This window comes from Schistocerca nitens, chromosome 8, assembly GCF_023898315.1.
Source record: "Schistocerca nitens isolate TAMUIC-IGC-003100 chromosome 8, iqSchNite1.1, whole genome shotgun sequence".
NCBI classification, from domain to species: Eukaryota; Metazoa; Arthropoda; class Insecta; order Orthoptera; family Acrididae; genus Schistocerca; species Schistocerca nitens.
The window spans coordinates 634,828,346-635,981,778 of NC_064621.1; the positions used below are offsets into that span (position 1 = coordinate 634,828,346).

The window sequence follows — 1,153,433 nt, forward strand, 5'->3', positions numbered from 1 at the left end:
AGCGTTTCTGAAGAAGAGAAATTTGTTAACATCGAGTATAGAGTTAAGTGTCAGGAAGTCTATTCTGAAAGTGTTTGTATGGAGTGTAGCCATGTATGTAAGTGAAACATGGACGCCGGCCGAAGTGACCGTGCGGTTCTAGACGCTACAGTCTGGAACCGCGAGACAGCTACAGTCGCAGGTTCGAATGCTGCCTCGGGCATGGATGTGTGTGATGTCCTTAGGTTAGTTAGGTTTAACCAGTTCTAAGTTCTAGGGCACTAATGACCTCAGAAGTTGAGTCCCATAGTGCTCAGAGCCATTCGACAAAAATCCGTTAATTCTTTCCACTTTTAAATTTTCTATCCATTTCAAGTGTACAAATCATCAACCCACTTCGCACTTTTTTTCTGAACCGCACGTATGGGAGGTGCGTAATAAAAGCATCGTGTAAAGAAAACTTTTAAAAAATCTCTGCTTATACAATTTCCTGCTCCTTACGAGTTCACTGCCAATCAGAAGGATATCTTATTCTCTCTACATTGAAAAACATTACGAAAGTATAGACAACGTAAGTTTATCGTGCTGACGTAGTCGGAACAGCTGATTTATAGACAGACTACCACTCACATAAAACAACTAAACCTCGGGAAACTGATATTTCATCCGACAGTGATAATCGAGTCACGTTTAACGTGTAAACACCCGAGGGAAAATCGGTTTCCGAAAATAGCTTTTCAGGTTACACGTGTACGCGTGGCGACGTAAAGTGGGGCGTGAAACAGGTACAGACCTTGACTTTGTTGTGAAGGGCACTTGGCCGGCGGCAGATGTTGGCAGCCCTGGCTGGCGGCGGCTGGCGTGCCTCGCCGCGACTCGCCAGCAACCGACGCGGCAGTAGTGCGGCGGGCGTTCACGTGGAAGGAAGGAAGCAGGGAGCACAGCAGCTGACGATGACGTCGCACGGGGGCTTCGACGTGGACTCGATGACGCTGACGCGGTTCGTGCTGGCGCAGCAGCGGCTGGTGCCCGGCGCCACGGGGGACCTGACGCAGCTGCTCACCTGCATACAGACGGCCGTCAAGGCCTGCAGCTCGGCCGTCCGGAAGGCGGGCATCGCCAAGATGTGAGTGACCTGTCTCGTCACCTGCTCGCTCGCTGTAGTACTGTACAGGGAGAGGTCATACAATGGACCCCAGTTTTTTATTTTGTCCTTACTGCCGCAGTTACTTTACTATCTACTTCATACTGGATGAGCACATACTACCACACGTCTTTAGCTCCGACACGGCTTCAACTTATTTGTCATACAATTTTTGAGTTATGTATGCGGTGGTGGTTAAGGTCCTATGGGACCAAACTGCTGAGGTCATCGGTCCCTAGGCTTATACTACCGTAATTAATCTAACTTAAACTAACTTACGCTAAAGACAACATACGCACCCATGCCCGAGGGAGGACTCGAAACTCCGATGGGGGCAGCTGCGGGAACCGTGACAAGGTACCCAAGACCACGCGTCTACCCCGCGTAGCTATTATGTATGCCCAAAAAAAAGTAATTTGTTTCATGGAACTCTACACAAAGTGCGAAAGAAAAATTGTGCTTCTAGTACGCGCCCCTATGGGATAAATTCAAAAAATTACAAGAAATGCACTTTCATTAAGTCAAATAGCCGGCCGGTGTGCCCGAGCGGTTCTAGGCACTTCAGTCTGGAACCGCGCGACCGCTCCGGCGCAGGTTCGAATCCTGCCTCGGGCATGGATGTGTGTGATGTCCTTAGGTTAGTTAGGTTTAAGTAGTTCTATGTTCTAGGGGACTGATGACCTCAGAAGTTGAGTCCCATAGTGCTCAGAGCCATTTGAACCATTAAGTCAAATACTTTTATTGTACAATGTAGAAATCTTCTTGAAGGCCGACTCCAAATTTTTCTGCATTTTTAAGGCGCATTATTTGCTTGATAGTGACTTTAAACCCATCATCATGTGTCGTTTATCTCAAGTCTTTCATTTTTTTGTTTTCTCCTAGTCGCTGACTCTTTAGGAGGCTTCTGCATCACAAAATTGCACATACGTTCTGTAGTGATTACAATTTGTGCTCTATTGTATAGGTTGTCCCAAGAGGAATGGTCAATATGCAGGGACAGGAAGAGCCATTTGGAGCAAAAAAGTCTAGTAAACGTGCATACCTTGAGAACTACGAGCATTTCTTCATCTTCGATATCATGAAACAAATCTCTTCTACTGTAGGCACTTTCGTTTCCAAATTTTAGTAGGAGGCAGTATGAATCAAAACACGAAAAAGTTGTCTAGGAAACTACGACTTTAAAATGCATACCTTAAGTGCTATGAGCACATCTTCAGCTTCGATACTGTGAAACAGAGCTCTTCTAATGCAATCGCTTTGCTTTCCAAACTTTGTGAGGAGGTAGCATGGATCAAAACAAGAAACAATTGTCTAGTACACTAGGGCTCTAAAATGCATACCTAAAGGGTTATGAGCGCTTATTCATCTTTGATACTGTGAAACAAATCTCTGCTACTTCGATCTCTTTTGTTTCCAAAGTTTGGGAGGAAGTAGTATGGATCAAAACAAGACAAAGTTGTCTGTAAACAATGGCTCTAAAATGCATATCTTAAGAGATATTAACACTTATTCAGTAAAAGATATGTTTCACAGCAGCGAAGATGAACAGATGCTCACAGCTCTTAAAGTGTGCATTTTAGAGCCCATGTTTACGAGACTTCTTTGCTTCGAATGAGCATGCCTGTCATATCCCTGAATACTGACCATAATTCCTGGGACACCCTGTATTGGGGGCTCATTTTGTCAGCGCCAAAGGGGCTCATAATACCAACACCTCCACCTTTGTAAACAAAAATTTATCATCGTCTAGCCTTAAATACAAAGTACAATATTAATAGAGCAACACAACGCTTGATAGGTATGTAATGCAAGGAAAATATCATAATTAGTATTTAGACAATGGTTCAAATGGCTCTGAGCACTATGGGACTCAACTGCTGTGGTCATCAGTCCCCTAGAACTTAGAACTACTTAAACCTAACTAACCTAAGGACAGCACACAACACCCAGCCATCACGAGGCAGAGAAAATCCCTGACCCCGCCGGGAATCGAACCCGGGAACCCGGGCGGGGGAAGCGAGAACGCTACCGCACGACCACGTTTAGACAGGTATAGCCGCAGTATATTGGCACAAACCGCTTCCTCTAAAAGTTTTTGTCGGCGATGAAAACGAGAAAACCTCGCTGTTCACTAGTAAAACCAGCTACTACGCCGAGAGTCTCCATAGTAATTGATACATTTATCACCAGAACGCACGACTTTATTTCTTAGACATTGAGTGGACCCAGATTACTAGCAGGAGCCCACGATGCCGCCTTTAGCCCTGTAAGCCCCTATCACACGAGCCGCTTTCCTTGTCTGCTGCAGCACGCCCCTCACGTACTATTCGTGTACCTAGAATCCCCTCGCCACGAGAGGTCGTTTCTGTTTACACGTCTGCGCCAGAATCGTGAATCTTCTGAGAGCTATATGATGTGCACTTTGGCGCTTGGATGGCGAAACTGAAGATATGAGGCACTGTCCTTCCAATGAAAAGTCGGAATATAGTAACCGTGTTAAAGAACTACCAACGATAACACGCATTATTAATGACCAAAGCAAAACTTGTAATGGATGTTCTTGACAAAGGTCGTATGGTAAATCCGGCTAAAGTGAACTTACGTCGTACCTGGCTCTTCCGTCGCTTGTTGCTGTTGGCAATTTGTTATCGTTGATCGTAGCCATTTGGGTGGTAATATACGGTACCCAATGACAATCACTATGTTACGCGTATAATCTTGATAGTTAGGGTGGGAATTACAAGCTAAGCTTAAACATAATACTAGATACCCCATTTACGAAGCAAAGGAAATCACGAGCGCGCAATTACAGTGGCTGCTCACATCCGGCTCGTGATTCGTCGTGTTCACTTCCCATCATTCATCGCGCAAACAGTTACCAACTGCAGCATGCAACGAAAAAAACGGGCAACCCATTAAGTACACTTTTACCGTAAATTCTCCACGTCGCTGAGAACTGAATGAGTAGGGAAAGGGACGTCAAAACATCAACATTTATTTGCTCGAGAATAGAAACACATTCAGGCACGCAAAACAATATTTAGAAAACAGTGTATAGCATCTCTTTAGTTTATTCTTTGCATCTTGTTTTTCTTCTAAATACCAAAACATTTCTTTCTACTTCAGTAGACCAATGTTTTTCACTGTTGAAACAAGATTCGTAAGAAACGGTTTTCGTCTATTTATACTCTTATTTATACACTATTGAGGCTTGCTTCTTTGTTCAGACATTGTAAAAACTAAATAATGTTTTTCTTTCAGAGACCACTCTAGGAAAAGCAATTAACCATTAACTACCAAATTTTTTTCTTCGATCTACATTTATTTCTGTGCTGCCTGATCGACATAGGGATGAGGAAAAGTAATATAAAATAAAAAAATGCAATAACCTTGAAACAAATTATTTGTTTTAATCGATCCCTAAATGAGGATCATGGCACATGCCACTCTCTTTTTACATTTTCTTTTATTTTTTGTGCCAGACAACAAAACAATCAATGTGGAGTCCCACATTGCACACAGAACACTGTTTCCTCATATTTTTCTTGCAAATTGCACGTTTTCTTTGTTTCCACAGTGCTGTCGATTCAATCACATGTCCGTTTCCAGAAGTCCTTAGTTCAATTGGAACACGTGAAAGCTATTTTGGGTATGATGGACGTCCTGCCCTTTTCGGATCAGAAGCAACAAATGATTGAACAAGACAGGCCCTTGCCATCATCCTCCGGAATTGAAGCAGTGGAGTATTTTCATTCGAGAAGCAGTAGATGACATGCGCTCTGAGCAACGCTGCATCCAAAGCACTGGTGAACAATGGGAAGTAGCATTTCTTACCTCGAATTCTCACACGATATTTGTACACAGTCCAGTCCAGTTTGTCCACACCTCCCATATGATTGTTATATTCTGAAACCATTCTTGGCTGTGGGACTTGCACTTCTTTGTTCTCAGCTCTGCTCCATCTCTTTACTTGGCTTACTGGATCCACTGTCTCATGGTTTGACAAGAGCTTTACACAATTGTTATCCTTCGATATTACTGCCATTATCTCTGTTTCTTGTCAAATCTACAGTCATACGCTCCTGTTCGTTTCTTCTTCAGGCTGTTCTCAGATTCTATTGGACAGTTATTCATTTGGTTCATACAGGCAGTTCCAGTTGCCCTTACTGTCATTTCTGAGAGCTCTTTCTTCAAACGGAAGCTCGTGAAAAAGTTATCAAAACATATTTTGTGCAATTTAGTAGTCTGTAGAAAAGAAATCATATTCAACACAACTGATCTGCCAAGTCCCGGAATTGAACATCACTCGTATCCTCCGATTTTCCTTCATAGTCTAACATACGGTAACAGAAACCGCTTTGAAAACAGCATATGGCTCACTATTTGAATCCAAATCTCACTGGTTTCCCGCAAATGAACTGTTTTGGGCAATGGTGTCCATAATATCGTACCATTTGCTCATCAATGCTCAGGCTGTCGGAAAAACTTGAAATTTCGTGAAATTATTATTCAGTAAATCCATCAACGGACGAATTTTAAAAAGTTTATCCCTTTCGTCAGGTGAGATTCTGTTCAGACGTGTGTTATCATTGAAATGAAGGTGGCGCTTTATTTCCAGATATCTGTTGCGATTCATGCACTGTCGTACATACCTTATATCAGAGTCTCCATCTTCATTCCAGTATAGCTTTTCCTTTGGAAGAGCATGGTATCCAGTGAAGGTTAGTATACCTATGAACTTTTTTATGCATCCATTAGATAACTCATAGCTGTGATTATTATTCTGTGTAGCATATCGGCACTTTTATTGACAATCAAGTTCAATAACTGTTTACCAAAAAATTCTTCAAAGCACTCAACAGCAGATTTTCCATTTAGTGCCGCTACCAAAATGGATTTTCGCTGTTCAATTTCTGCTGTATCAAGATAGGTTTTAGAGTAAATCGCATCTTCTGTTGTCCAATTATAAGTGGTAATAGCTTTCACTTTCTTCTTTCGTTGGTCTGCAAGGTTTTAGAGTAAATCGCATCTTCTGTTGTCCAATTAGAAGTGATAATAGCTTTCACTTTCTACTTTCGTTGGTCTGCATGTTCCTCATTTTCCTTTTCTCCACTGGCATGAATTTCCAAGAAACCTGGCACATCAGATGGGGCAGTATTTTCAAACATGTTTTCGTCGATATCTTCACAGTCAGACATCTCATGTACACGGTCTGGAGGGAGCTCGACAATGTTAGTGGGCTCATTCACATCACCATCATCACCAAAAGAAGCCATGAACTTCGGGTCATTTACAATTTCTTCAATTTTCCTCATAGAAAGTGCTTCATAGTGATTCACTGTGCCTGAGGAGCAAATAAAAGCAAAATAAAGTTTTACGTGGAAACTGCTATGAGTCCCAAATGGGGATAGAAGGTCAGAAAGGTGTCATACAGAAATGAAATAGGTCTTTGAAATAAATTATCGATAAACATCTACTAAAACCATTATAGAACATGCCTGTGCACAGAAGTCGGAAGTTATTTACATAATAATATAATTCACGCTGTTTGCAAAATGTGCAACGCTGAAAAACGTAGCTTCTTCACAGAAATAAAAGTGTACAACTTAATCGTTTAACAACAACTGACGAAATTTCAATGCTAGCGTTCGACAACGGTCTGGACAACAATGGGAAATGGTAGCATTCGCTGCCAGCATTACTAGAATTGCAAAATTTCCGTTACAAAGCCAAATCCCCAAATGGGGATCATAGCACTTAATGGGTTAAGTCCTCACATAAAGTTTGCAACATGCCACAATTACCAAGCCAACAACGAAATAAAGATGAAGAAGACACAGAATCCATTACTGTGACAAGAGCCAGCGCGGCGAGAACTGGAGGTAACTTCCGATGTTAGCGAACGCCACCGCAGTCTCCTGCTTCTCCGCAAAGAGTTTTTTTTGAATTGGCTTCCGGGACGTGGCCATAGAGCCATCTCAATAGTGGATTGTCAATTATGACGGCACTACTGTGAATAAACCACGGCATCTAGTCCCCGAGTGGAGAAAAATCTCCGACCGGACCGGGAATCGAACCCGGGTCCCTTCTGTTAGCTATCCGCCGCCCTGACCGCGCATCTACCGAGGCGGATCTCCACATACGGAGGTATTATGCAATATACGATTACCCTGAATTGTAGAATCCTCCATTACGCACAATCAATAGACCATTGACGGCACCGAGCCACTTGTGACGTGTTTGGCGGGTGATTGATACACTGGCACGTGATGCGCGCCCACGACGAGTAGCCGGTTTTGACCAGAAGTGTCACTCCTTCGGAACTAAGGTCGCGTGATAAATTTTCGACATTGCTGGTAACTGAAAGAATAGCAAAAGTATACGCGATTTCAGTCTTTCTCGGCGTGTTCCACTGACGATTTCCTCTCGGGTTATAAGCCGAGTGGTGGCGTCGTCTTGTCGCAACGTTTCAATGAGTTTCGTACCCGTCATCTTCGGCACACGAATTCATCAATAGCAAAAGTGTCGTCCGGACATTTCGAAATATCAACATCCGGACACTGCAGACTACTGTGTAGTGCATGACAGAGAGTACTTTTCGTTACACCACATACTTGTATACTCTAAGACAAAAAAAGGCGCACCACTAAAGAATTATGGTAGACGTGAAGCACATGTACAGACGAGCAAATGATTATAGATTCAGAAAACTTGGATGATTTATTCAAGAGAAAGAGCTTCTCAGACTGACTAAGTCAGTAACGTTTTGGTTCTGCTCTGGCCTTACGCAAGCAGTTATTCAGCTAGGCATTGATTGAAAGAGTTGTAGATGGGGTCCTGCTATGAAACGGAATGTCACTCCAGACCATCACATCTGTCTGCCGGCCGCATGGTGGCTGACAGGTTGGTACCCCACCGCTGCCCGTGGCGTCTCCATCCACGTCTTCCCTAGTCATTGAGACTCGGTTCGAAGCGGGAATCATCAATGAAGACAGTTCTAGCCCAGTCATTGAAACTCCACTCTCCGCTGCGTGGTTAGTTCGTCCGGTCTACCAGGTAAACGCGACACGCTTAAACGAAGGACTCACAAGACACCTGTTGATTACTGCGGTTTATAGAGACCGGATCTTAAAAAGTAGTTCGCGGTCATAGCTAATAGAATCGTAATGCATTGCGTAAATATCGTGGCGATTAGATCAGAGAAAGTGAGTTGTGGCAGTACATAAGACCTCGTTCCTTGTTCTCATTTTGAGTGGAACAGAAAGAAAAGTCTGCTATATCGAGACAAAGCATCTAGCCTCAATACAAATAGCGATTTACAGAGCGGCACTCTAGAACTAACTAGCAACAATAGTAATTGTTATTAGTCGTATTAGATAGTGGACGTCTTTTCGTCGTAGTTATCAATCTGGCCAAGAATGGAAGCAATCATCTTCCACATCACATTTTGATTATTTTATACAGTGTAAATCAGAACTCCACCAACAAACTTTCATGGGTATTCCTGATACCCTCTGAGTACTTGAGTGTAAGGGTGCCACAGTCTCCGGCAGCTCACTACAGAGTAACGATGTATTTATGATTTATTTGGTTTGTTAACGCAGTCACCCATCTTTCTATGAAAATACGTTCACAACAGTGAAAGAGCCTGTCGTATGCAGTGACCAAAAGGTACGACATGCAACACAAAGTAATGCAACAACCCTGAGACGAAACACATACCCTTTTATCTCAGTGTGTTCAGTCTGTTTTTTTCAGTGTGCGGTACAGCGCGTAAAAAACGCAGAATTATGTATTCTCCAGAATTTCGGCCTGCGCGGCCACTGCAGAGCGCACGGTTTCGCACCATCAACTATCTTACACGCTCAACAATTCCAGGAGTTCCGGTCGTTACTTCTGCGGCTGCGGTAATGCTAGCAATCAGTCTCATAAACTAGCCTCTTCACGTGCCCCAGATGAAAGTGTCCGTTGGTGTCATGACTGTCGATTCATCTGGTCATGGAACAGAACCATCGCAGCCAATTCACTGGCGTCCTAACGAAATGCTGTAACTCTGTAACGAGCCGCCGTCGACCGTAGAGTCCCTTGTACCAAAATACTACTTTTTTTAACAACGCGACCCCTTCGTTCGTCCAAAGAACAAAGTAGTCTACGGATACTAGTTAATTAATGCTTGTAGCTATTGCGACTACACATGAGGTTGGATTTTTCCCATACGTTGATCAGGGGGCTTGACGTCGGCGTAGTGAACGGCGAAAGTAAAATAAAATTTGAAATATAGACGGCTGAAGGAGTTTTCGATTTGACTTTTATACTGAACAGCCGAAAACCCTCAACCATAAAGATGGACTTACATAGAAATGCGTTGTCTACAAATGTCCAGATACTTGAGAATGGAATAAGACATAAACTGTACAGTAGTACAACAAATAAAGTAAAATTGATACTTTCCGGCGGAATACATTAATTTGAACAGTTTCTAAACGCGTTTTAGTCCAGTCAAATAGCAGATATACCTTGCAAAAGGTGGGGTAGAAGAGTTTATTTTTTCAACTCGTTCATATGGTTGGAAAGATTAGAAAACCGAGTTTTGCCAACAAAATTTCGCTTGGGAAAACTTTCTGCAGTCAAAAAACTTGGAAAATTTCGGCCTTTTTTCAGTTTTTTTCAAAATATCTCAGATTTTTTGCTCCTATCGCTTTGACGTCTATTTTCTTTTTTAAAGAGCACAAAATTCCCTACAAATTTTATTCTTGCCATTTTTTCTACTGCCAATATCTAAGGCGCTACAGCGTCTCAAAAAATACCAATTTTTCCAATTTTGAGCATAGTGGCAAGATACCTTATTTTTGAACACTATTATTTCAGTTTCTGTTTGTGTAGTATAAATACATTATACACCATGTTATATGTTGGAATTTACCACCTCACTTTCAGGTACTCAATTTCTCTGTATGCAACATGAGGATTGCTGGGCACCCAACTATTGTGATTCTTACATCACTGCCTCAAGTTCACTATGGGCCACCTCAGCCCTGGTATTTGTAAAACTATAAATATAAAAATACATCATTAAGAGACATAAACACACACACACACACACACACACACGCACACACACGCACGCACGCGCGCGCGCGCGCGCGCGCGCAGGAAACTGAACTATTATTAGCTGCAATAGGCAACCTAATTAGGTAGGTAATTATTCTTGTGTATAAAAGCCACACAGTTGACTGACGTAGCTTTATTACACTTGAAATGCACTGTCAGTTACTAAAAAATGTTGACAGTTCTGGGTGTGCAATACTTGTAATATCGCACTTTAGCGCACTTGAGACAGATATGAGCATCACTTCCAACGTTTTGATGGGCCAGGTTCCTCAGTGTCACCAGAAATACCTTGAGTTACGGATTCAGGGTCTGTACCTAGAGTTGATCCCAGATTGACCTCTTCTTTACACAACGAGTCAGCCTCAGCAAGTTCGTTGATTTCGTCAGCGGTTCCCTCAACATCCTCCATAACATCTTCTTCACTGTCTTCACATAAAAATTTTGGCACGTTTTCACAGTTGACCCCAACACATTTCTTGCAAATTGAACAACATTTCAAACCCGCTTTTCTGCAGGAGGACGCTCCGCCACAGTTCAGCTTGCATGAGCATGAAACAATGTGAAGAAGTGCTTCAGGTGCTGGATCTTGGCTCATTATAACGGGTACTGGACCGTGGTCACTGTGATTCCAGCCCCATTTCTCAGGAGGTTCCCAGTTTCCCATTCAACTTTGGACTTGTTGGTAAGTCCGCAACGAATGATGTTGTGCAGCATCTTGTGTAGGTGGCAACCGTGCAAGATTCAGTTGCTTTTTGTGGCAGACTTGGCGAATAGCTGGTACCGCAAATCGTCTAGTGAGTGGGAACTGCTGACACCTCCACTATACAATGCGGTAGTAACCTGTTCTCCTGCTGTTATTATTTCTTCACGGATAGAATGTGGTTTATTGAACGTGCAAAGCGCTGAGGTTAGGGTTCGTTTTTCGCAACAATATTGCAGCACTTAATTTTTCCTTGACCAAAAAAAGCGAATGTTGTATCACATCCGCTAAAGGCGTGAGTGACCAGAATATATTCACTGTCAAACTTGTGAGATGCAGTGGAAAACCACTTGTCTTCTGCATTTCCTCTTCCTGACTTTAAGAAAAGTAAGTTTTCAATGCCTTGCCCCAAACCGGTCATGAGCACAAGCAGGTCAACATCTTCTCCTACAATGACAACACTTCCAAAATCTTTGGTTCTTGAAATGGCAGATGTTACAATCATAACGTCAGCATATTCTTGTGCCTGGTGCACTTCAGTGCTACACCCCAGAAATTCCTTTTTAAGAAGTGTGATCAAACGCATCTTGTTTCGTTCGTTGTACAAGAACTTGTCCTGAGGGACTTGGTTCACCATCTCTGATTCAACCACAACGTCAACTGAAGAATGTTGTTTGGACCTACGAATCCTCTCGGCACTCTTTGTGCTACATTCGTCTCCCTCACATGGATACCCATCAAATACAATAGCAAATTGAGATCCAAAATGACGTTGCAAGTAAGAAACATAGCTTTGGGCTATTGACTTGAAGCAAACATTTCGAGTCCAAGTCACTTTGTGGATAAGGTACCCTCCATCAATGACAAAAAATTTACTCGGACCACCTGACTTCACATCTTCCACTGGAACGAAGGCATTGTAGAATGAAGATTTTGTTCCTTTTCGCATGCCTTTTTCTGAGAATAGGGACATTGGGTAAGGAGCAAGTTCATATTTCAGAAAGGCTTTTAACTCTTCTTCACTTTCTTTCATTAAACAAATCCTTTGGAAAAAAGTTAAAGGATCAACAGGAGTAATTTTAGTGCTCCCAGCTTTTACAGAATTGAACGCAGAAAGGAGAGTCACAACTTCATCTTTTCTACGGAACTTTACATCGTGGAAATTGTCACCAACTATTCTTTTCATGCCTTTTTCCCCCTCTTCGTGACATATATGACAATTAACATCCTCCGTTCCGACAACACCACTGCTGATAGACATTATAAGTCACTTTCAGGGAAGGGAGGGAGCACTGGAAACCAACCACGCAGCTTACGCAAGTCTATGCCATCTCGTTCGATGCGACTTCTTGCATCTACATGCTGTTCTGATGTTACTGCGCTCACTTCGCAATACGACTCAATTTCTTCACAAATGTTCTGCATGTGAATCATACCCAATGTCCATCTGATTAATACACTATCCGTAATTCCTCGGCCAGAAGTAAGTCCCCCAGAACTCTTTATGGTTCTATGTTTGTTCTATAGTCATGTCAGAAGGAACCCCTGACCAATACTTTTCTGATCGCCGGTTGCAAAATATTCTTTCGTTGTGAACTTCTCATATTCTGATAAATCCATTTTTTCCTCGAGTCTCAACATATCCTGTAAGTAGAGGTGGCCACTTTTAGCGTACATAAAATGTCCAGCTGAATGGAAGTAGGGAAGCATTTTTCGCACGCTTTCAAGATGAAGTTTCCAGTTGCCTGATCGATCCGCTTCAATAAATTGAGATGGTAAATTCCAATGAATAACATGATGAGTAATATGTTTATACTACACAAATAGAAACTGAAATAACAGTGTTCAAAAATTAGGTAATTTGCCACTTTGCTCGACATTTGAAAAACTGGTATTTTTTTGACGCGCTGTAGCGCCTTAGATACTGGGAGAAGAAAAAAATGGTAAAAATCAAATTTATAGAGAATTTTGTGCTCTTTAAAAAAGAAAATAGACGTTAAAGCGATAGGAGCAAATAAAACTGCGATATTTTGAAAAAACTGAAAAAAGTCCGAAATTTTCGAAGTTTTTTGACTGCAGTAAGTTTTCCCAAGAGAAATTTTGTTCGCAAAACTTGGTTTTCTAACCTTTCCAGCTATATGAACGAGTTAAAAAAATAAAATCTTCTACCCCACCTTTTGCAAAGTACAGGCTTTTTTTCTGACAGTTTCACTGGACTATTTAACTCCCACAAAGATTTAACATATAGTCAGATGACGTTTTCAGAACTTCCCTAATCACAACTTATCCAAGCTTGTGCACTGCAACTGAATCGTTTGTCAAACAATACTGTACGAAAGGATGTTCATACATTGTTTATGAAATGTGGAGCTTGCAGAGTATTATTTGTAGTTGTCGGCGACGCTGTTCCCGATTATTCTGCTCCAGCTTTTCACGCACACGTTTCAGTTAGACCTACCAACGGTGTTTCGAAAGTACAATAATCCCCATATTTTTAGTATGGAAACTCGAGCTTAGTGGAGATAAGCCTTAAAAGTGGCTGAAAAAACGCCAGAAAGCCTTCAATATACTGACATAATATGTATTTCAGCACTGTAAGATTCCCTTCTGTGCCAAGAGCAACGAGAGAATATGTGGTCCTATAGCCCCCAACAGATGCAATGTGCTGGCGGTGGTACGACTGAATTCCATGGAAATGTCGGTAGTGGCCGTGGTTGAATTACAGCCTGGCAGTGGCCAACACGAATCGCCTATTGTTTCCTCTGCCGCTAGAGTAACGTTTCATATCCCGCTTGTCAGAATACAATTGAAGACATGCGCGGAAAAACGGGCTAACCTTCAAATGTAATAGCTTAGAGATAAGTGTTGCCATCTGTTGCTGGGTACGGGAACTATCAAAATTGACATTGGTCTCGCCCCTAAATATCACATTAGGATATGCTTTCGGTGTATGTGAGTCAATTTATCTGTGTCTGGTGTCCCTGTGTCCCACTCCGTGTTCTATCCGCTTCTGGCCATGTGTCTGACTACAACAATAGTTCCCCATCAGAAATTCCTCTCTCTTGTATACCATTCTTTGCCACTTGGTGGTCCTCGTATTCCACAGTTCCGACAAACGTCTTCGTCAATTTCAGAGACACTTTTGTAGCACTTCTTCGTCGTTTTGATACAGTAACAGCCATTCGGTATGGCAAATAGCAGCTACCCTTCAGCCTTACCAGCGTATGACAGATTTATAACGTGGAGGGCGAGTCAGTTATTATCAGAATATGCCCAGCTTAGATCGTCGTACTATGTATATCTTAGGGCTCATTCAGTAGCTAAAAGTTCCGCTGTAACTCCACTTTCGATAGACGAAATAGTTCGCTCTTTTCTTTTTTGGTATCATTAGCACATCCAAACCGAGAGGGAGAGCGCAGTCGTTAGCACAATGGACCCTCATTCGGGGGAGGAGGGGGGGCAGGGGGGGGGGGAAGATTCAAACCCGCGTCCAGCCATCCTGATCTAGGTCTTCCGTGATTTCCCTAAACTGCTTAAGGCAAACGCCAGGATGATTCCTTCGAAAGGGCACTACCGATTTCCTTCCCCATTCTCCCCTAATCCGAGCTTGTGCTCCATCTCTAATGACCTCGTTGTCGACTGGGCGTTAAACGCTAGTCTCCATAAGTACATCCAAACGGAGTTGTCATATTTTGACGCATGTTGTTGTTGTTGTGGTCTTCAGTCCTGAGACTGGTTTGATGCAGCTCTCCATGCCACTCTATCCTGTGCAAGCTTCTTCATCTCCCAGTACTTACTGCAACCTACATCCTTCTGAATCTGCTTAGTGTATTCATCTCTTGGTCTCCCTCTACGATTTTTACCCTCCACATTGCCCTCCAATGCTAAATTTGTGATTCCTTGATACCTCAAAACATGTCCTACCAACCGATCCCTTCTTCTAGTCAAGTTGTGCCACAAACTTCTCTTCTCCCCAATCCTATTCAATACCTCATCATTAGTTACGTGATCTACCCACCTTATCTTCAGCATTCTTCTGTAGCACCACATTTCGAAAGCTTCTATTCTCTTCTTGTCCAAACTAGTTATCGTCCATGTTTCACTTCCATACATGGCTACACTCCATACAAATACTTTCAGAAACGACTTCCTGACACTTAAATCTATACTCGATGTTAACAAATTTTTCTTCGTCAGAAACGATTTCCTTGCCATTGCCAGTCTACATTTTATATCCTCTCTACTTCGACCATCATCAGTTATTTTACTCCCTAAATAGCAATACTCCTTTACTACTTTAAGTGTCTCATTTCCTAATGTAATTCCCTCAGCATCACCCGATTTAATTTGACTACATTCCATTATCCTCGTTTTGCTTTTTTGACGCATAGGTACACGAATACACATCTTACGGCCGTTTTCGGAGAGGTCTTGGTAAACTGCTGTCATTAATTACTGGGTTGTCAGACTTTCTCTCTCTCTCTCTCTCTCTCTCTTTCTCTCTCTCTCTCTCTAGTCGTTTAATCGATTCCGACTCCCCGTGACCCCAAGCACCCCATCTTCTTCTGTCCTGTATTATTTCCCCAGTACCTTCTAGGTTGGAGACCATTACTTCCGCTATGCCATCGATTCGTCTCATCCTTTGCAACCGCCCGCATCTCGTGGTCGTGCGGTAGCGTTCTCGCTTCCCACGCCCGGGTTCCCGGGTTCGATTCCCGGCGGGATCAGGGATTTTCTCTGCCTCGTGATGGCTGGGTGTTGTGTGCTGTCCTTAGGTTAGTTAGGTTTAAGTAGTTCTAAGTTCTAGGGGACTGATGACCATAGATGTTAAGTCCCATAGTGCTCAGAGCCATTTGAACCATTTCCTTTGCAACCCTCTTCGCCCTGAGTCTTCAATGTTCCCCAGTATTAAGGGGTTTTCGGGCGTATCGTGTCTTCTCGTCGTGCCCGAAGTAGATGCTTTTTTGTTTCAGTATCTTACATTCCAAGGAGCGATCTGGTTTTACTTGCTGTAACACGTACCTATTCGTTCTCTTTGCATCGCACGGAACTCTTAAAGAGTTTCCTGCAACACTATAATTCAAAGAAGTCTGTGCTACAACGTTCTGCCGAATTTCACATCCGTACATGACAAGTGGAAATACCACAGTCCTTACTGTTCGAACCTTTGTTATTAAACCTACGTCTCTCTTCCTTAGTGTCCGCATCTCGTGGTCGTGCGGTAGCGTTCTCGCTTCCCACGCCCGGGTTCCCGGGTTCGATTCCCGGCGGGGTCAGGGATTTTCTCTGCCTCATGATGACTGGGTGTTGTGTGCTGTCCTTAGGTTAGTTAGGTTTAAGTAGTTCTAAGTTCTAGGGGACTGATGACCATAGATGTTAAGTCCCATAGTGCTCAGAGCCATTTGAACCAATCTTCCTTAGAACATTATCTAGCTGGGACAGTGTCCTTCAGCCATGTAACAAACGTCTCTTGATTTCGTGGCTCAGTCACCATAAGCTAAAATCTGGGAGATGACATGGTTGAAAATAGAAACTTGCTCCATTGTTTTTCCTCCTACATGCGATGCAGTAGCCATAATTTTCGCTTGGTTGAAATTCAACATTAATCCAACCGTGGACTTCCTTATTTCACTTTCACTGAGGAGATACTCTCAATTAATACGAACGACAAATACCTGGGTGATATTTTCGCGCTGCTGCTTAAAATAGGCCAGCAGTCGCGTTTTTTAAGGAGATTCTGAAATTAGCTTATCGTTCAAAATCTCACCACCTGTGGTGGTTGTGATTCATCCATCCAATACGGGTGCGTGTAGTAGTATCTTACGGTAAGATCGGAAATTTTAGGTCCGAGCTCATCCCCTAAAGCTTTGTTGCTTTTTCACAAAAAACTTTTCTTATGAGGTACTTTCTGCGTATTGGTGAAGGTGCTGATGGTACCCAAAGAACGCACGTCACTGAAAAAACGCACGCAGGTCGGGGCAGCGATTTTCGAGCGTCGCGGTGAGCGCTTTCGAGGCTACTCTACGGAACCGGTCTCCTCAGTCGCTGTCGAGAAGTCAGAGAGGGATGGCAATGTTGCCTCCGCCAGCTCTGATAACACGGGCCAAGTCCGGAAGTCGGGGTCCACTGGACGCTTCGTCAGCGTGTCTACGCCAGCAGTTATTCGAAAACATTTAGCAGCATTTCCAGGTGGGCAGGGAAATCGGACGAAAGAACGGTTATTGTTCAACGCGCCTTCGAGGTCACCCAACGGGAGGGGACGGTCGACCAGACAAGACTTTGTTGAAGACATCCCAGCGGTCACACGAACTGATGTGGGGGAAATCATAAGAAAACGTAAAAGCATTTGTAATTTATTAATTAAGGTTCCCGTCAGAGCTGCGACTGATATTTTTATTAGTGACTAGCTCCGAACGTTTTCCTTCATTCTCAAACCATTGCTTGTACTAGAAGGTACACTGTTATTAAAACACAGGACCTCCTTCAGCCATTATTTGCGAAGCACAAAACATACAGCAGGTCGTTCTGAGAGTACTGTGAAAATTTTGCACTTGGCACCTTAATGAATGAAGTTACGCATACTTGAAGAATGGGAAATAACAAATAAACAGAATATGAACGAGACGGACAAATTGATTAACGAACAGTTCGACTTAAAATACAAATTTTTTTGCTGTTTTCAAAAATAATTCATGATTCAGTAAAGCAGTTACCTTTTGAGATATCAGTAATTTATAAAATAGTGCGATAATGTCTGTGACCTTTATGAGTACAGCATCTGTGTGTTTAGTGGTAACATTATGATCTCTGAGAGACAGAGCATATTTACGCATAACAAACAACTGAAGGCGCCTATCGACTTTTGTGTATAAACAGGTAAAGACTCCTTTCGAATTTTGAATGTATCAAGAAAACCGTAATACAGGCAAGTAACATTTGTTACATTGATCTGGTGTAAAAAGAGGAATATTATGTACCGTGAAACATAAAAAATTCTGAATGTGGTACTTCATTTTTTGTTAATAACATTGTCGCTTCTAATATAGGAAACGTTTTGAGAAGAACGAAAATGTTTGAAATTAGTGACCAATAAAAATATTATTTGCAACTCTCACGGGAACCTTAATTAATAAATTACAAATATGTATGAGAATGCAGGGTTTCTCGGCGAATTCGAATGATGAAGTCTTCTCGGGTGATCAGCCGAGTCAAGGCGTCATTCTACAGCAAAGCTTCGACAAGTTTCGAAGTCGTTATCTTCAGCCGAAGGAACGGGTTCATGTCCAGATGCGAGCTGGACATGAACCCGACACTTCACCTGAAGATGACAGGTAGGAAACTTTTCGAAACGTTTTTGTATGTCCAGCCTATTGACTGGAGATCTTGGGGACCACGGTCGTTCACTATTGTAAGAAAACGAAAAGCCTACAACCGTCCTTATGATGTTATTTATTGTGTAACCACTAGTTTCGGCGTTTCAATGCGCTATCTTCAGGCCGTAGTTGGTGGTGATGGGGTTATCACGATCCATATATACACTCCATCAGTGGTCAACGTAACTGGTTCACGCTGACTATCTGTACCTGTGGTGCAGCACTCCAAGCATCAACTGCCAACTGAGTCAGTTGGCAGTTGATGGTTTGGAGTGTCGACACCACAGTTACCATGCACAAAGTATAAAAAATCGTTTAACATTGTCACAAATTCCCATTTTCCATGGGGAATGTGAGACTTGCGACTTTTGTATCGCGACGGTCGTGAAACTCCAGAAAAATGTCGCGGAACAGCCGTGAAACTTGTCCCGGGGATCGTGTGTTCGGCGGCTTTTGTCGCTAGGTGTGTACGAGGCTTTAATCATGTATCGTATGGTAGTACACACTTGAGGAGTATTCCAGGATGGGTCGCACGAGTGTCTTACAAGCAATCACCTTTGCAGACTGCCTGCATTTTCGCAGTATCCCGTGAAAGAAACCACATTAGCTGCGACTCGGCTTTTGGAAACATTCCATTTCACATCTCAACGAATAATTACACCCACAAATTTGTATGAGGTGGCTGATCCCAATCGTGGCTCATTGATATTGCAGTCATTGGGTAATACGTTTTTTTTTTTCGCTTTGTGAACTGAATGTTGAGAGGTATATCTTCGAGGATTTAAAGCAATTTGTCAATCATTGCACCAGTTTGAAATCTCGTCAAAGTCTGACTAAATATTTGTGCAGATTTTTCAGACAGTAATGCGTTACAGATAAATGCATCACCTACGAGAAGTCTGAGGTTACCGCTGTCAGGGAAATTAATACGCAACATGAACAGTAATGGTCCCAGCTCCCAACACATCTCACCAGGGCACTTTTTAAGTTACACCATTCGTCAAGAGCTCTCAATAGAATATACTGTATCATGCTGTGTCCTCTGTACCAAGAAACCCCGATCAAAAATTTCGTTTAACATCCCCATATGCTCGTACTGTCCCACTGTTCTGATGAAGTCCAATGGAAGCTGTCACATGGATTACACACAAACACACACACACACGTACATACATACGCGCGCGCACACGCAGTTTAGCCACGCTTATATTTCTCAGTTTAGAGCTATACAGAAGCCAAATTTTGAAAACAAATGTAACTGCCGCGGTGTCACTACACGGCCACGCCCGCCAAGCTACGAGTGTTTTCGTGGACGAAGCAGCGACGCATCCGGCTTATCGTATCGACAGGTCAGCGGTCGCAGCTGGAGATAGCTCGGCGCTCACGACATATTACATAACACCTGTCCCAACGAGCAGTCAACATGTTTACGTCAGCCAACTGTGGAACGCAGTGAGGCTCCTAGTCGTTCACTGCTAAGGCCGTCCGTTGTGTGTGTTCGCCGTGCCACAAATGGACGTTAAAAATGGGGAATCTGTGTTCCGGATGTAATACCGCTGTAGCTTTGAAACTTGTAGCCTGTAGCTTAGCATGCGCTATACAGTAAGCCTTAACCCTCTAGTATTTCTCGTTGCTACGCGTCTTTTCTGGCTGTTGGGGCACTGTCGCGTCGCACCGACAATGTTTGCAGTAGCGAGCACGCGAAGTCAGCAGTTGTTTTGGGAGAAGTTCAGATCGTCTGAATTAACATCTGGGGTAGAATCGCTGGAAGTGGACACGCGAAAGTTAAGTTGGGACGTGTTTTAAGACCTACAAAAGTAAAAGAAAAGTGCGCCATGAACGAAGTATCCGAATGGGACGGAAATCGGTAGATGTGATTTAGATGCACAGGCAAACAAAGATTGCAATTTTAAAAAATTGGATGAATTGTTCAGAGAACGAGCTTCACAAATTGAGCATGTCAATAACGCGTTGGCCCACCTCTGGCCCTTATGCAAGGAGTTGTTCGGTTTGCCATTGATTGATAGAGTTGTTGGAGACGTCCTCCTGAGGGACGTGTCAGATTCTGAATAAAATGTTCTCGGGTTTCCAACCGCGTCAATCTCTTAAAACTACACGAGCTTTCGGCCAAGCACTCCTTGGCCATTGTCAAGTGATATGACTGCCAGTGGGCTGTTGGTGCACCCTTATATACACTAGCTACCGGCTGTGACGTCACTGGTGCCCGTGACATTGCCATATACAGGCATTTCTTGAGTCGGATTTCGATGTGCCCTCTTCAGCCGCGCGATAGCTGGATCCCACGCAGCGCTGAGCTGCAAGTCACCGTCTCTGTTCAGGGTGTTTGCGGTAATTTTTATTTCAAGAGCTTCCTTTATTGAACTGTCCCAGAAGCCGTTAGTGCGAGCCACGACAGAGGTATCGTCAAATTTTATGTGGTAACTCAGATTTCTCTGGATAGCGTAGGCGATAATACCTCTCATGTTCTTTCCTGCATTGTTCCACAGTGTGCACTGTTTGTCCGATGTACTTCTGGCTACACTCACAAGGTATTTCGTAGAAGTACATCGGACGAACAGTGCACACTGTGGAACAACGCAAGAAAGGACATGGAAGGTATTATCGCCTACGCTATCCAGAGAGCATGCGCTAGAAAACGGTCACCACATAAAATTTGACGATACCTCTGTCGTGGCTCGCACTAACGGCTTCTGGGACAGTTTAATAAAGGAAGCTATTGAAATAAAAGTTACCGCAAACACCCTGAATAGAGACGGTGGCTTGCAGCTCAGCGCTGCGTGGGATCCAGCTATCGTGCGGCTGAAGAGGGCACATCGAGCGCCCGTATATGGTAATGTCACGGGCACCAGTGACGTCACAGCCGGCAGCTAGCGTATATAAGGGCGCACCAACAGCCCACTGGCAGTCATATCACTTGACAATGGCCAAGGAGTGCTTTGCCGAAAGCTCGTGTAGTTTTAAGCGATTGACGCGGTTGGAAACCCGAGAAAATTTTATTCAATGTTATGGCCGCGAGACTCTGCATTCATACATGTGAGGTTCTGTCCAATTGCCACGATAGAGCGTGAAAATCAGGAGCTTGTTGAAGAAATTCGGTTACATTTCTGCCCAATGTAAAGTTTGAGAAGCACGGAGACAAGCCGTAGAAACTCGGATTGTGCGGGCGGGCATTATCTAGCTAAAATGTAAACCCAGGATGGCTGGTCATGAAGGTTAACCAAACGGGGTGTAGAATGTCGTCGACATAGCGCTGGGCTCAAAGGTACCGCGGGTGACAACCAAATGGGTCCTGCTACGAAATGGCAGCCCAAACCATCACTCCAGGTTGTCAAACCATATGGTGTGCGACACTCAGGTTGATATCCACCACTATCCAGGGCGTCTGCAGGCACGTCTTCGCTGGTCATTGAGGCCTGGAATCTCATTGCCTGGAGTAGAATCATCTTCTTTGATGAGCCCCGCTTCGAACTGAACCCCAATATCAGCGAAGGCGTGTCTGGAGACGCCCAAGACAGCTGTGGGATACCAACCTGACGGTCCTCTGCCATAACCCGACATCGAGGAGTAATGGTCTGGGGCGCCATTTTACTTCATAGCAGGATCCCTTCGGTTGTCATCTGCGGCGCCCTTACAGCACAGCGATATTCTGTGCCTCTTTGTTTTCCTTCATTTCAGCTAAGTAATGTCCGCCCTCAGACGGTGAGAGTTTCTACCGATTTTCTTCGTGCTTGCCAAGCCCTACGTTGGTCTGTAAGGTCGCCGGATCTCTCCCCAATTGAGAACGACGATCTAAGGCGCCAGTTGGACAGAAATTGGCACGATACCCTTTAGGAGGACATCCAACAACTCTAACAGTCAGTGGCAAGCCAAATAATCGCTTGCATAATGGCTAGAGGACCAACGCGTTATTGACTTTCTCAATTTGTGAAGCTCGTTCTCTTTCTGAAATTGTAATCATTTGTTTGTTTGTACATGTACATAACGTTACCGATTTCCTTCCCATTCAGATAATTGCTTGTGGGGCACGTTTCTTCTTTTTTGTCTTAGAGTGTATTTTGTCTACGTTTGTGAAAATTTAACGGGAATTTTTTAAACCTCTACCGCCTATTGCCCACTGTGAAAGCAGGAACGCCCAGTAGTGTGCGCTAGGGACCACGATGACTACCACTACTTTAGATGGTTGGATTAGCAGGAAGAATCGCTCACGCCTTGCAAGAACTTTTCAATACTTGTATCATCGTATCTAGCGTCGATCACTATCTTCTGGTCTGAAGCCGCGTGGAGACTGTGAAATTCGCCTCCGAGACCCGTGCAGAATCATCTGAGCCTCTGGTTCCAAACGAAACCCACTCGCTTCCAAACGAAAAGCTTCGTGATCATCTGTGAGTACGATGCTTCAAATAGACAGCTGTTCTTCTACCCTGTGGGTGACGCTAGCTGTCTTCACTAATTCATCCAACAGGTAAAGGCACCGACAATGGCCTCAGGACCTTGGCGAAATGCGTCATACGTGCCGACGCGAGCCATTATTCGCCACTGGCTGCACTTAGGGCCTCCTCCATATCTCGGACGAGACTTCCAGGCAAAGATATCGAGTGCATGCTGGCTTTCGTTCCCTACCTCCCTGCTATTTTGCTGAGGTGCTCTATTACTCGCCTAACGATGGAGCTCCCAATGACAAACAAACCCGCTCTCTGTCATTCTCTCGACTCAGCAGGAAAATCGGTCACTCACCAAACAGAAGAGGCATCCCCTGCTGGCACAGATGTGTCATCAGCACTGGGCAGCACCTCGCACTTGGCGTTGACGGGTAAAGAGGCAGCCGTCCGACCAATTCCCACTTTCGTCTCCCACCCAGAAGTACACAAACCGACCACCGTCTGCCACTGACCCTGCAGTTACGGTAACCCAATCGAGTGTTGCGCATCAGAAAACGGAGTGACATCGAGGTTTCCAGGAGGTTCCAATGGCACCAGAGGTGACACAGCCTTTGCCTGTGGTGCTGAGCAGCAGTCTGAAGCCTGTCGGCCGTGATCTATACAGATTCTAGATGTTTCCGGACAGCTGCCAAGTCACATAGCGCTCGCGCACAACAATCACAGCCCCTATACGTTTGTGAGTGGTAAAGAAGAAAACTAAAAAAAAAAATAGCTCTGGCGTCTTTTAGGCAGCGCTGCAGGCGCTGCAACTAAACAATGTCACAAATGAAAAGCGCAAGCTGCTATATGGACAGTACGTCACTGAACATAGTTGCACCGCACACAGATAATGAAATGCCGCGCGCGGTAGCCATGCGGCCATGGGCGCCTTGCCACGTTTCGCACGGCTCCCCCCCCCCCCCCCCCACCCGTCTAAGTTAAAGTAGTGTGTAAGCCTACGGACCGATGACCTCAGCAGTTTGGTCCCATAGGAACTTACCATAAAGTTTCAAATTTGCACTATGAAATATGTTGTGTTTATAGAACAATTATGGAACATACTTAATGCTCACAGATTTTTCGTTGCTGTAATTCAAATGCTCGCTGAACATAAACACACGGGACACAGCCAAACAATGAAATGTATCGTGTTTATTGTACAATTATGGAACATGTTATATGCTCACGTATTATGCGTTTTTGTAATTCAAACATCACCTCTCATAAATTAGTTTGGATTCGCCAAACACATATCAAGTGATGGTTCAAATGGCTCTGAGCACTATGGGACTTAACTTTTGAGGTCATCAGTCCACTAGAACTTAGAACTACTTAAACCTAACTAACCTAAGGACATCACACACATCCATGCCCGAGGCAGGATTCGAACCTGCGACCGTAGCAGTCGCGCGGTTCCGGACTGAGCGCCTAGAACCGCTAGACCACCGCGGCCGGCATATCAAGTGAAACTCAGCTCACATGTAAAGGTAATTTAGGAGTGGCCCAAGTAACTATGATGAGGCCTTGGCCGCAGCTCGTGGTCGTGCGGTAGCGTTCTCGCTTCCCGCGCCCGGGTTCCCGGGTTCGATTCCCGGCGGGGTCAGGGATTTTCTCTGCCTCGTGATGCCTGGGCGTTGTGTGATGTCCTTAGGTTAGTTAGGTTTAAGTAGTTGTAAGTTCTATGGGACTGATAACCATAGATGTTAAGTCCCATAGTGCTCAGAGCCATTTTTTTATGATAAGGCCACTCTGTTTACCATATACGTCGCCTGATGAAAGAAAAATGGAACACCCAAAAGACATAGTCAGCTGCCAGTGTAACTTAGTAGTACCATACACACCGTCGACGGGCATGTAAATGATTAGAGCGACAGGCATAAATTGGAAATTTGTGGTAAGTTCCTATGGGACCAAACTGTTGAGGTCATCGGTCCCTAGGCTTACACACTACTTAATGTAGCTTAAACTAACTTACGCTAAGGACAACACACACACCCATGCCCGAGGGAGGACTCGAACCTTCGACGCGTGGACCTGCGCGAACCGTGGCAAGGCGCCCCTGACTGTGACAGGTAAAACAGCCACCAGAGTACATTAGTGTTGTTTCCAGACCTGGTACGATAAATAATGGACGTGGACAGCGTCAGTTGTTGAGTAATCGCTGTGAAGGACACGGGGATGCTGCGTACTGCGATTGGCGTGGTGTCGTGAAGCGTGGTCTGCTGAGGAATGGCGTCGCACTTTGTTTAGAAGTGAACAGCTGTTCTTCACTGCCCCAGATGACCATCATGAGCAAGTACTGTGGTGAGCTATGGAGAGGCCAATTCTGCCATGATCTTGAGATGCACAGCACGGCGATGTTACTTCTGGTACCACGGCGTGGGGAGCCATCGGGTATGACATCACGTCATGGCTGGTAGTGGTTGAGGATATTCTGACGGCACAACAGCACGTCTCGCTCGTCCTGCGTTCTAATGAGTTTCCTACCATGTGAGAGTATCGTAGTGCTATTTTTCAACACAACAATGCTCGTACACAGCCCTTGTGTCTACGGACTGCATGTGCGGTGCTGAGGTACTTCCGTGGCCAGAGAGGTCCACAGATCTTACCACGAGAGAACCTGTGTGGACCACCCCTGGCATCAACTCCGTCCCACTGCGAGTATTCAAGATATCAAGAACTGGAGATAACAGTTGTGGGCCGGCTTGCCTCGGACGAAAATACAACGGCTTTATGACACCCTTTCCAACAGAATCAGTGCCTGCATTCAGGCCAGAGAGCATGCAAAGTCATACTGACAACTGAGCTCGTACTCCCAACTTCTTTCTAAATTTGACTCGATTTTGTATGTCTGCAACATCACACCTATGAAACTCAATTTCATGTAAGTTTGCAGGCTTTCGTGGCCGTTGCCACTGAAGTTAAAATCTTCTCGGTTATTAGGCCGAGTCATATTTTTACTAAAATGATCGACGTTTCGACCCCTCTGCTGGGATCTTCCTCAGGATCTTCTGGTGTCCGGTGTGCTAGAAAACTGTCGGAGACGAGTGTCGCGTCCTCTTATAACGGGGAGTTTTCTCGCGTTCGTGCTGGAGAAGTGATAGTATTGTTTAAAATTCATGGTATCCACAGGAGATTAGCCAATAACGCCCCTTCTTCTGCATCAGAGCGGGAATATTAGCCTATGACTATGGCCCAATGGTAGCCATATGAATATTAACCAATTCCAGAGTACTGTCCATCAGTCTGGAACTGTCATCGGAATGAATTAATAGAAAACATTGATGCGGTCCAAAGAAGAACTGTGTCTTTCGTCACAGCATCTTTTAGCTGGCACGGGAGCGTTGGGGAGATGCTTGGCAATCTCATGCAGAGGTTTACCAACCATCATTCTGCCAAGCACCATTCGCAATTGGAAAGGGGCAATACTTAGTGGACCAGAAGTCCCCTCCGCCACACGCCATAACATGGCCTGTCTACAAGAAGGGTGGGAGAAGTGACACGCATAATTGCTGTTCAGTGTTGATTCACCTGCTCAACTGTTGCACGTCTATTGGCCCACACACATTTGCAGCCGCCACGCAGTCCTCTCATCTGCGCCCCGTGGTGCTCCACAGTTCCCTGAACGCCAGTTTTGGGTGAAGCCACTTTGTCATGCCCAGTATACTTTTAACCATGGCAGCATGTGAACAGTTTGCAAACCTTGCCACTTCATAAGTGCTTCCACGTTTTGCCTTTTGCCTTTTGGACGTCAGCTACACCACTCTGTTTCCGCATTACAACAGCTGCCCTCTTTTTTGCGCACATATACCCTCCACAGCTAGTGCTGCCACTCGCCGACTGTGAGTGGCTACTGCACCTTTACATAGAACGTAGGCGTTGATGACATTAATATGACTGGACTATGTGTAATGAAGTACAATCTGAAAAAAAAAATTGCACTAGTGTTCAGTCAGATCCTGGTAAGATTTCGAATTAGTGCAAAAACTGGCAACTTGCGTTAAATATTCATAGATGTGAAACTGTCCACTTCGTAAAATGGAAAAACGTAGTGTGCAGTGATTATAATATCAATAAGTCGCCGGCCGGTGTGGCCGAGCGGTTCTAGGCGCTTTAGTCTGGAACCGCGCGACTGCTACTGTCGCAGGTTCGACTCCTGCCCTGGGCATGGATGTGTGTGATGTCCTTAGGTTAGTTAGGTTTAACTAGTTCTAAGTTCTAGGGGACTAATGACCTCAGCAGTTGAGTCCCATAGTGCTCAGAGCCATTTTGTCCTTAGGTTACTTAGGTTTAAGTAGTTCTAACTTCTCCGATGTTAAGTCCCATAGTGCTCAGAGCCATCTGAACCATTTTTTCAATAAGTCAGAATAAGAATCAACCTATAAAACCCCCTACCAGCTGAGTGACAGTATACCGCTTCTCTGGTGTCTGCCTGCGCGCGTCCGAAATCTGAAGGGGTGTCGAAGGAGTTGCCTATCTCACAGACACCTAAGAATCAGTGCATGGTTGTCCCGGTACTGTTACAAAAAATGGCTCTGAGCACTATGGGACTCAACTGCTTGGGTCATAAGTCCCCTAGAACTTAGGGTACTGTTACATTTTTAAAGTGCGAAAAAAGGTGCACGGGTAGCACCAAGGATGCTAACGGATTGGAAGGGTATTAGAGGGACTGCTAGCCGTTTTATTTATACCTGTGTTAACGTGCCAATTTCGCATCCCCCCCTTCCCCCCCCCCCGTCAATTTCGCATCCCCCCTTCCCCCCCCCCATGTTCACGGCACAGGACAGTGCGAAATAGTAGGTTAAAAAAATCATGAACACCCTTTTATTTTTATTTATTTATTTGTTGCCAAATTATAGACCTGTTACCTGATGTTTAAAACAGGTCGTACACCTTACAATTTTCGTTTTTCATCTTGTTACAGTTTTCTTTTCTTTTGTTTTATCTACTACATATACAAAAAATGATACTTTTCAAAATAACAATAATTTAAGGTTGAAACATAAATAAAATTTTGTTGTTTTTTAAGAAGAATATAAAAAGATGATAGGATAGAGGAGAGATTTGTTAGTTCATCACCGAACAGTCTTTGCTGCTGCGGATCATGTTCAAATGTAGCCGAATGGTCTTGAATGGTCAATAGTGGTTCCACCCTGTACACCAGAGCAAAAATTGTCGCCGTGTTACGCTTCATTGGATTGAGGTCACGTTGAATGGGGGTGCAGCCCCGTGATGTCCTTAGAGGAGGGTTGAATAGTCTGGAGGTGTCAGCAGTGTCGAAGACTGTCAAGAATGTCCTCCTGTTGCACTCCGCACTACAAACTGGCGTTTCCGATTGTGAAATGTGTGGAAACGAATGCCACGAAGGATGGTGCGCTTTCATTGACGGCCTTTATGCCACCTCCTGAGGCCTTTTCGTGTCGATTGAGAGCAGCAATGTGTCAAATTTTCTTCGGCCACCCGTAAGACAACCGTGTGATTTCAAAGCTAGGCGTCGCAGTTATGATCTCCAAACAGAGGCGCCGAGAAAGGTGATGAAATGAGAGGAGGAGGCGGAGTGACACGTTGGCGATGGTGTTTGGCGGAATTGTGGTGAAATTTAGTGCCATTTTGACGTCATTAACCCACCTTAAACCTCACATGGACTTCTGAGCTATGGCTTTTTTTTCCGCATGAGTGAACACGATGGTGTTTGAAGCGTCACCGAGATCGAGGGGGGCTGTAGGCACCTTTGAGCGAGATTTTAAACTTCTGCATCGCAATGGAAGAAAATGGCGGCGTTTCAAAACAGTGACCCTTTAATTCCGTTGCGCAGTATATGTTGGCATAACAGTTTGTTGGGATGTGAAGCGTACTGATCACATGGACCCAGCCTTAGACGAGGCAGGTGGCAGACTCCACGCAGTCAATCTACAAAGGACGCTGCTTACTATGTTAGAGCGTTGTTCAAGTTTGAGAACCCATCCCGGACTCCCTGGAGGGACTGATGATGATGATGTTTGGTTTGTGGGGCGCCCAACTGCGCGGTCATCAGCGTCCATACAAAGTCCCAATTCTTTCACAGTCCAGTTTTTTACGCAGTCCAATCGAGCCACTGACGAATGACGATGATGGTGAAATGATGAGGACTACACAAACACCCAGTCCCGGGGAAGAGAAAATCCCCAACCCGGCCAGGCCAACGAAAAGCAGCATGCATTATCAAAGGAAGGTGTGTTTGACCCATGGGGAAGAGTCATAGAGGGTCATGGGGATGCTGAAGAATGGGACAGCTAGACTCCAACTATCCGTCTAAACCAAATTTACAATCAAGAACAGCATTAAGCCAGGAATTTAGGAATGTACCACAATCGCCTAGGTTTCTCTCCCATATGGACTGTGAGACAAAATCATACGTACAGGGTGAAGAAAAATTCGCTCACTCGGACTTCGCAGCGCGATTCCTCACATACTGGCAATACAAAAATGTCTGTCTCAAAATTTCGTCTTTCGCATATTTCTGGCAGTAAATGGACATTAAAGAATGGCAGTCTGTGACACTATAATAACAATAAGACAACTACCTCTAGTCAGCAGATAGAACAGTGCTGTGCATTTCGTGCAGTGGACAGTGTTTTGGGTTGGCATGCAGGAGGTCAATGTTTCAACACTAGGTTGAGGCATATTTGTTCCTTATTTGCTAAAAGTAGTCTGCTTGGTACGGTATCTGGCGTCTTAATCGTCAGTGGTCAGCTTTTAAAGAAGGGTTTTGCACGTCGTGGACGCGAGTTGTTTCATACCACTGCATCTACTAGATTCAAACCTGTTTTCTGTGTGCTCTCCCCCAATGGTCCCATCGAAATTATTTGCAAAGCACTTTGTTAGCCGTCCTGGTGACGTAAGGCCTTAACAGATTGTAATGGCCGGCCGCGGTGGCCGAGCGGTTCTAGGCGCTTCAGACCGGAACCGCGCGACTACTATGGTCGCAGGTTCGAATCATGCCTCGGGCATGGATGTGTGTGATGTCCTTAGGTTAGTTAGGTTTAAGTAGTTCTAAGTTCTAGGGGACTGATGACCTCTGATGTTAAGTCCCATAGTGCTCAGAGCCAGCCATAGATTGTAATGGGCCTGAACGTGACGAGAATAATAGTGGCTACTAATCGATGGGACCATTGGAATCTAGTAGATGCAGTGGTGCGAAACAATTCGCGTCCACGACATGTAAAAGGTTTCTTTAAAAGCTGACCAATGAAAACGATTGTATTTCCATTTCTGTGCTCGTAATATGTAGCTGCAAATGTTTTGTAGAAGACCTATTGTAACCGTTGTATGACGATCAAGAAGCCAGATACTGTACCATGCAGACTACTTTTAACAAATAAAAACAAACAATACACGACCAAGAATCGAACCCTGCTATATACTGACGGAGGTAGCTGTCAGATTGCTAATCTTAAATGCCCATTTGCTGCCCAAAATATGCGCAGGACGAAATTTTGTGACAGACGTTTTTGTGTTGTCAGTATGTGAGGAATTGCGCTGCGAAGCCCGAGTGCGCGAATTTTTCTTCACCTTGTATATAATTTCTCAAATCAACATCGATTTTACTCAACACATCTAATCGTAGTCATGAGCAAGGTATTGTTAGAAAGGTTTTTTAATCGGCTTCTGACATTGAATACCAATTTTGCGCTAACACTTACTATATGTGGCAAACTTTAACATAAAACGTACTTTTAACTACCCTAGGCGAATGAGCACCATGGATACTCAGCTTCATAACTGTATTTCATGAAGCTGACTTATTAATCGCGCGGTCGAAGGCGCTGCAGTCATGGACTGTGCGGCTGGTCCCGTAGTGTGTAAGCTTAGGGACTGATGATCTTAGCAGTTAAGTCCCATAAGATTTCACACACTTTTGAACATTCATTAATCGCAAATAATAGGTTCCGTTTTCATATTATCTTATTACAAATACCATTTTATTTGTTTTAAAGTATACATTAACTGGATAATTTGTATACAGGATTGCCAAAGATAATAATGGTGACCACTGCAATAATCCAGTAACTTTGCCTGTTGTACAAGTTGATTTTTTTTTTTTAAGAAATATACTTTCCGTAACGACAAACATTTCTGTCATTGTCGCCTGGAATTGTGATTTACCTATTGTTACTACAGCCTAACGTACTTACCATATCTGAAAATGTTTCGATATAAAGTTATGGTTATGTGGCTCAACTGACAGTCCATCGTACAAGCCAGGACAAAAATTCCGAACGCAAAACACATTACTGAACAAATTTTTGACACGAATATATATCCGTAATTGTTGCTTCTCTAATGAACTTACGTATTGCAACTACAACATAAAGAATGAAGTGCAATTAAGATCTCAAAATATAGTGAGAGGTTATTGTGGCGTTAGTGATATACCAGGTAAGAGGCGAACATTACATCCTAATCTACACATTCCGCAGAAACTAACGCTTCCAAAAACCGTCCTTCCTCACGGATAATTTTATGTACCCTATTCATAATAACTAAATCAAAAAGTGTACGAAGATTACACCGAGATAATGTAATGCTCTGTAAAGAATTTTGTTCAAGATGGTTCAAATGGCTCTAAGCACTAAGTCCCCTAGACTTAGAAGTACTTAAACCTAACTAATCTAAGGACATCACACGCATCCATGCCCGAGGCAGGATTCGAACCTGTGACCGTAGCAGCAGTGCGGTTCCGGACTGAAGCGCCTAGAACAGCTCTTCTACAGCGGCCGGCTCAAAATTATGTGGTTGGATATGTTTATAGATGGTTGTATCATAAATTCATGATAATTACTTTCACGTCGTTCGGTACATTTTTAAAGATATTCTCTCTTCATTCCGATAACCATCCTTATCCCAACCACTATATTTATTCCAAATACTGTCATAACTTAAAACTATAGAAGTGCGAAAATTTCTCGCGGGTCCCCTGTTTAGATAAATGCAGCGCACTTTAAGAAGCATGTAAACAGTCGTCCTTCTCGCGGCCCATGCGCGAATGGATAGGTCTGTTGCCCTTAACGTGCAGCACAGTGAGAAGTACAGGAAGGTTATAATTAAACTTTAGCTACTTTAGAGGGACCCCATGAAAAATAAGTGACCGTAGGACAATTAAACTTCATGGAAACATTTGCAAGGACATGCGGTAGAGAAATAACGAATAAACCATTGAATGAAACACACTTTACTATCCACATTGAGAGGGTAACATTTGTAAAACTGCTTACCATGTTTACGATCTAGATTACAAACGTCGCTCAGTGTTACGACTACTTACGTCCACGACAGCCTGGAAAAGCACTAGAGATTGCTTTATGTTGCCCGAAACATCTCAGGTGGGACGGACCGAGGAATGTCCAGTTGTCGTGACACAGCAACAGTAATTTCTGCAACAATGTATGGCACAATGAGCCCTCAGGCCCTCCCGGAAGCAATTCCCAAATCGCCAGTTATTTCCAACTTCCGAATCGTGATCTTCGACCCCGATGCGGTGAGAGGACCTCTCCGAATTCCTCTAACGCGTCGATACCCGGTAAGAGCAGCGGCACTATTGTCGTTGTTTTGATAAACACAGCTTTACCTGCCCATCTTGTCTAGACCAATGTTGACTGACTGCAACTGTAACGCATTCTGATTGCTGGTGTTCGAACGCTGTGTCACCGTACCAGTATCGGCGCATAATGGCAAGTCACGGCACGAACACCACTAACAACGCAAACCCTGCAGCGAGAAGCCTGAACATCATTCCTATAAAGGTGGGTGTCCATACGGTAAATACAGGCACTTTAACGATAGTTTAATTATAACCCCCCTGCGTTTCTGAAATGAAAGTAGCAAACCCTAGCGAAAGTTGTTACGCAGTGTCAAACAGAAGAGAATCAAGATTTTAAAATCTACAGACATGCCGCTTTTTCAGACACCTGGCTACTAGACGGAGCAACGGAGTAAATAATGTCAGTGTAGTCGTAAGAAAATCTCCTGTGCCAAAAGGAGACAATAGACCACAGCTCAAAATCCAGTTTACGTTCATATCAGCAGAGATGTAGTAGTTGGAAAACGACAGAGGAAGAAATCGTCACAGGCCTAGCTGAAATTATGCTGAAAAAATGTTTGATTTCGGCGTTTCAGACAACCAACACTTTTTTTGCGGCGGAATACTCATTTATTTTAGTAATTAATGTGGTCCCCTCTTCCACTAGTCATTCTTGCTTTCTGGAAGTTCTTCTAGAAAAGTGTGCATTGCTGTCACGGAATATCCTTTGATGCTTAGACCAAACCAAAATCTTCTGAAAGAAACGTCTGTGTGCCCTGGAAGTCTTCGTAAAAGGCAGTTAGCTTTCGGATCAAATGAAATCACTAACTGCTTATGAGTGCTGAGGGTTAATCCACCAGAGCCTTGGAGCATACTAGATCCATCTTGCATGGAGGAGCTAGTGAACGCCTAATAGTCTCCATGACAAGAAATTAAGCTCATGCCTTGGCAATCTCGTGCACGAACCTTAGTGTACGCAACGGGACGTGCCATCCTCCCTTCCCTCACTCTCAAAAAAAAAAAAGAAACTCCGGAATGATACATTCCGTACTACGAACTCATTCACGCAAGGCTCACAAATGATTTCTTATAAGCGGCTCTCAAAAATTTCGAAAGATACTCATCTCGTTCTGAAAACAGCTCTGTTACCATATTTAAAAACATGACTCTCTTAAGATAATGCTCCTGCTGAGTCATAAAACAGCAAGTGTTTTTTAAGATAAAATTTCTCCCGTCGCACTGTGAAAAATACTGTCTCGAGAGCAGAATGACTATTGCTTGTCTCCGCGGTAAAGGAAGTACTGAAATACATAGTGTTGGACTGACAGAAAAGGTTAGTGCGAAGTGGTACGTGGAACAATCTTGGCTTCTCGTCGTGGAGACGTTGAGAACTATCTCTCCAAGACAGAGACTCTTTACTGTGCGGCTGGTCCCGCCGGAGGTTCGAGTCCTCCCTCAGGCATGCATGTGTGTGTTGTCCTTAGGGTAATTTAGGTTAAGTAGTGTGTAAGCTTAGGGACTGATAACCTTAGCAGTTAAGTCCAATAAGATTTCACACACATTTGAACACAGACCCAACCGTTGACCGTTGGTTCTAAGTCCTTCATTACTCTCTCTAGATGACGGATTGTCCCCACATCCCTCCCAAGTGACTCAGCATTGTTTCCAAGTTCAAATACTCGGCTGAATCGACGGAGGTCTCCTACAAATGAAGGTCTCCAGCAGGTGTGACGACATCGTAATGAGTGGTGAAGCCATCATGTGCGTGAGTGATTTTCACCAGAAAAATACTAGGGAAGTGTAGTACATCCACGAACGAACTCTGATAAAACCTTGCCGTCCCGGGTGGCCGAGCGGTTCTAGGCGCTTCAGTCTGGAACCGCGCGACCGCAACGGTCGCAGGTTCGAATCCTGCCTCGGGCATGGATGTGTGTGATGGCCTTAGGTTTGTTAGGTTTAAGTAGTTCTAAGTTCTAGGGGACTGATGACCTCAGATGTTAAGTCCCATAGTGCTCAGAGCCATTTGAGCCATTTGATAAAACCTTCATAACACCAATTCTTCATTACTGTTAAAGTAGGTCTCGCCATTAGCCAAATTATCTAAACAAAGGAGACAGACAAGGTCCAACGAAGAGTTGCGCGCACTATATCGGCTTTTTAGTCTGTACGGGAGCGTAACAGAAATGTTGAATAGATTCCTCTAGGAGACGCTTTTTTCATCGCACAGAGCTTTATTTTCAAGGGGGGAAGGCACTGACGAAGGGAAGGGGGGACGAATCATGTACGCTATGGACCCTCCTAAACACTTCGTGCGAGATGTATACACTGTGTGATCAAAAGTATCCGGACACACCCTAAAACACGTTTTTCATATTAGGTGCATTGTGCTGCCACCTACTGCCAGGTAATCCATATCAGCGACCTCAGTAGTCATTAGACATCGCGAGAGAGCAGGATGGGGCGCTCCGCAGAACTCACGAACTTCGATCGTGGTCATGTGATTGGGCGTTACTTGTGTCATCTGTATGTACGCGAGATTTCCACGCCCTTCAACATCCCTAGGTCTATTGTTTCCGATGTGATAGTGAAGTGGAAACGTGAAGGGACATGTACAGCACAAAAGCGTACAGGCCGACCTCGTCTGTTGACTTACAGAGGCCGCCGAGAGTTGAAGAATGTGGTCTAGCGGTTCTAGGTGCTGCAGTCCGGAACCGCGGGACTGCTACGGTCGCAGGTTCGAATCCTGCCTCGGGCATGGGTGTGTGTGATGTCCTTAGGTTAGTTAGGTTTAAGTAGTTCTAAGTTCTAGGGGACTTATGACCTAAGATGTTGAGTCCCATAGTGCTCAGAGCCATTTGAACCATTTTTTTAGTTGAAGAATGTCGTAATGTGTAATGGGCAGACATCTATCCGGGCCATCACACAGGAATTCCAAACTGCATCAGGATCCACTGCAAGCACTATGATAATTAGGCAGGAGGTGAGAAAAGTTGGATTTCATGGTCGAGCGGCTGTTCATAAGCCACACATCACGCCAGTAAATGTCAAATGATGCCTCGCTTGGTGTAAGGATCATAAACATTGGACGATTGAACAGTGGAAAAAAGTTGTGTGGAATGAGGAATCTCGGTACACAATGTGGCGATCCGATGGCAGGGTGTGGGTATGGCGAATCCTGGTGAACGTCATCTGCCAGCATGTGTAGTGCCGACAGTAAAATTCGGAGGTGGTGGTGTTATGGTGTGGTCGTGTTTTTCATGGAGGGGGCTTGCACCCGTTGTTGTTTTGCGTAACACTATCACACCACAGCCTACACTGATTTTTAAGCATCTTCTTGCTTCCCACTGTTGAAGAGCAATTCGGAGATGGCGATTGCATCTTTCAACACGATCGAGCACCTGTTCATAATGCACGGTCTGTGGCGGAGTGGTTACACGACAGTAACATCCCGGTAATGGACTGGCCTGCACAGAGTCCTAACCTGAATCCTACAGAACACCTTTGGGATGTTTTGAAACGCCGACTTCGTGCCAGGCCTCACCGACCGACATCGATAACTCTCCTCAGTGCAGCCCTCCATGAAGTACGGGCTGCCATTCCCCAAGAAACCTTCCAGAACTTGACTGAACGTACGCCTGCGAGAGCAGAAGCTGTCATCAAGGCTAAGGGTGGGCAAGCACCATATCGAATTCCAACATTACCGATGGGGGCCACCACTAACTTGTAAGTCATTTTCAGCCAGGTGTCCGGATACTTTTGATCACATAGTGTAAGAGGTCTGCTCAAGAAATTCAGGAACTTTGTCCACAAAATTTTTCTTCGCTTACCTTTTACCTGTTGTTGTGCATGGTCTCCTTCGAAATACTCTCCTCCACAGTTGATACACCGATCCCAACGACGTTTCGACTTCCGGCTGCTGTCTTCAACGACGGGTGTTCATCAGAGACAGGGATATCGTCAGTAGTGTACCACGGACCGCTTTGATTCTTTATATACATAAATGACCTGACGGACAGGCTGAGCGGCAGTTTATAGCTGTTTGCTGATGACGCTGTGAAGTACAGCCGAAGTTAATTTAGTGTAGGACATAAACTGACTTAGACAAAGTTTTTAGTTGATGTGATGAATGGCAGCTTGTACTAAATGTAGAGAAATGTAAGTTAGTGCGTATGAATGGGAAAAACAATCCTGTAACGTTGGAATACAACACTGATAAGTTGCACTCAAACAATGGGAAATCCAGGATGGAATGTAACAATATTATGAGAAGGAAAGTTGCTACTCACCTTATAGCGAAGATGCTACGTCGCAGACAGGCACAACAGACTGCTGCCCGCAGTATTGTTTCAGTTGCCTGAAACTGCAGTCGTGTGTGTGAGTTGCGTTTGCATGAGTGTGTGTGTGTGTGTGTGTGTCTATTGGTGGAAAGGCTAATGGCCGAAAGCTTTATTTGTGAGAATCTTTTTGTTGTGCCTATCTGCGACTCAGAATCTCCACTATATGGTGAGTAGGAACTTTCCTTCTCATAATACTGGTAATCTGAAGCTTGACACAGACAATTCTATTAAACATCTAGGCGTAACGTTGTGCACGAAATGGAGTGAGCACTTCAGGTTGGCAGTAGGGACGGCGAATGTTCGACTTCATTTTATTTGGAGATTTTTAGAAAAGTGTAGCTCTTCCATAAAGCAGACGGCGTATAGAACGCTAGTGCGACCCATTTTTGAGTATTGTTTGAATGTTTGGGGTCCCCGCAACTTCTGGTTAAAGAAATATATCGAAACAATTCTGAGGCGTGCTGCCTAGATTTGTTACCAGTAGGTTCGATCAAGTATTACGGAGATGCTTTGTGAACTCAAACTGGAATCTCTGGAGGGAAGACGATGCTCTTTCCGCAGGACACTATTGCACAAATTTCAGAACTGGTTTTTGAAGCCGACTGCTGAACGATTCTACTGCCGCCAACGTACATTTCGCGTAAGAAACACTAAGATAAGATGCGAGGCATTAGGGCCCCTACAGAGGGTCTAAGGTTATCGTTTTTCCCTCACTCTGTTTCCGAGTGGATCAGGAGAGGAAATGACTAGTACAAGATACCCTCCGCCATGCACCGGACGGCGGTTTGCGGAGAATGTGGATGTAGATATTCCTACGCTCGTATTTTGTTCATTAGGCACCAGTGCGGAACTATGTCGAAGCCGCTGATCTCTCTGGTGACTGTAGTTGTAAGGGCATTAGACCGTGGGGTAACTCTTATTTCTGGTTCTAACGCTTCTTCTCCTAATGTAGGAGACACCATCGGAGGCTATAACCCAGATAGCACAGTAAGCTGGTTTCAAACTTGTTTCCAGATGTAAAGTTCAAGTATGTAAGCTTGATCAAAGCTGGAATATTCAGGCCTGTTAGTTGGATTCAAGCTTGAAACAAACATCAAAGTTGGCAGAGTTCAAACTATATTTCAAGCTTGACTTATCAAGTTTCGCTCCAGCTGTATCTACACACGTGGAATACAGCCTGGTATTTACAGCTTGTTTTAAGCTACATAATTATTAATCTGAATTTATTGAACCTAATTAATTAAATAAATACCAGTATAGAAATGGTGTGAAAAAATTATCAAGACATGTATGTTTAAATTTTTTTATTTTTAAAGTGCTTAAAATTGTTTTATTTTAAAATTTAATTATTCTGAAGCCCCTCCGGCCCCAGCACACAGACCAGAGTAGGATCAATTATCGCTGACTTCTGCCGGTATAATGATCCTGTAAAAGGTAAAAGAAAATGTTAGCCATACCTAAACATAAAAAATGTAAAAAGTTTAAACTGATCAACCTAAATATAGTTTATGCCCCAGATTAGCAAAATAACTTCAAACTCACTGATGCAGTAAAAATCATTAACTAGTATAAACGTCACTGAGTAAGCAGCTGCTTCTGGTGACTTCATTCCAAAGAGTTTTTAAAGTAATTTGAAATAACTTTTTGTTTGAAATTTTTAAAGTAAAGATGATATTTGGGTAATTTTGCGATGACTTCATGAAGAAGCCACACGTCACTATTTCTAACAGTTTCAGGGCCATTTAAACTGAATTATAAAGAAACAATTACTTGAAATCATATACACCTCATACTGTAAGCTTATAAGGAAACTACGGTTTAGAAAAATGTAGACATTTTATTCTATCCACAATTATTTTTTGGTAAGTAAAACTGAATCAAAATGAAATAAAAGATGAAATCGAAATGAATTTAAGAAATTACCAGTTCGGTGGAACTGAAATGTAAAAGAACAAAAAATGTTCCCCTTGTCATATTTTAATATTGCCTTTTTTTAGATTTCAGCCACATTACAAATAACAATAAAATTAAAAAGTACCTGTAGGCCTTGCAGTATTATTTCACCTAGGGAACAACAAAATTAAGAGCAGATGAAGAGCAGTCAAAGCTATGTAAATAAAAAAGACTGACACCTATGTAGTGACTGGTTCTTGAGCACTTTTTCCCATTCACCATGTCATTACTATTTGTATTTGCAAAGACACTTTTCACACTTCACGATTATTCATTCATGGTGTGACACACGTGAGTACTTACAAGTAAACAAACGTAATAGGGCGATATATATAAAAAGGCGAGATTTTAAAAAGGTAAAATAACATTAAGTTTTAATTTATCGGTGCTGAACAACTTGTAATGTGTATTCTTAGCTGGTAATCCATTTCACTTTCATCCAGGCTCAATTTTTCTACGTAAAAGAATATGATATTTATTTACGTTACGTAATAATATTTAACATTTGTAATATTAACGTACCACTAGAGAAAAATGCACCAACGTTCCTGTAATACACTATATATCTTCTTCAGACCCAGTGTAGCAGTAAGGCAGGGGACGCCACACACTTTCCGAACTATTTTCCAGTATAAAACAAACTTCACAACAGTCAACAATCATTAATGCGCGTCACAAAAGTAAAATGGCCGTAAACCTAGCAGAGTCAGTGCAAGGCTTATAAACGCTTGTGGCGCTTCCCGTGGACATCTATGGAAGCTATGCTGCGCGCGCATCTGCTGTACAGCCTTCCAGGGAAATTACAGTTTATTTCAAGCTTGGGAAAATTATTTTAATTCAAGCTAAATTTTTACAGCTTGATGTAAACTGAGTAACAGGTTGATTTTTCAATCTTGAATTTTCAACTGAACCTAAACTCAATATCCACCTTGAAATAAGCTGTGTAACAGGTTGATTTTTCAATCTTGAATTTTCAACTGAACCTAAACTCAATATCCACCTTGAAATAAGCTTGAGTGCTAGCTGGGAAACACTCAGGCAGTAGTTTGAAGCTCAGCAAGCCAAACTGTTAATACAAGTCTACGCAAGGCTCTTTAACAGCCTACTGCAGGAAAATTACTTTGCTCAACGATAGGCCTACAAATACCGGCCGTGAAACCTGCATTGTATGACCAATCCGCTGGAGACCTAAATCGGCATGGCTGGATACAAGTTTCGAAAACCGTTACTCCGGACAGCGAGTAACCATCATAGCACGTCACGCGCTGACGTTAACCGATCTACACTGGGGAACTGGGAGATAATTCACCAGTGTGATCCTCCCTCAGGCAAAGTTCAGTGTTATCTGCAAGTTGGAAGAGCGCCAGCTTCTTGTCGTCTGTTCTCTTGTCTGGGGATTTTCTACCACTGTTACACGTCACTCAATTTAAAATTGTTGCAAGAAAATTCCATAGAGTCGCATCAATATCCCAGAATTAACTAGTTCATGTATATGTTAACAGTTGCTTGAGTAACTGTTTACGAAACCTGTCAAGAGAATGCAGCCGACAGCAATCAGAAATTTCGGTGCGCAGGGAGAATCGCTTTAACTATATATATATATATATATATATATATATATATATATATATCGATACGTACCTTAACGTGATTTGTAGATGTAGGTAGGTATGTGGGCCAACATTATCTAAAGTCTTTCGTTTTACACATTCGTAGTTAGTGCCTAGGGACTTCCACTAAGTGTACCTTTCTCGTTGCAAGCCGAGTCCACGCAGAATAGAAAAGTTATTTATGAATCGGACCTCTGGTCAACTTATTTTCGTTGCCACCGCGGTACAGCTTGTCCTATTCACAGGTGTTTTGCCACCGATGAAGCACTTGCATTTGCATCAGCAACTCTAGCGCAATGCTAGATGATGCGTCCTACGAAAGACAGTTTAAGCAATCACACTGCAGTTTACAGGTTCATAAAAGCACTTAGATAATAAGTAGCTCGTGTTTATTGACAATTATCTTAGGTTTATCAACGTTCACATATCGTAAAACATTTGCACGTCGCGAAATACTTCCTTGCATTCATGAAAACACGCATTACTTTACTGGGAACACGGCTGGCAAAGATGAAATTCTCGCAAATTGCCAGAATTATTTTTCCTTGGAACCAGCTGTAGATAAAATAACAAATCTTTGGACTCGTATCCACAGAGTCACGTGCATTTTGTACTCTAGAAATGAGGGACAGAAGCTGAATAATATTTACGATAATTTTATGACGACAGTTTTGTGAGAACATGAAACCTTGTTCTTCGAGTGCCATAATCTCCCAGAATTCTGCCAACCTTAGTGGAAAAACCTGTTATCAGCAGTCGCGTGTCAGTACTTTTGAAGGTGAATTACTGTCCAAGATTCAGCAATCACAAGACTTCCTTCTGCCGCATCTAGATCTCTTCCCATTTTTTCTTTGATGAGGAACTGCACGAAACTGTACGTCTCGCTTCGAAAAAGTTGCTACTTTTCTCCGTCTACTAGCGATAAAGGCTTTCACTTTTTTGTACCAGGATGTTGACGTACTTCGTCACGCAATCTGCTCGCCTGAGTTTACATATTCGGTGGCACATCCACGTTATAAACACAGTCAGCCGACTCATAGATGAAGTATCTCTCTCTCTCTCTACACACACACACACACACACACACACACACCATAAAAAATTCGCTGAAATTGTTCTGGAAAGCGTAACAACTTGAAAAAGAAATGATGTATTGTCCATGGAGATTAAGTAATTGAATCACTAAATTTGTATTTTTTTTAGCGTATTACTGAAACGATAAAAATTATAAGAACACAAGCTAAGAGTGCCAACCTCAAGTGTCAAGGTGCTTAAAAAGTATCTGTTCAGCATAGAAAGATTATTATCGCTCTTGCACCCAGATCACATTCTGTAGGGACTCTTGAGCGGCAGATTCCTTCAGCTCTTCAGCACCTGCCTTAGAGCGCCTGCCCTTCTACATGTGGCTTTCATTTGCTTTCGCAAATGATCACTCTACCTAAAAGAACAACCATTTCATTTCTATGAGCAGCTAGATATGCAAATGTGTTGCGGATAGAGAGGCGGCACGATCGATCTGCCCAGAGCTAGCAGATGTCCCACGGAAAACAACGGTGTTTTGAACGGTTCCAGGGACTTGAGAGGTAAACTGAGAGTAGCGGAAATTAAATTCTTTTAAGCCTGTGACCGCTTCATGTAACAGTTAGTACACTACTGGCCATTAAAACTGCTACACAAGAAGAAATGCAGATGATAAACGGGTATTCATTGGACAAATATATTATACTAGAACTGACATGTGATTACATTTTCACGCAATTTGGGTGCATAGATCCTGAGACATCAGTACCCAGAACAACCACCTCTGGCCGTAATAACGGCCTTGATACGCCTGGGCATTGAGTCAAACAGAGCTTGGATGGCGTGTACAGGTACAGTTGCCCATGCAGCTTCAACACGATACCACAGTTCATCAAGAGTAGTGACTGGCGTATTGTGATGAGCCAGTTGCTCGGCCACCAGTGACCAGACGTTTTCAGTTGGTGAGAGATCTGGAAATGTGCTGGCCAGGGCAGCGGTCGAGCATTTTCTGTATCCAGAAAGGCCCATACAGGACCTGCAACATGCGGTCGTGCATTATCCTACTGAAATGTACGGTTTCGCAGGGATCGAATGAAGGGTAGAGCCACGGGTCGTAACACATCTGAAATGTAACGTCCACTGTTCAAAGCGCCGTCAGTGCGAACAAGAGGTGACCGAGACGTGTAACCAATGGCACCCCATACCATCACACCGGGTGATACGCCAGTATGGCAATGACGAATACACGCTTCCAATGTGCGTTCACTGCGATGTCGCCAAACACGGATGCGACCATCATGATGCTGTAAACAGAACCTGGATTCATCCGAAAAAATGACATTTTGCCATTCGTGCACCCAGGTTCGTCGTTGAGTACACCATCGCAGGCGCTCCTGTCTGTGATGCAGCGTCAAGGGTAACCGCAGCCACGGTCTCCGAGCTGATAGTCCATGCTGCTGCAAACGTCATTGAACTGTTCGTGCAGATGTTTGTTGTCTTGCAAACGTCCCCATCTGTTGACTCAGAGATCGAGACGTGGCTGCACGATCCGTTACAGCCATGCGGATAAGATGCCTGTTTTGTCATCTCGACTGCTAGTGATACGAGGCCGTTGGGATCCAGCTCGGCGTTTCTGAACCCACCAATTCCATATTCTGCTAACAGTCATTGCATCTCGACCAACACGAGCAGCAATGTCGCGATACGATAAACCGCAGTCGCGATAGGCTACAATCCGACCTTTATCAAAGTCGGAAATGTCATGGTAAGCATTTCTCCTCCTTACACGAGGCATACCGACAACGTTTCACCAGGCAACGCCAGTCAACTGCTGTTTGTGTATGAGAAATCGGTTCGAAACTTTCCTCATGTCAGCACGTTGTAGGTGTCGCCACCGGCGCCAACCTTGTGTGAATGCTCTGAAAAGCTAATCATTTGCATATCACAGCATCTTCTTCCTGTCGGTTAAATTTCGCGTCTGTAGCACATCATCTTCGTGGTGTAGCAATTTTAACGGCCAGTAGTGCACATATGAAACTTTGGTAGTGTTATTTACCTCTTGACGTGGCCGGCCGGAGTGGCCGTGCAGTTCTAGGCGCTACAGTCTGGAGCCGAGTGACCGCTACAGTCGCAGGTTCGAATCCTGCCTTGGGCATGGATGTGTGTGATGTCCTTAGGATAGTTAGGTTTAATTAGTTATAAGTTCTAGGCGACTGATGTCCTCAGAAGTTAAGTCGCATAGTGCTCAGAGCCATTTGAACCAACCTCTTGAAGTGGTCATAGATCAAGAAGGATTTTACTGAAGTTGACTCCGATCACACAAGCCCATACTGAACTAATCCAAAGAAGTAAAATAAATGGAGCAACAATTCTTATGATGAGCCCAATCTCCCCACGCCCCCCCCCCCCCTCCGCCCGTGCACACACACACACACACACAAAGATAAAAGAAAAACATGCACCATGAAGGAATTATCAGAATGGAACGGAAATTGGTAGATGTGATGTACGTGTACAGACAAAACAATTATTACAATTTCAGAAAAAATGGACAATTTATTCAAAAGAAAGAGCTTCATAAATTGAGCAAGTCAGTAAAGCGTTGGTCTGCCTCTGGCCTCATTCAAGCTGTTTTGCTGTTTTTCGGCTTGGCATTGATTGATAGAGTTGTTGGATGTCCCTCTGAGGGATACTGTGCCAGATTTTGTCCAGTTGGCACGTGGGATCATCATTCTCAATTGGGGAGATATCCGGCAAGTCTGGAGACAAGCGACAGATAGTCCTGCTGTGTATGGCGGGCATTATCTGGCTGAAATGTAAGGCCACAATGGGTTGCCATGAAGGGCAACAAAATGGGATGTAGAATATCGTAAACGTACCAATTTGCTGTAAAGGTGCCAAGGATGACAACCAAAGGGGTCCTGCTATGTAATGAAATGGCGACCCAGACCATCACTCCTGGTTGATGGGCCATGTAACGGGTGACAATTAGACTGGTATCCCACCACAGTCCGGGGCATCTCCATACGCATGTTTGCTGGTCACCAGTGCCTGGAACCTCAGTAACTGGAGCAGAATTGTCTTCGGTGGTAAGCAGGCTTTGAACTGAGCTCCAATGGCCAGAGAAGATGTGTCTGGAGGTGTGCTGTGCAGCAGTGAGGTGCCAACCTGACTGTCATCCATCACATCATTTTATAGCAGGACCCTTGGGTTGTAATTCACAGCACCCTTACAGCACAGCAGTACGTGGACGATATTGTACGCACCATTTTGTTGCCTTTCGTGGCAAGCCATCCTGGGCTTGCATTTCAGCAAGATAACTCTCACCTGCACTCGGTGACAGTTTCTGCCGCTTGTCTTCGCGCTGCCAAACACTTCCTAGGTCAGCAAGGTCACCGGGTCTCACCCCAGTTGAGAATGCTAGGAGCATTGTGGGTAGGGTCCTCCAACCAGCTCAGGATTTCGACAATGTAACACACCGAGTAGACAGAATTTGGCATGATGTCTCTCAGGAGAACATCCAGCAACGCTGTCAGTCAATGCCGAGCCAAATAATTGCTTGCGTAAGGCTCAGAGGTGAACCGATGCATTATTGACTTGCTCGATTTGTGAAGCTATTTTTCTTGGATAAATCATTGAATTCTTTCTGAATCTCTAATCAATTTTTTGTCTGTGCATATATGTCATATGTACATCTGTCCCATTTGGATAATACCTTCATGACACATCCTTTTCTTTTCCCTCTCTCTTTTTTTCTTTTTCCTGCACCTTCCCTCGAGAGGATAATGGAGAGAAATGCTTGAACGACACTGGAAACAGGGTGTGGCACAACTTCGTGTTTTCAGATGAGTCCCAGTTCTGCTTACAATGTCATGAAGGATATATCTGTGTGTGGAGGCTCTGAGTAAAACTTGTAATGTTGGAAAAATTCATTTGTGATTGTCATACAGATCTAGTACCTGGAGTTGTGTGGGTACAATGTGCCACTAGGTACATAACATGATAACCACTAGTTCACATAGCCAGTAATCTGGAGAGCAGGTGTTACACTTATGGTGTGCTGAGACCACAAGCTGTACCCTATCTTCAATGTCTGCTTGACATTATCTTTCAACTAGACTACCTGTTTCTCGTGCTGCTCTGACCTACTACCTCTGTACAGAGGGTGTTGGAATGTTGCCCTGGCCAGCAGATTCTCCAGATCTCTACAGGACATCATTGCAGAACTGCAGTACAGATAATTGCGTGCATGGTGAGTTCCTCGAATGCTCACACTTGACATGAAACTAAGGAGTTTGGACATCTGTTAACAATTCCTTTTGTGTTTTGAGCATGAGATTCATGGGTTCCTGAGCAACATGATGGTAGGTAATGAAAGCTGAGTTCACCATTCTGACCCCTAAAATAAGAGAGCTTCAAGGGAGTTTCACCACAATGGATCAGCAATGCCAAAATAGCTCAAGACTATGCCAAAAGCAGGCAAAGTCATGCTATCAGTGCTCTGGAATGTTCAAGATGTGGTGCATTTGGAATTCATGTTTAAAAGCACCACCATAAACTCTGTGGGGTACTGTGAGACACTCAGAAAACTGAAAGTACGAATTCAAAGCATTCGCCCCACATGGAGCACCATCTCCTTGAGCATGACAATGACAGACCACACACGAGCACTGTGACATCTGTCAATAATTTGACACCTTAGGTAGAGTGTTATTGGTCATTTTCCATATAGTACGAGCTGGCCCCCATCTGATTTTCATCTGTTTCCAAAACTTAAAGAACACCTTCAAGGACTTTACTTTGATAGTGACAAATTGGTGCAAGCAGAGGTGAGGTTGTGGCTCCGTGAACAAAGTCAGACATTCTACAGTGACGGTGTCAACAAACTGGTTTCTCCTTGGGAGAAATGTGTTCATCATCAGGGTGACTATGCTAAGAAATAAATATGGAGGCACAAAGAATAAAAATGTAGAATGTTAATAACCTATGTTTTATTTAAAAGCCTTTAAGACTTTTTACATAAAAATTTCAGACACTTTACTTTCCAGCATACCCTCATAATTATATGAGAATGTAATTTAGAATTATTGACTCAAGAAAGACATCATTGATAATCATGTTAATAACATGAAAATATCTACTTGGCATATGTTAATGAAATATACAACTACTGAGTGGAGAGCTACCACTCCTTTGCCATACAATTAATGTTCCATGTCACTCACAAAACCTAATACTTGGGTTAGCAAATTCATATATCACTTGCTGGGGACACTGTAACTATAGTGCTCAGTATGCAGATGAAACAGCCACAGGCCAAGCAAAATTTGATTCATTATTACTGGTTTCACTCATCGTCTGATAATTGGTGAATGGGCATCCACAGAAATCTTTCCAAACAGGGCAAAATTCAAAACTTGCCAATTTTGATGTAACTTAATCAGTGAGAGTGAAAACATATCACACCCAAGGAACTAAAAGTAACAATACATGCACAAAACTTAACTACATGGTTAACTACATAGTATTTTAAGATTTGTATTTTGGTAACACAACAATAAGGATATTTCAATAGTATAAGTAAGGTATATATTTGTACATTATTAATAGTAATATGGACGTCATTTTCTTAGTACAGTAATCACTTATCAAATCCTCATGTGATTAAATACAGGGTATCCAATGACTTATGAAATAAATCTAGCAACAATTTCCAAAAATGGTTATTCATAGTCCCGTAATGTTAGGTTAAAATGGGCAACTAAAAGTATGAAATAGAAAATAAAAGTCAGAGTGATAGAGAAGACCCCACTGGACACCAACAAAAATGCCACACTTATATCTCTGAAGGATTATTCAGCTTTGATAACATCTATGAGGTCTGTCTAAAAAGTATCCAACCTTTGATTTCCCATGCAAAATAGAGACAATAGCGCAGTTTCACTGTACACAATAATGGAAGAGACCTTTATGAGCATATGTGAGTTTTGTCCCCGCCTTGCAGCATGTCAGTTGCTGCCTGTTGGTCACTGAGTGAGGTGCTACACAACGTGTTCATCGGATTACTGATTCTTCCAAGATGACTGAATGTGTTGAGCAAAGATACAGCATCAAATTTTGTCAAAAGCTTGGTGATTCTCAAAGCAAAACAATTTGTAAGATTCAGCAGGTGTTTGGAGAAGATGCAATGGGTGTAACACAAATTAAGGAGTGGTTCAACCAATTCAAAAATGGCCACACATCAGCGGAGAGTGACCAGCATTCTGGCAGTCCCCAAACTGCTTGAAGTGCAGCTGCTGTTGAGAGGGTACAAAATTTGGTGATGGCGGATCATCGTTTGACTGTGCAGGAGGTTGCCCTAGAGGTTGGACTGAGTAAAGATTCTGTATATGCAATTTTGCGTGACGATTTGAACGTGCACCGAATCGCTGTGAAATTCGTGCCCAAGTTGTCGCCGGAACGAAAGGACCTCCGTTTTGATGTTGCACAGGACCTTCTGGACACCACCAACACTAATCCTGGGTTTCTGAACACCGTGATAACTGGATATGAGTCATGAGTGTACAGGTACGACCCAGACACAAATAGACAATTGTCGCAATGGAAACATCCCGAGTCTGCAAGGCCGAAGAAAGTGCAGCAGGTGTGAAGCAAAATCAAGGTGATTCTGACAGTGTTCTTTGATGTCTGTGGAATTGTGCATCACAAACATGCACCGGAAGGACAACAGTGACAAAGGAGTGCTATTAAGATGTTCTCCAGTGACTCCGTGATGCAGTTCAGCACAAAAGACGAGACATGTGGATGGAGAAAAACTGGCAACTGAATCATGACAATGCCCCCGCACATTCGTCCCACTTGATCCAAAATTTCTTGACCAAACGTGGAATTACAGCCATTTGCCAAACTCCCTGCTCTCCAGACATGGCTCCTTGCAGTTTCTGGTTGTTTCCAAAATTGAAGACGCCATTGAAAGGATCCCATTTTGAGAGAAGAGAAGAACACGATGATGGAGCTGAACACCATTCCTAAAGAAGACTTCTGGATGTGTTTCCAGCAGTGGAAGGATTTGTGGGCTAAGTGTGTGCAAGAACAAGGGGCCTACTTTGAATGGGATTAGGGTCGCAACCCCATCTAGTACTCGAAATATTTTTTTTTTTTTTTTCTGGCCTAAGGTCAGATACTTTTTAGACAGCCCTCATATAACACTTCATTTGCGTATAAAACTTCACATCTATTCACTTCAGTTGTGTTGTTGCCTTACTTCTGATGAGTTCTATTTTTTAGTGTCAACTGGCATAACTGAAGTTAAACAGAACTGCTAGTAGAATTAATTTTTATCAGCCTGGGACTGCACCTAGTTAATGCTCATCTCTCTCCACTTCCATGTTATTGTGCAACATGTCAACTGGAATGCAGAATTCGTACCTCTGTGAATTCATGTGGCGCAGTGTTGTACTCATGGATTTTGAGAAGATCCAAATCCTGGAGAGCAGTTTTTTGTTTTTGCTTCAAATTTCTCATTTTCCCCTTCTCTTCTTGTGTAGAAAGTGATATTTTCCATTTTTGTCTGGTGTGTTTGGAATTAAGTACAGGTACAGACACTGACAATATAGCACAGCTGTGTTCTCCAAGTGTACTAAAGTAGTACTGTTGTGTGTGTGTGTGGGGGGGGGGGGGCACATGACTTTCACATATGTTTATGTGTTGGGGAATCAATGATGGAATCCATGTGCCAGGGTGTTGCACCAGCTCCTTTCTACAGACCCGAATGAGGAATTGGCCAAAAAAGACCGAAATTTTTTTTTGGCACAATTCTTTAAAAGTGAATTTGCAGTTCAGTGGCGAAACTGAAACTGCAATCGTGGCAAGGAATTGGCATAATTTCTCATGAATACAGTGGCAGTTAAGAAAACCAAAGTTACATGGCAGTTGATAAACCTGAAGAATTTCTTGTCACAATCCACAATGTTAAATCTACAGTTTAAGGCAGTTGCAGACAATGATTGCTACAAATTTGAAAGAATTCTATAGTGAAGGAAAACGCTGTACCCAGATTCTAGAAAAATGTAAATGCCCTCTCATGCTCTCTCACACACATGTGTGTGTTCTGCTAGAAAAATGTTTGGGGCTTAATAGTACCATCAGAATCACAGTCAAATCAGGAATGTTAGTGTGAATCAGAAATGAATGTGTGCAGCCCTACATGACTGTTAACATCTTGCTAGACAGCATACCTCTCATAACGCTGTAGAAGAAAGGGAGATATTTAGTCATGCAGTGTGTGGAAAAAAAAAACTTGGATCATGTTCATGGTAACCCAAACGAGCGGGCTTAAGTGATGCTATGAACAACAGTGCCAAAACCACCACCTGTCTGAAATCTTACACTATATACACTGTAAGTTAAACACATCATTGAGCCATGGGTGCACTCAAATGTTTGTGGTTCAGATTAACATGTCCATTGCATATAGTCCCCTTCACACTGTTCACCTGGAAACTGGTTTAAATGTATCTGCTTCACTGACAGCAGCATTTGCAGGTCTGAAACCAATTGTCATTGACAAAGGTGTTACACTCACATCTGGTCCCTGTTGGTTAGGATCTTTTTTATGATTGCTGTTGTCATGCCAAATTACATGGCTGAGAGTGGTACACTATTCCTTGTAGAGAGGTTGGACAATCTGTGTTGATACACCAAAAAATCAGGCACTGTCATGCACATTTAGTGATAGACATGTCCCAATGCAATAGTTACTTTCTGCCATTCAGTCACGGCAACCCATCTTACTGCACTGATTCCGTACATCTGACTGGTACATACACACCACTTCATTGCCGTGACTTACATCAGTGGTGGAGAGGGTCACGTGACTGCCTGGAACCAATTCTGCACTGCCTGCAGTATTCCAAAATGACCAGTGTTTAAGTCTTGTTTGAAGATGGATGACCAGCTTCTTTTGAGGCAAGCTCATCTTTGTGATGTTTTAAAATTATCTTCTTGATAGTAGCAATTTGGACCTCAAGTGGATTCTTATCAACACCTTCTTTGTTGCAGAACATAAACACATTTCTTAGAGCAAGTTCTGAAAGTTGTAAAAGTACTGTGCTGAGGTACTTCTCCCACTTTTCTGAGCTGCTGCATTGTTTTACTAACTGCTGGTCTGCTTTATCGCCTCCATCCACTGTGTTATCATATGGTATTAACTTTGACAACTCTCCACCCTGTGCTTACATTATTCTATACATAGAATGGCTGTTATGAAACTTCTTAGCTGATTACAACTTTGCAGTATGAGGATTCGAACACAGAACCTTAGTTTTTGCTGCTGCTGAAGTTTGAAAAATAGGAGAGATGTAAGGTGGAAGTAAGGTTGTGAGAGTTGTTCTCAGCTAGCTCAATTGGCAAGAATGTTTGTGTGTCTAGATCTGCATACATAATCTGCCAGCCATAGTGCGGTGCATGGTAGAATGTAACCTGTACCACTACTAGTCATTTACTTTCCTGTTCCACTTGCAAAAAGTGCAAGGGGGAAACATCCATCTGTATGCCTCTGTATGAGCCCCAATTTCCCTTATCTTATCTTCATCACCCTTATGTGAAATGTACAATAGCGGCAAGAGACTCATTGTGCAGTAGCTTCAATGCTGATTCTCTAAATTTTCTCAGTACTGTTCCTTGAAAAGAATGCAGCACCTTCCCTCCAGGGATTCTCATTTGAGTTCCCAAAGCATCTCTGTAATACTTGCAGGTTGTTCAAACCTACTGATAACAAATCTAGCAGCCTTCCTCTGAATTGTTTCAATCACACCTTATGCAGATGCTAAACACTCAACCAATACTCAAGAATGGGTCATACAAGTGTCCTAAGTGTGGTCTCATTTACAGATGAACCACACTTTCCTAAAATTTTTCCAATAAACTGAAGTCAACTATTTGCCTTCCCTACTACAATCCTTATATTCTCATGCAATTTCATATTGCTTTGCAATATCATGCCTAGATATTTAATCAATGTAACCCTGTCAAGCAGTACACTACTAAAGCCAAATTCAAAGATTATAGGTTTGTTTTTCTTACTTATCTACATTACCTTACACTTTGGTATGTTGATAGACACACAAACAAACACAAACACACACACAAAATTCAAGCTTTCGCAACCCATGATTGCTTCATCATGAAAGAGGGAAGGAGAGGGAAAGACGAAAGGATGTGGGTTTTAAGGGAGAGGGTAAGGAGTCATTCCAAGCCCAGGAGCGGAAAGACTTACCTTAGGGGCGAAAAAAGGACAGGTATACACTCGCACACACACATGGGATATTACGCTTGCATACACTCCCTATATGGCATCATATTCTGGGGAAATTCTCCTCATAGCATAACCACATTCCGGAAACAAAGAAAGATTGTGAGGATAATGAAAAGTGCTAACAGACAAAAATCGTGCAAACCATTATTTAAAGAACTGGGGATTCTACCCCTACACCTACCATGTTCCTAAAAAAGCATGCTAAAAATGGAAATGTATTTATTCAAAATAAATCTGTACATGAACACCATACAAGGGCAAATAGTGACATACACAGACATCATTGTTATACCACACTGTGCAAGAAAGGTGTATATCACTCAGGTTCACATTTGTTTAATAAGCTGCCAAGTAACCTAAAGGCCATAAATAAAATCCATACCTTTAAAAAATCTGTAACTTCATATCTCTTGGAAAACTGTTTTTACTCAGTAACACAGTATCTTGAAAAATAAGTTAATTTCGGTTGTAACAATATAAAAATGTAATGTAACAATATAGCAATATAACAATGTAACAATTTATAATTGTAATGTATACAATCAATGTAACACCCTGTGCTTACAAATGTCTGCTTGTGTCTGTGTATGTGCAGATGGATATGTGTGTGTGTGTGTGTGTGTGTGTGTGTGTGTGTGCGCGCGCGAGTGTATACCTGTCCTTTTTTCCCCCTAAGGTAAGTCTTTCCGCTCCCGGGATTGGAATGACTCCTTACCCTCTCCCTTAAAACCCACATCCTTTCGTCTTTCCCTCTCCGTTCCTCTTTCCTGATGAGGCAACAGTTTGTTGCGAAAGCTTGAATTTCGTGTGTATGTTTGTGTTTGTTTGTGTGTCTATCGACCTGCCAGCACTTTCGTTCGCTAAGTCACATCATCTGTGTTTTTAGATATATTTTTCCCACGTGGAATGTTTCCCTCTATTATATTCAATCATCTTTGTTTTTAGATATATATATTGTTTTCTATACAATACTCAATGATGGCTTACTTCTCCAAATCCCTTTGCTTTATGTGACACATATGCTCAGCAAAAGGCTCATTCACAGGTGCTCAAAGACCTATGATATCTTTTAACAGAGTGTAATAAACCCCATATTTCTGGAGCATGCATCTTATTTTCTGGTCATCACCACAATACAGTATGGAAGAAATGTTGCATCACTTGGAAGATTCTTTCAGGTGTCATTGATGAAGGATGCTTTATAATGCTGGATGATGACCAGTATAGTAAGATGCATGCTACTGTAACTGAATAAGTACTTACTTTAGAATTATCTAGCTAGGATATCACAGAAAAGGGCCATAGAAATAAAATTAGAAAAACAAAGTCAGGACTTTTTGCTCAGTTCTGGTATTTTATTCATTATAATAGGAAATCAATCAGAAAATAGTGAAGAGGTACATGTGTCATCGAATAAAACAGAAGTGATTTCTGGCACTCCCCAAGGTAGTGTTATAGGCCCTTTGCTGTTCCTTATCTATATAAACGATTTGGGAGACAATCTGACCAGCCATCTTCGGTTGTTTGCAGATGACGCTGTTGTTTATTGACTAATAATGTTTTCATCAGAAGATCAAAACAAACTGCAAAATGATTTAGAAAAGATATCTGAATGGTGCAGAAAGTGACAGTTGACCCTAAATAACAAAAAGTGTGAGGTCATCCACATGAGTGCTAAAAGGAACTCGTTAAACTTTGGTTACATGATAAATCAGTCTAATCTAAAAGCCATAAATTCAACTAAATGCCTAGGTATTACAATTATGAACAACTTAAATTGGAAGGAACACATAGAAAATGTTGTGGGGAAGGCTAACCAAAGACTGTGTTTTATTGGCAGGACACTTAGGAAATGTAACAGACCTACTAAGGAGTTGCATACACTACACTTGTCCATCCTCTTTTAGAATACTGCTGTGCGGTGTGGGATCCTTACCAGGTAGGACTGGTGGAGTACATCGAAAAAGTTCAAAGAAAGGCAGCATGTTTTTTATTATCACAAAATATGGGAGAGAGTGTCACAGAAATGATACAGGATTTAGGCTGGACATCATTAAAAGAAAGGCGTGTTTAGTTGCGACGGAATCTTCTCACGAAATTCCAATCACCAACTTTCTCCTCCGAATGCGAAAATATTTTGTTGACACTGACCTACATAGGAAGGAATGATCACCACGATAAAATAAGGGAAATCAGAGCTCGTAGGGAAAGATATAGGTGTTCATGCTTTCCGCGTGCTATATGAGATTGGAATAATAGAGAATTGTGAAGGTAGTTCAATGAACCCTCTGCCAGGCACTTAAATGTGATTTGCAGAGTATCCATGTAGATGAAGATGTAGATAGAAGCCTCAGGAGAGGACAGAAGGTACAAAACAAAATCCTGAAGTAGACTTCTCTTGCTTCTAAGCAGTCACATAATGCCTCACACACACACACACACACACACACACACACACACACACACACACACACACACACACGCAAACGCACCTCATACACACGACTGCAGTCTCAGGCAATGAAAATCACACTTTTCAGTTTCAGTTGCCTGAGACTGCAGTTGTGTGTGTGTGAGAGTTGATTTGGGTGTGCACGTGTGTGTGTGTGTGTGTGTGTGTGTGTGTGTGTGTGTGTGGGCGCGCGCGCGCGTGTGTGTGTGTCTGTCATGTATTGTTGATGGAGGCCTTAATGGCCAAAAAGTTTAATTGTGAGAGTCTTTTTGTTGTGCCTATCTGTGACTCAGCATCTGCACTGTATTGTAAAGGTCAGTATTATTCCTTCAAACAACACAGAGAAAGCTATGTCTCACCTTTTTTTAATGAAGGCTCTTTTTGTGCCCACAGTTCTAAATGGAAAATGAAATATGAAGGCTCTCGCTAGTGAAATGTGAAAACTGATGTAGCTAATTCACTGGATGGAGTCATACCAAAGTCAGTGACAATAAATTTATGACCTTGGAGCTGAATGATAAACATTATCCCTCCCACTCTTAGAGGATTAAGAAAGATACAATGACAGCTGTGCTCTAAATGTTTACCAAAAGTTTTCTTATTAGTGCTTCCAGACACACGGATCAGTGCTTAGGGCCACATTCACCATTTTCTGGGAAGCAATTTTCTTTATTACATTTGTGGTTGGAGGTATCCACTATCTGTTCCTTCACTATATATTCAGAATCTGAGCTTGTAATGAATGGATCATCTCAGCTAAACTGATACTCTGCTCGTGCTCAATATCAAATGTTAAATTCTGTCTCCTTTCTTATAGCTTTTGATTCCTTATTTCTGTTTGTAGGTATGGTATAGCTGGAACAACAAATGTCCAGGGTGAAGATGTGAAGAAACTTGATGTGTTATCCAATGAGCTGTTTATTAATATGTTAAGATCCTCATTCACAACATGTCTGCTTGTAAGTGAGGAAAATGAAAATGTAATTGAGGTAAGTATTTCTAACATGTCAGTTTTATAAAGCTGAATAGTAATCCTGTGTGAACTTGTAACTAAAATAAGAATTGATCTGCCCCTTCCATTGTCTGCTTCCTGATCTATAACTTGCTAGTAGATACATGGAGCACAATATAATTGGTGGATTCCACATTTTGTGATAGAAATACTGATGTGAGCATAAACAAAATGAATATACACCATCTAGAGATGTTATTTGAAGTAGAAAGAAGTTGTGCAAACTGGAAAACAACAATCTGGTGGTTTTAAAAATTGTAAAAAGCTAAGCTAACAACACAATTAAATCAAAGCTACTTCCACAAACAGAGGATGAAATGACACAGTTGTCAGAAATTTTTATCTCTCAGACTTTTTGTGATCTAACATTAAGAAAGTGTACTATGTAGAACTGTGGTAAAGACATCATGGTATGATTCCAGTCAGGAGGTTTGTAAATTCCCATTCCAGCTAATTTGCTTTTCCTAATTCATTTCAGTTGAATGCCAGGACACCTCATATAATGAAGGTCATGGACAGTTATCTCCTCCATCCTTCTTAAACTGAGCTAGTGATCCAGCTCAGTGCCAACAGGACCTTGAATTCTACCTTCGTTGCTAATATCAGGCTAAGTGGGGAACACTGAAACTATAATATGATTTCTGTTAGTTAACAGCCAATGTTGCCAGGTGACATGGAGAATTATAATGTGTCCGGCACCATCTGCAAACTTTTTCCTTAGGGCTTGACTCCCCAGTTCTGAATTGATAAACTGAAGCACTTAAAGTCCCTGAATGCTTCATTTTCAGCAAATGTTAGCAAACAAATAATGTTGGTCAAGCACTGCAGCAGCCATCAGAAAATGTTAAATTGTGCTATCACTTTCTTCATTGAGAAATTAAGCAGTTCATAGTTCCCCATTGGCATTATCTAAAACACCTCAGAAAAGTGACTTCTAGTTTTGAAAATGCATGGTATTAATTAAGTCCATTCCCTCCATGTAATTAATGTTTTTGTGAGTGTGTCTGTGTTTGACAAGGAATCTAATACTAGCAGAAACAGACTACTCAAGAAGATCACACAATAAATTATTCACGAATTTTCGAGAATTATTAGGTAATGATGGGTCAAGCAAGGCAAAGCACAGACAGACTTGTTTTATGTGAAGAAATAACTTATATACAACAGTATTTTGTAGAAATTATATAATTATTTTTGCACAAGATGTACCAACTAAATTTTTCATCAACAAGAGGACTGGAGGGATGTAGAAGATTTGTTGTTTTGTTCAATATGTTCCCAACTGTTGTTATTGATTTGATTATATAGTTGTGTGTGTGTGTATTTGTGTTTGATTTCCTGACAGTAGTTCCCTGTAGTACATACAAAGCACATAGACAAGAGTCACAAGAGTTCTTAACACATTCAAAGTTTGTCAACGGTTAAAACTTTTAGCAGTATAAGAGTTCTTTCCTAAGTTTATATATGCTACTTCAATCATTAACAATATTATGAGAACAATTGTAGCTACTCTCCATTTAGCGAAGATGCTGAGTGGAAAATAGGCACAACAAAAACTTTGCCCATCAAGTAAGCTTTTGACAGAAAGGTCCTTCATCAGAATTCCAGTTAAAGCTTACTTGGTTGATAGTCTTTTTGTTGTGCCTGTCTGTGACTCAGCATGTTCACAACATGGTAACACCTACCCTTTTCACAATATTGTCATTATTCCATTCTAGATTTTCCATTGTTTGATATTTTGTTTATTATTATTTATATACTTAGGTAATAAGTAATTTTGTTGATGAATTATTTGTATGAATGTGGTGAATTTGTAGGTGGAAACTGACAAACAAGGAAAGTATGTGGTGTGCTTTGACCCTCTTGACGGTTCCTCCAATATTGACTGCCTTGTTTCAATTGGTTCAATCTTTGCTATCTACAGGTATGTACAGAAATGTTTACTACAAGATCTAGTAACTAAATTCATCTCTGACAGGAAGATCAGTACTTGTAATTATTTGTAAAATGATATTGTCAATCTTAGTCTTAAAACATCAGATTATATAATTTATAGATGTGCGAGATTTGTAATAAAGAAAACTGGGTGGAGAGGGGGGGGGGGGAATAAGACATTCTCACATAAATTTGCAAAGAAAAAAAATTAATTGTGGAATTTGGGTACAGTCTGCTTAAAGAAGGGAGATGATTCTCTAGTGTAAAAAAATGACACTGGGGGAGGGCATAGCACAAGACACAGGGCAGCAACAGTAAACTTATTTATACAAATAGCAATGACACATCAATTAAATGTGGCAAGGAAAGTTCTGGTAGAATGCAAATAATTTAAGGGGCTCCGGAACGCCCTATACGTGCAATGTTAAAATAAATCTTATAAATTACATCTTTCCTCACAAAGTATTTGAGGTAGGAAGTTGAACTTTTTACAGATTATTTATTGGAATACGGGCTACAACTTAACACAGGGATTTTACAAAATTTTAGTTCAGTTATTAAAGATGATTTTTTTTTCAATTGTAATGAAAATTCACAACATTTTTTTGCAATTTTTTATTTATATATTCAAAAATATACAGTTTTTTGGAAAAAGGCTGTGTTAAATTATGCAGAAGGTACTGTGTAACATTTACTGAAAGTTTGAAACAAATATGTTTGGAAGATCCTTAGAAAACATGTAATTAGTATGAGAAAATAAAAGTTTTGGGAATCGAGCGACAAAGATTGGATTAACTTTTTAGTGCATTCCAAGTCCATAGGATGGATTATCTTCATCCTCTGCAAACTCCTCCTCCAGCTTCCTCTTGTTCCTCCTCCTGTTTACTCTTGCTTGTATTTCTAGACTCTTTACAGCCCTGTCTGCAGCCCGAAGGCGTTCCTTGTCTAAAGCAAGCATCGCTCGTACCATGTTAGAACCTATCTTCATTCCCATATTTCTAAATACCTTGCACCTTACAATGGTGCCATCATTGAAAGTCGCAACAGCATCATACACACCAAAGTGAAGTGTTTCTATTCCAACAAATACAGTCTTGGGGATTCTCGACCATATAACACTATTTACACTTTCATTGGGGTTTTGAGTTTTTCCGTGAATACACTTTTTCAACAGTTCAGGTGCTGCTAAGTCTCTGAAAATAGGTTTTATCACCTCCATTATTGCATGAGGCAGACTATGCTTATGAGTGTACACTTCACCAATTAGCAATCCTTTGTTATATTTACACCAACTGTCTTCTTCTTTGGGACACAAGCTATGTTGGGGATTTTCATCTGTTGAAGAAGTATGAAAAAAAAAAGAGCCCAAACAGCCTTCTTCATTTCGTCGACACTTTGTGTATTTTGCCTAATAGCCATTCCATAATAGTTCTGTATTTTGTCAATTACACTGTCAGTTAACCTTCCCTTCCCATCCAACCCTTTACCATCACTGAGTTTTTGTTTTTTGTACGAAGTTTTCAGTCGCCGAAGTCTTGTTCCCATTCGCTTCTGTACGTGTCCAATACACTCAAATTTCTGCACTACAACATCATCACCACAGGGCTTCAGTCCTTGAACATGTTTGAAACTTTTAGAATCACCATCACCAAGGTAATTAACATATCGCACTTTATCACACGCCTCAGAACGCTGGAATATACTGGCAACACCAGCCACTTCCATTCCTCCACTACTGCCACTATAGTTAGCTTTGCAATTATTTTCATGTGTACCTTTATATTTTTGTGGACATCTTCAATACTTTGATATTACTGCTACATCTAAAACTTTCCCTGTATACATACTGGTGGCAGATACTACACAATGAAGAGATGTGTGTCCCCGTTTATGCCAGGTACCATCGAACGCTGCAGTCAAATCTCTGTTACCATTATTTTCCATTACTGCCTCTTCCACAGCGTTCTTCATAGATTCTATACAGACATCTTCTACTTTAGATCCTATTAATTTATTATAGGTCGTAAACTTGGTTGGGGGATTTGGAAGATTCATGATGCTACAGAAAATTGCACCTGCAGTAGCACCCTTACCAACTGAACGCAAGGAATAAACAAATCTAATGTTGTGCTCGTAGATTTTGCTACCATTTTCTTCAGTTGCAGTTGCTGCAACACTGTTCCAAAAGGTGGTCATGTATGAACACTTATCACATTTCAGTTGTATTTCACTAGCAAGTCCTACGTGCTTTATTATGGAGAGTTCCAGACCAACTTCACTACAATGAATACATCTTACACAGTTTGAAAAAATTCCTTTGAGAACCGACATATCAAATATTTCATTCACATCCGATTCGCCCATAAAACATTCATAGTTTTCACTCATTGAACCAAGCTTCTTCTGTGAAGTATTTTCTTTCCCACTTTGACTGCTATGGGCAGGTGTACTTGAGAGGTTAGGTTCACTCACTTGGTTATCGTCTTTATTGTTTACAGTAATAACACATACCTTTGGCTTTCCAACATTTCTCCTTTTCTTAAAAGCCTTCAGAGGATTTCTAATAACTTTACTTTTACTCATTATTATACTTCAACAAAACAGAGATTCAAGAAACAGAATTAATTACGAATATTTTTGAGATAACGACAGAGTAAATAAACATGAAACAATTGACAATCACACCAGCGATATATATTGAACCATCACAGGTTAGCCACAACACATACTTTATCTCACATCACTAAAATGTACCTGATGAACACGGACGTCAATAATAACACCATTTGACAGCAGTTTAACAGCGCCACAGTGGGTCACGCCCATGTAGAACACATTTCAAAAAAAATTTAAAAAATAGTTGTAGTCTTCGGAATTGAATAAATTATATATCTATTAAAAGGTAATAGTCTGCAGATTCAGAAAACACAAAAAAGTAAAAATTGAACTTTTCGTGATTTTGAGCCTCTCCGGAGCCCCTTAAGAGTAATGGAGACAATTCGCTTAATGGTAGAAACATTGAATCATCAACAGGCACACATAAAAGAATGAAAACTTTGCCAGCTTTCAGACAAATCCTTCAATCGGCTTTAGTGCACACTATCACATTAAAAGATTTGTCTAAGAGCTAGCAAAGTTTTTATTCTTTTTTGTTTGCCTGTTGATGATTCAACACTTTTACTATTAAGTGACTGTCTCCTTCCTCTCCTTCCACTTTACTTAGGTAGTCATAGTCAGTTTAGAGAATGCATTGTATAGAGTGGGCCATTTCAATGGAACTATAACTAAACATGTAAGCAAACACAGTTGTAAACCTATATTATTAGCTTTTATGATCCTACTGCAGATTAAAAATTAATGTTAACTACATTTGAGAAGTAGAATAATGTCTACAAATAATCATTTAAACATGAACTGTTACGGTGGTGTACAGATGAAAGAGAGAGGGAGTATTTTTAAGCAATTCCTTGAGTGGTGCAAAGGTCTATAAGTGCTCAAAAACATATAGCAAAAAATTAGGATTTGCCACAGATTCAAAAGAAACGTAAAAACATACTGGTAGCATATTAGCAAGTCCTACAAGTTAAACAATTAAGTAGATTCGAGGGGATAACTCCTTTTAGTTTCATGACAAGTAGCAATGTTCATGGTAAATAGGGAATGACCACAATGTTATATACAGATATAACATTGAAACATATACAGATATAACATTGTGGTCATTCAAATATTGATCTTGCAGTTGTGTACAAACAGAACTGTTTGTTTTCTAGGGCATTCATGGTAACCATTTATAATGTTCCCTGGGGCACCGTCACATGTGTAGAAATGGCACAATATTTCTGTAAGGCAGCTGCTCATAATCTTACGAACTTTTCAGAGTTTATTAAACTCATGGATATTGTTGGCTATGTACTCTCTGTAAAGGAGGAAGATGATGAACAAACAACATCCAACATTAGGCCCCAGAACCTTATAAACAGTATGTAGTGTGTGTGACTTGGGAAGCACATGTTAAATTCAACTTGTTTAAGAACTAACATTTCATTGTTTATATATTATATATGTTTGGTTCATAATTGCTGCTTATCTTTTGTTTAATGTATACCTTGGCTTGTTCTGTGTGCCTCAAGGTTCTCCTTCATTATGGTATGTTAATAACACGATACATAAATAAATGAATGAGAGTTGTTCTTTCATTTAGTATCTTGTTTTATGGAAAGAGAGGTGAAACTGGTGCTGTTTCCATTCATTTCAAACTTAATTTTGAAACATAGTCCTTTGTTTCTTACACAACATTTATGTTAAACTTTATAATTTTTCACTTTCAGGAAAGTAACTAGTGGCCCACCTACTGTGGCAGATGCCCTTCAGCCAGGCAAGCAGCTTGTCACAGCAGGATATGCTCTGTATGGAAGTGCCACCATGGTTGTGTTAGCTCTTGCCGGTAGTGTTAATGGCTTCATGCTCGATCCTGTAAGCATGATCTACTACATAAATTTTCGTGATTTTTGTTGCTAATGCTAGAGTTTCAGGAAAGGCCTTCTAGCAAGGATGCAATATGCACTATAGAACATATATTTGTTATATTATAAGGGTCAGCCAAAAAGTAATGCTAGTTATTTTCAAGTGAAAATTTTGAATTTTGCACCATCCTGCAAAGCTTCTTCTCTTGTCCATTGTAGCAGTAACTTTTTGCGTCAGTGGATGCCATTTCTGCAGTCACTTGCAATATGGCAGACATCTATGTTCATATAAGACATCATTCTGTGATAGAAATCTCGAATGCAGAAGGTGAAATGCTCACTCACATTGATCAAAGACTGAAAAATGTGTGTGGTGATGCAACTCTGTTAGACAATGTGTTGATCACTGTAATGAAGCTGAAGGGCAAACACCACTGGCTGACAAAACATGGAGCAGCAGGCCAGACACTGCAGTGAGCCACACAATATTCAGCGAGTTGATGACATCATTTGTGGTAACTGCCATGTGACTGCAGATGATTTATGTTGCATTACCTCCCTCAGTAAAGGCAGTGTGATGATGATTATTCAACAACTGGGATATCGAAGGTTTGTGCAACTTCAGTACCAATACTGTTAACTGACCAGAATAAAGAGACAAGAAAAACAGTTGCCTATCAACTCTTACAGGGAGAGGAGCTTCTGGAAGAAAACAGTGACCAGTGACAAAACATGAATTCATTTTTTTGAATCAGAATCAAAGAGGCAGTCAGTGGAATGACATCGCAGCAGCTCACTGAAGGAGAAAAAGTTCAGAACTGTGTGACTGGCAGGGAAAGTTATGGCTAAAGTATTCTGGGATGCCGATGATGTGGTTATGGTTGATTTTTGGACTAGGGATGCACAATAAATTCTGTCCAGTGCATTAGAACCATCAAACAGCTTCAAGCCATATCCAATGGGTTTGCCCCACAAAATCAATGGCAGATGTTTTTCTTTTGCATGACACCAGTCACCACACCACTGAAGGTATTGTGAAAATTGGATGAGAAGCCTTGTGTCAACTGCCATGCAGCCTTCACCTGGCATCAACAGACTTCAGACTGAATACATCCCCATGTTAAAAGATGGGCCAAAATAGTGGATATGGACAGGGATTATACCGAAAAGTGATAAATTAACTTCAATATTGTAGTTGCACTGAAATTCTTCAAAAATAAAAATAGGAGGCACTACTTTATGACTGAAGAAAGGTTGATGTGTCAGATCATATTTTCAGGTGAATTATATCTCCCTTCATGGACAAAACCTTAAGGGCATTCAGCTGTGTTTCATTAATATACTGTTATTGGATTATCCAGTCATGTGGTTTATTTGTGTATTTAATTCACATTATTAATTTCAAAATTATATAAGTTCGTCTTCATATGTGCTTGTAGTACTCCAGCTCAACCAAAATATTGAAGTAAGAGGGATGAAAAGTAATGCCTTCAAATTTTTTATGTGAAAACTCTTAAAGCTTTTTAAATAAAACAAACATTATTAACATTCTATATCTTTATTCTTCATGTCTACATATTTGCAGCCCTCTGCTTTTACAGAGCTCTTCATTGTACATGTAATATAGTGGCATGTGATTTTACTGTGTTGGTGCATAAGGAACAGCATGCTGTAATGCGGTTTCCGATTTTAAGATTTCATCCACACATGGAGTACCTTCCCCTTCATTGCGACAATGCCAGACCACACAAGAGTACTACGACAAGTGCAAAAGTCCGACGGGTTCACTGCCACCATTTGCCCTCCATACAGTTCTAACTTGGCCGCATCAGATTTTCATGTGTTCCCAAAATTTAAAGTACACCTTCCAGGACTTCACTTCATTAGTGATGAAGTGGTGCAAGAGGAGGTGAGGTTGTGGCTCTGTTGAAGAAGTCAAATATTCTACAGCAATGGTATCAACAAGCTGGTCTCAAATGGGGAGAAATGTGTCAGTCACTAGATGACTACAGTGAGAAATAAATATGTAGATATGAAGAATAAAGACACAGAATGTTAATAAACTTGTTGTATTTAAAAAAAATATGAGTTTTCACATAAAATACTCAGAAGCATTACTTTTCTGCATGCCTTTGTACATAACTTGTTCCAAAACTTAACCAAATCAAAAGTCATAGAACAAAGAAAAGTAAACTACTCACCTATAGATGACTGACATGTAGAGTACAGGAATAGAAAACAGTGTGTGACTGTGTACATTTGGGTGTCAGTATGGTTGTGTGTGAGTTTGTGTACTCTTACTACAAAAAGAGCAGTATTTTGAAAACCAGTGTTAACTGTTTCCTATTACATGTTTCTATGCACTATGTGCCAGTCCTCTATAGATAAGTGGTTGCCTTTCCCTTACTTTATGTAATTTTCAATCCAGGAAGTTCCATATCATTGTTATAGGACTCAAGAGTCAGTAGTGCTACTGTAAGCATAAAATAAGTCAGTTCTTGCGTGCAGCCAACATGAAAGCAGATCATTCAGTAACTGAATTTTAATGCCAGATTTTAACCATAAGGCACAGGGAGGGAGGTACTGGCGGAGGCATAAAGCACTTAATAGATGAAGAGTTCAATAAATGACTAGATGGAATTCTTAAAACAATTGAAAAGGATGGAATAACGTCACTATTGTAAAAGGGATAGATTGCTACTCACTATATGGAAGAGATGTTGGACTGCAGACAAGCACAAGAAAAGTACTGAAGTTCCATCGTAAATGTACAGATGATGATGATGATGATGATGATGAAATGGATTATTGTATATTTTAGGCATTACAGAAACAGGATATGCCAATACCCAAGCTGCTCTCCCTTACCAGGCAAACAGAACAACTCCAAATACTTATAAAAAAATTTGGGACTATATTTACTTTCAGTAAGATAAAGCAGTATGAACAAGTGCTTTAGCTTATAACAACCATGACTGAAAAAAACATTTTTAAGCCAATTGGAAGGTAACATTCATTTGCAGCCATAATATTATAGTTGGACATTAGTTTGTAGATTACAAGCCACTATTACATCAGGAAAGACTCAAAGAGCACAGACTTTAAACAGTTTTCCAAAAATGGTCACACAAATCTCTTCATTCCTCTCGGGCTCATAAAAGATTTCACCTGAAAAAAGGTGCAAAATGTTGTTGTTGTTGTTGTGGTCTTCAGTCCCAAGACTGGTTTGATGCAGCGCTCCACACTACTCTATCTTATGCAGCCCTCTTCATCTCTGAATAACTACCAAAATCCACATTCATTTGAACCTGTTTACTGTAATTGTGTCTTGGTCTTCCTCTGCAATTTTTATCCCCCCACCCACACATGCACTTCCCTCCAGTACTAAAGTGATGATTCCCTGATGTCTCAGAATGTGTTCCTTCAAACAATCTCTTCTGTTGGTCAAGTTATGCCACATTTTTTCTCCTCAATTCTATTCAGTACCTCCTCATTAGTCACACAATTTACCTATCAAATCTTGAGCATTCTTTTGTAGCACCACATTTCAAAGCCATCTACTCTTTTCTTGTCTGAACTGCTTATTGTCCATGTTTCAGTTCTTTACAAAGCTACACTCCATACAAATACCTTTAGAAAGGACATCCTAACACTTAAATCTATATTTGATGTTAACACATTTCTCTTCTTTGGAAATGCTTTCCTTTCCGCTACCAGTCTACATTTTATATCCTCTATACTATGATGTTCAGCAGTCATTTTGCTGCTCAAATAGTGAAAGTCGCCTACTACTTTGTGTCTCATTTACCTCAGCATCACCTGATGTAATTTAACAAAATTCCATCAACCTTGTTTTGCTTTTGTCAATGTTCATTTTATATCCTCCTTTCAAGACACTGTCCATTCCATTGTACTGCACTTACAAATCCTTTGCTGTTTCTGACAGAATTACAATGTCATCTGCAAATTTCAAAGTTTTTATTTCTTCTCCCTGAATTTTAATTCCCTTTTCAAATTCCTCTTTGCTTTCCTTCACAGCTTAAACAGTGTACAAACTGAATATCAATGTGCATAGCCTACCCCTGATACCTCCATAAATTTAAAGAATTTATTCCAGCCAACATTGTCAAAAGCTTTCTCCAAATCTATGAATGTAATAAATGTAGGTTTGCATTTCCTTAACTTACCTGCTAAGATAAGTCTTAAGGTCAGGATTGCATTGCATATTCCAACATTTCCCGGAACCCAAACTGATCTTGCCTGACATTGGTTTCTGTCAATTTTTCCATTCTCCTGCAAATAATTTGTGTCAGTATAATGCAATCATGACTTATTAAACTGATAGTTTGGCAATACTCCCACCTGTCAGATACTGAGGTGAATGTTTCAGTTTTAAAAGAAAAACTTAGCATATGTCAGGGGACTATATGAAAGGAGGTTGGCTGCTCATCTACACTTCCATCTACATCTCAACTCCATAATTGATTATATAGTGTGTGGTGAAGGGTACTTTATTTACCAACGTCATTTCCCACTTGCAGTAGGTTGAAAACGCAGATCTCTTTAATCTTGCCTTCTTGGCCTTTTTGTGAATGTATTCAAGAGGAAGCAATATATTTGTTGATTCTTCTAGCAGCATAAGCTTTTGGAATTTTAACAGTAAACCATATAGTGCTATATAATTCCTCTCTTATAATGTCTGTCAGTACAGTAGCTGAGCATCTCTATGATGCTTTCACAGTTACAAAATGAAGCTGTGATGAAATAGTTACTTTTACTTGGATATTCTCTATCTCGTCTATTAGTCTTATCTGGTAAGGGTCCCATATTAATGACTACTACTCACACAATATCAAGTGTTTCTGCCTATTCATCCACTATACATCACAACTGGTTTATGTTGAGGGTCAACTGCCAATCCCTGCACCAAGGGTTGATCCTTTAGAAGTCTTGCTCAATTTTATTACAACAATTTTCTACAGTTGCAGCTTCTCTATATACTACAGCATCATCTGCAAATAGTCTCATGGAGCTTCAGACGTCATCTACTAGGTCATTTATACATATTGTGAACAGTAATGGTCCTAGAAAATTTCTGTGGTGTACAGCTGAAGTTACTTTTACATTTCTCTTCAATAAGAGTGTCTTGCTGTGTTCTGTTTGCAAGTAACTCTACAATCCTGTCACAAAGTTGGTCTGATATTCCATACTCATGTATTTTATTCATTATGCAACAGTAGAAAACAGCACTGGACACCTTCCAGAAGACAAGGAGCATGGCATCAACCTATGCATCAGTATCACTTGCCTTCTGGGACTTGTGAAGAAACAGAGCAGTCTAAATTTTACATGATCATTGTTTTTAGCATCCATGCTGATCCCCTTAGAGGAGATTTCCTGTCTCCAATAAGATCATATAATACAAAAGTGAAAACACATTCCAAAATTTTACAGTGTACTGACATCAGCAATATAGGCCTATAGTTTTGTATATCTGGTTGGCAACCTCTCTTGAAAACAGAAATGGCCTTCCCTTTTTTTTTCAAATGCTTCACTTCTCCAATGAGCTTGAGGGAATATGGTATAGTTGTAGGTAAACAACTAGAATTCTCTCATGTACAGATTTATTCACACTTAGCGTCTACACAGATACAAGTCTGGAGCCTAACTGCCGTTAGCGTCCAACATGCTCTCCAAAGCCCTCTCCCCAAAGATAGCACACTTACGCACAGAACAAATATCGATTTTTATGGCGCTCTACGCCACATAGCGGATCCGCCGCAGGATTTTTTATGGCAGGAACCAACGGCTTGAGATCAGTGAGCACATAGAAATCTCATCCCTCAACATCAGTTCTGAAGTGTCTTATGGCCTCGTAAACTGCAAGTAATTCTCTGTCGAATGCTGAGTATTTCTTCTGCGCGTTGTTTAGCTTTTTTGAGAAAAACTGCAGGGGGGTCGTAACATCGTTGTATGTCTGACTCAGTACTGCGCCGATAGCATTGTCACTAGCGTCAGTAGTGATAAACATTGTGGCGTCCGCCTGTGGGTGAGCAATAGTGACAGCGGAGGCCAACAGCTGTTTGAGTTCATTAAATGCCTTGTCCATGTCTGGTGTCCATGGTACCTGGCGGGTGCCAGAAGTTTATGGGCCAGCGAGAGCATCTGTGAGAGGAGCCTGTACCGCAGAAGCGGCTGGCAAATGTTTCCGGTAATATTTAACTGTTCCGATGAACCTGTGTAATTCCCTATAGGTCTGAGGGCGTAGCATCTCGAGAACAGGCTTGATCTTGTCCTGTGGTGGTGTCAGACCGTCCGATGACACAACATAACTTAGGAATGTGACGGATGACTGGTGCAATTGAGTCTTTTTATTGTTCAGTTCAATACCAGCGCCTGCTAAAATATCCGTCACGACTTGAACACGCTCCTCACTCTGTTCTAAAGTAGAAGCAAAAACCAATATGTCGTCCATGTATATGAAACAAATGTCTAGATGGGATAAAGTTTGATTGATGAAACGCTGCCACGTTTGGGGGGCATTTTTCAACCCAAACGGCATAAATTTGTATTGGAACAGCCCGAAGGGAGTGGTTATGGCAGTCTTTTCAATGTCCTCCGGAGCCATAGGAATCTGATGAAATGCATGCTTACAGTCCAAAACAGAGAAGTACTTTGCACCTGCGAGCGCATGATTGAAGTCTGCGATGTGTGGGACCGGATATTTATCAATGATGGTGCGGGCATTTAAATGCCTATAGTCTCCGACCATACGCCAAGTACCGTCTTTCTTTTGGTCAAACAGGATAGGACTAGCCCAGCAACCGGAAGAAGGTTCAATTATTCCCTTTTGAAACAGATCATCCAATTGTTCTTTTGCAATTTTCATAAATTCCGGCTTGAGGTGGCGTGGACGTTGCGATATGGGCGGCCCATCGGTTAGACGTAACCGATGAACTGTGCCGTTAGTGACTACTGCAATACGTGGCGCGGCACGATAGTCAGATGTCCGTGAAGCGGAGCAGGCAGTGGCGGACGGGCCAAGCTGTGGCGCTGAGGGCACGGAAGTACAGGTGTGCCACCCGCTCGTAGGCTGCGTAAAGGCCGCACACGTGTTAACATGGGCGAGGTTGGTACACTGGTTCTTGGTAGCGGGCCGTGCTGCTACGAGCGCTGTAGGCACGAGTGGGCGTGGCCGGACAGCAGATGGCCGTAGTTCATTGCCACGAGCTTGGCAAGTTAATTGTCCATTCGGAACGCAAGGAGCATGAGCACTCGGGCATACCCTATCATTACAAAAGGGGGTGCTGACACAGTTTACAGAGTTCACAACATTGTCATTAACATGCGCGGGCACGGGAACACCAGATTGGCACGGACTGACCTTGTCTGTAGCCAACGAGTCGTCTGCTTGTAGTGCCGCGAGGCGTTGTTGTGTGGAGGCCAACTCGTGGTGTATGTCGCGGAGATGCAGCAGCATTTCCATACGTTCCATCCGCAACTTAGAAGACTTGGCGCACTCCACTAGCCACTTGTTTGTCCAAGATTGCAGCTCGAAGGATAGGTTTACACACTTCTTAGCACAGCACACATGTTTTGTGTTATCCGAACTGTCACTCGGCGAAGCGAAAGGAATATGCTTGTTAAGGGGGGGGGGGGTAAAACACAGTATTTTGCACAAAATCTAGTGACAACTGATAGTGCTTGAGGAAATCAATTCCGAGAATAGGTTCTTCAATTGTTGACACTAGAAACGTCCACTCCAGCTTGCACTCAGGCGAAAGTTTCACTGTATACAAAGTGGAGCCCGAACACTGTAGGGTAGACAAGTTCACTGCACGAAGTACTGTTTTGTGTGGTTGCACTTTACTGGTTGCTAAGCGAACCGGCAGCAAAGAGATGTCTGCGCCAGTGTCTACCAGAAAACATACACCTGATCGTAAATCGCGAACATAGACTCGACCACACTTACTGTTATTGTCCGAAACGGAGTGCAACGTGGGATGGTGCCCATCGTTTACATCGCCGGAGGTGTGGCACCGTAGCCTACCTACGGTTGGAGTTTGGGTAAGAACACGGTGACTGGCATTTGCGAGCTTGCTCTCCAAATCTCGCGTGAAAGAAACAGTAAGGTTGGGCGGGCCTGTGCTCCTGTGGGTAGTAGCTAGGTGACGGAGTATGTGCCCCAGAGTCTTCCACAGAGGCCGATGCACTGCCGTTGCGGGGAGTTGAAGGTGCAGGCAGGGCTGCTAGTTTACCAAACTTGTTATTAGCCGCACCAGACAAGGGCGTGGTGTCAGAAAGCGTCTTAGTGCGGTCACATCCAGAATGCAGTGCACGGAGCTCACGTTGCCTGGCGGAGTATGCTCTGTCGGCGGCACGTAAACGTTCATTTACTGGCCTATCTTCATACGCAGAGATTGCAGTCTGGACAGGCAAAGGCAGCTTTTCAGTCTAGATTTCTGCGAGCGTGTCATCAGGCATAACTTGCTCATCGACGAGAAGACGGATGCACCACCACAGCTGGGACAGAGACCTGTCGCCGAGACGCTCTTCGTAGATGAGCTGTCGTACATTTTCTCTCCAGGTTTTCTGGTTTTAGAGACGCGCTCCAGTATCGTTTGTTTCGCCACAGCATACTTCCCTGCTGGGTGCTGGGGGGGGGGGGGGGGGGGGGTGCTTTGACCAGATCATAAATTAAATCCAAAGCACAGACATTGAATGTTTGCTCAACCAGGTTAAACCAGAACTCCGGGTGAGCGGGTTTGAAGTCTGGTAATTTCGGCAGATTCGGCACTGCAGTCACTGCGGAGGTGCGCCTATTACTTCGGACGGAAGTAGAGCATGCAGAAGATTGCGAGTCCAGATTATTGGCGTCCCGTAACGCGGGAATCGCGAAATTCACTTGACGCCGGGGGGGCGGCTGAGAAGCAACGGACGCTCGAACGGTGTGAGGATCGTAGTCAAAATGTGCATTCTCATTGGCGTGGTAGCTCGGAGAGAAGCCACAAGTGCTTAAGTACGCCGGTGAATGTCCGTTATGCACACAGTATTCACTCGACCGTCAGTGGTGGAGCTGGTTGTAGATGTCGGAGTAATTACTGTCCAGCACAGAATTGTTGACCTGATTAGAAGCAACACAAGGATCCCACACACGTCCACTAGGATGCACACTCGGTGTGATATTTGCTGTTTGGTGAGCATGGAACACCTGTTGACTAGCCGGCGCGGAAGGATACACACGTGGCGGGAACTGATTCGAGTTTGAATTTACTACTGGATTTTCCAAAGTGGCAAAACCTCGCTCGATGCCACGGACTGTATTGAATTGTGTGTTCGACACAGGAGTAGAAATGTTCCGACCAACACTCTGTGGAGAACACGTGGGAAGGTCCAGGCTAACAAAGCCAGAGTCCATGACCGTTGGAGGTTGGAAGAAACTGGCGGCACTCGATGAATTCCACTGCATGTTCTGGCTGAAGGATTCCGAAGATTCTTGTGGCATGTCCACTATGACGGCAGGAGTGCTGGAGAGATGTTGCTGGAATCCGGGTGGCGGTGAATGCTGAAACACCATTGTCTGGAGCTGAACAAAGGCCCTCGCGATCGTGGAGAAACCCGACGTGGTAGGCGCGTAAATAACCTTCAGGCGGTAACTCGGACGCATTATACACAAAAACGGGGTCACCAGTGAGGGAATATGGTATAGTTGTAGGTAAACAACTAGAATTCTCTCATATACAGATTTATTCACACTTAGCGTCTACACAGATACAAGTCTGGAGGCTAACTGCCGTTAGCGTCCAACATTCTCTCCAAAGCCCTCTCCTCAAAGATAGCACACTTACGCACAGAACAAATATCGATTTTTATGGCGCTCTATGCCACAAGCTTTCATATACCCTTTATAGAACCAGACAGGTATCCCAGCTCAGTTGTGTTTCCTCTCTGTAATATTAACAGACCAAGACACTAAATGGAACTATTCAAAAACTTGCTTTCCCATAAACATACACAAACTTTCTTCTGTAGTAGTCTGGTCACAGGCATTTCCTACCTGATGTCAGGAAGGCCCACATCACACAACAGCCTATTTGCAAATACTGCAAAGTTTTCTACATGGAGATAATTTCTAACTGTATGCATATTTACATGAATGGACTGTAAAAAAACTGTATCTAGCTGCTAATTTGACTATATAATAATTGATAAACATTTTGCAAACAATGCTGATGACTTCAATGGTGACTTCACTGTATCTGCCACTTGTCACCATTTTAAACCGTTTTTGCCACTACTGATGACTATTGTCTCTACAATTGCACCTTTTTTAGTCTTCCCTTTCCTGTCCCACATTCACTCATTCTCTGTAATTTCTTTTCTTATACCTTTTCTCTTCTGCACATTTTTCTCATAGCAATGCTGGTTATTTCCATTGTTGTACAATTTGAAAGCAGTAGTGTCATTACCACACAAGAAATTGCTGTAATGCTGACTTTAGACATGTTATTGTCCACAAACTATTGTCTCTCAATTGGCACCTAGCATTGTCTGACTGTTATAATCATTATTTCTGAACTGTACCTCTGCTCTACACAGTACACAATTCTGTAAATTTTTTTAATATTCTTCTGCATTTAGTATTGCCTTAAACACTAGAAGGGAGCCACACACAATTCATGAAGGACACTCCTATACTGTAACACCACCTCCTTCATTCTTCACCACTGTTAGCAATACACATGATGTCATGTAACATTCTCCATGCATTCACAAAAACCAAACTCTTCCATCAGATTTCCTCCAACTCACTTGTTTCCAGTCTTCCAGTGTCCAGTGGCATTGTTCTGCTCTTTATGCCACTTCAAGTGGTGCTTAACATAGTCCACAGAAATGTGTGGTTTATGAGGAGCCACTTGGCCATTGTACCCCATTCTTTTTTCCTCTCTCTGTACAATAATTGTCCTAGATGGATGGCTGCTAGCAGTTTCATGCAGTTGTGTACAAACACCTCCCACAATGTCTGACAGCCTCTTGTCTTGGTTTTGCTGTGATTATGATGGACATGTTACTCGGGTGACATTCAGTGACTCTGACAAACTGTGCCACAAAGTTCAGTACCACACATTAGTTAGAAGTGACATGGCAGTGGGCCATGAATTTCATTTTGTATATTTCCCAGCAAATCTTCACAGTTGGCAGCTTCATCAGTGAGACCTCCATCATGACTACCACTCCTGCTCACACAGAGATTCAGCGTAATCCTAGAAAGGTTACATACATAGCAGAGAAACTACAGTGGACTATAACAGGGTCACTTTCTGTGATTTCGTAAGATAAACAATTATGTTTCTGTAATTTCTGAGGCTTTCCATATATTGTGCTAGGATTAAAGAGAATCTACATTAGTATTTCTGAACAGTGCAACACAAAAATGACTATATAAGACTGAAGTGAACATTGTTTTAAACATCTGGTGCTTGACAATACATAAATGATTAAGATTACAGAATTGTACATGATTACTAACTCTGATTTCTTGCTAAGGTGCAAAAATACCCACATTATGGAGTCAGAGGCTCTCAATGTTACATACTTTCACATTGAATTGGAGGAGGCCTTAGTATGTTAGTGAATAAAGTCCACATGATTTGTATGTGACTCCACAAAGAGTGAGCTATGGTTGCTGAAGGGCTATGACAAGTAAATTAGTGTTCTGTTGCATTGAAGATATTTCAACTAGTGAAATGTCATGTAGACAAGCAGGCCAGGGGTGTCCACTGTTCTTTTGTTATGGCTGGCACTATTTTGATATATGTCTCTAAATACTGGCATGCTGATATACAGCATGTACCGTTGCATGGAAAGATAACAGAACTTTGAGTTCTAATTCTTCTAGAAAAGCTTAAGTATTGTGGTATGAGCAGGACAGTGCACAAATGGTTTGCTGCCACAAAAATCTTTGGTCATTTGCCAAATACCATTAAAAGTCTGATAGATAGCCAACCAACATTTAAAAGAAAATTAAAAGAATTTCTGACTGACAAATCCTCACATTCCACGTCATTACGAAATGTTATATTCATAATCTATGGAACAAGTATTAATGTATATGACAAATCCTCACATTCCACATCATTACAAAATGTTGTATCCATAACCTATGGAACAAGTATTAATGTATGTATGTACACCTTCTGTATGAAGTGGTTGCTTTTTAAATTGCCTATTTATATATACTTCAAAGGTAAGGAAGGTAAGATCGCACACTCCACCTACTTTCACCCATTACCATTACATTAGTGTTTCACAGTTGTGTCCAACATACATTGATTCGTCATCCTAGGACAAAGTTGGAAGTGTAGCTCATCTAAAAACACTACATTTTGTGTGTCAACTGTAGTCTGAGAGGTGTTTGTGGTTTGTGGACAGTGATGAGAACAAGGTGGCTCAGTGGCTGTCACACTGGCCTCCAGGTGTAGTGATACTGATAGCACCAAACAGACATTTTGATTTAGGTTTTCCATGTTCTCCCTGATTTGAACCAGGTGAATATTAAGATGCTTATACTAGAAAAATATGGTCACCAGCCTTCAGGATCCCTGCCTTATCTGTTTTGGCTTTGTGTCTTCTGGCTTTGTGAGCGCACTATACCCTACTCTTCCTTCTTTGTTGAAAATGGAAGCCACCAAAATGACATACATGCACCAACACAGGGAAATCTGCAACTGTTCATCCACCATTGAGTCTACACTGTGGATGAATCTTACAGTCTGTTACAGCCATGCACACAGGAGGTGGTCATTTCTTGTAGTGACTTTCTACAAGCCTCTTCAATCCACTTGTTTTACATCATAGCAGGGTGCAGTGAACAACAAAACTGTCATTCTATGAAAAACCAGTTTCCAAGCCTGCTGAACTTGGTAACATGATATCAATGAGGCTTCTTTGCAGTTGCTTTGATGTTTTGATTCTGTGTGATTGTTCATCAGTATCAGATTTGTGTGACACTAGAAAGATAAGTCTTAAAAGAGAGTGGGCTCCTGGGAATCACTAAGTACATGCAGATCAGCTCTGCAACATCAGTCACTTAATTTGTACTCAGTTCAAGACCATTGGGATAATTCTTTATAGGTATTGCAATTTGTATGAACATTGTGTAGTATGATACAATTCTGTGCAAGTTTCATTCAATGAATCAGGAAATTAGCTGTATTTCCTTCTCCTATGTGCATTTACAAATTGTATAACTAATTTCTCTATGAGTCTGAAGCATAATATTCATCATTGCTACTAATAGTTCAGATAGGTTGCATGTTGAATAAACAGCTACCGTATTTCTCAAAAGTTTTCGTGATAAAAGCTATAAATGAATCCACATTTCATAAATAACATTACCATTTTAAAATGTATTTGGGCATTGAAATATAATTTTTATTTACTTTTCAGGCTATAGGAGAGTTCATTTTGACTGATCGTAATATGACAATTCCTAAAAGAGGTAAAATCTACAGTATAAATGAAGGCTATGCTCATAGCTGGGATCCTGCCATTCTTGAATATGTCAATAAGAAAAAGGATCCAAAGGTAAGTGTCCCAAATAGTAATGCCCATTCTTATTCTTTATATGATATGCGGAAGTTTTGCTGTTGTCATTATTAATTCTTTTTAAGATTCAACAGCTCACTTTGTACTTGTTTATCTCACAATTCAGTCTGTTCATATTGCTCTCAACTTTAACCATTTGAGTCAAATTTCCACAATCATTAAGACTCTGATGGCACCTTTTATGGTAGTGAGGCATCACCAAAGGTAAAAGCTTGGTGCATGGAACTCACTATCTTTTAACAGACAAGACTAGTGCAGAAAGCATATGATAAAGACTGGAAGTACGCAGTGTTCAAGTAGTTTGAGTGCCATATTGAAATTCCATCCTACCTTTCCGTCTAAACAAAACATGCTGCTGAATAGTGTTTTTAATTAAGGAAAACATATTTTACATATCATATTAAGACAAGAAGACTATGAGAAAAAGATCTTAATCTGACATTGTTGGTATATTATGATGCCACATGAGGAAAGGGATAATTATATAAACTATGTAATGAAACATTGTCTGTTTTGTCACATGAGCATATATTTTCAGTACTGATTGTGAGTGACATGCACTACTTGACAAGAAAGTCACAGACAAAGGGTAACTTGAGCTGGCCAGGCAATGGCCCTTAAACAAACAGTTTTTACATATATTATTGTAATTACTACATTTCCAGATTTATAATGAAGACTAAATATTCACAAAGCTCCTGCATAAATGACAGAAACATCTGAAATAATACTTTTTGTTGGACATTTATTTGCTCCATGAAAAAAATTAGAGTAAGGGCTTGGAGACACATGAAAGCTTTTTCCCCTCAGACAGTTTGGTACTCTCAGATGATACTCACAGAATTGTTTACACTAGGGGCAAAGTTTTGCAGATAGTTACTGTCTGATAGTTCCTAGCTAGTACTTTCTGCAAATATCTGAGAGTCTCATGAAGGCAGATGTAGAAAGAGTTTACACACAGTGTACTGTGTATTGTGTTTTATTCATCTCATGACATTCATTTGCAATCCATTTGGTTTGTATACAGGAGACATGTCAAAAATTTATAATACAGTTACAAAGATTTTTACATTAATAAATAATAGCACTACAATAAATAATAACACTATAAGGATATTTCTTGGAATGTGTAACACTTTATATCCAGCTCTAATTTCCAGTTTGTCCTTATTAGATATTGACTCTAATTAGTCCTCTGTGAGATTATAAAGTTGACCTTTTAATCAAATACACAATACACAATATTGCTAGGAACACACATTTTTAGAGACTATTTATTCAGCAATGTTACATAATGAAGATCAAAGAGAAAACATAAACTACCATACATATAACACATCAAAGAGCAAAATATGATTGTTCCCAACACCCCCACAAGTTCTCGAGATGTCAATTTGTGAACTCTGAAAGTCCCACAGCTTGACAGCACCACTGATGTTTACCTTTAGGCAGTGCCTTTGTCAAGAAAATCAGCTTGCTGCTTGTCGGTACTTACAGGTTTCACACTGAATTTTCCTGTTTTAATTAAATCACGAATATAGTGGTGCCTCACGTCAATGTGTTTTGTTCGAGCATGATGCACACCATTGTGACTCAGTACAATGGTACCTCTATTATCACAGCATACACTTACTGGTTTTTACTATGCGTAACACACAATTCACGAAGCAATCCTTGAAGGTATACCGCTTCTTGCGCTGCTGCTGATAGAGCCATATACTCAGCTTCTGTAGTTGATGGAGCGACAGTTTGTTGTCGTTTTGAAGTCCAGGAAACTGCTGTTCCAGCTAACTTGAAGATATTGCCGGTCGTTGATAGCTGCTGATGGAGGTCTGATGCATAATCCATGTCACAGAAACCTTCAATTTCAGTTGTTCCACTTTTTCGGTAAATTAGTCCTACATTGACTGTGCCTTTAATGTATCGCATAATTTGTTTGACCACTTCCCAGTGGATTTTCCGATAATTAGAATTGAATCTGCTTAGAACCCCCACAGCATATGCAATGTCCGGTCTTGTACTTTGAGCTAAATACAATAGTGATCCTATGGCTTGCTGATAAGGAATGTGATGGAACACAAGGTTTTCCTCATCTGTAAATTTATTTTCACATTTTTGCAGCTTTGAACAAGGTTCAAATGGATATGCAACCGGATTACAATGTTCCATACCAAATTTCTTGAGTATGTTTGCTGCATATTTGCTTTGATCAAAACTAACCGTCCCTTGTTTCCTGTTTCGTTTTATTCTCATGCCAAGACACCAACTAAGTTCACCAAGATCTCTCATATTAAACTGATTCATTAATCCTTTCTTCAATTCTTTCTTCCACTTATTATTTCTACTAGAGAAAATGATCAAGTCGTCTACATAAACAGCTATAATGAGTGTATTTTGTTTCTCAATTCTTAAGTAAATGCAAGAATCAAATTCTGACTTCTTTAGGTTCATTTTATGTAATGTCACATCTAATTTCATATTCCAAATGCGTGACACCTGTTTCAGACCATAAATTGCCTTCTTCAGCTTGCAAACCTCCATTTCCTCCCCCTTCTTCACGTAGCCTTCAGGTTGACGAATGTAAACTTCTTAATCGAGATCACCATATAGGAAGGCAGTTTGAACATCCATATGTTCAACGTCAAGGTCAAATTCAGCTGATAAAGCTAACTGGTTGTCTCTTATAAAATCCTATCAGTTTTGCCCATTAAACAGGCTATCCACATAACTGAAGAACTAAGCAGGGTCTAGCAATGTGGTTTCTGCAGAAATAGGTCAAAATTAGATCATTTAATTAGTCTAAGACAGATAACTGGGAAGGTGTGGGAATTCAATGTAGATGTTTACATGTTATTCCTAAATTTTAAGAAGGTGTAGGCCAGCATACACTGACACAATCTTAAATACAATAAGGAAATTTGAAATACCCACAAAGTTAATCACATTACTTAAAACGTGTGTGAACAAAACTTTATCACCTATAAGGGTGCCTGTAGGAGAACTGAAAATGTTAATGTGAACAATGGACTGGGACAAGGGATGCCATTTCATCTATTTCATTTAACCTCATCTCAGAGATCAATAGAGAATTTACTGAAACTAATTCACAATGGATCCAACTGCAGGGGGTGAATGTTGCTAGACTTACCTATGCAGACAATGCAGCATTAATCAGACTGATGCAAAATTATTACAAAATCACCTAGAAAACAGCATTGCAAGTTTATGAAGAAAAGAAGGCACATCAAGTGTTGCCTGTCTGCAACTTGATGCGTTTTCTTTAAAGTAAGTAGCAATCTGTCTTTTCCCACATTGTTGATATTTAAAATAAAATTTTTTGGACCTGTATGTGATGAAAATAACATGGACTACAGGATAAAAAAAAAGTTAAGAATTATGAGAAAAATATCGTAACATTACCAAAGTGCGAATGAAGAGAAGCCTGAATTGTGCAGACCGTATAACAAGACTGACAGAGAGACTACGTATAATAACACTCTGGAGAACAATATGTGGAACAAGGGGAAGAGAGAGAGACTCAGAATTAGGTGGCAAGAGAACATTCAGGAGGACACAGCCAGGATGAACATCAATACCAAATGGACAAACAGTACACTCAACAGAAAGAAATGGAAGTGGCTCACAGACCAGGCAAGCATATGGTTGATAAGGTCGTTGGCATATATAAAGTAAATGAGGTGCAGGAGGAAAGTAACGAGACTGACAACACTGAGAGCAATCTGGGCAACACTGCGTCATACTACTTGTGCAGACCAGTGTGTTCATCCTTTCCATATGTTTAGTCTGTGTCTCAGCTCTGCACAGCAATCACGATTCCTGAGAGTGCCACCAATGAAGTTGTGTTTTCATTGTGCATTATGGAAATGGAACAGCGGAATTTAGAGCATGTTACCCATCAAGTTTTGTGTTAAACTTGGGGAATCTGCGACTGTGACCTTTGAGAAGTTGAAAGAGGCCTATGGGGAACATTCCTTATCAATAGAACATATTTTTTGCTGGCACAAAACCTTTTTGGAAGGCCAAGAACACACTGAACGTGAACCTTGCTCAGGGAGACCAACTATAAAAACTGACAAAAACATCAAATGAGTGCACGCTTTTGTGAGACTGTTCCTCCAGGACAAACTGTTTTACAAAGATGCCCGTGAAAGGCTCAGCCAAAGGGTGAATTGAATGAGACTGGACATTACAGACAAGCGGATGCTGCATCATGACAACACCCCGTGTCACACGGCCACTTCCACCTCAAAAGGCATTCCTCTTGTTTCACAGCCACCCTACTCATCTGATCTGAGTCCTTGTAACCTTTTTCTCTTCCCAAAATTGAAAAATGTCTTACAAGGATGTCATTTTGGGACTCTGAGAAACATTCAAAAGAATGTGACCATGATGTTGAAGGCCTTACCAGTTGAAGCATTTCAGTGCCGCTAACAAGACTGGGAACAGTGCCTCTGCAAGTGTGTAGCTGCTGAAGGGAACTAGTGTGAAGGGGGCAATATTGTTAATTGAAAAAATAAATAAATAAATAAAAACTTTGGTAGGTAAAAAATCAGTCTCATTACTTCTCTCATGCATCTCGTATTACAATATACAAAAGTATACTGGTGTGCAAAACTTAAGGACAAAAATAAGTTTTTCCTGATGTGTCACTGCCAAGCAACATAACTTGATGAAACTTGGGCCACACAAAGAAAGATCTGCTATAGCATAGTACAGGAAGTAACTGAAATAAATGTATAGTAAGATGAACAGAAATGATTCTTTTGTTCAAAGAGAGTAATTACACTGAAGTCATTGTGATTCAGGATGGCCCTCTGAACATTAAAGAATTGTGAATTGTGATTTATTAGTCTCATAACATACATAATCTAAATCATTTGATTCAGGTACAGGAGACACGTCATAATTTCGGTAAAGTTTTACCATATACATACAACACCTGATTTTAACAAATGGTACCATAACAATAATACAGTATGAAAATACACATACAATAAAAACTAACAATTAATAACAACAACTGATTTCAACAAATGGTATCATAATAATAATACAATTTTGTTACACATACAATAAAAGACTAAGAATTAATTACCCCTTGCTCAAATTATCATGTCATCCTCTATGAATTCTTCTACTGAATAGTAGCATTTCTCCCACAGAATCTACTGTAGCCTTATGTTTAGACTCTCTGGCTTCATATTAAATATATTTTTGCCCATTAGCTTGTTATATATTGTCATCCCCATGTACTGTGGAGTTCGTGCATATAATTTCAAATGGTGTGTGGGTAACATAAAATTATTTTTATTTCTTGTGTTGTATGTGTGGTTAAAATGATTTTCCTCAAATAATTTTTGTCTGCTGTGTACAAAGATTATAATTTCATAAATGTATATGGAGGGAACTGTTAGGATTTGCAGGTTCCGAAATAGTGGGCGACAAGATTCTGTTTGTTGTGCACTACACATGTACCTTATAATTTTCTTTTGCAGTTTCAGTATTCGAGATACACTACTTGAATTTCCCCAGAAAATTATATCATACCTAATGACAGATTCAGAATAAATATGATATGCTATTTTTTGTGTACTCATGTCAGTAGAGTTTGCTAGTATTTGCATTGCAAATGCAAAGCTGCTTAGTTTATTTGATAGGAACTCAATATGTGTACTCCAGTTTAAGTTGTTGTCCTCATTTAGTCCTAGGAATTTGACTGTGTTAACTTCTTCCATAAGATGATTGTGATGATGTATTTTAAGATCCACACATTTCAAATGTTTGGTTTTGAAATGTACTATATTGGTTTTTGCAGTGTTCAGTTTCAAGCCATTTAACAAGAAAGTGAGACATGGTTATTAATGGGGTGTGTGATCACCATGGACATCAATGCATGATCTGTACCATGCTTCCATACTCACCATAAGATTGATAAGGAGTTGCTGTGCCATGGTGTTCTGTCCCTCCACCAGTGCAGTTAACAACTGCTGGTTGGCCATTGGTGCATGTGAACAGGCTTCAGTACACCTCCAGAATGTATCCTACATGTGCTCAATGGGATGTAAGTCAGAGGAATGGCAGGCCAGTCCATTCACCAAATATTCTTTCATTTCTAGAGCTCTTCCACCTGTGCTGTTCAATGTGATCACACATTGTCATCCATGTCAAGGCTGAATGCACCCCTGAAAAATTGCACAGGGAGAATGAGTGCAGAATGACAACAATGTTGTCCAGTGAGCCATGCTCAAACATCTGGAGGTCAGAATGTTCATGCAACATTATGCCTCCGCACACCGTAACACCTGGAGCACCAAAATGATCCTGTTCAACAATGTTCCTGGGTGCATTACATGTTACCACCTCTTGCCATATGAGAGTATGTCCACTATTGTCAAACATGATCATTTTGGTGGTTACAGCATGGGGAAACACAATGTTGCACGTGTATACTGATCTACAAATCTTTGAAAGGATATACTCACTGGTCAACTTAACTGTGACACTGTACTCCTTCCCTATGTGCATTTTTTTAGGGATGTATTTGGCCCCAACTTGATATGGTGAGAGCTGGGAACAGATAATGCTTGTAGGGACATTGTTAAACAGGATCATTTTGATGCTCCAGGTGTCATGGTGTGGGAAGGCATAATGTTGCATATGGCCACATCAAACAGCACAGGTTGAGGAACCCTTGGAATAAGAGGACATTCAGTGAATGGACTGGTCTCCCTGCTCCAAATTTATATCCCTTTGAGCATGTGTGATATGCATCGTGGAGACGTATGCACCAATGACCACCCAGCAAATGTCAACCATGCTGGTGGAGCAATGGAACATCCTACCTCAAGAACTTCTTACCAAGATGTGGCGGCAATGGGAGTACTTTGCAGATCATGTATTGCCATTTTTGGCTATCAAACACCCTAATGAGAACCATGTCCTCTCTCTTCCATGGTGACTTCAATGTATTTATTATCTTTGAATAAAAGTGTCATTTCTGTTTGTCTCATTGCATATATCTTTCAGTTACCTTCTGTACTCTACTGTAGCAGTTCTTTCCATGTATGGTCCAAGTTCCACTGAGCTATCTATGTTATTTGGCAGTGACACATCACCTGAAAGTTACTTTCTTGCTTAAGTACTGCATACGAGCATTCAATGAGTCAGCTATTAATATTAGAGCATTATATTTATTAAGTTTCATTGAAGTTATATAGTGTGCAAGCAGCTAACAACTTGTATATGAGATGCTTAAGACACTTATAAGAATATCCTGTTTAAGTTAAAAATGAAAATAATCAGTTATTGATAATATAATGTCAATGGAGAGATAATAAAAAGAAAGAAATCTTCTCACCAAGCAGCAGCAGCAGGGGAACACTCACACAAAAGGATTTAACTTTCACAGGCTTTTGGAGCCAGTGTCTTCTTCTTCTGGCAGAAGAGTTGAAGGAGAAGGAAGAGGGATGAAGCAAAAGGATTGGAAAGGTTTTGGAAAAGGGGTACAGTTTATAAAAGTCATCCAGAACCCACGGTCAGGGGAGACTTACCTGATGGGATGAGAAGGACAGACTGATTGTTGGGGACTGCACCAGATGAGATTTGAAAACATGAGAGCTTAAAGGTGGGAGACAGGGTAATATGCAAGACAGAGATTACTACAAAAACATCGTGCACAGGTTAATAATAGTGGAAAGCTAAGTGGATTGCATGTAACAGAGATGGTAGGGGGATGGCAAAAAATAGACAAGTCAGAAAGTCTTCTACATCTTTCATTTTCTGACTTGTCTATTTTTCACCATTCCCCCTCCCACCTCTGTTACATACAATCCACTTAGCTTTTCACTCTTAATAACTCATGCACAATGTTTTAGTAGTAATCTCTGTCTTGCATATTACCCTGTCTTCTACCTTTAAGCCCTCATGTTTTCAAATCTCATCCTGTGCAGTCCCCACCAATCAGTCTTTCCTTCTCATCCTGTCTGGTAAGTCTCCCCTGACCGTGGGGTTCTGGGTGGCTTTTCTGGACTGTAACCCTTTCCCTAAACTTCTCCAGTCCTTTTCCTTCACCCCTCTTCCTTCCCCTTCAACTCTTCTGCCAGAAGAAGGAGCCATTGTTTCCGAAAGCTTGTGAAAGTTAAATCTTTGTGTGTGTGTGTGTGTTTATTTTTTTTTATTCCCCCCCCCCCCCCCCTCTGCCACCGCTTGGTGAGTAGATTTTTTTTTCGTCTGTCCATGTGGATTATATTGTTTAAGTCAAGAAAGCTTCTTAAATAGTTTATGCCATACAACAACCCTTGCTTCAAACATCATGGATTTCTATAAAGAAAAGTATTTCATACCACTCACTGTGTTGGACCTTGCTAAACAATTGTACTCACTAGTGAATATTGTATTGCTGAGTTCATTTAATCTTAGGCTTAACTTTATTGTTTGTAAAACACCATATTATTAGAGAAGCAGAGTTAATGAACACATAATTATCTTTACCATGGAACTAGAAAAACAACAATCAATTAATTTTTTTTAGATTTGATGATAAAGAATGACAATGGTGCCCACAAATTCAGAAAACTTTGGGAACCAGTCTGCATTGACAGCATAATCTACGACACTTCTGCCACACAGAAATTCAGAGGAAAGCAGTTTTTCACTGCATGACCAACAGAATGAAATTACTGAAGAGTTATGTGTACCAAAACATACAGCAACAAATAAGGGCTACAATGCTGATATGATAAACGAAGTGTATACTACAAAATTAAACAGGAATAGGAGTGATGTAGATAAAGTAATAACACTAACAAGAGAAGCAGAACCAGAAACAATGAAATACGTTGCTTTTCCTTGCTATGGTGCCATATCAGACAGAATAGCCAATAATTTTTGTAAAACTAATGTATGTGTCAGATTCTGCACAAACAATAAAGTAGGGACAACAGTCAGACACAACACCCAAAAAACAAAACTGTTTACACAATCAAGGATTTACAAAATCAAATGTGGTGACTGTGAAAATTTCTGTGTTGGGAAAACAGGTAGATGCCACTTCATCCAATTTAGAGAGCACACACATGTAAGCAAGAACTGTAAATCTATGAAACTACAATCATAACACCAGCAGCATTGAGGAATCTTTAAAGGTACTACGTAGGGCAGAGAAAGGCAGATTAATGGACACTCTACAGGAAAATGAAATTTATAGCACCTTCCAAGAAAAAGCACAATACATACTCAATGATAAACGGACCTCAGAAATAAAAATTTTCTTGATTTCTTTAGACATTTACCCCATCATACTGTAAGTGCACACTCTTAGTGTCAACTTCTCATGATATATACAAATCATTGCAGTACATAAAATGGAATATTGACTAATGTCACTGACTAATTGCTCTTTCATATATATCTTACATTGTTATCTCTGCCTAACATAAACCTGTATGTCAAAATCTTGTAAGTATATGAATGTCAACAAACTGCTAAATTGCTTGTACTTTACATTGTTGTCATTACATTGTATTATGTTTTGTAGGTGCTTGAAAATAGCTTAATGCCAAAATTACAATTGTAAAATAAAACACTAAGAGCTGAAAGCAAGATGACATCATTTAAAAACTAATTATCTTGTTTTTCAGCATGGAAAACCATATGGTGCACGTTATGTAGGATCTATGGTAGCAGATATTCACCGAACACTGAAGTATGGTGGTATTTTTATGTACCCAGCGACAAAGGATGCACCAAGTGGAAAGGTAACTATTAGATTTAACACTATTCATTAAATAATCTCATAAATTTAGTATTTTATTCATCTTCAGCAACTGTACTTGTATTCATTGAAAGAATCAGCAACCAGCTGCACAAAAGAAATTGTATTTCTGTAACCAGTTTCAGGTACTTAGTGCCCTTCTTCAGAAGGTTATAACTATCCTATTATTTGTGACTATTAAAAATAAGATGCATGCAGCATACTGCTGTGGTCCTTAAAAAACACAAGGACAATATGTAATAGAATAATGAATTCATTAATACAAAAAGGGCTCATATGTGGTTCGTAGAGCTTATACAAAAATGGTATAAGGAAGTCAAACAAGTGCAGACATCATGCTATAACTGGAGCTAACAAGTTGAAGGGGAGTAGTTAATCGAAGCTAAGTCCATGAGGCTGGTGGGCTGTGCAGATATGCTGGAGAGCAATTTCTCATCTCCAAAGTTCAGGGAAATTAGTACTGGGTGAGAGGACCCAAGTGGTTTGTGTGATGTAGCCAAACAATATGGTCCCTTGAATTATTGTGTAGAGCATGCTGAAAACCTGGGTACTGAAAACCATTCCAGACAGACAGTTCTTTTGGGTCTGCTCACAGAGTCAGTGAGTTTAATGGTGATCATTCATTTATAAGTAATTATGCAGTGAACACATGGTCACAATTTAGGCTTGGGCACTTATTTAATTGTACTTCAGTTCATGTTTTGCACTTTTGATCATTGTACCTAAGGAAGACGAATTGTTTTTGCATGCTTAGGAGTGTCTTGCTTTAATTGTAAGATGCTTCAGATGTCAATGTCTTCTGTTTTAAAAAGAAGGGTTTTAGAATCAAGCTTGTCTAATACTTTTGATAAATACTAAAATATCACTTTTGTTAACTGTTTACTTTTCTCTAGATTTAATTTATGGTTGAGGCATTCCATAATGACTGGGTTGTGTATGTAGATGGTAGTATAATTAATGGAAAAAAAATTAGTACTGTGCTACAAGAATCTCTGTTGTAACCGCTCTTGCTGAGTGTGAAAATCTCCATATTCATTGTTGGTCACTATTACTATTTCATGATTGGGGAATTTACATGAAACTCTTTCTGTAGCAGGTAGTCACTTTGATACTTTATGCAAGTGGCCAATGGAAATAACTGATTACAATCTTTGGCCGACATTTCACTTTATCTTCATGCAAAGTATTTCACATAATGAATCAGTTTTCATCTTGCTACTAATAGCTACAATGTATGAGCAATTAATAAATCCTCAGCTTTTCACACCAAAGATTTGTGGGTATTATTATCATCATTAAGAGGCAGTGCTTTTGGGACCTTACCACAATATCCTTGTATTGCCATGATACCAGGTTTACATTGTCCTTCAGTGGTGTAGAACAACATTCTCTTCCGTAATTAATACAAGCAAACAGCTGTCTGCATGTGGACTACTAACTATGGAAGCAGTTATATAATAATTTTCTGAGAGCTCTACATTGCCTTTTGGATGGACATTACCATTAACCAACTGTCTGTTCTGGTGAATGGCTGTGCAGAAACAGAAACAAAGGGCCACTGTAATTACCCCACTGGAGAGTAATTTGTTCAGCACATCACAGCAAAGGAGTTCAGTGATTATTTCACAAAAAATGCTGTCTGGACCTCTCCCTTCTCTATCATCCCTAGCCCTTTTTGATGGCTACTTCTACCTGGTTACCTGTGCATTCTCACAATATTTTACACTCCCGCCAATTCCCCCTCCATTTTTATTCTGCAGATGCCCTTATTCAGGACGTATTTATCCCTGCCTGCATGATGTGCCATGTCAGTTAGCACTACAAATGACTGAAATTAACCTTTCTTAAAACTAGTCGCAGATACATTTAGCTGGCAAATACTTAGTGTTACACTTTGTGTTTATGAGACAAGCTGCTTTTGTTTCACTCATAAAAAAAAGTAAAATAGTCCTGCTGTGATTTCCTTTCACTGTGTGAAATAAATGATATTGTTAGCTTTTAATAACGGCATTGCAATTTTTTTTTTTTTTTTTTTGGGGGGGGGGGGGGGGGACTGGGGTACTCATTCATTAGTATTTTCAGTTGTAGTCATACATCTTACATCAGAAATCCATACTCAGTTGTTTAAAATATCAATTTTAAATGTGAAGGTTGCTTCATAAACAAAATATGTCTTGACACCACATTTTATGTGCAGTAAGCTTACAAAGACAGTAATTTTGTACAGAACCAATGTTAATGCCAGTTGTTCTTGCATTGTAGTTGCGGCTTTTGTACGAGTGCAACCCCATGGCTCATGTGATGATCACTGCTGGTGGCCTTGCATCCAATGGCGAGAAATCAATTCTGGACATCATCCCTACAAAGATTCACGAACGTAGCCCCATTTTCATGGGGTCTCGTGAAGATGTTGAGGAACTGCTTGAAATAATTAAAAAGCACAAGTCATAGAAGTCTCTGAAGCTTTATTTACAGTGCCTGAATCTCATGGGTACAAAATTAAATTTGTGTAAAATCATATTTGACAATCAAAGAACATATATTATTTTGTAATATGTCATGAAAAATGATAATAAATAATAAATCAGAACATGTAACTATATTTGGTAATCCACCATTCATAATGAAGTAATCTTGATTGTGTCTCTACGTTCATAATGGGTTAACTGGAAAAACACTCACAGATTATATGGATTCAGATGTGAAATCGGTGTCTCTAGCATTGAATACTATTTTAGAAATTTCTTGTTATGCAGTCAAAAGACAAAAACTATGTTGTAATAATGAATATGTGGCATAAGACAATGTGACTACATCAAAATACAATAAATATTTTTAATTTTCAGTGTATTATTGAGTCATTCATTGTGTTCCATGAATAGATTCACCAAAACAAAGGTTAAAATAAAACCTGGGGAAAAGTGGCTGACTGCTCACTTAAAAAATGGGATGAACCTGGCACCCTTACCACGCATTAAAATCTCCCTCTCCCCAACAATTTATGGAGCGGATCCAAATTTTCACAAAATCTTAAAATGTGTGCATTAACCCCTTCTCATATACTAAAATAAAGTGCAAATCAGCTGGTAAAAGAGACTATCTTTTTATCTTATTAATACACACTACAATCATTTAGAAATTGCTGCACTGGTACTGTACCGAAATACGTTGATTTCAGGGACTGCACTTTCATGGATCATACCAATGAAGCAGGAAATCTGTATCATTGGACTGTGCGCTACTTTTATAGATAGGTGAGAAGGACTTTATCTCAGCTGAGTGGGACATAACAGCTGACCCGATAATTTCAGCAGATGCAACTTATTGTCTCTCATCTCCCATTACTCTTCTTCCTACTAATGCATGACTGTGCTAAAGCAGAAATGTGATATCATGCACAACAGTGTCATATAGAGCCATACTATTCACCAATCTTGGTTACTTAATTCCTATGTGCCCTAGCACCCAGTGTCCCCATTCCCAGCCTCTGTAAACAGAGAAGGGAGTTCACATTATTATTTGTATCTACACTACTGGCCATTAAAATTGGTACACCACAAAGATGATGTGCTACAGATGTGAAATTTGACCAACAGGAAGAAGACACTGTGATATGCAAAGGATTAGCTTTTCAGAACATTCACACAAGGTTGACGCCAGAGGCAACACCTACAACGTGCTGACATGAGGAAAGTTTCCAACCGATTTCTCATACACAAACAGCAGTTGACCAGTGTTGCCTGGTGAAACGTTGTTGTGATGCCTCGTGTAAAGAGGAGAAATGCGTACCATTATGTTTCTGACTTAGATAAAGGTCAGATTGTAGCCTATCATGATTGTAGTTTATCGTATCGCAACATTGCTGCTCGAATTGGTCGAGATCCAATGACTGTTAGCAGAATATGGAATCAGTGGGTTCAGGAGGGAAATACGGAACGCCTTGCTGGATCCCAATGGCCTCGTATCACTAGCAGTCAAGATAACAGGCATCTTATCTGCATGGCTGTAACAGATCGTGCAGCCACATCTCGATCCCTGAGTCAACAGATGGGGACGTTTGCAAGACAACAACCATCTGCACAAACAGATCGACAATGTTTGCAGCAGCATGGACTATCAGCTCGGAAACCATGGCTGCGGTTACCCTTGATGCTGCATCACAGACAGGAGCGCCTGCAATGGTGTACTCAATGACGAACCTGGGTGTACGAATGGCAAAACATCATTTTTTCGGATGAATCCAGGTTCTGTTTACAGCATCATGATGGTCGCATCCATGTTTGGTGACATCGCGGTGAACGCACATTGGAAGTGTGTATTTGCCATAGCCATAATCACCCGGTGTGATGGTATGGGGTGCCATTGGTTACACGTCTCAGTCACCTCTTGTTCACATTGATGGCACTTTGAACAGTAGATGTTACATTTCAGATGTGTTACGACCCGTGGCTCTACCCTTCATTTGATCCCTGTGAAACCCTACATTTCAGCAGGATAATGCATGACCACATGTTGCGGGGTCCTGTACGGGCCTTTCTGGATACAGAAAATGTTTGACTGCTGCCCTGGCTATCACATTCTCCAGATCTCTCACCAATTGAAAACGTCTGGTCAATTCTGGCCAAGCAACTGGCTCGTCACAATATGCCAGTTACTACTCTTGATGAACTGTGGTATCGTGTTGAAGCTGCATGGGCAGCTGTACCTGTGCACACCATGCAAGCTCTGTTTGACTCAATGCCCAGGTGTATCAAGGCCGTTATTATGGCCAGAGGTGGTTGTTCTGGGTACTGATTTCTCAGGATCTATGCACTCAAATTGCACGAAAATGTAATCACATGTCAGTTCTAGTATAATATATTTATCCAATGAATACCCGTTTATCATCTGCATTTCTTCTTTGTGTAGCAATTTTAATGGCCAGTAGTGTAATTAGGACATGCATTGTAGAACCTGAAGGGGATCTAGATCTACATCCATTCCCTGCAAACCACTGTGCATTGCATGGCAGAGGCCATTTTCCATCGTAACAAATATTAGCGTTTCTTCAAGTCCATTTGCATGTGGAGCACAGGAAGACATACTTTTTAAATCCTCCGTGCATGCTGTTATTAGTCTTATCTTTTTTTCACAGTTCTTAAGAGAATGACATGTAATTCTTGAAACTTCATAAGTAGTCTTTTGTGGGATAGTTGGTGTCTGTCTCCAAGAGCCTGTCACTTTAAGTTTTTCAGCATTTTTGTGACACTTTCCAGTGAGTTTAACAAGCCTGTGACCATATTTCATCTGCATCTGCTGCAAACCACTGTGAAGTGCACGGCAGAGAGTAAGTTCCATTGTACCAGTTATTAGAACTTTTTCCCGTTCCATTGCCGTATGGAGTCTGGCAAGAATGATTCCTTAAATGCTTCTGTGCACACTGTAATTATTCTAATCTTGTCTTCATAATCTATATGACAGTGATACACAACATGTTGTAATATATACCTAGATTTATGACAAAGTGGGTTCTAGAAACTTTCCAATTAGTTTTTCACAGGACAGTTTGTGTCTGTCTTCAGGAGTCTGCCACTTCAGTTCTTTCAGCAATTTTGTGACACTCACCCATGGTTTGAACAAACTTGTGACCATTTGTTCTGTCCTTCTTAGTGACTGTTCAATATCCTCTGTTAGGCCTGTTTGGTACAGGTACCACACTCTTGAGCAATATTCCAGGATGGATCACATGAGTGTTTTGTATGCAGTTTCCTTTGCATTTCACTAGCATTCAATCAATGAACTGCATTCTGCCACTGCTTTACCTATGACCAAGACAGTAAGTTATTAATGAACCAATGTGTGCCCATGTGATCACTCTAACTGCTACATTTGGGTATTCGTATGAGTTGACTGAACCCATTTGTGACTCATTGATGTTGCAGTCAGAGGGTACCAAGGTTTTTTTTTTTTAATTAAGTGCAAAATTTCACAGTTTTGAACATTTAAAGCAAGATCTTATCAAGATATGATATGTATTGCTCACATAGAGATTGTGAGGACAAGATTACAATAATTACAGCACACATGGATGCATTCAAACAGCCATTCTTCCCATGCTCCATACATGAATGGAAAAGGAGGAAACCTTAATAACTCGCACAGATTAGATTAGATTAATACTTGTTCCATAGATCATGAATACGACACTTCGTAATGATGTGGAACGTGTCAGGTTAATAAAAGATGTCTGTACAAGATATTACATTACACAAAATATTGCAAGACACTAATGTTTAAGTTTTTTTCCCTTAATTTATATCTGAAAATTCAGCCAGTGAGTAGAAGGAGTTGTCATCTAGAAATTCTTTTAATTTATTTTTAAATGTTGGTTGGCTATCTGTCAGGCTTTTGATGCTGTTTGGTAGGTGACCAAAGACTTTTGTGGCACCATAATTTACCCCTTTCTGTGCCAAAGTCAGATTTAACCCTGCATAGTGAAGATCATCCTTTCTCCTGGTGTTATAGCTATGCACACTGCTATTACTTTTGAACTGGGTTTGATTATTAACAACAAATTTCATAAGTGAATATATATACTGTGAGGTTACTGTGAGGATCCCTAGATCCTTAAATAGATGTCTGCAGGATGACCGTGGGTGGGCTCCAGCAATTATTCTGATTACACATTTTTGAGCAATGAATACTTTTCTACTCAATGATGAATTACTCCAGAATATGATACCATACGAAAGCAGTGAATGAAAGTAGGCATAGTAAGCTAATTTACTGAGATTCTTATCACCAAAATTTGCAATAACCCTAATAGCATACATAGCTGAACTCAGACGTTTCAGCAGACCATCAATGTGTTGCTTCCAGTTTAACCTCTCATCAATGGACAAACCTAAAAATTTTGAAAATTCTACCTTAGCTACAGACTTCTGTTGTTACTGGAGTTGTGCCATTTACTGTACAGAACTGTATATACTGTGTTTTATCAAAATTTAAAGAGAGTCCGTTTGCTGAGAACCACTTAATAATTTTGTGAAAAACATCATTTACAATTACATCACTTAGTTCTTGGTTTTTGGATGTTATTACTATACTTGTATCATCAGCAAAAAGAACTAACTTTGCATCTTCATCAATGTGGAATGGTAAGTCATTAATGTATATCAAGAACAGTAAAGGACCTAAGACCGAACCCTGTGGGACCCCGTACTTGATAGCCCCCCCAGTTTGAGGAATCAGCTGTTGTTATAACATTACATGAACCACTTATTTCAACTTTCTGCATTCTTCCAGTTAAGTATGAATTAAACCATTTGTGCACTGCCCCCCTCAAACCGTAATGATTTAGCTTATCTAAAAGAATTCCATGATTTACACAATCAAAGGCCTTTGAGAGATCACAAAAAATACCAATGGGTGATGCCCGGTTATTCAGAGCACTTAATATTTGATCAGTGAAAGCGTATATAGCATTTTCTGTTGAAAAGCCTTTCTGAAAACCAAACTGACATTTTGTTAGTACTTTATTTTTACAAATATGGGAGGCTACTCTTGAATACATTACTTTCTCAAAAATTTTTGATAGAGCTGTCAGAAGAGAGATTGGGCGGTAGTTTTTGACATCTGACGTATCCCCCTTTTTATGCAATGGTTTTACAATGGCATATTTCAGTCTATCGGGGAAAACACCCTGCTCCAAAGAGCTATTACATACCTGGCTGAGAATCCTACTTATCTGTGGGGAACAAGCTTTAAGAACCTTGCTGGAAATGCCATCAATTCCGTAAGAGCTTTTACTTTTCAGTGAGTTTATTATTTTACTGATTTCAGAGGGAGAGGTTGGTGGAACTACAGTTGTTTCAAACTGCACAGGTATGGCCTCTTCTATTAGTAGCCTTGCCTCTCCTAGTGAAGATCTAGATCCTATTTTCTCCACATTTAAAAAATGATTATTGAAAATATTTTCAGTTTCTGATTGTTTGTTAGTACACTTGTCATTCAGTTTTATGGCATTAAAGTCTTCCTGTGCTCTTGGTTGCCCTGTTTCCCTTTCAATAATATTCCAAATTGCTTTAATTTTATTATCAGAGTTACTGATCGCACAATGGGACATACCCAGTTCTATTCATTTCATGGTGGTTTGAAGAGTGTAGAGGGAGATGTGGATGTAGACGGCTGTGCATTTGTGCAGTATTTTTCAGTTAGTACTTCGAATATAATAGAGGGAAACATTCCACGTGGGAAAAATATATCTAAAAACAAAGATGATGTGACTTACCGAACGAAAGTGCTGGCAGGTCGACAGACACACAAACAAACACAAATATACACACGAAATTCAAGCTTTCACAACAAACTGTTGCTTCATCGGGAAAGAGGAAAGGAGAGGGAAATAAGAAAGGATGTGGGTTTTAAGGGAGGGGGTAAGGAGTCATTCCAATCCGGGGAGCGGAAAGACTTACCTTGGGGAAAAAAAGGACAGGTATATACTCGCACACACACACATATCCATCCGCACATACACAGACACAAGCAGACATTTGTAAAGGCAAAGAGTGTCTGTGTATGTGCGGATGGATATGTGTGTGTGTGCGAGTGTATATCTGTCTTTTTTTCCCCCAAGGTAAGTCTTTCCGCTCCCCGGATTGGAATGACTCCTTACCACCTCCCTTAAAACCCACATCCTTTCGTATTTCCCTCTCCTTTCCTCTTTCCCGATGAAGCAACAGTTTGTTGCGAAAGCTTGAATTTCGTGTGTATGTTTGTGTTTGTTTGTGTGTCTGTCGACCTGCCAGCACTTTCATTCGGTAAGTCACATCATCTTTGTTTTCAGTTAGTACTTCATTACAGATAACCAACTCATCTACTAACAATTTGAAATTATTATTCATATTGTGTGCCAGGTCATTGACATAAAACAGAAACAATAAACATTCCAGTACATTTCTGGGGCACACACAAAACTACTTCTACTTCTGTTGGTAACTCTCCATCCGAGATAATGTATTGTGTCCTCCGTAGCATCATTCCAGTTACAGATTTCGTTTGATTCTACAACAAGTGAGTGTCAAGGATACTGGACATTAGTTTTGTGAATAATTTCTGCTGGCATTCTTGTAGACTGCTGTGATCTGTGCTTTCTATACGAACACTGGACTTTTTCCCCTTCTTCTTCTACATAAGAATATATCAAACAATGGAACATCCAGGATGGAATGTAACAATACCAGAGAAGGAAAGTTGCTACTCACCATATAGCTTGCCCGCGCGCGCGACACACACACACACACACACACACACTTCTGCAGTCTCAGAGAGCTGAGACCACACTAGTGTGGTGTGTGCGTGTGTGTATGTGTGTCTACTGCTGACAAAGACCTTAATGGCCGAAAGCTTTAATTGTTTGAATCTTTTTGTTGTGCCTATCATGACTCAGCATCTCCGCTATATGTCATAAGAATATATATGGTACATTACAATTACGAGGAGCGAACTCAGCAGCAAATTTGGTATAGAATTTTACAGGGATTCCATCAGGCTGTGGAGCTATGTCTAATTTTAGTGATTTCAGCTGTTTCTCAATGCCATTCAGTGGCTCTAATATCTATTTCATTCATCTCTGCACCAGGGGTGCCGGCTTATAAAAAATATTGGCGTGGTCGGGGGGGGGGGGGGTGCATACTGGGGGTCTTGCTCCAGGAAATTTTTTAAATTTTAGATAAAAAAAAGTGAGTTTTAAAGTTTTTTAAGCATTTTAGAGTCATATGATCAACATTAGAACCTCGAGAACTGGACTCTCAATAACTCAACATCTGGGAAACTCGACAAGCCTGACACATTTTTTGGCTTTGAAAAAAGAAACAAAACATAAACATGCATGGCATTTTCATAAAAAGATAATTTAATTTAAAGTAATAATCATGCTTGTAGACTATTACAGAGCAGTGAATATATAGCTCTGAATAGATGGAAATTATATTTAAATAAATCCTAAACTATCATTAAAAGAATAAAACATAAAATATTTTTGTCACACAGTAATGGCACTTTGATTAATAAGTGAAATAACTAATTTAAGCTTACCTCAAGTAAGGCTCAGGGTTCATTAAATAAAAACAATATCTCAAAGTTAATGCTTTAATACAGTTAATAAAGTTAATGCAGTACACTTAATACTTTCAGTCGAAAAGTATGTATATAGTGGGTTTTAATTGGATCTTACACCCTAAAAATATTTAAGTATTTGAAAATAACTAATACAGTGCTATAGTAATATAGTAATACAGCACTAAACTAGTACTAACATTTCGAAACTGAATATTTAACATTACGTATGTATTTAATTCTCTATTTTATAAAGATTTTTAATATTGCTCTAAATGCCATTATTAGGGCTAGAGTGTCTTTAGGAAGGTGCAAATGTCAACTGTCTGACTGGATTACAGATTATGAAGACATTGATGACTGCTGGGATACCCAATTCATCCAAAACATCTCGGTGGGCATGAAGAACAATCAAGTTGTTCAATCGTTTCAGTCCCATTGTTGATCGGAGATATGACTTCAGACATGTCTATTTTAAAAAGATTTTTAATATTGCTCTAAATGCCATTATCAGGGCTAGAGGGTCTTTAGAAAGGTGCAAATGTCAACTGTCTGACTGGACTACTGATTATGAAGTCATTGATGACTGCTGGGATACCCAATTCATCCAAAACTTCTTGGTGGGCATAAGGAGCAACCAAGTTGTTCAATCGCTTCAGTCCCATTGTTGAACGGAGATATGACTTCAGACATCTAAGGGTGGTAAATGACCATTCTGCTGTTGGTGTCATGATTGGAACTACTCAGAGAAGCTTAATGCACTTCATTACTTCACATAACATTTCTGAAACTGTAGGCTCTTGTGAAATGTACTTTCTTACATCACACATGTTTTTTAAGACCAGTTGCTTTTTATTAGCAATATCGCTAACATATTCAAGTGTAAGCACAACCTCTCAATGTCTAGGTCATTTTTGAAAAACTCAGTTGATTTGTCCAAATTTGTTTCACCTCTGTTTAATAAAAGCAAGCACTCTTGTTCAACTGAAGTGACCTGAGTGGGTGCAGTTGAAGCAAACTGCTCAGTAATGCAAGACTGCACTGTTTCACAAACTTCAGTGTAAATAGCTTTGTAGTATTCTTTTGGGGTTTTGAAAGTGTGCGGTGAGCTGGCTTCATTGTTTTCATACTTCTTTGGTATACTTTGATTCCAAGGAAGCAAAGGATCATCAACTGGTGAAGGTTTTTCTTTTAAACACAATTCCCAAAAGTGTTCAAAACTATCACACCTTCCATTCAATGTACAAATCAAGCCCTCATATATTTTTTCCAGAGCAGAAAAACTTAGATGAGGGGATTGAATTTTTCATTGACATCCTCTACTGGGTTCAGTGCATAGCAATAAAAAGAAATAAGTCTTGATTTGTAATATTGACTCAAGGTAGCCTGCACATTTGTAACCTGCCTCTGTTTTGTCCTCTGTAGAAAAATTTCCAAAAGACTCTAGAGGTTCTTCAAAGTTTTTCACTATTCTCAATATACTAGAAGCTCGCATAGTCCATCGAGTCGGACAAAGGGGTCGTAGACCAGCTTGGTCGTTGGCGCTCTCACAGTGTATGCTTCTGAAAAGTCCCATCCTTTTGTTGAATTCCCTTGCGGTGTTTATTAAATCCTTGGCTAAAGCCATAATATCCCTCATAGACATAAAATGGCAGAGACTGTTCACAACTGCGAAGTCTAAACTGTGAGCAGTGCAGTACACATCACGTACTTTTGGTTGTATATCCAAAATTAACTTTTTTAGTCCTTTGAACTTACCTTTCATATTCAAGGCACCATCATAGCACTGTCCTCTCAAGTTACCCATTGACAAATCAAGACGAGCAAAAACATTTTTTAAAATACTAAACAGAGTTTATGATTCAGTGTTGGAGGTCTAGTATAAGCCAATAAAGTCTTCATTGATGATTAAGGAATCAACAACAGTACAAATACAAAATGACACTTGTTTGTGAATTGAAGAATCACTTGTTTCGTCAACCATAATAGAAAAATGTTCAGTCTTCTTGATTGAAGCCAATATCTTTCTCAACACAGACTTTCCTAGTAGATCAATGATCTTGTTTTGAACATCATGGGATGTCCACTTATACTCTGGATGCCATAACCAATCTTTAAACTCAGGTATGTCATTCTTTCAGAGTTACAACAATTGAAAAAAAATTGAGTTTACATCTTCGTGCCCTCTAATTGTAGTCCTTGTCAGCATAGAAATTGCATGGTAGTAAAAATTGTCTCAAGAGCTAAACAGCCTTCCTTCATATCACTTTCTAACTGTTCATTCAGTTGGGAGACCACACTTCAGTTAGTGATAGAACTTAGTTTCAGAACATCTTCTTTATGCGTAAACGTATTTTCATGAAGACAGAATTTTTCCAAAGCCTTTTTCCAGTTAGAAAACCCTAAGGAAGTAAATGCATCTTCTTTTTTTGAAGGAAATTGTAATACATTTTTAGCATCTGCCTCTTTGCAGGTTTTGCAAAAAACTTTTTCAGTAGAAGCTTCATATTCTAGCCTTGAATATTTGATCAATCAAGACTTCTGAATTGACCTTCCCTTACCGAATTGTCCAGCTTTCAGCTGTGAACAGTTCTCACCTGAAGACAACAAAGCAACTGATGACACAATAATTGTTAGAGGTTGACTTGCAGTATTATCAACTTCCAATTGCGCCTTTTTGGTAAAAAATTGATCAATTGCAAACTTAATTCACAGTACACTAAGAGACTAAAATAAACGAATAAAATATAGACATATAAAATAGTCCACTAGACACTAAAGTTGGAACACTAAATACTTCTGCAGCATGCACTGGACAAAACTATCCACACTGAATGACTGCCACAGCAGGGTGGGCTTTATATAGCCACAGCATCGCAATGCCTCAAAGCATCAAGGTGACGTGAGGCGGAGGGTTCCAGGCACTTCTGCTCCAGTCCTTTTGATGTTGCTGTGGCCGCAGCACTGGCCCACCGGCACCAGACTTTACTTGAAGGTTCACACACCGGTACAAATTCTAAGTGTGCCCGCAGCACCGTAACACTATCATGATTTACACAACTCGTTTTCAGTTAACCTGCTTACTATCATAATAAGTATTTGTTTTAACTCATTGCTGAATGTATTTTAAAAGGTAATTATCATTAAACAAGGATTTTACAAAGCATAATATAACAAATTTTTGAGGGGCTCGGGCCCCCTCAGGCTCCATGGAGTCAGCGCCTGTGCTCTGCACTGATCTGAGAATTAAACTGGGGCAGTACTCCTGGATTTCTCTTTGTAAAGGAAAATTGATAACTGAGTTGGGCATATCTGGTTTGGTTTGCTCTCCTCAGTTTCAATTCCCATTGTATTTGTGCGTGTTTGGCCATTTAATTTGCTGCCATTAACAGCCTTGATGTATCACCAGTATTTCTTTGGGTTTAGTGGGATATTTTTCAATAACACTCTAATAAGGCAACTGTTGAAGGATTCATGCATTGCCTTCTTGGTGGTAGGATGTGTTTCATTCAGCATCTCTCTATAAAGAGCCCTATGCTCTCTTTTAGATCTATTATGTAGTGTCCATTTCTTTACAGTAACATTATTAACATTGGGAGGGGGGGGGGATGCTGATTGAATACTTGGAATGCAATACCGATGCAAATCCGCATGGCACAGATTCGACAAGACCTTGGTAGTAGATTTCCTAATGGATGTGGCAGCAAATGTCTTCATGCAGATCATACAATTCCAGTAAACTATGCACCAGGAGGTTGTGGGTATGGAGCTGATGCCCGATTTCATCCAAGATGTGTCCTACAGGTTCAGATCAGGCAAGTTTGGTAGCCAAGTCATCAATGTGACTTCACTATCATGCTTTCAAAACCATTGAAACCACGAGTCTGGCTTTGTGACCATTATCCTGCTGGAAGATTCCATTGCTATAAGGGAAAGCATTAAGCATGAAATGATTGAAGTGACCTGTAATAATGTTCACGACTGTTGTGGTGTCTTTGATTACTTCCCTCTGCTGCCCCTATCTATATAAAAGAAAAGGATAGACTGCAATTCACCATACAGTGGATGTGTTGAATCACAGACAGGCACAATGATCTTTCTATTACACCTGTCTGGGATTCAACATCTCCACTACATTCTGAGTAGCAATCTATCCTTTTCATAATACTGTCATTGTTACATCCTGGTTTTTCCAGTTATTTATTTTATTTTTTTTTTTTATGTTGGTGTTCCGGTTGCTATGGGTTCATTTAACAACTGTCACTTTTTATTTTTAGTTCACTGCTACAGTTTGAGTTTACATATTGTCGTTTGGAGATAGTGATGGGAGCTGTGAACGCTAGAAAATGGAATACCAAACAGAGAAATCAGAACATTTCAGACATTTTCTTCTGTTTGAGTTCAAGAGAGGGGTGACAGCAATGGATGCAGCCAGAAACATTTGCACCATGTATGGGGATAATTCCATTGGACAGTGAATGGCAAGAAAATAGTTTTCTCATTGTAAGGAGGATCCTTTTGACATTATTGATTCTGCACGTTTAGGAAGACCTTCGGGGTTTGATGAAGATCATTCAAAAGTGTTAATATACAATGCTCCAAGGCAGTGTACTCAAGAACTGGAAAATGTGATGAACTGTGGTCATTCTACCATCGTGGGACATTTGCATGCAATGGGGGAGGTTCAACAATCGGGTGTATGGGTACTGCATGCTCTAAGCCAAAATCACAAAAATCAGCAGGTGGCCATATGTGCATCTCTGATTGCTCATCATCAATTGGCCCATGAAAGACACTGACCATTCCTATCGCGTATCATTACTGGTGATGAGAAATGGTGTCTTTATGCTAAGATAAGAAAAAGAAGGGAATGGTTGAGCCCAAACAAAGCAGCAACTCCCCGTATAAAGACCTGCATGTATCCACCAAAGATAATGCAGCTTGTGGATTAAAGACGATATGGTGTACTACAAATTGCTTCCCTGAGGCTTACCCATCACTACTGACATTTATTGTCAGCAACTGAGATGTCTTGCTGATGCAATCCAATAACTATGACCAGAAAGACTGCATGAAGTGATACTATTCTGTGATAATGCCCACCTACATTCTGGTAGGCTGACAAAAAACACTATTAGAGTTGGGTTGGGAAGTCATTCTGCACTCTTCTTATTCACATGATCTTGCATCCTCAGATTTTCACCTTTTCCATTCCCCATTGAACAACCTTCACGGAGCTTCGCTTCTGGATGAAAATGCACTCTGAACAAAAACAATTTCTTTTCTTCAAAACCATGTGGTTTCTACAGTTGCGGGATTGGAAACTTACCCTGGTGTTGGCAGACTGTTGTAAATGATGAAGGAGAATATATTAATGATGACTAAAGCCTGTGTTATGTATGTCTGTTGTGTTTATTAAACTTAGGGGAAAATGCTACAAACTTATTCACCAACCCAATAGATAAGATATCTGTATGTAGCAGAAAGCAACAATTGCCCTAAACAATTAAAAGTGTGAGGTTGTTGATGCATACTAAAAATAGAAACTGTCAATACGTACTAAAAATATCCATCAAATTTTGGTTACATGATCAACCATACAGATTTAAAGATTGGTAATGCAACTAAATACCTAGGGATTACAATAATGAATAACTTAAATTGGAATGATCAGGTAGATAATGGAGCAGGAATGACAAGCCAAAGACTTCATTTTATTGGCACAACACTTACAACATTCAACAGATCTACTAAAGAGAATGTCGGCATTATGCTTGTCTGTCCTCTTCCGAAATATTTCTGTGTGGTATGGGATCCTTACCAGATAGGATTGACAGAGGACATCGAAAAAGTTCAAAGAAGGGCAGCTTGTTTTGTGTTATTGAGAAATTAGGGAGAGAGAGTCACGGGTATGACATGGAAGCTGGAGTGGCAATCATCAGAACAAACACGTTTTCCACTGTGGTGAGATCTTTTCTTGAAATTTCAATCACCAACTTTCTCCTCTGAATGCAAAAATATTTTGTCGGCTCCCACTTACAGAAGGAGAGATGAACACCATTATAAAATAATAATTACTGGAGCTTGCACAGAAAGATTTACAAGTCAATTTTTCAAATGTGCTATTCGAGACTCAAGAAATAGTCTGAAAGTAGTTCTATGAACCCTTTGCCCAACATTTGTGTGAGTTGCTAAGTAGTCATGTAGATGCAGGTAAAGATGTGAATAGCAATAACAGAGTTATCCAGACAGCATTGTCTTGTTGGTTTAATGGTACCACCCTCATGACATCATGTGGAGACTGTGCTAACTCCCAGTTCAGAACTTGATTGAGGACTTCTACACTTCCCATTTTCTTTAACCTAATTGCAAATGGGCAAAAAGAAACTCAGTGATGTAATTGTAACAAAATTTCCATGTTTGTGCTGCTGCTGTTTAGACTGAATTATCAGCTTTTGATTATTTTAAATTTTCTACTGTATCTGCATCTACATCTACACTCTGCAAACCACCATGAAGTCTATCACTTGATTTAGCTGTGATTGACCCTATGTGATCATTCAATTCCATATCACTAACAAAGTGTTACACCAGGTATTTGTATGAGTTGACTGATTCCAACTATGACTCACTGATATTATATCATGTCATACTATGTTTTTTTCATTTTGTGAAGTGCAGAATTTTACACTTCAGAACATTTAAAGCAAGTTGCCAATCTTTGCACCACTTTGAAATCTTATCAAGATCTGTATGAATATTTATGCAGTTTCTTTCATACAGTTCTTCATTACAGATAACTGTATCATCTGCAAAAAATTTGAGGTTACTGTTAATAAACAACATGAACAGCCTTTACAAATAGCTTCAGGTACATCAATATGTTACTTACTTCACCGAAAGAAATAACTTCCATAGTAAAATCTTTAAAAACAAAGCGTTCTAGTGGTTTTAAGGAATGTTCTTGTGAGTTTCGTACAATTCTAAGTTACTTGTGTAACCAGTCAATTATAACTGGGACATTTCCTGACTGGCTAAAATATGCAGATGTTAAGCCTGTATTCAAGAAAGGGGATAAAGAGATACCATGAAACTACAGACCGATTTCACTTTTGCCAGCATTCTCAAAAATTTTAGAAAAAGTAATGTACAGGCAGCTTCTCAACCATCTGACCACAAATAACATATTATCAAGAACACAGTTTGGATTTCTGAAGGGTTCTGATATCGAGAAGGCTATTTACACCTACAGCGAAAATGTACTTAATTCATTAAATAACAAGTTACAAGCAGCAGGTATTTTCTGTGAGTTGTCAAAGGCATTTGATTGTGTGAACCACAACATCCTTTTAAATGAATTAGAATTCTATGGTGTCAAGGGCAGTGCTGCAAAATGGTTCAAGTCATACCTTGCTAACAGGAAACAAAGTGTGTCAGAGCAAGGGACTAGTGAATTAAGTCATCAGTCATCATCAGAATGGGAAGAAATTACATTTGGTGTCCCACAAGGATCCATCTTAGGGCCATTGATTTTTCTTGTGTACATTAATGATCTCTCATCAATTACACTGCCAGAAGCAGAGTTCGTTTTGTTTGCAGATGACACAAGTATTGCAATAAATAGTATGTCAAGTGTAGTTCTAGAAAGATCTGCTAATGATATTTTCATGGATATTGATAAATGGTTTAAAGCCAACTCGCTGACATTAAACTTCGAAAAGACTCACTATATGCAATTCAGAACCTGTAAGAGGTTTCCACCCAGCATATGCATAAAGTATGAAGAAGAGCAGATAGAAGAGGTTGACAATCTTAAATTCCTGGGATTACAACTTGATAATAAACTCAGTTGGGAGGAGCACACCACAGAACTGCAGAAACACCTTAACAAATCTATATTTGAAATTCGAGTGTTAGCAGTCATAGGTGACATAAAAATGAAAAAGCTTGCATACTTTTCCTACTTTCGTTCCATAATGTCATATGGTATAATATTTTGGGGTAACTCTTCAAGTCAAACAAAAGTTTTCAGAGTCCAAAAGTGTGTAATACGTATTATTTGTGGAGTAAATTCACGGACGTCCTGTAGAAGCCTCTTCAAAGAACTGGGTATACTAACTACTGCCTCTCAGTATATTAACTCCTTGATGAAATTTGTCCTAAATAATATATATCTTTTTCCAACAAACAGCTCAGTTCATACATACAATACCAGGAACAAAAATGATCTGCACAAGGACTTAAAAGCACTTACTTTAATTAAAAAAGGGGTCCACTACTCAGGAACACTCAACTTCAATAATTTGCCAGCAAACATAAAAAATTTAGTTACAAATAAAGACCAGTTTAAAAGGAGCCTGGAAGACTTACTAGTGGCCAACTCCTTCTACTCCATTGACGAATTTTTAATAGAAACAAATGATGTATATAATCATACTATTTGTATTGTTATTTCAGCTTTTTTTTAAAAAAAAAAAAAAAAAAAGGACACGTTCCACATCCACGAGGATCTCCTCAGCACGGATCTATGGAACAAAAAACTAATTTAATCTCAGCAAGGGTCCCAGCACATTTCCCTGGGGCACACCCGAAGTTAAAAGTTAAATCTGATAATTACTCCCCATCCAAGATAACATGCTGCATCCTCCCTATCACACAGTCCTCATTCCAGTCACAAATTTTACTTGATACTCCATATGATCAAACTTTTGTTACTGAGTCAAATGCTTTTTGGAAATCAAGAAATACTGCATCTACCTGATAGCTTTGATCCAAAGCTTTCAGTATGTCGTGCGAGGAAAGTGCGAGTTCAGTTTCACGTGATCAATGTTATCGGAATCTTTACTGGTTGGCATGGATTAGGTCATGCTGTTCAAGTTACCTTATCATGTTTGAGCTCAGAATATGTTGTAAGATTCTACAACAGATCAATGTCAGAGATATTGGATGGTACTGTGACTGACATAATTTTTTATTATTTTGCGCAAGTCAGTGGCACTGTATATGAGAGTTTCTTCTACCCTTGTTCCCAATGTAAACAGAAAATCTTACTTGTTGCATTTACTTTGTGTCACTGCTGTAGAGAACTTTGCTCAGAAATCATTTACAGATCACTGATCAGTGTTTATAGGCTTGTTGCATCTCCTGGTCTACTCCAATAGGACAGCATGTCTATGTTATTCAGAAGTTGGGAGAGGACTCAATTGTGCGTAGAGTCCACCTGTACTCAGTCAGCATAAGCAATAGTATTCAGAGACAACTAATAATGCCCAGCCTATCATTGATTTCAAATTCTTATATTCATAAGGAAATTTTCAGAAGTGCATGTTTGTGCTTTATAATCTACTTACAACTTAGGAATTTTCTTTTTACAAACAACTGAAGACTTAGCAACAACAACAAATAAAAACAATCTGGAGCCTTGCTAACCAAAAAACAAATAAAAATGGTGACATGCTATTCCCAGACAACAGCTGTGGAAGACAAGATGACACATTGAAACTACTGACCAGCATATTCAGTTTCAAAATACTGACACAAGTTATTTACAGAATAATTAAAAAACTGGCAGAAGCCTACCTCAGTGAAAATCTGCATAGGTTCTAGAAAAATGTAGGAACTCATGACACCAAATCGACTCCAAGGCTTACTTTAGAAGATACACTGAAGAGAGGCAAACCTACATTGCATAAGTAGATTTAGAGAAAGGTCTTGAGAATGTTCAATGGAATACACTTTTTGAAATTCTGAAGGTAACGTGGGTAAAATACAAGGAGCAGAAAATTATGTACAGTTTGTACACAAAACATACTGCAGTTAAAGATTGGATGGGCAAACTCTCCTTGATGTTGTTCAATCTGTACATTGAGCAAGCTGTGAAGTAAACAAAGGAGAAATTTAGAAAGGGAGAAGAAAAAGCGACTTTGTGATTTGCTGATGACACTATAATTCTGTCAGACACAGCAAACGACTTCCGAGTGCAGTTTATTTTTTTATTTACTTTACATGTTCAGGCCATGAAATTATTACAATACTGGTGTATCACTAATAGCATATACCCAGAGATTAATTACATACAAAAAAATCAGTTACACATGAAATTCAATAAAGTAATAACAATAAAAATACAGGGATTAATATGTACAACAAGAATTTATAAAATAAAGAAGAAAGATAAAAAATGAACAAACAGCAAGATAATTTTAAGAACTTTAAAATGTAACCTTTCAAAGCTGGAACTGTCACAATTAATAAAATATTCTTGGCTATTATGCCTTAGTCGAAGAGATTTCACTTTAAAACCCGACATTTCGTCCCATTTACGGAGGACATTTTCAAGGGGGATCGTAGCTTTGATGAATGTCTGATTATGATTAGTGAGCTATGGTGTGAATTGGACATTCAACAAGCTACGATCCCCCTTGAAAATGTCCTCTGCAGATGGAGACGAAAAATCAGGTTTTAAAGTGAAATCTCTTCGACCATGGCATAATAGCCCAGAATATTCTATTAATGTAAGAACTGTGTTATGCAATACACAGCTGTAATGATATATTTTATTAGACAAGATCAGTTTCAGTCTAGGATCACAATATTGTCAGGTGTGCCATGTACATTGTTCTATCATTGATATTAGCTGTATATATGTAACATTATGTCCATATAACATCACAGACGTTTTGTGGGAAAAAAAAACTTTTTGCACAAAAATGTCTATGAGGTTAAATGGACATAATGTTATGTATAGCAATTAACATCAATGTACATCTGATAACTGTTATTCCAATTAGGCAAATGCATGACTGAAATGGTTTATGAACCCAATGATGGTCTGTTCCTAGACCAAAATTTATCACCTCAAGTAATATATACCATTACAGCTGTGTACTGCATTTGTGATGAAGCAACCAGGGATATTTTTACTTCCCCTCTTGTTTTGCCATCTGTCTCCTTAAATTTGTTTTTTCACTTTTAACTAACCATTAACATACATCAGTATAATCTGCATCTTCATAAAAGAGAAAGGTCGGCCCCCAGTTTTAAAGGATATAACTCCAGATCTAATTTTGTGCTTAGTTTTATGTATGTAATTGATTTTCCAATTTATTTTGACTATCCCTAGTTAATACTTTCATTATAGGGTGAAATCAGTTATTGCTTTGTAACTTAAATTCTATTGTTGACATATAAACAAATATAAATTCTGTATAATTGTAAACATTTGAAGGAACAACTAATAGTATTCTTAAAGGATCTATTTGGCTCTATTTGAAAACATGTTAGCAAAGCCAGCCCTTAATTAATTCCAAAGTAATTAACAGTATTGTCAAAAGTATTGTTTGCATAACTATACATGTTAATTTCATCATTTAAATAAATAATTCAGCCTAACTGTTGTAGCAGAAGAAACTCTTAAAAAGATGCAATTTTTCAATGTATTCAGTTAATTTAATGAGTTACGTTTTTTTTTTTTTTGTAATTTCTGTAAATTAAACATTGAAGAAAGTATGGTTTCAGTGCCTATTATTGTCATAATATATAAGGGCCCAATTTTTGGCCCCGACACAGTCAGTCCACAGCTGAATTTCAGATGAGAAACATGTAATGGTTAGATCAACAACAGTGCATCAACTTAACTGTGAAATAAGTGTAACACAATTAGGCCGTGTGTTAAAACAATGACAGTGTCTGTCCAATTCATTTGAAAGACTGTGAAATGTGTGGTTAGGCTTTTACTGCTCATAGATGTTCAACAGTAAACTATTGTAGCAATATGTGGATGTTTGCCTGCAAACTATTGATGAGGCTTATCAAGAGTTAAACAATAGGGCACTGGCCATATAACCGTGTATTATCAGGGGGTGTGAACAGTGAAAGTAAAGAACTGTGAAACGCAAATGTGCACCTGTCGGCTACATCATTTAAAGTTGTCAGTGTTTGACTTCCACCCCGCCCCCTCCCTCCCCCCATTTTTCAGCAACTATATCAATGCAGTACATTGACACCGAGGAGCATCAACAAGGAAATAAAGCAGGCGAACTTCACACATTGATTAAAGCTGTAAACCACCACCCCCCAAAAAAGCAAGATAATTCTCTTTGTATCTTTGGAGAGCCCAGTATTTAGCAATTCTGAGTGCTGTTTTGTTATCTACAGCAAGATCACTCATAGTACATGCGTCTGGCAGGTTCTTGAAAACTAGCAGATGTTGTTGGTCGTCCAAGTCACCACAATGGCAAATTTCATCAGCCACAGTCACCTGTCCACTTTATAGCCACATTTGTACCGGTATTTTACCCTTGAATTTATTTAAGTACTTTGCTGTGTTTATTCTCACTTTTATTGATGGTCTTTTACGATGCTCACCATAACAGGGTCATCTTGTCAATTCTTATGTCTTGTTTATGGATACAACTTCCAATTTTTTAAATAGATTGTGGTGATAATAGGAGGTGCAAACAATGTTTACAGAAATGAAGCCATGGCCTTTGTTAAGAAGCTGAACACAGTGCTGCGGTTCCTGCATTTTACAAACGTAATTGTAACAACACTCCCACAAAGGTATGATCTTCCGGACTGGTCGTGTGTTAACAAAGAAATTCGACGAACGAATTATAAGTGAAAATGTTTTTGTGCCAAATTTGTAAATGTAAAGCTCATAGATATTGATACTTACAAAAGAAACTGTTTTACACGCCATGGAATGCATCACAACAAACATGGTAGGGAAAGATTAGCTGCGAATATTAACGATGTACTTGAACTGATATCTCATGATGACGAAAACAGACCTGTTATTGCAATGGAAGCTCCTTCACAGGGAAACCAATACGGCGGACCAATTCCTATGGAATTAGGTCCGAAAGAACTAACAAAGCGAGGGACCGTAAATTTGCAGTAAAAACTCACATCGGTGTAAACTTTGCCGACAGTTTAATAGATACTGTAAATTCTTTAGTCAGTAAAAATAGTTTCATAATGCACTTAAACATAGGTGGTGTGTTGGGAGAAATGATGAACAAACTATATGACTTAGAAATACTCTTAGGGCAAATTAATTCTGTAAAAGTCATATGTTTGAATGAACATTGGCTTAAATGGGACAATGTCAAGCTACTAAATTCACTCTCAGGATACAAGTTAGCATCGAGTTTTTGCAGAAAAAAGGGATATGGGGGATCATGTATATTAGTTGAACAGACACAAAACTTAGAAGCCAAAACGACATTTGATTGTTTAAATGAGGAACAGGTATTCAAAAGCTGTTGCATTGAGCTGTCTGGATACGGTTTACTAATCATAAGCATATATCATGTCCCAGAATATTGGGCTACTAGGGAATTTCTAGAGAAATTTGAAACTCTGCTAAGTAGGTTGCAGGTAGGGAAACTATATAAAAAGATTGTAATTTGTTCTGATTTTTTTAATATAGATATAAGAGACGAAAACAGATTTGTTACCACCCTGAAGGATTTGTTGGCTACAAACGGCTTAACACAAAATTTTACTGAGTACACCAGGGTAACAGCCACTTCTGCCACAAGCATTGATAATATAGTGAGCAGCAAAAATTATGGGAATACACAAAAACATGTATTAGACTTAGGAGTATTTGATCACTCAGCATTTTTTATGTCACTGCCATACGTAGACAAAACATATAGGCCCACAGTGAAATTGGTCAGAAATTTCAGCCAGCCAAATTTAAACACATTTATATTGAAAGTAAAGGAAACCCTTTGGACCTTCAGCAACCAGTGTTCAGTAAACAATAATTACAACACTTTCATATCTGAATTCAAGAACATTTTCAATGAATGCTTTTCCCTCGTATCAACAAATGATAAATACAATAAAAGTAACACATGGATTATGGAAGGTATCAGGATCTCTAGTATTGGAAAGAGGGAAATGCATAAGGAAGCGAAAACCAACCGTGATGCTGAATTTATTAGGTACAAAATCAAATACAAAAAAATATTTGATCGGGTAGTTAAACAAGCAAAACAATTGGCAAACAGTAAATATATAGCTAATGCCTCAAATAAATCAAAAGCAGTATGGCAGGTTGTCAAGAAAGAAACACGTACTGAAGAAACAAAACATTTTAATTACAAACTAGAAATTGGTGGGAATACTGTTACTAACACTCGGCACATCTGTGAAGAATTTAACAAGTACTTCATAACCACAAACAAAATTCATAACTTCTTACTTCCACAAACAAGACCTGATGCAGTACTGCAGGAATCAAGAGGGTTTAAATTTACTGCAGTATCATGTCATCAAGTAGCTTACATGATACAATCCCTAAAAAATCTTAAATCTGTGGGCTGGGATGAAATTCCAACAAATATCATAAAGGCAGGAAGTGACAGCATTGCACCTCAACTCTGTAAAATAATAAACCAATCATTTGATGAGGGCTGCTTCCCAGACAGACTGAAATATGCTGAAGTCTGTCCAATCTACAAAAAGGGAAAACAAGATGATTTAGTAAATTTCTGCCCAGTGTTTATACTCCTAGTTTTCTCTAAAATAGTTGAATGAATAGTATGTAATCAATTAGAAAAGTACAATAAGGAAGGTAATATTATTCTCAATAACCAATATGGGTTTAGGAAGGGACAAAACACTTTACAAGCTGTAAATGAACTAATCTCCAAAGTAAGTAAATGCCTTGACAACCAAAAAAGTGTATCTGGTATTTTTTGTGACCTCTCAAAGGCATTTGACACAGTAAACCATAAGCTACTGCTCCAAAAATTGGGTACCTATGGCTTCCATGGAAAATCTATAAGATGGTTTTTATCTTATCTCAAAAACAGATACCAAAGGGTGGTGATACAACAAAAGGGAGAGAAAACTTGATCTAGCTGGAAAGAAATTCAAGCAGGCGTGCCCCAGGGCTCAATATTAGGACCACTTCTGTTCTTATATTACATAAATGACATGCCTAGCAAAGTAAATACAGATACAATACTTTATGCAGATGACTCAACTGCTGTAGTCTGCTGCAAAAACACTGACAAATTAGTACGGACCACGAAACAAACTCTACAAGAACTTAAACAATGGATAAAAGATAATGCTATGAAATTAAATCTTGAAAAAACCCAAATCATACACTTCAAGACCAAAAAAACTACTGAATGTATATTACAGATAGAATATTCAGGTAAAGAACTGACCACAGTTGATTCTGTAAAATTTCTTGGGATAACTTTAAATAAAAACTTCCAATGGGCCGACCATGTGGACAGTTTACTGAAGAGATTAAATAGTTTAGTTTATGCAATGAGGGTATTACACAAAGTAATGGATTTAACAGTGAAGAAAACTGTATACCACACATATTTCATAACACTTATAAGATATGGAATAATATTTTCAGGTGCTGAAAAGGCAAACCTCCTTCGAATCTTCAAAAAAAAAAAAAAAACAGAGCAATGACAGGAACCTATAGTAGACATTCATGCAAACCACTATTCAAAAGCCTGGACTTCATGACAATCCCTTCCATCTTCATATATGAAATACTTATCTTTGAACAGAAAAACTCACATCTGTTTGAAGGAAATACATTCACACATACCTATGAAACTAGACATAAATTGAAATACATGCTACCTTGTCACCATATTACATGGCTCTGAAGATCAGAAATAAGATATGGTCAATATTTGGGGAATCCACATTGGAGACCATTGGCACATACCTATAAAGCAAATGTTATTATAGTCTAGAAGAATTTCTAAATGAATAAAAAGCAATGTTATAGTTTAGAAGAATTTATAAATAGGAATAAGGAGTAAATATGCAAGTACAAATGGTATACTTTCGAAGCCATATAGATACAAAGTATACACATTCACTGTATATTCATTCTGCTTGTGTCTGTATATGTGTGGATGGATATGTGTGTGTGTGTGCGAGTGTATACCTGTCCTTTTTTCCCCCTAAGGTAAGTCTTTCCACTCCCGGGATTGGAATGACTCCTTACGCTCTCCCTTAAAACCCACATCCTTTCGTCTTTCCCTCTCCTTCCCCTCTTTCCTGATGAGGCAACAGTTTGTGTTAGTTTGTGTGTCTATAGACCTGCCAGCACTTCGTTTGGTAAGTCACATCATCTTTGTTTTTAGATATATTTTTCCCATGTGGAATGTTTCCCTCTATTATATTCATGTTTATATATAGAATTATATGGCGGTTTGTATCCCGTTCAGTACATCCATACTTCTTATAGGTGTGTGAAGGCTATAGTAATGATTCAATGAGTTACGAAAAGATTTAAAATATAATGTTGTATTTTTATTATAATAAGCAATGTACGTATGACGTATTTTCTGTAGTATATAAAATACTGTAACAACTTAGGTTAAAGACTGACGAGTCACCAATGTTCTCAATCGAATGATTGTCCATTCAGCATCTTCCATGTTGCATAAGGCAGATGTGAACATGTGGCTAGTTCCTCTTTGACATTTGTTCAGTGTGCTTCAGACAAAGAATCTTGTCAACGTTCCACTAGGCAAGTTCTGGTAGATGAAGGAATTGCTGTGGCTGTCTGCATGAAGCTCTTTCTTGATCTGTCAACGGAATGGTCCAATCCGACATGTCAAAACCCATCCTGAAATTTTTCACATGGGAAGAATACACCAAAATGTACTGCCAAAGCTTAAGCTGCTAAGGAAAACAGCAAATATGTTTTAAAAAATGTTACTCATTTTTGCCACACGAAGTACTGCTTATAACAGTGGTTTGTACAGTCCTTCCTGCCAAGCATGTTAGTTGGCGAATAACCAGGTGCAGCTGTGACAAGAGGATGTAGCGCTGCATACTGTCAAGCCCAAACTGTGAATTTTAAGCACTTGAACCATACCAAAAATGTCTCAAATCATTATTTTTTTAATAACTTGCAGTTCATATCAACAGTTAAACTGTTACAGGTGTAATTCTTACAGAAGTGACTAGCAGTGGAAAGAAAATCACGGCAGTGCTTGATATTATGTTAAAGACCACTTCCATCCATCGAGACTTTAGTTTGCTGGCATTAGATATTGTACAACAATTCCCATTGCACAGTTATTATTACGATTTTTGAATAATGTATATTTGGCTAACAATGAAATACTCCTTGTTTACTCCCTGTAGTTGCCACAAAAATGCAAAGTGTCTATTGCGTGATGAAAACAAACATTTCACTTATGCTTGGCAGACCTGACAAAAGAAAAATTGATGCATTCAGGCACTTCATAGTAATTACTAGTTTTTATAAACGGAATCTCACCAAGGCCATCACAGACATGCAGTATCCCCCAAACCTAGTCCATAAACAAATCTCCCATGCCATTTCCCCTCACACACCCAATCATCACACCACCCTTGAGAATGAGCCACAAAGGAGTGACTCCTTTGTCATATAATATCACCCTGAACTGGGACAACTGAACCATTTCCTTTGCCAGGGCTTTGATTACTTAACATCATGCCCTGAAATGACGGACAAGATCCTTCCCACCCCTCCTAAAATGGTATTCTGACCCCTCTAACCTCCTCAACATCCTAGTCCATCCCTATGCCACTTCCAATCCCAACCTCTTGCCACAACGATCATATCCCTGTGGAAGACTCAGGTACGAGACCTGCCAAATCCAACCACCCAGCACCTCCTATTCTACATCTACATTACACCTAAACTCTGCAAACCACCATGAGATGCATGGCATAGGGTAGGTCCCATTGTTCCAGTTATTAGGCTTTCTTCCTGTTCGATTCACTTATGGAGTGAGGGAAGGATGACTGTTTGAACGCCTCTGTGCATGAAGTAACTATACTATTCTTATCCTCACGATCCCTATGTGAATGATACGTAGGGTGTTGTTGTATATCCTTAAAGTAATTATTTACAGCCGGTTATTGAAACTTTGTTACTAGACTCCCTTGAGATAGTTTATGTCTATCTTCAAGGGTCTTCCAATTCATTTCCTTTAGAATCTCTGTGACACTCTCCCATGGATTAAACAAACCTGGGAATACCAGTGCTGCCCTTCTCTGTAAACGTTCAGTATCCCCTCCTAGTTCTATCTGGTACGGGTCCCACACACTTGAGCAATATTCTAGGATGGGTAAGACAAGTGATTTGCAAGCAATCTCTTTTGCAGACTGATTGATTTATTGGTAGAATACTGTGGAAGGGCAAAGTCTACCACCAGCTTTACCCACAACTGAAACTATGTGATCATTCCATTTCATATCCCTACAAAGTGTTACACCCATGTATTTGTACGAGCCGGCCGATTCCAGCAGTGACTTACTATATTATAGTCATAGGATTCTATATTTTTCCATTCTGTGAAGTGCAAAATGTTACATTTCCGAGCATTTCGAGCAAGTTACCAATCTCAGCACCACGTTGAAGTTTTATCACTATCTGACTAAATATTTATGCAGCTTCTCTCTTATAGTAGTTCATTACAGATAGCTGCATCATCAGTAAAAAGCCTGATTTTATTATTAATATTGTCTGCAAGGTATGCAACATGAACAGCAAGCGTCTCAAAACACTTCCCTGAGGCACATGTGAAGTTACTTCTACATCTGGCAATGACTCTCCATCCAAGATAATGTGCTGTGTCCTTCCTATCAAAAAGTCCTCATTCCAGTCAGAAATTTCACTTGATAGCCCATATGATCATACTTTTTGCAATAAGTGCAGGTGTGGTACTAAGTCAAATGCTTTTGGAAACCAAGAAACACTGCATCTATCCGGTTGCCTTGTTCCAAAGCTTTCAATATGTCATGTGAGAAAATTGGGAGTTGGGTTTCATATGATTGATGTTTTCGAAATCCATGCTAGTTGGCACTGAGGTAGTCATTCTGTTCAAGATGCCTCATTATCTTTGAGCTCAGAATATGTTCAAATATTCTACAACGAATCAATGTCAAGGATACTGGAAGGTAGTTTTGTGTATCACGTCTATTACCCTTCTTGTAGATGGATGCGACCTGTGCCTTTTTCCAGGAACTGGGCAAGGTTTTTTGCTTGAGGGATCCATGATAGATTATAGTTAGAAGAGGGGCTAACTCAGCCACAAATTCAGCATAGAATCTGACAGAGATTCCATCACGACCTGCAGCTTTGTCCAATTTTAATGATTTCAGCTGTTTATCAACATGACTGACACTGATACTTATTTCGTTCATTTTTTCAGTGGTAGTAGGATCAAACTGGGCCAGTTCTACTGGATTTTCCTTTGCAAAGAAACATTTTAAATGGAGTTGAGGATTTCAGCTTTTGCTTTGCTACCCTCAATTTCAGTTCCTGTCTCATTTGCTAGGGACTGGACACTGACTTTTGTGCCACTAACAGCTTTTACGTACAACCAGAATTTCTTTGGATTCTGCAAAAGATCACTTGACAATATTCTGCTACAGCAGTCACCGAAGGCGTCAAGCATTGCTATCTTGAGAGACAAATGGTTTTTATTCAGCATCTCTCTATCTATAGCCCTACGCTTGGTTTTACACCTATTATGAAGCACTCTCTGTTTCTCTAGATGTTTCTTTATAGTGATTGTACACCACGGAGGTTCCCTCCCATTACAGACTGTTCTTCTGGGCACTTATCTATCCCGTGTGTGATCAAGTATTCTTCTAAACCTGAGCCAGTGTTCCTCTATGTTCTCCTGCCCTGTACTGAAACTTTTAAAGTTCCTCATTGAGACACGACACTACTGATTTTTTATCACTTTTCCTGAACTGCTTGCTTTAGTTGTCTTTTGTACTTTGGTAATCAGTGTTGCTACAACTACATCATGGTCACTGATACCAGTTCCAATGTTGACATCCTCAAAGAGGATTCCATCGCGAGTGCGGTTCCTAACTATCTGTTCTAGGTAGTTTTCAGAGAAGGCATGTAGTACAGTTTTACAGGATGTCTTATCATGCCCACCACTAACAAAACTGTAATTTTCCCAATTAATTGTTGGATGATTAAAGTCCCCATTACAATATGACAGTGAACTGAGGGTTTCTCTAAAGTTTTCGGCTATATCAGGAGATGATACTGAGTCTTGCCCAAACAATCTCACATGTAGCTTCAATTTCTATCTCAGTGGATTTGAGTTTCCTGTCTGCTGCAACAGATACATCGTCTCCAGCTCTGCCACAGGCAAATTCTACCCCATCAGAGGCTGGCTCACCTGTGAAAGCAGCCTTGTCATACACTAGCTCTACTACATCATTGCACAGCTTCTTATACTGATACAACTAAAAACCAACAGTTCCTGGATGAACGGCCACCGCCAAATTCTGGCCTGACCACCCTGTGGCACAGCATGCAGCTCGTGTATAAGCACTTTCTGCCTGCTTTGTTCAACTGAAAATTTATAGCCTTTTCTTTCTCACTGAAAGCTGGTACTGTACATTTTTTTTCTATGGGCTTGGAAGATACTCTATTTTTGTTCTGGACTATAAGGGAAGGCAGAAAGGTGGAAGGAGTATATAGAGGGTTTATACAAGGGCGATGTACTTGAGGACAATATTATGGAAATGGAAGAGGATGTAGATGAAGATGAAATGGGAGATAAGATACTGCGTGAAGAGTTTGACAGAGCACTGAAAGACCTGAGTCGAAACAAGGCCCCGGGAGTAGACAACATTCCATTAGAACTACTGATGGCCTTGGGAGAGCCAGTCATGACAAAACTCTACCATCTGGTGAGCAAGATGTATGAGACAGGCGAAATACCCACAGACTTCAAGAAGAATATAATAATTCCAATCCCAAAGAAAGCAGGTGTTGACAGATGTGAAAATTACCGAACTATCAGTTTAATAAGTCACAGCTGCAAAATACTAATGCGAATTCTTTACAGACGAATGGAAAAACTTGCAGAAGCGGACCTCGGGAAAGATTAGTTTGGATTCCGTAGAAATGTTGGAACACGTGAGGCAATACTAACCTTACGACTTATCTTAGAAGAAAGATTAAGAAAAGTCAAACCTACGTTTCTAGTATTTGTAGACTTAGAGAAAGCTTTTGACAACGTTAACTGGAATACTCTCTTTCAAATTCTGAAGGTGGCAGGGGTAAAATACAAGGAGCGAAAGGCTATTTACAATTTGTACAGAAACCAGATGGCAGTTATAAGAGTCGAGGGGCATGAAAGGGAAGCAGTGGTTGGGAAAGGAGTGAGACAGGGTTGTAGCCTCTCCCCAATGTAATTCAATCAGTATATTGAGCAAGCAGTAAAGGAAACAAAAGAAAAATTCGGAGTAGGTATTAAAATTCATGGAGAAGTAGTAAAAACTTTGAGGTTCGCCGATGACATTGTAATGCTGTCAAAGACAGCAAAGGACTTGGAAGAGCAGTTGAACGGAATGGACAGTGTCTTGAAAGGAGGATATAAGATGAACATCAACAAAAGCAAAATGAGGATAATGGAATGTAGTCAAATTAAATCGGGTTATGCTGAGGGGATTAGATTAGGAAATGAGACACTTAAAGTAGTAAAGGAGTTTTGCTATTTAGGGAGTAAAATAACTGATGATGGTCGAAGTAGAGAGGATATAAAATGTAGACTGGCAATGGCAAGGAAATCGTTTCTGAAGAAGAGAAATTTGTTAACATCGAGTATAGATTTAAGTGTCAGGAAGTCGTTTCTGAAAGTATTTGTATGGAGTGTAGCCATGTATGGAAGTGAAACATGGACGATAACCAGTTTGGACAAGAAGAGAATAGAAGCTTTCGAAATGTGGTGCTACAGAAGAATGCTGAAGATAAGGTGGGTAGATCACGTAACTAATGAGGAGGTATTGAATAGGATTGGGGAGAAGAGAAGTTTGTGGCACAACTTGATTAGAAGAAGGGATCGGTTGGTAGGACATGTTTTGAGGCATCAAGGGATCACAAATTTAGCATTGGAGGGCAGCGTGGAGGGTAAAAATCGTAGAGGGAGACCAAGAGATCAATACACTAAGCGGATTCAGAAGGATGTAGGTTGCAGTAGGTACTGGGAGATGAAGAACCTTGCACAGAATAGAGTAGCATGGAGAGCTGCATCAAACCAGTCTCAGGACTGAAGACCACAACAACAACAACACTATAATTAGCACAACAATCATTGTTCAAACCACAATTCATGGAATCGACTGATTTATTTCCTATTTCCCCTAATATTTGCCACACAATTTCTGACAAAATGTTGACATCGTTTGAATGAATGTCCAAGAAATTAAGTAATAAATACAACATATGTAGGTCTTCAGGAGAAGTAGATGGTTTTGATTGCACACCTTGTTCTTCATATTTCATCTTTGCAAGGTTGAAAACATTAACTGAATTCCACATTAGCAGTGAAACTTTGGAACCTGTACACGACAGATGCTGTTCAAAAGCATATACAAAGAAATCACAAAGAAAATTATTCAATTTTATCTCTATTGTTAACACTTGGTGATACTGCAAAGGCAGCTGCAAATTATTGTGGATATCAAACGAGTAGCAAATTCAAGCAACTAGTGACTGCGAACAATTGTTTCAGAGAAATGTTCAATGGAAACTGAAATCTGCTTTTTTACAAATTATGGCTGCTTCGCACCCTCTTATGTGTTCAATGAAGTGCTGTCAACCAAAAACACACACCCGCCGTGTTGCACATGTGCTGTCTGCTAAAGCTACGGGAGAGGTACACATTTCTCCAGCTCCTTGGCGAGCTGCAAATTTGCCAACTATCACCCCCTTTTTTTTTATACTTGCAGTGTCTCTTAGCAGCTAAAATTATTTTTTTTAATACTTGCAATATCTCTTAGCAACTAAAATTCTGACATTGTGTTTCTTTCAATGTATTCTTCCTGTATAAAAAATTTCAGGTCAGATTTCAACATGTCGAAATGGTTGTTGAGGCTTGAATTCAAACAAGGGATTTCTGAGGTCTGTTTCCTGTCTCTATTTCTCCACTTCTGAAGCTGCTTTCCTGCAAATACCTGGTGGTTCTGTACCCATAATTTGCTACAGTTTACTGACAAGAGTTGATTGTAGTCAGGCTTTCACAATGTGTCCTGTCTCTCAAAGCTGTATCAACCTGTTTATAGCCTGTGTAGTGGAATAGAATGGAGAGCATCTTGAAAATAGGCTATCAGATGAACATCAACAAAAGTAAAACAAGGGCTATGGAATGTAGCTGAATTATATCAGATACGAAACACTAAAAACAGTTAAAGAGTTTTTACATTAGGTAGCAAAATAAATGATGATGGCTGAAGTAGAGAGGATGTAAAATGCGGACAGGCAATAGCAACAAAAGTGTTTCTGAACTAAAGAACTCTGCTAACATCATACGTAAATTTAAATGGTAGGGAGTCTTTACTAAAAGTATTTATGTGAAGTGCAGCCTTGCATAGAGGTTGTGGCGCCGATGAGATCGACACCAGTATCGATCTGAGCGTCATCTTTGAACCTAGCAAAACATTATCTTTGTCTAGTTCCGCCATCCAGTTCTCTGTAAGCCTTACTCGTGTGAAGAGGTAAATAAATGAACTCCTGATTATAAGGTGTTGTTTGGTGTATCTCACTCGAGCATCCACCGCACTGGTGACCCCGAGTTCTAACGTATTCCGTTTTCGCCATTTTACTGTGTCCACGGCCTCCACATCGGTTGTTTTCGCGTATATTACGTCGACACAACATTCGAACAATGGCTTCGGCCCAACGCCTAACGCCGGATTTTGTGATCGACATGCATCATTTTTTGGGCGATGTACACCCACCAGGACTGCAACACGATGCCTCTCACTCATCGATTATGCCAATTTCGCCAGACGTTTTCTTGCCTGCAACAATAAGTGAGGTTAGGAGTGTGCATGACTCTGGCTATCAGACGCCTTTGTTCCCACCACATGTGCCCTCCCTCATCGATGGTGCAGTTAACTCTTGTGAATCTCCGTGCAGTGCAAGATCAATGCCAATATCAGCAAATGCTCCGTCGGATAACCTACCACCGCAAGGACAACAGTTTGCCACGCCGCAATCCGTGCAGTACCACGCGGATTTCTGCCACGTGGCCGGAACTGCTTTGTTCTCAGGTCAACCACCTCAGCATCTGACCACACCCACGCCTGCATCGGTTCAGCATCAGCACATGCCTTCCTGCTTCAATACCTCAGCCTGCAACAGGAACAATGGCTTGTTATCTGTGCCTGACCTCCACCTCCGTCCTACTGCTACGCCTCAGTGTTTTGTGCCACGACAATCACCTTTTCCGCACACCGTTTTGAGTGAAGTGACTATGAACAGTGAACGTTCACACATTTCGCCCAACGTTTGACATCATTTTCCTCACTGTGCTTTTGGACAGCCTGCACCTCTGCAGCCTCCCTGCAACACATGTGGCTCTGACTCTGATCGCACATCGAGTTTTCCGCGGACTGGCACGCGTTTTCAAACTTTGAATTTTATCTCACCTGTCACCCCTGCACCGGCTCCAGTCAAACTTCCACAACTGCAATTGACACATTATGGTGCCTCACCCACATCGGCCTTCCGCATCATGACGGATCGTGCTCAACCACGACATGTCACCTTCACACTGCCACTCGACCAGCCGTCGTCGCCACATACCCTGGATACACACTCTCCTGGAATACTGCAGCAACAACAGCTCGTTTCAGGCAGTGCCCTGACGAATTCAACTCACCCTGATCTACCGAATGTACTACAATGCTTACCGATGCTGCTGCCATTCAATACCGACAGGGAAACAACCTGGTTCAAAATTGTGGACGAAGTGTTCAACCATTTCAAACTCGATGAATCAACCAGATTTCTGTGCCTTATCACCCACCTGCAAGACCAGGAGGACTTGATTGCTGACCTGGTCGACGCCCTGGACTCAGCTACCTGGTACACTCTAGCCAAAAAGACAGTTCTACGTCGGCTTGCGCGCTCAACTGTGACAGCAATTTGGCAAATGTTCCACGTCGAGCAAGTAGGCAACGACAACCCTTCACAACTTTGGAGACGGCTACGGGCCCTGGTCAGCGACTATCTACTCTCTGACACAGCTCTCCTAGCCATCTGGACAGGTAAACTATCTCCTCACATCCGCTTTGCTCTGTCTCAGAGGTCTCCTGAACCTGTCGAGCAATGAATGACAATTGCTGACAAACTAAATGAGGCATCACTGCTCTATTTCGCCAGCCACTGCCTACCTGGCAAGTCCCAGGTTCAGGCTCCTCGTCCCGCGGCCGGACATGGCCGGGGCCGCACTGCGCCGACGGTTCCGCTCGCACTGGGACGCAGCATACAAACAGCTGGGATGTCACCAGCTCCGCCCACGGTCACGCCCCCTCCTAAAACCGAACCTGCTGCAGCCACCGAACCTCGGCCACCGCCACTGGCAACGAACTTTGTGCAGGAAATGCAATGGCACTACCCGTAATGTTACTTTCACACACAGTTTGGTGAGGCAGCACGGAACTGCAGACCACCCTGCTACTTCCCAAAAGCCAATCGCAGGTAGGTCTGGGTGCCACCTCCTGCGCACAACATGGCAGGCACCTCCCAGTGCTCCATTCTGTCCGGGAACAATCAGATAATTACGGACGACTTTATATTAAAGACATTTCGTCGGGATACCTTTTCCCAGTGGACACAGGCGCTGTTGTTTCGCTGCTGCCTACGTCCTTAGTGTCATTGAACATCTGCCCTCATCATACTTCACTGCAAGCTGTGAATTCTACTAAACTACAATGCTCGGGTTCAACCTCCCACGTCGTCTCACTCTCCGCAAACTGCAAACTCGAGTGGACTTTTTTAGCATGCGATATTGAGGAACCTATACTAGGCATTGACTTCTTTCTTGTGACACCACGAACTATCACCACACCTAGTGTGAAACACCGTGTTTCATCACCCGTCCAAAACTCACTTCCCCTGTGCTCCGTCGAGCAAATCCCCCTGTGACATGTCGGTCTGGGCTCATCTCATCTGTACATGCTCAGCTCTGCGACGTTACAAGAAACAACGACCAAGTGCCTTGTCGAGCTTGAAAACGTCGCTCGCCTTTGCAAGGAAAACTTTGAGCTCTCCCTCTGGTCCCACGAAACTCAGCTCCAGCTATCCAACACTGCAAAATACACAAGCACACTTCACCCCCCCTCGGCGCCTTTTTGATCCTTCCTGGGCGTTTCCAGCATATTCACATCGACATTGTCGGCCCTCTCCTCCCCTCTAACGACTTACGTTATGTTCTATTGCCTATCGACTGAACAACTCGCTGGGTCGAGGCTGTCCCCCTCCCTAATATCACGGCAGAAACTGTTGCCGAGCTTTTGTCGAGTCATGGGTATCACGTTTCGGATATCCAGCTATCATCACGACTGACCAGGGCAGACAATTTGAGTAGGCCCCGTTCAATGAGACTTGTAACATTTGCGGCATCCGGCGCATCCATACCACAGCATATCACCTGCAAAGTAACGGGCTAGTTGAGCGCTGGCACCGCAGGTTCAAGGTGGCTCTTCGATGCCACGACTCTCTTTGGATGGAGGCCCTTCCCCTTGTGCTACTGGCATTTGTGTGATCTATAAGGAAGACCTCAAAGGCACAATAGCCAAGTTCGTATACGGCCAGAACATTGTTCTCCCTGGCGAACTTGTGAGCCCTTCCGCTTCTGTCTCTCAGTCTGAATTACCTTCCTTCGTGGACCATGTCAGATGCCACTTTACCAACCTCCACTTCCCTCCACCTGCCAGCCATTCCCGTCCTAAGGTTGACATCCCGAAATCTCTGGACAATAGCGAGTATGTCATGCTCTGAGATGACACTGTCCGTGCTCCCCTCCAACCCCCATATACCGGCCCGTACCGAGTTCTCCGGCGCTCATCCAACACCTATGACATCCAGCTAAAAGATTCAGCTGTTACAGTCTCTCTCAACAGACTTAAGCCTGCTCATGTCGAGCCCGCTTCTACCCCCCTTCAGGTCAAGACCACGCCACTCACTGTCGTGGCTCACGACACTCCGACCACTTCCTCCACGTCGGACTTACTCACTCAGTCGAGTGACTTCCAGCTCCAATCGTCGAGCTCTTCTCCGACCTCACCCTCTACTCCGGTCTCACGCACTCTGTCGAGTGATCACGTGCTCCCCATGTCGAGATTACCTACGGTCACACCCTCACCGCCGGGCCCTTCTCCGGTCCCTTCGACCTCTCCCCCGTCGCCTGCCTCGCCCTGTCGAGGTTTCTCACGCCCCCCCCATCTTGAATGTGCCCTCGCTCAAGGTGTTTGTGCCTGTCCCCCCAGACATACTCCACGACATCTCTATAATACTATGCGATGACACGCTGTTCATCGTATGTTTCCCTTCATCCGGTGCTCAACTTCTGATTCAACGGAACATGGGTCACGGGAAGAATCACCCTGCCACCTGGTGAAATGTGTTCCCCTCTCACCCGACGTGAACCTGGACATGCATCGTGTGTTCGCCACGCCCACCGGAGACATCGTTGTCGTTGCTCCGTTCCTCCCACAAATCGCCGGCCTACCTGTCGCCACACGACCAGCACACCCAGTACGACGCCCGGCGCACTTCAATGATTTCCAGGTTCGGTGGCTGGACCTTTCTTCACGTCATCTACTAAACAGCTCTCCAACGACGCTGTCGAGCTGATCGTGGTTAGGCTCCCGCGGACCAGCCCTGCTGACGCCGTAATCACCCCCCCCCCTCTCAGGAGTATTCAGTACTGCGGGGCAGGGAGGGGGAGGGGGGGGGTCTATGTGGCGTGGATGAGATCGACACCAGTATCGATCTGAGCATCATCTTTGAACCTAACAAAACATTATCTTTTGTGTAGTTCCGCCATCCAGTTCTCTGTAAGCCTTACTTGTGTGAAGAAGTAAATAAATGAACTCCTGATTATAAGGTGTTTGGTGTATCTCACCCGAGCATTCACCTCAAGGTGAAACATGGACAATAAACAGTTCAGACCTGAAGAGGTGGAAGTTTTTGAAATATGATGCAACAGAAGAATGCTGAAGATTAGATGGGTATATCTAATAACTAGTGAGATGGTAGTAAATCAAACTGGGGAAGAAAGAAACTTGACTAAATGAATGAATACAACACATCCTGAGGCTCCAAGGAATCATTCAGTCATTAATATGATAATGGACCAGTCTTCAGACTGAAGACAATAACAACATTAAAAAGATTACTTCTTTAACAGAAACAGGGAATGTGGTAGATTTACTTCAGCAGGCACTGTATAAACTATGACAACCATTTGCTTAAAATATACAGCCCCTCCTAAATTAGTTTCAAATACATACCCCAGGACTATAATCTTTGCGTCGCTAAAACTGTTAAATCTTTTGCCTATGACAGTGGTTTCTAGTAGAGTAGTGACATCTTGAACTGTCTTGATATAGTGACGAATGTCTGTAGTAAGTCAATAACTCAAGGTATATTTCATGATGGATTTCAGTATGCCACAATGACACCCAATATAAAAATGGTGACCATAAAATAACCCCTAATTATTTATTTATTTATTTCATGTTCCATAGATCCAGTTAGTGAGTCAATCACAAGGATATGGAACGTGTCAAATTGTACAGGTTTCAATTTAAACTTACAATAAGTACAAGGGCAATTCAATAACAAATTGTACATAGTTTACGTGAGACATACTATAAATACAGTAATAGATACAATTAAAGATCTATTTCTCCCCTGCCACTGCCTCTTTCTCTATATGTAGGAAATGGCCTGTGATATAATACAGACCCATATTTCTGAGCAGGATTTGTCAGTCATATCTCAATTTGTCTTTTGTAAAGGACTTTCCTCAGAGAAAGCCTTAATGTATCTAATAAATGAAGTCTGGGCAGAGATGCGTATGAAAAATTATCCTAGTAATGGAAAGTACTGGTGGTATGTGAACAATATGAATAGTGTAGGTACAGAGTTGTCAAAAGGCACATAAACAAGACTAAAAACTTAGCTCTGCAGCTCAAATTGGGTGAGGGGTTGTGTCAACTGAAGTGGGTGAAGTGAGAAAGGTTGGGGGGAATGAGAGGGGATGATTGGGGAAGGGTAGGTAATGGCTGAGGTGTGGACAGATAATATACAAGTGTCATTCAATAAAAAAGAATCTATTATGAGAATGGATTGCAATACCACTTCCAGCATGTGTGTAACCAGTTATGCACTGCTGCCTGGACTTACTCATTATCATCCCTGCATACATCCATGCTCCTTTCATTCATTTCTGATTTAATGCTTTGGAAGCTATCTCACACACAGTTTCTGGAACATCAGTACATCATGAAGAATACGGTGCACTGATTCGATGCTAATGTTCATCCCTGCTTCAATGTCACTCACCTTAACACAACTGTCTCCCCAAATCAACGTACAATTCTCGCAAGTTTGTTCTCTGCGACTGCACAGACAGAGCGACCTGGGTGTGACGAATCTGCAACACTTGTTACACACCTTTTGAACTTACCTGTACACTTGTGTCTGACTCAGACAGCTTACACTATGAAACTTCCTGGCAGATTAAAACTGTGTGCCGGACTGAGACTCGAACTCGGGACCTTTGCCTTTCGCGGGCAAGGGCTCTACCAACTGAGCTACCCAAGCATGACTCACGCCCCGTCCTCACAGCTTTACTTCCTCCAGTAGAGCACTTGCCTGTGAAAGGCAAAGGTCCCGAGTTCGAGTCTCGGTCCGGGACACAGTTTTAATCTGCCAGGAAGTTTCATATCAGCGCACACTCCGCTGCAGAGTGAAAATCTCATTCTGGAAACATCCCCCAAGCTGTGGCTAAGCCATGTCTCCGCAATATCCTTTCTTTCAGGAGTGCTAGTTCTGCTTCGTTCGCAGGAGAGCTTCTGTAAAGTTTGGAAGGTAGGAGACGAGGTACCGGTGGAAGTAAAGCTGTGAGGACGGGGCGTGAGTCGTGCTTGGGTAGCTCAGTTGGTAGAGCACTTGCTTGCAAAAGGCAAAGGTCCCGAGTTCGAGTCTCGATCCGGCACACAGTTTTAATCTGCCAGGAATTTTCATCTCAGCGCACACTCCACTGCAGTGTGAAAATCTCATTCTAGCTTTCACTATATTGCACTGCCACCCAACAGTGAATTTAACTGGTCTCGAACCTTCAGCTAACAGAAATATAATGACATTCCACTGATCCATGTTGGTGCAAATGTGCAAGGGTACCAACATCTTGATTCCCAGCATGCTGCTTGCAAGGCAGGTCTGCCAGTCCCATTTGATACTAGTTCTAGGACACCACCAAAAAATAACAAAGAAGCACAAACTTTAAAGTTTTGCATCTTTTATACAATTTTTCCAGTTATTTATTGAATGGATCTTGTAACACACCTCTGCTGGCTGTGGAATAACTCTTTCTGTTTAGCTTTGTGGTTTTAGATTTTTTTTCCTCTCTCTCTCCTCTTCCTTCTGTAAAGTATTTCTTTATCTTTGATTGTCACTCACTCAAGTAATTTTCATCTCTTCTGCCAGCTCATTTTCATGTGTCACAAAATTAATAACAATTGGAGGAGGCAACTGTATCTTATCTTCTCCTGGTGGCTGTGGAACAGAGTGGATGCAAATAAACGTGGCCTCATGACTCTGTAGCATTCTTGTGAATAAATTGGTGAGTTTTAAAATACAGTGTTGTGGACTAAATTACTTCAAAATATCACTAAATTATTTTATATTTTGCTAGGGAGGAGTGAAGGCAAAGCAGTCACAAGATTTAATGTGCTACTCTCAACAGTAGTAGTACCATTTGGGGGGGGGGGGGGGTGGGGGGGAGCAAGAGAAAGAAAGAGAGAGAGAGAGAGAGAGAGAGAGAGAGAGAGAGAGAGAGAGAGCATTCAATATCTCTGATACAGAAAATTTCTGTATCTTGTTTGTATGGCTTCTGATGACTCAGCAAGTTGTTACATTCACCCCTTAGATTATAAAAATTATCCTGGCATACATTGATTATCTCAGTTAAGCTTCCAATTGTGCAGACCATTAGATTCTACATGTTACACTAAAATTAACATTTCTGTTGAATGGGTATAGTTTTACTTTCATATCAGATGCCAAATAGTCGCATTGAGAAAGTGGACAGGAGGAATAAAGATAAATTCAAGAATGGGGAGATGAGATATAGGGTTCTATGAGGGCTTTGTAATGAGCCCACTCTTGAATTTCTCCAATGTCTTTAAAGAGCTATTCAGAAACTGTTATGTTTGTTAATGTCACGAGCATGCTATCCAGGGGCTTTAATCGATCAAACTAGTCACTGCACTGAAAGTAATTGGATAGACACACCATTTGTTCTCAGGAAGTAGTTTAAGTAACACACAATTTCAAATAATTAAAACTAACTTACTAATACTGGGATCCTGCACGATAACAAGCTAAAATAGGTTCACATACTTTGTACACTTTCCTTCTTGAGGAACTACCTTCTGGAGAAATGTAGGTAAAATAATGAAGAATTTCTTCAGCAGAAGTGACCAGTAAGAATATTACATTCGGTAGATAATAGCAGATCTTGCAGAGGGCATTCAAAGGCCTACTAGTTCTTACATTCGAATTCCAATCAACTTAATGGTAATTGTTGTTGTTCTGGTCGTCTTCAGTCCAGAGACTGGTTTGATGCAGCTCTCCATGCTACTCTATCCTGTGCAAGCCGCTTTATCTTGCAGTACCTACTGCAACATACATCCTTCCGAAACAGCTTAGTGTGTACATCTTTTGGTCTCCCTCTACATTTTTACCCTCCGTGCTGCACTCTAGTACTAAATTTGTGACCCCTTGATGCCTCAGAACATGTCCTACCAACCGATACCATCTTCTAGGCAAGTTGTGCCACAAATTTCTCTTCTCCCCAATTCTATTCAGTACCTCCTCATTAGTTATTTGATCTACCCATCTGATCTTCAACATTCTTCTATAGCACCACATTTCGGAAGCTTCTATTCTCTTCTTGTTTAAACTATTTAACGTTCATGTTTCACTTCCATACATGGCTACACTCCATAAAAATACTTTCAGAAACAACTTCCTGACACTTAAATCTATACTCGATGTTAACAAATTTCTCTTCTTCGGAAATGCTTTCCTTGACATTGCCAGTCTACATTTTATATCCTCTGTATTTCAACCATCATCAGTTATTTTGCTCCCCAAATAGCAAAACTCATTTACTACTTTAGGAGTCTCATTTCCTAATCCAATTCCCACAGCATCACCCGATTTAATTCGACTTCCGCATTTTCCTTTTATTGATGAATCATCTTATAGGCATTTTTCAAAGTACTGTCCACTCTGTTCATCTGAAGTTTTAATTTTTCTCTCCTTGGACTTTAATTCATATTCCAAACTTTTCTTTGATTTCCTTTAGTGCTTGCTCAATATACAGACATCGGGGATAGGCTACAACCCTGTCTCACTCCCTTCTCAACCACTGCTTCCCTTTCGTGCTCCTCGACTATTATAACTGCCATCTGGTTTCTGTACAAATTGTAAAAAGCCTTTCACTCCCTATATTGTACCCCTGCCACCTTCAGAATTAGAAAGCGAGTATTCCAGTCAACATTGTCAAAAGCTTTCTCTAAGTATACAAATGCTAGAAACATAGGTTTGCCTTTTCTTAATCTATCTTCTAATATTAGTCATAGGGTCAGTATTGCCTCACGCATTCCAATATTTCTACGGAATCCAAACTGATCTTCCCCGAGGTCAGCTTCTGCTTTTCCATTCGTCTGTAAAGAATTTGTGTTAGTATTTTGCCACCGTGACTTAATAAACTGTAAGTTTGGTAATTTTCACATCTGTCAACACCTGATTTCTTTGGGATTGGAGTTATTACATTCTTCTTGAAGTCTGAGGGTATTTTGCCTGTCTCATGCATCTTGCTCAGCAGATGGTAGAGTTTTGTCAGGGCTGGCTCCTCCAGGCTATCAGCAGTTCTAATGGAATGTTGTCTACTCCCTGGGCCTTGTTTTGACTTAGATCTTTCAGTGCTCTGTCAAACTCTTCACGCAGTATCATATCTCCCATTTCATCTTCATCTATGTCTTCTTCCATTTCCATAATATTGTCCTCAAGTACATCGCCATTGTATAGACCCTCTATATATTCGTTCCACTTTTATGCTTTCCATTCTTAGCCTAACCAAACTGGGTTTCCATCTGAGCTCTTGATATTCACACAAGTGGTTCTCTTTTCTCCAAAGGTCTCTTTAATTTTCCTGTAGGTAGTATCTGTCTTACCCCTAGTGATACATGCCTCAGCATCCTTACATTTGTGCTCTAGCCATCCCTGCTTAGCCATTTTGCACGTCCTGTCAACCTCATTTTCGAGATGTTTGTATTCCTTTTTGCCTGCTTCATTTACTGCATTTTTATATTTTCTCCTTTCATCAATTAAATTCAATATATCATCTGTTACCCAAGGATTTCTACTAGCCCTCATCTTTTTACCTACTTGATCCTCTGCCGCCGTCACCATTTGACCTCTCAAAGCTACCAATTCTTCTTCTACTGTATTTCTTTCCCCCGTTCTTGTCAATCATTCCCTAATGCTCTCCCTGAAACACTCTACAACCTCTGGTTCTTTCAGTTTATCCAGGTCCCATCTCCTTAAATTACCACCTTTTAGCAGTTTCTTCAGTTTTAATCTACAGTTCAAAACCAATAGATTGAGGTCAGAATCCACATCTGCCCCTGGAAATGTCTTACAATTTAAAACCTGGTTCCTAAAACTCTGTCTTACCATTACATAATCTATTTGAAACCTTCTAGTGTCTCCATGTCTCTTCCATGTATACAACCTCCTTTCATGATTCTTGAACCAAGTGTTAGCTATGATTAAGTTACGCTCTGTGCAAAATTCTACCAGGTGGCTTCCTCTTTCATTCCTTACCCCCTTTCCATATTCACCTCCTACGTTTCCCTCTCTTCCTTTTCCTACTATCAGATTCCGGTCATCCACGACTATTAAATTTCATCTCCCTTCACTATCTGAATAATTCCTGTATCTCATGATACATTTCATCAATCTCTTCATCATTTGTGGAGTTAGTTGGCATATAAACTTGTACTACTATGGTAGGCGTGGGCTTTGAGTCTATATTGGCTGCAATCATGCGTTCACTATGCTGTTCATAGTAGCTAACCCGCACTCCTATTGTTTATTCATTATTAAACCTACTCCTGCATTACCCCTATTAGATTTTGTATTTATAGCCCTGTATTCACCTGACCAGAAGTCTTGTTCCTCCTGTCACTGAACTTCACTAATTCCCACTATATCTAACTTTACTCCACCATTTCCCTTTCTAAATTTTCTAACCTACCTTCCTGATTAAGGGATCTGACATTCCATGCTCCAATACGTAGAGTGCCAGTTTTCTTTCTTCTGAAAACGATGTCCTCTTGAGTAGTTCCGACACGGAGATCTGAATGGGGGACTGTTTTACCTCTGTAATATTTTACTCAAGAGGACGCCATTATCATTTAACCATACAGTAAAGCTGCATGCCCCCAGGAAAAATTATGGCTGTTCTTTCCCATTGCTTTCAGCCGTTCACGGTACCAGCACAGCACGGCCATTATGGTTAATGTTACAAGGCCAATCAGTCAATCATCCTGACTGTTTCCCCTGCAACTACTGAAAAAGACTGCTGCCCGTCTTCAGGAACCACACATTTGTCTGGCCTCTCAACAGATACCCCTCCATTGCACCTACAGTACATTTATCTGTATCGCTGAGGCACGCAAGCCTCCACACCAACGGCGAGGTCCATAGTTCATGTTTGTTAATTATGATAATTCAGTTTCGTCTCGAAACACACACACAAATACATTCACCTGTCAAAAATGTATAGTTATACTGTGCTTAGTGAGGCAAGCAGGTTTCGTTTCAGTGGCACGTGTAAGGAATGTGGTCTTATTTTTACAGTAGATATAAAAAAATTCTCTCTTTAGTAACAGTTACATTCTTTGCTTTAAATGCTTCTCCTTCCAATTACTTACCAACAGAGGCTTCCTCATATCTTTAAGAAAGTCAGAGCACTTACATCAAGGGAAGATGTTGCACTGGCAGTGCGGTTGTAGCTTCTTTGAGGTACATTAACATCTGTGCACCTTGTGTGTAGTTGCTGCGTGCCTATGCTGGCCACACTTGCAAGTAGAGGTACGCATGTAAGTGCATGCCTCTTCCTGAACGTATGCATATGACTAATTTCATTCACACCTAGAGGAAAGCAAGCACACTTCTCCTGTGATCGAGCTGATACTGCAGCTGCATGTGTGCCTGGCCAGTAGGCAGTGGGTCTGTTTATAAGAGCCAGTCAAGTGTGCTGGCAATGTGCACCAGCTAAGCTACAGCGTAAAAGCTCTCTCTTGCAGGATGATGACCACCTAGCATTACTTATAAGGCTTACTGTGAGTAGGGATTTCTAATTAATAAAATTCCAGAATCAGTCTCAATTTTTTAAATTTCTGTGTAATACATTTTGGAGCTACAACTCCATTTTCAAGGACTGTATGGAGCATTACATCTGTTTCAGTTTTGCACCTTAACAAGATATAACTATACCTCAGGTGGGATTAATGAGATAAAGCTACAAAAATGAGAGAAATAAAGTCTAGTAACATATTACTTATGTTTCACCTCAGACTCTTCTCTCTTGCATAGGTGAAAAACTTCCACATCTGCACTGACATTCAGAACTATTTAACATGTTTATCATAGTACTACTTGACTCAAGCGGTGCATATTGACTTACCGTATTTACTCGAATCTAAGCCGCACCTGAAAAATGAGACTCGAAATCACTGCTATGCATCAGGCGCTCCGTTGGTATTGATATGGGTACCCTTCCTTTTTCACGTGCTTCGTCTGGTTTGAATTGATTGCTTATTTTTCTTTGATCTGATGAGTGCCATTTTCTTTGTTATAGATGTTAACGTCACTCTAAGCTGAAAATGCATTACTGTACTGTGTGATGCATTGTTTGTCGCATTCTGATAGTGCGTGTTCACGGCCTGTCGCCGCTCGTGGTTTGCTTTTCTGCGCGCTACCGCAGCTTACAATTTTTTTTTTTTGAAAAAAGAAGAGAGGAATCGTCTCATTAGCGAAACAACGGCAAGAGACTGCTATTTGTTGTTACTTACACTGCTGCTTTCTTTGATAATGATCAACAAGAACCAAATAATAGACTGCGTATGATAGAAGATGTTCTGAACGAGAGTTTAGTGAAAATTTTTCCCCGTTTGAAAATCTTTGCAGACGCCGCTTTAGTACATTACATTACATTCTGCACAGAAATTAGTCATCTTAGATTTAAAAATCTAGTCAATTGCCGTGCTTCATTTCTGACTGTATCACTATTAGCCATAAGAATAATACGAATATAAACATGACATGATATGTATATTCTTCCGCGTTTGCTGTTGTCTCACTCTAGTTTCGTAGTTTATTAGGCAGATAGGATTTAAATGAGATAGCAGCAAACAAGAAAGAATACATCGCAAAATGTTTATATTCGTATTATTCTTATGGTGAAGAGAATACTGCATGTGATTCACAATTCATAAAAGTTCCTATTAGCAACCATCTCTTCTCACAGGTAGGAAAAAATTCAGAACATAGAGTTAGCCATATTGACAAAAACCCCAAACAGTCTTGCCAGTCGCATTTTTTTAGTACATTGAAATGCTGCTACATTCGAAGATGAACAATACGGAATTTGTATTTACTTTGTTGTTTCGTTGGAGAATGTATGAAAATGCAGTGGTCGAAACACAGGGCGGAGAAAAAAGCTCGTCTTCCACCTTTTAACGGCGCAGTGGTTTTGGCACCAGTATTTATCTTTGTGCCTGCAAAGCAAGCCTGTGTAGTGCTACATATTTTTGACGGCAGAAGTTAGTTGTGGCGGCACCTACCAACATTTTTCAGAACTTCCGCTTACTTTGCACTCGATTCTAAGCCGCAGGCGGTTTTTTGGATTACAAAAACCGGAAAAAAAGTGCAACTTACATTCGAGTAAATACGGTATGTTACAGTGATGTGATGGAATGTTAGATTTACTATTATTTCTTAACATAATTGACAAAATAAAATAATGAATTACAAAATTACTTGGGGGACTGACAGTTAACAATTTTAGTTTTACATGCTTACGCATTCAACATAAAATCTGATGTACTTATTTACATACAGAGTGACTTAATAATCATTGCAGTGTACTAGTTCTATACCTAAGTATGTAAATTTCACATTTCTTGTGATTGTTACTTCGTGTATTTTAATTATGCATACATGAAACTGCTTACAAAGTGTCAGTGACTATGTCTTGGGGGTTGTGTGGGAGGGTGGTGGTAAGGGTGGGGAGGGGGGGGGGGTAGCTGGAATGAGATGATAGAGTGCATTTATTTTTGAGCTATGGAAAAGGAAACTGTTGGGTTGTTGTGGGGGAAGAGACCAAACTGCGAGGTCATCGGATTAGTGAAGGATGGGGAAGGAAGTCGGCCGTGCCCTTTCAAAGGAACCATCCCGGCATTTGCCTGGAGCGATTTAGGGAAATCACGGAAAACCTAAATCAGGATGGCCGGACGCGGGGTTGAACTGTCGTCCACCCGAATACGAGTCCAGCGTGCTAACCACTGCGCCACCTCACTCGATGAAGAGGAAACTGTGTTAACTGCTTTGTGAGAGATTGTTGTGTTAAGACTTAGCCATTACTGAATACAGACAGTAATTTATTGTTTTCACTATCTGTCTGTTCTTTTATCATGTCAGCGGGTTGTAAAATCTATTTGTGTATTTCAAATGACGTTAGTATACTGAGTTTTATGCTTGGAGGTTGTCTATGACAGATTGTGAGATCTTTACTGATGTCTGGAATTCTGTCATAAAAGTGAGCTGCTGCTGCAGATTTATAATGTTTATTTACAAAGAGAGGTGACGGGTTCATTATATCATATGGCAAATGATTTGCCTGTCCTACCTATTTTAGTCAAGTCATGGACAGCCTTTAATGTGTATTAATAATATTACTCTTAGTAACAAAACACTTTCTAGTTTCTTAACATTTACTGTGAAGATATGTAGAATATGAAAGTATGTGTATTTTATTTATCTCACAAACAAGTAAGCTCCATATTAAAGAAAAAAAGAAGTAATAATCATCAAATCAACATATGTGGCAATTCTTTCCATTTGTGTTACGAATGCATATGTTTTCTTCACTTTGAGAGCTCATAGACTGAAGCATTAAAAATAGTTTGAAATTTCTGGACATTTTATTGTTGCTTCGATGAATTCAATTCACTGTCTAAGCTGGATGCATTAGGAGTTGAAATTTGTGATGTATAGAGGGGAGCAGTTTCTGCAGTAGGTGGATCTGCAAGATATAATGACTGCCTGATGGCTAATGAAGATTACCAAACATTAGATGCTGGATTTCCAATTTATATGCAAATTGATAAATACTTTATCACTGCACATTTTTGCTAGATGTATTAGTATTATTTTATTTGCTGTCATTGACACAAACAATTTATGAATCAAAGCAGCTTGTAAAGGAACCAGGACAACTTTGGCACACCTTGGGCCCCAGAACCACTGCTATTCTTCAATATGTTCATCAGAAGCAAGAATGTAAGCTTTTTATTTTATTGAGGTTAGCCTTTTGTCATTTCCAGCTTTTTCTTTGTGAGAAATTGCAGTCACTTATTTAGTTTCACTCTACGTTTATAATCCATAGAATTAACCAGCCAGATAAAGGGAAATGCACGATAATGATGTACAAATTCCAAGTGTTTCTCATTAGATCACTCAAAGCACTAATGCAAAGACAAATTTGAATGCATGTGGAAAACTTAATCTTCTAACAGTGAAACATAGTAAATCAAAGCCCCAGACAGAGTGAATCAAAATGAATCACATGACTGTTGCATGTGTCTTTCTGTATGAAACAGAGACACTCCTGGATCTGCACACAGTGATCCATGTGTCCAAGTCAGAGGCAAGCATGACTTTGCACTGGTGCATACACCTCCTTGCCTCTTTTTGCAACAGCTGCATCGGCCTAGTGCACACTGGAAGTTGCACAGATGTAAACTCACCTTTAGAAGTGCATTCCAGTCATTAAGATACCAACTGTATAGTCCTGGAATGAAGTTCTGGATTTCCTTTCAACAAAACTTAATCAACTTACCTGCATGGATCATCACAATAATGTGTGGAACAAATTGAAGGTCATTAAAAAGAACAGTTCATACAAGTCTATAAAATTTTATTTACAGTGCCTGAATCTCAAGGTTACAAACGTTAAATCTGTGGGAAAGTCCACTTCCTTACAATTGCAGCAAATAACATTATTTTGTAATACAATATACAAAATGATAATGTATAACAATGGGAAAATCACGTCTCGAATGAAAAATCACGACCGTAATGACGTGAACTGGTGAAACACTTCCAGAATGTGGGGATCCAGATCTTGTGTGAAAAGCAATGTTTCTAAAGTAGAGCTGTACTTCTGAACTTGTTCATTATGCTGTGAATAAACAAGAAAAGGGATAATAGTAATGAGTATGAATAACAACAACAACACTGAAAAACATGACTACACAAATCAGAGAACAAAATTATTTTACTCGTGGCAGAATATAAGCTGTGTTAATTGTTTATGACGCATTAAAACTGTTTCTATACAGTCTGTACTAGTAGGAATAAAAGGGTTGTGGTGAGGAATTTCTATGGTACTGATCTTATTTAAAATCTACTTCAAAGAAGCCCTTAAGAGTATGAGAAAAAGGTGCTGTGGAATGGGAATAGCCACAGAAGATCTTTGTGCACTCTTCTCTTTGTTGGCGATCTGGTTATTGCAGCTGCAGGTAAGGACCATGCAAGCTACATGCTGCAAAAGCTGAAGAAAGAATATGAAGACAATAAACATGCAGAAAACTGAATATTTAATAGAGGAAAAAAATCAAACAGTAGAAAACTGAATATTTAATAGAAGAAAAAAAAAATCAAACAGTGGAAACTCCAGAAAGGAATGTAAAAGGTCTAGACACTGGAGTTACAAAAATCAAAGGCTGTGCCCCTTTCAGATACTTGAAAGTATAAATGTCATTCAACAGCAGAAGCACAGTTCACATACATAACGAAATGGACCAAGGAATAAAAGCAATAAGATAACTTGACTCTGTTCTTTGGAACAGCAATATACAGTATTTGCCAGCATATAAGATGCACTTTTTTTCCTTCAAAAGTAGGTCCCCAAACTGGATGCATCTTAAACACCAGTAGCAAGTTAAGATAGGTACTTAATGCTCCATTTCTTCAAAATTTCTATGTTTTGCTTGCAGCAATTCATTGTTAGCTTCCTTGCGAATTATGAGTATTCCAGCTGTACTGAGGTCAATGGATGAACAATGGCCATTGTTAACGGTTTTTATATTGTTTGCCCGAGCTTCAGTTATTATTGTGTTTAGTGTGGAGATCCACTTGTGCTGTACCTATATTGAAGTTTATTTGCAAACTACGGCTCAAAAACAGCACGGCTATACAACTGCACTTAAGCTGCAAGTGATGGCATATGATAAAGAGTATGAAAACAGGGCTGTAGAATGGCATTTTGGGCCACCTCCAACACTCAATACTTGGAATTTAGAGAGCAGACAAGCAGGAATTTCAGTTTCTACAAAGACGATCATTTATCAAGCGAAAGCAATATTCACTCACAAAGGGATCACCAACTTTACTTGATCAACATTCAGGGGTTCAAGATTTATAAATGGGTATTGGCTTTGTATGCGGACAACTACAAAAATATGACAAAAAATGCCCGTCGAGAGTGAAGAACAAAGTCTCCGATTTCATTGATTTGTCATTAATCCAATGAAAAGGAAAAAATTTGACCCTTCAAAAATGGGAAATATGGATGAAAGTCAGCTAACCTTTGATGTGCCTTCTAACAGAATTGTGGATTCCGAGGGCACAAAAGTGTTATTTTTAAAACTTCAGGGCATGTAAAGATTCATTACATAGTCATGTTATCCTGCTGTGCTGATGGGGCAAAATTGCTGTCACTTCTAATTTTTAAAAGAAAGGCACTTCCTAAGGAGTAACTGCCGAATGGAGTATTTGTCTATGTACACAATAAAGGAAGGATGGATAGAGAAGGAATGTGGTTGTGGATACATAAAATTGGGCCAAGGCGACGTGGAGGCATACTGAAGACACCAGCCCTGTTAGAGTTGGATCATTTTTGTTCTCACAGAATGGAAGACATTAAAAATAAACTGAATGAACTGAAGACTCAGTTAGGAGGGTTAACAAAGTTTACTTCAACCATTAAATGTATGTATCAATGGGCCATTTAAGGGACTTATGAAGGAGGAGTGGAACAAATGGATGCACACTACAGATTTTGAAAGTACACTGTCAGGCAGGTTGTGAGTGGATCAAGTCTTCAAGGGATTCTATAAAAACTGAAACAATTGATTACATTCTTTAAGAAGTGTGGAATGCACTGTATGGTATGGAGGATAATTCATAGTCTGAGGACTCAGATTCTGACATGTCAGGTTCAAGTATTTCTTCTTTCAGCTCTGAGAATCAATTATGTGGATTTGCAGATGAAAATTTAAAAAGTTAGCACTTTTTCCTAATTATATTGCCTAGATATTTGATTTGTGTGTACATATTGTTCATATTGCAGTATATGTGTTAAGTGAGAAATTTTTCCCCCTTAAAAAAATCTTAAAAAGTGGAGTGAGTCTTTCCCATCGGTGCATCTTATATGCCAGCAAAGACAATAACAAAAAGAATGAAGGAAATCCAGTGTTGAGAGTATTGACATATATGGTGTACAGAAATGGGAGCAGAATAAGACAGAGTGAGAAGCTATTGACACATGAAATGAGCTTTGAAGAAGAAGTTGTGGCATTTCAAGGATGGACCATATGAAGAATAATACAATAAGAGAAATTGTGGAAGCCAGCAAGGTGGTAACTGGTGTAACAGAAACGAAACAACTACTGTGACTTGGTCATGTGGAAAGAATGGATGAATTGGCCAAAATGAATTTGGAAACTGCTTCCACAAGGAAGAAGGAAGAGAGGATGCCCATCTAGAAGGCGGAAGGTATCGATGAGGCAACAGTGACCACAAGTCTCCAAGAAGACAGCCTGAATAGAAAGAGGTGGAAAATGGGTAGTGAGAAGTGGTGGCAGCTGCAAATAACAGTTGTGACATGCTTCTGGTGATTTAAATTGTGTGCCAGGCTAGTACTCAGACCATTCAGAGCATTTAAGGCAGACATTTGTCACTGGCTCCTCTCCAACAAATCATAACACTGAATCATAACAATAAAGCCAGAAACACAGTCAACAAATTCTTGTTGTAGAGCACTGAAGTTAGACATAATTTAATGGGCTACAGTTAACAATCAAAATGCTGATAAGTATAATAAAGAATTAACAAAATTTAAATAGGGTTGTAATTTTCACATACTGCCACTATAGTGAGGAATGTGGAACACGTGTAACACGGAACAGACTGATAGCAGACAGCGAAAACCCACTTGGAAAATGACTATAGGCAAAATTTTCTGACTTAAGGGCAGAAAGATTATCAAGTCACACATTTCTATTTGTAGATGCACACTGTCAAAGAACTGCAATAGGTTCACTTCTAACATATTTATGGAAGAGAGAGGATAAAATTTGAATTATAATGGTGTCATCCACAACTGTGCTGAGGACAAGTCTTTATATGGCAGCAGCTCCCTTAAAGCTCGTATGGCGGTTGAATCTCATTTGTGTTTAAACATTTAGGGTATTAACAACATTTTCTTTTGTAACATCACTGTTCTCCCCACCCCCCTTTTTTAAATGAATTTTTCAATTACTCCAATTCAGCAGTCAAGATATTATAATATCTACCGCAGAGAGGTATAGGAGCGTAACTACAATTTCGTATTTGTTATATCAAAACACTGCTTTTCATTTGCTAAAGAAGGAATGCTCCACATCATTGCCAATTTGGATAGCATTAAAAGGATGCCTATCCATTTCTCACTTAGGGGTAATTGGGCAGAAATGAAACTACCATCTTTTCACAACTGGCTAATCTTTATTTAGCTTTTTCCAAAAGATGTATGTGGGACTTGTGCAGTTTCCTGTCAAGGTACAGGGTGACACTGATCTCCAGACTTCCTGCATGTTCTCAATATAACAATCAGGTAATATTTCACCTACACAGGTTACAGCACTAGTCTTTTTTCATCAGTAGCAATGAAAAAGTGAGGATCTTCCAAAATACTGTAGGGATGGGCAGTTCAAGAATGGAGTTACTGGTGCAACCTGCTACACCATAGGCAGAACAGAGCTTGTTTGTCAATAATTATATTTTAAAATCCATTAAATATCTTAATTCATTGGCATGTTTGATGTGGAATAAACTCCATGATTATATTGCAAAGAGAGAGAGAGAGAGAGAGAGAGAGAGAGAGAGAGAGAGACCAACACTTCAGGTGGAGTTGAACGAAACACTGAAAAATCCTGAGATTCACTTTCAAACTAGCCTTAAAGCTCTTATTGTCATAGACCAATGTTAGCCTGAGTTACTAGCCTTAGGTTAGTGTTTCATCCCTAGGACGGTAATTATGAACATGATTATCATCTGGTTTTGATGGAGTTTTCCACAAACATTAAAGATTTTCTCCCATGTAACAAGCCTGATCTGAAATATACAAGGCATCACTAACTCCAGATATTTTTTTCCGAGAGACTGTAATATGCCGTTGTCAAATCCCTCTTTAAGAAAAAGACATAAAAGAGACATTAATAATTACTGATCTGTTTCACTACTCACATCATTTACCAAAATTTTTGAGAAGGTGATATATACCAGAATAGTACCTCAACTTAGGAACAATAATATCCCCAACAAATCACAATTTGGATTTCGGAAATGTTGTTCTACTGAGAATGCCATTTGCATGTTCACTCACTAGATTTTACAGCATTAATTAATAAAATAGGACAGTTGGTATTTTCTGTGTTCTATTGAAGATATCTGACTGTGTGAGTAACACTATTCTCCTAGATAAATTGAAGTTTCGTGGGACTAATGGTACAGTCTACCAATGGATAATGCTGTATCTAACCAAAACAAGGTAGAAAATTGTATATAGTGGTCCAACCAATACAGCCCACAGACATAATTCTGACTGGGGAGAAATAATGTATGGGGTCCCCCAAGGTTCAATGTTAGCTCCACTATTGTTCCTGATACATGTAAGTGATCATCTATCATCTGTCTAACATATACAAGCATAATTAGTTCTTTTTGCATATGACCCTAGAATTGTAATCAATCCAAGAATACATACAGAAACAGAAGAAATAGTAAATAATGTTCTTAAAAGTATGGTCTCATCCTGTTTTAAAAAGACACAACATATTCAGTTCTGCACACTAAGGGGTAAAACACCAATGATGAGGGTGAGCAAATAATAAATATGGGAGAAACTTTAAAATTCTTAGGTGCCCATATTGATGAGAATTACACTGGAAAAAGCACATTTTGGAACTCCCAAACTACTTCATTCAGCTACATTTTCACTTAGAGTCATTGCAAATATTGGTGAGAGAGACATAAGTAAGTTGACATAATTTGCACATTTTCATTCAAGAATCTCATATGGAATAACATTCTGCGGTAACTCATATTAGAGAAAGAAAATCTTCATTGCTCAGAAATGTGTTGTAAGTATAATATGTTGTGCTCACTCACAATCATCTTGTAGGCATATGTTTAAGGAGTTGGGCATTCTGACTACTGCTTCACAGTATATATTTTCTCACGAAGTTTGTAGTAAATAATCCACAGCAGTTCAAAAGGAACAATGCTCTACTAATTGGAATGCCACAAGGAAAAATGATGTTCGTTACTCCAGATTAAAGTTGTCTTTACTCCAAAAAGGGGTGCACAATGTTGCAACTAAATTTTTGATAATTTACCCAGTGGCATAAAATGTCTGACAGACAGCAAAGTAAAATTTGAAAACAAATTCACACTAAATTTTTTTAAAAAAGGAGAGAGAGGGGGGGGGGCAGGGAGGGGGGGAGGGGGGCAGAGAGAGAAAACTATAAATGTTGAACATGTAGCCATATTTACAAGTTCATTTGTGATGTGAGAGTAAAATGACTCATTCCACATCATTACAATCTATCATGCAAAATGATTTATGAAACATGAACTAACTAATTAATACTGACACGGCAAATAGTGTATTGCGTATGCCTGGAATGACAGTCTTAGCAGAAAAGCAACTTTTCATGCTAGCAGAATATATGATTATCAAATATCTTCTGCTGTGCTGAAGTCAGTTTGTTTCCCATGCACAAACAGAAGACTTCCAACTGTTTTCGCACTTTATTGACATGTTGACAGATCAACAGTATTTGCCTCAGAAGAGAACTTTTCAATATAACATTAAAAACCAATGACATAAGGCAAAAATAAAGAACATGCAGAGATGGAAAAATAAGCCCTCAGAAAATAACACCAAAATTGGCAAAAACTACTATCAAAATTGGCCCATAAAATAAAATGTTTTTCTCATCCTTACACATAATTCTATACGAAGTGTAATTGGATAGACAAAAAAATCTATCCACCAAGCAACAGCAGGAGAACACACACATAAAGTTATTGAAACCTTGAAGCTTTCAGAGCCAGTGGCTCCCTTCTTGTGCCAGAAGGGTTGAAGGGAAAAGAAGAGGGGTAAAGGAAAGGAACTCGTGAGGTTTACGAAATTGGGAGAGTTTGGATAGGTCATCCAGAACATCAGGTCAGGGAAGACTTATTGGATGGTATGAGAAGTCTTTCCTCCTCATCCTGTCTGGTAAGTCTCCCCTGACATTGATTTTGGGTAACTTTTCTGAACTCTCCCCATTTCCTAAACCTCACCAGCCTTTTTCCTGCACCCCCCCTTCCTTCTTCTTCGACCCTTCTGCCAGAAGAAGGAGCCACTGGCTTCAATAGCTTGCAGATTTCAATGCCTTTATATCTGTGTTCTCCTGCCACCACTTGGTGAGTAAATTTTTTACTTATCTGATTACACGATATTTTCAAAAACTGACTATTTTCATTTTGTATATGACGTGTACTTGTTTTCATTGTTAATCACTAACAGGAAAGAGCAACATTATCAGATAAATGTGAGTTACCTTTAAGTGTTATAAATATACAAAAAAGGAATATCACTTTTACTGTTTCCAGCAATACATGGGCTGCTTGTTATCTGGAATCTAATTTTTGTATAGGAAAAGTAGCACTTTTTATTTAGAGACTACATCAGTACCATACGACAACCAGCTCTTGTTTTCCACAAACATTCTTCATGACACTTTTACAAAAACTATCCAACAAGATTACACCAAACAACCTCATGCCACTTTTGCAGCACAGCACACCACCTCAAAAACTGAGGCAACATTGTGGTGGTTGCCTCCCGCAGTGGGTGGTTTCAGTAAAATTTTATCATTACAATTCTGCTAACAATGGGGATCAAACATGCAAAACACAAAAACCTTGGATAGAGTGAAAGGGCAAACATTAGCTTGATACCATATATAGCTTGTGGCAATCAAGCTTTCATATCAACTTTCTATTATGATCCTTCAAGTTTTCATCTGTCAATAAGTTTCAAAATGGCACACACTCCACTGCCAACTGAGATATTCATTGTGAAAACTACCCCTAGATTGTGGTTAATTTATTTGTCTGGAATGTCCTTTGGTCCAGGAGTTCTAGTACAGCAAGGTTCGCACCACAGCTTCTGTGAAGTTTGGAAAGGAATGACAAACTTGAGCAGTGAGGACATTATTATGTCTGGATATTTTAGTCATCTTCATCTAAATCTACGTCTACATATATACTCTGTACACTACGTTTTGATAGTGGCGGGTACTTCTTGTTCTATTGAAACGTCCCCCTCTCCTGTTGTAGTTATGAATGATCCGTAGGAAGAATGACTGTTGATAAGCTTTTGTGTGACCTCGAATCTCTCTCAATTTACCTCCATGGTCTTTCTTGTGAGATATATGTGGGAGGAAGCAACATATTTCTTGACTCTTCTAGGAATGTAGGCTTATGGAATTTTAACAATAAACCACACTGTGATGCACGATGCCTACTTTGCAGCATCTGTCACAGAAATTGGATAAGTGTCTCCTTGATGATTTCCCACTTACTAAATGAATCTGTAACAAAAGGTGCAGCTCTTCATTGGATCTTCTCGCTTTCCTCTACCAATCCTATGTGGTACAGATTGCAGACTGACAAGCAATGTTCAAGTACTGGTTGGACAATGGTCAATCGAAACACTGCTTGCAAAAGACAAGACTTCAATTTTGATTTCTGATCCAGCAGGCAATTTTAATCTTTTAGGAAACAATGTAGACTCCATTTTAGAGTCAAGGATTCATTCTGGGAATTTAGTTGATTGTTGAAATATTGTGCATGCTTAACATGACTCAAAGAGTGTTTACCACAGATATTTTCAACCACCAAGAACAAAAATACAAATAATATATGAGACAAGAAAAATGCTGACTTATCACCATTTTAACATGAACAGCTGCAGCAGCACTGACAATTAGATACATTTAAAAACACTGCTGAATCTCTAGCTAACATGATTCCTCCATCAGAAGTATCAGTAGCCAGTTGTACTGGGCACCACACCATGAAAGTAATTTGTCATGGGATGAAACAAAGGAAAAAAAGGAAGATTAGGGTTTAATCTCTAGTGAGAACAATAATTGGCCATGTCTTCTTAAAGGAAGTATCCTGCAATTTGCAATTTAGGGAAAACATGAAACTCTCCATCAGCATGGGTGAACAGTGATCTGAACCACCTTCTTCCCAGACACGATTCCAGTGTCTTACCACTATGACACCTAGCTTGGTTTGAAAGACATAAATTTATTTCATGTTTTAAATTTGTGTATCTGTCAGCAATGTTTCACTCATTCCTTTTTAAAGGCTGAAATCTTACTTAGAGTCTGTGGACTTCAGAGTTGCATATTCTCACGTAGCCTGACCTGAGAGACAGATATTTCATCATGTTTTAAATTTGTATATCTGTGAGCCGTATTTCATTTACTCCTTTTTAAAGGCTGACAGATTAAATGGAGTTCACAGCCTCATATTTCTCTACTTTATTGGGACAAAATCTTGTAATGATCATACTGGGTATTTGTTTTCTTCTATCATATTTGCTGTTGATAACATTATCTGTAAAATATCTGTTGTGCAAGCTAAATACTTTGGTCTATTGAGGAATTCTGTATCAACTTATCTCTTGCATTACAACTAAATATATTACTACACGCCATTTCAAGGAGACAGATGATGGATAGGACACAAGAAGAAGAGGATGAAGAAAAATTACTCAAAGGAAATAAATAAATTCAATTTATGTATTTAACATGTTAGCTTACCAACAAGAACACTTGCTGCAATCGTCCAATTGTCCATTTGTACCAGAATGTATTGAAGTCTTTACCATCAGTATCACAACGCACCAAATGTTCTGACAAAATCATTATAAACCTCTGAAATAAAGAAGGAAAAGACAAATATTAATTTCAAAGAAGTGCACTAATGCAGAAAGGAAAAAGATTCACAGCAATTACAGAACATTAAAACTAAGTTAGACTAAATAGGTTCACACACCCAAGTATCTCTGTGCCTGGAGACAACTGTGGCCGTGTGTGAAGTGCACTAATGCAGAAAGGAAAAAGATTCACAGCAATTACAGAACATTAAAACTAAGTTAGACTAAATAGGTTCACACACCCAAGTATCTCTGTGCCTGGAGGCAACTGTGGCCGTGTGTGTGTGTGTGTGTGTGTGTGTGTGTGTGTGTGTGTGTGTGTGTGTATGTGTGTGCGTGTGTTTTCATCTAACAAAGGACTTCGCCTGAAAACAGAAATATCATCCACATCTTGTTTGAAATGAATCTGTCAGCTGCTCAATGCTTCCTCTATGTGGTGAATATCAATTTATTATAATTCAAATTGCTATAATGTATGTATTAGAGATTGAAGAATATTCAATTATGAGAAGCAGAAAAAAAAACACTCACAGAAGAAACATCTAAAGAAATTAAGCATTGACAAGAAATAAATAACTATGACTGCATAGTATTACATGTCAGTATAGTATGCAGAGTGCAGAAAACATGGTATTATGTATGATGGTGTGAGAAAACAAAATGATGGATCACTGTGGAAAAACTGTGACAAAAGAAATACCAATGGTAAAATAATAGTGAGGAATTATTCAATCTCTCACTTTTATGTGGAACCAAAGTAATTAAATAATTGGTATTCTATTATAACTTTCCTACAAATACATTTTCAGAATTCGTTGTTGCCTAATGTTTTGACCATCAACAAAAGCAAAACGAGGATAATGGAATGTAGTCAAATGAAGTCGGGTGATGCTGAGGGAATTAGATTAGGAAAAGAGACACTTAAAGTAGTAAAGGAGTTTTGCTATTTGGGGAGCAAAATAACTGATGATGGTCGAAGTAGAGAGGATATAAAATGTAGACTGGCAATGGCAAGGAAAACGTTTCTGAAGAAGAGAAATTTGTTAACATCGAGTGTAGATTTAAGTGTCGGGAAGTCGTTTCTGAAAGTATTTGTATGGAGTGTAGCCATGTACGGAAGTGAAACATGGACGATAAATAGTTTGGACAAGAAGAGAATAGAAGCTTTCGAAGTGTGGTGCTACAGAAGAATGCTGAAGATTATATGGGTAGATCACATAACCAATGAGGAGGTATTGAATAGGATTGGGGAGAAGAGAAGTTTGTGGCACAACTTGACTAGAAGAAGGGATCGATTGGTAGGACATGTTCTGAGGCATCAAGGGATCACAAATTTAGCATTGGAGGGCAGCGTGGAGGGTAAAAATCATAGACGGAGACCAAGAGATGAATACACTAAGCAGATTCAAAGGATGTAGGTTGCAGTAGTTACTGGGAGATGAAGAAGCTTGCACAGGATAGAGTAGAGCTGCATGAACCAAGTCTCAGTACTGAAGACCAACACAACAACGTTTTGACAGTAACACTGCTTTGAAACATGCTTTGTTCCACTGCCCTAACCTTTCAGATGAATTCCAAGGGATGGAGATTGCAGGGAAAGGCGTAAGGGCAAGAACTGTTTGGCACAGGTCACAATCACCTTTGCTGCGCCTCCTTGGACCTGTCAGCATGTGAAAGCTTTTCAACCCTTAACTTTTCCATAAAATGTCTAGCAATTAAAAATCTGATGACACCAAACATGGGCTGTACAGTGGATGTTTCAATACCTCAAATTTAAATTCATGTAATGTATTCTTAGAATGTTGAGCCATATAATTGTGTGAATTGACATGGAAAAGCAACTGGAGACGACATGTTTCTTGCCAAGATGTCACTATAACACATACAAGTCACAGTCCTTCTCCTGCAAGAGTATCACTTAAGGCTATTGACATCCCAACTCATCATCAGCATGGCTATCCCACTCATTCTTTTCTTCTCTAGAGCAAAGGATGCATCCACTCCATTAATTGTCTTTTAGTGTCTGAGTTGCTAGTGCACCTGTGATTCATCATCAGTTGCAAAATGATAATGGGAAAAAAGTCATCTTCACACACATTATATTCCAAGTACTACTGAGAAATTTTTGAATAACTGTGATACTTGAACAGCCACCTTAGTACCTATTCTTTACAAATATTCCTACGTTATGGATCATACTGTATATAACAACAAAAACAATCAATTTTTGACAAAATAATTTAATTTGATAGATAAAAAAATCAACTCGTCATGCGGTGGCAGAACATACACATAAAAGGAGGTTATAATTAGACAAGCTTTTGGAGCCAGTGGCTCCTTCTTCTGGCAGAAGGATAAGGAAGACGGGTGAAGGAAAAGGACTGGTGAGGTCTAGGAAAAGGGGTAGATTTCGGGAAAGTCACCCAGAACTGTGGGTCAGGGGAGACTTACCGCACCGTCTGACCTGCAGTTCTGAGCGACTTCCCTGAAATCTACCCCTTTTTCCAGACCTTCCCAGTTCTTTTCCTTCACCCCGCTTCCTTCCTCTTCAACCCTTCGGGCAGAAGGAGGCACTGGCTCTGAAAGCTTGCCTAATTATAATTTTCATTTATGTGTGTGTTCTGCCGCCACTTGGTGGGTAAATTTCTTACCTATCCAATTAGATTATCATAGTACATGTGAATCAGTGGCAGTTTCATCAACAAGCAAAGAGATGTTTTCTGACTGATCTTGCATTAAATATTTTATGTTAAGACTGAGTGTGTGCAATGGTACCACACTTTGATTGTGTAAATCAACTACAGTGGAAATTGACTGGGACAATTATCATGATAATTAGTTATATTTTATACTTGATGCTGCAATATTTGGCAAAAATGTATTTTTGACCAATTGATGTACATTATCATCTCCTGTGAAGATGTACCCAAATGGGCAGAGAATAAATAAAACTATACAGCAGCTAGCACAAAAAAGGTTTTTTTTGCAATATTTATTGCCTGTATATAACCACTTTAAAAAACCCTAAAGGAATGGATTCACTGATCTTAAAGTTTATGCACATACTGATTTACCACTGAATCTGCTCACAATGTGTCTTCAGTTTTAGATTAGATTTAGATTAGATTTACTTTCACTCCAATTGATCCGTAGTGAGGCGGTCCTCCAGGATGTGGAACATGTCAGAAAAACAACAATACATGACAAATATTTACAACTAAAACAAATAAGCTAATGTACCATTCCACAGGTCCCAAGTGGAATGATCGTCATGTTTTAATGAACACTATATGAAAGTCATTTTACAAATACTAATGCACTGAATTTAAAATAAAAAAAGTTTATAATTATTTATAAGGTAATAAATATGTAATACAACTACTATAATACTTATTTACAATTAACACATTACTGCACTGAAATGGTGCAGAAGTTAGATTGTACTTTTACACACACACACACACACACACACACACACACTTACAATGAACACATTACTGCACTGAAATTGCGCAGAAGTTATATTGTACTTTTATATATATACCAAACGAAAGTGCTGGCAGGTCGATAGACACACAAACATACACACAAAATTCAAGCTTTCGCAACAAACGGTTGCTTCATCAGGAAAGAGGGAAGGAGAGGGAAAGACGGAAGGATGTGGGTTTTAAGGGAGAGGGTAAGGAGTCATTCCAATCCCGGGAGCGGAAAGACTTAACCTTAGGGGGAAAAAAGGACAGGTATACACTCGCACACACGCGCGCGCGCGCGCACACACACACACACACACACACACACACACACACATATCCATCCACAAGCAGACATATTCAAAGGCAAAGAGTTTGGGCAGAGATGTCAGTCGAGGCGGAAGTGCAGAGGCAAAGATGATGTTGAATGACAGGTGAGGTATGAGTGGCGGCAACTTGAAATTAGCGGAGATTGAGGCCTGGTGGACAACGGAAAGAGAGGATATATTGAAGGCCAAGTTCCCATCTCCGGAGTTCGGATAGGTTGGTGTTAGTGGAAAGTATCCAGATAACCTGGATGGTGTAACACTGTGCCAAGATGTGCTGGCCGTGCACCAAGGCATGTTTAGCCACAGGGTGATCCTCATTACAAACACTGTCTGCCTGTGTCCGTTCATGCAAATGGACAGTTTGTTGCTGGTCATTCCCACATAGAAAGCTTCACAGTGTAGGCAGGTCGGTATATCACGTGGGTGCTTTCACATGTGGCTCTGCCTTTGATCGTGTACACCTTCTGGGTTACAGGACTGAAGTAGGTGGTGGTGGGAGGGTGCATGGGACGGGTTTTACACTGGGGGCGGTTACAAGGGTAGGAGCCAGAGGGTAGGGAAGGTGGTTTGGGGATTTCATAGGGATGAACCAAGAGGTTACGAAGGTTAGGTGGATGGCGGAAAGACACTCTTGGTGGAGTGGGGAGGATTTCATGAAGGATGGATCTCATTTCAGGGCAGGATTTGAGGAAGTCGCATTCCTGCTGGAGAGCCACATTCAGAGTCTGATCCACAAGTGGGGCACTTTTAGGGTTCTTCTGTGGGAGGTTCTGGGTTTGAGGGGATGAGGAAGTGGCTCTGATTATTTGCTTCTGTACCAGGTCGGGAGGGTAGTTGCGGGATGCGAAAGCTGTTTTCAGGTTGTTGGTGTAATTGTTCAGGGATTCAGGACTGGAGCAGATTCGTTTGTCACGAAGACCTAGGCTGTAGGGAAGGGACGGTTTGATATGGAATGGGTGGCAGCTGTCATAATGGAGGTACTGTTGCTTGTTGGTGGGTTTGATGTGGACGGATGTGTGAAGCTGGCCACTGGACAGATGGAGGTCAACGTCAAGGAAAGTGGCTGGGATTTGGAGTAGGACCAGGTGAATCTGATAGAACCAAAGGAGTTGAGGTTGGAGAGGAAATTCTGGAGTTCTTCTTCACTGTGAGTCCAGGTCATGAATATGTTATCAATAAATCTGTACCAAACTTTGGGTTGGCAGGCCTGGGTAACCAAGAAGGCTTCCAAGCGACCCATAAATAGGTTGGCATACGAGGGGGCCATCCTGGTACCCATGGCTGTTCCCTTTAATTGTTGGTACATCTGGCCTTCGAAAGTGAAGAAGTAGTGAGTCAGGATGAAGCTGGCTAAGGTAATGAGGAAAGAGGTTTTAGGTAGGGTGGCAGGTGATCGGCGTGAAAGGAAGTGCTCCATCGCAGCGAGGCCCTGGACGTGCGGAATATTTGTGTACAAGGAAGTGGCATCAATGTTTACAAGGATGGTTTCCAGGGATAACAGATTGGGTAAGGATTCCAGGCGTTCAAGAAAGTGGTTGGTGTCTTTGATGAAGGATGGGAGACTGCATGTAATGTGTTGAAGGTGTTTATCTACGTAGGCAGAGATACGTTCTGTGGGGGCTTGGTAACCAGCTACAATGGGGCGGCCGGGATGATTGGGTGGTGGTGGTTAGTGTTTAACGTCCCGTCGACAATGAGGTCATTAGAGACGGAGCGCAAGCTCGGGTTAGGGAAGGATTGGGAAGGAAATCGGCCATGCCCTTTCAAAGGAACCATCCCGGCATTTGCCTGAAACAATTTAGGGAAATCACAGAAAACCTAAATCAGGATGGCTGGAGACGGGATTGAACCGTCGTCCTCCCGAATGCGAGTCCAGTGTGCTAACCACTGCGCCACCTCGCTCGGTGGGATGATTGGGTTTGTGAATTTTAGGAAGTAGGTAGAAGGTAGGGGTGCAGTGTGTCAGTGGAGTCAGGAGGTTGATGGAGTCAGGTGAAAGGTTTTGTAGGGGACTTAAGGTTCTGAGGATTCCTTGAAGCTCTGCCTGGACATCAGGAATGGGATTACCTTGGCAGACTTTGTATGTAGTGTTGTCTGAAAGCTGACACAGTCCCTCAGCCACATACTCCCGACGATCAAGTACCACAGTCGTGGAACCCTTGTCCGCTGGAAGAATGACGATTGATCGGTCAGCCTTCAGATCACGGATAGCCTCGGCTTCAGCTGTGGTGATGTTGGGAGTAGGATTAAGGTTTTTCAAGGAGGACTGAGAGGCAAGGCTGGAAGTGAGAAATTCCTGGAAGGTTTGGAGATGGTGATTTTGAGGAAGAAGAGGTGGGTCCCACTGTGACGGAGGACGGAACTGTTCCAGGCAGGGTTCAATTTGGGTAGTGTCTTGGGCAGTTGGATCATTAGGAGTAGGATTAGGATTATTTTTCTTCATGGCAAAGTGATATTTCCAGCAGAGAGTACGAGTGTAGGACAGTAAATCTTTGACGAGTGCTGTTTGGTTGAATCTGGGAGTAGGGCTGAAGGTGAGGCCTTTGGATAGGACAGATGTTTCGGATTGGGAGAGAGGTTTGGAAGAAAGGTTAACTACTGAATTAGGGTGTTGTGGTTCCAGATTGTGTTGATTAGAATTTTGAGGTTTTGGGGGGAGTGGAGCTGGATGTGGGAGATTGATTAGATGGGAGAGACTGGGTCTGTGTGCAATGAGAGGAGGTTGAGATTTGTTGGAAAAGTTGTGGAGGGTGAGTGAGTTGCCTTTCTGGAGGTGGGAAACCAGGATATTGGATAGTTTTTTGAGGTGGAGGGTGGCATGCTGTTCTAATCCGTGGTTGGCCTGTAGGAGGATGCTCTGAACAGCCGGTGTGGATGTGGGAGAGGAAAGATTGAGGACTTTTATTAAGGATAGGAGTTGACGGGTGTGTTCATTGGCTGAGTTGATGTGTAGGTGAAGGATTAGGCGGGTGAGGGCTATGGATTGTTCAATTTGGAACTGGTATAGGGACTGATGGAAAGAAGGATTACAGCCAGAGATGGGAACTTTAAGTGTGAGGCCTTTGGGGGTAATGCCAAATGTCAGACAAGCCTGAGTAAATAAAATATGGAAGCGTAATCTGGCTAGGGCGAAGGCATGTTTGCGGGGGGAATGTAAATAAAACTTAATGGGGTTGTTGTGGGGATGTTGTGAGGATCTGTCCAATGGCCAGCTTCACACATTCGTCCACATCAAACCCACCAACAAGCAACAGTACCTCCATTATGACAGCTGCCACCCATTCCATATCAAACCGTCCCTTCCCTACAGCCTAGGTCTTCGTGACAAACGAATCTGCTCCATTCCTGAATCCCTGAACAATTACACCAACAACCTGAAAACAGCTTCCGCATCCTGCAACTACCCTCCCGACCTGGTACAGAAGCAAATAACCAGAGCCACTCCCTCATCCCCTCAAACCCAGAACCTCCTTCAGAAGAACCCTAAAAGTGCCCCACTTGTGACAGAATACTTTCCGGGACTGGATCAGACTCTGAATGTGGCTCTCCAGCAGGAATGCGACTTCCTCAAATCCTGCCCTGAAATGAGATCCATCCTTCATGAAATCCTCCCCACTCCACCAAGAGTGTCTTTCCGCCATCCACCTAACCTTCGTAACCTCTTGGTTCATCCCTATGAAATCCCCAAACCACCTTCCCTACCCTCTGGCTCCTACACTTGTAACCGCCCCCAGTGTAAAACCTGTCCCATGCACCCTCCCACCACCACCACCTACTCCAGTCCTGTAACCCGGAAGGTGTACACGATCAAAGGCAGAGCCACATGTGAAAGCACCCACGTGATATACCGACCTGCCTACACTGTGAAGCTTTCTATGTGGGAATGACCAGCAACAAACTGTCCATTTGTATGAACGGACACAGGCAGACAGTGTTTGTAATGAGGATCACCCAGTGGCTAAACATGCCTCGGTGCACGGCCAGCACATCTTGGCACAGTGTTACACCGTCCAGGTTACCTGGATACTTTCCACTAACACCAACCTATCCGAACTCCGGAGATGGGACCTTGCCCTTCAATATATCCTCTCTTCCCGTTGTCCACCAGGCCTCAACCTCCGCTAATTTCAAGTTGCCGCCGCTCATACCTCACATGTCTGCTTGTGGCTGTATGTGCGGATGGATATGTGTGTGTGTGCGCGAGTGTATACCTGTCCCTTTTCCCCTCCTAAGAAAAGTCTTTCCGCTCCCGGGATTGGAATGACTCCTTACCCTCTCCCTTAAAACCCACATCCTTTCGTCTTTACCCCTCCTTCCCTCTTTCCTGATGAAGCAACCGTTTGTTGCGAAAGCTTGAATTTTGTGTGTGTGTGTGTGTGTGTGTGTGTGTGTGTGTGTGTCTATCAACATACCAATGCTTTCGTTTGGTAAGTTACATCATCTTTGTTTTTAGATATATTTTTCCCACGTGGAATGTTTCCCTCTATTATATTCATATCATTGTTTAGGAGATAAATTTGTCTAGAGATGTTCAATTGATAAAATAACACTATTCCAAACGGCCTTAGAACATTTTTCATTGATTTATTTTTTATTTCTACAGATGTACCTTACATCAGGAAAACCAGAATTAGTGTGTAATCTTAATATACCATGCTTCATATTTTTTCTGAGGAGCAATTGTACAATTTCTAAACATTCATCAACTACAATTAATAAAACTTATAACTACACAGAAACTGTTAAGCTGTTTAAAAAAGGAAGAAATGCTACAATGGGGACTGTAGCAGTGGCTCTGTATGCCTCAGTCACATGTTATCCTATACATTCAAAATTAGGGCAGAATTTATGCATTTCTTGAAATTGCTAAGGGTGCATACCTGGAAAATAATAAGGAAGAGGGTCTTTTGCACTCCCTGTGCAGTTTCCAGCTTCTCTTCCATACTATCAACAAGTGCTGTGGAAGCATCTTCATCTCGTTTCCGAGAGCTGCTGTTACCGCCTCCTTCTCCACCATCCCCATCATCTGACTCGTCAGTATCACTCTCCGAGCGCGGAAAGTTTTCCCGTGCTTCTTCTAAATCACGTGCTAAACGAGTCACGTGCTTGTTCATCTTGCGAATTGTCAAGTGGAGAATTTCCCATAAATACATCCTGGATAGTGGAAAGCATAAAGATGTAAAATGGGGGAAAAAAGGAACTTAAAGATAATCAACAATCTTTCCATAGTGATTATTACAGAGCTAGTTGAGCCATGGTACTAATTTAGTGCAGTATTTAATTTAATTTTATGGATTTTATGGACTTCTGTTTTTATATCAATATGGCAAATGAGTAACTCAGCATTCATTTCTATATCGCCGATTCCATCAATAAAGTTGTTTGTTGCAAGGGTTATTGTCACTGCATTCTGCTAGGGTATTGATAGTGTTAAAACATTTTAAGTAGGGTACGAGTCAACCACATTTTATTTTTAACCTGTGATGTAATAGGCTTTTGCCTACGTTAATTTATTAGGACAAATATCACAATAGTAGAATATCTGGTATCTAATACACAATGTCCATGATATAATATCATTTTATGGTATTACATCACTGACAAGTCATATCAGTCACTGAATGTGCTGATTTTTGTGGTATTCATTACCAATCCTGTCCTGATATCTACATTTCTAGTTTTCCAGGAGGCTTTCAATGCTGTTCTTCACAACTAGCTTCTAACCGAATTCCTTGCCTTTCGATTATCATCTCAGTCGTACAACTGGATTCACATTTTGCTGTCTCAAAGGATACAGTTCATAGCAGCTAAAGAGAAGTTATGGAGTAAAACAGAAGTGGTAGCTTGTATTCTCCAAGGAAGTGTTATAGGCCACCTGTTGTTTCTAATCATACAAATGATTTAGGAGACAATCTGAAAAGACATCGTAGAGTGTTCACAAATGATAGGATCACTTACTCTCATTTACATGGCAACTCTCACTTATTTAAAGACTGTTGAGTCAAATAAACACCAAGGACTGCAATTACGAACAACTTAAATTGGAACAATCACATAGAATACGTTGTGTTGAAGACAAACCAAAGGCTGCATTGTGTCGGCAGAACACTTAAAAAAAAAAAAAAATGCAACAAATCTACTCAAGAGACTGCCTACACTATGCTCGTCTGTCCTCTGCTATAATACTGCATTGTATGGGATCTTTACTAGATGGGATTGACAATGACACTGAAAATTTTCATAGAAGGGCAGCTTGTATAGTATTATTGAGAAATTGATGATAATGAGTCAAGGATACAATACACAAGTTGGGGGTGGAGATCTTTTCTTGAAACTTCAATCACCAGCTTTCTCCTCTGAATGAGAAAATATTTTGTTAATCACACACACATAGTGAGAACTACCATCATAATAAAACAAGAGAAATCTGAGCTTATATGGAAAGATTTTGGTGTTCATTTTCCCCACATGTTGTTCAAGAGTAGAATGGCTGAGAAATAGAGTGACAGTGGTTCTGTGAAACTCTGCAAAGCACTTGGATGTCACTTGTAGAGTAGCGATGTTTACATAGAGTTTAGTATTCTGGTCTGAGCTGCTGGAGTTTGTAGCTGTGTGTATAAGGTGTGCTTGCTTGTGTGAATGAATGGTGTATGCTTCTCTTTTTTTGTCTGATGAAAGTCTGTCTCTGAAGGCTTATGTGTACGTGCATTTTAATTGTGCCTGTCTGCAACTTAATGTGTCATCTTTATGGTAAGTAGCAATCTATTTTTTTCTACATTGTAGACATAGAGCTTTCATTTTACAGAGTGCGATTCAATATCTAAATCTAAATGATTCCTGATAATGACCACCGAGTTGAAGTCAACTATTCGATAAAGTGATTAGGAAATGCATCCTACACAGGAAAAATGTTTTCAAAGTTAATTTTGATTGTGAACCTAAGTATGTCAAAGGTAATCGATACAAATGTACCACCAAATATAACGCCATTTGGCACACACTAGTCTAAAGCTTCATACTTTCTACTTAAGCTATATTTGTGGATAGACTATACAAGACTTTATTTGATGTACAGCCCTGGTAATAAAGCATATTCCTGCAAACTGAGAAGTTATGGGACTGACCGCAGCCAGACCTCACAAATTTTCAGTCTGTCTTTAATCTACATTCACCTCTCCATGGTGTGATGAATAGTCAGGAACAACGCATGGTTCGGAGCCCATGTTGAGCTGTAAGCAGTTGCATAAGAGGGGTGGATTAGGGACATGCAAGTTCACAATGTGGTGTCCAATTGAAAGTCCTACACTTGGCCATTGGGCCAAGTGCTTTATTATTATTACAAATGTTATAAGTCTTTGGCCACGCTTATTATATATCCAGTTCCCATTGCCTCTTTGAACAGCTGCTGCAGAAACATTTTCACTGTCTCATGACCAAGTGATTATCATTGATGAATTTCAGGCTACTAAATTACTCAGTTACACAATATTTATTAAACTGTGGCAATTTTCAGAGAAGGCTTCAACAGCTGGTTCTATTCATAACACTGGTATCAAATTTTGTCAGTTAATAAGTGAATAATTTAAATATCCCCTCCCCCCTGCGATCCATGGACCTGACAAGGTGGAGTGGCTTGGGTGCTTCAATAATACATATAAATGTACCATGTGCACTCCACAATGGATGGGTATCTGTGGAGAAACCGACTAATCCACGGTTCCCGAAGAGGAATGGCAGCACTTTCAGTAGTTGCTGTGGAAACAGTGTGGCTGATTAACTTATCTGGCCTTGTAATGTAAGCCAATGTGGCCTTGCTGTGCTGAAACTGCAAAGGACTGAAAACAAGTGGGAACTACAGCCATAATTTTTTCCCCCTGATGGCATGCAGCTCTACTGTATTGCTTAGCAATGATAACATTCCCTTGGGTAAAATAATATGGTGGTAAAAATAGTCCCCCCTTTGGATCTCCAGACAGGAACTACTCAGAAGGATGACATCATCAGGAAAAAAAGAGAGTAGCATTGTACAGGTCCGAGTGTGGAATCTTAGACCTCTTAATCAGGTTGAATTTAGATATAGTGAGAATTAATGAAGTGCAGTGGCAGGAAGAAAAGGATTTTTGGTCAGGCCAGTACAGGGCTATCAACACAAGATCAGACATAGGACTATGCAGGAGAAGGCTTGATAATGAATAAGAAAGTAGGAAGCTGGGTAAGCTGCTACAAAGTGAATAGTGAATGCATTATCATAGCCAAGACAGACATGAAGCTGACCACATCTCAACAATTGGACAAGTTTGTATGTCAACTAGCTCTGCAGATGATACAGAGGTTGAAAGAATGTACGATGAGATAAAGAAAATTATTCAGATAGTTAAAGGAGATGTAAATTTAAGTGTCATGGATAATGAATTCAGTAGTAGGAGAAGGAATTGAAGATAACATAGTAGACTGTCAACTGGGGGAATGGAATCAAAGAGGAGGCTGCTTAGTAGAATTTTACACAGAGCATAATTTAACTTTTGGTAGCACTTATAGTGAAGGAAGGCTTGTATACATGGAACAGACCTATGAACAGTGAGAGGTTTCAGATGGATTACATAGTGGTAAGACAAAGATTTCAAAACTATATTTTTAACCATAAGACAATTCCTCAGACAGCTGTGGGCCCTGAGCATAATTTATTGGTTATGGGCAACAAACTAAAACTGAAGAAACTGCAGAAAGGTAAGATATAAAGAAGATGGGACATGGATAAAATGAAAGAACCAGAGGCTGATGAGAATTTCAGAGGGAACATTATGAAAAGTTGGACTGCAACAGAGGAAAGAAACACAATGGAATATGAATGAGTAGCTCCGAGAGATGAAACAGAGAAGGCAGCAAATGATCATATAGGTAACACGACAGTGTCTTTTAAAAAGAAAACACCCTCATAATAAATAATATATAATTATTTATGTAATCAAAGTGTAACACTTTATTTTATATGTTTAGAAGAGTACGTTTAGGCATTGCTTTGTGAGCAAACAACGAAGTGCCAATAGTTTACAGAACTGCCATAACAGCTTTTTCCCATGAAACCTGAAAAGCGCATTACTGGTTGTAACGCAAAAATGTTTTCCTGCTTTTGTAGCACTTTATTTTTGTAACCTGTACTGTTTCCCTTTAAATCATTCACTTTTGTAGAATCTTTCTGTAATTACTAAATCATACTTCTGGAATAAACATGCCATTAAACCCTGAAGATGCTGCTGCAAGCGCTGTTGCTTTGGTGGAAGAGGATTGCAGCATGAATTACACTGTGAAAGTGTTGACAGCTATACCTTTCACGATTTGCAAAACTGTTCAAAGGTACAGGGAAACTAGAGGTTATGCAAGGAACCAGGGTTGGGCTAGAGAAGAGCAACATCGCCAAGTGATTACCACTTCTTACTACAGCTAGTTCTCCATAACCATCATACCATCACCACTGAAGCACAAAATTGACTCAACCAACTTTGAGAGGTCAATGTTTGTGAGAAAACCATCCAAAGAAGACTGAAAGGAACTAATCTTCAGAAAAATGTCCTGCTATAGACCCAAAATTCACCAGAGGGCACTGCACAGCTTGACTAGATTTCACAAGCGAATACGAGGGCTATGCCGAAAGTTTTTAGCAGCCCGTAAACCGTAAGGCGGAGGACAATGGGGTTGTTTTCATTCGAAAGAGCGATGTTTTTCGACCTTGGGACGTGCGCGTGCAGCACCTGGCTAGCTGTGATCCCCCCACAGCGCGGTAAGAAAGCACAGGCAGTGCTGAGTCAGAGACGGTGCAGGATGGAGCCGTCGCGCCGCGACTTTCGCGTCATGATTTTTTACGATTATAAAAAGGGTTTAAGTGCTAAAGAATACCATTCTTCTTTGCTGCTTGTTTTTGGTGAAGCTTCCCCTTCTAGGGCCACAGTTGGAAATTGGTTTTGCGAGTTTTCGAGGGGTCTGCAATCAATTGAAGATGAACCTCATGCCGATCGGCCAGCAACAGCTGTGACTCCTGAAAACATTGATGCTGTGAGGAAAATAAGCAAAGAAGATCCACATCTTACATTTTGTGACATTGGAGGGACCCTAAATATTGGATCAACAGCAGCACAGACCATCGTTCATAGTCACTTAGGCCTTACTAAGAGATGCGTCTGTTGGGTGCCACATTCTCTGACAGAAAGCCAAAAGGAGGCGAGAGTGGACTGGTGTCGTTCCATGCTCGAAAAATTCAATGGAGGGAAGTCCCAAGACACCTACAATATCGTCACACGTGATGAAATGTGGGTCTACCATAAAGACCCTGAAACGAAGAGACAGTCTTCTGTGTGGTGCTTTCCAGGGGAGGAACCACCGACAAAAGTTCGACGAAGTCGGGAGCTCTGGAAAAAAGATGGTGGCAGCTTTTTTCACAAAGATCGGGCATCTCACCTCTGTGACCTCGGACACACTTCATACAGTCAATGCTGAATGGTACACGAACAATTGTCTTCCGAAAGTCATCACCACATGGAAGCCACAGCATCCAAAGTCCAAGAATGGGCACCTTCTGCTGCATCACGACAATGCATGTGCGCACAGGGCTGCCAGAACGATGGACTTTCTGGAGAAGGAAAAAATGGGAGTGTTACCCCATCTCCACTATTCACCTGACCTGGCCCCCTGTGACTTCTTTCTGTTCCCTAAGACTAAGGAAAAAATCCGAGGGCAGCGGTTTTCATCAGATGAAGAGGCCATTGCAGCGTACCAGAGTGCACTGAGTGACATCCCAAAAGAAGCTGGGACTGACACATTTTCTAAGTGGTTTCAGAGAATGGAAAAAATGTATACATGCTAATGGAGAGTATTTTGAAAGTTTTTTTGCAAAAAATTTTTTTTCACACACGGTGCTAAAAACTTTCGGCATAGCCCTCGTATTGTGGCTGGAGAGTACAACAATACGAGCAATGATGAATCATGATTTTGCCTGGGATCTCATGAGGGTAGAAATAGGATCTGGAGAACACCCAGGGAAAGATATTCCCATTGTATACTGTCATCCAGAACACCATTTCAGGATGTGTGCAGGAATCAGTGAGACTGTAAGGATGGATTTGGCCTTCAGGGAGCATGGAAACCTTATAGTACATCAGTATGTGGAGGAAATCCTTTTGGATCGTGTTGTGCCTTTTTCTCCGTTTACTGGTGATGGTTTTACACTAATGCATGACAACGCACACCTGCTTGTTGCTAGAGTCGTGCAAAAGTTCTTGGATGAACTGAAGATTCTTGCTAGGACTTGGCCTGCTCGCAGCCCTGACTTGAATTCTGCTGAACACGTGTGGGATCAGGTGAGAAGAAGGACTATCAGCAGTATTCAGTACCCTGTAAATATATGGAGGTCCTTTTGAGAGAACGGGAGATGATTCCTCAAGAGAACATAGCAGCATTTACCAGGAGCATGCCCGAACGGTGGGCTGTCGTGATTGGTGTAAGAGGAAGTAACGCAAGTTTTTGATGATGCAAAGAGAGGTATGAAGTATATCGTGAAGCGTAGAAAACCAGAACAGAGATTTATTTATTTATTGCTATATGTATTCCGTAGATCCAGTTCTGCGTGTTAATGCGTGGATGTGGAAAGAGTTAAAATCATTTATTCATTATTACATTAGTTTCCATAAGGACAATAAACAAAGATTAATAATACAAGTTGGAAACACAATCAGTAGAATAAAATTACACTCACAAGCAGAGTTACAGATACAACATTCTGATTTTTTCCAAACAATTTTTTACAGATCACCAATTAATCTGATTAACACAGCAAGATATACTGAGGCAGGAATATACAACAGTATTTGGGAAATAAAATTAGCTATTTCTGCTATAGAATTCTTCTAGAGAATAGAAACTTTTTTCAAGCATGAACTCCTTTATATTATTTGTAAACAGTACTTTTTATCTCTTCGACACTTTATATAACTTGGAAGTGAATTGAACATTTTTGTGCTTTTGTATTTCAAACCTTTTTGCACCAGGGACAGATTTTTCAGGTCACAGTGTATGTCACATTTCCTCCTTGTGTTATGGTGATGGTACATTTCACTTGTTTCATGCTGAGAAGGAATGTGAGTCATGAATGAAAAGATATATTGTGAAGCAGCAGTTAAGATCCCTATTTGTTTAAAAAGATCGCGACATGCGATTCTTGGAGGCACTCCACACAAAATTTGGACAACCTTTTTCTGACTTGTAAACACCTTTTTTGATAGTGGTGAATTGCCCCTGAAGATTATTCGATAACACATAAGTGAATGAAAGTAGCCAAAGTAAGCAGATTTTGAGACATTTGTGTCTCGGATTTTTGTGATTATCTGAATGGTAAATGTTGCTGAGCTGAGCCTTTTCAGGGTTTGGTTGATGTGCTGTTCCCAGTTAAGCCTGCTACCTATATATATGCCCATGAATTTCAAACAATTTGCTCTCTGTATCTGCTGGCTCTCATGTATAATGTTTATTTCCTGTGCACTTTTGAGACCAGAATGGAAATTAATATAATTAGTTTTCCTGAGGTTTATTGATGGAGAATTTACTGTGAACCAGTTCAGAACATCCTCAAATAAATGGTTGGCATTTAATTCTAGATCAGAGGGTATCTTAGTGTCTATTACTATACTTGTGTCATCGGCAAACACTGTAAAATTGCTTGCTCTGTTTGAAGACAATGGTAGGTCATTGATATATATGAGGAATAGCAGGCGACCAAGGACAGAACCTTGTGGAACTCCACATTTTACGCTTCCCCAGTCAGACTTTGCCCCTCCTATGTAACTATTGTTACCATCTAGCACTGTTTTCTGTTGTCTGCCCTGTAGGTAGGATTTGAGCCAGTTGCCAATTTGTCCTCGGAGTCCATAGTGGCATACTTTCTCCATAAGTATTCTATGACTAACACAGTCAAAAGCTTTAGACAGATCGCAAAATATGCCCACAGACAATGGTTTTTGGTTGGGGCATTCCAAAACGTTATTTGTAAACGAAAATATTGCTTCAGTTGTGGAGATACCTTCTCTGAATCAAAACTGGTTTTTACTAATTATTGCATGTTTTTCTAGGTGACTAACTATTCTGGCATATATTAGCTTTTGGAGAACTTTAGAAAATGTAGTCAAAAGAGAGAGAGGTCGATAGTTTGTAACAAATGAGTCATTGCCTCTTTTGTAGAGGGGTTTTACAATAGCATATTTCATCCTTTCTGGGAAGATCCTTGTTTGAGAGAGGCATTGAATATATGAGCTAGGACTTCACTGAACTCATTGCAGCAGGCTTTTAGCAATTTGCTAGAGATGTCGTCAACACCAGTTGAATTTTTTGCTTTTAAACAAATAATGGTTTTTCTTACTTCCTGTACTGTTATAGGGGCTATACCTATCTGCTGTATGGAGTTTGGGGAATGACCTTTCAGTATTTTTAATGCTTCTTCTAAGGAGTCATTGTGTTCTGCTTTCTCAGCAACACTTAGAAAACGCTCACTGAAAATTTTTGCAACAATATTTTGATTTTGTACCTGTTTCACTCTTTATCACTTCCCATATGGTTTTTATTTTGTTCTAGATTTATTAATTTTTGAGCACAGTTACAAACTTTTTGACTTCTGAATAATTTTGCTTAGTACTTTGCAGTATTTTTGTATTTTCCTTTTGCATGAAATCTTAATACCAGTGGTGACTCAGGGCTTTTTGGTATGTTTTGTGGTTTGGATCTTGTATATACTTTCTGGGAAGATGCTTTCAAATCTAAGTGCCACTTCATTACTGAAAAAAATGTTGTTGGAATGTAACAATACCAGAGAAGGAAAGTTGCTACTCACCATATAGCGGAGACGCTGAGTCGCGACAGGCACAACAAAAAGATTCACACAATTATAGCTTTCGGCCATTAAGGCCTACGTCAGCAGTAGACACACATACACACACGCGCACACACACACTCATGCAAATGCAACTTGCACACACGTCTGCAGTCTCGGAGAACTGAAACCACACTAAAGGCCTTAATGGCCGAAAGCTACAATTGTGTGAATCTTTTTGTCGTGCCTATCGCGACTCAGCATCTACGCTATATGGTGAGTAGCAACTTTCCTTCTCTGGTATTGTTACATTCCATCCTGGATTTTTCATTGTTTGTAGTTGTAATTCATATTTTCTAAATTATACATCGGTGCCCAGTCTGTGGCTTGGAGATATGATTTAAAAATCTGGATGGTTTCTTCATTAACTGTCCTAACTGTTTTCCAACAGGGGCCACTATAATTCACATAAATACTTGTGCTGTTTATAGTGAGTCTTTGTCCATCAGATAAACCATTTATGACTTGCCTGGTAGTCGTATCACCTATTTTGGTCTGGTCTATAAATATATTATCAATCAGTGTGCTTATACAAGAAGTTATTCTAGTAGGGAAACTATCCACAGAAACCAGATTATATGTGGACATCAGATTTTTTAGGTCCGATCTGTCTTTAGAATTTGTTAGAAAGTTAACATTGAAATCCCCAAGCACTATCACATCTGTTTTGTGTTCGAATATGTATACTAGGAGAGCATCTAGCTTATTCAAAAAGAGACTCAAGTTCTCTGAAGGTGCTCTGTATATTTTGACTATTGATATATGGGAATTATTCAAGGACAATTCTGTGGCACACACTTCCAAATGTTGTTCTAAACAATAATTCTGCACATTAATTACTCTACACGTGATATAGTTTTTAATATAAATGGCAACACCTCCTTTTTCTTTACATTATCTACAAAATGATGTTGACAAATAATAATTGTTTATTATAAGTTTTTCTATACCAGAATTAATATGGTGCTCACTAAAACACAAAACATGGGAATAATCTATACCTTGTGGCTCTTGTATATTGATTATAAGCACACTGATCTTACTACTTAGTCCTCTAATGTTCTGGTGATAAATTGCAAGTTTTTGTTAAGCAGAAGCAGTTACACTCCTTTCTCTAAAAAAGAAGTTTCGATTGAAGGGCTGGGCAATATATTTTTTACTACCCATCTCTCCAAATTAGTCTGTTTCCACACACTTGGAGATTGGGAAGACACACTTTTTTCTTGTTTTTTCACCATCCAGTTGTCCAATGTAGTCTGCCTATATCCATTCCTGCAATTATTTTGTGTCCTGGTACATTCTTCAATCAAGTCTGATTCTTTTGTGTTCACATTGTTCCTTGCCTTTGCAACTACGTCACAAATTATAGTAGCTAAATGATTTTTTCCATGGCAGTTAAGGTGAAGACCATGAGTGGTGTAAAGGTCTCTGCCAAATTTGTGAGTTTCAATCCTATGAGTATTTGTAAAACTGCTGCAGATATCTGCATAACATCTATTTGTTGCAATAACTGCCTTGTTTATACACGAGGATAGTAATAAGTCATGGCTGTGTGGAATATCAACTACAATTACGTTGGAATGCTTCAGGTGGTTTAGAGTTGATTTTAAGACATTAGCAGCATGCAAATCTTTGTTATGAGCAACATCATTTGAACCACCACAGATCACGATGGATTACCTTAAGGAGGTTCCTCAAAATTTGCAGGAAGAGTGAATCCAATTGTGTTACTTCCTCATCTCTGGCTTAATTTATTTATAATTTTTGTGATACTGAGGTGGGACTGTACCACATTATTTTATCACAAAAATAGTAGCTTAGTGTCACAAAAGTGACAAAAAATTACAAAAAGAAATGGAATTGTTGCGCTTTTTGTGTAGTGTATAAAAATGTAGCAAATGAAGCAGGCACAAGGGACTACAAAAGAGAGAGAGAGAGAGAGAGAGAGAGAGAGAGAGAGAGGGAGAGGGAGGGAGGGAGAGAGAGAGAGAGAGAGAGAGAGAGAGAGAGAGAGAGAGAGATACTGTTTATAAAACAACTAGAGAGACCATTGAAGGAATTGGAAGAACTCGTATGAATATCAAGAGCTCAGGTGGCAAGACAGGACCAAAAAAAGAAGGGAAAACTGAAAGGTGGAAGGAGTATATACAGAGGATATATAATGGAAAAAAAACTTAAATACAATATTATTGAAACAGAAGAGGAAGACACTGAAGATGAGATGGTAAGATACAATAAAGTGTGCCTCTGATTGATGTCAGACAGAACACACACGACCCATATGTGAAGAGGATAATGGTTCCTCAACTTCTGTTTCAGTGCAAATGCACAAATATTGTCTGAACACCTACGTGAATTAGAATTCGCGAGCACAGAGTTTTATGGACGAGCATAGCTGCATTGCAGCATATGATAAGTGTCCAGGTGGCCGAAGCAGTTAAGGCAACTGCTCATGAGAAGCAGTAAATCTGGGTTTGAGTCTGAATCTGGTACAAATTCTCAATTTTCACCATTGCATTAATACAATGCCAGTGTGGCTAGCCATCATAGTTTCCCACCCATACTTTTCCTTTCCTTCCAACTTTTCACGTTTACAGATATGGTACTGCATGAAGAATTTGCCAGAGCACTGTAAGACTTAAGAGGAAACAAGGATTGTATAATAATTTATTATGTTAATGACTGCTTAGATATATAAAAACAAATGCACGTTACTGGTTTTGGCAAATAGCTGCCATCTTCAGCTGTGTGTAATCCACAAAAAGGCTTTGTACAGACAAACAAGTATAATTAGACACTTTGAACATTATAAAGTCATTTAACATTTTAATGAATGTACATCATATCATCTCATGATCAAAGACGTGGCCACTGGAGTACATGACATTTCTTCACAATTATTAAAATCCTTGGGAGAGCCAGCCATGAAAAAATTATTGCACTCTGACATCAGGAAGAATGTAATAATTCCATATCCAAAGAAGGCAGGTGCTGACAGGACTGAATACTACCGAACCATCATTTTAGTAAGTCATGGTTGCAAAATACTGACACATATTATTTACAGACAACTGGAGAAAATGATATAGGCCAACACTAGAGAAGATCAGCTTGGGTTCCAAAGAAATGTAGAAACACACCATGCAATATTGACCCTTCAACTTATCCTAGAAGATAGCCTGAAGAAAGGAAAAGTTACATTTATAGATTTAGAGAAAGCTTTCGACAACATGGACTGGATCTACAACTCTTTGAAATTTCGAAGATGGCATCAATAAAATATAGGGAATGAAAAACTATTCACAACTTGTATACCAATCATACTGCAGCCATAAAAGTTGAAAGGGCGTGAAAGGAAGCCAAAGTGTGAGAAAGGGGTGTGACAGAGTTGTAGTCTGTTGCTGATGTTATTCAGTCTGTGCATTGAGCAAGCTGTGAAGGAAACCAAGGAGAAATTTGAAAAGGGAATTTATGCCTGGAGAGAAAAAATAAAAACTTTGCGATTTACCAATGACAATGTAATTCTACCATAGATGATTAAGGACTTGAAAGGACAGTTGAACAGAATGGATGGTTTCCTGAAACGAGATAATAAGATGAACATCAATAAAAACAAAACAAGCATAAAGGAATGTAGTGGTGGTGATGATGGATTTATATGTGAAAACGATGTCATTGCCACCTAGAGGTACAGGTGTCACAACTATAGAGCAATGAAGGCTGACGAAAACCAGTGCTGGAACTGGTGGTCTACCAGTAAAGTGCATGTATGGAAACCGGCAGGTAGCGGGATCAAATCCCAACTGGACTATGGACTTTTCAGTCTGTCTTTCTGCCTTTTAACCTACCATTCACCTCTCTATGACATGGACATTTGTCAGAAACGTTGTTCGGATTCCATGTTAACCTGTAGGTCCCCTTTCCCATTAGATAGCTGTTAGGGACAAGCGAATGTCCAAAGTAACAACCAATTGAAACATTTACCCAAGGACACTGAGCCACATGAAATTATTATTACCAGAATCAATACATATAATAAATGAAAGTCCCTCGCTAGTTTTTCAGCTTGTACATAAAGACTAATCTTGGGAAGTACCATATTTACCTGATTATATGACAAGGTTTCTTTCCCAGATTCGGCATTTGAAAAATAAGGGGTCATCTTATATTTGCAGATTACGCAAGTTATGCTGAGGTAAACATTTTTAAATTGTTTAGTAGATTAATATTACGTCGTGTCTTGCATTTACAAATGAAGGTTTGGCTACTGAGTTTTCATACAATTTTTTTTTAACAATCCCAAAGGAGAGGGCGTACCAAACAATGCTTGCATTCAAACAGGCTTGGGATTTCCCGATACGCCGAAGCACACGATACAGTATCGACCTCATTTGACCAGTCACGTGACATCTGACTCGTGTTGCTAGTGTAAGGAATACGTGACAACAACAATCTAATGCTCTGCTTAAAAATTGACAATTTTGTGAAACACTGGAGGAAATAATAAGTTCTATCACCCTAGAAACTTTTGTTGTATTTGAACAGTTCTATCAACTTACAAACTTGTTTTGTACGAGGGTCACTCCAAAAGAAATGCACACTATTTTCTTAAAAATCCATATTTTATTCTACATGTTTGAAAGTTTTACAGTGTGTAGATAATCCTTTAGGAACAATATTTTCATTTCTCCACACAATTTCCATTCCTCTCAACTGCCTTACACCATCTTGGAACCAGCGCCTGTAAACCCACACAGTAAAATTCTAGACCAACCTGTTGGAGCCAGTGTCCACAAGAGAATCATCATCTTCAAAGCTTGTTCCATAAAGAGAGTCTATCAGTTTCCCAAAGAGATGATAGTCACATGGAGCCAGGTCAGGACTGTAAGGCGAGTGTTTCAGTGTTGTCCATCAGAGTTTTGTGATCGCTTCCATGGTTTTTTGACTGACATGTGGCCGTGCATTGTTGGGCAACAGCAAAACAGCCTGCTTTTGTCGATGCGGCTGAAAACGACTCAGATGAGCTTTAAGTTTCTTCAGTGTCGTCACATATGCATCAGAATTTATGGTGGTTCCACTTGGCATGATGTCCACAAGCAAGAGTCCTTCGGAATCGAAAAAACCGTAGCCATAACTTTTCCAGCAGAAGGTGTGGTTTTGAATTTTTTTTTCTTGGGTGAATTTTCATGATGCCACTCCACTGATTGCCTCTTTGTCTCTGGTGAAAAATGATGGAGCCCTGTTTCATCACCCATCACAATTCTTCCAAGAAATTCATCTCCACCATTCTCATACTGTTCCAAAAGTTCGCTGCATACCGTTTTTCTTGTTTCTTTGTGAGCCACTGTCAACATGCTGGGAACCCACCTGGCACAAACTTTTTTTAACGCCAACACTTTCAGTATTCTGCACACACTTCCTTCCCCTATCCCAACGTAGCATAACAATTCGTTCACTGTGATGCGTCTGTCAGCAGTCACCAATTCGTTAACTCCCTGCACATTGCCTGGAGTGTGTGCAGCACAAGGCCTGCCGCTGCGAGGACAATCCTCAATATTGCCGTGCTTGCTTTCATCACGTAACCTGCTTGCCCACCGACTAACTGTACTGCAATCGACAGCAGCATCTCTATACACCTTTTTCAACCTCTTGTGGATGTTTCCCACTGTCTCGTTTTCACAGCACAGGAATTCTATGACAGCACATTGCTTCTGACAAATGTCAAGTGTAGCAGCCAACTTGAAGACATGCTGTGACGGCGCCACTGGTGGGAACAGGTTGCACTAAGTTAGAAAACAAGCGGGAAGGATGTATCTACACACTGTAAAACTGTCACACATGCAGATTGAAAACTGTATTTTTACAAAAATAGTGTGTATTTCTTTTGGAGTGACCCTCGTATTTGAACAGGATTGTAATAAAAGTTTTCATACATCTGGATACCGTATACATACATTAATGCTGCTTTTTAGGTAAAGATAACATTCATTGGGGAAAATCTTCTGCTTCAAAAACCATTACTTCATTCTGTACTCAAGTCAATATTTTATTTGTTTATGAGACACTCTAATGATTTGACACTTGGGTTGCAAATGAGAAATTCCTTCGCTGTTCATGTATTAGAATACTGCAGAAAAAAATTACCAGCTTTTAATCAGCTTTGGAGTAAGCTGATGACATTCAGATGAAATGAGAAAGAAAATTAATATAGAATTAAATGTCTAAAAAACAAAATAAATCACATTAAACTGACTTCAGTTGTTATCTTAACAATAAATTACAACAGAAAGACCTGTTTGGATATAGTACCAACAGACATTACTACACTGCAGATTCAAGAATTGGACTGAATCATAAGTATGATCTTTTATTTACATATTAGTTGCTGTTGTTACATATGATGTGCACCCTGAAGATATTGCTGCCCACATTTCTCTGTTGCCAAAGAACACCACTACGCAACATTGGGTGAGGCACAGCGAAACAAGATTGGCAGTGAGTGAGCAGAAATTATGTTGTGTTGCCAACCATGGGAATGTATACTGCTCACATTCGGAACTGAACTGACTTTAACATTGGACAAATACTCAACTATAGCATACATTTCTGCAGGATATGCTAAAAGTCTAAATTGGGGCCAGTGGTATACTTATGTGTTTCATGCAGCAATGTTGTCGACACTTACCGTGAGGTATGACAGGAACAATAGGGGGTGTGTCAGCTGCTGGTTCTACGCAGCCAATGAGAGAGCAATAGGCAGACGGTATGCTTGGAAGCAACAGACATTGTAACATTCTCATGTCAGTATAGAAGTGAAATTCACTATGTTTTCGGGGAGGGGTGTGGGTGAGGGGTGGGGGTGAGGGTGAACAGCTGCTTTCCAAGTCCCATGTGAATCACAACCTCAGAAATTGCAAATTATTCAGGAGAAACAGCCAAATATTTGTGACAATGAAGATATAAGTTTCACTGTTGTCCCATTAGGAGGAGGAGGAGGAGGAGGAGGAGGAGGATGAAAAATAGTGATACCAGAGATGACAGTCTAAGTAAACAAAAAACATAATGAAGATAAAAATTAATGTAAACTGTTTCTTTTTGTTTATTTTATTTCTCCTAGCATTATCAAAATGTAAACAATCAATCAGTGTTATAAGTTTAGAATAGATGTATGTTAACCATTTCAGCATTTGTAACTTGCATTAGTCAGAATATGTTAAAAAATAATTTTTTCTCAAGGAGCGTCTTAAAGAAAGGGATGTCGTCTCATATTCAGGGTCATCTTATAATCAGGTAAATTGGTACTTTAGGGATTTTGATAATCATGCCGGAATGGCACTGGATTTGGTGAGCTTTCAGGAGGCACAAATGTTATCTTTTCCACATTTACTGGCATTTGGAATGGCATCTTGTGGCAATGATGAAAGCTGAGAGCTACCATGCTAGCTGGAGCAGGAGGGTCCAATGGTGACTGCTGGTTGATGGGCAGCTCTTACAGACAGTATGGGGAAAAAAGGGGTTCAGCAGTTGTCCCACTGAAAAATGAGTGGCCACAGTCGCGTGAAACCTTTAACAACTGACACATTATTCGGCGGATTGTGGTAAGTTATATGAAAGTTGTGATATTCAGTTACCTGACGTTATCTGAATTCTAATCATAACTATACACACTGGTTCGTACACAAAGTTACTGTTAAGCCAGACAAGTCCTCTGGCCATAGATTCATAGTGCTACCTGTGTGGACTTGGGGTGGGTCATTAGTGTAATACAAATGTAAGTCAAGATTTTAAACATGGCTGCAACAGCAACTGTTGAAATTCTTCACGATAAAGGATGACGGCCAAAACAGTTGCAGGATAAAAATTTATTAAAATTCTTGACCAAGGTTTCGATACATATAAATATACCTTCATCAGAAGTAAAAAATCCTGAACAGGAAGACACTTTCATTAGAAAAGCCTTAGCATCGGAAGTGAGAAACACAAAAGCTTAAGTAACAGTGAAATTACCAGAGTAATACAGGCACAAAATCTTTTAGTTACTTACTACAATTACATCATGCGTGAGTGTCTGGCACATACCACAAGCGCCCTCTCTCGGGGAAACCATCTGCCCTGGTGCTTTCACACTCTTGTCTCAATAGTTCATAGGCGAAGTACTGGTGCTAAACTGTTCCCATTGACCCTGTGCCCACAGTCATGTTGTACAAATGGAGATGATGTCTTAATTATTGACGACGCCTTTGGCACAATTGATTTATTAATCTCCATTGCATGATGTAATTTTAGTAAGTAACTAAAGATTTTGTGCCTGTATTACTCTGGTAATTTCACTGTTACTTAAGCTTTTGTGTTTATCACTTCCGATGCTAAGGCTTTTCTAATGAAAGTGTCTTCCTGTTCAGGATTCTTTACTTCTGATGAATGTATATTTATATGTACCGAAACCTTGGTCAAGAATTTTAATAAATTTTTATCCTGCAACTGTTTTGGCTGTCATCCTTTATTGTGACAAATGTAAGTGTAAGGAAGTCTTTTCTGAAGGTATTTGTATGGTGAGTAGCCTCGTATGGAAGTGAAATATGGACAACACGCAATCCAGACAATAAGAAAATGATAAAGAAGAATGTTGAATATTAGAGTAGTAGATCAAATAGCAAATCAGGTGGCACAGAAATAACATGAAGGAAAAGAAATTTATATTGCAACTTGACTAAAGGATGGGAGGCAGCAATGTTGTAATGGAAATAAGTGTGGGGGTAAAAACTGTAGAGAGAAATGAAGACTTGAATATGGCAAGCACATTCAAACAGATACAGGTTGTGGTAGTTATGCAGAGATGAAGGGGCTTGCACAGAAAGGACTAACAAGGAGAGATGCATCAAACCAGTCTTTGGGCTGAAGACAACATCAACAATTTAAATATGTGGTTATTTTTACCATATTAATGGTTAAAGAAGAGATACACTTGATTCAATCTAAGATTGACAAAAGATCTAATGCACAGTGAGTGCTGTTCTTACAGAAAGACCACAGTGCAATTCGAGGTTCCCGAAAGTAAACCAGAGTGCCAACGGCGAGATTTTTGTCTTGATTTTATTCATAGCAAATGCAGCACTCTCAGGATACTGAAAACTAATGGGTGGAATGTTGGCAACAACCAAGCTATTACATGATCTATGCATGTGTGTTCAATAATCGACATGGCATTCTGCTTGTCAAACTAATAGAACTAACCTCAATGAAAATTACATGACACAGCAGTCAAATTAAAAGAGAAGAAAGGGAATCACTGACAAACTTAACACTCCATTTATGAAAACCTATAATTGTTCCAAATTTACAGTGATGGTTCAAGCAAGTACATCAGGGGAAAAAAATGAAAGAACAATTTATGTTTCCTGCACAAATGACACATTGCAGCTGATCAGTATGAACTATTGATACATTTTTGTTATTTTTGTCTTTTTGCCTTTATTTTTTGGGTACCTCCTTTTTCCTCGATCTTCTACTTCTGTGTGGTTTGACTGATGACCATGTTCTCTCTCCATGGAAGTTCACATAAGTTCTCTTTCACTTGTACCACTACACAGCTTTCTGCCCTTTCCCCTATCCTGCTGTTCCAGTACTTCCAGTTTAGACCAGCACTATCACTAATCCTGTTTGTGGCACAAACATACCAATGCAGGATTGTGCTGAAAAAGTATGCAAAGTTGACAGCTCAGTAAACATCTCCATGCCTTTTCTACAACTGTCCTCTACTTAACCTATTAGGCCAAGGTAAGAGGTAGTCCATTCTCATATTTTGTAGCTATGTACTTTGTCACTGCAGCAACTAGATGGTTTTGAGACTTTTGATTACATCTATATTGATAGAATCCTCAGGTCATCCTGTTTCACTAATCTGCCTAAGTCCTATATCTTCTGGTTGTCTACAGCTCCTCCATGGCAGCTGAGAGCCACATGTCTCTCTCACAATAGTTCTTTAACTCCTTCTTACCCCATTTATCTTCCCATCTGTCCCTACTGCCAGTTTTCTTGACTCTCCTGCCATCTACCCATCAACATTACGGTTGCCGAAGACACGAGTATATTGTGTGTGTGTGTGTGTGTGTGTGTGTGTGTGTGTTACTCACACTGGTTTCCGAGTCAAAAGAATCCAGTATCGTGTGATTTGATTCTGAAAAGTTGCAACCACTGCTCAAGGCTCCATTATGATGCCAGTCAGCCATGTGAGTGCAGACAGCCAAATTTTCTTAACTATGGAATAACAGGATTACTGTGAACTGTCTGATAATTTTAGGATACAATTTTGGTAAGATTAGTGCATGACTTCAGTACATCCACAGACGGTTAAAAGATCTGATAACAGTGAAAAGGTCATAGCAGCAACTTTACAGAGTTAATATTGCCTGACGATACAGTCAATGATTCTGACATCAGTTGGTCATCAAAAATTCACTCATTACAGGCCTACTTACTTTATTTATTTTTGTCACTAAGTACAGCTATATTTATTTTACGTGTTTCGAACATACAAAACTGTATGAATATTAAAAGTTCAGATGGCAAGGCAATACTGCAAAAAAAAAAGGGGAAGTTTGAAGATATACATAGAAGGTCTATACGAGGGAAACAAACACTGAGATAATATTACAGAAATGGATGAAGAATTAAGTAAAGATGAGAGGGGAGATATGATACTGCAAGGAGAGTTTGACAGAGCACTGAATAAGCTAAGTGGACACAAGGCCCTTGGAGCAGACGACATTCCCGTGTAATTACGGAGATCCTCAGGGAAGCCAGCCATAACAAATGATTGCACATCAAAATCAAATAATGGAAACTCCATGTAGGAATTTCAACAATGTAGGAAAAGACAATTGCTAATTGCTGTAAAGAAGACAAGTTTAGTTGCAAACAGCCACAATTAAAAGACCCTTACACGAAGTTTTCAGCCACAACCTTCATCAAACACACAAACAAGCACAACTCATGCACACATGACAGTCAACTCTGGCAGCTCAGGACAGAATGCAACTATCACGTGGGACAGCAACAGTAATCTGGAGGGGGGGAGGAAGGGGAAGAGGAAGAGGAAGGGATAGTAGTCTATGGATGGGGAGTGTGCAGGGAATAGAATGCCAACAGGTGTAGCATCAGAAGGTTGTGGGGCAGGGAAGTGGAGAAAAGAGGAGTGAAAAAGAGATGAGCAGTGAAAGGTGGGTGGTTGCATTGTCTGAGGGCGGCAAACAAAGAAGCTGGGAGACAAAAATGGGAAGGACAAGACAGGACACACGGAGTGTAAACTGTTGGGTGGAGGGTGTGGGGACAGTATGTTACTGTAGGTTGAGTTATTCCAACGTCATCCTAAGGTAACGTACTGTCCCCACATCCTCCACCCAACAATTTATACCCTCACTATCCTATCATCTCTTCCTCATTTTTGTCTCCCATCCTCTGCCAGTCCACCCTCTGTCCCTCCCATCTGTACACTACCATCCGTTCCACTTCCCTGCCCCCCTCCAGGCTACTGCTGCCATCCCATGTGACAGTTGTATTCTGGTCTGATCTGCTAGGGTTGGCAAGCATGTGTGCATGAGGTGTGCTTGCTTGTGTGCATGAATGGTGTGTGTTTCTCCGCTTCTTTTTTTGCTGATGAAGGCTGTGGCCGAAAGCTTTTAATTGTACCTCTCTGCATCTTGTTTTCTTTACGGTAAGGAGCAAATCTATCTTTTCCTACACTGTAAATAATTGCACTTGGTATGCGAGACATATGAGTCAGGTGAAATACTCTCAGACTTCAAGAAGAATATAATAATTAAGAGCTTGGAAAAAAGGCAGGTGCTGACTATTACCAAATCACCAGTTTAATAAGAACTGGTTGTGAAATACTGAGACGAATTATTTACAGAAAAATGGAAAAACTGGTAGGAGCTGATCTTGCGGAAAATCTGCTTCAGTTTCAGAGAAATGCAGGAATATGAGAGCCAATACTGATCATATGACATACCTTAAAAGATAGGCTGATGAAAGGTAAAGTTCTGTTTATAGCTTTTGTTGATTTAGGAAAACGTTTTGACAATGCTGACAAAAGTGCACTATTTTGTGAAAAAAATCGTCTAGAGTGAACATCATTTTGGCAACTGCCACTATCAAATCAAAATTCAGAACTTTTAAAACAAGTACAATATTGCAGTGCCTGTGTTCTTTAGAATTACGATACACGCATGTCCGAAGGAACAGGCACTGCAGCAGCTACAGCCATTGTGAAATACACAAAATATACTCGCAGCTGCAAACACGGACAAACATCAACTGTATAATGGAATGACCACAATGAAAATTTGTGCCGCACCAGGACTTGAACCTGGATTTCCCACTTATCCCAAGGGGTTACAACCTGCACTCGAACACCCAGTCACTTGCTCAGTATTGGAGGTAAATACGATATTGCAGTGCCTGCGTTGTCTGGAAGTAGTCAAGTGCTTGATGACACACAGCTGACATCATACGGAAGTTTGAGTCTGCCCGTGAAACATGCTCGGATAGCTACTAATTATAAAGTGACCACTCATGGTAAGTGAGAATTCTGGGTTCGAATCCCAGTCTGGCACAAATTTTCACTGTCGTCATTCCATTATACAGCTAATGATTGTCCACATTCACAACTTCAACTTCAAATACAGTTCACATATTTCACAATGGCTGTACCCACAACACTGCTTGTTCCTTTCAGACCCAAGGCAAGTAGTGACTTTCCATTAAAATGTCTGCCAAGTACAGGAATATACATAATGGGTGTATGAGTGCAGGTTGTAGATACACGGTTCACGATTGGCCATGAAACGTGCTCCATTCGCCTAATGGTAAAGCAACTGCTCGCGATAAGTGGGAAATCTGGGTTCAAGTTGCAATCTACACCTCATGTAGATTGTGAAAGAATGGTCAATGATATTATTAACCAATTCTTGTCATATAAGTTCTGAGTTTCGATCTGATGTTGGTAATAGCTGAAACGATGTTATAAATAATGAAACTTCCTGGCAGATTAAAACTGTGTGCCCGACCGAGACTCGAACTCGGGACCTTTGCCTTTCGCGGGCAAGTGCTCTACCAACTGAGCTACCGAAGCACAACTCACGCCCGGTACTCACAGCTTTACTTCTGCCAGTACCTCGTCTCCTACCTTCCAAACTTTACAGAAGCTCTCCTGCGAACTTGCAGAACTAGCACTCCTGAAAGAAAGGATATGGCGGAGACATGGCTTAGCCACAGCCTGGGGGATGTTTCCAGAATGAGATTTTCACTCTGCAGCGGAGTTTGCGCTGATATGAAACTTCCTGGCAGATTAAAACTTTGTGCCCGACCGAGACTCGAACTCGGGACCTTTGCCTTTCGCGGGCAAGTGCTCTACCAACTGAGCTACCGAAGCACGACTCACGCCCAGTACTCACAGCTTTACTTCTGCCAGTACCTCGTCTCCTACCTTCCAAACTTTACAGAAGCTCTCCTGCGAAACTTGCAGAACTAGCACTCCTGATAGAAAAGATATGGCGGAGACATGGCTTAGCCACAGCCTGAGGGATGTTTCCAGAATGAGAGCACTTGCCCGCGAAAGGCAAAGGTCCCGAGTTCGAGTCTCGGTCGGGCACACAGTTTTAATCTGCCAGGAAGTTTCATATCAGCGCACACTCCGCTGTAGAGTGAAAATCTCATTCTGGATGTTATAAATAATGCTTACATTAAGCAATCTTGACAGTTTTATTCAGAAAATATTCACGATTGCAGACTCAGAAAAAATTTATTTCATTTATTAATAACGAAATACATTATTCAAAATTCTGAAGGGGGCAAGCATACAGGGCAACTAAAGAGTGATAATGAAACAATGGCAGAAGTGGGTGAAATGAAAGATGAAAACTACATTTTCAATGAAACTATGTTATAGACTGTGGTACCGTAGCCAGTCGATAACACACAGGGGGCAATTGCTCAGGGTTCAGAGGTTGGCACTAGAGGTTCTGCTGTTGTCCGACAGCGTCAGGTGCCACCTGACCGCCGGCTGCACGAGTGCCGCACCCCCTGAGCTGAGGCACCATTGACACCACATGGATAAAGGACTGCCTGACTGCAGCTTTATCCAGTTCTTACCCTATTGTCAAGTAGCCCCAATTAGCAGCAGTCAAGGATCATCAAAGTGCAGTCACAACTTTCTCTACAAGAGCAGTACATCAGAACTGGCCTCAAGACTTGTATTGTGAATTGTTAAACATTCAACTTATCCTGGCATTGTCAAGGACATAAATAAGGATTTCATCAAAGATTTTTTGAGTATATTACAATACTTCTCTCGGAGCTTGTGTTCTCTCATTCTTTTGATTTTTGCCTCGCAACCCAGACGAGAGAACTTTTGGCAAGCAGATTTTACTTCACAGACCTTTCGCACCCGATACAGAAAAACCATGTAAAAAAAAAAAACAACATCATGGCGATGAGACAAGTTGATTGAAATTGTAAGTATGATTTTAGGATAAATATTACGAAAGTTGAAACTGTTTTAACTACAACAGATTATAAATCCTCTACAGTTACAAGTAATACAAAACACAGTATTAGTTTCCCATACCCTTACCTCCTACTCCTAGTGTATGAGTACCCACAATTTAGTATTTCATTGACCTCGGCAGCCAGAGACTGTCGTCATGTGCATACGAGTTGCTTTTGTGTGTGTGTGTGTGTGTGTGTGTGTGTGTGTGTGTGTTCTAATTCCAATGAAGACCTCTTTGGCCAAAATCTTACCAAAATCTTACTTTTTTGAGTCTTTCTGTTGTGCCTATCTGTGACTCACTATCTCTACTATATGGCGAGTAGCAACTATCCTTTACATAATCTTGTCATTAAAATGTATATAAATTTTGCGTAAGCTTTGCCACACTGAAAAATCAGATGTAGGTATGCTCAGTGAACTTTGGTAACTTGTATAAAACTGTGAGATTACTTTTGTAAGAAGCCGCGAAATGACTATGGTAATTTTAACCTTCACCTAGTAACTTCTACATGTGTGCAATTAGCTTTAAACTGGAATTATAATCATTATTTAAGAGTCTAATATGGATTCAGTAGTCTGTATTGTCACAGAAAATATTTAATGTCAAATGTTAGAGTGTGTGTGGTGTTTTGTCAGTGTCTTTGATCTCTGATCAGTGTTGGTGAGAGTGCTTTTGTTGAGTGGCTGTGCAGCCACATGAATTAAATAAATACTTTAACTTTTCACTATGCTTAGATTATTTGACTGCATTTTGTTGTTTGATTTTGTGCAGCTACACACACTTTACTTAATAAATATTTATTTGATTTAAAATTAAACACACAGGATTTGTCAACATCATTAATCCTACAGGACTTAGCCAGTCCTTTTTTAAAATTATTTGTATGTTTTATGTGCTAATTTGTCTACCTGCCGTGCATGTTAGTTCTACGTTTCTGAGGTTTTGGGTAGGTGCGCCAGCTCCTGATTGAATCCATGTAGTGGATTAATGATGAGAACCTGTATGCCATCTAGAAGTGACTTTTACACAGTTTCCCACATCTGACTAGGTGAATATTGGGCTGGCACCCAAGTCCTACCTAAGATATATGATTCACAAACATTTAGAAAATGTTCACACACTTCCCCATGGATAAAACACTACACACAGACTGTTGGGGTACACATATTATCTCCCCAGGAAGGGATGGGCATCTGGCTGCACTTTAAATTAACTGTAACACTTCCGAGCATATAGTCATTCCGAATCTGGGCAGATGTGAGGCAAAGGCAAAGGCCAAAGCAAAAGCAGCAAAATAAGATTACGTCATGACTTGGCTATTTAGTTAACAGCATGAAGGATTAATTCTGTATTAAATATACAGGCTTTAAAGCATTTATACACAACCAATCACCCAATCACTTTGATAACAACAAGGCAAGCCAATATATTAGATTGTGCATTGCCCACATCGATTGCTGCCTACAAAACCACCGTTGCACTCATAGGTTGTTGACACTTGCTAGGACATCAAACAATTGTCAATGTGATAATGGAGGGGAGGGAAGTGTGTGTGTGTGTGTGTGTGTGTGTGTGTGTGTGGATCGGGGATTTTAGAGGGAGACCAATGATTCATTAGAGTAAGCAGGTTCAAACGTATGTACACTGCAGTAGTTACTCAGAGACCAAAAGTCTTGCACAGGACAAATTGACACGGAGGGAGAGCTGTGTCGAACTAGTCTTTAAAATGAAGCCAACAACAACAGTACACATAATAACCACTCCAAAAAGTGTTATCGTCTTACTTTGTGAATTCTCCTGTCATTTCTTTTGAAAATATCCAGTTAGCAACAGCTGAACACTCAATTATTTGTGTCTTCAACATCTTGTCTATTAAAACCACCATCATCTGTTGGTGATTCTGCCACAAATCAAACATATTTCGCAGAATACATATCTGAGCTGCTTCAGAGTCTGCCAAAACCTGAAACAAAAATGATATGTTGTGTAAAATGATACAAGTGATTTAAACAACTTAACTATGAGAAACAACAAGCAAAAACAAGGAAAGGCACAAACTTGGGTAATCTACTAGCCTTTTCTAATTTGACATGTTCACACTCATATAACCAGCACACATCCCTGCACAGAGGATGTCCATATATTTTGTGTGTTTGTGTGTGTGTGTGTGTGTGTGTGTGTGTGTGTGTGTGTGAGAGAGAGAGAGAGAGAGAGAGAGAGAGAGAGAGAGAGAGAGAGAGAGATAGAGAGATTGAACTGGAAACAAATTTGTGTTATTACATGTTTATGCACTATGTATCAATCAGCTACAGGGGAATGGCTGCCTTTGATCATACTGTTTACCTTTTCCATTCTGGAAAATCCATTTCTGTAATGAATTGAGAGAAATATGTACACAGTGTACTTGGGAGTGCACAAACATGATGTGACATACAACAATCCGTTGTTTTATAGTTATGAAACATTCCACTAGGCACTGTCAGATCAGTATTTTCTTCGCCAGTTGCCATGTGTTATCTGTATCAAATAACTACTGTTGCCTGAGATTCTTCCATATGTACAACATAACATGTGGGTGTATGGGAAAAGACAGTTAAGAAAACAGTTATCACCAAATACAACCTCAGAAACCGACAGTCTATTACATTGATAACATGATCCTTATGCACATTTCAGACAGCAAACATCTATTACTTGTCCTCACAATAACTATTCCTTTAGTTTTTCATTATTGTATTGGTGGTGGAGCAACACCATAAAAAAAAACCGTGTAATCAATTTATATGATGGCCCCATTTCTGCCACACAGTTGTGAACATAGCTGGTAATATCTGACTAGCCTTAATACCATGTAGGTATGGAAGCCAGCTGCTGTTCCTATGAGATGCATTAGGTATATTCTGGTGGTGAGATTTGATTTTCTGATGATTAGAGAAGAACTATTCATGTCCTAAGATAAAGAATTTTTATCTTCTATTTTTCTGTCAGCCATGGCCCTGGAGTCGAGGTTTTGTACTAGGTAAACAATCATTAATGTTATGGTTCTTCATACTCCTGAGACCTAAAAATGATATTTCAAGAAACAAATAAGAAACTAATCAAAGTTCATTAATGTCCTTTTTATACACTCTGCACCATTACAATCATATCATCTTATAAACAGTCTAAATGCTGTACAGACATTAGTTGTTTCTCAAGATCCACAAGATTACCAATCATACTACTAAAAAATTGAGCAGCACCAAACAATATACCACATTTACCTGACTATGAGATGAAGTTTTCTCCTAAATTAATTATCTGGAAAATATACAGTCATCTTATATTCCAAGATTAAAGTATTGGTACTGAGTTTCATATTTTTATGTTGTATAATAGATTAATATTTTGAGGAATTCATAAGGGTTGGAACACAATCAGTGACAGCAGCTTGTCTGAGAAGTACAAGGGCGGATCAAATATAAATGGGATTTTATTTTTTATTTAAATTCATTTACTGAAAAACTCAAGGCAATAATAATTTATTTTTCCAAATAGTCTCCTGCTTTGGAAAAGCATTTGTCCTAGCGTATGGGCAGCTTTTTGATGCTCTCATCATAAAAAGAACTGGGTCACGTCACCAGCCGGTTGCGCACAAAGTCTTTCACACTCTCGTCATCTTCAAATCGTTGCCCTCCTTGAGGTTCTTTAAGCGGTCTGAATAAATGGAAATCGCAGGATGATAAGTCCAGGCTGTAAGAAGGATGATCAAACGTAGTCCAGGAGGAAGATGACCTGTCGAATCGACTGATCTCATCTTTTGTGGCGATATGCAACTCTTTTGTTGTTCAACAGTTCACAGTAGTAAGCAGTATTGATTGTGTGTCACTCGTGCAAAAAAATCAATCAGCAAAATGCCTCGCTGATCGGAAAAAAAAAAAAAAAATGGTTGAAAGAACCTTACCAGTTGACAGTCGAATCCTGGCTTTCATTGGTGCTGCCTCCCCTTACTGGCTTGTTTGGATTCTGGAATGTAGTGGTGAACCCATGTTTCATTGCAGGTGACGATCCGACTCAAAAATGCATCACCTTCAACCACAAACCTTGCTGTAAGCCTCTGCCAGACCTCCAAACGTCTCAACTTCAGATTTTCGGTCAAAAGTTTAGGGACCCATCTGGAACACACTTTACGGAACTGTAGGTTGTATGTGATGATTGCTTGACAGCTCCCATAACTGATTCCGACTTTTTGTGCAATTTCTGATATTCTCGCCCATCGATCGTCATCAATAATGTCTTTAACTGCATGAATGATTTTGTCTGCAATGCTGGTCTGAGAACAGCGAGCGTGTTGCTGATTTTTCCCATGTTCTAGTCCTTCCTTGAAAATTTTATGCCAGGCAAACACATACGTCCTCAATAATGTTTCATCACCGAACTGTGCAGTCAATCTTTGGCAAATTTCCACCACTGTAACTCCTTCACGAGCATGCACCTGTTGCTCAGACATTGTGAGTGTTACTGGTGAAACAGCGGCGAGTATCTAACAGCATGCTCTCCTCACTTCTAATGGTCCCACCTAAGGATAGCAGAAGTGCGGGGCCAGTCCTGCCAACTGTTGATGTTCAGGAACAAAAAAACTGTTTATATTTGATCCCCCCTTGTAGGATGCATGTGTGGAGGGGAGTGGTGAGGGGTCAGCAAATTTTGCTGTGCTGCCAACCATGGGAATGTACACCATATACCCTGCCTTTTTATGAACTTCTACCACATTTAAATTGCAGTCTGCCTGAAGCCATTTGTGATATGAATTGAAGTTACTTTAAAACTGGACAAACACTGAACAATAATAACCATTTCTGACAGAGATGGTAAATATCTATATATGAGAAAGTGGCACATGCATGATAGAAACAAAAGAGAGTATGTCAGGTGCTGGATCTATGGAGTCAATCAGAGAACAGCAGCTGGGTAACATGTCTGGAAGCAGGATGGTGATGGTGGTGGTCGTGATGATGATGATTAAAAATAGTGATACCACAGATGACTGACTTCAATAGTAAGCAGAAACCAAGTGAAGATAAAAATCAGCATAAACCTTTCTTGTTTACTTTATTCCTCCTTGCTTTATGAAAATGCAGAAATCAATAAACAGCAAAAGTTTAGAATAGGTATAATGTTAACTTTTTTTAGGTAGATACTTTATATCAATAAAACAGTCTCCAATTTTGATTAGCCAGAATACGTTAAAATAACAATTTCCTCAAGGAGCCTCCTAAAAAGGGATCTTCATACATTCAGGGTCGTCATATACTCATGGTACATTTGTATGAAACAATGAGCTAGCACTGGAAAAACATAGAATGGACGTAAATTAAATGAAACACTGTTATGATGATAAACAACAGAAAAGTTTGTATGACTGTATGTTACTCTTTACATTGTTGTTGTTGTTTTGGTCATCAACCCTAAGCTTGGTTTGATGCAGTTTTCCATTCTATTCACTTGCCAACTATTCTCTTCATTTCAGGATAGCTGCTGAATCCTATATCATCAATGATTTGCCTATGTACTCATACCTAGGTCTGACCCAGTCATTTTTTCCTCCCACCATTTCAACAACAGTATTCAGCAACGAACGACTCATCTCGCAATTTGTGCCCAACCACTCTCTCTCTTTGATTTATTTATTATTTACTATACTTATGTTTTTAAATTGTCATTTGGTGTTTGTGTGATTTAGCCAGCATTACATTATGTAAGTGATGAATCTGATAGCTAAAACAAAATTGAAGAGATATACATAGTACAGGGTACAGGCCTTCATGATAATACATCCAATGACATATGCAGGTTACAATCTTCTAAAAAATTCATGAAGACTTTGTAAATTGTTGCACTTTCTGATGTGAACAGTGGTGATTCTAAGGGAACTGGCTTTTTGATGAGCATATTCAATCCATTGATCAATTACATAGTGCCAATATCACTTTAAACATTAGCATAAATGGCCAGTTTCCTATGCTCAACATTCTTCTAAGTGGCCAATCTCCAAAGTGTTAAATTGGCCTTGATCAATTTAATTCATCTTACTCTGTCTCTCCCTCTTGCCCTTGGACGTGGTTTCTATTGTTTTTTCCATTCTCTTCACATGTCTAAACCATTTTAACCTGATCTCAATTCAATCATTCAACTTTTTTACTCTGACTGACTTCCAAACACTTCATTCTTTTTTTAACAGGCTCCTGTAACACCACATTTCAAATGTACCTAGTCATTTCATTACTGCCCTCCCCATGTTTCACACATATACACATCTGTGCTTCAAACATAGCTTTTAGGAATATTTTTCTGGTCTCAAGATTTATAGTTTTTTTCTTAGGAGAAGAAAAACTTCTTAGCCAAGATCACAATAAATACTGTATTGTGGATGAATGGTTTCGGTATAACTATGTTACCGTTATCAGATCTGTAATAACATTACAAAAGGTGTTACAACCTATTGTACAACTAATGCCAAATTAACCCATAGATGAATCAATGACAACATATCTTCATGCAGGTTATGATAAACATTTTGTGCCAGATATACACAAAATCTTTGCATTAAATCTCCAGATGCACAACATATGACATGAATGATGTATTGGCATGTCAAAAATAAAAGTTAAAATTACTATGTACACAAATCACCACAACATTGCTTCCATATGACCACATGTCATGCCTACTAGGGCGCCACAAGAACTGACTGTCAACAGCCAATGCATGAGATGAACTGCCACCAAGTATGAGAGGTGTCACTGCAGTGGATAGTTTCTACCATTAAAAGTCAAATATGTAATTTAAAACCAAGCATGATTCCAAATATAAAAAGTTCTGAAATGCCAAAAAACTTCTTGATTATTTCTCCAAAACAAAACATAGTTAAGACATCCCATACATCATATATACAATAAACACATCATATCATTACAAAACTGCAAGTACTCGCATGACAGCATAGTTAAGCAAGTGCCAACATTATAAAAAGAACTTAGATGAAAGCCAAAATACTTTTAGGAACTTATTAAAATAAGTGGTGTTCAACCCAAAGTCTGGAGCTAGTGCAACTAATATTAAAATTATATTATCATGGAGCATGACACCATGCTTAGAGCACGGAAAAATTAGGCAATGTGATTACCCATATCAGGCCCATAATTACTTTGGGGCATGCCAACAGAAAGCGACCAAAAGCAGTTACAGTTTGCTTCTTAGATTGAGCACATGGACATCTGTAGCCAAATAATACTGAACAACAAACAAAATGTGATCCCGTATTACAGCCTACGAAAGCTCATTCATTTCATTATATGAATATAATTTAAAAACTAATAGATAACAATGCCTAGGAATATTGTCATGTAGCCAACTATCTGTCTTCATCCATTAACCTACACAAAGGCAATCCAGTATGGATGGAACTTTGAATAACTCACAGGACACCCCAGAGATCTAGCATGGGCTCAAATAATGAATACTAAAATACTTGGAAGCTACCTTTATTAAATACTGTGTTTTATTGCAATCTTGGGGCTAAGAAGTTTTCCTTCTCCTAAAGCCCCTTCAACACAGTACGAGTAAACTAAGTAATTTATATTCTTATGTGTTGGCAGCTGTTTATTTTTATAGCAACCATTCTGCCTTGTGAAATCATTGCTACTTTCTTTCTTGCATTTCCTTCTTTATATTATATTTCTGAGATAGCAAAATTCATCACTTCAAGAGATTGCAGCCCTAGTTTAAAATTTAGCTATCGAGTATGTCCACTTGCTGCACACCATCCTCATAGTTTTGTTTTTGCTTACGTGCATACTGTAGCTGACAACGACCACACTTTCTATTTCATTAAGCAGCCAGCTAATTCTTGATAACTTTGGCAACCACTGTTTACAATCGCCATAAAGCAATTTTTTGCCCACGACAGACAACTCCTGCAATGCATGATAAACCATTAGTTTCCTCACTGTAAAATGTAAAAATTAAATATCAGCAAAACAATGAGAAGTCCTCCATTATACCTTCCCCGATTCTGACCTTTGGCACACTTCCGTCAATATCGACTATTTCAGTTTGGTTCACATAAAAAGAAAATGGATTACCATTCTATCCGTGTAGTTTATAGCGCACTGCCTAAGAATGGAAAACATTTTACTTCAATCCCCATTATAAAAACCCTTCTCCAAATTTATCCGCAAACTATGTTTCCCTATTTTTCTTAAATCTGTCATCTACTAGTAGCTGGAGGACTAAAATTTTTCATCGACTGCCCCTACTTCTAAAATTAAACCTGCCCTCTCCTAACCCACTTTCAATTTTCTCTTCCATTTTGGAAGAGAATTTAAGAATTTTTTGTACTTGTAGTACAGGGTGGCACAGGGAAAATGGAAATTTTGAAGTAATGTAATTGGCACAAACAAACACAGGAAAAATACTTTTTACTGGTGAAAGTGCATGTATAAAGTATGCCATTTATGTTTTCATTACAAACTGTCTCTGTTCTTAAAGATAAGCTCCCTTTTGGCATTCAACTTATAACAGCCCATTATGGAAACTGCAGAATGCTCAGTGTGGCATCCCTCAGGGAATGACAGTGATTTTGTCTTGAATCTTCTGGTTCAGTTCACGGACAGTTGCAGTGTGTGTGTACTTTACAATGTCCCTGTAGGAAGACATCACACGCACTAAGATCAGAGGATCTCGCAGGCCATCGAATGTCACCACTATGTGAAATTATGCACTTTCCACACAATTCGTGAACATCTTCCATTAACTGTTGAGGAATACGTGGCACAGCTTCATTCATTTGAACACAAGTGTTTTTGATGCTAAGCTCAAGCAGTGTAATGAATGTTTCAAGCATACCAAACAGCAACTGGATGTTACTGTTGTTGTGTTGCCATCCTCACATTCAAAAATGTAAGGGCCAATGACACCATGACACGATATGGCAGACCACACAGTCGTCTTGGCAATATGTAATGGACGCTTATTAAACTCACAAGGATTTTCCCGTGTTCTGTAGCAGAAATATGATTTATTAATTTAGTATCTATACAGGGGTGACAATGCCACTTCACTACACAGTCAGTAAGGATACTTCACGGGCCAACAGTGATTTGATAATAGCCAGGGAACAGAACCCCATGCAAGGGAAATGAACTAGCCATGTGAGTTGATCTACAGGAAGCAGAGCGTCCGAATCTGTGTCGAAATGAGCAATGGAGAACTCGAGAACGCAACTGGCATGGACAGCTAATGGCTAAACACTCAGCACGATTCGCTACGTGAGGGTGGCCGTGGCTGAAATCCAGGTAAGCAATGGCCCACATGGCGTACTGCTATTTTTTTGAACGCGAGGATGGCACTACAACAACAGTAATGTCCGCACACTATGTTGATATGCTTGAAAAATTCGTTACATTGAGACAGCTTGATCTTAACACTGAAAACACGTGTTCAGATGTATGGAGCTGTGCCATGAATTGCTCAACAGTCCATGGGAGCTGTTCACGAATTGTGTGGTAAGTGCATCATTTCACATAATGGTCACATCCCTTGGCCTGCAAGATCCTCTGATCTTAGTGCGTGTGATTTCTTCCTGTGGGAATATCTTAAAACCAATGTATTCCACGAACAAAGTTTAGCACATAAAATCCTTCGCCCACAGATCTGTCCATCCTATGTGTCGTGTGTCCTTGCTGGCAGGTTTCTGCAGTCTCCTGCTGCATTACCCATACCAGCTCTTATGCCTCCATTGTGATGTCCGCTGGTGGGGATACTAAAGTTAACATATCTGTTAAGATGGAAGGATGCTTCATCTGACAACAGTAGATTATGAAAATTAGTGTCCTCTTTGAGTTTAGCCAACACCCATTCGCTTAACTCCCTATACGACACAGGGTCCTGTGGATTTAATTGCTGTACAATTTGTAACTTACACAGGTGCAACTTTAATTTGTGAAGTATTCTTCATATGATATGGCACCTAGTCTCTAGTGCAGATGCTTATTGTTAAATGGAGTAGTGAGGGCTCCTCTTGGTGGAAACTCGAACAGCTGCAATATTCTCTGGGGTAAGTATCATTCACAAATCACACCAGGTGACTCCTTTTTCAAGGCTGAACCAGTGTCTTCAAAATACATACCCATGTTGCAAGTGCATGAGTACATGGGCACATCTGTGACATCCTAACTGGTAATGCTGTTGAAATACCCTTTGCACAGCAATCACACCATCATTCTGCATGTAAAACACTCTCACAGAAACCATCACTCAACCGCTGCATGGTTACTAAATGGCAATGTGTTCACAACTACTACACACTGGTTCCAAACATCTGCCGGCACTACAGTGTAGAGAACAGTAATGTTCAAAATTTTCCATTTCCCTGCACCATCCTGTATTAGACTGAGCGTGCAATAATATTAATATATGTCAACTCTTGCATCTTCTAAAGTGTAATTATTACATTATTTCCAAATTCTAATAGAATTTCACTAGAATCCTAAATTTTATTCACGAGCTTTTCTAGTTTTTGCCCTGCTTTTAGGTCTGATGCCTGCAAGAGTTCACTATTTGTTCACAAATACCTGAACATTTGATTCTTTCAAGATTCTGAAAATCATTTTGAAGTTCAGAGAACAGCACTACATCTTCCCTATTATCTGCTTGCACTGTCTCTTCCCTATTATCCTCTTGCACTGTGTTTTCATTTTTAATTCACCTAACTTATTCTAAGCTTCTCTAAGCATTGTTCCCACCCATCACCTAATTTTCTGCTTCCATTACTCAATTTCATTTTTCTGACTCTTACCAGTGTGCTCCCTAATGACTCGTTATTAATACATGTGCAGCATCTGTATTACCCCGTTTCGATGTTCACATACATCCATCCTACATCAATTCTTTTTGATTTTTATACACTTTGGCTAATTTCATTTGAGTGCCTCTAATCTTGCCGTTTCCTTTCGATATTTTTCATTATCATTATTTGTTTATTATTATCAATATCCATGGCTGCCTCCTTTTTGCCTTGCTCAATATCAATAACTTCTCTACTGCTTCTTTTACACATCACCTGTTGTCAACAAGAGTAACTGCTCAAAGTGTCAGTATTCTTAAACTTACCTAGGCTCCAATATTTCACTCCCTCCAATTTCAATTGGTTCTCTGAATTATACTTCCTTTTATGAGAGAGCTTGTCTTACCTTTGTAAGATAAAAGATAAGCACAGAACACTAGTTATGTGGTAATTACAACATACAACAGCACCAGCACAAAGAATATTACAGAATTTCAAGTTTAAAATGCCAGGAATTTTGTCACCGTCAGGAACAGTGGAAAGAATACATAGAGAAAAAGAACTTGTAGAAGATTATAACATAAAATTTTACACCACTCTAGGCCAATTTAGATGCAACAGGATGGAAAGCTATTGAAACTCCTTTTACTTTTTGATAATTTTTGCTGAAATTTCAAAATAGATTATTATTTACTACACAGGAATTGTTTGATATCATCTTGATAGCTATTTTGAACAGAATATATTAAGCAGTGCTTGAGTAATGAGGCTGATTCACATTTTGCAGAAAAATCTTTTCTACCAGTTTACCAAACAAATTTTAAACAATTTCTTATCAATTCATCTGTAAGTTTGGGTTCCATAACATTTTTTCTGAAAATATTTTCAATTATATAGTATCAAATAAAAAGTTGTAAATACATTGGCAAATGTGTCCATTCATAAAACATGGCGTATTTTCTCCTCTTTGATACGACATGAATACTTCTGAAAGGGAAAAAAGAACCAGTAAACAATTATTTACCTTAAATACATTATGAAATTTTGACAGGGCAGCAAATGAATGTGAGAAACTCTTCGAGCCCAGATTAAGTAATGTTTGCACAAAGACATCAATCTTCAGAGGATTAAATCTCGATTCGCTATCTTCTTCTGGGCATGGATTTGGCAGATCCTTTAGTACATTCAGAACATCCTCAGGGGTACATTTCTGTCGAATAGAGACTACCAGCTGATGAGCAGCCGTGGTCCCAGGCAGCGACGCTGTGAAATAATGCAAACTCAGATCACTGATATCAGGTTTTCAACAACTTCTAGCCTGGTCAGTCTGCTGAAATATATCACTCAATTTGTTCAAATTAACCAGATTATATTTGCTTCTCTATAGCTTCATAGTCATGAGTAAAATATGCAAAGCATGGAGTATATGAGCATTATTCATAAAGTTCAGCCGGAGAACCACCTTTGGATTGAGTTTGTCAACAACATTGGAAATTAACAACACAAAAGTGAGTGTGATCAAAGCACATATTGTGAAATTCTTATCATTCAATCTATCTCTAATAACCTCATTGCCACTAATCTTCTTTCTTTCTTCTTATCATTCAGCTAATTTAATCACGAAAGTAGTAAATGGCAGACACCAATAAGTGGAAAGGAAACTACAGTGTTCATGTCCTTGCATCCTGCAGTAGCATGCAAATTTCATGTTGTTAAAAGCATAGTTACTATATCACACTGCAACTTTTCCATTCCAAATAGTTTCCCAATGCCGTACAATTCAACCAAAATTAGTGTACACATGTTCAAAATATTTTTCACATAATAAAAGGAAATACCTAAGGAGATTGTATATTTATTAACATTTCTGTGATACATTTCGACCCATTGCTTTATTTATGTGTCAGTGAAAAACTAAAAAAAGTTTACTTTATCATCCTGTTTATTATTATTAATCAGCATTCATATAACTCAGGTACTGATAAAAAAATGAAATTTTCACAAAGATTTAGACAGAATAAACCTCAGTAGTTCATCAAAACATGCATTGTCTCCCAGCATCCCAAATCACTGGCTGAATGGTATGAGGTACAGCAGGAAATATGTGCCTGCGGAGAAGCTCCTTACTGTCAACAAATTTGGAATATTTCAGGTCAGTGCTCTTACAGCAAGAAAAATGAGCCTGGCACTTCACTTAAGTGATAAACATCACAGGAAAAGTGAGCAACAGAGCGCATCACATCAAGATGAGTGAAAGTTTCACAGTGTGGCAGTTGGCCACAGAGTTTCCTCAGAGAAACATGAGCTCACAAGTTCCAGGTTTTCTTCACTTTTTATTTGTAAGTACTTACATAAAAACAGTGTTTGAGTATACCTTAGTGGGACAAATAGCAAGGGGTTATGTAACTTTCAGACTGATCTTGATTTTTTTTAAATGTATACAACTAATTTGCCAGCAGATGAAATTTTGGGGATAACATAGTTTTATGGCAAGATAAGTTATTCAATAGCAACCAGCCACTAAATTGGTAACATTAATCTGGTACTTGACAGCTGTTCTAAAACGTATCTTCAGTGCGGTATCCAATGAATCTTTATGTGGTCTCTCAAATATGATGTAGGCAGGGCCTGTTCATCATAAAAGCAAGTGAAATTAATTCTCAGTGTGCAATAACTTAACCAATGCATTCTAGGCAGCATGTGGTGCCACAAACAAAATGTTTCTTTACTCCTTCAACACTTAATTATATATTTAATTAAACACCTAGCAATGTAACACACATTCAATCTTCTTGAGGAAATTTAGTTTATGAAACAGAGAGACTTGAGCAAAGTTGACTATAAAATGTGTAGCATTCTCATTCTGGTTCCAGTCACATGTTTAAAACACGTGAGAATATGCCAAAGATAATTACAGTTTGAAGTGATATGAATGATTTTGGCAAATTTTGTTCTGGCAATGTACAACAGGATGCACATTTAGTAATTCCTCCCTCTCACCTACACATACTAGTTTCTTTGTCTTTCAAGTGTGAGCTTCTTTCTGACCTAGTAGTTTTCTTTGATATTAACATCACTTAAAATTTACTGCAAAGACAAAATAAACCCCATCCAAGCAAAGTTGTCTTATCCATGTACATTTTTCCCAGGTCTTTAATAGCTCTCCACTGTCTATCAAAGCTCACATCACAAGTCTCAAAATATTGGTGTTTGAATTTTCTCGTGGATTCAATGCAATCCTGCAATCCACTCCACTGCCCTTTCAAGAGTCTTAAAACTAAACAGAACAATAACACAACTAGTGGACTCTTGTCCCTACCCCACCCTCCCATTGCAAACTTTAGTCAAGATTATGAATAACTTAAATTTCTTCCTGTTTCAAGATATAGTGATTTCTTTGATCCTCCCGCCCTTTTGCTTTCAGTTCAACAGTGTTTTCAAAATTGTCAACAAAATTTTCCATTGTTTTATAATGGCTCTTTGTGCCAAATCTGTTCATAAACGACACACACAATACAAAAAGTACAATGTTACTATGTATTTGTGAAGTAAATGATACAAGACACAAATAAGCTATCTTTTAACATACTATCTGTATATATTTTGAAACAGCGTAGATGTAGTGTGTGGCACATAGACACACATAACAGTACACAGTATTCACTAGCTTGCAGTCTCTGACTCTTCTTTTAGCATAAAGTAGACAGATTCACACACACAACCACACAAACACCCGAATGCACATGAGTGCCTTTGTGCGTTACATCAATCTTAGTACCGTGTTCTGTAACATGTGTCTACGTGCCACACAACAGTCAGCTAAAGGTGAGTGGTGTCTTTGCTTTACTTTACATACTGATCCATCCACAAATTTCCGTTATTGTTACAAATTTCTCTGTCACTTATATTTATTTGTTTATTCAACAATTTCAAAACACGATATAGAGGCAGCTCCTATTTTGATCTCTCAACACTTGTGCAATACTCCTTTGATCTTTTCAAATATGACACTACGAAAATTGTGGGCAGAGGGTGACAAATTATCCCTTCTTTTTGCATTTCTAAGCAGTACTTAAGTAATAACACAGATCTCCTCACACACGATTGAATCAGAGAACTGTTACCAGGTACAATCCAGCATGTTACTCTTCACTGAATACGTTCATGAAAAACCATTGAAATGAGAGATGTGGTCCAATGAAACATAATATGAGGATGTTCTCAGTACATACAAAAAATTTATAAGTCAATCATGCAAAGTGGATAGTAATGTTTGCTGCCTATGTTGTTTATACCAAGGTCATCACTGTGGATATTGGTTAATAGCATTTCACCCTTAATGAAATACAACTGTTATAAAAAAATTAAAAGAATAAATTGTGTAATATTTGATTTCAGTATTAGTATTGAACATTACATTTTCAGACATAAAGTGAATATCTAGAGGTAACATAGCAAAAAAATAACAGAACAGAAATTAATATCTGCGATTTATGAAAATCTTTACAGGGGTCACAACGACCTACTATATAGTGCTCTTGAAGGGTTTGGAGTTCTCACCAATATGGTCAGAACAAATGAGTTGATGGATATGAAAGACATGGTCAGGTTTGTATTGGTTCATTTAGCCTACAAAAGATAGCTGCAGATATGCTCAGGGAATTTAAATGAGCACTGCAAGAAGAAAAGCAACATTGCCATAGTAAAAAGACTGGTGGTTTTATCAGTATGTCAGTTAGATAGGAAAAGGGTTCAGATGCCTCTATGATGGACCTCATGTAAAGAAATATTTTACGAGAAGACACAGTAGATTAGGACACTTATGGAGGTATTCGTATGAATATGAAATGGTATCCAAAAGTACTCGAAGTTTGAATTTTGTGCACAAATGCTTACAAATGCACTGAAATACTGCTAGGTGTCTTCCCATACATCATTCTTGAATCAGTATGGCAAGTGGCTGTAAGATGAGAGTTTTGGTTAGTTGTCGGTGAGCAAACTTCCATAAATGAACAAAATTTGGCTTACTATGATGACCATTCCAGCTGACCTTCAACTGGAAGACTAGAAAATGTTCAGAAAGGGAAGCATCCGAGTCTCCAGAATCATAGACGGACCTTCAAAGACCTCTGCAACACTTTGGGAATAAGTTAAGGTACATACGAACATATTCTGTCAGACTAATCGACGATGAGAAGCACTGCAGTGAAATTTCTGCCATAACTGTTGCAAGATGATCAGAAGCAACATCACATGGAAGTCTGCAGGGAACAGGGAACTTGAACTACATCAAGATAATTCAAACTTTCTTTCAAATGTTACTGCAATAGTCATCCTTCACCTCAGTCAAAAAGAGCTCAATAAGCCAGTAAGTCAAGAGTAAAATTACGCCCTTGTTGACACACACACACACACACACACACACACACACACACACACACACACACACATATTGGGTTGTTCACAAAGGGTTTATGAAATGATAACTAAAGAGTTCTATCACGATGCTGCTAAGTTTGAGAGAGGACAAGAGGATAATACTTCCACAGAGTGGCATACAAATGATGATGTACTCCACCATGACAATGCCTGACCACATACAAGCTACATTATTCAGAAAGTTTTGACAAAAACCAGATGACTACTTCTTCTTATCCAAGATCAAAATAAGTTGAAGAGGCAAAGATTTGATACAATGGAAGAAATTAAAGTGGAATTGTGAAATGTTCAAAACATCATATCAATAAAAGATGTCCAGAATGCATTTCAAAAGAGGCAAAATGTTGGGAGGCATATATTCACTTCCAAGGTGGCCATTCTGAGGACGATGGTGCAAAATAAGATCTAAGTAAGACATTATTTTAATTAATATACTTCACGAACTTCTCGATACCACCTTGATTATGAAAATACTTTCTTGTTGTGGATAGTAATTATCTTTTTCCACTGCATAAAACAGGTACCTAATGGACTACATAATTGAAACACCACCTTTTATTCCTTGTTTTAGTCTCTTTCACGTACTGCTGCTGCATGCACTATACTACACCTTTCCTGTGTCAGGAAGGTCTATACATTTTCAGTTATTTCCTGTTAGAGCATATAATTGTGAATATGAGACAATAATCACATTTCCATGGTTTACAAACACATTGGTATCACAGTCTTTGTCTTGACTGTTATGAATTACTATTCCAACAAATTTTTCAAACATAAGAATGTTTTCTTAATAGTTCTTAAATTATTCTGTATGATTACTCTTAAAGACGGATGAAGTTAATTTCTTCTTTCAGTCTCTTGTGGTTTACTTTGTAGTATCACCAAATTCTCCTACTCTCAGCATTCGCCTCATGCCATTATTGATACTGGTTTCCTTAAGTCTTCATGTGTTACAATGTACCACTTCGCCTCTTCACTTCGCCAGAACTGTTACAGCATGTGTGAAGTTACTAACAAAGTGTCCATAATTGCTTTGAAGCAGAATAAAAATCATGAAAACAGACAGGACATACTTCCCTGTGCCATAGAAGGGCGATACTCTCACAAGAAAAAATATAAAGTGTATAAATACAGTCAGGCTGGATGGGACATAATAACTTTTCAGTCACTGCAGAGTCTTAAATCCAAACTTGTCTTCTCAAACAAGATTAATACCATGTACATGTATCATGGACTGGGAGCAATGAGAAGCAATATTACACGCTAAATTGAAACAGCATGGAGCATTCAAATGTAGAGGGGGAAATGCCTTAAGGAGACGCATATTCAACTTCAACTTTAGCAGTAAATTCATCAGCTTCTCGATGAAAAGTTGCTCCGACATTAGTGGCAAGTAGCTCTTTGTCAAAAAACAAAATCTATGGACTTCATCATGGAATACCTAGGCAAAGAATTGAGGGAAAATTTCTGTGAGACAGAAATCCAGGTAACTTACTGGCAGATGTAAACTTATTCAATATGAAGGTGCAATATTTTCAGTTGTTGCTCACAGAAATTCAAAATATCTTAATGTACATCACAAAACATTGTTCTGCAGTCCTCCACATGGTCTGCAGGTAACTAAAGAGAAAGGCCTCGGGTGTGCAAGCACACAGCAACATGTAAAGCTGCGCAGAATGCATGGTCGCACAGTGGAACAAGCATTGTTCCCACCACGGTGGAATTAGTGCGTGCAGTGTGTGGAAAGATGCAAGAGCAGCTGACATGCAGCAGAATGGAGGTCATTACAAGAAGAAAATGTGTCAAAAAGAATTTCTTTCATTTTATTCCAAAGCGAATAACTCAAAATAAGATTTGCTTTTGTCATTACAGAGTCGCAACAAAAACTGCAGTAAAAAATCACATTCACTTGTCTTCTGCTTACATGCAAATGGCTTTTTCTTTCTAAATGATGTAATACTTTATATAGTTATTTGAATGCATTAATGATTAATTTTGGTTGCATTTACTTAAAAAGAACTACATAAAATATGATTTACCAGCCTATTAATCCAAAGGCACATAATGCCATAAAAATGAATTTTCATATCAATTATATATGAACACAGCATTACAAATTTAGTATACCTATCATTAACAGTTATAAATTGGTTTTACACTGGGCACAGTTCTGAGATACAAATAAAGAACAATTGAAAGACTGATCAACAAATGTAACTGCAATGAAAACTGGATGAATGTCTCATCTGGGCAGCGAGTACTGTTGCCATGTGCTGGAAGATTTCTGCTTGCCTTTATGCCCTTAAAAAGTTTTGAAACATATTTCCACAGTATATTAAATGTAAATCCGTGCAAACGCTCATTTTACCAAACCTCCACTAGCATGATGTAATGCAACATGGCACGAGTAGCGAAAACACAAGACAGTTAGAACTCACCTTCAACGCTTGTGTGCTTTACTCAGCAACATTCATAGATATGATCATGTCAGTATCTCAAACACCTAGTTATGGTCATTGTTGCCAGATGAGTTATGTGACTACCATATGCTAAGTGTACTTCACTGGCTCCTCATTGCACAATCAACCATGTACCTCACATCAAGGTCTAACACCTTTCATCTCATCATAACTGAAACAGAAGGTCCCACTTACCTAGTATCCTAGCTGTGCTCATCATAAAACATTACATTTGCAGACTCCTTCACTGTCACTGCTGCATGCCTCTGGAACATGCTGCGCTACACATTGCACACAATTCAATGCCCCAATACTTTAAAGAAGAAGTTAAGGCATTTCCTTTTGTCACAATTTTCCCAAAAATTAACATGTATGGCCAACTTGTCCTCTGTTAAATAGTGAAGCCAATGCTACTATCTTCTCCCAGTTAAGTGCCTTTCTCTATGAGCCATGTCACCTTCTCTTGCCCTATATTCATTAACTGTGTCTTACCACATTCCTCTTTCCCTCCATCCTCCACCCCTTTCTCTCACGCCCATTTCTCATAGCACTCATAATTTAAAAGCTCCCTTACTGTAATTTATAATTATTGTTGTACTTATCATGTAGGAATATTAACAGAGCACGTGTGTTTTTTCATCTGCACTTCTGCAATTTTTAATTTCTAAATGTAGTATAGGAGGAGGAGGAAATTAGTGTTTAACGTCCCGTCGACAACGAGGTCATTAGAGACGGAGCGCAAGTTCGGGTGAGGGAAGGATGGGGAAGGAAATCGGCCGTGCCCTTTCGAAGGAACCATCCCGGCATTTGCCTGAAGCGATTTAGGGAAATCACGGAAAACCTAAATCAGGATGGCCGGAGACGGGATTGAACCGTCGTCCTCCCGAATGCGAGTCCAGTGTGCTAACCACTGCGCCACCTCGCTCGGTAAATGTAGTATAGCATGCTTACCATAATGTAAATAAAAATAATCAATTTTTGAAAATTTAATTGGATATATAAAATAATCTACCCACCAAGTAGCAGCAGCAGAAAACACATATAAGGATACAGGAATTTGCAGGCTTTCAGAGCCAGTGGCTCCTCCTCCTGGCAGAAGGGTTGAAGGGGAAGGAAGGGGGCAAAGGGAAAGGACTGGCGAGGTTTAAGAAATGGGGAGAGCTCGGAAAAGTCACTCAGAAGCCCAGGTCAGGGAAGACCTACCTTCTGATCCCGTCTAGTCCTGGGCAACTTTTCCAAACTCTCCCCATTTTCTAAACCTCGTCAGTCCTTTTTCTTTGCTCTTCTTCATTCCCCTTCGACCCTTTTACTAGGACGAGCAGCCACTGTCTCCGAATGCTTGCAAATTCCAATATCTTTACTTGTGTGTTCTCCAGCTGCCACTTTGTGAGTAGATTTCTTTATATGTCCAGTTACACTATATTACTATGATAGCACTGTTGTAAGATGTGTACAATGCCTAGTTAGATGTAAGAGAAGGGCTGATGGCCCCAATCTTGCTATGTTAAATATACAAATAAATAACTCTTGGTAATCGAAACAAGGCCCCCGGAGTAGACAACATTCCATTAGAACTACTGACAGCCTTGGGAGAGCCAGTCCTGACAAAACTCTACCCTCTGGTGAGCAAGATGTATGAGACAGGCGAAATACCCTCAGACTTCAGGAAGAATATAATAATTCCAATCCCAAAGAAAGCGGGTGTTGACAGATGTGAAAATTGCCGAACTATCAGTTTTGTCACAGCTGCAAAATACTAACGCGAATTCTTTACAGACGAATGGAAAAACTGATAGAAGCTGACCTCGGGGAAGATCAGTTTGGATTCAGTAGAAATGTTGGAAAACGTGAGGCAATACTGACCCTACGACTTACCTTAGAAGAAAGATTAAGGAAAGGCAAACCTACGTTTCTAGCTTTTGTAGACTTGGAGAAAGCTTTTGACAATGTTGACTGGAATACTCTCTTTCAAATTCTGAAGGTGGCAGGGGTAAAATACAGAGAGCGAAAGGCTATTTACAATTTGTACAGAAACCAGATGGTAGTTATAAGAGTTGAGGGGTATGAAAGGGAAGCAGTGGTTGGGAAGGGAGTGAGACAGGGTTGTAGCCTATCTCCGATGTTATTCAATCTGTCCATGGAGAAGAAATAAAAACTTTGAGGTTCGCCGATGACATTGTAATTCTGTCAGAGACAGCAAAGGACTTCGAAGAGCAGTTGAACGGAATGGACAGTGTCTTCAAAGGAGGATATAAGATGAAAATCAACAAAAGCAAAACGAGGATAATGGAATGTAGTCGAATTAAGTCGGGTGATGCTGAGGGAATTAGATTAGGAAATGAGACATTTAAAGTAGTAAAGGAGTTTTGCTATTTGGGGAGCAAAATAACTGATGATGGTCGAAGTAGAGAGGATATAAAATGTAGACTGACAATGGCAAGGAAAGCGTTTCTGAAAAAGAGAAATTTTTTAACATCGAGTGTAGATTTAAGTGTCAGGAAGTCGTTTCTGAAAGTATTTGTATGGAGTGTAGCCATGTATGGAAGTGAAACATGGACGATAAATAGTTTGGACAAGAAGAGAATAGAAGCTTTTGAAATGTGGTGCTACAGAAGAATGCTGAAGATTAGATGGGTAGATCACATAACTAATGAGGAGGTATTGAATAGGATTGGGGAGAAGAGGAGTTTGTGGCACAACTTGACTAGAAGAAGGGATCGGTTGGTAGGACATATTCTGAGGCATCAAGGGATCACCAATTTAGTACTGGAGGGCAGCGTGGAGGGTAAAAATCATAGAGGGAGACCAAGAGATGAATACACTAAGCAGATTCAGAAGGATGTAGGCTGCAGTAGGTACTGGGCGATGAAGCTTGCACAGGATATAGTAGCATGGAGAGCTGCATCAAACCAGTCTCAGGACTGAAGACCACAACAACAACAACAACAACGTTTATGGTTCATGAGAAGTGAACGATTGAAAGAATATACATAAAAACTTTCTTGCTTGAAATTAAATAAAATGGTCATCAAGCCAAAGGCTGGTTCAAAACACTACAATGTTTCTGCTTGCACAATGGAGCTGGTATGTCCTTGCCTTCCTCCAACCTGTTACTGAGTGCTCTATGGTTTAACAAGGAACTGTAATCATGGTGGAACTTGGAAGTTTCTCATACACGAAACAGTGTCACAGGTGATAGTGGCAACTAGAGATGGAAAAAATCTTATACAAGACATGAATAATCTCCAAACCTTTGGATTTATAGTTCTGAAAATCCATCACCAGCTACCAGGCCATAAGACAACATACATTAACATTTCCTAATTTAAATGAAATGCTACATCTCTTTAATCAGCGTTGTGGGTAAAATCTTCTCAGGTATTGTTGAAAGAAAAGTGCGAGTATTAGTTGAGGACCAACTAGATGAAAATCAGTGTGGGTTTAGGTCTCTTAGAGGTTGTCAGGACCAGATCTTTAGCTTACGGAAAATAATGGAGAAGTGTTATGAGTGGAACTGGGAATTGTATCTATGCTTTATAGATCTAGAAAAGGCACATGACCGGATTCCTAGGAAGAAGTTATTGTCTGTTCTACGAGATTATGGAATAGGAGGCAAACTTTTGCAAGCAATTAAAGGTCTTTACATGGATAGTCAGGCAGCAGTTAGAGTTGACGGTAAATTGAGTTCATGGTTAAGAGTAGTTTCAGGGGTAAGACAAGGCTGCAACCTGTCTCCACTGTTGTTCATATTATTTATGGATCATATGTTGAAAACAATAGACTGGCTGGGTGAGATTAAGATATGCGAACACAAAATAAGCAGTCTTGCATATGCGGATGACTTAGTTGTGATGGCAGATTCGATTGAAAGTTTGCAAAGTAATATTTCAGAGCTAGATCAGAAATGTAAGGACTATGGTATGAAGATTAGCATCTCCAAAACGAAAGTAATGTCAGTGGGAAAGAAATATAAACCGGTTGAGTGTCAAATAGGAGGAACAAAGTTAGAACAGGTGGACGGTTTCAAGTACTTAGGATGCATATTCTCACAGGATGGCAACATAGTGAAAGAACTGGAAGCGAGGTGTAGCAAAGCTAATGCAGTGAGCGCTCAGCTACGATCTACTCTCTTCTGCAAGAAGGAAGTCAGTACCAAGACTAAGTTATCTGTGCACCGTTCAATCTTTCGACCAACTTTGTTGTATGGGAGCGAAAGCTGGGTGGATTCAGGTTACCTTATCAACAAGGTTGAGGTTACGGATATGAAAGTATCTAGGATGATTGCAGGTACTAGTAGATGGGAACAATGGCAGGAGGGTGTCCACAATGAGGAAATCAAAGAAAAACTGGGAATGAACTCTATAGATGTAGCAGTCAGGGCGAACAGGCTTAGATGGTGGGGTCATGTTACACACATGGGAGAAGCAAGGTTACCCAAGAGACTCATGGTTTCAGCAGTAGAGGGTAGGAGGAGTCGGGGCAGACCAAGGAGAACGTACCTGGATTCGGTTAAGAATGATTTTGAAGTAATAGGCTTAACATCGGAAGAGGCACCAATGTTAGCAGTGAATAGGGGATCATGGAGGAATTTTATAAGGGGGGCTATGCTCGAGACTGAACGCTGAAAGGCATAATCAGTCTTAAATGATAATGATGATGATGATGATGCTCTATGACAATATAAACCCAGTATTTTCATCTTTTATTCTCAACAAAGAAACATCAGCCTTGAGTTCTCCAAGATGTTCTGTAGCTGACAAAGACAATAGGTAATAAATAATGAAACACTAAAAGGAAATAACAGCATGTAATCTGTTGCATTTTTTAGTCAATAATTTTGCTGAAATATTTCAAATTGCACTGAGTGAATAGTACAACTTACCATTATCATTTTTTTTCAAGTGATGTGAAGATACAGTATGATATGTATTTACAACAAAACATATAAAATGAGATGAATAACATTACAAGGAGAAATGGAGAGTTCTATTTAACACTGTCCTCAGAGTCTTTTACTGTGGCATGCTTTAAATCTTCTCGGTTTATGAGCCGTGTCATTTTGAATAAAACACTTGAGATTTCAATAGCTAGCTCCACCATCATCATCAGCAGTTGAAATCAGTGACTGCTGAAGCAGGCATGGTGTCTGCTTATATAAATGTAATGGCAGCATCTGGAACCTTCCACAGAGAGCTGGAACAGCACATGTGCGGAAGACAAGTTGGGCAGCTCTTAGCAATTATGTCCAATTGCAGAACTAAGTGACATCACATGGTGTGAGTCGCTGGCACACATTTGAGACTGCCACTCCCGTGTCCCTATAAGCATCAAGCCTATGTCTTTACTTTCATTCAATATCCAAAGCAAATACCCCTGCCCCTACTAAATGTGTACCTCTGGACTTTGCTAAAACTGTTGCTGTTTATTGTAATTTTAATAAAAAAATCCCAGTATGATGGCATCTTGAGCCAAAACTCTTGTTTATTCAAATTGTATTTTATACCTGTTTTCTAGACAATGTTCTGTCACGGCCGGCATCTCACGTTCCCCTTGTGGGATATGTCATGCATGCAATGCACAATGCTTGGCAACAGTATGGATAGTTTGACCTATGTAAATGCTACCACATTCACCGGAGACACCACACACGCCAGAAACTCGAAGACCTAGGGAGTCTTTAACAGGGCACGGCATTTCTCTTTATCTTGGAAGCAAGCCACAACACTGGTCTCTGTTCACGTATCTTCAGTATGTGCCCTACCTTGCTAATAGTTGCTCGACAGCATGAAATGAATGCAGCTGGTTTGGCCCCTTCCACCGATTTCTTTCATCAGTGGCACTTGAAAACTTTAGCAATTTCTCCCTTATTTTAACCATTTTCTGTGACCATGTGCTTCAAATGCTGAAATTCAGATTCTAGATGGTCATTGTCAGAAATAATTTTGCACTGCGTACTAACATGTTTAGTACCACTTTCTTGCGTGCAGGGTCGTGAAAACTGTTGCCGTTTAAGTACTAGTCAGTGTACGTAGATTTCCTGTAAACTGAATGACCTCCTGCCTTCCATTCAACTAAAACATCCAAGAACAAAAGCTTGCTATCCCTCTCCAACATACAGTAAATTTGTTTGGATGGACACCATTCATGAGGGTGAGGCCATATCAAGAAGGTGTTGTCAATATATTGTAGGGAGCAAGATGGACGCAACCTTGCAGAGTTCAGAGTTTGCTCCTCAAAGTGCTCCACAAAAAAGTTTGCAATGTCCGAACACAGTGGTATCCCATGGTTGTGCCATACATCATCTCGTAATATTCCCTACAGTGCAGAAAGTATGTTGTGGTTAAGGCACGGTAGAACAGGCTGACGATCTCAAGTGGAAACTGTTGGGCCTAAAGATCCAGCGTTTCTTGTACCGGCACACTCGTAAAAAGTGATACTGTGTCCAGATAGATGATATGTTATTTTGACCTATCTTGATTTTCCTGAATATCTCAATAAATGACTGCAAGTTAACAACATGATGTCCACAGTGCCCCAGTTTGTGGTGCTAATAACCCTGTCAGATCTTTTTGCCAATTTGTAGGTGGGTAAACTGATTGCACTAACTCCCCATTAATGACAACACGGGTCATCGAGTTCCTGGTGTGTGTGGTGTCCCCTGTGAATGTGGTAGCATTTACATAGGTCAAACAACTTGCATTGCTGTTGAGTGTTGTGCAGAGCACTCATGACATATCAAACAAATGAAACATCAGAAGGCAGCTGTAGCTGAAAGTCCCCTAGAAAATGGGCATAAAATAAAACATGATAAAACAGGAGTTTTGACTCATATACTATCATACTGCAATTCTGCTATCAAAGAGGCTGCCAAATTAGAATAAACAGCAACAATTTCAACAGAGACCAGGGATACGTACTTAGTAGTGCATGGGGGTGGACTTTGGACATTGAGTGAAAGCAAAGACATTTGCTTAATGCTTGTAGAGACACGGGAGTGGCAGTTTTAAATGTGGTGCCAGTTGCTCATGCCATGTGACATCACTCGGTTCAGCGGAGGGACAGAAGTGCTAGGAGATGCCCAACTAACCTTTCGCACAAATGCCACTCTGGCCCTCTGTGGAAGGTTCCAGAAGCTGCCATAACATCTATATAAGAGGAACACTGTGCCAGCCCCAGCAGTCAGTGATTTCAACTCCTGATGACGAAGGTGGAGACAGCTCGACTGTTTATTCTAAATGATGTGGCTCGATACCGAGAAGATATTACTCATCCATTTAACACTGACTGAATTAATATGGTATGATGTCTATGCAGGTAACACTGGTAACATCTCACCTCCTCAATACGAGGTGTAATGGCAGTCGCCACTATGCTTCTCCTGGACGTGTTGTCCTGTACCGATCAGTGGCAACAAAATCGTATGACAGCAACAATCAACATCACGGCTGGGATGACAGGCCAATTAGATGGCCAGACAGACAACAGCCCGAGCCACACAAATACGCTCTACACAACCGTGATGATGGAATCCTGTTCAGGTGGAACTACGATGTCAACAGACCAATTCATCCAACTACCACACACGAAGAGGATCACCACTACAACACACCATCATTACCATACATGCAATATGAGCAAACAAATGCGAGACATCCTGCGTTTCAACTAGTGAACTCTGAGCATCGATTTGGAAATCCACAAATTGTTCATCATTTACATCACCATCACCACTATTATGACACATCTATTAATCCTCTGAACGCAAATTTTGGGCGAGGAGAAAACCTCAGCCAACCAACAGAACCAGAAATTTTGTACAAACATATATTTCAGTTGAGTAAGAGTCATCATGAAAACAACCAGCAAAGTTCAAATCTGGCACTCCAAACTGCAACTGTAATGCCAAGATCTAAGGAAAAGACAAACATCACTCCAGAGATTCCACCATTCAGACCTTCACCACAGCTGCACCAGTTCTCAGAGCCTGATCCACTTTTTCATCCTAACAAATCAGTATTTCTAACACATCCTACACCTACGACAACTGAGCCTTCTGCAAGCATTACGAGTACAACAGAAAAACCAAAAGTGATCAATATATATCCTGATTCAATTAACGCTCAGCTTCCACCATCAGAGAGCCACATTGACACTGTTATACCCTATATTTCGGCAGCAGCAGCAACTGCCAGCAAGGCATCGGCTGGCAGTACAACTCAAAGGGTAACTTATACATCTGCTGAAGAAAGTTATATTACAGATGCTCTCTCTACCACAATGCACATGGCAGCAGAGACAACAACTGCTGAAAATGATTTTATGGAACAAATGGTAATGTTTCAACCACATATGTTACAAGAACCTAGTATACTTTCTCCAGAATCTTTGTCACAACATCATTCTAACAATTCAGAATCTTCACAGCAAGTGGTTATGCCAGTAACTTCAAGCACAATACAACTGAACAGCCAATTACAAAAAATTATCCAACAATCTGATGAGACAGCACCACTAGATGATACCGACTCACCAATTACAGTTGTACCTTCATCACAAAGTGAATCTGATACTTCAACAAACAACTCTGACAACGTAACAGTGATACAAAAATCTGACAACAATGATAATCCAAAAGGAATTGAAAGTACTATCACAATTCTCAGTAAGGTTAAAAAGGAAAGTGGAAATAATGTTACGATACTCACAAAAGTTAACATGCAGTCTAGTGCAGCAACTATGGAAAAAACACAGCTGAGCAGACATCATTTGATCCCTCTCATAATACAGAAAGATGAGTCACCTCATAATGTGACAGTTGATTTCAACAGTGCTTCACATGTTGACACAAATATGGGCAAAAGAAAACCAGCTGAAACCATATTCATTGCACCACAAATGACATATCAACACGGAGTGGAAATAGCACATAAAGAACCAGAAACAAATGACGATCTAACTACAGTGCATCCAACAATACCAGATTACCAAACTGAAGATCAAGTCCATGGAAAGGCTAAACTTTATGAAGACATTCCACAGGAGATGAACTGACTCAATTAATAACCCGTCAAATACTAAACATTCAAACACATGATTTTATATGTGAATATTTCTCTGTAAAGTGGTATTTATACACCTTATAACAAAAAATAGTTTTAGTAAAGCTAACATAGTAAACAAACAATGTTAAGTCATAAATAAAAAAATCTTTATACTGCCATGAAACATCACTAACTCCTGTAAATATGTGGGATATTAAATTAGTAATAAAAACAGAAAAACATACTAGGGTCTTTTTTGTTTCTGTGTGTGCATTTTCTTTTTCTCCAGCCAACATGAATATGAATGCATATATGTTTGTACTCTTAACAACGTATATAGCCTGCAATTATCAGTTTACAGTAGGATATTAACAATATCAATATTTTGACTAAGATATTGAGCTGACACAAATCATTCTTACAAAATTTTGTAAATGCTTTTTGTTTAACACTCCATAGGAAGCAAGCTACAGTTACACCCACCAAGCTATTACAGCTAAACTGAAAAATAGAGGAAGAAATTGTACTAATCACACATTGCAACTGCTAAGAGAGATTTTTTAAAATGGCTAGTGAGTGGCAGGTAAGTAACCAGATTGTTAGCACATAATATGGCTTTCTCACATGAAATTTTCAGTACGTGCAAAAGAGTTTGTTTGATATCAAGAGGCAACCTCGAATGTTTCCCATTCTAACACTGTATTCACCAACAATGTGAAGAAACATTCGGTGTTAGGAAGGGGAGGGGGGGATGTGAGAAATGGATAAAATTGTGAACTGGAAATTTTTGATACGCGATTTTTCTGCAACAGTTGGGAATATTAATACTGTTGATGAGCACTGGCTCTTCTGGAAAATGTATCCAAAATGTGCCCATTCAGATTAATTTCGTCACAGAAGCAACATTAGTTGGAGATAAAGGGTAGTCAATTCGAGTAGGAATTACTAAAAGGGCCAGTCACTTTTGATTATGACAAAGTGATCAGTTCTCCATGCCAACAAAAAGGTTAAGAATGGAGAAAATGTGGTTCTGAGAACTTGCACTGTGTGTTTTCTCTTGGAAAGGGAATGGAGAACTTTTCTGGGATGTGGAAGGTGTATACCAAATAGATATACTTTTGCCAACAAGTAGGACATGTGTACCTACAATCTCTATGGGGGACAGATAGATCTCTTGTGCGCCCCCCCCCCCCCCCCCACACACACACACCGAAGAAAAAACATAGGCAGAGGAAAAGCAGATGATAATATGACACCACACACTATCAGCAAAGACTTACATCTAATGAGAGTTTTCAAAAGACCACCCACAAAACAAATTATATAGGAAAGATTGAACCGTTACAATCGAGAAACTTCCAGTGTGTTTGTGTGGAAAATGAGGTTAACATTGCATCTCCTTTTTGTATTTCTACTGTGTGTCACTTAATGTTAGCCTGAAGTTCACAAACGAGTGGCATGTTACTGGACTGGCACTCAGGAGTAGGAAGGCTCTAATCCTCAGCCAGTCATCTATATCTAGCGAATGTTGTGATAAAGGCAAATTTGTGCCACATTAGGACTTGAACCTGGATTTCCTACTTTTCACAGGGAGTCATCCTAACCATTAGATGCTGTACAAACAATGCAACCAGAGGTTGTCTCATTATACTGCAGATTCAACATTTCTGAAAAGTCAGCAGAAAAATCAATCCACGTCTAGGTTTCCTGCAGTTTCCCTAAAGCAGTTAAGGCAAATGTCATATGGTTTCTTTGAAAAGAACAGTCTCTTCCTTATTTTTGTCCTATCTGAACAATGTTCAGTCTCTAATGAGCTCACCTCATCTTTGACAGTAATTAAACTCCAACCTTCCTTCTTTCTTTCTTTAAGTTCAAAGATATCTGTTCCAGAAATATGTTTGTTACAAGTAATAAGGATGGACAACACAGATCCGACTTAATATTATTGGAAAACAGCTTCAATACAACTTCAATCAAGATGTTCTAAAGATCAGACGGTTCACACACTCAAGATATTCTTTCGTTTTGCATAATAACTGTCGAATGCTTCTGCTAAGGTGAGCATCGAGCTAAAAGAAGGCCATTCTGAGAAATAAAATGGATTAATTTACGAAAACAACACACTTCATAAATGTTCTACAATGACAAACATTGTTTGTACTGCGTAAAATATACATAGCAAATGATGATATGCGATCTGCTTGCCACATCTTTGAATGCACTGTTACTATTTAGCGTCTTTAATCAACACAAATCATTCTTGCAGGTATATATATTTTTGTGCACAAACAAGTACCTTTTTAAATGTGTGCTTCTACTTAGTTATGTGCAGTATAAAACTAAGCAGCATCTCACATAAATCACAGAAAAAAATCAGTGAAACAGAGTATGGAACAGCTCTTCACAAACAGTCAAAATTTGCACATGTCAATACCTTCAGTACACCTGCCAGTAACTCACAGAGTGATAAATATGTCAGAGACAGTGATGGGATGATAAAGGGCAAATTCACACATGTAGCAGGAATGAAACGAGAAGGTTTAACACCCCACTGATAACAAGGTTATTAGAGATGATGTAGAAGCTCAGACTGGATTGGGATGTAATTAAAATTGTTGTAGCTTAATCAAAGGAACACTCACAAAATTCATCTAAAGTGATTCAGAAAAATCATAGCAAACATAAATATGGATATCCAGATGAGGGATTGATCCCCATTAATCCCAAACATGATTCACAAATTACAGTCCTAGTGATGATACTGGGCAACTGTTACCAGTGAGAGGTGGAAGTACATCATAACTTATATAGAAGTTGAATAAACTGCCTGACCAGAAATAAGTTTGACTCCTTACAAGGGACACAAAAACTTGTATCACAGGTGTAATATTCTTTAAGGCATCATTAAATAGTTAACTTTTTTTCTCGGAAAAGGGACATAAAATGTCACAGAGTTCTGTAGTTGCTCCTTACAGTAACAAAAATATACAAATAAACATGTAAAAGGAATTCATGTGCATTAACAATATCAATGATAGATGAAAACATTCACTTAAAATCTGCTCTGCATGTATAGCTGAAGCAAGTTACCTGCTCCATCCATTGTGTACTTGAATCTCGGCTCTGGTTTGGCAGGAATGAGAGGTTCAAACTGGGGTGGCATCATATCCACAATTCTCTGGTGATATGACAACCTGAAAGTCAAAACCTAGGCTAAATATGTAAGGGAACTGGTGTGAATTTCTTCCACAATTATATTGGTACTTAAAAAAAGAGTTGCTCTTGCAGCTTTAACATATAGTGTCTTAGAACTAGATATTAATGTTGAGAATACAGAAAAATGGCCAGTGCCTTACCCATGTGCGGATTTCTCTTTAACTACGGCACAAGAACAATTTTTGAGTACTCTTCCATGACAGCTGAAGGAAATATTCAAATGGTTACAGAAACATTTCTTAAATATAAATGAGAAAACATATACTGCATAGCATAATTGGAGATAAAATGTCACAGTTATTTAGAGCCATAAATTGAGGATGTGGGGGAACAAATTTCTGAATCAGCTTTAACATTCGTGGAGGGGGGAGAAATTAGAAATTATGTAATACTTATTTGCTAAAATCAACAAAGGAAACACCAAAATCAAGCAGATATTGTGTTAAATAAAATCACAGCCACATGTAAGAGTCAGTGTGAGATGTGCAGTACGATTTGGGCATGTCATACGTCTGCTGAAAAGTTGTTAGAAAAGGTGGAGGAGAGGGATCTATACACCCTACACACGTTGATACCATCTCCAAATAAGTCAAAGTTATTGTATTTTTATGCCACAGTTTCCCATCAAATTCAATGTAATTCATACATTTTCCATAAGAGATGCCACATTTCTGATGGCTTGAAACTGGTTCGTGTATTATCTGGAAAAGGTGATACGATAGCTTTTGTCAATGGCTGCCAAGTTCCCTTCCATTAGTCTAAGTTTAGCCCAATATAACACTCTGTTAACAAACATAATGTGAACATGGCTTTATGGCAACAAATAATTCTACACACAGTTCACTTATTTTTTAAAAGAAATCTTGCTGTACACCATAAGATGCACATAAATACATTTTATTACCAGATTGGTATTCAGGCATACAGCCCACCATCAGTGGCACATCTACATTGTGTATGTCTATATCAAATGACGAAATCAAACACTGGAACATCCAGGATGGAATAATGACAATATTATGAAAAGGACCAGGGTTTCTGTGTGCAGTCTGGCTTCAGTGGCCAGAGGCACTAGTCATATGTGTGTGTGTGTGTGTGTGTGTGTGTGTGTGTGTGTTTTTCTACTTTAGACGATGCCTTTAGACTGAAAGCTCTAACGTGTAGCAGTCCTTCTGTTGCACATGTCTGTGACTCAATGTCTCCTCTATATGAAGAGTAGCGTTCTATTCTTTTCATAAATTGTTGTTATACTATATGTATCAAGTGGAAATATTTATGATATTAAAACTGATGTAGACTTGGTGGTACAAGGTGGCTGTGTGTACATGTTATAGTTGTCAAATGATAAACAGCCACATTTCTCTATCATATTGGATACTACTGCCACAAAATGAAAACATGCAGCTCATGGTGTACAAGGTGTCCTTTATGTATAGGGCCTACAAAATTTTCACAATATTGGTGATTGTCAGCACTAGTGGTACTAATTGTTCTGACTTGTAAGAACATGTATAACAAGAAAACAACACGATGAATTTCCATGTTACAATACACAAGTCTGGTTATGAGTAGTTCATGGGACTTTCCCATTATCGAAACAAGCTTTTCAAACTCTGCTTTCAGTTTTGCTTTTGACATATGTTGCCAACTGAACAGAAATTGAAGAAAAAGAACCCAAATTCTGGAATAAACAAGAAAAAAATATTATTATGGACTGAAGGCAATTCATGGAGGTATGTTATGTCTTTGCAGCTACAGAAAAGGCAGTTTGTTTTTGACATATGTGTTTCGCTTCTTTCATTTATAAAGCATCTTTGGTGATGATTTCCAATGTTGTTAGCAAAATGTGTGTGGTCCTGGAGATGTATTTACTGTGTCCCCAAACTCCAGAAGGCTGATTTTATGCAGTTTTTAATCCATATTTACTACAACACTTCAGTTGCACTTTTAATTGTGTATTGAATGTGTGTGTATTTATATATTGTAAACACATACCTCCATGAATTTAAAGCAACTAAGAAATGACAGAAAAGATGATGATGATGATGAAGAAGAAGAAGAAGAAGAAGAAGAAGAAGAAGAAATGACAACATAAAAAAACACAAAGTATTTTGAAACAGGATGAATTAAAAATAGCCAAATTTGAGCAGGCATACACAGAACAGAAAATCCAGATAAAAAGGGGACTGAACAAAATGAGAACATGTCAATAAATATGGATTTAAAAAAGAAAGAAAAGTTGCAGCTAGCAAGATTACAACAGTAACTTCAGAATTACAAAACTTTTACAGTATGCATTCAGCTACTGAAATGTTTCGTCCTCAGCAGCACCCAGAAACCTTCCAATCATCAAATGCAATTTTTTGGGTTTTTTGAGAATTGTGTCACTGCTTTAGAGAACTAATCTCTATGCAGTAATCATCAAATCCTTATCTGCAAGGTCCCTCCGTTAAGAGCTAGATAGTCCAGGTTAAAAATTTTCCTTCTGCCCATACTGTCCTACAGTCTGGAGAGCTACATTGTAGTAAAAGACATGTAAGTCCACTGCACGCTTGTGAAGGAGAGAAAAGACTACAAATGAGCATAAATGGAGAGAACTGAAAGTTGAAGTGGCCACGGAGAAAGGTGTGAGTGCAGTAAGACTGAAGTGGTTTGGTCATGTGAAACGGGTGTAATCTGAGCGAACTGAGAACTGCTTGTCAGTACTTGGGATGTCCAAGAATAGGTGGCTAGACCACATAAAGAAGACTTTGAAAGGAAATAAGAGACAGGTGATGCTGTGGCGAGGAAGGAAATCTGCCAAGACAGAAACAGATGGTAGTAAATTGTTCAGAAGCATCCTACTCATCTTGGGGGAAGGACCCTAATGTGGTGACGATGATGATGAGAAAGAGGAAAGAGAAATGAGAAGTGAAATGAATACTGCAATTAAGCACTAGGAGGAAAGTAGTAAATGAGATGAGGAAAAGCAGAGAGGGGGAGGGGGATGGGGAAGGGAGGGAGAGGAGGAGGGAGAGAGGGAGGGAGAGAGGGAGGGAGAGGAGGAGGGAGAGGGGGAAAGAGGGGGAGGAAGATGGTAAAGGGGGAGGAGGGGGAGAGGGAGAGGGGGGAGAGAGAGAGGGGGGAGGAAAAATAATGAAGTCGATAAATTAATAATATACCAAAAAATAAATAATAAAATTAAAAACTGAAAGGACAGGTGAGATTTGTGTCAACAGAGGCAAGTCCAAGTGGGTTCAATTGGAGAGCAAGTACTCATCTCCATCATTCAGGGAAACTAGTACAAGTGGGAGGATCCACATAGCCTTTGTGTTGTAGCAGGCAATCAGGTTATTTGAATCCATGTGTATAGTATACTCAGCAAATGGGTACTGGGTAGAGACTTCTCAGTTTAGTGGGTGACATTCATATATAAAACACAACACAGTGCAATGAAAATTCCCTTGAGAAGAATGACTTTAATTAAGTTTTGCTGCTCTTGGATCTGATCCTTACATACCGAAGGCACACTAATTTCCTGGAACGTGATGAGTGTTCTTGTACTAACATCTCAAGTGTTGTAGTCAGCTTTAATTTTAAGGAATAAAAGAGAAAAGCTTTGATTAAACTCAGCTGGCACAAACATTTGCATTTTCTTTTCCTCTAAAAAATGTGCACAAGTAACTAATTTTTACAGTGATGTAAAGTTGAGAGGAGGAGTGACTTCACTCCAGATTCAAGTATTTTGTTTTCCTCCTAATGTGATATAGTTCTTCCTTGCAGAGTAAGTTGTTGGTTGAACATTTTTGCTCATGAAAGAACACATTAGGCACACCTCTGATATACACTGCACAACACAATTAGAGGATCACTTTTTGAGAACCCCAAAACTGTCTCCCATTCTGATGCAGAAGTTTGAAATTTAGCTCAGAGGTGTCACCAAACTTCCTCTGTAATGGTGCAAAAGCATGGTGCCCCACATCATCATCTTCACACTCAGTGGTGCTTCAAACAGCACGGTGTCGACACATACAAAAAAAGTCCCGAGCTCAGAAGTTTGCGTGAGCTGTAGTGATGGTTAATGATGTCACAGGCATCAGATTTCACTACAATTCTGCCCCAAGCTACCATGGATATGACACATGATGTCACGCCTCATCCACATTTCACCCCTCTTTTTGATGCCTCTGTGGTGGAAGTCATAACTGCGATGCCTAGCATTGAAATCATACGGGTTCCTTATGGATGGTCGACAAATATCTCAAACTCACCACCGCTCAGGATTGATACAAAAATGTTTTGGGAAGTGGTATAAAGGGCACCATAAAACTATCCCATTTTCAGTGACGTTCATTTCCACACATTTTGCAATCAGTAGCTGCAGTTTACTGTGCAATGTACAAGAGGATGACATTCTAAACAAATTTTACCACTGCTGACACCACAAGGATTATTTCACCCTTTTCTAAGGACACTGTGGGACTGCAACCCCATTGAGTGTGACCTAACCCCTTTGGAGTGTTGTGTGGCAACAAATAACAGCAAAAGATCCCTCTAACAGTCCCAGTCTGACAATACCGCCGGTGCACCTTTGCTGGGCTCTTTAAAAATATATCTGTACAGAGACATCTCTCTACCAGTCTCTACCTGCCAGACAGACAGGCAACCCTTTTGACACCCCTCTTATTCCGTATGCAACCAGCAGGCGCCAATTTGGAGCAGGTTGCTCGTTCCACCTGCCGGTTGGGATCGGCGACTGAGTATCCCAGTACAGGGACATTTTTAAGGTGCCGAACAAAAGCACTCGAGTGGCCTTAGAGGGATCCCTCACTCATTCATTCACGAGTGTGTCAATGTCACATCACTCTGAACAAATTCTACAGGACAGAGTTAAAAATGGAGGCATGAAGAAGCATAAACAGCCTTTTCTGCTTCAGATCACATTCATATTTCATCAAATAGTTTTGAACAGTCCCTAGTTATCCTGTATACCAAAGCAAAGCTTGCAGTCACGCAATACTTCAAAGGGGTGAGATCACATTCAATGAGGTTTCAGCCCCATGATGTCATTACATAAGGGCTGAATCATACAGGATGTGTCAACAGTGGCAAAATTTGCCAATAATGTCTTCCTCTCGTATAGTGTACTGCAAACTGTTGTTTTTGTGTGCGAAATGTGTGAAAATTAATGTCCCTAGGGAAGGAGTGGTTTCACTGGCACCCTTTTATGCTGCATCCTGAGACCTTTTCATCTCAATTCTGAGCAGTGGTGTGTATGAAATGTTTTCCTCAGCCACCCATAAGAAACCTGCACAATGTCAATGTTGGGCACCACAGTCCTAACCTCCATCACACGTGTCGAACAAAGGAGTGGAATGTGGGTTAGACGGGGTGTGAGATGAGCTTCCCATCACGTGACCCATCTACCACGGTGTTGGGCAGAATTGTAGTGAAATTTGGTGCCAATGCAACATCACTAACCCACCTTACAGCTCACATGAACTTCCAAGGTCTGTCTCCCCCCCCCCCCCCCCCCTTGTGTCGAAACATCACTGATTGAAGCATCACCGAGCCTGAGGCTAACACCGCAGGGGGCCACAATTTTGCAGCTTTACATAGGAAGGTTGGAGGCACCTCAAAGCCAAATTTCATACTCCTGTGTCCAAATGGGAAACAATTACATGGTTTCAGAAAGGGTGTTGTGCAGTGTATGTTTTCGTGACACCCCTCTCATCTGTTTTTACCTTACTGACTTTGCTTATTTATAGATGAACATGGCATCTGTTTTTCTGTTCAATGAGAAAAATTTGCAACAGTTCAGTACGGTTTTCAGTACAATGAAAAGCCAGCCACAGTTACAAATTTAACTTGTTTTATTTACTCAATGACTATTTCAGGCCAGGACCCATTTTCAAATCATCGTAATAGCTAGTCAGAATGGTATTTCTGAAAGTGCAAAAACCATGTCAAAAACGTATATGTATTATGAAGTGCAAACGAACAGTTACAGTGCATACGGATAACTGTTTGTTTGCACTTGATAATACATATAGATTTTTTAAGTGGTTTTTGAATTTTCAGAAATACAATTTCGACCATCTGTTACAATGATTTTAAAATGGGCCTTCCTCCCAAAAAACCAGTCATCTAGTAAATAAAAAAAATTGAAATTTGCAACTTTGGCTCATTGCTTATTGTCCTGATTAACAGAGGTTGCTGACCTACAATTATTCCAGCATGCTGGAAGTTCGCCAATATGGTTCTATCTGCATATTCATTGCTCACTGCCTCAATTGTTCGTAGAGGAGTTGATATGAGCTGTCACACATTTTCCCCACTTGGCAGGAACATCACAAAGAATAATATGCAGGAAAATCTACCATTTATTCAATTCCTGTAACAGTATCAGTCAAAATAATGAAGAATTATAAGCTGCAAATTTCCAAAAGTGCTGACAATTCCGTCAGCTTGCTCTAGAACATTCTGATCAACTTTGCTTGACGAGTGGCTTAAGCAGTCTTTACTTTTCTCCACTGTAAAAACAAGTGCCTCCCAAAGTAGCAATGTTTGCCACATATACTTATCAATATAAAATATTCGTCATGAGTTTAGTTCAAATGTTAATGAAATAACTACACAATTTTTAAAATATTTTACAACATATTTATGATCTATTATACAGCAAAACTAGACCAAAATCCTATTGATGTAATCAGTTTCACTGAAAACAAATAACACAAATGTACAAAGCTATAAACAAGACAGTTTAAAAGATATGCAAGAGAGGGGACAGAAAGCTCTTATGGAAAACCACAGAAAAACACCGTACGCCACATGGGGTACAAGTATGTTAACTGCCAGCCTACTATAATTTTTTATGTGATGTAGAACTGGTGGCTTCATTGTATCTGTAAATTATAAAACTGGGCTACTTACACAAAATATTTCAAGAACATAGAATATTCAAACAAAATACAAACAATTAATGATGAGTATTCACTTCAAAATGTTAGAAGAAGCATGAATAATAGCTGTCTATGAAATACATTCAGTTGTATTAAATAACAGATTAAAGATTATTACATAAGTGTTACTTCTACAAGAAGAAAGTGGCTCCATAAGAGGAAGGTCATGAAGCAATAAATATTTACTGTGCATCACATAATATAGAATAAACAGAATTTAATTCACCAATCTACCTGGCTTTCATAGATTTTGAAAAGGCATGTAAGAGGGTGAATACAGAGCCTTTGGGAATTATGGAAAAAACTCAATACCCAAATTACTTAATAAACTGCATTAACAGTCTGTGTAACGGAACTTATATTACACTTGACATCCTCAAATACAAAGGAGAAAAGCTTCTAATAAACTAAGGTGTGAGACATGGGTGTACTTTATCAACTACTCTTTTTAATATTTGTACAGTTGTTGCCACTCAAACATGGACAGGCAGAGAGCCAGAAGGATTCACACAAACAAGGATAAATATGTTTACATATTATTACATGCTGATGTCACACCATATTAATGGTTAATTTCAAACTACAAAAATCAATTCAACTTTTAAACTTACTTGGAAAGAATTATAATTTGAGGATAGCTACAAATAAAACTAAGACAATGGAAATCCATGGGAAAATAACAGTGTGATGCAAAATTGTAATTGTAGATCAGATTTTGGAACAAGTTCAGCATTCAGTTACCTAGGGAGATATATTACTTTTGATTAAGCAGAATATTGAAAAATACACGAAGAAACACAAAAATGATATGCTGTTGGGTTATTGATGTGCCTGTTCTAATGGCTGGCAGTGATCTCAGGGTTGTTAGGAAAAAAAAAAAAAAAGAGTCTAACCATGTTGAGGTAGCTGAAATGGAAAGCTTACAAGCAGGATACAACTGCTAATAAAAAGACCAGAGAAGAACTCAATATGTTTGCAATAAATGACAAAATGGACAAACACAAACAAAACTGGAAGGAATATCTGGAAAGAATGGAAGAAACAAGGGTTCCAAACCTGCCCTTACAATACAAACACAAAGGAAAAATGAACATAGGATGGCCAGTTGGAACTGAACCCAGAACAGGTTGGTAGGTCTAATGTGTGAAAGGCAGAAGAAGGAGGAAGACAGGGAAGAGTCATTAAAAATAGTAACTTAGCATGTAGCCTTATAATGTAGTACATAGGTGTAATTACTGACCTGAGACACTTCAGCAGAACTTCACGAATAAATTTGGGTCGTGGATGTTCTGGATCAAGCTGAAGACAAGAATCCCAGTCTTCCCAACTCCATCGGAACTGGAAATTACTCAAGTGATATGCAAACCAGTTAACAAACCTGCGAACAGTGGAAATGAGTAGAGGAATGTAAATTGTTTGTTTGCATGGCCATCCTCTGCAGCAAGCAAAGAAATATTTGTTTTGTAAATAAAAACCACCTTTTCTTGCTGCACTGTATTTTATTTTTCGCAGCTGTATTTCGCCTTTTTTTACTTTACGATATCTTCAGTAGGATCTAGAGTAACAGTTTTGTTTTGATATGTGTTATTTGTAGATTAGAAAATGGTTCACGACTTGTTTTTTTACGTAAATAAGTAATTACTTGCAGTTCTTTGCAGATGCCAACCAAAAACACAAAGAATTGTAAGTAATAAATTATTTAGTTATAAAATGAGTTGTGAAATGTTTTGTAATCTATAGCTAAAACATATTAAACCAAAACTGTATTATTCTAGATCTCACTGAAGATGCCTTAAAGTAAAAAAAAGGCAAAATGCATCTGGAAGAAAGGCAGTTTTTATTTATGAAAAATCTGAATAGATAGAATGATAAAACCTCATAATGAAACTTTTAATAGTAATCTGTCTGTACGAGGAGTATGTTCAACTTAGCAATCCCGCCCTCTACAACCTTTGAGAGTAGTAGTCTCTAGGTTATTGTAACGCTGCATCCTACATAAGCGACAGAAGCAACCGAGAGTGTACAACTGCTTCAGGCAATGAAACACAACCACAAGCATAGTTATAGAGGTTTCCCACGTGAGCGACGGCCGCGGTGCTGCTTGTACTCTGCTACAACTTGCGAAGTGTGAATTCAAATGTAGCTGAATCTTGTCACTGCACTCCACCTGACAGTGAAAGCAACAGCTATGGTCTGCTCCGCAAAGTGCCAGAGCGGATGCACTATCTGCTATGAAATACTTATCATCTGATTTTAAGAAAATTATTAAGTGAAAAAAATCGATTATTTCCCGCCTTACAGATTGATATTTTTGCTCAATAAATAACTGAATTCCTTTTTGTTATTTGTCATAGTTACTATGCTGCACAAATCTGAGTAAATGACTGCACATAACTTTTGAGTCTACAGAGGCAAATATGTAGTGCACACATTTTGCATATAGTTCATTTTAGGTCATAAATACCTGTATATGATATGCAGTCAAGATATCGAAACTGTATTTACAGTTGAGAACAGATTGGTATCTCTCTTAGTTATTGCGATTTTGGATTGTAAATGTGGCAAATGGGTTGCACGCAGCACACCCTGTGCATAACAAATTGTGTGGTCATAAAACTCATCATATTTCATAAACAGTTCAGATATCAAAGCGAGGATTTCTGCACATGACAGCATGAAAAGAGGACATATTTGTTGTATGAATAAGTCTCAAAATGTTTTTGTTCCATTTTTGAGTGGAACGAAAACAAGACTCCCTATGAACTATGCAAATGGGCATCTGTCGGATTTTTATAGCCAAAAGACGAGTGAGAAATAGGTAAAGGGGTATCAGAGTGCCAGAGACAGCTCTACCGTTTGGGAGGATGGGGCAGGAGGAAAGGGGGGCGGCAGGCAAAGCCCTTGAAAGTAAACAGGGTAATTAAGGAAACCTTAATTAGAGGTTTGATGGAAAATTGAAATATTTCATGAATAGTTGCTACCAGTTAATCAAATGAAGCGCTGAAAGTCCATCTCTTCAAGGCCTGGCTATTTTGCACGCAAGATACACTGGTGTGATATTTAACTGTCAAAAAGGCTTCCTTTGAATCAAGTATTAAATTTATGACAATTCATGAATAGAAGATGCTACAAAGGTAAATGAGGTGTAACTAAGAGCATGCCTTGAAAATAAAAAAAAAGAAAGAAATCAGTCAAATATTTAGTGAAATGATTTGTCTAAAAGAAACAACAGAGATCAGAGAAACAATTGACATGCCTTTGAGTGAGGCTCTAAATTACGAATAGCAAAAATCTTGCTCTAATCTATTTTACTTCATACGTTTATACAAATCATTTCACAAAATGTTTGACCTTTGTTTTCAGAAATTTTGTGTGTTACATTAATGCAGACTATTTAGATTGATGGAAACACTTGGGATTCACAATGACTGCTAATGAATTACATTCCCAACAATCAAATGTCAGTACAATTTCATGGCTGTTCAATGTGTGTTTTTTTTTTTTTTTTTTTTTTTTTTTTTTTTAAAGAATTTACTGTGGGTGATGTACTGCGATAGGGGTGTCTACACTTAAAGATCAAGCACTTTGGGAAGACCTTAAAAATATACTTCGAGATGCAGTGTAAAGAGTATAGATAAAACTTAGTACACAGAACAGGTGATAGATTTGTAGTTGGGTCAGTCAAAGTATAAGAAGTAGCCGGAGATAAACCCACGACCCCCAACGACCGAAATTACCAGCCAATGATGCTGCCGTTATGCAACCAACACCTCATTCTGAAAGCTGCTGATTTTTCTGTATTTATATTAGTCAGTCACTCTTCTTCACTTATTGGCTGTTGGAAGTTCTTGATCACATAAGAAACACTTGTCTTTAATTCATTGATGAGATAGTGGAATGCATTTCTGCTCATTCACGTATATTCGAAGAATCTGTCTGGTGGTCTTCGTAGTTGATGATATAAGTTATGAAATTCTCCATGAAGATTCCTCCGTTTGTGAACTGGACACACACTGCTCCTTTATTGCCTTATTTACCCAAGTAAACCTAATTTTGTTGCCTCACTCTCAAGCTACAACATTCCACGATTTACAGGCACCATTTTACAGAAACAGCCATCTAGTAGCAAGAGATCGTCACTCACATGCAGGACACCAGGGCATATTGCCTGATGCTGCTGCTCATAGCTGAAAGGCTGTGTATCCACATGTCACACTGTCAATCGCTTCTGCTGCGTATGTAGGGTGCGGCCTAAGTTTCCACAATCCCTAATCTTCCCTTCATTTCCATAATAGCTATAACAATGCAAACTAAAAATTACACACTGGACTAGTGTTTATTAGCCATCCATGGAGTCAATATTATGCCTTAACACACTACTCACAAGTTAGAGGAAGATTTTGATAGACCATTTTTAGCCATTTTCGACCACCGGGTAAGTGGATTCCTTAGAGACCAACAATTTGCATCTGTCAACCATTTTCTTGTTGCAGAACAACACTGAAAATATCAGAAGTCATACTTTCACAAAAAGTGAGAAGAAACTGCAGTTAATTGTGTTCCATTTGTTTCATGTTGTCTAATAGTTTTGTCACTTATCATCTGAGTTGGTAGTAAATTTATGCAGTCCATATAGTTTTAATTCCAAAGCTAATATTTCAGTGTCTTGAATTATATTATCAATGCTTTCATATCAAAAAAGGAATACTTTATTTAATGTACAGTTTTCTTTACAACAAAGAGGCACAGGAAACACCAAGGGCTAATTCCAAGCTTTAATCTATCACTTCTCTTAAGATTACACTGAGTTTCTCTTGCTAACCACTAAGCATCACATGGATGCTAAAAGGACAAATTGCAGAATTGGAAATTAGATAAAAATGCTCAACAGGCATAGCAGAATACCCATTGAAGTCTACACTCATTGTTCAAAACAGTTCACTTCCTTTTAGCACCACTTTACTGTGAGTAACAACACGTTCTAAGAGACAGGAAAAATGCAGGTATTTCCTAGGTTCTTGGTCAGCAAAGCATAATCATAAAGAAATATTACTGAACTACATTCGTTACAGAAATATGAAACACACTCTATACTGGTGTCTTATGAGTTATTTGTACACCAAAAGTTTCCACTATAATGAAATTAAGCTCATATGGTTTGCCCACAAGACCAGTATACAGTAGATAACTGTATCCTGTCACATTTCTTATTTTTTTAAAAACATTCCACTGAGATCCACAATGACACTCGGTGAACAAAATAAAATCCTATGAAATATTGGACAAGTATTGTGAAATGACTGAGGACTTTTCAACAAGGAGGAATCAATATGCATTGCTCTTAATGGGGAGAAATAAATTATCAGATCTGAAGGTAGGATGTCTTCTATGACATTACTGTTCACAATCTGGAGTGTAATGTCAGCAGCTCCATAAGAATATTAGTGTACAATGCTTCTGTGTACAGAATACAGAAGTAATAATGCTAGTAAATTGCAACAAAGTGCAGGAGCACCTGCAAAGGATCATCACTCTGTGCAGAGACTGGTACTTGACCCTGCCAAATGTATGTGGCATATTGATATAATTGTGCAAAAAGTATCATTCTTGTTTGATTAGACTAGTGCTAGTATATCAATGGAAGCAGTAAACCATCTAAGAGATTATACCTGGAGATATTTAATGTGCAAAGAACTCACAAAAGTATCTGCAGGAAAAGCAGACACCAGCTTGAGAGTCAATGAAGGTATTCCATGGAAATGTAATCCAGCCACAAAAGTAGGTATCTCAAAAATCCTTCATCGGAGGGATTCTTGAGAACTGCTTATTAGTATTGTCTCTTTAATTGTATGATTAATACTACACTATGTGATCAAAAGTATCTGGACACCCCCAAAAACATGTTGTTGTTGTTGTTGTTGTTGTTGTTGTCTTCAGTCCTGAGACTGGTTTGATGCAGCTCTCCATGCTACTCTATCCTGTGCAAGCTTCTTCATCTCCCGGTACCTACTGCAACCTACATTCTTCTGAATCTGCTTAGTTTATTCATCTCTTGGTCTCCCTCTACGATTTTTACCCTCTCACTCCTTTCCCAACCACTGCTTCCCATTCATACCCCTCGACTCTTATAACTGCCATCTGGTTTCTGTACAAATTGTAAATAGCCTTTCGCTCCCTGTATTTTACCCCTGCCACCTTCAGAATTTGATAGAGAGTATTCCAGTTAACGTTGTCAAAAGCTTTCTCTAAGTCTACAAATGCTAGAAACGTAGGTTTGCCTTTTCTTAATCTTTCTTCTAAGATAAGTCATAAGGTTAGTATTGCCTCACGTGTTCCAACATTTCTACGGAATCCAAACTGATCTTCCCCGAGGTCCGCTTCTACCAGTTTTTCCATTCGTCTGTAAAGAATTCGCGTTAGTATTTTGCAGCTGTGACTTATTAAACTGATAGTTCGGTAATTTTCACATCTGTCAACACCTGCTTTCTTTGGGATTGGAATTATTATATTCTTCTTGAAGTCTGAGGGTATTTCGCCTGTCTCATACATCTTGCTCACCAGATGGTAGAGTTTTTTGTCATGACTGGCTCTCCCAAGGCCATCAGTAGTTCTAATGGAATGTTGTCTACTCCCGGGGCCTTGTTTCGACTCAGGTCTTTCAGTGCTCTGTCAAACTCTTCACGCAGTATCTTATCTCCCATTTCATCTTCATCTACATCCTCTTCCATTTCCATAGTATTGTCCTCAAGTACATTGCCCTTGTATAGACCCTCTATATACTCCTTCCACCTTTCTGCCTTCCCTTCTTTGCTTAGAACTGGGTTGCCATCTGAGCTCTTGATATTCATACAAGTGGTTCTCTTCTCTCCAAAGGTCTCTTTAATTTTCCTGTAGGCAGTATCTATCTTACCCCTAGTGAGATAAGCCTCTACATCCTTACATTTGTCCTGTAGCCATCCCTGCTTAGCCATTTTGCACTTCCTGTCGATCTCATTTTTGAGACTTTGTATTCCTTTTTGCCTGCTTCATTTACTGCATTTTTATATTTTCTCCTTTCATCAATTAAATTCAATATTTCTTCTGTTACCCAAGGATTTCTATTAGCCCTCATCTTTTTACCTACTTGATCCTCTGCTGCCTTCACTACTTCATTCCTCAGAGCTACCCATTCTTCTTCTACTGTATTTCTTTCCCCCATTCCTGTCAATTGTTCCCTTATTCTCTCCCTGAAACTCTCTACAACCTCTGGTTCTTTCAGTTTATCCAGGTCCCATCTCCCTAAATTCCCACCCTTTTGCAGTTTCTTCAGTTTCAACCTGCAGTTCATAACCAATAGATTGTGGTCAGAATCCACATCTGCCCCTGGAAATGTCCTACAATTTAAAACCTGGTTCCTAAATCTCTGTCTTACCATTATATAATCTATCTGATACCTTTTAGTATCTCCAGGACTCTTCCAGGTATACAACCTTCTTTTATGATTCTTGAACCAAGTGTTAGCTATGATTAAGTTATGCTCTGTGCAAAATTCTACCAGGTGGCTTCCTCTTTCATTTCTTACCTCCAATCCATATTCACCTACTATGTTTCCTTCTCTCCCTTTTCCTACTGACGAATTCCAGTCACCCATGACTATTAAATTTTCGTCTCCCTTCACTACCTGAATAATTTCTTTTATCTCGTCATACATTTCATCAATTTCTTCATCATCTGCAGAGCTAGTTCGCATATAAACTTGTACTACTGTAGTAGGCATGGGCTTTGTGTCTATCTTGGCCACAATAATGCGTTCACTATGCTGTTTGTAGTAGCTAACCCGCACTCCTATTTTTTTATTCATTATTAAACCTACTCCTGCATTACCCCTATTTGATTTTGTATTTATAACCCTGTAATCACCTGACCAAAAGTCTTGTTCCTCCTGCCACCTAACTTCACTAATTCCCACTATATCTAACTTTAACCTATCCATTTCCCTTTTTAAATTTTCTAACCTACCTGCCCGATTAAGGGATCCGACATTCCACGTTCCGATCCTTAGAATGCCAGTTTTCTTTCTCCTGATAACGACGTCCTCTTGAGTAGTCCCCGCCCAGAGATCCGAATGGGGGACTATTTTACCTCCGGAATATTTTACCCAAGAGGACGCCATCATCATTTAATCATACAGTACAGCTTCATGTCCTCGGGAAAAATTACGGCTGTAGTTTCCCCTTGCTTTCAGCCGTTCGCAGTACCAGCACAGCAAGGCCGTTTTGGTTAATGTTACAAGTCCAGATCAGTCAATCATCCAGACTGTTGCCCCTGCAACTACTGAAAAGGCTGCTGCCCCTCTTCAGGAACCACACGTTTGTCTGGCCTCTCAACAGATACCCCTCCGTTGTGGTTGCACCTACGGTACGGCCATCTGTATCGCTGAGGCACGCAAGCCTTCCCACCAACGGCAAGGTCCATGGTTCATGGGGGGAGCCAAAAACATATGTTTTTCATATTAGGTGTACTGTGTTGCCACCTACTGCCATGTACTCCGTATCAGCAACCTCAGTAGTCATTAGACATCGTGAGAGAGCAGAATGGGGTGCTCTGCAGGACTCACAGACTTCAAATGTGGTCAGGTGATTGAGTGTCACCTGTGTCATCCGCCTGTACGCGAGATTTCCACACTCCTAAACATCCCCAGGTCCACTGTTTCCGACGTGATAGTGAAGTGGAAACGTGAAGGGACACGTACAGTACAAAAGAGTACAGGCCAACCTCATCTGTTGACTGACAGAGACCGCCAACAGTTGAAGAGGGTCATACTGTGTAATAGGCGGACATCTATCCAGACTCTCACACAGGAATTCCAAACTGCATCAGAATCCAGTGCAAGTACTATGACAGTTAGGCGGGAGGTGAGAAAACTTGGATTTCATGGTCGAGCGGCTGCTCATAAGCCACACATCATGCCGGTAAATGCCAAATGATGCCTCGCTAGGTGTAAGGAGTGTAAACACTGGTTGATAGAACAGTGGAAAAACGTTGTATGGAGTGACAAATCATAGTACACAATGGCATACACAATGGCAGGGTGTAGGTATGGCGAATGCCTGGTGAACAACATCTGCCAGCGTGTTGTGCCAACAGTAAAATTCGGAGGCGGTGATGTTATGGTGTGGTCGTGTTTTTGATGGAGGGGGCTTGCACCCCTTGTTGTTTTGTGTGGCACTATCTCAGCACAGGCCTACATTGATGTTTAAAGCACCTTCTTGCTTCCCACATTTGAAGAGCAATTCGGGGATGGCGATTGCATCTTCCAACACAAGCACCTGTTCATAATGTACGGCCTGCAAAGGGTCATAACCTGAATCCTATGGAACACCTTTGGGATGTTTTGGAAGCCGACTTCGTGCCAGGCCTCACCGACCATCATGCAGTGCAGCACTCCGTGAAGAATGGGCTGCCATCTCCCAAGAAACCTTCCAGCACCTGACTGAACGTATGCCTGCGAGAGCGGAAGCTGTCATCAAGGCTACAGGTGGGCCAACACCATATTGAATTCCAACATTACCAATGGAGGGCGCGACAAACTTGTATGTCATTTTCAGCCAGGTGTCCGGATACTTTTGATCACAGTGTATCTTCAAATGTACAATTAATACAGATACAGAAGATAAAATAACAGATGTTTGTCACAGAGATGACTAGTCACCTACAGAGGCACAGGTTACAACAGAGGAATTTCTACAGTACATATTCCAAAAGTTAGCAGTGTTTACTTCAACCCACATATGTCTCATGAAAGAAGCTTAATAGTAAAATCAAAGAAATTTCAGCTCATACAGGGTGATTTTTTTTCCACCTTGTACAAACTCTAGGGATTGATCGATAAGAGGATACGGAACAAATAAGGTCTAATGAACTTAGGTCCGGAAATATATGGTTTCCATGCTAGAGACCATTTATTCAATCACACTATGTTACACAGATGGCAGTCTAATATGCGCTGTACCATGCAGCCACAATTACAGAATGCATGGTTTCCTCCTAAAGGGTGGTACTGGTCCTCATATGTCATGCCCTAGCACCCTCTCTTGCCAAAGTAAATGGTAATGTTGTGCCTGATTCACTTCTCTTGCTGACTCACCTTGTAGTGGATGTGATACAGGACACAATGGTTCTGTATTCAAATTGAGAGTTTGCTGACATGGTGTTTACTCACAGAAAGGCAAATGGCAATGGGCGGCGAGGAGCAAGGTTATATCAGGAGACATATCCACACCGACAACAACCACAGCATTCAATCAAATTCACCTTGGAGGTTGAGAGTGAGGTCGATCTCCCATTCCTAGATGTGCTGGTACACAGAAGATCTGATAACACTCTAGGTCACAGAGTGTACAGAAAGCCAACTAACACAAACAGGTACTTAGATGCCACTTTGCACCACCATCCAGCCCAGAAGCAAGCAGTACTCAACACTCTGTCTTCACGTGCCTTCCGTATCAGCGATGACGACAACTTGGAATCGTAGTTGAATTTTTTAAAGAGGACATTCAAGGCAAATGGATATGATAGTTATTCAATCGACAGGGCTTTTAGGCGGAATATTTATACCGCTAATAAGAATGATGGGGAACCGCCTTCTCACTCCGTCAGATTACTGTTCGTTTCTGGGGTCACTGACCGCATAAGCAGAATTTTAAAGAAAAATGGTATTCAGACATTTTTCTTTAGTCAAAACAAAATAAAAGACTTTTTCCGACAGAAAATGGATGCACCTGATTACCTCCACAATGCAGGTGTCTATCAAGTGTCATGTGGCTGCGGCAAGTGTATACAGGCGAAACAGGAAGAACTGTTAAAGAACGCATTAAGGAACACGAACAGCACATGCTACTACAACAAAGTGCAAAATTGGCAGTAGCGGAACATCACGAGAACTGTGGCTCTGACATTGATTTTAATAACGTACGTGTACTGGCTAAAGAAACAAACATTTATAGAAGAAAGATCCGAGAGGCAGTTGAAATTTCTAAGAATGCATCTAATTTCAATAGAGAGGATGGCTATAGGCTTCCAGCATTGTGGCTTCCCGCCATCAAGGAAGTAAATACGCGGCTGCAGTGTGGTAGCGGTATAAACAACGCGCTGCAAGTCACCTCGGCGGACAATAATATTTTGGGTAAACATTCCCCCTCTCTTGCTCTGTCCGTTTTGAATCTAGCCACTGTTGACAACCAACCAATAGCGGTAGCAGGCATTTCAACCAATAACCCTTCTCCAGCATAGTGTGGAATAGTGCCTTTCTATCCAATGACGATGACTGCCAATGGTATCCACAGGAGACGAGCTACCAACTTCTTCTGTATTAGCCTATGACTATGGCCCACCAATGGTAGCCACATGAATTTTAACCAATACTATCACTTCTCCAGCATGAACGCCAGAAAATTCCCCCTTTATAAGTGGACGCGGCACTCGTCTCTGACAGTGTTCTAGCAGTCGTGGACACCAAAAGATCCTGAGGAAGATCCCAGCAGAAGGGTCGAAACGTCGAACATTTTAGAAGAAACATGACGTGGCCTAATAACCCAGAAGATTTTAACTTCAGCCACAGCATTCAATGTTTCGCCATTTGTCTGAGACAGGGTTGTTTCAGGAAGCAGCAAATCATAAAGGAGGTACTCAAAATGTTCCAACACCAGATTTGGAGGGAAATGTGATTGACACTGTGGAAGGCGACAACCGTGTCAGTACCAGGCAGCTGGCCCACCAGTACAAGGTAAGCCCGGAGATTGTGTCGAACATTCTCCACGACAATTGTTACTACCCTTATCACTTATAGTGTGTGCAGTGCTTACTAGTGACAGACTTTCCATATCAGGAACAGTTTTGTCACTGGTTTCTTCACCAGGCAACCATGATTCCAGGATTTGTGTCATCCATTACAATCACAGATGAGGCCGCCTTTACGTGGAGTGGTATCTTCAACTTTCATAAGCGTCATCTGTGGGATAGTATGCAGAACCCCCATGATACGATAACAGCGAATCGTCAGCATCAGTTCAACCGGAATGTTTGGGCTGGGATAACTGGCATCCGTATTTTGGGGACCAGTCTTCCTTCCACTTTGCCCAACATCCCGGAACTATCGGCATTTCTTGCTGATGACTTTGCCTCCCCTGCTGGAAGAAGTGCCACTGATGATTTGAAGGGTTACGTGACTGCTACATGATGGTGCCATTAACGTCCAAACACATGTCAATCGTGTCTTCCCTGGCCGATGGATCAGATGAGACGGTCCAGTTGCATGGCCTTCTTGTTCATCGGATCTCAAACCGTGTGATTTCTGGTTATGGGGCCATCTCAAAAGTATTGTGTATGCAGAGCCCATTCCAGACATGGAAACCATTTTCAACACATACTGTAACTCGGGCTGCACAGTACCGCACATATTAGACCGCAGACTCTGTAACAAAATATGATCGAATAAATGGTCTCTAGGATGGAAGCCACACGTTTCCGGACATAAGTTCTATAGAACTTTTTTGATCTGTATCCTCTCAGTGATCAATCCCTAGAGTCTGTACACAGTGGAAAAAATCTCCCTGTACAGAAACTTACTGACAGTTGATTTTCTAAGGATAACTGAACAAAACATGTGGCTTCGTTCCAGAATAAAATTTCTTACTTTGTAGTGAAAATCTTACTGAAATGAGCAATTGCGAAACTTAACAAACTGAGTGTTGGATCAGGATGTAAAACAAATCACTATACTTCCTCGAGCATTACATTTGATTCAACTTAGCACCACTCTCTCTCCTTTTCTTTTGTGGTGGTTCTGCATCATTAGGAGGACAACTATGTGAACAGGTGACTAGTTGTACTGTATCTCTGAATTCGTCCATGATGTTTTCTGCAAGAATTCATGTGTCAAGACCACTAAAAAGAAAGACAGGGATTCAGGTTCTAGTCCCAATTAAGAGAGTGTTTTACCTATGATGAAGGTTCACTTTAATCAGACTGAAATAAACTTTACTGAGATAATATTTACTCCCTTTTTTATGGAGCCTTTGCAATGATTTTAAAACACACACACACACACACACACACACACACACACACATCCTGGCAGATTAAAAAGTGTGCCGGGCTGAGACTCAAACTCGGGACCTTTGCCTTTCATGGGCAAGTGCTCTACCACTGAGCTACCCACGCACGACTCACGCCCTGTCCTCACAGCTTTACTTCCGCCAGTACCTCGTCTCCTACCTTCCAAACTTTACAGAAGCTCTCCTGCAAAACTTGCAGTACTAGCACTCCTGAAAGATAGGATATTGCAGAGACATGGCTTAGCCACAGCCTGGGGGATGTTTCCTGAATGAGATTTTCACTCTGTAGCAGAGTGTGCGCTGATATGAAACTTCCTGGCAGATTAAAACTGTGTGCCGGGCTGAGACTCGAACTTGGGACCTATGCCTTTTGCGGGCAGAGTGAAAATCTCATTCTGGAAACATCCCCCAGGCTGTGGCTAAGCCGTGTCTCCGCAATATCCTTTCTTTCAGAGGTGCTAGTCCTGCAAGTTTCGCAGGAGAGCTTCTGTAAAGTTTGGAAAGTAGGAGACGAGGTACTGGCGGAAGAAAAGCTGTGAGGATGGGGCGTGAGTCGTGCTTGGGTAGCTCAGATGGTAGAGCACTTGCCCGCGAAAGGCAAAGGTCGCGAGTTCGAGTCTCGGCCCGACACACAGTTTTAATCTGCCATGAAGTTTCAGTCCTTAATAGTGTTCCTCACATATTTCTTTACTGTGGCAAGAATGGATGACTTTTACTATATGTTTAGATGATTGATGCAGGTGGCACACTGCTTTTCAACTCAAGTTTTCTGTGAAGAGCATCGATGGGCATCCCCCATGCTCCATTCCGAATAGTAGAATGCACCTAACCGTTCAACCATACTCTTATTTTTTATAAAATTACTTTTTATGTCTTTTTAAGGCAGACAAGCTCATAGGTATTTTAAAAAATTGAAACAGCATTTTTTGCATGTTTCTGTGATTCCAACATCAATTGGATTCAAACAGAAGTGCTCTCAATACTATGCCCAGATTACATTTAATATGGTATTTACACATAGTAATCTGATGAGTGTTAAAACCTTTACAATGAATGATCCTATGATAAATTTTTATTAGCACAATTACTTAAATTAGTGTACACACATTAATTCATAAATTCCTTCCATGTTTCTTTTTACAAAAAGGATTTCGTAAAGTGACCAGCATCTTACCTGTCAAAGCATGAGACATTCATTGTGTCAATTCTCATAAAAAGAATTTCTGTTGCTTGAGCCAGCACCTGAAAGAGAACAAAGTTAAATAAGAATGGTGCTGATAATATGTCACATATTAAACAACATGTCATATTCTAGAATCTACTGAAACATCATATTCCATTCTGAGATGACATTACAGAGTAAATAGATATTAGGAGATTGTGTAATAATGATAGTCATCTACGAAGACTTTAGAAGTGAGTGAGGGAGCAAAAGTGTGCAGCTAAATATTCAGACATAATTATGCAGAAATGTGTGAAATGTATGGTAAAGGTAAGTTTACATAGGCCATAGAAACCACATACTGCTGACAATACAGCCCAGTAATGTTGACCTGGAAGATTTCCAGTCACAAATTATAGCCCATGTTCGGCAATATTTCTGGCCATCGTTGCCCGATAATATTGGTAGTAAATTTGTTAACATTGAGTATAGATTTAAGTGTCAGGAAGTCGTTTCTGAAAGTATTTGTATGGAGTGTAGCCATGTATGGAAGTGAAACATGGACGATAAATAGTTTGGACAAGAAGAGAATAGAAGCTTTTGAAATGTGGTGCTACAGAAGAATGCTGAAGATTAGATGGGTAGATCACATAACTAATGAGGAGGTATTGAATAGGATTGGGGAAAAGAGAAGTTTGTGGCACAACTTGACTAGAAGAAGGGATCGGTTGGTAGGACATATTCTGAGGCATCAAGGGATCACCAATTTAGTATTGGAGGGCAGCATGGAGGATAAAAATTGTACAGGGAGACCAAGAGATGAATACACTAAGCAGATTCAGAAGGATGTAGGTTGCAGTAGTTACTGGAAGATGAAGAAGCTTGCACAGGATGGAGTAGCATGGAGAGCTGCATCAAACCAGTCTCAGAACTGAAGACCACAACAACAACAACAACAACAACAATACATTTCTGGACCAGAAGTGTTTACACAGGCAACAATACTGCTAAGAAATGGACAAAGGTGAGCTACTAAACATGAGTATAACTCCTTACTCTTGCATTCCACAATGAAAAAACGCAGCATGAAATTAGAAATCAGGCTTCATGGAAGTGTGGGATTTTCTTTTTTTTCCCCAAGTAAGCAAACTCACTTCTTTCTCTTTCAGAATGTCGAAACACAGTTGCAAATAACAATTTTGTTTGTGTGATCATCTTTCGCAGCCAGTATATCAATACACATTTTTTTATCTTGAAAATTCTTTTTATTAGTGCAATATCTGTGTGTTCCATATATGTTTCATCTTTTATATTATAAGCATATTCAGTGGATTTTTTCTGGAAAATAGAGTTCTGATTTCCTTATACTTATAGATACAAAACTGTTCTCACCCTGAGGTTGGATTCCATTAGAAAATTTGTGCACCACACACAACAAGTATTGCAAACAAGAGAAACTCCAGGATTGGTTGTATAAATTTGAAACCATTATTATTATTATTATTATTACTGCATATTGACTACAATCACTTAATGATCATCTTCAGTGCAAGACTAAGTCCTTCGCTATGAAAATCATGTTTGAAGTTATATTTTGTGCATGGTTATTACGAGTCCACTGGACTTAGTCTTGGATTGAAGCTGACCACTCTGTGATTAAAACTGATAATAATAATAATAACAAAAACTTTAAAAAAAAAAATTTCAAATTTATATGACCAATGCTGGAGATTCATTTGTAGTTCTTATAGTTACTCAGTAACTGTGCTCATATGACCTGCTAAAATCTGTGCTTCCTCTCGAGTGATCATAAGCTGGAGGGTTCACTTCCACAACACTGCTGATTTTTCATAAGTGTAGTGAAAGTGCCCCCTCCGGCCTGAGGAAATGCAGATTTTGGCAAGACATATGAGTAAATGTACTAACATTTATGGTGCGAATTGTTTCAAATGTAGAAGTACAAGTAAACCAGAACTGTATTTTTGTGAAAAAATCCACTGGAGATACTTTTAAAAGGTGACATGGGTCTGAAACAAAAATATACTGCACCAAACAAAAAGGTATTTTCAAGTTAAATAATGAATCTTATATCATGAAAGCAATTGCTCTGACAATTGGTAAGAACTATACCAATAAGAGAAAGATTGTAAACCAGTTTACAACCATATTGGCACTCACAGTTGTTTTTGACTACTGCTGATTCATACAGAACTTATTTAAACATACACAGTAATGATTGCATTTAAGTCATTTATTTTTATTTTCAGATGACCGGTTTCGATCTTCTAAAAGATCATCTTCCAATCTTACATTCTGTGAAGAGGAATCAAACATGATACGACAGTTAACATTTGAAAAAGACACTAAAATAAAATAATATAGTACAAAACGCAGTTAGTATATCCTCAATGACCACAGGAACCATTGGCGTGGAGCAGGTGCATCTGTGCAGGTGTGGAGAACACTGCTAAACACGACTCATCTGCCGGCAGTTAAACAGCCATGCCCATAGTCTTTAGCATGAAGTCATTGGTAGCCAATGGCTGTGAGACTTTATTACATTGTGTGAAGAATGTGTACTAGAAGTATAATTATTAGGAGTTTGATCCTTGAGAAAACAACAAAGGATATTTTGACGTTATAAAGAAGAACCTATGTTATAAAAGCAGCGTAATAAAGAAACAGTCACTACTCAATGACAGTGCTCATTTAAATGTCAGCTGCCCTCCAGAGGGCCTTCTGGTAAACATAAACATAAACATACAAACTGTCAATCTCTGCCTCATTTACATTTACGTTTACCAGAAGGCTCTGGAGAGGACAGTCCACATGTAAATGAGCACTGTCACTGGATAGTCAATATCTCTCTATTTTGTCACTTTTTATAATGTATCTTCTTCTTTACAACATCAAAATATCCTTTGTTGTTTTCTCAAGACCCAAGCTCCTCACAATTATATGTCTAATACATGTTTTTGCACAATGTAATCAAGTCTCACAACCAATAGCTACCAACGACATTATGCTAGAAACAGTGGGCATGGTTTCTGCTATTTAACTACTGGCAGCCAAGCCATATGTTCACCACAAGCCAGTGTTCTCCACACCAGCACAGATGGACCTGCTCCATGCCAATGGCTCCCAGGGTCATCAAATGCATACCAGATGCATTCTGCGCAACATTATTTTAATTTAGTGTGCTATTCGACTGTAACTGTAGCATTATGTTTTATTCCTTTTCACAGAATGTAAGATCTGAAGATGATCCCTTAAAATATTGAAACCGGTCATCTGAAAATAAACAACTTAAATGTGATCACGACTGTGTGTATTGAAATAAGTTATAATACAAAAATTTGTACAGAAGTTTAACGTACCTTTAAAAAAGTGTACTTTCATCAATATGCCTCTTTGTGCCAGATGTTCACAACACTTTTGTGAAAGACTGAAGGAATTTGTTAAGGCAGTTTGAAATACTAATCAAATGCTTATGTTAAAATATTATTGTGGTTCACCACTAAGGTGAGAGAACTATACTTTTCATAAATGGGATGCATGTACAACCAGAGTTATGAGAGGTGAAAAGTAATGTATACAAAGATGGTAATTGAAAAGTGGAATCAAGAAGCATACATGATGAAACCTGAAAAAGTTTAGAAAATTTAAGAATCTATTAAGAATACAATTATAATTTATGTTTTACTCTTCTACTATGACATCAGCAGTAAGAACGCCGTATTTCAGATTGCAGTCTTTGTATTATTACTTCCTATATTCCACAGCCCTGGCAACAGATGAACAATCACATTTACGAACTTAACATATCCCTCATTTGTCCATGTCTACATTCTTGCAGGCGACAAACAAATGAAGTGCCTCTACACACACACGACTTACAAACTGGAGACAATTAAGTGACTCGGCATGTAGCGCCGTCTGCACGACAAAGAGGAAGCATGGCTGAGAGTGGGAGGGAAGCACTTACAATCAAGAATAGAGATGACTATGGCCCGGCCATACAGAATGTTGGTGGACAACACCAACATCACATTGGGCACATCTCAGCAACTCTCTGCAACAGTTTGGTCCACTAGCAGTCTTGCTATGCTACACCACAATACTATGATGTACTGTAGTCACATTGCAGTATTACTGACTGCAACAATATTTCGGTCAGAATTGCTGGACATTCGGCCCTTGTAAAGTAATTTTAACATTTAAACATTTATAAAGAATCATGTATCAACACGTATGATTGTCTCAGTCCATCACAGCATCAGATGAAGAGGGTTATGAGGTGCTTTTGAAAATATACTGAAAAACACTACACATAGTAAAACACTCCCAAAACACTGTACTTATACATGAACATTCTGTGTGTAGTACACACAATTATTAAATTTAATATGAAAGGATATACCCTCATGAAATATTTTATATTAACTACCTATCAACTACCAAATTCAAGACTAAGCCAGGAGTTAAAAATTTAACTGGAGCAAGAAGCAGAATACAAAACAGCACACTAGTGCAAAATAAGAACAAGTCTCGACCATAGAAATCATAATTTCATTAAGTAAAATTTTTTAAAATGTTTACTATGAGTTTATGATAATTATTTATAAATATATTGGTCCTTAGTACCATTCGAGACAGAAGTATCTGTGTAATAACTTCAAGTTGAACAAATATATTTCAAAGAAGACGCAATACACGAAAGTCACAGATCAAGTAAACAGACTAAGACGTGTGTACACTTTAACAGTCAAATCATAACTGAGTCCAAGTCTAGTGGCTACTGGCTGGCTGGCCGCTTAGGTGGTGGTGCTGCTGCTGCTGTTGCATGGCTGGCACACAGCGCCGCATGTAGAGGACGCGCGTAACTGCGCGGCGGCACTTTGAAAGATCGGCGAGTCACAACACTTTTCCCCCCTTTGAAGTTTTTGCACAGGTCTTGATGGAGGTGGCCTGTAGATCGCTAACGTCCATAGGTGTTGTTTAACTGGCCGTAAAGTTTCGAGGAGGAGGCTTCCTGTATGGACGGAAGTGTCCCCGATGATAACAGGTCGAGATGACAGGAGACCTGGGGGTCGAATCTGCTGGGGCCCTGTGCCCGTTGCGGCAAGTCTGGTTGTTATAACAGGAGACATGGGCGATGTGTCCGCGTCCGTAGGAGAAGGGGGTGAGTAGAGTTGCTCCGACAGATGATGGTCACCTGGTTCCTGCATGGGCAAGTCTCCTGGTAGCATCAGTTCTTGTGCTGGCACCGATATGATGGTGACAAGACTGCGTTGTGAGTAAGGAGAGATTCTAGTATCCCGAGCATCAGATAGAGCCGAATGTGGTGTAGCAGCATCCGGAACAGGCATTGCCGGCACTCGAGGCCGAAGCTGGTTTGAATGACGCACTGCAACACCCGTGTCCGTCTGGATTTCATACAGGCGGTGGCCACGGTGTCGTAAGATGCGGCCAGGACTCCATTTTGGCCACCTGTCGTATCCCCGTACCCATACAAGGTCATCGGCGGTGAACCGGCCAAGCGAAGGCACCCGCGGCCGTGAGGTGGAAGGCCGCAGAAGATGAAGTAGCGTGCGGGGCTGTTGGCCATGTAAGAGCTCAGCCGGGCTGTGGTCACCCATGGGGGTGAAATGGTAAGAAGCCAGAAATTGGAGAAGCGCATCATCAGCAGAAGAAGTCAGAAGTTTCCGCATCTGAGCCTTAAATGTGCGGACCAGTCGTTCAGCCTCACCGTTTGGCTGTGGATGGAACGGAGGGGCCGTGACATGCACGACACCGTGACGGGCACAAAAATCCGCAAAATCGGAAGAGGCAAATTGCGGACCATTATCAGTAACAAGAGTAGAGGGAAGGCCTTCCAAAGAGAAAATGGGAGCTAGAGCATTGGTGGTTGCCGCGGTGGTAGGCAACGCGCAACGGACAATGAAAGGAAAGTTAGAGTAGGCGTCAATAACGAGAAGCCAATAAGTACCTAAAAAAGGTCCCACAAAGTCAGCATGAATACGCTCCCAGGGCTTCTCCGGCGAAGGCCACGGTGACAAAGATGACTTCGGGATGGTGGCCCGTGGCACACAAGGGCCGAAGGCAGTGACCATGTGTGCGATTTCAGAGTCAATGCCGGGCCAGTACACATGAAGAGTCAATGCCGGGCCAGTACACATGACAGCGCGCCAGAGATTTTGTGCGACAGACACCCCAATGCGCTTGGTGAAGGAGACACAAGACTGAAGCACGCAAAGATGCAGGTACCACAACACACGGCGAAGAATTTTCGATGGAAAGGAGGATAACACCATCCCTAGCCGTGATGCAATAATGCAAAGCGTAGTAGTCCCGCAACAGATCAGAAGTCTTAGCAGTCAGACGATCTGGCAAACCCTTCTGAATACAGCGTAAAACCCGGGAGAGGGTAGGGCAGAACCCGTAGCAGCCGCCAGCCTGTCCCCGGTGATGGGGAACCCGTCCACCACCCGCTGCTCGGCAACATCCAGGTGGAAACACAGAAGTTCGTCCCTACTGAATGCCAGATCAGGATCCATGGGAAGGCGAGACAATGCATCAGCATTCGCATGTTGAGCCGTCGGCCAGAAATGAATCTCATAATTGAAATGAGACAAGTAAAGAGCCCAACGCTGGAGGCGGTGTGCAGCCTTGGCAGGAAGTGACGTTGATGGATGAAACAAGGAAACAAGTGGTTTGTGATCTGTAACAAGATGAAATTTGGATCCATAGAGAAAAACACCAAACATATGAAGAGCATAAATAATGGCCAAAGCTTCTTTTTCAATTTGAGAATACTTTTGTTGGGCATCCGTGAGCATTTTGGAAGCACAAGCAATGGGTTATTCAGAACCGTCAGAAAAACAGTGCGCAAGGACGGCACCGACCCCGTATTGAGAGGCATCTGTGGCAAGAACAAGATGTTGGCCAGGTTGACAAGTAGCCAGGCACGGGGCCTGTTTCAGCATAGTCTTCAATTTCTGGAAAGCTGCATCGCATGATGCGGACCAGTGAAAAGGTACGTTTTTATGCAACAGGCGATGCAACGGCTGAGCCACCGAATCAGCAGACAGTAAAAACTTGCGATAGTATGCTATTTTCCCCAAGAAGGCCTGCAGTTCCTTAACAGATGTAGGGCGAGGAAGGGCACTGATCGCAGCGACAGTTTGCTGAAGTGGACGAATACTATCCCGAGAGAGTTGAAACCCCAAGTACGTGATAGATGCCTGAAAAAATTTTGATTTCTGAAGATTACACTTAAGACCGGCAGTCTGTAAGACATTAAAAAGTGTGCGGAGATTTTGAAGATATTCGTCAGTGGTGGAGCCAGTGACAACAATGTTGTCCTGGTAATTTATACACCCAAGGACAGTGAGCAATAATTGTTCCAAGAATCGCTGAAAGAGAGCAGGGGCACTGGCAACCCTGAATGGCAATCGGTATTGATAGAGGCCGAAAGGAGTGTTAAGGACCAGAAACTGCCGGGAAGCAGCGTCGAGAGGAAGTTAATGATAAGCTTCTGACAGGTCAAGATTAGAAAAATACTGGCCTCCAGCAAGTTTAGTGAACAATTCTTCAGGTCAAGGCATAGGGAAAGTGTCGATAAGGCATTGAGCATTTACAGTGGCTTTGAAATCGCCACAGAGACGAATATCACCATTTGGCTTAGCAACGACAACGACAGGAGAGGACCACTCACTGGAAGTGACAGGAAGCAAGACCCCTGAAGCAGTGAGACGATCCAGCTCCCGTTTGACCTGATCACGAAGGGCCACAGGAATGGGCCGAGCCCGAAAAAACTTAGGCTGAGCAGTGGGTTTGAGCATGATATGAGCTTCAAAGTCGTTTGCACGGCCTAACACAGGAGAAAAAAGGGACGAAAATGTCATCAATAAGGAATCCAATTGAGCACAAGGAATAGCATCAGAGACGATATTGACAGAGTCATCTATGGAGAACCCAAACACGCGAAAGGCATCGAAACCAAAAAGATTCTCCGCGTTACTATGGTCGACCACAAATATGGGAACAGTGCGAACGACAGATTTGTAAGATACCTCAGCATCAAATTGTCCCAAGAGAGAAATCTTCTGTTTATTGTAAGTCCGTAATTGCCTAGTGACAGGTGACAGGATTGGAGAACCCAACTGAAGATACGCCTGAGAATTGATGATAGTGGCAGCAGAACCAGTATCCACCTGCATGCGAACATCTCGACCAAGTATTTGGTCAGTGAGGAATAGGTTCCCTGAAACGGAAGTAGTACAGGGTGTATACGTGGACAAGGAAAAAAAATTCCCGGATTTTTCCAGGTTAAAAATACACTTTCTCCTGGATGAAAATACACTTTTTCCGTGTTAAGTGACAGTATACTCTTCCTCGGCACTGTGAAACTCATCAGTCCTATGGTTTTATATGCGGGAGTAGAATTTACCGGTACTCTAGAAAACGAAACTCAGAGGGGGAAAACACGTTTTGAAACACCTTTGATGTGCAGCAACATGTACACTGCATATTTCTGTATTACGAAGGTATAAATTTGAATTCCACCGAACACCGCGTGTTACTTTCCGAAACATTGAAATCGAGATTGCGATGCGCTTTTGTAAGACAGTCATAGCTCCTGTCACGTGAACTCTCCAGCTGATGGCAGCATTCACATATAATATTGGTCTCGAAGATTAATAAGCTGGAAGAGAAGCTAAGCTTCCATATATAATGTTGATCTTTTTTGCGCGTGTTACACTTTAAGATACATCACACAACTGTGCCACTAAAACAATGATAATGTCTGATCTTTTGGGCTCGAAATTCCTCTAAACGGTCATCCTCAAAGAGTTGATTTTTAAATGAGAGTCAAACGCTTTGTGATTTAAGAAATTCATCGTACATTCTCGCTCGTAGTTCATCTTGCGTAAAAGGAAATCTGCTTTGAATGTAACACTTTTCAAACCACCATTCACAATATTTTCCCGCGACCTGTTAGAAATAGGTTCGTTTCAGCAGTTGCAAGAGAACGCCAAATAACAGGCGTCAACGCGCTTGCGCAGCTACGATGACACAGGAAGCCCATATGTTCGTGCGTGTAAAACATTAAAAGATCTTAACGTATGGCATAAAAGAAACAAGACATCAGATGATACTTCAAGAGCGTCGGAATTTCGTGAACCATACTAAAATGCATAATTCGGCTTAAAATGCACATTCGTATGTAAATTTTCTTGGAGTACCAGTACTGTATTATCTCATGTTTGGTTCTTTATTATGGCACAATGCCATACGTGCACTTGAAATGCAGCGAACAGGTGAAACGAGCCAACAGTGTGAAATTAAACACTTCGTTTCAAATAAATTGACTGCCTCAGCAGAAAAGATTAACTTTAAGCCAAATCTCTTTACCAAACCGGCAAAAATAACTTCATTGTTCTGTCAGAAAGTTGGAAATAAAATCTTAAACTAATAACATTTTTTAGTCTTCTGTAATTATGCGAACGTATTTTAATTCATTTGATAGCTCCCGGCCACTAAAGTCTGTTTTGTTATCATTTAATGTGAAAACAAACGAAGAGGAAACAACAAAATCACTGAACGTAAACACAGGTCACGTGGACGCTCCTCACCTCAACTCAGACTGCTCTGTGCATCAGCCCCAGATTTACTAAATTTCCCCGGGGCAATATTAAGTAGTGGCGCCCAGCCACACTTCTGTAACCAGTAGCGGGAGAAGGTAATTCTCATACTAGGCTCAACTGCGCAAGCACAAGAGCCCGCCCGCAACAGCTCAAACCAATCTAATTTAAACAGCTGTCACGTCACGCTCATCGGAGGCAGTTTGTTGTTATAAAGCATTGCATAGTCTTCCTAAAGCCTTTGACACACTTTGCTGTTGGCAGACGCTTGTATGAGCGCTGTTTTGTTGTTGTACACGGTGCATTTCCTTTGTAACTTAAGTTTTATTATTTTCGTTTTTCTCTCGTTCATGTTTTGTTGCTGCAGTATTATTCTGCAGTAGCGGGATACAGTAATATCCTTTGTTAGAGTATTGGCTCTTACCAGTCAAAATCACACAAATTTAACTGGGAACTTAAAAAATGAAAAATTCCCGGAATTCTAAACAATTCCCGGGTTTTTCCCGGTTTTCTCCCGGACGAAAAAATTCCTGGGTTTTTCCCGGATCTCCCGGTTGTCCCGGGTTGTACACACCCTGTAGTACAATTGACAGACAACACAGAATCAGAATCAGCGTCATGTTCATGAACATCATGTATGCGGTCGGATTTGCAAACGGATGACACATGACCCTTTTTTTTTTGCATTTGTGACACACGGCCCAACGTTGTGGACAATCTTCCCGTGAATGTTTCGTGAAACACCGCGGACATGAAAGAAGTTGCCGTCGGTTTTGCTGCAGTTTCTTAGAGGTTTGTATACGGTTAGGCTGAGGCTGCGCTTGGGAGCGTACTGCGGCCATGTCGGCCGGCAGGGACATGCCACACGCTTTGTCAACCTCGCACAGAGGTTGTATTTCCCTGGCGTCGCCCCATGCCTCTATTTGCGGTCCAGCGGCACGAGAAATTTCAAAAGACTGAGCAACGGATAGGACTTCATCTAGAGTCGGATTTGTCGGGCGCAGATCGGATAATAGCATCCCGTACCATGGAATCGGCGTAGGATTCTTTGTGAACTTCAGTAAATAATTGACACTTTCTACTGAGACCGTGAAGTTCAGCAGCCCAAGAGCAATAGGATTGATGCGGTTGTTTTTGACAATGATAAAAGGCAACACGAGAGGCTACCACATGCGTTTGCTTTTGAAAATAGACGGACAGAAGCGAGCACATTTCAGCAAAGGACAAAGACGCAGGATCTTTCAAAGGAGCCAATTGCGACAACATCCGATACATTTGAGGTGAAATCCATGAAAGGAACAGACTTACATGTTTGTTCGTCCGTGACATGAAATGCCAAGAAGTGCTGTCGAAGACGTTTTTCGTAATCAGACCAGTCTTCCACGATATCATCGAAAGGAGGAAAAGTAGGTAGAGACAACGATGAGAGACGCCCTGCATTTGATGCCGCGACAAAATCACGAATCGCATTTGTGAGAAGTGTTTGCTGTTCTATGAGACCTTGCAATAGTTGCTCTAAAGTAGCCATGAAAACATGTGGGTCAACAATGGAAAAGAAAAACCCCATTCTCATTGCCAATTGTAATAACTTCCAGTTGAACAAATATATTTCAAGGAATACGCAATACATGAAAGTCACAGATCAAGTAAACAGGGTAAGACGTGTGTACACTTCAACAGTCAAATCATAACTGAGTCTGAGTCTAGCGGCCGCTGGCTGGCTGGGCGCTTAGGTGGTGCTGTTGCTGCATGGCTGGCACACAGCGCCACATGTAGAGGACGAGCGTAACTGCGCGGCAGCACTTTGAAAGATCGGTGAGTCACAACAATCTGATCTAGGAGTGAATGTCTGATAAAACAAATTCATCAACTACAACATTATGAACATTCCTCTGCAGTGAAAATGAGCTTATAATACAATACGAAAGAAATATTTAAAAAAATGATGGGATTAGAAACAAATTGTTTTGCTGAATGCGTTAAAAGTGTGTATGGAAAATCTACTTATTTAAATATCTTGTATGAAGAATATATCATCACAGGCTACCTGTTGCTGTTGTTGTTGTTGTTGTTGTTGTTGTGGTCTTCAGTTCTGGGACTGGTTTGATGCAGCTCTCCATGATATTCTATCCTGTGCAAGCTTCTTCATCTCCCAGTACTTACTGCAACCTACATCCTTCTGAATCTGCTTAGTGTATTCATCTCTTGGTCTCCATCTACGATTTTTACCATCCACACTACCCTCCAATGCTAAATTTGTGATCCCCTGACGCCTCAGAACATATCCTACCAACCAGTCCCTTCCTCTTGTCAAGTTGTGCCACAAACTCCTCTTCTCCCCAATTCTATTCAATACCTCCACATTAGTTATGTGATCTACCCATCTAATCTTCAGCATTCTTCTGTAGCACCACATTTCAAAAGCTTCTATTCTCTTCTTGTCCAAACTATTTATCGTACATGTCTCACATGCATACATGGCTACACTCCAAACAAATACTTTCAGAAATGACTTCCTGACACTTAAATCTATACTCAATGTTAACAAATTTCTCTTCTCAGAAACAGTTTCCTTGCCATTGCTAGTCTACATTTTATATCCTCTCTACTTCGACCATCATCAGTTATTTTGCTCCCCAAATAGCAAAACTCCTTTACTACCTTAAGTGTGTCATTTCCTAATCTAATTTCCCCAGCATCACCCGACTTGATTCGACTACATTCCATTATCCTCGTTTTGCTTTTGTTGATGTTCATCTTATATCCTCCTTTCAAGACACTGTCCATTCCGTTCAACTGCTCTTCCAAGTCCTTTGCTGTCTCTGACAGAACTACAATGTCATCGGCAAACCTCAAAGTTTTTATTTCTTCTCCATGGGTTTTAATACCTACATCAAATTTTTCTTTTGTTTCCTTTACTGCTTGCTCAATATACAGATTGAACAACATTGGGGAGAGGCTACAACCCTGTCTCACTCCCTTCCCAACCACTGCTTCACTTTCATGCCCCTCAACTCTTATAACTGCCTTCTGGTTTCTGTACAAATTGTAAATAGCCTTTTGCTAACTGTATTTTACCCCTGCCACCTTCAGAATTTGAAAGAGAGTATTCCAGTCAACATTGTCAAAAGCTTTCTCTAAGTCTACAAATGTTAGAAACGTAGGTTTGCCTTTCCTTAATCATTCTTCTAAGATAAGTCGTAAGGTCAGTATTGCCTCATGTGTTCCAACATTTCTACGGAATCCAAACAGATCTTCCCCGAGCTCGGCTTTACCAGCTTTTCCATTCATCTGTAAAGAATTCACATTAGTATTTTGCAGCAGTGACTTATTAAACTGATTGTTCGGTAATTTTCACATCTGTCAACACCTGCTTTCTTCGGGATTGGAATTATTATATTCTTCTTGAAGTCTGAGGGAATTTCGCCTGTCTCATACATTTTGCTCACCAGATGGTAGAGTTTTGTCAGGACTGACTCTCCCAAGGCTGTCAGTAGTTCTAATGGAATGTTGTCTACTCCCGGGGCCTTGTTTCGACTTAGGTCTTTCAGAGCTCTGTCAAACTCTTCACGCAGTATCATATCTCCCATTTCATCTTCATCTATATCCTCTTCCATATCCATAATATTGTCCTCAAGTACATCACTCTTGTATAGACCCTCTATATACTCCTTCCACCTTTTTGCTTTCCCTTCTTTGCTTAGAACTGGGTTTCCATCTGAGCTCTTGATATTCATACAAGTGGCTCTCTTTTCTCCAAAGGTCTCTTTAATTTTCCTGTAGGCAGTATCTATCTTGCCCCTAGTGAGATAAGCCTCTACATCCTTATATTTGTCCTCTAGCCATGCCTGCTTGGCCATTTTGCACTTCCTGTCGATCTCATTTTTGAGACGTTTGTATTCCTTTTTGCCTGTTTCATTTACTGCATTTTTATATTTTCTCCTTTCATCAATTAAATTCAGTATTTCTTCTGTCACCCAAGGATTTCTATTAGCCCTCATCTTTTTACCTACTTGATCCTCTGTTGCCTTCACTACTTCATCCCTCAGAGCTACCCATTCTTCTTCTACTGTATTTCTTTCCCTCATTCCTGTCAATTGCTCCCTTATGCTCTCCCTGAAACTCTGTACAGCCTCTGGTTCTTTCAGTTTATTCAGATCCCATCTCCTTAAACTCCCACCTTTTTGCAGTTTCTTCAGTTTTAATCTACATTTCATAACCAATAGATTGTGGTCAGAGTCCACATCTGCCCCTGGAAATGTCTTACTATTTAAAACCTGGTTGCTAAATCTCTGTCTTACCATTATATAATCTATCTGATACCTACTAGTATCTCCAGGATTCTTCCATGTATACAACCTTCTTTCATGATTCTTGGACCAAGTGATAGCTATGATTAAGTCATGCTCTGTGCAAAATTCTACAAGGCGGCTTCCTCTTTCATTTCTTAACCCCAATTTATATTCATCTACTATGTTTCCTTCTCTCCCTTTTCCTACTCTCGAATTCCAGTCACCCATGACTATTAAATTTTCATCTCCCTTCACTACCTGAATAATTTCCTTTATCTCATCATACATTTCATCAATTTCTTCATCCTGTACAGAGCTAGTTGGCATATAAACTTGTACTACTGTAGTAGGCATGGGCTTCGTGTATATCTTAGCCACAATAATGCGTTCACTATGCTGGTTGTAGTAGCTTACCCGCACTCCTATTTTTTTATTCATTATTAAACCTACTCCTGCATTACCCATATTTGATTTTGTATTTATAACCCTGTATTCACCTGACCAAAAGTCTTGTTCCTCCTGCCACCGAACTTCACTAATTCCCACTATATCTAACTTTAACCTATCCATTTCCCTTTTTAAATTTTGTAACCTACCTGCTCGATTAAGGGATCTGACATTCCACGTTCCGATCCGTAGAACGCCAGTTTTCTTTCTCCTGATAATGACGTCCTCCTGAGTAGTCCCCGCCCGGAGATCCCAATGGCGGACTATTTTACCTCCTGAATATTTTACCCAAGAGGACGCCATCATCATTTAACCATACAGTAAAGCTGCATGCCCTCGGGAAAAATTATGGCTGTAGTTTCCCCATGCTTTCAGCCGTTCGCAGTACCAGCACAGCAAGGCTGTTTTGATTAGTGTTACAAGTCCAGATCAGTCAATCATACAGACTGTTGCCCCTGCAACTACAGAAAAGGCTGCTGCCCCTCTTCAGGAACAACACGTTTGTCTGGCCTCTCAACAGATACCCCTCCGTTGTGGTTGCACCTACGGTACGGCCATCTGTATCACTGAGGCACGCAAGCCTCCCCACCAACGGCAAGGTCCATGGTTCATGGGGGGGACAGGCTACCTATTGTGATTGAAATCACAGGAACAATGACAATGAATAAGTATTCACCTTGTTTTGATACTTTCATGTATTCCCATACACTCTGTTCGATTATAAAGTGTTAATACGAAGTGTATGGTTTCTTAATCAGTGAATTTTGTTGTGAGATTATCATTGGTTGATGCAAATGTTACTTTTTCCAGGTTTGTTCCCCTTAACTAAAAAGGCATATTTTTCCTTGTTGATACTATAGCCCCAACAGCAGAAATGTACCAATTATCCATGTAAATAGTCTTCACACCACTAAAAGAGTTTCACACATTTTGAGCACAACCTTTACCCTGACTAGAAATTTAGCAACCACATTACCACTTTCTTTTTTCCTTTCCAGTGTATATCTTCAAATTGTGACAATATTTATTTTCAGCAAAACACACTTGATACATCTTTATGCCAAATCTAGCTCTCCCTGATGGACTGTACTGAACATATGGAAGCCTGCCCCTCAGTTTCTTCAGACAATCATTGAAGCAGACTTTTTTTTTGCCTGGAACACATACTATTTGAAATCTTTTAGCAATTATGAAATGACTGGCCTTATCTTCAACATTTCATCATTTACTGTTCCTAGTGAATCTGTAGCAGAATGCAAAGGGGTACCTGGAGATAGATGTGAATTGCATCAGTGACTTGTTTAGTGAGAACAGGTTTTAGTTTTTTTTTTTTTCTGGCCAGTTATCTTGATATAAGGTTTCTTTGTCTGTTACATAAGGATGCAGAGAGAAAAGATTGCCTTCAATTTCTCTACTGCTACAGGAAATCCGGAACGAATGTTTTAGCTGCATAAGGGATTGTTTCTTTTGAAACTGACACAATAACTGGTGTCAGAAACTCTTTTATGACTTGAAGTTCTGTAAGATTTTGTCCCAGATTTTGTGGAAATGTAGTTTCTATTTCAGATATCAAAGAAAAAATACAATTTTTTGAATCATTTGCTACATTGTCCCATTCAAATCAGCTGTTTTTGGACAGTCTGCAAAAACTTTTTTTTATCAGCGCTCTGTGTTGTGTACATTCATTTCCCCACTGCTGAAAATGCTACTGTTATCCCTTTCTGATGTACCATTTGCACTGACTTAGTTTTCACCATAGCTTTCTCATTAAAAAATAAAAGAACTCAATTATTATGGCTGCTTCTTAATATGGGGCAGGCACGCCAAGACGACTGTTGGTGATGTGATTGTGAAGTGGAAACACGATGGAACAACCACATCTAAACCAAGACCGGGCAGATGTCATGTACTGACAGACAGAACAGTCAAGCAATGAACAAAGTGGTTGTAAAAAAGGCATTAAATCAGAGAAAGGTATCGCTCGAGGCATCTGTGATGCAGTGGTTTGTGGACAATAAAGTAAATGAAATGTCCTGTCCAGAGTTTTACGCTGAACCCAATAAAACACCTCTTGGATGATTTAGAATGTCGACTTCGCTCATGACTCCCTCATATAGCATCACTACCTTCACCAATTTTGGCCCCTGAAGATGAGTGGACTGCCATTTCTCCACAAACATTCACATACCCTCTGCATTTGTCCCGAGCAGAGTTCAACTAATCATAAAGACAAAAGGTGGGCACATCCCAAATTAATGTCGACTAATAGGTGTCTGAATGCGTTTCATCTGGTAGTGTAGTTGGTTTATTGATTACAATCAACAAACGGGTAGAGTTGACACACATAATCAGTATCCCCATCCTCTAATCCTATTATGGGAAAATATGTCAAAGGTTGTATACATGGAAGAAGCCTGAAAATACTGACAGGTTTCAGATAGATTATATAATGGTAAGACAGAGATTTAGGAAACAGGTTTTATTGTAAGACATTTCCAGGGGCAGATGTGGACTCTGACCACAATCTATTGGTTATGAAATGTAGATTAAAACAGAAAAAAACTACAAAAAGGTGGGAATTAAAAAGATGGGACCTGGATGAACTGGCTAAACCAGAGGTTGTACAGAGTTTCAGTGAGAGCATAAGGGAACAAGTGATAAGAATGGGGGAAAGAAATACAGTAGAAGAAGAATGGGTAGCTTTGAGGGATGAAGTAGTGAAGGCAACAGAGGATCAAGTAGGTAAAAAGATGAGGGCTAGTAGAAATCCTTGGGTGACAGAAGAAATACTGAATTTAATTGATGAAAGGAGAATATATAAAAATGCAGTAAATGAAGCAGGCAAAAAGGAATACAAACGTCTCAAAAATGAAATCGACAGGAAGTGCAAAATGGCTAAGCAGGGATGGCTAGAGGACAAATGTAAGGATGTAGAGGCTTGTCTCACTAGGGGTAAGATAGATACTGCCTACAGGAAAATTAAAGAGACCTTTGGAGAAAAGAGAGCCACTTGTATGAATATCAAGAGCTCAGATGGAAACCCAGTTCTAAGCAAAGAAGGGAAAGCAAAAAGGTGGAAGGAGTATATAGAGGGTCTATACAAGAGTGATGTACTTGAGGACAATATTATGGATATGGAAGAGGATATAGATGAAGATGAAATGGGAGATATGATACTGCGTGAAGAGTTTGACAGAGCACTGAGAGACCTAAGTCGAAACAAGGCCCCGGGAGTAGACAACATTCCTTTAGAACTACTGACGGCCTTGGGAGAGCAAGTCCTGACAAAACTGTACCATCTGGTGAGCAAAATGTATGAGACAGGCGAAATACCCTCAGACTTCAAGAAGAATATAATAATTCCAATCCCAAAGAAAGCAGGTGTTGACAGATGTGAAAATTACCGAACTATCAGTTTAATAAGTCACGGCTGCAAAACACTAACGCGAACTCTTACAGATGAATGGAAAAACTGGTAGAAGCCGACCTCGGGGAAGATCAGTTTGGATTCCGTAGAAATGTTGGAACACGTGAGGCAATACTAACCTTAGGACTTATCTTAGAAGCTAGATTAAGAGAAGGCAAACCTACGTTTCTAGCATTTGTAGACTTGGAGAAAGCTTTTGACAATGTTGACTGGAATACTCTCTTTCAAATTCTGAAGGTGGCAGGGGTAAAATACAGGGAGCAAAATGCTATTTACAATTTGTACAGAAACCAGATGGCAGTTATAAGAGTCGAGGGGGCATGAAAGTGAAGCAGTGGTTGGAAAGGGAGTGAGACAGGGCTGTAGCTTATCCCCGATGTTATTCAATCTGTACATTGAGCAAGCAGTAGAGGAAACAAAAGAAAAATTCGGAGTAGGTATTAAAATGACCTGGGTGACAATCTGAGCAGTTCTCTTAAGTTGTTCGCAGATGATGCTGTAATTTACCGTCTAGTAAGGTCATCCGAAGACCAGTATCAGTTGCAAAGTGATTTAGAAAAGATTGCTGTATGGTGTGGCGGGTGGCAGTTGACGCTAAATAATGAAAAATGTAAGGTGATCCACATGAATCCCAAAAGAAATCAGTTGGAATTTGATTACTCGATAAATAGTACAATTCTCAAGGCTGTCAATTCAACTAAGTACCTGGGTGTTAAAATTACGAACAACTTCATTTGGAAAGACCACATAGATAATATTGTGGGGAAGGCGAGCCAAAGGTTGCGTTTCATTGGCAGGACACTTAGAAGATACAACAAGTCTACTAAAGAGACAGCTTACACTACACTCGTTCGTACTCTGTTAGAATATTGCTGCGTGGTGTGGGATCCTTACCAGGTGGGATTGACGGAGGACTTCGAAAGGGTGCAAAAAAGCGCAGCTTGTTTTGTATTATCACGTAATAGGGGAGAGAGTGTGGCAGATATGATACGCGAGTTGGGATGGAAGTCATTAAAGCAAAGACGTTTTTCGTCGCCGCGAGATCTATTTACGAAATTTCAGTCACCAACTTTCTCTTCCGAATGTGAAAATATTTTGTTGAGCCCAACCTACACATGTAGGAATGATCATCAAAATAAAATAATAGAAATCAGAGCTCGAATAGAAAGGTTTAGGTGTTCGTTTTTCCCGCGCGCTGTTCGGGAGTGGAATGGTAGAGAGATAGTATGATTTTGGTTCAATGAACCCTCTGCAAAGCACTTAAATGTGAATTGCGGAGTAATCATGTAGATGTAGAAAATCCATGGAGAATAAATAAAAATTTAAGGTTCATTGATGACACTGTAATTCTGTCAGAGACAGCAAAGGACTTGGAAGAGCAGTTGAATGGAATGGACAGTGTCTTGAAGGGAGGATATAAGATGAACATCAACAAAAGCAAAACGAGGATAATGGAATATAGTCTAATTAAGTCGGGTGATGCTGAGGGAATTAGATTAGTAAATGGGACACTTAAAGAAGTAAAGGAGTTTTTCTATTTGGGGAGTAAAATAACTGATGATGGTCGAAGTAGAGAGGATATAAAATGTAGACTGGCAATTGCAAGGAAACTGTTTCTAAAGAAGAGGAATTTGTTAACATCGAGTATAGATTTAAGTGTCAGGAAGTCGTTTCTGAAAGTATTTGTATGGAGTGTAGCCATGTATGGAAGTGAAACACGGACTATAAATAGTTTGGACAAGAAGAGAATAGAAGCTTTTGAAATATGGTGCTACAGAAGAATGCTGAAGATTAGATGGGTAGATCACACAACTAATGAGGAGGTATTGAATAGGTTTGGGGAGGAGTTTGTGGCAAAACTTGACTAGAAGAAGGGATCGGTTGGTAGAACATGTTCTGAGGCATCAAGGGATCACCAATTTAGTATTGGAGGGCAGCTGGAGGGTAGAAATCGTAGAGGGAGACCAAGAGATGAATACACTAAGCAGATTCAGAAGGATATAGGCTGCAGTACGTACTGGGAGATGAAGAAGCTTGCACAGTATAGAGTAGCATGGAGAGCTGCATCAAACCAGTCTCAGGACTGAAGACCACAACAACAACAACAACAACAACAACAACATGTCAAAGGATATAAGAAGATATATTTCTATCTTCTGTATGTACCAACATCAGTGCCATCATTACCTACCACAGAGGAAGAAGTCCACTAGGTGCTTGCACAACATTGCAGACCTGTTCTTGAAAAATGTGATCTTCCCTGATTACATTTGGAAAGCTGCCCTCAATGGGATGTTAGAAAGTACATAGATGAGGAGCTGGTGACATCACAGCATGAAATTCCACATTCCATTACATCACAAAGCATGAAATGAAGAATCTAGCATAGGTTTAAGAAGCCGAACTTTCGTGATGCCATAATCTATGGAGTTACACTCCATATTTGGGAGGTGTTCTTTCTTTTAATAATAGCATATGTGTGTAAGGAGATAATCTGCTTCAAACCATCAGCATATTGAGAATCTCTCAAAAAGTATTGTTTTTGGTAAAATTTGTTGTAATAAAATGACCAATAATTACATATCTGTAGTTAAATGCTGCATGTATTTGATGCTTTTAGTGTTACTTTTTTCACTTTATGTTTTCTAATAGATTCTGGGAAGATTCATAGAGAAGTAATATGGGCAACAGTCTATGTTATTTTAATTTTTTGTGTGTGTATGTTTGTGTTTGTTTGTGTGTCTATCGACCTGCCAGCGCTTTCGTTCGGTAAGTCACATCATCTTTGTTTTTAGATATAAGTCTATGTTATTTATTATATACAATTTATTTGCTGCAGTTCTTGGTGCAGACAGTAATGACTGTAATGTTTCCCCAGTGGGGAATAATCTTAAGGTGACTGATCATCAAAAAGTAAACCGATGTTACACAATGGAAGTTTTTGCTATTATGAAACTTTATGAAAAATCTATATACCTCTCTTGGTTTTATGGAATGCCTCACATCTGTATCTTTTTAGTAATTATCTTTTTCAGTCATGGTTAAGCACGTTACTTCAGACTGACGGTAGTAAATGCAATGTTGAGAATATGGATGTATTAACACACGAACTGATGTTAAGACACTATACTTTACCTATATTCAATTTAAAACCGAAAATGAGATGAAGATTCAACTGAATTAATGAATAACTTCTACTAGCATGTATCTCAGATCGATTTATAGGATTACATAGTGTTCCTCTACCAGCAATTTGCTGATCAAGCCATCAATGAGTCTAGAATCTTCTTTGAAATTTGCCTTCTTCGGCAATTGCTAACAGAGTTAACACAGCTATTTTGTGTGTTCATTTTGGTAAAGAAACTGCGTAATTTATCTGCCAGATTCTGCTGAGAACTGCTACTGAAGATTGCTGCAATTGCAAATTGTGATGAGGAGTGCGTTCCGTGAGATGTAAAAGGTCATTTCAGAGTGTGCAGCAACCATGACAGACACCACGTCTGGCGTGCTTCGCAATGAGAAACACATCCAGTGTGAGGACAGCTTCAGGGCTGACTAAGCAAAGTAGAAAATTCTCTAAAGCTGCAATGCAGGATTTGGGGATGTTTTCCAGTGAAAATAATGCTGACAGATACGAAAACTGTACCGTCTAGAACATGTAAGGCTTCTTATGATTTTGGACAATGTAGAGAATCTGATCATGTTTTGAACATAGCGAACGTAAGGTTGTCCTGCATGTGGAAAAATGCTTTGTGGTGTAGCTTACTGAAATGAGTTAATATTTGTGATATTGTAAGTACTTAAAACAGGTGTATTTGTTAGATTTTGTAAATATTCCCCGTATATGTGAAAAACTAATATGGTAAAAATAACTGTAACCATATGGAAAATTTTATTTAAAACAATCATAGGTGAAGAAAGAAACAAAAGAAAAGAGAACACTGGACAGTGGAACAATAGTAATGTTGTGAACACACCTTTAACGGCTATTCAAATACTGTGCACCACACTGCAACGTATTTTGCGATATCAAAGTTCATTGCACAAAACCTAGAAAGATAAAAACGACATTCCTCACATCCTCATTTAAAATATATGGTAAATCAGTTGACAAATGAGCTGCTGTCCTCTTGCCTGAATACAAAACACAATCTACTAAAACATAGTGCATGCTGATCTGCATGCCACAAACACCATTCAAGCCATGTGTCACAGGGTTGGGCCCAATGTGAAGATGAGTGAGGAGGATCACATCTTGTCTCCACGAATGGAAGGAGGCACGCCATAGCTACATTGTGGACTTTCCTAAACGTGGATTATTGTCTGTCACTTCGTCTTCCTATTGACACAAGACTCTGTAGCTCAACAGTGACATGGAGGAGGATCTAGGAGGATGGCACACTAAAGTGCCTTAGTATCATGACATCCCATCTCAGCTGCTGTACCAGCCATTTCATTTACTGTAGTAGCCTTGTGCCCTGGCACCCAGCAGAAAGATCCCCTCCTTCCTGAGCCTTTTGAGATGAGAAGGGTAGCCTGAATTCTCTAGAATACTTTGTCTGATGGGTACAGGTGTTGTAGAGAGTGAAGGACACTCAGGGAGTCTGAAAAGATAAAAAATTTAGCACTTCTATCATATCTGACCTGCTCCAGTGCGTGCAAGATTGTATATCGTGCCACATCGGACACATTGAAAGTCTAGAGGCAATCACACCTTGAGGATATGACCGGGTAAAAGAAAAAAGCAACCAACTGCTGCCCCCCCCCCCCCCCCCCCCCGCCCCCTGCTCAGACCCATCTGTAGATACAGGTACATACTTGTGGTGCTCACTTAAAATGTCATAATGTATTAAAACATATGCAGTAGTGCAACCTCTCTTGCACCACATTACATCTAAACATTATTCTCGGACTGCATTTGGGGTTGTACTAGCTCCACACCAAGTGACTCCACAGCACACATTTCACACAAATACCAAATGGTCTTGTTGCTTGTGGATGGTTAGAAAAAGGCATTTCGTACTTGGCCGAGCAACAATAAGGTATGCTGGTAAGTTGTGAGCACCGAGGAACTTACGTGTCCTATTAATGAATGAGTTGGATGCTTGTCTACTATACACTGCAGACTATGCAATGATCTCCAGAACAAGTGAAAGTGAATTAAATGTTGTGGAAGACATACACGTTTTAGAGCACATCATTCAACCAATGTAACTACCAATGAAGCTCTCTATCAAGTGACAACTATTTGTATAGCTATTAATTCAATGACAGTGTTCATTACACTGCAGGGGATATGGCAACTGGACTAGGAAACAATGGAACTATCTAACTGATGAAAAGCACCTTGCTACTTATTACATCAAATCAGATTGTGCCAGGGAAAGCAAACTTGCAGAATGCCTATGTAAAACATGACCTCCCAAGACACATACAGACCAAAGGTGAGAACCTGCCCATTACTACAGAATCTCTTTGAATGCTATTTTTGACTACCTGCCTGCTGCCCCCCCCCCCCTCCGCCCCCCCCCCCCCAAAAAAAAAAAATTATTATCCCGCAACTGATATCTTCCTCATGAAACGTGTAAACATCCAGCAGAGAAACTGAGTGCACTGCTGAATTAAAATGGTCTTACAGGCACTTGAGGGGCATACTGACAAACACTACTTGAACTGATTCCCAGATTCCACCCACATAAAACATGTGGAGTATCACTGAGTAGCAGTAAACAGTTCATTAAACATCATTTACAGTCTCCAAAAATTATGTGGATATGTGGTGCCGTTTATCTTTAGTCATACACCACACAAAATTCATAATGTGACAAATTGCAGCTCTTTTGTATCCCAAGAGTATATCAGACTGCTGGTTGTAACGTTCTAGCAGGAGAGAGCACATGCACTGTTCATATAAAATGTTACATCAGTTTCAAATTTGTCATATTCTGGTTTAAGTGGAATTAGTTGTACAGGATATATTAGTTTATGTCAAAATACTCATAACGAATACCAGCAAAAAGTCTGACACTAGAAAGAATTTGATAAGAGAAAGAAGCAAGGAAGTAATCTAAGATCTCAATCTGGAATAGAAAAGCTTACATTTGTTGTTAATTTTTCATTTCCATTTACACTATACTGAAAACAGACCTTGCAGAATATTCATATCTTTGTATGTAAGAAATTAGGATGCATTTAACACACCAAAAAATATTTATTTACCCTATTCTTTCTATCGCTGTCAGGCTGCAGAAGAATCAGGGGAAAAGAAAGACAGACAAATGAAGACACTATAAAACTATGTATAAATGCATGCAAATGACAAGGGCACTTCAAAATTGTATCTACTAGCTTTCAACTAACTTGTGGCATAGTGCTGGGCTGCAGCTTACACAGTTCTATGAGAACTGATCCATACATTATCTCAAGGTAACGAGGAGAAGGCATGTTGAACAGTTCTGCAAATATCACTTCCACTATGCAATAATCAAGTGGTATCTTCATCTTGTATGGGAAATTTAACAAGTGAGCAGCACTGTTAGAAAAAAAGGATTCAAACAGTTAATTATTAAAGTTAACCATTAACACATTAATCTAAAATCCAATACTTAAAACTCACACTTAACAACAACAATAACAATGTCAATGAAAGGAAACAGGACAGATACTGCAGTCTCCTATAAAGTTAAGTCATTGCATCTATAAGTAAGCATTATCAGAAATTTTTGAGAAAGTAAGTGATAGCATTATTTACACAACTTGAAGAGTACTAATTTACAGCCATACTATTTTAATTAACCATAAAACACACTGCATGGATTCAATTATGAGTAATCAAGAAATACAGCTACATTTAAACTGGCTGTTACTGTTGTAGTATCACCTGAACAAGAGCAACTGCACTGTGAGACGTTTTACGGCATCACTAAGCCTTTGACTGTGTGCATTGTAAGTTATTATTAGACACACAAATATATGGTACTAGCCACAACACTTTATGACTAACAGAAAGCAAAATGTCACTTTGGCAAATACTGGCAGGCAAGCACAGTTCAGCATTGAGATACATTATGTAAAGTGGCTGAAAATACTTTATACTTGGTCCTCTGCATTCTGTAATAAATGAAACCGAACAACTTAAGTCTCTGAATCACGAGATACCAAATTTATCACACTCTAGATCCCATCAATGTTTTATTTTGCCATTTTTGGCTACTCACTAATAATTTTTAGAATATTTAAAACATCTGTCCAAATTTAATTATCTGATGACATAAGCAGTCTACGCAGGACAATGATTTCAAATACCACATTTAAAACAAAGTCAGTAGCTAAGAAGAGAATGCTACTTGTTTAAATCTCAGTCTCTGTTACACATGAAAGAGCTAACTAATATCATACTTTTACATGCAATTACTGTGCACACACCTCTTAATGGACAGATAAGCACAGGATTTGAGCAAAATCATTTGCATAAATTTCTACAGGGTGCAATAAAAACTTCAGATGGTTGGAAAATAAGAAGTAATGAGGAGATCTACAAAAATATAAACAAAATATCTGAAATAATGGCCAAACAAAGATTAACCTTTTTGGATACCTCTACCGAATGGTTGGAAATAGACTAACAAAACAAATACTCCCATATTTCCAGAAGAAGAAATCGACAATAGCATGGATTACAGAAGTAAGGAAAGATCTAGAAAGAAACAACATCAAAGAATCAGAAATAGCAGAAAGAAACCATTTTAAAAATAAAATACTAAATTTGGAAGGCTTTAAAAGTAGAAGAAATAAAAAATCGGGGACAACATGGACAGAAGAAAGGAAGAGACTTCATGCGGTGAAAATGAGGGAATACTGGAAAAATAGGAAATGACAACAAAGGAAGAAGAGGAACTGAAGTTGTTAACATGATCCTAGTTGGTCAACACGATTGTAAAAAAGAGTAGAGAGGCATATTCATTTCATATTTTATTTATAGATTATTATCAGACACCATTGCAACAAGTTTCTACATCTGGAATATGGAGGCAAATTTATCAGTTATGTTCCTTTTCCAATATATGGAAATGAAGTGCCATGCCTCTTGACAAAGGGTAGGGGAACGATGCATGAGACCCGCTCCGTCATACTAGGCAAGGTCCTAAAGGAGGTGGTTTGCCGTTGTCTTCCTCCGACCACAATGGAGATGAATGACGAGAGAACGCTGCTGCGAGACCACGAGCCGAGGACTTCCAATATATACAATACTAAAAAATCTAGACAGATTTCTTGGTATTGTAATGCTACTAGTTATACAAGAGAGTGGGAAACAGCTTATAAAAGAAGAACAACTCATGAGGATCTACAACAGGATGGTGCCGAAAGCAATGGGAAGTACAGCTACAATTTCCACAACTATCAATTTGAACAGCTTAGCGCTAGATATAATCTGTTGCTGATATACTTTACACAAGAGGATTGCAGTGGCTGCTTCTGATTGTTATGTATAACTTGACTTGGTTCACATCCCTGAAGGCTCTCTTTCACAATATGATTTACAGAACATGATTTGTGATGCGAAAGAATGAGACAGCAAGGATGAAGTTAAATTGGGTAAGCATTAGTGAAACATAGTGTCGAGAAAGCGGATTTTTACTCAGGGGACTAGAACGTAATAAGAACAGCACAAGCAAATACAGTGTTACAGATGTTGGCACGATTACGAATAAGAAACTCATCATAAGGGAATAAAAGGAAAATATGAAAAAGAAGAGAAACCAGTAAAATTTGTGAAGAGGGTGATACTCTGACAGTCTACATCTACATCTACATCTATACTCTGCAAATAACCTTGAAGTGCATGGCAGAGGGTATGTCCTATTGAACCAGTTATTAGGGTTTTTTCCTGTTCCACTCACATATCGAGTGTGGGAAGAATGACTGTCTGAATGCCTCTGTGTGTGCTGTAATTATTCTAATCTTGTCCTCATGACCCTTATGTTAGTGATACGTAGGGGTTGCAGTATATACCCAGAGTTGTCCCTTAAAGCTGGTTCTTGAAACTTTGTTAATACACTCTCTTGGGTTAGTTTACATCTATCTTCAAGAGTCTTCCAGTTCGGTTCCTTCAGAATCTCTGTGACACTCTCCAATGGGTAAAACAAGCCTTTGAACATTCACACTGCCCTTCTCTGTATATGTTCAATAAAAAGTCCTATTTGGTATGGATCCCACACACTTGTGCAATATTATAGAATGGGTCGCACAAGTGATTTGTAAGCAATCTCCTTTGTAGACTGATTGCAGCTCGCCAGTATTCGACCAACAAACTGAAATCAGCCACCTGCTTTACTCACAACTGAGTCTATGTGATCACTCCATTTCATATCCATAACTGTTACACCCAGGTATTTGTAAGAGTCGGTCAATTCCCACTGTGACTCACTGATATTAAAATCACAGGATATTACTTTTTTTTTTTCATTTCAAGAAGGGCATAATTTTACATTTCTGAACATTTAAAGCAAGTTGCCAATCTTTGCATCACTTTGAAATCTTATCAAGATCTGACTGAATATTTACGCAGCTTCTTTCAGACAATACTTCATTACAGACAACTGCATCATCTGCAAAAAGTATGAGGTTACTATTAATATGGTCTGCCAGGTCATTACTATACAACATGAACAGTACGCATCCCACACACTTCCCTGGGGCACACAGAAGTTACTTCTACATCTGATGACGACTCTCCATCCAAGACAATATGCTTATTCCTCCCTACTGAGTCAAATGCTTTTCGAAAATAAAAATACTGCATCTTACTATCCTGCTCCAAAGTTTTCATGTGCGAAAAATGCAAGTTGGGTTTCACATGATCAATGTTTTTGGGATCTATGCTGGTTGTCATGGAGGAGGTCATTCTGTTTAACATACCTCATTATGTTAGAGCTCAGAATGTGTTCTAAGATTCTATAACAAATTGATGTCAAGGATATGGTATGGTAGTTTTGTGGATCATTTCTACAACCCCTCTTGTAGGAGTTTTGTTCAATTTTAATTATTTCAGCTATTTCTCAACACTGCTGACACCAAACTCATTTCACTCATCTTTTCAGTGGTATGAGGATTAAACTGGGGCAATTCTCCTGGGTTTTCCTTTGTAAAGGTACATTTGGAAACAGAGTTAAGCATTTCTGCTTTTGCTTTGCTACCCTCTCTGTCAGTTCCTATCTCATTCACTAGGGACAGCCTTCGGTGCCTCTAACATATGACCAGAATTTCTTTGGATTTCGTGAAAGGACATCTGACAATATTCTGCTACAGTAGTCATTGGCGTTTTCACGCATTGCTCTCTTGACAGCCAAACATGTTTCATTCACCATCTTTATATCTATAAGTCCTCCACTTTATTACGTGGTCGGTCTCATTCAGTGCGTGCTCTGCCACGGCCGATTTCTCCACCTGCCCCAACCTGCAATGTCGCTTATGCTCTTTGATCCTGGTGTTAATGGATCGTCCAGTCATTCCGACATAAACTTTTCCGCATGTGCAAGGTATACGGTATATTCCCGACATTGCAAGTGGGTCTCTTTTCTCCTTCGCCGATCTAAGACACTCTTTGATCTTCCTTGTCGGTTTGAAAATCGTCTTTACACCGTGTTTGCGCAATATACGGCCGATTCTGTCCGTCACTCTGGGAATGTATGGCAGAAAGGCCGTACCCGACACTTCTTTTTCTGGTTCCTTACTTCGCCGAGTGTTTGGCTCTGTTACACTTCTAATGTAATTTGTGGAGTACCCATTGCTCCTCAGAACAGTTTCCAGGTGTTGCATTTCTCGTTTGAGGTGTTGAGGCTCACATATTCGCCCTGCTCTCGTTACGAGCGTACTAATCATGCCTCTTTTCTGGCTCGGGTGGTGGTTTGACAGTTTGTGGAGGTATCGGTCCGTGTGTGTCGGTTTTCGATACACGCTGTGTCCCAGGTTTTCGCCGTCCCTTGTGACCAGAACATCTAGAAATGGCAGTTTTGCTGTCCTTTTCTACCTCCATGGTAAATGTTATGTTGCCTCAACACCTCAAACGACGGTCGCATTCCCCTTATCGGCAGGCAGTACCAGTATACTCTTGTCGGCGTTGAGATTCTTAATGGCTTGTTCCTCTTCTTTCTTCAGGTTGCAAGCTGGTGGTTTTGCTCGGCGCAGTATCCTGGCTGTTTCAGTGCGTATTTCCTCTGCCCTTTCACAAGGAAGGGTCCGAATGGCTGACAGCCTCCATGCCAACATAACATTTACCATGGAGGTAGAAAAGGACAGGAAACTGCCATTTCTAGATGTTCTGGTCACAAGGGACGGCGAAAACCTGGGACACAGCGTGTATCGAAAACCGACACACACGGACCGATACCTCCACAAACTGTCAAACCACCACCCGAGCCAGAAAAGAGGCATGATTAGTACGCTCGTAACGAGAGCAGGGCGAATATGTGAGCCTCAACACCTCAAACGAGAAATGCAACACCTGGAAACTGTTCTGAGGAGCAATGGGTACTCCACAAATTACATTAGAAGTGTAACAGAGCCCAACACTCGGCGAAGTAAGGAACCAGAAAAAGAAATGTCAGGTACGGCCTTTCTGCCATACATTCCCAGAGTGACGGACAGAATCGGCCGTATATTGCGCAAACACGGTGTAAAGGCGATTTTCAAACCGACAAGGAAGATCAAAGAGTGTCTTAGATCGGCGAAGGAGAAAAGAGACCCACTTGCAATGTCGGGAATATACCGTATACCTTGCACATGCGGAAAAGTTTATGTCGGAATGACTGGACGATCCATTAACACCAGGATCAAAGAGCATAAGCGACATTGCAGGTTGGGGCAGGTGGAGAAATCGGCCGTGGCAGAGCACGCACTGAATGAGACCGACCACGTAATAAAATTCGCCGACACGGAAGTTCTGGCTGTAGAGAAGCACTATCACACGCGCTTGTTCAGAGAAGCTGTAGAAATCCAAAAACACGCGAACAGTTTCAACAAGAAAGAGGAAAGCCTTAAGGTAAACGGATCCTGGCTTCCCGTACTGCAGCGAACGACCGTCGCAGGTAGCAAGAGGAGAACCGCACCGGAAATGACCGCGGAGAAGCCCTCGGACGTTGGCGCGCCAGGTACATATAGTCTGCGGCCGCGAGCTCGCCTCCAGTTCACCACCGGCAATGGAGGGTGAAGCTTTGACAATGCCAGCCACTCGTGCTGGCGAAACGTCAGAAAAATCATTAGAAAAATCATTAGATGAACGTCGGCCGAAGAACCCGAGACAGAAGCCAATAGGCAGTTTGTCAACAAGTGGCCACGAAAGCCTTAACAATTTTGTATTACGCCTCTACGGGGAGGAGATTTGCAGATTGTACCGACGCCTTGACCAACGACGGAAGAAGAAAGCGCGACTGATGTCCTCTCTCGCCTTTCTGTCACGGTGCCGAGATGAATGTGCTACACCGAAGTTCTTGAGATGCAAGCGCCTATTCACCACCGCCCAAGCGCATCGTATCTACGACAGAATGGAACGAGCTTTTCTTCGTGAGCGAATACATACAACACCGAGAGACTTGGCAAGAACGGATCAGGAACTTCTGGACATTTTCTATCAACTAAGTAGCAGAATGCATCGAGACGACTGGGACAAGATCGACAGCATCACTCACAGGAGCATGCAGAACGAACTCGAGCGCTGCACCGAGCGGCAAAAGAAAAAGTTTGAAAGATGCCGGAAGCAGACCGACAAGGCGATTCCCGACATGTCACACACAGTGGTCAACCTCACTGAACGACAATTGACCGAAGAGGAAGTGTCAGTCCTTCAAAAAGGAGGGAATTTCGCTATCATCCCGAGAACTATACCTATGGAGGACATCATTGCCAACACCGAAGCAGCCATTCGGACCCTTCCTTGTGAAAGGGCAGAGGAAATACGCACTGAAACAGCCAGGATACTGCGCCGAGCAAAACCACCAGCTTGCAACCTGAAGAAAGAAGAGGAACAAGCCATTAAGAATCTCAACGCCGACAAGAGTATATTGGTACTGCCTGCCGATAAGGGGAATGCGACCGTCGTAATGATGACTGAAGATTATGAGCAAAAGATCCGAGACCTATTAGATCCGACGACGTACCGAAAACTAAGCGCAGATCCGACGCAGCGTATCACTCGGAATACGAATCGATTAATCAAGGCGTCTTCTCTGCCGGCGGACATACAGAGAAACCTGCGCAACACAGAAGCCCTACCACCTCGGCTGTATGGATTACCCAAGATCCATAAGAACAACGTTCCACTGAGACCGATCGTTAGCGCTCCTGGCTCACCAACGTATAAACTGGCGAAACACTTGGCCTCTCTGCTACAGCCACATGTGGGAAAGACCGACACATACATTAAGGACTCAGGACATTTCATTGAGAAGCTGAAGAAACTGAAACTTGCGCCAAACGACATCCTGGTCAGTTTTGATGTTGTTTCGTTATTTACGAAAGTGCCACTCAGCGACGCTATGGAGCACATCGGTTCCATGTTCCCGCAAGATATCAAAAAGCTCTTCCATGCATGTCTCACCACGAGCTATTTCACGTGGAATGGCGATTTCTACGAACAGCTGGAAGGCGTCGCCATGGGTAGTCCTCTCAGTCCAGTGGTGGCCAACTTCTTCATGGAACAATTCGAAGCACTGGCACTGGACTCGGCGACTTGCAAACCTAAGGTGTGGTACAGGTACGTCGATGATACTTTTGTGGTTTGGAGCCATGGTGAAGAACAGCTCGGTGAATTCCTGAGACACTTGAACAGCCTCCATGCCAACGTAACATTTACCATGGAGGTAGAAAAGGACAGGAAAATGCCATTTCTAGATGTTCTGGTCACAAGGGACGGCGAAAACCTGGGACACAGCGTGTATCGAAAACCGACACACACGGACCGATACCTCCACAAACTGTCAAACCACCACCCGAGCCAGAAAAGAGGCATGATTAGTACGCTCGTAACGAGAGCAGGGCGAATATGTGAGCCTCAACACCTCAAACGAGAAATGCAACACCTGGAAACTGTTCTGAGGAGCAATGGGTACTCCACAAATTACATTAGAAGTGTAACAGAGCCAAACACTCGGCGAAGTAAGGAACCAGAAAAAGAAGTGTCGGATACAGCCTTTCTGCCATACATTCCCAGAGTGACGGACAGAATCGGCCGTATATTGCGCAAACACGGTGTAAAGATGATTTTCAAACCGACAAGGAAGATCAAAGAGTGTCTTAGATCGGCGAAGGAGAAAAGAGACCCACTTGCAATGTCGGGAATATACCGTATACCTTGCACATGCGGAAAAGTTTATGTCGGAATGACTGGACGATCCATTAACACCAGGATCAAAGAGCATAAGCGACATTGCAGGTTGGGGCAGGTGGAGAAATCGGCCGTGGCAGAGCACGCACTGAATGAGACCAACCACGTAATAAAATTCGCCGACACGGAAGTTCTGGCTGTAGAGAAGCACTATCACACGCGAACAGTTTCAACAAGAAAGAGGAAAGCCTTAAGGTAAACGGATCCTGGCTTCCCGTACTGCAGCGAACGACCGTCCCAGGTAGCAAGAGGAGAACCGCACCGGAAATGACCGTGGAGAAGCCCTCGGACGTTGGCGCGCCAGGTACATATAGTCTGCGGCCGCGAGCTCGCTTCCAGTTCACCACCGGCAATGGAGGGTGAAGCTTTGACAATGCCAGCCACTCGTGCTGGCGAAAACATCAGAAAAATCATTAGATGAACGTCGGCCGAAGAACCCGAGACAGAAGCCAATAGGCAGTTTGTCAGAGGATATTAAGTTGGTATACAATAACACCAGCTCAGTTACATGTCAATCTGCAAGAATAATTGATGATATGAATATAATAGAGGGAAACATTTCACGTGGGAAAAATATATCTAAAAACAAAGATGATGTGACTTACCAAAAGAAAGCGCTGGCAGGTCGATAGACACACAAACAAACACAAACATATACATGTGTGGATGGATATGTGTGTGTGTGCGCGCGAGTGTCACCTGTCCTTTTTTCCCCCTAAGGTGAGTCTTTCCGCTCCCGGGATTGGAATGACTCCTTACCCTCTCCCTTAAAACCCACATCCTTTCGTCTTTCCCCCTCCTTCCCTCTTTCCTGACGAAGCAACCGTTGATTGCGAAAGCTTGAATTTTATGTGTATGTTTGTGTTTGTTTGTGTGTATATCAACCTGCCAGCGCTTTCTTTTGGTAAGTCACATCATCTTTGTTTTTATTAATATAATAGAGGGAAACATTCCACGTGGGAAAAATATATCTAAAAACAAAGATGATGTGACTTACTGAACGAAAGTGCTGGCAGGTCGATAGACACACAAACAAACACAAACACACACACAAAATTCAAGCTTTCGCAACAAACTGTTGCCTCATCAGGAAAGAGGGAAGGAGAGGGAAAGACGAAAGGATGTGGGTTTTAAGGGAGAGGGTAAGGAGTCATTCCAATCCCGGGAGCGGAAAGACTTACCTTAGGGGGAAAAAAGGACGGGTATACACTTGCACACACACACACACACACACACACACACACACACACATCCATCCACACATATTAGACACAAGCAGACATCTCACAAGCAGACATCTTTGTTTTTAGATATATGCAAGAATAATTTTGTTTATATGATCTTTTTTTAACTGGTGCTAGCATAAAATTCTTTGGAGTTGATTGTCAGGTATGTTATGGAAAAGACATGTTGTGTAAATTCAATGAATGTCAAAGTATTGCACAATTTTATCAACCATGACCAAACATTTACTGTGTATGATACATAAGTGGAGCCAGAAGCAACATTAAAACATGAAGATTACTGAAGCTGATGGCGTTTTCTTAATTTGTTTTTATTAATTTCATGAAATCCATAATATAAAATTTCTGTAGAGCCGCAGCTTTAAACCTGGAGATGCTAAATATGCATTTCCTACTTCTACAAGATCTTCAAGAACAAGGCTAAGTACATTGTGCCCTGCATACAGGAATTGTAGATCTGAATTCACACTAGGTGTGAAAGCACACGTAAATTCCAATAAAATTTCACAGTTGTGACTTCCTCTTGAAATCTTGGTGAATTTTGCGTGTTCTAGACAAATGACGTAAGTCCAACACTACATATTCCTTTCTTCATGGCACAATTTTTCTAGGCAAAACATGACTTGGCTGTCCAAAATCAACATGGTTTTTACAGAAGGACGTATTATAAAGGCCACTACAAGTGTTCAAATGCAGATTATATATTAAACAGATATAAGCTACTTTAATATATCACCACTTCTGTGAATGATCACATTCTATAATAATGCAATTTAACATTCCTGTTTCTGATAGCCAAAGTTTCAGTAGTTTATCACCGACAGGAATAACTCAACAGTTTCCGTCCCTGTCCTATCATCTCCTCCCTATTCACATACCTTCACCCTCTTTGTGTGCTGCCCTCTGCCAGCACACCTCACTGTACTTCCTCTTTCCTGATCTTCTCCTTTACTACTACCCCTCATCATCTACCTGCCCCAAAGTCCCCTGACACTGCATCAGGTGGCAGTCTTGTCATGTCTCCTAGTCCCTGCATGCTCTGTCACACAGTGCTGTTCTCTCTCCCTACCCATGCCCTGCTTTCCCCTCCAGATTGTTGCTTCTGTACAATGCGACAGTAGCATTCCAGTCTGAGTTGCTGGAGATGATGGTTATGTGTGCGTGAGGTGTGCATGCTTGAGTAAATGAATGTGTGTGTGTGTGCGTGTTTTCTTTTCTGAAGAAAACTTTGTCTGAAAGCTAAATGTGTAACAATTTTCTCACTATGCCTGTCTGCAATTCAACATGTTATCTCTACAGTGAGTAGCAGCCTATCTTTTTCCTTACATTGCTGATATTCCAACAGGGAGGTGCCATTGTTTAAATACTGTATTTGACATTTATCAAATACAGGTTCTATTCATTGAATGCCGACTTACATAAAAAAAGTATTGTCCAGCAATCTTTGGATGAGACTGGGTTCACTATTTAACGTAAAAAATGTAACAGAAATGAAATCACTCACCTTACTGAATCGCAAGTCTGTGATAAAATCTACTCATTGAAAGAATACTGTGCAGAGTGCATTGAATTGAAAGAGGCCTACACTGAAAAATAAGTACATTTCTTTTCATTTCCACTGCAAGAACTATCGAGCAGGAGAAAGAAATCAGAAAGGAATCTGAAATTTTGATGTAGCTTCCAGTTGGTTGTAGTGAGCATATTAGAAAAGCACTGGGAAAATGGCACAGAGTACTCCCAATTACGAAGTTTGCAGATTATTCATGGAAAACAAGGACATACGAGTCAAGTACATAGGGACTGGCAGCATGGGTTCTATGTCCAAATAATCGGGAGTATACTTTATTTGGAAAAACTGGTACTCACAAGTAGAAATCTCCATGGGTCAGATCAAATTTTTATAACTACCTAGATGGTGGTGTAGGGTCGCTGGGATCACATCCTACAGCCATTCAAACTTGTGTGCCCTCATTTGTGAATAATTGACAAATTACAATTTCAGGTGACCCACTACAGCCTTGAAAATAGCAACTACTTCAGAGTTGTATCAAGTCTAGTGGTTAAGTTGTTTGGTTGCGGTGCTGGAAGTTGTGGGTTCAAAACCCAATGGGGGCAATGTTTCCTTATTCAATTACTTTGTCTAAACATAATTCATTTCCATTTCTAATCACCTGACTTCATTTTAATCATCATATTCACTGAACATTTTTCTTCATTATTTCATTTGGAATCTTTGCGTATGTCATTTTAATTACACTATGTGATCAAAAGTATATGGACATTGGGCTGAAAATGACTTACAAGTTCATGGCACCCTCCATCAGTAATGCTGGAATTCAATATGGTGTTGGTCCACCCTTAGCCTTGATGACAGCTTCCACTCTAGCAGGCACACGTTCAATCAGGTGCTGTAAGGCTTCTTGGGGAATGGCAGCTCTATCTTCACAGACTGCTGCACTGAGGAGAGGTATCGATGTCGGTCGGTGAGGCCTGGCATGAAATCGGCATTCCAAAACATCCCAAAGGTGTTCTATAGGATTCATATCCCCGACTCTGGGCAGGGCAGTCCATTACAGGGATGTTACTGGCATGTAACCACTCTGCCACAGGCTGTGCATTATGAACAGGTGCTCGATTATGTTAAAAGATGCAATCGTCATCACCAAATTGCTCTTCAACAATGGAAAGCAAGAAGGTGCTTAAAACATCAATGTAGGCCTGTGCTGTGATAGTGCCACACAAAAAAACATTGGGTGCAAGCCCCCTCCATTAAAAACATGATCACACCACAACACCACCACCTCCGAATTTTACTGTTGTCACTACACATGTTGGCAGATGATGTTCACCAGGCATTCGCAATACCCCCACCCTGCCATCGGGTCGCCACATTGTGTACCGTGATTTGTCACTCCACACAAAGTATTTCCGCTGTTCAACTGTCCAATGCTCACGCTCCTTACACCAAGCGAGGCATTGCTTGGCATTTACTAGCGTGATGTGTGGTTTATGAGCAGCCGCTTGACCATGAAACCCAAGTTTTCTTACCTCCCGCCCAACTGTCATAGTACTTGCAGTGGATCCTGATGCAGTTTGGAATTCCTGTGTGATGGTCTGGATAGATGTCTGCCTATTACACATTAAGACCCTCTTTAACTGTCAGCAGTCTCTGTCAGTCAAAAGATGAGGTTGGCCTGTATGCCTTTGTGCTGTATGTATCCCTTCACATTTGCCTTCACTATCACATTGGAAACAGTGGACATAGGGATGTTTAGGAGTGTGGGAATCTCGTGTACAGACGTATGGCAGAAGTGACACCCCATCACCTGACCACATTCGAAGTCTGTGAGTTCTGTGGAGCACTCTATTCTGCTCTCTCGCAATGTCTAATGACTACCGTATTTACTCGAATCTAGGCCGCACTTTTTTTCCAGTTTTTGTAATCCAAAAAACTGCTTGCGGCTTAGAATCGAGTGCAAAGCAAGTTGAAGTTCTGAAAAATGTTGGTAGGTGCTGCCACAGCTAACTTCTGCTGTCGAATATATGTAGCGCTACACAGGCATGCTTTCTAGGCACAAAGATAAATCCTGGCACCAAAACCTCTGCGTCAGTAAATAAATTAAAAAAAAAAGGTGGAAGAGAATTTCAATGTACTACGAAAATCTGACTGGCAACACTGTTTGGGATGTTTGTCAATATGGCCAACTCTACATTCTGAATTTTTTCCTACCTGTGAGAAGAGATGGTTGCTAATAGGAACCTGATGAAATGTGAATCACATGCAGTATTCTCTTCACCATAAGAATAATACGAATATAAACATTTTGCCATGTATTCTTTCGTGTTTGCTGCTGTTTCATTTAAATCCTGTCTGCCTAATAAACTACGAAACTAGAGTGAGACAACAGCAAACGCGGAAGAATATACGTATCGTGTCATGTTTATATTCGTATTATTCTTATGCCTAATAGTGATACAGTCAGAAATGAAGCACGGCAACTGGCTAGATTTTTAAATCTAATATGACTCTAATTACTGTGCAGAATTTGATGTACTAAAGAAGTGGCCGCAAAGATTTTCAAATGGCCTAACTCTTGTTCAGAACATCTTCTATCATACGCAGTCTATTATTTGGTTCTCGTTGATCATTATCAAAGAAAGCAGCAGTGTAAGTAAAAACAAATAGCAGTCTCTTGCCATTGTTTCGCTAATGAGACTATTCCTCTCTTTTTTTTTAAAAATTGTAAGCGGCGGTAGTGCGCACAAAAGCAAGCCGTGCCACGAGCAGCGACAGGCCGTAAACACGCACTATCAGAATGCGACAAACAATGCATGACACAGTACAGTAATGCATTTTCAGCTTAGAGCGATGTAAACACCTATAACAAAGAAAACAGCACTTATCAGATCAAAGCAAAATAAGCAATTGATTCAAACCAGACGAAGCATGTGAAAAAGGAAGGGTTCCTGTATAAATACAGATGGAGTGCCTGACGCATAGCAATGGCTACCTGGTAAAGCTTAACTGCTAAGCTTACGACTCGAACCAAACTACTGTAGCTGTATCGTCATTCATTCAACCTGAATTGTGTCTCATACTACAATGGACCAACTTTGTTTCGATTTGGAGGTGCGGCTAAAACTTTTCTCTCCCCTTGAATATCGAGTCTCAAATTTCAGGTGCGGCTTAGATTCGGGAATTTTTTGTTTCCTTTATTTCGAGTCTCATTTTTCAGGTGCGGCTTTGATTTGAGTAAATACGGTACTGTGATCGCTGATATGGAGTACCTGGCAGTAGGTGGCAGCACAACGCACCTAATATGGAAGACGTATTTTTTTGGGGGTGTCCGAATACTTTTGATCATATAGTGTATTTTCTTTTCCCTATTATAATATTTAAACACTTGAAAATAATGCTCTATCAGTTAAAAACAAAAGGTGAAATAATCTATTTATAGTGGATATGCAATAGCATCAAAAATTTATTTTTTGTAGCAATATGTACTGTTGTCAGACACTTAAAACAGAAATTCCTCTCACAACATAAACAAAATAATGCAGATGAAGATTTAAATGAAATAGATTTAGAAATAAAATAAAATTCAAGCTAAATGAGTAACAGAAATAATGACTGCAATAACATGGCCAAAAATGTAAAATAATAAAATGAAGAAACTAAATGAAAGTAAATACATGAAAATAATTAAAATCACATGGGAAAAGATTTCAAATGAAGAAAAGAATAATATTAAGAGAAAATGAGAGCAAATAAAGTTAATATGATGATTGAAATGATGCAGCAAAAAAAAAATAAAATAATAATAATAATAATAATAATAATAATAATAATAATTCCCGTGGAGGCCCGGGAAAAGAATAGGCCTCCGGTATGTTCTGCCAGTCGTAAAAGGCGACGAAAAGAACAAACCACTAATAGGGCTAACCCCCCTTTTAGTGTGATTAGTTGGTTCAGGACAGAACTAAAGAAGCCTCGGACAAGCGCCGTCATGGTCGGGGACGACGCTTGAACCCTATGCCCACCCACAATGGTAACGACACTGCTAGCCAACTGGAAAATGATTTAAATCCAAATAGAGGTGTTTTGCAGGATATGCTTCCTGCAACCACCCTAGAAGGAAAACAAAGACAGAGGATGAGATGGTCAGATGAAGTTAATCGACACCTCATGTTCTGTTATTACCAAGCAACAAACCTAGGAACCAACACAACTGGATACAGATCACAAGTATACACAACATTTATTACCAGATACCCAGAATTAAAATTTTTAACAGAACAACGACTAGCTGATCAGATCCGTGTAATAATCAAAAATAACAGGATACCCCAGTCAGAATTAGAAAACATCAAACAACAAGTACAACAAATACTGGAACAAAATAATGTGCAATCAGAAGAAGAAGAAAATACAGTAATGGACTCAAAACATCCCAGAGCAAACAAACAAAGAACAACACGCACCAATTAAACAATCAGAGGAAAACGAAATCTTAAGACAGCCACCAGAACAAGCACAAATAGAACACGAAGTGACACACACGTTATATATAGAAGAAAAATTTCAGCTGACATATATAGAATACAAAGACACAAATACAGACATAAGACCATTCTTGCATAGACCACCAAATAACCCACAAGTCGAAACAACAATAAAAACTATCAACACAATCATACACAACAAAATAAATGAAAACACAACTATGGAAGAGTTACAACTACTGGTTTATATAGGAGCACTCACTACACTAAATATACACACTAGACAGAGATCAGAACCAACCAACACACAGAAGAAACCCACAAAACCAGCATGGCAACACAGGCTACAGATCAGAATAGAAAAACTGAGAAAAGACATCGGACAGCTAACACAATTTATAAGAAATGAAATCTCGGAAAAAAAACGAAAAAGGTTAGGTAAAATCTCACAACAAGAAGCGACAGAGCAATTAGACGAAAAGAAGCAGAAATTACAAGCATTAGCCAAACGACTCAGAAGATACAAAAAAAGTGAAAATAGAAGGAAACAAAACCAAACATTCAACACAAACCAAAAGAAATTTTACCAGACAATAGATAACACACACATTAAAATAAACAATCCACCAAACATAACAGACATGGAACACTTCTGGAGCAACATATGGTCAAACCCGGTACAACATAACAGGCATGCACGGTGGATACAAACAGAAACAGACACATACAAGATGATACCACAAATGCCTGAAGTGATAATTTTGCAACATGAAGTCACCCAAGCAATCAATTCTACTCACAATTGGAAAGCCCCTGGAAATGATAAAATAGCAAATTTCTGGTTAAAGAAGTTCACCTCAACACATTCACATCTAACTAAATTATTTAACAGTTACATTGCAGACCCATACACATTCCCTGATACACTTACACATGGAATAACTTATCTGAAACCTAAAGATCAAGCAGACACAGCAAACCCAGCTAAATATCGCCCTATAACATGCCTACCAACAATATACAAAATATTAACTTCAATCATTAAACAGAAATTAATGACACATACAACACAGAACAAAATTATAAATGAAGAACAAAAAGGCTGTTGCAAAGGAGCGCGAGGATGTAAAGAGCAACTGATAATAGATGCAGAGGTGACATATCAAGCTAAAACTAAACAAAGGTCGCTACACTACGCATACATTGATTACCAAAAAGCTTTTGATAGTGTACCCCACTCATGGTTAATACAGATATTGGAAATATACAAAATAGATCCTAAATTGATACAGTTCCTAAACATAGTAATGAAAAATTGGAAAACCACACTTAATATCCAAACAAATTCAAATAATATCACATCACAGCCAATACAGATTAAGCGTGGAATATACCAAGGAGACTCATTAAGTCCTTTCTGGTTCTGCCTTGCTCTGAACCCACTATCCAACATGCTAAATAATACAAATTATGGATACAATATTACTGGAACATACCCACACAAAATCACACATTTGCTATACATGGATGATCTAAAACTACTGGCAGCAACAATTCAACAACTCAACCAATTACTAAAGATAACAGAAGTATTCAGCAATGATATAAGTATGGCTTTTGGAACAGACAAATGTAAGAAAAATAGCATAGTCAAGGGAAAACACACTAAACAAGAAGATTACATATTGGATAACCACAGCGACTGCATAGAAGCGATGGAAAAAACGGATGCCTATAAATATCTAGGATACAGACAAAAAATAGGAATAGATAATACAAATATTAAAGAAGAACTAAAAGAAAAATATAGACAAAGACTAACAAAAATACTGAAAACAGAATTGACAGCAAGAAACAAGACAAAAGCTATAAATACTTATGCCATACCAATATTGACCTACTCATTTGGAGTAGTGAAATGGAGTAACACAGACCTAGAAGCACTCAATACACTTGCACGATCACAATGCCACAAATATAGAATACATCACATACATTCAGCAACAGAAAGATTCACATTAAGCAGAAAGGAAGGAGGAAGGGGATTTATCGATATAAAAAACCTACATTATGGACAGGTAGACAATTTAAGAAAATTCTTTATAGAACGAGCAGAAACTAGCAAAATACACAAAGCAATCACTCATATAAATACATCGGCTACACCACTACAATTTCATAACCACCTCTACAACCCTTTAGACCACATAACATCAACAGATACGAAGCAAGTAAATTGGAAAAAGAAAACACTTCATGGCAAACACCCGTATCATCTAACACAGCCACACATCGATCAAGACGCATCCAACACATGGCTAAGAAAAGGCAATATATACAGTGAGACAGAAGGATTCATGATTGCAATACAGGATCAAACAATAAACACCAGGTATTACAGCAAGCATATTATTAAAGATCCCAATACCACAACAGATAAATGCAGACTTTGTAAACAACAAACAGAAACAGTAGATCACATCACAAGCGGATGTACAATACTAGCAAATACAGAATACCCCAGAAGACATGACAATGTCGCAAAAATAATACATCAACAGCTTGCCTTTCAACATAAACTTTTAAAACAACAAGTTCCTACATACAAGTATGCACCACAAAATGTACTGGAGAATGATGAATACAAATTATACTGGAACAGAACCATTATAACAGATAAAACAACGCCACATAACAAACCTGACATCATACTCACCAATAAAAAGAAGAAATTAACACAACTAATCGAAATATCCATACCCAATACAACAAATATACAAAAGAAAACAGGAGAAAAAATTGAAAAATACATCCAACTGGCTGAGGAAGTCAAAGACATGTGGCATCAGGATAAAATTGACATTATACCAATTATACTATCAACTACAGGAGTCATACCACACAATATCCACCAGTACATCAATGCAATACAGCTACATCCAAACATATATATACAACTACAGAAATCCGTAATTATTGATACATGTTCAATTACCCGAAAGTTCCTAAATGCAATATAACACATACCGTACAGTTAATAGGAAGTGACGCTTGATCAAGGTCCGCGTCACTTTCCATTCTCAACCAGACTTAACGTCTGAGAAAGTAAAGAAATAACAATAATAATAATAATAAATAAAAAATAAATCAATAAATCAATTAACTGAATTTAAAGACACAGAATCCAACAGTATTCGAATACAAAACCTTGAGCACAGCAGCAAAATAACTAAATATTAAATGAAACAATAAGTTCACTGTTACCAGTCACCGTTTTATTTATTTCCACGACGCGTTTCGAAGGTTTAAACCTCCATCATCGGGTGGATTTACATTAGTAAGTTTTACATTTGTGTGTGTGTTGTGTTACGATTTTTGGAGGAACTTGTGGCACTGCCTTCAGTGATCACAGGTTCCTTTTGCTGTCGTAACACATCACATGTATACTGCCACATTTGTAAAAAAAAAAAAAATGTGGCAGTATACATGTGATGTGTTACGACAGCAAAAGGAACCTGTGATCACTGAAGGCAGTGCCACAAGTTCCTCCAAAAATCGTAACACAACACACACACAAATGTAAAACTTACTAATGTAAATCCACCCGATGATGGAGGTTTAAACCTTCGAAACGCGTCGTGGAAATAAATAAAACGGTGACTGGTAACAGTGAACTTATTGTTTCATTTAATGTCAGTAACAGTCACGGTAAAGCCTAACCTAAAAAATGTTCGCATTTAACTAAATATTGTTTTGAAGTATTTGGTATTTTCAAGGCTCTAGTAGGTCACAAGTATATATAGTTGTAGATGAAGATTTGGATCACGACTTCGTATACTAAACAGGAGAGTGGAATTCAAAAGAACTAGAGAAAATGCAACTCTGAAAGATAAAAGAACGACACAAAATCCCAGTTTCCAATGCACTAAGAATTGGGCTACATCAGTAGGAGAGGAAAGGAATTAATGAAGCAATTACAGCAGGTAAGACCATTGTAAGCACAGTACAGGCAAAGCTAAGAAAGGAACAGGGCAGTATGAGTAGAGTAGAGTAGAGTAGAGTAGAGTAGAGTAGAGTAGAGTAGAGTACAGTACAGTACAGTACAGTACAGTACAGTGCAGCACAGCACAGCACAGCACAGCACAGCACAGCACAGCACAGCACAGATGCAAATAAGTAATGTATAATATATGCAAAACTAAGTGGGAGTAATTAAAAAAATTAAAAAGTGACAAGTTATTGTTAAAAACTGGTGCTAAGACAAATTGCATTTTGTCATTAATGTTGGTTAAGCTTTGTTTTATAGCAATAATGAAACACAATTTTAGAACAGGAATTAAAATGCAAGAGAGACAGGTACCAATGCTAGAATAGATAGATGGCACGGACCTTTGGACTGAAGAGAGAATAGTAGGTTGCTAAACGTCAAAATTGGGAAAGTCATTGTGGCAGAAGGGAAGGAATTCTGCTGTGTAGGAAGCAAGTTTACTTCACCAGATGAGTGCAGCAGATGACTCTGCTATATGGCCTTTTGAGTGCTATCACATCATTTTTCCAGTTTGACTACCTGTGTTGAGACATTTGTGACCCGTTTCAAATGATGGTAAATATTCCTGTCATTCAGAATTTTGTCATAGCCAAAACAAAAAGTTATTTGAACATTCAAAAATTTGGACTATGAAGTTTCTCTGTAGATAAATGATTGCACTGAAAACTAGAAACATTTGTTGAAACTACCCTCAATAGTATGAGCTACATCTTTCCTGTGTTTTGGTATTATTCCAGAAACTCGTGACAAAAACAATGTAAACCTTTTGAGTCATTTCAATTGTTTGTTTTCACTCTTTGCTTCCTTCTGTAATACAAAATGTTTTACTTCTATATGTATTTCAATCTTAATTCAAGAAAAGAATAAATCTTTCAATCGGTAAGTGAAAATTTTTGGATTACTCATCATGGACTGCTATTTGACGTGGAACTGATTATAATGTATGACTGCTTGTGAGGAGTGTTATGGCTTACTTAAGTGTGTTTTTTGGCCAAAACCATATCATTAGGTGGCAAACTGCTGAATGAAATAATAATGACCATCTGCGATATCACTATAACACAGAGGCATTCATTTAGAACAACAATAATAATTTTCAAGTTTCAATTTTTCATTTCATTCGACTTGGTGGGCAGTTTTATATATTACATAAATTATGTTCAGGCACTTGGTTCTACAGCCAACTCAACTGTCATCTGGAAGACTAAGTAACTATTTCACACACACATGAATCTTAATAACTTTCATTATTACTATGTTTACAACTTAACATATATGTTTCCATTCTTGCAAGTATGTAGAATATAAATTGTAAAGACACATTTAAAAACTATATCCATGTCTGAAGCAGTACTGATGATGGTAGCCCCAAACCACAGAGGTAGTTTCATTAATGATTTGTTCCTTACACTATAGAAAAGCAAATGCTTACTCACATCAGATGGGCAGACAATTTAAGATTGAAGTAGAAATATGTATATAACTGTGTGACATACTGATACGATCAGTGCCACTTTATTAGCAGAATTAAGCTCTCACTGAAGACTGAAATTGTACTGAAGCAATTGAAGCAGTGGCATTTGATGAATTTTTGTTGCATTTCTATGTTTTACAACATATCTTGACAAGTTGTGGATTTAGGTACCATTTGTATGAAACATTTTTTTTTACTCTTGTTGACATGTTCATATAATTTGCATAAGCTTCATTAATGAACTAGTTTAGTAACTACTGGGAACAACAAAGAATTACTTACTCATTCATTCATTCATTCTGCATTACAGAAATGGATGACACACAAGCCTAGGTACAGTTGGCCAAAAAACTCAAGCTGGTCCAAAGAGTTAAAAAATTGTAACTGTGGAAAATAGTGCAAGATATAAATGTTCAAAAATAATCTGTAGCAATCTTTCATCACAAACCTATTTACTCCCTCTTTCAGCTAGCTACATAGTAACCACACTGAATACAGTGTTGGAAAACAGAAGAACATAAAGAAGGAATAACTACCCTTGGAAAAAGAAGTTTGGTAAAGCCCCACAATCACTGGCAATCATGTCTGCAAAAAGCACAGCTTTAAGGAAGAGCATTAACTTATTCAAAGTGATCTAATAGACTGTCAGTGAGTTATCTAAATAACATAGGAAGAAGAATGACTGTGAAAAGAAAGGCACACAGTATATGATGACAGAAGAAAGGCACACAGTGTATGATGACAGATTTGAAAAAAGGGTCTACAGATCTGCAAAGTGTCACTGCAGATTGCTTTGTAATTACTACTTCTAGTGTTCAAGGTATGCTGAAAGATTTAAAATCTATTGGCATCAGGTCTCAATGGCAAAACAATTTGTAAAAGTTGATAAATCTCATTCAAAAAGACATGAAAATGACCAAAGCTATATACTGTGTAGAACAGCTCATTTTGAAGATTCCATCTTTTTTGGGAGTGCATACAGGTTGTTATTATTAGGTCTTGTACCTTATTCTTGGCTGACAGCCTTTCATCCATTCACAAGGTAAGTTCTTACAATGCCATCTACCACTTCTGTACATATTAGTTTGATGAAAGGAAGATGGGTGTCCTTTCAAGACACTGTCCATTCCGTTCAACTGCTCTTCCAGGTCCTTTGCTGTCTCTGACAGTATTACAATGTCATCAGTGAACCTCAATGTTTTTATTTCTTCTCCATGGATTTTAATTCCTACTCCAAATTTTTCTTTTGTTTCCTATACTGCTTGCTCAATGTACAGATTGAATAACATCGGTGATAGGCTACAGCCCTGTCTCACTCCCTTCCCAACCACTGCTTCCCTTTCATGTCCCTCGATCCTTATAACTGCCTTCTGGTTTCTGTACAAATTGTCAACAGCCTTTCTCTCCCTGTATTTTACCCCTGCCACCTTCAGAATTTGAAAGAGAGTATCCCAGTCAATATTGTCAAAAGATTTCTCTCTGTCTACGAATACTAGAAACGTAGGTTTGCCTTTCCTTAACCTATTTTCTAAGACAAGTCGTAGGGTCAGTATTGCCTCATATGAAACAACATTTCTACGGAATCCAACCAGATCTTCCCCGAGGTCGGCTTCTACCAGTTTTTCCAGTCGTCTCTAAAGAATTTGTGTTAGTATCTTGCAGCTGTGACTTATTAAACTGATAGTTCAGTAATTTTCACATTTGTCAAGACCTGCTTTCTTTGGGTTTGGAATTATTATATTCTTCTTGAAGTCTGAGGGTATTTCGCCTGTCTCATACATCTTGCTCACCAGATGGTAGAGTTTTGTCAGGGGTAACTCTCCCAAGGCTGTCAGTAATTCTAATGGAATGTTGTCTACTCCCAGAGCCTTGTTTCGACTTAGGACTTTCAGTGCTCTGTCAAACTCTTCACGCAGTAACATATCTTCCATTTCATCTTCATCTATATCTTCTTCCATTTCCATAATATTGTCCTGAAGTACATCGCCCTTGTATAAACCCTCTATATACTCCTTCCACCTTTCTGCTTTCCCTTCTTTGCTTCGAACTGGGTTTCCAGCCGAGCTCTTGATATTCATACAAGTGGTTCTCTTTTCTCCAAAGGTCTCTTTGATTTTCCTGTAGGCAGTATCTATCTTACCCCTAGTGAGATATGCCTCTACATCCTTACATTTGTCCTCTAGCCATCCCTGCTTAGTCATTTTGCACTTCCTGTTGATCTCATTTTTGAGACATTTGTATTCCTTTTTGCCTACTTCATTTTCTGAGTTTTTATATTTTCTCCTTTCATCAATTAAATTCAATATATCTTCTGTTACCCAAGAATCCCAAAGAAAGCAGGTGTTGACAGATGTGAGAATTACCGAACAATCAGTTTAATAAGCCACAGCTGCAAAATACTAACACGAATTCTTTACAGACGAATGGAAAAACTAGTAGAAGCCGACCTCGGGGAAGATCAGTTTGGATTCCGTAGAAATACTGGAACACGTGAAGCAATACTGACCTTACGACTTATCTTAGAAGAAAGATTAAGGAAAGGCAAACCTACGTTTCTAGCATTTGTGGACTTAGAGAAAGCTTTTCACAATGTTGACTGGAATACTCTCTTTCAAATTCTAAAGGTGGCAGGGGTAAAATACAGGGAGCGAAAGGCTATTTACAATTTGTACAGAAACCAGATGGCAGTTATAAGAGTCGAGGGACATGAAAGGGAAGCAGTGGTTGGGAAGGGAGTAAGACAGGGTTGTAGCCTCTCCCCGATGTTATTCAATCTGTATATTGAGCAAGCAGTAAAGGAAACAAAAGAAAAATTCGGAGTAGGTATTAAAATCCATGGAGACGAAATAAAAACTTTGAGGTACGCCGATGACATTGTAATTCTGTCAGAGACAGCAAAGGACTTGGAAGAGCAGTTGAACGGAGTGGATGGTGTCTTGAAGGGAGGATATAAGATGAACATCAACAAAAGCAAAACGAGGATAATGGAATGTAGTCGAATTAAGTCGGGTGATGTTGAGGGTATTAGATTAGGAAATGAGACACTTAAAGTAGTAAAGGAGTTTTGCTATTTGGGGAGCAAAATAACTGATGATGGTCGAAGTAGAGAGGATATAATATGTAGACTGGCAATGGCAAGGAAAGCGTTTCTGAAGAAGAGAAATTTGTTAACATCGAGTATAGATTTAAGTGTCAGGAAGTCATTTCTGAAAGTATTTGTATGGAGTGTAGCCATGTATGGAAGTGAAACATGGACGATAACCAGTTTGGACAAGAAGAGAATAGAAGCTTTCGAAATGTGGTGCTACAGAAGAATGCTGAAGATTAGATGGGTAGACCACATAACTAATGAGGAGGTACTGAATAGGATTGGGGAGAAGAGGAGTTTGTGGGACAACTTGACCAGAAGAAGGGATCGGTTGGTAGGACATGTTCTGAGGCATCAAGGGATCACCAATTTAGTATTGGAGGGCAGCGTGGAGGGTAAAAATCGTAGGGGGAGACCAAGAGATGAATACACTAAGCAGATTCAGAAGGATGTAGGTTGCAGTAGGTACTGGGAGATGAAGAAGCTTGCACAGGATAGAGTAGCATGGAGAGCTGCATCAAACCAGTCTCAGGACTGAAGACCACAACAACAACAACCCAAGGATTTCTACTAGCCCTCGTCTTTTTACCTACTTGATCCTCTGCTGCCTTCACTATTTCATGTCTCAAAGCTACCCATTCTTCTTCCACTGTATTTCTTTCCCCCAGTCCTGTCAATAATTCCCTAATGCTCTCCATGTAACTCTCCACAACCTGTGGTTCTTTCGGTTTATACAGGTCCCATCTTCTTAAATTCCCACCTTTTTGCGGTTTCTTCAGTTTCAACCTGCAGTTCATAACCAATAGATTGTGGTCAGAATCCACATCTGCCCCTGGAAATGTCCTACAATTTAAAACCTGGTTCCTAACTCTCTGTCTTACCATTATATAATCTATTTGAAACCTTCCAGTGTCTCCAGGTCTCTTCCACATATACAACCTTCTTTCATGATTCTTGAAGCAAGTGTTAAGTTATGCTCTGTGAAAAATTCTACCAGACGGCTCCCTCTTTCATTTCTTACCTCCAATACATATTCACGTACTATGTTTCCTGCTCTCCCTTTTCCTAATCTCGAATTCCAGTCACCCATGACTATTAAATTTTCGTCTCCCTTCACTATCTGAATAATTTCTTTTATCTCATCACACATTCCATCAATCTCTTCGTCATCTGCAGAGCTAGTTGGCATATAAACGTGTACTACTGTAGTAGGCGTTGGCTTCGTGTCTATCTTGGCCACAATAATGCATTCACTATGCTATTTGTAGTGGTTTACCTGCACTCCCATTTTTTTTTATTCATTATTAAACCTACTCCTGCATTACCCCTATTTGATTTTGTATTTATAACCCTGTACTCACCTGATCAGAAGTCTTGTTCCTCCTGCGACTGAACTTCACTTATTTCTGCTATATCTAACTTTAACCTATCCATTTCCCTTTTTAAATTTTCTAACCTACCTGCCCGATTAAGGGATCTGACATTCCACACTCCGATCTGTAGAATGTCAGTTTTCTTTCTAATTCAAGAATAATGAATAAGAATAAAGTGGATGTGATCTCCCATTCACCGGCCAAGATAGCAGCTCTTCAGAGAGCTGTGAAGGATGATCTGCTTTTACAAAAGACAGGTATACACGAAATTCCTTGTGAGTGTGGTAAACAGTACATACAACAAACAACATGCAATGTAAAAGATCGGTGCATTGAACACCAGTGTTAAACTGGTCCACTACAGCCTAACAGATCTGTAGTGGCTGAAAATTGTATCTCTATTGGCCATTCCATGGATAATGGGAAAGTTATTATACCAGCCACAGCCCTATTTCTCCTATGATTCAGCTGTCAAGGAAGCTGTGTAAATACAATTAGTAGACAACCTGCTCAACTGAGACATGTGTCTCTGGCTCAACAAATCATAGTAACCCATCATTTCATGTCTGCACTCTCAGAGGAAATACTCTTCTAGGTCTTCACTGCCTGGCATTCCAATATATGCCATGCATAATAATCGACCAAATACTTTGTAAGCACTGTGCATTTGCTGACTCTGGATTTGCTTTGTTTTACTCTGGGAGGTGTAAACTGTTATCTACAATTGATGCTATTGTTAGAGTGTGTGCAGTAAACGGTGGGCGATGTGCAGTGTGACCAAAGTGCTGGGCAAGTTCATTGGAAGGGGAGGCCAACCACCGCTTTCGGCCAGTCGGCGACGTGCTGAGGCGACAGAATCGAAACACACACTCTACAATCTTTCTCAATTTTCAGTTTTGAGGTACTTTTAGCTTTATATGTTAGCTTTGCGATGGCATGTCTTTCATTTTGTTAATGGTTATAATGATATTTGCACTGAAGTAAGACACTAAGTGAAATTTGAAAAAGTTTGCAATAAAAAATAGGAGTCGCTATGATTTTGCATTTGGCATCTATTATAATATAATATATTGCTGCATATGAAATTCAGCTAACATATTGAATTTTTCTTTAGACTTGGGTGGAGGCTATATCTGTCACCAGCCCCAAGAAAATTTATCTGACGTAGCACACTAATTTGCGATCACGCCCACCAGCAATTAAGCCAGAATGAAATATCCGCATCACTCCTCATAATTCATAAACGGTTTGCGATATCAAAATGAGATTTTGGCATATGGTAGCACACACAGAGGAGACTATTCTTCCATGTAGTTATTATGTGAAACTTCATTATCTAACATGTTATTCCACTAACTACAGTCTTCTTAGGTGAAAGAATGTTATTTTTAAAGCCATCACCAGCCAGTGAAACAAGAAATCCTGTAGGTATTGGAACAACATAAGTGAAGACATTACATGTTTATTTTTGCACCAAGGATGTGGTTATTCATAAGATACCTTACTTTCCCTCAATTCCTCACTTAATAAAAGTAATGAACCACTGTTCGTTGTGTCTACACAACATGTTAGTGAGAATATATTGTGCAAATTCCACTGTATTTTGGCAAAAGAAGCAAATTTTAACATGGCTACAAGATAAATGTAGGTTTTACTCAAAATTTGCCATTCATGATGTTTCTTTGTAAGTTACAAAAGGTTAATCCACCAGGTGAAAATAAATCACTATTTTTGTTGCTTCTTCAGTGGAATTCCTTTTAGATGCTAACCAAAGCAGTGATGACAGTAGATCTTTTTGAATGGTCACCATGCAGATGTGGGCGTGCAGGTGCTCCACTTAATGCGGGCATAGGCTTCAGTTTAGAATGACACTTCCCCTCCAGCACTCGGCATTTCCCCTACAGTGCCTGCTCGCACCCCCTAATACTACCACTCTCCCCACACGTGCCCTGCCAACTGCGCTTGTAGATAAGCATTATTTTGCATGCAATCTACCAACAATGTTACTTTTGATGCATGCACATTTACTCCACAGTGTAAAGTGCTTTATAAATCTTGCAAGCAATTCAACTGAAAGGTTGTCAGCCAAAATATTGGTACAAGATGTAATAATATTCTGGGTGCATTCCCAAAAAATTATGGAATGATTCGATTCTCCAGAAATACATTTTGGAGATGTTTGTAGAGTGCTGGAAGGGAGAGCTACTATGCTGCAGTCACAAATAATGTGATATTTTGTAAATTTCCCTACTGAAAAGTCTACCAAAACACAACAAAAAATTCACAAGGTATAGTCTATCACGATATTTAAGGATGCTACAAATGTGATGCCAATGACTTTCTGCACCAGATTGTTAGCATTAATGCTGAAAAATAAAACACTTTTGACTCAGTACAAACATTTTTCAATAAATCTTGTACAGATCATTATATGAACAAACTTACAGTAATTATGATTTGGAAAGGATGTATATTTTATATGCAGATTTCCTGAAGAGAGAAGAAATGGTAAATACTTCCCAAGTGTTACAAAAGCCATTCATATGAAATGTAAATTGCCATAAAACAAAGCTTTCACCCTCCCACATCCCAAATGATAATATAACCCCCCCCCCCCTCTTCCCACACATAAGTGCTAGAAGTACAATACTTGATGAAAGGTTGCATCCCTTAATAACCACAAACCTCCACTTTTGGTCTTTCCTGGATACATTGGTTACCATTATGACTCTAAAAAGGTGAAGCACTGGATACAAATATTTACAAAAAAAGAGAAAACAGATTTACAATGCTAGCCAACATAAAAGTTATTTACCAGTCTTTTCTCTCTAAATGATGCATCTCAATAATCTGATGTAAGTGTTCTTCTATGAGAAACCTTTCAATTGAATGTGCTCCTGGGAGAAGAGGACCCTGCAACCACAAATACAATCAAATATCATCATTAAAAAAAAATTAAAAACTGCAGTCTGTAATTTGGCTGTGATACTAAAAATGTTTGCAGACTAAAATACAATCGTCAGTTGCAAATATATTTTTATTATGCTTTGTCAGTTTTGACAAATTAGTTTTGTCATCTTCAGAAGCCTACAAAATTAGGGATATTACAAATTTTTTGACCTCAGGTACACATTTACATGAAGTATAGCACAGAAACTTACCTAGTACTGGTTTAGCAGATGTCAATATCTTCTTCATAGAAGTGTAATGCCCTGATATGCCAGAAATGTACATATTGTATGTGATTATTGTAAACGCAGATTGACAGTTTACAGCAAATGTGAGACTTAGCCCATTACTTTTATATATTAGAACTATATGTCATGTTTTTCAAACATATTATAAATAATTTCTTTTTATACTCTCCCATGAGGCACCGCCTTATCGTAGCACTGTCCGTGTGGGCGGGAGAGTTTGTGTGCTCGAAGGAAGCTGAGAGCTATATCGGCGGTAGCGTAGCTACTGGCAGGTCCAACCTAGTCGGGCAGGTCTCAGCAGAGGAGCCAGACAAAGTGTGCCTCACAATGACCCGTCTTATATCCTATATCCTATTCCCTACCCTCTCCTCAGTCACCATTCCTTTTCTTTCTCTAATTACCTTAACACACCACTGCCTTGTGCTTGGTCTCGGGAGGGATGAAGAAAAGGGAGAAAGCCCTGAAAGAAAATCTGGAGTGGGGCCCCAAAGGCGGTTGGAAGGTGTACTACATCCCCTTTCGGCAGCTCCTGCAACCGAAATGATACCAGACGTATTGGCTTGCCTTTCTTCTGGATATTATAATTTAGGTCAAGAGGGAGACTGTGATGATTGGGCAACTCACGTGTCTTCATATTTGTCACTCAGGCTTGTAGCATCCTGGAGAGGACACTTCAGCGACGTCCAAGGACTTAGGCAAAACACGGGAAGAGGCAGTTATTGGTTATAAGCTCTGTCTGATTGGCGTAAGACTCGAGTGCCAGGGGCCACTTCCGACGGTGGGAGAGACCATTGCATCTCGTTGGACAGCTACCGCCCACTTCAAGCTGGGCAGCCCCCAGCCAATAAGGTGCTGTCCCGCCACTGTCTGCCTGCTTCACGGGGTGTGTGGAGCTTAGAAGTAATCTTCCACAAGCGGGTTGATATAGTACACCTACTAAAAACAAAAATGAAATAATAAAGGAGTCGCTATTTCATATTGCCACCTGGAATGTTAGGACCATGTGTCCAAGGTACATTGACGATGCCCAAAAGGTTGATTTCATCCGTAAGACTGCCGTAATTGACAGAGAGCTCCATCGTTTGAATGTTGACATCGCGGGACTGCAGGAGACGCGGCTTCCAGACGTGGGCTCTATCAGGGAGGATAATTTCACATTCTTCTGGCAGGGGAAGTCTCAAGACAAGCCAAGACTTCATGGCGTAGGATTTGCTGTTAAAAACACCCTCCTGGACTGTACTGTGCCACCATCCGATGGAACAGAGCGAATTATTGCTTTAATCCTAGGACGCATGGTGCCGAAAACACACATGAATGCATATGCAGGCTCCTCCAAGGCCCTGCCCGAATTTAAAGTTTTCTTCTTTTCATATAATCATTCTTCGGAGTTAAATTTATTTCTGTCAAATTTATTGTCATATTGAAAGTTTCCTAAGATACAGTGACAGGATCTGGTGAGCCTGATTAATATTTTATTAATTAAAAAAAACCCTAAGAGTGAATTTTTATTATGTACATCTATTTACATACAACATATACAAATAATTTTATTAATTCTCTTATAAGTTGCAGTTTACATTTTGTAACATTTATTACAACCCATTTCTTCAGTTAAAACATACTCATTATTCACAATATTATGTATATAGGCAATATTTTGACAAAAAGTTATTATTCATTGTTCACATGAAAACGCATTTTTCTTAGTTTTCAACATGTGACAGACAAGAAGCACAAAGAACGCCACTATGTTCCTTACAAATGTTGGATTTACACGTAATGCATGTCATAGCACTTTTCCTGTGTTTGTTATATGGACAATAATTGCATCTTCTTCTTTTTCCTGAAACAGGTAGTTGGTTCGGTAATATGACATCTTTTTGAACTCCACAGTTTTGCATGGCATCAACGATTTTCTTTGGAAGATTAGGGATCTGAATACTAAGTTCCATTAGTGGTCTTACCATTTCCTCTGCTAAATCTCTTAGGAACAAATGCCTTTTATCACTTCTTCCACTATGGTATGTCAGATGTTGGGCGGAAAATAAAATTTCACTGTTCATTGCTGTGACGTCCATCATATTCATCCATAATGCAAATGGCCATCTTCTTGTTTGTCTCTTGCGAGTGTAATAACGAATTTTCTGGTCCATTTGATCAACTCCACCCTTCGTAGAGTTATAGAACTTTATTATATCTGGATTTTTTTTTTTTTTTTGCATGAGTTTCATCAATGTTTCTGTCGTGATGCATTGTGCTAATGAGAACTACAGACTTTTTCTTTTTGGGAATATAACTCACCATTGTAATGTCACCTTTAAATACAAAGAGGAATGAATCGCTCTTGAGGTAGATGGTTTCATCTCATTAGGAATTTCTGGTTTATTTTGTTTGATTGTTCCCACCACTGTAATTTGCTTCTGAAGCATCTCTTCTGCCAGCTGCACACTAGTAACGAAGTAGTCAACAGTAATATTTTTTAATGATCCTTCAATGCTTTTAGCAAGATCTTTCACTACATTCAATCCAAGATTTTTCTGAATAGGTTCATGGGGCTTCCATCCCGTGTAAACAATTCCGTCTAAAGCATATGCAGATGTAGCATCACATAACCAAAATATTTTTATGCCATACTTGGCTGGTTTAGAGGGCATATACTGGGTGAAGCTGCATCTTCCACGGAATGGGACTAGCTGTTCATCAACTGTGAGCGAATCACTGGGAATCATTCTATTTCTACACTTGTCACGAAATAATTCCCATACATAGCGAACAGCTGCAAGTTTGTCATCTGCCGATCGAGCTTCACGGGTACACCTGTCATCAAATCTAATCATTCTCCTTATATCCTCGAATCTATTTACTGACATGGTGGCCTTATATGTAGGATTTGCCTTTTCATCCAAGAATAATTCTCTAATAGGGACATCACAACTCTTCTCAACACCAGAAAGCAGTAAAAGACCACGAAAACCCTCCATTTTAGCAAGTGAAATGTTTTTACAAGTTTTACCACGTAAAGCAGCCACTCTTCTGGCTTCAATATTTGTGCAGTTGATGATTTCCTCTAGTATTTCCTTGGAGATGAAATAGTCCCAGGCATCCTTAGGTTTACAGGTTTTCGAACCACGGGCTGGACCAGGTGCCTCCTTTACGATATTATGGACAGGCGTACAAAAAGTTGCAGGAGGATCTAATTTCCAAATCGTTCCACTCTGACTAATGTATGTGTGGTCTTCTATACCTTTTTGTGGTGGTTCTTCATTTTCAGAGTCTGATGAAGTAATATTATTGGAAGGACTGTCATCTGCCTCAATATTCACATCTGCAGATTCATTGGCTGATTCTTCACTACTTGCATCTTCAAAAATATTTCCTTCCTCGCATGAATCATCTTCTTCAAACCACTGAGCCACAACACTTTCAAAATTAGCTGCATTTGCACGGACTGACCCTCTTACTTTGCGTGTCGAAGCCATAGCAAAAGGCGTGTCTCTCGAACAGCAGCTTGTGCAGCACTAAACGAGTCATACTCGTAACAATATGGGCCTTGCAGCAACAAACAAACTACAGTAACAATGAGGCTGATAAGAGCAGCACAGGATAACAATAGCAAAACATCTGATAGCAAAAATATCAATAATACACCGACATCGCCAATATGTATTATCTTTTAGTTATACTATTACTACTACAGCACTCCTGTTGCTGGAAATACCACTACAGTTATTGTTGAATTAATAACTGCTCCCAAACAAATGTTGAAGACAATATAGGCTAAAGAACATTTATAAATGTGTGAGGGCTTCTGAAGCCCTGCTTATGCATTCATGGTGTATGGGTAAACGTATTGAATTATACAAAAAACTTAAAAAGATATCTCGTTCAGACTTGATAGGAGGAATGTCACAGTGTTAGTGAAAGAGTACTGGAAAGCAGTTTGAAATCAAACAAAAAATTACAGATTTTTTTTAAAAATGAAGACATACAAGGGCCTCGGAGGCCCTGTATATGCATCCTAGGGTTAAAAATATGCTCCTCAAGCAGCACTGTCAACATCCTAAATGTGTACGCTCCCACCTTATTATCCAGTGTGGAAGAGAAGGATCTGTTTTATGATTTACTCAGCGACAGAATAGCCAAGGTACCTAGCACCGAGACACTGTGTATTCTAGGGGACTTTAATGCTAGAGTTGGATCAGACAATGACATATGGCCAAATTGCCTGGGACATCATGGGGTGGGAAAAATGAATGCAAATGACCAGAAACTGCTTGAAGTTTGCTGCTTTTATGGACTCTGCATTACAAACACATATTTCCAGCTTAAGTTTCAGCACAAGGTGTCCTGGAGACCCCCGCGCTCTCAACACTGGCATCAACTTGACTTAGTCATAGCTAGGCGTACCGGTCTCAAAAATGTGCTACTGACACGAAGTTATCATAGTGCTGATTGCAACACTGACCACGCCCTGGTGGCGTGCACATTGAGGCTCACTCCTAAGGAATACCACCACGCTAAACCGAGAGGTCATTCCCATATCAACACAGATCATGTTCATGACACACAAAGAAAGCAGGATTTTGCCAGTAATTTTGAAAGTGCTCTCCCAGGAAACATGCAAGCAGAAAGGAATGTTGATAAATGGGCAAAACTCTCGGGTGCAGTCTACAGCTAGGCAGTATTGGCCTATGGAATAAAAGGAAAAAGAAATAAGGACTGGTACAAGCAAAATTTGGAAGAAATGGAACCAGTCACTGAGGCTAAATGGAAAGCCCTGCTTGCTTACAAAAGAAATCCAAATGAAAGAACTCGAGATGACCTACAAAAAGCAAAGAACAGGGCACAGCAAACATCCAGGAGATGCGCAAATAACTACTGGCTGAATTTATATGCAGGTATACAGAAAGCGGCCGATTATGGGGATGCTAAGGCAATGTACGATGGTATTAAGAAAGCAATTGGACCAACTGTCAGAAAAACAGCTCCTCTGAAGTCCAAGACGGGTGAAGTCATTACTGATGAAGGCAAACAAATGGAACGCTGGGTTGAACACTATCTCGAGTTGTATGCAGCCGACAATGAAATTAGCAAGGATGCATGTGACGCCATCAAACAAATGCCATTTATGGAAGAACTAGATGCAATGCCTACTATGGAAGAACTCAGTAGAGAAATAGACTCTCTTGCTAATGGAAAGGCCCCAGGTGAAGATGGGATCCCTGCAGAGGTTCTTAAGTATAACAAGTCTGTTCTTCTCAAACATTTATATTCACTTATCACAACCAGCTGGGAAGAAGATTATGTCCCAATGAGTATGTGGAATTCGAGGATAGTTACTATATACAAACAGAAAGGGAACAGAAGTGACTGTAACAATTACAGAGGCATTTAATTACTAAGCGTAGCCGGGAAAGCTTATGCAAGAGTCATCCTAATGCGACTACAAATCTTAGCTTCCAGAATCTACCCAGAATCTCAGTGTGGTTTCAGGCCTGGCTGATCAACCGTAGGTATGATCTTCTCCTTAAGACAGCTACAAGAGAAATGTCGTGAGTGGCAGAGACCACTTTATATTGTTTTCATTGACCTTGTTAAAGCGTTTGATTTAGTGAGCAGAAATGGGCTTTTCAAACTGTTGCAGAAGACTGGATGCCCACCTAAACTACTACAAATAATTGTCTCTTTCCATGAAAAAACACAAGCAACAATCTGCTTCAACGGTAAAACATCAGAAGTATTCCCTGTTAATAGCGGTGTGAAACAGGGGTGTGTGTTAGCTCCTACATTATTTGGGATTTTCTTTTCCCTTCTGCTCAGATTTGCCTTTGAAGACTGTGAGGAGGGAGTGTATCTACATACGAGGTCTGATGGAAATCTTTTCAACATTGCTCGCCTCAAGGCCAAGACCAAAGTAAATACAGTTGTTATCCGTGAGTTGTTATATGTGGACGATGCACCTCTAGTAGCGAACACAGAAGATGAGCTGCAGAATATAATTAACAAATTATCACATGCCTATGAAAAATTTGGTCTATTCATCAGCCTTCAAAAGACTAAGATCATGGCGCAAAGCACTACTAACATCCATCAGCATTGATGGCAATCCTCTCCAGGTAATTGATGACTACAATATGTAGCAACTTGTCCATGGACACTGAAATTACTAACAGAATCGCAAAGGCATCATCTGTCATGGCTAGATTGAAAAACAGAGTATGGAACAACGGACTGCTTACCACAAAAACTAAATTAAAAGTCTACAACACTTGTGTTATAAGCACCCTTCTCTATGGCTGTGAGACATGGACAACTCTTTCTAAGCTTGAATCTCGACTAAACAGCTTCCGTCTCCGCTGTCTCCGCAAGATCGTTCAGATCTCTTGGAGAGATAGAGTACCCAACACCAAAGTCTTTCATCGTGCAAGCACAACCAGCATCTTTGCACTCCTGAGTCATCGACGTCTAAGATGGTTGGGACACGTCACGTGCATGGATCCTGAATGGATACCGAAACAACTGCTGTACGGAGAACTTCAGGAGGGTGTGAGGCCAGTGGGACGACCGCATCTTCGTTTCAAGGATGTCTGCAAGAGAGACCTGACCAAGACCAGAATCAATCCAAGTCGCTGGGAAAGCATTGCAGATGACCGTGTCAAGTGACGAGTAACTGTGCGCAACGGTGTCAAGCTCTCAGAGGACGAACGCACACGGGAACAAATCAGGAAGAGGATAAAGCGAAGACACAGAGCGGCTTCTGTTCGAAGTCCCTCAAATTTCACATGTCCAAACTGCAGTAGGGACTGCCACTCTCGAGTGGGACTTTTTAGCCACAGCAGATGATGCAGACTCTGAACCAAGCATGTTACACCATCATCCCTCAAGGATGGAGGGATTCCATTATATATTATAAATAAATAATTTCTTTTTATACTTTTGTTATAATTCTTGTATATGTTTTTAGATATGCTCCTTGCTGCCAGCACAACAGATACATAGATGTGATTCAGTTATTGTAAATTGTCAATCTGTGTTTACAATAATCACATACAATTTGTACATTTCTGGATATACTATGGCATTATGCTTCTATGAAAAAGATACTGAGATCTGCTAAACCAGTACTAAGTACGTTTCTGAAATATACTTCATATACTTCACATAAATGTATAGCCAAGGTCTAAAATTTTATAATATTCCTAATTTTGTAGTCTTCTGAAGATGACAAATTAATTTTTTGAAACTGGTAAAGCATAATAACAATATATTTGCACCTGATGAATCAGTTTTATTCTGAAAACTGTATACTACAGTCACTGTAAACTATACCCACGAATAAAATAATAAAAAGTACTAAAACATTCTTTAATCCTGTGTTATCTACTGATAACAGCAATAATTCACATTATTCTTTCCGCACCACTGCCAAGGACTTGCTGCACAATTACTGCCATCAAAGCTGCGTCATGTTCTACAGTAAAAGTGCAATCATTATGAAAAGCAATCACTAATTTGGCTGTTAAAAATCAACATATAAAATCCACTCTTATCATCTGTGAAGGGGAGCAACGTTGTCTCATCAAAATTTTTTCAGTTTTTCCCAGTTGAAATTACACATTTCCCTGAACCAAGTCACACAGAGCCAGGTCAGGTGAAGAAAGCTGCATCGGTTGGTGGAACCATGCCATTTTTGGCCAAAAACTGACTAACAGAGTTGGCTGTGTGTGCAGGTGTGTTGTTATGGTGGAAGAACCAGTCTCCTGTCTGCCACAAATCAGGTCTTTTTTGACTCAACCGAGCTCCAAGAGAACCTACTAATCTCTAACGGTTCATCAATTGTCTGTCAACAGTCTGTGAGCACATGCCCTCGAAATTTTTCAGTATTTTCATTGATTCGGGCAATTGATGGACATCCAGAATGAGGTTTGTCATCAAATGACATGTCGCTATTTTTAAATCGAGCAAGCCACTTGTTTTTCCCATAGTGTCATCTTGATAAGCTGTTTCTGACATTAAAACAGTCTCAGCAGCATTTCTACTGAGTAGAAAACAAAATTTCACAGCTGCATATTGCTCTCTTAAACGTGTCTTCACAGAAAACAAAACACGAACAAAACAGCACTATCAAACAATCACGGCAGATGAACACAACCCGTCAGGTCAACAACAGAGGCAGCACTGAACTGGCAATGAGTTGCACTATACATGCCCAGTGTCAGAAATGCATACTACATAAGGTCCAGCCAAGGCAATGTTATTGAAGTTAGTTTTTTTTTTTTTTTTTTTTTTTTTTGGGGGGGGGGGGGGGCTTTTTATGTGGATTGAAACTGATGGTGGAATCATCAAATTTTATTGTGACTAAGATCAGTTGCAAATTTACTGTGAACTGATCTCAATCAGTAAATAGGAAAATGATAACAAACAAATATAAATAAATAATGAAAACATTACCATATCACATGTGGTACAATGTTCAGAAGTTTTATTTATAATTACAAGTTTAAGGCACCACATGTCTATTACTACTGTACTGTATATCTTTGTTTGAGAAAAATTAATTAAATGATACAATAAAAGAATTGCAGAAGTTTTAGCATACTTCTTGAATAAATCACAACGAGGCACACATGCAAGAGGTAAGGTCTTCTGGGACCAAACTGCTGAGGTCGCCCGTCACACATACAAGAGTAAACAATAATATTACCAAAGTCTGAAACATACCTCTGGGCAATCCGTGTAGTCAAACATTCTAAAAACAGCATGTGGCATTGGGTACACATAGCTGTCATGATGTGGAGGAGGTAGGATTGTTGGTAAGTTGTGCTGAAGTGCTTCAGAAAGTGTGCTGTCAAACGCCAAGTAAGGACGTGGAATGTGTTTTTCTGCCCAGTTATCTTGTCGAAGCTTCCGAATCTGGGCCCAAAGGCAATCCAAGTACTGCAAAACGAAAGTTGTTCATGAAAAAAATATATCATCAGCACTTTCAAAGATAAATGTAATGTTCACCATGGCACATAACACAATATGTACATCTACTTAATAATATTTGTTCATTTCTATTCCAACTGAATACTTTTCCTTCTATGCGAGTGCAGCTGACAACATTCAAGATTTCAGGCATAAATAAACAACACATCTGCTTTCACTTGTCACAACTATGCCACTGGCATTATTCTCATGCAAATTTCTTGTAGCATATTAGCTAGAGCCAACACTATTTACTTATCCGAAAACAACAGAGTGGAATTGTGACAACATTATCCTACTTTTTGGAACTCCACAGGGAGGAATGACGGACAGAGTAAAGATGAAGCAGCACGTGTCACAGAGAGTACGTGGCAGTTCCAATCCAGTTAAGACAAAGGCAGAGTGAGAAATTAAAACAGGTTAGGGGAAAGAGAAGTGATAGTCATTTAAGAACTAAGGACTAGGGCAGCAGAGAAAAAAAAAGTATCAAGAAGGGAGGGAGGGAAATGAAATGGGGAAAAAAGGAATAATGAAAAGAAAGGGGGGAAGATAGGATCTACATGATTGCTCTGCTATTCACAATAAAGTGCCTGGCAGAGGGTTCAATGAACCACCTTCAAGCTGTCTCTCTACCATTCCACTCTCGAACGGAGTGAAGAAAAAACAAGCACTTAAATTTTTCTGCGGGAGCACTGATTTCTCTTATTTTATCGTGATGATCATTTCTCCCTATGTAGGTGGGTGCCAATGGAATGTTGTCACAATTGGAGGAGAAAACTGGTGATTGAAATTTGATGAGAAGATCCCATCGCAATGAAAAACACCTTTGTTTTAATGAATGCCACTCCAATTCACGTATCATGTCTGTGGCACTATCTCCTCTATTTTGTGATAATACAAAACAAGCCACCCTTCTTTGTACTTTTTTGATGTCATCCGTCAGTCCCACCTGATGCATATCTCACACCGCACAGCAATACTCCAGAGTAGGGCGGACAAGCGTGGTGTAAGTGGTCGCTTTAGCAGTCCTGTTGCACCTTCTAAGTGTTCTGCCAATGAATCGCATTCTTTGGTTTCCTCTACCCACAACATTATCTATGTGATTGTTCCAATTTATGTTATTTGTAACTGTAATCCCTAAGTATTTAGTTGAATTTACAGCCTTCAGATTTGTGTGACTTATCGCGTAATCGAAATTTAGTGGATTTCTTTAAGCACTCATGTGAATAACCTACACTTTTCTTTATTCAGGATCAATTGTCACTTTTTGCATCATACAGATATCTTATCTAAAGCATTTTGCAATTCATTTTGCTCATCTGATGACTTTACAAGATGGTAAATGACAGCATCATCTGCAAACAGTCTAAGGCAGCTATTAAGATTGTCTGCTATATCGTTAATAGAGATCAGGAACAACAGAGGACCTATAACACTTCCTTGGGGAATGCTGGATATTACTTCTGTTTTACTTGATGACTTTCCATTTATTATTATGAACTGTGTTAACACAGGTTAAGTTCAGGGGTGTGGTGGAATGTATTGTATCCCATCTGCAGAGTTCAAAGGAATTAGTGCTGAGTGACAGAATCCAAGTGGTCTGCATGATAAAGAAAGGCACTGAGGTCCCTGGAGTTACGCTGTAGAGCATGTTCAGCAACTGGGTAATGGGTAAGTGGATACTCGATCAGTTATGTCTCTCAGGTATAAAAGTAGACACATAAGCTGCCTTATCAGTCAGAGTATTTATTGCTTACAGTTTGACTTTCTTGTAAAAAGCTATTTGTGTCTTTTGGAACCATGAAGTATAGCTAGTTAGGGTCGATAGCACGGTGGGTGGTTTGACAATGAGTGAGCCAGCCCAAAACTGGTAGTCACTGTGGCAAAAAGTATTATGCAGTCATCCTGAAGCAGCACGCCTCGAATCACCAAGTTTAGTTGTAGTCACGTCTACAGCATCTATAATTACTCCTCACTCTACCCTTCTCATCTCTGGACTGAAGCTGGCACAGTCCTTACTGGTGTACCATCTTTAACCTCCTATTCTCTCTCTGTCACCACACACTTTACCTTCATCCACCCTCATCCTCATTACACATGGGTCGAGTGACCTGATTTTTCTTTCTAATCTTCCCCATTCATTCATCAATTAATTTCTCTGCCACAATGTGTTTTTCTAAAGTTGTACTACAAAATGGGGCACTTCCCCTCTCTAAACCTGGAACAGCTTTCTGTTGCTCACCAATCCTGGCAGCATTCTGGTCAGATCCATTACTCTTTCTCAGACATTTGTGAAATCATTGTTGCAAAACAATATTTGGTAAATTTAGAGAATTGTTGTTCAGGGTAGATTATGAGACAATTCTATTTCGTCCACTGTATATCCCTCATAGATATCATTAGTAAGAGCTAAGAGAGACTGGGACACTTTTATCTGTCTCACTGCAGTGTGACCTCACTTGCCTGAGACTGCAGCCATGTGTGTGTGTGTGTGTGTGTGTGTGTGTGTGTGTGTCAGTCATCTATTTTTGGTGAAGGTCTTACTGGCCAAAAGCTTTATTTGTGAGAGTCTTTATGTTGTGCCTATCTGGGACTGAGCATCTCCACTATATGGTGAGTTGCAACTTTCCTTTTCATAATTTTTTATATGACCAGATGCACAAATTTAAAAGGTTGACATGCTGTATGAGTGAAGCCAAACAAAGCCTTAGTTCTCTGAAATTTATCGTTAAAAAAGTGATGACTGGGAACTTTGTGACTGAAATATTTGCTTTTGTAAAACTGTCAACACCTTTTTCTTCCAAAATGGTCCTTGTTTTCTTCATTTGGCTGTATTTGAGCTTTCAAAAAGGATTGTTCTGTTGAAAAGCAGCAGCATTTTCCCACTGGTGAAATGAATATGTCTCCAATTTATGGTGTTTTCGGACATTATTTGTCTTTTCTCACCCAATTCAATCCACACAACTAATTTTGACCTTACGTGAGCATTAATACCCATGCAATTCATGCTTGATAATGCTACAGATACAACTGACAAGGCATTTAGTGTTAAAGTAGAACCAAATGCACGGAAACTCTATTTTAATACTATAGAAACTACTTCAATGCAGTTGAAAAACATTAAAGATTTTATAGGAGTGCATAGTTTCACATCAATATGTACTAATAAAGGTTTCTCAGATTTCCAGCCACATCAAGTGGTTTAAAATCCACGAGTTTTTGGCCGAGTACTCCTTGGCCATTGTTAAGTGGTGGCTGTTTTCTGGTTGCTGCTGCTGTCCTTATATAGCTGCACTGCCTTCCGTGACGTCACTGGTACCCACTCCGGCACCATATGAAGGAAGCGCGGCTATATAAGGATGGCAGCAGCAACCAGAAGACAGTCACCACTTGACAATGGCCGAGGAGTACTCGGCCGAAAGCTCATGGATTTTAAACCACTTGATGCGGCTGAAAGCCTGAGAAACCTTTATTGCTACAGATGTTGTTTTCCAATCACTCTACTGCAGAGGCTAGAGTGGCAGATGGCTGCAAGCATAAGCAAACTTCAGTCAAAGGGGAGAGGGCTAGTGAGCTTAACCAAGCCTCACCTTCCTTTTGCAGGGCTGCAGCCTACAGCACAACTGGCATATTTTCACAGGGATCGCTGATCTCTTCTGGTGTTGTAAGGGTTGTAATTTAAATCTGTTATGGACCAGGATTAGTCGCTTCGCTTATTTCAGAATAAGAAAACAACAATCAATGCACAACACAAAGCTTTCAGGGACAGTTACCATGCAATTGCTTGTTGTGGTTCGCCGAGTATTCACGCCGGACCTCTAGCAGTAATCAATGCAACCACACTTCAAAAAATTCACCATGTTAAAAGTGCCCGCATTACCCCATCTTTTGAGCTTTAGCTAACAAACAAAAATATGCTTTTCTTTGTTATAAAATGTGAGGTCCCAAGGCTGAGTACTACATTGCATTACGCAGCATGTATCTTAAATGGACCATTCATCTGCCCACAATTGGCATGGGACTAGAGCATTGAGTGCATTGATGTTTTTGGGTTCGTACACTTTTTATCTTGAAGACAGGTTCTTAATGGACATTATCTTTACACTTTGGGCTTTGCCAGATGACTTACAATACCAGTGACTGAAAATTGGTTACACTTTTAATATTTATATGCAAAAAATATCAAACTATTTGTGATAAAATAGTTAATCTGGATACAATTCACTATGAAATGACTTTGTTTAGTAATTTTGTGTTTCTGCATTTTGAGGCAGAATTCGCATCTATTTCGCATTTATCACAACAAGCGAATTTTTCCAGTCCCTAATCATAAGGAAAGTAGACTCACAACTCTGTCACCAACTTGTTTAACTGTCAGGAAAGTTATTTGGAATGGATCTAGCATCTATATAGAAACTACAAGTACTTACCTCCTCTTGTGGATGAGGGTGATCAAGAGCCCACACTCTAAGGGCACCATGATGCTTTTTGCTTCTCTTTCCAAGAAATACTTCAATGGAAATTAGAAGATGTTCTAGTGACTGTTCTTTCTTTTCATATAACTCCCGTCCAACCCACGGCAGTGTCGACAATACAGCAAACACATACCAATCCTTCCTCACCTGCAGACAAAGAGAAAGGAGTAGAATTGAAGTCACAAAACTTTTCAAAAATTAAATAATCAATGCAGTAAATATTTCAGACAGCTTTATGGATACTTTAACAACCCATTATGATGTTACATACACAGGTGTAATGGTACACTGCTATAAATATATAAAGAGCAGTCAAATGAAAATGAGACAGATAGAAAAAAATAAGTATAATGTTTATCATTTCAAAAGTGATTACCATAACTGTTAATACATTTATCCCACTGTGAGACAAGAAGATCAATGCCTTCATGGAAAAATATTTTGTGGTTGCCTATGGAACCATGATTATATCCACGCACGTACGTCTTTGTCCGAAGCAAATCAATGGCCACGCTTGTCTTTGTTCAGGGCTGTAAAAATATGAAAATCGGATGGGGAATGATCAGGACTGTATGGAGGACGTGTAAGGTTTTCCTAGTAAAACTTCTGCTGACAGCATCACACCAGCAAATTACACGGAGAAAGAATTATTTGGGTGGTAGTCTTCCTATGTAATGTGATCTGCAAACATACAGTGAGTATTACAACAAATGTGTCATTAGAATGTGTTGGGTACCCATTCTTCGGATGCTCACCTTTTTGTTCTCCTTTCTTGCTCTTTTTTTCATTAATACTTTTGTGTGTGTGACCTAATTCTCTGTGCGTTATCATCACAGTGTGCAGGTATTTTTTTACAATTGCTTCATCAAGGTCTTTTTTTTATATTATTGAACACTGGACAGCTTCATGATTGCTTAATCGAGGTTTTTTTTTTTCTTATATTATTGAACAATGAGCAGCTTCAGGTGAACAATCACAACCAAATATATGCAGAATGCAAATGTAATACTTTTAAATCTAAAATAAGGAAAAGAAACCACTTGCCTATAGTGGCCTGAGTTATGGAGCATAGAAACACATAACAGAAAACAGGATTTCGACCAGCTTTTGAGCTCTTGCTCTGTTTCTAGTCAAAGTACACACATTCACACGCACAACCACACAGACACCACAACACGCACTCCCATGGAGCTGGCCATGGACACTAGAATGTGTTTTTGAGTGTCAGTGTGCATCAATGTATGTACTTTTATTAGAAAAAGGAGCACGGGATTGAAAGCTAGTATGAATGCTGCTTTCTGTTAAGTATATCTATGCTCCACACATCAGTCTGCTATAGGTGAGCAATTATCTTCCCCTTGTTTTACATATTGTTCCACTCATGAATTTCCATTATTGTTATTCTTTAAATCTACAACAGAAAAAATTAAGATTTGTAGACAGGATTTTTTTAAGGCCAGGTAACATGCATCATAGTCTTGCAAAAAAATTTTAAAAACACAGTAAGAAGCTCCTGTAGTTTGAACATAAGCTGAAAATTGTATATTGTATATTCATCATCATGTGTAGAGTTACTGAAAAAGTCACAGGGTAGAACAAAAAATTATGAAGTTCCAAAACACACATACTGGTACAGAAGCAAATAACCATTCCTCTGATGTGTGGCTTTGTTCTGAAGCTAAAGGTGTGGCCTCAAAACTGTAGGAATTTTGTATTTCATTTTCTTACTATTCGCGTGCCTGCAATGAAGAAATCAGTAACTCCAGAATCTCAACATACATGTTTGCACCAAGTGCACGACTCTTTCGGACTCAACTTCTGGTACGTAAGTTGTTCTACAATACAGTCAATAAACCTTAAAGAAGTCTCTCTTGTGCTGAAAAACTTATGTGCAAAATTAAACCATAATCAGGATAAATAACTGAATTTTATAAAAGTAACACAGTACAGAATTTACCTGTGGGACACCATCTTCCTTAGCAGCATCAACCATGTTGTCAAGTAGCTGCATTAAAGATCCTGCAGAAATTACATGGCAATTCACAAGGTCTGCTAAGAAGCGTAATGAATACCGTGCCGCATCCCACCGACAACTTTTCAGTGAATCCTTCAGGTTGCGTACCATGTAATCTACAAACTGAGGATAGAAAGTACAGTATGTAAGTCTGACATAACACATATTACCATATATGTTCCATGTAATGTCTATGATATATACCATTTAAATAAAGTGACATTGTGATTGAACACAGTTTTCTAATATAATTTCACTGTGATGAGCCATTTACAAATAATTGCTAAGTACATTAATTATTCACAGAATTATTTAACAATACTGGCACAATAAAAATCTTTATATAGTCAATGATAGTTTACTGCTCATAAAAGGTCCTCTACAGTCAGTGATGTCAGGCACACTATTTTCAGAAACTACCGTATTTACTCGAATCTAAGATGCACTCGAATCTAAGCCGCACCTGAAAAATGAGACTCAAAATCAAGGAAAAAAAAATTTCCCAAATCTAAGCCGCACCTGAAATTTGAGACTCGAAATTCAAGGGGAGAGAAAAGTTTTAGGCCGCATCTCCAAATCGAAACAAAGTTGGTCCATTGTAACAGGAGACACAATTTAGGTCGAATGAATGACGATACAGCTACAGTGGATTGGTTCGAGTCATAACCTTAGCAGTTAAGCTTTACCAGGTAGCCACTGCTATGCGTCAGGCGCTCCGTCCGTATTTATCCGGGTACCCTTCCTTTTTCATGTGCTTCAGTTTAAATTGATTGCTTATTTTTCTTTGATCTGAAAAGCGTCATTTTCTTTGTTATAAGTGTTTACGTCACTCTAAGCTGAAAATGCATTACTGTACTGTGTCATGCATTGTTTGTCGCATTCTGATAGTGCGTGTTTACGGCCTGTCGCCGCTCGCGGCATGGCTTGCGCACTACCGCCGCTTACAATAAAAAAAAAAAAAAAAAGAGAGAGGAATCGTCTCATTAGCGAAACAATGGCAAGAGACTGCTATTTGTTGTTACTTACACTGCGTATGATAGAAGATGTTCTGAACGAGAGTTTAGCGACAATTTTTCTCCGTTTGAAAATCTTTGCAGGCGCCTCTTTAGTACATTACATTCTGCACAGAACTTAGAGTCATCTTAGATTTAAAAATCTAGTCAATTGCTGTGCTTCATTTCTGACTGTATCACTATTAGGCATAAGAATAATACAAATATATACATGACATATGTATATTCTTCCGCGTTTGGTGTTGTCTCACTCTAGTTTCGTAGTTTATTAGGCAGACAGGATTTAAATGAGATAGCAGCAAACACGAAAGAATACATGGCAAAATGTTTATATTCGTATTATTCTTATGGTGAAGAGAATACTGCATGCGATTCACAATTCATAGAAGTTCCTATTAGCAACCATCTCTTCTCACAGGTAGGACAAAATTCAGAACGTAGAGTTGGCCATATTGACAAACATCCCAAACAGTCTTGCCAGTCGGATTTTCGTAGTACATTGAAATGCTGCTACATTCGAAGATGAACAATACGGAATTTGTATTTACTTCGTTGGATAATGTATGAAAATGCAGTGGTCGAAACTCGGGGCGGAGAAAAAAAACTCGTCTTCCACCTTTTTTTTAATTTATTTACTGACGCAGAGGATTTGGTGCCAGTATTTATCTTTGTGCCTACTGCCTACAGAGCTTTCCTGTGTAGCGCTACATATATTCGACGGCAGAAGTTAGTTGTGGCGGCACCCACCAACATTTTTCAGAATTTCCGCTTGCTTTGCACTCGATTCTAAGCCGCAGGCGGTTTTTTGGATTACAAAAATCGGAAAAAAGTGCGGCTTGGATTCGAGTAAATACGGTACGTCCGTATCACTAACATCACGCAGATGTCCAGTGAACTAACACTGAATTTCCTTTTCTAAAGTTTTCGTTTAGCATAGAACATGTGAACACCAGCTGTCTACTTCTGGTGTGTTTTCTTCTTTATCATTTCAGTTAACTTTCCACTGCAGTTATGTAATTCTCCTGTAGCTTAATGTGTCATTCCTTTGTTACCTGCAGGATTAGACAATAGTTTGGAGGCCCTTGTCCTGATACTGCACAGCCCTCAAATTACAGCAAGATATGTGATAACAGAACAAAACATGGCCGACACACCTCCCTTTTGAACTGATGGGTCTACTTGATTAAGACACTCATTGGTATCAAGCCATCACCGCGAACCTTCTATCAAGATCAGGCATCAGACAAATCCTGCAGTCAGTGTTGAGAAATTTATGTCATCAATCTATGTCGTCATCTTCACGCATCATGATGCCGTGGGGTTAGTACTGCTGTTTATAACAGAAGCTTAGAGGACAAATCGATCATGTCGAAATGGTTGTGTACTGTCTGGGTGTACACAATGCTTCCAGTTACCTCCAGAGAGGCAGTTCACAATTCTGTTGCAATCTTCTTGGGGTGCCTACAAAACCATAATTTGCAGGTAGTGGCCTCAGCTGGTGTTGTTGACTGTGAGGGATCATTATAAGGCAAATTTTCACCTTTTTGTATCTCACAATAGTGGCTGAAATGTTCCAATTCGGTCACTACAGTGTACACCAATTTGGCAGCCAAATTTCTATTGCAACAATCCTTACTCTTACTTTGTTACTTACTCATTTTCTTTTGGCCCCACAAACCACAGTCACTTTCTGGCCTTGTAAATAGCCTCATCTGTAGCATTCTGTCCTTCCCTAGTTAAAAGTATCTGAATATCCCCAGCCATCTGGTCTCTTCATCTTATTTTTGGTCTGGGTTTCTTCTCTGACACTTCTCTTCTACAGATGTAGCCAGCCCATCTCAGTCTCCTTGTCTAGGCTTCCACAACATTTGAATCTTTACATAGCTCCCTGAGCCTCCTGTTCCATATTCAGTGCCTTCTCCTCCCTTATAAATTGGTCCAAATATCTTCTGCAGTATTTTATTTTCAAAAATATTTATCTTTCACTCTGTATGCTTACCTATTCTCCATATTTCTGCCTCATTTAGAAATACTTAGTGTAAAGTGACAAAGCTTAAAATGACACTTTACGGCATCTTGACAGAATGAACAGTGAACACAATCATCACTGTCCCACTTATGCTTCTGGACAAGGCATTATCTATGGAACTGCACTGAAAATTAAGGTTTACCTTTACAATTGTTATACAGGTGGCTGCAAGCAGTGGTTTCCTATGGTAAAGAAAGTGCTGAGAAAGAAAAACAAATTCTGCAAATCAAGGGGATGATGCACAACTTTTTTTAGCAATTTATCAACAAATGGTTCAAACGGCTCTAAGTACTATGGAACTTAACATCAGAGGTCATCAGTCCCCCAGACTTAGAACTACTTAAACCTAACTAACCTAAGGACATCACACACATCCATGCCCGAGGCAGGATTTGAACCTGCAACCGTAGCAGCAGCGCAGTTCTGGACTGAAGCGCCTAGAACCACTCGGCCACAGCGGCCGACCAATTTATTAACAGGTTAAGTCTGAATAAAATCACTCGAGATTTGGCTACTATTCATAAAGCTTTTCTAAATTTCTCTTGAGGTTTAGTTATTTATTCTGAAAGTGTTATATTAGGTAAACATGGTCATCAGGCTACGTTACAGATCAATCTGTTACCATGACATTTATTTCACCAACTCACAACCAAGTTGTCACTTTATAACCTAACTTTGACCTCATGTTATGCTACATGTCATTTGTAGCCACAACCAAGATTTTGATGGTGTGGAGCTATCATACCATAACCAGAGTTTCAACGAAAAAGTCTTGAACTTTATTAGGTTAAAAGTCATAAAAATAAAAACCTCACCTCACCACCAAAATTATAATTCTTTGCATTGAGCAATCCCACCAGTGTAGTGTAGATTGTACATTTCTCAGGCATTTTGATAGCACAATCTGTAAGTATACGAAGTATCTTGGTGCGAAAAGTTGCTAAATCTGCCTCCAGTACACTTGCAAGTCCTTCCAAATTACTCTCCAGTGATGAGGTGCTCTGTAAATTAATTGCAGTTACCATTAACACAAACTATGAACATTTGCTCAAATCACTCTCTCTCCAAAACCATAACAACATTACAAGATCATGTGAAATTAGGCTTTGAAGATATCTGAGCAGTAACAGGTAGTCCACTAATATGGAAACTATGGTAATAACTACAATATCAAATAATAATAAGAAAAAACTACTACAATGGAAGATGCTGGAACTTTTGAAATCATGGGTTTCTTTTCCTGGCAAAAGAAAACTGCAAGCTGGAGGAAATGAATCTATTGAAGAACTGAACAAAAGTTATTCGGACCACCAGGTTGAGGAAACATAGTATGACAAGACAAGAGATAAATCTACAATGCAAAGGTAACAATACATGAGACCTGAAAATTTTTGAAGCTGCAAGTGGTAGTTAACAAATAAAGATAGACAAAAATGTGATACTGGTCAACAGAAAGCAGCCATAAAACATAAGAGAGATGAAAAGCGAAAATTATTGCAGAAAGGGTGGGGGGGGGGGGGTTTATAATGAGGGAGATGACAGGGTTAAGCTGGGTGGCAATTATATTTTGTAGAGCAAATTCTCACCAAGTTCTCCCGTGCTGGTGTTTGGAGGAAGAGTCCAAATTATCCATACAGGATTTTATCTTTCATTAATCCCTTCCCCTCAGCATCCTCACCTCCTGGTATCAAACTTAAAGGTTTGTTTTCTTTCATTTAAAATCTATTTATTACCCATTTTCCAACCAAGTCCTAAAGATTAAAAGAGGAAGTAAAGAAGTGAGAAAAAGTTTGGGTTTTCTGCCTTGCAGACTATGAGGTCATTAGAGATGGAGCACAAACTTGGGTTGGGGAACCAAGGGGAAAGAAACTGGCTGTGGGTTTTTTCAAAGGAACCATCTTGGTAATCACATTAAATTATTTAACAGAAACAGGAAAAATGTAATTCCGGATGGCTGTGCAAGGTATTCAGTTTTTATGTTTGAATGACTGGAATAATTTCAACTAAACTTGGTACATCTATTACTTGGTTGTTGGTACACACAAACAGTGGCTGGAGAAACAGTGACATGTAAGCAAAAGGAAATTTCAACCAAATGCATTTATATGGCTTACTACCTAGGAAAAAAAATACTTTTGGAGTAAGACACCCTTAGCTTCACTAGGAATTGGGTAGGTGATGTGAAGGTGGTGCCATACAAAGATAATCAAATATGATTGATATTAGTGTCAAATATGTGTTTTTTAAGTTGCTACACTAACTGGCGAGTCTCAGTAACATTAATTGATGACAGCCCTGATAGGAAATGATCCTTAGTGGTGGGTGTGGAATGACTAGTAAACCATAAATGTGAAATATGAGGAGCATTTTCAACTGAACTTTATACACATATCATTTAACGTTGGGAAAGAACCACTTGTTAGATGCACCTAGAACACTTTGGTACAAGGGTGGGAAGTGGGGAGATGGTGGCCTGGTTGATGAGGTCCAATTTAAAAGTAACTTAACAGGATAAGGAGGGAGCAATATAGTATTTACCCCACAGAACTTATTCACTCTAGGTGGTTTCCCTTTTCATTTGAAGAGATTGCAATCTTCTCACTTGTGTTCTCAATCACCTATAAATTGCAAGAGAAGGTCTCTTAAGTACAGTGGAATGGAATCGAGATCATCATATTGCTTCAATGGCAATTTTATGTCGCTTGTTCAGAGATGGGTTCACATAGTAATTTATTTGTTTTTCCATCTGTGAGGGAAACTGAAAGTATACTACAGTATATAACAATGTTTTGTTCTAAATTAATATTACAATGAATTTGTAATATATTTTATTTTACTCGTGGAAAAATGCTCCTATCGGAGAACAAAAATGTCTGACTGAAAAGTGGAGTACCAGCTGCCTCATTCTACCTTCCTCAGCACCTTTAAAAATTTCCCAAAAATATTGGCATGCGAGCATATCCACGCTCTTTATAACATGCAACTCATTTCTCACTCCCACAAACTGCCCTAGCTGAAACTTGCTCATACTCACTGGTCCATCATTGCAAATCTCTCATGCCCATCTACTCCAAATTTCCCATTCTCACTCACTCATTCAGCGCATCTCGTTTTCATTATCTCTTTCTTTCTCTCTAACTGTCACTGTCCCTTGTCTCACAGTCGCAGTCTCCTTTGTTCTGCCCTATGAACACTGTCTCCTCTCACTATCACTGTCTCCCTCTTACTCTCTCTTACTGCTGATACCTCATTCCTTCCTTTCTTGCCACTGCTGCTGTCTCTTCTTACTGCCTCCTTTGTTATCACTGTCATAGACTTTGTCTCTCGGTATCACTGGTTCTCACCCACTCCCACTTTCTCCTTTTCTTTATTCCTCTCGCAATGGCACTGTCTCCTTCACTCTTTTGCTCACACTGTTCTCTCTCACTGTCTACTATGTTCCACTGTCACTGTGTATCTCTCTTTCTCTCACTTTGCCACCGTCTCCTTCACTCATTCTATCTATACCACACCCACTGTCTACTATCTTGTAATATTCATTACTTCCCTGTCTCTTTCCCGTTGCCATTGTCTCCTCCTCTCTCAGCATAAAAATGTGTGATATGTTCGCATGTCAATATTTTTGCAAAAATTTTTAAAGGTTCCGAGGAAGGTATAAATGAGGCACCTGTAACCCCAATTTTCAGCCAGAGTCTTTTTAATAAAGCAGGGCATAGTCACCTTTTTTGTGCTCTGATAGGACTGTTTTTTCCCCTGGTTCCCTTCTTTTCACTGCCACAATAGGGCATGTCAATCATATGGAAAGAACTTGATAGGCCAGTAAAATTTTGATACTTTACTTAAATGAAACTGAAATAACCCTAAACTAATTTTACACTTCAGACCGGATTATACATGCACAAAAATTTTGCACGTGCTTCAGTACTACAACATGGAGTTCCCAGGACCCTTTTGATGATAACAGAGACATTTTACATCATATTTCTCTGTGCCACATCACTTTATAAACTATGATTTTGCCCCACACCACATTTTACAGGCACAAGTATGGTAACTTTGATCCTCTGTATCTCAGAAACTGATAAAGATGTCTACAAAATTTTCAAGGTTGTTTGAGACAGGAATCTTAGGAATATATCATAAACATTACACACATTTGCTATGCATAGCCATCTTGGAATCCTTGGTTGACTTCTGGTCTGCTGGTGACAGCAAAAATATAGTAAAAAACCCTTTTTTTTAGGGTTTTCTGAGGAACTACCCATGAACTAATGGTATATACATAAGTCCCATCAAGCCCACATCAAATGCAAAAAGAAGCACCTGATTTTCTATATTTGCCTACGCAGGAGGAAGTGTATACTGTTCATACTTTGTCCCTGTACTGTAGGATCGTAACACTAAGACTATCCTTCTGTTGGATATATGGATGGCCCAGAGCCCAAGAGCTGCTCAAAACCCTTGACTATACATTTTTATCACCAACAGAACCCATAATATGAGCACGGGAAAATTTCGCTTTTATGCATGGTGTTTTAGAACATATTGGTAAGCATGCTGTTGTATGCACTTACAGTTTTCAAAGCATATAATGTAAGATGGAGTTAAACTGGGCAACTGCGGATAATAAGGTACTTTGGAAACAAAAGTACACATTTATATGGATATGTGGCACAGGTATATTAGTTTGGTCCTGAAATGAAACACTAGGCAAGAGACTAGCTATACCTTACACAATGATAATTCTCCAACAAATATGGAAAAACGTTAGCTTGAGTGGGAAAATAATACTGTCCACATTTTTGTCGTAAGGCAAGAAAAAAGACAAAGGTTAAGGAGTTTCAGATCTAAATAAATTTTCAACCTCTCCATAGAACCAATCCACCTCAATTAGACCAGCATGTGGTAGGAAAAACCCCAAAACCCAACTACCATGCGCTCACACCAAAACTAGTTTAAAACATTATAGCTGAGAATATTTTGGAAAACCAGTTCCACTCTCCATGAGTTGTCTGTCGATGTCAGAGGTAAAGAACCTGGAAGATGATGCTTAGCATGGAGCCAGGAGGAGGGGGCTTTACACCACGTTGTTAGCTATTGTCTGTAAGGTTCTGCAACAAGAATGTGGGAGTGGCTCATTAAATAACATAAAACTGTGTGTTAATTTAGTGTGACTGATGCAAAGGCATAGAACCATGGATTTCTACCTGCAGGAAGGGAAAGTGGAGTGGCCTGTAGCAGTAATCTTCCTGATTTATTAGATGGGGCAATAGTCCACCAGATGTTATCCCATCTCCAAGTGGGAAGAGGTCTTATTTGCACCTGCAAATCTACGCCTGGGTTCATCAAAGTAAATGTTAGGAAAGTAATCGCTTGTCTAGACAAACAAGTCAGTCAATTCACAGTTTGTTCCCTGGGAAACACAAATGATTTAGGACCCAGAGAACGACAACTGTGCAGGCAGTATGACTCAGGTCAGAGAGAAAGTCATGAATAACAGATATCAAAAAGAACAACATTGGTCAAAAGCCTGCAGACTGCTCAATGAGTCACTACAAATAAAATGTGGTCAAGAAAGATCTGTTTAACAGAACACTTGGCTCTGATAACGGCTGTCAGATCTGCCGTAAAGTAAAACATGTTTCCAGCAACAAACGTTGTTTCTAACTAGCAGGAGACATGAAAGCATATACTGGCTTTTCCATGGTTTTACAGCTGTCAATAAAAATCACAGTAGTACCCTGCTACTCCTGAACAGCTGACTAGGACAGACACCAAAAGGTGAATGGGGCAACAGTAACTTTAAGCCCTTGAAATAGATCAGTTCTAATTCGTTAATCCAGGTACTAACCAGAGAGAGGGCAGAAGGGTTGTGAGAAAACACAAGGATCACATTCTAAAGAGGTTAGGCGGAGGTTCCATCAGAGGGCATTCCAAATGGTAATCCACCTGAGGGCAGATGCGGGTGGGGGTGTGTGTTCAAATACCCTTTTAACCAGAAGAAATTTGATATGCTACATTATTAGGAAATTGTCAGATGCGATTGTGTACACGAGTGAGAGTTGGTAAAATAGGAACTAAAGATGGAATATCTCCACTTCGCCTGTCTGTATGACTTGTCCGTAAAGCACCACTGGACAACCATATTCCACTATGACGATTAGCTACAAAAATTTGAAAGCTGAAGATACCAGTGACCTACAGATATGGCAACTATAGCCTATTCAGGGTGAGACCAGGGCCTGGTAAATATACAGAGTAACACCAGCCACATCCCAAAAGGTGTGGGCAATGAAGCAGGCAGCATTAAGGTTTTGCATGCAAATAGTCTTTCGTGGATGAATTAGGGGCAGCCATGTCAGCTTCTTACCAAAGTGTGGTACCAATAACTCTTAACTGTGAAACAACACACAAGTCCTAGGCATTCAAAAAGAATTCTGGCTCAGGATGGGCAGTGGTACGATGACAGAAAAGACTTACATTCTTGCAGGAGAGAAATGGAAGCCATGCAAAAGGGTCCAAGCAGAGTTCCTTCAGAGACATCTTGGGGCAGGCATTCAGCCAAAGTTACAGATTGGGAGCTGTACCAAATGCAAAAGCCATTGACATACAGTGCAGGAGATACGAGCAGCCCGACAGAGGTCGCACGCTCACCGATGGAGATGAGGAGTGTGTGACACTCGGGACAGGGTCAAGTGCTATGCTGTTCTGTTGGACCTGTGGAGAGCTCAGTAAGTACCAACTCGATCACAGTGCAACTGGTGGTATAAAAACTGGTGAATAAATATTGGTAGGGAGCCTCAAAGGGCCCAATCATGGAGGATAAAGAAAAAGCTTGTCGGAATGCTGTTCCCAACCTAAATAGACGGTTGGCTGTGGATCACCCCTCCCAGAAACAACAATGATAGGAGGACAAAAGGCCCCACGATTTGAGCACCAGCATAGTTGATGGGCTACCATCCTTTCAAGCAGTGTTCTGAGGACAGTTGTGACGCAAAAGAGTTGGTAGCTGTTGATGGACAATGGGTGTTTGCCTTGTTTAAGGACTGGGACAATGATACTATCTCACCACTTCGATTGTAAAACACCTACTAGCCACATCCAGTTGAAGACACTGACTAGATTGAGTATTTCAGTATAATGTAGCCAGCCCCTCACTGGGCCATTATGACCACCATCATTACCAATGTATCCCGCAGGTTGTCTTGTGGCTGGACTGTAGGCATTTCCTCATCAGAGATGCCTGTTTCCCGCTATGCTGTGCACACACTACCTATAGTGGTGCTGTGATCTCAAACTACTGTCTTCGTCTGCAGTCACGTGGCTAGACACATCTGCACACCCACTATTCATAATGGCACTGTGATCAGTCATGTGATTATGCTCATATTTATTCGCCAGCCTTTATAGGATGAGACAAGGACACGAGCAGGTAGTCAGTTCATCTGCTCTGGGCAATTATGCCAGCCACTTGCTGCCCATCAGTGAGAGCCTCATCGTCCATCTTGATGGCCCTGGGTATTGCCACCACATCCTCAGGGGCCACCACCTGTCAAGCCATCGCACTTATCGGTCCCCAACGCCTGCTGACGTTGTCCCTGGTTCATCGGCTCTGCACTAGGGAACTCCGTCGGCACCATCGATCATGTGGTGTCACCGCCAGTCACTACACTTGCCAGGTGGTAGCCTTTAAATCGGCCGCGGTCCGTTAGTATACGTCGGACCCGCGTGTCGCCACTATCGGTGACTGCAGACCGAGCGCTGCCACACGGCAGGTCTAGAGAGATTTCCTAGCACTCGCCCCAGTTGTACAACCGACTTTGCTAGCGGTGGTTCACTGACAAAATACGTTCTCATTTGCCGAGACGATAGTTAGCACAGCCTTCAGCTACGTCATTTGCTACGACCTAGCAAGGCGCCATTATCAGTTGCTATTGATATTGTAAAGAATGTACAGACAAGAGCTACGTTCAACATTAATGGATTAAAGTTAAGTATTCCACCAGTTACATCCTTTTTTTCTAGTCTAACTACCTTGTCCTATTCCAGACCTCTCGCCAGCCTGCGTGAGCTTAAACGCGTGCCTTTCGGCTTCCTCCAAACCCCGTGGGTTGGCTCCTGCCAATCCACAACAGATCACATTTCATGTTGCTGGTCATACTCCTTCCTCCCAGGTGCTACTGACACACACAGCTGGCCCAGTGGCCCCACTGAATCCATGTGGCCACTGATGATTAAGCACTGCTTTGGTAGCAGTTGTCACTGCCTGTCGATGCCTGCCACTGCTGTAGCAAGCTCAATAGGTCATTGACAGTGTCAGCCTCACTCGGCACCAGTCAAACCCCTTTCATTGCAATACTGACACCACCGTTGCAAACTGACACTGCTGCTGGCTCATTGGGCTACCAATGCTGCCAGCCTCACCGGACATCACTTGCGTACCCTCTGCCCACAGTGTCAAACACTGGGTGCCTGCCACATTCTACACGGCATCACTGAGTGCCATGTAAGTCCACGTCACAGCACCATGCTGGATCTAGACTCCTCCTTGATGAGCCTCTGATATGAAACTATCAGACTTACGTATTGTTAACCAATGTACAATAACCTCTTGCATTTATCATCCGTGATCAGTTGTTACATCCTAAGCCATTGCCACTCCACTGTGCAAGGACATAAAAACTGCATCAAACAGATATATGCACCTCATCTCACCTGCTGCATAAAAGGTGGCGATGAGGTGTTCCACGGACACCACAGTGCACTGGTTGCAGATGCGGCTGTTGACTCTGATTTCACACGCCTTGCCTCACTTGCCACCACTGCCCAGCTCAAACCCAATGCCCACTGTCCCTCTGACTGTTGCCATGGGTGGAATCTTGCTATCATGGGCTACCAACATCCGTTGTTCAAGTGACATGGCAGTCCCATCGCTGGTCACCGTAAATTGTGCCTTGTCCTACTTGAGTCCTGGCCATGCCAGCAGCTTCCAGAGACCCAGTCATCCCATCGGCGGCTGCTATGGGTCAACCTACGATCCCCTCAACTGCCGAAGCCCACCACACTGGAAAAGTCTTGCTCCCATTGGCCATCTCAGCAAGTGCTGCAGAGGTGCTAGGATCCTGAGGTCAACCCTGGTAGATTGTCCACCTGCAGTCAACAACTGGCAATGCATTCCTGCACATGTTCCAGTGTCTTGGCTGCGCTATCAGCATCCCACTTGAAGCAGCATCGACCTCTCAGCATAAAGCTGAGCCCCCAGTGACCTTTTGCACACTTGCTGCTGTGCTGATGTTCTGCTGGTACCTTCGTGTGTGTGGCACCCATCAATGTTGGGGTTATGTCACCCACTGGCTACTGCCAACCCTTCAATGCTTCTTCGGGCTGTCAGCATTCTTCCCGTTGCCCACTGATAACTTGTCTCACCATTTCCTGTCGTTGGACGCCCATCAGTCCTTCTGGAGCTCATCTATGCCTTCTCTGTGTCTTTGGAAATTCCACACCTCACACCCATTGGCTGCCCTGCTGAGTGCATTGTGTTTCCAGCCATCACCTCTTTTCTGGGTGCCTGGACATTATACTACCTCTCTTTTCAGTAGTGCTACTCTCGATGTTGCCCTTACCTTACTCTTTTGTCCATGATACACCTGTTGATGTATTTTTTGTTGCTTTGGGACTCGTTCATGGCCATCCCTTTTTGTTTTGCGTGTTTTCCGCATACCATATGTTTCTTGGATCCCGCCGCGTCCCCCGTTAGTTAAACCTTCACTCCCTGCAGGCACTGATGCTCTTCTAGCCTGTTCTGCCCTTTCGTCACATTTTGGCACTCCTCTGTGCCCTCTGCCCAAGGCCTTTGACTCTTTGTTATTTTTCTTTCAGCCAATTTTATGCCACCATCTCTGCCTAAGGAGGAAGGAGTATTGTAGCCAGCCCCTCACTGGACCACTATATCGACAAGCAAACCCTTGCGTCCTGCGCGAGTTGCCTAGTGGCCGGGCTGTAGGCATTTCCTCATCACAGGGGCCATCCCCCCCCCCCCCCTCCTCCCCATCCCCCCATGCTGTGCACACATACTCTATAGTGGTGCTATGATCTCTGAACTACTTTCTCACTGCGACCACATATCTAGAGCCATCTGTGGCCACAACGTCCGTCGAGAGGTTTTAACAATGGAAAATTGTACTGAAATGCAGGAGGATCTGCAGCGAATTGACGCATGGTGCAGGGAATGGCAATTGAATCTCAATGTAGACAAGTGTAATGTGCTGCGAATACATAGAAAGATAGATCCCTTATCATTTAGCTACAAAATAGCAGGTCAGCAACTGGAAGCAGTTAATTCCATAAATTATCTGGGAGTACGCATTAGGAGTGATTTAAAATGGAATTATCATATGAAGTTAATCGTCAGTAAAGCAGATGCTAGACTGAGATTCATTGGAAGAATCCTAAAGAAATGCAATCGGAAAACAAAGGAAGTAGGTTACAGTACCCTTGTTCGCCCACTGCTCGAATACTGCTCAGCAGTGTGAGATCTGTACCAGATAGGGTTGATAGAAGAGATAGAGAAGATCCAACGGAGAGCAGCGCGTTTTGTTACAGGATCATTTAGTAATCGCGAAAGTGTTACCGAGATGATAGATAAACTCCAGTGGAAGACTCTGCAGCAGAGACGCTCAGTTGCTCGGTACGGGCTTTTGTTGAAGTTTCGAGAACATACCTTCACCGAAGAGTCAAGCAGTATATTGCTCCCTCCTACGTATATCTCGCTAAGAGACCATGAGGATAAAATCAGAGATATTAGAGCCCACACAGAAGCATACTGACAATCCTTCTTTCCACAAACAATACGAGACTGGAATAGAAGGGAGAACCGATAGAGGTACTCAAGGTACCCTACACCACACACCGCCAGGTGGCTTGCGGAGTATGGATGTAGATGTAGATGTAGATGTAGAATGACACTGTGATCAGCCATGTGATCGTCTTCATATCAATCTGTCTGCCTTTATAGGCTGTGACAAGGCCACCAGCAGGCAGTCAGTTGCTCTGCCTGGGCAATTATGCCGGCCGCTTGTGGCCCATCAGTCAGAGCCTCATCATTCAACTCACTGGCCAGCGGAGTTGCTGCAACCTCGGGGGCTGCCACTGTTCAGCCAGCGCTACCAGATGCCTGCCGATGTTGTCCCTGGTTCATCGGCTCTGCACCATCACACTCTGCTGGCGTATCTGTGTACTGGGAGGCACTGCTGGTCAAATGCTTTCCTCCCAGCTTACGACGACACCAAATGGTGGCCCGTCCAGTTCGAGGCTACCGGGCGGCTGCTGCTGATCGAGTGCTGCCTCGCCAGCAGTTGTCACTGCCTGTTGACGCCTGCCACTGCTGCAGCCAGCTCATTGGGCTACCAACACTGCCAGCCTCATTGGGCACCAGTCACATTCCTCTCCTTGCAGCTTCAATCGCCAGATGCCTACTGACGCTGCCATCCCTCAGAGTACCACTCCCATCGCCAACCGATGCTGCAGTCAGCTCACTGGGCTACCAACAGTGCAAGCCTCGCCGAGCACCAGTCGCATCACCGGGCATCAGCTACATCCACGCCACAGAACTACACCGTGTTCAGACTATACCTGGAAGAGCCTCTAATATTATAATATCAGATGTCATCTACTGTTAACCACTGTGCAATAACTCTTGCAGATATCACACAGAAACTTCTGTAACTTCCTGTGTCCTTGCCACTGTGCAAGGACATAAAACAGTATCATCATATGTTGGCTCATCTGATCATAAATTGAATCAGAGCCTGGTGCTGTATCGTGTGGTATGCCCAGAGTCTGAAGCAGTCCTCAGTCAGTGAAACATGCACTACATATTTCTGCATGACAGGGTGAAAGATAGAGGGATGGCTTCATCTTGTTTTTTTATGCACTGGAAAGGCAGCCAGGTAAGAACAGGGCGATACAGTTGTAAAATGGGTCACAAAGTGTTCGGCAAGAACTGACTTGTCAGTATATATATCACCCTGAAGGAGGAGATCCGGGACATTTGTTGAGCTTTAGTGGTCTAACAGACTAAGGAGCATGGCCTACATCTTGGAAGGAAAGGCATATGTTTTCAAGGAGGAGATGTAGTGGTTCCAGCATTCCTTCTTATTGTATTTAATCAGACGGCGAGCCTTAACAAAGGTGATGAGTGGTTTGTGAAGAATAGTGCTTGATATCTTGCAGGGCCCTTAGATGATCCTGAATATTTGTTTCAATGTCTTAATTCACCACGGAGCCAGATGGAGGAGGAGTGGGACCGTAGAAAGTAGGACAGCAGTTCCAGCAGTGAGGATGATTGCATCGGAATCTGAGACAACTTCGACAATCTCATCGTTGCAACCTGACGGACAGGCGGCCAAGGTAATGGCACAGGTTTACAACTGCCATTTGGCTGTTCAGAAAGCCCAGTATAGTAAGTGATGTGTCAGGTGGTGACAAGGAAGTTACATAATCATCAGAAAGTGGCCGCTGTGCACCATTATGCACAAGATCGGAAAGAAGCTGGTCAATCTGAAGGCCACTATCAGAAGAAGTGGTACTTCCCCAAAGGAAGTAATGTGCTCTGAAATCTCCACATAAGGGAAAAGGAGTGGGGAGTTTCTGGATTACGGTAGTCATCACGTGCTAAGTAAGTGCCTTATCTGGAGGTAAATAAACATTACAATCGTTAATGACTGCGGTTGTCTGCACTCATACAGCTATGCTTCCAATGTGGCACGAAGGTGAATCTGATCACTGACGACATCTGTATGGTGCTGACAGAATGTGCGGTAAGCTTGAAGAGCTGGGAAATGGGCATCAGTGAGGTGCGTTTCTTGAAGGGCAACAAAGATCGTAGAACAGGAGAAAATTAATAGTTGTAATTCTGGCAACTGACAGTAATATTCATTTCAGTTCCAGTGGATCATCACATTGGAGTGCTTCGGTTAGGCACAAAGAGGCTATACTCTGATTAAAACTACTTTGTGATTGACAGACTACAGTGATGTGGGGCAGTGTTGCCGGCATGCAGCCAGCCACATGTGACACAGCTCTGCAGGTACCAACAAAACAGGCAATAAAGCGAGCATGTGGCACTCCACAAAGAACAATAACTGACTGGGAGTTGGTACTTAACACCTGACTATCTGAAACATCAGTCACAATGTAAGTCTAATCGGAGTATAGGAGGACAGGTCATGCCCCACAATCACCTCCTGTAAATGGTGGAGGTTGTGACAAAGCAAGTAGGGATAATTTTAATTCCCCTCTTGTTTTGCCATCTGCCTCCTTAAACTCGTTTTTTCACTTTTAACAATTTGCCATTAACATACATGAATATAATCTGAATTTTCATAAAAGAAAAAGGCTGGCCCTTAGTTTAAAAGAATATAACACAAGATCTAATTCTGTACTTAGTTTTATGTATGTAATTGATCCTCTGATTTATTTCAACTATTCCTAGTTCATACTTTCTTTATAGGGCGAAATCAGTAATTGTTTCGTACCTTACATGCTATTGTTGATGTATAAACAAATATAAATTCTGTACTAATTATAAACATTTGGAAGATGAAATACAAGTAATCTTAAAGTATCTATTTGGCTATATTCGAAAACATGTTAGCAAAGCGTGCCCTTAATTAATTCCCAAGTAATTTTCAGTTGTGTCAAAAGTAATGTTTGTGTAACGATATTTGTTAATTTCATTAATTAAACAAATAATTCAGCCTAACTCTTGCAGTAGAAGAACTGTTAAAAACACGGAATTTTTCGACGCATTCAGTTAATTTAATGAGTTAAGTTTTAATTGTAATTTCTGAAAATGTAACTTTAAACAACGTGTAGTTTCACGGCCGAGTTTCAGACGAGGAACCTGTGTCGGTTAGAACGACAACAACGACTGTCTTAACAGTGAAGAGAACTGCGAACTTTGTGGTCATGTTTTTACTGCTCATAGATGTTCAACAGTAAACTATTGTAGCAGTATGTAGAGGTTCACCTGCCAACTATTAATGGGGCTTATGGAAAGTTAAACAATAGTGCACTGGCCACATAACTGTGTATTATTGGGGTGTTGTGAAAAGTGATAGTAAAAGACTGTGAAAGGCAACTGTGCGTCTGTCGGCTACATTATTCACTGTAGTCAGTGTCCAAATTAGCAACCCCATTTTTCAGCCAGTGTAGCAACGCAGTACGTCGACACCGAGGACAACAAGCGAAGAAAATAAAAGCACGTGGAACTGCTACAAGGTGGAACAACATCAATGGGCTCTAGTTCAAAGTCACAACTCTTTGCAGCCAAAACTCTTGTAAGAGTTTATCTGTTGTGCATGTAGGAACAGAAGAAGAGCAAGCAGACTTGGGACCCACAGTCCACGGCACATTCAGCCACCAGCTGGTGTCGGGTCTCCTGTCGGTAGAATTCTGGGGAGAGGGAGCTCGAAAGGGAGCCCGTCATTGATAGACGTCGTCGTTCTAGTTGGATGTATTGAGTGACTTCCACAGACAGTGCTGCCAGACCCATTAAGAGGAGGTCGTATCACCCCAGTGGTCACTTTTATTTGTGGGACTACCAGATGCCGATGTTAAGGTAGAATCAGGGTTGCCACAAGTTTCCCCAAGTGAAATTCCCTGATTTCTACACAAGTTTTAGCATTTTTCCCAGACAAATTTTGAGATTGATTAATAGAAAGAGTTTATGGGACCAAACGGCAAGATCCTCAGTCCTGCAATTACAAAGTTACTCGCAGAAGAAAGAGGGTCTGCTAAAAGTGGATGGATCCAGTAATGGGAGTCAAACTATAAAACAAGGAAGTTAAAACACACACAGTAAAAGGCATAAAAGATCAGATCAAATCTAAAAACTGGAAAAAATTATCTTTCCACTGAGGAGTGGTCATGGGGTCCCAGTCTGAGAAAATGTGCTGGGAAGGAGGCCCCAACCACAACCACAACCATCCTGCCTCTGCTCCAGGAGTAAAGCAAAACCTTATATCTGGAAGTAAACAATTTCACAGAGGAAACTGAGGACCAGATCAACCATCCGTCAATTGTCTGCTAATATAAAAATTAAGGAAGGCAAAAGGCCATAAGAAGTATACATTCCACCAATATGTGGGATACCATCAGTCTGGCTCCACAACCATGTTGTGGGAGTGGTTCGCTACACAGGAGGAAAAAATGGATGAGCCTGGTACGACCATTGTGAAGACAGCATTAAGCAGTGGACTCCTTCTGAGAGGAGCGGGAGGAAAAGCACCGAAGCGCAGCAGCCTCCTTGATTGTGCGGAGTTTATTACTGAGAGCAGTAGTGCACCAGAAGTCATTCCACTTTTGGGCAAAGAGAGATTTGACATAGATCTGCACATCTGCAACTGGAGTCATGAAAGGGAATGGAGGATGAGTATCAGCTTATCTAGCCAAACAGTCAGCCAGTTCATTCTCTGGGATACCCATATGACTTGGGACCCAGAAAAAGCCAACTGAGTAGGCCAACTGAGCAGGCACAGCCAAAGGAGAGGAGGTCATTAATACAAGAGACCAAAGGATGACGAGAGTAGCAGGCTGCTCCATGAGTTGGTACATATTAAAACACTGTGGAGGGAGGCCTGAGTAACGGCTAGCTGCTCTGCTGTAAACACACTACATGGTTCCGGAAATAAATGGTGTTCTAAGCCAGTAGGAGACGTGAAAGCATATCCTGCTTTGCCTGTCGTCTTAGAAGCATCAGTGTAGAAGAAGACAGCACTCTGGAACTCTGCAAGGATGGAATGTACAAGACACCAAAACACAATAGGGGCGACAGAGACCTTAGGACCCTGGAATAGGTCGGTCCTAATCTGTTGTCTAGACATCACCCAAGAGGGAGTGTGAAAAGAAATACATGGGGCACATTTCTGTGAATGCAGATGGAGATCTGACAGGGGGAAGTGAGACACATTCCAACTGGCAATCTTACCCATGGGCAGTGATCAGGAGGGAGACGTCCCTCGCTTACAAAGAGGACAGAGAACACAGGATGGTCAGGGAATCTGTGAATAGGGATTGCGTAAGAAACCAGGAGATGGTTTCATCATATTTGTAGAGGGGGAATCCCCACTTCTATGAGGAGATTGTCAACAGGACTAGAGCGAAAGGTACAAATAGCTAGACATACCCAACAATGGTCACCAGGATCAGGTATTTTCAAGTGGAAGGAGCCACTGAGCCATAAACCTGACAACCATAATCTAGTCTGGGCAAGACAAGAGCACAGTAAAGATGGAGAAGAGTGGCATGGTCTACACCCCAAGATGCATGAGCCAGGAGGCAGATAGCACTAAGCTTCAGGCAGCGAATATGGGGCAGCCACATAAACTTTTTTTTAAAAAAAAAAAAAAAAAAAAAAAGCGCAAGAAATGGGACTGTGCTGCATCATTTAGAACTGGTCACCTAAATAAAATTCTGGATCAGGTTGTACTATGAATTGACAACAAAAATGCATAACCCACATTTTGGACAGAGAGAAAATTGAAAATTGGAAGCCAAGGGAGACAGCCCAAGGCAGGGGTCTGTCGGATGGTGCCTTGGAGCCAGCACTCAGCAGATATTACTAAGTGGCAGCTGCATCAGATGCAAAAATCGTCAACATACAACACTGAGATATATGAAGAACAACAGAGGTTACAAGTACATTGATGATTATGAGGAAAAGAGTATTGACACTTCATCCAGAACCCTCTGGGATACCATTGTCCTGAATCCGAGGGGTGCTGAGTGAAGTGCCAACTGGGACCTGGAAGGGCCGGTGGAATAAAAACTCGCGAAAAAAAATCAGAAGGGGCCTGCAAAAGCCCCAGTCACAGAGGGTACCTAAAATGTGATGATGCCAAGCTGTGTCGTATGCCTTATGTTAAGTCAAAGAAGAACCATGACAAGGTGCTGACCATTAGTAAAAGCCTGTCTGATTGTAGTTTCCAATCTGAGTAAATGGTCAGCTAGAGATTGTCCTTCCCAGAAGCCACATCAATATGTGACAAAAGGCCTCGAGATTCGAGTACCCTTCATAAATGGAAGATAACCATCCTCTCAATAAGTTTACAAAGTATGTTCATCAGGCTAATCGGGCGACAGCTGCCGAGCGACGTTGAGTTCTTCCCAGGCTTGTCTCACCACTGTGAGGGGAAGGTACCCATGAGCCAAATGTGACTAAAGACCTTGAGTAGATATTGCCTCTGTGTAAAGTCCAAGTGTTCGATCATCTGGTTGTGGATGGAATCTCGGCCTGGAGCTGTCATATGAAGAATTCCCATTCAGTGAAGGGTTCATTATAGAGTTCAGCTTGGTGAGGGTTGAAAGAGAAGGGGGGTCTGTTCAACTCCGTGTTTCTGCCAGAGAAAGGTGGCAGGATAGGAAGAGGACATCGATGCTGTCACAAAGTGTGTTGTGAGGTGTTCTGCAAAGACCAAAGGATCAGTAGACAGAGTGCCTTGGATGATAAGCTCTGGACAGTTGACTGTCGCTGGCAGCCCAGACGGTTACAGAGATTGGACCAAATCTGCAATGGTGAGCCATACGTCCCCAGGGAGGAAACATAGTGCTCCCAGCATTCCTTTTTACTCCACTTAATAAGGTAACAAGCATTAGCATGAAGACACTTAAAAGCGAGAAAGGTGTTGTTTAAATAACCGCAGCACCTGTCAGCAGTCCTGGACAGTGACTTCTATGTCCCTGGTCCAGCAAGGTACTGGTCGACAATGAGGGGGTCCTTTGGGTAGAGGGACAAGCAGTGCCAGCAGCATGAAGAATAATGGCACAGATGCCCTGCATGACCACATCAATGCAATTAGAGAGAGAGGTTTCGAAGTGCACAGCAGATGTATATAAAGTCCAACTAACCATGCAGAATGCCCAATGTGGCGGCGGCAGGTGAATGACAGAATCAGCAGAAAGTGGTCACTGTCACAAAGATCATCATGGGGTGACCAATGTAGGCAAGCCACGAGAGCAGGGGAGAAGATTGTGAGATTGATAGCAGTACAGGTGCAATGAGCTGCACTGAAGTGGGTAAGGGAAACGTCATTGAGGAGACACAAATCAAAGTCTGTAGTAAATTGGTCAAGTAGAAGACTCCTACCCAACAAAATGGCATGCCCCCACTGGGGGTGGTGTGCACTTAAGTCCCCAAGGAGGAGATACACGGGCAGGAGTTGCTGTATTAAGGTAGACAGTTCAACATAAAGAAGTGGCCGACCTGAAGGGAGGTAGACACTGCAAACAATGATTGCCGGAGTCATCTGCACTCTAAGCGCTATCACTTCCAGGTTGGAAGGAAGGGGGATCCAGTCACTAATGACTGCTGCGAACCAAAGTGCAGACCCCTCTAGATGCTACTCTGGGGCCAGCACAGTTCCAACAAAACGCCCAGTAACATCAAACATTAGAGAGTGATCATCACGAAAGTGAGTTTCTTGAAGAGCAAGACAGAACGAAGAGTAGGAGGAAACAAGGTGTTGTATTTCCGGGAGGTGGTGATAATATCCGTTGCAATTCCACTGGATTATCATGTGGTGAGAGTCCAAGTGATACATAAAGAAGCCAAGGGAAGGTCACGTCACTTGGTCGGCAGTCATCACTATCGAGGATGGAGTGACATTCATAAAAACTGGGTCTGATTTGGGATGACGTGGAGGGGGCGAAGCCCTCTGGGACGCCTCATCCTTTGAGTTACACTGCTTCTTCTTATTTTCCCTAGGAGGGAGGGAGAAGGCATTATCAGTATGATGTCAGGATGAGACAGAGAGAGTGAATTTGGGGCCCTCACAGTGCGGGTCTCTCCTCCATACCAAGGATGTAAGCTTTTTGTCCTGAGAATGCAGGGAATGAGTGTTTTGAGATGGAGCCCCATCCCTAGCAGGAGCCCGAGAAGAGAACTTTTTCCATTGTGAGGAAGAGGAAGAGGTGGAGGAGGAGGAGGAGGAGGAGGAGGAGGAGGAGGAGGAGGAGGAAGAGGAGGAGTGGTTCCTGGAGGGGAAGGGATGGGAGCTGCCGAGGGTGAGGAATGGGAAGTGGGGGCTGGATGGGGATAAGGGGGAGGGGTGAGGAGAGGAAGGCATAACTGAGGCAAAGGTAGGGGAGAGATTTACACAGTGAAGTCTGTCAAATTTCTTTCGGGCATCAATGTAGCTGAGATGGTCAAGGGTCTTTCTTTCCTGAATTCTTTTTTCCTTCATCTACACTGGACACTGGTGAGTGGGGAGAACGGAGAGCAGAGCAGTTTACACAGTTAGGCAGTGGGGTGCAAGGGCTCCCCATACATAGACATGAAGAGGGTGGCCACAGTCACCACAGATGGGAGTGGCATCGCATCGCGAGGACATGTGGCCAAACTTGAGGCAATGGAAGCAACGCGTGGGAGGTGGCATATACGGTTTCACATTGCATCTGTACACCATTACCTTGACCTTCTCAGGCAGGGTATGATCCTAAAATGCCTTGATGACAATGCCAGTGTCTATGCAACGGTCATTAGGGCCTTTCTGGGCACACTGGATGAAATGAACGCCATGCCATTCCACATTAGCCAAAAGTTCATCATCAAACACACATCCTGTGTCATACTGCGTGACTTGCGGGGAGCAATAGCCACGAGGTTGTCTCCTAAATGGTTGCAGGCACAGAGGGAGGCTGGCTGACTGGCAGAAGTTGTCTTTATAAGGAGAGAACCAGATCTAATCTTGCTTAATTACTCAACTTCAACTAACTTGTTCTCAGTATGTTCTACACAGAAAAGGGGTTTGGTGGCGGCAAAAGTCTCCCTATCAGTCCTGGTACAGACTGGGAACAATGTAAAGGGGTTTGCCCCAAGCCGGCTCGTCTGGCCCTCCTCCCATGGTGTATCCAAGGAGGGTAAGGCTGGAAAGGCAGAAACAGGAACTGAGACAGAACTATGTTAAGGAAGAGATGCGGCTGCAGTAGAGCAATCGGAGAGTTTAACACATTTCATGTGCCAAACATCAGCCTCGGTACCACCCACCACGAACAGGGGCTCACCTTGTGGGCACCACCCAGCCACAGCCATGGCCGCCTGGCAGGACAGTTGTTGCTGGGAGTTCCGATGTCCCGAAAAGGCAGGCAACCACTACTAGGCTTGCACAAGGCATTCACAGCACAGGTACCAGCAGTGTGATCACTGTGGTATCAGAGGCCTCAGCCAGATCATGGGCTGGCTACCAAGCTGGTGACATAGCAAAGAAGCAAAAGGGCTTTAGTGGGGAAAGGGGAAAAGGGAGAGGGAAGGGGCGGGGCGGGGGCAAGGTCGAGGGAGAGGAGGAGGGGGAGGGAGAGGAACCCCCGCCAAAGACAATAGGAAGGGAGTTCTTCCCCATCTGACTCACTCGACAGATTTCAAACCCCTGAGGCAGACCAAAATAGAAAACCCAAAAGAGATGGAAAAACAACGAACCAAAACTGCAAGATGAAGCAAAGTCATGAGGATAGCCAGGTCGACATAAAGACCACCACCAAGATGTGGAAAGGAAGGGGCAAAGGGAAAGGGAAGGAGAAGGAAGGGTACGGGAGAGCAGCCCGGAAACGAATAAAGGCTGTAATGCTCAGGGATCTGTGCGTCCCACACACGTACCCACAAAAGAGCTGTTGGCCTTCTGGGGAGACAAATTTAAAGATATCAAGGGTAAGTAAACACATAAGTTGACAAAAAATGTAAGGACTTCCGTATTTCTAAACATGTAAGCAAGAATCTTAACTACTAACATTAACATGTTTTGCACTGAACTGTTTTTAGATGGAGAAAGCAAGCCCAATGGTATGTATGTTTTATCAAGACCACTAATGTTATTTTATTTCAATAAAACAAACACATTTGGTGACAAAAATTCATATTTCACTTTAGTTGCAAGACAGATTTAAAATATCTTCACTGATTTCAGAAAAAAAGCAGGACTGTTGAAAGAAGTGTGCAAGGCAAAGAAGAGTTGTACAAACTAACACTGTAAGTGACTGCCAATAAAATGTTGGTTTTACTATGTTTGTTATTGTCGGTTATTGCCCACTGTGTTATGTCTTTTTTTTTTTCAGGTATTGTGTGGTTTTTCTTTCACGAAATACTTGAGTACATAGCGTACAAACTGCCACAATTTTCTTCCTCTTACCATCAATACTTTATATATTAGAAACTACTTTTGAAGTGCCAAAATGTACTAGAGTACATAAAATGTCTATAAAATTCTGCACTGTACAATGTTCTTGCACTGAGACAGTCGCAGTTCCTGAAATCCATTGCTCGTAGCCTCTGGCCTCCCGAGAAGCATCGCAGTCCTGAGTCCACAGATAAACCACGAAAATCTGCCACACTACGCCACACACATTATGCCACCCTGGCCTGCAGGCGAATCAGTGAGACTACATCCGACGGGCAGGGCCTGCCCGTTGGTTGGAAATAAAGAGCACCAGACTGGCAGGCCCAATCTGTTAGATATACCCTTAGAAATGGCCAGTGGTTTTGGCCCATCATGAAAATCGACTGGTATGGCCAGCAGTTTACATGTCACAGACACCACATTGACAAAATGAGAGTGCGACGATGAAACCGTGCAACAGATAACTTGCACGAATAATCTGAAAATCAGTACTAATGAGGATAGGTAACAACTCACCATAAATATGATCACTGAGATGCAGACAGGCACACAGAAAAAAAATCACACTCTCACAACTAAATTTTTGGCCACTGCCTCTGTCAGAAGTTGAGAGCACACACACATTCACATGATCATTCAGGCACAACTCGAGCCTCCGGCTGCTGCGTCAACAGTCACTGAGAATCAGATCCAAACAAACCACTCCTTATGCCTACCTGCCTCTCGTCGGCACCTGCTAGGCTAGCAGCAAGATGTGGTGGCAGCACTGACTGCAAGATGAGGGGAGTGGTAGAAAGGGAAGAATCAGTAAGAATGAGGAGTAAGGAAGTGGCTCATGTACTCAGCTGCACCCAGCCAGCGACTATGCATAACATCTCAGTAAACAAACCATTTCATCTACTGAGATGAAAATGAGATTTTATCCAGTGTTTTTCTTTTTTTCCCAAATTTCCCTGATATTTCCTGACACGTCTGAAATTCCCTGATTTCCAGAACTTGTAGCAACCCTGTAAATACACCAGGTGCTGTTAATGAACTGGCCATAGTAGTGACAAAATTTGGTATCACAGAGAGCATACACACAACCATATTTTTCCCAAGCTTCAAAAATATGAGAGGTGATCTGTGACCTCCAATTCCTGGATTTCATGTTCCTTTAGTAGATTAGGAAACTTCGGGGATTGGGGAGGGTGGTTGTTACAACATCTGACACAGACACGTGGTAGTACACATGATGAATTTTCACGAAGTGGCCTGCTACAGTCTCCATAATTAACGTTGAATGTGTATGGGAAGGCATATACACAAGTGCTAGCATACATCAGGGGTGGGAAATCCAGTTTCACATTGCAGCAGTAATGTGATTTTGACCTTCTCTAAAGCAGGTACCCTAAGAGCAGAGAATCAATGTCTAGGTGTCTAGTTTGTTATGTAGCAAGTCTCAACATTGTTGTTGTTGTGGTCTTCAGTCCTGAGACTGGTTTGATGCAGCTCTCCATGCTACTCTATCCTGTGCAAGCTTCTTCATCTCCCAGTACCTACTGCAACCTACATCCTTCTGAATCTGCTTGTGTATTCATCTCTTGGTCTCCCCCTACGATTTTTACCCTCCAAGCTGCCCTCCAGTACTAAATTGGTGATCCCTTGATGCCTCAGAACATGTCCTACCAACCGATCCCTTCTTCTGGTCAAGTTGTCCCACAAACTCCTCTTCTCCCCAATCCTATTCAGTACCTCCTCATTAGTTATGTGATCTACCCATCTAATCTTCAGCATTCTTCTGTAGCACCACATTTCGAAAGCTTCTATTCTCTTCTTGTCCAAACTATTTACCGTCCATGTTTCACTTCCATACATGGCTGCACTCCATACAAATACTTTCAGAAATGACTTCCTGACACTTAAATCGATACTCGATGTTAACAAATTTCTCTTCTTCAGAAACGCTTTCCTTGCCATTGCCAGTCTACATTTTATATCCTCTCTACTTCGACCATCATCAGTTATTTTGCTCCCCAAATAGCAAAACTCCTTTACTACTTTAAGTGTCTCATTTCCTAATCTAATACCCTCAACATCACCCGACTTAATTCAACAACATTCCATTATCCTCGTTTTGCTTTTGTTGATGTTCATCTTATATCCTCCCTTCAAGACACCATCCATTCCGTTCAACTGCTCTTCCGAGTCCTTTGCTGTCTCTGACAGAATTACAATGTCATCGGCGAACCTCAAAGTTTTTATTTCTACTCCATGGATTTTAATACCTACTCCGAATTTTTCTTTTGTTTCCTTTACTGCTTGCTCAATATACAGATTGAATAACATCGGGGAGAGGCTACAACCCTGTCTTACTCCCTTCCCAACCACTGCTTCCCTTTCATGTCCCTCAACTCTTATAACTGCCATCTGGTTTCTGTACAAATTGTAAATAGCCTTTCGCTCCCTGTATTTTACCCCTGCCACCTTTAGAATTTGAAAGAGAGTATTCCAGTCAACATTGTGAAAAGCTTTCTCTAAGTCTACAAATGCTAGAAACGTAGGTTTGCCTTTCCTTAATCTTTCTTCTAAGATAAGACATAAGGTCAGTATTGCCTCACGTGTTCCAGTATTTCTACGGAATCCAAACTGATCTTCCCCGAGGTCGGCTTCTACTAGTTTTTCCATTCGTCTGTAAAGAATTCGTGTTAGTATTTTGCAGCTGTGGCTTATTAAACTGATTGTTCAGTAATTCTCACATCTTTCAACACCTGCTTTCTTTGGGATTGGAATTATTATATTCTTCTTGAAGTCTGAGCGTATTTCGCCTGTCTCATACATCTTGCTCACCAGATGGTAGAATTTTGTCAGGACTGGCTCTCCCAAGGCCGTCAGTAGTTCCAATGGAATGTTGTCTACTCTGGGGGCCTTGTTTCGACTCAGGTCTTTCAGTGCTCTGTCAAACTCTTCACGCAGTATCGTATCTCCCATTTCATCTTCATCTACATCCTCTTCCATTTCCATAGTATTGTCCTCAAGTACATCGCCCTTGTATAGACCCTCTATATACTCCTTCCACCTTTCTGCCTTCCCTTCTTTGCTTAGAACTGGGTTGCCATCTGAGCTCTTGATATTCATACAAGTGGTTCTCTTCTCTCCAAAGATCTCTTTAATTTTCCTGTAGGCAGTATCTATCTTACCCCTAGTGAGACAAGCCTCTACATCCTTACATTTGTCCTGTAGCCATCCCTGCTTAGCCATTTTGCACTTCCTGTCGATCTAATTTTTGAGACGTTTGTATTCCTTTTTGCCTGCTTCATTTACTGCATTTTTATATTTTCTCCTTTCATCAATTAAATTCAATATTTCTTCTGTTACCCAAGGATTTCCACTAGCCCTCGTCTTTTTACCTACTTGATCCTCTGCTGCCTTCACTACTTCATCCCTCAAAGCTACCCATTCTTCTTCTACTGTATTTCTTTCCCCCATTCCTGTCAATTGTTCCCTTATGCTCTCCCTGAAACTCTGTACAACCTTTGGTTCTTTCAGTTTATCCAGGTCCCATCTCCTTAAATTCCCACCTTTTTGTAGTTTCTTCAGTTTTAATCTACAGTTCATAACCAATAGATTGTGGTCAGAGTCCACATCTGCCCCTGGAAATGTCTTACAATTTAAAACCTGGTTCCTAAATCTCTGTCTTACCATTATATAATCTATCTGATACCTTTTAGTATCTCCAGGGTTCTTCCATGTATACAACCTTCTATCATGATTCTTAAACCAAGTGTTAGCTATGATTAAGTTGTGCTCTGTGCAAAATTCTACCAGGCGGCTTCCTCTTTCATTTCTTAGCCCCAATCCATATTCACCTACTACATTTCCTTCTCTCCCTTTTCCTACACTCGAATTCCAGTCACCCATGACTATTAAATTTTCGTCTCCCTTCACTATCTGAATAATTTCTTTTATTTCATCATACATTTCTTCAATTTCTTCGTCATCTGCAGAGCTAGTTGGCATATAAACTTGTACTACTGTAGTAGGTGTGGGCTTCGTATCTATCTTGGCCACAATAATGCGTTCACTAAGCTGTTTGTAGTAGCTTACCCGCGTTCCTATTTTCCTATTCATTATTAAACCTACTCCTGCATTACCCCTATTTGACTTTGTGTTTATAACCCTGTGGTCACCTGACCTGAAGTCTTGTTCCTCCTGCCACCGAACTTCACTAATTCTCACTATATCTAACTTTAACCTATCCATTTCCCTTTTCAAATTTTCTAACCTACCTGCCCGATTAAGGGATCTGACATTCCACGCTCCGATCTGTAGAACGCCAGTTTTCTTTCTCCTGATAACGACATCCTCTTGAGTAGTCCCCGCCCGGAGATCCGAATGGGGGACTATTTTACCTCCGGAATATTTTACCCAAGAGGACGTCATCATCATTTAACCATACAGTAAAGCTGCATGCCCTCGGGAAAAATTACGGCCGTAGTTTCCCCTTGCTTTCAGCCGTTCGCAGTACCAGCACAGCAAGGCCGTTTTGGTTAGTGTTACAAGGCCAGATCAGTCAATCATCCAGACTGTTGCCCTTGCAACTACTGAAAAGGCTGCTGCCCCTCTTCAGGAACCATACATGATGTAAAAAGTAGATATCTGCCTCTCTAAGTGTTCACAGTGTATCCCTTGCTGCCTGGTAGGTTTTTATGACTAAAATGTATGAAGTCGATCCGTCGTATCTCCAAGCTACAGTGAAGTTCTTCATCCACCTGCAGTGTTAAGTCTCAGTGCAAAATTAATCCCTGCACCATGTTGTGTTTCTTGTGGGGTCTGACAGTAACGGGTACATTACTTGCTGCCGGGGGAAGGGTACGATTTTCTGTCTTAATTAAGATGGAACATGTGGCATAAAATTTATGAACTGTTGCGGTAAAAGCTGTGGGTATGTTTTATATTGTTTGAGTATGCATTGAACACCATTTCAGATTGTCATCTGTTACCTCACACATCTTTTCTTGATGAATTATTGTCCAGTTGCTTAGTTTCTGATGGTCCGGATCCTCCATGTCACCATTGTGTTCGAACATCCAACATGTCTGGACTTCATTCCGTCTTTCAGTGAATGCTAAATGAAAGATCAGAACTTCTACTTCAAACTAGGAAATGATTTAGAATGAACTCTTGTTTCAACTCCTCCATATTTCAAAGTTTATTCCTTCTCTGCTATAGCAGTTCACACAAGCTGTATCAATGACAACAGATGCCCATTTTAAAGGTTCTGCACACAGACACCGGAATATTGAAAGATAATTTGTCTTGATGATGACATTGTCTTTGCCAGTGGCTGCATATTCCCTGCAGGCCACGACACCTTCAACCGGAGGAATCACAGTGCAAATAGGCGTGCCCAATAGGCAGATGCTGCAGGTTCACAGCCAACATATCTCAGCCCTCCTGAAGCATCTGAACCAAAATAAAGCAGTGCGGACAGTCTCTAATTCCACCTTACACTATTTCTACCTGTATCCTCTTTCATGGTAATTTTTTGCTGAGACGATTCTTCATAGTGGATTACTATACTTGCCAAAACCTCCTGATACACTACTCCCATCATTCACTACAGAAAAAGAGTTCTCTAATTTTTTTAAAAAACTATTCTCCACAAAGAAAATTGGTTCAGTAGAGAGAAAGATCTTTCCATCTGTTCGGATGAAAACTAGGAATGGACAGATATGCCCGTATGTCAACTGGTTTTGTTTTCCTCACAGTTCCTTGGGTTTTAATGATCAGTGCTGAACTGCAGCCAGTCTCAAAAGATTACTGGGGACTCAAGTCATAGTCATTTCACGATGCCAAAAATCTGCCATAATGCAGCATACTCCAAACCTCCAGATGAGAGAAGGCCAATGAGCTTGTTGGCCACTGCCAGGAGTCCTGGAGCTCCCAAATGAACAGGCACCTACTCCTCAGCATGCACACAGAACAGCTCGGGCATCAATAGTGCAATCCATGTGTGGTCCGGGGGCTATTACCATATGGGTACTGGCGATACCCCACACGCCGGGTACTGAATGATCCTCCCTGCATGATCTGTAAAATATTCTGAAACGTGGAGGTCAACTTCAGATGTGGGGACCAAACACAAGTTAACTGAACTATATGGCGTACAAAAAAAAAAAAAAGAAACAAAATGGGGCAAGCCAGAATCAACAGTCTGTGACCCACCTAGGTTGTAAGCAAGTAATCTGCTCTACAGAATAAGTATGAGAAAATAGATAGTCAGAGAGTCGAATCTTAACACAGGAACAGAAGAACTGAACTGAAATGATGTGCTTGTACGCTGTTACTGGCTGGGAGACTCATCTTGGGCAGTTGAACCGCCAAGTGAAAGTTCTTCTCTATGACACCACTTTGGTGATTTGTGCACTGATGAAAAGATTTGAAATGATTAGGACAACACAAACACCCAGTCCCGAGCTAAGAAAGTCTTCCACCCAGCGAGGAATCAAACATGGGACACTGTGATCTGAGAAAGTGATGCTAACGACCAGACTATGAGTGTGGACAAAGCAAATAGTATTGCAGTGGCTTGGGGTCCTATGCTCGTCATGCACAAACTCACAAAAAAGTTGTCTTATATGGCAGACTTCTGAAGCAGGCAGATCTCTATATGATCTATTGAGTCAAAGTGTAATTTTTAGTCCTCATATAACAATTTAATCCCACGGGAATTTTCTACAATACAAACTATATTACAGGAATGTGTTTATTTACTTGTATTTTCTTTTAGTCTGTTATGTACATACAAGAACAGACCAAATGTTGCCCATGATTTGGCATGAATCAGAATGTAATATTTTAACATGGGTTAGTATAAGTAAGCATTAAAGTGTTTAAGATAAACAAAACATCTACACAAAATATTTGTATAAAAAATAATAAAAAAAATCTATATACTAACTTTTGGACATCTGGCACACAAATATAAGTTCATCTGGAATCCAGAAGGCACATGTTACTGGTCTACCTTACTACACTGCATTGCTACATCACAACATACACAAGGCACATATTACTGGTCTACTTTACTACGTGCATTGCTACATCATAACTTTTGTAACTTATGATCATGGACTGCACTACTGTATAACATTACACAGCACTACACCACAGCAGTTGGTTTCTCATTTGTTTGGATATTTAGTCCTGGCACGCTGAGACACAACTCAGGATTCTCAGGGGTCGTACTACTGTGCCACCTGAGGTGTAAGAGATGGCTGTCATGATATCAGGAAATACTTCCTAGTCCTTCCCAAGGCTCATCTCCTCACTGCCCCCACAAGGTTGCTCATGTTTGATGATCCGCCAAGGAGTGTCTTGTTGTCATGATGTATGGCCTCTTCTTGTTTGTCTCTTGCTCATGTACTTTTGCAGTTCACAACCTGATATTCTGGGTATCAGGAAGTTCAGCTTATGCCACAGTTCCTCATTCCTTATTATGTTACAGATGTATTACAAAAGAGATTCCTATGCTGGTCTGTAACATCTTGTGTAATGGCACACTTCCAGACAATGTGATCTGGTGTGCTGATTGCTCCACATTATAAAAGGTTCAAATGGCTCTGAGCACTATGGGACATCTGAGGTCATCAGTCCCCTAGAACTTAGAACTACTTAAACCTAACTAACCTAAAGACATCACACACATTCATGCCCAAGGCAGGATTCAATCCTGCGACCATAGCGGTCGCACGGTTCCAGACTGAAGCGCCTAGAACCGCTCGGTCACTCCGGCCTGCTCCACGTTCACAGGTGTCTGTTGTGCTTTCTCACATTTTCAATAAGTAGCTGAGATATAGACCATGTCGCAACAGGTAGTGTAGCGCTCCCTTGGTTGGAAGGAATTATGACATTCTGGATCTTTCTTTTATGCTAGGAAAGAAATATTTCCTTATTTGATGTGGTGTTTGGGCTCAGTATCTCCCCCACTCATCACACCCACCCTTTTTGTGCCAATATTGTGCACCTCTCTTTCTTATGGCTACATCCACAGGTAAGAAGGCCAACATCACCAGCAGTGCCTCAGCTGGTGTTGTTGTATACACTTCTGTCAGGCACAGTACACTTCTCTTTACTAGCTGTAGAGTTTGTGCTGTCCGTACCTTTATGGTTCTATGAGCCCAAATGCTTAACCTGTAACCCACAATAGTGATTACAGTTGCACTGTGGTACATTCTTCTTCAACCTGGGGGCAACTGAAAGCTTCTTTGGACAATTGTTGCTACTTTGTTCAGGATTTTAATGCCTCTCTGGTGAATGATTTCTACACATACATGATACGTTTCATTTTTTGTTGATATTTATACCAAGGCACCTATATTCTTCTTATGTTTTCACAGGCTGGTCATTTATTCTGACTGTAGGGTTTCACAACCTTGAAAATGTCCTTTTAGTAACACACAAACTGTTTTGATACTGTTAACTTGTTTTCAACTCACCAATTACTTAGTCTTTTGGGAACTTTCCTACTATTTTCCTCTAACTTAGCCATTGTGTTAGCAGATACTGTAATTAGCAGATCATCTGTGCAGACAATGCAGGCTCTAGTGTTTGTTATATTATGAAGCTGGTTCAGTAATGGCTCTACGTCGACATCACAGAACTTTGGTCTACAAGCAGAAACCTGCAAGCAGCCGTTGGTGATATTTTTCACAATTATCTTTCCGTAACATTCAAATTGCAACTGCCGGTCTGTTGTTACAGTGACAGTTACTTCAGTTTTTAAATCACAAAGCGTGAGTGGGAGAATGTGGTACAATACAGATTTTGCTGCTCCCCAAAGAAACCAGTCTGCTACAGTAAAGTCCGGGGAGTGAGGATCCATAGGAGATTGGAGATGACACGTTACACACACACACACACACACACACACACACACACACCTCTTCCAAAAGGCTCATAGTGTTATTAGTTGGGTAGTAGACCATTTGCTTCAATCTTTTGAACCATAAATTATCAAACACCTCAACAACATCCATCCTTATCTGTATAACATACTTGTTATATTAAGCGATAACACAATATGCGTTGTGTGAGTTATTGCACCCCTGGTGAATTTCTCTTTCCTGAAACCACATTGTCGGGGGCTCATGTCCATTACTTGTCTGTGACACCTCAGGCAATGAATTACAAGCTTTTCTTGTACTTTATCTACACATTTACTAAACAAATTGGCCTGTGGATTTCAGTTCTCTGGAATGTATATATTCTGAACACTAGAGTTGTGGCCAAAACAAACAAAGAGAAATTGTTAATTTCCGTAGTGTTACCAAGCAACAATATCTATGGCCAATTAACTGAACACAAAATATGTGGAAAATACTCAAGAACATAGTAAATCTTTCAAAAACCTAACTTGCAGTCATGAATTATCTTCAGTGAAGAAATGTAGTAGGATGGTAAATTAAAGTATCCCAAAATATCAGTAGCTCACATTCACTTCTAAATATTTTGATGAAGTAATACATCCAATGTAATTTATGGTTATCATATTCACAAAAAGATTCCAAAGTAATTTACAATGTCAAGATGTGAAACTTGTATATCATAGCTAATAATTAGAATAGGGCTGAAAAAATATATTTAGCAAATATAGAAAAATGAACAAGGTGAAGGTAACAAATAAGAATGAGACAGACAATACATTTGAAACTTTCTGAACTAGTGGTTCTGCCAAGAGGAACTTATGGTTAGGTGTAAGAATACTTAAAAATGTGTTAAAAATAGGCTACATGTTTTTACTTTGAATACACTGTTGTTAGTTCTTGAAACCGTAAGTTATAAACCTCAAGATCTATGATCTTAAATCATTTTGTACACATGTTAGTCATGCTCAGATTGTTCAAAATGCCGTAAAATATTTACCTTTTCTCCCACTCTGAGAATAAGTGACTCAAGGCGGTCTTCAATTTCCTGGTTTTCAGAAACACGGCGCCTTTTTCTGTAAGCGCGATCTGGAAAATTTACAAATTAAATCCTTAGCAAGAATTATACAGCTGACATAAAGAAGAAGAAGGAATGGTATGATAATGCTTCTGGGTCAAAGTAAGAAAAAAAGAAAGAAAGAATTTGTTTTTCTTGGTTTTCTGCAGTCGTTCAAAGTTCTCATATAAGTTAGCAATGAATTTTATGTTATACATTGATACACATTGCGAGGCGGCAGCCTATTTCAGGCCTTTCTCCTCACATTTTATTATATTTGCATACTGAATTTGCGTAGGAGACTATCCTGCTTTCCAATTCAGTTTTATCTGTCAACTTTCCACCTGCATTACGCGTTGTCTACATGAGTGGCTAGGGAGTAGCGTGTAGCAATGTAAGTAGCCCACCCCTCTAACAAATCATTCTTGTAGTAGTTTTTTCCATTAATGCGTCTGGTCTTGACCAGGGGAATTCCTTTTTGCTGAGGCATAAACAACTTTTGCACATGCTTGAAGGGCTGCTGTGCATTTAGAGTGCAGGGTCTCACAGTACTGAGCCACAGGGACAGTTGAACAAGCCTTTGCAGGGATTACCCTCCTGGCTAAGTTCCTGCGAACAATGAGTGGTAGAACGGAAGAATGGTGTCCCCAATAGTAGAACAGGAAACCACTGGTGGAAGAGGCGAGAATTCTGCCTTGTTAGTAAACTTCGAGTAGAGTTCTCAGCTGTCCACTTGCCATTATGCTGCTGTGCGTGGTCTCCCGACACATTTCCTCATGCAACACATATAGCCACTCATGTGTCTGCAAATTTTCAAACTCTCCCCTCCCTGTGGGAACAGCGCGCAAAGCCCAACAAAATTTCCAGAATTTCTGGAAGAAAAGTCTGGACAGGGAAACAGGCAACATCCATCTCCCATTTCCAAATACATGTCTCTCATAGATGGATACATTTTAACTTCATGGTTGGAGCTAGGCAACGGACTTCCAGATCCCTGATTGGAAGGGCATTTAAGTACTTAATGAGATTGGAAAGATTGTGTGGGGTTCCTTTCTGAAGTCTGAAGGAAGGCTACCAAATATTGAGAAGCATTTGGAGTCGTATTCAGATTTGTATGGGTATTACCTTGACTTTGGTCCTCTGCAATGTCTTCAAAGTTTCTTTTTGCACTTATGCACATATGTGGTTGGTAATCAGGATGATGACGACGATGATGAGATCTGCAATTCGTAGTCTCATCACATCAGCTCAGCCCAGCAACAGTTAACAGTGGCTGCAGTTGCGTACATCCTGACTTGCTGGCAACCACCTCAATGGCAGTCAAGGTAAGATTGTATTTGCAACACACACTCCCGACTTTAGAAATCATGAGATATTAATGGAGAGTTCATTTCTAGTTTGTTTTTTAGTCTTCCTAACATGATCCTCGCGATTCGCGCACTGGTATGCAGGTTTTTCTGTAAACTAATTCTTACTTCAAAGGTGATTTTTCTCCTAACCACTCATGTTTCATTTTGTTATTGAGTTAATGTAATGGAGTTCACCTGCTCAGTGATGTTTCTTTTTTATTCTTCCTCAAATGATCTATTCAAATTCATACTTTTTTGTGTAATTATAAAGTCTGCAATCACAGCTGAAAGCATAATTTATGTCCTTTATGTGGCTGGGAACCATCTCAATTATAATTGTCCAGCATCATGCTAATCGCAACCCTAACATCTATTCATCTTATAATTGTTTTAATTTAATTACGTAAATTCACTCTCAAATTTTTTTATGATGTTGACATTTATGTGTACTGAATAATTTTTACACACTGTCTAAATAGAAATTATTTTGACAGATCTAACTCTATCATTCAGCAACCAATAAAGTAAATTATTCAATTGGAGCACCCAGGTCCTCCAACTATGAGCAACAGGCAAGGTCCCTGACAAGTTTTCCGATGTGTGATTTTTTCGAGTAGTCTATTGGCTTCATGGGGGCTTATATGATCTGAGGTGATAGTTTCAGCATCAGTCTAGTCTGCGTGTGTACACACACACACACACACACACACACACACACACACACACACACACACACACACACACACACACACACACACACACACACACACAGAGTGCACCTAATGAGGAAGAGGTCATGCTCACAGCATACCCAGCTTCTGAAAATATGAGTTAAGAGCAACTAACTGTGTAACTTGCACAGAATTCTTGCATAGGTTGTGCTTGTTTTTGAATTGTGGACTTTAATAAAAAAATAAATACAACCCACTATTGGTATAGATGAACAAGGAAGCAAGATATCATACAAATCTACATCTACATGTGCATTTTATAAACCACTGTGCGGTGCATAGGGGACGTACAATTACTAGATATTCCCTTTCTTGTAACCTTCGCAAATGAAGTGAGGGAAACATATTCGCTTGTATGTCTTTGTAGTCAAATGCTTTTTGGAAATCAAGAAACACTGCATCTACAAGGTTGCCTTGATCCAAAGACTTCAGTAAGTCATGTGGGAAAAGTGCAAGTTGGGTTTCACATGATTGATGTTTTCAAAATCCATGCTGGTTGGCACTGAGGAGGTCATTGTGCTCAAAATACCTCAGGAATATGGTCTAAGATTCTACAACAAATTGACATCAAGCATATTAGATGACAGAAGAGCGCGAGCTGTGCCTTTTTCCAGAAACTTGATACGATTTTTTGTTTATGAGATCTACGATAGATTATAGTTAGAACAGGGGGTAACTCAGCTGCAAATTCAGTAAAGAATCTGACAGGGATTCCATCGAGGCCTGCAGCTTTGTTCAATTTTAATGATTTCAGCTGTTTCTCAACACCAATAACATGAATACTTATTTCGTTCATCTTTCCAGTGGAATGAGGATTCAGTTGGGGCAATTCTCCTGGGTTTTCCTTTGTAAAGGAACATTTGAAAACGGAGTTAAGCATTTCATTTTTTCCTCTGCTATCATCAATTTCATTTCCAGTCTCATTCACTATGGATTGACACTTACTTTGGTGACACTATAAGCCTTTACATATGACCAGAATTTCTTTGGATTTTGTGAAATGTCATTTGACAATATTCCACTGAAGTAGTCACTGAAGGCATTATGCATTACTCTCTTGACACCCAAACTTGTTTCATCTAGCATCTCTGTATCTACAGCCCTATACTTTTTGTTTTACACCTACTATGCAGTAATCTCTGTTTCTTTAGAAGTTTCTTTTACAGTAGCCTTATACCATGGAGGTTCCCACCCATTATGAACTGTTTTACTGGGTATGTATCTATCCAGTGTATGGTCAATTATTCTTCTGAACTTGAGCCAGAGTTCCTCTACATGCTCCTGACCTGTGCCGAGAGATCCAAGTTCCTCATCTTTTTTTTTTTTTTTTATTTAGTTTACTGAACATATATATCTTTCTGCTTGTTTTAGTGGACTGGAAACACAATGCCAAAATCAGCATGCAATGGAGGAGCTACACCTGTAACTGCACTTTAGCCCACATATAGCATCTTTCATCTCTGGCGATGTTTGTTAATGTGAAAAATGGAGAGATGCTCCGTGGTTTGGAGTCCATGTTAAACTGAATGTCCTTTTATAACTGGCTGGGCAAGTCAGTTCAAAGGGCTTTCCAAATTCCTCCTCAGTTTCCTTTACTGCTTGCTGAATATACGGACTGAAAAACAATGGAGAAAGATTACAACCCTGTCTCATTACCTTCTCACTTACTGCTCTGTCTTTAGTTTCTGGTAACTGTCATCTGGTTTCTGTTCATGTTATAAATAACCTTTTGCTACCTGTGTTTCACCCCTCCAATCTTCAGAATTTCAAGGAGTGTATACCTGTAAACAATGTCTAAAGTTTTTCCTAAATTCTCTTAGGCTATGAATGTAGGTTTGCCTTTCCTCAAACGATCTTCTAAGGTACATCACCGAGTCATAATTATCTTTTTAGTTCCTTCAGAACTCAAACTGGTCTTCCCTGGGGTTGGCATTTACCAGCTTTTCCAAGATGCTGTAAATAATTTGTGTTATTTTTCTACAATGATTTAGTAAACTGATGCTTAGTGGTGTGCATAACAAGAGGTGGTTGCTGTATGCATTCTGTGCAGAGAGAGAGAGAGAGAGAGAGAGAGAGAGAGAGAGAGAGAGAGAGAGAGAGAGAGACAGAAAGCTTTGCAGTATTGTCAGCGAGCTTTTTTGTCTCTGTCCTGCATCTCACACTCCAGCGAAACTCTATTTCTGCTTCAGATTCTACCTAATAGAATTTATATGCCTGGAAAACTCTCTCTGCCTATTCTCAGAGTAATACTTGTGTTTGCTTCATGCCATCCATTACAAACAGTTTAGTATTAAGTAACAGCACCATACCTAAATTAACAAGAAAATCAACACCAAATATTCTACACAAATCTCGGAGTGCACACTACGAGCTGCTGTAGCAGAACAACACTATTAGCAGGAGTGTCACGTGGTACATGCTCCTTGCCACTGCACACTGCCCACAACCTGCCACAGACACATCACTGTAACATCTGTCATCACCTGCCTTCTTTGGAACTGGAATGTCGACATTCTTCTTCAACAGAGAACACTGTCAGCAAAATGGTTGCATCTCAATTAAGAGGAACAACAATCATGCATGCATCAGAAATATGTAATAATTATTTTCTACATGTGATTTTCCCAATACTTCCAAAAGTTAAATGGGTCTAAGTATTTCTGAGTGAATAACTGCACTTAAATAGAAGGCACATGAAATGCATTAGTGACAGAATGAGTAGCAATAATTAGATGTGCTACTGTCTAGAGTAGTCTTGCTGTATTTCAGCAGACTTCCTACTCAATTCCCTCTACAGTGGTGTCTGACAAAGGGCAGAAGAGTGTTCACTTTCTGATACAATCATCCCAAATATTTATAGTTGGATCTTTTTATGTTTTTTTTGTAGCACCTCACTGACTGTCACATTGTAAGTGTAGAGATTCATATGATGTGTCCTGTCACTTTTCAACAGTTTCTTTCATGATGAAAACTCCGGCTGCTAATGCCCAAAATGTATTCTTGCGATAGAATATGTATTTTGCTGCAAGAATTGACGACAGGTTGGGGGGCAGGGGGGAACATGGGCAGGGGTGTAGCGTTTCTCAGTTTACAGTTTAGTATGACTTGTGCAGCAACCCTCAACTGCTCTTATGATCTCTTCATTAGACAAACTGCATTAGCACAAAAATTGGTACATAACTGGTTTGAATGGCCAAGATCATTGATGAATTCTTCTCGGGTTATCAACTGAGTGGTGGCATTGTTTTGTTGCAACATGTCAATGAGTTTCGTACAAATCATCTTCTGGCCAGAAGATGACACATATTCTTTGTTTTGGTTTTCTACATCTACTACATCTACATCCATACTGCGCAAGCCACCTGATGGTGTGTGGCGGAGGGTACCTTGAGTACCTCTATCGGTTCTCCCTTCTATTCCAGTCTCGTATTGTTCGTGGAAAGAAGGATTGTCGGTATGCTTCTGTGTGGGCTCTAATCTCTCCGATTTTATCCTCATGGTTTCTTCGCGAGATATACGTAGGAGGGAGGAATATACTGCTTGACTCTTCGATGAAGGTATGTTCTCGAAACTTCAACAAAAGCCCATACCGAGCTACTGAGCATCTCTCCTGCAGAGTCTTCCACTGGAGTTTATCTATCATCTCCATAACGCTTTCGCGATTACTAAATGATACTGTAACGAAGTGCACTGCTCTCCATAGGATCTTCTCTATCTCTTCTATCAACCCTATCTGGCACGGATCCCACACTGCTGAACAGTATTCAAGCAGTGGGCGAACAAGCATACTGTAACCTACTTCCTTTGTTTTCGGGTTGCATTTCCTTAGGATTCTTCCAATGAATCTCAGTCTGGCATCTGCTTTACCAATGATCAACTTTATGTGATCATTCCATTTTAAATCACTCCTAAAGCGAACTCCCAGATAACTTATGGAATTAACTGCTTCCAGTTGCTGACCTGCTATTTTGTAGCTAAATGATAAGGTATCTATCTTTCTATGTATTCACAGCACATTACACTTGTCTACATTGAGATTCAATTGCCATTCCCTGCACCATGCGTCAATTCGCTGCAGATCCTCCTGCATTTCAGTACAATTTTCCATTGTTACAACCTCTCGATACACCACAGCATCATCTGCAAAAAGCCTCAATGAACTTCCGGTGTCATCCACAAGGTCATTTATGTATATTGTGAATAGCAATGGTCCTATGACACTCCCCTGCGGCACACCTGAAATCACTCTTACTTCGGAAGACTTCTCTCCATTAAGAATGACAACTCATTGAAATGAAACTCATTGAAACTTTGCGACAAGATGACCCCACCACTCGGCTGATAACCTGAGAAGAATTCATCAGTGGGATACGCCAAGAAAGACTAAAATCGCATAGGTCAACATCATGTTTCATTTTGTCTAAAAGGGACCTAATTCTGTTGGAGTGGTAGAAAATGCATCCGACATGATGTTTTATTATTATGGGACTGATCCTTGGAGTAACAGTTTCCAGAAGCAGAAGTTACTCATAATTATCACCAGCCTTATGGCTGAAGTCCCAAGCCCAATTGTGAAGTGTGGAGAATACGTAGCTTGGAGCAACATTTGATGTCTAAACTTGTTTTTAAATTTAAGTTTACAATTAATTAATGCCAGGAGTAGCAAATAAAATACCTGATGAATAAGTACAGCAATAATTCACTTTCAATAATACTCATTCATGTCATTCCCACTTTCGAGTGGGATAGCTTATATCTCTGTGCCATTTATTTTCCTTATGCAACTGTATTTATAGGATGAGGAGAATCACCACGGATCCTAAAGTTGAACCAAATATTTTAGTACACTTTCATGGACGTCAGGGTACCAAGATGTTAATATGTTCAAGGATTGATAAACATTCAAGAACACTGAAGAAGATGGTTGACTTTCTAATTCTGTGTGCTGTGAAGAAAAATCTATAAACAGATTTGGGGAGCTGCCGCACAGGATTAGCCGAGCGGTCTAAGGGGCTGCAGTCATGGACTGTGCTCCCTCGGGCATGGGTGTGTATATTTGTCCTTAGGATAATTTAGGTTAAGTAGTGTGTAAACTTAGGGACTGATGACCTTAGCAGTTAAGTCCCATAAGATTTCACACCCATTTGTACATTTGGAGAGTTGCATTTCACAACCGAATAACAGATGTCACACATGCATCCACATAACATTTGTCATATGAAAAGCAGAACTGCCACATTCAACTTCGCGAATACTGAACTGTATGTTCTCAATGACTTCAATGTATCATGCATGTGCATTATAGTAATGTCAGCGAATGTAAAGTCAAATATGTTGTTAATTTGTCAGGTTTAATGCTGATTCCACTGAATTTACAAATCTGTCCCATATTGAAAAATACATACAATATGGCAAAAGGAAGCAAGATTAGGGTTTAACAACCTGTTGGCATCGAGATCATTAAAGATGGAGCACAAGCTTAGAAAGTTTCTAACATGGGGAAAAAAATCAGCCTTGCCCCTTCAAACAAACCATCCTAGCATTTGCCTGGAGTAATTTAGGGAAATCACTGAAAACCTAAATCTGGATAGCCAGAAGTGGACTTGAACCATCATTCTTCCAAATGCAAGTTGCTCGGTACAATTGGAGACAGAGGTTGGCTGTTGAAAGCTGATAACAAGATACATCTATGTTATTTGAAATGACATTTTGCTATAGCCGACTCACTCATCAATACTTTTCTTCTAAATGTTTCAAAGTGACTGATACATTGTCATTACATTAGCTGTATTCCAAGGATTCCATGGAGAGTGATGTCTCGGATGGGGGAAAAAGTGCAGCACAGTGAACTGGCTACACTGTCACATCAGTGCTAATTCTAATTACAATATAAACTAAAACATGAAATTTAAGGGTCTCTGTAAATATGTTCTTCAATGGAATAGGGAGAGTTGTCCAATGTAAAATTCTCTGATGCAGTCTTAACATCAACCAAATTATCTACATCATTTTTAATATGCTCTAGTAGATTATGAGCACATATGAAGCCATGTATCTTGGTTCCTTTCTGAAATATAACGGTGATGTGTTTTCAGGGAATACTCCTCAAAACATTCAGTATGTAAATTATTCAACTCTTCAAAAAAAAAGAACTTTCTTGAAAAAGAAGTTCAACGTAAAAAATCGGTTTTCACCAGGCAATTACTTCTCTAAAACACACGCATCCACAGATAGTTGGGCAATTTCGACAATGCAAGTATATTCCTGAGAATCATTTGCTGTAAAGTGGGGTGACTAGTTTCTCAATAAGTTAAGGCAGATTTAAAATTAATTCCCGATAATACAACTACCGATACACGGTCAAATAAACTTAAACTCTAGTAAGTTTTTAAATCTTATCCATCTAAAACAATGAAGGTTTGGTATCATGCCACGGCAAACAACAAATTGGTTCTTCTGACGCTATAACCACTTCAAGTGATCATTGCGTGCTACATTCTACAGTGAAACCGAAAAGGTTTCCCTAATCGTTACTGTAAAACTCACCATATCCATCGTCATCATCATGAACCCTTCTTCTGCTCATCTTGCTTCAATAAATCAGGGTGCTGCTAGATCCAATAATTAAACTGTATTACTAGTGACTATTAAACATAAACACGTCCCATGATTGTCACCACAACACGACGAATTCATAGATGAAGGAACTACCGCGTGTACACAACTTCACAGAGTTCTACAAACTCAGCCACACACATGACCATTAATATCTTTGAAAACAGAAGATGGGGATCTTTCGTTATCTCTGACGCAACAGCTTCTGTAAGCATGTTGTGGTGTGTGGAGGCACTTAGAAAATGGGATCATGAAACAGATAATTTGTACCCCATTTACTGTGGGAAATGAGAGAAATTCGTCGAAACTCCTGAGAGTAAAAATGAGTTGACACTATGAAGAAGTCTTACAACGCTGGTTCGGATGTGAAGAACGAAAGCGCTGATGTTATAAAACGTCTTTACAGGTAAGATGTTATATTGTTGAAAGTAGACATAAACTAATACAATTATTTGACAGTGTCATTTTGTGATTCCCTGGGATACCATTTGCCCATATTTGTGTGACGACTGCTATGAGGGCTACGCACAATATTGATTATTGAAGATACTTGTGACCTTGGAATAAATGTTTGTCAATGCAGTTTTGTACTGTTGTCGACCGAATGTTTACACTAGTGACATCACATGTTTGTAAATATCAGTAACACAAATCAGTGTTAAGCTGTAGTTATTCTGTTTCATGGAAAAATGTGTAAGATAGATTTTCTTTCAAGCGGCAAAGTTAACAATAGTTGGAAGAATGCTGACAAAACTGTTGCTCAGTGGTCAGACGCTAGACTTTTCAGTCATGTGTTAGTCTGTTTCTTGCACAGCACCTGTGATTGCCTGCTTTTTACTCTCTCTGCGGATAGTTGCTGTTTGACTGCGAAAAACGTAGGAGATATTTTTTTAACCTGAATTGTGAGCATCAAGATAATACTTTATTTACACACATCCATTCGAAAGTATGAGTGCTTTGGTAGCACAGTGTTCAGTTTTCAGACTTCTCAATTGTCTCAGTAAGATTAACACATGATACATTGAATAATCTCGGGAGTTTCTCAACAGCTGCAGTATTTCCTTCGGAATAGGCCTACTGAGGCTAGACACACTGACTGTGGATCTCGTGGCGAGTCTGTATTCGTGACAGCTACACCCTGATGTGAAAGGAACTTATATATATTAGTTTTATGGCCAGTATTTCACATTTTATCAAGTAAATGTGGGAAATATTTCATGCTGCTATTGTGGAGAAATGTTTTTGCTGCAGGTAGTAGTTAAATAAATTCTGGCCATTCACAAGTTCACCAGCATCAAATTGGGACTGCAAGTGTGCCATTTTGAGAGGTTTGATCCTTATGCAGGGTCAAACGTTTCGAAGATAGGTTGATAACAACGCTAGTAGTCTTCGGATGAAGATACAGAGAAGTCTGTTTTCCTTTACTACTTCATTGCAGTGGGAGTATTTTATCACAGCCCACCCAACTGGCCTCAACCAGCTTAAAGCACTAACACCTTTATTTAACACTTCCTGCATCCCTCCAATTCAAGGAGGTCGCCCCACTTGTGCTCTTTCCCCTCCACTCAGGTTGTTGTGATAACTTTCCATAATTCCTCACCTCATATCTGGCATGAGCTTCCTTTCCCCACATTGTTTCTCACTGAATTCAACATCAAGTCATGGACCAAGTTTAATCATGAACAGTCACAGAACACTGTGGTTGTTCTGTCACTATTTGTAGTTAAATTTGAGTTTATTATATGTATATGTATGCTCTTGACATTGTGTATATGCTATTTTGTAAATACTACTTTGTCTGTCTGGATGACTTCAATTAAATAAAAAGCGAGTCTTGCAACTTTGGGTGTATCTATTTCGAACCCCTTAAAAAGTGTTGAATGACTGTAATGCAACACTTATTGTTGAATCTGGCACACCATGCAAATTATCTAAGCTTCTATGATGCAAGATGTTCTCTCTGACCTGTTGGGTAAATCACCACCCTGAGGGAGGAGGACAAGGACATACCTCTCCTACAGGGACTTCTGTATTGTAGCAGAACTTAAATGGATACCAGTCGTATTTGAAAGAATTGCAGCTCCTGGCTGAGGAGAGACCATTCTGCATCTGTTTACAAGAAACTCATTTTAAAGTTACTGACACACCTTAGTTATGTGTCTTTCATTGCTACAGGAAGGACGGTATTACTGGAGATGGGGCTAGTGGTGGAGTGGCTGTTTTTGTTGATGGCAGATGGCATTCTTCTCCTGTCACTCTTACACTGATGATGTTGAAATGGAAGTTCTTAAACCATTTAAGGTCATAGTGTGTTCTTTATATCTTCCATTTCCTGATCAATTGCATGCGGGTGAACTGACCGAGCTTTTCTGGGCACTCCCATGGTCATTCCTCCTCATGGATGACCTAATGCACACAATGAGCTGTAGGGCTCGTCTACCACTTGCTTCAGAAGAATGATGGTTCAAGTCCACTTCTGGCTATCCAGATTTAGGTTTTCAGTGATTTCCCTAAATTGCTCCAGGCAAATGCTTGGATGGTTTGTTTGAAGGGGCAAGGCTGATTTTTTTCCCCATGTTAGAAACTTTCTAAGCTTGTGCTCCATCTTTAATGATCTCGATGCCAACAAGTTGTTAAACCCTAATCTTGCTTCCTTTCGCCATATTGTATGTATTTTTCAATATGGGACATTCACGATATTAGGCAGATATACCAGTTCCTTTGGCTCTTCAGTGTATATGGCATTACGTCCCCTAGAATTGATTCAGAGCCATCAAAGTACAAGGTTTCTTGTCTGTTCTCACCTGCTCAGTGTATCACAAGTGGCCCACCATATATACTCAGTAACTAGTTGATACTGCTCATCCATGATACCTTACAGCATCTCAAACACCAGGGTAAGGATGGGGTCTTTAACTGAATACGTGAAAGCTTCAGGATATATAGGGAAACGACATAGCCAACAAAGCAGCCTAAGAAGCATAGAAGGATGTTGCGATGGTGGCCTGTATTGATGTGCTGTCACCGTGCCCACTGCCATTCATTACCTGACAAAATAATCATGCGTCGCTGTGAGACTGAATGGCCGGAAGTGGCGAACAACAAACTATAGTCACTCAGATTGACTTCACAGGCATGGCGTACTTAAGTCAGACACATTGATGTAAGATGGTGCTGCTTACCAGGCCGTACTGAGGATGGAGACCTTTAACACACAGTTTCCTCTTCTGGCAGGAGGATCAACCATTCTGTGAAATCTGTGGTCAGGTTCAGCATATTTTGGCAACATGCGCTTTATATAAGGACATCAGGACAGTCCCTGGTTTGGTGGAGATCTGCCCACGCCAACGCACCAGAACTGCCAGGCCTCATTCCGTAAGTTGTGGGGAGGGAATACGGACTTTAATGCGTTATAAACAATTCTGTTTGTGTCCCCCTGGAGAATGGCTTGCTGATTGTAAGCATGCTGATGACCATGCTGTTGAGCATGTCACATCCAAAATCATGATCGTCTTCTCTTTCTTCTTATGGATAGGTGCTGCTTCTTACAGTAGTGATTCCAGAGTGCCTTTAAAAATACGAAGGCACTCAACGTGGGCAATTGTTGTCTGTCTTGGCAATTTCAATTTGACACTGACTGGTGGTGTTATTTCAGTTGCTTTGTGCGGCCCATTGTACTGCATCATGAACTTCTTTATCTTACACTTCAGGGTATACAGGCTTGTTGACATCACCCATTGACTTACTCAGTATTCCAGTAATTTACCATTACACTATCACATTCTCTCATAATGTTCAAGGGCCTTGGTGCTCGCCTTTTGCGTCCAGTTCCACATGTCCTTCAACAGGGTTGTGACAGGTTCTGGAAATCGGGGAATATCAGGGAATTTCAAACACTTCAGGGAAATTTGAAAAAGTGCTGGAAAAAATATTGTTTTTGCGTCAGTAGATGAAATAGTTTGTTTACTGAGGTGAGGTGTGATGCACCATCACTGGCTAGGTGCAGCTGAGTACGTGTGCCACCCCCGTACTCCCTCATTACTACTGCTTCTCCCCTCAGCTTGCAGTCAGTGCTGCCACCACTGCTTGCCACTAGCCTAGCAGCTGCTGACAGAAGTGCAACCCTTCCACAAATTGCTGCAGGTTCCAGTGCTGGGCCATCAACAAGTGCAGCATGCGAACCGTTCAATGAAACATCATCAATATGGCTTTTGGAGCCGAAGGCCCACTCGTATACCCTCGACGACTGCATAACACAAAGCTTTACGCCTCGCCTGGGCCCGTCAACACCGACATTGGAGGTGTGAGAACTGGTTTATTTGGATCTGATGCTTGGAGACTGTAGATGCAGTGGCCGGAGGCGGCGGTCGTATGTGCACGAGTTGTGTCAGAGTGATTGTGTAAATGTATGTGTGCACTGGTTTTCGGAAAGAAGTTATGTCTCAAAATTTAGTTGTTAGAGTGCGATTGTCTTCTCTATGTGCCTGTCTGCGGGTCAGCAATCGTCTTTACAGTGAATTGCTACCTATCCTTATTATTATTGTCATTATTCAGTTTCTCCCTGCGTATTTGTTGCTCGAACAGTCCACAGGTGTACTGCCGGTTCATAGTGTCCAACGGGCGCAATATTTCGGTGATCAGACATGTCGCCAACGTCAGGTGCGCTGACGAACTGAGCTCCTGAGGGCTGGCGGCCGATTCAAATCCCCTCCCCCGCGGGCCGCTCTCTTCGCCGTCCGCGCACGCGGACGTGGATATGTCGTCGGAATCTGTTGCAGCGTCGATGTGCTTGCTACGTCCACCCTGGTCGCCAGTTCGTACTTCTTGCTGAAAGTGGGAAGACTTATATCGGACAGACAGTACGCACCATCGAAGATCGTTGCCGAGAACATCAAAGGCACACTTGACAGAACTATACAAATAAGTCAGCGGTAACAGAGCACTGTTTGTCCCAGAAATACGAGATGGATTATGAGCGTACCAAGATCCTGGCTCAGACCTCTAAATATTTGGACAGCGTTATAAGGGAGACTATCGAAATTCGCACCAGGGAAGATCTTATCAACCGAGATTGCGGCTACAATCTCAGCAAGGCTTGGTACGCGGCATTGAATGTAATTAAGAAGACTCTCAGCAAGAAGTACGAACTGGCGACCAGGGCGGACGTAGCAAGCACATCAACGCTACGACAGATTCCGACGACAGATCCACGTCCGCGGGTGTGGACGGCGAAGAGAGTGGCCTGTGGGTGGAGGGGATTTAAATCGGCCGCCTGCACTCAGGAGCTCAGTTCGTCAGCGCACCTGACGATGGTGACATGTCTGATCGCCGAGATATTGTGCCCGTTGGACACTATGAACCGGCAGTATACCCGTGGACTGTTTGAACTCATTATTATTGATTGTAGAGTATGAACAAGATTCTCAGAGACTGTTGACACAGTAGCTGGAGACAGTGGTCATATGTGCTTGAGTTGTGTCTGAATGATTGTGTGTGCTCTAATCTTCTGACAAAGGCTAGGGCCAAAAATTTAGTTGTGAGAGTGTTATTTTTTTCTGTGTGCCTGTCTGCGGCTCAGTGATCATCTTTACAGTGAGTTGCTACCTATCCTCATTTGTATTGGTTTTCAGAGTATTCACCCACGTTATCTGTTGCATGGATTAATCACTGTGGTCTAATGTCAGTGGCTCATGAATAGCTGGCCACACAAGTGGATTTCCATGATAGGCCAAAACCACAGGCCGTTTCTGTGGGTATCTGTAATGAATCGGGCCTGCTGATTTGAAGCCACTCAGTTACCACTAATGTGCAGGCCCTGCCCATCAGATCTGGTCTCACTGATCTGCCCACAGGCTGGGTCTGTTTGTGTGTGGTGTAATGCAGTGGATTTTCATGGTTTATCCGTGGACCCACGACTTTGATGCTCCTCAGCAGACCAGAGTCCATGGGTGATAGATTTCAGGAATTGTGACTGTCTCACTGCAAGTACATTGTACAGCGTGGCTTTTTATAGAGATTTTGTGTGTTCTAGTACTTTTTGGCACTTAAAAAGTAGTTTGTATGTTAGAAAGTATAGATGATAAGAAAAAGAAAATTTTGTCTGTCATTAGAGGTTTGTACACTATGTACTCATACATTTCTTGGAAGAAAAATCATAAAATAATATATATAACACAGGGGGAATAACCAACAATAACGAACATAGCAGAACCAACATTTATTGGCGGTCACCTACAGTGTTGGTTTACACAATTCTTCCCCTCCTTATTCACTTCTTTCAAGGGGCCTACTCTTTTCTGAGGTTATTTCTGAAATCAGTGAATGTATTTTAAATCTGTCTTGCAACTCCAATGAAATCCATATTTTTGTCACCAAATGTGTTTCGTTTTATTGAAACAAGGTAACGTCAGTGGTCTTAATGAAACACATATATCATTTGGCTTGCTTTCTTCATCTTAAAGTAGTTCATGACAAAAGATGTTGATGTTAGTACTTAAGATTTTTGGTCACATTATAGGAAATGCCATCTGCGTGCAAGTTCTTTTTTTATATATTTCCTCATTTGCACTATTGCTTCTTGTGCTGTAGTTGCAAAGACAGATTGTCAACTTATGTCTTAAGTTGCCCTTGAAATCTCAAAATTGGTCAGGGAAAAATGGTAAAACTTGTCTGGAACTCAGGGAAATATCAGGGAATTTCACTTGGGGAAACTTGCGGCAACCCTGTTCAATGTTATAGCAAAGTTCTCTACCGATTCCTTGTCCCGTTCAATTTTTGGTTTTACTACATCCTACCATACACACCACCTTCTATGGTGAAAGTCCAGTGTTATCATAATTTTTGAAGTGTGTGCTGCTGCCACATATTGTGAGTAAACATCCAAGTCATTGTGGGGGCTATTGACATAATAGCTCAGTATCTTACTGGTCATTCAATGACCACCTTCCATCCTTCTGTCAGCTTGGGGTGTTATGGGCTAGTTCTTAGTTTATGAGTGTATAACGAGTGATATGGTTGCTTCATCAGCTCTGACATGAAATTGGCACCATGGTCTGAGATCACTGTCTCAGGGACACCAAACTACAGTCAATTATTTACCGTGGCATGCACTACTATGTTTGCTCATTTGTTTGGAATACTAATTGTTGCAACATATTACGAGAAATGATTTATAATTGTCATAACCCGCCAGGGGGCTCATGGTTCTTTTGTGAGTTCATGTGTGGTGCACGCAGGACCCGAGCTATTGCTGTCCATTATTCCTTCCCTGGCTGCATTTCTTTCACCCTGCTCCTACCCCCCTATACTTGCTCCTTCCCTGTTGCCCCCTCCTTTCCCCTCTCTCTGTGTGCTGATTTATATCGGTCTGGCTACCCATCTGGTTCCCATATTGATTGCAATTTTGTTCCTTCTGCCTGTTCTCTTCCATCCTTTTTGGCTTGAGGTTTGACCTCCACTTCTAAATTTTCCATTTTTAGTGTCAGCTATTTGGGGAAGAACTCCCTCCCCAGCATCTATGACGTGAATCACTCTCCCCTCTTCCTCCCCTCTGTAGCCCCCGTCCAACCTGCTGGGTCACCAGCATATGTAGCCAGTCCGTATGGTGAGGCTGTTATCTACCCATTTGCCGAAGCCCTGTGACGACACAGGAATCACACTACTAATACCTGAGCTGTTCCCTCCCCATGTAGGCTAGGGAGTAGTTGCTGGTCTTCCTGGAGCCTAGGAAGCCCTTGTTGTGGCTGGGTGACTCTTACGGGGAGAGCCCCTGATCGAAGTAGTTGGTATCAGGGTGGATGCTTGGTGCATGAAGCATATCAAGCTGCAAAAATCTGGCCATTCTCCAATGACAGTCTCTTCGAATGGTGAAGGATCACCGAATGCTGCACGAAACACTTTCCACGCTACCTCATCTGTACTATGGCAGACATGGACACATTCACATTTTTGTGAAGAATATCAAGGACAAGTTTGGCGAAGCGGAGTCTCTCAGTAAGATGCTGTCGGGCTCCCTGTTGATCAAAGCTTCTTCTGCTGCCCAGTCTGCAGCTCTTCATGCTTGTGATCATCTTGGCAATGTCGAAGTGTCTGTTACCCCTCACCGATCTCTGAATATGGTCCATGGAGTGATTTTTCATAGGGACACCATCCCTCAAACTGATGAGGAACTCTGGGCTAATCTGGAGCGATGCGGTGTTCATTTTGTTCAACATGTGCAGAAGGTTCGCAAAGACAACTGCACTGATACTAGCACCTTCATTCTGGCTTTTGAGGGGGATATCCTCCCAGAGAAAGTCAAGGTTATGTGCTGCAGATGTGACGTGAAGGTATACGTCCCGCCACCCATGAGGTGCTTGTGTTTTGTTGCATATGTCTTCCCGCTGCACAGTGGCACAGTGGACCAACTGTGTGGTGACTGGACAACGACACCATGTAGGAAGCCCCTGTGTTCTGCCACCTGTGTGTGTCAATTGTAATGACCTCCACTCCCCTCGCTCACCAGATTGTCCAACTTTCTAGAGAGAAAAGAGGATCCAAGAGTATAAGTCCCTGGATTGCCTGTCTTATGCTGCTCGCCAAAAATATGAGAGACTCCATCCAGTGTCACTTTCTTCCACTTTTGCTTCTGTTACATCTTTCACCCTCCTACCTCTTCCTTACTCCAGCCCCATCCCCCTCCCCCTCCCCTGCAGTTCCCACAACCTCCCCTCCAGGAGCTGCTCCGCCTCCCTGGCCAAAGAAGTGCCCCCTCCCCTTCCTCAGCACCTGCAAGTGGTGGGGCTTCCCCCCAGGGCCCCTGTCCCTGACATGTCTCAGGCCGGAAGCCTAATACCACAAATCAGCCACGAGACGCACCATCTGTGCGCCCCAAAGGTCACCCACTCGTTTTCGGTTCCAGATCTTGCAGATGCCTGTACTCCCTCTGTGTCGTGTCCTGACCTACTCCTCCTCCACGAAAGAAGAAGAAACTTATGCCCCAGAACAAGGCCCCTCCAGTGCCCCCAGAGGTGCCATCTCCTCCCCTTGCAACCTGAGTCTGACATTTATGTATATTACCTCATCCTTGTTGGTGATGACCACTGGCTGAGTGACATGACCTCCTCTCGGCTTCTTCATATCTAACCTGGACAATCATCCTGTGGAATTGCTGTGGGTACTTTCGTCACCTACCAGAAATACAGTGTCTTGTTTCTTCCTATTGCGCATTCTGCCTTGCTCTTCAAGAAACGCAATCACTGTTTATGTATGTCTGCTGTGCACTTCGACAGTTCTCTCTGGAATTACATTGATGAGGTTGTGCAAGGCATCTCTGCCCCCATTCTTCATGCTGTTGGCACTGCTGTCCCCCTATCCACAGGTCCCACTCATCATCGACTTGTACCGTGGTGGACCAAGGAGGTAGCAGTTGCTGTACAGGATCGCTGACGGGTACTGCAGTGATTTAAATGACACCCTTCGCAGACCAACCTCTTTGCTTTTAAGTGTCTCCATGCTAAGCCTCATTACCTTATTAAGCAGAGTAAAAAGGAATGCTGGGACTACTATGTTTCATCTGTGAGGACGTATGCCTCTTCATCACAGTGTTGGTCCAAGTTCTGTAGCCTTCTGGACTGCCAACAGCAGTCAACTGTCGAGGGTGTTAAACTCCAAGGTGCTCTGTGCACTGATCTGTTGGTCCTTGCAGAACACCTCGTGAGACACTTTGCAATAGCATTGACGTCCTCTTCCTATCCTGCTATGTTTCTCTAGCAGAAACGCTGAGTTGAATAGATCCCCCTCTCCCCATCTGTTTCAATCCACACTGTGCTGAACCCTGTAAGTAAGCCTTCTCTGAAAGGGAATTCTTGCAGGCTCTTACCTCTACACCAGGTGATCCAAGACTTGGACATTACCCAGAGGCAACATCTCCTCCGTGTCTTCCACCACATTTGGCTCACAGGTGCTTTCCCATCACAGTGGCAAGACAGTATAGTTATCCCTGTCCTTAAGGCTGAGAAGAACCCAAAGTCTCTTGACAGCTATTGCCCATTTAGCCTGATGAACGTACTTTGTAAACTGCTTGAGAGGATGGTTAGCTTCAGATTACGTTGGGTACTCAAATCTTGGGGCCGTTTATCCCTGTACCATTGTGGCTTCCTTGGAGGACGATCTCCAACTGAACATTTACTCAGATTGGAAACAGCAATCCAACAGGCTTTTATTAACCACCGGCATCTTGTTGTGGTCTTCTTTGACCTACGTAGGGCGTATGGCACGGCTTGTTGCCATCACATTTTACTTACCCTCCACGACTGGGGCTACCGTGGCCCACTTCTGATTTTTTGTTCGCGGGTTTTTATCTCACTGGTTCTTCCGGGTTCGAGTTGGCACTCCACCCAGCACTCCTCGGATTCAGGAGAACGGTATCAACAGGGTTCTGCGTTAAGTGTCACACTCTTCCTCATAGCCATCAATGGACTAGTAACCTGTGTTGGGCTTGCGATTACCCCAACGTTGTACGTCAACGATTTTGGCATCTGGTGCAGCTGCCACTCGGTATTATCTGTTGAGCACCAGACCCAAGGTGCCATCTGACAGGTCTCTGCGTGGGCTATCTCCTGTGGCTTCCAGTTTTTTCCCCTCCAAAATGCGGGTTATGCATTTTTGTTGTCGACACACACTACACCTCAATCCAGACCCTTATTTAGGCTACCAGCTCCTCAATGTTGTAGCACAGTTCTGTTTCTTGAGCTTTATTTTTTATAAAAAGCTTACGTGGCTGCCCCATATTCGCTACCTAAAGACTACACGCATGCCGAAGCTTAATGCTGTCCACCTACTGGCCCACACGTTTTGCCACTCGTCTCCATCTTTACCGTGCTCTGGTCTTGCCCAGACTAGATTATGGTTGTCAGGTTTATGGCTCAGTGGCTCCTTCCACTCTGACAATATTTGACCCTGTTCACCATTGTGAGGTACATCTGGCTGTTGGTGCCTTTCGCACTAGTCCTGTTTACCGTCACCTCGCATAAGTTGGGATTCCCTCTCTACAAATGTGATGGGTCAAATTCCTGGTTTCTTACACAGTCACCATTCGCCGATTCCCAGACTTTCCTGTGTACCCTGTCATTTTTGCAAATGAGGGATGTCTCCCTCCTGACGACTACCCACAGGTAAGATTGCTGGTTGGAATGTGACTCACTACTCCCTGCCGGGACCTCTATCTCCACTCACTGGAATGCGCCCCGCGTATTTCCTGCCACACCCCTCCTTGGACAGTGCCCAGACCATGGATTAGGACAGACCTATTCCAGGGTTCTAAGATCTCTGTCCCCCTTATGGCTTCCTGTCGTCTTGTACGTGCTGTCCTTGCAGAGTTCCAGGGTGCCACCATCTTCTAAACTGATGGTTCTAAGGCAATAGAGAGCAGGATACACTTTCACATCTGCTACTGGCTTAGAACACCATTTATTGCTGGGATCATATAATGTGTTTACAGCAGAGCTCCTAGCCATTCACAGAGCCCTCCATTTTGTTTCTCAGGCCTCCATCCACAGTGTTTTAATTTGTACCTTTTGACACTGTACCACACAAGCAGCTTGTAGTGAAATTGCATGCTTATGGAATATTGTCTCAGTTATATGACTGAATTCGTGATTTCCTGTCAGAGAGGTCACAGTTTGTAGTAACTGACGGAAAGTCATTGAGTAAAACAGAAGTAATATCTGGCATTCTCCTGGGTAGTGTTATAGGCCCTTTGCTGTTCCTTATCCAATTTGGGGAGACAATCTGAGCAGCCCTCTTAGGGAGCAGCCCTCTTAGGTTGTTTGCAGATGACGCTGTCGTTTATCAGCTAGTAAACTCATTAGAAGATCAAAAGAAATTGCAAAACGATTTAGAAAAGATGTCTGTATGATGCGAAAATCGGCAATTGTCCCTAAATAACGAAAAGTGTAAGGTCATCCAAGTGAATGTTAAAACGAATCGGTTAAACTTCAGCTATATGATAAATCAGTCAACTCTAAAGGCCGTAAATTCAACTAAATACCTAGGAATTACAATTAAGAACTACTTAAAATGGAAGGAACACGTAGCAAATGTTGTGGGGAAGATAAACCAAAGACACCGTGGTTTTGGCAGGACACTTAGAAAATGTAACAGATCTACTAAGGAGACTGCCTACACTACGCTAGTCCGTCCTCTTTTTAGAATAGTGCTGTGCGGTGTGGATCCTTACCAGATAGGATTGACAGAGTACATTGAAAAGGTTCAAAGAAGGGCAGCAAGTTTTGTATTATCATGAAATAGGGGAGAGAGTGTACTGAAATGGTACAGGATTTGGGGGGGCATCATTAAAGCAAAGGCGTTTTTAGTAGCAGCGAAATCTTCTCACAAAATTCCAATCACCAATTTTCTCTTCCGAATGTGAAAATATTTTGTTAACACCAATCTGCACAGGGAGAAACGACCACCATGATAAAATAATGGAAATCAGAGCTCGTACGGAAAGATATAGGTGTTTGTTCTTTCCGTGCTCTATACGAGATTGGAACAATAGAGAATTGTGAAAGTGGTATGATGAACCCTCTGCCAGGCACTTAAATGTGATTTGCAGAGTATCCATGTAGATGTAGATGTAGATGTACCAACTCAATTAGCAGCCTACAGACTATTGACTGATGCTACTCTCATCACCCTTTGGTCTCTGCTATCCATGACCACCTCTCTGCCCTTGGCAGTGCCACCTGCTCAGTTGTCTGTCTCTGGGTCCTAAGTCATGTGGGCATCCCAGGGAATGAACTGGATGATTGTTTGGCTAGAGAAGCAGATCTGTATTACCCACTCTCTTTCATGATTCCAGCTGCGGATATGCAGATGTATGTCAAAGCTTTCTTTGCCCAAAAGTGGAATGACATCTGGTGTGCTACTGCTCACAGTAATGAACTCCACATAATCAAGGAGTCTGTTGTGGTTTGGTGCTCTTCCCTCTGTTCCTCTTGGAAGGAGTCCACTGTCTTATGCTGTCTACGCATTGGTCATACCAGGCTCACTCATTGTTTCTCTTGCATAATGAACCACCCCTAAAATGTTGTTGTGGAGCCAGACTGACGGTATCCCATATATTGGTGGAATGTCCCCATCTTTTAGCCCTTCGTACAAAGTATAGTCTCTCAGATTCCTTAAATTTCGTATTGGCAGATGATTTGCAGGTGATAGAACTGGGCCTCGGTTTCAGCCGTGAAAGTGGTTTTTATTTTCAGATGTAAGGTTTTGCTTTACTCCTGGAGCAGGGGCAGGGTGGTTGTGGTTGGGGCCTCTCTTCACATTTTCTCGGTCTGGGATCCACGACTACTCCCCCTAGCAAATGCCGCTCTTTTATCCCTCTATTTTCCCAGTTTTTAGATTTGGGCTACTCTTTTATACCTTCTACAGTGTGTTTTTTAACTTCCCCCTTTTATAGTTTGACTCCTCTCCACTTTTAGTGGACCTTCTCCATTCCATGTGTAACTTTGGCTTTGTGGGACTGATGACTTCACTGTATAGTCCCATACTCCCTCAATCATTCAGTCATAATTATCATAACGTAGTAGTGCCCCCCCCCCCCCCCCCCCCGAACCATGGACATCAGCATTGGTGGGGAGACTTGCGTGCCTCAGCAATACAGATAGCCATACCATAGGTGCAACCACAACAGAGGGGTATCTGTTGAGAGGCCAGACAAACATGTGGTTCCTGAAGATGGGCAGCAGCCTTTTTGGTAGTTGCTGGGGAAACAGTATGGATGATTGACTGATCTGGCCTTGTAACATTAACCAAAATGGCCTTGCTGTGCTGGTACTGCACACTGCTGAAAGCAAGGGGGAAACTGCAGCCATAATTTTTCCCGAGAGCATGCAGCTTTACTGTGTGGTTAAATGATGATGGCATTCTCTTGGGTAAAATATTCGGGAGGTAATATAGTTCCCCCATTTGGATCTCTGGGCAGGGACTACTCAGGAGGATGTCGTAATCAGGAGAAAGAAAACTGGCGTTCTACAGATCGGAGCATGGAATGTCAGATTAGATTAGATTAGATTAATACTAGTTCCATGGATCATGAATACGACATTTCGTAATGATGTGGAACGAGTCAAATTTTCCAATACATGACATAATTAAGTTAATTTAACAACATAATTAAGTTAATATAACATCTTTTTTTTTGTGAATCGGACAGATAGGTTAGGTTAGGTTAGCCTTGATCGGACATGTATGTTGGAAAATTTAAAAAGGGAAATGGATAGGTTAAAGTTAGTTATAGTGGGAATTGATGAAGTTTGGTGGCAGGAGGAACAAGACTTCTGGTCAGGTGAATACACTGTTATAAATACAAGATAAAATAGGGTTAAAGCTGCAGTAGGTTTAACAATGAATAACAAAATAGGAGTGTGGGTAAACTAGTACGAACAGCATAGTAAATGCATTATTGTGGCCAAGATAGACACAAAGCCCACACCTACCACAGTAGTACAAGTTTATATGCCATCTAGCTCGGCAGATGACGAAGGATTGATGAAATGTATTATGAGATACAAGAAATTATTCAGATAGTGAAAGGAGAGGAAAATTAAATAGTCATGGGGGACTGGAATACAATAGTAGAAAAGGAAGAGAAGGAAAAGTAGTAGGTGAATATGGAATGGGGGTAAAGATTGCAAAAGGAAGTTGCCTGGTAGAATTTTGCACAGTTGTTGTTGTTGTGGTCTTCAGTCTTGAGACTGGTTTTGCACAGAGCTTAACTTAATCATAGCTAACACTTGGTTCAAGAATCATGAAAGAAGGTTGTATATTTGGAAGATACCTGGAGACACTGGAAGGTTTCAGATAGATTATATAATGGTAAGACAGGGCTTTAATAACCAGGTTTTAAATTGTAAGGCATTTCCAGGGGCAGATGTGGACTCTGACCACAATCTATTGGTTATGAACTGTAGATTAAAACTGAAGAAACTGCAGAGAGGTGGGAATTTAAGGAGATGGGACCAGGATAAACTTAAAGAACCAGAGGTTGCAGAGAGTTTCAGAGGGAGCATTAGGGAACGATTGACAAGAACAGGGGAAAGGAGTACAGTAGAAGAAGAATGGGTAGCTTTGAGAGATGAAATGGTGAAGGTGGCTGAGGATCAAGTAGGTAAAAAGATGAGGGCTAGTAGCAATCCTTGGATAACAGAAGAGATATTGAATTTAATTGATGAATGGAGAAATGTAAAAGTGCAGTAAATGAAGGGGGCAAAAAGGAATACAAAAGTCTCAAAAATGAGATCAACAGGAAGTGCATAGTGGCTAAGCAGGGATGGCTAAAGGACAAATGTAGGGATGTAGAGGCATATATCATTAGGGGTAATATATTTACTGACTACAGGAAAATTAAAGAGACCTTTCGAGAAAAGAGAACCACTTGTATGAATATCAAGAGCTCAGATGGGAAACCAGTTCTAAGCAAAGAAGGGAAGGCAGTAAGGTGGAAGGAGTACATAGAAGGTCTGTACAAGGCTGTTGTACTTGATGGCAATGTTATAGAAATGGAAGGGGATGTAGGTGAAGATGAAATGGGAGATATGATACTGCGTGAAGAGTTTGACAGAGCACTGAAAGACCTAAGTCGAAACAAGGCCCCGGGAGTAGACAACATTTCATTAGAACTACTGATAGCCTTGGGAGAGCCAGCCCTGACAAAACTCTACCATCTGGTGAGCAAAATGTATGAGACAGGCGAAATACCCTCAGACTTCAAGAAGAATATAATAATTCCAATCCCAAAGGAAGCAGGTGTTGACTGATGTGAAAATTACCGAACTATCAATTTAATAAGTCACAGCTGCAAAATACTGACTCGAATTCTGTACAGATGAATGGAAAAACTTGTAGAAGCCGACCTCGGGGAAGATCAGTTTGGATTCCGTAGAAATATGGGAACACGTGAGGCAATACTGACCCTACGACTTATCTTAGAAGCTAGATTAAGAAAAGGCATACCTACGTTTCTAGCATTTGTAGACTTGGAAAAAGCTTTTGACAATGTTGACTGGAATACTCTCTTTCAAATTCTGAAGGTGGCAGGGGTAAAACACAAGGAGCGAAAGGCTATTTACAATTTGTACAGAAACCAGATGGCAGTTATAAGAGTCGAGGGGCATGAAAGGGAAGGGAGTGAGACAGGATTGTAGCCTATCCCCGATGTCTGTATACTGAGCAAGCAGTAAAGGAAACAAAAGAAAAATTAGAAGTAGGAATTAAAATCCAGGGAGAAAAAATAAAAACTTTTGACGTTTGCCGATGACTTTGTAATTCTGTCAGAGACAGCAAAGGATCTGGAAGAGCAGTTGAACAAAATGGACAGTGTCTTGAAAGGAGGATATAAGATGAGCATTGACAAAATAAAACAAGGATAGTGGAATGTAGTCGAATTAAATCGGGTGATGCTGAGGGAATTAGATTAAAGTAGTAAAGGAGTTTTGCTATTTAGGGAGCAAAATAACTGATGATGGTCGAAATAAAGAGGATATAAAACATAGACTGGTAATGGCAAGGAAAGCGTTTCTGAAGAAGTGAAATTTGTTAACATCAAGTGTAGATTTGTGTGTCAGGATGTCTTTTCTGAAAGTATTTGTATGGAGTGTAGCCATGTATGGAAGTGAAACATGGGCGATAAATAGAGAATAGAAGCTTTCGAAATGGGGTGCTACAGAAGAATGCTGAAGATTAGATGGGTAGATCACATAACTAATGAGGAGGTACTGAGTAGAATTGGGGAGAAGAGAAATTTGTGGCACAACTTGACTAGAAGAAGGGATCAGTTGGTAGGACATGTTCTGAGGCATCAAGGGATTTCCATTTTAGTATTGGAGGGCAGTGTGGAGGGAGACCAAGAGGTGAATACACTAAGCAAATTCAGAGGGATGTAGGTTGCAGTAGGTACTTGGAGATGAAGAAGCTTGCACAGGGTAGAGTATCATGGAGAGCTGCATCAAACCAGTGTCTGAACTGAAGACAATGACAGCAACAACAACATAATGGTTTCCTGATAGTGCCAGGCCAAAGGTCCTAAAATATCCATGCCACTTATCTCAAAGGCTTTGGTTGCCTCTGACAACTTGTGTAGTGGCACTTGCTGATGACTTAAACCTGCGTGTTGCACACATGTTTCACAATTTCTTACATACTGATCCACGTCTTGTTTCTGTGTCCTCCACCAATAACATCCAGCTACCCTCCAGTCTGTTGTCAACACCCTCCACACCCAGACAAAATTTGGATCATGTTCTTCCAGTAGCTCTTCCTGCAGCACAGTCGGCACTACTATGTGCGGCTCAAGCCTAGTTGTTCTACATAACCCATTGTGAACAGCGAACTGTGGCCATGTTGTGAATAACATGCAGTCTGTGTTGGAAGGTTGCACATACAGCCACTCAGCAGATCTACGATCCAGTGCCTGTATTATGCATGTGTTTCTGCAAAGCGCATCTGCATTACCGTGTTTTTTTAGCTGGTTTATGGATCACTTCAAAGTCAAACTTGCTGACTTTTAAAATCCATTGCATAAGTCTGTGTGATGGGACTTTTAAACCAAACAACCTTTCTGATTTTTCTCAGCCCTGTTCATTTGCCATTAACTATGAGCCACTTATACTTCTTGCCCTGTTCTTCTTGACTCTGAACACAACCTACTAAGGGGTTGTTAGCATCACACAATAAAATAAATTCCATTTTGTAATCTGGTAGGATCAACACAGATCTAGTTGTTAATGCCTCTTTCAGTTTTTCAAATGTGGCTTGACATTTTGCTGCCAATTGGAACTTCATACCCGTTCTCAGCAGACGTGTTAGTGTTCGTTCAATACCCACAAATCCTATCACAAATTTTCTATAGCAATTACAGCTAATCCTAAAAATGACTGTAATTCTTTACGTGTCTACGGTGCTATGAAACTTTGCACTAGGTATGTCAATCTGGGATCCGTTTTTGCACCGTCCTGGCTAATCATTTGTTGTAAGTATTCACTTCCTGTAAAGCAAAAGGAAACTTCTTATTGCTTAGAATGAGACATTTGGAACTTAATATCTTAAAAACTCCTTTTAACCATTGCACATGTTCCTTCATATCCTTTGAAAATATGATATCTTTAAGGTACACCATGCATTGTCACAGCTTCAAACCCCATAACAATCCATTCAGCAACTGTCGAAATGTGATGTGCATTTTTTAAACAAACAGCATTCATCGTTACTGTTGATGACCTCAAGAAACTATAAATGCAGTCTTTGGTCCTCTGGCATTACATCCAGTTGCTGCTATTTGCATGTATTGTAGAGAAGTATTTATACTGTCCCATGTTATCCATTGCTTCCTTGATATTCGGTAGTGGATAAGCATCTGTAATTGGTCGGCTATTGAAGTAGTGATAATCACAACAGAATCTATGTTTGTTTGTACAGTGTGATGAATTTTTGGGCAGTGTAATGACCGGTGCTCCCCGATCACAAAAACTGACAACGATTGGGCGAGCGGTTTGCTGACCACATGCCCCTCTGTATCTTCATCCAGCGATGTCAAGGGCTGAGGATGACACAGCGGTCAGTCGGTACAGTTGGCCCTTCAAGATCTTTTGCTGGTTAATATACTCTTCCATTATCAGTTGCAAATGACGGGGCTGTCTCAGTGGCGGTTGCTATGTAAGAACATGTGAGCACCCAACTTTTGACACATTGCAGATTTATTGGTTATTTTTCTTTGAATACTGTTAAACGTAACATAGATGCAGTAATCTGAAATACACAGCACTAAATCTACCACACTATACTACATTGCTACTCCAGTAGACTCTGCGCAACTTGAAACTTGATATCAGGGTCACGAGCACATCTTCAGTTGTGCACATTTTGAGCTTTTGTGCATGTGCAACTGGCATGACATAACTGCCTTATGGGTCAGATATGTACTGATTTGATGAACAACGTGCGTAGCTCTTGGCATGCACAGCTAGTCCTTACCACTCAACTACACATTTACATCAGTGCCACCAGGTGGTAGCATATTGATACAGACTTTTATCCCAATTCATTTGGCATAAATCTCACTAGATGGTAGTACAAGCCTTAGATATGCCAATTCACTCACTGTATAGTAAAATTAGATCAGACGTCAGTATATGTTATAGAAAAGCCTGTCGTTGGTTGAGAAAGTGATGAAGTCAAACAACTGTTACTAAAAGTGAAATTTAACAAAAAAGTGTACAACAAGTGTGTTTGGGATCCTGTACATTTGTCTGAAAAAATAAAAAAAGCACAAAAACTCTGACTTACACAAAAAAAAAGCGAAACGGGGAATAGCGAAAGGTTACACATTATTTTATTCTTGCTCTAAACTGTACTTGGGATTCATTATAAGTTTTATCGTAGGCCATCTATTGTAAACTGTTCTTAAAAACATTTGTTCTCTAATTATTAATTATTCTCTGGTTTCCACTGAAGAGTATCAATATTGTAAGCACTATGCTTTATGCTAACTGTGCACCATGATCATAGTGAGGATTTGTTATTGGGTATACCGTTCTTTTCTCACTTTGGGCTTCACCAGAGAAGCTTGTTTCCCTCACAGGCTTTGCTGGTGAAGCACCTCCTATTGTATCCGACGTGGTGGACCTGCCCTCACAGGGGTTGAGTGGTGGATGATAATACATCTGCCTCGCTTGAGGCGTACGGACAATGTAGAGGCTGGTCGTGTGGCCTCGCCCATTTACCGTTTGAGTGGACAAGGGGTCACCCCTTCAGCAGGGTTCGAGCAGGTGTAAGAGGAGATGGGTTTACTAGTTATTGGGAGCTCCAATGTTAGGTGTGTTATGGAGTCCCTTGGGCGCATGGCATTCAGCGCCAGAATATCAGTGTGCACTCTGTATGTCTGCTGGAACCCCTCATCCGAGATGTGGAGGAGGCCTTGCCTGCTGTTATCGAACATGCAGGATGCAGTTGTCTGCCAGTTGTGGCTCATGTCGGACCAATGACACCTATTGCTTGGGTTCTAAAGCCAGCCTCAGTTCATCCAGGCAGCTGGCAGAGGTGGTGAAGGCTGCAGACCTCACACCTGGGGTGCTAGTAGAGCTCGCAGTTTGCAGCATTGTTTCCAGAGTCGGTCATGGCCCTTGGTTTGGAGCTGAGTGGAGAGCTCAACTGAAGGCTTAGTTGAGTCTGTGATGCTCTTGGCTTCAGGTTTCTGGATCTGCTTTATTGGGTGGGGAGTTGTAGGACCCCCTTGACCTGATAGGTCAGGGGTGCACTACACAAAGAAAACAGCTACTCAGGTAGCAGAGTACTTGTGAATTGCACGTGTTTTTTTTTTTGAGGCTGGGCAGTAGTTTGAGTTCCTCTGATGAACACTCACCAGACAACTTGCATTCAGAGTAAAGATCCTTCAAGTGTAAAAAAAAAAAAAAAAAAAAAAAAAAAAAAAAAAAAAAAAAATATATATATATATATATATATATATATATATATATATATATATCAGTAAATTGTATTCGTAACAAAGTTCCCAAATTTTCTGTCCTCCAGGAAACTTCTTGCACTCAGCTTATTCTTGGGACTGAGACCTGACTGAAACCAAAAGTGGAAGGCTTTTGAGGTATTCAGTGATTCATGGAACATATATCGAAAAGACAGATTAGACATCATAGGAGGGGGTGTGTTCATTGCAGTTGACAATAATATTGTCTCTGTTTAGGTCGAATTTCAGTTTGATAGTGAAGCTCACAATAACTACCACCATCATACATTAGCAAAAGAACCCAAGAAAATTGTGGTCATACATAAAATCGCTAAGTGTGTTGAAGTTACCTATCCAGTCACTCATTGGCCAGACTGATACAGCAGTAGAAGATAGCAGAAGTAAAGCAGAAGTTTTAAATTTTGCATTTAAGAAATCGTTCATGCAGTAATTGTATAAATATAACGTCGTCTGACCATCCCACAGAATCCTGTATGGAGGACATATTAATAAGCACCCCAGCGTAGAGAAACGACTGAAAGAGTTGAAAGCAAATAAGGCTCCATATTTTGTTGGCATGCCAGTCCAGTTTTACGAAGAGAACTGTACAGCATTGTCCACTTGCTTCGCTTGCATTTATTGTGAATCCATTGCTGAGCACAAAGTGCCAACTGACTGGAAAAAGCTCCAGGTGATGCCTTTATGTAAGAATGGTGAAAGAATCCTTGAACATATTAGCTGTTCGAATACAATAAATTTCCTTGAGGGCTTCTGTCCACAAATCAGCACAGTTTTAGAAAGCATCACTCGCATGATATCCTGTGAACTATGAATGAAGTGCAACAGGCAGATTCCATAGTCCCACATTTCGGTAAAGCATTTGACACAGTGCCACACTGCCAACTGTTAATGAAGATACAAGTGTACAGACTAGATTCCGAAATACATTAGTGGCTCAAAGACTTCCTTGATGGTCAGTGTTCGGCAGGGACAGATGTATCGTCAAGAGTGCCCCAGGGAAGTGTGATAAGACTCCTGTTATTTTCTGTACACAGAAATGATCTAACAAGCAGGGAGGGCAAAAAGCTGCAGTTGCTTGCTGAGGATGCTATTGTGTACGGAAAGGTGTCAAAATTGAGAGACCATAGTAGGATACAAGATGACTTAGACCAAATTTCTAGTCAGTGTGGTGAGTGCAAACTAACTCTAAATGTAGAAAAATGTAAGCTAACACAAAAGAGTTGGAAAAACAAACCCATAATGTTCAAATACAGCGTTGGTACTGTGATGCCTTACACAGTCATGTCGATTAAATATCTAGGCCTAAGAGCAAAGTGAAATGGAACAAGCATGTAAGGATTGTAATGGGGGAAGGCACATGGCCGTTTAGGATTATCAGGAGAATTTTAGGAAAGTGAGGTTCACCTGTAAAGGACATCCAATATAGGACCCTAGTGTCACCCGTTGTTGAGAACTGTTAGAGTGATTGGGATTTGCACCAAGTCAGGTAAAAGGGAGACATCAAAGCAATTCAGAGGCAGGCTGCTACATTTGTTGTCAGTAGGTTCAAACAACACACAAGTCTTATTAAGATGCTTTGTGGACTCAGAAGTGGGAATCACTGAAGGGAAGGCGACATTCTTTTCAAGGAGCACAATTGAGAAAATTGAAAAAGGAACTTCTTCATGTTTTGTTTATATTGTCTGTTTCGACTTGAATGGGAAAAAGAATGATACAAAGAAAAAATGAAGCAAATGAAAATGTTCATACATGATTAAATTGTGTGACAAAGGAACAGAAATAAAAATTTACGTTTAAACAAATTAATTGAATAAAAATAATGATCATTAATTGAATAAAAATAATGATCAGAGAAATTTCAATGAAGATTTAAAAATTAACCCTTAACTACTATCGACCGTCTCTCAGACCGCTACAAATTTTGGTGTCGAGATATTTCTCACACCCCTGCAAAGCCAAATGGACTCTTCCGGGTACCTTCCTACTGGATGTCAAGCTACACGTGCCAGCAATCTTACATTGTTGCTGCCCTTTGTTCCGTAATTATTAGCCTTGAGAGGTCTTACAGACGTATCATAGTGTTTGTGTGCCACAATTTTGTTGCATGCTACTGTTTCTCCATGGCGGGGAAAGCTGGGCCTTCTGTGCAACGTGTGTTATGTGAGGCAGATGTGGACGTTCAAGATCGCCCCGTTGAATCTTCAGATGAAGACTTTGATGACAGCGATAATGACCCTGATATTGAGATATTTAGTGATCACGACACTAATTCAGAGCAGGAAACTGAAAGTGATGAAGATGTGACAACTGATGACGATGGAGCTTACTTCTTCGGTAAGAACAGATGTTTTCGATGGAGGAAAAAGCAGCCACCAGCTAACATAAGAACAAGGCAACACAACATCGTCTTGCAGCTTCCTGGACTGCGACCAATAGTGAAAAGTCTTGGAGAAAACCCTGCTGTTTTTGAGGTATGGAAACTGTTCTTTACACCAGATGTTCTAGACGAAATCATTTGATGGACAAATCTGAAAATATCTAAGCTTAGAGCACAGTATGCTAATGATCGCTTATCCTATCTAAAAGATGTTGGTGTTATTGTATTGAAGGCTCTAATTGGTCTATTAGTGTATTCAGCCATTTTCAAGTCGGGGAACGAGTCTGTTTACAGCTTGTTTGCAACCGATGGAACAGGCAGAGATGTTTTCAGATGCACTGTTAGCAAAGAAAGATTTCTGTTTTTATTGTCTGCATTACGATTTGACAATCCAGATGATTGGGTGGAAAGAAAGAAAATAGACAAATCAGCAGCAATTTCACAAATCTTTTTGCGTTTCATCGAAAACAGTCAACTTTGCTACTCTGTAGGTGCAACAGTGTGTATCGATCAAATGCTTGTTCCTTTTTGAGGAAGGCGTGAGTTTAGAATGCACATGCCAAACAAACCGGCAAAGTATGGCCTGAAAGTTCAGTGTTTGACTGACGCTCGTACAAATCACTTGTACAATGCATACACCTATTCTGGAAAAGGCAGCGACGGTCACACCCTTCACAGCCATGAGAAAGGTCACAGTGTTCCCACACAGGCTGTTCTTCGATTGGTGAAACCCATTGAAAAAAACAAGGCGAAATGTTACAGGTGATAACTGATACTCATCAGTAGAACTAGTCAATGAACTTTCAGAAAAAGGGTCTCACATACGTTGGTACGCTGAAAAAGAACAAAAAGGAGATCCCACAGAACTTCTTACCTAACAAGAAACGGGGTGTGAAGACATCTGTTTACGGTTTTACAGAAGAAATGACTCTGGTTTCCTTCGTGCCCAAGAAGTCCAAAGCGGTGATACTGATCTCTTCTATGCACCATTCAGTAAACAATGATCCTGAATCAGGAAAACCTGAGATCATCCTGTTTTATAACACAACAAAAGGTGGTGTGGACTGTCTCGACCAAAGGTGTGCAGCTTATTGGTCAAGTCGCCGGACAAGAAGATGGCCTTTGGCCATTTTCTTCACATTAGTGGCTGTTGCTTGTGGTGTAAACTGTTACGTGGTACATCAAGCTTTTCCAAAGACAGAGGTAATGACGAGATTGAGCTTCATGAAGACTCTAGCAAGAGACCTAGTTGAACCTCATATGAAGCGTAGAATTTCTATTGGACACTTGCCACCAGAGTTGAGTGGCACCATCAGAGGAATACTTCACTTACAAGATGAGCCTCAGACACCGAAAGAAGAATTCGAAAATCGAAAAACGTGTGCCTTTTGCCCTCCTCGTCTGAAGAGGAAAACAAGGTATCCTTGTCAACAGTGTGGTGTTCCAATTTGTTTGGAGTGTTCCAGGAAGATCTGCGTGAAGTGTTTGCAGGTGGAAATTGACTAAAATATGATTCAGTGGCACATGAGAAAAAGTATTTAGTTTTTACTTGAAATTTTAGAAGTAAAATCTGACAAAGTTTCTCCATTCATAGACTCATGGACTGAAATATTTGCTCTACATTGCAAAGATGAGTCGTAAAGTGAAAGCAGAGTTCGCACACAATTTATCCTATGTCAAGTTGGATTTTTCCGCCTAGTTATATAGCCAATTTGTAATATAATCCCTCTGATGGAAATCTGTGTGTGAGTAGAGAGCTAACTACTTGCTGTTATTTTCGTAACTCATAAAATAAAAATATACTCCTGATTTCACTTTGTTTTAATTGTCGAAGTGTTTAAAATACTGCATTGTTTTAAAAAAAATAAATTTTCTACAAAGGCCACCTCTAAGAAGTGTAATGAATGACAGGAAGTCAAGAAACTATATATATTTTGCAAAATTCTCGTTTGATATATAAAATATAAAAATGTGGTCTGTGAGACCTCTCCATAGTAATTGTGTTCCTGTGAATGACCATAGTAGTTAAGGGTTAAAAAAAAAAAATGCATCTGATGATATTCGAATCCCAAACCTCATGAATGTGAAGCTATCAATTACACCACACAACCTGTCTGTGTAATACATCTTTTTTAACAGTATTGAGCGTCACACAAAATTCTGAAATTTTTTTCATCATTTACTCGCAAACAAGGACCCACCAGGGTGAATGGCAGCAGGGTGCGATACCTGGGGTCTTAACCTACATCACCATGTACTTGGTTGTTTCAAAAAGTCGAGCCCACCAGTGGGGGCCTCTTCTTGTCGGAGACAGAGAGACTTACGCTGGATGGACTAATGGGGAGCTGCATCAAACCAGTCTTCAGAATGAAGACATAACAACAACAACAACAACAACAGCTTCTCCACTACTCTGCTAACATCTTAAAACATTTCAGTAATTCAGAATGCATGGTAACAGGTTCTCCTGTCACCTCATCTGCATTCTCCTCTACCAATGAATACATTAGATTATTTTATATTCGGAAAGCTCCTGATTTTCAGACTTTGTCTGTTGCCTGCACTATCTTTGGGCTGTAAAGTGTCACATTCATAATAGTCTCTTCTAAGTGAAAATATGTATTTATTTATTTTTCTTCTCCTTTCTTTAAATATTTTCCGCCCTCATATGCATTATTTTACCTTATCTCTGCCATGTCACCATTTTTTCTGCTCTTCAGAGGTGTAACAGATTCATCAGGCTAGATTATAAGTACATGATACCTGAAGGTTTGCTAATGTACTTGTCCATACTGAAATTTGTGTGTAGGTCCAATTTGGTTTTAATATGGGAGCTGTAGAATAATGAGAAATAAGTGGTGTTGCTGCCTTTCTATGCTTAATGTTAACCTGTTTTACTGCAGGACCGTTACGGAGGTAGCAAGGCAGCTGGATGATGGACGCAGCTTAGCAGAGGAGGTGGGTGATTTGTTTACATCAAGCCTACTGCTGAAGCAAAGCAGGCTGAAGGAATTGTGCGAGAGAATAATATTTGCACAGCCTTTGCAATATGGTCGCAAGACAGAAGAATTGTTATGGAGGAAAGGCTTTTATGAGGTCATCACTTCTGCCAAAAAATTAACGCCAAAGGTGTGTCTTCAACCATCATCGTTTATCCATTCTGTAATTTTTGTGTTAATGTGTTTGTTATCAACAGTGTAGGAAAAGATAGATTGCTACTTACCATAAAGATAACATGCTGAGTTGCAGGCAGGCACAATTAAAAGACACTTACACATAAGCTTTTGGCCTCAACCTTCATCGTAAAAAGAGAAACACACACCAGTTATTCACGCAAGCGAGCACACCTCACACACATATGACCGCCTACTCCGGCAGCTTGGCCCAGAATGCCTGCGCCCATCTGCAACTTAGCATATTATCTTTATGGTAAGTAGCAATCTCTCTCTTCCTCCATTGTTGATATTTCTACCTGGAATTTCCATTGTTTGAATATGTTTGTTATGTAATACCAGTACAGTGGTAAGTGAAAACCACCTTGGAACTTTGTTGACGCCTTGTATATCCATACTGTGCAAGCCATTGCGTAGTGTACGGAGGAAGGGTGGGGTACTTTGTACCATTGGTACTCATTCCTTTTCCTGTTCCACTCTGAGATGGAGTGAAGCTAAAAAAAAATTGCCTGTGTGCTTCTGTATCACTGCCAATTGGCATTATTTTATACAGTCATTTGAGATATGGGAGCTGTTTTGCACTCTTGTCATACATTTTGGTTCCCTAAAACGTGTTCAGTAGTGTTTTCCAAAAAGTTTGTCTTCTTCTTTCCAATGATTCCAATTCCTTAACACTTTTGTTCCAGTCGAACCAACTGGTAAAAAATTTAGCAGCATGCTTCTGAATTACTTCAATATCTTCCATTACTCCGACCTGATGGGGAACCCAGTTACTCAAGTGCATCTTGAGAATGAGTTGCAGAAGTATTTTGTATGTTTTCCAACTCATGAAGGCTTAATTAATTTCCAAGAATCATTCAGTGGCTCAAATAAGGATACACAGCTGGAAATTATCTTCAGCAGTTCCTATTATGTGGGAAGGGTGATGTGAAGTTTTATTCGGGCAAAATAGTTGTCATAAGGTTGGTAGCACCAGTTAAGGAAAGTACAGGAGCTAGGCTAGCTGATGCTTCTTCCCAATACTTTTTAATGTGCACTGCCTATAAAAAAAAGTGAAGCGTCAGGAAGACTACGTCGGATGTAAATGTGACTTTGTACCCATACATACCAACGGCAGTTACGTAAGTGATTAGAGTTGCAATTTTCTGTGTCGGGTAGAACAGCCAACAGAGTGTGTTAGTGTTGTTTGTGATCAGTGTTGTTACCATGCCTTGTAGGGTACATAAAGGTCGTTAACAGTGTCAGACATTGATTGATCACTATGACGAACACAGTGATGCTACATACTCGTGAGAGACAGCATTACCAGTGCGTGTCAGAGTTTGAAAGGGGCCTCATTGTGGGTCTTCATTTAGCTGGCTGGTAGAGTTGTGCAGTGCAGACTTGTGGGACGTTTGGATGTGGCAGCGGCTCGATATGTGACTGCATAGAAACATGAGGGTGGGTATACTATTTGTCGTGGTTCCAATTGACCATATCTAACCACCACAAGGTGGGAGCACTGTATTGTGCACCAAGTACATTGTATCCCCTTAATATCAATGCTTGCCATCCGAGAACAAGTAATGTAGTCCCTGCAACATTCTGTGTTATCACACACCTTTGGTCAGAGACTGGCAGCAGCCAGAAATTTTGGAATTACCATCCCATATGGCGGCTGCTGCTAACACCAAAACACAAGTGGCTGCATTTAGAGTGGTTGTGTCACTGAGAAATGTGGACTGCTGATAACTGGCATCACATAGTGTTCAGCAGTGAATAACGCTTCTGCACTTCTGTCAGATGACCATCATCAGCGAGTGTAGCAGCAGCCTGGGGAGATGCCTTATTCTTCCAATATTTTAGAGAGGCTCAGTGGTTTTACTCCTTGTGTCACAGTGTGGGGAACCATCAGGTGTGACCTTAGATCATAGCTGGTAGTGGCAATACTATGGCACATCAGACATCCAGCATCCTCATGTCTTTACTCTAACGCAACAGGATAATACTCGTCTGCACAGGGTATGTGTGTCTATGAACTGCTGGGATAGAGTACTCCTTTCCTTATTTTGTGGTAGTACAAAACAAGCTGCCCTTCTTTGAACTTCTTCGATGTCCTCCAAAAATCTTATCTGGTAGGGATACTATACATCACAGCAGTACACCAGAACAGAATCAACAAGCTTACAGAAGGCAGTCTATTTAGTAGATTTCTTGCACCTTTTTAGTGCTCTGCCAATAAAACACTTCTTTGATTCACCTTCCCCACATTTTCTGTGCGATGGTACTAATTTAAGGTGTTCGTAATTTTTTGACAACCAGTCTTGTGTGATTTGATGTGTACTTGTATTTTAACAGATTTCACTAGTTATGTGGAAGATCTCACACTGTTTGTTGTACGGGGTCAATTAGCAGTTTCACATCGTGCAGATATGTTGTCTACATTTTGCAGTTCATTTTGATCTTCTAATGACTTTACTATGCAGTAAATGACAGCATCATCTGCAAACAATCTCAGAGGACTGCTGCAATTGTATCCTAAATTGTTTACAAAAATTAAGAACAGCAGAGGGTCCATATTGCTTTCTTGATGAACCAGGTATAATTTTTGCACTACAATCTGTTCATCATAATAATTAACCTGATGTAAACGTTACACAATGTATTCTTCCACATTTGCTTGAATCTCATTGGATTTCGTTTCATGTGTAGCAGAAGCCAAGCTGTGACCAGTACAGTCTGGTACATTTTTTTTTTTTTAAGGATACATTTTATGCTGTGTTACACGCACATAGGCTGAACAATAATGTGCGGGACAACAGCTTTACAGGCGCATTAAACTTGGACAGCACTGGCTAACCAGCGGTCCAACTAACCGGCAATGATGTGAGCATTTGCAGTTCAGATGTAAAAAGAGACAGCAACGAAACAATGTAACTTTGAGTGTCATTTAATTTTTAAAGAGAATGAAATAATATTCGGCAAAACTCCAGCACTACCGCACGCTTCTTAGATGACTGGATGTGAAGTATAAAATTCTCTCATTCTCATCTGACATATTCTAATTACAAACAAGAGTGATGAAAATTTAAACACAGGGTAATTTTTCTGAATGAGCTGATACAAAAGCATACTGCAGGGATTTCACCGTACTGTTGAATACTGAAGCCGCTGAAGCTGTTAATTACAGTCAGCTGCCTGGTAATCTCTTAGCTCTTTTCTTATCCAAATCTGAGAAATACATTTCAGTTCTGGAACTGCCATCTGCTACGTTGATAATGAATCGATCAACAACAGACTCTATAAAACCACCCAGGCACTGCATTTTCTCCTCCTCTTTTATGATGTCGTGTTCTATATCCTGCCAGCGTATGGCAGTGACACATGAAAAAGCTGTGTGCATTAGTCCCAGTACGTCTGGCAGCTTAACGGCGTTGTTTTTTCTCGGGCCAAATCCCTTAACTTGGCTCCACATGAGTTCTGTTGGGTTCATATTGTAAAGCTACAGTGGAAAATGTAAAAATGCAGCATTTGTATGGTGTGATCTACGCTGTGAAAATGATTGTTTTCGTATTTCTTCGACACATATCTACATCTGTGGTGTAAAATAATGGTTTTTCTTTTTTGCCTTCAAAATTTAATTGTTATGTTTTCTTAATGTAAGCAACCTTTATTAGCAGTCTTTCATAAAATATCAATAATTGAGAATTTATATTTGAAATGAAAACAGGAATAGCACATGCAATATGTAATTAAAAACAAGAAGACATGCATTATTCATAAAAAAATGATGATGAATTTTACAGTTATGAGGTGTAGGTATTTCAAATTGAATGAGAAAAAACTTTGACACAGGTGAGGCTTGAACCAGTGAACCGTGAACTTCCCTTGGTTACCAGTTTGTTACGCTACCAATTGCGCTATGCATCCCATTTGTATTTGTGTCAGAATTGTATATAATAAAGTCTCTCGAAAACTTCAAAGCCAGTTATCTCTGTAATATTATGAGAGATGTTAAGAACAACCTATTTCTCAGCACTTTTTAACCGTGTTCTGCTACAGAGCAGGAAGCAGCCTCAACCATTTTCATACTCCACATTAACAGTGCGACAATCGGAGCACAACACTGCAGAGGCTGTGGCTGTACACGATCTTTGACATAAAAACTACGTAGCCAAAGCATGATTAAGAAAAACGTTGATAGCTGTTAACACATTTGAAATTATTTAAGTTTAATTTAATGTAACTTAGTAATAATATATTGTTGTGACTCGCCGATCATTCAAAGCACCGCCGCGCAATTACACGCGTCCTCTGTGCGGCGCTGTATGCCAGCCATGCAGCAGCTGCACCACCTAAGCGGCCAGCCGAGCAACGGCCGTTAGACTGGGACTCAGTGCTCATTCGAATGCTAACGTGTACACATGTCTTGCTTGTCAACTTACTCTGTGACTTATATGTGTTGTGTTGTTCTGAAATATATGTGTTAAACTTGACGTTATAACAATTGGTGACGAGGATGGGATTTTTCCTTTTCACCGTTGACCCACAGGTTTCCATGGCTTCTGTCGAGCAACTATTGCAAAATCTCCTTGAACAGCAAACGCTTCCAACAGCGGCGATTCGCGATTTTGACGCGGCGTCAAATGCGGGGCGTTTCTCGTCGTTGGCTATACCTCCTTTTCCTCCTTATGACGAGACGGCGGAAGACTGGTCTGATTATGAAAAACGTCTTCGACAGCACTTCTTGGCATTTCATATCACGGACGAACAACCATATAAGTCTCTGTTCTTCTCCTGGATTTCACCTTAAATGTATCGGTTGTTGTCGCAATTGGCTCCTTTGAAGGATCCTGCGTCTTTGTCCTTTCCTGAAATGTGCTCACTTCTGTCTGTCTATTTTCAAAAGCAAACGCATGTGGTAGCCTCTCGTGTTGCTTTTTATCGTTGTCAAAAACAGCCACATCAATCCTATCGCGCTTGGGCTGCTGAACTTCACGGCCTCAGTCGAAAGTGTCAATTTGTTACCGACGTTCACAAAGAATCCTATGCCGATGCCATGGTACGGGATGCGCCTGACAAAGAAGTTCGACAACGTGCCCTTCAGTTGGCAAATCCGACTCTAGATGAAGTTCTCTCCATTGCGCAGTCTTTTGAAATTTCTCGCGCCGCTGGGGCGCAAATAGAGGTGTGGGGTGATGTAGGGGAAATACAACCTCTGCGCGCTGTTGACGACGAGTGCGGCACGTCCCCGCCAGCCGACGTGGCCGCAGTGCGCTCCCAAGCGCAGCCTTGGCCTAGCCGTAAACAACCCGCTAAGAAACTGCAGCAAAACCCCCGGCAACTTCCTTCATGTCCGCGGTGTTTTACGAAACATTCACGCGAGGATTGTCCCCAACGTTGGGCTGTGTGTCACAATTGCAAAAAGAAAGGTCATGTAAATTTTTTCGGGCTCGGCCCATGCCTGTGGCCCTTCGTGATCGGGTAAAACGGGAGTTGGATCGTCTCACTACTTCAGGGGTCTTGCTTCCTGTCACTTCCAGTTAGTGGTCCTCTCCTGTCGTTGTCATTGCTAAGCCAAATGGTGATATTCGTCTCTGTGGCGATTTCAAAGCCACCGTAAATGCTCAATGCCTAATCGACACTTACCCTATGCCCCGTCCTGAAGAACTGTTCACTAAACTTGCTGGATGCCAGTATTTTTCTAAAATTGACCTGTCAGAAGCTTATCATCAACTTCCTCTCGACGCTGCTTCCCGGCAGTTTCTGGTCCTTAACACGCCTTTCGGCCTCTATCAATACCAAAGCTTGCCATTTGGGGTTGCTAGCGCCCCTGCTCTCTTTCAGCGATTCTTGGAACAATTATTGCTCCCTGTCCCTGGGTGTATCAATTACATGGACGACATTGTTGTCACTGGCTCCACCACTGAAGAACATCTTCAAAATCTCCGCACACTTTTTCATGTCTTACAGACTGCCAGTCTTAAGTGTAATCTTCAGAAATCACAATTTTTTCAGGCATCTATCATGTACTTGGGGTTTCAACTCTCTCGGGATGGTATTCGTCCGCTTCAGCAAACAGTCGCTGCGATCGATGCCCTTCTTCGCCCTACATCTGTTAAGGAACTGCAGGCCTTCTTGGGGAAAATAGCATACTATCACAAGTTTTTACCGTTTGCGGCTTCGGTGGCTCAGCCGTTGCATCGCCTGTTGCAGAAAAACATGCCTTTTCACTGGTCCGTGTCATGCGATGCGGCTTTCCGGAAATTGAAGACTATGCTGAAACAGGCCCCGTGCCTGGCTACTTATCGACCTGGCCATCTTGTTCTTGCCACAGACGCCTCTCAATACGGGGTCGGTGCAGTCCTTGCGCACCGTTTTTCTAACGGTTCGGAACAACCCATTGCTTATGCCTCCAAAACGCTCACGGATGCCCAACAAAAGTATTCTCAAATTGAAAAAGAAGCTTTGGCCATTATTTATGCTCTTCATAAGTTTGGTGTTTTTCTCTATTGCTCAAAATTTCATCTTGTTACGGATCACAAACCACTTGTTTCCTTGTTTCATCCATCATCGTCACTTCCCCACAAGGCTGCACACCGCCTCCAGCGTTGGGCTCTTTACTTTTCTCGTTTCAATTATGAGATTCATTTCCGGCCAACGGCTCAACATGCAAATGCTGATGCTCTGTCTCGCCTTCCCATGGGTCCTGATCTGGCATTCAATAGGGACTAACTTTTGTGTTTCCACCTGGATGTTGCCGAGCAGCGGGTTGTGGACGGGTTCCCCATCACTGGGAACAGGCTGGCGGCTGCTACGGGTTCTGCCCTACCCTCTCCCGGGTTTTACGCTGTATTCAGAAGGGTTTGCCAGATCGCCCGTCCGCTAAGACTTCTGATCCGTTGTGGAACTACTACGCTTTGCGCTACCGCCTCACGGCTAGGGATGGTGTTATCCTCCTTTCCACTGACAATGCTTTGCCGCGTGTTGTGATACCTGCGTCTTTGCGTGCTTCGGTCTTGCGCCTCCTTCACCAAGGGCACTGGGGTGTGTCTCTCACAAAATCTCTGGTGCGCCGTCATGTGTACTGGCCTGGCATCAACTCTGAAATAGCACACATGGTCGCTGCCTGCGGCCCTTGTGCGTCACAGGCCGCTGCCCCGAAGTCATCTTTGTCACCGTGGCCTTCGCCTGAGAAGCCCTGGGAGCGCATTCATGCTGACTTTGCAGGACCCTTTTTAGGTACTTATTGGCTCCTCGTAATTGACACCTACTCTAACTTTCCTTTCATTGTCCGTTGCACGTCACCTACCACCGCGGCAACCACCAGTGCTCTCGCCCGCATTTTTTCTTTGGGAAGCCTCCCCTCTACTCTTGTTACTGATAATGGTCCGCAATTTGCCTCTTCCGAATTTGCGGATTTTTGTGCTCGTCACGGCGTTATGCATGTTACGGCCCCGCCGTTCCATCCACAATCAAACGGTGAGGCTGAACGACTGGTCCGCACATTTAAGGCTCAGATGCGGAAACTTCTGACTTCTTCTGCTGCTGATGATGCGCTTCTCCGGTTTCTGGCGTCTTACCGTTTCACCCCCATGGGCGACCACAGCCCGGCTGAGCTCTTACATGGCCGACAGCCCTGCACGCTACTTCATCTTCTGCGACCTTCCACCTCACGGCCGCGGGTGCCTTCACTTGGCCAGTTCACTGCTGATGACCTCGTCTGGGTACGGGGATATGGCAGGCAGCCAAAATGGAGCCCGGGCCGCATCTTACGACACCGTGGCAGACACCTGTATGAAATCCAGACGGACACGGGTGTTGCAGTGCGTCATTCGGACCAGCTTCGGCCTCGTGTGCCGGCAACGCCTGTTCGTAATGCCGCTACACCACCTTCAGCTCTACCTGACGCTCGGGATCTTGGCATCTCTCAATACTCACAACGCAGCCCTCTCACCATCATCGCGATGCCAGCACAAGAACAGACGCCACCAGGAGACATGCCCATGCAGGAACTGGATGACCATCCTCTGTCAGAGCAAGTCTACTCGCTTCCTCCTCCAACGGACGCCGACACATCGCCCATGTCTCCTGTCATATCAACTGGACTTGCTGCAACGGGCAGATTGGTGCATGGGGCCCCAGCAGATTCGACCCCTACGTCTCCTGTCATCTTGACCCGTTATCATCGGGGACACTTCCGTCCGTACGGGAAGCTTCCTCCTCGAGACTTTACGGCGAGTCAAACAACGCCTATGGACATTAGCTATCTCCAGGACACCTCCATCAGGACCAGTGCAACAAAAAGGGGGTGGGGAGGGGGGGGGAAGTGTTGTGACTCGCCGATCATTCAAAGCGCCGCCTTGCAATTACGCGCGTCCTCTATGTGCAGCGCTGTCTGCCAGCCACGCAGCAGCTGCGCCACCTAAGCGGCCAGCCGAGCAACGGCCGCTAGACTGGGACTCAGTGCTCATTCGAATGTTAACGTGTACACATGTCTTGCTTGTCAACTTACTCTGTGACTTATGTGTGTTGTGTCGTTCTGAAATATATGTGTTAAACTTGACGTTATAACATATATCTAATACATAAGTAGAGCCTACTTTCAAGAGCGTTACAACACCACTCTACTTGTGCTACAGCTTCTGACCAATCATCGCATTTGTGTTTGTTTGGATCAGGTTTATTCTTATGATGAATGGAGTATAGATGAATTCTCGTCACGTAATAGCCACTATGACCTTACTGACAGTAAATCATGAATCCAGTTGCACAGCTGAGACAATATTCCATAGGTGTGCAAATTGATTATAAGCTACATGTAAGGAACAGTATCAAAACCCTTTTTGGAAGTCTAGATGTACGGAATCGACATGAGACCTCCCTGTTTATAGCACCCATTACTTCGCATGAATAAAGAGCCAGTTGTCTTTCACAAAAATTATATTCTCTGAATCCTTGCTGATTGGGTGTTAATAGATTGTGTACTTTGAGACATTTCACAACCAAAACCAGATGTACTTGGACACAATGTTATACAAAATAGGCTCATGTTTTGTCTGTAGATTGCTGTTTTTATTTCAAAATGACAAGTTTTAGGCAATATCTCCCACCTTCAAATCTGTTGAACAGTAGAAATAAATTACAATTGGGTTCTATTCCTGTGTTTGCAATATTACAAAGCTCAAGCTTTTTTCTACCTGATTACAATACAGAAGTTGTATGACCTGCCATACCTCGATAAAAATTTTTTGAGCTTCCACCTGCATCAAACGGTACTTTCAATCAAGTACTCCTTGGCCAATGTTAAGTGGTGACTGTCATCTGGATGAACAGTGAAAAAATTGACATGTATTGTGCTGTAGCGAGCTCCAGTGACATCACAAAGGGAGCAGCAACCAGAAGAAGGAAATTGCCACTTGACAATGGCCAAGAAGTTCTCTTCCAAAAACTTGTGGATTTTAAACTAATTGGCGCAGCAGGAAGCTAGAGAGAATTTTATTAGTATACATCACTGTGATATCGTGCATTTCTATATGACATATCTTAAAATGGAAAATCCAGGAAGGGGTATAACAGTATCATGAAAAGGGTAGTTGCTACTCACCATATAGCAGACATGCTGAGTCACAGATAAGCACAACAAAGGCTGTCACATTATAAGCTTTCGGTCAACAAGTCCTTTGCCCTTTGTCAAAAATACACACACACACACACACACACACACACACACACACAAACACACCTCTCACACACGACTGCTGTCTCTGGCAGCTGAAGCCCTGCCAGAGACTGCAGCTGTGTGTGTGTGTGTGTGTGTGTGTGTGTGTGTGTGTGTGTCATTTATTTTTGACAAAGGCCTGGTTGGCCGAAAGCTTATATTGTGACTGTCTCTTTGTTGTGCCCATCTGCGACTCAGTATCTCCACTGTATGGTGAATAGCACCTATCCTTTTCGTAATAGTGCCATATCTTGTAGTTAGAGAATAGCCAATCTTAAGGGAAGTTATCAGTTGCTCTGTCATATACGAAAGACTTAATTGTGTGCTGTATTTGTTGGTGTAGAATGCATGTAGTGTTAAAAGAGTGCCTTTTACAGGTAATTGCAGGTTTAAAGTATAATACTGAAATAATAATATATAAATCATTCCAAAGAATTATACAGAAAACATTAATGAGGATTTACAAACACATTTTATTAAAGGGAAAAATTTAAAAAAAAGTCTGTGTTCTCTTCTCTTTCAAGTAGACCATTGTAGAAGTAGCTGCATAAGTGCCAGCCTGAATGTAGTTTCACGCTGCAGTTTTCCCTATTGTGTCAATTCCAACGCTGTCAGCGGATGGCGGACTGCCACAGCGGGCATATGGCAGAGCTTCTCATACTACCCCAATACCGTGAGATGACATGGCTTCAAAAATTTCACAACAGAGTATTTAGCAGACATCCCATTGGTCCCTGAAGTTCCTTTTTTTTTAAGTACCAAAAAGGTACTTTTTAAAAATTTGATCCCGAAAGTCCTTTTCTTTTAATTTTAATAACCCCAGTGAAGCTTAATTGAGGCATCTTTCATATTACAACTGGCCTTAACTTTTTTTTCCCCAGAATTTTGGTTTCTTTCAGCTCCAGCGCGTAAAGTAAATCCCCTGTTGAGGGAACCATAGGGAGTAATGGTAGGAGGACATTGATGGTCATGGGGCAAGGAAACATATGGGGAGATAGTGCTGCTGTGCAGTGCCAGCTACTTTTGTGTGACATACTCTCCATTTTTTTTTACCGTCAGATATCCATCAGAGACAGAACGTGTGGCTAGCCACTGAGAAATGTGCTACTGATTTCGGTTGTGATCAGGAACATTCAATACTGCAGTACTGCGTCATTCTCGATCACTGTATGTGCCAGTTGTGCCACACTGAATTTCGTAGTTGTGCCACAACCATTATATTAGCAAAAAAATTACAGCACTTTGGAAAGCTGCTGGAAAAGTAGGTTGTTAGCTGTGGCTATGAAAGATTATGATAATCACAATCAAAAGAATTAATTGGTATAGTAATTACTTTTGGATTAGCATTGTGTCATAAGATATTTTTTTAACGATTAGGAGTAAAGATGAGATTTGCATATGACATGTTATGTGAGTACTTTTCCCCAAGTTTAGTGGTGTAATGCCAGGAAAATAATTGAAAATAAAGTTAACAAATAATTTTGAACTTGTAGCTCACAGACAATGTGAGATACTGCAGATTTAAAAACATAATTTTTTCCAGGAATTCTTACACTGTATGAGAACCCTTAAGAGCAGGGATCTTTGAACTTTTAAAACTGTTCTTTTTGTCAGCCCACACCATACTGAAAATTGAATCGATAAGATAAGCTGTGATGTATCACAAGACTTGGACTAAAATGATGAATCACTTGCACTTAACAGTGTTATACTGGAGAGCGGTAGTGCTGTAACAACAAATGGCAGTTGTTAAGTTGGTGTTCATAGGACTTAGTAAATGCACTAAAAACAAATTTTAATATCCACCTATTTGCAGAATCATCTGTTCATGCAGTTAATGAAAGTGAATTTAAGTTAACAAACCAAATCATAAATTTTAACTATTCAAAGTGGGTGACATTTGGGCTTCTCTCATTGCAGTGAAAGCTTCTGTAGGTGTAATAACACCATAGTACATTTACATTGTGTAGTAATTGTCAAATGGTGGTTGCAAGTGAGATCAACAAAACGGATAGGATATACATTTTCATGGAAAAAAAGTTAATAAAATTTCAGAATATGGCTGAGAGTCAGTCAGCGACTCTTCATTTACAATTTTCATGTGTACTGTACAGTCTCACTAAGACTGTCATTCTAGTTCTGTCATCCTAGTTCTGTCATCCTAATTCTGTTAGGGAGAATTTACTAGACTGTTTGTACATAATTGAAATGCTCAACATGTTTAATTTAATTTGATATTCAGTCTTACAAATAAGCTCCAAATTAGAACGTAAACTTTGTAAAATATCCCACTGTAACAAAAGTTGTAAAAGCAATTTTGTTTGTCTTATGGTAGTGCTTCAGTAGAAAGAGGATTTTATCTTTGTGGACATGTTTTAATGAGTGATCAGGTAAACATGAGTAAACAAGGTTTGAATTTGAGGTTCAACATTTTTTCTGGTATGAAATTGTACAACCATCAGGCCCACTTGCATCCTGTTACTGTTGGCTAGAACTGCATACGAAAGCTACTTAGAAGAAGAAGAAGGAAAAAAAAAAAAAAAAAATGTTGAGCATTCGGAAAAAGTACAGAAAAGCTGAAGGTTAAAGGTGCTACTGATTTGAAAGAATTGTCAAAAACTTTATTGCAGAAAAATAAGGAAAAGGAAATCCAAGGAAAAGCTGCTAATCAAGTGCTTGAAGAAGCCACTAAGTGCATTGAAGAAGGAATTAAATGTAAAGATTATAAAGAAATCTCTCCAGCCCAAGGTATGCTAGCTGGAGTTAAAAAAATTGGAAGTGGAGAAGCCAAAAAATCAGATCCATTTCAGAAGACATTAAATGAAAAACAAGGAAATCATCATCCTGCAGTAAGAAAGAGTAAACTGTACCTTTGTAATTGACCAAATCTCTTATATTTAAAGACAATGGTGATACTAAGACTATTTAATTTTGATTTATAATTTTAGTTTCTATTTGATTCACAGTTCTAGTATTACAATATATAAAAAATGATAAAAAATTAAATAAAATAGTAAATGAGATAGAAGTTGTACTCCGTCAAAGTGACTATTTAAAATAGTTACTTTCTTACATTACCTACTTGCAAATGGTCTAATACTTTTGTTGTGTAGACATTCTCCCACTCAACACTGGCTGAAGCCAGCAGCTGTGATAATGGTTTTCTAATTAAAAACAGCCTTGATTGCTATTTATTTATGTACTGCCAACATGTTTCACCCTTTTTGGTCATCTTCAGAACAGTAGTTACGTGTGCTGATGTGTATAAATGAAACTATGAAGTCAAAATATTCAAACCCTAAGACTATGCTATGTGTATATATTATTCTGAAGATGCCTCAGAAAGATGAACATCACATTAGCAATAAAGAATTAAAGTACAATGAAGAGTGTACTGTATTTGCAAATTTTTGTTCTTTCTTTTTTATGTAATCTCTCATCTGGCTCATTTGGTAGGATTGTCCATTAAAAAGAAATTTATTGATGTCTTGTCTTTCATTTCTCTGTTGATCCCTCAAAAATTCATTAGGTCCACCCCCCCTTTTTTTTTTTAAACAAAGGTCCTTTGAGTCCCTATTTATTGTTAGATTTATGCTAAAAACACTGTAATACAATAATTACTTTGTGCAAAGTCACTTTGTTCATTCAGCAGGTGTCCCAGAGTTTTTAGCTGGTGGGTGTAAACCTCACGAGCATAAACTTCAAGTTCCTAGCTGGTGGGTGTAAACCTCACGAGCATAAACTTCAAGTTCCTCTGGCAATTTCGAATAAAAACATTTTGGAGCTCTGTGTAGTATCGCCGTAGTAGTTCTCTTGCTGTACAAAGGTCATGTTTGCACCCCAAAAGCTGCCACGATGATATTTATACTGGAATGTAAGTGAAACTGTAGTATATGACAGTGAAACTGGTAGTTCCATTAAGATTAGTTCCCCTGTAACTACGAGATGCAGTAAGTTATACAACTTTTATATTATAATTAGATAAAAAAAATTAGCTCTGTAATATTGTAAACACATGATTGAAACACAGTTGTAATTTATTTATATTGCTCATCAGATCAGAAGCTGTGTGACATCATTTGAAACTGGTAAGTTTGAAATAAAATAGCCTTCGACAGACAGAAAAAGCCTGTTGCATGTTCCACAGTGTCAGAACACAGTAAATGTGCCAAAATTGTACTACAGATCAATGTGAATTATGTGGGTCTGTAATGCAGGGGATTTCTTCTCTTACCTTTCTTGGCCCCCCATGAACCATGGACCTTGCCGTTGGTGGGGAGGCTTGCGTGCCTCAGCGATACAGATGGCCGTACCGTAGGTGCAACCACAACGGAGGGGTATCTGTGAGAGGCCAGACAAACATGTGGTTCCTGAAGAGGGGCAGCAGCCTTTTCAGTAGTTGCAGGGGCAACAGTCTGGATGATTGACTGATCTGGCCTTGTAACATTAACCAAAACGGCCTTGCTGTGCTGGTACTGCGAACGGCTGAAAGCAAGGGGAAACTACAGCCGTAATTTTTCCCGAGGACATGCAGCTCTACTGTATGATTAAATGATGATGGCGTCCTCTTGGGTAAAATATTCCGGAGGTAAAATAGTCCCCCATTCGGATCTCCGGGCGGGGACTACTCAAGAGGACGTCGTTATCAGGAGAAAGAAAACTGGCGTTCTGCGGATCGGAGCGTGGAATGTCAGATCACTTAATCGGGCAGGTAGATTAGAAAATTTGAAAAGGGAAATGGATAGGTTAAAGTTAGATATAGTGGGAATTAGTGAAGTTCGGTGGCAGGAGGAACAAGACTTTTGGTCAGGTGATTACTGGGTTATAAATACAAAATCAAATTGTGGTAATGCAGGAGTAGGTTTAATAATGAATAAAAAAATAGGAGTGCGGGTTAGCTACTACAAACAGCATAGTGAACGCATTATTGTGGCCAAGATAGACACAAAGCCCATGCCTACTACAGTAGTACAAGTTTATATGCCAACTAGCTCTGCAGATGATGAAGAAATAGATGAAATGTATGACGAGATAAAAGAAATTATTCAGGTAGTGAAGGGAGACGAAAATTTAATAGTCATGGGTGACTGGAATTCATCAGTAGGAAAAGGGAGAGAAGGAAACATAGTAGGTGAATATGGATTGGGGGGAAGGAATGAAAGAGGAAGCCGCCTTGTAGAATTTTGCACAGAGCATAGCTTAATCATAGCTAACACTTGGTTCAAGAATCATGAAAGGAGGCTGTATACATGGAAGAAGCCTGGAGATACTGACAGGTTTCAGATAGATTATATAATGGTAAGACAGAGATTTAGGAACCAGGTTTTAAATTGTAAGACATTTCCTGGGGCAGATGTGGATTCTGACCACAATCTATTGGTTATGAACTGTAGATTGAAACTGAAGAAACTGCAAAAAGGTGGGAATTTAAGGAGATGGGACCTGGATAAACTGAAAGAACCAGAGGTTGTAGAGAGTTTCAGGGAGAGCATAAGGGAACAATTGACAGGAATGGGGGAAAGAAATACAGTAGAAGAAGAATGGGTAGCTCTGAGGGATGAAGTGGTGAAGGCAGCAGACGATCAAGTAGGTAAAAAGACGAGGGCTAATAGAAATCCTTGGGTAACACAAGAAATATTGAATTTAATTGATGAAAGGAGAAAATATAAAAATGCAGTAAATGAAGCAGGCAAAAAGGAATACAAACGTCTCAAAAATGAGATCGACAGGAAGTGCAAAATGGCTAAGCAGGGATGGCTAGAGGACAAATGTAAGGATGTAGAGGCTTGTCTCACTAGGGGTAAGATAGATACTGCCTACAGGAAAATTAAAGAGTTCTTTGGAGAGAAGAGAACCACTTGTATGAATATCAAGAGCTCAGATGGCAACCCAGTTCTAAGCAAAGAAGGGAAGGCAGAAAGGTGGAAGGAGTATATAGAGGGTTTATACAAGGGCGATGTACTTGAGGACAATATTATGGAAATGGAAGAGGATGTAGATGAAGATGAAATGGGAGATAAGATACTGCGTGAAGAGTTTGACAGAGCACTGAAAGACCTGAGTCGAAACAAGGCCCCGGGAGTAGACAACATTCCATTAGAACTACTGATGGCCTTGGGAGAGCCAGTCAGGACAAAACTCTACCATCTGGTGAGCAAGATGTATGAGACAGGCGAAATACCCTCAGACTTCAAGAAGAATATAATAATTCCAATCCCAAAGAAAGCAGGTGTTGACAGATGTGAAAATTACCGAACTATCAGTTTAATAAGTCACAGCTGCAAAATACTAACGCGAATTATTTACAGACGAATGGAAAAACTGGTAGAAGCGGACCTCGGGGAAGATCAGTTTGGATTCCGTAGAAATGTTGGAACACGTGAGGCAATACTGACCTTACGACTTATCTTGGAAGAAAGATTAAGAAAAGGCAAACCTACGTTTCTAGCATTTGTAGACTTAGAGAAAGCTTTTGACAATGTCGACTGGAATACTCTCTTTCAAATTCTGAAGGTGGCAGGGGTAAAATACAGGGAGCGAAAGGCTATTTACAATTTGTACAGAAACCAGATGGCAGTTATAAGAGTCGAGGGACAAGAAAGGGAAGCAGTGGTTGGGAAAGGAGTGAGACAGGGTTGTAGCCTCTCCCCGATGTTATTCAATCTGTATATTGAGCAAGCAGTAAAGGAAACAAAAGAAAAATTCGGAGTAGGTATTAAAATTCATGGAGAAGAAGTAAAAACTTTGAGGTTCGCCGATGACATTGTAATTCTGTCAGAGACAGCAAAGGACTTGGAAGAGCAGTTGAACAGAATGGACAGTGTCTTGAAAGGAGGATATAAGATGAACATCAACAAAAGCAAAACAAAGATAATGGAATGTGGTCGAATTAAGTCGGGTGATGCTGAGGGAATTAGATTAGGAAATGAGACACTTAAAGTAGTAAAGGAGTTTTGCTATTTAGGGAGTAAAATAACCGATGATGGTCGAAGTAGAGAGGATATAAAATGTAGACTGGCAATGGCAAGGAAAGCGTTTCTCAAGAAGAGAAATTTGTTAACATCGAGTATAGATTTAGTTGTCAGGAAATCGTTTCTGAAAGTATTTGTATGGAGTGTAGCCATGTATGGAAGTGAGACATGGACGATAACTAGTTTGGACAAGAAGAGAATAGAAGCTTTCGAAATGTGGTGCTACAGAAGAATGCTGAAGATAAGGTGGGTAGATCACGTAACTAATGAGGAGGTATTGAATAGGATTGGGGAGAAGAGAAGTTTGTGGCACAACTTGACTAGAAGAAGGGATCGGTTGGTAGGACATGTTTTGAGGCATCAAGGCATCACACATTTAGCATTGGAGGGCAGCGTGGAGGGTAAAAATCGTAGAGGGAGACCAAGAGATGAATACACTAAGCAGATTCAGAAGGATGTAGGTTGCAGTAGGTACTGGGAGATGAAGAAGCTTGCACAGGATAGAGTAGCATGGAGAGCTGCATCAAACCAGTCTCAGGACTGAAGACCACAACAACAACAACACCTTTCTTGGGTGTTGGTGTGGCTTGTGCATTTTCCAGTTTTTAGGTACAGATCTTGTGTTGATCAAGCAGTTGTATAAACATCTATAAATGGAGCTATTTCATCAGCATACTCTGAAAGGAATCTAATTGGTGTGCAATCCGGACCAGAAGTCCTGCTTGAATTAAATGACTTAATTGTTTGCCTACACGGAGGGTATCTACTTCCAAATTAATCATGTTTGCAGGTGCTCATGATTAATTCTGGAGTATTTACTGCATCTTCCATGGTGAAAGAATTTTGGAATAACTCTTTAGTGATGTTACCATTGATATCTTGCAGTGGAGGTATTTATTGTTTCTTACCACAAGTATAATTTATACATGACCAGAACTTTTTTAGGTTTTCTGCCAGATCTTGAGATTTGGAAACTATTAAAAGCATCTCACATTGAAGTCCACACAAACTTTATAGCATCTGTAAACTGGCATGGTTCCTGAAGATTTTGTGTTTTTTCTTTTGAATCTAGCATGTTTTTTTCTTCGGTGCTGTAACACTGTCCTGACATGCTTTCTTTCCCTTGGTAATCTGTTTCTTATGTTATTAATTTACTTTATATAATACAGTCAGTTGCTTTAGCACTTTTTTTTTTAATGAGCCATGTTTGAAGATACTTATATAGTTAGTATGAAAAAAGTGGAAATTGTGTGTCAAGAAGTCATTATGTGAATTTTTTATCTGTTTTTTTTTTAAGTTGATAACTTTCGTGTTTATTTTTAAATGATGGAAAATCCAGGATGGAATAATGACAATATTACGAAAAGATTGAGTTGCAGACAGGCACAACAAAAACATGCTAAAATGTTAGCTTTTGGCTGAAAGGCCTTCTTCTGAAGTAGACAAGGCGTGCACATTCATGCAAGCACAACTTACACACACACACACACACACACACACACACACACACACTCCCACTCAACTACCGTCTCTAGCCTCAGCGTCCGCTTCAGAAGAAGAAGGGCTTTTGGTCAAAAATTCACATGTTTAGCAATCTTTTTATTGTGCTTGTCTGCGACTCAACCTCTCCTCTATATGGTGAATAGCAGTCTACCCTTTTCATAATAGTGTGTTCATTTTTGATGGATTTACACCTTGTGGTATTCATGACCTTGTGGTCACAAATCCTTATGTCCATAATGACACTTTTTATTTCCTCCGGATTGTTTATTGCTAAGAGGTTTTGTATATTATCACAACCATTTACACTGAAACTAATTGCCCAAATAAATTTTCTGAAAATTCATTTTATACAATTTTGAATGATATTTCAACCAACAACTGATTTCAAACGTTCTTTGTCTACAATTGACGGGAAATTGTGTGAGTTGAGCACATATTCAAAATGAGCTCATATTTAAAATGAGACTAAAATTTTCCTTGAATCTTTTAGGAACCATATCATGTAAGTCTGGACTTGGTAGAAGGAAACAATTATCATGCAATTTATTTTGGTTGTTGAGTACAGCTTCTACACATATTGACTCACAGCAGCTGTCTACTTCAGTTCCACTACAAGAGAAACTACGTACAACAGCACCACCACCACCAACTGAATTTAGTGTATCCTTTATGTACATCATTAAGTTCATCAGCTTAACTTATCTCCGATTTAAGCTTCAGTGATTTCTGGTAGTGCTTGGAGTTCTGGTTCTTTCCCAACTCATTTATGATAGTTTACAGCTATAATACTACTATTTTCTAGGTATACCCTTCTGTTTCTTTCTCAACACAGCTGTGATAATTTGGAACTATAGTACTGACATTTTCCCGGTCTGCCTTTTTCCTGTGTACATTGTGAGCTCCACCATTATCTACAAACAAGATGATGGTCTTTATCACTTCAGATAGCCTTTGGAAGCCAGACAGAAATTTTTTTGTCCTTAAGTGACATTGTGACATGAGCCAAGACATGCAGTTGGCTGTGCCCTGTGCTCTTTGTGGCAACCAGAAGGACTCCTACCAAATCTTTGATAACATAAGAGTGCACATTGGATTTCTTCCTGTCTTTGGCAACGTTATCCCTAAGGGGCTCTTATCATGCACCTAACGCTGGATCTCCCAACCTCCACTAGTACTACCTTTGTCAATCCTCGGACCTTGCAAGACAGGATGAGCCCTCTAGAACAGAGAAAATGAGTGCAGTTTGGAAAGGATAGTTGCCGTATACAGATATTGCCAGAAAGTTGATTGTCAGGGAAACCAAAGAGACCTTTTGATCACCCTCCCAGAAAGTCTTTCTCTGCTTGCCACATCTTGAAACCACTTCCCACTCGACCACAGGTTGACCACAGCAGTAGACCTGTTGGGACATTTGTGACTTGCTGGACATCCCTCGAATACTCACGCCTAGGTCTCCTCAGTGATGCTACATTTTTGTATCTTCTATATTTGCCAATTAAATTCAGTATGCCATGTCAGGCATTTCTACTGTGCTTTGTCTCTTTGAATAGTTGTTCCTGTGCATTTTACTATACACCATGTATTCAGCAACAAGAAGCTACCTTCTCTCTGTATATATTTCATGATTATATGTCTTATATTTTGGTCACATCTTTTAAATTATCCCGAAAAACTGAGAATTCTTTTAGAAATCCAATGTTATTGCCCCCCCCCCCCCAATCTCTCTCTCTCTCTCTCTCTCTCTCTCTCTCTCTCTCTCTCTCTCTGTGTGTGTGTGTGTGTGTGTGTGTGTGTGTGTGTGTGTGTGTGTGTGTGTGTAAAATATGTACTATATATTAAAAACAAAGATTCCATGACTTTACCAAACGGGAAAGTGCTGGTAGATAGACACAATAAAAAAAACACACAAACTCACACACACAAAATTTCAAGCTTTCGCAACCAACGGTTGCTTCGTGAGGAAAGAGGGAAGAAGAGGGAAAGATGAAAGGATGTGGGTTTTAAGGGAGAGGGTAAGGAGTCATTCCAATCCCGGGAGCGGAAAGACTTACCTTAGGGGGAAAAAGGACAGGTATACACTCGCACACACACATATCCATCCACACATATCCATCCACACATATACAGACACAAGCAGACATATTTAAAGGCCTTTAAGCGGAAAGACTTACCTTAGGGGGAAAAAAGGACAGGTATACACTCGCGCGCGCCCACACACACACACACACACACACACACACACACACACCCATCCATCCATCCACACATATACAGACACAAGCAGACATATTTAAAGGCCTTTAAATATGTCTGCTTGTGTCTGTATATGTGTGGATGGATATGTGTGTATGTGCGAGTGTATACCTGTCCTTTTTTCCCCCTAAGTAAGTCTTTCCGCTCCCGGGATTGGAATGACTCCTTACCCTCTCCCTTAAAACCCACATCCTTTTGTCTGTCCCTCTCCTTCCCTCTTTCCTGATGAAGCAACCGTTGTTGCGAAAGCTTGAAATTTTGTGTGTGTGTTTGTGTGTTTTTTTATTGTGTCTATCTACCAGCGCTTTCCCGTTTGGTAAGTCATGGAATCTTTGTTTTTAATATATTTTTCCCGTGTGGAATGTTTCTTTCTATTTAAAATATGTACTATGTACACTTGATCATTACAATAAGGTTAGAAGGCTACATTGCTACTCACTGTAAAGATGACACGTTCAGTTGCAGACTGGCACAGTGAAAAGACTGTTACACACTTAGCTTTCAGCCAAAGCCTTCTTCAGAAAAGAAAGGAAAGCACCCACAATCCATACAAGTAGGCACACCTCATGCACACATTCTGGTATTCTGCCCCGATAATTAGAAAGCCGACCAGAAAGCATGAACCTAAATGACAACTGCTAGGCAGCGCTCTTAATGTTTGTGAGCACTGTTGCCATGACCTCATCGCTGGGCACGGGCCACGCGCCACATGTCAGCCCATCGATGCCCATGGCCATTCTCACAGCATGGGGTCGAGGACCTCAGTCGTGTTCCGACTGCACTCTCATTTATTCATTATACACAGCATTGTTTGGTTCTTGCTATTGGTATGTCTAAGACTCGTGATTTGGTTTCCACTTCATACTTGTTGTTCTGTCATGTTGTCTTGTTCGTCCATCGCCATTGTTATCTTTTGTGCTTTTCGGTGACACAGTCGACACCCTCGGCTGCTCAGCCAGCGTCTCCCGCCGGTGCCGCAATTTCGGTTACTATTATTGGTGGAAAGATAAAATGTTAATGGCATCTTATGAATGCAAAATTCGTGCAACTTGTGAAACAGTAACAGTAACAGCTTCTCGTGCAGCAGTAATTGCAACAGCAGTTCCAACATCAGGAAAATCACCTTTTATCACAATGCTTGCAGGTGCAGGATTCACAGCCTGTTCATTCTGTGGTCGTTTCCCAGGTGGAGTCCTGTCCACCTCTGTTTGTGCTGTTTAACGACATCAGCGAATGTCAGGACATGTATTTGCAATGGCTGAAACAGCACTTTGCTGCTTTTTGGGTTTCTGATGTTGCTCTCTCCAGTGGTCACTATTCATTTCTCGGGCTTCCCCAAAGACTTTTTGCTACTAAAGAAGCTGGCTCCCATCTCAAATCCGATTGCCCTCATGTTTGAGGAGATGTGTTCATTGCTGTCAAACTATTATTCACAATGATTCTGTGTGGTCACATTGTGCCTTAAGTTCCATAAATACCACAAGCAACCAGGTCAGTCATACCACTCGTGGGAGACAGATTTACAAGGACTGAGTTCATGTGATTTCAATTGCGTCTTGCAAAACCTCATATGTAGATTCCTCGATTCGTGGTGTGGTGATCCAATTGGCTCCCGATATGGAAGTACAAACTGCATCCCCGGGCTGGACGATCCTTTTTTGGATGATATTTTTAAAATGGCACATTCTTTCGAAATTTCACAAGCAGCAAATGAACGCCTTAGGGCTTATCCCCAGATAGCTGTGGTTCATCCTCCATCAAGGGGTCAAAATTCTCGTATGTCCATTTCCCAATGACAGTGTCATGATTCATCACTTTCAAAGGTGTCAGTAGGCTCTGAGCAGCCACTCAAACCGTGTCAGCATAAGCAGTGGAGGCTCCCATCTTGTCTTGAATGTTTCACAATGCACCAACGTGCAATCTGTTCAACCTCACTCACCACTTGTGTAAAGGTATGGTCCGTGAACTCCAGGCCATTCTTCCCTAGGACAGTCCACCTGATACCAAGTTGTTTATTGATCTCTTGACTCTAAATTAGGATGTTTGTTTCCAAGCAGACACAGAAGCAACAGTTTCCCTGGTGAACCTCACAATGTATGCTCGTCTGCGCTACCCAGCATTGACCTGTCCTCCTGCAAGTTGGTTGCATAAGTTGACAGCTCCATTCCCCTTCAGAAGTCAGTTCACAACTGCGGCAGCTTACAAGTAGGTTACATAGAATAACACCAAAATAAAAATTTATTTGCAAAGAAAATGCACCATTTACAACAACAAAACACACTGCATAAACAAGTGTCTGTTGACATCAAAATGTTTCAGACTATGCAATACTTTTTAACAACAAACTACTTTTGATGCGTCTTTCTTGTGAGCCTCATTTTGATGAGCATGATCTCACAACTGTTTACATTTCTAACAGTTTGCTGGAAAAATTGTGAATGGTGATTTGAGAAGTATTACTTTCAAAGTAAATTTCCTTTTACACGAAATAAATTATGTTGCATGTGATGAATTTCTTAAATCACGGAATGTTAGACACTCATTCCAACTTAATGCTGAGGACCAGCCACTTAGAGAAAATTCAGGCCCAGAAGACCAGTCATTTATGCCAGTATTTAAAATTCTACTGGCACATTTGTGTTTCATATATCTGTAAGGGTAAAACGTGCTAAAAAAAAAAAAAAGACCAAGTTTCAAAGTTTGTCTTTCATATTTATTTTAGTTATTTCATAGATTACAAATTATTCAGTAATAATGGCAACAAGTATAATTATCCATTTAACGAAATGTGCAAACTGAGTTCTTGAGCAATTGCTCATGTAATTGGCTTGTCTATGGAAAAGTCGAAGTGCTGTACGGAACACGTATTTATCCAGGTAACCCATGAAATGTTCATTAACAGCAGTGAAATTTGTAATTGTGCTTGTCTGAAATTTTCAGCTGCTGCAGTTTAAGCTGTGCACTTAGGATCCTGCCGAACCACACACTCGTAAAAACAGCAAACAATTTTTGACAACTAATATTATAAGTGAAAGCTTAGCTTTTCTTGTAGTTATACTTTGTTAATTTAAACTATTGACTTATCCTATTTGTGTGCTCACACTGCTTAACAATGATGTTGTTATTGGCTGACAACATCACGAGTCCTATGCCTGTAATATCTGCTGTCGTTGGATGGCGAGATCACATGACATGAGCTGTGGTTGGCTGATAAAAACACATTGCAATCTCAACTTCAGTGCTTCAGAAGCTACATTGCTGTATTTGATGGAATTTGTTTGGATCTCTTCATAATACAAAAATATGCATTTTAAATGGTGCCACACAGCAAAGATCTTTCCAAAATGTGCACTTTTTCTGTGTTTTGTTTCCATAATGTTGGGAAGTTCTATACCAGCGCATAAAACAGTCACCAGTCAAAGGATTGCCAAGTTTCACTGCTCCTATGGGAAGTATATTGTCACTTAACAGAGAAAATATGTGCTTTCATCAGGTGTGTGGAGTATTTTGACCCAGGAAAAAGAGTATTTTCACCAGAGAAAATGTGTATTTTTAACCGGTACATCCGCAAAAAACATACTCTTTTTTTTTCTCGTCTGTGTATACAACTGCAACATTTCTGGCCTAAATGCCTTCTGTTGTTTGGGTTTGCCATCACGGACGAAGTTCAGGTCATCTTGCGCGTGGGTCCCTTCCAGGAACTTTATCTTTGTGCTTATTTTGAATCTGTCAAACCTGGTCTGGGATGCAATACCAATTTCAAGGTGCATATTTATGTACATACAGATGCAGTGTCCTGTATCTGTTTGGCACGTTTGCTTCTGGTCTTTCTATGGACGGCGGTTGAGCTTGAACTCAATCGCCTTCATGAAGCTGGGGTAATTGAACTTGTCAAAACTAATGCTTGGGCTACACCACAGGTAGCGGTTGAGAAGCCAAATGGCTGCCTCCGGCTCTCTGGAGATTTTGGGTCAACAATCAATGCCCGTTTCACCAGTGAATATTTTTCTAAGATCGACCTGACCAATGCTTATTTGCAGATCCCACATTATGGTCATCAGCACTGACTTTGGCTTGTACAAATATGAGCATTTGCCCTTTGGGATCTCTCCCACTCTGACAGTCTTACAGAGTTACCTCGAACAGTTAACTATTTCCATTCCCGCTTGTATGCATTATCTAGATGACTCAATTATTACGAGTGCTAAGTGCCAAGACCACCTGCTCTACCTCTGCACCCTCTTTATTACATTGTGTGACGCAGGGCTCAAATGCAGCCTATACAAATGTCAGGTTGCTTTTCCAGGAGCAAGTGGAATACCTCAGACACTTGCTTCAACAAAGAAGGGATTCAGCCCACTGACTGCACTGTTTTGGCTATTGACTCACTCTCATATTCCTAAAACCTACAGGGGCTGCAGGCTTTTCAGGTAAGGTGAATTATTATTCTATGTTCCTCCACCAAGCAGCATATTTTATGAACCCACACAACGAGTTGCAGAGAAAGAGCATTCCGTTCGGCAGTTGGCTGCCTGTGAGCACTCTTTCATCCAGCTGAAGCACACGTTACACTCAGCACCCTGCCTTACACCCTTTACTGCATCGTGTCCCTTGTACTGGCTAATGACACTTCTCCCTACAGCATTTGTGCAGTGCGGTCACACTGTAACAATGACGGTACTGAGCAACCCATCATTTATACGCCGAAGACAATGCCTACCCAAAGAAATTACTCACAGATCGAGAAAGAGACTTTAGGGGTGATATTTGCCGTTGAGAAATTCCATATGTATCCCTTTGAGACTGAATTTACCCTCATTACTGACCACAAACTGTTGGTTGTACTCTTCTTGGGTTACAGAGGGGATGGCTCAGAGGCTCCAGAGTTGGGCTGTTTTCCTTAGTTCTTACAATTACACCATTAAGTACAAGCCTACTATGCAATATGCAAATACGGATGAACTCTCTCATGTACTCTTAGGATCAGACCCAGCATTTGACCAACAGGAGCTCTTCCAGTATCCACACTAATGTAGAACGTCAATGTGCCGTGACCTTGTCTTACGGTGTGTCATGTACTACGTGCTGCGTGGGAGGCCCACTTTTTTTTCCAAGTCAGATAATCCAGAACTCTGTGCCTGCGCCCATCTTTCACACCATTTGTTTGTGTCTCTGATGTTCTCCTGCTGGTTTTGGAGGGGAATACGCACCGCGATGTCATCCCAACTACCTTACACCCTCATATCTTGGAACTCCTCCATTGTGGACAGTGAGGTATGTCGCAGATGAGAGCCCTTGTTAGCCAATATGCCTACTGGCCGTGACTGAACAAATACGTGGAGACTATGGTGTGCAGTTATTTGGTGTGTGTCCAACATAAGCTGCTGCTGCTCCTGTCCCCCCCCCCCCTCCCACACACACACACACACACCTTGCCCACTCCCCTTTGCCCATGGGACCGCATTCAGCTGGACTTTGCTGGTCCCTCTTTGGGCTCTATGTGGCTCATTGTCATTGGTGCTTAATCTGACAACCCCTACGTGATTAGCATGGCGTCCATCACTATGACCATCAAACTCGTTGCACTTGCCCAAATTCTTTCCATCAGAGGGCTTCCCCGCACCCTTGTGTCTGACAGTGTACCCCCATTCATGACGACAGCCTTTGAATAGTTCTGCAATGCCAATGGCATTAAACACCTGTTCAGCCTGCCTTTTCGCCCCTACACCAATGACGATGTGGAGCGAATGGTGTGTACATTTATACAACAAATGTTGAAATCAGTGAGCATATCCACCATGACACCAGCATGCGCAGTGTCTGTAAGTGTACAGGACCACCCACGTCCATGACTGCCAGAGCTCCTCAGTAGGTGACAATCACATACTCTCCTCCTCCTCCTCCTGGCACGACAGCCCTCAAAACCCATGATCCAACACAGTGGATAATACCCTCCAAATTCAGTGGTCTGGGCATTTTCCTGTGGAGCAAAACCTTTGCGGGTGCCAGCTATGGTGGTGGCCACCCATGGGTGGCACCTTATTACAGTTGATACTCTGTGGGGTTTGGAGTGTCGTCTCACCAACCAACACCGTCCCTGCCTGCTGACTGTGCCAACATTGGTGGGTCACTCATAGTTGGAGAGCCCACCATTGCAAACTCATCAATCACACAAGTACAATTTTCAATACAGGGCATCATTGGGAGTTCCTATGTATGCATATTTGAAGATTGAGACCTCACCGCCTCATCCATTCCCTCAATAGTTGTCTCCCACACCGCTGTTCCCTAATGAATTGCCCGTCGTCCCGCTCTTCTTCTCCCAGCTGGCAGACTCCTGTGCCAGAGCACGGTTCGGGACACTTAACTGTGCCACCAGTTCACTTCCAAAATGTCCTCGCCTCAGTGCTAGGCGCAGGTCACATCCCACGTGCCAGCCTATCGACACTCACGCACGTGCTGTAAACCTCACAGGGCAAGGGGCCTGGACCTCAGTTGTGTTCCAACTGCGATCTCATTTGTTCATTATATGCAACAATGTTTGGTTCTTGATATTGCAACATCGAAGGCTCACCATTTGGTTTCCACTCCAGATGTGTTGGTCTGTCATGTTCTCTTATTACTTCTGTTGTTGTCTGTCATGGTTTACAACAACTCACTGTTACCCTTAGCCGCTTGACCAGTGTCACGTGGAAATGCCACGATTCCAGTTCTATACACATAACCACTATCTCCAGTCTCCTCTAGCCAAACTCAAGCAGGGACACCTCACACATATTTTATTGCTATCTCCAGCCATTCTAGTGAGACTCCAGAGCCTGACTAGGGCAGTCAGAGAAAGCAGACATGTGAGCGTGATGGATGCATGTTTAGTGGTTAATAAAAAAAAAAAAATGGGGAGAAGAGAGACCGTGAAAAGGGGAAAGAATGAAAAGCAAATCGGACTTTGTATTAATAACAGAAAAGCTATCGGACTTCGTTATTCGGAAAAGCTATTGTTGGGGTGGTCCTTGTGGCGTTTTTGAGCAAAAGTTAAACCAATTTTCACTACAAAAGTTATTCAAAAGAAACAGAGAATAACAGAATGTAACTGACAGGGGGAAGTGGCGTAGACGAGAGATCATCCTTTACCAGATTAACTTATCTTCTTTCGGGCGGCGTCCACGTCTTCAAAAATCTCCTTCATTTCAGCGTGAAAAAATCTGCTCCGAAATCTTGCAATAGTCCAGGGATCACTAATTTATACCAATTAAAATCATCTTGATACTGTATGCAATTTAATTCACTTTGCTACTTCCATCCACCGAATTTCTTAATAACTTCCACAATGTCTACACATTACAATCAGATCAAGATTAGCCATTAAGTTTTTACGTCAGCATCAGATCACGTCTGCCTTCAGCTTCAGCTAACAAGAGACAATTGAAACGGAATAAAAAAAAAAAAAAAAAAAAAAAAAGTTAACAATTTTAGTAGTTTCTCTGCCGTCGAGCGCTCATACCGCTGCGACGAGATATTTTTTATCTGAGGGAACGAGTGTAGCGCGGCAAAATTCAAAGTCCCGCTACACATGCTTGTGTGAATGTGAGTCTGGCTAGAGCGGCCAGCAATAGTGGTCATGTGTGCATGAGGTGTGACAGCTTGTGTTCATTTGTGTGTGTTTCCCTTTCTTTTCTGAAGAAGGCTTTGGCTGCAAGCTAACTTGTAACAGTCTTTCTTTCTTTCTTTCTTTCTTTCTTTCTTTCTTTCTTTCTTTCTTTCTTTCTTTTTTTTTTTTTTTTTTTTTTTTTTTTTTTTTGCCTGTCTGCAACTCAAAGTATCATCTTTATGGTAAGTAAAGATCCATCCTATTCTTCATTGTTGATATTCCAACCTGGGCTTTCCATTGTTATACATTATTTCATACAGTGTATACATAATTTCTGATAAATATAATGTATACTCATTAGTAGTAAAAACTAATTAATCTAATTGAGATGTTCTTTTTGCTAAGGAAAAATGGAGCCCATCTGATAGAGCAAAAATTCTGATGCATTTGAGTTCTGCTACTGGATACTATCTACATGTACTCTTCCGTTTGCAAGTAGATTATGACATGGATCTTCGGAGCATAGTTGATTTTCCAGCAATATTGGACAACACATTACATCTGCAAGGTAGGTTACCTATAGTGCATGTGTACCAACCTTTTAACCCTTAAATGCATGATTTTTTATTTCATGCTGTAAAAATCGCCATGTTTAGTTTATAGTGCCTACATTACGAAAAAAATATTGAAAATTTTTTTTAATTAAATTAACAAAGCATTATTGTTGACAATCGCTACAAACACAGAAACAGACCTAATTTCAAATCTATTGTAAAGACACTCGAATTAACTGTCTACACCATATCTACTTACGTTTTCAAAATAAAAAAGTAATTTTCAAACCCACAAATTGGTGCACAAACACAAAAAAAGTGTCTACTTTCCGCCAAAACACATGCACGGCAGTACATCCACACAGCTGATTGTCGAACTGGTTCTGTTCATCCTGCCATTTATGATCGCTATGAAGACCTAGTAGCAGCTTAGCAGCTGCAGTAGTGTGTATACACTTAACTACATAACGAATGTGTTACAAAATGTTGCTCAGTATAGGATACATCGAAGAAATGAAGTCTGTAGCTGATCAGCTACACTATGCATGAAAGGGTTAAAAACATATTGCTTTAAATGAAAGTTATGTTCTTCCTAAACTATGGATTACTTAGATGATAGAGCAAGCACCCAGAAGGAAACTTTATCATGGAGCAGTACAAAAGCGGCAAAGATATACTTAAGGAAAGAAATCACACTTTTCGTTCCCTCATCAGTGTGATTTCTGCCGTGCAGTAGTTTACAAACTGTCTCAGAATTTATACCTGCTGCACTGCTCATCATTTCAGAGTTAAATTGTATGGATGTCTCATTGATGTGTCTGTGTACTTTCCCTTTTCATCTCTTCAGTTTTTTAGTCACATGTGAGGAATGAGAAAAGAACTGGTTGTTATAAATTTTTATGTATTGGAACAACAATTACAAAACGGGAAGCCTCCCACTATTCCACATAGTTTCTGCTATTTTGTAGTCAATTGTAGTATGAATGGGAAGTTTGGTGAGTCCTGCGTAATATGGGTTGCTGGAATGTGTATGCAGTCATTGAATGGGAAACTGGTACACTGCTAATCATATTCAAACCACTTGCATCCCAGCACCTTCTTAAATGATCCTGCCGTGTGGAAATCACATTGTGAGAGATATGACATATCTAACATTCCTATAGGGAAGATTTTCAAACACAAATCATGGTAGTTCGACCAAGTACTGTCTGACTGCATTACACTGCAGGGCTTCGCAGATATGCTGGCATTCAGAATTTGCACAGTGTCACCTTATGGATTGTGGTAATTGATATATACTTTACAAAAATGTTTTAGGAGTTGGATCATAACTGTTATTTATTGCTGGGTGATATGTACACACAGCATTGTGATGGATCTTTTCTTCATCAGTCAATGAGCTACACACTTTAGAATGAAATTGCAGTCCATTATCAAATAGTTTGCCTGAATGGCCTTTAGATTGTAGACACTTTGGTATCCTGACATAAGTCACATTATTTTATAATTTTTTGTACTCGCCAAGACATGTTATCAAAGATCACTTGTTTCTCAATTTGTTGTAAGCATTCCTCCAGACCAAAACGTCCAAAACTGATAAGGGTATATTTCTACGTCCACATACATACTCCACAAACCGCCATGTGGTGCTTGGTGCAAGGTACCTTGTAGTGCTATTAGTCATTTACTTTCCTGCTTCACTCCAGAATAAGTGAGGGAAAACAGCTGTATATGCTTCTTTACAAGCCCTAATTTGTGTTATCTTTTCTATGTGATTCCTATGCAAAATATATGTTTGCGGCAGTAGAATTGTTCTGCAATTGGCTTCAAATGCCGATTCTCTAAACTTTCTAAATAGTTGTCCACGAAAAGAACATTGTTTTCCCTCTACGGATTTCCACTTGAGTTCACGAAGCACCTCTGTTATACTTGGGTGTTGGTCGAACCTGCCAGCCTGCCATTGAATTTCTTTGGTGTCGTTTTTTAATCCGACGTGGTGAGGATCCTAACACTCTTAAACATGAAATATAAAACTTCAACTGTTCCTTTGCTGTCTTCTGTAGCCACGCCAGACAGGTCAGTGAGATACTGGATAGAAAGCCTCCAACCCACTTAGTGATTTCACATGAGACTAGAATTTTCTCAAGTTCTCAGCAAGAACCTTTACTAAGGTATGCTTGCGATAGTTTTTGTATGCTTTGCACATGATCTTTTTAAAGGCACACTAATTTCTGCTAGCTTTTGCCTTCTGTCGTTCGGGTGTTCTTTTTTGAACTGAGAATGCAAAAGTGTCTGATTCCTCGCCATTAATCCACTTCCTTCGCACATATTTCTCCAGAGCATCATTTACAATCCCTTTAAACTTTGACCATAATTCCTCTATGTCCATCATATTGGAAGTAATTGATGTCCATTCGTTACCTAAGTGGGATGCTATTTAATCATATTGTCAATATTGTGTTTTGGCTTGCAAAGTCTCCACAATTCCTAGTTTTAACTCTGTGCTACAATACAAGATGTCGCCATAAATTAAGTAATATTATTGAATTTTAATTTTTCTGTTTCATATTGATACATTGTTTTGATCATTTTTAATATCTCATCTGCTTCTTGCTATGCTTTAATATTACATAGAAAAGTATGAATTTTTGACTCTCCATACATACCTCTTATAAAATTAACCTTGATCTCTCTTCTGTGACACATGGGATCTCAGTACAAACATCTTTTAAATATTGCAGAAAATGTGACAAAGCATGAGCCACCACATTTATTTCATCAGGAATTTACTGGATATCACAGCTGAATCCCTGGAGGGTGATGACCCATCTAGCAAGTCATATATGTATTAATTTGCACTGAAGGAGAAGGAATAATGCCCTATGATTTGTCTGAGCAATGCTGGGCTGCCCAACCATAAAATAGCAGAACTAGTCAAAGCCTTAAAAAATCGCAAGTGCTTCGTGCTCTGTCTAACAATATTTCCTTTCCCACACTGACAAAACTTGACTTGCGAACGTGATCATATGACGTTGTTCCTGATCATTTTCACTGAGTAGTTGATATAAAGTGGCTCCCAAGTCCAGATACTGTACTGTCTCTCTCAAGATAGAATGATATATCAAGGTCTGCTGGTACAGTAGTGGAGCTTCTAGGAATTGCTTCTTGACATCATCTAACGCTTCCTCTTGGTCAGTTCCCAAGTGCAAACTGAATTCTTCCTAGTTAATTGCAGTAAAGCAAGCAGTAACAAGCCATACACTTTTAAGAAAATGCTTGTAGTATCCACAAAAACTGAAATATGATTGAAGTTGGTTTTTACATGTTGATAGTGAAAAATTTTGAATTGCTCCTAATTTCTTCAGATCAGGCTCAGTCCTGCAGACAAGATGGCATGTTTCATGAATTGCATCTTCTTGCAAATTTAAAATTTTTCAGATTGAGTGTCACTGCAGCCGATTTAAATGTTGTCAGATCTTTATTTATTGTATTTTTGTGCTCCTGCCATGACATGGATGCAGTCAAAATATCATTGACAAACACTGTTACATTCTGCAAAAGCTTCTCCCCAAGAGTCACGTCCAAAGGTCAAACAAATGCTGCTAATGAAATGTTTAAACTGAATGTAATCTGCTTGAAGTTGTAGCATCTTCTGTTGTGCAAGAATGCATTAACTTTCAATTTCTTGCCTCCAGTTCCAACTTCCAATAACTATTTGTCACATCCAAATTATTAAGATAGATCTCGCTGAGGCTGAGTGACGTGATTAGTCCAATGTAGTTGTTTTTTTTTTCTCACTAGTCAACAGCCATTTTGCATTTGGGATGTGATACATCAACTATTATTATTTTGGTGTGTAGAATCTGAATATACCTTTCAAAATGTTCTAGCATGTATCATTTTTGAGTTTTTAAAGGCTTTTTATTTTTCGTATTCAGTATTTCGCGTTTTACTGTTCTTCTGTTTTGATGTTCAATTGTTTGTTTTTTATTTCCATAGGAGAGCTAGAAGATCTACAAATCATCAGTAAATGTTAAGTGTGTTTCCTGTGAAAGATAGTGCAAATTTTTCTGTTTAGGATTCACACTAAGAAAAATGGCAACTAGTAAATCTCGTTGCTGTCTAAACCACCCCAACAACTTTTGTTATGTGTGTGGGAAATTCACTGCAAAAGCCCAAAGAAAACCAATCACTGATTTGGTTAAGAAGGCATATAAATTGTATTTTGATTGTCCTGTTGGTGATCAAGATAAAAATTTTGCACCTCACATTGCCTGCATAACCTGTACTGCAAACTTAACCAAGTGGTTGAAAGGAAAATACCGAACCATGCCGTTTGTTGTTCCGATGGTGTGGTGTGAGCCTAATGACCATTATTCAGACTGTTACTTCTCTCTTACAAATATTCTGGGACATTCAAGCAAAACTAGACATAAAATACAGTATCCGAATGTATTGTCAGTGCATTTGCCTGTGCCCCATGATAAGGGGTTGCCTGTTCCTGTCTGTAACTTGAAAGCCACAGAACCAGATACCATGTCAAGTGAATCAGAAAGTATTGAACATATAGAAGAGTACTGTCTTCAATATTATGACACTTTGCCTCAGCTCTTTAATCAAAAAGAATTGAACGATTTGGTTTGCCATCTAAAACTTTCGAAACAGCAAGCTGAACTCTTGGGGTCGAGACTGCAACAATGGAACCTTCTAGCTCCAGTGACAAAAATTTCCTGTTTCAGATCAAGAGGTGCTTCCTTCGTTCAGTATTTCAATATGCAGAATTCAATGTTTGTATGTAGAGACGTCAATTGTCTGATAATGCAGCTAGGTGTACAACATAATCCACAGGAGTGGCGACTATTTATTGACTCCAGTAAAACCAGCTTGAAAGCAGCGCTACTGAATGATGGCAATGCATTTCCATCTTTACCTTTTGCTTACACAGTAGACATGAAAGAAACTTGTGAAACCATCACTTTGCTGCTAGAGGCAATCAAATATAAGGATCATGAATTGCAGCTTTGCTGTGATTTGAAAGTTGTTGCACCCCTTACGGGTTTACAGGCTGGATTCATGAAATACTGCTGCTTTTTGTGCCTTTGGGACATCCGTGGCACCAAGAACCACTATACAGTCAAGGAATGGTCTATAAGGAAGTCGTATGTTCCTGGAAATGTAAATGTGAACAATACTCCGTTGGTTGAGCCTGATAAAATCATTTTGCCTCCCCTTCATATCAAGTTGAGCCTTATCAAGAACTTTGTAGAAGCTTTGGATAAAGAAGGTGAGGCCTTCAATCACGTAAAAGAAAAGTTTCCCAAATTAAGTGAGCTGAAAGAGGGTATAATTGTTGGATCACAAATAAGAAAATTGCTAAAAGATCCAACCTTTGATACCAAACTCCCAGACATCCAATTAGCTGCTTGGTCTTCTTTTAAAGCAATTGTGAAGGGCAACAGAAAAGAAAAAAACTATGTTACTATTGTGAATTATCTTTTTGGACAACTATAAGAACATGGGGCGTAGAATGTCGCTTAAAATTCACTTTTTACATTCTCACCTTGATTTCTTTCCGGAAAGTTAGCCGTAAGTGATGAGCATTGTGAATGCTTTCACCAAGACATTCTTACCATGGAACTCCGTTACCAAGACCATTGGAACCCTTTGATGATGGGTGACTACTGCTGGAGTCTTGACAGGGGGTGTGATGAAACAGCAAACAAAAGAAGAGCTCCATCTTCGCATTTTTCAAAAACCAAAGACGATTAACGGTGAAAATATCTTCTGAACTAATTTGGACCTTTTATTGGCATCATGCCCATATATACATACAAAATAGTATTGATTTCAAACATTCTGAATGTGTATTTTTGTTTTTCTTAATTGTGTCAATTTTCACTATTACCATTTTTTATTCTGCTGTGTATCAAGGAAATGTAACATCATAGAGAAAAACTAATTTTACCCGTGTATTCAGCACCCCAAATGAGGCAAATCCACCCATTTCCAAACCAGATTCCGCAAAAATGTTTAAATTTGTTAACTAGTGTTAGTGTATGTACCTGATTGCTGGATACATTTTCAACCATTTGTGCAGTCATACCGTCATTTGACATTGATGTCCCACCATAAATCCAGAATTATTTGAAAATTCCTCTGCTTGCATACGTAAAACTTCTTGCAACTCTTCCTTGTAGGATTTGGACAAATTACTAAATTTCCTGAATTTTTGACTTGCTCCCGAATTTCTTCTGTGACCACAGCATCCTTTGTGTAAACTGCCATTTCGGTTCCATCGTCTAAGTTGTTCTTGATAATCCTAATTCCTGACACTATGGAAGGTTCTTCTTCTTCTCTGACAAAATTAACCTCCAATTCATCATTGTTATCACAGATGTTTAAGCATCCTCTTCCAAAATGAATGTCCATCTTCATTTGGTCAACCAGTCATTACCAAAAATCCAGTCCACACTTAAAGAGTCAGTAATCAGTACAGTCACATCAAAGTACCTTTCTAAAATCTTGCACCTAATGTGCACCTGCCTAATAGCAGTATAATTTTTATGATCAGTTGCTGTCACTAAATACACATTGTTTACAGAATATACTGGTATCTCTGCTGTTTCACAAACCTGTAAGTATAAATCGAGGGATACAGCTGTAGCTGCACAAAGAGGCGGCTTTTCAGCAGGCATTCATACATATACATCACTGTCTCGGTATGTTCTTTGATATCAGTATGGCATATAGCACTACATGGAGACACAGTATTCTCGTGCAACTCCATCAATGAGGCTTTCGTAGCCATCTCCTCATTTTCATTTGTCCTTCCTGTACAAGCACTTTTTTTATGTCCCGTGTTGGTGATGTGCTGTTGGATCGTTTTTAGCAGGACAATGATATTCCTCAGGGCAATTTTTTAATTGTTACCCTCTTTGCCACAATCATAAACAGTATCACAGCTATGGTAAGGAGACCTATACAATCCTCCTTATTTGTGGATGATTTTGCCGTTTTCTGTTCCTCCTCCGTTGTTGCAACTACGGAGGTTAGAAGAGTGGGCTGCAAAGATGGGTTTTCAGTTTTCTGCAGATAAATGTGTGTTTTTCTTTTTCTTTCTTTCTTTCTTTCTTTCTTTCTTTCTTTCTTCATTTGGATCATCTTAAGGACCACGCACCAATTTCAGTGCTTCCTTCTTTGTTGTTCTTTCTTTTTCCTCCACTATTCTTTCATCTTTTCACTATGTGTCCTTTTTCTCTCCTCGGACCATTTTGACCCTGTCTTCTTCTCCCTCGTACCTTGGAATCCTTCCAGTTTTAACACTTTCCTCTTGAAAATCTTTCTTTCTGTTGCATCTTTTTCACTTATGTCGTTTCTTTCCAAATCTTTCCTAACTTCTTGAATTCAAGCTATTGTTGACTTCTTGTCCCAAAGATATTTAAAAATCTGTTTAGTTAAACTGTTGCTGTTCATTCTGTACAAGTGTCAAAAAAATAGCAGTCACTTCTCTCGTAATGTTTCATTTATGTTTTCTATATTGCGATAAACTTCTTCATTGCTTCTCAATTTCCATACCTCTGTATTTTTTGGTGGCCCATGCATGTTTCGAATGATTTCTCGTTCTAGGACTTCAAGTTTCAGTACCTTGTGTTTTTATTTTAGTCATTCTCATTCTTTTTTGCTTTATCTGACTTGCATATGAGGTAAGCCAGTCTACATTTCAAAAGTTCAGTGATGTTCATGGGCCTCATTTTTGGCTCCAAACTGTCCTGGTTATTACACCTGAGAGACCTGAAAACCAGAACCCAGAAAATGTCATAAAGTGCCTTAGCCACAGGTTTTGGGGAGCAGATAGGCCGTAGCTGCTCCATTTTTATATGGCTTTTGTGCATTCACGGCTAGACTATGTATATATACAAGCCACTGAGGCCTTGTTAGCTGAAGATTTTTGACACTGTAAGTAAGTTCCTCTCAGCACCAACTTCACCTGCATGCCATACTGTTGCTGTTGTTCAGAATGCCTTTTCAACAGTCGTCCACAACCAACAAAGCTGTTTGAGATGTGTGTGTGTGTGTGTGTGTGTGTGTGTGTGAGACTTGTTGTAGAACACGTACAGTGCCAAATCTAGGATTTTAACTGCCTACCACCATGGTTATTGCAGAGGCCCAAAGTAATTTTAGGTTAGGTGCAGTACAGAAGGGATTTCACTACTGCATATTTTTTTAATACATTATTTTATGACATTTTAAATGAGCACTGCTACTTTACACTGCTGTCTTTACGGATGGGTCAAAACGGGAGGACATCATTGGTTGCTCTGTTGTTGTGCCTGATCGTGTCCTCATAACCTGACTACCTCTAGAGTTTACTACCTTCAACATGGAGTTATGTGCAATCTTGCAGTCACTAGAGCAGATGACCTCCGCTTCAAGTGCTAAATTTCTTTTCTGTTCCAATTCTCTCAGTGCCCTTCAATCTCTACAACACTTATACTTAGCAGATAAAATAGTCCAGAATATCCAGGACACCCTCCTCCAACTATAAAGGTTGGAGAAGGTGTCATCTATCTGCTGAGTACCAGGGCACATGGGTATTGTGGGGAACAAAATGGCAGATGTAGCAGTCAAGGAAGTGTGTCATGTTCCTCAGTTATTTTGGTGTGCCACCCCTCTGCATATTATCTTCTTGCTGTTGAGATAAAGAGTCATGCATCAACGGGAAGATGAGTGGCTGGAAATGACAGGTAATAAGCTGCACCTAGTACAGCCCATTAAGTGGTTGTATCGTGCCTCCACTCAGCCACAAAGGCAGGTTGAGGTTCTTCTTACTAATCTTCACATGGGCCACAGTCCTCTTGATGCACGGTTTCTTGCTCTGGCGCAGTGACCCTCCAATGTGTGGTGCTTGTGGTGTACAGATCACTGTGTGTCGTATTTTACTAGACTGTTTTATTTTCGGAACAGAGGCCAGTGGCAGATTTGCTGGCAGATCTGCCCTCTGTTTTAAGTGACATTCAAACAAATGTGGTGAACCTTTTAAGGTTTTATTATTTGTCTAACTTGTTTCCAAAATTTTAGGGAGATGTTCCTAATGTGTTAATAGTTGACTGGCTCACCCACATTTTTTGTAATTGGTCAGCCAGTCACATATCCCTATGCCATTGGTTTAGCTCCTCTGTCATTTTCCTGCTGTTTTCTTCCCAGGTTTAGTACCTTTCACTGTTTTCCTTTGTTTTACAGCATATGATTTGGAGTGATTGTGTGGATCAATGCGTGTTTGGTAGGAATGAGTGAGTGGGTGAGTGAAAATGCCAGTGCTATTAACCCCTTTTATCCATATTTGTATTTTTTAATATCTGTAAGCATGCTGATAACCTTGCCATTGAGTGTCCTTACTATCCAAAAACAAGCACATTTGTAGCTGTGCATGTCTTCACCCAGTGTTACAGAGATGCTTCAGGAACTCAAATGGGAATCCCTGGAGGGAAGGTGACTTCCTTTTCAAGAAATATTTTTGAGAGAATTTAGAGAACCGGCATTTGAAGCTGACCTTAAATGATTCTATGGCCGCCAACATACATTTTGTGTAAGGACCGTGAAGAAAAGGTATGAGAAATTAGGGCTCATATGGAGGCATATAGATAGTAATTTTTTCCTTGCTCTATTTGTGAGTGGTACAGGAAGGAAAATGACTAATAGTGGCACTTGGTACCCTCCACCACGCACCATATGAAGGCTTGCAGAGTATATAGATGTAAAATCACTTTAGGAATCTGGGACTACTAAGTTCAGTCACTGAAATAAATACATCATCTGTAGTTTGTACATCTTCTGTTAGTAGTTCAGCTTTAATATATCTCATTTAGTCATTTGAATTTGTAGAGATGACCCATTAAATTGTTCATATGTTTCTGGAGCAGGTCTCAACCAAAAGTAAATTTAATTTACCAGTGTTTGCTCGTTTTGTCGGTGTCTGTCAATCAGTATCTCAGAGCAACGAATGATCCTGAAATTTTCTGTCTTCGATTACATGTCGGCTTTATCTTTCAAATCATTTTTCCTCCTCTTTGTCAGTTCAAGAACAATTATCATTGAGCGTGTAATTCCACGAGTGTTCATCCCTACGTATGTCATTGTATCGAATTCGATAGTCTTTTGTTGACTCCACAATGGGCACCCACAATTATCTTGCCATGTTGCATTGCATTGCTGAAAATGTTGATTGCAACATGTTATGCCTTGATCTGATTCACTGGATATTCCTTCATTGTCAATCTCTTTCAAACGATCAGCAACTCGTAAGAGCTTGTAGAAATCATTGAACATTCACGAAACTAACTGTCTTCTTATTTTCCATTGCTAATAAAAACATACATACATATCGGCAATCGTGGACCCTGAAGAGCATGTGCTGGCCTTACATTGTTCCTCCAGTAGACGAATATTTTTTCACTTTGGATCCCCTTCTCGTGGACACCCAGTCACTGAAGATGCTTCTTCAGTTCATGCTTACTTTGCTTCCTTGGTCTTCCAATTGGACATGTTCCATCAGATTTTCACATAAGCACAGCTTTGGCCCGGCATGTCTCTGGCTTCCTGCCAATGTGCACAACCAGGCTTAAGCTCTGCGCTTTCATTTTCTGCACGAAGTTAAATTTTTTCGTTTGATCAAACAGGTTCGGGGTTCTTTCTATGCCTCCAGGTGTTTTCTCTTTGTAGATTGATCGAAACGTATTTCTCATGATTTTGCATTCAAAGACCAACATGTTCTCTTCATCTTTTTTTCATGGTGCATAAGGTTTCTGCTCCATATAAAAATACCAGCACTATCACTGCATTATAGGCTTTAAGTTTGGTCTTAACTGATAGATTTTTTGATGACATTATCTGCTTCAGATTGTAATAAGTTTTAGACGCATTAACAATACATTGATTGATTTCTTGTTTCAAGTTATTGTGCCTTTTGAACCAGGTGCCAAGGTATTTAAAAATTTTGACTCTGGCTATGTTCCATATTCCAGCTGGTATGGGGCATTATTAGGGTCTTCTCTGGATACTTATACCATTTCAGTCTTCTCCATACTAATCCTCAGTCCTGTCTCATTGGCATTCCTTACTAAGTCATCTATGATTTCTGCCATCTTTCCTTTGACTCCACAGCTTCTTCTGCATATCCCAATAAGTGTGTTCTTCCATTTAACTTCACCCCTCTGCGTTCTCTTTTGATTTCCGAAATTACTTTCTCCAGGATGAAAATGAAAAGCAACGTTGCAATGGTATCATCTAGTCTCACACTTGTTCTGGTGTTGAATTCCTTGGATAGCTCTCACTGGTGTTGCACCTTGGCTTTTTGTCTTGGCTGAACAGATCTGCACCTAGTCAATTAGCTTCCTTGGTATGCGAAGCTCCCTCAGGATGAAACATGTACTCGGTCTGTGTATACTATCGTAAGTGTTTGAGAAATCTAGAAATGTTTCCAGGAACTGAAGGTTGAATTCCACAGCAAATGCGTCATTAAAATTATAATCAGATCATCATTGCTGATAGGTCCATCCAGATACTAATTCATTCCCAGTGTTTTTGAAGAACATTATGCATTGACCCTTTGTTACGATGGCAGTTGTGCATTGAAAATAATTTCTCTTTGAAGCGCTGTTGTTTCTGTCACAACCGATACTTGCAGAGAAACCTGTTTTTGAAGTCTGCAAATTTAGTATGTCAATCAGATGCATGGTTTCCTGTACTCGTGTTTTACACCAAACTGACTCATTCTCAATTTGTGCAAAAGCAGCTATAAAATGTTTCATGAAGTGAACTGTTTGTAATTTTTGTGTGGGTCAAACTCCTTAAACTGTCCTAGGCCAAACAAATAATCGACAATAACATTTGTGCAACAACTCGTGCCACGATTTTCTTGCATGAGCGTTTGTATTATCTGTCAGATTAAGTTCGTATCAGCAAGCTTGTTACAAATTTTTATGTTCTTTATTGGTTCTCCCAGTTCGTGTACTTTTGATTCCACATTGGAGTTCTGTGCTTGCATACCTGATACTGCTTTAATAACTGACTTTTTATTTTGTTCACATGTATTTTTAATATGAACTACCACATTATTCATTACTGCACTGTCCAGTAAAGCTTGTTTATGGTTTCTTGTTGAGAGTTTATCTGAGCCACTATTTTAGTTGCATGTGCTTCCCTCTGTTGACAATTTGTCTTAATCTTGCGCATGAATTCGGATGGTCTCATGTCGAGTGATTCACTGCATTCTTTTGTAAATTTCATTTCGAATATATGCTACCTTTTGATCAAATCTATTTTCGATTTTTGACTGTGATCATTGAGTTTTTTGTTCTAATCTGGATTCAGTTTTTGACTATGCTCATCAAGTTTTTTGTTCAAATCATGGTTATCATCATCTAGTTTTTTGAACAAACTTGCGTTGATATTTTTTGTTAGAATTGCATTAACACATCCTCCCTTTGTACATTATCACCACAGCTGTCACTGCCTCTCGCGACTCATTGTCGACATTCAAATTTGAACCTTCATTTTCAGTTGTGTCTACACTTCGAATTATGTTAACTAGCCCTGCTTCATTAACTACTTCCATTCAACTCTATCCTGATTAACACTGTCATCTCTGTTAATGACATCACCATTTCCGATTAGACTCGCCATTGTTATTCAGATGTGTATACTGCACAGGCAATTTATAATCAAGGTAACAATTCATCTGTATTTTTTTCCTATCCAAAGTTGTTTGGAAAAATGAGATACCACTGAAAATTCTAAATTCATATGTTGGTGCTGGCAATGGAGTTTCGGGTCTGAAGATTGTTACAGGATGCGATGTCACAGGTCTCCATATATATAACACGACCTGTAGGCGTGCAGTTGTAATGATGCCGCACCTCCCTCCACTCCTAGGAGCTAACGTTCCCCCCCCCCCCTCCCCCCCCCCTGCTAACATTTAGGGAGCAGACAGTGATGGGATTGATTGACTGTACAGTTTATTGACAAAATCATTCCTCATTTCAAACATTTTTAAATAGATTTCACTTTAATAACATCCCACATGCCACAATGTAATGGTAATTGCTTCACACTGACTGTTAGAGCACAGTGTGTATAATTATACCAAAAACATTCTTAATGAGCATGTAAGATGCTGGTACACACACACACAAATGCACACACAATCTTTACTGTGGACTGCTAGTCTACCACACCCAAGTGTGTGCCCCCAAAAAACAACAGTTATTCTTATCAGAATGCATTGTCAAGGGGCAACAGTTACTCTAAAATTCTGGACTTGACTAAAACAGCAGTAGCTGCAGTAACATTGTATTTAATCTTCGATGAAGCTAATCGATAAACTTACGACATACGTCCCAAAAAATGTCAAATATATTGACTTCTGGTAGGAGGATACAGGATTCTCATAGGCCTATCCTTCAGAGTATGTGTAAGACATGTTCAGCTGCTTTATATATTAGAGCAATTATTATTTTATTGATGTAACAGGATCAAGTAGGTAAAAAGACGAGGGCTAATAGAAATCCTTGGGTAACAGAAGAAATATTGAATTTAATTGATGAAAGGAGAAAATATAAAAATGCAGTAAATGAAGCAGGCAAAAGGGAATACAAACGTCTCAAAAATGAGATCGACAGAAAGTGCAAAATGGCTAAGCAGGGATGGCTAGAGGACAAATGTAAGGATGTAGAGGCTTGTCTCACTAGGGGTAAGATAGATACTGCCTACAGGAAAATTAAAGAGACCTTTGGAGAGAAGAGAACCACTCTACCATCTGGTGAGCAAGATGTATGAGACAGGCGAAATACCCACAGACTTCAAGAAGAATATAATAATTCCAATACCAAAGAAAGCAGGTGTTGACAGATGTGAAAATTACCGAACTATCAGTTTAATAAGTCACAGCTGCAAAATACTAACGCGAATTCTTTACAGACGAATGGAAAAACTGGTAGAAGCGGACCTCGGGGAAGATCAGTTTGGATTCCGTAGAAATGTTGGAACACGTGAGGCAATACTAACCTTACGACTTATCTTGGAAGAAAGATTAAGAAAAGGCAAACCTACGTTTCTAGCATTTGTAGACTTAGAGAAAGCTTTTGACAACATTAACTGGAATACTCTCTTTCAAATTCTGAAGGTGGCAGGGGTAAAATACAGGGAGCGAAAGGCTATTTACAATTTGTACAGAAACCAGATGGCAGTTATAAGAGTCGAGGGGCATGAAAGGGAAGCAGTGGTTGGGAAAGGAGTGAGACAGGGTTGTAGCCTCTCCCCGATGTTATTCAATCTGTATATTGAGCAAGCAGTAAAGGAAACAAAAGAAAAATTCGGAGTAGGTATTAAAATTCATGGAGAAGAAGTAAAAACTTTGAGGTTCGCCGATGACATTGTAATTCTGTCAGAGACAGCAAAGGACTTGGAAGAGCAGTTGAACGGAATGGACAGTGTCTTGAAAGAAGGATATAAGATGAACATCAACAAAAACAAAACGAGGATAATGGAATGTAGTCAAATTAAATCGGGTGATGCTAAGGGGATTAGATTAGGAAATGAGACACTTAAAGTAGTAAAGGAGTTTTGCTATTTAGGGAGTAAAATAACTGATGATGGTCGAAATAGAGAGGATATAAAATGTAGACTGGCAATGGCAAGGAAAGCGTTTCTGAAGAAGAGAAATTTGTTAACATCGAGTATAGATTTAAGTGTCAGGAAGTCGTTTCTGAAAGTATTTGTATGGAGTGTAGCCATGTATGGAAGTGAAACATGGACGATAACAAGTTTGGACAAGAAGAGAATAGAAGCTTTCGAAATGTGGTGCTACAGAAGAATGCTGAAGATAAGATGGGTAGATCACGTAACTAAAGAGGAGGTATTGAATAGGATTGGGGAGAAGAGAAGTTTGTGGCACAACTTGACTAGAAGAAGGGATCGGTTGGTAGGACATGTTTTGAGGCATCAAGGGATCACAAATTTAGCATTGGAGGGCAGTGTGGAGGGTAAAAATCGTAGAGGGAGACCAAGAGATGAATACACTAAGCAGATTCAGAAGGATGTAGGTTGCAGTAGGTACTGGGAGATGAAGAAGCTTGCACAGGATAGAGTAGCATGGAGAGCTGCATCAAACCAGTCTAAGGACTGAAGACCACAACAACAACAACAGGTTTTCATCTTAAAACTGTGTATGATTTGATTGTGCTTTTGCACAAACCGTGCACAATGTGATTTGATTGTAGATATTAAAATGCAGAAGACTAACTCTTCTTGGCTATTCCGTTGAAAGATTTTTTTAATCATTTTACCCACATAATGTGTGTGTGTGTTTGGAACAAGAGACTCTGCATTGTCAGCATAGTTTTATTTTTGTTCCAGGTACAATGTCACCACCTCCTGAAATCACAGCAGAAGCGAAAGAGTGGGCAAGACAGGCGGCACACCGTTGCCTCGTGTACTTGGGAGATCTGAGTAGGTACAGTACCGAGCTGGAGCCTTGGCACTTGCATCTGGAACTTCCGTCCAGATATTATCTGCAGGTATAACTAATGGAAATATTTTTAAAAATCATATTATTTATCAAATTTAAGATTCAAGTAAAAGTTCTCGTGTGAAGCAGATTGCTCTGTTCACACACATCATCTTCCAAACAAATTGGATTCCTGTGACAAAACAGAGGCACTGGGTTTAGGAAACGGAACTTTTGGGTATATAGTAGGGAAGGCCTCTAAGTCACAGGAGACACAGCGCGATGGTGTGGGAGAGAAATTAGTAATGAAATTCTAACAAGAGGGGAGATTTGGAAAGAGGGTGTGCTGTACACTGTAAATATGTTTGGACACCAATATACGAGGGTTGCCCAGAAAGTAATGCACTGCACTTTTTTCCTTCAACAGTTCTTTATCGAACATAATGAGAATTACACACGCAAGAGAATGGTGTTTTATGTACGCACCCTATTTTTGCATATAATCTCCGTCCCGTTCTGTGGCCTTCCTCCAGCACGAAACGAGGGCGTGTGTGCCCTGTCGGTATCAATCCTTGTCCTGGTGGCGGAGCGAGTGCTCGACTGTGTGAATCGTCTCGTCATTGTCCTTAAAATGTCTTCCACGAATGGCACTTTTAATGGCCCAAACAAGTGGAAGTCTGAGAGGGCTAGGTCAGGTGTGTCACGTACGACAACCGAGGTAGGTCTCGCCAATCACCGCAAATTGTGGAACTCCACCAAACTGCCTTCTGATGACCTCACCCTCCGTGCCCAATGACTAACTGTACTTCTGTCGACAGCAGATGCTCCGTCGAGTTTGCACGAGCATTTGTCAATATTTCCCACAGTTCCTTTCTCTGCAGTGAGAAATTCAATGATGGCACATTGTTTATAACTCACATCACCTATAGACACCAGTTTGAAACTGTCCTGCAGCTATACTATTTTCGGAAGTGATAGAAAATTTGCACGCTCACTCAGGAGATTTCAAATAATACATAAAGAACATTTCACATTCATAGCATTGTTTTTGGCTGAGGAAAAAAAAATGCGTTGCATTATTACCTCGGAGTTCCTTTAGCGGAAAAATAACTCTCCTATCAAGAACATACAGACTTCTTAAAATTTTAAATGATGTAGTATGTAGTTTCAGTGTAAAATGGAAACAAAATTAAAATTACGAAACATTGTGACAAAATAAAATTTCAGACATGCAGCTGTTTCCCATGAGGGTCAGCTAGTAATTAGGCATTTAACTGGAAGTAGGTTCTACTCTTGCACCCAGATTTTCTTTTATTTTTAATGATACCCGTGAGCAAATTCGTGTTTTAACATGTAGCAGATGTATTTCGGAGCTTACAGAAAATATTATTGCACAAAGATATTTTGAAGTTTACGGTTGCGAGGTTATGAACTAGTGTCAAAAGTGGCTTCCAGAGGAGCCTGAAAATTGAAGAGAATGTTATATTTCTTTGCATAAATATGCACAGAAAATTAAAAACAGAATACATTTCACCAAACTAATTGCTGTTTTAAGCAGTTGTCCATTTATCTTGTGTAAGAAACTCTGTAAACAAAACCAAACAAGAAATTTTAGGTTGGAATATCAATAATATAAGGAAAAGATAGATTGCTACACACGATAAAGATGACATATTAAGACGCAGACAGACATAATTAACTGTTGGAGATGGCAGTCAAGTGTGCATGAGGCGTGCTTGCTTGCTTGCTTGCTTGCTTGTGTGTGTGTGTGTGTGTGTGTGTGTGTGTGTGTGTGTGTGTTTCTGACCAAGGCTGCGGCCGAAAGCTAACATGTGGCATCTTTTCATTGTGCCTGTGTGCAACTCTCTGTAAACATTTACGCATTGAAACTTCCTGGCAGATTAAAACTGTGTGCCGTACTGAGACTCGAACTTGGGACCTTTGCCTTTTGCGGGCAAATGCTCTACCAACTGAGCTACCCAAGCATGACTCACAACTTTACTTCTGCCAGTACTTGCCGTATTTGCGAGAGATGTGCTTATGTGATTTTTATTTTGGAAGAAGGACTTTGTTCAAAAGCTTATTTTCCTAGTATTCTTTTTCATTGTGCCTATCTGTGACTCAATACCCTTTTATGTGCTGAGTAGCAATGTAACCTTTCCATATTGTTGTTATTCCATTATTCCATCCAATACTAAACTGTATTACATAAATCATACAGAAGTGGACACATTAAGTTAAATTTAGCAACATCTGTTAAATATTAAATATACAACTGAACAATTATAAATAACCTTCATAAATAAATCTGTGTAAACACTGAGTTGGCATTGGAAAGGTATGACACAGTCAGCACAGACAAACTGAGAAGGGAGTTGCTTGTTAGATGTGTTATGAGAAAGATGTGTTTCGCAATTTCACTATGTACCAAAGTACTGTGCAATGCTAACACCCATTTCTAAACTTTTAATGCATATAAAACGTAAGTGGAGCCAAAAGCAGCACTGAAACTGACTCCCTTTTCTCAATTTGCTTCAATTAGTTTCACAAAATTCATTATGTCAAATTTATTCAGAGCTGCTACTTTGAACCTGGAGATACTAGCTATACATTTTTGACTTCTACTAGATTGTCAGGAACAAAGCTAAGCATATTGTGCACCCTAGTTTTCTTAGGCACATAAGAATCTGTGATGTTTAACTCACATCAGGTGTTCTATAAAGATTCCGGGGGGAGAGGTTGCAAACCCATGTACGTGAGGGCCCCCCCCCCCCCCCCCCAAAACACACGCATGCACATGTGCACACACACACACAAGTCATCCAAAATTACAATGTTGCTGAAATGACTCATTTGTCATTGGTTAGTGTGGTATCACTGGTACAGTCACTCACTAGGGTACAGACAAATCTGTACACGTTGGGCACCTAGATTGTTGACAAGAGAAATGGAAACAATGAGGAAGAATGAGTGCGAGGGTCTCATGAAGACCTTTACTGAAGAATGGAAACAGTGCTTCAATGGCGTGATTACCCAGGATGAAACATGGTTGTTTTTGTCCGAACCTGAGAGCAAAACCCTTATCCATGGAGTGGCGTCATCCGGGTTCCCCTCGGAAGGAAACACCAAGACTTTCACAAACAGCAGGCCGTGCACTGATATGAAACTTCCTGTAAGTTTGGAAGGTAGGAGACGAGGTACTGGCAGAAGTAAAGCTGTGAGGACGGGGCGTGAGTCGTGCTTGGGTAGCTCAGTTGGTAGAGCACTTGCCCGCAAAAGGCAAAGGTCCCGTTAATCTGCCAGGAAGTTTCATATCAGCGCACACTCTGCTGCAGAGTGAAAATCTCATTCTGGAAACATCCCCTAGGCTGTGACTAAGCCATGTCTCCGCAATATCCTTTCTTTCAGGACTGCTAGTTCTGCAAGGTTCGCAGGAGAGCTTCTGTTAAGTGTGGAAGGTAGGAGATGAGGTACTGGCAGAAGTAAAGTTGTGAGTCATGCTTGGGTAGCTCAGTTGGTAGAGCATTTGCCCGCAAAAGGCAAAGGTCCCAAGTTCGAGTCTCAGTACGGCACACAGTTTTAATCTGCCAGGAAGTTTCAATGCGTAAATGTTTACAGAGAGTTGCACACAGGCACAATGAAAAGATGCCACACTGTCTCAGGACTGCTTATAACTGTAATACATCATGGTGAGAGAGATTTCAAAATCAGATACTGGATTCTGTGATGATAGTGTTAGAAAGTTGTCTGAGGCTGAAGATAAAGTGATAATGAAAACTACGAGTGATACAGTAAAACCCACTTTTTACACTTTTCAGTGGACTGATCCAAAAAAGTGTAAACTGCAGGAAAGTGTAAAACATAGGAAAGCATAGGAAATGCAACAAACTGAAATAAATAAATTACTCTTTACCGTCATTTTCTTTACATTGTTCAAAATATGAAAATAAAACAATTTAAATTTTCCTATTTAGAAAAATCTTAAATAGTTTATTGTATATGTGTCTTTCTAACAGCTGTTAGCTATAGTTGTCTCTCCACAGTATACAAAGCATCAGTCACAAAGGCAGTGGCCAAGTGCTGACGCATGCAAATGTCCATGTGGGTTACCCTCGTCATTCTGAGCATATCCAATTGTGTAAATAAAACACAGAAGCAAAAGTCTTTCATGAAAACACATTAAAAAGATATACATGCTTTAATATGAGACTAATTATTCATAACCATTATGAAATTATGGAAAATAAAACTTGAAACACAGTACTGGTTAAAACATTGAAGCTGGCAGTCTTCGTAAACAGAGAACAATAGGCATGAAATCTACAGCTTGCTGCCAACAAGGAGGTCACTTGGCCAAGGGATCTCTCGCCTGAAAAAGAGTGCAGAAATTGTAATTATGTTGCGGAGCATCTTGAGGGGGAATGTTTTATGCCTGACATCAGGTCGTATCAACCCAAGACTGCACACCTAGTACAGATTACTATATTTCACGTGGAAGTAACAAATGATTCATGAAAGCCCATTATAGAGGTGGCCATCTTCAAAATCAGTCTTTATTTCCATAAACGACTGTAAAAATAAATTAAAATTGTTGGAGTACAATGCAATGAGCAGAAGGAAGGTTGTTGCTAGAGTCATTATCATCAGCTCGTGATCATTCTTAAGACAGTGACTCGGCATACTTGCCCACCCTTCTAAACACTGCAAACCTGTAGCACAATTGACCATACCCCAACATGCTGAAATGAAAATCTTTCTAATTGTGCTAGTGCCATGTTACACGATCAATAACTTTGCCAAGGCTGACATTGAGCAGGAATACGATTTTCAGAAATCTGCATAAAAATCAATGTTAAAGGTCATGATACAATCAGAGAAGACTTAAAATGCAGGAAACATTGTAACACAGAATTGTTACTGATGGAAAAGCATTGTATTGAGAAAATAGGGCTTCTGTTGGCACCAACCAAAATGAACATAAAAAGTCTGCTAATGTAAAATGTGGGGACATAAAAACGGGGTTGTACTGTAGTTCAGTTGATGAGGAAAAAACTGGGCTAAAAAGGGTAATCACGGAAGATAGACTGACAGCGGTAGCTCTAAGAAAGGCAACTGCAAAGAAACTGTGGGTAACAGAAGAAAACTTCGATTTATCAACAAAAGAAGGAAATACAAAAATGTTCAAGAAAGCAAAAGAATACAGCAGTATAACTCACTTAGAAATGAAATCAGTTACTTAAGGAAGCTAATTAAAGTGAAATGGCTTCAGGAAGAACATGAAGAAGGGCAGTTATAGTCTACAGGAAATTCATAACAACAATTGGATAATGTAAAAAAAAAGTCATGAAGAGACAGGAGATTATGGTTTCCCCTACAGTCCTTTCCATGTACAGGGGCATAGAGCAACATTCTGTTATTGGGCCCTACGTCCTGCAGGATGCAGAAAGGCTTGTCGGACAAGAATGACGTCCGTGGAAGAATCGGAATGGGCTGGCAGGCTTGACCAATCCCATGTCAGCCCCCTCAGGGGTGTACAGCTGGAGGAAACAAGCATGGTGATGGCACCTGGGTCATGAGAAAGTAGAGGAGGGCACCAGAGGGCACTCAGTTTCCACCATTGGCCCGAGAAGATGAAAGCATCCCAGGTGGAGGTGCTGCTTGGGAAGATCTGGTGGCACTTCCTGCTGTGGCTCCTCTGTTGTGTGGTCCTCAATGGATGGCCTAGAAAAGGAGAATGATGAGTACTCAGCTGCGTATGACATGCTGGAGTATGAAGAAGGGAGAAAGGAAAGCTCTGGAGGTGGAGATGAGAAAAAAGGGAGCCAGGGAAGTAGAGGGAAGTTGGATGTCGTTGTTGTGTGGAGCGTCTAGAAACGTGACAGGTGACGGAGATGGTTGGCCACATCACCACAGGCGATGGCAAAAATCTGGCGAGTGCCTTTATAGTTGTCTCCACACTGGTGGAATGGCAGTTAACAGTGTAGGGAAACCTGGAGTAGTCGTCGAGGACTGTCAACAGGTGGTGTCCAGAAGGGGGCCATTGAAATTGAGATGAATTCCGTCCTAAACTGCAAGGGCACCAGCCAGGGTGAGAGAGACTGGTTGGGTGCAGCTTGCTGCATTGCACATTTGTGACAGTTCCGTATGAGGTGCTTGATCTGCCTGTCAATTCTGGGCCAGTAGACATAGCACCTGGTGAGCATAGTTTCTGTGGTGCAGGAGACACAGGATATCCGATCGAAGAGGTTCTGATAGAACCACCCATGTAGAGTTCTGGTCTGTTTGTAACACAGTGACACCATCCACAATAATTAGCCTGTGATGGAATTGAAAAAATAGTGCTGTAGGGATTAGAGTTCCAACCAAGTATCCAATTCGACCATCCCTCCAGGTTGTAGTGATGTTGTTGTTGTTGTTGTTGTGGTCTTCAGTCCTGAGACTGGTTTGATGCTGCTCTCCATGCTACTCTATCCTGTGCAAGCTTCTTCATCTCCCAGTACCTACTGCAACCTACATCCTTCTGAATCTGCTTAGTGTATTCATCTCTTGGTCTCCCTCTACAATTTTTACCCTCCACACTGCCCTCCAATGCTAAATTTGTGATCCCTTGATGCCTCAAAACATGTCCTACCAACCGATCCCTTCTTCTAGTCAAGTTGTGCCACAAACTTCTCTTCTCCCCAATTCTATTCAATACCTCCTCTTTAGTTACGTGATCTACGCACCTTATCTTCAGCATTCTTCTGTAGCACCACATTTCGAAAGCTTCTATTCTCTTCTTGTCCAAACTGGTTATCGTCCATGTTTCACTTCCATACATGGCTACACTCCATACAAATACTTTCAGAAACGACTTCCTGACACTTAAATCTATACTCGATGTTAACAAATTTCTCTTCTTCAGAAACGCTTTCCTTGCCATTGCCAGTCTACATTTTATATCCTCTCTACTTCGACCATCATCGGTTATTTTACTCCCTAAATAGCAAAACTCCTTTACTACTTTAAGTGTCTCATTTCCTAATCTAATTCCCTCAGCATCACCCGAATTAACTCGACTACATTCCATTATCCTCGTTTTGCTTTTGTTGATGTTCATCTTATATCCTTCTTTCAAGACACTGTCCATTCCGTTCAACTGCTCTTCCAAGTCCTTTGCTGTCTCTGACAGAATTACAATGTCATCGGCGAACCTCAAAGTTTTTACTTCTTCTCCATGAATTTTAATACCTACTCCGAATTTTTCTTTTGTTTCCTTTACTGCTTGCTCAATATACAGATTGAATAACATCGGGGAGAGGCTACAACCCTGTCTCACTCCTTTCCCAACCACTGCTTCCCTTTCATGCCCCTCGACTCTTATAACTGCCATCTGGTTTCTGTACAAATTGTAAATAGCCTTTCGCTCCCTGTATTTTACCCCTGCCACCTTCAGAATTTGAAAGAGAGTATTCCAGTTAACATTGTCAAAAGCTTTCTCTAAGTCTACAAATGCTAGAAACGTAGGTTTGCCTTTCCTTAATCTTTCTTCTAAGATAAGTCGTAAGGTTAGTATTGCCTCACGTGTTCCAACATTTCTACGGAATCCAAACTGATCTTCCCCGAGGTCCGCTTCTACCAGTTTTTGCATTCGTCTGTAAAGAATTTGCGTTAGTATTTTGCAGCTGTGACTTATTAAACTGATGTATGTACTGAAATATTGTGTCCTTGCCCATGGCACCTCTGGTGTGGGCTCTGGTGATGGAAAAGTGGTCCGTGGCTTGCTTGACGTCATCGTGTAGGTGGAAACAAAGGATCTCATATCGATTGTATGCCAGATAGGAGTCCATGAGTATCAGGGTATCAACGTTTTTATGCTGAGTAGCATTTTGGAAATGTATCTGCCGACAGAAAGAGCCCATCACTGGAGATGGTGGGCCATTCAATTGAGCAGCTTAATCGCTGGGCTGAAGAGTGATGTCAAAGGCTAGTGATCAGTGATTAAATCTAACTTGGCTCTGTAGAGAACAATGTCAAACGTTGTTAATTTCAAAAATGACCACGAGAACTTTGTTTTCGATGTGGGGCTACTTCTTCTGGGCAGTGTTGAGTATTTTGGATGCATAAGCATTTGGCTGTTCAGAGCCATCAGTGTTACACTGCATTAAGACAGTGCCAAAGCCCCATTCAGATGTGTAGGCAGCCACCATAAACTGCTTTCCCTGATGGAAAGTGGTGAAGCAAAGTGCAGAGAGTGAGTTGTGAGGCCTGTTTGAGGGTCTGGAAAGCCCATTTTCAATCTCCCAGCCAAGAAAATGAGATGCCTTCTTTTTGAAGATTGTCCATTGGGTAAGCAGTCTTTGCAGCATCAGGAATGAATTTACTACAGTAAATGATTTTGCCAAAGTAAGATTGTAGCTCCTTCTAGTTGGACCCCTTTAGCAGGTATTTGGTCGGAGACAAGGTTCACTGAATCATCAATGACAAACCCAGAAGCGGAAAAGGCGTCTAAGCCCAAAAGATGTGCTGTGTTTGTGCTGTGTACCTCCAGGAAGATGAAGTGCTGCACAACATTCTTGTAAGCCGCCTCAGTAGTAAATTAACCATTGATTGTAATTTTCTGCTTGTTATGCCACTGGGCAGCGAGCAGTTGGTTCGAACGACAATGCGCCTAGCTTGAGGTATGTAGGAAAGTTCAAGAGGGAAACTGATGCTTCATTATCTATTTGTAGTTGAATGTCTCTGTTGCACATTGCAAGTGTAATGTAATGAACACTTTCTCTGATGCCACCATTACATTTTGAAAATCTAAGAGGATGGCATTAATATCCAAGTGATCATGTTGAGGCGAGTACTGGATCTAGGGGGGTCAACATACGGAAGTGAGATGTCCGTCTCTATTGCAAGTGATGCACTGTGCCCACCTGTCTGGGCAGCCATCCCATCCCCTAACAGAAAGTGATTCCATACATAGAGAATAGTTTGGGCACAGTACTGCAACTGAAGACAAAAGGGATTGAGTGTCTAGCAGCAACCATGTAAATAGATGGCTCTAGTGAAGTCCGGCGCAGGTGGCACTAGGGAGTGCCTGTGCAGCAGGTTTTCAGTGATACCTCTCACTTATGGCCGAGTCCCTCTGTAACAGACGTGGAAAAATGGACGAGTTGTAATGGTGACCAGCCAGTGCGGTGGTATCAGTGGCTTTCACTGCCTGCTGAAGGGGGTGGTAGCCCCACATGTTACTGCAGGTGTGCCCCAAAGAAGCATAATAGTACTTCTAATGTTTGCAATTTACGTAAACAATTAAGCAGATAGGATCAGCAGCCCTAAAAGGCTGTTCCATGACATTGCTGTTTGTACAGTAAACTATTGGTATGATCGTAAGAAATTGCGGAAAACATGGGGAAAATTTTCAATTGCTGTAGTGAATGGCAAGTGTCTTTAAATATGATTTAAATGTAAGTTACTGCCTATGATGAGGAGAAAGAACCTGATAGTATCAAGTTACAAGATTACTGGTGAATGTCTTGAGTGAAATCCTGTTGGGCAAATGTGAAGAACCTGTACTTGAAGAACACTGTGCGACCATTATGCTTCCACCTTCTTAGCTCTCATGTAGGGATCATGGTGATAAAATAAGAGAGATTAGTGTACATATGGAGCCATGTAGATAGTCATTTTTTCCTTGCTCAGTATGCGAATGGAATAGGAAAGAAAATCGATCAGTATAATGTGCTCTCAATGGTGTACTGAACAGCGGCTTGCAGAGTATATGTATAGGTACAGACATGGAATAAAGATGGACAGGAAATTCAAAATGGCACAGTGAAAAAATTTAAATAGACCAAGACAGGAAAAGTCACTCAACCACCTTTAAATATCAAACCAACCAGTGAGGAGATGGAAGTAATAATCTGTGTAGCAGTAGAAGTTGCTCTCTGTTACAATACATTATCTAAATGTCTCTCGCACTTACACTTATATATTATATGATCTCATTTTGAAGGTTCAGTTCCCTACTTCAACATTGCACAGATTTTCCCATTTTGTTTTGTGTGTTTATAATGGTTCTTTCATATATTTCAATTAACTCAATTATAAGATAAATTTTAATTGTTTAGGCTTTAATGGTACTACCTGGAAATGGAATGCCTCACAATCAACTAGGAACTGTGGCAGGCACCAGGAACTATTGTGTTGATGCTGCTTACCACTACATGCGTAGGTGAGTATACACACATAAGAACTGAACCAATCTGATGTCCCCCTGTGGGTCCGGGGATTAGAATAGGCCCGAGGTATTCCTGCCTGTCGTAGGAGGCGACTAAAAGGAGTCTCACACATTTTGGCTTTTATGTGATGGTCCCCTGTAGAGTTTGACATCCATTTTTCAAAATTTTCCCGAGGAGCGAGCCAATTGGGGAAGGGCGCCTTACATGGTGCATAGTGTCCATCACGCGCTGATACCTCTCGCATCCTTCGTCGACATGGGTCTGCTTTTCCGCTCATTCTCCAGCTGTTGGGCAAGGTCACCCTCCTGGGTGCATTTTCCTCCATCGTCTTTCAGTATCGCTTTCTGCGCTGTCGACGATAATGGACTTCTTAGCTCGTTTGCACCTGATATCTAGCACGATAACCAGTCCGTTGTCGTGGGGCTGCCATGTACCCTGTTGTTGTAGCCTCCTGCCCACACAGGGATCGCTCTGCTGATGCCTGCGCCGTTAACTCCCCACGTATGCCAAGGAGTAGATGCCCGTCACCTTGTGGCATCAGGACTCCCAGCAATGGCCATCCTGCCAGGTGGCCTTTGCTGCGGTTGGGTGGCACCCGTGGGGAGGGCCCCTGGTCGGAGTGGGTGGCATCAGGGCCATGAAGCATAGTATGTCATCCCTTGCTGGTGGTCAAACACTAGCTGTCTCTAAGTGGTTAAGGTCCAACTTCAGTGCTAAGAAATACGACCCCAAATCATTCCTCCCGTGCCCACACCATGGGAGGAATGCCAGACTAAAGATGGCAGCGAAGCTTATTCACCCCGGTACCTCGTATGTAGAGTGTTGATGGGGAATATTTCTTGTCAGTGAAACTTCAGTTTTTGTGAAGCATTTAGAGGACAAGTTTGGGGAGGTGGAGGGCTTGTCCAAAATGCGGACAGGGTCGGTCTTGATCAAAACAGCATCCTCTGCCCAGTCATGTGCACTACTCGCCTGTGGCAAGCTGGGGGATGTTTCTGTTTCCATCACGCCCCGTAAGAGCTTAAATATGGTCCAGGATATCGTATTTCACAGGGACCTTCTTTTGCAGTCTGACGATGAGCTGTGCGCCAATTTAGAGCGGTGAGATGTCCATTTCGTCTGGTGCATCCACCAGGTTACAAGGGATAATCAGGTTGCCACCGGTGCCTTCCTCTTGGCCTTCGAGGGTGACACATTACCCGAGAACGTCAAGGTGATGGTCTGCCGCTGTGACACAAAGCCATAAATCCCTCCCCTGATGTGGTGCTTAAGTGCTGGACGTTTGGCCATATGTCTTCCCGCTGTACTTCCAGCATCACCTGTCAGGATTGTGGACATCCTTCACATCCCAATACTCCCTGTGCCCCGCCTCCCATCTGTGTCAACTGTGGAGAGCACCATTCGCCTCGCTCACCAGACTGCAAGATTCTCCAGAAAGAAAGAAAAATAATGGCATATAAGACCCTGGACCGACTGACCTACACTGAGGCTAAGAGAAAGTATGAGAGGCTACATCCTGTGCATATGACGTTAACCTACGCTGCCCCTATGACAACAGTCCTAGCATCTTCCATTCCACCACATACAGTTGGCCCTCAGAGCCGTCAGATTCCACCTGCCCCCTTGATGGTGGGGGCACTTCCCTCTCTGTTGCTTTTGCACAACCTACCTCAGGAGCAACCCCTCCACCCCAAGCATCGGGGATGTCAGTCCCCACTTCTCAACTGGAGAAGCATAAGTCTTCTTTGGCTCCTCTTGCAAGGAATGGATCACTTGGGTCACTCCCTTCCCAGTTTCCTACCAGTGGCAAAGCTGACACTTGCCAGTGGCTGAAGCAACCACAGGTAGCTGGTCGTAGGGCTTCACAGTCCTCCTCAGTCCCTGAGACTGACCCAGTGAAGCCCTCCCAGCCAGACAAACCTAAGGAGCAGCGAGAGAAACCTAAAAAGGAAAAGACGCCCAAGAACCATGGCACTGTGGTAGCACCCACACCACCACTACCTACAAGTTCTGTGTTTGAGGATGAGGTGGAGATTCTGGATCCGCTGAGGACCTAGATCTCACTGGGCCCTCAGACACAATGGATGTAGATCGCACAGGTACTCATCTGGTGGCAGCAGATGACCCTGAGGCATAGACTGCCTCATTGAGTGTTTCGTGCCTTCCCAGTCTCATGATCACGTAATCCTCCAGAGGAATTGCAGTGGTTTTTTCCGCCACCTGCTTGAGCTATGGCAACTGTTACACTTTATGCCTGCTTTCTACATTGCCCTCTAGGAAACCTGGTTCCCAGCGATGCAGACCCCTACCCTCTGTGGCTATAAGGGATATTACAGGAACCGTAGCGACTATAATAGAGTGTCAGTTGGAGTTTGTATATATGTCCTGAACTCAGTATGTGGTGAACCTGTGCCCCTTCAAACCCCTCTTGAAGCTGTGGCTGCAGGATGAGGAGGAGGCAAGAAATAACTGTCTGCAATGTATATTCCTCCAGGTGGTGCAGTACCCCTGAATGTATTGGCTGCACTGATTGATCAACTCCCTAAACCTTTCCTACTTTTGGGAGATTTTAACCCGCATAACCCCTTGTAGGGTGGTGCCATGCTTACTGGCTGAGGTAGGGCAGTCAAAAATTTACTGTCACAACTCGACCTCTGCCTCTTAAGTACAGGTGCCCCCACACATTTCAGTGTGGCACATGGCCCATATTCGGCCACTGATCTCTCGGTTTGCAGTCCTGGCCTTTCCCATCCATCCACTGGAGACGACCTGTGTGGTAATGACCACTTCCCCGTCTTCCTGTCACTCCCCCAGCGTCGTGCTCACGGACACCTACCCAGATGGGCTTTAAACAAGGTAGACTGGGAAGCCCTCACCTCTGCTGTCAGCGCTGAATCTCCTCCACGTGGTGCCATCGATATTGTCATTGAGCAGGTCACTATAACGATCACTTCTGCGGCAGAAAATGCGCTCCCTCGTTCTTTAGGGTGCCCTTGGCAAAAGACAATCCCTTGGTGGTCGTCGGAAGTTGCTGAGGCAATTAAAGAGTATCGGTGAGCTCTGCAGCGACATAAGCGGCACCCTTCCCTAGAGCACCTAATAGCTTTAAGCGACTCCGTGCCCGTGTTTGCCAGCTTATAAAACGACAGAAACAGGAGTGTTGGGAGAGGTACGTGTCAACCATTGGGTGCCACAAGTCACATTCCCAAGTCTGGACGAAGAACAGACGTCTTTTTGGGTACCAGAGCCCAACAAGTGTCCCTGGCATTAAGCGTGTTATCTACTGATGCAAACACAGTTGCCAAGCACTGTGCTGAGCACTATGCTCGAGCCTCTGCATCGAAGAACAACCTCCCAGCCTTTCGCACCCTCAAACGGCGGATGAAAAGGAAAGTCCTGTGTTCACTACGTGCCACAGTGAAACCTATAATGCCCCATTTACAGAGTGGGAACTCCTCAGTGCCCTTGCACATTGCACTGACACAGCTTCTGGGCTGGATCGGAGCCACAGTCAGGTGATTAAACATCTCTCATCTGTCTATAAGCGATATCTCCTCGTCATCTTCAACTGGATCTGGTGTGACGGCGTCTTTCCGTCACAATGGCGGGAGAGCACCATCGTACCGGTGCTCAAACTCAGCAAAACCCCCTTGATGTGGATAACTACTGACCCATCAGCCTCACCAACTTTCTTTGTAAGCTGCTGGAACGTACGGTGTGTCGGTGGTTGGGTTGGGTCCTGGAGTCACGTGGCCTACTGGCTCCACGTCAGGGCAGCTTCCGCCTTTGTCGCTCTACCACTGATAATCTTGTGTCCCTCAAGTCTGCCATCTGAACAGCGTTTTCCAGATGCGAACATCTGGTTGCCGTCTTTTCTGACTTACGTAAGGCATATGACACGACCTGGTGACGACATATCCTTGCCACATTGTATGAGTGGGGTCTCCGGGGCCTGCTCCCGATTTTTATCCAGAATTTCCTGTCACTCCGTACTTTCTGTGTCCAAGTCAGTGCCTCCCATAGTTCCCCCCATATTCAGGAGAATGGCGTTCCACAGGGCTCCGTATTGAGTGTCTCTCTATTTTTAGTGGCTGTTAACAGTCTAGCAGCAGCTGTAAGGCAGTCGGCCTCGCCTTCTCTGTATGCGGATGACTCGTGCATTTTGTACTGCTCCTCCAGTACTGGTGTTGCTGAGCGGCACCTGCAGGGAGCCATTCACAAGGCGCAGTCATGGGCTCTAGCCCATGGCTTCCAGTTTTAAGCTGTGAAGTCGTGTTTCATGCATTTCTGTCAGCATTGCACAGTTCATCCAGAACAGGAACTTTACCTTAATGATGGATCCTTTTCACAGTAGGAGACATATTGATTCTTAGGACTGGTTTTCGACGCCCGATTGTCTTAGCTTCCTCACCTTCGTCAGCTTAAGAGGAAGTGCTGGCAACACCTCAATGCCCTCCGCTGCCTGAGCAACACCAACTGGGGTGCAGATTGCTCTACGCTGCTGCAGCTCTACAGAGCCCTTGTTCAATCCCGCCTTGACTATGGGAGTCTGGTTTATGGTTCAGTGGCGCCCTCAGTGTTGTGTTTACTCGACCCACTGCACCACTGTGGCGTACACCAGGAGCTTTTAGAATGAGTCCAGTGACGCTTTTAGAATGAGTCCAGTGACCAGTGTCCTGGTGGAGGCTGAAGTCCCTCCATTGAAGGTTAGGCGTGCACAACTACTCGCGTTACGTTGCACATGTTCGTAGTTCTCCTGCACATCTGAATTACCATCTCCTTTTCCCAAGTGCGGCGGTTCACCTCCCGCATCAGCAGCCCAGGTCAGGGTTTACAATTGCGGTTCGTGTCCAGTCCCTTTCTGTCTGAACTGGAGTCCTTCCCGTTACCACCTCTCGTCGAGGTCCATTCACATACACCTCCACGGTGTACACCTAGGCCGCAGATTCTTCTGGATCTCTCGCGTGGCCCTAAGGACTCCATTAACCCTGTGGCTTTCCACTATCACTTCCTCTCGATTCTCGACATGTACCGGGGTCATGAAGTGGTTTACACCGACGGCTCGATGGCTGAAGGTCACGTAGGCTTTGCGTATGTTCATGGAGGACATACGGAACAGCACTCCTTGCCAGATGGCTGCAGTGTTTTCACTGCAGAGCTGGCGGCCATATCTCGTGCTCTTGAGCACATCCGCTCATGCTCTGGCGAGTCATTTCTCCTGTGTACTGACTGCTTGAGCAGCCTACAAGCTGTCTGCCAGTGCTACCCTCACCATCATTTGATAGCGTCCATTCAGGAGTCCATATATGCCTGGAGAGTCCCGCCGTTCCGTGGTGTTTGTGTGGACCCCAGGACACGTCGGAATCCCCGGCAACGAACTTGCTGACAGGCTGGCCAAACAGGCAACACAGAAACCACTTCTGGAGTAAGGCATCTCTGAAGCTGACCTGAGTTCTGTCTTACACCGCAGGGTTTTTCGGCTTTGGAAGACGGAATGGATAACAGTACGCACAACAAACTGTGTGTCATTAAGGAGAGTACGAATGTGTGGAAGTCTTCCGTGAGGTCCTCTTGCAGGCAGTCAGTTGCCCTCTGCCGACTCCGTATTGGCCATACGTGGCTAACGCATGGTTACCTCCTCCATTATGAGGACCCACCTTGGTGTCACTGTGGCTCACAAATGACGGTAGTCCACCTCTTGCTGGACTGCCCACTTTTAGCCACTTTGCGGTGGATTTTTAACTTTCCCAGCACCCTACCTTCGGTGTTGGGCAACAATGCCTCAACAGCAGCTTTAGTTTTATTCGTGAGCGTGGGTTTTATCATTTGATCTAAGTTTTAGTGCATGTCCTTTGTCCCTCTGTGTCCTCCACCCTAGTGCTTTTAGGGTGGAGGTTTTAATGTGTTGCAGAGTGGCCGGCTTCTCCTTTTTATTCTCATGGTCAGCCAGCTGTGGTAATCTGCTCTCTTGTTTTGATCTCTTCTACATGTTTCTTGCATCTCTCTGTGGTTTTCTCGTCAGATTTTGCCCGTTTTAGTGTTTGTTGCCCTTCTGTCATTCTTGCGGTTTTCTCCTTTTTTCCAGCTTTGTTTTGTATGTCTCAGTTATTTTACTCCCATCCTTGTGGAATTATTTTAATCGGAATGAGGGACCAATGACCTAATAGGATGCCCTCCCCCCTCTTTTAAACCAACCAACCAAACAACCTGGTGTTTTCTTTCCACACTGATGGAACCATGTACGTACATTAGGTAAATCTGGAAAAGTGATTACATTATTTGTATATTTCTCTCTTTAATTTATTAGCAACCAGTTCAGACAGATTAATTCATAGTGTGCAATCATACACTGCCTGACAAAAAAGTAAAACAACCACAAGACGTGATCAGATGTCACTGTAACTATATACATGTACGTACCATTGGCAGTTTTGCAAATTATTCTAATTGCAGTTCTCTGTGAGGGATATAATTGTCACCAGAGTACATTAGTATAGTTCCTGTTGAAAGTTGTTACCAGGCTTGGTAATGTTGAATGATTCTAAGATGACACATACTTGTGTGAGGCAGCATTAGCAGGACCTGGCAGAGTTTAAAGGGCATGTCAGTGTGGGTCTTCATTTGGACAGTTGGTCGAATTTTGCAGTGTCCAGCTTTGTGGGGCACTCAGATGCAACAGTGGCTTTACTTTGGACTGCCTTGAGAATGTGAAGGCGGGCATATTCGTTGTCAGGGTTCCAGTTGATCAGATCGACCACCACAAGGGAAGATATATGCTAATGATCACCAACCACCTTCATGTCTGTGCCTACCATCTGAAGTAATGGCCCCCCTGCAGTATTCTTTGTCATTCTGAACTATTGATTGGAGACTAGCAGCTGCTGGACTAGGAAATTACCATTCCACGCATAGGCTGCCATTAATACCACAACACAAACAGCTGTGTTTTTGAGTGATTTTGTGCCTAGAAAGCATGGACAGCTGGTGAATGGCATGGCATTGTGGTCAATTATGAATGGTGGCTCTCCTCTACCCCCAAAGTCCATCTTCGGTCAGTATTGTGGCAACCAGAGGAGAGGTTCCATTCTTCCAATGTTTTGAAAAGGCGCATTGGTGATACTTGCAGCATCGAAGTGTGGAGAACCATCGGGTACGTCCTCATGTCATGGCTGGTAGTGGTTGGGGCACAGTGGTACACCACACTGTACAGTAAAGATATTGAGCCATAGACACACACACACAAACAATTTGAAAACTCCCGAACTTTTGGACAAAACTTGGTCAAGCTTGATTTTCTTCTTCAGCGCCTGCTCTCTTTATCCTAAATTCGTCTATCATTCAGTAATGAATTCTAATTCACCCATAGTGTGGAGTATCATCATGTTTCCTGTTAGCAGCAGATGTATCCTGCTCTAGATATACTGCATATAGTTAGATTGCAGATCAGAAGCAGATTTGATTTTCCTTTTTCTGTTGTCTTCAATACTGACTCATTTGAGATCTCATTTGTCAACTTCATTGTTTGTCCATTTTCCTCCGTACGAGACTCAAAACTTTAGAAGCATTTCTATCATGTTTACTCTGAGTCTGTGTTTCTGATTTATGTTGAACAAAACTTTGGCAACTGCTACCATAGATGCGGACCCAGCATAGCGCTCATCAGGTGCCTATTCTTGGCAGAATGCAACCTCTGCAGTGGTGTTGCTCAGTATAATGCCCTGGTGCTAGAGGCATCATTTGTACCATTTCATGAACTTTTCGTGCTCATTGGGCTGGTTAGTTTTGAAATCAGTGGATGTTTGAAGACTTTGAGTTTTTAAGGTGGTGGTTGTAGTCGTCATCGTCGGTGGTGGTGGTGGTCTTGTGTGTGTGTGTCGGTGGGGGGGGGGGGGGGTTATTGTAGTAGCCATTTAGTAGTTTGCTTTGAGATCTGATAGGGTATTTGTAGCAATAAGTACCATTTTTGAAAACAGTCATCATAATAAGACACATGCATGTAACTTTTAAGTATTTTTTTACTTACTTGTGTCATTTTTTGTTCGTATTGGTTTTTGGTATACAGCACAAAACTCATTTACAATATCATCATAGCTTGAGGTAGGTGGAGCTTGTTCCCTCAGCACAGCTTCTTTTCCCATTTCAGTCTGCACCTTATTTGGTAGCATTCAAGAAAAGTTTTGCAATTAACAAGTATGGTCCGTAAATCTTTGAAGTAGTCAAATTATGCTAGTGCCTCTTTCATGCTCCTGTTTTTTATTTCCATTTATCTCTTTCTTGTTCTCTGGAAGTAGAAGAAAATTTTATGTCTGTCAAATATCAGTGTATAAACTTAAAGTGGAGTAAAAAATATTTGTGCATCCAAGATGGAATATTTTACCCTTGTGTATTTATATTTAGCTTAAATTTCATTTATAAATTGACTATTAAAAGTGATTGAAGAATAGTCTTTAAAACTCATAATGTGATGTCATTTTTTGCAGAATTCAACTAATTGTTGACCATTACCTTATTTCCAAAGTTAATTTAATATTGGTAGGGCTGTATGGTGTAAAATATTGGCACTCTACTGCAAGATTTAGTCCAGCAGCATTCATTGATAGACTGAAAGTTGTACATCTCTGTCTTTCCTATTGCCGGTCGCGGTGGTCTCGCGGTTCTAGGCACGCAGTCCGGAACCGTGCGACTGCTACGGTCGCAGGTTCGAATCCTGCCTCGGGCATGGATGTGTGTGATGTCCTTAGGTTAGTTAGGTTTAAGTAGTTCTAAGTTCTAGGGGACTTATGACCACAGCAGTTGAGTCCCATGGTGCTCAGAGCCATTTGAACCATTTTTTGTCTTTCCTATTCTTTTTCTCAGTATGATGTGACCGTTAACATTTAGTATTCCATTTCTGATTTGTATATTTTATGTGTTATTTGTTATATGAGATGTCTAACTAAATTTACGTTAAAAAAAAAAAGCACAACACCTTGAATGACTAGTGATAGAATGTTCATATTCACAGGAGAAGTACATTAGTATGCTCTGCAGAAATAATTAGCATTTGAACCATGTTGGCTCGTGGGTTCAAAGTCATGTCAGTGTTGGGGTGGAACACCAACTACTGGTAAAATGTGCCTGCGGTTCTCGTTGTCACTATAAACCGAAGGTAATGGATCACTGTGACTTGAGCAGACGTACAGGATGTGGTGCAGACATATGTACGAACAATTCAGTCAGATCAGTGAGTTTGAAAGAGTGTGCATTATTGGCATGAAAGAATGTGAGCATTCAACTGGAAAATTGCTGCTTGTGTGGGACAAAGTGTTACAGCAGTGCAGTGGTTGTGTTCTGAATGACCATAAAGCCGTAGAACATGACAAGATGGGTCATGTCGCTTCGCCCAGACCGACCCCCAAAAAGATCGACACCTCATCTAAATGGCATTGCGGGGACAGATGTGCACCCTCCTCAGCTCTGGCACAACAGTGGAATAGTGCAAAACATTGTACATTATCAGGAATGACAGTCCATCGCCTTTTTTTACAGCATGGGTTACATCCCCTTCTCCACCTACCTTTGACGAATGTTCAGAAACGTGCTAGACGGCAGTTATAGAATGTCTGTGGGGACAAGAACAACATCAGATAGTGTTTTTGGACAAATCTAGGTTCTGTGTGTTTGAAAATGATGGCCGCATTTTGGTTTGCCACAGACAGGGGGAGCGGCATCACAGCGACTGCATTCACACGAGACATACAGTGTCAGTTCAGGACCTTATGGAGTGGGGTGCTATTGGGTATAACCAAAAATCATAGTTGGTGTGTGTCCAGGATACTGTGACCAGTGTGAATGACATCCTGTGACCCACAGCAACACCCTTCCTGCTCAACACCCTAGAGCCATTTTTCATCAAGACAATGCACGATCACATGTTACTGCACAAACACATGCCTTCTTGGTGTCACAGAATGTCACCTTTTTGCCCTGGCATGCCAAGTCACCAGACTTATCGCTAGTCAATAATGTGTGGGATATGGTGGAACGACGGGTGCAGCGCTTTGACTCAACACCGACCACCACAGATGAACTTTGGCAACAAATGAATGCAGCATGGATGGCTATACCACAGAACGCCATTTGTGCCTTATATGTGTCAACGCCATCATGCATGGGACAAGTTGTCAGTGCCCGTGGTGGCCGCTGTGCCTACTAGGCGACAGGACACGTGCTGAACCGAGGTGACCGAAATGCTAATTATTTCTGCAGAACATACTAATGTCCATGTTCTGTGAATATGAACGTCCTGTCTCTAGTCATTCAAGGTGTTCTGTTTCTTCTGAACAATAGTGTAGATGTGTGTAAGGTATAATAATTTGTGTGCCTTCTCTGGTTTAAGCATAACAAGTGAACAGCCGTTTGATGGTGCTGATGGAAACTTACGTCGAATATTTGATCGCAACTCAAAATGGTTGGAAGCACAAGCAAACTGTATTCCTTCTGGAGAACCATCTTCAAATGATATTGTCCATCAGTTTGTATCCAGATTTCTTCTCCTTGTTGATATTTGGTTCTACAACAAAAATTCAGTTCCTGACATTCATCAGGTTAGTCTCTCAATTAACTATGAACTATATAATCTCACAGCAATTAGTCAATATCTCTTAACTGATGAAGTAACTCTATGAACTTCCACAAGCACTGTTTCTGTTGCCAGTACAGCTATTGTGTATCATTTTGTTATTGCTGATGGCTTATTCTCTGTTTTATTAAACCTTTTTTACTGTCATCACATGATGCTGTAATTTTTCTCTTTGTTTTTGTTTAAGTTAAAGGATGTTGCAAAACATAAATAAAGTACAGTGCTGTATATAAGGGGACTTTAGAAAGAAAGTAAGTTACGCATTATTATGGCAGGCCAAATTACTTTTATTGAATGCTGCACTACACTTCAAAGTGACACCGATACATGATACTATTTTTACAACACAGACACCAAGTCGCTGTATACGGTGGTCAGAACATTCGACCATTCATGCAATTCCTTGACAAAAATCCACTCTTGGTCATGGAGCCGTTCAAGGACCACTGTGCAAATGTAATCATCAGAAAATTTGCAATTGCTGCAAATCAGTTCTTTGATTGTATGAACTTTGTTGTCTTTAGGTTGATGTCAATGGCCTTTCTTCCCAATTAGCATCATCCACGTCTGTGCAGCTTTGGTCAAATTGTTGGCAACATTTCACTCCAGCTGGACGTGACATTACATTTGACCCATACATCACCAGAATTTTACGGTGAATATGTGTGTAGTTTAGATGTTTTGGCCACAAGAATCATACTGTCTCGCATACTTCAAACTTGGAGAATGTTTCCAATTACTACACCATTTCACTCCCACACTGTGATGATCTGTTATCTGTACCACAACAGAAATGTGTATGCAGGAAATCCAGAATATGTTCTGTTTTTTGACACTGTGCCACTCTTGTAGCACAATGATCAAGGTGGGGATGAGATGTTTAACTTACTTTTTGAAGTCCCATTGTATAAATAACATTACAGTGGAAACATTGTAAACACCACTCAGATCCATCAACGCATTGCCTTGTATATTTATGAAGTTATCAGATTATGCAGGTTTATAGAAAGTGAACAACATTCTGCTATAGATGAGAAGAAGCTGTGACAGATTGCATTTATCAACTAGTTAGTATCACTTTTGATAGGTCAAAACACATTCTATTGAAATTCTTTCATTATTTCAGTGCAACTCTAAAATTTCCCTTTGAGGCTAACCTAAATATATTTAATTGTGGTCTATTTATAGTGTATAGAGAAGCAGCCAGCAAGTTTGTGTACATAAAAGTTTTAAATTATGAGACAGCTTTGCTGGCCAACACTCACCTTGAGGAGGCAAGGTATTAAATAATACAACTAGACACATATAAAAGTAAAAGTACATGACACTATTCGGGCTTTTGGAACTATTAATTACTCCTTTTTTGGACAGAGAGAGGAAAACGCAGGTGAAGGTTCAGAAGGAAGAGCCAGTCACTCTGACCCCTAGGTGAGATGGACCCATTTGTAATGAGGACGAGGGTAGAAAAGAGTTGATTTGATTAGTGAAGGGAGACAAAAACAACAGTGGTCTTAGCTCAATATTGCCTGCACCCAAACTGAGTTGATTGTGTGGTTTCGCTCCCTGTGATTCTGCTAAAGCCAACCAGTACCCTAAGTAACAGGAGACCCTTTTCTACTGCCTTATTAGACATGATTTCCTCCATACTTTATGACCCAAATGTTGTGTGGCTTTTGAATGGCAGCACTTTGCATTGGAGGATTTGGTGTGGTGTGATTTCATCCCTCTGACAACATAGTCTACATTTAGGGCTTATTTCTCAATACCCATCGCATGTAGGTGTTTTTTTAAGTTCCCATGGCTAGTCATTAGTCCCACCATGAGTTTAATCTGTCTCCTGGTAAAGTCCGTGATTACAGGACTTGTCACGGCATTGGTATCATTAGCTTGCCATATTTTTGTGTTTGGATTATTGTGCAATATTCTACTTGCTGCCTCCTGATCCAGCTACTTAATTTTCATTTTACTAGCTCCTTGGTGAGTATTAGGACAGGTTCTGGTCCAGTGAATGAGATTGTCACACCTGTCCTGGGCAGCCAGTCAGTTTGTCCATTGGCATTAATTCCTGAGTGACCAAGGACCCACAGCATATTTACCTGTTGCTTTCCACTAGTCTCATATGGGCATCATGGAATTCTGCTATGATCTCTGATCTTTTTGCAGTTACTGATAAGAAATTTCAGATATGCTTGGCTGTCTGAATAAATGTAGATGCTACAATTCTTGTAATAACTATGTAAATTCTCCTCTGCACACACTCTGATAGCAGATATTTCCACCGGGAATACAGTGGTGAGCTTACAGAGAGAGATTGCTGTCTCTAGTGTAGGCTGAACTCTGCATGCACTGGACTCAGCACCTTCCTATATTTTCGAACCGTCAGTAAATGGGACTGTCTCTCCTAAACAGTGTCGTGGTTTGTTCTTTCTCTGCTTCTTTCTTCCAGTTGTTGCATTGAAAGGTTTTGGTGAGAGATTCTGGATATCTTAAACGTATCCAGTTGTGTCCAGTGCAACTGCTATAAATATTATGTTCAGCTGGTGCAGTGGTTAACACAACTGCCTGTAAGCAAGAGATCCCAGGCTCAAATTTTGGTCAGGCACACATTTTCACTCAGCACCACTGACTCCACATAAAGTCCCTATGCAATTGACATCGTGAGTTTCTTTCCTTCCCCCCCCACACCTTCAGTGTTCCTGTGGATGTGTCTGAAAGAACAGACACCACACTCTTTCGTAATATTCTCCATGAATTGGTTAAACTCTGATTGACTTACCGAATCTGAGTATATTTTAAAATGTTAACAGAAAGCTGATAAAAATGTAACAAAATTAAAATGCTGCTCTGATGGGAGATATCACAACACTTCGGACATTTTTCAGGAAGCTCATTGATGTTTAGACACTCATTGATCCTTATTCTGATGTGTGTGTTAGATAATTGCACTTTGATTATTTTAGGAAAAACATTGGTCTTTTCCTTTATAAGCCCATTTCCTATTTTTTCATTTTGTGAAATGAGGTAGACAAGACATTACATATGTTCACTGCCAATCACCATATTCATTAAAAATTCTCTCATAAACTTTTGTTAATTTGAGAACAATTGCCATCAATCAGGAAAGTTTGTTTTGCTTTTAGCTATGCCATCAGACGTTGGTGGATCTTCAGGCATGTCTATCTCAGCAGTCTCCTGATGGAGAATCTTGTACGTCTGCAGAAGAAGGGGAGGAAGATGAGAAAAATGAGACACCTGATAAACGCAACAACCCCCGTGAGGACCAACAACAACAGAACCATTTGTCAGAAACCATCATTTTTCAGTTGGTAGCAATGTTGCTGATATGTGTGTCGAGATTGCAAGTGAATGGTAAGCATGTACTTTGCTCTTAGTATTATAGTAATAATTGAGATTTAATAGGTACAACTGAGATTTGATAGGTATAATAAAAACTTACTGATACAAGCAAGAAATAAAAAGCAACAAATGATATTTTGCACATGTAATGTACATGATGTTGCAAACCATGAACACTCGTTGTAGTGGATTGGTGTTTGAAATCTCAGTTTGTCAGTTCCTTCGGTCTAGGTAGTAGAGGAGTAAGACAAGCACATTTAGTTTAATACATGTAACATTTTTCTGCACACCTCATTAATCAAACTGAAAGTTCCATTAACGGCTTACATTTTCTGCAAAGTTTATTATTCCTCCTGCAAGATAATTTATGTTACGCTATTCTTAGAAGTGTATTTAATTCAGAATTTTCTGTTGCTGTTTGTAAAATGTAGAGGTACAATGTTGTAAATGACCAAAGTGGTCACAGTTCTGAATATGTCATTGGAACCCATATTACCAAGCACAGTTAGATAATAAATTTCAATCCTTTGGGACAAAGATGCTTTTGCCTTTGGTATGTAATAAGTTCTGGTTCTGAAATCTTCAAATTCGGAAATAGCTTATTGCCTCAAGTTTGCTGGCTTCTGGACTGCTGCTGCATTCCAGGTTTAAAAAAAAATGTTTCATGAATCACAGTAGGAAAGCCTCAAGCACCACAGTATAAATGGAGTGTAAAGGACAGTCCAGCAAAAGCCTGAGTGCCGTTCTGCTACCAGATAGATGAGGTATGTCCACTGTATTGTGGCATAGAAATTAGTATAAAGAATATTAAGAATATGGAGGATACCTAGCTACAAATAGTAAGTTCCAAACTAGAGTTAACCAATGTTTAAGTATAAACATGATAGGGAAATTTCCGACAGAATCTAAATGATTTGACAGTAAAGGAGACAACTCACCAGATAGTAGAAATGTTGAGTCATCGACTGGTGCACAAAGAAGAATGATACCTTTGTTAGCTTTCAGGCATATCCTTTAGAGGAAGGGGAGACTGTCGAGTGGAAGATGTGGGTCTAGTGATCTAGTAGATATTGACGTTAGGAGGATTATGGAAGCATTAGGTGTGTTGCAATGATAACCTACGTACACAGTTCAGAATAGCTGGTGCTGGGGGAAGGATTCATGCAGTGCAGGTAGTAAAGCAGCCATTGAACTCGAGCATGTTCACAGGAAGTTGCTCCCTGTTTGTGGGAGGACACAGTGGATCGCAGCAGTATCCAGCAGTGGTTGCTGGACAATCCATGATGCGGTAGACCATTGACGGCAGTGAGTGATGTGAATAAGAAGATCATTGATCAAATCATCCAAAATGACAGATGTGTGATGACACGGCAGCTTGCTGAAATGACTTGTTTGTCATTGGGTAGTGTGGCATCACTGGTACAGTCACTAGCGTACTGAAATATCTGTGTACGTTGAGTGCCTAGATTATTGACGAGAAATAAAAACAATGAGGAAAAATGTGTGCGGGGGACTCGTGTAGACCTTTACTGAAGAGTGGAAACAGTGTTTTGACAGTGTCATTAACCAGATGAAACATGGTTGTTTTTGTCTGAACCTGAGAGCAAAACCCTATCCATGGAGTGGCGTAATCCGGGCTCCCCTCGGAAGAAGAAACCAAGACTTTCACGAAGAGCAGGCCGAAAGGTGATGGCCTCCTTCTTCTGGGATCAGTGTGGTGTCATTTTCATTGACTTTTTGGAACCTGGCTTCACAATTAACTGGGACCATTATTATTTGTCACTGGACGAGCTGCAACGTGCCATCAAGACCCAAAAACCCCACCTTCAGGGTCAGCTCATCAGACTACATCGTGACAATGCCAAACCCCATACAGCCCTTATGACGCAGGAGAAAATCAGGAAAATGGGTTGGAAAATTTGTTCCTCATCCTCCCTACAGCCTGGACTTTGCTCCATCTGATTTTTACCTCTTTGGTCATCTGAAGGGTCACCTATGTGGTAAAACATTTGATAGTGAGAAAGACCTTATTTCCTGTGTCAAGCAATGGTGTCAAAGTCAATCTCCAGAATTTTACCAGAGTGCATTTATATCATGGAATGAATGTTGGGTCAGATGCGTCACAGCTGATGGAGGCTACATTGAGTAGGCTCATTGTGTAGCTAAATGTTCCAAGTATGTTCACAAAAAAAATCATTCTCCTCCTGAAAAAAAAATTAGAGATGACTGTGCAAAACTTTTTGAACACCCTTTGTAAGTAAATTACAATATGTAACAGGAAATGCTGCAAAATTGTTCAAATCTTATATATCTGGCATAAAACAAACGCTTTTATTAGGAAAACATGTATTAAGCTGTCAGGCATCATCCAACTGGAAACTAATTACGTGTGGGGCCCCACAAGGTTCCATCTTAGGGCCCTTACTTTTTATTGTGTGTCAATGGCCTTTCATCAGTAACATTACCAGATGCCAAGTTTGTTTTGTTTGCCAATGATAACAAACATTGAAATAAATAGCAAATCAAGGGTATTCATAGATTGGCTAATAAAATATTTGTGGACATTAATCATTAGTTCCTAGCCAATTCTTTGTCACTAAACTTTGAAAAAACACTACATGCACTTCAGAACTTGTAAGGAGTGTCCCACAAGTATATGCCTAGCATATGATGACAAGCAGATAGAAGAAGTGGACATTGTTAAATTCTTGGGATTACAGCTTGATAATAAATTTAACTGGGAGGAGCACACCACAGAACTGCTGAAGCATCTCAACAAATCTCTGTTTGCAATTCAAATTCTGTCGGACATTGGGGATGCTGGCACACTATGCTTACTTTCACTCCATAATGTCATATGGGATTATTATTTGGGGCAATTCATCAAGCCAAGCTAAAGTTTTCTGGGCACAAAAACATGCTGTAAGAGTTATATGTGGTGTGAACTCGAGAACATCCTGCAGAGGCCTGTTTAGAGAACTAGGGATATTAACTACTGCTTCCCAAAATATTTATTCCTTAATGAAATTTGTCATTAATAATATATCACTTTTTCAAACCAACAGATCAGTTCATGGAATCAGTAGTAGAAATAAGAATAATCTTCACAAGGATTTAAAGTCACTTACTCTTGTACAAAAAGGTGTGCATTATTCAGGAACACACATTTTCATTAACTTACCAGCAGCCATAAAAAGCTTAACAACCAATGAAATTCAGCTGTTGGCCAACTGCTTCTATTCCATTGATGCATTTCTCACTGAACCAACTGATTTTGTGTGTGTGTGTGTGTGTTAAAAATTTTAAATTGTGTGCATTAACGCGATCTTAGTAAATGAGTGTTGTAAAATGATCCTTTCATATAGTCTTCGTTTGAAAAATAAATAAATAAAAAAAAAAAAAAAGATGATCATTCCACTTTGGACCTGTGGAAGGTACAGTAGCTTATTTGTTTTAGTTGTAAATATTTGTCATGTATTATTGTTTTTCTGACATGTTCTACATCCTGGAGGACCACTTCACTTCGGATCAATTGGAATGAAAGTAAATATAATATAATCTAATCTTAACATTATGTTACCATGATAATGGAGGACATTTTACTGTGAGAGATTCCACAACTGTATCTATTTTAAGGAAAAATTATTTGTACAGTCTCAGTTGCATTGCAGAGTTACTTGATGATGACTAATTGGTTAACCATATCAAAAGTGTGATGCTAGTGCACTAGAATTTCATTATTGTGTAATTTGAGTCTAATTACATGTATGAATAGATTTTTACTGATTACCAGTAATTAACATGCAGATCTAAAGTTTCATGCAAGTGACACTGTGAAGATAATGTATCACATTATATCATAATGTATCACATTATATCACTTGTTGGTCGCATCATTTGCGAGAAAGATGCAGGTTAGCTTGTATCGAGCACAAGGTCTTTCACGGTACACTTGCTTGCAGGTTCACATTATTATTATTATTATTATTATTATTACCTATTGGTCATATTATTTATAAAAATACTGAAGCCAGTTTGTATTGAGCATAAAGGCAGAATGCTTGTTTCTAGATTCACAGACCTTGTGTGGAAACCTGGTGGCATTCACACTGGCTGTATTCTCACAGCTGGTAGAACAGGTAGCGGTTCACATAAAGGAGTCAGTGTTCAGCCTACCCCTGGCAATGGCAGGAAATCAGCAACTACCATCATCACAGGCTCAGGAAAATGGAGATGTACAACCTGCCAGCAGAAAGTCTGGATACAGCCGACATATTGCCAAACTACGACGGCGACGTAGACGTTTACCTCTGAATTCAGAAGACTCTGACCTTAGTGATGGTAAGAAACAATAGAAATGTGTTGTGGACTCTGTCCCTTGGAATATTTCCTGAATAAGCATTGTTTTTGTGTGCTATCACATTTGCAGATGTGAGCTACATTAGTTCTGTCACTGTTTCTTTGTGGTGGAGACTATATCCAGTCATTGTCATTGAGAGACATGCTATCGTGAAGATACTTCAGATTTCTCCAGCCTGGCGGTGCTCAGTGTTTGAAGTATTTTTGTTCTTCAAAACTTGGGATTACTGAAGAATATGCAGATGATGGGTTTCAGTGGGTGTTAGACTACCACATATACAATTAAAGGCTTTATTTTTTAGCTTTATTGGGTGCATAGCAAAGCCCCCAGAAAGAACATTTTTTTTTTTTAACAGTGTTGTGTTTTGAGAATTTTGTGTTTCTTTTCTTCAAGACTAAAAGCTTTGTTCTTGCTTCTATTAATAGTATTGACCTTGTAAATAATATTTCTTTTTTGAAGCATTTTTAATTTAATATCCCACTGTTAGTCATTCAGTAAATTTAATAAAAAAAACTCATTTTTGATGACAGGCATACATTCTCAGTAAGTGTTCTTGATATCTTACATATATATACCATGTGGGACTGTGTATGACCATTAAGTTATAAATTCCCTTAAACACAGTTCCACCTGAAACTTGATATTAAAGTCAGCTGTTTGTGTCTGTATTACACACATCAAAAAAGTTCTGCATCACTCCAGTTCCCAGAACTCCTGAAGATAGATGTTGATTGTGGATATTGTATCACAGACACAGTCCCCTTGACTGTTCAGAGATGTCACTAAACCTGCCTAAAGATGTCAACAACCATGCACGAGTAGCGTAGACGGAGGGGGTCGGACGACTGATCAGTTCGTCATCCTCTTAGCCACAAACAATCCAGACCTAATAGAGAGCATCGTGACTGATACAGGGATTAGTGATCACAAGGTCATTGTAGCTAGGCTAACGCAAAATAATTTTATTTAAAAAAGCGGATAAAGTTTCACTAGAAGCCTTCCTAAGAGACAATCTCCATTCCTTCCGAACTGACTATGCAAATGCAAATGTAGACAAGATGTGGCTCAAATTCAAAGATATAGTAGCAACAGCAATTGAGAGATTCATACCTCATAAATTGGTAAGAGATGGAACTGATCCCCCATGGTACACAAAACAGGTCTGAACGCTGTTGCAGAGGCAATGTAAAAAGCATGCGAAGTTCAGAAGAACGCGAAATCCCAAAGATTGGCTAAAATTTACAGACGCGCGAAATTTGGCACAGACTTCAATGCGAGATGCCTTTAATAGGTTCCACAACGAAACATTGTCTCGAAATTTGGTAGAAAATCCGAAGAAATTCTGGTCATATGTAAAGTACACAAGCGGCAAGACGCAGTCAATGCCTTCGCTGCGCAGTGCCAATGGTACTGTTACCGACGACTGTGCCGCTAAAGCGGAGTTATTGAACGCAGTTCTCCGAAATTCCTTAACCAGGGAAGACGAATGGAATATTCCAGAATTTGAAACACGAGCAGCTACTAGCATGAGTTTCTTAGAAGTAGATACCTTAGGGGTTGCAAAGCAACTCAAATCGCTTGATACGGGCAAGTCTTCAGGTCCAGATTGTATACTGATTAGGTTCCTTTCAGATTACACTGATACAATAGCTCCCTACTTAGCAATCATATACAACCGCTCGCTCACAGATAGATCTGTACCTACAGATTGGAAAATTGCGCAGGTCGCATCAGTGTTTTAAGAAGGGTAGTAGGAGTAATCCATCGAACTACAGACCTATATCATTGACGTTGGTTTGCAGTAGGGTTTTGGAGCATATACTGTATTCAAACATTGTGAATCACCTCGAAGGGAACGATCCATTGATATGTAATCAGCATGGTTTCAGAAAACATCGTTCTTGTGCAACTCAGCTAGCTCTTTATTTGCACGAAGTAATGGCCTCTATCGACAGGGGATCTCAGGTTGATTCTGTTTTTCTGGATTTCCGGAAGGCTTTTGACACCGTTCCTCACAAGCGACCTCTAATCAAGCTGCGGGCCTATGGGGTACCGTCTCAGTTGTGAGACTGGATTCGTGATTTCCTGTCAGGAAGGTCGCAGTTTGTAGTAATAGACGGCAAATCAGTGAGTAAAACTGAAGTGATATCAGGTGTTCCCCAGGGAAGCATCCTGGGACCTCTGCTGTTCCTGATCTATATAAATGACCTGGGTGACAATCTGAGCAGTTCTCTTAGGTTGTTCGCAGATGATGCTGTAATTTACCGTCTAGTAAGGTCATCCGAAGAGCGGTATCAGTTGCAAAGTGATTTAGAAAAGATTGCTGTATGGTGTGGCAGGTGACAGTTGACGCTAAATAACGAAAAGTGTGAGGTGATCCACATGAGTTCCAAAAGAAATCCGTTGGAATTCGATTACTCGATAAATAGTACAATTCTCAAGGCTGTCAATTCAACTAAGTACCTGGGTGTAAAAATTACGAACAACTTCAGTTGGAAAGACCACATAGATAATATTGTGGGGAAGGCGAGCCAAAGGTTGCGTTTCATTGGCGGGACACTTAGAAGATGCAACAAGTCCACTAAAGAGACAGCTTACACTACACTCGTTTGTCCTCTGTAAGAATATTGCTGCGCGGTGTGGGATCCTTACCGGGTGGGATTGACAGAGGACATTGAAAGGGTGCAAAAAAGGGCAGCTCGTTTTGTATTATCACGCAATAGGGGAGAGAGTGTAGCAGATATGATACGCGAGTTGGGATGGAAGTCATTACAGCAAAGACGTTTTTCGTCGCGGCGAGATCTATTTACGAAATTTCAGTCACCAACTTTCTCTTCCGAATGCGAAAATATTTTGTTGAGCCCTACCTACATAGATAGGAATGATCATCAAAATAATATAAGAGAAATCAGAGCTCGAACAGAAAGGTTTAGGTGTTCGTTTTTCCCGTGCGCTGTTCGGGAGTGGAATGGTACGGAGATAGTATGATTGTGGTTCGATGAACCCTCTGCCAAGCATGTAAATGTAAATTGCAGAGTAATCATGTAGATTCCACCAGGAAGGAGGTACATGGCTTGCGTTGTCTGCAATTCAACCATGCCTAGATGGTCAATACCGTGATTCAACCACGTCTGCATTGTTACTTTGTGCCTAGAAGGCTCTCAACAAGGGAAGTGTCCAGGTGTTTCGGATTGAACCAAACCGATGTTGTTCGGAGATGGAGGAGATACAGAGCAACAGGAACTGTCAATGACATACCTCACTCAGGCCGCCCAAGGGCTACTATTGCAGTGGATGACCACTACCTACAGATTATGGCTCGGAGGAACCCTGACAGCAACACCACCGTGTTGAATAATGTTTTTTGTGCAGCCACAGGACGTCATGTTACGACTCAAACTGTGTGCAGTTGACTGCATGATACGCAACTTCACTCCCAACTTTCATGGCAAGGTCCATTCCATCTTTGCAACCACGCCACCATGCAGTGCAGTACAAGTGGGCAACCCGGTCAGGCTGAACACCCTAGACACACTGTCCAGCGAGTGGAGCAAGATTTAGGTTCCCTGCTGTTTGGGGTGGCATTATGTGGGGCTGACGTATGCCGCTGGTGGTCATGGAAGGTGCCTTAACAGCTGTACAATACATGAATGACATCTTCCGACCGATAGTGCAACCATATCGGCAGCATATTGGTGAGGCATTAGTCTTCACGGACGACAATTCGCACCCCCATCGTGCACATCTTGTGAATGACCTCCTTCAGGATAACGACATCGCTTGACGAGAGTGGCCAGCATGTTCTCCAGACATGAACCGTATGAACATGCCTGGGATAGATTGAAAAGGGCTGTTTATGGACGATGAGACCCACCAACCACTGTGAGGGATCTACGCTGAATCTCCGTTGAGGAGTGGGGCAATCTGGACCAAGAGTGCCTTGATGAACTTGTAGATAGTATGCCATGATGAATACAAGCATGCAGCAATGCGAGAGGACGTGCCTGCTGGGTATTAGAGGTACCGGTGTGTACAGCAATCTGGACCACCACCTCTGAAGGTCTTGCTGTATGGTGGTACAACATGTAATGTGTGGTTTTCATGAAAATAAAAAGGGCAGAAATGATGTTCATGTTAATGTCTCTTCCAATTTTCTGTACAGGTTCCGGAACTCTCAGAACCGAGGTGGTGCAAAACTTTTTTTGATTGTGTATTACGATGCACATATCATCACAACTGTGTTTCCCATCAGTTGTCTGTCCAGTTTACTAGTCTATATGTATTTCACCATATTCTGTTAGTTACTCTCTACTTTTCATACAGCTCTTGGCGCTCATTAGTTTGATACCGCTGCTGTTTTCTTACCAGTTGTGTTTTGCTGCTTTGTGTGGTTCATTTTGGCAGAATACATTACTACACTGCCCTAAAAAAAAAAAAAGGTGAGGCATCCAGAAGGAAAGGAGGAAGTGAAATGAAACTCCACGGTTTGAAAGGATTTGTAATGTTGTTGCATTGATTAGAAAATCGACTCAAATTTACAAAGAACTTTGCAGTATGAGCCTATTTATCGGTATGGTATTACACTCCCTGTCGCCTGTATGGGGGCACTGATTCATGTAAGGAAAGGATGTAATAAAGCTGTCTTGTCTCTCCTGATGCAAGCTGTCCCACAGTTGTTGTAACTGGGCATTGATATCCTGGATACGTGCACTGATATGGAGTTGATGATGTCTGCACTTGTCTCTCACGTCATCTGGGGATCTTGCTGTCCACAAGAGTATCTCAACATCAGGTAGACAGTTTATAGAGACACATGTCTTGTGTGGATGAGCGTTGACTTGTTGAAACATGCCACGCTGATACTGTCACGTGAGAGGCAACACATGAAGATTCAGGATGTCCTTGATGTACCATTGTGCCACACCCAGTGGATCCCCATATAATGATGGCAAGGTGACACTGCTGTGCCTCTCCTTAGGTCACTGCCCTACTCTAATGCTGTGTGGCACCATTCATCAGCCCATGCTTTGTGTTCACGGCAGCACACCGTATGTGGCCGTTTGTGTTATGGTGTTAACAGGCAGTCTATGCGTTGACAAAAGTTCACTGGTCACCAGTGGCAGGGGATGACACAGAATGTTGCAGGGACTCTGGTACTTGTTCTTGGATGGCATGTGCAGATGTGAGTGGTTGTGATGTACTTGGTGCACATGCACGGGGGATAGGCAAAATAATATGAACACCTGTACCTACCTGGGAGTGGTTTATTAAAAAGGGGTTGGACTCCCATTTGGCCGTAATACAGCTGCAATTCTTCTTGGAATACTGGCGTACAATAATTGTATAGTCTCCAGTGGAATGTTATGCCACTCTTCGATCAGAACCTCTTCTAACTCCTGCAGTCATGAGGGAGGCAGAAATCTACTTTGGAGTCTGTGCTCCAGTACCATCCCCAAGGGTTTGATAATATTCAAGTTCGGGGACTGTGCTGGCCGAAGAAGACGTGCAGTTCAGTTGCATACTCCTCGTACAATGATTGTACTGTGCTGGCTGTGTGAATGAAATATGGCGTCATTGTTGGGAACAATGTTCGCGTCATTGGGCGCGCCTGATTACTTAAAATGTTAACATAATTGTTGGCTTTAACTCGGCTTTTGAGAGTAATGATGGGACCACAGAATACCATCATATGGCTGCCCACAGCATCACACTTCCACCTCCGTGCCTAACTGTTGGAATCAATCATGATTATAGGCTTCTTTTGGCGTTCTCCAGACATAAACCTGGCCTAATGTTGGAAATAAAAGCGTTGACTTGTTGGACCATATGACGTATTTCCATTGTTCAGCCATCGAGGATTTATGCTCCTGGTACCATGTTTTACACTTCTTTGGATTGGTTGTCATCACTAATGTTTTTGGTATAGCAGTTCGTCCATGAATATTCGCTTTATGGAGTCCTCGGCAGACAGTGTTGATAGTGTGGGATCTCGAATATGTTTCTTCAGTCACTTTAGCCACCATAGTTTTGTGTTGTTTTGAAACAATTTGTGTTAGCATACGGCGATCTCTGTCATATAGTTTTGATTTGCTCCCACTATTACATTTACACAATGATGTCTTTCCATGTTTTGTGTAGGCTGTCACGACTGTTGAAACATTTGCTCTTGAAACGTTCAGTATGTTGGCTGCCTTGGTTACTGATGCTCCAGCTAATCGGGCCTCCACAATCTGCACTTTTTGAAACTCTGTTAGGTCTTTCATTGCATGGCAACCTCAGCCTCTGAATGCAAATAGGAAGTGTGCGTTACTGGTGAACAACCTGCACTGATGTCTAATCCATACTAAACACGCACAGTCCAGTGTGACATGTGCCTTACCTGCATTGTTGACTGTCAAACACATCCATTCCATTTCTACCACTATTTGCATTATTTTGCATATCCCCTGTACACAATACAGTGATCTTCTCTGTGGTGGTCAGACGTGGTAGACCAGAACCTTGCTCCTCATGTTTCCATGCAATCCAACAATGGGCCACTGACACATCCAAATGTCTCGCAAATCTGTATATTGTACAATTTAACCAACTGGCCAAATGGGTACCCACAATGAGACCCATATCCATCTCTGTCAGGTGCGAATAACACTGTATCACATGAGGACATGTCTCTGTGTCGTTGACAGTGACCACACCGTATGTGATGCTATTTACACCCCACATAACCCCTACCAGGCTTTGTAACACCACTAAACAGGAACAACACTAATGCGCTTTGGTGGCCGTCCAATGTGTCAAAGAGAATTGCAGTTCTACAGTTATTTACATGTGAGGTTAAATTAACATCTGTTCATATCTTATGGGTGCTTAATTTTTTTATCATATAGTGTGTTTCAAAATTAGGGTATCTGTATAAAATAATTTACTGTACTATTCACTTAATGTAACAGTAATTGAACAGCATATGCCACTAATTGTCCCCATCCTAGTCTTCTGCATTAAGTAGTGGTTTTAATCTAGGGTAGAGGAAAAAAAGTACCTGGGCTAGTGTGATTAGGATGTTAGTGCAGGAGAGGTTATATAGGAGGCTGGAATATAGGTGCAGTAGAAATAGGACTAATGATAATTGTGTACTCGAAGAGTTTGTTGAAAGGAGATACCACTGTCATAGTTGAGAAATGGTGGTGTTCATGTGTGTGGGGGAATCTGGTTGTCAGTAATTAGGGGAGAGTTCACTAACAAAGACCACTATACTGAACAACATTTACCAGTATGCCTTTGGCCACATGGTGGTGTCTGTTCACACTTGTAGACTCTTGATTCATCCTCACGTCCATAGATCTGTGTAGTAATTACAAAAAAATTAGTAAATCACATGCCTGCTTCCACATGCAGTCTTACCATTTCGGGATAGGAAATGCCAGCGATAAAGTTAGAATTAGTGGTGATGGATAAAGGTACGGTCATGCGTATTTTACTCTGGGTCTTCTACAAAGATATGACTCATGGAACACCTGGTTGAGTGCGGGAGATATATAATAATACGTAGTCTGAATATACCTTGAATGTCTGAGTGTTCTTCCCATGAAGTAGTGCTAATTAGAATATTGTCTATGTAGAGACTTACTCACTTCAGTAATTCTTCTTTCAGAACTTCATCCAGTGATTTCATAAAGACTGCTTCAGATATTGAAGGAACAAAAGATATTCTCTTTAAATGGTAGCATCTTCCGTTATGTAAAAAGGCTGTGCACTTTGTGCTGTCCTCTTCTAACAATTGTTGCTAGTAATTACTCGGCAGATTGATGCTGCTTAAGTATTTTACATCGATAAACTTTCACTCCATGAGCCCCGATGATTATACACGCTTTGCCATTCTTCTTTGTTGTTATGTTGTTGAGATTAGAATACTCACTAGCTGAGTGATCAGTTATGTGATTGTCTAATGTCTTTTTTATTTCTTTAGTGACTGCTACTCTCTTAGCAGAAGGTATTCCGTAAGATTTCCTGAAAAATGTTTCATGATCCTTGAAATTAATTTTGCAGATGCAAACTATGCATTTTTGAAAATATATTGGTGTAGCATCTTAATATTTCAGTCAGTTCTTTCTGTTCAGCTTCTAGCAGCTGAGCCTTGTTTTAAATATTAGCCAGAGCGTCCTCATCACCATTACCCTCTCATAGTTCAGTATCTTCTCCAGGATCACTTAAAACTGGAGTTTCCTCCTCTAGAAAATGCATTAACATCATGTTCATATGTGCAGTGCCCCTTTTATCTTTGCCACTGAATACTCTCTTCTCTCCACTATGTAACCTCGCAGGCAAACAGTTCTCTTCAAAGTCCACCTTCCTCTTTATCTCTGTCAACCAATCAATACCAAGAACTAATCAAACATTAAGAGATCCAGCAATCAACATGCTCGGCTTGTATTCATCTGAATTCTAAATTTGACTAGCACCTGACCTTGACGGGTTTTCTTTGATTATCTACAACACTGACAATATGCACACCATTAACAGGAAATGTTGGGAAGGCAACCAGATTATTAATTCGCAAAAATAAATCTTCTGAGATAGCTCTTGCCTCGCTCACTGAATCCACTAAGGCAGAAGTAGTCATTTTTTTATCTTTCACCCACTTTAGTGCCTCAATTATTATTATTATTATTTTTATTATTATCGTGTATCAAATACTTAATGTGAAAATTTTATGAAAACATAATGAAAATGTTTTGAAAACCCCACCACATGCCACCCACCATGAAATCTGGAATGTCCTCTAGTGGGCAGTAGTGACCAGGTTGACTACCATTGAACTGAGGCATCTATACGTATTCTACATATCTCCACTTCAAAAGTGAGCATTAAAATGTCTATCAGTGTCTTCTTCCTCTCTCTCTATTGGGTCTTCTCTAACTTCTATCATATGATTGTATTTAGTGACATTCATTGTGATTTCTGACTTGTTTCCCATAATATTAGTTTCGGAATGGGCCATTTGCAAACCTTTATTTAGTTTACTGTTGCATGGTCTTGTGGATTATGATTGTTGCTCCTGGCATGTTCGGGCAGTTGATTCTGTTCTCTGTCTCCTGCAATGGATTTTCAGTATGGTTGATGATTAGTATTAAATCTAAGCAGTGGGCTATACTTCTCCTTTCTTTGCATGCCATTGTCTTGTTGATCGAAACTACTTTGTCATCCATAACTCTGAAATTCATTTCGCAGTTGGCCAGTATTGCAATTTAAACTTTGGCATTACAATATTTATGCAGTATTATTTTTATAATTTTGTGAGTGATGTTTATGTTGACAGCCTGGTCTGTAGCACAACCAAAGGTTTAGGTAAGGTTGAAATATGTTATTTTGGTTAAGAATCTAGGTTAGATTGAAAGGTGATATTTTGGTTGTGAGTCGAGTTTGCCTTGGACATTGTTAATTTCAAAATCAATGCTCACTCGGTTTGTCAATCTGGGTACCATTCCTTTGAAACACCATTCATAGTTGATTCTTCAGTGAGGCTCTTCTCATCTGACAGTGAGACAGAATCTTTAAAAACAAAATTTTTTGAGGCCGATGGTGAAACTTTGAAGCATTGAGATAGATGTCAGTGTGCGTGGGTTTTTAGTATACACTGTGAACTGTAGACCTGTACTTCTTCTCTTAACTAATATGCCAGGGAAAAGTAGCTGGCCCTCTTTTCCAAGTTATTCCAGGGACTTTTCGTGTTTTTTCTGTCTTATGTGACCTCATCACAAATGTGTCATCAACATATCAGTAGAAACATGTTGGCTTGAAGTGGCAGATTCCAGTGTGTTTATCTCAAAAGCTTCCAGGTTTACAGATTTGCCACAACATACGACAACAGATTACCCATAGCCTTGCCATCAATTTGTTCATAATATTTTCCCTCAAAGAGAAAATAAGTTGATTTGAGAACATGCCTGAAGAGTGTAGTAAAGCAATTTTTTTTTTTAATCTTAAAGATGATCTAAGTCTATGAAAGCCAGTTGCGTACCATGTTACATACAAGTGCAGCATGTTGTTTGTGGGGCAAACTATTAGAACATCGGTGATACACCTGACTACAACTGAGCAAATCAACTGTTGCTGAATACTGCCTAGAGCATAGTCATAAACTGAAATATATTTTATCATTGTGTAGACATAAAGTTTATTTGGTGTTGTAATTAAGGAGTCCATCAAAATACAGATGTTGGAAAACCCTAATAAACCAGGACAGATGTTTAAATTTAAACAAGGTTTGAGGTCTCATTATCAATACATTGAGATTTTGCCAGATGTCTCATCCTCCAGAGCTGGAAAGTGCTGAGAGAGTGTACTTTTAAAGGAATAACAATATGGCCTCTGAAAAACAGGTGAGCATCAAAGAGCATAGTGGACGCTGTTGTCAAGCTCCGTTACAGATAGCAACACTACACCAACAGTAGTACACAGCGCAGTTCAGGCCACGAGTATACAGAATGGCACAGTGTGCAGCTCCCGAACAAGACGACTGCGTCTGTTGTCAAAATGCTATGTATAAAGTGGAATCCACAACACAGCTGAACACCCTAAACTACTGTGTGATAATCAGTCGCACGAAGAAAACCTGAGAGGTCACATTGCCGAGGCTTAATTGAGGACAGTAAATTCCGTGTATGTGGTGTCTACCCTTTTGGGCATGTCCAACAGAATAGACACCATTTTGATCCAACAGCTACTATGATTTAAGACAAAGAAACTGCAGACATTGGTTGGGAGTGAGCATTGATTTAAATCAGTGGGGACTGTTGGTGCCAGACTAGGATTTGAACTGGGATCTCTTGTTTACTAGGCGGATGCTCTGACCAGTAAGCCATCCAGACACATTACTAATGGGGATAACAGTGAAAGGGCACCACATTAGTAGTGTATGGAGTTGAGAATCTTGGCCTGGCAGGAGGCATGCTAGGGCATTCCGTGCAGTTGCAGTGACCTCCGTGTCCGTATGGCATAGTGGTCAAAGCATCAGCCTAGTAAGCAGGAGTCCCGGGTTCGAATCCCGGTCCGGCACAAGTTGTCGACTTACCCCATCGATTTAAATCGGTGGCCAGTTACCCCCAATGTCTGCGATTCCTTTGTGTCCGATAAATTCAATTTGTTCCTGTGGAAGTTGGGGTGTGTGCTTTTGTGTGACTATATAGAGTTTAAACTGTATTCCTGATCTGTTGTTGTGGAGGCAGTGTATGAACTATTGGTGGGGTATGCACTGTTGGTGTACGTACTGTTAGCAGTGTGTAGCCCGTTACCGATCTGTGCCTCATTAGCAGTGTATGCCTCATCCAGTCCATTGGTTGGATCTTGGGACCTTAGTACTTAGGTAGCTACAGGTTGCAGGAATTTCCTTCCTCCATGTAAGCATTTGCTCAATCAGTGAATGTCCACAGACTCGGCAGTATAGTAAATATTCCTTTCTGAAGAATGAAAGAAATAAGGAAAGTTTTGAGATGTCATATGTTATTAAACTGTTATTTGTTCTCTCTCATAGGTTTTCCATTATTGTAATATTTGCTTTACGATTACTTGATATATATGCATATCGGCAAAATATTTTTAGAGTTTTTGCTTTTAACTAGTATATATGTTCTTCAAATGAAATATTACTTGTGTTTTCTTTCAGGAGGAGAATTTTTCTATCCACTATCTTCCAGCTCTGATGAAGCAAACTCAGAAGGTGAAGAACCTATTGTGCTGAGCTCTGAGGAAGAAGAAGATGAATCTGATGAAACATCCAGTAGTACTCAGGTGTGAAACTGTTTACGACAATGCAGTTTCTTTTGTATAATGAAATCCGTGATTAAATAGCAATGTGTGCTTGTTGATGTGAACTCTCTCTTGTAAATCATATAATATTTTTTTTTTTTATGTATGAACATTCAAACTTTTTTCAGGTGGGTACAATTGAAGCTAAAGTTAACGGTTTGCCCCAGACGCAAGAACAGTGCCTAGGAAAGCCTGGAAATGTCAGTTTGCACTCGGATGTTACAAATGAAAAACATCTGCAGAAAAACGAACAAAATAACAACAACAATAAGCTGGATGACAAAAAGGTGTCTGCTGAACAACCAAGTGCAACAACTGGGCAACAGTTGCAGAATGGAGTCGGTGAAGGAATTGGCAGTGGGGTAACTGAAAGAGCTCTGGAACCTGCCGACGTCTTGGAGCTTATGGTCGGTGAAGGTCGGCTGCTTGAAGCCGTACAAGTCTTGGCTGACTGGCTGAAGTCTGAATCCAATGTGGAGACGCTACAGGCATGTGGTAAAACTCGGCCCAGGACCTTACTGACACGCTTGGTCACTTTGCTCAACTTGCTACGCATTGACCCTGTCAGGCTCAGTGCAGGTGAGCTTATGTTCTTGTCATTCGTGATTCTATTTCCACATAACAACACACAGGAAAGCTCATAAACTAAGACAGTGAAATTTTTGGTCTCACAGCGTATGAACTTCTTTTGTGTAGTATAGAGGAGGTACTGTCTCTGCAGTCTTTATATTCAAACAACATCTTAATTGATATGGATGTGGTCGCCCCCCCCCCCCCCTCATGTCAGTCATGTGATGTTTCATGATGTAAATATTCTAAGTATGTGTACCTCTAGCAGTAAGGCATGACACTTTCAACACACTAGGTATACACATATCAAAATTGTGCGCTACCCAGGTGAATTACTGACTTCTATAATACTCCTCATTCATATCTTGATTTTTATTTTGAGTTTCAGATTATAATTTATAGGCAATCGAATGTATTATGATGAGGCGGCACACTATACAGCTAGTATACATTATGTAGTTTAGCCGACTGTGGCGCCGGACATGAACATCCCTCTTATTTTATAATTTTAAAGTTTTCCTCCAAGTAATTATGCTGTCCTGCATACACCAAGCGAGGTGATGCAGTGGTTAGCGCACTGGACTCGCATTCGGGAGGACGATGGTTCAAACCCACGTCTGGCCATCCTGATTTACACTTTCTCTGGTTTCCCTAAATCACTTCAGGCAACCGGTATGGTTTCTTTGAAAGGTCAAGGCTGATATCCTTCTCCACCCTTTCCTAACCCGATGGGACCGATGACCTAGCTGTTCTGTCCCCTCCCGCAAGCCAACCAACCACTCAGATAATCTATACACAAAGACACATACCACTGTACAGTACTTGTATCCTCGTGGTTGGTGAATTCCCTTTCTGTAAGAATTGATAATCAGTTTTAAAACAGTATAGCTCTTACATAACACAGCTTTATGTGATCTTGGCACAGCACTTTACTCCTCTTGGTCTCAGTGCAAAAATTCAAACCATGACTATCCATCCAGTCCACATAACGATGCTGTGGTAGACATGGGACATGGAACTATCAGTGTAAGACCCAAAGAAATGTCCCCCCACGCCACAGGTGACAGTATTAAACTACCAATGGTGAACTTCCGAAGTGTCAGAGTTTGAAGTGCTTCTAAAAAAGCAGTGAATCTCACATAATAGTATTACAGAATGATGGTTAAATCCCAAAGTGGACAACAGTGAGATATTTGGGAAAAAATTTAAGCGTATGTACAAATGATGGGGAACTGAGGTAGTGTATTTGTTGCAGTGACAAGGAACTCAAATCTGAAACTGAAGCTACAAGCGAGGTTGTTTGGGCAAGACTGAGCATCAGGGATGGGCATAAAATTATAATTGGATCCTTTTATCGACCACAAGACTCACTTCCTGATGTAACCGAAAACTTCAGAGAGAACATCAGTTCACTTGTAAGTAAGTTCCCCAGTCGTAATGTAAATATCAGAGGGAACTTCAATCATGTGGCAACAAATGGAATTATTACAGTTTTGATGAGTGTAACAAGACAACCTGTGAAGCATTACTTACGGCCTTCTGTGGAAGCTGCCTAGATCGTATGGCTTGAAATCCTGCTCATGATTGATATATATTAAATGTAATGGCAACAAATAGACCTGATGTCTTTAAAGATGTCCGCATCAAAGCTGCTATCAGTGGCCATAAGGAATTTGTAGCAACAATGATTACCAGAGTAAAAAGAACAAGTACAACAAGCAGAAATATTTATATGATTGGTAAACTAGACAAAGAAGCAGTGGTGACATATCTCAGTGAAGAACTTGAGACTTTTATCTCAGGGCAGGAGCGTGTTGAGAAACTGTAGGTCAAGTGTAAAAGAGTAGTTAACTGTGCATTGTGTAGATATGTACCCAGTAGAACAGTTCATAATGGGAGGGACTGTTGCTGCAAAGAAACACCTGAAGAAATAGAGTACAGCATAATGGATGTCTATTGCATAAAATACCCAGATCATGCAATATTAGTTGGAGTTGTCTTTAACCTGCCACGTATAGACTGGAATGTTTGTGGATTCATTGCAGTGAGTACAGACAGACAGTCACTCGAAATACTTTTGAACACATTTTCTGAAAATTGCCTTGAGAAGCTAGCTCAGCAGCCCACTCACAATGGAAATATCTTAGACCTTGTAGCTACAAATAGGCCGGGCCTTATCGACAATATCAGTATAGAAACGGGGATTAATGATCATGTTGTCATTGTAGCAACTATAATTATGAAAATTAATAAATCAGTCAAGAAGGCTGGAAGAGTGTTTCTGCTAGATGGAGCAGATAATCAGTTATTAACATCTCACTTAGATAGTGAATTGGCAAAACTTAGTTACAGTAAGATAGATGTAGAGGAATTGTGGGTGAAGTTTAAGCAGAGTGTAAATCGTGGTCTGGAGAATTACATGCCTAGTAAGTGGATAAAGGATAGAAAAGACCCACCATGCCTTAATAATGAAATTCGGTGGATGCTGAGGAAGCAGAGACTGTTGCACTCTAGGTTCAAAAGAGGACATATAAATGACGACACGTAAAGGTTAGTAGACATTCATGCGCCTGTGAAAAGTTTTCTGCGCGAAGCATACAGCAACTACCACTGTCACACCGTAGCAAAAGATGTGGCAGAGAACCGGAAAAAATTCTGGTTATATGGAAAATTGCTAAACAGGTGTAAGGCTTCCATTCAATCCCTTTTTGGCGTAGAGAAAGAACTTGAAGATTTGAAAACAAATAAATCACCAGGTCCAGATGGAATCCCAGTAAGATTTTACAAAGAGTGCAATACGACATTGGCCCCTTAGCAAGCTTGCATTTATTGTGAATCTCTCACCCATCACAAAGTCCCAAGCGACTGGAAAAAAAGCGCAGGTGACTCCAGTATATAACAAAGGGAAAAGAATGGACACACAAAATTACAGACTAATATCCCTAACTTTGTTTGCTGCAGAATCTTTTAACATATTCTCAGTTTGAATGTAATAAACTTTCTTGAGGTTAAGAAGCTTATGTCCACAAATCAGCATGGTTGTAGAAAGCATTACTTCTGCAAAACTCAGCTTGTCCTTTCCTCTCATGGTATACTGAGAACTATGGACGGAGGGCAATATATTTGTAGGCCTCCATAAGCATTTGACATGGGACCCCATTGCAGGCTGTTAACGAAGGTACGAGCATATGGAATAAGGTCACAGATATGTGAGTGGCTCGATGACTTCTTAAATAATAGAACCCAATATGTTATCCTCAATGGTGAGCGTTCATCAGAGACAAGGGTATCGTAAGGAGTGCCCTGGGGAAGTGTGACAGGTCCACTGTTGTTCTGCATACACATAAATGATTTGGTGGACAGGTTGGGCAGCAATTTGTGGTTGTTTGCTGATGATGCCATGGTGTATGATAAAGTGTTGAAGTTGAGTGACTGTAGGAAGGTACAAGACAACTCAGGAAAAACTTCCAGTTGGTGTGATGAATGGCATCTAGCCCAAAATGTGGAAAAATGTAAGTTAATACACAACAAACCTCTAATGTTCGAATGTAGTGTCACTAGTGACCTGCTTGACACAGTCAAGTTATTTAAGTATCTGGGCGTAATGTTGCAAAGCGATACGAGATGGAACGAGCGTGTGAAAACTGTCGTAGGAAAGGCAGATGGTCATCTTCAGTTTATTGGAAAATTTTTAGGAAAGAGTGATTCACCTGTAAGGGAGACTACATATAAGCTGATGGTGCAACTTATTCTTGAGTACTGCTCGAGTGTTTGGGATCTGTTATGAGGTAAGATTGAATGAAGACTTCAAAGCAGTTCAGAAGTGGCTGCTAGATTTTTGTTACCGGTAGGCTCGAACTACACGCAAGGGTTATAGAGGTGCTTCAGAAACTGAAACGGGAATCCTGGATGGAAGGTGACATTCTTTTCGAGAAACAGTATTGAGAAAATATAGAGAACCGACATTTGAAGCTGACTGCTAAATGATTGTACTGCCCCCAACATACACCGAGCGTAAGGACCTTGAAGATAAGACACAAGAAATAAGGATTCATACAGATTTGTACAGACAGTCGTTTTTCCCTCGCTCTGTTTGTGAGTGGAACAGGAAGAGGAATGAAGGATTCATACAGATTTGTACAGACAGTCGTTTTTCCCTCGCTCTGTTTGTGAGTGGAACAGGAAGAGGAGTGACAAGTAGTGATACAGGGTACCTCCGCCATGCACCTTACCGTGGCTTGCGGAGTATCTATGTAGATGTAGATGTAACATAAAGCAAAGGCTGTAGATTGAGAGATGTTAAGTTTAACACTTTTGTCTGTCAAGAGAGCAATGCAATAAGCTTTGAATGACTAGCATAGCAGAATATTGTCAAAATATCTTACACAGAACCTAGAGAAGTTTTGTTCATACATAACAACTGATACTAGCACCAAAGTCAGTGTCCAGTCGTGAGTGGATGAGACAGGAACTAAACTACGGGTAACAGAGTAGAAGCAGAAATGTTTAACTCTGTTTTTGAATGTTCCTGTGGAAAGGAAAACCCAGGAGTATTCCTCTAGTTTAATCCCTGTACCACTGAAAAGATGAGTGAATAGATATTCATGTCTGGCATTGAGAAACAGATGAAAACGTTAAAATTGAACAAAGCTTCAGGCCCTGACGGAATTCCTATCAGATTTTATTCTGAATTTTCTGCTGTATTAGCCCCCCTCTTAACTATATAAACTGCCATAGATCTCTCAAACAAAAAACCGTGCCCAGTAGTTGGAAAATAGCACAGGCCACACTCATCTACAAGAAGGCTAGCAGAAATGATCCACAAAACTGCCATCCAGTATCCTTGACATCAATTTTTTGTACAACGTTAGAACATATTCTGAACTAAAACATAATATAAGATACTGTAAGCTTTGAATCCAGGCAATCCATTAGATGCAATATTTCTAGATTTTCAAGAGGCATTTGACTCAGTGAATTATGAACAGTTATTACCAAAAGTACAATCATATGGAGTATCAAGTGAAATTTGTGACTGGTTTGAAAATTTTTTGGTATGGGTGATCCAGCAAGTTATATTTGATGGAGACTCATCTACAGATATAGAAGTCACTTTTGGTGTTCCTGAGTACAATGTATTGGGACCTTTTCTGCTAATGTTGTGTCTCAAGTGACCTTGTGGACAATATTAATAGTAACCTCAGGCTTATATGCTCTCTGAAAGAAGGTGTGAAAATATTTAGTCACATCTTGATAAGATTTCAAAGTGGTACAAAGATGTTATGTCCTCACTATAACACAACAAATATTCCGTGATAACCAAATTTATTTGACCTTCTGTCACTCAAAACAAAACTTAAGTTCGACTACACAACACTTCGCTGGCTGTAGCGCCAAGGAGAATCAGAGTCACTAGTAGAGAATACAAGTCCAAACCACTGCCAACCAGTCGATACCGACGCGTTGCAAGTTTCCAGCCAGGGAGGCCACAGTACGGTTCGGTCATCATGAATCCAGCAGCTGGGTAGTAACACAGTCATTGGCGGAGATTGAACTGGTTAAACGGGCTCAGGGAGTTCGCTTAAATCCGCAGGTCCGGCCAATCAGAGTGTTGGTAGATGGCGCCCTTATACGGTTGCTCACTCTGGTGGCAAGGGCAGCGCTGCCAGGGTAAACCGTATTATCGATAGTGGTGTGTACGCTGCTGCTAACTCTGTGACGACGCATTCACTTGCGCCAGTTGTTGACATCATGTGCAGCGCCAGCGGTACTCGCTGTGTGCCGCGCGTGTTGTAGCATGCCGCGCTGAGTTGACGGCTGCTGTGCGGCGGCCGATACGACAAAAGAATATCAACTTGCTTTAAATATTCAGAAGTGTAAAATAATGCATTTCACAGAACGAAAAAACATAGTTTCATACGACAATAACATCAAGTAACTTACAGTTGGAAGCTATCAGCTAATACAAATACTCGGGTTTAACAATTTGTGGGGATATGAAATAGAATGATCATACAGTCTCAGACATAGATAAAGCATGTGGCAGACTGCGATTCATTGGTATAACACTTGAAAAAGGCAATCAAAAGAGAATGCATACAAAACACTGGTATGGACCATCCTACAGTATCGCTCAAGTGTGTAGGATCCGTACCAAATAGGACTAACGGGTGGGGGGTATTGAATGGATACAAAGAAGGGCAGCATGAATGATCACAGGTTTGTTTGACTCATGGGAGAGTGTCACACGGTAACAGCATCATTGGGGAATGCTTTGACTGCATACATAGTTAAGATTTTTATTATTACTTTGCAACATAACCTTTAATTTGGGCCTGTGTAAATTGTATTGGGTTGAAATGGCAGAAATAAGATAGCAACCTCATAAGTGCATGCCCAAATTTTTTTGCCAGCTCATCAATTTTATATCTGAGGAACTGTGATTTACAGTGAGATATTACTTCTGTTATCTCCACATTTTTAAGATTATCATTTACTTCGACACTGTAGCCAATCAGTTGACTCCTACTCTCGCTTTGTCATGGTAGTTGTTTCATCCATCAATAACAGGATGGCTGGGAGCATTATCAAGAAGAATGGTTGACATTTGTAGGCACGTAACACACAGACCATTTTTTGTGACTGATCTTGTACTGCAATCCCCTGGGTAAAAGAACGATATTTGATTTTTCCATTGAATAACATTTGATTAACCATTGTTCAATTGCACACAACATATAATAGTAATGTCATATATAAGATGCTGATCCTGCAACTGTAAGTAATGAAAACAAGCAAAATCTCATTGTGCAGTGAACCGTACCACAGTACAAGAAGTTGCCTGAAAATGTTTCATATTGCAAGTGTTTCAGAGGTTGCGGGTGAAGGATTGTCAACTGCAGATGTTTACTCCAACTGCAATTCTTGTTAGTTTGGCTGAACATACGCCATGCCTTCCTTGTAAGTCTCACTCCATCGTGTCGTGCATAGCTGTTGGTTGTTAAGTAATTTTGAATGAAGTATAATGACAATTCGCCATATACCACATGTAGAAGAGGGAATTTATTGGGAGAAGTGTTCTATCAGGCATACCAGGGAAACCTATAAACTCTTATTCGCTATTTATCACATAACGACACTGCAATTAAATCGTGTTGCAAATAATACTCATGACTTAAAATATGTGTTCGCCAGCCAAAATTACTGCCTAATCTCACAGTTATTCTGCAGTCAGTGAAACCTTCTGCTTTTTGATGACAAACACCAAACTTTTCCAGGACTTGTGATTATTGAGTGTTGGTCTATCATAGAAAATAGAATTAATTACACTCCTGGAAATTGAAATAAGAACACCGTGAATTCATTGTCCCTGGAAGGGAAAACTTTATTGACACATTCCTGGGGTCAGATACATCACATGATCACACTGACAGAACCACAGGCACATAGACACAGGCAACAGAGCATGCACAATGTCGGCACTAGTACAGTGTATATCCACCTTTCGCAGCAATGCAGGCTGCTATCCATGGAGACGATCGTAGAGATGCTGGATGTAGTCCTGTGGAACGGCTTGCCATGCCATTTCCACCTGGCGCCTCAGTTGGACCAGCGTTCGTGCTGGACGTGCAGACCGCATGAGACGACGCTTCATCCAGTCCCAAACATGCTCAATGGGGGACAGATCCGGAGATCTTGCTGGCCAGGGTAGTTGACTTACACCTTCTAGAGCACGTTGGGTGGCACGGGATACATGCGGACGTGCATTGTCCTGTTGGAACAGCAAGTTCCCTTGCCGGTCTAGGAATGGTAGAACGATGGGTTCGATGACGGTTTGGATGTACCGTGCACTATTCAGTGTCCCCTCGACGATCACCAGTGGTGTACGGCCAGTGTAGGAGATCGCTCCCCACACCATGATGCCGGGTGTTGGCCCTGTGTGCCTCGGTCGTATGCAGTCCTGATTGTGGCGCTCACCTGCACGGCGCCAAACACGCATACGACCATCATTGGCACCAAGGCAGAAGCGACTCTCATCGCTGAAGACGACACGTCTCCATTCGTCCCTCCATTCACGCCTGTCGCGACACCACTGGAGGCGGGCTGCACGATGTTGGGGCGTGAGCGGAAGACGGCCTAACGGTGTGCGGGACCGTAGCCCAGCTTCATGGAGATGGTTGCGAATGGTCCTCGCCGATACCCCAGGAGCAACCGTGTCCCTAATTTGCTGGGAAGTGGTGGTGCGGTCCCCTACGGCACTGCGTAGGATCCTACGGTCTTGGCGTGCATCCGTGCGTCGCTGCGGTCCGGTCCCAGGTCGACGGGCACGTGCACCTTCCGCCGACCACTGGCGACAACATCGATGTACTGTGGAGACCTCACGCCCCACGTGTTGAGCAATTCGGCGGTACGTCCACCCGGCCTCCCGCATGCCCACTATACGCCCTCGCTCAAAGTCCGTCAACTGCACATACGGTTCACGTCCACACTGTCGCGGCATGCTACCAGTGTTAAAGACTGCGATGGAGCTCCGTATGCCACGGCAAACTGGCTGACACTGACGGCGGCGGTGCACAAATGCTGCGCAGCTAGCGCCATTCGACGCCCAACACCGCGGTTCCTGGTGTGTCCGCTGTGCCGTGCATGTGATCATTGCTTGTACAGCCCTCTCGCAGTGTCCGGAGCAAGTATGGTGGGTCTGACACACCGGTGTCAATGTGTTCTTTTTTCCATTTCCAGGAGTGTATTATAAAATTCCTGTTGAGTATCATTCCACAATTCGCTATATTTTGTCATTGCCAACTATGAAGCTACTTTATCCTTTCACTGTGTGATCTGTGTCCTCTCACTTGGAACTAGTTCTAACATTTCCGCATCTCCGAAAGTCTTGATTTATGATCTCCCTGCCTTTGGATAAATTTGTGTTATCCATCCCCAAATATTGCTTTCCCAACTCAGTACAAACCTTTGTTACAGTTGCATGTAACTATACAGAGTATCCATTAGTAACACAGTGTGACATCTTTCTTCTGTGGTCCTTCATTTGTTTGCACAAATATAAAACCGTGGGCATTGTGTGAAGCAAACTGTCAGCAGCTTTGAAAGTGCACATGAAGTGATTATTACTTTGTTCAGTGCTTTGTGTGCCAGATGAGTGTTGATATAACCTCCAATTTCAAGTATTTTCTTTTCTTGTAATGTTCAGTATAGTTCAGTATAGTATGGTCATTTTTGATGTTGTGTTGAAAAGTCTGTCAGCATTTGTTAATATCTCACAGGGGGTGCTCTGCCATCTCCAGTTTTCTTCATACTTGTACGATTTGAAAGTCAGTTTCCAAAGGAGTATGATGCAATTTTCAGACAAACTTGATAAAATTGTCTTTTTCAGGTTAGAAGATTCCAAACACTCTTAAGTACAAAATATGTTCAGGTTAATAGTAATGTTGCTGTTAGAGGAGTGCTTAGAGTAAAAATATTGTAAACATAAAGTCGTTGGTTTGAAGCTTGCTGGGAATAGCTTTCATGTTTACTTTTAATTCCATATATTATTAACAAATGGAAATGTTGACTAACAGATTTTTAATTAATATCTAATATGTAAAAAATGATTATTTGTCTGTCAGTCTTCAATGTGTTGCTGCACCTTTCATCTGGTTGTGATGAAACTTAGGTGAGTTGTTGTGCACATGGTGGTGAAGGTTTCTGAGGGAATAAAAACCACCTGTGTCACGTAGGGATGATGATGGGGATGAAAAGTGCGTGACAGCAGCATAACTCAGGAATTGTTGGGCAAATTTTGACCCAATTGTGTATACACATCACTCATTATTTGAACATATGAATGTGTCTGATTTGTATATGTGTACCTACTTGGAAGTAAAAAGATTCATTGCAACACATACTGGGCACACAGTTTGAGAGATGAAGTAATCCCACCCCCTCCCCTTTAAAAAAATTGTATCATACTGATTTAGGAAATTGATATCTGGGCACTGTCCTTCAAATTCTGTATTTATGAGAAACTTGAAAAGGCCAGAACATACCATGAGATCTCCTTATCTGATCTATGTTTTAAACATATTATTTATGTTGAGAAATTTGTGATCAAAAAATGGCAAAGAATTCAGTGATGAATAATAATTTGTTTTCTCTTTAAAGAGTTTGGCATTTGTTCTGTTTTCTGATATTCAACAACTTGTATCCCCTTAAAGAACATAGTTTGTAATCTTCAGCTGCCGTTATGCTCTTGTGTTTCTCCGTAAGCAGTAAATAGTTAATATTCTTTCTACATGCTGTGTTTACAGAGAGAGAAGTACTTCGAGGGGCACAAGATCTGTACTTAAAGGTTCCTCTTCCAGAAGACATGCAATTACGTGGCCTGGGAGCCCTAAAAGAGGCTCATGGAGCACTGGATTGGGATTACTTCCGTTGGCACTCAATCAGCCCTAAGCAAGCAGTAAGTTACCCATTTTCATCAGTTTGTTTTAAAAAACAGGTCTAATTGTTATAAAATATTAGTGTGCTACTGTAGATAATTGCTGTCCCTCGCCTTGGGTTAGATTTCTATCAGGGCTTAATACTGAGTGGTGTTTGTTTCTATCTTTTGCCCTCTCTGCTCTCCCTTTGGCTGTGATGTATGGGAACTCTTTTTCTGGTTCATCCCAACCAGCACCAAGTTTATTTTCTTTACTTTCTTTGGTCTGTGGCAAAGGCTGTTATGCACTGATGGAACAGTTGTGTTATAGATAGCCATCATACTGGATAGTCCACCAATCAACTTGGTAAATGAAACATTTATAACATGTGACCTGAAGTCATATGTTAGCTACATGACTCACAGCCATTTCTATTCCATTTCTGCTGTAAGTATATACATTCCTGTTTTAGAATAAGATTGCTACCAGTAACTTCTGCAATTTTTACTTCCAAATATGTTTTAAAAAACTGTGTTTTCATCTCCAGTCCAGTATTTTGTATGTATTAGAACACATTGCTTTGTTTTGAAAGTTTCATCTATCATAACAATGCAACACTTAAGCATATGTGAGCGAATGTAGTTCCTGTATAGTGCAAATAGGATCCACAACACATCATTTTCACTTTCACTTTTCATCATATGAGACATCTGTGTGTATGTCAGAAACAAAAATAAATCAACCAACAAAAGATCTCCACTTGTTCCAAAACTACTGAAATAGAAAGAAAACAAAAGTGAATGTAATTTTTCAGGTTTATTTATGTGGAAAATTGGAAAGAAACTGTGTAAGTTGTTTTCTGTGTGAGCAACTTTTATTAATTTGTACTTTACTGAAAAAATAAAAATAAATTGCAAAAATGATGTTGTTGTGTGCTCCACTTCAAGGCCTCATTCACAAAAAATAGCAGTAAATTTTTCACATTTCAGATGCCTTCATATATCCTTAACTCCTCTGAACCAGACATATTTCGTTTTCTCTCTTTACAGATTATGCCCACTTACGTACAACACATATATAATCAGTATTGAAAATGCATTCTAGCTCTACAAAATGAGACTGAGAATACATAATTAAGAAAGTGATTGGTAACATATTCATTCTGAAGAAGTACTTAATAAATACCAAGTGAGGTGGTACAGTGGTTAGCACACTGGACTCGCATTCGGGAGGACGACGGTTCAATCCTGCATCCAGCCATCCTGATTTAGGTTTTCTGTGATTTCCCTAAATCGCTCCAGGCAAATGCCGGGATGGTTTCTTTGAAAGGACACGGCCATCTTCCTTCCCATCCTTCCCTAATACGATGAGACCGATGACATCGCAGTTTGGTCTCTTCCCCCTAACAACCCAACCCAACTTAATAAATGTGAATAGCAGTCACACATGTGGCAAACAGGACAGTAAATCTGGGTGGAGTGGGTGACCAATTCAGCTTCTGCTAGCAACAAGTGTGTACCATGGGTATCACAGTGCCAGCAAAACCACCACTGCAAGTATTGACTAATATGTGAGCAGTTGGGTGTTAATCTACTTTGACTATACCACTGACAGATGACAGCACACCAGATTGCTCATGTGTTCAGTGCTGAACAACACTTGAGCAGTCGTAACATCACCCAACAGTGGTTTACAGAAGCACTGTACCCTACTTTTTCCAATTAAATACCACAGTGTAAACAAATAAATGTGAAGACCACATCAGTGGTTTTGGTTACTTAGAATATGAGAAACAGTTGTGTTTGCTCATGAGATACAGTACTTGTTGCTATACTAAAATTGTTTGTGGTAAAAGCTGCTAAACATTCTGTTTTGTAGTGAATAAGAATTCTAAGATTAATATCTGGTTTCTATCACACTTTGTAATTTTAAAGCAGGAGGCTTTTTTCTTTGGACTAAAAGTAGAATTTTTAAAATCGTAAGCAAAAGTTAATAGTCTAGTTTCAAAATGTTATCAGTCTTTGATCATTGTAGAAACACAGCTCTTCTAGCTCTTCCTGGAGCTTTGTATTGGCAAAAAATTGTCATTTCTTTATTTTTTTACTGAAAATAAATTCTAGCTTAGTTTGTTAGTTGCGTATTTTCACATGCAGTTCTACCCCTTTCGCTGCTACGGATGTGTATATACACGTCTCGCTACACCGTTCCCGAGGGCAGTTTGGGCAATAAGTGGTGTAAGTTCACAAACCTCTTGTCGACTCCTGTTCACGAGTCTGGGTATTTAGACATTGGCCTCTCAATACATATATTCCTTACTGTCATTTCTTGTTAACAATATTAGTTTATTCCTAAGAATAAGCAGCTTTCACTCTGTTAATACTGGGCAGAAGTCAAACCTGCATTTGGATCGGACTTCCTTAACTCTTGTGCAGAAAGGTGTGCAGTGACTGCTGCATCCATTTCCAATAAGCAACCAGTAATCCATGCCAGTATAAGAATGTGAACTCAATATAATAACTAATATGGTGATAGCTTGGGAACACATAACAGCAATACTGCATAATCTTGGGTAACATAAACATCTTTTTCTTTTCCTTTGTTTCATTCTGCCATTTCATCAAAAATTGTTGTTAGAGTGAGTGTAAATAAAATATCTAGCTTTTACCTGCCACTGTTACGCTGTTGCATGGTATTACCTACTTGACTTTCATAGGAATAACTTCTCCATTGAGCAGGTGTGAGCTCATATCAAATGTGGAGGCCCCTCTTGCCAAAGGATGTAGGACAGGCCAGTAGTAGTACTAATAGTAGTAGAAATGTCTTTGCATAAGAAGTATTAATGTGAGGCACAATAGAGTTCTTGATGCAACTGTCATAACCCCTCTCAGGTTCATGATAGAGGAACCTCCTGGTAGATCACATTTGTTTTCTTACAGGAAGCACATATGCAAGCAACCTGACAATTAGCTATTCCTTTGCTTCTGAATTCTTGGAACTGTGTGATACACACTCATTGTATATGAACACTTATATGTGAACTTGTATGTCACCTGATGTTAATCCAAATGAGTGACCAATTACTATTTTGGCTATGAAATTTACTTTATTAGTTTTAGATTCTTTCAAAGCTGTGTTCAGAGGTGCATATTTGTTTCATTAGCGGTAACACTGCAAAAGTTAGCCACAGTGTTGACTGTTGCTCCATTCCTTTTTCATCTTGCTAATTTTGCTATAAAATTTATTGCAGCATCCGTATTAATTAAACCTCTTTGCAAAATATCGAATATTTACATTATGGGTGTGGCTTTAGAAGAAATAGTTTTTACAGATACTATGTATACAATTTAAAGATAAGCCAAAGTCATGAGTGCTGTTTTACCTCAACTATATGCGACTGCTTATTTAAAAACAGAGATTAACAGTCTATACCACCTTTGAGAACTATGTTGTGAATGCAATTGTTACATATCATTGAAACAGTACAAATATCGCAAAGACAGCTGTACAGAATCATGGGTACAGATTTGAATTAATCAATAAATTGCATAATAGCATTAACACAAAGTAACCTAAAATCAATAGTAATTATGTAAACACATCTCACACCATCACACCTGACTGTTAAAACTCAAATAAAAACAGTCTTGATTGCATTTCAGGTTTTTTATTTGTACCGGTTTTGGCCCTTGTTTCATACCATCTTCAGGCTTTTCACCATCATTATGGCTGCTGGTGGTGGCAAACGGAGTGATATCTCTAGGAGTATGGTTGTCACTGGTTTTACGGATCTCACTCTTGTCTGCTGCCATCGGCAGCCATAATGGCGGTGAAAAGCCTGAAGACTGTCTTAGGAAAGCACCAAAACTGTTTCCTAGCAAACAGAAAATCTGAAAACGTGGTTGAGACTGTTTTTATTTGATTTTTAGCATTTTATACCAATTGCTGTGCTCCAGTCACAGAATGCTCTCAAAAATTTTAAATATCTGACTGTACCTAAAAGACAGTGAAAAATATATGCTCATGCTGTTTAAGCTTTTGAACCGTCGTGCTATAGAAGAATTCTGAAGATTAGTTTGGTAGTTTGCGTAACTGATGAGGTGGTACTGGCTCAAGTAGGGGAAGAAAGAAATCAATGGCACAGCTTGATTGAAAGAAGGGATAGACTGGTAGCACACATCCAGAGGCATCAAAGAATTGTCAATTTAGTAATGGAGGGAAGCGTGAGGAGTAAAAATTGGGAGGGGGGGACCTTGACATGAGTACAGTGAGAAGGTTCAAATGGATGTGGGTTGCAGTAGTTATTCAGAGATAAAGAGGGTTGCATGGAATAGACTAGTGTGGAGAGCTGCAATCAAACCGACCTTCCAACTACAACACCAAATAAACTAACAGATATGTTGTGTCTAGCTCATAAAGCATAGACACAATGAGGTAGCTAGGTGCACGCTAAACTAACGCAGACGGGCTTGAAGTTCTGGAACATGAGACTTATTAATGAATAAGAAGAAAAGTACGTAGATGTTACTTAACTTTTATTCTCTTGTTGGAATACATCTCTTGAATAGTAGTAAGCTATAAGCACTGATACAAATGGCGCCTTGCTAGGTAGTAGCTATGGACTAAGCTGAAGGCTATTCTATCTGTCTCTCGGCAAATGAGAGGAAGGCGTCGTACTTCTGGTCGCAAGCAATGTCGTCCGTACAACTGGGGCGAGGTCTAGTCAGTGTCTTGTGACCTGCCATGTGGTGGCGCTAGGATTGCGATTACACAGTGGCGACACGCGGGTCCGACATGTACTACAGGACCGCGGCCGATTTAAGTTACCACCTAGCAAGTGTGGTGTCTAGCGGTGACACCACATTCCTCCCCCGCAAATCGGCGAACGGTCGTGAGATAAGGCTTCCGCCCGCCGTGGGGAGGACCCCATGGTGACGTATGCGATGAGGTGGGGAGCCTAACAACAGGCGAGGCTGTGCCACCCGCACCCGGCCATTCGGTCCGAGGGGAGCTAGGAAACGCCTGCAAACCTAGTCCAGGGTGCACGTCAACAGGAGGTGCATGCGCACGTAATGAGACAAGAGGAGCCGAAGGGTCGACCTCCAGTGCGTCGGGGAATCCGACGCGCGATGACGACATCTGGTCCGGAGCGGGCAAGAGGTCCATGGCGGAGGACAGCTGGTCACGGGAAGCGAGCGGCGGCGCGTGACCCTGGGAGGCGCCGGGCGGTTGCAGCGAAGCGTCCACTGCGGGCGGCGCCGGCGGCGGCGGCTGCGGCGGCGGCGCGACGCCATGGGGCAAAATGGAAGGCAGCGTCGGTAACACCTGGGGATGAGGCGAGCCAGTAGATGGGTCCCCAAGGCGCCGACCTGACGGCACCGTCGCTGAAAGCAGACGGGGAGCGGCAGAACCCAGGCGACGACAGAGGCGCAGCTGATTGAGATGCCGACGCACCTCACCAGAGGCCCCCAAAACCAAATACATCGCGCGGCCGAGGCAGCGAAGAATGCGCCCTGCGAGCCAACGCCGTGAACCGCGATAGTTGCGATAATAGACAACGTCGCCAGGAGCAAAAGCAGGAGTCTGCCGCTGCACAGGAACCTGATGCGGCGGATGCAGCAAAGACATCAGGGTGCGATGAGATCGACCATGGAGCAATTCAGCCGGCGAGCGGCCATCGCGGGGCTGAGAGCGATACGAAGACAAAAAGAGTAACAAAGCGTCCTCCCGAGAATGCGACTCTTTCAATTTCAACATCTGTGACTTGAAAGTCCGGACCAATCGTTCCGCGGCACCGTTGGACTGAGGCGAAAACGGCGCGGACGTCAGATGTTGAATACCATTGGCTTTGCAGAATGACTGAAATTCTGCGGACATGAATTGTGGGCCATTGTCGGAAACAATAGTCTGCGGAAGACCCTCAATGCAAAAGATAGCAGACAAGGCTTGGATTGTGGCAGAAGACGTCGTGGAAGACATCCGGACAACAAAAGGAAAATTACTGAAAGCATCGACCACAACCAACCATCGAGCATTCCAGAATGGACCAGCAAAATCGATATGCAAGCGTTGCCAAGGGGAAGTGGCTTTCGGCCATGCAAAGAATTTCCGCGGCGGTGCGGATTGTTGTTCGGCACACGCCACGCAAGAGGAGCACATATTCGTAATCGCAGCATCGATTCCGAACCAAGTACAGTGCTGACGAGCAAGTTGTTTCGTGCGCACTATACCCCAATGTCCTTGGTGAAGAAGCCGTAAGACAGAGGACTGTAACGATCGTGGGACCACGACTCTGGACTGATCAGTATCGGAACGCAACAACAAAACACCACGTCGTACAAAAAGTCTCTCCTTGTGAGCAAAAAAACGGCGAACCAAAGGATCCTCGATCCGCGACTTTGACAAGGGCCATTGCGTAGCAACAAAACACAAAACAGTAGCAAGGACAGGGTCAGCAGCTGTGGCTGCAGCTACACGACGAAAATCAATCGGAAACGATTCGACCACGTCATCGGCTTCCGAATCAATGAACATGCAAGCAAGTTCGGAAGAATCGAATGCTTTATCCTCAGCAACAGGCAAACGGGACAACGCATCAGCGTTTCCGTGCTGAGCAGTGGACCGATACAAGATATCGTAGCGGTACTGCGAGAGAAAAAGTGACCAGCGAATGAATTTCTGCGCTGTACGTGGAGGTACAGGCTTGTTCGGATGAAAAAGCGATGTCAACGGTTTGTGGTCCGTGATGATGGTAAAGTGACGACCATACAAGAAGTCATGGAACTTGGTAACACCAAACACGAGAGCTAAAGCTTCTTTCTCTATTTGTGAATAATTTCTTTGCGCAGATGAGAGCAATTTGGACGCAAAGGCAATAGGGCGATCATGCGAGCCATCTTTGTGCGCAAGCACAGCACCGATCCCGAAATCCGATGCATCTACCATCAACAAAAGGGGTTTCTGGGGATCGAAGGGCGTAAGGCAAGTATTTGAAAGTAACGCCGATTTCAACTGGCGAAAGGCGCGTTCGCATTCCGTCGTCCAGACGAACGGAACACCTTTACGGCGTAAGCGATGAAGCGGAGCTGAAATGGAAGAAGCATTGCGCACAAATTTATGATAATAATTTATTTTACCCAACACACTCTGTAGCTGTTTCAAATCTTGCGGAGCAGGTAAGTCCTGTATGGCACGGAGGTGCTCTGGACTCGGATGTATACCTTGGGCATTTAAGACATGCCCCAGGTAGGGTAAGTCCCGAGCAAAAAACACACATTTGTCCTTCCTCAAGCGAAGACCATTTTGACGCAAGACCTGAAATAATGTTCGGAGATTTTGCAAATGTTCGGCTTCTGTCTTTCCTGAGATCACAATATCGTCCAGATAGTTCGCAGCAGTAGGGACCGACGCACAAACAGTTTGTAAATATTGCTGAAACAAAGCAGGGGCGGATGCACACCCGAATGGCAGTCTTTTGAAGCGATACAAGCCAAGATGCGTGTTAACCACTAAGACGCGCTGGGATTCTTCGTCCACAGGTATTTGCAAGTACGCATCTGCTAGGTCCAATTTGGAAAAATATTTTCCCGGGCACAGTTTGTCAAAAAGATCTTCCGGGCGGGGCAAAGGAAAAGTAGCAGTCACAAGTTGGGGATTCACAGTGGCCTTGAAGTCCACACAAAGTCTCAATTTTCCGGAAGGTTTTGGCAAAATTACTAAGGGTGATGCCCAGAGAGAAGCCTGCACACGTTCAATTACACCTTGAGATTCGAAATCGTGCAATGTTCTTGCGACCTCATCACGCAATGCGTGGGGAACATTGCGCGCTCTGAAAAATTTCGGTTGCGCGTTGTCTTTCAGTTCCAAATGTGCAGCATAGTTCTTAGCGCAACCAAGGCCCGGTGCAAAAACGTCTGCAAATTCTTCACAAAGACTAGAAACACTGGCGGAAGGCACAGTCTGATTCACTGATAGGACCTGATTTACTATAGACAAATTAAACAATTGAAACAAATCTAAACCAAACAAGTTCACTGCAGTAGAAGAACGAAGAACGTAAAATGATACAAGTTTTGTTTGTCCCTTGTATGTTGCAAGAAGGCTGCACTGTCCTAACACAGGGATCTGCTGTCCTGAGTAACTAGTTAACTTAACATTTGCGGCACGCAATGGCGGTTGGCCCAGTTGTTTGTACGTGTCGTGATTGAGCAATGAAACTGCAGCTCCGGTATCGAGCTGGAAAGGGATCACTTTTCCTTCAAAGTCTAAGTCTACAAAAAGTTTATTGTCCTGCTGACGACAAGAGCGACTGTCACGTGCAATTTGAACTGATACAGGTACAGAAGCACTTGCGACTTGACGGGATTTCCGGCGACGTCGACGCACACTTTTGGTGGGACGAACACAGTCACTGTTAGCTAAAGTGTCACTGGACGGGTGGGAATGAACTACATGAACGTCCATGGGCGAAGGTCCACGAGCCCGATTGTCCTGGGTTCGATTCCGGCGCGAAGCAAAAGGCCTGGAATTTGTGTGATTGTCTGATCTAAGCTTTTTCTGGCAAACACTTTGAACATGTCCTTTCTTTTGGCAGTAAAAACAAATAGCTTGGCGTGACGGGCAATTTTCACGCGAATGTCTAGTTGCACACCTCGGGCATGATTTCACTGCAGTTGCTTGCTTACGCGGCGCACGTGTTTGCGAGTTAGGCTGCCGCTGCTGTGCGGACGGGCGCGAGGGCCGTGTAGCGTCCCGGGCAGCGCGGCCGGCGGGCCGGTTAATGTGACACACGGCTGGCGAAGTTTCAAAGGATTCCTGAGCAAAGTCAAGTGTGTCTTGCCTATCCAATATGTCTATCACTTGTTGAAGGGAGGGATTAACTAGTTTCAAAATCTGTTCCCTTATGCGAACATCAGAAACGTTCTGTGCTATTGCATCACGCACCATAGTGTCTGAATAAGGAAGTCCACAGTCACATTCAAATGCACACTCCCTAGTAAGTCCTTGCAAAGTTGCTACCCACTCCCTATTAGTCTGACCAGCCGTACGTTTTGTACGAAAGAACGTATACCGTTTTGCAACTACATTTACTGTTTCTTTGAAATAGGCATCTAAAGCAGACAAAATTTCGTCGTAGGACAGAGTTGCTACGTCGCGTCGGGGAAACAATTTCACTATCACACGGTAGGTAGACACACCGACACAAGAAAGCAAAAACGGCTGCCGCTCTGTACCTTGAATTCTGTATGCTGCTAGGTGAAAGTTGAACTGGCGAGACCACTCTTGCCAGGTCTCCTCGGCCGCCACGTATGGCCGAAAGGGAGGTGCAACAGCGTTTTGTGGCAGCGGTAGCGAAGAAGCGGCGGCTGCCGCATCGTTTTGCAGCGCACGTTGACCCTGGACGAGCTGTCCAAGGGCTTCCAATAACGCCTGCGTCTGCTGATTCTGCAAGCGAAAAAATTCGGACAGTACATCTGGAGATTGTGGCGAAGCCATGACACAAGCAAATCAGAGCAAAGGACAATCAATTTATGCAACGTGGGCGCGGCACCACTCCTCGGCGCCAAATAATGTTGTGTCTAGCTCATACAGCATAGACACAATGAGGTAGCTAGGTGCACGCTAAACTAACGCAGACGGGCTTGAAGTTCTGGAACATGAGACTTATTAATGAATAAGAAGAAAAGTACGTAGATGTTACTTAACTTTTATTCTCTTGTTGGAATACATCTCTTGAATAGTAGTAAGCTATAAGCACTGATACAAATGGCGCCTTGCTAGGTAGTAGCTATGGACTAAGCTGAAGGCTATTCTATCTGTCTCTCGGCAAATGAGAGGAAGGCGTCGTACTTCTGGTCGCAAGCAATGTCGTCCGTACAACTGGGGCCAGGTCTAGTCAGTGTCTTGTGACCTGCCATGTGGTGGCGCTAGGATTGCGATTACACAGTGGCGACACGCGGGTCCGACATGTACTACAGGACCACGGCCGATTTAAGTTACCACCTAGCAAGTGTGGTGTCTAGCGGTGACACCACAAGATATTTTCTGTAAAACCTTAAATTTTTCTCCTAGTAACAAACTTACTAAGTGTATTTATAATATTGCTATCACATAACCATCTGTACAGTAAGTCTGGAGGTCTTTGTTTCATGGACATACTCTTCAGGAAGAAACAAAGATTCTTTGAGACTGTAGGATCTACCATACTGGAGAGGAAATATATAAACATATTCATTCCTCCCAGAATATTTTCCAGAATATAGCAATTTGAAGCTTGGAGTTGCCTTGTTGGCCAGTTGAATGTGAACACTGGACAAAGGATGGAGTGATGAATATTATTGTTCTAACTTTTAGTTAGAAAGATTGGTGAATGTTGCTTTTATAATTTGTACTCAAAAGTGTGTTGCCACTAACACTTACGAGGGCATGCTGAAAAATGCTGCCTCTGCATTTTTTATATGAAAACTCTTAAAGCATTCTGTAAAACAAATGTTATTAACATTCTGCATCTTTGTGCTTCAAGTTGAAGTATTTTTCTCAACATAGTCACCCTGGCAACGAACACATTTTTCCCAGTGAGTGATCAGTTTGTTGATACTGCTACTGTAGAATATCTGACATTCTTGAGGGAGTTCCAATTTCACCTCTGGATGATAAATGCAGTAAACCCAAGGTCTCAGAATGTTGCAGATGTCGCAGTGCTTGTGTGTGGTATGGCATTGTCACGCTGAAGGAGAGGGTATTTCATGTGTGGACAAACTCTTTCCATTCAAAACTTGATTACATCGTGCTATTCCTCTTGCACTGACATAGTTACATTACACACCAACATATTACATGGTATGATTTGGAGCCTTCTACTGGCAGAGGGCTGCAGATATGAAGACTTTAAAAATAAAGGTGTGGTATGCTAACAATGTTTGTTTCATTTTAAAAGCTTTAAGAGTTTTCACATAAAAAAAGAGAGGCATTACTTTTCAACTTTTCATACATGTGCTGAATGTGATGATACATTTCCTGGTGAAGCCCAATTTGGAAACTTATTATGCATAAAAATCATTTTTGTAAAATAGAAAGTGCACTAATGCTGTAATGTATTAGTGGGCTCGATTCTCTGGTTTCGCACCAACTGGTGGCAATTGTTTATTAATGAAAGCTAGGTAGGGATTGTTCCTGTTGTGTACAGATGCAGAGGGAATTGCCAGCTACTCATAAAGTAGCTTTGCTGTCCATGACCAGTACCCATGGTTTGGTTTCAGCGACATTGGGGCACCTTGGGAGAATGCTTCGGAACCTATGCAACCTGTAATGTTGTGTGGCATTCATGATGCTGCTGTGCTTCCCAGGTGGCATATCCCAGCCAGTTGATAGTTAATGGCAGTGACTGGCAAACAGTGGCAGGATTGCAAATCTGTGACCAGGAGATGGAAAAGGTGGTCCCCCCTTATGCCGCAAATACTGGTGTGAGAATTTGCCGGCTGCTAAAACTACATCCAAACCAGCACATGATGCCTCGCCCCTGGGGACTGAGGCCAGTCTTCTGAGAGTCCAGGCAGCTGATGGAGCGTCTCAGGGAAATAGCGTGCACTCTATTTGCTTTCTGAGGTGGAAGGTTTTGGTGGTGGTGGTGTGTGTGTGTGTGTGTGGGGGGGGGGGGGAAGGTTTCATTGCAGATGTGGGGAGAACGCTCTGCCAGCAACGAGTGAGCACACTAGCTACATCCAGCAGCAAATCGTGGCTCATGTTTTCACGAATGTTACCTATTGCATAGTTTCAGCTGATGCAGGATGGAAGCAGAGCTATCATTTTGTTGCATCATTCCCAGAACCGATCACAATCTTCTGGTTTGCATCTGAATGGAAGGCTTAAGCCAGAGACTCAGATGATTCTGTGATGGTTGTGGATGCATATTTGTCAACCTCTGCTATTGGGCAGAGATATATAGGACCCCCCTTAATAAGCCAGGCATGCACTGCGTGCAGGAAACAGCTACTAGGATAGCGCAGTATGTGTCGCATACACTTGTTGGTTTTTTTTATATATATATATGTGTGTGTGTGTGTGTGTGTGTGTGTGTGCGCGAGTGTATACCCATCCTTTTTTCCCCCTAAGGTAAGTCTTTCCGCTCCCGGGATTGGAATGACTCCTTACCCTCTCCCTTAAAACCCACATCCTTTCGTCTTTCCCTCTCCTTCCCTCTTTCCTGATGAGGCAACAGTTTGTTGCGAAAGCTTGAATTTTGTGTGTATGTTTGTGTTTGTTTGTGTGTCTATCGACCTGCCAGCACTTTCATATATATATGATGTGACTTACCGAACGAAAGGGCTGGCAGGTCGATAGAGAGGGTAAGGAGTCATTCCAATCCCGGGAGCGGAAAGACTTACCTTAGGGGGAAAAAAGGACAGGTATACACACACACATATCCATCCACACATATACAGACACTAGCAGACATATTTATGTCTGCTTGTGTCTGTATATATGTGGATGGATATGTGCGTGTGTGCGAGTGTATACCTGTCTTTTTTCCCCCTAAGGTAAGTCTTTCCGCTCCCGGGATTGGAATGACTCCTTACCCTCTCCCTTAAAACCCACATCCTTTCGTCTTTCCCTCTCCTTCCCCTCCTTCCTGATGAGGCAACAGTTTGTTGCGAAAGCTTGAATTTTGTGTGTATGTTTGTGTGTCTATCGACGTGCCAGTGCTTTCATTTGGTAAGTCACATCATCTTTGTTTTTTGCCTCATCAGGAAAGAGGGAAGGAGAGGGAAAGACGAAAGGATGTGGGTTTTAAGGGAGAGGGTAAGGAGTCATTCAAATCCCGGGAGCGGAAAGACTTACCTTAGGGGGAAAAAAGGACGGGTATACACTCGCACACACACACACACACATCCATCCACTCATAACATTCCATGTAGGAAAAATATATCTAAAAACAAAGATGATGTGACTTACCAAATGAAAGTGCTGGCAGGTTGACAGACACACGAACAAACACAAACATACACACAAAATTCTAGCTTTTGCAACCAACGGTTGCTTCGTCAGGAAAGAGGGAAGGAGAGGGAAAGATGAAAGGATGTGGGTTTTAAGGGAGAGGGTAAGGAGTCATTCCAATCCCGGGAGCGGAAAGACTTACCTTGGGGGAAAAAAGGACAGGTATACACTCGCGCACACACACACACACACACATCCATCCGCACATACACAGACACGAGCAGACATTTGTAAAGGCAAAGAGTTCGGGCAGAGATGTCAGTCGAGGTGGAAGTACAGGCGCAAAGATGTTGAAAGACAGGTGAGGTATGAGCGGTGGCAACTTGAAATTAGCGGAGGTTGAGGCCTGGCGCCTAACGAGAGGAGAGGATATACTGAAGGGCAAGTTCCCATCTCCGGAGTTCTGACAGGTTGGTGTTAGTGGGAAGTATCCAGATAACCCGGATGGTGTAACACTGTGCCAAGATGTGCTGGCCGTGTACCAAGGCATGTTTAGCCACAGGGTGATCCTCATTACCAACAAACACTGTCTGCCTGTGTCCATTCATGCGAATGGACAGTTTGTTGCTGGTCATTCCCACATAGAAAGCTTCACAGTGTAGGCAGGTCAGTTGGTAAATCACGTGGGTGCTTTCACACGTGGCTCTGCCTTTGATCGTGTACACCTTCCGGGTTACAGGACTGGAGTAGGTGGTGGTGGGAGGGTGCATGGGACAGGTTTTACAGCGGGGGCGGTTACAAGGGTAGGAGCCAGAGGGTAGAGAAAGTGGTTTGGGGATTTCATAGGGCTGAACTAACAGGTTACGAAGGTTAGGTGGACGGCGGAAAGACACTCTTGGTGGAGTGGGGAGGATTTCATGAAGGATGGATCTCATTTCAGGGCAGGATTTGAGGAAGTCGTATCCCTGCTGGAGAGCCACATTCAAAGTCTGATCCAGTCCCGGAAAGTATCCTGTCACAAGTGGGGCACTTTTGTGGTTCTTCTGTGGGAGGTTCTGGGTTTGAGGGGATGAGGAAGTGGCTCTGGTTATTTGCTTCTGTACCAGGTCGGGAGGGTAGTTGCGGGATGCGAAAGCTGTCTTCAGGTTGTTGGTGTAATGGTTCAGGGATTCAGGACTGGAGCAGATTCGTTTGCCACGAAGACCTAGGCTGTAGGGAAGGGACCGTTTGATGTGGAATGGGTGGCAGCTGTCATAATGGAGGTACTGTTGCTTGTTGGTGGGTTTGATGTGGACGGGCGTGTGAAGCTGGCCATTGGCCAGATGGAGGTCAACGTCAAGGAAAGTGGCATGGGATTTGGAGTAGGACCAGGTGAATCTGATGGAACCAAAGGAGTTGAGGTTGGAGAGGAAATTCTGGAGTTCTTCTTCACTGTGAGTCCAGATCATGAAGATGTCATCAATAAATCTGTACCAAACTTTGGGTTTGCAGGCCTGGGTAACCAAGAAGGCTTCCTCTAAGCGACCCATGAATAGGTTGGCGTACGAGAGGGCCATCCTGGTACCCATGGCTGTTCCCTTTAATTGTTGGTATGTCTGGCCTTCAAAAGTGAAGAAGTTGTGGGTCAGGATGAAGCTGGCTAAGGTAATGAGGTAAGAGGTTTTAGGTAGGGTGGCAGGTGATTGGCGTGAAAGGAAGTGCTCCATTGCAGCGAGGCCCTGGATGTGTGGAATATTTGTGTATAAGGAAGTGGCATCAATGGTTACAAGGATGGTTTCCGGGGGTAACAGATTGGGTAAGGATTCCAGGCGTTCGAGAAAGTGGTTGGTGTCTTTGATGAAGAATGGGAGACTGCATGTAGTGGGTTGAAGGTGTTATGGAAGCAAAGAGAGCACCATTGCAAATTTAAACATAGCCAAAACCTCACAGACAAACAAATACTTAACAAAGCCAAAATTAGCATAAGGAGGACTATGTGGAAAGTGTTCCATGAATACAAAAGTAAAACTTGTTATCTACCAAGTTGCCCACAAATCCTAAGAAGTTATAAATCAGTAAACGATCTGAAGCCATCTGTCAAGACACTCTGTGATCATAAGGGCACTGAAACAGAGAATGACACAGAAAAGACCGAAATACTACACATCATCATCCAAAACTATTTCACAGGGGAAGACCACACTGGAGTTCCTACTTTAAATACTCTCACAAGTGAGGAAATGACAGATATTGAAATAAGTTACTAAGGGATTTAAAAATAACTGACATTCCTCAACAGAGGGAAGGCTACTGGACATGATGGGATACCAGTTTGATTCTACACATAGTATGCAAAATAACTTGCCTCTGTTCTAACAGCAGTGTATCATAGGTCTCTAGATGAGTGATCCTAATGATTGGAAAAAAGCATATGTCGTCCTGTTTTCAAGAAGATTGTCAAATAGATGCACATAACTAGTGCCCTATATCTCTGATGTGGGTCTGCCGTAAAATTTTAGAACATATTTTGTGCTCGCGTATTATGGTATTTCTGGAGACCGAAAATCTCTTATGTAGGAATCAGCATTGGTTCCAAAAACAATGATTGTGTGAAACCCAGCTCGCTCTCTTCAAACCCATCTTGCTCTCTTTGTCCATGAGACGAAGAAAGCAGCAGATACAGATGCCCAGGCAGATTCTGTGTTCCTTGACTTCCAGAAGACATTCAATACAGTTCGACACTGCCACTTAATGAACAGAATAAGAGTGTACGGAATATCAGAACATGTGGATGATTGGATTTATACAGTATATGTAAATGATGTGGTAGATAATGTCAGAAGTTCCATGAGGCTTTTCGCAAATGATGCTGTTGCTTACAGAGAAGTCGCAACAGCAGAAAATTGTAGTGAAATGCAGAACGATCTGTAGAGGATCGACATTTGGTGCAGGGAGTGGCAATTGACACTCAACATAAACAAATGTAACGTATTGCAAATACATAGACAGAAAGACCCTCTGCCAGGCACTTAATTATGAACTGCAGAGTAATCATGTAGATGTACGTATAGATGCAGAAGAACCACGTTGTGTGGTTACATAATTGCAGAAAAATCACTGGAAGCAGTTACTTCCATAAAATATCAAGGAGTATGTGTAGGAAGTGATTGGAAGTGAAGCAACCGCAAAAAATTAATGATTAGCAAGGCAGTTGCCAGACTGAGATTCATTGGAAAAATTTTCAGGAAATTAAGTCCATCTCAGCAAAGGAAGTAGCTTACAAAACACTCATTCGAGCAATACTTGGATATTGCCCATCAGTATGGGATCCATACCAGGTAGGACTGATAGAGGAAATACAGAAGATCGAAAGAAGAGCAACATGGTTTGTTAAAGCTTCATTTAGGAAGTGAGAAACGTCATGGAAATGTTCATTTTACTCCAATGGCATACACTATGAGAGAGGCATTTTGTGTCACAGTATGGTCAACTGTTAAAAGTTTCAAGAGCATATGTTCCTAGAAGAGTCATCAAATGTATTGCTTCCTCCTACACACGGTATATCTTGTGAAAAGACCATGAACATAAAATGAGAGAGATTCAAGGTCACATGGAAGATTGCAAGCAGTCATCCTTTCTGCAAACTATTGATGCCTGGAGTAGGAAAAGGGGGAAGTGACAGTGGTACACACAGTACCCACTGCCACACACCATCTGGTGGTTTGTGGAGTGTAGATGCAGATGTAGAAGAATGATCTGTATAAGATACACAACACATTATCCAACATAGGACTCATCTGTGGAACCTAGCATCTTATAGGCTATGAGATGAGCTGCCGAATTTGGAGTGCTGCATCCTTGTTGCTATGACTCACATGCTTTAGCACCAAAACAAAATACAACAGCATGCAAGTCCTATCTGTAAGCCTGAATTTATTCACTGTAACTAGTTCTGATGTAAAAAATGGAGAAAATCTAACTAAGTTTGTTGTATGTTGCAATATGTGAAAGTTATTTGTTATACTACACGATAAAATGCAAACTACTTTCACAATATTGTCTGACATTCACAGTATTTTTTTTATTATTTTTTTTTCATTGTTGAATATTTGAATTATCAACTTTTCTACAGTGAGTGACAGAATAATTTATCAATATATTAACAGTTACAATCTGGAGAAAGTAGACACAATGCAATGATCAGTCAATAGCATGCTCTCTTCTTAAATTCTAGTATGTGCTGCAGTTATTGTAGTGGAAAACTCCTCTAACGTTCTCTCTGAATCTGATTCTAAGTTGCTTTCTTCTGCACAGCTCAAGTTATCTCTTACATTCACCCAAGTTTCATCTGGCCACAATATACATTCGAACATCACATCCATGATTCTCCACATTTACACCTCTATGCAACAACATTTGTCCTTCCCATTAATGTTTTACGGCCATTAATAACTGAAAGACTGAATCCTGTTTCTTTTTACCACTGTGCACAATCAGAATTTGCTGCTTTTAAGAAAAACTTTTTTCAAAAGCTACACAAGCAGTTTTGAAAACATGGATTATTCCCTTCTCTTACAACAGGTTTTGGAAGACAAACAGCTCCTTTCTGGAAATTGTCCAAAGCTCAGTTGCTTCTTGCTCTGCTGCCTTTTCCCCGGTTTCTACAACCCTTTTCTGCCACTTTCATCACAATCTGTATTGTACTGTTCCTTCTCCTGTCATTACAACAGTGTATTTGTTTACTTTAAAACCTGTTGCAATGGGAAATAAAGAGCTTACCTTGTCCATTTTCTTTCTCAAAATACTCTCTCACCGAGAACACAAATTTGTGTGCTTTGCTTTGTATTACGTTTTTCCTCTTCTGCCTCACTTAACATGTTGGGCTTTTGCCATACATCACACAGGACATGGTTTAAAATGAAATAGATGTGAATAAGTACTAAAAATATCATAAATAAAATGAACTGTGGACAAGACTTATAGCTAGGTAATGACAAATGTTGGCACTGTTTACATACAAGAAACTGTTATGTGTAACACATGTACTCGTTTGTTAATGCAGCATGGTAACATCGCTAGCACTACCTGCTGAAGCATCGTCTATCTTTGGCTGGTTTCCTGTGGTTGGTAGGCAATGAAACAATGCTAGTTAGTTGTCAATACCAAAGACTTGGGTCTCAGACTATAGATCAGACATACCTGTACATGTACATTTGTCTGCTAGCTAAAGTTCAGAAGTTGGTATAATGAGAACATTTTAATATGGCTGTTTAGGTGACAGTTGTTTTGAGCTGTGGTTGTGTCAAAGATAAGTAGAGCTTGGGCCAGGAACTCCAATCTCAGCAAACAATTGCATGGCAGGCATTACTGTTATGTTTTGTGTTGTGTGTTGCTTGTAGTTTTCTTCTCCTAATTTAAAATGAGTGAAGAGACTAATTTTGATCCATCACAAAGTTCGATTACGACTCTCACAACCTTACGACTCTGACGTAGCAGTGATTGGTGATATCTGTGACCGTGTTTCAATTCCGTTTTCGCAGAAAAATGGAACACTGGTGTAGGCTGCTACCCTGCGTGAGGGAGATGAGGTTTGTTTTCATTGACAGCTGACTGCTAGTTTATAGTGTCCACACTGCACTATAGTGTCTAGAAAACAAAACCTGTCAATATATTTTGACCACACTGAAAGTCTTCCCCTAATGTTCTAATAGAGCTACTTTCAGTTTTACTTCTATGCTAACTACCCCATTGTTTCTATTTGTAGTGTTATCAAGTATGAGTCACATGGCTATGAATCATCATGAAAGGTCAAAAACAATATTCTTCACATTTTGTAATTATTGAATTGGCTGGGAAAAGAAAAATAACATGGAGAAACACCTTTGATCAATGACACACTGTGTTCACAGTTCGGGAAATGCTGCTGCTCCCAACAAAAACAATCATTTGCTGAAAGTTTAAATAGAGACAAAAGAAGAAAAGTAGTAAAGACCATTTCGGAAAAAAAACTGTTGAAGTTTTTGTAAAAACAAACTTCCCTACCAAAATGCTCCGCAATCGCCAGTTTGAGAAAAAAGTAGAGTCAAATAAAAAATAAAAACCTGTCTTTTGAAAGCACAAAAAAGTTATATTCAGGCACATTGCATGACAACCTTTTAAATATATACTCCAAAAATATATACTAATTTTGTGAAAATAGATGCTACATTTTCAGGTCCCTATTTACAGATCTGCGTAGCTGCATACAATGTGTTTGCTCTCATTCTCTTGTTGTATCCTCCTTCTATTCAGATATCTCCCATGCACACCCATTTGAAGTATGCCACGATCCCTACCTTCATCTGGCGAGTATTTTGTGATGCCATATTTATATTTTTATCATTCTCTCACATATCTGCCCCCCCCCCTCCCAAACATAATCCTTGAAATCTCCCTCCTCATTCCTTCTTCCAAATTTTTGTCCCATTTGCTCTGGCAAAGACAACCACTCACGCCAGGTGGGCCACAATGCTGAGAAAGTGTAGTTGTGTGTATGTGTCGGGGGGTGAATGAGAAGGAAGGGGTGGTTCCTCTCAAGAAGGATGCAACTTTCTAATGTAAGCTATCATGTTAGAGTTCTCCTCTATGTGCCTATTTACTACTCAAAATGTCCTGTATGCGGCAGGCGACTTGTTTTTCCTCATTGCATTGCTTAATCCCATCCAGAATTTTCCAGTATTGTGTCAGTACATAAAGAAGTGGTTCAAAATTTTTGGGTATATACCCATATAATTAGAAATATATCTAAAAAGAAAGATGATGAGACTTACCAAACAAAAGCGCTGGCAGGTCGATAGACACACAAACAAACACAAATATACACACAAAATTCAAGCTTTCGCAACAAACTGTTGCCTCATCAGGAAAGAGGGAAGGAGAGGGAAAGACGAAAGGATGTGGGTTTTAAGGGAGAGGGTAAGGAGTCATTCCAATCCCGGGAGCGGAAAGACTTACCTTGCCCACTCTTCCACCTCGACTGACATCTCTGCCCAAACTCTTTGTCTTTAAATATGTCTGCTTGTGTCTGTATGTGTGGATGGATATGTGTGTGTGTGCGAGTGTATACCTGTCCTTTTTCCCCCTAAGGTAAGTCTTTCCGCTCCCGGGATTGGAATGACTCCTTACCCTCTCCCTTAAAACCCACATCCTTTCGTCTTTCCCTCTCCTTCCCTCTTTCCTGATGAGGCAACAGTTTGTTGCGAAAGCTTGAATTTTGTGTGTATATTTGTGTTTGTTTGTGTGTCTATCGACCTGCCAGCGCTTTTGTTTGGTAAGTCTCATCATCTTTCTTTTTAGATATATTTTTTCCACGTGGAATGTTTCCCTCTGTTATATTCATATAATTAGAAACTTTGATTAACCACATCATGGAGATCATTTTAAACATTTAACTTCAGATATTCTTGCTCTGTGTGCGATTGCTCATTTTGGCAATGTCTGGCTGTTAGCATACTTTGTATTTTTCCATTCATTAATTTCATGTAGAGTAACATTTCTGAGGATTCAGCACTTATACACAGTGTATATTTTGCTTGTAAATGAGTTGTAAGATTAACATATCATGTGCATCCCTAAGAGTTCTTGTGGACAACCTGTTATTGTCTGTTATGTAAACCACATAAGTTATGAGAGGACCAGGAATTTTGGACTGTATAATGGTTTGGATCCATTTGGATTGCAGTGAATGATGATGTTTGTTAGAGAATCACTTACTATTCAGAATTAAATTTACATTCAAAAAACAAGATATACATCTTCGTTGTTGAGCATACAGGACATGTGGGCCGAAAGCTACAACAGCTGACAGACTGAGTCGCATTCACTACTGTTCTCACGCTCACTGAGGTGAGTGTACTGTTAGGTGCCCTTGGAGGGGTGGCCTTATGGTCATTGTTGCTCAGGTACGTATACCTCCAGAGAGGGAAGCACTGTTCCATACTTTGGTCAAATGTAGTGATTGATCACACCAGCTGTGAAAGAAGTATTTATTTATTTTGAAAATAATGCAAGTAACACAAAGTCCAGCTGAAGCAAGCATAAAAGACAACACGTGGAAATGCACATATCATTGTGTCTTTACACCAAACATTCTGTTAACACATAGAATCATATAAAAAAAATGAGTCTGCTGCAAGTTATACAAAGAACTAAGAAAAGGAAACATACAAGTTAAAAAATACAAATTCACTTTTCACATATGTATAACTATACTCAGTAAAAGACATGGCTTGCAGGTTGGCCTGTTGAAAACCCTGTGTGGCGTGGAAATAGTTGCCACTCGCACTATGCCTTTGTGTCCAATGTGTACTCCCTCAGTGACATCCAGCTTCCAGCATAAGGGTGGAGGTTGTCCTCTCTTACTACAACCAATACACAAGGCTGCATACTCTGAGTGGGGACCGTCCACTTGGACCCCTGCTGTAGATGATATAGGCAGTCAGATGGCCATTGCCACCAAAGGGTATGGAGCCCTTGCTACTGTAGTTCCCACCTTGTGAGGAAGCTCAGACTGGTTGTACCTAGATCTGCATGAGGGTTACTTGTAATTGCAGTTCCAGTCATAAAATGACCTGGAGTGATGACTCGGGGTTAAGTACGTTTCCGAGATATTGGCGAGAGAGGAGGAGGAGAGTTGAAGCAAGCCTCAGTTTGGCAGGTCAGGGTTGTCAGTTCTTCGAATGTTCGACATGTGGTTCCCATCGTTAGTCATAAGTGATACTGGAGTACTTAACTCCTGCTTCCCATATCCTGCCAAAGTACGGCGGTGCTGGAAGAATGAAGTAACAATTGATGCTTCTTCATTTTGGGTTTGTTCTGCTAATGCAGATGAGGGCCTTAGCTCTTTGTTCTGACACCACCTGAGATGCAGAAATATTAAAGATGTGTCTTAAGTATAGCCCATGAAGTGACGTCTTCTTTAAGCCAGGCTTGTCCCTCCTACCACAGGCTGTATTCTTGCAAGTTTGCAGGAGACACTCGCTGCAGTGTCAGATGAGCTGGGTTCCTTACTGTACTTATAATCCCATAATGCGACTGTTGTGATTTCCGGGTCTCTGGCACAAGATTCCCCACAAATGTCTTTTAATCTCCTCATGGACTCTGTATACTTTCCTTGATATTCAGTTGTCTCGCTCATCTCTGTTCAGTCTATGAGAAGTGTTTGCTGCATTGTGCAAAGAATCATATTATGGGCTTGGCTCTTTGCAAAATATAAGGTGGGTGATGAATCTGCCTATGGAATCTTTTGACGTTTGTTCCACAAAGTGTGCTTTGTACTGTTCCTCTTCTTTCACTGCTGTAGATTAGATTAGATTAATACTTGTTCCATAGATCATGAATACGACACTTCGTAATGATGTGGAACATGTCAGGTTAATAAAAGATGTCTGTACAAGATATTACATTACACAAAATATTGCATGACACTAATGTTTAAGTTTTTTTTTCCCTTAATTTATATCTAAAAATCCAGCCAATGAGTAGAAGGAGTTGTCATCTAGAAATTCTTTTAATTTATTTTTAAATGTTACTTGGCTATCTGTCAGGCTTTTGATGCTGTTTGGTAGTTGACCAAAGACTTTTGTGGCAGCATAATTTACCCCTTTCTGTGCCAAAGTCAGATTTAACCCTGCATAGTGAAGATCATCCTTTCTCCTGGTGTTATAGCTATGCACACTGCTATTACTTTTGAACTGGGTTGGATTATTAACAACAAATTTCATAAGTGAATATATATACTGTGAGGTTACTGTGAGGATCCCTAGATCCTTAAATAGATGTCTGCAGGATGACTGTGGGTGGGCTCCAGCAATTATTCTGATTACATGTTTTTGAGCAATGAATACTTTTCTACTCAATAATGAATTACCCCAGAATATGATGCCATACGAAAGCAGTGAATGAAAGTAGGCATAGTAAGCTAATTTACTGAGATTCTTATCACCAAAATTTGCAATAATCCTAATAGCATACGTAGCTGAACTCAGACGTTTCAGCAGACCATCAATGTGTTGCTTCCAGTGTAACCTCTCATCAATGGACACACCTAAAATTTTTGAAAATTCTACCTTAGCTACAGAGTTCTATTCAAAGTCTATATTTATTACTGGAGTTGTGCCATTTACTGTACGGAACTGTATATACTGTGTTTTATCAAAATTTAAAGAGAGTCCGTTTGCTGAGAACCACTTAATAATTTTGTGAAAAACATCATTTACAATTACATCACTTAGTTCTTGGTTTTTGGATGTTTATACTATACTTGTATCATCAGCAAAAAGAACTAACTTTGCATCTTCATCAATGTGGAATGGTAAGTCATTAATGTATATCAAGAACAGTAAAGGACCTAAGACCGAACCCTGTGGGACCCCATACTTGATAGCCTCCCCAGTTTGAGGAATCAGCTGTTGTTTTAACATTACATGAACCACTTATTTCAACTTTCTGCATTCTTCCAGTTAAGTATGAATTAAACCATTTGTGCACTGCCCCCCCCTTAAACCATAATGATTTAGCTTATCTAAAAGAATTCCATGATTTACACAATCAAAGGCCTTTGAGAGATTACAAAAAATACCAATGGGTGATGTCCAGTTATTCAGAGCATTTAATATTTGATCAGTGAAAGCGAATATAGCATTTTCTGTTGAAAAGCCTTTCTGAAAACCAAACTGACATTTTGTTAGTACTTTATTTTTACAAATATGGGAGGCTACTCTTGAACACATTACTTTCTCAAAACTTTTTGATAGAGCTGTCAGAAGAGAAATTGGGCGGTAGTTGTTGACATCCGACGTATCCCCCTTTTTATGCAATGGTTTTACAATGGCATATTTCAGTCTATTGGGGAAAACACCCTGCTCCAAAGAGCTATTACATACGTGGCTGAGAACCCTACTTATCTGTGGGGAACAAGCTTTAAGTACCTTGCTGGAAATGGCATCAATTCTGTAAGAGCTTTTACTTTTCAGTGAGTTTATTATTTTACTGATTTCAGAGGGAGAGGTTGGTGAAATTACAGTTGTTTCAAACTGGACAGGTATGGCCTCTTCTATTAGTGGCCTTGCCTCTTCTAGTGAAGATCTAGATCCTATTTTCTCCACAACATTTAAAAAATGATTATTGAAAATATTTTCAATTTCTGATTGTTTGTTAGTACACTTGTCATTCAGTTTTATGGCACGAAAGTCTTCCTGTGCTCTTGGTTGCTCTGTTTCCCTTTCAATAATATTCCAAATTGCTTTAATTTTATTATCAGAGTTACTGATCTCAGACATGATACACATGCTTCTGGACTTTTTAATAACTTTTCTTAGTACCGCACAATAGCTTTTATAATATTGAACAATTTCGGTGTCAGTACTCCCTCTTGCTGTTAGATACAGTTCTCTTTTACGATTGCAAGATATTCGTATTCCTTTAGTTAGCCAAGGTTTTTTATGTTTTCTTGGAATTATGTTTAACTATTTTCTTGGGAAAACAGTTTTCAAATACCCTTAAAAATGTATCATGAAATAAGTTATATTTCAAGTTTGTACTTGATGTAATTCTTACATCTCCCAGAGTTTCATAAGTTTGAATGTCGTGTCAGTTTTTACATGATCGACTGCTGCGATGAAGTTGTGTGCTCTGCTGTTTGATACTGGCCTGATATGGAGTAACTAACTTCGTTCTGTCTCCTGAAGTGTGGGATGATCAGCTCCTATGGAGATAGTCCTTAGCGGACAAGATTCTGCTCCTAGCAGTACGTCCATCTCGCCAGGTGACCAAAACTCTGGATCGGCAAGTTGTGTATTTGGCAAGTTCCAACTGGGATCAACTATTTGTTTTGGCAAGATGTATGTTATGTTTGGCAAAACTAAACATTGACAGACAACATGAAGTTGCTTATGCGGGGCCCATTTGTACAGAGACATTGAGTTCTGTTTCTGAGAGGGTTGCACCTACTCATTGAATTGGTACCCTGCTGTGCCACCTTTGAAGGCTGAGGTGTTTTGCCCATTCTTCCAATGTGAAGCATGACTGTGACCCAGAATCTAATAAAGTACGAGCAGTCTGCCTTTTGCCACTGTTGTCTTGCAGCTTAATTCTTGCAGTATAAGAAGCACTCAATTGCCTGGGCTGACCTTCAGTGAGTAATAATGTTATAAACTTGATTGACATTTATCATTGTGTTTGTATGGCTTTTCACTTGGACAGTCATTCCTTGTTCCATCTTGTGCATGCAGTAATGTGTAGTGTCATTTACCACAGGTATGGTTGCTAATGAATTTGTGGTTAGAAGCCCTGTGATCACTCTTCAGACAATTGTAACCAAGTTGTTGTGCATCACAATTGATTTGCATTCGCTACATGTAGCTTGTCTGAATTTCCTACATTTCTGCAATACAGGAAACTGGTAGTACATGACACATACAGCAGTAGTAGCAATGTAAATCTTGTCTCAAAAGCCCGAACTGCTGTATATTGGAGGTATTATGATGTTTATTACTGGGTATAGCGTGATGTGTTGGTGTCTCGACAGTTTCTAATGAGTTGCATTTGTTTTCAAGAAAAGCATACGTTTCTTTGAATGTTGGAAAGCCGTTCAAACTCAGATTGGCTTGAGACTTTGCTCTTACAGACTGTTCAGCCCTTTCTATAAGGAGCGTTGATGTAATTATGTCTTGCAAAGAGTTATCTAGATGTAATGCCATCAGTGCATGCACATTGCTTGAAGCCTTGTCAGTGGTGCATGGAGTTTACGTGCACATGAATTTGTCATTGACCGTGGTGTTAAGTTTATTTAAATGCGGCAGTGCAATCAGCTGAAGATTGTTTTAGCTGTTGCAAACCAAAGTTAGTGTTAGTCATCAGAAGATAAGCAGTAGATTATGTGCTTTGCCTGTTAATGAACTAAGCAAATGGCGATACTTAGCAATGTCCTCTAATTCCGCATTATTTATGACGATACTCACAGATGTCTTCCAAAAATGCCCGAATTGTGTTACATCAGCATTAAATGACAGCACTTTTATGGTAGGCAGCTTGATGCTATATTTCAGTGCCCTCAAGGCAAATCCAGAATTTGACAAAACCTTGTCAGTCGCATTAGCGTGATTAATCTGAATTGCTGCAAATTTTTTAAAATTATTATTATTACTTTTCTTTGAGACTTCAAAGCCCATATATTCGAAGATTCCTCTGTCCTCAGCATGTACATAATATTCAAAGTGCTGTAACAACTGTGAGGCTTGCTTTTGCCATTGAGCATGTGGTAATAAGTTTCTTTCTTAAAACTTTATTCATCATGGAAAGATAGCATATCAGACAACAGCAGAAGCAGCAGTTGTCCAACACATTCTGGCTTGAATGTACCAAAATGCTAGTGTCCACAGATGAAAATGTAATATGTTTGCTTTCACAAAACAAAAGAAACATATTCACTGTTTAGCATTCAGGGCATCAGGCCAAGAGATACGATAGCCAACTGACCAAGCCCCGTTCAGTTCTGTTCTCACCATTGCAGATGCACGTGTGCCATTAGGTGCTCTCGTAGGGTTGGTCTGCTGGTCATCGTTGCTCAGACACAAACAATTTCTGAGAGGGCAGCACTGTCTAGCTGCTCGGTCGAATGTGACAACCGAACATGACCAGCTAAGCAGCTATTCGTACTGAGGAGTCTTCCAGTTCATTCACAATCAATCAAAAAAAAAAAAAAAAAAAAAAAAAAACCTGCTATATTATTTGTAAATATAAAACTAGGAATGAAAATTATCTGTTGTGACTTAACAGTATCTCATCACAGACAAAAGTGAACCATACAGAAATTTGACCACCTCCCCAATTTAATATTTTTGATATAAGTAAAAGTTACCCATATTCATTAAATTGCCATATTGTCCCTGAAAAAAGAATTGTTTTTATAAACCAGTTCTACTTCTTAGCTAGATGTCATGTACACCATCCACAAACAGGTGTTTTAGTAAAATAGAGAAGTTGTCTGCTGCCAACACACCTGAAAAATGTTTGCATCTGTTGGCTGTGGACATCTATTGAAATTGTAAATCTGCCAAAATGCTGATTCATAGTATCATTGCCCTAATCTTCTGGTGTCACTTACTATGCTATTACATGAAGATCATTTGTTCACAGTCACTCCTGCGAGCATATAAACTGGCCAGTTTTGGCCGATATTTAGCAACAATCCCAGAGACTGGAGTGAGTTACGATTCAGCCTCTGGTCTCTTGCGAATATCAGCTGCAGAAGATATCAATGAAGAAGGTGAACAACCAGACGTGGAAGAAGGGGTGGATGTAAACAATGTGGTATGTACATGTCCAGTTTCTACATAGTTTCTAGCATGGCTTGAAGACAGTATTAAACATCGAAAATATACGAGGGCTGTTCAATAAAGAATGATCATAATTTTGTTTTTGACAACATACCTTTACTTATCCTCATAATTTTGATAGTCCTTCTCAAAGTAGTCTCCCATGAATGTGATGCACCTGTCCCAGCATTTCTGCCAGTCTTCAAATACATGTCGGAAACCATTTTTTGAGAGGTCCTTCAAAATCGCCTTCACCACTGCTTCTGATGATTGATAATGCCTCCCACAAATGTGTTTCTTCATGTTAGGGAAAAGAAAAAAAAAAGTCACATGGGGCTGAATTTGGACTATAGGGAGTGTGAGGGATGCACTTCACGTTGATTTTTGTAAGATATTCGGAAATGCCTTCACAAAAGAAGACGAAGTAAATATTCCAGAATTCGAATCGAGAACAGCTGCCAACATGTATTACGTAGTAGTGAATATCCTCGCAGTAGTGAAGCAACTTAAATCACTTAATAAAAGCAAGTCTTCTGGTCCAGACTGTATACCAATTAGGTTCCTTTCGGAGTATGCTGATGCACTAGCTCCAAACTTAACAATCATATACAACCGTTTGCTCGACGAAAGATATGTACGCAAAGACCGGAAAGTTGCACAGGTCACACCAATATTCAAGAAAGGTAGTAGGAGTAATACACTAAATTGCAGGTCCATATCGTTAACATCGATATGCAGCAGGATTTTAGAACATATATTGTGTTCGAACATAATGAATTACCTCGAATAAAATGGTCTATTGACAAACAGTCAACATGGGTTTAGAATACATCATTCCTGTGAAACACAACTAGCTCTTTATTCACATGAAGTGCTGAGTGCTATTGACAAGAGATTTCAGATCGATTCCATATTTATGGATTTCCAGAAGGCTTTTGACACTATACAACACAAGCGGCTCGTAGTGAAATTGCATGCTTATGGAATATCGTCTCAGTCATGTGACTGGATTTGTGATTTCCTGTCAGAGAGGTCACACAGTTCGTTGTAATTGACGGAAAGTCATCGAGTAAAACAGAAGTGATTTCTGGCGTTCCCCAAGGTAATGTTATAGGCCCTTTGCTGTTCCTTATCTATATAAACGATTTGGGAGACAATCTGAGCAGATTGATAAGGAGACAATCTGGGCAGATAGATAAGGAACAGCAAAGGGCCTATAACACTACCTTGGGGAACGCCAGAAATATAAAGGATCATAACCTATAGAAAGTGTTCTTACCTTGTTGTCACTGTCTATTGGTTCACAATGATGTAACAGACTCTTGTACCACGGGAGCACATGTTCCAGCGTTGTTATCTTTGCAGTTTCCAAATCCAAACAACGTCTTGTATGCACCCTTCTTGGAAGGTTTCTAAGAGTGTCGATTGCCCCCAGGATTCTAGTAGGTCTCGAATATCGTCGATTTGACTTATGACGGAATTGAGCATTAACAGTATACTGTTCCACCGAGTTACAGCTTCTTGCTTCACAGAGTGCCGCAGACGCCCCAAGTGACCCGATCTCTTCAAATAGCCCACTGTAGCTCTTGCTGATAGTAGACACGACAGGATTTCAGGGGCTTCGTCTTCTAAAAACGTCTCTTGAAATGTGTGATGAAGCGCAGTCATCAAGCAGTGATCAAAGCAAGGCAAACGGTTGTAAGATTCAAGTGCCTTCTTCATATTAGCTCCTTGCTCGGTGACAAAGTAACATTTCGTAAGATCATTCTTGTTAATTCCTAACTCAAGCATCCGCTCTTCTGTTTCGTGCCGTATGTTCTCTCCTGTCTTAGGTACATCCAGAAACTCGGTTGTTATCAAAACAAACGTTTCTAGCTGCCACTCATCATTCAAATAATGCGACATCACAGTCAAAAAAATTCTCTTCTTGTAGTTATCAGACCACAGATCAGCGTCTAAAGCACACATTTTGTTCTTTAAGGCACATATTAGCTTGGGCACCACTGTCACCCGTATTTTGTCTGCCTTTTCTTTAATATGCCACAATACAGTGGTAGGGTGCGGAAGAACATCTTCTATACTGACTTTGCCGTAAGTGGCGCCAAGCCAATCTTAGTACAAGTATTTAACGGTAGCAAATCTATTCCACTCATATCGACCAACCTATCAACAACAACTTTTTTTATGTTACTTGGTACTGCAAGTGGCCGGTGGACTTCTGCTCCACATTTACTTTTGCAGTGCCGAATCATACCTGTTGTGCTTGACTGGTACAGAAGTATGGTATCACGTGTGGTACATTGCACGAAACCAGCAGAAGCCTGCGTGATAGGATCCACTACAAGTGCAAACGATTTCCAAGCTTCAATTTTCTCCTCCTCTTCCGACATGTCTTTCTTCTTTAGGACTAATGAGCTGCTCCTAATTCTCACCATAACACTTCTCTTTGTTTCATGAATGGAACGTTTACGACCTATACTTGGTTTATCCATAACGCTGTCTGCGTTGCACAAAGCCAGGTCGTCAACTGCGTTTACACACGGTTTCTAGTGCGATTCGGCACTGTAGAGCGCGCGGCGGTTGTACTGTCACCGGCTGAGATTGTGAGTACACTCGAGCGCCCGGCAGTGCTCGACAGTGCAACCGATAACTGAGAGGTGGAGGACAATCGGCCACATGGTGCATTAGACGGCCACAGCCGTATTGCAGCGTGGGCCTTTCCCAGACATCGAGCAGCGACACGAAACGGGAAATGTTTGAGCGGTTGTTTTCATCGAAATGCAGAGTTCTATGACTGAGCACATCGAAAAAGTTCAAAGAAAGGCAGCATATTTTGTATTATCGTGAAATATGGGAGAGAGTGTCACAGAAAGGATACAGGATTTGGGATGGACATCATTATAAGAAAGGCATTTTTCGTTGCGATGGAATCGTCTCACGAAATTCCAATCACCAACTTTCTCCTCCGAATGCGAAAATATTTTGTTGACACCAACTTACATAGGGAGGAACGATCACCAAGATAAAATAAGAGAAATCAGAGCTCGTACAGAAAGATATAGGTGTTCATTCTTCGCGCACGCTATACGAGATTGGAATAATAGAGAATTGTGAAGGTGGTTCGATGAACCCTCTGCCAGCCACTTAAATGTGATTTGCAGAGTATCCGTGTAGATGTAGATAGAACAACATTGGCAATATGCTGCCGTGTGTTATCTGGTGCAGCATCCAGCCTGCTTCATGGAAATGTGGTCGTTTGTGCCTGATGTGGACTTGCAATGTTCTCAGGACATCCCTGTAGTATTGTCCAGTTACTGGTGTGTGTGCAGTTACACCATGCTGATAAACCATTATATGAATATCAAAGAATGAGAAGACCATAACTTTTGGAAATTTCCACACTGAGCTTTGCTGTTTTCTCTCAGGATCAGAATGATGTAGCCAAGTTTCATCAGCAGTGATTACATTTGAAAGAAACTCCAGATCTTCCTCTAACATGAACTACATCAACTTTAACTGCATGCAGACCTGAACACGAATATCCTTTTGTTCGGGAATCGACAGTCTTGGAACCCATCGTGCACAAACATGTGTCGTGTAATTTTGGTGTCACCAATGTGAGGGTGGCACCCAGTGAAATGTTCAGTATTTCAGAAAGTGATCTTTAGGTAATTCGTTGATCCTCTCTCACAGCGACAGCAGCAGTGTTGATGTTTTCTTCCATAATAGCAGTAACTGGAGCACCGAGTCCACCTTCCTTTGAAATTGATTGTCTCCCCTCTTTAAATATTTTAAACTACCTTCAAGCTGTGCTGTAGGGAAGAACAGATTCTCCATAGGCCTCCTGTAACATTGTATAGGCCTCAGCTGAAGATTTGTTGAGATGAAAGCAGAATTTCCAAGCCGCATATTGTTCCTCCCGTGTTACCTCCATTGCAGCAGCAGGCGATACTGAACGTGTCTGACCTTGCCTGCCTCTCAAAAGCGGGAACCAGGCGTCTTAACAATGAAACTACTACAGTGTGTTTGTTGCACATTAAGCTAACAGAATATCATTAAGATTAAATTTTAGCGCGAGGAATAATGACAGTAAAAAAAAAAAAAAAAAAGAGATCATTCTTTATTGAACAGCCCTCATAATATTAAGGATAAATGATTTCAGCAAAATGGCTCCTCATATGACATGATGCTTTTATGAAACTTGGTACCCACCATCTGCCTTTGTGAGCCCCCACAGTGGGGCATTGTTATTGAGTTTTACCTTTACGCTAGTCATAAAAAAGTCATTCGACAATAACCATCAAGTGAAATTTCCATTTTTTCATGTTGTTTCTTTGGACACTCACCGGAAACAAACTGTTGGCCAATTTCTGATTTGCCAAAGTTAAAAAATTATTAAACACTTGACAGCACCATCTTGCAATCATTTGTAAAGGACTGAACATGAGCTGTGAGGAATAAAGAGTGAGGATAAATGTGAAGAAGACTAAGAAAAATTTTTGATTACTTAGTGGAGCAGTTTGAAAATTTCAGCTATGTGAGATGCAAAATAACCAGTGACACGAGATATAAACAAGAAATAAAAACAAGGATATAGATATACGTGAGAAATGTCTTGCAGAAGAAGTAGTATTTTCTATGGTACACTAAATAAACAAAGTAAATATTAATGAAGTGAAGTGTTCTGTATGTATTGTTCCCCAGTAGGATGCAGAAACATGGACACTGTAGCGGAGAGAGGAAAATGTTTGGAGGCTTTTGAGATGTGAATATGGGTTTGGAGATAATAATAATGATGTCGTGTGACGAGGGCCTCCCGTGGGGGAAGACCGTTCGCCTGGTGCAAGTCTTTCGATGTGACACCACTTCGGCGACTTGCGCGTCGATGGGGATGAAATGATGATGATTAGGACAACACATCACCCAGTCCCTGAGCGGAGAAAATCTCCGGCCCAGCCGGGAATCGAACCCGTGCCCTTAGGATTGACATTCTGTCGCGCTGACCATTCAGTTACCGGTTTGGAGATGAGGTTGTGTTACACAGGGTGACTGAGAAAAGACAGAGGTTGGAAACAATTAAGAGAAACAAACAAAACTGACTAGGACACTGGATGAGAAGAGACTGTGTAATAAAAGACCCACTACAAGGAAGTGCATCATACGCAGCTATGAAAAGAACAGTGGAAAATGGGAGGCCCAGAGAGTGCTGAATTGGCAGTGATGGACATGCATAATAGGCGGAACATGTTATCATCACCTAGGAATTTTTTAATTTTATAGACCATGATGAGTAATTAAGTAAATAAATATGAAATAATAGAGGGAAACGTTCCACGTGGGAAAAATATATCTAAAATCAAAGATTCTGTAACTTACCAACCGAAAGCATTGGTACGTTGATAGAGACAATAACACACACACACACACACACACACAAATTTCAAGCTTTCCTAATGAAGCAACCGTGGGTTGCGAAAGCTTGAAGTTTGTGTGTATGTTTGTGTTTGTTATTGTCTCTATCAACGTACCAACGCTTTCGTTTGGTAAGTTACAGAATCTTTGTTTTTAGATATAAGTAAATAAATAAATACATACCAGAATAGCTAAAAGTATGGGTTGTTTTCAAAACGTATTTTCTCGGGTGTGTTACGATACCATGTAATACAGGGTAGCACAGGGAAATGGGAAATTTGAAACATTATTGTTGGTAGCACTGTAATTGCAGTAGTTTGGAACTGATGTATAATTGTTGTGAACACGTTATCATTTAGTAATCTTACAGCATTGGAGATGTGATACACGCTATCACTGTGAGAGCACTTTACAAGCAGGGTGATAGTGTGACTGCTGCAGAAAGGGTATTTCGACAGTATTATCAGCTAGTATACCTCAGACGTGTCCCATCTGCTCAGGCATAATTTTGAAGAAATTTGTTCAGCTTTGAAAACAATAAAAAATAAAAAAAATAAATAAAATAAAATAAAAAAAAAAGAAAGCCTCCAGGTTGCGATCAAATTGTACATACCCTGGAGACCATTGCAGCTGTTTGAGTTTCCATTGAGAGGGGACCTTGTAATTCCATACTACAACATGCATCTGCTCTAGAGATTGATTGATAAGGAAATTCTGCATGAATTAAAGTTCCATGACCATAAGTTAAAAGATTGTGCAGCAGTTAAATCCACAAGGCCCCATGTCACGTAGGGAGTTTAGCGAACAGGTTTTGGTTAAAATGAGTTAGGACTCCAGACTTATTAACAACATATGGATGTCAGATGAAGGCCACTTCTCCCTTAATAGATACATCAACAAACAGTATTTTATTACTGTGCAAAGGAAAATTGTTGTGAGTTTCACAAGTGTTCATTACACAACTCCAAAATTACCTTATGGTGTGCTGTATCATGTCATGATGTCATTCACCCTCACTTTTGTGAACATGAAGGTGGCATTGCAACAACAGTAACATGTGCTTGGTATGTTGATATATTTAAACATTCCTTACACCAAGACTGTGCACGACCCCAGTATTTGTATTTTCAAATGTCTATTTGTCACATATAAAGAGCTTGTAATGGTTTCAATGAATCGACTGTAGCAGTTCGTAAGCCGAAAATATTTAATTTAAAAAAAAATCAAAACGTGCCCTTTTTAGTTCTGTAAAATGGTACCGCCCAGTGTGGTTAATAGTATATTTGTTTTGAGGGATGCAGCAATAAATTTTAGTGACAGTTATTACCATTTGGGGAACTTAGGGCTGCTCTCAAATTCTGGCTGCTGTAATGAAGAGAGAGAAAAGCAAGCCTTTAATATCTTCACTGAAGAACAGATGCTTTCATATGAACAATTTACTGATTTGGAATTGCAGTTATCTGGATACTTGTCATTTGGTCATGAGCTACAGCTAGACTAACCAAAATGTTAGACTGTTACGACAGTTGTGTGGCCAAAACATTTAGTTGTCCTGGACAGTTAGAACTTTGTCTGTGTGCACAACAGAGTTGGCACTTAGCTGTGACAGTGATTGCCATTTTCATGGCAGTCCATAGGCAGCTTGTCTATAGAGCCGAACAAGTCTTTCAAATTCAAGGATAAAAAGCACACGAGTTTCTGCTTAAAGCCTCGCTGTTAATACTATTTTTTCTAATTCCAGATCTCCCCAAGATCTTTTTGAATAACACATTTTTGAGAGATTATACTTATTGTTGCATTTCCCATTTGCCTTGAATACCTAAATAGCCCAGTCTTTTTCGTTTTCAACACACAACAAAGTACATTGGTACTCCCATCATCGTGCAAACAGTTTGCTTTTTGTACCTACAAGTACTGTATTATTGATCATCATTACAATTTTCCCTAATCACCTGTTATGTAAGTGTGGTTTGGCATTATCACTGATTCCATGGGCTAAAGATAAGAGAATGTGCTGTAGCTTTTGAATCATTCATATATCCAGTTTCTGGTGTCATCACGATGCTGCTGATCTGCAGGAAGGCGTGATTGTACTGTTGGGTGTGATAAAGGATGAAGGTAAATTAATTGTGAACACCTGTCATAAAACCTATTGATTTGTATCTGAATTTTCATGAGGCTTCCTTTTACACATTGCTCAGTTTATGAATTCCTCAACAGAAGTAAGGGAGAGATTAGTTGGCTTTTCGCTGGCACAGGCATGATGTACACCATTTTTAAGGGATGTCATATTCGCTGTTGACTGTAGAGATACTTTATTTCACAATTGCAATTTCGATCGTAAAAACATAGCTTCATTGAATGAGTGAGAAGCTCCGTACACTGTGAAATGGTGTAAATTGCATGAACTATTACTAATCCAGAATGAGATTTTCACTCTGCAGCGGAGTGTGCGCTGATATGAAACTTCCTGGCAGATTAAAACTGTGTGCCCGACCGAGACTCGAACTCGAGACCTTTGCCTTTCGCGGGCAAGTGCTCTACCAACTGAGCTACTGAAGCACGACTCACGCCCGGTACTCACAGCTTTACTTCTGCCAGTAAAATCTCATTCTGGAAACATCCCCCAGGCTGTGGCTAAGCCATGTCTCCGCAATATCCTTTCTTTCAGGAGTGCTAGTTCTGCAAGGTTCGCAGGAGAGCTTCTGTAAAGTTTGGAGGGTAGGAGGCGAGGTACTGGCAGAAGTAAAGCTGTGAGTACCGGGCGTGAGTCGTGCTTCGGTAGCTCAATTGGTAGAGCACTTGCCCGCGAAAGGCAAAGGTCCCGAGTTCAAGTCTCGGTCGGGCACACAGTTTTAATCTGCCAGGAAGTTTCAACTATTACTAATGTTAACACTCTTAACACAGATCGCAATGAACTGATGTTTTTACGCACTGTTTCAATGTGAAATGAGGCAGTGTGAAAATGCTCTGTTATGATGATGACATGTATACATCTTGGACAATTTTAAAGTGTAACATGGGTTGAAGCAAAATCTTTTGCAGTATCATTTGATAATGGCCTCAAGGCCAAAATTACAATTGTGAAAGAAGCAATATCTACAGCCAATGGCAAATATGTGGTCCTTTAAAAATTCTACATGGCTTTGAATCCCAACTATGAGAAGTTAAAAATTCTACATGATTCTGAATCCCAACTATGAGAAGTTAAGCATATCATTATTGAAGGAAGTCATGAAAGCCATTATAACAGTTGAGCCTGAAAGTAACTGTAATAGAAGAGCTCAGCAATGTATTTACTGAAGACAAAATATGGAGTCTAATCTGCAAGGTCATAAACCATGAGAAGTCTTGGCTTGTTTCTTAGAATGTGCTGATGATAAGTCTATGATAATACCGCTCACTGTATCAGGATAAGACTGTCAGACTGCAAATGAGGAAGAACACTGTTGAAGATAAAAAGTGACCACTGCTTGAATGTACAAAATTGCCAGCTGGCTGCTATAGTGAGTGTAATACACATAATCAAACAAGCACAAAAGGAAAGAACATCAAAATTGATCTAATTTTGTATTAATATTGAAAAACTCTAGGTTTATGTTCATATTAACTGTAATTATATTTGTTGTTGTTGTTGTTGTTGTTGTTGTGGTCTTCAGTCCTGAGACTGGTTTGATGCAGCTCTCCATGCTACTCTATCCTGTGCAAGCTTCTTCATCTCCCAGTACCTACTGCAACCTACATCCTTCTGAATCTGCTTAGTGTATTGATCTCTTGGTCTCCCTCTACGATTTTTACCCTCCACGCTGCCCTCCAATGCTAAATTTGTGATCCCTTGATGCCTCAAAACATGTCCTACCAAACGATCCCTTCTTCTAGTCAAGTTGTGCCACAAACTTCTCTTCTCCCCAATCCTATTCAATACCTCCTCATTATTGAATGTCTTGTGGAAAAATTAATTATATGACTTATACAAGTGTTCTCAGTGATGGGTGCAGTGATGAGACTCTGTAACAGCTGCAAATATACTCATTTTGTGAGGTAGGACATACTCTCGGTCCTATTAAGGTGAGCAAATTATATTTGGGCAGAATATTAATCATCATAGCTTAGGTATTTGATTAATTTGCTAGGTTGGAGAGGAGAAATGTGCGTAAACTTTGGTTAATGTAGCCTCCAGCAATTTGAGGTAACTATGATGAAAGCAAATCAACATTACTGGAATGGCATTTTGACATATAAATATGAAGTATGTGCCAGAAGTTGCATTGCATTTGTCATCACTGAACTAGGGTGGTCATCTCACCTACATGCAGCATTGCCAGTTAGTGATAATTTCAGATGTCAGTAAAAATTCTGAAGAAAGTATTAGTCACACCTATTTTTAATCTAGAATATGATGGAGTGTTTCCCAAAAGAAAATTGTTGGTAGTCTTTACTGAGAAAACAATAACAAGAAATTTGCAGGAAATTTATTTTACATCAAGCTTTGTAAAAAACCGGAACTAAAAAAAAGTATAAAAATTCTCAAAATTTACAGAAGCATGAGATACATGTTTTATTGGGAAAACATAAAAGTATTCCAAGGTAAAAACTGAAATACCATAAGAGGTGTAAAACTATTTCGCCCGTGTAACAAAAAATGTTGTCTCAAGAATTTGCATTCTGTTGGACCTTGCAGAAACTTCCTCTTAAGAATTCGTTACGGAAATTATCAAATTAATTTTGGTAGCATGTAAGTAATTATTATTGTATTGTGTCACCAATGAACATGATTTACAAACAACAGACTCCATGCATGGCAGTGTGTATGTTGTTGACAGCGTTCTTGTTCCAACAGCTCACCTTAATAGGACCGAGAGTATGTCCTACCTCACAAAATGAGTATATTTGCAGCTGTTACAGATTCTCATCGCTGAGAACACTTGTATAAGTCATATAATTAATTTTTCCTCAAGACATTAAGTGTCATCTTTACCTACAGTAATGACGGAATCTGCAGAAATGAATTAAAACCTGTGCTACGGCAGGGACTTGGAACATGGGTCTCCTTTCTTACTAGGCAGGAATGCTAACCATTCTACAACCACAGTGCTGTGGTCAACATTGCTGCATGGACCATCCAAGTCCAATGTCCTCCCCAACACAAACTTCAACTTGTAGCTTCAGCTTATTCTCCCCTTCTTAGATTGTCACTATTGCCAGAGCTCTCCTGCATTGGAATAGCACCCCAGCATTGGACGTAATGGGGAAATCCTGTACCTCAGGTGTAGACCCGTACTTCTAATAATTAAATTTTCCTTGAGACATTTCAAGTCTCATCCTTATCTACGATAGTGATGGAATCTGAAGAAACGAATTAAAATCTCTGCTATGCCCAGAACTTGAACCCCGGTCTCCTTGCGTGCTAGGCAGGAATGCTAACCATTGCACCACCACTGTGGGTTTAAGTCCTGTCCATACCAGAGATTTTAATTCATTTCTTCAGAGTCCATCATTATCACTGATATATGTTATCCAAAACTGTACAGGGAACTGCCTATCTTATAATCACAGAAGGATAAACGTGTACAAATGCAATTTTACAGAATGCATGAAGTGAGACTTTTACAAACAATTCAGTGGATACTTACTAAAATACTGCTGAACTCTGGAGTTTCAGACTTAAAAAGCTTAGAATGCAGAGGATATGCACAATACATTCTCTAAGGAAAAACCATGTAGCAAGGTAGCAATATATTAGCTTTGCTAGTAAACAGCAGTTCATAGTTGAATGTTGTATAAATGTTATATGTACTTAAATTAGTTCATCCTCTAATTATATTAAAGTTCAGTGACATTATTTTCACTCGGTCATGTTAAAATTGTTTCCATTGCAGCATCCCTAACACACTTTGTAACATAATCTTGTTTGAACACCTCCACATGCTTTACACATTTAGTCCAGTCTCCTTTCGTAACATGATCCAGTTTTTCATCTTAAGGCATTCAACATCAGTAAGCTTAAAAGTTGTGTTCCATTTTGCTATATCCCTTTCTCACTTGAGCCCATATCAACTCAGTAGAATTAACTATCAGTGGTGTCACAGAAATCGCTTAGCTTCATGTCCTGTTTCCTTTGTACTGTAGTCAAATTCATAGAACTCCCTAGCATCTGATATCTCTTTCTTGAATGAAAGATTCAGCAGAGGAAAACTAAACACCCTTCTTTTGAAACTAGTCCATGATTTTTGCTTTATCCTTGTTCGATGAAGGTACATAGAAGGGTAGCTGGCATTATCCATTACAACAATGCAGCCTTTTTTCAATGAATGTAACAGATTAACAAACCAGTTCTTGGATGCAGCACCATTCATTTCTGAATGGTAATCAGATATGACTGAAATCTTACAGCCACAAAATACAAGTTTTACTGCTGGTATAAAACCAGTCTTCCCCCATGAATCATGGACCTTGCCGTTGGTGGGGAGGCTTGCGTGCTTCAGCGATACAGATGGCCTTACCGTAGGTGCAACCACAACGGAGGGGTATCTGTTGAGAGGCCAGACAAACGTGTGGTTCCTGAAGAGGGGCAGCAGCCTTTTCAGTAGTTGCAGGGGCAACAGTCTGGATGATTGACTGATCTGGCCTTGTAACATTAACCAAAACGGCCTTGCTGTGCTGGTACTGCGAACGGCTGAAAGCAAGGGGAAACTACAGCCGTAATTTTTCCCGAGGACATGCAGCTTTACTGTATGATTAAATGATGATGGCGTCCTCTTGGGTAAAATATTCCGGAGGTAAAATAGTCCCCCATTCGGATCTCCGGGCGGGGACTACTCAAGAGGACGTCGTTATCAGGAGAAAGAAAACTGGCATTCTACGGATCGGAGTGTGGAATGTCAGATCCCTTAATCGGGCAGGTAGGTTAGAAAATTTAAAAAGGGAAATGGATAGGTTAAAGTTAGATATAGTGGGAATTAGTGAAGTTAGGTGGCAGGAGGAACAAGACTTTTGGTCAGGTGATTACAGGGTTATAAATACAAAATCAAATAGGGGTAATGCAGGAGTAGGTTTAATAATGAATAAAAAAATAGGAGTGCGGGTTAGCTACTACAAACAGCATAGTGAACGCATTATTGTGGCCAAGATAGATACGAAGCCCACACCTACTACAGTAGTACAAGTTTATATGCCAACTAGCTCTGCAGATGATGAAGAAATTGATGAAATGTATGACGAGATAAAAGAAATTATTCAGGTAGTGAAGGGAGATGAAAATTTAATAGTCATGGGTGACTGGAATTCGTCAGTAGGAAAAGGGAGAGAAGGAAACATAGTAGGTGAATATGGATTGGGGGGAAGAAATGAAAGAGGAAGCCGCCTTGTAGAATTTTGCACAGAGCATAACTTAATCATAGCTAACACTTGGTTCAAGAATCATAAAAGAAGGTTGTATACCTGGAAGAATCCTGGAGATACTAATAGGTATCAGATAGATTATATAATGGTAAGACAGAGATTTAGGAACCAGGTTTTAAATTGTAAGACATATCCAGGGGCAGATGTGGATTCTGACCACAATCTATTGGTTATGACCTGCAGATTGAAACTGAAGAAACTGCAAAAAGGTGGGAATTTAAGGAGATGGGACCTGGATAAACTGAAAGAACCAGAGGTTGTAGAGAGTTTCAGGGAGAGCATAAGGGAACGATTGACAGGAATGAGGGAAAGAAATACAGTACAAGAAGAATGGGTAGCTCTGAGGGATGAAGTAGTGAAGGCAGCAGAGGATCAAGTAGGTAAAAAGATGAGGGCTAATAGAAATCCTTGGGTAACAGAAGAAATATTGAATTTAATTGATGAAAGGAGAAAATATAAAAATGCAGTAAATGAAGCAGGCAAAAGGGAATACAAACGTCTCAAAAATGAGATCGACAGAAAGTGCAAAATGGCTAAGCAGGCATGGCTAGAGGACAAATGTAAGGATGTAGAGGCTTGTCTCACTAGGGGTAAGATAGATACTGCCTACAGGAAAATTAAAGAGACCTTTGGAGAGAAGAGAACCACTTGTATGAATATCAAGAGCTCAGATGGCAACCCAGTTCTAAGCAAAGAAGGGAAGGCAGAAAGGTGGAAGGAGTATATAGAGGGTTTATACAAGGGCGATGTACTTGAGGACCATATTATGGAAATGGAAGAGGATGTAGATGAAGATGAAATGAGAGATAAGATACTGCGTGAAGAGTTTGACAGAGCACTGAAAGACCTGAGTCGAAACAAGGCCCCGGGAGTAGACAACATTCCATTAGAACTACTGATGGCCTTGGGAGAGCCAGTCACGACAAAACTCCACAATCTGGTGAGCAAGATGTATGAGACAGGCGAAATACCCACAGACTTCGAGAAGAATATAATAATTCCAATCCCAAAGAAAGCAGGTGTTGACAGATGTGAAAATTACCGAACTATCAGTTTAATAAGTCACAGCTGCAAAATATAACGCGAATTCTTTACAGACGAATGGAAAAACTGGTAGAAGCGGACCTCGGGGAAGATCAGTTTGGATTCCGTAGAAATGTTGGAACACGTGAGGCAATACTAACCTTACGACTTATCTTAGAAGAAAGATTAAGAAAAGGCAAACCTACGTTTCTAGCATTTGTAGACTTAGAGAAAGCTTTTGACAACGTTAACTGGAATACTCTCTTTCAAATTCTGAAGGTGGCAGGGGTAAAATACAGGGAGCGAAAGGCTATTTACAATTTGTACAGAAACCAGATGGCAGTTATAAGAGTCGAGGGGCATGAAAGGGAAGCAGTGATTGGGAAAGGAGTGAGACAGGGTTGTAGCCTCTCCCTGATGTTATTCAATCTGTATATTGAGCAAGCAGTAAAGGAAACAAAAGAAAAATTCGGAGTAGGTATTAAAATTCATGGAGAAGAAGTAAAAACTTTGAGGTTCGCTGATGACATTGTAATTCTGTCAGAGACAGCAAAGGACTTGGAAGAGCAGTTGAACGGAATGGACAGTGTCTTGAAAGGAGGATAATGGAATGTAGTCAAATTAAATCGGGTGATGCTGAAGGGATTAGGTTAGGAAATGAGACACTTAATGTAGTAAAGGAGTTTTGCTATTTAGGGAGTAAAATAACTGATGATGGTCGAAGTAGAGAGGATATAAAATGTAGACTGGCAATGGCAAGGAAATCGTTTCTGAAGAAGAGAAATTTGTTAACATCGAGTATAGATTTAAGTGTCAGGAAGTCGTTTCTGAAAGTATTTGTATGCAGTGTAGCCACGTATGGAAGTGAAACATGGACGATAACCAGTTTGGACAAGAAGAGAATAGAAGCTTTCGAAATGTGGTGCTACAGAAGAATGCTGAAGATAAGGTGGGTAGATCACGTAACTAATGAGGAGGTATTGAATAGGATTGGGGAGAAGAGAAGTTTGTGGCACAACTTGACTAGAAGAAGGGATCGGTTGGTAGGACATGTTTTGAGGCATCAAGGGATCACAAATTTAGCATTGGGAGGGCAGCGTGGAGGGTAAAAATCGTAGAGGGAGACCAAGAGATGAATACACTAAGCAGATTCAGAAGGATGTAGGTTGCAGTAGGTACTGGGAGATGAAGAAGCTTGCACAGGATAGAGTAGCATGGAGAGCTGCATCAAACCAGTCTCAGGACTGAAGACCACAACAACAACAACAACAACAACAACAACAACAACAACAACAACAACATAAAACCAGTATTTGCAGATCCAACAAGAGTTGTAATAAGCAGACCACGTCAACAAGTAGGTGCTTTCAGGCCACTATCTCCCTTGCAAAACCCAACTTTTATTTGGATAAACCACATGGCTGGTGTCCTCTAGAGATGGGCAAAACTGTTCTTTTCAGAGATTGGATCAGAACTGTTCACTCCCTGAAATGAATTAGCTCTTTTTCATGACTCACCACTCATTTACAATAGAAAATAAATGGAAGGCACATTGCCCTTTAAACTTGGTTTATTCCAGTACTATACCTGTATTTTGATCTTATTTGATCCTATTTTGAAGTAACACAGATAATGAGTAAGAATTTTGTATTGTTTATTGAAATTTCCACGATATGACAAAGTTTTTGATTATTGATTTATTTTGCACTATCGTGGTTTTTTGGGTGATCGGAAAATGTTGTAACTTGAGATTTACATTAACAATATATTTGGCTATAATGTATTAAAATTTCATTAACCTCATACAAATACATCGCAAGCCATATATTTTTAAAGTGAACGTTTCCTTCCGAAGACGCCTAAAATCGCAAAATCCGTACCAGAATAAGAAAAAAAAAATTTGACTGTAAAACGAAAGTGCTGCATATAGCCTTACGCAGAATAAAACAAGGAAAATATTGGTGTATCACATTTTGCGATACGTTTATCGGTTCGCCCGTAATTAAAGCGTAAATTCGAGTGTCCATAATAAAAATCCTATGGTAAGAGGAGTCATCAGGAACCTAATCTAATCAGTTTAAACAAATAAAAATAAAATAAAAACGATTGATGTATACATAACATAATAATGTAATATACATAGCGGTATTACTACGAAGAACAATATCCAGTGGGGACGAACTCCGATGCAGAGGCGCTGAGTCGAGCAGGTCGAGCCGCGAGCTGTATTACTGCATGAGCTGAGACCGCAGAGACCAGAGTGACACCTGAGTCGCTTTGCTCAACGCTCTGGCTAGAGTCGAGACAGTGGGGTGATCGTTGAGCGGGCGAGTTCCGAGGGTGGGGGGAGCGGTGAACTCACCCGCTCCGAGACAAATCGTCCGTTCCCTTGCGAGCAGGTTTTTGCAAGTAGTTCCTATGTTATCCGCTAGGTGGCTCTCTGTCCTGTTGCTCGCATCAACTGCCCAGAGGGCAGGACGTGCGACTGAAACGATCGCCGACAGAGTGCGATGCGAAGTTAAGCTGCGCCAGACACTGCACACGGCAGACGACGCACAGAGACGGCACGGCATACGTGAAACACAAAATCCAATGGGGCACTGCACAATGCAGGCAGCCAAGGTAGAAGCAGGGCAGAGGCCGGCGCTGGCTGTGTTGTGTGGCGTGCACTGTGCTCTGACCAGCAGAGGCGCTGCTGATAATGCTCCGTCTCTCTCTCTCTCTCTCTCTCTCTCTCTCTCTCTCTCTCTCTCTCTCTCTGCCGTGGGAAACGTTTGGAGCTACCGTTCTTTTTTTCTGAATCACTGATTGTTCACTCCTTTGAAAGATTCAACTCTATGAATTAGTTCAAGTGCGGATCCCCCATCTCTAGTGTCCTCCAAAAGCATATATGCATAGTCCACGAAAATGTAGCTCGCAATGTGTCAATATCCCTTTGTTCACAAGAAATTCATGTCCATTGCTACGTTTTCTGAATGTAACATTTTAGAACAGAAAAAAACGGACGTTTCCAAGCCGTCATAGTCATAGTCAAATTTGTGTTGCATTTGGGTACAGGCTGTACTGGTTGTGGGATACTCTTCTATATTGTAGTGTTCCAGAACAAGTTTGCACATCACTTCTTTATTAAAATTGTTCGTTTGAGTAAATCTGTTTCCGCTTTACATCGCTCACATGGCAAATGGGAGACAGCACTCACACCTACAGCTTCTGAAGAAGTTACGATACCACTAACATGCTACACCGCTCTTTCTGAGATTACACACATTTCTGCTGCCAGTTTTTGTACTTGGGGAAAGTTAACGCTCCATCTAGATTCTTTGTCAAGCGCAAGTTTGTTGGAAAATTGTAAGAGATTAGTTATTACATATTTAGATTGTATTCAGATGTCAATTTCAGCCCAGAATGCACCAAGATGATGTGGGCTAGCAACTGTGCTATTCACAATTCACAGAACATTGTTCTTCAGAGTTAACAGAACAGGGTGAAACCAAGTACAGAATTGTGATTACTGACTAGTTGCTACCTGAAACAGCAACCTTGCAGGACCAGGGATGAAGTTAGGTCTACCATTGTGGGCTGAAATGTACAACCTTGAGCTTCCTGGTTTTTTGCTTGGGGGAGGGGGGGGGGAGTGGACACATAGGTAGCTAGGTAAGAAGGTATGTAGGTAGGTAGGTCTGTAACAAGGCCCACTAAGTGTCTTAAGACCAAGTGAGAAGTTCATTGGCTAAAAATGACCTTTGACTTGCCACACAACTTACCAAAATAGCATTAAATTCAGTGGCTAGCTCCAAGTTGCAATCCTTTGATATTCATTTACTTTTATTAGTTGTACTGAGTGATGACCTCTTCCCTTTAATAACTAATAACACTATGTCTAGCAGTTTCACCGCCATTCTCAGTTTCCTGTTGTTAGAGCCAAGTTACAGAAGTACCTTGTTTTGTGATTACTGTAAACATTTTTGGCTTCTTGTACTGCCCTCCAGTAGAGGAAACTGTCCTTATCTTTGATTTCCTTTAACAAACAAAATGAACAAATCTGACAGGGAATTCCTTACCTCCGTGATAAGAATGACAGGTAACATAAGGGCACACTTAACATGTGCTTGTCCTCATTTTTCATATTCAGTTAGTTGTGTTGTACCTGTAATTTTCATTATCATAATATTACATTCCTATTAGGTATTTGGACCACATCAGTTGTTTCCATTTCATACGGCCCCTCGTAATGGATTCTCTCTGCTTTCTTCCCTGCTTTTGTAGCCCTTCAAGTTGAAATCTCTCCCTAGCTTTCCCTCTTAGAAACTGTGTTTAAGTATTCTTTTTTTTCTCATTTTCATGTAACCTCTGGTTTGAAATTTTGGTCTATAGTGTTTACTCAGTTCTGCCATGGTCATTTTGTGAGGGAACAAAATAACCTGTTGGTTGACTCAGTTGAAATGTGTATTCACAGAATTATCAATAAGCCTCCCTGTGATATATAATACCTTTCTTATAACATCTGCTGCTAGATTTCAATTAGCATCTCCATGATGCTTTCCCAACTAATGGCTCGAGGGAGTTGCAGCGATTACTCCAAACACACAAATCGAGGTGCTTTCCATCTCTTCTTTCTCTACCTGACAAGGTCGCCAGGCTACATGTGCACCTACATTTACATTCCTGCTCCACAAGACAGCATATGGTGCATCACAGAAAGTACCTTGTACCACTACTACTTATTTCCTGTGATGTTCCACTCACAGATAGAGTGAGGGAAAAAATATTGTCTGTATGCCTCTGTAATGCCTTAATTTCTCTTATCTTTGTGGTCCTTACATGAAACGAACATTGGTGGCAGTAGATTTGTTCTGCAGCCAGCTTCAAATGCTGGTTCTTTAAATTTTATCGATAATTTTTTGTGAAAAGAATGTCATCTTCCCTCCAGGGATTCCCATTTGAGCTCCCAAAGCACCTCCATAATACCAGGTTGATTGAATGCACCAGTAACAAGTCCAGTGGCTAACCACTGAATTGCTTCACTATCATTCTGTAGTGTGACTTGGCAGTGGTCCCAAACACTCTAGTAGTACTCCCTGCTACCACCATTACATGCTTGTTCTATTTTTGCTCACACTGCAATGTTACACCTAGGTATGTAACCAACATGTCTATGTCAAGCAACACACTACCAATGCTGTATTCAAACATTATGGGTTACTTTTCATACTTGTCTGTGTTAACTTACATTTTTCTACAATTAGTGCTAGGTGCCATTCATCACCCTGACTAGAAATTTTGTGTAAGTCATCTTGTATCCTCCTACAGTCAACATTGACACTTTCCCACACACCACAGCACCATCAGCAAACAGCTGCAGATTGCTGCTTATGCTGTCATCAGATCATTTATGTATGTAGAGAATAATAGTGATCCTATCACACTCTCCAGGTGCACTCCTGATGATACCTTCATCTCTGATGAACACTTGGTGTTAATGAGAACATAATGAGAGAAGATACCCCATACTGGTTCACAAATGGTAACCTAGTATGCAGTGGAATGGAGCAACATGCTTATTTGACTTTGGTGCCCTGAAGCGATGGTTACTCTGAGGAGGTGGGGGGGGAGGGGGGGGGCACATTTGAGAGGGAAGGGCATAAAGTTGTAGCTCTGATTCATTTAGTTAGCATCATGGAGTGGACAAAAGTGAGAGCACATTCGCTGTCAGGGCAAACATTTCTAATATTTGCTGAATCATTGCCAGGCAACATGCATTCCATACCCATTTCAGTATTAACGCACTGTAGTTGTGTTCCTGGATAGCAGTCGATTATTTCACGGGTAGGCGACTTCAGGGAGACGAGCTGTGGTGGGTTAAGATCTACAGACAGCTACAGCACTCCAAAACATTGCCATTGTAAGGCTTTCTGCCCACAAACATGCGGCTGCTGTTGGAGTGTTTGCTCAATATGTTAGGTGAATCCTTCATGAGGAAGAAACATTCCTTCCTAGAAATTGGCTGTGGCGCAGGAAACTAATTCAAGCAATTTTGTTGCTGAGGAAAATTCATGCAAGAGGCACTTCTCAGTGTGTCTCATGACACACTTCCATTCTTCAGTGATGAGACACTTCCATCTTTCAGGTTCTGTAAATAAACGGAACATTCACTGTTGAAGCCCTGATACTGCAAGACAGTTTCATCAGCATCCACTACATTTACGACATGTAACTGTTTGGTGTGCACTGTAGCGAGATGGAATAATTGACCCATGGTTTTTTTTTGAAGAAAATGAATTTTCAGTTTCGGCGACTTATGTGCAAATGATTGAAAAGTTTTGCCAGCCAACACTCAACGAGATGGATATGAGAGATGTACAGTTGTAGCAGGACGGTGCAACTGCACGCACTGTGTGTGTGCGCGAGAGGCAATGTGCACAGGCCAGCACGGTTGCCTGATGTAGCCCTGTGTGGCTATTCTTTATGTGCCTGTCTAAAATTGCTTGATTACAGGGGGTCCTAGGGTCCTGGCTCACATAAAGAGCAGCATTTGACAAGCTGTCCCCAACGTATCTGTCGATATGCTGGTTAGTGTTCAGTGAAACTTCCAATTTTGGTTGTTGTTGTTGTTATGGTCCTTAGACTGGTTTGATGCAGCTCTCCATGTTACTCTATTCTGTGTGAGTGTCTTCTCTCCAAATAACTACTGCAACCTACATCCTTCTGAACCTGCTTACTGTATTCATCTCTTGGTCTCCCTCTACAATTTTTACCCTCCAATACTAAATTGGTGATTGCCTGATGTCTCTCAGAATGTATCCTATCAGCCGACCCCTTCTTTTGGTCAAGCTGTGCCACAAATTTTGTGTCTCCCCAATTCTGTTCAGTACCTCCTCATTAGTTACGTGTCTACTCATCCAAACTTCAACATTCTTCTGTAGTACCACATTTTGAAAGCTTCTATTCTATTCTTGTCTTAACTGTTCATTGTTCATGTTTCCAGACATGGCTGCACTCCAGACAAATACTTACAGAAAAGTCTTCATAATGCTTAAATCTATATTCAGTGGTAACAAGTTTTTCTTCGTCAGAGACGCTTTTCTTGCCATTGCCAGGCCAAATTTTGTATCCTCTCTACTTTGGCCATCATCAGTTATTTTGCTGCCCAAATAGCAATACTCGTCTACTACTTTAATTGTCTCATTTCGTAATCTAATTCCGTTAGCATCACCTGATGTAATTTGACTATAGTCTGTTATCCTCGTTTTGCTTTTGTCGATGTTCATCTTATATCTTCCTTTCGAGACAATGTCCATTCTATTCAACTCTCTTCCAAGTCCTTTGCCGTCTCTGCCAGAATTACAATGTCATCGGCAAACCTCAAAGTTTGTATTTCTTCTTCCTGGATTTTGATTCCAAATCTAAATGGTTCTTTGGTTTCCTTTACTGCTTCCTCAGCGTACAAATTGAATAACATCAGGGATAGGCTACAACCCTGTCTGACTCCCTTCTCAACCACTACTTCCCTTTCGTGCCCCCTTGACTTTTATAATTGCTACGTGGCTTCTGTACAAGTTGTAAATAGCCTTTTGGCCCCTGTATTTTACCCCTGCAATCTTGAGAATTTGAAAGAGAGACTTATTCAATCAGCGTTGCCAAAAGCTTTCACTAAGTCTGCAAATGCTTTAAATGTAAGTTTGCCTTTCTTTAACCTATCTTCTAAGATAAGCTTTACTGTCAGTATTGCCTCTCATATTTCTTTGGAATCCAAATTGATCTTCCCCGATGTCGACTTGTGCCAGTTTTTCTCCATTCTTCTGTAAAGCATTCGTGTTAGTATTTTGCAACAATGGCCTATTAAATTGATTGTTCGATTTTGATTCGGTTCTATTTCGATTAACGCAGTGTATTGAGAATAATGGACGCCACGTGCACGGGATTTCTCAATAAGCAAGTTGCTCTGCCCCAACCAGTATTAAAATAATGACATAATGGCGCGGCAGCAGCACCGAGAGGGGCGCAGGGTAGAGGGGAGAGCGCCGGCTCGTAGTGGGTGCGAAACGTGTCGCCCCGGGTGCCGAGGCGGCGGCTTTGCTCTTTCCGGTGCGCCAGCCCGCCGTGCCGCGGCTCGAGTCGATGTGCTGCGGCGGCGACAATAAGCAGCTAATTAGCTCAGCGGCTGGAAGGGCGAGAGGGGGGAGCGGCCCGCGCCTGCCTGGGGCGCCGGGGCGCTTGTTTACACGCGACGCGTCGCCGCCGGCTGCCGAGTAGTTCGCCAGAGTGGCGCGCGGCGGCGCTGGCTGCGCGGGCGCCTCACCCCGCGCTGTCTGGGCGAGAGCGGATTAAGACGAGCGCGCCGCGGGCGAGACCGCCGAGCCGAGCCGAGCCGAGCGGAGCAGCCGTTCCCCCACCCCACCCCAGCCAGCCTCTCACCATCCCGTCCGCCACTCGTCCTGTTTCCCCGCTTCCTCCTCCGCCACCTCGTCCGCACTCGGTTCGCGGTTCCGCCGCCGCCGCGGCACCTCGCGCCAGCACTCGGCGCAGGCAGCAGCAGCAGCAGCTCTTGCAGCGGAAGCTCGCGCCCCCGCCCCCCCTCCCCCGCAGCCTCTGCAGTCCCCCTACCGCCACCGCTGCCGCCGCCGCTGTATGGATTTTTTTCTGGCTGCCGGGCTTGGGCAAACACTCTCGCATTTGTATCGACCAGACGCCCCGCCAGGCAGCGAGCGACCGGGCGAGCACATGTTTATACACCGCCGCCTCCGCCTCTGCCGCCCCTCCTGGGCGGCCGTCTGCTGCCGCCGCCGCTGCTGCCTCCAGCGCCCCCGGGCCGCTCAGCCTACTCTCGCACCGCGACACGTCGCTTTTATTTTAATATTGCACTTGTTTGTATTGCTTCACACACACACACACACACACACACACACACACACACACACACACACAGAGTCACACTCCGTTCCTCCGCTCGTACGTCGCGTGTGTGCCTGCGCGCGCCCCCCTGCCCTTTTTCACCTCTCTCTTCGACAAACGCATTGCGGCCGTTTGCGGGGCTTATATTTACGTTTTCAATTTATTATTTTATTTTCGCCCGACCCGGAGAATATATGCTTATTTTAAAACGTGTTGTGTCTGTCTGTGTATCTTTTTTTTTTGTTCCCTCCTGCTTACTCTGCAGCGCTACCGGCGGCTGTTCTTTCAGTGATGAATTTGGGAATTATTGTTTCTGTCCTCCCATCCCCTCTCCTCGTTTTGCCGAAATAAAATGAGAGAAAGCTCTGCGTCCGTAAATGGGTTTTAACGACGGTTAGCGCGCACTGGAGGCCGTGTTCCGACATTGCCGTATATTTTTCGCCTGTCCGCTGTTTTATTGACCGCGCCAGTTATTCTTTGCGAGACACGAATGTTTCTGTTCTGTTATTGAAGCAGCCACTCTATAGTAACACAACGAATAGGTCTTCGCAGACTGTATACAAGGTGTTTCAAAATGAGTATACGACTCTTAAGGCTTTATAGCAGCTTACGGTTATAAATAATACATCAAATGAAAGAGCAACTCAAAACACTTTCGTTTGTATACTTGTGTGCAGATGGAAGTGTGTGGAACGACCAAGAATGACTGAAGAACGCTTTTAATGAGTGAAAGTCTTGCACGCCTAGCCCCAAGAAATCAGTTCGGAAGCCTAGTCGTGAAGTAGCAATTCCAGTGACGGTTGTGTGGAAACTTTTAAGCACACGCTGACAACCACGTCCTTGAAACTTCCTCGCAGATTAAAACTGTGTGCCGGAACGAGACTCGAACTCGGGACTTGGCAGAAATAAAGCTGTGAGGACGGGGCGTGAGTCGTGTGAGTCGTGCTTGGATAGCTCAGTTGGTAGAGCACTTGCCCGCGAAAGGCAGTAGGTCCCGAGTTCGAGTCTCTGTCCGGCACACAATTTTAATCTGCCAGGAAGTTTCTCAGCGCACACTCCGCCGCAGAGTGAACATCTCATTCTGGGACGACGTCCTTATCGAAAAAAAGTTCTCGGGTTTCCAGCTGCGGCAAGTGATTAAAATGACACGAGCTTTGAGCCAAGCACTCTTTGCCCATTGTCAAGTGGTATGTCCTGATACACTAGCTGCCGGCTGTCACCTGACTGCTGCTCGCGGCATCGCCACATACGGGCGTACCTTGACTCGGCGTTCGGTGTGCCCACGTCAACTTCCAGGCTGCCGTCTCTATTAAGTGTGTTGTCAGTGATTTTATTTCATTGGCTTTTCTCATTTCGAAATCCTAGACGCCGTTAGTGCGAGCCACGAGAGTGGTTTCGTCAAATTTTATCAGGCGTCCGTTTTCTGAAGCTTGCTCAGCTAAACAGATTTCTCGAGGTAGCGTGTATTGTCGCACAGTGCGTACTGTTTGTCTTGCAGACCCCAGGAGTTCTGAGGCCTGCTGCGTCTTTAACTGGTATCACTAACTGAAGGGCGCACCAAGCAGCTCGCTGGCTGTCATGCCACTTGGCAGTGGCCCAAGAGCGTTGGCAGAAAGCCCGTGTAATCACTTGATGCGACTGGAAACCCGAAAACTTTTTGTTCACTGTTGCGCCGTGAGACTGCATTCTTACATTACGTTCTAATCGTTTGTGGTTGTTACAAGCTCTGAAGCGTACGGACTACAATCTATGTGCCAACTTTCCAAACGAAATGTCACTGCACGACGATGAATATCTTATGGATAGTGACGTCTCCAGTGATCAATCGACATTTCATCTAAGTGGAAATGTGAACACAGATAATGTGCGGTCTGGTTGTCAATAAATCCACTAGATGGTGCAGTACTGCCCTGAACTGAATGCTTTTTGTGCCATGTCCGGGCGATAAGTTTATGGGTCTTTCTTTTTCGGTGAAGCAACTATAACTGGTGTTTCTTAACTTGATGTGCTAGAACTATGGCTGTTACCTCAGTTGGAAGAACCTGAAACACCGAACTTTATTTGGCAGCAAAATGGTGCGCCGTCGTACTGGCGTAATTCAGTATACGACTGGTTAAACGACGCTGTACCAGACTGTTCGATTGGCCGTAAGAGACCTGTGCCCTCTACGTTCACCCGATCTGACGCCATACTATTTTTACCTTTGGAGTTTTATTACGGATTACGTGTATGTGCCTCAGCTATCGTGCGATCTACCCGACCCAAGAAACAGGATCGAGGGAGTTGCAACAATTACTCCGAACACACTGATCTAGGTTTGGGAACAACTCACCTATCGATTTGATGTGTAGCGAATGGTGCTCACATTGAACAAAACTGTTTGGGTTGCTCTTTCATTTCATGTATTATTTATAATTGTGAATTGAATGTAATAAACGGTACAGAGCCGTGGTATATTCATTTTGAAACACTCTGTACATACACAGATGTCGTGATGAGTGGTATAGAGTGCCAGCACAACTCCAAACACACTTACCATTCCCCTTCTGTTCACGGAAGGTAATCATCACGAACATTTCTGTCATTATCAACACACGGTGTCTATTTAAACGTTTATTATGGGCCCAGAATATCGTAAAGTGTTCTCACGTGGATAAAATGATGCGAAGACAAACCATTCAAAAATATTCTCTAATACACGGATTTTTTTATGTGAAAACTCCTAAAGCTTTTTAAATAATATCAAACTTTACTAACATTCTACATCTTTATCGTTCATGTCTACATTTGCAGCCCTCTGCCACGAGAGGGCTCCGAATTGTGGTGTGTATTCAGGCGGTGTGTAACGTAACTACGTCGGTGCGTGAGAAACAGCATGATTGTAATCTAGTTTCGAATTCGAAGTGGAGTGCGACCATATATGGAACACCCCACCCGTCTGCACGTCAGTACTGGACCACGCGCTGCGACATGGAGAAAGGTGTCTGCCGTGCGGATGACTACGTTCATAAATAAATATGTACACGTAAGAGTGAAGGTGTAGAATGTCAATAGCGTTTGTTTTATTTAAAAAGCCTTAAGAGTTTTGAAGTAAAAAATTCGTATGCATTACTTTTCAGCACGGCTTCGTAAGTATAATGTAGCCCGAAAAATACTCTCGCTTTATAACTCGCGTGTCCAAGTTCATACATTTGGACGAAATTGCAAGTGCCAAATATATTACTAAACCATGATGTAGGCGGTTTTACGTATCAGCATTCTTCAATATTGTCATCAGTTTGCCATTTATGTTCGCACATCTTGAAATGTATATTTTACGCAGCCATTATGAAACTGTCGAGGTAAAGTGCACATAGAATACATTTTCATTAGAAAAGAAGTTATGAATTCTGGATTGTTGTGAGATAGATCACCGTTTGATGACATTCATCGTTCTATAGGTCTATAAAAAGTATTGGTGATACTGCGGAACCTACTTAAAAAGTCTGTTAACCCAACTACTCTGTAGCAACAATGGTTAATTCTCAGTTTGATGCTGTGGAAAAGATGTGAAGCCATTCTATTCAGCATACATCAAGAAGAAATGCAGATGATAAACGAGTATTCATTGGACAAATATATTATACTAAAACTGACATGTGATTACATTTTCACGCAATTTGGGTGCATAGATACTGAGAAATCGGTACCCAGAACAACCACCTCTGGCCGTAGTAACGGCCTTGATACGCCTGGGCATTAAGTCAAACAGAGCTTCGATGGCGTGTACAGGTACAGCTGCCCATGGAGCTTCAACACGATACCACAATTCATCAAGAGTAGTGACTGGCGTATAGTGACGAGCCAGTTGCTCGGCCACCATTGACCAGACGTTTTGAATTGGTGAGAGATCTGGAGAATGTGCTGGCCAGGACAGCAGTCGAACATTTTCTGTATCCACAAAGGCCCATACGGGACCTGCAACATGCGTGCGTGCATTATCCTGCTGAAATGTACGGTTTCGCAGGGATCAAATGAAGGGCAGAGCCACGGGTCGTAACACATCTGAAATGTAACGTCCACTGTTCAAAGTGCCATCAATGTGAACAAGAGGTGACCGAGACGTGTAACCAATGGCACCCCATACCATCACGCCGGGTGATACGCCAGTATGGCGATGACGAATATACGCTTCCAATGTGCGTTCACCGCGATGTCGCCAAACACGGATGCGACCATCATGATGCTGTAAACAGAACCTGGATTCATCCGAAAAAATGACGTTTTGCCCTTCGTGTACCCAGGTTCGTCGCAGGCGCTCCTGTCCGTGATGCAGCGTCTAGTGTAACCGCAGCCACGGTCTCCGAGCTGATAGTCCATGCTACTGCAAACGACGTCGAACTGTTCGTGCAGATGGTTGTTGTCTTGCAAACGTCCCCATCTGTTGACTCAGGGATCGAGACGTGGCTGCACGATCCGTTACAGCCATGAGGATAAGATGCCTGTCATTTCGACTGCTAGTGATACGAGGCCGTTGGGATTCAGCACGGCGTTCCGTGTTACCCTCCTGAACCCACCGATTCCATATTCTGCTAACAGTCATTGGATCTCGACTAACGCGAGCAGCAATGTCGTGATACGATAAACCGCAATCGCGATAGGCTACAATCCGACCTTTATCAAAGTCGGAAACGTGATGGTACGCATTTCTCCTACTTACACGAGGCATCACAACAACGTTTCACCAGGCAACGCCGGTCAACTGCTGTTTGTGTATGAGAAATGGGTTGGAAACTTTCCTCATGTCAGCACGTTGTAGGTGTCGCCACCGGCGCCAACCTTATGTGAATGCTCTGAAAAGCTAATCATTTGCGTATCACAGTATCTTTTTCCTGTCGGTTAAATGTCGCGTCTGTAGCACGTCATCTTCGTGGTGTAGCAATTTTAATGGCCAGTCGTGTAATATCATACGATTTCATTACGCGCAGTCGATCCACCTGGACAGCCACGCATGTTAGCACGCAGTTTCAGAGATTAGGGGAGTCGCGCCGGCTTTACGACGAACCAGTCTGTCTGCCAACCAGCCTGGATGTGGTTTTAGGCAGTTTCCCACATCTGACTAGTTGAATATCGGCCTGGTACCCACGCCCCGCTTTATTTACTCCATTCGCAAAATTTTTAGAATAAGTTTTCAATAATCGGTCGGTCGGTCGGACGGACGATACTCCTGTAAGCGAACACTTACATACTTCAGTTACACTTCAGGATTATTTCAGTCAGTCACAGGCTTGCTTACATTGGAGAACGGATGCTAGTCTCTCCACTACCAGTTGTGTGTGGAATGATGTCCTCCGCCAGTAATTTCAGGGAGCTTCTGATGTTATCTATAGCGGCCATCACAAAAATAGGCAGCTCAAGGGCAATGCCGAAGATAAATTATGCAGTAACAACGGGTACTGCTTGTCGTTCGTAAAGTTACTAGGACTTATAAAACAATGGACAAATTCTGAGTTATGTGCTTAGTGTTTTAGCTGTTGTACAAATCCCACTAATTAAAACTTAAAACTGATTGAAATATAAGTCATGAAAAATGGCTTTAGATCCTAAGAACAACTAGATTAATGCTTGCGATTGAAGGTAAATTAGGAAAACAACTAAAATATAACATTGTATAGCGAAACTAGGTGAATGAGAAAAAGAAGTCAAAATTCGGTGAGTTGTTATTGTGAAGGGGCTATTCGTAAAGGAGGGCTTAAGCCGTCTCAGATCAAGCTGATCATTCAGCGTTTGGTTTGGGTGTAACCGTAGGGAGTTTATGACGTGGATTTCTTCGAGAATATTGAAAATATTTCCTTTGCTTCCGTTGCACAAAATCTTTAAATTGGATGCCGGATCCGTAATTGAACGTATGGTATCACGCAGATTGTTGGAAAATGCGGATTTTGAGCCAGTCACGTTCAGGTGTCACCGCCAGACACCACACTTCCTAGGTGGTAGCCTTTAAATCGGCCGCGGTCCGTTAGTATACGTCGGACCCGCGTGTCGCCACTATCAGTGATTGCAGACCGAACGCCGCCACACGGCAGGTCTAGAGAGACTTCCTAGCACTCGCCCCAGTTGTACAGCCGACTTTGCTAGCGATGGTTCACTGACAAATTACGCTCTCATATGCCGAGACTATAGTTAGCATAGCCTTCAGCTACGTCATTTGCTACGACCTAGCAAGGCGCCATTACCAGTTTATATTGAGATTGTAATTATGTATCATCAAGAGCGATGTTCTCCAATTATGGATTAAAGTTAAGTATTCAAGCAACTCCGTACTTTATTTAGTAGACTCAACTCCTTTAACTGTTCCAGACCTCACGCCAGCCTGCGTGAGCTTAAACGCGTGCTTTTCGGCTATCTCATAGTGGCTTGGCTGTCTTGCCAAGTCACAACAGTTTTCCAGCCCAAATATGTTAGTGGTTCTGCTTTATTCCCAGCTGAAGTAAAAATTATTTTCCTCGAAAATTTCTTCTAACATTTTTATTTTTTTCCGTGCTCCATCGTGTTATAGACTAAAAATGGAGATTTTTTTTTCTAATATATGTGTTATGAGTGGAAGCACGTGAAAAGGAAGCAATTGTTCGGAAGGCAGTTAGTCGAGATCGTAGCGTATCTCCGATGATATTCAGTCTGTACATTGAGCTGTCTGTGAAGGAAACCATGGAGGAATGTGGAAAGGGAACTAAAGTTCAGGATGAATATATAAAAAGTTGTATGTTTGCCGATGACGTTGTAATTCTGTGACTCATCAGAAAAGGTTGTGAAGGATCAGTTGTACGAGATGGATCGGGTCTTGAATATATGTTATACGATGACCATCAGCAAAACCAAAATACGGGGAATACAATATTGTGGAGTCAAGTCAGACGATGCTGAGGGAATTAGATTAGGAAATGGGTCTCTAGAATTACTAGATGAGTTTTGCTATCTTTTTCTGAAGGTATTTGTCTGGTTAGTAGCCCGTACAGAAGTGAAACTTGGACGAAAAAAAGTTGAAATAACAAGAGAATATAAGATTTTGAAATGTGGTGCTACAGAAGAACACGAATCGAATAACTAACGAATTACTGAATCTAATGGGGAGACATGAAGTGTGTGGCACAACCTGATTAAAATAATGCATCTGTTGATAGGACAGCTCCTGAGATATCAAGGAATCGTCAATTTCATAGGTGAGGGAAACTTGCGGGGGGGAGGGGGGTGGGGGAGGCTAGAGTGCAGCAAGTAGGTTCCTGTGCGTGTATTCTGCAGTATTAATACAGAGATGAAGGGATCTGAATATGGTAGACTGGCATAGAGAACTTCATCACGAAAAAAAGCTGGCGGTTATCAAACTGATTCGAATGGCGTGTACTTGAACATAGTGTTATTGTAAGGTGGCTACACTACTTATTTTTGCACTGCTATAGCCATTTGTTAATCCAGTAAAGGAAGGTTCTTACAAGTAAGTTTGGCTCCGGACATAATCCACGTGTTGTATCCAAGTAAAGATGCAGCGTGCCTCTGGAGAAACATCCCGTGTTACATCCCGCAACACACAAATTATTTACTACTTTAAGCGTCATGGTTTTATATGATTATTTTGACACGTATTCGTATTGTTTTTTTCTGTGTAAGTTCACGGGACAAAAAAATTTGTCACTCGATGTGCACGCACAGATAATCGTTAAGCCTTTACAGATGGCGCAGCGATTAAGTCATTTAAGCGCACTGCCTCTACGTGAGTATGAGGCAGTAGTGATCAGTGAGACATTTATCTTTCAGGCGGGCATTTTACGAAGACATGGATAAACGAAGCGTGAAGTTGCTGGATTTGTTGGTCTTTCGCGGCGGGCTGCCAACGTGTCAGCAAGAAGTGGTGAAACGCACGTGGCCACAAAACATGACGTCACAGAATTATGGTCGGAAAAAGATCCTGACTGAGAGGGACCGGAGATGCGTTTCACGTCTTGGGAATCAAAATCACTTTCAAACGCGACAGGAACTGCTGCAGCCAGTGAATGAAGGACCATCTCAACCTATTAGCGATAGAACATTGCGAAGGGAACTGCGTGCAATGTCCGCCTCGATAGCTGAGTGGTCAGCGCCACAGAATGCCATGTTAAGGGGCCCGGGTTCGATTCCCGGTTCATTTTCTCCGCCCACGGTCTGTGTGTTGTGTTATCTTCATCCTCATCGACGCGCAAGTCGCCGTAGTGGCGTCAACTCGAATGACTTGCACCAGACGACCGGTCTACCTGACGGGGGGCCATACCTACAAGACTGTATGCAGTGAACATCTGGAGTCGGTCACTTCGCAAGAGGCCACTGCACACACAGGCACGTTAAAGACGACAACAGAGTTCGTCGGACTGGAAGAATATGTGACTGGTTTTCTGAACACCATATTACATCTCTCTTGGCCTGCAAAATCACCTGACCTGACCCCATAGAAAATTCTCTCCGACGTGTTGGAATAGCGGGTAAGACATCGGCATCCCCGTAATTTGGTGGAATTACGAGATCAAATCCTCATCGAGTGGCTTAACATCGATGCAAGGTACCTGCACGACCTTGTGGACCCACTTCCAAATCAAATCCGGGCAATCATCAAGTCCAGGGACGGAATTACGAGGTGTTACACGATGCTTGTAATGATTTCCTTAGTAGTGGTAATTTTTTTGTCCGGTGAGCTTACGTGACATTGCTAAGAAGTTGTATAGGTGTCTCCATCGGAGTATGTCATCTTTCGCTAGTAAGTTTTTCACATTGGATGATGGCTCGTTTCCCGACGATATCACTTCCAGCATAAATTTCGTGGTCTTTTGGTAACTTATTCTGCTAATCCTAATTTGAGGCCTGGCTCTAGGGATTAATTCGTACGGTGGTAATGTTGTGTATTTAATTCAGTCGAAGTACATTGCTTCCTTAGCCCAAGCATCGCCTTTTTCATTCCCCTTAATTTCACTGTGACGCTTCACCCAGAACATAATTTTGGTTTCATTGTAGCTTGAAGGTTCCTCTGCTCCATCTGATTCGCGATACATAAAATAATGCTGCCTTGCAGTGCTTTAGTAGCATCATCGCACACCGTGAGTTTGATAATATTATAATCGTGTGATCAGAGTGTCCTTTTTTTATAATTAGATTCCTCCAGGTTTGCTGTAAGCTCAGCTGTAAAGATGAACGTTGCTGTCGTAAAGTTCAAGTCTGCCTCCTTGTCGGGTCACACTATCGAACTACGCATTATCTATACCTTCGAAGTTCTTTGAACCTCTGTTATATTCATCAATCTAGCGGTACACCGTTCGGATATTATAAAGTAAGAACGCTAGTCCATCTATTACCTATTCGTCTGTGCAGCTGGTCAGTAATAGAAGAAGCGAAAATTAGTGATACCTGGCAGTCAGCAAAGCGGAGTTGCTCCGGCAAGAGGTCGGAAATCTACCAGTGTTGGGTGTATCGTGCCCAAGTTGATAGGTGATAGCGTACACGATTCGTGGAAAGACCTGCATCGGAACAGCTGCGTGTAAAATATCGACCAGGAACCGCAACCAGACGAGTTGCATTATTTCAGTTTATTTCCGTTGAGGGCAATTTTGATCCGGTATTTCCAGTTCCCGAGATTCGCAGTGACATGGTGGAGAATTGCGAAGTCTCTCTTTATACATTAGAGCATTGTATATAGCACTTCCCGTTCTCGGGCAGTTTAGTTTAATCGACATTTCTCTGTTCAGACTAGCGAGGAGTCTCTATGGTTGATGGGGAGAATGTTCCACATCTGACTCTGTCGTTCGTAGTTCTGAGACTCTTTCTCATAGCCAGCCAGTCGTAGGGGTAGGCCTGCTATCAGTTACATTGCCGATGCCGGTCAAAGCCTTCGAAAACGGCGGACATCTGGGTCAAATCGCTTTATTTTTTCGGGTACATGGATTTCTAATATGAGGTCTGTTCCAAAAGTTCCGGAACTTTGTCCATAATTTTTTCTACGCTTACCTTTCACTTACTGTGCATGGTCGCCTTCGATACACTCTCGTCCACAATTGATACACCGGTCTCAACACCGTTTCCACTTCTGGGAGCAGTCTTTGACTCTGGTACGCCTCTTGCTGGTTCGGGTTAAGCGCCGTCCGCGAATTTTCTTTTATCTCGTCTATCGTTCCAAATCTTCGTCTTTTCACCGTTGTTTTCAACTTTGTAAATAAAAAAAACTCCTCAGGGGTCAGGTCTGGAGAGTATGGAGAATGAGGCAGCACAGTGATTTCGTTTTTTGTGCAATAGTGACGCACCAACACGGATGACTGTGCGGGTGCGTTATCGTGATGCAAGAGCCATGAATTGTTTCGCCACATTTCAGGCTGTTTCCATCTCACATAGTACCATCGATTAACAGTTCGTTTCTGTGCAATGGATTCGTGCTGAACTAATCCTTCAAAATCAAAGAAAACTGTCAGCGTGGCTTTGACATTCGACGTGACCTCACGAGCTTTTTTGGGTCGTGGACATCATTTCCCGACCCAGTGTGAAGATTGAAACTTGGTCTCAACATCGTAACCGTAAACTCGTGTCTCACTAACACTTATGATTCTCTTAAGGAGCATCTCGTTCTCATTTGCGCGACCCCAAAGCTCTTCACAGTTTGCGAAGCGAAGGTCTTTCTGGTCTTGACTCGTGAGCCATGGGACTAAATTGGCGGCGACTCAATGTACTCCGAGATGCTGCGTCAGGATTTCATGATATGAGTCAACATTCCTCTGCAATCTCTCGGACAGTCAGTCTTCGATTGGGACGCACAGTCTCGCTGACAGACTTGGAAGGTGGCCCTGACCGAGGGTCATGTTTAACTTTCGTCCGGCCATTTTTAAACCGTGTGAACCCTTCGTAACACCGAGTACGGCTCAAGCACTCATCACCATAGGCTTTCCGCATCATTTGTTGTGTCTCTGTAAAGGTTTTCTTGAGTTTCACGCAAGATTTAACGCTACTCAATACAGCACTGAGCAATAACTAACAGACATACAACAATGAAATTCCCGGCAGTTACATATTAAACATAGGCGTGTGCAGGGATGCCACCCGCATTTCGTTCCATGAGACCATTCGGGCGAAATTAAAAATGTTCCCGAAATTTTTGAACAGTCCTGCTATAAAACGAATCGAACTACCTATGCGTCGCTACTATTTCAGCGAATTTTGCGTAAAAATTTATTTATTAAAATATATTAATTTTCAATCAATCGAATTACTCTTGATAAAAAAGACACGGGTTTATCACTGACAGTTGAATTAAAACGCCACCGGACGCCCTCAAAACTAGAAAAAAATCTAGGGGAACACGGACGCGTGGTAACCTTAGTTGGTGGTACCGAGTTTCTACAGTCCTCGCGGTATTGCTTGTTGCCGCATGAGTTGTAAAGGCGGCAGGTGAGTCTAGGATTTGATTTTGTGCCCGTGTGCATTTAAGAATGTTGGAGTGCTGAACCACGTGAGTTATAGTGTTTCGCAGTGTTTGCTTCATGAGTGTGGTTGCAACCTGCATTAATCGTTACACGTAATACTGTAGTTGTAAAAGTAATTTAAAAAAAAATGAGAAATGCCGGTGAGAGAGCGCTCCGATAAAAGATACTGCCCATATTGGTGGACGAAACTATAACTAGGGTCTGTTATGCTTCGTTAATGGGTAATTTGAAAGATGAGCGAATGAGAAAATTTGCGCAACATAGCGCCTTTCGTTATACCACACTGCAACATGCCGCTTGGCTCCCGGTTGGTTTTCCGTTCTTCCTGCTCTCGAGATTTAGCTCAAAGTCATTGGAAAGTTTTGTCTTGGTGGAAAGAAATTGGCACCAAATAAGGATAAAAGTTATCGTGTCCGTCAATAAGTGTCTGACAGTGAGGGAACGTATTTCTCTCTCTCTCAGGGGACGGAGAGAACGTGAGGAGGAGGAGGGGGTAGGGGGATGGAAATTCGATTAGCTTCATGTGTAGGCAGGAATGGAGTGTGTTCCACGATATCGATGTTGGATAGTTAAATTCTCCCGTTTGTTTGAACACTGACTTAACGTTTCGTACGAAATGTGTAGTTACTGCTGTTGACGTCTACAGAGCATTTTTATAAAAACACTGACTGATAGTTAGGTGTTGTTGATCTTCATATGCGTCCTTGTTCACTGCGAATTGTTCGAATTTCTCTATTTTACTCTGCTGCAAAATGTCTGCAAAAGCCTTTTAACTTACATTAAATGTTGGTGGTTTCTGAGAATTATTGTGGGAGCAATTATTATCAGCACTATTTACATACATCGCCGATAATTCCCTAAGCGTAACCTTACGGAGAGGGAAAAAATCGAAAGAAAAATATTTCTAACTCCGTCCATGTAGGAGTAGCGCATATATACTTATTCACTTACAATTTTTTTGTTCTAGCGGCAACTACCGTGTAGTGTGCTATTTTCATCGCCTGTTTTGCACAAAACGAAATCCGTTTATCTGTAATATCGCTAGGTTGTGAACTGACGGTGCAGTTGAACCTGTCTTGATCCATACAACAAACGCTTTTACGACGCAGATTTCAGAGTTAACCTTTTTAGATCTTTATTTTAGTTCATTATTAAGGCCCTTTTTTCAGCTTCGTTCATTATCACGATATGAACAGTATCACACCTTTTTAAAACCTTTTGTAAAGCTTCTTTTATTTTTCATCCATTAAACCAGTTCCTCTCCTCAAGACTTGTACAGAAACGTATCAGAGAGCACCATTCCAGTAAGCGTCACTTTATTAAAAATGTAACACAAAACTGATTTCCACTCTGCTGTAGGAGAGCACAGTGCAGGTGCGCAAGGTAATGTACGAGGGGCGCTGGGGCGCTCAGTAAATAATGCAGCATCTCTTTTTTTTCTGAAAGCAGATTGGTTTTACTCAGGATTCCAACACACCGTATTATTTCCCACTCTTTTGACTACAAAACCCTATTTTTCAGCGTCTTAAGGGGAAAAGCTAGAGCATCGCCAATATTCGTACGCACTTGTAGAATGCCTACAGAGACATGACACTAAACAAAAGCACCGTGATTTCAACATCTCCGTTCAAAGTGCGACGGCTTTAGGCCACTTTGCTGGGGCGCGCGCGCATGCCCGCATGGTACCATTCTAGCAGTCGGCGTCGGAGCCAACGCCTTGCTACATCAATAACCCCACCATCATCCACGTTCTGCATCCAGAGGAGTGCATCCTTCATTGGGCCAGATAGGTGGAAGTCAGAGCGTGCGAGATCACGGCTGTAGGGTGGGCGAGAAAGAACAGTCCAGTGAAGTTTTGTGAGCTCCCCTCTGGTGCGGCGACTTGTATCTGGCCTTACGTCGTCATGGAGAAGGGGAAATTCGCATTTGTGATCCTTCGATCACCTGCAGTGCGTCCAAACGTTTCAACATTGCAGGATGCACAGCTGTATGCGGCACGCGGGAGACAGGGCAGGTGCCGGCCGGGGTGGCCGAGCGGTTCTAGGTGCTACAGTCTGGAGCCGCGCGACCGCTACGGTCACAGGTTCCAATCCTGCCTCGGGCATGGATGTGTGTGATGTCCTTTGGTTGGATGTGTCTGATGTCCTTAGGTTAGTTAGGTTTAAGTAGTTCTAAGTTCTAGGGGATTGATGACCTCAGAAGTTAAGTCCCATAGTGCTCAGAGCCATTTGAACCATTTTGAACAGAGCAGGTTTGCGCGACCTCGTTGCGAGGATGTCAGACTCACGGTACTCTTGCTCCGCGCCATGTCTCTGTAGACAATCTGCAGACGTCTACGAATATTGGCGATGCTGTGGTTTTCCCGCTAAAGAAAGTCAGTAACAGCTCTCTGCTTCGAACGCACCGCCGTTACAGATGCCACATTGAGGACTACGTATAGCGTCGCCACGAATCGGAACTTCATGAAACCGTCGAGTCCGAAGCGGAAACAATCCACGATGTCGCACAACAAATTTCGCATTTTTACAACGGAAATTGGCCAATAAAAAATATGTTGCGTTACTTATTGAGTACCCCTCTAATATTTACACATGCTTCACCGGGGGGCATGCATACTGGTCGTTCAATCAATCGTGTTCAGTTGAATGTTTCTGTGAGTATAACGAAGGGAAGGTATAAATTCTACTAATCTGCGGACAGAGTAAGTTGGCAGAACAATAACATGTAAAAGTACTACAGTACTGTACTAAATACACCCATATTGAAAAAAAAAGTTATTTGAATTACTGTTTTGCTAACTTACATTCTCCGTGAATAAATAGTATTTTCATCTTCTCTTCATTGGTGGTGTACATTGTGATCGACTCAAACCTTTGACTGAAGACTGTTTACGGAATGTGTGGTGTGTACTTTCCTTGTGTTTCCTACTGTTTTTGCTGTCATCTCCAGCAGGTTGACGTCTTACGTTACTATGGGTACCTCCACAGTCTGCTAGTAGAAGACTCAATGTCAATGTTGTTACATTTTTAATGACGCCATTTTTACGTGAATGTTACTCTATGATATATTTATGAACAGATCTTGAAGAGAGGAAGTGATTTATCGAATAAAAAGTGTTGGTTTCTATTAAAGAAAAACATGGACTGCTGTTCATATAAAAAATACAAGAAAGGTAATCGTGCTGGTGATTGTCCCCCTCGTTGCTAAAGAACATCTGTTTGCTTTTTTTTTATTTTATTTGTATACAACTAGTGATTGGTGGTGGTCAAGATAAATGGGACACCCTATGTTCGAGGGGCCCTGAATGTTCAGTTAGTGTGCAAGATGGAATGAAAGTACACTCTCGCACACTGCTCTACATCTACAGCGATACTCTGCAAGCCATCCTGTGCCATTGCTAATCATCTCCCTTCCTGTTCCAGTCGCAAACAGAGCTAGGGAAAAAAGCCTGTGTGTATGGCTCTGTATGAGCGCTAATTTCTCGTATCTTATCTTCGTGGACCTTACGCGCAGTGTGTATAACAGGCAGCAGAATCGTTCTGCAGTCAGCTTCAAATGCCGGTTCTCTAAATTTTCTTAATAGGGTTTGTTGAAAAGAACGTGGCCTTCCCTCCAGGGATTCCCATTTGAGTTCCCGAAGCACCTCCGTTACATTTACGTGTTGCTCGAACCTATTGGTAAAAAATCTAACAGCCCACCCCCTTTGTGAACTACTTCGAAGTCTTCCTTTAATTAGACGTGGCAGCGACGTGGCACGGATCCCGAACACTTGAGCAGTACTCAAGAGTAGGTCGCAGTAGCATGAACCACATTTTCCTACAATTCTCCCAATAAACCGAAATCGACCATTCGCCTTTCCTACCTCAATCCTCACCAGCTCGTTCCATTTCGAATCGCTTTGCAACGTTAAGCCCAGATATTCAAATAACGTGCATGTGTTAAGCGGGACAGTACTGATGCTGTACCCGAACATCAGGGGTTTGTTTCTCATACTCATCGACATTGGTTTACTTTTTTTCATTTAGAAGTTGCTACCATTCATAACACCAACTAGAAATTTTGTCTAAGTCATCTTGGATCCTCCTACAGTCACTCAAATCGGACACCTTACCGTATACCACAGCATTATCAGCAAACAACCACACATTGCGGCTCACCCTCACCGCCAATCATGTACACTATTGGCCATTAAAATTGCTATACCAAGAAGAAATGCGGATGTTAAACGAGTATTCATTGGACAAATATATTATACTAGAACTGACATGTGATTATATTTTCACGCAATTTGGGTGCATAGATCCGGAGAAATCAGTACCCAGAACAACCACGTCTGGCCGTAATAACGGACTTGATACGCCTGGGCATTGAGTCAAACAGAGCTTGGATGGCGTGTACAGGTACAGCTGCCCATGCAGCTTCAACACGATACCACAGTTCATCAAGACTAGTGACTGGCGCATTGTGACGAGCCAGTTGCTCGGCCACCATTGACCAGACGTTTTGAATTGGTGAGAGATCTGGAGAATATGCTGGTCAGCGCAGCAGTCGAACATTTTCGGTATCCAGAAAGGCCGGTACAGGACCTACAACACGCGGTCGTGCATTATCCTGCTGAAATGTAGGGTTTCGCAGGAATCGAATGAAGGGTAGAGCCACGGGTCGTAACATATCTGAAATGTAACGTCCACTGTTCAGAGTGCCGTCAATGCGAACAAGAGGTGATCGAGACGTGTAACCAATGGCACCCCATACCATCAAGCCTGGTCATACGCCAGTATGGCGATGACGAATACACGCTTCCAATGTGCGTTCACCGCGATGTCGCCAAACACAGATACAACCATCATGATGCTGTAAACAGAACCTGGTTTCATCCGAAAAAATGACTTTTTGGCATTCGCGCACCCAGGTTCGTCGTTGAATACACCATCGCAGGCGCTCCTGTCTGTGATGCAGCGTCAAGGGTAACCGCAGCCATGGTCTCCGAGCTGATAGTCTATGCTGCTGCAGACGTCGTCGAACTGTTGGTGCAGATGGTTGTCGTCTTGCAAACGTCCCCATCTGTTGACTCAGAGATCGAGAAGTGGCTGCACGATCCGTTACAGCCATGCGGATAAGATGCCTGTTTTGTCATCTCGACTGCTAGTGATACGAGGCCGTTGGGATCCAGCTCGGCGTTTCTGAACCCACCAATTCCATATTCTGCTAACAGTCATTTGATGTCGACCAACGCGAGCAGCAATGTCACATTACGATAAACAGAAATCGCGATAGGCTACAAGCCGACCTTTATCAAAGTCGGAAACACGATGGTACGCATTTCTCCTCCTTACACGAGGCATCACAACAACGTTTCACCAGGCAACGCCGGTCAACTGCTGTTTGTGTACGCGAAATCGGTTGGAAACTTTCCTCATGTCAGCACGTTGTAGGTGTCGCCACCGGCGCCAGCGATGTGTGAATGCACTGAAAAGCTAATCATTTGCATATCACAGCATCTTCTTCCTGTCGGTTAAATGTCGCGTCTGTAGCACGTCATTTTCGTGGTGTAGCAATTTTAATGGCCAGTAGTGTATATAGAGAACAACAGTGGTTCTGTCACACTTCCCTGGGGCACTCCTAAGGATACCCTTGTCTCTGATGAACGCTCGCTCTCGAGGACAACATACTGGGTCCTGTAACTTAAGAAGTCTTCAAACCACTCACATATCTGTGAACCTTTTCGATACGTTCGTACCCTCGTTAACAGGCTGTAATGGAGCACCGTGTCACACGCTTTGCGAAAATCTAGAGATATGGAATCTGCCTGTTGCCCTTCATCCATAGTTCTCAGTATATCTTGTGAGAGAAGAGCAAGCCGAGTTTTGCCACTGTTACACACACACATCGTTATGGAGTTTAGATTTAATCGAGATAGTCTTAACGTGGGTTTAAATTTTCTCGCACGTAACTGTCGACGCGTTTGCAGAAGAGAAGAGGGGCTGGAACACTTGTCACTCCTCGTCGAGAGAAGGGAAAGGACGGGAGGCGACGTCGATTATGTGGCAAGAAAGCCGGAGCCCGAGAAGGCGGCGCTGGCGGTGGCGGAGGGTCGGTCGTCATTTCCATCAGCAGAGGTCCCGCGCCCGGGCCGCTTGTTTGTCGTCGGAAAAAGCGGCGAGAGGAAGGCGTGGCTGGCGTCGCTGTAATTAGGAGATTGCCGGCGCAGCACTCCGGCGGATTAGCGGCCCGGCGCGCCGCCTCGAAGGCGGGCAGCGGCAGAGGGCGCCCTGTCACACCCGCGCGGGCCAGGCCTAAATTTTAATCTCCGCCCGCCTTTTGGGAACTCGCCCGGGCGATAAAAGAACAGTTTATCTTTCCCTTCCCATCGGCCGCCCGCATCTGCGAAAGAGTGGCCGTTCCCGACTCCCCTGCCGATCCTTACAGAATGCTGCCCGTACTTCTGAAGTTGGAGAACGTCGTGGCGTGCCTGCGCCTTTCCTACAGCCGAGGCGTGTTTTTATGTCGGGTGCTCGAAGATGACGTTCCTCACCCCTCCGATAATTCCCACCTGTTTGACGCTCCCAAGTGTATTCGATATCTTTCTATTGCGATGTCAAAGCATGCTGATTTTTAGCATCACTTCTGTACCTCTATGATCTCATCTCCACCTCTTTTTGCCGTCTTTCTCGGTACCGGAATTTCAATGAGGGTGAAATATGTTCCTGATAATATTTCGACGCAGATACGCCGTTAATAAGATTCCTGTAGTCATTTAAAATGCTACTGGTATCGCAACATCTGGTTTTCTACTGTAAATCGCCTTTTCTGGGCAGTTTCAAATTTAACACTTAACATGCTAAGCCCTTAACTGCATGCCACTCCCTGTGTGCTGGCTGATTTTTTCTATTTTCAACAGACTTTAAATAGCTGTAAAGGACGTTTAGGTATGGTTTAAAACTTTAAGGTTTCAACTTTGCCGGCCGTTGGTGGCCGAGCGGTTCTGGCGCTACAGTCTGGAAACGCGCGACCGCTACGGTCGCAGGTTCGAATCCTGCCTCGGGCATGGATGTTTGTGTTGTCCTTAGTTTAGTTAGGTTTAAGTAGTTCTAAGTTCTAGGGGACTTACGACCTCAGCAGTTGAGTCCCATAGTGCTCAGAACCATTTGAACCATTTTTTTTGGTTTCAACTTTACATGGGTTAACTGTTTCCAAGAAGTGATGTGGATTTCTCCTCGATTTTGCGAAAATAAATTTTTGTCAAAATTTTATTTTTACTACTTTATTCAATTTAAAGAAGAAATAAATTTTGGAAAGTGATCATTTGACACTGAAAAGACATTTGTTATAACATTTGCACATAAAGCATAGCTACATACACATAAGCTATATTGCATAGTGAACCACAGTGTGATAATGCTTGAAGCACGGGGTGACACACAAACCTACTCACTGCACTTATAAGAAGTATCTTTCCTCCCAGCTTTCCCAGTAATGTTCTTTTGTTTTCCACCACACACTACACAACGTCTTTGTGCTTTCTTCTTCCCTTCTGCCATTCAACACGGTTCGGAAAATGTTTCAGCCACAATCGAGCAATCGTTGCAGACCCATGAGAATCCTCAATTCTCTCTCCTCTCTGTAACACTAACGCAGTGCAGAACTCCCGTATAAACTTAGGAGTGCTCAGTTTCTTCTCATTGATGCAATTGTACAAAATACAACCATTGGAAACTGTCATAATTATACAGTGGAAGGCAAGCTTTCTCCACCACTTCACTGTTTTGTGACCAAGTGCTCCATATGAAAGACGCTGATCAAAAAGGTCTACACCAGCTTTATGTTTGTTGTAATCCAGCACTGCCACTGATTTCAACTTCTCATTGCCTTCTCTTGTAGCAACAGGCAACATTGAGGATGTGTGCCTGGTACTTATCATCCACACATCCCTCTTGTCTTTCCATCGCAATGGTAGCACATCGTTCTTGCGGCGAAATATTTGTTCACCCTTCTTGAGTTTACCTTCTTTGAGAGCCTTGGGCAATCCTTTTCTGTTTGGCATTACAGTCCCTACAAGACCAGTGTTGGCTCTAGCCAGTTCTTCGGCTAGCTGAACGCTGGTGTAAAATCTGTCAACATATAAAGTGTGGCCCTTACCTTGGAGTGAGCCGAGCAATCGCTTTACCACCGCAGAAGCACTGTTGTCCAGTTTAACGTCCCTTCAAAGTCGTATATGTACCCAGTTTTGGATTCTGCAAGAATGTATAGCTTGATGCTATATTTGTTTGGCTTATTAGCCATATAAACTTTGAAACCTACACGCCCTCTGGAAGGACACAGTGGTTAGCGCTTCACCTGGCTGATAACTTTCTTTGAAATTCCTTACCAAATCATCCAGAAGAGGCCTGACCTTATGAAGGGCATTATTTAGCACACCATGAGACCCTGTAAATAACAAATTGTTTAGTGTTTGATCCACTATAGTCCAGTCATCCTGTGAAATGTCACTCAATCTTGGCCTCTTTCGATGATGAGTGGGCGGAACACAGGCGGTGGCTCACCTTCATCTGACGACAAATCTGTGTCTGAAATAATACAGAACGTAACAGAACAAATCGCAGCATGAACTGTCTTGTTCTGCATCGATTTAGTAAGATGTTAGACTTACCTGGACTATCGTTATTTTCCGGCATTTCGTAATCACGGTCACTATCGAAATCCGAAAAATCATCAGTAGGTTCAGCAAGTACTTCTTCAATCATTTTACGAAGTTTTGCATCCTCATCAATCGCCATTGTGGGTAAAAAGAAGATAAACAAGCTAAAACCAAAATACTAGCGCCAAAATCAACGGTAAACAAACGACAGGACACCACAGAACACGTAACATACGCGTGAAAAACACACGTGAATTCGTTCGGAAATATATACGGATATATCGCATTACCTCACTAGGTGCTGCGATCCAGCGCTAATATGATGAACTACAAGCATTACAGGACCTACAGGTTGTAGCGGGAACGCTAGAAATGCGTTTGAAACACTAAAACAATGTGGAATGCGGCGGGACGTAATATTACGGCGGCCGCATTTTCTTCGTTTCGGCCCGCGACGTAATATTACGGCAGCCGCACGGTAAATGTTAAAGTTAAGAAGCGGACTCTTTCTTTATCCCTTTATTCCAAGAACAGTCGGCATAAAGACGTAAAACTTTGCAGAGCCGACGTTTTCGTAAGTTGGAAACTATATTAATTTGCTAGACGGTGCATGTCGCTCACACAGTATACATATATTTTCCAAAATTCAGCTAATATAGTGCGCGCAAAATGCCGTGGCCGCTTGATGCGCAGTTGGCTGGGGAACCGTGGGGTGAGCGGCAGTGATTTTGGAGGGGGGGGGTGGGGGGGGGGGGTGCATAGAGAGAGCGCTGTAGGGGAAACGCCGAGTGCGGCAGGGGAGATGCTGTTCTAAACTGAAGCCTACACTCACATTTTTGTAAATATTAAGTGGGACCCTTCCACTCCCACACTTGCATGGTGACCACTCAAAAAGATCTTCTGTCACCTTTGTTTTCGTTAGTATCTCAAAAGAATTCTGCTGAAAGTTTTCGCATGGCTTGTTTAGAATTTGAAACTTTCAGAGAAGCGTCATGAGTGGGGAATTTTTGAGTGAAACATGCACATTTCTCTGGTTGCTATGTCAAAATTTGATTCTTTGCCAAAACACAGGAGAGTTTATACAGTCTCGCCTCACTAACATGTTGTGCTCACACAGTTGTGAGAGAATTCTGCAACAGTGGTTTATTAACTTAATTAAGTGAAGGACTGAGGAAAAGTAATCAGTAGCTTATGAAAAATCGCGTCTTCGGTACAAAAAAACTGTAATGGTTTCACTTACGTTGTTTCCAAACCCACAGCCTTTATCGTTTCACCAGCTGTCAATGGCTCTTAAAAATTACACTCTTTCACCGAAAAAGTATCTAGTTATTGTAACAACACGGTAGATAATGAAGTTTTACATAATAACGATATCGTAAAATACTGTCCTCTTTGCGCGGCGTCTTTTGCCAAAGTCTCATTTTGATATCTCAAACCGTTTACGAAATACGAGGGATGTCGTGGATATTTCACTCTGGTTTTATCGCTGTCGCGGCGCGGTCGCAAATGAGTGTGCTACATCAGATCAGTTTTCTCGAGATTGGTGACACACAGATACCACTACCCATGTCTAAAGGAAAATTCAGTATGTCAGCTAAATTTCATGTGCACCAAGCGCAAAATCATAGCGACCTCTATTTTTCATTGCACACTTTTCCGAATTCCGCGCAATGTCTTATTTTCACGTAAATATCACAATAACTATGGTCAATAACGAAATGATGGGCACATCGTCATGAATCTGACGTATAAAACTATAAGTAAACCAAAAGTGAATTTTTTTTTTTTTACCAAATAGTTTCTGTAAAATCGTTTCAGAAAGACTGTAAGGTGCGCGCTTCGGTTCTGTCATCGCTGATTAGCCGAAAGGTGAAAAACTCCTGTCGACTACCCTTTCCGAACCACGAATGAACTTGCTCAGCGCTTTGGACAATAATTGGTCAACGCGCATTGGCCCCCGTACCCTATGCGAGCTATTTCACTGAGTTTGCACACCAGTTACGAGGCAGCGCTTTGTATGCGTACAAAAGCTCCACAATCGGTCTTCTCAATGATGCTACAGATCGTGCCCTCTGCATTCCTCTTACAAGCAAGACTGGCTGCGTTTTACCACTTCAGATAGCTGCCTAAAGTCAGCGATAATCTCTTCTGATCCAAAGCGACACACATCATTAGTAATAATATGACCCACCACTTGTGCTGCTCTTGGCATGTGGAAGGACCATTTCCACGTCTGTGATGACTCCCATAGGTATGCAGACAAAGTACACACTGGATTTCTTCCTCTCCGGCAGGCATATCCCTGAGGACCACCATCACTCGCCTGACAGTGCAGCTCCCAACTACCAGTAATCACACTCTCTGTGAACGCGGGGACCTTGCAGGCCGAAAGGCTTCCACTGAAACGGCAAACGACAGCAGCTGGCTCAGTGTCGGTATCAGCTAGAGATAGCGCCCGAAACCTTTTGTCGGGAAAACCAGGCAGGCATCTTGGTTGGTTTCCTGGAAAATCCTTTACTGCCTTGCCATCCTTTGAAACGCTCTCCCACTGAGTGGTCGACCACAGTGCGCGTAGCAGCCGGGCCGACCGTGGGAAACGTGGGACGTGCTGGACGTCTCTTGGATACCCACGTCTGACCCCTCATAGTGATCCCCAGGCTGCACCACCGAAACCAGCACCGCTTCGAGCTGCGGGCGGGGGTCACCAAGTCAGCTCGCACGAGAACACTGCATTTACCGTCCCTGTCCTTACAGAAGATGGTGGAAATTCAGCATGGTGGCCCACCCCACAAGGACTCCAGCGCAGAACCAAAATGGAAACCTCACGATGGTCCTGGGGCAGTACCGGCTTTCACTTTCCCTCGAAGCAAATGTGTGAGCAAAACAGTCTGTGATCTGAAGTTGGAAAAGTCTTCTGGCCCAATAGTGGTAATGCACGCGCAGTCTAATCTAGAAATTACGCTTTGGGGTGTGTTGACATACTGAACAAGGAATGCAATCCCGCAGTGTGCTGTTGGCGATTGTAAACCGAACGTAACTAAAAATCCAGATTTACTTACGGCTCTGTTATCCAGGTGGCCCTGCGAACAATTTCATAGTGAAAAGAGTGTTGAGAAAGAGATTTGGGTAGTGAAATACAGAAGCTGCGTGACTCATGTGGGCGGCACAAAACGTATGTCGAGATTTATTTGAATCGTCCGTAACTTTTTAGACAGTAAATAGTATGCGGTGAAATAGTGTGGAGCAATACAAGGGTGGCCAGAAAAGCTTCCCGCCCTCGCCTATACTTCGCAGCACTATAAAAATAGGTACCTGATTCCCCCTCTTCGCGACTCCAGATAAAACTGCTAGTCACTCCGTCCAGTAGCTGCCGGTTAGCACCTGTCTGAAAAAGGCACGGTCCGTGAGTTCTTGCAAATGGAGAAAATCGAGTATCGTGCAGTGATGAGGTGTTTTGTTAAAGAATCTCTGACATCAACAGAAATTATTTTAAGGTTCGGTACGGTGACTATTCTCCTTGAATTTCCACCATAAAGAAGTGGGCGGCCGAATTCAAATGAGGCTATGAACTTAACCAAGAAAATCCGGGTGAAGGACGCACGAAAAATGCAACGAGACCAGAAATCCTCGAGACGGTATAATTTTGGAAGATCGGCGTACTGAAGGTGCATGAATTGCCAAGATTTCAAACGGACGTCTGAAGAGCTGCACTAGAGAAAAATTTGTGCAAGACGGCTGCCTGCTCGCTGAAGATTAGAAGCGTATTCACACTTTTTCGGAAGAAAAAAAAAACTGATTTTATGCCTAGGTGTGTGAGAATGGATGAATCATAGATTCACCGCTGCAGACAAGTCTTAAAAATGGGCAAAATTGAGAGATCTGCGCTGTGAACTTTTGGAACATCCGCCACGTTCCCCATTCTCTCTCTGTCACCTCTCCCCAAGAGTCAGATTCTTCCTTACTGGCCAGCTTTTCCAAGCAGCTGCAGCACTTGAGGAAGAAATCTACGTAGAGGAAATAATACCACTAGAACAACGCGAGTTGAAGTGTATTGACTTTGGAGGTTACGTTGGAAAACAAAATTTTTTTGAAGACAATAATTTCTTTTTTACAATTTCAGGCAGAGAACTTCTCAGACCGCCTTTGTGAGTCAGCACACCAACAAAGCATTTTCCGACTTTTCGCTCGCATCGTGCGTGTGCGTGGGTTGCTGTTCCTGGCGCGCGCGTCCACACACACACACACACACACACACACACACACACACACACACACACAAAAAATCACACACCTCGTGAGTGTCGCTAAAGAGAGCACACAGCGTAGCAGATGGCGGTAACGCGGCAAGCCGCAAGAGCGCACTTGCGCGCTAACCAATTCTACATTACAGCAATTAAGCCGGCGCTGCCCGGCGTGGCGTGGCGCGGCGCGGCGCAGCGGCGGACTGTATTAGCGAGAGCTAGTCCACTGCGGTCGCTCCGGCGAGCCTCCGTTAGAGGCTGCAGCGCACGTGCCGCTACCTGTTTGTGGTGGTCCTGCCTCGCCCATTCCGTATGCTGGCAAATAGACGAGGCCGCAGGCGCGGAAGCAAAGGAGCAGGGGCGCAGTCCATAGGGCTCGTGGCACCGTAAAACACTGTAACTAAAGTGTTTACGTTTTTACATATCTACTCTAGTGTCCAAGTGGAAACCAGCAAACGGAAATTTTGCCAGTTTGAGTTTATTGTGCCACAAAACAGTATAATCTGGTGTACATGTATCAAATGAGCTTTTTTCTTGTGAAAATGAAACACTAATTTTGAATTGAAAAGTAAAAACATTTTTTATTCAAAGTACTGACAATTGCTTTCTATACATTTTGACCACCTTTCTGGCAATTTGTGGACACCACGCCTATAGAAATGTTCGTCTTTTGAAGCAAACCAATCAGACAGCGAATTTTCGACTTCTTCGTAGGAATCGAAATGTTCCTCAGCCAATGCGTGTCCCCTTGATGAAAACAAATGGTAGTCGAAAGGGACCAAGTCTGGTGAATACGGCGGGTGGGGTAGCAGCTCCCAGACAAGTGTTTTGATTGTATCCTGAACCAGTTTTGCTTTGTGTGTAGGTGCATTGTCGTGTAAAAAAAATTACTTTGCCATGTCTTCTGGCCCATTCTGGTCTTTTTTCGATCAACGCATAGTTCAAATTGATCATTTGTTGTCTGTAGCGATTAGTATTCACAGTTTCACCGGATTTTAGAAGCTCACTATACACCACACCTTTCTGATCCCACCAAACACAGAGCATTGTCTTCTTGCCGAATCGATCTGGTTTTGCAATCGATGTTTATGGTTGTCCCGGATTAACCCATGATTTTTCCCGTTTAGGATTCTTAAAATAAATCAATTTTTCATCGCCAGTAACAATTTGATGCAAAATTGATTTTATTTCGCGTCTTTGAAACAAAATTTGACAAGTGGTTTTTCGGTTTTCCATCTGTCTTTCATTCAATTCATGTGGCACCCATTTTCCACACTTTTGGATCTTTCCCATAGCTTTCAAACGCTCAGAAATTGTTTGCTGTGCAACATTTAGCATTGCTGCCATTTGCTTCTGACTCAAAGTATCATCTTCATCCAATATTGCTTGCAATTCGGCGTCTTCGAACTTTTTTGGTGGTCTTCCACGTTCTTCATTTCTTACATCAAAATCATTATTTCTGAACCATTGAAACCATCTTTTGCACGTTGCTTCTGATAGAGCATGATCACCATATACCTCGACAAGCATTCGATGCGACTCTGCAGCACTTTTTTTGAAATGAAAACAAAAAATTAATGCTTTCCGCAAATCATCACTTTCTGGTACAAGATTCGACATTGTTAACACGATGAAAACATATGATGTTGTTTGTTCCATGACTTGATGTATACTAAATATCTTTGACAGATGTCATACCAACCAAACAAAAAAAAATTAAGGCTGCTTCGCAACAAATGTTCCGTATCGAGACATTTGTATCTTAACGCTCATTTCATACCGGTACGCCCGCCGGTGTGGCCGAGTGGTTCTGGGCGCTACAGTCCGGTACCGCGCGACCACTACGGTCGCAGGTTCGTATCCTGCCTCGGGCATGGATGTGTGTGATGTCCTTAGGTTAGTTAGGTTTTTAGTAGTTATAAGTTCTAGGGGACTGAATACCTCAAAAGTTAAGTCCCATAGTGCTCAGAGCCATTTGAACCATACCGGTACACCGGGTAAAGTAGAACCAATGTAAAGAACACAAAAGGCAATCATCTGTTAACATGCATAACGGTAGGCAAAAGTGTTCTTCGTTTTTTCTCCAACTTAACGGATTTGCACACTCATTCTCACAACTGGTTAATACGTTCAGTATGGCGTGTGACCACCTCTGCACCGATACAGGCTTGACAACGGCGGTGCCTGCTTTGAATGATGTCATCAACCACATGTCGAGGCAATAACGCCCATTCTTCCTGCAGAGCTGCTCGCAGTTTTGAGTAGTTGGTGGATGCTGACGTGATACAACCCGTCTCTGTAGTGATCCCAGACATGCTACATGGGATCCTAATCAGAAGAGCGAGCAGGCCACGTCATGCGTGCAATATCTTCTTTTTCCAAGAAAACATCAACAGCGCGTGCTGTGTGAGGTCGAGCATTATCGCCCTTCAATACGAAGTCCGAACCCACAGCACCACGCAACACATGAGGTCTCAAGATATCTTTACGATACGTGAGGGCAATTAAACCTCGCCGATACACCGGTACTATTTCATGAAGAGCTGTTCGAATGGTCAACACAATCTCTGCCCACACCATTAGGGATCCTCCTCTATATCGTCTCTTTCCGCAATGCGAATCCGTCGAGACTCATCTCTGAGAAGAACGTTGGCCCACTGTTCCAGTGACCAGGTGGCATGTTGAAGACTCCACTCTAGACGAGACGGTGCCTTTGTGAAGACGATAATAAAGGCAACTCTGCCGAAGCCTTCTGTACACCGTCTGCCTCGATGCAACACGTCCATTGGATGCTTTGAGGTCAGATGCCAGTTGCCGTGAAGTACTAAGGCGGTTCCGTTGTGTCCTCTTATCTTCCTCTTTCTGATGCCACACGTGGTCGGCCCTGCCCTGGTCTTTGGGAAACAGTTTCGATCTCTGTCAACCGTTGCCACATCCGAGAAAAAAAACAAAAACACAACGATTCACTTCAAGCCATCGGGCCACATCAGTTTGCGACTGTCCTGCTTCCATTCTTCCTATGGCTGTCCACGGCAGAGTGTCTGGTAGGCGTCTTCTTGTGCCGTACTGCACCGTCTGTGACTGTGCACACAGCGACTGTGGATGTGGGACTACCCGACAAACATTACCCTGTTTTTCGGGTGCCCTGACGTCATCGCTGACGTGGTTGTCCGTTGAGCAAAATGCCATCTTCCCTGCGGAACACAATCGTACGGACATCTGTTGGCAGTTTGTGTGATTATATCGGTGCTTAGATACAGGACGGGGACACCATTGTACTTTACTCGATGAGGCCCTGAGGACCGCGCGCAAATACAGGTTTCGTCTTCCAATTGATTCTATTTTATGCCTACTGCCGCCAATCGCCCTTTATGCCGATCTGCAGTTCCGCAGAGAGTAAAATCTATGGAGTCCAAAGGCCATCGGTGTTTATCCATCCAAGCGAGTTGTCCTGCCCATACCAACCGCTTGCTTGTCACCAGGCGTACATGTTTTGGTCTGTTTTAGATTTCATCCAGTTCACAATTATGCCGGATCCTCCATTCTCCAGTGATCTCATCGTTTATTGGTCCATAGACCTTCCTTAAGAATTTTCACCCGAAAACCAGGACTTTTATATAAGTCTTCTTTCTGGACACTGCAAGTTTCGCAACCACACAATCCGACGGGTTATATCATTGTCTTGTGCAGCGGGAGTTTGAAATTCCTCGAGAGACTTCGGATTTAAAAAGCTGACTCGGACTGAAGTATGATCGATTTGCGACTTGGATCCTCGCTTTGATTTCTGCCTCACACGATGCGTCCTCAGTGAAGATTGCCCCCAAATATTTAAAACTAGGCGATAAACCCGGTATTGCCCGGCTATTAATTTTGCCGATTTTCTACTGGAAACGGAACGTTACATGTACTGCTGCAGTGGACTCTGTGTGAGGTGATCCCGGACAGTTTCTGTACCCAGGGCGCTGCTGCTTCGCGTGTCTACAACACAGTTTTGTAAACGTGTCTCTGGCCACGCTTCTTCATTCCTCTGCAGACGGCTATTGTTTTCGCCTGCAGCCATTTGCACCGTGCGGTTGAAAGCTGTCAGAAGCGGTGCCAGGCGTCAGCGATTTCTTCAAGTTGCCTCGACTACAGCCGTGTCTTAGCAGTAAAGAATAAATGTATTGTAACTTCACGCACCGTGTGGCAGTTTTTCACGCGTGTCAGTGTTTATGACGTCAAATCTCCTGAACCGTGTATGTGCATCATAATATAATTTTGAAGGTACATTTAGCGGCATATGTTGTGGATACTGTCTGCGAAATTTATTGCGAAAAGAGTTAGTAGCATCGAAGTAATAAATTATAAACATCATCCACGATGCGGCAGTTCCTCGTGCATCTCATTGTTTATGGCGTCGTACCTCCTGAACTATGATTGGTAAATCGTTCTCATCTCCACGGCGATTATTCCCTGACAATAATCATATGTGTACCAAGTTGATTGAAAGCGGTCCATTGTCTTAGGAGGGAATGTGGAACATACAGACATATGTATGGATTACCATCCCTTTCGTATAATTGGGTTCCGACTACCAGAAGCTGGAATGGGTCTCCGAAAAGGCATAAGTCCTACTCATCACCAGGTACTCGGTGTATTTCTTGGTCTCAGCCCTGCGTTTATGCAAAAGCTCTCTGTGACTTCGTTCCCGAGCTTCACTTTGCCTTTGGAATCCCGGAGACGAACTAACTAGTCTCTCGAGTTGCTTGGGTATTCCATTGTCGGTTACCCAATTCGCCTGGCTCTTCCGGTGCATGCAGTCATATGGCTTCTTAAAATCTACGAAGGGCACATACACTACTTTGCCATATTCCCACATTTTCTGGGTGAGTTCTCGCAGCACATTATCGACAGTCGAACGGTCCTTTTTGGAAACCCCATGACAATAACCGATCACTTTTTTTGCAAACGGCTGGGTTCTAGCCAGTGTACAGTTGGACAAGATCTTACGGGAGACATTCAAGAGGGCGATTCCTCTGTAGTTGGTGCAGTCCATTTCGTGAACTTTCATACGTATAGAGCAGATGACTACTGTCTTCCAGTCTTCTGGGATCTCCTCCAAAATCCAGATCCTTTTGATTAGCTGGTGAATTCTCTTGTGGAGAGACTGCCCTCTTGCTTAAATGGCTTCTGCCTGAATTCCATCTTCTCCTGCACTTTTGTTCTTCTTCAGCTTCATTGCCTGATCCCTCATTGCCTCCACCCCAGGCGGTGGATAATCTTAATCAGCAAAATCAGGTGGTTTCAATCCGAACAGATCTTTACGCTCATCACAGTGGAAGAGCTCCCTGAAGTATTGTTTTCATCTCTCAGCAGTGTTCAACTCGTTGGCAAATGTGGTCTCACCAGTGTCCTTGACGAATCTTTGCTGGGTCTGCTATAGAGCTGGCGTTTATCGCTGAAGCAACCTGTTTTCGGTTTATGTCTATTTTTTTTTCTTGAGAAAACCGATTTCTGAAATAACCGGTTTTCACTTTATTTATTCGTGTTATTTCCTGGAGTAAACCTAGAACTCGAACAAAGATTACAAAATTGTAGACTCTCGGTTTTAAGACATGTAGAATCAAAACATTTCATAAAATGAGCAAATAAAAAGAAAACTTAGTCCGCCTAACGTTCGCTACTTTCCTCGAAAAGCGATTGTATACTACAAAGAAATCACCAGGATTCTGCTTTGAGTGCAGTTTTTTGAAAGCCTGGTCAAAAATCATGTTGAAATAGGAGATCATGCCGCTGTTTGTACATTACGAATAGTCACTGCTAAAGGGTGAAAACTGAGGTTTAAGAACTGTTTATCGTGTTAATATGTCCGTCTTCAAGGGCTACAAGCAGATAAGCGTATATTATGTAGGCAGAGGTAACAGGTCAGCTACTTTTTATATTTATTGTATAGTACGAATGAATTGTTGTTAACTTATTAATTTATTACTGTTACCACAATTCCTACCTCATTTTTGTTTCATATAAATGGCAGAAAAATCTTTCATCTTTTAAGCAAATTAGGCATTGTACTATATTGATACGTCACTTCGTAATAATATTTTCGAACTAGGATTGGTGCCATTCTACAATACAAGAAAAAAATTCATTGGTAAGAACAAGTTGAAACGAACACACTCCCATTTTTCCAGATTTTTTTATGTCGATTTTAAGATTTTTGCAACCGTTCAGTCGTTTTTTAAATGTTTAGTGCTAATTTGTATTGGTCCGCAGCTCGTGGTCTTTAGCGGTAGCGTTCTCGCTTCCCGCGCACGGGGTCCCGGATTCGATTCCCGGCAGGGTCAGGGATTTTCGAAATGACTAGGTGTTGTTGTGTCGTCTTCATCATCATTGTTCATCTCCATTACGGACGGAGGATGGCAATGGCAAACCGCCTCCGCCAGGACCTTGCCTAGTCGGCGGTTCGGGTCTACCGCATCGTCCCCTACGCTCCTCAGAGTATGGGACATCATCATCACTAATTTGTATTGACATTCCAGAAGAAAGATATAAAGCTGCAGAAACAGCACTCTTGCACGAAACGTGACGGACTGGTGTTGTGCACCGCATTTTAGTAGAAACAAGAAGCTTCGTCCAACGTAGCTACAAATTTCTCTGTAGTTTTACCTATTAATAACATCTCTACACGTCCACTTGAAGTAAACTGCGTAATTTTGCAACTTCCTTTTCCGTATAATTTCATGAACCTGCCTCACTAGATCGATGAAGCCTGGAAATCCGTACTACTCATCCTACATGCAATTCAGAAGGCCCAGTAGCGTAGATCTCTCTCGGTAACACCTCATTGATTCTCCCGAGCATTTCTAAATCCTGAAGTAGATTTTCTTTCACACTTTTTTGAGTTTCGTTTTGGCACATGTTTCATACTTCGTGTAAATCGTTCTTTCATTTATGCATTTCATGTTCAGATTGCGAAACGAAATTTGCACACTGCGTTTTCTCTGTCTTGTTAAACTAAAAGATTTACAGTGTTTTTTCGTCATTGAAAGCTATTACTGATTTTTTTCTTTGAGCTAGGAAGGCACTGTACTTTTTGTTCTTTACTTTAATTAGCACAATAATTATCACTCGAACCACAATTCACTGCATCGTCACAGTTATTTTCTTATTTTCTGTTTCTTCTAATGTTTCCACAATTTCTAACGAAATTTCGACGTCATTGGAAAGTATCTCCAAGAAATTAATTGCTAAAAACACATATGAATGCCTTCAGAAGTAGGTATTGTATACCGCATTCTTCATATTTCATCTTTACGAGGTTGAAAATATTAATTGGACTCCATATTATTGTGACACTCTGGAACCTGCACAAAGCCATACGCCATTAGCAAGCATATACGAAGAAAACACAAAGAGAATTAATTCAGTTTTATCCCTCCATTGTTAAAGCGTAGAGATATCTCAAAGGCAACTGTTAATTATTAGGAATCTTAAATGAGTTGCAAATTCCAGCGAATAGTAACTGTCAGAGAATCATCGACGGAAACTGAAATTCGCTTTGTGTGTTGTGCCACGTTATCTATTTAGCAATGCGCCGTCAACGAAGTCGAAGCACTCGCCGTGGTGCGCGTGCACTGCCTGCTACAGCTGTGGTAGGGGTGTACGTTTCTCCAGCCGCGTGGCGAGTTCAAATCAGCCCAGATTTCGGGATATCTGGTGGGACTCCTTGGTAGATATGAAAATTCAGGAAAGTGGTTGTACGAGCGTGCGCTGAAAAGTAATGCCTGCTAATTTTTCTGTGAATACTCAAAGTTTCTTAATACAGGGTGATTCAAAAAGAATACCACAACTTTAGGAATTTAAAACTCTGCAACGACAAAAGGCAGAGCTAAACACTATCTGTCGGCGAATTAAGGGAGCTATAAAGTTTCATTTAGTTGTACATTTGTTCGCTTGAGGCGCTGTTGACTAGGCGTCAGCGTCAGTTGATGCTAAGATGGCGACCGCTCAACAGAAAGCTTTTTGTGTTATTGAGTACGGCAGAAGTGAATCGACGACAGTTGTTCAGCGTGCATTTCGAACGAAGTATGGTGTTAAACCTCCTGATAGGTGGTGTATTAAACGTTGGTATAAACAGTTTACAGAGAATGGGTGTTTGTGCAAAGGGAAAAGTTCTGGACGGCCGGGAACGAGTGATGAAAATGTAGCACGCATCCAGCAAACATTTGTTCGCAGCCCAGGAAAATCGACTCGCAGAGCTAGCAGAGAGCTGCAAATTCCACAATCAACTGTATGGAGAGTCCTACGAAAAAAGTTAGGTATGAAACCTTATCGTCTGAAATTGGTTCAAGCACTGTCTGCAGCTGATAAGATTAAAAGAATCGATTTCTGTGATTTTATCCTTGCTCAAATGGAAACAGATGAATCTTTCGTTTCAAAGATTGTGTTTAGTGATGAAGCAATGATTTGAAACGAGAAATAACAGCAGCTATCCAAACTGTTATGCCTGATATGCTACAGAGAGTGTGGAACGAGTGGGAGTATCGGGTTGATATTGCTCGAGTGTCTGGAGGGGGCCATATTGAACATCCGTGAACTTGTTTTTGAGTGAAAAAAAACCTTTTTAAATACTCTTTGTAATGATGTATAACAGAAGGTTATATTATGTTTCTTTCATTAAATACACATTTTTAAAGTTGTGGTATTCTTTTTGAATCGCCCTGTATTCTGCATATTTATTCTTCATGTCTACATATTTGCAGTCCTCGAGATCTGCAAGAATCCGACGCCTTGGGTTCACTGTCACTGGTCATTCTCCGTAAAGTAGTCACTTGGCCCCATCCGATTTTCATCTGTTTCCAAAACTTAAAGAACCCCTTCGAAGACTTCACATTGATGAATCAGTCAAGCAGACGTGGGGCTGTGGCTCGGTCAACAAAGTGAAACGTTCTGCAGTGACGGTATCAACAAACTGGCCCCTCGTTTGAAGAACTGTGTTCGGCGCCAGGGTGACTATGTGAGAAATAAACATGTAGACATTGAAGAATGTAAATGTTAACAATACAGGGCGAGTCAAAAGTCCTTGAACACCTTCATAAGTTGGAAGATTAAAGGGAAAATTGAAATGTCATGCTGGGAACATAGGTTTGACGTGGGGCCGCAACTTTTGGAGTGAATGTCATTCATTGACGCCATCTTGAAATCTGCCATTTTGGAGTCAAGTAATTTTTTTTTAATGGGAAGGGGGGGTGTATGACGCATCAAATAACACTCGCTTGAGCTCTGGAATTGAGTGGTGTAATTTGTTTTTGTCTATCTTGTACAGTTTAGAAGTTATTAGCGTTCAAAGTTACCTTTATACCAACTCATGTCTCCCTTTAATCTTCCAACTTATGAAGGTGTCCTAGGACTTTTGACTCTCCCTGTATTTGTCTTATTTAAAGAGTTTTCACATAAATTCGGTGGCATTACTTTTCACCACACCATCGTAAAGATTTATAAATGTAGCAAAAGTGCAGCGTCTTTCAGCGTGAAGCCAAAGGTTTAAGTGAAAGCAGTAAAGAGGTGGGAAGTCCTGCTGTGAGGTCCTGAAGGAAGAGGTACGGGTCAGCTGTTGCAGGAGGGAGCTCGTATCAGGTCACAAACTTCAAGCAAATTGCACGTCTTGAGCGAGCGCTAGAGAATGAAAGTTTTTTGGACTGGTACAGCTTTGTAATATGAGAGCCACTTTTGAACTTGAATAAAATCGCAAGCATACGATTTAGTCACGACCGACTTGGCTGCGTTAAAGCAGCATCTTCGGGTTGGTTAGATTAGATCACGGACACGCCACCAACGTCTTATTGTCAGTCGCAGAATACAGAATAAGGGAAGGCGTCAACAAATAATAACCGTAGCGATCGCGCTGTTCCAGACTGTAGCGCCTAGAACCGCTCGGCCACACAGGCCGGCCATTGGAGCAGAGGATGAGGCACCTGTAGTTGGTTGGCGAGAGGGTGATTGATTGATTGGTTGGTTTTGGGGAAGGAGACCAGACAGCGTGGTCATCGGTCTCATCGGATTAGGGAAGGATGGGGAAGGAAGTCGGCCGTGCCCTTTCAGAGGAACCATCCCGGCATTTGCCTGGAGTGATTTAGGGAAATCACGGAAAACCTAAATCAGGATGGCCGGACGCGGGATTGAACCGTCGTCCTCCCGAATGCGAGTCCAGTGTCTTACCACTGCGCCAGAGAGGGTGAAGCACTGGAGGCGGTCACCTATACATCACAGCTGTTTGCGGTTTTATTCAGTTTCAATTTACCATTTTTTGGATAAGTATTTCGGAAAGGATGATTGCAGGGGTGGCCAGGGCAGGAAACAGTATTTGCATGGACAATGGTTACAGTGTTTAGAATGACCTAGGGTCGGCAACGAGCCATACAAATGTTGAATTTTGTTCCTGTTTAGAGGCGTCACGATTGGACCAGTTGAAAAGCTCTGAGGCTGGTCAACGAGGAGTTAGAGGGACTGTTTCTGTCAGGAGATTCCTGCTGGTGCTATTCGCAGATAGGATTTTACGAGTCATGGCCTACATCTTGGTAAGAAAGGGAAATTTGATGGAATGGTGGTAATGTGTATGCAAACTGCCACTCCTGGAGTATTTCTGTAGCCACTTGTGCGAATGCAGCACTTTTTAGGATAAATTCACTGTCGAAGCTATCAGTATCTAAAGTATCAAAAGAAGTTAATATAATTTAAAATCTTGAGCATGAAATTTGTGGAGGTTTAAGTAAACTTACTGCAGAGAAATAACAGTGCAGTAGATAAAATGATTCAATTTCTGCTTTGTTTAGATGAGCTGCAACCTACAAATCATGTATCTTTATATGTATTTCTGAACATCAGTTGACCACTGGTATAAGAACACTGAAAATGTGAGAATTTAGCTTGATATTTGCAGGTCAGGTATGGAGAAAGAAGGATGGAATACAGATATAAAAACATGTACGGTCGTAGATTTTGTAGTAGTTTCCCTGAACAGCCAACTGCCGGGTAGCAGAGTCGGGAACTGTAAGGCACCACGGCACTAGACAGCATGGCGCCTAACTGCACGTACAGGTGGTTTTAGCCGTCTGAAGATGGGCGCAGGTGCCTGAAACCGATCTTGAATCAAATGAAAGAGAATCTCTTCGATACCTGCGTAGAATGGCTACAGCGCGCGCACGCGCTTTCTTTCTTTGTGTGTGTGTGTGTGTGTGTGTGTGTGTGTGTGTGAGAGAGAGAGAGAGAGAGAGAGAGAGAGAGAGATAATTCATTTCTCTTACAGCTTTTAGCACATTCATAACTTATAAATAATGTACGAACACTACTAAGCGAGCTTTTTAAATTACGAAACTGAAAGTATGTCGTCATCAAGTTAATAAAATGGTCCGCGTCAGTCGATTATAAAATATCGACGCAGTCGCTTTGTACTGCGGTTTATAGCGCCACGGGCCGAGTAATGTGTGCTCTGTCAGTAGTGGCGCGCCGCTGTTTCCGCGCACTGTGGCCCCTGGAGAGTCGGTTGGAAAAGGGAAGGGCCCTCGTAAGGGAGGGACGGCTGCGCTAGGGCCCTCGTACTCCCAATTACCGGCCCGTTCGCTTAAACAATCGCCAGGCGCGCGCGCGCGCTGCCGGGGCCGTTGAGAATGATTCCTCTGCTGGCCGACCCTCGACCAGCCTGCGGCGCCGGCGGCCGGGAAGGGCGTCGTTATTCAGTTGATGGCCCGCGCGCCGCGGGTGGATTGTCACCTAATTCAGCGCCGGCCGCCGGCCGCTTCTTCACGTCCGCCCGCCGGCCGTAATTGCTCATTGTGCATTCGGCCGTACGCCGGCACGTCGAGAGCGCCGCTGCCCGGTGCCAGCCAGCCATAAAGGGCCGGCCGTTATTGGCTGTGCGCAGTGCGAGGCGGGCAGCCGTATAACTCTGCCGGCGCGGCCCGCTCTGCAGACCAGCTCGTCCGTGCATTCGGAGCCCGTGCCGGGGTCTTAAACGCTCACACCGGCCCACTGTTAAAGAAGCCTTCTACTAGATGCATTCGTTACCCCGCCTCCGCACCCAGATCCCTCTACATCTGCAGACATAATCTACATTGTCACATAAGTTAGCGATATACAGGGTGTTACAGAAAGGTACGGCCAAACTTTCACGAAACATTCCTCATACACAAAGAAAGAAAATATGTCATGTGGACATGCGTCCGGAAACGCTTACTTTCCATGTTAGAGCTCATTTTATTACTTCTCTTCAAATCACATTAATCGTGGAATGGAAACACAGCAACAGAACGTACCGGCGTGACTTCAAATACTTTGTTACAGGAAATGTTCAAAATGTCCTCCGTTAGCGAGGATACATGCATCCACCCTCCGTCGCATGGAATCCCTGATGCGCTGATGCATCCCTGGAGAATGGCGTATTGTATCACAGCCGTCCACAATACGAGCACGAAAAGCCCCCATAAATGAAAGTCAAGAGGGTTGAGGTCAGGAGAGCGTGGAGGCCATGGAATTGGTCCGCCTCTACCAATCCATCGGTCACCGAATCTGTTGTTGAGAAGCGTACGAACACTTCGACTGAAATGTGCAGGAGCTCCATCGTGCATGAACCACATGTTGTGTCGTACTTGTAAAGGCACATGTTCTAGCAGCACAGGTAGAGTATCCCGTATGAAATCATGATAACGTGCTCCATTGAGCGTAGGTGGAAGAACATACTGACGAAACTAAAATGAGCTCTAACATGGAAATTAAGCGTTTCCAGACACATTCCCACATAACATCTTTTCTTTATTTGTGTGTGAGGAATGTTTCCTCAAAGTTTGGCCGTACCTTTTTGTAACACCCTGTGTACAGACGGCCGTAGTATCGCTTGCACAAGGCATAAAAGGGCAGAGCATTGGCGGAGCCGTCATTGTGCTCAAGTGATTCATACGAAAAGGTTTCCGACGTGATTGTGGGCGCACGAAGTGAATTACCAGACTCTGAATGCGGAATTGTAGTGGGAGCTAGACGCATGGGATATTATACTTCGGAAATCGTTAAAAAAATTCAGTATTCCGAGATCGACAGTCTCAAGAGCGTGCCGAGAATAGCAACTTTCAGACATTCTCTCTAAACACGGACAACGCAGTGGCCGACGACCGAGAGCACCGGCGTTTGCGTAGAGTTCTCAGTGCTAGTAGATTAGCAACACAGCGCGAAATAACCGCAGAAATCAATTGGGGATATACGACGGACGTATCCGTAGGACAGTGCGTCGAAGTTCGGTGTTAATGGGCTATGGCAGCAGACGGCGGACGGGAATGCCTATGCTAGTAGTACGACATCGCCTGCAGCGCCTCACCGTATCGGGTCGATCCTAGACAACTGGAAAACTGTGGCCTGGTCAAATAAGTCCGACTGCAGCTTGTAAGAACAGATAGTAGGGTTCGAAACTAGCAAAGATCCCACGAAGCCGTCGACCCAAGTTGTCAACAAGGCACTGTGCAAGGTGGAGGTGGCTCAATAACGGTGTGGGCTGTTATTAATTGGGACGGACTGGGTTCTGTGGTCCAACTGAACCGATCACTGGCTGGAAGTGTTTATGTTCGGCTACTTGCAGACTATTTGCAGCCATTCACAGACATCATGTTTCCAAACGATGGAAGTGTCACCAGTCCACAGTTGTTCACGATTGTTCTGAAGGACATTACGGATAATTCTAGCTAATGATTTCGTACTGTATGTGCAAACAAAACGAAGAGGTAACTGTTGAAAGGCCGGACAAGTATGTGGTACCTGAAGAGGGGCAGCAGCCTTTTCAGTAGTTGGAGGGGCAACAGTCTGGATGATTGTGTGGTCTGACCTCGTAACATTAACCAAAACGGCCTTGCTGTGCTGGTACTGCGAATTGCTCAAAGCAAAGGGAAACTACACTCATAATTTTCCTCCAGGGGATGCAGCTTTACTGTATGTTTAAATGACGGTGGCGTCCTTTTAGGTAAAATATTCCGGAGGTAAAATAGTCCCCATTCGGATCTCCGGGCGTGGACTACTCAGGAGGACGCTGTTATCAGAAAAATGCTTTTGACAAAGTTAATTGGAACACTGTCCTTCAAATTCTGAAGGTGGCAGGGGTCAGACGCAGGGAGGAAAGGGTATTTACAATTTGTACAGGAACCAGATGGCAGTTACAAGAGTCAAGGGGCATGAAAGGGAAGCAGTGGTTGGGAAAGGAGTGAGACAAGGTTGTAACCTATCCCCGATGTTGTTCAATCTGTATATTGAGCAAATACATACGAAACAAAAGAAAAATTTGAAGTAGGAATTAAAATACATGGAGAAGAAATAAAAACTTTGAGGTTCGTCGATGACATTGTAATTCTGTCAGAGACAGCAAAGGACTTGCAAGAGCGGTTGAACGGAATGGACAGTGTCTTGAAAAGAGGATATAAGATGAGCATCAACAAAAGCAAAACGAGGATAATGGAATGTAGACAAATCAAATCGGGTGATGCTGAGGGAATTAGATTAGGAAATGATACACTTAAAGTAGTAGAGGAGTTTTGCTATTTTGGCAGCAAAAAACTCATGATGGTCGAAGTAGAGAGGATATAAAATGTAGACTGGCAATGGCAAGGAAAGCGTTTCTGAAGAAGAGAAATTTGTTAACATCGATAATAGATTTAAATGTCAGGAAGTCGTTTCTGAAAGTATGTAGTGTAGCCACGTATGGAAGTGAAACATGGACGATAAATAGTTTGGACAAGAAGAGAATAGAAGCTTTTGGAATGTGGTGCTACAGAAGAATGCTGAAGATTAGATGGGTAGATCACATAACTAATGAGGAGGTACTGAATAGAATTGGGGAGAAAGGAATTTGTGGCATAACTTGACTAAAAGAACTGATCGGTTGGTAGGACATGTTCTGAGGCATCAAGGGGTCACCAATTTAGTACTGGAGGGTAAAAATCGTAGAGGGAGACCAAAAGATGAATACACTAAGTAGATTCAGAAACACATAGGTTGCAGTAGTTACTTGGAGATGAAGCAGCTTGCACAGGATAGATTAGCACTGAGAACTGCATCAAACTAGTCTCTGGCCTGAAGACGACAACAACAACAATCGAGAGGTTCGCGTGCAAAATCCTGCACCGCCCGTAGAGGCAGCGTGGCTCAGTTATTCCACAGGGGGCTTCCAGAGACTTGTTGAGTCCGTGCCAGGTGTGGTTGCTGCACTTCGCCAGGCAGTAGGGGGTCCGGCACGATGTCGTAACGTATCTCATGACTTTTGTCACCTCAGTGTAATTTTAGTTTCCTTTAGTGAACAGCCATCTGTTCAGTTCAAAGTGGCTTCTTACTTTGAGGAAGCCAAACTGGCCCCCCCAGGGGCTCAGCATTAATTTGCTGGGTACGGGCTTGGCGACCCCGGGGTTCCTGAGCTGGGGACTGGTAAGCGCCGCCAGTCCCCTGTCACCGTAAGCTCTGAGCATACTTCAGCGACCACCGTGTGGCGCGGCGGTGGAACGTTGTGTGTATCAGGGAATGGGGATCTTGGCTTGACCGCCCGGATCGCGAGGACGGAATAAACCTCTCTAAAAAACCCCTCACTCTCAAGGTGTGCTGCGCGCCGATGAGATGCATGGCTGTTGAGGTGGAACAGTCGTTAGCGGGCAACCTCTGGGGAGCCTGCCGCACCTCAGTTGTATAAGGCTTACCTAGGCACGCGGGGCTCTGTCTAGGTGGACTCCTAGTACCCTAGCTGCTCGTGGGACCGAGATGGAACCCTCGAAGTTTTCTTCTTCTCCTCCCAGCGGAAAGGGTGGGCCGCTGGTAGGTTCTAACACCCAATCTCACAAGAGGGCTCGTGTAGCCAGTCCTCCTGATTCAGGTAGTAACAGAATGCATGCTGCTTCGCAGAATGTGTTTCTTATAATTAAAAGAAAAGATGGGAGTTTCGAAAAAGTTTCGCCATTTTACATCCAGAAAGGCTTAGAAGGTATTGCTGGTACATTAAAATCTGTAAAGCGCTTGCGAAATGGCACCTTGTTGGTTGAAACATCTAGCTTCCAGCAAGTCCAGAATCTTCAGAAGGCGCAATTTCTTGGGGAGTTTGCGATTGAGACTGAATTTCACAACACCTTGAACTACAGCAAGGGTGTTGTGACTTGCCGAGATCTCGTTGCTATTCCCCTAGACGAACTGAAGGCTGAATGGTCCCGGGAAGGCATTGTCGACGTGCAACACGTTATGAAACGGGTGGATGGTGCTCTCCTGCAATCTGACTCGTTCATCCTTACGTTTAACAGCACCAAATTGCCCGAGCATGTGAAGGCAGGTTTCCTACGTCTCAGTGTACGGCCTTATTACCCCAACCCCATGCGGTGTTTTAAATGCCAACGCTTTGGACACACTACTCTCGGCTGTAAAGGGGAAGCCACTTGCGGGAACTGTGGTAAAGCCGCCCATGAGGGAGTTGGTTGCTCCTCTCGTCCCAAGTGTGTCAACTGCTCTGGGGATCACCCTGTGTGGAGTAGGGAATGTAGAGTTTTCCTTGAAGAACGGAAGATCCAGGAACTTAAAACCACCAAACGCATCCCGTACGGTGAGGCAAAGAAAATTTACAAGTCCCTGCAGCCGCCCACGTTCGCTGCTTCCTTTTCTTCCGTTCTGAAACAGCCAGTCTTGAAAACTGATGCCGCTACACAAACGGAGGTTGCTACTGTCAGCACTAGCACCTGCGTTTGTCAATGTACGTGTGCTGCTGCTGTTCCTGTGAAGCCTGCTGCTCCTCCCCGGCCTTCTGACCAGGCCGTGGTAGGTGACGTCATGGAACTTCCTGCCCCTTCCCAGGTCCAGTCTTGTGCAATGCCCAGCGCTGCTACACCCCCTACTGCTTCTGAGGTTTTGGCTCCACTGCCACCTCAGGCCAGGAAATCGAAGCCCACACCAAAGGTGAAGACTCGACCGCTCAAGGAGACTGAAGTTCTACAGTCTGCTGATGTTGACGTCATTCTTTCTGACGTCTCTCTCGACTCCTCTTCAGAGGCGATGGAGGTTGATGTCAGACTGGGGCAATCATCTCGCCCCAAACCTGAGCCTCCACCTGTTGTGGGCTCTCCTCCCCGACAGAAAGTGAGACTGAAGGTCCTCCCACCCTGATCGATGGCTCCCATTATACAGTGGAACATGAATGGATTCCGGGCACATGTGGAGGAACTGCACCTCCTAGCACGGCAACGCCCCCTGTGCTTGTGTTTACAGGAAACACATCTAAAACCATCTGATGCTCCTGTACTCAGGGGCTATACGTTATTTCGCAAAGATGACCTGACTGGCGACAGGGCCAAAGGCGGAGTCGCCGTGTTTGTCAATAATGACCACCACTCCTCTGCTCTCCCCCTGTATACTGACCTGCAAGCAGTTGCAGTTGAAATTCATTCCCGTCGAAGGCTTACTGTTTGCTCCCTTTATTTACCCCCTCTGGATGCAATAACCTCAGACGCTCTCACGGATCTTATCGACCAACTCCCCCGCCCCTTTCTCCTCCTGGGAGACTTCAATGCCCATCATGTGCTGTGGGGCTCCACTTCTCTTTGCACTCGAGGTCGAATTTTGGAGAGCCTCCTAACATCTCAAGTGTTGTGCATCCTCAACACAGGTACTCCAACTCATTTCTCTGCCGCTACTGGGTCATTCTCAGCCATTGACCTATCTTTCTGCTCTCCCGCCCTCACCGACTCTGTTCACTGGGAGGTCATTGACGACCTTCATTCCAGCGATCACTTCCCCATCCGCATTCATATCCTGGATGGGGTATTGCTGGAGCAGAGGCCGCCATCGTGGATGATTGGCAGGGCTGACTGGCCTCTGTTCACTCGGTTGGCTGTCTTTGAACGCCACAACAGCGTACAGGAATGGGTGGATCACATCACACTTGTGATCCATCATGCTGCTGACCTGTCCATACCACAGTCTTCTGGCCCTCCTAAGCGGCGCCTTGTGCCTTGGTGGACGGATGAGTGCCGTTCAGCCATCCGGGACAGGCGTTCGGCTCTTCGCCGATTTAAATGCCGCCCAACAGCGGTCCATCTTACCGCCTTTCGCATCGCGAGAGCCAGGGCACGCCGTGTCATTAAAGAGAGCAAGAAAAGGTCATGGCAGGAGTTCCTGGACTCCATCAACCGTTCCACTTGTTCCACAAAAGTATGGGAAGCCATCCGGAGGATTTCCGGTAAACGCAGCCGTCTACCAATAGCTGCAGTCCTGAACCAGGGATGCCTCCAAACAACACCCAGAGCCATTGCTCAGACGCTGGCAGAGCATTTTGCACAAAGTACTGCCACTGCAACCCAGGATCCAGCATTTCGTCGCTACCGTGCGACTGTCGAACGAACGGAGTTGGACTTTCGGTCGAACAGTTCTGAGGCCTACAACTCCCCTTTCTCCACGTGGGAACTTGAATCGGCACTTACTGCGACTTCTGACACTGCACCAGGTTACGACCGCATCCGGTACTCAATGCTTCGCCATCTGCCAGCGGCGTCAAAGGAAATCCTCCTCGAATGTTTTAATCTCATATGGCAGACAGGAGTGCTCCCCACCTCGTGGAGGGAGGCAATCCTCATCCCTCTCCTCAAACCAGGAAAGGAGCGCACATGTCCCAGTAGTTATCGTAGTATCGCCTTGACAAGCTGTGTCGGAAAGACCCTGGAACGGATGGTTAACCGTCGTCTGGTCTGGCTGCTAGAGACCAGACAGCTCCTTAGCCCCCTTTCAGTGTGGATTCCGAAAATTTCGGTCCACAGTCGACAACCTGACCCTCCTCGAGGCGGCTATTCAGCAGGCTTTCCTCCGTCTGCATCACTGTATCGGTATCTTCTTTGATATCAGTAAGGCATATGATACTACTTGGAAACACTGTATTCTTGCACAACTGCATCAATGGGGCTTTCGTGGCCGCCTCCCCATTTTCATTCGGTCTTTCCTGTCTCTGCGGTTTTTTCGGACCCGCGTTGGTAACGCACTCTCTGACCGCTTTGAGCAAGAGAACGGTGTCCCCCAGGGCAGTGTTTTAAGCGTTACTCTCTTTGCCATAGCAATCAACAGTATAACGTCTACAGTGAGGAGTCCAGTACAGTGCTCCTTGTTTGTGGACGACTTTGCTGTTTTCTGTTCCTCCTCTAGTGTTGCATCCGCGAGCCGTCAATTGCAACTAACAGTGCGGCGGTTAGAGGAGTGGGCTGCAAAGACGGGTTTTAGGTTTTCTGCCGATAAGTCTGTTTGTGTTCATTTTAATCGTTCTCGTCGTCTTTTTACGCTGCCTGCCTTGCATATGGGGGATACTGTCCTACATTTTGGAGACACAGTGCGGTTTCTGGGCCTCATTTTTGACTCCAAGTTGTCATGGTTGCCACACCTACGCGACTTGAAAGCCAGAACGCTGAAGGCACTGAACATCCTCAAGTGCCTCAGCCACAGGTCTTGGGGAGCGGACAGGGCGCGTCTCCTTCAGTTTTATCGGGCTTTTGTGCGCTCACGGCTGGACTATGGGTGCACAGTATATGGGTCAGCCAGGCCGTCTTATTTGCGGATCCTTGACGCTGTTCACCATGCTGGGATTCGACTGGCCACGGGTGCTTATCGGACCAGTCCCGTACCCAGCCTCTGTGCTGAGGCTGGTGAACCGCCACTTACCATCCGGCGGCAGCTCCTGCTGGTGCGCCAAGCTTGTAAGTTTCTTGCAGCTCCCAGCTCGCCTTCTCACCGTCTTGTTGCCCATCCACCTCTGGACCGCCTTTTTTCCCGCCGTCCCCGGGCTACGTTGCCGTTTGGGGTGAGAGTACAACGTGTGCTTGAGTCCCTCGGTGTGGAGTCTGTACAACCCCAAATCCTGGGTTTTAACCGTCTTCCACCCTGGTTACTGAAGAGGCCACGTGTGATTTTCGATTTATTGCAGTACAAGAGAGATTGCACTCCCGCCCCCGTTTTTAATGCAGCATTTTCTGCTATTTTATCCGAGCACCACGACTATGTAGCTGTTTTTACGGATGGGTCGAAACAAGGGGATTCCGTTGGTTGCTCAGTTGTTTTTCCGGATCGTGTCCTCAAGGTCCGACTGCCTCAGACTTTTACTGTCTTTGATGCAGAATTGTCTGCGATCTTGCGGGCGCTGGAGCAGATGAGACGTTCTTCCTCTCCTAAATTTCTTGTCTGTTCCGATTCACTCAGTGCCCTTCAATCATTGCACCATTTGTATCCGGCAGATAAAGTAGTCCAGACCATCCAGGATGCCCTCCTCCGACTACAGCGACTGGGGAAGGTTGTAGCTTTCTGCTGGGTTCCGGGGCATGTCGGCATTGCTGGGAATGAAAGGGCAGATCTCGCAGCCAAGGAGGCGTGTCTTGATCCACACGTATCTCAGTGTGCTATCCCCTTGCACGCACTTACCTCGCTGGTGAGCTCCCGAGTCATGTGTCGGTGGGAGGATGAGTGGCTGGAAGTGACTGACAATAAGCTCCGTCTACTCAAGCCCACAACGCGTGTGTGGTGTACTTCCTTTCAGCCCCATCGACGGGACGAGGTTCTCCTCACTCGGCTTCGAATAGGCCACAGCCCTATGACGCATGGCTTCCTGCTCCGGCGAGAAGACCCTCCATTGTGTGGTGCTTGCGGCGTCCAGATCACTGTGCGCCACGTTTTACTGGATTGCGTTTTATTTTCTGACCAGCGGGCCGCGGCTGACTTGCCAGCGGACCTGCCAACTCTTTTAGGCAACACTCGGACGAATGTGGTTAAAGTTTTAAAGTTCTGTGCCATGTCAAATGTTTTTACAAAGATTTTAGGGAGAGGATTTTAATTTGCTCACTGTGTGACAAGCTCGCCCATATTTTCTGTAAGTGGCCAGCCAATGACAATTTCCTGTGCCGTTCTTGCTGCTATGTTTTCCCTTTCCTTAGGTTTTACATTCTTATGTAGTCCTTTTCCTCTCTTTCTGCTTTCTTTGAGTGTGTTTTTTCAGTTTTATTAGGTCTCTCCACATTCGTTCCTTTTACTGTGTGTCAGGGCGCTGATAACCTCGATGTTGAGCGCCCATAAACCCCAACACACACACACACACGCCAAACTGGCGGCCGGTGTGGCCGAGCGGTTCTAGGCGCTACAGTCTGAAACCGCACGACCGCTGCGGTCGCAGGTTCGAATCCTGCCTCGGGCATGGATGTGTGTGATGTCCTTAGGTTAGTTAGGTTTAAGTAGTTCTAAGTTCTAGGGGACTGATGACCTCAGAAGTTCAGTCCCATAGTGCTCAGAGCCATTTTTGAAGATTAGCTGGCTCCTGAAGAAACATAAATTCGACACAGTCTTCAGACCTCCCGCGAAGATCCGGCAACGAATGAAGCGTGTGAAAGACTGTGTAAGTCTCGGAGCACCTGGAGTGTACAAAATACCATGTGAGGTTCAAATGGCGCTGAGCACTATGGGACTTAACATCTTAGTTCATCAGTCCCGTCGAACTTAGAACTACTTAAACCTAACTAACCTAAGGACATCACACACATCCATGCCCGAGGCAGGATTCGAACCTGCGACCGTAGCAGTCGCGCGGTTCCGCACTGAACCGCCTAGAACCGCTCGGCCACCTCGGTCGGCATACCATGTGAGGGTGCGCAGTTTTTATATCGGTCAAAATGTCCACTCTTTTGAACAGCGTCGCATGGAATATTGAAGTTGTTCCCGCCATTGGATCCCATGATTCCCTTAACGATTCTGCGCTCTGTTTTTTCAGTTCTTCGAGAAGGCCCCCTTTTTAAGGTTAGGTATAGGGCCCCGGCTGCATGCATAACTACTGCCTTTGTAATCGTTTCATGTTGTTGTTGTTGTTGTTGTTGTGGTCTTCAGTCCTGAGACTGGTTTGATGCAGCTCTCCATGCTACCCTATCCTGTGCCAGCTTCTTCATCTCCCAGTACCTGCTGCAACCTACATCCTTCTGAAATCGTTTCATAGTGCTGTATTTTAAGGTTTTGTGAAAGGTAACTTTTTTGTGGCACACCACAAATTAATTCGTGTTGTACACCATTTGAGTTGGAAAACCTTACCACGGCATGACGACTTAGCTCAAAATAATCACATTTCCTCGCTTGACCCCAAACCACGTCAGATGGTTATCTGGGTGTTCCCAACCTTCTCTTGCTTGTAACCGTGTGACGTCGCTGAATTATACACGCACTACGCGAGGTTGCCACTCGAGCAAATTGACAATCATGACCACCGCTTTTATCGCCGAGAGTGATGTACGTCTGTATCTAATCAGCGAAAGCCACCGAGGAGTGTGTATGGTGGTGGGTTATTCGGGCACCACTGTGATCTATTCGTGAATGGTGCGGTGGAATGAACGACTGCCTGTTAAGTCTCCGTGTCAGCTATAATTACTCAGATTTTTACAGTCATGGCTGTTTCAAAAGATATGTATATGTGGAAGTATTATGTTTCCTGACAGTTCTTGGAATGTACGCTCTAGGAGTGTCAACGGTGAATGTTTCCGCGATGCTCAACGTGTTTTTTGCATTGAAGCATCTACTTGGCGCTCTCGCACTCTCTGTGCGATCCCCTGATCTACCCTATGTCCTCTGTTAATCCTACGTGATTAAGGTTTCAGATGTGTGTGTAATACTCAAGATTCGCTCAAACGAAGGCGGGAGTATTTGTTTTGTGCACGGAATACAATTATTTAAGATTCTTTCAACAAATGTATGTGTCACGTGCTTTTCCCTACAACTAGTTTCATGTTGTCGTTCCATTTTAAATCCCTCCCGACACATACTGCCAGAGTTTACGATTATTGCTTTTTTCCAGCAATTGAGCATCAGTGGCGTAACAGAACAACGATCTGCCTTTCCTCCGTGTGCAAATACGTTACATTTACTCACGTTCCTCTGAAGTTCTGCCCACATTTCACTGCAACTTTTCTGGCGATGGTACTTTCGAATATACAAAAAGCATTATCCGCGAACATCCTCGCGGAACTTGCGACTAGATCCACCAGATCAATCATTATGAACAATAGAGGTCTTGTAACATTTCCTAACTTTTTTTTTACTTGTGATGATGGTGTCCCGTTCACAAATCCGTTTCGGATCCGTGAGCAGTCAAGTTCATAATCGAATCATCAGTCTGTTACGATATCCTGTAAGTTCGTATTTTGCTCATTTTGCGAGCAGGAAACGACGAAAAACTTAAATCAGGATAGCCGCGCCAGGGAGTTGAACCTTGATCTTCCCAAACACGCAATTGTGTCACCCACTGCTCCACATAGCTAGTTAGTTAGTTACGTGTTCCATTGATCAATAGCACGGAAAACCGTTATGATGTGGAACGTGTCAAATGCACAAGAAATGCGCACAGGAAACAAGTTTTTTTCTTTTTTTGTTTACATTATAAATAAATATTTCTATTATCTATCCCATTCCCTTAAATGGCACAAAATGCATATACTGTATCTCCAGATTTATTTACTCATCTTCAAGAATTCATCTATGGTATAGAAGGGTTGGCAAGGAGGTACGATTTCAGTTTGTTTTTGAAACTATTACTGCTGTCTGTCAGACATTTTATTTCATCTGGTAATTTATCAAAAAGTTTTATAGCAGCGTATTTTACCCCTTTCTGTGCCACAGATATGTTAAGTAAAGGATAGTGTAGGTCTTTCTTTTTTCTGGTATTGTAATCATGAATGTCGCTGTTGATTTTAAACTGGTCCATGTTGTTGAGAAAAAATTTCATTACTGAGTACATGTACTGTGAAGCAGTTGTAAGAATTCCTAACCTTTTAAACAGATGCCTACAAGGTGTGCGACTGTGACCCCCACACATTATTCTAACTACTTTCTTTTGAGCAGTGACTACCTTTTGCCTAAGTGTTGAGTTGCCCCAGAATATTATTCCGTATGACATTAGAGAGTGGAAGTATGCAAAGTATGTTAGCTTACTAATTTCTACATCCGCAAAATTGGCAATTATTCTGATTGCAAAAGTTGCTGAACCTAGTCGCTGTAGGAGATCCAGAATATAAATTTTCCAGCTAAGATTCTCATCTATATGTACACCCAAAAACTTAGTATGCTTGGTGTATCCGTTTTTCAAGTACAATTGCTTTACAACTTTTTCGGAACAACATTCGAAATCCATTGATTGGCCTAGGAGACCGACGACTTGTGTTTTTTCATCACGTAAAGTGTATTACAGACATGATCTACACTTTTTTCGAAAAAAATACCTAGCTAAGACTCGGGGGGGGGGGGGGGGGGGGAGAGAGTTTTCGTAGTTGCGGTCCGGAGAAATCAGTGTGTCGAGGTCTCCGTTGTTCCAGTGGCATTGCTCCACAAGAGCCCGGGTAAAAGAGTAACAAATTGCAGCCACAGAATCAGCTACCGGGAAGAAGACATTTTTTGTCACATGTGACACCGGAAGAACACAATGAGCTTATGAGACGGTCATTTCAATTTTCACCGCAGAAAAACCAAGAGGAGAGTGCCTTTCTCGGGACAACGTCACTGCCGCACGAAAACATGATGATTGCATTAGAATGAAACTTCCTGCTAGCGATAGCAGTCTCTCGTTACTTCTGTGAATGAAGCTATCTGCGTTGAGAACGAGCGCTTACCCGCGGTCGACCGACTGGAACGGAAACAACTGCGGCAAGAAAGCATCATTCTAGCAGTCCATAGTTTTCAGATGGTTTGTGTTCGTTGCCTCGCATCTGCAGCAGGGCTATAGTAGAGCATGCATTAACTGAAACAATTGGGGACACGGGTTTTTGAGATCAATTTTTTGGCTAACCTATCGTTTTCAAAAACCTGTTCTGTCGGTCTTCGTAGGATCACAAATAACTTAGTTTGGAAAGTTCAGAATGGCTTTTATTGTAGGTCTACAGATGTGGAAAATAAGTGCAAAATCTTTTTGCCTTAGGGGTGAGACACGTTTTTCTGCTACTAAATTTGGCATGGCAGACAATTTAAAGACAGCAGTTGGAAATGTTTTCGTGATGTTCTAACTAATTTGTAACTCTTCGGAGGTCTCCTCACTGCATCGACCTTTGTCAGCACCATCGGTATCGCTACTCTCGTCCCACTCGTCACGGGGTCTTGGCCGTCGATGACACTGTCAGTTATTCCGTCGTCCATCAGCACTTGATAGTCATGGTCATCATCGTCACATTGGAGCTAGTCGCGCATATTTCCCTGACCACATTATTCAGATCGTGAAGATTCGTCTGGAGACAGAGTGGTTGATTGATACCTCTTCAAGTGCAGTGATAGACTAATCTGAAGGGAGGAGCTTATTCCAAGCTTTGTGCAGTGTCTAAATATATTGTCATGGTTTATCTGTGAAAGGTTCTATCTCAAATGTCGAGTACACTCACAAATTTTGTAATGGCATCACTGCTCTTTTCAATGACCGAGATATAGTTGCATTTCCAAGCTAACTGTGATTCACTGGCAATCTTTCTTCAAACTTTCAATTATTTTTAGTTGAAAAACTAAGGGTAGCGTGTTAACATTTAATTCGCCATTGCGAACGGCACAACAGCTGCACCCTCTTTGACAATCTAGGTTTCAGACGTCAGCAGAGAACAGCAACAGTGACGTTTGCCAGGGAGAGGAAAATGACATTGGCCAGCCCTGCGCCAATGCTACTTCCACCATTTGAACACGACTCTCTGTCCCAAGGCTCCCAAGTTCTAAGTCGGCAGAAGTCTGTCGATTTCAGGCCGTAAGTGTTTTGTGTCCGACCTCTGCTGACATTAGCGATCTTAAGATTTCAAATTGATTATGTAATGGTGAGACAGATATTTCGTTACCAGATTTTAAACTGCAATACGTTGCCAGGAGGAGATGTGGATTCTGACCGTAATAAATTAACTAGGAACGTCAGAAGAAATTGAAGAAAAGTAGAAATTTAAGGACATATGATACGGATAAATTGAAAGAACCATAAGTTGTTGGAAGTTTCAGATGGACCATTAGTCAGTGTTGATCTGAAACAGGGTAAAGAAATACTATAGAAGACGAATGCGTAGCTTTGAGAGATGAGGCAGTAAAGACTGCAGAGGATGAAATACGTAAAAAAGACAAGGAATAGTAGAAATTCCTGGTTAACAAAGGAGATATTGAATTTAACTGATGAAAGGAAGAAATATAAAAATGCAGTACATGAAGCAGGCGAAAGGGAATACAGCCGTCTAAAAGATCAGACGGACAGAAAATGCGTAAGCAGGAACGACTAGAGGACGCATGTAAGACTGTACGAGCATGAGCGACCAGATAGATGCCAACGTCTGTCGGCAAATTACACACCTTTGGCTGAAAGAGAAGCAACTGTAACAGTGTCAAGAGTTCAGATGACGATCCAGTAATAAACAAAGAAGAGAAAGGTGAACGGTGGAAAGAATATATAGATGGTCTATGTAACGGAAACAATCTTGAGGACAATCTTATAGAATTATTGTTGATTGCAGGCAATATTATAGAAAGAGAACAGAAAGTAGGTGAAGACGAGGTCGGAGATATGACACTGCGAGAATAATGTGACAGAGTACTGAAAGACCCAAGTCGAAACAAGGCCCCTGGGTTAGACGGCATTCCGTCAGAACTACTGATAGCCTTGGGAGAGGCAGCCATGACAGCATTTCCTCATGTTTAGCAAGACGTATGACAAAGGGAAATACGCTCGGACTTCAAGAAGACTGTAATAATTCCATTTCCAAAGAAGGTAGGTGTGAATACTACCGAACGATCGGTTTGATAAATCGTGGTTGCAAAATAGTGAGACGAATTATTTACGGTAGAATGGAAAACCCTGTAGAAGCTGATCTTGGGGAAGATCAGTTTGGTTTTAAAAAGTACGAACATGCGAGACAGTGCTTGACTCTACGTCTTATCGTAGAGGAGAGGTTTGAGAAAGGCAAACAGCCATTTGGAGCCTGCAAACCCTTTTGCAGCATTTGTAGATTTAGAGAATGCTTTTGAGAATTTTGACTGGACTACGCTGTTTGAATGTTTGGAGGTAGCGGGGATCAAATACAGGGAACGAAACGTTATTTACAGCTTGTATAGAAGTAGAGGCTGCATTTACAAGAATCGCAGGACATGAAAGGGAAGCAGTGGTTGAGAAGGCAGTGAGACATAGTTGTAGCCCATCTCCGGTGGTATTCAATCTGTACATTGCCCAAGCAATAAAGTAAATCAAGGACTAATTTGGAAATGCAAGTAAAGTTCAGGCAAAATAAATAAAAACATTGAGGTTTACAGATTATATTGTAATTCAGCCCGCAGACAGCAAAAGACTTGTAAGAGAAGTTGAACGGAATGGGAAGTGTCTTGAAAATAGGTAATAAGATGAACATAAAATAGAATACAAGGGTAGTGTAATGTCGTTGAATTAAATCAGGCGAAGTTGAGGTAATTGGATTAGAGAATGATACAGTGAAACTGGTAGGTGAGTTTTGCTATTTGGAAATCAAAATAAAATGACGGGCGAAGTAGAAAGGATATAAACCGCTGACTGACAATAGCAAAAAAAAAAAAGGTCTTTGTTGAAACTTAATATAAATTTTGGTGTTAGACTGTTTATTTGGAAGGCATTTGTATCGAGTGCAGCCTTGTACAGAAGCGAAACGTGGTCGAAAAGTTGTTCAGACAAGAAGAGAACTGATCCTTTGAATTTTGATGACCGCTGAAGATCAGAGGGGTCGGTCGAATTAGTAGTGAGGAGTTGTGGCATAGAACTGGGGAGAAACGAAATTTATTGCGCAGCAACACTAAAAAGAGGCTCAATTGATCGGAGACATCCCGAGGCGTTAAGGAATAGTCACTTTGGTAACGTAGGGAAGTGTGTGGGGGTGGGGGGATTGTAGAGGGAGACCAAGTAAGCAAGTTGAGATGGAAATAGGTTGTACAGGGCTATCCATGTAAAGCTGAAGTAGTTCACTGGGTCATAGTTCCCTCAGAAAGTTAGCAGAAACGGGAAGGTTGTTTCAGTGATCTCGGTAGTTCTGAGCGGAGTCAGAAGTACCGCCCGTTGTTGGCAAGTTGAGTGTTGTTTCTGCCCGTAAGGTCTTTGTCCGGAGTAATGCCGCGCTTGCTTGTCTCTCGTTAGTTGGTTCGTAGCCGCATCGGTTGCGGTTTGTGAAGTCTGTGGATGTGTAGTTCGGGCCACGTGACAACATCTAGGAAATCAGCGATTCGTTTGCAGTCTTTAGCTGGCAGAAACATGCAGTACACACTTCAAGAGCGGGTTTTTATTGTGAAAACATATTGGAAGGCAGACACATTGGTTACAATACAACGGACATTCCGGAGAGAGTGTAATGTTCGCGACGTCCCAACTAAGGCAACAATTTTATCGATTGTAAGGAAGATGGAGACAGGCGGTGTACTGAACAGTGACTGTAGTAAACATAGACTATCACTGAGTGCAGAGGCTGTAGGTAATGTTAGAAGACACGTCGATTGAGCCTCGAGACAGTCACTTCATATGACAGTTGTCAGAGAGCTGCGAAGGAACGGGCACTGCGAGCGTGCAGAGTGCACGTGATCCAAGAAACAGATCGCGAGAAAAGTATGTACTCTCGGTGGTTTCAGGGGTTTCTTATTCAGCGTCCAGATATTCTCTCCATAACTTGGTTTACAAATGAGGCGTGGTTCCATCTGTCTAGTTACATCAGCACACGAAACAGCAGATACCGGGCAGGTGTAAACTACCGTATCATTCACGAAAGAACACTGCATGGTGGGAAGGTTGGAGAGTGGTGCACGGTGTCACCTTCCAGGATTGTTGGCCGCATGTTCTTCGATACTACTGTAGACACTAAAACGTTCATACGGATATCTTCAATACATTTATGCAGAAGCTGGATGGCGTCGAACTTACAGAAGGTTATTCCCAACAGGATGGAGCAACGTGTCACGCGTCTAACGCTTCCATGCAACTTGTAAGCAGTTTCTTTAGTGACGGAATAATCTCAAAAATATTGTGCTCCCCCCTCCCTATCACCTGAACTAACCCCCCCCCCCCGGATTTTTTTGTGGGGTATCGAGCCTAGTGTACAAGAATAGACCACGGACAAGTGCAGAACTCCGTGAGGCCATTACAAACGAAATAAACAAAGTTGGAGAGGATACATTTCACAGAAAGTCGAGGAATATGGTGAAACGAGTACAGTTGTACATCGGTGCTAATGGAGGGCACTTCTAACGTTTCCTTTGAGGATCTTGTTTGTATGTACGTATCAACATAGGATTATACAGTCAACTGATTGCAAATAACTGTTAAGTACATTGGCCTAGGTTTCGACGGCTTCTAAGGGTGTCTTCATCAGAATGAAATTTTAATAAATCCTGTAAAAAATACATAGAAAATTAAAGCATGACAGAAAACTCATGATCAAGATGACAATATCCAAGACGTACAAAGGTTGCTAAAAAGCAGTGGTCAGAATTCAGAGCAGCTATGCTCTATTCAGAAGTGAAATAAAACATTCTAGCCTTTGCCACGTTTACCTAGGTAGGGAACATCACAGACTGATCGGCCCAATGGCTTTCATTGCTGCAACGAAAACAATACAAGTTTCGCCGCCTATCAGGTGCGGACGGTGATATGTGTCTATTTGAAACATTATAACAGAAATACTTGTAAAAAGACAGTTAATTTTGAAAACAAAATATAAAGGAAGAGACCTTAAAGTCTTTTTGGAAATACATAGTTGTCAAGCAGATGAAGTATAACTAAGAGCCAACTGTTAGGCTTTACAGAAATTACTATTACGTAAACGACAGATTGATATAGAAAGATTTTGCAAGCAGCTGTATAATCCAGAAACTGTTTGCATGAAGGTAACTTTAGTGGCACATATTTATGAGATTGAAGGAAATGATGTTTCGGAACGAGGAACAGGAAAATAGAGGAATCAAAATTCCGCAAGCTGTGGGTTGAAACCATTGAAAAAATTTTTGTTACCTAGTTGTAAATGTTCATTGAGGATGAGGCCATCGTTCTTAGAAATATGCTTGAAAATCTCCAGCGAGTACATCGGGCCTATGACTTTTCTTTATTCTGTGTAAAATGAAAATTTCTTTAACGCATTTCGGTTTGTGTCCGGGAATCAGCAGATGATCAGCAAAAGTGGAATTGTGTTCATTAGTGCCTCTTTTTCCCAGCATATGTTCCTTGTAGCTGACACTGGAAGACGTTACGGTTCTTCAGACATAATAAGCGGGACATGTTTCACATGTGATTTCATGCACTCCTGAATTGTGTGGAATTGAGATTGTGGATGAGATTGTTTTGCAAGTTATTGTTCGCGGAAAAGGTAACTTTCTTTTTAATCAGAAGACGACGAATTTTATACCAAATAGGATCGAGAAATGGAATCGAGAAAACATTTTTGTTCTCCTTACTGTCAGAAACAGCACTGCTGCCTAAAGTGGTCCTTTAGCATCGGATTAACTTTGAAGTATGGTTGGCTGGTTGATTTGGGGTAGGGCACCAAACAGCGAGCTCACCGGTCCCATCGGAGCAGGGAAGGGTAGGTAAGGAAGTCGGTCGTGCCCTTTCAAAGGAACAATCCTGGCATTTGCCCAAAGCGATGGAGGGAAATCACGGAAAACCTAAATCAGGTTGGCCGGACGCGCGTTTGAACCGTCGTCATCCCGAATGCGAGTCCAGTGTGCTAACCACTGCGCCATGGCGTTCGGTCGTGAAGCAATCTCCCAATTGTGTATTATCATGTCCCAAAATTGCAAATGTGATAGATTATTGGTTAATAAGTACTTCGGGTTTATATGGATCGCAGTGCACTAGTTACTCAGGGTTGAAGGGGCTCACGCGATTGAATACTGTGGAGAGCTGCGTCGAACCAGACTTCGCAATGAAGACCACAACACCAGCAACGGCAAAAGCACATGTCCGTCACTTAACCATTGATGCATTGCGAAGTGAAAAGGCGCGCGTGCAGCGTTAGCACTGCCCGAGGAAAGCGCAGCTTGCTCCACCCACTCCCTCTCGTCACCCTTTCTTTAGTTGCCCGTGTGTTGTGCGTCGGTGGTTGGAATTTGTTTCTGAGCCCCCCCCCCCCCCCCCTCCGAGCAAATTGCTCTGGGTATCATTAACAAACAGTACATGACTCATAGCGCACGCAAATTTGAATATTGAATATCCTGACTGGAATGGTTTCGGCTGATCGATATTGGGATAATCTCCGCTCTACTTTAGTCTGAAAACCGTCAGATCTGTCAACGGTCGCTGCCCGAACAAACCGCTGACTCGTCGACGCCGTGTCGTCCGCTGGACGGGCAGCTGACTTGTTGCGGATGAAGGCGGCTAACAGGTGTCTGTGCGGTGCGGCGAGGTGGCGGCAGTAATTAGCGAGCCGGTTGCCGCGCCACGGCGTAATCCGCAGAGCAGGGCAGGGCAGGGCAGGGCGGCAGCGGACGGCTCGCAAAACAGAGGCGCCCCCTGGAGACGAGACGCCGTGACGCCGCGCGGAAATTGGCCCCTGATTGCCAATCACGGCCCCGGGCGCCTCGCGACGAATTAAGTCAACTCCAGGCGTGGCTCCCCATTACTGAGCCAATCTTCGCCCGCGCCGCCGGCTACCGCCTACCTCCCCGCCTCTGCCGCCGCGCTCTACTTCGTCAGCGGCTGTTCGGCTGACATCTGACACGGATTAACGTCGCCCCAGTCTCGCTGCTGCATTTTCTCGTTCTTCCGCGAGAATACGCCGAGGGTCGCCCGTCACTCCGAGCCTGACTTAACAGTGATAGCATTCCACATCTACGAGCAATATCCGTAACAGTTTTAATAGTCACCTCGAAACAACCAGGGTGTGTCCAGGAAACCTAGTGATGCCATCTGTTCTCTGCATATTCACCCAATATTATATCGACACATTTTTCCAGCCGTGGATGACTTGGACTCCTTCTTTCTACGATATTGACCCCTTACTTGCATATGTCGAAAATCTCTTCCCCAGCGGCACCTTGCCACGGTTCGTGCGGCTACCTCCGTCGGACTTCCCTCGAGCATGGGTGTGTGTGTTGTCCGTAGCGTAAGTTAGATTAAATAGTGTTTAAGCCTGGGGACCGATGACCTCGGCAGTTTGGTCCCTTAGGAACTTACCATAAATTAAAAAAAAAAAAAAAAAAATTCTTGCCCAGCGCCAAGTCACAAGCGACTGGAAAACACTTCTGTGTTTAAGAAGGGCAAAAGAACGGACCCGCCAAATTACAGAGCAATGTCCCGCACATCGGTTTGCTGCAAAATCTTTGAACATATTCTCAATTCGAGTATAAGAAATTTTCTCTGAGGCCGAGAAGCTTATGTCCACGAATCAGCGTGGTTATAAAGCATCGCTCTTGCAAAACAAAAACTTGCCTTCTTCTCACACGATATACTGCGAACAATTAAGTTATAGAACACAGTACGCTGTCCTCGATAGCGAGTGTTCATCCGAGACAATGATATCGTTAGGAGTGCCCCAGGGAAGTGTGATAGGACCGCTGTTGTACTCTATATACATAAATGATTTGGGCGGACAAGGTGAGCCGCAATCTGCGGTTGTTTTCTGATGATACTGTGGTGTACGGTTAAGGTGTCGAAATTTAGTAGCTGCAGGAGGATCCAAGATGATTTAGATAAAATTTCTGGTTGGCGTGACGAATGGCGGATAGCTTTGAAGGTAGAGAATGTAACTTAATGCAGGTGAATAGGAAAAACAAACCTGTAATGTTTAGTAGTGTCCTGTTAGACACAGTCAAGTCGTTCACATATCTGTGCGTAACGTTGCAAAGGGAAATGAAACGGAACGAGCGTGTGAGGATCGTGGTAGATGCGAATAGCCGACTTCGGTTTATTGGGAGAATTGTAGGAAAGTGTGTTCATCTTAAAGGAGGCCACATATAGGGAGACATTTCGGATTAAAGAAAGACATCGAAGCAATTCAGAGGTGAGCTGCTAGATTTGTTACCAGTAGGTTCGAACAACTCGCAAGTGGTACAGAGATACTTCGGGAACTCTAGTGGGAATCCCTGAAGGGAAAGCAGCGTTCTTCTTGAGGAGCACTATTGAGAGAATTTAGAGAACCGCCACTTGAAGCTGACTGCAGAAAGATTCTGTTGCCTCCCACATATATTCCGCACAAGTATCACAAAGATTGGATACGAAAAATTGGAGCTCATTCAGAGGCATATAAACAGTCGTATTTTCCTCATTCTATTTGAGAGTTGTATAGGAAAGGCCGTAAGGTGGATTGGGGAGTATATATGTAGATGTAAATGAAAATTTTGCGTTTTGGCTGGCTAGGAAATGCTCCACCTCTAATTGGACTTAGAATTGTCACCTGCCATGTGGGCAGCAGGTCCAATTATTGGGTTTGGTAAATTTTTAAACAAAGGATCAGGTTCTGCATGCATTTCCATTAATGTTAAAATACATAAAGGTGAAAAAAGCTTAAATCGTAATGTTTCTTTAATTTTCACTTTGCCTGTTAACATTCTTTTATGAAAGATCAGTGTCTATTAACATTCTTTTATGAAAGATCAGTAAGTAATAATTTATATTTACAATGAAAACTGGATTTTTGTGCAATACGTAGTTAGAAATAAGTAGTTGTGCGTTTCAATAAAAAATTACAATTAGATATGAGTTAATATATATTTGATGAATTTTGTATTTCAACATTGTAGAAATGTCTTATACTTCATGGAAATCCTATTAGAACATCTTTTTCAAAAAATGTACATCAGTTGGTGTGGAGCGCTTCTGACACTTCTTTCCATCTTTATGTACTTCATACTTCACAGAAATACTCGTAGAACATGCATCTTCGTTTAAAAACTAGCCTTTTCCCACTGGCTTTGCCTGCGTATGCGTTCAACACATGTACCTCCTCCACACCTCTCCGTGTCCACTTTTCCCTCCCCGTGTCTGCCCACCTCTTTCTCCAACCTCTATCTCCTGCTCCCCCATGCTGTCCTCCCCTTTGCTCTCTCCATCACCACCTCTTACCCATCTCAACCTGTCTCGAGCCATGCTCATTGGCACTTGTAGCCCCTGCAAGACATGTCTATATAGCAGGCTGATAGTTCACCCACAATATGCCCACCGTGCAGCTGTGGCCCCTGACTTACATGCTACCATGCAGAGCAGGCTGATACACTCCTCTCATGCAGGGATGCCTACATGTCGAGGGCTCCATAACCGTTTCTGACATGTAGGCTGCTGTGCAAAGCAAGTCGATTTGCCAGGCCCAAATGCTGTTCCCACACAACTTGTCTGTCAAGATGGCAGTATGCATGCCAGAGGCTAGGAAACACGTTTTTGCTTGTATCTGCGCTCTTATTAGAACTGTAGCCGAGTTGACGTAACATGATCCCTAACAGCTATAACGTCACTGTTGCCAGCTTTCAATTTGAAACTCAAATGGCTGCACGCGAAAGCAGTAGCTGTTAACAGAACTGTGACATTGCCATAGAGGTGTGAACAAAATCGTGTTACGTGATTAGCTGATGTGGATGTGTGAAGCTGCTGCACCCAGCCCACAGCAGTTGTCAGATATCAACTTATGCTGACTCAACTGTAGGAGGTTATGAACCCCGCACTGCTGGCACTAGTGTGGCCTGCTGTTTCTGTGAGAAATTTTACTGAAATTGGCCGAGTGGTTTGGAAGGATCCAAACGGGAATGCACGTTCATTAAAAAAAATCATGTGTCCTTTAATATAGTGAATGTCCCTGAGTCCATTAATTTCTGCAAGTACTCCAACACGTGACCAATTTCCGTTGCTATTTGTGGTAAATGCTGACATTTTATATTCCCCAGTCGTAGCCAGATTTCTCCAGACTGTGTGTTTAAAGTAATATAGCTTGCTCATCTGCAATGGCCTCTTCTTTTCTTATTGCAGTTTATATGTTTATATTCTTCTGTTATGGCAGTTATCTCTGACATGTACTCCAGTTTTCGTTTTTTGACTTCAGTGCCCTACATTTCCAGTTTTCTTTTTTATACAAATAACACATTAACAATACTCAGAGGAGTAATTTATTTTATTGTAATTGTTTTAAGTTTGTTTCACAGACAAATTGGTTCTTTTTCTTAAGACTTGTGGAATAACATGGTTTGTGGGGACCAGTCTTAATTCAGTAACATCTATATGGAATGATATTCTGGAGAACAATATCTTAGAGTGAGAAAATATGTTTCTCCTGCTTAAGTATAACACTTACGTGTAGTACTCAAGTATTATTTCGTGGAGGGTGTGTTAAAAATCTCCACGTAGTTTATAGGTAAATAGTTGAAACTATATTCAGACAGAACATAATTTATTATCTCTTCTCGTTCTTAATTAACTGGAAGATTTACTTGTATACCAGACAGTTTTCAGTGTATTCTTATTGCCCCCGTACAGAACACTGTTAAACACCATACAGCAGGTGTTCTGTAAGTTATTCGTTACTTGGGACCACATAGAAGCGATTGGCACATAGTATAGTGGAGGACATTGTAAATACTGTTTGTTTAATACAATTATGCACTTTTGCGTAGGGTCAAATAAACAATCCATTCTGTTGTTTGATTAACGTCTCATGGCTGGGATATACAGTCATATAATATTTCTTAAAATATTATTGAAAATGGCCCTAAGGCCGAAATTGCAGTCGTTATAATAAATATTTCATACGGTCAACGGCGACTATGATGTCTTTTAAGAAACATTCTGTAGTTGTTTATTGTAGCCAGCAGTCTGACAGTACCATGTCTTATCGTTGTTTACAATCACATTGCTGTTTCCCCCTCCGTCTCTAATGACCTCGTTGTCGACGGGACGTTAAACACCACTAACCTTAACCTTAACCTAACCTGCTGTTTCCCTGGCAGTCTCTTTGCACACAGAAGTCGTGCCTCGGTATTAGGTAATCGCACATCTCGATGTTACTAAAAATCCAAGAAAAATCTTGCGGTACATCTAGATCCAGAAGATAATGGCCATCTACACAAAGCTGCAGCAATATCCCAGGCAGCTCTTTGCGTAATATGGTACATCCATTTTAGCGTCAGCTAATTCCACTTTATATGGTGTAGCCAAAGGAGTTTTTTATTTCTACGAAGTAACGAAATAGTTCCCGGTGCCTGTTCTGCGATTTTTTCCAGTATTCCTTTTTCCTTCACGCCATCATTCCCTTGTGGTCGAAGTGGTAGCTTCGCCTTGGTGTAGTGTTTCACAGAGATGAATTTGGGAAGTTACTACATAGATAATTGTTAAATGACCCACACATCTTTTTATTTAACATAGACAGTTCCTTCTCTAACTGCCCCTGATAGTGAATTCGATGGCAGATTTTGAAAACATAATGTTGTCACAAACGGTTCTACGATGTCTATAAGCTCATTTAAATTATTCCTAAGGAAATTAACATTTTCGGTGTAATTCCATTATCAGTAACAAGAACGTCCAGATTTTCCTATAATAACCATGAACGACGTCGCTACGGTGCAGCTCGCAGTGATACATCGATATCACCGTCTGGATCGACTGCGCAGCCATATATCTATTTCCAGGCATATGCCACACGTCTTTGCCGCCGATTAACGTCTCTGGCGCCTTGTGTATCTGTGGCCGCATGCGCAGTGGTGCGGTCCGCGGGTTTAAAAGGACGAAGCAAGGGCTGGAGCGTCAGTCACCTCGACTCATTCAGAAGATGGCTGGACTCTATTCAGCCGAAATATTAGAAGAAGAAGTCAAACCTCCACGCCCGAAATTTTGTGGACCACTTATAAAGTTTTCTAATCGAAGGTGAAGAGTCACCGTAATGTTAATCAAGCTTCTCTTTAGTCTCCTGAGGCGTTTTGCCTTTCATAAAGTAATGTTTAATTACCACACGAAATTTTTTTTCGTCCATTTTTTGACAATCACTCGACTTCCTTCTTTCACACGAATGCCAAACACAAAGAAATAGACCAGTATGGGGCAATTCCATGTCAAATCAATAAGTGCTACAACCTGACGCTCTCAGATTTTTTTGAAATTAAGTATGCATATATTACTCATAAATCATGACACAAATTAATTTTTTCACATTTTTATGACGTTAAGTTACCGAGTAATGGACCTTCAAAAATTAAAAAGATGACAAATTTTTGACTCGCGGAACAATGTTGTTTTCTTTACAACTCGTGTTCTAATTAAGCTAGTACAATAAAATTTACTTTATTGGAAAGAGCTTTTATATGATACCAAACATCATTAGTTTAATATATATACACAAATTGTTAAAGCAAATGTTGAATTTACCGACTTTTGAAAAACTGTCTTTTTAAAATTCTCAAAAAATATATGTGAAAGATACACATTACATCTACATATTCTGAAAGTTTCAACTTGGGATGAGCATGGGATCACTATCAAAAGCAATTTTATGTTAAGGGTGGTGCTTTAAAAATTCGTAAAATTTAATTTATTTTAGATATTAGGTCTACTTCTCACCAGCTGTATGTTGTTGTAAAATGTGGAAATTAAAAATAACTTATCATTGACAAAAGAACATATGTTTTATGCTTCTGTAATTAATAAATACAAAATGAAAACTTAAAAAAAAACACAGAAAGATGAATACCAAAGATCAGACTTAATTCAGTTAGTAATTACTATTATTTACAAATAGGCGTCCTATTAGTGCACTTCTTCATACTTCTAACTAATCAGTCTGTTGCACATCAACATTTCTGCACTGGATAACTTGTATGTTCGCCCTGTAGCAGTTTGAGGGTTCACGATTGCCACTACTTCCCTACTGCTTATGGAAAGAATGTCTGGGTGACTCAGAAATGTGAACGATGGTGACAGTACATGTGGATGTAAGAAACTAACTGTGATTTCATCCTTCTCCTGATTTTTTTCAAGTACACAGGTTAACCACCAGTGTCCATTATAATCACAAGCAACATATCCTTTTATGTCTTTGAACGGTATTTTATCACCGTCAGAAACTGCCACCAGTTCAGTTTCACTATCATCAGCGTTTGAATACACTTTTATTATTATTTTGTCCTTGCTAAAAGGAATAAAAGTGTGAAGTTTTTGTGTCCCTACAATTTTGCAACATTTATCAAATCTCTCCGTAAGTTTCATTTCTTCATTTTTGTGATCTTCTTTAGTAGCATACTTGAAGCTCATTCCTTCTATGTTATCCTTGGCAAACATATAAAGTTGTTTTGGTGCCATTATTTGATCTTTGTATGGCCTTTGCAGACTTTCTCGAGCTGCAAGTCGTTTAACTGTTCCACCAACACCAACACCAGCTCCCTTCCCATGCGAGGTGGCTGAAAAATGCCATTCAGCTTCAGCTTGGAAATGTTCTTCATAATGGCACAGGTTGATAAAGTTCTATTTTTATAATGAGCTGCTGCTCCATCAGAGATATAATATATTTTTCTTGGTTTTCTACCTAATTTAACAGTCAGGAAGTCCATCAAGTACGATTGTAACAAATACACAGCAACAGTGTCATGTGTTAGGCATTTTGATATGATTACAAGACTTGTGTGCTCGAGTTTGTTCCCATCCTTGTAATAAGCAACAATGGGATGAATCGTTGTTTGCATATTTGTCCAGTGATATCTTTGAACTTCGTCCTGGATGACAGTGGAGTAATTCTCATATCGCTAACACCTCGCCTTCATTAAGTTCATTTCTCAGTCTCTTTTGGAAGGTTGATTGTTGACTAGCAACAAATGAATGTCGTGTAAGCGATTTTAATTTATCAAAAAAAAATCAATAAAATTTTCAAATGATTTTATGATTGTTTCTAGAGATGTGTGATCAACGCAAACCCATAGCTGGTAAGTTATATTATTAATATCATTAGTATTCAACAAATCTTGTAAATATGTCTTAAATGTTTCTTGTCCAGGGCAGAATTTACATTCACCAAAATGACAAGCAGGTAATGACGGATTACATACAACTCTTGCAGTGCAGTCTTTGTATGTTTTTATTGGATTATCTTCATCCTTTGTCAGCTGAGGAATGTTACATCCAGTCAGCATGAGTTTGAAGTTTTGATGGATAGTACACACACACAGACACTGTGTGTACCACTACTTCCAGCTAAAACATAATTTTTGGGACGTAGGTTTGCAAACTTCAAAAATCCAATGTGGAGCTCTGGATGGTTGTCTTTAAAGTTCCCGTAAATTTATTTCAAATTACTTAAAACTAGCCGTTTTTGCACTTGCAGTTTTTCTCCGTTATCTCACAAGCAGAAAATCTTTTTTCCCAGGCATTGCCCCGCTTATCTCATCAGAACAATAAAAGTTTCTAACAAAATCAGCTGTTGCTTGATCAAGAGTCTTGCCAGGTTTTGGGTTTGGTGAAGACAAAATTCCCTTGGCCTTCACCAAATCTTTTACTCTTCGAGCCATGTAATTTGTTACGTTAAATTCATCTTGAAGCTTCTTAACACTCCAGCTTTTAGGTAAAATGGTAAGAATTTCCCATCTGTTTACTTCGAGATGTACATGTACGAAATTTATCTTTTAGCCAACTGATCAACTCAGATTCTGCATGATCATGTACCTCCTCTTCTTTTTCGGAAGGAAATAATAATACCTTTGTTTGAATTGTTGAAGTTAATTTAAATAGTTTTTCCTTGAGATATTTTGCTTCACACGGTCGTTTTTTTCGTAATTGGCGATCCACCAACGGACTGCAAAGAAGCATTCAACCTTTCTGAGGCCTCACTTGCTGCAGTGTCTTGTACGTCACTATCACATAAAACCTTTTCACTTTCTTGTTTCACCGCAGAATACAGTAGATCATCATCATTTTCTGTGCTAGACGTATCACAAATTTCTACTCGTGCAATTTTTTTTACGGCAGTTGTCACACACTTTTTGATTTAAAGTTAAGAAAGGTTTTCTTGCTATCATCCATTGTGAAACAGGCCGTAAGTTTTTCTTGTGTTTATTGTGGCCCTTTTCATTAAATGGATTACAGCACAAAGCTGAAATTTTAGGCACTTTATCTTTGTCAAGCGAACAAACTAATTTTAAAAAATGTTTTTGAAGTTGAATGCCCCAGCTTTCTATATTCAATACCACACGATATTACTTCTCTATCTCACTTCCTGTAAAAAAATATTTCATTATGTTAATAGTATGCAAACATTAACTGGTTGTCGGCATACAAACTTACAGACTCTTTTGAGGTTTGTACATAAGTACCTTTAAGCTAGATTCAAAAAAAATTTCAGAGTTAACCATATAATTTCACTACAGCTTTCAACAGTAGGTGAAAATTGAGTACACCAAAGAATCATTTTATATATAATCTTTAAAATGAGAGATAACTTCTTTTTTTTCTTTTTTTTCCGTGGTTTTACAGCTATTAATAAATAGTTAGCACTAAAGTTTAATAAGCAGTTATTCGTTTCAAAAGTACAATTTGTGGACCATGTAACATAATCTAACACTGTAATATTTTCACGTGTAGCAAAATAATAGAAATTCACCTATCTGACTGTGATTTTGGAGAATCGTGGTAAACATAAAATTGCTTTTGATAGTGATCCCATGCTTATCCCAAGTTGAAACTTTCAGAATATGTAGATGTAAAGTGTATCTTTCATGTATATTTTTTTGAGAATTTTAAAAATACTGTTTTTCAAAAGTCGGTAAATTCAACATTTTCTTTAACAATTTCTGTGTATATATTAAACTAATGATTTTTGGTATCATATAAAAGCTCTTTCCAATGAAGTAAATTTTATTGTTCTAGCTTAATTAGAACACAAGTTGTAAAGAAAACAACATTCTTCCGCGAGTCAAAAATTTCTTATTTTTTCAATTTTTGAAAGTCCATAACTGGGTAACTTTTTTATCAGAAAAATGTGAAAAAATTAATTTGTGGTACCATTTATGAGTACTATAGGCATACTTAATTTCATTTAAATCCAAGAGGGTAAGGTTGAAAACGATGGTTTCATTTGCTGATTTGACGTGGAATGACCCTATGGCTGAAACGTGGTGTGCGTTCTTTATACAAAGATGCCACTCACTCACTAAACATGACCTCGGTACGCGCCGGTGGTGCCATCTCTCAGACCTTACACGGACTTTTCAAACGCCCCTCGTGTAGCTGGCTGTAGGTGTAGCTTGTCGGATGGTAGTTAAATAAAATTTAGATTTACAGTTCCGATCATGAGAGTTTTCTTTTTACTGTTCCCCTGTCGTAAATACTGGACAAATTCAAGTACAAAATGAGCGAGAATTAACTCCCTGTTAAAACTGTTTGTAACTTTTTGAATACTTAACCAATTTTCGTGAATCAAAAACAGTTTGTCCTTTAAAGTGGTTGAACTATTATGGAATGCTAATATTCAGTACAAGCACCATCTGTGGACGTTTGTGACAGACTTCTGCAGATAATCCAGCGATACATTTCCAAGAACTTGGCGAATTCGCTCCTCCATTTCATCAAGAGTTGTCGGTTTTGTGCGACAAACTCACGCCAACCCCCAGAGGTAAAAATCTCAGGACTTTAGGTCAGGACTCCTTGCTGGCACTTAAGGGGGGGCCACGAAGTCCCAACCAGCGTCCCGGAAAATGGAGTGTCGAGCCACGCGCCTGCAGACTGTGCGGAGTGAGGCGGGGACGCATCATCCGTAGAGATTAGCTCATTTAATTGTCCCATGTGGATACAGTACCGTGAGAATGATCTTCAGCCATATTAAGGTACCTTTCTGCAGTCATTGTGTTCCGAATGAGATATGGACCCACAACGAGCGTGGAGGTCATGCTGTACCACACTGTGACCTTTGGACGAAGTTGGCTTTGTCCTTCAACTGCCCCCGTATTCTCTGTTGCCCGGTAATAACAGATGTGCCTTTTGACAAAGCCCCTACACGAAACACGCCTACATCTGACCACAGGATATTACCTAAAATATCGGACCAGTCTTCATACCAAGCAAGCATCATCTCAACATACTGCAACCGATGATCAGGTGAGTCCTGGCAGTAATATCGTTCCCATGGACGGAAATTCAATTCTTTCTTGAGAATTCGGATTTTGTGTCGGGTTGAACCACATTCTCTTGATGCCTGTCTTTGTAATTCCTGAGCACTTCGAGTGAACATTTCCTGAACTACTTGCCCATTTCCCTCCGTCTTGATGTAGAGGCTTGGCCGCTTCCCAGCAGCTCATACAGAACCTGTGTCCATCAGCTTCGAGTCTTTGCATCTACCGACGAACGAGGTCCTTTCACACTTCACCACCGTCTTTGCACGTGTACCACGGATCACCATCCTTCGCAACGGGATACCAACTGAGGCCGCTTGTGCAACGGTAGCCGTGTTGCGCCATTATCAGCCACTGATACCTACACAGACATAAATGAGATATCCATACATACTATAAAATCGGATGTACATATGTATGTTCCACATCACCACCTAAACCACTGGACCGATTTTAAGAAAAAGTGGTACATACATCCCTTATTGTCAGGCAAATATCGCCATGGCGGTAATAACCACGTACTTATCACAGTTCAGGAGATAAGACGTCTTAAATATTGAGATGCTTGGAAAATGCCGCATCACGCTTGAAGTTTTCATACATTTGTTCTTTACTATGAAGACCCTCATACAGTGGAGTCGACTTAAAGGAAATTCCAGATACCTGACGGTGCTTTTTTCAGCTTTAAGGCGCGAAGGACAGACTGCTATGGGCGAGAACAATAACCGTCTATAGAGCTGTGAAGGGGCGTTGCCGTAGAGACGTATACAGGATCGCAAAAAAAAAAAAAAAAAAAAAAAAAAAAAAAATACTAAAATACATCACGACAGTACAAAATGAGTTACCCTTCTTTGAATTTTTTAAGTGTTCTGCCAGTTAATCGCAGTCTTTGGTTTGCCTTCCCCTCGACATTATCTGTAGACTCGAGAATCATCTGCGCCCAGCGTACGAAAGTGTCTGGTATCATCTCTCACGGAGTCTATTGTATAGCCGGCCGTGTGGCCGAGCGGTTCTAGGCGCTTCACTCTGGAACCGCGCGACCGCTATGGTCGCAGGTTCGAATCCTGCTTCGGGCATGGATGTGTGTGATGTCCTTAGGTTAGTTAGGTTTAAGTAGTTCTACATTCTAGAGGACTGGTGACCTCAGATGTTGAGTCCCATAGTGCTGAGAGCCATTTGAACCATCTGTTGCATAATTTCAAAGGTGTTTACTCGAACACATGGAAATGAAATTCTTTCGAGGTACTCTATAAACACAGTCGAATTTTGGCTTTAGTTTGTTATAGAAAATTGGTAAAATGAATGCTTCTGCGTCTACATGATAACTCTACAGTTCACAATTAAGTATCTGCCATAGGATTCCTTCATTCAACCACCTTGAAGCTACGTATGTATGTACCGTTCCACTATCGAACAGCGCGCGGAAATACCAAACACGAAAATCTTTCTGTGCGAGCTCTGATTTTTCATGTTTTATAATGACGATAATGTCTCCCTATGTAGGTGGGCACCAGCAAAGTATTTTCACACTCTGAAGAGAAAATTAGTGATTGTAATTTCATGAGAAGATCCTGCCGCAATGAAAAACGTCTTCGTGTACGATATCAGCTGCACTATCTCACCTATTTCGCGACAACAATCAAGCTACCTTTCTTCGAATTTTTTCGATGTCGCCTGTCAGTTCTGTGTGATGCGGATCCCACAACGCACAGCAGTATTTCCGAAGATGACGGACATGCGTAGTGAAAGCAGTCTCCATAGTAGATCTGGTACATTTTCCAAGTGTTTTGCCAATAAATCGCAGTCTTTGGTTTGCCTTCCCCACAACATTATCTGTGTAATCATTCCAATTTAAGTTGTTCGTAATTGTAATTCCTAGGTATTTAGTTGAATTTATGGCCTTTAGATTAGACTGATTTATTGTGTAACCTAAGTCTTGTGGGTTACTTTTAGTACTCATGTGGGTGACTTGACACTTTTTATTATTTAGAGTTAATTGCCACTTTTCAGACCATAAAATTATCTTGCCTAAATCGTTTTGCAGTTGACTTTGATCATATGATGACTTTACGAGACGGTAAATGACAGCAGGACCTGCAAACAGTCTTAAGAGATCTGCTCAGTTTGTCTTCTTAGTCGTTTATGTAATCAGGAACAGCGGAGGACCTGTAACACTTCATTGGGGAACGCCGGATATCACGTCCGTTTTACTCGACGACTTGCCGGCAATTATCGCCAACTGTGATCTTTCTGACAGGAGATTACGAATCCAGTTGCACAACTGAGGTAATACTCCACGGGTAAGTAATTTGATTAGAAGTCACTCGTGAGGAAAGTTGTCAAAAGCCTTCCGGAAATCTAAAAACATGGAATCACTTTGACGTGCTCTGTGGCAGCATTTACTGCTTCGTGATAATAAAGCACTAGTTGTATTTCACAAGGCGATGTTTTCCGAAACCGTGTTGGCTTTTGTCAGTAAATAGTTTTCTTCGTTGTAAGTGATAACGTTCGAACACAGTATATATTCCAAAATGTTACTGCAAATCGACGTTGTGTGGGCCTGTAATTCAGCAATTTACTGGTAATGCCGGGTTTGTCATTTACTGATGTTATAACTTGTGCCATTGTAAGAAACAAAAAGTTTGTTGTTTCACGAAAATTAGTTAAGTATTAAAGAAGTTACAAGTAATGTTCAGTAGGGAGTTAATTCTCGCCCACCCTGAATAAAATAAGTGAGATGTATTGATCACCGTGCTCTCGGCGTCAGTTTAAAGGTTTCGCAGAGGTCAGAAATGTTAGCAGTTTGTATTGATGCGCCGAGTCGTAGCACGCAGTTGGTCGCAGGGACCAGCACCCAGTATAAGAGAGCCGACGGTGCGGCGGCCGCTCGCCCAGGAATCGAGCGCGCGACCTCCAGAATGCGGCGGTCGTAATGCAGCCCGAGTGTACGGCCAGGCGTGTGTAACGTGCCGCCGAGGAATTTCGCGGTTCCGACCTCGGCTGCGGCGGCTGCGGGGGCGGGCGTTCTGTTTCCGGAGCCGGCATACGAATGCCCTGCAAGCAGCGGAACGGCAATATCGGCGCCCGGAGCGCCGGATGGCACGGCGGCGGCGGATGGGGCGGAATGGAATGGGGCGGGCGGGGACGGCGGTGGCGACGGCAGCGCCGCGGGCGGCGCGCGGGGGGCGGGGGAATGAAGCCGTGAGCTGCCGGAGCGGCGGGGAGATTGCGTCTAACCCAGTTGCACGAGCCTCGCCAGCCGCGCCGCGCCGAGCCGAGCCGCTAATAACGCGGCGGGCCGGGTACGCTCGCCCCCGACAAAAAGGGCGCCCCCGGCTCTGCCTCTGCCACCACCCCCGCCCCCGGCCGCCCCCGCACTCGGCTCGGATTACGCCTCTGGTTTTGTTGCCTCCATCCAGCTTACTTCCGCTCACTTGCCAGTTGCGTGCGACGCGATCCTGAAAACCTTAGGGCGGGGGCCAGCAAGTCGCCGTCTGTTTTTATAGTCTCTCGGCGAGCGCACGGAAACGACGGGCTTTTTAAAAAAAGGCAACGAAAATCATCCCCGGCGATTCCAAGGATTGGAACTTTATTAGCCGGTTACCACGAATTTAGTCGCCGAACCCTTTTTGCCGTCTCCTCGTATGTGCGAATATTTGCGGTGTAGTGCAGTTCACTTCAATTCTTGTCTTTCATGAGACCACCTACTGGTCGATGGGGACCCACGAAGGGATCTTTTAACGGCTTTCCGCTTTGTATGTGCCTTACCACAAACGAACGTGCCCTCTCAAATTTTAATTATTCTGCTTTCTTAGCACTATAAAATACTGCTCATCAAACTTCGGCCGAATCAGGTATCCGTGCGGCCCGTGATTCTTTGCTGTATTGTATAATAATATACTGGGGTATTATAAATGATTCAAGCTATTTCACATATTTGCTGTAGCTGTGTTACTCTAAACACAGTAAGACGGCTATGCACGAAAATAGAGAAACATAAAGTTTTTTTTAAAAATATATGTATACATATTGCAAGAGCTTGACGTGTCCCCCTACTGATTCTGCAGGTATCAAGTCGCTAATCAAGATATTCCCACGTCCGTCGCAGCATGTCCCTATCAGTCTGTTCGAAAGTACTCTTGACGACTTACGTAACCCCACACAAACAAGTTGCATGGGGTTAAGTCGGGAGAGCTGATCATCAACCCCACCACTGCCGATCCATGTGCTCCGCAACTTCCTGTTAAAGAATTCACGAACGTCGTGATGGAAGTGAGGTGGAACACTATCCTGTTGGTAGATGAAGTCCACATTGTGGATGTTGTAGCATGAGCAAGTTTTCCAGAGTGTCCGGATAGATGCGTCCTGTAACGGTCTTCTCGGAGAAGAAAAAGGGACCGTAAACTTTAAACCGTGAGACCGCACAGAACACATTAACCTTTGGCGAATCTGGATTGTGCTGTAGGGGATTCTCTGTCGCTCAGATTCGCACATTGTGCCTGTCAACTGTGCGATTCACAAAAAATGTTGCTTCATCACTGAAGATGAGTTCTCAGAAAACCCATCCTCTTCCATGAGCTGTTACAACTGCACCGAAAATTAAAGGCGTCTGACTATGTCGTCGGGAGTCAGAGCTTGTAGCAATTGCAAGCGGCAAGACTTAAGCGTGAGCCGAGCCGCTACGTTAAGATTATCCAAACTGTTGGTTGTGGTGTGTTCAGCTCTCTGCTTGCTGTGTTCGTCTTCTTCTGTGGGCTACGCGCGAAACTCGCCCGCACGTGGTCAATCGTTTCTTTTCTCACCGCTGAAGTGTCCTGTAACTTGAAGCTGCGCGTACCGTCACCGAATGAAGTTGGCCGTTGCTGGAGGATCTTTATTGAACTTCGTTCTGAAGTGTCGTAGCACTGTTACAGCAGACAGATGTGAATGCATTTCAAGCACAACAAACGCGTTCACACCATTTTGCCTAACCACTCTCTGCTGCGTTCTCTTGGCAGTAATCTCAAATGTTGCTGGAACAGTAGAAAAGATTTTTATAGTTTTTCTATGTGTCTACTGAATTATGTGACTTTGTCAGTTAATGTAGCTACGGTGAATTTATAAAATCGCTTCAACCATTTATAATGCACTTGTGCAGTACATCTATCAAGAAACTTCCAAATCCAAGAACATTAACTAACTTGAGGAACTGGTTTAGCGTGTCGGTTTCGTGTTCAGTAACACAGTGACAGTAATATTCTGAGATGTGCTTTATTTTGATTGACGTTAGTGAATTTGGCCATGAGGTCAGTAAAATTAGGCGCTTGTTTCAGGAGCAGAGGGGTAAGTAGCGCGGGCACCGTGGGTTAGAGGATGTGTGAGTGAGAAGGGGGGAGGGGGGGGGGATTGTTCTGTTGTTTTGGTTTACCTTCCACTGCTGACAACTCAAGGGCACGCGCGACTCGTGCCGGTGAGCTGCTGAGGTGTAAATTTTGACACGGAAATAACACGGAGTCGTGAATGTGCATTACAGAGACGGTCATCTGCAAATGCGCTACTACTTGTAACAGGTAACAATTAATTGATGAAGGCCGTTGTCAGAAAACGCAGTGAGTAGAAGAAAAGTGACATTTAGCAAACATTTGTGATCGTATCTCATATTGCATAATGAATTTAAATATAAATAAAGATACTGCTACCAGTCAATTAATCAACCGCTCACTCAGACAACACAACTTCGTCAGGCAGTTACAGTGTAACACGGCATTGGGCTCGCTGAGGGTAGCAGTAATCTGAAACAGAGAACAGTCGACACCAAGTGTTCCGCATAGTGCCGACTTCTAACGGTCAGTAGGCGAACTTGGGGAAACTGAGGGGAGGGGGGGGGGGACAACAACCTACTGCGCCCTTACTGTAGCCAGTCTATTAGGCGCTCAATATATAGGATTTTATGTAGGTTACTAATTGATAATAAGCTTGGCACGTTTGTGGCCCGAAGTGTGCCAGCCCCAACGCCAGTATTGGCTCATCAGTAAAAAACGTTTGACTACCACTGCTATAACATTGCAGCTATACAGGTCTGTTTCCCTGGATCGCCATTCTCGTTAACCGGCGTTCGAGAATTGGTGTTGTTCACCATTTACGTGCCAATACATTCACTGCTCTTGTGCTTAACAGCTGTTTTGTTTCCTCACAACACCTTTTCCGTCGGTTTACGTGCCCATTCAGATGAATTTTTTTATGGCGGTGAGCTGTGGGTGTAGGGCGGGGGAGATTAGGGTTTTTCCGTCGCTGTCATTATTTCACTGTGAGTGTACACGTTCTTTTGAAAAGATGTGTTTTAAACGAATGCTGCAATTACTTGCGGCTCAAGTGAATTTCGCCGCAGATAAACGGAGCGCGCCGCCCTCGTGAAAACGTGCCAGAGATAACATTATCTGCGGCGAGCAGCGTATGTGGGTCCCGGAAGCACGCAGGCGGCCGATAGCCGGCGTGCATTGTCGGGCGCCACAAATCCACGCCGGCGCCTATCTGATGGCGGCGCTCGGCCGCACCGCTTCCCATTCGTGCTCCACGCCGCCGCCCCCCCCCTCCCCTCACTTTTTATATGCTAATCACTTCCCGACAGTCCTGCCCGGCGCACCATAATTGCTTGCATTGCCTCGTTCAGCATGCGAGGTAACCTGCGTGTGACAACAGTCTTGTGATAAATTCCAAAACGGAAACTGACCCCGTCGTATTTTTGGTGGCACCGGTAAAGTTACCTCAGGACATTGGTCAACTGAACCTACCGATACCCGGTGTCCGCTTCCTGCCGCAATGATAACGTGGCGTGTGGCCCCATACGTGTGCAGACGGAAAGAGAAGTGAACGCTGACATTTCTTTTGCGCCTGTAGTAGGTTTTGGAATGTAGGTTGTGGTGACAGCTTGAGCCGTAGTGTAGCCAGAGTTGTAGGTTGGGTTGCAAGATTAATGTTTGCTAGAGAGTTGCCGAAGCCACAGAATATGAATGCGAAGTCTCAAATGTGGCGACATACTCTTCTGTAGCGTAATCCGAGGCCTACGTTAGGTTGAAAATTGACACTCTGGTTCTGAATTGGTGAAGCGGTACCGAACGTTTAAGTTAATGTAGAAAGAAGTCGCTGCGGTTACGGCATTGGGCTGAGTGAGTGAAGTTGTAGAGCAGTTTTTAAAAGAATAACGGCCAACTATTTTTAAGTAATTGAATATTTGTCATGAATGCCGAGGTGGAAGTTCCACTTGTACTGAGCGCCTTTATTGAACTCACAGATTACGGTCCTTTACAAGATATGTTGCTTCCATGCCCACCAAACACGTTATGACGACATATCCGCCAGCTACAGAGGGTGCGTTCACTACACGATTGCAACTTAGGATATATCTCTGACCGAATATAGGATGAGTCAAAAGGGACTTTACAGCTTGAGAATGATATAGAAATTTATGGAGATAACTTACAAAACCGATAGATGTCTCATTTTGTAGCAGAAGACCCTCAAGTTTCACATAAGCGTCAATTACCATTTTGGTCCGCTGTGACTACTATTTTTGATGCGGCAAACATCCCACCGGTAATCAGTTTCTTCCCGCACTCGTTCCAGTAAATAGGGCGTAACTCCTGCAACGGCAGCGTAGATGCGATTTTTCGGATAGGCTAAATTGTTTAGCAGGGGAGGAACATACACACGCTCTTTAATGGAACCCCAGAGAGGGAAATCCAGTAGTGTCAAGTCTGGGGAGCGTCAGGAAATGAGATGGTGCACCATCTCGCTGGTAGCAAACCATCCCACATCGCTCATCGTCATCTATCTGTAGAATTAAAAAGTTTCACGAAACCAAAACTAACAGCGGGCACGCTCAACACTAGTGAAAGGAGCCATTTAAACTGTGCACTGTGGAAGTGGCTAAAAGTAACTGAACTGATAGAAATAACCGGTTTCTGGGAAGTAGCAGTTACTGTAATAACCGCATTTAACCGCTCGTCTGATAATACCAGTTATTTTAATGGCTGCGCATCGAAGATCGTGCTACGCTCTCGCGTCATCTGAGATCTGACCACAAAGGAGAGGGACGGGTCACCTAGAAGGTGTTCTATAGCTCATGGAAATAACTGCACGCCATTTGTTTGCAGATGTCTGTTCTACGCTTTCGTGCGCTCTTATTACTGTCCGCACAAAGTTGGTGTCAGCGCGGCGGCTCAGGGGAGCGACCATAATGGCATTTCACACGTACTGTCGTTCCCATCAGCCACCGCGCCGTGTGTCAACTTAGTCTGGGCAGATAGTACAAATAGAGTGACCATAAGGAAATCGTGCGACTATGGAAATAACGGTCAGGCGTGGGTGTTTTCCTGTGGGAGTTATCTTACTCGCTCATACTTCTTGTTCTCTGGCAGTTTATGGGTACCACTACAAGTAGGGTAGAAGTTGGTAACTGTGTTCGGACTCCAGTTAAATGTCGCAGAAGCCGGCGATACACTGTGTGATCAAAAGTATCCAGACACCCCCAAACATTTTGGAAGTTTATGGTAAGTTCCTATGGAACCACACTGCTGAGGTCATCTGTCCCAAGGCTTACACACTACTAGCTTAAATTGACTTACGCTAAGGACCACACACCCACCCACCCACACACACACACACACACACACACACACACACACACACACGCCCGAGGGAGGACTCGAACCTCCGACGGGGGAGCCGCGCGAACCGTGGCAAGGCGCCCTTAGACCGTGCGGCTACAGCCCAAAAACATTCGTTTTTTATGTTAGGTGCATTGTGCTGCCACATATTGCCAGGTACTCCATATCAACGACCTCAGTAGACATTAAACATCGTCAGAGAGCAGAATGGGGCGCTCCGTGGAACTCGAGGACTTGGAACGTGCTCAGGTGGTTGGATGTCACTTCTGTCATACGTCTGTAAGCGAGATTCCCACACTCCTGAACATCCCTAGGTCATCTGTTTCCGAAACGTGAAGGCACGCGTACAGCACAAAAGCGTACAGGCCGATCTCGTCTATTGACTGACAAGAGACCTCGGGCAGTTGAAGAGGGTCGTAACGTGTAGTAGGCAGACATCAATCCAGACCATCACACAGGAATTCCAAACTGCAACAGGATCCACTGCAAGTGCTATGACAGTTAGGCGGGAAGTGAAAAAAAATATGGATTTCATGGTTGAGCGGTTGCTCTTAAGCCACACATCTACATCTACATCTACATCTATACTCCGCGAGCCACCTTACGGTGTGTGGCGGAGGGTACTTATTGTACCACTATCTGATCCCCCCTTCCCTGTTCCATTCACGAATTGTGCGTGGGAAGAACGACTGCTTGTAAGTCTCCGTATTTGCTCTAATTTCTCGGATCTTTTCGTTGTGATCATTACGCGAGATATATGTGGGCGGTAGTAATATGTTGCCCATCTCTTCCCGGAATGTGCTCTCTCGTAATTTCGATAATAAACCTCTCCGTATTGCGTAACGCCTTTCTTGAAGTGTCTGCCACTGGAGCTTGTTCAGCATCTCCGTAACGCTCTCGCGCTGACTAAATGTCCCCATGACGAATCGCGCTGCTTTTCGCTGGATCATGTCTATCTCTTCTATTAATCCAACCTGGTAAGGGTCCCATACTGATGAGCAATACTCAAGAATCGGACGAACAAGCGTTTTGTAAGCTACTTCTTTCGTCGATGAGTCACATTTTCTTAGAATTCTTCCTATGAATCTCAACCTGGCGCCTGCTTTTCCCACTATTTGTTTCATGTGATCATTCCACTTCAGATCGCTCCGGATAGTAACTCCTAAGTATTTTACGGTCGTTACCGCTTCCAATGATTTACCACCTATGGCATAATCGTACTGGAATGGATTTCTGCCCCTATGTATGCGCATTATATTACATTTATCTACATTTAGGGAAAGCTGCCAGCTGTCGCACCATTCATTAATCCTCTGCAGGTCTTCCTGGAGTACGTACGAGTCTTCTGATGTTGCTACTTTCTTGTAGACAACCGTGTCATCTGCAAATAGCCTCACGGAGCTACCGATGTTGTCAACTAAGTCATTTATGTATATTGTAAACAATAAAGGTCCTATCACGCTTCCTTGCGGTACTCCCGAAATTACCTCTACATCTGCAGATTTTGAACCGTTAAGAATGACATGTTGTGTTCTTTCTTCTAGGAAATCCTGAATCCAATCACAAACCTGGTCCGATATTCCGTAAGCACGTATTTTTTTCACTAAACGTAAGTGCGGAACCGTATCAAATGCCTTCCTGAAGTCCAGGAATACGGCATCAATCTGCTCGCCAGTGTCTACGGCACTGTGAATTTCTTGGGCAAATAGGGCGAGCTGGGTTTCACATGATCTCTGTTTGCGGAATCCATGTTGGTTATGATGAAGGAGATTTGTATTATCTAAGAACGTCATAATACGAGAACACAAAACATGTTCCATTATTCTACAACAGATTGACGTAAGTGAAATAGGCCTATAATTATTCGCATCTGATTTATGACCCTTCTTGAAAATGGGAACGACCTGTGCTTTCTTCCAGTCGCTAGGTACTTTACGTTCTTCCACGCTGGTAAATGGCAAACGACGCCTCGCTTGGTGTAAGGAGCGTAAAAATTGGACGGTTGAACAGTGGAAAAACGTTGTGTGGAGTGGCGAATCACGGTACACAATGTAGCGATCCGAAGGCAGGCGGTGTTTATGGCAAATGCCCAGTGAACGTCATCTGCCAGCATGTGTAGGCCAACAGTAAAATTCGGAGGCGGTGGTGTTGTGCACCTGTTGCTGTTTTGCGCGGCACTGTCACAGCACAGGCCTACATGGATGTTTTAAGCATCTTCTTTGTTCCCACTCTTGAAGAGCAATCCGGGGATGGCGATTGCATGTTTCGACACGATCGAGCACTTGTTCATAATGCACAGCCTGTGGCGGAGTGGTTATAAGACAATAACGTCCCTGTAATGGACCGGCCTGCACAGGTTCCTGACCTGAATCCTACAGAACACCTTTGGGATGTTTTGGAACGCCGACTGCGTGCCAGGCCTCACCGACCGACGTCGATACCTCTCCTCAGTGCAGCACTCCGCGCAGAATGGGCTGCCGTTCCCTTAGAAACCTTTCAGCACCTGATTGAACGTATGCTTGCGAGAGTGGAAGCTGTCATCAGGGCTAAGGCTGGGCCAACACCGTATTGAATACCAGCATTACTGGTGGAGGGCGCCACGAATTTGTAAGTCATTGTGAGCCAGGTGTCCGGATATTTCTGATCACATAGTGTACACCGCTGGACGGAAATCACACAGCTGTGCAGTAATTTTGTAAAAAATTGTGTTAATTTTGCGGCAGTAAGTTTGTAAAAATACGTTGTGTTACTTTTGGGGCGGTATGGGAAACACCTCAGCAGTGGTACGAGATGTAGCCCATCTCTAACTTTCTCAAAAAATGTGCTTAATAATTTGTGCCACTACTGTGAGGAAAAACACCCATCATGTGTTGCTTCATACATAGTATCGAAAGTTATGAAGTATTGTAGAGTGTATGCAACATGTTTATATTTTTATATTTTTTTAGGGGGTCTGTCCATACCAAGTTGTCCAGCACTGGTTGCTTGACCAACTCAGAAAAAAATTATATGCTGGGTGAATTCCCCGATGTTTAGTAGTCCCAAAAATTTTTTGGAAATATTTATTGTTTATTATTTTGAAATGGCGGCCATGACCAAAGAAGTTAAGTCCCATAGTGCTCAGAGCCATTTGAACCAATTAATCTTTCTTTGGAAAACTACTGTTCAAAAATTGAGTTTTTTTAATTTGTGGTGATAACTGTGAACTATTAAAAATATATTAAAGAATACAGTCAGCTAAGTGATAATGATGTTAATTTGTAGTCTAGAGTGTGTTGAACTAAATGCATTTTATCTGAAAGGCTTAGGACAATCCACTGCTGAATAATTGTAAAAAATGTAGATGCTTGCAAATGTGAAAAAACATATGCAGCCTGGAACAAATATGGCCGCCATTTCAAAATAATAAACAATAACTTTTAAAAAAAAATATTTTTGTGGCTACTAAACATTGGAGAATTCACCCAGCAAATATAAAATTTTTCTCACATGGTCAAGCAACCAATTATTTTTTCTTGGACCACTTGGTATGGATTGACCCAGGGATTTTACACATACTGAGTAACGTATTTGAACATCGCAGGTGATCACAAATGGAAACTAGTTAACTATCTTCTCAAAGTATACCATATTCCTAATGCTTAGTGGCATCATTATGATGAAAAAGTGCCCATGCTGTATCACATATTTCAAAGTGTAGCTTATCAACTTATGAGTACAAAAAACTAGTGTAATTTGGAATACTTAGCTTTGTGACAGATCTACGAGAAAAACGAGTTCTCTCGATTTGTATACGTAGACTTTCTCATTTAGATAGTCACTGACTTGGAAAATTTTTCTTCAAGTTGACAATCACTTCAGTTTTATGCGAGAGAAGTATACAATTAAGTATTGACACTTCAGACACATGTACGACAAATTAAGCATTTAATGGAGGTATATTTGGAATTAATACCGGTAGCTTACAGCAATAATCAGGTCACATGCTTTAAGTCGTCAGTGGTATTTGAATAGAAGTATAGATTTACTCACTTTAGTGCCTACTACTACTACTACTACTACTAGTGTGTACTGTTTTAACATACTTGAATAATATATGCTTTCTTGTTTTCAAAGAGCTCAAGTCAGTTTATTTTCTGTTATATTAAGTAACACAGAAAAACATTCTGCCAGCTGCACTCATGACCATGTTGAATTTTTTAATGTACAAAACTTGGCTTTTCGTTTTGAGTGATCACCTGTCCCATTCATGAAGTAGCCTGTTACATACACTCCTGGAAATTGAAATAAGAACACCGTGAATTCATTGTCCCAGGAAGGGGAAACTTTATTGACACATTCCTGGGGTCAGATACATCACATGATCACACTGACAGAACCACAGGCACATAGACACAGGCAACAGAGCATGCACAATGTCGGCACTAGTACAGTGTATATCCACCTTTCGCAGCAATGCAGGCTGCTATTCTCCCATGGAGACGATCGTAGAGATGCTGGATGTAGTCCTGTGGAACGGCTTGCCATGCCATTTCCACCTGGCGCCTCAGTTGGACCAGCGTTCGTGCTGGACGTGCAGACCGCGTGAGACGACGCTTCATCCAGTCCCAAACATGCTCAATGGGGGACAGATCCGGAGATCTTGCTGGCCAGGCTAGTTGACTTACACCTTCTAGAGCACGTTGGGTGGCACGGGATACATGCGGACGTGCATTGTCCTGTTGGAACAGCAAGTTCCCTTGCCGGTCTAGGAATAGTAGAACGATGGGTTCGATGACGGTTTGGATGTACCGTGCACTATTCAGTGTCCCCTCGACGATCACCAGTGGTGTACGGCCAGTGTAAGAGATCGCTCCCCACACCATGATGCCGGGTGTTGGCCCTGTGTGCCTCGGTCGTATGCAGTCCTGATTGTGGCGCTCACCTGCACGGCGCCAAACACGCATACGACCATCATTGGCACCGAGGCAGAAGCGACTCTCATCGCTGAAGACGACACGTCTCCATTCGTCCCTCCATTCACGCCTGTCGCGACACCACTGGAGGCGGGCTGCACGATGTTGGGGCGTGAGCGGAAGACGGCCTAACGGTGTGCGGGACCGTAGCCCAGCTTCATGGAGACGGTTGCGAATGGTCCTCGCCGATACCCCAGGAGCAACAGTGTCCCTAATTTGCTGGGAAGTGGCGGTGCGGTCCCCTACGGCACTGCGTAGGATCCTACGGTCTTGGCGTGCATCCGTGTGTCGCTGCGGTCCGGTCCCAGGTCGACGGGCACGTGCACCTTCCGCCGACCACTGGCGACAACATCGATGTACTGTGGAGACCTCACGCCCCACGTGTTGAGCAATTCGGCGGTACGTCCACCCGGCCTCCCGCATGCCCATTATACGCCCTCGCTCAAAGTCCGTCAACTGCTCATACGGTTCACGTCCACGCTGTCGCGGTATGCTACCAGTGTTAAAGACTGCGATGGAGCTCCGTATGCCACGGCAAACTGGCTGACACTGACGGCGGCGGTGCACAAATGCTGCGCAGCTAGCGCCATTCGACGGCCAACACCGCGGTTCCTGGTGTGTCCGCTGTGCCGTGCGTGTGATCATTGCTTGTACAGCCCTCTCGCAGTGTCCGGAGCAAGTATGGTGGGTCTGACACACCGGTGTCAATGTGTTCTTTTTTCCATTTCCAGGAGTGTATTTAGGCAGTTAACTGTCATGATATTAAATTGTAAAAGGAAAAATAACTCGAAGCAGGCAGGCGCCATTGACAGATGAAGTATATTGGAAAGGGTGCATACTATTGCTACCTATATCTGACAGAATGTGGACATTCGAATCATATTTAAGTTAAAAAAAAAAAGCGCAAAAATGGAATCGACAGATGAAGTATTTCTCAGGGCAGAAAATCTTGTTGTAGAGAAAATTCTGAAAACTTATTGCTAATTCATATTCCCCACATCAATACTATTAATTCAGAATCTCACAGTTTGGTTTTCCAAACGAGAATTACAGCAGAGTCAAAATGTTAGTAATAACGTCTGAGGCATTTAAATCTGTTACTTCTACGAGGTTAATCCACTAGAATTCTGCGTACAATAATGCCAAACGTAAGAGATACGCAACAGACTGAAGGCTTGGAGCAGTGTAATTAGTCATTCCCTCAAATGGACTATCTTGTACAGGAGTAAACGAATCTGTCACGTTACGTATATTCTTGTGTTGTATTACAAGGCCCTACGCTGAATGAACTAAGTGACCAGCACCAAAAATTAAGCTTCGACGTTGACCTACAATATTCAGCTTACGTATTAGTTCATACTTGAAAAAGTGCGTTCATGAAATTTCCCTTTAACAGTGCTGCGACAGGGTTCCCTCTACTTCATGTTGACAGTTGCGAGGATAACATTTCTAGCAGCGACCGGTAGCCTATATACATATGATATGGAACACCAATAGCTGTTCAAACATCAACTGGTGTGTACTGGACAGTTGGTTAGTTAAGATTACGGCACAATTCATACGAAATTCCTGTCACTTCGCAGTTATACTGACAAACTGATGGATTCCACCTAGTAATTTTACTGTAACCCTATCTGGTGAATTCGGCAGTGATAATAATTATCAGTTATTTATAACCCTTAAAAAATACCTGTAACCGAGATAACTGATACTCCAAAATAACCGTTTGGCCCTGCGGTGCCGCTCCTGGTGGCGGAATGGGTTACTCATGTAGTTTGTGAATGAAACTTGAGGTTGTTTGCTACAGAATGACACATCCACCGATTCTAAGTTGTCTCAATAAATTTGTATATCATTCCAGAGTTAACGCCTTTGTGATTCACCCTGTATTTAACTACACTGCATTTCAGAGGAGGCCGTGACTCGTATTGTCACAGCTAGCAGTCGGAAAGAAGGGGATCACACCTGTAATGTGTCTTAGCTCAGGCACAACCCTGTTGTCCGTCCTTTTACGCGGGGACTGAGGGACGGGACGGGTGTACAACATGTTTTGAGTTCAGCATCTTCTGCGATGAATTCTTCACCTGAGGATTCGATTCTTGCTGATGACTGTCTCACCGGAGTTTTTCGTACCTCTGCAATGCTTTCATGCTAACGGAATAGGCCAGGTCACCGTAGGTATCTAATGGGGTCAATAGGGAGCAGTTGTCGTCTCCCCCCCCCCCCCCTCTCTTTCTGGAACCTGTGGTACTGAGATTTTATTCATTACAGAATTCTCATACACATTGAGAAGTGAGTGGATAACCATCAAGTTCCTGGGCTATAAAGTTTTTCTTTTGTGTCACACACACAATTTAATTATTGTGACAAGACAGTCCCTGAACTAACCGACTCATTTGTATACAAAAAAATCAATTACAGAGTTTCGACACCCCCGCGCGATAAATTTCTGCCGACTCCATTGCCTTCCACAACCTCTTAGCTCCTAGGATTCCGAAGTACTGGTCATAAATTGATTCACCCATGCCACGTTCAACGACATCGCGACAATCTTCGTCGTCATTCCCATGAAATAGTAACAGTTTTGTCAGTTTAATAGTAACAGTTTTGTCGGTTTAGTAACACTACCAAGAGTCAAACTTTGTTTATGTTCATGTTACTTACTAGAAAACAATAGCAAACAGTAGATTTTATATAACTGTGTTAAAAGGTTTCACATGTTAGACCGTGAAGAATGCCCTCACAAGTACATATAATTTTAAAACGATTTAGAATTTTTTCCGATTTTGTGTTCTGTAATAGACGTAGGTGAAGTATCGACTCCGGAATAAGAACAGTAAAACGTGACGCCCTTTCTCCGCTTATTCTTAGGCAGCTGTTAATGTGTTCATAATTCCATACAAACAATAATCCGTCTCCTTCATTCCAGCTCTATGGATGTATAAAAGGAAATGTCTTTGTGAAAGTATCCTTTCATGAGACATCAGTGTAAACTCCTAGTAAAGCTTATACATGTATTCTACCGTCTCAGATTACACACACGACGCTACTGCTGAGGATGAAATCGCATGTTTCATGTAAGATACAGCACTCTAGAGCTACACCCCTGCCCACATTAGGGCATGTCTCGTGAGCTAAGCCTGCGGCCCAGCTCTGAACAGTAGCGTGTCGCTTCATTTTCTTCACAAAGGCGGACGATGAACAGTACAAGATCCAAAGCACCTTCTGCATCCTCTGTCTCTCTTACAACCATTGTTCCAGTTCTGATCAACGGAGGCGGGTAAGCGACCAGGTACAAGATACAAACACTTTCTAACGTGTAAGGTTATTCCTCACAAAGAAAATCAATTTTTGCTGCCAGTTGCGTTATTAATGGTATTTTATTTTTATAAGCGCAATGCGAGAATTTATCATTTTAAGGTGCACGTATTTACAGTTGTATTCTTTCTGTTATTTAAATTATGGTAATTTTTAGATGCTGTATAATACCTGTTTAGCGCTGCAGTAACTCGCTCTGACATGACATCGTCATTTGAGGAAACAGACGAGCAGGAATACGTTAAAGAAGCTGTTTTGCATCTGCGTCTGTACTCCGTAATACACCTGGCGGTCTGTGGCGGAGGGTACTTCTGGAACCACTAACTGATCCCCCTTTCCTGTTCCATTCACGAAAATTGCATGGGAAGAATGACTGTCGATAAAGGTCGTTGTGATATCTGATATCCCAGATTCTCTCCTTGCGGTCATTTCACGAGAGGGTGTGTGAGATAAAAGCAATATATTGGCCGACGCTTCCTGGAACGTAAGCTCTCGATATTTCACCAATAAACCTGTCCGATGCACAACACCTCTCTTGTAGTTTATGCCTGTGGAGTTCGTTGAGCATCTCCGTAAGGCTATCGCGCCGAGTGAACTATCCTGTGACGAAACGCGCCGTTGTTCGTTGGAACTTCTTTCTCTCTTCCGTTAATCCTACTTGGCAGCGTCCCAGACTGATGAACAATACTCAAGAACACGTTGACCGAGTATTGTGGATAAATTATATTTCCTTAAGATCCTCAGTCTCGCGCGTGCTTTTCCTACTGTTTGTGTTATGTAGTCATTCCACTTTAGGTTGCTGTGGATGGTTACTGCTAGGTAGTTCCAGTTATTTGTCGTCAATAGCGTAATCGAACAGGAAAGGGTCTCTTCACTTATGCTCAACGCGTTATAGATTTATTTACGTTCAGGAGCGACTACCTGTCGTGAATCCTCTGCAAGTGTTCATATGTGCAGCGCTGTTGACCGTGAATAGTCTCACTTATCCTCCAGCGTTAGCTGTCCCGTGACACTCCTTTGGGATACTCCCGAAATTACGCTTACATTTATCGGTGTTGTTCCGCTAGAGTTCTGAGTTCTATCCATAAAGTCCTTTATCCAACCACAACTTTGGTCCGATAATCTATAAAATCTTATTTTGTTCACCAAACGATAGCGCGGGACTATATCAAATGCCTTGCGGAAATCAGAGAACACGGCATCGACCTAGGCTCCCTTGTCCACGGTTCAGTGACGTAGTCCTACAATCAAGCGAATGTGACCGATGACCTTGCTTGAGAACGGGAAACACTTGCCCTTTTTTCCAATCTCTAGGTTCCCTTAGTTGCTCCAGCCAGCTACCATAAACACCTACTACAAGGGGAGCAAGTTTTTTCGCATAAGCTATAGAACCTCACAGGTATGTCAGCAGGTCCAGTCGCCTTTCCACTGTTGAGCAGTGGAATTTCCGTTGCGCGATCTCTTATCTCAGTATCTGCCATTGCGGCATTCGTGCGATGATTGAAAGCAGGAAAACGTCTTGCGGTCTTCTGCAGTGAAACAATTTCGGAAAAACGAATTCAATATTTCGGCCTTATCTCTGTCATCTTCTGTTTTGGTGCCAGTATGATATATGAGCAAAAAATTGTAGTTTTGTCAACATTAAAGTCTGGTATTTGAAATTAACTGTGATGAATCTTTTTTCTGTGCCCTTGAAAATATATGAATAAACTTTTTCAATCACTTTACATTAAATATATTATTTCCTGAATTTTTTATGGTGGCAAAACATCTACTTCGTTTCTCTAGAAAATCCATTCTGTAACCTTTCTTTTAACGATAAAGGATCTTAAATCTAACTTTATTTCTGGCCATACGTGGCCTGTACTACTGTGTCTGTGTGAGTCTATTGGGGATTTTGTATGTCTGTTAGTTATGTATACATTGATGTATTCCGTTTAACTGGTTAGAAAATCTCTCTAGTTCGTCGTCTGTAATACTAGTAATATGTCCATATTTCATATATTCCTGCTTCTACTTATAGGTCTTGAATAAAGTATAATCCTGGCTACTGAGATTTGTGTTTTTACTTCTTTTCCTGTGCCAGTTTTATATGACGTCGTTTTCTTTAGAAATGTATTCATCTTGATTGTGAAGAAGTTTCCATTATGGAATTATTCGGGACAGTATTATTTCTTCTTCTGATATTTTGGATGATAATCATGCAATCATCTTCAAGGTGAATCGGCGTGGCCGATGGGTTGACTTTGTAGAAGGCGAGTGTGTAGCTGGTGTTCGATGCACCGTTCTTGTACAGTGCGTATTATTTGTGCTGTGTCACGCTTATTAGACTGACGAGGAATTTCATAAATACCCCGCCTTTCGTAACAGCAAATCATCTTTCATAGATCAAAAAAGACGTGCAGTCTTGACCGGTGGGCGGAAGAGCACATACATTTTTTCTCCTTCATTATTCTGTCAATTTTTTAAGAAGATTTCGTCCTCAACAGGAGAGAGATGTGTAGTGCCTACAGTAAACTTTGCTGCATCTGCTCACAAGATGGAATTGCGTAAGAAACAGAGGTCAATACTGACATTTTTTTCCTTTAATGTAATTTTGTTCCTCTCTTGTGAAAAAAATTTAAAACAGTGTAAGAAGTGGTTTTTGTTGACTGCAGTTCTGCTAGTTAAAGTATTACGGCTGTATTTCTGTTCTTGAATTGTCATGACTAAAACCTAGTGCATCACTATTATTGCCACTTGAAACAAAAACTTTATTATTGGCACTTAAAATTAGTCGATTCCTTGCTATGGCGCATAGGAAGTTGCCAATGACTTATTTATTTTTATCTCCTTAATCTTTGTAATGAAGGTGTGGGCACCATAATTCTTTGTATCAGTATATATTCCCAATTTTTTTATACCAATGAAGTATGTACAAAAAGAGATACATTGTTTTTTGATTGTTCTGAGAAATGTGACATTTAGGCACTTAGTTCGTTAAATGTACTGGAATGGGAATCTTAAGAATTCCAATATCTTTAAAAAGGCTTCTGCAAGAAATACGGTTATCTATTTTTTACAGTATTCTTACTCTTCGTATCTCCTGAATAGAAACACTGTTTACATGAGTCACACTCGCGCCAGAAGATAATTCAAACGACAACATGGACTCAAAATGTTCAAAATAAGCCAACACTGCTGTCCTCAGGTTGACAAAACACGCCGAACTGAGCGTCTTGATTAGTTTATCTGTCTATTGACTCAGCACGGATTTTTGCACAGTGTTTCGCGTGCCATATGACCGTTAATGTCCACGTCTGCTGATAGCAGGTCATTTTGGAGTGATTGAAACCGCACAGTGGAAACGATTTGTTGGCATATAGCCAACACGGATTCAAAAAAATGTCGTTCTTGTGAAACCCAGCTAGCTCTTTATTCTCAGAAAAAAATGAGCACTGTCGACAGAGGATGCCAAATGATTCCATACGTGAAGATATCCTGAAGCTTTTTACACTGTCCCCTACTAGCGACTTCTAATCAAATTGTGTGTCTACGGAGTATCGTGTCAGTTTTGCGGCTGGATTCGTGATTTCGTGTCAGAAAGGCTGGTACGCAGTAACTGACGGAAAGTCATCGAGTAAAATAGAAGTAATATCTGGCGTTACCCAGTAGAGTGTTACAGGCCCTATGCTGTCCCTGATGTACATTAACGTCGTAGGGGACAATCTGAGCAGCCCTATTAGACTGTTTGCAGATCTTGCTGTCATTTACCGTCTTTTAAAGTCATCAGATGATCAAAACAAATTACAAAATAATTTAGACGAGGCATCTAGGCTGAGAAAAGTGGCAGTTGCCTCTAAATAATGAAAAATATGAAGTCATCCACTTTTATTTATTTATTTATTTATTTTAAGTCATCAGTCTTCTGACTGGTCTGAGTCCGCCCGCCACGCATTCCTCTCCTGTGCCAACCTGTCCATCTCTGTGTACCGCTCTGTGTACACCCTACGTCCTCAATTATTCGCCGAATGTATTACAATCTCTGTCTTCCTCTACAGTCTACAGTCTTTAACCTGTACGGCTCCCTCTTGTACCATGGAATTTGTTCCCTGATGTGTTAACGGATGTTCTGTCATGTCGTCATTTCTTCTTATCAGATTTTCCATATATTACTTTTCTCGCCGATTCTTGCAGAGAACCTCCTCATTGATTACCGTATTACTCCATCTAATTTTCAACATTCTTCTGTAGCACTACGTCTCAAATGCTTCTGTTCCGGTTTTCCCACAGTCTGTGTCTCATTATCTTACAGTGCTGCTGTACTCCACATGAGTGAAGTTTCGATTACACCATAAATGTTACAAATATAACGACTGTAAATTCAACTGATTGGTTTGGTACAACAATTGCGAATAACTTAAATTGGAACGATTACCTGGATTATGGTGTGGGGAAACCAAATCAAAGACTGCGATTTATTGGCAGAACACACAGAAAACGTGACAGGTCTACTTAAGAGACAGCTTACACTACGCTTGTCCGCCCTCTTCTGGAATATTGATGTGCGGATGGGATCCGCATCAGATAGAATTGACGGAGGACATGGGAAAAGTTCAGAGAAGGGCAGCTCGTTCTGTATTAACGTGAAATAGCGAAGAGAGTGCGACGGATGTGATAAGCGAATTGTGGTGGCAGTCATTAAAATATAGGCTCTTTTGCGACAGGATCTTCTGTTGAAGTTTCAGTCAACAAAATTCTTCTCTGAGTGCGAAAATATTTTCTTAACGCCGTCATACATATTTATATATATTTTTGATACTCTTTAAGTTTTCTGGTGTAAAAATAGGAGAGAAAAGTGTAATAATTAATCTGTCGTAATGGTTTGATTGATGCCACGAAATTTTCCTTCCAAGCAACTCACAGATCACTGAATTTTTCACAGTTGGTAACATTTGTCATTTTCCCTCCAAATCGTGTTGGTGTTAGTTGTCTGTGTACATGCTTTGAAACTGTGTTTGCGGTGATGTTTTATGTTTCTGTGATGTACTTCAGCTTGTTATTTATTCTATCAACTTCTTGCTACATTAACAAGACATTGAATAGCTTGTGAACTTTAATGTTTTTAGCTATAGGAATAAATCTTGGAGTTTCCAAAGAAAGTGAGGCTATGGGGAAGATAGAAGATGTTTCACCTCTGAAAGTTTCGGCTGTGGTAGCACTTCTTGCTGAAAATCGTTATACACAGCAAGAAATTGCTGACAGAATGAGAATATCACAGAAAATTGTCAGCAGAATCAAACTTTCAGTGCAGAAAGGTGGTGGATACAAGCCAAACAACAAAGGAAAATGTAGACGTAAAACAAAAATCAGTCCTAGAACAATTAGAAGACTTACAAACATAGCAACAATCAACCGTAAACTTACTTCTACAGACATCAGCTGAAAGGTTTGGGTGTCGCAAGTTTCACCTGCGGCAGTGAGGAGGAGGCTGTCCTGGCGGATTACACATTGTTGAAGAGACAATGAGGCAAGATCAATGTAAAGAATTCCTTGAAAAGGAACATTTACCCCAAATAAATGAGTGGTTTCCTAATAAAGATGCCATTTTTATGTATGATGGGACACCTTGCCACAAAATCAAAAGTGTTTCTAAGTACTTGGAAGAAAAGTAACTAAAAGTGTTGCCCTGGCCAGGGAATAGCCCTGATATGAACCAAGTGAAAGTTTATGGGCTATTGTGAAACAGAGAATAAGGAAATTTGCAATAACAACCAAACAAGATCTCATGGAGAAACTAGAGGAAATCTGGACCATGACAATGTTATTAAAATGCCATGTGAAAAGTTAATAAAAACCATGCGAAAAGTAGGATAAAAATTTTGATTAAGAACAAAGGCATGCATATAAAGTATTGAATATACAAATATAATCGGTTTGTGGATGTGAATGTGTAATAAATGTAAAGTTTTGGAAAAAAGTCTTTAGTCTAATAATTTGAACACGTCTGTGAGTGTTTGTTTCTCCCGCGCACTGCTGGAGAGTGGAACGGTAGAGAAATAGAGTGGAAGTGGTTAGATGAACCCTCTGCCAGTCACCTAATTGCGAATTTCAGAGCAATCGTGTGGATGTAGACCTGAGTCTGTGTGATATCAAGACCGTGACGCTATGTTGTTTACAGGCGCGGAGAAGAGCGATCGCCTCTTCCTGTGCCACAAACCAGGGGACGCGACCTTAGCTCGAGCACCCCCTCTCTCTCTCCTTACATCTCCGGAGCCTCGTAGCGGCCCCTGAGAAATCAAATATCCAATAACTGTGGCGTGTTCGGCGATCCTGGAAGGCCCGGCGTGAGGGATGCGAGAGCGCACGCGCCCGCGGCTCTTTCTTTATTTTCCCTGGCCCGAAGGGCGATGACAGGGCTGGCTGGCTGGCTGGCTGGAGGGGAACTTTTTTTCAACTTGCGCCTCGCTCGTCTCACGAGGCGGAATAAAGTCACCCCCGGTGGGCGCCCCCCGAGAATGGCTGGTAGTAGCAGAGTGGGGGTAAGCCCCCCCCCCCCCCCCTGTCATCTTCAGCTCAATCACCGCGGGAGCGCGCCGGGGCCGGGTCGCCTGCCGCTGATGGATCGTAAATGGGCCGCTCGGGAATGAGACGGGGCGGTATTTCACTTCACTTCTCTTCTCTTGTCGCCGGGCCCCTACGTTTCGCGGCTCGCCGACCGCGGACCCCTGCCCTGCCCTCCGGTCTGTCACCGCGGGCGGGCGCGGTGAACTTTCTGGGCAGCCCCCTAACCACCTCATTTTGCGCCGTATTGGCGATCAGTTACCCGCGCGATATTCTTTCCTCCCTCCAATTTGAAATTCCGACCCTTTCTGCGGCGCCGCCCATCAGTTTTCCGCCGATTGTACAGAGAGCCGCCCACCGCGTTTGTCAGTCGTAGTGGACGAAGCTAATAAGTAACCAGCAACTACTGGCCGGAGTGCGATACGATGTCCACTGGAATCTTGGCTATGGTGACAGGCTGTAGCGTAGCCCGAGGACTAGCAGAAGTTGGAAGGAAATAAATAATATGATTGTGAGGTGGCAAAGCCATCCTTTACGTGAAATGAAGGTTGTCGTAACATCAATCTTTAATTGTAACGTGATGTCGACGTTGCACCTTGGCACTTACAAGACCCTTTCGCCATAAAAACTAAAACTGCAAGGTAACTTTCGAAAGCCTACGTTATACAGGGTGATTCCGTGACGATGTTTACAAACTTTCGGGGATGAGCGAGAAGGGTAAATGTATCAGTTTGAGGTATGGGACCGTCGTCCGGAAACGGCCAAATCGAAAGTTATAATTGAACATCGTTCCGATACCTCGCACGGTGCAATACGTGTACTGGGGCCGTTGTTGGTGCTCAGACTGTAAGGTAGGCAAATTTCAAAGGTGGTGTTATGGATCAAAAGAAGAAAAAATGTCTACTAAACATGAACTCGAAAATCCATACCCTAAGGCCTAAGAGATGTGGGCACCTGTTGAGTAGAAGAGATGTGTTGCCCACTAAGCCCACGTTTACTGGACTTATTTTCTCTTGTGGTGCACCATACTTCCATGTATCAAAATATGGTTCAAATGGCTCTGAGCAGTATGGGACTTAACATCTGAGGTCATCAGTCTCCTAGAACTTAGAACTACTTAATCCTAACCAACCCAAGGACATCACACACATCCATGCCCGAGGCAGGATCAAAATATGGAAACCAAAGAACTTGCAGTGGAAGAGAGGTGTTTCACAGTATCCAAAATGTGTTGCTCATAGCTCTTAACCCTTTACTACCATCGGGACGTTGTGTCCCACGATGGGTTATCGTACAACCAATTGGAATTTGGTGCGTGTTGTTGTTATGTATCAATGTTCCATTGGTAAATGGAAGCCTACTAATCGTTAATTACAGATTGCACCTGTAGGTTGTGCTGTCCTCAAATTTCAGTGTAAACCTTCGTCTCCGTATTGTCATATCGAATTAGTTCGCTCTTCCAGATAGGCAACCCAACTACCGGATTCGCAAACCGACCTGCCTTCGTGCCTTCCAGGAAAGATCGTGTCAACGACTTGCAGCCACGAATTAATGCGTGTCACATCACAAACGGAGCCCGTATTGAGCACCTGCAGTGTCAGTTACAAACATGGAAAGATGCTCTGACCACTAATGTGTCTGTTTTCCGTACGATTTGTTGTTTTTTCGCAGTCGTCTTCTGGAATCCTGGAGGTATTTATGAATTATCCTGTTTGTCCTGCAACCCGCCTCCCATGCCATCCGACCCTTCGGAAAACGAAACACGGTACGAAGCATTCTTTTCATATTGTTGCTTCTGACTAAGACACTGATTAAAATAACCACACATTTTTGTTTTTGAAATAAAATTGGTAGCCAAAGGGTAAAAGCATGCATTTTGGAGGCCATGTTTACTAGACATTTTTTTCTTGTTTTGCTCCATACAACCATCTCTGAAAGTTGCCTACCCTAAGTCTTAGCAACAAAAGTACTGTTAATGTTTTCCACTGTCACAGGAATCAGAACTATTTTCGCGTACAACTTTTGGTTCAGTCATTTTCTGATCAGGACTCCATATCTCAAATTGATACATTTACCCTTTTGTCGGTGACATCGTCACGGAATCGCCTGTATTACGAACAAGTCCGACAATTGCTTTGGTGCAAATTATGTGCGTCTTTCGCACACGGGCTACGAAAAAAATAAGGGGGTGCACAACGTAACATTTACGTAAACTACGAATTGCGTGTAGAAAACAGTTCAGCAGGCCCTGTGAGTGCACGTAACGTGTTATTTCACAAGATGAGGGAGGCGATAGACGCAGTTCTCAATAACCAAACTGTGCAGCAATTTCTCGGCTCAAATTCCAGCCTACATGGTACGTTAGTTGTATGGTAAGATTATTTTCTTTTATACCTTTCCCGTTTGCTTGATATTATGCAGAGCTTAACGAAACAGTATGGAAGAACGGCGAGAGGCTCCACACTTAATGTGTTTGGCTCCGTGGGCAGTGGTGGTCGGTCGGCAGAGGAAGTCGTGAGCGGAGGTGTGAGTTGTTGTATGGGTTGGTCGCAAAAGTTGACTTCGAGGTGACTCGACTTTCAAAAGGTTCAAATGGGTCTGAGCACTATGGGACTTAACATCTGTGGTCATCAGTCCCCTAGAACTTAGAACTACTTAAACCTAACTAACCTAAGGACATCACACAACACCCAGTCATCACGAGGCAGAGAAAATCCCTGACCCCGCCGGGAATCGAACCCGGGCGCGGGAAGCGAGAACGCTACCGCACGACCACGAGCTGCGGACCGACTCGACTTTCGATTATAAAATTTTGCCGCGGGAAGTGGCCAAGGTTTGATAAAATTGCTGATCATTGATGTATAGTATACTATCGGAAACCTCATGTAAGACAATTTCAGTTTCCCGATTCGTACCGCATCCCGCTTTAGGACAGGAGAGAAAGAAGGCATCAGCGATACATTAGGCAACAAGAGTATAACAAAGTAAGGGACGTCATAACCTGTCTGTTTGAAATTTGTAAGGGCGGAGTTTATTCTTAATGGATAGCATTAGTAACCGTGAGTGTTTGCTGTTTTTACTTTATTCGCAGAATTAACGTGTATTTTCATACAGCCACGCTCTCAATTTGTTAGTTTTCAACAAAATGTCTTGAGGAAGAAATTTAGGATAGAAATTCATGTCCGGAAAAGTTATCCGCCGACGATACAGGGCGTCCAAGTTATACGGGCTCCGCCTAATCTGCTAGGCCATCCTGTAGTCCTTTCAGTACGTTTGGGAGTGAGAGACAGTGCATTGTTGCTTTAATTAGTGTCGTAGTCAGAAGTAGCAGTATGAAGAAATTATTTTCCGTCGTTTTGTTTTCAACGCGCTCGCGAGAGAGAGAGAGAGAGAGAGAGAGAGAGAGAGAGAGAGAGAGTTAGTTATAAGTACCTCCTAGGTTTCAGAAGACGACTGTGTAAAAACTTCTCGCAACGCTGGATAGACAATCTCTCAAAGTTTTTACCGCACTTTGCAAATGGTTAGTACGGGCACTGTTTTTTGACGCTAAAAACGTGAATACTTGCTTGTCCATTGACAGGAATTGTCTCGGAAGGCGCGACAGTCACCTTCGTTGCGGATCTGTTCGTTAGGTTGCCTATGTGCAAGGCGCGAACCCGTCTGTTGCGACATTATGAGCATCCAGCTAGCAGAGAGCTAATGAAACTTAAAGACAACACATTTTAATGGTGCGGTCTATAATGGTAAGACTTCTGCAAACCATTAGCAGGCTTTTATGCAGCAGATCCTCACTGGTTCTCTGATAACCTATTAAGGAACACATACGTCGCAGTTGTAGTGAAAAGGTGAAATGAGTTTTTAAGATGACTGCCTTCAAGCAAAACTATGCGCAACGACGCTGCCACCGGTCAGGACGTTAGATGGCGTCATTGGCGACAACGCCTGCACCACAGCACTGCTGCGCAGAAACTCAGTGTTCGCTATCGAAGGATACACGGGCGTCGGTTTTTAATCGTCGTTGCATGACGTTTCTGGTCGTGTGTTCCCCGGTTCGTTTTGATACACTACGTAGAGTGCCTGAAAGTAACGGACAGTAGCGAGCTGCGGCTGGAGAATACAACTGCTCGCCAGTCGTGTACTTCGTTCCGCCGAGGGAGGCGAGATGAAGTCCTTGTCACTAGACTACGATCGGCACAGCTCGATGACACTTAGCTCTCTACTGTGGCTAGAAGACCCGCCAATATGCAGGGCTTGTGGTGATCAGATTTTAGTGCGCCACATTCTAACTGAATGCATCTTGTATTCAGACGAGCTAGAAAAGATATTGTAATATGATCAGAAAAAGTAAATCCAAGAATAATTGAATGTAGTCGAATTAAACCAGGTGATGCTGAGGGAATTAGATAAGGAAATGAGACCATAAAAGTCTGAGATTCGGTATATGGGTAGCAAAATAACAGACGATGGTGGAAATAGAAGGGATATAAATTGGGACATGCAGTATTAATAAAGCACTTCTGAAAAAAAATCATCTAATACAAATTTAAGTGTTACGAAGTCTTATCTGACGGTATTTGCCACGTGTGTAACCTTGGACGAAAGTGAAACGTGTGGACGATACAACACAGACAAGAAGAGAATAGCAAATTTCAAAATGCAATGCTACAGAAGAATGCTAAACATTAGATGGATAGGGCAACTACTTGAAGATGAACTGCTTGAGTTAGGGAGTAAACAAATTTGTGGCCAAACTTGACTACAAAAAGGGACCTGTTAATAGGAGACACCCTGAAGCATCTACGAATCGTGAGTTCGATAAAAGAATTGTGGAGGGTAAAAATTATAGGAGACGAGTTAAGGCTTCAATACATCGAGCACGTTCAAGTGGACGTATGCTCCGTTAGTTACGCAACGAGCGGGGTAGCGCAGTGGCTAGAACACTGGACTCGCATTCGGGAGGGCGACAGTTCAAACCCGCGTCCGGCCGTTCTAATTAAGATTTTCCGTGATTTCCGGATCTCGCTTAAGGCAAATGCCGGGATGTTTCCTTCGAAAGGGCACGACCGCTTTCCTTCTCCAGCCTTCCCAGATCAGAGCTTGTGCTCCGTCTCGTAATGATCTCGTTGTCGACGAAACGTTACACATTAATCTCTTCCTCCTCCTGGTCCTCCAGTAATTACACAGAGAGCAAGAGGCTTGAACAGTATAGTCTGGAAATGAAAGCTGTTTCAACCCAGTCTTCAGACCACGAAACTTCTACACACAGACAAGTAAGCAGTGCTCAGCAGCTGATTTGTCCTCTATAGCAGACGGTGAAACGAATGTTGTACTACTTATAAAATTTTGTGAAATGCCTGGCTCGCCCCGTAGACTATTAGGGAGAATGCTTTAACGGATTACGAGGGCGGCTGTCTCATCCTGGCTTTTTCTGTGTCATCCGTCACACATTCCTGAGTTGTATTAGCATTTACTCGGCTGTTGAGTTTGGATTTTAACACAGCATTTAAACATTGACAGAATTCACTAAAGACAACATCATCGTCTTGAGAGAATCAACTACTGTTTTAGACGGTTAAGATGATTCTCATCTATTGATCAATCTCAGTTGCACATTCTTTCCTTGGATTACATGTTTCTATCACTCTCTGATATGTGGTTCTGAGTAGGCAACACGGATTGCTGACGCAACTGCTTGGATCTGATGATGATCCAGAATGGTCAAACAGTGTTATCCAGTTTAAAAAAACTGAGACGGAACAATAAATGAGAATTATCTGATATGACGAAATTCACAGTTTTACATTCTGATTGGTTGGGTATGACTGAACAGGTACTCGTAAATCTGAGTAAAAAGAGTGAGAGTGATTTGTAACTTTAAGTGAGTTTGATTTTGAGTATTTACACTTTTACCCACATTCGTGTCAGACTATTTTAGCAATGGCGCTAATAACGTCGCTCTAAAAACAAACAAACACACACACACACACACACACACACACACACACACACACACACACACACACACACACACACACACACACAAAAGCCTGCACATGCTTTGTGCCTTAACTGAATCCACTTTTCACATTACGCTGTTGTTTAGAAATACCTACCCAATTCCGCTATTGCCTGCTTAGCTGTCTGGCTACTGTGCAAACCCTGCCACCCTTAGGCGCCTGAAAACTCGTGTGAATCCATTCCCCCTCTGTTCACTGTAAACTCGCTTGAATCCATTTCCCATCTGTTCAGCTCGCGACATCATTGACTGTTAATCCGACTGCTTAAGTACAGCTAGTTACTCTCATCTCCCCGTATTTAGTGGCAAGCGATTAATGTTGTCGCAATTGTAACGAGCTGAATTTCTACAGATTCCCCTGCACACTAGAGCATCGCGTAATTTAAAATAACAGTGAAATTTAAGTTCTCCGGTACAGAGCATCAGTTGCAATCCAAATTGATATAATAAATCATTTATTGATCAAAGATTACTGTTACTGTGTTTTTATGGGCGCCAGAGATTCACATCACAGTCTTATAAATGCAACACCGTATATCCTAAAACTAAACTCATTAAATAGCCTAAACAAAACATAGCTACCTGGAGCCGATAACACGGTTAGCCGTAATTAAAATTATAATGCATGACATGCACTCAGCAGTTATATTGCCATAATTATTTTCACTGTGCCTCGGCTTGTACATTGTGCAAAACATTATGGTAGATGCAAGCAATGAATGGTACATGGTTTGAGCACTGTGGGAATTGTGATCATCCAAGTGTTTTACTTGGCGTCTGCCTTATAAGTTTTCGATCATACTCTTCACCGAGGGGAAAGAATCATGCTTAGTGGTGCCCGCCTTTTCTCAGTGAATGCGTCGTGTTGTTCTGTGCATCCAGCATCCTGTTTCTGACTGGAATTTTCGTCTATGTCTGGAGACCAGACGGGCATCCACAGACCCAAGTCCTCAAGAGGGCACTTTGCCAAAATGTGTTATCTTTGGTGCATTCCAAGGTGAGGCGGCACGAAGAATGACATTTGCTCGAATCAGGACTTCCCATCTGCAAGCAACATGTGTACTGAAAGAAGCAAACTTGGAGTTTCCTCAAATTACATCGTTCCTCCGTAGCCAATGTAGTGTTGTCCAGTGCGTCTAAATGTTAAGATTAAGATGGGGCTTGGATAAGAGGTGTGATGCCATTCCGTGACTGAACCTTCGTTTCCTTTGGTTTTGTCTCATTTCAACACATCAGAAAAAAACATGTATATTTGCTTCGAACGCTTCAAGCATATCACAACCGACTTCCACTCTTTACTCTCGTGCAGGTCGGATGTTCGATTCTCTGCTTTCAACCCACTTGACGTTATCGCACGCTTGTCACCGTCTTCTCCATGACGTTGTAATTAGAGCTGAGTCGTGCAGCAATCTCAAAACATTACGACACGCCAGCCAGCGCAAATCAGCCCGTCCACCCACTGACGATGCGTGGCGTGGGCCGCCGTTTCCGTCCTCCTCTTATAAACCTCTTGCTTAATCTGTGTGCCTTGCCCTTACTCGTCCCGAAGCCTTCTAGAAATGACGCCGAGTTTACAAGTTTCCTTTGCTAAGAACTCTGTGACGTCACTTTGCTTTTGCTTAGAATTAATTATCAAATGCAGCGAGGAGAACACGTTCTAAAAAACTGCTGCGTAAAGGAAGAGTGACTCTCGCATCTTGTAACATGTGAAGTTCAATCATTCTACAACGGTTAATAAAGAAACTATGATCACTGTTGCATTACTTCCGGCACTGCTCTCGTACTTAAGAAACTACGCGGAGCAGAAAGACTGGATCTTGATTGATGCAGTCGGAGGGAATATACATATTCCAAAAGTCATGTAAAGGTCATGGCGGAGGGTACTTTGTCAGTCCTTTTTCACTTGCAAATAGAGGAAGGGGAAAATGACGCACTGTATACCTCCGCACGACCTCCAGTCTCCCTTGACCTTACTTCTACATGATTACTCTGTAATTCACAACTAAGTGCCTGGCAGAGGGTTCATCGAACTACCTTCAAGCTATTTCTCTACCGTTCCACTCTCGAACAGTGCATGGGGAAAAGTGCGAGATCTGATTTCTGTTATTTTATTATGATTATCATATCCATATGTAGGTCGGCGTCAACTAAATATTTTCTCACTTGGAGGAGATAGTAGGTGACCTAAAATTCATGAGAAGATGCTGCCGCAACGAAAACCTCCTTTGTTTCATTGATTGCCATCCCAATTAGCGTATCATATCCTTGGCACTCTCTCCCTTATTCCACGATAGTACAAAACGAGGTGGAGCTTTTACGAAGCCCTCCGTTAACACTATATGATACCAATAACACACGCCGCACATGAGTACTCCAGAAGAGGGCAGACAAGCGTGGTGCAAGTGGTCTCTTTAATAGACCTGTTGCGTGTTCTAAGTGTTTTGCCACTAAACCGCAATTTGCTTTCCACACAACACTATCTGTTTGATCATTCCCATTTAATTATGCGTAATTGTAATTCCTAAGTATTTAGCGGAATTTAGAGCCTTAGATTTATGTAGATTTTATCATGTAACCGAAATTCAGCGGATTCGTTTTAGTACTCATGTGGATGACTTCACACTTTTCATTATTTAGAGTCAATTTCCACCTTCGCGCCATATATATCTAAATCACTTTACAATTGGTTTTGATCATCTGACGACTTTTCAAGGCGGAAAATGACAGCGTCATTCTCGCAAACAATCTATTAGGGCTGCTCAGATTGTCTCCTAAATCATTTATGTAGATCAGGAACAGCAAAGGGCCTGCAACACTTCCTTGGGGAATACCATATATTACTTCTGTTTTACTCGATGACGTTCTGTCAGTTACTACGAATTGTAACGTTTCTGACAGGAAATCACAAATGCAGTCGCACAACTGAGACGATACTCCATAGGCACGCAATTGGATTAGAAGTCGCTTGTGAGGAACGGTGTCAAAAGGCTTCCGGAAATCTAAAAATATGGAATCAGTTGCAGATCCACTATATATAAACTCATTACTTGGTGAGAATAAAAAGCTATTTGTGTTTCACACGAACGATATTTTCTGAAATCGGTGTTGGCTGTTTCTCAATAAATCGTTTCCTTCAAGGTAATTCATAATGTTCGAAGATAGCATATGTTCCAGAATCCTGCTGCAAATCGACGTTAGTGATATGGGTCCGTAATTCAGCGGATCACTCCCCATTTCCGTCCTTGATTACTGGTGCGACTTGTGCCACTTTCCAGTGTATAGGAAATGACCTCCCGACGAATAGACGGTTGTATATGATTGGTAAGTATGGCGCTATGGTATCAACTTACTATGAAAGGAACCTAACTGGTATACGATCTGGACCGGAGCCCTTACCTTAATTAAGTGATTCAAGTTGCTTCACTACACCGAGGATGCCTACTTATAAGTTACTCATGTTTGGGTAGTACACGTTTCGAATTCTGGAATATTTACTCCGTCTTCTTTGGTGAAGAAATTTCGGAAAACCGTGTTTAATAACTCGGTTTTTTCGCACTGCCATCAGTAACACTACCATTGTTATCGTGCAGTGAAGGTATTGATTGCGTCTTACCGCTGGTGTACTTTTTGATGTGTGCCAGGTCACTTTGGGTTTTCTGCCAGATTTCGAGACACAGTTTCGTTATGGAAACTACTAAAACCATCTCGCATTGAAGTTCGCACTTCCGAGTTTGTGTTAACTTTCCCAACCTTGGTGGTTTTGCGTTCATTTAAATATGGCATGGGTTTTTCATTGCATCTGCAACAGTGTTCTGACCTATTTTGTGTGCCATAGGGTATCGTTACTACCTGTTATTAATTTATTTGGTGTATATCTCTAAATTGCCATCGATACTATTTCTTTGAATTCAAACCACATCTGATGTACGCTTCCAAGGTTTTGAAGGAGTGGGAACTGTCTCCTAGGAAGGCGTCAAGCCAATTTTTTAAATTTTTTTTTCCTCTCCAAATCGTCGTATCTTACGTTTATTTTTGATGAGTTTTTGATGTTACAGTATTCAGTCTCGCTACAACAACCTTGTAGTCATTAATCCCTGTGTTTGTCATGATACTCGCTATTTGCTCAGGATTATTTGTTGCTAAGAGATCAAGTATGTTTTCACAACCATTAATTTTTCGATTTGGCTCCCTAACTAACTGAAAAAGCATTCAATACGATTTCGAACGACGTTTTATGCCTAACCACCGACTTTAAACATGTATTATCGGCAGCACGTCCAGAATAGGTTGAAGTCATCAACTGTAATTGTATGAGTGAGGTATCTATTTGAAATAAGACTCAATTTTTCTTTTTTAACTGTTTTGCAACTGTATCATATGAGACAGGGGGTGATAAAGCGAACCAATTATTGATTTATTCCGGTTGTTAGCTTTAACCTCTGCCAGTACTAACTCACGGAAACTGTCAACTTAAATTTCACTAGACGATAAACTATTTCTGACCGCAAGAAACAGTCCACCATTAAGTGTATTTAATGTATCCTTTTTGAACACGGTTAGGTCGTTTGTAAAAATTTTGGCTGAAATTATTTCGAGTTATAGCAGCTTTCCATACCGATAACGATTTGAGCTTCTGTGCTTTCCATTAGCTCTTGGAGCTCTGGTTCTTTCCCTGCACAGTAACAGCAGTTTATAGCTACTTTACTATGTCTACCTTCATCCTGTGTCTGCCCAGCACCATTTTAGACTGACGCCCATTCCGTAGTTTCTAACCTTAAAAAGGACACAGTCCGGTCCACACAGTCCCCACCAAGCGGTAGCTGCACCCTGTGTGTAGTGGACTCCTGACCTATTATGTGGTGCCCAGAAACCCACCAACCTATGGCACAAGACGAGGAATCTACAGCCTACATAGTCGCAGAACCGTCTGAACCTCTGATTCAGACACTCCACTCGGCTGTGTACCAAAGGACCTCAGTTAGTTCTGTTGACGATGGTACACACGGCGAGCCCCGCCTTCATCTCGCGAGCAAGACTGGCAGTCCGTAGCACTTCAGCTAGCTGCCAAAAACTAGAGAGGGTTAGTGTTGTTTAACGTCCCGTCGACAACGAGGTCATTAGAGACGGAGCGCAAGCTCGGGTTAGGGAAGGATGGGGAAGGAAATCGGCCGTGCCCTTTCAAAGGAACCAACCCGGCATTTGCCTGAAGCGATTTAGGGAAATCACGGAAAACCTAAATCAGGATGGCTGGAGACGGGCTTGAACCGTCGTCCTCCCGAATGCGAGTCCAGTGTGCTAACCACTGCGCCACCTCGCTCGGTAAACTAGAGAGGATCTGCGTATTCTCATCCAAAGCGACACACATTGTTAGTACCGACATGAGCCATCACCTGAAGATGGCAGCACTCTATGCTGTTCACGACATCCAGACAACGCGTTCCATCCTTGGTAGCCATATTCCTAAGGAGCCCAATTAGGTGCTTAATGTCTGAGCTCCCAGCTACCAGTAATTGCACCCTCTGTGAATGCCCAAACGTTGGAGGCCGAGAAGCTTTTTCTGGAACAGTGTGAGCGACTGCATCTGGCTCAGGGTCTTTTGTCAGCCACAGATAGCGCCTGATACCTGTTCATCAGATGAACTATGGAGGCCCTCCTAGCGACTCCTCGAAAAGTCTTCTGCTGCCTTCCACATCTTGGAACAATCACTAACTCGACCATAGGTGGGGGATCAACAACCTCAGTGTGGGTGGCACCCAGGGCAACCCCAGTAGTGAACCGATAGGAGGCACCGATGACGTGCTGCTGGACGTACCATGGATCCTCATATCTGGATTCCCACAGTGATGCTCATTCGCAATAGCCTCAAGCTGCGTGACCAAAGCCAACACTGCCTGGAGCTGTGAGCGAAGGGTCACTGACTTAGCTCGCATTTGATCACAGCAATCACAGTTCCTATCCATACTAAAGATGGGGGAAATATAGTGTAGGCAGTTAATACAACAGGGGACTTTGCCTGATAAATACACAAACATGCAAGAAATTAGGAGATTTAATTAAAGAGAACAGGTGAAATTTGGAATAAGTTGCTTCTAATGAGAAGTTGCATCAGTTCACAGAACAAAACAGTGTACTTCGATGCGCTGCTGCTGTAACGAAAGCTGCCATTTGAGTGACGGATCTAACTACTACAAATGTCTCTTCAAACACAAAGCAATAGCCTAGCGCAATACAAACGCCGTTAACATGCACCACAGAGTTAATAAAACGCGGAAACGTGCCTGATGAATACACAAACTTATAGGAGATTTAACTAAAGGGCACAGGTGAAACCCAGAAGAAGTCGCTTCTAGTGAGGACCTGCGACAACTCACAGAATGAGGCGGTGTACTTTGGTACACCGCTGCACTAACGAAGGCTGCCGCTCGACATGAGACGAATGTAGGAGACAGTAGATTCGACTTGCAGTCTGTCACAAATGCTGATTCCGCGAACTTCCTGCAACAGCGTTTTGTGAAAATATTTGTCTTATTTCCTCGCATATAAGCTCACGTAGCATTTCCGTAAACCCTCGTTCTGATCTAACCAACAGGTAACAAATTTAGCAGCAGTGTTCCTTTCATCCGACCTGGTGGGCTTCCCAAACACTTGAACAGTAATCAAGAATGGACCACATAAGCGCCTGTAAAGAAATTAGTCTGTCATGGCTGGTATACACACATCACTCCCCAATCTTCAAACCGCTCATTACTCATAATTTTTCACAGTCAGATTGACAAAATTATATCCCACGATATTCAGTGACATCACGACTCAGATATTGCTTATCTCTTTGAAAGTACGTCTTCGTCAAAATTAATTTGTTCGCGCAACTGAGCCTTCACCCAATCTACCTTGGATTCCGGGCACGAAACGTCCAGAACCTTGTAGCACATTAGCTGTATCGCAGCCACTGGAAAAGAGCTGTTAATTTCGGCCTTCGGTAAGGGTATTGATTACATTGAGGTGACAGAAGTCATGGGATACCTGCTGATAGCGTGTCGGACACCCTTTTGCCCGGAGAAATGCAGCAACTCGACGTGGCGTGGACTCAGCAAGCTGTTGGAAGCTCCCTGCAGAAATATTGAGCCCCGGTGCCTCTACAGCCGTCCATAATTGCTAAAGCGTTGCCGGTGCAGGATTTTGTGCGCGAACTTAGCTCTTGATTATGCCCCATAAATGTTCGAGGGATTCATGTCGGGCGATCTGGGTGGCCAAATCATTCGCTCGTATTGTCCAGAATGTTCTTTGGCCTGGTGACATGGCGCATTGTCATCCATAAAAATTGTTTAGGGACGTGAAGTCCGTGAATGGCTGCTAATGGTCTCCAAGTAGCCGAACACTAACATTTCCAATTGGACCAGAGGACCCAGACCTTTCCGCCTAATTACAACCCACATCATTATGGAGCCACCACGAGCTTGCACATTCCCCCGTTGAGAACGTGGGTCCGTGGCTTCGGGGGGTCTACGCCACACTCGAACCCTGCCATCAGGTCTTAGTAATGAAATCGCGACTCATCTGACCAGGTCACGGTTTTCCAGTCGTCTAGAGTCCAACCGATACGCTCACGAATCCAGGAGAGGCACTGGAGGCGATGTCGTGCTATTAACAAAGGCTCTCGCGCCGGTCGTCTGCTCCCATAGCCGCACTGCCCTAACGGATACATTCGTCGTACGTCCCACATTTAATTCTGCAGTTGTCTTACGCAGTGTTGCTTGTTTGTTAACACTGACAACTGTAGGCAAGCGCCGCTGCTCTCCTACTGAAATTTGGTATTCTCGGTGCACTGGGGGTCTCGGAGTATTGAATTCCCTAACGATTTCCGAAATGGAATGTCACTTGCGTGTAGCTGCAACTACTGTTCCACGTTCAAAGTCTGTTAATTCGTGTCGTGCAAACATGATCACGTCGGAAACCTTTTCACAGGAATCACCTGAGTAACGCCCTGTTATACCTTGTGTACGCAGTTACATTTTCATATCCCTACCCCATTACTTTCGTCAGCGCAGTGTGTTTAGGTGTGATAGCAGTTTGTTACCTCAGACACAGAGATGGTTATTGAATTGAACCGTGTGCGTAAACCAACATGTGCATTCCATCCTGTACTTATAGGGAACTATATTAAAGGATAATTCCGAAATTAGAGAAGTCGCTCCGTTTGAACACAGTTTTGTTTCAAGTAGATCGAGCTTATGGACCCTGATCAGTCTCTGTGAGTCCAGATCCAGCCAGCCTGCTCACCCACTAAGTTTCTTTCACCTCGTTCGCGTTACTTCACGCGAAGTTCTTTGAGACTTCTTCCGTGATTCCAAGTTTTTACGCGACTGTAAAAAAAAAAAAAATGTTGCCGTATGCTTCCATACACGTGTCGCTCTGCAATCTTCAAGCTGCTCATAACTCACGATTTTTCACAATTAGATTGGCAAAACTATTTCCTGCTTATATTCAGTTACTATGACGACTCGGCATATTTATTATGACTTTCAGAATATTTATTCATTAAAATTCATTTGTCCGCGCATCTGGGCCTCCACTCGGACCACCTTGGATCCCGCGACCGCTGGTGCGAAACATCCAGAACGTAGCGCATCAGCTAAATCGCAGCCCCCGTACAAGAGCTGTAAATATCGGTCATTGGTTAAGGGTATTGATTATAGTAACCTTACAACTGGTAACCACGCGAGTGACGTGTGGTTCACTGTCGAGAGCTTTCCGAAAATGTAGGAACATAGATTCTGGCTGTTACCTCGGCTCGCAGGATATCGCCGTTAAGGTTGGCGCCGTACGATACGCAGTGACGAATTAGTGGTAATTACAGCCGGCAGTGGCTTCCCGTTTATACACAGGCGGTGGTTCAGTTTAATGATCAGCTGGTAGCGAGCGGCTATCTCGAGATCGCGTGCAAGAGCGCGCTAAAAGCGGGCTCGGGGAAATCGCAAAGGGGTGTGGGAGGGGGGGGGGGGCAGGGAACAAGCCGGCGGTACACGGTACAATTCTCTCTCTCTCTCTCTCTCTCTCTCTCTCTGCGCGCCGGCGCCGCGGGAGGTAATTTACCTGCCGAGGCGGGGCTAGCGGCTGGGTCGGCAAGTTGCGCGGCTCGGCGCTGGGAAGTCGCAGTTAACGCGCGCCTCTTGTTTGCATGCAGATGAGATGGAGCCGTGGCGTGGCGCCTCCCTCGCCTCGCCTCGCCTCGCCTCGCCTCGCGTGCGGCCGCCCTGGCCGCGCCGTTATTAGCGCCGCCCCCGCGATAGCCGCCCCCGCCTCCCGCCCCCGCGCCGCCACCACTTGCTAATGCCTTGTACCATCAGCCGTGCTGAGCTGGCGCCACGCCACACACCGGCGGGCCGCAGCCGTGATTGGCACTGTAGGCCAGCTCCGGCCGCGCAGCGACTGTGTTTGAGGACCGTGCGGCGGCCCGTGGAATAGAGAGGGCAGGGCGCAGGGGTCAGCCGCGGGGAACGGCTGACGCACGCCGCACCAGCGCCAGCAGCAGCCCCGCGCTCTCATAAGCTCGATGTAAACCGCTCGCCACGGTTTTGCACCGCCTGCAAGTCTGCCAAAGTGTGCGCGCTCGTTTTCGAGGGGCGCAGGTAATCTCATTTCGTTCTCGAGATATCGGTTTTATACCCGGCGCCTAATTCTGCACTTGCATATCGGGAATCTTCCCGTCCTAAGAAATTGTCATTTTTCACAATTAGTCCAAGACATCGAAACGATGCATAGTAGCACGCAAAGAGGCATTTCTTTATTCACTGAGATATGGAAATAACTCGTTCCCAGCAGTGAGTCTGGCGGTAGAGACTGTTTTTAAACTCGTCCTCAGTACCTGGGGAGTGGCGGAGCAAGACAAATTAACTCGGCCACAGCAGTCAGGAAGCTAACTCTCATTATGGGATTCATCTAATGGCAATAATAATGAAAGAATTAGCTTACACAAGCGAGGCATACTGTCATTGGGAACTCACTGACCATTTTGTAGTTTTTTTTTTTTAATTATGCAGGGTGGTCAAAAAGTCACCGTAACTCCTGACAGACCTGACATGTTTCAGCACGAGTACTTACTTACGTACGAGTAAGTGTCCAGTATGTCGGTACGTACCCCAGTATCCTGTTAACACATTTCCGTACACCGCAGTGGTTGGCACACTGGACTCCCATTCGGGAGGACGACGGCTCCAATCCGCGTCCGGCCATCCTGATTTAGGTTTTCCATGATTTCCCTAAATCGCTTCAGGCAAATGCGGGATGGTTCCCATCGTTCCCTAATCCGATGGGGTCGCTGACATCGCTGCTTGGTCCCTTCCCCCAAATCAACCAATCCAGACACCTCCATGTTGTTCTTGACATAGTTTTGGCCACGGCCGGTGTTATAGCGCGAAATGCATCCTCAACAGCACAGTGTTCGGCCGCTATTCGGTCGGCCGCACTTTTCAAATACGCGCGCTGCCAGTTACGCCGCCGCGTTTCCCACCGCCAGGAGAGATTACGCTAAAACTCTGTACAGGGAAAGTACGGCCATCTTGCCAGTAGCCGCCAGTTTAGGTCTACTGCGCCGCTGGTGATAACATTGACTTCTGCAGCATATTTAGCCGTGTATCCTAAAGAATTGCACTCGACCGTCTAATGCACTGCTAAAACTGATCTGTGGCTTCAAACTGATCATGTCGGATATTTAGCAACCAAAAAATCTCAACAGATTTAAGCTAAATGACTCTAAATGCATTTGTTGTGGTGAGCATAAAACAGTTTTTTTTCCCTGCTATCCTTTATTAGTAGCGAAAGCAGATTTCGCAGTTCATGTTGCGGTATTGAGAGTGAACACCTGTTTTCGTAATTATCGTTAAATTGGCCCCATCCAATCGTCAGCAGGACAGAAGGGAACCAATATTAGTTCGCAACTGCAAGGAACAATCCATCGCTAATTTAAGCTCTATATCGAAAGTTCACACAATGTTTCTTTTGTTATATGAAATAAAGCATTGGATTCAAATATATATATGCGCAGTACCTTAGTGAATAGAATTGATAAACGTGTGCATATGATTACGCATGCTTTACAGATCTGTCCCATTAAATGTTGCCTGCAGTCTGTCCCCGTTAGCTGAGTGGTCAGCGCGACGGAATGCCACGCCAAGGCGCCCGGGTTCGATTCCCGGCTAGGACAGGAGATTTTTCTCCGCTCATGGGTTGGGTGTTGGGCCGTCGTCGTCATCATTTCATCACCATCTCCGACGCACCAAGTCGCCCAATGTGGCGTCGAATGCAATAACTACTTGCCCTCGGCGGCCGAACGTCCCCGATTTTTTTTTTTTTTTTTCATTTTGTCTGCAAATTGTTCTATGGCATTAGGAGAATGATTACGAAAGTACAAGAGAATACAACATTTTAAAAATATGTTCGAATAAAACTAGGCTGTAGGAAACAGTAATAATAGTCTCTTGGTAACGTTAATGGTTACTGAATGAAAGGTCGTAGGTTCGGTGCTTCCATTGTGCATTTTTTTTTCTTTTTGTACATTATATTGTGTGGAACAAAGTACCGTACATTATTTTGAGCCCCCTAAATATAAGTTTAAACCATACTGTACAGTCAATCCCTTCGGAAGGAATTCTGTACAGTTTTCCTCCATTTTCGACTTGAAACGAACAGCCAGGAGTACAGCACTGGGGGCATTATTCTACTTTCGAAAATACGCAACACTTCCTATGCTTCGCACACAACGCTTGAGCCCACAGTGGCTGCTAATGTTACGTGGCGCGGTTTCGGCCAATGCTAAGTTACGGACGACGCCAAACGCAGGGGAATAGGATGGCCAAACTTTCCTCTATACAGAGCTTTAAGGTTACGCCGCTGCCTATGACATGCAAGAGTCCCCTCTCCGGGGTTCCAGTGGAAGGTGTACATAAGTTCGAACATTTATGCGCTCAACCCCTATTTGTGCGTTTCCTAGTTGAATAAGCCGGCCTTTCTGGCCGAGCGGTTCTAGGCGCTTCAGTCTGGAACCGCGCCACCGCTACGGTCGCAAGTTCGAATCCTGCCTCGGGCATGGATGTGTGTGATGTCTTTAGGTTAGTTAGGTTTAAGTAGTTTTAAGTTCTAGGGGACTGACGACCACAGATGTTAAGTCCCATAGTGCTCAGAGCCATTTTTTATCACTATATATTTATACATCCGTATCTGCTGTTAGCAACTGACGCTCCTATTTCATCAACAAAGTTATGTATTATTTCTGCTGTTTGATATTAGATGTAGTGTAAATTTATATCTGAATCCTCTGTTCATGAACAGCGTCTGTTCCTCGCTCCAACATCCACTAAAGATCCACACAACATCCAAGGAAGACATAACAGACAGCGTTGCGCAGTTCGTCATTCGTAGCATAACGACGTGCAGATACGTGCGCCTTAATGACTCCACACGTAACGAGTTGTCAGCTGTGGTGAGGTCAGGACTTCAAGCCGGTCATTTCAAGGGAGCTGGTGAACCGCGACCAATCCACCGTCCCGGAAAGTGTTCATTTAGGAACTCGCGCACTGCAAGATCGTAGTGATGAGGCGCTCCGTCCGGCTGCAACCGTATGCTGAGGTATTAACCCTGTTCGTAAGAGGTGTAAATAATTTGCGCCATTCACAGCTTCTTCAAAAAAGTACGCTCCAAGCAGACATTGTGACATCATCGCTGTCCATATAATTACATGAAGCGGGTTCCTTTCTAACTCGACTGTCTGGCCCAAACGGCAATACCTCTAGCACGTAGCTGCGATAAATGGCACATTCATCTGAAAACATAATCTTGGCACGGTTCACTGCATTTGGAAATACAGTTGACAAACTCGGCTGAAAAAAACGTGATCATTCCGATTACTTATTTATGAACGATCGAAAAGGTCTGACCATAAGGTCTTTTTTCCATGTGATCTCGCATTGTTGTCCTCAGTATACCGAGTTCAAAAGCGCGTTTACGTGTCGACTTCATAGGATTGTGCAATCGAAGCAGATACTCCGGTGCATGTTTCTTCTCTTATCGCCTTTCCACTCCGCGGCCTGTCTTTTAACACTGCGAAAAGCACAAGCACCTCTTTCCCAATCCAACCTTTCGCCTTACTACAGCCTTATTACATCTTTCCTGGAATGCTCCCATAATGTGTCTTGCTGCGTGACCTGTGTGTTGTCGTTCGTGTAACCACACACTAGTCACTAAGCTCTCCTCAGCAGTGAACTACACTCCTGGAAATGGAAAAAAGAACACATTGACACCGGTGTGTCAGACCCACCATACTTGCTCCGGACACTGCGAGAGGGCTGTACAAGCAATGATCACACGCACGGCACAGCGGACACACCAGGAACCGCGGTGTTGGCCGTCGAATGGCGCTAGCTGCGCAGCATTTGTGCACCGCCGCCGTCAGTGTCAGCCAGTTTGCCGTGGCATACGGAGCTCCATCACAGTCTTTAACACTGGTAGCATGCCGCGACAGCGTGGACGTGAACCGTATGTGCAGTTGACGGACTTTGAGCGAGGGCGTATAGTGGGCATGCGGGAGGCCGGGTGGACGTACCGCCGAATTGCTCAACACGTGGGGCGTGAGGTCTTCACAGTACATCGATGTTGTCGCCAGTGGTCGGCGGAAGGAGCACGTGCCCGTCGACCTGGGACCGGACCGCAGCGACGCACGGATGCACGCCAAGACCGTAGGATCCTACGCAGTGCCGTAGGGGACCGCACCGCCACTTCCCAGCAAATTAGGGACACTGTTGCTCCTGGGGTATCGGCGAGGACCATTCGCAACCGTCTCCATGAAGCTGGGCTACGGTCCCGCACACCGTTAGGCCGTCTTCCGCTCACGCCCCAACATCGTGCAGCCCGCCTCCAGTGGTGTCGCGACAGGCGTGAATGGAGGGACGAATGGAGACGTGTCGTCTTCAGCGATGAGAGTCGCTTCTGCCTTGGTGCCAATGATGGTCGTATGCGTGTTTGGCGCCGTGCAGGTGAGCGCCACAATCAGGACTGCATACGACCGAGGCACACAGGGCCAACACCCGGCATCATGGTGTGGGGAGCGATCTCCTACACTGGCCGTACACCACTGGTGATCGTCGAGGGGACACTGAATAGTGCACGGTACATCCAAACCGTCATCGAACCCATCGTTCTACCATTCCTAGACCGGCAAGGGAACTTGCTGTTCCAACAGGACAATGCACGTCCGCATGTATCCCGTGCCACCCAACGTGCTCTAGAAGGTGTAAGTCAACTACCCTGGCCAGCAAGATCTCCGGATCTGTCCCCCATTGAGCATGTTTGGGACTGGATGAAGCGTCGTCTCACGCGGTCTGCACGTCCAGCACGAACGCTGGTCCAACTGAGGCGCCAGGTGGAAATGGCATGGCAAGCCGTTCCACAGGACTACATCCAGCATCTCTACGATCGTCTCCATGGGAGAATAGCAGCCTGCATTGCTGCGAAAGGTGGATATACACTGTACTAGTGCCGACATTGTGCATGCTCTGTTGCCTGTGTCTATGTGCCTGTGGTTCTGTCAGTGTGATCATGTGATGTATCTGACCCCAGGAATGTGTCAATAAAGTTTCCCCTTCCTGGGACAATGAATTCACGGTGTTCTTATTTCAATTTCCAGGAGTGTATAACCGCTCACATCTGCCACGGCCACAAATTAAAACTCGACTGCGACCGCTGCTGCCCAAACATGTAAACATGGATTCCAACAATTGATAAGAAGTAACAGAGCTACCAACCTGCATAATTACATTTGATACTAAACAGGGATTACAGGGTACGGGACTTATCTCTCTCCCGCCCTGCATATTGAAGCCTCGGGTTAGCATTACAAGGCAGTTTTTGGCCCTTACACGTGTCATCGCAAGGGATTAATTAACCCTTCGACTGCTGCAGACGTGCTCTCTGCATTCCGTGCCGTTTGCGGCTTTTTTTCCGCTGTACTGTTCGCCTGATTGTGGCCATATGTGCTGAGACACGGCTTCTTGCCCGCTATGAAATACTCATCACCCAATTGTAACGAAACATTTCAGTGAAAAAAAAAATTGTTTTTGCACATCTTACGGTCTGACATCTTCGGTTGTAAAAGGACTGAATTTCTTACCGTTCTTCGTCATAGTTCCTGTGCTGCATCAAATTAAGTAAAGCATTCCACGAAATTTTAAAGAACTTACCGCATTACGTAGAATTTGTGAATGGTTGATTTCAGCTCGTACATTGCTCTGTGTGAAATGTGAATTAAGATATCGAAATTTAATTTTAAGTTAAGAGTAGAACGATATTTTATTTCGTTGTTGAGATGTTGGTTTTAACATCCGGTGGAAGGTTACGAGTGTCACGCCCAATTTCGTATTTCACCAATGGTTCAAGATGTCGAAACGATGTGCTCTAATAGCACGCAAAGAGGCACTTTTCTGTTCACCAAGATAAGGAAGTAACGCGTTCGCGGCAAGGAGAGACTCGGTGGAACGGAGTCCTCAAACACGTCAATAGCGCTCAGGGAAGACAGAGAGACTGCATTTGAACACTTATTCAGCAGCACAGCAGTCAGAGGGGTAGTTCTCATTATGGGATTCATCTACTGGCAATAGTGGCTGCAGGCACTGGCGACATGCTGATCGCATGTACCATGAACATAGTTCGCTCCTCATACTACCTTGTAGGTATCCGTCGGCTATTCAGAAAGGCGTAAGACCTAGCCTGTGAATGGTGACAGTGGTGTGCATGGGATCCAGGTAAATAAATTATAGAATAATGAAGTTCGATTAATTTAGTAGATATTTATTATTTGTAGTCTGTAATAAACATAAGAAAGGTACAATTCCTATATGCCACTAAATTTGTGCTGTTAACGACCTATATGGCACTGCGCTCCGGTTGCCAGATACAATATTACAGTGGCAACCACAACGCGGCCTAACTTTTAACATCTTTGTCGTAACGATTCTTCAAAAGTATGCCTTCATAAAAGCGCATTACGGCGGTGCAGAAGCACTAGAACCTCACAAGGTCACACTAATTGTGTCATTTCTAATTTCTACATATGAGAAAGTCATCATCAGATGCCGGCCGGGGTGGCCCAGCGGTTCTAGGCGCTACAGTCTGGAACCGCACGTCCGCTACGGTCGCAGGTTCGAATCCTGCCTCGGGCATGGATGAGTGTGATGTCCTTAGGTTAGTCAGGTTTAAGTAGTTCTAAGTTCTAGGGGACTGATGACCTCAGAAGTTAAGTCCCATAGTGCTCAGAGCCATTTGACCCATCATCATCAGATGATCTACTGAAGAAGAAAGAAACGTTGGGATAGTAATATACTAGGAAACTAAACAATAAAATCAAAGTAACTTCTATAAGCTGCTAAACGTACTGGAATACATTGCATAATAACTCGTTAAAATACAACTGAATAGGCCAGGAGAGCCTCTTAGAGGAAAATGTATCTGTCCGAATAGCTCTCAAATCACTTCTTTCCCGACTTTTACTTTGGTGATCAGCGAACAACCTGAAGGATTTTAGTGCATTTATACATTTAGTGTAATTATTGTTTGATTAAGTAGAACTTTGTCACGGTGAGGACCTGACTCTCAGTGTATGGGATATATATATTGTGTGCCCGCGCGCTTATACCATTTGTAATAATTATATCGTAGGGGAAAAAACTGGAGTGTTGTATCTCATAATTTGACGTGTTTTATAGCAGAAGTAAATGGAAGGTTCAGAACTGAAGCAAACCAAGTCTGTGTTTAGCTGTCTCTCAGTAGAACACACTACTGAATTTTGTAAACAATTTTACTTCTCAGTGTAATATTGAACCACATCCATAGTTCAATTTTCGTGCACCATATGGTATTAGACGTCTTTCCCTCAGAAATACTGTCGCAGCAGTATAGCTTTTTTTTTCTCTTCACAATCGCAGTGAAGTAAGTCCACGATAGTCTTGTTCTATGACTCTTACAGATTCTTGATGTATTTCTGTGCTTTAAATGTTTTCTAAGTAAACAGCGAAACTTTTGAGTTTTAATAGTTAGGGAAGTGATGGATTAAATATACATATGTAAAAAGTCAACAACGTTATGTGTATCAGCAACATTTAAGAGAGAACTCGTGAAACGTCAACTATGTACTTCTATTTTTAGACTCGTGCACTGGACAAAATCGAAACATTAAAAATGGCTTCTACTCCTAACTTGAAAATAGAAGCTGTGGATTTCATGCTTCTACAGTATTGTAATTCATTGTTGCCTCACAGTGTTGATGTTGGTATAATTGTAAAAGCTAGTAAGAAAGAACAATTCCTTTACATGCCAGAGGACTGGACCAGAATCATAAAAGCGGCAAAGAGGAAAAAACCCAAATTCGCTTTTCTTCTAATTTCTAGGAATGAATTCAGACTTGTGTATTTTGTGATATTTAAGCGCTAGTGAATACTCTCCTAGCCGTCTTGACTGATATATTAACTTTCGTAATCATAGCTGCTGTAATGGCATCATGATCGCTGATCCCCGTTTCTATACTGACATCTATAAGGTCCGGCCTATTTGTAGCTGCAAGGCGTAATATATTTCCATTCCACGTGGACTGCCAAGCTAGCAGCTTACCACAATTTCAAGAAAATTGTGGTGAGCATCTAGCTTTGCAAAGCGATATGAGGTGGAAAGATCATGTGGGAACTGTGTTATGGAGGACGAATGGTCGACTTCGGTTTACTGGGAGAATTTTAGGAAAGAGTGGTTCACCTGTAAAGGAAACCGCATATAGGACACTGGTGCGACCTATTCTTGAGTACTGCTCGAGTGTTTGGGATCCGTATCATGTCACACTGAAGGAGGACATCGAAGCAGTTCAGATGTGGACTGCTAGATTTGTTACCGGTAGGTTCGAACACACGTGTTACGGAGATGCTTCGGGACCTCAAATGCGAACGCCTGGAGGGAAGGCGACATTCTTACAGAGAAAAACACTACTGAGAAAATTTAGAGAATCGGCATCTGAAGCTGACTGCCGAACGATTCTACTGCCGTCAACATACATTGCGCATAAGGACCACGAAGATAAGATACGAGAAATTAGGGCTCATACGGAGGCGTACAGACAGTCGTTTTTCCCTCGCTGTATTTGCGAGTGGAACAGGAAAGGAGATAACAAGTAGTGGTACATGGTACCCTCCGCCAAGCACCGTACGGTGGCTTGCGGAGTATCTGTGTTGATGTAGATGTACTGATACCAAATCTTATGTGACAGAGTTTCCTTAGAGTTTCGGAGTTATCCCGTACATCGTTGAATTTTGTCCTTCCAAGCAATAACTGTAATCAGTTTGTGATAAGGCGAAAGGTCGTGTAGTATCGGACGCACAAGCTGTCTCGAAATGTTTTCTAAATTTCTGAAGGTCTTTTTGGAACATTTTTCACCCTAACAATAGTGTCTAACTTAATAGCATTAGAAAACTCGAAGTCATAAGACAACACATTCGTTGATCTCTTAATGTTTTTTGCATCTCTTCCATCTGGATGGTTTGATGCGACATGAAATTTTAATATGTAAAAGTAGTATTCTTGCGAAGAGATTATAATTTGATCGTAGATAGGCATAAACTTGAAATTGTCTATCAGGCATCTAGTCTGTCAAAGAATGTATCAACTTGTACCTTGCTGGAACCTGGTGCAGACTCGTGGGTTCAACTGTCCTCAGCCATTTCATAATATAATAGTGCAATTATTTGAACTGGTGCTGTATTTTCACTTACAAGGAGAGGCAGAGGCCCCCAGCGGTGGGATACAGTCAATCCGGTGAAGTAGCTTATGGTCCTATGAATCACACCCTGAAACGTTTCACCTTGATGGACCCTCGGTTGCGAGAAATCGCCGAAAAAATTTTCGGAATTTAGCGTGACAGCTTAAAAAAAAAATTAATTACCAGACTGGTTGCGTGGCGTAGTGAGCAAGGTGCTGACCTCACATGTAAAGGGATGTAGGTTTGAATATAGCCAGGTTCATAGATTTTTTTTAAATTTTAAATCTTTATCAAAATGACTTTGATCACTATTTTTATTCTGTTAAATGGTTTACATACAAATTTTTTTATTTGTATTCCTTTTTCATGTCATTTTAATCAACCTATTAACATTTTAAGGTACTCTTATTTTCTACTTCGTATCAGTCTTTTTCCACTTGGAATCTTGGTGCACGTGAATTTTTAATATTTGTTTTTCATAATTCCTAGAAACTAAAAATGCCAATCTGTCGGTTAAAAAACAAAAGACGAAATTATACATTTGTTTTGACTGTGCAGTTGTTTCAAGAATGTATTTTTCGTTACAAAATGTATATCTTTTTGGATGTTAGTTGTCATGTAGGCATTTAAAACATAAATTCTTATTGTACTATAGACAAAATAACGTGGGTGATGATTTAAACGAAATCGGGTTCAAATGGCTCTAAGCACTATGTAACTTAACTTCCGACGTCATCAGTCCCCTAGACTAACCTAAGGACATCGCACACATCCATGCCCGAGGCAGGATTCGAACCTGCGACCGTAGCAGCAGTGCGGTTACGGACTGAAGCGCCTAGAACCGCCCGGCCACAGCGGCCGGCTATGAAATCGGGGATGATAAGTAAAATGAAATACAAGTAAAAGGAGAAATAGAAATAACGAATGTAATAACGTGGACAAAAATGTAAGATGATAAAATGGAAGTTAATACATAGCAAGAATCAAAATCACATGAACAAGGATTCCAAGTGTAAAGAGACTGATAGGAAGAAAATGAGAACAAATGATACATTTCATGTCATGACTAATATGACGTGACAAAGACGTAGACAAAATACATTCAAACCAATTAATTGAATACAAAATAACGATCCAAGTAACTTCAAAAAAAATTTAGAAATAAAATATTTCAAAGCATCCGACAAGATTCGAACCCACACCCTTTTCCATGTGAAGTCAATACCTTAACCCTTAGACACTGCAATCAGTCTGTAAATTAATGTTATTTTTGCCCTCCAGGCACAAAAATTGCTGCGTACCTCACTACTACACACTTTCCCTGTCCGGGTGGAACCGCACCGTACCTTAAATTCCTCGCGTGGAGTCGTTTATACACGCTCCCTCGATGGACTGTCTGACGAAGAAATTCAGCACTACCTGTCAGACCAGGGCGTAACGGCTGTTCATAGGGTTATGAAAAGGGTTGACACGAAGATCATTCCAACCCGCACTGTCTTTTTGACATTTGACAAAGTGCAACTCCCATCGAAAATCAAAGCAGGCTATGAGATAATTTCCGTTCGTCCTTACGTCCCAAACCCTACGCGTTGCTATCGGTGCCAGCGCTTCAATCACACCAACCAGTCCTGTTCTAATCCGGCCAAATGTGTTACGTGTGGCAGGGATGCCCATGAGGGTGCTTGTCCACCTCCATCCCCTCGCTGCATCAACTGTATGGGTGACCACGCTGCTTCCTCTCGAGATTGCCCCGTTTTTAAGGACGAAAAGCTCATCCAGGAAATAAGAGTGAAGGAAAAGGTGTCGACCTTTGCTGCTCGGAAATTATTCGCCAGTCGACAACCCACCGTGCCTCAGACAGGCAAATACAGCACTGTCCTTGCTTCTCCTCGGCCAACAAAGGAGGCGGCCACGCAGACTTGCGACCTCACCTTTAGTGCCACGGTCGTCCGATCGGCCAGCGCAAAGATCGCCCGTTCAACTTCACCACTTTCGCCTGCCCACTCTTTGGCTCACCCTTCGTCGGGTTCTGCTAAATCTCGAGCCCACAAGTCAGACACCAAGTCTTCGAAGAAAGAGCATACTCGTGAAGAGTTTTTACGTACGGCAACTTCACCACCATCGGTTCCTCCTTCCTCTAAACCTCATACTTCCAAGAAGGCTACAAAGAAACCCAGTTCCTCTCCTTCTCCGCCAAGGCGTGTCCCATCCACAGCGCCACCTGGCGGAAATCGCCCTCGGCCGTCTTCTGTGTCGCCGAGGCGCACTGCTGGTGGCCGGTCAACCGGCCGATCGCTGGTGGCAGGAGCTGCTCCTGACCAACCTATGGATCAGGATCTTCCGCCTTCGGCTGAATGCCATTCCATGCTGTCGGTCGCAAGCTCTGAGCAGTCGTTGAGTTGACAGCACCCTTGGTCACATTCCTCCATTTTCTGTTCACTCTATGTCCATTATCCACTGGAATATCCGCGGCATTCGAGCCAATCGGGATGAATTGTCGATCCTCTTACGATCCTACTCGCCGGTCATCTTCTGTCTTCAGGAAACAAAGCTGCGTCCTAATGACCGCTTTGTTCTCCCTCAATTTCAGTCCGTCCGATATGACCTCCCCTCTGTGGAAGGCACTCCAGCCCATGGGGGACTCATGATACTTCTCCATGATACTCTCCATTATCATCCAATCCCCATAGACAGTTCCTTCCAAGCTGTCGCCGTCCGTCTTTCCCTTTCTGGATACACATTCTCTCTTTGTACTGTCTACATTCCATCGTCCACACCAATGGCGCGAGCTGATCTCCTTCATCTTCTTGGTCAGCTTCCACCCCCCTATTTGCTGGTTGGGGACTTCAATGCCCACCACCCGCTTTGGGGATCTCCACATCCTTGTCCACGTGGCTCCCTATTGCTAGACGTCTTCCACCAAGCGGATCTAGTTTGCCTCAACACTGGGGTCCCCACGTTTTTGTCTGCCTCCACGACAAATTTATCTCATTTGGACCTTGCGATCGGTACTGTTCCGCTAGCTCGGCGCTTCGAATGGTTCGCCCTTGATGATACACACTCGAGTGACCACTTTCCATGTGTCCTTAGGCTGCAGCCTCAACTGCCATATATGCGCCCGCGACGCTGGAAGTTTGCCCAAGCCGATTGGACACTTTTTTCGTCTCTAGCGACATTCGATGACCGTCGCTTTCCCAGCGTCGACGATGAGGTCACACATATTACCGACGTTATTCTTACAGCTGCGGAACGTTCAATACCACGCACCTCCGAATTGCCCCGGCGCCCCCCAGTTCCTTGGTGGAACGAGGCATGCCGTGACGCAATACGTGAGCGGTGACGTGCTCTTCGCATTTTCCGTCACCATCCTACTTTGGCAAACTGTATCCGCTATAAGCAGCTCCGTGCGCAATGCCGTCGCGTCATCCGCGATAGCAAGAAGGCAAGCTGGCAATTCTTTATTAGCTCCTTTAACACCTTCACTCCCTCCTCGGAAGTTTGGAGTCGGCTTCGACGGTTCTCAGGCGCGCCTAGTTTCTCCCCGGTCTCTGGGCTCACTGTCGCGCATGATACCTTAGTGGACCCCGTCGCAATTTCTAACTCATTGGGTCAGCACTTTGCTGAGGTCTCGAGCTCTTCAAATTACCCGCCAGCGTTTCTCCCGAAGAAACGTGCAGCGGAAGTGCGACATCTTGCTTTCTCCTCTCAAAATCACGAAAGCTACAATGCTGTTTTCTCCATGCGGGAACTCCAACATGCCCTTTCTTCTTCTCGCTCCTCCGCCCCAGGATCGGATGGTATCCATGTCCAAATGTTGATGCATTTATCAACCCATAGTCTGCGTTACCTCCTTCGCCTTTATAATCGAATTTGGACCGACAGTACTTTTCCCAGACGATGGCGGGAAGCTATCGTCGTTCCCATTCCGAAACCTGGAAAGGACAAACATCTCCCCTCTAGCTATCGCCCCATTTCTCTTACGAGTAGTGTCTGTAAGATTTTGGAGCGTATGGTGAATTACCGTTTAGCTTGGTGGCTGGAATCACGCGATCTTTTAACACCTGCCCAATGCGGATTCCGAAAGCATCGCTCTGCAGTTGACCATCTTGTTGCTCTCTCCACTTATATCATGAACAATTTTCTCCGGAAACGCCAAACGGTAGCAATATTTTTTGATCTGGAGAGAGCATACGATACCTGTTGGAGGACAGGCATCCTCCGCACACTGTTCTCTTGGGGCTTTCGAGGCCGGCTGCCCCTTTTTCTTCGCGAATTTATGGCAGAGCGAACATTTAGGGTGCGGGTGAACACTACTCTCTCCCGTACTTTCTCTCAAGAAAACGGGGTACCCCAGGGCTCCGTGCTGAGTGTTGTCCTGTTTGCCATCGCTATAAATCCAATTATGGATTGTCTCCTTCCTGACGTCTCGGGCTCCCTCTTTGTGGACGATTTTGCGATCTACTACAGCTCTCAACGGACCAGCCTTCTTGAACGACGTCTTCAAGGATGTCTCGATCGCCTCCACTCTTGGAGCCTCGAAACCGGCTTCCGTTTTTCTCCCAGTAAGACCGTTTGTATTAATTTTTGGCGACGTAAGGAGTTTCTTCCGCCCTCCTTACATCTAGGTCCTGTCAACCTTCCGTTTTCAGACGTCACTAAATTCTTGGGTCTTATGTTTGACAGAAAACTGTGCTGGTCCTCCCACGTTTCCTATCTTTCGGCTCGCTGTCTGCGAACGCTCAACACCCTCCGTGTCCTGAATGGTACCTCCTGGGGAGCGGACCGAGTGGTCCTTCTCCGCCTCTATCGCGCCTTAGTGCGCTCGAAATTGGACTATGGAAGCATAGTCTACTCCTCTGCTCGGCCGTCTATTCTTCGGCGTCTCGACTCTATCCACCACCGTGGATTACGTTTAGCGTCTGGAGCTTTTTACACTAGCCCTGTGGAAAGCCTTTATGCTGAGACTGCTGAACCTCCGCTGTCCAATCGGCGAGCGGTCCTTCTGAGCCGTTATGCTAGCCATCTGTCTTCCATGCCTGCTAATCCAGCCCATGACCCTTTTTTCGACGCCTCCTTTGATGTAGGGTATGCAGGCCGCTCCTCCTCCCTACTACCCCCGGGAGTCCGCTTCCGTCAACTGCTCCATTCTCTTTCCTTCCGCTTTCCTAAAACCTTCTTGACAACTTGGGGTACAGCACCGCCCTGGCTCCGTCCCCGGATCTGTCTGCTCCGTGATCTTTGTCAATTTCCCAAGGATGGTACACCTTCACTTGTTTATCGTCGGGCATTTGCTGCTCTATGTGCACAAATGACGGACGCCACCTTTATTTACACCGACGGCTCGAAAACATCGTTGCGTGTAGGGAGTGCCTATATTGTTGGCGACGCCCCAAATCACTTTCGGCTTCCCGACCAGTGTTCGGTTTATACTGCGGAGCTTTTCGCTGTTCTCCAGGCTGTCCACTACATCCGCCGCCATCAGCGGATACAGTACGTAATCTGCTCAGATTCTCTCAGCTCTCTCCTCAGTCTCAAAGCTCTTTACCCTGTGCACACTCTGGTCCACCAGATTCAGGACTGTCTGCGCTTGCTCCACCTGGGGGGCGTCTCGGTGGCGTTCCTCTGGCTCCCGGGACACGCTGGTATCTGTGGGAATGAGGCGGCTGATATAGCAGCCAAGGCTGCAGTTTCTCTTCCTCGGCCAGCTATTCAGTCGCTTCCCTTCACCGATCTACGGAGCGGTTTATGTCGCAAAGTTGCTCATTTATGGCATGCGCATTGGTCAACACTTCCCCGCAATAAATTGCGGGAAGTGAAAGCCCTTCCTTGCGCTTGGACCTCTTCCTCCCGAACGCGTCGTCGGGAGGAGGTCATTTTAGCTAGACTCCGGATAGGGCACTGTCTTTTTAGCCATCGACATCTTTTAAGCGGCGATCCTCCCCCACTCTGTCCCCACTGCTCTCAGCTGTGGACGGTCAGACACCTTTTAATTGAATGCCCCTATTTTAATCCGTTACGCTCCCGTCTACAGCTATCGCCTGATCTATCGTTGATTTTAGCAGATGACACGCGCTCAGCCGACCGCGTTCTCCAGTTTATTAGTGACAGTGAAATGACGTCAGTCATTTGAAGTTTTATCGGGGGACCATCAAGCCCTCTCTGTAGTGGACTTTTAAGCCTTGTTTCTGCCTTTAGTGTCTCCAATTCTTTGAGTTTCGTTCCCATTTTTGCTGTTTTCCATTTTCGGTTTTTATTATTTCCTCAGTCACGGACCGGGCGCTAATGACCATAGCAGTTTTGCGCCCTAAAACCACAAAAAAAATGTTATTTTTAAACCTATAGAGCATTACGCGAAATTTGGATTTTTTCCCCGATTGCTCGCAAACGAGGTCACACCAGGGTGTGACGCTTGGGATCCTGTCGTCCATCAAAATGTCGATCCCGCCGCTAGGGACCTCTCCTTATTAGTCTGCATATTTGAATGTTAAATTTAATAACTCATCTGTACCCAAAGTCATAAGCTGGCTATGGAAAATTTTTAACGTGATCATACAATATTGTTTCCTAGTGTTCATTGAATGATCTCTTGAAAACGTATTTGATAAAACAGGTTTCATGCCACCTCTTTGTTGTCCCATAAAGCTTTCAGTACATCGCCCAATGTACCTCTTGCAACGGAATTTTTCTCACTTGCTTCCCTGCTCATCGTTTCAAGAAGTCTGCAGTTAAGTTTTTATGCTGTTTTGAGTTAAGTTTTTATGCTGTTTTGTCCGATACAACCCAAATTTCCGTTGTCCAGTACAACCCGAACATACCACTGTGGTAATTTAACGTTTCCATTGTTATTACTTGGGCTAGATATTGTCACAGTCTACAAAATGCAGAATAGTACAAACAATATTACCTACTTGCAAACAAAACACAACGTTCCAGAGTTAAGTTTTGTGGACTGGAGAACTCGGTAGGAACAGACAATTTGTTGTCACCCCGAAATGCACTGTTGTTTTGATTCAAAATCTTGGTCATCGCCCTGCAGTGGCGCGACAGGTGGTACACTAGCGCTAAGGACTTGAAACTTCTTTTATCCAGTACGGTCAGCTGTGTGATATTACTGACCATTCACCGCTAAAGAAAAATCTTCTTCTTCTTAGCATGTTGATGATAACCATTTAATTGAAGTATAGTGGTTTAGCAAGGTGCAATTCTGTTGAGCTTCCTGATGCCAGATCCTCCTGCGTCACGATGCCTGAGGAGATGGTGTAGACAGGGCAGCGGAGGGAGTGGGTCATCGTCTGCTCAACACCACACGTACGTACAGGACACATCTCGGTTATTGCAGAGTCCCCATTTTAACGTGGCAGTTTTACTTTGGCCAGTCCCCATGCGAAGTCGATCAAGTGACTTCCATGTTGGTCGTGACAGGCTGTTTCTGGGGGTAGCTCCTCTTTTGGTGGTATCGAATAACTTCTATCTCTTTTCTGTCAGCGTTGAAGCCTCTACTCCGCCTTTGACTTCTCTAAGGGGGAGTTACTTGAGATGAAGCTTTTCCTGCTGCAGAAGACGTCACAGTTTTGTGGGTGTTTGTTATCAGTGCAGACGTAGCCCCTTTTAGATTTCGCAGTTACTGTCTTCTTGATATGGGGTGGGGCTATTCCGGCCGGAACGTGGATCTTACGAACTGAGGTCGGTGTCTGCCGTCCTGTCACCTGCCGGAAAGTTTTGTGAAGAGCGACATCGACCTGTTTAGAGTGCCAGGATTGGTGCCGCACAGGGGAAGCATATTCTCCTGTTGAGTAGCAAAAGACCAGAGCCGACGTCTAAAGCACATGTGGGCTTACTCCCCAACTTGAGCCTTTGAATTTTTAAAGATATTATTTCATGCTGCGACGTTCATTCTGACACTATCATGATGTTTCTTGAATGTCAGACTCCTATCAACAATAGCCCAGAGGTATTTAGGAGTAGCAGTTCCCAGCCCTGAGACTTTTAACCTGTAGTTAGCGTGAGAGATGGAAAGCGCTGACTACTGTTTTGTCTGGTTCAAATGGCTCTGAGCACTATGGGACTCAACTGCTGTGGTCATCAGTCCCCTAGAACTTAGAACTACTGAAACCTAACTAACCTAAGGACATCACACACATCCATGCCCGAGGCAGGATTCGAACCTGCGACCGTAGCAGTCGCACGGTTCCGGACTGCGCGCCTAGAACCGCGAGACCACCGCGGCCGGCACTGTTTTGTCTGGATTTGGCTTCGGGCTTGTCTAACAGATAGAGGAAAATGATCCCTTAAACACCTAACCGAAAATACCTACACTTTCAAAACGATTGACGACTTGTGGTTATTTAATTCAAGTGGAGTTTTGCCTTTCGAGTCCATTCTCTCAAAATTGAGTGTAATGGACCCAGTACATCTTCTTTTTGAGACATCGCAGGTGGAATGTGCTGCTGCTGCTGCTGCTTATTTTTAGAGCGGTGTTATTTGTGGTGTACGTGTTGATATCGAGTCTCTTGACGGTATGCAGACCGAGGCCGGCGAGGGCGACGGAGAGCAGGATGGCGGCGGCGGGAGCGGCGGCCGCGGCCAGCAGCTGATGAAGCAGATGGGCCGGCTGTGGCTGAAGGCGGAGGTGCGCGAGCTGGAGACGCGCGTGCGCCGCCTGGGCCGCGGGCCGCGCCTCTCGCCCTACCTGGCCGTCGACTCGGCCGCGCTCACCCACCACCTGCCCAAGGTGCGCCACCTGGTCGCCGCCAGGCGCTTCATCGTGCTCGTGCCCGCCATCGGTAAGCGTGGGCGAGGGCGGGGGCGACGAGTCCCCGTGCCCCCTAGTACTCATTCCATTTGTTTTACACTGAGGTGAACCAGCGCAGTGCAGCAACTTGACGTGTTACGGGCTCAACAAGTCGTCGGAAGTCTCCTGCAGAAATATTGAGCCACAGTGCCTCTGTAGCTGCCCATAATTGTGAAAGTGTTGCCAGGCAGGATTTTGTGCACAAATTGACCTCTCAGTTATGATGCAAAATGTTAGACGGTTTCCTCTCGGTCGATCTAGGTGGCTAAATCACTCGCTCGAATTGTCCAGAAATTTCTTCAAACCATTCGTGAACAATTGCGATCGGGTGACACGGTGCATTGTCATCTGTAAAAACTGTTTGGGAACACGAAATCCACGAATGGCTGCTAATGGTGTCCGAGAGGTTCACTCGGACAAGAGAACAGAGTCCATTCCGTGTAATAACAGCCCACGCCGTTATAGAGCCGTCACGAGCTTGCACAGTGCCTTGTTGTCAACTCGTGTCCTTGACTTTGTGGGGTCTGCACCACACTCAAACCCAACCCAACTGAAATTGGGACACGCCTGACCAGGCCACAATTTTCCAGTCTAGGTTCCAACCGATATAGTACGGAGTCCAGAAGAGACACCCAGGCAGTGCCGTCTGTTAGGAAACTTACTCGCGTCGGTCGTGCTGCCTTAGCCGATTAACTCCAAATCTCGCTTCACGGTCCTAAGGGGCATTGTGTGTCCCACATTGATTTCTGTGATTATTTCCTGCTGTGTTAATTAATACACAAAGACAGCTGCTCTCTCTCATTAAATGGAGGCCATTAGTCAGTGTGATGTGTGTGGTGAGAGGCATTGCCTAAAACTTTGTATTCTCAGCACACTCTTGACACAGTGAATCTCAGAATATTTTATTCCCAAATATTTTCTGAAAGGGATGTCCCTTGTGCTGAGCTCCAGCAACCATTCTGCATTCAAAGTCTTTTAATTCGTGTTGTGTGGCCACATTCACATTGGATACCTTTTCAAACGAATGACTCGAATACAAGTGACAGTTCCACGAACGCCGTGCCCTTTTATAGCTTGTGTACACGATACTACCGCCATTGTGTGTATGTGTCTGTCGCTATCCCGTGACTTTTGGCACCTCAGTACATATTGGTATGTTCCCCAACATGCTGTACACACATTTTCATACGCCTGCATGTTCTTTTGTCATGTCCAGTGTCATGGTGTGACATGTATCTTCAACAGCATTGCGCAGTGCTCTATTTGTAGTGTAATCGTGTGCAGACACGTGCCCCTCATTGTCTCTCCTTAATGAGTTATCTGGTGTGGGGTGCTCAGGACTTCTTGGTGGCCACTTCAAGGGAAGTGGTGTTGCTGATGAACCACGGCCTATCCACCATATTGTAAGAATCTGCACACTGCAATAGAGTAGTTAGGAGGTGCCCTGTCTTGCTCCAGCCATAAGGGCTTTGTGAAGCCCCTTTCCAAAAACTAAGGTATTAACCGTGTTAGTAACAGGTGTAAACAATTTGTGCCATTCAGAGTTCCTTCAAAGGAGAACGGTTCAAGCAGATATTGTGATGTCACCACTGGCCATATCATCATATGAGATGGGGGTTCCTTTCTAACTTCACTGTGTAATGAGGATTCTCTTTCGCCCATGTGACTATATTTCTACCACATGAGCTGCAATAAATGGCACATTCATCTGAAAACATAACCTTGGCATGGTCCACTGCATTTGGAAATGGAGTTAGCAAAGATTGGCATGCTAAACTATGCTCATTCCTGTCTGTATCTGATAACTTGTTTACAGACATCATTCGAAAAGGTCTGACCGTAAGTTGTTTTCTCGTGTTATCTCGCATTGTTGCCCTTTGTATACAGAGTTCAAAGCACGTTTACATGACAACTTCATAGGAGATTATTCAGTCGAAGTAGAGACTCTGTCACATGTTTCTTCCTGTGTTTTATTCCTTCCTCTCCACAACCTTCATTTAACAGTGTCAAAAGCAAACGCGCATCTTCCCCATTGTAGAGGTGTTGTCTTTTGTGGTGGAGATTCATGAAATCTTTCCTGGAGTGCTCCTATAATCTGTCTCATTGTCTGTCCTGTGTGCTGTTGTTCATTTGTGTGCATGCCCCCCACCCCCACCCCACCCCTGACTCCTTGGAAATGTTACATGTAAACATGAATTCCAACAGTTGATACAAAGTAACATAGATACCAAGCTGCATAATAACATTTGAAATTAAACGGGTTTTTAGGGATCTGGGGACTTTTCAGGGTATGCGAATTTCTCACCCAACCTCTATATACTACTGGAGCTTATATAATCATTAGACCCGCAATTCTGTTTGAAAGGTGCAACAGTCACCAGAGTGGAGTAGTGTGGTCCATGGTTAATGCTGTTTCCAGCTTAAAAAAGGGGTGTGAACAGTGCCAAATGCTGAGTGATGACACTCTTGTCAGGCAGTGTTATCAGCACCTGACAGAGTTTGAAGCGGGCCACATTGTGGGTCTCCATTTGGCCGGCTGGTTGAATCTTGCATTTTCCATATTTGTGCACGTTTGGATGACAGCAACCTCTTGTTGGACTAATGTGAACAGGAGAGCAGGCATACTCGTCTTCAAGATTCCGTTCGACCATCTCTGACCACCAAAAGGCAGGGTTTTTGTATTGTGCAGCAAGCACGTTGTAACCCCGTTCGCACTTCCGCCTGCCATTCGAGAACGAGTAACAGATGCCTTCCAACATTCTGTGTCATCCTGCACTGTTACTGGGAGACTAGCAGTAGCTGGACTAGAGAATTACCATTCTGTGCATAGGCTGCCATTGTTGCATTACATTGTGTTCAGTGATGAATTGTGCTTCTGCACTATCCAGGATGACAACTGTCAGTGAGTATGGCAGCAGTCTTGGGTGAGGTGCCATTACACAGCAGTGTTAATACGTGCTGTCACAACGTGCAGAGCCATCGAATACGGCTTAAGGTAATTGCCGATGGAACTCTGACGACACAGTAGAACGTAACTGACATACTGCATCGTCATGTGGTACAACTCGGGTCACAGTATCATCGTAGCATTTTTCATCGGGAAAATGCTTGTCCAGGTGTTGCACTTTGCGCCTCTCTGAACAGTCTGCGTGATTCCGAGGTACTCTTGTGGCCAGTAAAATTGCCACGTCCCCCCCGATAGAAGATGCGGGAGACTAGCACAGGTGTCAGCTCCATTCGAGGATACTAAGGATTCCAGGATACTAAGAGTGATTGACAGCAGTTACGAGCTACTGTGCCTCAGGAGAGGACACAATGGGTTCCCAGCAGAGTCAGTGTAAGCATCCAACCTAGAGAGAGGGCAGTGTCATAGTGACAAGTGAGCTACTACTGCCAAGTTCTGTGTAAATTTGACTTGATTTTGTGATTAGTGAAGGATAATAACATAACATCTCAGCCTGTGAAGTTGCATTACATTTCCTCCTCCCTTCCTGTATCCTTCACTATTTTTGTCAGAAGTGTACTTCTGCAAATATTAATTTCCAAGATTATTACGAAAAAGGTAATGTTCAGAAAGTAAAGTAGCATGAAAACAGTTTAAAAATGGCAACAAATTCTAGAAAATACCACGCTATTTCTAAAACAGGTCCATATGTAGCTCTGGGAAACGCACAAGGTTGAATAAGGCAAGACGAAAAGGGAAAGGGCCTCAACTAAACAAACTTGGAAACACTGACTCTCGAGAACATAGGCAGAAACAAGAATCCCTTTTAGACACTCGCATTGCCATATTGTGGAGGCCTGTGTTCACAATCGTATTACTAAGGGAAATACTGGCAACACTGACTGTACACTTCCATTTATACTAAGTAAATTATTACTCCTGTAAATTCACTACATTGATGCCCAAAGCGTCAGTACAACCAACTTTCTCATTGTTATATTGAAACATTTTATGAACTCAATAATATGGAAAGGGGACATTTCTACTCACCACATGTCAGAATATTTTGGACAACTGAAGCGAATGATTTGGTCATCCAGATTGCTCAAAATGAATCCCATTGAATTTTTGTGGGACATTATTGAGAGGTCAGTTTGTGCACAGAATCCTTCACCCACAACACTTTCACAATTACGGACATCTGTAGAGGCAGCACGGATCGATATTTCTTCAGGGTGCTTCCGACAACTTGTCGAATCCGTGCTACATTGTGTTGCTGCACTGCATCAAATGGAGATCTGACACAATATCAAGTCGTATCCCGTGACTTTGGTCACCTCACTGTATCTTTTCCATATTGTTATTCTATCCGGGACTTCTCATTGTTTTAAACTTTTGAGGTGCTGGCCCTTAGGCTGCAGCCTAGATAACCTGTGCATGAAGACGGCCCTAGCCCGTCTGTCTAAAAGTCCAGTAGTTACCAGTAAGCAGGTAGATGCCGTATTCCTCGACATGTCGAGGACATTCCGTACAATTCTGTATTGACACCTAATGAACAAAGTATGTGTATATAGAATGTCTAGTGTGACTGGTTTGAAGAGTTCCTAGCATAGAGAACACAATATGTTGTTCTTAGTGGAGAGAAGTCTCCAGGTGTAAAAGTAATTTTGGGCATACCCCAGGGGAGCGTTATGGGACCATTAATGCTTACAGTACACAAGTTGATTCAAACGTTGGCACACAAATTCGAGGAGCTGAAGGACAAACAGTGTGCTTTCACATGAAGTTCAGCAAAAATAATGTACTAACTCACTGTTCTTCACAACTACGTAACATAGTGCCACATACCCTGTGTATTGGACCGGAAGGGAACACCTCAACTAAGACACCACTGCGGCATTCACATTAACGTCGGGCTGAAGACTTTCTCTTAAGGAATAACTACTGATTAAACCGGATATTTAGAATATGGTATGTTATTACTTGGTAAGGTGAACTGGTTACCTGTCCTGCATGGCAGAACTGTCACATTCACTTCCGGAAAACAGAGACGGAAGGCAGTAACATTGTACACTCAAATATTCCTACAAGCAGAGTATTGTTAATCGCTGTGCATCTGTATGCATCATTGAGCGAAGTGCTCATTAGAATAAGAACAGAAATGAGGCATTCAGTATATCTCGACTGCTCATGACACTTGACTAGAAGTATCTGTAAAACTACCCCCCTCAGTGTTGTTACTATTTTCCACATCTGTCTCTGTTGTTTCGCCATCGGCTGTTTGCCGCAGATGATAATGCTGACTCTTTGTTCGAAGCTGTGTCACCATATTGATTATATTTTCATTTTCCTCATCTGTTGAAGTATCTCTCTTCCATTAGTCATCACACACTTTTTTGGCATGATAAATGGCCTTTACTGTCATCCAATGTCACAGCGGTAAAATTTAATTTCACAGTAAAATAGAAAATTGACCAAGGTGGTCTAGTGGTTAGCACTTTTGACTAGTAATTTCAACATTCCGGGTTTGATTCTTGGTGAGCACTGCACATTTTTGTGTGATGGAAGGGTCTGGAAGGAGGTCCACTCACCCTTGTGAGGCCAACTGGAAAATTTGTGGAATATAAAAGCAGTGAATTTGAGACCCAAGTTGCTGAAGTAACAGTACCTCGAAAGGATTTCACCAGGCTAGGTGACACACAGTGATTATGATTATGTATTATTTTTGTAGTGTGCGACATACACCAGTAGCTGCAGCTCCTGCACCCAGCTCCTCACATCAGCTGGAACTTGTGCCCTGAACACAGCCATATAGAAATAAAAATAAATAATTTATTATGATGCTGACTGCTTCTTATTATTGAGATATTAAGTATGATCTCTGTGGCTACTTGGTCACTGTAGAAGTTGCTAGCTTATTTATCAGCAGCAGAAGTGTTTGCTGTTATTTTTTCGAGTTGTAGAGTGATGCGGTACATGTATTATGACAATACATCAGATTCTTAGCAAGACTCTGGACCAGTTCAATAGCATTTACATTTTGGCAGTATGCCAGCAGCAGGAAAAGAACTTTTTTCCTGCAAAAGTTTGTTACTGGAATAAAGAGGAGAAGATAGGTGCTCCTTAATTAATGTCAACAATAAAGCCTTGCTCGTCTCTACAGATTTTTAAATTTTTCTGTTACTTTTTACTCGGTAGCCCGAAGTGTCCTGTCAAAGTCATAGTGGAGAAGTGAACACAAAACTAAACTATGCATTGTTGTACGACAGTGCACAGTTGTATGGAAATAATCTTCATACATTGTTACATTACAACAATTATTTACAGTGTACTCTGTGTGAATGCACAGTTCATCTAAATAAACCATCGGCTGCTTTAATTTTACAAATCCACTCATAATCATGTGTTCATTGTGGAACCTTCTAAAATCGAATCCCATAGATGGAACAGTTTTCTGAAAGTTTCTTTATCAGCCTGGAAGTCCAGTTCTGTGTGGCAAATGTTGTGAAGTTTTGCAAAGAAAGTGTTGCCTTATATTGTCCATAACATCACTCATTGTTGTCTAATATCACATTTACCTATATCATCAGTGATATATTTGTTTGTGAATTTTACTTATTCTGCTTCAAGGGCAGATGCTGAAATCCTACTCCACTTGGCATCATGTACCTTCTTCTGTAGTTTGCACACCATTGTCAGCTTTTGGTTGTCAACATTTGCTTGCACATTCTGTCACCTTCTCTGCTATCACTGTCATGCCTGTCTCATTCTCATTGTCAGTAAAGTTGATGACATGGACAGCAGGTTGTCGTAGCTTCCCACGAAGTAATTTTCTGCAACCACTTTTCCTGCTTGCACTGCATTGTAGTGATGCATGCTTCTTTGGACTGGAACATAATTGTACTTAGCCGCATGACAAGTTGTTTTCTGCTGCAACCGATTTCTCAATTCGTGTTGCTAAGTAATAAAAGTTTTACTTCATTTTGCTATTTTATGAAACTCGACTATACCGTGTGGCCTATAGATTTCATTGACCAAGTGAATGTTGTTCTCCAGTTACATCTGAGCCAACATTGTAATGAACGCTTATATTAGTCAGATGCTGCCAGTCTGATGGAAACTAATATCTTATTATTGAGATACGTCTTGTGCTTGTGAAATATTGACATCACAGATTTTTCCACAAAATGTGCCTTTAATCATTTTTGAGAATAACCATAAGTCTCTCCTTGCTTTTGGTGACGATGAGTTCCTAACTGTTTTGCTTTCACAAGATTGAACACTAGACTCTAACACAGTGCCATTATCATGTATCATCAAGTTTTTTTCCACTCAGATGTACTTCATGTCACTGCTAAATTACAGTGTGATCAGTTTTAGAATATTAAAATTCCATCCTCAGATGCCATGTACTGTGACAGTGCTTGTTTATATGGATGCAAACAATTCACCAATGGATCAGTGAAATTAGAAACAGGTGAAAGAACTTAACTGAAAAGAAAAATGTTAACTGAAATAAAGAGGCGGTAGGTGAACCAATCACTGAGACTTGCAGTTCACATAATATAGTATGACAGTCTCCCATCTAAACCACATTTAGTGGTATATCTAAAAACAAAGATGATGTGACTTACCAAACGAAAGCGCTGGCAGGTCGATAGACACACAAACAAACACAAACATACACACAAAATTCAAGCTTTCGCAACAAACTGTTGCCTCATCAGGAAAGAGGGAAGGAGAGGGAAAGACGAAAGGATGTGGGTTTTAAGGGAGAGGGTAAGGAGTCATTCCAATCCCGGTAGCGGAAAGACTTACCTTAGGGGGAAAAAAGGACGGGTATACACTCGCGCGCGCACACACACACTCATATCCATCCACACATATACAGACACAAGCAGACATATTTAAAGACAAAGAGTTTGGGCAGAGATGTCAGTCGAGGCGGAAGTGCAGAGGCAAAGATGTTATTGAATGACAGGTGAGGTATGAGTGGCGGCAACTTGAAATTAGCGGAGATTGAGGCCTGGTGGGTAACGGGAAGAGAGGATATATTGAAGAGCAAGTTCCCATCTCCGGAATTCGGATAGGTTTAACACTGTGTCAAGATGTGCTGGCCGTGCACCAAGGCATGTTTAGCCACAGGGTGATCCTCATTACCAACAAACACTGTCTGCCTGTGTCAATTCATGTGAATGGACAGTTTGTTGCTGGTCATTCCCACATAGAATGCATCACAGTGTAGGCAGGTCAGCTGGTAAATCACGTGGGTGCTTTCACACGTGGCTCTGCCTTTGATCGTGTACACCTTCCGGGGTACAGGACTGGAGTAGGTGGTGGTGGGAGGGTGCATGGGACAGGTTTTACACCGGGGGCGGTTACAAGGATAGGAGCCAGAGGGTAGGGAAGGTGGTTTGGGGATTTCATAGGGATGAACTAACAGGTTACGAAGGTTAGGTGGACGGCGGAAAGACACTCTTGGTGGAGTGGGGAGGATTTCGTGAAGGATGGATCTCATTTCAGGGCAGGATTTGAGGAAGTCATATCCCTGCTGGAGACCATTTTAGTGGTATGACACACTGCACTAAATGAGCTGTTATCAGTTGTTTAGAATTATTTTACTGAGGTGTATCGTTTGATGAAAGGTGATTCTTCCAGCAGGATTTACAAATTACATTGTTTGAATTATGAGACGTATGGTTTTCATCTGTTAATTCACATGCTCTGACATTTTTCAGCTTCTGTTATTCTGTGTACCTGTGGCTTGAGTCTGATTTGTCTGATGCAGTGGTGAATTGTTTCACATTAGTGCAGATATCCACTGTCACGAAAGATGACACCTGAATATCAAATTGTAATTTTCCAAATTTAATTATCTTGTAAATTAACTGTCACCAATAAACTTCAACTGAATGAAAAGGTAAGTATTGATGTCCCCAAATATTCCATTAATTGTTGATGTTTTGTTTTCAGTTGTCCAGGCTCTAGATGAAATGAAGCGTGAAGTGAGCCGAGCACGCGAAGCTATTCGTTGGCTTGAGGCACAGTTCCAACGCGGCAACCGCTTTCTGCGTGCTCAACGACTGCACGAACGATTGTCCCTTCCCCTGATTAAGTATCCACGTCGAAAGGAGCGTGAGGCTTGGCTGTTTTTTCAGGTATAGTTATTGGAAATAGACTACTTTTTCTATTATTTTTGAAGATATTTTGATCGTATCCTTGTTTTGAATAGGGTCCTGTAGCTCCGTGTTTGCAGAATTTTTTATCCCTAATCCCCCTGACTTTAACATTTGTGATCAGATGTTCTTTATTTTCAGTTAATATAGAAGATTCAAAACTAAGTAAATTATGTTTCAGGTTGTGGAATGCTGTCATTATTTTAGCAAGCAGGCAGCTGCTGCTGGAGGTACAGGAGACAGTGGCCCAGAGCAAGCTCCTCTGGTCACTCTTTTGACAGGGGTTCCTCTCGATGAACCAGCTACGTACAGCCCTAGGGGTGTGGCTGAGACTGCAGGTACTATGGAAAAAACTTATCATTTTCTCTATAAATCTCCTTACTCGTTCAACCAGTTTTTTAATAGTTAGTATGGGTAAGAAGTGAGAACATAACCAAATTAATAAATATAACTATGTGTCACAGTTCTTGCTGATTGACATTGTCATCCCCACACTGATATACTCAAAAGGAGCAGAACTACTAGGTGATCTAAGTCGCATGCTGGAAACCCTGTAAGGGGCTACTCTAAAGGGGCAGAAACTTGCAGTTGATGTATGCAAAAGGATGGAGAAAACATCTTTTTGCTAGATTCAGTATGTCAGCTGCATATTCTAGCTCAGAGAAAGATGATACATTGCATTATTATTACAGACATACGAAGAAGAAATAATGATAACAATAATAATATGTCCAGAAGAACCATAAGTTGCAGGTGGAGGAGCTGCAACAGACATATTTGTGATCCGTAGCTTTTTATAAAATGACAAAACAATGCTACTGTGTTTTATTTCAATTAATTTCTCCATCCATAACACAATGTAATACAAGCATAAGAGAACATTTTTTTTATGACTAATTAGCTTTTATTATTCTTTAATAGCCACTAATCTGAAATTAATATGTGCAAGCAAGTACAAAAACTGTTTCTTATTTTCTCTTCAAAGGGATCAACATTGAGTCAATTGCTACTTTTTATGCAAAATGGAGAGCTTCAAACAAAGTACAACGATGACAAGAGGTTCTTCAAGAAAGCTGCCACTCTTGTGCATCTTGGAAAGGATTTTTCTATTCAAAGACAATGTTAAGAAGCCAAAGTTCCATGCTGTCATTGTTTTTATTGAGTGTACAGTAATTATTTTAGATAATTATTCCATTTTCTAGTAAAATCTATGTTTCTTTCATGTTCTTTTCATTTATTTTTTTATTAAAATATAAGAGTTATGTATTATAAGGACATGTGCCATATTATATTTCACTGTATGAATTGGATCTTGTTTCATATACGTTGCTTTAACAGTTTGTTGATTTCATAACCAGACTTTAACAATTTGGGACGTGTGATATGTATGCAGTCAAAGCAACTCTCTTACTATGCATTTCATTCTTCTTAAAATGGTATGAACAAGTGTAATTCTTGCTATTTGAAGTTAAATTAAGGTCTTATGCTAATTTCTGACCATGTTACAGTGATTATTTATTTATGTACATTGTAAAAGACCATATGTTATTGTACCTGTACTTAACATTAGAATACCTGATTGGTATTTAATGTTTTAACAATTACCGTCTTCCTTGATACATTTTGCTGCCAATTATGTAACTCAAGATGAAAATATATTGCTTTGACTGCAGCATCAGCAATAAAGTACTTAATAATTTCCCCAATTTTGTTTTTGTTATCCTTTTATTGAATCAATCCCAAGTCCATTCCCACTAGTTATGAATTTGTTTCTTCTTCATAGTGCTCTGGCAATCTCTATGTTACCATTTGCAAGAAAACTAAAACTCGGTTTATTATATCACTGTTGTGATAAAGTCACTTATGGTACCGCTTATTTGTTAAATTAAGGCTATGAAGTAGATGTTACATTGCTTGTGACCGTTATAAAAAATTTTAAGCACACTAGAAGAAAAGATGGTGATACGTAAAATACTCACTCATTTTAAATTGTTTAGTGAATACAGGTTGCTTTGTTGTAGTGTAATATTTATTTCTCTGGGAGAAAAGTTCATCTGCTTCAGTGGTTCACAGGCATCGCATTGGCTAATGTTGTGAGAACCGAATAATATTTCAACGAGACAGCTGCTTGTCATCTTAAGGCACTTATTGATGGGTTGCTGCAGTGGCTCACTGTATATGCACTGGTTTGCTAGAAAAATGCAGGCACTAAGGAGTGGTGCTCTAACATAATCATAGATGAATCATAGAGGATGTCGACATCCAATGCTTCCTGCTGGAGAAATGGGTCACCCCTTGGCACCAGTGGTTTTCTGTTGAGCCAGTGCACATGTTGGTGAGCCACTGCAGCAACATGTTAGTAAGCTCGTGATGATGGCAAGCAGCTGTCTCATTGAAATATTGTGCAGCTATCACAACATTGTCCAACGCAATGCTCATGAGCTGCTGAACCAATTATTACATCGGAAAAGCCTCAGATAGCACAAAAGTACATCTGTTTCGATTTTAACATAGTATTACTTTCTCCGTGGTGATTGTACTGCAGTTGTTGTTCAGGGAACTTAATAAATGTGAAACCATTTCTCCATCACTCACTCGGAGAGTGCATGGTATCACATGAAGTCTCAATCACGGTTGCAGCGAGAAATCATGCACTCGTGACTCATTGGACAAATTATGCTACATATTGCCTTGATTACGTAGAAATGTTCATTGGTGAACACAGATCAGTATTCTGCACTGGTACACTTGAAAAATAGTCTTACAGCCTCACTTTAATCTGTGAAGACTGGTTTCCTACATTCGACTATTGGGCAGGAAAACTTTCACCTTCAAGAGTAAATGCAAGTAACTTAAGTCAATAATCTCTGCAAAGACAGAACAAGGTAAAAGTTTACATTTGACATTTTAAGTTATATAAAACACCACACTTTAGGTTTCCACAGGAATAAATGTAATTTATTTGCTTCAGTTCATACCTTGCCAAGTATGTGTCTTCCATAAATTTCACCTCAAGTTATCTAGTGATGCCACAATCTGATATTGGGCTGTTCTTACTGCCCATGTGTGCGCCATCTATCAGACTCTTTCATATTAAAAATGAAAAACCTCTGACCCCTCTGTGCTCATCTTTGAGTTTTCTGTGCAGAAAGAAATATCTCGTAGATCGCTAACTTCCAAACTGATAATACTTTCGAATCAGAATCTGACGCAGTGAGGCTATGAGGACGACATCCCGGGGGCATCAGATTGACTCGAATTTTGTGAGCTCCAAGCAGCTCCGCCATTAAGGTCTTTCAGCCAGTTGACCTGAGGAGCAGAACACAGGCATTTTGCTTGGTCATTTCCTGCTTCCATTAGCAGCACTCCACAGAAAATTGCTTCTTCCTGCCGGGAATTTTTGCAAATTTATTTCCGAGACATCCTGGAAAGAGTCTGTCATAATGGGAAAATCCTAGCCCTTAAGCCACCATAATAGGCACCAATCACGTACCACTCCTTTTAGATGTATTATAAAAGGCCCAACACACCATTTCTAGGCTGGACAAAAGCCACCTTCCAACAGATGTTGCATTGTCAGTGGGCAAAAGGACAAACCACTGCAAGGCCAACAATAATATACTGCAAGTGGCATACATAAAACACATTGCTGTGAAGAGGTAGAAGAACAAGAAAAAAAGAAGAAATGTACTTATTCATGTCGGTAAATCTGAATCCAAGTATTAATGTACAGGGTGGTCTATAGATGTGGTATCGCTCTTCTGAAACAAGAGCAGGTGGGTATACAGAAATTTGAAGTCAAGTAATATGAGATGTGAGAGGGGAACAACCTGTGAGGCTATTTTATCAATAAGGCAGCCATTTTATAGTTCACCGTCTTTGGATGGCATTTGTAATTTTCAGATGGAAATGGGTTCATGTGACTAATCAATTAAATAGAGAATTATATGAGAAAAACAATGACTTCGTTCGAAGGATAGCTTTCTCATTCTCCAGTCGTGTCACTTTTCTACAGAACAAGGCTAAAGCTGGTGATGACCCACAAAGGCTACAGGTTATGATATCACACGAAAGCTACAGTTTAGTCAAAATATCAAAGTTCAGTCTTGATCACACCATTTATGTTTCAATGATATAGGTAACCGGTTTCGGTTATTTTAACATAACCATCATCAGACCTGTGGATTAATTTTAGGAAATACTAGAAACCAATCTTTAAATAAAATGAAAATGTCTAATGACGTCAAAATTTAACAAGATAAAATAAAATTAATTATACCCATGGCTCCCTCAGGATGGTAGGCGGAGCTCTCCTCGGCTGCTACAAAGTCAACTGATGGTTATGAGTGCTGAGCACGAGCTTAAATATGCAGAGGCTCCGCCTACCTCCTGTCACATTACTTCATAACTGCCAATCAGCGTTCATAATATGATGCCATCGTCAAATATAAAAGTAGGAAATACACTAATAACATAAAACTGATTCATTTAAAATGTCTGATTAACAGATAGTTAGTATGTGTACAGCTTATTTATGTTTTACATAAAGACAGTAAACTACGATGTGTAATAGTTGTGCCCTCTATGGGCAATGTAGAGACTGTGAGAAAATATACATCGGCCAAACAGGTCGAAATTTTGCAGTAAGGTACAAAGAACATATGTTGGGTACCTCACGATCAAAGTCTGTATTCGACCATCATATAGCATTCAATAATCATGCTGAGGGGACAGTAGAGCAGAATTTACAAGTTCTTCATTATGCAAATAAAGGCTTACTTATGAATATCTTAGAAGAAATCGAGATATATGCTCATTTGAAAACCAAATCATCAATGCTGCTCAATGAACAATTAGATTTTCGCGAAAAATATTTTTACGACCTTTTTGATGAAATTTTATAATAAAAGACCTACTCTTTTGTTTTAAAATATAAGACTAGTTATACCCATGGCAAAAGCTATGTACGAGGGCAGTTCAATAAGTAACGCAACACATTTTTTTTCTGAAACAGGGGTTGTTTTATTCAGCATTGAAATACACCAGGTTATTCCCCAATCTTTTAGTTACACAACACTATTTTTCAACATAATCTCCATTCAATGCTACGGCCTTACGTCACCTTGAAATGAGGGCCTGTATGCCTGCACGGTACCATTCCACTGCTCGATGTTGGAGCCAACGTCGTACTGCATCAATAACTTCTTCATCATCCGCGTAGTGCCTCCCACGGATTGCGTCCTTCATTGGGCCAAACATATGGAAATCCGACGGTGCGAGATCGGGGCTGTAGGGTGCATGAGGAAGAACAGTCCACTGAAGTTTTGTGAGCTCCTCTCGGGTGTGAAGACTTGTGTGAGGTCTTGCGTTGTCATGAAGAAGGAGAAGTTCGTTCAGATTTTTGTGCCTACGAACACGCTGAAGTCGTTTCTTCAATTTCTGAAGAGTAGCACAATACACTTCAGAGTTGATCGTTTGACCATGGGGAAGGACATCGAACAGAATAACCCCTTCAGCGTCCCAGAAGACTGTAACCATGACTTTACCGGCTGAGGGTATGGCTTTAAACTTTTTCTTGGTAGGGGAGTGGGTGTGGCGCCGCTCCATTGATTGCCGTTTTGTTTCAAGTTCGAAGTGATGAACCCATGTTTCATCGCCTGTAACAATCTTTGACAAGAAATTGTCACCCACAGCCACATGACGAGCAAGCAATTCCGCACAGATGGTTCTCCTTTGCTCTTTATGGTGTTCGGTTAGACAACGAGGGACCCAGTGGGAACAAACCTTTGAATATCCCAACTGGTGAACAATTGTGACAGCACTACCAACAGAGATGTCAAGTTGAGCACTGAGTTGTTTGATGGTGATCCGTCGATCATCTCGAACGAGTGTGTTCGCACGCTCCGCCATTGCAGGAGTCACAGCTGTGCACGGCCGGCCCGCACGCGGGAGATCAGACAGTCTTGCTTGACCTTGCGGCGATGATGACACACGCTTTGCCCAACGACTCACCGTGCTTTTGTCCACTGCCTGATCACCATAGACATTCTGCAAGCGCCTATGAATATCTGAGATGCCCTGGTTTTCCGCCAAAAGAAACTCGATCACTGCCCGTTGTTTGCAACGCACATCCGTTACAGACGCCATTTTAACAGCTCCGTACAGCGCTGCCACCTGTCGGAAGTCAATGAAACTATACTAGACGAAGCGGGAATGTTTGAAAATATTCCACAAGAAATTTCCGGTTTTTTCAACCAAAATTGGCCGAGAAAAAAAATGTGTTGCATTACTTATTGAACTGCCCTCGTATGTAAAATATGCTGTACGACATATAAAATTTTTATTAAATTGACATTGATTAATTAAAAAACTATTAGATCGATGAGTTCTAAAAAAATTTCATCAGCGGTCTCATCAGTTATTCAGACATACGTAATGCGGAACGTACTCTTGGCTGCTACCCTACTGCTATAAAGAATATTGCTATGAAAACTACAGTTAAAGTAATACGATTCTGCAGCATCCAACAAAGATGCAATTGTGATGTAGGCGACTTGGTATAATCGATATATACCACAACTCCAAGGACTTTCACATCTTTGATGTAACTGGCACTGTAATAGTATTAAGGTTGCCCATAGAGGGAACAACTATTACACATGGTAGTTTACTGTCTTTATGTAAAATATAAATAAGCTGTACACATACTAACTATCAGTTAATCAGACATTTTAACTGAATCAGTTTTATGTTATTAGTGTATTTCCTACTTTTATACTTTGACGATAGCGTCATATTATGAACGCTGGTTGGCAGTTGTGAAGTAGTGTGACAGGAAGTAGGCGGAGCCTCTGCATATTTAAGCTCATGCTCAGCACTCATAACCATCAGTTGACTTCGTAGCAGCTGAGGAGAGCTCCGCCTACCATCCTAAGGGAGCTATGGGTATAATTAATTTTATTTTATCTTGTTAAATTTTGACGTCATTAGACATTTTCATTTTATTTAAAGATTGGTTTCTAGTATTTCCTAAAATTAATCCACAGGTCTGATGATGGTTATGTTAAAATAACCGAAACCGGTTACCTATATCATTGAAACATAAATGGTGTGATCAAGACTGAACTTTAGTCAAAATATAATAATCTATTGATCACTGTATTCCAAAAATGTTTACTAAAATTCTACAGTTTATGGTTGATGTGTTTTGCAGTATGTTGTAAGTTGCTTGTTATCTGCTTCACCCATTCCTTATTGACTGTTATTGACACATGTACCAGAAGTAAAATTTGCTTCTTGATGTGTGCAAGGCTTTTGATCTACACAGATGCTTCAAAGGCCCACACAGATAAAATGCTGATAACTTAAATGTGGGTAACAGGATGGTCGTTTCATAAAGCCTCTACGACTTTCCTATCTCTAGGAAAACTTAATTGCTGGGTGTGTCTGGTGAGTAGTTTACACTGAATGAAAAAGGGTCCACCAATATGAGAACCCCATGTTCCACACCAATCCATCACTTTCTGTGCACCGACTACCTTCACTGGATCCATCCAGTGATGATTGAGATTTTACTGGTACATGTGATTCTGTTTATTTACTTTGCCATTCAGATAGAAATTAGCCTCATCTGTAAACAGTATGTCATAGTGGAAATTACAGTTTTCATCCAGCTTGTTCACCACCCATTCTGGAAACTGAACCCAATGATCTACATCATTCTTGATGAAATGTTATGACATTTGTATTCTAGTTTCTTCCAAGGCACAGCGAGTACTGCACTCTACACTTTTACAGAACAGCGATTGATTTTGCGTCATTGTGGCCATTTTTGATCATCCAGCTTTCAATCTCTCTGCAACAGAGCCATTTTCCTGGAATGTTGTAAGAAGTTTCACTACCACATTGTGGGTAGTGCATGGTCGGTCTGGGTGGAATGTGGAATATGTTGAAATCATCTGTGATAACATGGTTGTTCCTCTCTCGTGGTATCATCACACTCTCAGTGTGTTTGTTAATGCCATCAGTTTTCACATCACCAGTGAGGAAGAAACAAAGGAGATAACTAAAGTATGAATAAAGCAATGATCATATGAAAAGCACCATTGTTATCGTTGCCCCATTCCTCATTTATTTTATATTTGTGACTGCCTCTCCATCTGAATATTAAAGAGTAGCATCCAGAATGGTGGTTTCCATCATGACTGCCATATTGGTGACATAGCTTCACAGGTTATCTGATTGTCCCATGTTATAGTGATTTACTTAAATTTTCTGTTTATCAAACTGTTTTTGTTTCGAAGGAATGGTTCCACACTTCTGGACCACCCTGTAAATCACTGATGTAAACACCTTACACTGTGGCAGAGTGGTTTAAAATTAGTCAAAAAAGAGTAAACAGTTTTACTCCCCTGAAAGGTCTGGAGGAAGGTAAAATTCCACTGTATCTCGTTATTCTGATTCCCATTAAACAGGTGTGATAGCGGAATTAGGAAACCCAGGATGATGATAACTAATGTAATTCTTGACTATTCGCTTTAAAATCTTTCTGATATTAAGTACTATACATTTTGTAAGTGGTTGAACTAGTATGCCTGATAACTTCAAGTTCAGCATTTTATCATTATGAAGTGGTTCCTCAATATCAGCACAAAAGGTTGGCAACAAGTGGTTCGCAGGAGAGCTTCTGTAAAGTTTGGAACGTAGGAGACGAGGTACTGGCAGAAGTAAAGCTGTGGGGACGGGGCGTGAGTCGTATTTGGGTAGCTCAGTTGGTAGAGCACTTGCCCGCGAAAGGCAAAGGTCCTGAGTTCGAGTCTCGGTCCGGCACACAGTTTTAATCTGCAAGGAAGTTTCAATTACTTACTTCATTACTTGTTTGGATTTCAACAGGTTCTTATGAAGTTGAAGGGTTAACAGTCTTCAATTAAAAATCTTAATTTGGTGTCGTATTTACTTATGTTGATGTACTGAACTCCTTACTTATGTGAGTCGTAACTCAAGAATTAAAATAAATTTTGGTAGTGACTTTGAAGGTTATTACTTTGGACAACACACACTAAAAGTTATGGTGCTACTATTACATTAACAGATCTTTCCATGTACTAGAACTTCCGTGCAAAGACATCTCGATATTTCAATAGTCTGACAAAAATGTGACTGAGGTTCATCTCTCAATTATCAGTGACGAATCAAACACATTGCCTGTGTTTCTTGCAAAATCCAAACAAGTAATGAAGTAAGTAATTGAAACTTCCTTGCAGATTAAAACTGTGTGCCGGACCGAGACTCGAACTCAGGACCTTTGCCTTTCGCGGGCAAGTGCTCTACCAACTGAGCTACCCAAATACGACTCACGCCCCGTCCCCACAGCTTTACTTCTGCCAGTACCTCGTCTCCTACGTTCCAAACTTTACAGAAGCTCTCCTGCGAACCTTGCAGAACTAGCACTCCTGAAAGAAAGGATATTGCAGAGACATGGCTTAGCCACAGCCTGGGGGATGTTTCCAGAATGATATTTTCACTCTGCAGCGGAGTGTGCGCTGATATGAAACTTCCTGGCAGATTAAAACTGGAAACATCCCCCAGGTTGTGTCCTAGCCATGTCTCCGCAATATCCTTTCTTTCAGGAGTGCTAGTTCTGCAATGTTCGCAGGAGAGCTTCTGTAAAGTTTGGAAGGTAGGAGACGAGGTACTGGCAGAAGTAAAGCTGTGAGGACGGGGCGTGAGTCGTGCTTGGGTAGCTCAGTTGGTAGAGCACTTGCCCGCAAAAGGCAAAGGTCCCGAGTTCGAGTCTCGGTCCGGCACACAGTTTTAATCTGCCAGGAAGTTTCATATCAGTGCACACTCCGCTGCAGAGTGCAAATATCATTCTGGAAGTAAGTCATTGTCTGTTGTAGTTGATAATTTATTGAGCTAGTGACCTGACCCAGCTTCCCTTCGGTAGCCTCATGAATCTATCGTCAGCCAAATTGTCTGGCATAACAGTATAAATTATGTGCACTAACCTTCCTCAGGAACAAGTCTATCTATTGGTGAAGACCTTTTTAAATTCCTTAAGTTGTTTGGGAGATTTGCCTTCACACACTGTTCAGTCACTATATTTGACTGAGTCACTGGAAAGTTCTACCCGCTCTCGAGGCATTTTTAGCCGATGGCCGGTGGTCAGTAGCAACTAACACAGGGGAAAACCCGGGAATTTTTTCATCCGTGAGAAAACCGGGAATTTTTCATTGTTTTAGTTTCCAGTTAAATTTTTGTTACTTTGACTGGTAAGAACCAATACTTCAACAAAGAATATTACTTTATCTCGCTACTGCAGCAATGTAACATGAACGAGAGAAAATAAGATAAAAGTTGTAAAGGGAATGCGCCATATACAACAACAACAACAAAACACAGTGCTCATACAAGCGTCTGCCAACAGCAAAATGTGTCAAAGGCTTTAGGAAGACTATGCAATGGTTCATAACAACAAATTGCCTCCGATGAGCGTGACGTCACAACTGTTTACATTAGATTCGTTTGAGTGGTTGCGAGCGAGCGAGCGAGCTCACGCGCATGCGCAGTTGAGTCGCGTATGAACAGTATCTTGTCCCGCTTCCGGCTACAGAAGTGTGGCAGTTAGCTGTATAAGCAACAGCAGCAGGCAGCCAGATGCTGTCCAGAAAAGTTTTACTGATGCGCCAAAGCTGCCAGATTCACGTATGCGCAACAGGCCCGGAACTAGGGGGCGGGGGCAAACCAGGGGATCTGCCCCGGGCGGGGGCACCAAATTCATAGTACTGTGGAAAAAGACCTTGTTTCACAAAGCGCCTAGCATCCAGCACACGTTGGTCTGTCTGTTCCTCATATGATTTTGCAACGCATCCCTGTTGATTTTTGAACAAATTCTAAGTTGATTTCTGAATGAATCGTAATCTGATTTTTGAATGCGTGCGTCGTGTACGTGGTGTCCCTGTCGGGGGAATCCCCATCGCTCCTAGAAATAAACTTTCCTGCAGACAGAAGGGGACGGGGCTATACGAGGTGTGCCGAATAAAGCCGAACTGGTCAATAACAATCGCTGTTTATGAGGTTGACTGGGTTTGCAAATGATCATTCTTGTTATAATTACTAGCGAAATCCATAGATTTAGACTACCAGAGTGGAAATAAACGACTAATAGGGATAACAGGTAACAAGGATTACATATTATCTTCTGTGTGTGCCCAAGAAAATGAAATTTTGACAGAAAAGTTTTGGCCAGACCGCTATACTACTAAGGGCCAGTTATACAGTCCCCGGCTGGCAGCCGCTAAAATTCTATTCTGGGAGTAGCGCGAAAAACGAGTTGTACGAACACATAGTAACACCTGACCGGAGAATAAACTCGGGATAACTAAACCGGTGATTGCGGCAGGGCTAGTAACGTTAACCAGAGAGTAAGTATTGACACTGGCAGGAATTTAACTACGGAATTAAGTGATGACTATTTGTTTGTTAGAACGAGGAAGGAGAAGAAACGGGGACTCTCACAAATTATGGAAGAATATGACGATTCTAAATTTATATAAAAATTTCTTACTACTGCTTTGATCTCATGCTTCAGAAGCTAGAAAGTATGAATGAAATGTGAAGCTATTTCCTAACATAAAACTTTTTGCTTGTAGTTGGCCCAATAGCATTTTATATTCGTACTTCGTGAATTATATTCTGCCGTGTTATAAAAATCACCATTTGTGCCAAAACAGTCTCGTTTATTTGGTGTGTGTAACAAAAAAAATGGTTCAAATGGCTCTGAGCACTATGGGACTCAACTGCTGAGGTCATTAGTCCCCTAGAACTTAGAACTAGTTAAACCTAACTAACCTAAGGACATCACAAACATCCATGCCCGAGGCAGGATTCGAACCTGCGACCGTAGCGGTCTTGCGGCTCCAGACTGCAGCGCCTTTAACCGCACGGCCACTTCGGCCGGCTTGTGTGTAACAATTGTTGCAATTTTAGGCAGTCCTGTTTCGTTTTATCTAGCAGACAGTGAGAAAATACATGTAATCAGATCGAAAAACCACGCCAGTCTTGGGTACTATTTGTATAACAGCTTTTCTGGCATTAGACAACGACATTTCGTTTTTTCATGTAGCAAAACGTTGACGAATTTTGATGAGGTAATAGATTCTGTCCAGAACGGAAAGTACGCCATATAAAGCTGTGGCAAGATTAGAGAGAGAAAAAAATGCTACGACTTAAAGGACTGAAGAAATGTGTACTGTCTTGCTTGTCTCTTGTCTTTCATGGTTTTATGCATCCCATATTTCTGTCACACAAAACAGCAAGTTTTTAGCTAATAGGCAGTAAAGACTGCAAGTTTTGTGAACATTTCTTGTGCTGCCGCTTACAAATAATCCCATTCAGTATTAATTGCGAGGTTTTTTTTAAAGAAGGGCAGTATGTCAAACCTGCCGACTGTGAGCAGGAGAGGCACCACAGGACATTTCAATTTCCAATTTTCCTGAGTATAGTTTGATAGGATCCATTACAAAATATTACACGTTTGAATTCCACAGAGCGAAATACAGATACGTGCGATGGAAGAATGCTGTATGAAGAAGCGTGGCGCTGCACTTTGGCACACTTACGACCAAGCAACATGTCTTACGTTCCCTCGAACATATTTGTTTTATGTATCAGACTCTGCAGAAATCCGTGCGCTAAAAAAATGAAGATATTTTTGAAAAGCCGTTTTTTTTTATTTTTTGCGTGTTACCTCAAATACTCGAGGCAGGGGAAGCGCCACTATCTAATATTGCCCGGTTCGGAAATATCGGAGATCTGGACCTGATGCACAGAGTAGTCTGACAAGGGGAGGCCGCCAATTGGGAAATTCAGATTCGATTCATACTACGCATAATAAAAGCTCATGGCCAGAGGTGTAATGTGGCAAAGCACCAAGATGCACTTCTCAGCTGTTGTCGAGAAAATCGACAGTTAAAAGAAACCGTTGCGGTGAAATACTCTCTACGATTAATAATTTTCCACAGCGTCCTGGGGCAGCGGTAAGCGCTCGGGTTCGTAATCCGAAGGCCGCCGGATCGAATCTCGCGCCATGCAATTTTTTTTATTATCAGTTTTTTGTAATTCAAATATATATATATATATATATATATATATATATATATATATACTATTAATGAATTGCTTATGCATGTTGGTGAAGGCGAATCGCTCTCCAATTGTACCGCCTCCATTTTTCCGTTTTTTTAACAGGGTGTACCAAAGCTCTCCCGTCCGCACTGATTTTCGACGATGTTATAAGTTGCGCTAGGGACCGCATCTACCTTCTTTCAAAGTTAGCAGGCAACTACGCTGTTATGCGGCGGCTCGTTTCGGTCCATTCAACATCTGTCCTTCAAGTGTAACGAGCGAGTAACGGAGTTTATATTTCATATCTGCCACAGCGAATTTGTGTTCGTGGGGTCTCTATTCTAATTCGAACGTTTGACTTACGCTATACGTATTCGTTTCGGAATATCGTTTCTACGTCTTCCGTTAACTATACGTGGTTAACATTATGAAGACAATTAATAACATTTGTGAAATACAACTTTGTTTGCGGAAAACATAATGATGTTCGAAGTCGCCAGTTTTTCCACGACAAACGACTTTCAACAACTTATTATATGCATATTGTTGCAACTGATTGCCGGGAATTTTATATATATATATATATATATATATATATATATATATATATATATATGTGTGTGTGTGTGTGTGTGTGTGTGTGTGTGTGTGTGTGTGTGTGTGTGTGTATCCACATTTGAATTACAATAAACAAATACTAAAAAAAAAAAGTTGCCTGGTGCGAGATTCGATCCGGCGACTTTCGGATAACAAACCCGAGCGCTTACCGCTGCGCCACGACGCTGAGGAAAATTATTGATCGTAGAGAGTATTTCACCGCAACGGTTTCTTTTAACTGTCGATTTTCTCGACAACGGCTGAGAAGTGCATCTTGGTACTATGCCACATTACACCTCTGGCCATGAGCTTTTATTATGCGCAGTATGAATCGAATCTGAATTTCACAATTGGCGGCCTCCCCTTGTGAGTTGTAGTGGGGAGGTGGTAGTCTCCACGTGACCCGTGTTTACATAGAGTGATTTTGCTGTTTGCTCTTCGTTTATTGCTCTTACGTCAAATGAAAACAAAACGGATTTCTGTGGACGGTGTAACGGAACATATTAAAGGCTTTACTTTAATGAAGTATGCGATCCCTTCCAAATTCAACCAGTTTAATGAGTATTTATGATTATAGAAAAGTTATTGTGTATGTTAACAATGATTGCATAACATGTCTCCATAAACAGTCAACCCATTAAATTATACTGAATAACTGACCCACACAAAAGTTAATATCACTTGATCACTGATACAGCAAATGTCATCACGTAAAAACATGATTAAATAATGATAAAACATGATTAAATAATTAATATGAAGTACGAAAAATAGTGGCCAACATAGGTATTTTGGATCTCCTTAAATAAAAATCACCCAGTGAAACCTATTTGTTCACTAGGAGCGTTTTCACTCAGTATTCACGTAATCAATCCTATTTTAGACGAAAACCAATGTAATTCTTAATAATTCATGTTACTTACTTATTTATGCAAATTAGAGAAGTCAATTGACAAACTTCTAAAAAACGACCTTTTTGTAACAAAGAATTATTCTGTCAAGTCAACAAATCTGTCTGTCTGCACAAATTATGATAGCAGATGTACATGTGACTTATAAACTATATCTCTTTTTAGTAGTTCTTTGACAATGTTATAAATACAGGCAGTCGGGGCAGTCGGAATGTCACTTTGGTGAAGTGTGTTTCTGTGTTATTGTTTGGGATGGAAAAACAATGCAAAGAACATGTAAAGGAAGTACTACTTTGTGTTGTGTTATGGTCTTTGGTGGACAGTGGAATTAAGATGGCCACCAAAGTAATAAATATTTGATGTTTACATGTGTGTTGGTTTCGTTTGTTCTTTATCATCAAAAGCACATGAAAAACACGGGACCTCATGTTTTTAACCCTAGACAACCAGATTTAGAGCCAGCATCAGCATCGAGACACAGCAGCGATCCAGCAAGCAGCAGCGATTACTACAATGCATTGTAATGGCGCCAACCTATCATCAAGTGCTAACAAGCTCCGTAAATGGGAGTGAAATGGTGCGATTACAGCAACTAGAGATATCAACGACTAGGCGGACCATTTACAACGGGAGCTGTCAAGTGAATTAAAAAACATCCACATAATTACAGAAGGCTAAAATATGTTATTAGTGTCAGATTTTATTTTATTTCCAACTTTCTGACAGTCAAGCATTAATCGTCTTGCAGAACATTGAAGTTATTTTTGTCGGTTTGTTAAAGAAATTTGGCTTTTATTAACTTTTTCTGTTGAGGCAGTTAATTTATTTGAAATGAAGTGTTTAATTCCACACTATCGTGTTTCTTTTATGACATACTTTAGGATCTTTTAATGTTTTACACGTACAAACGTTCGGGCATCCTGCGTCATCGTAGCTGCGCAAGCGCGGCGACGCCTGTTATGTGGCGCTCTCTGGCAACTGCTGAAACGAACCTATTTCTAACAGGCTACAGCAAAATATTCCGAACGGTGTTTGAAACGCGTTACTTTCAAGGTAATTTCCTTTTACGCAAGATGAACTCTGTGCGAGAATGTACGATGAATTTCTTAAATCACAGAGCGTTTGTCTCTCATTCAAAAATCAACTCTTTGAGGACGACCATTTAGAATAATTTCGAATCCAGAAGATCAGACATTTATGCCGTTGTTAAAAAATTTACTGCCACATTTGTGCGATGTACCTTAAAGTGTAACACGCGCAAAAAAGATCGACATTATGTGTGAAAGCTTAGCTTCTCTTGCAGCTTTATTATACGTGAAAGCTTTTCTTTTCTTATAGCAACACTATGTATATTAATTTAAACAATTATCCTTTTCCTATTTGTTTGTTCGCGCTACTGAACTGTGATGTTGCTATTGGCTGGCTACGTCACGTGGCTTACAAAAGCGCATCAGTCTCGATTTGAGTGCTTCAGAAAGTAACATGCGCTATTTGGTGGAATTCGAATTTATACTTTCGTAATACGAAAATCCGCAGTGTACATGTTGCTGCACGTAAGACATCTTCCCAAAACGTGTTTTTTTTTTTTATTTTCTCCTGAGTTTAGTTTCCTAAAGCACCGGGCAATTCTACGCCTGTGTAAAAAACCACAACCATTGAAAGAATTGATAAGTTTTACAGTTACGAGGAAAAGTATACTGTCACTCAACACGGAAAAAGCGTATGTTCATACGGGAGAAAATGTATTTTTAACCGGGAAAAGTCCGGGAATTTTTTTTTCCTCGTCCACGTTTACACCCTGAACAGTACACCACCTGCTGTGACGTAAAGAACAGTCCCGAATAGACTTTTGGTCGTCGGCTGCCCTAAGCTTGTGGGCGCAAGCCATGTTCACTAAATGGCAAATTTGTGTATTTTAATGTGTGAATATTAACTTAATGTGAATAATAAATGACTTCAACAATTGTCATCATTCATTACAATTCAAAATAACCCAAACCATTTTACAGCCCTCCTACATGCACGGCCCTCTGGTAACATTTACAGTGTACAGTTCCGTCTGTGGATGCTAACATTTTGGTCCTCCCAGACGGGATTGTGATGGATTTGACAAAGTAATGGCAGCCATCCGTTGGTGGAACAGCGATGACGAGTTTCAGTAAAGTGACAAGGAGGTGGGGCCAGCAGCGTTGACATAAGGCATCTAACAGCTAAATTACACTTTATGAAATACTGCAATCAGCCACATGTTTTCTTGAAGTGATTTTATTGTACTACTACATTTGTAAAAGAAGTCAATGCCACCATCTGACAAAGGACTCAGACCCGAAACTTGTGATGGTATAATAAAATCAATTCAAGAAAACTTGAGCCTGGTTACAGTATTTTCTGCAGTGTAATTTTCAAAAACAACTGTGGTATTCTCCAACCAAAATGAATGAAATGAAAGCTAAGTACTTTCTCTGGCTAAACTGCTTCCTGTAATTCACAATAATCATAGCTGCTGCTTCTGCCTTTACCTGCCACTGCTCGCTTTCTATGATGGATGAAGCGTTAAGAAAGAAACTTGTTACCACATGAACAGTGGTGAAAGCAAACCTCACGCTGTTGTTAAAATTGGCTAATAATTCAATGCAACAGGCAAATCGTACAGTTTGAATATTACTGTCACGCTAGAACAAGTTACCAAAAATTGTGGAGAAGTATGAGGACGCACGGTCACTACTCATTTTGTTTGAAGGCATAGACATGCATGCTCCAGACTGAGAAACCCTAGAAAATACGGTTTTCGAGATTTCAGAGAAAATGAGAGCAAATCAGACGAATCATACCAACACAGCTGATTAGATTTTGTCCGATGCTGAATCCGCCCTTAGTGCATCAAAATATAGCATCAAACTGCGCACCGTAAAACCACCATTGTTAAATGGTGATGTAATGCAGTTTAACCATTTTTATGATACATTTGTAAATCTTGCCATAAATAATGAATGAGAGGACAACATTGTTAAATATCATCATTTGCTTAGTTCATTAACAGGTGAAGCAAAGAATGTAACTGTTCATCTTCCAGTGACTTAATACTAACCTTAAGGTAGTCTTTAATTTGGTCTGCACAATAACTGATAACATCAGCACATTTAAGGAAACTCTTAACAGTACCACCAATGAAAAAGGCATGTGCAAGTGAATTTCGTGCACTACTGAATGACGCTTCATGCAATGTGTGTGTGTGCTGATGGGGTTAGAACTAGATCTCTATTTGCAAGACATAATTTCATCACAGCTCCTTATAAAATGGATCGAACAGCCTGTAAAATAGAGTCTGAAGCTAGTTGAGAGTGTTTTCTGACATACAAAGAAGCATGTTCGTTTTTTAAAAAAACAAATACAAAAGCTACACTACAACGACATCACAGTGCACCAGGTAATAAACATCAAAATGCATCCAACACCAAGCAGTTAGGACTTCCAAAACAGACTTAGGTTGCCGTCAGGGCTGCGTGTGTCATGGTACCAACGTCATGCATTGGCCAAGTGCAGCAAATGCGAATGAAAAGCTCTTGTGATGCACAACAACTTGTGTTACAATTGTCTGATGAGTGATCGCATAGCTTCTAAGTGCAACTCAATCATTAGCTGTCATACTTGTGGAAAACAATGCCACATGTTGCTACACAATCACAGCATACACAATGTGGGACAAGGAAGGATTGTCCAAGTGACATGCCACACCAACACAATGGCAAACACCAGTAAAGTACAAGAAGTTATTGTTCACTGAAGGTCAGTCTTGTGACACCGAGAATAAAGTTGCAAGATAACAATGGAAAACGGCAGACTTCTTGTGCTCCGTTACATTCTGGGTTGCAATCATGCTACCTGTCAAAAGCCTGTGCACAACACCTCAGACTTCAAAGGTGATACAGCAGAATACCGGTACAAGGAACACGTTCAACCCTCTCAGATACAAAACCTTATGACTCTGCACAAGTGGTCTCTGGCATAAGCAACTTCATGGTGTCTGTTGAATGTTTAGTTTTGCTGGAGTTAACTGACATCTTGACGTAAAAAATAAGTGGTCCCAGTTGGAACTTGCCGAATATACAACTTGGTGACCCTGAGTTTCGGTCACCTGGAAGGTAGACGCATTTCAAGGAGCAGAATTTTCTCCATACGTTGAGAAGTAAAGGACCGTCTCCATAGGAGCTGATCATCCCACAATCCTGGAGACAGAGCTAGGTTGAGTCATATCAGGACAGTACCAAATGGAAGAGCACACTACTTAGTTAAGGCAGCCGGTCGTGTCGTGCATTGTATAAACTGACACTGGCGTTCCAACACATTCAGTTCTGGTAGACAGAAGAATTACATCAAGGTACAACTACAAAAGAAGAGGAGCAGTGCGAAACACACTTTGTGGAACACACAACGAAAAACTCCACAGACAAATTCGTTGTCTGTCTTCTGTTTTGTGTAGAGCCAAGTGAATTAGGCGATTCTTCCCACACTGCAGCAGATGCTTCTCTAAGACTGAACAGAGACAATCGAAAGAACCAAAGCTTAAGGGGAGCTATCCTGAGTCCATGAGGCAATATGAAGGCATTCGTGGAGAACCGTGTGTCATAGATACAGCACATCACAGCAACTGCAGTATGGAAGAATATACACTGATAAGCCAAAAGATTATGACCACTGTCTATTGACACGTGGGATGCTGCCTGGTGTCACTGCGGGCATGTGACGTGGTAACAAAAGTGTGTAAGTGGAGCAGACATGGACGGGTGATCACCCTAGCCAACATATGGGCTGCATATGGGGAAATCCAATGAGATCAGTGTCTTTGAGAAGGGCAGATTATTATTACGCAGAGCCTGTGAACGAGTATCTCGAAATAGGCGAAGCTGGTCGAATGCTCACATGGTACTGTCGTGGGCAACTATAGAAAAAGATAGGACGACAGTGAAACTATCACTAGGTGCTAAATGGTTGGACGTCTACGACTCTTCACAGAACATGTGGTTCAAAGGCTCGTCTGCTCTGTAAAGTAGGGTAGATGGTGATCTGTGGTATCTCTCCTGAAAGAGCACAGTGCTGGCGCACGCACACATGTTTCAGAGCACACTGTTCATCGTACATTGTTGAACATGAACCTCCGCAGCAGACCACACCTGTGTGTTCACATGTTGACCCAACGACATCATAAATTATGATTGCGGTGGGCGTATGCATATCAGCGGCCTGTTATTTACGCGAATTGCATGACCTTTCTATCCATAGACATACCTCCACAAACCTACCAACAAATTGTGGGATTCCTGATATGCAGAATCAGTGATGTGTTTCGTTCGAAAGGCGGGCAAACAAGCTATTCAGCAGATAGGCATAATGTTTTGGCTCATCATTGTATCCAAAATGCAGAACCCAGTTCACCTAACATCCTGCAGTCGTACAGGAAAACAGACTGATAGTTGAGACAGCTTGGCTTAAAGAAGATGTCACTTAATATCCTGTATTAGACACATGTAACGTTTTTGCATTGCATTTGCTACAATAAAGAGCTAAAAGTCCCCTGTCACATCAGTAGAGCAATCCAACACAAATAAGACATCGCTTGGAAATTCAATCCTCATGCATTGCTGTAATACGGGAAGCGACAGTAAAGTCCCTCAAGTACCACTTGTAGCAGACGATGGGAACCGTATGTCCAATGTTCTAAGAGTTGACGAACCTGACTTGCCAAACTGAGGCTTGCTTGAACTCTCGTCCTCTCACACCACTGTCTTGCCTTCCTACTGATCCTCCAATCCTCGCCCCACATAACCCTAAAGTCGTCACCCCAGGTTATTTCCTGATTGGAACCACAATCACAAGTATTCCTCAGCCCGATCAAAGGTTTAAGATATTTTGGCAATGGTGGCCATCTGACTGTTGGCGTCATCTGCAGCACCAGACCAAGTGGGCAGTCCCCAGTTAGAATATGCCACCTGGTGCATTGGTTGTAGTAGGGAAAGACAACCTGCCACCCTTATCGTGGAAACTGGCCATCATTGAAGCCAGAATGACAGAATGGTGCGAGTGGTCTCTATTCGCACACTACACGCACAAGCCCGTCCACAAGCTGGTGTCCTTTACTGAGTGAAGTGATACATAAGTGGACAATGTATTCGTGTTTTTTATCTTGTTTATTTTTCTTTCTTTGTCCTCTGCGTGCTTTTCAGCAGGCTTGTTGTACTTCATCATTTTTTGTGTTTCAGTGTATTTTTTGTTTATGTGACAGCGACTTTGAGGAGGCAATTACAAACCCTGTGGTCAGAATACGAGGGTAATCCCAAAAGTAAGGTCTCCTATTTTTTATAAGTACATAGACCTGTTTATTTCTACAATAGTTTGTAACAGTTCACAGCTTGAACATTTAGCTATTTTTTGACCTAATCACTATTTCTGTCGATGCATTTTTGTAGCGGATGTGGCAGTTTTTGTATGCCCATGTCATACCAGCTCGCTGCCAGCTCCACGGCTTTGGCGAAGAAGGATGCCGCCACTGGCGCGATTGTTGCTTGCTCTCAGGTGTAAAGTGGTATGCCTAGGTTTCGTCACCTGTGACAATTGAGTCCAGAAAGTTGTCCTGTACGGCTGCAAGGCGGTGAAGAAATGCGCGGGAAGCATCAACTCGTTGCCGGATGTGGTCCTCAGTCAGTATGCGTGGCACCCATCTTGCGCACACCTTCCAGTAGTTCAATGTTTCCGCTAAAATTCTGTGAGCGGTGCTTCGGGAAACCTCAGGAACCAACGTGCAGAGATCATTCAGGGTGATCCGCCGATCTTCACGCATGCTTTGCTCAGCCTTCAACACTGTGTCCTCAGAAACTGACGGTCCTCGCTCCTTTGTTCGTCGTGAATTTTGGTCCGACCAGCTGCAAACTCTCTACACCACTTACGAACATTTTTGATATCCATGCACGACTCACCATACACTTCCGTCAATTGGCGATGGATTTCAATCGGCGCAGTGCCCTTTGCGTTCAGAAACCGAATAACTGCGCGGAGTTCGCACTTGGCGGTAACATCCGACAAGAGCTCCATTCTCAACGGCTGCCAAGCCAAGACTGTGAGCGCCTCAGCGCGGCGTGCGCATGTTTACACACAGCGCGTGAAGTACTCTTAACAACAGTGTGACCAACTGCCACACAAACAGAGTTCTGTACTTATAAAAAAATACGAGACCTTACTTTTGGGATTACCCTCGTATTTGGTTGAAAGGCGCAATGATATGTGTATTTACTCGTGTTCTTTTCCATGATTTAGCAGGACTTGTGTTATTTGTGTAATATTGAGAAGAAATTGATATTTATTTGGCAGCTGGTATTTTCGGTTGCTACATTCGGCTGAGTCACTGGAGAACGCTGCCCCTTCTGGAGGTATTTGTACCTGAGGGACAGTGGTCAGCAAGCCGTAGCCGGCCGAAGTGGCCGTGCGGTTAAAGGCGCTGCAGTCTGGAACCGCAAGACCGCTACGGTCGCAGGTTCGAATCCTGCCTCGGGCATGGATGTTTGTGATGTCCTTAGGTTAGTTAGGTTTAACTAGTTCTAAGTTCTAGGGGACTAATGACCTGAGCAGTTGAGTCCCATAGTGCTCAGAGCCATTTGAACCATTTTCAGCAAGCCGCCCCTCCACAGGGCACAAATGGTTCCTGCACTCGCTGCTGCGAGTGAGAGGACGGCTGTAAATAGACTCTCAGTTGGTCAGCTGTCCTAAGCTTTTGGTCGCATGCCATGTACGAAACGGCAAATTCGTATATTTTGTGAATATTAACAGTGATTCTTTAACAGCTGTCGTTATTCATTACCGTACAGTCCGAATGGTTCCGGACTATTGAATAGTCTGCCTACATTCATGGTCCTCAGGTCGTGTGCAGCCGCCAACACATAGCGGCGAGTGAATTTAATTACTTTGTATGAGTTGGTTAACATGCCCAAACTATGTACCATTGTAAGACGGGAAATGGAAAAATACGTTAGTGACTTGTGGAGGTTGGGCGCCGGACATACGAGTATAATTGACAGATTGCTCTGCAACTAAAACAGACCTGATGTTCTACAATGGAAACACTAATATGACTATTATAAACACTAATATGACTCTACACAGAAACAAAAAAATATTGAAGTACGTGAACAGCAGTTTTTAGAATCAAATTTTTAAAATTGCTGGATGGCACAAGAAACATCATCACCAGCAGGAGAAATTTCAGATTCGCTGCTGGATAAAGACCTGTTCCAGACTTCTCCATGCGCTACGGTCTTGAGCCGTGTATAGTCATAACACTCCTGCATATTTTCTTGTTGTCATTTACCCACCTTCCATTAGGTCGACCTCTTGGCCTTTTCTCATAACTTTCAGTCTAGCAAAGAACTTCGGTCGGCCTGCTGTCATCCACTCGCATGGCTGTGTCTGTCTCACCATTTTCTTTCTAGCTTTGTCTGCTAGTAATAACCAGCACGCATTTCTCTATTGCTCGCTGAGCAACGCTTAGTTTTAAATGTTTTTCACTCTAAAAAATTCATGTCTCACAGCTGTAAGTCAGAAATGCTAAGACACACTGGTTGTAAAATTTTTTTCAGACGCTCCAGAAACAAAATTTTTGAAATCTCCTTTTTAGTTTAATTATTGTGCTTATTACTTTTTTATGTCCATCCAGTCATCATCTTCAGCTGCCCTAAACTTCATTGTTAAATTTTACCATTTTCCTTTCAACATGTTGATTATGCACTTTTTATGTATTGCAATTTATTTTCAGGCTACTTTCAAATTAAACTAGCAATATGAAGTTCCTTCCTTTAGTTGTTGAAGTTAATCGACGTTAGACAGAAGCAGTAGAATGCTATTAGCAGTATGAAGGTGGCTCAAAGTCATTCTTCCATTAACACATAGTCCTTCTTAGAGGGTAGTGCTGCTGATGTTAAACTATTTATATTTATTTGAATACTATGACACACGACGTTACAAATTACACAAAAATAGAATCACAAATCATGGAGAATTGGCGTCAACGGAGAACATGTCGTCGTAGCTACTCCATTCCGGATATTCATATTCCACACTATTCGCTGGTACAGATCTTCACCGATTGCATTGCGCACTTCCATAACGCGGGCTCAAATTTTCAGTAGATCTCAAGGATGCCGACGGAAGACTTCTTCTTTTAAATATCTCCACAGAAAATAACTGCAGTGATTGATGTGGGGGCTGCGAGATGTCCAGATCTGACCACATAGAAGTCGCCGAGGAAAGAGATAAGACAGCACTCGTTCAACAAACGTTTCACACAGAAAGTCAAGAATAACATTGGCTGTGTGTGGGCGGGCTCCTTCCTGCGTAAAGCACTGCATGTGCATTGCAAGTCGAGTGGCTTAAAGTCCAGGAGGGAACTGTTTTCGCAACATGCCCATGTACCGTTCAGAATTGACTGTTTCGTCGAGAATGAGAGATCCAATTAATCAGTGGCCTGATGTGGCAGCCCAGACACTTTTTAACCATAATTGTCACTTCTACGATAGGTCACTGGACGTTCAGTACCCCAGTACCTCACATTTTGTTTACTGACCATATCATTTGCATGTATACACCTGCATTACCCGAGCAGCAAAATTACGCCTGCCTTCTTTCCGCTGAGCCATAAGAGCACGGACCACTGTCATTTTGCACAGAATAAACAAAGAATATGTTGAATAGAGCGACGCGATATTTCAAGTTCGGCTTCACTTGGTGTTGCATTGCTGCTCTCACAGCTTCCACGTTTTCAGGTGATCGGATTTGAGGCACACTTGCTTGGCCACTATGGTTCTAACATTCCATTATGTTCAAATTGCCTATACAACTTATGGATGGTGTTTTTAGCGGGACCCCATCTTGTGTTAAAATGTTGGCAGAGACGTCTATGTGTAAGAATCACAATCTTTGTTTCTGCATATAACAGCACTAACTTGGGTGTCTGTCGAGCGGTCAGCCAACCCTTGTCCACCATCTTAATCAACTGATACGAGCTGAGCCCTGGCGGACTCCTAGGAACCACTGCATGTACACTTTAACACTCGAACGGCCAGAGGGGTCAAATGGACCCTTTTCGGTTTTTAAGTGCTAGCTATGTTTTGAAGAATAATTCAAGCGATATTTACTTTCGTGACATTTATTTGGCATGTGCTTTCGTTATATTAAAAAACAGTGCATTTCGCCTGATTGATTATCACGTTTTTCCAGTTTTACCTTTAACGCCCAGAGGGGTCATATTGACTCCTTTAGGAAAAAGCTATAATTTTGTTCACTGTTATGCCATACATTTATCTCATGCATTCTGAAGCCTTGGCTACTCTGTACTGCAATAATTTACTTTCGTTCATATTATTGCCGTATGAAATGACAACAATGGACTCGGTTCACCGTTATTCGTCATTCCCTTGTAAGAATCAGTCTTCCAAAGGTGACTGTGGGCTGAGGATGAATCTGAAAGAATATTTACGAGATGAAGTGATTCTTGCAGATTTACAAAGAGTTGTGGAGTGTGATTCAGATGGTGGCGAACCTTTTTCTGACGATTCAGAGGAAGAGTTTTTACTGCAGACATTGAGAGAAGATGAGACATTTAATACTAATGATTCTGATTCTTCACATAAAGATAATGGAAGTTTACAGTCTAGTAAGTACACTCCTGGAAATGGAAAAAAGAACACATTGACACCGGTGTGTCAGACCCACCATACTTGCTCCGGACACTGCGAGAGGGCTGTACAAGCAATGATCACACACACGGCACACCGGACACACCAGGAACCGCGGTGTTGGCCGTCGAATGGCGCTAGCTGCGCAGCATTTGTGCACCGCCGCCGTCAGTGTCAGCCAGTTTGCCGTGGCATACGGAGCTCCATCGCAGTCTTTAACACTGGTAGCATGCCGCGACAGCGTGGACGTGAACCGTATGTGCAGTTGACGGACTTTGAGCGAGGGCTTATAGTGGGCATGCGGGAGGCCGGGTGGACGTACCGCCGAATTGCTCAACACGTGGGCCGTGAGGTCTCCACAGTACATCGATGTTGTCGCCAGTGGTCGGCGGAAGGTGCACGTGCCCGTCGACCTGGGACCGGACCGCAGCGACGCACGGATGCACGCCAAGACCGTAGGATCCTACGCAGTGCCGTAGGGGACCGCACCGCCACTTCCCAGCAAATTAGGGACACTGTTGCTCCTGGGGTATCGGCGAGGACCATTCGCAACCGTCTCCATGAAGCTGGGCTACGGTCCCGCACACCGTTAGGCCGTCTTCCGCTCACGCCCCAACATCGTGCAGCCCGCCTCCAGTGGTGTCGCGACAGGCGTGAATGGAGGGACGAATGGAGACGTGTCGTCTTCAGCGATGAGAGTCGCTTCTACCTTGGTGCCAATGATGGTCGTATGCGTGTTTGGCGCCGTGCAGGTGAGCGCCACAATCAGGACTGCATACGGCCGAGGCACACAGGGCCAACACCCGGCATCATGGTGTGGGGAGCGATCTCCTACACTGGCCGTACACCACTGGTGATCGTCGAGGGGACACTGAATAGTGCACGGTACATCCAAACCGTCATCGAACCCATCGTTCTACTATTCCTAGACCGGCAAGGGAACTTGCTGTTCCAACAGGACAATGCACGTCCGCATGTATCCCGTGCCACCCAACGTGCTCTAGAAGGTGTAAGTCAACTACCCTGGCCAGCAAGATCTCCGGATCTGTCCCCCATTGAGCATGTTTGGGACTGGATGAAGCGTCGTCTCACGCGGTCTGCACGTCCGGCACGAACGCTGGTCCAACTGAGGCGCCAGGTGGAAATGGCATGGCAAGCCGTTCCACAGGACTACATCCAGCATCTCTACGATCGTCTCCATGGGAGAATAGCAGCCTGCATTGCTGCGAAAGGTGGATATACACTGTACTAGTGCCGACATTGTGCATGCTCTGTTGCCTGTGTCTATGTGCCTGTGGTTCTGTCAGTGTGATCATGTGATGTATCTGATCCCAGGAATGTGTCAATAAAGTTTCCCCTTCCTGGGACAATGAATTCACGGTGTTCTTATTTCAATTTCCAGGAGTGTATATTATTATTATTATTGTTGCTAATTTATAATCATCATGGCCAGCCGGTGTGGCTGAGCGGTTCTAGGCGCTTCAGTCTGGAACTGCGTGACCGCTACGGTCGCAGGTTCGAATCCTGCCTCGGGCATGGATGTGTGTGATGTCCTTATGTTAGTTAGGTTTAAGTAGTTCTAAGTTCTAGGGGACTGATGACCTCAGGTGTTAAGTCCCATAGTGCTCAGAGCCATTTGAACCATTTTTTTATAATCATCATATTCTTATCTACTTATAATGTTACTGCATTTCATTTAGATTTTATGTGAAACTCGGAGTGTAGAACAACTGAGTGTCTTCATCGTCTGATGAAAGACATAAAGAAGTTGCTCCTGATGGAATAGTCTGGATAGAAGCAGTGCCTAATTCACAAGGTGGGCGTCTTCCTAACCACAATATTTTGAGAGAATCTCCTGGACCTACACAACATGCAAAAAGAAAGAAATGTAAGTGATGAACTTGTATCAAGTGCTTGGCACTTGTTCATAGACAATTATATAATCAAACACATCTTGAAATGAACTATAACAGAGGCACACAGAGTACTAGGAAATGGCAGCTGGTCAATGACCACGGAAGAACTAGAAGCATTTATTGCAGTTATTTATGTTCGTGGAGTGTGTGGTTGCCGAAGTAGAGATCTTCACAGCTTATGGTCAGATTCCTGGGCCCTGCCATTTTGTGTGGAAACCATGAGTAGAAATAGATTCTGTGAGATTACGAGATTCCTGGGGTTCGACGAGAAGACTACACGCTCTGTACGATTACAGGATGGCGAGTTTACATTGGTTTTGCTGTCTGTAACAAATTCATAGAAAACTGTACAGTGTGTTAAAACCTGGAAGTGACATAACAACAGACGAACAGCTCTTCCCAAGTAAAACTAGGTGCCCATTCACACAATTCATGGCTTCAAAGCCTGACAAGCACGGGAAAAAAAAACTGGTTAGCTGTAGATGTTGAAAGCAAGTATATGCTCAATGGTTTCCCTTATCTTGGTAAGGATACAGCACGATCCCAAGACGAAAGGGTTTCAGATTATGTAGTGATGCGTCTTATGGAACCATTTCTGGGCCGAGGTAGAAATGTCACTACAGAAAATTACTTCACTTCACTCAAACTAGCCAAAAAATTGAAAAACAAATCAACTTCCACTGTAGAAACAGTAAATAGAGCAAGAAGAGAAATTCTACATGCTCTGAAGTCCTTGAAGAGAGCTGTGTATTCCACAAAAGTTTTAAAACATGATATTTCCTTGACAGTCTATCAGGGAAATAAAGCAAAAAATGTGCTAGTAATGTCTTCCCTTCATCATAGTGTTACCATGAATACAAATGAGAAAAAAACTCCACAAACGGTATGTTATTATAAAAAATAAAATTATGGGTTGACATAGTAGACAAAATGGCGAGGCAGTATTTAGTCAAGGCTTCCTCAAGAAGATGGACAGTGCACTCCTTGTACAATATCCTTGACCTAGCAGAAATAAATGCTTATGTAGTATTTAGGGCTGTTACTGGGAAGAAAATCAAAAGAAAATATTTTATTCAGCTGCTTGCAGATGAACTACGCTTTGAGTATGTGAAGAGTCATTTTCCTCGTATGACCACAGACAGGTATAAAAACTATGAAAATGAAGATGAAGACGAAATGCGACAGAAGCGACATAAATGTCAAGTTCTAGAATTCTGCAAATGTAATAAAACTATTTCCAAGTGCAGTGTTTGTAAGATGATGGTTTGAGGAAAATGTACAAAGGAAACTGAATACAAATGTGTCAATTGTGCAAAACAATAAAGGAGCTGAAATTTCTGTACGCATGAAAAGTTAAATTTTTTACGACTTTAGACCCAAGAGAAGCCTGTCGTGTTACCAGGTTCAGTGAAATTTGTTTATACGTCAATAAATAATATAATTTGTGTCTGTTCTTTTTATTCACAACTCTGTATCTGAAATGGCTATAAATCTTGTAAACATTAAAATATAACAAATGCTTAAAATAACGAAATAATATTTCAGAAAACTTTTTTTAATGGTAGGGGTCAAAATGACCCCTCTGGGCGTTCGAGAGTGCAGGCAAGGTCTGGGCGTCCGAGTGTTAAGCGGGTAGATCTCATTGGACGCATGAAAAAAGTTGATTTTCGTGATTTTTTTCAAGTAAAATAAAAATTAATTCTAAATCTGATAATATAGTTTTACTTCGTACATTTTTGTCTTTAAAAAAATAACTTTTGTATACACATCGGATGCTCCATGTGTCCGCTGCAACAAATGGAAGCATCCCTTGCAGCAGAAACGTTTAGTCGTCGGCGAGAATTAGCGAAGCCCTTCCGTTGGATGTGTAACAGCAGAATATTGCGTAAGTCATTTTCAATATACTTTCTGTCAGCACACATTGGGCAATAGCCAAATATTAAGCTCCACCAAAATGGCGACGTGTTTTAACAAATGCCGTTTTGCTCCCCCAAAAAATCAACACAAAAGCGTTCACCGAAAATAGCGTTTGAACATATCGCAAAACCGCGTCGTACGCAGATGGAGAATTCAATTTAGAATGCCGGCATCAAATTTCGATCAAAATTCGTATGTACTGTTCTCAAGTCATGTTACCTGCCTATTTGAAAAATACGAGTTGTGCCTTACATTTGTTTGCAGTTAAGTTAACCATACTTCTAGTCGGCGGTCCTTGAACCATTCAATAATCCTTTCATATCCAAAAGGACGGCGTCCTCCATCTTCTTCGTGGACATGGTGGGGAGCGAGGTGGCGCAGTGGTCAGCATACTGGACTCGCTTTCGGGAGGACGACAGTTCGAACCCGCATCCGGCCATCCTGATTTAGGTTTCCCGTGATTTCCCTAAATCGCTTCAGGCAAATGCCGGGATGGTTCCTTTGAAAGGGCACGGCCGATTTCCTTCCCAATCCTTCTCTCATCGGATGGAACCGATGACCTCGCTGTTTGGTCCCCTCTCCCAAACAACCAACCATGGTGGTCCTGCGGTCTTCTTTGGCACCATGTCATCCGCTGTTCTGTTCACTCGATACTCTTTTTTCGTCCCTTTTTGTGCAGAAGTTGTAACTGGTTGCGCCGATCTCAAGTTCGAACCCATTTATAATTTAATTTAATTTAATACCTCTTTGGCTGTCGTGAAATCACAAGTCGAATATTTTTTTTCCTGCTGTGAATGGCTTTCGGAGACACTTTTTCCAAATTGTCTTGTTAACTCGATAGCGGAGTTTCTGGTGAACTTGGGATCAACACTTCAATAAAGTAAATGTCCCAGAGAGCATTTTTAGACAAAGCAAAAAAATAAAAGACTAATTTATTAAAGTTTCGAAGAGGACTGCCCCGTTAATAGAATGACCAGGAAGTACATATCGAATGGTTCAACATCTCTTGCACTACATTGTAGTTTCTTTTTGCCGGCTGGGGTGGCCGAGCGGTTCTAGGCGCTACTGTGTGGAACCGCGTGACCGCTACTGTCGCAGGTTCGAATCCTGCCTCGGGCATGGATGTGTGTGATGTCCTTAGGTTAGTTAGGTTTAAGTAGTTCTAAGTTCTAGGGGACTGATGACCTCAGAAGTTAAGTCCCATAGTGCTCAGACCCATTTTGTAGTTTCTATAGTTTAAGGGATCGGAAAATTTCTTAGGGGATTACTACGAATGGTTTTGATGATATGGAATCCCCTTGCAAGTATGGGCTTGCTTTGAAGACTTTATCTTTATTTCTGTGTGGTGACATGAAATTTATATCAGAAACTGAGGGATATGGTCCCTTGGCGGTGTAAAAAGTTGAAGCTTCTAACTCATTGCAATCAAAAGATACCGCTGTTTACGTCACATACTTTAATATTCACAAACTCAACTCATCAAAGCCTATAGGGCACATCCAGTTGGCCGAGAATCATGAAATTTGACAAGGGGCAAGGTTTCACTGTACAACCAAAGGAAAAAACCCGAAAACGAAATTTGTAATTATATCATACGAGAAAAAATACATGCTCTCCCATTTTTGTGACAGTGGATTTTGTACGGATAGCATTGGAGAGTACGCTTTAGTGCTCTACAAACAGCTGTGCGTTGCAATACAGGTGCAACGTGCGACTTCGCTATGCGGAGGTGAACCCACTGACGTCTCCGTTTCTTCCTGAGATGTCCGGGCAGCAGTAGCACTTCCGCCTGGTCGCCCACTATGGGACCGATCGTCTAAAAAACCCGTGACCTCAAACTTCGTTATTACTTTGCGGGTATTTCACTGTTTCTTAATCGCTGGCGGGCGTAAATTAGTGTGCTACGTCAGATCAATTTTCTCGAGACTGGGAACAGACAGAGAGACCTTTGCCAAAGTCTAAAGAAAAATTCAATATGTTAGTTAAATTTCACGCACAGCAACATATTATGTAATATGTACCAAACGCAAAATCATACTGTACACTATTTTCCATTTCAAACTTCCTCGAATTTCGCTCATTGTCTTACTTCCACGCAAATACCACAGTAGCTGTGACCATTAACGAAGTGATGAAGCTGATATGTAAAGCTATAACTAATGTAAAAATGAATTTTTTTACCAGTTATTTTTCGTAAAATCGTTTGAGAAAGATTACAGGGCGTGCGCCTCGATTGCGTCATCGTCGACCGGCCGATGTGCGGCAGACGGTGTCAGCCTCCCCTTCCGAACAAACGAGTGAGCTCGGCCAGTGCTTTGGACGAAAGTTAGCCACTGCACATCAGCCACCATATCCTGTGTGGGCTCTACATTGTGGCTCGATTCAGTGTCGATAGGTACCCCAGGTTGGCAGCATCACTGGCGGTTCTAGGGTCACGCCGATTTTCCACGGAGTGACGATTAAAAACGAAAACTAAACTCCGCCCGAACAGGCCATGAAGGCCCAAACGTACCGACCGGCCGCCGTGTTATCCTCAGCCCACAGGTGTCACTGGATGCGGATATGAAGGGCCACGTGGTCAGCACACCGCTCTCCCGGCAGTATGTTAGTTTTACGAGACCAGAGCCGCTACGTCTCAACCAAGTAGCTCCTCAGTTTGCCTCACAAGGGCTGAGTGCACCCCGCTTGCCAACAGCGCTCGGCAGACCGGACGGTCACCCATCCGAGTCCTAGCCCAACCCGACACCGCTTAACTTCTGTGATCTGACGGCAACCGGTGCTACCACTGCGGCAAGGTCGTTGGCGGAGTGACGATTAGGTAGATTTAAGCGATGTAAGTGATCGGGTGTGACGCTGTTTGCGTGGTGGCGGCGAGTAGTAGCACCTTGACGAAGCCTGACTGCACCTTGGCACTGTGTTGGTTTCCTGTCAGCCAGTTCCAAACACGAGGGGCACTGATGGATATAGTCAACTGATTGAAGCCATTGATCAGACAGTTGTTGACTTACATTTCTACTTCGTGGGAATTATGATGAACATTTAATTCAAGTCTCAGCCACTATAGTTTATGTGTGAAAAGCCTATTCTCTTACTTGCTATAACTGTTGTCCACCAACACGTGTAAAGCAGTTTTGTGAGTCTTTGAAGGGATCTCGTTAAAATCATTTTACTGCGTATTTCTGAGTATTAAACTGTTGGCGTGGAGGCCTCTTGCCTGGGTTTGGCCCCACTGACTGGCTTTCTCTAAATCAAGCAGTAGATAACGCGATTTCGGCGCACGACTCACTTTTTTTCAAAATTTTCTCCAGTGTCTGTGTTTAGTAAATAAATAATATTTTTAGATCGCTGTTCCTTGGAAAAGATTTAAAAAAAAAATTCATTTCGCGTTGTAATTTTTTCTAAACTTTTGAACTAGTAATTCATATGTTATAGGATAGATTGAGTACGCAGATGGTTTATATTGTGAGTTCTGCTATAAGGGTCTTGAGTGAATGAAATGGTTATTCGTAAGGTGGTTGCTCTCTCTGTTAACCGTACCAAAGCAAGAGCCTAAAGGTTTAGCTGGCCACCTACGTTGAGTGTTGTTCATAAAGAAAAGTAAGAAGTTGGTTTGGCCCTACATGGGCACTTTGTTTGCAAGACAAACAGGTTGTATTTTATGTAAACATGTCGTCAGCCTATTTACTTGGACTGCTTGTTTTTCCTAATTACATGCAGTTTGTTTTAATTGCCTGTTAATCATTTCTGTAGGTTTATAAAGCTTAAACTTGGAATGTACTGTTAAACGACATGAGCCACGCGTGAGTCGCGCTCGTGCCATCTCTTATTTTACATCCTGTTTTTTTTTCGTGTTGCCATGTTAGTTTCAATTTCTGTTGTCACTGAGTCGCTAATTCGTCTGCCCGTCAGCGGCAGCAGCAGCGCCTATCGATATAGCCCTCACGTGTTATCTTTGCTGCACTGCTGTTACTTCTGAGTTGTCGTCTGAGGGAATTGGAACGTGCCAGGAGGGCAGTTCGGACCTGCCAGTCGTGGAGTTGCAAGGCGGCACTAGTTCAGCAGGGCTGCGGCAGCAGTGAGGCCCGGATGTACACGGCTCGCCCGACCGTTGCCGCCACGCACCACTTGAGCCGGGGACGGTCTTCGTGGACGACGCGAATTGGCTTTCCGATCGCTTATGGGTTGGCTGTGTGTGTGTATCGACCGCCGATTTGTCTTCGTCATTGCACAGCCACTGCTGAGTGTCGTTCAAGTCTTCGTGCAAGTGTTTGTCAAACTGTGTGTGTAGTTGGTGTCATTTCCACTGACGACTTGTCTTCAATGTTGTCGGCGTACAGGCAGTGAGTGAGTCGGTTGGAGTGGATCAGCAAGCAAGTCGGTAAGCCCGCTGGCGGTCTCTACGCAGTGTCGGAGGAGCGTGTGGGGGCTGCCCCGAGTGCTACGAGGTTCGTGGCTCACCGACCCAGGACATCAAAGTTGAGCGGTGATCTAATTACCGAAGCCACGTCTGTTCACGTTGTCCCCTCGGTCGGCGGTTCGCTGTTGGCGGTATTCCTGGGACCAACAGCGAGAGTTCGAGTTGGTGAAGATTTACTCGCCGTGTGGTGGAATGAACTATATTTGTCAGTCTGAAATTGAAGTGCACCAGTGGAATTTTCTGCCTTGTGGCCGTTAGTGTTCCGGTTACCTGCCCTGGTCGCTGACGTAAATTCAGGTAGTGTCCTTTCCTCACCTGTTGTCGCTGTCCAACACGGTGTGCAGTTTTTGACAGCTTAATGTATTTTTGGCTGTGCGTGGCTATGTCTGTAAAGTTTTGGCTTTGGAATTCTCGAATACTGGTCGGTGGTCAGCAAGACGTCTTGCCAGTGGGTTGCCTCTTGGTTGTGTTGCCGGTGGATGTAGTATAGTAAGGCCGACTTTTTGTCTCACCTAAGCGAACGCTAAGATTTCAAGGGCAGACCGAGCCCCCTGGAAACTTCTGATCGCCCTTGCCTATATTGCTTTTCTTGTTGGCTTTTAATTGTGTATTTTTAATGTCTCATAGCTGATTGTTGGAATTTGTATTTTTGTAATTGTGTTTTTAAAATCAAAGGCATTCCCGTTTTAAAAGTAAGTTTTTCTAAATTGAGCAAGTCTTACATTGTCTGAAGATAAAGCTTGGGCCCTCTACCTGTTGAAAATTTATTGTATTGTTTTAAAGCATCGGCCTTCAGCCACTTTATGTTTTAAGGATATTCCTTATCAAGTATTACCTTTTGGAAGATAAAGCTGTGGGCTTTCTGCCTGTTGAAAATTTATTGTAGTGTATTGTTTTTAAAAGCATTGGCCTTCAGCCGCTTTAAGTTTTAAGGATCCTACTTATCAAGTATTACCTTTTCGAAGACAAAGCTGTAACTTTCTGCATGCTGAAAATTTATTGTAGTTGTATCGTTTTTCAAAAGCATAGGCCCTCAGCCGCTTTAAGTTTTAAGGTTCTTACTTATCAAGTATTACATTCTTTCAAGATAAAGTTGTGGGCCTCCTGCCTGTTGAAAATTTGTGATACTTGAATTGTTCTTAAAATGATGGGCCCTCACCTGCTTTAGAAATTTTGGATCCTTACTTATCAAGTCTTACATCACTTGGGCTTAAATACTATTTAAGAATAAATTTTTTTGGGCCTTCTGCCTTAGAAAATTGGTTGCAGTTTTTTTAAACAAAGGCCTTCAGCCGTTATGGAGTACGGTTTCTTATTGGTCATAAAGGTTAGGCCATCTGCCTATTGAAAGGTTATTGTAGTTATGTTGTTTTAAATTTTTCGACCTTCAGCCGCTTTTAAAAAACTTAATCAATCTGACTAGTCAAGTCTTACATCGCTTGGCCTTAAATACCATTTAAGGTTAAAGCCCAGAGCCTTCCGTCTCAAAAAAAAAAAAAAAAAAAATATATATATATATATATATATATATATATATATATATATATATATATATATATATATATATATATATATATATATAGCAGTTGTATTTCATTCATGGGCCTTCAGCCGTTTTAGAATTAAAGACGTTTTCTGTCGATAGTCAAGCTTAGAAGTTGCGCTGTAATGTTTGGACAACTAAACAGAGCGCTATGTTTGGAGTGTAACTGACAGCCGCTCATTCTGGCCCCCCTCCACAACTCCTACTATTTTTCCTGTCGTGCGGGTTTAGCAGGGCGTCAGACACATTGTTGATCTTATCACACATGTGTTTGAAGGCTTGTATTTAATGTCAAGATATCATAAATTTTTTCTTCAGATTATTTTCTTAATTTTTTTCCTCAGATGTTATTTTAGAGGATTTGTAAATTATAACATCAGTTGCCTTGCCTTCAAAAGAAAAAGTCACTTGTAAATTAAATACGGCAGGTAGTTGCTGAGATTTTTTTAGATCTTTCTGATATGGCAACAAAGCAATTTATTCTCTATTGCATTTGATAATAAAAGTGTGGCATAATATCCCAGCAACCAACATCAGCTCCCTACCGTATGTCACTATATACTCTACCCCCATCTGAGTTCAAAAATGTGTGTGAAATCTTATGGGACTTAACTGCTAAGGTCATCAGCCCCTAAGCTTACACACTACTTAACCTAAACTATCCTGAGGACAGACACACTCACCCATGCCCGAGGGAGGACTCGAACCTCCGCTGGGATCCCCATTTGAGTAAAACACACAAAACTTTCATGTTTTCTGGTAGTTTCGTATCGATAACACCAAGTCTCGTCACCCATGATGGTTTTTTTCTGAAACGTATTGTCCGCGTTGTGCATTTTAATAAAGTAGCGGCAACTGTCGCCGTTCGTTGTCTCTATTAGGGAGTCACGATGTGTTGGACAAGCATTGCATACACTTTTCCCTACTTACAGACATACTGGAGAACATACATTATCAGCTGCGTAATCGAATGGCGACAAGGCAATTTGTGCCGAACCCGGATTTCCCACTCATTGCGAGCTGTCGCTTTACCATTTGTCCACGAGTGCAAGACTCATGCGCAGACCCAAAGTTCCGTGTGTCGTCAAGCATCTGTTGACAACCTGTACTCGTACATCCATTATTATCTTCCCGTACAGGGGAGACATTTTACTTGAAAGTCGCTTGCTCGTTGTCAGTGGATAAATAGGACATTGTAATGGCTGTGTTATTCCTATTTACTTTGGGGATGGCCGTGAATTGTGCACCGGTAGCCAAATGGTAAGGCGAGCGCTCGCGGGAAATTCGGGTTCGATTCCCAGTCCAGTGCAACTTTTCATTTTTATTTCTTGTCGCCTTTGTCCCACTTCAACGCGGGGTCGGGCGTGTAACTATTGATTTGGCAGTGTAAGTTGCAGAGGGTGGCCAGCTGCCCCCCCCCCCCAATCCCAGCCCCCCCCCCCCCAGGACAGAATTAGTGTACCTCAGCTGCCTGAGTCTAGTGTAAGCTGTGGAATAGTGCGAATGTTTTCAAATGTCTGTGAGTCGCGTAACTGAGGCGGAACGAGGGGACCAGCCCGGTATTCACCTATCGGGATGTGGAAAACAGCCTAAAAACCACATCCAGGCTCCTCGTTAATCTGCAGGGCGGGTTCGATCTGGGGCCAGTGCGCCTACCCGACTCCACGAAGCAGCGCATTAAGAGCTCTTGGCTACCCTGGCGGCTCCGGTACAAACTTTCACTGTCGTCATTCAGTTACACTCCTGGAAATGGAAAAAAGAACACATTGACACCGGTGTGTCAGACCCACCATACTTGCTCCGGACACTGCGAGAGGGCTGTACTAGCAATGATCACACGCACGGCACAGCGGACACACCAGGAACCGCGGTGTTGGCCGTCGAATGGCGCTAGCTGCGCAGCATTTGTGCACCGCCGCCGTCAGTGTCAGCCAGTTTGCCGTGGCATACGGACCTCCATCGCAGTCTTTAACACTGGTAGCATGCCGCGACAGCGTGTACGTGAACCGTATGTGCAGTTGACGGACTTTGAGCGAGGGCGTATAGTGGGCATGCGGGAGGCCGGGTGGACGTACCGCCGAATTGCTCAACACGTGGGGCGTGAGGTCTCCACAGTACATCGATGTTGTCGCCAGTGGTCGGCGGAAGGTGCACGTGCCCGTCGACCTGGGACCGGACCGCAGCGACGCACGGATGCACGCCAAGACCGTAGGATCCTACGCAGTGCCGTAGGGGACCGCACCGCCACTTCCCAGCAAATTAGGGACACTGTTGCTCCTGGGGTATCGGCGAGGACCATTCGCAACCGTCTCCATCAAGCTGGGCTACGGTCCCGCACACCGTTAGGCCGTCTTCCGCTCACGCCCCAACATCGTGCAGCCCGCCTCCAGTGGTGTCGCGACAGGCGTGAATGGAGGGACGAATGGAGACGTGTCGTCTTCAGCGATGAGAGTCGCTTCTGCCTTGCTGCCAATGATGGTCGTATGCGTGTTTGGCGCCGTGCAGGTGAGCGCCACAATCAGGACTGCATACGACCGAGGCACACAGGGCCAACACCCGGCATCATGGTGTGGGGAGCGATCTCCTACACTGGCCGTACACCACTGGTGATCGTCGAGGGGACACTGAATAGTGCACGGTACATCCAAACCGTCATCGAACCCATCGTTCTACCATTCCTAGACCGGCAAGGGAACTTGCTGTTCCAACAGGACAATGCACGTCCGCATGTATCCCGTGCCACCCAACGTGCTCTAGAAGGTGTAAGTCAACTACCCTGGCCAGCAAGATCTCCGGATCTGTCCCCCATTGAGCATGTTTGGGACTGGATGAAGCGTCGTCTCACGCGGTCTGCACGTCCAGCACGAACGGTGGTCCAACTGAGGCGCCAGGTGGAAATGGCATGGCAAGCCGTTCCACAGGACTACATCCAGCATCTCTACGATCGTCTCCATGGGAGAATAGCAGCCTGCATTGCTGCGAAAGGTGGATATACACTGTACTAGTGCCGACATTGTGCATGCTCTGTTGCCTGTGTCTATGAGCCTGTGGTTCTGTCAGTGTGATCATGTGATGTATCTGACCCCAGGAATGTGTCAATAAAGTTTCCCCTTCCTGGGACAATGAATTCACGGTGTTCTTATTTCAATTTCCATGAGTGTATATCGCTGATGATTATCCATATTCGCAACTGCAAATACATTTAATGTATTTGATAATGGCTGTAGTCGCCACAGTGCCTGTTTCTTTGGACAACCATACATGAATATTTACTTTACTGACGTCGCTTACATGGCAGGAACAATAATCAGTCTCAGAACTTTTCGGACAGACGATGTATAAGCGAAGCACAGACTAATGGGGAACCATTCCAGAGACGATAGGGGGCTAAATGGGAAAATCCACTGAGGTGAACGACTTTGTGAAAGAGCAAATTAATACGGTCCGGCCCCTGGGGATGAGCATCTCGATAAGGCGAAGCTGGTCGATCGTTTGCGTGAGAGCAGGATAAGCGGCAATCTGCGGCAGGTCTGACGACTCAGTATAGTGCTGGTGCGGGAACATGTTCTGTGGCACACCGTCGAGCGCACATTGTCGAACTTTAGGCTCCGCAGCAGACAACGCAACGCAATACGTGTTCCCAAGAAGATTGAACGACGCTGTCCGCAACAGTTGAAATGGGCACAGAAGCATCGAGCTTACGCTGGGGATCATTGGAAAAGTATGGCATGGTTGGATGAGTGATGTGGTAGTAATCGAAAGCACCATGAAAGATGTGAACTTCGTGAATATTGGAACAGCACTGCACAAATGCAGAATTGATCCCTTAGAAAAATGTCATCAGCTGGTGAATGGATGACTTTAATATCATGCATTTCGGGATAACCCATCATTAATTATCTGCGAATCAGAGGACACATAGTCATGTAATAAAAGCAACAGCAATAACAAATGGCTCTGAGCACTATGGGACTTAACGTCTGAGGTCATCAGTCCCCTAGAACTTAGAACTACTTAAACCTAACTAACCTAAGGACAGCACACACAACCATGCCCGAGGCAGGATTCGAACCTGCGACCGTAGCGGTCGCGCGGTTCCAGACTGAAGCGCCTAGAACCGCTTGGCCACACCGGCCGGCCAGCAATAACATGGCGCACCACAAATATCCATTAAGTTACGAGTGAAAGACACATAACAGATACATAGAGCTACACAGATGAACAGAAGTTAGATGTTACATACATAACTGTCCCTGTCAGGCTGTTGGTTCCACAGTGGTAACAGCGCCACGAAACAAAATTCTGCCGTTAGGCGGCGGTAGTGTATCCTTAGTGGCGCTACACGGCCTCAAGTGACAAATGAACGCACACGTGCTACAGTTTTTAAGAATGCATAAATTCGTACAAACAAAAACGAAAACTAGGATATAAAATATGTAGTTAAGTAATTGGTAGCTTACAAAATAATTTTGCATAAGTACAATAAGAAAAAATTTTAAACTGCACAGGCATTTAAGAGAGTTGTAACTAATGATCAAGACAGCTGCATAACAAAATGAATACAGAATTACTGTTGGCTTGCGAACACCAGTGTAACAGACTTAAAAACCGAAGACAATTTATTTTAAATAAATAAAGGAATTTTTTTAGTGTACACTCACAAAGAATAATCATTTACGTATGGCATTATAAAAAGATTGGGCTTGAAGAACTAAAAGTACAATTTAATGATTGTATCTGTTTTACTGTCCTAATACACCTATTGTAGAAAGACTTACAGCCGCGATGTGTAAAAATCGCTGAAACGAAGTTTTACACCAGACAATTGGAATAACATCACTTTTTTGGGTATGCAAAATTAGTCAAGTTTAAAATACATCACGACAGGAAGAAAGCAAAGGAAGCTAGACAGGGGCTGTGGTGTACTAAAAATTACATATAAATATGTCGCTAAAAGTATAAAAAAGCCATTGTCGACTGGAGTGCAACTGTTCGTTCAGTAAAGTAATCGGGTTATATGATAGCTGCATAGAGATCTCTATATCTTTCAGAGTATCCAATTCACGCTCTTTAGGTTCAACATGGAGGATATTCATTCCTCTGTCGATCTGAAGCATGGAATGCCGTTCTTTTAACAGGTGGTACCCAAGGGCTGTAATATTGTTTTATGTGTGTTCGCTGAATCTGGTAGCAAAATCGCTGCCGGTCTGCCCCACCTAAATCCAGTCACAAGATCCACATCCAATCCTATACACCCAAGTCGTTTTTTACTTATCTGTCCCCCATCCACGGAACTGCATAAAATCAACCCGAGTTTTTTTTCTGGCGCGGAAGCCATTTTGCCCACTTGCCTTTCTGAATGTGTACGCAACTTTTTCGCAATACAGGCCCGAAAGTAACTAATACAGCCGATTTCCTTGCCCTATCAGAGTGGGCGCAGAAAATAGGTTTGAAACTTAACCCATCTAAAACGCAAGAAATCTTAGTCGCTGGCAAAAGACTTTTTACCCCTCACTTCAGAGAATCTCTTCCACCATTAATCCTATACGGCACAGAAATATATAAAAAACTATTTCCTTTCGAGCTTAAAAAGAAGCTCGTAGAGACACTAATACTCCCCATATTTGACTATGGTGATGCTATTCTCCAAGAACTTCCATACGAAAGCTCATGCAGGCTGGAATGAATGCTTGTGTACGATACATCTGTGACGCACGCTTTTCCGACCCCATCACTCCAACCTACGAACAACTATCATGGCCACGTGGCGATACGCTTAGAGACTATCGTACTCCATTTTTGCTCTACCATCATCTCGACTACTGCACTCCCTGTTATTTGTCTTAAAGTCTTACGCTACTATCTGAACGGCACAAAAGAAATATTCTATCTCAACAAAACAAAACTCTCTCTGTATCATCACATAGCACTGGCATGTTCCCTACATCATTTTCTGTATCAGAAACCCGAATTTTTACCAAAGTATCTGAGAAATTAAACTCCTCCCAAACTTTAAAAAACCTCCTATCAGAAGTAGGTATCCCTCCGTGCAGCACAGTGCCATCGGAGCCCCTCCTTTACTACTTTTCGCTACTCCTTGTCAGCAAAGTCCCCTTTTTGTTTTTTGTTCTTCCCCAACAGCCATTGTCATTGGCATTTCAATCTTCTCCTCTTCCTTTATCCCTTCCTCTTCTGATTTTACTAAACTTGATTTCAAATCTGCTAAGCCAATCCGTATATTTCTAAACGGACTTTACTACTATTATCATTATTATTACTGTGATTTATTATCTCTATATATAAAAATCAATGTCTTGAGTGACTGACTCAACATCGCCCAGCCCAAACCGCTAAGAATAGAAACTTGAAACTTGGAGAAGATGTACATCATATACTGTAGGCGTCGTTTATGAAGGTTTTTTTTTTCGAAATTCCAACACTAAGAGGGGGTGAAATAGGGAATGGAGGTTTTTATTTTTTTTTTAAAAAAAGTCGGTATTACAGCAATTTTGAAGCTAGACCTACGATAATTGATGTTTGGTTTCTCTTTCAGAAATAAAGAAACACATGTTTCAACACTTTTGGAGATTTAACCCTGTGGTGGTGATATAGTGGGTGAACGCTTTATTGAAACTATATCATTGTTAAAGAACTACTAAATTATTTTAAAGCCATATTTCTGAAAAACGGTTTTTTGATTTCTCAGGTAAAAATAAAAAAAATACGTATTTTAATGTTTTTGGAAATTGAATCCCTAACGTGGTGAAATAGGTGACGAAATTTCTTATGAAAATATTTTATTATAAAGTATTTTTAAAGCTACATCTTTGAAAATTGGTATTTAGCTTCTGTGTTAGACATGAAAGAATACGTGTTTCACTGTTTTTGGAAATTCGACCCCCAAGGGAGGTGAGACAAAGTCACGGTGTCTCACTGTCGCCCAGCCCAAACCGCTAAGGATAGAAACTTGAAGTTTGGAGAGAGAGTGTCGATCTTATACTGTAGTCATTGTTTAAGTATGGATTGTCCGAAATTCTACTCGTAAGGGGGTGAAATATGCGACGGAAGGCTTTTTCAAAGTATGTCGTCACTAAGGGAATTTTAAAACTAGAACTATGGAAACTGGTACTTTCTTTCCCAGTCAAAAAATAGAAAATACGTGTTTCAGCATTTTTGGAAAGTCATACTGTGGGTGAAAGTTTTTTTTGAAAATATTTAATTACTAAAGAATTACTAAAGGATTTTTGGCCTACATCTTTGACAACTGGTATTTCACTTCTCGGTTAGAAAAAAAAAAGTTTTTCAGAGATTCTGGAAATTGAACCCCTAATAGAGTGCAATATAGAATGATAATTTTTAAGAAAACATTTCATTACATTAAAAAATTTAAAGTCAAATTCATGAAATCTGGTATTTCACTTCTTGGTTACATATAAAGAAATACAGTATTTGTTAGGAAATGAAAGTTACTATGGAAATATCTCCACAAGAACGCAAAAGGCATGATTAGAAAAAGCTTTGGACTCCAGCTAGCAGAATCGCTTTTTGGTCATAAGTATAATATGTGATGAAAAGTATCCGGACACCAGGTTGAAAATGACTTACAAGCTCGTGGCCCACCCTTAGCCTTGACGACAGCTTCCACTCTCTCAGGCATACGTGCAGTCAGGTGCTGGAAGGTTTCTTGGGGAATGGCAGCCCATTCTTCACGGAGTGCTGTACTGAGGAGAGGTGAGGCCTGGCACGAAGTCGGCGTTCCAAAATATCGCAAAGGTGTTCTGTAGAATTCAGGTCACGACTCTATGCACGCCAGTCCATCACAGGGATGTTATTGTCGTGTTGCATTATGAACAGGTGCTCGATCGTATTGAAAGTTGCAATCGCCATCCATGAATTGCTCTTCAACAGTGGGTAGTAAGAATGTAGGTCTGTGCTGTAATACTGCCACGCAAAACAACAAGGGGTTTAAGCCCCCTCCATGAAAAACACGACCACGCCATAACACCACCGCCTCCGAATTTTACTGTTGGCACTACACACGCTGCCAGGTTACGTCCACCGGGCATTCGCCATACCCACACCCTCCCATCGGATCGACACATTGTGTACCGTGATTCGTCACTCCGCACAACGTTTTTCCGCTGTTCAATCGTCCAATATTTACGCTCCTTACACCAAGCGAGGCGTCGTTTGGCATTTACCGGCCTGATGTGGTGGCTTATGAGCAGCCGCTCGACCATGAAACACAAGTTTTCTCACCTCCCACCTAACTGTCATAGTACTTGCAGTGGATCCTGATGCAGTTTGGAATTCCTGTGTGATGGTCTGGATAGATGTCTGCCTATTACACATTAGGACCCTCTTCAACTGTCGGCGGTCTCTGTCAGTCGACAGACGAGGTCGGCCTGTACGCTTTTGTGTTGTACGTGTCCCTTCACATTTCCACTTCACTATCACATCGAAAACAGTGGATCTAGGGATGCTTAGGAGTGTGGAAATCTCGCGTATAGGCGTATGACACAGGTGACACCCAATCACCTGACGACGTTCGAAGTCCGTGAGTTCAGCGGAGCGCCCCATCCTGCTCTCCCACGATGTCTAATGACTACTGAGGTCGCTGATATGGAGTACTTGGCAGTAGGTGGCAGCACAATGCACATAATATGAAAAACGTATGTTCTTGGGGTGTCCGGATAATTTTGATCACATAGTTTACATTCGGAAAAGACCATGTCTACATGGCCTTCATTAGTGTGAAAAACTTAAGAGGTGTTGCCATTTGTGAACAACATAAAAATTCGATTACATAAAAACAAAGACAATCTCCATAGGCCATACAGTCCTCGCGAGAGAACCAAAGGCGCTAAGCTAGTTATTACTATTATTATTGGGAATGTTTTGTAATATCTTTGCTGTGTGTTGTTCCTGGTTAGATGTAAGAGAGGGTCTGAGGCCCTAATCTGGTCGATCTAAATAAGCAATAAATAAAATAGATAAATGCATCTGAAAGGTTCAAGATTCTACTCGATAGAGGAGTTTCAGAAAGTTGTAAATAAGAAACTCTACATAGTTTCGGAAGAACCATCTCTGAGGTCTTGAAGAGACTGAAAACAGATAATGAGCAACGTACGGTAGTGGTTCGAAAAGTAACGATTCCTCTGTGAGAAAAGGTTTATCAAGAGATCAAAAAGTTGGAGAAAGTACTAACGTACAGTTGTGATGGTCGTCAAAGCACTTGTTCCTTTGATTAAATCGCTGTGTCGAAACTGGCATAAAAGAAATCTGGGTCCATGTCCAGAAGCCACTTAATGACAGCCTCCTTGAAGGTCGGCATCGCTTCTAAAGTATCGATCAGCCAGGTGCTTCTTTAGCGTTAAGAAAAGATGAAAATTGCTTGATGGGAGACGCGTACTGTACGGAGGGCGTTACAGCACAAGCAATCGGAAACGGCGGAGCAAAGCGCGAGTAACCGAAGCCGTACGCGATTGGGCGTTGCCGTGGAAACAGCACCGCACGTTTCGAAAGCAATCCCGAATCGCCTACTGCAACCGTGGTCGAGGAAACTAACCAGAAGCGCACCCTGCGTGTCCGTAACCATCCTCGCAATTACCGTTGCTCTGAATTTATTATTGGGAAAGACGAGGACTGCTTCCATGAGGTTTTTTGCGTTCTTCGTGTCAGGTGCGACTTGAAGCAGATACGTATGATCCCCTGCGGCGATACGGTGCATTAGTGGAACAGCTTCCACCTGATGTGTGATTGAGTGCTGGAGAGACAACCCCAGCCGCTCGCCTTTATTCTCGTCTGTGTGCGCCCGTGGTACGCTGGGTCAACATTTCTGGCAGTCCGAAGTGTTGTGCACGATGCCCACTGCAGTGATACGGGGATTTCGAGATTGTGTGCGCTCTGCCTCCCATGAATGTTACGATCGGGTTGGATCAGCCATTCGACGCTTCGCACATTGTTATCTGAGGTGGGCGTGCTTGGCAGCCGTGACCTTTGCTCGTCTGCGCATCTCTCCCATGTTTATCGAATCCTTGGCACTAAAACACCTGTGACACTACACTCCCTCCGTAAAATGTACCTAACGCGATTTATTACGGAGGTGGGTATTTTTCTTTAAACGCAGAAACCTTACTGTTCTTCGCACTTCAATCGTCTATCAGTTCATCCGTAACGCCTCCATCATCAAACCGTATTTCGAAGCCCAACGGCAAAGCCACAGCCTTCTACTGGCAGAGTTTTAAAGCTTTGATCGTGTCATCTATGTAGGTATGGAATTTAATTCCCTCGAGGTACTGATACACCTGTGAGATCTCTTGCTGCTTTACTTACTGAATCATCCACATACAATGGTGTTCAGAATTAAAGCAACAAACCGCTATTTCCCCGTCCCGTGTCTAGTTCACGATATAATCACACAGACTGTCAACCAGATGTCTTTAGCATCGTGTTCTGCACTGAAGACGGCATTCCGGTCGGCGGACAACAATGCCAACAATGACGTCAGGGCACCTTGAAACGAGGTAGTGTTTGCCGCGTAGCCCCATTTCCACAATTGCTGTGTACACAGTCACAGACGGTGCAGTGTGCGACAGAGAAGACGCCTACCAGACCCTCTGCGGTGGAGGGCCATAGAAAGAAAGGAAGCAGGATAGTCGGACACTGATGTGGCCCGATGGCTTAATGTGAATCGCTATGTTTTCCCTCGGATGTGACGACAGTTTATAGAGACCGAAACTGTATCCTGAAGAACAGGGCAGGGTCGACCAGGTGTCACTTCAGAACGGAGAACAGTTATCTGGCTCTAAGGGCACGACAGTACCGCCTTAGTACTGCACGGCAACCGACATGTGAGCTCGCAGCATCCACTGGACGTGTTGCATCGAGGCAAACGGTGTGCAGAAGGCAAGAGTGACCATGATACAGTGAAGCTGTCCACTATATCGCTTGCATGGTGCAACTTGTAGCGTACGGTCCATTAAAGGTAAGAATATGGGTTAGAGCCCTAGCCTGGCATGTATTTTTAGCTTATCACGTAAACATTACATGATATTAGTTCATATCTTCATGATAAACCCACCAATTTTCTGTTTTTTTTTTTTCCAAGGGATGCTCTACTAAGCCTAGCATAACTACATTTGTTTTCTCACTTTGTTCAACTGACAGCACACACTTTTTTACTATAAAAATATCATTATCCACGGCCACGGATCTCAACAGTCCAAATAAAATTGACAGATTGTTATAAGCACACATTTTCATTAAATTTATTGTATTTTGATCAAATGACTAAGTTAGTATTCATCTATACTGCTTGTTCTATACAACATGTAGTGTTTTACTCTATGCTTCTGAGTAATTATTTTTAACTGTGTGTATTTTGTCTTTTTAAAAAAATTAAGAGAGAAACTAATTAAAATATGAACTGAAGGAGGTATCATATTTGTGAAGCAATGGAAAATCTAGGACTGAACACTGACAATATTATGAAAAGGACAGACTGTGATAAATCATATAGTGGAGATGTTGAGTCACACACAGGAACAACAAAATTTTTGTTGCGCTATCTACGGATCAACATCTTCACTATATAGTGAGTACCAATCTCTCCTTTCCATCACACTGTTATCATCTTTATGATACATTTAATAAGACTAAGATACGTAGAATCATTGACTGGAAACTGGTGCATGCCACTGTCTACTCGTATAATGTTGTTTAGTATTTGGGAACTTAATTTCCTGTATCCAAAGGAAAATTCACTCGAAAACACTATAAAGTGAGAAAAAAGAGAATAACTAGTCAGTATTTATTATGTTCAGAAAGTGAAATTCCAGTACTTCTGACAGACACAAAAAAAAGAAAAACGCTATTTCTAGCTTTCGGGTCTATTAGATACTTCTCCAGAGAGGAAACAGGGATATGTTGGTGAAGGTTAGAAAAGGAAGAGTGACCTTAATTGTCAGAGACCTGGTGTATGTGTGCCTCTGACGCGTCTTCATAGAAGGGAACATCTAGAGTGGAGTCATCAAAATGCCACCTGGACGGTGGGCCAAACTTGTTTTCACAGATGAGTCCTGACTTAGTCTGGAGAGTTTTTCTCGATGGATTCGCATCTGAAGAGAACGTGGAACACGATTCAGGAACCCAAAGATTGTGGAATCGAGGGGGATCCCTAATGGTGTGGGCAGGGTTATGTTTATCACTGGAACCCCTCTTCATGCAATTGTACGGGTGACTCGGCAAGCTTTAACTGCTGTCAGGTATAGTGGCGACATCTTCGGACCTCATTTGCCGTTGTTGCGAGGTGCTGTGAGCCCAGACTTCGTACTGATGGACGACAATGCTCGACCTCATACAGCTCGGATGGGTGATGTTTTCTTGGAAGACATTGCACGCGTGGCGTGGCCTGCCCGCTTTCCCGATTTAAATCTCATAGAGGATGTCTGGGATGCGCTAGGGAGACGGCTTGCATCACGACAGCATCCACCAATCACTCTTCAAACTGCGAGCAGCTCTGCACGAAGAATGGGCGTTATTGCCTCAACGTGAGACTGATAATACCATTCAGAGCATGCCCCGTCGTTGCGAAACCTGTATTGCTGCCAGAGGTGGTCACACCCCATACTGAGCACATTAACTGGTTGTCGCAATGCGTGTGCAAATCCGTTGGGGTGAAAAGAACGAAGGAAATTTTTGTTTACCGTTATGCATGTTGCAGTCGTTTACGTGTTGCTTTATTTCCATTGCTTCTGCTTTACTACCATCTCTTTATACTGTTTTGTGGCAAAATATACGCAACCTTGCAAAATTTCCGTTTGTTGCTTTAATTTTGACCAGTGTAGCACGTAAAATGACTTCGCTTTTGAGTAGATAAACACTCAAAAACCGTGCGCAGTTGATTTTTAATCTGTTATAGCTTTCTTTTTTATTTTTTTTTTATTTTTTTTATATGGCCTTTGAGTGTGTACTCAATTTAGCCATCGGCAACACATAGTGACAATGTACACATAATTGAATAAACAAATACAGAAATGCATATTTACAAGAATAAAAAGCTTAACTATTACAGTTTTGTACATAATGTTTTAAAAATTGAATTGAATTGGAAAATAATTATAAGTGTCTTGGCTTACAGTTCACACCAATTCTGAAATATCTTCATCAGCAAGACGTATTTATAATTGACGTACACCATTAAAACCTACAGATTGTGACCAGTACTCTTGATGAAGTTAACGATCACTTTATATAGACGAACGTCTTTAGTGCACAAAAGAGAAGAAGCTGATTGAGGAAGATGGTAGCCCATAGCAATATCTTCAAAAAGACCAACCGTTCACGGTCAAATTTGGGGCACATAAATAAGATGTGGTTGACATCAGCTTCCGACTCAGGATCACACTCACACGCTGGTGAACTGTAAACGTTGATCCGATGTAGATGTTGTGGGAAAGAGGCATGATTGAAGCGGAGTCTTATGATGGTAGAAATCGTGGATCGGCCCAGATGTGTCCTCATGAACCACGGCTGTGAAGGAATCCGAGGTTGTAGCACTGCGTAATAACCGCCTTTTGTCTGTTGAGAAACGTTCCACATTTACTGCCATTGTTGTCTTGCGTGATCCTTGACTTCACGTAAGTAGTCTGTATAAGGAAGGTGCAGATCCAGGACGGTGCCTAAGGTTGCCGCTTGTTTGGCTAATGCACCAACTTCATCATTATAGAGGATACCAGAGTGGGAAGGTACCCACAACAAATGGATCGTCCGGCCCGTGCGTGTGCTGCGGATATATTCAGATATCACATCCAAGATATAACTGTTGGTCGTTCTGTTCCATCGACTGTACTGAATGTTTTTAAGAACGCTTTGCGAGTCAGATACTGTCAATATCTTGGGGAAGGAAGTGCTAGAGACAAACTTAAGTGCTTCCAAAACTGCCACTGTCTCCGCCGTAAAAATAGAAGTGCTCGTAGGCAGTTTGAAGGTTTTGCGGATCTGGATCTGAGGGCAGAAAAAAGCGCATCCTGTACACTCTTCTTGCGGAATTCTGAAGCCATCGGTATATACACAGAGAAAACCCGGCCATTGTGCTTCAACGAGACGATTGAAGCCAACGTTGACATTAGTACTGTCCAGCCAGGTCGTACTTAAATAATGGAATGGGATCTGGGAGCAGAGCGTTTGAAGATCATATTCAAAGACAGGTAGATGCGCTGAACGCCGTATAGAATGTATGACAGGTGACCAAGTGTCAAAGCTGGCACAAACGGCTGACACTTTATTCCTTCTGTGGGATGCAATCTACATCTACATCTACATCTATACTCCGCGAGCCACCTTACGGTGTGTGGCGGAGGGTACTTATTGTACCACTATCTGATCCCCCCTTCCCTGTTCCATTCACGAATTGTGCGTGGGAAGAACGACTGCTTGTAAGTCTCCGTATTTGCTCTAATTTCTCGGATCTTTTCGTTGTGATCATTACGCGAGATATATGTGGGCGGTAGTAATATGTTGCCCATCTCTTCCCGGAATGTGCTCTCTCGTAATTTCGATAATAAACCTCTCCGTATTGCGTAACGCCTTTCTTGAAGTGTCCGCCACTGGAGCTTGTTCAGCATGTCCGTAACGCTCTCGCGCTGACTAAATGTCCCCATGACGAATCGCGCTGCTTTTCGCTGGATCATGTCTATCTCTTCTATTAATCCAACCTGGTAAGGGTCCCATACTGATGACCAATACTCAAGAATCGGACGAACAAGCGTTTTGTAAGCTACTTCTTTCGTCGATGAGTCACATTTTCTTAGAATTCTTCCTATGAATCTCAACCTGGCGCCTGCTTTTCCCACTATTTGTTTTATGTGATCATTCCACTTCAGATCGCTCCGGATAGTAACTCCTAAGTATTTTACGGTCGTTACCGCTTCCAATGATTTACCACCTATGGCATAATCGTACTGGAATGGATTTCTGCCCCTATGTATGCGCATTATATTACATTTATCTACGTTTAGGGAAAGCTGCCAGCTGTCGCACCATTCATTAATCCTCTGCAGGTCTTCCTGGAGTACGTACGAGTCTTCTGATGTTGCTACTTTCTTGTAGACAACCGTGTCATCTGCAAATAGCCTCACGGAGCTACCGATGTTGTCAACTAAGTCATTTATGTATATTGTAAACAATAAAGGTCCTATCACGCTTCCTTGCGGTACTCCCGAAATTACCTCTACATCTGCAGATTTTGAACCGTTAAGAATGACATGTTGTGTTCTTTCTTCTAGGAAATCCTGAATCCAATCACAAACCTGGTCCGATATTCCGTAAGCTCGTATTTTTTTCACTAAACGTAAGTGCGGAACCGTATCAAATGCCTTCCTGAAGTCCAGGAATACGGCATCAATCTGCTCGCCAGTGTCTACGGCACTGTGAATTTCTTGGACAAATAGGGCGAGCTGAGTTTCACATGATCTCTGTTTGCGGAATCCATGTTGGTTATGATGAAGGAGATTTGTATTATCTAAGAACGTCATAATACGAGAACATAAAACATGTTCCATTATTCTACAACAGATTGACGTAAGCGAAATAGGCCTATAATTATTCGCATCTGATTTATGACCCTTCTTGAAAATGGGAACGACCTGCGCTTTCTTCCAGTCGCTAGGTACTTTACGTTCTTCCAGAGATCTACGATAAATTGCTGATAGAAAGGGGGCAAGTTCTTTAGCATAATCACTGTAGAATCTTACGGGTATCTCGTCTGGTCCGGATGCTTTTCCGCTACTAAGTGATAGCAGTTGTTTTTCAATTCCGATATCGTTTATTTCAATATTTTCCATTTTGGCGTCCGTGCGACGGCTGAAGTCAGGGACCGTGTTACGATTTTCCGCAGTGAAACAGTTTCGGAACACTGAATTCAGTATTTCTGCCTTTCTTCGGTGGTCCTCTGTTTCGGTGCCATCGTGGTCAACGAGTGACTGAATAGGGTCGATAAATGCAGTCTCTACTTTGATAGACGGAACTGTCCATAATGGCCATGCCTTGAATATAGAATTTGTCCGATAACATTTGGCGCCCAATGCTCAAGGGCATCTCCCCTGCTTCTATTAAAAGGGCGTTGGTGGGCGTCGCTCGCATGGCTCCAAGACAGGTATGAATGGCTCTACATTGAAGAGTATCTAATTTGGAGAGATGAATCTTTGACGCAGTGTGGTAGAATTGACAGCCATAGTCTAATCGAGATCGAATTATCCCTCGGTACAAGGTGAGTAAAACACTCTGGTGCGTTCCCCACCAAACACGAGTGAGTCATCTGATTACATTTAAACCTTCTTCACACTTTGTAACGGTGGATCGGATGTGGGGCGCCCAGCTTAACCGAGAGTCAAAAATCATCCCCAGAAACCGAACGTGAGATTTTATTTGGAAGGTGTACTTGCCACAGGTAATGCGATCTTCAGTGCGAGCTGTCGTCGACTTGGAGAAGGGAACGACTGCTGATTTCTCAGCCGAGATCTCCAGCCCATTGATAGAGAGCCACTCATCGATGTGTGCGATGGTTGTGGTTAATGCCGTTTTGGCCTGAAGATATGAAGCAGCAGTAGAATAAACACATATATCATCAGCATACTGTAGGATTTTTGTGGGGGGAGTAAGTATGCGTTCTAGGTCGTGCGTATATAGAGTATACAGGAGAGGACTTAAAACTGCACCTTGAGGCAAGTCCTGGGAGACATAAAAAGGTCCGATCATGGTACCTTTGAAACGGACGTAGATCGTTCTTTGAGTAATCAGGGTACTGATACCGTAGATCATCCGTGAAGGAATTCCGAATCCAGCCAGCTTGTCCAAGAGTATCGGTATTTGTACGTGATCATATGCACCCTTAACGTCAAGAAAAGCTGCCACTACTGTCTCTTTCGTTTGAAAGGCTGACGTGATATCCATATTAAGCAAAAACAGGTTATCCATGGTCCCTTTGCCTTTTCTGAAGCCGTATTGACTCCGAGGCAACAAATTACTTTTTTCAAGCCACCATTCTAGTCTCCTTTTTACCATTCGTTCCAGTGTTTTTGCAACACACGACGACAAGGCAATCGGTCTATAATTAGTACCGACATTTGGATCTTTACCACGTTTGAGAATTGGAATTATTACTTGCGTCGTCCACGTTGATACGACGTCTTTCTTCATCCAGTACTGATTAAAAATGTTCAAGAGAAAGTCTTTCGCTTCTATAGTCCGTGAAGTTACGCATCACGGTATGTGCGAATATATCTTCAGGCTGCAGCCCGTGTTACGCCGAGAATTACCTTCCAGGAAAAACGCAGTCGAAAAACGAAATTCGCTCGGAAAAGCGGTATTCGATTCATGTGGCTGGCTTAGCCGGCGGCTACCATCAGCCCTCATTAAAATGCAAATATAGGCGCCATATCCATGCGCTGTTTTTTGTTGTTGTTCATATAAATCTAAAACCAATACATACTAATTAAACTGAAATAATTAATTGCTTCAAATTGATATCGTATAAAATTAATAAAGCTCAAAACCTGTCGTGCGGTATAATGCGGTGATGCTGTCGTTACGTCATCGGGAAATATGCTAGAGACTCGTAACCGTGGGTGGGAACTGCTGATTCCATCCTCGCGCGTGCACCAAAAAATACTGGCAGCGTGCGACTAGCGAACTTCGCATCCAAAGTCGGTGTGCCAGCTTGGCGTCCACCAGACGTGCAACTGACGTGTGTTAAATCGGCGACTTTTAGTATGGGGTTTGAAACAACGGAACGTAAAGTTATTCATCTGTTTTAGTTCCTGTGCGACGCCATTGTTTTATCTCTTTGCAGTACACTGAGATCCAATTCTTGGTACCCGAAAAACATTCACAGGGTGGATTTCATTGACAGATTTGTGTCTTTCAGTAACTGATTTGGTTGTAAAGGGAAGGATAGTATTACAAGGGCAACGATACGCCCAAGATGAAGATGAAATGGACTTGTTCAGTGCTAAAAGCGTAGATGAACAGCTTGCTGAAAAATATCTTTCCTTTATAATTCACGGGGGTTTCCACATTCGTGAAGGTTTTCGTTGGTGACAATAATGAGGTGAAATTTTTCGCTTCTTGAATAACTATCCTTCTCAACTAAAAAATGAAATTATTCTTTATTTACGAACAGAGGCACTAATCTGGTGACACATAAAAGATCCAAACTAAACAGTTGTCACAGTGTGAGAAGGATGTCATCGCCTGAAATGCTGAAAACATCCACATCCTTTCTGAAACAGATTCATACATTTCAATTATTACCTCATTTATATAAAAGAGTGCGCCATGATCTGAGCAAGGATGGAGTTTGGCTGGGAAGACGCATGCTACTATTACGGAGAGTGACGCAGTTATTTTGAGATTTCACAACGAATGATTGCTGGGAACACTTGCTACTTGCTGCTAGTCAGTCTTCATTTTATCTTCCGCCTTTCTTCAGGCTGGCTCTGTCTTTGTAGCCGTGCGGGATACGAGTTTTGTAGGAGGGGAGGGGGAGGGGAGGGGGGGGGGAGCGGGACACAGTTACCAACCCTTGCCCCTCCATAGTTACGCTCTTGTTTAGACACTGATTTGAATTTTTGATGTGAGGCAGTAGTAGCCGACCGAGACAGACGTAGCAACAGGGAAGTAACCGCTTTTGGGACATTTACGAGTTTCTAACCAGGAGTGAATTTTATTATATCATCTGTGTGCTTTAATAATTTAATTTCTTGAGTTTCTGCGTGTAAATTTAATATCTAATAGCCACAGTTCTCGCCTTTTCGTTTGCGTCGGAAAGTAAACCGATTTTGTGACATATTGCAAGTTCCTAATCAGGGGGAAATTTTTTAGTTTCACCTGAGTGGTTCAGTAGTTAGATTTTTCAATATCTGCGTATTACTAGACACAGTTCGTGCGTTTTCGTCAGAGTCTACAGTAGAGTTGCGCATCACGTGCCGATAGTCCATTGATCTGCTTAGTTTAGTTTTCCACGGTCTTATAGTATGGACAGGGACTGCGATTGTTGTGTGCGGATGCGAGCCGAGTTGGTGACACTTCGCTCTCAGCTTCAGGCTGTGATGGCTCCGGTTAGACAGCTTGAGGCTGCAGTGGATGGGCACCACTGTTATGGGCCAGCCGAGGGGATGCAACGGACGTCCAGCACGGCCGAGTCCTCCGATCGGTCCTCACCGGTGGCCAACCAGGTTACTGCTCGCACTGAGGCTGACCCCTCACCTGTGGTCGAGTGGGAGGTCGCCCCAGGGCGAAGCAGGCTGCAAAAGATTTCCAAGGCGGCCGCAAGTAGGGCCTCCCCGATATGTCTCAGAAACAACTTCCAGGTGCTGTCTGTGGCTGACACTGCCGCTGAGCCAGATGCTGTCGCCTGCCCTGTTTCAGAGAAAACCACTCAGCCTGCAAGATCCGGGCAATCGCAGGGGATGGGATTATTGGTAGCTGGCAGCTCCAACGTTAGGAGCGTTATGGGGCCCCTTAGGGACTTGGCTGACAAGGAGGGTAAGAAAACCAATGTGCACTCCGTGTGCATACCGGGTGGAGTCATTCCAGATGTGGAAAGGGTCCTCCCAGATGCCATGAAGAACACAGGTACAGAGCCGAGTGGAGGGTTTGCGACCGTGTAGGCTGCAGATTCCTCGACTTGGTGGTTGGGTTTCGGGTTCCGCTGAATAGGTCAGGTGTCCACTATACGCAGGAGGCGGCTACATGGGTAGCAGGGGTTGTGTGGCGTCGACTGGGTGGTTTTGTAGGTTAGAGGGTCTCGGGAAAACGCAAGAAGGGCTTCAGTCACAAAGGGTGCAGGCCGAACAGAGGAAGAACGTAGATAAAGGAACCATTGGTATAACAGTTGTAAATTGTCGTAGCTGTGTTGGGAAAGTACCAGAGCTCCAAGCGCTAATAGAAAGCAATGATGCTCGAATCGTTATAGGCACTGAAAGCTGGCTAAGGCCGGATACAAGCTCAGCCGAAATTTTTGTGAAGAACCTAACGGTGTTCCGAAAGGATAGGCTAAACACGGTTGGCGGTGGCGTGTTTGTTGCTGTCAGAAGTAGTTTAACTTATCGCGAAATTGAAGTAGATACTTCCTGTGAGTTAGTATGGGCAGAGGTCATTATTGGCAACCGCAATAAAATAATCATTGGATCCCTTTACCGATCTCCCAATTTAGATGATACAGTTGCTGAAAGTTCAAAGAAAACTTGAGTTTGATTTCAAACACGTACCCGACTCATACGATAATAGTTGGTGGTGACCTTAATTTACCCTCGATATGTTGGCGGAAATACATGATTAATTCCAGAGGTACGCATAAAATATCATCCGAAATTGTGCTAAACGCATTCTCTGAAAATTATTTCGAGCAGTTAGTTCATGAGTCCACGCGAATAGTTCAAATGGTTCAAATGGCTCTGAGCACTATGGGACTCAACTGCTGAGGTCATTAGTCCCCTAGAACTTAGAACTAGTTAAACCTAACTAACCTAAGGACATCACACACATCCATGCCCGAGGCAGGATTCGAACCTGCGACCGTAGCGGTCTTGCGGTTCCAGACTGCAGCGCCTTTAACCGCACGGCCACTTCGGCCGGCCCACGCGAATAGTAAACGGTTGTTGACCTCATAGCAACAAATAATTCTGACTTAATAACGAACATCAAAACCGATTCAGGGATTAGTGAACACAAGGTTGCCGAAGCGAGATTGAATATTGTAATCCCCAAATCCTCGAAAAATAAGCGAAAAATATACCTATTCAAAAAAGCAGATAAAAATTCACTTCCTGAGAGACAATTTCCACTCATTCCAAATTAATAAGTTTAGACCAGATTTGGCTTAAATTCAAAGAAATAGTATCGGCAGAAATTGAGAGATTTATACCAAATAAATTAACAAACGATGGAGCTGGTCCTCCTTGGTACACAAAACGGGTTAGAACACTCTTGCACAAGCAAACAGACGCAAAATCCCCAAGATTGGCGATCTTTCACATAGGCTCGAAATTTAGCGCGGACTTCAATGCGAGATGCTTATAACAGTTTCCACAACGAAACTTTGTCTCGAAAACTGGCAGAAAATCCAAAGGGATTCTGGTAGTATGCGAAGTATGTTAGCGGCAAGAAATAATCAGTGCCTTCTCTGCGCGATAGCAGTGGAGATACTATCGAAGACATTGCTGCCAAAGCAGAGTTACTAAACACAGTCTTCCGAAATGCCTTCACAAACGAAGACGAAGTAAATATTACAGAATTCAAATCGAGAACAGCTGCCAACATGAGTAACGTAGAAGTAAATATCCTCGCAGTAGTGAAGCAACTTAAATCACTTAATAAAAGCAAGTCTTCTGATCCAGACTTATATCAATTAGGTTCCTTTCGGAGTATGCTGATGCCTTAGCTCCATACTTCACAATCATACACAACCGTTCACTCGACGAAAGATCCGTACGCAAAGACTGGAAAGTTGCACAGGTCACACTAATATTCAAGAAAGGTAGTATGAGTAATCCACTAAATTACAGGCCCATACCGTTAACGTCGATATGCAGAAGGATTTAGGAACATATATTCTGTTCGAACATTATGAATTAGCTCGAAGAAAACGGTCTATTGACACACAGTCAACATGGGTTTAGAAAATATAGTTCCTGTGAAACACAACTTGCTCTTTATTCACATGAAGTGCTGAGTGCTATTGACAAGGGATTTCAGATCGATTCCGTATTTCTGGATTTCCGGAAAGCTTTTGACACTGTACCACACAAGCGGCTCGTAGTGAAATTGCGTGCTTATGGAATATCGTCTCAGTCATGTGACTGGATTTGTGATTTCCTGTCAGAGAGGTCACACAGTTCTTAGTAACTGACGGAAAGTGATCGAGTAAAACAAAAGTGATTTCTGGTGTTCCCCGAGGTAGTGTTCTTTATCTATATAAACTATTTGGGAGACAATCTGAACAGCCGTCTTCGGTTGTTTTCAGATGACGCTGTCGTTTATCGACTAATAAAGTCATCAGAAGATCAAAACAAACTGCAAAACGATTTAGAAAAGATATCTGAATGGTACGAAAAGTGGCAGTTGACCCTAAAATAACGAGACGTGTGGGGTCATCCACATGAGTGGACGATAAATCAGTCTCATCTAAAAGCCGTAAATTCAACTAAATACCTAGGTATTACAATTAAGAACAACTTAAATTGGATGGAACACATAGAAAATGTTGTGGTGAAGGCTAACCAAAGACTACGTTTTATTGGCAGGACACTTGGGAAATGTAACAGACCTACTAAGGAGACTGCCTACACTAGGCTTGTCCGTCCTCTATTAGAATACTTTTGCACGGTGTGGGATCCTTACCAGATAGGACTGACGGAGTACATCGAAAAAGTTCGAAGAAAGGCAACACGTTTTGTATTATCGCAAAATATGGGAGAGAGTGTCACAGAAATGATACAGGATTTGGGCTGGACATCATTAAAAGAAAGGCGTTTTTCGTTGCGACGGAATCTTCTGACGAAATTCCAATCACCAACTTTCTCCTCCGAATGCGAAAATATTTTTTTGACGCCGACCTACATAGGGAGAAACGATCACAAAGACAAAATAAGGGAAATCAGAGCTTTCCGCACGCTATACGAGATTGGAATAATAGAGAATTGTGAAGGTGGTTCGATGAACCCTCTGCCAGGCACTTAAATGTGATTTGCAGAGTATCCATGTAGATGTAGATGTAATGTATGGGTGGCCCATCAGGTTATAGTATTTCTTGAAGATGGATAATATGGCTGACGCACATGGCTCATTGCCGTAGATATTTAAAGTAATTTTAATTTTCAGCGTCAACCGTATTTTGGGCGTTGCTGTCGAAACATGGAACTGTCGCCTTACATAGACTAGCCAGTCAGCAGTCACCCTTTGGGAACCAGAATGAATTTTCATTCTACAGTGGACTGTGCGCCAATTTGAAACTTCCTGAAACTGTGTGCAGGTCCGGGACTCGAACCTGGGATCTTTTCCTCAGTTGACGGAGCACATTCCCATCAAAGGCGAAGGTCTCAGGTTCAAGTCCCACTCCAGCGACCAATTTTAATCACTTAAAGAATCTGTTACTGAAAAATAGTCTGTCCAGTCACATTAATCTGGCCACCTGTCAAAAGCCTGAATAACCAGATTTTGCTGCGCAAACTGCTACGAGACGTGCAGGGAGAGAGACAACGGGGTTTTGGAAGGTGCCGACAGGGATGTGGAGCCACGCCGAATCCATTGCCGTGGGTCAGCTGCCCTTGGTTTCTCGATTGAGGATCCATGGCGCGAACTTATCGATCAGGTGGTCCCACAGATTCTCGATTGGGTTAAAATTCGAGAAGTGTGGTGGCCGTGGTAATATGGTAAACTCAAAACTCATCCTGGTGCTCTTGGAACCACACGTGTACACCGCTGTGTGACTTGTTGCATTGTCCTGCTATTGGTAGATGTCATCGTGCTGAGGAAAAGATAAACTCCATGTAGGGGCAGACGTGCTCCCCAAGGATAGACGCATATTTGTGTTCATCCACTGTGCCTTACAGAATGACGAGATAACCCAGCGAATGACACGAATACGGTCCACAGACCATAACGCTCCTTCCTCCGTCCTGTACCCTTCCGACGATTGTTGCAGGGCGTTTGCTTTTGGACGTTTCATTCCGTCCATGCCAATGGCCGCCTGTCCGACGGAGTATAAAACGAGATGTGTCTGAAAATGCCACCTGTCGCCACTCAGTGGACGTATAGTTATAGCACTGGCGTACTAATTCCAGTGTTCGTCGCCGATGAACCGCAGTGATGCGTGGGAGCGTGAAACAGTTGCCTGCTGCGGAGACCCATATGAAGCAAAGTTCGCTAAACGGTCGTCGATGTCGTTTAGGAGACGCTGTTGGTGGCTCCTTGACTCATCTAGGCGTTAGTTGCTCAACAGTTGCGTATCTACTTGCTCATGCACATCTCTGGACCCGTCTTTCACCCCTGTCATCTTTGGGCCGTGTGGCAGCATAACTGCTGCCTCTTACTATCTTTTGGTTCCAAAAATAGATTTTTTAAAATTGCATTTTTGGATCCATAAGAGTGATTAAAATCCAGCCCTGAAACGGTTTTTCCGAATACAGAACGGAAATGTTTGTTATTCGCGGCTGAACAAAAAAATGCACCTGCCTGAAATCGACCTTTTTCACGCACCAGTTTTTTTCCTTTTGGAGGACGAGATATTGTACCGGTGCTTGGGAGGGAACACACAAAATTCAAATGAAAGTTTGAACCCGTGTGTTTGGAAGTTAGCCCCCAAGCATTTGCATTCTGGTGCGAAGACTGTGGAGATTGAGACTTTCCTGGCAGTGAGCAGCTTCAACGAAGGGCATTCAGCAATTCTGAAGACCGTGACAACGATGGACGTCACCCTGGGACTCTATTCGACGCAGTTCGCCAAGCATTCGGGCGACCACCGGATTCAAGCGGCCGGAAACCGCCTGTCACCGGCCGTACGAGCGGCTCTGCAGCAGCGCAGGATGGCCCGGATAGAGCAGAACGCCCTCTATGAGGAAGAGGAAGGACTAGTTTATGGACCCGGAACAGCAGATTGAACGTACGTTGCATAATATTGCATTTATATGTAGTCAAAACTCCAAACGCGTTTTTCTCGAAGTGACGTTTTTTTTATCGCGCGGTATGCTAACTTCAAATCTACTGAACCGATTGGCATGATTCTTTGTTTCCGACGAAGCTAACTAAATTATCTAGGAGTTGTACCACTTTTGTTCCGATCCATCTACTATAAATACTTTTACTTGGCCGACGAAGTCAAAAAATAGATGAAAAACCCCTATTTTTTTCAAATGGTCCCCATTTTGTTTCCTATGGTCCAAATAACTTAAGCGAGGTACAACTCCTGAAGAATCTTATTTACTTCGCTAACGTCAACTCAATTTTAATTGCAGACGAGCCGGCTGACCTGTGACATACCGCGCATGGACGTCTACACTGAAATTCTGTTCCGTTCCGACCGCACTTCCGCCTTTGCTCTTCGACATTTCCCGAAAAAAAATCCAGTTTGTAGAGGAAATATCAATAAAAATTTTGACCAAATTTGACATTGATATCTTTAACAAATCCCGAGAAAAAAATTCTCAAAGAACATGCTTTTTCCGGGCCAAAGATAGTAAACCTCCCCTTAACCACGGCGGCATGCAGACTTAGCCGTTTTGGAAATGCTTCCGTAATCTGGAAGTCAATCATCATGCTTTTTGGACGTCCGATAAATCAGCTACTAAACAGTAGCATGAAATGCGGAAAAAGCGACAAAGAAATCCGAAAAACAAGAATCCAGAGCACAAATAACGAAAATTCACAAAAAAGTAACTAATGTCGGAATCGGTAACTGGAACTGATCTATATACGTTAATTATAGTTACCGATTCCAATATTTGTCATTTTTTCGCAGTAGTTTAGAGAGCAATTACAAATGCAGAAATCCTATAACTTTTCAGTTTATACACTTGCCAGAAAAACGATCTAAATAATGAACAATGGAATTCCTGGAACTGGTAACTAGAATTCACCAGTATAGGAGATTAATTCTAGTTACCGGTTCTAGCTATTCGATTGTTCATAATTTTGGACATGTCTGCAGAAAGTGTGTGAACTTGGTTTTCATAGGATTTCTAGAGTTCTTATTGAACTCTGAACTACTGCGAAAGAGTAACAAGTATTGCAATTACCGACCCCAGGACGTTTTTTTCTTTCTCTTAGTAGTGCAGAGAATAATACCGAATGTAGAAAACCTATAACATTTTAGTACAGACACTTGTTGCAAAAACGTTCCTAGTAATGAACAGTGGAATGGTTGGAGCTGGTAACTGCAATTAACCTATATAGCTTGTTTCTAGTTACCGATTCCAATATTTATTACTTTTTCGCGAAGTTCAAAGAGCAATTACAAATGCAGAAATCCTATTAGATTTAGTGTACACACGTGCTGGAAAAACGATCTGAATAAGGACCACAGAATAGCAGGAATCTGTAATCAGAACTGACCTACTGTATGTAACTTAATTCTAACTGCTGATGCCAGTATTTGTGAATTTTCGTTACTTCTGTACAGACTTTTCTTTTAGAATTTCTATGTCGGTTTTTCCATATTTCATGCTACCGTTGTTTTTATGTTGCATATACATATTATTATTTATTTCGTTTTCCCGTTGTTGTCTACGTTTTAATTTCTCCCCTCCCGCAACCACAACTTTCCCGCAACAGTCCTGTTAAATTCAATATCATTATTAAAAACTAACACTATTTCACAATATTACGACGTCACCATGGGCTATACTATAATGGAATTAAAGATACTCTGGCATTTTCTCACTTGCATAAATTACGATAATAATTTATTTCAGACATGTATATCTCTCTTTTCCTGTTCTTATTTAGTTTCGTTAGCTTTCGATGTAATTCGTGGCTAAGTAAATAATCACGTGAACTGTGACAGTAATTTTATCGTATTGCTGGATGAAATGCGAATTTCCAATTAATATATCTAGTTCGATTCTAAATAACAATTTAAAAAACAAAAACGTCGTTCCCTTTATAGCGCAAACACATTTTTAGGGAATTACCGTCCCGCTCATGCGTGCACACGCAAAAATACAACAACTGGTACAGGAGAACAGTTTCACAATATGCGACGCTGTTTCTAAAAATTGCTTCAGTCAAAATTACTGTTATGGTAGTACCATGCATTATTTTTTTAATAGTTTCGTTGAAAACTACTATTTCAATTTAGTGCCTCATGTTTTATTAAAGTACTGTTCATTGTTGCAATGTAAACAAAATTACGTCCACACTTTTCAGTGACAATCTTTTGACAGATGGCAAAGGTAATTAGTTGCTTTAGGAATCTGATAGTTCAAAAATGGACTGAGACACTGTAATCGTTCTTTCCTGGGGAGCATCATTGTACGAGGGTAATCCCAAAAGTAAGGTCTCCTATTCTTTTATAAGTACATAGACCTGTTTATTTCTAGAATGGTTTACATCAGTTTACAGCTTGAACATTTAGCTATTTTTTGACATAATCGCCATTTCTGTTGATAAAATTTTGTAGACGCTGTGGTAGTTTTTGTATGCCCATGTCATACCATCTCGCCGCCATGCTGTTCAGAAAGTTATTAACCTATTCTTTCAAAAAAAATGGTTCAAATGGCTCTGAGCACTATGCGACTTAACTTCTGAGGTCATCAGTCGCCTAGAACTTAGAAATAATTAAACCTAACTAACCTAAGGACATCACACACATCCATGCCCGAGGCAGGATTCGAACCTGCGACCGCCTTTTCTTTCACCTCGTCGTCGGAGCTGAATCGCTTTCCGGCCAAATGTTCTTTTAACCTAGGGAACAGGTGATAGTCACTGGGCGCCAAGTCACGACTATAGATAGGGTGGGTGGGTGATTATGGTCCACTGAAACTGTTGCAGGAGAGCAACGGTTTGCCGAGCGATGTGTGGGCGAGTGTTGTCATGGAGGACGTGTACGCCCTTGCTCAACATTCCTCTTCTCCGATTCTGAATTGCCCGTTTGAGTTTCTTCAGTCTCACAGTACCTGTCAGCGTTAATTGTGGTCCCAGTGGGCATAAAGTCGACCAACAATACCCCTTTCCGATCCCAAAAAACGGTTGTCATGACTTTACGGGCAGACCGTGTTTGTTTGAATTTCCGCGGCTTTGGCGAAGAAGGATGCCGCCACTGGTGTGATTGTTGCTCGGTCTCAGGTGTAAAGTGGTATGCCCAGGTTTCGTCACCCGTGACAATTGTTTCGTCACCCGTGACAACTGAGTCCAGAAAGTTGTCCTGTTCGGCTGCAAGGCAGTGAAGAAATACGCGGGAAGCATCAACTCGTTGCCGCATGTGGTCCTCAGTCAGCATGCGTGGCACACAACTTGCAACGTGCACAGTTCATGCAGGGTGATACGCCGATCTTCATGCATGCTTTGCTCAGCCTTCAACACTGTCTCCTCAGAAATTGACGGTCTCCCGCTCCTTTGTTCGGCGTGAATTTCGGTCCCACCAGCTGCAAATTCTCTACACCACTTACGAACATTTTTGACATCCATGCACGACTCACCATACATTTCCGTCAATTGGAGACGAATTTCAATCGGCGCAGTGCCCTTTGCGTTCAAAAACCGAATAACTGGTCGCAATTCGCACTTGGCGGTAACATCCAACGGGAACTCCATTCTCAACGGCTGCCAAGCCAAGACTGAGCGCCTCAGCGCGGCGTGCGCATGTTTACACACAGCGCGTGAGGTACTCTCCATAACAGTGTGACCAACTGCCAAACAAACAGAGTTCTGAACTTATAAAAAAACAGGAGACTTTACTTTTGGGATTACCTTGGTAGTCCAAAATGGCTTTGAGCTCTATCGAACTTAACTTCTGAGGTCATCACTCCCCTAGAACTTAGAACTACTTAAACCTAACTAACCTAAGGACATCACACACATCCATGCCCGAGGCAGGATTCGAACCTGCGACCGTAGCGGTCACGCGGTTCCAGACTGTAACGCTTAGAACCGCTCTGCCACACCGGCCGGCCCTTCGTAGTTGTAAGGCAATGTTGCCTTATTTTCCGGAGGCGTTCGTCATAACGTTCATTACAAATATGACTTTACGTTACTGCCTTTTAATTAGCATTTACTGCCCTTGAGCATTGTGTGTGATAGAAATGCGCCTTTAGGTGTAGGTTTAAAATCTCCGAACTGTAAATCAACTTAAAACTGAAACAGTGCTTAATGTAGTCTGACACATAATCACTTTTCAGTAAAAGTCACATTTAATAACCAAAAGATTTAATGGATTGAGAAATTCCGCTCACAAATGTTATTTATGCTAAGAAATGGTTCAAATGGCTCTGAGCACTATGGGACTTAGCATCTGTGGTCATCAGTTCCCTAGAACTTAGAACTACTTAAACCTAACTAACCTAAGGACATCACACACATCCATGCCCGAGGCAGGATTCGAACCTGCGACAGTAGCTATTTATGCTAAGAATAGGATGCACAGTGTCATGAGTTTGAACTTCGCATTCGATGCACTGAGTACGGAGTAAATTTTTTTGAACAGAGAGCAGAAGTACATGTAGCTTTCCAATATAGCAGTCCACGTAGATCAGTCAATACCTCATACTCGGCATAACTTCGTGTAATCATTTTTCTTTGTACGGCATCTTGGTGGTTTTCCTGGGCAGTGCAGGCTTTATTTCAAGTGCGTCCATCCTTCGCATGAACCAGTAACGTACGAACACATTCTTAGACAAATCGCTAAGGTCTCACATATGTTCTGCTATACAATGCTCTCGCTGATCTCTTCACATATTTACATACTTTTATACCGTAACGCCAATCCAGTCTTAGAGTTAGTCCATCCTTGAACCGAGTCATAAACGGAACTACTTTCACGAGATCTAACCAGCTACTCTGCTCTACAGAGTGACACTGAAATGCCATCAACAGTAAAATGATTACTAGCGGATATCTCTCATATATAATAACAAAAGTTTGACTCAAAATCCATACACAATGTATCTAAAATTATTATAATTGCTTTCAAAATTTTCATATATGTATAATAAATTTAAAAAATAAAATATTTCGAAATTTATTACTACATCTATCAACAACAATCTGGAAAGTAATTGTAGAGGCAGCTTGAAACAAACAAGTTGCTCAAGCCACCAACGGCGTGAGAATTCAATTCCCAGTTCACAGCTAGGCCGATACTTTGTCTTATACAGGGTGGTCAGAAACAGTCTGAAAAGCTCGTAAGCGCGTTGTAAGGTAGATTGTGTTGAGAAATAACTGTTAAGAAAATAATTCGATACATTGCGCCGTTTCCTAGTTAATCAGCTTTGAAGTTAGCCAACGAGGCCGTTGCCCGCGGAAATTCAAGTGCCCCGAGAATTAGATATAGTGTCACGTTGTCATAGCGTAGACGATAGCACGCGAGGCTGCTCAGCCTTTGTCTCGGGTTCGATCCTTACTGCCACCCTATATCCAATATTCTTATCGCTTCCTCGTTAGGTTTTAGGAAACCTAACGACTAACATGCTGCCGACGCAGTCTCTGATGGGCTGCTTGAATTTGCGTTCGAAACGACCTGATTGGTTAACTTCAATGCTAATGAACTCGGAAACAGCTCAACGTATCTAATGAGTATTTCTCAGCACAACCTGCCCTGTAACACCCTTACAAGCTTTCTACACTTTTTCTGCGTGGCTTTAGATTGAGAAAATGATGAGAAGAAAACTATAGCGAAAAAAATTGGTTGGCTGAAGAATGGGATACAACTCGTCGTCTTCGACCAATGACGTCGTATTTTAGTTATAGATAGTCATTTATTTTCGAGCCGTAGATGACAAACCGGCTATCTCCTGTGTAAAAGTGTCATACTCGTAAATAAAAATAAATGAATGTTTTATTAAGAGACAGATATTGTGTATGCTTTTTGTCGTTTGTGGCAATTTTAATCATTTTTGAACAAATTTTGAATTATACCTTTGTCTCATAGTGAGTCGTTCTAGTCGCTGTTTCCTTTGCTGTTGATTCGCATTCTGTGCTATGTAGGTCAACTGAAGAATAGGTTACTAGCGAAAGCAAAAAAGGCGGCATACATAACACTGGCATCCCGTAGCCCAGTTGAACTACAAAGGTTGTATCCTATTCTTCAGTTAAGCTATACAGGTCAGCTGAAGTACAGGACAAATTTTATGTTTGTCACTTTTTTCGCCTTCGCTAGTACTATCCTATTCTTCAGTTGAACTATATACGTCAACTGAAGTCCAGGGTACAAATTTTACGTTTCTCACATTTTTCGCCTTCGCTGCTATTGGTATCCTATATAGGTCAGCTGAAGTGCAGGACACTTTCTACTGCAAAAAAGCGATATGCGTAAAATTACGTTCGAAATATGGATATACGTGGTGTATGTCTACAGTCTGTTTTCTCTTTACTACATTCCTTGGTTTCTCAACATTCGTCTGTTTTTGCAATGCATCATCTGTAGTAACTTGCGACGGTATTTTTCAGGGCCAACTGGTTGTATCCCATTGTTCAGTACCCTCGAAATATAGGTATACGTGATATATGTCTACGATATGTTTTCTCTCCCGGAGATAAAAAAAGAAGAGAGGTGGCATTACGCCACAAACTTGAACTCTATGTCCGCCATCTTAACTAGCCCAAAACATTAGGTACACCGCATTCATATCCCCATAGTTCCCCGCGGTGACACATTCCGTGACGTCACTCCAACTGTGTCGTACTACTAGAGCCCATATGCGTTCAAGAACGGGAAAACGTTTGAAATTGATGTTATTCATGTATGTTCTATAATTTTTAGTATTTGAAACAGTTGTTGCCCGCAGAGGACAGAAATAATTAACAGGAGGCACTAGTAAACAGTAGTCTGCTAATGTTTTGGGCTACTTAAAATGGCGGAAGGCCCCGCCTACTCTCGCTTCAAAACAACGTGCAGTGTAAGTCTGTAGTGCCACCTCCCTTCTTTTTTTACCTCCATGATTTTCTCTGTAGTATCTTCCTTTGTTTCTAAATATTTGTATGTCTTTGCAATGCATCACCTGTGGTAACTTGTGATGTCATGTTTCGATGCCGACGGGTTGTATCCCATTCTGCAGTATTCCCAAAAAATTATACGCGCTTTCGTGCAGCGTGCTGCGTCGTTACAAGTTGTAGCTGAAAAGGACACGCGTCACACGGTCTTTTCTTTTCCACTTGTTTCCTGAACTGTATAAGAAATGCCGAGTTAGTCATCTCTTTTATATAGTATCTAAATTATACGAATTTACTTTTATAAATTACATTTGAAGTTTGTTTTCGGGTGCATTCGAACATGCTGTACATAGCTGTCCCTCGAAAAACGCAATAAATTCTTTTAAGTTAACTCCAATAACGTTGGAACGTTTGGCCTTTGAGTCGTACTGTACACTAATCTTATCGGAAAATAGAGTGCCGTAAAACTGAATGGTGAGTTAGTTGAAATCAGTGAATTCGTGCTGTTATTACTGAATTGTTCCCTTCTTTTCTGGTTTATAGTTCCTCTCCCATGATGATCATTGAAAAATATTTGAGACTGCATATCGGTAACATTGAGCGAATTTAGGACTCTGTTGGGAAATCTACCCTTTGCCTTGGTTCACGATCGTCATATTCTGTATTGACTGATGTATTTGTTGAATTTCATCATTTTTTAACGAAATCTTTTCACTCAAACACAATTATTCTTTGGTTAGTAGTTTTTCTGTACAAGCGGATGCACTTTTTCGATGAATTGTCTTCCGTCCTGACTACGCTGGACAACTCATCAGCTACGACGATTTTGCCGGAGTGCGGACCAGTGCGGTATGTGCCCTTTCCAAGTTGTATCCTAGAACTTACGAGAATGTTCTAGAGCGTTAGAAAAAATTCGACAATATTCGTAAAAGCTCGAGGACGTTAGAGAACAATGTTGAAGTTATGCCTTGAAAATTGCATTTATTCGTCCTGGGGACTTTACACACTCATATCTCCACAATCACAGCAGCCTCGACTGCACAACCACCTCAGTGCTCATTGAGGAAACGAAGAGTAGCAGTAAACAGAAAAACCAGTGACTGGTGGTCGGTAATGTTGGAGGTATCGTCAAATTCGCCCATGAACGCTTTATATACAGGGTGAGTCAAAAAGGACTTCACAACTTTCGAATTGTTGTATCCGGCCTAGTTGTCAAAAATGTGGTGTCTAGGAGACCTGCTTCTCGGATCGCTAGACAACAGTTCGAGCAAAGCAGTTTTATTACGAAATGAATCACAATACTCAACTTCGACAGCAACGCAGAAGTGTCGCAAGCAAAGGGCGACATGCAAATAAGAAATCTCTTGGTATATACACTACTGGCCATTAAAATTACTACACTACGAAGGTGACGTGCTACAGACGCGAAATTTAACCGACAGGAAGAAGATGCTGTGATATACAACTGATTAGCTTTTCAGAGCATTCACACAAAGTTGGCGCCAGTGGCGACACCTACAACGTGCTGACATGAGGAAAGTTTCCAACCGATTTCTCATACACAAACAGCAGCTGACCGGCGTTGCCTGGTGAATTGTTGTTGTGATGCCTCGTGTAAGGAGCAGAAATGCGTACCATCACGTTTCCGACTTTGATAAAGGTCGGCTTGTAGCCTATCGCGATTGCGGTTTATCGTATCGCGACATTGCTGTTCGCGTTGGTCGAGATCCAATGACTGTCAGGAGAATATAGAATCGGTGGGTTCAGGAGGGTAATACGGAACGCCGTGCTGGATCCAAACGGCCTCGTATCACTAGCAGTCGAGATGACAGGCTTCTTATCCGCATGGCTGTAACGGATCGTGCTGCCACTTCTCGATCCCTGCGTCAACAGATGGGGACGTTTCCAAGACAACAACCATCTGCACGAAGAGTTCGACGACGTTTGCAACAGCATGGCCTATCAGCTTGGAGACCATGGCTGCGGTTACCCTTGACGCTCCATCACAGACAGCAGCGCCTGCGATGGTGTACTCAACGACCAACCTGGGTGCACGAATGGGAAAACGTCATTTTCTCGGATGAATCCAGTTTCTGTTTACAGCATCATGATGGTCGCATCCGTGTTTGGCGACATCGCGGTGAACGCACATTGGAAGCGTGTATTCGTCATCGCCATACTGGCGTATCACCCGGCGTGATGGTATGGGGTGCCATTGGTTACACGTCTCGGTCACCTCTTGTTCGCACTGACGGCACTTTGAACAGTGGACGTTACATTTCAGATGTGTTACGACCCGTGGCTCTACCATCCATACGATCCCTGGGAAACCCTACATTCCAGCAGGATAATGCACGACCGCATGTTACAGGTCTTGTACTGGCCTTTCTGGATACAGAAAATGTTCGACTGCTGCCCTGGCCAGCACATACTCCAGATCTCTCACCAACTGAAAACGTCTGGTCAATGGTGGCAAGCAACTGGCTCGTCATAATACGCCAGTCACTGCTCTTGATGAAGTGTGGTATCGTGTTGAAGCTGCACGGGCAGCTGTACCTGTACACGCCATCCAAGCTCTGTTTGACTCAATGCACACGCGTATCAAGGCCGCTATTATGGCCAGAGGCGGTTGTTCTGGGTACTGATTTCTCAGGATCTATGCACCCCAATTGCGTGAAAATGTAATCACATGTCAGTTCCAGTATAATATATTTGTCCAATGAATACCCGTTTATCATCTGCATTTCTTCTTGGTGTAGCAATTTTAATGGCCAGTAGTGTACAATTCCTAAGTGGCTGGTCTTGAAGTGCCTAATCTTGATGTTGCTGTAGAAGTGACCGCGACTAGTCGGGAGCGGCGTTTGACCGCTGCCGTCGCCTTGTCGTCGTAGGGAGGGGTCGCTCAGCGTGCTACTCGCTGACGTCTCCTTCACATCCCCCTCTGTTCCAATCTTCCCGACTGGCGTGCCGGCGCTTGACTTCACGCGGAACAGGAATGATATAAAAAGTTACTGAGAAAACTTACAGTATCGGTAGATCTGTCATTTTGTAGCAAACAAACTTAAGTTTGATTCACGTAGTATGTAAGTACCCCATTCCGCCACCAAAAGCGCCAGTTTAGTGCACGGTTGAAACAGATACTTTCATTCGGGCAGAGCGTGCTCAATGTGTTTTTTGTGTATCTGGATATGCTTGAAAACCTTTTAATTTCCCAGATCGATGAATACGTCCGAGATGGAATGGTTTACTACCAGGAAGACGGTGCACCACCTCATTTCCTGCCGGAAATTCGAGGTTTCCTCTATAATCGCTTCCCAGGTCTGTGGATTGCCCACCTCACTCCCCGGACGTGATGTCACTGGACTTCTTTCTTTAGGGTTTCACTAAAGACCGTGTGTCTGTTCCTCCGACCTTTCTTGTGATCAGTCTTCTGAGTGGTTTGATGCGGGCCGCCACGAATTCCTTTCCTGTGCTAACCTCTTCATCTCAGAGTAGCACTTGCAACCTACGTCCTCAATTATTTGCTGGCTATATTCCAGTTTCTGTCTTCCTCTACAGTTCTTGCCCTCTACAGGTCCCTCTAGTACCACAGAAATCATTCCGACATGTTTTAACAGATGTCGTATCATCCTGTCCCGTCTCCTTATCAGTGTTTTCCACATATTCCTTTCCGATTCTGCGCAGAACCTCCACATTCCTTACCTTATCAGTCCACTTAATTTTCAACATTTGACCTCCCCTACCAACCAATTTAACCGACCTGAAAAATCGGATTTACGCTGCCACTGTGCAAGTTACGCCCCATTTGCTGCAACAAGTGTCGGAAGGAATTGGTTACCGATAGGATGTTTGCTGCATCACAATTCGTAGTTGGTTGGCTGTGAGCACTATGGGACTTAACATCTTAGGTCATCAGTCCCCTAGAACTTAGAACTACTTAAACCTAACTAACCTAAGGACATCACACACATCCATGCCCGAGGCAGGATTCGAACCTGCGGCCGTAGGAGTCCCGCGGTTCCGGACTGTAGCGCCTAGAACCGCACGGCCACCGCGACCGGCACAATTGGTAGTCACATCGGACCAAAATGACGCTTGACACATACAACTTGAGATTATTTGCTTCAAAACGAGACATCTACCGATTCTGTAAGTTATCTCAACAAATTTCTATATCATTCCAAAGTTGTAAAGTCCTTTTTCCCTCACCTTGTATGTCCATTAGTATCTGTACACTTACTCGAAGTCAGGGCGCCGGCCGGTGTGGCCGAGCGGTTCTAGGCGCTTCAGTCTGGAACCGCGCGACCGCTACGGTCGCAGGTTCGAGTCCAGCCTCGGGCATTGATGTGTGTCATGTCCTTAGGTTAGTTAGGTTTAAGTAGTTCTCAGTTCTAGGGAACTGATGACCTCAGATGTTAAGTCCCACAGTGCTCAGAGCCATTTTTGAAGTCAGGGCATTTTCTGCGGGAAAAATTGGAGAAATTTTTAGTTCAAACTGTATGTATGAAAGACCAGTTTCTAGGTATAAATTTTACTACTAATCGGACCTACATATACGTCTATACTCTAAAAGACGCTGTTAAGTTCGTGGCAGAGGGTAACTGCCCCATTTGTCAGGTTTTCTTCACGTTCCATTTACATATGGACGCAGGAAGAATGATTGCTTAAACATGTGTGTGCTCGTTGTAATTAGTTTAACGTTCTCTTCGAGGTCCCTACGGGAGCGATATGCATGGGATTGTAATATATTCCTTGATGTCTAATTTATTGCTGTGCCTGGAAGTTTCCGGAACTGGCTTCTCGTGCTGTAGTCTGCATCTTTCTTCTAGTGTCTGCCAGTTGAGGTTTTCAGCAGCTGATTCACTCTCTCGTGAATAAAACGCGCTTGTTGGCATTCATTGTGTCACTTACAGCGTCCCGTGTTAGTCCTTTTTTATATGGGCTCCACCCACTTAAGCAATATTCAAGGATGGCTCGGACGAGTGTTTCGTAACCAATCACCTTTGCAGAATGCTGCCATTTTCTCAGTATCTTACCAATGAACGGAAGTGTACTGCATGCTTCATTCACGAGTGAGACTGTATGGTTATTCCATTTAATATCCCTACAAGTTGTTAGAGCCAGGAACTCCAATCGTACCTGAATGATTTTGCAGGTCATAGGATGCTACATTTTTTGAACATCTCAAATAATCTGCGTAAGCATCGCGCTTTTAAAAACAAGTAACAATCAGTTATGTCTGTGACTGATATTCATGTAAACTGACGTAAAACAACGGTGCCAGTCGTTTTCCCTTTTGTTTATATAAATCTTCCAAATTTGTGTTAGAAACAAGAGATATGTATCGCATCTTATTAACATAAAGTAGCATATTTAAGGTTCTGCAGTGCAGTAATTCCTTACAAATAATTGACGATGAGCGAAAAACGTGGGCGTTCTCGTTGGATATTAAGCAATCTGATTTGTTGTGAATGGTGCAATAACTGTTTTCATTGGGGGAGAGAAAGGGGGGGGGGATCCAGTGCGGAGACCAGTGGAGAAATCACTTACGTCTTTCTTGGCACTGTATCACGTGTCATAGGAACATACTGATAGAGGAATAAGAAGGAAAGATGTGCGCCATTCAGGCACATCTGGGAATGAAGTATGTAGGATTATGAGGGATGAGTGACGTTGGAAAATGGCCACTGCGAAGATTGTAGGGGGAAAGAGAAAGCAGTTTTAGTTTAGACGAAAAAAACAGGTTTCATTAGTAGTCAGAGCTGAGTGGAGGGTTAACCTACTCAGGAGTAGCAACAGCAGATATCAGTCGTGTTTCAGAAACCCGAGTTAGACAAAGCTGTTGAGGAAGGCACTGCTGCTGGGTAGTAGTCACGGACGAGGTGTAGGTACAGAGTACCATGTTACCAGTGTCTTCAAATCTGCTGCAAGGCTTAAGACGTAGGGGAGGATCAAGTAGTAGTAGCTGGTGAGGCGGGCAACAGTATGGACTAGGGCAGGATGCACAGTATGGACTAGACGAAAAAAACAGGTTTCATTAGTAGTCAGAGCTGAGTGGAGGGTTAACCTACTCAGGAGTAGCGACAGCAGATATCAGCCGTGTTTCAGAAACCCGAGTTAGACAAAGCTGTTGAGGAAGGCACTGCTGCTGGGTAGTAGTCACGGACGAGGTGTAGGTACAGAGTACCATGTTACCAGTGTCTTCAGATCTGCTGCAAGGCTTAAGACGTAGGGGAGGATCAAGTAGTAGTAGCTGGTGAGGACAGGGTGCACAGTATGGACTAGGGCAGGGTGCACAGTATGGACTAGGGCAGGGTGCACAGTATTGGTGGTGACTTGGCTATGACAGCTTCCTTAACTAGTGACACCAATGTGCACTTTGTTGAGTTGTTTGTAAGGTCGTGATCAACCGAAGCACGCTGTGAAGCGTGTTAATACTAAGATGAAAATAACACAGATGTTGGCTGGCTTCGCACCAAGTGCCCTGGCACCTGTTGGAAAGGAAGATGGATGAAGTTTCACCAGACATGACCCACACTTCAACACGGCAGGGAAAGGAAGACTGGTTGAGCTTCTTAGGGACAGGATCTCTTGTGGTCAAGCTCCTGTTCTTATAGGTAGGAGAGCCAGAGCTTTTTAAGGCTCCATACAGAGACTAACAGCTAAGCCGTAAACAACATCAACCTCCAAACAACTTGCACGAAGAGAGCCACCAGCAGAAGTGGCGGCAACCAGCATACAAGAGGAAAGCAGTAATACCGCTACATGTGGAGGAGACTCTGTCGCTATACAGCACCAAGAAAGTTCTAAGGCAAACCGTGGAACAATACAGAACGCATAGATTCGTTAACATTGCTGTACCAAAGTGTACGAAGTGTAAATGGCAAAATGGGTGAATTAACAGTGATCCTAAATGATAACCTTAAGAGATTTTCAGTACTTTGCATCAGTGAAAAACAACCAAGTACAGTGTAAACGAAGCTGTACAAATATTGAGTCAGACCTTGATAAGATTTCAAAGTGGTGCCAAGATTGACAACTCGATTTAAAAGTTTGTAAATGTAAAATAGTGCTCTGAGCACTATGGGACTTAACATCTGAGGTCATCAGTCTCCTAGAACTAAGAACTACCTAAACCTAACTAACCTAAGGACAACACACACATCCATGTCCGAGGCAGGATTCGAACCTGCGACCGTAGCAGTCGCGCGGTTCCGGACTGAAACGCCTAGAGCCGCTCGGCCACAGCGGCCGGCTTCCAATCGCGCTGACTCCAGTGTAATTGCTGTCTTTGAACACAAGTGTCATTTCTGTTCGTTTCCGATGTGGCCGAGCGGTTCTAGGCGCTACGGTCGCAGGTTCGAATCCTGCCTTGGGCATGGATGCGTGTGATGTCCTTAGGTTAGTTAGGTTTAAGTAGTTCTATAGTGCTCAGAGCCATTTTTTTTGTTCGTTTCAATCCGTATTTCTTTTAGTCGCCTACTGTACTAAAATGTAGCGGTTCTTTCTATAATTCAAGTTTCATCGAGGTGTGTTTCTTGGAAGTGACCCATTACGCCAAAGTTAACTTTCATTCTTACATTTTGCACAACGTGTATATAGGCAACCGCGGTTTTCGCTAAATTGTAGTTGACAATGCGGCTAATCTTCTGACGCAAACAATTAATTTTTGACGTTTATAAGAATCTAATTTTTATAAAAAATGGAACTATTTACTTTTTTCGAAGACACTAGAAAGAGCTTTCGAAGACGACTTAAACGACATAGCATTTATCGAACTTAATCGAACAGTAAAAGGATAAAAATCGCAACAATCCACCGTGTCGCCCTCCGGAGAGGAGGTCTCACAAACATCTGCTGCGCTGTACCTAATGTAAGCGAACACGTAACTAAGGAACGGTTGGTGTGGTTGTTATTACGAGTGTGACAGCATCTCTATACATTTGATCTTTCACAAACTGTCTGTAGTCTTGTTGTCTTCTGTCTCGGGTTCTTCGAACGACGTTTGTTCGATTATCTTTCTGACATAGGATACTTGGGCCAATTTCAACTAAACTTGGCATACGTATTTCATACATCATAAAAAAAAGTAGTGTGAATGGTGATGAAAAGGGAAACATTTAGAAATGAGCGTTCTGTCGAATTCGTGAAGCACTGTCTTCCACAATTGTTACACGATTTTTTATGTTATTTGAACTCTATTGAAGAGTGAAAAGTAACTTGTTTAGACTATTTAATTGATTGAGAATGTTGGCAAAATTTAGTGTGTTAATAACATTTATTTTACCAAAAAAGACATACATTATACTAAACAAGTTATAGATCGAATTCCCTAAACAAGTAACAGATGATTAAAGACTCCACAGGGTGGCGCCTGGTTGGCTAAGACAGTTTAACTAGGTGATCAGTGAGTCACGTACTCTGGCCCTAAAAATGTGGATAACGCAAGCGGAATTGATTTGACGCTGAGCAGACTTTTATTGATCAAATCTACTGAAGTTTCTCTACATAGGCGAAGCCGAGGGCAAGTGGCGATTAACATGTGTACACCCTGACAGTGCCGGAGCTGCAGTACGTTACCTGTTTATTTGGTGCGGCGACGTGACTTGCAGCCGGCGAGATGTGTGCGGCGCAGGAGGTGAGACGTAGAGGCGGCACCTGTCAATCGATCGCGACCACGAAAGAAATGCAAAAATCTCACTGTCCAGCGATCAGGCAGAAGGATCGCAATTTGCACTCTACCAGAGCCCTGAAATGACGATAGATTTCAGTGTGTGAGACACCCACTTGCGCCGGCCGGGGTGGCCGAGCGGTTCTAGGCTCTACAGTCTGGAACCGCGCGACCGCTACGGTCGCAGGTTCGAATCCTGCCTCGAGCATGGATGTGTGTGATGTCCTTAGGTTAATTAGGTTTAAGTAGTTCTAAGTTCTAGCGGACTGATGACCTTAGAAGTTAAGTCGCATAGTGCTCAGAGCCATTTGAACCATTTTTTGAACACCCATTTGCTGGTCGTACCAAGGACCAACTTGGCTCACTTATACGACAGAGCGCACAAGGATACCAAACGTCAAGACTGGTAAACCAAAACCGAGTATGCGTGCCCTCGGCAAACGAGTAGTCCGAGCCGTTTGAAGGCACAGTGACGGTTCAGTAAGAACTTCACCACAGGCTCCCCAGTTTAATCTACTTGCATGTGAAGTCAGTCTCAGGAGAGGTTACAAGTACCAACCACACATGCCACAGCTTCGACCAGAAGTGCTTAGCAGACCAAAGTCCTGCACCTGAGTGCTTCCCACCTATCCAGGAAAAAATTCCGTTTTCCCGAAAAGTGCACGAACGACACCGGCTTCACATCGTCTTGAGCAAATCACTAGGTTCTAGAGGCACTAAATATCCCCTCCCACACGACAGCACAAACTCATGTCGAACCAGGGCAAGAGCTAAGAAACCAGCGTCTCTGAAAAAAGAAAGAAACCACCAATTATTGGTTTTTTTAAGTTTTCGCAGAGGGGAAAAAGATGATTTTCTCCAAAGTCGTGTCTCGTCCCGTGGCAACAAGTGAACAGATACAATCTCAAAGATCTTTATCTAAATTGCCTGTGCTTTGGAGGTTGTTAGTCCTAGCTATGAGGTGTAATAAATATTCCATCTCTAAACGTTTCTCAGAAGCCAGAGTTTTCTTATACAACAGGGGCAGCCAAGGGAATTGGCTCACTGGCCTTCTTGCAATATCGGTGAACACGGAAACACGAGAATTTTTATTAGACTTGGCTCTGCACACAATGCCTGGTTTATGAGTCCACTGTGTAGAAGCGTCCGTTTAGACAGCCACACCTGCCCGGGCTCCTGCTGGCGCCACGGCAGGTATCGCGGCATTGTTCCGCTGGAGAGCTGTCTCGACGAGCGGCTGCCCCGTCTGCCCTCTACGGCTGTGGACCTGTCTGGCAGGATTTACTGAGGGATGGGCTCGCTGCCAATTGCTTTCAATTCCCGACAAACCGTTTCCACTAGCTAAGAATCATAAAAATACCACATGCTTTTAGCGCCCTACCAGGCTCCATCAACGTCTGCTGAGGCTGTTAACTTTCTGGAGTCTCGCTCAAGGTGCATCAGATTGTAATAAAATCTTTAATAAATTTCTGTATGTGAAATACAGATGGAAGAGTAACTTGTCCTCTCTCAAGAGTTAAACTGAAGGTGAATAGACCTTCTATTTACACGAAGTGTCATATGTTTCGAGAACCAGTGGCTTGGTTTCTTACTTTCGCTACCATATCAGGTTCAAATATATGTATCGCCCTAATATTGTTGGCATTAGCAAATCGGACTTAGCAAAATCAAACAGCAAGCAGGTCCTGAATAATTACTACAATTCGTAGCGATCTCAGTGAGAGAGTCGTAATGGTGGCCAAAAAGGCATCTCCCAAGCCGGCTACTCCCTTTCATACAAACAAACTCATGCTCACTTCCACTGTAAAACCTGCCAATAACATGCCGAGGGTGTAAGGTGTCCAAAACAAAAGAATATGACACAATGTTTGAACAAAAATGAGTCTTTATTCTCACTTAAGGAAAGTTACACTGATACATGCGTCTTAACAGATTTCGGCTGGGAGAAGGAGAGAAAAAGAGGGAAGTGACAAGATAAAGGACAAAAAAAAATGGCTCTGAGCACTATGGGACTCAACTTCTGAGGTCATTAGTCCCCTAGAACTTAGAACTAGTTAAACCTAACTAACCTAAGGACATCACAAACATGCATGCCCGAGGCAGGATTCGAACCTGCGACCGTAGCAGTCCTGCGGTTCCAGACTGCAGCGCCTTTAACCGCACGGCCACATATCCCTTTACAAGGATAACTTATTTTCTAAACTGATTACTTCAGACTTGGCGCATTATGACTGCATGTTTCACATACATGTCTCTTTTTTTCATCACAAATAACACATGTACAGTGAGACTATTATATTTGCTCTAAAAAGAGTTTTATTAAAACACAAAAAAGAGAAAATTACTAATATGTTGTTATAGTATCTCTATGCTATATATGTAGTTTTAAAAATACTTAAAGGAAATTTCATTAATTTTACACGATAGATAAATTTAGCCTGTTTTCGTGTATAGTAGAAGATTGGCGTAAATTAGAAACGACGAGGCAACATTTGATAGTGAGTTCGTTCGCAATAAACTACAGTTCGTGAAAAGGTGGTAAGTCTTTGCTGTCTCATTGGGTCGCCTGCAAGGACTTGTGGCTTTTCGGAGAGATCTGGAGATCTGGAACGAAATCTGATCAACATTGCGACTCTAAATGAACTATGTGCATAAGAGTAGCGATGGAAGTGAAAGGCAAGTCGTCCAATTGTCGTAAAACGGAAAAGCTTGCAACAGCGTTGGAACATGTCATTTACTTTGTATTACCGAGCAAACGACCATTAGATTACAAAATTGAGTCGCTGCCCACATTCTGGAGAACTATTCTCAGACACTAACTGAAAGAGAGAAATTAGTTTCACAGTGAACCAATAACTCTGAATTGCTTCTCACGCAACGTCTTCTACTTTCTCATTTCTTTTTCTCTTTTTTCTTTCTTTTTCTTTCCGATGTCACTTTACAAGTCTACCGGGACCGCTTGTTAAAATGTCAGATACGAATATTCATGAGACGCACTGCCCTCCTTTATTTCGTTATCGACCCCTCGAAGGAACAGGGTCCCCACCGTCGAGTTCTGTTATTTTTGTCATCGTCCTCCGCTTCGTTCTTTTTTTTGTCTCCACCCTACTCGGCGCTAATAACACAAGTCGGGCAGACCACTCACTGTGCCCCCGCCCGTGTCGTCCGACTCCCCCCGGCGCTTCAGCGCGCGCGGCAGCGAGCAAGTAAGGTACATTTGATAAATTAAGCGTGCGCGCCGGTAGTGCGGGCGGCCGCCAGAAGAGAGCAGCACGTGCGCCGGCGCGCCATTGTTAAGTGGCACGCGAGCTTAATCTGCGGGCGGCGGGCCAGCGAAACAGGGGAAACACTAATCCGGCTTGTAGCGCTGCTGCTGCCACCTGTGCGCCCGAGTTTGAAGCTCATCGCGAGCGCGGCGGCGCTGGTGGCTGCGGCGGCGGTGGCGGCGCGTCGATAGTAATTACCGGCTGAGCGCAGTAAACAAAGCGAGCGACCACAGGCCGGCCATTAGGCGACCGCAGCGCGGCTGCCGGCGGTACAGTCTGGCGCACGAGTGCGCGAAGCACGTGCGCTCGCCTCGCGGGGTCGATACGGCGGCTGCGGGCGCCCGAAAAAAGTAAAAAAAAAAAAAAAAAGATAAGCGCGCTCCGTGCGAAATTACATTCATTTCACAAAGTGCGCGGCGCTGTTTAATATTCTTTAACGTTTTTTCTCCCTCTTTTATTTCTTTTTGCAACGTCACAGAAAGAAGTTAAAACACGACACGGTTGGATTGCTCTGTCCCCCCCTCCTCCTTTCCACTGCCGGAGTACAAAGTGGCATCGACTAACACGGTAATACGACACTTTGCAGTCCATCTTCCAGGACAGATCGCTACGCCGTCTGCGTGTAAAAAACTCTTTGTTCACGTAGGTAAACTAATTTGAGACAACAGCTGGTTGGCACTGTGTTGCTAGAAGCTTTGTGGTTTAAGAGGAGCCCTGTGTAAACATCGTTATTTACTTATTCATAGAATCGCGCAATAGGTTCTAGTCAAGTATACCGCAAGGCAGTGTGCCCGAACTACTATTACACTCTACAGCGTGCTGCCAGACAGTACCGTGTCAATTTTTCGTTCATCACATATTCAGGAAATTTTGTAATTTGTGTAGGAGGTTTCATAAAAATTAAGCGTTATTGAAAAATATAAAATATTTCTTAAATGAACTATACGAATCAAAAATATTGCACACAGTAAATGAAATGTGTCCTTGCACTAAATAACAAACTATATACACTGTATAAGAAAAAAGTAAAACAAAATCTTGGGACCACATTCCTTTCTATGAATTGAGTTTTGAGTATAATTTTATTTTAGATTGCACAGATTACGTTATACTGAAATCAGATTTAGCAGCTGTATCGTACGCCATTCACAAGATCATGGAGTTTGACAATCTGCTATATTCGACCATAAGTAGTTTCTTTATCAACTTTAGTTTGTTGAAACTGCATTGATAAGATGCTGCAGCTGCTGGAATAGCCACAAACATCCTCCAAGTTATGTCGATGTTTGGACAAACATCTCGTGATGCATAGAAGAACAAAATCTTCAATATATCCAAGTGCTCTGGTATAAAACATTCTCGGACTTCTCGTAGTGTCAGTCGATGGTGAAACTTCGAGCTTTCGACGATTACCTCCATCATCTTCATCAGGAGCAACTGATTGTCAATACTGTTGCTGTGGTTGTCTTACGTAGCCCACATACGACCTCTGATTGGTGGGTAATTACGTAGCGCCGTCACAGATGGTGTCAACATACACGCTGGTGGCTCTACCGCTCTGACCGTAGCTTAAACATTGCGGTGAATATGTCTGGCTCTCCCCTGCATCGAGAGGTCGCTCCCATGCTCTGCTAAGATTATATCCACTGTCACGGTTGAATATCTTCTCGCACATTCTTATTTCTCAACCAAATCCTCTTCGCACTGGAATTTGAAAGCTGCTACTTCGTTAACTAGACCAGCAGTATCGATATTTCTGTTACGCTCCAAATTCTGTTTGTTATATGTGAGGTCTGTTTGTCAGTTTACTTACTATTGTATCAAATACTTTGAAGCACTCTAGCTTAAAGAGAGTCGCTCCAGTCCTGAGCTGACAGTGAGTAATAAATGTCAGAGGCCTTTGGTTACGTAGCACACTTCAAGACCATCTCATCAACCTTTTGAGGACCTACAGTACAGTAGCACAACAAAAACTCCGTTCGTGTACATGAGCTACACTGTCCACTCGCATTAAAGGGACCACTTGTCAAAAGCCTGAATAACTGCCTTTCGCGCCGCGGACCACTGCAAGACTTGGAGGAAAAGAGCCAGTGAGGTTCTGGGAATAGGTCTACCACCAGGGATGTGGAGCCATGCCGATCCCTGTGCCGTGGCCAGCTGTCCCAGGTTGCTCAGTTGAGAATCCATGGCGTGAATAGGCCAACTGAGGTTGTCCCATAGATTCTCGATTGGGTTTGAAACCAGGGAGTTTGGTGGCCAGGGGAGTATGGAAAACTCATTCTGCTGCTCTTCAAACAACCCAAGCACGCTGTGAGCTGTGTGACATATTGCATTGTCCTGCAGGCAGATGCCATCGTGCTGAGGGGAAACAAACCAGATGTAGCAGTGGACATGGTCCCCAGACTTTTGTTCATCCATTGTGCCTTCCAGAGTGATGACATCATCCAGGCAATGCCATGAAAACATCTGTCAGATGGTAACGCTCCCTCCTCTGGCCTGGCCGCTCCTTACCATACACACCAATGGTCATCTGTAAGATGGAGCATAAAACGCGATTCTTCTGAAAAGTCAACCTGTCGACAGTGGACGTCCTGTGGTGGTGCTGGGGTGCGAGTCCCAGCCCTTGTCGCCAGTGGACAGCAGTCAGCATGGGTGGATGGACCAGCTGCCTGCTTTGGACACCCGTACACAGCAATGTTCACTCAGTGGTCATTGAGTAGGTGCTGTTGGTAGCCGCTTTGTTCACCTGGGCAGTCAGTTGCTTAATAGTTGCACGCCTGTTCACCTGTATACACCTCTGTAACCATCATTCACTCGTGTCGTGTACGGCCCGTGGTTCTCACTGTTGCCTCATTGCCGGTCTTGAGTAGCGCCATGGTATACTTTAACCACAGCAGCAGGTGAACAGCTTACCAACTTAGCTGTTTCGGAAATTCTTCCACCCTTGTCCCAAAAGCCAATGATCATTTCCTTTTGGACGTCAGGTAAATTGCACCATTTCCAAATTACGAACCCGACTGCCCTGTTTTCCATTTATGTGTCCCCTCTACATGCTCTATATGCCTTCTACTGTTAGTGCTGGCATGTGCCATTTGTTAGTGGTCACTGCATGTCGATGTCGAACGTAGGTGGTGGTCGTATGAAGGTAACTGGATTGTGTATAAGTAGAGCACTTCTAACTTTCGCTAACTGATGTTGTAATATACCAGAGTGCAGCACGGTTTAATACTCTTCAGGTGTCGATTCTGAATTCGCTTCTGTGAGGGAAGGGGCAGATTATAATTTGTTACTCTCTCTCCTCTGCCCCTTTACATCAAATATACACTGAGGAGCGAAAACACTGTGACCACCTGCTTAACAGCTTGTTTGTCCGTCTTTGGGACAAAATATGATTCTGCATATCAGGGATCCAACAGTTTGTTGGTAGATATGTGGAGGTATGTGGCTTTAGGTGTCTATGCGCAGGTCATGCAATTCGTGTAAATAACTGGCTGCTGATTTACGTAAGCGGTGATGGCACCTGATGGTGACCCATATGGGCTCCATAGGATTTACATCAGACGAATTTGGTCCCTGATACTTCAACGTGCGTTCACTGTAATGCTTTTCAAAGCAATGTGGCACAGTTCTCGCTCTGAGAGGAGGCCAATTATACTGCTGTCGGGGAAGACATCAAGTATGAAGGGATGCAGGTGGTTCACAGCTGTCACTCTGTCTCAGACTACTTCCACAGGTCCCGTGCAAGTGTAGGAGAATGTCTCCCGTAGCATAATACTGAGGATACCGCTCGCACCAGCCTGCATCCTTGGTGCGATGCATGTTCTGGACTGCTGCTCACCTCGATGACAGCCTTTGTGGAGACTACCGTCGACTTTATGTAGCACAAATATGAGTTACCCAAAGAGCTGACACATTTCCATTGGTCGACAGTCGAATTCCGATTGTTCCATGCTCACTGCAATCGTAATTGACGATGTCGTTAACATGTGTGGTCAGTCGTGGAGCTCCATGTTCAAAAATGTACGATGAACAGTGGCCTCCAAAACATTTTTAGCGGCACCACCGTTTAGGATAGGGAAAGTTAGTTTTGTGCTATATTCGGAGCACGAGTTACAGCCAGGTGTGGGCCAGATTGCAGTAAGTTGTGCATACCAGCAGTTGCAAACGCAAATAGAGGCCACAGGGGCATAGAACTGCCAGAGAGAGCGCACACAGCAGTTTACATGGACAACCTAGGTGTTGTGCACATGTGCCACGAAGCGGCACGCTCGGAAAACAGAGGCGCACAGCCGAGTATAAGTAGGTGCCGTTTTCTAATGAGATTCATTCAGGTGTGGCAGTTCTCCTGGACAGTGGGGCGTATCGCACCACCCGGCTACATACAGCAACAGATGGAACTCCCATGTCCCAGCCCACAGTGGGTCGTCGGTTCATCCCTCTGAGGCCAATGCAGGGTCCGCAGCAACCCAGCGGCGGGCCACTGTTCGGCTCGCTGCCGCAGGCAGTCGTGTCGGCTCACGTGCTGGAGACTTCCCGAGGCGAGGGACACAGATTCGGACGCCGGATAGTGGGTGCTTGTTCGTCGCCACGATATCAGCGACACCGGCAAGGAGAAGGACGCAGCTGGACGCCCGTGGTTCACACCGAGCAGCGCCGAGTCAGCTGCCGGTGCAGCCATCCCGACATCGTCGGAACTCAGTGGGCCAGCCGAGGCCGATACGATACAGCGTCGCGTCGCACACGCCGCTGGGGTGCTTCCTCAGCATTGCGGGGCCCTGTGATGCGGACCGAGGTGAATAGAGCACTGTAGTGGAAGCAAATAAATCGTTTGGAAAGTTGTCTCCTGGCACCCACCCACTACATCACAACATTTGGTGTCTTCCCGCTACATTTGGTCATCCTGATACATTCAGTGGCAGAAGCTGCCACAACACACTTGTGAATGCACCAGCACTGTGCTCTTTTGACAGAGGTGCCACAGATCAGCATCTATCCTATTTTACAGAGCAGACAAGCCCCCAAACCCCTCGTTCCATGAAGAGTCGTTGACGTCCAACCATTTAGCGCCTACTGATAGTTTCACTGTCCTTCTACCTCCTTCTGTAGATGCTCACGACACCAGCACATGAATATTCGAGCAACTTCACCGTTATCGATGCACTCGTTCACAGGCTCTTTGTAATAATAACCTGCCGTTTGTCAAAGTCGCTTATCTCAGTGGATTTCCCCGTTTGTATCCCATATCTTCGCCAGCGTCATAGCCCGTCCTGGTGTGCCCCACTTACACACTTTTGTTACTCCAACACATGCTCGCAACGTCACCAGGCGTCATCCAACGTTCTGGTGGGCAGTGTTTATAATGTTATGGGTTATCAGTGTACAATAATGTCAGTCCCCCTTTCACCATGCCACAAAACAATTTTAATAATAATACTAGGGAAAATGTGAGGTTTAATACATTTAGTTCGTTAATATTTACTGGCACTCCCCCCTAAAACTCCTGAAAGGTAGCAGTTTGAAAATTGTGCCGATGTATGCGTGAAGACAGACTATGGTATTGTCTGCCACAACCAGATGTCGTTGCTGCTTCCCAAAGGTGGTGCACTGCAGCAGCACTGGTTTTGGCTTCCGAGTGCTCTGGTGGACATTGGTAAGAGAAGGTGGAAGCAGACAAGCATGGCCAACAGTGGACAAGTAGTTGCTCTCCAGAGGAGTGCTGGTTCAGACATCCGCAAGTGGTTAATATCCATATAAGGTGAAATAGCACCATACTACAGATCTGTGTTTCATTGGGTATCAGCATTCAGAGACGGCAGTGACTATGCTGACAAACACAAACGCAATAGGCATCCAGCAACTGCACATGAACCAAACAATGCCCCTTATGTCAATGGTTTGATAATGAGGCACATGTGAATTACTTTCGCTGAACTAGAGAAGGCAACAGGTCCATGACTGCGAACCCTGCAAATCATCTTATAAGAGGGTCTGAACATGAAGAAGGTGTGTGCACAATGGGTGCCCCATTCCCTCACCATTGTGCAGAAACAGAAGTTGTAAGGTGGCTATAATTTCGCACCTAACAAGAACACATTCACATACTTTGCCTTGATCTGCAAACACAATTAGGTATCATGTGACAGGTTGTACATCGTATATATGAATATATAAAGGAGACATTGTCACGTACATCTTGTAAATAATTGTTAACGCTTATTGCGTGAAAGGTGGTGGAGTGGCTTTATTATAAAAACGGCATAATGAATGATTGCCTATACTAGTAGAGGTTGGAACGCCAGTGGAGATGAAACACCAGGCAGAACTCAAGCTCTGGGCGGAAGACCCGCACAGTTGTTGGTCCTGCTTAAACACAGGAATTAGCCAGACGGATGTCGTGGCACCTGAGCTCTGAAGCACAATAGGGTGACGACCGGCCGCTATTGTAGTAGGGGCCGGAATGATAACCGTATAATACTGCCGATCATTGAAAATATGGGATGCAGCTGAGAGGAAGAAAGAAGCGGCACCACGGAAACCACGGAAGGCTAGGTTATTTCCTAGGATTTTTACTCAGAAGCGTACCATTGTAGGAGTATAGGTTTTTCCTCGCAAACTTTCCGCGCTGGACGACAAAAGACTAAAATGTGGTTGGTCGGCGTTCGGAAGAATCTGTAGAGAGGGAGGATATTCCGTGGTTTCAGGAATATGGATCGTTTTCGGAATTACGATGGTGGGGAGCTGAGCCTTGCTGGGAAGCCAGTACTGGAGAGACGAGGTCTTCCGTTGTGAGCGCCCGTGTGTGACGGTCGCTCGATATCAGCTTTTGTTGGGACAGACGGACTTGCTGGCTTTGCTCTCAGTAGAGTTTATAGTTAGAATAGTTAGGCACTGTACTGTTGCGAACCTATACGATTCTGGACTTCACCTCCAGGTTGGAAGTCGTCGTTGAGTACGCAGCGTTCAGTAACTGAGAGCACTTCCTCTGCCTATAGTTACGTTGACACGTTATCTGAACTCCGTCCTTGTGGCTGGGAGTTCGCGTTTCTCGCCTGTAGAACACAGAGAGGAGAAGACAATATTAGAGTATATTAGTGAGAGGGCCGCCTTCTACCGTCCTAGTGTTTGAAAGAGTTCATTTGTGGCTGGAGACGAGTACGACAACCATGACTTCGACGCACCGGGCGAAGTTCATACGTTGCTATCGCAAATTGCTTCGGCTTATTAGGGCTATATAAAGCTAAACAAGTGTGATCACGTGTGTTTATTTCCACTGAGGTTCCACGCCTCCGTAGATCACCTTTGAAAGAAGTGTCTTCTAGTGTTTGGTACGTAGATGATGTCAGTCATTTCGCGTTGTTGATATTAGACCGCGCAGTCATAATAAGGGGCCGAGTTGGGCAATTGATGAGTAACTTTACTTAGTAAATGTAAAGTTTGTAATATAAAGGTTTTTCTAAGTCTACAATGAATATATAAGCAGAAACAACGTTTGTCATTTAGTAGGATTAGTTGCCTTCATCATTCATTTATGTTTAGATTGTAATTTATAGAATTAAGAGATCCTAAGATGCTGCCGGCGGTAGTCAGTCAGGGCCAAATCTTCATTTTAGCGTTCATTGTTCTCCATTGTGCACATTCATTTTGCACCCACTTGTAGTAGCATCTTGGAAAGTATGTGGAGATATGCCAACAGCTGGCGCAACAGTACAGTGCAGATCCAGCCGAGTTCTTTGAGCGTGGGGTCACCGTCAGCGAGACATAGTTTTTCCACGAGACTCGAGAAAAGAAAGTCCATTCAGTGGAGTGGAAGCATACTGGGAGCCCTTGTCCCAAAAACTGGCGGCTGGGTCCGTTCGTGCAAATACAAGTGGCGGCTGGCTTCCGTGATGAGGAGCGGCTGTTGCTGGTGTAGTGGTTCCCTCCAGATACAAGCCTGAACGGTAATCGGTAAGGCACCAAGCAGGCCGACACATCCAGTAGCGCCACCAAGGGAAATCGGCGCGTGGTGCTCTGCTTCAACATCACAATACGCAGCCACACCTATTATTTAATGAAAGCCGGCCGTGGTGGCCGAGCGGTTGTAGGCGCTTCGGTCCGTAACCGCGCGACCGCTACGGTCACCGGTTCGAATCCTGCCTCGGGCATGGATGTGTGTGATGTCCTTAGGTTAGTTAGGTTTAAGTAGTTGTAAGTTCTCGATTGATGACCTCAGAAGTTAAGTGCCATAGTGCTCAGAGCCATTTGAACCATTTTTTTTTCCAGATCTGTCTCCCAGAGACTATGCCCTCTTTGACGCGCTGAAGAGGTCACGTGGGGTGGGAAGTTCACCACCAGTGATGAGCTTCATGCAGTTGTCCACCAGTGGCTCCAGGATACCCCCAGAGAATGGTTTCCTACGTAAACACGGAAGTTGCCAGAATGACGGCAAAAGTACATAGACATTGGCGGGGAATACCTATATTAATTTCTTCAGTACAGGGTTCCTGTGAATAGACAACTATTGTAGTGCCAGTCACTTTTGAAGGCCCCAAGTATAATTAATAAGTCCTTTAGTTACAATAAAACACGGACTATATGGCGCTATGGACTGTAAGACGCACCTTAATTTGTAAGCAATTATTTAAGGAAAATGCCATTTTTATCATTTTTATTATTAGATTGATAAGCCAGACTAAAAAAATCGTAGTTTATAAAACCGAACTGACCTTTAAAATCCCTGACAATCATCATCTTCAGCGTTGGCCATTTTGCATACAGTCCTCTATTTGCATATTTAGTTGATTGGCGACTCCATGGAGTGCTGTGTGCACAACGACCATATACGTGAAATTAGAAGGAAGGTCAAAATTCAAATGGCTCTGAGCACTATGGGACTTAACTTCTGAGGTCATAAGTCCCCTAGAACTTAGAACTACTTAAACCTAACTAAGCTATGAACATCACACACATCCATGGCCGAGGCAGGATTCGAACCTGCGACCGTAGCGGTCGCGCGTTTCCAGACTGAAGCGCCTTGAACCGCTCGGCCACCAACGGCCGGCGAGGAAGGTCAGCGTTGGCCGTAATATTGACGGTTTATTGATAGCAAAATCGACTTTCAATCGCATAGTGATCATGTTCAGTGCTGTGGTGTACAAATTAAACTCATAGGCACTGGTGTCAGGTTGTTATCAGTGGCCAAAGCAAACGGTGATCGTTTCTTAACTTTGGCTACTGATCACTATGTGATTGAAAATGCATTTTGCTATCAATAAGCCATCAATATTACGGACATCGCTGACCTTCCTTCTATTTGCGTATTTAGTATTTCCCATTTTTTGCAGCTCTTCTTCACAAGCACGCCAATTACGAATGTTTTTTCCTGTCGGTGGAGCGCCGAAATACCGCTCAGCTGGTCTGTTTCCGTGTTCTGCTGCACATGCTGTTACTTTCAATTTATAGCCCAGATTATATGAATACCTTTTATTTTTACAATGTTACTTATAATCCGTCTTTATTGCAAAATGATGTGACGCAGCATGTGCAAGCTGCTGTGTGTGGACGGGCTACTCCTGTAACCGAAATTGCACATCTGAAGATGGTTCTAGAGGAACCGAAACCGTTCATGTGAATAAACGTTTTGCAATCAAGACGGATTATAAGTAACATTGTAGAACCACTGATTGCGGTTACCCCATCAGACATTATGTCTGTTTTTGCAAAGCCTTTTATTTTTTTCCATTACGAAACCATTTACAAAAATATTGTACTGTTACCAATAATACAAATCACTTTCGATTCAGGTTCACTGGGAGTGTAGTCTGCAGTGACACGTCGTATGCTAGACAGTGTTCTTGGTTTGTGATGGCGGGGCGGGGGGGGGGGGGGGGAGACAGTGTTAGGATGATTGTGAGCCCCCGCAACTTACGTTCGCCGCATCGGTGCTCCGCTGCTGCCAGCTAAATCCAACGTTGCCAGATAGAGATAGGTTTACCGCGGCATCGGATATATGGCCATTATTAAGACTGGTGAGAATTTTAAATCAAACACTGGACATTTTTATATTGAGTTTAAGTATAAGACGCGCCTGAATTTTGCGAGCAAGTTTTCGAAGAAAAAAGTCCGTTAAATATGGTGTATTAAGTGTGTTAATATATTTATAATAATATCAATTTGTTTACAACAGTGCTTAGTACATCGATGTAGCTTAACTTCTGCGATATTGTAATTCAGAGAAACACTCCATTCCTGCGAAAGTTTGAAAAGTTCACTATGTGTGTCATGCAATTGATTTAAGAACTACACACATCAAAAAAAGTTTTGTATCACCTTGGTTCCCAGAACTCCTGAAGACAGACGTTGACTGTGGATATTGTATCGCAGACACAGTCCCTTTGACTGTTCAGAGATGTCAGTCACAAAGCCCACCGAAAGATGTAAACAACAATGCGTGAGCAGCGCCTATTAGTCGGAGCGGGTCCGACAGCCGATCAGTTCCAGTCGTTCCACCAGGAAGGAGGTACACGGCTCGTGTTGTCTGTAGTTCAACCATGCCTAAATGGTCAATACCGCGGTTCGATTGCACCCATGTTGTTACTTTATGCCAGGTTCGGGTCTCAACAAGGAAAGTGTCCAGGCGTCTCGGAGTGAACCAAAGCGATGTTGTTCGGACATGCAGGAGATACAGAGAGACAGCGACTGTCGATGACATGCCTCGCTCAGGCCGCCCAAGGGTTACTACTGCAGTGGATGACCGCTGTCTACGGATTACTGCTCGGACGAACACCGACAGCAACGACACTTGTTGAATAAAGCTTTTTGTGCAGCCACAGGACGTCGTGTTATGACTCAAACTGTACGCAATAGGCTCCATGATGCGCAACTTCACTCCCGACATCCATGGCGAGGTCCATCTTTGCAACCACGACACCATGCAGCACGGTACAGATTGGCCCAGCAACATGCCGAATGGACCGCTCAGGATTGGCATCACGTTCTCTTCACCGATGAGTGTCGCATATGCCTTCAACCAGACAATCGTCGGAGACGTGTTTGGAGGCAACCCGGTCAGGCTGAACTCCTTAGACACACTGTCCAGCGACTGCAGCAAGGTGGAGGTTCCCTGCTCTTTTGGGGTGGCATTATGTGGGGCCGACGTACGCCGCTGGTGGTCATGGAAGGCGCTATAACGGCTGCACGATACGTGTATACAATCCTGCGACCGATAGTGCAACCATATCGGCAGCATACTGGCGAGGCATTCCTGTTCATGGACGACAGTTCGCGCCCCCATCGTCCACATCTTGTGAATGACTACCTTCAGGATAACGACATCTCTCGACTAGGGTGACCAGCATGTTCTCCAGACATAACCCCTATCGACATGCCTGGCATAGATTGAAAAAGGCTGTTTATGAACGACATGACCCACCAACCACTCTGAGGCATCTACGCCGCATCGCCGTTGAGGAATGGGAAAATCTGGACCAACATTGCCTTGATGAACGAGTGGATAATAGGCCACGACGAATACAGGCACGCTTCAATGCAAGAAGACCTGCTACTGTTTATTAGAGGTACCGGTGTGTACAGCAATCTACCCCACCACCTCGGAAGGTCTCGCTGTGTGGTGGTACAACATGCAATGTGTGGTTTTCGTGAGCAATAAAAAGGGTGGAAATGATGTTCGTGTTGATCTCTATTCCAATTTTCTGTACAGGTTCCGGAACTCTCGGAACCGAGGTGATACAAATTTTTTTTTGATGTGTGTATAACAGCAACAAATCGTCTCCTCTTTGACATTACGTTTTGCACTACAAATCTGCGCAGATTGCCGTCCGTGGCCGCTAGATGCGGAGTCGTCTCGGGAAGCATGGGGAGAGCGGGCAGTGGTGGGGCCGTCGCTCAGAGCGTTGGAGGGGAGGTGGTGTCCTAAATTGAAGCCTACGTTCATATCTTTTGTAAATATTTAGTGGAGCCCCTTCACGCCTACACTTGCATGGTGGCTATTCAAAAAGATCTACTGTGACGTCTGCTTTCGTTAGTATCTAAAAAGAATTCCGCCGAAAATGCTGCGATTTATTTTCGCCTGGCTTATTAACCATTTGGAGCTTTCAGAGAAGTGCCATGGGTGGCGAATTTTGAGCAAATCTGATTCTTTTGCCAAAACACAACGGAGTTTACACTGTCTCACTTACTAACATGTTGTGCAGATACAATTGCGAGAGAATTCTGAAGTAGTAGTATGGTATTCTCCCTTACGGCAAGTCTTGTCATGGGTTAAGCCTCTTCCACTTTCGTCTGTCCACAGCCAGTCTTTTCATTTCTGAATATTTCTCTCCTTTTATATTGTCCAGCATTTGATATCTTCTTTTTCCTCTTCCCCCTTTTCCCTCCACCATTCCCTCTATTCCTTCCTTCAATAAACAGTCCCTCATCAAACAATGTCCAGTCAAGTTCCGTTTTCTCTTTCCGATAACTTTCGGATGTTTCTTTCTCCTCCAACTCTTCTTAATACTTCTTCATTCCTTTCTCGGTCTTCTCATTTCACTTTTTCCATTCTTCTCCATATCCACATCTCTAGTGCCTCCAACATTCTTTCATCTTCCTTCCTCAATGTTCAGGTCTCCGCACCATATAGTGCAATGCTGCAGATGTAACATTACTTCTGAAACAGTGGCTCATTAAGTTTATTAAGTGAATAAGTGAGGAAAAGTAAAGTCAGTAGGTTATGAAAAATACTGCCGTCGGTACAAAAAAAAAGGTGTAAAGCATTTCTCGTTTCACCAGCTATCGGTGGTCCTTAAAACTTACATTCTTTCACCGAAAAAGTCTGTAGTTATTGGAAAAACACGGTAGATAATGAAATTTTCCATAATAACGATACGGTTAAATAGTCTCGCCTTTGCGTGCTATGAACTGCCAAAATATTTCGATATCTGAAAGCGTTTGTGAAATACGAGGGATGTTGTGGACATTTCACTCTGGCTTTATCACTGGCGCGGCGCCATTGCAAATGAGTGTACTACATCAGACCAGTTTTCTCGAGATTGGTGACAGATAGATACCTCTACCCAAGTCTAAAGAAAAATTCAATATGTTAGTTGGATTTCATAAGCAACAACATATGACGTAGTATGCATCAAACGCAGCCTCATAGCGACCTCTATTTTCCATTGCACACTTTTACGAATTCCGCGCAATGTCCCACTTTCACGTAAATATCACAACAGCTATGATCATTAACGAAATGGTGGCTACATTGTCATGATCCTGACATATAAAGCAATTTGATTTTTTTTTTACCGAGTAGTTTCCGTAGAATCGTTCGAGAAAGATTGCAGGGTTCGCGCCTCGATTCTGTCATCGCTGACCGCCGAAAAGAGGAACATACTCATCGCCCTGTCCTTCTGGAGAAACGGTTGAGATCGCCCGGCACTCGTGGACGAAAACTGGTCACTGTTCGTATCGTGGAAGAAATGTTTCGTGAGTTTCAGTGTCCCACAGCAGCCCACACAGTGCAGTGAGTTAAAGAGAATGCAGTACAACTGTCGGGTAGATCCTTTTTTTTCCTTTATTGTAATTTCGTGCCTCAGCTGAGGCGAGCCGGCAGCGGCTAACATACGGCGCTCTTCGGTCAAAAGACACAATATAAATACACGGAAGGCGTAGAAAACATAAAAAAACATGGTAAACACAAGATGAACACTGCACAAGAGATCAGAAGTCGTTCGACGGAAGACACTGTAATGAAGGGTGGCACCAGTTGTAAACAGATGAAGACGTCCAGGTGGAGACACGAACGTAGGAGAAAACACTGATGAACACACTGTACACGCACAGAGAGACACTGACGCACAGAAAACACTGGCGACGATCATCGGCGAAGCACTCACACTGACGAAGGGGGTGGGGGGGGCTGCCTCCAGGTCAAAGGGAGAGGTTGGAGGGCAGGAAGGGGGGGGAGGTGGAGCCAGGGGGAGAAAGAAGGGACAGTTGGGGGAGGAGGCAGGGGGGTTGGAAGCCTAGGGAGAGGTGTGTGAGTGGGAGATGTGGGAGGGAGGAGGGGGGGAAGGGAGGTGAGGAGGGAGAGAGGGAGCCCTGGGGGAAAAAAGAGGGGGAATGTGGGGGGAGAGTCAGAGCTGGTAGGAAGGGTAGATGGATGGGACAAGGACATCATCAGTTATGGGGAGTTGGTGGAAGCCACCTTGGGAAAGGGTATGGAGGGTGTGAAGATGGTGAGCAGGTGGCTGGGGATGGGTGAGGATGGGAGAGACAAGCGGGTGTGGGGGATCGAGCTTGTGGGAGGTGTACAGGATTCATATCCATTTGAGGAAAAGGAGAAAGGGTGGGAAGGGAATCAAGTCGTATAGGATCCGCATGGGGGATTGGAGAAGGATGCGATAGGCGAGGCGGAGTGCATGGAACTGAAGGATTTGGAGGGACTTATAGTAGTTGGGAGGGGCGGAGTTCCAGGTGGGATGGGCATAGCAGAGGATGGGGCAGATGAGGGATTTATAGGTGTGGAGGATAGTGGAGGGGTCCAGACCCATGTTCGGCCACAAAGGAGTTTGAGGAGGGGGAGTCGGGAACGTGCTTTGGCTTGGATCGTCCGGAGATGGGGGTTCCAGGAGAGGCGACGGTCGAGGGTGACACCAAGGTACTTGAGGGTTGGGGTGAGGTGAATGGGACGGCCATAGATGGTGGCGGAAGGTGGGGGTGGTTTTGCCTACAGTGATTGCCTGGGTTTTGGAAGGATTGACCTTGAGCAGCCACTGGTTACACCAAGTGGTGAACCGGTCAACTTGGGATTGGAGAAGGTGCTGGGAGCTTTGCAGGGTGGGGGCGAGGGCAAGGAAGGCTGTGGCATCAGTGTACTGGAGAGGGTGGAGCAGATCCTTGTAAGGCATATATTTGTATAGTCAGTTCTAAGCGATGCCAGAGGCAGTGCACGACTGGAAACGAATGCTTTGGAGTGATGAACCAGGAGATAACCTGAAGCAGTTAGGTGGAAGGGTTTGGTTTTGATGATTGCCTGGAGAAGGCTACCAGGCGTCATGTGTCGTACCGTCAGTGGAGTACAGAGTACGAGGGGGCTTTGAAAAGTCCGTGAAAAGTCCGAGAGATGGCACCGCCGGCGCGTATCGATGTCATGTTTAGTTAGTAGCATCTTTGGAACGAACGCACACCAAGTTTCAGCCATATTGGTCTATTTCTTTGTATTTGGCATTCGTGTAAATCAAGGAAGTCGAGTGATTGTCAAAAAATGGACGAAAAAGAATTTCGTGTGGTGATTAAACATTACTTTATGAAAGGCAAAACGCCTCAGGAGACTAAAGAGAAGCTTGATAAACATTACGGTGTCTCTGCACCTTCGATTAGAACAGTTTATAAGTGCTTTTAAAATTTTCAGAGTGGCCATATGCGCACAAGTGATGGTGCACGTTCTGGACGCCCTGTGGAGGTTACGACTCCAAAAGTCATTGATAAAATCCATGATATGGTGATGGATGACAGAAGAGTTAAGGTGCGTGAGATTGCTAGTGCTGTGGGCATCTCGATTGAACGAGTACATAATTTTTGCATAAACATTTGGACATGAGAAAGCTATCCGCAAGATGGGTTCCGCGATTGCTCACGCTTGACCAAAAACGGAATCGTGTGAAGTGTTGCAAGGATAGTTTGCAGCTGCTCAGGAAGAATTAGCAGGACTTTAAGCGTGGATGAAACATGGACACATTACTATACTCCTGAGACCAAACAACAATCTAAACAATGGGTTACCAAGGGAGAATCTGCACTAAAAATGGTGAAGACTATTCCTTCCGCCGGAAAGGCTATGGTGACTGTCTTTTGGGATGCGCAAGGGATAATCCTCATCGACTGTATGGAAAAGGGTAAAACTATTACAGATGCATATTATTCATCGTTATTGGACCGTTTGAAAACTGAGCTGCAATAAAAACGGCGGCGATTGGACCGCAAAAAAAGTCCTTTACCACCCGACAATGCACCAGCACACACCTCAGCAGTTGTGGGTGCAAAATTAATGGTAATATGATCACAACTCGTTTCACATGCCCCCTATTCTCCCGACTTGGCTCCCTCGGACTACTATTTGTTCCCCAATTTGAAGAAATGGCTGGTGGGACAAAGATTTTATTCAAACGATGAGGTGACTGCAGCAACTAATAGCTGTTTTGCAGACTTGGACAATTCCTATTATGCAGAAGGGACCAACAAATTAGAACACCGTTGGACGAAATGTATATGTCTAAAAGGAGGCTATGTCGAAAAATAAAAAAGGTTTACCCCAAACACGTAAGTAGTTTTTATTTTTGCGCGGACTTTTCAAATGCCCCTCGAAAGTGATGTTAGGGTATGGGAGCGTTTTTCGTTGTTAGGACGTGATTCCCTTATTGCGCTTACGAAAACGCTAAATGCAGAAGGATGTGAACACTTTTTATAGCAGTGTGTATTGCAGACAGTAGAAAAACAGAATGAGACCTTCACTCTGCAGCGGAGTGTGCGCTGATATGAAACTTCCTGGCAGATTAAAACTGTGTGCCCGACCGAGACTCGAACTCGGGACCTTTGCCTTTCGCGGGCAAGTGCTCTACCAACTGAGCTACCGAAGCACGACTCACGCCCGGTACTCACAGCTTTACTTCTGCCAGTACCTCGTCTCCTACCTTCCAAAATTTACAGAAGCTCTCCTGCGAACCTTGCAGAACTAGCACTCCTGAAAGAAAGGATATTGCGGAGACATGGCTTAGCCACAGCCTGGGGGATGAATCCAGAATGAGACCTTCACTCTGCAGCGGAGTGTGCGCTGATATGAAACTTCCTGGCAGATTAAAACTGTGTGCCCGACCGAGACTCGAACTCAGGACCTTTGCCTTTCGCGGGCAAGTGCTCTACCAACTGAGCTACCGAAGCACGACTCACGCCCGGTACTCACAGCTTTACTTCTGCCAGTACCTCGTCTCCTACCTTCCAAACTTTACAGAAGCTCTCCTGCGAACCTTGCAGAACTAGCACTCCTGAAAGAAAGGATATTGCGGAGACATGGCTTAGCCACAGCCTGGGGGATGTTTCCAGAATGAGACCTTCACTCTGCAGCGGAGTGTGCGCTGATATGAAACTTCCTGACAGATTAAAACTGTGTGCCCGACCGAGACTCGAACTCAGGACCTTTGCCTTTCGCGGGCAAGTGCTCTACCAACTGAGCTACCGAAGCACGACTCACGCCCGGTACTCACAGCTTTACTTCTGCCAGTACCTCGTCTCCTACCTTCCAAACTTTACAGAAGCTCTCCTGCGAACCTTGCAGAACTAGCACTCCTGAAAGAAAGGATATTGCGGAGACATGGCTTAGCCACAGCCTGGGGGACGTTTCCAGAATGAGACCTTCTCTCTGCAGCGGAGTGTGCGCTGATATGAAACTTCCTGGCAGATTAAAACTGTGTGCCCGACCGAGACTCGAACTCGGGACCTTTGCCTTTCGCGGGCAAGTGCTCTACCAACTGTGAAGGTAGGAGACGAGGTACTGGCAGAAGTAAAGCTGTGAGTATCGGGCGTGAGTCGTGCTTCGGTAGCTCAGTTGGTAGAGCACTTGCCTGCGAAAGGCAAAGGTCCCGAGTTGGAGTCTCGGTCGGGCACACAGTTTTAATCTGCCAGGAAGTTTTAGTAGAAAAACAGTTCGGGGACGATGATTCATTGTTATCACAACGAGAATGCACCGCTATAAATCAGCATCTGTGAGGCAGTGGCTTGTGGACACCACAGTAATGGCTGCTTAACAACGCAGAAAATGCCAAACTACGATTACGTACATATTAAAAGAACGACATCACAGGTAACTTCGTTTTGTCAAATAATGGACATGTGGAGTTTCTCAGTATTCACACTCATTTGCAAGAAGCAGCTTAATAGCTCTATCAAAGACACAATTTGAAATTTTTTAGTTGTTATACATCTACCTAAATTGGTTGTAATATTCGTGTCATTCGTAAAAAGACCTAATTGTAGAGGTTTACTATTTGATACGTCATTTATATACATGAAAAGCTATAGGGAAGCCAAGATGCAAATCTGTGAAACAGTATTTATGATTCGTCACCCAGTTAACAATGGGGAAACAGCTAACCATATGTTTCACTGGCTGGAAAAGTAATTTAACATTGACCTGAGGTGGATTCACCATTTCACATTGAGCCTAGCCTTAGCGAAATATTAAACGCATGCAGCACTTATTGTCTTTTGTGTCTTAATTCGTTCTCGACACGTTATTTTGCTCTGTACAGTCTGTTTGTCCTGAGCATAAATATTTACACACATTGCAACCTAGAACACAACTACTTCGTGCTACGGAATACATCGACCTGTTCTGCTTTCTCTTGCAGGCGACACATTACCATATAGTAAAACTTGAGATCAAAAGAAACGGAAATACAAGTGGTTCCTCGCGCTCTTGGCCACCATGCATAATCAGCGCTGCAGCACGGTCCTGTTTTAATACGTATTCTCTCTTTTTTTGTGACCACGCGAAAAGGTAAAACAAAAACTAGGGCAAACACACTCCTAACAACACGGCGCACTTCATGAAATGAATGTAATTTTCCAGGACGTTGCCCCTTCTGACTCCAGATTTTAACATTAATTTCGTTTCTCATTTCTCGTATCTCCCAGTTGGCGGCTGGAACAGGGTACTGAGTAAAAATGGCTGAAAGACATACGAAGCCCTAAATTGGAGAATAACGCGTTGGCTGCAGAGGGCGCCGCATATACTGGACCCTCGAGAGCAAAACGGATGTAGTCGTCAACCTGCGAAAGAATCAGCTTAGGCGAACATCGAGGGAGGAAAGTCAGCTGCATTAACTGCAAGGGCGTTATTGTGCCCGTATTCGTTGGAACTGTCAAACGATCACATAGGATCAGTTATGGGTAAAGTAGGTAGCGGACTTCGCTTTATTGGTAGAGAGCTAGAAAATTCAACCAGACTACAAAGTGGATTGCTTGCGAATCACTCGTGCGGCGCATCCTGTAGTATTGCTCAAGTGTGTGGGATCCGTATCAGATAGGTCTCACAGGGAATATTGAATGGATGCAAAGGACAGGACGAATGGTCATAGGACTGTTTGACCTGTCAAGGAGATGCTGGCGAAGTTGAACTGGTAGACGCCTGCTCTCAAAGATTCAAGAACCAACTTTAAAGAAGTAATCTGGGAATATACACTCCTGGAAATTGAAATAAGAACACCGTGAATTCATTGTCCCAGGAAGGGGAAACATTATTGACACATTCCTGGGGTCAGATACATCACATGATCACACTGACAGAACCACAGGCACATAGACACAGGCAACAGAGCATGCACAATGTCGGCACTAGTACAGTGTATATCCACCCTTCGCAGCAATGAGGGCTGCTATTCTCCCATGGAGACGATCGTAGAGATGCTGGATGTAGTCCTGTGGAACGGCTTGCCATGCCATTTCCACCTGGCGCCTCAGTTGGACCAGCGTTCGTGCTGGACGTGCAGACCGCGTGAGACGACGCTTCATCCAGTCCCAAACATGCTCAATGGGGGACAGATCCGGAGATCTTGCTGGCCAGGGTAGTTGACTTACACCTTCTAGAGCACGTTGGGTGGCACGGGATACATGCGGACGTGCGTTGTCCTGTTGGAACAGCAAGTTCCCTTGCCGGTCTAGGAATGGTAGAACGATGGGTTCGATGACGGTTTGGATGTACCGTGCACTATTCAGTGTCCCCTCGACGATCACCAGTGGTGTACGGCCAGTGTAGGAGATCGCTCCACACACCATGATGCCGGGTGTTGGCCCTGTGTGCCTCGGTCGTATGCAGTCCTGATTGTGGCGCTCACCTGCACGGCGCCAGACACGCATACGACCATCATTGGCACCAAGGCAGAAGCGACTCTCATCGCTGAAGACGACACGTCTCCATTCATCCCTCCATTCACGCCTGTCGCGACACCACTGGAGGCGGGCTGCACGATGTTGGGGCGTGAGCGGAAGACGGCCTAACGGTGTGCGGGACCGTAGCCCAGCTTCATGGAGACGGTTGTGAATGGTCCTCGCCGATACCCCAGGAGCAACAGTGTCCCTAATTTGCTGGGAAGTGGCGGTGCGGTCCCCTACGGCACTGCGTAGGATCCTACGGTCTTGGCGTGCATCCGTGCGTCGCTGCGGTCCGGTCCTAGGTCGACGGGCACGTGCACCTTCCGCCGACCACTGGCGACAACATCGATGTACTGTGGAGACCTCACGCCCGACGTGTTGAGCAATTCGGCGGTACGTCCACCCGGCCTCCCGCATGCCCACTATACGCCCTCGCTCAAAGTCCGTCAACTGCACATACGGTTCACGTCCACGCTGTCGCGGCATGCTACCAGTGTTAAAGACTGCGATGGAGCTCCGTATGCCACGGCAAACTGGCTGACACTGACGGCGGCGGTGCACAAATGCTGCGCAGCTAGCGCCATTCGACGGCCAACACCGCGGTTCCTGGTGTGTCCGCTGTGCCGTGCGTGTGATCATTGCTTGTACAGCCCTATCGCAGTGTCCGGAGCAAGTATGGTGGGTCTGACACACCGGTATCAATGTGTTCTTTTTTCCATTTCCAGGAGTGTATAATGGGCGATCAAAAAGTTCTCGTTTGAGGGCACTGCTGCAGCATGCACACAATGCTGGTCTAGTGGAGCGCAAGTTACCTTGTCGGTGGGTCCGTTGACTGTCTGTTGGTTGGGTTGTCGTCGGATCGAGAATGGTTGGGCCGACTGCCTGTCTCATCTATTGACTGTCTGTTGGTTGGGTTGTCGTCGGATCGAGAATGGTTGGGCCGGCTGCCTGTCTCATCTATTGACTGTCTGTTGGTTGGGTTGTCGTCGGATCGAGAATGGTTGGGCCGGCTGCCTGTCTCATCTATTGACTGTCTGTTGGTTGGGTTGTCGTCGGATCGAGAATGGTTGGGCCGGCTGCCTGTCTCATCTATTGACTGTCTGTTGGTTGGGTTGTCGTCGGATCGAGAATGGTTGGGCCGGCTGCCTGTCTCATCTATTGACTGTCTGTTGGTTGGGTTGTCGTCGGATCGAGAATGGTTGGGCCGGCTGCCTGTCTCATCTATTGACTGTCTGTTGGTTGGGTTGTCGTCGGATCGAGAATGGTTGGGCCGACTGCCTGTCTCATCTATTGACTGTCTGTTGGTTGGGTTGTCGTCGGATCGAGAATGGTTGGGCCGACTGCCTGTCTCATCTATTGACTGTCTGTTGGTTGGGTTGTCGTCGGATCGAGAATGGTTGGGCCGACTGCCTGTCTCATCTATTGACTGTCTGTTGGTTGGGTTGTCGTCGGATCGAGAATGGTTGGGCCGGCTGCCTGTCTCATCTATTGACTGTCTGTTGGTTGGGTTGTCGTCGGATCGAGAATGGTTGGGCCGACTGCCTGTCTCATCTATTGACTGTCTGTTGGTTGGGTTGTCGTCGGATCGAGAATGGTTGGGCCGACTGCCTGTCTCATCTATTGACTGTCTGTTGGTTGGGTTGTCGTCGGATCGAGAATGGTTGGGCCGGCTGCCTGTCTCATCTATTGACTGTCTGTTGGTTGGGTTGTCGTCGGATCGAGAATGGTTGGGCCGGCTGCCTGTCTCATCTATTGACTGTCTGTTGGTTGGGTTGTCGTCGGATCGAGAATGGTTGGGCCGACTGCCTGTCTCATCTATTGACTGTCTGTTGGTTGGGTTGTCGTCGGATCGAGAATGGTTGGGCCGACTGCCTGTCTCATCTATTGACTGTCTGTTGGTTGGGTTGTCGTCGGATCGAGAATGGTTGGGCCGGCTGCCTGTCTCATCTATTGACTGTCTGTTGGTTGGGTTGTCGTCGGATCGAGAATGGTTGGGCCGGCTGCCTGTCTCATCTATTGACTGTCTGTTGGTTGGGTTGTCGTCGGATCGAGAATGGTTGGGCCGGCTGCCTGTCTCATCTATTGACTGTCTGTTGGTTGGGTTGTCGTCGGATCGAGAATGGTTGGGCCGGCTGCCTGTCTCATCTATTGACTGTCTGTTGGTTGGGTTGTCGTCGGATCGAGAATGGTTGGGCCGGCTGCCTGTCTCATCTATTGACTGTCTGTTGGTTGGGTTGTCGTCGGATCGAGAATGGTTGGGCCGGCTGCCTGTCTCATCTATTGACTGTCTGTTGGTTGGGTTGTCGTCGGATCGAGAATGGTTGGGCCGACTGCCTGTCTCATCTATTGACTGTCTGTTGGTTGGGTTGTCGTCGGATCGAGAATGGTTGGGCCGACTGCCTGTCTCATCTATTGACTGTCTGTTGGTTGGGTTGTCGTCGGATCGAGAATGGTTGGGCCGACTGCCTGTCTCATCTATTGACTGTCTGTTGGTTGGGTTGTCGTCGGATCGAGAATGGTTGGGCCGACTGCCTGTCTCATCTATTGACTGTCTGTTGGTTGGGTTGTCGTCGGATCGAGAATGGTTGGGCCGACTGCCTGTCTCATCTATTGACTGTCTGTTGGTTGGGTTGTCGTCGGATCGAGAATGGTTGGGCCGACTGCCTGTCTCATCTATTGACTGTCTGTTGGTTGGGTTGTCGTCGGATCGAGAATGGTTGGGCCGGCTGCCTGCCTCGCCTAAGTGATCGTTAGTGTTTCAAGTGCTGGCCGACCACCGAAACTTATGAGCGCCGTTAGCTGCACTGCCTTTTCTTATTTCTTGTAGTGTGTATTTCTATGGCTCATAGCCGATGGTTTTGAATTAAAGTTGAATTGTTTTTAGTGGTGTTTTAAGCCACTTAAGATTCCTTGCTTGTCAAGTGTTAGATTGTTTGGGCCTTCAGCCTGATTAAGATATTATTTACAGTTAAAGCCTTGGGCCTTCTGCCTACTAAAAATTACTTCAGTTGTGTTTCAAGTCATGGGCCTTCAACCATTTTAAAATTAAAGTTCCTTGCTTGTCAAGTATTAGATTGTTTGGGGCCTTGAGCCTAATTTAAGACAAGGCTTTGTTTAAATTTATTATACCTTGAGTTTTAAGTCATGGGGCCTTCAGCCGTTTTTAAATTAAGGATCTCTGTCTTTCAGGCATCAGACTGTTTGGGGCCTTCTGCTTTGTGTTTTTTTATTTAATTTTATCTTGAGTGTTAAACATGGACCTTCAGCCGTCTTTAGATTAAGGTTGTGGTTTCTCAAGTGTTAGAGTTTGGTCCTTCAGCCAAATTGTAGAACTTAGTTAATCTGAGGCCTTCTGCCCTCTAAATATTCTCTTTGGCGTCTGAATTTTGAGTTAATGGCTTTTAGCGGTTTTAAAAAAAATTAAAGTGGTAGTGGCCTTAAGGCATAAGGTAGTGTGGCGTATTCAGCCGATAACTAAGTTCAAGAATTTGTTCTGTAATCTTTGGTCAAATAAATAAAGTTATATGTGTTCGAGTGTAATTAACAGCCGCTCATTTTGGCCCCTTTCCACAGTTCCAATTACCTGTCCTGTCCTGCTGGTTTGGTAGGGCGTTTCAATGCTTACATATGTGTCACCTGTGAGTCGTATCTAGACATATCAGGGGTCCCATATCACTCCAACTGCACACACCACATCATTACAGAGCCTCCCCCGGTAGGTGACAGATTGAATGAATGTGAATTTCGCACCTCACAGATTTTATACCTTGTAACAAGAAGGTGAATATGTCACCTGACATACTTCAGCAAAAATGAGTAGATTTGCCTATTAAAATGTATGCAAAGCAAAGGGATGACACTCAGTTCGACAGTATTAACACACTGAACCCAAATCCTGCATGTCAACGAGCAAAAGATGAAAAATGCTGCTGGAGGAAACGTTTTAGTTTGGGGGCAGATGCGGCCCGAGTACAATGGAACACTTTTGAAAAAGGAGTTGGCCACCCATGGCGACAGGGACAACGAACGCGCAGGGCGATACATCGAGGAGAGCAGGTACTGGTTGAGCAGTGCGCGCTATGGAGAAACTCTTTAGAAAACTGCGTTGGGGAATTTCCAGATGGTTACAAACAGGCCAGCAACGCAGCTGATCACATGAAATGCTCGTGGTACGCTCATGATGTACGCGTGTAACTTTTAGGCGTTGGAGCGGGCACAAAATGTCCGACTAGCTGAAATGAACTAGGAAGGAGTAAAGGGCCGAAATTTCGATGCAGTTTGAAGGTAGGCTGTTTGCGATTGGCAGAGGTAGTTTCCACGAGATGTAAGGAACGCTCATATTGGTTGGAAAAAGCCGTGAGTTGAAGCACGAGAGGACCTAGGTGGGGGACAGTTTACTATGAGAGACACAAGACCGAAAACTTTCAGGGACTCTCCTCTGAAACAGCGCCAAGTGCAGAAAAGGGCGCGTCACCCTTCCCACGACACCAAAGGAGGAATATTGCGTGTCACTGCATTCATTTCGCCTGACATTCAGCTAGATATTAGCTGAAGAGTCGTTGAGCTCCGACAGCGGAGAAACGAAACAGCGACGTATCTAATTGTTCTTGCAAGAACTGAGAGGGCATTGTAACATCCATGCTGCTCCATCTAAGCACGTGTACATCGCCATATTTCAAGACTAGGGCTTCGTGGATGTTTTCTCACCCAACAAGAAACATAGGACAGCTTCTGCCGATAAAATCAGCAAAGACTTTGATTAGCTTTTATAGAACTTTCAGAGGATGAGAGCAGCCATGCAGCTGACAGCTCATCACAGCTAAGGTAAATAACGCTAGCAGAGGCGTAAACTTGTTGGCTCACCAGATTGCGTCCACTGTCAACTCGAGCAACCTTCAGTAATCTTTTGCTCAGCTTGTCACAAAAACTGACCATCCTCTGTAGACTTCATTGTCATTCTAAACGGTACCGAAAGTAGACCCAGAATCGGACGATTTGTCGTAATATTGGCCAATTTCACGGTGTAGTCGTAAGAATAATTTTGTAGAGAACATTCTGATTAAAATTTGATCTTGTTGTGTTCAGTGTTATTTCGATTAAACAGGACGTAATGCGTTATACTGACAACTGTCCTGACATTGTCATGTTACAACCTATGTTAATTCGTGTACTTCTTTGACAATAATCCGGGATTAAAAACAATTTGTGTACAGCTAAACACCGATGTGCTCTGTCATAGAATAAGGGTCGACTCCTAGCCTCAGTAATTTATTCTATAGACGCTTACGCACTCACTAAGTGTTTTCGCTGATGTCTGACTAACGTGAAAAGGAGTGGAGTGTGTGACACCAGCTTGAACAGTCCCCTGCTGACAAGCAGGATACAGGGATTCATGAGGTTGTCTCCGTACCCGTACTCGGCCATCCGCTCCATGCAATTTGAAATGAGACTCGTCCGACCAGGCAACATGTTCCCAGTCAAGTACAGTCCAATATCGGCGTTGAGGGGCTCAGGTGAGGCGGAAAGCTTTTTTGTCGTGCAATCATCAAGGGTACACGAGTGGACCTTCGGCTCCTAAAGCCCTTATGGATAATGTTTCGTTGAATGGATCGACGCTGACACTTGCTGATGGCCCAGTATTGAAATCTGCAGCAATATGCGGAAGGATTGCACTTCTGTCACGCTGAACGATTCTCTTCAGTCGTCGTGGGTCTCGTTCTTGCAGGATCTTTTTCTGGCCTCAACGATGTCGAAGATTTGGTGTTTTACCGGATTCCTGATATTCACGGTACACTCGGGAAATGGTCGCATGGAAAAATCCCCACGTCATCGTTACCTCGTAGATTCGTCGCTCGTGCGCCGACTACAGCATCACGCTCAAACTCAGTTAAATCTTGATAAGCTGCCATTGTAGCATCAGTAACCGGTCTAACAACTCTTGTTGTCTTATATAGGCGTTGCCGATCGCCGCGCCGTATTCTGCCTGTTTACATATCTCTGTAGTTGAACACTCATGCCTATACGAGATTCTCTGGCGCTTCGGTGTATCGTCACCGACATGTAGGCAAGGGATCAGTGCCGCATTTCTGTCTTTGCGACTCGCGTGCGGTAAATGAGCAAAGTGAACTAATGGTGTGGCTGTTGCCAAATGCGTGCAAACAGGACCAACGTGCTGTTATTTTGTTCTTGGCTGCCGAAGTACAAACACAGGTAGATACTCATCGGGGAATGGAGAAAGTGTATGGGGCAGCACGTCTGTGGAAAATCACCATTGTGGAATGTTGGGCAACAAAGGGTGTTGCCGCTTTATGGTGGACGCCCCCATACGCAAATGCCGTAACGCAGATGTTACGTCAACTTAAGTGGCAGACACTCGAGCACCCGTGCTTTGCCCCTGCTTCCTCCCCATGCGATAATCACGCCTTCAGTCTTGAAAAAAAGGGCTTGAAGGGTCGACAATAGTAGATGGGCATTCAAAGGCAGATAATAGTCTTATCACATACGGCGTCAGGTTACGCATTTGGCCGACTTATAATAATAAAAATCACCCCCCTGCCCCTTCCTCCAGGGCCGAGGAACCGCTGGGATTTGATCAAGGTCAACGAAGTGAATCCGCAAAAGCATCAGGCAGGTAAGTGATAGTGGTCACGTGATATAAACGGGGGGTGGGGGCGGCGCCCTCTCTATGTCTCTCAGACAATGGAGGCACAATAAAATAGCGAGGAACCCCTGCTCTTCCCCTGGACCAATCATGATCAAACACCCCCTACTTCTTCCCCTTATCATCTTTTATAACTGGGACACTGGAATGAGAGTGATTCAATCTGAAGCTGGACAGCACAGGGAGAGGATGAGGTTGTGTCTGCTTGCTAATAACAGTTTAATACTTCGTCATTCGAGGCACCAGCAGAGACCACACGCAAGCAGGTACTCTCATTCCTACCTTTTCCTATTCGGGAGAAAGACAGAGGTGCACGTGGGCCACTGAGTTCTACAGTTCTTGACTATGGCAACGGTAATCCATGGACGGCTAGCTCATTGGGCACTCCGTGCAGGAGTACCTATTCACTATAGAGCACATGCCAGGGAGTAAGCATTTAGTAGAGGACAAGTCACGCATCCCAAACGATCTGCCACACAGTCTTGAAGGCAACCAACGAGATAATGATTTTAGCTTATTGTACTTCAAGAATGTGACTTTTCAAAATTATGTCATGTCCACACTAGAGCAAATTACGAATGGGCAAGACAAAGACGTGGTGCCGAGTGAAACAAAACGGAAACGGTATGACAGTGACAAAGCGCCCATACCCAGATATCATTTAGTAAAGGACAAATTAGTTTTTAAAAATCGCTCTGAGCACTATCGGACTCAACTTCAGAGGTCATCAGTCCCCTAGGACTTAGAACTACTTAAACCTAACTAACCTAAGGACAACACACACACATCCATGCCCGAGGCAGGATTCGAACCTGCGACCGTAGCGGTCGCGCGGTTCCGGACTGTAGCGCCTATAACCGCTCGGCCACTTCGGCCGGCTAGTTTTTAAAACATCGAGATCCAAGGGATTCTCGATGGCTGTTGGAGACCAGAAAAAAGATGATTAATAAGCTAGTGTTGTACACACACTTAACTTATGGTCGTCTTTGTGTGTAAAAATTGAAACGTCCCTTTAAAAAAATTAATGAATTACTGTGCTGATAAACCTCTTACATTATTTGATTTTCAAACAGCTGAGCAAAACTGAACGTACTCAGACATTACACTCTTTATTTATTCTGGTCAACACTAAACTGACACACAATATTTTTTAGCGCAACGCAATCTGACTTTCAATAATCCCTACAAAAGAATGGCCCTGATTAATTAACCTATACGTTTCACAAATCACTTACCTCACAAAAATCTTCGTTACTCGAACTACTGCATGGCAGCGAGCGCCACTACTGCCAGCTAAATAAAAGATCCTAACTACTGAAGGCACTAACTACTGATAGGCATAGTTAGCAAATTAAAGATTTTAATAGAGAACAAACAATGTATTTACCTTAGTAGTGTATATCAGTCCATGATATCCAATATTACAAATTTACTGTCTCTGATGGACACACGTCCAGATCGTCCGCTCTCAAGATTCCGCCGTCTCTCTCCATCATCCACCACTGCTGGCGGCTCACCTCCAACTGTGCAACGCTATGCGCTGTTAACAGCCAACTGCCCAACACTACAATAGCCAACAACAATGAAAACCAGCCACAGACTGCAAGCAGCACAGCCAGTGACTTTCATACAGAGCGCTACGTGGCGTTACCAATAAAAAAACCTATACAGCCTACTTACATAGCCCCCATGCTCCCCACAAAAAAATTTACAAATTGTTTTGGGCACTGGCCAATACAGATTTGAAAAAAATTTTCATAACTACAATAACAAAGAAATCAAATGCACACACTTATTGATACAATATTGGTCAAAAGCTAAAATTTTCTCGACAGTCCATAAAGACAGTCCTGATCGTTCATCACAGTAAAATTGCAGTGTTTTTTTCCTCAAATTCTGAGTAGTAAAAGAAAATGCATATGGAAGTAGTGGATTTCCATGCAGTCTTGAAGAAGTAGTGTTGTTCTTCCAACTGAAAGACAGTGTTGACTCTTGACAAGCAGACAGGTAATGGGCCACAACAGAGCAAACCCACCACAGAGCCAGTCGAAGTTCTGAAGAAAATTGGTAGGTAGGTCATCACAGAGCAGACCACTGTAGTCCTGTTAGAGATTACGGTATTGGTGGGCCACCAGAGGTGCAGACCCACTGCAGTCCTTGTAGAAATAATGGTACTGGTGGGTCATCAAAGGTGTAGACCCACTGTAGTCCTTGTAGAGATGGCCAGCAGCCATCTGTTGCAACTGTGCGGGTGCACAATCACCATCAAAGAGTCTTGCGGAGAATATAGCAAGTCCATAAACCACCACTTGTGCACTCACAAAGTTTTTGGAATTGTCCTTAGAACCAGCAATGCTGTTAATCAGTCCCTTGATGAATTATCAACACATGTGAGAATACTAACAGTCCTCTTTTTTCACATATTGTGCATGTACTATGACCAACAGAAATGTGTGCAGTGAAATGTAACTTACAAGTTACTTAATTTGATGAACTGCTGTCAATTACAATTTTATAACATAAGAATACAATAACAAAGGTACAAAATACATCATTAAAGAACAAAACAATACAGATAACATTTGTAGTAATACGGTCTTTACAAAAGAACAGAAATAAATATATACATCAGTGTTACAGGAATTATGACATAAGTAAATAGATAAAAGATCAGAATAACGTTTGAAGCATTAACTTCACACATGAGGATTAAAACAAAACAGAATAAATAATGTCTAAACATCTTTACAAAGTAAATAACATAGTATTAGAAAAATTCTACAACATAACTCTTATCAGCTAAACACATAAAGACAGGAAAAACACAAATACCCAAGCTGTTAACAGCCAACTGCCCAACACTACAATAGCCAACAACAATGCAAACCAGCCGCAGACAGCACACAGCACAGCCAGTCATTTTTCATACAGAACGCTACGTGGCGTTACCAATATAAAAACCTAAACAGCCTACTTACATAGGCCCCATGCTCCTCACAAAAATTTTACAAATTGTTTGGGGCACTGGCCAATACATATTTGTTAAAATTTTTTCACAATTAGAATAACAAAGAAATCAAATGCACACAGTTATTGATACAATGTTGGTCAAAAGCTAAAATTTTCTCGACAGTCCATAAAGACAGTCCTGATCGTTCATCACAGTAAAATAGTAGTGTTTTTCTCAAAGTCTGAGCAGTTAAAGAGAATGCACACGGAAGCAGTGGATTTCCATGCAATCTTGAAGAAGTAGTGTTGTCCTTCCAACGGAAAGACAGTGCTGACTCTTGACATGCAGACAGGTACTGGGCCACAACAGAGCAAACCCACAGCAGAGTCAGTCGAAGTTGAAGAATATTGGTAGGTAGGTCATCACAGAGCAGACCCACTGTAGTCCTGGTAGAGATTATGGTATTGGTGGGCCACCAGAGATGCAGACCTACTGCAGTCCTTGTAGAAATAATGGTATTGGTGGGCCATCAAAGATGCAGACCCACTGTAGTCCTTGTAGAGACGGCCAGCAGTCATCTGTTACGACTGTGCAGGTGCACAATCAGCATCGAAGAGTCTTGCGGACAATATAGAAAGTCCATAACCACCAGTCGTGCACTCACAAAGTTTTTGGAATTGTCCTTAGAACCAGCAATGCTGTTAACCAGTCCCTTGCTGAATTATCAACACATGTGCGAACGCTAACAGTCCTCTTTTTTTCACATATTGTGCATGTACTATGACCAACAGAAATGTGTGCAGTGAAATGTAACTTAATTTGAAGAACTATATGAAACGTCCCCTTAGAAAATTAATGAATTACTTTGCTGATAAACCTCTTACATTATTTGATTTTCAAACAGCTGAGCAAAACTGAACGTACTCAGACATTAGTCTCTTTACTTATTCTGATCAACACTAAACTGACACAATATTTTTTAGCACAACGCAATCTGACTTTCAATAATCCCTACAAAAGATTGGCCCTGACTAAATTAACCTATACGTTTCACAAATCATTTACCTCACAAAAATCTTCGTTACTCGAACTACTGCAATACAGCGAGCGCCACTACTACCAGCTAAATAAAAGATTCAGACTACTGAAGGCACTAACTACTGATAGGCATAGTTAGGAAATGAAAGATTTTGATAGAGAACAAACAATGTATTTACCTTAATAGTGTTCCAAAGTCATAATATATATATATATATCAGTCCATGATGTCCAATATTACAAATTTACTCTTTCTGATGGACACACGTCGAGATCGTCCGCTCTCAAGATTCCGCCGTCTCTCTCCCATCATCCACCACTGCTGGCGGCTCACCTCCAACTGCGCAACGCTATGCGCTGTTAACAGCCAACTGCCCAACACTACAATAGCCAACAACAATGCAAACCAGTCACAGACTGCACGCAGCACAGCCAGTGGCTTTCATACAGAGCGCTACGTGGCGTTACCAATAAAAAAACCTATACAGTCTACTTACAAAATGTTATAAAAAGTTAAAGGAAGCCTGTTACTTCAGCTGTACGTTGAAGAGGATTCGCCAGATGCTGGAAGTGTCAATATCTGGCAAAAGACGAAACCACAGATGGTATCGTACGCAAGGCCAAACCACCCAATAATTCCATCTAAATTACGCGACATAGCCACAGTAGACCTTCTGGGGCAGTCACGCAGTTTATTCCTATGTCTCTGTGGTAACATAATTGACATCGTAGTTTGCGACTTTTGTACCCTTGAGGAAGGCTACTGGCAAGACGCTGGCAGCCGCCTTTACAAAGCATTTCTTGTGGAAAGTAGGTATGGTGAGACAGGCTATCTCCGACAGTGGTCCACTATTTACATCTCGGCAGTGACTGAAAATGACAAAGAAACGTAAGAGTAAACTGGTCTTCATTTCATTGTACGACCACTTGTCGAACCTTGTTGAGAAGGTGATCAAGGAATTTGAAAAATTATGTAGACTCTACTGTTCCAGGTAGCGTAAAACATGTGACGTGCATCTTTGGTCATTCCAGACGTTCTAAACGAGCTTCCCAATGAATCAACGTTGCTTTCCCCAGTCCACATTCTGAAGAATCAATAACTGCCTATATGTAGGAAACGGTACCATGCCCAAACAAGTGCTGACTCTGTCAGCAACTAATCACTGGGATGGCGCTGCAAAACTTGAAAGGAGAAACGGGTGAGGCAGACAGAATTTCGTGGTTCAAAATGGTTCAAATGGCTCTGAGCAGTATGAGACTTAACATCTGAGGTCATCAGGCCCCTAGAACTTAGAACTACTTAAACCCAACTAACCTAAAGACATCACACACATCCATGCCCGAGGCAGGATTCGAACCTGCGACCGTAGCGGTCGCGTGGTTCCAGACTGAAGCGCCTAGAACCGCTCGGCCACCGCGGCCGGCCACAATTTCATGTTGGCCGGAAAGTTTCAGTATGCACTCAGCGACTGTCTAACAAATGCAATGCATTAACGAAGAAATTTTTCGAGGTTTTAGTGGTCCATACACAGGATATGTAGGATCCCGGACCCCTATGCTGTCGAAGTAGAAACGGTACAGACACATAAGCTAAAAGGTTTGCGTCGTATTTCACGCGTAAAGCCATGGGTAGAGTAACTGGCATATCTGAAGATAACTATTAGTAACAAAGCCATGGAGAATGTAAATATTTTACTTATACATGTTCTGTTTAATTCGTTTTATTTTGTGTGAGTGCACTGTTATATGCGCAAAGCTCAATTTTTGATGATACTGTGTTTCCATAGCTCAGATGTTAAGTCCCATAGCCATTGTTTTGTTTCCATAGAGTGAAATCTTTGTGGAACGTTACAGTATTGGTCATGTGTATGTTTATGGCGATTCTACTCTGTTGGTTAGTTAAGTAATTCTCCATGTGGTGAATTTATTTGTATGAGTTTAAACAGGAATGGATACAGGGGTTAATTTTTGCATAGTGTTTCGTTAGAATAAGTTGTGTGTGTGGTCTGACAGAGATAAGGGCTGTAAACTATCTATGACATATAAGGAGGAATAATGAAAAGCATATTCAAAAAATTGCAAGAGGAATTGTAGTTCATTATTCCTCATGAAACTTGATTTTTGCTTGGAAAGTTATGAATACTGTACCAAATAGTTCAAATGACTCTGAGCACTATGAGACTTAACATCTGAGGTCATCAGTCCCCTAGAACTTAGAACTATTTAAACCTAATCATCCTAAGGACATCACACACATCCATGCCCGAGGCAGGATTCGAACCTGCGACCGTACGGGTCGCGCGGTTCCAGACTGCAGCGTCTAGAACTGCTCGGCCACTCCGGCCGACGAATACTGTACCTATTAGAAGCATCGATACTTTGACTAGTGATATGAAGTTCCTGAGAATTATTACAGCTTAATACAAAATCAAATTAAATATTTACTTCTGCACATCTCATTTTTCTCTACAGTAGGAGCGTAGGAGTCAGTGGGATATGTTCCCTACGAACAAAGGATGACAAAATGAAGTGTGTGGTGGCGAGGGCCTGTCAGACTCTCAGGAGCCCTAATGAGACTGAATAGGCGATTTACACGTATATTGTTTGGTTCTGCAATTGTGTCAGCTTCTCCGCGGCAGCGGCAATGGCGGCAAGTGGGGTTAGAATGCACGGATACGTCCAGCTCGGCAGTCTCGAGGACAGCGGCAAGGTCAGGGTCGCCAACACAGCAAAAGCGGCGCCGTGCAAGGTAGCCGGCCCAGTTGGTTGCACACATCTCCCATTCGTCATTGATGCCCCACAGTGTGACAACACGTTTCACTAGGGTATACTCGTGGACACTGAAGACAGCTCCCTAGTAAGCTCTCAGCAGCTCTGCACAGGATGGCTGGCGGTGGTTGTGTAGAGTTACATGATGGGCTCCCCACTAGACGAACGCCGTGCTCGCTAGTGTCTGCTCATAGATACCTCTCAGTAGGGAGCAAAGCTAGCGCAACTTCCCAGAAAAGCGACAATTGGGCACTGTGACAAACAGTTTCAGCTTGTCCCAGTGAGCAGGCTCCAAGTCTTCACAAAAGTGGGGAAAAGGACAACTGTTCACAATGGCTATGTCCAACAGGCCGGGATGGCTACTGTGTCATAGCAGAATCTGATGAATGATAGCCGGAACAACACAGGCCCTGCCTCAGAACTGGCTCGTAGCAACTGAATCGTGAAAGGGCTAGGAATCCCAAGTATTTGTAGCTGTCTGCTGGGGCAATGACGTTATCCCTTGGGGAGGATGAGTGAATGTGGCCTGTTTCTCTGGGCCCGTCATTCCTCTATGCTGCGCCATGGTGCTGTGAATTTTTGTTTAAGGCATTCAGCCCGTTGCGTTTTGCAGTGTCAGTGTGCTGAAAATTGTCCTTGCATATGATTTACATGTTGTTACTCCAGTGTATGTTGTTGGCAGATCGATGTTATACTCCCTTCACAGTGAGGTTGCAGACAAGCCTATCTTTGCTTGACTTGGTACTAGTCAGGGAGAAACTTCAAAAATTTTACATTCGCCTAGAATATCTTTCTGTGGTGCAACAGCCCATACTCTCTAGAAAATTTGCCCCAAATTACACATATTTTTACACTGACAATTATGCAGTGCACAGATTTTATTATTTGATTGCACATGAGAGTTGCACCACAATACTATAGCACCGTCGTTTATGTTTAGTTCATTGAACTCATCTGGTTACGCTTACAGTGTCTGTGTTTACACTTTATATTGTAATACAAATAAACTGTTTTATTTGTTACACTTTACTTTCTGTTCCTGGTTTATATTAGAAAGCCACTCCACTGGTATATCATGTACTTGAATATCTTTGGAACAGGCTACAACCCCAAGTCACTGACTTCTTAAGTGATACATTTCTCTTACGTTGTTCGACTCATATAATACCAGTTGATGTCTGTTCAAGTTATAAATGATGTCATGGGCATAAGTGCATATATTTTTCTATTTAGGTGACTGAGGACATAAGTACATACATAAGAGATCAGAATAACTTTCGAAATATCAACATGAGCATTAAAACAAAACAGAATAAATAATGTCTAAACATCTTTACAAAGTAAATAACATAGTATTTGAAAAATTCTACAACATAAATCTTATTAGCTAAACACTTAAAGACAGGAAAAAGACAAATACCCAAGGGTACATAAACACATAGCAGAATAACACAGGAGAAAAGGACAGGTTTTGTTTTCAGTGTAACATTTGGTACTGCAGTCCAACCCAAAACTTCATTCCATAGATCTTTCGTCTTATTTCAACATTTGTTTCCACCAAAAAATTCTGATCCAAGCATGCTTTCTGTATTTATATGTTCACATATTTCTTACCTCATTATTTATTTTCCATTATCTTACCTCATCATTTATTTCCAAGAAAATCCTACCTATACCTGCTTTCTGTAATTTTTTCGTATAACTTCTCAATGCATTTCTTCCAATGCATCGCAACTAATTCTCTTATATAGTCTACCCCCTCTTAAGCTAACTTAAATCTACTGAGCTCAGATGCTAAAATAAGGGACGAGGCAATGCAGCAGCTCAAAACAATTAATACAAACAGCAATGAAAAAAAAATGCAAACTGGCAAAGCAAGCTACAGTAAATCTAAATTACCAAGCAAATGCAACATTTCAACTAATATGAGCCAATGTGCAGCAACAAGAAAATAAATCAGTAGTAAAACTAGCTTAAGGGGCTCCGGAAAGGCTCAAAATCATGAAAAGTTCAATTTTTACTTTTTTGCTGTTTCTGAATCTGCAGAGTATTACCTTTTAATAGATATATAATTTATTCAATTCCGAAGACTACAACTATTTTTAAATTTTTTTTGAAATGTGTTCTACATGGGCGTGACCCACTGTGGCGCTGTTAAACTGCTGTCAAATGGTGTTATTATTAACGTCCGTGTTCATCAGGTACATTTTAGTGATGTGAGATAAAGTATGTGTTGTGGCTAACCTGTGATGGTTCAATATATATCGCTCGTGTCATTGTCGATTGTTTCATGTTTATTTACTCAGTCGTTATCTCGAAAATATTCGTAATTAATTCTGTTTCTTGAGTCTCTGTTTTGTTGAAGTATAATAATGAGTAAAAGTAAAGTTATTAGAAATCCTCTGAAGGCTTTTAAGAAAAGGAGAAATGTTGGAAAGCCAAAGGTATGTGTTATTACTGTAAACAATAAAGACGATGAAAATCTCCAACATAGCTTGTGTCCCAAAGAAGAAGACAGTTGGTGTAAATATAACAAAGGATTGCTAACTGGTGAAGTGTACACTCATAAGCATAGTCTGCCTCATGCAATAATGGAGGTGATAAAACCTATTTTCAGAGACTTAGCAGCACCTGAACTGTTGAAAAAGTGTATTCACGGAAAAACTCAAAACCCCAATGAAAGTGTAAATAGTGTTATATGGTCGAGAATCCCCAAGACTGTATTTGTTGGAATAGAAACACTTCAGTTTGGTGTGTATGATGCTGTTGCGACTTTCAATGATGGCAACATTGTAAGGTGCAAGGTATTTAGAAATATGGGAATGAAGATAGGTTCTAACATGGTACGAGCGATGCTTGCTTTAGACAAGGAACGCCTTCGGGCTGCAGACAGGGCTGTAAAGAGTCTAGAAATACAAGCAAGAGTAAACAGGAGGAGGAACAAGAGGAAGCTGGAGGAGGAGTTTGCAGAGGATGAAGATAATCCATCCTATGGACCTGGAATGCACTAAAAAGTTAATCCAATCTTTGTCGCTCGATTCCCAAAACTTTTATTTTCTCATACTAATTACATGTTTTCTAAGGATCTTCCAAACATATTTGTTTCAAACTTTCAGTAAATGTTACACAGTACCTTCTGCATAATTTAACACAGCCTTTTTCCAAAAAACTGTATATTTTTGAATATATAAATAAAAAATTGCAAAAAAATGTTGTGAATTTTCATTACAATTGAAAAAAAATCATCTTTAATAACTGAACTAAAATTTTGTAAAATCCCTGTGTTAAGTTGTAGCCCATATTCCAATAAATAATCTGTAAAAAGTTCAACTTCCTACCTCAAATACTTTGTGAGGAAAGATGTAATTTATAAGCGTTATTTTAACATTGCAAGTATAGGGCGTTCCGGAGCCCCTTAACAGAGTAATACAAAGTGCAATTTAGTAGCACTATGCCTGACAAACAGCAGCAGCAAATGCAATAACTTATATCTAAACATGACGAAGCTCAAGCAGAAAAAATATTACAGTAAAAATGGCCATGTTTAATACCTATGTCACATCTTAACACTAGAGTGATGCATCACAAAAACTTACTCTGCAAGAAAGTTACCGAGTTATTAAAAAAATTATTTATGCAATTTCTGTGAAGGGAAATGTCTATTTGTACTCTCTTTTCTAAGAAAGTATATCATAAACGTATTCTTTACTGGGTCTGTAGACAGAAAATAGTGATATTAGTACATCTATTAAATTTTATTTTAACCAATGCTGCAGTGCAACTAGAAACTAGATGTTAAACGAAATGAGCAAATATATATATAAAGCAACATATGAAACGTCATTCACTAGGCAAATGGTGTCTCCAAAGGCAAAAAAAAATCTCGCAACTAGAAAGACAGTAGTCATAATCAGGTGTATAGACATAAAAATATTTCTCGCCATTTCATTAGGCATTTCAGTAAATATCATAAATTAAGAGCTCCACAGTGTTATCATATGTTTTCAAGTTTGAGTGTGTCGTATTTGCGATGCTTTCTACAAAGGATGTCAATAACGAGGATAATGGCCCTTTTTTTTCCACCTGTGCCTCTGAAAGGCACACACTAATGAATTTTTTCCAGGCGACTGTCGCGCAGCTGGGTGCCCACGACTCATTACGTGAAGGTGGTTACTTAACTTTCTTACTGAAATATTTACGACATCAGTTTGGATTACAGTGACAGTCTCATATAAAAAATTTCACAGGTCAAGAATTTGCGTTGCAAATGTGTAGAAACAAAATCCTATGAATATGACAGTGTTCAAAAAGTTTTCGTCGGCATTGTGATACATTCACGCATTTACACACATTTCATAACTCTTAAAGTACGATTCTTGGTTTCCAACATCCTTTTCCACAAATCAGAGTCCCTAACCACTACTCATTATTCATATATGTATTCGTCGACACTTCTTCAATATTTCATCATAATAAATATGTAGCATAATCAAATTCCTCATATAGCATCAGCTTATTGATCATAAACATACCTCAGCAGCATAATACACATCGTCGTCGTAAAAATAACATCATAACACCTCAGTCAAATTACAAAAACATTGTAGCTTTCTGAAATAATTTAAAAACCTAAAAAAAAGTTCTCTGCTCATTTCAATAGTGTCATCTACCTCAAACATACTTTAAAATCATGATCCCCTACCAAATACATCATTCAAAGCTCTCATAGCATCACAATGGTTCTGAAAAAATATGAACAGTTCACAAAGTACAGACAAAATACAATTTCATAAGTGTGAAGTTATCCAACTGTGTAATTACGTAAACATCTGTCACTGATGTAGTAAAATAAATATTTGTCTCTCTCAGTTAAATGATCAGGTAGCTGTGTAATTTGTGTGTTAGAGAAATATGGTGCCGATGTGTAAAGTTGTATAAGCAAATACTATATTAGCTAGGGTTCCTTATGCTTGCCAAACACATGGTACACAAAGTAAGCGTGTACCCCCCTGAGGATTAATGTAATTATACCCTCAGGTGTTACAGATTACATCAATGGAATGAAATGTATCATGGAAAACCTTTGTATCTTTGTAATTCAAAAATCTTTAGAAATAAATGTTTTAAGTACAAAATTAATCACTCAAATACATGTACTGTATCGCTGAACTGTGCGTCTTGTTGTAAGATAATCTCTGTGGAAGTGTCGTAGTTATCGTCCTCTGTAAGCAAAGTTCTGCTGAAGTCAATGTACTTACCTCATCATAAACGAAAGTGAAATGCTTTGCGTATAGATATCGTAGTTATTACGTACCTTACCGTGATCAAGAAAGTACTATAATGTAACGCATTGTTGTGTCACGGAAAAGGCTGTCTCATTGTAGCTATACCACAAAAGTTACTACTAAAACATGTTTTACTTTCCAGAGTAATTCAGATATAAAACAGAAACACCGCCCAAGCAACATTGTAAATTGCCATTCATTAGTAATGTCGTGATAAAATCGTGTAGCTGTCACATAAACTAACCACTGAGTCATCTGGTATCTCACAGAAAGTGCTTTAAATCCAGAATGTGTTTTCAAGTAAACCAAAATGTTGCATTAAAATCTCATTAGCAGTGTTGGTAAATGTTCTAAGTATGTAAGCCTTATAGTCGTTATGTAATCGTGCAACTAACAAGCAAGAATGTACACACACAATAACACTGTGTCGTCTGTTCCGAATAACAATGCATTCATAATTTCTGTTTAAATAAGTTCTCTTGGTTCTTGACTGGATATTTAACTTTAAACATTGTTGCATGTTAACAGATTCTAAGTCTGACAAAGCATACTAGTAATGTAAAGTGAAAAGTTATATGGCAAAGACAAAGTTAAAAAGCAGATTATCTTTCAATAAACGGTTTTACATGTGAAATGTGGTGTAAACTTTTACTCTTCCTAGTACGCAGAGTTTCAGCTTCAGTGGAATTATCAGGTGGTATATGGTACATCGGTAAAGAATGATAAAATATTTCTCAAGGTTAGCGTCTATGTAATTTTTCCCTGAGCCAGCAGGCGCACGTGGCTGCCTGTGGTGCGAGTCATTGTCTGTCTCTTTGTTGGCGCGCGTCGTTATTGGGATTAGGAGACCTAACTTCAACAAATTCACCGCGTCGTTATTGGGATTAGGAGACCTAACTTCAACAAATTCACCTTTTCGAGAGTGCCCTGCTCTGTTTGAATCCCGCCAGTTCTGATGGAATTCAGGTCTGTCGTTTTGTCGGTAGTTTACATAGTTTCTTGTTTGTCGGTCATGTGGTGGAGAATTTCTCCCGGAATCGTAACTGCGCGCTGAACTGTTGCGTCTGAAGTTATTCTGTCTCCCTTGATAATACTTGTTTTGGTTTCCATATTGCCTGTTTCTATGGTTATCTCTGTCATATTCATAATTACGGAAGTGCGATCTTCTTCTGTAACTATTACTCTGCCAGTGGTTGTCATATGGGTGGTGTCTGTTTTGTTCACTATTTGCATTGTAAGAATAGCCTTGTCGTGTCCAGTTATTATTTCTTTCATCGCGGAATTGTGACGGATGTGATCTGTAATTGTTGTGTTCCTGTTTTCGCGTTCCGCGGTTGTCAGTGTCAATTTCTAATTCTTGTAAGAGTCCCTGAAAAGCTTCAATGTCGTCTTTGCAACGCCCAGCCAAAATAATATGTCGTAAATGTTCAGGTAATTTGATTAAGCAAATGTGGATGAGCTCTGAGGGGCTGTATGGGTTTGACAGGTACTGATTCTTGTGCAACATGTCTTCAAAATATTTGACAAGAGTGGAGAATTCAGTTTGTTCGAAATGTTTCATCATTATGATGCTATGTTTTACTCGGTCTTGTGTAGCTTGAGACCAATATGCTGAGAGGAAGGCATGATAAAATTCTCCTTCACTGTGACAATCGTGAATGACCGATCGCATTCTTACAGCTGGTTCATTCTCTAAGTAGCCACACATAAATTCTAATCTGTGCTGCAATGACCAGTTGGGAGGAAAACAATTAGAGAATTGATGAAGCCATGTTCGTGGATGAATGTCATTGCCAGAATTCTTAAATGTTTTGAATTTATGTGTATTAATGAACAGCTTATAGTCAAAATCATCGTGTCGGCGAGACGCACATCGCTCATTGTTATTTCGTTTCGGCGGTGCCATCTCAAAATTCAATGCGCCTTGCCAATTTCTTTCATAATTTCCGAAGTGTCCTGTGTTATTATTTTGTGGTTGTTCCGTATTTCTATGTTTCTCTTCCCGTACTCGAGCGCGAGTGTCCTCTGAAATATGTAATTCTTGTATTACTTGTGCCAACTGATCTTGTACTTCCCGGATTTCTCTTTTGTACTGTGTATTGATTTGATTTTGATTTTGTTAGAATTTTCTAATTTGTTCGTACTCTTCAGTGTCAATGAAGGCTACAGGTCTTGTGTCATTCAGATCATCATCTACCTTTGTAGATAAGTTAGTGAACTGATCTGAAAGTTCGGCTACTTTATCCGATAGTGAAATTATTTCCTCTCTGTGTTTTTCTGAACCAAGTTTCAGAGTGTCCATTTGTGTTGAAATCGTATCTACTGTGTCCTTGAAGTTTTCCTGAGTTTTTGCAAGTTGCGTAACCGAATCGGTAGATGCAATTGAGTCAATTTTAGCTTGCAAGGTCTCATGATTTTCATGAACAATAGTTTGCAGTTCTTTTATGGCTGCTTCGTGATTCTGTAACGCATTTTCATGCCGCGAAAAAATAGGTTGGAAATGCTCACAAATTTCTGTTTTTACGTCATTACAGACTTTTTGACATTTCGATTCGATGTTATGTAACTCAGTAGTTAAATCTTCACGTGTTCGTTCAAGTGTGGTGTCTAACTTTTGAAGCTTTTGCTGTGTTTGTCTCTGGTGTTGTTCCATTGTGTCTAACTTTTGAAGATTTTGTCCCATTTGTTTCTCATTTTGTTCAAGCGTTGTGTCTAACTTTTGTAGCCTTTCTCCCATTTGTTGCATTAACTGTAATAACAATGCACTGGTGTCTGAAACATGTTCCTCAGTGCTTTTCGGCAGTGAAGTTGCACCGGCAACATTTACATTTTGACAAGCAGAAAATGTGTCTTGACTTATTTGAGAAAACAGTGAGGACACAAAACCTGAATCTGCAGTATTTGCAAGATTGTGACCTGTCATTCCCGATTCCTGAGGCGGGCTGTTGCTGACCGATCGATCGATAATGCTTCCCTGTTCACTACCTGATTCACTGTCTACACCATTATTTGACGCCAGCTCCTTTTCCCTATGCACAGTTACCAAATTACTATGTTGAACATTAGTTAATTCATTACTCGGTGGCGCTAACACACTGCTTTCGTCTTCACACGCCATTATTGTCACAATATTTCACACGGCAACACAGAAACGCACAATTTGAAGAGCAAAAATAAGAAAACACATTAACATCGCACTGAGAATAATATCTAGTGAATTGCAAGCGCAGCTGCGAAATACTTGGTGCAAATCTACATGCATGCCACAACTGTTTTACTGTACAACAATGAAAAACTACAACTACAAAGGAAATTCTCTCTATGATTACGCGCTAGCAATAAACAATAGCTACACTAATTACACAAACTACAAGCAAAAATCAGAAGATTCCAGTGAGGTATCCTCGGCTAAGGGTTGACATATGAAAGGTCCCCTTAGAACAATTATATACGACTGTGCTTAAACTGACACACAATATTTTTTAGCGCAACGCAATCTGACTTTCAAAAATCCCTACAAAAGAATGGCCCTGACTAACCTTAACCTATACCTTTCACAAATCACTGACCTCGCAAAAATCTTCATTACTCGAACTACTGCAATACAGCGAGCGCCACTACTGCCAGCTAAGTAAAAGATTCAAACTACTGAAGGCACTAACTACTCATAGGCATAGTTAGGAAATGAAAGATTTTGTTAGAGAACAAACAATGTATTTACCTTAATAGTCATAATATATATAGCAGTTCATGACATCCAGTCTTACAAATTTCAAAACTCCGCCATTTCTCTCCGCACATCCACCACTGCTGGCGGCTCACCTCCAACTGCGCAACGCTACGCGCTGTTCACATCCAGCTGCGCAACACTACAATGGCAGACAACAATGCAAACTAGCCACAGACTGCACACAGCACAGTCAGTGATTTTCATACAAAGCGCTACGTGGCGTTACCAATATAAGAACCTAAACAGCCTACTTACAATATGTTTGTGGGAAGACTGTTTGACACAGAGAAAAAAACAACCAACACACTGATGAGAATGCATAGTAAGATACCACACATAAAAATATTTGCATTTATACCTGATACGTCCTGTATAATGCGTTTTATTCCTGGTACTTCCTGAATTTCAAAGGGTATTTTCCTCTCGTCCTCTCAACATTACCAAAAAATTCCTTTAAATCTATAAAAGTAGGTTAGCATTTGTTCAGTTTGTCTTGTAAGATAAGTGGTCTATTGTTAGTCAAGTAACAATTCAAATGAAAAGTCTATTACAAACGAGTGAACACAGCGCAGCGGTATTTCGAAAATTTTGTTGCTCAGTCAGAGTTAATAATCACGTCTTGAGTGGAGCCAAGAAACTGGTGATTCCCACAAGGGCAATCAGAGTACTGTTTCCTCTTTGCTCACAACGAAATGGCAGAAGACTCTATTCCCTCACGCTGCCGCTTTTCATATTCAGTTGCTCTGAAGCGGCAAATTATTTTTCTCTGATATGTATCAATCATAGCGATGGGTTTGCTTGTTGTCAGTTCGCTTTACGTCTTATGTCTTTTAATAGCTAAACATTAACTCAATAATCTCTTCTTTCTTTCCTTTCCCTAACATCTATCCCGTTTAGTACGTGGTCCACTTTTTCGTAAGTTGGCATTTCTTTTTTGTAATTATTTAACTTTGTGTGCGGATGGTCTCCCTGACACCACGGTCGTCAAGGCAACCTGTTTCGCTCGTTCTTATTGCTTAGTGATGACCATCTGTCAGTGAATCGTGTAAAATTTATTCTCTGTGTTATCGTATTTTAACTGGTTGACAACGTGCTTTAAATTTTCGTAAATGTAAAATTCTGCGCATCAGAAAGCGAAAAAAAAATCTGCTATGACTCCAACGTCCAATCACGTTTGGAATTGGTCACCTCAAACACCAGAGTGTAATACACTGCTGGCCATTAAAATTGCTACACCAAGAAGAAATGCAGATGATAAACGGGTATTCATTGGACAAATGTATTATACTAGAACTGACATGTGATTACATTTTCACGTAGTGTGGGTGCATAGATCCTGAGAAATCAGTACCCAGAACAACCACCTCTGGCCATAATAACGGCCTTGATACGCCTGGACCTTGAGTCAAACAGAGCTTGGATGGCGTGTACAGCTACAGCTGCCCATGCAGCTTCAGCACGATAGCACCGTTCATCAAGAGTAGTGACTTGCGTATTGTGACGAGCCAGTTGCTCGGCCTCCATTGACCAAATGTTTTCAATTGGTGAGAGATCTGGAGAACGTGCTGGTCAGGGCAGCAGTCGAATATTTTCTGTATCCAGAAAGGCCCGTACAGGACCTGCAACATGCGGTCGTGCATTATCGTGCTGTAATGTAGGGTTCCGCAGGGATCGAATGAAGGGTAGAGCCACGGATCGAAACACATCTGAAACGTAACATCCACTGTTCAAAGTGCCGTCAATGCGAACAAGAGGTGACCGAGACGTGTAACCAATGTCACCCCATACCATCACGCCGGGTGATACGCCAGTATGGCGATGACGAATACACGCTTCCAATGTGCGTTGACCGCGTTGTCGCCAAAAACGGATGCGACCATCGTGATGCTGTAAACAGAACCTGGATTCATCCGAAAAAATGACGTTTTGCCATTACTGCACCCAGATTCGTCGTTGAGTACACCATCACAGGCGCTCCTGTCTGTGATGCAGCGTCAAGGGTAACCGCAGCCATGGTCTCCGAGCTGATAGTCCATGCTGCTGCAAACGTCGTCGAACTGTTCGTGCAGATGGTTGTTGTCTTGCAAACGTCCCCAGCTGTTGACTCAGAGATCGAGACGTGGCTGCACGATCCGTTACAGGCATGCGGATAAGATGCCTGTCATCTCGACTGCTAGTGATACGAGGCCGTTTGGATCCAGCACGGCGTTCCGTATTACCCTCCTGAACCCCCCGTTCGATTTTCTGCTAACACTCATTGGATCTCGACCAACGCGAGCAGCAATGTCGCGATACGATAACCTGCAATCGCGATAGGCTACAATCCGACCTTTATTAAAGTCGGAAACGTGATGGTGCGCATTTCTCCTCCTTACGCGAGGCATCACAACAACGTTTCACCAGGCAACACCGGTCAACTGCTGTTTGTGTACGAGAAATCGGTTGGAAACTTTCCTCATGTCAGCGCGTTGTAGGTGTCGCCACCGGTGCCAACCTTGTGTGAATGCTCTGAAAAGCTAATCATTTGCATATCACAGCATCTTCTTCCTGTCGGTTAAATTTCGCGTCTGTAGCACGTCATCTTCGAGGTGTAGCAATTTTAATGGCCAGTAGCGTACTTTGTAGGGACACGAAAAGGGACGACTGCGTAGGCTGTCATAGGTAAAGCAGATGCCAGCCTTCAATTTATTATTGGAATACTAAAGAAATGCAGCCAGTCTATAAGGGAGATTGCTCGTGCAAGCCATACTAGAATATTGCTCGACTACGGTCGCAGGTTCGAATCCTTCCTCGGGCATGGATGTGTGTGATGTCCTGAGGTTAGTTAGGTTTAAGTGGTTCTAAGTTCTAGGGGACTGATGACCACAGCAGTTGAGTCCCATAGTGCTCAGAGCCATTTGAACCATTTGAATATTGCTCGAACGTGTGGAACCCATACCTAATAGCGCTAACGGGGGATGTTGAATGTATACAGAGAACGGCAGTATGAATGGTCACAAGTTTGATCCGTGGAAGATTGTCACAGAGATGTTGAAGGAACTGAACTGGTAGACGCTTGAAGATACTGTAGATTTAAACTGTTCCGAGAGTACCTACTTATAAAATTTCATGAACCAGCTTTAAATGAATCTACACATCTCTCCCATAGAGACTGCGAGGATTAGATTAATTACAACGCCCGCAGACGTATTTAAACAGTCTTTCTTCCTGGGCTCGTTACCTAAATGAAACGGGAGAACCATGCACTTCACAGTCGTTTGTAGATTATTGCGGTAGATGTATTCTCTGAGGTGAATTTGGAAACTATCCCAACACTTGTCTAAATGAGCGTAGGAAACCGCCTAAAACCTCACTTAGGCTGACCAGCATACCAATCCACAGTCGTCAATTCGCCCTGCGGATTCCGTCCCTGTCTGCCAAGCGAGCGCGCTGCACGTTATGCTATGCGAGCGCTTTAGCGACACAGTATAATCACCGGACAAAATATGGGTCACTCCCTAAAAAGGGCAGCCTTGTCTCTTTGAAGCGCTCAGTTGGTGTAGCACACGTACCTGCAGTGTGCGATGGCTGTAATTCAGGCTGGAGGTGAGCCTTTGATGTAATATAGGTATTTTCGTACAAAAACTATGACCCAGGCTACCACGAACACGAACGAGGGTGTTTACTTGAACATTCTCTGTGATCAAGTGTTTTGCCCTTATCTTGATAGTTACTATGATGTCAACAGCCTACTCACAGAGCTGCACTAATTCATTCCTGATTCGACAACCCTCAGGGGAACGCTATCGCTCTTCTACTGGCTCACTGCATAACTCGATCTTAATCCTGTATAAACAGCCTGGAACTATTTTGAGAAGCTGGTGAAATGTAGCAGTCAACATTGAAACGTCTCTGTGGAGTCGTTTCATAGACGCTTGTATCACTGGATTCTGTGCACAGTATTCTATCCACCGCCTGATTGTGGTTTAATTTATTAACTCTCCCAGAAAGACTGAGCAATCGAAGTAAGGCTTATTAAATGATACTATGTTTGATTTTTTTGTGTTCCATAGGAAATAATGACCTGTATTTATTACATTTTTCCCTTCACTCTACCGTATGTGTGCGAAAATGTGACTGAATGAGTGTTTTTACGAGTGTTTTCCGGTTTCTTTTGTGGGGGACGCTGAGTTGGTTGTCGTCTGCTAGGAGCAGGTGATGTTTGCTTCTCGTTTGGAGGGTAGCACAGGATGACCAACTTAGGATTCTAGTACCTGGACAGAGAGGTTTACCCCTTTTAGTCTGAGGTTGGTTTGTCTGTCAGGTTGGTGGCGGAAGCCTAGCCCTCTGGTAGCTTCCGTTGCACCAGTAGTTAGGCGAAGCTTGGTGGAGAAAGGATACTCTGCAGCTAGCGGTTGGTGAGTGAAGTTCGTAGCTTCTAGAGAGGGTTTCCGCCTTGCCGAGTTAATTTTATTTCGTGCCGGCAAAATCATTCTACTATTGCACCATTAAAATTTGTTACATTTTTGCCTGGTTTAATGTCTAATTTCTGAACAGTTAACTCGTAATCAAGTTTACCACGTGCTGAAGTTCGGCCGTTCGTAAGCGGCAGGCGCGGATTCCGTGTCGTATATCTATTGTACAAACCTTGCGAATCGGATAGATCCCTTTCCAAGCTAGTGAAAGAGCATTATGGTGATAGGTATCTCTCTGAACTATTTCTGTCGTGGGTATGTAGATGGAATGATTGAATTATTGTGTTCCACTTCGCTTTTGTGTGTTTTTCCTTTTTTAATTGCACTATTCTACCATTTTTTGCGAATTATTTAGTTAAATTTTTTATTCAGGCACCGGTCAAGTGTATTCATAGGACGTGCATCAAATTCAGTAATGAAATAAATGTGCTATGTAAAAGATAAACTTTGCGTCCTTTATCTTTCTCATTGATGCCAGTATTCAAATTAATTTTTTATTCCCTGTTTTTTTAAAGATAATCTGCTTGCTTGTGATGAACAGAAATGGAAGGAAAAATCAATTTAATTAAACAAGCTCATTGATATACGACATAAAATGCTGTTCATCTTGTTAGTGTCTTAAAAAAATTACCTTCTTATAATTAAATTCTTAATTTAATTGACCTGATAATTTCCAGTTCCGTCTTTTCTTAATTGTTAGGAAGGGCTTGGGCTGGTGGCGACCCTGTGATTTTTAAATTTATAATTGTCCTTGTGAGGTGTCTTAACCAGAAATTGCGCACAATGGTTACATCTCCATTATTCTTGGTACGTAACGTATGTCGAGCCTTGTCCAGGACCGTTTACAGTTCTACATACATACTTTACAACATTGCCTTTAAATTCGCAGCTTCTAAGGATACTAAACATATAGATCCCGTGTATCGACTGATCGAATCTGGCCTTGCTGATCTTTGCTCGGGTGTAGTGGGATCGCTCTGAAGTGGGGACGCCCCACATTACGAGTGCGGCTATCTTTAGCGGATACCGCTTGCGACGCGCGAGCGAATCGTTCGAACCTCGGCAATCTTGCAGGCTAGGCTGCGGGGGAATGCGCTGTGAAGTAGTTTCGTGATAACTATAATATTGGTGACTTAATATAGGTGTCGGACAAAAATATGAGAACGCGGAGAGAAGCGCATGCTTGAACATAAATGCAGATACTAGCAGAGCCTGCAGGTTGTAATACTGTACTTCAACACGACTGGCACCTGTACAATGTCCTGAATACGTAGAAAGTGTCAGCTGTGGTCAGAACTCTGTTCTGTGTAGTTTCGAGCGCATTATGTCGCAGCTAAGTGAATTCGATCGTGGGGAAATTGTTGGTGCTCCTGTGGAGGATGTTGCCACGACCAAGGAAACCGAAGTGTTTGGTGTTTCAAGAGGCACCGTATCGAAAATTTATATCACCTACACGGCAAGCGGAAAAACATCATCCACTAAGTAACAACACCAACGAAAGTGTGTGTGTTGTGTAATCGTAACAGACGCTCACTGAAGGGGAATGTGACGGAAAATACGAGAACGACAGTTGTAAAAGTTACTGGAAAACTGTCACACACGCGAGCCCTGTCAGCACCGAAATAACACGAAGGGAGTTCCATCAGCAGAGAATTCCAGGCTCAGCTGGAATTCCAAAACCACTCACCAGCGATGCAAGTTTCCGAAACAGGAAAATATGGTGCCGAACTCATGAAACCTGGGCTGTGGAGGAATGGAGGGAAGTCATTTGGTCGCATGAGTCTTGTTTCACATTGTTACCAACTTCTGGCCGAGTTTACGCCCAAAGGGTGAAACATAGCGGGGGTTCACTGATGATTTGGGCAGCCGTATCATGGCGTTTCATGGCCCTAGCCACGGTCACCAAATCAATCAAAATCTATATAACTGTATCTGAATAAACTTTTGCCGAAATACTCAGAAAACGTTAAACTGTATAGTAATAAACTGCCCTGTGAAACTCTTTATTATGCATTATAGTGAACAATGCTACAATACGTGACATCATGGTATGTCACTTGCGGTTTCAGCACACAAGACCAACAGAACAAAGAAAATGTACATAAAATTACAAATAGAATTTTGAAAGAATCAATAGCCAAAATGTTTCTGTGGCAGTGCCGTGTAAATGTACCAACGCAAACTGCCTACACAAAATTCCAAACACTAAACAATGCACACGCAAATTTAACACTACACTTTTGGAATAAAACTGTCTGAGTGCGAAATGAGATCTGAACTGATCTTTACCTAAACTTAACACGATAACGATTCTGAAAAGCAACACCTAACTACGAATGATTTTATTGTGTTCTGTAATGTACAACTGGCCCTAACTAATTTTTATGGCTTACCTAAGGCGACGGAAACTCGATACTGCTCGAAAGTGATGGACATAAAAAATGTAGCACTGCAGCAAACCAGCTAAAAGAAAGAAAATCTTGCACTGTGCAATGCGAGGACATACAGCTATTGTAAGCAAATTAAGCTTAAATTTTAACCACGTGTTCTGCAGAGTCAATGCAGCGACACAAAATTAAAAAACCAAATTTTCGAGAGGAGACAGTGGTAGATATTGCATTTACTAAACGATGGAAAAAGATTGAGATTCAAAAACTGTACTGAAAATTTGACTTTGTAACAACAGCAACCCTCTTTACAAAACCATTCTTGTTATAAAAAGTATGACACTGCCATAAAACGAATTGGTCGAGAGGTGAAGAGCGTTAAATCTATAACCTCTGACTGCAAGCCATGTGAACTGATAACTTCATTTATTCCCGTCTGAACAATGAAACTAACTAACCCAAATCAATCAAGAAAAATCCTACTAAAACTTTCGCTTTTCAAGCACATGAAAAATTACGCACAAGCAAGCAACGCAGCAACAACATTACCTGAAAACCTTCTCAAATAACTCTTTACCAAATCATATTTCCAAAATTCAACATCCTCAGTAACTTCATCTCTGTGCTTTGCAAGCTGTTCCCAGACCGCTCAGTACTGTGAACAACACCCGACCCACTCACTTACTTCTCGCAGAAAGCTGCTGGCAATGACACAGTTACTGGCAACCAAAGATCACATTTCTTGTACTCAGAACCTCCGTGGCGTAACATATCGACTACTGAAGACGTTGAAAAACATATAGTGTACAAATACGAAATATGACACATCAAATGAAAATATATAGCTCACATTACTTTCCTTCAACGCTAAAAGTAAGCTACAAACATTCGATGGTTTTCTTACGCCACATAAGGTACAGTAATGTGTTGTGTTTTTTGTATTTTCATATATTTGTCAAACCCCTTGACATTTCTGTGCTAATTCAAATGTGTGTGAAATCTTCTGGGACTTAACTGCTAAGGTCATTAGTCCCTAAGCTTAAACACTACTTAACCTAAAGTATCCTAAGGACAAACACACACGCCCATGCCCGAGGGAGGACTCGAACCTCCGCCGGGACCAGCCGAACAGTCCATGATTGCAGCGCCTAAGACCGCTCGGCTAATCCCGCGCTGCTCTGTGCTAATTAACACAATAAACGGTATTGTACCCAACAAAACAGACGGGCTGCCGGTGAACACGATGTACGTATTCGGTCATAGAAGGGTATTAATTGAAGGCCAGGATTAATTTCGCGGTTGAGAAAAGACTACTTAATCGTAGACCACTTTATAGAATCGAACAGCAATGGCAAGTTCAGAAGAAACTGTGGAATATGCTTGGACGGCACTGCAATGTGAATAGTGATTAAGCAATATAAGGAATTTTTTACTTTGAGCCTACAGAGGAATAAATACAGCGCTTATTTATATTGTATCTAATGAAAGAACAACGTTTCCAGCATACTTTATTAGTTTGATTAGATTAGATTAATACTAGTTCCATGGATCATGAATACGATATTTCGTAATGATGTGGAATGAGTCAAATTTTCCAATACATGACATAATTAATTTAACAACATAATTAAGTTAATATATCAACTTTTTTATTTTTTATTTTATTTTTTGGTTTTTTCTTTTTCTTCTTAATTTATATCTAAAAATTCCGCTATGGAGTAGAAGGAGTTGTCATTCAGAAATTCGTTTAATTTCTTCTTAAATACTTGTTGGTTATCTGTCAGACTTTTGATACTATTTGGTAAGTGACCAAAGACTTTAGTGGCAGTATAATTCACCCCTTTCTGTGCAAAAGTTAGATTTAATCTTGAATAGTGAAGATCATCCTTTCTCCTAGTATTGTAGTTATGCACACTGCTATTACATTTGAATTGGGTTTGGTTGTTAATAACAAATTTCATAAGAGAGTATATATACTGAGAAGCTACTGTGAATGTCCCTAGATCCTTAAATAAATGTCTGCAGGATGATCTCGGGTGGACTCCAGCTATTATTCTGATTACCCGCTTTTGTGCAATAAATACTTTATTCCTTAGTGATGAATTACCCCAAAATATGATGCATATGCAAGCAATGAGTGAAAATAGGCGTAGTAAGCTAATTTACTAAGATGTTTATCACCAAAATTTGCAATGACCCTTATTGCATAAGTAGCTGAACGTTTCAGCAGATCATCAATGTGTTTCTTCCAATTTAATCTCTCATCAATGGACACACCTAAAAATTTGGAATATTCTACCTTAGCTATATGCTTCTGATTAAGGTCTATATTTATTAATGGCATCATACCATTTACTGTACGGAACTGTATGTACTGTGTCTTATCAAAATTCAATGAGAGTCCGTTTACAAGGAACCTCTTAGTGATTTTCTGAAAGACATTATTGACAATTTCATCAGTTAATTCTCGTTTGTCAGGTGTGATTACTATACTTATATCATCAGCAAAGAGAACTAACTTTGCCTCTTCATGAATATAGAATGGCAAGTCGTTAATATATATTAAGAACAACAAAGGACCCATCTCCGACCCTTGTGGAACCCCATTCTTGATAATTCCCCAGTTTGTTGGCATGTGCTGATCTTTGCATATTATGAGAACTGCTTATTTCAACTTTCTGCACTCTTCCAGTTAGGTACGAATTAAACCATTTGTGCACTGTCCCACTCATGCCACAATACTTGAGCTTGTCTAGCAGAATTTCATGATTTACACAATCAAAAGCCTTTGAGAGATCACAAAAAATTCCAATGGGTGGTGTTCGCTTATTCAGATCATTCAAAATTTGATTGGTGAAAGCATATATGGTATTTTGTGTTGAAAAACCTTTCTGGGGACCAAACTGACATTTTGTTAGTACTTCATTTTAGAGATATGTGAAGCTACTCTTGAATACATTACTTTCTCAAAAATTTTGGATAAAGCTGTTAGAAGGGAGATTGTACAGTAATTGTTGACATCAAATCTATCCCCCTTTTTATGCAAGCGTATAACAGTAGCATATTTCAGTCTATCAGGGAAAATGCCCTGTTCCAGAGAGCTATTACACAGGTGGCTGAGAATCTTACTTATCTGTTGAGAACAAGCTTTTAGTATTTTGCTGGAAATGCCATCAATTCCACGTGAGTTTTTGCTTTTAAGCAAGTTTATTATTTTCCTAATTTCAGAGGGAGAAGTGGGTGAGATTTCAGTTGTATCAAATTGCATAGGTATGGCCTCTTCCATTAACAGCCTAGCATCTTCTAATGAACACCTGGATCCTGCTATATCCACAACATTTAGAAAATGATTACTAAAAATATTTTCAACTTCTGACTTTTTGTTCATAAAGTTTTCATTCAATTTGATGGTAATACTGTCTTCCTGTGCTCTTGGTTGACCTGTTTCTCTTTTAATAATATTCCAAATTGTTTTAATTTTATTATCAGAGTTGCTGATTTCAGACATGATACACATACTTTCGATTTTTTAATAACTTTTCTTAATATAGCACAGTAGTTTTTATAATGTTTGATAGTTTCTGGGTCACTACTCCTTCTTGCTGTCAGATACATTTCCATTTTCCAGTTACAAGATAGTGACTAATCTAAGAAAGACTAAAAGTTTTGGTACGATATGTGTCAGTAGGTGGATATTATAAATTTCAACAGTTTCAAATGTGTTCCTTGGGCGTAAGTCTGTCCTCATGTGCTGTCTTAAACATTCAGTCCGATGCCTTTCAATTTCGATAGCAATGAAACTTTAAAAGTATCTGCATGTCTGTTTGAAGTTGAGCACGCCAATCTCCAAAACTACTAAACAAATTCTCATGGGGTTTTCACACATAACTTGAGCGTGTCTCGGAGCAACTTATAGGCTTCATTTCACCAAAATCGGATCAAGAAGAGAAAGCACCGTAATTTAAAGTTCCATCGAAAACTGTCTGTTTAAACACGCTAGTCCCAAAAACTAATAGACTAATTTTCATGGAATTTTCACAGATATCTTGAACGTAGCTTTCTTTCATCAAAATAAGAATACGGAAAAAAAAGATATCGTATTTTAAAGTTTTACATAAAATCGTCTGTTCAGGTTCCTAGTTTCGATATTTACTTCAGTGACACGATCATCATGGTGTAGTACATCAAAGAAGAAATAGATCGCACTGTTTGTTTCATAGTACCGGTACACCAAGCTTTTTTCATTTTTTTCTCGAAAGTTCACGTCAGTAGCAGAATTAAGCGCCACGTGAAGGTGGCTTAAAGTTACTTCTCTCCAATGTAACAAGGAAGCGCAAATTTTGACGGGAAGTAGCGCAGGCGAGCAAGTTCTTATATCCCGAAGTTCGCTTGTTGCTAACAGTTTACTGTTTCGCTTTAAACGTGCACAAGTCCCGGTAACTGTATGTTTTACCATGTCCATAAAAAAAGCACATGGGCAGATTGTGCGTGTTTGTTTTTAGTTACCTTTCGCATGAGCAGTTTTACGAGGCGCTCTCCCATGTTAGTAAAACAAACAAGGTCTTCGTTCATGTCCCCTTCATACTAGGTCAAATGTTGTATACAAAGAACCTTCAAAATAAAAAATAAATTCTACATGTACAAAGTCTCAGGCACAGCTATAAATAAACTAGCGAAAAATGCTCGTATCGAGTACAAAAACTGCGAATTTGTTCCTGTTTATTCAAAAGACTGTGACTGAAAAGTGGGGTATCAGCTGTCCCAGTATACCACTAACATTCTGCGTGGTTTCTGTTTGTTCTAAGTCGTGTCTCCCTACCACTTTCGCGCAACGACGCTCTGAGCGTGTTTTTTAGGGAATTGACTAGTTTGAACCTGGACCTGTTGCTGTAAGGAGACGCCAGGCCACACATGACATGTAGAGTTCAGAAGAGTTCAGTGAGAAAAGCGATGATATAATCAAATACTTAATGATTTCAGCATCAGCTCCACTGCACTCCCTGGAAAAGAATCTTAATACTAACTAAATTTAGTGGAAGGGGTTCAAGGCTTTCCTATTTTTAATTAGCTGATAAAATAACGTCGAAAAGGCAGTTAAGTTTACCATTGGAATTTTTATTCTACTCACAAAACATTGTTTATAAATTGCACTATTGATAAAAGGAAATGTTTTAATACAGGATGATAAAAACCAACTACGTTCAACAAAAATGTGAACGAATATTCCCTGAATTGGTTTCCAAGTACTACAGTGGATCGAAGGATGACATATGCCATATCACATCTATAATCTAGGTTTAAATTAAGTTTCATAAAACAGAATCAAAAATGGTCTACAGTGACCCTCAATTATCTTTAATTACTTATTTAACTTGTCGTAAATTACAGTGGCTGATGTGGCTTCTCAATAATTATATAACAGAAAAATCATCGCATTTCAGATTTTAACTTCAATTAGCAAATGTGAATACCATGAGCTTTAATTGACGATTGACACTAGTATTACGCAAAAAGGGGATGTAACAGATAAGACTTCTGCAGTTCTGAGTGAAGCCTTATGCGGCATCGCATGCGTTCATTACCTTGTCGTTGGTTAGGCAGTGTCAGGGAGCGGCGGACGGCGCAGCTCCACACACCTCGCCGTCTCGGAAGCAACTCTCTCTAACCTCTCTTTACTACAATTTACTGAAGTGGGTTTAAGAAAAAGGTATCTGGCTGTGTTTTCAACCGACCAATCACGGTCTCAATGTTAACTTCAAGCTCCACCTACAAAAATTCTGTCTATCCAATGAGAAACGATATACTTTTTGTGGTGGGCAATGTTTTTAATGTTTGCAACGTAACAGAGACGCGTATAGTCTCACGCTAAAACTTGCAGCTGGTGTGGCCCTTTCAGTGTTATCGTAAGATCTATACTGTTCTTCTGGAGGGCTCCATCTTTTAACATGGGCTGGGGGTGGTCTTGGCGGTCGGCAGGCGATGTGGGTGTCCCTTATCGTAGGGCCTTCTCGCTTACATGGCTCTGCTCTCGGCTTCTGTTCTCGTTTCTCCCCTCGGAGCTGCGTCTGTTTCACAGTGGGAAGGTATGACATGCATTTAGGCATTCTTGTGTTAGTCTGTGGTATTCCATTTGCTCACTCGTTGATCGTATTACTTTGGTCAATCTAATGTGAGGATTTATTCGGAGCTATGTGATATACTGCCGGATTTGCTATCATGTCAGAGTTTTCATGGAAGGTGTTGGATTTGCCTGACACCTTACATACCTTCCTCAGGACCTTTAAAAATTATTCCAAAAATCTTAGCATACAAACGCATTCGCGCTCTTTCTAACCATGCAACTCACGTCAAACTCCCACAAGCTCGCCTAACTGTAACTCACTCACATCCACTAGTTCATCATTGTAAATCGCTCATACCCATGCACTACTAGTTGCCTCTTCTCACTCATTCAGCCCAACTCATAGTCATTACCTCATTGTGTCTCTCTGTCATTATCTCCTGTGTGACAGCTGCAGCCCCCTTCGTTCTGTCTTGCTTCTACGGTCCCTTCTCACTGTCACTTCCTCCCTCTTGCTCTCTCATATTACCGATATTTCATTATACTATCTCATTCCTTCCTTCCCACTGCAGTCGTCTCTCCTCATGTCACTAGGTGTTTCTCATGGTCACTGTCAGATATTCTGTCGCTCGTTGTCTCTGGCTCTCACCCACGCCACTTTCTCTTTTATTCCTTCCCCTCCGCCCCCCCCCCCCCCACCTCACTGGTACTGTCTCCTTCACTCTTTTCCTAGCACTGTTCTGTCACTGTCAACTTCACTGAAGAGCAACCTACCTAATATCGTGTAAGGCCCCCGCGAGAAGGCAGAAGTGTCGCAACACGACGTGGCGAGGACTCAACTAACTGTCACCATGAATCCTGCAGGGCTGTCCATAGATCCGCAAGACTATGAGGGAGTGGAGATCTCTTCTGAACAACACTTTGCAAGTCATCTCACATACGCTCAAGAACGTTCATGTCTGGCCAGCGGAAGTGTTTAAATTCAGGAGAGTGTTCCTGGAGCCACTCTGTAGCAATTCTGGACGTGTGGGTTGTCGTACTGTAGTGCTGGAATTGTCCAGGTCAATCGGAATGTACAATGAACACGAATGGAAGCTGGTGATCAGATTTGATGCTTACGTATGTGTCACCTATTAGTGTCGTATCCAGACGTATCAGAGGTACCTTATAACCCCAACTGCACACGCCCCAAACCATTATAGAGCTTCCACTAGCTTGAACAGTCCCTTGCTGACATAGAGGGTCTGTAGATTCATGAAGTTGTCTGCATGTCCGTACAAGTCCACCGCTAGATACAATTTGAAACGAGACTCGTCCAATCAGGCAACATGCTTGCAGTCATCAACAGTCCAATGTCCGTGTTGATGGGCCCAGGCGAGGCGTAAAGCTTTGTGTCGTGCAGTCATCAGGGGACACGAGTTTTTCATCTGCTCCACAAGCCCATATTGATGATGTTTCATTGAATGGTTCGCGCGCTGACACTTGTTGAAATCTGCATCAATTTGCGGAAGGATTGCACTTCTGTGACATTGAACGATTCTCTTCAGTCGTCATTGTTCCTGTTCTTGCAAGATCTTTTTCCGGCCTCAGCGATGTCGGAGATTTGATATTTTACCGGATTCCTGATATTCACAGTACACTCGTGAAATGGTCATACGGGAAAATCGCCACTCCATCGCTACCTCAGAGATGCTGTGTCCCAGCACTCGCGCGCCGACTATAACACCACGTTCAAACCCACTTAAATCTTGATAACCTGCCACTGTAGCAGCAGTAACCGAGCTAACAACTGGGCCAGACACTTGTTCTCTTATATAGGAGTTGCCGACTGCGTCACGGTACTGTGCCTGTTTACGTATCTCTGTATTTGAATACGCATGCCCTTCCTAGTTTCTTTGGCGCTTCAGTCTACGTTCCACTGCCACGGTGTCCCTCTCTTTCTCTCATACTGCCACTGTCTCCTCCGCTCTCTCTATAACACAACCGCTTTGTATTATCTTCCAGTATTTATTATTTTTCCATCTCTTTCCCACTGCCACTGTCTCCTTGTCTCTCAGCACAAAAAGCGCCAATGTGTTCACATTTCGGGGAAAATTTTTAAAGGTCGTGATGAAGGCAGTATGATGCAGCTGGTACCCGACTTTTAAGTCAGAATCTTTTAAACAAAGAGGAAAATTTCGAATTTGTTTGTGCTCCAATAGAAGCATTTTTCCTCTGGTTCCTTTCTTTTTCCTGCTGCAGCGGGGTGCGTATGAAAAGAAATACACTGGTCAGTAAAATGTAGATGGTGTATTTATGTAATACTGAAATAACGCCAAAGTAATTTTACAGCTCCGACCAGATTGTACGTGCATGAAAATTTTGCTTGTGTCTCAGTACTAACTGGTTTCCCAGACGATACCGGAGACAGTTTATAGCACATTTCTCCATGCTATGCCGCATTGTAAAATACGTTTTCACATCACACCGGATTTCATGTTTGCATTTTACATGTGTAAGTAGGGTAGCTTTGACCTCTGTATTTCGGAAACGGATAGAGATCTGAAGAAAATTTTCAAGGTAATTTGAGATCGTGATCTTAGCAATACATCGTAAAAATTGCAGCGCTTTGTTGTGCGTAGCTGCCTCTGATTCCTTGGCTGGGTTTAGGTATCCAAAAAACAAGTTTTTGGGGTGATTCTCGATAACGAATAAGGGTGATTGAAAATGGGGAAATCGCTCTTCTGGACAAATGTCTGAAGATTATACCATTAAATTTCAGCTATTTGCTTAGATTATTTATTACACTCCTGGAAATGGAAAAAAGAACACATTGACACCGGTGTGTCAGACCCACCATACTTGCTCCGGACACTGCGAGAGGGCTGTACAAGCAATGATCACACGCACGGCACAGCGGACACACCAGGAACCGCGGTGTTGGCCGTCGAATGGCGCTAGCTGCGCAGCATTTGTGCACCGCCGCCGTCAGTGTCAGCCAGTTTGCCGTGGCATACGGAGCTCCATTGCAGTCTTTAACACTGGTAGCATGCCGCGGCAGCGTGGACGTGAACCGTATGTGCAGTTGACGGACTTTGAGCGAGGGCGTATAGTGGGCATGCGGGAGGCCGGGTGGACGTACCGCCGAATTGCTCAACACGTGGGGCGTGAGGTCTCCACAGTACATCGATGTTGTCGCCAGTGGTCGGCGGAAGGTGCACGTGCCCGTCGACCTGGGACCGGACCGCAGCGACGCACGGATGCACGCCAAGACCGTAGGATCCTACGCAGTGCCGTAGGAGACCGCACCGCCACTTCCCAGCAAATTAGGGACACTGTTGCTCCTGGGGTATCGGCGGGGACCATTCGCAACCGTCTCCATGAAGCTGGGCTACGGTCCCGCACACCGTTAGGCCGTCTTCCGCTCACGCCCCAACATCGTGCAGCCCGCCTCCAGTGGTGTCGCGACAGGCGTGAATGGAGGGACGAATGGAGACGTGTCGTCTTCAGCGATGAGAGTCGCTTCTGCCTTGGTGCCAATGATGGTCGTATGCGTGTTTGGCGCCGTGCAGGTGAGCGCCACAATCAGGACTGCATACAACCGAGGCACACAGGGCCAACACCCGGCATCATGGTGTGGGGAGCGATCTCCTACACTGGCCGTACACCACTGGTGATCGTCGAGGGGACACTGAATAGTGCACGGTACATCCAAACCGTCATCGAACCCATCGTTCTACCATTCCTAGACCGGCAAGGGAACTTGCTGTTCCAACAGGACAATGCACGTCCGCATGTATCCCGTGCCACCCAACGTGCTCTAGAAGGTGTAAGTCAACTACCCTGGCCAGCAAGATCTCCGGATCTGTCCCCCATTGAGCATGTTTGGGACTGGATGAAGCGTCGTCTCACGCGGTCTGCACGTCCAGCACGAACGCTGGTCCAACTGAGGCGCCAGGTGGAAATGGCATGGCAAGCCGTTCCACAGGACTACATCCAGCATCTCTACGATCGTCTCCATGGGAGAATAGCAGCCTGCATTGCTGCGAAAGGTGGATATACACTGTACAAGTGCCGACATTGTGCATGCTCTGTTGCCTGTGTCTATGTGCCTGTGGTTCTGTCAGTGTGATCATGTGATGTATATGACCCCAGGAATGTGTCAATAAAGTTTCCCCTTCCTGGGACAATGAATTCACGGTGTTCTTATTTCAATTTCCAGGAGTATATATATATATATATATATATATATATATATATATATATATATATATATATATATATATATATATATAGCAGTTCATGACATCCAGTCTTACAAATTTCAAAACTCCGCCATTTCTCGCCCAAAATCCACCACTGCTGGTGACTCACCTCCAACTGCGCAACGCTATGCGCTGTTAACATCCAGCTGCCCAACACTACAACGGCAGACAACAATGCAAACTACCCACAGACTGCACACAGCACAGCCAGTGATTTTCATACAGAGCGCTACGTGGCGTTACCAATAAGAAAACATAAACAGCCTACTTACATAGGCCCCATGCTCCCAACAAAAATATTTACAAATTGTTTTGGGCACTGGCCAATACATATTTGTTAAATTTTTTTTCACAATTACAATAACAAAGAAATCATATGCACACACTTATTGATACATCGTTGGTCAAAATCTAAAATTTTCTCACAGTCCATAAAGACAGTCCTGATCATTCATCACAGTAAAATTGCAGGTTATTTTTTCTCAAAGTCTGAGCAGTAAAAGCCAATGCACACAGAAGTAGTGGATTTCAATGCAGCCTTGAAGAAGTAGTGTTGTCCTTCCAACAGAAAGACAGTGCTGACTCTTGACATGCAGACAGGTATTGGTCCACAACAGAGCAAACCCACAGCAGAGTCAGTCGAAGGTTTGAAGAATATTGGTAGGTAGGTCGTCACAGAGTAGACCCACTGTAGTCCTGGTAGAGATTATGGTTTTGGTGGGCCACCAGAGGTGCAGACCCACTGCAGTCCTTGTAGAAATAATGGTATTGGTGGGCCATCAAAGATGCAGACCCACTGTAGTCTTTGCGACTGTGCAGATGCACAATCACCATCGAAGAGTCTTGCGGACAATGTAGCAAGTCCATAAACCTCCACTTGTGCACTCACAAAGTTTTTGGAATTGTACTTAGAACCAGTCCCTTGCTGAATTATCAACACACGTGCAAACACTAACTTCTCACATGTTGTGCATTTACTATGACCAACAGAAACGTGTGCACTGAAATGAATGCTTACTAGTTACTTAATTTGCTGAACTGGTGTCCATTACGATTTTATAACATGAGAATACAATTACAAAGATACAGAAAACATCATTAAAACATAATAATACAGATAACATTTGTAGTAATACAGGCTTTACAAAAGAATAGAAATAAACATATACATCAGTGTTACAGGAATTATGACATAAGTAAATATATAAAATAATGAGAATAGTTTTCGAAACATTAATTTCCCATATGAGCATTGAAACAAAACAGAATAAATAATGTCTAAACATCTTTACAAAGTAAATAACATATTATCAGAAAAATTCTACAACATAACTCTTATTAGATAAACACATAAAGACAGGAAAAACACAAATTCACACAGTGTGATAACACAAAAATACAAGACAGGGTTTGTTTTCAGTGTGACATTTGGTACTGCAGTCCAACCCAAAACTTCATTCTGTAGATCTTTCCGCTTATTTCAACATTTGTTTCCACCAAAAAAAATCCTATCCAAGCATGCTTTCTGTATTGTGTCCACATCCTCTTTCAAAAATAGTTTTTCTCCACTGTACACTACTTTTTTGGCCAAACCATTTTCTTATAGCTTCTCAATGCATTTCTTCCAATTCATCGTAACTCATTCTCTTATATAGTCTACCCCCTCTTAAGCTAACTTAAATCTACTGAGCTTAGATGCTAAACTAAGGGACAAGGCAATGCAGCAGCACAAAACAATTAACACAAACAGCAATGACAAAAAATGGAAATTGGCAAAGCAAGCAGCAGTAAATGTAATAACTTATATCTAAACATGACAAAGCTCAAGCAGAAAAAATATTACAGTAAAAATGGCCACGTTTAATACCTATGTCACATCTTGACACTCGAGTGATGCATCACGATAATTTACTCTACCAAAAAAATTACGAAGTAGTTGAAAAGAAAATTATGTATGCAGTTACTGTTATTAATCCCTACTTATTGTTCTTTCCATTCCAAGTGCTTCTTTTTCGAAGAATATGGATCATAAAATTATTATTTAATAGATCTGTTGGCAGAAATTGTTCACATTAGCAAATGCACTTAATTTTGTTTTATAAAACCAATGCTGCAACACAGCTGGAGACCAGATATTAAACAAAATGAGCAATCTCTCAACTAGAAAGACAATAGACGTAAAATGTTTCTCATCATTTCATTAGGCATTTTAGTAAATATCATAAATTAAGAGCTCCACAGTATAATCATATGTTCTCAAGTTTGAGCGTTTCGTATTTGCGATGCTTTCTACAAAGGAATGTCAATAGCGAGGATAATGGCCTCTTTTTTTTTTCTCCACATAATGGCTTTCTTTTGTCAGACGACTATCTCTCAGCTGGGCACCCAAACCGCATTAGCCAAGGTGACCTACCTTCCTTACCGAAATATTTACGACATCAGTTTCCGCTACAGTGACAGTCTCAAATAAAAATTTCACAGGTCGAGAATTTGCGTTACAAATGTGTAGAAACAAAATCCTGTAAATATAACAGTGTCCAAAAAATTTTCGCCGGCATTGTGATACATTCACGCATTTACACACATTTCATAACTCTTAAAGTACGATTCTTGGTTTCCAACATCCTTTTTCACAAACCAGAGTCCCTAACTTCTATTTCTTATTCATATACATATAAACACGTAATCACATTCGTCATTTCCGGTATCATCATCTTATTAATCATAAACATACCTCAGCAGCATAATACACATCGTCGTCGTAATAATATAATAACATCTCAGTCAATTCTCAAAATCGTTGTAGCTTCCTCCAATAATTTAAAAACATAAAAAAAATTCTCTGCTCATGTCAATAGTGTCATCTACCTCAAACGTACTTTAAAATCATGATCCCTACCAAATACATCATTCAGAGCTCTCATAGTATCAGAATGGTTCTGAAAAAATATGAACAGTTCACAAAGTACAGACAAAATACAATTTCTTAAGTGTGAAGTTATCCAACTGTGTAATTGCATAAATATCTGTCACTGACGTAGTAAAATAAAATGTTTGTTTCTCCATTAAATAATCAGATAGCTGTGTAATTCTGTGTTAGAGGAATATGGAACCAATGTGTAAAGTTGTATAAGCAAATACCATATTAGCTAGGGCTCCTTGTGCTTGCCAAACACATGGTACACAAAGTAAGCGTGTACCCCCATGAGGATTAATGTAATTATACCCTCAGGTGTTACAGATTACAGCAATGGAATGAAATGTATCACAGAAAATCTTTGTATCATTGTAATTCAAAAATCTCTAAAAATTAATGTTTTAAGTACAAAATTAATCACTCAAATACATGTACTGTAGCGCTAAACTGTGCGTCTTGTTGTAAGATAATCTCTGTGGAAGTGTCGTAGTTTTCGTCCTCCGAAAGCTAAGTTCTGCAGAAGTCTATGTACTTACCTCATGATAAACAAAAGTGGAATGCTTTGCGTGTAGATATCTTACTTATTACGCTTATTGTCGTGATGAAGAAAGTACTGTGCTGTAACGTATTGTTGTGCTACAGAAAAGGCTGTCTCATTGTAGCTATACCACAAAAGTTACTACTAAAACATGTTTTCCTTTCCATAAGAATTCAGAAAAACTGTGCGGATATAAAACAGAAACACTGCAAAAGCAACATTGTAAATTGTCACTCATCATGATAAAATCGTGTAGCTGTCACATAAACTAATCACTGTGTCATCTGGTATCTCGCAGAAAGTACTTTAAATCCAGAATGTATTTTCAAGTAAACCAAAATGTTGCATTAAAATCTCATTAGCAGTACCACTATATGTTCTAAGTATGTAGGCCTGATAGTCGTTACGTAATCGTGCAACTAACAAGCAAGAATGTACAAATAACAACACTGTGTCGTCTGTTCACAATAACAATGCATTCGTAACTTCTGTTTAGAAATGTTCCCTAGGTTCTAGACTGGATAGTTAACTTCAAAGCATTGTTGCATGTTAACAGTTTCTCAGTGTGACAAATTGTACTAGTAGCGTGAAGTGAAAAGTTTTATGGCAAAGACTAAGTTAAAAAACAGATTATCTTTCAATAAACGGTTTTACATGTGAAATGTGGTGTAAACTTTTACTCTTCCTAGTACTCAGAGTTTGAACTTGAATGCAATTATCATGCGGTAAGGCATGGTAAAATTTTTCTCAAGGTTAGCTCAATGTTATTTTTCTCTGAGCCAGCCGGCGCACGTGGCTTCCTGCGGTGCAAGTCATTGCCTGTCTCTTTGTTGGCGCGCGTTGTTATTGGGATTTGGTGACCTATCTTCTACAAATTTACCTTGCCGAGAGGGCCCAGCCCTGTTTGAATCCCGCCAGTTCTGATAAAATTCAGGTCTGTCGTTATGATTATATCGTCTGTCGTCATGTCGGTAGTTCCTGTAGTTTCTAAGTGGTGGAGAATTTCTCCCTCAATTATCACTGCGCAGTGGACCATTGCATCTGAAGTTATTCTGTCTCCCGTGATAATAATAGTTCTGGTTGCCATATTGTCTCTCTCATATTCATTACTACGGAAATGTGAACTTTCTCTGCAACTATTACTCTGCCAGTGATTATCATATGGGTGGTGTCTGCTTTGGTCACGATTTACGTTGTAAGAATAGCTTTGTCATGTCCATTTATTATTTCTGTCGTCGCGGAATTGTGACGGATGTGACTTGTAGTTGTTGTGCTCCTGTTTTCGCGTTCCGCGATTGTCAGTGTCAATTTCCAATTCTTGTAACAGTCCCTGAAAAGCTTCAATGTCGTCTTTGCAACGTCCTGCCAAAATAATATGTCGTAAATGTTCAGGTAATTTGATTAAGCAAATGCGAATGAGTTCTGAGGGGCTGTATGGGTTTGACAGGTACTGATTCTTGTGCAACATGTCTTCAAAATATTTGACAAGACTGGAGAATCCAGATTGTTCGAAATGTTTCATCATTGTCATGCTATGTTTTATTCGGTCTTGTGTAGCTTGAGACCAATATGCTGAGAGGAAGGCATGATAAAATTCTCCTTCACTGTGGCAATCGTGAATGACTGATCGCATTCTTACAGCTGGTTCATTCTCTAAGTAGCCACACATAAATTCTAATCTGTGCTCTAATGACCAGTTGTGAGGAAAACAATGAGAGAATTGATGGAGCCACGCTTGTGGATGAATGTCGTTGCCAGAATTCTTAAATGTTTTGAATTTACGTGTAGTAATAAACAGCTTATAGTCAAAATCATCGTGTCGGCGAGTCGCATGTCGGACATTGTTACGTCGTGTCGGCGGTTCCATCTCAAAATTCGGCGCGCCTTGCCAATTTCTTTCATAATTTCCGAAATGCCCCGTGTTATTATTTTGTGGCTTTTCCGTATTTCTAAGTCCCTCTTCCCGTGTTGGATCGCGAGTGTCCTCTGAAATATGTAATTCTTGTATTACTTGTGCCAACTGATCTTGTACTTCCCTGATTTCTCTTTTGTGTTGGGTATTAATTTCATTCTGATTTTGTTTGAATTTCTTAATTTGTTCATACTCTTCTTTGTCTGTGATGGCTACAGGTGTTGTGTCATTCAGATCACCATCTACCTTTCTAGATAAGTTAGTGAACTGATCTGAAAGTTCGGCTACTTTATCCGATAGTGAAATTATTTCCTCTGTATGTTTTTCTGAACCAAGTTTCAGAGTGTCCATTTGTGTAGAAATCGTATCTACTGTGTCCTTTAAGTTTTCCTGAGTTTTTGCAAGTTGCGTAACCGAATCGGTAGATGCAATTGAGTCAATTTTAGCTTGCAAGGTCTCATGATTTTCATGAACAATAGTTTGCAGTTCTTTTATGGCTGCTTCGTGATTCTGTAATGCATTTTCATGCCGCGAAAAAATAGGTTGGAAATGCTCACAAATTTGTGTTTTTGCGTCATTACAGACTTTTTGACATTTCGATTCGATTTTAGGTAACTCAGTAGTTAAATCTTCACGTGTTTGTTCAAGCGTATGTTCCACTGAGTCTAACTTTTGAAGCTTTTGTTCCATTGCGTCTAACTGTTGCTGTGTTTGTCTCTGGTCTTGTTCCATTGTGTCTAACTTTTGAAGATTTTGTCCCATTTGTTTCTGATTTTGTTCAAGCGTTGTGTCTAACTTTTGTAGCCGTTGTCCCATTTGTTGCATTAACTGTAATAACAATGCACTGGTGTCTGAAACAAATTCCTCAGTGCTTTTCGGCAGTGAAGTTGCAGCGGCAACATGCACATTTTGACAAGCAGAAAATGTGTCTTGACTTATTTGAGAAAACGGTGAGGACGCAAAACCTGAATCTGCAGTATTTGCAGGATTGTGTCCTGTCATTCCCGAGTCCTGAGGCGGGCTGTTGCCGACCTATCGATCGATAATGCTTCCCTGTTCACTAATTGTTTCACTGTCTACACAATTGTTTGCCACCCGCTCCATTTCCCTATGCACAATTACCAAATTACTATGTTGAACATTAGTTAATTCATTACTCGGTGGCGCTAACACACTGCTTTCGTCTTCACTGTCATTTCTCAGTTTACTTTGGAGCCTAGTATTACGTTTTTCACACGCCATAATTTTCACAATATTTCACACGATAACACAGAAAAGCACAATTTGAAGAACAAAAATAAGAAAACACATTAATATAGCACTGAAAATAATATCTAGTTAATCACAAGCGCAGCTGCGAAATACTTGGTGCAAATCTACATGCATGCCACAACTGTTTTACTGTACAACAATGAAAGACTGCAACTACAAAGGAGATTATCTCTACAATTACGCGCTAGCAATAAACAAAAGCTACACTAATTACACAAACTACAAGAAAAAATCAGAAGATTCCAGTGAGGTATCCTCGGCTAAGGTTCGACGTATGAAACGTTCCCTTTCGAAAAATTATACATGACTGTGCTTAAACTGACACACAATATTTTTTAGCGCAACGCAATCTGACTTTCGATAATCCCTACAAGAGAATGGCCCTTACCTCACAAAAATCTTCGTTAATCAACTACTGCAATACAGCGAGCGCCAATACTGTAGTTGTTGTTGTTGTGGTCTTCAGTCCTGAGACTGGTTTGATGCAGCTCTCCATGCTACTCTATCCTGTGCAAGCTTCTTCATCTCCCAGTACCTACTGCAACCCACATCCTTCTGCATCTGCTTAGTGTATTCATCTCTTGGTCTCCCCCTACGATTTTTACCCTCCACGATGCCCTCCAATACTAAATTGGTGATCCCTTGATGCCTCAGAACATGTCCTACCAAACGATCCCTTCTTCTGGTCAAGTTGTGCCACAAACTCCTCTTCTCCCCAGTCCTATTCAGTACCTCCTCATTAGTTATGTGATCTACCCATCTAATCTGCAGCATTCTTCTGTAGCACCACATTTCGAAAGCTTCTATTCTCTTCTTGTCCAAACTATTTACCGTCCATGTTTCACTTCCATACATGGCTACACTCCATACAAATACTTTCAGAAATGACTTCCTGACACTTAAATCTATACTTGATGTTAACAAATTTCTCTTCTTCAGAAACGCTTTCCTTGCCATTGCCAGTCTACATTTTATATCCTCTCTACTTCGACCATCATCAGTTATTTTGCTCCCCAAATAGCAAAACTCCTTTACTACTTTAAGTGTCTCATTTCCTAATCTAATACCCTCAACATCACCCGACTTAATTCGACTACATTCCATTATCCTCGTTTTGCTTTTGTTGATGTTGTGGTGTCACCGCCAGACACCACACTTGCTAGGTGGTAGCTTAAATCAGCCGCGGTCCATTAGTACATGTCGGACCCGTGTGTCGCCACTGTCAGGATCGCAGACCGAGCGCCACCACAAGGCAGGTCTCGAGAGACGTACGAGCACTCGCCCCAGTTGTACGGACGACGTTGCTAGCGACTACACATACGAAGCCTTTCTCTCATTTGCCGAGAGACAGTTAGAATAGCCTTCAGCTAAGTTAATGGCTACGACCTAGCAAGTGGCCATTAACCAATTGTAACGTTGCGTGTACCTCAAGATAGAGTCTCACTTGTATCATCTAGAATGCTGTATACCAAAGGACAATATAAAATTTAAGTGTTCTAGTAGCTACGTTCTTTTCTTTATCACATTCATTACGAATCCCGTTCCAGACTTAACGCAAGACGGCGTGAGTTTACGCGTGCCCTTTCGGCTACTTCACTGTGGACTGACTGCCTTAACAGTCCACTACAGATGTTCTTCTTATATCCTCCCTTCAAGACACCATCCATTCCGTTCAACTGCTCTTCCAAGTCCTTTGCTGTCTCTGACAGAATTACAATGTCATCGCCAAACCGCAAAGTTTTTATTTCTTCTCCATGGATTTTAATACCTACTCCGAATTTTTCTTTTGTTTCCTTTACTGCTTGCTCAATATACAGATTGAATAACATCGGGGAGAGGCTACAACCCTGTCTTACTCCCTTCCCAACCACTGCTTCCCCTTCATGTCCCTCGACTCTTATAACTGCCATCTGGTTTCTGTACAAATTGTAAATAGCCTTTCGCTCCCTGTATTTTACCCCTGCCACCATCAGAATTTGAAAGAGAGTATTCCAGTTAACATTGTCAAAAGCTTTCTCTAAGTCTACAAATGCTAGAAACGTAGGTTTGCCTTTCCTTAATCTTTCTTCTAAGATAAGTCGTAAGGTCAGTATTGCCTCACGTGTTCCAGTATTTCTTCGGAATCCAAACTGATCTTCCCCGAGGTCGGTTTCTACTACACTCCTGGAAATGGAAAAAAGAACACATTGACACCGGTGTGTCAGACCCACCATACTTGCTCCGGACACTGCGAGAGGGCTGTACAAGCAATGATCACACGCACGGCACAGCGGACACACCAGGAACCGCGGTGTTGGCCGTCGAATGGCGCTAGCTGCGCAGCATTTGTGCACCGCCGCCGTCAGTGTCAGCCAGTTTGCCGTGGCATACGGAGCTCCATCGCAGTCTTTAACACTGGTAGCATGCCGCGACAGCGTGGACGTGAACCGTATGTGCAGTTGACGGACTTTGAGCGAGGGCGTATAGTGGGCATGCGGGAGGCCGGGTGGACGTACCGCCGAATTGCTCAACACGTGGGGCGTGAGGTCTCCACAGTACATCGATGTTGTCGCCAGTGGTCGGCGGAAGGTGCACGTGCCTGTCGACCTGGGACCGGACCGCAGCGACGCACGGATGCACGCCAAGACCGTAGGATCCTACGCAGTGCCGTAGGGGACGGCACCGCCACTTCCCAGCAAATTAGGGACACTGTTGCTCCTGGGGTATCGGCGAGGACCATTCGCAACCGTCTCCATGAAGCTGGGCTACGGTCCCGCACACCGTTAGGCCGTCTTCCGCTCACGCCCAAACATCGTGCAGCCCGCCTCCAGTGGTGTCGCGACAGGCGTGAATGGAGGGACGAATGGAGACGTGTCGTCTTCAGCGATGAGAGTCGCTTCTGCCTTGGTGCCAATGATGGTCGTATGCGTGTTTGGCGCCGTGCAGGTGAGCGCCACAATCAGGACTGCATACGACCGAGGCACACAGGGCCAACACCCGGCATCATGGTGTGGGGAGCGATCTCCTACACTGGCCGTACACCACTGGTGATCGTCGAGGGGACACTGAATAGTGCACGGTACATCCAAACCGTCATCGAACCCATCGTTCTACCATTCCTAGACCGGCAAGGGAACTTGCTGTTCCAACAGGACAATGCACGTCCGCATGTATCCCGTGCCACCCAACGTGTTCTAGAAGGTGTAAGTCAACTACCCTGGCCAGCAAGATCTCCGGATCTGTCCCCCATTGAGCATGTTTGGGACTGGATGAAGCGTCGTCTCACGCGGTCTGCACGTCCAGCACGAACGCTGGTCCAACTGAGGTGCCAGGTGGAAATGGCATGGCAAGCCGTTCCACAGGACTACATCCAGCATCTTTACGATCGTCTCCATGGGAGAATAGCAGCCTGCATTGCTGCGAAAGGTGGATATACACTGTACTAGTGCCGACATTGTGCATGCTCTGTTGCCTGTGTCTATGTGCCTGTGGTTCTATCAGTGTGATCATGTGATGTATCTGACCCCAGGAATGTGTCAATAAAGTTTCACCTTCCTGGGACAATGAATTCACGGTGTTCTTATTTCAATTTCCAGGAGTGTAGTTTTTCCATTCGTCTGTAAAGAATTCGCGTTAGTATTTTGCTGCCGTGGCTTACTAAACTGATAGTTCGGTAATTTTCACATCTGTCAACACCTGCTTTCTTTGGGATTGGAATTATTATATTCTTCTTGAAGTCTGAGGGTATTTCGCCTGTTTCATACATCTTGCTCACCAGATGGTAGAGTTTTGTCAGGACTGGCTCTCCCAAGGCCGGCAGTAGTTCTAATGGAATGTTGTCTACTCTGGGGGCCTTGTTTCGATTCAGGTCTTTCAGTGCTCTGTCAAACTCTTCACACAGTATCGTATCTCCCATTTCATCTTCATCTACATCCTCTTCCATTTCCATAATATTGTCCTCAAGTACATCGCCCTTGTATAGACCCTCTATATACTCCTTCCATCTTTCTGCTTTCCCTTCTTTGCTTAGAACTAGGTTTCCATCTGAGCTCTTGATGTTCATACAAGTGGTTCCTAAATCTCTGTCTTACCATTATATAATCTATCTGATACCTTTTAATATCTCCAGGGTTCTTCCATGTATACAACCTTCTTTCATGATTCTTAAACCAAGTGTTAGCTATGATTAAGTTGTGCTCTGTGCAAAATTCCACCAGGCGGCTTCCTCTTTCATTTCTTAGCCCCAATCCATATTCACCTACTACGTTTCCTTCTCTTCCTTTTCCTGCACTCGAATTCCAGTCACCCATGACTATTAAATTTTCGTCTCCCTTCTCTATCTAAATAATTTCTTTTATTTCATCATACATTTCTTCAATTTCTTCGTCATCTGCAGAGCTAGTTGGCATATAAACTTGTACTACAGTAGTAGGTGTGGCCTTCGTATCTATCTTGGCCACAATAATGCGTTCACTGTGCTGTTTGTAGTAGCTTATCCTCATTCCTACTTTCCTATTCATTATTAAACCTACTCCTGCATTACCCCTATTTGACTTTGTGTTTATAACCCTGTAGTCACCTGACCAGAAGTCTTGTTCCTCCTGCCACCGAACTTCACTAATGCCCACTATATCTAACTTTAACCTATCCATTTCCCTTTTCAAATTTTCTAACCTACCTGCCCGATTAAGGGACCTGACATTCCACGCTTCGATCCGTAGAACGCCAGTTTTCTTTCTCCTGATAACGACATCCTCCTGAGTAGTCCCCACCCGGAGATCCGAATGGGGGGCTATTTTACCTCCGGAATATTTTACCCAAGAGGACACCGTCATCATTTAATCATACAGTAAAGCTGCATGCCCTCGGGAAAAATTACGGCCGTAGTTTCCCCTTGCTTTCATCCATTCGCAGTACCAGCACAGCAAGGCCGTTTTGGTTATTGTTACAAGGCCAGATCAGTCAATCATCCAGACTGTTGCCCTTGCAACTACTGAAAAGGCTGCTGCCCCTCTTCAGGAACCACACGTTTGTCTGGCCTCTCAACAGATAGCACTGCATTGTGGTTGTACCTACGGTACGGCTATCTGTATCGCTGAGGCACGCAAGCCTCCCCACCAACGGCAAGGTCCATGGTTCATGGGGGGATCCAATGCTGCTAGCTAAATAAAAGATTCAAGCTACTGAAGGTACTAACTACTGATAGGCATAGTTAGCAAATGAAAGATTTTGATAGAGAACAAACAATGTATTTACCTTAATAGTGTTATAATATATATAGCAGTTCATGACATCCAGTCTTACAAATTTCAAAACTGTGCCATTTCTCTCCCCACATCCACCACTGCTGGCTGCTCAACTCCAACTGCGCAACGCTACACGCTGTTAACATCCAGCTGCCCAACACTACAATGGCAGTAGATAGATAATGGGCATTCTGGCTCAACTACCAAAATCAGTCATTTAAAGCCATTTTTATGCTATTTTTAGACCATTTTACATCGAAATCAGCTATTGTTCATATTTTTAGCATGATAACACCAAACAATTAGGGAAATGCATAAAGTGTCTCTTTTAGATAATACTATATACAATTATAGATGGTGTTGAATAATAAAAATATATACATATATAAAACTATAGATGGTGTTGGTTAATCTAAACAGATACATATATACAATAAATGATGATGAAACAAATATACACAATATATTTACATATATAAAACATAGACAACAATAATGGACAACAAATACTTACATTTTTTTCTATAATAAATGGACAACATATCAAAGAAGTGTACCAAATTTGATATGGTAAAAGATATATCTGAATATGGACTTAAATTAGGTAAACCAAGGTCAATATGTAAGAAATATATAAATCAAGATAGAAAAAATAGATATTATTCAAAGAACACTAGTAACATTCAAAATGAAACAGTACAAAAATGTACTAAATGTGAGATGATAAAAGATATATCAGAATATGGAATGAAATTAGGTAAACCAAGATCTATATGTAAGAAATGTATTAATCAAGATAGAAAAAATAGATATCATACAAAGAAAACCAGTAACATTCAGAATAATGTAAACAATGCTGATAGTAGACTAGTTCAACAATTCGAAATAGCAGTTCAAATTGATATACCTGATAATATACATTATCCATCTGAATATTATGCACCTGAATATTGTCAAAATTGTTCACAATGGACTATTGATGGTACAAGATCTTATATTTGTAATCCTGATAAAGTAAGTGATCATAATAATAAAAAATATAGATTTAAATATTTTAATAAACATTTAATGAACTTACGTATAACTATAGAAAATGGTGCAATAGTTGATATGTTTACTGGTTATGAAATGGATCGTATTATAAAGTTATTTAAAATGTTTAATTACTATTACAAAGGTAAGTCATTACCATACAAATATATAATTGCAAAAATAGCCGAACTATTAAATATTAAACATCAAATAAAAATACAAAACACATAACGTAATATTAGTATATGGGAACAATTTTTAAATGCGAAAAAGAAACATGAAGAAAATGAGAATAAGAAACAAGAAGATGAAGATGAAGATATTGATATATGGGATTAAAAGTTCTCTGTCAGTATTCTGTGTTGTGCATCATAAGTGAGATTTTTCTTTCCATACATGACTATGTAGGCTAGTGTATTATCAGGTATTTTATCCTTAAAAGTAGCACATAACTTCATAGTTGTTTTTTGTGTAACTACTGTATTTTTTCTATGTGCCATATTAATTACAAAAATAGGATAATTTGGTATATAATTATATGGATTAATATCAACATTTCCATCTCCATTTTGTTTTAGCCTTTTAAAATCACGAAACGAACCATAAGCTTTCAAATAATCGTATGGTGGATCTAAATTCCACATTTCTTGAGGAAATAATTCATTTCTTCCATTTTTCAGATATAGGTTTTGTAACATAACATGATCGTATAATGATGAATCAAGCAATTGATTATTTTTACGATTAGTTTGAAATACAACAAATATAAAGTAAGGCATATCAAATTCCATCGAGTTATAATAATTTGTGATGTCTAATTCGAATTTTTCCTTACCATTTAATCCAGCTACTTCTACAGCTTGCAATTCATAGAATGATATCAGAATTTTTGGATTTTTCAGTATATTTTCTCGTAGTTCAAGTTCATAATTAGGTTCAAATTTAACAACAGGTACACGAATTTCCATATTCTCAGCTATGATTTTACCTTCACTTGGAAGTGTATCTTTAATTTCAACTCCGGCATCATTATAATCAGCCCATCTCAAAATACAATAATTTGCACTTGATGACCATGTGAAACATACAGTAAGATCACCTTCAAACATCATTTCTTCATAATCTTTAAAAAATCCACCTAACATTTCCAATGGATTTAATACTTCATTTTTCTTCTTTCTTAATTTTCCATTGTTAACTATATGTCCTCCATACACATGATGTTAAATGCAACAGAACTGATGATGAAATAAATGGATGTTCAATTCTAGATAAAACATGATTGCCCTTTTTTATGGTTATAAAGTCAAATAGTTTTGCTACATAGTTATCAATTAGCATCTTATTGGATTTTCCATCATATGTTGGATAATCAGTTCCATCATTTTTAATAATACTAAAATTCATGTACAATTGAGCCATATTAGGATGCAACCATTCATCACCAACATGTATATTAATTTCTATATCCTTATTGGGAATATTTAGGTTATTTTTTGTTTTCTCATTCACTGGAAATGATTGAAATTGATAGCTTTCAATCTTCTTCATTTATTAAGAAGAAAAATGTGTCATTTCATCTCCAATATAACTGTTATTTGTGCCCCATTGAAATCAATTAAATTATCATTGTCATCAGTTATAGTTACTTCTAAATCATATATTTTATCATGAATAGGAACAAATAATGGATGAGATGGTTCATATATTATTGGTGCATCAAATTCAACATTTGGTTTAAAAGAAGGAATAATATTAGTTTCTCTATGAAAATGATCATTATGCTTTATATACATACCATCAGCTAAATTAAAATTAATATTAATTAATTCAAATGGTATAATTTTAGGTACATCATTAGCAACAGTTCTTTGTTTTGGATTAATTGTTTGATTACTAAAACCTAACAGAGGTGCTATATTATCTTCTATTTGTATATCCATATATATTTTTTTATCACTCTCAATAACAACCCTATTTAAAATTTCATCTTCTTTCATATTTATATTAGGGTTTTTTGTATGAATAAATTTTTCTATATTTTTTAAATTATATTGACCAATAGGAAATACAATTGTTTCACCATCACAATATAATTTATTATTTTTAGATGTTATATTAGGTGTTAAAAATGTTGTACAAAATCCAACTAATGCTACACTATTAAAGTTATCTCTAATAAGTACATTTAATCTTTTTTAAGTACTGATGAATTACCACTCAATTGAAATAATCTACTCATTTATTATTAATTAAATGAACAAAATGGATTGGGAACCAAAAATTAGAATACCAGAGAAAAAGGTAAAAAATAAGCATGGTAAACTGTTACCTAATTCAATTAGATGTGCAATTATAGGACCAAGTGGATGTGGTAAAACAACATTAATGATTGATAACTATTTATTAGCACCAGGCTGGTTAAATTGGGATAAAATAAACCATGTAAATATTTATTCTAAATGCTTAGATCAATCAAAATATCAACAACTAATTAAAAAAATGTAATAAAATTGATGATATGACAGGTGATTCATTAGCATCATTTATTAGTAGCAATGATGACATTGTACCATTAGATGATTGCGATGATAATTCAATTGTAATATTTGATGATTTTATATTAGAAAATCAAGATATAGTAAGAGAATATTTTACTAGAGGTAGACATAAAGGAATTGATTGTTTTTATTTAGCTCAAACTTACTCAAAAATACCTAAACAGTTAGTCAGAGATAATCTGAATATCTTAAATATATTTAGACAGGATGATACAAATCTACATCATGTTTATAATGAATTTGTTGGTGGTGATTTTAAATTTAATGAATTTAAAGAAATATGTTGTAAATGTTGGAATGATGAATTTGGTTTTATAACAATAGATATAACAAGAAAATGTAATAAAGGAAAATATAGAAATAAAATACAACATTTCATAAGAACATAAGGGTAACGAATCTTTCACCTTAAATAGAAACATAAACATAAATGTTAACATAAACATAAATGTTAAACATAAACATAAACGTTAACATAAACGTTAAACGACAACACAAACATCTACATAAACACATTTTCAATAAATGTTTACAAAATATGATCCAGCTATAGTTAAACAAGCTAAACGTAATAGAAAAAACAATTTAAAACATGGAAAAAAACCAAGAACAGAATATGAGAAATATAAAAAAGAGGATCAACCTGTTATTGATGCTATAGAACAAGTAAAACAAGGGCTTGAAGGAATAGGTGATAATGTTCTGAAAGCTATTGAAGAAAATAGAGAGGTAGAAAAACAAATAATTCCATATCATCACCATCATGACATAGCACCAATTAATGATTCTACATTAAGTGAATCTGAAATACGAGATGTTTTAACTCAATATGATGAAGAAATAAAAAATGCTTAATCTGAATGATGATAAAAAAATAAAAGAATGCTTCTAGATGTAAGTGAAAGAATGTTAAAATATATCAATCATAGTGAAGATACTGTTTTTGGATTAAGACCTGTTGGAATGTTTAAGTACATTGGTAATTTACCAGTAAAATTTGATGGAAATAAATTAATTATTGGTGGAAAGGAATATGAAGGAACAGATGGATTGATGACACTTTTAACTAAAAAACATGTTACTATGGATGATTTGAATGATAAATTTAATTCTGTTGATGTATCAAATTATGCAGATATATTATACAATTCAGAGGCATTATATTCTGATAAAAATCCCAATAAAATAAAATCAAGTAAAGGTGTTAAATACAATAATTTGATAAAAGAAATTGTTGATGTTTATTTCCCCCAAAAAAGAAAACAAACTGTAGATTCATCAGATTATTCAGATGTGTCCCCAACCAAATCAGGTACAGGATTTATTAAAAAATATACTGAAAAACCAGTTGAATATGTTTGGATGAATGATGTACGTGAATTAATTGATAGATTAGCAGTAATTCATGGTGAAGAAAAGGCTGGTAATAATAATTATTACAATGGAAAAGTAGGAATAACTAAAATGTTAACAAATAAATTTAATGACTTTATAATTATGATCCAAAAGGTTTTCCATATTTAATTAGGATCTTGAATAATATACCACACACATTTTGGAAGAATGAAAAATATGGTAAAGGATTGATAAATACATTAATTAATAAATTACCATTTGAAATGCATCAACCTGGTTATAATTATTGTGGACCAGGTGCAAAATTAGATGAAAGGTTATCTAGAGGTGATAAAGGTATAAATCCATTAGATGAAGCATGTAAACAGCATGATATTGCATATAGGGATAATACAGATATAGAAAAAAGACATATAGCTGATAAAATATTACAAAATGTAGCAAAAGAGAGAATGTACAGTTCAGATGCATCATTAGGTGAAAAATTAGCTTCTACTGCTGTTAGAGGAATAATGTATGGAAAACGGAAATTAGGAATGGGACTTTATCTTGATGAGATAGATGGGAATTTTAATCTATATAAATGAATACATTTAGTATTGACTATACTTTACTACATAATGAAAAATTAAACCAAAATCACTTAAATTTAAAGCCAATAATGATCAACTAAATAGTATTGATAATTTTTTGACTAATGCTCAAAAAAGAAAAAGAGATAAAAAAATTGGTGGTAATTTACTTATTACACTAGGTATTCCAGTTGTGAAAAACATTATTGAATATCTAACAAAAAAGAAAGAAGGTAGTGGATTAACACAACATGAAGGTGGATTTTTACCATTATTATTAGCTGCATTACCATATTTAGCATCAATTGGTACAATAGCCGGTGGTGCTGCAGCTGTTGCTAGTACAGTTATGAATAAAAAGAAAAATGATGCTGAATTAGCTGAATTAAAGATGCATAATATGGTAAGGTAAAGGGTTAAAAAACGATGCAAAAAATAATGAAAATGTATCCAAAAGCATTGAGTAATTTTGATTTAGAAAATATAGGTAAAAAACTAAAAATTAAACATTTTAAAGGTGTTTTTATGATAGATGATAGATGAGTTATCTAATAAACCTAAAAATAATGAATGTGGAATAGTAAATTTAGACACGTCTGATCATGTTGGTACACATTGGATTTGTTACTGTAAGAATAATGGTAAGAAATTCGTGTTTGATTCATTTGGTGGTAATGTACCTAAAGAACTAGTTAAATATTTAGGTGAAAATGAATTATACTATAATGCAATGAGAATACAAAATTATGATGAAGTAATATGTGGGCATTTATGTATATTTGTGTTAAAGCTATTATCAGATGGAAATAAATTTGATGATGTTTTAGATATAATAAATGGACATATTTGGAAACAAACTGTGGCCTAAAAATGAGCAAAATAATGGAAAAATAAAGAGGAATGAAATAGAAGAAAAAATTGGATCAAAAATGACAAATTTAGTTAAGGAACAAATAAATCATTTAGTTAAGGAATTTCAAAAAGATTTCATTAAGATTTTTGGAGTTACAAAAACTTATATTAGTTTTAAAGGTAGACGATTAGTAAATATAAAAGATCCAGTTAGTGGTTATGATGCAGTTACACAACAGTATTTAGAAAAAGAATATGTTACGAAACCTGAATACATGTCTATTTTAACACAATTTAATAACCATGTTACCAATACAAAATTTAATGAAAAAATTAATCAGATTCATCAAGATAACTACAACACTTTTACGAATTTCTTCACAAAAAAGGAGATTGAAAAGGCTCTGTCAGATTATTTCTCAAAGTCAGATTTATCACCATACATAAATAAAATAAATAATCTTGAAAATAAAATCTGTGATTAACAAACAATTGAATTTACCTTTCTGACTGGAAATGAATAAAAAATGTACAACTTTGAATATGATTTCAAACTTAAAAGAATTGTTTTTGTTGGTAAGAACGTAACAAAGATTTGAAATTTGATGACTTTGATATTGCAGTAAGTGTAGCTGATAAATTATATGAAGTAAATAATGGCAATCAATCAATAATTGTCCACAAATCAAACTTTCTAACTGTTAGATTAAATGATACAGTTAAAACTGTTCCAGTTGATGTGAAGTTAATTATATTTGGTGAATTAATAGATTAAGAAGAATTTTAAGGCTTATAAATGAATGATCACATATATTGTTTAAAGTGTAAAACATTTACAGATACACATGATCTACATAGATCAATAACTAAGAATGGAAGACAAAGAATTGAAGGCATATGGTCAGTATGAAAAACAAAAAAGAGTAAATTTTTTAAAAAAATTTAATTGTAGGTAGAGAAAATATAATAAATGAACTACATAAACCAATGAGGAAAAATTATAATAGAAGAAAAGTAGAATCATTTGGAATAGATGATTTATGGCAGGCTGATTTAGTTGAAATGGATTCAGGTAATTTAAAAGGTATATCAAAAATAAATAAAGGATATAAATATATGTTAACTGTTATTGATGTATATTCTAAATATGCATGGGCTATTCCACTTATGGATGAATCAGGTGAAAATGTAGCAAATGCTTTTGATAATATATTTAAAATTAGATCACCAAAACATTTACAAACAGATAATGGAAAAGAATTTTATAATAAATATTTTAATAAACTAATGAAAATATATAATATTAATCACTATTCTACATTTACTGAAATTAAAGCATGAGTTGTAGAACGGTTTAATAGAACACTAAAAGAGAAAATATGGAAACAATTTGATATTCAAGGTAACTACAAATGGGTTGATATATTACCAAAACTAGTAAATGTCTATAATAATACTAAACATAGTACAATAAAAATGAAACCAACAGATGTTGATGATAAAAATTATAAACCATCTGCTACTGTAATATATCCACATAAAGCTAAATATTCTATTGGTGATCAAGTTAGAATAAGTAAATTAAAAGGAATATTTGAAAAAGGATATACTGCTAATTGGTCAACAGAATTATTTGAAATTGAAGATGTTATTTATTCAGATCCAATTACATACAAATTGAAAGATATTAAAGGAAATTTTTATGAACATGAGATACAGAAAACAAATTATCCAGATGTATATCTTATTGAAAAAGTATTAAGGAAAAAATGTGATAAAGTATATGTTAAATGGTTAGGATTTGATAATTCACATAATAGTTGGGTCAGTAAGGACAACGTAATTACGTGAATAATTTTTATATATATAAATGAAGAAGTGCAAACTTCTGTTTTTTCTATCTGTCTGTTATCCTGATGATGATGTATCTATATTCATTAATCAGTTAAATGACGAATCTTTGAATTATGTATATGATCTGAATGGTGAGGAAATATGTGTTGTTTATGAATATTTTAAGAAACAAACTGGTAATTTTTGAATTTAGTAAATGAGGCTGATTGAAGTCATATCTGTTGTTGTTGTGGTCTTCAGTCCTGAGACTGGTTTGATGCAGCTCTCCATGCTACTCTATCCTGTGCAAGCTTCTTCATCTCCCAGTACCTACTGCAACCTACATCCTTCTGAATCTGCTTAGTGTATTGATCTCTTGGTCTCCCTCTACGATTTTTACCCTCCACGCTGCCCTCCAATGCTAAATTTGTGATCCCTTGATGCCTCAAAACATGTCCTACCAACCGATCCCTTCTTTTAGTCACGTTGTGCCACAAACTTCTCTTCTCCCCAATCCTATTCAATACCTCCTCATTAGTTACGTGATCTACCCACCTTATCTTCAGCATTCTTCTGTAGCACCACATTTCGAAAGCTTCTATTCTCTTCTTGTCCAAACTAGTTATCGTCCATGTCTCACTTCCATACATGGCTACACTCCATACAAATACTTTCAGAAACGACTTCCTGACACCTAAATCTATACTCGATGTTAACAAATTTCTCTTCTTGAGAAACGCTTTCCTTGCCATTGGCAGTCTACATTTTATATCCTCTCTACTTCGACCATCATCAGTTATTTTACTCCCTAAATAGCAAAACTCCTTTACTACTTTAAGTGTCTCGTTTCCTAATCTAATTCCCTCAGCATCACCCGACTTAATTTGACTACATTCCATTATCCTCGTTTTGCATTTGTTGATGTTCATCTTATATCCTCCTTTCAAGACATTGTCCATTCCGTTCAACTGCTCTTCCAAGTCCTTTGCTGTCTCTGACAGAATTACAATGTCATCGGCGAACCTCAAAGTTTTTACTTCTTCTCCATGAAGTTTAATACCTACTCCGAACTTTTCTTTTGTTTCCTTTACTGCTTGCTCAATATACAGATTGAATAATATCGGGGAGAGGCTACAACCCTGTCTCACTCCTTTCCCAACCACTGCTTCCCTTTCATGCCCCTCGACTCTTATAACTGCCATCTGGTTTCTGTACAAATTGTAAATAGCCTTTTGCTCCCTGTATTTTACCCCTGCCACCTTCAGAATTTGAAAGAGAGTATTCCAGTCAACATTGTCAAAAGCTTTCTCTAAGTCTACAAATGCTAGAAACGTAGGTTTGCCTTTTCTTAATCTTTCTTCCAAGATTAGTCGTAAGGTCAGTATTGCCTGAAGAATTTAACATTGATTTTTATTTACATAATAATCTTAGGATTGGTTATATTAAATATGAAAAAATGTTGTATACGACTTATAGAATCATTATTTATAATTATGATGAAAAGGTATTTCTAAATTTTAAAGAATCAATTACATCATCTGATTGGGAATTTGCTTGACTATAGATAACCATATTATTGATTTATATTTTAGTGATAAGAATGAGAATATTAAGATTGAATTTTTTAAGTCTATATAAATGAAAACAATAATATTCTTATTGTTGTTTAAAATTATATATGCCAATGATAAGAGTAAAGCAATAAAGTATTTAAGTGATTATGGATATTTAGATATTACAAATGTTAATGATAATACTCATGTTAGTGATGATGCATTTAGAGAAGCATTAATGTTGTTTCAGTTAACATATAATCTTGAAATAAGTGGTGAATTAAGTGATGATACTTCAAATTTTATGAACATGCCTAGATGTGGTGTAAAAGATGAATTTGGTAGCTATAGAACTAGTTTGTATAAATGGAATAAGAAACATATCAAGTGGCATTATAAAGGTGCTACTAAAAAAGTATTACATGTAGCAGAAGCAGCATTTAATTTATGGCAAAAATATATTGATATTCAGTTTCATCATGATAGCAATAATCCTGATATCTTAATTACAAATAAAAGACAAAAACATAGGTTTCAAATTGATAAAAGTATACATTGTTCAAAGGATTTAGATGGTAAAGGTAATGTTTTAGGTCATGCATTTTTTCCAGATATGAATAATAATCCTGTAGAAATACATATGGATGATGATGAATTGTGGTACTTGGAAATTGATGGAAATACACCAAAATATCAAACGAATCTATTTGAAGTGTTAGTGCATGAAATTGGTCATACATTAGGTTTACGACATTCAGATGATTATGGTTCAATAATGTATGCATACTATAATGGATCACATGTAGAATTATCTCAAGATGATATTGATCCTATTCAAAGTTTATATGGTAAAATATCACAACAAACTACAACACCAAAAATAAGTGTAAAAATAGCTACACCATCTACACCAATTGAACCAGCTGAATCATTATGTGAAATTAAACATTTCGATCACTTACTGTTCGCAAATGGAATGTTATATACATTTTATCAGAAATGGGTATGGATTGGCGATAATATGAAACCGAAATTAATAAACGATTGGTTAAACTTCCTACCACAAGATTTACAAAAAGTAAATGGGATATTTCAGAGACCTGGTGGTGAAGTTGTAATATTTGTTGACAATATGATCTATATGATAAATTTAGTTACATTGAAATAAACTTCAGGATATCCAAAACCATTATCTAGCACAGGATTACGTAATAATTTCAAATTAAATGGTATAGTCAACACATATTCAGGTAGAACATTTTATTCTTTAATGAATTTTTCTATGCTGAGTTCGATGAATGTAATTTTAAATATAAAGTACGTGGTCTAATAAGCAGACAATTTTCAGGATTACCAGCAGGTATAACTTCAGTATTTGGGTACATTAATGGAATATAGTATTTTTTCAAAGATGAGACATTTTATGAATATAATGAATTCACGAAGAAGGTAATAAGAGCAGGTACAACTGATTTGTCGTTATTTGGAATAGACTGTGTAATAGTATCAGAACTAATAGATGTACTAAACAATACAATACAACAATTAAAACATTTTTCTTCTATATAAATGGAGCTATTAACTAGACTTAATAGTGTTAATAAAAATACACCATTGGTGAAATTATGTGACATTGAAGTGGATAAAGTGTATCATATTACAAATGTAGAAATCAAAAATACTAAATTAGGTTATAAAACATTTATTGAACTTAATAATGAATTTAATATAATATTACCAGATAGATGTGCAAAAATGATTGGTTGGGATGATTGTACAATTATGAATGGTTGGAATATTGTTTATAAAGGAATGATTGACAGATCAGATAAAAAGGTACATGTATTAGAATTTAGACAACAATAGAGTTTTTTAAGTATAATAAATGGATACAACTAAGAAATGTTGTAGATGTAAAGAAGATAAAAATATTAATGAATTTCATTTTGATAAATTTGTAAAAGACGGACATTGTAGAGTATGTAGCCAGTGTGCATGTTATTATACTAAAAGATATTATGAAGCAAACAAAGATAAATTATTTGAAAAGGTAGCATGTGAATGTGGTAGAATTGTAGCTAGATGTAAACTTAAACAGCATGAAAAATCATTAATTCATTCTGATCTTATAAAAGAAAAAGAATCTATAAATATCTACTAATTCTTATAATATATTTTTTATCGATTATGTAACCATATGTTGTATAGAGTATAATATTCTGAATAATAATTATATAAGTAAATAGATACATCTAACTGTATCTAGTTATCAAAATAAGGCTAATAAATATCAGTTATGTAATATACATAAACACGGAAGAGACAACACATACAGACAACAATTAGTTAACTTTTTATCCCTAATAAATAGATATATCTGTATCTATTTGTAAAAACACAGTTACCAAATATTCTGAATAATAATTACATAAGTAAATAGACAACAAATACAGACAACAAAAATAATAGTTTTCTTCCTTAATAAATAGAGCTATCATAATGGAGATGAAGATGAATGAACTTAGAGCAATAGCTATAAGCATAAAGATTTAAGGTTACTCTAAAATGCGTAAAAGTGAATTAATGGATTTATTATTTCCACATCCTATTGCTGATATAGAAGATAAAGATCCATCAACAATGAATATTAATGAACTTAAAACACTAGCTAAACACTTAAACCTTAATGGATATTCTAAATTATGTAAAAGTAATTTTTTAAAGTTGATTCAAAATACTACACACACATTATTTCCATTTGCTACAGATATATTTGAACATCCTAATGAACGAGACATTCATATTTATCATTCAACTGAAAAAGCATTCCAAAATAGATTACAAACATACAATATCGAAAACAACTTAAAAATTATAGATCCACAACACATTATGACATCAGCAAAACCTATTGTATGTCAGTTAATAAAAGATAATCTTAAAATATACAATGGATTAAAAGTTAATCTAATATTGTACTGTGAATTCAAATTGAATTTAGATTCTCAACATGCAACTATACAATCACAAATGAAAATGATCTAAATAAATTTTATGCAAAAGGTAAACAACAAATATTAACACACATGCAAAATTTTCAAGATAGAGGATCAGGCTGGATGTTAAATAGTATAATTGGTTTACAATTAGGAATTAACAAATATACACCACTTAATGGTTCATCATATATTGAGCTACCAAAAACAATAAAAGATAAAAAAGCATGTATAAATGTTAAGAATAATGATGAAAAATGTTTCTTGTGGTCTATAGCATCAGCATTAAATCCAGTTGGTAAAAATCAGAAAGAACTAGTAACTATTTAGAATGTGTGAAACAATTAGAAACTAAAATAGGTCAAATTGAATATCCAGTTAAAATTGATAATATACCTAAATATGAATGTAAACTTAATATATCGATTAATGTGTATGCATATGATGAGAAATATGAAATATATCCATTAAAGGTTACAAAATGTGAAAAAGAAGTTCATATAGATTTATTATACATGAAAAATAATAATAATTCACATTACTGTTGGATCAAAGATTTATCACGTTTAGTTAGAAATGAAAAAACATCACACCATGGTAAAATTTATCTATGTAAAATGTGTCTACAACACTTTAATTCAGAAAGTAAACTAAATACACATAAAGAAGATTGTTCTAAAAATGAATCAGTTAAAATTAGAATACCAAATAAAGATGAATACATAACATTTAAGATTTATAAACATACAATGCCTGTTCCATTTGTTATATACGCTGATTTTGAAAGCTTATTATTGAAAATGGACACATGTGAACCAAATCCAAATGAATCGTACACAATGAAATATCACAAACATGAGCCATCTGGATTTTGTTACTATGTGAAATACATTCATAATCATTATAAAGATCCTGTTGTTTATAGAGGACCAAATGCTAAAACTAAATTTATTGAGATGATTAAAAATGAAGTTGAAGAAATAGGACATATATATTCACAAATAGAACCAATGAAACAGTTAACACATGATCAAATAAAAATACATAACCTATCTAAAAGATGTACATTATGTGAATCACCATATACACCAAATAATAAAAAAGTACATCATCATGATCATTTAACTGGTAATTATATAGCACCATTATGTAATGATTGTAATCTTAAACTTCAACAACCAACATTTGTGCCTATATTCTTACATAATCTAACTGGTTATGATTCACATTTGTTTATAAAAGAACTTGGTTATGATGATAAGGAAATAGAATTGATACCAAATAATGAAGAAAAATATATAAGTTTTGGTAAACAAACAAATAACTTACAAATGAGATTTATTGATACATTTAGATTCATGGCATCATCATTAGACAAACTATCATCTAATTTGTCAAAAGATAAAATGAAAAACATTGAATTATTCTTTCAAAAAGATAAAGTAGATCTAGTTATTAGAAAAGGTGTTTACCCATATGATTATATGGATAATTGGGATAGATTCAATGAAACACAATTACCACCTAAAAATGAATTCTATAGTAAGATAAATGAATGTAATATAAGTGATGATGATTATGAGCATGCAAAATTAGTATGGAATAAATTTAATATAAAAAATATGGGTGAATACCATGATGTATATTTGAAAACAGATTTGTTATTATTAGCTGATGTATTTGAGAACTTTAGAGATACATGTATGAAATCATATAATTTAGATCCAGCATGGTATTATACAGCACCTGGTTTATCATGGAATGCAATGTTAAAAATGACTAAACAACCACTTGAATTATTACATGATTATGATATGATATTAATGGTTGAAAAAGGCATTAGAGGTGGTATAGCACAATGTTGTAAAAGATGTGTTAAAGCAAATAATAAATACATGAAAGATTACAATAAAAATAAGGAATCAAACTATTTAATGTATTTAGATGCTAATAATTTTTATGGATATGCAATGTCACAATATTTACCATATGGTGGATTTGAATGGGAAAATAATTTAGATATTGATGTAATGAACATCCCAGATAAATCTGAATATGGATATATATTAGAAGCTGATTTAGAATATCCAATTGAATTACATGACAAACATAAAGATTTACCATTAGCACCAGAAAATGGACATAAATTATTAACAACATTAAATAATAAACCTAAATATGTTGTACATTACAGAAATTTGAAACAGTATTCAAAATTAGGATTGAAATTAACAAAAATACATCGTGCACTAAAATTCAGACAAAGTGATTGATTGAAAAAGTACATTGACTTAAATACAGAAATGAGAACAAAAGCTAAAAATGATTTTGAAAAAGATTTCTTTAAACTAATGAATAATGGTGTGTTTGGAAAAACAATGGAAAATATAAGAAACAGACTTAATATAAAATTAGTATCAGATGTTAAAAAATGTGATAAATTAATAGCTAAACCAAATTTCAAACATAGAACAATATTTAATGAAAATCTGGTAGCTATTCATATGAATAAAACTGAAATTAAGTTTAATAAACCAATTTATGTTGGAATGAGTATATTAGATTTATCAAAAGAATTAATGTATAGTTTCCATTATGATGTAATGAAAGCTAAATATGGTACAAATATTGAGTTATGTTATCAAGATACTGATAGTTATATATACAATATAAAAACAGATGACTTTTATGAAGATATGAAAAATATGATTGAACATTTTGATACAAGTGACTATGCAAAAATAATGTGTACAATATACCACAAATGAACAAAAAGGTATTAGGTAAAATGAAAGATGAATGTAATGGTAAAATAATGACTGAATTTGTTGGTTTGAGAGCTAAAATGTATGCGTATTGTGTTGGTGAAAAAGAAAATAAAAAATCTAAATGTGTTAAGAAATCAGTAGTAACGAATAAAATATCAATGGATGACTATAAAGACTGCATATTCAATAATAGCGAATTATATAGATCAATGAATTTAATTAGAAGCTATAAACATGAAATATATACAGTAAAATTAAATAAAATAGCATTAAGGGCAAATGATGATAAAAGACACATTCTGAATGATGGAATAAATACATTACCACTTGGACATTATAGTTTATTGTAAATATTGTATATATTATTGTTTCATCATCATTCATTGTATATATGTATATATTTAGATTAACCAACACCATCTATAGTTTTATATATGTATATATTTTTATTATTCAACACCATCTATAATTGTATATAGTATTATCTAAAAGAGACACTTTATGCATTTCCCTAATTGTTTGGTGTTATCATGCTAAAAATATGAACAATAGCTGATTTCGATGTAAAATGGTCTAAAAATAGCATAAAAATGGCTTTAAATGACTGATTTTGGTAGTTGAGCCAGAATGCCCATTATCTATCTACTAATGGCGAGTATTACAACAATGCAAACTAGCCACAGACTGCACACAGCACAGCCAGTGATTTTCATACAGAGCACTACGTGGCATTACCAATAAGAAAACCTAAACAGCCTACTTACAAAGTGATGATAAGATGATCATTCTGCTGGGTATACGAATGGTCCCTAGCCCAAAGGCTACTCAAAACACTTGACACTACCTTTTTATCACCAACAGAACCCGAGGTATGAGCACTCGTAAATCCAGTTTTTATGCTCGGCCTTTTGGGAATACAGTGACTAGCCAAAACATTATGACCGTCTGCTTAATAGCTTGTTTGTCCGTCTTTGGAATGAAGTATGTCACTGATTCTGCGTGTCTAGGATCAGACAGTTTTTTGTGGCGGTATATAGTATTAGAGGCCTACTCACAGATCATGTATTTCGCGTAAATAACGGGACACTGATTTATGTATGCGATGATGGTATCTGATATTGAATCATATGGACTCTATAGTACTTACATCTGGCAAATCTTGTTGCCGAGACATCAAGGTGAGATCAGTAGAAGGCTCTTCAAACCACTGCAACATGCTTCTAGCTCTGGGACACGGACGATTGCACTGCTGGAAGATGGCGTCGCCGTCGGGGAAGACATTAGGCATGAAGGGACGCGGCTGGTTCACAGCTATCTGCGTGTCTTTGATTACTACTGCGGGTGCAGGAGAATGTCTCCCATAGTAAAGGGTGTCCCAGAAAGAATGACCCGATTTTAAATGTAATTGTTTATTAGGAATAAGGGCTTAACACCAACAAATTGCATACTAAATTACTCAGAAAAGACACAAGTTTATAAAAATCCATCATAAATGTTCAATATGTCCTCTATCGGCTGCACCGACGACATCTAGCTGATAGCTGAATTCATCCCAGACTGAGCATAAGGTGTCTTCTGCCACTGAAGCTACAGCAGCTGATATTCTGGTTTTTAGTTCATCAATGTCACGAGGTAAAGGAGGAACATAACACACTGTTTAACATATCCCCACAGGAACAAATCACATGGTGTTATGTCAGAGGACCTAGGAGCCCAAGGCAAACGGCTCTGAGCACTAGGGGACTTAACATCTGAGCTCATCAGTCCCCTAGACTTAGAACTACTTAAACTTAACTAAACTAAGGACATCACACACATCCACGCCCAAGGCAGGATTCGAACCTGCGACTGTAGCAACAGCGTTGTTCTGGACTGAAGCGCCTAGAACCGCTCGGCCACAGCGGCCGGCCAAGAGTGTAAAGCCTGGTCTTGTCGTCCTGTACACCCTATGCAACGTTGAGGCACGTTGGCACTGAAGAAACTGCACACGCTGTTGTGGCAGTGCGGTGGCGCTCTGTCTTGGTGAAGATGAAATTGTCAGAGTCAAGTTGTGGGAATAACCACTTGTATGGCATTGCAAGATATGATTGTTCTCTTACGGTTTCTTCCTCAAAAAAGTAGGGTCCATAAACCTTGCTTAGCGAAACAGCACAAAAAACATTCACTTTCGGTGAATCACGTTCGTGTTCAATAGTTTGTTGAGGATTTTCGAGCCCCCATATATGCACATTAGGACGATGCACCTTACTGCTAATATCGAGCGAGAGGGCGCAGTGGTTAGACACTGGACTCGCGTTCGGGAGGACGACGGTTCAATCCCGCGTCCGGCCATCCTGATTTAGGTTTTCCGTGATTTCCCTAAATCACTCCAGGCAAATGCCGGGATGGTTCCTCTGAAAGGGCACGGCCGACTTCCTTCCCTAATCCGATGAGACCGATGTCCTCGCTGTCTGCTCTTCTTCCCCAAAAACAACCCGACCCTTACCGCTAATATGGAAAGTTGCCTCATCGCTGAATATAGACCGTGACATCAAGGTGTCATCCTCCATTTCCTCCAGAATGCCATTGCTAAAGTCCACTTGCTTCACTTTGTCAGCATCTTGAAGAGCTGAAACCAGTTGTAATCGGTACGGTTTGAGGGCTAAATGACGCCGTAACACACGCCACACTGTCATGCACTGTAACGCAAGTGCTCGGCCGGCACGATGCGTAGACTTGTGGGGGCTCCTCTCAAATGCTCGTCGGGTTTGTTACACTGTGTGTTCAGGAACGCGTGACGGGCCAGGACTTTTGCCTTTACAGAGGCACCCTGTTCCTTCAGACTGTTTATACTACCGTCGAATGTGCTTTGTAGATGGTGGTTTAGCACGAAATGGAATATGAAACGCCCGCTGAGCTGCGATCACTGAGTACGAGTAAGTTCAATAACAGAATACGCCTTCTGTTGCGCGGACGCCATATTGCGCGAGACTGGCTGCACGCTCCAGATCAGCGCTCGTAGCGACATCTAGCGGATTTTTTCTGAAGCTCTAGACCATGCCGATTACATCTAGCGCTGTTTCAGTTACCTAGTGACATTTGTCTCAATATTATTACAAGTTAAAATCCGGTCATTCTTTCTGAGGCACCCTATGTAATACTTCTGCCACCAGGCTGCGTCCGTAGCGTGCTGCACGTCTCGAGCGGCGGTTCGCCTTGATGACGGCGTTTCTGGACATGGCCTCGACCTAGTGCAGAAAAAATGTGATTCACCCAAAGAGCCGACCCGTTCCCATTAATAGAGGGTCGAATCTCGATGGCCCCAAGTCCAGTGCAATCGTAACTGAAGATGTCGTTGGGTCAACATGTGAACATGTGGGGGTGGTCTGCTGCGGAGCTCCGTGTTCAATAATGTCCGATGAACGGAGTGTTCTGAAACACTCGTGCACGCGCCAGCACTGTGCTCTTTCTGCAGAGATGCCACACATCACCCTCTATCCTACTTTACAGAGCAGACAAGCCCCCAAACCCCACGTTTTGTGAAGAGTCTTGGGCGTCCAATCGTTTAGCGCCTAATGGTAATTTTACTGTCCTTCTACCTCTTTCCGTAGATGCTCACGACAGTAGCAGGTGAACATTCGATCAGCTTCGCCGTTTTCGAGATACTCGTTCACAGGCTCTGCGTAATAATAATACACCCTCTGTCGAGTCGCTCATCTCGTAGGAGTTCCCCATTTGCAGCCCATATCTTGGCTAGGGTGATCCCTGCCCGTGTCTCTTCTGCGTGCATGCTTTTGTTTCCGCGTCACGTGCTCGCAACACCACCAGGAGGCATTGAACGACGCGGGCGGCAGTGGTGATAATGTTTTAGCGTATCAGTGAATAGGTACACACGCTGTCGCACGCATACCAATACAACGGAAACGACTAGTTTCTCAACCAGTTTAATAGAAACAAACGGGGTGGAGGATTACGAGCTCTGTGGGATCTAGTCAGCGGTGTCTGGTCAGCTAAATATGGCAAGGCAGAGGAAATTGCGGTCTGCCTGAAAACACCGAATTAAGGCCATTTCAAAGTTAAAAGCAGTGTGTCACGGAATTTGTGTTCAAAAATGGCTCTCAGCACTATGGGACTTAACATCTGAGGTCATCAGTCCCCTAGAACTTAGAACTACTTAAACCTAACTAACCTAAGGACATTGCACACGTCCATGCCCGAGGCAGGATTCGAACCTGTGACCGTAGCGCTCGCGCGGTTCCAGGCTGAAGTGCCTAGAACCGCTCAGAATTTGTGTGATAGCTAATATTTGTCCCGTGTGTTTATTATCTGATGGGGCAAACGCAGTAGGGGTGGGAACAAAATGGCAGACCGCTAATATCTGTCTGGTGATTTTGTTGTCTGACATAGCAAATGCATTGCAAGTGAGAACAAAATGGCAGGATGACCTCTTTTTCGCCTCGCGCGTGTTTAGTGCAACAGACGGTCTTCGGTGGAGCGATTCCCGACAGAACCTGTTTGTTCCCCGCGTGCAGGTAATGTGCTTAGCGGGCTCAGCCGCTGACGGAAATCCTCGCGCGGTGGGGGAGGAGAGGGCAGTTAAGAAGACGGAGAAGAAAGACGTCAGTCCAACGCTCGCCCCTTCACGAAATCGGCTTAAGGCCGTCAGGTCTCAGAGCAGACTACGCGACCGGCGACTCCCGGTAGGGTCAGCCAAGGCGCACCTGCCTCTGCTACGGTGAGGGCTGCGCGGTGGTCGCACCGATTTCAGGCTTCCGTGATTTTCGCACGGTCGGAGCCGCGGATGACTATCAAAGCTGTAATCTGCGTCAATTTTGTACGGTACCCTAAGTGATATCAACAGCTCACAAGGAGAGCTAATGGCGTTTCTGTGCACTCTAAGAAAAAAAGGACAAATGTAAGGACGTAGAAGCATATATCGCTAGGGGTAAGACAGGTACCGCCTACAGGAAAATTATCCGCGGGATAGCCACGCGGTTTAAGGCGTCTTGTCATCACGGTTCGCGCGGCTTCCCCCTTCGGAGATTCGAGTCCTCCCTCGGGTGTGTGTGTGTGTCCTATTCTTAGCGTAACGTAGTTTAAGCTAGATTAAGTAGTGGTTAAGCTTAGGGACCGATGACCTCAGCAGTTTGGTCCCATAAAATCTTACCACAAATCCCCAAAATTTCCAGCAAAATTAAAGAGACATTTGGAGAAAGGAAAACCATGTGTATGAATCTGAAAAGTTCAGATGGAAAAGTAGTCCTAAGCAAAGAAGGGAAAGCAAAAGGATGTAAGGTGTCTACAGAGGGTCTATGCAAGGGACATGCACTTGAGAGCAATATTATCGAAATGGAAGAGGACGTAGAGGAAGATGAGAAGGGAGGCATGATGCTGTGTGAAGAATTCGAATAAGCACTGAAAGATCTAAGTCGAAACAAGGCCCCGCGAATGGATAACATTCCATTAGAGCTACTGATAACTTTGGGACAGCTAGTCATGACAAAACTCTTTCATCTGGTGAGCAAGATGTATGAGACAGGCCAAATACCTCCAGACTTCAAGAAGAATATAATAATTCCAATCCACCCCTCTCAACCCCCCCCCCCCAAAAAAAAACAGTTGTTGACAGGTGTGAAAATTACCGAACTATTAGTTAACTAAGTCATGGTTGCAAAATATTCTTTAAAATCAAATGAAAAACTGGTGGAAACCGACCTTGGGGAAGATCACTTTGGATTCAGTGGAAATGTTGAAACACACAAGACAGTACTGACCCTACGACTTATATTATAAGCTAGATTATGGAAAGGCAAACCTACGTTTCTAGCATTTGTAGACTTAGAGAAAACTTTTGACAATGTCGACTGGAATACTCTCTTTCAAATTCTGAAGATGGCAGGGGTAAAATACAGGGAGCGAAATGCTATTTACAATTTGTGCTGAAACCAGACGGCTGTTATATGAGTGTAATGGCATGAAAGGGAAGCAGTGGTTGAGAAGGAAGTGAGACAGGGTTGTAGCATATCCCCGATATTATTCAATCTGTGTACTGCTCAAGCAGTAAAGGTAACAAAAGAAAAAATTTGGAGTTGGAATTAAAGTCCATGGAGAGGAAATAAAAAAAAATGAGGTTTATCGACGACATTGTAATTCTGTCAGAGACAGCAAAGGACGTGTAAGAGCATCTGAACGGAATGGACAGTGTCTCGAAAGGAGGCTATAAGATGAACATCAAGCAAGAGCAAAACGAGGATAATGCAATGTTGTTGTTGTGGTCTTCAGTCCTGAGACTGGTTTGATGCAGCTCTCCATGCTAATCTATCCTGTGCAAGCTCCTTCATCTCCCAGTACCTACTGCAACCTACATCCTTCTGAATCTGCTTAGTGTATTCATCTCTTGGTCTCCTTCTACGATTTTTACCCTCCACGCTGCCCTCCAATGCTAAATTTGTGATCCCTTGATCCCTCAGGACATGTCCTACCAACCGATCCCTTCTTCTAGTCAAGTTGTGCCACAAACTCCTCTTCTCCCCAATTCTGTTCAATACCTCCTCATTAGTTACGTGATCTACCCACCTAATCTTCAACATGCTTCTGTAGCACCACATTGCGAAAGCTTCTATTCTCTTCTTGTCCAAACTATTTATCGTCCATGTTTCACTTCCATACATGGCTACACTCCATACAAATACTTTCAGAAACGACTTCCTGACACTTAAATCTATACTCGATGTTAACAAATTTCTCTTCTTCAGAAGCGCTTTCCTTGCCATTGCCAGTCTACATTTTATATCCTCTCTACTTCGACCATCATCAGATATTTTACTCCCCAAATAGCAAAACTCCCTTACTACTTTAAGTGTCTCATTTCCTAATCTAATTCCCTCAGCATCACCCGACTTAATTTGACTACATTCCATTATCCTCATTTTGCTTTTGTTGATGTTCATCTTATATCCTCCTTTCAAGACACTGTCCATTCCATTCAGCTGCTCTTCCAAGTCCTTTGCTGTCTCTGACAGAATTACATTGAGTCAAATTAAATCAGGTGTGTTGAGGGAATTAGATTAGGAAATGAGACCCTTATAGTGGTAAATGAATTTTGTTATTTGGCAAGCAAAATAACGGATGATGGTGGAAGTAGAGAGGATATAAAATGTAGACTGGCAATGGCAAGGAAAGCTTTTCTGAAAGAATTTGTACGGAGTGTAGCCATGTGTGTAAGTGGAACATGGACAAGAAGAGAATAGCTTTTGAAACGTGATGCTAGAGAAGAATACTGAAAATCAGATGGGTAGATCGCTTAACTAATGAGGAGGTATTGAACAGAACTGGGGAGAAGAGGACTTTGTGGCACAACTTGACTGGAAGAAGGGATCGGTTGGTAGGACACCTTCTGAGGCATACTAAACTGGTGAGTTTAGTATTGGAGGGAAGCATAAGGGAAAAAATCGTAGAGGGAGCCCAAGAAATGAACACAGAAGTAGATTCAGAAGGATGTAGGTTGCAGTAGTTACTCGGAGATGAAGCAGTACCTTTCTTTCAGGAGCGCTAGTTCTGCAAGGTTCGCAGGAGAGCTTCTGTCAAGTTTGGAAGGTAGGAGACGACGTACTGGCAGAAGTAAAGCTGTGAGTACCGGGCGTGAGTCGTGCTTCGGTAGCGCAGTTGGTAGAGCACTTGCCCGCGAAAGGCAAAGGTCCCGAGTTCGAGTCTCGGTCGGGCACACAGTTTTAATCTGCCAGGAAGTTTCATATCAGCGCACACTCCGCTGCAGAGTGAAGGTCTCATTCTGGAAACATCCCCCAGGCTGTGGCTAAGCCATGTCTCCGCAATATCCTTTCTTTCAGGAGTGCTAGTTCTGCAAGGTTCGCAGGAGAGCTTCTGTCAAGTTTGGAAGGTAGGAGACGAGGTACTGGCGGAATTAAAGCTGTGAGTACCGGGCGTGAGTCGTGCTTGGGTAGCTCAGACGGTAGAGTACTTGCCCGCGAAAGGCAAAGGTCCCGAGTTCAAGTCTCGGTCCGGCCCACAGATTTAATCTGCCAGGAAGTTTCATGAGTTACACTAATAAATAAAAAAAAATAAACTTTAGCATTTTCGCCCAATTTCATGTTTGTGCCCATATAAAGGGCTCTGTGCGCGGTGTAATTAGTACAACTTTGTCTTCGAAGTCGCTGGGTTGGCGATTGTTCTATATTTCTGTGTTTCTCATTTAACACTGATTCGTGAAGCTTTGCAAGTATACATTCGCGGGATAAAATGTGGATACCTATCGTCCACGAGTTTGACTAGTAAATAAAAAAATAAACTTAAAATTAACATTTTCACTCAATTTCATTTTCGAGGCCGGATAATTTTCATCTGTCTTCAAAAATTACCCAAGTCAGATTTTCAGCGTTTCAGTAACACTCGCTCGTGAGACAAACAAACCTGTCAGCATTCGCATTGCCCTCCGTTGTATGCGCTTAATATCCACAATATCTGATATGGGTCCTACACATTCGAGGAATATTCTAAGATAGGTCGCACGAGTTTTTTGAAAGCAGTCTCCTGACTGACTGATGTTGATGCTTAGTACACCGACGGAATAAAAATCACAACACCAAGAAGGAGTCATGTCACACAAAGCGAAAGTTGGTAGGTGTGTTTCTACATCTCAGATTTCAAGTCAGCCGCCTGTGAGTGGCGCTAGCAGCGCCTCTATGAGGATGTAAGTCAGGTTTGCTTTAAATACACGCTGAATAGCTTCATCAGTAGAAACCGCTTGTGACTGATGTTGATGCTTAGTACACCGACGGAATAAAAATCACAACACCAAGAAGGAGTCATGTCACACAAAGCGAAAGTTGGTAGGTGTGTTTCTACATCTCAGATTTCAAGTCAGCCGCCTGTGAGTGGCGCTAGCAGCGCCTCTATGAGGATGCAAGTCAGGTTTGCTTTAAATACACGCTGAATAGCTTCATCAGTAGAAACCGCTTGTGGTGCTGACTCTGACATTGTACGATTTCGTGTCATCATTTTACAAACTGTTAGTTACACAATCTTACCGCACTGAATGAAAAGGACGTTTAAATATTTTCGACAAACTCTTAAAATTGTGAGAGAAAATACACTTCTAAATAAAGAAAATATTACGACTGCTATGCAAATCCCTATCCTTTCACACATTAAACGATACTAACTGTGGACCTTTAGTGACTGTCATTCACACCTCATATTGAGCCAAGGGTTTTTTCTCTGACACCAAATGTAACAATTCTGTCACTAAATGTAACTGGGTTTTCTCTTTTGATGCTAGTCAATTGTCAGGATGAGAATTACTGCAAAGGGCATTTGATTCTAAAGCATTATGTCAGGGTGAAAATACTAAATAAATTAATTTTTCTCTCTTAACAACATGTGGGCAGGGTGGGTTCTTCCTTGGCTCGGGTATGAGGTAGAATGAAACAGCATTTTTACATAAGACAACTTTTATTGCAAGTATTGTACATCTGTATCCTTACTGGATTGTTCTGGCTCGGAGAGCGGCAGCTGTGTCGTTTGCGAAGCCTTCTACTGCGGCAGCGGCGGCGTCTGATTACGCGTGGCGGTGTGTATATCGTGTCGCCGTCTCGCCCAGTTGACTGGAGACGCGCAGCGCGAGGTGGCCCGTTTAATTATTACGAGCGAAGTCGTGCATCGGATGGTGATACCTTGGATGTGGCGTCCCAGTGTTTCTCTTCTCTAAGCGGCCGCGTGTGTTGTGCGTCGGCCAGCGGAGAGGCGCGGCGGGGGAAGGCCAGTGTCCCGGACTCGAACCACGGACTCCCGCTTGCCAGTCATCGGCTGTCAGATCTTCATCCCAGCTCACAGGTGACTGCTGATGTGAGGCCGTCTCCTTCCCATCCTCACGAGTCACTCGGGTACGTAAAAATCAGTCTTCAAATACCTTCTAACTTCTGTCTTCTGGCGCCGAGGCTGCTGCTTGCTATTCCATTACAGCGGCGGACTTGGTGCGTCTGTGCATGATGTAGTCTCTTCTTGCATGACGGTCTTCAGCACCGAAACTGACTTAAAACAACTGCTAGTCTTCTTCACTTCTTGTCGGGCCCACGTCGTCTCGCGTATTTCTTCACTTCAGTTCACTGGAGGTGAACGACTTCACGGTCATTGCCTCGTCTGTCACGTTGAAAAGCTTCTCGAAGAATCTTCTTAACGTCGGTCATTGGCTCTTGGAATTTAGGCGAGGGCCTTTGATCACATGTGACAATTGAGAAACACGTGAGCCGGTCGGGCGATGCCCTGACGGATGAATCGACAGCGTCCGCTTATGTGGGGAGGGCGATGGCTTCTTCTGTCACATGAAAAGCTTCTCGAAGAATCTTCTTGACGTGAGCCGGTCGGGCGATGCCCTGACGGCTGAATCGACAGCTTCTCCTGAACGTGCTATGCTGACTTGCAAGCGCCCACCGTTCGCACTGCTGCTTTGTCCTTTGTGTCCTAGTGTGTAATTCTTCTAAACTAAACCAAGTTTTTCATTTAGTTTCTAATTTCTACTTCACTTTGATTTCACTCATTTATTTACTTATCTTAAGTACCACTCAACACTATGTTGTAACTGTCTTTTATTTAAAATCATCCAGTGCGTGTGGTGTGTTATGGAAGCTGCAGTACCAACATTACTTGTACCACGCTAGGTCTAGTTTTCTGTGAGAGGCAATGGGTCAGAACGTTGTTAATGTTAGTTTAGAGCCTGAGACAGACCTCGAAGGCGTGGCTGAAAAAAAAAAAGTGTATGGTGGTGTACAAAGTGTGCTACAGCAACAAAAAAAAAAATTTGAAAGGTAGGGACGAGGTACTGGCAGAAGTAAAGCTGTGAGGACGGGGCGTGAGTCTTGCTTGGGTAGCTCAGTTGGCAGAGCACTTTCCCGCGAAAGGCAAAGGTCCCGAGTTCGAGTCTCGGTCCGGCACACAGTTTTAATCTGCCAGGAAGTTTCATATCAGCGCACGCTCCGCTGCAGAGTGAAAATCTCATTCTGGAAGTTTAAAAAAAAACAATGTTTCAAACAACGACACAGGGGCACAGGGAGGGTCTGTTCGACTTATAGTGTAGTTTGTGTTATACGGTCATCCTCCTAGAGTACAGGCGACGCACCTCTACACTGGTCTGTTCAATGGATCAATAGCTGTATATTTAATAGGATTGCCACATATGCTTGATGCCGGCACACATACTGTATTTATTTTCGATACATGGGAAGAGAGAGATGCGGTAAAAATCTTATCGAGCTCTCTATCGGAGGAAGTTAGTGGAGCTTTTATAGTTCGTAATTTTTCTCTGTTTGATGGTACAGAATAACGAAGGTAGCATGTAGGGGTTATAGACGTGAATGGACCCTGAGGGATGCGGATCTATGGTACTTGAATGTAGTTTGTGGATGCACCACAGTGCAGTAGCAAAATCTTCGTCCTTCTCTCAGTTCCCGTTTGCATCCAATGGTCGAAACACAGTCCTGTCACAGAGCTTAGCCTGTTTGTACATGGGTGGCAGATATAGCTTTCTCCGACTTCTTCTCAGTTCCGACTTGCGTTAGAACGATCACATGTGCAAAGCTGTGATGATGTTAGAGCAGAATCTGAGGGACAGTTGCAAAATGCACGGGGACTACCTAAAACCATGTTGGAATTTATTGTAGCAGATAGGCTCGAGAAAGGTTACTCCTTTCGAGATATGAGAGTGCCAGAAATATGATTCACTAGTGACTGTAATCATTAAAGGACTTCTCCACAGGATCCAACGCAGGTATGTGGTTGAAGGGAAAGACTTGATTCCAGATGCCAGACAGCATTACTACTGAAAGCGTAGCACTAGGGATCTGAAAAGCTAGTGCACATTTCTTACGACCTCAATCGGCATACCATCTACTACTTTTGTGATCCCTCTCAATCAATCATCGCCTATAACCCAGTCGATATATCACCAAACCTCTGACATGGCATCGAGACAGTATGTGTTACAAATACAGGAGAAATATCTGGCTGCGGTGGCGTGAGGGAGTTGCAAATACCTGTTTTATACCACACACCTTAGCCGAATCACTTTCGAAATTCAGTAATTTTATTAGGAGGTTGTACCGTCGGTGATGTGTAACCACACTGTTGGTCTCATACTATACACTCCGGTGGTCACCGTCTGTATTCAGTGACGCGGTATTTGTCTGGAAAAAACTTCTTCATTCAAAGGTAATGCCATACTTGGATTTATAAAGCCAGTATAGCTTTTAACATGGATACTTGTATGCACCTGTAGAACGAAGACCGCTTGTGATGGCAATATCGTTGTGTTTTTTAACATCTGGCAGCTTGTAAGACGATTACGCCTCTCTTTCTAAGACCAGTGGTACCACTCGCAAGAAAATGTATGAGACATGTCCACCCATCGCTGATTTTCGGCCAGTTTTATTTCGTATCGCTGGCAACCAGTTATTGGCGAAGTATTATACTTAATAGTAGGGGGTGCGTGATAGGATCGCCTTGAGCATTAGGCTTGTAAAGTGTGTGTGTGTGTGTGTTCGTGTGCGTGTGTTTGTTCCTACATGTGCAAAGCAAAAGACTGTGTCTAGTCGTAAGGAAGGTATGGATTTGACGTGGAATACTGTGACAGCAATGGGAAGAGTATGTCAAGTCATAAGAATGGTAGAGATATTTCTACTCCCATCAGCAGGGTGTATTTCCGGTACTTCACTCATTGTCGAATGCCGTTCAACGGGGTTGCGTGCTGCGTAGATCCGGTGGCCTGTGGCGAGAATGATGCACGTTTCTGGCTGACAGTGGGAACTGTCCAAATGGAGAGACATGTTGGCGTGCAGGAATGTAGCTGACTTAACCGTGTCGTCCTCTAGACGGCCGAATAGCAAACTAATATTTAGTACATGTTGGATAGCTTTCGTGATCGCGTGGCAATTTGAGAAGATTCAATATGGACGTGTGGCAGCCCATTCCTCGCCTTTATTTAGTTGAGAGAACATCGACTGTGGTTTGCGTGTCTAGCAGGTGAAAGACGGGTGGAAGACACGATTGCTGGTTCTCTAGACATGACAAACACCTTAGTTGACTTTGTAAGTTGTGGGGATGATTTTGAATCTGTTAGATCACCGACATCGGTTCAAATGGTTCAAATGGCTCTGAGCACTATGGGACTCAACTGCTGAGGTCATAAGTCCCCTAGAACTTAAAGCTACTTAAACCCAACTAACCCAAGGACAACACACACACCCATGCCCGAGGCAGGACTCGAACCTGCGACCGTAGCGGTCGCGCGGTTCCAGACTGTAGCGCCAGAACCGCTCGGCCACCAGCGGCCGGCCCGACATCGGTATTCGCGAGTGGAAATATCAGTTTCCTCTATTTTTTTCGAGTTTTCACGTAGAGATCTTCGCAGACAGGATAAGTTTCTAGTTACTCAATGGTTTAGAGCAATCTCCACCTGGCTGAAGTTTCGGGTTTCTAGAGAAATTATTTTCAGAATGAGATTTTCACTCTGCAGCGGAGTGTGCGCTGATATGAAACTTCCTGGAAGATTAAAACTGTGTGCCGGACCGAGACACGAACTCGGGACCTTTGTCTTTTGCGGGCAAGTTCTCTACCAACTGAGCTACCCAACCCCGACTCACGCCCCGTCCTCACAGCCTTACCTCTGTCAGTACCTCGCCTCCTACCTTGCAAACTTAACACAAGCTCTCCTGCGAACCTCGCAGAACTAGCTCTCCTGAAAGAAAGGATATTGCGGGTACATGGCTTAGCCACAGCCTAGGCTGTGTTCCCAGAAGTCTCGGTCCGGCACACAGTTTTAATCTGCCAGGAAGTTTCAAATAATTTTCAGTCTATATCTTCGGAATTATGTTTCGTGAGCGGTACTACTATATAAGCGATATTGCTATGTGCTTGATATTCTATAAGTATGGCGAAAATTGTGTTATATTCTGACAACCCATGTGAAATTACATATGTTCTTGTAATCCCAGAGTCTGGAGCTGGGTGTAGAAAAGCAGCCAAGCAAGCAGGTCGGCACTAGAAACAGAGTTCTCATTTCCGATCGGTACTGTGTCGCACAGTCAGCGTTTATCATCATCTCTGTTCATTGATCCACTCGTGATAGATTACAGTATTCGGCATTTCAGAGTAGATGCCCCTTTAAAAAGCTGCCAGCTACTTATTCTCAACACCATTATTTTGTGACCTTATTCTATTAATCCACTTTCAGTGAATGACATATTTACATGTTTATTTGATGAAATAAATCTCTTTGTGATGCTTAATTTATGATTTAATAGTCAGATGATAAATATCAATTCCTACCTGTTTTTATCATTATTGAGCATAGAGATTGATTAGCAACTTTATTAAATTGTAGAGTGTGTGCAACACTTTTTACTACTCATTCACAGGCTCATTTTATTAATACTCTTAACGTCCATTTCTCCATTGAGCATAAGTTGAGGTGGTAGTTAAAGGGGGGCGTAATTGAGTATGTGCAGCTCTCATACAAATTCAGTTGAATACAAATTTTAAACAAACTTCTCCACCCCGGCCCCTCGCAACTTGTCTTTATACTTTATACCTAACTTCATTACTACATTTGCTTACCTTTCTTGGCAGCTATAGTGATATATTGAAATCGATGATAGATTTATCACGACGTAGCAGTTAAAAAAGCCACAGAAGGATGTATCTTCATTTTGAACTGGAAAGCAAAATGCTAGTTCTTTACAAGTAAATAAAATTTATTTCTTAAGAAATAAAAAAAGATTCAAATGGTTCAAATGGCTCTGAGCACTAAGGGACTTAACATCTATGGTCATCAGTCCCCTAGAACTTAGAACTACTTAAACCTAACTAACCTAAGGACAGCACACAACACCCAGCCATCACGAGGCAGAGAAAATCCCTGACCCCGCCGGGAATCGAACCCGGGAACCCGGGCACGGGAAGCGAGAACGCTACCGCACGACCACGAGATGCGGGCAAAAAAAAAAAAAAAAAAGATTTATATGTACTTTGTTGCAATATCCTGGATATAATTCATGCAACGTTTAGTTAGTTACTAGGTATTTCAGTACAGTGCTATGTAGATACAAATTATATTAAGATTTTAGATTTCGGACTATTAGGGCAAGGGTGCATATATAACAAGCAATATCCAATGAGCACGACTACCAGTCATCGCATCGCTCACATTCGTCACAAAATTAACTTCCATTTCCCCCGTTAGGAGAAATCGTTTAAGCGATGCTCCTTTATACTTCCTTTGGCTTTGGCTTTGGCTTTGGCCTTGGTGGAAGATCGCCAAGTTAAAGGCAGGCGTAAGTAATACGTGTTTTCCTTTTTTGACGCATCTTTTACTCTTTCTTTAGGCATAAGACGAGTCAAACCAAATGTGGTAGGCCTACATACTGTGAAAATATATATTTTTGTTACGTTGTACTTCTAGGGAACTTCTTTTTCACAGAAATTTAATAAAATGAAAAATATTATTGCACGCATTTCGTCTCTCGATTAAAATCCGGGACAATTATGTGTCCCGAGTGATGTACTCGGTACACCAGGACATTTATGTGAAAACTGGGGCTGTTCCGACAAAACTGGTACGTCTGGTTTGCTTGTCCTGAGTGGAGTATGTGCGACGGTCAAACGATGGTGCATCTGCACGATCCGCTACTTGAACGATGTTTTCAAACGCGAAATTTAAACCTTTCATACAGTCGCCTTAAGAGATAGAGGGAAAGCACGTTAAACCTAAATGCGGATGAGCCGACGGGATCTGAACCGCAGTCCTCCCGCGTGCGAGTGCCGAGTCTGGACCACGTAGCTCGGTGACTGCAGAGAGACGGCGGACACGAGCGCCACGGCAGGTATCCCACTCGTGCTATCGCAAGCTCAGTCGGCGAAGAGCGATCCGACCCAGTGGAACCGTGAAAGCAAGTGGGCGAATTAGAGTGGGACGGGGTAATCTGCTCCAGGAAGCAGGCGAGCCGCGCAGCGACGTATCTGCCCTCGGAGGGCCAGCTGCCGCGGTGGTCGAGTGTGTGTCGGAAGAGTGTTACGCGCTGTGATGACGGGAGACCGCAGCTGGGGCAGCAGCCAGCGCGGCTGCACGGTCGTAGCTGACCGAGCGGGAGCGTCCGCAGAGTGGGGCAGGTGCTCCAGCGCCGCAGCGTGCACTGAACGCTCGCGTGGCCTCTGCTGCCGCGTCTTAGACTGGCTGCTCCCTAGGGCCGCCAATATCTCAGAGTACGGTGGACTCTCGAACACCACTGCCGGCGTGCTCAGTGGCGGAATGTGGTTAGTGTTTGCACACGACTCCCGTCTCAGTGATAGCGTCACACAAACATTAGATGCTACAGTGCACAACTAAAATCTGCTAAGCAGTACAGTCAACAAGAGATCTGTATGGATGCTTTGGGTTGCCACTGGAGTGCAACATTCTATTTTGACTCTGAAGTGGTGGATTTAGTAGAGGTGAGTAGAAAAAAGGTGATTATGTAATGATGGATTTTGTTTAATCCCCACGTTTGTATTCATAATGTATTTGACATTGTATTGTAACCTCTCATAAGAGATACCTTAATACCTTGTAAAGGATACCTTCAGTGCAAAAGTTGCTGTTACTTTAGTGAACACAGCGATTACCTGAAGCACTTCCAGCAAAGTAAATAGAGAACGTTACAATCGGTTCTTTTTCTTCAGAAGATATGTTTTGGACCCATCTACACTAGGGGAGAGTGTTGTACCTTTGTTCACTTATGAGACTCCCGCGTCCAGCCAGCCCTGTAACAAAAATTTAATATACTTTGTTATTTTATTTTGAAATTATGGCATTCACTTTTTATGTGCTGCTGTCTTTTTCTGAAACTGCAAAAACTGACCTTCAAAATTTAAGTTTTTTTCAAATGTGAAACGTGTAATCCAAGGAATAACACGGTCATGTCCCTAGCAACAAATAGCAGTTAAGTCCCATAAGATTTCGCACACATTTGAACATTTTATTTCCTCAAAGTGCTCCATGAAAAAATTTGCGACTGCTGGAGACAGTGGTGATCCCATGGCTGTGCCGTCCGTCATCTCATAATATTCATCGCAGTACAAAAAATACGTTGTCGTTAGGACGTGACGGAACAACTTAATGATTCCAGATGGAAAATGTTGGGACAAAAGATCCAGTGTACCTTGTATTGGCACCCTCGTAAAAAGTGACACAACATCCAGGCTAACCATTAGGTCGTTTGGGCCTGGGCCTATCTTCATTCTCTCAACAAATTTCTGCGAGTTGACAAGATGGTGCTCGCAATGTCCCAATTTTGGTGCTAATAGTCCTGCCAGATGTTTAGCAAGTCTGTAGGTGGGCGAACTGATTGCACTAAGAATGGGCATCAGAGGAACACTTCCCTTGTGTGTCTTTGGTAATCCATAGAGCCTGGGAGGTCTGCCCGGGTCGACTTATGCGCGCGCCACATTGGGTCGATCTGATTGGCTGCTGATGACGTCATCATGCCTATATAAGCGAGAGACCAACCGTAGCAGCCCCGGCAGCCAGTGAACTCCTGACGACGATGGCGGAGGTGGCCGTCGAAAGCTCGAGCATTTTATTCGAATTGACACGGTTGGAAAACCGAGAACGTTTTATTCAGTACATGGTGTAGCCTCCATGGATGGTAACAGGGGCTGACTCTAGCATCCAGTCAATCGCACAGATGGCGAATACTGTCCTGGGATACGTTATGCAACTCCTGTTCGACCTGTTCACGTAGATCTGTTAGATTTGTTGGTTGATGAATCGCATGAGTCATTTCTCTTCCCATGCTGTCCCAGACGTACTTGCTTGGAAACAAATCTGGGGATTGTGTTGGCGAGGGAAGTTGCTGCACGTCTTGTACAGCACGTTGAGTTCCACCGGCAGTGTGTCCAAATTCAAATGGCTCTGAGCACTATGTTACTTAACATCTGAGGTCATCAGTCCTGTAGAACTTAGAACTACTTAAACCTAACTAACCTTAGGTCATCACACACATTCATGCCCGTGGCAGGATTCGAACCTGCGACCGTAGCGGTCGAGCGGTTCCAGACTGAAGGGGTAGTGTGTGAGCAAGCGTTATCCTGTTGAACAACACATCACCTTCCTGTTGGAAGAACAGCACAAGAACAGGTCTAATAACATTCTGCACCTTCCAAGAGCTGGTTAGCGACCCCAAAGATGAACGAGAGTTGTAGCTTATCGCACCCCAGATCATAAGATCTGGAGTGGGGACATTGTGTCTTGAACGAATGCACTCTACGAGGCAGAGCTCACAAGATCTACGTCATACGCACAAACGACCATCACTTGCAACTGGCAGAAGCCGTTTTCATCGCGCGCGCCATTCCATCTTCCAAGTGATCCTCTGGCGGCACCAGTCGAGCCATGAACGTCGATGCTGTGGTGTGAGTGGAAGATGGGCTGGAGGTGTGCATACCCACCGTCCCACTCCTAAATACTGGTTCGCAACAGTTCGTGTTGACACGGCTGGACTCACAAGCTCTCTTACCTGACCTATGGTAGCTGTATAATCTGCCAAAAGGTGCCCATACCATGCGACGATAATGCAGGGCGTCTGATACCAGCATCGTCCAGATTGTGTGACAATTCTGATAAAGGACCATCCAGCCACTCGGAAGGTCACAATCTGATCCCTTTCAAACTCGCTCAGTTGGCTGTAGGAAGATAATGATGTTTGGCCTGTGGGGCGCTCAACTGTGCTGTCATCAGCGCACTCAATTTTTACTTAGTCCAATTTTTTTCACAGTCCAATCTAGTCACTGTCACGAATGATGATGAGGACAAGACAAATACCCAGTTCCCGGGTAGAGAAAAATCCCCAACCCGGCAGGTAATCGAACGCGGGACCACGAGATCCAGAGGAACAAACGCTAACCACTTTTCTGACGTCACAAGACATCCGTTCAAGTTGATCGTTGAATCCTTGACTCAGTTTTTTTATTACAGAGAGCACACAGCCCTCTGACATAACACACTTCAAATGGTTCAAATGGCTCTAAGCACTATGGGACTTAACATCTGTGGTCATCAGTCCCCTAGAACTTAGAACTACTTAAACCTAACTAACCTAAGGACATAACAAACATCCATGCCCGAGATAGGATTCGAACCTGCGACCGTAGCGGTCACGCGGTTCCAGACTGAAGCGCCTAGAACCGCTCGGCCACATCGGCCGGCGACGGAACACGCTGAGCTACCGTGCCGGCATTGGTAAAAAGGGCACATAGTCTTTCTAGGCGTACTAATTTTTTTTTCTGGCTATATATGTTCCGCTGACTGAAAATATTGTACCGCCTATGGACAGTATCGACAATACCCTTGACAGGTTCTGACGTGCTATGCAGATCAAGGAGTTTATGGTAGATTAGGCCTGTTGTTGCTGTGTTGAGAATGAGACCAGAGCAAGACGAAAGAGAATTATTATCAGAGAGCATCGAAATAAATACAGGGTTATTACAAATGATTGAAGCGATTTCACAGCTCTACAATAAATTTATTGTTTGAGATATTTTCACAATGCTTTGCACACACATACAAAAACTCAAAAAGTTTTTTTAGGCATTCACAAATGTTCGATATGTGCCCCTTTAGTGATTCGGCAGACATCAAACCGATAATCAAGTTCCTCCCACACTCGGCGCAGCATGTCCCCATCAATGAGTTCGAAAGCATTGTTGATGCGAGCTCGCAGTTCTGACACGTTTCTTGGTAGAGGAGATTTAAACACTGAATCTTTCACATACCCCACAGAAACAAATCGCATGAGGTTAAGTCGGGAGAGCGTGGAGGCCATGACATGAATTGCTGATCATGATCTCCACCACGGCCGATCCATCGGTTTTCCAATCTTCTGTTTAAGAAATGCCGAAAATCATGATGGAAGTGCGGTGGAGCACCATCCTGTTGAAAGATGAAGTCGGCGCTGTCGGTCTCCAGTTGTGGCATGAGCCAATTTTCCAGCATGTCCAGATACACGTGTCCTGTAACGTTTTTTTCGCAGAAGAAAAAGGGGCCGTAAACTTTAAACCGTGAGATTGCACAAAACACGTTAACTTTTGGTGAATTGCGAATTTGCTGCACGAATACGTGAGGATTCTCTACCGCCCAGATTCGCACATTGTGTCTGTTCACTTCGCAATTAAGAAAAAATGTTGCTTCATCACTCAAAACAAGTTTCGCACTGAACGCATCCTCTTCCATTAGCTGTTGCAACCGCGCCGAAAATTCAAAGCGTTTGACTTTGTCATCGGGTGTCAGGGCTTGTAGCAATTGTAAACGGTAAGGCTTCTGCTTTAGCCTTTTCCGTAAGATTTTCCAAACCGTCGGCTGTGGTACGTTTAGCTCCCTGCTTGCTTTATTCGTCGACTTCCGCGGGCTACGCGTGAAACTTGCCCGCACGCGTTCAACCGTTTCTTCGCTCACTGCAGGCCGACCCGTTGATTTCCCCTTACAGAGGCATACAGAAGCTTTAAACTGCGCATACCATCGCCGAATGGAGTTAGCAGTTGGTGGATCTTTGTTGAACTTCGTCCTGAAGTGTCGTTGCACTGATATGACTGACTGATGTGAGTGCATTTCAAGCACGACATACGCTTTCTCGGCTCCTGTCGCCATTTTGTCTCACTGCGCTCTCGAGCGCTCTGGCGGCAGAAACCTGAAGTGCGGCTTCAGCCGAACAAAACTTTATGAGTTTTTCTACGTATCTGTAGTGTGTCGTGACCATATGTCAATGAATGAAGCTACAGTGAATTTATGAAATCGCTTCAATCATGTGTAATAGCCCTGTAAATCATTGCCGGTATTGTAGAACGTTAGGACAGATGGGTACAAAAACACGTGTTAAGAATGATGAATCGTATGTTTTGTTGCTCAGAAAACATGGCGAATGCCCACGATGGAAGATTTTAGAAACATGATTGATGCAAAGTTATGAATAAAAGTACAGTCATTGTCAGATACTCATCTGTATCCGAATACAATCCTTTAGTGCACATATTGTTGGATGCACGTTTCTGTAATTATGTCTCAAATACTGTAAGGTGAAACTGCACTTGTAAATTTCAAGTTTTCGAAAGAATTACCTGTACGAAGGTATCACGGCGTAAAAGATAAGCTCTGACTTGGTGGAATTGCGTCTCTCATTGTATTATTCTGTTTTTTGATCATGGGTATATGGACATCCACAGAAATTTATCTGGGCATGGCAAGTGCTTCTGTACGGGGACGACAATGTATGGGGAGAAAACCATTTCCAGTAATCTATCAAATATTGTATCATGAACACATAAAAGCTATGATGATCTCTTTCTTTCTTGCTTCAACCGCAATTCTCTGAACAAGTTTTCGTGGGTGGTCTTTCACGCTCCTTGAACAATTTTTTTTTCTGTTGCTTGCAACAAAGTAAGAGAGCAGCAGAGTCTTTATCATCTAACATTTCCGACTACGATATTATTGATAAAACTCCCTCGAGTTTCCAGGTGCATGAAGTGATATTAAATCCACGAGCTTTCGTCCGTGTACTTCTCGGCCATTGCCAAGTGATGACTGTGTATCGGTTGCTGCTTCCGTCCTTACATAACCTCACTGCATTCTGTGACGTCACTGGTGCTCGCTCCAGCGCCATATAAGGTAATGTTTTCGTTGCGCTCCCGCCGCGCCGGCTTCAACCTTCTGATGACCGGGTTCAGAGCCATGCGTAGCTATAATCGATGCCATTATTGAGAATGGTGTCACAAATTTTTAACGCATTCGTTTCTTTTACGGCTCTATCCCACAAACAGTTTGTGTAATAACACATATCTCGTCGAATGCAATGCGATGTGTGTTTCCTAGAGCATGCTCTGCTATGGCTGTTTTCTCAGGGTACCGAAGGCGAAAGCATCTCTCGTGATCTACACGAAGCTGTTCAATAGTACACGTAGTCTGTCCGACGTAAAGCTGTCGACACCCACACGGTATTTTAAATACTTCTGGCGTTCTGAGGCCTACATCATCTTTCACAGGCCCCATGAACTGCTGGAGCCCTTAGGACCGAATCGATTTTATGCCTCTTAGGAACCGGCTAACCTTTCATGTTACTGAGAAGAACGGAAACCCAAGCTTCATCGTGTCCGTCTGCTTACGTGTCTTCGGCAAGATGACTTTAGAGACCTAGCTGTTGTTGTAGTAGCCTTTTTCCGTGAATACTTTCCGTAAGTGACTCAGTTATTTCGGCAGATTTTTCAGGGTCTGCGACGTCTTCCGCTCGATGTAACAATGATTTCGGAACAGAACGTTTCTGTGACGGGTGGTGATGGCTGTGAGTGTGCCGATATCGATCTTTGGTGGGTGGATTTCCGGTAAACACTGTGGCTCAGACACGCATTTACTTTGAGAAAGACGACGATGTCAAGGAAAGGCAAGGCGCCATCTGTCTCTACCTCCATCGTCAACTTTATGTTGTAGTGGATGTTGTTGATTTCCCACAGCTTTTCACGTCCATAAGACCGCAAAACAGACGTGTCGTCGGCTTAACGATAAAAGCAACTAGGCTTTGCGGGAGCCTGCTCTAGAAAACGTCATAAAAGAAGCGATCAAGGTAAAATGTTGTAATAAATGAAAGGTACCAGTTTGCTTTTGTTCTACAATATTACTTTTATTATGTTAACCGATTTTCGGCTTACAAAGCCATCTTTTTATTTATTTATTTATTTATTGTTCCGTGGGACCACATTAAGGAGAAGTCTCCATGGACATGGAACGAGTCAATACATGAAATTATAACACGATTGGAGAAACAGATAAAATGAAATATAAGAAACATATTCAGGCGACAAGTCGTAAGTTTAAATAAAGAAAATCAACAATGTAACACTGGAATTTGCTTAATTTTTTAGCTCTTCCAGGAGCTCCTCGACAGAATAGAAGGAGTGAGCCATGAGGAAACTTTTCAGTTTAGACTTAAAAGTGTTTGGGCTACTGCTAAGATTTTTGAGTTCTTGTGGTAGCTTATTGAAAATGGATGCAGCAGAATACTGCACTCCTTTCTGCACAAGAGTCAAGGAAGTGCATTCCACATGCAGATTGGATTTCTGCCTAGTATTAACTGAGTGAAAGCTGCTAACTCTTGAGAGTAAGCTAATATTGCTAACAACAAACGACATTAAAAAAATATATATACTGCGAGGGCAATGTCAAAATTCCCAGACTATTGAATAGGGGTCGACAAGAGGTTTTCGAACTTACACCACACATAGCTCGAACAGCCCGTTTTTGAGCCAAAAATACCCTTTTTGAATCAGAAGAATTACCCCAAAAAATAATACCATACGACATAAGCGTATGAAAATATGCAAAGTAGACTACTTTTCGTGTTGAAGTGTCACTTATTTCAGATACTGTTATAATGGTAAATAAAGCAGTAATTAGTTTCTGAACAAGATCCTGAACATGGGCTTTCCACAACAGCTTACTATCTATCCGAACGCCTAGGAACTTGAACTGTTCCGTTTCGCTTATAATATGCCCATTCTGTCTGATCAAAATATCAGTCCTTGTTGAATTGTGAGTTAGAAACTGTAAAAACTGAGTCTTACTGTGATTTAGCATCAAATTATTTTCCACAAGCCACGAACTTATTTCATGAACTACATTATTTGATACTGTTTCAATATTACACACAAGATCCTTCACTACCAAGCTGGTGTCATCAGCAAACAGAAATATTTTTGAATCACCTGTAATACTAGAAGGCATATCATTTATACAAATAAGAAACAGCAGTGGCCCCAGCACCGATCCTTGGGGAACGCCCCACTTAACAGTGCCCCATTGGGACTGAACATCACTACCACTCTCAAAATTGCGGAGAATTACCTTCTGCTTTCTGTTCTTAAAGTAAGAGACGAACCAATTGTAAGCTACTCCCTTTACTCCATAGTGGTTCAACTTCTGCAGTAATATTTTGTGGTCAACACAGTCAAAAGCCTTCGTTAAATCGAAGAAAACACCTAACGCTCGCAACCTTTTATTTAATCCGTCCAAAACCTCGCAGAGAAAAGAGAATATAGTATTTTCAGTAGTTCAGCCATTTCTAAAACCAAACTGTACATTTGACAGCAAGTTATGTGAATTTAAATGCTCCAGTAACCTTGTATATACAACCTTCTCGATAACTTTAGCAAACACCGATGGCATAGAAATAGGTCTATAATTGTCAACATTATCCCTGTCTCCCTTTTTATAAAGTGGCTTCACTACCGAGTACTTTAATCGGTCAGGAAACCGACCACTACTAAAGGAAAAGTTACAGATATGGCTAAGTACTGGGCTGACATACATAGAACAATACTTCAGTATTCTGCTAGATACCCCGTCATATCCATGAGAGTTCTTGTTCTTTAGTGATTTAATTATTAACTCAATCTCCCTCTTGTCAGTATCATGGAGGAGCATTTCAGGTAACAGTCTCGGAACACTTTTTTCTACGAGCGCTATATGATTCCCTGTTGGGACTAGGTTTCTATTTAGTTCACCTGCTATATTCAAAAAGTGATTATTAAATACTGTACATTTATGCGACTTATCAGTAACACGGACATTCCCACTACGCACTGATTCTATATCCTCGACCTGTCTCTGCAGACCAGCCACTTCCTTTACGACTGACCATATGGTTTTAATTTTATCCTGAGACTTAGCTATTCTATCTGCATACCACATACTTTTTGCCTTCCTAATAACTTTTTTAAGCACCTTACAATACTGTTTGTAATGGGCTGCTGCATTTAGATTGTGACTGTTTCTAACGTTTTGATATAATTGCCACTTTGTTCTACAAGATATTCTTATCCCTTTAGTCAGCCACCCAGGCTGCCTGTTTGTGTTAGTACCCTGTTTTGAACGTTCTAACGGAAAGCAACTTTCAAAGAGCACGAGAAAAGTCTTTAGGAAAGCATTATATTTATCGTCTACTGTATCAGCACTATAAACATCTTGCCACTCTTGTTCCTTGATAAGGTTTACAAAGGTCTCTACAGCAACTGGATCAGCTTTCCTAAAAAGTTGATAACTATATTTAACACGTGTTGCAGCACAAAAATCTTTTAGAGTTAAAATTTGTGCATCATGATCTGAAAGGCCATTCACCTTTTTGCTAGCAGAATGCCCTTCTAGTAATGAGGAATGAACAAAAATTTTGTCTATGGTTGTTCTACTGTTCCCTTGCACTCTCGTTGGAAAGAATACTGTTTGCATAAGATTATATGAATTAAGGAGGTCTACCAGCATCCTTTTCCCTCCACAGTCACTTATACAATTAATATTGAAGTCACCACATATAACTAACTTTTTGTATTTCCTATAAATTGAACCAAGAACCTCCTCTAGCTTTAGCAAAAATGTTGTGAAATCGGAGTCTGGGGATCTATAAATAACAACAGTAAGAAGTTTAGCTCCATTAAATTTAACCACATCTGCACAACATTCAAACACCTTTTCAGTGCAGTACTTTGAAACATCAATTGACTCAAATGGGATACTGTTTTTCACATACATGGCTACTCCCCCACACCGCAAAGAGCTCCTAGAAAAGCTGCCAGCCAACCTGTATCCTGGTAAAGGAAGCCTCTGAATTATCTCCTTAGTTAAGAAATGTTCAGATATACCAATAATTTCAGAGTCAACATCTATAAGCAGTTCACTAACTTCATCTCTAATATCTTGCATATTTTGATGAAATATACTAAGTCCCTCATTAATCGGATACCTAAGCTTTGTCGAAAGTGGTTTCTTTGTTAGAGAGACTTCCCTTAAGCAGGAATACCTATCAGCTGACGTCAATCTAAAAAAGGTACAGCTCTAACACCCACAACTACCGGAATTTTCCCATGAGTGATCCCACCACCCCCACCTATGCTGTCACCTATAAGCTTTGCCAACCTCCCCTTCCCATACCTGTTGAGGTGCAGGCCATGTCTAGTGAAACCCGTCCTGCTGATAGACTCCACCGACACCACTGAAACGTGACTCATGCCTTCTGTCATCAGCGCACCCCCAAGTCTCATGTTATTACGCCTGACGGCTGTATTAAGATGAGGCCGATCGTGACGCTGAAACAGTTCCACGAAATGTACATTCGTGTTGCCAGTCTGAGTGGCTATCTTTTCCAGGTCACCATCTATGTCATACTCGACATCCCTATCAATACTATTACCAGCCCCACCCACAATCACTACCTGATCCTCTTTAGTAAAATCCCTACATAACCCCCCTATGTTAAAAGTCACCTGAGCCAATCCTGCATTAGGCTTCACAATGCTGGTGACCTGGTACTCACTCCCCAAAACTTCCTGCAACTGCTGGCCTACACCTCTACCATGAGAACTACCTAACAGCAGAACCTTCTTCTTTCTCTTAGACTTTGCAACTGTCCTAGTCACCGTAACTGCTGAGGTCTGCTGCATACTTCCTACATCTACAGCTACTAGAGATTCCTCTCCACTAGACTCTGACAGTTGGTCATATCTATTACAAACGCCAATAGTAAAACTATCTGAAAATCTCCTTCTCCTAGCAGATCTGTTACCAACAGCCAACTCCCGTTCCCCAACCCCCTTCTCCCTCCTCATCCTATCTAGCTCCTCCTGTACGTTTTTCAACTGCACCTGAAGGGCACAGATCTTACGCTCCTGCTCCTCTATCAACTTACTCTTGCTACATAACCTGCAGTTCCAGGAGAGGATCTCACCAGAATGCCCACTGGCTCCTCCACTGCATTCCCCCCAGTGAAAATACTTCGAACAAGTCTCACACCGCAATCCACTACTCACGAACCTACGGCAAAGCCCACACTTCTCACTCATGGTAAAATTTTACAGCTATTGAAACAAGAAAACAACTTTATCTAAGTTCCACTACTACAATAAGAAGATGTTAAAAACTGACTACAATAATCACAAACTTGCTCTACAAGGGAAGTAACTACTGATATAGACAGTATTAATCAACAACAAATGCGAATATAACAAAATACTAACACAGAAAGAAAGTCAAACGTCTAATGACACAGTAACGAAACTGAAAGCAGTTCGCAAAAATTTCTTCTGTAATTATTTCACCAGAAAACACCAAGAACACCGGTTGAAGACTACTAAAGTTCCTAAATAAACCACTATACACAAACAATTAATTAGTACTTAGCTTTCGATGCGCCGCTACAGCTGCAACTGGTCAGCGCGGAATGTAAACATGGGTAAGAGGTAAAGTTGCTCGATACGAAACACTCCAAATATCAGGTCACAACACAAGAAAGGCAGAGGTGAATGAAGAAACGACTAATAAGTCACTTATATAGTAAATATTATCACAAAAACCGTTAAAATATATATCTGAAACCTAAGACATTTACTGAGTATTGTTACCAAAGAACTTACAATGTTTGCAAACAACACTGGAAGAGATGTAACACGTCTAGACTGAAACGGAAACATGCAGTAAGTAACATCTTTGACAGTGTGGTGGCAATGCAATGAAAAAGTAAAAAAAAATGAACAGTAAATAAATAAAAATGGTGTAGACAGGAAGAAATTTAACACAAGATAGGAAAAAATGTTCAAAGGTGTGTGAAAGCTTATGGGACGTAACTGCTAAGGTCACCAGTCCCTAAGCTTACACACTACTTAACCTAAAGTATCCTAGGGGCAAACACACACACCGATGCCCGAGGGAGGACTCGAACCTCCGCTGGGACCAGCAGCACAGTCCATGACTGCAGCGCCCGAGACCGCTCGACTAATCCCGCGTGGCACAAGATAGGAACATCATGCCTACATAACAGTGTCCATTACTAAACAAAACTAATAAAATAAAATTAGTATTTGACAAGGCTAATCAGGAGGTATAAAACATGGAGAGTGATACACAAAACAATTAAAAGAAGAAGCAACTATCATTGTAACTACAGAATACATAAGTACTTAAGCAATATCAATAAGATATACAGAAATAAATAACTGGAGGAAAATGGAGGCGTTTGAGCGAGCATACAGTAAATACAATCGTTGAGAGTGTGGTGGTACTGCATTTTAACATAAACATTATATTCAAAACAGTGGCTGTGTAACAGATTGCATTAAATAAATGAACAAAGTAAAATATGAGCTATATTTGATGAGACAACTACAAGGGGTGTTAAACATGAACAGTAATAAAAGTAGCAGTTAAAAGAAAGCCTTACCTATTGAAACTACAGTCTATATGGAATACATAGACAACATGGATGAAACAAAAGAACGTAATGAATACAGAAAAATGGGAATATGTAGGAACAGACAGCGTCGGAATTAATGAACAACAGAGATGATTACATAAAGTTTAGGAGAAGGGAAGTATTGAGCTCTGTCTCGTCATTTAGGATTAGATCTGGACTGTGAGCAAGATTTCTTTTAATTGGTTCGTGTATCACTCGCCATATTTTATACCTCCTGATGAAGCCTTGGCAAGTTCTAATTTTATTTTGTTTTACTAATTTTGTTTATTAATAGAAACTGTTATGTAGGCATGATATTCCTATTTTGTGTTAAAGTTTTTCCTGTCTACTCTATTTTTATTAATATGCTGTTAAATTTTTTACTTTTTCATTGCATTGCCACCACGCTGTCAAAGATGTTACTTATTGCATATTTCTGCTTCAGTCTAGACGTTTTACTTCTCTTCCAATGTTGTTTGAAATCATTGTAACTTCTTTGGTAACAATACTCACTAAATGTCTGAAGATGGCCTTGTAAGCCGAAAACCGGTTAACACAATAAAAGTAATATTGTAGAACAAACGCAAACTGGTGCTTTTAATTTATTATAATGTTGTTCTACCAAGAACCGGCGGAAGATTCTGTTAACACGATAAAAATTTGTGTCAGCACACTCAACAAAGACAGCGGCCTTATTGATTATTGAACACCCCTCGTATCAATGATGATGATGAGGTCCCCTACTCCGAGGGGCGTAGGGGACGATGCGGGAGACCAGCACCGCCGTAGTAGGCAAGGTCCTGGCGGAGGTGGTTTGCCATTGCCTTCCTCCGACCGTAATGGGGATGAATGATGATGAAGACGACACGACAACACCCAGTCATCTCTAGGCAGGTAAAATCCCTGACCCCACCGGGAATCGAACCCAGGAGTCCTTGCGCGGGAAGCGAGAATTCTACCGCAAGATCACGAGCTGCGGACCCTCGTACCTAAACGAAGGAAATTGCAGTCGTTCGTCTTACATCAGTTCACCGCACTCTTAAGTGATGTGCGAAAAGAACGAGCACCACATGCGCTCGAACTGTGTAAGTAGGCTGTTTAGGTTTTCTCATTGGTAACGCCACGTAGTGCTCTGTATGAAAATCACTGGCTGTGCTGTGTGCAGTCTGTGGCTAGTTTGAATTGTTGTCTGCCATTGTAGCGTTGGGCAGCTGCATGTGAACAGCGCGTAGCAGTTGGAGGTGAGCCGCCAGCAGTGGTGGATGTGGGGAAGTGAGATGGCGGATTTTTTGAGAGCGGATGATCTGGACGTGTGTCCATCAGAAACAGTACATTTGTAAGAATGGATGTCATGAACTGATATATATATTATGACTTTTGAACACTATTAAGGTAAATACATTGTTTGTTCTCTATCAAAATCTTTCATTTGCTAACTATACCTATCAGTAGTTAGTGCCTTAAGTAGTTTGAATCTTTTATTTAGCTGGGAGTAGTGGCGCTCGCTGTATTGCAGTAGTTAGAGTAACGAAGATTTTTGTGAGGTAAGTGATTTTGAAAGGTATAGGTTAATGTTAGTCAGGACCATTCTTTTGTAGGGATTATTGAAAGTCAGATTGCGTTGCGCTAAAAAAATATTGTGTGTCAGTTTAAGCACAGTCTTGTATAATTTTTCTAAGGGGACGTTTCAACTGCATCGCCGGCAAGTGTGGTATAGTGGTTCAGTAACTCCGTATGTTTGCACTTACCTGTTATTTATTAGTGTAGTCATGCGCGTGTGTTACTAACGATTAGTTGTATTCTTTTGCGAATAATTTCTGTTTACTTTTCTTCGAAGTCGATGCCTTTTCGATAGCTACACTCAATCATGGTCGGCTGCAGCGTGTACCAGAAGTTGCGGAAAGGTGACGAACTTACACTAAGGTGAAAAGTAATGCGATAGCGATATGCGCATGGCAGCAGTATCGAGTAGACAAGGTATAAAAGGGCAGCGCATTGGCGGAGTTGTCATTTTGCACCAAGGTGATAAGTGTGAAAAACTTCCCATCGTCATTACCGTCCTACGACGGGAATAAAACGACTTTGAACGCGGAATGGTAGTGGGAGCTAGATGCATGGGACGTTCCACTTCGGAAATCGTTACCGAACTCAATATTCCGAGATCCGCAGTGTCAAGAGTATGCTGAGAATATCAAATTTCGGGCTTTACCTCTCAGCAAGGACAACGCAGTGGCCGGCGACCTTCACTTAACGACCGAGAGCAGCGGCGTTTGCGTAAAGTTGTCAGTGCTAACAGACAAGCAGCACAACGTGGAATAACCGCAGAAATCAATGTGGGAAGTTGTTGTTGTGGTCTTCAGTCCTGAGACTGGTTTGATGCAGCTCTCCATGCTACTCTATCCAGTGCAAGCTTCTTCATCTCCCAGTACCTACTGCAACCTACACCCTTCTGAATCTGCTCAGTGTATTCATCTCTTGGTCTCCCTCTACGATTTTTATCCTCCACGCTGCTCTCCAATGCCAAATTTGTGATCTCTTGACGCCTCAGAACATGTCCTACCAATCGATCCCTTCTTCTAGTCAAGTTGTGCCACAAACTCCTCCCCAATCCTGTTCAATACCTCCTCATTAGTTATGTGATCTACCCATCTAATCTTCAGCATTCTTCTGTAGCACCACATTTCAAAAGCTTCTATTCTCTTCTTGTCCAAACTATTTATCGTCCATGTTTCACTTCCATACATGGCTACACTCCATACAAATACTTTCAGAAACGACTTCCTGACACTTAAATCTATACTCGATGTTAACAAATTTCTCTTCTTCAGAAACGCTTTCCTTGCCATTGCCAGTCCAAATTTTATATCCTCTCTACTTCGACCATCATCAGTTATTTTGCTCCCCAAATAGCAAAACTCCTTTACCACTTTAAGTGTCTCATTTCCTAATCTAATTCCCTCAGCATCACCCGACTTAATTCGACTACATTCCATTATCCTTGTTTTGCTTTTGTTGATGTTCATCTTATACCCTCCTTTCAAGACACTGTCCATTCCGTTCAACTGCTCTTCCAAGTCCTTTGCTGTCTCTGACAGAATTACAATGTCATCGGCGAACCTCAACGTTTTTATTTCTTCTCCGTGGATTTTAATTCCTACTCCAAATTGGGAAGTATGTGGGAAGTACGACAAACGTATCCGTTAGGACAGTGTGGCGAAATGTGGCGTTAATGGGTTATGGCAACAGGCGACAGACGCGAATGCCTTTGCCAAATGAACGACGTCGCCTGCAGTGTTTCTCCCGGGCTCGTGACCGCATCGCTTGGATCCTAAACGACTGGGAAACGGCGGCCTGGTCAGATGAGTCCCGATTTCAGTTGGTAAGAGTTGGTGGTAGGATTCGAGTTTGACGCACATTCGGCGAAGCCATGGACCCAAACCGAGCGAGGTGGCGCAGTGGTTGTCACACTGGACTCGTATTCGGGAGGACGACGGCGCAATCCCGCGTCCGACCATCCTTATTTAGGTTTCCCGTGATATCCCTAAATCACTCCAGGCAAATGCCGGGATGGTTCCTTCCCTAATCCAATGAGACCGATGACCTCGCTGTTGGGTCTCTTTCCCCGAACAACCCAACCCAATCCCAACCCCATGGACCCACGTTGTCAACGAGGCCCTGTGCAAGCTGGTGGTGGGTCTGTTGTGGTGTGGGCTGTGTTTACATGGAATGGGCTGGGTCCTCTGGTATGTTGGGCTGCTTGGATATCATTTGCAGGCATTCATGGACTTAGTGCTCCCAAACATCGACGGGATTTTTATGGGTGACAGTGCACCATAACACCTGGCCACAATTGTTCACGACTGGTTGGAAGAACATTTTGGACAGTTGGAGCGAATGATTTGGCCACTCAGATGGCCCGACATGAATCGCATAGAATATTTTTTGGGGATAATCGAGGGTTCAGTTCGTGCACGAAATCCTGCACCGACAACACTTTCGCGTATTGGCTCCTGTCTCGGGTTCTTCGGCCGACGTTCATCTAATGATTTTTCTGACGTTTCGCCAGCACGAGTGGCTGACATTGTCAGATCTTCACCCTCCATTGCCGGTGGTGAACTGGAGCCGAGCTCGCGGCCTCAGATTATATGTACCTGGCGCGCCAACGTCCGAGGGCTTCTCCGCGGTCATTTCCGGTGCGGTTCTCCTCTTGCTACCTGCGACGGTCGTTCGCTGCAGTACGGGAAGCCAGGATCCGTTTACCTTAAGGCTTTCCTCTTTCTTGTTCAAGCTGTTCGCGTGTTTTTGTACTTCTACAGCTTCTCTGAACAAGCGCGTGTGATAGTGCTTCTCTACAGCCAGAACTTCCGTGTCGGCGAATTTTATTACGTGATCGGTCTCACTCAATGCGTGCTCTGCCACGGCCGATTTCTCCACCTGCCCCAACCTGCAATGTCGCTTATGCTCTGTATTGCGCAAACATGGCGTAAAGACGATTTTCAAACCGACAAAGATCAAAGAGTGTCTTAGATCGGAGAAGGAGAAAAGGGACCCACTTGCAATGTCGGAAATATACCGTATACCATACACATGGGGAAAAGTTTATGTCGGAATGACTGGACGATCAATTAACAGCAGGATCAAAGAGCATAAGCGACAATGCAGGTTGGGGCAGGTGGAGAAATCGGCCGTGGCAGAGCACACACTGTATGAGACCGACGACGTAATAAAATTCGCCGACACGGAAGTTCTGGCTGTAGAGAAGCACTATCACACGCGCTTGTTCAGAGAAACTGTAGACGTACAAAAACACGCGAACAGTTTGAACAAGAAAGAGGAAAGCCTTAAGGTAAACGGATCCTGGCTTCCCGTACTGCAGCGAACGACCGTCGCAAGTAGCAAGAGGAGAACCGCACCGTAAATGACCGCGGAGAAGCCCTCGGACGTTGGCGCGCCAGGTACATATAGTCTGCGGCCGCGAGCTCGGCTCCAGTTCACCACCGGCAATGGAGGGTGAAGCTTTGACAATGCCAGCCACTCGTGCTGGCGAAACGTCAGAAAAATCATGAGATGAATTCGGCCGAAGAACCCGAGATAGAAGCCAATAGGCAGTTTGTCAACAAGTGGCCACGAAAGCCTCAACAATTTTGTACTTTCGCAATTACTGACGCCTATAGAGGCAGCACGGAACAATATTTCTGCAGGGGGTTTGCAACGAGTTGCTGAGTCCCTGCCACGTCCAGTTGTTGCACTACGTCGGGCAAAAGGAGGTCCGACACAATACAAGTGCACTTAACCACCGTCGACTACAGCGTGCGCTGGAGGCTACGAGAAGGTTACACGTTTACCTCACAACACCAAACAAATTTTTCGCCACCTGTCACCGAGAGCCAGCCAGAGACCAGTGGACGCGTGAGCTGCACCTAACACACCAGCGAGCGCTGCACGGTGCCGGATGATGATCCGTCAGAGCATTAAAATGGCGCCGGCTAATGCCGCCCCCAGCGGAAACAATCAGCGCGCGTTAGGTGATGGCTGCCCCCGGGCCGGGTTATCACCAGCGCCGCTGTGTGGCTGTGGCGAGCGCCGCCGCGTGTTTGCGCAATATAACGCGCTGCATTCCGCCCTTATGAAAACAGCCCTCCGCCCTCGTTTATTTTATTGGATATCTGGTATTTCCATACGGCGCCGAGTCAATATTTATCGGATGGGGCAGATCGGCTGTTCTACAAGATTGGAAAAGCGCGGGCATCCCGTGTGTGTGCGTGTGTGTTGCGGCACGAGCGCCTCGCCTGATGCGGACTTTACAGCTTGTTCGGCGGCTTTTGAAGCCACTCGATGTGAATACCAAAGGAGTGTAACCCTTTTCCCTGAGGCATTCCTGGGCTTCGGCATTTACGTGATCATTACTTTGCCCGCAGTGGATAGCTCACTTGCAGTAAAAGCTAAACCAGCTAAAAGAAAAGTAGAAATAAAATACTGCAGAGATGAAAGGCCACAGGTCGAGTATTGTTTGATTCATTGCTTGTTTTGCTCATCACACGAAGCACTCACTAGTATTCATTACCTGGATGCCAACTCGTTGAAGTTACTTGAAGAGCCAACCACTTTTTCTACGTTATTATAGACAGAGACAGTCTCGGTTGCATAGTTATTTTTATTACAAAAGACGCATTTCTCTTCTTCCGGTTAAGGCTTTGAAAGGAGGTCGAACCAATGCCTATCACTGGCTGCTAGGTCGATTAGTCAGAACGATGATAAGGAACCTTCTAAAGAAATAACCGTCAAACAAGTTACAGATCCCTGGAACTTAATTTGTAACACACATAATTTATGAAAATTTGAGATGTCTTCAGTAAACCTATATTTACATTTGGTTCGACGCTTCTTCCTTTAAATAGTTTGTTAAATAACTCACCAACCGTGACTATCTCATTATATAACTATGGAAACCGGTTGCCGCTCCAGCCTATCATCGAATGGAATAAAATGGAATGGAAAAAATAAAAATTTTACTACGTTTCCATTTTATGGTTCAAAATGGCTCTGAGCACTATGTGACTTAACTACTGAGGTCATCAGTCCCCTAGAACTTAGAACTAATTAAACGTAACTAACCTAATGACATCACACACATCCATGCCCGAGGCAGGATTCGAACCTGCGACCGTAGCTTCATTTTACGCAAGAACGCTTTTACCAGTCTTAACTGCACGCAATACAGTTAAATCTACATCAGCGTAATGCTTCTCTTGACTGCTCCGTCAGTGTTGTAGCTTCCCTGTGCAAAATAACATTGCTTTCAGCTACTGAATTTTCCAGTCTATCTATTTACGTTTAATTATCACGCTATCGGATAATGTTTTCGGCGCCACTGTGGAATACGAAATTGACCACTATATGTCACGCAAAGCGAATACACCATTATACATTAATGGCCATTAAAATTGCTACACCACGAAGATGACGTGCTACAGACGCGAAATTTAGCTGACAGGAAGAAGATGCTGTGATATGCAAATGATTAACTTTTCAGAGCATTCACACAAGGTTGGCGCCTGTGGCGACACCTACAACGTGCTCACATGAGGAAAGTTTCGAACCGATTTCGCATACACAAACAGCAGTTAACTGGCGTTGCCTGGTGAAACGTTGTTGTGATGCCTCGTGTAAGGAGGAGAAATGCGTACCATCACGTTTCCTACTTTGATAAAGGTCGGATTGTAGCCTATCGCGATTGCAGGTTATCGTATCGCGACATTGCTGCTCGCGTTGGTCGAGATCCAATGACTGTTAGCAGAATATGGAATCGGTGGGTTCAGGAGGGCAATACGGAACGCCGTGCTGGATCCCAACGGCCTCGTATCACTAGCAGTCGAGATGACAGGCATCTTATCCGCATGGCGGTAACGGATCATGCAGCCACGTTTATATCCCTGAGTCAACAATGGGGACGTTTGCAAGACAAAAACCATCTGCACCAACAGTTCGACGACGTTTGCAGCAGCATGGACTATCAGCTCGGAGACCATGGCTGCGGTTACCCCTGACGCTGCATCACAGACAGGAGCGCCTGTGATGGTGTATTCAACGACGAACCTGGGTGCACGAATGGCAAAGCGTCATTTTTTCGGATGAATCCAGGTTTTGTTTACAGCATCATGATGGTCGCATCCGTGTTTGGGGACATCGCGGTGAACGCACATTGGAAGCGTGTATTCGTCATCGCCATACTGGCGTATCACCCGGCGTGATGGTATGGGGTGCCATTGGTTACACTTCTCGGGCAGCTCTTGTTCGCACTGACGGCACTTTCAACTGTGGACATTACATTTCAGATGTGTTGCGGCCCGTGCCGCTAACCTTCATTCGATCCCTGAGAAACCCTACATTTTAGCAGGATAATGCACGACAGCATGTTGCAGGTCCTGTACGGGCCGTTCTGGATACAGAAACTGTTCGACTGCTACCCTGGCCAGCACATTCTCCAGATCTCTCATCAATTGAAAACGTCTGGTCAATGGAGGCCAAGCAACTGGCTCGTCACAATACTCCAGTCGCTACTCTTGATGAACTGTGGTATCGTGTTGAAGCTGCATGGGCAGCTGTACCTGTACACGCCATCCAAGCTCTGTTTGACTCAATGCCCAGGTATATCAAGGCCGTGATTACGGCCAGAGGTGGTTGTTCTGGGTACTGATTTCTCAGCATGTATACACCCAAATAGTGTGAAAATGTAATCACATGTCAGTTCTACAGGGAGGCCCAAAAGTCCGGAAAACCCTCATAAAATTCAAATGGAGTAGCAAACAAGGAAACAGAGTCCCTACAGACGAGGAACGGGAAGGGGGAACTTTATAGGCTATGCCACGAACATGGCGGCCATCTTGAAAGCTGCCATCTTGGATTCAACTCCAAAATTTCAAATGGGAATGTTGTCATGTGACATATAAAACAGATATAGAATTTCTCCAGAAAAACAATGCCGTTGTTATTTTAAACATAGCTTTATTAATTCTCGGGCTATAGCCAGTTACACGTGGCAGCGGTGGGACGCTCGGCAGCATGTGTGTTATGTGCCGAAGAGACATTACGCCGATATTAGACAGTCCCGAGAGACCACCAAAAGTCGTAGGAATGGCTCGATATGTTGTCCATTATGTTGGATTGTTAATGCTATACTCCGAACCCAGTCCTGATGAACTTTGGCCAACACATCCGGCTGAATTTGACCACACTCATCAACAATGCGCTGCTTTAGATGACGCAAATCCCATATTTTCACAGAATAAACCAGTGCTTTGACATGAACCCAAAGATAAAAATCCAAAGGAGTCAAATCTGGTGAACGTGGTGGCCACTCCACAGCACCCCTACGACCAATCCACTTTTGAGGGAATTGCACATCCAGGTATGCTCGCACATTGTGGCACTAATGTGGCGAGGTTCCATCATGCTGGATAAATTCCGGAAATGCCCCGTCCTCCGTTAACAACGAGGGAAACACTTCTTCATCCAATAACCTCAGATAACTGTTGGCTGTTAACGTACCAACAATAAAAAGAGGTCCAACGACATTGGTACCCCACACACCACACCAGACCGTCACTTTTTGTGAGTCGACCGTTTTGGAAGCATCAATCCAGTGCGGTTTTGTGTCAGACCAGTATCTGTGATTCTGCTTGTTCACTTCACCATAGATAAAGAAATTGGCTTCATCACTGAACAGCACTTCCCTTTCATGCCCCTCGACTGCAGTGGTTGGGAAAGGAGTGAGACAGGGTTGTAGCCTCTCCCCGATGTTATTCAATCTGTATATTGAGCAAGCAGTAAAGGAAACAAAAGAAAAATTCGGAGTAGGTATTAAAATTCATGGAGAAGAAATAAAAACTTTGAGGTTCGCCGATGACATTGTAATTCTGTCAGAGACAGCAAAGGACTTGGAAGAGCAGTTGAACGGAATGGACAGTGTCTTGAAAGGAGGATATAAGATGAATATCAACAAAAGCAAAACGAGGATAATGGAATGTAGTCAAATTAAATCGGGTGATGCTGAGGGGATTAGATTAGGAAATGAGACACTTAAAGTAGTAAAGGAGTCTTGCTATTTAGGGAGTAAAATAACTGATGATGGTCGAAGTAGAGAGGATATAAAATGTAGACTGGCAATGGCAAGGAAGTCGTTTCTGAAGAAGAGAAATTTGTTAACATCGAGTATAGATTTAAGTGTCAGGAAGTCGTTTCTGAAAGTATTTGTATGGAGTGTAGCCATGTATGGAAGTGAAACATGGACGATAACCAGTTTGGACAAGAAGAGAATAGAAGCTTTCGAAATGTGGTGCTACAGAAGAATGCTGAAGATAAGGTGGGTCGATCACGTAACTAATGAGGAGGTATTGAATAGGATTGGGGAGAAGAGAAGTTTGTGGCACAACTTGACTAGAAGAAGGGATCGGTTGGTAGGACATGTTTTAAGGCATCAAGGGATCACAAATTTAGCATTGGAGGGCAGCGTGGCGGGTAAAAATCGTAGAGGGAGACCAAGAGATGAATACACTAAGCAGATTCAGAAGGATGTAGGTTGCAGTAGGTACTGGGAGATGAAGAAGCTTGCACAGGATAGAGTAACATGGAGAGCTGCATCAAACCAGTCTCAGGACTGAAGACCACAACAACACTGAACAGCACCTGATAGGGGAAACGGGGGTTGATCTGCAGCTGCTGTGTCACCCTTTCTGCGAACTGTACCCACACGGCTAACCCCACATTCTTGTGACAGGCGACGAGTACTCCGTTGCGGACTCTTGCTAAACGATGCCAACACGCTCACTGTTGTTGCTTCATCGGTGGCGGATTCTGGTCTTCCAGCCTTAGGTTTATCTGCGACAGAACCTGTTGCTCGGAATTTGGCCAAAAGCTTGGCAACTGCGCTGTGAGTGATGGGCTGTCTGGTTGGGTGACGACTGTTGAAACCCTCAGCAATGACCCGTGTACTTCTTTCTCGTGATATCAAGATGATTTCAATGCGTTCTTCATGTGTTAAGGACATTTTGTAACCTGTAAATAAGGAAACAATGATTAAAACGTTAGCATGAGTAAATGATACCTAACAGTTAAACACATGTAACATATCAGGCATGGGATAGTCAATTTGCACCGTTTCAGACTCCATTTTATGACTTCCCAGTACGTAATACGCTGCTGAGCGTCCCACTGCTGCCGCAAGTAACTGGCTTATAACCCGAGAATGAATAAAGCTATGTTTAAAATAACAACGGCATTGTTTTTCTGGTGAAATTCTCTATCTGTTTGATATGTCACATGACCACATTCCCATTTGAAATTTTGGAGTTGAATCCAAGATGGCGGCTTTCAAGTTGGCCGCCATGCTGGTGGTATGGCATATAAAGTTTCCCCCTTACCGTTCCTCTTGTGTAGGGACTCTGTTTCCTTGTGTGCTAATCCATTTGAATTTTATGAGGGTATTTCCGGACTTTTGGACCACCCTGTAGTATAATATATTTGTCCAATGAATACCCGTTTATCATCTGCATTTCTTCTTGGTGTAGCAATTTTAATGGCCAGTAGTGTAGAAGCAGGTAGGGAGTTTTGTGTTGTAAGCAGAGGAGCACAAACAGCAGAATGGATCAGTCAGGTGAGCTCAGAGATTGGACGCCACCCAACAGATCCCAACACTGAAATTCCAACCCTTCTAAAGACGCCCAATTGCTCTGCTGATGGTGTGACTGTGACGGAAAGAACATCTAAAGCTAAATCAAGCCCTGGCGTACCTCGTGTAGAGTGCACACAGAATAACGTGACCAGTAGAAGCACAATCAGCAGGGCAAGCGACGGAGAGCTGTGCTGGTGGTGGATTGCGGGCAGGCGCTGTAGAGGAAATTCGAGCGCTGGAGAGTAAGTGCCCTTTCGTTCTAAACTGAAGCCTACACTCACATTTTTTGTAAATATTAAGTGTAGTCCCTCCACTCCCACATTTGCGTGGTGTCCATTCAAAAACACCTACTGTCATGACTGCTATGGTTAGTATCTAAAAAGAACATTGCAGAAAATGCAACAAAAGCAACGATTTATGTTCGACTGGTTTGTTAAGTATTAAAAGCCACAAGAGTGACGAATTTTCAGTAAAAACTTTCTGTTGTTACCATGTTAAAATTTTATTCTCTTGCCCAAACACAGCTAAGTTTACAGGTGTTAACTCACTAACGTGTTGTCCAGATGCAATTGCGAGAGAGCTCTGAAGCACTTCTTGTAATGCACCAAACCGTTTTCAGCTCGAACAAAGCGCATCACTTTTTTGTATCGCCTTAACTTATTATCGATTTTTATGTGCTTGAAGAACGTAGAGCCGGCCGCTGGTGGCCGAGCGGTTCTGGCGCTACAGTCTGGAACCGCGCGACCGCTACGGTCGCAGGTTCGAATCCTGCCTCGGGCATGGATGTTTGTGTTGTCCTTAGGTTAGTTAGGTTTAAGTAGTTCTAAGTTCTAGGGGACTTATGACCTCAGCAGTTAAGTCCCATAGTGCTCAGAACCATTTGAACCATTTTTTGAAGAACGTAAAGATTAAGTTGTTTATATAGTTTTCTTAAATTTTGTGTTACAATGGTGTAGATATCTGACACTCGATGGTCGAGAAAAGCTGTGTCCGGCCAAGTCCCGCAGCTGGCCGCTTCGAACCTTCACTGCCGACTGCAATGAAGAAACACTTATTGTTTAAGAAAGAATTAGCGTAATATGTTTGTTCGCAGAGAATGGTTCTTGGCTTGTCCTTTGAGAATTTCAGTAGTAGTATTCGAGTGGTATCCGAGTATTGGTCGAGTAGTGAGCCTCTTGAGGGATTATCTCAAAAGTGTGATGAGATCGGCTCACACGTACGATACATGAACTTGTCTGCAGTCTGCAATGATGATAAAACTCAGATGTGTTCAAAGCAGTTCTAAGTCGTTTAGAAATGTATTTTGAGACGATTATCAGCTTACGTAGGAAATGATTAATTTGCCGATTTTTCGTAGGGTGTAGACTCACCAGATAGTGGAAAAGCTCCGATTCATTGAAGTGTGAGATTAGTTTCTCGTAGTTGTGATTAATGGTGCGTTGTGCTGTTTAATAGCCACGCGATGGTAGGCGAACCGTATTTCAATATTTTGTAAGATTTACCATTGGATGGTGTATGTGAAAAGACGTGTTCACGCGAAGTCGTTTAGTTGTTTTGCGGTTGAGGATTAAAGCATGCACTAAGGGATAGTAGCTTTACTGCGTATTATCGTGGCTGTATAGGCGTACGCAAGAACTAAGGAGTTGTTGACTTAGCGATATTTGGGTTAGGATTTATTGTGTGACTTCAACGTGAGCGTCGAAATATAGTAAATTCCGGAAATCTCGTTGGATGCACTGAATGTGTAATCTATATTAAAGAGAACGGTCGTCTAAACAATAGTTATTTATTGGGAAACAATCTGAAGTTTATTGAGAATATGATAGCTTTTTCCTTTGGCCCTAAACGACAATTCCAGAATCATTTAGAAAAGAACACGCTAATTCTCTTTGAAAGAGATCATCGAGTGCTAATTTTAAATATTAGTTTGTCGCGGTAGTCAACGCCTGAAATGGTTGAGCTTTAAGGGATTATTTGAGTTCATATAGCTGGAAAGTGGTGGTGACACTGAGGTTTTTCTTTTTTCTTTTTAGTTTCATTTCCGCTTTGTGGGGTTTTGAATGGTGAACCAGCAATCGTAAATAAAACGCCTGCAGTGCCTGTAGTTGATGTACTTGTAGGAAATAAAGAAAACAGTCTTAAACTGTTAAAGTCAGTGTCCGACTTGTTCTTTATCCCCAAACTATTACAAGAAAAAATAATCAAAGACTTATTTGAAAGCAGACTACTATCTGGAATATATATTTTCGGAATAAAGTATATCCAAAGAACAATGAAGTAAAAGACTGGATTGTCGGTAAAAGCAAAATTCAAAGAAATTAAAGAAAAGGAATAGTATTTTTCAGCGAACGATTTGTAACGACAAGAAAGATAATTAATCTTTAGACAGGGAAAGCAAGTTCGCGTGTTGTGGAAAAATGATTAACTATAAAAGAAAAGTTAGTCAATTTACTTTCGAAAGGTTGAGATTCACGAAATAGTTTATTATGATAAAATTTCAATAGAGTCAAGGATATTGTTGTTGCAAGACTCTACTTGTAGAGGTTATCGTTGATTCATGAGTCAGAAACAGTATAAAATTATATCTTTGCCTTGTGAACGTATTCTACAAGATGGGTTGCTGTTATTGGTAAAGTAGATACACCAATCCTACTCCCTGTAGACACCTGTATTTAGTATTTTTCTGGTGATCGATACTAGCTTTGGTGGTAGTTTATCTTTTGAACTTAGTGAACCCTGACAGTCAGATGTGTTGTTGTAATTAATATTCAGATAGCTATCACTGACCCCATTATACCACTAAGAGTGTTATTGTGTCCATGCTTCCGTATACAGTGAGGTCATAGCGAGCGACAGTGTAATTTATAGCGTGAGAAGCTGAATTTAAAATCTAACGTGACGTCGTCGTGTTAATACAGACGACTATTTCAAGACACAAGGATTACGTCTTTGAGTGAAGGCAAGATCTTGTCGGGACAACTAATTGTAGTATTACGAGAGTCAGCTACATTGGCCGACGTTGCTTTTCACCTAGTATTGCAGTGCTGATAGAGCTTGTTCATACAGTATATCTTCTCCGATTGAAACTAAGAAGTATCTCCCTTTAATATAAGCGGACGCAGTGCTCATTGGTTCTCATTTCTACCGCTATGTATCTAATTCTTTCAATTAGACCCGATAAATTGAGATATGGGTAATGAAACCCACTAGATGAGATAATATTCTAATTTAAAAATGAAGCAACGGCTAACGCAACATCGGTGAATGGCCATGGAACAATACGTGCACATTAGGGACGGTAAGACTTTCTTTTTCTGATACTATGACTTCAGTTAGTCGCATGAAGTGCATAATGCATACAATGGATATGCCTGGATTGAAAATTCATAGAATATAGTCATTATCTCAGTGGTATGGATGAAGGATACTACATAACGCTAAGGGAGGATTTCAGTTATCATTCTGATTTATTTCGACAATATTTAAGAAAACTATTACTCTCTGTGACAAAACATTTAAGAAAACTATTACTCTCTGTGACAAAACATTTAAGGAAACTATTACTCCTTGTGACAAAACATACATGAAATCTATTCACTATCTGTTGCATCTCGTCATACCGGAAACACAGACAACACTTAGTCGCCAGTTGCATCTACTAATGATTAAACTGGGTGAAAATGGATGCTACTGAATGGTGGCCTCTTAACAACACTTGGTTATAGCCACACCTATTTAACGCGCGGAGTAGGGAAGGATATTACCTTCCATTCTCTCAAACATTACTTGTGTTACTACACATGCAGATACCATGCGGATAAGTTCATGCTGAAAACGCGTATTATACAACCGCAATGCAACGTGAGCAAACCAGCCCAGGCTTCATGACTCCACATTATTCATACTATGATTAACGAATGGCAAATCTACTGACTACCGTTATGAATGCTGGCAACACGTGGCCAAGTTCGACAACAAAGGAACGAGTAAAATAAACCGTTGAATCGTGAAAAATTTATATTGCTTACATCCTGAACGAAACTATGCAACAAATGAAACATTAATGAACCTCTGCCGGCCGGAGTGGCAGTGCGGTTCTAGGCGCTACAGTCTGGAGCCGAGCGACCGCTACGGTCACAGGTTCGAATCCTGCCTCGGGCATGGATGTGTGTGATGTCCTTAGGTTAGGTTTAATTGGTTCTAAGTTCTAGGTGACTGATGACCTCAGAAGTTAAGTCGCATAGTGCTCAGAGCCATTTGAACCAAGCCAATGAACCTCTCCGCTATTGACCTAAGAACAAGAACCTAAGTCCGCTAGTTGAAACATATTAATCTGAAAAATTTCTACAAATAAAATATCGCTGAACGTTTCCCGGTATTAATTCACAGCCGAACATGCTTCATAATCAATGTTACCCCAAAAAACCTACATTATGAATGACTTTTCTCACCATCCATGACGAGCGCCGGATCCCTGCGTCGGTCTCGTTCAATCGACGGCCCCAGAGTCCTAACATAGCGCGTTCCAGGACCAACCGCCAACCGTTCAAACAAACTGGTGGTGGCGGTAGGACCTCAGTGAGAACCAACCTCACAAACTCTGCCCTGTTCATCCCCACTATCTTTGGAATCACGAACTCTCTGCCGAATCCGCTCACGTTGTTATGTTGGTGCTAAACTACCCTACTGCTACCATCTTTGACTAACCCAGATTATAATATATTCCATGCATAATTACGTTTATCCATCCACATACATCATGGGATCAAAGGATGAGAGAGGAGGTGTGACACCAACAGAAGAAAAAATATACACGGAAGCATTCTTGAATCCAGAGGTTAATTAGTTAGACGAAACATTGAAAGGACGCTCTCGGCGTAAAATGAATTATTAAACATGTCGAAATTAGTCAGTAAGTTAAATGAAACGTAAACCTGTGACGTTTCAAAACATAGTACAAAGCTGGCGTTGGTGGTATCTACATGGTGGCCAGTGCATCTTTTATTAAGAGAGGACCGAGGAAAAGTAAGGTCAGTAGCTTAAGAAAAACCGTATGCGTGTTACAAAAATAAATGTCTTCTCTAATGTTCTAAAATCTACAGCATTTCTCGTTTCACCAGCTATCGATAGCCCTAATAAAGTAGCTTCATTCATCGAAAAAGTCTGCAGTTAATGGAATAACACGGTAGATAATAAAGTTTTTCCTAATAACCACATGGAAAGATACTCTCCTCTTTGCATGCTACCATTTTCCAAAATCTCGTTCGCATAACTGAAATTGTTTATGAAATATGCGGAATGTTGTGGATATTTCAGTCTGGCTATATCGATGGCGCCCGCGGTCGCGACTGTGTTACATCAGATGAATTTTCTCTAGACTGCTGACAGATAGAGACCTACACCCAAGTCTAAAGAAAAATTAACATGTTAGCGAAATGTCATACTCAGCAACATATTATGTACTATGCAGCAAAATGTAAAATCATAGCGACTCCTATTTCTCACTGTATACTTTTCAGAATTTCGCGCAGTATCTTACTTCCATGCAAATATCAGAATAACTACTATCTTTAACGAAATGATAGGCGCACCATCATGAAGCTGACATATAAGGCTACATGTAGCGCAGAAATGATTTTTTTTTACCGAATAGTTTCTGCGATATCGTTTGCGAAAGACTGTAGGGCATGCTCCTTGATTCTGTCATGGCCGACCATTGGAAAGCGGGCAGACTGTCGACCTCCCCTTCCGAACAAACGAACGAACTCGCCCAGAGCTTTGGACGAAGATTGGCCACTGCGCATGAGCCACCTTATCCTGCTCTGGCTCCACTGACGAACAGCGACCATCGAACGTTCTGGAGGATAGTTGTAAAAACATTCAGCACACGAAGGAAATACGAGTTTTAAAGCGCTACCACATGTCCAGCCAGCACAGTGACTGTGCGTGTGGAGTTACAAAGATTGAGGTGCAGTGGTCGGGCAACACCTTATGAGCCACACATTCCTGTGTTACTGTTAGGCGAGGTTTCTTGTGGACAGTGGGTGAAGGAAACGAGTGATTTACAGCGATAAATCAAGCTACACCCTGTGGCAATCCAACTCAAGGATTTGGGGTTTGGTCAATGGCTGGAAAGCCTTGCCTGCAATCATGTGTAGTGCTAACGACGTGGCGATACCACAGTCTAATACATACGGCCACAACAGTCTCTGTTTGACAGCTGGAGCGAACCTAGCGCTCCAGGCGGTGACAAAGCAGACGGTCACATGCTTCGTAAGGATAATACGTTGTCAACCGACCTGAGAAAAAACCCTAAGAGATTTTGGTCGTATGTAAAATCAGTAAGTGAGTCAAAACCATCTATTCATTCTCTCAGCGACCACACCGCCACCAAAACCGGAGATAAGAGAGAGAAGGCCGAAATACTGAATTCGGTCTTCCGAAGTTGTTTCACCGCGGAAGATTGTAACAGAGTCTCTGCTTCCAATTGTCGTACGAACACCGAAATGGCACATATTGAGACAACCGATGGCGGAACTGAAAAGCAGTTACAATCGCTTAGTAGCGGAAAGGCGTCAGGACCAGATGTGATACCTATAAGATTCTATAAAGATTATGCGAAAGAAATTGCTCCCCTTCTAGCCGTAATTTATCGTAGATCGCTTCAGCAACGAAAGGTACCTAACGAATGGAAAAAAGCCCAGGACATCGCCGTTTCTAAGACAGATCCACACAATTATAGACCTATATCGTTGACGTCAAGCTGTTGTAGTATTATGGAACATGTTTTATGCTCAAGAATTATGACGTTCTTGGAAAATGAACAGCTCCTCTATAAAAATCAAACAGAGATCCTGCGAAACTCGGCTCGCTCTGTTCCTCCATGAGATCCACAGCGCAGTGGACAACGGCCCTCAGGTTGATGCCGTGTTCCTTGACTTCAATAAGGCATTTGACACCGTCCCGCATTGCCGTTTAATGAAATAAATACGAGCTTACGGAGTATCGTAGCAGACGTGCGGTTGGATTCAAGACTTTCTTGCAGATAGAACTCAACACGTCGCTCTTAACGGAACAAAATCGACAGATGTAAAGGTAATATCCGGAGTACCAACAGGAAAGTGTGATTGGACCGTTGCTGTTTACAATATATATAAATGATCTAGTAGAAAGCGTCGGGTGCTCTTTAAGGCTATTCGCAGATAATGCAGTTGTCTATACCAAAGTAGCAACGCCAGAAGATTCTAGAATTTGCAGAAAGATATGCAGAGAATTGATGAATGTTGCAGACTCTGGCAGCTGACCCTGAACATAAATAAATGTAACATATTGCGCATACATAGGAAAAGAAATCCACTACTGCACAGCTACACTATTGATGACAAACAGCTGGAGACAGCGTCTGCCGTAAAATATCTAGGAGTAACTGTCCAGAGCGACCTTTAGTGGAATGACCATATAAAACAGATAGTGGGAAAAGCAGATCCCAGACTCAGATTCATCGGAAGAATCTTAAATAAATGTAACTCATCCACGAAAGAAGTGGCTTATAAGGAGCTTGTTCGCCCGATTCTTGAGTATTGTTCATCTATCTGGGAATCCTATCAGGTAGGACTGACAAAGGAGATACAGAAGATCCAACGAAGAGCGACAATTTTCGTCGCGGGATTGTTCAGTTGCGAAGAGAGCGTTACGGAGATGCTAAGCAAACGCCACTGGCAGACGTTACAAGAGAGGCATTGTGCATCACGGAGAGGTTTACTAATGAATTTCGGAACAGCACCTTTCAGGAGGAGTCGGACAACATATTACTTCCCCCCACTTGCATCTCGCGTATTGAGAAAATTCGAGAAGTTAGAGCTAACACAGAGACTTACCGACAATCATTCTTGTCTCGTACTATTCGCGAGTGGAACGGGGTTGGAGGGATCAGATAGTGGTACCAAAAGTACCCTCCACCACACACCATTAGGTGGATTGCTGAGTATGATTTAGATGTAGATGAAAGATTGTTTTTAATTACTTTGTACTTAATTAACGACATAGTTGTTATATTTTTGCGTTCCATGCGTTAGTAAATCAACAGTAGACTTGAATTATCGTGAAATACATGTAAAAACTAGCCGAATCATACTGATTCAATAACATAAGCTACAAATCATACGTGAAGAAGTACTTTCGAATACGTGTATATTTGCAGCTTATTCTGATGAAAGGAAGAGAATATCAAAACATATTTCATACATGATAAGCATATACTTTAGTTGTTCTCTGTTCTTATTATCATAGGCACTTTTCTTGACACTAAAAATTTTTTGTGGTGTCTAATGATTCGCCCATTCTTACACTTCGCTCAACTTCCTAGTATACGAATATTTTAGTAAGTGTAATTACTTTTGCTTCAAAATCGAACGAGTTGAAGATTCTTGCCGTTTCTGGCTCAGATTTAGCGAGAATTGGGGGATTGATTCCTTGTCTGTTGGGAAACAGTTTTATTGCTTTTGAAGATTTATTTATCGCGTCTGTGTATTTCGCCCTTAAACTACGGTTGTGGTGACTTATCTGACTCTTTCAATAATGTGGGTGTTACGTTCCATATAGGTTTTCTACATTCCCCATTTAGTGATTTGGCTGAAAGTGTAGCGAACAAAACCCTACTTTGTTGGGTAGATACATGATGAATTTCTGCAAAAGGTCAGGTCTTCTGGTGTTTACTAGCAATTTTTTTTATTACAGCAAAATGAAATTATTCAACAAATGGCTGTATGTTACAAGAGAATCTAAATAAACTATTTTATAGTGTACCGTTTTGTGTCTCCCAGAGTCCATAGGAAACTAAATAATGATAAATGTGATGCCATTTTTTAGTTATTGTCGACTTTTATGGCACCAAATACATTCCTTATTGTGAAAACTATGTTACAAATCAATGTAAACGTTAGTATTTGCACTCATCCGATACCATGTTTAGAAGTGTCACTTGGGTCGCTGCTGGTATGTTAGTCTGTGGTGTTACGGTGTGAAGGTGTTTCTTTGTGTTTGGGGTGTGACCCAATAAACACGTCTAAGAAAACGTTACCTGCAGAAATATACAAACATAATTTACAGCATCGTACTGATAAAGAACAGTTCAGAGATGATGACAGTATCAGCATGAGAAGTCAATCTGTCAAAAAGCAGCGTCAGTGTGACAATACTTTGTGGACAGCAACATTCCTGAAATGGGCCGGCTTGCCAAGAATCCCAAACTGAAGCCCTTGAAACACCTTCGGGATGAGTTAGAACGTCGGCTTCCATCAAGACCAGAGCGTCCTACATCACTACCTCTTCTGGTTTGGACTCGTGGGGAAGAAAGGGCTGCCATTCCTCCACAGGCCCGCAGATACATCATAGAAAGTGGTCCCAGCAGAGATCAGTCCAACATAAAGCTGAAGAATGGGCACACCACATATTAATGTCCACTTCTCGGTGTCCATCAACTTTTGATCAGACAATGTGGATACACGAGTTCGATGAAAATATGGGAACACCGCAAGAAATGTATGCCTGAACACAAATCAGATGCTGGTTACGCCTGCAGGTGGCACTGTCACATTTCACCACGAATGGTATCTGCGCAACGCCACCAATATGTTGCAGCTGTCAGTTGTGGTCATAACAGTGTCATGTGTAGCCGTCAGTGCTCTATGCCGGAGCTAAGTGACTTTGGACGCGGGCAAATTGATGGTGCTCGAGGCTTCTTCGATAAGCAAGGTATCCGAAGTGTTCGGCGTTTCAAGATTCACTCCATCGAAGATTTGTATCGATACAGGGAAATTGGAAATACTTCAATCACAACGCGGACGAAAGTGCGCATTGAGTGGTCTTGACAATCACTGAAGAGGGTTATGGCGAAAAATAGGAAGGTGACGGCGTGCAAAAGTCAACGCAGAACTGTATGTGACACTTGCGAACCCTGTCAGCATCAAAGGAACACGAAATATATGCTGGGAATTACAGGGCAAGCTGAAATTCCAAAACCGCATGGACGCAAATGCCCATTATAGAAAAACATGGTCCGGAAGCCATGGACAAGATTACCATATATTCTTGGTTTTCAAATGGTGTATTGAAAAGCCAATTGAAACTAAACCCGCCATGTGGGTGTTTTATAGTGTGGCAATACGTTGGCAAAGAGCTGTGGCAAATTTCTTGTTGCGTGCTGTTGAGTCCGTTGAAAGTCGCCGTGTTTATTTGAAGGTTCGCTCGCCAATCTCCCCAGCGTCTCTCCAACCCTGCGACGACGTAGTGCAGCTGAAACTTTCTATGGTAAGTAGAGTGACTAGAAAGGGTAATATTTACGTTCGAATCTCACCCGATTATTTATCAGAGATAAGCACTCGTTTATTTATTCCTTGAACAGAACTTTTACTATTGAGTTGTAATACGTAATATTCACAGTAATAAGTTCCCTTCATTTTTATCAGAACAAGAACGAAGTCGGAGTCATTAACATTATATTCAACAAGAGACATAATAACAATCAGACATAACGCAATGATAATGTTCGCTTTTCCTATGCAAGGATTAACGTCTTTGGTTCCTACACATAGGACGGTATATGACACTGTTATTTCCCTAATAAAATGTGATATTGCACTATGGAGCAACGGAAGAGGTCGTTTGGTCATATGAGTCTTGTTTCAGACTGCTCTGGCCCAGTTCAGGCCTGGCGTGCGCCGACCCAAGCCTATGTTGCAGACTTCCTGCTGCTAACATAAGAGTGAAACGTGGCAGCAGTCCGGTGATGGTGTAGGCAGCCATATTGCGTATTGCGTTGGCCTCCTCGTTACTCTGCAACGTCACATTATTCCCAAGGATTATGTGACGATTTTGGCTGATCAGGTCTATCCCATCGTACAATATTTGTTCTCCAATTGTAGAACTGTGTTCCAAGATGCGTGGACTCCTGCTAACATCACTCACCCCGTCCAGGGCTGGTTTCGTGTGCACAGTTCCGGATTATTGGCTCCGTCCTAGCCACCACAGTCACCAAGTCGCAATATTAAACTACTGGCCATTAAAATTGCTACACCACGAAGAAATGCAGATGATAAACGGGTATTCATTGGACAAATATATTATACTAGAACTGACATGTGATTACATTTTCATGCGATTTGGGTGCATAGATCCTGAGAAATCAGTACCCAGAACAACCACCTCTGGCCGTAATAACGGCCTTCATACGCCTGGGCATTGAGTCAAACAGAGCTTGGATGGCGTGTACAGGTACAGCTGCCCATGCAGCTTCAATACGATACCACAGTTCATCAAGAGTAGTGACTGGCGCATTGTGACGAGCCAGTTGCTCGGCCACCATTGACCAGACGTTTTCAATTGGCGAGAGATCTGGAGAATGTGCTGGCCAGGGCAGCAGTCGAACATTTTCTGTATCCACAAAGGCCCGTACAGAACCTACAACATGCGGTCGTGCATTATCCTGCTGAAATGTAGGGTTCCGCAGGGATCGAATGAAGGGTAGAGCCACGGGTCGTAACACATCTGAAATGTAACGTCCACTGTTCAAAGTGCCGTCAATGCGAACAAGAGGTGACCGAGACGTGTAACCAATGGCTCCGCATACCATCACGCCGGGTGATACACGCTTCCAATGTGTGTTCACCGCGATGTCGCCAAACACGGATGCGACCATCATGATGCTGTAAACAGAAGCTGGATTCATCAGAAAAAGATGACGTTTTGCCATTCGTGCACCCAGGTTCGTCGTTGAGTACACCATCGCAGGTGCTCCTGTCTGTGATGCGGCGTCAAGGGTAAGCGCAGCCATGGTCTCCGAGCTGATAGCCCACGCTGCTGCAAACGTCGTCCAACTGTTCGTGCAGATGGTTGTTGTCTTGCAAACGTCCCCATCTGTTGACTCAGGGATCGAGATGTGGCTGCACGATCCGTTACAGCCTGTCATCTCGACTGCTGGTGATACGAGGTCGTTGTGATCCAGCACAGCGTTCCGTGTTACCCTCCTGAACCCACCGATTCCATATTCTGATAACAGTCATTGGATCTCGACCAACGCGAGCAGCAATTTCGCGGTACGATAAACCGCAGTCGCGATAGGCAACAATCCGACCTTTATTAAAGTTGGAAACTTGATGGTACGCATTTCTGCTCCTTACACGAGGCATCATAACAACGTATCACCAGGCAACGCCGGTCAATTGCTGTTTGTGTATGAGAAATCGGTTGGAAACTTTCCTCATGTCAGAAAGTTGTAGGTGTCGCCACCGGCGCCAACCTTGTGTGAATGCTCTGAAAAGCTAATCATTTGCATATCACAGCATATTTTTCCTGTCGGTTAAATTTCGCGTCTGTAGCACGTCATCTCTATGGTGTAGCAATTTTAATGGCCAGTAGTGTATTTTGCCTTTGTGGGCTACTTTGGAGAGAAGGATGCTTGATCGCTATCCGCCTCTATAATCAATACCTGAACTTACCACTATTTTGCAGGAAGCATGGTATAGGAGTCCATTGAGAGCCATACAGGACCCGTATTTATCCATTCCTAGACGAGTGGATGCTGTTTTGAATGCCAACCAGTTTCTTACTCGGTATTAGGGATAGTAATGTGTTCTGCTTTGGATGGTTCCATATTTTTGTCTACCCCTTGTTGGTGCTCTTCCTTTGTTCTGCAATTTGAGGCTCCTTTTCCCGCCTTTTTGACCCATTCCACAAATACTTTTATATTCACAGATGGATTGATGCAGCACAGCATTCGCCATGTGATGGACTAATGCAATTGTTTACATCGAAGCTACAGCTAAAATCAAGTTAAAACTACTTCCGAAGTCAGTTATTTCTAAACTGGATATTACTGCCATTAAATAGTAGGTATGTATGGTTAAAAAAGTTGTTTCTTACTCAATATGCAATACCTGTATTGCAATCACTCGCACTAGCTTTTTTTGTGTGTTTTGGATACAAAAGACGCAAAAATGAGCTAATTATAGAAGAAAAGTAAGTGTATGTATCTACTAATTAGACGTAAGCAGACAACTCGTATACTGTGGTAGCTAAACGAAATGTTAATTTGCATAGGGGAGCTTAGTAGTCAATGTGTAGTCATGAAAAACGTTGTGATGATGAAAATCTACATGTATTAAAAGGTGAATGCCCGAAACGCATGAAATAAAGCTAGGCGACAAAGTGGATGGTTGCTGTATTTTTTCAAGTAATTCAATTCACAGCCGCAGAAAATTAATCTTAACTCGTTGAACGTTTGATGTTCCTCTCGGCATCGAAGTCAACACAAAGTTTTGTGACGTGGATCATCCAGTATCTATCGAATTGCCATAAGGCAACGAGAATTTAAATATTCTTGTATCCGATGAGGGAAAGTAGTAAGAAAGCATACAATATTGCACCTGTGGCGCTTTGTTTCTACATATTTTCCAACGGTCTCTGTGTTCACTGCGGTCCTGCAGGTGATGGGTGGCTGCGTTTGTTTGGAAATGAAATACACCGGATAGAAATGACGAATACGTTACCGTGACTACTAAATCACATTAGAAGGGCAACATATAATCCAATAAAACCACACTACTGCTTACATTAAGGTGCGATCTTTATACATCTGGTTTTGCTGTTATGTCGCACACCGGGTGATCATGCCGGATCTTTGTTGAACTCATCGAAAGTGGTGTTGCATCCAACCTGGTGCAGGATATTTGTTAACATGTCACTTTGGCCAGCGACGACACAGAATGCATTTGCATCCGCCAATATTACGACGGGACTTCCAAAAGTAAGTTTTGGCATTCTTATGGCATGCCAAGTAAGTTTTATTGAATGCTCCACTACACTTCACAGTGACACAGGTACATGACACTATTTTTGGAAATAGTCATCAAGTAAACAATGGTCGGGGCGTTGCCCTGTAAACGTCCTCATTGTCACAAAATATGCGACTGCTGCGAATCAGTTCCTCGGTTGCCTGAACATTGTCACCTGTGGTCGACGTCGATGGCGTTCCTTTCCGACCAGCGTGGCTTTGGTCAAATACTCTGAGATGTGGCACGCGACTGTCTCATTTTATCAACATTGCCAGTCATATTAAAATTCATATTTCATTACATGATCTCAGTGTTTCCTACTACTGCATATGCTATATGTGGTTAATGACGTTTTGTGCATGAGGAGATTGTGGGTAGAGTGTTCTTGTAACTGCATGTGTAATCCGTAGAGAGCTTGTACCTGAGGGGTCGGGGGCGGGGGGGGGGGGGAGAGGGAGGGGGGTCATAGCGGAGGCGACTGAGAACAGGGAACAAGATGAATTGTGCAACGAACTGGTTGTGCGAGTGATTCTGAGGAACAGTGCTCAGTGGTTCTTACCTACAGAGGGATTTGTGGCTGAAGCGCTCTTCTCGTTTCGCTTAGGGTCAGACAGAAGAGCACCGATTCGCAAAACATTTTACGTGGGCCAGACGTCAGTCCGACACACAAGACAGTATCGTGGCTGAAAGTGGGTGGAGGAAGCCATTTAAGGGAGACTGCTGTAAACTGAGGTTTCGTGCAAAATGTGGGAAGCTCATAAAACTCTGTGCATTCTCATGTTAGAAGCTGGAACGATACGGACGGAGTGGGTGGCATACGTGTCTTCATTCAGAAACTGAAAATTGTCGTCCTGAAAGATTAAATCACTTCATGAATGAGAGACTGTGGATCCGTCTAGGTAGATGTTTTATGCCAAAAACATGGCCATGCTTACCGTAAGAAAGACGGCTCCCTAGTCCAAAATGTTCTTTTTTCAGACAAGACAGATTTGGAGTCGCTGATTGGCTCCTCTCAGGATATACCAACTAGGAGCTTGTTCCCCCAGTGTGGGGACCCTAGTGCTGTGTGTGGATCGGCTACCAGGCTAACAGAACAGTCAAGAGGGGAGATTCAATGAGTACAGAATAGTTCGATTGGTTTGTGCATCGTGGGGGCGGTTTCGTTTTGTTAATTCGGCTCCCGTACCTAGGCTTGGTGGAAAGTGGTGTTGATTCTTTGATGACTTCGTCTTTGGGTTATCCCCTTGTGGAGACCTTCAGGTCTCTCTCTAGTGGGTGAGACTTGTGGTCTATATCTTGTGGTGAAATAAGAGCCAGTGGCAGCTTCCAGCTATACACCTACAGTTGAAGTGCATATCATCTCTGACATATCGTGTGTCACCAGGATGAACTTATTCGATCTGACTCGTCCGTCTGACGCTTGACGATTCTAGCACCCACCGACGTACCTGCGGTTGGCCAGTCTAGCGCACGGGTGAACCTCACCTCACAGTCAAATCTGCCAGGATTTCAGGCGTCTGATAGGTCAGAACGCCAGACCACCTGGCTCGCATACTTTCGTGGACGCATCAGAATATTACAGCTGCCGCAGCGACCACTCCTCAGCCACAGCGCTCCGTTTTCTGTTGCCGCCTGAACCGAGGTGAAAGGGTAAAGTACTTACTGCTGCACCAGCGTAGGGTTGTTAAATCATATTCACAGCCCACTGTTCTCAGGTGAACCACAGGTTGTCGTATAGCTGAATAGAGCTGGGCCTCACTGTGGGTTCATGTAAACGAAGTCAGTTCGCGTTGTAAAAGGGATTCATTCAGGGGAGAATTTGTATAGCTCCCACCCGAATGTGCACTTTGTCTATCAAAACCATTCCTTATCTGATTTGTGTTTGTTATTTTTGTATAAGATTTTTCAGCCAGCTGTATCTCCTAAATGTTTAATAAAATTTACCATTATTTTGTAAACTTAAATACGTCACCGTTCTCCCTCTACTATTTACTGTTTTTATTTTATTGTGATGATACGTTATTAGCTTCATGCACACGTATATTTACGATAAAAGCGAGCGACGGCTTGCAAATTGTCACCATGTCACTACGGTTGGACGTGACATTACATTTGGTCCACATACCGCCAGAATTTCACGGTCAATCGGTGTACAATTCCGTCGTTTTGCTCACAGGTTTCGTACTGTTCTGCGTAGTTCCAGTTTTACAATCCATCTCCAGTTGCCACGCCATTTCACTCCTATGCTATGGTGCACATGTTATCTCTAAGCGAGTAGAATTTTGTCTACAGGAAACCCAGAAAACGTTCTCCCATCTGACTCTGCACCACTCTTGTTGCACAGTAGTATTAGTGTAGGACGATATGTGCAACGTACTTTTTGAGGTTCCCACGTGTTATTGTCTTATGCTATTTCAAAAAAGAAAAAAAAATGGTTCAAATGGGTCTGAGCACTATGGGTTCAAATGGCTCTGAGCACTATGGGAGTGAACTTCTAAGGTCATCGTCCCCTAGAACTTAGAACTACTTAAACCTAACTAACCTAAGGACATCAGACACATCCATGCCCGAGACAGGGTTCGAAACGGCGAACGTAGCGGTCGCGCGATTCGAGACTGAAGGGCCTAAAACAGCTCGGCTACAACGGCCGGCTGGTATTACAGAACATATCCACGTAAATAAAAAAAATCGTTGGTTAACATTTAAATTGGCGACCATATCGTATCACTTGGTGGCTGTTCATGCAGTGCCTTTAGACATTCAAAAGTGTGGAGTGAACCGCTCTCGAAAACCTTTCTTATTGTATGTTCCTTTGCATCACAATCACACGCATGACCTTCAGAACACTCCCATTTCTTCATGATGTGACGACAACTCCCCTATCCCCTTCGGACGCGGTTGAGCCTCGACCATTCGCGCAGGGAATGGTCAAATCCTGCGACCTCCTTAGTTTTTTAATGATATGGGTCTTTTGGGGAGGATGTTCGTTGCAGCATGTTTTGCAGTTCTTCATGACACCGGAAACATGTGTGGTCAGAAGATCAAACCGTGGTCGCGTGGATGCCTTCAGGAGTATAGCTGGTAGGTTGTAAATGGCGCTACTAGTAGTAAAATGGCACAGTGGGCAGCCCGTCAAAAACTGAACACAGATCAAGCACGAAAACAAGAAGAGGGTCTACTGAACTGCGAAAAAGAAACTAAATACAAACAGCGAACGGTTCAAGATCAAGATGTGCGAATTCGAGAGAACTCCAAGAAGGGAAAGTCCTCATCACACCCCGTCAGATTTTGTGGTAAGGTCGCCCTTTGGACAGGCCGTCAAAAACTGAACACAGATCAAGCATGAAACGGGGAGAAGGTGTGGTGGACTGTGAAAAATGAAGCAAAATAGAAACAGTGAACAGTCCAAGCTCAGGAAATGAACAGCTATGGTGTTGTCGTTATGTGGCCACGGTGTTGGACTACGAACGGGGTGATCCGTGTTCAAATCTCCCTCATGGCTCATTTTTTTCACAAAAATTACGTGTTTGTTCGATGTATTCAAATCAGTGTCTGTATCGTGGTGTAACGTCCGTTTCCAACAGCATCGTGTAAGGCATGGAAATGTAATAGTGGCAACTATTATTTACACCTCGTGCAAAATAGATACGTATTTACCTTCAAAGTAGTCACCAGCATTACGTATAACCCGTTGCCAGCGATGTGGAAGTCGTAGGATACTCTTAGCAGTTCCAGTTGTGTTGACAGTTCGAGCGGCGCGGTCTATTGCTTGACGAATTTGTAGCAGTTCTGAAGCGAATGCCACGAAGTGTTTCGTTCAGTTTAGAAATCGAGTTGAACTCACGAGGGCTTAAGTCAGGGGAGTGCAGTAGGTGGTATAGCACTTAGCAGTCCGATCAGTCAAACAAATCAGTAACAGCTTGCACTGTACGTGCTTGAGCGTTGTCCTGCAAAGACCTGCAGAAAGTGTCATCACTTCTGTCTCTAAGCTGTTCATTTTTAGAACTTAACCTACGCTGGCAACGGGTTACACGTAATGCTGGCGACTACTTTGAAGGTAAACACGTATCTATTTTGTACGAGGTGTAAATAATAGTTGCCACTATTAAAGTTCCAACCCTCGTATTTGTTGTACACAAATATCACATGTTATGGCTCTCACGCCCCGTTTTGGAAGCTATGACTCTTGAATGCCTTTGTTGTAACATAGCTCACATCCATTTGTTTGTGGTTTTCATTTCTGTGAGAGGTCTACGCGGCATCTCGCTTGCTCTCACTATTCATCATGTTTAGTTGCGACTGTAATACTCGTATATTCTTACCAGATGACTCATATTCTATAACCAGCGTATAGTATGACAACTGCCAAGATTACAGAAGAAGAACAGACACTCTATGACCAGATGGAGAGCTTATAAATTTGTGAAAAAAATGAGCACGATAGAGAATTGAACACGGATCTGCTGCTTTGCAGTCCAACACAATGACCACACAACCACGGCGCCGACGTTCCTGTAATGAAAGTCCCCTCACAGCCCCCTCAGATTTAGTGGTAAGACATCCCAGTGGCTATCTCGTCAAAAACTGAACACAGATCAAACATGAAAACAGGAAGCAGGTGTTCAAAATGGCTCTGAGCACTACGGGACTTAACGTCTGAGGTCATCAGTCCCTTAGACCTGGAGCTACTTAAACCTAACTAATCTAAGGAAATCTCACACATCCATGCCCGAGGCGGGATTCGATCCTGCGACCGGAACAGCAGCGCGGTTCCGGACTCAAGCGCCTAGAACCGGTCGGTCACAGTGGCCGGCGAAGCAGGTGTACTGAAACAAAATTGTCGCCTGTTTTCTACGAGTGCCGCCGCATGTTATTGACTCCGAGCCCTTTCTTTATGCCGGCCGCGGTGGTCTAGCGGTTCTGGCGCTGCAGTCCGGAACCGCGGGACTGCTACGGTCGCAGGTTCGAATCCTGCCTCGGGCATGGGTGTGTGTGATGTCCTTAGGTTAGTTAGGTTTAAGTAGTTCTAAGTTCTAGGGGACTTATGACCTAAGATGTTGAGTCCCATAGTGCTCAGAGCCATTTTGAACCTTTCTTTATCCAGCGGTGGAATATTTTCCTGCAACAACGTCTCGGGCAGTTCTCTGGATAAAGGGTTGGACTTTGGGATATCTGTATGGAGATGCTCCTCACTCGCTTCTTGACAACAACCAGACATCCGCAACGGCTACACAGTTGAATCGGTGCTGATCATCGTCGACGTTGAGGCAGACGGTGCAGAGAGGAGAGTCAGCCAGTACTGTGGCATGGAGCCGCTGGTCAGTTGGGTACTTCCCACAGGTCGCGAAATGCCAAGTTGATCTGAGATGCGTGGGACAGAAGCTGTGCTGAATGTGCCACCAAATCACAGTCCAACCCGACGATGGAAATTTGCGGTCTGCCACGTTACACCACGCACGAAAAGGACTTAGAAATCCTTCGCCCGCGGTAGGCGCGTTCGTGGGAGTTCGGCGCGAGCATAACTGAGTTCCACAAAGAAGGTTCAGTACACCTTCATCCTGTTTTCGTGCTTGAACTGTGTTCAGTTTTTGACGGACTGTACACTGGACCATTTCACCACTAAGTTGGAGGTCAGTGTGAGAGGTGGCATGAGCCCCCTCTCATATTTCTATCTTACGATTCTCCTCTCTAGTTGCATGCGGTGGAAGGTTTGCTTTTCCTTAACACGCGGACTTCCCACGCAGCGTCTCTCGTCACCCGGGTGGTCCGGTGACAGGCGGGCTCTGTGGAACTGGAGAGAGTTAAGCCGACGTGTGTGAGGCAGTCGAGTGAAGGCTTTGCAGACGCCGACATTGTCAAGAGACACGCCCGCTGGGGTGTGAAGTAGCGGCTGGGCTAGAGGTTCCGTTACTTCGGAGAAACTTTGCGAAAACACTTTCTGGCGGGCTACCAGCGAGGCGTGGGAATGACTTGTGTACCCACGCAGTTGTGGCGGGAAAATTCCCGCACTTTCTGCAAAATCAGCACAGAAATTGGCGCCAAGAATCTCCATTGGTGGAATGGTAGTGCTCCGGCAATGGAGTGGAATTTCCGCCGGTTTTAGGGTTGCTGATTGGAACGTTTAACCACGGCCACTGTCGTGGGGGCGGGAATGTTCTGTGTTCGGCCTGTACGGGTGCTCTAGAGGGTCGGCAGTCGCCTTTCGGTCGAGGACGTCGAAGCAACCAGCCCTCGCCTGCGGTACGCCAGATCGTGTTCTGGGAGATAAGAAGACAGTTTTGGTAATGTACATCCGCAGCACCGGCAGATAGGGATTTTCCTAGGTGATAATCAGAGCTCAGCAGAGCGCGCCTGTTCATCCTTTTCTAACTTTGTTCTGTCTTGAGTAGCAGCAATTACTGTTGGGTTAGCTGTGTGTCTCTCTCGAGATTTGAGTGGAAAGGAATTGGCTCCACATACCACTTCGTCTTAAACCTCACGATCTAAGTTAGGGACAACTTCATCTTTATAGCGTTTGTTTGTGTTTCCAATTCGAGCCAATTTAATGTATTGTAAATGTGTCATGTGTTTTGGTTTAGTATTTTGTGTTTAGTCGTAATAAATCATATTGTTATTTTGGACAGAACGTTCATTCTGTTAATCGATAGAGCAACCCTATCAATCCTCACTATGCTAATGAAACCTTGGGTTATTTAACTTATTTATCAAATTAAATTATTGCAGGTGCCAAACTCTCTTCTACTCCACTAGCAGGGTTGATTAGAGTCAGTTCGCGTATTTCTTTTATCCTTGTGCCACAGCAAAAGTCGGAGTTAGAATAGGGGGGGGCTTAGAGCATCATTTACAGATGTAGATTCAAGAATTTAGTGTTAAATACACTGCTAGCCCCGGCACCTCGCAAGTGCGAGGGGCAGTTTCCTTTGTAAGTAACACATCAGCCTCATCGACACCCCAAACTTATCACAGGTCATAGGTCATCACGAATAAATTGTAACATGGCTACAATTTCGCACCTGACAAGCACTCATCCACATACGTTGCCGTCAACTACAACCACAATTACAAATCATTTGAAGGTTGTACATCGTATATATGAATATTTAAATGAGACTGACATTGTCACGTACGCCTTGTAAATAATTGCTAACGCCTATTGCACGAAAGGTGAAGGAGTGTCTTTATTATAAAAACGATATAATGAATGATTGCCTGTACTAGTAGAGGTCGGAACGTCATTAGAAATAAAATGGCGGGCAGAACTCAAGCTCTGGGTGTAAGGCCCACACAGGTGTGTTGGTCCTGCTTAAACAAAGGAAGTACCAAATGGTTCAAATCACTGTGAGCACCATGGGACTTAACTGCTGAGGTTATCACTCCCCTACAACTTAAAACTACTGAAACCTAACCAACCTAAGGACATCACACCCATCCATGCCCGAGGCAGGATTCGAACCCGCGACCGTACCGGTCGCGCGGTTCCAGACTGAAGCGCATAGAACCGCTCGACCACTCCGGCCGGCTGTACTCCCGGCAAAATTTATTTACTTACAACGATTACCCGAAACAGTACGACCACTGCCTATCGCGAGGTGAACTGTCATGTAATGGCATTGGAAGCACGTAAGGAAAACACACTGAAGTGCCAAAGAATGTGGTATAGGCATGCCTATTCAAATGCAGAGGTATGTAAACAGGAAGAATACAGCGCCCCGGTAGCCAACATCTATATAAGACAAAAAATGCCTGGCGCAGTTATTAGGTCCGTTATTTCTGCTACAATGGCAGGTTATCAAGATTTAAGTCAGTTTCAACGTGGTGTTATAGTCGGCACACGAGTGATGGGACAGAGCATCTCCGGGGTAGCGATGAAGTGGCGATTTTCCCGTATGTAGTATCAGGAATCCGGTAGAACATCAAATCTTCGACATCCTGCAAGAACGGGACGAACGACTACTGAAGAGAATTGTTCAACGTGACAAAAGTGCTACTCTTACGCAAATTGCTGCAGATTTCAGTCCTGGGCCATCCACAAGTGCCAGCGTGCGAACCATTCAACGAAATGTCATCGATATGGGCTTTCAGAGCCGGAGGCCCACTCGTGTACCCTGTACGATACAAAGATTTACGCCTCGCCTGGGCCCGTCACCACCCACATTGGACTGTTGATTATTAGAAACATGTTGCCTGGTCGGGCGAGTTTCGTTTCAAATTGTATCGAGCCGATGGACGTGTACGGGTATAGAGACAACCTCATGAATCCACGGACCCTGCATATCAGCAGGGCACTGTTAAGCTGGTGAAGGCTCTGTAATGGTGTGGGGCGTGTGCAGTTGGAGTGATATGGGACCCCTGATACGTCTAGATACGACTCTGATAGGTGACACGTACGTAAATGTGCTGTCTGATCGCCTGCATCTATTCACGTCCATTTTGCCTTCCGACGCACTTGGGCAATTCCAGCAGAACAATGCGACAACCTACAAGTTTTGAATTTGCTACAGACTGGCTCCAGGAACACTCTTCTCAGTTTAAACGCTTCCGCTGCCCACCAAACTCCCGAGACATAAACATTACTGAGCATATCTGGGATGCCTTGCAACGTGCTGTTCAGAAGAGAACTCCACCACTTCGTTCTCTTGCGGATTTATGGACAGCCCTGCGGGATTCATGGTGTCAGTTCTTTCCAGCACTACTTCGGACATTAGTCGAGTCCATGCCACGTCGTGTTGCGGCACTTCTGCGTGCTATCGGGGGCCCTACACGATGTTAGGCAGGTGTACTTGTTTCGTTGGCTCTTTAGTGTATTAAGGCGGAGCAGAGACGAATGAGCAGTCATTCTAGACGGTAAGCGCTGCAAATGGGGAATCCGCTCACGTAAGCAACTATGGACAAAGGGCAGACTGTTACGGCTTGGGCCGGCCGGGGTGGCCGAGCGGTTCTAGGCGCTACAGTCTGGGACCGCGCGACCGCTACGGTCGCAGGTTCGAATCCTGGCTCGGACATGGGTATGTGTGATGTCCTTAGGTTAGTTAGGTTTAAGTGGTTCTAAATTCTAAGGGACTGATGACCTCAGAAGTTAACTCGCATAGTGCTCAGAGCCATTTTTTTTTTTTTTTTTTTTTTTTTTTTTGTTACGACTTGGCGCCTGGGTACAGACTGTTATGGCCTGCAGAATGGGGACAGTCGGAAACAACAAAGCTTGTCTACAGTTCGTGTGCTACTATAATGAGCACCTATGGAAAGTTGTTGAATGACAGTCAAACAACGAATAGGCGACAAGGTGTTGGACGTCCACGCCTCATCACAATACTTGGAGGTTGGGGCGCTTCTCTACTCTGTAAAGGAGGACTCGGTTTGATCTGCGGCAGTACAATGCTGGTGTGGGCGAAAGTGTTTCGGAGCACACCGTTCAATGCACGTTTTTCAAAATGGGTTCCGCAGCAGACGACCCGTACAAAGTTAAATGTTGGCGCAACGACATCATCATCCGAAGCTACCGGCGTATACTCCTACACTGCATCACCAAACCATAATCCAGTTGAGAAAACCAGTTGCGACATACAAATGTGACGGTACACTTCAAACATACAGTGTCGAGATAATGCACGAAATATTAGCGCGATATCGTCATAGGGTAGAGTCGTCCACCGTATGCATTATGCCCAGCAGCAAAACTTGCTCAAGCACTGACTTAACTTATCATCCTTTAGTGTAAATTATCCAAGTATCAGCAAATCACGCAGTTAAAATAAAATAGAAGATGAAATAAATAAAATATTAATAAAGTGATAAAAATCGTTGTACTCTTTCGAATACTTCATTATAGACAACACCCTAGGGTTTACACTGAACAAACTGATGATTTATTCAATCAGCAAAAATAACACATATAAGTAATTAAAACAGCTGTCTGACAAATAAGTTCAAAATGGTTCAAATGGCTCTGAGCACTATGGGACTTAACATCTATGGTCATCAGTCCCCTAGAACTTAGAACTACTTAAACCTAACTAACCTAAGGACATCACACAACACCCAGCCATCACGAGGCAGAGAAAATCCCTGACCCCGCCGGGAATCGAACCCGGGAACCCGGGCGTGGGAAGGGAGAACGCTACCGCACGACCACGAGATGCGGGCGACAAATAAGTGTTTCAGCATGAAATAATATAGCACTAATAATCAACTTCTGTAAAGATTGCATTTTTGCCTATTTAAGTGGTAGCATATTCCGTAAATATTAGTTAAATGTCACTGGTTCGTGAGAAACAGAGTCCTAGTGCGTGAAACTATGCACAAAATAATCTCGAGCTCACAAAATAATGAACTTACAATATAGCGATTAGCATATCAAAATTCTTGTAATCGTAAGTGGAGTCTAACAGACTAACCAGTAATGTTTCCAAAATCCATCCAAAACAAATCAGAATTCAAAACGATCCATCGCTTAACAATAGCTGAAAGTTAAGAGTTCCAAGTGGCTCACAGATTGTAAGTTCCACTCCGCCCGAAATTCCTCTACATGCAGACGAATTTTGAAGTATTCGTGTAGCCGACTGCCGCAAACACCTACCACTTTACAAGTTCTATCCACGCGAACACCTCTCCAACGTAGCAGTTACCTCCATAAGCATCCGGCGCAGAATGAACATTAGTGAACCTCCGTGCACGATTTTAAGCTCTTGGTTTGCCCACCAAATCTTGCAACGAACACAAAATTCATAAAACGGACCACCATTTAAAATGTACATAAATCACAAACACAACGTATATGTTAAAAGAAGCGTATTTTTTTTACAGTCTCCGTCAAACCGTACGCAGTGTTCTATGGCTAGTTGTTTATGCACAGTCAACTAAAACATCAAATTTGTGCCCATACGCTCAATGTAAATGACAAAGAAAATTTTGCTAATACATTATAAACATTAAAGATGCCGTGCTCAATACAAGTAGAAGCGTCTCCTTGCGCACTATACGGTGGTACTATCAAACATTACATTCGAAACATCAATTTCAATTGACAAGCGTATTTTAGACTGAATTAACATGTCATTAATTAAAATAAGAACTCACTTACTAAACTATAAGTATGATAGGTGTACATGGTTACATAGGGAAAGATGCAGGGACTGTCATGCTGCGTTCATCTTCTGTGCAGGTATGTACTATACGATGCTGTTACACATTTACACGATTAAAAAGTTATAAAACATGTAATAATTCAATAAATAAATTACATACCGTCACTGACTGTCTGTGGTGCTAGCTACTGTCCTCTGCTGTCATTCAACACTTTGTTTGTAAAGATTGCTTCACACATGTAACTGTTATTAATTTATATTAGTTTATGCTGTATCATTTATTTATAATTTCTGAGTTACTTTTGTAATTTATTATGGGCTCGTTTTATGCACCATAGTGCCGTGACCATGCTCATGTGATTGGTTTTTGCGATATGATGTGTCTGTGAATTACTACTTAATTTTAAAGCTTAGGTAAGTCTTATTATAACTGAGTTTGCTGTTCTTCACCACACATGTAACAAGATGAGCACCTGATGGCGAATAATGATACCTTCATTGCGGAGGCACATTACATCCGAACTCTTGCAGTAATCAGGCGAAGCTATGAGTGACGAGGATAATTGACAGCGGACACTACACGTGTAGTATGCTACGAGTTGAAAGACATAGGGCTGGATGGGAAGGGTGTTTGGATAGCCAAAGCACTTAAGGTGATCGCTCGCATAAAGTTTGAAATCCGTTTTCGTGTCCGGGCCTGGTATAAATTTTCACTTCTCATCACTAGATTCATTTCAGTTCCCAAATGCGGCTGAGATCTCAGTTTCCGTTACTTTATCTTAGCGCTCATTGTCTGCCATATTGTTGAGACCCCCTGTTTCAAACCGTGTGGTCCGAACAGCTAACTGAATCCTGCAGCCCCAACAGACTGGGGAAAACCACAGATTTCCTGTCACCACCCTCCTATCGGCAGCCGTGCAGCTCGCGCCAGCACATGCATTGTGTCACAGTCAGTTAAAAGTCAGTGGGGCCGTGGATCAGTAGAAACGTGTCTGCTGGTCGCATGAGTCACATTTCTTCCAACATCAGGTTGACGGTCTTGCTCTGCATCACTGACGCTGGCCAGTGGGGGTGGCACAATGTTACAGAGGACTTTCACCGGGGCGTCCATTGGACGTATGGTGGTGATCGAAGGTACGATGACAGCTATGAACTACCTGAACATAACTATGAACCAACTGCATCCCTTCATGCTTGATGTGTTCCCTGGCAGCGATGGCATCTTCCAGCAGGATGACTGTCCATTTCACAAAGCTAGAGTGGTGCTACAGTGGGTTGAGGAACATCACAGTGAACTCACAGTGATCTCTTGATCATCAGATTCGCCTGATCTGAAGCCAACAGAACACATGCGGTACACATCTCAGCACTCACAAACCACTGACCTGTAATATACATGGACAGTGTGACATGTAAGTAGCAGACCTATCAAGGACTGGTTGAGTCTGTATTACATAGAATCGCTTCTGTCCTGCATTCCTAAAGGTGGATCAACACTCAATGAAGCAGCTCTTCATAGCGCTTTGACTCAGTGCATTCATCTTGGAAACATTAGGATAAAAGCTCTCGAACACATCTAACCAAGAATTCTACGCATTTTATCATTACATTCATTATTCTCTGCGTGTTACAAGATAATATATTCGCTAATGAAATATATTCGCTAATGAAATACGTCAGGCAACGGCCTTGCCACAGTGGATACACCGGTTCCCGTGCGATCACCGAAGTTAAGCGCTGTCGGGCGTGGCCGGCGCTTGGATGGGTCACCATCCCGCCGCCACGTGCTGTTGCCATTTTTCGGGGTGCACTCAGCCTCGTGATGCCAATTGAGGAGCTACTCGACCGAATAGTAGCGGCTCCGGTCAAAGAAAACCGTCTTAACGACCGGGAGAGCGGTGTGCTGACCCCATGCCCCTCCTATCCGCATCCTCACCTGAGGATGATACGGCGGTCGGATGGTCCCGATGGGTCGCTTGCGGCCTGTAGACGGAGTTAGTTAGTTAATGAAATACGTCATAAGTAATCTAATGGTTCAAATGGCTCTAAGCACTTACACCTGAGGTCATCAGTCACCTAGAACTTAAAACTACTTAAACCTAACTAACCTAACGACATCCCACACATCCATGCTCGAGGCAGGATTCGAACCTGCTATTGTAGCAGCCCCGTGGTTCCTGACTGTAGCGCCTAGAACCGTTCGACCACAGCATCCGGCCATGAATAATCCACCACAGTTAGTAATGAGCAGCGATGTACATCGTGAGGTAATGGGCGACTTGTGGCGCCCTGAAAACGTTCAAAGTTGGGAGTTGGCGTGGCTGCGTGGTCCGCTCGACAGGCTGACCGCATCGTGCCGGACAAGAGGGGCAGCCGCAGTGCGTGGTCCAGTGACCGCGTGGCTGGAAATTCCACGGTGATGCTGTGTCGATGAAGGAGACATGCCGGGAGTGCCAAAGATGGCTGACTTTGTGAAACCATAATGGCAGACATTTCACAGTTCATATAGAAAGTAATAGTAGCCAGAGGAATCATGATACCTCAAAAGGAAACATTGCCATTATTTGCATGACAATTCTGATGGTGTAATCACATTTTCAATATCTTTGTTAGTTTAAAGTTTAGTATCTGTAAATTATACAAGTAACACCCAGCAACGAATTTCAAAACTCTATATGTTTGGTCCGATTTTGTCGATCGATGTGTCTTTAGAAAGCTATTAGAGTAAATCTAAATTGGTATGAATTTCAGGAATGTAACTTGAATAGTACATGAGTTATTGGAGGTCAAAGTGGCAGATTACTATTGATCGTGTCAGGCCATAAGTTTTATTTAATCACATGATGATTTTATACAATATACAGTTGATATAAGACAAGTGATTTTATACAATATACATATGATATAAGACAAGATTAAACCTTAAAGTTCGTATTTTTCAACCAATTAATTAAGCTAGGTGTGAGAGTGAACAAGTCGTTGGGAATTCCAGGGTATGAATGAAGTGGACAGCGTTGGACTAGATGTTCAATTGTCTGCTCTTCTTGATTGCATTCACGCATTGGTGAACTGATACAGCCCCGTTTGTACCTGAAGTAGCTACAACAACCTGTTGAGGCGGCACCAGATTTTTCCTCGGTAGGTCAAAACCTTTTGGCTTCTTTGTGGGATCGAGGAGATGGGCTCTTGTTGTCAATGTTGACCATTCATGCTTCCAGCTTTCATAAGTACTCCACAGTGACACGAAAAAAAGAACGGTGGCAGCATGATTATAAATATATTTATTCGTCTATGTCTTTGTTTATATCCGAGGTATAGAATTCATGAAGAAATTGGTCAATTATTTACTGTGTTCAGAAAGCACAGAAACATTAGGCTATTTCTATTCTTTTGATATATGTTTATTTAACTGTTATGTATTTAATAATGTGTGTTAGAGCGTGTTTATGGTCCAGCCATAGGAATATTTATTTAATTTCAAGTTATTTAAATGTAAATCCAGTATTTCGAATGTGTTTCAAAATGTTTCTGAGTGTTAGTTGGCTTGGAGACATGACAGGAGCGCTCTAGCCAATCACAGCGCTCGTTACTAAGGGAGGCGACTACCGAAGTGAATGGAGGGGCAGCTCGGAACAGTGCGGTGCGAGGGCCAGTCGCACAGTGCGGGAGAGGACACGAGAGAGTTCGGGACAGTACGGCGCGACGGACGCAGGGTCGCGGGAACGAGTAGGAGAGTGGAGCAGTTTGCGCGTGTTCGCGGGAGATAGAAATACTTCGCAGTGCCGACTTGTGCATTTGTGAGATGTCCGTGGCTTCTGCAGTGAAGACGTACCATGCGTTTAGAAGTAAATGTCTCGCGAGCTACGTTGTTGTTCATAACTAATTACGTCAAGTAGGAATCTACTGTTTCCCTGTTATTTTTTATTTAATTGCTGGACCATCGACACCAATAAGCGTTTTACAGTAATAAAGAGCATTCTTAAAGGTACTTCTGCTATTGTACCCATCATTTAAAGTCGTTAAAATAGTACCTGCAGAATTTATTTAATTGCAGTCTTTCATTTATAAATGTCTATGTACGTTCAAAATTCGCTATTGCGAAGTGATAGGAACCTTTGATCATTCGATTCATGTGTCTATCCATGTTGTATACTGTAGACTCAGCAGTATTTGGCTTGTAATGCGGCAACTACGTATCCCAGCCCCTAGACAACGAAGCAGGCCAAAACTTTTAACATTTCAACTCTGAGTCAGAGGGCACGTAGTTGAGGGCCACCACGTCATGTCTTTTTTTTTTTTTTTTTTGGGAAGCCCGCAACATACACCAATAGCAATGGAGGGAAAAATGACCTTCATTACCTGTTATTAAAGCTGTCAGTAGCTGAGAAACCAGTTCAATACGCAGCAACAAATAATTTTTATCGTTTGCCCAAAAACACAAAATGCCTGACACGTAACGAAGCAAGATTTAAATCTAATTTAAAATCATTGTTCTCGGACAACTTCTATTCCATTGATGAATTTTTATTTAAAATTGGTAGCCAGTAAGAATATATTTTTTAAATTATTATGTACGATTAGACATTGTTGGATCACGCAAAGCTTCTTGATTATTTTCCTTTTTTTCCACACTGCTCTCATTCTTTCTGCATGGGCTCTCTTCCATTCCTCTGTCCATTTTGTTCCTGCTTTCTTCCGAGCTTCGTTCTCTGACTAAACTTCCCATCTGTCAGCTTTCTGCTTAAATACCTTTCCGTCCAAAATATCTGAATAATTTATCCGAGCTTTTTTTAGGTCCTTTTTGACCTTTTGTATCCAGGGTATAGTTTTAAGTCCCTCTGTCTATTTAAGAATTTTGTGCGTAATTCTTGTTTTGGGAAGCCTACAGACATGTCCATAGAATTTTAATCGCCTTTTTCTAATGTCTGCTGCAAGGTTTGACAATTTCTGAGTTCTTTGATGAGATTGTAGTCTATAGCGCTCCCTTTAATAAGTTTTCTAGGTCACCTTGCATGTGGACTGTCAGAGTCTCACTGAGATAGAGGACTCCAGGTTTTAATACTGTATTATAGCGCCTAATTTTAGTGTTTTTGGACATACATTTTTTATTGTACGCCTCTGTTTAGTTCTTGGAGGCGAATGCTTTGTTCTATTTTCTCTCGCCCCGTAGGTTCAAGCACTTCACCTAAGTATTTAAAATATAGGACTCTATTGATATGACCGTATTTTGTAGTCAAATTTTGGGTGTCAGTTTTTGTGGCGATGAACTCAGACTTTAGGAAATATATTTACAGACCAACTTTCTCTGCATATTCGTCGATGGTCTCGACCTGCTTGATTGATGTTATCTCATCATCTGCTGGTAACGCTGATTAAGCAGGGCTAGAAGTGATAATGTGTTCATTAATTATTATCACCAATTATGTGTACATATCCTGTAAACTGACTCTTTCACATCATTTCGACACAAGACTCGTTCAAATGATCAATGGAACATGTAACTAAATAACAGTTACAAATAGAGATTTTCCATTTCGGTCCAGTATGGTCACTCAGCATTGGAAATGGTCGCTTTAGTCTGCTTTCTGACTTTACATCAATCAAAGTTCTGACCACTTTTAGTCTCGTCAGTTGGCAAAATTTTACTTTTGAAGTAATTTTACGCTTCTAGGACCTCTGACCTTAGAATCCTTTTAGCCTTATTCTGCTTCTGTATGTCAACAAGGCCTTAACTTTGGTTAGTTATGTTGCGAACGTATCTTTACTTTCTAACACAGTTATTGAAACACTGCGGTCTTTTCCTGCCCCCCCCCCCCCTCCTTTCAACCCTGCTTGGTACTACTGCGCCCCGAAATAGTTAGGCACGTGATTTGTGAAACTTTTTACAAAATTTTTCCCTCCACTGGCAGGCAGTAGAGGTCAGCTCGGCCCTATGTGCTAATCAAGTAGGGCATTGGGCAGTACTGCTTACATTACGCCAAACACGCCACCCCACAGGCGTCGCCAAACAGTGTGACCAACAGTGAACTAACATCTTTTAACTCGGAGCAGTTCCGCGCTGCTGGAAACTCACACGTTGGAAATACACGCATCAAAAAACGTTTTGAATCACTCCGGTTCCCAGAACTCCTGAAGATAGACGTTGATTGTGGATATTGTATCACAGACACTTTGACTGTTCAGAGATGTCACTAAACCGGCCCAAAGATGTAAACAACCATGCATGAGCAGCGCCTATTAGACGGAGGGGGTCCGACAGCCAATCAGTTCCAGTGATTCCACCAGGAAGGAGGTACACGGCTCGTGTTGTCTGTAGTTCAACCATGCCTAGACGGTCAATACCGCGGTTCGATTGTGTCCGCATTGTTACTTTGTGCCAGGAAGGGATCTCAACAAGGGAAGTGTCCAAGCGTCTCGGAGTGAACCAAAGCGATGTTGTTCGGACATGGAGGAGATACAGAGAGACAGGAACTGCCGATGACATGTCTCGCTTAGGCCGACCAAGGGCTACTGCTGCAGTGGATGACCGCTACCTTCGGATTATGGGTGGGAGGAACCCTGACAACAAAGCCATCATGTTGATGAATAATGCTTTTCGTGCAACTACAGGACATCTTGTTACGGCTCAAACTATGCGCAATAGGCTGCATGACGCTCCCGACGTCCATGGCGAGGTCCATCTTTGCAACCACGACTCCATGCAGCGCGGTACAGATGGGCCCAACAGCAGCCGTATGGACCTCTCAGGATTGGCATGATGTTCTCTTCACCGATGAGTGTCGCATATGTCTTCAACCAAACAATCGTCGGAGACGTGGTTGGAGGCAACCCGGTCATGCTCAAGGCCTTAGACACACTGTCCAGCGTGTGCAGCAAGGTGAAGCATCCCTAATGTGTTGGGGTGACATTATATGGGGCGGACGTACGCCGCTGGTGGTCATGGAAGGCGCAGTAATGGCTGTACGATACGCGAATGCAATCCTCCGACCGATAGTGCACCCATATCGGCAGCATACTGACGAGTCATTCGTCTTCATGGACGACTATTCGCGCCGCCATCGGGCACATCTTGTGAATGACTTCCTTCAGGATAACGACATCGTTCGACTAGAGTGGCCAGCATGTTCTCCGGACATGAACCCTATCGAACATGCCTGGCATAGATTGAAAAGGGCTGTTTATGGAGGACGTGACCCACCAGATACTCTGCAGGGTCTACGCCGAATCGCAGTTGAGAAGTGGGACAATCTGGACCAACAGTGCCTTGATGAACTTGTGGACAGTATGCCACGGCGAATACAGGTACGAATCAATGCAAGAGGATGTGCTACTGGGTATTAGAGGTAGCTGTGTACAGCAATGTGGACCACCACCTCTGAAGTTCTTGCTGTATGGTGGTACAACATGCAACATGCGGTTTTGATGAGCAATAAAAAGGGCGGAAATGATGTTTATGTTGATCTCTATTCCAATTTTCTATATAAGTTCCGGAACTCTCGGAACCGAGGTGATGCAAAATTGTTTTTGATGTGTTTATGACTCTGTCCAGTAACCTAAGGTGGATGTGGGGCCCGAAAGGAAGCCACTAAAAGCTGACGAGAATGTGGAAGAAGTCCGCTCATAACCCGGGTAAGACTACGTCAGAGGAGTAGCAGCAATATGTGTGTAAATAATCGAGTGTAGAGGCTCAGGGTATTGAGTGGTGCCACCATACTGAGTGCGTGTTGAACCAGAGAGAAGGGCTAATGCAAATGGAACACCACTGCCGCGTTTTCAATGTATTTTTAACTGGGACGACTAGCTTCAACGCTACATTTGCGTCGTCTTCAGGTCCTGCTACTTACCAAATAAATACTTCCAGTAATTGGCTCAGTGATGACTACAAACACTCCTGATGAACAGCAGTTGACTGAGCCTAGTTATTGTATGGGTCTTATGATACTTGAGGCACTGACTGGAAGATCGCCGCGCGGGGTAGCTGCGCTGTCTGAGGCGCCTCGCTACGGTTCGCGCGGCTCCCCCCGTCCTAGGTTAGAGTCCTCCTTCGGGCGTGGGTGTGTGTGTTGTCCTTGGCGTAAGTTAGTTTAAGTTAGATTACGTAGTGTGTAAGCCTAGGGACCGATGACCTCAGCAGTTTTGTCCCATAGGAACATACCACAAAATTCCAAAATTTTTACTGGAGGATCTGGAAGTACCTATTTTGTTGTTAGTAGGACCTGAAGATGACGCAGATGTAGCGTTGAAACTAATCGTGTGAGTAAATAAGGCTTTGAAAATAGGGCTGTGGTGTTCCATTTCCATTACTTGTATTGTCAGCCGCAGTCCCACGTCCACAGGAAGAGCGGACTTGCGCAAGGAGAGACTGGCGCTTCAGAAGAACCGCGACTAACACTTTGGGTGAGGGGGAGCTGCTGGCTGGTTGCTCGCTGATCGGTTTGTCCAGTTCCGTCCCGAGGTGTGCCACACCCATCGCGTAGCAGCTGCTGGACTGAGGAACTTCATCAGTGAGAGATGGTGGTGTGCAGGCAGTCTCCACCCACTGAAACTGACTGTAAGCTGTCTGCAGTCTGGCCGGGGGAGGGGTGCCCTCGCGGCCTTCTAGCCAGCTAGACGTCATCGGCCACCGTGCTGGTCGACCCGTGGTGGGTGACAGGGGCCTTTGCTGCTCGGCATCGAAAATCTAGTGTAGGCTATTTTCACGCAAAAGCAAGACACGGGGACCACATGTTAGCTCGTGGGTGCATCGCTGACCGAACTACGGAGGCCCTGAGTGGGCCACGCCCGTTTCCTCGCCTGCTTGGCAGCCACAGGGTGCCAGGGCAGCGTCCTCCCACGACCCAGGCCAACGGGCATCGTGGGCGCTGCCAGCACCGGCGTGTTCCACAACCGGCTGCCGTTGCGCGATCACTGAGTGACCTAGAGGACGGCCGTTCGACTGCACACTGCAGCTGGAAATAAACACTCGTTAATGATAAATGTTTTTTATTCCAGTCTTTGATCACAATATGATTTCTTTAGACGATGACCCGTTTCGGTCGGTAATGACCATCCTCAGATCTTTTTTACACCATGATCTATATGACGATGCTATGCTGATTATATTTATATGACGATGCCATTATGGCCTTATCACTTTAGGACATGGTGTAAAAAAGATCTGAGGATGGTCATCGTGTAAAGAATTCATATTGTGATCAAAGACTGCAATAAAAAACATTTGACGGTATTGGATCACTCTTTGTATACGCGACCATGTCGCAGTTGGTGAAACTCGTTAATGATACAACCGTTTCGCTGTGTACCCAGGCGTAAATCAGCTCTCGCACCATTTCTCTCACCCATTCTGATGCGTAGCCTCCCTAAACAGGCTGGATCACTACAGTGTATACAGGTCTCATATCAGATGTTTCGTACAATGCTTTTGAACTTTATCCTTTTGGGTTCCACATCTTTGTCTCCCGAGTTCCTGTACTGATCTCCCAAATCCATTATCGTCTCTGAACGAATTACAATGTCAGAGACATCTTAAAGTTTTCTTTTGTTCTGCCTGAACGTTAGTTTCCTTTACCGTTTCCTGAATCTACAGAATGAATAACGTGTTGGGTGATAGGTTACAGTCTTGTCTACCTCGTCAATAACTGCCTCCCTCTCATATCCTTCGACTCTTAGAGATGTAACAAATGATTTGCTGGTCGCCCGTGTGTGCTAGTCCTGCTCGCTGTTGTGATATGCTCTGCCAGTTTCCGGTTGCAGCTGGAAGGGATGGCTTTGTTCGGCCTGAAGATGATGGGTCCATCTTTCCCTAATCCTCCTAAATGGGTGGTGGTCATAGCCGACTAGGCTGATATAAAGGGCGAACAATTTACCCGTGAGACACGGTGTTTTGCTAGGTCCACTGTCACTTGAAAGTTCTGGGGGGAAGCAGCACATTAATGTAAGTGGGAGCAGAAAATGACCAAAGAAAATGCATACATTATGGTCCGTTTTTGTACCACTGAAAAGCCTCCAGAACGGTTTGGAGTTCGCGAAATCGAGCAGGTGGTCAGAGGTGCTCGTGGTACCTGGAATTCGTGCGTCCTCTGAAGCGGTACCGATGGATTCGCAGTGTATTTCTGAAGTGGAAGTCTACTTAGGCATGTAATTGCTTTCTCGGTGACTGCTGCGGTTCAATGGACGTGCAAGCACTCGATAGAAATAGACGAATTAGAGCGTGGAGCCCGTAACTAGATGGAAGTAGCATTGACCGAACCAAACGGACGAGGTATAACTGAAGCAGACAAATTCCATTTGTTTCTATGGAAATTTGGGGGTTGAGTTTTTGTGAGACTTTTTTTCCTTTTTTTTTTTTACACTGAGCTATACACACATCAACAAAAGTTTTGGGTTTTACATCAGTTCCAGAACAGATAGAACAGATTGGGAAAAACAGTTGCGGCGTGACACTTGGTAGGATGCTTTGGGGGAGGGGGGGGGGGACGAAAGAGGAGGAGGAACTTGTAAGGGAGACTGTAGACCGTAGGCGTTTTAGTCTCGTAAAAACTACAATCAGTAAGAGCTACAAGGGAGGCGTTGTACGTCAGGGAGGCGTTTACTGTTGGATTTCCGAGAACATACACTCCACGAAGAAGCGGGCAACATATTGCGACGTCCCATATTCGTCTTGCGAATGGCACGACCAGAAAATCAGTAATATTACAGCTAGTACGGAGGTTTATCTACATTCGTTATTCCCACGTCGCATTCGCGAATTGAAAGGGACGAAATGTCGGTATTAGCAGAGCACCCTCCACCACCACACCCCAAGGTGCCTTGCGAAGTGGAAGGAAGGAAGGTTGGAGTTTAATGTCCCCTCGATACCGCGGTCATTAGAGACCAAGCTCGGATTACGAAAGGATGGCGAAGGAAGTCGCCAGTGCGCTTTTACGGGAAACCATCATCTGCGTGGCCGGACGTAGATTTAAACCGGCGTCCTCCAGAATGGGAGTCCAGACTTCTAACCACTGCGCCACCTCGCTCCGTTTGCGGAGCAGAGATGGAAATGACTTTCTACTCTCGGTGATTACGTTCGTGGCGTATTTCCCGAGATTTGTTGAGGTAAGTTTCGAGGGAATCCCTGGAAGAAAGAGCGTTCTTTATACAATCGACTATTGCGTTAACGCACGCAATCAGTTTCTGGTGGAGGCTGTACAACAGTTCTGCATCTTTCATCACGTAAGGAAACGTACGTGCGTTGAGCTTCCCGCTTCTCGGCTTTCAGTTAGGCTGCAGAAGAGAAGAGGGGGAGACTACCAGTAACTGCAGGAAGAAACCTCATTCGCGTATTGCACAGCGCTCGGTCGGATATGAACGATGATGCAAACATAATTTTGCTGTATTTTGTTTCGCAATATTTTCGTTCCATGATTGTTGGTATTCGCCAGACGCGCTGCACATTATTTAAATATATGCGGGCAAGCGCGATCGCATATTTTGTAATTTCTAAACTCACCTGGGCGTACTGGAACAGCAACACTCATTAGCGGCGTATTTATTATTAAATGTTTTGAGAGAGGAACTGTTATGTTTTGATACACCAGTTATAGGATAATTTATCGTAAATTTTATTCTATTTGTTAGAGATATTTCACGTTTGCGGTTTCAGAATTCGTGGTCATCGTGTGTGCGAGTTTGTGAACTTGTATTGTGAGTGAAGGAGATTTATTTTATCGAATTACTTGCTCTAATTTCAAATGATCTGCTCTCTGCACAAAAGTTATAGCAATTTTTAATATGATTTCTGACCAAACATGGTACTTGAATTTGCAGCTCTTATAACACGAATACGCTTTGCCAACTTTTACAAAATAAATTGCACAATAGATAGCAAGAAACCTGTGTTCCACTACTGTGTTCTTCATTGGTCACGATGTTGTAATTATGTTGCAGGTTTGGAGGGTTCTGATCGGTTCTCGTTGATGTCATTGCTTGCCACAGCACTTTCATGGATTTTATTCTCAGCTTACATTCATTTCATTTCAACGAATCTAATTCAGCTGGTTGACTGGCACATTTTTCATAGCGCAGAAACCACGACATGTCCTTTTCCACGTTCCGTCATTGTATCCTTACTTGTCCTCTGACACACATATAAGAAACTGAAAAAGCAGTTGTGAGCTGTCAGCATCTATCAGCTTTAAGGTACCTATTAGATTTTAAATATGGATTACTTATGAAAGAGAGTCCGGATATGCCCTGATTTAAACAATATGTCCTGTTAAATGCAATGTTTAGACTCATGAATCAACGCATCGCAATCAGACTGCAAAGAATTCATAGAAAATTACCTAGACAATGAAAACTTAGCATTTTTTTGCGCAACGATTTTCAGTGGGGATTATATTACGAAAAGAAGTTGAACTCAAATGAACATGAGCAATCGCACCAAATATGTCATCAAACAAAAAGATGTGCTAACCAAAGTAGGTTATGGTCGTGTGCTGTGCACTGGGTATGTGGATTCAGTCTGTTAGAATACTTGTGTGAGGGGATATCGGGTAGTATAAACTTACCTGACGTGAATTACACATCCTCCAAGATAATGAAATAGAACTAGAATCATAATTAATTCGACTTATTACATTAGAGTGACTCATAAACCATCTGACAAGCAATGGTAATTCTAAAGTAAAATCTTGACGTATTTGATTAAGTGGTTTGGGATAAGATTCTAAATGTCGCATATAAAAATGAAACAACTGCAGTTGTCATGACGTTAGTATAACAGATAAATAGTACTAGAGAAGAAAATATGTTGCAACTGTGACCGGAGTTGGAATCGAATTGGTCATTAGAACCTGAAAGCAAGTCTTCAGAGCTATTGAGGTTATTGAAATTCTACATAAATAATTCTGCTGTCCCTGTGGATCATCTCGATGGCGCAGCTCGATCCCTCCAAGTAGGTGCATTCTGAAGCGGCTGCGGAATCAATCATTGGCAGCGAACCAAGAACCCGCGCCTGCGGCTAAGTTCGAATCAGCCCGAAATCTTCCGAAGTCTCTCAGCTCATCTGCTCAGAGACGGACCCTGGCTGCGTTGCCATCCAATGGAGGAGAAGTCTGACGGTGAAGTCTTGCAGAGATGAAGAAGTAGAAGAGTCTACTGTCGAAATTCAACAAAAAAAGGCACCACTGTTTCTTAAAAGGAAAATTCGTGTTTCAGCGTTTTGCCTATTTTACTCTGTTCGGATTGGCTGGGCTAAGGGTTTCCGAGCCCAGACGAGTAAAAAGATTCCTTAGAAGTTGCTGGTACGTCCCAAAGAAACACAATTTTTTTTAAAGTTCTTTTCACAGTAGTGCGTTTCCTGGATATTTCTGCAAACAGCATTTCGCCTCTTCCCATCTTCGTCTCTTTGCCGGAGGCCTTACACTACGGGAGATTGCATCTGTGTCGCCTGTGGGGTGTCGCAGTGCCCAACTGCAGCAACTCAAAAGGAGAGCCTGCTCAAGCGACTGTCACTGGCCTGTAGCCCTGTCCGGCGCTCCCTTCTGAGTATTCACCCGGTGTGGTTCCTCTGTCCAACCCGCAGCCTCACAGTTCGCCCGAGTGCTGGCAGCTTGTCCAGTGTGCTTCCAGATGGCTTCAGACTTATATACACCATGCACAACCAAACAAGAATGTAAATTAAGATAATTAATTATTGACAATCACTGGTACTAATATGCATTTAACTTCTCGGTGTTGATTAATTATTCTGATCTGATGTGTTTCTGTATTCTGACTTTATTTTAGTTACGGGACAGTTTTGGAGAAAACGGTCGCGTAACACTCAAAAAAATGGTACAAATGGCTCTGAGCACTATGGGACTTAACATTTGAGGTCATCAGTCCCCTAGACTTACAACTACTTAAACCTAACTAACCTAAGGAAATCACACACATCCATGCCCGGCGTAACACTCATACAAGGCATAAAAAGAGCTACTTCTCCATAGAATACAGTAGTGTAAATCAGTATAAAAGCAGTGATATCTGTAGGAAAATTAACGTTGTCGGCTGGAATAGTTGTGTACAGTAAATGTGCAATAGTAAGTGAACCAGTATACCAACAAATGCAGTCAAATGGTATCGCATTTGACGTCAGTAGTACAGTACATATAAAGACATGAACAAAGCAGATAGTAGAGGTGGAACTCGGTACGAAGGCAGTCGGTTCTGTGCGATGTTAGTCTGTGTGTACGTGCGTTTACTGCAGACACGAAACAGGCACCATTAGTGTCAGAGCGTGTTGTGTACATAAACCACGGTGGTGACAATGCTAACGGAAAATAATTAATAAAGCAAAAATCGGTTTGTACAAGGAAATGGGACTCTCCAATCGTCAAATTGTTGAGCAGTTGAACGTTGAAGTACATTGATTGGTAATTTTGTTAATTTGGGTGCACGATATGGGCAAATATAAAATACTGGCAAAGTAGAAAATTATCTGAGGAATCGAAACGGTTACTTTTGTGCAAAACTAGAGCTAGAAACCGCTATTTTTCTCAACTTTTTGCTGATTTACAATTGCCAGTAACTGTCAGACACGAATGAAAAATTTTGTCAAATGGCAAACATGTTGCATTCGATAAACGACAGCAGAAACCTGCACTAATACCCAAACATAAACAGACTAGTTTGGAATTTGCTGAGAAACGTATACATGGACTTCAAAATGTGATAAAACTTTAATTTAGATGGAGCGGATGGATTTCATTATCATTGGCATGATCTGAGAACAGAGCAGCAGATAAAACGAGCTGAAATTTTAGTGCTGGAAGTGTTATGATTTGGGCAGCCTTCTGTGCCAAAGGTAAATCACTCATTACTTGGCTGTACGCTAGAGTGAACTCTAAGACTTACACTGAGATGCCGGAGGCAGAACTGATTAGAATGTGTGAGGACCTAGGGGACGAAAGTCTACTGTTTCTGCAAACTAATGCATCTGTGCGTGCTTCTGCTGTAAACAAAAATTGGTTTGAAGATAAAGATGTGAGTGGCTTGCTCTGTAATGCACGTAGCTCGGATTTGAATACTTGAAAGGCGTGTTTATCGCAATGGAAGGCAATTTGAGGCCTCATGAGAGTTGAAAAGAGCGATATGAGAAAAGTGGGTGAGAATTTCACTGCACTAACTACAAACCTCAATAAAGCCCTTGCCGGAAAAACTTTTTATGGTAATAAGGAGGAACGGAGATTGGAAAAAGTACTCAAAATGGAATAACACAACAAGACAGTGAGTGCCTTTATATCAATTCTCATCCAGGAAATGCAAACGCCTTTTTGTTACTCGTGTTATGAAAGAAAGTACGTAAGGCCGTCGTGATTGTTTATGTCTTCTACGATGTATGCCTCGTGAATATGCGATACACTGTACTACTACTACTTTCGTAGGAAACGTGCCTTTACTACTGAAACGTCCCCTTAGAAAAATTGTGAATGACTGTGCTAGTAAACTTCTACGTTACTTGATTTTCAAACAGCTGCGCAAAACTCAACGTACTCAAACATTTCTCTCTTTACTTATTCTGAACATCACTAAACTGACACACAATACTGTTAGCACAACGCAATCTGACTTTCAGTAATCGCTACAAAAGAATGGCCCTGACTAACAATAACCTATACCTTTCATGAATCACTTACCTCACAAAAATCTTGGTTACTCGAACTACTGCAATACAGCGAGCGCCACTACTGCCAGCTAAATAAAAGATTCTTACTACTGAAGGTACTAACTACTGACATTTAGATAGGCATAGTTAGCAAATGAAAGGTTTTGATGGAGAACAAACAATGTATTTACCTTAATAGCGTTCAAAATTCATAATATATATATAATTTTGTGACATCCAATTAAACAAATTTTCTTTTTCTGACAGACACACGTCCAGATCGTCCGCTCAAAACTCTGGCATCTCTCTCCCCACATCCACCACTGTTGCCGGCTCACCTCCAACTGTCCAACGCTACGCGTTGTTCACATCCAACTGCACAACAATACAATAGCAAATATTCCAACAATGAGTCCAACCAGCCACAGTCAGTGATTTTCATACAGAGCGCTACGTGGCGTTACCAACATAAAAACCTAAACAGCCTACTTAGACTACTAACGTAAAGCACTTCGCCTCTGACAGCAGTGTCAACACCAGCAGCCACCTCTTCTGCTGGAAAGCATGCAAGGAAATACAGAACAGAATATTTGCAGTGAGCACTACTGTTGTTGATATCAACTGCTTAAGACAAATAGCAAGTTGTATAAAGTTACTGTATTCCAACTACTGAGTGCAAGTTGACATAATTCGTCTGAATAGAAAAATGAGTGGCAAGGAGAACTGATTCGAAAGAATAGTTGAATGTAAATCGATTTAATTGACTCCCAGAAAGAAATTCGATCACATTAGTACCTGTAATACAAGTGCTCGGAAAACACGTGCCTCACAGAGCTAGAATACGTAAGAAAATCAAACAAAATCTAACCTTTATAAGTCGAAAACTGTTGAAGAGTTTTGTTGTAGGGAGTGTGACAGAATTAACTGTACTAACATTTGGATGAATTAATATCATACAGATTTTGTACTGAATCTCGAAACATAGTCTTCTCACAAAGGCCGAATCTCCACCCATGAAAGTTACAATAACTCCGGTGTATGACTAAAGAAAATAATTGTGCATGAGCCACGCGATTTCTGGGAATGATTAGCAAAATCGTATTGCGAGTGTGTTCTTCTTGCACGCAGCCAAGCTACCTCATCGTACGGCATACCAGCAACAAACGCCATCACACCCCGAAATGCGACCAGCTTCCAACACTGCAAAACACAAGAGTGCTTTCTTCAAACTCATCCCCAGCATCCTCAGAGAGACGAGCTGTTGGTAGACTGGCCGGCACAGCCGGAACTGAAAGAATACGAAGGTCAATCAAAAAGTAATACTATCTATTTTCTTCTGCTTAAATAAAGTTTGTTAAGGGAAATTTGAATTTGGCGCCATTCCGCAAAGCGTCTTCTCCAATCCACTCCAGTAGTAACTTCGCTCCTCAACATTTGCCACTATTGCAGTCGCTTGCAAAATAGTCGACATCAGTGTTCGTATTAGACAGCGTTCTCTTATAGAAATCTTTAATGCAGGGCTCGTGGTCGTGCGGTAATGTTCTCGCTTCCCACGCCCGGGTTCCCGGGTTCGATTCCCGGCGGGGTCAGGGATATTCTCTGCCTCGTGATGACTGGGTATTGTGTGATATCCTTAGGTTAGTTAGGTTTAAGTAGTTCTAAGTTCTAGGGGACTGATGACCATAGATGTTAAGTCCCATAGTGCTCAGAGCCATTTGAACCATTTAATGCAATGTTGTGCAATGTTGTACTTTCAGCCTATGTAACTGCATTTGGAATGAAACTTCCTGGTAGATTAAAACTATGTGCCGGACCGAGACCCGAACTCGGTACCTTTGCCTTTCGCGGGCAACTGCTCTACCAGTTTTAATGTGCCAGGAAGTTTCATATCAGCGCACACTCCTCTGCAGAGTGAAAATCTCATTCTGGAAACATCCCCCAGGCTGTGGCTAAGTCATGTCTCCGCATTCACGATGACTCCAAAAGGTGTACAGTGAGGCAAGGGTGAATATCAGCACTGGCAGACGATGGGTTCGTCGCTGTAACGAAGCTGAAGGGCACACAGCGTTGGTTGAAGAATGGTTGATTTTTTTTTTTGGAGCAGGGATGCACAATAAGTTCTGTCTAATACTCCAGAGTCCTCAGACAGCGTAAGGCACGTCCTCAGCGAGATGGCCCAACAAAAGCTATGATGGATGTTATTCTTTTGGATGACAATGCAAGACCACACATCAGTCGTCACACCACTGAAGAGATTGTGAAAACTGGGTGGGATATCTTACCTCATTCCCCATACAACCCTGCTTTGCCACCATCAGACTTCCATCTATGTGGTTCACTCTGAAAACGACGAGACCGTAAAAACGCCCGTGCGTCAATAGCCGTGGCGGCAGGACCGTGCGTTCTACCACTCTGAAATACCTGCCTCGTTAAAAGATAGACATAAATCTGTGGAAATCGACTGGTATTATATTAAAAAGTCATAAATTAATCGTCAGTGTTGTGCTTTCAGCCTATGTAACTGCATTTGGAATGAAACTTTCTGGTAGATTAAAACTATGTGCTGGACCGAGACCCGAACTCGGGACCTTTGCCTTTCGCGGGCAACTGCTCTACCAGTTTTAATGTGCCAGGAAGTTTCATATCAGCGCGCACTCCTCTGGAGAGTGAAAATCTCATTCTGGAAACATCCCCCAGGCTGTGGCTTAGTCATGTCTCCGCAGTATCCTTTCTTCCAGGAGGGCTAGTTCTGCAAGGTTCGCAGGAGAGCTTCTGTGAAGTATGGAAAATAGGAGACGAGGTACTGGCGAAAGTAAAGCTGTGAGGACGGGGCGTGAGTCGTGCTTGGGTAGCTCAGTTGGTAGAGAACTTGCCCGCGAAAGGCAAAGGTCCCGAGTTCGAGTCTCGGTCCGGCACACAGTTTGAATCTGCCAGGAAGTTTCATATCAGCGCACACTCCGCTGCAGAGTGAAAATCTCATTCTGCATTTGGAATTCTTGACAAAAAAAAAAAAAAATAAATAAATAAATAAATAAATAAAAATAAAGAGAGATAGGAGGCATTACTTTCTGACTGATCCTCGTATTTCTTGAATACCTCACAGACTGATACAAAGATAATTAAGTTGTTTGAACTCGATACTAGTTATAGAATAAGATCTTTGCGGTAAGCCTCCGCAAATAAGTACTCGTTATAACTGAATTATAAAAATAGCAATGAGAATGCAACAGTCAACTGTTGACGTTAACGCTGAAAATTAAGGGCGCTGTGTATCGTATGGCAGGGACGTCTCTATTGGTCTCAGATAAATGAGCAAATCTTTAGCAAAAGTGAAGTCTCAAGGCGCAAACACGTTAAGTAGTCATATATTCTCAGTCTTTGAGTTCAAGTCCTACGAGAGATAGAGTACTGCAAGTGCTAACTTGGGAGAGGTGAGAAGTGAAAATGCAATGCGCTATATCGCTGATAGGAAATCGACTGTCACAGGTTCGCAGATTTACAGTGGAGATCGAGGGCACTGCCTGTTAATAAATAAATATATGAAATAAAAAAACGGCTTGTATTGGCTAGCACGTTTCTTTTCTACCTTCCCCTGAGGTAGTGACGGCGAGCCAACTCCGTGCGACCGATTTCCGAGAGCATCACGGAACTAACGAAAGTGTGATCGTGTTCCCTCGTGTGTAGCCGCAAGGAATGGTTCCTCGCCTGCTTGGTATGAATAACATTAACGACTGTCGCTTGTACGGCGTTTGGTGGTTGTGGGGCTGACTGCTGTTACTACTCATTTGCCGATTTGGGACGCCCTGCTTGAATGCCTCTGCTCAGCATTGCCAAGCCCATAAACTGCCGAGTTACGATTTTACACGAGTGTAACCTGGTAGCCTCGTGCTTACACCAGACCTGATATAATTGTGTCACTGGAAATCTCGATCTGACAGACAGAGGCGCAGCTGCCTTCTCGTTTCGCCTGCCGGTTTCTTCCTAATTTGATATTGGTGGCTGTAGTCGCGAATCACGACAAATCCTTCGACGTGTCGACTGACATTTTGTTTCTGGATCGCAGTATAAAAAACCCTTATGTTTTTGCATAAATACCTTTATTTTGGTATGTGCTGAGCAATGTCGGAGCTGATGTCTCTCAGGTTGTCACTTAGCTCGCGGGTGAGATTTTTGGGCTATTTATGCACTAGTTCTTGTCAGGTATAAGTCATTATAAATAGGTGTTTTACTGTCTCTTTGTTAACGGTTCTGTAAATATCTAAAGTCTTCACAAGAATTTTCAATAGTTTTACGAAAGTATTATCTGTTTCTTGCAGTCGCTAACCGACTGCGACACTACTTTCCATCCTCCTCCTGTGTTTCAGGGAATCATTATTGCCACTGAGACACGTGTACTCGTGACAGTGGCAGTAACCGATTCTGTTAACCACTGAAACGAGCTGTGCGACATAAATAGAACCTTTAGCAATGAATATACTCTGTGGCTAAACAACAGTGCCCTTGACAACCACAGTGCTCAAGAGTGGACGAAGATAGATAGAAAAACGGCTCCAAGAGAAATGTTCTCCGCTGGCATCAAAGTCAACGGTGTTCCGAAGCCTTTCACAAGAAGCAAACCTGGGAGAGCGCAATCAGTATGGTTATTTAACTGCCGCACCTTGAACTGTGCAGAAAAAAATGGAATCTTAAGGGAATCGTGAGATAGTCATATATACTGGGTGAAAAGGGTATAAGTGGAGATATTTTCATTGTAGTACTTTAATACACTACTGGCCATTAAAATTTATTTATTTATTTATTTATTTATTTATTGATTTATTTAACCTGGCAAGATTAGGGCCATCAGGCCCTCCCTTACATCTAACCAGGCATTCTACTTATTTTACATTCATATGTTTTAGTAGGCATGTTAAACTACATCTAGTACAAAAAGTGAAATAAACAATTTGAAAGGTACACCTGGAAAAATACATACATATAGAGTTTATATTCTTAGATCACAAGTACTGTTATAATTAGACATTACTGAACAGACAGATTTGAGATAGGAGTGCTGGCAGCAGGGAGTATGAGGGAGACTCATGGTGAAGGGAGGAGAAGAATAGAGAGACATGATGAAACATAATTAAGGAAATATAAAGGAAAAGAATATTGCGTGGCTAATAGAGATAGATGAAGAGGAAGGCATCTCAGGAGCAACGTAGGAGACGCTAGCTTTGCTATTTGACAGATGAGGGGATTGTCCTTGTACATTAATTTTGTGGAGAACTTTATAAGGATGATAGTAGGAAATGCTTCAACTTCTTCTTAAAAGCAGCAGGAGATTGAATTTTGCGCAAGGTAAGGGGCAGTTTGTTCCAGAGGCGGACAGCGGCAACTAAGAAGGAGTTTGCAAAAGTTTTTGTTTTGTGAGTGGGCACAGTTAGGATACCAAATAAGAGTGACCTCGTGTTTCGATTATGATGACATGACAGGTTTTTAATCTCTGAAGCAAGGTACTGGGGTGTTTGCGCCTCGAGGAGTCGGTGGAGTAGACATAGAGTGTGGTAGTCGCGCAATTTGTCCGGCCGCAGCCACCCTAGCTGGGAGTATGAAGCACTAACATGATCGTATCGGCGAATGTTGCAGGTGTAACGCACACAGGCATTCATGGTTAGCTCTAGCCGTCTTTTGTTTTCACTGCTCATGCCTTGTTGAATCACATCACAATAGTGGAGGTTTGGTAGAACGAGTGCTTGCACGAGCTGGCGTTTCAAGTCCTGTGGAAATACGTTCCGAAACTTTTTGAGAGCATAGAGACAAGCAGACGTCTTTCGGCACACTGCGACTGTATTCTCCGCCCAGTTGAGATGCTCATCTAAAGTTACACCCAAGTTCTTCACTGTTTTCTGATATGGTATTGGAGTACCGTCGAGCAGAATAGGAGGTAGCCGTTCGCGGAAATCTGAACTTATTAATTTCTGATGGGCTATTAAGATTACTTGCGTCTTTTTTGCATTTAGTTTAAGCCCCAGGTTTTTCGCCCATGTCACTACTGAAGACAGATCATCATTCATCTGAGCGATTGCAGTGTTTACATCTTCAGGTCTGACGCTTAGGTAGAGCTGGAGGTCGTCGGCATAGAAATGATATTTACAGGAGGACAGAACCGATGAAATATCGTTGACATATAAAGAAAACAAAAGTGGTCCTAAGACTGATCCTTGTGGCACTCCCGAGGAAACATGTTTCCAGGAAGATTTTTCATTTACGCAGACAACACATTGCTGTCTGTCTTTTAAGTAGCTTTCAAACCATCTCATTGCACTTTCAGAGAAATTAAGCTGTTGCATTTTTCTGAGCATTATGTCAAAGTTAACAGTGTCAAAAGCTTTGCTGAAGTCCAGTAGCGTCAATATTGTTGCCTTTCGATTGTCGATGGCATATTTCAGGTCATCAGTTACTTTAATTAGAGCAGTGTTTGTGCTGTGATGTTTACGGAAACCGGATTGAAATTTGTCATATAGGCTGAATTCATGCAAGTGTTCAGTGATTTGGTCATGAACAATATATTCAAGTGCTTTGGAAACAGCAGGCAGTATGCTAATTGGTCGGTAATCACTAGGCAGTTGCGGGTTTTCGATCTTAGGGATGGGTCGAATTAGGCTTCTTTTCCATGCAGTGGGATATATTCCGTTCACGAGGGAAAAATTAAATATGTCAGTTAAGACAGGCACTAAGATATCGGCAACATTCTTAATCATGGTTATACCGATACTGTCGTTGCCTATTGCATCAGAAGAGATTCTCATTATTGCTTTTCTTGCCGTATTTGTTGTTACATGTTTTAGATGGAAGGTATTGTTGTTAGTTATCCTGTTTAGGGATTCTTGTGGACGGTAATTATCAGCTGTGCTGGTATTCAGAGGTGCAGAGAAGAATTCATTTAATTCGTTAGCTGACACATGAAAAGTGGTTTCCGATTTTGCCTTTCCGACCCCCAAGCTACGGAGATTCTTCCATAGAGTCGTGGGCGTCAGATCGCTGCATACAAGGGAGCGAGCGTGCCTGATTTTAGCATTGCGAATGCATTGTTTCACTCTGTTCCGTAGCTTTCTATATTCTTCGAAACGCTCGGGTTTCGGATCTGCCTTGAAACGCCTGTGGGCAGCATCCCTATTAGTCATCATTTGACGTAATTCAGCTGTCAGCCATGGAGCAGGAGATTTTCTTACACGGATTGTGCGCACAGGTGCATGTTTGTCATAGAGGGCAGTGAGTTTATCACCAAGTTCATTAATTTTGCCGTCGATTGTGGGTTTTCTGATTATTTGATGCCATGAGATTTCTGAGCAATCGGCTGTTAGAGCGTCAAGGTCAATACGTTTCATGTTCCTACAAGTTATGTAACGCGATTTGATCCTTGGGGGCTGCACAGAGTAGGCCAGGAATATTACATCATGTGCTGAGAGGCCAGGAGCCGATGTTTGACCAACATCTCTTACTTTGTCAGTCTGTTTCGTTGCGATTACGTCTATAAGAGTATGACTGTGCGCCGTATGGTGTGTAGGTTGTAATGGAAGAATGTTCATGCTATTGCAACTAAACAGTCTTCTTAGGTTTATTGCGGAGGGAGTGTCTCTTAGCAGGTCTATGTTCAAGTCACCCATTACGATGACATGTTCGTATTGACACTGAAGTGAATGTAATTCCGACTGGAAGGAACTCATTGAGCTTATTTTTGGCGGCTTGTACACGACGCCAGTCAAGAATTTCCGACTTTGTATATTTATTTCAATGAACATGAATTCAGCCTCTTTTTCTTCAGCAGGATTTGACGTACATAAGACTTTCGCTTTGAGATCTGTTCGTATATACGCGCCGACGCCGCCACCTCGCTTTTTTGATCTGTCTGCCCTAAGAAATGTGTACCCTGGGAGATGAATAGATGCAGATGATATGTGTGGTTTCAACCACGTTTCGGATAAGAGGATTACGTGGTAGTTTAGTTGGTTGAAGAGGAGGCTAAGTTCTTCGTAATGTGCAGGTAAAGACTGGATGTTGCAGTGAGCTGCTAAAAGCTCTGACGCGTTCCGCTGGGCAGCCTGAACTAGGGTGGCAGACTGGTTTGTCCCTTTGTTAAGCACTACCTGCCGCGAGGGGCACTGGCCGCTGCTTCCGCTAAGTGACATAACACAGGGGTGTCCGAGATTTTGCGCGCCCTGTGTGTGACACCGCGAGTGCCGAAAGAAAGGCGACTGCTAGAGATTTCCTGAGGTTGCGGGAGTATAGAAAATGGATTAGTGGTATTCGGTGCAAGGAGAATATGACCAAAATAGTGACGGCTGTGTGTCACTGTGTATCCTCTGTCGTACGAGGAGAAATGTAATTAGCGTATTTGAAACAGCTTAGCGTGGAAATAAGGGAAAAGGGAGTGATTTAAGAGGCCGATGCTGCCAGCAGAGGGAAGTAAGCTTAATAATTAATAGATTATCGTAGGAAGCTAGAATTAAATTGAAATTTACTAAAGTGATGCTGGTAGTGATTATCGTAGGAAGCTACAATTAGATTGAAATTTGCTAAAGTGATACTGATAGTGATTTTTGTTATGAACAATTTAAACCGAAGGGATGGGTGATTAATGAACTAAAGGAGAAACTAATAATTGCAATAGAACTAATTCAGAACGGAAGAGAATAAACTGAGAAAATGAAAAAAGTATTAGCAGTAACTAAAATTAAGTAATGGTTAGAGCTACAGACACAAAAAAATAGTGAAAAGTTAATGCAGTTACAAAAACAATTAGTTGAAGGTACAAATATGGGTATAATTAAAAAATTAATAAAATTACAAGACTATATCTGAGTATAGGGCTGTTACAATTTGCAAATGGTGTTAAGTTTGCACTTTTGGCTCGAGTAGCTTCACTTAATACTATTCAGTTCTGTCATGTTTGTGACTGTCTTCTTTCCAGCTGCTGTCTTAATGATTACTCTGCCATCCTGAGTCCACACATTCTGAAGACCGAAATGGGATATGGCACTGTTTAAAATCTTTAGCCGTTCGTGTGTCAGATCTTCCCTTATTGTAAGCCCTGTCCTTGCTAACTTCTTCTTCTGGGTAAAGATCTCTGCCCTTTTTCGGTACGAGATAAATTTAATTATTATGGGACGAGGTTTGGTGGCACCTGGTAGTTTTCGTCCCACCCGATGGCTCCTGTCAATGTCTGCCTTGGTCACTTCTACGCCTAATTTTTCACGCGCAACCTGTATAAGCAGGTTGTCCGTGTCTTCTTCTTTATTTTCTACTACTCCAAACAGTCGTAGACTATTTCGCCTTTGGTACTGTTCTAGTTCGTCAGTTGCGGCAGATAGTTTCACTTCCAACTCTCGTGCCTTTTTCTCGTATTCAGACACAGACTTTTTTAGTGCTGTAATTTCGGCAGTATTGGCCTCAACAGTTTCACGCATTTTGGCCAATACTGCTGCCGTTACAGTATCTGATATAGTGCCTGCTATCAGATCGAGATTGTTTTTATCGCGAAGCGCAGCGTTTACCTCAGAGCGGACCAGCTCCGCTATGCCGGGAGCCGCGGCCGCACCTTCCGCCAAGAGCGGGCCCGCCGCACCTGCTGCTTCCCCGCTGCTGGACGCGCTGCTGTTGACTCTTCTGTTTACCATTTTCTCGAAGATATTGGCGGAGCACAGAAAAAAAAATAGCACTACTGCACAGAACACTGTTGTTTACACGATTTCCACTTGTACTGGACAACACCACCTGCGAGAACACCTTCGAATTCGACTAAATTTCGCGAGCCGAACTTAACACGTGTTACACTGCAGCCGCCATGGCTACACCACGAAGTGACGTGCTACAGACGCGAAATTTAACCGACAGGAAGAATATGCTGTGATATGCAAATGATTAGCTTTTCAGAGTATTCACACAAGGTTGGCGCCGGTGGCGACACCTACAACGTGCTGACATGAGGAAAGTTTACAATCGATTCCTCATACACAAATAGTAGTTGACCGACGTTACCTGGTGAAACGTTGTTGTGATGCCTCGTGTAAGGAGGAGAAATGCGTACCATCACGTTTCCGACTCTGATAAAGGTCGGATTGTAGCCTATCGCGACTGCGGTTTATCGTATCGCGACATTGCTGCTCTCGTTGGTCGAGATCCAATGACTGTTAGCATAATATGGAATCGGTGGGCACAGGAGGGTAATATGGAACGCTGTGCTTAATCTCAACGGCCTCGTATCACTAGCAGCCGAGATGACAGGCATTTTATCCGCATGGCTGTAACGGATCGTGCAGCCACGTCTCCATCTCTGAGTCAACAGATGGGGACGTTTGCAAGACAACATCCATCTGCACGAATAGTTCGACGACATTTGCAGCAGCATGGACTATCAGCTCGGAGACCGTGGCTGCGGTTACCCTTGACGCTGCATCACAGACAGGAGCGCCTGCGATGGTGTACTCAACGACGAACCTGGGTGCACGAAGGGCAAAACGTCATTTTTTCCGATGCATCCAGGTTCTGTTTACAGCATCACGATGGTCGCATCCGTGTTTGGCGACATCGCGGTGAACGCACATTGGAACCGTGTATTCGTCATCGCCATACTGACGTATCACCCGGCGTGACGGCATGGGGTGCCATTGGTTACTCGTCTCGCGGTCATCTCTTGTTCGCCTTGACGGCACTTTGAACAGTGGACGTTACATTTCAGATGTGTTACGACCCGTGGCTCTACCCTTCATTCGATCCCTGGGAAACCCTACATTTCAGCAGGATGATGTACGACCGCATGTTGCAGTTTCTGTACGGGCCTTTCTGGATAAAGAAAATGTTCGACTCCTGCCCTGGCCAGCACATACTCCAGATCTCTCACCCTTTGAAAACGTCTGGTCAATGGTGGCTGAGCAACTGGCTCGTCACAATACGCCAGTCACTACTCTTGATGAACTGTGGTATCGTGTTGAAGCTGCATGGGCAGCTGTACCTGTACACGCCATCCAAGCTCTGTTTGACTTGTAAGTAGGCTGTTTAGGTTTTTTTATTGATAACGCCACCTCAGTATGAAAATCACCGGCTGTGCCGTGTGCAGTCTGTGGCTGCTTTGCATTGTTGTAATACTCAACCATTGTAGTGTTAGGCAGCTGGCTGTGAACAGCGCGTAGCGCTGGGCAGTTGGAGGTGAGCCGCCAGCAGTGGTGGATGTGGGGAGAGAGATGGCGGAGTTTTGTAATTTGTCATGATATCAAGGTAAATACATTGTTTGTTCTCTATTAATATCTTTCATTTGCTAACTATCCCTATCAGTAGTTAGTGCCTTCCATAGTTTGAATCTTTTATTTAGCTGGCAGTAGTGGCGCTCGCTGTATTGCAGTAGCTTGAGCAGCGAAGATTTTTGGTGAGGTAAGTGATTTGTGAGACGTATAGTTTAATGTTAGTCAGGGCCATTCTCTTGTAGAGAATTTTGAAAGTCAGATTGCGTTGCGCTAACAAAATATTGTGTGTTGAAAGTCAGATTGCGTTGCGCTAAAAAATACTGTGTGTCAGTATAAGCACAGTCCCGTAAAATTGTTAAAAGGGGACGTTTCATATGTCGACCCTTAGCCGAGGATACCTCACTGGAATCTTCTGATTTTTTTTCTTGTAGTTTGTGTAATTAGTGTAGCTTTTGTTTATTGCCAGCGCGTAATTATAGAGAGAATTTCCATTGTAGTTGTAGTTTTTCATTGTTGTACAGTAAAACAGTTGTGGCATGCATGTAGATTTGCACCAAGTATTTCGCAGCTGCAATTAACTAGATATTATTTTCAGTGTTATGTTAATGTGTTTTCTTATTTTTGCTCTTCAAATTGTGTTTTTCTGTGTTGTCGTGTGAAATACTGTGACAATAATGGCGTGTGAAAAACGTAATACTAGGCTCCAAAGTAAACTGCGAAATGACAGTGAAAACGAAAGCAGCATGTTAGCGCCACCGAGTAATGAATTAACTGATGTTCAAAGTAATAATTTGGTAATTGTGCATAGGGAAATGGAGCGGGCGGCAAACAATGGCGTAGACAGTGAAACAATTAGTGAGCAGGGAAGCATTATCGATCGGTCGGTCGGCAACAGCTCGCCTCAGGAATCCGAAATGACAGGACACAATTTCGCAAATACTGTAGATTCAGGTTCTGGGTCATCACCGTTTTCTCAAATGAGTCAAGACACATTTTCTGCTTGTGAAAATGTGAATGTTGTCGGTGAAAATGCACTGCCAAAAAGCATAGAGAAACAGATTCCAGACACTAATACATTATTATTGCAATTAATGCAACAAATGGAACAAAATCAGAGACAAATGGAACAAAATCAGAAACAAATGGGACAAAAGCTTGAAAAATTAGACACAATGGAACAAAATTTACAAAAGTTAGACACAACGCTCGAACAAAATCAGAAACAAATGGGACAAAATCTTCAAAAGTTAGACACAATGGAACAACATCAGAGACAAACACAGCAACAGTTAGACGCAATGGAACAAAATCTTCAAAAGTTAGACTCATTGGAGCAAACTCTTGAACAAACACGTGAGGATTTAACTAATGAGTTACATCACATTGAATCGAAATGTCAAAAAGTCTGTAACGACGTAAAAACACAAATTTGTGAGCATTTCCAACCTATTTTTTCGCGTCATGAAAATGCACTACAGAATCACGAAGCAGCCATAAAAGAACTGCAAACTACTGTTCATGAAAATCATGAGACCTTACAAGCTAAATTTGACTCAGTTGCATCTACCGATTCGGTTACGCAACTTGCAAAAACTCAGGAAAACTTGAAGGACACAGTAGATTCGATTTCAACACAAATGGACAATCTGAAACTTGGTTCAGAAAAACACACTGAGGAAATGTGTTCACTATCGGAGAAAGTAGCCGAACTTTCGGATCAGTTCACTAACTTATCTACGAAGGTAGATGATAATCTCAACGACACAAAACCGGTAGTCTTTAATGACACAGAAGAGAGCGAACAAATTAAGAAACTGAAACAAAATCTGAATCAAATTAATACGCAACACCAAAGAGAAATCCGCGAAGTACAAGATCAGCTGACACAGGTAATACAAGAATTACGTATTTCAGAGGACAGTCGCGCCCCAATACGGGAAGAGGGACATAGAAATACGGAAAAGCCGCAACATAATAACACAGGGCATTTCGGAAGTTATGAAAGAAATTGGCAAGGCACACCGAATTTTGAGATGGAACCGCCGAAACGACGTAATAATGACCGATATGCGACTCGCCGACATGATGACTTTGACTATAAGCTGTTCATTACTACACGTAAATTCAAAACGTTTAAAAATTCTGCCAACGACATTCATCCACAAGCGTGGCTCCATCAATTCTCTCATTGTTTTCCCCCTAACTGGTCGTTAGAACACAGATTAGAATTTATGTGTGGCTATTTAGAGAATGAACCAGCTGTAAGAATGCGTTCGGTCATTCACGATTGTCATAGTGAAGGAGAATTTTACCATGCCTTCCTCTCAGCATATTGGTCTCAAGCCACACAAGACCGAGTAAAACATGGCATCATAATGATGAAACATTTCGAACAATCTGAATTCTCCAGTCTTGTGAAATATTTTGAAGACATGTTGCACAAGAATCAGTACCTGTCAAACCCATACAGCCCCTCAGAACTCATCCGCATTTGCTTAATCAAACTGCCTGAACATTTACGACATATTATTTTGGCAGGACGTTGCAAAGACGACATTGAAGCATTTCAAGGACTCTTACAAGAACTGGAAATTGACACTGACAATCGCGGAACGCACGAGCACAACAATTACAGATCACATCCGTCGCAATTCCACGATGAAAGAAATAATAACTGGACGCGACAAGGCTATTCTCACAACACAAATCGTGACCGAAACAGACACCACCCGTATGACAACCGTTGGCAGAGTAGTAATAATTACAGGGAAAGATCACCTCTCCTCGGTAATGACTATTACAGAGACAATCAGAGAAACAGACAATATGGGAACCAACTCAATTATTATTACGAGGGACAGAATAACTTTAGACGCAACGGTCCAGCGCGCAGTTACGATTCAGGGAGAAATTCTCCACCACTTAACCGACAAGAAAGAAACCACAGAAACTACCGACATGACGACAGACGATGTGATCGTAACGACAGACCTGAATTGCATCAGAACTGGCGGGATTTAAACAGGGCAGGGCCCTCTCGTCACGGTGAATTTGTAGAAGTTAGGTCTCCAAATCCCAATAACGACGCGCGACAACAGAGAGACAATAGGCAATGACTCACACCGCTGGAAGCCACAAAACGTTCTTATGACACTAACGACGCAGCTGCCGTAGCTAGTAATTACGTAAAAATGGAAGACATTAGGGACATCTTACTCCAAGAACACGACGTAAAACATAACAACATTGCATATCCTGTGATTCACATTACAGTAAATAACGTAAAATTTACGGCAGTACTTGACTCTGGCAGTCCCATTTCAGTAATTAGTGAAACAGCTTTTAGCAAATGCAACAAATCGAACGATTGCCCCATACTTCCGTTACGTAAGATTAAATTACAAGGTGCAATCTTTGGAAAAAGTGTAGATGTACGCCAACAAACCAACTTAGAATTCTTTTGCCAAAGCCACAGCTTCTCTATGAACTTTCTCATTGTTCCATTATTGTCGACGGAAATTATACTGGGAGTAGACTTTTTGAATGAATACAAAGCAATCTTAAGCTTTCACGATGCTGAAATAAGTTTAGAAAAAGAAGGTAAGTCAGTAGCTTTGAAATTTGAAGATTGGCTCTCAAACCATGACGAAGAAATTAATCGGCTTTACCTCCTGTTAGACAACAGTTCGGAATTTTCGACGGAACTTGACACTAACAATCACTCTGCAAGTACTGACAGGGGTGATATCGACGGCGCATTTGATACTAATGAGTTAATTCAGAATAAAATTCAAACAATTGAGAATTGTAATGACAATGATAGGCAAGACCTTTTTGAGATTTTACAAGCACATTCCACAGTTTTTACTCACAAAACAGGAACAATCAAGGGATTTCAATACCAATTTCGTGTTCGTGAGCATACTAAATTTTGTGTTAGACCATACGTAATTCCGGCGCATTATAGGGACCGTGTTAGAACAGAAATACAATCTATGCTTGACGAGGGCATTATTGAGCCTGCAGTAAGCTCATACAACAATCCATTACATGTTGTTGAGAAGAAAAATGGATCGATCAGGCTTGTCTTAGATTCGAGACAAATCAATACTATCATTATTCCTGAAACAGACAGGCCGCAAACGTTGGAAGAACTTCTTCAAAATTTTAATGGTGTAAACGTGTTGTCTTCCATTGATCTCAGATCCAGCTTTTATCAGATCGAACTTCATCCAGAATGTAGAAAATACACAGCTTTCCTTTGTTTCGGCGTTTGTTATCAGTTTCGGAAACTTCCTTTTGGTTTGAACATTTCTTCAGCAGCATTCATTCGCGGGCTAAATTCCATATTACCTGAGTTCTTAAAACGTCACATCACCTTATATGTGGACGATATTCTGATAGCAGAAACCTCATGGGAACAACATAATCGCATCCTCAACAGTTTGTTACGTATTTTTGCAGAATCTGGAATTACAGTTAACTTGGAAAAGTCTGAATTCGGTAGGTCAAAGGTGAGGTTTTTGGGACATATTATTTCTTCTGAAGGCATTCAGCCGGATCCTGAAAAGTTAGAAGCAATCAGAGCCATTCCAGTTCCATCCACAAAAAGACAAGTCCGTAGTTTTCTAGGTCTCGTAAATTTTTACCGTCGTTTTCTGAATATGCATATCCTTGTTACACCAAAACTTTGTTCTCTCACTGGAAAAAATACTATTTGGAACTGGGACGAACAAGCACAGTTGGAATTCAATTCTTTGAAAGAATCGCTACTTAACGCGCCAATTCTAGCTCATCCAGATCTGTCACAAGATTTCTGCCTTAGCACGGATTCTTCTAAAGTCGGTCTTGGTGCCCATTTATTTCAAGAAGCCACAGAAAATGACACTACTGTTCAGAAAACCATTGCTTTTGCTAGCCGAGTGCTAACAAAATCTGAAAAAAATTATTCCGTTACTGAATTAGAAGCTTTAGCTATCGTTTGGGCATTTAACAAATTCCGTTTCTTTCTTTCTGGTAAGCACGTAAAAGTATACAGTGATCATCGTGCATTACAATTTCTTATGTCTTCAAAATTAAATCATGACAGGTTAAAACGTTGGGCATTGTTTCTGCAAGAATTCCACTTCACAATAGTCTACATTCCCGGCAAGGAGAACATTGTTGCGGACGCACTGTCACGCGCACCGGCTGGGCTTGAGAAAAGTAACACAGAAGGCAACCTCGAGAAAAATTTCAGTATTCTTTACATTCAGAAAGTCGCCTTTGAAAACTTCATCACCACATCTTTAAAGGACATTGCTCATGAACAAGATAAAGTCCGATTTGGAAAGACATCAAAAGCAAATGGCATGAAAAGACACACACACAGATTCGGCATTATTATCTGGTTAGAAACAACATACTGTTTAAACGCTGCACTGTTGATGACAAGCTATGGGTACTTTGCATTCCTGACGATTTTGTTAATAAGCTCATTTGGTACATTCATTTCAGCTACGCACATTTTGGTCCACGAAAATGTTATCATATTCTTCGAACGACTTGTTATTTTAACAATATGGAAAAGAGAATTCGAAGAGTCTTGTCTATTTGTAAACTTTGTCAAAAGGCGAAACCATCTACTGTCTCACATCGTGCTCCGTTGTTTCCTATTATTCCTTCTAAATTAAAAGAATTTGCTGCAGTTGATCTATTGGGACCCCTTGTCAGAACATCGAATGGATGTTCGTACGTTCTAGTCGCTGTTGAACTTACTTCAAAATTTGTTTCTTTCACACCGTTACGTAAAGCCACTGGACGGTCTGTATCCAACGCCTTCGTTAAAAATTTCTTACGTGCAGTTGGACACGTTAGTAAAGTCATTTCAGATAACGGACCGCAATTCAGATCTGCTGTTTGGTCACGCATGCTTCGCAACCATAAAATCAAACCTGTTTTTATTTCATTGTACTCACCACATTGTAACCCCTCCGAACGGATTATGAAAGAAATCAATAAGCTTTGCAGACTTTATTGTCACAGAAAGCATCAGCATTGGGACAGATATTTACACTTATTTCAAAACGTGCTGAATGAAATGCCTCATGATTCCACTGCTTTACCACCTACTCTTGTACTGAAGAATGAAAAACCACCGAACAGAATCAGAGAGCTTGTACCTTTCCCGAATACACGTAAACTTCGACACAAAGACATAATTGATTTGGCTCTTAAAAATATAAAATCTGCAGCAGACAAAAGGAGAAAACTACACGGTAAAGCAAATGCAAAGAAATTGTATATTGGTCAGAAAGTTCTCATTAAAGCTCATTCATTGTCACATAAGAAGAAACACTTGAGTCACAAATTCTTCCTAGTTTACAATGGACCTTACAGAATCCGACGTATACCACATGATAATTGCGTTGAAGTTGAAACTCTGCGTACTAGGAAGAGTAAAGGTTTACACCACATTTCACATGTAAAACCGTTTATAGAAAGATAATCTGCTTTTTAACTTTGTCTTTGCCATATAACTTTTCACTTTACATTGCTAGTAAGCTTTGTCAGACTTAGAATCAGTTAACATACAACAATGTTTGAAGTTAAATATCCAATCAAGAACCAAGAGAACTTATTTAAACAGAAATTACGAATGCATTGTTATTGTGAACAGATGACACAGTGTTATTGTGTGTGTACATTCTTGCTTGTTAGTTGCACGATTACGTAACGATTATAAGGCTCACATACTTAGGACATTTACCAGTACTGCAAATGAGATTTTAATGCAACATTTTGGTTTATTTGAAAATACATTCTGAAATTAAAGTGCTTTCTGAGAGATACCAGATGACACAGAGGTTAGTTTATGTGACAGCTACACGATTTTATCACGACGCTACTAATGAGTGACAATTTACAATGTTGCTTTTGCGGTGTATCTGTTTTATATCTGCACAGTTTTCTGAATTCTTCTGGAAAGAAAAACATGTTTTAGTAGTAACTTTTGTGGTGTAGCTACAATGAGACAGCCTTTTCCGTAGCACAACAATACGTTACAGCACAATACTTTCTTCATCACAACAATAAGCGTAATAACTAACATATCTATACGCAAAGCATTTCACTTTTGTGTATCATCAGGTAAGTACATTGACTTCTGCAGAACTTAGCTTTCGGAGGACGATAACTACGACACTTCCACAGAGATTATCTTACAACATGACGCACAGTTTAGCGCTACAGTACACGTATTTGAGTTATTAATTTTGTACTTCAAACATTTATGTTTTAAGATTTTTAAATTGCAAAGAAAGTTTTCCGTCATACATTTCATTCCATTGCTGTAATTTGTAACACCTGAGGGTATAATTACATTTATCCTCAGGGGGGTACACGCTTACTTTGTGTACCATGTGTTTGGCACGCACAAGGAGCCCTAGCTAATATGGTATTTGCTTATACAACTTTACACATCGGTACCATATTTCTCCAACACATAAATTACACAGCTATCTGATTATTTACCTGAGAGAGACAAACATTTTTTTTACTACATTAGTGATAGATGTTTACGTAATTACACAGTTGAATAACTTCATACGTAGGAAATTGCATTTTGTCAGTACTTTGTGAACTGTTCATATTTTTTCGGAGCCATTGTGGTACTATGAGAGCTTTGAATGATGTATTTGGTATGGGATCATGATTTTTGAAGTACGTTTGAGGCAGATGACACTTTTGACATGAGCAGAGAATTTTTTTTAGGTTTTGAAATTAGAAAGCTACGACGATTTTGAGAGTTGACTGAGGTGTTATGATGTTATTTTTATGGCGACGATGTGTATTATGTTGTTGAGGTATGTTTATTATCAATGAGATGATGCTATATGAGGAATCTGATTATGATACGTATGTTACGATGAAATATTGAAGTGTCGACGAATATGTATATGTATAATAAGGTAAGGAGTAATGAATAGTGGATAGGAACTCTGCTTTGTGGAAAAGGATGTTGGAAACTAAGAATCGTATTTTAGAATTATGAAATGTGTGTAAATGCGTGAATGTATCACAATGCCGACGAAAATTTTTTGGACACTGTTATATTCATAGGATTTTGTTTTTACAGATTTGCAACGCTAATTCTTGACCTGTGAAACATTTTTATATAAGACTGCCATTGTAGTGGAAACTGCTGTCGTAAATATTTCCGTACGAAAGTTAAGAGACCACCTGCACGTAATGCGTCGCGGGCACCCACCTGGGCGACAGCCGCCCGAACAAAAAAAAAAAAAAAAAGCCATTAGCCTTCCAGCGGCACAGGTAAAAAAAAAAGGGGGAGGCCATTATAATCGCTATTGACATTCTTTTGTAGAAAGCATCGCAAAAACGACACGGTCGAACTTGAAAACATATGATTACACTGGATGCCTAATGAAATGACGAGAAATATTTTTATGTCTATACACCTGATTATGACTACTGTCTCTCTAGTTGAGAGATTTTTCTACTAACTTATGAAATACCTCATGACTACTGAATGATATTTTTATGCTTTGCTTTGTACATAGTTGCTTATTTCATTTGATATCTAGTTTCTAGCTGCACTGCAGCATTGGTTCAAATAAAATTTTGTAGATGTACTAATATAAATATTTTCTGTCTACAGATCGAGTAAATAATAATTTAAAAAACAATGATGGAGCAAAAAAAAAAAATCATTTACCTTCACTGGAACTGCATACATAATTTTCTTTTCTAGTACTTAGTAATTTTTTTGTAGAATTAGTTTTTGTGGTGCACCACTTTAATTACTTAGACATTAAGATGTGATTATACATTTCCCTTATCTGCATTGTTATCTTTAGTGTACTATTTTTTCTGCTTGAGCTATGTCATATTTAGGTATAAGTTGCTGCTGTTTGCCAGGCATAGTGTTATTGAATTTGAATTTGTATTATTCTGTTAAGCCAGTTTTACTAATGATTTATTTTTATATTTTTATTGTTTGCTGCACATTGCCTTAGATTAGTTGTAATATTACAATTGCTTTGCTAATTTCTTAATACTGCTTGCTTCGCAAATCTGCGTTTTTTTTTTATTGCTGTTTATATTAATTGTTTTATGTGATGCTGCATTGCCTCGTCCCTTAGTTTAGCATCTGAGCTCAGTAGATATAAGTTAGCTTAAGAGGGGGTAGCCTATAAGATAATGAGTAGCGATTAATTAAAAAAAATGCATTGAGAAGCTATACGAGTAAAGTACAGAAAGCAGGTATAGATAGGACTTTTGGGAATAATGATGAACGAAGGGAGATCTCCATGCAAAATACTGCAGTAAAACAAACCCTGTCCTTTCCTTTTGTGTTATCCCACTATGTGTTTGTGTACCCTTGTGTATTTCTTTTCTTCCTGTCTCTGTGTAGTTTCATAGAATTTTTCTTCTTCTAATACTAAGCTACATGAACTATGATGAGGAATACTGTTATCCTCAAATATAATTTGCATTGATAATATGTTATTTACTTTGTAAACATGTTTAAACAGTATTTGTTCTGTTTTGTTTTAATGCTCATGTGGAAGTTGATATTCCAAAAGTTATTCTGATCTTTATGTATGTACTTATGTCATTATTTTTGTAACACTGATGTATATGTTTATTTCTATTCTTTTGTAAAGCCCCTATTACTACGAATGTTATCTCTACTATTATGTTTTTAATGATGTATTTTGTACCTTTGTAATTGTATTCTTATGTTATAAAATTGTAATTGACACCAGGTCATCAAATTAAGTAACTTGTAAGTTACATTTCACTGCACACGTTTCTATTGGTCATAGTATATGGACAATATGTGAGGAGTAGGGACTGTTAGTGTTTGCACGTGTGTTAATAATTCAGCAAGGGACTGGATAACAGCATTGCTTGTTCTAAGGACAATTCCAACAACTTTGTGAGTGCACAAGTGGTGGTTATGGACTTGTTATATTATCCGCAAGACTCTTCAATGGTGATTGTGTACCTGCACAGTCACAACAGATGGCTGCTGGCCATCTCTACAAGGACTACAGTGGGTCTGCGCCTCTGGTGGCCCACCAGTACCATTATCTCTACAAGGACTGCAGTGGGTCTGCACCTTTGATGACTCACCAATACCATTATTTCTACAAGGACTGCAGTGGGTCTGCACCTCTGGTGGCCCACCAATACCGTAATCTCTACCAGGACTACAGTGGGTCTGCTCTGTGATGACCTACCCACCAATACTCTTCAAAACTTCGACTGACTCTGCTGTGGGTTTGCTCTCTTGTGGCCTATTACCTGTCAGCATGTCGAGAGTCAGCACTGTCTTTCCGTTGGAAGGACAACGATACTTCTTCAAGACTGCATGGAAATCCACTACTTCCGTGTGCATTTTCTTTTACTGCTCAGACTTTGAGAAAAACACTGCAATGTGATGAATGATCAGAACTGTCTTTATGGACTGTGAGAAAATTTTAGCTTTTGACCAACATTGTATCAATAAGTGTGTGCATTTGATTTCTTTGTTATTGTAATTGTGAAAAAAAAATTTAACAAATATGTATTGGCCAGTGCCCAACAAAATTTGTAAAATTTTTGTGGGGAGCATGGGGGCTATGTAAGTAGGCTGTTTAGGTTTTTTTATTGATAACGCCACCTCAGTATGAAAATCACCGGCTGTGCCGTGTGCAGTCTGTGGCTGCTTTGCATTGTTGTAATACTCAACCATTGTAGTGTTAGGCAGCTGGCTGTGAACAGCGCGTAGCGCTGGGCAGTTGGAGGTGAGCCGCCAGCAGTGGTGGATGTGGGGAGAGAGATGGCGGAGTTTTGTAATTTGTCATGATATCAAGGTAAATACATTGTTTGTTCTCTATTAATATCTTTCATTTGCTAACTATCCCTATCAGTAGTTAGTGCCTTCCATAGTTTGAATCTTTTATTTAGCTGGCAGTAGTGGCGCTCGCTGTATTGCAGTAGCTTGAGCAGCGAAGATTTTTGGTGAGGTAAGTGATTTGTGAGACGTATAGTTTAATGTTAGTCAGGGCCATTCTCTTGTAGAGAATTTTGAAAGTCAGATTGCGTTGCGCTAAAAAATACTGTGTGTCAGTATAAGCACAGTCCCGTAAAATTGTTAAAAGGGGACGTTTCAGACTCAATGCCCAGGCGTATGAAGGCCGTTATTACGCCCAGAGGTGGTTGTTCTGGGTACTGATTTCTCAGGATCTATGCACCCAAATTGCGTAAAAATGTAATCAAATATCAGTTGTAGTATAATATATTTGTACAATGAATACCCGTTTATCATCTGCATTTCTTCTTGGTGAAGCAATTGTAATGGCCAGTAGCGTATGTACACAGACCTGTGTGTTGGATCTTCTTTTATCTGCACCAGTCTTCCCACAAACATGTCACGAATTTTACGACCTGATGTTTTCTACATGGCAGTAACAGCATCACTAAGTGGACTACACTTGTCAGTATAGATTAACAGTTTTGCGTTGATGTGTCCACACTTCAACACTTGAACATTAATAAAATAGACAAACTGTAGGGACGGATTCCTGACTGGAAATGGAGAAAAAAAAGATCCTATGAACCTGTATCCAGAAATGAACGGTATGCGTGCAACGAAACAAGTCGTCCTTGAACACAGTGCAGAGCTTCATCGCATGCACGTCGCAACCCCCATGGGGTTGCAGGTAATAGGGATAGAAACGGTTGTCATGCACGATATGCATAATCATACTTTAGCTTACCTCATGTTGGCGGGCAAGTTGCCTGGAGCTTGTACCCTGTAGAACCCGGTTCTCCAAATCTGGAGTACTCACAGTCTGAGCCTTCTTGCACATTCGTCTGCCTGTTGCAGGTTCACCGATGATACTGTATATGGAAATACGACGTAGGCTACAATCCAGGGCATCACAAAGGGCTTAGGAAAACTATTTCACATTTGATATCCTCCTAGACTTACGTGAGCTGAAAAAGAGAAATGAACTGTTCAGCATTCAAAAATAAAGAGGTCTTATACCCTTCAAAAAGCAACTACTCTATTAAATACCTGTGTTAGAAGCCAGATCTTTTCCTGTACGTGGCTGTGTGCTTCTTAGAGGTAAAATACAAGTTGTCCGAAAACTCTCTCTACCTACACTCCTTTAAATAATGTCTATGGGATACTGTCGTTGAACTAAACATTTTATTAAAGATACTTTGGTGACCACTTGTACACTGCAAAACAAATATTCTTGTTAACGAAACGTCGTTTCGTGCTGAACGTAAGCGCCTAATGGCAGTGTTACCCGCTACATGCAATACACGCTGTCGATTAATTTGACATTGCAGTGCAATTTCGTACACAACTAAATGAAACGAACAATTTATTAACAAAGGTTTGGTAACCACCCGAATCATATAACATAAATTTTGTCTTCCAAGAAAAAAAATTATCCTTTTTCTTTTAAGCATGTGTTCCAACTGTTGAGCATGAACAGAAATAATTACAGTGGATCATACGGTACAGCATACTTGTGGTTCGACGGCACATATCGTCTGGCGTAGTTGGATTGCATTTTTGATTCCTCCCCAAAAAAATAAATTAAGAGCAGTCAAATCGGGGGACCTCGCCGGCCATTTGACACCAGAATTTCATCCTATCCAACGCCCAGGAAAGTTCTCATTTAGTATTTGCGTTACAACAAGAGACGGGTGGCCTGGACAACCGTCATGTTGCAGCCACATAAATTGTCGAATATCCTTGGTACCTCTTCTAGAAGAACCGAATGTTCGTCAGACAGTGTGCGTACGAATGTCGATATAGAACGCCTGAGATGAAGTAAGGTCCCACAATGCAGTTTCCTATGTTGCAGTACCACACGTTTACGTATCACGGCCATTGATATTATACCTGGCGAAGCAAATGTGGATTTTCGGCTGCCCATTGTAGTATGCAAATTTACATTAGCGTGGTTAGTAAACGTTGCTTCATCGGTGAAGAGCACACGCCGGGAAAACGTAGGGTCGTGTCTCAGCTGCTGAAGGGCAAACCGACAAAATTCTGCACGACGTTCGAAATCATGGTCGTCGAGTGTCTGATGCAGTGACAGAGATTTTTAGATTAGAGAACCCCTCCCTTGGAATCAAAGACGATTTTTTCGTTAAATCAGCCACAGTGACCTCAGAGAATTTTGGTCCTCGCAGATGAGAGATAGGAAAGATTAATATGATTTTAGTAAACTGCAGGAGCATTCAAAGAAGTCACAGAGTTAGTATCGCTTACTGAAGGTTATAATGCACAGATAGTACTGGGAACTGAAAGCTAGTTGAAACCGGACGTCAATGACAACGAAATCCTAAGTTCAGATTGGAATGTTTCTCGTAACGATAGGTTACTCGCCAATGGTGGTGGCGTGTTTATTGGAGTATTCGAAAAAAGCTGGCGAGATTATCACGGATACCGAAAGTGAATTAATCAGGAACGATCAAAAATGGCGATCACTTGCTTTTATAGACCACCTAGGTCTGGATATGTAGTTTACAGCGCTTCAGACAGAACTTGCAGAGTATCATTAGTAATTTTCCTGATCATGCCGTTGTAAACGGAGGGTGACTTCAAGTTTCCAGGTATAGATTGGGAGTGTTATGCCATCGAAACTCGTGCCTGAGACAGGGATTCATGTGGCATTGTTCTGGGTGTCCTGTCCGAAAATTACTTTGAGCAGATATGTAGAGAACAACTGGTGAGGGTTGCGTTTCAGACGATCTGTCAACAAACAGACCTGAACTTATCGAATCTGTTAACGTAGAGGAAGGTATCAGTGATCATAAGGCTGTGACAGCATCTATGACGACGGGTCCTTCAAAGAACGTTAAGAAAGGTAGGAAGATATATTTGCTCAGCAAGATTGACAGAATACAAATTTCAGAATATCTCAGCAGTCAGCATCAAATATTCGGTGATGAGGGTGAAGCTGTGGAGAACAAATGGAAAACATTCAAAGCCATCGTTGAATATGCCCTAGATAAGAATGTTCCGAGTAAGGTTTTAAGGGATGGGAAAGATCCACCACGGTTTAACAGTCAAGTTAGATGGTTCAAATGGCTCTGAGCACTATGGGACTTAACATCTGAGGTCATCAGTCCCCTACAACTTGGAACTACTTAAACCTAACTAACCTAAGCACATCACACACATCCATGCCCGAGGCAGGATTCGAACCTGCGACCGTAGCGGTCGTGCGGTTCCAGACTGAAGCGCCTAGAACCGCTTGGCCACACCGGCCGGCGTCAAGTTAGTAAAGTGCTACGTAAACAAAGAGCACTTCATCTCAGATGCAAGAGAAGTAAAAACCTAGCTGACAAACAAAATCCGAACGAAGCGAAAATGAGCGTAAGGAGAGCAATGAGAGAAGCGTTCAATTATTTTGAAAGTAAGACGTTGTCAAGCGACCTTAGTAAAAACCCTAAGAGAGTTTGCTCATATGTAAAATCATTAAGTGGATCAAAACCATCTATTCATTCTCGCAGCGACCACACCGGCACCGAAACGGTCTTCCGAAGTTGTTTCACCGCGGAAGGTCGTAACACTGTCCATTATTTCAATCGTCGTATTGACGTCGAAATGGCAGATATTGAGATAACCTCGGAATTGAAAAGCAGCTACAATCGCTTAGTAGTGGAAAGATATGAGGTACCTATAAGATTCTAAGCAGATTATGCGAAAGAACTTGCTCACTTTCTACCTGTAATTTATTGTAAATCGCTTGAGCAACGAAAGGTACCTAACGATTGGAAAGAAGCCCAGGTCATCACCGTTTTGAAGAAAGGCCGTAAGACAGATCCACTCAATTAAAAAATGGTTCAAATGGCTCTGAGCACTATGGGACTCAACTGCTGTGGTCATAAGTCCCCTAGAACTTAGAACTACTTAAACCTAACTAACCTAAGGACAGCACACAACACCCAGCCATCACGAGGCAGAGAAAATCCCTGACCCCGCCGGGAATCGAACCCGGGAACCCGGGCGTGGGAAGCGAGAACGCTACCGCACGACCACGAGATGCGGGCCCACTCAATTATAGACCTGTATCATTGACGTCAATCTGTTGTAGAATTTTGGAACATGTTTTATACTCAAGAATTATGACGTTTTTGGAAAATGGACATCTCCTCTATAAAAATCGACATGGATTTCGCAAACAGAGATCCTGCGAAAGTCAGCTCTCTCTGTTCCTCCGTGAGACCCACAGCGCAGTGGACAACGACGGTCAGGTTGATGCCGTGTCCTTGATTTCAGTAAGGCATTTCACATCGTCCCGCATTGCCGTAAGTATCTAGGAGTAACTACTCGGAGCGACCTTAAGTGGAGTGACCACATAAAACAGATAGTGGGAAAAGCAGATACCAGACTCAGATCCATTGGAAGAACCTTAAGGAAATGTAACTCATCCACATTGGAAGAACCTTAAGGAAATGTAACTCATCCACGAAAGAAGTGGCTTATAAGGCGCTTGTTCGCCCGATTCTTGAGTATTATTCATCTATCTGGGATGCCTGTCAGGTAGGACTGACAGAGGAGATAGAGGAGATCCAAGGAAGAGCGGTGTGTTTCGTCACGGGATAGTTAAGCTGACGAGAGAGCGTTACCGGAAATGTTAAACAAACTCCACTGGCAGACGTTACAAGAGAGGCGTTGTGCATCACGGAGAGACTTACTATTGAAATTTCGGGACAGCACTTTTCAGGAGGAGTCGGACGACATATTACTTCCCCCAACATACTTCTCGTGTATTGAGCACGAGGAGAAAATTCGATAAATTAGAGCCGAAACGGAGGCTTGCCGACAATCATTCTTGACACGCGCTATTCGCGAGTGGAACGGGGTTGGAGGGATCAGATAGTGGTACCGAAAGTGCCCTCCGCCACACACCATTAGATGGCTTGCGAGGTATGATGTAGATGTAGATACGCGGAAATTCTGTCTATGCAGGATATGAATGACAATCGTCTGGCTCATTCCCCATTCGTTGGCAATACGTCTCGTACCAGTGTGCGGATTTATTAGCGTCGTAGCCAGAACAGCCTCCTCGTGTTCTCTGTCAGTGGCAGTCTTCCTTCTTGTCCTCGTTTCAACGTCCAGGCAGCCTGTCCGCACTAGCGTCTTAATAACTCTTGCAACTGCCTGGCGCGTCGGACGTCCACAATCCGGATAGATAGCCCTATACGGCTGTGCTGTTTTTACGGCATTTCTTTTACGTACACCATATAAAAGCAGTGTATCCAACTTCTCCTCGTTGGTGTGCATGCGTGCACGCAACGGATGTTGATGCAGAAATGAGCGGCCTGCAGTGCAGACAAGTAAACAGGCAAATGTGTTGACATTCTGACACAGCGTAGCACGATAGTGTTGCTTGGCGGTGTTTCCACCGTTAATGCCGATTCCGACCACCGTGCTCTCAGATTCTAGGAAATTTCTCGAATCTTTTTCACGACAGGTTTCAACGTCAACATTAACATACGCTGTGTCACTGTGTGAAAGTTCCTGGCAGATATCAGCGGACACTCCGCTGCGGCGTGAAAATTTCATTCTGGCTATGTTGCTGTAATTGTCTGCTTAAGAGTTATGGAATACAGTTCTGAAAAGTAACGGTTCCATCTAAAAACATGTACTTCCTTCAGTATATATGTATAGATATACCAGCTAAGAAGCCCGTGAAGATAACTATATATTTATCTTTTCCCTCATGCTTGATCAAAGCTCTTCCTTTTCTCAGAATCTGCTCTTTATCTCTCGTCTGACCGTTTATCTATAGTTGTTTTTTTGTTTGTTTCATCTTCGTGAAACCCTTTGAATTTCTAGACTTCTAGCTTGAACTTGTCCCTGTTGAGTTAATGGCACCTGTTCATTCTGGGTTTTTTTTCGAAGTCACTGTTGCCTCCCTAAGTGGCCGTGCGGTTAAAGGCGCTGCAGTCTGGAACCGCACGACCGCTACGGTCGCAGGTTCGAATCCTGCCTCGGGCTTGGATGTGTGTGATGTCCTTAGGTTAGTTAGGTTTAAGTAGTTCTAAGTTCTAGGGGACTTATGACCACAGCAGTTGAGTCCCATAGTGCTCAGAGCGCCTGTTGCCTCCCTAGCCATTTTCTCTGTTTGTTTTCCTTCTTTTGGAGAATGTGTGAATCTTCTTCGTTAATCTATCGACATCCTGTCTCTTTAGATATCCATATCGTGTATAACACGTCTTTTCATGATCTCATCTTATATTTCCTTATTTGGCCTCACAACCCAAGTGTCATCTTTAGTCTTATTTTGACCTAACGTTTTTCGCAAGATTCTTTCTTCTGTTTTTCACAATTCTTCTAATACCATTTTTCATCCACTTGTCGTCCGATGATGTCCCATATCTGCTCGACTAGAGACAGATCTGGTGATCGAGGAAGCCAAGGCAACGTATCGACGATCAGTAGCGCATGTTGGGTTACAACAACGGTATGTGGGCGAGCGTTATCCTGTTGGATACCACCCTTTGGAATGCTGTTGATGAATGGTGCCACAACGGGTCGAATCTCCAGACTGACGTACAAATTTGTTGTCAGGGTGCGTGGGATAACCACGAGAGTTCAAATGACTCTGAGCACTATGGGACTTGACATCTGAGGTCATCAGTCCCCTAGTACTTAGAATTACTTAAACCTAACTAACCTAAGGACATCACACATATCCATGCCCGAGGCGGGATTCGAACCTGCGACCAGACTGAAGCGCCTAGAACCGCTGGGCCACACCGGCCGGCAAATGTTTCTTACATATACTTGTAATTCGAATATAGCCAAATACTTCTGGGATCTAACAAGGGGAGGGCACGATGTTGGGATCGCGGATTTACTTCAGTCTGTGATCCCAACCTGCGGCCGCCCCTTGTAAGAGTAAACAATCCAAAGATATAAAGTAGCCACTATTTTTTGAAGTTGAAGTTTAATACTGGAGTCTCCCCTTAAAAGAACACACCGCTTATTTCGGAACGCTGTAAATTGTGTGGCTGGTGCGACACAACACTACTGACATACGTCATGGTCGTGAAGTGGCATGTACTGTGTGTTCCTGTCGGCCACGTGGAACCGGCGCACTAAGGTGGGCAGCAGTGGAGATGCGGATGAGCTGTCATGTTCCGTCGTGACTGTGAACACACCTCGACTGAATTTGCCCATTTGTTGGCGTGTCATAGCGGATAATCCAACGCGTCTGCAACGAGTCATGTCCAATAGCAGTCACATAACACGGCGTAACAACAGTATTAGTACTAGGTTGGTTCATAAGTTCGTAGCATTTCTCCGTAAGTTTAATAAATTCAACACATACACATAACAGAGACTTTAGTCATCAACAATACATTCTCCTTAACTATTTACAACGGTCTGTCAACGCTGGGGTAACTTTCAGATCCCGCGACTGTAGAAATCCCGTGGTATTGAGGCGAAGAACCCGTCGACCCACATTCGGAGCACATTTTCATCCGGAAAGAAATTTGCTTGTAGTTTCGTCGATGTTGTTGTTGTTGTTGTGGTCTTCAGTCCTGAGACTGGTTTGATGCAGCTCTCCATGCCACTCTATCCTGTGCAAGCCTCTTCGTCTCCCAGTACCTACTGCAACCTACATCCTTCTGAATCTGCTTAGTGTATTCATCTCTTGGTCTCCCTCTACGATTTTTACCCTCCACGCTGCCCTCCAATGCTAAATTTGTGATCCCTTGATGCCTCAAAACATGTCGTACCAACCGTTCCCTTCCTCTAGTCAAGTTGTGCCACAAACTTCTCTTCTCCCCAATCCTATTCAATACCTCCTCATTAGTTACGTGATCTACCCACCTTATCTTCAGCATTTTTCTGTAGCACCACATTTCGAAATCTTCTATTCTCTTCTTGTCCAAACTGGTTATCGTCCATGTTTCACTTCCATACATGGCTACACTCCATACAAATACTTTCAGAAACGACTTCCTGACATTTAAATCTATACTCGATGTTAACAAATTTCTCTTCTTCAGAAACGATTTCCTTGCCATTGCCAGTCTACATTTTATATCCTCTCTACTTCGACCATCATCAGTTATTTTGCTCCCCAAATAGCAAAACTCCTTTATTACTTTAAGTGTCTCATTTCCTAATCTAATCCCCTCAGCATCACCCGATTTAATTTGACTACATTCCATTATCCTCGTTTTGGTTTTCTTAATGTTCATCTTATATCCTCCTTTCAAGACACTGTCCATTCCGTTCAACTGCTCTTCCAAGTCCTTTGCTGTATCTGACAGAATTACAATGTCATCGGCGAACCTCAAAGTTTTTACTTCTTCTCCATGAATTTTAATACCTACTCCGAATTTTTCTTTTGTTTCCTTTACTGCTTGCTCTTCGATAGAGAGCGGAAAAGGTAGAAATCTAAGGACCCAAGATCAGGTGAAAGAAGTGAGTAAGAAATGACTTCCTAATCCAACTCCTGCACAGTGTTTATTGCCCGTCTCGGGTTCGAAACACGCCACTGCTTAAATTTTGATTAATGATCAATGATCAGCATTGGCAGCCGCAGACTTCTGGCATAAGAAGTCACGCTCATTCAGCCAACAACCTTGACAAAGAGAGCGGAGGAGCGGACTGAAGTTCAGGGTGCTCTCTTATCCTTGGGGTGGCAAACTGCCCCTAAAGGCGGAAGAATCAGCAATGATCAAAAATAAACTGTTTCAGATGGCTCTAAGCACTATGCGACTTAACATCTGAGGTCATCAATCCCCTAGACTTAGAACTACTTAAAACCAATTAAGCTAAGGACATCACACACATCAATGTTCCAGGCAGGATTCGAACCTGCGACCGTAACAGCAGCGCCGTTCCGGACTGAAGCGCCTAGAACCGCTCGGCCACAGTGGCCAGCGCAGCAGTGATCCACGGCATGAGGATGCAGAAGGCAATGAAAATCACCGCGGTAAGGACACATAACGTGTATCGACAGGACATGTGGCCTGTAACTGAAAAAAAAAAGGGTCATGATGATCTCTCCATTGGAAACAGATTCCGGAATAGTTCCCCAATCGGATGTCAGAGAGGGGACTGCGAAGGAGGTGACCGTGAGAAAAAGACTGAATAATCAACGGAAGGATAACGTTATGCGAGTCGTGGCGTGGGATGTCAGAAGCTTCAGCGTTGTAGGGAAGCTAGAAAATCTGAAAAAAGAAATGCAAAGGCTCAATCAAGATGTGATAGAATGGGTGAGCGAAATGGAACGGAAAGAAGACAAGAATTTCTTGTCAGAAGAGTATGGGATAATATCAAGAGCAGCAGAAAATGGTATAACGAGAGTAGGATTTGTTATAAATTGGAAGGTAGGGCAGATCGTGTATTACGGTGAACAGTTCAGTGATAGGGTTGTGCTTATCAGAATCGAAGCAAACCAACACCGACAACGATAGTTCAGATATACATGCCGACTTCGCAAGCTGAAGAACAAGAGATAGAGAAAGTATATGAAGACACTGAACGGCAATACAGTACATAAAGGGAGATGAAAATATAATAGTTATGGTGGACTGAAATGCAGTTGCAAGGGAAGGAGCAGAAGAAATGGTTACAGGAGAGTATGTTCTTGTGACAATGAATGAGAGAGGAGAAAATGTAATTGAGTTCTGTAATAAATTTCAGCTAGTAATAGCTAGTACTCTATTCAAGAACCACAAGAGGAGGAGGTATACTTGGAAAAGGCCGGATGTTACGGGAAGATTTCAGTTAGATTACATCATGGTCAGACAGAGATTCCTAAATCAGATACTGGATTGTAAGGCATACCCAGGAGCAGATACGGACTCAGATCACAATGTAGTAGTGATGAAGAGTAGGCTGAAGTTTAGGACATTAGTCAGGAACAATCAATACGCAAAGAAGTGGGATACAGAAGTGCTAACGAATGACGAAATACGCTCGAAGTTCTCGAAGGCTATAGATACAGCAACAAGGAATAGTTCAGTAGGCAGTACAGTTGAAGACGAATGGACCTCTCTAACAAAAGGCAATCACAGAAGTTGGAAAGAAAAGCATAGGTACAAAGAAGGAAAGTGCAAAGAAACCATGGGTAACGGAAGACATACTTCAGTTGATTGACGAAAGAAGGAATTGCAAAAGTGGTCAGCGAAATTCAGGAATACAGGAAGACAATTCACTGAGGAATGAAATGAATAGGAAGTGCAGGGAAGCTAAGACGAAATGGCTACGTGATAAATGTGAAGGAATCGAAAAAGAAATGATTGTCGGAAGGACTGACTCGGCATGTAGGAAAGTCAAAACAATCTTCGGTGAAGTTAACAACAAAGGTTGTAACAGCAAGAGTGCAACGGAAATTCCACTGTTAAACGCAGAGGAGAGAGCGGATAGGTGGAAAGAGTATATTGGAGGCCTCTATGAGGTGGAAGATTTGTCGGATGTGATAGAGGAAAAAACAGGAGTCCATTTAGAGGACATGGGGGATCCAATATTAGAAGCAGAATTTAAATGAGCTTCGGAGAACTTCAGATGAAATAAGGCAGAAGGGATAGATAACATTCTATCACAGTTTCTAAAATCACTGGGCGAAGTGTCAACAAAACGACTATTCACGTTGGTGTGTATAATGTATGAGTATGGCGACGTACCATCTGACTTTCGGAAAAATATCATCCGTACAATTGCAAAGACTGCAGAGCTGACAAGTGCGAGAATTATCGCACAGCCAGCTTAACAGCTCATCCAGCCAAGTTGCTGAAAAGACTAATATACAGAGGAATGGAAAAGAAAATTGAGGATGTGCTAGATGGCGATCAGTTTGGCTTTAGGAAAAGTAAAGGGACGAGAGAGGCAATTCTGACGTTGCGGTTGATAAAAGACTAAAGAAAAATCAAGACACTTTCATAGGATTTGTCGATATGGAAAAAGCGTTCGGCAATGTAAAGTGGTGCAACATGTTCGAAAAATAGGGTAAGGTATAGGGAGAGCTAAATAAAAGATTCAAACTATGGAAGGCACTAACTACTGATAGGGATAGTTAGCAAATGAAAGATATTAATAGAGGACAAACAATGTATTTACCTTGATATCATGACAAATTACAAAACTCCGCCATCTCTCTCCCCACATCCACCACTGCTGGCGGCTCACCTCCAACTGCCCAGCGCTACGCGCTGTTCACAGCCAGCTGCCTAACACTACAATGGTTGAGTATTACAACAATGCAAAGCAGCCACAGACTGCACACGGCACAGCCGGTGTTTTTCATACTGAGGTGGCGTTACCAATAAAAAAACCTAAACAGCCTACTTACATAGCCCCCATGCTCCCCACAAAAAATTTTACAAATTTTGTTGGGCACTGGCCAATACATATTTGTTAAAATTTTTTTTCACAATTACAATAACAAAGAAATCAAATGCACACACTTATTGATACAATGTTGGTCAAAAGCTAAAATTTTCTCACAGTCCATAAAGACAGTCCTGATCATTCATCACATTGCAGTGTTTTTCTCAAAGTCTGAGCAGTAAAAGAAAATGCACACGGAAGTAGTGGATTTCCATGCAGTCTTGAAGAAGTATCGTTGTCCTTCCAACGGAAAGACAGTGCTGACTCTCGACATGCTGACAGGTAATGGGCCACAAGAGAGCAAACCCACAGCGGAGTCAGTCGAAGTTTTGAAGAGTATTGGTGGGTAGGTCATCACAGAGCAGACCCACTGTAGTCCTGGTAGAGATTACGGTATTGGTGGGCCACCAGAGGTGCAGACCCACTGCAGTCCTTGTAGAAATAATGGTATTGGTGAGTCATCAAAGGTGCAGACCCACTGCAGTCCTTGTAGAGATAATGGTACTGGTGGGCCACCAGAGGCGCAGACCCACTGTAGTCCTTGTAGAGATAATGGTACTGGTGGGCCACCAGAGGCGCAGACCCACTGTAGTCCTTGTAGAGATGGCCAGCAGCCATCTGTTGTGACTGTGCAGGTACACAATCACCATTGAAGAGTCTTGCGGATAATATAACAAGTCCATAACCACCACTTGTGCACTCACAAAGTTGTTGGAATTATCCTTAGAACAAGCAATGCTGTTATCCAGTCCCTTGCTGAATTATTAACACATGTGCAAACACTATCACTCCCTACTTCTCACATATTGTGCATATGCTATGACCAACAGAAACGTGTGCAGTCAAAATATACTTAATTTGAAGAACTGGTGTCTATACAATTATAAATTTACAACATAAGAACAAAATAACAAAGGTACAAAATACATCATTACAGAACATAACAATACAGATAACATTTGTAGTAAAACAGGCTTTACAAAAGAATAGAAATAGACATATACGTCAGTGTTACAGGAATTATGACATGAGTACATACATAAAAGATCAGAATAGCTTTTGAAACATCAACTTTACACATGAGCATTAAAACAGAGCAGAATTACTAAAGTCTAACATCTTTACAAAGAAAATAACATTATTAATGCAAATTATATTTGAGGATCACAGTATTCCTCATCATAGTGAATGTAGCTTAGTATTAGAAAAGTTCTACAACATAAGTATTATCAGATATACATATAAATACAGGAAAAACATAAATACACAAGGGAACACAAACACATAGTGGGATAACACAATGGAAAGGACAGGGTTCGTTTTCAGTGTAACTTTTGGTACTGCAGTATTTTGTGAACAAAACCTTTTTTGTTCTTGGAGATCTCCCTTCGTTCATCATTATTCCCAAATAGTCCTATCTGTACCTCTTTTCTGTATTCTAACCATATTTCTTTCAAAATAATTATTTCTCAGTGCACAATACTCATTTTTGCCAACTCTGTTTCATATAACCTCTCAATGCATTCTTTCCCTATTCTTCATAGTCAGTTTCTTATATAGTCTACCCCCTCTTAGGCTAACTTAAATCTACTGAGCTCAGATGCTAAGCTAAGGGACGAGGCAATGCAGCAGCACAAAACAATTAACACAAACATCAATGACAAAAAAATGGAAATTGTCAAAGCAATTGCAATATTACAACTAATATAAGGCACTATGCATGGCAAACAGCAGCAGCAAATATAAAAAATAAAAAATATAAAACTTATATCTATACATGACAAAGCTCAAGCAGAAAAAATATTACAGTAAAAATGGCCATGTTTAATACCTATGTCACATCTTAACACTAAAGTGATGCATCACGAGAACTTACACTAGCAGATAAGTTACCAAATCGTAAAGAAATTATTTATGCACTTCCTGTGAAGGGAAATGTCTGTTTGTGCTCCCTCATTTTTTTTTGGAAATATATCACAAAACTATTATTTAATCGATCTGTAGACAGAAAATATTTATATTAGTACATCTATAAAATTTTATTTTAACCAATGCTGCATTGTAGCTAGAAACTAGATATTAAACAAAATGAGTTAATAAATACATAAAGCAAGCCATATGGCATTTCTCTCAATTAGCACGACAATAGCCGTGAAATGTTGCGATGCTTTCTTTAAAGGAACGTCAATAGCGAGGATAATGGCCTTCCCCTTTTTTTTTTTTTTTTTACCTGTGTGGCTGGAAGGCTAATGGCTTTTTTTTTCTTTTTTTTTTTTTCGGGCGGCTGTCGCCCAGGTGGGTGCCCGCGACGCATTACGTGCAGGTGGTCACTTAACTTTCGTACGGAAATATTTACGACAACAGTTTCCACTACAATGGCAGTCTTAAATATTTCACAGGTCAAGAATTAGCGTTGCAAATCTGTAGAAACAAAATCCTATAAATATAAGTGTCCAAAAAAAATATTCGTCAGCATTGTGATACATTCACGCATTTACACACATTTCATAATTCTAAAAGTACGATTCTCGGTTTCCAACATACGTCTTCACAAGGCAGAGTTCCTAACCGCTACTCATTACTCCTTACCTTATTACACATATACAAATTCGTCGACGCTTCTTCAATACTTCATCATAAGATACATAGCATAATCAAATTCCTCATATAGCATCAGCTTCTTTATCATAAACATACCGCAACAGCATAATACACATCGTCATCATAACATTATAAAACCTCAGCTAAATCTCAAAATCGTCGTTGCTTCCTGAATATTTTAAAACCTAAAAAAAATTCTCTGCTCATTTCAAAAGTGTTATCCACCTCAAACGTACTTTAAAATCATGCTCCCTTACCAAATACATCATTCAAAGCTCTCATAGTATCACAATGGTTCTGAAAAAATATGAAGAGTTCACAAGGTACATACAAAATACAATTTCGTAAGAGTGAAGTTATCCAACTGTGTAATTACGTAAACATCTGTCACTGATGTAGTAAAAAAAAATGTTTATCTCTCAGTTACATGATCAGATAGCTGTGTAATTTATGTGTTGGAGAAATATGGTACCGATGTGTAAAGTTGTATAAGCAAATACCATATTAGCTAGGGTTCCTTGTGGTTGCCACACACATGGTACACAAAGTAAGCGTGTACCCCCCTGAGGATTAATGTAATTATACCCTCAGGTGTTACAGATTACAGCAATGGAATGAAATATATCTCGGAAAACTTTCTTTGTAATAAAAAATCTTTAAAAATAAGTGTTTTAAGTACAAAATTAATCACTCAAATACGTGCCCTGCAGCGCTAAACTGTGCGTCTTGTCGCAAGACACTCTCTGTGTAAGTGTCGTAGATATCGTCCTCTGAAAGCTGAGTTCCACAAAAGTCAATGTACTTACCTCATGATACACAAAAGTGAAATGCTTTGCGTATAGATATCTTAGTTATTACGCTTATTGTTGTGATGAAGAAAGTACTGTGCTGTAACGTATTGTTGTGCTACGGAAAAGGCTGCCTCATTGTAGCTATACCACAAAAGTTAAGTACTAAAACATGTTTTACTCTCCAGAAAAATTCATAAAAATTGTGCAGATATAAAACAGATACACCGCAAAAGCAACATTGTAAATTGTCACTCATTAGTAGCGTCGTGATAAAATCGTGTAGTTGTCACATAAACTAACCTCTGTATCATCTGGTATCTCTCAGAAAGCACCTTGAATCCATAATGTATTTTCAAGTAAACCAAAATGTAGCATTAAAATCTCAAGTTAAAAAAAGCACATTATCTCTCAATAAACAGTTTTACGTGTGAAATGTGGTGTAAACCTTTGCTCTTCCTAGTACTCAGAGTTTGAACAATGCAATTATCATGCGGTATACGTCGTTAAAGAATACTGGAATTTTTCTCAAGGTTAGCGTCTATGTTATTTATCTCGGAGCCAGCCGGCGGACGCGGCTCCCTGCGGTGCGGGTCATTGTCTGTTGGCGCGCGTCGTTAATGGGATTCGGAGACCGAACCTCTAGAAATTCGCCTTGCCGAGAGGGCCCAGCTCTGTTATAATCCCGCCAGTTCTGATGAAATTCAGGTCAGTCGTTATATCGGTAGTTTACATAGTTTCTTGTTTGTCGGTCATGTGGTGGAGAATTTCTCCCGGAATCGTAACTGCGCGCCGAACTGTTGCGTCTGAAGTTATTCTGCCCCCCCCTTTTTTTTTTTTTTTTTTTAAACAGCTTATAGTAAAAATCATTGTGTCGGCGAGTAGCATATCGGTTATTGTTAGGTCGTGCCGGCCGTTCCATCTTAAAATTCGGTGCGCATTGCCAGTTTCTTTCATAACTTCCGAAATGCCCTGTGTTATTATTTTGTGGCTGTTCCATATTTCTATGTCCCTCTTCCTGTATTGGAGCGCCAGTGTCCTCTGAAATATGTAATTCTTGTATTACTTGTGCCAAATGATCTTGTACTTCGCGGATTTCTCTTTGGTGTTGCATATTAATTTGATTCAGATTTTGTTCCAGTTTCCTAATTTGTTCGCTCCCTTCTGTGTCATTAAAGACTACCGGTTTTGTGTCGTTCAGATTATCATCTACCTTCGTAGATAAATTAGTGACCTGATCCGAAAGTTCGGCTACTTTCTCCGATAGTGTACTTATTTCCTCAGCGTATTTTTCTGAACCAAGTTTCAGAGTATCTACTGTGTCCTTTAAGTTGTCTTGAGTTTTTGCAAGTTGCGTAACCGAATCGGTAGATGCAACTGAGTCCATTTTAGCCGACAAGGTCTCATGATTTTCATGAACAATGGTTTGCAGTTCTTTTATGGCTGCTTCGTGATTCTGTAGTGCATTTTCATGACGCGAAAAAATAGGTTGGAAATGCTCACAAATTTGTGTTTTTACGTCGTTACAGACATTTTGACATTTCGATTCAATGGGATGTAACTCAGTAGCTAAATCTTCACGTGTTTGTTTAAGTGTGGTGTCTAACTTTTGAAGATTTTGTTCCATTCTGTCTAACATTTGTTTCTGATTTTGTTCAATTGTGTCTAATTTTTCAAGCTTTTGTTGTATTTGTTGCATTAATTGTAATAACAATGCACTGGTGTCTGAAACACGTTCCTCAGTGCTTTTCGGCAGTGAAGTTGCACCGGCAACATTCACATTTTGACAAGCAGAAAATGTGTCTTGACTTATTTGAGAAAACGGTGAGGACCCAAATCCTGAATCTACAGTATTTGCAAAATTGCGTCCTGTCATTTCGGACTCCTGAGCCGAGCTATTGCCGACCGATCGATCGATAATGCTTCCCTGTTCTCTAATTGTTTCGCTGTCTACACCATTGTTTGCAGCCCGCTCCATTTCCCTAGGCACAGTTACCAAATTACTACTTTGAATGTCTGTTAATTCATTACACAGTGGTGCTGGCAAGCTACGCTCGTCGTCACTATTATTTCTCAGTTTAGTTTGGAGCCTAGTGTTACGTTTTTCACACGCCATTATTGTCACAGTATTTCACACGACAACACAGAAAAACACAATTTGAAGAGCAAAAATAAGAGAACACATTAACACAACACTGAAAATAATATCTAGTTAATTGCAGCTGCGAAATACTTGGTGCAAATCTACATGCATGCCACAACTGTTTTACTGTACAACAATGAAAAACTACAACTACAAAGGAAATTCTCTCTATAATTACGCGCTAGCAATAAACAAAATCTACACTAATTACACAAACTATAAGAAAAAATCAGAAGATTCCGTATCCTAGGCTAAGGGTCGACATAAGAAACGTCCCCTTAGAACAAATTTATGCATACGACTGTGCTTAAACAGACGCACAATATTTTTTAGCGCAACGCAATCTGACTTTCAAAATTCTCTACAAGAGAATGGCCCTGACTAACATTAACCTATACGTCTCACAAATCACTTACCTCACCAAAAATCTTCGCTGCTCAAGCTACTGCAATACAGCGAGCGCCACTACTGCCAGCTAAATAAAAGATTCAAACTATGGAAGGCACTAACTACTGATAGGGATAGTTAGCAAATGAAAGATATTAATAGAGAACAAACAATGTATTTACCTTGATATCATGACAAATTACAAAACTCCGCCATCTCTCTCCCCACATCCACCACTGCTGGCGGCTCACCTCCAACTGCCCAGCGCTACGCGCTGTTCACAGCCAGCTGCCTAACACTACAATGGTTGAGTATTACAACAATGCAAAGCAGCCACAGACTGCACACGGCACAGCCGGTGTTTTTCATACTGAGGTGGCGTTACCAATAAAAAAACCTAAACAGCCTACTTACACAGGGATGTAGTCTTTCACCCCTACTGTTCAATCTATATATCCAAGAAGCAATGATGGAAATAAAAGAAAGGTTCAGGAGTCGAATTAAAGTGAAGGTGAAAGGATATCAAATATACGATTCACTTATGAAATTGCTATTCTGGGTGAAAGTGAAGAATAATTACAGGATCTCTGAAGGGAGTGAACTGTCTAATGGGTACAGAATATGGACTGAGAGTAAATCTAAGAAAGACGGAAGTAATGAGAATTAGCAGAAATGAGAACAACGAGAAACTTAAGATCAGAATTGACTGTCACGAAGTAGGTGAAGTTAAGGTATTCTGCTACCTAGGCAGCAAAATAACCAATGACGGATGGAGCAAGGAGGACAACAAAAGAGACCAGCACTGGCAAAAAGGGGATTCCTGACCAAGAGAATGTACTAGTATCAAACATAGGCCTTAATTTGAGGAAGAAATTTCTGAGAATATACGTTTGGAGCACAACATTGTATGGTAGTGAAACATGGACTGTGGGAAAACCGGGACAAAGCGAATCGAAGCATTTGAGATGTTGTGCTACAGAAGAATGTTGAAAATTAGGTGGACTGGTAAGGTAAGGAATGAGGAGGTTCTGTGCAGAATCGGAGAGAAAGAAATATGTGGAAAACACTGACAAGGAGAAGAGACAGGATGATAGGACATCTGATAAGACATCAGGGAATGACACCCATAGTACTAGAGGGAGTTATGAAGGGCAAAAACAGTAGAGGAAGACAGAGGTTGGAATACATCCAGCACATAACTGAGGATGTAGGTTACGAGTGCTACAGAGGTTGGAATACATCTAGCAAATAACTGAGGATGTAGGTTACCAGTGCTACTCTGGATTAAGAGCTTGGCACAGGAGATGAATTCGTGGCGGGCTGCATCAAACCAGTGAGAAGAATGATGACTGAAGAAGAGAGTAGAATGCCGGCGGCCACTATCGTGGAGTAACACCGCTTCAGGCGCTCTTACTGCTCGTTGTCCTTGGACTGTGACTGAAAGACGTCTCAGTTGTTGACAATAAACGTGAGAGGTGATGGTCACGCCTCTGGGGAGCAATTCTTACCACGCAACACCGTCGCTGTTCGACCAGATGCATGACGGTACCTTTTGTGGATGAGCGCAGGGCTTTGTACGGGGAATTATTGCTTTGTTTTTGTTCAACAATTGCTTTCTTTTCCTTTTGTTAGCATAAAGACACCATTTCTCACCATCAGTAATGATACAGGATAGGAATGGTCTATGTTGTTCACTAGCAAGTTGATGAAAAGCGAACGGAGGCTCACGTATGGCCACTCGCTGATTTTTGTGACTTTGTCTTAAGGCATGCGGTACTCATACGCCTGATTTTGTAACCTTGTCCACTGCATGCGAACGTCGCACGATGGTGGAATGATAGCAGCTCAACATATTTACCAGTTCTAGAGTACAATGTCATGGATTATGGTCGAGTAATGTGTTTAAACGATCTTCCTCAAAGCCGAAAGGTCTTCCTGAACGTTGTGAGTCACCTAATGTCAAAACGACCATCCTTAAAAGGAGAAAACTACTTTCTGGCCGTGATCTATACAATGGAATTTTTACACGGTGCAAATGTTTTTGACTGCCTCGGCCACTGTCACTTCTCTATTGAACTCAGACAGAAGTATATGTCGGAAATGTTCCGATTTCTCCACTTGGCACCCCATTTTTTCGAGTCCACAGCCCAACTCGTTATCTCCAGATGATAGAATGACAGTATGTAATCTCAAACAGCAGCTGTTAATAAAAAATAAGAAATGGAAATCGGTAAATAAACTCATAGCAATCGGAATATCTACATGCGAAACAAAAACTCTGCGAACTTATACACCAACCAAATAAGAAGAACCTAACCAACAGCGACTGGAGACCTGCCTTGCGTTGTCAATGAAAACCTGTTTCTCACCCAACAAGAAGTGCTCCCGTCAGTCAAGGCAGGTCCTTCTCAACCAGTTTCTGATCGAACACTGCGAAGTGAACTGCACATAATTCACATTTTGAGTTGGGTACTTGGGACAAAATAGTTGCCCAAAGTGCCACATAAAGTTGTAGGTCTTCTGTGGGCTTAACAACACGAAACATGGAGACGTATTGTTCCAGTAGTCGCGGTTTTGTATCTGTTGGAAGAAGGTGGGGCGTCGATTACACCAACGATCCAGTCGGGAGTGTGTGGAAAGTGCAGTCCAGTGCAGCCCTGAGGTGCATCTGTGTTGTTTGGGTGTTGTTTTCGTAACATGCTTTGAGCCAACTCATTCGTGAACCAGGATGTTCATTCATTCTCACTTTCTTTGCCTACTTCATGACGAGCGTGGTGTCGTTATCTTGCTGCGCCGGCCGAAGTGGCCGTGCGGTTAAAGGCGCTGCAGTCTGGAACCGCAAGACCGCTACGGTCGCAGGTTCGAATCCTGCCTCGGGCATGGATGTTTGTGATGTCCTTAGGTTAGTTAGGTTTAACTAGTTCTAAGTTCTACGGGACTAATGACCTCAGCAGTTGAGTCCCATAGTGCTCAGAGCCATTTGAACCATTTTTATCTTGCTGCGTTCACATGGTTGCAATCATATCTTCCTGGTTTGACGAACGCTAAGGCTGCCTATCCCAACTGTTCTTATCCAGCGTGACCTGATCTTAATTCTAAATTGTCTGGTACTATTTGGATGCGCGGTGTGGGATCGTTACCAGACAGGAGTGGCGGAGTGCACCGATGAAGTTCAAAGAAGAGCAGCACATTTTGCAATATAGCGAAATAGAGGAGAGAATGTCACTGAAATGATACAGGATTTGTGGTGGACGTCGTTTTTCACTGTGGAGGAATCTTCTCACGAAATTTCCATCACCAACTTTCTCCTCTGAAAGCGAAAATATTTTGTTGACAACGACATACATTGGGAGACACGATCACCAGAATACAATAAGGGAAATCGAAGCTCGCACGGAAAGATATAGGCGTTCGTTTTTTCCGAGCGCTGCACGAGATTGGAATAATGAGAACTGTGAAGGTGGTTCGATGAACCCTCTGCCAGGCACTTAAATGTGATTTGCAGAGTATCCATGTAGATGTAGGTGTAGATGTACAAATAGAAGAGGCGCAAATTCGGTATATAATCTGATACGATATCCATCGGGCCCTGGAGCTTTGTTCAATTTTAACGATTTCAGGTGTTTCTCAACACCACTCACACTAACACCTACATCGCTCATCTTTTCAGTGTTACAAGGATTAAAGTGGATCAATTGTCGTGGGTTTTCCTTTGAAAAGGAACACTTGGAAAAGAAGTGAAATATATGTGCTTTTGCTTTCCTACCCCCAATTTCAGTTCCTGCCTCAGTCGCTAGGGATTATTACAAATGAATAGTTTCAGTTGGAGTCTTTTCCGCGCTAAAGTGAAAATACGTATTAACACATGTTAACGTGGTGTCCCTTGAGGGTAACTAATGTTTCTGTACGATGAGCGCACTTGGTATCTTGAAGTGTGAATTAAGGACTAAAATGCTAAAAGAGGAAGCAGTATGATGTGGAACAATCGTTTGTTGTAACTGCTATGCAAACACAGTGGCGGTTTCATTACTCGCATCACAGCTGGAACTGCGAGGCGGCGGCGCGGTGTGTGGGCAGCGAGCAGAGTGCAGGCCGCCAGCCTGCCCCGCCCTTCGCCCTCGGCCCACCGCAGGGCGGGCGCTGCACGGCCAGGGCTGAGGGCTCAGGGCTCCGGGCCCCGCCGGTAGACCGCGGCCGCAAGTGTACGCTGGCGGCCGGGGCCGGCCTTGTTCCGGGCGCGCGGTCTGCCAGCTGGGAGTCTGCGGCTTGCGGCCAGAGTTGGCCGGCCTGGCGCGGCCGCGGGGTGGGGGGTGGGGGGCGGAGCCAGAGCGGAGCGGCCCGCCGGCGCTGCGGTCTGCCCACCCGCTGCGGTCTGCCGCCGTTACCAGCCCGGCCAGTCTTGCCAACAACCTCCAGACAAACGCGCGCGCGGCCTCGCCACAGGGGCTTCCCCTGCTGCTGCTGCTGCCAACTGCTCGCCGCCGAACTCCCTGCGGAATGCAAACCGACGACAGTGGGCCCCCGCAAGTTGGCAGTGGCCTAATTAGTCGCTGTTAATTATTCCTCTCTAACCTATTCACTTTTAATTATTTTTCTGAAAATGCTTGAGAAAACTTGTGTTGTACATGTGGTGTTCTGCAGCTAACAAATACTGGAAATATGTCATGTTGTCACATATACATGTCGATGTCAGGCACACAATAGAGGGTACTTTTCGTTTTGTTTATTTTAGTGTCTGACTACATCCCCATCTTCAGTGGCATATGCAATACTGATATCCAAACTGCTTTTTACAACATTATACCTAATGAGCTGCAACACTTTAACAGCTTTTTGTCCATGAGAATTCTTTTCAATCTGATTAAATACATTAAAACATTGTCTTTTACAGTTTTTACTTAATTTGTGCGTGTTGCTTCATACGGTTGGCAAATAAAAGTGCCCTGGACGAGTGGATACAATTGGATGAATGTATGTATTAATGTTTGTTAACATCGAGTACAGATTTAAGGGTCAGGAAGTGTAGCCATGTATGGAAGTGAAACATGGACGACAAATAGTTTGGACAAGAAGAGAATAGAAGCTTTCGAAATGTGGTGCTACAGAAGAATGCTGAAGATTAGATGGGTAGAACATGTAACTAATGAGGAGGTATGGAATAGAATTGTGGAGAAGAGGAGTTTGTGGCACAACTTGACAAGAAGAAGGGACCGGTTGCTAGGACATCTTCTGAGGCATGAAGGGATCACAAATTCAGTATTGGAGGGCAGCATGGAGGGTAAAAATTGTAGAGGAAGACCGAGAGATGAATACACTAAGCAGATTCAGAAGGATGTGGGTACCAGTAAGTACTGGGAGATGAAGAAGCTTGCCCAGGATAGAGTAGCATGGAGAGCTGCATCAAACCAGTCTCAGGACTGAAGACAACAACAACAACAACAATGTAGTAATGGAGGAGGAAAAGACCTACTGTTACTTCCAACAGGATGGAGCAACTGCCCATACAGTTGGTCGAATCGTGGAGCACATTTCCACAATATTCACTCCTGACAGAGTTGTTAACAGAGGTCAGTCTGCTCGCGGCCCTAATTGGCCGCCCACCCAAGTCACCTGATCTGTCAGTGTGCAGTTACTTTGAGTGGGGAGCCCTCAGGTCTAAGGTGTATCGCAACAATCCTCATAGTCTTCGAGAACTGCAGCAGATGAGATTGCAGAAATTCTGGTAGTCCAACTTCGATCCACCTTCAGCAACTTGCTGACAAGAGCCCAAAAGTGCCACGAGATGAATGGTGGTCACTTTCAGCATCTGCTGTAGTCAGGTTGGTACTGTTATTTTCTTTCCTCGGCCGTGTTTCTTTGTACCCAGGGACTCTGTTCTCCAGGCCACTTTTATTTTCACCACCCTGTATTATTGGTATGAGCTCTTAGATGCATATTTTACATGTTTTTACTGATACTACTAGAACAATCTAATATAGTCAGTGTTAAGTAGGGAACAAATAAATAACATAACTCTGTTGCATACGATCATCAGTCAAGTTAAAAAGCATTATGACGTCATTGATACGTTAACAGGCAGAATAAATCGATAGTCATGTATCTCTGGAGTGTCTTGGGCCTCCTTCGTAAGGTCTTTCGGCTGTTCAATTCGAAGTGGGAGAATAGGGTAGAAATACTCGTCTCTAATTTTATCTGGGCATTACGATTATGCATAGGCAGCTGTTAATAACAACAGTACATTGTAAAAGTTGCACTTGGCATTGTAATTGGAAAATACGTACCTGAATAGCTTTTTGTGAGTACGGTACTGCCTTGTAATAATACCTGATGCTCATCATGTAATGTTTGTAGGCATGATGAATAATGATTTATTTGTTAGAATTATATGAATGTATATGTTAGAATTATATGCACTTGTTATTTGGTTTTTCCTTTTCGGTACAATGGATTCAAAATAGGCCTGATGGAGGACCGAAATCAGTTGTCTTTAACAAAAATAAAGTAATGCAATTGTGTATCATTCAATGTGATCTTTAGCCTTCCTAAAAACTGCCCAGAACCATCTGTACGAAGTATTTCATATGTTTAACTCTGGTATATAGTGTTTTGTATGACTAATGAGCATGCTGATTCTTCACACGTCATAATTTTACCTGTCTTGTATCGTGTTTGCCAAAGACGTCTACTAACAAAATTCGTGTATTAAATGACAGTGGTAATTAGCCGACACATTTTTGGTGTTATACGACTGGCAAGAGCAATATTCTTTATATTTTATGAATAAGTTGTTGATAGTACTCATTACATAAGTCAGTTCTATTTGTTTTATCTCTGAAAAATATACGTGGGTTAAATAGGAGAATATTTGTGTCTCATTGGCACAAACCTGTCTTGAATTAAGTCACAGCTAAAAGAACAAAAACACAAAGTCAGTGACACGAAATAACGCCTGCAATCGTACATATTGCTGAAAAAGAACACTCTTGAACATTTCAGAAGACATAGAAAGTTTCTATATAGCCTGCTTAATATTTTGGAATAAGTAGTAACTTTCCCATATGTTATGAAACGTCCTGAGATCATTTTCAACAAGCGCAAAATTCGTGCGCTAGTCTCGATTTATTACTCAGATAAAAAAAAATTGTTACGTGCATACATTTACTGGAAAATGGTCTCTCCAAAGATACTCATGATAGTCATCGTCTAGTCTGCAGTGTACAGAGATCTTTGAGTCGACACACTTCTGTGAATCAGACAGCCACGTGGGCAGTTTCGTCCGTTCGATAATTGTTCATCTGCATCCATACCATGTCGAACCACTCTCTTTTAATTGTAAACGCGAATAAACACTGGTGTGCAGACAACGTTTATGAGGACAGTCAGAAGGCTCTATGAAAGTCATTGAATGGCGTGATCGAGCACAACATGAACTGCATGTTTGTTTCCCTTCGTACACCAATGCTCGTATTTTCCTAGAGTGTATGGTAGAAAACTTATTTCTGACGTAGTTTTCTTTGTTTCTTCTTGTCATTTCTCTGCCAGGGACTGAATTTTTATTTCATCGACTGAATATTGGTCATTGGACACACGCGGAGGAAAGACATTGTTCCCGTTGCTATTTGGCGACAGCACCGTCTTGTCCACAGGTGTAATTCCTTGTTTAAATATATTGATGTGTGGTAAAATATGTTCTGTCTCACAAGTAATTTTTCTGTTAAATAACACCTCCTCCTCCACTGCTACCCGAGACTGTAGCAAGCCTATGCAAGGCCACCCTCTCTGTTACAACTTCTCGCAGCAGCATACCTACTTTCCTGTCTGTTTTTTTTTTTTAGTTTTCAATTCAGTAAAGGTAATTTCAGCGAGAAATGACCCTGTGCAGGAACTAACACCTATATGTGAGTAAGGAATGGAAGTGAGTTGACGCCGTGGAGGTAGACAAAAATTTATCAAAATTTCACGGTTTTTGGATTTGTAGAGAAGCCAATATGGACGTTATTATTGTTGCAAGATTCGTGTATATTTTTTCTACTACACATTTATATTCTTTTGACAAGATACCTGTAGCACAAACAGTCGTTTCACACAGCTTGCCCTATAAGGAATGGCGTAGTTACACTATAGTCATAGTTGTGCATTATAATCGTAGTTCGCGATATTAATCACTTAAAGGATTTTCTTCCGCCTTCACTCTGCTTTCTGGGTCAGTTATTAAAACAAGCTGCCAGCAGTCAATTTTCAATTCGCAATGAAATTATAAAATCTGTAGATTCGACAACTCATTCCAAATTTTAAATCTAAATTTTTTATATCCTTGCTAACTGCTCAAAATAAAAAAAAAATATATGCTGATTAGCATGGTCACATAACTGAATAATTACATGAATATCATCAGCAGATATTTTTGACACCTACTACAAAACCAGTGTATCCAGAGTACGTAAAGCCTGCCGGTGTGGCCGAGCGGTTCAAGGCGCTTCAGTCTGGAACCGCTCGAACGCCGTTTTGACTCTTGGAAATAGAAAAAACTCTCACGGAGCGATATCTGGAGAATAATGTGGCTGTGGTAGCACTGAAATTTGTTTTGAGGTTAAAAATTGCTGTACTGACAGAGCAGTATGGGATGGCGCATTATGGTGATGCAGAATCCAATTATCAGCAATGTTGGCACGGACACGAAGAACTCTTTTACGAAGTCTTTCTATAATTTCTTTGTAGTAATATTGGTCAACTGTTCGTTCAGGAGGCACCCAGTCTTTATGAACAATTCCCTTGGAGTCAAAGAAGCACACAAGCATGAATTTCACTTTTGACTTTGACATGCGAGTCTGGGTGATCCCTTTGAGCACCATTGAAAACTTTGGCGTTTTGTCTCTGGATCATACTGAAAAAAACCAACTTTCATCACCTGTGATAACACGACTCAACAATTTTGGATTGATTTCCGTTTGCTCTAACAGACCGGCCGCCACATTTTTCTGTGTTTGTCGCTGTTGTGCTGTGAGATTTTTAGGGGCCATTTTTGCACAAATCTTTCTCATATCAAGATCTTCAGTTATTATTAGACGAACCGTTTCTCGACTGATGTTCAATTCTTCTGCAATAATTTTCACAGATAATCTTCTATCAGATCGTACGAGTTCATGCACCATGGGCAAGTTGACATCTGTCCGTGAGGTTGATGCTCGTCCACTGCGGTCTTCATCTTCAACATTCGTTCTGCCTTCACTAAACATTTTATGCAAACGAAAAACTTGAGCTCTTGACATAACTTCCTCTCCAAAAGCCTTCTGAAGATTACCGTAAGTTGTCGTCGCGTTTTCACCCAATTTAATGCAAAAAGAAATGGTATACCGTTGGGCAATATTATGCAGTTCCTTTTCCGTGACGAGAGACACAAACATGTGTCAACTTATTACAGCACAACTCACGACTGAGCAGTTGCATCGATGTGCCGCTTGGACTAGAAGCAGCTTATAGACCAAGGTCAAAGATATGGTTCCTATGCAAGCCTGCAGGGTTGCCACATCGTGCAAAGAAAGTCAGTCTCATTACTTTATTGTCGCACCTCGTATACCTTCACTAGGTCCAAGAAGGTCAGACCGTTAATCAACACTGTTGCCTCTGGTTCTTGCTCAACTCCGTGAGAAAATAAGGAAAAAAATCCTGAATTGTGGAAGAACAAGACACGCATTATGCATCAACATAACGCACCGGCTCGTACCACATTGTGTGTTAAGAGAATTCTAGTGAAGATTCAGCACCCCAGTGTTAGGCTACCCGTCTTATTCCCCTGACTGAACACCATGTGACTTTTATCCATTCCCCAAGGTCAAATCTGCATTAAAAGGAACAAGATTGTAGTCCGTTGAAGCAGTTAAGGAAAAGGCGGCGCACGTCATCAACAAGGAACTCACAGAGGAAGACTTCCAGCACTGTTTCTGTCAATGGAAAATTCGCTTGGAGCGTTGTAAGGATAGAGGAAGGAAGTGTATCGAGGGCTTCCTTTTGAGTCATCAGTCTTCTGACTGGTTTTTGCGCGGCCCGCCTAGAATTCCTCTCCTGTGCCAACCTCTTCATCTCAGAGCAGCACTTGCAACCTACGTCCGCACTTACCCGCTGAATGTATTCCAATCTCTGCCTTCCTCTACAGTTTTTGCCCTCTTCAGGTCCCTCTGGTGCATGGAAGTAATTCCATGATGTCTTAACAGATGTCCTATCGTACTGCCCCTTCTCCTTGTCGGTGTTTTCCACATATTCCTTTCCTCTCCTATTCTGTGAAGAACCTCCTCATTCCCTACCTGATCAGTCCACCTAATTTTCAACATTCATCTGTAGCACCACATCTAAAATGTTTCGATTCTTTTATGTTCCGGTTTTGCCACAGTCCATGTTTCACAACCATACAATGCTCTGCTCCAAACGTACATTCTCAGAAATTCCTTCCTCAAATTAAGGCCTATGTTCGATACTAGTAGACTTCTCTTGGCCAGGAATGCCCTTTTCGCCAGTGCTGGTCTGTTTTTGTCGTCCTCCTTGCTCCGTCTGTCATTGGTTATTTTGCTGCCTAGGTAGCACGGTGACAGTAATTAAATATGCATGTTTTTGAAATAAAATTTGTTTCAGCAATAGTCTCATTATTCTTCACTTAATATTGGTTTTCGAAACTTTTTAAGTAGGATAATTGGCCTCTTTATTCAGACGTCGCTTCTTCAGGTGTCTTAGCATTTCCATTATGTTCTTCAGTGAGTCAAACAACTCTGAATCCATTCGTGCTGTCCTTCTTTGGATACGTTTAATATCCCGTGTTGGTCCCATTTGGTAGGGTTCTCCTGGCTCTTAAACAATAGTCTAACATCTCACAGCATGTTCCAAATGTTCCAACCATAAATTAAAGTCTGCGACTGCTTTCCCTACGGTTTACCTTATCGTGTCATTCTATTTCAAATCCATACAGATTGTTAAATCTAGGTGTTTGTATGAGATTCCGACTGTGCTTCATTGATGTTGCAGTCATGGGATATTACGAGGGCGTGCTGAAGGGTAATGCTTCCTCTCTCTGTGTGTGTGTGTGTGTGTGTGTGTGTGTCTATGTGTGTGTGTGTGTCTATGTGTGTGTGTGTGTTTCTCATCATAACCATCCTGGTGACGAACACATTTCTCCAAACGAGAGACAGGTTTGTTGGTACCGTCACTGTAGAATGTTTGACTCTATTGACGGAGCCACGACCTCACCTCTCCTTGCGCCGCTTCACCGTTGTCAAAGTGAAATCCTCGAAGGTGTGCTTTAAGTTTTCGAAACAGGTGAAAATCGGATAGCCCAAGTAAGTAGTGTATGGAGGAGGATCGAAGACTATCGAACTCAAGGCGTGGGGTTGTTGCAGGTGACGCAGCGCTCGTGTGTGGTCTGGCGTTATCGTGCTGAAGGAGAGGGTGTTCCACGGGTGGACGAACTCTTCGAATTCGAAATTCGCTTACAGCACACTGTTTCTCACGCACTGACATGTTTACGTTACACACCGCCATGTAGCGCCCTACAATTCGGAGCTCTCTAGCACCAGTGAATTAAGAGTTTTCACATAAAAAAATTCGGTTGTATTGTTTTTCACTTCCACCATACTGATTCACGTAAAGATCTGTTTAGTTATTTGAGCAACGTTTTTCAAATAATATTTAGTTGCAAATAACTGCATCATCTGCAAAGTTTCTGAGGTTGCTGCCAGCTCATTAATGTACAACATCAACAGAAAGCGTTCCCGTTCACAGTTTTGGGTTACACTTGAAGTTCCTTCTAATTCTTTCGATGGCTCCATATCGAAGGCAACGTACTTGTTCTTCCCCACCTAACTCCAGTCAAAGATTTCGTTGTTACCCCATCTGATCATAATTTTGTTAACAAACTGTGGTGTGGTACCAAGTCAAATACTTCCAGAGGTCAAGAAATGTTGCATCCACCTAGTAGCCTTTATCCACTGCTTTTGGTAAGTCATGTGCAAAAAACAGAAGTGCGACATTCAGTTCTGCAGTGACTTTTGCAGTTGTCGTATAACGGTTGATTTATTCATAAAACTTGTCGTATAACGGTTAATTTATTCATAAAACAACTATTCTTATTACAGATTTGAGTTCCGGTCTCATAAATAAAATTTTATGGTCGCCGGAAAAGGAAACATCAGAGTTCGATATTTAGAAGATGCAGGTTGCCGATCTGAAAGGACATATTTTACGATACGAGACCACTAATGAAATTATAGTTAAACGCCATTACGTTTAACCAATTATCCTCGCGTTGAATGCTGCGAAATATTACTGCACAAATCGAAGCTGTTTATGGCAGAAGCAATTAGATACGGTATACTGTCATTTTAAATAAAACACCGATGTTTCTGATGACTTACTAAACAGTTGTATAGCGTCTGGTACATTACACTAAAACGTTCCTCTCCAAACTCTAACAGACAAGACAGAAGAAAATAAATGTAACATTTTGTCTTTTGTTCTACAAATAAAATTATCTGCGATATTACCTCTTACGCCTATCACATGTACATAAATCAATACTTTGCCGCTACTCTGCATATTTATTCCACGTAGAATTTTTCTTTTCCCTTAAAAGAGCTATTACACACCCCCTATATACGAAGGCTGAGTGTCAACTAAAGTCGAATTATTTACTTCTCAGGTTTGTTTACGATATTATTCAAAAACATTTAAATTCTCGCACCGCTCTTCTTGCCGCATTATTACAGTATCAGTGCGAGCAGAATACATCACAGCCGATGTCACCCAACGTTCATATTTCAACAGTAGCTGACATGCACAGTAGCTCTCTCTCTGCCAGTCTTCCCACAGACAGTGTTCAGCGCTTTTAATACTTTGTCACACGTGGTTAAAGATTTGGCTTCTTGCATCAAGATCATCAATTGAAGATGAAATCATACATTTTAGCATAGAAATAATAAGTTCAATATATAATAGATAGTACAATGAATAAAATTCGTTTTTTTAGGCACAAAATAAATGTCGTATATATATATATATATATATATATATATATATATATATATATATATATATATATATATATACTGATATCATCAACTTAATAATTTTTATTGTCTTTGCAGACTGTCCATCATATGCAGTGTTTGCGAAGTGCCCAGATAAACTTAAAATCGTTCTAAGGTTAATGTTTCAGAAGTTAACTGTTTATTCGAAGTCATTGTTAAAAGAGTCTTTCCTCATAATCCATGTCCATTCCATGCTTCGCGCACAATTTCTTTTTATGATGCGTGTTTTCTGCGGAATAGCGCCCATCTGGTGGTCTTCGTGGTGGCGATACATTTGGAAACAAGTGCCGGAACACACTCACCTTTGCGCAACCATGCGGAAGAGTGATTGTGCGCTGACCCCTGTCTTGGATGTTGCACTTCGCAGGTGGGTTGTCGAAGTATTTCCGAGAACATTCGGCCCTCCAAATTCCTCTCTATTTCTCACACCCGTAGTCTGCATTCGTTTATATTTGTTTTTGCTGCTTTCCGTAGCCTTACACGTGTTTTACTGTACACTACGCTGATCCTTAAATGTTTGAATTTACAAGTTTATGGTGCCCTAGAACGTTCTTGTCATCATCCACGACGTTGTTCGCTCTTTTAAAAGTTTTCTGTCTAACTGCTTGTGTCATTCTAAACATTCTACTATACATTCGTTTATGTAGCAATTTTATGTTTTTTTTATGTCACCATATGATTTGTTTGATTAATACTGAAACCTGAGGGAAAGGATTAGGCTAAACACATACCTCAAGCGCATATCTATGAATTAAATACTATTGGTAAAGTAAGAATTAAAATTTCTCTAAATCGAGCTACTAGATACAGCACTTGACGTGTTTGTGGACCCTAATCTGTTTTGGAATGTTGTGTGATGATTTCGTTCATTTGACATTTCCATTGTATTCTGAAAGTGTGTGGTTTCATTCTGTGCTTTGAACGTAGTTCGTTTTTAGGAATGACTTCTCTTTGTGTCGGGTTCTCACATACTCAGTCTTCTGTTATTGTCGTTACATAGAAAATTCCTAAGTGATTGGCATAACATTCATCATCCAGCATAAGAAATTAGAAAAATTCCTCGTCTAAAGATGATTTAAATCTCAATAAAGTTTTCTTTATCGCCATCTCTTCTTTCTTCTTAGCTGCTCTTAGATGCTACTGTATCCTTTGCAAGCTTCTTCATCTACCAGTACCTACTGCAACCTACATCTTTCTGAATCTGCTTAGTGTATACATCTATTGGTCTCCCTCTACGATTTTTACCCTCCACGCTGTCCTCCAATACTAAATCGGTGATCCCTTGATGACTCAGAACATGTCCTACCAACCGATCCCTTCTTCTAGGCAAGTTGTGCTACAAATTTCTCCTCTCCCCAATTCTATTCAATACTTCCCCATTAGTTATGTGATCTACCCATCTAATCTTCAGCATTCTTCTGTAGCACCACATTTCGAAAGCTTCTATTCTTTTTTGTCCAAACTATTTATCGTCCATGTTTCACTTCCATACATGGCTATACTCCACACAAATACTTTCAGAAACTACCTCCTGACACTTAAATCTATACTCGATGTTAACAAATTTCTCTTCTTCAGGAACGCTTTCCTTGCCATAGCCAGTCGGCATTTTATATCCTCTCTACTTCGACCATCATCAGTTATTATGCCCCCAAATAGCAAAACTCCTTTACTACTTTAAGTTTCTCAGTTCCTAATCTAATTCCCTCAGCGTCACCCGACTTAATTCGACTACATTCCATTATCCTCGTTTTGATTTTGTTCATGTTCATCTTATATCCCCCCTTCAAGACACTGTCCATTCCGTTCAACTGCTCTTCCAGGCCCTATGCTGTGTCTGACAGAATTACAATGTCATCGGCGAACCTCAAAGTTTTTATTTCTTCTCCATGGATTTTAATTCCTACTCTGAATTTTTCTGTCGTTTCATTTACTTCTTGCTCAATATACAGATTGAATAACATCGGGGATAGGTTACAACCCTGTCTCACTCCCTTCCCAACCACTGCTTCCCTTTCATGCCCCGTCGATTCTTATAACTGCCATCTGGTTTCTGTACAAATTGTAAATAGCTTTTCGCTCCCTGTATTTTACCCCTGCCACTTTCAGAATTTGAAAGAGAGTATTCCAGTCCACATTGTCAAAAGCTTTCTCTAAGTCTACAAATGCTAGAAACGTAGGTTTGCCTTTCCTTAATCTTTCTTCTAAGATAAGTCGTAAGGTCAGTATTGCCTCCCGTGTTCCAACTTTTCTACGGAATCCAAACTGATCTTCGCTGAGGTCTGCTTCTACCAGTTTTTGCATTCATCTGTAAAGAATTCGCGTTAGTATTTTGCAGCTGTCACTTATTAAACTGATAGTTGGGTAATTTTCACATTTGTTAACACCTGCTTCTTTGGGATTGGAATTATTATATTCTTCTTGAAGTCTGAGGGTATTTCGCCTGTCTCATACATCTTGCTCACCAGATGGTGTAGTTTTGTCAGGGCTGACTCTCCCAAGTCTGTCAGTAGTTCTAATGGAATGTTGTCTACTTCCGGGGCCTTGTATCGACTTAGGTCTTTCAGTGTCCTGTCGAACTCTTCAAGCAGTATCATATCTCCCACTTCATCTTCATTCCTCAAGTACATCACCTTGTATAGACCCTAATATACTCCTTCCACCTTTCTGCTTTCCCTTCTTTGCCTAGAACTGGGTTTCAAAAATGGCTCTGAGCACTATGGGACTCAACTGCTGAGGTCATTAGTCCCCTAGAACTTAGAACTAGTTAAACCTAACTAACCTAAGGACATCACAAACATCCATGCCCGAGGCAGGATTCGAACCTGCGACCGTAGCGGTCTTGCGGTTCCAGACTGCAGCGCCTTTAACCGCACGGCCACTTCGGCCGGCAACGGGGTTTCCATCTGAGCTCTTGATATTCATACAAGTGGTTCTCGCTTCTCCAAAGGTCTCTTTAATTTTCCTGTGGGCAGTATCTGTCTTACCCCTTGTGATATGCTCCTCTACATCCTTACATTTGTCCTCTAGCCATCCCTGCTTAGCCATTTTGCACTTCCTGTCGATCTCATTTTTGAGACGTTTGTATTCCTTTTTGCCTGCTTCATTTACTGCATTTTTATATTTTCTCCTTTCATCAATTAAATTTAATATCTCTTCTGTTGCCCAAGGATTTCTATTAGCCCTCGTCTTTTTACCTACTTGATCCTCTGCTGCCTTCACTACTTCATCCCTCAAAGCTACCCATTCTTCTCCTGTATTTCTTCCTCCATTCTTGTCAATTGTTCCCTAGTGCTCTCCCTGAAACTATCTACAACCTCTGGTTCTTTCAGTTTATCCAGGTCGCATCTCCTCAAATTCCCACCTTTTTGCAGTTTCTTCAATTTTAATCTACAGTTCATAAGCAATAGATTGTGGTCAGAGTCCACATCTGCCCCTGGAAATGTCTTACAATTTAAAACCTGGTTCCTAAATCTCTGTCTTACCATTATATAATCTATCTGAAACCTTCTAGTATCTCCAGGCTTCTTCCACGTATACAACCTTCTTTTATGATTCTTGAACCAAGTGTTAGCTATGATTAAATTAATGCTCTGTGCAAAATTCTACCAGGCGGCTTCGTCTTTCATTCCTTAGTCCCATTCCATATTCACCTACTACGTTTCCTTCTCTTCCTTTTCCTACTATCGAGTTCCAGTCACCCATGACTATTAAATTTTCGTCTCCCTTCACTATCAGAATAATTTCCTTTATCTCGTCATACATTTCGTCAATCTCTTCGTCATCTGCAGAGCTAGTTGTCATATAAACTTGTACTACTGTGGTAAGCGTGGGCTTCGTGTCTATCTTGGCCACAATAATGCGTTCACTATGTTGTTTGTAGTAGCTTAGCCGCACTCCTATTATTTATTCATTATTAAACCTGCTCTTCAGCCCACGAGTGGCCTACCGGGACCATCCGACCACCGTGTCATTCTCAGGGGGGATGCAGATAGGAGGGGCGTGGGGTCAGCACACCGCTCTCCCAGTCCTTATGATGGTATACTTGACCGAAGCCGCTACTGTTCGGTCGAGTAGCTCCTCAATTGGCATCACGAGGCCGAGTGCACCCAGGAAAATGGCAACAGCGCATGGCTGCTGGATGGTCACCCATCCAAGTGCCGGCCACACACAACAGCGCTTAACTTCGGTGATCTCACGGGAACCGGTGTGTCCACTGCGGCAAGGCTGTTGTCCACTCATGCATTACCCCTATTTGATTTTGTATTTATAACCCTGTATTCACCTGACCAGAGGTCTTGTACCTCCTACCACCGAACTTCACTGATGATGATGATGGCGTGTGACGAGGGCCTCCCGTCGGCAAGTCTTTCGATTTGACCCCACTTCGGCGACTTGCGCGTCGATGGGGATGAAATGATGATGATTAAGACAACACATCACCCAGTCCCTGAGCGGAGAAAATCTCCGACCCAGCCGGGAATCGAACCCGGATCCTTAGGATTGACAGTCCGTCGCGCTGACTACTCAGCTACCGGAGGCGAACTTCACTAATTCCCACTATATCTAACTTTAGCCTATCCATTTCCCTTTTTAAGTTTTCTAACCTACCTGTCCGATTAAGGGATCTGACATTCCACGCTCCGATCCGCAGAACGCCAGTTTTCTTTCTCCTGATAACGACGTCCTCCTGAGTAGTCCCCGCCCGGAGATCCGAATGGGGGACTATTTTACCTCCAGAATATTTTACCCAAGAGGACGCCATCTTCATTTAACCATACAGTAAAGCTGCATGCCCTCGGGACAAATTACGGCTGTAGTTTCCCCTTGCTTTCAGCCGTTCGCAGTACCAGCACAGCAAGGCCGTTTTGGTTAATGTTACAAGGCCAGATCAGTCAATCATCCAGACTGTTGTCCCTGCAACTACTGAAAAGGCTGCTGACCCTCTTCAGGAACCACATGTTTGTCTGGCCTCTCAACAGATACCCCTCTGTTGTGGTTGCACCTACGGTACGGCTATCTGTATCGCTGAGGCACGCAAGCCTCCCCACCAACGGCAAGGTCCATGGTTCATTGGGGGGGGGGGGGGATATTAGCAAATTATTGTAAACGTCCTCGAAAGGGGAAAAATAGTTCACCCACTTGGAATTATTCCCTGATACGTAAGTTCGCATAAAACGGTTTATTTCCTTGATTACCATTTCACACGGATTAGAATGAGGGCTAAATCTTGAGATAAGGATAATTTTGATGTCGTGATATTGCAGAACTCCCTTCACATATAAACTGCGTAATATGATGCGTTGTCTGAAAGAATGGCGACAGGGTTGCCAACGCTAAGTACATAATCTCTACTTACCCTTTTAGTGATTGTGTTGGGTGTCGTGCATTTTATGGCATATAGTTTCACATATTTTGAGAAAAGGACATACAGATCGAATACATACTTGACACTGTACGTACTGTTACTACAATTTCTTTAGGCTTGCTGGGAATAATCGGATCCATTTCTACTTTGCAATCTAGATTCTCAGGCTTTGCCTTTTGACAAATAGTACATGTTTTGATTTTGTGAATTTTCCTCCTCATGTTTGTTAAATAAGTGTAAGTGCTTGGTTTCTGCATAAATTTCTTTGTGACGTAGTAACCCGAGGAAAATGTGTATGCCACATTAGATTCCTGGTTCCTGCGGAATGTAGGCGGACCATTGATTGCTGTCTGAACGTCGGCGGTAGAACAAGTTTATACTGCTTTCCAATAGGATGGTCAGAGTTCTTTGCTATTGTCGATCTTACTTTCCTCCGCCTACGGTCAACCTTCTGCAGTGTTTACATATACCTACATAGACTAGATAATATTGAAGTTAATGTTTGTACTACATCAAAATGATACGATAATCGTTCATATGCTCAAGACCATCTATGTCATGAAAAAATCCCTGAGGTAAATACGACAATGCGTCTGCAATTATGTTGTCTTTACCTGTAATGTATACTACTTCTAACGAGTAGTTCTGCAAGATTGTTGCCCATCGCGATAATCGTGGGTGTACGATTTTGCTCGTCATTAAAAATGTTAATGCCTGGTGATCAGTGCGTACCTTCACGTGTCTCCCAAAAATATAATAGTCGAATTTCTTAAAAGCCCTTATAATTCAGAAGGTTTCCAACTCTTTGGTTGACTAAGTACGTTCGCACTCAGAGTTCGACTAGCAAAACCAATAATTTTTACCTCTTGGTTGCCCCAGATGCTGTTACCTGAACGGGACATGATCCAAGCCCTGTGCATGACGCATCCCTTGCAATACAGAAATCTTCATTAAGATCAGAATGACTCAAAATATTTGATTTACCAATGCTCACTTTATTCTGCTAAAATCTCGTGTATATTGTTCCGTCCAAAAAAGCATGAATCTTCTTTAAAAGCACCAGCAAGAGTTTGCTATTGAGTAATTGATTTGGCAGGAAGCGCATAAAAGTTTTCTGGTACGCAGGTAAGGAAAATTCTTAATTGCATCCAATTTACTAGGATCTTGTCTAATGCCTTCAGAACTGATTATGTATCCCAAGTACATAATCTCATTTCGTGCAACTTTGATTTCTGTGATTGGCTGTAATACCAGCTTGTGCGAACTTATATGATGTATGTTCTAAAACGTATACAGGGTGAAAAGTATTTAAACCGACAAACTGGGAGGTTGTAGGGGACATAAAAACAAATATTTTTCCCTAATGTCATGTTTTCCTATGAGTTCCTATGAGGATTATTTAAACCGGTGGAGGCCGTATTACGATCTTCAGTTGTTAGAGGGCGTATTACGCTCTTCCGTTGTAGGCAATTGCCGTCCACCAGTGTAGTAGTGCATTGTCTCTGTTTACTAATGGAGCGATACACCTGGAGTGAGTACACCGATATGGTTGGTGCGTACTACGTAGCGCACCACAACGGACGAGCTGCACTGCGGGTTCATCAACAACAATATCCTAATCGCCGTATCCCGCATCATGCGACCTTTGTTGCTGTGTACCAACGTCTGCGTGAGACCGAGTCATTTAGCAGATTGCCTGGACAGGGGCGCCATCGAACGGTAAGAACGCTGCAATTTGAGGAAGCTGTCTTGCAGCATGTGGAGCGGGATCCTTCAATCAGCACTCGCGCAATGGCACGTAACATGGGGACGAATCACACGAATGTAAGAACAGTCCTTCGAGAGCAGTTGTTACGTCCATTTCACTTACAGCGTGTCCACAACCTGGAACCAGTTGATTATCCACCCAGAGCACAGTTTTCGCAGTGGTACCTGGAACAGTGTGAAATGCATCCTACATTCCCATCGTCTGTGTTGTTTACAGATGAAGCAACGTTTGGACGTGATGGAGTCTTCAACCTGCACGATTCGCATGTTTGGAGTGAGGATAACCCACATGCCACAGTTACTAGCGCTCATCGAGTGCTGTTCTTCGTTAATGTGTGGGTCGGTGTTGTTGGGGACTGTTTAAATTGGCCGTATCTGATACCTAGGCCATTAAATGGCAGGCACTATTACAATTTTCTTACCAGAGCATTGCCAGAATTGCTGGAAGACGTCCCGCTCCCTACAAGACAACGCATGTGGTTCCAACTCGACTGGGCGCCGGCACATTTCAGTCTTCATGTGCGTCGATTCCTATACCGACGGTTCCCAGAACCGTGGATTGCCAGAGGTGGTCCTGTACCATGGCCTGCTCCATCCCCAGATATGTCCCCTCTGGACTTTTTTTGTGTGGGGAGAGATGCGCAACCCTGTTTACGCAACTCCTGTTGCATCAGAAGAGTATTTGGTTGCCCGGGTAGTAGCAGCAGCAGGAACAATTCAGGATACTCCTGGGGTTTTTGCCCGTGTCAGGCAGAACGCGATCCGACGGTGTAACTTTTGTTTACGTGTCAATGGAGGCATTTTTGAAAATCTAATTAATTGAAATTGGGTTGTGTTAATGTGCTGTCTCTTGGTCATAAAAAATGGAAAAGTGTTTGTTGATTTAATTAATTTGCCGCCAGAGAAATCTTCCTCTACCGGTTTAAATATTCCTCATAGGAAAAAATGAGATTAGGGAAAGATATTTGTTTTGATGTCCCCTACAACCTCCCAGAGTTTGTCGGCTTAAATACTTTTCATCCTGTATGTGATTTTCCCATGACTGTGTGGCTAAAAGAATGTCATCAACGTACAACGTTACCTTTTCCAGCAATTCTGTGCCTAGAGCAGTAATGAGAAGACCTGAACTTACATTGAGTCCGAATGGAAGTACGAAAAATTGGCGATTGCTGCCACAAAAAATAAACGTAGTATACTTCCGTGAATCTTTGCTTAACGGTAATTGCCAAATCGAATTTTTGCATCCACAGTTCATATGCATTTTACCCCAAAAAGTTTCTGCAACTGTTCTTCGAAATCTCCTGGTTTTGTGCGAACTGGCACGATGATTTTGTTGATGGTAAGCGCGTCCAGAACTAAGCGTGTATTTCCGTTGGTTTGATTACAGTTAATAATGGACTGAAATAAGGAGACATTGGTGGTTTTATTTTTGATTTTTTCACGCACCGCAGGCTGCTTGAATAGATGAATCTTATACGTGTTATAGCAAAAGTATTTGCTAAGGTATCTATCTTGGTATTTCCATCTGCGACGCGTGTGTTACAAGAAGCGTGCGCCTCAGCAACTCTTACTACTTGTGTGCTTGATGAATCATGATTAGAAGACAATTTCTCAACATCAGATACAAATAACATTTGCTGATGCTCGTATTTCTTATTCTGATTAAACAAAGTTTCAGTTTTAGCAATTGATTGACCCTGCTGCTCACTAAGTGTTTTAATCTGTGTGTATAAACCTGCAACCTGACCAGTGAGTCGAGTATTTATTTCGTCAACTTTGGTTTTATGCACTGCTACTGTTTTGCAGTGTGACTAAGAAGTGAGATTATGTTATTCAATTTAGTTTCGATTGTATTCAGTCTACGCAGTTTACTTAATATGATTTGCAATGCGTCAGTGACGTTTGAAGACGGCGCAGGCTGCACCATAACCGTGACGTCTAACAATAATACTTCGGCACCAATCATTCATCCTACTAAATATATTTCCTAACAGATTTTCATTATTGTCTACGTTTTGTGTTGTTACTGTGATATTCTGTAACACACATTGGTCATGTCCGTCATCTACAACACAGCCCGTGTCAAAATCTGGATTTTCAATGTTATGCTCTATTTTTGCTAATTTTCTACGTGTTTTAACTATCCCAGCACAAAAATTCTATTAATGAAATTTTGATAGGAAACGTCTGATTTTTAAACATGTTGTTGTTGTGGTCTTCAGTCCTGAGACTAGTTTGATGCAGCTCTCCATGCTACTCTATCCTGTGCAAGCTTCTTCATCTACCAGTACCTACATCCTTCTGAATCTGCTTAGTGTATTCATCTCTTGGTCTCCCTCTACGATTTTTACCCTCCACGCTGCCCTCCAATACTAAATTGGTGATCCCTTGATGCCTCAGAACATGTCCTACCAACCGATCCTTTCTTCTGGTCAAGTTTTGCCACAAACTCCTCTTCTCCCCAATTCTATTGAATACCTCCTCATTAGTTATGTGATCTACCCATCTAATCTTCAGCATTCTTCTGTAGCACCACATTTCGAAAGCTTCTATTCTCTTCTTGTCCAAACTATTTACCGTCCATGTTTCACTTCCATACATGGCTACACTCCATACAAATACTTTCAGAAATGACTTCCTGACACTTAAATCTATACTCGATGTTAACAAATTTCTCTTCTTCAGAAACGCTTTCCTTGCCATTGCCAGTCTACATTTTATAACCTCTCTACTTCGACCATCATCAGTTATTTTGCTCCCCAAATAGGAAAACTCCTTTACTACTTTAAGTGTCTCATTTCCTAATCTAATACCCTCAACATCACCCGACTTAATTAGACTACATTCCATTATCCTCGTTTTGCTTTTGTTGATGTTCATCTTATATCCTCCCTTCAAGACACCACCCATTCCGTTCAACTGCTCTTCCAAGTCCTTTGCTGTCTCTGACAGAATTACAATGTCATCGGCGAACCTCAAAGTTTTTATTTCTTCTCCATGGATTTTAATTCCTACTCTGAATTTTTCTTTCGTTTCATTTACTTCTTGCTCAATATACAGATTGAATAACATCGGGGATAGGTTACAACCCTGTCTCACTCCCTTCCCAACCACTGCTTCCCTTTCATGTCCCTCGACTCTTATAACTGCCATCTGGTTTCTGTACAAATTGCAAATAGCTTTTCACTCCCTGTATTTTACCCCTGCCACTTTCAGAATTTGAAAGAGAGTATTCCAGTCAACATTGTCAAAAGCTTTCTCTACGTCTACAAATGCTAGAAACGTAGGTTTTCCTTTCCTTAATCTTTCTTCTAAGATAAGTCGTAAGGTCAGTATTGCCTCCCGTGTTCCAACATTTCTACGGAATCCAAACTGATCTTCGCTGAGGTCTGCTTCTACCAGTTTTTGCATTCATCTGTAAAGAATTCGCGTTAGTATTTTGCAGCTGTGACTTATTAAACTGATAGTTAGGTAATTTTCACATTTGTTAACACCTGCTTCTTTGGGATTGGAATTATTATATTCTTCTTGAATTCTGAGTGTATTTCACCTGTTTCATACATCTTACTCACCAGATGGTAGAGTTTTGTCAGGACTGGCTCTCCCAAGGCCGTCAGTAGTTCTAATGGAATGTTGTCTACTCCGGGGGCCTTGTTTCGACTCAGGTCTTTCAGTGCTCTGTCAAACTCTTCACGCAGTATCGTAGCTACCTTTTCATCTTCATCTACATCCTCTTCCATTTGCATAATATTGTCCTCAAGTACATCGCCCTTGTATAGACTATATACTCCTTCCACCTTTCTGCTTTCCCTTCTTTGCTTAGAACTTGGTTTCCATCTGAGCTCTTGATGTTCATACAAGTGGTTCTCTTATCTAAGGTCTCTTTAATTTTCCTGTAGGCAGTATCTATTTTACCCCTAGTGAGATAAGCCTCTACATCCTTACATTTGTCCTCTAGCCATCCCTGCTTAGCCATTTTGCACTTCCTGTCGATCTCATTTTTGAGACGTTTGTATTCCTTTTTGCCTGCTTCATTTACTGCATTTTTATATTTTCTCCTTTCATCAATTAAATTCAATATTTCTTCTGTTATCCAAGGATTTCTACTAGCCCTCGTCTTTTTACCTACTTGATCCTCTGCTGCCTTCACTACTTCATCCCTCAAAGCTACCCATTCTTCTTCTACTGTATTTCTTTCCCCCATTCCTGTCAATTGTTCCCTTATGCTTTCCCTGAAACTCTGTACAACCTCTGGTTCTTTCAGTTTATCCAGGTCCCATCTCCTTAAATTCCCACCTTTTTGCAGTTTCTTCAGTTTCAATCTGCAATTCATAAACTATAGATTGTGGTCAGAATCCACATCTGGCCCTGGAAATGTCTTACAATTTAAAACCTGGTTCCTAAATCTCTGCCTTACCATTATATAATCTATCTGATACCTTTTAGTATCTCCAGGGTTCTTCCATGTATACAACCTTCTATCATGATTCTTAAACCAAGTGTTAGCTATGATAAAGTTGTGCTGTGTGCAAAATTCTACCAGGCGGCTTCCTCTTTCATTTCTTACCCCCAATCCATAGTCACCTACTACGTTTCCTTCTCTCCCTTTTCCTACTCTCGAATTCCATTCACCCATGACTATTAAATTTTCGTCTCCCTTCACTATCTGAATAATTTCTTTTATCTCATCATACATTTCTTCACTTTCTTTGTCATCTGCAGAGCTAGTTGGCATATAAACTTGTAGTACTGTAGTAGGTGTGGGCTTCGTATCTATCTTGGCCACAATAATGCGTTCACTATGCTGTTTGTAGTAGCTTACCCGCATTCCTATTTTCCTATTCATTATTAAACCTACTCCTGCATTACTCCTATTTGATTTTGTGTTTATAACCCTATAGTCACTTGACGAGAAGTCTTGTTCCTCCTGCCACCGAACTTCACTAATTCCCACTATATCTAACTTTAACCTATCCATTTCCCTTTTTAAATTTTCTAACCTACCTGCCCGATTAAGTGATCTGACATTCCACGCTCCGATCCGTAGAACGCCAGTTTTCTTTCTCCTGATAATGACATCCTGTTGAGTAGTCCCCGCCCGGAGATCCGAATGGGGGACTATTTTACCTCCGGAAAATTTTACCCAAGAGGACGCCATCATCATTTAATCATACAGTAAACATACCCTGCTACGAAAGTTCATAAATCGAACCTTAAATATTTTGCATCCCAACATTATTTTCTTCGCTCGCTCTTTCATGAATGATGTAACCAAACGAGGCCATCTTGTTAGAACAATGTTCTACGTTTTGTTGTTATACTCCATTGTAGTGTCAGCTTATGTTACATGAATTCTGCAATGAGAAGTGGTGTATCAAATTCAAACTAAACAACAATTCACGTAATAAAATCTACGACATATATATGCTCTTGTTAATGTGCTGCCGCTAAGCATTGCTGCACCTTACCTTTTCTGGTTCTTCTCCCCTAAATTCTCATTTTAATTTTCTCGTCAGATCAGTTTTACTTGTAGGTTTTGATGGTTCTTTGAAGTAGCAAATTAAATTAAATATTAGTACACAATTACAATAGTCCTTCCACGCACGTCGCAGGTTGGTTTATTCGTAAAATGACATAAATATACTTATTACAGGGTTGAGTTGCTGTATCTCAAATGTAATTTCTACGGCCGCCGGACAAGGAAACATCAGGCTTCGTATTTGAAAGACACAGATTACCGATTTGGCTCTGAGCACTATGGGACTTAACATCTGAGGTCATCAGTCCCCTAGAACTTAGAACTACTTAAACCTAACTAACCTAAGGACATCACACACATCCATGCCCGAGGCAGGATTCGAGCCTGCGACCGTAGCAGTCGCGCGGTTCCGGACTGCAGCGCCTAGAACCGCTCGGCCACCAAGGTGGGCCATTACCGATTTGAAAGGACACATATTATGATAGGAGACCACTTATAAAATGATATCTAACGGCCATTATGCTTCATCAATTATCTTCCCGCTGATAGCTGCTAAATATTACTAGACAAATATAAATTGTTTATGACAGAAGTAATTCATTGTAAATATAACAGCGATAGTTTTGAAGACTTACTTTATCAACTAGATAACTGTACAGCGTCTGGTAGATTACACTAAGACGTTCCTCTCTAAACTCTGACAGAGTTTTGCTTTTGTTTTAGAAATAAAATTATCTCTTACGCCCATCACATGTATATAAATTAATACTTTGCCGCTACTCGGCATATTTATTCCACACAGAATTTTTCTTTTCCCTTAGAAGATCTGTTACACGTCCTCTTGCATTTCGTTAGAATCCTCTTCGATTATCGTCTGCCACGATAACACAAAACACACTTTCTTCCGATTGTGATTTAGCGGGTGATGTTTCTCCGCTTTCTCTGTATGCGGTATGCTGTGAAGTGACAAAAATCACGGGACAGGGACATGGACATATGCAGATGCTCCTAGTATCGCACACAAAAGGTAGAGAAGGGCGGGGTTGTCGTTTGTACTCAGGTCATTCATGTGACAAGTTTTTCGACGTGATTATGCCAGCACAACGGAAATTAACGCGGAATTTCAGTTAGAGCTAGACAAATGGGACTTTCCATTTCGAAAATTGTTAGGGAATTCAATACTACGAGATCTACAGTGTCAAGAGTGTGCCCGGAACACCAAATTTCAAGCATTACCTCTCACCACAGACAACGCAGTGGCCGACGCCCTTCACTTAAAGACCCACAGCAGCAGAGTAGTCAGTGCTAACAGACAAGCACAACAGCGTGAAATAACCGCACAAAGCAATGTGGGACAGTGCGGCGGAATCTGGCGTTAATGGGCTACGGCAGGAGACGACAGACGCGGGTGCCTTTGCTAACAGCTCGAGGTAACCTGGGCCCGTGACCATATCGGTTGGACCCTAGGCGACTGGACAACCGTGGCCCGGTCAGCGGAGTCCCGATTTATGTTGGTAGCAGCTGACGGTAGAATTCGAGTGTGGCGCAGACCCCGCGAAGCCATGGACCCATGTCGTCAACAAGGCGCTGTGCAAGCTGTTGATGGCTTCATAATGGTGTGGTGTGTGTTTACACGGAATGTATTGAGTCCTGTGGTCCAACTGAACCGATCATTGACTGGAGATGATAATGTTCTGGTACTTGGAGACCATCTGCAGTCTTTCACGGGCTTCACGTTCCCGAACAACGACTCGCCATTTCACCAGAACACAGTTGTTCGACATTATGAACAATTCGAGCGAATGATTCGTCCACCCAAATCGCACGACGTGAATCCCATTGAACATGCTTGGGACGTAATAGGGAGGTCAGTTCGTGCACAAGGTCCTGCACCAGCAATACTTTCGCAATTATGGACGGGTATACAGGCATCGTGACTCAGTATTTGTGGAGGGGACTTCCAAAGACTGTTTGAGTCCATTCCACGGCGAGTTGTAGCACTATACGGGGGAAAAGGAGTTCCGACACGATATTAGTAGGTATCGCACGACTTTTGTCGCCTCAGTGTAAATCTTTGATACGGTGGCTCTTGGAACACCAAACACTTTGGCTACCTCGGTTACGGAAGCACACATCATACGATTAGAATTAACTTAGCTCTGACATAATGCACTCACAAATACAAAGACCCTTGTTCTGACCATCACTAACACTTGCAACGCATTGACGATATTCCGCAGGTGCCGTTCACGGTCGCATGCTACAGTGCAACCTGCAGGCTTCCCTAGCACCTGTATTTATGTTCGAGCATGCACTTCTCGCGATGTTTCCAATATTTTTGTCCATCCCCCCCGCCTCCTGCCCTGTACGTACATAGAGAACAAGGGTGGTCCTATCACACTTCTCTGGGACCCTCTCGATGACGTCCTTGTATCTTATGAACACCCATGATTCAAGACAATGTGCCGGGTACAATAAGCGAAGTTAAAAAGTTCCCGTGCGAAGGCTGTACAGTTCAGAATCAGTATGCCAATCAGGCAAAATCGCCGTGACCAATGAGGGAGTCATCCCACCGGCTCACCAGATTGAAGATACCCGTTTCGTAAAACAGACTGCCATGTCGTGTGAAGAAATCTAGAACGGCGTGTTGCGTGTTGCACATCCTCACCCGACAGGAATCATCGACCCATGGGGGCCTTTTTTTTTTTTTTTTTTTTTTTTTTTTTTTTTTTTTTAAGAGACCGAAGGCGTGATAACTGTATGGAAGGAGACCAGGACTAAAGGGTAGCTGCTCGACTGTCTTCACTCGAATTGTCCGAAATGGACGAGGCTGGCCTCCCTGGTCGACGGCGTCTTGTGTACAATCGCGACCAATTCGGAACTTGACACACAATTCCGCAACGATGGTTTTCGACAGACATGGTGCCCCACACACATTCTTCATTCTGCGATCGATATATCCCGATGTTTGTCCTTTGGCAGCTAAGAGAAGAACAACAGCTCGTTGATCCTGCTTTGACGCATTGTACGAGGGCTGTCCAGAAAGTAAGTTCCGATTGATCGCGAAATGGAAACCACAGTAAAAATCAGAAATGTTTTATTTGTAAGAGGTAGCTACACCATCCAGCTACGTCTCCACGTAGTCGCCGTTCTGACTCAGACACTTGTCGTACCGTTGTACAAACTTTCCAATACCCTCATCATAGAAGGCAGCCGCCAATGCTTTTCCCCAATTCTCTATGTTGGCCTACAGTTCGTTGTCTGTGCCAAAATGTTGTCTTCATAGCCAGCGGTTCATGCGAGCAGAGATGAAACTCAGAGGGAGACAATTACGTGCTGTGTTGTGGGTAATCAAACATTTACAACTGAAAACGATGCAGGAGCATCTTCATTGCCCCTGCAGTGTGCGGCTGAAAATTGTCTTGAAGAAGAAAACGCATAGCCTCTGGCGAAATTTCTCACCAGGCCCTCGTTCTTGGAGGGAGACACTATTTTCTAGACATCTTTACGCGCTCACTGTGAGGTCAGAAATGAGAAGAGCGACGTGATGCTATCTAGGGTCATAGTACAGACACTGCCGAACACATCTGTGCAAAGCTTTATCGGATTTTCATAGTCGTTTCCATTTCGCGACCGATCGGAACTTACTTTCTGGACACCCCTCGTACAATAACGTCGCCATAGTTCACGTTTCCACATTTACCGCACACATGTCGTAAAGACACGAATGCTACACCAATCCCTTGCCTACACGTTGACGTTTAATACACACTGAACAGCCAAAGAAACTCGTACCATGCCTAATATCGTATAGGACTCCTGCGAGCACGCAGAACTCCCGCAGCACGACGTGGCATGGACTCAACTAATGTCTGAAGTAGTGCTGCGGGGAATTGACACCATGAATCCTGCAGGTCTGTATATAAATCCGTAAGAGTACGAGGGGGTGCAGATCTCTTTCGAACAGCACATTGCAAGGCACCCCAGATATCCTCAATAATGTTCATGTCTGGGGAGTTTGGTGGCCCAGCGGAAGTCTTTAAACTCAGAAGAGTGTTCTTGGAGCCACTGCATAGTAATCCTGGACGTATGGGTTGTTGCATTGTCCTGCTGGAAGTGCCCATGTTCGTCAGAATGCACAATGGACATGAATGGACGCAAGTGATAGGACAGGATGCTTACGTACGTGTCACCTATCAGAGTCATATCTCGACGTGTCAGGGGACCCATATCCCTCCAACTGCACACGCCCCACACCAAGCCTCCACTAGCTTGAACACTCCCCTGCTGACATGCAGGGTCCATGGATTCATAAGATTGTCTCCATATCCGTACACGTCCATCCGCTCGATAACATTTAAAACTAGAGTAGTTCGACCAGGCAACGTGTCTCCAGCTATCAACACTCCAATTTCGGTGTTGATGGGCCGAGGCGAGGCGTAAAGTTTTGTGTCGTGCAGTCATCAAGGGTACGGGAGTGGGCCTTCGAATCCGAAAGCCCATATCGATGATGTTTCTTTGAATCATTCGGACGCTGACACTTGCTGATAGACCAGCACTGAAATGTGCAGCGGAAAGGCTGCACTTCTGTCACGTTGAACGATTCTTTTCAGTCGTCGTTGGCCCAGTTCTTACAGTGTCTTTTACCGGTCGCAGCGATGTCGGAGAGCTGATGTTTTACCGGATTCTTGATATTCACGGTACACTCGTGAAATGGCGGTAAGGGAAAATCCCCACTTCATCGCTACCCCGGAGATGCCGTGTCCCATCCACTATAACACCACGTTCAAACTCATTTCAATTTTGATAACCCGCCATTGTAGCAGCAGTAACCGATCTAACAACTGCGCCAGACGCTTGTCTTACATAGGCGTTGCCGATCGCACTGTACTCTGCCTGCTTATATATCTCTGTATTTGAATACGCATGCCTATACCAGTTTCTTCGGCGCTTCAGTGTACTTCCTCGAGATTGGCGCTTCGTTACATGTATGCAGCAGGAACGCTCTCAGACGGAAACTTTTTGATCCCTCCTTGTATTACTCAAGACCTCTCCGAGGCAATCACATATCTGGGAACGTCGTCCTGTGTACCTGGACCTTCGTTAACAGTCGTAGGATCCCAAACAACTCGAGCAGCAGTATCGCCGAACGGCAGAGTTCAGTATTCATCGCGCCGCAGTCGGGATCTGAGACGTGCTGGCAAACTTTTCTCCTTTTTGCATAGGGTACAACACAGTCTTCTCACAAACAAGAAACATCGAAATGCGGTTTCTGAGTAAGAAAACTGCTGCTGCATAATTTTTCCTTATACAGGGTGAAAATAAAACCGACAAATTCTAGGGACGGATTCTTGAATGGAAATGGAAGAAAGAACGTGATACGAAGGTATGTCCGGAAACGCATCGTTGCCACGGTAGATGGTGTTGACGGTTCCTCTGGCCACGTGCCGTGTGTTCCTTGTGTGCTGCAGGCTGTGTGATTGACGCAGCGTGCTGTAAGCAGCCGAATGGTGTCGTATTCATGTCAGGAACAAGCCAAGGTGGTGTTTGTGTACTTCCAGGCAGATGGAAACGGTCGAGAGGCAGCACGGCTAAACCAAAACGAGTACCCTCACAGACACCAGCCGCATCACACAACTCTAGCTCTTTTTGGGCGTTTGTGTGATCACGGATCCTTTCAAACGGACGAACGTGGAGAGAGGCGGTTTACTGTGTGTCCACCAGAGTTTGAGGACCGGGTTCTATAGGATATTGAGACGAAACCTAGAACAAGCTCTAGAGAAGTGGCCTGCCAACACGGTTAAGCCAAAGTACGATGCAAAAACAGCAAGGATTATCAGCAGTGGAGTGCCCTCTACGGGAAGAATTTTGTCGATGGTTTTTGCCCCAGACAATCACAATTATGCGATTTCTGTTATCAGTCATCTTTACTGACGAAGCAGCCTTTACCAGTACTGGCATAATCAGTCTGCATGATCTTCATCTGTAGCCTACAAACAACCCTAGGGTAACGTTTGAGGCGTCACATCACCATCGGTTCAGCATCAATGTGTGGGCGTGGATTCTTAACGACCTGTTATTATTCCACGGTACCTAGACTAAAGAACGCACCAGGAGTTCTGCGGAATACTTTGCCTGGGCTGCTTGAAAATGTACCTTTCGCAATACGACAGGTTTCTGCGCGGCAGAGCACCGACCTACTTTCACATTACAGTTCGCCGACACCTCAACATCTTCCCAGGCGCTCGATAACATGTGGCGGACCTGTATCATGTCCTGCTAGATCACCGGACTGAAATCCCCTAGGATTTTACCTCTGGGGCATCTGAAAAGCGTTGTGTACGCTGAACCAGGAATCAAGTTCCACCTCCCCTCCCCTTTCTACACTATTCCATTTGGGTGAGTTTCTGCATTGATTCAAGATCTGTACTCCATAGCGAAAGGGTCACCATGAAACAGCAGCAGCAGAAGCCTAAATCGGCCAGTAAGAGGAAGGGTTAATAACGGTCCTTCATTAGTACTATTACAAATTATCACAATGGTCACTCGCAAAGTAAAGACGTTTTACTTCGCCACACGACCACGGTATCCACCATCACCGCCGACCGACCACTGACCTTGGTAACCATGTGTATCAGTTTGGAGGCAGCTACGGTCCAATACAGTTGATCATTGCTTAGCTGTATGACTTTAAAATGTGTGACGACATTGACGATCCCGCCAAATATTGAGCTGCGCAGTGTCATTTGCTTTTCAAAGGCGCAAAAACTCTGGCCCATCTAAATTTCTAGACGGATAACTGACGTTTACGATGATGTGATGAACTAAGCGACAGTTCGGAAGTGGTGTATCGTGTTTAATGATGGACGGAATAATATTTACGACGGAGATCGCTCCTGCTGGCCCTCAGTGGTGACTGTCGGACTCTTAGCAGGGACTGAAACAAAAATCCAACAACACAAGCGTTTCACAGTTAGTGGACTGAATTGCTCTTACTGTCAGACGCTTTAACGACTTCACCGCACCAATAAAAGCAAGCAACGCGGATTACCAATCAGTGGAGTCGCCTTCCTCCACGGTAATGCACGCCCACACGCAGCGGGAATGACACGTGACTTGCTTCAGCCGTTTCGGTGGGGAATGATTCAACATCGACTATACAGTCCGGACTTGATGATAATCAATTCCCTGAACTGAAAGATTTTTTGAGTGGACGACGTCTCAGAAGAGATGATGAGGTTAAAGGACCTGTTAATCAATGGTTCATCAACTTGACGGCAAGTGAATATGCAGAAGGCATTGAAAAGCAGGTGAAACGGTACAAATGTCTAAATTTGAACAGTGACTATGTAGAAAAGGAGCTTGGGTATCAAACTGTATCTAAAATACAGTTTCATTTAATTAAATCACATAAATTCTGTATAAAAAAACGTTCTTTACTTTCGAAGTGACCCTCGTATTATTAATATCCTATACGTTAAACACACCTATTGTTTTTGTTCCAACAGCTCAGTGGGTCCTTGTTGCAATACTAGCGGAAATGGTGGACCAAAATACGCAGATGTTCGACTGTCTGCGCTACCACAGCAAGCCGCAGGAAGTGTTCTGGATTTAACAGACTCTTCTGTACTGTCTCAGCAGCAGTAACCGTCAGAGTTATCTCACTCTTAACTTGAGAAGATTAGGGTCGCCACCGACTCTAACCATAACTCTCCGAAGGTTTGGTCGAGTCGGAAAATAAATTAATTTGATCACAGACCAAAAACTCACAAAAATGCATACGTTGTGAGGTCGCTCATAGCGGATACGATGTAATTAATAGTATTGCCCGTGCACTGTTCTCGACAATCAAACATTTAAAATAAAATAGAAAATGCATGAACACTGCATAAGATCAGCTCCCAGCAACACATCTGAAAATAAGACTTAACATAAAGAATTTGTTATGCAATACAAGGGGAGACTAATCACTGGACCTGTGCATAAGGAAACGCATTGGATGTGCTAACGGGAAAGCTACGAGGTGAGTGGCTTAGGTGCAAAAACGTAATCTCGGAACACAAGAGAAAATTGTAGATAAAATCATTTATTCCTAAGATAGGGATGTGAGGCATGTACATGATTCCTGATAACACGTGGTTTGTGGAGACACAATTTCTAGGTATAGTGCCAAATTCCAACAATATCACATCACACAATCATGTTAACGTTCTTTAAAACAAACATGAGATCGGACAGTTAGTGATGCCGGTAGCCCAACAACTATAATGTTCTACCACGTGGTTGGCTCCCCACGGATGAAAGACACATAAAGCAAGGAAAATTTACGTGAAGGCAAAGCTATAAATATTTAGAAAGATGAAAGCTTATACAGGCACAGCTGAAGGCAAACAGACATTCATACAGAAGCGAGTGCTCACTTCTTATCGACACCTTTGTGTGGCGCTCTTCCGGTGGATCCAAGTCTGCTATAGAAATTTACTAAGTGAAACATCTGCCAAAGTTTTGCATTCCTTGCTGCGACAAGGCAAAGTAATCTTCCAGATTTGACAAGCGAGTCCAAAAGCTAACAGCTCTCCCCTCGCCAAGTAACAGCGCGCCACGCGGTCAGTCTAACTCACCCTTCTTCGACTGGAGCACAGCTGTGGACGCTTCCCGTACCGGCGGCAGACTGCCCGGAAAACCCAAAGATGCCATTTCCGCCACCAACGTAACGCAGGTGGATTTCTCACAACTAGCGAAAACCTCTTTGCCTACTTGACCACTACGAGAGTTGGCTATTCTGTACAACTGCTGCTGGATCTGTACGACTATCGCAGACTCTGCAGCAGACTACGCCACCGTCTAGCAACGTGACACACAACCACATTCATTCAATCACACCATTATGAGAGTAAAGAGAAAAGAGAAACAAGGAAAATAAAGAGAAATGGTAATGAAAATGGGCTACCGGACTAATGAAAGGTGGCTACAGGACCCTTTCAACATCTGTCATCTGTTTGATTTATGATGAGTTTAGAGTGCTTCTGGTCAAATTTATCTCTAGGAGCATGACACGTTTGTCAGTCTCAGTGAATCAGATATGTAAGAAACTTCTGTTTATAGTATTTTCAGCTCTTGGAGAAATTTTAGTGGACACCCATGTTCATGGGCATAAAACTATAGGTATAAGATGACGTTTATTCAATGATGGTGGCACTGGAATAATTATGAAGAGTGATCTCAGACGGAGAAACAAAGAAAATATCTGAAAGAATGAAGAAGTGTTGGGCAGACAAAAGAGAAAACACTTTTCATATAACAATAAATTATAATAATAATTGTATAACCACTGTGCTATTAAATTGTCTTATTGAACTGTATTGCAATATTGAATGACAACAACTTATACAAACCTTTCGTTTAATCAACTATAATGATCCAATGAAGGCCATAAAAATAATTAATATTAATAAATAAATTAAGGGGAATGTAGATAAAATTAATGAAAAATCTTCAAACTTTTCTTTACTACCATATAGTTCTGTAGCATGTTAGAAACACTGTCTTCTATTTTCAGAGTTTAATTCGTGCCTCATTTAGAAGAGACGCCCAAAGACAACATTTTGCTCATTGTTATTGTTAAAATTTCCTCATGTGAGGCGGCCGTTGTGGCCGAGCAGTTCTAGGCGCTACAGTCTGGAACGGCGCTACCGCTACGGTCGCAGGTTCGAATGCTGCCTCGGGCATGGATGTATGTGATGTCCTTAGGTTAGTTCGGTTTAAGTAGTTCTAAGTTCTAGGGGACTGATGACCTAAGATGTTAGGTCCCATAGTGCTCAGAGTCATTTGAACCATTTTTTTCCTCATGTGATGCCTGTCTGGTGTTCAGTGAAGGTAACAGTTAAAGAATCAGGACCCTGACGAAACTAAGATTTGATGCAAGCTTCTTCACTGAAGACCTACTGAAAAATATTTATGATGTGTGTACCGCTAGTCCTGAAATGTCAGTGCAGGCTACGACAAGGGTACGCCAGCAGGAACTGACTAGAACACAGGAGCCACATGAAGACCTAAAAGAGCAAATGTATGGTTATGGGCAACTTTAAGGTACTTGTTTTTGGCACAAATCACAATAAAATCTTTTTTCTGCATTTCCCGCAACTTCCATTTTTAAGTGTATAACGAACGTTTTATATTGAACCATTGCAAATAAAAAGATGAAATTTGCTACAGACTGTAATAAATTAACAATTTCATGTAAATTTTTCAAAGTGCGTTACTGACAAATTTATTTAATTTTTTTTAAATAAAAATTGCTGTGAATAGTACACACGAATTTATAAAATTGTTGCGAGAGTTCTAAAGCTCACATTAAAAAAAAGTAGTGCACAGATTTGTTCACCTATTTACTAAGAATAACCTACCACATTTTGAAAGTGATAAGAAAAGTAGCGTTTGAGCAAATGTTCCTCGTGTAATAGTATATGTTGTCAAAGTATCCAGCAACGTCCTGATCAAATGACTGTACAAAAAATTTGAAAAGTCTGTATTATAGGCAACAACATAATGAAAAGTATGCAAAATTTTGTTCAATTATCTCTCAAACAGTAAAAGCTACATTAGCTTATAAGTACCTTTGTATTTTCTCATACGTCCTCCCTCAGCCCGAACATCCACGATAGCAGGAAACTCTTTCCTTGCTATGGTTCCTTAATGGTGGAAGATCTGCACGCATGCAAATAAGCTCCTGTTTGATAGGTGGGCACAATAACAAAACTTATCGCAACACAAAAAGAAATAACAAACAACATTTCTTTAGAATTTGTTACAAAATGGTTCTCAACTTTGGTACAGTCTGATGCACGGCAGTCGTTACCCCAAACCTAATACAGCAGAGTCCCGCTAATCCGAATGCCGATAACCCGAATGTTGGTTAATCCGAACATGAAAAACGTTAGTCTAAGTGTGTGGAAGACTGTGCGGTGAACGGCTGGACGTACACACTATTTTAATTTACACAGTACAGTAAACATGTATTAGAAAAATTGGCAAGAAAATATTAGGTTTCAACAATGCATGACAATGAAAGAAAAGCAGCCAAACTTACTAAAATACAGCGGACACTTTATCCCTATTTTTAGATGACAAAAACTCAGTCATTGTTTTTTGGCGTTATATGACGCACAGTTGCACCATCGTCACATAAACATCAAATCAGCGGGTGTACCAGTGGGCTGTTGCTCCAAATCGCGTAGCGCGAGGTCGAGGGCCTCTGCTGCTGCTTCACTGTGTGGCACCAGCTCTCCTTTGTCGCTTTCAGACTGTCACTTCCACCACAGCAGTCCACTTCTTCCTGGTCTCGAGTCACAGCAGCAACTAAATCAGCGTCAGTGAGGTTCCCCACACATGCCCCATCCACTGCCATCCACTCATCTACGTCTCCTTCACTAGTTTCTTCGCATCCAGGCATAGACTGTATCATTTGTAGTAGATTTTCCTATTCATTTTCAACTAAGTTGTCCTGAGATTCCAGAGATGTCCACAGTTTTCGCCACGATTTTCTCAGAGTACTTTCTGAAATATTCTGCCATGCCTCAGCAGCCCAATAAACAACATCCTTCACACTGGTCCTTTTTATTTTGTCCACTAAAGGAATGCTATCATCTTGGATCAGCATTTTTAAAAATTGTTTTCTGTAAATGAGTTTTAATGTTTGCAGTGCCCCCTGATCCATCGACTGTAGAAGTGGTGTAACATTCGGTGGCAAAAGCTTCGCCACAATTTCTCCACCACATAATTCCTCAGTGCTGGGGTGAGGTGGCGCGTCATCAATCAAAAGGATTGCACGGGGAGACAAATGATTTTCCTTAGAAGGGAACAAACTGGCCGTGAAAGCATTCTTTCAACAGCTTCCCACTCTTCCGTGCTTTTTCTGGTTGCGATATTATAAGGGCACGGACTTCATGTTCCAATTTTTAAAAGCTCTGCGCCTAGCAGATTTGCCGATCAGCATTAAAGGCAGCTTGTGATAACCAGCAGCGTTGCTGCACGCTAATAAAGTCACACGATCTTTGCACATTTTAAAACCAGGAGCATAGTGTTCTGCTTTCGATGCCAGGCTTCTTGTTGGCAATTTCCCGAAAATTAAGGCTAGTCTCGTCGGCGTTATAAATTTGTTGGCGAGAATACTTTCTCTCTCTTATCACTTTTTCAAACTCACCCAAGTATTCCTTCGCCGCATACGGTCAGAAGAGAGCTTCTCTCCAGTAATTGTTAGCTGACAGATTCCGTGACTATTCTGAATCTGTCTAACCAACCCGGACTCGTACTAAAAGACTCATCACCATTCATTGACTCGTTCAGGTAAACAGCCTTATCCTGAACCAGTGCTCCACTCAAAGGAGTTCCCCTTTCTCTCGCCTGCGTGAATCAAAGGCAAAGAGCTTCATCCACTTTATCGTACAGGGACTGTTTCAAAGGTATTTCGAGTGTTTCTCCCGAAGATGTTGCACAGAACTGTTCAAGCTTCACTCGCTTCTTCTTCCAATCACAAATGGTTGCTTTACCAACACCCAGTTCCGTTGACAGTTTAGATACATTCTCACCATTGCCTATCCACTTCAAAGCATTCAGTTTTTCTTTGAGAGTTAACGTTGTGTGTTTCAGTTTACTCATGACGAAAATACGTACACCTAATACACCTGAACGAATACAACACAACTGCTACGCCTGCCAGCGATCGATAACTAACATAACCGAGCGCTTTGCGAGCCAACTGGCAATGCACTGACCTCAGACACTACAAACATCTCAACAATGCGCAACAACAAGGGCAGGGAGTGAGAGTGAGTCATTGTTCCCACACTTGTTCCCATCTGTTACTATGGTGTACCTACTTATCTGCTTGGTACACTTCATTCTAGAAATTCGTCACCGTAATTCCGGCTAATCCGAACAAATCGATAATCCGAACAAGGTCCGGTCCCAGTTACTTCGGATTAATGGGACTCTGCTGTACAACGAAATCTAAATAACTTTGCTCTCTCTTGGCAGTCTGTTAACTTGTACGGGGGTGAGTCAAATGAAAACCTTAAATATTTTTTTAAATATTATTTATTGTGCAGAAGCGGTACAAAGCTGTATCACTTTTCAACATAATCTCCCCCACGCTTAATGCAAATCCTCCAGCGCTTACAAAGTGCATAAATTCCTTTAGAAAAAAATTCTTTTGGTAGTCCGCGCAACCACTCATGCACCACGTGGCGTACCTCTTCATGAGAACGGAACTTATTTCCTCCCATTGCGTCTCTGAGTAGTCCAAACATATGGAAATCAGTTGGGGCAAGGTGAGTATGGTGGATGAGGAAGACACTCAAAATGTAAGTGTGTCATTGTTGTACAGGCAGTGTGGGGCCTTGCATTGTCATGTTGTAAAAGGACACCTGCTGACAGCAATCCATATCGCTTTGATTTTATTGCAGGCCGCAGATGATTTTTTAGAAGATCTGTGTATGATGCACTGGTGACAGTGGTGGTCCTAGGCATGTAATGCTCCAAAATGACGCCTTTTTCGTCCCAAAAGAGAGTCAGCATAACCTTCCCTGCTGATGGTTCCGTTCGAAACTTCTTTGGTTTTGGTGATGAGGAATGGCGCCATTCCTTGCTCGCTGTCTTCGTTTCCGGTTGGTGGAAGTGAACCCAAGTTTCGTCCCCAGTAACGATTATTGCAAAGAAGCCATCACCTTCTCGTTCAAAGCGCCGAAGAAGTTCTTCATAAGCATCAGCACGTCGTTCTCTGATTTCAGGAGTCAACTGCCGTGGCACCCACCTTGCAAACACTTTGTGAAACTGGAGCACATCATGCACTATGTAGTGTGCTCACGAATGACTTATCTGTAAACATGTTGCAATGTCATTCAGTGTCACTCCGCGGTTTTCCTTCACTATGGCTTCAAGTGCTGCAATCTTCTGTGGAGTCACGAATCGTTGTGCCTGACCTGGACGAGGATCATCTTCCACTCAAGTCACACCATTTGCGAACTTCCTACTCCATTCGTAGACGTGCTGCTGTGACAAACATGCATCACCGTACTGAACCTTCATTCGTCGATAAATTTCAATAGGTTTCACACCTTCACTACGCAAAAACCGAACAACAGAACGCTGTTCTTCCCTGGTGCAAGTCGCAAGTGGGGCGGCCATCTTTAAACTGATACTGCGACGGTATGTGTGCATCTGCACTATGCTGCCACCTACGGGCCATTCTGCACGCTGTTTGTGGCACGCTTACCAACTTACAGGAAAACAACTCGAAATTTCGATTTGCTATTACAAATTTAAGGTTTTCATTTGACTCACCCTCGTACTATAATCGAATGTAATTACGCAGGCACTCTGTTACTAGTTCCGGTTCTCTGTATGCAGCGACTGCTAAATCGGGAGATGGTCTGCAGAGTACTGCAGTGAGGCGACTGATGGCGCTGAATGGTACAGTTCCAATTACTGGCTTGTAGCTGTGTGCCACACACCGCTGACAGTTGACAGTATTCCATGACTGTCGCCCACACTATCGGCAGAAGGAAGGAGTGCGGAAGCAGGGAGAGGTTAATGTTTGTGAGCAGCATCTCGACGCTGCCGCGTGGAGATGAGAGAAGCCAGGTGAGTGGTTGCGCCCGTGTCGTAGAGATCTCTCGCAGTACTTTTTGTGTACCTCTAGCGTGGTACACAATACCTAGTTTGTCTTTGTATTTGGATTGCATGCGGATAAAAGGGGCGTTCCACGGAGCGCCATCTGAGACATCATTAAAGTCGCCAGTATGTAGTACTCTGGTCTACCCGTAGGTGCCAGGACAATCACTAGAAGTGTGACCCCAGAAAGGCAGAGCCCGATTTTCCCAGCCGCTCTCATTTCGTGAGTAGACAATATGGAGAGTGATCATCAAGGGCGATGTAAACGCCACGGATATTCACAAACCAGTTCTCATCGCTAGTCATGATACTCTTGACGAACATCTCGTACTCATTTGCACGATCCAAAAGCTCTTGACAAACTGCGAAGCTAATGTCTTTCTGCTCCTGAATCAAGAGCCGTGGGACGAACTTGGCGGCAACACGATGCATTCCAAGATGCTGTGTCAGGTCTTCAACTGAAATGTTACCTTCTACTGCAGTCTCTTGTGCAGTGACTCTTCGATTGCCATGCACAATCTCGGCTACATTCTTGGCATGGCCGTCGTCGTCGACTTCGAAAGGCGTCCTGAACGGGGGTCATCTCCAACTACCGTCCGGCCATGTTTAAACCTTGTGGATCATCCGTAACACTGCGTACGGCTTGAGCACTCATCACCGCTGGCTTCCTGCATCATTTGGTGCGTGTGTGTGTGTGTGTGTGTGTGTGTGTGTCTTCAAAGTTTTTCTTGAGTTTCACGCACAATTTAATGGAGACTCATTGTTCCTCTAACTCTGCCATCTCTAAATTCGCAAACTGTGCGACACGACGTTCTACTCAATACAGCACTGAACAATAACTAACAGAAGTACAACAATGAACTTCCGGCCGTTATACAGTAAACACAGTTGTGTGCAGGGATGCCAACCGCATTTCGCTCCAGCACAGCACTGGCGCGAAATTACGAATGTTCCAGAACTTTTTGAACATACCTCGTATTAAGGAGAATAGCTGGATCACGTTCACAGAACGGGGGGCAGCCACAGCAGTTGCCAGAAACACTCTGCAATGCACAGTGCACAAACACTTCGAGTTTGGGGAACTGTCTGCCGATAGAGTTCCCAAATCTCCGAATGAAAGAAAAAAAAAAAGAAAGAAAAAACAGTGCAAGGTCTTGTGCATTGATCTCCAACGCCACAGCCAGGATCCAGCAGGAAGTTTCATGTCTCAAGTCGTCACTGGTGACGAGACTCGGCTACACCACCATAAGATGGAGACCAAAGGCCAATCAACACAGTGGAAGCATACAGGCAGCACCAACGAAGAGGTTCTATACAGTGCCTTCAGTGGGGAAACACATGACCGTAGCCTTTTGCGCCACAGATGGAATAGGGATGGGAAAAATCGACCGGTTAAAACCGACAGCCATATTTTGGTTCTTAATAACCGATATTTTTCGATGTTTATTTGGTCTCCTTTTATGTTTTTACTAAATACCTGGTAAAAAACCGCAAAAATCAACTAGCCATAGAAGCGACGCAAAAATTGTTCGCTTTTTAAATAAATCATTTTTAAGTCATGCGTAATTTTTATTCGTAAAATTTGCATTACTTTGAAATGTTGCATTATTATACAAAATGGGAAAAGCTATCATTGCTGTTTTAATAACAATTCCGACGAAAACGAGAAACAAACATCTGACATAAGAATTGGTATAGCATTGCTGAGGCAGTAGCATACCAGTTACCATGTGACATGGCCTATTACATGATGGGCGTGTACATACTGTGTGCAAGCCTTCCCCATCTGGTTTATGAGGTGGTTTACCACTGCCGTCGCCGGACAGAACTTGTATAACCGAATGGCACCATCCCTAGTCTGGAAGTGCGAGTATTTTAGAAGTGCGGTTTCAATTATGCACAATGCTCCATTTGCTTTAAAAGATTAAAAATGGGAGGAGCTACAACCAGTTTGTGACATTATATAAGGAGAGAATGTAATACTTAACATTTAATTCATACTTTACAATAAAAATAGAAAGCAGCTAATCTGCTGCCTGTGCCTACATACCACTATATGCTTGTAGCCCACACGGGCAAATTAACTCAAAAAACAGAGTTCTCCGACTTTAGTTTTCATGCTTTAGCACTGACTATTCGTCATACCCAGATAGTGACAGGATCCACGGTTACAACTGGATTTTTGAGCAGAATTTCAAAAAATTGAAATCAATAGGAGAATACTAGTGACTTTCTGTACTGGTCAACCACTTAGCACTTTCCGAAAAAAAGCAGCGAACAGTGGATGGGCTAAGTTTTCTTTTTATTTGCCTACCTTCGAGGGTTGGAACTTCAATAGTGGCAACTATTTATTTACAGCTCGTACAAAATAGTTACTTGTTTCAAAGTTTTACTGACCTTCAAAGTAGTCACCAGCATTGTGTGTAGCCGGTTGCCAGCGATGTGGAAGTCGTAGGATACTCTTAGCAGTGCCAGTTGTGTTGACAGTTCGAGCGGCGCTGTCTATTGCCCGACGAATTTGTAGCAGTTCTGAAGCGAATGCCGTGAAGTGTTTCCTTCAGTTTAGAAATCGAGTTGAACTCACGAGGGCTGAAGTCAGGGAAGTGCAGTTGGTGGTATAGCACTTAGCAGCCCCATCAGTCAAACAAATCAGTAACAGCTTGCACTGTACGTGCTTGAGCATTGTCCTGCAAAATGGTGATCTGGTCCTGCAGAAAGTGTCATCACTTCTGTCTGTGCGCTGTTCATTTTTGGAACACAACCTGACCATCACTTTGCCGGACAATGCTCAAGCACGTACAGTGCAAGCTGTTACTTATTTGTTTGGCTGATGGGGCTGATAAGTGCTATACCACCAACTGCACTTCCCTGACTTAAGCCCTCGTGAGTTCAACTCGATTTCTAAACTGAAGGAAACACTTCACGGCATTCGCTTCAGAACTGCTACAAATTCGTCAAGCAATAGACCGCACCGCTCGAACTGTCAACAAAACTGGCACTGCTAAGAGTATCCTACGACTTCCACATCGCTGGCAACGTGTTATACACAATGCTGGTGACTACTTTGAAGGTCGGTAAAACTTTGAAACAAGTAACTATTTTGTACGAGCTGTAAATAAATAGTTGCCACTATCAAAGTCCCAACCATCTTAATTTAATGTAATGATTCTATACATCTTAGAACAGAGGGAGACAGATTTCGAATCTTTATTCAATTCTACGATTATTACAGGACATCATGGAAATAAAAAACTGAACTCGCTTATTTCAGAAACCAATTACTTTCAGCGGTTTTAACAATCCGGTTAAACTGGCATCGAAAAAAAGGATATAACCGGAGACTGTTTGTTTCAGTGATAACCGCCATCGCTAGGGTGGAACCCTCGTCATTGACTGTCTGGAACTAGGGACTACGATGAACAGGAAGGCGTATATGGAGACGCATTGGAGGCCGCACCGTGCAATTCAGAAGAAACGGCCAGGAAAGTGGGCGAAAGGGGTGCTCTTGCAACACGACAACATTCGCTTGGATACGAGTCGGGCAACCGCGGCTGCCACTGCTGACACAGGTTTCCGAGTATTGCTGCAGCCACCCTGTTCTCCTGACATGGCCCCTTCTGATCACCACCTATTCGTGGCTACGAAGAAACATACGCACAGGCATCGTTTCGCAGGGGTCCAGGAGCTGCGAGAAGTTGTCGTACTGCACTACCCCGAATGACGCTTTGATAGTAATTCTAGGATTATGTGTCCACTAGATTTGGAAATTAGGAAAAGGGGAGCGTTTTTGCTGGTTGAAGGTAGGCAAACAAATGGAAGTCAAAGGTTGCTTGGAACTGACGACAATTCGAAGATAAAAGATCGCGTATTACAACTGTGACAAAGTGAATAATGGGACACCTCAAGTACGGGCAGGGCAACATACGTATTTCTCCCTAACATCAGGGTGAGATCGAAAATGAGATTTTTCAATCCGTCCAGTGGACTGATATTACGTCACCGGCCATGGCCCCTCTGCTACGAACCAAAAGACAGACGAGGCAGTGAGGGCGCACCACAACTCACATTGTGGGTTCTGGTGCGCTCTGTGTGAAGACGAAGACGCAGAGGGTGACGAACGTCAGGTATTAAGGAGACTGGATCCCAAAGCAGAGAGTTGACCTGGCGCGTCTTGGACGATACTGCAGCCACGGTATCCATGAAAGACAAAGAAGACTTCAAGAGGCATTCAACCATAAGTCAGCGTGTCCAGGGTAGACGACATATTCTGCAGACAGAGAGAAGACAACTGAGGTCGGCGACCACCGAATGAAATCGTTTCCCAAGAATCTGCATTGCACTGGTACAGGGGAGCATGGAAGTGTGGACTTTAAGACGTAACAGTGATGGGTGCAATTGCTTGCTGTAGTGGAAAAGCTGCTGACGGGCTGCCCGACTCCAAGGAATCCAGCAGACAGAGGCTGTTGACAGGAGTAGTATGAGGGCGGATCCAGTGGCGGAAACAACAATCTACGAGTTAAATGCACCAAAATAAATGAACAGACAGAATGGATTCTGTAGGGCTTATAGTCCATGAACCATGGACCTTGCCGTTCGTGGGTTGGCTTGCGTGTCTTAGCGATACAGATGGCCGTACGTAGGTGCACCCACAACGGAGGGGTATCTGTTGAGAGGCCAGACAAACATGTGGTTCCTGAAGAGGGGCAGCAGCCTTTTCAGTAGTTGCAGGGGCAACAGTCTGGATGATTGACTGACCTGGCCTTGTAACACTAACCAAAACTGCCTTGCTGTGCTGGAACTGCGAACGGCTGAAAGCAAGGGGAAACTACAGCCGTAATTTTTCCCGAGGACATGCAGCTTTACTGTATGATTAAATGATGATGGCGTCCTCTTGGGTAAAATATTCCGGAGGTAAAATAGTCCCCCATTCGGATCTCCGGCCGGGGACTACTCAAGAGGACGTCGTTATCAGGAGAAAGAAAACTGGCGTTCTACGGATCGGAACGTGGAATGTCAGATCCCTTAATCGGGCAGGTAGGTTAGAAAATTTAAAAAGGGAAATGGATAGGTTAAAGTTAGATATAGTGGGAATTAGTGAAGTTCGGTGGCAGGAGGAACAAGACTTTTGGTCAGGTGAATACAGGGTTATAAATACAAAATCAAATAGGGGTAATGCAGGAGTAGGTTTAATAATGAATAAAAAAATAGGAGTGCGGGTTAGCTACTACAAACAGCATAGTGAACGCATTATTGTGGCCAAGATAGACACAAAGCCCATGCCTACTACAGTAGTACAAGTTTATATGCCAACTAGCTCTGCAGATGATGAAGAAATAGATGAAATGTATGACGAGATAAAAGAAATTATTCAGGTAGTGAAGGGAGACGAAAATTTAATAGTCGTGGGTGACTGGAATTCGTCAGTAGGGAAAGGGAGAGAAGGAAACATAGTAGGTGAATATGGATTGGGGGGAAGAAATGAAAGAGGAAGCCGCCTTGTAGAATTTTGCACAGAGCATAACTTAATCATAGCTAACACTTGGTTCAAGAATCATAAAACAAGGTTGTATACCTGGAAGAATCCTCGAGATACTAAAAGGTATCAGACAGATTATATAATGGTAAGACAGAGATTTAGGAACCAGGTTTTAAATTGTAAGACATTTCCAGGTGCAGATGTGGACTCTGACCACAATCTATTGGTTATGAACTGCAGATTGAAACTGAAGAAACTGCAAAAAGGTGGGAATTTAAGGAGATGGAACCTGGATAAACTGAAAGAACCAGAGGTTGTACAGAGTTTCAGGGAGAGCATAAGGGAAGAATTGACAGGAATGGGGGAAAGAAATACAGTAGAAGAAGAATGGGTAGCTCTGAGGGATGAAGTAGTGAAGGCAGCAGACGATCAAGTAGGTAAAAAGACGAGGGCTAATAGAAATCCTTGGGTAACAGAAGAAATATTGAATTTAATTGATGAAAGGAGAAAATATAAAAATGCAGTAAATGAAGCAGGCAAAAAGGAATACAAACGTCTCAAAAATGAGATTGACAGGAAGTGCAAAATGGCTAAGCAGGGATGGCTAGAGGACAAATGTAAGGATGTAGAGGCTTGTCTCACTAGGGGTAAGATAGATACTGCCTACAGGAAAATTAAAGAGACCTTTGGAGAGAAGACAACCACTTGTATGAATATCAAGAGCTCAGATGGCAACCCAGTTCTAAGCAAAGAAGGGAAGGCAGAAAGGTGGAAGGAGTATATAGAGGGTTTATACAAGGGCGATGTACTTGAGGACAGTATTATGGAAATGGAAGAGGATGTAGATGAAGATGAAATGGGAGATACGATACTGCGTGAAGAGTTTGACAGAGTACTGAAAGACCTGAGTCGAAACAAGGCCCCGGGAGTAGGCAACATTCCATTAGAACTACTGATGGCCTTGGGAGAGCCAGTCATGACAAAACTCTACCATCTGGTGAGCAAGATGTATGAGACAGGCGAAATACCCTCAGAATTCAAGAAGAATATAATAATTCCAATCCCAAAGAAAGCAGGTGTTGACAGATTTGAAAATTACCGAACTATCAGTTCAATAAGTCATGGCTGCAAAATACTAACGCGAATTCTTTACAGACGAATGGAAAAACTAGTAGAAGCGGACCTCGGGGAAGATCAGTTTGGATTCCGTAGAAATGTTGGAACACGTGAGGCAATACTAACCTTACGACTTATCTTAGAAGAAAGATTAAGAAAAGGCAAACCTACGTTTCTAGCATTTGTAGACTTAGAGAAAGCTTTTGACAATGTTAACTGGAATACTCTCTTTCAAATTCTGAAGGTGGCAGGGGTAAAATACAGGGAGCGAAAGGCTATTTACAATTTGTACAGAAACCAGGTGGCAGTTACAAGAGTCGAGGGGCATGAAAGGGAAGCAGTGGTTGGGAAAGGAGTGAGACAGGGTTGTAGCCTCTCCCCGATGTTATTCAATCTGTATATTGAGCAAGCAGTAAAGGAAACAAAAGAAAAATTTGGAGTAGGTATTAAAATTCATGGAGAAGAAGTAAAAACTTTGAGGTTCGCCGATGACATTGTAATTCTGTCAGAGACAGCAATTGACTTGGAAGAACAGTTGAACGGAATGGACAGTGTCTTGAAAGGAGGATATAAGATGAACATCAACAAAAGCAAAACCAGGATAATGGAATGTAGTCAAATAAAATCGGGTGATGCTGAGGGAATTAAATTAGGAAATGAGACACTTAAAGTAGTAAAGGAGTTTTGCTACTTAGGGAGTAAAATAACTGATGATGGTCGAAGTGGAGAGGATTTAAAATGTAGACCGGCAATGGCAAGGAAATCGTTTCTGAAGAAGAGAAATTTGTTAACGTCGAGTATAGATTTAAGTGTCAGGAAGTCGTTTCTGAAAGTATTTGTATGGAGTGTAGCCATGTATGGAAGTGGAACATGGACGATAACCAGTTTGGACAAGAAGAGAATAGAAGCTTTCGAAATGTGGTGCTACAGAAGAATGTTGAAGATAAGGTGGGTAGATCACGTAACTAATGAGGAGGTATTGAATAGGATTGGGGAGAAGAGAAGTTTGTGGCACAACTTGACTAGAAGAAGGGATCGGTTGGTAGGACATGTTTTGAGGCATCAAGGGATCACCAATTTAGTATTGGAGGGCAGCGTGGAGGGTAAAAATCGTAGAGGGAGACCAAGAGATCAGTACACTAAGCAGATTCAGAAGGATGTAGGTTGCAGTAGGTACTGGGAGATGAAGAAGCTTGCATAGGATAGATTAGCATGGAGAGCTGCATCAAACCAGTCTCAGGACTGAGGACCACAACAACAAACAACATAGTAGTTGGATAGCTGGTTGATGGTTTTATTATAGTTTTGAAGTAGTTGTGTTTAAAAAAATAACTATCAGAAAACACATAGTGCTGTGTCTGCGGTACAGAGATTTAACGCGAACTACACTACTGGCCATTAAAATTGCTACACCACGAAGATAACGTGCTAGAGACGCGAAGTTTAACCGACAGGAAGAAGATTATGTGAAATGCACAACGTGCTGACATGACGAAAGTTTCCAACCCATTCCTCATACACAAACAGCAGTTGACCGGCGTAGCCTGGTGAAACGTTCTTGTGACGCCTCGTGTAAGGAGCAGAAATGCGTACCATCACGTTTCCGAATTTGATTAAGGTCGGATTGTAGCCTATCGCGATTGCGGTTTATCGTATCGCGACATTGCTGCTCGCGTTGGTCGGGTCCAATGACTGTTGTCAGAATATGGAATCGGTGGGTTCAGGAGGGTAATACGGAACGCCGTGCTGGATCCCAACGGCCTCGTATCACTAGCAGTCGAAATGACAGGCATCTTATCCGCATGGCTGCAACGGATCGTGCAGCCACGTCTCGATCCCTGAGTCAACAGATGGGGACGTTTGCAAGACAACAACCATCTGCACCAACAGTTCGACGACTTTTGCAGCAGCGTGGGCTATCAGATCGGAGACCATGGCTGCGCTTACCCTTGACGCCGCATCACAGACAGGAGTGCCTGCGATGGTGTACTCAAAGACGAACCTTGGTGCACGAATGGCAAAACGTCAATTTTTCGGATGAATCCAGGTTCTGTTTACAGCATCACGATGGTCGCATCCGTTTTTGGCGACAACGCGGTCAACGCACATTGGAAGCGTGTATTCGTCATCGCCATACTGGCGTATCACCCAGCGTGATGGTATGGGGTGCCATTGGTTACACGTCTCGGTCACCTCTTGTTCGCATTGACGACACTTTGAACAGTGGACGTTACATTTCAGATGTGTTACGAGCCGTGGCTCTACCCTTCATGCGATCCCTGCGAAACCCTACATTTCAGCAGGATAATGCACGACCGCATGTTGCAGGTCCTGTACGGGCCTTTCTGGATACAGAAAATGTTCGACTGCTGCCGTGGCTAGCGCATTCTCCAGATCTCTCAGCAATGGAAAACGTCTGGTCAATGGTGGCCGAGCAACTGGGTCGTCACAATACGCCAGTCACTACTCTTTATGAACTGTGGTATCGTGTTGAAGCTGCATGGGTAGCTGTACCTGTACATGCCATCCAAGCTCTGTTTGACTCAATGTCCAGGCGTATCAAGGCCGTTATTACGGCCAGAGGTGGTTTTTCTGGGTACTGATTTCTCAGGATCTATGCTCCCAAATTGCGTGAAAATTTAATCACATGTCAGTTCTAGTATAATATATTTGTCCAATGAATACCCGGTCATCATCTACATTTCTTCTTGGTGTAGCAATTTTAATGACCAGTAGTTTATGTTCTTTGTTCTGTTTTTAGTGAGAAAAACCAATTAAACAAGAACATTGCTGATGTCGATAAAGTAGTCGAAACAAAATACAATTTCAGCAAGAAAGAAAGTATGGGTCCCACTTCGGATCTTATAACGGAAGAATAACAAAAATTAATGTTTTCCTCACAAGTGTCTCGCTCGAGAAAGTCCACCAAAGAAAAGACGGAAACAAAACTACTAGAGTGGTCGGCACAGTGGTACCACAAATCTGTCCAGGGAGGCCAGACCACCGTTCCACGACGCTCTTGAGTCACAGGCCGAAGCTACCACTCCTAACGAGGCGGGACTACGAGCAGACGAGGCGCGCGGATGTCCCGGCCGGGATGGCACGTCCTGACAAATACGGGCTGTGCGGTGGCTTAAGAAGGCCGGTTGGCGTCTGGGTCATTTGGGATGTTTTCGATCACGTGAGTGGCGCAGGACAATAGTCCGCTCGTTGATCGCGACCCTTGGCGCTGCTGTCGATGCGCGGTCCTCCGATAGCGGGCCGTGGCGGCCGTTCGCGCAGACACGAGGTAGCGTACTAAGTCGTACCGTAAAAATCCGCTTTGCTTGCACTCGCTGTGATGAAGGCACCCCGCATCTCTGTTCTGTCATGCGGGATGCCGATGTCGTAGGCGGACGGGACAGACGCTGCACATACACTGGTCTTCAAATTTAAAGCAACAGACCGCTATTTACCCTCGCTGTGGCTAATTCACGATATAGTCGTACAAACAGTCGACAGATATCGTTATGATTGTGTTCTGCACGCCAGCAATAGCGTCAGGGCACGTAAAGTGGGGACTGTTGGCAGGGTGGTCGCACATCCACAATGGCTGTGTACTCAGTCACAGACGGTGCAGTGTGGCACAGAGAAGACGCCTGCAGACTCTGTGCTGTGGAGGGTCATAGGAATAATGGAAGCAGGAGAGCTGCAAGCTGATGTGGCCCGATGGCTTAATGTGAATCGTTGTGTTGTTTCTCGGATGAGGCGACAGTTTATAGCGACGGAAACAGCATCCTGAAGGCCAGGGCATGGCCGACCACATGTGACTTCAGAAAAGAGGACAGTTATTTGGCTGCAAGGGCACGACAGTACCTGCTTAATACAGCATGTGAGCTCGCAGCATCCACTGGACGTGTTGTATCGAGGCAAACGGGTGTACAGAAAGGTTCAGCATAGTGGCCTTTCTTGTTGGAGACCTGCTCTCTGTTAACTTCTGGTGTGTCTTCTCAGAAGGGAACGTCTAGAGTGGAGCAGTCAACGTGCCACCTGGACGGTCGAACGGTGGGCCAATTTTTTTTTTTTTTTTACAGGTGAGCCCCAATTTGGTCTATAGAGTGATGCTGGACGGATTCGCACCTAGAGGGCACTTGGAACACGATTTCGAGACTCAGACATTGTGGAAAGAGACCGACACCGATGAGGTTCCCAATGGCGTAGGCAGGGATAATGTTGACCACTCCAACACCTCTTCATGAAGTTGTAAGGGTGAAGCAGCAAGATTTAACGGCTTTCAGGTACCGTGAGGAGTTCTTGGGATCTGATGCGCGGTAGTTGCGTGGTGCTGTGGACCCAGACTTCGTATTGATGGACGGTAATGCACGATCTCGTAGAGCACAGGTGGTTGATATTTTCTAGGAAACGTAAGATACTGCACGCATGGCGTGGTCTGCTCGCTCTCCCGATTTGAATCTCATAGAGGATGTTTGTAATGCACTATGGAGGCGGTTGCACCACGTCAGCACCCGGCAGCCACTCTCCAAGACTTGCGAGCTGTTCTGGAGGAAGAATGGGCGTTGTTGCCTCGACATGAGATTTATGACACCATTCACAGCGTGTCCCGTCATTGTTAGGCCTGTATTGGTGCCAGAGGTTGTCACACCCCATACTGAGCGCATTAAACAGTTGTCAGAATATATGTGCAAATCCGTTAAGTTGGATAAAAAATGAAGAAAATTTTTTTGTCTACCGTTACGCATGTTTCAGTTGTTTACGTTTTGTATTCATCACATCGTTTCTACTTTACTGTTACATGTTTATACTGTTTTGTGGCAAAAGAAACGCAACTTTGCACAATTTCCGTTTGATGCTTTAATTTTGGACACTAGTGTAGTTGCTGCATAAATTTAAGGCTGTCCAAGAAAATGTAATTTGTATGGCCTATTTTAGTTTTCCAGGTAACAGGCTGTAATAATGAAGAATAAACAAATAAATAATGAAATGCCCTGTTGGTGGGTGTGGCAGCCAAAAATGTAGTTCGAACAGGGACTTCAGAAGTTGCCATATCAGTCGCACAAGTGTGTGCAGCTTAATGAAGACTACGCTGAGAAAGCGCATGTATCTGGCGATGCAAAGAGATTATTAGTGAGCCCAAAAAGAGTATAAATCAATATGGAATGCCCTCCAAAGTATCCTACATTCACAACAGTACGTGCAGGGATAGGCAAAATATGTGAACTCCCGTACTTACTTGGGGATGGTTGGAGCTGGATCCCCGTTTGCCCTTAATACAGCTGCGATTCTTCTTGGAATACTGCATATAATGGGTGTATAGTTTCCAGTGGAATGTTACGCCACTGTTCGATTAGCAACCTCTTCTAACACCTGCAGTGACAAGGGAGGCGGAAATTTGCTCTGCAGTCTGCGCTCCAATACCGCCCACAAGGGTTCGATAATGTTCAAGTCCAGGGACTTTGGTGGCCAGGGAAGACGCTGTAGTTCAGTTGCATGCTCCACATACCACGGTTGTACTCTCCTGCCTGTGTAAATGGGTGCACTGCGGTCCTGAAGTATGGCATCATTGTTGGGGAAGAACATTTGAATCATGGCGTGCATATGATCACCTAAAATGCCCACATTATCGTTGGCTGTAACACGGCCATGATATGGCTGCCCACCCCATCACACATCCACCTCCACGCTTAACTGCTGGAATCAAGCAGTCAGTATTGTAGGCTTCTTTTGGCGTTCTCCAGACGTAAACCGAGCCCGGTGTTGGAAAGAACGAAAACGTTGACTCGTCGGACCATATTGTGGGGCGGCGGTTTAGGAGAAAAGTATTTGTTTGCTGTATAAAAGTTTGAATGTAAAATCCAGTTCCTATTATTTAGAATGTTATTAATGCTGTCTTTCGCCGTTCTCAACACTGGCTCTCTATTTAATTTTTAGCACCCAGAAAGTGATTTAACAAAACGTGAAGCCTGTAATTAGAGTTCCTAGTGCCCACTTCATCTGAGAATACAATTATAGCTGCAGCTTATAGCTCTGAGGAATTAGGAGATTGTCCGGGATTTATAATCAAAAACGATATTCCAAAATAGTTGAGTATATTCTGAAAGTCACATATGAAAAACACAAGTATCCCTACAACCTAACTAACAGAGCAGTTCAGAGTGTAATGCGCTGATGCAACTATAAATGTCCGAATTAATTGTTAACATGAATGCTCGCCATAATTTGATGAAAATATTTCATCAAACGCCACGCTAAATAATTGGTAGAATGTCTGTCCCGCGACGGCACGTGAAAATACGACAATACGCAAACTGAAGCTAGATAATGAAAATCAACCCAGAATTAACACTTCACTTGAAATGATTTCATGGTTACACGCATCTCGAGTAACTTAATACGGCATCCGAGGCTGTTTGTAGCAGTGATACCGACGCGACGCGACTCCAGACACAGATGGCGTGTTATTCAGCGTCTGGAGAGAACTGGGGCCTTCCTTCCTCGCGCAGCGTTCTTATATATAAAGCCGCGGTGCGGACGGCTAAGGGAACGCCTGATCAAATCGGCTCTCCCAACTAGCCGCTGGGCTAGTAACACACCACTTCAAGTTACATAATAAATTATAGCTTCTTTTGCTGATGGCCGATGAAGCTCTTTATTTAAATGTGCATTCAGCACGCAGGTAAGTATTGATAATAAAATTTTGACGTGGCTAAGTTAAATATCTTGGGCGAGAGAATTAATTTAATTACACTGCACGCAGTAGATGAGCTCTGAACTGGCCCTTTTGAGATACGCTATCGCTATAATTTTATAGGTATTCAAATGAAACTTTTCACATCTTCATAGTTATAGCGGATCTCCAACCTATTTAAATCTAAACATCCTAGCCTTATTTCTTAGCCTACTTAATCTATCTTGCTTCCTTAAGTTTTGAGACGAAAACCAGAAAATCAGGAATTTCCACTAAAATCTTAATTTGTGTGATCCAAAGTACTGTTTTTATTAAATTATTATGAAAGATGAATCTAATTATAAATTTTGAAGTCTCTAGCTCTTTTCTGTTGCGCCAATGATTTTTTTAGAAAAACGTCCAAATTTCGAAAATGGCTGAAGTTATCGAACTGATATTTAACACATATTAATTTAGTATTACTTCTGACATGCCAGAAAAATTTTAGGTTATTTGCTTGATTTTTAAAGTATTGCGCAACATTTATGACGTCAGAGCTAGTTACAGCAGATTGGCTGGCACACAATGGAAAGACTGATGTGAATTTACTACAGCGTGAGTAGGCTGCTTCCCTACATCACTCTCTACTTAAATTTTTTGTTTTTGAATGTTAATGAATGAAAAAAAATTTAATTACAAAAAGGGAAGCAAGAGTACAGCGTAACTTCCTATGAAAATTAAAATTGAAATGGAAACATATAGAAATATTAACAGAAAACTGATTACCTATATTAATTATTTAAATTGCGGGCATGTTCACTGCCTCTTAAGCAACATTATTACTCAAAATTTAAGCAAAGTCAATGAAACACTTTGGCATACATATTGCCTTAGACAACAAACACATACAATATAAAAATTATGAAACTCTTAAATCCATTAAATACATTAAATACATTTTTACATACACAAATTCAAAGGGAATAACAGGATACATAAACAGATGATTATCCCTTAGCAGTCTCTTCTAAACCTGAAAGAAAATTTCACAACTAAATTTTACACACGTGGTTGTAGCCGTTTTGGCTGGCGTCCTACACTTCCATTCACAAGGGTAGAGGAGGGGAAGTTGCTATGGTGTGCGTCCTTCACGTCCACTCTAACTTACATGGGGAAAGGGGAGGGGTTACTGTGAGTTGTGTCCAAGTCACTCCACGCTTTCACGCAGCTACCAGGCTGCCATTATCTGGTTTGTCCTGTAGAACAAACCAAAAGAGTGCCTCAGACTCTGTTCACTTATTATCTAAGGGTGGGTCACAATCAAATGGGGATATATACATTTTATCCTTCAATATTTTTCTGGAACAAAGTTAACAGAACTTTTTCAGTTTTACTCTTACGGTTACTTAACTGTCATAAAATCGGTAAACAAATGCCTCAAAACGCCGTTAGTAACGTACTAGAGAAAATTAATGCTCTTAAGGCATACAATCATAAATCCTATTTAATCGGAATTTATTATTTCTAGGCCGGAACACTGAACCAATGCTCGGTACATTCCTGACAATTGTATTTCATTTACTTAACTGACTCATCTTTGATTACCTTATTCTTAGAGATAGTATGAGTATATTTGATTAGTAGTTTTCTCAGCTTCTTTGTACATGTAACTTTTGGTAATAGTACAGTTCTGAGTATTCAAAACACACTACGTTTAGTTGACTACTAACTCAACTTATTGGTCCTCTGCTGTTGTGTCAGTTACACATCTGTAATTATGTACTTACTTACTTTGAAGTGTATTTATGCTGAGCTAAAATTTACGTTTCACGTCTATCATTATGTTATTCAATTATGTTGCTAGTGTATGTACTTATTTACCACTCACTCTATTAACATTTAAAGCATAGGATAGCACATTTATTTCATATCTCTAGTGTATTGCAGCTGATCAGTTTGCTCACGTGGCAATCCATTTCCACTCGATCGGACGCTGAAACCACAGGTAGTCTCTCTCGACCTACGACTAAAATGCATCAAGTAATTATGGACGAGCGTAATGCTAAATTCCTTAAACCTATAGGACACCATGAGCTGCTCTGTCTCATCTAACATAAGGGTACCTATGGTCGCATTCACGCCTCCAACTCATAACCTCAATACGTGTAGGTGTATCCTGTCACACACTACACCAAATAATGGCCAGCTCCAACCTTATAAATACTTCAGGGACGTGTCCTTCACGTCTCAACCACAAACACTGCTCAAATCTATTACACTGCCTTTCCTTGCTACACCAGGTGAGTTTATTCTTACAACTTATCTGCATATTTTTCATAACACTAAGCAATCTCTTTCTTACTATTTATTAGTTAGCTCTAATGCATACACTAGGTTTCACTACCACTTCAGATCCTGCTTGAACATGAATTTGTACATCTTTTTCAATTACTGTTGTGGGACCATTTCCAATAAAACAATACTTTGTACTTACTATATTACCAGGGTACTATACATACTTGTTACTCAAATATATTTGTATCTTAATTACTTCATACTTCTCTGTTGTTTGTCACTATTAGGTTTGTCACATTAGGTATTTTGTTTCACTAATCGGTGGATAGAATGGTTACATAACTCATGGCTTGATAGCCATGACGGAAAATTTTCATGTGTTGGAAAGAAGAGGTCGAAATTGTTTTTTTTTTTTTTTTGTAGATAGGAAAGATGAAGAATGAGTGAGACCTGAAACGGGAAAGAAGATCTCACACAGCTGGGACTGCACAGCTGCCACACTGTGTAGAGGTTATAGAACAACCTCCTCCCTACAGCATTCATTAGTTTCAGAAAATTTTCGTAATGGAAAGAAGGGGTCGAAATTTTTGTGGATAGGAAAGATGAAAAGAGTGAGTGAGATCTGAAAAGGAAAGAAGATCTCACACAGCTGGGACTGCACAGCTGCCACACTGTGTAGAGGTTACAGAACAACCTCCTCCCTACAGCATTCATTAGTTTATTATTGGTTTAATAACCATACCGGAAGATTTTGTGTTGGAAAGAAGTGGTCGAAATTTAAGGTGGATAGAAAAGATGAAGAGTGAGTGAGACCTGAAATGGGAAAGAAGATCTCACACAGCTGGGACTGCACAGCTGCCACACTGTGTAGAGGTTACAGAACAACCTCCTCCCTACAGCATTCATTAGTTGAATGCTGGCTTAATAGTCATACCGGAAAATTTAATTTGTTGGAAAGAAGAGGTCGAAATTTTTGGGGACAGGAAAGATGAAGAATGAGTGAGACCTGAAAAGGAAATATCTCACACAGCTGGGACTGCACAGCTGCCACACTGTGTAGAGGTTACAGAACAACCTCCTCCCTACAGCATTCATTCATAACCTTTGACCACGCCACTTCGATCTGAAAATACTTTATGATGCCTTTTTAGAACCTGTCTCAATTCTTCCTTCTGATTAGCTGGAATTTTATCGATTTCCTGTAATTTAGCCTCTATTTTGTCCAAAATAACTGCATCTTCTTCTTCTGTGTTTAGCTTACTGTTACTAAGATTAACATCCTCGTCCCAATACCTCCTATTTTTCAGAACTCGTATAGGCAGCTCCCAAGTTTCATCATCAGTTACTACATGTTTATCACTAAAAGGTACTATAATTACTCCGGTTATTGGCAAGACCATTTTTAACTGACTTCTTTCAAAGTCAACAACACTCTGATATTTTGACAAGAAATCTATGCCAATTAAAACCTCAATACTGAGATTGTTTACAATTAAACATGGATGATCAATTAAATTACCATTAATGTTAAAGGGCAGTAAAGCTTCTTGCTTTACCGTTTTTGACACCTTGCCAGTAGCACCAATTATTCTTAGTCCTGATACCCTCATTACTGTAAGCTTGTCTTTACCAGGTAATGCATCAAAGAAGGACTGAGATATTGCAGTCACCTCACTTCCACTGTCTAAGAGACAACGTACATTGATACCCAACATATTCACTATTATTATAGGGTGGCTTATTCTAGGTTGTACAGGTGGTTTCTCAAATTCATCTAATAGTTCCTTTTGGATTTGTCTCCAACTAAAGTGATCGACATCTGTCTTCATTACATTTAGGTCACAGTGTATAGGGGTTTCCTGAATTACATTTTCAGCTGCCTTTTCCAGTCGGTCTATTAATTTTAAATCGAAACACCGCACGACTTCATTACATATAGTTTGCTGAACATAACCCAAATTACTGTAGTCTGAGCGATTCTGCGCCTCCAGACCGGGCATAACACTAGTTACAGCTAAACAACTTTCACCATTATCGTCGGTTTCCTTCTCAGGTGACAGCTGGTCACAGCTACTGGGTTCATCGACCCCCAACAGGCTACCCTCTACATTCTCATTTATCTCCTGTCCTAAATCTATTAGTACATTATCAACATTCTGCACAGGCACTTTAGATAAGAGCACATCATCCTCATCGTAAATATAAGCATGAATTTCTTCTGCTTCTTCACCTGACAATTCAGTATTTTGTAGCTCCTCCCTATCGTTACACTGCTGCGCCTTCTCTTTCTCTTCCCACTTAGAAAGCGTCTCTAACACGGTATCTATCAAATACTGTGAGTGATCTAATATTTCTGTTGTATCCTCAGATGCTACCGACACTTCTTCCACATGTTCAGTTTGAGTATTCTGATCTGTCTTACCAATTCCCTTAACTACTGGCTTAGGAAAAGTAACCGCCTGGTGAGCGCCAGTGTCCTCATAGACGGGGACTAGTTTTCCTGCCTCGGCCTACTACTGTTTGCTTTACTTCCATTATAATTAACTGGCACAGCATTGCCTTCCGCACTGTTGTTTACCTGCATAATTTTGTTTGGAACAACATTACTGTCATTTGGATGCCATTGTTGGTTCCGATAATTAGTTCCCCAATTCCTACCTCTCTTAGGATGGCGAACACCTACTGTTCTGATGTTTACATTGCCAGTTTGCTCGTTCCGAAAATTACTACTATTGTTATTTGCATTTCTGTTATTACGTGCTTGCTCCTCATTGGCAGCCACACGTTCTACACGTTCCAGATATTCAATGAAACGATCCAGATTGTCTCTAGGGGCAGAGATAATTCTAGTTTGCCAATACCATGGCAGTTTGGCTTCAAGACCTAGTATAATCATTTCCGGTTTCAGCTTTTCGTCCAAATGTGACAAACGTGAAATCCATGACCTAGCAAACTCTTTAATTGATTCCTTGCCTGCATTGAAGCGTTTTCCACTCCAAAATTCTCTCAACACTTCATTTTGCTTATTACTAGACCAATATTCATTAATGAAAGCTGTTTTAAACTCCACTAATGTTTTACACTTCAACATAACATCAGCTGACCAACGCATGGCGTCACCTGCTAAATGGCTTCTAATAAATGAGATTTTCTCTCGTTCAGACCAAGTTGGTGGAATCACATCTTCAAAATCGTTCCAGAAATCTAGCGGGTGGATATTTTTATCTGGATCGAACCGCAAGAACTGCCGACACCCGATAAAAGCGGCGTTTGCAGCTACAACTTGTTGTATACTACCATTACCAGAAGTTACTGAAGCTACTTTACTCTCAATGTTAGCAATGTTAGTACTAATATTTTCTACTTTCATTTCAACATTATCTACTCTTTGTACAATATGAGTAATATCAGTTTTGATGGCGTCTACTTCTGCTTGACATATGTTTACTTTTATATTAACATCTTTAAACCTCTCTGAGCACAGTTCAGATTCCGCCTCGATCTTTTCTGTTAACTTGTGCTCCAGCTTCGCATCTTCCATTTGGAAGTCTTTGCGAACCTCAGCAACTTCGGATTTAACTGTTTTATACATTTCAGAAAACTGTTGAGCAACCTTTTTCTTACTATCCTCATGATTGTAATCAATTTTATAATTCAAACTGTCTAGATCCTCTTTCAACTTATTGCAACCAGCCTTGAAGGTATCGTCCATTACCTCCAATCGTTTATTAAAATTAGTTTGGCTGGCCATAATCTCATACTTTAATTCAGCATTACTGCTTTTACCTCAGTTATTTCAGACTTTAATTCAGCATTACTGCTTTTGACCTGTTCACTTATTTCAGACTTTAATTCAGCATTATTGGATTCTAATTTATTGTCCATTGCCTCAAACCGTTTATTAAAATTTGTTTGACTGGCCACCATTTCAGACTTTAATTCAGCATTACTGGCAGCTATTGCTTGTAATATAACATTTAAATCAACAGCCCCAGCATCTTTGGGTTGCTCACTAGCTGGCTTTTTATCACACTTAGGTGACGAAAAACTAGCTCCAATACCAGAAGCATCAAAACTAAATGAAACTTCAGATTGATCAGTTATATCTAACTTCTCCTTCTTAAACTCTACCATCTCTGATGACTGTTTCATTTTTAATTCATCAGAGAAACTATCATCCAATAAATTTACAATTTCTGCTTTCTGCTTTACTACAGGGGTCTCTATTATTGAATCATTACCCCTTCCCACACTACTGTCAGGAGACAATATTTCATATTTCACCTTAACATTACTACTTTCATGCATATTTACACTTGAATCGTTGTCTGAATTTACAGCTCCCTCAACAGACATAGGTTCATCGCCGACAGTCTTTTAGTGCAGGTTAGTAAAATTTTTAACAGCTTTTCACTTAACTTAGTTCCTTCTGCACGACTTATGGCGTTGCCGGCGCGGCGTACCAGGATTACTGATGCAACGTGGCACGTTGAACTGCAGACGGCACTCCGACGGCTGTTGTGTGTTTGCGTGGCCCGTAACTGCAGGCGCGGCTCCGGCTGCTGTGGCGGACGACTGCAGTGCGGCGAAACTGGCTTCTCGCGATGCGGCAGCACCGCTAGATTCAGTGCCAGCTCCGTCAATCCAGATGCGTTGTTAATCCAATTCCGTCGTCCACATGCACACGTAACACTTTCACTGTTCTATTACTCAGCTGCGTGTCGCATTCCACTCGCGAATCCGAATAGTTAAAAATCACTTTCACTTAGTATAATTTTCCGGCCGATGCACCATATGTGGGGCGGCGGTTAGAATTAGGAAAAATATGTTGTTGCTGCATAAATGTTTGAATGTAAAATCCAGTTCCTATTATTTAGAATGTTATTAATGCTGTCTTTCGCCGTTCTCAACACTGGCTCTCTATTTACTTTTTAGCACCCAGAAAGTGATTTAACAAAACGTGAAGCCTGTAATTAGAGTTCCTAGTGCCCACTTCATCTGAGAATACAATTATAGCTGCAGCTTATAGCTCTGAGGAATTAGGAGATTGTCCAGGATTTATAATCAAAAACGATATTCCAAAATAGTTGAGTATATTCTGAAAGTCACATATGAAAAACACAAGTATCCCTACAACCTAACTAACAGAGCAGTTCAGAGTGTAATGCGCTGATGCAACTATAAATGTCCGAATTAATTGTTAACATGAATGCTCGCCATAATTTGATGAAAATATTTCATCAAACGCCACGCTAAATAATTGGTAGAATGTCTGTCCCGCGACGGCACGTGAAAATACGACAATACGCAAACTGAAGCTAGATAATGAAAATCAACCCAGAATTAACACTTCACTTGAAATGATTTCATGGTTACACGCATCTCGAGTAACTTAATACGGCATCCGAGGCTGTTTGTAGCAGTGATACCGACGCGACGCGACTCCAGACACAGATGGCGTGTTATTCAGCGTCTGGAGAGAACTGGGGCCTTCCTTCCTCGCGCAGCGTTCTTATATATAAAGCCGCGGTGCGGACGGCTAAGGGAACACCTGATCAAATCGGCTCTCCCGACTAGCCGCTGGGCTAGTAACACACCACTTCAAGTTACATAATAAATTATAGCTTCTTTTGCTGATGGCCGATGAAGCTCTTTATTTAAATGTGCATTCAGCACGCAGGTAAGTATTGATAATAAAATTTTGACGTGGCTAAGTTAAATATCTTGGGCGAGAGAATTAATTTAATTACACTGCACGCAGTAGATGAGCTCTGAACTGGCCCTTTTGAGATACGCTATCGCTATAATTTTATAGGTATTCAAATGAAACTTTTCACATCTTCATAGTTATAGCGGATCTCCAACCTATTTAAATCTAAACATCCTAGCCTTATTTCTTAGCCTACTTAATCTATCTTGCTTCCTTAAGTTTTGAGACGAAAACCAGAAAATCAGGAATTTCCACTAAAATCTTAATTTGTGTGATCCAAAGTACTGTTTTTATTAAATTATTATGAAAGATGAATCTAATTATAAATTTTGAAGTCTCTAGCTCTTTTCTGTTGCGCCAATGATTTTTTTAGAAAAACGTCCAAATTTCGAAAATGGCTGAAGTTATCGAACTGATATTTAACACATATTAATTTAGTATTACTTCTGACATGCCAGAAAAATTTTAGGTTATTTGCTTGATTTTTAAAGCATTGCGCAACATTTATGACGTCAGAGCTAGTTACAGCAGACTGGCTGGCACACAATGGAAAGACTGATGTGAATTTACTACAGCTACTACTGCTTCCCTACAATATGACGTGTTTCCACTGATCAGCCGTCCACGATTTATGCTCCTGATACTATGTTTTACGCTTCTTTGTGTCGTTTTTCGTCACTAATGGTTTCGGTACAGCAACTCGTCCATGAATATTCGCTTTATAGAGTTCTCAGCGGACATTGTCGATAGATACGGGATCTCAAAGAGGGCTATTGAGTTCTGCAGTTACATTAACCGCCCTAGTTTTGGGTTGTTTTGTCACAATTCGTATTAGCGTACGACGACGGCTATCATTTAGTTTTGAGTTGCGCCCACTATTACGTTTATACAATGATGTCTTTCCATGCTTGTGTAGGCTCTCATGACTGTTGAAACAGTTGCTGTTGAGAGATTCTACATCTACATCTACATTTGCATCTACATCTACATACATACTCCGCAATCCACCATACGGTGCGTGGCGGAAGGTACCTCGTACCACAACTAGTATCTTCTCTCCCTGTTCCACTCCCAAACAGAACGAGGGAAAAATTACTGCCTATATGCCTCTGTACGAGCCCTAATCTCTCTTATCTTATCTTTGTGGTCTTTCCGCAAAATATAAGTTGGCGGCAGTAAAATTGTACTGCAGTCAGCCTCAAATGCTGGTTCTCTAAATTTCCTCAGTAGCGATTCACGAAAAGAACGCCTCCTTTCCCCCAGAGACTCCCACCCGAGTTCCTGATGCATTTCCGTAACACTCGCGTGATGATCAAACCTACCAGTAACAAATCTAGCAGCCCGCCTTTGAATTGCTTCTATGTCCTCCCTCAATCCGACCTGATAGGGATCCCAAACACTCGAGCAGTACTCAAGAATAGGTCGTATTAGTGTTTTATAAGCGGTCTCCTTTACAGATGAACCACATCTTCCCAAAATTCTACCAGTGAACCGAAGACGACTATCCGCCTTCCCCACAACTGCCATTATATGCTTGTCCCACTTCATATCGCTCTGCAATGTTACGCCCAAATATTTAATCGACGTGGCTGTGTCAAGCGCTACACTACTAATGGAGTATTCAAACATTACGGGATTCTTTTTCCTATTAATCTGCATTAATTTACATTTATCTATATTTCGAGTTAGCTGCCATTCTTTACACCAATCACAAATCCTGTCCAAGTCATCTTGTATCCTCCTACAGCAGCTCAACGACGACACCTTCCCGTACACCACAGCATCATCAGCAAACAGCCGCACAATGCTGTCCACCCTATCCAAAAGATCATATGTGTAGATAGAAAACAACAGCGGACCTACCACATTTCCCTGGGGCACTCCAGATGATACCCTCACCTCCGATGAACACTCGCCATCGAGGACAACGTACTGGGTTCTATTACCACAGTCTGCCCTCTTTGGAACTTAGGTCTTTCATTGCACGTCGACCTCGGCCTCTGAATGCAAATGCGACGTGTGCTCTACTCGTAAACAACCCGCTCTGATGCCTAGTCCGTACTGAACACGCACAGTCCTCCGTTGTTGACCGTCGAACACAACCATCCCATTACTGCCACTGTTCGCATTATTTTGCCTGTCCCCTGTATATTAAGGTCTACACTTTTAAAGTCGTATGGGATTGCATTTCCAACATCTGAAACGCGGCGCGCCGGGAACCCGATGCGGTGTCGTTAGCCAGCTGTGTCGCGGCGAGCGGCAGGTAGCTAAATCGCCGGACGGCGAACTTGGCGCCGGCCAGTGCGGTCGCGCTGCGAGATGCGAGTGCGGCGAACCGCCGCTTGTTTATTAGCGCCGTCCAGCCAATTAACGCGCCCGCCGGCTTTGTATATAATTAAGAAGAAGCGCCCGAGGCAGCTCGCGCCGTGGCGGGGCCCGGGGCAGGAGCGCACGCCCGCCGCCCAAATTGCGGGCCCCGGCGCAACTTGCCCGCGGCTAATTTGCTGAATCAATGAAAAGCCATTAGCACCGCTGTATCACGGCGCATATATGATTAACGCAACACACCCTGGACGCAAAATACATACTCATCCCCCCGCCCCCCGACCACTTGCCCCCCTCTTTCCCCCCTGTGTCTCCGCCGCTTCCCTATACAGCCCGGTTCGCGCGCGCGACCACAAGCTCTACGTTACACGTTGATAAATAATTGTATTAGCTCCATCGATGCCGCGTGAAATCACATTACCGTGCGACTGTGGCGCGCGTCCCAGGTAAATGGTGCCGTGCCGCTCCAAATACTCGCGGCTCTGCACTTAATAGCTAGTTAGGCGTCATTGCATTTTTGATGACTCCGGTCGACTGGGTCAACAGGAAGCTCATGTCCGACTTACTGACTGCAGTCGTTAAAAAATAAGTCTCCGGGTACATTTTGCCAACGACTGTAGGCATTTCTGTGATATGTTTTCACTTAGTTCTATCTCCACGAGGATCGACATCAAAACAATTTTGACAGAAAGGTGGAAATGAAATGAAAATACACTACTGGCCATTAAAATTGCTCCACCACGAAGATGACGTGCTACAGACGCGAAATTTAACCGGCAGGAAGAAGATGCTGTGGTATGCAAATGATTAGCTTTTCAGAGCATTCACACAAGGTTGGCGCCGGTGGCGACACCTACAGCGTGCTGACATGACGAAAGTTTCCAACCGATTTCTCATACACAAACAGCAGATGACCGGCGTTGCCTGGTGAAATGTTGTGATGCCTCGTGTAAGGAGCAGAAATGCGTACCATCACGTTTCCGAATTTGATAAAGGTCGGATTGTAGCCTATCGCGATTGCGGTTTATCGTATCGCGACATTGCTGCTCGCGTTGGTCGAGTTCGATGACTGTTAGCAGAATATGGAATCGGTGGGTTCAGGAGGGTAATACGGAACGCCGTGCTGGATCCCAATGGCCTCGTATCACTAGCAGTCGAGATGACAGGCATCTTATCCGTCTGGCTGTAACGGATCGTGCAGCCACGTCCCGATCCCTGAGTCAACAGATGGGGACGTGTGCAAGACAACAACCATCTGCACGAACAGTTCGACGACGTTTGCATCAGCATGGTCTATCAGATCGGATACCATGGCTGCGGTTACCCTTGACGCTGCATCACAGACAGGAGTGCCTGCGATGGTCTACTCAAAGACGAACCTGGGTGCACGAATGGCAAAACGTCAATTTTTCGGATGAATCCAGGTTCTGTTTACAGCATCATGATGGTAGCATCCGTGTTTGACGACATCGCTGTGAATGCACATTGGAAGCGTGTATTCGTCATCGCCATACTGGCGTATCACCCGGCGTGATGGTATGGGCTGCCATTGGTTACACGTCTCGGTCACCTCTTGTTCGCATTGACGACACTCTGAATAGTGGACGTTACATTTCAGATGTGTTACGACCCGTGGCTCTACCCTTCATTCGATCCCTGCGAAACTCTACATTTCAGCAGGATAATGCACGACCGCATGTTGCAGGTCCTGTACAGGCCTTTCTGGATACAGAAAAAGTTCAACTGCTGCCCTGGCAAGCACATTATCCAGATCCCTCAGCAATTGAAAACGTCTCGTCAATGGTGGCCGAGCAACTGGCTTGTCACAATGCGCCAGTCACTACTCTTGATGAACTGTGCTATCGTGTTTAAGCTGCATGGGCAGCTGTACCTGTACACGCCATCCAAGCTCTGTTTGACTTAATGCCCAGGCGTATCGAGGCCGTTATTACTGCCAGAGGTGGTTGTTCTGGGTACTGATTTCTCAGGATCTATGCACCCAAATTGCGTGAAAATGTAATCGCATGTCAGTTCTAGTATAATATATTTGTCCAATGAATAGCCGTTTATCATCTGCATTTCTTCTTGGTGTAGCAATTTTAATGGACAGTAGTGTAAAATGTGGCAAGTTGTTGCTCCTGGTGCTTCTTTTCTTATTGTTCGCAGCCTACAATTTTGGCATATGACTGTCGTGTAACAAATTACTACATTCCAGTTTGCTACAAAAATGGGCATTATTTTTTTCTCCAGAATATGTGTAGCTGTTGTAGTTATTGCAGTTGTTACCCGAAGACTGCTTTTTTGCAACTCTACATACATATGAACTTGATCCTGCAGTCAAAGTTTGCTCTTCTAATAAAATTTTTGTACGTCGTATTTACCTCAGTTACCAAATTAATTACGGAGCGTATTCGGAAAGCAAGGTCCGATAGGTACGAAATGGAAACCACTGTGAAAATCCGATGGAACTTTGCACGAATGTGTTGGGCTGTGTCTTTAGTGTGCCTGTCGATCGCTTCACGTTGCTCTTCTCATTTTAGAGGGCAAAGTGATCACGTAGAAATACCTAAAGCAACAGTGTCTCCTGCCAGGTGTGTGGATCAGGTGAGAGATTTCGCCTGAAGCTATGCAGCCCACATAACTTAAATGCCACGTATTTCTTTATTCAAGACTATTTTCAGCCGTATTCTGCACGGGCAAGGAACTTGCTCCTGGAATGTTTTCGGTGGGAAGTGTTTCATCACCCACAATTCGGTCCTCCGCTGGTCGTCTCTGCTCACATGAACCGCTGGCTGCGAAAACAACATTTTGGCCCAAACAACGAAAGGCAGACCAGTGTAGAGAACTGGCGGAAAGCACGGGCGGTTGCTTTCTGTGACGAGGGTGCTGGGGAGTTTGTACAACGCCACGACAAATGTCTAAGTCGGAGCGGCGACTATTTACAGAGATAGCTGGAAGGTATGGCTAACTGTTGCGGATAAGATATTTTAGATTTTTTCTGTGGTTTTCATTTAGTGACCGATCAGACCTTACTTTCCGAACAGCTCTCGTATCTTTTGTTGCCACAGAGTTTATTCCATAAATTTTTTTTTCAGTCGTGAGTTTGCACCAATTGCAATCAGCCAATTTACCCTCTTTGCTCCCCGGTTCCATTCAGTATCTCTTCTCTACTTACCCAATCTCCCCTTCTAATCATTAGCATTCTCTTTAGCAGCACAACATTCAAAAAAAATTTTAATCCTCTTTTTCCTGCATTGTTTGAAGTGTATGCTACAACTGAAACTAATACTTTTTTATAAAAGACACATAGACACTCAAATTTATGAGGTGCAGCCCAGAATTTCAAGAATTTGAATATTGCGCCCAAACTATCAGTCACTAGATACCTCAGCTGCGTCTTTCAGGTGTTAGTGTGCTCAGTGCCGTTATAGTGAGCACTTACGTGTGAACGTTGTTGCTGGCTTCTCTACACCCAGTTCTACTGTGTCTGCATATTTCCAAATGGTTAACTTGAAGCAATAACGGATATACATTGAGTTTTGTTTTAGGTTCCACAGGACTGCAGCTGCTTCTCACGACATGCTAAAGCTGTCGGGTTACGGGACGAGGCAACTTAAGTTGATATCCGTGGACATGGGATGTCCATCATCACGAGACACGCGGGACGAACTGGTTAACTTGATTTTGCACTCACTGCGCTCCCCAGCGACAGGTGTCGGCCATTTTTTGACTCGGAAACCTTACAGTTAGTTCACGAAAATTCGCATGCATAGAATTTCTGCACACATTTCCTCTCGTCATCAGTAGCTAGGCATGTTGTCCAATTTGTGGTCTACATAACCAAAAACTTTAATAAGATACATTGGAGGTTCCTACCCAATTCAGTGGCATCTAATAGTCAAGCTTACTAGATGAGTGGCTTGTCAAGCGAGTGCAATTATTATTCGTACATCAGAAATATTTTCATGATTATCACACCCACTGCAAATATGCTTGAAATATGAGCCCTAGTGCCTATAAGTTAAGCTATAATTTATTCTCTTCCTTACTTTTTGATGCAACGGAATGGATAACGCATCTGACTAAGAGCTATTGCACATTTCTGGTGGACTCACTCCACTCTGGCATGGCCACATTTCCTTCCTGCCGTATGTATATTTTATCCAAAGCTTGGACAACCCAGCAAGAAAATGGAGGTTATGTTAAAATACTTCAACAAAATGGCTACCCACAACTCAATAATCAAGACCACTACTCGTCTCGTATATCTGCTCTTTTATTATAATAAATTCTTTCATGCTAATGTTGCAAAATTTCTTGCATTAGACTTAAACACAATAGTAAAACAAGTGATTCTCCACCCAATGGGCATTTTACTTTTCTATGGTCCCGTAATGTTTCTGTCTATTGCTACTGTGCACTTTCTGGATTGGTAAGGAATATTTTGCTACTTCATTCTCTCCCGCACTCTCGTAATCTCATTCATTAGCAACATAACGAATTTATGCTGTACTGTACTGGGAAAAATCATGCTTGACCCACTAAATTCGCTACTGTCTCATGCAAATCAAACAGATTAAATACACATAATAAATCACACTCACAGTACAAAACACATCTCTAAAAACAAAATGTTTGGTTTTCTACTCGTTCTACTTTCCCACATCAAACAATAGTCACCCCAGATTCACACCTCACTGACCCACGTAATAATTTTCCTACCACAAACTCCAGAGGATTTATACACATCTCCCTGTGAAATGCACCCCTCATGGAGTTGCCGTGTAGATGGCTGGCTCACCTTAATTCACTCTCAGAGTATCCGAATATCATGCTTGCGTCACACGAATGTACCTGATAATGGAAGTTTAGGTATCTTATTTATTTCACACACGGATCCTCAATTGAATACTAGGACAAGCACTTCTAATTCTTTTTATTATCTCACAGTCTGGTTGAGATTCACACTGTACTCACCACGTGGAAGTGCTTGTCTCTAATTCAAGTTCTGCACACGGAAATCGTAATTATTTTCAGCTTAGATTTACACACGCAAGTATTTCATCTTAGTACTACCACACGCTAGTATTTCGTCTTATGATTACAACACGTGGTTTCTTTGTCACTTCCGAAGAATCCTATGTTCCCCATGATTTTTATTACCTGCCTATCTTTTTCAGAACAATTTACATCAGTCCCCCAACAAAAGTTTCTGAAAAGAGAAATTATTAGTTCATCTACTCCTAAATATTGTACATCCATACCATTTTCATTTAACTTTGTTTTTTTCTGGGGCACACATAGAGCACATCTTCACACCTCAGGAACCAACGACAGAGTGCTGAAACATGGCCGTTCATCAGGTCATCCCACGCTTCCGCAGCAGTGGGGGATGACCTTGCCACCGAATTGGTCAGCCACATTCCAGGCCCTCTGGTTCTCTGGTATACTTCTTCCTCTGTTTGGTTCGGCCAGAGGTGACCAGAGAACTGTCTCAAAGATGATTGTAGGATCTACCTTCACTATCTGTGGTCAGCAGACGACCAGCCATTCATTCAGTTCACAAACATTACATAACTGGATTCAGGGACGTCTGAATAATTAAACATGCAAATTGCCCTTCTTTCCTACATTGGTAACTGACTTCGTTGTATTACATAAAATGGTGTTATTCTACAAAAAACGCTGTTGTGAGAAGAACAACAAAGTATGTTATTGTACATCTTTTCTGTGTCGGACAGTACTGTACCCTTTCAACATGAATGTGTAACAAGACAAAAATGACAGTTACATTTCACTCAGTAAGAACATAAGCTTATAAAACATCACCAGATCGAACAAACTTATACTGACAGAGAGCGAAATTGTGTTTACATAACATCAAATACTGCAGAACTTAGTTCTATTAATTTCATAGGAAAGTCTCACGATCCTTTAGAAAAAGCGAAGGTAAAATAGAAAGTTTCTATACAGCAGTATGCGAAACCTTTACCGATCTACCATCGGCGAGTTCTAAGGCGAAAATGACTAAAAACAAAAATTCTTTAACTACCAATATGACATTTCCCGTCATTTTATTACAACAAATCCTACCAATTCGTTCTCGGGTCATTCAATGTGCTGGTGCTTAGAAACAGTATATACAGGGTGATTCAGAAAGAATACCACAACTTTAGGAATTTAAAACTCTGCAACGACAAAAGGCAGAGCTAAGCACTATCTGTCGGCGAATTAAGGGAGCTATAAAGTTTCATTTAGTTGTACATTTGTTCGCTTGAGGCGCTGCTGACTAGGCGTCAGCGTCAGTTGATGCTAAGATGGCGACCGCTCAACAGAAAGCTTTTTGTGTTATTGAGTACGGCAGAAGTGAATCGACGACAGTTGTTCAGCGTGCATTTCGAACGAAGTATTGTGTTAAACCTCCTGATAGGTGGTGTATTAAACGTTGGTATAAACAGTTTACAGAGAATGGGTGTTTGTGCAAAGGGAAAAGTTCTGGACGGCCGAGAATGAGTGATGAAAATGTAGCACGCATCCAGCAAGCATTTGTTCGCAGCCCAGGAATTGGCTGTTCCCTCAGCTCGAACAAGAAGCACAACAATTCATATTTCAGCAGGATGGAGCGCCACCACATTGGCACTTATCTGTCCGTAACTACCTGAACGTCAACTACCCGAGGCGATGGATCGGCCGCCAGGCAGCCCGTGACAGAGCACTTCATCACTGGCCTCCAAGAAGCCCTGATCTTACCCCCTGCGATTTTTTCTTATGGGGGTATGTTAAGGATATGGTGTTTCCGCCACCTCTCCCAGCCACCATTGATGATTTGAAACGAGAAATAACAGCAGCTATCCAAACTGTTACGCCTGATATGCTACAGAGAGTGTGGAACGAGTTGGAGTATCGGGTTGATATTGTTCGTGTGTCTGGAGGGGGCCATATTGAACATCTCTGAACTTGTTTTTGAGTGAAAAAAAAACCTTTTTAAATACTCTTTGTAATGATGTATAACAGAAGGTTATATTATGTTTCTTTCATTAAATACACATTTTTAAAGTTGTGGTATTCTTTTTGAATCACCCTCTATTTATAGGGTGTGAGGTACAACATAAAATTCACCGAATACGAGCCTCTGCCGAACGCGACAAATACAGTATGAGGTGTAGGTTTCTGCTCGTGACGTATGTAGCATTGTTGCTTCCCTTCGGTTCTACTTCACGTGGCATGTTCCCGAAATATACAATAGCATAACTTATTTTGTATATCACGTGACGAAATGGCTGCTGAACGCGAAATAGCAGGAAGTGACGTCATAAAACTCGTGAACTGCCACGACACTGTTAGCTAACTCGTCCCTTGTGCCGACGTCTTAAGGGCGGCTTTCGGTGAGCAACCTTTAAGCCAATGAAGAACTCGTCAGTGGTTTAAGCGATTTAAGAATCACAGGGAGTCTGTGGAGGCTCAGAAACCTTCGGGTCGACCGTCATCATCCACGACTCCAGAAACTATAGCGAAAGTGTGCCAAGTGATCCACAAGGGCAGGAGGCACACAATGCACGATGTACGCGAAATCAATGAAATTTCATATGGGACATGTAAAAGCATTCTAGCTGATGAATTGAACATGAGACGACTTGCAATGTCTTTCGTTTCTCGTCTTTAGAACACTGGCCAATGAGACAGCCGTTCATGTGTGCACTGAACTCCAAATAACAGTTTCAAATCATACAGATTTTCTGTCCTGCGCCTTAACTGCCAATTAATCGACGGTGTAGTAAACAATACTCTTCGCTGTGGAAGACTATGCAAGACCATTCTCAAGTGGCATGAAGAACCTAGGGTTCTAGGCATAGCAAGATGAATAAATTTGTTTCATAATTATTTCATTTGTCTCGTTCTAATTTGGAAAAAATTGCTATTAATATGTAGTGTTTTAGTTATTAATTTGATCAATGTAGTTTAAATCAGATTTCCTTTCTTGTTCACCACATGTAGGATACTTCACTCTTCCTCGTTTTTAATGACCATTAGTCACATATTACTATCTTTGATTGTACCCTACACTTCAAGTTGTCCACTATCTTGAACATGTAAGTTATTTCGGCCTTTTTGGGGTTCTGACTAGTTCCTCCATTAACTGTACCTTAACTTTAAAAACAGGTTTTTATTATTGTATATTTTAAGGACTAATTTCATCATCTGCTATTTTTTCCTATTTTTAAACTTCTATTTCGTCAATTACTTAAAGAGTTGTTCTACCATTAACTGTTTCTTGTTTGCTTTAAAATTTAATGTGGTGGATTATTTTAAAAATTAATTTTATGTACTCAGTTAAGACGATGTCTTTCCTTTAATGGGCCCCTGGCCATTGTGATAATGACTTTTCTAAATTTATTAATGCATTCTAACAATTGCTCGAAGTTGCCTGTGTGTTGGGCAGTTGTAACAGATTCTGAATTGACTCAAACTTTTGAATATCTTGTAATGTTTATATGGTCAAGATTTTGGCTGGTTAAATTGTATTCTCATTTTGATAGAAGTTCTCAAAATTTTGGTATCTATGCCTCGTGTAAGGTCGCCTTTGGATTTTCGTGAATGAAGTGTGTTAAGCATAATCAGGAATTTAATGGCCCAACCTACTACTTCAGTATTGTGTCTTCTTCTAATCACTGTAAGCATTTAAACTGGATATGTTTAAGGAGTTGCTTGTCTCCTAGTGAATGTATTGCCACCCCGATGGCTACCATTTCTCCGACCTTGGGTCCCATCAGCACCCAGCACCCAGCACCCAGAGTTTCATCACTGACTGGACCCCGAGCGGACTGAAGCGTGCTGTCTCCCCTTTCCTCCCCCCCCCCCTCCTTCATCACCCATCGTGCTCCAGCATGCGCCGGGTCCGGTAATCCCACTCAGTAACCGCTGCGACGCACCGTGGATCAATGGAACTGCTTGCTGATAAAGGGGAGTAACATTCTGTAATCCTCGTGGTGATCTGTTTCATTGTCTATCTGCCCTTATTATTATTTTCTGGTTTATACCCGACCCTCAGGGTGCCGGCGGTGTGGCCGAGCGGTTCTAGGCGCGTCAGTCTGGAACCGCGCGACCGCTACGGTCGCAGGTTCGAATCCTGCCTCGGGCATGGATGTGTGTGATTTCCTTAGGTTAGTTAGGTTTAAGTAGTTCTAAGTTCTAGGGGACTGATGACCTCCGATGTTAAGTCCCATAGTGCTCAGAGCCATTCGACCCTCAGGGTGTTACTCGGTCGGCTCTTTCGTCGTAAATATAGGCAGTAGTATTGTAGTAAGACACTAGTTATCGTTTGAAAATTTGTCCCGCTATTATGTTGCCTTTCCCTTCTGGTTTGTACCCGATTATTAATGTTCTAATTAATCAGCTCTTGGCCGTAAATACAACCGGAACAATTATACTAACACACAGATTGCCGTTAAACAAAAGAGGAACCTTGTGATTAGATTTAGCGGTTAACCGGTTCAATTCTCTGATTGTCATTGCATTTCTCAGTCATTAGTTATAATCTGAAGAATCTGTTATACTAAGCTGTTCGTTTCTGTGTTTGAAAGACTGGGTCATATTGATGTATTTTAGCTGGATCCTGTGTTCCCGACGAGTGAGCTCTCTTGTAATAAGTGTTCACAAGTGATGTTTTAAGACTTTCCTTCAGAGCGGTCTTAATGACTGACGATCAGGTTAAAAAAATGGCTCTGAGCACTATGGGACAGCTTCTGAGGACATCAGTCCCCTATAACTTAGAACTACTTAAACCTAACTAACCTAAGGACATCACACACATCCATGCCCGAAGCAGGATTCGAACCTGCGACCGTAGTGGTCGCGCGGTTCCAGAGTGAAGCGCCTAGAAGCGCTCGGCCACTCTGGCCGGCCGATCAGTTTAACCTTGAAAATATTAACAGCCAACTGTCAACAGAGCTTTAGTCAATTGTCAGAAGGGACGGGTTGTGATCCAGTCACGCCTTGCTTGCCGATTGAAATTAAGAGGTTGGTTGCTTTGAAGTAGCCTTATCGTTGTCATATTGTTTTCTAATGTGTTTAACCTTTAAACACAGGTGCGCATCTGTCGGCGGAACACCTCCTCGCATCTCACCTACTTCTGAAAGAGGGCACAGTCGAAATTTCAGTGAGCACAGCATGTCCATTTTATACAGCCTTAGCTCTGATAATTGCATGGTATCTTAATGTAAAACAAGCTACAGTTACTGTGTCAATGTTAGCTTTGAATCCTGACTGAAAAGTTACAAAGAGAACTCTTAAAATTTTCGTTGCCTCCAAAAGTTTTAAGTTTAACAAACATTATTTGTGCTCAACTATGGCAGTCAGAGCAAGATGTATTATTGCACTAACTTCCGAGAGGGTGATACAGATTCACATTAACAACATTTTCTAGCCGCACAAGCTGGTGAACGTATTAAAGAAAGAACATCGAGTAGTGTACAATACGCCCCCCCCCCCCACCCCACCCCCAAGAAAAGGGGAATAACGTGGTCCAAACCGCAAAAGTGGTGTCCGACAAATCCTAAAATCAATTCTGCAAGTACCACAGGGCATTCTTGGTGGATGCTGGTGGACTGGAAAACTCACGTGAACATGAAATCCATTAATTCTCCTCATGCCACACGCGAACGTCACATTTTGTGAATCTCTGTGATTCGCTACACCTTTCAGAACACTACGAAAGCGGTAAGAAACTTAATGGTTTTCCCCCCAAAGCAAAATTCACTATCTTACCAGAAATCGTATCTCATTCAGCATTTGGATTTAGCGTAAAGAAACAAAAAACAATTAGGTGAGGCAAAAAAAATCGATTTTAGAGTAACGGTACGATCCTTTGTTACCTTATCTTCTTCGCACTCTTGAAAGAAAAGGACAACAGTGATGTCAGTATAGCAGTACGACAGTGTGCACAAGAACGATGTCGACACAGCGAAATGATCCAGTTGCGAATACAACCAGTAACATTGTTTTAAATGAGTCGCATTGCAAGGAGAAGTCTTAGGACAAGTTAAACGATCTTGTAGTCTAAGTGAAGACTGAGATTTACAGTTATTTATTTAATTTAGTGCTTGACATAATTCAGAATGAGATGAATAGAGCGATAAGTTCTGTATAATTCAGGTCTAATTGAAAAATGATACTAACACAGTGAGAGGTACAAAAATACTGGAACACAGTATGGGATTAGCACACGGGCATACGGCATAATAAAAGGCAGCATTACAAGAAGAAGCCGCAAATACAATCGAAATAAGCAACACAAGTCACGTGGCAAAGTAAGCAAGTAGCGAGCTGCATAGAATGTGGATCGCGCTACCACATTTGCGCTGCTTTTATTCCACTAAACAGCTGCTGTCATCCAAGTTGCACCAGACAGCAGCTTGAGATGCTGTCCTCTCTATCATCCCGGAGCACAATGCCCTTCTCGCGACAGCCTGGAACATAAAAGGCGTGAAATCCAAGTACACGGCCCTCAGCCCTCTACTCTCTAAAAAACTCTACATGGAGGGGATGCTGCTACCAATGTAACCGGCGAGAATTGTTGCTAGTTCATGAAACAGTAGAGCAAAGAGCACTAACATATCACTCCTTTTGTCTACAAGACGCATCTTTTTGAACACGCAGTTGACATTCGACTGAAGTAATGTCCTCATGATTGATCAACCTTACATGCCAAGAACTCTGTCCAGAGCCACGCAATATTATTGGCAGAACCAAGTTTTAGACCGAACGCAGCAGACTCTCCCAGACGGGAAGGTGGTGCCACGGTGTCTGAACCTCTGGCGATAAGGAGAAAAGTGAGAATGTCACGCCCAGTTATTTCTCTAGGGGCTGTGGGGCGGATGTGACATTCGCTGACCCCCGGGACGCAGGTGGCTTCCCAGCTTTCAATATCCGCGGAATAGGTCGTTGCCCGAGTTCCACAAAATTGTCCATCCTACCCTACGTAGTTCCGCTCGACCTAATGAGGTCAAGCAACTGTCTTTATGCGGAAAAATGAGGCTGTAAATATGTCCCAAGTGACGGACCTTCCACAGTGGCGACTGCAAGACTGTCTTCTCAGCCACACTGCTCCAGTATACTCACTAGATAACTACGTAACAGCTGCAAAAAAAAAAAACCATATCGCATAGCAATATGTGACTGTAACCTCATATTGTGACGTTAACGTCACATATTTCACTAATTTGTTGCACACTTTTCACTGATATTTCTGGTGAAAGCATAAAGTTTCTTTTTTTCAGTAGGTCCACGATGTTGTCCTTCAATTTTAGTCTATATTTTTTGTGACCATTGTATCATGTTATACTTTTATTTACCACACAGAAAACTGTTTTCACTTTTCGCTAGTCCTGTGAAAATAAAACGCCTTACAGATGTTACGTGATTATTCCAATTTATGCACAAACGTTACCACATATCTCAACAGCTTATCGTACTGTTAATCGATATGAGAGACGAACATGTTTCCATTTTCAAAACGTTGAATACAAGTGTGCTTCAATAAAAACGTCAACACAAACTAGCTGCCTTTGTCTGTAACGTAAATCTACCAATGGCGAACTCTGTCGATACTCATAAATCAACAGACATTGTAATTACCTTTAATGCTGGCTGTAGGCTACTTTCATAGAAAAATAAATAAATTGCAATTATAAACGGCGCATCTACCTTAATTCACGTAGCTTTAGTGTGGAATTATTATTTATAATGTGTTCATTACTATACGATAACACTACAGGCAACATTTCAAAATAAAAATAACAAGATTTTCCTGACAATTGTTGACATTATTGAGCCATTCGTGGCTCCTGTTCGTGCCATATCTCACTTGACATCCTGTTTTTGCTGTACTACCACCTCGTTATGTTAATTTCGATTACTGATGTCACTGAGTTGCCACCCTGCCTGCCCGTGAGTGGCAACAGCGGCGGTTATCGATGTAAACCCTGGCGTATTGTCTTTGCTCACTGCTATTACTTCCCGGTTGTCGTGTGTTCGGAGTTAGTTCGGATCTGCCAGTGAGCTGGGAGGCGCTAGCAGTGCATTTCGGACCTGGCAGTGTTCGACTTAGGAAGCGGCAGAAGTTCAGTGTGGGCGCGGCTGCAGTGAGATCCGGACAGCCGTGACTCGCCCGACGGTTGCCGATGCGTATCACTCGAATGCGGACCACCTTGGTTGGTCTGTCAGTCGTCTTGTCGGACGACGTGTGGGTTGGCCAGCGATCGCTTATGGGTTGCCTGCGTGCGCCGACTCGTGATTCGTCCTTGTTGTTGCACAGTCGCTGCCGTTAGCACTGTCTAGTCCTTCGTGCAAGTGTTCTTGAAACTGTGTGTAGCTTGTGATGCCGACTGCTCAGTTATTTCAGTGCTGTCTCCGTGCTGATGTGTGGAAGTCGGTCGGTTGGCGTGGAGCAGCGAGGAAATCTACGCGGGGCATAGTTTGGCCGGGCCCGCTGGTGGTCACTAGGCAGTGTCGGAGTGTGTGCGGCTGTTCCCATTGTTCGTGTCCGTGGCCCACCGACCCTGGACACAGAAGTTGAGTTTGGATTTAATTTATCAGCATTTCAAGACTGTTCACATTGTGCCGTTTGGTTCTCGTTGTCGGCTGTTGGGACAGTCCCGCGAGCAACAACGTGTGTGTTCGAGTTGGTGAAGGTTTAGCCACCGTCCGGTGGAGTCTAACTGTATTTGGTTATTTGTAATTGAAGAGCACCAGCGGAATTTTCTGCCTTGTGGCCGTTAACGTTCCGGTTACCTGCCCTGGCCGTTGACGTAAATTTAGGCAGTGTCCCTTCCTCACAGTGTTGTCGCTGTCCAGCACAGTGTGTAGTTAGACAGATGCTTGGTTGTGGGCGTCCATGCCTTATACGTTTGCATTGAATTCCCAGTTGTGTGCTCGTCGAGTGGAGTGCAAGTTACCTTCTCAGTGGGTCTATTGACTGTCTGTTGGTTGGGTTGTCGTCGGATCGAGAATGGTTGGGCCGACTGCCTGTCTCATCTATTGACTGTCTGTTGGTTGGGTTGTCGTCGGATCGAGAATGGTTGGGCCAACTGCCTGTCTCATCTATTGTCTGTTAGTTGGGTTGTCGTCGGATCGAGAATGGTTGGGCCGACTGCCTGTCTCATCTATCGACTGTCTGTTGGTTGGGTTGTCGTCGGATCGAGAATGGTTGGGCCAACTGCCTGTCTCATCTATTGACTGTCTGTTGGTTGGGTTGTCGTCGGATCGAGAATGGTTGGGCCAACTGCCTGTCTCACCTAAGTGAACGTTAGTATTTCAAGTGCTGGCCGACACCCGAAATTTCTGATTGCCGTTAGCTGCACTTCCTTTTCTTATTTTCTGTTATGTTTATTTGTATGGCTCATAGTCGATCGTCTTGAATTAAAGTTGAATTGTTTTTAGTGATGTTTTGAGTCATGGGCCTTCAGCTATTTCGTGGCCGCTGTAGCGGAGCGGTTCTAGGCGCTTCACTCTGGAACTGCGCTGCTGCTACGGTCGCAGGTTCGAATCCTGCCTCGGACATGGATGCGTGTGATGTCCTTAGGTTAGTTAGGTTTAAGTAGTTCTAAGTCTACGGGACTGATGACCTCAGATGTTAAGTCCCATAGTGCTTAGAGCCATTTGAACCGTTTTGATTTTCAGCCATTTTAAAATTAAAATTGTCAGGTTGAAAGGGTACAGTACCGCCCAACATTGAAAATAGGTACGAAATTCTTGTCAGAACAACACATTTTTTGTGTAAAAGTAACTCAATTTCAATTAATACAGCGAAGCCGGATACCAGTGTGGGAAAGAATGACAATTTATTTATTTAATTGATCACATGTGCACTCCCTCAAAATAAATCCCTACATCCAGTTTGGTGAGATCTGTGAAATGAATGAATGTATGGTCGTCTGCTAACCACAGATAGTGAATGGGAATATATGATCATCTTTGAGTCGATCCTTTGGCTACCTTTGGTGAGATCAAAGAGATGGAAGTTACCAGAGCTTTTGAGCGTCTGAAATGTGGCTGACCAATAAGGTAGCAAGGTGCTTCTCCCACTTCGACAGAGGTGCGAGAGAACCGGAATACGGCCATGTTTCGGCACTCTGGCGCTGAACCTTCTGCTGTAAAGACCTGTTTTTTTGTTGTGCTCCGTAATGAAAGTGTGGAGGCATGGTATGGATGTGGAATATTTAAGAGTAGTTAGAACTAATCATTTCTCTTTCCCAGGAACTTTTGTGGGGAAAATTACAAAGTGAGGCAGGTAATTTTAAGGGGATTGTAGTAAACCAACGGTCACAATGAGCCCACGTGTAGTTATAAGTTGAGATACTAGCGTGTGTACAATAAGCTGAAATATTTAAGAATTAATAGCGGGTGTACAATAAGCTGAAATATTTAAGAAATAGCGTGTGTATCATAAGTTGAAGTATTTAAGAAATATCATTCCGTGTGACGCTAAATTTAAACTCTGAGAGAGAATCAAGGTGAGTCGGCCGTTTTTCCAGCAACGCCACTTGGCTTGCATTGCACAGGAAGACGTGCGTTTTTCTCCAGAGTTCACAGTAGGAAAGTAGAATTACAAAGTGGGGCAGTGTCGTGTGAAACTGGGATAGATATTGATTGAAGTGGGAAAGCGGAAAGTGATGATGTTGTAACAGTTCTTTGTGTTGTATTTCATATTGTTGTGTTGTATATGTCATGTAATTTGGGTATGTGTGTTTTGCATGGGGGTAGCAAGGTAGTTTCGAAAGATTTGTGGGTATGCCTGTTCCTTCTGTATCGCTCGATCTGGAGGAAAGTTTCGTGAGGATGATTGTGAGAGGCGAAGTGTGAGGTATAATAAAAGATCCACCATCCGATCCAGGGAGTGCACTGTTGCGGTAAATAGATTACGAGACCATAGTATATAGATTCACTAACGTAAAGCCATGCCCACTGGGCGGAATTTCTCATGTGATTTTGTTGTAGGTTGTAGAATTTGTGTGTTTAGGAATAAATCAGATAGTGAATAGAAAGAGATTGGTGGCCTTTTTTTATTAAATTGTATGTTGTCATAATGTCCCGAATTCATATAAAAGCCGTTAAATCACAGACAAAAAAATAAATGTGGTATTGCCAGTGCGTAGTGTGCAGTCAGAGTTCTATAAATCACTGATAGTCAGATGCGTGTTTCCGTTGCGTATTATTCATGCAGGAGGATAATTTGTAATTAAATAGTAAGATACGAGAATTCATGTTGCTCGATAAATTAAGGAAGAATCCACTCGCTTGGCAAACCACTCATCTTGCAGGCCTGACTGCTTGATGCCACAGTATGAGAAAGGCAAGTGGGTGCCTCTCATAATTTCGACCCTGCCAGGATTATTGCTGTTAAGATTTTTTTTATTTTTTTTTGATGGAATATATTGTGATAGCGCTGAGAAGTAAAATTTTTTTTTGTTTGCAATTTCTTTCTGGATTGGTGAGGATCTTTTATTTTTTTTAATTGCTAGATCGTACAAGGCTGGAAGATCGTGGTATAATTTTTTTTGCGTAATGTCCGTAGTAACTAGGTCGCAGTCTAAGAGTGTAGTCACCATGGAGAATAGCGATTCTGGCGTGAACGTAGCAGTGCAGCAGGAAGTAGCTGTTGACCATGTGTTAACGAGCGAGAAAGACAAACACTCGGAAGGGGTTGAATTGTTCACTGGACCGCTCCTGGGTGATCCTTTATGCGGCGGGCTTTGTCCACGAACGCGGGCCTTCCCCGACGACGCGGGCGAGCCGAGATTAGGACAGGTATGCAGTGAAAGTGCAGCTACTCTTAGCGAGGCTACGGTGTCACAGACGAACGAGGTGAGCGCGTCGAAAGTTGCAAATGACGATATGATGCTACAGTTGTTACAGAGTTTGGTGAGAGATAATAAGGAGAGAGATAGGAAGAATGAGGAGAGACATAGGGAGTTGATGGAAATGATGGACGCGATGTGTAAAGATAGTGAGGAAAGTATGGAGGCACTGGATAAGGGAAATAAAGAGGCAATGAGGAAGGTACACTCTGCCCGCAGTTAATAATCGGTTAGATGAGGGGGAGAAGAATCTGGATGCGGTGCAGCAAGAATGTGATGCTGTGAAAGGAAAAGTCAATAATTTGGAGGTACGAATAAGTGCAATAGAGAGCAATACTACTGAACGTAGGGACGTTTTGCTGGATGAGCGAATCAAAGAGGTAGTGGTCAGAATGAATACGATTAGTGCAGATACAGAAAAGATCAGTACAAGAGGCGAGACAGGTTCTGACAGTACGCAGCGAGAGGTTTATGCCGATCAGGATGAGATACAATCACCATTACAGTTTAAAGAGGCACAATTAGAAATAAGTAGGAAACATAGTGAAGAACTGACACAGTTGCAATTAGCGTGCAGAAGCGAAGGTGAAACACCACCAGGTAGATTGCAGGAGGAGAGTGAGATAAACTCAAAAGGCGAAAATAGGCAAAAAGAGGAAGACGAATTCAGAGAGTCAGAAGAACGGTTGTGTCAGATAAAACAGGTGGCAGACCCAACTGGGTACAGTCCAAGGCTGTTTCAGTTTCAAGATTCATTACCTTCATCGAGGGGACTGCTCCGCAAAACGAAGTTTGTGTATAACTATTTGAGGGACGAGGCTAGAGCGAAAATGCAGGAAGACCTTAAAGACTGTAGTAGCTATTTAAATGAATTCTGGTCGAAAAGTAAGGGGGACCAGGTTACGCAAAGCATATTGATGATGCCAAATCGTAACGAATGTCGTATAAGGGATTCAGTGTGATGCTATCAGGAGATGTTTAGACGAAACAGGTATTTGGATGTGACATACGAACCAGCGGAGTTCATTAGGATCCATATAACGAAGTTGCCAGTGAAATTGCGCAGAGATATAGCGATGGCAGGCAGAGGCGTAGATGATTCTGTGCCATTTCAGCACTTGTTACAGGAACTGGGTAATGAAAGCAATGTTGTGAACGGAAACGCGACTCATAGGTCAGTTAGTGTCGAGGATAGGAACGGCAGAAACTATGAGAATGGCAGGAGAGCATGGAATCCAGGTATTTCTTTCATGTCGTAATCGATTGAAGAATTTGTGTAAACCAATCCAACATATCAGCCCTTAATATCTTGCTCTTAAAACACATGCAGCTGACACTGAAAATTGTCTATGTAGCAGACAAACTCTACTAATATGTAGGAATGCAAATACCATACTTCTGATCAGAGAATAAAACGCCAGTAATGGAATCTATTAGGCTGGTATCTCAGTAAAATTTGCAAATTTTATTTCGAACAGTAAAGTAAAAGAATTGATATGTAATAATGCCAATGAGTCCAGTTGAATTAGTGTGATTCGACTATTGTAGATACTAAACAAGTAATGTAAGAGGTAAACATTGTGATCGAAGTTTTTAAATTAGATGCCATCTGATCTATAGTATGTCATTGTCGTGGTGACAGCTATAATGAAGTGCTGTGTATGGTTGTTCGGAATCTGGTGTTAGTGAAAGAGGCCACTAGCACCAAAGTTACTAACACTTGGGCTGCCCAATTCTCCCAGCTTGTATATTCTCTGCACACATTTAATTTTCGTGTAAGCACATATTCCTAACTAGCGAATTCTTTGTTGTGTATAGTGGACCATTCAGAGTGAGGCGGATTGTCCATGAAAATGCTGTACTGATTGAGACGATCAAGGGAAAACAATCTCGTGGGCTTCATCACATTTCTAACATCAAATTATGGACAAGTTAAGGATAGATCTAAAGTAGTCAATTTATGGTAAATAGTCAGTGTATTTATTTGTGGTGTGTAAAGTTGTGCAGGGTCAAATCGAACATAAGAATTTTCAGGCGGGATGTCAGGAAATATGACAGAACAGACTGGTCGAATGAGTCATGAACAGGAGTCGACAGAGTGGTGTGTGTACGTATTTTTTGTCATATGAATGAGGATCAAGCAGAAATGACGTGATGATTAATGAGTGAATAAAGATGGTAGATAGAGAAGCGACGTGATAAATAGTAGTGGATAAAGGTGGTATATGAGGAGAAAAGCGACGTGAAGCAGTGTGATTAATAAAGAGAGATTCGACGTGATGAAACAGTGGTAAATAAAGGTGAGTAGAATTGAATAATGTGGAGATGTCTTAGATGTATGTTACAGAGAGGCCTGTGTATGCTGCAATAGAGATTGATGCCAATGATGAAGGAAGACCAGGAAATGATGGAGTAATGGACGGACGGAGAGCCGAAATACGAATGAAGAGACGAGGACAACTGCACAATGTGAAAGGACGTAAAGGGAGTATGAGACCCAGATGGTGAACGTTGTGGAATACTGACGTAAGATGTGATATAAGTGTAGATCTAATTCTTAGCATAAAATTTGCGATTGGGCAAAAATAATATTTTTTGTTGTTGTTGAAGCCTGGTACCAGTATAACTATTCAAAACGGTACCAAGAATGTGTACAGTTATTTTGCAGGATGAATAATTTGTGTATTTTTTGTTCTTAGATGAAATGTCGCGATTCTAAGTTGATATTTAGCATAAAGTGAATGCAGAGGTAAGCCGATGGAGAGAGGTGCCAGAGTGAAAGGACGAATTCGGAGACTGGAAAGCTATCTCCGAAACAGCTTCATGTGTTATGTGGTTGAGTATAAGGGAGCAAAGGTATGGTATGTTGTCGTGAGTGTGGTGGTGTTAAGGTTAGCTGACTTCTAGACCTATTCTGTTAGTGTATTAATGGATTGAATGAGAGGGAAAATGTGATGTCTGGTGAGTGAGAGTCGTAGAGTAGTGTGATCAATGCGCACACTCCTGTAAAGGGGATGCTACTGATCTGTAAACTAAAACATTATTATGTATTGTTTGATTGGGATGAACCTCGATGGCAGGTCAGGATCTGACATCATGTGGATGGTTCATACATGTCCTAGAAATGTTGTTATATATAATAAAAAAAAAGGTAAAATATATAGAAAGATACTAATTTCAGTCAGTCACAAGCACAAAGGTGCATTGTATGATGTAGATTTAGAGTCATCAGTTTCTAAAATGTTTGTTGTGTTAGGATGTTAAAGTAGTTTACTATTTAATAACATGTGGTAGGTAATTGTGAGCCTTGTGGATTATTCTTATTTTTTGTTAGAGCACTTTCAAGGGGTATTAATTTCAGTCTGTCACAAGCACAAAAGTTCATTGTATATTGTAGTTTTAGAATAAACAGTTTCGAACACTTTCACTGTGATAGGATGATAGAGTAGCCTACTATTTGATATTGTAATTATGAGCAGTATAGATTGTTTATTATTCCTTTTTTTTTTTTTACACTTTCATGTTTTGTATGAGGGACGACAGGTACAATGAATAGCACGAGTGTGGGCTGTCTATAGAAAAGAGATAAATGTTGATGTTGTATGTGTAGAAAACTAGGGTGTATAATTTTAATGTAAGAATTTCCTTTTGTCTGTAATGTTGCGAGATGCACAGAAGATCTGGCTAATTGGGTGTCGTAACGCCCATACCGCTAACGGGCCGAGCTGACGTCGCCATGGCGACAGGCGACACAGCCGCGGCACTCCCCACTCCACTGTCGGACGAGGTGCACTCCACGCGCCCGCTACAGCAGGTCAACGGCCTGGGGCGACACGCACGTATCACTGGCCATTCATGAGTTCCGCCACCCTTACGACTGGGGAAGGTATCCCGCGGAGGCAACAGCGGGTGGTTTCTTCTGCTCAACGGCGCGCGCAGCGGCGCTACTGCAGAATGGACGAGGCGCGGCAGAGCCCGGCGAGCATTTTTTTTACCAGCAGTTAATAACTAGTACTGGACTGTGGAGCCGTGAAACAAGATGACTGCGACTTTCCATAATGTGGAAAGTGAAGGACTGGTGTTTCCACGTTGTGAGTGGTGGAAAAGATTTTGTCTGTAGCAGACAGGACGATTGTTTTGTTTTGTCTTGACCACTGAATGGTGGGATCCATAAACTTTTGACAATGACTTGTTAAGTGTGCTTTGTGAATTGCATGTGGGACACTTGGTATACTTAGAGGACAGTTGTCGTATGGTGAACAATTATTGTATGAAGGCAAGAAACTAGAGTGGGACATTGACATTTGCGTCTGTAGTAGGAGACATTTCTTGAATTGGCGCGGGAATAAGTGCTGTTTGTTGAAACTTACGACTTTTAATTACACCATGAACTGAAAGGACAGAACCGTGGGTAATAGTAGTTGTAGGGCCATTTTTTGGACGAACAGATTCGTGTGGATGGTACTCTGAGAGTGACTATGACATTTGTGTTTAATGAGAGATACAGTTTACTGTTCAGTGCGTGTTCAAAATGCCGAATTGAGTGACTCAAAGACTTTCGTCCGGGTAACCATGGGAGAGCTTTGACACCGAGACAGTGGTTCTAGGAAAACTATCAGCAACTTTTTGACCTCAAGAAAATCACAGAATGAAATGTTTCCGTGTGACTCGCAAGATAGGGAATAATGTATTTGTAATTGTGTAAATGTTTTTTTTATATGTTTCATTCCTGAAGGGACAGCAAGCGTAATTGTATTTTATTAATATTTGTGTTTAGAATAGTTAGTGTTTTTTTTTGTTTGTTCTGGGTTATCAAGTTCACGTAACATGTTTATTAGAATATGTGGTACAATGATGCTTTAATTATAAGCCAGTGGCGTAATACTAACGTAGCGGTTCATGTAGCATTGATCAGTAAGATTGTCACAGGGGACAAGAGTTTGCATTGCACAACAAATATCGGAATTAACTGATGTATTTTGATGTCGTGCATAGTAATAATCTTGTTGGTGTTTTGACTGAAGCCACTTATTTTTTATTATCACAGTGGTGACATTTCATATTAAAGTGTAACGAAGGCTAGTCGAAATGCAAGTTCTTGTCGTCTAAATGTGTGACAACAGAGAAATGAACAGTAGAGTAAGATAAGAGAGCTACTGGTAGATTCAAGCACTTATTGCTAACTATTTATTGCGTGTATTGGTCAAAGTTGATGGACTGACTAGCTCAGCAGCAGGTATTTGTACTGATGGATAAGGTTAAACTCACTGTCGAGTAGTTGTGGCAATTGCTTAAGTGATGATAGTTAATGAGGTGTGACATGATGTCTTAGACGAACTATATTACGTAACCAGTATGTAACTTGTGGTATATTTCATTGTTTTTCTTCTCAGTTTTATTTCTCTGTAGGTTTGAGGTATATTTTAGAGTAATGGTATGGAGCCTGACATTCTACGTGTAACTAGTGTACGCAATGTTTTTCTTTTGTTGATTTTGTTTTGTATTTAGACTTTGCTGTGTAAGGGTTTTTACAGCGCAATTTATGAATGTCAGATTACTTGCTCTGTGTTTGGACGGTGAGCTATTTAAAATTTCATGAGTACAATTAGTATTTTTTTTATTTTTTGTTTTAGAATTATTGAAATTTGGATTACTCATAAAAATAACGAAGATCCCAGTAACTAAAGCAAATTTTTATCTCAATATTATTTTTTCATTTCTATGATGTGATGTTTTATTTGTCATGTGGATTGTTATATATTTGTATGTGTACGTTACTCCGGATTGTGGAGCGTACAATAATGCAACAACTGTCAATAATTTGGTCGTCTATTTGAGGTCACCAGGGGCTAAGGTCTCCTCCTGGTTATTTTGATGAATTGCTACGTTTGTTTTAATACAGTTTTCTTAAAAAAATGTTCGGAACTACCCTCGCATTGCAAGGATAGTACCGTGCCATTTTTTTTTTGCATGGGTAGCCGGTGGTGAAAGGGTACAGTACCGCCCAACATTGAAAATAGGTACGAAATTCTTGTCAGAACAACACATTTTTTGTGTAAAAGTAACTCAATTTCAATTAATACAGCGAAGCCGGATACCAGTGTGGGAAAGAATGACAATTTATTTATTTATTTAATTGATCACATGTGCACTCCCTCAAAATAAATCCCTACATCCAGTTTGGTGAGATCTGTGAAATGAATGAATGTATGGTCGTCTGCTAACCACAGATAGTGAATGGGAATATATGATCATCTTTGAGTCGATCCTTTGGCTACCTTTGGTGAGATCAAAGAGATGGAAGTTACCAGAGCTTTTGAGCGTCTGAAATGTGGCTGACCAATAAGGTAGCAAGGTGCTTCTCCCACTTCGACAGAGGTGCGAGAGAACCGGAATACGGCCATGTTTCGGCACTCTGGCGCTGAACCTTCTGCTGTAAAGACCTGTTTTTTTGTTGTGCTCCGTAATGAAAGTGTGGAGGCATGGTATGGATGTGGAATATTTAAGAGTAGTTAGAACTAATCATTTCTCTTTCCCAGGAACTTTTGTGGGGAAAATTACAAAGTGAGGCAGGTAATTTTAAGGGGATTGTAGTAAACCAACGGTCACAATGAGCCCACGTGTAGTTATAAGTTGAGATACTAGCGTGTGTACAATAAGCTGAAATATTTAAGAATTAATAGCGGGTGTACAATAAGCTGAAATATTTAAGAAATAGCGTGTGTATCATAAGTTGAAGTATTTAAGAAATATCATTCCGTGTGACGCTAAATTTAAACTCTGAGAGAGAATCAAGGTGAGTCGGCCGTTTTTCCAGCAACGCCACTTGGCTTGCATTGCACAGGAAGACGTGCGTTTTTCTCCAGAGTTCACAGTAGGAAAGTAGAATTACAAAGTGGGGCAGTGTCGTGTGAAACTGGGATAGATATTGATTGAAGTGGGAAAGCGGAAAGTGATGATGTTGTAACAGTTCTTTGTGTTGTATTTCATATTGTTGTGTTGTATATGTCATGTAATTTGGGTATGTGTGTTTTGCATGGGGGTAGCAAGGTAGTTTCGAAAGATTTGTGGGTATGCCTGTTCCTTCTGTATCGCTCGATCTGGAGGAAAGTTTCGTGAGGATGATTGTGAGAGGCGAAGTGTGAGGTATAATAAAAGATCCACCATCCGATCCAGGGAGTGCACTGTTGCGGTAAATAGATTACGAGACCATAGTATATAGATTCACTAACGTAAAGCCATGCCCACTGGGCGGAATTTCTCATGTGATTTTGTTGTAGGTTGTAGAATTTGTGTGTTTAGGAATAAATCAGATAGTGAATAGAAAGAGATTGGTGGCCTTTTTTTATTAAATTGTATGTTGTCATAATGTCCCGAATTCATATAAAAGCCGTTAAATCACAGACAAAAAAATAAATGTGGTATTGCCAGTGCGTAGTGTGCAGTCAGAGTTCTATAAATCACTGATAGTCAGATGCGTGTTTCCGTTGCGTATTATTCATGCAGGAGGATAATTTGTAATTAAATAGTAAGATACGAGAATTCATGTTGCTCGATAAATTAAGGAAGAATCCACTCGCTTGGCAAACCACTCATCTTGCAGGCCTGACTGCTTGATGCCACAGTATGAGAAAGGCAAGAGGGTGCCTCTCAAGGTGTTAGATTGTTTGGGGGCTTCAGCCTAATTTAAGATAAGGCTCTGTTTAAATTTATTTTACCTTGAGTTTTAAGTCATGGGGCCTTGCAGTGGGGCTTAATTAATTTAAATGAAAATATTTTTAGTAGCTGTATGTCCGGTTACGAAGTCTCGTAGCTGGTTGGCCCTGAGTAGTATTAATACGCAATCTGACTGCATAGAATAACAACAAAGAATAAAAGGAAAGTTCCGTTAACACAATCGATTAATTAAGTCCCCAGCAACTTTAAAAGCTACGAAACAACAAAGCACAAGTCTAACTGTTCTGTGTGTGGAAGTGTGATTCAACGTACACATCTGGCACGGTTCTTCCTCAATACGACAAGATATTTTAAACACCATTTACAATGAAGTAATTAAAAAACCAGAAATAGTATAATTGCACGTAGAAACCAGAATTACAGTCTAATACATGAACACAAGCCAGATGCGTTGTTGACTGAACCTGTAACCAAGAGGCATTGTTATTTAGGAAATTTGAAATAAAAATTTTTTTTGTTACCTTCATATATACACTGTAAACATTACAACATCCCCAATCGAACAACGTCTGCTGTCTCTACCAACAGGTCAACTGCACACGACATACCTTCAACTAGTACTGCTATCGACATCCTCTCAACAAGCACTGCCCACGGCAACCTCTGAACTACAACAGCCCACGGCAACTTCCGAACTACTACTGCCCACGGCAACTTCTGAATTACCACTGCGCCAGTGGAGGCGGCGGAATAATACTCTTTGGCGCAATCTCTGGCGCTGTGACTCATTGTAGCCACCTTTCAGCCTTCAGCCGTTTTTAAATTAAGAATCTTTGTCTTTCGAGCATCAGACTGTTTGGAGCCTTCGGCCTAATTGAAGGCAAGGCCTTCTGCCTTGTGTTTTTTTTTTTTGTTTAATTTTACCTTGAGTCTTAAATCATCGGCCTTCAGCCGTCTTTAAATTAAGGTTGTTGCTTTTCAAGTGTTAGATTTTTGGGCCCTCAGCCAAATTATAGAACTTTCTTAACATAAGGCCTTCTGTCTTATAAATATTCTTTTTGGCGTCTGAATTTTGAGTTAATGGCTTTTAGCCGTTTTTTTTAAAATTAAAGTGGTTGTGCCCTTAAGGCATAATATAGTGTGGCTTATTCAGGCGATAACTAAGTTCAAGAATTTGTGCTGTAATGTGTGGTCAAATAAATGAAGTTATATGTGTTCGAGTGTAACAGACAGCCATGGCCCCTTTCCACAACTTAAACTACCTGTCCTGTCCTTTGGGTTTAGCAGGGGGGCTTCAATTACATTTAGTGCTCATCACTGATCTGTACATAATATTATTAGTGTTAAAATTTTCTTGTAAAGAATCTACATGAAGTTATTACTCTTCAAATAACAGGGCATTTAATTAGTTAATATTGTTAATTAGAACATAGGCTTTACTTTGCGTTAGATCACCTGTAGCGCAATAGTTTGACACACTGTGTCTGAAACACCCTATGGTTTCTAATATGTGGTGCGCTAGAATGGGACGGAAATCTGTAGATGTGATGTACATGCACAGACATACCAATGATTACAATTCCAAAAAAATTGGATGATTTAATCAAGAGGAAGAGTTTCACAAACTGACCATTTTAATAACGCATTGGTCCACTCCAGGCCCTCACAGAAACAGTTATTCGGTTTGGAATTGATCGACAGATTTCTTGAATGTCTTCGTGAGGCATATCGTGCCAAAAATCTGTCCAACTGGCGCGTTAGATCGTCAAACCCGAGATTGTTGGAGGACGCTGTCCTTAATGCTGCGAACGTTCTTTAACTGGGTAGATATCCGGCGGCCTGGCCGAGGTAGGGTTTAGCAAGCACCGGGAGAAGCAGCAGAGATTCTAGACGTGTACGGGCGGGCATTATCTTGCTGAAATGTAAGCCCAGGATTGCTTGCCATGACAGTCAGGTTGGTACCCTACCACTGTGTGGTGCGTCTCCAGCCAAGTCTTCGCTGATGACTGGGGCTCAGTTCGAAGTGGGGCTCATCACTGAACACAGTTCTGCTCCGGTCAGTGAGATTCCAGGAACAGCAGTGAAGCGAGTCCCTACTGTGTGGGATCTAAGCAATTAACCATACCAGTTGGTGACATTAGATCCAACTCCTTATCCATAATGCTGTCGCTCTTCTATAGCCTGGGTCGTAGTATGCTGACAGACAGTAATTTCCGACGAGCAGATGTTCGAAGGCTGCCGACCGGTCGATCCCCGAGTGTCCCCGATCGAGACCGAGTACGCGATCGCATAGCAAGAATCCGTCACATTCGACTTTTCGCGCTCGAATGGAACCTCTGTCTGAGTGGGACTGTGCGTCCGCTTATATCCGCGCCTGGCGAATCGACAGTCACTTGAGAAGTACTGGCTTGACGTTCTTCCTACAGTTTCCCTGGAGGCTGACTCTGAAGTCTGGCGCCCCCTCCCTGCTTGGCTATGTAGAGTATCTGCTGGCGGTCACAGCACTACGCAGTTGCAGTACCTAGATGAAACGCCTCTGAGGATTACCTGTAACGGACCATTCTCTGCCAAATGAAATACAAGGAATTTGTATCACACACGGATGGTTCATTACCAGTGACACCCAATTTTCTAGGCTAGCACTCCTTTCTGACTGAGAGGGATCATGTATTTTTTTCTACTGAGGTATGGTTACCGTAATTCAAAATTATACCAACAGGTAAAATTTAGCTTTCCTCATACCGAGTGGTTCCTCGGGTAAGATCAGTTTGGATTCCGTAGAAATATTGGAACACGTGAGGCAATACTGACCTTACGACTTATCTTAGAAGAAAGATTAAGGAAAGGCAAACATACGTTTCTAGCATTTGTAGACTTAGAGAAAGCTTTTGACAATGTTGACTGGAATACTCTCTTTCAAATTCTGAAGGTGGCAGGGGTAAAATACAGGGAGCGAAAGGCTATTTACAATTTGTACAGAAACCAGATGGCAGTTATAAGAGTCGAGGGGCATGAAAGGGAAGCAGTGGCTGGGAAGGGAGAGAGACAGCGTTGTAGCCTCCGCCCAATGTTATTCAATCTGTATACTGAGCAAGCAGTACAGGAAACAAAAGAAAAATTCGGAGTCGGTATTAAAATTCATGGAGAAGAAGTAAAAACTTTGAGGTTCGCCGATGACATTGTAATTCTGTCAGAGACAGCAAAGGACTTGGAAGAGCAGTTGAACGGAATGGACAGTATCTTGATAGGAGGATATGAGATGAACATCAACAAAAGAAAAACGAGGATAATGGAATGTCGGGTGATGCTGAGGGAATTAGATTAGGAAATGAGACACTTAAGGTAATAAATGAGTTTTGCTATTTGGGGAGCAAAATAACTGATGATGGTCGATGTAGAGAGGATATAAAATGTTGAAACGTCCCCTTTGAACAATTTTACATACGACTGTGCTTAAACTGACGCACAATATTTATAGCGCAACGGAATCTGACTTTCAAAATTCCCTACAAAAGAATGGCCCTGACTAACATTAAACTATACCTTTCACAAATCACTTACCTCACAAAAATCTTCGCTGCTCAAGCTACTGCAATACAGCGAGCGCCACTACTGCCAGCTAAATAAAGGATTCAAACTATGGAAGGCACTAATTACTGATAGGGATAGTTAGCAAATGAAAGATATTAATAGAGAACAAAGAATGTATTTACCTTGATATCATCATATATATAGCAGTTCATGACAAATTACAAAACTCCGCCATCTCTCTCCCCACATCCACCACTGCTGGCGGCTCACCTCCAACTGCCCAACGCTACGCGCTGTTCACAGCCAGCTGCCTAACACTACAATGGCGAGTATTACAACAATGAAAGCAGCCACAGACTGCACACGGCACAGCCAATGATTTTCATACAGAGGTGGTGTTACCAATAAAGAAACCTAAACAGCCTACTTACATAGCCCCCATGCTACCCACAAAAAATTTTACAAATTTTTTTGGGCACTGGCCAATACATATTTGTTAAAATTTTTTTTTCACAATTACAATAACAAAGAAATCAAATGGACACACTTATTGATACAATGTTGATCAAAAGCTAAAATTTTCTCACAGTCCATAAAGACAGTCGATATTGGTCATTACAGTAAAATTGCAGTGTTTTTCTCAAAGTCTGAGCAGTAAAAGAAAATGCACACGGAAGTAGTGGATTTCCATGCAGTCTTGAAGAAGTAGTGTTGTCCTTCCAACGAAAAGACAGTGCTGACTCTTGACATGCTGACAGGTAATGGGCCACAACAGAGCAAACCCACACCAGAGTCAGTCGAAGTTTTGAAGAATATCGTTTGGTAGGTCATCACAGAGCAGACCCACTGTAGTCCTGGTAGAGATTACGGTATTGGTGGGCCATCAAAGATGCAGACCCACTATAGTCCTTGTAGAGACGGCATTGGTGGGCCACCAGAGGCGCAGACCCACTGCAGTCCTTGTAGAAACAATGGTATTGGTGAGTCATCAAAGGTGCAGACCCACTGTAGTCCTTGTAGAGACGGCATTGGTGGGCCACCAGAGGCGCAGACCCACTGCAGTCCTTGTAGAAACAATGGTATTGGTGGGTCATCAAAGGTGCAGACCCACTGCAGTCCTTGTAGAGACGGCCAGCAGCCATCTGTTGCAACTGTGCAGGTGCACAATCACCATCGAAGAGTCTTGCGGACAATATAGCAAGTCCATAAACCACCACTTGTGCACTCACAAAGTTTTTTTAATTGTCCTTAGAACCAGCAATGCTGTTATCCAGTCCCTTGCTGAATTATTAACACACGTGCAAACACTAACAGTCCCTACGTGTCGCATATTGTCCATATAGTAAGACCAACAGAAACGTGTGCAGTGAAATGGAACTTACAAGTTACTTAATTTGATGAACTGCTGTCAATTACAATTTTATAACATGAGAGTACAATTACAAAGGTACAAAATACATCATTAAAGAACATAACAATACAGATAACATTTGTAGTACAGGCTTTACAAAAGAATCAAAATAACATATACATCAATGTTACAGGAATTATGAGATAAGTAGATACATAAAAGTTCAGAATAACTTTCGAAACATCAACTTCACACATGAGCATTAAAACAGAATAAATAATATCTAAGCATATTTACAAGTTAAATAACATATTATTAATACCAATTATATTTGAGGATAACAGTATTCCTCATCATAGTGAATAGTATTAGAAAAAAAATTCTATGAAACTACACAGAGACAGGAAGAAAAGAAATACACAAGGGTACACAAACACATAGTGGGATAACACAAGGAAAGGACAGGGTTTGTTTTACTGCAGTATTTTGAAAAAAAACTTTCTTTACTTCTCGGAGATCTCCCTTCGATCTTCATTATTTCCAAAAGTCCTATCTATACCTCCTTCCTGTATTCTATTCATATTTCCTTCAAAACAATTATTTCTCAGTGCAAAATACTCATTTTTGCCATATCTGTTTCTTGTGGCTTCTCAATGCATTTCTTCCAATTCATCATAGTTAGTTTCTTATATAGTCTACCCCCTCTTAAGCTAACTTAAATCTACTGAGCTCAGATGCTAAACTAATGGACGAGGCAATGCAGCATCACATAAAACAATTAATATAAACAGCAATGAAAAAAGATGCAGATTTGCGAAGCAAGCTGCATTAAGAAATTAGCAAAGCAATTGTAATATTACAACTAATCTAAGGCAATGTGCAGCAAACAATAAAAATAAATCATTAGTAAAACTGGCTTAACAGAATAATACAAAGTCAAATTCAATAACACTATGCCTGGCAAACAGCAGCAACTTATACCTAAACATGACATAGCTCAAGCAGAAAAAAATAGTACACTAAAGATAACAATGCAGATAAGTGAAATGTATAATCACATCTTAATGTCTAAGTAATTAAAGTGGTGCACCACAAAAACTAATTCTACAAAAAATTACTCAGTAGTTGAAAAGAAAATTCCATATGCAATTCCTGTGAAGGGAAATATTTTTTTTATGCTCCTTCGTTTTTTTGAATAGATCACAAAATTATTTACTGGATCTGTAGGCATAAAATATTTATATTAGTACATCCATAAAATTTTATTTTAACCAATGCTGCAGTGCAGCTAGAAACTAGATATCAAATGAAATAAGCAACTATGTACAAAGCAAAGCATAAGAACATCGTTCAATATCCATGTGGCATTTCATAAGTAGTAAAAAAAATATCTCATCTAGAAAGACAGTAGTCATAATCAGGTGTGTAGACAAACTATTTCTTGTCATTTCATTAGGCATTTCAGTAAATATCAGAAAGTACGATATGTTTCCAAGTAATGAGCGTGTCGCATTTGCGATGCTTTCTACAAAGGAACGTCAATAGCGAGAATAATGGCCTCCCCTTTTTTTTTTCTTCTTCTCCACCTGCGCCACAAACTAATGGCTTTTTCTCAAGGCGGCTGGCACACCTGGCCGCTCACAACGAATTACTTCACGGTCACTTACCTTTCTTAACGAAATATTTACAACAGCCGTTTTCGCTACAGCGACAGTCTCCTATAAAGATTTCATAGGTCAAGAATTTGCGTTACAAATCTGTAGAAACAAAATCGTATGAATACAACAGCGTCCAAAAATTTTCGTCGGCATTGTAATACATTCACGCATTTACACACATTTCATAACTCTTAAAGTACGATTCTTGGTTTCCAACATCCTTTTTCACAAGTCAAGAGTCCCTAACCGCTACTCATTACTCCTTACCTATTTACACATATATATATTCGTCGACGCTTCTTTAATATTTCATTACATGAAATACATAGCATAATCAAATTCCTCATATAGCATCAGCTTCTTGACCATAGACATACCTCAGCAGCATAATACACATCGTCGTCGAAAAAAATAACATTATAACACCTCAGTCAACTCTCAAAATCGTTGTAGCTTTCTCCAATAATTTCAAAACCTAAAAAAATTCTCTGCTCATTTCAAAAGAGTTATCTACCTCAAATGTACTTCAAAAATCATGATCCCATACCAAATACCTCATTCAAAACTCTCATAGTATCACAATGGTTCCGAAAAAGTATGAACAGTTCACATAGTACAGACAAAATGCAATTTCATACGTGTGAAGTTATTCAACTGTGTAATTACGTAAACATCTGTCACTGATGTAGTAAAAAAAAAATGTTTATCTCTCAGTTACATGATCAGATAGCTGTGTAATTTGTGTGTTAGCGAAATATGGTACCGATGTGTAAAGTTGTATAAGCAAATACCATATTAGCTAGGGTTCCTTGTGGTTGCCACACACATGGTACACAAAGTAAGCGTGTACCCCCCTGAGGATAAATGTAATTATACCCTCAGGTGTTACAGATTACAGCAATGGAATGAAATGTATCACGGAAAACCCTTGTATCATTGTACTTCAAATATCTTAAAAAAATAATTGTTTTAAGTGTGACATTAATCACTCAAATATGTGTCCTGTAGCGCTAAATGTGCGTCTTGTTGCAACATAATCTCTGTGGAAGTGTCGTAGTTATCGTCCTCCGAAAGCTAAGTTCTGCAGAAGTCAATGTACTTACCTCATGATAAACAAAAGTGAAATGCTTCGCGTATAGATATCGTAGTTATTACACTTATTGTTGTGATGAAGAAAGTACTGTACTGTAACGTATTGTTGTGCCACGAAAAAGGCTGTCTCATTGTTGCTATACCACAAAAGTTACTACTAAAACATGTTTTACTTTCCAGAATAAAACAGAAAAACTGTGCAGATATAAAACAGAAACACCACAAAAGCAACATTGTAAATTGTCACTCATTAGTAGCGTCGTGATAAAACCGTGTAGTTGTCACATAAACTCCAGAATGTATTTTCAAGTAAACCAAAATGTTGCATTAAAATCTCAAGTTAAAAAAGCACATTAGCTCTCAATAAACGGTTTTACGTGTGAAATGTGGTGTAAACCTTTGCTCTTCCTAGTATGCAGAGTTTCAACTTTAACGCAATTGTCAAGTGGTATACGTCGGTAAAGAATACTGGAATTTTTCTCAAGGTTAGCGTCTATGTTATTTTTCTCGGAGCCAGCGGGCGCACGCGGCTGCCTGCTTGTGCGAGTCATTGTCTGTCTCTTTGTTGGCGCGCGCCGTTATTGGGATTAGGAGACCTAACTTCTACAAATTCGCCTTGCTGAGAGGGCCCTGCCCTGTTTAAATCCCGCCAATTCTGATGCAATTCAGGTCTGTCGTTACGATCATATCGCCTGTCGTCATGTCGGTAGATTCCATAGTTTCTTTCTTGTCGGTTAAGTGGTGGAGAATTTCTCCCTGAATTATCACTGCACGGTGGACCGTTGCATCTAAAGTCATTCTGTCTCCCTTGATAATAATTATTTTGGTTCCCAAATTGTCTGTTTCTCTGATTGTCTCTGTGATAGTCACTACCACGGAGAGGTGATCTTTCCCTGTAATTATTACTACTCTGTCAATGGTTGTCATACGGGTGGTGTCTGTTTTGGTCACGATATGTGTTGTGAGAATAGCCTTGTCGTGTCCAGTTATTATTTCTTTCATCGCGGAATTGCGACGGATGTGATATGTAATTGTTGTGCTCCTGCGTTCCGCGATTGTCAGTGTCAATTTCCAGTTCTTGTAACAGTCCCTGAAAAGCTTCAATGTCGTCTTTGCAACGTCCTGCCAAAATAATATGTCGTAAATGTTCAGGTAATTTGATTAAGCAAATGCGGATGAGTTCTGAGGGGCTGTATGGGTTTGAAAGATACTGATTCTTATGCAACATGTCTTCAAAATATTTCACAAGACTGGAAAATTCAGATTGTTCAAAGTGTTTCATCATCATGATGCTATGTTTTACTCGGTCTTGTGTAGCTTGAGACCAATATGCTGAGAGGAAGGCATGGTAAAAATCTGCTTCATTGTGGCAATCGTGAATGACCGATCGCATTCTTACAGCTGGTTCATTCTCCAAGTAGCCACACATAAATTCTAATCTGTGTTCTAACGACCAGTTGGGAGGAAAACAATGAGAGAATTGATGGAGCCATGCTTGTGGATGAATGTCGTTGCCAGAATTCTTAAATGTTTTGAATTTACGTGTAGTAATGAACAGCTTATAGTCAAAATCATCATGTCGGCGAGTCGCATATCGGTCATTGTTAGGTCGTGTCGGCCGTTCCATCTCAAAATTCGGTGCACATTGCCAATTTCTTTCATAATTTCCGAAGTGTCCTGTGTTATTATCTAGTGGGTGTTCCGTATTTCTAAGTCCCTCTTCCCGTGTTGGGGCGCGAGTATCCTCTGAAATACGTAATTCTTGTATTACCTCCGTCAACTGATCTTGTACTTCCCGAATCTGTGTATTGATTTGATTTTGATTTTGTTTGAATTTTCTAATTTGTTCATACTCTTCTGTGTCAGTGAAGGCTACAGGTCTTGTGTCATTCAGATCATCATCTACCTTTGTAGATAAGTTAGTGACCTGATCCGAAAGTTCGGCTACTTTCTCCGATAGTGAACACATTTCCTCAGTGTGTTTTTCTGAACCAAGTTTCAGAGTGTCCATTTGTGTTGAAATCGAATCTACTGTGTCCTTTAAGTTTTCTTGAGTTTTTGCAAGTTGCGTAACCGAATCGGTAGATGCAACTCAGTCAATTTTAGCCGACAAGGTCTCATGATTTTCATGAACAATGGTTTGCAGTTCTTTTATGGCTGCTTCGTGATTCTGTAATGCATTTTCATGCCGCGAAAAAATAGGTTGAAAATGCTCACAAATTTGTGTTTTTACGTCATTACAGACTTTTTGACATTTCGATTCGATGTTATGTAACTCAGTAGTTAAATCCTCACGTGTTTGTTCAAGAGTTTGCTCCAATGAGTCTAACTTTTGAAGATTTTGTTCCATTGTGTCTAACTGTTGCTGTGTTTGTCTCTGATTTTGTTCCACTGTGTCTAGCTGTTGCTGTGTTTGCCTCTGATTTTGTTTTATTTGTTGCATTAATTGCAATAATAATGTATTAGTGTCTGGAATCTGTTCCTCTATGCTTTTCGGCAGTGCATTTGCACCGGCAACATTCACATTTTGACAAGCAGAAATTGTGTCTTGACTTATTTGAGAAAACGGTGAGGACCCAAAACCTGAATCTACAGTATTTGCAAAATTGTGTCCTGTCATTCCCGATTCCTGAGGCGAGCTGTTGCCGACCGATTGATCGATAATGCTTCCCTCTTCACTAATTGTTTCACTGCCTACGCCATTGTTTGCCGCCTGCTCCATTTCCCTATGCACAATCACCAAGTTACTATGTTGAACATTAGTTAATTCATTACACAGTGGCGCTAACACACTGCTTTCGTCTTCGCTGTCATTTCTCAGTTTACTTTGGAGCCTAGTGTTACGTTTTTCACACGCCATTATTGTCACAGTATTTCACACGACAACACAGAAAAACACAATTTGAAGAGCAAAAATAAGAGAACACATTAACATAACACTGAAATTAATATCTAGTTAATTGCAGCAGCGAAATACTTGGTGCAAATCTACATGCGTGCCACACCTGTTTTACTGTACAACAATGAAAGACTGCAACCACAAAGGAAATTCTCTCTATGATTACGCGCTAGCAATAAACAATAGCTACACTAATTACACAAACTACAAGAAAAAATCAGAAGATTCCAGTGAGGTATCCTGGCAGGGTCGCCATATGAAACGTCCCCTTTGAACAATTTTACATACGACTGTGCTTAAACTGACGCACAATATTTATAGCGCAACGGAATCTGACTTTCAAAATTCCCTACAAAAGAATGGCCCTGACTAACATTAAACTATACCTTTCACAAATCACTTACCTCACAAAAATCTTCGCTGCTCAAGCTACTGCAATACAGCGAGCGCCACTACTGCCAGCTAAATAAAAGATTCAAACTATGGAAGGCACTAATTACTGATAGGGATAGTTAGCAAATGAAAGATATTAATAGAGAACAAAGAATGTATTTACCTTGATATCATCATATATATAGCAGTTCATGACAAATTACAAAACTCCGCCATCTCTCTCCCCACATCCACCACTGCTGGCGGCTCACCTCCAACTGCCCAACGCTACGCGCTGTTCACAGCCAGCTGCCTAACACTACAATGGCGAGTATTACAACAATGAAAGCAGCCACAGACTGCACACGGCACAGCCAGTGATTTTCATACAGAGGTGGTGTTACCAATAAAGAAACCTAAACAGCCTACTGACAATGTAGACTGGCTATGGCAGGCTGGTTCAAATGGCTCTGAGCACTATGGGACTCAACTGCTGTGGTCATCAGTCCCGTAGAACTTAGAACTACTTAAGCCTAACTAACCTAAGGACATCAGACACACCCATGCCCGAGGCAGGATTCGAACCTGCGACCGTAGCAGCAGCGCGGCTCCGGACTGGAGCGCCTAGTACCGCATGGCCACAGCGGCCGGCGGCTATGGCAGGGAAAGCGTTTCTGAAGAAGAGAAATTTGTTAACATCGAGTATAGATTTGTCAGGAAGTCGTTTCTGAAAGTACACTCCTGGAAATGGAAAAAAAAACACATTGACACCGGTGTGTCAGACCCACCATACTTGCTCCGGACACTGCGAGAGGGCTGTACAAGCAATGATCACACGCACGACACAGCGGACACACCAGGAACCGCGGTGTTGGCCGTCGAATGGCGCTAGCTGCGCAGCATTTGTGCACCGCCGCCGTCAGTGTCAGCCAGTTTGCCGTGGCATACGGAGCTCCATCGCAGTCTTTAACACTGGTAGCATGCCGCGACAGCGTGGACGTGAACCGTATGTGCAGTTGACGGACTTTGAGCGAGGGCGTATAGTGGGCATACGGGAGGCCGGGTGGACGTACCGCCGAATTGCTCAACACGTGGGGCGTGAGGTCTCCACAGTACATCGATGTTGTCGCCAGTGGTCGGCGGAAGGTGCACGTGCCCGTCGACCTGGGACCGAACCGCAGCGACGCACGGATGCACGCCAAGACCGTAGGATCCTACGCAGTGCCGTAGGGGACCGCACCGCCACTTCCCAGCAAATTAGGGACACTGTTGCTCCTGGGGTATCGGCGAGGACCATTCGCAACCGTCTCCATGAAGCTGGGCTACGGTCCCGCACACCGTTAGGCCGTCTTCCGCTCACGCCCCAACATCGTGCAGCCCGCCTCCAGTGGTGTCGCGACAGGCGTGAATGGAGGGACGAATGGAGACGTGTCGTCTTCAGCGATGAGAGTCGCTTCTGCCTTGGTGCCAATGATGGTCGTATGCGTGTTTGGCGCCGTGCAGGTGAGCGCCACAATCAGGACTGCATACGACCGAGGCACACAGGGCCAACACCCGGCATCATGGTGTGGGGAGCGATCTCCTACACTGGCCGTACACCACTGGTGATCGTCGAGGGGACACTGAATAGTGCACGGTACATCCAAACCGTCATCGAACCCATCGTTCTACCATTCCTAGACCGGCAAGGGAACTTGCTGTTCCAACAGGACAATGCACGTCCGCATGTATCCCGTGCCACCCAACGTGCTCTAGAAGGTGTACGTCAACTACCCTGGCCAGCAAGATCTCCGGATCTGTCCCCCATTGAGCATGTTTGGGACTGGATGAAGCGTCGTCTCACGCGGTCTGCACGTCCAGCACGAACGCTGGTCCAACTGAGGCGCCAGGTGGAAATGGCATGGCAAGCCGTTCCACAGGACTACATCCAGCATCTCTACGATCGTCTCCATGGGAGAATAGCAGCCTGCATTGCTGCGAAAGGTGGATATACACTGTACTAGTGCCGACATTGTGCATGCTCTGTTGCCTGTGTCTATGTGCCTGTGGTTCTGTCAGTGTGATCATGTGATGTATCTGACCCCAGGAATGTGTCAATAAAGATTCCCCTTCCTGGGACAATGAATTCACGGTGTTCTTATTTCAATTTCCAGGGGTGTATTTGTATGGAGTGTAGCCATGTATGGAAGTGAAACATGGACGATAAACAGTTTGGACAGGAAGAGAATAGAAGCTTTCGAAACGTGGTGCTACAGAAGAATGCTGAAGATTAGATGGGTAGATCACATAACTAATGAGGAGGTATTGAATAGCATTGGGGACGAGAGGACTTTGTGGTACAACTTGACGAGAAGAAGGGACCGGTTGGTAGGACATGTTCTGAGGCATCAAGGGATCACCAATTTAGCGTTGGAAGGCACCGTGGAGGGTAAAAATCGTAGAGGGAGACCAAGAGATGAGTACTGAAACGTCCTCTTTGAACAATTATACATGACTGTGCTTAAACTGACGCACAATATTTTTTGGCGCAGCGCAATCTGACTTTCAAAAATCCCTACAAAATAATGGCCCTGACTAACATTAACCTATACGTTTCACAAATCACTTACCTCACAAAAATCTTCGTTACTCGAACTACTGCAATAAAGCGAGCGCCACTACTGCCAGCTAAATAAAAGATTCAAACTACTAAAGGCACTAACTACTGATAGACATAGTTAGCAAATGAAAGATTTTGATAGAGAACAAGCAATGTATTTACCTTAATAGTGTTCAAAAGTCATAATATGTATAGCAGTTCATGACACCCAGTCTTACAAATTTCAAAACTCCGCCATTTCTCTCCCCACATCCGCCACTGCTGGCGGTTCACCTCCAACTGCACAACGCTACGCGCTGTTAACAGCCAACTGCCCAACACTACAATGGCAAATTCCAACAATGCCACCCAGCCACAGACTGCACACAGCACAGCCAGTGATTTTCGTACAGAGCGCTACGTGGCGTTACCATTAGAAAACCTAAACAGCCAACTTACAGTACACTAAGCAGATTCAGAAGGATGTAGGTTGCAGTAGGTACTGGGAGATGAAGAAACATGCACAAGATAGGGTAGCATGGAGAGCTGCATCAAACCAGTCTCAGGACTGAAGACCACAACAACAACAACAACAATACCGAGTGATTATAATTAAACGGACGATGTTCCTAGGGCTGCAGTGCGGGATGTATTAATAGCAGGACACTGGAACATCGTAGGTATGCTCCTTAATCGGTACTCTCGGAATATACTGAAATAAATTATAGTCCCACTTTCTGCTACCAGGTGAAAATATGGCGCCGCGTGTGGTCAGATTGTGAAAAGTTTCCTGTTTTGAGGTCAATATGCTGTTGATCCCTTGGCGATGTGTGTTGATTGTTTCTGTGAAGTGAGTCGGATAACAAGGCTGAATCTATCTGTACAAAAATCAACAGCTATCAGAGGAAAGATCGTGCACTGCTTGTACTGTTGTTTTACCAGAACTGCAACAATAGCAGCGCTAGATTGCGTTAATATCGCCGACACAAAGATCTGCGAAGAGGTCCCATGTCAATAAATGGGCTAAAAAACATGATCAAGGAATTTAAAGAAAGAGGTGAATTAAGTGGTGCAGCAGGGAGAGCTAGGCTACCTATTCCCATGGCAGCTGTTGAAGAAGTTGTTGCAGCTACAGCTGACCTTGCAGCACATGCCTTAAATTGTGCAGCAAGTACTCGATGTGTGTCGCTTCCCTGGACAACAGTTCAAAAGATGCTGCAACGTGTTTTACACTGGTATGCCTACAATACTCCGTTTGTGCGCAAGACAGGCTACAACGCCATGACTTTGCCCTTCGTGTTTAGGCGCACATGGATATGAATGTCGTGTGGCTGGGGAATATTCTTTGGACAGACGAGGCATATTTTACCCTGCATGATGCTGTGAATGCACAGAAATGTCGCATTAGGGGTTGTAATTCGCCACATGCTGTGCAAGAACATCCACTGTACTCAGATTATGCGACTGTGTGGTTTCAGGAGTGCCTTGGTTTTTGGTCCATTTTTGTTCGACGATATGACACCTCGCGGACCTGTTAGGTTTATAATAACATTCGCAGGCCACACGCACCTCCTTGCGCAACACGTGATTCCAGCTTTGCAAGAACGTGTCATTTGCGACGTGAAAGATTTGTTTCTAGAAACCTTCGGTAGCGACCGTATCAACCCTAAGCGGTTTCAAGATATTTGGCCTTCCAGATCCTCCGGCGTTGTCCAGATGATTTGTGATTGTGGGAATGTTTAAGGACAGTGTTTATCACTCATATACATTACTGGCCATTAAAATTGCTACACCACGAAGATGTGCTACAGACGCGAAATTTAACCGACAAGAAGAAGATTCTGTGATATGCAAATGATTAGCATTCACACAAGGTTGGCGCCGGTGGCGACACCTACAACATGCTGACATGAGAAAAGTTTCCAACCAATTTCTCATACATAACCAGCAATTGACCGGCGTTGCCTGGTGAAACGTTGTTGTGATGCCTCGTGTAAGGAGGAGAAATGCGTACCATCCCGATTCCGACTTTGATAAAGGTCGGATTGTAGCCTATCGCGATTGCGGTTTATCGTATCGCAACATTGCTGCTCGCGTTGGTCAAGATACAATGACTGTTAGCAGAATATGGAATCGGTGGGTTCAGAAGGGTAATACGGAACGCCGTGCTGGATCCCAACGGCCTCGTATCACTAGCAGTCGAGATGACAGGCATCTTATCCACATGGCTGTAACGGATCGTGCAGCCACGTCTCGATCCCTGAGTCAGCAAATGGGGACATTTGCAAGACAACAACCATCAGCACGAACAGTTCGACGACGTTTGCAGCAGCATGGACTATCAGCTCGGAGACCATGGCTGCGGTTACACTAGACGCTGCATCACGGACAGGAGCGCCTGCGATGGTGTACTCAACGACGAACCTGGGTGCACGAATTGCAAAACGTCATTTTTCCGGATGAATCCAGATTCTGATGGTCGCATCTGTGTATGGTGACTCCGCGGTGAATGCACATTGGAAGCGTGTATCCGTCATCGCCATACTGGCGTATCACCCGACGTGATGGTATGGGGTGCCACTGGTTACACGTCTCGGTCACCTCTTGTTCACATAGACGGGACTTTGAACAGTGGACGTTACATTTTACATGTGTTACGACCAGTGAGTCTACCCTTCATTCGATCCCTGCGAAACCCTACATTTCAGCAGGATAATGCACGACCGCATGTTGCAGGTCCTGTACGGGCCTTTCTGGATACAGAAAACGTTCGACTGCTGCCCTGTCTAGCACATTCTCCAGATCTCTCGCCAATTCAAAATGTCTGGTCAATGGTGGACGAGCAACTGGCTCGCCACAATACGCCAGTCACTACTCTTGATGAACTGCGGTATCGTGTTGAAGCTGCACGGGCAGCTGTACCTGTACACGCCATCCAAGCTCTGTTTGACTCAATGGCCAGGCGTATGAAGGCCGTTATTACGACCAGAGGTGGTTGTTCTGGGTACTGATTTCTCTGGATCTATGCACCCAAATTGCGTGAAAATGTAATCACATGTCAGTTCTAGTAATATTTGTCAAATGAATACCCGTTTATCATCTGCATTTATTCATGGTGTAGCAATTTTAATGGCCGGTAGTGTATCTGGACTGGACTGGAATCTGATCTGGAAGGTAGCATGCGACGACATGTCGTTCTCAATACACCGGATACGTTGCGAGCAGCTGTCGAGCATGCCTTGGTTACTGATGAAGCATTTCTCTGAGTCGGGATACCATACTGAACACATGTCACTTGTGACTACATCCTAATAAATGTTCCAGACATACCGTTACCATGTGTTTGATCGTTCCTTCCCTTTTCACATCACATTGTGACTGCTTACAGCGCCATGTTTTCACCTGTTGCCAGAAAGTGGAAATGTTGTTTTGTCAGCAGACTGCGCGAGTGCACCGATTAATGAACATACGTAAGATGTTTCAGCGTCTTGCGATGTAAACGGCCTTCAGTAAGCACTCGGAACATTGTCAGTTTAATTGTAACCAGGCAGTACTGTAATACTTATATCTCTTCTTCAGACAGTTGGGGCGTTAGCAATAAATCTTTCTTTCACGTCGACTGTCTTAGAAGGCAATGTCTCTTTACAAAGACTGAATATGATGTGTACCTTCAAGCGGTGGATGCATACAACGTACCGTCTGCGTCGCCGGTTTCTGGTGTTTGCTCGTTGTGAGATGAATCATAACTTTGGAAGGTAGAAAAGCAGTTACCGGCTTCATATTGCACGACGCCGAATAGTTCGGTGTGCCAGAAATCATATAACAAAAGTATCAAGATTTCTGGCTACGACTTGGCCGATTTCGTTGTTTACTAATAATACTAACATGAAATTCAAGTATGGAAAGCAGTTTCTTTGATACAGGTGCAGGTAGGGTTCCCAGTTTGTCATTCTGACATAAGCGACGAGCTATGCTTTTTACGGAATAAGTATTCTATCTTATTGTTAGTAAAGTTCGTGTAACTGGTCATAGTATTCATTGAAGAAAAGACCGTATAACTTTAGATACACATGCTGGTAAGCCATATTCAGAAGTGAGCGCCTGAAAGAATAACAAAATGTAGGGTTTAGTTTCCTGAGTGGACTTAAAATGGGTATGGTCAGTTTCGACCAAATACTTTTGAGTGCTAGGTCACGTCATTGTGAGACAGTAACATAAAAAGCAGGTGTTTTAAACGTCTTTGTGGCGGTCCTCCGCAGCAGTTTAGTCGCACTGAAGAGGACCTCTGCAAACATGGTCGAAACGTCGGCTTTGTAGTTACATCAGTGGCCTCACACTCAAAAGTATGTGTTTCAAATGTTCTAATGTGTGTGAAATGTTACGGGACTTAACTACTAAGGTCATCAGTACCTAAGCTTACACACTACTTAACCTAAATTATCCTAAGGACAAACACACACACCCATGCCCAAGGGAGGACTCGGACCTCCGCCGGGATCGGCCGCAAAAAGTATGTGTTTCAGACTTACTGATTTTTCTTCGCAAGCGTTTGATTCTAGACATATTGCATGGTAAGCCTATAAACGTTCAAACTGATTTGTAATGACTGTGGATTCTAAACTGTATAAATCATCACATCCGTAATTGTCGTATAACGAATTACAGCGGGTAGAGGATAGACGTGAAGCTCTTAACAAGGTATGTAAGTTGAAGGGGGATCACTGCTGTCTGCTGCAGCGGGTCATAAAGCGGAATCAGCGGAAACGAGCGAAAATGTGTACATGACCGGGATTCGAACCCGGGATGTGCTACTTATTAGGCCGGTGACACAACGTCATCGCAACTGCACGGACTATCTGTGTGCGCCTCACGGCCTATGCACACCCCCACCGAGCACCAGCTATCCGCAGTCCCTGTCTATTATACTCCCGTTCGCTACTCAGAGATTCCCACAGGAGGCAGTGGTTACCGCACCTGCCTAGTAAGCAGGAGGTTCCGGGTTCGAATCCCAGTCCGGTACACATTTTCACTCGTCGCCGTTGATTCCGCTTAATGTTCCACTGCAGCCGACAGCAGTCACCCCCCTTCAATTTACATGCAGTGTTTCACAACTGCGAGATCTGCGTGGTGTCTGTTCTTTCGGAGGAAGAGACACCACGCATTCAAATAAATTTTAACAAAATGTTTTGTGGAACATGTCCAATAAACGCAGGGATTCATGATCGACAACCCGAACGTAAGAGAAATAGTGCCAAAAGAACTATGCAGAAGGTTTTTTTGACGAATAATTGTCCGACAACTGCGTGTAAGACAATCTGTAAAAGCAAGTCTGCGTTGGGCTGATGCTATCTCTGTCTCTGGCGGTTGTTTTCATCGCTGAAGAGATAGGGGGAAAATGTAACGACGCCAGGCGGTGCGAGAGTACACTGTGAAGTTTCAGCACACAGCGGAATAGAGTGTGCAGGAGTATTGTGTGTGTGTGTGTGTGTGTGTGTGTGTGTGTGCGTGTGTGTGCACGTGGCTGTGTTATACGCCAGCGCCTGTTTACGCAGCTGTGGAGGCGTCACGCTCCTCCGAAAGGAAATGTTTGCGTCGCGACGTTGGCGGCAGCGGCGGCCGAGCCGGTGGCGGCGGGGGCGGCGGGGGCGGCGAGGGCGGAGGTTATCGAACGCCGACGTCGTCGTCGTCGGCGGCGGCGGCGCCGAGGCCCGTGTAACAGAAGCGGTGTCACGCCACAGGGGTTGCGGCCGCCGGTGGTGGGGGAATCCCCTTGCGGTGCGGCGGCGGCGGCGGAGTCGACAGCGGACGGATCGACTGCGCGGCGGCGTGCGGGCGCGTGCAGCTGGCGGAGTTAGTATCGATTGCAGTCGAGAGGGTCGGCGGGAGGGGGGGGGCTGAGGGGGGGGGGCGGAGAAGAGAGAGAGAGAGAGAGAGAGAGAGAGAGAGAGGACGGCAGAAGTTGGGGGCGGGCAGGAAGAGGACAGACGCACGGGGTGGAGAGGGAGAGAGACAGAGAAGGAGGGTGGGGGGGATACGACGGTGGCGTCGCCGCGGCGAAACATGAATTGGAGCCGCTATTAAACTGGGCCCCCTGCGACAACTGCGTTAATTGATGCGGATTGTATGCACTTAGCGCCACAGCCCGGCCGGTGGTCCGCCTTGCGCTGCTCTCGGGGAGCCGTGCTCTCCTGTGACGGCGTGCTCCGTGCTCTTCCAGTTCCGTGACACTCTCTCGTGCCAGAACTGCGTCGTCAGTGTCACTAGACTTGTGTGAAAAACCTAAGGGTGAAAGTAACTTTCAAACGATGTCTCGCTGCCACGTAACGTAGCTCGCTGAAACTTGGAAAAAATGCTGCTGCATGCCATAGAAGTCAACTGAAAGAAATACGCAATGACACGAACTGAAACGACACTTTTACTCAATGGCAAAAATTACACTGAAGCCACCGCGATTATGCAGTGATTAGCTTCAAATGAAGCTAACACACTAAAATTTGAGAGCATTTTTGCAAGTTTTTTCGAAGTTGTTCAAGGGCCGGAAACGTACAGTTTCTGAGTTCTCTCTCTGAAACCTTCCCGTCTCCTCTATATCTCTTTTGTTCCCTTCCCTTCTACAATAGCCTATGAAACCTTCTCTTAGGATTTCTACCTCTTGCTTAATAATAACAAATGAATTCTTACCTTTCAAATTAATTCTCTTTCTCAATAATAATAAGTGCAATCTTCACTTAGAAATTTAAATGATGCTTATTAAAAGTGATTTGCTGATTATTTGGACGAAACATAGAATGTGTCGTCGTCGTGGCCCTCAGTCGTTACCTGCAATAACCCAAAACTGTTCCTTACCTTTTTTACTGTTACTGGATCGCCATCTGACTGCTACATCGAACTGCGACATGAATGTACTTAGTCTGGTTTATTAGCTGCTGCTGGGCTGTCATAATAAGTGGCTGTATTTATTACCAAAGCTGACGTTATTCTTTAATAGCAATTATTCTTAAATTAATTTGACTGAAGTTACGTAATTCATAGTTTAACTTTTCCTTGACAAAAATGAAATTTTGCAAAGCTTTACGTTGATGGTTTTTTGGATGGATTATAATCAGTAATGCGATATTGCTGGCAAAAATTAATTATATTCTGAAAACGATTATTCAGATATTTACTGTTGGTAATGAAATGATTTTACAAACGTTCAAATGGGACTTACTTTTTACAATAATGTTACAACTAGCACTGCGCAAACATCTTCAGTAATCTTGACGTTCCCCCCCAAAAAAATAAATAAATAAATAAATAAATAAATAAATAAATTAAAAAAATCAATAATATTAGTTCCTCTTATGATAATAGTCAGCTGATGTCTCTGTACATCCGTTTATAATCTCTTGTAAATCACAGCTGGTGGCTGGCAGGCACACCGCTCCTCTCAACCTCTCGCTTCAGACCTGCTACCGACTCGCTTCACATCTCGCTTACTACTGACTTCCAACGAACGCTAAAGTGCGGTCTCTCCCGCCAGCAATGCTTTCTGGTGCAGACCATCCCTGCTACCATTACAAAATGTATCAATGCGCGGTCTTTTCCGCTCTTTCCTTAAAATGTATCCATACGCCGTCTCTCCCGCCCTTTTTAAAATGATATCAATGTGCGGTCTCTCCTGGCAACAATACTTTGGTGCAGACATTCCCTGCTACCACAATTATTTACAAAATGACAAATATTAATCATTACTACTTAATTCTATTAATAAAATATAAACATCTTTCATAAATTGTCGTTTGACAATAGGCAGTAGAAATATACACGTCTCACATCTCTTATTGTTGAACGTAGCCTATCCATTAACTGTAGAAAATTCCTGGGTTGAAACCTACTTCGCAAACTTGATGGAGATCAGAGATATCTTTTAAAATCAGATCGAAAACGCGAGTTAGTAGTTAGTGTGCTTATTTGCTTTTCGAACTGTTCATACAAAAGGCGTCACATGATTCTTAATAGAACGTGTGATCACCATGGACAGAAGTGCATGAGTTACAACGTGCCCCCTTGCTCGTCACAAAGTCAGTGAGCAGTTCTTTTCGTAGGGCGTTCCATTCTTCCTCCATTGCGGTTGGCAACCGCTGGGTACTGGATGCCGCACGTTGACGTGTTGCGGTACGGTACCTCTACCCAACGCATTCCATGCGTGCGTAACCGGATTTAAGTCGGGGGAACGGCCAGTCCATTACATTCGCCGAATACCATCTCCTTCCAACAGCTTCTCCACATGTGCTGTTCGAAGCGACCACGCACAGCCGTGCGAAAAAATGAACTCAGGGACGAACGTGTCCATGAAAAGAAGGAAGGAGTACAGTGTCACAGTAAGTTTCCCTGGTGAGTGTACCGTGTTCAAAGATTTAGAGATAAGAACGCCTATACAGGCGCAGAAATTGGAGGAAGAAGAGTAAGGTGTTTGAGGTTTGCTGATGACATGGTCCTTCTAGCCACAGGGTAAAAAGAATTATAGGATTTGGTGGACACCATTGAAACTAACGGAAAAATATATCGAATGAAAATTAACACAACTAAAACAAAAGTATTGGCACTAGGAGGAAATTAGGAAATAAAAATTATGCTGAATGGAGAAACACTAGAACAGGTGCAAAATTTTAAGTATCTTGGAAGCAGGATAGACACTGACTGGAAGTGCACCACAGAAATTAAAACAAGGATAGCAATGGCAAAAGAGGTGTTTTATAAGAAAAGGAGAATTTTCTGCAGCGGTCTGGACACAGAACCCAGGAAGAGACTCATAAAATGTCTTGTATGGAGTGTTCTTCTATATGGCGCTGAAACATGGACTATGAGGAAGAAAGACAGAGAAAGGCTGGAGGCTTTTGAGAACTGGACATGGCGGAGGATGGAAAGAATAAGTTGGATGGACATAGTGAAAAATGAAGAGGTACTGAGAAGAGTGGGAGAGAAAAGACAGTTACTACATGTAATAAAGAGAAGTAAAAGAAATTGGATTGGGCATCTATTAAGAAAGAATGACGGACTGATCAAAACAGTTTTAGAAGGTTATGTTGTTGTTGTGGTCTTCAGTCCTGAGACTGGTTTGATGCAGCTCTCCATGCTACTCTATCCTGTGCAAGCTTCTTCATCTCCCAGTACCTACTGCAACCTACATCCTTCTGAATCTGCTTAGTGTATTGATCTCTTGGTCTCCGATTTTTACCCTCCACGCTGCCCTCCAATGCTAAATTTGTGATCCCTTGATGCCTCAAAACATGTCCTACCAACTGATCCCTTCTTCTAGTCAAGTTGTGCCACAAACTTCTCTTCTCTCCAATCCTATTCAATACCTCCTCATTAGTTACGTGATCTACCCACCTTATCTTCAGCATTCTTCTGTAGCACCACATTTCGAAAGCTTCTATTCTCTTCTTGTCCAAACTGGTTATCGTCCATGTTTCACTTCCATACATGGCTACACTCCATACAAATACTTTCAGAAACGACTTCCTGACACTTAAATCTATACTCGATGTTAACAAATTTCTCTTCTTCAGAAACGATTTCCTTGCCATTGCCAGTCTACATTTCATATCCTCTCTACTTCGACCATCATCAGTTATTTTGCTCCCTAAATAGCAAAACTCCTTTACTAATTTCAGTGTCTCATTTCCTAATCTAATCCCCTCAGCATCACCCGATTTAATTTGACTACATTCCATTATCCTCGTTTTGCTTTTGTTGATGTTCATCTTATATCCTCCTTTAAAGACACTGTCCATTCCGTTCAACTGCTCTTCCAAGTCCTTTGCTGTCTCTGACAGAATTACAATGTCATCGGCGAACCTCAAAGTTTTTACTTCTTCTCCATGAATTTTAATACCTACTCCGAATTTTTCTTGTTTCCTTTACTGCTTGCTCAATATACAGATTGAATAACATCGGGGAGAGGCTACAACCCTGTCTCACTCCTTTCCCAACCACTGCTTCCCTTTCATGCCCCTCGACTCTTATAACTGCCATCTGGTTTCTGTACAAATTGTAAATAGCCTTTCGCTGCCTGTATTTTACCCCTGCCACCTTCAGAATTTGAAAGAGAGTATTCCAGTTAACGTTGTCAAAAGCTTTCTCTAAGTCTACAAATACTAGAAACGTAGGTTTGCCTTTTCTTAATCTTTCTTCTAAGATAAGTCGTAAGGTTAGTATTGCCTCACGTGTTCCAACATTTCTACGGAATCCAAACTGATCTTCCTCGAGGTCCGCTTCTACCCGTTTTTCCATTCGTCTGTAAAGAATTCGCGTTAGTATTTTGCAGCTGTGACTTATTAAACTGATAGTTCGGTAATTTTCACATCTGTCAACACCTGCTTTCTGTGGGATTGGAATTATTATATTCTTCTTGAAGTCTGTGGGTATTTCGCCTGTCTCATACATCTTGCTCACCAGATGGTAGAGTTTTGTCATGATTGGGTCTCCCAAGGCCATCAGTAGTTCTAATGGAATGTTGTCTACTCCCGGGGCCTTGTTTCGACTCAGGTCTTTCAGTGCTCTGTCAAACTCTTCACGCAGTATCATATCTCCCATTTCATCTTCATTTACATCCTCTTCCATTTCCATAATATTGTCCTCAAGTACATCGCCCTTGTATAAACCCTCTATATACTCCTTCCACCTTTCTGCCTTCCCTTCTTTGCTTAGAACGGGGTTGCCATCTGAGCTCTTGATATTCATACAAGTGGTTCTCTTTTCTGCAAAGGTCTCTTTAATTTTCCTGTAGGCAGTATCTATCTTACTCCTAGTGAGACAAGCCTCTACATCCTTACATTTGTCCTCTAGCCATCCCTGCTTAGCCATTTTGCACTTCCTGTCGATCTCATTTTTGAGACGTTTGTATTCCTTTTTGCCTGCTTCATTTACTGCATTTTTATATTTTCTCCTTTCATCAATTAAATTCAATATTTCTTCTGTTACCCAAGGATTTCTATTAGCCCTCGTCTTTTTACCTACTTGATCCTTTGTTGCCTTCACTACTTCATCCCTCAGAGCTACCCATTCTTCTTCTACTGTATTTCTTTCCCCCATTCCTGTCAATTGTTCCCTTATGCTCTCCCTGAAACTCTCTACAACCTCTGGTTCTTTCAGTTTATCCAGGTCCCATCTCCTTAAATTCCCACCTTTTTGCAGTTTCTTCAGTTTCAATCTGCAGTTCATAACCAATAGATTGTGGTCAGAGTCCACATCTGCCCCCGGAAATGTCTTACAATTTAAAACCTGGTTCCTAAATCTCTGTCTTACCATTATATAATCTATCTGATACCTTTTAGTATCTCCAGGATTCTTCCAGGTATACAACCTTCTTTTATGATTCTTGAACCAAGTGTTAGCTATGATTAAGTTATGCTCTGTGCAAAATTCTACAAGGCGGCTTCCTCTTTCATTTCTTCCCCCCAACCCATATTCACCTACTATGTTTCCTTCTCTCCCTTTTCCTACTGACGAATTCCAGTCACCCATGACTATTAAATTTTCGTCTCCCTTCACTACCTGAATAATTTCTTTTATCTCGTCATACATTTCATCAATTTCTTCATCATCTGCAGAGCTAGTTGGCATATAAACTTGTACTACTGTAGTAGGCATGGGCTTTGTGTCTATCTTGGCCACAATAATGCGTTCACTATGCTGTTTGTAGTAGCTAACCCGCACTCCTATTTTTTTTATTCATTATTAAACCAACTCCTGCATTACCCCTATTTGATTTTGTATTTATAACCCTGTAGTCACCTGACCGGAAGTCTTGTTCCTCCTGCCACCGAACTTCACTAATTCCCACTACATCTAACTTTAACCTATCCATTTCCCTTTTTAAATTTTCTAACCTACCTGCCCGATTAAGGGATCTGACATTCCACGCTCCGATCCGTAGAATGCCCGTTTTCTTTCTCCTGATAACGACGTTCTCTCGAGTAGTCCCCGCCCGGAGATCCGAATGGGGGACTATTTTACCTCCGGAATATTTTACCCAAGAGGACGCCATCATCATTTAATCATACAGTAAAGTTGCAGGTTATGTAGAAGGGAAAAGGAAGCGAGGAAGGAAGAGATTCCAGATACTGGATGACATGATGGACGGCACAACATACAGCAGCCTTAAGAAGGAAGCATGGAAAGACAGAAAGCGGTGGACTCAGATATGTGGGATGGGGCGACAGCTATAGGAACTACACAGAACAGAGGAAGATTAATGATCTGGCAATGGCAGTGGAGGTTATAATTGGACCAGGCAGAGTGCATAATGGATAATTTGGCAAAGGTCGTATAGTAAATTTTACATGTGTCTGATAACTTTAAGTATAGGCGAGGTGTAGTATACAAACACTTCAAATCTGGAAAAATTATTTTCTCGAAAGGATGTACAGTTACAAACAACAGGAAAATATTTAGAAGGCAGCACATATCGCTCTTTTGCTTTATCCCTCTATCCTTTGCTTTTTGTTCTGTTTCTAACAGCTAACTTAAAAAAAAAAAGAAAAGGAATGTGTGACTAGTGTTGCAGAAGGTTTGCTCAATGTGGAGTATGAAATCACAGGGTATAGAGTGAATGTGAAGATACAGATGATGGCACAATTTAATGTTGGATCCTCTAAATAAATAGAAGCGATGAGGTACTTGGCAGAATGACTGAATTATGTTTGTGACCAAACGGAAACCTTGCCATGGGCCATTTAGAGGGTATTGCTTGTGTAGGCTGATGCGTGTATTGTGTGGTGTAGTTACAGGAATGTTTCATTAAGGATAAATGGTTAGAGGTGTTGGGGTGGAGTATGGGTGAAGGAGGTTTGTTAAAGATGAGAGTACCCATATTATGGAATAGGACGTTAAGCTGCTGCCACGAAGGAAATTTAGGTTAGTGTTTTCATGTAATTGAAAACTGAATATGACAGGTCATGAGAGTAGCTAACATGAGCAATAAGATGGAAGACAGGCCGAACTGCTAAGTTCATCTGTTGGAGGCTATTTCAACATCTGAAGGATGGATGTTATGGAGGAGAGTTATAATGAAATGAGTATCTTTAGTGAAGGGAGTAGCACATGAGAAAGTGTTGGAATAAAGTGATTGGACGATGTGAAACGTACTGGTGTATAATGTGTATGAAACATCCTTACTTATTTAGTGCTGTCCGGCTTTGGCTCTGTTTAACTGCGCGAATAACGCGCCTAATACCGTTTGCATCAATTTTGAGTGATACTTTCTGTTAATAAAATTTTTTATTCTCAATAAGAGATTTTCAACCTACGGAAATTAATAAATTTAATTGTGCTATGTAATCAAATAACAAATTTATTAATTAAACACAGGCTGAGCAATGTTACCAACCTAAGACACTACAACACCAATCAAATTAACTCCCTAAACTAAGTATCCTACCACTGGCACAATGGAAACTCTTTCCGTTATCGCGTCCCTGTCCCTAACTTCCTTTGGTTGATACTGGTCACGCAATCCTTGTTCTACTGAAGCTCCACCTAGACAGACACAGAATCAGACAGCTCAGGCAAAGATATAGTGGAACGCGTACTCATTTACAATTACTGTGCCCAACTTTACCAATTGTTTGCGCTAATATTACCGTAATTCAGTGCGAAGATTACGGCGGTCGTCCCAGCACCGGCGTGATGTCTTTCCCCTGTGAAAGCTCGATTGTACCTAAAAACGTGGACTTGCTTTCCGTCCGAAAACTCCTGAAGGTAAGTTGCTCACTTGCGGAGTCCACCTAGAGTCGAAACACAATGTGTTTGCAAAAATGCCAGGAGTAGTTGGTAGACTCAAGTGCGCGGCAGCAAAGAAACACTTAATGTTGCATTCGAACGCCACAAGCGAGCACAAATCTGTTTTCTGTTCTCAGAGGAACAGATGATTCTGCTTTTGTGGAGACGTATCCACTGTTGTTGTTGTTGTTGTTGTTGTTGTGGTCTTCAGTCCTGAGACTGGTTTGATGCAGCTCTCCATGCTACTCTATCCTGTGCAAGCTTCTTCATCTCCCAGTACCTACTGCAACCTACATCCTTCTGTATCTGTTTAGTGTATTTATCTCTTGGTCACCCTCTACGATATTTACCCTCCACGCTGCCCTCCAATACTAAACTGGTCATCCCTTGATGCCTCAGAACATTTCCTACCGACCGATCCCTTCTTCTACTCAAGTTGTGCCACAAACTTCTCTTCTCCCCAATCCTATTCAGTACTTCCTCATTAGTTATATGAACTACCCATCTAATCTTCAGCATTCTTCTGTAGCACCACATTTCGAAAGCTTCTATTCTCTTCTTGTCCAAACTATTTATCGTCCATGTTTCACTTCCATACATGGCTACGCTCCATACAAATACTTTCAGAAATGACTTCCTGACACTTAAATCTATACTCGATGTTAACAAATTTCTCGTCTTCAGAAACGCTTTCCTTGCCATTGCCAGTCTACATTTTATATGCTCTCTACTTCGACCATCATCAGTTATTTTACTCCCCAAATAGCAAAACTCCTTTATTACTTTAAGTGTCTCATTTCCTAATCTAATTCCCTCAGCATTACCCGACTTAATTCGACTACATTCCATTATCCTCGTTTTGCTGTTGTTGATGTTCATCTTATATCCCCCATTTAAGACACTATCCATTCCGCTCAACTGCTCTTTCTAGTCCTTTGCTGTCTCTGACAGAATTACAATGTCATCGGCGAACCTCAAAGTTTTTATTTCTTCTCCATGGATTTTAATAGCTACTCCGAATTTTTCTTTTGTTTCCTTCACTGCTTGCTCAATATACAGATTGAATAACATCGGGGAGAGGCTACAAACCTGTCTCACTGCCTTCCCAACCACTGCTTCCCTTTCATGTCCCTCGACTCTTATAACTGCCATCTGGTTTCTGTACAAATTGTAGATAGCCTTTCGCTCCCTGTATTTTACCCCTGCCACCTTCACAATTTGAAAGAGAGTATTCCAGTCAACATTGTCAAAAGCTTTCTCTAAGTTTACAAATGCTAGAAACGTAGGTTTGCTTTTAGAATTCCTTAATCTAGCTTCTAAGATGAGTCGTAGGGTCAGTATTGCCTCACGTGTTCCAATATTTCTGCGGAATCCAAACTGATATTCCCCGAGGTCAGCTTCTACCAGTTTTTCCATTCGTCTGTAAAGAATTCGCGTTAGTATTTTGCATCCGTGACTTATTAAACTGTAATCGGTAATTTTCACATCTGTCAGCACCTGCTTTCTTTGGGATTGGAATTATTATATTCTTCTTGAAGTCTGAGGGTATTTCGCCTGTCTCATCCATCTTGCTCACCAGATGGTAGAGTTTTGTCAGGACTGGCTCTCCCAAGGCCGACAGTAGTTCTGATGGAATGTTGTCCGATGGAATGTTGTCTACTCTACTAACTCTGAACAATTGGAGAGGGATCACTGGTCGCACTGCCAGCAACATCTCCATACCTAACTACGTCTAGGCCTCCACTCGGCGACCAGACCCTCCCTGTCTGCCCAGCCCAGCACCACACCAGACACGCGAGTCCTTACCTCTTGTTGCTGCCAAACTTTCCAGTTCCTCTCACATGTATGCCTACGCGTTTTCGGCCAATCAGGACTCTGAAATTTGGCGTGGTTCTGCCAACTTTCATGGGCGCGCCGTATTTGTGTCCCGTTCCAACCGTTGTATTGTGTCACATGTAGGCTCTCTCTCTCTCTCCTGGTCTCATGCTCGCCCCCTGCACCCACTGGTGCCACTCTGCCGCCGTGTGAAGCTCCGGCCAGCCTCCGGCCACCTCTCTTGTTCCACAGCCCAAAACATCTCTTTCCTGTGTCCGTCCAAACCACCTTCCCAGGGATGATATGCACAGTTCTCAAAACCTTACGTGCCAGTATGAACCTTGTATCTGGTGTATTGTATGTTAACCGTGGACCCAGACGGAAACGCACCGTCCGCGCCGCAGCCGCAGTGGTCCACAACCCCACGACGACTACCGCAGTCCACTTCACCCCTTCGCCGTCCCACACCGAACCCAGAGGGTTATTCTGCGGTTTGGCCCCCGGTGGATGCCCCAGGGAACGTCTGATACCAGACAGTGTGACCCCTATGTTTGCGTGGTAGAGTAATGGTGGTGTACGCGTACGTGGAGAACTTGTGTGGGCAGCAATCGCCGACATAGTGTAACTGAGGTGGAATGAGGGGAACCAGTCCGCATTCGCCAAGGCAGATGGAAAACCGCCTAAAAACCATCTACAGACTGGCCGGTTCACCGGACCTCGACACAAATCCGCCGGGCAGTAGGAACCTTGGTATGTTCTGTCTAACGGCTTTACCTGTCCGCGTGGTGTTTGTCACTTATTTTCATGTAAATCTCATGTAAGGTGCTAAACTCTGCCACCTTAAATGTGGGATGGGGGAGGTCTTTAATTTCATGATGCTTTGAATTTGGCAACGGCCTTGCCGCAATGGATACACCGGTTCCCATCAGATAATCGAAGTTAAGGGCTGTCGGGCGTGGTCTGCACTTGGATGGGTGATCATCCGGGCCGCCATGCGCTGTTGCCATTTTTCGGGGTGCACTCAGCCTCGTGATGCCAATTGAGGAGCTACTCGACCGAACAGTAGCGGCTGCAGTCAAGAAGACCATCATAACGACCGGGAGAGCGGTGTGCTGACCCCACGCCCCTCATATCCGCATCCTACTCTGAGGATGACACGGCGGCCAGATGGTCCCGGTAGGCCACTCGTGGCCTGAAGACGGAGTTGCTTTGAATTTACGGGTGTATGTGGAGTGGTTAAGTTACAGACGCTGCAGGTGGATGGGATTGTAGAACAGGGGTTTGCGGAGAGCATTTTGTTGCAATAGGGAGTGTTCCTGCATTTCTACGCAAGTGGATAACTGTGCTGGAGGCGTTTATGACACCTATAGGCTTATTTTTTGGTTTTGGGTGGTTCTACTCGTTGCTGGCAGCAGTAGATTCAAGCTGTGTTACAGACACGGTGAAATATTATAGACAACAGTGATGAGGAAGCCGAGGTTGCAATCGTTGTGAATTCAGTCGGTTTTTCAGATTTAGACTTTGGGATGGGAATTTAAATCAGTCTTGATTTCCTGTTCTGTGTTCTGAAAGTAACAATGAAGAGGGCCAGTGGATTTCGAAGAGTTTAAAGGATTTCCAGGGGGAGGGGTTAAGGGGGGGGGGGGGGAGACGGAAGAGGGGCTACTTTAGGTGGGTGAGGCAACCATGCTTATCCTACCTGAATGACTGTAATTTTTCGTATGAGGTCTTTATGATGATGGAGCCATTCTTAGAAGTTAGTTGTGGTGTAGTTTGACTTCGTTAGTATTGTTTCAGTTACAAAGGCCATGATTTCAGAGTTAAGGAGTTTGACGCATGAGTCAGAGGCAGGTTTTGAGAAGAGATGGGTGCGGATTAGCACTATGAGACTTTTGTGTGTCTGTTTACTGTCGTGGGAAGGAGTATTTTGCTATTGTTTCTGGGTACTGTCGGATGCGAGGGAATTTACGGGAGGATCGGAGGGAAAGAGGGACGACAAGACCAAGAAAGGCCACGTTCTCAAATTAACCAACATTTCACCTTCAGATAGTGTTTCTTTGATAGCAGAACTCTTCGAGAAAAACAGTCAAGTCCAATTTGTCACGAAACCAAAGAAGGCAATAAAATAAGATGAAGTAGAGAAAAGCATAAAATCCGTCATTATAGCAGAGAGTCTTTTCAAAGTAGTTGGACTGGCTCAAGTATTTATTGCATTTGCAGCAGTGAGAAGTTAACAAATAGTATTTTAGTCATAGTCCATAGAACTCTAGCATTTCCTTAAGTGACTGTAAAAGTAAGCTCAGTCGTGTTTGTTTACTGTTGCGAGTGCTTTCTGTTAGTGGACCAACAGTAGACCGAAAGCGCTCGCAACAGTAAACAAACACGGCTGAGCTTACTTTTACAGTCAATACGTTTAACACTCTTTTGTGGGTCAGATTGGAGGCTGGTGATTCCTGCTTTGCTGGTTTAACACTGCAACAGTGCTGAGGACGAAATCTGCCCAGCTGTACACCGCCTGCCTTGTCTTGCGCGCCGCTCGTCGCAAAGAGTGCGTGGATTGTGGGCGTGTCGCTGCGTTACCGTCAAAGACTCGAAGAACTTTTAGAGAAGTCGTATCGTGGCTTTATCTACGATAAAAAAATTAATAACATAGATATAATACAAGTATTTCCATACATTTGATTTACAATCAGAATATTGCCATCCACAACGTATATGTGCTCACTTTGTTTTCCGGTGTGTTATTCTGAGTTTGCTTCTCCTAGTTTGTAGAGCCTGATGTTGTGCGCCGTGGAACGCGCTTGTCACCTGGAATAAAACAGATGACATGAGGGCTCCAGCAGTAGACTGTGATAAATCGATTGTTAATTGTTGTAAATGTATTGTGGGCTGTTTGAAATGTATTCCCAGTTGTAATTATTTACGAATAAGCGTGTCAGAGTCCAACAGAGCCTTCGTAAATGGCTCGAAACAGCAAGAAGGCAGGTACTTAAAACCGCACAAATACACTACTTTGAAAAGAGAAGAGATTTAATGGAGTAGTGTGGGATGGAATGGGACGAGACACGCAGACATAATGAACAAAATCGCTGGCACCATCTTCATGTCACTTCAGGCGAAGTTTGGAATTTTTTGGTGAACAATCAACTTTTTTCTTTACCTCTAATGGCCACCACTTGGAATAAGGCACCGAATCGTGACGATCAGACACTCAAGCGGTCTATGTTAAGTTTGGTGGTACATGGACATAAAGCTATCCCTTTCTATTTGGCACACCGCTAAAGATCCTTGCAATGGAGAAAATACTTATTTTTTCTGGACAAACACTATGTTTCACCAGAAAATATTCACCTTCAGTGAAACTTTCAGACTCATTAACAAACCACACACCACAACTTCTGGAAGATGAAGAAACTACTGTATTAAAGATCGCTCGAGATGAATTACTCTCAAAGCAGAAGGAAAACACGTTTTTCAGAAAAAATAACGCACTATTGTTTCTAATATCCTACACTAACAACTATAATATACTTGCAGGTAGCTCCAGACCTGAAGACAAAATAGCAAGCATATCTCTCACCACACAATCAGGATGAATGTGTCTTTCAGTGTGAAATGTTGTTATTCCACATCTTTTGCCGGAACTCCGGTTAATGGTTCTCTTTGCATCCGTTCTGTAATATGGGCATAGTACAAGAATATGTACTTCCTATCGGTTTGGGGAAGAGCTTTTCATAACAATCTGTAGTTAATGTTCGTGAGCTACGCAGACAGCAGAGAAAACCTCGTCACATTGGGCTTCGAGTGTTACGCGTTCCATACAGACAAATCTAGCATCACTTGATAAAATGCACATTAATGTCAGGATTTCTAGAATAATCAAATTTGTACAGGGTCGGTTTACTTTAAATGAGTGAAACGTTTTCCTGTCTCTGTTGTTATAAATCTGGCTCAGTGCACAGCTAGCATGCAGTAGACAGCAGCTGGAAGACGAAAGCCCCCGATCTTAGTTCACGACGCCACATGAAATGGACCAGTCAACGCTGTTGCCAATGTGACGTACGAGAACATCGCTTATTTAATGTAAAAACAGGTGAACGCAACAGAAACTTCCACTCCAGGCGTGCAAAACGCACCTAAAGAAATAGCAGTTCGGTGCTGGCATGGAGGAACGTACCTCTTCTCGCAAAGCACTGTGGCGAGGGTGGCCCATTCGATTGGGTACACCAGAGTTTTGGAGCGGAACTAATCGGTTTTCTCACACTGGTCGGGCGGCGCCAATACGGCCTGTCCTTTTATGTTAATGCTCAATAGTTGTGTGGGAACAATAGTGGTGGCTCGATGGTCGTTGCCCCCAAGTGAGGACAGGGACCAGCTCTCGCCGACAAAAGCACAGAAACGGCCGCGGGTCAACTTCGAAAGTGGTCAAATCCCCGAGGACACTAGTCCCTGCTATTCAGTCTCACTGACCACCTTCTGAAGACGAAGTTGAAACCAGAAATCGCAATGGCAGCGCAGCTACGCGGAGAGAAATATGCAAAACTTCCCTCCCAAGCACACGTGCCCGCTGCTCTCAATAAAGTAACCATGAAATAGTGGCAGAAAACGAAGCAATATTAAAGATCTGCCCGTCCAGTTTTGAAGGCCCAAAGAGACATCGACCCCGGCCGCCGAGTCATCCTGTGCCTTGCGAATGTGGTATTGCGGGAGGCAGGAGGGGAAGTGACGCGTGTGATGAGCAGACAGATCTCCTGGCCCCTTTGTCAACTTGACAGACTGCGGGGCTGGTATATCTCGTTCACGTATTTCCTCAGTTAACATCACGACGCTAAGTGAACCCCACACCAATCGCACCCACCAAGTAAAAACCCTTGGCAGTAACGGGAATCGAACCCTAGTCCTGTGCATGGCTGTCATCTACGCTGTACACTCAGCTACGTAGGTGGAAAATGAAACAATATCGCATAGTAATATGTGATCGTTATTTCATAAAGGGTTCAGTTAAGTCACTGAACTGAGCGCCAGACTATTTACTACAAGCTGTAAGTAGGCTGTTTAGGTTTTTATGTTGGTAACGCCACGTAGCGCTCTGTATGAAAATCACTGGCTGTGCTGTGTGCAGTCTGTGGCTAGTTGGCATTGTTGGAATATTCACTATCGTAGTGTTGGGCAGTTGGATGCGAACAGCGCGTAGCGTTGCTCAGTTGGAGGTGAGCCGCCAGCAGTGGTGGGTGTGGGAGAGAGATGGCGGAGTTTTGAGAGCGGACGATATGGACCTGTGTCCGCCAGAAAAAGGAAATTTCTAACACTGGATGTCACGAAATATATATATAATGACTCTTCAACATTATTAAGGTAAATACATTGTTTGTTCTCTATCAAAATATTTCATTTGCTGACTATGCCTATCAGTAGTTAGTGCCTTCCGTAGTTAGAATCTTTTATTTAGCTGGAAGTATTGGCCCTCGCTGTATTGCAGTAGTTCGAGTAACGAAGATTTTTGTTAGGTAAGTGATTCATGAAAGGTATACGTTATTGTTAGTCAGGACCATTCTTTCGTAGGGATTATTGAAAGTCAGACTGCGTTGGGCTAAAAATATTGTGTGTCATTTAATTGATGATCAGAATAAGTAAAGAGAGAAATGTCTGAGCACGTTCAGTTTTGTCAGCTGTTTGAAAATCAAATCACGTAAGAGGTTTACCAGCGCAGTATTTTATAATTTTACAAAGCGGACGTTTCAGAGCCAGTTACAATATTAACGCTGATCGAGGAAATACTAAGAAATTGGTATGGAAATGTCAGGTACCAAGAATTGATACATCAACTTTGGCAAGTAAATGAGTTTAACGTTTGTGTTCGTAAATAAACATAAACAGCATGCACAAAACCTGTACAATGAGTGAAAATGAGGAATGAGTAATACCGAAGGAAAGAAACATTGACTGGACGCTTATAGAGCAAAATACTCAAAGTCAGTTTTACCTTGGTAATACCAGACGCAGTCGGAAACGGCTGACTATCATCACCTTCTCGGACAGGTTGACGACTCGCTGTTCAAGTATTGTTCACGTATCAGCGAGGTTTGGGACTGTCAGAGCATGTTAACGTACCTTGATCTGTAGGGTAGTGTGCCTTTCAAAATTTTTCGATCACCTATCACAACTAAGGATTTATGATTTAAACAGGGATTTTATTCCCGAATTCTGTCATATGCCCATACCGATAATAAAAGAAGTAGACACCTGTAAAGTTTAAGCTCCTCTTTGTGTATCTGGCTTGTTGTTCGCCTACAAGGTCACCGATGAGTAACCACAACGACACTAATGTGCCTTTACCTAAGTCGGTTCCGTTCGAATAGCCCTCATTCCTTCAGCTATAAGTGTAACAGCCAGTTCGCACTGGTTTACAGTAAGCTGTGTGCATATAGCAGTGTGTTTGTATAAGTGATCAGATTATAATGTGGAAGAGGCAAAAGATTGGAACTGCAAAATCTGCCCTAATTGCAGCTCTACATGGGGAAAACTGTTGCAGTACAAATAGGACAACAACAACAGTTGGCGTAGTCCCATCTACAGTGGTGTACACATTGCAACGGTTGAAGCAAACTGGTGCTAAGGCAAGTGTTTCACGATCTGGAAGAAAAAAAATGGTTCACATGGCTCTGAGCGCTATCGGACTTAACCTCTGAGGTCATCAGTCCCCTAGAACTTAGAACTACTTAAACCTAACTAACCTAAGGACATCACACACATCCATGCCCGAGGCAGGATTCGAACCTGCGACCGTAGTGGTCGCGCGATTTCAGACTGTAGCGCCTGGAACCGCTCAGCCACCCCGGCCGGCGATCTGGAAGACCCCGAGTAACATCACACAGGGAAAATCAGCTTATGTGTACAGAGTAAATATCACAGGACTCATGATGCACTTGAAATTCACGATTAAGTAAGTAGTACGGGAGCAGCTCCAGTTTCTGTCTCAACAGTGCAACGCCATCGACGAAGTTTAAAGTGCTGCATAGCAGCTAACAGGCTTTATTTATTTATTTATTTTATTTATTTATTTATTGATTTATTTAACCTGGCAAGATTAGGGCCATCAGGCCCTCTCTTACATCTAACCAGGCATTCTACTTATTTTACATTCATATGTTTTAGTAGGCATGTTAAACTACATCTAGTACAAAAAGTGAAATAAACAATTTGAAAGGTACACCTGGAAAAATACATACATATAGAGTTTATAATCTTAGATCACAAGTACTGTTATAATTAGACATTATTGAACAGACAGATTTGAGATAGGAGTGCTGGCAGCAGGGAGTATGAGGGAGACTCATGGTGAAGGGAGGAGAAGAATAGAGAGACATGATGAAACATAATTAAGGAAATATAAAGCAAAAGAATATTGCGTGGCTAATAGAGATAGATGAATAGGAAGGCATCTCAGGAGCAACATAGGAGACGCTAGCTTTGCTATTTGACAGATGAGGGGATTGTCCTTGTACATTAATTTTGCGGAGAACTTTATGAGGATGATAGTAGGAAATGCTTCAACTTCTTCTTAAAAGCAGCAGGAGATTGAATTTTGCGCAAGGTAAGGGGCAGTTTGTTCCAGAGGCGGACAGCGGCAACTGAGAAGGAGTTTGCAAAAGTTTTTGTTTTGTGAGTGGGCACAGTTAGGATACCAAATAAGAGTGACCTCGTGTTTCGATTGTGATGACATGACAGGTTTTTAATCTCTGAAGCAAGGTACTGGAGTGTTTGCGCCTCGAGGAGTCGGTGGAGTAGACATAGAGTGTGGTAGTCGCGCAATTTGTCCGGCCGCAGCCACCCTAGCTGGGAGTATGAAGCACTAACATGATCGTATCGGCGAATGTTGCAGGTGTAACGCACACAGGCATTCATGGTTAGCTCTAGCCGTCTTTTGTTTTCACTGCTCATGCCTTGTTGAATCACATCACAATAGTGGAGGTTCGGTAGAACGAGTGCTTGCACGAGCTGGCGTTTCAAGTCCTGTGGAAATATGTTCCGAAACTTTTTGAGAGCATAGAGACAAGCAGACGTCTTTCGGCACACTGCGACTGTATTCTCCGCCCAGTTGAGATGCTCATCCAAAGTTACACCCAAGTTCTTCACTGTTCTCTGATATGGTATTGGAGTACCGTCGAGCAGAATAGGAGGTAGCCGTTCGCGGAAATCTGAACTTATTAATTTCTGATGGGCTATTAAGATTACTTGCGTCTTTTTTGCATTTAGTTTAAGCCCCAGGTTTTTCGCCCATGTCACTACTGAAGACAGATCATCGTTCATCTGAGCGATTGCAGTGTTTACATCTTCAGGTCTGACGCTTAGGTAGAGCTGGAGGTCGTCGGCATAGAAATGATATTTACAGGAGGACAGAACCGATGAAATATCGTTGACATATAAAGAAAACAAAAGTGGTCCTAAGACTGATACTTGTGGCACTCCCGAGGAAACATGTTTCCAGGAAGATTTTTCATTTACGCAGACAACACATTGCTGTCTGTCTTTTAAGTAGCTTTCAAACCATCTCATTGCACTATCAGAGAAATTAAGCTGTTGCATTTTTCTGAGCATTATGTCAAAGTTAACAGTGTCAAAAGCTTTGCTGAAGTCCAGTAGCGTCAATATTGTTGCCTTTCGATTGTCGATGGCATATTTCAGGTCATCAGTTACTTTAATTAGAGCAGTGTTTGTGCTGTGATGTTTACGGAAACCGGATTGAAATTTGTCATATAGGCTGAATTCATGCAAGTGTTCAGTGATTTGGTCATGAACAATATATTCAAGTGCTTTGGAAACAGCAGGCAGTATGCTAATTGGTCGGTAATCACTAGGCAGTTGCGGGTTTTCGATCTTAGGGATGGGTCGAATTAGGCTTCTTTTCCATGCAGTGGGATATATTCCGTTCACGAGGGAAAAATTAAATATGTCAGTTAAGACAGGCACTAAGATATCGGCAACATTCTTAATCATGGTTATACCGATACTGTCGTTGCCTATTGCATCAGAAGAGATTCTCATTATTGCTTTTCTTGCCGTATTTGTTGTTACATGTTTTAGATGGAAGGTATCGTTGTTAGTTATCCTGTTTAGGGATTCTTGTGGACGGTAATTATCAGCTGTGCTGGTATTCAGAGGTGCAGAGAAGAATTCATTTAATTCGTTAGCTGACACATGAAAAGTGGTTTCCGATTTTGCCTTTCCGACCCCCAAGCTACGGAGATTCTTCCATAGAGTCGTGGGCGTCAGATCGCTGCATACAAGGGAGCGAGTGACCGAGCGGTTCTAGGTGCAGGTTCGAATCCTGCCTTCGGCATGGATGTGTGTTTTGTCCATAGGTTAGTTAGGTTTAAGTACTAAATTTTCTAGCCCCCCCCCCCTACGAACCATGGACCTTGCCATTGGTGGAGAGGCTTGTGTGCCTCAGCGATACAGGTAGCCGTACCGTAGGTGCAACCACAACGGAGGGGTATCTGTTGAGAGGCCAGACAAACGTGTGGTTCCTGAAGAGGGACAGCAGCCTTTTCAGTAGTTGCAGGGGCAACAGTCTGGATGATTGACTGATCTGGCCTTGTAACAATAACCAAAACGGCCTTGCTGTGCTGCAAACGGCTGAAAGCAAGGGGAAACTACAGCCGTAATTTTTCCCGGGGCATGCAGCTTTACTGTATGGTTAAATGATGATGGCGTCCTCTTGGGTAAAATATTCTGGAGGTAAAATAGTCCTCCATTCGGATCTACTCAAGAGGACGTCGTTATCAGGAGAAAGGAAACTGGCGTTCTACGGATCGGAGCGTTGAATGTCAGATCAGGTGAATACAGGGTTATAAATACAAAATCAGATAGGGGTAATGCAGGAGTTGTTTTAATAATGAATAAAAAAATAGGAATGCGGGTAAGCTACTACAAACAGCATAGTGAACGCATTATTGTGGCCAAGATAAATACGAAGCCCACGCCTACCACAGTAGTACAAGTTTATATGCCAACTAGCTCTGCAGATGACGAAGAGATTGAACAAATGTGTGATGAAATAAAAGAAATTATTCAGATAGGGAAGGGAGATGAAAATTAAATAGTCATGGATGACTGGAATTCGTGAGTAGGAGAAGGGAGAGAAGGAAACGTAGTAGGTGAATATGGATTGGGGGTAAGAAATGAAAGAGGAAGCCGCCTGGTAGAATTTTGCACAGAGCACAACTTAATCATAGCTAACACTTGGTTCAAGAATCATAAAGGTTGTATACATGGAAGAAGCCTGGAGATACTGACAGGTTTCAGATAGATTGTATAATGGTAAGACAGAGATTTAGGAACCAGGTTTGAAATTGTAAGACATTTCCAGGGGCAGATGTGGACTCAGACCACAATCTATTTGTCATGAACTGTAGATTAAAACTGAAGAAACTACAAAAAAGTCGTAATTTCAGGAGCTGGGACCTGGATAAACTGACTAAACCAGAGGTTGTACAGAGTTTGAGGGAGAGCATAAGGGAACAACTGACAAGAATGGGGGAAAGAAATACAGTAGAAGAAGAATGGGTAGCTTTGAGGGATGAAGTAGTGAAGGCAGCGGATCATCAAGTGTGTATAAAGACGAGGGCTAGTAGAAATCCTTGTGTAACAGAAGAAATATTGAATTTAATTGATGAAAGGAGAAAATATAAAAATGCAGTAAATGAAGCAGGCAAAAAGGAATACAAACCTCAAAAATGAGATTGACAGGTAGTGCAAAATGGCTAAGCAGGGATGGCTAGAGGACAAATATAAGGATGTAGAGGCTTATCTCACTAGGGGTAAGATAGATACTGCCTACAGGAAATTAAAGAGACGTTTGGAGAAAAGAGAACCACTTGTATGAATATCAAGAGCTCAGAGGGAAACCCAGTTCTATGCAAACAAGGAAAAGCAGAAAGGTGGAAGGAGTATATAGAGGGTCTATACAAGGGCGATGTACTCGAGGACAATATTATGGAAATGGAAGAGGATGTAGATGAAGATGAAATGGGAGATATGATGCTGCATGAAGAGTTTGACAGAGCACTGAAAGACCTGAGTCGACACAAGGCCCCCGGAGTAGACAACATTCCATTAGAACTACTGACGGCCTTGGGAGAGCCAGTCCTGACAAAACTCTACCATCTGGTGAGCAAGATGTATGAGACAGGCGAAATACCCTCAGACTTTAAGAAGAATATAATAATTCCAATCCCACAGAAAGCAGGCGTTGACAGATGTGAAAATTACCGAACTACCAGTTTAACAAGTCACGGCTGCAAAATACTAACGCGAATTATTTACAGACGAATGGAAAATCTAATAGAAGCCAACCTTGGGGAAGATCAGTTTGGATTCCATAGAAATATCGGAACACGTGAGGCAATACTGACCCTACGACTTATCTTAGAAGCTAGATTAAGGAAAGAGAAACCTACATTTCTAGCATTTGTAGACTTAGAGAAAGCTTTTGACAATGTTGATTGGAATACTCTCTTTCAAATTCTGAAGGTGGCAGGGGTAAAATACAGGGAGCGAACAGCTATTTACAATTTGTACAGAAACCAGATGGCAGTTATAAGAGTAGAGGGACATCAGAGGAAAGCAGTGGTTGGGAAGGGAGTGAGACAGGGTTGTAGCCTCTCCCCGATGTTATTCAATCTGTATATTGAGCAAGCAGTGAAGGAAACAAAAGAAAAATTCGGAGTAGGTATTATAATTCATGGAGAAGAAATAAAAACTTTGAGGTTCGCCGATGACATTGTAATTCTGTCGGAGACAGCAAAGGACTTGAAAGAGCAGTTGAACGGAATGGATATTGTCTTGAAAGGAGGATATAAGATGAACATCAACAAAAGCGAAACGAAGATAATGGAATGTAGTCGAATTAAGTCGGGTGATGCTGAGGGAATTAGATTAGGAAAAAAGACTCTTAAAGTAGTAAAAGAGTTTTGCTATTTGGGGAGCAAAATAACTGATGATGGTGGAAGTAGAGAGGATATAAAATGTAGACTGGCAATGGCAAGAAAAGCATTTCTGAAGAAGAGAAATTTGTTAACATCGAGTATAGGTTTAAGTGTCAGGCAGCCGCTTCCCAAAGTGTTTGTATGGAGTGTAGCCATGTATGGAAGTGAAACATGGACGAAAATAGTTTGGACAAGAAGAGAATAGAAGCTTTCGAAATGTGGTGCTACAGAAGAATGCTGAAGATTAGATGGGTAGATCACATAACTAATGAGGAAGCATTGAATAGGATTGGGGAGAAGAGAAGTTTGTGGCACAAATTGACTAGAAGAAGGGCTGGGTTGGTAGGACATGTTCTGAGGCATCAAGGGATCACCAATTTAGTATTGGAGGGCAGCGTGGAGGGTAAAAATCGTAGAGGGAGACCAAGAGATGAATACACCAAGCAGATTCAGAAGGATGTAGGCTGCAGTAGGTACTGGGAGAGGAAGAAGCTTGCACAGGATAGAGTAGCATGGAGAGCTGCATAAAACATTTCTCAGGACTGAAGACCAAAACAACAACAACAACGAAGTTTTCTAGGGGACTGAAGACCTCACATGTTAAGTCCCATAGTGCTCAGAGCCATTTGAACCAGACTTTATTAAGCAAACAAATTAAGCTGAAATGATTGCACTTTGCGTAGCAACATAAAAGCTGGAGAGTGCAGCATTCTTCTAAGTCTGAACTATCTGGAAGCCATCATCCAATGTTTGTTCCTCGAGTTCATGGAGAGGGTATGAAGAGTCAGTGTGTGATGGAATTAGTGAAGCATAATGGAGGGTCGGTCATGATACTTGGATATTTTGCGGGTGATAAAGTGATCTTGTGAGAATTAATGGAATATTAAAGAAGGAATCTAGTCACAGGATGCTGATCAACAATGCAGTTCCACTGGCGAGAGATGCTGGTTGCGGGTTTCTTCTGCAGCAGGACAGTGATCCCAAGCGTGCTTCAAAATTTTGCGCAGAGTTCGTCGTTAAAATGAGAAACGTGAGGAAAAGCGTTGGGAACTGAAAAATGTCGTGTGGCCACATCAGTCACCTGATTCAAATCCCACTGAACTGTTATGGAACGAACTTGGTATGGTGGTCAAAAAATCTAATGTTGAAGATCGATAGACTAATTTAGAGACATGTTGGACTGCAATATCTGCAGAAACACTAAAAAAAGAGTTTGTACAGCTCTTCTTATATCAAAGCGTAGGTACTTTGAAGAGGATAAAATGCAAAAATTATTGTATTCTACTCAGTGATAGAGGAAATGTTTATTTTGTTGGTCAATTTAGTTTTTATGATGTGTTTGTACACTGAAATAAAGTATATAGTTTTTATAATGGTTGACAGAAAACATTTGAAGGGTAGTGTAAGTGTGGCATATCTCTAGCTGTCTGAACGAAGTTTGTGGACACCGTCAACGGCAGCGTGTGAACTAGGTGGCACTGGCAGGCACTGGCAAGGCTGCTGGCTCAAAGCAGCAGTGGCCGCTGAAGTACCCTGACTCTCAGACACTCCAGCGGAACAGCTCTCTGCTGTCAAGTGGGCCTCTCCAAGTATCCAGCGGAACAGACTCTTTCTCAAAGTATTCTCCCCCATGCAGTCCACTGTCCCTAAATTCACTCTCATTGGTTGGTCCACGGTACACTACCAAACAGGCGGGACTATTCGCGTTACAAACTTGTGACTTCCCCTATGCCTTCTTGGTGCCACTTTATTCAACCACCAAACAAATTCCCTTTAAAAAACAAGTTACGATTGGAATATCCAAGTTTCGCTGTCACGTGCCTCTTTTCCTGAGAATGTTCTTCCTAAACTGGTAAGTTTCCTATTGACTCGCTGTTTTCTAGAAGTGTCTTTCAGGCAAGTGTCATGCCCTGCCATAGTTCTCTAGACACTGACATCCCCTGTGTCCAAGATGAGGACTAGGTTTCAGAGAAGTTCGCCGAGTCACTTGCTTAACGATAACACCTATGAAAGTAAGTCAACGAAACACACAGTGAACTCTGAGAAGAATTTCTCCGTTATATGTGAAATATCGTCTGATCACTCTGGATAATAAAGGTCTGAGCTACATTTGTGATGACATACATAGGACTGTCAACAGAAAGAGCACTAAGGTGACAAAAGTCATGGGCTACCTCCCAATATCGTGTCAGACCTCCTTCTCCCGGCGTGGTGAGCAACTCGCCATGGCATGAACTCAACAAGTCGGAAGTCCTCTGCAGAAATACTGAGCCATGTTGTATCTATAGCCGCTCATAATTGGGAAAGCTTTGCCGATGCAGGATTTTGTGCTCGAACTGATGTCTCGGTTGTGTCCCATAAACGTTCGATGGGATCATGTTGGGCGATCTGGCAGTCTAAATCGTTCGCTTGAATTGTCCAGAACGTTCTTCATCGCCAACGACTGTGGCCTGGTGACACGGCACAATGTCATCCATAAAAATCCCATCGTTATTTGGGAACCTGAAGTCCGTGGATGGCTGCAAAATGTCTCCAAGCAGTCGAACATAAACAAACATGTACAATCAATTATCAGTTCGGTTGGAGCAGAGGACCCAGTACATTCCACCTAAACACAGCCAACGACATTATGGAGCCATCACCAGCTTGCAAAGTACCTCTTTGACAACTTGGGACCATGGCTTCGTCGGGTCTGCGCAGACTCGAACCCTACCATCGGCTCTTACCAACTGAAATCAGGACTTAACCTGACCAGGTCACTGTCATCCAGTCGTCTAGGGTCCAACCGATACCGTCACGAGCTTAGGAAAGGCGGTACAGGCTCTCGCGCCTGTCGTCTGCTGCCACAGCCCATTGGCGTCGAATTTCGCCGCACCGTCTCACACTGATTTCTGCGGATATTTCACACAGTGTTGCTTGTCTGTCAGCACTACCAACTCTACGAAAACGTCACAGCTCTCGACCGTTAAGTGAAGGACATCGGTCACTGTGTTGTCCGTAGTGAGAGGAACTGCCCGAAATGCGATATCCTGGACACACTCTTGACAATGTGGATCTCGGAATATTGTATTCCCTAACGATTTCCGAAATGGAATGTCCTGTGCGGCTAGTACCACTTTCAAGGTCTTAATTTCTGTCCTGCGGCCATAATCAAGGCGGAAACCTTTTCATATGAATCACACGATACAAACGACATCTCCACCAATGCACTGCCCTTTTATATCTTGTGTAAGTCGTACTACCTCTATCTGTATATGTGCATATCGTTATCCCGCGACTTTTGTCGTCTCAGTGCATATGCCAAATACGTGGCTTGTGAAAAATGGACGAAGCCCGAAACTAGTTGACCAACAGATTATTAGCAGCTTCGGTGCAAACAATTAAAAATGTCTTTTCTTCAATATCTGAGGACTGCGAGACGCGACACACCCTACTATAAAGCTTAACACAAACATAATTTTTTTCTTATATCTAACCACTTGCATGGAATGTTTTGAGGACTACGATTGTATTATAAATTTATGAAATAAATTCTATTGCTACAATCGAGTTTTTACTAATATTTTATGAGCACTACAGATTTCGGCATCAGGCTGCATCATCAGGTGCATTCCGTTACATTACATTAAACTGAAAAGTGATTAAGTTAATATGCTGTGCTAGCCAGTGAGGTTGTATGTCGAAATACAATCCTGTACATTAGCGTGTTCATTAAGTGATTTGCATATTATATCACTTCATCATCACATTGAATTATATTTTTATTGGAGATTTATTTGTATGGCACACCAAACCCAGTCAAAAACACATCACAGCTTGAAACACCCCCTATTAAATTCCTTCATTGGATTTTCAGTAATTCGCCGAAGCCGCCAAACAGTTAATTATTATTATTATTAAACCGTGTGCTTAATGGATGAAAGGCTATCGGTTCTTCTGCTGTGGTTTCTGGGGTATTTCAACCGAGTGCAGCTGTTTTGCAACTGAATAGTGGAATGATTGAAAGTTTGTCTACTATTAAGGACCATAAACATTGCAATGTACAAACTGATATATATTTCCTACTAATACACAAATTCTGAGGCAGTTGCTACCTTTGCCTTACACGTCTAATTACGGTTATATCTTTTTATTGGTTGTTGATTTTCAGTACTTCGTCACACGCAATGCTGATGGTTAACATTCACAACAATCCTCACTGCAATCCATGGTTGTTGCTGGCCGACGCGGTTGACGCGAAACACGTAGTCCGGCACTTGTCACTTTCTGTTTCATATCACTCGCGAATCGGTATTAGTGAGGGTCAACCCCACGACGATCAGGGGGACGTCCTCACTCGTCATACTCCGGTGAATTTTACCGTTTACAACTCACTCGACCACCATTCTAGCCTGTCTCTCCCGCACCACTTGTCACTCGACACTCTCCCATACTACTCCGCACTCGACACTCATCTCACTGCCTACTGCAGCGCTTGACAATCGACTCTTGTCTACTATCGACCTGGGCGTCGGATTCTAGCATCCATGTTCGTGGGATCATGGATCCCTTATATCCCCGCCCTAAAAACCTTCTTTGTAGCCACACGCAAAAAAGAATAATAGGAAAAAATTATCATATAGTATACAAATGAAAATGAGGAACATAAGTTCTGGTTCAAATTCTGAAAAATACATTGTATCACAAATAATAATACCCTATTGACTTCGAAAGCAAACTGCCCCTACAGAAACATCATACAGCATCAATCTGTCTTAATTAATATGGCATGGTAAATATTTTTACAAACTTATCTTACATTCAGTTACCTAAAATCTTCATTTTCAAAGGTTTGTCTGGGCCATTAACTACATATTTGTTACTTATAACTAGGTACAGCAAAGACAAGAAAACAAACTAGTTTAATGCCAGCTACCCCTCTGGTATGCTGTCCTTTCAGCAGGGTTCCTGCTGTCCATACTACTATCACTCTAATATATAACTCACTTGGTGAACACACACTAAAGTACAGGAAGAAATTCACAGCTTATTCATTTGAGTCCTTAACACAAGCGAAATTGAATACCAAAACGAAATATAGCATTTACACCTTGACTTATGCAATTATTTTACGATCCCTCATACCTCTACAAATTGATTCCATAATGTTAAATGCTCCATTATCGCATTAAGTATGTCTTACATAACTATTTGCATCACTATAACTAATGTCGTCATCCAATGAAAAATTTTGAACTACTGATCATTTCATTTTGCCAGACTTTTACTGCCATCGCTAATGCTCAGATGAAAAATTCAATATTTCCTATTATACTGACATTAATGAAAATCTGCTATATCGATATTTATTATTCATTACACAGTGCCAGATTGACTCTGATAGCTAATGGGATACATGATTTACTCATTACTCATGAGTTACACTTTCTGTTTTATCACCATACTTTAGATCAACAATGAAATGTTGTGCTAGTGACACAGTACGATGTATTTTTTTTTTAATCTTTATTTAATCATTTTCGTGATACAATGTAACCTACTACCTAAATACATTAGTAGGTCCTATTCTTTCCTGTATGCTGAGTCTGTCCTTCCGACAATCATATCTTTTTCGATGTCTTCACATTTTTCCTGCAGCCATTTCGTCTTAGCTTCCCTGCACTTCCTATTTATTTCATTCCTCAGCGACTTGTATTTTTGTATTCCTGATTTTCCCGGAACATGTTTGTACTTCCTCCTTTCATCAATCAACTGAAGTATTTCTTCTGTTACCCATGGTTTCTTCGCTGCTACCTTCTTTGTACCTATGTTTTCCTTCCCAACTTCTGTGATGGCCCTTTTTAGAGATGTCCATTCCTCTTCAACTGCACTGCCTACTGCGCTATTCCTTATTGCTGTATCTATAGCGTTAGAGAACTTCAAACGTATCTCGTCATTCCTTAGTATTTCCGTATCCCACTTCCTTGCGTATTGATTCTTCCTGACTAATGTCTTGAACTTCAACCTACTCTTCATTACTACTATATTGTGATCTGAGTCTATATCTGCTCCTGGGTACGCCTTACAATCCAATATCTGATTTCGGAATCCCTGTCTGACCATGATGTAATCTAATTGAAATCTTCCCATATCTCCTGGCCTTTTCCACGTATACCTTCTCCTCTTGTGATCCTTGAACAGGGTATTCGCTATTACTAGCTGAAACTTGTTACAGAACTCAATTAATCTTTCTCCTCTTTCATTCCTTGTCCCAAGCCCATATTCTCCTGTAACCTTTTCTTCTACTCCTTCCCCTACAACTGCATTCCAGTCGCCCATGACTATTAGATTTTCGTCCCCTTTTACATACTGCATTACCCTTTCAATATCCTCATACACTTTCTCTATCTGTTCATCTTCAGCTTGCGACGTCGGCATGTATACCTGAACTATCGTTGTCGGTGTTGGTCTGCTGTCGATTCCGATTAGAACAACCCAGTCACTGAACTGTTCACAGTAACACACCCTCTGCCCTACCTTCCTATTCATAACGAATCCTACACCTGTTATACCATTTTCTGCTGCTGTTGATATTACCCGATACTCATCTGACCAGAAATCCTTGTCTTCCTTCCACTTCACTTCACTGGCCCCTACTATATCTAGATTGAGCCTTTGCATTTCCCAATTCAGATTTTCTAGTTTCCCTACCACGTTCAAGCTTCTGACATTCCACGCCCCGACTCGTAGAACGTTATCCTTTCGTTGATTATTCAATCTTTTTCTCATGGTAACCTCCCCCTTGGCAGTCCCCTCCCGGAGATCCGAATGGGAGACTATTCCGGAATCTTTTGCCAATGGAGAGATCATCATGACACTTCTTCAATTACAGGCCACATGTCCTGTGGATACAAGTTACGTGTCTTTAATGCAGTGGTTTCCATTGCCTTCTGCCTCCTCATGTCGTTGATCATTGCTGATTCTTCCGCCTTTAGGGGCAATTTCCCACCCCTAGTACAAGAGAGTGCCCTGAACCTCTATCCGCTCCTCCGCCCTCTTTGACAAGGCCGTTAGCAGAATGAGGCTGACTTCTTATGCCGGAAGTCTTCGGGCGCCAATGCTGATTATTTATCAAAATTTAGGCAGTGGCGGGGATTGAACACGGGACCGAAGACGTTTTGATTATGGATCAAAGACGCTACTCCTAGACCACGGGTAAAATACTCATCATACTCCGGTGAATTTTACTCGACCGCCATTGTAGCCTGTCTCTCCCGCACCACTTGTCACTCGACACTCTCCCATACTACTCCGCACTCGACACTCATCTCACTGCCTACTGCAGCGCTTGACAATCGACTCCTGTCTACTATCGACTTGGGCCTCGGATACTAGCATCTATGTTCGTGAGATCATGGATCCCTTACAAGCTTAACACTTTCACAAACAGATGCTTACATTATTCCAAAGAGTCTTAAGTGATATGATTAACTCGTTTCAATCGCTAAGATTGTAGTATGTAGTGACAATGAAACCTTTTCGTTCTAGATGCGTTTGTGTCATGACACTTTTAGATAATACGATTACATGGTAAAGACAGTTTTGTATTGTTAAAGGGAATGTTTTCAACAAAAAACATACAACGTTGGAGAAGTTTATGAATAAATTTATACTGCTACTCTCTAGCTTACTACTTAGTAACATGTTACCATGACCTCAGCCATGAATGAAAATCTCTAATTCTTCTTCTGAGTCTATTTGGTGTCTCTTGTTCATTTTATGTTGATGCTTATTTTATTGAAAATGTTATCTTTAACAATAAAAAACTGTCTTTTCCATGTAATCATATTATCTAACATTGCCATAACATAAATACATCTAGACGGAACAGGTTTCATCTTCACTGCATATTACCATCTTAGCAGTTGACACTAATTTATCTTACCAGTTAAGATTCCGTCGAATGATGTTAACAACTGTACGTGAAAGTTTTGAGCTGTGATGTGTTTGTCACTATGAGTGCAAAACCCCTAAATTTCCAACAAAAATGTAAGTAAATGCACAAATAAAGTGATCTAAACACTTACTGTACAAACTAATATATACTGCGAGGAAAAAATTAGTACACCCGTTTAGATGTTCCCAGTTCACTCAAGATTTATTGTTGCAACACTGTATATGGAATACATGAAATAATTGCATTTACCGATCAATAGCGCAAGCGGTTCACAGGGACGAGGCATCCATCCATGCTGAAATACCGATATTAGTAAGCGATGTGCCCTCGGTGGGCGGCAATGCAGGCGTTGACTCCGGCATCCAGTCTATCATACAGATGGCGAATACCGCCCTGGGATACGTATTGCCACGACTGCTCGACCCCTTCATGTTGTTCTGTAACAGCTGTTGGTTGACAAGTCACATGAGTCACTTCTCATCCCGTCATATCTCACACATGCTCGATTGAAGACATATCCGGAGATGTTATTGGCCAGGGAAGTTGCCGCACGTCTTGCAGAGCACGTTGAGTTCCACGGGAAGTGTGTGAGCTAGCATTATCCAGTTGAAACAACACATCAATTCCCCATTGCAAGAATGGCAAAAGAACAGGACTACTAATATTCTGCATATACTGAGTCTGGTTGGCGTCCCCTCCAGAGAGACCAAAGATGGATATTATAGGTTATCGCATTCCAGACCTGGGGTGGGGCAGTGTGTTTTGGAGGAATACACTCTGTGAGACAGCGGTCGCCAGGTGTCCATCGTACGTCCAAACGACTGTCACTTGCGTGTAGGCAGAATCTGCTTTCATGGCTGAAGATCACGCTGCACCAGTCGAACCGTGCACGGCGATGCTGTGATGTGAGTGGAAGAAGTGCGTTCCAGTAGTCACACTGGTAATTACTGGTTCGCAACAGGTGGTGTTGACACGTCTGGGCTCACACGACCTGTTTACTACGCTGTGGTAGCTGTACGGTCTGCCACTGCTACTCTTACACTACGACGATCCTAGCGGCGGTCTGTGCTGCGTGGACGCCCCGAACCTCATCTGCTCGTGTGAGAATGTTGCCGTGATTACTGATACCAGCATCGTCCACCTTGTGCGGCATTTCTCCAGAGGCAGCATCCCCCCTCTTGCAAGGCCACAATTTCACTCCTTTCCAACTCTCTTAGCTGGTTGTAGGAAGCTCTAGTGCGCCTTTGTGGCAAGTTGCTTGCTTCACACGTTTGCACCATACTGAGCCTTGAGGTTGTTTGCATCCTCTGTTACAGACTAGACGCAGATACCAACACCACTACGCTATGTGTTGGCGGACGACATTGAAGCCACTATCAGAACGTCTACTATCCTGCAGGTGGCATATGCCGTCATCGGATCAAAATCGACGTCATCAATTCCAGTGAACCATTTTTTTCCGGCCGTGGTTATGTATCTTTCTCTACGAGATTGTATTTCGAAACATAATCTCACTGGCACACGCAGCACACGAACTTAGTGACACTTCGGATTACTGTAATGTAGGGCCTACAGGTAACTGGAATTCACCAGATGATGACAGCCTGTTCCGAAACGCGTCGTGTTTAGTAAAAAATAACTGAAGCTGTAGAAATTATTTCATAAATATCATTTTCAGGTGTCATATTGGATTCAGCTCTCATACACGACTGGCCATTAAAATTGCAACACCACCAAAATGACGTGCTACAGAGGCGACATTTAACCGACAAGAAGAAGATGCTGTGATATGCAAATGATTAGCTTTTCAGAGCGTTCACACAAGGTTCGCGTCGGTGGCGACACCTACAACGTGCTGATATGAGGAAAGTTTCCAACCGATTTCTCATACACAAACAGCAGTTGACCGGCGTAGCCTGGTGAAACGTTGTTGTGATGCCTCGTGTAAGGAGGAGAAATCCGTACCGTCACGTTTCCGACTTTGATAAAGGTCGGATTGTAGCCTATCTCGATTGCGGTTTATCGTATCGAGACATTGCTGCTCGCGTTGGTCGAGATCCAATGACTGTTAGCAGAAAATGGAATCGGTGGGTTCAGGAGGGTAATACGGAACGCCGTGCTGTATCCCAACGGCCTCGTATGACTAGCAGTCGATATGACAGGCATCTTATCCGCATGGCTGTAACGGATCGTGCAGCCACGTCTCGATCCCCGAGTCAACACATGGGGACGTTTGGAAGACAACAATCATCTCTACGAACATTTCTACGACGTTTGCAGCAGCATGTCCTATCAGCTCGGAAACCCTTGACGCTGCATCATAGACAGGAGCGCCTGGGGTGGTGTACTCGACGACGAACCTTGGTGCACGAATGGCAGAACGTCATTTTTTTGGATGAATCCAGGTTCTGTTTACAGCATCATGATGGTCGCATCCGTGTTTGGCGACATCGCGGTGAACGTACATTGAAAGCGTGTATTCGTCATCGCCGTACTGGCGTATCACGCGGCGTGGTGGTATGGGGTGCGATTGGTTACACGTCTCGGTCACCTCTTGTTCGCATTGATGGCACTTTGAACAGTGGACGTTACATTTCAGATGTGTTACGACCCGTGGCTCTACCCTTCATTCGATCCCTGCGAAACCGTACATTTTAGCAGGAAAATGCACGACCGCATGTTGTAGGTCCTATACGGGCCTTTCTGGATACAGAAAATGTTCGACTGCTGCCCTGGCCAGTACATTCTGCAGATCTCTCACCTATTGAAAACGTCTGGTCAATGGTGGCCGAGCAACTGGCTCGTCACAGTACGCCAGTCACTACTGTTGATGAACTGTGGTATCGTGTTGAAGCTGCATGGGCAGCTGTACCTGTACACGCCATCAAAGCTCTAATGCCCAGGCGTATCAAGGCCGTTATTACGGCCAGAGGTGGTTTCTCTGGGTACTGATTTCTCAGGACCTATGCACCCAAATTCCGTCAAAATGTAATCACATGTCAGTTGTAGTATAATATATTTGTGCAATGAATAGCCGTTTATCATCTGCATTTCTTCTTGGGTTAGCAATTTTAATCGCCAGTGGTGTATTTCATCAGTCGCGCCTTGCAGCAGCGACAGCAGCAGCTACCACCACCTGATGATGGCGAGCAGTGGCGTCAATGAAATGTTGTGCTAGTCACACAGTACGATATATATATATATATATATATATATATATATATATATATATAATCTTTATTTAATCATTTTCGTGATACAATGTAACCTACTACCTAAATACATTAGTAGGTCCTATTTTTAACTATTTCTATATTCTATCTGCAGCTATTATTATGTTTAACACTACAGGTTTTTACTACAATCCATCACCACTATGGGGGTTATTCTACTATACTATACTATGTTATTATTTGTCTAGTGTTACCTTGATTTTAGCTTGTATTCCTAGGATACTACTTGCAGATGGTTATTATTATGACTACTCTACCTGCAGCGTTACAAGTGTGCCAGAATACGATATAAACCTAATTTTTTGGCCATTCCCACTGAGCTAATCCCAGTGGGAGTGCCCCCTGGCACTGGGCTGGCCGGTGACGTAGTCGCTGCAGTTCTGTACTGTTTCTATTATCCTAGATTGAACCTATAACTAACCTTATATCTAATGTCATAATTGGTGCGTGGTCATGTCCGGGTGATGTACTGACCCCCCAACCTATTCCGAAAACCTGGCAGATTCCAGCCGTGAGGCGGCTGGCCGAGTCCACGTCCCGGCGAAACAGGGGGGTGTACGTGACAAGTCTGGTGTTTATTTATTGATTGATACCTAAATATTCTTTGAGGACTTTGCTCGATATTAGTTTGTTAGATGATTCAGGACGTTGAAGGTGTTTTCGTGCCTGAGCAGGTGGTACGTGTCGTTGTTCGGCAATTGTTCCCTAAGTTGTTGTGCAACATCGTCGAAGAGGGTCACTCGTACAGCACGTGGTCTGGAGTGCCCTGCACTGCTCCACAGTCACACGCTGATGTTGCCCTTTTCCCGAACCGACAAAGATATGTCGGGTAGGGTGCGTGCCCAGTAAGAAAGTGCAGCAATCCCCTTGACGGTTTGATGTAGGTGAGTTCTAGGCGTTCCTTTATGCTTGGAAACAGCTCGTGTGTTCTTCGGCCAGTTTCCTCACTATCCCAGAGTTCCTGCCATAATTCCATTCCCCTTCTTTTGATGCTTTGTTTATCCCCTACGTATATCCCCATAATTTCTTCTATTTTCTCCCTTCTATTTTTCTTTATCCAATACCAGGTGGCCTGTTCCCTAATTTTTATATCCAGTGGACATAACCCCCTCAGTACTGAAAGTGCCCCTCCTGGAGTTGTTCTGTATGCGCCTACTGACCGTAGGAGCATATTTCGCTGCACTCTTCTTACGGCCACGGCAGGCATGACCCTCGTGAGCCTGTGTGCCCAGACCGCTGACCCGTAGCCTATTGTGGATGTGGGGATACTGTTATGGTACAACTTAATAAGATCAGGTGGGAGGTGGAATCTTTTGTGTCCTATTCCGATTAAGTTGTGTAGTACTGTGAGTGATCTTTGTGTTACTGTGTCAATATGCGATGCATAGTTCCACCTCTCGTCGACGATGACACCAAGATACCGGGCTTCTCGGCGCCTGAGGACTGGTAGGACATTTATTCTAACGGTAGGATTTCTTATGAGTTGACCCTTGAGCAGCAGTTAGGTTGACTTATTAGGTGCGATAGACATTTTTGTTTTATGACACCATGTGGTCAATATTGTAATAGCTCTTTCTACTTTTGGTTCCAAATCTTCGCGGCTGCGGCCGCCGACCAGCAGCAGGAGGTCATCTGCGTAGGCTATGACCTCTAACACATCTTCACTGCTCTTTAGTTCTTCTAAGAGTGGTTCCATATTTATGTCCCAAAAGAGTGGCCCCAGGTTGGATCCCTGAGGACACCCCTCGGTGATTTTCTTACTGACTTTGCCGCTAGGGGCCGATAGCCAGACCTCCCTTTCTTCACAATAGCTCCTCAGACAGCCATACAGCGGCCCTGGGCATTCTTTCTCCCGCAAGCAGGAGAAGAGCGAAAGAGCGAAGGCCACCACAGGTTGTCAAAGGCGCCACTGATGTCCACCATGATGCCAACTATGTACTTGTGCGGGGCAGAGTCACAGACATCCGCGGCCAGGGCGATTGCGTCAGACGCCGACCGTCCTGTCCGAAACCCGAATTGTCTGTCACTCATCCCGCACAGGACCCGGTGTGCAGCCAGCCTGTCTGCCAGCAACCTCTCAAAGAGCTTGCCCAACAAGTCCAGTAGACATATGGGTCTGTATGACTTGGCTTCTTTGGAGTGTTTGTCTGGGCCTTTTTTAATTATGACTACATTCGCCTTCTTCCATGTTGAGGGGAATGTCTGAAGCCGTAAACACTCGTTGTACAGCTGAGTGAGAGGTGCCACCAGCTGGGGGGCGAGGTACTGTATCACCTCCGCAATAATGCCGTCTGGACCGGGAGCCTTGCCTTTTTTGAGAGCTTTTATTTGGCAGCTTACCTCTTCTTCGGAGAAGGGGTAGACCACACGGTTGTTTTCATAGACCCGTTGGTTCTCTCGTCTTACTCTCTGCTGTTCTTCCGAGTCATCTTCCTCTCTATCGTCAGGTAACTGGGCACGGAGTAGGGCCTCCGCAGTTTCCTGCCAGGTCTCCGTCATCCGGTCCCCGTCCCTGACGGTAGATAACACCACAGGTGATTTGATTTTTTCTCTTACTATTTTGTAGGGTAATCCCCAGGGGTCCGTAGCCAATTGGCTTTGCACATATTTCTCCCAGCTCCGCATCCTGACATCCTTGAGTTCCTGTTGGAACTGTTCTTTGGCTTCTCTGTACATCTGCAGCCAGCGCTGCTTTTCATGCCAGACGACACACCGCTGGTAATACCTCCTCGCCCTCCGTACTGCCTGGCGCATCTGCCCCAGTTCGGCTGACCATGGTGAAGGGGAGGCCGCGACGGCCCTCCCCCTGCTTGGTACAGCTGCCTTCACTGCCCTGGTTATCGCACTTGTAAGACCTCTGGCATATTCTTCCACGTTGACATCACCCTCCAGTAACGCAGGAATGTCACACTCCCTCGCCAGGCGGTCCCAGTCGGTTTTGTTATAGTTAAGCTGCGTTTCCCACCCCATGTCCCAGTGGCACTCGCTGTCTCTTATGATGAATGTTATCTTGTTGTGGTCACTAGTAGTAATCTGATACCAAACTGTCCAGTTCGGTAATTTTGTTGAAAGGTTTGGCGTTACCAGGCTAACATCAATGTTTGTACCATGTCCTCCCCCTCCGGTGTAGGTGGGAGGGTTTCCCTGTTTGTTAGCGACCATGAATTGTAGTGACATGATTGTGTCGACAGCTTTTTCTCCTCGGTCGTCCTGAGTACCACTGAACCACAGGGGGGGTTTTTCTTTCCCCTTTTTTTCGAAATACAGTTCTGAGAACTGTATTTCGAAAAAATGGGTACTCAGAGTGGCAGATTCAACGTGCTCTCCGCCCAACCACTACAGCACAACCTGTTGAGATGGATGAAGTCACGAGGGAGGAGGTAGGCACTGCATTTATTCCATACACAGGCGCACTCTCGGGGAAAATCGCCCGCATTCTGAAGAAACACCGGGTAGGAACTGTGTTTTGTCCTCCGAATAAAACCCGTGCACTGGTGGGGAGCGCCAAAGATGACCTCGGTTTGAGGAAGGCCGGCGTGTACCAGATTCCGTGTCAATGTGGCAAGTCGTATATTGGTCAGACGATGCGTACTGTCGAGGATCGATGCCGTGAACACCAGAGGCACACTCGACTGATGTATCCGAGCAAGTCGGCGGTCGCTGAACATTGTTTGTCGGAAAATCACGCTATGCAGTATGAACGCACGAGGATTCTGGTACAGACGTCGAGATACTGGGACAGTGTTGTTAGAGAGGCCATCGAAATTCGCACCAATGACGACCTCATAAACCGTGACTGTGGCTATAATCTTAGCAACGCTTGGGAACCAGCGATTGGGTTAATCAAAAGTAAATCGAGCAAACGTATAGTTGTGACGACCACGGCGGACAGAGCCATCACACCGACGTCATCTCAGACGCCGTCGCAATCTGTTCCACCGCGCGACCGTGGCGCGGGGCGCGGACGGCGGAGGGAGCGCGCCGCGGGCGGAGGGTATTTAAATCGGCCGCCGCCGCGACCGAACCCAGTTCCCTCTGAGCAGCCATAGCGTACGGATCTCCGTGCCCGCACGTTCACAGGAGCTCAGTCCGTCAGTTCACCTGATGATGGCGACATGTATGATCGCCGAAATATTGTGCCCGTTGGACACTATAGACCGGCAGCACACCCGTGGATATTTTGATTATCTTCCATTGTGATAATGAGGTGTTGTGGCCTGGTGATCTTCTGTATAAATTCTCTGAATTTGTTGGCCCTTATTGCATCCCTCAACCTCTTGCTTGGAGACTTTCTTTTGGGCTTCCTGTTCCCATTTAGGGACCCAGCCACAGTCAATTCGAGCTATGAGTCTCTGCTCGAGCATCCTGTAGGTAGGGCAGTTTCTGCCAGTGGTGTTACATGACTTTTCGCCTCTCTTTATGCAGGGTATGCAGATTCCAGCTTTGCTGCAGTTTTTCCTCGTATGATCCTCGGCCCCACACCTGGAGCAGGGCAGCTTTCTTTCACAATGCTTATGTATGTGATCTAAGTCGCCACAGTTGTGGTATCTGGGAACTACTAGGTAATCTCGTAGGTTTATCGCGTGAAAACCTATGTAGACTCTCCCCAAAGTGGTGATTCTGCGCCACATCTTTCCAGAGACCTTGGCAACGTGATGTACGACGTCACGCTCCCGGGGCCCTGTTCTGAAGCGTAATTTGAAGTCATTTCTGAATGTTTCCCAGTCCATTTCATCGAAATTTTGATTATATAGCGTCTCATATATATCTGATTCTGTTAATGCTACTGGTACGTCATAGAGGATCAGCAGCGGATTCCGCTTTTTCGGTGGTTCACATTTGACTGCTGTATTCAACTTGGCGTTGTTTAGGATTTTGTCTCTGTCTTCCTGTTGTTACGTCAACTACTACCACGTTTTTTGTTGCCTTAACTTTGTTTATTTTGATTTTGTCTTTAGCGGGGTCAATTGTAGTGGTGAATATTTCTTGTACCTTTTTGACTGTTTGTCCGGGCAGGGGTCTTAAGAAGACCGCCGTGTCCGGCCTTTTTGTGACCTTAGCAATTGTTTCCTTGGTGGTTTGGGATTTTGTGACTGCTTGTGCAGCCACTGCAGCCCAGGTTTTGGTTGGCTGCTGCCTTAGTCTGTTGTTCTCTTTTTCCAGTTCTTCGAGTCGCCCCTCAAGCTTTGCACTTGCAATGGCCCAGGTGGCGAGCTCATTTTTAATTGCCAGGACTGCAGCCTGGCTGATTTTGCCGTTTTTCACACTCGAGTCCAAAATTTGATTAATTTTGGTATGTCTCTCGAGTGTGGTTTGCACATTCTGTTCCGCTTCCTCCTGTGAGGCAGGAACAGCCGCGATCGACGTCCTCGAGGTCGCACTGGAGTCACTCGTCTCTGGTTCAGCCATGTTTGTAGACGAGTGAAAGAAAAGGATGGGAGCCCGTCTGTTGCCCCGGACCGGCTCCTCTGGCATGGGGGGGACTTCTGCAGCTCGCCCACCGACCTCGCCCCTAGGTCAAGGGCACTCCAGAGCTGCCGGGTTCAGCGCGCCGTTGCCAGCGCCCTGGTCCCCGTCGAAGGCCTCGTCGTCGACGATTTCACACGACGCTCCTCGGCAAGTGCACCGCCCACTCCGGAGAGGCGGATGCACCCCTCGCCCTTCGCGGCTTACTAGCCCGAGCTTCCACCTGTCGGCCAAGGACCCACTCCTACTCAGGTGGTGGGTCGGTCCCCCAGTCGTTCGGCGGTCTGGGCCCATCTAACCTGGCCCAGGCGATGTCACCACCTCCTGGGTTTGGCAGAACACGCCCCGGTTACCCAGGGGCGCGGCGAAGCACCCTTGCCGACTCGCGCCGCGATCCAACGCCAACAAACGAAGTCGCCGGCATGCAGAGCACCTGCTGGTCTGGGCCCTGCGAACAGAAAGGGACTGGTGTTCGGTCCCTCGACACAGCTCCTCCTGTGCCACGCACCCTTCGATTTCGCATCGGGTTGGGTCGCAGCTCTCCCTTTTGTCGCAAGGCAGAACGCCGAGCTTAACATCTGGCACCACGGGAAGGCGGAAAGAGCCACTTGGGAAGGAGAGGCTATGAGAGACGCGTCACTTCCCCTGTGAGGACTGCCGCGGCACACCCGACTGGTAGCGATACGCCCCAGTGCGAACTCCCGTGCCTTACGGCGCGCCGGCAACGGGCAGGCCCGCGCCGAACGCGCCGTCAAGCGACCGACCCCACGCCAAACTTGTACGATGCATTTGGAAGTATAAATCGCGTACATTTCGTCTGTTTGCAGTTAAAGCAATCACAGAACACCTGCTCCTGGCGACCCCCTCCTAACATTCTCCGTCCATCACTGCATACACGAGTGAATACGTCCCCCGCCTCTCCACCCGCTCAGGAGCTGATTATGCCAAGCTAGAGACCCAAGAGACCCGTCGGGTAGCACAGCATTACGCACGACTTGTTCCCAATGTGGGGCGATAAACGATTAAATACCCGATTATATCGTAACGCTGCACGTTCGGTGTGCGCAAAAACAGAAAGAAGAAAGGAGCAATCCCGAACGCACGTTACGTTCGCCGGATGGTCGGAGAGACAGGGCTGTTTAATATTGGAGGGCCGGAGCCCACACGGGTGTCTTTTATTAATAATGGCGTCGCTGCGCGGCGTTAGCGCAGATATGCGTGCGATGTGCCAAAATTCGGGGCAAACATTTGCTGTGAGCCGCCGCCGTTGACAGTGGCGGCGTGTGGTGTGTGTGCGCGCACCAGCACTATTTGGCCAGCGCGGTACACACCGCTAGCCGCGATTTGCGTTAATAATACACGGCGCGGTCGCAGCCGCGTGGCGTGCTCTCCACCAGCCAGCGACCCACACACGGCTGGCCGGCTGGCTGGCTAGAGCCGCGGGCGGCGCGCCGAAGCGGCCGACGCTGCACAACACGGCGAGCGGGGTGCCGCACACTGGCGCCGCAGGCGATTAGTCTGCAAAAACCATCCGCACTGTCCGACTCCGTGACTTTATATTCGTCTTCTTCCTGTTCTTCTTCTTCACTCCACGGATTAGGCAACGTTGTCTGTTCCGGCTTCGAAACGTTTCTGACCGTCGTTTCCTTGCTCTTCCCGTACATCGGCGTTGCTCTTCTGGATCCTTCTCCTCCATAGTTCTCTATCCATTGCCTCTTCCTTCTTCCATCCTTTCTCCCTTAGGTCCCCGGATATCTTATCCTTCCACCTCATCTTCGGTCTTCCTCTCCTTCTCGCTCCTTCAATCTTTATATCTTCAACTCTGTTTCCGATATACTCTTCCCCTTTTCTGTGTAAGTGTCCGTACCACCTTAGTCTGCTCTCTTGTACCTTTTCCTCTGTGAGTCCCACTTCCACAGCTCCTCTAACAAATTCATTTCTAATCCTGTCCTTCCTCGTTACCCCACACATCCACCTCAGCATCCTCATTTCCGCCACTTCCATCTTCCTTTCCTGGGCTACTGTGATTGGCCATGTCTCTGCCCCGTATATCATAGCAGGCCTTACCACCGACTTGTACACATTCCCTTTCAACCCAATGCTCACTCTTCTATACTACACAAATTTTTCTTCTCCTAGATCTCCCCTTATTTTTTTCATTTGAAATTCTTCATCTACATCTACAACCACGTGGCTACTCTGCAAATCACACTTCAGTATGCTGGCGTACGTCTTCGCCAGCACGCTGGTCGGCACCAGGAAGCATTGTACAGGCGTGAACTAGGCGCTCCTGTGACAAGAGAAGACCAAGACACGCCCCCAGGCTACGCTCCGATGACGTACCCTGGCCAGCGTGCATAAAGGCCGGCGCCGCCGACCGAGCTGCCTCAATCGCTCAAGCTCAGTACCTCACTATGTCGCGTCGGGACTCAGTTCGCATTGCACCTCAATACGTCGTTGTCCGGGGACTGGGTGATTCTGTTGAGGACATTATTATTGGTGACAGTGGCTAGATTGGACTGCGTAAAGAACTGTGACTTGGTACGGGCGGTGATGACCGCGCAGTTGAGCGCCCCACAAACCAAACCCCATCACCATCATCATCATCAATACGTCGCAACGTGCTCAAGTCTTCCACAGTGATAGTCGTCGCCTCGCACCTTAGCTAGCTGTGAGGGAACGTTGGTCACTGCATATACAGGGTGGTCCACTGATCGTGACCGGGCCAAATATCTCACGAAATAAGCGTCAAACTAAAAAGCTACAAAGAACGAAACTCGTCTAGCTTGAAGGGGGAAACCCGATGGCGCTATGTTTGGCCCGCTAGATAGCGCTGCCATACGTCAAACGGATATCAACTGTTTTTTTTTAATAGGAACCCCCCTTTTTTATTACACATTCGTGTAGTACGTAAAGAATGTTTTAGTTGGACCACTTTTTTCACTTTGTGATAGATGGCGCTGTAATGGTCACAAACATATGCCTCACAGTTATAACGAACAGTTGGTAACAGGTAGGTTTTTTAAATTAAAATACAGAACGTAGGTACTTTTGAACACTTTATTTCGGTTGTTCCAATGTGATACACGTATCTTTGTGAACTTATCATTTCTGAGAACGCATTCTATTACAGCGTGATTACCTGTAAATACCACATCAATGCAATAAACGCTCAAAATGATGTCCGTCAACCTCAATCCATTTGGAAATACGTGTAACGACTTTCCTCTCAACAGCGAGTAGTTTGCCTTCCGTAATGTTCGCACATGCATTGACAATGCGCCTACGCATGTTGTCAGGCGTTCTCGGTGGATCAAGGCAGCAAATATCCTTCAACTTTCCCCACAGAATAAAATCCGGGGACGTCAGATCCGGTGAACATGCGGGCCATGGCTTCGACGACCGAACCACCCGTTATGAAATATGCTAATCAATACCGCTTCAACCGCGCTATGTGCGGGACATACATCATGTTGGAAGTACATCCACATTCTGCCATGCAGTGAAACATCTTGTAGTAACATCGGTAGAACATTACGTAGGAAATCAGCATACATTACACCATTTAGCATACCAGCGATAAAATGGGGGCCAATTATTCTTTCTCCCATAATGCCGCACCATACATTAACCTGCCAAGGTAGCTGATGTTCCACTTGTCGCAGCCATCGTGGCTTTCCTGTTGCCCGATAGTACATATTATGCCAGTTTACGTTACCGCTGTTGGTGAATGACACTTCGTCGCTAAATAGAACGCGTGCAAAAAATGTGTCATCGTCCCGTAATTTCTCTTGTGCCCAGTGGCAGAACTGTACACGACGTTCAAAGTCGTTGTCATGCAATTCCTGGTGCATAGAAATATGGTCGCGTGCAATCGATGTTGATGTAGCATTCTCAACACCGACGTTTTTGAGATTCCCCATTCTCGCGCAATTTGTCTGCTACTGAACACTTCCTGTTTCCTTAAATAACGTAACTATCCGGCGAACGGTCCGGACAATTGGATGATGTCGTCCAGGATACCGAACAGCATACACAGCACACGCCCGTTGGGCATTTTGATCACGGTAGCCATACATCAACACGATATCGACCTTTTCCGCAATTGGTAAACGGTCCATTTTAACACGGGTAATGTATCACGAAGCGAATGCCGTCCGCACTGGCGGAATGTTACGTGATACCACGTACTTGTACGCTTGTGACTATTACAGTGCCATCTATCACAAAGCGAAAAAAGTGGTCCAACTAAAACATTAATATTTCTTTACGTACTACACGAATGTGTAATAAAAATGAGGGTTCCTGTTTAAAAAGGGGTAGTTGATATCCGTCTGACCTATGGCAGGGCCGTATAGCCGGCCAACCACAGCGCCATCTGGTTCCCCCCTTAAAGCTAGACGAGTTTCGTTCTTTGTAGTTTTTTCGTTTGATGCCTATTTCGTGAGATATTTGGCCCGGTCACTATCAATGGGACACCCTGTATATACACTCCTGGAAATGGAAAAAAGAACACATTGACACCGGTGTGTCAGACCCACCATACTTGCTCCGGACACTGCGAGAGGGCTGTACAAGCAATGATCACACGCACGGCACAGCGGACACACCAGGAACCGCGGTGTTGGCCGTCGAATGGCGCTAGCTGCGCAGCATTTGTGCACCGCCGCCGTCAGTGTCAGCCAGTTTGCCGTGGCATACGGAGCTCCATCGCAGTCTTTAACACTGGTAGCATGCCGCGACAGCGTGGACGTGAACCGTATGTGCAGTTGACGGACTTTGAGCGAGGGCGTATAGTGGGCATGCGGGAGGCCGGGTGGACGTACCGCCGAATTGCTCAACACGTGGGGCGTGAGGTCTCCACAGTACATCGATGTTGTCGCCAGTGGTCGGCGGAAGGTGCACGTGCCCGTCGACCTGGGACCGGACCGCAGCGACGCACGGATGCACGCCAAGACCGTAGGATCCTACGCAGTGCCGTAGGGGACCGCACCGCCACTTCCCAGCAAATTAGGGACACTGTTGCTCCTGGGGTATCGGCGAGGACCATTCGCAACCGTCTCCATGAAGCTGGGCTACGGTCCCGCACACCGTTAGGCCGTCTTCCGCTCACGCCCCAACATCGTGCAGCCCGCCTCCAGTGGTGTCGCGACAGGCGTGAATGGAGGGACGAATGGAGACGTGTCGTCTTCAGCGATGAGAGTCGCTTCTGCCTGGGTGCCAATGATGGTCGTATGCGTGTTTGGCGCCGTGCAGGTGAGCGCCACAATCAGGACTGCATACGACCGAGGCACACAGGGCCAACACCCGGCATCATGGTGTGGGGAGCGATCTCCTACACTGGCCGTACACCACTGGTGATCGTCGAGGGGACACTGAATAGTGCACGGTACATCCAAACCGTCATCGAACCCATCGTTCTACCATTCCTAGACCGGCAAGGGAACTTGCTGTTCCAACAGGACAATGCACGTCCGCATGTATCCCGTGCCACCCAACGTGCTCTAGAAGGTGTAAGTCAACTACCCTGGCCAGCAAGATCTCCGGATCTGTCCCCCATTGAGCATGTTTGGGACTGGATGAAGCGTCGTCTCACGCGGTCTGCACGTCCAGCACGAACGCTGGTCCAACTGAGGCGCCGGGTGGAAATGGCATGGCAAGCCGTTCCACAGGACTACATCCAGCATCTCTACGATCGTCTCCATGGGAGAATAGCAGCCTGCATTGCTGCGAAAGGTGGATATACACTGTACTAGTGCCGACACTGTGCATGCTCTGTTGCCTGTGTCTATGTGCCTGTGGTTCTGTCAGTGTGATCATGTGATGTATCTGACCCCAGGAATGTGTCAATAAAGTTTCCCCTTCCTGGGATAATGAATTCACGGTGTTCTTATTTCAATTTCCAGGAGTGTATTTGTGATATGGACACTGACAAGATTCAAGAATTACCACATGTTATTTGCTTGCTGTTAACCACAGAACTTCAGTTCGGACATAACTGAAGTGCGCAATTGGTTCCAGTAATAAAGTGTATTGTAGTGAGAAGAAGTGTGTTGTAGTGAGAAGAAGTGTGTTGTAGTGAGAGGAATCTGGCCACCCACCTATCGTACCAGCCTCTCCTCATCCACCCTGGAACTACAAATCATTACAAGAGGGCACAGCCACGACAACAAGCGCCTGACAGAGTGTGTATCGAACCTCCACCACAATAACCTCTGTTGTCCTACTTCGAACAGCACGCGGTAAAAACAAACACCTACAGTGTGCGGCTCTTAAATCCGGATTAATGAAACTTTCTTAAAAAACAGCAAATTTATTAAAACAAAATACAAATGAAAATGAAAATCCTTTTACGTGTAAGTAGTGGCATGTTTCAAGAGTTACATTACTCGATATAACCGCCTTCACCCGCAATGACCGCCTCCAATCTTGTCCTGAAGCGGTCGCACGCACTATTTAAAACTGCGATGTCCATATTCGCAAATGCTGCTTCGATAGTGGTGACACTTTGGACTAGACTCCAAACATAATAGTCGACGGGGTTCAAATCCGAGCTACTCGGGGGCCAGAACTCCTTTGACCAGAACGTGTCAGCGTTACCCTAGAGCCAGTATGAGGTCCTCCTCTGCCATCCGGCGAATTGCTCGCTCGCTGACATTCAATACTGACGACAGTTTCCTCAGCGGTTGCCCCGAGTCCTCCGAAATCAGCGACTGAGCCTTTTCGATGACTGCCGCGGTTCGTGACACGCGTTTCCTCGACTGAGGTTTCCTCGCCGAGTTAGCGGAACCTTTCCCAGATTTCTCAGAAGCATTACACTTGGCCACAATATCATAAACAGCTGGTCTCGGGTACCGGAACAATCGAACTATTTCAGTGGGCGACCGCCCAGTGCGAAGAGATTCGATAACCGCGGCTCTGCGGTAGTATTCTGAACTTGTCCGTAACATCTTGGCCATTTTAAGATTCTGCCTGTTTACTAGATGCCTATGACTTTCACGAAAGCCAATCGCGACTTCCGGCGAAATTACGATATGGCATGAAACTGAAATTGAAATTTGTCCCGATTTAAGTGCCACACCCAGTACATCTTTCCGTGTCAACTCCGATTCCCATTATTTTATTATCATGATCGTTTCTCCCTATCTAGGTCGGCAGTAACAAAATATTTTCGCTTTCGGAGGAGAAAGTCGGTGTTTGTAATTTCGTGAGAAGATCTCGCCGCAACGAGAAACGCCTTTGTTTTAACGATGTCCACCCCAAATCCTGTATCATGTTCGTCGCACTCGTTCCCCTGTTTCTCGATGATACGCAACGCGCTGCCCTTCTTTGACGTCTTTCGATGTACTCCGTCAATTGTACCTGGTAAGGATCCCACACCGCGCAACAGTACTGCAAAAGACGACGCACAGTAGTAGTGTAGGCAGTCTCTCTAGCAGATCGGTTGCGTCAACTGAGTGTTCTGCCAATAAAAGGCAATCTTAAGTTCCCCTCCCCCACAACATTTTCTGTGTGTTCTTTCCAGTTTAAATTGCTTCTAATTGTAGTTTAATTTACGGCCTTCAGATTTGATTGATTCTTGGTGTAACCTAAGTTTAACGGATTCCTTTTAGCACTCATGTGGATGACCTCACACTTTTCATTATTTAGGGTCAGTTGCTCATTTTAGCCCCATACAGAAATCTTAAATAAATTGTCTTGTAACTGGTTTTGATCTTCTGATGACTTTACTAGACGATAAACGACAGGATCATCTGCAAACAACCTAAGACAGCTGCTCAGATTGTCTCCTAAATCGTTTATACAGATAAGGAACCTCAGAGGGCCTGTAAAATTACCTTGTGGAACATCAGAAATCTCTTGTGTTTTATTACTCGAAGACCTTCCTTCAGTTACTAATAACTGTGACCTCTCTGACAAGAAATCACGAATCAAGTCGCATAACTAAGACAATATTCCGTACGCTATTTGCTTAAAAGCCGCTTCTGAGGTAGAGTGTCAAAAGCCTTCTGAAATCTAGAAATACGGATTCAATTTGACAGCCTTCGTCGACAGTACTCAACACGTCGTGTCAGTAAAGAGTTGGTTATGTAAAAGAGTACACCCATTTACCGTTGTTAAGAATCTGAATGCGGCATCCTCTACCAGTGCCATAGAAAAAAGCACGAACAGCGATTATAGAATTTCATTCCTGTTCGTACCCTGTTTTTACACTACTGGCCATTAAAATTGCTACACCAAGAAGAAATGCAGATGATAAACGAGTATTCGTTAGACAAATATACTATACTAGAACTGACATGTGATTACATTTTCACGCAATTTGGGTGCATAGATCCTCACATATCAGCACCCAGAACAGACACCTCTGGCCGTAATAACGGCCTTCATACGACTCGGCATTGAGTCAAACAGAGCTTGGATAGCGTGTACAGGTACAGCTGCCCATGCAGCTTCAACACGATACCACAGTTCATCAATAGTAGTGACTGGCGTATTGTGAGGAGCCAGTTGCTCGGCCACCATTGACCAGACGTTTTCAATTGGTGAGAGATGTGGATAATGTGCTGGCCAGGGCAGCAATCGAACATTTTCTGTATCCAGAAAGGCCCGTATAGGACCTGCAACATGCGGTCGTGCATTATCCTGCTGAAATGTAGGGTTTCGCAGCGATCGAATGAAGGGTAGAGCCACGGGTCGTAACATATCTGAAATGTAACGTCCACTGTTCAAAGTGCTGTCAATGCGAACAAGAGGTGATCGAGACGTGTAACCAATGGAACCCCATACCACCACGGCGGGTGATACGCCAGTATGGCGATGACGAATACACGCTTCCAAAGTGCGTTCACCGCGATGTCGCCATACACGAATGCGACAATCATGATGCTGTAAACAGAACCTGGATTCATCCGAAAAAATGACGTTTTGCCATTCGTCGTTGAGTACACCATCGCAGGCGCTCCTGTCTGTGATGCAGCGTCAAGGGTAACCGCAGCCATGGTCTCCGAGCTGATAGTCCATGCTGCTGCAAACGTCGTCGAACTGTTCGTGCAGATGGTTGTTGTCTTGCAAACGTCCCCATCTGTTGACTCATGGATCGAGACGTGGCTGCACGATCCGCTACAGCCATGCGGGTAAGATGCCTGTCATCTCGACTGCTAGTGATACGAAGCCGTTGGGATCCAGCACGGCGTTCCGTATTACCCTCCTGAACCCACCGATTCCATATTCTGCTAACAGTCATTGGATCTCGACCAACGCGAGCAGCAATATCGCGACACGATAAACCGTAATCGCGATAGGCTACAATCCCACCTTTATCAAAGTCGGAAACGTGATGGTAAGCATTTCTCCTCCTTACACGAGGCATCACAACAACGTTTCACCGGTCAACTGCTGTTTGTGTATGAGAAATCGGTTCGAAACTTTCCTCATGTCAGCACGTTGTAGGTGTCGCCTCCGGCGCCAACCTTGTGTGAATGCTAATCATTTGCATATCACAGCATCTTCTTCCTGTCGGATAAATTTCGCGTCTGTAGCACGTCATCTTCGTGGTGTAGCAATTTTAATGGCCAGTAGTGTAGTTTGTAGGCTTCTATTTATTGCACCGCATATCTGCTGGATGCCAATGGCATTGCTGCAGTGGTACCATCGGTTCGCATCGTATCACCGAAGTTGAGCGCTGTCGAGCTCGGCTGCCACCTGTGTAGGTGACCGTCGGGGTCCGCTGAGCGCTGTTGCCAAGCGGGCTGCACTCAGCCCTTGTGGGGACCACTGAGGAGCCACTTGGTTCGGAAGTAGCGGCTCCAGTCACAGAAACTGACAGCGGCCGGCAGAGCGGCGTGCCGACCACGTGTGCCTCCATATCGGCATCCAGTGGCGCCTATCGCCTGAGGATGACACGGCGGTCGGTCGGAACCGTTGGGCCTTCCCTGCTCTGTTCAGACGGATTTAGAGTTCATGTTTGCTGGAACACTGGTAATCTGTTTTTAAAACCCTTTTCCTATTTATAACTGACATACGTTCCTAAGTAATTAAAACCCATAACTTCTTCTAATGTAGCGTCACCGATTACAATTTTGATTCCAACAGCACAGTTACCTTTGAAGGCCCATAGTTTCCGTCTTTGAAATAAATTTTAGGATTTTAATTCTCACATAACTTCTGTGAAATATATACTGCTCTTTGCAGTTCGTCTGCAGTTTTACTTATAATAATCTGATCATCGGAGAATAGCATGGTCTTTAAGTGCAATAGAAATTTATTCTTTAATTTTATACATCCACTATCTGATCAGAGCGTTGATATAAATTGTAAACGAAGTTGGAGACAAGTGGCAACCCCGCCTTATATCTTGGTCTATATGTGTCTTTATGCTGCACCTTCGGTTTCCGACATATACGCTGATTGTTGCGTCGTTGTATATAGATTTTAATACTTTAGTTAGATGATTCGGATATACACCTTCATTCACGACTTCGCATAGTTTTTTCCTGCTTACACAGTCGAATGCTTTTTCATAATCAGTAAAAGCAATGTGTTGAAAGGTTATATTATCTTCCCTTTTCTATTACATGCTTAACTGTGAAAGTGGCATCTGTACATGATTGTCCCTTTCTAAAACCGTTTTGTTCTTCTAGTAATAAAACGTCTCTGATAAGCCGTACTTATTTACGTATATTCTTGTATATATTTTATATCCTGAATTCATAATACACTCCTGGAAATTGAAATAAGAACACCGTGAATTCATTGTCCCAGGAAGGGGAAACTTTATTGACACATTCCTGGGGTCAGATACATCACATGACCACACTGACAGAACCACAGGCACATAGACACAGGCAACAGAGCATGCACAATGTCGGCACTAGTACAGTGTATATCCACCTTTCGCAGCAATGCAGGCTGCTATTCTCCCATGGAGACGATCGTAGAGATGCTGGATGTAGTCCTGTGGAACGGCTTGCCATGCCATTTCCACCTGGCGCCTCAGTTGGACCAGCGTTCGTGCTGGACGTGCAGACCGCGTGAGACGACGCTTCATCCAGTCCCAAACATGCTCAATGGGGGACAGATCCGGAGATCTTGCTGGTCAGGGTAGTTGACTTACACCTTCTAGAGCACGTTGGGTGGCACGGGATACATGCGGACGTGCATTGTCCTGTTGGAACAGCAAGTTCCCTTGCCGGTCTAGGAAAGGTAGAACGATGGGTTCGATGACGGTTTGGATGTACCGTGCACTATTCAGTGTCCCCTCGACGATCACCAGTGGTGTACGGCCAGTGTAGGAGATCGCTCCCCACACCATGATGCCGGGTGTTGGCCCTGTGTGCCTCGGTCGTATGCAGTCCTGATTGTGGCGCTCACCTGCACGGCGCCAAACACGCATACGACCATCATTGGCACCAAGGCAGAAACGACTCTCATCGCTGAAGACGACACGTCTCCATTCGTCCCTCCATTCACGCCTGTCGCGACACCACTTGAGGCGGGCTGCACGATGTTGGGGCGTGAGCGGAAGACGGCCTAACGGTGTGCGGGACCGTAGCCCAGCTTCATGGAGACGGTTGCGAATGGTCCTCGCCGATACCCCAGGAGCAACAGTGTCCCTAATTTGCTGGGAAGTGGCGGTGCGGTCCCCTACGGCACTGCGTAGGATCCTACGGTCTTGGCGTGCATCCGTGCGTCGCTGCGGTCCGGTCCCAGGTCGACGGGCACGTGCACCTTCCGCCGACCACTGGCGACAACATCGATGTACTGTGGAGACCTCACGCCCCACGTGTTGAGCAATTCGGCGGTACGTCCACCCGGCCTCCCGCATGCCCACTATACGCCCTCGCTCAAAGTCCGTCAGCTGCACATACGGTTCACGTCCACGCTGTCGCGGCATGCTACCAGTGTTAAAGACTGCGATGGAGCTCCGTATGCCACGGCAAACTGGCTGACACTGACGGCGGCGGTGCACAAATGCTGCGCAGCTAGCGCCATTCGACGGCCAACACCGTGGTTCCTGGTGTGTCCGCTGTGCCGTGCGTGTGATCATTGCTTGTACAGCCCTCTCGCAGTGTCCGGAGCAAGTATGGTGGGTCTGACACACCGGTGTCAATGTGTTCTTTTTTCCATTTCCAGGAGTGTACATATTTCCCTATGATTTTCACGCCTGTTCCTAACACCTTCTTCAAACATAGCCATAACTTTGTAGTTCTTCTACTGCAAGGATCAGATGATACAAATGGTGATTTCTTTTCTTGAGGAAACAGTCTGGCTACTGAAGAAGTTTGGTTTTCTTTCTGTTTTGGATGGTTAGTTCACAAACAGTACAAAACTTCCTGTTGAGACGAACAACAGAGTCATGGTCATCAGGTTGTGCATCTGCATTGAGTGGAGGGTTTTTTGGTACCTTTAGAAAACAAACAGGCATGAAATTAGCATAAAAGTTTTGATGTAACTAAACTACGTATTATTATTTTCTGCAGCAGCAGCTTCAAAAATAAAGAAAACTCACAGAGCAGAGTACTCATGTATGCATAAGAAAAAGAATTAATATGTTGAAAGTTTTTAATTAATAGTTTGTTGCCTAGTCACAACATTCTCAATTATTTCAAACGTAAATATTCTAGTAAAATATACAATACATAGGCAGCGACTGTGACACCAGCTGCCAAAAGCCAAGAGAAACAAATTTGTCATCAAATGCTGTCAAATAAATAGGTATTATACAAGGGAAAATTGCAATAATTTATGAAAAGAACTAGTGCAACTGTGAGAAATTATGAAAAACACACTGCTATGATGTGAACACAAGACGATGAAGTTCCATCAAACTGGGATTTACGGAAATGCTCTGAACATGTTGTGCTGTTTTTCACTAGTGTGCTGCATTTCGTCGCAATCCTTGATCTGCAATGTTTTCCTTGTATTAGCCTTTGTGAACCTACATATTGTAAACATAAAAGTTAGTTAGTGAAAAACATGTAAACGACTAGTTCATGTTTACATCAAAAGTATTACACTCTTAAAGAAAAAAATCTCATTGCAAAGGAACTATCTGAATGGGATGAAGATTGGTCGATGTGATTTACATGTACGGACTATCAAATGATTACAATATCAGAAAAACTGGATCATTTATGCAAGAGAAGGAGCTTCAAAAAGGTCAATTAAGTCAATAACGCAATGGTCCACCTCTGTCCCTGATGCTAGCAGTTATTTCGTTTAGTACTCATTGCTAGAGGTTTTTTTAAAAAAAATGGACACAAACAATCTCAACTGCAAAAACATTTATTTTGGTGGTAACAGGCTTTCGTCAGTTTTCGACCATCCTAAGACCCTCATACTGAAATATGAATATAGAATGGATTTAGACGTATGTGTGATATAGTATTAACATATAAAATACATCATAAATAGCAAATATTGAAAGAAGAAATTATACCCATGAGTGTAGGCGGTTTTGCAACTCCACGAACGTCAACTGTTGAGGAGAGCTACGCGGTAGCAAACCGAATTAGGTCAGCGATAGCCAGTCAGGCATACATGACGTAAAACAGTTTTACAATAAGGTATATACACAACAGTTACACGAAAGCTAATAAAGAATGAAGAAATAGGTATAGTACACCATATAAAGTAACTGCTACAAAAAGCATTTTGTCGATATGCGATAAAAATATATATACAAGAGATAAGCAATCATAATCGGTTGTGAGAACACTGATAGCCATCTGTGGGAATTCATCCAAACTCGTAAATTTTATGCCATCGAGGTTATTGATTAAGCGACGCCCCGGGTTCTCGTGGAGGCGGCGATTTCAGAACTGTGACAGCGACTGGATGTTAAATACGAACTGAAATGCAGGCCGAAATGTAGAAAAGCGTGTCTGATATTGAAAATTGCTCTTATACCGTAGTGTCAATGAAAATACCGCGTGAACGACGTTATTTACCATGGAAGCTGCGTGGAGGTGTCGGTGTGCACGTTTCGACGCAAAACAAATTCAAAGCTGCGACAGCGATTAGCTGTTACAAAATACCGGCATGAAAGCAGGAATACGTGTCAGACCCCCCCGATGAGATTGAGCAAGTAACCAACAAGATATCAAGTAAAGTAAGGTAAAGCAAGAAAAATAAGTTACATCAAAAGAGGTACGGCACAAAATCTCATTGACACATCGAGGTAGTCAAAAACATAAAACATAGAGCATAAGAGCAAAAGAAATTGAAGTTTAAAAAGACTATCAACATAGTTGTTTGCAGTCATAAATATTCCAGGAAATTCCATAAAATACGCGTACATACATCAGTTATACGAGAATGAGGTTACATCACTACATTATACGTCATGAACCCATCTAAGTAGTCGTAAATGTAAAACAAACGCATAAGCAGTCAAAAGCTAAAAGACTATTGAGTATAGCTGTTTACAGTCACAAAAAGCCCATAAAATAGCAATAAGCTTGGAGTTACAATTATTATTTGGAGAAATTAAAGAGGAATAAAAACGAACAGATGTAAAATGGCATTACGTTAACTGAGTCTTCCGTCGGTTCTTGGTAGAACAACATCATAATAAAGGAAAAGCGCCAGTTCGCTTTTGCTCTACACTATTACTTTTATTGCATTAACGTCTGAAGATGGCCTTGTAAGCTGAAAACAGGTTAACCCAGTAAAAGTAATACTGTAGAACGAAAGCAATTAGCGCTTTTCATTTATTAAAACAGCATTCGTTAGCTAGCCTAGAGCAAAATCATCATATTACATCAAGCGAGGTACTGCACAGTGTTGTCGTAAGACAAGCTGGACCTATTAAGCTAGCCATGAATAAAAAGTAGAAACCAAACGGAGCCAAAAGTTGAAAATGAAATAAACAAGGTTTTATACAACAATGAAGACACGCCATGAAATATGAAGTACAATTGCTCGTTGAGTTTGGACAAGAACCATAAATTTCTCTCTTTTAATGTGTTGAATAACAATCCTCCAGATGCACTGAGAATAATTTTTAAGTAATTTGTTATAGATCCTTTTGAGTGACTGTGGTGTGTCACCTGATTTACTATGAGACGCACGTGAAGTATGTTCCTTATGAGTAGTGAAGTTCCGATTCGTCTGGTCAATATAACGTTTGTCACAGTCATTATATAACATTTTATAAACACCGGAATTTAACAGCTATTATTGCAGTTTCCTTATGTAAGTTTCAGCCTATTCTGCAAAAGGTTGTTAGCAGCAAAGGCTACCGTCATATCGCTGTTCTTGAACAATTTATTAATATTGTCAGAAAGTAAACCCATGTGTACCATTTTGGTAAATTTGCTGGTGGGCGTTGTAAGACTGCTGTCAGATTGTTGCAATTTACGAAGCAAATAATTAACTTTATTGGGTTTAACACAGTAAGCTTTGGCAGTTTACTTTAAGATGTTTAATTCTTTTTGGATTGCATCTAGTTTCGTGGGTAGTTTAAGTGTTCCCCGTATCAAAGATTTGAAAAATGTTTTTATGTTTAAAAGGATGGCATGAATTTGCATCAATAATTATATCCGTGGCAGTCCTGTAAATGGTAGCACAATGTCTACCGGTGCAATTTGAAATGGTTAGATCTAAAAAGTTGACGCTATTGTTGTTTTCGTATTCTAGAGTAAAAAAAAATTGGTATGAAAGTTATTTAAAATGTTAGTGGTGAAACCACCTCGACTCTGGAACCTTTATATAACAACAATCCTCAATGTTTCTCTCATAAAATAAAATTTCATTTGTTATTTGCAGCTTGTTTTTGAAAAATTCTAATTCTTCGTGATTTATAAAGATATAAGTTATGGTACCGGCTACTGCATTGCCCATTATTAATCCCTCCTTTTGGAAGTAGATTTTGCCATTGAATGAGAAGTAGCTGAAAGCATTAGTATTTATAAGCAACTCAATGAAGTATGTTGTTTCTCCTGTACTTACAGCGTTATTTTGTTTTTAATAATGATTATTATTTCGAGGACTAGTATGTTACTAAACAGGTTCTTAATGTCTAATGAAGAAAATTTTGCATTGACAGGAATTTCAATGTTGTAGGTTGGCTGCCGTAGTTTTTATATCTGTTCTTTATGCCAAAGTTCTCTTTAAAAGAGTAAAACGTCCTCAAAATATCATTCAGTTTTTTATTAGGGTTGTACGATGGACAGTTAATACTATTAATAATTGGACGATTCGGCGTATTAGGTTTGTATAGCTTTAACTGGGATCTTAATTTAGGTAACTGGGAATTCATTGTCTTTCTGTGAGGGTTTTTCTTTCGGTAAAATTTTTTAAGCATATTCTGAAATACCGGAGTTGGGTCTTCGTTAATTTCAGTAGTGCCATTTTCAGCGAAAAACGTTGAATTCATTGAGGTATGATAACTTTCATTAACAAGGACCAGTTTATCCTCGAGAAACATTCTCAGAAACTATTGACAGAATTGTTGCATGTCCGCCTGAGGCATATCGTGCCAAATTCTGTCCAGATGGTCGTTAGATCGTCAAAATCCTGAGATGGATCGTGAAATCTGCCCATAAGTCTCCAAACGTTCTCAACTGGGGAGAGATCAGCTACCTCGCTGGCCAAGGTAGGCTTTGACAAGCTGTAAGGGCGTCGGGATGACGACGACCGAACAGGTCCTGCTACGAAAATAAATGGCACCCCAGACCATAACTCCTGGTCGTTGGGCCGTATGGCGGGCGACAGTCAGGTTGGTATGCCACTGCTGTCCACACACGCCTCCGGTGGTCATCGGGGCTCAGTTGGAAGCAGGACTCATCACCGTGCCGTATTTGGTTGCCCTTCATGCAGGCTATCCTGGGTTTACACTTTAGCTAGGTGAAGCGTTTGGAGCACCATGGCTAGGGCCCTCCAATTAGGTAGGGATTTTGAAGATTTAACCCGACAATTGGTAAGATATATCTCAGAAAGGTATCCAATAACTCTATCAATTAAGGCCAAGCCGAATAATTGCTCTCACATCAGGACCCGAGGTGGACCATTGCGTTATTGATTTGCTCAATTTATGAAGGTCTTTCTCTTAAATATAATCATCCCGTTTTTATGAAAGTATAATCATGCATATGACAAGTATCGTCCCACTCGCGTAATTCCTTCCGTTTCTTTGTTTAGCTTAGAGTGCATTTGTAACACGAGTAACCATTTTTGCACAAATTTACGTTTGTAATTCGACGAATAACACTACAATACACACACACGCTACTCACAGTGATTCGGTCTGTAACATATCATGGCAGAGTGCATGCGTCACTCACTGGCTTGACGTTAATGGTTTTAGGGCACTTCCATACATTCTGATCTCCTTGATCCATGCCCACTAGTCGGTATCTGCGGTACATCAGTTGTTGCTCAGTTGTGGTGGTTTGCCCTAACTACGCTCTTTTGTGAGCAGTGAGTCTTGGCCGATGCGAATACAACACAGCCATTGATCTGTGTCTGAAGGTGAAAACTTGGTTCTGCGCTGTTCTGTGCTGTGTTCGATGCAAGATAGAGGTACGGGAGCTCTGAGCCATATTGAGAGGGAAACAAATTGCTTGGTGATTACAACGTGGGTTCGTACGTGAAATCTCATAACGAGAACTTCATACTGCATCATTTGGTCACAAGCGATGGATGATAATATGAAATATTCTTCAATGAGCTGCTCGCCTTGCCATATTGATGCAAGGTACACTTGTACTGAGCTATTATGAGTGATACTGTGGGACATTCAGTTTCGATTAAAGTGGGCCATAATTATTTTTCTTTATCCTATTGATCTGATCCACAGCCAAGCTATGTACAGTAAATTCACTCTTCATTCATCCAACAACTCTTACCATTTTTTAATGGTTTCCTGAGCGCCTTGTGAGCGAAGTGTTTGTCTTGCAATGCCATAGATCCCACGTGCTTTGTATAACTATGTTCTTCACGTACAATCAAGAACATGGATGTAACAATTAAAAATTGATAAAAATATTTCTACTTTTATTCAAGCACGTAAGCCATTATTAAACCGAGGACATTTATGTAACATTTCTTTTCGAGAAGCCATATGGACATGCATTTATAAACTATTCAGTAACAGGTTCCTACTTTTATCTTTGCCTTCAGCAAGAGTGTTTATTCCGTGGCAATTGTTTTCCATATGATTCATGCAGTTAATCAGCATATGATTTCTAGCAGTATTTTTTGTACAATTCTTCCAGGTTTCAGGAGCTGACTTTTCTTCGAGAACGTTGGTGCAGAAACTGATACATAAAGTTCATGTAGCATATTTGGCACGGTCACTATCGATGGACCGCCCTATATAAATGATCTAGTAGAAAGGGTCGGATGATCTTTAAGGCTGTTCGTAGATGACGTGAATGTCTGTAACAAAGTGGCAAAGCCAGAAGACAGTAACGATTTGCAGAATGATCCAGAGAATTGATAAATGGTGCAGGCTGTGGCAGTTGGCACTGAACGTAAATAAACGTAACATATTGCGCCTACATAGGTAAAGAAATCCACTACTGTACAGCTACACAATTAAAGCACTGGAAGCAGTATCTACTTTAAAATATCCTGGAACAACTATGCAGAGCGACCTTAAGTGGAATCATCACATAAAAGAAGGAATGTCAGATTGCAGACTAAGATTCATAGGAAGAATCTTAATGTAACTCATCCACGAAAGAAGTGGCTTATAAGGCGATTGTTCACCCGATTCTTGAGTACTGTTCACTTATCTGGGATTCTTACCAGGTGGGACTGATAGAAGAGAGAGAGAGCAGATCATTCCGGAAAGAGTAGGACAACATATTAATTCCCCCCACATACGTGTCGCGTAATGACCTCGACGAGAAAATACTAGAAACTAGAACCAATGCAGTGGCCTATCGGCAATCATTCTAGCCACAAGCTGTTCTTGAGTGGAACAGGGCTGGAGGGCTCAGTTGCTGGTTGAGCCGCGCGTGGCTCGTGTTCATCCGCTGCTTAGTCCAGCGGCATTATCCCCATACACAGCGCAAATGTTTCTGGCTCTCTCCGCTGCGCCATCATGTATTTTACACCCTGTTTTTAACGTACTTCCACCTCACTATGTTAATTTAAATTACTGGTGTCAGTGAGTTGCTGCTTTGCCTGAACGTGACCGGCGCTAGCGGCGCGTATCGATATATTCCCCCTCTTGTGGTATCTTTGCCCGACTGCTATTACTTGTCGGTCGTTGTCAGTCGTAAGGTAGTTCGGGTCGCGAGTTCGGGCTGCCAGTCAGTTGGAACGCGTCTGGAGCGCAGTCCGACCTGCCAGTCGGGGAGTTGCAGAGCGGCGCTGGTGCAGTCGGGTTGGGGCAGCAGTGAGGTTTGCGCCGACATGGCTCGCCAGACCACTGCCGCCACGCACCTCTTGAGCCGGGCCACGGACTTGCTGGATCGTCGGTCGGTCGTCGTACCGGACGACGCGTTTTGGCTCGCCGTTCGTTCGTGAGTCGGCTGTGTGTGTGTGTGTGTGTGTGTGTGTGTGTGTGTGTGTGTGTGTGTGTGTGTGTGTGTGTGTGTGCGCGTGTGCGCGCATCGACTCCCGATTTGTCTTCGTGCGTGCTTAGTTACTGTTGGGTATCATTCAGATCTTCGTGCAAGTGTTTGTCAGGTTGTGAGGTTGTGTGTGTAACTGGCGTTATTTCCACTCACGACTATTGTAGATGTTGTCGGCATTCTGAGGGGAGTCGGTCGGTTGGTGCGGACCACGGAGGATATCTCTGTACGGCGCAGTCGGCTGGGGCCGCTGGCAATCCATGCGCAGTGTCGGAGCGTGTGTGGAGCTGTCCAGTCGCTACGAGTTTCGTGGTTCACCGACCCAGGACGTCAAAGTTGAGTAGTGGTTTCAGGCACCCAAGCCACGTCCATTCACGTTGTGGTGTCCGTTTCGGTGGTTCGCTGTTGGTGAGGTTTTCCTGTGAGCAACACCAAGTGTTGGTATTGCTGAGATTTAGCCACCATGTGGCGGAATTAATTATATTGGTTGACAACAGTTCAAGTGCACTGCCTTGTGGCCGTTAGTGTTGTGGTTACGGGCCCCGGCCACTGACGTAGTTCAGACAGTCTCCTTTCCTCACCTGTTGTCGCTGTGCAACACCGTGTGTAGTTTTGACAGCTTAATACATATACGTATTTGATTGTGGATAATCACGCCCTTAACATTTTGTGTTTGAATTCTCATGTACCGATTGGTGGCAAGCAAGTCGTTTGTCGGTTGGTCCGTGGCTGTCCCTTGGTTGCGTTGCGACGGATCAAGTATAGTTCGGCTCACCACCTGTCTCACCTAAGTGAGCGAGGGCAGACCCACCCCCTGGAGGCTTCTAAGTGCTCTTGTCTTTACTGTCATTTTTCTCACCAATGATAAAATATTCTTGGTTTTACTGTGTTTTATGCAAGTAAGTTTGAATTCTGGCAAGTGAATATCTGCTGAAAGGTTATTGCCGTTCTGTTGTCTTTTCTTTTAGTCCGGGTTCAGATACTTAAGGCAATTGGTTATTTTTTTTTTTTTCAATTTTGGAAAATTCACTGAGGGCCTTCAGACTTGGAACCTTATTTTTAATCTTACCTTTCAAGCCTAGAGATTGCGGGTTTGAACCTTATTCTTAAATTTATCTTTCAAGCATTGCCGCCTTCTGCTTTGGAAAGGTTATGGTACTTTATTTTAAAATCTTGAAAATTTTATGGTGGGCCTTCAGCCGTTTGTATTGCATCTTGTTTATGTTTGTCTATCCACCCTTGCCTTGAGGCTTTCACCCTAACTGTGATAATACATATTTTAGTTATTTATTTGCTATTTTAACTGCATTTTTATCTTGTTGAGTTTTAAGATTTCTTGTCTCGAAAAATTACAATTTTAAGGTGAAACTGACCCCAACCTTATTCGGCCCTTTCCAAAATCCTAATCACCTGTTCTGCCCAGCGGGTTTAGCGGGCGCTTCACTGGTACATAAGTACCTTCCGCTACACACCATCAGGCGGCTTGCGCAGTATGATGTACGTGTGAATGTACATGAAAACCCACCTGCATATTTATCAAATACAATTCTCAGATTCAATTGCGGTAATCACAGCTAAATAAAGTGATGAGCAGTTAGCACTAGCTAATTATTCGAAGGATGCACGCCAGACAGCACGCATTCTTTCAGTAGTACACTTCATGCCAGTCTGATATTGCTTGCCTCCCGTCATGAGGTATTGCAATTGCTGAAAATGTATGTATATGTAAACTTTATTCTCCTTATGGTCTGAAGAACTGCTAAATTACACTACTGACCATTAAAATTGCTACACCAAGAAGAAATGCAGATGATAAACGGGTATTTATTGGAGAAATATATTATACTAGAACTGACATGTGATTACATTTTCACGCAATTTGGGTGCATAGATCCTGAGAAATCAATACCCAGAACAACCACCTCTGGCCGTAATAACGGCCTTGATACGCCTGGGCATTCAGTCAAACAGAGCTTGGATGGCGTGTACAGGTACAGCTGCCCATGCAGCTTCAACACGATAGCAGAATTCATCAAGAGTAGTGACTGGCGTATTGTGACGAGCCAGTTGCTCGGCCACCATTGACCAGACGTTTTCAATTGGTGAGAGAACTGGAGTATGTGCTGGCCAGGGCAGCAGTCAAACATTTTCTGTATCCAGAAAGGTTTGTACAGGACCTGCAACATGTGATCATTGCATTATCCTGCTGAAATGTAGGGTTTCGCAGGGGTCGAATGAAGGGTAGAGCCTCGGGTCGTAACACATCTGAAATGTAACGTCCACTGCTCAAAGTACCGTCAATGCGAACAAGAAGTGACCGAGACGTGTAACCAATGGCACCCCATACCATTACGCCGGGTGGTACGCCAGTATGGCGATGACGAATACACGCTTCCAAAGTGCGTTCACTGCGATGTCGCCAAACACGGATGCGACCATCATGATGCTGTAAACAGAACCTGGATTCCTCCGAAAAAATGACATTTGCCATTCGTGCACCCAGGTTGGTCGTTGAGTACACCATCGCAGGCGCTCCGGTCTGTGATGCAGCGTCAAGGGTAACCGTAGCCATGGTCTCCGAGGTGATAGTCCATGCTGCTGCGAACGTCGACGAACTGTTCGTGCAGATGGTTGTTGTCTTGCAAACGTCCTCATCTGTTGACTCGGGGATCGAGAAGTGGCTACACGATCCGTTACAGCCATGCCGATAAGATGCCTGTCATCTCGACTGCTAGTGATACGAGGCCGTTGGGATCCAGCACGGCGTTCCGTATTACCCTCCTGAATCCACCGATTCCATATTCTGCTAACAGTCATTGGATCTCGACCTACGCGAGCTCCAACGTCGCGGTACGATAAACCGCAATGGCGACAAGCTACAATCCGACCTTTATCAAAGTCGGAAACGTGATGGTACGCATTTCTCCTCCTTACACGAGGCATCACAACAACGTTTCACCAGGCAACGCCGGTCAAGTGCTGTTTGTGTATGAGAAATCGGTTGTAAACCTTCGTGATGTCAGCACATTGTAGGCGTCGCCACCGGCGCCAACCTTGTTTGAATGCTCTGAAAAGGTAATCATTTGCATATCACTGCATCTTCTTCCTGTTGGTTAAATTTCGCGTCTGTAGCACGTCATCTTCGTGGTGTAGCAGTTTTAATGGCCAGTAGCGTAGTAAAAGTACACAACCTGATCAAAAGTGTACGGACACCCTTTTGTAGTGCGCAGCTGACCAGTACACGTCACGAGGGACAGTCTCGCGAGTGTAAAATGTGGCGGGGAGTACAGTGTTGATGAGTGAAGAAGCACCGACAACAGAATCCGTCAGTTAGTAAATCTCAGTGACTTCGAGCGTGGACTGTTCACTTGGTGTCTCCTGAGTAACAGATCCATCAGGTACGTTTCAACCCTTCTAAGGCGACTGTTAATGATGTGACTGTGAAGTGGAAATGGGAAGGAAGACCCACAGTTAAACAAAGCCAGCGTAGACCTCATGTACTATCGGTCAGTGTCCGTCTAGTGTAGCACAGGGTGGCTGTAAAAAAACGGCACGGAGTCAGTGAAAGGAGTGCCTGCTTAGCTGCGAGGTAACGTGTTTGCCTCCTCTGCATTGGGCCCTGGTTCGATTCCCGGATGTGTTGGAGATTCCCTCCACTCGGGGACTGGGTGTTGTGTTTTCCTCGTCATCATTTCATCCTCATCACTGGCCGCAAGCCGCCCAATTTGGCGCCGACGGAAATACGACTTGCACTTGGCAGCCGAACCCGACTGGGAATGACCCGTGGAAGGAATGACCCGTGAGTTCCAAAGTGCTACCTGTAGCCCAGGCAACACAATGACTGTGTTTGGAAGTTAAAAATCACGGCCGTTGAGAGGCTCTTCGTAAGCCATGTATTCTTCTAGTCAATGCTAAGCAGGCCGGCCGAAGTGGCCGAGCGGTTCTAGGCGCTACAGTCTGGAAGCGCGCGACCGCTACGGCCGCAGGTTCCAATCCTGCCTCTGGCATGGATGTGTGTGATGTCCTTAGGTTAGTTAGGTTTAAGTAGTTCTAATTTCTAGGGGACTGATGACCTCAGAAGTTAAGTCCCATAGTACTCAGAGCCATTTGAACCATTTGAACCATTTCACACGGATTAGAATGAGGGCTAAATCTTGAGATAAGGATAATTTTGATGTCATTATATTTCAAAACTCGCTTCACATATAAACTGCGTAATATGATGCACTGTCTGAAAGAATGGCGACTGGGTTTCCAACGCTACGTACATAGTCTCTACTTACCTGTTTAATGATTGTGTTTGGTGTCGTGCATTTTATGGCATATGGTTGACATATTTTGAGAAAAGGTCATACAGATCGAGTACGTACTTGACACTGTACGTACTGTCACTACAGTTTCTTTAGGCTTACTGGGAATGATCGGATCCATACTGCTCAGAGCCATTTGAACCAATGCTAAGCAACGCTTGAGGCAGTTTAAAGAGAACGCCACTACACACCAGCTGACTGGAAACAACAACCATGCTGTACGACGTGGCAATCCGATGATGGTTTGTATGTTTGGTGAATGACTGGATAACGTTGCCTGCCACTATCATGTGTAGTGCCAACAGTGAAGTACAGACGAGATGGTGTTGAGGTATAAGAATGTTTTTCGTGGTTTGGGTGTGTTCCTCTCATTGGGCTTTAGGAAATGCTGAATGTGGAGAGATATGGACATACTTTATACCACAGTGTAATGCATACAATAGAGCGACAGTTGAGAGTCAGTGCTTGATTCTATCAGCACGACGTAGTATTCTGTCTCGGAATGATTTGTGGACAATAACATTCCTGAAACGGACTGATCTCCCTGGAGGTTCGACCTGAACGCAATGGAACACTTTTGGGATGAGTTAGAATGTCCCTTCGCTCCAGACCCCAGAGTCCATCGCCACCTTGTGGCTCTTGAGGAGGAATAGGCTGCCTTTCTCCCATAGATATTCAAAGATGATTGAAAGTGTTTCTAGCATAACTGAACCCCCCCCCCCCCCACATTAATGTTCAATAATAGATATCCAGATATTCGTCACATAGTATATGTGAGATACAGGGTGACAATTATTGAACTATATGAAATAAAATGGTCATAACTTCCGAAAAGTTTGCGTTGGGATATTCAAACTGCACGGTTGGCCGTGGGGTATGATGGGAATTATTATGGTTTTGCTTTAGCGACGAAGTCCACTTTCGTTTGGATGGTTTCGTCAACAAGCAGAATTGGCGCATTTGGGGGACTGAGAATCCGCATTTCACGATCGAGAAGTCTCTTCACCCTAAATAGGTGACTGTGTGGTGTGCAGTGTCCAGTCACGGAATAATCAGTGCCATATTTGTTGAGCGCATAGTGTCTACCAAATGGTACGTGAAGTTTTTGAAAGATGATTTCATCCCCACTATCCAAAGTGACACTGATTTCGACAAGATGTGGTTCATGTAAGACGGAGCTGGACCCCATCCAACCAGGAGAGTGTTTGACGTCCTCGAGGAGCACCCTGGCTGCATCATTCTAGCTGCGGGGTACCCGGAGGCCACTGGCACGGGTCACAGTTGGCCGCCATATTCTCCGGATCTGAAGACGTCGGACTCTTTTTTTGCGGGGCTATATTAAAGACAAGGTGTACAGCAATAGCTGCACAACCACTGCTGAGCTGAGAACAGCCATTCAGGAGGTCATCGACACCATCGATGTTCCAACACTTCAGCGGGTCATGCAGAATTTCGTTGTTCGTCTGCGCCTTATCATCGCTAATGATGGTAGGCATATCAGACATGTCATAACCTAAATGCTAATATCTGTAGTGACGTTTACATGTTGAGTAACGTGTGTTGCATGCCGTAGTTTGTAACTAACGGTTTTTTTTTCATATAGTTTAATAACTGTCACGCTGTACACACTCTGTATAAAGTACACATAGATTAGTCTGTGCCGAGTAGTGTGTATTGTAAATTTGTTTCCCTCCCTCTTAAGACATTGCCTCAGCAGGGGGAGAGACCGCTGTTAGTCTGCGATCTGGAAGATGATAATTCTCACGAGAGCTGGCGGCGTGGGGGATGGCACTTCATTTATGAAACAGCGCCGCCCCCGCCCCCCGCCCCGGCGACCGTGTACACATTGTCCGACACGTCCACTCGACAACAATACCGGCCTTGTGTACAAGCGTGTTCATATTTTTTCTCCCACCCCTGCGAGCAGCGATTCCCAGCGCGCCTGTTCCGACTGGCCCGTTGTAAACCCCACCCCAATCGCACCCCTCCATAGTTGTCCCCCGCACCTCTCTCTCCCATTCTCTCCCCTACTACCCCTCCCCCCTTCATGGCCCTTACATAACCTGTGAGCTCTCACACCCCTGTTGGCGGCACATCCGCATTTCCAAATAGATGATGTTTTGTTGTTGTTAGCTAACAAGATAGGGGCAGCCGGGCGGCGAGGGTTTTGTGACGGTTCGCTGGAAAATAGGGAGGGGTGATGCGCGGGGGAGTGACGGGGGCGGTGCGGGCAGCGAGAGGGGTGGAGAGTGTGGCGCTGCGAGCGACCGGTTTAATCTTTCAAATTACCAGCCAGCCGGCGAAAATAATTCCACAAATTATTTTGCTGACGAGCGCGCTGAACAGAGCCGGGGGGTGAGGGGAGAGGAGGGGTGGTGCTGGCGAACGGTGTCGAGCGTGGAGGGGGGGGGGGAGGGAGTTGGCGGTTGGAGCAGGGTGAGGAGGGGGGGGGGGGGGGTTGCGCATAAACGCGCAGATTGAAACTCGAGTGCGAATGCTGTGCCTCGCGCGGAGGGCCAACAGTTCGCCATAGCTGATCACCACCGTGGCTCGATTTTTTATTTTTTACGTGTAGTTTCCGAAGCTCCCAGGGAATGTTGTCACATTTTCATGTATGTTTGTCCCCAGCTTCATCAGAACATACTGATTCCTTTTCATCTTTAGTGTGTGTTAATATCTGCTTTTAGAACTCAAATTATAAGTGACTGTAAAAATGTAATCAGCCTACTATTCTTCGATAATGTTAACCATTAGACAATTAATACAATGACGACAAAAAATTCGCAACACCAACGAGTAGTGTACGTAAACGGTAGTTGGTGGGCGTGTTTCTACATCTGATAAAAAGCGCTCCATCTTCAGGCCACAAGTGGCCCATCGGGAGCATCCGACCGCCGTATCTTCCTCACTGAGGATGCAGATAGGAGGGGCGTGTGGTCAGCACACCGCACTCCCGGTCGTTACGATGGTTTTGTGTGACCGGAGCCGCTGCTATTCGGTCAAGTAGCTCCTGAATTGGCATCACGAGGCTGAGTGCACCCCGAAAAATGGTAAGAGTGCATGGCGGCCCGGACGGTCACCCATCCCACTGCGGGCCACGCCCAACAGCGCTTAACTTCGGTGATCTGACGGGAACCGGTGTATCCACTGCGGCAAGCCCGTTGCCTATATCTGAAAGATGATGTCTATTCAAATGACGCGCCGTTCGGATAAGAGTGGGCTAGCAGTGCAACTGTGGGGTTGCAAATTAGGTTCGCTTTAAATACACACTGTAACGGTCTTGACCTTTAGTTAGAAATTGGACGTGGTGAGTTGATGTTAGTCAAGATTGCCCTTAGGGCAACAAAGACGCCATTATCAGCACCTCCCATAGACTCAACGAGGTCGTGTATAGAGCTATGAGAAGCTGGATGTTCCTTCTGCGATACTGCAGAAAGACTTGGTGGGAATGTGTCCACTGTACCTGACTGCTGACAGCTGTGGTCACAGATTGTGCAGTCGCGAGGAGACGTGGCGCTACCGAGGGGGAAGGCCATCGTCTTCGGCGCAGCATACTGCATGTGCAATTTGAACAGCTGCTGGCACCGCAGTGACACGACGAGGTGTTACAAATCGGTTACGTCAAGGACAGCTCCGAGCCACACGTCCTGTAGCGTACCATCCACTAACCCCAAACCACTACCATCTGCGACCAGAGTGACGTCAAGCGATAGCTCATTGGAGGGCAGGGTGGATGTCTGTTGTGTTTTCTGATGAAAGCTGGTTCTGCCTCGGTGCCAGTTTTGGTCGTGTACTGGTTAGAGGGAGGTCAGCAGGCGACTCGCAACCAGTCTGCCTGCGTGCTGGACACTCTGGTCCTACACCTTGAGTTATAATCTGGGGCGCCGGCCATTGTAGCCGAGCGGTTCTAGGCGCTTCAGTCCGGAACCGCGTGACTGCTACGGTCGCAGGTTCGAATCCTGCCTCGGGCATGGATGTGTGTGATGTCCTTAGGTTAGTTAGGTTTAAGTAGTTCTAAGTCTATGGGACTGATGACCTCAGATGTTAAGTCCCATAGTGCTCAGAGCCATTTAAATCATTTGAACACCAAAGATTTCAGCCACACTTCGTAAGTGTCTGCCTCCGTTGCCTGGTGGCCAGCACGTCTGACTGCCATTCAACTCTTCGCAATAAGAACCCGTGCGAGATTCTCTTATCTGTGTTGCCACAGACGGAACGTGTTGTCTCAATTTGTACTGCAGCAACAGGACTTGTAAGGAACGTAGCTGTACTTTGCCACATCACAAGAAGACACAGACCTGTCATCTTGAAGCAATGTCGTCCCGGTACAGAGGTGGCACCTGGATACTCAGACTGTTGCTTTTGCTGTCATTTTGCCCGTTCGATTTTCCATCGATAACGAGAGGACACGCCACGTAACTTGCGGAAATGGGTTTCAAAACACCAATTCGTTCCAATCTGTTGTGTTCCGAAGCATTTTTATCGCAAATGGCGTGAGGTACCGTACGTACTCGTTAATACTTCGAGTGGGCATTGTTCTTAAGTCTAATGTGCACTTGGAAACCCTTTGCTAGTCCGAGTGTGCCATCGAACAAAGGTCCATACAGTACCTTTAAACAATTGATGAATACTTGATACGGAAAGTTTAGTATTGATTAAATGCACGTTGTCTTGAATTTCGGAATCAAACAAATCAAATGGATCCATACCAGAAATTATGAGATTAGGATTACTGTCAACAGAACTAATGTAGTCGTACTCTTACATATATTTTGCTGCAACGTGCCCTTTGCGAGAATAGAGGTGCTTCCGCCGTTGTAGGCAGTGAGTTAAGGAAGTGATGTCTGTTGCTTAGGGTGCCCCAGTTGTTCATAAGTAATTTGATTAACTAATGTGACCAGAGCGCCAGTGTGTCTCGGAAATGGTATGTCTGAATGAAGATCTGTAAACAGATGAACAGTTCATAGCTATTACTCTAAATATGATTGCTTATATCTGATTTTTGAGGGACGATGAGCTTCTCTGGTCGTCTATTTGACGAGGATTTATTTGAATGTGTAAAATTTGGCACTACGCGTGTAGGTTTGTGGTTCCCTTCCTTGTGTCTGCAGCTCCTGTGAATATTCCAGGAGGAGTGAGTGTTGAATCAGAATATGAGATCATATTGATTTCCACTCTTTGAATTTAAGATGTAGTTTTGTGGAACGGAGTTTATAAAGCCGTGACCCAGTACCTCACATATTTTTCAGCTTATTTATTTCTCGGGTTTATAATATTTCGTCAGCAATTAGTGTTTATAAAAATGTACGAGGGCATTCGATAAGTAACGCAACAAGGCCGGCAGAATAGTGCGCTCCAACACAGTCTGTTATGTTTGTTGTGCGTCCAGCAGTTCCTAATGCTCGACAGCAAACTCTGTGTTTGTTGTTTCTGAAACTAAATGCCGGCGGTGAGTATTGGCTGTCCTGTGGTTGCCAATTTATACAAGAAAGTAAAACAAATTCAATACAGGATGTCCCAGAAATGTTACGACCGATTTCGAGGCGTTGTAGAGGGCGTCTTGAAGAACAAATTGCCAGTAGGGCAGGCCTGCAAGTCAGTGAAGATAAGACAGAATACACGGTCCTGAACAAATCAGCGACAGATGGGGACCCGCTCACGGTGGACAGTCTCCGATTCAAAATGTCAAATACTTGCAAATAGCTTGGTAGTCTTTGCAGTGATCAGAATCACTGTGAAATTCAAATAAATCCAACAGTTGTTGGAGGCAACAGAGCATACTTTAGCGTTCAGGATGTGCTGAAAAAAGATCACTATCAAGAAATCTTAAGATCAGGCTGCACCAAAGTATGATTATACCAGTGGTTATGCAAGGTTGTGAAAACCTCACCTTTAGGAGAACAGACCAAGAGAAATTACTTGTTTTCGAACGAAAAATCCTCAGTAAAATATATCGCCCTGTGATGGATTCACAAACAGGGGAATGGAGAATTCGAAAAAACCAAGAATTAAAGAGCTTTATTCACGGCCTGATATTATGAAAAGAATAAGAATAAGAAGAAGAAGGTTGACCTGGGCTGGAACTGTAGCAAGGATGAATGAAGGGCGGATACCCCATGATGTCTTTCTGGGAGCTGTAACTGGGAGGCGATAGCGAGGACGACCGCGGACAAGACGGAAGGACAATATTGACAAGGACACCGAGGACATGGGACTAGGAGCCAGCGAGTGGTGGCAGGAGCCTGTCAATCAGGAACGATGGAGGAGGAGTGTGGAACAGGCATATGGTCACTAAGGCCCAAGCCACGGATAAGTAACTAAGTAACATTAAATAAAAAGTGACATACAGTGTTGCTGTGTGAATAAACTGACATACGAGGTTGAAGTTCAACACCATCGAAACGTGACTTTGTACGCTGACGGTCCGTAGGCAGGACATCTCGCCATTTTGTCTGTTTTCCAGTGATCGCGACTGACCAACATGTTCACCAGTGGAAAAGATGGAGCTAACCGCTGCGTAGAAAATTCTTGTCCTCTATGAGTGCGATGCTCTGTTGCCTTGGTGGATAATGGTTTCGGACACGGGTCTCCATCAGCAGTTTATTTTTCTCCATTATACAGAAAAACATTTGAGGTTGTAGGGAGCTGCAGAAGAAAAATAAACGACGGATGGAGACCCGTGTCCGAAACTGTCATTCACTGAGACGACAGAGCATCACATCCTCAGGAGATGAGGCCTCTCTGCTCTATCTTATCCACTGGGGGTTGCAGCAATCAGTCCCGATCACTGAACAACACACAGCAGCGTGGGACGTTCCGCCTACAAAGTCACCTTTGCTGCTGAAGGGGTGGCCTAGTGACAGGCGCTGGCATCTATAACTGCGACGCTCTGCAGCGCCCTCGAAAGATGTTTCCGGTGCGGGCTTTCAAATAATACAATGAATGAGGTGGTGTTGGTGCGGCACACAACTACATACCCTCATACTCAGAGTTGCAACATTATAAGCTTTGGCTGCTTTCGTTGTCTAGGGGCTGGGATACATAGTTGCCACATTGCAGGCCAAGTACTGCTGAGTCTACAGTATACGATAAGAATACACACATGAATCGAATGGTCGAAGGCTTCTATCACTCGGCAATTGCGAATTATGAAAGTAACATGTGAATTTATAAATGAGACTGCAATTAAATAAAATCTGCAGGTACTATGATGTTGTTGTTGTTGTTGTTGTTGTGGTCTTCAGTCCTGAGACTGGTTTGATGCAGCTCTCCATGCTACTCTATCCTGTGCAAGCTTCTTCATCTCCCAGTACCTACTGCAACCTACATCCTTCTGAATCTGCTTGGTGTATTGATCTCTTGGTCTCCCTCTACGATTTTTACCCTCCACGCTGCCCTCCAATGCTAAATTTGTGATCCCTTGATGCCTCAAAACATGTCCTACCAACCGATCCCTTCTTCTAGTCAAGTTGTGCCACAAACTTCTCTTCTCCCCAATCCTATTCAATACCTCCTCATTAGTTACGTGATCTACCCACCTTATCTTCAGCATTCTTCTGTAGCACCAGATTTCGAAAGCTTCTATTCTCTTCTTGTCCAAACTAGTTATCGTCCATGTTTCACTTCCATACATGGCTACACTCGATACAAATACTTTCAGAAATGACTTCCTGACACTTAAATCTATACTCGATGTTAACAAATTTCTCTTCTTCAGAAACGATTTCCTTGCCATTGCCAGTCTACATTTTATATCCTCTCTACTTCCACCATCATCAGTTATTTTACTCCCTAAATAGTAAAACTCCTTTACTACTTTAAGTGTCTCATTTCCTAATCTAATCCCCTCAGCATCACTCGATTTAATTTGACTACATTCCATTATCCTCGTTTTGCTTTTGTTGATGTTCATCTTATATCCTCCTTTCAAGACACTGTCCATTCCGTTCAACTGCTCTTCCAAGTCCTTTGCTGTCTCTGACAGAATTACAATGTCATCGGCGAACCTCAAAGTTTTTACTTCTTCTCCATGAATTTTAATACCTACTCCGAATTTTTCTTTTGTTTCCTTTACTGCTTGCTCAATATACAGATTGAATAACATCGGGGAGAGGCTACAACCCTGTCTCACTCCTTTCCCAACCACTGCTTCCCTTTCATGCCCCTCGACTCTTATAACTGCCATCTGGTTTCTGTACAAATTGTAAATAGCCTTTCGCTCCCTGTATTTTACCCCTGCCACCTTCAGAATTTGAAAGAGAGTATTCCAGTTAACGTTGTCAAAAGCTTTCTCTAAGTCTACAAATGCTAGAAACGTAGGTTTGCCGTTTCTTAATCTTTCTTCTAAGATAAGTCGTAAGGTTAGTATTGCCTCACGTGTTCCAACATTTCTATGTTAACGACTTTAAATGACGAATACGATAGTAGAAGTGCTTTTGAGAATGCGGTATATTTCCGCAAAACACTTATTAGTGTTGATGGTCCAGCAATTAAATAAAATATAAGTTGAATAACAGGGAAACAATAGATTCCTGTTTCACGTAATTAGTTATGAACAACAACATAGCTCGCGAGATATTCACTTCTGAACGCATACTACGACTTCACTGCAGAAGCCACGGAAGTCAAACAAGAGCACAGGTGGGCACTCCGAAATATTCTATCCTGCGCGACCGCGCGCAAACCGCTCCACTGTCCAAGTTCTTCCGCCGACTTGTGCGTCCGTCGCGTCCTACTCCAGGATCCTCCCCGTGTCCTGCGCGACGGTCCCTCGCGCTGCACTGTTCCAAAACTCCCCTCCATTCACTTCGGTAGTCGCCTCCCTTAGTAACGAACGCTGTGATTGGCTAGAGCGCTCCCGCCCTGTGTTCAAGCCAACGCACACTCACTAACATATTAGAACACATTCCAAGTACTGGATTTACATTTAAGTAACTTGAAATTAAATAAATATTCCTACGGCTGGACCATAAACACGCTCTAACACACATCATTAAATCTATAAACAAATCAAATAGACATATATATCAATGGAATAGAAACAGAAGGTAGGCCAGTAGGCTAATGTCTCTCCTTTCTAAAACACAGTAAATATTTAACCAATTTCTCCATGAATAGTATATCTCGGATATCAACAAGATGAATAAATATATTTATTAGCATGTTGCTACAATTTTTTCGTGTCACTGTAGGGTACTTAAGGCCTGACGCGATGGGTAGTGATGGGCCACTTTGACCTTCAATAACTCGTGTACCGCCGGCCCGGGTGGCCGAGCGGTTCTAGGTGCTACAGTCTGGAAGCGCGCGACCGCTACGGTCGCAGGTTCGAATCCTGCCTCGGGCATGGGTGTGTGTGATGTCGTTAGGTTAGTTTGGTTGAAGTAGTTCTAAGTTCTAGGAGACTGGTGACCTCCGAAGTTAAGTCCCGTAGTGTTCAGAGCCAACTCATGTACTATTCAAGTTACATGCCTATAATTCATACCAATTCAGGTTTACACTAATAACTTTCTAAAGACACGTCGATCGACAAAATCTGAAGAGCCGTTTAGACTTTGCAAATTCGTTGCTGGGTGTTACTTGTATAATTTACCGTCGGCTACTAAACTGTAAACTAATAAAGCTATTGAAAATCTGATTACACTATCAGAATCGTCGTGCAAATAACGGTAATGTACACGTTTCTTTTTGAGGTATCACGGTTCATCTGGCTACTATTAATTTCTATACGAACTGTGAAATGTCTGCCATTAAGGTTTTAGAAAGTGCGCCATCTTTGGCACTCCCGGCATAGACATCTCCTTCATCGACACAAAGCACCGTCCTCGTCACCAAGGAATTCCCAGCCACGCCACGCTACGCCTGGACCCCGGCACCACGTGGTCCAGCTATTGTGCCGAGGCCAACGAGAAAGACAGGCCCCGGTGCGTGAACGTGACGTCACACTCGGCGTCTTGATTTGCTAGTGGAAGCAACGTGTGTGAAAGAGCATTGCTATTTGCTGCGTTGTTTTTCGTACTACAAAAGTGGAGTTTAACTAAGTGCATCAACAGAAAACGTGTGTATATGTGAAAGTGTGTCTGGTGATGCATCCACAATTTGTTATGTTTACGGTGTTGTGTGCGAAACATTGATAATTGTAAGCAAGGTATGTTAACCTCAAATGCATCTTCGTTTACTACTTTAGAAGATTCTAACCGTCTGTGTGTGTTTAACCTGACGTGATTTTGAGATCTTACACCTCGCTGTAACTTCGAGGTAACGTATTGAAATACGGTTTCATTTTATTTCTAGATCTGGAACTCTTGAAATGCCACGTCGATGTAGTGTGCTCGGCTGTCGGTCGAATTATGATTCCGAAACAGAGAGAACGACTACATTTTCTTTGCCATCTGACGAGAGTCGACGTGCACTGTGGCTTCGAAATATCCCAACAGACTTAACCAAACTAAAACGGCCAAATATTTGTGTAAAACACTTCAATGAATCATGTGTAATTCGAGTGGACATAATTATGGACAGAGGACAACTGAAAGAATTTCCCAGAATAATCCCAAAACTCACCGAAAATGCTGTGCCAACTATTTTTCCCAACACTCCCTCATACTGTTCTAAATCAACTACAAAAGTGAGACGTCTTGCTGATGTGGAAGATGATAATCTTAAAAAAGCTATTCAAGACAGTATTGAGTCAAACAATTTACACCTCCAACAAAATTCACTTTCGTGTCTCAATGATATTTCTGTATTTCTAGAAGGCCAGAAAATTTGCAGCAACAAGTGGTCTGTGATTAGAGATGATGAAAAATTGCATATCTGTCTTTTGGGATTAGACAGGGGAATACCTTGTGTTACTGCATTCATCACTGTTAATAGTGATTTGAGCTTTAGAGTAAATGTTAGTGAAGGAATTCATTTTGCAATTAATGCATCCATCAATGATGTGAAGAAATTAACTTCCATAAACGTTTTAGAAAATGTAATGTCAATGGTTGAGAAAGGGGAAATTTTGGCTAGTGTTACAGATAAAATAAACTGTACTGTCAATTGCTTGTAGACTATCCCAAATTGTGATGAAAATGCACAACTCCATGTATCACAAATCTGAAAAAACAACAGACACTATGGCAACAACACCATGATAGTGGCGTGCTGCTTGTATGTACATTCTGTCAGTGCATACAATGCCTTGAGGAAATGTGATTTAATGTTCTTACCCCACCCACGAACCCTGCAGAAACTAATTTGTAATTACCAGCTAGTCACTTCATCAGTTCAAACGAGTCCTTATTTAGAAAACAGGGTGAAATATTTAGAAAAACATGAGTTGTTAGTGTCTCTGTTGTTAGATGAGATTTATGTGCAACCACAACTTTCATTTAAATCTGGCTCAATACATGGGAGTAGCTTTTTTCATCCTGAGACGTGTTGGATGCAGAAGCGTCCGATCTTACCCGTCGGCTTTGACCCATGACGTCACAAATATGGCGGAAACGACCATAAACGACAATTCCAATATGGCGGATATAAAAACATCGCATACGTATCATAAACACTGAAATACACAGGTTTCACAAAAATCCTAATGACTCTAACGGGACAAGCGTGGGAAATTGGGGGTTTTTGGGTGGGGAGAAACTAAATATACACAAATGTAGCCACCGACCGCCATACAAAACCACGCAAAACGACGAAAAAAATCAACATCACGAAACTGACCAAATACGAGAAAAACACATTCTTATCCAGAATCAGACACTTCCCTTGACCAACATAGATCTACAGTAACTCCCGATCCCATAAATTAGGATCGAACACTTCCCTTCACCTATATAGCTCAACAGAACCTCCCGATCACATCCCCCGATACAAAACTCAAAAAACACTTCCCTTAAACCTACATACATCTACAACAGCTCCCGATCCCATAAATTAGGATCGAACACTTCCCTTGACCTATATAGCTCAACAGAATCTCCCGATCCCATCCATCAATACAAAAATAAAAAAAAAACAACAAACCATAGCAAACAAACATTTCCCTTAAACCTACATACATCTACAGCAGCTCACGATCCCATAAATTGGGATCGAACACTTCCCTTGACCTATATAGCTCAACAGAACTTCCCGATCACATCCCCCGATACAAGACTCAAAAAACACTTCCCTTAAACCTACATACATCTACAACAGCTCCCGATCCCATAAATTAGGATCGAACACTTCCCTTGACCTATATAGCTCAACAGAATCTCCCGATCCCATCCACCAATACACACACAAAAAAAAAAAAAAAAAAAAAACGACAAAACCATAGCAAACAAACATTTCCCTTAAACCTACATACATCTACAGCAGCTCACGATCCCATAAATTGGGATCGAACACTTCCCTTGACCTATATAGCTCAACAGAATCACCCGATCCCATCCCCCAACACAAAACTCAAAAAACACCACTAGCAAAAGCAAACAAACACTTCGCTTAACCTACATACAACTACAGCAGCTCCCGATCCCATAAATTGTGATCGAACACTTCCCTTGACCTATATAACTCAACAGAATCTCCCGATCCCAACACCCAATACAAAAATGAAAAACCACCAAAAACCATAACAAACAAACACTTCCCTGAACCTACATACATCTGCAGCAGCTCCCGATCCCATAAATTGAGATCAAACACTTCCCTTGACCTATATAGCTCAACAGCAACTCCCGATCCCATCTCCAATTACAAAAATCGACATACTCCACCAAACATTGAGATTAACACCCCTCCAGCTATATAGCTCAACACCAGTTACCAATCCCATATCGACCACTACCCATGACCTATGATCTCAAACACATCTTCCAATACGAATACCAATACCAACCTTCACAGCCACAAATCTCAATGAAACACTTCCCTATACCCAATACACAACACATACACCAAAAACAAAAAAAAACAAAAAATGGAACTTACCACAAAAAAGTTCCAGCCCCACAACCTAGATTGGCCACCACAATCACACCACACACACACACACACACACACACACACACACACACACACACACACACAGCAAAGAGAGCACTTTACAACTTCGGCAATTAATCCGAATAGCTGTAGAAACTTGATCAGGTCTAACGGTATCTCGCCCATCATCGCCCTCAACCGAACACTATTCATGCGGTCTTTCATATCCATTCCTGAACAAAAAACCACAACCGAATACACTCAATAACAAACTCACACGACGTACAGCAATTACAATTACATTAACCATCACACAAAACCGTTAACTCACTAATACAAATTCCGCTTCAAAACCACGAACACAGCACTCACCACTGAGCAACAGCAAACTGACCCCAACAAACCAAACAAACGTAAACCATGAACACACCACCAGAGGGCACGACAAACATCCCCACGACATCTACAAACACGCCACAATCACAAACAAAACTCCGCGCCGTAATGACGTCACACACCACAACACGCTTACGTCACGGGTCAAAGCCGACGAGTAAGATCGGAGGTTTCTGTTGACCCCTTCCCTTTTGTCTAAATATGTTGATGTTGTAGCAATTATACCAGTAGCTAAAATGACAAGTGAAGAGCTGAAATCTTTGATCAGTAATGTTCTGTGCATGGTGGAAAGAGTGGGCTTCAAAGTTGTTAGTCTGATAGCAGATAACAACAGTGTAAACAGGAAGGCATATGAACTGTTCACCCCCAGTAAAATTCTCCAACCCAGTATTGAACACGCTCTAGATCCTTCCAGGAAACTTTTTTTTATGTTTGACACTGTACACATTCTGAAATGTATCAGGAACAATTGGCAGACAAAGGGAAGTGTTAATAAAGTGTTACAGTTTCCTGACATGACTGATCATTCAGTAATATTGACAGCACAGTACAAGCATTTGGAGCTGGTATATGAGAAAGAAAGAAACTCTTTAGTCAAATATGGCCACACACTATCAGCTAGAGTACTGTATCCATCGTCTATTCAAAAACAAAATGTGAAATTAGCTTTGAAAATTTTCAATGAAAATAACATAGTAGCTTTGAAACATGCAACAAAGGATATGCCTAATGTTACTGAGCACATAAATCAGACAGTGACTTTCCTTCAGGTGATTGTGAACTGGTGGAAGATTGTGAATGTTACAAGTGTATTTGAAGGACAAAGATTCAATGATCCTTACAGAGAAGCCATCAGGAAGACAACAGACAATCAGGTGACATTTCTAAATAATCTGTGTCATTGGCTAAAAGTTTGGAGAGTACCTGTACCAATAAGTGATGCTTTAACATCATAGACATTCCAGTCTTTAATATTAACAACTGAATCTTTTCTGCAGATAATTCCATACTTATTTGAGAAATATGACATTGACTACATATTGCTAGGAAAATTTCAAAGTGATGATTTAGAGGGCCGCTTTGGGTGATACCGACAGTTGAGTGGGGCAAATTACTACATTAGTTACATCCAAGTTTTAGAAAATGAAAGAAAATTAAGATTCAAAAATGATGTACTGTTTGCAGCTCAAAATGATAATGTGCACTTGAAACACATAATTCCTGCCCAACAACAGCTAGACTGTAATATTGACATTAGCATTTTTTCTGATATTATGGACATCACCTTCGGTATGGATGATGTTCCACCTAACATGTTACCTATTTTGACATACATAGGAGGTTTTGCAGCTAGGAAAGCCCTTCAGAAATCTAAGTGTGACAAATGTACTGAATGGTTGCAGCTGAACAAAGAAGTTGAGGTAGATTCTTCTTACAATTTTGTGAAGGAACTGGACAGGGGTAAACTGACTTTGCCTACAGAGACAGTAGTGATCACAGTTGGAATAGTGTGGCATACAGTCTCTCTACTTGTGAATGACTTCCTTCAGCAATTTATGTCGTGTGGAAAACAGCTTTCCGTTTCTCAGAGGATATGAATGTCAAAAGTTGTGAAAGCAGTGGATAATGCTGAATGTATGTGTTTGCTTCACAACACATTGTTAAGCAAACTGGAATATGTATCTCTCTGTGCCAACAGGATACTCATTTACAATTTTGAGAAAATGCATAATGATAAGGCAAGTAAGTCCAAAACAGATTCAAGGAAAGTGAAGAAGCTTAGGACTGACACATAAGTTTGAAACCCTCTACACAGATACCATTTCTTTTTTTGTACTTCCTCATGTTATTAAGTTTTACAGATATCGCACTGTTCTTATTGTACAGTTTTATTTCATTATGTAACACACTATTTTTGATTTTTACTTTGTTTTTCCTATGGAGGTGTAAATAGTGACCAGATGTGGTTCCATGTTTGTGAAAGCAACTGTTGGTTGGGTACTGGTCAATATTTTTCTTTATGTATCTCACTGTTTGAAAATCGTATTCACATGGAACTTTCAGGATACCCAAGTTTTTAAACAGCACTCTCCAGTGAGCTTTCTAGTTACTGTTTAATATAATATGTATAACCCTTTGTTTTAGTTGCAAGTGTTTCTATATTCTGCCCATTTACCCCCCAGAAGGTTCAGTTTTGTGATGAAAATTTCCATATCACTGCTAGGAGAACAATGTATATATAATATGTTTAGGCTTTGGAACATATTTGTGTCGCATATGTTTATGGCTGATATTACTATATGTTTTTCTCCACTTAATGAAATAATATCATTTTGGACTTCATACATAATGCCTTCCTTAACATACATGCATGGCCCACCATCGCGCATAAAGGTTCTGCTATACTGAAATGCTAGATTATAAGAGTTTAAACCATTAAGACTTATTTAAGGTGTGCTACATCAATCTTCTGTGATGCAAACGAGTGAGTTGTCTATAGTCTGCAGTTCCACTTGTAGTTGCAGGACTTTATTTCTCATGGACAGAATATTTTGGTGAAGGATTAAGAAACCTTACCTTGAAGGTTTCTCTCTCTTTTTGTCCTTGACTAAAAATCCTTTGGATGAAGAGCAGGCATGATTTTCTGTTTCCACACAGTACTACAGAATGTTGCTTCTATTGACTTCTCATCTTTCAAAAGTGCTGTTGTTGTTACTGCTGCTGATGGTGATGCTGCAGCTTCTGATGTTGGTGAGGATGATGTTTTCAGTAACTTACAGATAATGCAATGGAAACACCATGGATTGTTAGGAATTTGTTTATTTCCTCTGTGAAGTATGTTTATTTTTTTCTTTTGTCATACTTGCATCTTCACCCTCCCATTCAGTTCATTTCACATAGTAGGAAATAGAATGTAACAGATTCAATTCCTCCTGTTAGATTTCTTGTGTCTATTCATGCTTTATTGATAATGAAAAGTGCAACAGGGTACACTAGTAGCCCACTTGATTGCTTGAGTTTTCATTTTTTTGTTTTTGTTCAGACTGCAAACATTACACATATAATCCACAAATACATAACGCATATACTTATGTTGTTTCTGTGGCTGGTTTGTTTACATTAAAATTACATTGAACACAGATGTGTAGCATACATAGAGTGGAGCAGAAAGTAAATCCTGGTACAAATGCTTCAGTGTCTCCACACTTGGCATCTATACCTCAGATTGCATTTCCATATATATATATATATATATATATATATATATATATATATATATATATATACAGCATGAGAAAGCAAATTCTACTGCAAATATTGTTTGATAAAGTAATGATACTGCAAATATGGTTGTAAAGCATTTTCAGAGAACTTTGTGTCTAATTTCTTTTATATAGTCAGGCATTTAGTTTGATTGAAGCATATGTTTTTGTTTTTCTTGGTGTCACATCCATGGCAGCAACAGATTTTGTGATTATTTGGCTAATTCTGTCATATTTTCTACAATGCCTGTAAAGAATTTATTAGAAGTGTAAACTGCCTCTAAATTTTTGAGAATAGTATCATTAAATGAATATTAAATTGACCTAAGGCAGTATCATATTGCCATGAAATGTATAGCACCAATACGTTGGAACATCTTGTTTCATTAAAACCTTCAAAGGGGCATATAGAGTCACTTCTATTGGAAACTTGAAAGCTCACAGTAAGATGTAAAATTATATTTACAAATTTATCACACTACTGTAATGAGTTTAAAAGATGCCACAAATTTACCTGCCTAATGTTTATGAACTTACCTATTATCTTACCTCAATTAATATCAACTGTTATGAGTAACGAAAATGTATGTTTTTAAATGCATTACAAATTTGTTAAAATAAATTATGTATGTGAAATGTTTGTTCCTGTTCATTATTGTCTTGATACCTGGTTCTTGCTATACTACACTTCAGTTAGGAATGAAGTGAAAAGTGAAAAACATCTACTGATGTTTATTCTTGGTATATTCAAAAGTCTCTCTCTCTCTCTCTCTCTCTCTCTCTCTCTCTCTCTCTCTCTCTCTCTCTCTCTCTCTGTGTGTGTGTGTGTGTGTGTGTGTGTGTGTGTGTGTGTGTGTGTGTGTGTGTGTGTGTGTGTGTGTGTGTGTGTGTGTGTGTGTGTGTGTGTGTGTGTGTGTGTGTTTTTTGGAGGGGGAGGGGGGTTATTAGGACAGAGAGACCTTCATATAAATTCGTGTTGTACAGAAAGCATAAAGCTAAAGAAATTTTAATGTTTATCAAGTAGTGCTAGTTGTTGATTTGTGGAAACTACCTGTAGTACACTGTTTGATAATAGTTTATCTCAGGTGTTGCAGATGTAAGCCAAGAAACACATGTGGGTGCATTCAAAAAAGTTTTAGATACTACTGTCCTGGATACAGGGCCCCTTATAAATTGAAATTGTCCTTTCAATTTGGAAATTCATTTCCTTTTATTCGGTTCCTTCTCAATCAGTTCCTTCTATTTGTATATGTAGGTGCTGCTTGACAGTTAGGGGGCCAGTAGAGAAGTAAACTGGTAATCCAAGATGGTAAATGTTCAATTTTATATTGGAACTACTTAGAATATACAGTGAGCATAAAATGGAAAAAAATACACAACTTAGATTATGCATTTTGTAGTGTCATCTTCAGACACAAACCAATATATATATATATATTGACAGAAAGTACTTTTTGACTTCATAGCCATGTGAATGTCTATTAAAAATTACTACACAGTCAGTACTCCAAGTAGAAATTTTTCCATTGTGGAGAACACTGAAATGATGTAGCAGTTCTTCCAAAAACTAACAGCCCTTATTCCATAAACATAATATCTGCATCAACACTGACTTCCTCAAGAGACAGGTAAGTGATAAGTTCTTGTCAAACTACAGGTGAGATTTTTGTTTTTGGTAGAACTGACCGCCAAACAACTGCATAAATATGTTACAAGTTACTTTATTTTGCACAACCTGTTTCGAGGAAACCTCTTCCTCATTATCAGGTGCCTTTTTCTAATTGCAATGAATAAAATATGCAAGAAAAATACAGGTGAGAATTTGCTTCTGACAATTCGATACATTAGGTTTGTTCATATCCAAGAACGTAATAATTCCTGTCTTAAAGTATTTAATAGAAGCAATTTCATTATGCCCCTTAGAAACAACGTGGCATTTGTGCAAAACAGGAAATAAGATACATCTATTACGTTCAGGTGACCGCCCTACAAGTGCTGTCAAAACTGTGGCGTAATGCACAACTTCGTCGAAATCATTCTGTAGAGATGAGCATCTTTTGTAATTAAATTTTCACTCATTAAAAATGAAACACCTTGGAGAAAAATCGGTGAAATATAAGAGGAAAAATATCGGCTGCTCACATTTTCTTTCGTGTGAGGAAAAAAGACCTACTGAAAGCAAAGGCGGTCTACCTATATTTCTCTGCGCCTTGCGTGAATGTAATCTAGAACGGAAATGCCTACGACACGTCTATCTTTTAACTTGTTTCGATCACTGTGATTTGAATATTTCGCTATCTGTTAGAAATGTTCATACACTTACAAATAATGTTATGAATGGAATTCTATGTGAGAGCCTGTCGAAAATTAGTTGTCTGTAATTGCATTTTAGAAAAAATCTGTACACATTCTTTCCTTTCGTTCATGCAATTATTGTGAAGTGTAATTACTTTACCGGTTACTGGAGACAAAAATGTCTAAAACCACATACATCTAGACGTAAACTGTGCTTGGTTACTAAGCAAACAAATTGAATAAACTCTTAATTGGGATGCATATGTTTTATTTGTCATGCCAGACCTGCTGTTTTTCAGCTATTAAATACGTGTGCCTACATCAGTGTTCTTGATTGCTAGGTTTCTAAGTATATCTCGCATCGAAGTTTACCAGTATTCAGAAATCTAGTATATGTGTACCCAGCACAACTTTAATTCATATAAAACTTTCGTGGACGCATTTTAGAAAGAGGTGCTATCTGTTCTGAAGTGACAAGATGTTAGGACGCTGCCGGTCACGTGACATCCTCTGTGTGACGTACGCGGCGCGGCCTGTCTTTCTCGTTGGCCTCGTATTGTGCGGCATGACGCGGTTGGAAGCGAGCCGCGGCTTTGACGGCCACCTCTACTCCGAACATAGAACATTCCCAGGGCGCTCGTTACCTCACGCCGGACACAGGTTTCTATCGTTGATTTGTCCCTTAAGAAACCCTCTACATTCCCTCGATGTTTGTCGCAACATTTCTGGGGCACCCTGTGTAATAAAAGAAATTTCAGTTAGTTTACCAACATTGTCATGCAACTGAACTCGTTGCGAGAGATATGTGCTTTGTCCATATTTGCATGGGATGGCATAGACCACGACAAAAAATTAATAAATGAAGAAAACATCATATTTATTTACACTACTTATAAGACTAAGAATTATATGTTTATCTTTCGATTACTTGATAGTCTGTTCCAGCAGTTTCTCTGCTTCAAGCGGTTACAATATACAGCCAATTGCTAGCTGTTATAGAGTTAGTGGCATCGTGCTATGGACCTTCTACACTCACTGCGAATTTTTTTGTATCTGGTGCAGATCTCAGTGTACGCCATCTTAAAAAAATGAAAGGAAACACGCAGATGGTTGTACTTGCATGCAGTGAGCAAAGACCGAACATGGCGTCCTCTGACGGTGTCCGTAGCACCGCTCGTAAGAAGGGAGAGAGATCTGGAGAGGCGTCACTCGAGGTGGCGCGATGGTAGCCTGTTTAAATCTTTGTAAGCCCACCTTCACACGGATGGTAGCGGGACCTCTGCTGCTCAGTATATAATGTCGAATCAGAAGACGTTCAGTCGTCGCGAAAATTTCCAGTTGTTATTTTATTTGAGCAACCGGTTTCAGCGCTACATTACTGCGTCTTGAGGCCCCCTGACCGACGTGTAGGAGTAATTCCACCTTTGGTCCAGTCAAAACGGGGGACAGTATTGAATGACTCTGGTACCAGTAGATTTATTCTTGACACGGCGGTCCCTTCAAAGAACAAATCTACATTAATGACTATCAAATTAGTGACTGGATAAGGCAAGATTTGCCTCGAGAATGATTTGGAAGGAACGTTCTGAATGATCGTTTAGATCAACAGCCAGTCAGAATAAAGCTGTTCCCGTGCGACAATAGGAGTGGTCATATAGGAGGGTACCTCGAGAAGCGGCTGGTCCCGGCGGCGGTTCGAGTCCTCCCTCGAGCATGTGTGTGGCGGTTCGTTGTTAGGATAATTTAGGTTAAGTAGCGCGTAAGCTTACGGACTGATGATCTTTGCAGTTAAGTCCCATAAGATTTCACACACATCTGTTTTTGAACCTCGAGAAGAGTCGCTTGCTACCCGGTCTACGGATAACACAATGTCAGATCGCTTCTCATAAATACTCTGTAAGATGAGGAAACAGTGAGCCAATTTCGGTTCGAACATATAGTGCCTGAACCAACTGGAGGTACGAACATTTTAATGAAAGTTTGGTGTTTCTGAATGAAATAGTTTGAGAGATATGAGCGTGTGAACTTTATGGTCGTAGTAACAACGCCGCGTGGCGTATTTCGTGCTCTGTACGGAATCTTTGGCGAGCACTCCTTACGAAGAAGACCACTGAAACGACCGAGTGTTTAACTCGCGAATAGTTGTGGGTCTGTGACTGGAAGAACGTGAAAATTAGTCGGGTCGGACTTACTGAAATTCTGGCTGCTTTTCTAGTGAATATTTGTTATACAGACAGTGGATTTTGAATGATAACGTTTTACCATATTAAATACAGACTTGATATCCATTTCATGTGTTTCAGTATGAGTAAAAAGCAGAGATAATCTAATTTTAAACGCTTTTCTGCAAGCAGACGGAAGACCCCGATCGCCGATTTTTTAATCATGAACTTTCAGGAACTGACTTTCACCTAGAGTTGCGCGGCCTGCGTGTGGTAGGTATCATGCAGTGACGTTATCAACGCTACTTAACACTGCCTAGCACGTATCAGCTGCCACAGAGTTAAGGGCCGTCAGCAAGAATCCTATCGAGGATCGAGACTGGTGGACTGAACTGACGGCAGACCCCATCCCGCTGAGACGGGGGAGAGATGACTTCACGCTAGGCTGCGGAAGAGTAATGACAGAGGCTGTGGGCCACGTATAAGGCGAACCTCGCTGTCGCAAAGAAGGGTGTTCACGCTCGAGTGCTGAGTACACTGAGGGAGAGCTGAACTCAGAGTATCCAGCAACTACTGCTGCCGCCTTCCATATCACTCTACGAGTTTAGTAAGGTGAGCCATCCTTGCTAGCGCCGATTCTGTAGGGACGCGATATTAGTTCACTCCCTTGGGGAGCCAGTTATTCCGTTCTAATACTTCGCAGCCAGATAGTTTGCTTTCAGTATGCATTTTGGCGTTCTCATTGTTGTTCAATCCTATTTTTCAGTATTCCTCCTGTAATTTACTACCTATGCTTACAGTCACTGGTCGTATTCGTGTATTATCCACATAACCTTACATTTATCGTCTTCACCGACGTGTGCAAAGCATAGACTTCATCATTAGGATTCGTTTGTCCAAGTATTAAATGTTCAGTTATTTATCTCAGTTGAAACGTCCCCTTAGAAAAATTTATACATGACTGTGCTTAAACTGACACACAATGTTTTTTAGCGCAATGCAATCTGACTTTCAAAAATCTCTACAAAAGAATGGCCCTGACTAACATTAACCTATACCTTTCACAAATCACTTACCTCACCAAAATCTTCGTTACTCGAACTACTGCAATACAGCGAGCGCCACTACTGCCAGCTAAATAAAAGATTAAAACTACTGAAGGCACTAACTACTGATAGGCATAGTTAGCAAATGAATGATTTTGATAGAGAACAAACAATGTATTTACCTTAATAGTCATAATATATATAGCAGTTCATGACATCCAGTCTTACAATTTTCTAAACTCCGCCACCTCTCTCCCCACATCCACCACTGCTGGCGGCTCACCTCCAACTGCACAACGCTACGCGCTGTTAACATCCAGCTGCCGCTGCCCAACACTACAACGGCAGACAACAATGCAAACTAGCCACAGACTGCACACAGCACAGACAGTGATTTTCATACAGAGCGCTACGTGGCGTTACCAATAAGAAAACCTCAACAGGCTACTTACATAGCCCCCATGCTTGCCACAAAAAATTTTACAAATTGTTTTGGGCACTGGCCAATACAGATTTGAAAAAATTTTTCATAATCATTATTACAATAACAAAGAAATCAAATGCACACACTTATTGTTGCAATGTTGGTCAAAAGCTAAAATTTTCTCACAGTCCATAAAGACAGTCCTGATCGTTCATCACAGTAAAATTGCAGTTTTTTTTTCTCAAAGTCTGAGCAGTAAAAGACAATGCACATGGAAGTAGTGGATTTCAATGCACTCTTGAAGAAGTAGTGTTGTCCTTCCAACAGAAAGACAGTGCTGACTCTTGACATGCAGACGGGTAATGGGCCACAACAGAGCAAACCCACAGCAGAGTCAGTCGACGTTTTGAAGAATATTGGTAGGTAGGTCATCACAGAGCAGACCCACTGCAGTTCTAGTAGAGATTATGGTATTGGTGGGCCACCAGAGGTACAGACCCACTGAAGTCCTTGTAGAAATAATGGTATTGGTGAGTCATCAAAGGTGTAGACCCACTGTAGTCCTTGTAGAAATAATGGTACTGGTGAGTCATCAAACATGTAGACCCACTGTAGTACTTGTAGAGATGGCTAGCAGCCATCCGTTGCGACTGTGCAGGCTCACAATCACCATTGAAGAGTCTTGCAGAGAATATAGGGAGTCCATAAACCACCACTTGTGGACCCACAAAAAAATTTTTTTTTAAATGTCCTTAGAACCAGCAATGCTGTTATCCAGTCCCTTGCTGAATTATTAACACATGTGCAAACACTAACAGTCCCAACTTCTCACATATTGTCCATATACTATGACAAACAGAAACGTGTGCAGTTAAATGTAACTTACAAGTTACTTAATTTGATGAACTGGTGTCAATTACAATTTTATAACATAAGAATACAATAACAAAGGTACAAAATACATCATTAAAGGACATAACAATACAGATAACATTTGTAGTAAAACAGGCTTTGCAAAAGAAAAGAAATAAACATGTACATCAGTGTTACAAGAATTATGACATAAGAACATACATAAAAGATCAGAATAACTTTTGAAACATCAACTTCACACATGAGCATTAAAACAAAACAGAATAAATAATGTCTAAGCATCTTTACAAGGTAAATAACATATTATCAGAAAAATTCTACAACATAACTCTCATCAGATAAACACATAAAGACAGGAAGAACACAAATATACAAGAGTACACAAACACATAGCGGAATAACAGAAAGGGAAAGGACAGGGTTTGTTTTATTGCAGTATCTTGCAAACAAAACTTTCATTAATTATTGGAGATCTGCCTTCGTTCTTAATTATTTCAAAAAGTGCTATCTATACCTGCTTTCTGTATTCTGTTCACATCCTCTGTCAAAAATAGTTTTTCTCCACTGTACACTACCCTTTTTTTTTGGCCAAACCATTTTCTTATAGCTTCTCAATGCATTTCTTCCAATTCATCATAGTTAGTTTCTTATATAGTCTACCCCCTCTTAAGCTAACTTAAATCTACTGAGCTCAGATGCTAAACTAAGGGATGAAGCAATGAAGCAGCGCAAAACAATTAATACAAACAGCAATGAAAAAAAATGGAAATTGTCAAAGCAAGCAGCAGTAAAATAAATTAGCAGATCAATTGCAATATTACAACTAATATAAGGCAATGTGCAGCAAACAATAAAAATAAATCAGTAGTAAAACTGGCTTAACAGAGTAATACAAAGTCAAATTCAGTAACACTATTCCTGGCAAGCAGCAGCAGCAAATGCAATAACTTATACCTATACATGACAAAGCTCAAGCAGAAAAAATAGTACACTAAAGACAACGCAGATAAGGGAAATGTCTGTTCACAACTTAATATCTATGTCATTAAAGTGGTGCACCACAACTTATTCTATGAAAAATATTACCAAGTAGTTGAAAAGAAAATTATGTATGCAAGTACTGTGAAGGGAAATGTCTTTTTGTGCTCCTTCGTTTTTTTAAGTTATTATTTACTGGCTCTGTAGGCATAAAATATCTATATTAGTACATCCATAAAATTTTATTTTAACCAATGCTGCAGTGCAGCTAGAAACTAGATATTAAACAAAATGAGCAAACTCTCAACTAGAAAGACAATAGACGTAAAATGTTTCTCATCATTTCATTAGGCATTTTAGTAAATATCATAAATTAAGAGCTCCACAGTAAAATCATATGTTTTCAAGTTTGAGCGTGTCGTATTTGCGATGCTTTCTACAAAGAAATGTCAATAGCGAGGATAATGGCCTCCTTTTTTTCTCCACCTAATGGCTTTCTTTTGTCAGACGACTACCTCTCAGCTGGGCGCCCAAAACGCATTACATCAAGGTCACTTACCTTTCTTACTGAAATATTTACGACACCAGTTTGCATTACAGTGACAGTCTCATATAAAAAATTTCACAGGTCGAGAATTTGCGTTGCAAATGTGTAGAAACAAAATCCTATGAATATAACAGTGTTCAAAAAGTTTTCGTCGGCATTGTGATACATTCACGCATTTACACACATTTCATAACTCTTAAAGTAAGATTCTTGGTTTCCAACATCCTTTTCCACAAATCAGAGTCCCTAACCACTACTCATTATTCCTTACCTTATTATACATATACATGTTCGTCGACACTTCTTCAATATTTCATCATAAGAAATACGTAGCATAATCAAACTCCTCATATACGGTATCATCACCTTATTGATCATAAACATACCTCAACAGCATAATACACATCGCCGTCGTAATAATATCATAACATCTCAGTCAATTCTCAAAATCGTCGTAGCTTCCTCCAATAATTTAAAAACCTAAAAAAAATTCTCTGCTCATTTCAATAGTGTCATCTACCTCAAACGTACTTTAAAATCATGATCCCATACCAAATGCATCATTTAGAGCTCTCATAGTATCACAATGGTTCCGAAAAATATGAAGGGTTCACACAGTACAGACAAAATACAATTTCATGAGTGTGAAGTTATCCAACTGTGTAATTGGGTAAATATCTGTCACTGACGTAGTAAAAAAAAAAGTTTGTTTCTCTGTTACATAATCAGATAGCTGTGTAATTCTGTGTTAGAGAAATATGGTACTGATGTGTAAAGTTGTATAAGCAAATACCATATTAGCTAGGGCTCCTTGTGCTTGCCAAACACATGGTACACAAAGTAAGCGTGTACCCCCCTGAGGATTAATGTAATTATACCCTCAGGTGTTACAGATTACAGTAATGGAATGAAATGTATCACGGAAAACTTTCTTTGTAATTCAAAAATCTTTAAAAATAAATGTTTTAAGTACAAAATTAATCATTCAAATATGTGTCCTGTAGCGCTAAACTGTGCTCTTGTTGTAAGATAATCTCTGTGGAAGTGTTGTAGTTATCGTCCTCCGAAAGCTAAGTTCTGCAGAAGTCAATGTACTTACCTCATGATAAACAAAAGTGAAATGCTTTGCATATAGATATCATAGTTATTACGTACCTTACCGTGATGAAGAGAGTACTATAATGTAACGTATTGTTGTGCGACAGAAAAGGCTGTCTCATTGTAGCTATACCACAAAAGCTACTACTAAAACATGTTTTACTTTCCAGAATAATACATAAAACTGTGCAGACATAAAACAGAAACACCGCAAAAGCAACATTGTAAATTGTCACTCATTAGTAGCGTCGTGATAAAATCGTGTGGCTGTCACATAAACTAACCACTGTGTCATCTGGTATCTCACAGAAAGTACTTTAAATCCAGAATGTATTTTCAAGTAAACCAAAATGTTGCATTAAAATCTCATTAGCAGTACTGGTAATTGTTCTAAGTATGTGAGCCTTATAGTCGTTACGTAATCGTGCAACTAACAAGCAAGAATGTACACACACAATAACACTGTGTCGTCTGTTCACAATAACAGTGCATTCGTAATTTCTGTTTAAATGAGTTCTCTTGGTTCTTGACTGGATATTTAACTTCAAACATTGTTGCATGTTAACAGATTTTAAGTCTGACAAAGCATACTAGTAATGTAAAGTGAAAAATCTTATAGCAAAGACTAAGTTAAAAAAACATTATCTCTCAATAAACAGCTTTATGTGTGAAATGTGGTGCAATCCTTTACTCTTCCTAGTACTCAGAGTTTCAACTTGAACGCAATTATCATGTGGTATGCGTCGGTAAGGAATACTGGAATTTTTCTCAAGGTTAGAGTCTATGTCAGTTTTCGCTGAGCCAGCTGGCGCACGTGGCTGTCTGCGGTGCGAGTCATTATCTGTCTCTTTGTTGGCGCGCGTCGTTATTGGGATTTGGAGATCTACAAATTCACCTTGTCAAGAGTGCCCTGCTCTGTTTGAATCCCGCCAGTTCTGATGGAATTCAGGTCTGTCGTTTTGTCGGTAGTTTACATAGTTTCTTGTTTGTCGGTCATGTGGTGGAGAATTTCTCCCAGAATCGTAACTGCGCGCTGAACTGTTGCGTCTGATGTTATTCTGTCTCCCTTGATAATAATTGTTTTTGTTCCCATATTGTCTGTTTCTATGGTAATCTCTGTCATATTCATTACTACGGAAATGCAATCTTTCTCTGTAACTCTTACTACTGTGCCAACGGTTGTCATATGGGTGGTGTCTGTTTTGTTCACGATTTGCATTGTAAGAATAGCCTTGTCGTGTCCAGTTATTATTTCTGTCTACAGAAGCACAACACCAAGTGAGACTATCAGAAGTTCTTTTCCTTGAAGTATTAATCAGTGTAGCCAAGACACTGAAATGTCGTAATAATATTCCATGTTATCATTTTGGTAGTACATTAGGTACACTAAACAGTGGGACCATAATAACATCTCCATCGCTCAAGGTGGTGGACAGCATGTCGTGTCAACACCACGTTCTTGTAAGGTACACCAACGTATAATTAGTGCAAAAACCAAATATAGTGCTCCATGATCATGAGGATAGACAGGACAAACGGATATTGCAGTAATTTCTGGTAATTAGGTCAGAAGGTGAAGGACATTAAGTCACATACTAGTCTTCATTGAGAATTACACTAGTCTAACAACTGATTTGAGTAATTGGTGGCACTCATCGCCCAGTTACTGAACATTTCTGTACCATGTATGTAGTATTACAGAATAATGTTCATAAGTAATCTGTGTACAGAGAACATTGGCACTCATTGGCCAGTTACAAACCATCAGAAGTCATCATTCAAAACAGGAGCTAATGAATGGCATAGTATTAATATAATTCACTTAGTTATAGTAATCATTGGCACTCATTGTCCAGTTACAAAGATATAGCAAGTATTGAATAGTACAAAACATTTTTCATCATTCAAGTGACATGCGACATATTTAAAATAATTATTGGCACTCATTGACCAGTTACAAAGTATTCTTATATTTTTATAAAATCTTATTCATTATTATTCAGAAGTTATCTTTCAAAATGAGAGTCAATTATTGGCATAGCATTTATAGAGTATAACAAAATATTATTTACAGAAATTATGGACATAGTATTTATGCATTATTACAAAGCATCATTCAGTATTACTCAGAACTAATCATGCCAGTGACATAGGACATATTGAAAATGTAGCATACTGTAACTATTATTCAAGGTCTGTGACTAGAAAACATCAGTATTACTCAGAACTAATCATGCCAGTGACATAGGGCATATTGAAAATGTAACATACTGTAACTAATATTCAACGTCTGTGACTAGAAACATTACTCAGAATTACTCAGACCGCTCTTTTTTTTGTGATTGCAATGCATTGCGTTGAGATCAATAATTAATTACTGTGGCATAACAATATTTGCTTTTGAGTTATTGCTGCAAATGAAGATGTGTAACGTCATTCGTCATGAGTCAGCTGTAGCAAGGTTATGAAACAAATAGAGTATATGTGATCACATTTATGAATGACACAGGTTTAATGACCAACTGCTTATAGCACATTAATTTCATGAATAATTTCTCCTGCAAAAAATACAAAATGGATTATTAAATTGAAAGAAGAAACGCATATTATGCTGCAAAGTAGTGAACTTCGAATTAACAGGTAGTGAAATGTGTATAAAATATATATGTTCTATAGCTGTCCTTTCCAAAACCTTCAGTCATCATACCACGTGACATAAGACATACTGTCAAAACGAATTGCAACAAATACTTAAATAACTACATAGCATTTCTTAACTAACAGTAAATATATAAACTTCATCATTATTTTCATCTGCAAAGAAAAACTTCATAATTCATATCACTATAACTCCATTATCATCATCACCTGTAAAGAAAAACTTCATTATCCATAGTAGCATATTCTTCATCATTATTCATCACCATTCATTCTATTCTCTGCACTGTTTGATTGCGTACATGCAATTGTCACGTTTTGTGAAACCATTTGGTCATTCTGTGATTCTCGAAAAGGTTTCCCAATCGGATGTGCACTGTTAGTCACTACCTCGGAATTAAATAAATCTGTCGTATTTTGAGTACACTGTTCATTTTCGTTAGAAAAATTTGTCTGTTCATTACGTAAATTTTGCAAACCGGGTGTGTCAAGCAGGGCAGCGTTCATTGTAACAGAACGTCCCGCGTCATCAATTGTCGTTAAATTAACAGAGGACACAATTGAATTTGTTTGCTCATCACTAGGATCAAAATCAATATTAGTGGTTGGTACGCACTGATTGTCTACAATTAGGGGATTATCATCATTACACTGAGTGTCGCAAATACTATCGGTCAAATTATTCGAGTCGGCTCTTTCACTCATTACACATCGCGATGTGCTGTTGACAGTTTTTCGCGGCATTTTTCACAAATCACAATTAAGAACAAAAGAAACAAGGACAATGCAAAATGCAACAAACACAATTACAACAGAGAGCAAGAAATTGCTGATGATTTGTGAAAGAATGGGTGACAAATTAGTAAATGCGTTGCGCCAGATGCCAACTACATTTAAGTAAATAAGAGCAGATATATGACTACTTCTCAGAAGATTCACAAAGAAATACGATCCTGGCCGGATGTCGCTATGTGTATCCTCCCCACAGAAAAATATTAATGATGAAAATGGACCAAGCGTAAACTCCCCACAAAAATAATAATAAAATGAATTTTTCTAATATTGTAACCTCAGAACAAAATTAATTTTAATGTAACCTCTGAACAAAATTGGCTCCCATTTATAATCTGTCTGCAGAAATGAATTCACATTTAATGTAACCTCAAAATTCTTTTCTCATTTAATGTTATGTTCGAAACAGAAAAATTCCTAAACACCAAAATAATAAAAAAATTAGTAACCTGGTAAATTTTATGAGGACAGCAGAGCTGCCCTTCGGCCCTGTATTCTGAATAAAAAAGCAAAAGTTCTTACCTCAACAAAAACTGCAAATATATCTGCTCTTATGTAGAAATTTTCGACACAGCTTCGTGCAATGCTGGCATATATATATATATATATATATATATATATATATATATATATATATATATGATTCTTGGAAGGAATGATCATGAATTGGAAATATTCTTTAAATTGAAATGAATACTTTTCTTTAAAAAAAAAGTTACTTTATATTGTAAAAATTATTATTGGGGCTTTTTTTAAATAAATAAAATAACAATTAATATACATCACTAGATATGCGCAAGGTTGCTTCTTTACCTTCTACAACAATAATCATCTTCCAGAGTTCTGACCAGAGTCCCGAGCAGAGCAGACAGCCGACACGCGCCGACTACCGCCGACTCACGCAGACTACAGTCGACTACTAAAGACTACTACTTACTAGCACTTACAGAAGACTAAAGCCGACTGACGCCGACTCGCGACAAGCAACAACTCTGGTCAGAGATTCTGCCATGCCTCGCCCATCGCCGGCGACGCATACGTCTTTCAACACATGTTATTCGAATCTATCGATAACAAATCTAGTAGACTACCTCTGAATTGCTTCGATGTCTTCTTTCAGTCCGACCTGGTACAGATTCCAAACACTCGAGCAGTAATCAAAAACAGGTCGTACCAGCGCCCTATATGGGGTCTTCTTTACAGGTGAACCACTCTTCCTTAAAATTCTCCCAATAAATCGAAGTCGACCATTCGCCGTCCCTACCACAGTTCCCACATGCCCGTTCCACCTCCTACCACTTCGCAACGCTACGCCCAGATATTTAAGCGACTTGACTGTGACAAGCAGGACACCAGTAATACTGTATCCGAAAGTTACACGTTTTATCTTTCTACTCATCCGCATTAACTTATACTTTTCCACATTTCGAGCTAGCTGCCATTCATGACACCAACTGGAAATTTTGTCTAAGTGTCTTGTATCGTCCTACAGTCACTCAACTTCGACACCTTACCGTACACCACGGCATCAAACAAAAAATCGCAGATTGCTGCCCACCCTGTCCGCCAAGTCATTTCTATGTATAGAGCAACAGCTGTCTTACCACACTTCCCAGGGGCACTCCTGACGATAGCCTCGTCTCTGATGAACACTCACCGTCGAGAACAACATACTGGGTTCTATTACTTAAGAAGTCTTTCAGCCACTTGGTGTCAGAGCCATGACACGGCGGAGACTCCGTTTCGTCACGCAGCGAAGCCGCTCCAAGTGCGAGAGAGGTGTCTGGCTGTCATGCTACATTGTAGCAGCAGAGGGTGCTGTAGTCTAGAGACACTGGAGGCATTACTCACTGGGCGTGCGCCATTGGTCCCACCGGATTCTGCACGAAAAGCCATCAGCGTCTCACGGAAACTTACAATTCCGTCGCCAATTCTGACGCCCGTTGGGGTGGTATCGATACGTGATATCACAGAAACAGTCAGTTTGGGAGACTTGAGAAGGGTTGAAATATTTCTGACGGCTTTGTTACTCAGGTGACATCCAGTGATAAGCCCACGTTGGAAGTTGTAACCTCCCCCTCACTTATCAACCTTAATGACAGTAAAAATTAAACCGCATGTACCTAATGGAAATTTGGGAAGAGCAATCGTCACCGAAGTCAGTCAATCGGTAAAAAGGGAGGAAAGGGTTACATCTAAATGAAAGGAAAAATGCAAATGAAATTGGTGAAAATTAATTTTGAGAAAATGGTAAAATTAATAAAGAAAGTAAATGCGCGGCCGTTACGTTAACAATTAATTGGCGTTAATTATATATTTGAGATTTGAGGAAAATTACGGTCGCTAGTCCCATGGACAACTACTATAATAACTGGAAATGAAAGATTATTGCACATATATTTAGCACTAAAAGCGTGTCAACTGATGGTTGATACGTGTTGTGTGAAAACTGAATGTTTGTCAGAAGTAATAAATTTCGCTACACTCTGACTTAATTTAGCAAAAGAATTAATAAAACCGGAAAATTGAAAGTTAATTTAGTGACTCAAATTAATATTGAACTTTGTTTCTGAAGCACTACGAAATTCAATAAAATAAGGTTAGTCTTGGGCTACCTCAACACTCATTTTAAAAGCTACTTGAATCTACGCAAATTAAAAATTAGAGATTTAAATTCGAACTTGAATTAAATGATTCTGAACAATTAACAACAGTAAAATTTAGTACGTACCACGCTGAGCTGCAGTCACAGGTAAGCTAAAATATGGTAACAAAACTCGAACTCTTAATTTGTGCTTGTGTAATCAAAATGTAGTTCTATTTGGTTATGGTAGCCAGCTATGAATACCCTAACTGAACTTTGAAATTGAAGCAGTGAAATGGAATGATATTACTTTAACGCTGGCGTTTGAATTTCAACGACACTCGGGTTCATTCCGGAAAAGGAAGGGACCCTGCTTGGTAATGCAATTGGGACAATGAGCAACAAAGGTTCATGCTAAGTTGCTGTATTTTGCTAATGGAATAGTTTGAAAAGCTGAGGTCTGCCATACAGTTCTAAAACTTTACGTGCTTCCAGTCTTCCTTGTTGGTTGATTGAAGGGTTGAAGTCGTCGATCGAGGAGGTGGCGACAGTCACTCAATGTCGGCCGTCGCTGTTGCAGAAGCTGGATGTTGGCGCGCCTTCTTCTCGACACGGTCACCAGGCGAAACGGGCTCTTGATGTGCGCCAGCTAATACTTCCCGTCCGCGACACCGTGTCAGAAACCATCATAGCAATTACATGCTGCCAAACCCTGAAAGCGCGGCAACTCTTGGGAGCGTCACACAACATACCTGCTCCACGGCCCTACTCCAGTCAGACTCTCTCTGCCCGCGCTCCATGCGGCAGAGTTAACACTACCAAAGATCCTAAACACTTTGGTTCTCCACACGACCTATCGATGTAATCGTTCGATAGCGTAGTTTCCCCTAGGCCAGACCCAGCGTAAAAATACAAATAATATTTACAAAACAAACCAATTATACATCGGCATAAATACATAAATAAATATATATAAATTGTGAAACAATTACCATATATAAAGCCATATCTTCAGGTAACAAAATGCAAAAAAATTATAGTACAATAGATGGAAATAGGAGGATATGCATTTCTGGTGTTTCAAAGTCAATGAATTCTTGTGACAAACCCATTGTGCTGTTACTGCTTTTCTACTTGCAAGAAAACCCTTCACGTACTAAACCTTCAGAAATATCTCAATTTAGCAGGCAACTCCATGGATGGTCTGTAATATTATTGGGCTTTCCGTCGTATGAAAGCTGTGAGTACCCTTGGAAAGGCACTCACGTAGCTGTGTATTCAAATGGTGCAAATGGCTCTGAGCACTATGGTACTTAACATCTGTAGTCATCAGTCCCCTAGAACTTAGAACTACTTAAATCTAACTAACCTACGGACATCACACACATCCATGCCCGAGGCAGGATTCGAACCTGCGACCATAGCGGTCACGCGGTTCCATACTGAAGCGCCTAGAACCGCAAGGCCACACCGGCCGGCCAGCTGTGTATTAAATAATCGAGACCTACTCTTTGTAAGATATTTGTTTTATATAATTTATGTAACTGCAAAGATGCGCATCTAGCACGAACGCTAATACATCACAGTCAAAGAAACATTTTAATAGAAGCTGAAATGAGCGTTCCGCTTCGATCTAAATAAAAAAATATGACGGTAAAAAACTTTGTAGATTTCAGATTTTATCGTACTTCTTCTTGAAATGTGGAAGCGTAAATAAGGTCGTCTTTAAGCCATAAAAGTGAGCGGTCTTGCCAGCGTGCAGACAACAGTTATTAATTAATGAAATTTAAGTAATTTATGTTCGATACTGTAAATCGGCAAATTATTATTATGAAGGTGTTGAACGGTGCAAGAATTGTCTCGAAGGAAGGATAAAAGTAATGAGTGTAATTTGTGAGAAAGATGTGAACCAAGAAGCGAGTACAGGACAGGCTGAGATCTGATCGCACCAACACAGTCAGAAAATTACTTATGTACGTTATACTGTTTATAAATAAGTCCTAATTGCTTGTGAGAATTATTTGAATATATTTAGTGTTTACCAGATTTCTTATTCTATTCTTTTTTACCTCCATGTCATATTATTTTTATAAATGTCAAACAGACTTTATTACAGCAGAGAATACTGAGGCATCCAAGTCGTAGACAGAAGGCCGCTCCTTGTTTCCTATACAACTCATAGCCGCCCCATTTTTAATGTTTTCATTTGCAAATGCAATTTTTTTATTGTTCACTGTTAAAGGTTCCTTAGGTGATTATAAAAAAAAATGGTTCAAATTACTCTGAGCACTATGGAACTTAACTTCTGAGGTCATCAGTCCCCTAGAACTTAGAATTACTTAAACCTAACTCACCTAAGGACGTCAGACATATCCATGCCCGAGGCAGGATTCGAACCTGCGACTGTAGCGGTCGCGTACTTCCAGACTGAAGCGCCCAGAGCCGCTCGGCCACTCCGGTCGGCGGTGATTATAAAATTTATACTGATTACGTAAAGAAATCCGGGTTGTTCTTGTCCAAATAATAGAAGCCTTTGCGTAATCAAAAACTAGCCTCCTTCTGACAACGATCAGGAGCCGACCAGAAGACGGACGTCTTCGACCGCTTTCGTGTCTCCTGTGGCAAAGCTGTGCCAAACTGGGAACACAACATTCTAGTATGAAACACAATACATATATAATTATCAGATTAAAATTGAAAAATTGAAATACATTTGATTTTTTTTTTTCTTTTATCATTCTAGCGGTCGTATGAGGGGCGCATAGTAAAACCATCCATGCTTTACCACCCGAGTTTTGCGACAATTAAGCCAGTCCATCTTTGAACTGATTTAGTGAGCCAGCACACAGGAAACCTTCCTATCTGTTATGAGGAGATGCTCTCGTAGTTTTTTGTCCCCTTGCAGAGCCGTAGCAGTGCCATCGGATTCTGAAAGTGGAATACTACTGTCTATGTTTTACGTCAAAAAGTGGGAAGAAGTTTTTTGTGCAAACAATTTTTACACGGGATGCCATTATGGTGGGTTTATGCAGGGAACACCATAAAATGAACTTGTTCACACTGATTATAGGCTAACTATTAACGGTACGAGAGTATGGTCTACCGCATGACGAGATCGAAAGACATCCCATCCATGACCGCCGACTATGGCGCACTGTCTGTAACTTGAACGTACAATCGGTATAGTTCGTATAAGATCCTATATCTTCGGTTATGCCCAATTTATTCCTTTATTTTTTAATATCAACGTTCCCTGACATTGTAAAATTACTGAAAGATGGTATTAGACTCTCCCTAGTGTCCGAAGAACAAAAGGCAATTTTTATGAGCAAATATTTATTAACAACAATTACTTGATTCGCGCCAAAATAAATGTACATTCCCTACATATCTCTTTTCTGATGTCACGTGAGATTTCTTCTCAACAGTCATCCCAGTGGCTCTGAAAGCGCCAGATGGCCAACCGCCTCCACTAGCCAGCGAGGGAATCTACCCCTTCTTACTCCGTATGTACTACAGTGCTGATAACATTCACTTCAGATATGTGGAATAGCAGAGTGTAAATAAACGGCGCTCCTATCCGCAAATAAGGGGTACCTTATGTACTGACAACACAATACTCCTCATCTGGCTTTATAAAGGTGGGTCTGTATCTCGTGACATCTAGTGGTCAGTTCTGCATTACATATTGTCGAGATAGTTTTGATCAGATAGTGCATGTGACTCTATGATGTGTTCTGTACTGACACGTAAGATGTGTTCGTCAGGATAGAAGTCAGGAGCGGAGGGCGTTGTAAAAAGACAATTAATTGAGTGGAATGGACCCAGTTTATTCTTGTAATGATGGTACAGTGGTGCCTACGTAGGGCTGAGCATCAGAGAGGCAGAGGCTAGAGGAGCGACTACTCGGGGCCGAGGTCCGAAGCTAAGAGAGCGCGGAGCTGTTTCCAAGCCGCCCTCGCCGCTCCCGGCCGCGCCCCCACGTGATCACACGATTAGCCTCTGATTGGAGGATTGATTCCGCCAACGTGCCTTGCTAGTAGCGTGCCCCCGTCAGCGCAACCAACCCGTGGGACTTGAGTCTGACCGAGGAGCACGTGGCAGGAATGTGCCGACCGTGGTCTTCCGGCCAGCACCTTCCACCACAGTATGCCCAAGCCGGCTACGGCCGAACATTATGCATTGAAAAATTTATTTAAATAAAATTTTGTCGGCAATGATCCCTCTTGGGGGTCTCCTCCCTGCACAGATGGCAAGAACTATGCCCCTTACATGAAGTCATTAAAGATCACCGAACTCACGTTGAGTGAACAGTAGGGCTGAACAAATGACTGACAAGGCACAATGCATCTTTTAGAGGGGATATTATGGACGTATTGGAATAATTAATGTTGGATGATGGTTTTAAAGTAATTCACACAACATAAAAACTTTGTGGAAACGCGTCGATTTACTGGAGGCTAGTTTATCCCAGGGAAGTATTCGAGTTGACCGTGGCCGGCTGGGGAGCAGCGAAGGGAAGCGACAATAGGCAGCTTAGGGCGGCTCAATCTCTGATAAAGTGGTAATGCGGCGCGGCCTCCAGCCGCCTTAAGATGAGTGACAGTGAGTGGGTGGTTGACCCCATGCTGGTGTACCGGGAAGCAGACGGAGTGGCAGAATGAAATACACCGGCATCCGATGGGTACGTAGGACCGAGGAATTTGAAGTACCCTCCTGGGAGCCAAAATTTCGGAAAAAATGGTGTTTTGTGCAGACGCTAGCCTTGATGGGTGGCATGGGAGGAGTTAAATAGCAGAAGTTGTGAGGAAGGGATATTTTGTGGGAATTTGTTCACTTTCCAGAGCAGGCATTGGTCGGCACTGGGAAGCGACGCATAATTAACGCGACTTGTGCTGCAATTGGCGTAAGTGATTTTGCTGGAGGGGAAACTGAGGCGAAGAGTGAACTGGCAGAAGTCTCAGTAGGAGTCTTCCGTTCCCAGCTTGCCTAGAGTGCGGACATAGCGTTCTTAGCCTGCCTGAGAGAGAGTGACCATCTCTGCAGTTTAAGACTTAGCAAACTGACTGACTGAGCTTGGAGATAGAGAGTTTTCGTTCAGCTACGTACGGAGCAAGATAGCTAGGAGTGAATAGACGAGCGCAGCCTTGCAGCACCACGAGACCAGCCCATGTCCGCACAACGACGACGCCCCGCTACGCTGAAATCAGTGATATTGCGCCGCTCCGGCTTGAGTTAGGCCACTGATTAACTTGTTGGATCACGTCGGCAAAGTTTCCATGAGGGTTTCATGGGTCGTGCATTGTAGAATTCTTCTCACCCCTGGGTCAGTCGACAGGAATTACTTTTGATTTATCGCGCTTTACTCCATGCAAACGCAATTTATTACCACTGCGTGTTAGGAGAATCATGCAATGTGATGATTGAAGGTTGTGAGTTAAAATAAATCTGTGCTAATCAACTGCATCTGTTTTCAATCAAGTAGTTGAAATCCCAAGTCACTTTCTTAATTAATTTTATGTTCGACATTTGCATCTGGTGTTCAATAGCTAAATATAACTTCAATGTGCACCCCTTTTTAATTGAAAGGGATCAATTGTGAATCAATTAATGTCAACACTGCCACCGCAGTTCCATCAGGATTGACAGGGCCTTATGACTTTCTTTGCATTATCCGATATTGCGGCAGTTTTGCACCTTCTGTTGATCTATTAGTCAATTAGCTGGGGTGAACACACGCCAAAACCAGATAAGTGACGGGTGGGGTGCCACAGACATATTTTATACCGTTTCATAATGTTCAGTATGCATAGAGCAAGAGTTCTTTCACTGTGACGATATCGTTTGTGGATTAATTTTCGCATAGACATTGAAATAATGTTCAAAAATGGTATTATGATGTCTGTATTAATTATTTTATCTTGACAAAATGAATTATGTTTCGATCGAGCCTCTTTTAAGGCAAGAAATCTAAAAGCGAAAATCTAGGCAGTGCATCAATGGGCTCCAGACAATTCAAGGCCCTTCGCGTGTGTTACATGTATAAACCACCTTACATGGTCACATTGTACTCAGGTACAAAAGATACATAAATACTCACACTCCACTCCACAAACCACTCTTGCTCACTTCCTGAGTACAAGTGTATTATACGTGTTGATGTAGGAATAGATTTCTTGCCAAACTGCTGCTCGAGCCATTCATTTAAAATACGAAATTTCTACAGCGTTATCCCTCCATCCCCCTGATCCATAGTTCCTTATGCCCTACATGCACAGCAATATATTGCTCCGAACGCGACCGAATAAAAAGTCTTTGTAAATGCTAATGATCTTCGTGAAACATCACCTGCACCTACACGTTGGCGAGGAACACTCTAACTTAACGACGTAATTCCTTCTCGCCGCGAAAATGGCGCAGTACGTTACGATCGCAGCTGCGCGGTGTTCCCCGAAACCATCTGATTACAGCCGACGTAAATCCCGCTCGGGCTGGAAAGATAGAACGCCCGTTGACCAAAATAAAGTGCTTCGATGCTAATTAGTTTCGTCGCAAGTTTGCCGGGCCGCTTCCGATCGCGGCGATGGCATCGCGCGACTGGTGTTCGCAGATTTAGATGGCGGCGGTTGCGCATTCTTTTTCCCGCTGCAACACGACGCGCTGATCGGCGGCCCAGATCGGCAGATTCCGTGCACGCTCGGGGCCGGAGCGAGACAGCTGCAGGCCGCCTCGGCCGCTCTTCCTTTGTTTTTGTTTACCGCATTTGCACGGCGCGCGAGCACGCGCATATTCATGTCGGGCGACGGCGAACTAGCCAGCCGTGTCGCTCCGCGACTGCCGTAAACAACAGCCAGCGTTCCCGACTCTCAGCTGGCCGCGCCGGAGGGTAAATATCTCCAGCCCAGTGCCTCGGAACACGGCACGTCATCCGTTCAACCCGAAGATCTTCATCCCAGCTGGTGTAGGGAGTGTGTCAGAATTCTCCATTACATTGAAAACAATATACCCAACTTAACGCTGTCCTTTCCATTGTGTAAAACTGGAAATAAATAAGCACTCAGATATTGATAGTAACAATCTGAGGGCTAAACATGGGAGCGCGATTCTAAGCATTGTTGTGAGACGAGGTCTGTCTGCGAGAGTGGAAGTAGTTGTGTTGGTCGAGAGCTCAGAGACAGAAGATGTGTCATGCTACCCTCATGGCAAATCTCACCACACTCAAGGCCTGATTTCATTTATATAGCCAGGAGGGATTTTGATGGCTTAACTACGCTTGAAGATGGAATTCAAGATCGCACTTCGCAAGCATAGCGCAAAAGCAGTTGCAGGGTTAGTATCGTGAATGTTAGTCCGCGTTTGCAATAATCCCATGTTTTGCTTGTCAGTTAAAGAAGCCCCCTTATCCTCCAAATAATAATAATTATTCTCCACATCCAATTAATAAATATGTTGTCCTTATTAAATGTTAATGCAACCTTGAAACTGAAATAATTTTGTTAATCTGGCACTGAGCCACTATTGAAACTTATACGGTCATTGTTAGGCATTTCGCCATTATTAATACTTGGTCACGATGATTTCTGGAGTTTTTAAAGAGACTTAATTTATGAAATCCCTTCTTACAAGTTATTTTGTAGCTACCAGGACCCAAGCAAACTCATTTTTATTAAATTCATTCTTAGTAACAGTAATATTTAGCCGCTGCTGCTGCATGTTGCTGCGAACTGCTGTAAACCGCAAGGAAAAAGTCAGTCATCCAAAGAGGTGAGTGCAAAACTTAGGATCAAAGCAGAAACTGACGCACCACAACATGCCATGTACTAATCCAGTAAATTCCGTTGAACGAGTCAGATTCTGTATCACTTGTAAATTTTTGTTCAAAAACGAAGTCAGATAGTTTATCCAAATGTTAGTTTTGAGTTTTTCGTGTAATGATCTGTTGAGGGCTTAAGTGGCAGTGAAACTGCCACTCATACGACCCGCACACAGTGTTATGCAGGTCAGATTCCGGTTACTGAGAGCTCAGGCTGCTTATCGAGTCTACTTTCACAGACGAACATAGGCATATTGGTTGCAGCTAAGTTACGTATTTGTTGCAAGTATGTTACACCGCCGTTGGTGGGGAGGCTTGCATGCCTCAGTGATACAGATAGCCATACCGTAAGTGCAACCACAACAGAGTGGTATCTGTTGAGAGGCCAGACAAACGTGTGGTTCCTGAAGAGGGGCAACAGTTTGGATGATTGACTGATGTGGCCTTGTAACATTAACCAGCCTGCTGTGCTGGTACTGCGAACGGCTGAAAGCAAGGGGAAACTACAGACGTAATTTTTCCTGGGACATGCAGCTTTACTGTATGGTTAAATGATGATGGCATCCTCTTGGCTATAGTATTTGGGAGGTAAAATAGTCCCCCATTTAGATCTCCGGATGGGGACCACTCAGGAGGACATCATTATCAGGAGAAATAAAACTGGAGTTCTACGTATCAGAGCGTGGAATGTCAGATCCCTCAAGTGGGCAGGTAGGTTGGAAAATTTAAAAAGGGAAATGGATAGGTTAAAGTTAGATATAGTGGGAATTGGAGAAGTTCGGTGGCAGGAGGAACAAGACTTCTGGTCAGGTGAATACAGGGTTATAAATACAAAATCAAATAAGGGTAATGCAGGAGTAGGTTTAATAATGAATAAAAAAAGTAGGAGTGAGGGTAAGCTACTACGAACAGCATAGAGAACGCTTTATTGTAGCCAAGATGGTCGCGAAGCCCACGTCTATGAGAGTAGTACAAGTTTATATGCCAACTAGCTCGGCAGATGACGAAGAGATTGATGAAATGTATGATGTGATAAAGGAAATTATTCAGATAGTGAAGGGAGACGAAAATTTAATAGTCATGGGGGACTGGAATTCGATAGTAGGAAAAGGAAGATAAGGAGAAGTAATAGGTGTATATGGAATGGGGGTAAGGAATCAGAGAGGAAGCCGCCTGGTAGAATTTTGCACAGAGCATAGCTCAATCATAGCTAACACATGGTGTGCGTGACGCGTGGAAATCATGTACCCAGTACTCTGGACGTTAATGTTACCCAGTTTGGTACTCGTACGGTAATTAGTTTCCGTGTTATAACGTGTTCAATAGGTAAATTTAATTAAAATCACCTGGTTGTTGTTGTGGTCTTCAGTCCAGAGACTGGTTTGATGCAGCTCTCCATGCTACTCTATCCTGTGCAAATTCTTCATCTCCCAGCACCTACTGCAACCTACATCCTTCTGAATCTGTTCAGTATATTCATCTCTTGGTCTCCCTCTACGATTTTTACCCTCCACGCTGCCCTCCAATACTAAATTTGTGATCCCTTGATGCCTCAGAATATGTCCTACCAAGCGATCCCTTCTTCTAGTCAAGTTGTGCCACAAATTTCTCTCCCCCCAATTCTGTTCAATACCTCGTCATTAGTTATGTGATCTACCCATCTAATCTTCAGCATTCTTCTGTAGCACCACATTTCGAAAGCTCCTATTCTCTTCTTGTCTAAACTATTTATCGTCCATGTTTCACTTCCATACATGGCTACACACCATACAAATACTTTCAGAAATGACTTCCTGAGACTTAAATCTATACTCGGTGTTAACAAATTTCTCTTCTTCAGAAACCATTTTCCATTGCCAGTCTACATTTTATATCCTCTCTACTTCTACCATCATCAGTTATTTTGCTCCCCAAGTAGCAAAAGTCATTTACTACTTTAAGCGTGTCATTTCCTAGTCTAATTCCCTCAGCATCACCCGATTTAATTCGAGCACATTCCATTATCCTCGTTTTGCTTTTGTTGATATTCATCTTATATCCTCCTTTCAAGACACTGTCCTTTCCGTTCAGCTGCTCTTCCAGGTCCTTTGCTGTCTCATACAGAATTACAATGTCACTGGCGAACCTCGAAGTTTTTTATTCCTTTTCCATGGGTTTTAATTCCTACTCCGAATTTTTCTTTTGTTTCGTTTACTACTTGCTCAATATACAGACTGAATAACATAACCACCCGGTATTGTAATTAAAAATAAGACTGATGGAAATTGCTAACTTAAGCACAAGGTAATTTTTCTGCGTGACGTATTTGTGACATATAGGCGAATTGAAGGGTGTTCACCGCACAGTTTAATATTGAAGCCACTGAAGGTGTTGCTTACAGTCAGGTAATCTCTGAACTCCTTCCACATCCAAATCCGAGAAATACATTTCAGCACTGGAACCGTCATCTTCTACGTTGACGACCAGGCGGTCAACAACAGAATCCACGTAGCCTCCAGCCGCCACATTTTCTGCTCGTCTCTTATGGCGTGGTGTTCTACATGCCGCTAGCGTTCGGCAGTGTCGTGTGACGGAGCTTCGTGCATTACTTCCAGTACGTCTGGCTGTTTGGATGTCTTGTTTTTTCTCGTAATAAAACCCTTAACTGGGCTCCAGGTCAGTTCTATCGGGTACAAGTTGCAGTGGGTGAAAGTGCAGCATTTGTACGGTGTGCTCGATGTCGTGAAAATTGTATTCTATGTTTTTATGGCGCTTATCACTTTGGTTCGTGTGAGGCCACATTGTGGTATAAAACGATAGACATAGTCGAAATACAGAGTACCTGATTTTTAATTTTTATTCCAAAAATTAATTTTGTGATGTTTTCTTAATGTAAATAAACTTTTATAAAACATCGATAGTTAAGAATTTATATTTGCAACGAATAACTGGAATTTTGCGAGGAATATCTAATTAGAAACAAGAAGATGTGCTCTTTTCGTAAAAATGCTGATTAGATATGTGTTAATTAGCACATATTTGAAGAATTTTTGTGTTTAAATAATGTAGATATTCGAATTGCCGTATTCTGCCTGTTTACATATCTCTGTCTTTGAATACACATCCCTATACCAGTTTCTTTGCATCGCTCAATCATCCTTTCACTCCGAAGCCCAACCGCTGGAAGTGCGGCGAAGTGCGTCATCTGCTGACGTCACATGTTCAGCATTTCTCGTCCACTTTTGGGGTATTTTCCGACATTTAGGGCCCCACGTGCCGGATATTAAATTACTTGTCTTCATCTAGGTCACTCCTGCAGTTTTAAGCGTTAATAAGAATCACCCCGTGTATACACTTGTTCATGTAACTGTCGCATGTGCAAGTCGTAAAATTTCTGGAAGAACCTTTTAGGGCACAAAAGCGTTGCATTCTCTCTCCGATCGTCTGCTTTCTCTCCTCTGTCCAGCTCCTTTTCTGCATTTGCGTGTCGTGTAAGCTCTTAAAACTGTCGATCAGTGAGCAGAACATACCGACTTTCGTACTGTCCATTAAAAACTGCTTCGTTAGTCGGGTGGCATTCATCCGGAAAGAATGTCCATAGAACTTTAATTGTCGTATCCTTGTGGGCTTCATCAGCCGTCTATTATTCCTGTGTAACTTCTATCTACCTCGTAGTCTATGCTGTCCATCTGTTATCATAGAACCCAGTATTTTTCGAAAGTTCTTGCGCTCAAATGACCCGGGACCTGCTACTCTATTCACTTCCGTATAGCAATTCGTTTTTTTTGTTTGTTTTTTCCCTGTGTGATACTGCCTGAGGTTAGTTTTTCTAAGGTTGCCTTTGTCTGGTACAGAACACGCTTCCTACCAAAAGTTTCGTACGTTGGCAACAGTCATAACAAGGCACATCCAGGGACAAGAACTATCAACTTGAACTCGCTATAAAAATTTTCTCCTCCGTTTCCTTTACTGCTTGCCTCCTTGTAAAGATTGAATAACATGCGAAATAGGTTACAATCCTCCGTCATTCTCTTCCCAATCACTCGACATTTCATGTCCATCGATCTTTAGAACTGCTGTCTGGTTTCTGTGAAATTGTAAATAACCTTTCGCTCCCCGTATTTTGTCCCTGATGACTTAAGTGATAACTCACCTGTAATTCCTCTCTACGGTTAAGTAGTGATAGCTTCCTCTTTGACAAAATATTCTGTAGATAAAGTAGCCCGCCATTCAATCTAGGACCGAGGACTACGCAGGAGGATGGCATCATCATGCAAATCAAAACTCGCATTGTACAGGTCGGAGCGTGGAATGGTAGTTTTCTTAATCAAGTAAATAGGTTAGACAGATGCACCTCTGGTCTAGGGGTAGCGTCTTCGATTAATGATCAAAACGTCCCCGGTCCCGGGTTAGCACCTCACCGCTGCTTAAATTTTGAATAAAAATCTTCAGCAATTGCGGGCGAAGATTTCTGGTGTAAGAAGTCTGCCAACGGCCTTGTCAGAGAGGGCGGAGGAGCGGACAGAGGTTCAGGGAACTTGTAAGTAGGCTGTTTAGGTTTTTTATTGGTAACGCCACCTCTGTATGAAAATCACTGGCTGTGCTGTGTGCAGTCTGTGGCTGCTTTGCATTGTTGTAATACTCGCCATTGTAGTGCTAGGCAGCGAGCTGTGAACAACGCGTAGCGTTGGGCAATTGGAGGTGAGCCGCCAGCAGTGGTGGATGTGTGGAGAGAGATGGCGGAGTTTTGTAATTTGTCATGAACTGATATATATATGATGATATCAAGGTAAATATATTGTTTGTTCTCTATTAATATCTTTCATTTGCTAACTATCCCTATCAGTATTTAGTGCCTTCCATAGTTTGAATCTTTTATTTAGCTGGCAGTAGTGGCGCTAGCTGTATTGCAGTAGTGGGAGTAACCAAGATTTTTGTGAGGTAAGTGATTTGTGAAAAGTACAGGTTAATGTTAGTCAGGGCCATTCTCTTGTAGAGATTATTGAAAGTCAGATTGCGTTGCGCTAAAAAAATACTGTGTGTCAGTTTAAGGACAGTCGTGTAAAATTGTTCAAAGGGGAAGTTTCATATGTCGACCCTTAGCCGAGGATACCTCACTGGAATCTTCTGATTTTTTTTTTTCTTGTAGTTTGTGTAATTAGTGTAGCTTTTGTTTATTGCCAGCGCGTAATTGTAGAGAAAATCTCCTTTGTAGTTGCAGTCTTTCATTGTTGTACAGTAAAACAGTTGTGGTATGCATGTAGATTTGCACCAAGTATTCCGCAGCTGCAATTAACTAGATATTATTTTCAGTGCTATGTTAATGTGTTCCCCTATTTTTGCTCTTCAAATTGTGTTTTTCTGTGTTGTCGTGTGAAATACTGTGACAATAATGGCGTGTGAAAAACGTAATACTAGGCTCCAAAGTAAACTGCGAAATGACAGTGAAAACGAAAGCAGTGTGTTAGCGCCACCGAGTAATGAATTAACTGATGTTCAAAGCAATAATTTGGTAATTGTGCATAGGGAAATGGAGCGGGTGGCAAACAATGGCGTAGACAGTGAAACAATTAGTGAGCAGGGAAGCATTATCGATCGGTCGGTCGGCAACAGCTCGGCTCAGGAATCCGAAATGACACGACACGATCTCGCAAATACTGTAGATTCAGGTTTTGGATCCTCACCGTTTTCTCAAATGAGTCAAGACACATTTTCTGCTTGTCAAAATGTGAATGTTGCCGGTGAAAATGCACTGCCAAAAAGCATAGAGAAACAGATTCCAGACACTAATAGATTATTATTGCAATTAATGCAACAAATGGAACAAAATCAGAGACAAATGGGACAAAATCTCAAAAGTTAGACACAATGGAACAAAATCTCAAAAAGTTAGACACAATGGAACAAAATCAGAGACAAACACAGCAACAGTTAGACACAATGGAACAAAATCAGAGACAAACACAGCAAAAGCTTCAAGAGTTAGACTCATTGGAACAAACTCTTGAACAAACACGTGAAGATTTAACTACTGAGTTACATAACATTGAATCGAAATGTCAAAAAGTCTGTAATGACGTAAAAACACAAATTTGTGAGCATTTTCAACCTATTTTTTCGCGGCATGAAAATGCATTACAGAATCACGAAGCAGCCACAGACTGCACACAGCACAGCCAGTGATTTTCATACAGAGGTGGCGTTACCAATAAAAAACCTAAACAGCCTACTTACAAACTCTCTTGCCTCTGGGGTGGGAAACTGCCCCTAAATGCGGAAGAATCAGCAATGATCAACAGCATGAGGATCCACAAGGCAATGGAAAGCACTGCATTGAAGACACATAACCTGTAACCGTAGGACATGTGGCCTGTAATTGAAAAACTGCCATGATGATATCTACATCGGCAAAAGATTCCGGACCAGACCCCCTTCGGGTCTCCGGGAGGGGACTGCCGAGGGGAGGTGAGCATGAGAACAAGACTGAATAACCAACGAGAGGATATCGTTCTACGAGTTTGGGAGTGGAATATCAGAAGTTTGAACGTCGTAGAGAAGCTAGAAAATGAACCATCTCAACAATCAAACAAATGGTGGCCCTTAAACGGTACTTCGTCTGACAGTGGTAAAAACTTTCAACTTTTATGAAATCTTCACTAACACTGTTCGAAAAATAAGACATATCTGATTAAGCTCTATTTTGACTACATCACTAGATTTAAGCAGTTAAATCTTTAATATGAGACTATTATATCTTTTACTGTAACCACTTTCAGCTTACTAGTTTACTTAAATATTTTACTACATAAGTTTGCAATTATCTTTATTATTTTAGGATACTCGGATTTATTTTTGGTATGATAGGACCCTGTCTAGGTATGTATAATAGGAAAATGAAGTCCTTTGAACAGTCGCGCTTGGGTAGCTCAGATGATAGAGCACTTGCCCGCGAAAGGCAAAGGGCCCGAATTCGATTCTCAGTCCGGAACACAGTTTTAGCAGCGCGGAGTGGCCGCGTGGTCTCAGGTGCCATGTCACTGACTGCGCGGCCCCTCCTGCCGGAGGTTCGAGTCCTCCCTCCCATGGGTGTGTGCGTTGTTCTTAGCATAAGTTAGTTTAACTTAGTTTAAGTAGTATGTAAGTCTAGGGAGCTCTGGGCAATGGCCTTGCCGCAGTGGATTCACCGGTTCCCGTGAGGTCACCGAAGTTAAGCGCTGTCGGGCGTGGTCGGCACTTGGATGGGTGACCGTCCAGGCCGCCATGCGCTGTTTCCATTTTTCGGGGTGCACTCAGCCTCGTGATGACAACTGAGCAGCTACTCGACCGAACAGTAGCGGCTTCGGTCAAGAATACCATCATTAGGACTGCACGACCCTCCTATCCGCATCCTCCTCTGAGGATGACACGGCGGCCGGATGGTCCCGTTAGGCCACTCGTGGCCTGAAGACGGAGAGGGACCTATGATCTCAGCAGTTTGGTTTCTTAGGAATTGTCAACACTTTTTTCACACTCCATCCGAGGCTATTCAGGCAATGATTGTTGCGTAAGCCACTCTCACGCTAAGCCTTAAGATGTTGCCTCTATGACTCCTACCTACAGACTGACGTCTCTCTTCGTTGTTCTACGTTGCTACAGCATGCCAAATAATCCCACGTTTTCGCCTTCCCGCCTTTCCATTCCGTTTGAGGTGGAAACCACCATTTTCTTTACATCTCACCCTTGCGACTCTAATGCCCTCAACATGAACCATTTTCAAGTTGACAATATATATCTTTTAACTCATTTATCTTATTCTGAAATTAATTGTTTGAAAAATATTATACTAAAATCTTTTACGAGTCCATGTTATTACAATTTACACATGAATGTGCTTCATAGCAGTTTTGTCGAAAGCTATTAACTTTCAGATATATGTCATAAAAATTGAAACGTCCCCTTAGAACAATTTATACAAGATTGTGCTTATCCTGACACACAATATTTTTTAGCGCAACGCAATCTGACTATCAAAGATCCCTGCAAAAGAATGGCCCTGAGTAACGTTAAACTATACCTTTCACAAATCACTTACCTCACAAAAATCTTCATTACTCGAACTACTGCAATACAGCGAGCGCCACTACTGCCAGCTAAATAAAAGATTCAAACTACGGAAGGCACTAACTACTGATAGGGATAGTTAGCAAATGAAAGATATTAATAGAGAACAAACACTGTATTTACCTTAATAGTCATAATATGTATAGCAGTTCATGACAAATTACAAAACTCCGCCATCTCTCCCCCCACATCCACCACTGCTGGCGGCTCACCTCCAACTGCGCAACGCTACGCGCTGTTCACAGCCAGCTGCCTAACACTACAATGGCGAGTATTACAACAATGCAAAGCAGCCACAGACTGCACACAGCACAGCCAGTGATTTTTATACAGAGGTGGCGTTACCAATAAAAAAACCTAAACAGCCTACTTACAAAATCACGATGGAATATTGTAAGACAGGTTGTAAAGACTTTTTTTTTTGTTTTAAAGCAAAGTCACACATACATGAGGGACAATTGTGTTACGAGATAAAGACAATCCGAGAAGGATTAGTTCATCGGCTCATTGTCCTACACGCTTTTCTGTCGAACTTTGCCATATATGATCAGTAGCTGTTACAAGAGACATTATAACCTGAATAATACTGCCGAAAAACATTCCAAAGTCCAACTTATTTAATATTGCATATGGTTTCATGTCTGGGGCTGCGAAAACTTACGTGCTTAAAATAAAACACGATGAGAAGGAAACTTTTCTTTTGTTTTTTCTCTGTGTGAACTAATCGATCCAGAGTTTTACGTTCCCAGAGTAATCTGCTACGTAGCAAAGGAAGCAAAGAGTTGTTGCTCGGATACTTCAAATTTCTCTCCGTGCAAAGAGGCTACATGGTGAAGAATAAGTACGTAAGTAACATGAGAGTTCTTAACTTTTTTTTTTTCGAGACGTGATCATTCTTGTACTGTATCAAGTATTAGCCACCACTAAACCGCTTCTCAAGATATTATTCTTAAATATGTAGGTGGCCGAAAACATGCTTGTAATTGCTACGTTCCAGACGACTTTCTTTCATTTGGCAATACGGGAAAATATTAAGAGACAATTAGAAAATTCTATGAGCATGAATACAAGGAGAGTAATGTTATATGTGTTTCATCATGTACGGGTTTTATTAGCCACATATCAGCGTACAAAATGGTACTGTAGTATCCGATACACGGCCTCCTTCGCTACAGTGGGTAATTAAACAATGCCGCAACTACAGCGGCTCGTCACGGCAGCGTGTTGGCAGAGGAGGGTTGCGGGCTGGGTTTGCCGTGCAGGCAGATAAGCGGTTAGCCCACGGTGAGTGACAGGAAGTGGGGATGCGAGGCTTTACGGCGCGGCGCGGGCAGTGCTTAATGGCTGCTCCGGGGGATCGAAGCGCGGCCCTCGACAGCGGCAGGAAGCGCGGATTAGCTGGCAATTTGCGGGCGCGTCCAGCGAGGGCCGTGATCCGAAAACACGCGGCGGGGTGTCGGCGCCGCTGCCGCTGCCGCTGCCGCACTAGCTTGATGGCCAGCAACAAGTGAGGCCTAGCCAGCCGTGCGTAGCCTGTGGCTGCGTCGCTGTCAAAGCGCCGCTGAACGACAGAGGCACCTGTTCGCTGGCGCTACGATCTCGTCTGCTACGTTCTACGAGAGACACTCGTATTCAAACTGACACTGTACAGGCGCATGTCAGCTTTGGTGCCAAATTGCATGTATCTACCTGGCAAAGTGAAGACCTGACCATGACGGCAGCACCGTCGTGTTTACACCCGAGAAACTGGGACTGTAGGGGCGGTAGTAAAGCCGCCGGCACACGGACTGCGCTGTCGAATGTCAGTGTAGAGCGTGCCGAGACCAACACGATGCTGGACATTCAGCAACAATGCGACTCGAGCATACGGTGCGTTGTCCTCGACGTGATATACGCTACCGCTGCGTTCTCCAGCGGCAGCTGTCGGCTGTCTGTGGCTCGCACATTACACCGTTTGCGAAATGTAGGGGCGTGAAATTTCTACGTTAGCTCTATTGAAACGCACATTTGCTCCCTTTTCCACATGCTAGTTATATTGTTCTGTCTATAGCATACATAAATAGAAACTTCAATATCTATTGATACATCACAATGCAAAAAGAGACGTACCATATACAGTCAATAAGAACATCCGCTTACAAAAGTTCCATAGAAGTATTGCGATACAAACTCTTAGTGGATCACTGTTTCTATCCAGCAGCAGAGTCTTTACAATATCTAAAATCAGAAACTTAAAACGACAAAAATATCTTACTGCTAGTAGAGCAAGCTGTTTTTTACAGTAAGCCAACAGAACAAACTCACTCCTGGAAAGACTGCATTTATATTTACATAACATCGAATATTACAGAATATACTTTTATTAAATTAATAAGAAAGCATCGGAACGTGTTAGGAAATGCGAAGGCTAGTAATAAAAATATTTGGATTTAGTAAAGCACGAATCACCTACACATCACCTTTTACCTTACATATCTGTGACGCTTCACATTGCGTTATAACGACCATGATTGTTGAGTGACCATACTTTGCGCTATGGCAACCACAGAAAGCTTTAATCGCAGATTTGTTACTAACTGACATTTAATTATAACAAATTGTATCGAGAACATTGCATTTCTTATGCACCCGCAGTCTGCCGTTGCCTTGAAGCAGCATACATTCGTAATATACAAGTTACAATAATTCTTTAACCACAAATATGACGACGTTTCACGTCATCTTATTACAACAATTAATACAACTATGGACGGATTTTCGACAGCTCCTACATTTTCTGATGCTTAGAAACGACATATTTATATATGGTTTTCTGCTGAAAGCCAATATGGCGTCTCGCGAATCTGTGCTGCAGAGAGATGAGGTGCCTGTGACGTAGGTGGCGTTCTTCCAGCTCATTGGTCAACGTTCGAACGCACGTTCGGAAACACTCCCCAGCGTGCTTTGTCTGCGCTGTCACGACAGAAACTCGGCACAATCTACACTCAACGTCCGAATACACGGTCCGTGTGCCGAGGGCGTAACGTCAGCCTCGGCAGTATTCTTACAAGTGAGATGACACGATCGTATGGCTATCATTTCGCGGGAGACTCGCCTGATGTTAGTCTTTTTGTCTGATGGAACTTCTGCGAATTGCCTATCGATGAAGATGAGATGAAGTGATGAGGTCGACACACAAACGCCCTGTCCACGAGCGAAGTAAATCTCCAACCCGGGAGGGAACTGAACCTGGGACCTTGCAATCTGGACTCTGCGACGCAAACCATTTGAAGGACGGAAGTGGAAACCATCGAAATTCCAGATCTCACATTTGTCAGGAGACTCAAAAATCAATCTATGTCTACTGTACGTGACTGGTTTTTGCCCAAAAATCTGAGGAGGTATCGTGATATCACAGAATTATGCCGTCCACCTTCACCACCACAAAAAATTAAGATACAAATTAGAAAATAAATGATTTATTAAGAACGTTCTGAGTATCATACCCGAAAACTAACCGATTCACAGTGCCAATACGAAATTTATTGTTCGGAGAGTCACTAATACAGAGGCATTATATTGTATTTGTGTTAATGCAAATACAGGAATAAAACAGAATTATTTTAACTAGTAGAAGTATAGTCAACATTAACCACTTCTCATGTGTTTTACATTTTGTACAGGAGAATACCAAAACTAAATACATGAAAAACATGGCTCAATACTGACTTGTGAGTCTTGCACAGCTCCGTTCTTGGGATCAGATATTGCAAGGATTGATGTGCTGTTGAGGAAGAAATGGCATCATAGTCTACAAGTCTTTCGATTGTGCTACTGATAACAATGGCTGGTCTTTGAAACGAAGTACGACATGACGTACACCAACAATGGTCTTTCCTCTTTTGGACGCAATGAAATTTTGCCATTCTCCTGTTTCAAAGCAAGAATTTTTAATAGCTGTGTGAGATGACTTTGATCGTACTGCATTTGGAGATCTTACACGCCTGCATCGATAACAATGTTTCACCCGCATCTTTAAAATCAGAGAGGTCGCTTTTATGCACTGGAAAGACATTTGGAACTCTCGGGGAAAGACTTATTGGGGAAAAGATGATGGATCTTCTAGTAACGAATGTCTGAAACTTTTTGTCCGTGATTTGACAGTTGGAAATTGTCTATGGACATGGAACAGAGAGCTGAGAACGCAATAGCACTGGAAATGAGTATTCTGAAAAAAAAAACCAGAATATTGCACTTCCATTTCCATTCTTTACTTATTTCGTCGGCGTTCCTCTTCCGAAGACATCTCTCAACGTCCTTCGATGAAATGTTTACTCACAAGGGAAACTCCAAATCGCTCCCTCACCAGATTTAGTCGTAAGATGTCCCAGTGGACAGCCCGTCAAAAACTGAATATAGATCGAGCAATAGCTGTGAAGTTCTCGTAAAGTTGGTATTTCTTTCTATTATTCATAACATCAAAGGAATTGCTGCATAATACATTTATCCGTATTGCCAACAGGATATTTATTTTGTGCACTTGGATTCTTCTTCTTGAATCCTTTACCGCTCGGCATTGTGTCATTCCTTCTGTAATTTGTACACCATCCCCACACTCACTCAACTTTAACAATTTGCTTCCACGCTCTATCAAGTTTTCCATGATCGCTGTCACTTCTTTCTGCTTCCGCCATTAGTAAATTGAATAACGTTAACAACAAGCCACTACAGCTGCCCGAGAAGGCATTTTCCACAATTATGTTCCCTCTTTGCACTCCGGGGTAACAAAACGCACTTCTTTGAGCTAGAATATGCCTGTACCTAGTGCGTCACCAAGTCTGTTCCCAATACGGTCAGGCCCCCGGTTCGCTTGGTCACTTAATATTTAATAAAAACTGTTTTGAAGCAGACTGCACCACATTTGAGTTAATTTCAATGCCACGAATTGAACAGAGATTACTGGGATTTTTTTTATTAGTGTGAGAAACATCAATAAAAGGAAATAGAAAAGTTGTAGAATGTATTGTAGCTAAAGTTCTGAACGGATGCGGATATACCTGCCGAATTTTTCCTTGCATATCTGCAGTACTATTGACCTTTATAAAACGTGCAGGCGTTTCTGAATATCCGCAATAATGATCAGTTTACTGTTGAATATTAAAGAACGTTGGCTATTAAGTTACTTTAGTGTTTTATAATGATGTGGCCTAATAATCAAAATTGTTTTATTCAAAATGACAATGGGCGTGGAAGCCTACAAAAACTGTATAATTATTATTGTTTAAGTGATTATTATTGTCCATTAGCGAGGGAATGTCGCTATAGTGGCTGAATTAGCAGTATCCCGGAGACGGTAATTGCGTCGTTGACATTAACAAGGGATAAAGCTTGTGACATGGCGATCTTCCTGATTTTGTGGCCAAATACACGTGCATCCTCTTGCTGTCCTACTGTCTGCTACATTACACCTGGGCCATATCTGTTTACTTCACTTTAACAGATTTCCCTTACGTAATTACGGAAAACTGCCACAAAACGACATGAAGGCTGTTGTAGAACACCCCATCCGTTGCTGTCGTCGCTTGTTGGTCTGCCTCCTGTTCGTGTACCACATACGACGTAAATAATGTCCGGTATAAGGTCAGTGACGCTAGCAAAGTTTCCGTTTAAAATATTTACAAATACGCAATGGAACGCTACCATACAGCCAGACGAGAAACTGAAGCGCCCAGAACAGGTGGGGGTATCGAAATGAAGCTTCGCTGGTTGAGAGGGTACGTGATCCAGCATGACGTTGCACACCTTCTGGCCTGGAATCGTGCACTGACTGGGTTGGGAAGGCTGTCAAAAGGCCATTGTATCCCGTACTGAGGGAAGCTGGGCCACATCTCTTGTAAATATTTTCAACATTTGGCGGCCCTGTCAGTAACTGTATAAATATTAATTTTAATTTTAATAACCAACAGCCTCAGATGCAATGTTTACCTTGATTTACCTAGGTTTCAGTCGGGATAACCCAACCTTTTTCAGAATAAAAGTAACTACCGTCTGTCCGTAGTGGACATCGTGAAGCTGAAAGTACATATCCATAAATTATCGTCAGACTGTAAAAACTTATCTGTAACTGCCTCGCCGCACTTCGCGACCGCGATTCGGCAACCACGAGTGCTGTACTGGAACCAGCGAAGTGTATAGGTAATTTTTAACTGCAGGCAAGATAGGACATCAGTTTATATTGCTACTTGATATTACTTGGCAATGTTGATGGAATGATCTGCAGAAAACTTCGTAACATTCGTTTCAATAGTTATGAGAGAATCTTGTAACTTAAGGAAGGTACCAAATACGTGACAAACTGTGTTTCATTAATATGTGGCCACGTTCGACCTCAGTTTTATTTGTCTACGGAATGTGATTTACGAGATCCTAATTCAAAAGAAGCAAGTTCTGACCACCTGTAAGCCCACTGTGAGACTCCAGTGTATCGAACGGACTGAACCGGTTTACAATAGCTCAATATCCACCCATGATGATGAAACACTTCAAATGTGGAAAATTCGGAAATCTGTGGTAAGTTCCCATGGGACCAAACTACTGAGGTCATCGGTCCCTAGGCTTACACACTGCTTAATTTAACTTAACTTACACCAGGGACAACACGCACACACACACACACACACACACACACACACACACACACACACACACATGTCGAGAAACGACTCGAACCTCCGACGGGGGGAACCGCGCGAACCGTGACAAGGCGTCCGAGACCGCACAGTACCCCAAGTGGCACTTCAGATGTGAATGCGGATGCGGATGCCGATGTGGGCGCGGATAGGATTTTTACAATTTATGGTAACCTCTAGGTGTCCCAGGATAACCTATAGTTGCCCTGGGACTTTTTATAATACTCACAGCACCTAGTTCGCTGTGTAAATAGCCATTTATGACATTAGTGTGTTTATGAAATAGTGTTCAGAATACAAAAGCACACTTTGGAATTAATCGCATCGCCAAGAAAGCTTATAATTCCATATGAAATATATCTTTGAATTTATTATGTTTGAAATCAGTTGCATAAACAGTTGTTAGCACGCACAATAGACATAAATATCAAATGACTCTTGCTGTGAAACGACGTTGAAAGCAATGCAGTTCTATGAAGTCACCTTGAATGCAGCAGTAGAGAGAGGAAAGATATATTCACTCTCAGAAACGTATCAGAACATTCATACTGTTTTGAAACAATAAAATACGCTTAATACAATCCACACAATTCTACCTTTGTAACTGCAGCAATTTGTGTTTAAGTGTTCAGCAAAGAAGGACTTATTTAGAATGTGTGCTGTTGTCTTCAGTACTTTGGAATTAACCACAACGTCAAGAACGCTTTTAATTACA

General features: G+C 42.0%; 3 protein-coding genes and 1 non-coding gene across 5 annotated transcripts; 3 read left to right on the plus strand and 1 right to left on the minus strand.

The window, feature by feature from the left end:
• Positions 1 to 794: 794 nt before the first annotated feature.
• LOC126199048 (fructose-1,6-bisphosphatase 1) lies at positions 795 to 87,656 on the plus strand. The gene is made up of 7 exons (XM_049935757.1): positions 795 to 1,105; positions 54,837 to 54,981; positions 56,822 to 56,928; positions 61,271 to 61,415; positions 74,855 to 74,992; positions 84,673 to 84,789; positions 87,069 to 87,656. Exons 1-7 carry the CDS (start codon positions 810 to 812, stop codon positions 87,255 to 87,257), a joined length of 1,137 nt encoding a protein of 378 aa, XP_049791714.1. The 5' UTR covers positions 795 to 809; the 3' UTR covers positions 87,258 to 87,656.
• Positions 87,657 to 134,210: 46,554 nt separating this feature from the next.
• Positions 134,211 to 339,077, minus strand: LOC126199332 (nuclear cap-binding protein subunit 1). Its single transcript, XM_049936182.1, has 16 exons — positions 338,887 to 339,077; positions 330,204 to 330,292; positions 299,946 to 300,131; positions 296,032 to 296,211; positions 294,030 to 294,221; positions 289,354 to 289,569; positions 280,251 to 280,348; positions 252,186 to 252,357; positions 228,025 to 228,092; positions 214,997 to 215,134; positions 206,687 to 206,790; positions 187,682 to 187,920; positions 177,617 to 177,795; positions 152,255 to 152,528; positions 143,460 to 143,573; positions 134,211 to 134,491 (listed from the first exon to the last, which is right to left on the minus strand). Exons 1-16 carry the CDS (start codon positions 338,924 to 338,926, stop codon positions 134,378 to 134,380), a joined length of 2,403 nt encoding a protein of 800 aa, XP_049792139.1. The 5' UTR covers positions 338,927 to 339,077; the 3' UTR covers positions 134,211 to 134,377.
• A 57-nt stretch (positions 339,078 to 339,134) lies between these two features.
• Positions 339,135 to 644,667, plus strand: LOC126199331 (nonsense-mediated mRNA decay factor SMG5). Of its 2 annotated transcripts, XM_049936180.1 has the most exons (16): positions 339,135 to 339,361; positions 364,757 to 364,982; positions 393,447 to 393,609; positions 409,007 to 409,167; positions 419,198 to 419,301; positions 429,687 to 429,894; positions 433,070 to 433,298; positions 437,358 to 437,627; positions 449,309 to 449,433; positions 449,580 to 450,030; positions 460,326 to 460,477; positions 487,521 to 487,694; positions 633,602 to 633,860; positions 642,786 to 642,970; positions 643,170 to 643,326; positions 643,974 to 644,667. In XM_049936180.1, exons 1-16 carry the CDS (start codon positions 339,291 to 339,293, stop codon positions 644,039 to 644,041), a joined length of 3,003 nt encoding a protein of 1,000 aa, XP_049792137.1. In that variant the 5' UTR covers positions 339,135 to 339,290; the 3' UTR covers positions 644,042 to 644,667. The 2 variants fall into 2 exon arrangements, with proteins under 2 accessions (XP_049792137.1, XP_049792138.1); XM_049936181.1 differs by lacking the exons at positions 339,135 to 339,361; positions 364,757 to 364,982 and adding an exon at positions 378,453 to 378,600.
• An 8,053-nt stretch (positions 644,668 to 652,720) lies between these two features.
• Positions 652,721 to 652,795, plus strand: Trnal-caa (transfer RNA leucine (anticodon CAA)). The gene has a single exon. It is a non-coding gene; the product is annotated as a tRNA-Leu (tRNA).
• Positions 652,796 to 1,153,433: the final 500,638 nt, after the last annotated feature.

What these genes read in the sequence shown, in the direction of transcription:
- LOC126199048 (XM_049935757.1), top strand. Translation starts at nt 810, where the DNA reads ATGTTGGCAGCCCTGGCTGGCGGCGGCTGGCGTGCCTCGCCGCGACTC. An exon ending in AAAATGAAAATGTAATTGAG is followed by an intron (nt 54,982 to 56,821) that starts GTAAGTATTTCT and finishes GTGAATTTGTAG; the next exon opens with GTGGAAACTGACAAACAAGG. An exon ending in ATAAGAAAAAGGATCCAAAG is followed by an intron (nt 74,993 to 84,672) that starts GTAAGTGTCCCA and finishes CTTGTTTTTCAG; the next exon opens with CATGGAAAACCATATGGTGC.
- LOC126199332 (XM_049936182.1), bottom strand. Translation starts at nt 338,926, where the DNA reads ATGAGCAGAAGAAGGGTTCATGATGATGACGATGGATATG. An exon ending in CATTTAGAGAGAAAAGACTG is followed by an intron (nt 252,358 to 280,250) that starts GTAAATAACTTT and finishes TTTTTCTAACAG; the next exon opens with TGCTGCTCACTTGTTAAATT. An exon ending in AATGTCTCATGCTTTGACAG is followed by an intron (nt 215,135 to 228,024) that starts GTAAGATGCTGG and finishes CACTGTTCGCAG; the next exon opens with GTTTGTTAACTGGTTTGCAT.
- LOC126199331 (XM_049936180.1), top strand. Translation starts at nt 339,291, where the DNA reads ATGAAGAAGTCTTACAACGCTGGTTCGGATGTGAAGAACGAAAGCGCT. An exon ending in GCTTACCACTACATGCGTAG is followed by an intron (nt 419,302 to 429,686) that starts GTGAGTATACAC and finishes CTCTGGTTTAAG; the next exon opens with CATAACAAGTGAACAGCCGT. An exon ending in AGGCTTGGCTGTTTTTTCAG is followed by an intron (nt 642,971 to 643,169) that starts GTATAGTTATTG and finishes ATTATGTTTCAG; the next exon opens with GTTGTGGAATGCTGTCATTA.